General features: G+C 39.9%; 2 protein-coding genes, 3 long non-coding RNA genes and 1 other non-coding gene across 14 annotated transcripts; 3 read left to right on the forward strand and 3 right to left on the reverse strand.

Moving 5' to 3' along the window:
- Nucleotides 16,729-508,736, forward strand: LOC110260285. Of its 5 annotated transcripts, XR_002343281.1 has the most exons (6): nucleotides 16,729-17,250; nucleotides 17,464-17,498; nucleotides 137,898-138,167; nucleotides 254,765-254,817; nucleotides 354,426-354,505; nucleotides 508,667-508,736. It is a non-coding gene; the product is annotated as an uncharacterized LOC110260285 (long non-coding RNA). The 5 variants fall into 5 exon arrangements; XR_002343284.1 differs by lacking the exon at nucleotides 254,765-254,817; XR_002343280.1 differs by lacking the exon at nucleotides 508,667-508,736 and having other exon boundaries at nucleotides 354,426-358,591.
- On the reverse strand, nucleotides 277,351-570,453 carry LOC102167557. 2 transcript variants are annotated; one of them, XR_002343278.1, is made up of 7 exons: nucleotides 570,320-570,453; nucleotides 566,579-566,674; nucleotides 510,524-510,556; nucleotides 437,294-437,347; nucleotides 337,037-337,144; nucleotides 308,266-308,324; nucleotides 277,351-283,237 (listed from the first exon to the last, which is right to left on the reverse strand). It is a non-coding gene; the product is annotated as an uncharacterized LOC102167557 (long non-coding RNA). The 2 variants fall into 2 exon arrangements; XR_002343279.1 differs by lacking the exons at nucleotides 277,351-283,237; nucleotides 308,266-308,324; nucleotides 337,037-337,144 and adding an exon at nucleotides 385,638-386,198.
- LOC100738003 (25-hydroxycholesterol 7-alpha-hydroxylase-like) lies at nucleotides 570,430-747,608 on the forward strand. 3 transcript variants are annotated; one of them, XM_021089296.1, is made up of 6 exons: nucleotides 570,430-570,842; nucleotides 712,612-712,748; nucleotides 723,469-724,056; nucleotides 724,519-724,725; nucleotides 735,788-735,963; nucleotides 742,027-747,607. In XM_021089296.1, exons 1-6 carry the CDS (start codon nucleotides 570,730-570,732, stop codon nucleotides 742,312-742,314), a joined length of 1,509 nt encoding a protein of 502 aa, XP_020944955.1. In that variant the 5' UTR covers nucleotides 570,430-570,729; the 3' UTR covers nucleotides 742,315-747,607. The 3 variants fall into 3 exon arrangements, with proteins under 3 accessions (XP_020944955.1, XP_013846859.1, XP_020944956.1); XM_013991405.2 differs by lacking the exon at nucleotides 570,430-570,842 and adding an exon at nucleotides 684,806-685,119 and having other exon boundaries at nucleotides 742,027-747,608; XM_021089297.1 differs by lacking the exon at nucleotides 570,430-570,842 and adding an exon at nucleotides 705,644-705,722 and having other exon boundaries at nucleotides 742,027-747,608.
- BHLHE22 (basic helix-loop-helix family member e22) lies at nucleotides 756,096-757,852 on the reverse strand. The gene has a single exon (XM_003481394.4). The coding sequence runs from the start codon at nucleotides 757,784-757,786 to the stop codon at nucleotides 756,677-756,679; it is 1,110 nt and encodes a 369-aa protein (XP_003481442.1). The 5' UTR covers nucleotides 757,787-757,852; the 3' UTR covers nucleotides 756,096-756,676.
- Nucleotides 761,181-906,058, forward strand: LOC106510065. 2 transcript variants are annotated; one of them, XR_002343286.1, is made up of 4 exons: nucleotides 761,181-761,323; nucleotides 768,808-768,883; nucleotides 811,391-812,786; nucleotides 905,733-906,058. It is a non-coding gene; the product is annotated as an uncharacterized LOC106510065 (long non-coding RNA). The 2 variants fall into 2 exon arrangements; XR_002343285.1 differs by lacking the exon at nucleotides 905,733-906,058 and having other exon boundaries at nucleotides 811,391-811,520; nucleotides 811,955-813,065.
- On the reverse strand, nucleotides 923,331-923,435 carry MIR124A-1 (microRNA 124a-1). The gene has a single exon (NR_035373.1). It is a non-coding gene; the product is annotated as a microRNA 124a-1 (primary transcript).

The raw sequence follows: 1,063,691 nt of genomic DNA on the forward strand, positions 1-1,063,691 counted from the left end.
ATTAGCTTTACTTTTTCCCCCTATAATATTTGGAAAACTTGTTACTCAGTGTATTCTTATGCTATTTTAATTTTTTTTGGCCTGTGGTATGTGAATGTTCCTGGGCCAGGGCTTGAACCCACGCTGCAGCAGTGAGAATGCTGGATCCTTAACCATTAGGCCACCAGGGAACTACTACCTTAATAATGTAAAAATATTAGCTTCATTAAAAAGTAATTGCCAGTTTGTTTTTTTTTCTCTAGCTGAGATGTCAATTTTCTTACCCTTTATGGAAAAGGAAGATAAGGGTTGCTGGATAAAATTCAAAATGGCCATTAAAATTTGAATTTGAGATAAACAATGAACACATTTTTACTATAACTATGTCTCAGTGTTTGTTTTATATTTGAATTTTTTCCCGCTTCTCTTTTTTTTTTTTAAGGGCCACACCTGTGGCATATGGAAGCTCTCAGGCTAGGGGTTGAATCGGAGCTACAGCTGCCAACCTACACCACAGCTCACGACAATGCCAGATCCTTGATGCCAGGGATTGAACCTGCATCCTCATGGATCCTAGTCGGGCTTGTTACCGCTGAGGCACAACAAGAACTTCCTTACCTGAAATTTTAATTTAATTAGGTGTCTTTTTTTTTCCTGCTTATTCTAGTAACCCTAGGCTCTCTTTCCACATTAATCATCTAAATTACAACCACAGGTAAATAAGCATCTAACTGAGAGCACCTGTTTCTCCCCTGCTTTCCCACCTTTTAGTGTATGTATTGAGCCCAGAGAACCAACCCGCTAAAAGGTGCTATTGTGGCAACAAGTGTAGAAATACAAGCCCTGGATCTCGTTCATGGGATTCTGAAGAACGCATTTCAAGGGGCTCATAGAGATTCTCCTAATACATCCTTTTCAGTTCTTCTCAAGTGGGAAAGTTCTCTATTTCTCTGGTTTACTGGGGAAAGAACTGGGGACAGGGGTAGACAGCAGAATTTTTTTCCAGCATCTTCTTCCCTTCTCCAGTACATGCATGATAATGAACAAGAGTTCATTTCTTCCCCTCTCTCCTTTTCGGGGTCTGCTGCTGACCCTAAGACCTGGACTACAAGGAACACCAGCAGGCCCAGGAATGGTACATGATGTGCGGCCCGGATCAGTAACAACACTTGGAATCGGGCTTGGCGCCACATGTTGTACATCCCTCTGCATGTCACAGAGGCATCTGCCCACTGGCAAAGCAGCCAGAAACTGACAGGGATGAAGATACTGAGGATACTGACCCCAATTCCAATATGTGTATTTTCCACACCACCAAGCGACGCTCTGACGCCGGCAGGGTGTCCTATAATTCAACTCACTTCTGAGATGGCATCAGATCCCACAGACTAAGGGCTCAGTCTCACAGAGACTGTCCCCCACATCAGATGCCAACAGTGAGTTCAGGTTGTAACCTGCACTTATGACAGATCAACTACCTGGAGGTTCAAAGGACTCCCTCCTTGCGTTCACTTAGTTTGCTGGACTGGCTCACAGAACTCAGAAATGTTTTACTTACTAGGTTTTCCATTTATTATAAAAGGCTATATGACTCAGGAACAGTAGGATGCACAGGGCAAAGTGTGGGAAGGGTTAGGAGTTTCCTGCCAGGTCCATCTCTCCCAGCACCTCCGCAGGTTCATCCACACAGAAGCTCTCCTAACCATCCCTTCTGGTTTTCATGGAGGCATCATTACCCAGGTGCCACTGATCAAATCTCTGGCCACTGGCAGTTAATTCAGCCCCCAGCCCCTTCTATGACTGGTTCTCCTGGCAACCAGCCCCCCTCCTTAGGTGCAGCCCCAAAGTCACCTCATTAACATAACAAGAGTCACCTTGATTGCTCTGCTCTCCTTACTCAGGAAATTCCAAGAGTGTCAGTGACTTTGTGCCAGGGAAGGGGTGAAGACCAAATGAATATTTCCAACTGGAAATCAAGAATCACAACGGGCGCCCTTTTCCTGCATCTGTCTCTCCCTACACAGCTCCAAGTTATCCTGCTCCTTGTGGGCAGAGAAATCAGGCGGCAGATGGTTTTGGTGGGTGTTCCCGTTCCTCCCCTGGGGTTCGGTCCCTTTACTTTAGGGTCACTGGTGTTCAAGGTGTTCAGGAAGGAACTCCAAGAGGGAGCTCACGCTATGGAGGGTGGTGCTGCCCCCTTCACCCAACCCCACTGCCTAAGACCACGAGTCCATTCTTGCTGTGTGTCTTGGAATCATGTCCCAGTGGCATGTGGCTCTGGAGGAACTGGGCCTGGAGTTAGGCTAAAATGTCATGTATATTACATCTTTTTAGACAGTGGATTTTACCTTTCCCCCTTAAATTTTAGTATCGGTGGTAGAGATGATGTATATTAAAAAAACAGTTTTGGAGTTCCCACTGTGGCATAGTGGGTTAAGAAGCTGACTGCAGCAGCTCAAGTCACTGCAGAGGTATGGGTTCAATCCCCAGCCTGGTGCAGTGGGTTAAAGGATCTGGCGTTCAATCCCAGCTCAGATTCAATCCCTGGTCCTGGAACTTTCATACACTGTGGATTCAGCCATTAAAAACAACACACACAAAAAAACTAGTTTTTTGTTTGTTTATGAGGGATCACTGCCTAAACAAAGGTTATTTATGTTTTTTATAGTGATTATTGCCTAAGCAGTGGCAAAAAGCATTTTGTTTCTCTAACAAGGTAACATTTAAAAGCTAAAAGATCTTAATATTAACCAGGTTCTTAGAAAGAGGACTAACATGTTAGAAGTAGCATTCCATATACATTGTTATATTTTTGGCTGTCAAATATATGAATTTACCATCAACAGATGAATGGATTAAGAAGATGTGGTACAAATACGCAATGGCATATTACTTAGCCATAAAAAAGAACAAAATAATGCCATTTGTAGCAACATGGATGGAACTAGAGATTCTCATATGAAGTCAGAAATAGACAAATAGGATATGATATCACATATATAGAATATAGAATATGGCTCAGATGAACCTATCTACAAAAGAGAAACAGACTCACAGATATGGAGATAGACTTGTGGTTGCCAAGGAGGAGAGGGGAGGGATGGGAATGGACTGGGGGTTTGGGGTTAGTAGATGCAAACTATTACACTTAGAATGGATAAGCATTGAGGTCCTACTGTATAGCATAGGGAACAATATCCAGTGTCTTGGGATAGACCATATGGAAAATAATATAAGAAAGGGAATTTGTATATATATATGTGTGTGTACATGTATGTATTTATATATATATACACACACATACATTTATATATATATAACTGGGTCACTTGCTATACTGCAGAAATTGGCACAACACTGTAAATTAGCTATAATTTAAAAATGTAAAAAAATCTCATCTAACTGAAAAAATATATATGACTTAAGCAACCAATAAGTCTTCGTATCTGGCATAATTTGTAGGAATTTGCCTGCTCCTGAGCTTTGACTGCATTACCTAGATAATGCACGAGATGGCAGCAGAGAAATGTTCATTTAAATTTATCATTCAGAGAGATTGCTGTAAGTGTGCTTTAATGAAAAATAGATGAACCTTTGTAATTTGGTCCTTTCTAAACAAAGAGTAGTCAGTGATGGCTTTACAGTGATTATCTCAGGCCTTTTATGAGAGATGTAATGATGGTTTTATTTTCTTTATGCATCTTAAAGTCGTTTTCCTTGTTTAATGTATTTTGCAATGAAAGCCACGTCTAAATGTTATGCAGTGTACACGGTGGGTCTATGTGTTTCCATCACGGTGAGCAGTCGCATAAGTAAATCTGGGAACAATCAATGCTAGAATTGTATTAAGTATGTTCTTTGTGGGAATTTACAACTTACTCCCACCATCACTTAGGAACAAGCAAGAAAGTGAAAGAAAGCGGTTTTCCGGTTGAGGCCTGAGCTTGTCCAGGAGAGGATGTGGTGGGCAAAGTAAGAAAAGAGGGGGTGCATGGGGGAAAAGGACATTTCTATGTAGACTGTGGTTTTCACCTAAGTTTATATTATCTTTATATTTTTGGCATCATTTTTGCTTATTCGAGTAGGTCATTGTAATTAATCAGGTAATTTTGAGTCAGAAGAAGAGAAACTTGTTTTCCTGTGAACAACCTCAGTTTTCTAGTTTTGGGGTCATGTATTTCTTATGAAGTGATAAAAGGCATAAGTCTATTCTACAGATATAATTAATAGCAAATTAATCATCATTACTCTGTACCATTTACTTGAATTTCATTATGCCCAAAGCTTGGTGAACTGAATCACACACAAACACACACACACACACACACACACACACACACACACCTGAATGTGCTGCTGTTTATAGAAATAGTAGATGCTTCTTGCAAACTTTTAAACCATACAGGCATATACAAAGTAGAAAATCGAGTTTCTCATAACCCTTTGTGGTAGTTTATTAATATCCTCCTAGGTATTTCTCGGAGTTCCAACCATGGCTCAGCGGTTAACAAACCTGACTAGGATCCATGAGGATGCAGGTTTGATCTCTGGCCTTGCTCAGTGGGTTAAGAATCCAGCGTTGTTGTGAGCTGTGGTGTAGGTTGCAGATGCAGCTCGAATCCTGCGTTGCTGTGGCTGTGGTGTAGGCCAGCAGCTACAGCCCCAATTAGACACCTAACCTGGGAACCTCCAATTGCCATGAGTGCAGCCCTAAAAAGACAAAAACCAACCAACCAACCAAACAAAATATATATATATATTCTCCTAGGTATTTCTCTAGAAAAATTTACATTTGTTTTATTTATTTATTTTCTTTTTCTTCAGGGGCCCCACAGCATATGGAGTTCCTGGGGCCAGGGATCAGAGACCTAGGCTACCACTGTGGCAACAAGGGATCCTTAACCCACAGGGCTGGCCCGGATCAAACCTGAGTGGCAGGGCTCCTAAGAGGCTGCTGATCAGATCACCTTGTGCCACAGCTGGAACTTTGGAAAAAGATTTACATTTTTATTCCATTATATGTTTGCAACATAATTCCTTGAACTACCTCTATTTTTTTTTTTATAATTTTTTTTTTTAATTTTCCCATTGTATAGCAAGGGGGTCAGGTTATCCTTACATGTATACATTACAATTACATTTTTTTTTTGAACTACCTCTATTGATGATTGTTGTTTTTCACATTGTTTTGAGTTGCTACAATAACAATGCTGCATTGAACAATTCTGCATGTTTATCATGTACTCAAAATCTAAAATTTTGACCAAATAGCCCTTTCAACTCGGAAACCCCACCACTGAAATTAGTAATAAAATCCTACAAAAACATTGTAGCCAAAGTATACACAGCTTGAATGTTAAATTTAAGAATATGTAGATCAACTCTCCTTTTCTAGTTGAAGTCTGAGGGGGAAGCCTGTTTTGAACGGTGGCAGCAAAGGACAGAAGATAGGCATTCTCAAGTTTTAGAATCTACTATATGGCAATGTGCTTGGTAACCGCTCTCCGCTTTCTGTGTAGTGCCTTTATGCCTGTGATACTCAGAGCGCGTGCTCCCGGGGGACCTTGCCCAGGGTTCAGGTGGTGGCTTTCATCTAGACAGCCAGGGACCCTCCTGTGAGATTCCTCCAAGTTGCTCAAGACCAAGGAGCTGAAGACCAAGGTTGCAAGTCTGGGAGCCCAGGGGCAGGGTCTTCTCTGGGAGGCAGATGGACCCTGGAATACACACCCTCCTGCGGGCCAGTGGAGTCGCCTCTGTCTGCCTTCAGGGCACAGCGGAGCCCCATCTGTCTATGCAGGCATGTTTCTGAGTGGTCGCCTTATGGCAGCTCCCCTCACCCACATCTCATCATCTTTGCCACTTCACATGGAGGGGCTAATGCTGGCAAAGAAGTGTTTTTTAACAGGGCTTCTCTGCCAAGGGATTCAGACTCATTATTCCATATGAAGAACTGATAAATATTTTATCCAAATGGTGGAGATTACAATCTAAGGCAACAAGGTGCAACATCTCAAACTCAGAACTCTTTTTCAAGCCTCATGATTATTTTATCATTTATTGAATCTTACATCTCATGGGTTATATACACTGAGGACCTAGTATCTTTTTGAAAAATATCTCTGGCACTGTATGAACTGGGGAAAAAATCCTGACACGTTATGGTGTCCTAAGATTTGCAAGAAAGACCATGAGAAACAACTTTTTCTTAGTGTATTAGGCAGCCACCTTCTTTTTATTCTTAGATAACAACCTCTTGAACACTTTTGAACTGTGTCTAGTTTCCTTCTCTGGACTCCTGGCAATGTGTCTGTTGACTCAGAGATGCTTTTTAGATTCTGAATGCACCAAATGCGCTGTTGTCTGTGACTTTACAAATAGCGTGTCTCTGCTGCTTACAAATAAAACATATATAAACAGGTAAAAACCACTGAATGTGTACTTCTGCCCTGTAGAGGCTGTGTGTTTCATCTGTTCTGTATCTCTGCGAACTTTTAATAGTAACAAGGGCAAAACAGAAGGCTTTCCGTGAATTGCTGCTTTGCTTTCATTCATTCAACAAGTCTACTACCTGCCACATGCCGAACACTGTCCTTGTCACTGATTTGTAAGAAGGAGAGGAAAAAAAAAGACGCATGGTCTTTCCCCCAGGGTACTGCATTTTTAGTAGGTAGAAACAGGTAATAAGCAAATAGATGAATCTTCATGTATCAGTTGGAGTAGGGGCCAAGCATTTGGCCAAGCAGGAAAAGTAGTTGCATTGCTGAGTGGGGCGGTCAGGGAAGGCCCCGCCAATAGGATGAATAAGGTGGCATTTGAACACTGACTTGAAAGGGTGGATACATGGGGAAAGAGTGCCCCCAGCGGGGAGAGCAGATGCCTGCAGTGCGAGTGTGTGGCTGGGGTGCACTGAACGAGGGGGAGGGTGGGATGTGAGGTCAGAGGGGAGAGGCCACATGGCATGGACCCTTGGAGGCCCCAGAGAGACTTGGGGAGCCATTTAGGTTGTAAGCAGAGGAGGGAAGTGATTTCACATGATTTTGAAAGCGATCAGCAGAGCTGCTGTGTTGAAACGGAGTGCCGTGGGTAGAAGTGGCTGCTGTTGTCTGCTGTTGGCTGCTGTTGCTGTTGCCTTAGAAGGAGGTGGTGGTGCCCACCCCAGGTAACAGCGGTGGATGTGAGATTTGGAAATATATTCTAAGGGTCATGCCAACCGCATTTCCCAAGAGTATGGGATCGACCTGATAAGGCTTCAAGGGAGGGGGAGAGAATTTCTGAAACGACCTGACTTAAATGAATAGAGATGTAGAAAGAGAAGAAATTTTTTTTTTTTTTTAAAGGGCCGCGTCTCTGGCATATAGAGGTTCCCAGGCTAGGGGTCCAATTGGAGCTGTGGCCACTAGCCACAGCCACAGCAATTTGGGGTCCAAGTCTCGTCTATGACCTACACCACAGCTCACGGCAATGCTGGATCCTTAACCCACTGAGCAAGGCCAGGAATCGAACCTGCATCCTCATGGATGCTAGTCAGGTTCGTTTACCACTGAGTCATGACAGGAATTCTGCATCTCCTCTTTATTATTATAAATTACCAGTTGATAGATAAAACTCACCAAGAATTTGCTGTAACCTGGCATATAATTGACATCACTGTCATACCAGAGAGGTTTTACCTTCAGAGAGAAAAGAAATACCTCGCCTTCAGTAACTGTTGCCTAAAATTAATTTATTCACTCATTTAGCAAAACTTAGGGTCTGTTATGTGTTGGTCATTGAACTGGCTTCTGGGGATACAATGCCAAGCAAGGTCTGAACCTTGCCCAGGAGATACTCAGGGTTTAACAGGGGGAGAGAGACATCAAACAAGCAACATGATCCTGTACATTCAACAAAGTGAGAAATCACTTGGGCTCTGTAGTTAGACCCACAACATTGAAACCCTCTGCTTCACCACTTCCTTCCTTATGCACCCTCGGGAAACTGACCTCTGACTCTCCACCTGCATATCTAGAAAATGCACGCCTTGAGTTTCAGGTGCAGGGAATGAGAGGTGCCAAGTACATGGCCTGGACACAGCATGAACAGTAAGAAGTCTGAAAATTTGGATAAGGGCTTTGCTGAAAGGACATTTTTATGATGTGGGAATCAGGTAAGATAGAGATAGGAAAGACATCTTTGGCCTTTGAAATTTGTGCAATATCTTTATCGAAAACACTAATATCTGCTAATTACAGTACTGCCTACCATTCTGGGCCCTGGCTTTGTAAGACCCTTTCTTGCGACCTTTATTTCAGCCACACTGTTACTGTTCCCCTGCATCCTCTGTTCTTGCCAGCTCTGAGGAGGGGCGGAGGGCGTGTGTGTGGGGGGGTGTTCCTGCCTTAGTACCTTCTTGTAAATATCCTACTTATTTCAAATGCAACCTGATTCTGAGGACCTTTTGTTGTCCCCCAAATTCTGGGCCTCTCATGTCTGTGACTTCCCTTAGCACTCTTTCTGTTCCGTGGACTTTCTCCATCACTTTTGCACACTTCGCCCTGGGTGAAAAGTTCCTTGGGGCCAGTAATTATTACGTCTTATTCAATATTTGAATCCTCTCAGAATTTACCTCAATGTCTAACACATAGATGACATTAAATATTTGTGAGATTGAATTTGGTGAGGCAAGCTGTTCTTTGTCTTATAGCCACAGAACAAGAGCTAATCCGTGGTTCTGGATCACTGAATGAAAATTGCTCCTTCAGCAGATAAAAACTGTGCAAAGCCATTAAGTGTATACTTTTGAAGAACAGGTTTTGCTGCGTTGCTGAGTTCACGTTACCATGACAACCTTAACTTTTGGCACTTCCTGAATCTAGTGTCCTACTTAATTTCTTGCGTTGGATTCTGAGAGACAGTATTGTTCCGTCCCCTTTGCTTGCTTATATGATTCTTTGAACTGAAAATCATTTATGAATTAATTTCATTTGCTCTATTAGATCATAAATTCCTTAAGACTGGGGACTTGGTCTTATTATCTCTATGATCCTGACAGTACCAGTGTATGCCCTGTACATTTTATTTTTTAATTTAATTTATTATTATTATTTTTTTTTGTCTTTTTGCTATTCCTAAGGCCGCTTCTGCGGCATATGGAGATTCCCAGGCTAGGGGTCAAATCGGAGCTGTAGCCACCGGCCTACACCAGAGCCACAGCAACTCGGGATCTGAGCCATGTCTGCAACCTACACCACAGCTTATGGCAACGCCGGATCCCTAACCCACTAAGCAAGGCTAGGGATCGAACCCGCAACCTCATGGTTCCTAGTCGGATTCATTAAGCACTGAGCCACAACAGGAACCCCTGCCCTGTACATTTTAGACAGTGACTATATCAATACACATTTTGACGAACTGAGAGATGATTGATGAAGTAGTTTGGCTAAGTATGGGTGCCCCAAAAATGTCACGTCCTGATCCTTGGAACTTGTGAGAATATCATCTTAGGTAGTAAAAGGGACTTTGCAGGTATGAATAAGTTGAGACTTCTGAGATGGAGAGATGATCCTGGATTATCCAGGTGAGCCAATGTAATCTCAGGGGAGGTGGGAGGATCAGAGTCAGTGGTAGAAGCTATGATGATGGAAGGGAGATGATGGAATGATATGAAGAAGGGGCCAGAGCCAAAGAATGCAGGGATTTCTAGAAGCTGAAAATGGCAAGGAAATACAGTTCACCCATAGATAGGGAAGAATGGAGCCCTATCTATGTCTTCATTTTAGACTCCAGTCCTCCAGGATTGATAGAGAATATATGTGGGCCCTAAACTGACACCATGACCTGCTAGTAATCATACTATGAGCGGCATATCCCAACGGATATTTTTGGCTGTGCCCATGGCTTGCAGAAGTTCCATGGCCAGGGATCAAACCTGTGCCACAGCAGCGACCCAAGCTATGCAATGACAATGCCAGATCCTTAACCTGCTGAGCAACCAGGGAACTCTATCAACAATACAAAGAATACAAAGATGTGGGGTTTTTTTTTTTTTGTCTTTTTATTTTTTCTTCTTTTTTTTTTTAGGGCCACACCCAAGGCAATGGAGGTTCCCAGGCTAGGGATCTAATCACAGCTACAGCTGCTGGACTGCACCACAGCCACAGAAACGCCAGATCTGAGCTATATCTTCGACCTACACTGCAGCTCTTGGAAACACCAGATCCTTAACCCACTGAGAGAGGCCAGGGATCAAACCTGTATCCTTATAGACACCATGTTGGATTCTTAACATGCTGAGCCACAACGGGAACTCCAAAACTAAGAATTCTGATAGAGATTTTAGAAGCTGAGTCTTAGGAACAATGAGCGAAGTAATATTACGCCTATAAAATTGTTAGGTCAGGAGAGTGAGTTCACTGAATTTTAACTAAAATCTTTCTCCATTAAAAATATCAGCAGGTAATCCAGTGCCTTTTTGGATGGTTCCTCTTTCTGAGTCAGTTTCTCAAATGTAGTTGTTAGAATTAATGCATAAACAACTTGTGAAGTTTGAACGTGGGGCTTTGTTTTATATATATATATAAGGATTTTTATTTTTTCCACTCTAACTGATTTACAGTGTTCTGTCAATTTTCTACTGCACAGCGAGGTGACCCAGTCACATATACATGTATACATTCTTTTTTCTCACATTATCATGCTCCATCACAAGTGACCAGACATAGTTCCCAGTGCTATACAGCAGGATCCCATTGCTTATCCATTCCAAAGGCAATAGTTTGCATCTATTAACCTCAAATTCCCAGTCCTGCCCAGTTCCTCCCCCTCCCTCTTGGCAACCACAAGTCTGTTCTCCAAGTCCATGATTTTCTTTTTGTTGAAAGGTTCGTGTCATATATTAGAATCCAGATATAATAGAAATCATACGGTATTTGTCTTTCTCTTTCTGACTTACTTAGTATGAGAGTCTCTAGTTCCATCCATGTTGCTGTGAATGGCATTATTTTGTTCTTCTTTATGGCTGAGTAGTATTCCATTGTGTATATATATATACCACATCTTCTTAATCCAATCATCTGTTGATGGACATTTAGGTTGTTTCCATGTCTTGGCTATTGTGAATAGTGCTGCAATGAACATGTGGGTGCATGTGTCTTTTTCAAGGAAAGTTTTGTCCAGATATATGGCCAAGAGTGGGATTGCTGGGTCATATGGTAGTTCTATGTATAGTTTTCTAAGGTACCTCCATACTATTTTCCATGGTGGTTGTAGCAATTTACATTCCCACCAACAGTGCAGGAGGTGAACCTGGGGCTTTGGGAACAGGTGCCCAGCTGTTGTCAGCACCGTATCAGACCCCTGGCTGTATGGGAACTTCTGTGCAACAGCAGCCTTGATCCTAAGCCAGTGGAGCAGCCACCAAAGGAAGCGAGTCAGCAGGCAGGCTAGGCTATAAAGCCCTTTTTAAAAGGCTTGTATCCAGCTCCACAAATCTGAGAACAGTCTTTCTAAGAACCAATGAATTTGTTATTTAACACTTTTCCTTTTTCAGGCATGCACAAGCGAGGTCATCCCAAAAGTCAGCAGAATTATGTTCCATTAGGAAAGGTAGTGTTTAAGTCAGGACCACTGGAACTTGATTTAAGCATCTCCTTTTTGCTTCTGAAACTATTTGTATGTGTTCTGGTCCAGCGACTTCCCAATATTTTTGGTATAACTTTTCTGGTGAATCCTTTGCAGAAAAGGAGCATGACATTCCAGGGGAGGCAACTAATATTCCTGCCGCCTCTAACTTAGGCTTACAACTCAGAATGTTTGTTCTTTTGGCAGCATTACTGCCAAAGAGAGGGTTCTTATTCTTGCTTTTGTCACACAAGGATTAAAACTATGAGATGCCTTATTGCTTGCTAAGAAGTGGGTCTCATGTTCTGTGTGGTGGGGTCACCCAGGGTTTCTCCTCAAGTCTGTCTTACAATGAGAGAAAGTTGTTTTTTCTTTTTTTCTTTTTTTTTTTTTTTGTCTTTTTGCCATTTCTTGGGCCACTCCTGTGGCATATAGAGGTTCCCAGGCTAGGGGTCCAATCGGAGATGTAGCCACCAGCCTACGCCAGAGCCACAGCAACGCGGGATCCGAGCCCCGTCTGCAACCTACACCACAGCTCACGGCAACGCCGGATCCTTAACCCACTGAGCAAGGCCAGGAATTGAACCCGAAACCTCATGGTTCCTAGTTAGATTCCTTAACCACTGCGCCACAACGGGAACTCCAGATCGTTTTTGAAGAGTGGACTCCTTAGGTGCTTTCTCAGCGCAAGACCAAGAGACTCCAGCATCTATCCTTGTCATTGCTTTATGAACGACAGGGGCACACCAGGTGACCCCCAGGCATCAGGCACTCAGGTGCGCAGGCAACAATTAGAGACAGTAAGCCTGAGTCCTCACCCTGCTGGGGCCATTGTGGGGTCAACAAGGCAGCTTTTCTCCTCTTTCTCTCTCTGTCAGCTTTTCTATTTGTAAAATGAGGTCATGCCACTAATCCAGCTCAAAGAGCAGTTAGGAGAGAAATGAATAAATGCAATAATTGCTGGATCTTCTTATGAAATGCTAGCATCCTAAGTTTTTAGGGAGATTTATTATTATTGTTAGAAACACATGTACATTAACAGACTAGCAGGCACCTTGTAATAAAAGTTGGTAGGGAAATGAAAAATTCTGTCTTTCAATAAATGTGCTGAAACAACTGGGCATCCATATACACGGAAATGAATCTAGACATAGACCTTCCACCCTTCATGGAAATAACTCAAAATGGATAATGGGCTTAAATGTGAAATGCAAAACTATAAGACTCTTAGAAGTGAACACAAGAGAAACATCTAGATGACTTTGTGTTTGGCATGAAGTTTTAGACAGAGCACCAATAGCATGATTCATAAAGAACTGAAACTCGACTTCATTAAAATTGAAAAATTTTCTTTTGCAAAAGTCACTGTTAAGAGAATGAGAAGACAAGCCACAGACTGGAAGGGAGGGACTATTTGTGAAAAACACATCTGGTAAAGAACTGCTATCCAAAATATACCAAGAACTTTTCAAACTCAACAATAAGACAACAAACAACCCAATTAAAAATTTGGCCAAAGACCTTAACAGACACCTCACTAAAGAAGATACACAGATGGCATATAAGCATATGAAAAGATGCTCCACATCAGATGTCATCAGAGAAACACAAATTAACACAACAATGAGATACCACCACACACCTATTACAGTGGCTGGAACCCAGAACACGGACACCACCAAATGCTGGTGAGGACATGGAGTAACAGGTACCCTTACTCATTGCTGCTGTGAATGGAAGACAGTCTGATGGTTTCTTACAAAACTAAACATATTCTTAGGTGACGTTATCTTATGAAGACCATCTTGTTATTCATTCCCAAACATTGCTGTTGGAGTTCCAGAAGCCCTGGGAATTAGAAGTTATGAAGACTATGTCCATTTCTTTCTTTTTGCTTTTTAGGTCCGAACCAAGGGTATATGGAAGTTCCTAGGCTAGGGGTCCAATCAGAGCTACAGCTGCCCACCTACACCACAGCCACAGCAATGCCAGATCCTCAACCCACTGAGCAAGGCCAGGGATTAAACCCGAATCCTCATGAATACTAGCCGGGTTCGTTAACCACTGAGCCACGACAGGGACTCCACTACGTCCATTTCTATGTGATTTTCACATACCTTATGTGTTGATAAATGGTCTTATCCAAAACTCAGTAAGGTGATTGGTATTAAGATATGTAGATTTGGATTCTGCAACTGTTTGCCACTTGCCCTTAATGTGTGAAAAATTTTTTCTTCAGTAGGTTTCCTCCATTCAGTTCTTCTCCTTTCCTTCCTTCCTTCTTTCCTTCCTTCTGGCTATGCCCATAGCATGTAGAAGTTCCCAAGCCAGGGATCAAACCTGCTGTCGCCAAACTGCTTCAGTGACAATGCCAGATCCCTAACCTGCTGCACCACAGGAAAACTCCTTTACCTTCTTTCTTCAAAAATAATTTTCTCTGTTTACTGTTTTGATTTGACACATGTATTTGTTAGTTATCACTGTGTAACAAAATAACCACAAATTTAGAGGCTTAAAACAACACCCCATTCATTAACCCATAGTTCTGTAGGTCTGAGGTCCAGCACAACATGACTGGGTTCTTGGGAGTTCCTGTTGTGGCTTAGTGGTTAATGAATCCGACTAGGTTTCGGGTTCAATTCCTGGCCTTGCTCAGTGGGTTAACGATCTGGCATTGCCGTGAGCTGTGGTGTAGGTCGCAGACATGGCTCAGATCCCGTGTTGCTGTGGCTCTGGTGTAGGCTGGCGGCTACGTCTTCGATTGGACCCCTAGCCTGGGAACCTCCATGTACCTCGGGAACGGCCCAAGAAATGGCAAAAAAAAAAAAAAAAAAAAAAAAAAAAGACAAAAAACAAAACAAAACAAAAAAAACCATGACTGGGTTCTCTGTTCAGGATGAACTCAAGACTAAAAGCAAGGTATGTGCCAGACTGAGTTCTTGCCTAGAGACTCTGGGGAAAAAAAAAAAAAAAAAAAAAAAAAAAATCAACTTCTAAACTCATGCTTGTAGGAGTTCCTGTCATGGCCCAGTGGTTAACGAATCCGACTAGGAACCATGAGGTTGTGGGTTTGATTCCTGGCCTTGCTCAGTGGGTTAAAGATCCGGCGTTGCCATGAGCTGTGGTGTAGGTTGCAGACTCAGCTCGGATCCCATGTTGCTGTGGCTCTGGCGCAGGCCGGCGGCTACAGCTCCTATTAGACCCCTAGCCTGGGAACTCCATATGCCGCGAGAATGGCCCAATAAATGGCAAAAAAGACAAGACAAAAAAAAAAAAAAAAAAAGCACCCAAAATAAACTCATGCTTGTAGTTGGCAGATTTCAGTTATTTGCAGTTGCAGGGCTAAATTTCCATCTCTTTACTGGTTGTAAAGAGGGACTTGCTATCAGCAACTAGATTCCGCTTTTGTTCCTTGCCTGTGGCTCCTCCATGTTCAGGCTAGCAATGGTGACTTGACTTCTTCTCATGCTCCGAATCTCACATTTCCTCTCCTGCTCCCAGCCAGAGAAAACACCCAGATTTTTAAGGTCTTAGACAATGAAGTGGTATACATGTTGGTAATCTTCCTTTCTTAAAGTGACCCATGTCATAGAACATAATCGAACCATGGCAGAAAAAGCCATCAGGTTCACAGCACTGAGGGTTGTGCAGGTAAGTATGGGGGTGAGAGAAAGAGGCAGGACAAGTGGGCTCCATCCTGCTGCACAGCACCCCTCCCTCCCTAAAACCCTGTAACGAAGCAAATCTGTGAGCTTTAAAAACCTTCTCCAGAGTGCCATGGTCAACCCAAATTCCTCTTGTCCCTGTCTGCCTCTGTCACAAGTCACTGTTCTCCTACAGTCAATCCTCCCTCAAGCCATCATCTCATGGCACAATTGCCAAATGTTCCCAAATGCTCACCGAGCTCCATCACACCAGTCCTTAAAAGCTCCAGCTGCTCAAAACTCCATCCTTGGGGATCCTAGCTTGTAAACAACCTATGTTGTCAGATATGGGGCAGGAGGTCTGGGGGGGCACCCTGCTGATTTTCTCTGAGGACAGCCTTATGAATATTAAGATATGTTACAATTATTAATGACAAGACAAAAACAACCACAAAAACTGAAGGCAAGCCTTCCAGTGCCTGTAGTCACTTGACTGAATTACTTAAAATCTTAAGAGCTGACAGTCCTCAAGTTTCAGGAGACCAAAAATTAAGTTTTTGCAGTCAGCCATCTGGGCCTTGAATAAAAGAGAAAATTGTATGTAATCCTCAGTTCCAGTTTTGTTTGGAGATAACATTTTTTAAAAATCAAAATAAAAGAGGTCTTTGTCAGTAGAACCTGAGAAATGATATATTTCCTTGTTTTAACTTGCTCATTTGTCACAGCACCTGGGGGTCTGGTGATAAGTACTGCATAAAATTATAGGCCCAAAAGGCCTTATTTAGTTGTTGACCTGGTACTTCATGATTTGGGTTTTAAATAGATATAATTCAATTTTTTTCTGGATGTGTTAGTACTTTTTAAATTATTGTTGCAAATAATGGAAAACCTGTCTCAAACTATTTTAAAAATTAAAAGAGGTTGATTTTTTAAAAAATGTTACTGAAAAGTGCAAATTAGACCAGGCTTTGGGGCTTCACTTAGAGCTCAAACGTATTATTAAGTCTGTTTTTTCCTCTCTATTTTGCTTTCTAAAGTGTCCCGAGTGTTTGCAAAGTCCCCTAGTGTTTGCAAAGCGACTTCTAATAATGCACAGTGCAGTGTGCAGCTAGGGGAAGAGCATGTCTGAATCAATATTCTGAATTTCATGTTCACTGGCTCTTGTTAAGGCCCACAGCCACCCCTGAATAGTGAGGTATTCAGGGAAACATGTGTTGGTGAGTTGAAGTCATCACAGGATAAGGTGCCTGAGGAGGAGGGAGGCACAGGAAAACAAACAAATCCAGGTGTTATAGAGCAGATAGATACCAAACAATGCAAGATACAATCTCTGTATTTGAAGAAAATCTAGAAAAACCATCTTCCTAAACAGCAGTGTCCCCTTATACGGGTTTCGCTTTCTGTGGTTTCAGCTACCTTAAAAGTCAACCAATGTCTGAAAACACTACATGGAAAATTCCAGAAATAAACAATTCATAAATGTAAAATTCCTCACCCTTCTAGCAGTGTGATCAAATCTTGCAAGATCCGCTCTGTCCGCACCACCAGGATCCCCAGCCATTGACGCTGTCATGGCTTGAGGACTCAGGACCACTCCAAGCAACTGATCCTTCTGCTGATGTATCATCAGAAGGTCAAGAACAGTGAAACTGTGGGTTAAATCCACCAGAATTGGTTCAAGACTTGCATGTCCTCCAAGCCGCACGTAGCCTCAACAATAAGATGTTTGCTCAAGTGTTTTTCCAGGAACTTGGAGTTTGAGCCCAGCCGGGAATCAGCTGCATCTAGTTGGAGCTGAGCTGGATAAGACTGGATAGGACCACGGACCTTGCAACTGGGCATGCGCGAGTGTCTCACTCTGTGTGACCTTTTAACCTGAGGGCAGGAGCCCCGCCCCCAGCACATGCACAGCTCTTATCGCCTCCTCCCGTCTGCGCAGAACACCAGTCTCCGAATCTTTTTCAAATCACCCTTCCTCAGGCTCCGTAGGCTCCCGCCATCTCACGCCACCTTGCTGCTGCTTTATCCTGTAAGTACCCCAAACCCCTTGCCTTGGGGGGAGCTGGGTTTGAGGTTGGTTCTTCTGTCTCCTCGTTTGGCTGTCTTGCAAATGAACCGTGTCTTTTCTGAGAGCCTCGCGTTTAGTGTTTGGCTTGCTGGGCGGCGGCAAAACAAAGTAAGGGCAGCTCAGCGCTGTGTCACAAAACCTGTGGGCTTCACCTCACTTCATCTCATTCCACAGGCGTGGCATCATCTCACATCCTCCCGGGAAGACAGGTGAGTACATGGTCTGAGAGAGAGACCGCATTCGTGTACCTTTTAGTATGGGTGTCGTTATCATTGTTCTATTTATTGTTTGTTACTGTTCTTCATCTCCTCCAGTGACTCATTTATAAGGTAAACTTTATAAGGTATGTACGACTTCAGCCATCCACTGGGGTCTTGGAACGTGTTCCCCACAGGGCACTATGTTGGCGTACAGTCACTTCAGCTCTATTTGGGTGAACCATTTACTGGCACTTGTGTACTTTTTTTTTTTTTTTTTTTCTTTTTGGGCCGTGCCCGCGGCATATGGAGGTTCCCAGGCTAGTGGTTGAACTGGAGCTGCAGCCGCTGCAGCTGCAGACCTGCACCACAGCTGCAGCAACTCCGGTTCCAGTCCTCCTCAGCGACCTACGCCACAGCTCAGGGCAATGTTGGGTCTTTAATTCACTGAGTGAGGCCAGGGATTGAACAGGCAACCTCACGGTTACTAGTTGGATTCTTTTCAGATTCGTATCTGCTGAGCCACTACAGGAACTCAGGCACACACGTGTGTGTATATATATTTTTTTGTCTTTTGATTTTTTAGGGCTGCACCTGTGGCTTATGGAGGATCCCAGGCTAGGGGTCTAATCGGAGCTGCAGCCGCTCGGCCTACAGCAACATAGGATCCGAGCCGCGGTCTCCGACCACAGCTCACAGCAACACTGGGATCCTTAACCCACTGAGCGAGGCCAGGCATCGAACCCAAAACCTCACGGTTCCTAGTCGGATTCATTTCTGCTATGCCATGACGGGCACTTGTATATTTTTTATGGTTTTAATCTAGTTCGTATCTAGTCAAAAACTTCAAGGAGCTTTAGATGTACCTGCCCATTTTACTTTTTTTCCCCCAGTAATAACCAACTATTACTGAAATAATTTTATGTTCCCTTAAGGAGTAATGTGTAGACCCTGCCCACAGGGTGTTCCAGGAGATTTCTCCAAAGAGGTGGAGACTCCTTTGGTCACTATGGGCACAGACATAGCGGGCACAGTGGAGGGGCTTGAAGTTGTTGGCAAGTGGTAGAGAAGCCTGAAGGTGGAGACCTTTCTGTCTAAATAAAGAATTGGATTTTTAAAAACTAATACAAATAACAGTATCCTTAAAACATCTCACTGATGTTAGTTTCTGATAGCAGAGAATAAATTTTAAGAAGCAGGAGAAGCTGTAATGTGTTTTGAATAAGCTAGTTCCTGAAATGGCAACATTGTGCCTATCCAGAAACAGAAGGAAAGATCCATCCCTGTTCTCAGGATTCTCATAACTTGGAGACTTAAATAGTATCATGGCTTAAAACAGATAACTTAATAAAAAAAAAATCAGTGTCCGAAATAGAGCTGGGGCAGTGTATATGAAAGGACCTCTCATGACTGTAGGTTTCACTCTCTTGCTGATTATTGGACATCCTGAACCCTTTAAACTGCTAGTTGGTGATATCTGACAGTGAGCGTGACCTTTCCTTCCCCTAAAACACATCTATTTGAATGTTATTTGGAGTTTAAAATATGGCACAAATGACCTATCTGCAAAACAGAAACAGATCATGGACATGGAAAGCAGACGTGTTTTGCCAGTGGGGAGGTGGGGAGAGAAGGGGACAGACCGGGAGTTGGGGGTTAGCAGATGCAAACTATTACATTTAGAATAGATCAGTAACAGGGTCCTACTGTACAGCACGGGGAACTCTGTCCAGTCTCTAGGATTAGAACATGGTGGAAGATAACTATGAAAAAAAAAAAAAACCCAAATATATGTGTATGTATGGCTGGGTCACTTTGCTATACAGCAGAAATTGAAGGAACCTTGTAAATTGACTACTTTAATAAAAATTTGTCTAATGTTAAAAAAAGATAGACAACCTGTCTCACCTGTGCTCTTTACAAAGCTGCAGTGATCAGGGACTTTTCTCCCCATACACCTGAGCTTTGGTGTATCTACAGTTTCTTCTAAGGATGTCAACTCCCTCCTTCAGTAGCTCTGACCTCTCCATTGAGCTACGTCTTGCAGTGCAGCTCAGCAGCTCCTGCAGGCCAGTCATGGCCTCACTCCCGGGCCTGACAAAACCACAGTGTCAAGGCTATGCATTCAGTATGGGAAGATGATTTCTCAGCATCTTGCCTTCAACTCCTAGAACTTCCCCTTCAATACTTCTTAGAGGTCTTATAAAAGACTCTCATCGATTTCCTCCAGTGGGATTTTTTACCTGGGTTATTATCACAACTATTTTGCTATGTGCGATGAAATTAGCAGTGATTCCATTTGTTGAAATCATATGTAGACAGCCGTGCTCTCTGCCTTATTACCAAATGAGTACAGCGTGCCCTTCAATAATTCTTTAAACTCTCAAGTGCCTTGGAAATAATATGCTGGAATATTACTGAGCTGTGACTGAAGCACCATTTGTGCTAAATATGACAGTGCACAAATGATATTCCTCTATAAAAGTTCAAACTACATTAATCTTTTGGGGGGTTCATTGCCTAGGAAGATGACTTAGATATAAAATAAAGACACAGAGGAGAGCTTTTCTGGTCAGGATTTCTAGGAACAAGTGTTAGGTAAGGTCCGCAGTTCACCCTTTATGATTAGGATGTGAGCAAGAGAATGCAGTTCCAAAGGGGAGAGATTGAAATGATAAAGCACCTGTATCAATATGAGGAAAAAACAGGCTTCCAGGTGTGAGAAATAGAAATTAAAGGTTAGGTATTAAACAGCTGAGATAAATAGAGAGTATTATTGTTGTTGGGAAGAATCTGGACAAAAATGTGGTGAGAATTCCCAACTTGAAGGTCATAGTCCCAACCTTTATCCATTTGAGGGTACACTTGGAGGAATGCCAGGCTTCCCTTCTGTGCTCACTCCAATGCCATTTTCTTGGTCCTTTTATCTTAGGGTGGCACAAAAAGAAATGATTGCGTGAATGTCTTTTCCTGAGTTTCTTGATGTGACCAGTGGATCAGTAGGGGAACAGAACATGTCAAGAGACTGGGGAGCTCCTTGGTGGCTCAGCAGGTTAAGGGTCTTGCATTGCCACTGCTGCGCCTCAGGTTGCTGCTGTGGTGTGGTGTGGGTTTGATCCCTGGCCTGGGAACTTTTGCATGCTGCAGGTGCTGCCAAAGGAAAAAAAGAGGGAGAGAGACATTAGAATGGGTAGGACACTTAATTAGCATTAACTAAGGTTGTTTCAATGTAAATAGTGATAGTATTAAGCTTTAAGTATTAGTTTTTCTTTATGGAACGAAAACACATTGATGTTTAAAAAATTGTAAGTGTAATATATGTTCAATGAACAGAACATCTGAGAGTATAGAAAAGCACAAATGGAAAGTCACCTGTCATCACAGTGTCCAGAGAAAATCATCACTAACTTGTTACTGTGTATCTTAGAGTCTCTCTTCTGTAAAGACAGAGACATAGTATCATTTTATAGATTACTTTTTACTCAACAATGTAATGCATTTCTCCATGCCAGTAAATAAAGAGGGTGAGGCTTCTTCCCTCAAGTAGGAGAGCTTGACATTTTAATTATGAAAGTTCTTATAGTGGACACTAGAATAACACAGGTTTGAACTATGTGGGCCCATTTATACACAGATTTTTTGTTTTTATTTTTTTTTAGTCTTTTTTAGGGCCGCACCTTCGGCATATGGAGGTTCCCGGACTAGGGGTCTAATCCGAGCTGTATCCGCTGGCGTATGCCACAGCCACGCCAGATCCGAGCCAAGTCTGCGACCTGCACCACAGCTCACGGCAATGCCAGATCCTTAGCCCACTGAGCAAGGCCAGGGATCGAACCTGCAACCTCATGGTTCCTAGTGGGATTCGTTTCCGCTGTGCCACGACAGGAACTCCCATACACAGATTTTTTTTTTTAATAGTAAATACTACAGTACTGCATGATCTGAGATTAGTTGAATCCACTGATGCAGAGAAACTGCATATACAGAGGTCTGACTGTAAGCTATATGTGGATTTTCAACTATGCAAAGGGTAGGTGCCCCTAACCCCCATTGTTTAACGTTCAACTGTGTAGTATTATAAAAATACTCTTTTCAAAAAAGCAATACAAAAAGTTCTTTAAGAAAAAGTATAGGAATTCCTGTCGTGGCTCAGCGGTTAATGAACCCAGCTAGCATCCATGAGGACTCCAGTTTGATCCCTGGCCTCACTCAGTGGGTTAAGGATCCTTCATTGCCGTGTCTATGTTGTAGGCCAGTAGCTATAGCTCCGATTGGACCCCTAACCTGGGAACCTCCATATGCTGTGGGTGCAGCCCTAAAAAGACAAAAAAAAAAAAAAAAAAAGGACAAAGATTCTGTGAGATCCTATCACCCAGACACAACCCCAGTGAACATTTTGAAAAATAATCTTGGGCGTTTCCTGGTGGCTTAACCGTTAAGGATCCTGCTATAGCTTGGGTCGCTGCTGTGGCATGGATTCAATCCTTGGCCCATGCCTTGGGTGTAGCCAAAAAAACCCCCCAAAATATTCTTTGATATTTCTTTATCAGGGTGGTAAGTGGGTCCACCCTCAAGCCCTGCATCACTTCCAAGGAATTCCTAAAATTCACTGGAATACAGTTTGAAAACCAGTGGACTGGAAGAAAGATAAGACCTACTTCAGCAGTCCCTTTGAGGAGTGATGAAAGTAGAAAAGAAGACCTCAGAAGGCTCTTTATGGGATAAAATCCACACCTTGTATTGACTGGTAGGCTGGGTGGTGGGGAAGAAGTCTGGTGACTCCTCTGTGGCTGAGCTGAGTGTTGCAGGGGGAAGAGGAAGTCAGCCCAACCTCACTTCCACTTCTCTACCGCTCCTCACTCTCTGAGTCCCTGGCTTTGGGCTTGTGCTCTGGTCCTTTCCCCTTCTGGAAAGATTTTCCCCCAGGTATCTGCTTTGCCAACTCCTCCTCTTCCTCAGCCAAGTCTCTGCTCAGATTTTCTGCTCTCCACAAGGACTCCCTGGCCAGATAATCTAACATGGTAGCATATCCTTACATACTACTGAATCCATTCTCTTCACCTCACTTTACCACTTCTGTGTTTTTTTTTTTAATAGCACATACTATATAATTCACTTATTGTGTTTCTTGCTTTTATATTTTCTCCAGAGATTGTAAACTCCTTAAGCACAAGGTGTTTTTTCTTTATTGTTTGCGAGTACCTAGAATAGTGCCTGCTGCATAAATAGCTGTTCAATTAACATATGTTGAATGAATGAATTAAAGAGCATTAAAGGGTTTGGAGAACCTTGCATTGAAGGGTGAGAGAATGAGAGTGGGTGTAAGTAAGAAGAGATGAGGGGAAAGACCTAAGAGCTATTACAGGGTAGAATCTATAACATTTAGAGAAAAAAAAATGAACCAGAGATGTCTCTAGAATCCTGTATGAAAGTGATTCTCTACCTTTCTACCTTTTCGCTATTGTCCTGTCAATTATTATCTTTTTTTTTTTCAGTCTTTCCCCAATAACTTATAGCACACTAATAAAGAGAGGTTCATAGAACTGGGTCAAAAGAGTCTATTATTTTTAGGTTAAATATATATTGAATACTTGGAGCCAGAACCAATTGACCTATTGATTTGAGAGCCAAGACAGAAAGTCCTTTTATCTGCCAAGTTCTGATTTTCCAAGTCAGAAAGAATCCCTGCACTATTGATTAGCTGCTTCTGGGTGCCATCAATATATTTCGCACTGGATCTTTCTAAATAAGGACTAAGGTTGAGTTGGTGACTTTTAGATACCGATTAATGCAATGATAACAGAGACCAATATTGTAAAAAAAGGTTTTCTATACCTGAGCTTACGAAACAGGATGTAGACTTTGCCACTCGGGCTCACACATCACAGGGAAGTCATTTAATTTTTTTTCCCCCAAACGTTTCTGTTTGCCTTTGAGTCTTGCCTGTGGCACCAACACGGTAAAGAACATCCCTGCCTAGACTCTTCACTGTCAACGATATGTGGTGTGACAGTGCTAATAAGCTACTTGATGATGGGTAAATATTTTGTAATATTTTTTCTGACTTGCATATCAAAGAATCTACTCAGCTTCAATCTGCAAGCTTCCCTCTCTCTTCGCCCACTGAAACCCCTAATACTTGCACTTGGATGCTCAAAAAGCCAGTAAATCAAGCCCCAGATGTTCACATCCATCCTGGTGATGCATCCCACACATCTGGATACTGTGGTGCAGGTGTAATACTTGATACTTGACATGCCTTTTCTTAATTTTCCAGTCAGTAATATCTTCAGATTTTCCTTAAAAGCCTTTTTTTTTTTTTTGTTCAACTTCTACCACCTCCCTGGTTCTCCATATCACAATAAAGGTATCCTGTCCTTCTGATTATTTACTAAAACCAGAAACATAGCAGTTATCTATGATTCTATCATCATCCTCACCAGCCATATCTGACCCAGTCAGGAACTGTGTCTTCAGATGGCTTTGACTTACACCTCTTCACAGCTCCACTGTGACCACCTTCACCTTCTAACTGGCTTTGTAGCAACAAAATAAAGACCTCAATGGATACTTGCTGTGTCAGTGAACTGGCCTTATTCCCCAAAGAGTAAATCTCTTGGGTTGAGAAATACGTTGTTAATTTTGAAATTATCTTTCCAAACACAGTCCGTTGGCAGCTCTCTCTTTGTTTTCTTCCCACCCCCTTCCTTTCTTCCTTCCTTCATTTTGCCTTGCCTGCAGCATGCAGAAGTTCTCAGGCCAAGGATCAAGTCCACCACACAGCAGTGACAACAGTGGATCCTTAACCCACTGAGCCACCAGGAAACTCCAGCTCTGTGTTTCTCTTCCTGAATGTTCGTAAGATCTGGAAGGTCATAAGACATATCCCTTTCAGATGTCAAGGCTCTACCATGATGGATTTGGTCACCAGAGCTCACGATACTAATTTGCTAGTGGAGACATTTTGCTTCATAGAGAAATTGATATTGGGACCTTGGACATATTTTGTATTTGCGGTGTTAGGACTTCTTGATCACTCAGCCATTTGGAGGAATATGTCTGTTAAAGCTGGTAGTCCCTCCAGATACATGGAAACATGTTTCTCTCTCAATCTTCATTTCTCTCTCTCTCTGTTTTCCTTTAAAGACCACTATTATGGGAAGAAAAGAAGCAGCACATACAGGAAGAAGTGGAATCATTCTTTATAATCAAGTAATTTCCTGCTTTGATAAGCTTGTGATTTGGCTCTGGCCATATAAACGGCAACACACAATTCCCGGTTTGCATGTTGCAATTCTGGACCTCCTCTTACAACACTTCCAAATGGTCTCCTCCTGTTGTAAGTCAGGGTTAAATTTTTCTAAACAGCATGCTCTCATCCTTAGCATTTCACAGAAGTGTACCTTAAAATGCCAACATCTTGCACAGTTAGGTAGCTCTGTCCATTGGCAGGGCAAAATAATCACTTTCTTTAATCTTTAAAACCAGCTGTTCACAGACATTAATTGCCATGTCACTTACATTGCTCCAAACAGTATCATTTGACAAAGACACACATTTTAATTTGTCTGCTGCGTCTGGTCCTATTATACGTGATACCTGGTCATTGTCAATGGTGAGTGTATCTCAGTGATTGTGGGCGGCTGGCATTTTTGTGCAAAATGCAATGTTTCTGAATAGGATGGGGTTTTTTTTTTTTTAGAATAATTACATTCGTATTATATTAGTGTGTAATATAAGTCTTCTTCAGTGAGAGGACAAAATAACTCTGTGTTGACCCCCCCTCCTTTTTTTAAAGGATGGATGCATTTATTTTGAGGTCAAGTGGTATGTGGAGGGCTTTGTATCTTCACTGACCATAATGATCTGACATTTTGATAAGAAAATAACTCCTTATATAATACCTTAGTATATATTTTTCAATTTCTTCCTCTTTCTCTAAGATTTGAGAATCATCCAATAAAGCAAAGAAGCTATTTCTCATCAGTATTACCTTTAGACACTTTTAAATAAAAATAATAATGTATGTAAATCCATATCTCCTTAAAATATAAGATAATTCCATAGGATGTAATGACTGATTTAGCTTATTTTTCTTCATGTATTTATTTCTTATATATTTATAGAATAGCTACTCTTTTCTAGGCAGTGTTCTAGAATTCAGGGATATAAATAAAAATGTAACATTTCTATACATTATAACCTTGCAAGCTAGAAGGAGAGAAAAATTAGTAAAGTCATGGTGCAGTGGAAACGAATCCGACTAGGAACCAAGAGATTGCGGGTTTGATTCCTGGCCTTGCTCAGTGGGTCAAGGATCTGGCTTTGACGTGAGCTGTGGTGTAGGTTGAAGATGTGGCTCGGATCCCGCATTGCTCTGGCTCTGGCGTAGGTCGGCAGCTACAGCTCCGATTAGACCCCTAGCCTGGGAGTTTCCATATGCCACAGGTGCAGCCCTAAAAAAAGAGAAAAATACAGTAATAGACAGTAGAGTGGTCAAAATACTAAGTGAACTCAGAATATAAATGTAATGATTCATTCTCCCTGGAGAGTTCAGGATTGACATAGTGACAACCTCAGCAGTCAGAATTCAAACTCTTGGTCACTTCTTTCTTCATTTTTGTTGCTGAAGATAGAAAACAATTTAACGCTAAAATTTAGATGACCTGTAGTGAGAGGTAGAGATTTTATGACCCTCTTGGCTTGCCGTAGCCAGGGACCTGGGCTCCTGCCTGCAGAACGCAGGTGACTTCTCTGCTGGGCTTACACAGGAGCCTCAGTTCCCTCCTCCATAGCCTTGGGTGTTAAATCCCATACTCTGCATTCATGGTTCATCAGCATTCACAGCCCTGTCATTTTGCTGGCCTCTTCTTCTTCATTTTGGGCTTAAATACCTTCTTCAGTGATACTTTCCCTGACCTCTTAATCAAAATAGTCTCCTCTCAAAATGTTTACCCAACTCTTTAATTTTCCTCTATAGCCTTTTCCACAGTTTATAATCATAGATTTATTTGTGTGTCTGTTGGCCCACATGGCATGGACGGTGTCTACCTGTGGCACTTTTAGTACCTAGGATGCTGTGTGGCATGTATTAGGTGTTCGGTAAATATCTGGGGAATGGATAAAGTATTTGTGATTTGTACAGCAACCCGGTCCTGAGCATAAAGTATCTCAAGAAATGAAACTTATCCCTCTGAAGATACAAGCACTGCTTCTTAAATTCTTCACTCTATCTTCTTGCCAGGGGGATTTTTTTTATTCTGTGAGCTGGCTTAATTTTGGATCTAGTCAATCATGAGGATCCAGACTCCAGGGGCACCCAGGGGGTAGCCTCCCTTGTTCTTAGCAGCCTCCAGTCTTGTGTGAATGGTGACCCCAGAACTGTTCATTATCAGTCAGTTTATTTTCTTTTATGATGGCACTCGTTTCTGATCCAGTGAACCTTTGCCAAAGGTGTTTTAGACTGAAAGGGCTCCAGGGGTGCTCTAGTTGGGCTGATTTTACAAATATTCTTGAAGTTTGTTTTCATTAATAGTAGGGACCGTAACTGACATTTTATAGCAAGACGTATAAGATGTCTGTTGGAAGTACTGGTTGCCCCAGGAAAAATCTGTAGGGGAGGGAATCAGATGGGCGAAATTGAAGGCATATAATGAAAGCATCAATGCCAGGGAAGCAAGGGTCGCCAGGAAAAGATAGTCCTTAATGAAGATCAAATTAAAATAAATCAGAGTTAGGATCTTGGAAATGAGGCTCTGAGAAGAGAGTCAATGTAGTATGGTTACTACAAGTATGGTTACTTTTTTTTTTTTTTTAAACTCTTGTATCATCTTTATGCAGCCATTAGAGAGATTGGTTTAAAGCACCCGTGTGCTGTGGGCTACAGAAAACCTCTAGTTGTTATCTCATTTCATCCTGTCATTCCTTATGCAGCTTTAGGGTCACTTCCTCACCTCATGCTCCCTGAGAAGAATGCCCCCCTCCACTTTACATGAGGCAGACAGTGACCCTCAGCACTGCTCTGCTGTTACATTTGTTACACACTCTTGTGAGCACCATGTATCTAATTCATGTCTGTTTTCCCTACTAGACTTTGTGTCTGTGAAGGGGAGGGGTGACTTGTTCTTGTTCATCTCTAAATTCCCGAGTTCTGCACAGATTCTGACTAGTGGATGACATTCAATACATGTGCTGAATGGCTAAGAAGGGACAGAGCACCTCCAGGTCCTGAAACATGGAAACTGACTATGGCACCAGGCAGGAGTTCCCCCTCCAGTGAGCAGGTTGCTACCAGATGCAGGGTCTGGTGGGCCCCAGGGGAGAACAAACTCCCAACTCCCCCAGTGCCTTGGTGGGAATGGCCACAGCTCATCTCTTTAACGCTAGCTTTAAGCATCCTTCTGCTCTCATCCTGGCTCCCTGGTTCCACTCTAGTTCCTTGTGGGAGCCCAGCTTTCAGTCCCACCCTCTTAACTCAGAGCTTTCTCAATGGTCTAGTTTATTTCAAGTCTACGTGTGACCACCTCACTCTTCCCTTTTCTCCTGGCCCTGCCACATAGCCAACTGAGCTTGGGAAAGTTGATTTATTCCTCTAAATTCAGTTTTTCTTATCTCTAAAGTGGGCATGATGGTTTCCAGTTCCTGTCTTTGTTGTGAGAGTTATATGAGTTAATGTATATAAAATACTCAGTGCAGTGCTGGCAATGTCAAGATTCCAGTTGGCAGTATTAGCACTGCTCTAGTTGCAGCAGCCCCACGAGAATCTGGTGTGAGAAATGCTCAGACGGGACAGACGTGGCCTTCTCTAAGCCCAGATCTGAACCAGCTGTGACAGAGACTTTTAACTGTCCCCCATGTCCATTCCCTCCTTCAGTTTTTCTTCCCTCAAAGACCACGCCCCCAATTTCGGGGGCACATGGGTTACATTTGCCAACCTCTGGCCCACAGGATGTGGACAGAAGTGACACGGCTGTTCTGCTTTCTCCTGCCCCTTCTGGCTGACCGTGGTGTGGTTCGCCAGTCCCAAAGATGCACATGAGCACAAGGCCCCCGGAGATGGGGGGACAAGAATGTGGGTCCCTGGATGATTTCACGGAGCAGCACTACCAACCCCGAGGACTGCCTGTCACTTCAGGCTGTTATGAGAGAGGGAGAAATAGCTTTCATTTTGCTGGGTTGAGTTTGCTGTGGTAAGTGGCTTGCCTTTCATGTAACTGATATATCAGCCTCATGAGAAGGCCTGCCTGTGAGTGGGTGGGACACCGGGAAAAAGAGGAGGAAGCAGTGGGATGGAGCGGGGAAAAGCATTTGAGCTGACGGACACCTGCGTTTTCTTTATCTTTGCTCTCTTGTGCACATGTTAGCAAAAGCAGACGGGTATACGGAATAGCAGTTTCCAGTGAAACCCACGCAGGAGATCTCGAGTGTCCGGAGAAATGGAGCAGAAAGTAAATGAATAATCTGTGGTTTTCATTGTGCGGTGCAGTATAGAGTTATAAGTATAGTACAAGTGTAAGCACAAAGACACATTCTAGAAATCTACAGTGGTTGATCAGTAGCCAATATAAATCCAGTTCCTTTTTTTGCAATTTTATTTTTTTAATTAAAGTTTATTGGGTTTACAGTGTTGTGTCAGTTTCTGCTGTACAGCGTAGTGACCCAGTCATACATATATATAAATTCTTTTTCTCATACTATCTTCCATCATGCTCTATCATAAGAGACCGGATATAGTACCCTGTGCTTTACAGCAGGGATATCAAATTCCTGTGGCTAGTATTGAATAGAATTGAGTAACTGTACAGTGCTAGTTAAAATTTGCAATCCAGATTTTGTTATCATGGGAAAGATAATTATGATAGAATACATCAGTATTTATGTACCAAATCCTGTGTGAGCTTTTCTAAGATCTTAAATTATATAAATTGGATTTTTATTGTTTAACCATAGATAAACTAAGTTGAGGTTAGATTTTTGTTCTCCAGATTTGATTAGATTATGAGGCTCCCTTGTCCAGTGTGAATGGGGTAATAGGGGCATTGGTGATATGATTTTTGTGGGTATCTTATTGGAGCTGAGAGACTGGTTTTCTTGACGGAAATGTCTGCCTTCAGCGTCCTCTCTGTACTACACCCCATCCGTCCTAAGCTCTAGTTGCAGCAGTTACTCACCGTTCCGTAAACAGACTTGTGCTGCAAAAGGGACAGACGAAAGAAGCATGGCAATATGTCTCAGCCTAGCTCTCTCTTTCCTTTCTCTGTTCTCTTTTTTCTCTGTGACTCTCAGCCACTCCCAGGCTTTAGGAATGAGCTCTGGGCTCATCATTCTCCAGTCAGTTTTCCTCAGCCTCTGCCTCTCTTTTAAGTTCCAGTGTCCAGTTCTCACTTCATGGGTACCTCAACCACCTCCAACACAGTATATTTAAGAGCAATTTCACATTTTTTCCCCTCTGCTCCACCACTTTCCAAGCCCCTCCCATCTGGTTCTTTCTCATGAAATTCCTTCCAAAAATTAAGACTTCACCACCTACCAATGCACCCTACACACCTTTCTGTAAGACTTTTATTTTCCGTTTCCAGTGGCTCCAGTCCAGCCAGTTTTATGTGGTGCCCTACACGGCTGGTTAACTGAGCTTAAGTATTACCAGCAAGTACTAATGCATACTTGCCATCTCTACACACATCAGTGCACATTCCTGTAGTTGCCAATGTGCGGAAAACAACCGGGTTGCGCCTTGAAGGTTGCATGAGTTTTGGGGGTGTGGGGTTCTCTGAGGAGGCAGCGGGGGGGACGCGCCCCAACATGAGCCGCTCAGGCTGTCACCTGGCTGAGGTGTTCCCTGAGAAGCAGGTGTCCTGAGAGAGAGGTGGCAGTTCCTACTGCCTGAGAGACAAACAGGTCAGGTAAGGGGGGGTGCGGTTAATCGACCTGAATGTGCCACTTATAATTTAGCAGAAACACACCTTGAAAGTCATTCACCTCCGAAGTTAATGGAGTGTCAACGTTCCTGTGTTCCTGAGCATGGCTCCCACGAGAACGAGTCACTGACGAAGGCCACCAAGAGGGGCTGGGAGGGAGGACCCAGGAAATGGACCCGTAGACACACTCCCAGTGAGGACAGGTCTGGCCTGGGGCTGATCTTAACAGAAAAAGAGTGTCTCTGGCCCAGTTAAATGACTATAATCTTATGCAGGTTGAAAAGAAATAAGTGTTAGTGACAGAACGGATGCTCTGGAAGCTGTCAGACTCCTGTCCAGAGGTGACAGGGAGCTTTTGTGACTGAGCCGGCAGGTGACTGTAACTGACAGATGGGACAGTGTTTGGATTCAAAGGACAGCTTCAAATAAGCTGCCTGACCCGGATCCACGAGGGCAGGCTCGGCAGGAAGTGCTTGCCGGTCCCCTTGGCACAAGCTGTGTCGACAGTTTCTTCTTCCAGGAGTGAACTTACTATGAAGCGTCTTGTAGCTTTTATTTTATCTTTTTAAAAGTCCTCTTTTAATAAAGGTGTGTATGTCTTTACAGTCATTGGCATGTCTGGGAATGCATGGAACTCCCTTTGTTCACTGTCTCCCACAAGGTGGAGACTTGCATGTGATGGATTTAGTTTTTTTTTTTTTTTCTTTTTTGTCTTTTTGCTATTTCTTGGGCCGCTCCCACGGCATATGGAGGTTCCCAGCCTAGGGGTCTAATCGGAGCTGTAGCTGCCGGCCTACATTACAGCCACAGCAACACCAGATCCGAACCTTGTCTGCAACCTACATCACATCTCACAGGCAATGCCAGATCCTTAACCCACTGAGCAAGGCCATGGATCAAACACCGCAACCTCATGGTTCCTAGTCGGATTCGTTAACCGCTGAGCCACGATGGGAACTCCAGATTTAGTTTTGTTTTAAATCTCCAAATATTTTCTTACTATCTCCATCACTGAAATTATAGTAAGGGTTGAGGAAACTCTCTCCACTGGTGGAGGAGATGAATTTTATTTATTTATTTATTATAGTCGATGTACAGTATTGTGTTAATTTCTGCTTCATGTCTTGTCATTTTTAAAATAGTGGTTTAAATGATTGGCAGAATTCGGTTTCTCATTTCCAGGATCTCAATACCTCTATCTCACTCAAACCTCAACCATTCAGGAACAGCTGCTGAGTTTCTTGGCAGCTGGAACCCATCCAACCAAACTTATGTCCTGGACTCAGGTGCTTACTGTTTGGTTAAGGCTTCTGGTGAGAAAACGTATAAAAAAGGTGAAGTGGAGGTTAGGAAAAGAAAGGGGAGAGAGTTCCCCAGTGGGGTAAGGATCTGGCATTGTCACTGCTGTGCCTTGGTTTGATCCCTGGCCCAGGAATTCCTACATGCCGTGAGTACAGCGGAAACAACAAAACTATCCCCTCTCTCAAAAGAAAGGGGGGGAAGTGAGGAAAAGGAGTATTGCACAGGTCAGTGAAACCTCAGGGAGATGCAGGTAGCTGAGCAAAGTGCATCCATCTGGGTCTCTGAGGTATCCAGTCTTCTCATTTAAGGAGGAGATTATACCCTGTGGGTGGTGGGCTAGTGGGACCCTGGGGCAGGTTCTCCAGGGCTCCTGCAGGAGTTGAGATTCCCGTGTATTGTGGAGGGAATCCGAGACTAACTCATAGATGCATTTTGGGAGTTATCCTCAACTATTAACTGTGAGTCTGTTAAGTTTACTCCCAGTTTTTCATTCTCCATAGTAGTGGTAACATTTGCGTCTTACATTGGCATCTATTTGCTTCTATAGGCAGACAGATTTGTAAGTAAAGACCGTATTACAGCCTACTCATTTCGGTCAGATCCCCACGTCAACACAAAAGAAAAAGCAACTGAAAGCGGAATATATAGATGACTGTAACATTTTTTCAAACATCCAAGCTCAAGGGTTGACACGTTGTTACTGAGGCAGCTTTCTATGACTGCCAGCATAAAACTGTGGTCTAACCCTTTATAAAAATACAATTTTTGCAGACCTGATCTCACTTGATTGTCGTGAGAACTTAGCAATGGGTATTATTACTGTCAAAATCTCCCCTGCTTGCTGACGACTGGGCCGTGGCCTTCTGGGATATGAGTAGGAGCAGTGGCAGGGCTGGTGGCTGGAGCAGAAAGTCCACATCTGAGGCAGTAGGGAGGGGCAGAGTGTGGGAGCTACTGAGACGGACCAACCGAACCAGCCCCAAAGTCTTAAGTTATGCTGAAGTCCAGACATTCAGCAGGGGCTTTTGGAGGGTCCTCAAACTCCAAGGAGGCCAAGGGGACGAAGGGCATCAGGAATGGAGGGAGTGGGGAAGAATGGAAGGATGGTGAGGTGGCGGTGTGGGGCCCACAGATGTCTGGTCCAACAGAGCGGGTCCCTTAGCGTTCATTGGCAGGCGAGACTCCTGAAACGTCGAGAGCTTGAGTGAGTGTTCCAGCTCACACAGTTAAGGAGCAAGGCTGGAATTTGCATTCACTTTGGCTGATTCTCGTCGTTAATGATGCTTTCCATATGTTATATGACATATTGCAGATCCTTCTTGGTTCCCGGTTTATACTTTTTGCACTTGATGAAATGTAAGAGTTTCGATAAAATAACACCATTTTTACATATTTTAAGTAGAATATCATTGTAATTTAAACTTCTTAACTCCTACTTCCTAACTTTAGATCCATCCAAATATAAGTGTACAGTTATGTAAAAATTTTAGTTCCTAATAGATATGTAAAGTTAATAATTGTAACCAGAGGATTCCCAAGTCTTCCAGCTTTCATATTTTCTTTAACATTTATTCTAAACAGAGCAACTAAAGATTTCATTGCATCAGATATTGAAGGTTCAATGCTCTTCTCAATATTCCCAGGGATTCCTAGAAGAACTTACATCTTGTCATTTTTTGCTGTTAATCCACACTAGCTCTTCAGTTCCATTTTCCTCTCACCAACCTCCTCCCCCTTGGCCCCCATTCTTTCCCCATCTACAGCGCTCTACCTGCACCCCAACCCCTGCTCCTTTGCTCCAAAATCACCACTGATGAGGTGCTGCATGCAAGACTGTTGGGAAGGTTTTAGAGTTAATAAAGTCATCACAACTCAGAACAAGGAAAGACTTCAGGTTCAACCTCGGACATGATTTGCACAAAACTAGTTGATTGACCACTTTGTATCATGGGTCATTTTTTACTGACCATGGTCTGCTTGAGGGCCCTAAACTGTTTAAATATTGTTGGCCTTTCTTCATAGCTGGGGAGCTCATGAGCTCATTACCTCTCTTTTCCTTGGTTCCAGGGCTCCTGAAACCTTGGAGCTGCCCAGAGACAGCTCCCCAAATTCCTGCTCTTTTTAAACATAATTTAGGAGTTCCCACTGTGGCACAGTGTGTTAAGAATCTGACTGCAGCTGCTCAGGTCTCTGTGGAGGAGACTTGGGTTGGATCCCCAGCTGGTGCAGTGGGTTAAAGCATCTGGTGTTGCTGCAGCTGTGGTTCGGATTCATCCCTGGCCTGGGAACTTCCATATGCTGCCACTGCAGCCATAAAACAAACAAACATAATGTAGACTCATGTCCGCCTCCTCATTTAGATGAGCTCCTGGCCTCACCGTTCATAACTTGCATGTCCATCACTGTACAGAAGGAGAATTCCCTGGTCCTTAAGCTATGTGATACAAAGATCTGGTAAAATTTTTCCTACCCCCAGCTTATTAGTGAAGGGATGCAGTTTAAAATTCTCTCCACCTGGAGTTCCCATCGTGGCGCAGTGGTTAACGAATCCAACTAGGAACCATGGAGGTTTCAGGTTCGATCCCTGGCCTTGCTCAGTGGGTTAACGATCTGGCATTGCCGTGAGCTGTGGTGTAGGTTGCAGACGAGGTTCGGATCCTGCGTTGCTGTGGGTCTGGTGTAGGCCGGCAGCTACAGCTCTGATTAGACCCCTAGCCTGGGAACCTCCATGTGCCTCAGGATCGGCGCTAGAAAAGGCAAAAATAAATAAATAAAATTCTCTCCACCTTAGGCATGATGATTGATTTTGTTGTTGTTGCCATTGCTTTCCTTTCTGTTACATGAAAACAATACTAGTGTTACTTATTTTCATTTAGTGGCTTTTTTGTTTTGTTTTGTTTTCAGCTGCCTCTGTAGCATGAGGAAATTCCTGGGCCAGGGATTGAAACTACACCACGGGAGTTCCCGTCTAATGAACCTAATATCCATGAGGACATGGGTTGGATCCCTGGCCTTGCTTAGTGGGTTAAGGATCCTGCATTGCCATGAGTTGTGGTGTAGGTCACAGATGCACCTCGGATCCCATGTTGCTGTGGCTGTGGCATAGGCCATCGGCTACAGCTCTGATTGGACCCCTAGCCTGGGAACGTCCATATGCCGTGGGTGTGGCCCTAAAAAGACAAAAGACAAAAAAAGAAAAAAAAAAAAAAGAAACTGCACCACAGCAGTGACAACACCAGGTCCTTAACCAGCTAAGCCACCAGGAAACTCCTTACTTAGTTTACTTTGTGCCAGGCACAGAACTTAGCACTATAGATTCAAACATCATGTGTAGGTACTGCCATGTACCCCATTTTATAGCAGCTGGAGCTGAAGGTCAGAGATTCATTGTCTTGAGTTTTGTGCAGCTCAGGCTTGCGGGAACCAGACGGGAACATGAGCTGATATGACTTCAAGTCTTTGCTTTGACCTGCTGCATGATACGTCCTCCTGGGCAGGGGCCCACTCGCTGCATATTCGTATCACACAGATGACTTCTCTCCCAATGTCTTTATCTGAACTTAGATATATGTATTTAATAAAGGATTTATAAATTTAAAAAACTACTATGAGGAGAGGAAAAGGAGTGCGGTTTAAAGGGTTTTACTGCTCGCTGGCAGCCAGCGGTGATGTAGAGTTTGGCTACAGTGGTTCTTGCGTGCAAATAAAAAGAACCTAATGAAGCCACTTCTGGTGGAGGGCAACAGTTAAAGGAGCAGATGGATGAAGGGGAAACATCTTTTGTACAAAATTACTTGTTGTGAAGTACTCGCAAGACAGAGTTATAAGGTAACCTTTGGGTAATGAAAATAAACTTCGTTACACGGATGCTTTCTTGGTAAGGTAAAATTACTGGAAGTTATCTTTTGCTTTATTTGGAATAGTTTTAAAAGATATTTGCCAGGAGTTCCCGTTATGGCTCAGTGGTAAACAAACCTGACTAGGATCCATGAGGATGCAGGTTCAATCCCTGGCCTCGCTCAGTGAGTTAAGGATCCAGTGTTGCTGTGGGCTGTGGTGTATGACAGCAGCTGTAGCTCTGATTAGACCCCTAGCCTGGGGACCTCCATATACCCCAGGTTCGGCCCTAAAAAGCCGAAAAAAAAAAAGTTATTTGCCAGATTTTCTCTGAATATTTTTGGAAGTTTTTCTATATTTTCCTATTTCTTTCTGGTTTTCAGTGCTAATTACAGGGATTTTTTTTTAGTACTTATGCCTCTTAAGGTCCTGGGATAACTTGAAAAAAAGCTAAGCATAACTCTGGCCCCAGGAATTTGGGTGGGTTGCTGTTGCTATAGTAGTGTCATATAAGGCAGAATATCTCTTATTTGCTTCTGCAGCAGACATTTTGTTTGTTTTTTCTTTCTTTGGCTGCACCCATGACATTTGAAAGTTCCTGGGTCAGGGATCAAATCTGAACCACATCGGAGACAACACTGGATCCTTAAGCAGGTATACCACAAGGGGAACTCCCTGCAACCAGCATTTAAAAAGCTTATATAGGAGTTCCTGTCGTGGTGCATTGGAAACGAATCTGACTAGAAACCATGAGGTTTTGGGTTCGATCCCTGGCCGTGCTCAGTGGGTTAAGGATCTGATGTTGCCATGAGCTGTGGTGTAGGTCGCAGAGAAGGCTCTGATCCTGCATTGCTGTGGCTGTGGTGTAGGCCGGTGACTGTAGCTCCAATTTGACCCCTAGCCTGGGAACCTACATATGCCGCAGGTGCAGCCCTAAAAAGACAATAAATAAATAAATAAAGGCTTATATAAGAAAGAGATGGTAACGACACTTCACAACAGCGTAAATGCACTTAATGCCACTAAACTTATCCTAAAAGATGGTGCAAATAGTGAATTTCATGTTATAGAGATGCTTTTACAATTGGAAAAAAAAAAAAAAAAGAACGGAGTTAAAAAAAAACTGTATCCCCAATCTTACCATTGCTATCATTGCTTGTTCTTCAGAGATATTTCTCCTGGGAGACCCCTAGGAGTGCCTAGGTCTTTGAGCATTGATGAATCTTGATGTTTTAAAACATGTTGATGCTCCGATCTCCCCCACATTCAGTAAAAACGGACCAAGCACATACACAGAATTCCATGAATTGTCAGTGGTGGGAATTGGGGTACTATGTAAAAGTATAAGATGAGGGTCATATTCTCAAGGAGATGGCAGAATGTTGGAGAAATAGTTTGCAGGTGTATCCACACATACATATAGCAGGGTGCTGTGCCTGGTCTTTAGTGGTAGCTGATGAAGGTCAATGTTAAGGGTTGAGGAGACGGGCATGGGAGAGAGTCCCAGAGTACTAGGACTATCAGAAGAATTTGTAGGAAAGGTGAAATATGTGTTGGAGTTTGAAAGATGAGTAAGTACTAGATCATCGAACTTGTTACAGTGTGAGAGACAAATTATGATTTGTGTCTAAGAACAAATGACCATTTTCTTATAACTATACTCTTTTTCTTCTTTGTTTTCATAATATCATCATATCATGTTTGCCTTCATTTAGGAATCATTCAGTCATTCATTTATGGAGCACCATGTGGCTTATATAGAGCCTGACTCTTTTCCATGCATTGGGGAACACAGTGAACAAAATAGAATATCTGCCCCCTGAAGCTTACAGTCTAGTGCGGGAAAGATATGGTAAATAAGATACACAAGTGACATATAGTTTTAATGGAAAACTGAATGAGAAGAAATAAATGAGGGGAAATATAAGTAGCTGGGAGATATAGAAATTGGGTGGCCAGGGGAGGTCTCACTGAGAAGAGGAATTTTTATTTATTTGTTTTTTTGCTTATTAGGGCCATAGGCATATGGAGGTTCCCAGACTAGGAGTCTGATCAGAGCTATAGCTGCCATCTGACACCACAGCCGTAGCAACGCAGGATCTGAGCCCCGTCTTCGACCTATACCACAGCTCACGGCAATGCCAGATTCTTAACCCACTGAGCGAGGCCAGGGATCAAGTCCGACTTGTATCCATGAGCGTGCAAGTTCAATCCCTGGCCTCGCTCAGTGGGTTAAGGAGCCAGCCATGAGCTGTGGTGTAGGTCACAGATAAGCCTCAGATCTGGCATTGCTATGACTGTGGGTAGGCCGGCAGCTGTAGCTCTAGTTCGACTCCTAGCCTGAGAACCTCCATATGCCTTGGGTGCCACCCTAAAAAGCCAAAAAAAAAAAAAAAAAGACTCTTCTGAAAAAGGACTGAAGGAACTAATTAAGAGGTTACTGAAATAATCTTTTTTCCTTTTTTTTCTTTTTTTTTTTTTGCCGCCCTGCAGCATATGGATTCCCGGGCACCGGGTTCTTAACCTGCAGTGCCAGGCAGCAATTGAACCTGTGTCCCAGTGCTGCAGAGACTCAGCTGATCCTGTTGTGCCACAGCGGGAACTCTGTAACTGAAGTGATCTTGATCTTTAAATCCGGGTAGTGACAGTGAGGATGATGAGACCTGCTCAAACTCTTGATGTTTGTTGACGCAATGCTCATAGAATTTCCTGATGGACCTGATGAAGGAGATGAACAAAAAGAGGAGTTAAGATTTTTGCTTTGAGAGGAAAGATAATAGTTGGTTTGAATGAGATGTGGGAGACCTTAGGAAGAGTTGTTTTGGGGAGAGTATAGGGAGCTCATTTTGGACATGGTGACTTTGAGGTGTTTGACCATCGACTGAGCTCTCTGGGGCTTCCCAGCCCTCTGAGATTGGGAAGATAAAAGATATGAGCAAAAGAGATTTAGAAGGAGCAGGTAGAAAGTAGGGATAAAGCCTGGAGTGTATGGTGCTTGTGTCACTGGGGACTTTGTAAAGAGTGGTTTCAGTGATGCAATGGGGGCCAAATACTAACGGACATATCCAAGAGAACATTGGTGAAATTGCAAGTAACAAAGTACCATTTCACGGAGTTTTTTGCTGTAAAATTGATAGAAAAAAATAAGTAGCTGGGAGTTCTCCTGTGATGCAGTGGCTGAAGGATCCAGTGTTGTTACTGCACTGTTGGCCACATGCTGTGAGTATGGCCAAAAAAAAAAAAAAAAAACAAAAAACAAAAACGGAGTAGCTGGAGGAGAGAAGTAGGGTTAAGAAAAGCTTAAAAAAATTTATATCTGAAGAAGAAATATCTGAAGGCTTATATACTGATGGGAATAATCTAGTAGAGAGGGAAAAATTGATGATGCAAGAGAGACAGGATAATTGCTGGAGAAATATCCTTATAATTTCTTTGAGTCCTTTGTGAACCTTCTCAAAAACAAAGATTTGTGGAGTTCCCGTCGTGGCGCAGTGGTTAACGAATCCGACTAGGAACCATGAGGTTGCGGGTTCGGTCCCTGCCCTTGCTCAGTTGGTTAACGATCCGGCGTTGCCGTGAGCTGTGGTGTAGGTTGCAGACGCGGCTCGGATCCCGCGTTGCTGTGGCTCTGGCGTAGGCCGGTGGCTACAGCTCCGATTAGACCCCTAGCCTGGGAACCTCCATATGCCGCGGGAGCGGCCCAAGAAATAGCAACAACAACAACAACAACAACAACAACAAAAAAACACAAAGATTTGTGCTTTTGTGTGTGGCCCCATGCCTGACATACAAAAGTCACTCAACACATATTTCTTGAATGAAAGAATGAAAATGAAAGCCTCAAACTGAATACACATGAACTAAAAATTAAGTTCTAAGTATTTAAAAAAGAAATAGAGTGGAACCTGATATTCTTAGTCTTTCTCCATGAAGGTTAGGAAGCTGGGGTTAGGAAGATATAATGAAGTTTTTATTCTCAAAAGAAATGTTTTCATGCTTAACCCCTAAAAAGATGTTGATGAGAAATGACTTTTTAAAAATAGTAATTTGGAGTTCCTGTCATGGCTCAGTGGTTAACGAATCCGACTAAGAACCGTGAGGTCTTGGGTTCATTGCCGTGAGCTGTGGTGTAGGTTGCAGACGTGGCTCAGATCCCTGCGTTGCTGTGGCTGTGGCTGTGGCGTAGGCCGGTGGCTACAGCTCCAATTAGACCCCTAGCCTGGGAACCTCCATATGCCGCAGGAGTGGCCTTAGAAAAGGCAAAAAGACAAAAAAATAAAAAAATAAAAATAGTAGCTTTATTGAGGTGTAATTAATATGCCATGAAGTCCACTCTTTTAACTGTACAATTTCAGTGGTTTTTAATGTATTCATGGAGTTGTACACCCATCATCAGTATCTATTTCCAGACAGTTATTACCCTTAAAATAATACCATAGCCATAGCAGTCATTTCTCTCTTCCAAACCCTTAGTAACCATGAATCTACTCTATGGATTTGCATATTCTGGACATTTCATAAAAATGGGATCATATAATATGTGGCCTTTGTGTCGGGCTTCTTTTACTTTTGCATAAGTTCATGCATGTTGTAGCATGTTTCAAAAGCCCGTTCCTTTTTTGTAGCCAAATAATGTTCCATTGTGTGAATATACCACATTTGTTTATCTTTTCATCAGCTGGTGGACATTTGGATTATTTTCACTTTTATTTTTGGCTGTGCCCATGCCATGTGGACATTCCTGGGTCCGGGATCAAACATGCACCACAGTAGTAACCAGAGCCATAGCAGTGATCACACCAGATCCTTAACCCACTGAGCCACCAGGGAACTCATATTTTCACTCTGACTATCGTCAATAATGCTGATATGAACATTTGTGTACACGTTTTGGTGTGAACATGTGTCTTCAATGCTCAACCCATTATAGCATCAATTCAAACTTCATAATCTTTTCTAAATATTAATAGGTCAGAAGCCCAAATACGATCAATTTAAATCATCTAAACTGGGTCTAGGTGAGGCTCTGGTGATAATCCATCTGGGACAAAATTTATCTCCTTCTGTGGTCCTATGAGAATACAAAGCAAATTATCTGCACACAAAATGCGGCAGTGGGATAAAAGTAGGATAACGGTTATAGACATTCCTGTTCAAAAGGGGAGGACAAGGAGTGGAAGGAGGAGCCCTAGTCCCCAGCAATTTCAAAGCTCTGTTAGGATTTAAGACTTGGGAATAATCCTTTGCAGAACTTGGCCCCAACCTCCGGGGTCTCAATTCTACGCTCAGAGTTATCTTCTTTTTTATAACACAAAAGGTAGCACTTCTTTTCAGCTTAGCAGTTTTATCAGCATGTTTCCCACCTCTAGAATTTTGGGTGTCTAGCAGCCTTCTTTCATTTTGTACTCTCTTTGTCCTTTTGGGTCCAACCTGGTAGTGTTTCTGCTAGTATTTAAAATCTTCAAGAACATTGTGGATCTCCCGTGTACGTGGTGGGAGACACTCCAACATCCAGGAGACTCGTCTAAGACTTTTCTTAGGTAATCCCATCTTTATTTTTGGCCTCTGCTGATGGCCGAAGGGATTTATGAGGTGCACATTTAATCTTTTCAAAGAATGTTTTCTGTGATATGTGACTAAATAGTCTGACCTTTTTGATTGAGGTATTAGCAAAAGCTTTTAAAGCGCACACTCAAGTTTTTTCTCTCTTGATAGTGAATAGCTTAAATTTTAGTATCTTTGGCAACTGGAAAGGCTGAGAATTCCCCAAACCAGCAAGTCCTGGTTTCTTTTTAACAGTTTTCCCCTCATTCTACAGATGGTCTGTTAACAATAATTTAGGAATTCTCTAAGGCAATGTATGTTTTAGCTACCATGCTTCTTCACTTCCTTCTGAGTTTCACTAGCAGAGTTGTTAACATCCATATTTCTGCTAACAGTCTGTTCAAGGCAATGTAGGCTTTTCCAATCATGCTTCTTAAAAGTTTTCTAGCCTCTGCCCACTGTTCACTTCAGAAATTACTTCCATCTACCAACCCCAAATTCCCTGTACAGCAGAGGGAATTATATCCAACTTCTTGAGGTAGAACATGATGGAAGATACTATGAGCAAAGAGTGTAGAGATATATGTATGACTGGGTCACTATGCTCTTCAGCAGAAATTGACACAACACTGTGAATCAGCTATACCTTTATTTTTTTAAAAAAAGTTATTTCTACACTTTTAGGTATTTGTTATCTCAGCACCACACTCTCATTGCCATAATCTCTATTAGTTTTCTATTGCTGCTATAACAAATTACCACAGACTTAGTGTCATAAGGTGATACAAATTTATTATCCTGCAAATCTGAAGGTTAGAATTCTGACATAGTCTTACTGGGCTAAATCCAAGTGTCAGTGGTGCTGACAAGATTTATGGAAGAATATGTTTCCTTGCCTTTTTCAATTCCTAGAGGCTTCCCTCACTCCATGGGTTTTGATCTTCTTTCTCCATCTTTAAGCAACAGGTGATTGAATCCTTGTCATGTTGCATCACTCTGTCTTCCTCTCTTCCTCCTCTCTTCTACTTTAAGGACTCTTGTGATTATTTTGTTGTGTGTACCAGGATAATCCAGGATAATCTATTTTGAGTTTAGTTTATTAGGAAACCTTAATTCCATGTGTAACCTTAATTCTCCTTTGCCATGAAACTTAACATATTCACAGGTTCAGGGGATTAGGACACGGGCATTCTTGGGGTGCCACTATTCTGACTCCCCGCACTCATATAATCTCTTTATTTATTTGTTGTAGACCTACTCAGCTTTTCAGTTTCTTTCTGAGTCAGTTTTGATAGTTTGCATCTTGCTGTGAATTTGTCCGTTCCATCTAGGTTGTCTTATTTGTTGGCATGTGTTTGTCTAGAACATTCTCATGTCATCATTTTTATTTCTGTAAGGTTGATAGTGACATTCTCTACTTTCATTTCTGGTTGTAGCAACTTGAGTCTCTTTTTTCTTTGTTATCTAAAGGTTTGTCAATTTTAAAATCTTTCAAAAAACTAACTTTTAGTTCGGTGATTTTTCTTTATTGTTTTTCTAGTTTCTATTCCTCAAACTAAGAAGAATAAATAATTTTTTAAAGTAAAAGATTAGATTACTAATTTGAGCTCTTTTTTGTTGTTGGTTTTTATTTTTTTTCCATTTTTGTTGTTTTTTAGGGTTGAACCCACGGCAAATGGAAGTTCCCAGGCTAGGGGTTTAATCAGAGCTGTAGCTGCCAGCCTGTGCCACACTTTGACCTACATTGAAGCTCACAGCAGTGTCAAATTCTTAACCCCACTGAGCAGGGCCAGGGATTGAACTTGCATCCTCATGGGTACTAGTCGGGTTCATTACCGCTGAGCCACAATGGGAACTGAGGTCATTTTTATTTTATTTTTATTTTTGTCTGTGCCTGTGGTCATGTGGCCGATCCTGGGCCAGGGATCACACCTGTGCCATAGCAGCGATACCAGCTGATGTAGTGGATCCCTAACCCACTGCACCACAAGGGAATTCTCTTTATTTTTATTTTTTATTTATTTTTATTTTTTTATTTTATTTTTTTGCATTTCTTTTTTTTTTATTTTTTATTTTTTTATTTTCCCACTGTACAGCAAGGGGGTCAGGTTATCCTTACATGTATACATTGCAATTACAGTTTTTCCCCCACCCTTTCTTCTGTTGCAACATGAGTATCTAGACATAGTTCTCAATGCTACTCAGCAGGATCTCCTTGTAAATCTATTCTAGGTTGTGTCTGATAAGCCCAAGCTCCCGATCCCTCCCACTCCCTCCCCCTCCCATCAGGCAGCCACAAGTCTCTTCTCCAAGTCCATGATTTTCTTTTCTGAGGAGATGTTCATTTGTGCTGGATATTAGATTCCAGTTATAAGTAAATACAGTTCTTTATAGCTATCAGTTCTCTTCTAAGCAGTGCTGTAGTTGCATCTTTACGTTTTGGTATATTGTGCTTTTGTTTTCATTATTTAAAATCTTTTCTAATTTCCTTTGTGATTTCTTCTGTGACCCATTGGATTTTTAGGAATGTGTGCTTTAATCTCTACATATTTGTGAATTTCCTAAATTTCCTTCTGTTACAGATTCCTAATTTTGCCCCATTGTGCATGTATTTTGTACATTTTTTTTTTTTTGTCTTTTTGTCTTTTTGTTGTTGTTGTTGTTGCTATTTCTTGGGCCGCTTCCGCGGCATATGGAGGTTCCCAGGCTAGGGGTTGAATCAGAGCTGTAGCCACCGGCCTACGCCAGAGCCACAGCAATGCAGGATCCGAGCCGCGTCTGCAACCTACACCACAGCTCACTGCAATGCCGGATCGTTAACCCACTGAGCAAGGGCAGGGACTGAACCCGCAACCTCATGGTTCCTAGTCGGATTCGTTAACCACTGCGCCACGACGGGAACTCCCTATTTTGTACTTTTTTAATCTATTTAAAGAATTTGAAATGTGTCTTATGGCCTAACACCTGAACTATCTTTGAGAATGTTTCATATACACTTGAGAAAAAGGTGAATGTTCTATAGATGTATGCTAATTCTAGTTGATTTATGGCATTGTTCAAGTGTTCTATTTCCTTGTTGATCTTCTATTGATTGGTCTATCCATTATCAAAAATAGAGTATCAGATTCTCTGTTTTTTAATTGTCTCATTTTTCTTTAGTTCTTTCAGTTTTTGCTTCATGTATTTTCGCTCTCTTGTTAGAAATGTTTACACTTGTTTAGGTTTCCTGATGGACTGAACTTTTTATCATTATAAAATGCCCTTCTTGGGAGTTCCATCGTGGCACAGTGGAGACAAATCTGACTAAGAACCATGAGGTTGCGGGTTCGATCCCTGGCCTCACTCAGTGGGTAAGGATCCGGCATTGTCATGGTCTGTGGTGTGGATTTCAGACACAGCTCGGATCCTGCGTTGCTATGGCTGTGGCATAGGCTGGCAGCTGTAGCTCCGAGTAGACCCCTAGCCTGGGAACTTCTGCATGCCGCGGGTGCAGCCCTAAAAAGCAATAAATAAATAAATAATAAAAAATAAAATAAAATAAAATAAATAAAATGCCCTTCTTTTTCTCTTGAAACAATTTTGTCCTAAAGTCTGTTTTATCCAGTACAAGTGTAGTTACTCCAGCTCTCTTTTGGTTACTGTTTTCATGATGATGTTCTTGCATCTTTTTACTTATTTTTGTCTTTGGCTTTAAGCAACTCTAATTGGATCATTAAAAAAACCCCATATTTTGGTCAGTCTCTGCCTTTTGAGTCTAGTCCATTTACATTTAATATAATTACTGATAAGGTAAGATTTATGCCTGCCATTTTGCTATTTGTTTTCTGTATATATTGTTGCTTCTTTGTTCCTCTGATCCTATAATACTGCTTACTTTTGTGTTAAGTAGATATTTTCCAGCATGCCATTTTTTTACTATATGTTTTTGAGTTATTTTAGTAGTGATTGTCCTGGGAATTATTATTATTATTATTATTATTATTATTATTATTATTATTGCCTTTTGTCTTTTTAGGGATGCACCCATGGCCTATGGAGGTTCCCAGGCTAGGGGTCTAATAGGAGCTATTGCTGCCGGCCTACGCCAGAGCCACAGTAATGCCAGATCCAAAATGCATCTGTGACCTACACCACATCTCATGGCAATGCCAGATCCTTAACCCACTGAGTGAGGTGAGGGATCGAACCTGCAACCTCATGGTTCCTAGTTGGATTCATTTCTGCAGTGCCACAATGGGAATGCCTGTCCTGGGGATTATAATTAACATCTTAAAATAATCTAGTGTATTAACACCAATCTAATTTTTATAGTATACAAAAGTTCTGCTCCAATATAGCTCTCTTCTCCTTTGTGTAATTTTTGTTATACAAATTTCATTTTTATATATTATAAACATAACACAGTTTTATAGCTATTTATGTCTTTGTGTGTGTGTGTGTTGGGGGCATACTTTCACTGCTATGGCAGATTATTTATAAGTCTGCCATGGTCTTCACTATCTGCTTGAGCAGAGCATCATGGTCAGTCAGGGGTGCAAAATCATGGCCTTCTTAAGTCTTTTCTGAACATGTGCGCAGCCTTGGGTATGCCCACAGCCTTGTTCAGATTCATGGCTTTCTTGCTTGCCAGAAATATTTCAGAGTTCTTAAAGCCTGTAGGACATGTCATTCCTTAGTTTCTCCTTTAAAGTTTTTTTGATCAGCCTCTTGTTAGCCCCAGTTGATTGTACTGCCTCAAGCAGCAACAATGTTAAACAGTTGCCACTGATTATTTTTGACAAACGTCCTGTAGATAGGGCTGTTTGCTACAGAGAATTCTGAGTCATGTCAAATAAAGACCAATCCTGAGCTGGAGCTTTTCAGTGAGGTGCTAGATGGATCAAGTGGTGACAATTCTCCGGGGGCAGAGCTTTTGGGAGCTCCAGACTCCTTCTGTTTCCTCCAGTGTCTGCTAGAATGGAGTTTTTCATAGCTACCATAAAGCTTTTATTCTCATGGTTTCCATCTTTCAGCTTCCTTTAAGAACTAAAGAGGGGATGAAAAAATAAAATTGTCATTTATTGTATTAAAGAAGAAAAACAATACAAAGGAGATATTATGTCTTTTTAAAAATGATGAATACCCTTGTTTACAAAGGATTTAATTAAAGAAAAGTTAATTGCAACCTCTCACTTTCACCTACCACCAAAAACAATAGTGATTTCTCCACGGGGCTGGGTAAATGACTCTCCTTGAATTGCAGAGAATCCTTGTTCAGAGAGCTCCAACTCTCTCCACATTGATTCAGGTATAGGAATAGTTTAGGTTGATATCATTTTGTAGAAGAAATTTGGTTTGCTAGTAGATGAATTACATGCTTTCACCTGAGATTAATTTCCTATTCCTGAATTAGAAATTACCACAGGAGTAGCCTGTGTATATAAGAGGGTCATGACAACTGCACTTCTGACTTTATTGCCAAATAAATTTGATTAGGCTCATCTCTGAGTTCTAAGCTACAGAACAAAATTTCTAGCCAGCACCATCTTTGAATTTGCTGAACTCCATAGAAAACAACTATAAAAAATACACAAGAAACAAATATACATACAAAAAAGCCACTAGCATAAATACCTGAACTTTATGAGGACGAAGCTAGAATATAACCAGTTATTCATTTTATTCTGGTGCTGATTTCATGGGGCTTGGAATTAAATTCAGGATTGTGTGATTTGGCTTTCTATATTTTTCTTTAAGTGTGACTGGTCTATGAAATTGAATAAAAGATGGTGCCATTGAGTGCCTGGTATCTTGGGTTAAACCCTGTATGCTCAGCTGTAATCAGTGATTAAAATTTTTAGTCAATCAAATGAAAAGCTATTTATAATTTCAGTATTCTTTTTGCCTTTTTTTATATATGAGAAAAATAAATTCATTGTTTTGCTTCCCCCCCCCCCCTGTCTGTTTCTTTGGTGCTTTAAATCTTTATCAGATAAAGTCTAAGAAATAAAATAAAAAATTTCCTTGATGGGGGTACTAAAAAAAAAAAAAAAGATCGAAGTTGGTATTTTTGGTAGAAAGAAAGGGCCACAAGCATTGTGTTCAGCTTTTTCATCAGACCTGGGTCCTGGGCAACTAGTCATGCTTCTTTGTCATAGGAACTTTAGCAGACCTGAAGGTCAAAGTAGGTTTTCTCAAATTTCTTGTTACACAAGTATTAGTTTCAGTGAAGCTTGGAGTTTCTTTTAGTTAGTGCAGCTTTGTCCTCACAACCAGAACTACTAAGTATCTCCCTAAGTTATTAAGGCAACCAACAATGCTGTAGAAATATATTTAAGTCTGCTGGGTTTATACATGGGAGTGTATTACCATTGGCGCTGTTGGTGAATGATAGTTTTGGTTATGTAGATAACCTTACATACGTGTTACCTTCCCAGCCTCTCCATAGAAACACATGAATGTGGCTGCTGGTTTATGGAGTGGGAAATATCCATTAGTCTCTGGTGGCTTGAGCCAACATAAATGATTCCTTAGAGCAGTGAGATGGAAAACTAGAAATCTAGCTGTACGGCAGACAAGGACTAGACTTCCTTTTATAATTAACGTGTGAGGTGAGAGCATTGCTCCTTGTGAGGCTTGATGGCCTCTCTGTGTCACGTAGCTCACTGGGTGTGAATGATGTCTGCTTGTTTATCTGGAAATCTGAAAGTTTGCCTTTGTCTTATCTTTACACCTCATTGCTCCTCCATCTCCTTTTCAAATCTCATTTAAAAGGTATTTAGGTATTTTCTCCTTGCCCATCTTTCTTAATTTTACTCTGCCTCTCCTGATGGCCTTGTGATTCCAATTTCTAATGTTATTTTTCCCAGGGTGTTTGCAGATCTTTTTCAAATCCCACTTTGCTATAAAATATCTGCAAATATGGCTTATGAAACTCAACCTAGTATATGGAAGTAGAATTGTGTATATTAGTCCAGAATATAGGTTAGTCACTTATGAAGTTGTATTAACTCAGTCATTAATAATTTCACTATCTAAATTATTAGTCCAGTGTGCTGAAACACTTATTGTTCAGGAAATGTTTGTAGACTAAAATATGTATATATTCCAAAATAAAATTTTCCATCTAAGAGCTTGGCCTCTCTTTTTATAGTAAGGAGTTATTCTAGCCAGAGAAGTACTGGGCGTTAATTAGTTTGTGAGGATGTCAAGAAGGATGGTGGTTACTGAGAAGGATAGAAAGGGACTTAGAAAGTTCTGACCAAGATTTCCTGCCATTGGATTGAAAGAAGTAATATTATAATAGTGCCTGCCACAAGCTTTTGCACACGTGTTCTTTATTTGAAACAAAAGGCTGATGGATAGAGGTCCAGAAAGGGGACCTCTGGTCACACCCCTACTCTCTCTAGTCCAAGGGCATTTGAAAGACTGGTGAGACCAACTTCGAGTTAGCTTTACCCAATGAGTGCAGTCTACCAGATCTGGATTGAGGTCAGATAATTAGTTTTCGGTGACCTGTTGGGGACCCTTTTCCTTAGTGTCTAATTAATCTCAATCATGAAGTAGAATGTAAACACTGGTGGATTCTGGTCGAGCATCGTTGGGAGGTGCCATTCTAAAATAATCAGATTTTGCCCAAGTCTCCAACTCTTGAGCTTGAACTGCTTCCCACCCCCACCAAAGAACCTATTATTCCTTAAGCTAGTCTTTGTTCACTAGTAGAGGGCTAGCTAAGTCTCTCAGGTATGTGGTAGGTAATGCAGACAAAGAAGCGGGGGTGTGTACGTGTCTTTCTCTACTGTGAGTGGGCTGAGCATCTCTGTTTCTGGGCTACTTTCAAAGTTGGTGAATGCCAGTGTGTTTTTCTGTATTGTTCTTGGCAATGTTGATCCTGAAGAGACTATTTCTTGGATAGATGCAGCACTGCAGGAAATAAGGGTTTCTGGCCAAGGTGGTATCATTCCAAGGAGCTCTGCCTTCCAGAGAGAGGTTTTCTGTGAAATGTGCATTGCCACTGCTTTGAGAGATGTCTATCAGCATCTCAAGGAGACTGAACAGATCAAGTGGCTGGAAGCAGAGCTTTAAGGACAGCTGAGAAAGTAAGGTAGATTTTCCTCCACATCATTTGCAAAAACATTTCAAAGTCTGGATCTTGGATCTTGTATATTAATTTTCCCCAGAGAAAGAAGGCATAGCTTTAACTTACGCTTATTCCAAAGTGTTATTTCTTTGATTCATAGTCTTCTCTTTTAGATCTCTGTGAGGAGAACTAAGACACAGAATTTAATTTTCCTGCTTGAATTGGGATTGAGGGGAAACTATTTTGGAGCAGTTAATCATCTCCAATTCTTGCTTCCTTGTAAAGAAATTAAAGGTCAACACATTGAAATGGAAGAGACTGATGTATACTGTGGTATGTTGTCGTGGGATTTTCTAAATTCAGTCTGTTGAGCTCCAGGATCATATAGGACCTCCCTAAGGGTTTAATTTTTTTTTTTAAATTAGAGTACAGTTGACTTGCAGTATATTAGTTTCAGGTTTACAGCTTAGTAATTAGATTTTTTTGGGGGGACTATTCCCATTTCATGTGGAAATTCCTGGCCAGGGATCAAACCTGTGCCACAGCAGTAACCAGAGCCACAGCAGTGACATCACTTGATTCCCAACCTGCTGAGCCATCAGGGAACTCTGTAATTTGATACTTTTATATATTATACTCCATACAAAATTACTATGAAATATTGACTATATTCCTTGTGCTGGGCATTCCATCCTTGTAACTTATTTATTTTATACCTAGTAGTTTGTACCTCTTAATCCCCTTCACTTAATTTTTCCCCTTCCCCTGCCCCACTCCCCTGTGGTAACCACTAGTTTGTTCTCTGTATCCCTAAGGGTGTCTTAAAGGAGGGTTGTCCACGACTAATACTTAATCTCTGTCTGCTGCTTTATCTGTAGATCTCATTTTCATCACTGTTTTCAGAGAAGAGATTTTAAGTCATAACTCCCTAACTTCAGAATAACACAGTGCATTGAGCTGGATGTATTCATCCTCTTATTTTTGGGTCAACATTTGTTGATGCCTATTGTATGAAAATAGAAGTGTGTGGATTTTCCTCTGCCTCAGTTTTTTGCCTTTTTAAAGTCAGTCACTTTTTGGTACCTGAGCCTCTTCAGAAAGTGAAAGGTCACTTTCCTCACAGTGACAATGTGAGGGTTAATTTTTTTTTTTTAAAGAGCTTGGCTGCTAGGCCATAGATTCTTTTTCATGGTGCTTTATCAGGGGTGTTTTTTCCTTTTTCTGGATAAGCTTTGATGAGTTAAAATGATTTCCCGATGGTCTGTCCTGTCTCCTCAGAGTATCTTTCAGTTCAGTGCCCTCAGATGGTGATGAGTAGGCTTGGATATGAAAGCTCTTGGCTGAGGCTGAATAAGCTCACTCTAAGACAGATGTTCAGTCTGTAGAAATGTAATAGAAAATCCACGCAGTGTCTCATCAGCTCCAGGTTGATGATGTGATTCAACTTCAGGTGCTTTGTCCTCAGCGTAAAATTTTTCATCTATTACTTTGAAGATGGAATGATGGTTTCAAATTGGATTTGGGATGCTGATGGAAACCAGTGTCTACCTCATTGCTCCTGGTGGCCAGCACACTTGTCATTCTTGTCACCCAGAGAAAAGGCAACCTTTTGCCTGCTAAATCCTCCTTTTGTTTCAGGTTTCCCTTCTAGTCAATATTGCTTCTCTTTTCTCAAGGTCCATCCTGCTAAATTCCTTAGTTGCTATGACAGGTTATAGTTATCCATCATCTCCTCCCTTCTTTCTTTCCTCCTTTCCCCTCGCACCTGCCCCACTGTGCTCTAATGGGAATACCTCAGGTACACTTGATCAGTGTCTACATTTTTAGTACAAGTCACTAGTCTTTCATAAATACTTCTTCTCTGGGTCTAGCCTAGTGTGATAGAAGTTTCATGGAGGAAGAAGTGAGGCAGACATGAGTCAGTACACACAGGTGTATCTACTTTAAAACATTGAAGATGTCTGAATTGTTCAGTCAATGGCCACTTTCTCTAGACCCTGGGTACTCCCCTGCTACTTTGGCTTCCTTGACCCCTTCCCTTGAATTTCATCCCTTGGACTTGCCATCAAGGAGCCTTTTAGACCCTATGCCAGTCAGGGACATCAGGGAATCCATTCTGATGAGTTAGTGCCCATGAAAACCAGAGATGACTATTTTGAGCATTGCTCCCGGTTATGAGTCAAATACAATTTATTGGCAGAACTTTCTAGACCTTAACATATATACTTCTTCTGGGGACTCAGATTTTTTTGTTGTGAAGCTTGATTTCAGGATTAGATATCAGTACCTTTCTGGGAATGAAGGTAAATGTCATATTAGAAAATAAACATCCTATTCTTGTCAATCCAACAGTAGTTTTAAAACAGTTTCTCAATAAGCCTTCTTGGTTTTCTCAATATCATGCCAACATCCCTCTTCCCAAGCAGTATTTGAAGCCACCTTGACTTTTGAAGTTTGGGGTGATAGCAGATTGTTTACTTAAGAATAGTAACCTCCATGTCATTAGGAAGAAGTTCTAATCTTCCTGAGCAATTTTTGGAAAGCTTTTTGGTCATCACCTCTTTGTTTAGTGGAGTGGCAGGAGGAGATGGACTTCATCAGGTTCCAGGAATTAAGATTTGTCTTTTCAAGTTAAAAAAAAAAAATGTGTCCTCTGTTTGGCATTTAAAAAAAATGTGATTCAGTTTGCACTGTACCCATAAGCTCTAAAGTTACATTTCAGAAATGGAATGAACTCACTTTTGTGTGTCAATATGTGGTTTTATGGATGGGAATTGATGGGCGCATGCCCATTGCAGGCCCATTCATTCCCCTCATGTTCAAAAGCCTCACTCTGAAATGCCTTTAACGGAAGATGTTTGTGTGATAAAGAGGAGGCTGTTCACTGTAGCATCACTGATGTGCTGCATTTTGACCAAATGACTAACTTTGCAAATAGACTATTTATGTCGAGTAGGAGCAAAGCTTCTCCACCGAAGTGCATTTTTAACGATCTACTTTAAGAGGAAGTGGGTTGAGAAGTAGCTGCCCAGGAATATGATTGGCTGGCACCAGTGTCACTTCCCATAATTACCCAATAAACCATAAGGGCTTTGTTGGCACATTTATTCACGCCTGTCATGTCAGACCAGCTGCCATCCAGCATCCCAAGTCCACAGCTAATATCCTCTTTAAAATCTTTGTGGAGAAATTTGGTGTCTACATACCTTTGCAAAATCTTTGTGGAGAAATTTGTATCCATGCACTGCAAATTTCATGTTGAAATGCTGTGGTTTTAAAAAAAATGTTAATGTTTTCCCTAAATAGCAAAAATTATGAAAATTATGATCTGGACTAAGCTGTTGTATCGCGTTTTCAAAAATGTTTCACTTTTTAGTACATTTACAATATGCATGTAGATGGAATCTAACCTAAACGATGCACAGTGTAAATTCCATCTTGAAACCAGCTCTCAAAACTCATGGAAACAATGCACTTAAAAACATTTGAAGAAATATAAAGAAACTTAAATTTTGTCCTGGAGGTAGGAAGTGACCTGCTCCATTTCTATGGTTAAAAGAAAACGAAGAAACTATAATGTAAGAAATCAGAAAAAACATCCTTCACACTAAGTATAATCACATTATTTTCCAATTTCTATGTGAAGTATATAAATTTTATTGTAGACCAAGGATATTATAAATGATTCTTACACCATTTTCTGAAGAGGAACAGAAAGCTGTTGAAACTATAGTAAATATAGTACATTTAGGGTAAAAACATTTCTTTTCACAGGAATGTAGAGATACTGGATTTTCACTTATGCTTTCAGATCTTTTGCCTAAGATCTCAGTCGCATTTTCTGTTGACCAAAGTGTGCGTCAGTAGCATTGTCTTTGAGCTCTGCCATTTGTTGTTGACATTTACTCAATTCTACCTATTTTCTCAGACCACCCCATGGCACTCTCCACATTATCACATAATTAAGTGGAACATGGGAACGGTGACATACTGAATAAAGAACATGGATATACATTGAAAGGCTAAAAGAAGCCAGCTCTTACAATGGCTGTCTAGGTCTTCCTGAATAGCGTAGCTTCACTTTCATGAAACTATCATGCAACACCTCGCTGTGTTAGGGTAAAGGAAAAATCCAGTATTTCCTCAGCAGAATATCAGCCCTATGGGGATGAGCATATTGGCAATGGCCTAACATGAAATGGAAGAAATTAAATGCACTTGACAGTAATTGGCTGAAGAAAATTTAGGAGATGTGATAACATCAGAACACACCAAAATAACACAATCAACAACACATTAGCCATATGTCTCTATTCTAGTGAGGACACAGCAATAGAAGTGACCAGGTGATGACCTTCACCCCGAACTGGAAGGTGGATGACCAAGTCCATGCTGGTTTGGATACTAAAGGAAGAAAAAAAAATGAAAAAATGTAAGGCACAGGAATGGCAGTGGTATGCAGCTTGAAGCTGATGAGGACTTGACAAATAAAGGTTGTTAAGATGCAGTGCTAGAAAAACTATCTCAGTATATCCTATGGAGTAGGTGAAGTTAAAACGAGCTTTTGTTAGATCTCACCATGACCCCTCATCATCTGTACTTTCTCTCAGCAAATATTTACACTTGGCCCATGTTCATACATCAGAATAGGACTGTTCTTGGTAGTCAAGGATGAACACACTTCCATAGCCACTGCATCTTGTGCAGGCTACGATCACAGCCCTGATCAGGTGGTTGTTGGTTTACATATCAGGCTACGATCACAGCCCTGATCTGTAATTGTTGGTTTACATATCTCTCTCCCAGAAAGCCTCTGTTTTTCTACTAGGTGGACACCAGAATCAGCCTAGTACCATGTATGTTGTAGTCACTCAATAGTCAAATAATGAATGGTTCTTGTAGTGACTTTGGTTATGAGACTGGGTATGTCTGAAAAGGCTGATGGACTGGCTCTTTCGAAGCCTTCTCTGCACATTGCATGCATTTCATTTCTTTTTAAGGGTTTGTCTTGAGAAAAGCCTTGGTGAAAATACTGTGCGTTTTTCTTTTCTCTCTCTCTCTCTCTTTTTTTAGGGCCACATCTGTGGCATATGGAAGTTCCCATGCTAGGGGTTGAATTGGAGCTGCTGCCAGCCTACACCACAGCCACAGCAGTGCTAGATCTGAACCGAATTGTGACCTACACCACAGTTCATGGCAACGCTAGATCCTTAACTCACCGAGTGAGGCCAGGGATGGAGCCCTCATCCTTATGGATACTAATGGGGTTCATTACCACTGAGTCACAATAGGAACTCCTGTGTATTTTTCTTATATGCATTCTATAGTTGTTGCCAAACTGCCCACACAGATAAAATAAATATATAAAGAGATAAAGGAAGATATAATAATTATAAATGGAGTATAACCTCTCAAAATTGTGAATCACATCTGTAATTTAAATAATATTGTACGTCAACTATACTTCAATAAAAATAAAAAAAAATTTAAAAAAGAGGTAAAGGAAGGAGGAAAGGATAATTAATGAAGCAGTTTTATTTTAAGAAATGAAATCTCCAAAATGTTCTATTACTATTGGTAGGATAAAAAATTTCATTGTAGGGAGTTCCCATTGTGGCACATTGGAAAACAAATCCGACTAGTGACCATAAGCTTGCGGGTTCGATCCCTGGCCTTGCTCAGTGGATTAACGATCCGGTGTTGCTGTGAGGTGTGGTGTGGGTGGCGGACGAGGCTCTGATCCTGTGTTGCTGTGGCTGTGGTGTAGGCTGGCATCTGTAGCTCCGATTCGACCCCTAGCCTGGGGTCGAATATGCTGTGGGAGTGGCCCTAAAAAGACAAAAAGGCAAATAAATAAATAAATAAATAAATAAATTTATATAATTTTTTTTTTTTTTTGGTCTTTTTCCCTTTTTCTAGGGCTGCTGCCCCAGCATATGGAGGTTCCCAGGCCAGGGGTCCAATTGGAGCTGTAGCCGACAGCCTACACAACAGCCACAGCAACGTGGGATCCGAGCCGAGTCTGTGACCCACACCACAGCTCAAGGCAATGCCGGATCCCTGACCCATTGATTGGGGCCAGGGATCGAACCTGCCACCTCATGGTTCCTACTTGGATTCGTCAACCACTGAGCCACAACGGGAACTCCAAAATTTATATAACTCTTATGCCTCCTAAGAGTGTTTAAAACATGACAATTCAGCCCTAGATTTATAGAACTCCAGGGGACTTCCTGGGATGAGCTTACTCTATTTTCCTGGCTATCACAAGCTGTTTTATGGTGTGTGGGGGTGACCTTAATTGATGCTACTTACGCTCTTAGTTCAGACTCTTTTCCTCTAGCTCATCCATCCCTTGAACATTGCCCTAGACGACTGAAGGGAAGTTTCTAAGTCATCGAGTTGTAAGGGAGTTCTGATTGAGGAGGCTCTTCTGGATGTAACCACTTTGTGAGGGCCACGCCTCAGATGTTCCTCACTCTCATGGCTTTTCTGACCTCATCAGCTGAGCTCAGCCCCCAGGACTTACACTAGGACTGCAGTTGCCCGTACTGAGCCTGCTACTCTCATGTTTATCACTCACCAAGCAGTCCCCTTTGCTGTTTCCTGACTCAGCCTTCTAGAACCTTGCTCTTCCCCAACCCCAGCCTGGTTCGTCTCTTCACCTCTTATCTTCTGGCCATGATTTTGGCATTTTTCTGTTCAATTACTGTATTGGTTCCCAATGCAGCATAAGTTCTTACTCCTCTGCTCATATCAGAACAGTCAGCAGCTGAACTTGGCCTCTGTTGCCAAGGTTCTGGTGTGATAATGATAATAAGAGCAGCAACAACAACCTTTTTCTTTTCTCATTTCCTTTCTTTCTTTTCTTTTCTTTCTTTCTTTTTTTTTTAAAGACACAGGCACTCCCTAAGTCCTATTGAAGAAGACATACAGGGAGTTCCCTTTGTGGCTCAGAGGTTAACAAACCCTACTAGGATCCATGAAGTTGCGGGTTCAATCCCTGGCCTCGCTCAGTGGGTTAAGGATATGGCATCGCCGTAAGCTGCAGTATAGGTTGCAGATGTGGCTTACTTCTGGCGTTGCTGTGGCTGTGGTGTAGGCCGGCAGCTGTAGCTCTGATTCGACCCCTAGCCTGGCAACGTGCATATGCCGAGGGGGTGGCCCTAAAAAGTAAAAAAAAAAAAAAAAAAAAAAGGAAGAAGAAATACAGAAGTCTCCTCCCAGTCTCTTTACTCAGGCAAATGTACTAGAAGAAGGTTGGAGAAAGGAAGGGCAATCCTTAATCTATTTCAAGAGAAACAAGCACCCTGGAATGACGTTGTAGCTGGTGGGACTGCTTAGGATCCTTCCGCTGTCTAGCAGGGCTGGCCAATAATACTTCCAGCAACATAGATCCGTTTCTGTTTCATGTATAGATCTGGGGCACATCTGAGGAGGCTCATTCTTTTGGAATTTAGTCCCTAAAGTCAGATTAAAGTGGGTATTAATTAATTTGGTTTATGTTACTTTCTACTCTGAATATTAGCCATAATTTGGTAATTAGCCATATGATCCCATTTAAAACTGGAATGTGATTCTCCCAGACTTGGTGTTACTATTTTCCAAGTGAATAAAGTTTGTCTTTTGTTACAGTAAAAAAATGGATATTGGAGATAGTTTGGGGGGACAAAAGTCAATTTTCCTTGCTCATGTCCCCTAAACAACCTCAAGTCCATGGAGGCCAGGAGGGGGTGGGTTGGAAAAACCTTGGGCTCTCCTGTCTCATCCTCCTTCACTTTCACACAGAACACTTCACTCGTGACAATCTAGTTACCAAATGTGTCATCCCCTCTCCCCCCACTCCCACCAGCACCAAGCCGTTCTGGGGCCCCCAGTGGGTATCCTATAACTTAATTATGATACTACTTACCTGGAGACTGTCAGACCCACAGGGGAGGACAGTTCCATGAGGCTGTCCCCCGACTTCAAATGCAAGTAATAGATCCCCAGGTTACCCACAAACAGCTTCTGTCTGTTTTGGCTACAGATTGAAGGTTCTCATCACCTCCTTCTTGCATTTGATTATTTGCTAGAACATCTCAAAGAACTTGGAGAAACACTTAGTTACTTTTACCAATTTATTAAAGAATGCAATAGAGTGTACTGATGAAGAGCCGGATAAAGAGGTACAGAGGGCATGGTCTGGGAGGGGCCACACCTGGGAGCTGCCATCCCCAAGGAGTTGGGCTGCCTCACACTTCTGGGACATAATGTGTTCACCAACCTGAAAGCTTTCCAAACCCCATACTTTTGGGATTTTTATGGAGGCTTCATCACACATGCACACTCAATTAGTAACCCAATTTCTAGCCCCTTTCTCTTCTCTGGAGAAGTGGGGGCTGGGACTGAAGATCCCAAGCTTCTAATCATGGCTTGTTCTTTCTGATGACCAGCTCCCATCCAGGCCCCCCTCCCCCCAAGTTGCCTCATGAGAGCAGAAGACTCTCCTATTGTTCTTACCACTTAGGAAGTTCCAAGGGTTTTAGGAATTCTAAGAACCCCAGGCAAAGACAAATATGTGTATTTTTTATTTTCTCACAGGTGAGTACGGGAGAAAATAATAGTAGGTCCACATGATTTACTCTGGTTTTTGGGCCACGGTGTCCTATTCACCAGGGTGTGCAGAAAGGCTGATCAGTTGCCCTAAACTGAAGACCCAGATGCGGTACTGACATCTGAGTGGTCAACAGTCCTGGGACATGAGCTGTTAGTCGTGTAAGACTGGAAACATTGGGTGTGCCTTTGTCTCAACTCATTTATTTGCACAAAACATCTTTCTTAATGGAATTAAATCTGGGTTAACAAATGAACTCCTAGTTTTGGGGTTAAGGTAAAGGATTTGAAAATAGAATTTCATATACAGTGGAGGAGTTTAATTTTTCTACTGTTTCACTTAATACAAATGTATATTTTCTTCCCTCTGAAAGAATTCAAGCCGTACGGGGGCATTTCAACACTTAGAATTTATCCATTAAATTAGGTGGAAGGGTCATAAAGCATTCTGTAGAAGCCGTGCTGATATATCACTCTTGAAAGGTGTTAATTTGGTTCTCCAGCTCTGATTTGTTTAGTAGAACATATTAATTGCTTGGTGGACAGAACTAAACCATTTTAGGCTTCAAAAAATTGGAAGCTCTCAAGAATAAATAGCTTGATCATTGCAAAACATTCATTCTGATTACAGCAGCTTATTTGATCAAAGGAAGTATAAGTTTATTCTCAGAATTCTTAACAATTGCTTTTAAAGTGGCATTTGATACTGATACAGTAGTTCAAATGAATTACAGTTTCCTTCAGCAGCTAAATCAAAATGGTAGGGATGAAAATATTGTCACTCTCCCTTGGGGGCCTTATCACATGAAAATGTAGCAGTCAGTAAGAAGGAAGATGTTTTGGCCCCAAACATCAGCAGAATATTAAAATGAATGATGAATTCTCTATATTGATACCAGCCATTAGTTGAGTTTTTAACCTATTAGGTGCCTACTTGATGCCTTGTGAGTCCTTGCATACATTAACTCACTTAATCCCCATTAAGACTCACCTACAGATAGGATAGTATACTCATAATACAACTGAAGTGACCACAGGGTAGGGAGGTATGATTTGACAGAGGTCAAATATACACAGGGGCAGATCTTTAGGATTCCCAGACCTGTCCTTTCGACCCCTTAACCTCCCCATCTTTAATCAGTCCATCTCCCCAGCGGTCTTACTGTTGAGCATAAGAAATAAGAATACCATTTCTGCCATCTAACCTTTTTTTTTTTTTTGCTTTTTAGGGCCGCACCTGTGGCACATGGAGGTTCCCAGGCTAGGGGTCAAATCAGAGCTGTAGCCACCAGCCTACATCACAACCACAGCAACGTGGAATCCAAGCTGAATCTGCGACTTACACCACAGCTTGTGGTAACACTGAATCCTTAACCCACTGAGCAAGGCCAGGTATCTAACCTGTGTCCTCATGGATGCTAGTCAGATTTGTTAACCACTGAGCCATGACAGGAACTCCTGTGATCTAACATTCTTTAGGCAAAATTTTTAGGTAATTTAAAAGTAGTATAAAAGTAGTATTGGGATGTGGAGAAATGTTCCATATCTTCGTTTTCAGCTTTATTGAGGTATAATTGACAATTAAATGTATATATTTCAAGTGTACAACAGACACTTTGATATATGTATACATTGTGAAAGGATTCCTACCATCGAGTCCATCACCTCATGTATTTACCTTTTTTGTTTGTGGGTGAGAACACTAAAGTTCTACTTTCTTAGCAGATTTCAATTAGTGTCATCAACTGTAGTTACTATGTTTTACATTAGATCCTCAGACTTTATTCATCTTAAAACTGAAATGTTGTATCTTTCTACCAATCACTCCCTGTTTCTCCTAACCCACCATGGCAACCACCATTCTCCTATTTCTGAGTTTGACTTTTTTTTTAAAGATTCCACATGTAAGTGGTGTCATGCAGTATTTGTCTTCATGTATTTAGCTTATTTATCATAATATACTCCATGTTTATCCATGTTGTTGCAAATGACAGGATTTCCATATTTTTAAATTATGGAGTAATTTTCCCGTGTGTGTGTATGTGTGTGTGTATATAAATCACATTTTCTTTATCCATTCATCCACCTGCACTTAGGTTGTTTCCCTACACTAGTACTGTAAGTAATGCTGCAGTACACATGAGAGTTTAGGAGAAAGCCATTTAGTTTTCTTTGGATATCTATTCAACCTTGGAATTGCTATATCATGTAGTAGTTTAGTTTTTAATTTTTTTGAGGAAACTCAATACAGTTTTCTATAGGGGCTGCACCAGTTTAATTTCCTACCAGCAATGTACAAGGGTTCCTTTTTCTCTATGTCCTCACTAGCATTCGTTACCTCTTTTCTTTTTGATGATAGACATCCTAGGAGGTTTGAGATGATATTTCATTGGGGTTTTGGTTTGCCTTTCCCTGATTAGTGATTTTGAGCTTTCATGTATCTGTTGGCTGTTTGTATGTTGTCTTCATAAAAATGTCTATTCAAATCCTTTACCTGTTAACTGTTTGTTTTGCTTTTGGACTGCATGGATTCCTGGTATATTTTGGATTAACCCCTAATTGGATACATGGTTTGCAAATATTTTCTCCCAGTCCATAGATTACTTTTTCATTTTGTTGGTAGTTTCATTTGCTATAGAGAAGTTTTTTAGGCTGATGTAGTCCCACTTGCTTATGTGTGTGATTTCTGCCTTTGCTTTTGGTGTCAAACCCCCAAAATCATTGCCAAAACCAATTTCAAGGAGTTTACCCCTATGTTTCTTTCTAGAATTCTTATGATTTGGGGTCTTACATTTAAGTCTTTAATCCATCTTGAGTTGTTTTTTTGTATGTAGTATAAGATATGGGTCCAGTTTCATTCTTTTGGATGTGGCTATCTAACCCTAACCCTATCCAATATTATTTATTGATATTGTATAGTAGAGTATCTTGGTTGGGAGTTTTTTTCTTTCAGCACTTAATCATTCCACTCCCTTCAAGCTTGCAGGGCTTATGCTGAAAAATCTGTTGATGGTCTTATGGAGTTTCCCTTGTACTTAATAAGTTGCTTTTCTCTTGCTGCTTTTAAATTCTCTCCGTGTTTTTAACTTTTGATCATTTAATTGTAATGTGTCTTGGTATGATTTGTATTTATTTCTCTAGGGCCACACCTACAGCATATGGAAGTTCCCAGGCTAGGGGTGGAATTGGAGCTGCAGCTGCTGGCCTATGCCACAGCCACAGCAATGCCAGATCCAAGCCACATCTGTAACCTATGCCTCAGCTTGTGGCAACACTGGATCCTTAACCCACTGACTGAGGCCAGGGATTGAACATCTTCAGGGACACTAGATTGGGTTATTAACCCACTGAGCCACAGTGGTAACTCCCAGTTCTCTTCAGATAAATCATTTTGGGATTCTTTGGGCTCCCTGGATCTGGATGTCTGTTTCTTTCTCCAGATTAGGGAAGTTTTTAGCCATTAGTTATCTGAATAAACTTTGTGCTGCTCTTTCCTCTTTCTAGGACCCCTCTAATGCTTGATAGTGTATCATTAAGCCCTTAAACTATCTTTACTCTTTTTCATTTTGCTCTTCTGGTTTGGTGTTTTCCACTGCCTTGCCTTTGAGTCCACTGATCCTTTCTTCTGCTTGATTTAGTCTGCTGTTAAACCCTTTTATTGAATTTTTCATTTCAGCCCTATATTTTACAGCTCTGTGATTTTTGTTTTGTACCTTTTAGTATTGTCTCTTTGTTGAAATTTTCGGTTTGTTCATGCATCCATCTTATGACTTTGGTGAGTATCTTAAAGACTGTATTTTCAGCTCTCTGTTGTGTAAATCATTTATCTGTGTTTCATTAAGATCAGTTTCTAGAGATTTATCTTATTCTTTTGTTTGGTACATATGCTCTTGTTATTTATTTATTTTTTTTGACTCTCTGTATTGATTTATGCACATTAGAGAAAACATCCTCCTCTCTCAGTCTTGACAGACTGGTTTTGTGTAGGTGGTGAACCTTGTCCATCAGCATGGCCTAAGGTCCTGGTTGTCTCTCAAACCTTTGTGATTGTGCAAGCTGCCATCTTTGTTCTTAGTGGCTCCCAGTAGTTGAGGGTATGCCACAAGCCATCAGTGTCCTATAGGAGAGGATCACCATTAACACCTTCATGTGGGCCGATTAGAAACCAGACCTTTAGGCAGCAGCCAGGAAAGTACGCAGTTAAGTTCCTTCCAGCAAAAACACTGTGAGTGGATGTTTTTTGCCTGCTTCCTTTGCACTTAGCCTGAGTGTACAGCCATGGTGTGAGGGGTGCTCCTGTGCCAGTTTAAAAACAGCTGCTTTGTTTCCTATTTTCCTTTGAGACTCATGAATGCAAGTCCCATTGGCTATTGGAACAAAGTGATTTGGAGGTCTGTCCCTCAGGTGAGAGCCATAAAAATTGGGGTACTAAATGTGTGGACAAGCTCCTTCAAGGGAGACACTTGGTTTGACTATTGCAGGAACTGTATAAATAAGACAGGGGAAGTGCCTACTAGTTCTTTCAGGTTCCAGGGAAGATATGTCAACCTCTAATTTCATGCCAACTAGAAGTCAGACCCTTAGGCAATTTTCAAGGTATATAGTTGAGTCCCTTTCAATGAAGAATGAAAGATGGCTGTTTTTTGTGCTCCCTCTGTATTGGGACCTGGGGAGGATAGCCACAGTTAGTGGTCATAGTTAAAATTCTTTGTTTGTTGTAGTCCTGTGGGACTTGTGGATGCAAGCCCCATTTGGCTTTCAGAGTCTGGTGTTTTCGGGGGTCTGTCCCTTTGCTCTTCAGAGAGAACTTGGAAGTTGGCAGTTCCCTGCTGATTGTTCACTGCTGAGCTGGGAGAGGGCTTTATGGTACCAGTGTGTCTCAGACATTCCTACTTATTTTCATGAAAACCCTCAGTTTCTGGCTTTTGACTCAGAGGGAATTGTAGGTGTACAATTGGTGTATCTGTGGGTGGAGGGACATTCAGGAGCTTCCTATGTCACCATCTTGGTCCCTCCCAACCAAATGTCCTATATCTTGATCTTGCTGTGGTTCCATGGATATAGAATTGTGTAAAACTGTATTGAGCTGCTCAATTCAGATTTGTGTGTTTTACTGTATGTAAGTTATACTTCAATACAAATTAAGAAGTCTTTTCCTTTTCTTGGAAATAGATTAATATGAGACATATTCAGAGTGAGTCTTCCGTTCTGTATTTCTGTAGTGTCCTGTCTCAAGAGACAAAATATGATTTCTATTAAGAAGGAAGTGAAAAGGGATGTGTTTCTCTTGCAGTATCTTTATCCTGCCTCAGTAATCTGGGCTCAGTCTGAATAAGCTCAAGGACTTGCCATTTATTTATTTATTTTTAGGGCTGCACCCGCAGCATATGGAGGTTCCCAGGCTAGGGGGTGAATTGGTGCTTCAGCTGCTGGCCTACACCACAGCTCATGGCAACTCTGGATCCTTAACCCGCTGAGCGAGGCCAGGGATCGAACCTGCAACGTCATGGTTCCTAGTCGGATTTGTTTCCACTGAGCCATGACAGGAACTCCAGGATTTAGCTTTTATAGCAAGGAGAAAGGAGAGCTAGATGGAGTGTTATTTAGCATTTCTTCTTTCCCAGTAGAGAAAATTCAGGCATAAAAGTCTGAAATTACAAAACTGTCAGGGTTATGCATTTTATAAAATAATTTACTTTAAATTCTATAAATATTTGGATTTCTAGAGTAATTGCACATTTGATTGACTATAAATCTCTTGACAAAGACTGGTGGTTGAAAAACTGTAGAGTTGAAGATTTAACAGTCACTGTTAATTGAAATTTAGTTAGACATGAAGATAATAAGGTGCCCTTAAATGAAAATGTCTTTAAAAGAGAAAGTATGACTTTTTAAATAAAAATATCAATTTACCACCAAATTTTTAGGACTCTAGTATAAAGGAGATATCAATGTATTGTGGAGCATTATTAGAAGAAAGAATTAAATAATCTTTTTAAAAAATTTCAATGAGGTATAATTGATTTACATTGTTGTCTTAATTTCTACTTTACAGTAAAGTAACTTGGTCATCCATATAAATGCTATTTTTCATATTCTTTTCCATTATGGTTTATCACAGGGTATTGAGTATAGTTCCCTGTGCTATACAGTAGGCTCTTGTTGTTAATCCATCCTATGTATAATAATTTGCCTCTGCTAATCCCAAACTCACAATTCTTTCCTCCCCCATGCCCCCTCCCCCTTGGCAACCACAAGTCTGTTCTCTATATCTGTGAGTTTGTTTTTGTTTCAATAATATGTTGATTTGTGTCATATTTTATCAACTATCCTTTCTTTAAATGTAATTTCTATTGTTGTAAATTATTCTTATAAATAATTAAGATAATAATAAATAACTACCATTTATTGAATGGTAGCTACACATATTATTAGCCAGGCTTTGCTGAAGTACTTCATCTAGGTTTTCTCAATTCTCGGAAGTCTTTTGAGGTAGACTTTATTATTATTTTCATTTTATGGTTACTGATTCTGAAATCCTTCAAAGTATTGATATGTTTTCTGAATCACTAAAGAAAAGTGAAATTAGGTATGTAGTTCTCCTGCTTTGTGAGTTTTATATTGTGGCTTAGAAAATTGTTGAAGAATTGCATGGAATAATTCTCACTTAGGCACAAAAAAGAGTTAACAAGAGAGGAAGCACGGAGTACAGTGGGTCCCCTGGGCCCAGGCTGTGGTCTGAATCCCACACACCACAGGGCAAGATAAGCAGAACCTGTGTGCTGCCCTTCCTTAGTTACTGAGGGCAGCATTCACGGTTCTCCTTCACAGAGCTGTGCTGATGACACAATGCACAGTATGTCTACATAGGACAGTGACTGCACACAATTGTTCCTATTCAATTACTTGGAAAAACCAGTTAACAACAAGTTGATGTAATTTGTTAATGCCTGGGGCATCATTTGTCCTTTTAAGAGGGATTGAGAATTTGAAGAATGATATAAGGATATAGGAATGGTATAAAGATGAGCTGGAGAAATATTGTCTGGTTTATATTTTGACTTAGCAAACGTTGCCAGTTTCTCCTGATGGCTGAATTTGGTGGTATATGTGCCTCCCTCCTTCCTCCACTTCCTCTCCCACCTTCCCCTCCCCTCCCTTCCCCTCTGTAGGTAAAATACAATTTTCAAGTGAAAAAAAAAATTGATGTGGAGTCCAGACCAGGTTTTACCATTGTTTCTTACTTGAGTAAGACAAGCTTGATACATTAATATGCCTCTTTCAATTTTATTTGTAAATGGGACTAATGATAATTTTAAAGCCACTTAGGATTTTCTCAAAATAGAGAATTAATGTTTGTGATGTGCTTAGAGGATCAGGAATGCCTTTGCCTTTTGTAGAAAAGCAGAAATGTAAAATCCTAGTAAATAGAAAAAAAAATCCCATTTATTTGTAAATTAATCACTTTTGTGAGTCCCTTTTAGTCCTCTAAGGACCAAAAGAGTAATGTTTTCTCTCTTGATTTGGCACAATAGATAAATGTGTTATTCAAAATTCTGGTTGTGTAAGTTGGGAGAAAAAGTGACATTTATCATTTAATTAGTTCTTTCGACTCAGGATCCAAAATTACAGTCCAAATTTCCTAATAAGCTGAAGAATGTGAGCAAATGATAACATCTTGCTATTAATAATAAAAAAAAAAAAACCTAAGGGATACCAACAGCTTGTGTTCTGATTTAATTATTAGTGGGATATTTTCCTAATATGTTTAGATGAATATGCAGTGGCTGCTCTGATGCTTCATTATTTTATTCATGATATAGAAGTTTCTGGTGGGTAAGACAACCAAAGCTATAGATTGGGAAACTATTTTTTAAAAATTTGGCTGTTGTTTCTTGCCCAATTTTTTTAGGAGATGGCGGATATTGGTTTCTAAGTCTCCTTTAAGATGAAAAAAATATCATGATTCTCTTACTCTTTGTTTATGCACAGAATACCTGTTTACAGAAAGTGGATGAATTGAATCATTGGGGGTAATGACTGGTGTTGGGGCAATATTTTGGAAGGGAGATAAAGTCTGAAGAGATTATTAAGGATTCTGTCTGGATGCTATTTTGAAAAAAATAAAATGAAATAAAAAAGCGTGTTTGTAAGATTAGGTCGATTCCAAGAGATTTTAATTTAGAAGATTCGAGAGCTTTTTTTGGGTCACAGTTCTGTGGTGCTTTTTAGAATTAGCGTAGAGAGAGAGCAGGAGAGTCCCATGTGTGCTGAGTGCCAATGCAAGCCATTGGAAACAGCCGGTAACACTGTTCCAACCTCAGAATCATCTAGTACCTAACTACATTGGTAGTACTTGGTTTAAGACTCAGATTTCCTCCTCGGACTTTGATTTTATTTTTTTGTCTTTTGTCTTTAGAGGGCCGCACCTGCAGCATATGGAGGTTCCCAGGCTAGGGGTCTAATCAGAGCTACAGCTGCCAGCCTACACCACAGCCACAGAAACGCCAGATCTGAGCCGTGTCTGTGACCTATAGCTCACAGCAATGCTGCATCCTTAACCCACTGAGCAAGGCCAGGGATCGAACCTGCAACCTCATGGTTCCTAGTCCGATTGTTTCTGCTGCGCCACAACGGGAACTCCCCTCCTTGGACTTTGAAGTGCCGCCTCTTTCTGATACCTGGCTGGGTAGCTGACCCTTTACTGTGCCTCTGCCTTCAGAGGCTTCCTCTGGGAGTACAGGTGGATGACCCTGTTCCCAAGATGTGATGCGGCCACTGGCTTCCCATATGAAGACTGACATGCACCTCTTACTTCCTTGGGGGATCTGACACACCCTGAACCATTTCTGTGAAGTCCTGTCAGACTGAGGAATAAGAACCCAAATTATTTGATACATTTACCAATGATTTATTTAGCTTTTTTTTTTTTTTTAGGGCCACACCCATGGCATATGGAAGTTCCCAGGCTAGGGGTCCAATCAGAGCTGTAGCTGCCAGCCTACACCACAGCCACAGCAACGTGATATCCGAACCACGTCTGCGACTTACACCACAGCTTATGGCAATGCCTGATCCTTAACCTACTCAGTGAGGCCAGGGGTCAAACCCACATCCTCATGGATGCTAGTTGGGTTTGTTACCACTGAGCCACAACAGGAACTCCTCCCTATTATTTATAAACAGGCAAAGCCCATAGCAGTAACAGAGATCTCCCAAGCCTCAGGAGATTGAAACAGAGGAAAAAAAAAAAAAAAAAAGATTGCTCATGAGCTGGGTGGGGCGCTCTACTCTCAGTTTTGTTTCACTTATCTTGTGACTCGACCAATCAGCATGATACCACAGGATTCCCTATGGCTGAGAAAGTGTAGGATGAGGCTCTTCACTCCAGCAATGACACATCCCCACACCTCATTGGCTAGAATTGCCCCATACAAGTACAGAGTGTAGGGAAGTGTAACTCACCCATATTCCAAAAGCAGAGCAGAGCTGAATTTGGATGAACTTTGTGGGTCTCCATCTCAGCATTCTTTGTTTATAAATAACATTATATATTCACAATAGTACATTTTATACATTGCCTAGGAATTATTCAGAATGTCTGTGAACTAAATATTTCCCATAACATATCTGTGCCCCAAATATATACACAGTTATATACTATTGACCATTTGATCGAGCAGATGCTATAAATGGCTTTGGTAATTGGTGCTGGATTTGCACTGATCCAGTTAACATGCTATAAATCTGCAATCTATTGCATCAGTTCTGATCATGAGTAAATCTGTGAGGTTGAGTAGCTTCCATTGGGAACAGGCAGCAGTTAGCTGAGACCTGAGCCTGAGCCAGTTCTTGGTTGCACTTAGCATTAATCCCCAGGGACACTATTATGTGATATAAAGCTAAGTGCAAAGTTCAAGTTGAAAAGGGACACACTGAATTAGGGTTCCTATTATTATTGTAACTTGGCTGAGTTGGGGCTTATCCTCAAATTTGGGGCATTTAGCTGGTCATTTGGAACCAAAGGGGAAGCAGGGTCAATGACTCTCTGGTATTTGTTCTTGTCCCTTGGTTGCATTTGGATTGTGTTCTAATGAAATGCACCATTCTTTGCCCTAGTCTGGCTTCAGGAATCTCAGGATGTTGTGAGGCCATGAATTGAGTTCCTTGACCATCCTTATTTTTATCGGAGTGAGGAGGTGGTAGTTTATGAACAGAACAGTTTTCTAGACTTTTCATGTAAGGAGGCCCATGGCGATGAGATGACCTCTGGCCATCCAGAGAATGGGGTGAGCTTTTTTTTTTTTAACTCCTGTCCCCGAATCCACAATGTGAAATTTGCAAATTGGAGAGAATCTTGCTGGCAAATGGAAGTTTTGCTCTTCTAATTTTTTATAACTTTTGGGGTATAAGAAAGGTCATCCAATTTTTCAGATTCATCCATCTAAACTTTTTTGGTCCATCTGTTTTTGTCCTGGCACGCACAGTGGTAAATTCTTCATTGCACGGCTGCTTCACTGCTCTTCCAGAACAGAGAAAAGAGAGCACTCAGAATTATTATTAATTTCTAAATAAAATGGGCCAGGTCTTATGCTCTCCTAAAAATGGAAACAGTTTTTTTTTTTTTTTTTTTTTTCACCAACCATACAGGGGGTAAAGATTTTAGTGTCGTTTGTGGGAGAGTGGCTGTCAAACTCTTGGTAGGGAAAGGCAATTAACTGTTTGTGAAGCTGGCAGTGGGGACTTGGAGAAGGGGGAGGAGTGGGAGAAGAGAGGGTCAGGTTCCGATCCCCTTCGGCAGTCCATGTGGCTCTTTCCTGGCAGAGCGCCCCTCGATGTCAAAGCGAGCTGCATGCGCCAGGAATGAGGCAGAGGGAGGAGAACGAGATACCGAGATACCGGGTCTGAGCAGTGGCATTTTTCCTTCTTTTCCTTTTCTCCCTTTGTGTTTTTGACGATGACGGTTTTCAGAATAAAGGAACTTTGCTTCCTGCACAGGCTAAATCTTATCCCATTATTGTGAAATGCTGCCTTAATCCCCAGGGACAATATTTTGAGATAGAAAGCTAAGTGCGAAGTTGAAGTTGAAAAGGGACACAGCGAACTAGGGTTCCTTTTGTTGGTGTAACTTGGCTGAGTTGATTTGGTAAGTTTAGCTGGTCATTGGGAACCAGAGGGGAAGCAAGGTCAGTGACTCTCTAGGTATTTGTTCTTATCTCTGCCATCAACCTGCTCCGCATCCTTGGGTGAAACTGTTCAGATCCATGTCTTCATTTACAAAGTGAGTGTGGGTAACGGTTCAAGAGGAGCCAGAAAAATGCAATGCTTAATCAAGCCTTTACAATGCTTTGGTGGGGTGGTATACGTTGTACTGTGCCTAATAAATGATTTTTAATCAAGAAGATGCTTATGAAAGGGCTGAGGAAATATGGTAATTAGCACTATGGGACCAGACATAATTAAGTACAAACGGAGCCTCAAGGTCATCTGTCCTAACATTTGCTTCATGGCAGGAACAGTTCCAACCATCTGATTGAGTCCTTTCATTTGACTCCCCTGATCGTACTCACTTGCCAGTGGGACGAGGAATGTATGTGTTTGAGATTTAATATTGCACTATATTGTGCTAGTTATAGCTATATTTTTAGGGTCTTACCCTGTGCCAGGCATTGTGCTAAATGCTCTGTAGGTTATTAACTCATTTAATTGTCATAAGAGCTTTTGGAATAGAGCTTAAAAATAAATATGTTGTTTACTGACCTCATAACAAATAATGGTTATTTTTTAAAAATTAAAATAATTTCAAACTTACAGAAAAATTGTAAGACTAGTACAAAGAATTTTCCTTGAACCATTTGAGAGCAAGATGCTGCTGACGTGTGGCTCCATCACCCCGAATGCCATCTATGTTATTAGACTTCCATTAGCATGTGTGGTACATTCCAGCCATGGAACTCAGATCCCACACAGTGAAGGGACTCAATCCAGGACCATGTGTTGCCTTTAATGGTTATGTCTTTATAGATTCCTTCAGTCCTGAAATTGGTTTTCTTGAGTTTGGTGGTCTTGACACTTGTGGAGATTATAGGCCACTTATTTTGTAGAATATATCGATTCATCTGTGTTAGTCTGATGACTGCTCATGATTAGATTCAGGTTACAATCTTTTTGGCAAGGGATATCACAGAATTGATGCTATGTTCTCATTGCATCCTATCAGATAAAACACAATTTTATTGCTGGTGATGGTAATCTGGCTACCTTGATTAGGTCATTCCTTATAAGATGCACCAGCCCTGGAATCAGTCATTTCTGCAAGGAGCCCTGGGTTATTTTGGTGGAGAATAGTATTTAGCAATTAGGATCTGGGTGCTAGGTGTGCTCATTACTGTTGGGGTGTTGCTACTTTCATACCCTCTAGGGAGAATAGTCATATATGTACACACACATCCACTAGATTTATTTCTATAAATATCTGTCTATACTGAAAATCTTGACTTCCCATCAGCACTTAAAGGTCGAATCCAGAGGTACCCATTGTGGTTCAGTGGATGTCATCTGACTGGTATCCATGAGGTTGCAAGTTTGATCCCTGGCCTCACTCACTGGGTTCCGGATCCAGCGTTGCTGTGAGCTATGGTGTAGCTGCAGAGGTGGCTTGGATCGTGCATTGCTGTGGCTGTGGTGTAGGCTGGCAGCTGTAGCTTTGATTCGATCCCCTGGCCTGGGAACCTCCGTATGCCATGAAAAAAAAATTTAAATCCAGAAACACAAAGTTTATTATAGTTTTCCTCCTGGCTCCCATTATCACCTGTATGTTTACGTATTTGTCCAATCTCCCTTGTATTGCAACAAGTCTTGCCAATCACCATTTCCTCCTTTGCCATCTAACATATCTCCCAGTACCACTGCCATCTAGGGCCCTTGTGCCCAGTCACTGTGTTCTCTTCCTTTCTGTAGGAAAGGCTCCAACACTCTGGACACTACCCTCCAGCCCCCAAATTCCTACTTTACTCTTTTCAATCTAATGCCTTTTAATGTGAATTACTCATAAAGGGAGAGAGGGAGAGAAGGAAGAAAAGATTGCTAATTTTTTATTTATTGCTGATGCTGATAGAACTTGTTACTTGTAACTCTTTCTTTGATTTCCACTGAAATGTGTAAGAAGTCATATTCCCTGCTTAGCATGTCTATGTTAGTAAGGACATGTCTATGTAAGCAGACAGCTCTAAATAGGATGCTTGTCAATATGCAACACTGGTTTAGATAAGATAGAATTTTTTTTCGGCCAAGTTATTTATTTACTTTGTAAACTAAAGCTTACTAAGCATTTATATGTTAGTAGCAAAGTGTAATATTATATATATAATATATATTTTTATATAGTATTACACTTTGTATAATATATATATACTTTGTGTATATATATATAAAACTTTGTTTAATATTGTGTGTGTATATATGTGTATATACACATATACATTTTTTTTGTGCACACATATATATTACGCTTTGCTTAATATCCCTGTAGGAAAGAAGAGGCAACAGAAGCATGGAGAGGTTAAGTAACTAGTACAAGGTCACTCAGCTAGTAAGTAAACAAGTTGGGATTAATAGGCAGTCTGGCTTCAAAACTCATCTTTGTAACAACTACCGATAGCTGTAGCTGTGGTAGTCTTGATAACTCTAGCTACTTAGGCCAGTTCAGACACAAATGTAATCTACCTTAAAGACCACAATTATTCTTAAGGTTTTGCTCACATTACTTTCTATAAATTAAGGTTCATTTTGGCTCAGTAATGCTAATCTCACTTAAACTGATACCTTGAAAAAAGCGACAAACATATTCATCAAATGTTAATTTTGCACAGTAGCTACGTTTTACATAATTTACCCTGACAAAACTGTGGACTGTCAGTTTTCCGTGTCAAATAGCATTTTTTTGTGATTCATCAAACCGTAGTTATGAGATGCAGAATCATATAGTAACAGGAACCCAAACTGGAAAGCGGGTGGTGCAGTTCAGAGGAGGCCAAAACCAGGAAAAAAAACCTCTATATTTAGGAAGCAAAAGCAGAATATTTTTGGAGTAATTTTAATTACAGATGCCCATGGACTCCAAACATATTGCTGCAAATGTTTATGCATGATTTTTATGTAAAAGGACTTCATAGATGAAGACATCAAGTGCCTGTATGCTTATTGCAACATAACCAAATCATTCTATAGAACACTTTCCTAACACAAAGGGCTTTAAATTTTTTGAAACTATCAACTCTGCCTTGATAGTCTGCTGATGTAGATGCTAGTCTTGGTGTTTCCATCAAGGAGAATCTGCTCAGATTTTCTGTGCTTGTTTCCAACCTATAAGATGGAAGCAATAGTATCAGCTTACAGGTTTTGTTTTTTTCCTTTGGACACAGCTTGCAGCAGCTTGTGGGATCTTGGTTCCCAGACCAGTAATTGAACCCAGGTGGCAGTGGTGAAAACGCTGAGTCCTAACCACTAGACCACCAGGGAACTCAGTTTTTGCTAGCTTGTGTTACTAACTTAAGTAGGATTTATGAGGGATGTGAAGGAGCTTAGAGATCATCTAGTCTAATGGTTTTCCATCAGCGTTTTGAAAGCAGTAGTAGTTCTCTTTTGTCTAAAGAATCCATGCTTTCTTATATAAGTTATCGCTGAAAGGTTAGAATCTATTCTGCTAATAACATGCTCAGGTCCAGGGCCTGAGGTCTGACCTGTTGGCCTCACCTTCCCTTTGGCAACCCCTCAGGCCTGCACAGCATAGCTGGGGCCACTGAGCTCATCCACTTACCCCCATTTCACAATTGAGAAAACCAGGACCCAGAGGTGAAGTCACTTAACAGAAGTCTGACAGAGAACTTGGACTGGAGCTGAGATCCAATCCCCAGTCTTTTGATTCCCACTCAAGTACTCCTTCTGTTAAACTCAGTTTTAGTATTATTCTACATTTTTAACTCTCTTCTTTACAATGGATCATAATTCTCTGAAATTTAATTATTATCTCTGGCTAGTTGATATCATAGTTTTTATCTACCATTCTTGTCTGTCTTGAGGTCCATATCCATTTTTATCATAAGAATGCCAATCCTTGGTTGAATCATTAACCCTTGAAACAATACAACAGAGCTTTATAGTTATAGTTGCTCAATACCTAACTAGTCTTTCCACTTCAAAACACTATTCTTATTCTGTTCTCTATTACACATATTTGGGGGTGATATTTAATGTCTCCTTTTTTTTTCACCTTTTTTCTCCATTCATTTGCAGAATCTAAGTCACCCTAAATTATTTCATTTGAACAAATTGGATTTTGTGCTTTTTTTTTTTTCCTAACAACAAACTAATATCCGAACGTCAGCTCCATGCTGTTCTTACATCACACCCTGAGAATACATGTGCGTCAAATCTGAGATTTAGACAGTCCCCCCCACCCACTTCTCTCCCTTCTACCTTCAATACTCTCCCAAATGAGGGAGAAAGTGAGGTGCCAACGATAGAGCCAAGTTCAGCCGGACCATGAAATCCTTCTCTCGAGTCTCTTCTTTCCTGATTTTACTCATTCAGTTATTTGTGGGTTTTGGTTAGAATAGTTCTCCAACCATTCCCTTGTGTTAGATTCTTCGTCAGTCTCTTTCACTCCTTATTATTCCAGCGAATCAAAAACCAAGCGCTGGAGTTCCCATTGTGGTACATCAGAAATGAACCTGATTAGTATCCAGGAGGTTGAGGGTTCAATCCCTGGCCTTGCTCAGGGGGTAGGCGATCCAGCATTGCCGTGAGCTATTGTGTAGGTCACAGATGTGGCTTGGATCCTGAGTTGCTGTGGCTGTGGTGCAGGCTGTGCCCCCTAGCTTAGGAACCTCCATATGCCATGGGTATGGCCCTCAAAAGCAAAATAATAGTAATAATAATAATAATAAAAAATAAATAAAGATAAAAAACAAGTGCTGTCCTGAGTGCTTCAATCCCTCTGTGATGCGCCCCTGCCCCAATTCCAATAGGAGCACCTGGGCCTTCCATTTGCCTCCTTCCCTCCATCCCTCTGTCCCTTAACCAGACTATCAAGTCTCCCTTTCTTCTTACCAAGGACATTTTCTTTTCATCCTCACCTCAAGAGGGATGTTCTCATGTATTTTCCACCATGCTTTGTCCAGAAACATTGGTTTGTACATCTACCACCAGGATTTTTTCTGGTCTTTAATAAAACAATCTCGAATCAGTCTGTGGGAAGCCTTAGTCTGTAGGAAGCTTTAGTAATCCAGTTCTCCTGGCCCCCCAAATGATATCGTTGTAATCTTGACTTTGCCCAAGAGTTTCTGCAGACTCGCTAGGAGATAATATGATTTTTTACTTTGTCATTTGTCCTTTTGAGTCTTAAATTTTTTTTTTTATATTTGTGGATGTTAAAATAAATAGCCCTGTGAATTTTTTTGTATTTTGTATAAGGATATAGATACAGGCATCATTCACAGTGTTTTGGCATGAACTTATAAATTATGCGAGTGATCATGGTTCTTTCCATGGTTGCCAGGAAGCTCAGAGCAAAATTGGTGGTTAATTTTCTTTTTTTTTTTTTTTAGAGCCACACCCACGGCATATAGAGGTTCCCAGGCTAGGGGTCAAATTGGAGCTATAGCCACTGGCCTACGCCACAGCCACAGCAACACAGGATCTGAACTGTGTCTGTGACCTGCACCACAGCTCACAGCAACGCCAGATACTTAACCCACTGAGCGAGGCCAGGGAACAAACCCGCAACCTCATGGTTCCTAGTCAGATTCGTTTCCGCTGTGCCATGGTGGCAACTCCCCAAAATTGGAGGTTAATCTTCAGAAAATGTTTAGAACTTCACAGCATTTGCTGCTTTTTTCATCCTTGCCTTGGGGTTTTATGTTTATTTTTTCTTCTCTCTGCTCTGTATTTTTGTTTAATCTCACTATATTGTAAGTAATTGTTTTGTGTTGATAAACTGCATTAATTCGCTTTTGGAAAACAAAACATGATTGCTTATTAAGCTATAGATTTAAGTAGTTAGCTAAATGTAAAGCAAGTCTGATTCTTAACATTTTGTGGGGCTTCAACATAAGAACAGTACTCTAGTGTGCACTTATGTTGGGCAAAGAGACAAAAAGACATTATAAATGCAAAATAATATTTATTTGAAAAGATTTTAGAGAATTTTTGGAGAAAGTATCAGAAGGCTGATTGTTTCTTTTTCTTTTTTTTTTTTTTTTTGTCTTTTTGCTATTTCTTGGGCTGCTCCTGTGGCATGTGGAGGTTCCCAGGCTAGGGGTGGAATCGGAGCTGTAGCCACCGGCCTACGCCAGAGCCGCAGCAACACGGGATCGTTAACCCACTGAGCAAGGGCAGGGACCGAACCCGCAACCTCATGGTTCCTAGTCGGATTCGTTAACCACTGCGCCACGACGGGAACTCCCTGATTGTTTCTATTTGATAGCTCAAGTTTTTATATTTTTTCTTTCAAAATTTGCTTTAAATAATACTTTTCCTCAGGGGGAACTAGTTGTATAACTTATAAAGTTGTATTTAATGATAAATACTTAAATTTGCTTTTGAATTTGGCTTATGTGTGTGTTATCTCAGCTCTACTTACCAGAGGTAAATCTATGCTGCTATGAAGTCAAGCTTGCTGTCTCCCGATGTCAAGGAAATTGCAGCTGGAAAAGTATATGTGTTCTGTTGAAAATGACAAATAATGTCTCACTGAAAAAAAGCTGTGGGTGAGCAGAGATTTTAGGAGGCAACCAGGAAACCTGAGAGTGAGAAAAGAAATACCACTTAGGGAGTTCCCGTCATGGCTCAGTTGTAACAAACCTGACCAGTATCCATGAAGATGCGAGTTTGATCCCTGGTCTCCCTCAATGGGTTAAGGATCTTGCGTTGCTATGAGTTGTGGTTTATGTCGTAGATGAGGCTTGGATGCCATATTGCTGTGGCTGTGGCTGTGGCCAGCAGCTACAGCTCCCATTTGAATCCCTAGCCTAGGAACTTCCATATGCCTTGGGTTCGGCCCTAAAAGGACCAAAATAGAAAAAAAGAAAAAGAAAGAAAAAAAAAAAGGAAGAAATTCCACTTAATTAACAAGCATTTACAGAGAATGCATGGTGTGTAAGGAGTTTCTTGCTACAAGAAACTTGTTTCTTGTGACTTACAGCAAGTAAGTTATATTCAGTGATAGCTCTAAGAGGATTTGCATGCCCAAGAGCAATTGGAAATAATGACTTTAATTATTCAGTAAATGATAGGCATTAAAAAATCTAACCTTATCCAGCGAAAAGTGTTCTGAGCCAGAAAAGATTTATCAACATCCCATGAGCTCTGCTATCAGACTGCATGGGTCAGATATTGGGTCTTGGACGTATGCTGCCTAGAGAACCCTGCCAAAATATCATTTTTGAACTTTCTGGGCTTCTTAAGGGCTGTGGAAAATGTTTCAGCTAAAATGTGAGCAAGGGATCATGATGGTGATGATGATGGGGAGGGTGAAGCAGCCACTGTTTACACAGCCCTGCTCTGTGCCAAACCCTGTGCTAAGCACTTCTCATTTTTATCTCATGTAATCCTAACCTCAGCCTTAGGAGGTACATGCTATTCTTTTCACTTTTACTGGTGAGGAAATAAAAGCTGAGGAAGTTTATTAGACAGGTGAGGCTAACAGTTAATACCGCAACATCTGTGTTGTCTAACACAATCAAAGTTTATTTCTCTCTCGATGGAATGAGGGCCCAGGAGAGGACCTTTCTGCTCCCTGGAGCCATTTGAGCACAGGCTCTTTTCATCTGGTGCTTCTCCCATCCTTAGGGTCCCAGGGTTCGCCCCTGGATCCTCGGCACTTGCACTTCTGTTGTTCTCTAATTGCTCTCCTATTGCCCTTCATTCAGCTTTCCTTTTTTGCTCCGAAATAAATACATAGGAATGAGATTGGGGCCTCTTAATGTTTGAGAGCTCAGTCCTTGTTATCTTCTTTATCTTTATTCCCTTAGGAATCTCATTAAGTCCCATGGCTGTAAGTATAAACAGGCTTCAATTTCCAGTTTAGATTTCTCACCTTGTCTCCTGACTTAAATATCTGGCTTAGATGTATATTTCCATTGTCTGGTAGATCCAAAACTCAACCCAAATTGCCTTCCTGATCTTACACAAAGCTGTCGACCCTCTGCCTTCCCCTTATCAGCAGATGGCAGTTTTATCCTTCTGGTGGCTCAGACCAAAAATCTTGGAGACATACTTGCATTCTCTTTTTCTTCTCACGCTCCACAGCTAATCTGTCAAAATCTCATTGACTTTCTCTTGGAAGTACATGTAAGATATATTGAAATGGTATAGTCTGTTTTTGGGGTTACTGCAGTGGGCTTCTATGTGGTTTCCTATTTTTCCTTTTCCCTGTTCTCAGCACCCCCCAGAATGTTCAAGCCTCTTCTCTGCTGAGTGCAATGCTCCCTGTTGCACTCAGAATGAGAGTTGAAGTTCTTACAGTGGCCCCGAGGCCATGTGGGGCCTGCTCTACTCCACTGCACCCTGACTATCTCTCTTAACTCATCCTTTCTCCTCATGTCTTCTCTCATTCCACTTTAGCCATATGGCTCCCCTGCTATTTGTTCCAAGATCAGGATGGACACAGTCTTAGCTTAGGGTCTTCTCACTGGCTGTTCCCTCTGTCCTCAGACATATACCTGGGTAACTCTCTGATGACCTTCAAGTCTTTGCTGAAGTTTCATCTTTTCAATGAAGCCTACTCAGACCATTTTGTGGAAAATTGTCTTCTTCCTGTCTTAACTCTCCCAGCTCTACTGTTTTCCATAATACCTACCATTTTCCAATATTATATATTAGCATATAATATACCTTTATATATATTTAATTTTTTGTTACCTATCTCTTACCACTAGAATATAAACACTATAAGGGCAAGAAAGTTCTTTTTTTCCTTCACTGATGTGTCTTAAGCAGTGAAAATGAGACTGGCCCATAGGAGATGCCCAGTAAACATTTGTTAAATGATTTATTATATGGAGGTTAATTATTTATATTTAATACATAAATGAATGAAATCCATCCTAAAATTTATGTGACATTCATACTTTCAGCAGGTGTTTTACTCTGACTGTGGTGGGACGTCTGCCCCCTTTAATGTGATGGACTTGATAATTTGGACCAATACTCATACTGTCATTGACTAAAGAAACTTTATAAAATATTTAAAAATCTTTCAAAAAGCATCTAAGAACTGACAAGATAGTAAAGAATCACATGGCCAGGATGTGGGAAAAGACAGAAATCCAGGCATTTGGGATCACTTTTGCTTTGTGGGGAGTATTTGCTAATCCAGAATGGGTGGCTGAGAGGCTGAGCAGTGCTTGTAGTAGCCTCACAGTCAGGGAGGATCAGAACTGGAGTCCAGGAGTTCCCATTGTGGCTCAGTGGTTAACAAATCCGACTAGGAACTGTGAGGTTGCGGGTTCGATCCCTGTCCTTTCTCAGTGGATTAAGGATCTGGCGTTGCCGTGAGCTGTGGTGTAGGCTGCAGATGCGGCTCAGATCCTGAGTTGCTGTGGCTCTGGCGTAGGCCGGCGGCCACAGCTCCAATGAGACCCCTAGCCTGAGAACCTCCATATGCTGCAGGAGCGGCCTAAGAAATGGCAAAAAGACAAAAAAAAAAAAAAGAAAAAAGAAAATGGAGTCCAGTGTTACCAAGAATGAGAGGTTCGGGGAGCATTCAAATTGTGGATGAAGCACCAAGAGGCTGCATACCAGGAGTGAGCATTGAACCAGACTTAAACCATATCTTGCATGGAGTTCAGATAAGCTTTAAGTTGTCTGAGGCCCCAAAACTTCAAACTCTGAAGTTTGACCAAGTGGTTTCTAGATTGCCAGCACCCCTTGAGCTCCTGGCAGAAAGCAAATGAAAGTCTTTTGGAAGAAGACAAAGATCATCCCCAGCTTCAAGTTATTACTCTATGTTGTTTTTTTTTTTTCCCAACTATGATGTTCATTACACTACCAAAGATAACTAGGCATACAGGGAGATGAGAAAACATGAATGAGAACCAGTATAAACAACAGACCACAGAGACAGATCCATGGGACATCTGGATAGTGTAATTATCAGAGCAGGCTGACATAAACCATGTTTATTATGCTTATAGAAAGATAAGTCTCAGTCTTAAACATTTCATTAGGAAACTGAAAATTATAAAAAGTGATACTGCAAATTTGAAAGAGTGAACTAGAAACTGTAGAATTGAAAAATATGGTCATCAGTTTGGAAGTGTTTTTTTCTCTCTAGTATTCTCTAATAATGAAATATTTCTTGTTGAAATAATAGTGTTGGTGAATGTTCCCATTTTATTTTCACTTTTCTCTGGCCATGCTTTCATCTAACCTTGAATTTTTCCTGATGGCTTTATGGGTTTATCTAGTTTAAGGTGAAATATAAAATAATTGTTAAATATGATCATATTTTTATTCTCAACATTATATTTTCATTCTCCATGTTCCTTTGTGACAATTAAGTGAAAGTTATCATGCTTAGAATATGTTGTGTTTTGGTTTTGGTTTTAGAAGTGTTTTGCAGTTACTTCTTTAATGTCCTTTTATTTCTTTATTGCAATATTTCTTGCGAGAGAACCAAATATAAACATACTTCATGACTCCTAGACATAGCATTTTTAGAGCAAGGTTTTCTTACATCTTCTTACATTTCTCTTTGGTAATTGGTAATGTAGTCAGCTATGAGAATTTCAAGAATAGCAGGATTTTAGAGTGAGGATAGGAGCCAAAGCCAGAACTCTCAGCCCCTTATTCCTGATTTTAGAGAATCCTGCGACTTTGGGATTGCTGTGCATTCCAGACTATTCTAATTATTGATATCAGGCTCACAGCTGACCCATATTACTGATATCTGAAGGCTCAACAGAACAATTATCTTCTCTTTTGAAGGCATTTGTTTAACTGTGGTGTTGGTTATTACATTTTCAGAGCATTTTCTAACCCTTAGACTGCATATTTGAAAGACACTGTACTGAGAGAAGACACACCAGATGGCATAAAGGGGGAAAAAGCCAATCTAATCTAAAATGTGGTAATAAATGAATTTTTATTTAATTAGTATGCTAATGATTAATAGGAGAGTCAATACAACTGACACTGAAGATATACTAGACATGTATTATAATAAACACTCTGATTTGTGCAGCTATAGTTTTTCAGATAGACACATCCCTGCTCGTGTGTTATGGGAATTGGGAGCAGAGGAAGAACAGTACCTATTGTCAGTGGGCACAACTCTGGATGGTTGCTTTATTTGAGCAGTTCCTGTCTTACTCCCTGAGGAGCAGCAATGTAGTAGCCAAGTGCTTTGATGGATTTGATATAAAAGTAGGCATTTCCAGGTAGAGCCAATGATTGAGCCAGGTGAGTGGCCCCTTTGTGGTTGCACATGTTTTCTGTATGTTGGAAGATCAAAGTCCCAATCGGTAGCTGAGCCTTGAGAGCAGGGTTCATGCTCCCAGGAGGCAGGGACTGGAAACAAACTAAATCAGAGTTTTAGGAGTCCAGATGAGTGGGTGGGGTTCAGGTGTGGGTGCTGGCCTTTGGTGGGCAGATAGGTAGAGGGCACCTAATCAATCAAGGAGATAGAAGCACAGTCACATAGATGGGAAATATGCAACTGGGGCTTCCAAGAGGAGCTTCTACCAGAGGTCACCAAGCTGGGAACATTCATCCTAGGAAGCATACCCAGTGACTCATTGGGGCAAAGAAGAGACATGCTAGTGCTGCCATTTATATATGTTTCGTCTTGATCTTTAAAAAAAGTACCCTTATATATGCCTTGTGATGTACATAATATAGTGCTATAACACATGTATATATACAATGTAACACATATGTAGGTACAGGTATGGGATACATGTTCAGTAATCTTTTTTGCTTTCTCTTTGCATTCTTTTTTAAAACTGAAGTATAGTTGATTTATAATATTATGCTAGTTTCAGGTATACAGCAAAGCAATTCAGATACATATATATTTCAGATTATTCTACATTATAGGTTGTTACAAGATATTGAATATAGTTCCCTGTGCTATGCAGTAAGTCCTTGGTGCTTATCTATTTTCTGTATAGTAGTTTGTATCTGTGAATCCTACACTTCTAATTTATCCCTCCTTGCCTCCCTCTTCCCTTTGGCAACTATAAGTTTGTTTTCTATGTCTGTGAGTCTGTTTCGATTTTTTATTTAGATTCATTTGTATTATTTTTTAGATTCTGCATATAAGGGATGTCATATGAAATTTGTCTTTCTCTGTCTGACTCACTTCATGAAGTATAAGATTCTCTAGGTCCATCCATGTTGTGTGCTTAAAAATCTCTGGTGCTCAGGGACTCTCATCTCATGTCTAAGTAAAGGGAGTCTAACCCACTGGCTAAATCACCTTTATACAGGTGTACAGCATTGGCTCAAAACCCAGCAGGACTGAACCTGCACATAACAGCCTGCTCAGTGCTGAGAACTGAGAGAACAAGGAGGCCAAGGACTGGCAAACTCAAAATGTTGCACTTTACTTTTTTAAAAAAATTGAAGCCTAGGTGATTTACAATGTTATATTAGTTTCAGGTGTACAGTTTAGTGATTCAGTACTTTTACAGATTATACTTCATTAAGAGTGATTACAAGATAATGGCTATAATTCCCTCTACAGTATAGTATCTCCCTGTTGCTTATCTATTTTATACATGATTGCTTGTATCTCTTAGTCCCCTACCCCTAGTTTGACCCTCCTTTTTCCCTCTCCCTTTTGGTAACCACTAGTTTGTTTTCTATATCTATGAATCTGTCTTGCGTATATACTCATTTGTATTACATTTTAGATTCTGCATGTAAGTGATATTGTACAGCATTTGTCTTTATCTGTGCAACTTATTTCACTAAGCATAATATTCTCTAGGTACATTGATGTTGCTGCAAATGGCAGAATTTCATTCCTTTTTTAAGGCTGAGTGGTATTCCATTGAATAAACTGACCACATCTTTTTCCAGTCGCTTGCTAATGAGCATTTGGGTTGATTCCATGTTTTCATTTTTTATAAAGAGTGCTGCTGTGAACATGGGTGCATGTATATTTTTGAATTAGTGTTTTTATTTTTTCTGGATATGCACTTAGGAATGGATTTGCTAGATCATATAGTAGATCTATGTTTAGGTTTTTGAGGAAACTCTCTCCTGTGTTCCATGGTAGCTGCACCAATTTACATTCCCACCAACAGCGTGCATGGGTTTCCTTCTCCCTACATCCTTGCAGCATTTGTTATCTGTAGACTTTTTGGTGATGACCATTCTGACTTTTTGGTGCGAGGTATTGTGGTTTTGATTGGGCCTTTTGAAGATCAGGGAATCAGTGTGTCTGAGCCTGAGGAGCAGAGGGTGATGGATATGAAGTCAGGCTCATGAGGTGGGCAGAAACTCGATTATGCAGAAATCTTTTGGCTGTTGATTTGGGGTTCTGAGAAACAGAACCGAGAAGATATATTTCTGTTTTTCTGTCTATCTTTCTACAGGCAGACTTCAAAGATTTGCAGGTTCGGTTCTAGATCACTGTAGTAAAGTGAGTATTGCAATAGAGTGAGCCACATGATCTTTTTAGTTTTCCAGTGCATGTAAAAGTTATGTTTACACCATAGTGTAGTCTATTTTTTTTTTTTTTTTTTGTCTTTTGTCTTTTGTTGTTGTTGCTATTTCTTGGGCCGCTCCCGCGGCATATGGAGGTTCCCAGGCTAGGGGTTAAATCGGAGCTGTAGCCACCGGCCTACGCCAGAGCCACAGCAACTCGGGATCCGAGCCGCGTCTGCAACCTACACCACAGCTCACGGCAACGCCGGATCGTTAACCCACTGAGCAAGGGCAGGGACCGAACCCGCAACCTCATGGTTCCTAGTCAGATTCGTTAACCACTGCGCCATGACGGGAACTCCCATAGTGTAGTCTATTAAGTGTGCAACAGCATCATGTCTAAAAAAGATATACATATCTTAATTAAAAATACTTTACTGTTAAAAAATGCTAACCATCATACTAGCCTTCAGCAAGTGACAATGGTAACTTTTTGTTTTATTCAGACATCAGTGGGTGATTGATGCTCACCCGCATTCGGGAAGGCAGCCTTCTTAACCCAGTCTACCAGTTCAAGTACTAATCTGAACTAGAAACACCCTCACACAGACATACCCAGAATAACACTTAGCTGAATATCTGAGTACCTGCATGGTTCAGGCAAGTTGACACATAAGATAACCATCATAGTTTTTACCACAGATTATATTGCAACACATTGAGAAATCTTGAAAGTATTATTTAGGCAAGGGACATAACCAGATTTGCATTTTCAAAAGTTCCCTCTGGTTACCACAGGTAAACCTGATCAAAAGTGGACAAAAGAAGACATAGAAGACTTGTTAGGATGTTTTCTTTCAAAATATATTTCTTCTTTCGGCTGCTTTGTGAATCAGTCTCTAAGGGCTTTCCTTGTTATTGTTTTATTGTACAATTAGAGGTTTTCCTCAGCATAGTAAATATCAATTAACCCCAAATTCTAATTTGTGTGAAATTTGTTTGTGTTTAGGAACCAGAGTTCTGAATGGAACTTTTGTTATAGTGTCTTCAAATTAACTCTGGACACTTGTGACATACACATTATGGGCTTTACTGTGGGTATAATACATAACACATTGTGCTAGTTCCTTAGTGTTTTTCATCAAAAAATGAAAATGTCAGACAAAACACACTTCAGAGTTCCTTTCCTATTGCTTGGTGTTAGATTTAGAAAACTGTTCAATACTTCTGTTGCTGAATGAACAGGTAGAAAGTTTATATTGTTCCAACCTCTTGTCTGCAGGACTTAGAATTGTATCTGGCACATAGTAGGTGTTCAGCAAATATTAAGTGAACCAGTGATGGTAGAATTTCTGCATAGCAACCAGGCACCTTGTAGGTATTGGAAAGATACCTGTTGAATTCAGCGGACTCTCTTAGAAACTAAAGAATTATGTTAAATTGATGACTTAGAATAAATGTGTTAATATTATGCATATTTAACACTTAATATTGAATGTTTCCATAGAGCCAAATTATATGTAAAACTCTTGACATGTTTTTATCTGTTTCATTTAGTTTTTCTACACCTCAAAAAATGTTTTTGTTTGTTTGTTTGAAACTAAACCCAATGGATTAAACCATCTGCCTACTGTTTTCAAAATGTAAGAATTATTTTCTCCCAAATGAATGAGATATCCTAGAATGTAAACCCTTAGAGGGCAAGAATCAATATTTTCATGTTATTTAATATTCTGCAAAGGAAAATGCAAAGCCATGCCCTCAAAAGACATATATAAATGCCATCTGATTATGTTAAAGCCTCCTGAAACCAGGCTTAAAATAGTTCTTTGTTTTCTAGATTGTCAAAATATTATCTATATTTAGCAACACAAAACATTTAAAAAATCAGATAGTTCTTTGTTTTTCAGACTGTCAAAATATTATCTATATTTAACAATGCAAAATTAAAAAATAATCCAAACATCTTTTAAATGGTTTTTTAAATGTGGAGGTAAAAATCAAACGAGTTTCCTTAATCTCTGGGGTTTCATATTTGTTTCTAGTGGTTTGGGTTTTGTTTGTTTGTTTTCTTATTAAAATATAGTTGATTTACAATGTTGTGCCAGTTTCTGCTGTACAGCAAAGTGAGTCAGTTATACATACATTTATGTGTGTATATACATACATACACACACACACACATACATTCTTTTTAAATATTCTTTTCAAGCATGGTCTATCCCAGGAGATCGGATATAGTTCCCTCTGCTATACAGTGGACCTTGTTTTTCCATTCTAAATGTAATAGCTTTCATTTACTAACCCCAAACTCCCAGTTCATCCTACTCCCTCCCCTTCTTCCCCTTGGAGTTTTATTTTATCATTAGTTTATTTTTAATTTTTTTTTGAATTTTTGCCTTTTCTTGAGCCGCACCCGCGGCATATTGAGGTTCCAAGGATAGGGGTCTAATCAGAGCTGTAGCCACCGGCCTACGCCAGAGCCACAGCAACGCGGGATCCGAGCCGCGTCTGCAACCTACACCACAGCTCACGACAACGCCGGATCGTTAAACCCACTGAGCAAGGGCAGGGACCGAACCCGCAACCTCATGGTTCCTAGTCGGATTCGTTAACCACTGCGCCACGACGGGAACTCCAATCATTAGTTTATTTTTTTTTTTTTTTTTTTTTTTTTTGTCTTTTGTCTTTTTTTTTTTTTTTTTTGTTGTTGTTGTTGTTGTTGTTATTGTTGCTATTTCTTGGGCCGCTCCCGCGGCATATGGAGGTTCCCAGGCTAGGGGTCCAATCGGAGCTGTAGCCACCGGCCTACGCCAGAGCCACAGCAACGCGGGATCCGAGCCGTGTCTGCAACCTACACCACAGCTCACGGCAACGCCGGATCGTTAACCCACTGAGCAAGGGCAGGGATCGAACCCGCAACCTCATGGTTCCTAGTCGGATTCGTTAACCACTGCGCCACGACGGGAACTCCCATTAGTTTATTTTTAATTTCAATCATGCTAAGTCTTTATTTCTAGCTTCCTATAAGAATTTTAACATAAATGTAATTTGCTTCTAGTATAAAGCTGGGCTGCCCCTCTTGGAATTATCCACTGAAACACTCAGAATGATTTTGTCCATTATGACATGAGTACTTAAGACACTAATGGGCAAGAAGATTATTTCATCATGGAAAGTTCTGGAAAAGTAGAGAATAGTCTATAGAAGAATTTTGTCTGACCTCTAACACTAGACTCATCTATAGACTGTGGCATGTCAATGGAGCTCTGACTTAGAGCAGGAGATAGTAGGATACAATTCATCATCATTAGCCTCTTTCCAATGTTCTTCCTGACAGATGACCAAAGAATTGCCATCAGTTCCTCTCTCACATCCAAACTCCTTGTTAGGTCTACCCAAAGTCTTTCTAGGTTTAATGTCTCCGTAACTGCCATTAACCTTCATTTGGAAGTTGTAAAATGTAACTGTAAAATGTGTTTAACTGTAAAATGTTTGAGGCAAAGGATATAAAGAAGGAATATCATCAAGAGCACAATTTGTAGTAGCTCATTATGGATGAATCTGCTATTATTCTCTGCCTCTTTCCAATTTTTAAAATGATCTAAAACTGAGAAGCCAGAAGATTCATAGTGTTTTGGCAAAATCAGTCTTGAGAAATTCACATGAAGATATATCCTGATAAAATTCATGAAGCATTTTAAATAATGAAACTGATGAATTAGTAATGTTTTATCTTGCGAAAAATCTGGGGGGTGTTGAGTTATCTATCTATCTATCTATCTATCTATCTATCTATCTATCTATCTATCTATCTATCTATCATCTCCAGATAAGGTATACAAGATATATACACCCCAGCCCCAGACTCCCCAAAGGAATTTCTCTTTGAAACCTCTGTATGTCTTTTCCTAGAGTTTCCTATTGTCCTGAATTTTTTGTTTAGTATTTCATTGCTTTTATTTATATCTTCTTACAAATATTTGTATCTATTAATAAAATATTGCTTAGTTTTTTTTGGTCTTTTTGTCTTTTTAGGGCCGCATCTGCGGCATATGGTGGTGCCCAGGTTGAAGGTCTAATCAGAGCTGTAGCTGTTGGCCTACACCACAGCCACAGCAACGTGGTATTCAAGCTGCATCTGCAACTTACACCACAGCTCCCAGCAATGCTGGATCCTTAACCCACTGAGCGAGGTGAAGGATTGAACCTGCGTCCTCATGGATGCTAGTTGGGTTCATTAACCGCTGAGCCACAATGGGAACTCCAAATATTGCTTAGTTTGATATAGTTTTGAATTTCATGGGAATGGAATCATATTTTCATGTTCTTCTTCAGGTTGTTCTTTTCCCTTGAGATTCATCTTTGTTATTGTATGTGCTGGTAATTCATTAGTTTTCACTACTGTAAGGTATGTATTTTATACCACAGTGAATTTATTCATTCCACTGTTGGTGGACTTTTGGATTATTTCTACTTCTGTTTTTTTTCTTTTTCTTTCTTATAACCATAGTGTTTCTATCAATATTCTTATACCCGTGTGCAAAAATTTCTCTAGAGTATGTGAATAGGAGGGGAATTTTATAGGTCATAAGATACGTTTATCTTCAATTTTGTTAGATTATGTCAAAATATTTTTTATAGCAGTGGCATGAACTCAACCCCGATATCCTTATTAACCTGATAGAGTAAGGCTTTTAAACTTTCAACAGTCTGGTGAGTATTTTATTGTGGTTTCAATTGGTATTCAACCTTTATCTAAAGAGTATGAGCATCTTTTCATATGTTTATTGGCCATTCAGATTACTGTAGTGATGTGCTTCTTCAAGTCTTTTACTTACTTTCCTATTCAATTGTTTGGCTTTTACTTACTGATTTTTAAGAGTCTTAAAATATATTCTGCATACAGAGCCTCGTTTTGTACTTACCGAAGGCAGAAGTTCCTAAAGTTGATGCAGTGGAGTTTATAAATCTTTTAAAATTAATGTATTGTGCTTTATGTATCTTAAATCATTTCTCATTTCAAAGTAATAAAAATAGTCCCGTATCTTGTTTCCAAAAATTTTTATCATTTGCCTTTTATATTTGAATTTTTAGTCCACCTAAAATCTACCTCCACCTTCTTTCCTTCTTTTTGGTAAGGTATGGGGTAGAGATGTACTTTTTTCCCCCCCAGAAGAGGTAACCAGTTATCTCAGTACTATTTATTGAAAATCCATTCCCCACTTATTTTGCACAGTCAGTCAGCTCTAAACCATATATTTCTAGATTTCCTTCTAGTCTTCGATCAGTTTTGTCTATTCCTTGTCTAACTCTTCCTTAATACCATTTTTTTTTTTTTCTTTTTAGGGCCACACCTGTGGCATATGGAGGTTCCCAGGCTAGGGGTTGAATCAGAGCTACAGCTGCTTGACTATGCCACAGCCACAGCAGTGCAGGATCCAAACCGTGTCTTTGACCTACCCCACAGCTCACAGTAATGCTGGATCCTTAACCCACTGAGTGAGGCCAGGGATTGAACCCACTACCTCATGGTTACTAGTCAAATTTGTTTCCACTGTGCCACATTAGGAACTCCTAATACCATCTATTCTTCATGTTTACATTTTGATATCTGGTAAGGTAAATCCTCCTCCCTTATTATTCTTTTTCAGCAGTTTTCTTGACCCCTTAATCTTTCATATAAATTTTATACTTGCCTCATCAAATTTCAGTTGTACACATACACACAAGAATATGCTGAGATTTTTATTGGAAGTATGTTGATTCTATGTATCAATTTAGGCAATTAAGGAAGATTTGACATCTATGTGATATTAGTAAAGCTTTCAGCCTTTGAGGATGGCGTATTTCTCCACATATTTAGCTCTTTTAAAATACCTTTCAATACAAGTTTATTATTTCTCCATAAAAGTCTTATTCATTGTTGTGAAAGCTCTCTAACTTCCAAGCAGGGGATATTTCCTAATGCATACCTCAAGTATGGCTGTGAAGAGCAGTGGTCAGGGGAGCACCTTTCAGGAGGAACTTAGAGACCCAGGTAAACATGCCTAAGAGAGTTCCTTTGAGAGCTTAGAAGAGAATTGAACCAGGTGCTTCTGTCCCCCTCCCAGCCACTCCAGACATAGAACTTTTATATGGATTCTCCCACAGGATTTCAAGGTCAGTACTTTCTGGATGTCTCTTATTCTATTTCTAAATGGATTTTTTAAAACCACAGTTATCCTGCACCAATTCCACTGTTGAATTTTGCATGTTAGGAGTGTAGGTGTCTTGTGTTAGTTTGTAGGTCACCGAGGCTTGAAGAGCCGCATCAACTTCTGATTGAGAGGACTACACATCACCTTAAGTGAGAAATGAATACAGTGATCAAATAGGACTAAGTCTTGACCCTCTTGGAGAGGCAGTGAATGTATTTTATGTGTGAGGATAAGAGCAAAAAGTTTACCAGGCTCCTGTCTTACATTATACAAAACTTTAATGGATCATATACTTTAATGTAAAAGCTAAAACTATAACACTCTTAGAAGAAAATATAGATGTAAATCTTTGTGACCATGAGTTAGGCAATGGGAGTTCCCGTCTTAGCGCAGTGGAAATGAATCTGACTAGGAACCATGAGGTTGCGGGTTTGATCCCTGGCCTCTCTCAGTGGGTTAAGGATCCAGAGTTGCCGTGAGCTGTGGTGTAGGTCGCAGATGTGGCTTTGATCTGGTGTTGCTGTGGTTCTGGCCTAGGCTGGCAGCAACAGCTCCAATTAGACCCTTAGCGTGGGAACCTCCATATGCCGCAGGTACGGCCCTAAAAAGACAAAAGACAAAAAAAAAAAAAAAGAATTAGGCAATGGTTTCTTAGCTATGTCTTGAAAGCACATGTAGCAAAAGAAAATACATAAATTAGATTGCATCCAAAAATCAAAGACCACCAAGTGGGATGTATCCCAAGTATGCAAGGCTGGTTGGACATTTGCAAGTCAATTAATGTAATCATCACCTGAACAGGCTAGAGAAGAAAAAAATCACACGATCTTATTAATAAATACAGAAATATCATTTGACAAATTTCAATACCTATTCACTGTGAGCTAGGAACAGAGGGAAATCAAAGGCACAATCCATGAAAGAAAGAATCGATAATTTGGATTTCATTAAAATTAAAGAGTTCTGCTCTGTAAAAGACAATGTTAAGGGAGTGAAAAGAGGCGCCACAGACTGGGAGGGAGAAAATATTTGCAGAAGATACATCTGATAAAGACTGTTATCCAAAATTATCAAGAACTCTTAAAACTCAACAATAAGAAAACAACCCAATTAAAAATTGGTTAAAGACCTTAGTAGAAACCTCACTAAAGAAGACACACAGATGACAAATAAACATATGAAAATATGCTATATATCATATGTTATCTGGAAAATGCAAATTAACACAGCAGTGAAATATCATGACATACCTATTAGAATGGCCAAAATATGGACACCACCAAATGCTTGTGAGACTGTGGAGCAACAGGAACTCTCATTCATTGTCACCGAGAATGCAAAATGAAACAGCCACTTTGGAAGACGGTTTGGTGGTTTCTTACCAAACAAAACATACTTTCACCATACTACCCAGCTAATGTGCTCCTTGTTATTTACCTAAAAGGGTTGAAAATTTATGTCCACACAAAAACTTGTACATGGATGTTTATAGCAGCTGTATTCATAATTGTTAAAGCTTGTAAACAACCAAGTTGCCCTTCAGTAGGTAAATGGATAAATAAACTGTGGTACATCCGGTCCAGCACTAAAAAGTAATGTACTGTCAAGCCATGAAAAGACATGGAGGAAACTTATATATGTATTACTAAATGGAAGAAGACAATCTGAAAAATACCAACTGTAGTATGATTCCAGGAATGTGACATTCTGGAACAGGCAAAACTATGAAGACAGTAAAAAGATCAGTGATTGCCAGGGTTTAGGAGAAAAGAAATAGGTGATTAGGTGTGGCACAGAGAATTTTTACAGCAGTGAAACTACTCCGTGAGATACTATAATGTTGGATATACATCATTATACATTTGTCCAAACAAATCGAATGTACAATACCAAGAGTGAATTGTAATGTAAACTGTGGATTTAGGGTGATCATTGTGTTATTGTAGGTCCATCAGTTGTAACAAATGTACTGTTTTGGTGAGGGGATGTTGATAATGGAGGAGGCCATGCATGAGTAGGGGCAACTCAGTTGCTATGAACCTAAAGTTGCTTCAAATAATAAAATCTATTTAAAAATTACAAAAAAACTTTTGCACCTCAGCAGACACTATAAAAAGGTGAAAAGATAATCCACAAAATGGAAGAAAATATTTGCAAATAATGCATTTGATAAGGGATTTGTGTTCAGAATATATAAGAAACTCTTACAAATGAACAACAGGGAGACAAATAACCTGATTTAAAAATGAGCAAATGATTTGGGTAGATATTTCTTCCTAGAAGATATGCAAATATCTACTAGGCACCTGAAAAGATGCTTCCGATAATTAGTCATTAGAGAGTAGATACTCAAAACCACAGATACCACTTCATACCCACTAGGGTTGGTAAAACAAGAGAGATAATAACAGGTGTGGGCAAGGATGTGGAGAAATTGATACTCTTATGCATTGCTGGTGGGAATGTAAAATTTTGCAGCCACTTTGGAAAACAATCTGACAATTCCTCAAAGTAATAAACATAGAGTTACCATATGAACCAACAATTCTAACTCCTAGGTATATACCCAAGAGAACAGAAAACAGAGGTTCAATCAAAAACTTGTACATGAATGTTTATTTAGGAAATTTAAGAAAGGGTCAACAATACTTGGACAATGAAAGAAGAACATCCCTGGTTGAGGCTTAAGAAATCCTGATGGCCAAATAATGGGAATAACCCAAATGTCCATTAACTGATGAATGAATACGTGATATGTATGTCCATTCAGTGGAATATTATTTAATCACAAAAAGAAATAAAATACTAATACATGCTGCAACATAAGTGAACCTTGAAAATATAGTAAGTGAAAGAATCCAGGCAAAAAAGCCCACATATTGTATTAAATTACATTATATTTTATATAATTATATGAAATGTTCAGAATGGTCAAATCCATAGATACAGAAAATAGATTAATGGTTGCTAGGGCAGGGGATAGAGGATGGGGAATGATTTCTAAGAAATATGAAGGTTCTTCTTCAGGTGATGCAGATGTTCTGAAATTAGATGATGGCAATGACTCGTTGACTCATACACATGAAAAGGGTGAATTTTATAATATGTGAATTATCTCTAAAGCCACTATTCAAAAAAAGCATTAGATGCAGAAAGAGTAAGCTGTCTAGTCTAAGTTACAACCCTGTTTCCAATTCTTCCTGGTATGTGCTCCTTTCCAGGCAGTTTTGCACATAGATGTGGCCTCTTAGTTTAACCAGTGGAATGTGAATAGAAATGCTGTGTGCTATTTCCAGCCCCTCCCTCCAACTCTTTCCTGTTCCAGATAAACAATGTGACTTTTAGTTCTGCATTTAGTATTTAGCCACTAGAATTAATAATGCTTATTAATGTCATTTTTATGTTTTCTTATAGTTGCCCACATACTTTTTTTTTTTGTCTTTTGTCTTTTCAGGGCTGCACCCATGGCATATGGAGGTTCCCCGGCTAGAGGTCGAATCAGAGCTGTAGTTGCCAGCCAAAACCATAGCCACAGCAATGTGGGAGCTGAGCTGTGTCTGCCACCTACACCACAGCTCTTGGCAATGGCAGTCCTTAACCCACTGAGCAAATCCAAGGATTGAACCTGCATCCTCATGGATGCTAGTCAGATTCATTTCCACTGAGCCATGATGGGAACTCTTGCCTGCATACTTATTTTGCTTATCATATTTTCTACAACTTGTTCCTTGCTTTGATGTTTCTCTTCTTCCTGAATACTTCCTTTAGACATTTATTTAATTTGGTGCAATTGATGGTAAACTCTTTCAGGGTTCTTATCTAAGATGTCTTTGTTTTAGTTCTTTAGAGAATGTTGAGTGTGAAGTTGTAGGCTGAAATTAATTTTCTCCCTGCTTTTAAAAGTTATTAATTTCACTAATCTCTGACAGTTGTTGCTGCTGAGAAATTTACTGTCAGTCTACTTGATATTATGTTCAAGATCTATAAAATACCCTGATGTAAATTCTTTTCTTTTATTCTCTTTAGGGTTCTTTGGTATTCCCGAATCTGAAATTTAGCATCTTTTATCAATTCTGGAAGATTTTCAGCCAGGATCCCTTGCTTATCTCTTATGTTTATTTTCTCCCTTTGAGAGGTTCTAGTCCAAATGTTGGACCATATAATTCTGTCTTTTGTGTCTTCTAACCTCTTTCATGTTTTTCATTTTATTTTCTTTCTTAGCTCCATTTTATTTTCTTTCCATTTTTCTTCCAGTTGTTTAATTCTCTCTTTAACGATGTCTTCTTTGCTCTTTGAAACATCCTCTGAGTTTAACATTTTTATAACTATATTTTTAATTTCTGAAGTTCTATATTCTTTAATTTTTTTTGTATAATATCTTTTATCTCATGTTTACTTTCACTATTTATGCTTAGTATTCAATGATTATATTACTTGATATTTCTAGGATTCTAATCCTGCTCTTTGTTGTTTCTTGTGGATTTTTCTCATGGTGACTTGTTTCCCCATATAATTTTGTATTTTGGATATTGAGCTAATTTTCACTGGGATTTTATGTATGGGACTCCTCTGTGGTCTAGACTGACTGACTAATTTGAGGCCATGTACCTTTAAGGAGCTTTTATGTTTGGTTCTTTTAGGTACTTTAGGGGATAAAAACAATTCAGGTACTACTTTTTTATATTTATCTACTTTTTTATATATATCTCGGCTTTCTGAACTATCAAGCAAACCTGAGGTTCCACATTCTCCAAGGTTAAAGCTGGTATTTTGTTTCTTTTTTTTTTTTTTTTAAATAGAAATACAGATTAGGGTTGATAAGATATCTTATTTCCACTAAAGGCTGGAGATTTGATATTTTTCTAGCTTATTCCTTCTCTGAAATTGTAGTCTTTGAAAATTTCTGATTTATAGACAGACTCCCTTACAATTCCCTAAGTTTAGATCCAAGGACATTTATCCTGTCCTTATTTAGCCATTAAAACACAAGTCACTTGATTTTGATGAATAATGAATGTTCTTGATACAGTGAAAAGCTCAGAGATAGCTCACCTTTCAAGTTTTCAATTTCCTCTTTATCTTTGGCCTCCAGGGATTTTCTTTTGTGAGCTTAGATATTCCATTAGAATAATTAAGAAAAATCATCCATATTTCCAGATGTTCTGTAGTGGTGAGTTTTCTCAGGAAGCATACGCCACCAAAATGATAGCAGTGGAAGTTAGCATTCTGTAAGAATGATCTTTTATCAGTGGATATCTGTGATATTCCATTTATGGATATTTGATAAATATATCTAAATTTTCAGTACAATATTATTTTGGCTCCTTTTATGTAGTTTTTTAAAGTATAACATAAACTTGAATGAATTATTTAACCCTGGGTTTGAAGAAGTACAGCTAAATATGAGTAAAACATCATATGGGATGAGAACTATGACAGTTTGCTGAAAATTATATTAAATAAAATTATATACACTATATTATAGATGGCATCCAGTGCTGCTGGTTTAATCTTCCAATTCTCCTCATCAAGGAACTGGTGAAAATCCTTCAGGGAGTGTAACAAGGTGAATAGTCTGTGCAAGCTCACTCAGGTCTCCTCTTCTGTCATTGTCCAAGTGTTGTTGACCCTTTCCTAAATTCTTTCCCTCATTTATGCCTCAGGCCATTTTGCACTGGAAGGTTGTTTGTTTATTTTATCAGGGACCTTAAACTACCAGAAAATGCCCAGATCCTTTTTTTTTTTTTTTTTTTTAATTCTAGTCATTCTGATAGATGTGATAATATCTCATTGTGGTTTTAATTTACATTTCTCTAACCTCTAATGGCGTTTAACATCTTTTCAAGTGCTTATTTGACATCTGTTCTTTTCAATAAAATCTCTTGATATATTTTGTCCTTTTTTTTTTTTTTTTTTGGCTATGCTGATGGTGTCTGGACATTCTGGGCCAGGGACTGAACCCACGCCACAGCAGTGACACAAGCCACTGCAGTGACAATGCCGGATCCTTAACCTACTGCACCACAAGAAAACTTCTCAGATCCTTTATTGTACTTGTTGAAAGTTCTTCTTAAAAACACTCTTGATCCACTGCATTTTTAAGGGGGTTGGGCCTCTGCACTTTGTAGGATGTGGCTTTGATGACTTAATCTGGGAATGCATTCCTCACCTTTTTGCTTGTCTCTGAAACTTTTTGCCTATTTCCATTCTGCACAAGGAGAGATTTCCATCCAACTCTCTCTCACCTTGGTGGCAAGAGAGATGCCTCAAACACCTCATCTTTGATGTGTGGAGACCTACCTTGACAGAGGTCTGATCTAAAATTATATTTTTGGAGGTCCTGTCATGGTGCAACAGAAATGAATCTGACTAGGAACCATGTGGTTTTGGGTTCAATCCCTGGTTTTGCTCAGTGGGTTGAGGATCTGGCATTGCTGTGAGCTGTAGTATGGTCATAGACACGGCCCAGATTCTATGTTGCTGTAGCTGTGGCTTAGGCTGACAGCTGTAGCTCCAATTTGACCCTAGTCTGAGAACCTCCATGTGCCACGGGTGCAGCCCTAAAAAGCAAAAGTAAAATAAAATAAAATAAATAAATAAAATAAAATTCCATTTTCTATTGGGCATAATGAGGGACATCCACATCTTTGTTGTATAGAACTACTTAACATTTTCTTTATTCACAGAAACTCAGAGGAGTGTAGAATTAACCATTTTATTATTTTCACTGAATGGGCAACATAAACTCTCAGTTCTTATGGCCCATTCAGGCCACAGGAGCCCAGATAGCCATGCAGGAGGGATTACAGTGGGAGAATAACATACAGTCTACATCCCTTTCCCTGGATGAAGATAACTTACTATAATAAGTTTTATTTTTCTCTTTGAGAAAATCAATCACCTTGTAGCTTATATTACACACGTTGTACCTTAAAAATCTCGGTGAACTGAACATCTTTGCTTTTAGATATGACCACAGAAGAAGGACTAAGTATTAGTCCTGGTATGACTTTAGCAACATTGCTTTTCTCCTGTTACAGAGGGAGGATGGGAGTGGAATTTATATTGCAACCAAAAGCAAAAAGAGCAATATTTAGTCTCAGCTAACAGACTTTGCCCAAGCTCTATTGTAACTTAAGTGCCTTGGTGGCGGCTTTTTACTCATAAAAAATACTCGTTACAGAGCACATACCACTAAATGAACCAAATACACAAAGTGGGGTTTTCTGTTTAAATAAATAAGCGCCATTTGACATCTGCTGAAAATATCTCCGTAGCACCCTTTGTTCTCTAGCTTACATCGATGAGGTTTTAGAGTTGAGAAACTGCCCTGTTAGGAAAGGAAGCACATGAAGAAACATGACTATTAGTTTTCCTTTGCTGCAAATGTCTGAAAATTTCACATCTAAAGTCTGTAGTTATTATGGGGTTTGGCGTGTGGGTGGCTGAAAATATGGTACTTGGCCTTTTGGTGCCAAACTTTCACGCAGCTTCAGCTGTCTGTATACAAAAGACATGGCAGAATGTGTCGCCTTACTTTTAATATTCGGAATTGTTCGCCTTGCCAGTGGAATAGTGAATATGTGGATGGTACTGTTGATCTTGGAGCCTGCCAGTCTCATGGAATCTTAATTGATGAAGATGCTGTTAGGAACAGAGTGAGCATGTGGGTGGGGGATGGCTGAGTGAAAGTCTGCAAATTAGAAAATGCTGCCCTGGGCACCATCTCCTCTCAGATCTCTCTCGTCCTCACCCTCCACACCCAGTTTTCTAATTTTCCCTTTTCCTGCCTCAAAATTAACGTCTTTGATTTACCCTGGTCCCTGATCTTCACGTAAATAGAAATTAAATGACAAATTTCCAAGACCCTAAAAGGCTGGGAAATTTTCTTCAGATTTTTTTCGGTTTTGGGAAATGAAAGAAGTGATCTGGGACAGACACCCTCCTCCCCCCCAGCCTCCCTCCACCAACTTCTGGGGAACCTTCCTCAGAAATTTCGTAAAGGCCTTGGGCTTGAAGTGAGCTGTAAGCTCTGCTCCACGATGATCATTTTTTCTTTTCGACTGTCTGCATTTCTGGCTTCCTTCCTTAGCTTTCTACTTCTTCTTCTCACAAGTCTCTTCCAGCTCTGTTCCCTTTCTCTGAGTTTCGTATCTAGTCAAATGGGGAGCTCATAAAGCTTTACCTCCCAGGGAAATTGTGAAGAATGATGGGATGGCTAGGTCATGTTACCTAGGGAATTGGGTAAAATCACATCTCTGGGGAATTTTTTAAATAGCATCAATTTTGATTTGCCTGGGATGGAATCAATGTGTGATTCTCTCTTGAAGTGGCTGAGCTACGAGCACTCGAGCTGTGGATGCAACACGCGTCACACTCCTCACGCCAGCGTTGGCTTCTGTGTGTGGATTCCAGCCTAGGAAAGAGCAAGGGAGGTGGTGTCTTCTTTTTTTTTTTTTCAATTATAGTTGATTTACGATTCTGTCAATTTTTGCCATACAGCAAAGTGACCCAGTTATACATATATACACATTCTTTTTCTCACATTATCCTCCATCATGTTCCATCACAAGTGATTAGATACAGTTCCCTGTGCTATACAGCAGGATCCCATTGCTAGTCCACTCCAAATGCAATAGTTTCTATCTACTAACCCCCCAGACTCCCAGTTCATCCCACACCCTCCCTCTTGACAACCACAAATCTGTTCTCCATGTGACATTGTGTCTTCATTTTTGGTCACATTTATGGTCTTCCTTTCTTCCACAATGGCTGCCCTTCCTGCCTTTGCAGGGCTTTTCTGGAGTAGGTTTGATATAGTGACTATGAGGAAGGAATATTTAGTTCTGTGAAATAAAGGGCCTTCTTAGTTCCCATCCACATTTGTACAATGTAATTATTGAGTATGTCCTATGGAATCACCTATCAGTCAGGCACTGAAGTCGTAACTGGTGATGCAAAAAAAAAAAAAAAAAAAGATTTTTTTCCTATTAGATGCTCATTTTCTGGTGGAGGCAAGACCAACCCTATAATTTGTGAGTTTGCACAGTTTGTGAGGTACAAAATGAAAATTTGGGGTCTCCTTGTTTAAAATTTATTGAGAAATTCATTATTTGATAGCAGAACACTAAATCAAGAGTCCTTTTGAGCCTGGGGCTCTGTGAGACTGCATAGGAAAAATGCCCATGAGGCCAGCTGGGCATGGGGGAGAGAGAGATGATGTATATAAATAAATAGAAGGCTGGGGGGAGGGACCAGGAGCGCTCTGGACATTCTCTTGGTGACACTGGGTGGTTCCTCCAACTCAAGGAGGAGTGAGAAGGCAGCCTTGCCTCTCAGAGATTTCCTGTCTCATCTCCATGTCACTAATGGACTTCAGGAAAATGCATTTCTCACTTACTCTCTCCCTGGGATACAATAACCAACAGCTTTAGCTTTGTCTTGCCAGACTGAGTATATTTTAATATGGAACTCCTTTATTCTGCCAAAAAAAAAAAAGATTTCAGTTATTGCAGTACAAAAACACACAACAATAAAATATTATTTCTAAAAAGTCAATAAGGAAATTAAAGCAAAGCCAGTGGAAGAAGGGTCAGAAGAATAAATGAAGACAGTAATGAGGTAAGAATATCATATACATGCTTTGAGATCCTTTACATTTGCTGGAGGCTGGCCACAAATTTAGTTTCTTATTGTGGTAAAATATGCACAATATAAAGTGTACCACTTTAGGAGTTCCCATTGTGGCTCAGTGGTTAACGAATCTGACTAGGAACCAGGAGGTTGCGGGTTCGATCCCTGGCCTTGTTCAGTGGGTCAGGGATCTGGCATTGCCGTGAGCTGTGGTGTAGGTTGCAGATGCGGCTCAGATCCCATGTTGCTGTGGCTGTGGTGTAGGCCGGCAGCTACAGCTCCAATTCAACCCCTAGCCTGGGAACCTCCATATGCCGCGGGAGCGGCCTTAGAAAAGGCAAAAAGACAAAAAAAAAAAAAAAAAAGAAAGTGTACCACTTTATATTTTACAATTTAATTTTATTGGAGTATAGTTGACTTACAATGTTGTATTGGTTTCAGGTGTACAGCAAAGTGAATCAGTCATATGTGTAAATACATCTATTCTTTTTTCTCACATAGGTTATTACATTTTAACTTTTTAAGTGTATAGTTCAGTGGCACTAAGTTCTTTCACACTGTTGTGTAACTGTCACACCGTCCATCTCCAGAATTTTTTTTGTCATCCCAGACCGAAACTCTGTGTTCGTCAAAAAATAACTCCTCATTTCCCCATCTCTCCAGCCCTTGGTAACTGCTTTCTGTCTCTACAAGTTTGGCTAGTTTTGATACCTCAGCAAAGTGGAATCTTACAGTCTTTGTGTTCTATTGGGACTGGCTTACCTCACTTAGCACGAGGTCCTCACAGTTCATCTAGGATGTAGCATGCGATACAATTCCCTTCCCTTTTAAGGCAATATGAGCCCTTGTATGTATAGACCACATTTTGTTTATCCATCCATTCATTAATGGACACTCGGATTGCTTCCACCTCTTGGCAGTTGTCAACGGTGATGCTGTATGAACATGGGTGTGCAAGTATCTGTTTGAGTCCCTGCTTTCCATTCTTTGGGGTGTATACTCAGAAGTGGGATTGCTGGATCGTATGGGAATTCTATGTTTAATTTTTTGAGAAACATCAAATTTAGTTTTGAGGCTCCAACGGACCATTTCAAGAAAGGAAACAGTAAGTTATATGATTCACAGTGCTTCCAGAGTAAATAGGGTTCCGTATTTGGGAGACTAGAAAAACCTTCCTCCTGTGGTGCAAGTACTCATACGGGAGGTGCTCTGTAGTGTGGGGAGCCACTCGACCTTCAGCTGCCTCAGAGGACACTGTGTTCCTGGTGGGGCTGATGGCACAAGGCCAGAGCGAGCACAGGTTGAGGAACACAGACCATGTGGTCCAGGCTCAGAGTGGGGCTGCATCCACTTAGGATGCATATTCAGAGGAAGAAAATGGTTAGCAGGGGAGAGAGAAGTTAACAAACACATCTAGGGGAGAAGGGAGTTTCCTTGAGAAAGCATTCTTAGCCCTTTGCAATTTAGAAAGGAGCCTTCTTTTCTAGGATAAGCTGTTCTTTATTTCCCTCTGTAGCAAACCGTATTGCTGATTAACCACTGCTTTCATACACTTCAAGTGGACCATTCAAGCTGCCTTACTGCTGCTTAATGTCCTGTACTGAGCTGGCTTTTCCTGCAGAGCCTACCTAGTGGTTTGTTTTTATTAGAAATTCACCTCGCCTTGTCTACTGAGGGGCGAGAAAAAGGAAATTATACCCCAGAGTTTGGCAAGCCCATAAAATGGCAGAGATTCCTGAAGAAGCCTGCGCTGAACCCCAAGGCCCTGGCTGCCTGCGCGGTAATGAAATGCATGACTACAGGAGATAATAATAATTGCAGCAATGGCTCGTTACAGCTCCCGGATGATTTGGTGCTGTCAGGAGTGCGCTGTCCTCTGACATCCCAGGAGGCGAATGGCATCAGTGACTGCGGGCCCTGATTGGGGCAGTGAAATATTGCTGGCAAAAATTAAAAGGTCCCCGTGTCAAAATAATTCATGATATGCATATCTTCCATTCTGATGAAACGGCTGATATCCGGATTAGCAAGATAATAAAACTGATCAGGCTACAGTTAAACAATTTAAGTTGGAGAGCTGTTCATTTTGTAGGTGTCACTTGTCAGATCAAGGGGTCAAAGCAGAATGAAAGGCTCTCCCCGGTAACCTTCCGATGATGTGGATCTGGAGTGTTCTTCGTGATTTGTCCAAAGTTTTCATCACCGGGCTGCCGACCAGCATTACCGCGGCAGGCTGTATTCTGACATTCAAATCCCGGGAATGACAGGTTATTAGGAGCGAGGAGCTGGCTCTACATACATTAAGCGCCATATCTCTGACCTGTAATGTGAACTGATAGTGATATTGTAATTGAGTGAGTCTGAGGACAGAGGAGGGGGGAGTCTTTATTAAAACACAGGGCTAGAAAGGAAAGCATTTATATTTCTGATGATTTGTGGGTTTGGAAAAGAAGCTTTTTGGTGATGATTTATTTTCCTTTTCTAAAAGGCTGAATGGTGTGCCTAGTGTTTATTTGGTATAATAGTTATTTAACAAAGATAACGCAAACTCTCTCAGCCTCCTCTCCACATGCAGAGCAGGCACAGATCAAAAGAGATTTGTTTTATTAAAGGCAGTAGCTTTAAAATGAACAAAATGGACTCAAGTACATCGGGAGCCCGGACTGCCACGAGGGATATTTGCCCTGTATCTCTGGCTTCACCCCCCACCCCTTTTAGGCATCAGCTCCATCTCCTCCATTCAGCATGGGGGGTGCTGGGGGGCATCTGTTACTGGTGTCAGCAACTCCATTGTGGGGTGGTGTCATGCCCGGAGTGATTAATTTAACGTGCATTAATGGATCTCAGTTGATTCTTTTCAGGCTTCTCATGAAATACCCAAGTCTGAGGGAGTCAGGGATGCAAACCACTGAATTCGAGGGTGGGTGTGGAGCCCCTTGAACAGCCCAATTCTTTGGTGACTGTGAAGAAACTCAGTGTGGTGTGTGCAGGATGTATGTGTGTGTACCTCTGTATGTGTGGTGCATACATGTGTGGTGAGTGTGAGTACTCACACACATTAGGGATCTGCCACTGATTTCATAGGGTAAGAATTACCCAGAGAAGATTCTAGTAGAATGTGCACTGTACCAGGCATTGAGAAATTGAGATTCTGGGATGAAGTTCAGCAGTGACATGCTAAGTGACCTTGGGCAAGTTAACCAGCATCTCCATCTGTAAAATGGCAATAATTGGTTGTCATGGTGCTGTGGTAAGGGAGAAATGACATAACGGGCCCAGGAGCCATCATAAATTACAATATGAACATAAAATATTGTCATTAATGATAAGAACAGGGCTGACAAATGTTTAGCCCCATGCAAATGTAAGGGTTTATTATATCCATGTTCACTGGATGCTATCAGAGGAACCTGCACTCAGATTCTTCAGTATTTCAAGGTACCAAATGGAACATGGTACCTTTAAGAATTTTGAAACAATTATCTTCAGTCTCTGTTTATTTCTCACTATTAAAATAGTCACCTACTTTTCATTTTATAAAAATTACTGGATAAAAGCTGTATATGTAGAGGAAGCAACACAACCTTCACCAAAATCGAAGCTAATAAATATCACTCTTCTCTTTTTATAGATGGTGGTGTAACAGGGGCATTCATAAATGTCAGCAGTGGGAGTTCCTGCTGTGGTGCAATAGGTTCTATGGCATCGCTGCAGTACCAGGATGCAGATTCGATCCTGGCCCACTCAGTGGGTTAAAGGATCTGATATTGCTGCAGTTGCACTGTAGGCTGCAATTGTGACTTGGATCTGCTCCCTGGCCTGGTAACTTCATATGCTGCAGGGTCCAAAACAGAAAAAAAAAAAAAAAAATGCCAGTAGTGAGTTAGCAGTGAGAGAGAACAGAGGCAGGGGAGATCTAAGGTTTTTGGTCTTAAACCAAAAACAAGTTTCTTAAAACTGGGTGAATGATGGTGCCATTTTTAATAATTAAAAAAAATATTATAGTTGATTTACAATCTTCTGTCAATTCCTGCAGTCCAATAAAGTGAACAAGTTAAACATATTTATATACATATATATTCTTTTTTTTTTTTTTTTTTTTGAGGGCTGCACTTGCAGCATATGAAAGTTCCCATGCTAGGGGTCAAATCAGAGCTACAGCTGCAAGCCTATGCCACAGCCACAGCAACGAGGGATCCGAGCCGCGTCTGTGACCTACACCACAGTTCACCGCAACGCCGGATTCTTAACCCACTGAACGAGGCCAGGGATTGAACCCGTGTCCCCATGGATCCTAGTTGGGTTTGTTAACCGCTGAGCCACGAAGGGAACTCCCACATTCTTTTTCTCATATTACCTTCTATCGTGTTCTATCACAAGTGACTGGATATAGTTCCCTGTGCTATACAGTAGGATCCCATTGCTTATCCATTCTAAATGTAATAGTTTGCATCTACTAATCCCAAACTCCCAGTCCATCCCACTCCCTTCTCCTCTCTTTTGGCAACCACAAACCTGTTCTCTATTTCCATGAGTTTGTTTCTCTTCTATAGATATGTTCATTTGTGCCACATTTTATATTCCACATATAAATAATATATGGTATTTGTCTTTCTCTTACTGACTTACTTCACTTGGTATGAGAATCACTAGTTCTATCCATATTGCTGCAAATGGCATTATTTTGTTCGATGGTGGCATTTTCAGAGATGATGAATGCTGGGGGAGGTACGGGTCTGGGTATAAAAAATAAGAATTCTGTTTAGGACATATTAAGTTTGAAATGCCTATTATGTTATATTTTTCCTGCTGTAAATTTAAGAATAATATCCTTGAATGACTTTTATATTCGCACTGAAGAAATGTTGTAAATTAGCTAATTTACAAATGGTATAAATGAATTTTTGTTAAATAGATAAATTACAAAAATAAATCAAGAATTTGCCTAAAGTCAGCAAACATAACAAACAGTTAAATACATAAGGCCCTGTACATTAAAACATACGCAAATAGCTCATTGTGTCTTCTACATGAGAAAAAAATAATATACAGCAGTAGAAAGCCATGGTCATTGTGGATTAGGGTAATCAAGGGATGCTTCCTGGAAGAGGTTAATTTAGAAAGAGACCAGGAAGATGGGTTTCTGGATGGTAAATATAAGGACATTCCAGAGGGAGAACATCAGCAGAACCTGCTTCCGGTATGTGTCTGAACAAAGGCCTGTCCAAATATGAGTTTCTGCTATAACTAACGTATAACCGAATGTTAAGTGGAGACAGGAGTAAAGCAAAGTTGGAATGATGGAAGAGCAAGAAGAGCTAGTATTGTAGAAATGGTGGTGGGGAGTGATATATACAACATGACGCCTTTTTCAAGGTTTCTCAGGGACTCTGAGTCCAGGAGAAGCAAGTTAAGTCAGCGTGTAATTCAGTGAGCAAACTCACCCTTACACAAACAGACCAAGAGATTTCTAGTTACCAAAGGATTCCTGGATGGGGAGTCAGCCCAGGTACGGATCCTGGATAGGACAGACAGACTCTGACTCTCTGTGCCTGCTTGTGAAGGTGTCTGTGAATGGCCCATCTGGCACCAGGGTGCTTACAGATCTGGCAGGGAGAGCAGGGCTGTTTAGGATTGTGGTTTGCGACAGTCGGAGGGATGATATAGTCCAACCTAGTTTTTCATAGGGATAGTTTTTATTCTTACACTTCTCTTTTTTATTAACATGTAGTTGATTTACAATGTATTAGTTTCAGGTGTACAGCAAGGTGATTCAGTTTTTTATATACACACACACATACATATTCTTTTTCAGTCTTTTCCATTATAGGTTATTACAAGATATTGAATATAGTTCCCTGTGCTATACAGTAGGTCCTTGTTCATCTGTTTTATATATAGCAGTATGTGTCTGTTAATCCCAAACTCCTAGTTATCCCTCCCGCATTTCCCCTTTGGTGACCAAAAGTTTGTTTGCTGTGTCTGTGAGTCTGTTTCTGTTTTGTAAATAAGTTCATTTGTATCATATTTTAGATTCCTCTTATAAATGATCTCATATGATAATTGCCTTTCTCTGTCTGACTTACTTCACATTGTATATAATCTCAAAGTCTATCCTTGTTGCTGCAATTGGTGTTATTTCATTCTTTTTCATGGCTGAGGGATATTTCGTTATATGTATGTACTACATCTTCTCTATTCATTCCTCTGTCGATGGACACTTAAGTTGCTTTCATGTCTCGGCTATTGTAAATAGTGCAACTGTGAACATTGGGGTGTATGTATCTTTTCAAATTAGAGTTTTTGCAATATATGCCCAGGAGTGGGACTGTAGTATCATATGGTAACTCTATTTTTAGCTTTTTAAGGAACTTCCATACTGTTTTCCATAATGGCTGCACCAACTTACATTCCCACCAGCAGCGTAGGAGGGTTCCTTTGCTCCACACCCTTTCCTGCATTTGTTATTTTTAGACATTTTAGTGATGGCCATTCTAACTGGTATGAGGTGATACCTCATTGTAATTTTGATTTGCATTTCTCTAATAATAATTAGTGATGTAGAGCATCTTTTCATGTGCCTGTTGACCATCTGTAAATTCTTACACTTCTTGATTGAAGAATTTGTAACATTTCAAACAAAATAAATGAGGACCCCCAGCTGCCTTCCTAGTGGGAGACATTAAAGCTTGGAGGATTGGAGCCTGTGCTCTGAACCTGCCACCTGGGTTTGAATCTGCACCATAACTGTGATTTTGGGATAGGATACCTACATCTCTCTGTGCTTCAATTTTTCTATCTGTAAAATGGAGAACAGTGATAAATAATAGTTATCTCATAGGGTCAGGGCAAGGGTTATACTAATCACTTAGTATTAGCATATACTCTGATCATTCACAATTTTCCAACATATGCTAATTACCCTCTTTGGCTCTTGGTGAGATAGGACTTTGTTCTTTTCCAGCTATTCTTTTGAAATCTAGGAACCAGTGCCAGCTATTATCTTCATTGTGTATTTGGAGCATTATACTGTAATATATAATTTAGCGATGCTGTCCAACATCATCTTAAGGCACTGGAATAGAAGTTTTGCTATTGATCAAACTCTACAAGAGGAAGGGGGAAGGGAGGGGACTGGAGATGGAGATGGCCCCCGAGGGGAGAAGGAAGCCAAGAGTTAGGGACTGGAAATAGACTCCAAAGGGAGCTGCCCCCATGCGTGGTCTGTCAGGGGTCTTCCCCATGGCACTCAGATCTGGCCGAGCTGCGAGCTAGGTCCTTCCTTCTCCAGGAGCAGGTGGACAGTATGTGCATGTGGCTCTGTGTCTTGCCTACAGGGGGAAGCACCACAGCTCTGGTCATTTACATCCTCAGGCTTCTCTGCTCCTTTGCATTTCCTTTCTGAAATAACATTGTTTTTACAGCCCATCTAATTTGGGTGTAAGCTTGGCCAGCCTCGTTGTCATTTTAATATATATTATTTCAGTTTTTCACACAATCTGTAATTTATTTTATTGACTTTCTAATAAATAGGGGGGAAAAGCTCTGATTTCCATATGGACTGTGCATTTTGGAGAAGCTTCTCATGGCTCAATACTAGAGCAAATTCACTCTGGCTCATTTTCATCCCTCCCATTTGAGGTTTATGTGTCTCTCCTCTCCTAATTTTTCATTAGAATATAATAATAGTTCGAGGAAAGGGTGATTTGAGATGTGATATATTTCATTATGTTCTTATGGTGAGGGTAGCGCCTAAAGTGGGAGAGCGTCACTAATTTTTCGGCACAGTAATTTATTCCGCAGTATTTAAATGTTGTAATTTTCACACGGAGGCACATGCTGCCACATCTATCTTCCCCTGGACCAGTCTGTCTTGCTCTTTCCTTTTCATCTGTTTTGTTTTTGCATATTTTTTTCATAAATTCGACAGATGGCCTCTTGATGAATCCTTGATAATACTGTCATGTAAAGCAGCAAAGACTAGAAATCATCGCACAACGATTTTTCATTGCAAAGGGAAAATTGAGCGGAGCAAACATCACTAAGTCCATAACAACAGCCACAAAATATCTACTTCACGTCAATAAAGAGGACAGGCTTGCACACAAATGCCAGCATCCTTTTAAAATCCCCTGAATATTTTATGTTTTGTTTAGATTCCCCTTTCAAGCCTTGGGTGGGATGAGATTTGTGGGTCTTATATTCCGAACGTTCGCACAGCCTCTTTCCCGGGTCCCCCCTCTTTTCCCCGAGCCCCTCCTTCCAAGGCTCTGTAATTGTGGATCAGGTGAAGTTTGCATCCCCTCATTTCAAGGTCATGCACCAGTAGGACCATTTTCCTGACTCAGAGGGCACGTAATTTCACAGCCGTGTACTCCTCATTAATCCCCCCGAGTGGGGGCTCGGGAAGTTCCAGATCACAGATTTGTTTTTGTCTTGTTCTCTGACTCAGTGCTTCACAAAGGGATTAGATTAACCCCTTTGATTGTATTTGTATCTCACCGCATCATGTTAGAAATAAAGTGATTTCTTCTACCCCCCTCTCCTGCCCCCATCCCCACCCTTTTCCATTTCCTGTCTTCATATTTCTTCCTCCCATTTAATGAGTAGGTTGCAGTTCATTAGAGAGAGATTCATGGCAAATACAGGAAATTGTTCATTTACAGGTAGTAATTTTAGCTTTCTTTTCTGATCTACATATACCTACGTATATATGTAGGTATATAGATATATATTTTTTCCCTTCCTCCTGTCTATGAAAGCTTCAGAATTATCCCCAAGATGAAAATTTGTTGTCCAGTGGGTGTGAATTGAAATCCCTGTGGGTCTGAATTCTTACAGTTTCTAAAAATTAGAATGTCCTGACCTGGAGCATTGTTCGTTGGTTTCTCTGTGCTGTTGGCTTCTAGGGTGAATAGGCACAGGATCTCGAGCAAGGTCCTCCCCTCGTTTAAAATGGCTCCTTTCTCTCTGCCCTCCTTCCTTGTCCTCATCTGGGATTCAGATGGCCTCTGGGCCTCTCAGGGACCAAGAAGAGGGCCCATCTGGGCCTTTTATGATTTCTCAGGATGTGTGAGCCATTGCAAGCCCTCCTCAAAGGTCCTGAGATTCACTCATCCCATGATGGTAGCAGCCATAGCGTTGGTGGTGTGTCCAGTGTTTTTCTATGTCAGGTACTTACCACCTCCCACTGAGGTGGGTGTGGTTGTGCTGTTTCACAGACTAGGAAGCCAGGCTCAGGGAGGATAAGTAAGTTGCCTGAAGTCTGAATTGTTAGGGGGATGCAGCTGGGACTGGTCACAGGTTTCCTGCCTCGGTGCCATCCTGCGTCCTCACCGGAGAAGCTGTTCTAAGCTCCACATTTGAACCGATAGGCCAGATGTAGAAAACAAACTTATGGTGATCAAAGGGGAAAGGGAGTAGAAGGATAAATTTGAAATTTGGGGTTAACAGATACACACTACTATGTGTAAGATAGATAAACAACAAGGACCTACTGCATAGCATAGGGAACTATATTCATATCGTGTAATAGCCCATAATGGAAAAGAGTCTATATATGTATATGGAGAGAGAGAGAGAATATATATGTAGAATATAGAATATAAAATAATATATATATGACTGAATCACTTTGCTGTATACCTGAAACATTGTAAATCAACTATACTTCAATTTATTTATTTATTTATTTTTTGTCTTTTTGCCTTTTCTAGGGTCGCTTCCCACAGCATATGGAGGTTCCCGGGCTAGGGGTCTAACTGGAGATGTAGCCGCTGGCCTATGCCACAGCCACAGCAACTTGGGATCCGAGCCGTGTCTGCAACCTACACCACAGCTCACAGCAACACCGGATCCTTAATCCACTGAGCAAGGCCAGGGATAGAACCTGCAACCTCATAGTTCCCAGTCGGATTTGTTAACCACTGAGCCATGACAGGAACTCCCTATACTTCAATTAAAACAAAAACAAAAAAACCCAGAAGGCCCAGTTTCAAATTTATGTGGCTGCAAATGCAAAAATCAAACTGTGCTCCATATAGGGAGATACTGCCTCCCCCTCTTTATAACTTCTCACCCCTTTGGCAATAATTTAGAGCTGATAAACAATCGAGGAGAATCAGGGTGAGCCATGCTCACCTCCAACTTAAGGGACAGTCTCTGCAGGTTCACCCAACAGCTGCCGTCTGTGAACTGAAGTTTGGCACTTGCCATCAGCCTCTACATGGAGTAAAGCATGAGCCACCATAACTGCCCACCTGCAGCCCCCCCTGAGTGGAGTTGGGGCAGAGACCAGGAGGGAGGCACTCTGTGCTCTGGGAAAACTGGAAGAACAGGTCTTCTTTTTAGGAGAAGATTTTATGAGCCCACTTCTTGCATCTCGTCATATCTAGAAAAACACTAAAATCCTTCAGTGCTGACTGATGTTTGTGACTAGTAACAACCTCAAGATCAGCAGCAAACCTCTGTAAACTGTGTGTCTGGGTGCAGGCCCCTCCCTCTTCCCCTGTAGGACTTAGGTCTTGATGGTCCCCCTTGCTGAAATACTGCCTCCTGGGCTGTACTTAGTGGGCAAAACAAAATATGTCACTGTCTCTGTGAGAACAGCTACTCCCAAGGGTGGGCCAGCGAACCCTGAGGGAACTCAGGGAAGAAACAAAGAAGACTGGTCTACAGCTGAGGTGCATATCAAAGGAGTGATTCCAGTAAGCCCAGACCTTTACATCTTCCATCGAAACTGGTTTTCTGTAAATCTGGTTATCTGTTTTTCTTTTGATCCTGCTACCTCCCCTTTGTTGCAAAACTCGTATATCCTAGCACCCCACCTCCCTCCTCAGAGCAGTTTCTGCAAGCTACCTTAGATGCTGTCTCCTGGGCTTAAGTCCTAATTTCACCCCGAATAAAACTTAACTCTCAGCTTTCAGGTTATATTTTTTTAGTTGACACCTCCATGCAAGAAGGAACTGGGGCAAAGCAGCAGTTGCGAGTATCTGCTCCTTGTCAGGAGACTGGTTTTGAATTCTGATTTCTCTGCTTACTGAAGTTACTTTTCTTCTCTAAGTCTAGGACATAGATTGTTGTGAGGATTGAAAATTGTTAAAAAAAACAAAACTTAAAATCCAGCCAAGTAAATCTCAAGGTGTCATTGGCTTTACTTGGCGATTCATGAATTAGGTAGGGAACATCCCATATAAAATTGGAAGGGTCCTCAGGGTTATGCAAAATGAAGGTTTTCATAGGAAGAAGGATGTGGCCAGGGAGCTCTTAGCAAAAGAAAATAAAGTCCTATTTTTATTATTTTTTTAAAAATGCTTTTTATTAAATTTTTTTTTTAATTTTATGGGACTATAGTTGCTTTATAATGTTGTGTTAGTTTCAGTGTATGCCAAAGTAATACAGTTATGTTGAGCTTCAGGTTCCCTTCAAGGAGATTGAATTCAAAGTCTCTGGCCAAGACAAGAATTACCAGACCCCTATCATGCCCCACCCATCTCATTGTAACACCCCTTCCCCCACCTTGAACAATCAGTCCTACTCCTTCCTACCCCCTACTGCAAAGGTATATGGCCCACTCCTCACCCTTCCTCTATAGGGGCTTTATATGCCCCCAACCAACCAGCAAGTGTATCATAAGAGCCCTCTTTCCCCAACCAGTCAGCAGGTCAGCAGGTGTATCTCAGACCTCTCCTCTACCTGGGATATAAATCAGAGAGGACATATGAGAGCCAGGGTTGGCTCTCCCTCATTATTAGGAAGTCAGCCCCTTGTGTTAACAGCATCTCTTGCCTCAATAAACTTGTCTTGTCTTCACCTTGCTTTGAATCTGGATAATTCTTTTTAATGACTCTCATGCACAGACCACGACAAGTTATGCACATACACATATTCTTTTTCAGATTCTTTTCCTGTATAGGTTTTGGACAGTTAGATAGCCCTATGACAGCCATTTCTTGGAGTGCTTTTTGGTTTTGTCTTATAAGAGCCTGCTCATATCTTCCCAAGGAAGGGGTTCTGGGACTGAAATTTTAGTAATAGAGTGGGGAAGCTAATGGAGAAATTTAGGAGCAATAACGAACTAATGCTAGAAATCCATGAAGCTGTCGCTTAGTTGTGGGTCTAGGAAATTCTTGGATTAGCTTCATTCTTTCTGGAGATTGATGAATTCCTTCAGCCCTAAGATTATGACCTAGGTAATGAGCAGTGTCTAGAGATAATTGTAATTTTTCCTCAGAGATTTTGTGTCTTTTTTCAGCTCACTGCTGCAGTAAATAAATGGACTTTTTTATGGACGCCTCCTTGGTAACTGAGCATGGTTAAGTGGTCATCTCCATATTGTAAAGGGTCGATTTCCTGGAGACTGCAGGGTGCTTACATCTTGGTGGAGCATTTAGGAGAGTTGAGAAGGGGCCTCATGAACCCTTGAGGCAACTGTTCAGGTAGATTGTTGATCCTTCCAAGTGAAGGCAGAGAGATGTTGGTTCTTAGGGTCCAGAGGGATGCTGGAAAAGTCTGAGCAGAGGTCCACAGCAGTGAGCCATTTTAGTCAGGCAGAACATGTGGCAAAAGGGTGTTCGGGTTTGGAACAACTGGGAAACGTGGAAGTAACTATCTTACTAACAGCTCTCCAATCCTGGACAAATCATCATCCCTGCCCATTTGGTTTCTTCCTCCCTCGCCTACCCCCTCCTCCCCCTTCTTTCCCCTTCTTCCTCCCTTCTCCTCCCTCCCCCTTTCCTTCCTTCCTGCCTTCTCTCTTTCCTTCTTTCTTTCTCTCTCTCTCTCTCTTTTTCTTTCCTTCCTTCCTTCTTTCTCACCTGTGACATTTGGAAGTTCCTTGGGCCTGGGGTTGAATCAGAGCTGCAGCCACAGCTTGTGGCAACACCAGATCCTTAACCTACCGAGTGAGGCCAGGGATTGAGCCTGCGTCCTCATGGACACTTAAGTTGCGCTCTTAACCCACCGAGCCACAACAGGAACTTCCTGTTTGGTTTCCAGACTGGCATGATTGGTGTGTTTTAGGGACTAATACAGAGAATGATTAGCCTCTGGGCTTCTGCTATGGGTGTGAGGCCTTATACAGCCTCAGGCTTTAATGGATGTTGAGGTCATTTAGATATTTAGCTACATCTATCTGACTCTTTATAGGTTCCACACTTCTTATCCTTCCACTGTCAGTATTAGAAGGAGCCTGTCCGTTTCCAGCTCAGTTAGGGGCTCTTGTTGAAGTTCTTCCTTTCTCTGTCAAGGACAGACTGCAAGGAACAGGAAGGCTCAAGCTCAGGTTCGTCAGCACATTCTGAGGTGACGCTTCCATTGGAGACAAAGCACATCAGCCCTTTTAATTTAGAAAGGCCATCTCTGCCTAATACACTTTTATTTTGGGGGGGGGTGTCACATAATAAAAAGGAATGTTTTTAGGAAACAGCCCAGAGATGGGATTTGAACCAGGTATCCTGGCTTGAATTGCAAGCTTCCTCCCTCCACAGAGAGCAGAACTTCAGACAAAATTCCAGAATCTTAGGACTGTTATTTTTTTCATTAGCTTCATCTGTTGAATGAATTTCCTCACTAATTCTCGCATGTGCTAAACTCCATGTAGTTAATATCTTTTTAAGGATGAGTTAAAGCTTTTTTTTTTTTTGATTAGGTAGGTAATGTTTGTATATAATTGTGTACTTTACCTATGGCCATAAGAAAACAGAGGAGAATAAAGTAAGTGTGAGTGACTGGTTTGCCATGGCTTTGAGAGTCTCAGTTATTTGCACATTTTAATAAGTGTGGGCCTGTGAAGCTGATTTCAGAGAGACAGCAGTGGGGTGATGGCTAAAAATGAGCTTTTAATTCTCTGCTCAGGAATTGAACCTGGGCAGCCGGGATGAACACCAGGAGTCCTAGCCACTAGGCTAGCTGGAGGCTAAAAGCAAAATTTCCCTGATTCTTGCCCCCTGTTGATAGCAAGAATGTTTCAAGGAGGCAAAGACTATGAAAACAGGTATAAAGTTTATTGTTAGAGTCACAGCACGACAGGTGGGAGAGCACACAGAGCATAGTCTGTTTATCCACGGCAGAAGTAGAGCAGTCATACACACCAACTGAGGGTGCGGGGGTCCCCCTCAATGAGGAGCGAGCCAGAGAGGTGATTTAAACCACAAAGATGGGGTAGTTCTTCTGGGTCCTTGTCTTCCTTTGGCCAACTGTCTTATTTCTCACACCTGACCAGACCCAGGGCCCTCCCCTGATCTGCGTGCACATCTTTTGGCCAAGATGGATTCCAAAGCAGAGCATGATGGCAGGGTTTCTAGACTTACTATGGCCTGGTACCCCCTCCCTTTCTGACCCCGAGAGGTCTCCCTGCACACATGTAGTTGGGGTCTCCTGACCCTGAGGATAGGAAGTAGTGACCTCTTTGTTCTTTTGCCTAAGCAGGTCTCAGCCCCTCTTTTGAGCCTGTCGTTACTATTATTTAACAGTTTCCAGAAAAGTACCAGTGATTTACCTTGTGCCTGTTGTTATTTCTAGCCTAACCATATAGTTAGGTGGCTGGTTGCAAATGTCTATCCTGGAGCCCATCTACCTCCTGCCCCAAAGCCATTCCAGAATTCTGTTTTCCCCTTAAGTTCTTTGCCACAAAGCAGCAAGAGAAATGTTTTCTTTATGTTCTTTTGCCTCAACCTGAGAATTTGGATGGACTCCACTTGTGTGTTTTTTGTTAAGGCAAGTGATCAAATCTATCTATGCCCATGTCAAACTGTTTTATTTTTTATTTTTTTGATGTAAAACAAATCATAGATATTTTATCAATAGTCCATCTGTGGGAAGTAATTACTAGCATTTTAAAGGGAGTTTGGAGATACATAAGGAAAGAACACAAACTCTGCTGCTGGACAGGACACTGTCCGCTCTGTGACCCACACGGAGGGTGTCGGGCTGAGATCTCAGGTCTTATTTGTATAATGGTGTTACAGCCAATCTTCATTTGTGAATTCACATCTGGGGGTTTCTATTTGAAGAAATTATCTTTTGTAACTCAGCCTTCATGATTTGTTCTTTTTTGCGGGGGCGGGGCTGGGGTAAGGCAGGGGGAATGGAACATGGTTTTGTAGTCCGTGTATGTGAGCAGTGTTATGCTGTTTGGTGTGCATATTAAAATTCACATCTTTCCCTTAGCAGAAGCTTATTCTGCATTAGCTCAGTTCCTTAGGGGCTGGGTTATTCCATTCATAATTAAGATTTTTTTTAACAATTTATTGTTTGGCTGCAATTTTGCCTTGCAGAAAAGCATCTCACTAACCTCTCGCCCTTCCCACCCATATATACTTTATTTATTTATTTATTTATTTAAAACGTCTAAGAAGCAGCCACTTCCCAGTGTAATGCCTGGAGATTTTTACACAGAAAACTAGGAAAAAATGCCCACATTCTGTAGCAATTGCAGTACCAGCAGAGGCATCAGCTGTTGGCAGCTGTCCCTTTGGGACCACAAAATCAAACAGTAATATTCCTGATATGGACAAAGCCTGGGCTTCAATTATTCAGCAAGAATCACAGTTGTGCAGGGAAAGCAGCTTGCCAAAGTGGACTCCTCACAGGCCTGGGAGTGAGAACCCTGCATTTTAATTTAGATTCTACCCCTGCTGTCTGGCGCTACTGGGCAGGTCTCTGAACTTTGCTGTGTCTAGGACTTCCGGTGCCAGATTCATTGCCTGCAGCTCTTGGTCATGTTGTGGAGAATATTGAGAGGATGGTATCTCTCCTGTGTGCCTTTCTCTGTGTCCTTTTTCAAGCCTTTGTAATTGTTAGGCATGGAATCTCATTGTTGCCCAGGGAGGCAGCCCCTGATCTTTCTTATCTGGGTGGATTGGTCAGAAATGTTACTTTGCCTTCAAAGCCACTCAGCCTGAGGAATCAGCAGTCCCCAGCATCATCCTGTTTGGATGCAAACACTGTGTTTGACTTGAAAAAGATGGAAGTGGACTTTGCCCTGGGTTGGAAGATGTGTTCAAGTCCCAACTCCTCCCCTTATTTCATTGATTCGAAGACACATTTTTATTGAGATGCATTTTAAACTCATTCACATCATTGCATGTTGTCTTAACTTTCAGCAGTTTTTTCCTTCTCAGTGGGACATAAAATAATGGTGAGTCTTATGATCAAAGTCGGAAAAAAGAAAACATTCAGTGAAGTGCCACAATATTTTGTGGTTCCATGTAAGCCATGTGGAATCTCTAAACCTCAGTTTCATTTATAGGATGGAATGATAATGGCAATGATGCTCAGGTTTTGTTGAGAAGGTAAAATGAAATAAAGGATGTGATGAAGGATGTGACTCAACTTATAGGGGAATTGGAAGTAGTAGCCATTCAATCAATGTTCTTTGATTGAATCTTTAGCTCTAGGAGATACTGGAATAGATGGAACCACTATTTAACATTTCTTTTCTCCTTTGTCTTGCATAGTTGGGACTGCTCTCTCTCTCTCTTTTTTTAAACCACCTTTTAAAAATTAAAAATAGTTGATTTATAATGTTTCTTAAATTTTTGCTGTACAAAACAGTGACCCAGACACACACACAGACACACTCTCTCTCTCTCTTTTTTATGAGATCTTCCATCATGTTCTACCCCAAGAGATTGGACATAGTTCCCTGTGTCCAAGCCATTGCTTATCCATTCTAAATGTAACAGTTTTTTTTTTTTTTGGTTTTTTGTCTTTTGTCTTTTTTAGGGCCACACTTGCGGCATATGGAGGTTCCCAGGCTAGGGGTCTAATTGGAGCTGTTGTCGCCGGCCTACACCAGAGCCACAGCAACGCCCAATCCGAGCCTTGTCTACGACCTATACCACAGCTCACCACAGTGGTGGATCTTTAAGCCACTCAGCGAGGCCAGGGATCGAACCTGAAATCTCATGGTTCCTAGTCAGATTCGTTTCTGCTGCCACCACAACGGGAACTCCTAAATGTAAGAGTTTGCACCTACCAACCCCAAACTCCCAGTTCATCCCACTCCCTCCCTTCTCCCCCCTTGGCAACCACAAATCTGTTCTCCATGGCTGTGATGCTGTATACACAGGATCATTTGTGCCATATTTTAGATTCCATATATAGATGATATCGTGTGGTATTTGTCTTTCTGACTTTCTTCACTTAGTATGAGAATCTCTAGGTGCATCCACATTGCTGCAGATAGCAGTATTTTGTTCTTGGGACTGCTCTCTTTTAAATGACATCTATGTTGATAATGAGTCTAGCTTTTATTACTAAACCACAGTGAACTTTTCTCCTGTTTTTTCTTTCCCTCCCAGTTTCTTTTCCTACCCCGTTTGTAATTGTGGGTAAAGGATAGGGAAGGAAGAGTTATTTAAAATTTGAAGCCTAGTGTAATACTATATTTTAATAAGGAAAATAATTTAAAAAATCAAAAATGGAATATTTGGTTTCAACTCATATTGTACCTTCATGGAAAGAACTTTTTTTGGGGGGTGGGGGTCTCTTTAGGGCGCAGCATATGGAGGTTCCGAGGCTAGGGGTCAAATTGGAGCTGTAGCTGCTGGCCTACACCACAGCCACAGCAATGTGGGATCTGAGCTAAGTCTGTGACCTGCACCACAGCTCACGGCAAAGCTGAACCCTTAACCCGCTGAGCGAGGCCAGGGATTGAACCTGCATCCTCATGGATACTAGTCAGATTGTTTTCCGCCGAGCCATGATGGGAACTCCTTGTGGAAAGAACTTTTAATGTCTATTCTGTGGATCAATACCTGGCACAATTGTGAACTAGCCACATCTCCTTTTATACATCTTCTGAAGGGCACTCATTCTAGTTCCTTGGGAAGCCGGTAATTACATTCAGTCATATTTTTTATGATTTTTATTTTTTCTATTATAGTTGATTTACAGTGTTCTGTCAATTTCTACAGTACAGCAGAGTGACCCAGTTGTATATAGATATATACATATATATTCTTTTTCTCACATTATCCTCCATCATGTTCCATCACAAGTGACTAGATATAGTTCCCTGTGCTATACAGTAGGATCTCATCACTTATCCACTCCAAATGCAATAGTTTGCATCTACTAACCTCAGACTCCCAGTCCATCCGACTCCCTCCTCCTCCCCCTTGGCAACCACAAGTCTGTTCTCCAAGTCCGTGAGTTTCTTTTCTCACAGTCATATTAATTACAGTTTCCACCACTTTTTCCTTTTGGGGACACCACATGCCAGGCATCATGTTGAGCATTTTATATTTAAGCTGTATCTTTTTGAACACATACAGTTAAAAATCCATTCTGACGTTCTTTTAATTGGCCTATTTAGTCCATTTGTATTTGATGTAATTACTGATATACTTGAATTTATAGCTACCATCTTACTGTGTGTTTTCTGTTTGACCCATCTGTTTTGTTTTGTTTTGTTTTTTGGCCACAGCTGCGGCTTGTGGAAGTTCCTGGACTGGAGATCAAACCCAGGCCATAACAATGACATTGTAGGACCCTTAACCCTCCAAGCCGCCAGAAACACCTTGACCCACCATTTTATTTGTCCTCTTCTCTCAAAATTGCCTTCCTTAGGATGAATCTTTTTTTTTTTTTTTGCCTTTTCTAGGGCCACTCCCGCGGCATATGGAGTTCCCAGGCTAGGGGTCTAATCAGAGCTGTAGCCGCCGGCCTATGCCAGAGCCACAGCAACGCGGGATCCGAGCCTCGTCTGCAACCTACACCACAGCTCACGGCAATGCCAGACCCTTAACCCACTGAGCAAGGCCAGGGACTGAACCCGCAACCCCATGGTTCCTAGTCGTTAACCACTGCACCATGACAGGATCTCCCTCAAATATTTTTTATTATAGCATATTCCCCTGTATTGTTAATTTTACATCTTATTGTCATTTTTAGTGGTTACTTCAGAAATTACAACAATGGATTGTCATTCAGTCTAATATAAAAGATTGATTTTAACATTTTCATAATAATGCTAGAATTTTAAAATAGTTTTACTAAAATAGTTTAAAATAGTAGTTTAAAATAGTTTTTAAAATAGTTTTACTTCTTTTCTTCTTTACTGGTCACCCATTTTAATTATGAACACATTTTTAACCCCCATGGACATTATTATTGTTTCGGACACTCAGTGTTCATTTAGACTTACCCGCAGTCTTAATCTGTTTGAGCTGCCATAACAAAATGCCACAGACTGGAGCTAAACAATAGAAATGTATTTTTTTCCAGTTCTGGAGGTTGAGAACTCCAAGATCAAGGTGTCAGCTGAATTGGTATCTGACCAGGGCTACCTTACTTCTAGGGTTACAAGACCATAACATGTGTGCTCACACGGCCTTTCCTCAGTGTGTGTGTATGTGTGTATGTGGGGCTGGGGGGGCATGCACATGCACACACGTGTGTTGAAAGAAGAGAAAGAGCTCCCTCTGGTGTCTCTTCTTATAAGGACACTAATCCTGTTAGATCAGGGCCCCATCCTTATGACCTCATTTAACCTTAATTATTTCCTTAGAGGTCTCATCTTCAAATAGAGCTACACTGGAGATTAGTTAAGTCTTCAACTTAAGAATTTGGGGGGATACAATCAATCAGTCTGTAACACCCACATTTTTGTTATTTTTGGCATTCTTCATTCTTTCTTATATTTCTGTGTTCCGTCTGGGATAGTTTTCCTTCTGCCTATTACACTTCTAGTTATTATCTATTTCAACACAGGTCTTCCAGTGATGAATTCACTGGTCTCTGTTTGGGAAAATACCTTTAATTTGCCTTCATTTTTTAACTATATATTTTCACTAGATATAAAATTGTAGGTTGGCAGTTATTTTCTCTGTATCATTCCTCTGTTTTCTGATTTCCATAATTTCTCTTAAGAAATCCACTGTTAGGCTTATTTTAGCTCCTTCGAAGGTAATCCATTTCTCTTTGCTCTAGATTTTTAATGTTTTACGTGAATATATCTACAAGTAGTTTCCTTTTGTATTATCCTGTTTGAGGTTTGCTAAGCTTCTTGTATCTCTATCAGTTGATTTTTTTTTTTTTTTTTTTTTTTTTTTTTTTGCTTTTTAGGGCAGCACCCGTGGTATATGGAGGTTCTCAGGCTAGGGGTTGAGTAGGAGCTAGAGCTGCTGGTCTATGCCAGAGCCACAGCAATGCCAGATCTGAGCCTTGTCTGCGACCTATACCACAGCTCACCACAACGCTGGATCCTTAACCCACTGAACAAGGCCAGGGATCAAACCCGAAACCTCATGATTCCTAGTTGGATTAATTTATGCTGTGCCATGACAGGAAAGCTGAATCTCTATCAGTTGATATCTTCTATTTGTTTCAGAAATTTTTAGCCATGATCTGTGCAAATATGATTTCTGCCCCCTTCTCTTTCTATTCTCCTTCTGGAGCACCAATTATATACACATAATATTTTTACTTTGTCTATTAGCTCTTTTCCATTTTCCATTTTCCTGAATATTTTTATGCTTCAGTTTTGGATATTTTCTGTTGACCCTTGTTTCTATTAGGCTATGTTTATTTTGCTGCTAGATTCATTTTTTTTTTTTCTTTCAGAAGGTTCCTGGGCCAGAAATTGAACCCATGCCACAGCAGCAACATGAGCCACAGCAATGGCACTGCCACTGAGCCACCAGTGAACTCTGAGTTTTTATTTTTAGTTATTATATTAGTTTACTAGAGTTGTTATAGCAAATATCATAGACTAGGTGACTTAAACAACAGAAATTCACTTTTTTTTTTTAATGGCTGCATACACATCTCATGGAAGTTCCTGGGCTAAGGGTCAGATATGAGCCATGGCTGTGACCTATGCCACAGCTGCAGCAGCGACAGATCCTTAACCCACTGGTACAATGGGAACTACTGGAAATTCAATTTTTTACTCCCAGAAATTCAGTTTATTTTGGAGGCTAGAAGTTTAAGGTGCTAGCATGTTGGTTTCCTCTGAGGCTTCTCTTCTTGGCTTGCAGACAGCCACTCTCTTGCAGCCTCTTCCTATGTTTGTACACCTGCACACTTGCATCCCTGGAGTCTCTCTGTGTCTTAATCTCCCTTCTTATAAAGGCACTGGTCAGATTGGATCAGGGCCACCCCAACAGTTTCATTTTAACTTAATTACCTCTTCAAGGCCCTATCTCCAAATACGGAGACATTCTGGGATACTGGGAGTTGGCACTTCAGCATGAGTTTGTGGGGATACCATTCAATACATAATGGTTATATAGTTTCTCCTAGAATTTCCATTTTTACCCTTTTATATAGATTTTCAACATTCTGGTAAAATACTTTAAGCTACTTTTTAAGCTGCTTTTTCTATATTTCAAAAAATATATTCTTGGTCATATTAATCCTAATCATTTAAAAGTCTTTACCTAACTCAATATCTGAATCAACCATGAATCTGTTGCTACCATCTATTTTCTCTCTTAAGAACATTTTTGGTCATAGAGTTGGCTCATGGCATTAATTTTTTTTTTTTTTTGCTTGCTAGACACTGATATGAATAATTTAGACTCTAGGTAATATCTTCCAGCACAGAGGTTTTGTTCTTTTTTACTGGATAGACAGATTGAAGGCTGGTCACCTTGAGGACTGGGTTCTGGTTTTTCTGTTTGCACAACTTATATCCCACAGAGCTCTGAGGGTTCCAACTGAGAACCTGGTATATATACCAGAGTCCTTAACCCCAGCAGTTTCTGGATCCAATCTTTGCTTTTAGCTAGGCTGTCCAAAACTCTGCCTTTCCCAGAGGTTTTCTCTTTAACTCTTGGCTTTGTGCAGTTTCAGAAGTCAACCTTTGTCTCTAGGGAAAATTGGCTATGTGTCAGGCTCTGTTCTCTTTTTCTTCTTAACAGGAACATGGCCCTTGTCTCTATGAACCCCAAGACTGCCAAAGTATTTACTGGTTTCTCTGTCTCCCAGCCTCTACTTTGGCAAGTCTTACATCCTCAGTTTACTCCTGAGCCATCATAACCAGCAAATGCATATGGCGAGGTGGGGGTGCAGCCATTCAGAGTGAGGGATGTGGGGAGAGAATTAGCTGAATAGCACCAGCTTACTTTCTATGGTTTCTCATGCTCTGGATTTTTTTTTCCCTGTCAAGCCATTTCAGTTGTTCTCAGTGAGAACATTGACTACCACAGACTATACTTTCCTGCCTGGAAGTAGAAATCAGAGCTGGCATTTCCTTAAAAAAGTTAATACAGCCACCCCATGAGATATATATTATTATTATCATGCGTGAGAGAAACTAAGCCCCAGACTGCTTAAGGAACTTGCACAAAGTTATGAAGATAGCTGCAGAGTCAAGATTCAAATCCAGTTCATTATGACTCTGGGGCCCCAGCTCTTAACAGTGCATCCCATGATATTAAATAGCTTTTCTAGTTCACCTAATTTTCTCCTGGTATTTTCTGCTTGTCACGTGCTCTCATTTTCCACCATATCCTTTTATTTCTAAGGAGATACCTTGTCTAGAAAGGCAACAGATCTCAAGTGATTGTGAAAGAGAAAATATTTGCGTTAGCTAATTTATACTAAGCTATGAATGATTATATAACAAAGAGTTTTGCCATTTCTACAAATATTTATGCTTATAGAGTAGTGTGTTACCTCAAAGAAATGTCTTAAAATTTTAGCAGAAGTTGACACAACATTGTAATTCAACTATATTCTAATAAAAAATTAAAAAATAAAATTTGATATAATCCTCTGAACTAATTTTCCTTCAACAAATCCTTTCCCAACTCTTCTGTATTTTATTGTGTGTATCTGTATTGTGTGTGTGTTCATGTTTTTATTAGCATTATTAATACAGCCTTATATAGTTATATGGAGCTTCATTGACTTATTTATATTTTCTGTATTTTTTTCTAGGTGGTAAGTTTTTAAGAGAGAGGTTCCTTGTCTATTGCCTTCTTGCATACTCCCTAAAACCTTGTATAGGGCCTGATGCTAGGGGCTAAATTAACTTTTGTTAATGAAGTTTAATATAGTTTTTATGAGGTGGAATGACATTTTAGAATTTTTAAGATAATATCATTTTTGATCTAAAATATGTTTAATATGTAACATTAAAAAAAAGAAAAGAAGGAGTTCCTGCCGTTGCTCAGTGGTTAACGAACCTGACTAGCATCCATGAGGACGTGGGTTCGATCCCTGGCCTTGCTCAGTGGGTTAAGGATCCGACTTTGCTGTGAGCTGTGGTGTAGGTCACAGACATGGCTCAGATCCTGCGTTGCTCTGGCTCTGGCGTCAGCCAGTGGCTATAGCTCTGATAGACTCCTAGCCTGGAAACCTCCATATGCCTTGGGTGTGGCCCTAAAAAGACAAAAAGACAAAAAAAAAGGAAAATATGAACTTCATTAGTGTCTTATAGCCTGACCAAGAAGAGAAGGCAGAGGAGGAAGTATCTGTTAATATAGGTGTGTGTCAGTTTGCGAACTTGTAGAAGACTGACGTTCTTGTTCATAATGAAACAATAATTTTTTACCTGTCAAATTGGCAAAAATCCAGAAATTTTATAACATACTTTGTTGGTGAGTTCATGGAGAAATTGGCAGTCTGGTGTGAATGTAAAATGGGAAAATCGTTAGGAGAAGAATTTGTAGTATTCGGCAGTGTTACATATACCTTTACTCTCTGTCCCAGCAGTTCCACTCCTAGGAACTTAGCATAAAAGGTTTATAGCAGAAATATAGGGAGTTCCCTGGTAACCTAGTAGTTAAGGATTAGGCATTGTCACTGCTGTGGCTTGGGTTTGATGCCTGGCCTGGGAACTTCTGCATGCTATGAGCACAGCCAAAAGAAAGTGAAAATTAAAAATATTTATATAAAGAAGGGTTAAGAATATGACAGTGTCCCTTTGAGGATGTGGGTTGGATCCCTGGCCTCCCTCAGTGGGTTGAGCATCTGGTGTTGCCTCAAGCCACGCAGATGCAGCTTGTGTCTGGTGTTGCCACGGCTGTGGCAGCTGCAGCTCGGATTCGACCCCTATCTTGGGACTTCTAATGCTGCTGCCATAAAAAATAAATAAATAAATAAATAAATAAATAAATAAATAAATAAGTCATTCTGAAGTCTATTAGTAGTACTTGGTAATAGCAAAAAGTTAGAAAAATCCCACCTTTTGATCATTAGAGAACTAGTTGAAAAAAGGTGTCTGCACAACTGTGAATGAGAAATGTCTTTAAATACTATTATAAAGAATCCTCAGGGTATGTAGTTTAGGTATAGAAAGTAAGATGAAGAAAGATGTGCGTAATGTGGTGCCAGTCATCCAAGGCTGTGGGGGGCGAGGATGTGTATTTAGTCTCCCAGTTCTGCCATACAGCGTACCACCAACTGGGTGGCTTAACAAGCAGGTCACATGTCTGAAGGTCAGAAGTCCAAGGTCATGGTGTTAGGGGGGCCATACTCCCTCTGGGGGCTGATAAGGAGGAGTACTTACTTGCCCCTTCTGGTGCTTGCTCACTGTCCTCAGTCTTCCTTGGCTCCAGTCTTCCTTCACTCCAGTTTCTGCTTCCATGTTCACATGGCTATCTTCCTGTGTGTGTGTCTGTGTGTGTGTGTATAAGAGAGAGAGAGAAAGAATCTGTGTCCAAATCTCCCTCTCCTTTCTCTTTAAAGATAGTGGCTACTGGATTAGAGTCCATCCTAATCCAGTATGATCTCATTTTAAATTGATTACATCTGCAAAGACTCTATCTCCAAATAAGATCACATTTACAGGTCCTTGAAATTTGGATTTACCATATCTTTTTTTGGGGAAGGTGGACACCATTCAACCCACCATAAAATGTGTGAGTTTGTGTGTTTACGGGTATATGAAGTAGAGGGGACAAGAGTAGAAACAGTGTTTCTCTGAATAGACATAAAACAATAGACTTGGCTTGGGAATCATGTAAATATATAAATATTCCCATAATTATAAAAACAAAATTAAAGGAAAAATTCTATCTATACATTAAAAGTCAAATGAAATGAATGAATCACCAGAGTACTGAATTTGTGGCATAGTCATATAGAAAGAAGCTATTTCAAGTGACTTTAAAACACACTGTGACCTTGTTTCCCTAATGGAACATGAGCTAAAGAAAATAGAATTGAAAAAAAAAATCTTGAACTGTTTTTTATTTTTATTTTATTTTTATTTATTTTTATTATTTTTTGCTTTTTAGGACCGCACCTGCGGCATATGGAGGTTCCCAGGCTAGGGGTCGAATCAGAGCTACAGCACCAGCCTACACCACAGCCACAGTAATGCAGGATCCGAGCCGTGTCTGTGGACCTACATCACAGCTCATGACAATGCCAGATCCTCAACTCACTGAGGGAGGCCTGGGATTGAACCTGCAACCTCATGGTTCCTAGTCGGATTCTGGTGCGCTGCGATGGGAACTCCTTGAACTGTTTTCAGTGATCACATTGTGGGTGGTAGTCTTGGCGTTTTTATTTTCAGGCTGTTGAATGTTCATTGTGTGGATTGAGTGAGTAGTTCTGTTTGTATTATTGGGAAACAGGATTTGGGAATGGGAGAAAAGACGAAAGATGTAACATGAGGCTGAGTTTAAAACTTTGTAAGACAAAATATGTAGCGTAAGGCTGAGTTACAAACCTGGTAGTCCTAAATTTAAACCAGAAATATAAGTTCAAATTCATGATATATCTTACCTTAAAACAACAACAAAAACTACTAACATGATTCTAGTTCTGTTCACTGAAAAGGGCTGGAAACATAGGCCAACCTAGTATAATCAGCAAAGTTAATGCCAAGGTCCTGGTCTCTCAGCACCATTTCCTTCCCAAAAGAACCAGGATTCTAGAGAAAAATTGCACATCTCGGGCAGGAAGTAGCAGAACCTGTAGCATCTCATCATAGTACAAAGCACGGATATCACAGACTACCAGGGATACGTGCAAAGGGCTCAAGGGTCAACTTGAAGAAGCTCCCAGTGGGAAAGGATGGGCCCATTTGATCATCAGTAAGGATAATAACTATAATGGACTGAAACGTTCCAAATATGATTTGATAATGATTCAAAAGCAAAAATACCCTCAGGGGTCACTTATGGAGAATGCTAGGGAACCAACTCTTTTTTTTTTTTTTTTTTTTTTTTTTTTAACGGCCGAACCTGAGGCATGAGGAGATTCCCAGGCTAGGGGTCCAATTGGAGCTGTAGCTGCCAGCCTACACCACAGCCACACCAGATTCCAGCCATGTCTGTGACCTACACCACGGCTCCCGGCAACTCCAGATCCTTAACCCATTGAGCAAGGCCAGGGATTGAACCGGCGTCCTTTTGGATCCTAGTTGGGTTCATTAATTGCCGAGCCATGATGGGAGCTCCTCCTTGCCCATTTTTGAAGATCCAGGTTATACCTCCTCAGTAAAACATTGTCCTACCACCCCGACTTATCAAGTTTCCTTTTTCTTCTGGATCCCTATTTATTTTCAGTTAAGGTGAAGGTGAATTGTGGGGGTGCTACGACATCCTCCATAGTATTATCTTGAGTTGCTATTAAAATATGGTTTGATTTTACTTGTTCAAGTCTAACGTCTCCATCTAGATTTTTAAGCATCCCAAGGGTGTGAACAATGTCTCTGTATCATGTTGGCAAGGTACGATGTATAATAAATTTGTGCTGGTTAATGGAAATTGGAGAAGTGGTAACCAGTGGCAAGCAGGATAGCTTCCTTTATACCAGTTCCAGAGAGTTGTTTATTTGTAAGGTGAGAACTGGCAAGTTTAATATATTTAATTGTCCTTGGAAAAGTCCACATTCAGGGGAAATGCTTCTCTCTGCTCTTGGTGTTATCTTTGAGGTGACATCCTAACAGCCCTGCCTCTCTCCCAATCCCCTACTCACTTTTACTGGAGGAGGGGGAGTGAGCAGAGTAAGAGCATGCTAACAGGTGAGCTTGAGAAAGAGGAATAGAGCTTTCTCGGTTCTCAACCTGAGTCCCAGTTTCTGTCCAGCCTGCAGAGAACCTGTGTACTTGCCTATTCCTGGGTGTGGGAGTAAACTTAGCAGCAGACTAGGCAGTAAACCTGGTCCACTCAGTGTCTTGGCCAAGGGAAGAGGACAGCACTCCCATGCTACCTTTGACACAGAGCATAATTTTAATTCTGTTGTGTATTGTTTTTCTTTCTTTTTTCTTCTTCTCCTTATCAGGGCCTCACCCACAGCCACAGCAACACCAGATCCAAGCTCTATCTGCGACCCACACCATAGCTTGTAACAATATCAGATCCTTAACCCACCGAGTGAGGCCAGGGATCAAACCTGAATCCTCATGGATACTAGTCAGGTTCTTAACCCACTGAGCCACACGGGAACTCCTCTTTTGTGTATTGTTAACAAGCCCATTTAGCCCTCCCATCAGAGAGAAATTCTCCAACAGCTTTTTCAGGAACAGAGGTGCTATTTTATTTTTATCTTCCTGGGCTCCGTGTGTCAGTTCTGAACTTGGTTGGGGGCAAAGAAGTATGTTATTTACAGTGACCAGAAAGTGTGTTTGAGAATTAGTCTCAAATTTGAGAATTTGAGAATTGATAGCAGCAAGTAACTTGAAAAAAAAAATGGGGAGTTCCCGTCGTGGTGCAGTGGTTAATGAATCCAACTAGGAACCATGAGGTTGTGGGTTCGATCCCTGCCCTTGATCAGTGGGTTAAGGATCCGGCGTTGCTGTGAGCTGTGGTGTAGGTTGCAGATGTGGCTCGAATCCCGAGTTGCTGTGGCTGTGGTGTAGGCCGGTGGCTACAGTTCCAATTCGACCCCTAGCCTGGGAACCTCCATATGCTGCGGGAGCGGCCCAAAGAAATAGCAAAAAAAAAAAAAAAAAAAAAAAAAAAAAAAAAAAAAAAAGTCAGGGCTTCTGAAGAGCTAGGTCTGATCAGTTTATTTCATTTAAAACAGAAACCTCCGATGGGGTGACAGAGTGGGAAGCCTCCATGGCCTCTGCTCACTCTGGGATGGTCTAATTCTGTGACCGAGGAGGAGGATGACAGATGGGAAAGGAGAGATTGGAGCTCTGAGGGCATGGTCTCTCCCTGCCAAGTGGGAGGGGCAAAGAGAAGGTGGAGAAGTCAATAGGGAATAAAACTCATGGAAAAGAAGTTATGGGAGAGTTCCCATTGTGGCTCAGTGGGTTAAGAATCCAACATAGTTTTTCTGAGCATGCAGGTTCGATCCCTGGCCTCGCTCGGTGGGTTAAAGATCTGATGTTGCTTCAAGCCGTGGCATGGATCGCAGGTGCGGCTTGGACCTAGTGTTGCTGTAGCTGTGGCATAGCCCTCAGCTGCAGCTCCAGTTCGACTCCTAGCCCAGGAATTTCCATATGCCATGGGTGCAACTGTAAAAAGAAAAGAAAAAAAAAAAAAGAAGTTATGGGATAAAGAACATATTGACAGAGTGAATAAAAGGGGAGGGATTTCAAATACTCACTGTCACAGGGCAGCTAAGAAAAGTCAAGGTCACAAGAGAAGGTGGGAAGAAGAGCTTGAAATGACCTACAGATAGACACACTGCCGTCTGCTCGTCACTCAGGGGGGCAAAGTAGACACATCAGGTTGGGGTCCCTCTTTCGAGTAGCTTGAGATCAAGACTTCTATCATGCAAACAAGAAAAGTATGGTCCAGATGTAAAGATCTTTTGCCAAGGTCACGGCCGTTTTCAGATTCATTTTGCCAAAGTTGAGGACTTCCAACTTCTGGATTGTGGGTGGGGTTTGGAAGAATCAGAGTTAAGGTGAGACGGCAAATGAGTGACCCCCTCCCCCCGCCACACACACACACAAGCAATTCCACTTTTATGTCCTTCACGGACCAGACTTCTGAGTAAAATGTCTTGGAATGAATAGTTTCTTGCATAAAAACAAGAAACCACACAATGTTGTAACCTTTATTTTGATATCTGGATGACTGCTGGTTATAAAACTTACTAACACTACACTAAGGGCAAAGAAGTGATCTTGGCATATCTTGTGAAATCTGATGCCTCTTCCAAATTTTCCCTCCCAAGATATAGCAGCCCCAGAAGGGCTGATAGGGCATAGCTAACAGTTAGGGCTTTGTTATTTAAAGGATGGTCCATAGACCAGCTCCATCAACATCATCTGAGAGGTGGTTAGAACCTGAGAATCTCAGAAGCCTCTCCAGAAGCCCAGGATCAGAGTCTGTGTTTTAACAAGATCCAGTGTTCTCTATAGTCTTTCCAATTTATAAAATGTTATGAGTTTTGAATATTTAGCTATAACCCACTCCCTTTATAATTCCCTAATCAAATGAGTAATTACAGTTTGGGAAGTTAACTCTAATGTCTTCACCCTTATGGATTTTTCCGTCACATACTGCCTACACACATACGTACAATGGTTTATGAATTATCATGGATGCTAACATCTCCTCTCAGGAAACTGATTAAACTCAAAACCTGTCTTCAAGTGTTTTTACTTAAAAAAATTTAGGAAAAAACATATCTGAATCTTGAATGGCAGAAACAATTTAATGTGGGTCATGATAGCTTCTCAGTGTGCCATGATGAACATGTTTGGATTTTATGGGCTAGTGTCATGTGGAGGGGAAAAAAACCTTAATTAGCTCATTAGCTCTGATTTTACTTTTACAGTGTAAACAATCTTTTGCAGAAGTCATAATTACTTATAGATGCTAATGCTGACTGTACTTTGAAATGTAAAAATTGCCGTCATTGGAATTGTGTCTTGAAAATATGTTTATCTATCTTAGTGCAAATGCTCTCTAGAATCCTGGAAAGCATTAAAAAATTTTTTTCGAGGCTCTTAAGCTCAACAGCTAATGGAGGATCGTGTATTTAAATAATTTACACTTCCATCTGGTTTGAAGAACACCAGGTGGAAATTGCTGATCAGGATGAGTCTGCTACGTGGAAGGAAGTGTTTGCTCAAAATAAATGAAAGGCAAACATTTACACGAGCCCCATCTTTTTGTCTGTGTGGGCAGACTCCTGTTTCCTGTTCTCATATTCTCTGGTCCTGATTCTCTCTGTTACGTTCACTGTGTACTGATGAGGTTCCAGAAGGAGCCTGGTGCACTGAGTGACTTCTACTGTTTTATTTTCTTCCTCACAATCTTTTGATCATAAGGAATCATTGTCTCCCTTTCTCATCCTTTCTGTGTGCCAACCTGAAATCAAAAAAGGGCCGTCCTCTTGCTGCGAGAGAGAGGAAGCTGAGCGTCCTGGATGCTTCTTCTTATTGCTGGGCCAACTGGCAAATTTTACGTTTCCCACTGAGCGCCACAGTGTGTTGTCAAAAGCTTGGTTTTGTGAGTTGACTTGTGATGGGCACTTACTGTATCTTACCTGTCAACTCCGCAGCGGACTTCCTCATTTACGGCATGTGGCCTGTGAGCACAGACCCAACCCTTCCAGCCAAGAAGAGCCCCATGGAGCGTGTGGCCCCTGCTCTCTCTCCTCTGCTCTCTCCAGCACGTCGTGCTTGTCAGATGCGTTCTCCCACGTGTGAACTTTTCTGGTGTGTATGAGTGTCTGGATGTCTGTGTGTGTCATTTTTCGGGTAGATAAAAGAATCAGAACCCTTCCTGCTGTTAACCTAACAAAGTCACAAAATGGAACTTTTTGTTTCAGCAGCGTAAGGAAGAAGGAGAGGCTCTGAGTGGTAACTGTTCCCAGGGCTAGGAACCCACTCCCCTGACGGCTTCTCAGCTTTCATGGGAGAGCGAGAAATGGTTCCCATGGACCAAGTCAGCGCTGAGAAGCGCAGCTTTTTTGGTCCCTGTCGTTCAAAGCCTCAGGGCCTCCATGCACTAGCTGTGTGACACAGAACGTTTGCCGACCCATCCTCTAGGCCTCCCAGGGAAAAAGATCACAAAATCTGCAGCCACTTCGAACTCATCTTTTCTAGAGCCAAATGAAATACAAATTCCAAATGTTTTGAGTTTTATTCTAGGTTTAGAAATAACACTTTTCCAAGTCAGTGCTAAATTTGACAGTATCCCCTCTCCTGGGGCGTGAAGCAAGCCTAGGCTGGGCAGAGCGAGGCATGGGGTGGGCCCTGAGCATTCACCTGACACTTCTCTGGACAGCCCAACCCAGGGGGATCGCTGAGAGAGGGGGGCCCTTGGTTTACTCTAAAAAATATTGATAATGTGAAGGAAAATTTTTCTGTGGAATTGATCAGGGGGCAGTTTGAAATGGGTAGTAGCCATTTCTGTCATCGCTTCCCCTGTTCAGCTTTGGGCCACTCCCTTTCCAGCCCACTCCTTTGGGAGTGGGCTGGAAAGGGAGGTTGCTAGGAGCAGTGGGCTTTGAGATGTCAGCGTGGCCACCCTCCCCCCAGGGTGGCCTGGAAGTGTCGGGGAGAGGCTAGTGGATTTGAGGCTCCCAGCAGTCCCCGGGTACCCAGCTTCCCTCAGATGGCACCACCCCTGGTGTCACTCTGCCTTACTGAGTGCGGAAAGCATGTGGCAGAACCGGCTTAGCGTGGGAAGAATGCTTCTTAACAACATAATCATTCACTTGAGCAAGTGGCCTCATGAGGTGTGCTCTGAAAAATACTTTCATTCATTTCCCCAGCTGCCTGTTTTTCTCCAGCCGTTGGGGCTAGCCTCTTGATTTTCTGGTTACTTCCGGAAAACAAAAGATCCTCTGAAAATCTTTAGTAATAAATCCATGTCCCTTTTAGTAGTTCCTGTGTCAAGCTAGGCTAATCAAAAAAACACCCACTTTATTTAACAGTAAACGTTACCCTCCACCTGAGCCTGGCAGGCCGTGGGGTGCTGCTGGGGGCTGGTGCTGGACCTTATGTGCAGTGCAGAGCCGCACTTCTTTGGCACTGAAGTCGGAGGTGGTGTGGGGTGGGGGAGGGAGGCAGGAAGTTCTCACTGTTGGCATGAGTGTTCCCCAGACTTGGGAGACTTGTGAAACCCCCTTTTCCTTGTAGGGCATGCATATGTGTCTGGCACGCACGCGCGTGCACACACAAACACACACACACACTCACACAGAAGGGGTTTTCTCACCATTCATGTGTCTCCATTGGCGGTATCATACATGGCCTGGGAATTCAGCAATTCACACCCTTTTGGGGTCCCCTCACTTATCTGGGTAGGACCTAAGTTTCTCCAAAGCTGGCCTTCTCATATGGGAGGCCACCTCTGGGGACACTCAGGCGTCCTTTGTCCTAGGAGCGTATGCAGGCCCTGATACTTCCTTGGAAGTCATCTTCCTCCCTTTGGAAATCCCCAAGTCAGATGCCAGGCCACAGTGTCCCCTCCTCTAGAGGATGCATGTGAAGCTCTCAGAGGGATCCCACTGAAGTCCTTTCCTTGGACTTGAAGGCAGTGGCACACATTGATGTGTACTCCCATGTTCCTTAAACTTGGGGAGGGCTGCCACTCACAGCACACAGAAGCTTTTCAGAGAGTCCTGTTTGGGAGCTCCCTTGTGGCACAGCGAGGTTAAGGATCTGGTGTTGTCACTGCAATGGCTTGGGTTACCACTGTGGTCCAAGTTCCATCCCTGGCCTGGAAACTTCTTCATGCTGCTGGCGTGACCAAAAAAATGTCCTTTTATAGTATCCAATTCTTTTTTTTTTTTTTTTTTTTTGCAGTACCCTTACTCTTTTCTAGGCCGAGGATGAGTGGTCAGCAAAGTGTTACATCCCAGTTCTTAACAAAATCCCATGAATGTCCTGACTGGTGGCCTTGCATCTCACATTGAAATGTGGTATTTTCCGTCCCAGAGCCTCTGCTGAAATGAAAGTCAACATGGTTTATTTAACAGCTGGTTACATTAAATCAAAGTTCGAGTTTAGAAACTGAGGCATTGTGTTCACATGGGTATATGAACGTCTCTGTGGAACAACTTAAAATTTAAAGTCTCTCTTGTTTCCTCTTTAATCACATGTACCTTTGAACGCAGAGCTCACAGGGGAAACCAAATAGCCCCAGAGTAGAAAGGGTCTATTGCTTGTTTCTTACTAGAACATGTGGGTAGAACATAGCTTCAGATGTAGGCAGAACTGTTTTGACTCCTTTCTCCAATAGCAGTCTTTTTTTCAGCAGCAAAGTGGAATAGTATTCAAAACGGATGAGGTGAAACTAACAACAAAACCAATAATTAAACAGCTAACACTTAATGACCACTCATACTGTCCCGGATATTATGTTAAGTGCTTTTTGGTGATTGTTCATCAGACCCTCACAACAGTCATATATGAGGTGATGTCGTTAATCCTCATTTGATGAAGTTTTAGCAACTTACTCAAGGCCATATACATTTTAGGTGATGGAGTTTAGATTTTGATCCAAGAAGTCTAACTTTATGATTGTGATTTTCTTAGAAAGATTGAGTTAAGGGTGATTGGAACTTGGAAAAGAAATTTCCTGTAAAACACTTCTAAAATTTTATACACTGTCAATCTCTTGACTTCACTTAATTCAGCCATTTCATTTCATTTCATTTATTTATTTTAAATAATCTTGCCTGCTGAAATGGTTTGTTTCTGTGAGCATGGGAGTATCGGGGCAAAGGGGCAAGTTTTTCTTTTAATTGAAGTATAATTGACATATAACATGTTGGTTCCACGTAAACAGTAAAATGATTCAGTATTTGTATATATTTTGAAATAATATCCATGATAAGTCTAGTCAGCATCTATCCCATTTTTTTCATGTTTTGAGAACTTTTAAGATCTATTCTCTTAGCAACTTTAAAATATACAATACGGTATTATTAACTGTGGTTACCAGCTGTATATTAAATCCCCATGACTTATTTATTTTATAACTGGAAATTTATATCTCTTTACCACCTTCATCCATTTTGCTTGTACCCCACTCCTACCTCTGGCAACAACCGATCTGTTCTCTGTATCTGTGAGCTTGCTTTGGGGCTTTGTTTTTTGTTTTGGATTCTACAGATAAGTGAGATCATATGCTATTTGTCTTTCTCTGTCTGGTTTACTTAGCACCATGCCCTCAAGGTCTATCCATGTTGTTACAAATGGCAAGATTTCATCCTTTTTTATGGCTGAATAATATTTTACTGTATATATACCATGTTTTCTTTTTAAAAAAATTTTTTAATTGTTATCAATTGTTATTTCCCTAATACATTTTTTTTTTACTGTACAGCATGGTGACCCAGTTACACATATATGTATATATTCTTTTTTCTCACATTGTCGTGCTCCATCATAAGTGACTAGACATAGTTCCCAGTGCTACACAGTAGGGTCTCATTGTTAACCCATTCCAAAGGCAATAGTTTGCATCTATTAACCCCAAATTCCTAGTCCATTCCACTCCCTCCCCCTTTGCAACCACAAGTCTTCTCCAAATCCATGATTTTCTTTTATGTGGGAAGGTTCATTTGTGCTGTGTATTAGATTCCAGATATAAGCGATACCATATGGTAATTGTCTTTTTCTTTCTGACTTACTTCACTCAGTATGAGAGTCTCCAGTTCCATCCATGTTTCTGCAAATGTCATTATTTTGTTCTTTTTATGGCTGAGTAATATTCCATTGTTATACCACATTTTCTTTATCCTTCAGTGGACACTTAGATTGTGTCCATGTTCTGGCTATTGTAAATAATGCTTCAGTGAACATGGGTGTGCAGAGAGCTCTTTGGATTAGTGTTTTTTTTTTTTTTTCAGATAAATACTGCAAAGTGGGATTGATGGATCATATGGTAGTTCTATTTTTAACTTTCTAAAGCACCTCTATACTGTTTTCCATAGTGGTTGCACCAACGTAGTAAGTTTTTTTTTTTTTGTCTTTTTGCTATTTCTTTGGGCTGCTCCCGCGGCATATGGAGGTTCCCAGGCTAGGGGTCGAATCGGAGCTGTAGCCACTGGCCTACGCCAGAGCCACAGCAACGTGGGATCCAAGCCGTGTCTGCAACCTACACCAGAGCTCACGGCAACACCGGATCGTTAACCCACTGAGCAAGGGCAAGGACCGAACCCGCAACCTCATGGTTCCTAGTTGGATTTGTTAACAACTGCGCCACAACGGGAACTCCTGTAGTAAGTTTTTTTTTTTTTTTTTAAAGCACTATGTTGAGGATGATTGACATGTAGAATGCTGTGCATCTTAAATGTATATAATACATCTGTGAAACCATCACCATCAATAATGCCACAGATATATCTATTGCCTCCAAAGTTTCCTCTAGCTCCTTTATTATCATTATTATTATTATTTCATAGTAAGAACACTCGACATGAGATCTACTTTCTTAGCAAATTTTCAGTGAATAATAAAATATTGTTAGCTCCATGCTATATAGCAGATCTCCAGAGCTTACCTTGGGTAACTGGAACTTTGACTATCACTGTCCCATTTTTCTCTCCCACACAAAAACTCACTGAAGGAACAAGAATAGTACTGAAGGATCTTCTGTAAACTTTCTTTGCCACTTTCATCAACCTTTAAGAAACTTCTATTTAGTACATTTCTTTCAATGAATCGTGTTGAGGGCCATTTGTCATGCTACTCCCTCCCTGGTATGACTGCTGTTCTCTTGGAACCCAGGGACTTTACTTGATTGGTACTTACAGACCCAGGATGGCAGTGTACTAACCATGTTTTGTTGGCTCCTGAGTAAAGGGAAAGGCCAGGTCTGAAACTGACAGGGAAAACTCAAGTGGACTAATGCCCCCACACATTAATGACTCCCCTTTTTCTTCACAATCCCATGAGTGGATGGGCTTTGACTCAGCCTGTGTCTCCTCTTGGATGAGGAAAGACATGCGATTAGTTCAGGTTATATCTTTTGCAGTGGTTCATAACCAGAAGCATTAAGACTCTTGCTGGCTGACTGTGTGAGTTTCAGGAACCACAGTGAAACAACCCACTGATCAAGAGATTTTTAGATCATTCCAGAGGACCTGTGGCTGGAGGAATTTGGGTGATGTGACTATGGAACAGAGGTGGGGGTGTTGATTCCCAAAGCTTTTGCCTCCATACAGAACTAAGCAATCTACTCGGCTTTTCCCCACATCCCACCCAGGATTTAAGATGTTGTCTGGTTTTTATGGACACTCTTTCCCTTATGCTCACCACTTTTGTCATTTTGAGCACTTTTACTCTAGAGCTACTCTGACTTAGGTGTTTCCTGAAATGAGAATGACCTTAAATTAGACTAAGACAGACTTTCCAGGTAGAGGTGGAATTTATTTGCTTTCTGCCCTGACACCAAAAATTTTAAATTCCTGCCTCCCATCTTATGGATTTTATGAATAAAAAAAATTCTCTAGGAGTTCCTTGGTGATGCAGCAGGTTAAGGATCTGGCATTATTGCTACAACGGCTCAGGTAGCAGCGGTGGCACAAGTTTGATTCCTGGCCTTGGAACTTATGCTGCCATGGGCATGGCCAAAAAATAACAAAGAAATTTTTTAAAAGTTTAAAAAATGTACAACATGAAAGTTGTAAGTTAAGTTAGAAAAAAAAGATCTGTAGAAAACTATGCCCTTTTACTGTTGTGTTAAATGTAATCTAAGTGAAAATAGTATGTCAGATTTGGGACAAATCCCCCAGACCTCCTGTGGACATACTGCAGTATTTCCTGTTTAGAAAAAGTATCCTTTATCCCTCATTTGTTTAACAAATACTTATTGAACTCCCACTATTTCCAGTCATTCTTTGAGACACTGGGATGCAAGTGAACAGTACAAGACAAAATCCTTGCCTCAATGGGAGCTTACGTTTTCATGGTTGGAGACAGAAAATAAAACAAATTAGTAACATATATAGTGTGTTAGAGATATCTGCTGTAAAGAAAAATAAAACAAAAAAAGGAGATAGAGAAGCTAGGGAAGTACTTAATTTCCAGGGAGAACATTTAGGAGGCCTTGCTGAGGTGAAGGAGGGCAGGAAGTGAGCTGTGCAGAGACTGGGGAATCTTCTAGAAACACCATGGCTTTTAGCACAGCTGGTGCTCAGGAGAATCTTTTGGCTTGGTCCTCTCTGGTATTGCATATCCAGGATCAGTTTAGAGCTCAACTGACCTCTCCAAGTCGGGAGAGGGGTGGTGGGGCTTTCAGGAAAAAAATGTTGGGAAGGAAAAGCCTGTCACAGCAGCTTGGTGATAGGCTTAGGGATCCACCCTTTTTCTCCTAAGGGGATGCTGTTCTATTTCAGTTCTCAGGTATAGAATCAGGTGTCTCCTTGCATTGTCTCTTTATGCAACATTGAGCCACCTGCCAGGTTAGAGGGGGCTTAACTCATATAGCATTGTCCTCACTTCTGATGCAAAGTGCAAGTTGGGGTGGAGGGTTCCCCAAACTGCCCTTAGTTTCAATAATTTGCTTAGGACTCCCAGAATTCCCTGCAATCTGGTATACTCACGGTTATGGTTTATAGCAGGGAAAGGGTAGAGGTTAAAATCAGCCAGAGCATGATGCACAGGGCAGAGTCCATGAGGGGTCCAAATGCCCAGCCTCCAGTTGTCCTTTCCCCATAAAGACATGGACAGTATTCCTCCTGCTGGCAATATGCACAGAGCACTTACTGCTAGGGAAGCTCACCTGAGCCTAGGTATTCAGAGTTTTCCCTGGAAATCCATCACACATTGCCTGCATGGCTGTTCTTCAGTCTCCAGCCCTTCCAGAGATGGGTTGATACCTTTAGCCCCCAGTTCCTCTAGGAGGCAGCTGATACCACGTGGACTAACATAAATCCCATTGTTAGACTGTCTGGTGGCCAAAGCTCCTAGGCAAGTAAAGATACTCTTATTAGGCCTGACTTTCTGGGATCCTAGAGATCACCTCTCAGCAGCTGAGGGCAAAGGTGGGACCTCTCTTGTGGATAGGGTTAATTCCTCACGACTCAGTTCCTTATTGTTCTCCACATTTGTTTTCATACCATCACTCGTAACTTCTTCATTTAAAAAACCACATGATGGGTGGGGAGGCAGAGGCAGAGCTGGGGGCTCTTCATCTGTACACAGGAGGGAACCACAGATCTCATATTTGCATCTTAAGTTTCTTTACTATTGAATACACACTAGATGGTTTCAAATAGCGTTCTCCTTATTGTCTTTTGTCCCTTTTGGGGGCAAGAGGGAAAACATGGATTCATGGAAAACAATATATATATAGTCTGCACAAAATCATCTAAGGTAAGTAAACTAATAGCACATAGATTTAAATGTTTACTGGTTTGTGTCAGTGTCTGGTTATACAATGAATAATTCATATCAAACTAGTAGAATGTAACATTTACATAAAATAATACTTTGCAAATTTATGGTAAGTACTAATTACTTGCCTTATTTGCCATGACTATGATATTAAATATTCATAAAAATGTGATTATTTCTTTGATTTGGCAGGCATTTAGATTTCTCTACAGCTTTTCACACTGCTAATTTTAATCCAGTAAATTATCTGGAAGAAAACAGTATGCAGCCTAAAAACTGTTCAAAATTCACTCCAACATTGAGCACATTATGGACGTAATGATCCGTTACAACCAAACTTCAAGAAGGTCTTAGAAGAAAACTGAGAATTAAACAAAGAAATATGGAGGCCATCATCATGATTTATCAGATATGTTTATTAGGGGATTTTTTTTTTTTTTTACACACACAAAGGACAATCTTTAGAAACACCACTCTGATATATAACAAATGCATTTGGGGATGTGCTCCCGCCAGGGGCCAGTTTAAGAGAGTTTAGCAGGACTCTGCCAGCTTTCATTTCCCAGCTTGATGATCAGTGATATTATTTGTGAGGTGCATTAATGCTGGAACCCTAACTGTGGGGAAGGGCACTGGGCCTGTGCTTCTTGTGGGGTCGGGGGGGGGGAGTACCTTCTCCCTTCCTTATTGCTCCTGTTTAAGTTGGGGGTTCTCATATTCTTGAAAATAAACCAGGAGTTCCAGGGCACAAGACTCATATCAGAGGAGACTGCACTGCATGCCCTGAATATTTTATATGCTGTTAGCTTATCATGATTCTAGTCATAATTTATCCTCTCTCTTTGGTCCAGTGAGCACACAGTGGAACTCTCTTATGGATAGCCAGCATTCTCTGGCCCAGAAATTCAGAGAGGAAAAAGAGAGTGACCCTTGGGATCCGAAGGCTTAGGCACATGAGAGAAAGAGGGGGGGGGCAGTGGGAGAAGGAGGGGAAAGCTTGTCAAGCTCGTTCATCAGAAAAGTGTTGTAGGGAGATGGCAGCGAGGGACCAGATGCATGTATCTCTTGTTTACATCTTGCTTCTACCCCTAAATCCCTATAGGACAGAGATGATATGATGCAGAGTTCCCATGGAAGCTGGTATTCCACAGGATGGGCTTTAGTAATTCAATCTCTGGAGCTGGTGTGAGGGAGCACTCCTGGATTTGCTCCCACCTGTTTATGAAGACTACTGGGTTCAGGTCAGGGCCATGATACTGAATAACAACAACAAGTTGACAACTCTGAAGAGTCATGTCTTTAGACTGTAAGCCTAAGCATTGAAGGTTCATAACTCAAAGTTGGTAGGAGAAGACAGGTCAAGGGGGCAGAAGGTAAGGGCCCTTTTATACAAACCTTAAAGAAGGTGCAAAATGAAAATTAAGATTGAAAATGTAAACAGGTAAAAACTCAACGAAGCCTCCACCCCTGTAAGTGCAAGAGCACTCTGCTCTGTCTTTGTAGGTGATGTGAGCTGGTGACCAGGGCTCAGTGATGGACACTCAACAGTACTTCTTGAAGGAAGGGAGCTTGCTTTGCTTATCCCACCTGGGGGCAGCACAGCGCGTGGTGCCAAAGTCAGGAGCCCACAGATGGTGTGGGTGTGACCACTGATGAGCTGCTCAGCTTCTCCAGCCCCAGTGTCCACATCTGAACATTGCAGTGACCACAGAGGACTGCTGTGAGACTCTGCTGAGAATGTCCACATGGGGCTCTGCGAGGGTCTGTCAGGTGGTAAGTGCTTAATAAATTTTAGCTAATGCTATTATTGATACGTGCAGGAAGCTAAAACAGAAGAAAGGTATCTGGTTGACTGTCTAGTCATGTAAAGGATTTCAGATTTTTGACTTATATTTGCTGATTGAACAGACTATATTCCATGGTCCTGTGATGGTAGAAAAGCAGTGTATTCTGGGGAATGTCAGTGACACACTGCTGCTCTGGGCCGTGCAACTCAGTCTTGGGGTTGACTGAGCAAAGTAGACCCTTCATGTGAGAATCAAGATGAACACTTCTTGATTCTGGTTGCTCTGGATATGTTCTAGATCAGGAGTTCCTCATCAAGGGTAAGTGCCATACTCAGACCTAGGAATCTGTGAACATCTGGAAATGGAATATTAAATTGTAGGTATGTGATTTTTCTGCACGGAAATTCTGTAACCATGATCAGATTATTCGAGGCTTTAGGAATCTCCACACTTTCAAAATGGGTGTGTGTTTTATGTTGTCTCCTCTTAATGAGCACTATCTGGAAGCAAAGAAGTTTCCAGACTCCAGCTGAGGCCTGGGCTGTGATTAGGAGAGCAGGAATCTTGTCTGCGTTCCTTTTGGCATTTGGAGGCCATCTGAGATGCTAGTGACTGAGTACAGTGACTTTCTTGGCAAGTCACTGTACACTAAGTTTGTTCTCAACAAAGTTGATTTGATCCTTCCCCGCAGTGTTGCTGCTTAAGGATGTAGCCGCCTCATGCTTCCTTATATAGTTGGTATTTTTGAGCCTCAAATGCCGGGATTTACATTATAACAAGTCATGCAATTGTGCCATATAATCATGTCAGATTTTCTGATAATTTTACTTCACTGAAATAATTTTGAATCCTGATTGTGTCAATGAGTATATTTTATGACACTCTCAATTTCCTTTTACTCACAAATTTGATAATCATGTCACCTGAATAAATGTGGGAAATCCTGTGTCCATTTCAAAACATTCTTTTTTTTTTTTTTTTCAAGTACTCAGGCTTAATGAACTTTTTTTGACACAAACCAGTGTGATGATCTTCCTGGCAAAACAGGAATTTGCAGTTCAGTTTTGAGTCCCTTATAATGCTGAAGTGATAGATTCAGGAAAAGCAAGAAGAGATTAGAATATGTTATTCCTTTTTAACCAAAGTCATCTTGTGTCATTGTTTTGAAAATTAGCAATGGTACATGAATATGATTTGCCTAAATTGAGGCTGTTAAAAAAAAAAAAAACGCAAAGAATGTTATAGTAGAGTGTGAAACTATTCTGACCCAATTTTTACTTCCCTAACAAACCCACACAAAGTCCTCAGAAAATCTGCTGCAAGATGGCACAGTATAAAATAACTCTGTATAAGTTAACCCCACCCACATCCCTCTCCCCACCTAGGTTGCTAGCCGCAGCTCTTACAACTTGCTCTGAAGGCTCTGCACCTCCTACTGAATTGCTTTTCCAAGCTATGACTGAACCTTCGCAGCGCCTGCTTCTCAGGTTTGAGAAACAGGAGCTAAAGCTGCCTTGAAATCGAAGGTTTGCTCTGATGGAGCCTCCCTGGCTCCTGGTGCTAATTATAGAACTAGAGCCTGGGCTTTCAAGACAGCAGAATGCTCGCATTTAAATTTTTTTTTTAAATTTTAAAAAATTTTATTGAGATATAGTTGACTGACAACATAGTGTTAATTTCTGCCGTACAGCAGAGTGATTCAGTTATATATATATACACACACACACACACACACACACACACATATTCTTTTTCATATTCTTTCCCACTATGGTTTATCACAAGATATTGAATATAGTTCCTTCTGCTATACAGTAGGACCTTATTGTTTATCCATCCTCTACAGTATAGTTTGCATCTGCTAATCCCAAACTCCCAATCTTCCCCCCTCCCCCGGCCCCCACCATGCCCTTTGGCATCCACAAGTCTGCAAAGTCTCACATTTTAAAGGGAGGAAAAAAAAACTTACCTCCCAAGAAAAACTACAAAATATACGTCATTTCCCTTCCTACTAGTTTTCTCCCCAAAAGCTTATTATTATTGTTGTTGCTATTATTATCAGTCCTCCTGACAAAGACTCCAGAGGCATCTCGTGACTGTGGGTGAAGGGAGGTTTCCCGGAAAGCCAAAGGAAAATGGTTACATAGGAGGTCAGAGCCATCCAGTGCTGTCAGCAGCTGTGGGCACCAGCTGACTGAGCCGAGCATGGCCTCTGAGCCACCTCCACAATATGGGGAGCTTACGGGGGATCCAGGCCCGGCTGCCGAATGTCATTTCCCGTAAAGGAACTGGCTGAATTGGCACCGATTCTGTCCTGAGCAAATGTGTCTGGAGGGCAAAGCGTGACCTTCATTTACCAAAGTCTCTGCAAGGAACACAAAGGGCGGAGGAGATGGCTCTTTTGTTACCTTGGAGATAGCACTGTTTGCCTATGTTAATTTAAAAGGAGGACCCAGACCATCAGACATCTGGTTTTTAAAAGTCAAATCTGTGCCCTCAACTTGGGGTGTTTCACTGAATTGGGATATCATTAAAAACATCAACAATGAAAAACTGGGAGAAATCACTTTGAAGGTTTCCATTCCTGGGACTCTCACCCCATCTGCCATCAACTAAGCCTTTGGCTGCGTTTGCAACACTCACCTTTTGTTGTGCAGGTTGTGCAGGTCGTGTGGTGGATGAGTGTTGCCATTCTTTCCCTAATTTAACATGACTAGAGGAGAAGAGGTCAGCTCTCTGGAGTCTGAGAGTTTTTCTGACAGTGTAGAGAACATTACCCTGAACTGTTCGAAATATGTGCCATCTAGAAACAGTGGGAATAGTATTTATTGTAGTTTATGTGCACATTGTGTGAGCTTTTAACTGCTGAATTGGAAGGGCCTTCTCTTTAAATGTCGTTGCACTGTGCTGACACTTTACTGCTGGGGGAAAAGGTGCAAAGACGTTAAGAAAAGGCAGCCATTAATCCACTGGTATCCATGAGTGGTATTAACTTTCAGGAAGAAGGAACTCAAGGCAATGCAGTATGGTACATGGAAGCCTTGTGTTTAGTGCTGTGTAGAGGAGAGGAGTTTATGCTCTAAGTGAGTCTGTAAATAAGCACAGACTCACATGGTATTAGTTTCCTGGTGTTTCTGTAACATGGTACCCAAACTGGGATGCTGAAAACAATAGAAATGTATTGTCTCACGGTTCTGGACTCCCGAAGTCCAAAGTCAAGGTGTTAGCAGGATCACACTCCCTTTGAAACCTCCAAGGGGAGGGTCCTTCCTTGCCTCTTCCAGCTTCTGGGAGCCTCAGATGTTCCCTGGCTTGTGGCAGCATTGCTTTAATCTCTGCCTCTGTCTTCATCTGCGTTCTCCCCAAGTCTCTGTGTCATCAGATGCCTCCTCCTTTTGTGTTTCTGTCTTCTTCTTATAAGGATATAGTCATTGGATGAAGAGCCCACCTACTCCAGCATGACCTTATCTAATTACATCTGCAACAACCTCATTTCCAAGTCAGGTCACATTCTGGGATGCTGGGCATTAGAACTCCAAGATGTCTTTTTTTTTGGGGGGAGGACATAATTCCACCTCTAAAAATCAATCAGAGAGGACCGCACGGGAATTAGGGAAGGAGCCTAGAGGAAGTTGAATTCTGTAATTCTCTTTATTTCCTGTTAGGTTGAAAGTTGGTTAGGAATTGGGAGAAGGTAGGGTGGGGTAGGTGATGGGGCTGCTGCTTTGGGGTCTGGCAGTACCAACTATAGGCTCTGATGTAATACTCAGAGATATTGGGAACTGTAGAAAGTCACAGTATTGGAATTAGCAGATTCATAAATAAGGCCATGCTGAGACAAAATCTGTAGGCACCATAGTCTTTGGGCCTGACGAATGGGCAAAACTCTTTATCACAGAAAGGATAAAAGAGGATGCTTTATCACGGAAATAAAGTGACTTTGTGATTTATGTCATGTGTTTTTAGAGGTGACAAAGCCTACATTCAGTCAAAAGTAAATGCAAAGCACCTGCTCATTGTTAAGCTCTATATTTTGACAACGAGATGGGGGGCGTTCAAGGTGGTGCGGTCATAGACAAGTGCTACATTTTGGAGTTTCAAAAATAACATGAGTGGCTTGGGAATCAAGTATTACGATTAATTGAAGTTGTTGTTTCATTACGAGTCCCATTTTACTACCATTCTTATTTCTTAGTCTGGGGCCCTTTGAGGAGATGATACAGTTACTGCCGGGCTCATTCTCGCTTAGTAGTAACTAGAAAATGAAATTGTATCCTTGGAGTCCATCTGTTAGTTGTTTTACCTCAATGGTTACTATTCCTGAGTGCCATGGGTAAAAGGAACAACTTAGTCACCTTATCTCAAACCGAACCAAAGTAGACATTGATCAGTTTTTCATATGAAGGAAACAGTAATGGAAAATACTGTACTGATTATGTTCCCATGACTATATCAGCTGTATCTTGGACACCATTCCCTGGGCTCCTGGTTCGTTTGATCAGCAGAGCCAGGGAAGAGCCATGTGGAAGGATGCTGGTGTCCCACGCCCAAGGTGATGCAGTAATAAGTAGAGTGGTCCAGCATTTAAACCTCCCTTTATCTGACTCCAAGGGCTGTGGACCCATTGCCTGCACTTTACAAACTAATAATTGAGGAAGGAACAGAGCTCTTCATACCAATAGTAGGAGTAGAAGCAAAAAATAGTATGTGCAGAAACACTTTGTATTAGATGCCAGTTATGTGCCAGGCACTTTAAAAGATAGACATTTTTATTCATTATGTTTTAGTTAATCTCGGCACTTTCATATGCTAGCTCTTTTCACAAAAAAACATGCAAAATATGATTCCCATTTTCCATTTTTTAAATACAAAAATTTTGATTCATGTCTAGTTGATTTACAGTTTAGTTTCAGGTGTATAGCACAGTGATTCAGTATTTTTACAGATTATACTGCATTATAAATTATTACAAGATGGCTATAATTCCCTGTGTTATATATTCTTGTTGCTTATCTATTTTGTGCATATTTAGTATCTGTTAATCCCATCCCCTTAATTTGTCTGCCCCACTTCCCTCTTTTCTCTGATAGCCATTAGTTTGTTCTCTCTTATCTGTGAGTCTGTTTCTATTTTGTGTATACATCCCTTTGTATGATTTTTTTTTATTCCACATCTAAGTTATGTTATACAGTATTTGCCTTTCTCTGACTTATTTCACTAAGCATAATATTCTCTAGGTCCATCTCCCATTTCCTAATTGAAAAGTAAAGCTGGAAAAGCTGTGGTTTGTTTGTTTGTTTTGCTGTTTATGGCCCAAATGTGGCATATGGAAGTTCCCAGGCTAGGGGTCAAATTGGAACTGCAGCCACTGGCCTACGCCACAGCCACAGCCATGTGGGATCCAAGCCGTGTCTGGGACCTACACCACAGCTCATGGCAACACTGGATTCTTTTTTTTTTTTTAAGATTTTTTTTTTTAATTTTGTTGTTGTTGTTTTGTTTTTTTTTTTGTTTTGTTTTTTTGCTATTTCTTGGGCCACTCCCATGGCATATGGAGGTTCCCAGGCTAGGGGTCAAATCGGAGCTGAGCCTCCAGCCTACACTAGAGTCACAGCAACGCGGGATCCAAGCCGCATCTGCGACCTACACCACAGCTCACGGCAACGCCAGATCATTAACCCACTGAGCAAGGGCAGGTATCGAACCCGAAACCTCATGGTTCCTAGTCGGATTTGTTAACCATTGTGCCACGACGGGAACTCCAACACTGGATTCTTAACCCACTGAGGCAGGCCAGGGATTGAACCTACATCCTCATGGATACTAGTTGTGTTCATAACCCGCTGAGCCACAATGGGAACTCCCAAAGCTTTGATTTAAATGGTTTTCCAAATGCAATGTGGGTTGTTCCAGGAGTTGGGCTCTGCATGATTGCAAGTGGTAAGTTTGAATTACCTGGAGCAGAGGCACCCCTGTTAGCATGAAAGATAGAATTGGAAGTATGTGGGCAGTTGATGGAGAGCTCTGAACGCAAGCCCGAAGACTACATCTACAACAGTGATATTACCCAGCAACTGTGATGGTGAGCAGCTGGGTGAAGTGATGAAAACAATATTGAGGAAGAGGAATCCAGCGTGGTGAGAGGAGAAAACAGAGGCGGGGAAACCAGCCAGAAGGTTTGTGCAGTCAGTGAGGCGTAAGTTGAATTGGGTCTTCTGTTTGGGGGATGGTGGCTGTGGATAGGAAAAGAAAGGGAGCTTGTTGTTCACTTATACTTTATTTCATTCCAAAGAAGACTTAAAGAAAGTTTTCAGGAATCTATGAAATACAGCAGTCATACAAAAGAGTGCATGAGGAAGAATGCAAAAATGAACAAAGGTTAGTGAAATAGCACCAAGGCCACTGCATTCCTGACGTGGAGGGGACCCCACTCATCTACAAAGGAATTCAATAAGGGAGCAAATCTGCCTATTCCAGGGATATGATTCTGCTCCACTGGCTGAATGCAAGAGTGAATTTTAATGTCTCTAGAGGAGTTTGGGGGCTACATACTCTTCAGGCATCCAGAACATGTACCACTTTTGATAGATATTGCATGGCGGTGTGATTGGGTGCCTGGACTGTACTTACCTGTGTACTGTTGTTGAAACCAGAACACATTTCTTAATCAACATCAGCTGGGGAGGACTGTGGTCTTTGAAAGGAGATGTGCCTGGTTAGATCATCCTAACTCCACTCAGAGGGGAGCCAAGAGTACTCTTGGGACGGATGGAGATTCTCATGAAGAAAAAGAAAAAAAAAAATGCATGAATGAGTGGTCATCACAACCTCCAGTTTCAACTTCACATAACATGTTCATCTGAGAAAATTTTAAGACAAATATAACATTACAGACATAAAATGAACTATAGAATTTTAGTTTTGGCAGAATTTTCTTCCAGGTTATCCTTCAAATAGACCGTGACATGTATCTTAAGATGGAGCTAACTTTATGATGGGTATGAGATAGAAGTTAACTGAAGAGCACTAGATGATGGATCAGCAGGGCTTAGAGAACAGTGGAAAGAGATGAGAATGAGATGCACCCCTGGTCTGCTCATATTAGACAGTATCAGTTGATTATGAGTTGCAAACAACAGAATCTTTTTTCCCCCCTTTTTGGCCTCGCCCAGAGCATGTGGACTGGTTCCTGGGCCAGGGATCGAATCCGCACCACAGTCCAAGCTGCTCCATTGACAATGCCAGATCCTTAAGCTGCTGCACCACAAAGGAACTCCTGAAAACAGCAGAATCTTTAACTAGCTAAAACAGAAAAAGAGGAGTTCTCTTGTGACACAATGAATTAGGGACGTGGCACACTGCAGCGGTTCTGGTCATTGCTGTAGTGAGGCGGTTTGATCCCTGGCCTGGGAACTTCCATATGCTGTGGGTATAGCAAAACAAAGCAAACAAAAGAAACAAACAAACAAAATTTGTGAAAAGAATTTTTGACTGGTACGTTCAGTAAGAAATACATTTTATGTTGTAGTTTTCACATATCCATACATGTTTTTAATACAAAAGAAAAAATTTGAATGGAGCAATACTTATTCTATGAGATATAAGCATTCTTCCTCTTCTATGTTATTTCAGTTTTTAAAAATTACTGGTTGTGATTCTCTAAATTGATTTTACACCTTACTAATGGGTTGTGAACAACAGTTTAAAAAGCACTATATTAAAAGTTCCCAGTTATGGAATCTCTGGGATTGCTAAGTTAGTGGGAGGTTCACAGCCAGTCAGATAGCAGAAACACAGTATAGTTCTGCATGAGTGAGTCAGTGTTTCTATGACCCAGGCTCATATCCTTGATATGAGACACCAAATACTAGAAACTTCTTCTGAATTTTACACAAAAGCCAGATGCCTCCTTTGCCACCCTAGTCAGAAAAATGGATTCTGCCATAGTCTGTCTTCCTCAGGTTGCGCGATTCCAAGTTGAAGCCTTCTGTGGGTGTGTCTGACAGTGGAGCTCAATATTTTGGTGCATTAGCTGCAAGTCGAAATTTTCAGGTTTCTATCTTGAGAAGGGAAATCTTTTTTTTTTTTTTTTTTTTTTGACAAGGGAAATCTTATATGGTGGGGGAATTTCTCAAATAGAGGGAGCTTGTTCTGGAGATGCTGGGCAGGTAGGAGGACAACAAGTGCTCTTTACATCCCAGATCACCAGTGGTTTCCACTGAATTGATATTGATTGCTGAAAGTAACTTGGGTTGAGTGCTTGGTATTCTTTTTTTTTTTTTTTTTTGTCTTTTGTCTTTTGTCTTTTTTTTTTTGTTGTTGTTGTTGCTATTTCTTGGGCCGCTCCCGCAGCATATGGAGGTTCCCGGGCTAGGGGTCTAATCGGAGCTGTAGCTACCGGCCTACGCCAGAGCCACAGCAACGCGGGATCCGAGCCGCATCTGCAACCTACACCACAGCTCACGGCAACGCCGGATCGTTAACCCACTGAGCAAGGGCAGGGACCGAACCCGCAACCTCATGGTTCCTAGTTGGATTTGTTAACCACTGCGCCACGAGGGGAACTCCGAGTGCTTGGTATTCTTAATGATAGTTATAAAACTGGATGTACAGAAGTGTAGAAATGCAGAGCCTCGGGACCAAGTCTCAAGGAGTTATAGTGAATGAAAGACCTCTGAATCATAGATCATAAGCAGACCCAGTAGTTGCCCCTGCTAGTTTTAAACAGAGAGAATTTTTTTCTAGAAACGGGACCATGGTCTCATCTACTTGGGCTTAACAGAATATTTCACATTTCTGACAGAGCCGGTGTTTAGGGATCATACCATCTTCTCTCTCTTTCTTTCTTTCTATTTTTAATGGTCGCACCTGCAGTACGTGGAAGTTCCTAGGCCAAGGATTTTTATTTATTTTTATTTATTTATTTATTTTTTTGTCTTTTCTAGGGCCCATCTTCTCTTAAGGAGATTTTCAGATTATGTTTGTGTTTCAAGTTGTGAAAATCCCCGTTGACCTCTAGTACCAGGGAGTGGAGATCTTTATTAGGTCTGAATTCCAGGAGTTCCCGTCATGGCTCAGCGGAAAGGAATCTGTCCAGTATCCATGAGGATGCAGGTTTGATCCCTCGCCTTACTCAGCGCTTTAAGGACCTGGCGTTGCTGTGAGCTGTGGTGTAGTTTGTAGACACGGCTCAGTTCCTGCATCACTATGGCTGTGGCTGTGGTGTAGGCCTGCAGCTGCAGCTCCGATTTGACTCCTAGCCTGAGAACTCCTAGCATGCTGTGAGTGCGGCCCTAAAAAAGATGAAAGATTTAAATAAAAAGTCTAGATTCCAAATGATTATGGAAACATCTCAAATAGCTAATAATAGTTAGCACTGGGGAGATGAAGAAAGATTAGGAGCATTTTCTTTCTTAGAAATGGGCCTTACAGCATTTAGATGGCTCTTAAAAAATGTGATTCTGGTGAAAACTGTCAATTACGGGAATAAACTGGATAACCAGAAGCTGAGATTATGTAGATGTGAACTTCATGGTTATAATTATCATCACTGCTGTGCATAACACCCAGAAGACAGAACAAATGGTAACAGTATTGATGACACATTGTTTGTGTTTATGCTGATTTAATTGGGTGGTGGCAGTGGGGGAGGTCCTTGTTAAACAAGGACATTAACTTTTCTCCTTTTCAGAATTTGTTGAGTACCTGTGAATGGTACTTAGGTTCTTTTCTTTTCTTTTTCTTTTTTTTTTTTTGGTCTTTTTGTCTTCTTCTTGTTGTTGTTGCTATTTCTTGGGCCGCTCCCGCGGCATATGGAGGTTCCCAGGCTAGGGAGGTTCTGTTCTTTATTAAGCCAGTTGTTCAGGATGAGACACAGCTTGAAAGATTAAACCTGAATGTGGTCATCACTTACCTAGGGCTAAATGTTGGTTGATTTAAAGGATAAAGAAAAGGAAAGAGAACATGAAACATGTGCCAAAATAGGCCAAGATGTTGTTTGGTACCTCAGAGCTCAATGCAGAGCTGTGAAGGATTTTAAGATGTGTGATTATCTTGAATACCGCTAGTTAGATGTGGCTGGAGGAAAACACACAACTTTGCTAACTAGGCTCATTTTATTTTTTATTTTATTTTTGGATTTTTTTTTTTTTTTTTTTTTTTTTTTGGCCTTGCACATGGCATATGGAAGTTCCTGGGGCCAGGGATCTAACCTGAGCCACAGCAGCCACCCAAGTCACTGTAGTGACAATGCTGGCTCCTTAACATGCTGTACCACATGCAAACTTCTAGCCTCACTTTAAGTTTATGATCATGAAGTTCAAGTGGATCCTACTACATTTCTCTAGTCAGTTCATTTTTTTACTCTCTTATGTGATTATTTCATACCTTCTCCTGTCCAACAAATCTCAAACATCAGCTCTCCTTTCACTACTTTCCCCTGATAACCTAACATCATTGGGAAAGTAGAAGTAATCCGAAGAGAGCTTCTGGATGCTGCCACGAGCAAACTGCCAGTCTCCTTCGATATGTACCTGCATCTTCATCCTTCTGATGTATGGTAATAAAAGAACTATGCATACTTCTTTAATGCACAGGATCCTGTCCCTTCTTCCTTGCTCAAAAGTCTTTGAGTCATCACTACAGTGTGCCTCCTCTCTCTTAAATGGCTCATCCTGCTCCCTCTCCCAACTCCTGGATAATTCCCATCATCACATAAACATACTATCATAGTCTTATGCATTAACCATGTTTCTAGCTTCTATAAACGTGATGCTTTTTTTTCTTTTTTTCTTTTGGGGCCGCACCTGCAGCATATGAAGGTTCCCAGGCTAGGGGTCGAATCAGAGCTGTATCCACTGGCCTACACCACAGCTCACAGCAATGCCAGATCCTTAACCCACTGAGCAAGGCCAGGGATGGAACCTGCATCCTCATGGATGCTGGTCAGATTCCTTTCCACTGAGCCATGACAAGAACTCCCTAAACTTGATGCTTTAATAAGACATGCCTTGTTCTGGACAAACTCATAATATACCTGAGTCACCTTGCCTTGGCCTCCTGCCTTCCTCATTTTTTACCCATCTTTCTTTTTGGGAATCAATCAATCTGTCAATCAAGTACAAATCAATCAATCCAGAATCCACACCCCCAACCATCTCCTTCATCAGACTCTCACTTTGAGCCCCTGCCCATTCATCCCAGGGCCAAGTACCAGAAAACAAGGGCCAGCTCCTATGCCCCAGACCCCCCTGAAGTTATTCAAACTAGCCAATCCTATGCCTGCTTGCCCTGCCTGGCTCATTCCTTCCCACAAAAGCCATGGTGAAGCTCCTTCCTCTCTCAGCTGCCTCACAACTGACCATGATGCTTCTCAGGGTGGCCCCCAGTAGAGTGATGTATACTCTGTCCCAGGACCTGTGAGTACATCACAAACCTTCTTTTCAATGGTTTTCAATACTTTACAAATACACACACACACACACACACACACACACATGTGTGTGTGTGTGTATTTATTTATTTATTTTTTTTTGTGGCCCCACCCATGGCATATGGAAGCTCCCAGGCTAAGGGTCTAATTGGAGCTGAAGCTGCCAGCCTACACCATAGCCACAGCAACACCAGATCAGAGTCTCATCTGTGATTTATGCCAAAGCTTGCAGCAACACAGGATACCTAACCCACTGAGCAAGGCCAGGGATCAAACTGCATCCTCATGGATGCTAGTGGGGTTCTTAACCCACTGAGCTGTGGCAGGAAGTCTTATTATTACTATTATTTTTTTTTTTTTTGGTCATGTGCATGGCATGTGGAAGTTCCTGGGCCAGGGATCGAACCCAGACTACAGCAGTGACAATGCTAGATCCTTAACCTTTAGGCCACCAGGGAACTCCAATACCCTATATTTTAAAACACTCTTATTTAAAAAAAAAAATCTTTTCTTGATGTTACATCTATTCTGGATCCCACCCCATATATCTGCTTTCTTTTTAAATGAAATTCATTTAGTGTTGATCACAGTTCTGTCTCTCTTTCCTTGTCTTTCCATCATATCTTAAATTCCCTCTTGTTAGATTTTTGTCTCTACCACTCTGGCAAAATACTCCTATCAAGGTAACTGTTGAGTTTCGTCTTGTCACATCTGGATCAGTTCTCATTGAATTAATCTCTTTGCAGCAGTGATGCAGTTGATGGCTCCTTCTTGGAAAACTTTTCTCACTTGCCATCTGGATGGTCTCTCTGGTTCTCCCTCAGACTCCCCGGGGGCCTCTTTTCATTCTCGCCCCTGCTTTGTCCTCACCCATCTTAGCTCAATTCTTACATGCTCTTCCTTTCCCTCCCTGCCTACCCCCCAGGCCAGTACTTCTCAGACTCTTCGGTCTCAGATCTCTTCACATTCTTAAGAATTATTGAGGATCCCAAAGAGCTTTGCTTACGTGGGTTATTTCTGTTGACTGTTCCTGGATTGGCAGTGGACACCAAGACATTTTAAAAAGTTACTCACTTCTTTAAAAATAGCAATAACAGACTGTAGGGGAGAAAAACTTGCCACCTCCAGCTGTCTCTTTGGCATGTGGATTATTTCCAGCTGAAAACGATGAAGTCTCAAAAGAATCAGGAAGAAACTTTGACCTGCCCCCTAACTGCCTAAAAGAACCTAGATACAGGGTCTGTTCTTGGAATAGAGGTATTGCCAGAGAAACCTGCAAAGAACATGAGTTAAGCGGAGTGGGGTAAACTAGGCAGGGCTTGATGATCAGAGTCCATTCTATGTCCCACTGCTCCTGTGTGGCCCCGCAATCATTATTTACCAACATTTGCTGTTCCATCTCCCTGTTGATTCCTTTCTTTCCCCTTAAGTCCCAAACCACTGCCTCAACATTCTCTTTTGTCTTTAGCTGAAGATGATATTTACAGTGAGGTCTTTGTCATTTTGGTGAGGTTCTCAGGTTTTTCTGGCTCTTTTCTCATGCATGTGTGTTGTTAAACTTGCCTTTGATTTTCTCCTGTTAATACTTTTCATGTCAATTTAATTCTCAGACCAGCCAGAAGAACCTAGGATAGAATAAAATTTCTTTCTCCCTGACAAAACAATATATATATTTTCATAAACTATATATATATATATATATATATATATATATACACACATACATACATGTAAAGAAGAATATCTTTTCCAAAACACAAAAACTTAGTGACAGGAGTGGCATAGTTTTACATTTTGCTAATCTCTTTAATGCCTTGGTTAATAGAAGACAGCTGGATTTTCGTGTCTGCCTCTGCATTTAACCTGTTTCTGTAACACATCTCATGTAGTTCCTAGAAAACTCCACTCTACACTTGTGAAAGAATGAGAATGAAAAAGGCAAATGTTATTTCAGTATATTATGAAAATTATTTTGACCATGTGAAAAGGATCTTGGGGTTCTGCAGAGGTCCCAGACCACGTTTTGTGCCTGGCTTTCCTAGGGGACCTCACCTGTGTGCTTAAATGTTCCTTCCATCTTAGTGCCTTCTGAAGTTTGTATCTTGTCCCCATGACTTCTCTGAATACCAGGAACTATAGGTGCAGTTTTGTATTTAGTGTCTCCTCTTGGTCTAAGCAGCCATTCAGATTCAACATGTCCCAACCTGAACTCGATTTGGCCCCAGAAACTTGATTATCCTTCAGTTCTCCATGTGAATAAATGGCTTCCAGTTGCTTGGGCCAAAAAAAGATTGTGTCATTCTTAACTTTTTCAAATTCCACATCAAATTCATTAGCAAATCCTGCCAACTCTATTTTGGAAATATGTCCCCAATCCAGCCTCTTCTCATGATCTCTATTATCACTCACCCTGCTCCAAGCTACCAGATCTCTTGCCAGGGTTATTACAGTCCATCCCTAGTCACCTCCCTGCTTCTGTGTTTCATCACACACTTCTCCCTACTCTGTCTTGTCTCCACAGGAAACTCCAGGGATCCTTCTGAAATGTGTGTTGGCTTCTTTTTCTTCTTCTTCTTTTTTCTTTTTACAGCTGCACCTGCTACCTGTAAAAGTTCCCAGGCTAGGGGTTGAATCAGAGCTGTAGTTGCCAGCCTACACCATAGCCACAGCCACATGGAATTCAAGCCACGTCTGCCACCTACATCACAGCTCACGGCAGTGCTGGATCCTTAACCCACTGAGCGAGTCCAGGGATCCAACCTGCATCCTCATGGACACTGGGTTCTTAACCTGCTGAGCTACAGCAGGAACTCCTGAGTCAGCTTCTTCCAGTAGCTTTCCATCTGGATCAAAGTAACATCCAAAGCCTCTGCCAGGACCTGAGGTTTCTTATCTTCTCCCCTCTTCTCTGCTCTTGATCTCCTGGAACAGCAAGACCTCTCTGCTCTTTCTCAGATGCATAAATATTCCCTTGCCTCAAGATCTTGGAACTGAGTTCTCTTTGCCAAGAATGCTTTGCCCTGCACAGACACAGGGCTCACTCCCTGGCTTCCGTTAGGTGACCGCTCAGAGGCCAGTTTTGTCGTCCACCCTGTCTCCATCCATCGTCTCTGTCTCTTTCCACCACTTTATTATTTCTCATCCCATTTAGCACTCATACATTATCCACTGATTTGTTTGTTGGCTTTCTCTCTTCCTGGGGGAATGTAAGCTTGAGGGCAGAGACTTTCTGTTTTGTTTACTTCTGTGTCTCCAGTGCCTGATTTATTGTTAGAACTGGTACATCAAGGGCAAATGGCCAATAGCACATGCACCAGGCCTGCTGAAGCAGGGGTTTTGGGGAAGATTGTGGAGACAGGAGCCATAATAGTTCCCCTGTTTCTCATCAATTATAGGGCACTGCAAAGAGAGTTAGCAAGTACAGATGTTAGACTCCAGGAGAGGGTCCCTGACCCTTAGGCTATGGCCTTTTAAGCTGCAGGATTAGATAAGCATCATCCACTTCCCTGAATTCAAAAGCCTCTCAAAGTGGCAGAACCTTGGCTCAAAGTGGCAGAAACTTCTGTCCTGACAGCTTTTTTTTTTTTTTTTTTTCTTTAGGGCTGCATCTGTGGCAGATGGAAGTTCTCAGGCTGGGGTTGTAGGGGAGCTGTAGCTATTGGCCTATGCCACAGCCACAGCAATGCTGGATCCCTAACCCACTGAGCAAGGCCAGGTATCTAACCTGTGTCTTCATGGATGCTGGTCAGGTTTGTTTCTGCTGAGCCACAATGGGAACTCCTGAGAGCTCTTTTTGTGTTTAGAGTAACACCGGCTCTTTCCTGATCAGGTAAGGGGGCTGCAACTCATTCTGTAGTTGTAACTCTATGCCGTGACAAGGCAGTGGCACAATTTGCCGCATATGCCTTTAGGATGAAAATGCCCATCCTTCCTGTGGCGTCTCTGAGGTTGGTTGTCCAAGCCTGTGTCTGATGGGGAGTCACTGTCTTGAGCACTGGGCTATGGCCAGGAGCCATTAAACTTTGCAAAAGGCCAGCTCTTTTTCTGGTCATCTGGCCTTCAGAACAAGGTCACCTTCACCCTAATAAATATTTATTGAATAAATGAATACCCCTGAGGGGTGACTGTGTGATATAAGCAATCCCAACGTAGAACTGTAATGTGTAACTGTCTACATAGAACAGGGCAGAGCAATGCTGGGAAAGGGGAACTCTTTATGATTCATAACTAGGGATTTTATGCCCCCATTTGGTATGTTGGGAAGGGACTGGCCTGTAGAGTTACCCTCTCAGGCAAATACAGTAGATATTTTCCCTTATCCCTGTGTAGAGAGCCGGTTTTTCTAGCATGAAGGCTATTGATGTTCTCAAAGTACCATTTGCAAGCTCCACAATGGATATTGAAGTAATACTTACCACAAGAGGGAATAAAAACTCACCATATTTTTGATAAAAAGTAATATTTTTGAACTCTTCTGCACTGTTGGTGGGAATGTAAACTGGTACAGCCACTATGGAAAACAGTTTGGAGATACCTTAGAAATCTATACATAGAACTTCCATATGACCCCGCAATCCCACTCTTAGGCATCTATCTGGACAAAACTCTACTTAAAAGAGACACGTGCACCTGCATGTTCATTGCAGCACTATTCACAATAGCCAGGACATGGAAACAACCCAAATGTCCATCGACAGATGGATTGGATTCGGAAGAGGTGGTATATATACACAATGGAATACTACTCAGCCATAAAAAAGAATGACATCATGCCATTTGCAGCAACATGGATGGAACTAGAGACTCTCATACTGAGTGAAATGAGCCAGAAAGACAAAGACAAATACCATATGATATCACTTATAACTGGAATCTAATATCCAGCACAAATAAACATCTCCTCAGAAAGGAAAATCATGGACTTGGAGAAAAGACTTGTGGCTTCCTGATGGGAGGGGGAGGGAGTGGGAGGGATCGGGAGCTTGGGCTTATTAGACACAACTTAGAATAGATTTACAAGGAGATCCTGCTGAGTAGCATTGAGAACTATGTCTAGATACTCATGTTGCAACAGAACAAAGGGTGGGGGAAAAATGTAATTGTAATGTATACATGTAAGGATAACCTGACCCCCTTGCTGTACAGTGGGAAAATAAAAAAATTATTAAAAAAAGTAATATTTTTAGGAGTTTCCTGGTCGCCTACTGGGTTAGGGACCTGGTATTGTCACTGCTGTGGCTTGGGTTGTTGCTGTGGGGAGGAATTGATCCCTGGCCTAGGAACTTGTGCATGCTGAGGTGCTGTCAAACAATTAAAAAATTTTTTAAAAATATTCTAAATAAATGTTCTAGATATATTTGGATAAACAATTTTTAGTACATTATGGCTTAAGTTTGGAGGATTCTGTATGTAGGCCTAGACATTTAATCACTTTAAAAAATTTCTTTTTTTTCCTAGGGAGCTCTCATCATGGCTCAGCAGGTTAAGAACCTGACTAGTATGCATGAGGATGTGGGCTTGATCCCTGGCCTTGCCATGTAGGTCACAGATAAGGGTGCCACTGTAGCTCTGATTCTGCGGCTCCAATTTGACCCCTAGCCTGAGAACTTTTGTATGTCACAAGTGTGGCCCTGAAAAGGAAAACAAAACAAAATTATTTTTTTCTATAGGAAAGCATTTTAAAGTGTTATATAACTTAATAATCGAAAGATAATCTTTTAAAAGTTAGTCATTGGGTCCCGTCATGGCCCAATGGAAGCAGAATCTAACTAGCATCCATGAGGACGCAGGTTTGATCCTTGGCCTCACTCAGTGGGTTAAGGATCTGGCGTTGCCATAGGTTGTGGTGTAGGTTGAAGGTACAACTTGGATCTGGCATTGCCACAGCTCCACTTCAACCCCTAGCCTGGAAACCTCCATATGCCACGGGTGTGGCCCCAAAAAGATTTAAAAAAAAAAAAGTTAGTCATTAGTTTTTCAGGTAATCTGTATTTTCCACAGTGAATTGTCTTTTTGAACTATTGGTCATATTCAGAAGTTGCCAGGCTGATGCTATGGAGTAAAAGTATGCAACTCCAAAAAGAAGAAAGGTTAAGAATCAGTATATTACAAAGTTGTCAAAGTGATCTTAATATTTCTATCATAATAGGGTGTACTACTTTCTCATCAACTCCTTTGCACCTCTGTAATTTGTTTTATGTCCTGACCACATTACATAAACTACCCATTCAGAACCATCAACTGTCCCTCTATGGTCAAGGTCAGTGATTTGTCTTCACACCTCACTTTTCTCAGCTTCTCTGTGGCATTTCTTGTCCTAACCACCTTGTCTTTTCTTGTCCTGTCTAACTGAGCACTATTTTGATTCTTTTCCCAATTCCCATCCATCTTTTTTGTTTGCTCCCTTTTTTCCTCTTGTCAGCTGAATGGAGGAATTCCCCCAGCTTCTGGCCTTGGGCCTCTCACTTGTTTCTGTGTTTCATGTCTTCAGGCACCATCATTCACATTTAGTTTCTTGCAGATCTCCCTTTTTAGCCTTCGTTTTTATTTTGTGCTCCAGAATCTTGTGCTCCAAAATGTGTAATGCTTCATCTTTCATCTGCACCCCATTATGTCCAAAAATAGTTATTAATCCTTCCATAATAAGGAAGGAAACCTCTCAGACTGAGTTTCCTTTTCTTATATAGAATCAAAACTAGGTAATCATTTTTGGCTTACACACTCCATATATTGATTCCATATAGTTACTTGGCAAGACAAGTGGGTTTTTATATTCCACGTATTTTGTAAATCCAACTCCTAGTGCTACTTGATTACAACTCAATTGCATGCTTGTGAAAGATTTCCAACAAATCTGCCTGCCTCGTATTTCTTCCCACTCCCATTCATCTGACTCTGCTTTCATAGTTTGGTTTAGCTGGAGCTGGGCTTCTCATTACATACCGAATTCAGTAGAAATTCCTCAGCTGGGTCTTCATGGTATGTTGCACCTACAGGCCCCACTCGATATCTTTCCAAGCTGATTTCTCATCGCTTTTCTGCTTATACCTGTATCCCACCCTCACTGGATTGCCCTCAGCCAGTGTTTTCCTTGGTTGTTCCCCACTCTCCATGTGATTTACACGGTTGGGCGCTTAGTAGTTTCACTGGCCTATACCCGCTCAGTGCCAGGAGCACCTTCTCCCCAACTCTGACAACCAACAATGTCTCTAGACATTGCCAGATGTGCCCTGGGGAAACATCACCCCTGGTTGGGACTCAGTTCTTTTTCCCTAGACTCTCTTGGTTGAATTATGTTGAAATGACACTTTCTGTCTTCTCACTAGGCACAGCCCATTATTAGGAACTGTAATGGTGGCAGAGAGAACGTGAAATAAGGGATGAGTTCCAGAGACATTTTTGGATCTACTTACTTGCTGAGGTTTTGAATGCAGCTGGTATACTGCCTCATTGATTGGAGTGAGGAACAAATGAATTAACACACTCAAGGCATTTACATGTTCCATGGCACAAAGTGCACAGTAAGTGTTCAACAATTTCCACTGTCAGCGACCTGTGGGAGTGAAGCGTATTCCTTTTATTAGGTTACAGCGAGACCATTTGCAGGCTGAGACACTCATACTTAGCACCAGATCAGCATTATACATGAACAAAGCATGGCTTAAACATATAAAGTTGAAAGAGGTGTTAGGAAGAAGTGAACAGAGGCTGCTATGGTTCTTCAGGGAAGATTTTTATTTGGAGAAAGTGAGTTTTTAGTTAGTTTTGAAGACATTAAAGGATGTGCGTTAATGGAGAAGAGGGGGTGCAATGCTGAGTGCTTAGGTAGTTTTCTAAAAAAAAGTTCAGAATAGCAGTGATGTTTAGTAAGAGATTATCATCTACCCTACATTTTGTATGGCCTCATTATTAATTATGCCCATCATCAAATGTCACAAATGTGGACTGATCCTTTATAAGTACCTTATTCAGCATGCCCATACATCATTAGAGCAGCAACATTGTACTCATGGTCAGATATCCTTTGGAGACAGCCCATCACCCAGCCTTCCTTGCCTTTGGGAACTCAGCTTTGCTTGCAACATGTGGTTGTTACTCTATATATACCCTTGTGGTTGAGTGTTCTGTTTTACTGAAGTGTTTATTTCCTTCTCTGTGAACTTTGTATATGATTTTGTTTGAGGGTATTTTGATAAGAATGGAGCTAGCTGAAAATTTTCAGACCAAGAAAAGAGACTATAAAATTTAGGAAATTTTATTCTGCTGGAATTTTTAATAACATTTACAACTCAACATAATGCAGAAGAAAACAATATCCTGGAGACCTACGTAGTGAGGTTTAACAATTCTGTAGTTGGGGGAATGTAAGAAACTTTGGATGAGTTTGACACCTCTGTATTTTTCTCCTCAAAAGTTATATATACTAAGGTAATTGCCTAAACCTAAATTTTTGTCTCCTGTTTTGTTTTTTTGGCTACACCTGTGGCATGCAGAAGTTCCCAAGCCATGGGTTGAACCAGAGCCATAGCAGTGACAATGCCAGATCCTTAACCACTAGGATGCCAGGGAACTCCCATCTCCTGGCTCTCATTCAATCCACCCATACCTCATGTACCACTCAGTTCAGATTTCTGCTTTGGCCCAATCTGGAGAAGAAACAGTTAATATTTTTCCTATGTATTTTTTTCCTTCTATAGCTCCTCTTCATTGTAATGAATAATTCCTTGAGGGTACTAGGAAAGTTTTCAGTGGAAAACATTGTTTTTGCCAGGGTGGGCAGATTTAAGCTTAATTGGAGGAGGCACAGGCTTCCCCCTCCCCCTCTTCCTGGCTTCTTTCTCGGCGATTTCCCCTGGGTTTGACAAGCTGATGCTCCAGGAATCACTGTTTCTTTTTGTTTTTAGTGGAGATATAATTGACACAGAACATTAGTTTCAGGGGTACGACATGATGCTTTGATACTTGTATGTGTTTTGAGGTGATCACCACAGTAAGTCTAGTGAAGATCCACCATGACACATAGTTAAGAATTTTTTTTTCTTGTGATGAGAACTTTTAAGATCTACTCTCTTAGCAACTTCAAATATGCAATCCAGTATTAGTAACTCTAGCTACCATGCTATTCATGACATCCCATGACTTATTTTTTTATAAATGAAAGTTTGTACCTTTTGAACGCCTTCACTCATTTTGCTCACCCTCACCTCCTGCTTCTGGCAATAACCAACCTGTTCTCTGTATCTCTGAGTTAAGATTTTTTTTTTTTTTTTTTTGAGATTTGACATATCAGTGAGATCCAATGGAATTTGTCTTTCTCTGGCTGACTTACTTCACTTAGCATAATGCCCTCAAGGTCCATCCTCAAGAATCACAAACTACTTTTCCAAACTCCTATTTCTTTCGTGCTGAATTTCTGCCTTTCACGTGCTCACTGTCAGGCACTGTTGCAGGCTGCACACTGCATGGCCAAGAACAAGGACTTCCCCTCCAGAGAGCCTACCTTCCAAACCTGGCTGTTTTACTCACTGCTTTCTTAACTTGGACTGGCCTTTTCTACTCTGCATCTCAGGCATTATGTCTGTAAAGCACTAAACAGATGCCTGGGCCAGAGTAAGTGCTGTGATTTTGGTTATGATCACTATTCACATCACCTGCTAACTGTTCTAATCTTGTGCTCTTCACAGTGAAGGCACTTTTGCTTGTGGGTAAGACTTGTTCCTGATCTTTAAATCCAACACAGAACAGAAAGCAACCAGGCTCAGCCAAAGAATAACTTTGGCTTTATCTTCCAGGGTGTTTCAGAATTCTTACAAAGAAAAAGTCAAAATTAACAACACTTTTTGGAAGGTTGTAATATTGGGTTATTCTATGGAAAGGGATAAAAGGGTGGTGGCAAAGAGACCTTTGGAGGATCCGAGAGAGAAAGGAACTTATAGGCAAAAAAGGAAACAATCAGAAGAAAAAGTCAGAGTTCCTTTCTCCCTGGCATTGACAGCATCAGCAGAGTTTCTGGATGAGTTAAAATCACCCCCTCAAATGAAGAGTGGGCTAGGCTGAATCCGACACAACTGTGTGCAGTTTCCAGAAAGTGGAAAACTTAGCGATTATAGACCAGGAAACCAGAGAAGAGAGCAGAGATGGGCCCCTCTCCTTGCTGCTTTCAAGACATAGCAGCTGCTGAGGAATCCAAGGAAAACTCAAGAGCAGAATGCCTACTCTAGGTCATGCCGAAATTGCAACTTCTAACTCAGGAAATGAAACAAAATGCCAATGCAGATGCCTCAAAAGGGTATTAAGACTGAGGAGTTAGTGTTTACTTGCGATTTTGCTCACTGATTTGAAGGGGTGTAATTTCTGTTTTTTAACTTCTTAATATGACATAACTTTATAGTAAGGTACTTATCCTGGATTTTAGTGGGAAGACAAGAAGGGAGTCAGCTAGGAGATGGTATATATCATTGGAAATATTTCACTAAGCTAAGACCTGTGGAAATTTGTGTGAAAATTGAATGAATGCCACATTTTATATAGCGTATCAAGAAGTTACAGTGCTTTTATGTGTATACACTTGTTTCTCACAACTTTGTAAGAAACAGGTTTTCACTTAAAGCAAAATTTTACTTAAATTTTCCTTTAGGATGAAAATTTGTATAGATATTTTTTGATGTTCATTGGTCTATACACATGGCTACATTCACAAATGGAGTCTCCATTGTAATTATTTTCCTAATGGGAAATCATTTTTACTTTAGCATCGAGTTTTAAAGCGGAATTGGAACAAAAGAATGAAGATCCAAAGTTTAATTAACTTTGGTACCAATTACTTTTTAACTTTTATTAAGTCACAGTTCTTTAACTTATGCAATTATCTCTTCTTTTGAGTGCTTAGACTATATCATACACATATAAAGATTTTGTAATTAAAAGTACATTTTTTTCTCTGATTTCACTGGCTTGTGACTCTAATAAAACCTGTTCTATTGGGGAGGGCCCAGATGTCTGCTCTGTGGCTCTCAATCTTTCAAACACGTATTTTAGAAGTGGAAAACTCTGCCTCTGTATATAAATATAAGATATTCCTTATATGGTTAATTCCATTATTGGACTCATTTTGATGTTGTCTTTAAGTTCACCATTTTAACGGCACCGGTAGAGATTTATTTAGAGGACATGATAGGAATATCACAGAAGTTTACAGAACTTATCTATAGAATAGCTTTGTAGAAGGACATTTTATTTGGCTAAATTACTAAGAGAGTAGACACTTATAGCATTTGACACCTTATATCACACACACACACACACACACACACTGTACTGTTTCATGATTTATGCCATAAAGAACTGATAGTTTCGGAAAATACTGAAAAACTTTTTAGGATCAGAGTTCCCACTGTGGCTCAGCAGGTTAAAGACCTGACTGACTCATATATGAGGATTCGAGTTCAATCCCTGGTGTCGTTAAGTGGATTAAGGATCCAGTGTTGCCCCAGCTGCAGTGTAGGTGGCAGATGGGGCTTGGGTCTGATCTGGCGTTGCTATGGCGGTGGCATGGGCTGGCAGTTACAGCTCCGATTCCATCCCTAGTCTGGGAACTTATAAATGCCACAGGTGTGGCCCCAAAAACAAAAACAAAAACCTCTTAGGGTCTTTTTAGGCTAGTCATTTCTCTTACTTGTAATTTGGACTCAGTAACATTTATTTATGATTCATAAATTTAGAATGTTTAGGGGAAATCATTTAGAATGTTTAGGACAAAGTAATGTAAACAACAGTTCTGTTTGTGAATGAAGGAGAAAGGGGGTTACTAGATAAGCTGGCATATTTCTACTTGGCTTCTCTGCCCTGACACAGAGTCTTGACATCCTAGATAATACAAATAATCATACAGTTTGCTTTGGATGTTTGATTATGGGAATATTGTTCCTACACTGAGAGCATAACACTTTTAATTGTGTCTTAGATTTGTAAATACAGAAACAGTGTTCTTAACATGGTGTGCTTGTCACTTAGAAGCAGAGCCAATTGCACTGGTTTTGTTCTTAGTCCGGTGATGACAGTGTGCTAATCGGGGAGACAAAAGTCTTATATCAAAGGAGAAACATTTGATGACAGACAGAGAGGAGGACCCTCCAGGGCTTCAGTCTGTTGTTACTGGGTCGGTGGCATCCAACTCCTGGGGACAAAACAGTAGAAGGGGAGAGAGGAGGGGTAGGGAACGAGAAGATGGGGGTCTGTCCATATTTCCCCAGTTGAATCCCCCCACAAAGTGGAATTCCCCTGAGCACCACTGTCCTGATGTGCTTTATGCAACTTCAGAATTAAAAGGATGTGGTTGAAATATCATAAACCAGGAGTTTCTGTCATGGCTCAGTGGAAACGAATCCAACTAGGAACCATGAGGTTGCAGGTTCCATCCCTGGCCTTGCTCAGTGGGTTAACGATCCAGCATTGCTGTGAGCTGCGGTGTAAGTCGCAGACACAGCTTGGATCTGGTGTTGCTGTGGCTGTGCCTGTGGCCAGCAGCTACTGCTACGATTCGAGCCCTAGCCTGGGAACCTCCATATGCCATGGGTACGGCCCTAAAAAGGCAAAAAAAAAAAAAAGAAAAGAAAAAAGAAAAGAAAAGAAAGAAATATCAATTATAAACCAGTGGTTTTAAACTGGGCATGATGTTGGCCCAGTGTGAAGACACTCACCTGTCTTGAGGGTGGGTGTTATTGGCTTCTAGTGGTCACAGGCCAGGGATGTGCCAAACATTCAATGATATGCAAGATAATCTCCCACCACAAAGGATTATCCAGCTGAAAATATCAATAGTGCACAAGTTAAGAAACCCTTCCTTAAAATAGCCATGTCAGCCATATTTTTAGTAGGCACTGATTGCTAAGACTGTTTCTCTTTTCATAGCACTTTGTCCAAGTCTTTTATTAACAAGCTGATACAGAAAGTGATTATGGCAGACTATTTTTTTTCTGGTTATGCATTATCCCCTGTTCCCTGTTCCTGTAATGAGAGGCGGTGTGGGAGAGGAAAGGGTACCCATGGGCCTTGGGGTGGCTGCCTCGGTAAAGTGATGATCATAAAGAACCTATTTCATGAGTGGATGTGAAGATTAAATGAAATTATAGATGTTGGGGGCATGTAGTAAACACAAATATTAGCTATTATTTTGCTAGCAGGGGACCTTGGGAAAGTTAACCCCAGCAAGCCTCCATTTTCAATTGAATAAAATGGAGATAGTAATGGCTTATAGAGTGAGGATTAATTGTAAGTGCTTAGCCAATTGTCTGGGACAAATAGGCACTCAATGCATAATAACTGCTATTGTTATTATTTATCATGTCAATGCACTTCCAAAAATACATGTACAACCACAGTCAAAATTACACTTCACTGGAGGCAGCATGGAGAATAAGAAAGAATATAAGCTGAGGTTAGAGAAACCTGTACTGAAGCCCTGGCAAAACTATGTTAACTTTTTTTCTTTTTAAAATTTTATTGGAGTATAGCTGACTTACAGTGTTACATTAGTTTCAGATGTACAGCAAAGTGAATCAGTTACACGTATACGCATGTCCATTCTTTTTCAGATTCTCTCCCCATATAGGTCACTACAGAGTACTGAGTAGATTTCCTTGTGCTATACAGTAGTCCTTATTACTTATCTATTTTATATATAGCAGTGTGTATATGTTAATCCCAGCCTCCTAATTTATCCCTCCCACCACTGTTTCCCCTTTTGTAACCGTACGTTAGGTTTCAAAATCTTTGAGGCTGTTTCCGTTTTGTGAATAAGTTCTATTGTATCATTTTTCATTTGATGAGACATATTAGTGATCTCGTATGATATTTGTCTTTCTCTGTTTTACTTCACTTAGTATGATAATCTCTAGGTCCATCCATGTTGCTGCACATGGGATTATTTCATTCTTTTTTATGGTTGACTAATATTCCATTGTATGTATATACCACATCTTCTTTATCCATTCTTCTGTAAATGGACATTTAGGTTGCTTCTATGTCTTGGCTTATTGCAAACAGTGCTACAGTGAACATTGGGGGGGGGGCATATATCTTTTTGAATTATGACTTTCTCCAGACATAGGCCCAGGAATAGGATTGCTAGTAGTTCTATGTTTAGTTTTTTTTAGGAACCTCCATACTATTTTTCATAGTAGTACAACAATTTACATTTCTACTAACAGTGTGGGAAGGTTTCCTTTTCTCCACGCCCTCTCCAGTCTTTATTATTGTAGACTTTTTGATCATGGCCATCCTAATTGGTGTGAGGTGATAACTCAATGCAATTTTGATTTGCATTTTTCTAATAATTAGTGATGCTGAGCATCTTTTCATGTGCTCTTTGGCCATCTGTCTTCTTTAGAGAAATGTCTATTTAGATCAAAGCCATGTAACTTTGAATAACTTGGACCCCAGTTTTCATGTCAAGTGCAATAGCAAATGTGGAGTGCCTGGCATACATACATACATACATACGTACATACATATAAATATATATATTTGGCTGTGCTTGTAGCATGTAGAATTTCCCAGGCCATGGATTGAATTTACACCACAGCAGCGACCCAAGTCACCTGGCATGTAGTGAGTTCTCAGAAAGTGTTAATTCCCCTTGCTTCTAGCCAAAGAGACTATAGTTTCTCAACTGGAATATTGTTTTAGCCTGGAATCCACTGGAAGCAGAGCCTGAAGTGAAAGGCTGTGTGTGGATATTTTGGAATTTGACCTTAGGGAGCAGGAATGAGGAACTGGGAAAAAGTGAAAGCCAATATAGGGGGTGCTGGTAGGTGAGTTTCTCTGCTTGTTGCTCACTGCTTGGTGCTCAATTCTGCAGGACATTCTAACAGCCTAAGGAGTCTTTTGTTTTCTTTGTCAGGTCTCTTGATGAGTAGAAGTTTTAATTTTTTTTTAGAAGTTTTAATTTTGATGAAATCCAATTAATCATTTTTCTTTTAGTATCTTTTATGTCCTATCAAAGAACTCTTTGCTTACGTCAGGTCAAAAAGATATTCTTTTCTTTCCTTTCAGAGGTGTTAGGGTTGTAATTTTTTTTTTTTTTTTTTGTCTTTTTGCCATTTCTTGGGCTGCTCCTGCAGCATATGGAGGTTCCCAGGCTAGGGGTCTAATTGGAGCTGTAGCTGCCAGCCTACACCAGAGCCACAGCAACGTGGGATGTGAGCCGCGTCTGTGACCTACACCACAGCTCATGGCAACGCCGGATCCTTAACCTGCTGAGCAAGGGCAGGGATCGAACCTGCAACCTCATGGTTCATAGTCGGATTCGTTAACCACTGTGCCACGACAGGAACTCCATAGGGTTGTAATTTTTATGTTTAGGTCTATAATTTGAATCAATTTATGTGTTCGTGTGAGATAGGAGTTGAAGTGAATTTTTTTTCTCACATGGATATATAGTTCCAATACCATTATTTTTTTAAAAAAGGCAAAACTTATAATTTCTTCATTGATACTTGGTCCCTTTGTCAAAGTAAGTTGGCTGTATATTGGGGAACTCTATCCTGTTCTGTTATCTGTTTTTCTGTATTTACACCAGTACCACATTGTCTTTCTTGATTACATATTTTTTTATTAAGAATTGAAATCAGGTAGTTTAAGTTATTCAGTATTTCATTTTTCAAAATTGTTTTGGCTACTTTTGGTCATTTTCATGTCTTCGTAAATTTTAAAATTATCTTGCCAATTAAAAAAAACTGTTCAGGAGTTGTCGTCGTGGCTCAGCAGTTAATGAACCTGACTAGTATACGTGAGGACACAGGTTCAATCCCTGGCCTCACTCAGTGGGTTAAGGATCTGGTGTTGCCATGAGCTGTGGTATAGGTGTAGGTCACAGACATGGATATGGCATTGCTGTGGCTGTGGCTTAGGCCAGCTGCTACAGCTCGGATTGATCCCCTAGCCTGGGAACCTCCATATGCTGCGGGTGCAGCTCCAGAAAGACAAAAATAAATACATACATACATACATAAATAAATAAAATAAAATAAAAACAACTGTTCAGATTTTATTTGGATTGCATTGAATCTTTAGATCAATTAGGGAAACAATATTTTAATAATACCCACTTTCCAAACCATGAACTATTATATCTTTCAATTTAATTAGCTTTTATTATAATATTTTTCTCAGTGACCTCATAAAGACATTTAAAATGATTATTTCCCTATAAGCACTGCTTTTTTTTGCAGCTTATAAGTTTTGATATTTGCATTTTTGTTATCATTCAGTTAGAAGTGTTTTCTAACTTTCCTTACCTATTTTCTAATTTTTTTTTCCTGAGAACATACAACCTTTTGAAATTTATCGACTTATTTTAGCACTCAGCATATAGTCTATTTATTGAATAAAATTCTATGCATTTGAAAAGAATGTGAATTCTAAGCTTCTTAGGTATTACTAGAAGTATAGGTCAAGTTTTTACTAATATTGTTCAGGTCTTCTGAATCCTAATTAATTTTTTTAGTCTCTTTGTCCCATCAGTTACTAAGAAAGAAATAATGAAATATTTAATTATAATTGTGGATTTGTCTCTTTCTTCTTTTAGTTTTGTAAATATTTGCTCTCTATATATTTTGGGTACGTGTACACTTAAGATTGTAACATCTTTCTTTTTTTCATTTTAAATGATTTTTATTTTTCCATTATAGTTGGTTTACAGTGTTTTATCAATTTTCTATTATACAGCAAGCTGACCCAGTCACAGTAACATCTTTCTGATAAATTGAGCTTTTCTCCTTTATGAGATACTTTGACCTTATCCCTGAAAATAAGTATTGTTTGGAAGTTCATATTGATATGTCTAGCCATATCAGCTCATTGGGTGCATCGTCACTTTTTTTTTAAATCATCAATTAATTTGTATATTTAAAATGTGTACCTTGTATATAGCATACAATTAGGTCTTTTTTCCCACTCCTCTGAGTCTTTTCTTCTTCTCTTTTTTTTTGTTTTTTTGTTTTTTGTTTTTTTTTTTGCTTTTTAGGGCCAAACCCACAGCATATGGAAGTTCCCAGGCTAGAGGTCAAATTGAAGCTATAGCTGTCAGCCTACCTCACAGCCACAGCAGTGTGGATCCGAGCCACATCTGTGACTACAGCCAGCTCACGGCAATGCTGGATTCCTGACCTACTCGGCGAGGCCAGGAATCAAACCACATCCTCATGGATACTAGTTGGATTAGTTTCTGCTGCACCACATGGGGAACTCCTAATCTTTTCTTCTTAATTGGAGAGTTTAATCCATTTACAATGAATGTACTTAATGATACGGTTTAGGTTATGTCAACCATCTTACTGTTTGTTTTCTGTTTGTCCTGTCTATTTTCAATTCCTCTTTTCCTCCTTTGTTTGTGTTTCATCAAGTATTTTTTATTCAACTTTATTTTTGTATTTTCTATTGGCTTTTTAGCATATTGGTGGCTGCTCTAGGAGTTCCAGTATATATTCTTAACTTACTATAGTCTAGTCTAGTTAGAAATGAGAATGAATCTCTTCCCATAAAATGTGAGAACTTTCAACATTATATAAATCCAATATGCCTCTTTTATTTTTGTGCTGTTGTTACTATATATTTTGCTTTACATATGTTGTGAGCCCCCCCATTATTATGTTATTGTTTTGTTTTAAACAGTATGTTGTCCTTGAAGAGAAACTTTTAAAAATGTAGATCTTTGTATTTACCTATACATTTACCATATGTATTACATCTTACACCTTCATATAGATCCACGTTTCCATCTGGTTTCATTCCCTTGAACCTGGAGACATGTTTATTTATGTATTTGTTTGTTTGCTTGCTTTTTTAGAGTTTCCTATGCTGCATGTTCTACTGTTGAAGTATTTTTTTCTCAGCTTTTGTTTTATGACAGTGTCTTTTTTTTTTTTTTTTTTTTTATCCTTTTAGGGCCCTGCTCGTGGCATATGGAGGTTCCCAGGCTATGGGTCGAATCCAGCTAGTATCCATGAGGATGCAGGTTCGATCCCTGGCCTCGCTCAGTGGGTTAAGGATCTGGCATTGCTGTGGCTGAGGTGTAGGCTGGCAGCTGTAGCTCCAATTAGATCCCATATAGGTGAACACAGGATATTGAGTAGAGTTCCCTATGTTGTAAGGTAGGTCCCTGTTGACAATCCCTTCTATATATAGTAGTGTACATATGCCAGTCGCAAACCTCCAATCCATCTCTTCCTCCGCTTTTCCCCTTTGATAACCATAAGTTTTGTTTTAAATACTTTTACTGGAGTTCCTGTTGTGGCGCAGTGGTTAACGAATCCGACTAGGAACCATGAGGTTGCGGGTTCGGTCCCTGCCCTTGCTCAGTGGGTTAACGATCCGGCGTTGCCGTGAGCTGTGGTGTAGGTTGCAGACGCGGCTCGGATCCTGCGTTGCTGTGGCTCTGGCGTAGGCCGGAGGCTACAGCTCTGATTCAACCCCTAGCCTGGGAACCTCCATATGCTGGGGGAGCGGCTCAAGAAATAGCAACAACAACAACAACAAAAGAGCTACAGCTGTTAAGGATCCAGCATCACCCTGAGCTGTGGTATAAGTCACAGACACGGCTTGGATCCCAAGTTGCTGTGGCTGTGGTATAGGCTGGCAGCTGCAGCTTCAGTTAGACCTCTAGCCTGGGAACTTGCATATGCCATGAGTGTGGGCCTAAAAAAGACAAAAACAAAAACCCAAAAAACAGAACAAAATACAAAAAAAAAATAAATAAATAAATACTTTTACTTAGATTTTCTCTTAGATGTTTGATTTTTGATATTATATGTTATAAGTTTTATTTTATTTTTAATCACCTGTTTCTTCTATGTGGAAATAAAATGTATTTCTTACATTGTCTTTGTGTCCAGCAACAGGAGATAGCAAAAGAACCTATAATAAATTATTGAAATCAGTAATAATAGTTTATCATAGATTGTTTTGGAATTTTTACATATAGTTCATATCATTTGCATTTTCCTTTCTGATATCTTTGAATTTTTTCTTTAATTTTTCTTGCCTTTAGTGCACTGGTTAGAATCTCGATTATTAGCTTGGTTAATGGTGATAGCAGACACCTTTGTTTCATTTCCAGTCTCTGGGGGAAAGCTTTCAGCATTTCAGCATTAATCATAATGTTTGTTGTAGATGTTTTTTAAGGTACACTGTGCCTCTTAAGAAAGCTCTTGGAGTTCCCGTCGTGGCTCAGCAGAAACTAATCCGACTAGGAACCATGAGGTTGCAGGTTCAATCCCTGGCCTTGCTCAGTGGGTTAAGGATTCGGCCTTGCCGTGAGCTGTGGTATAGGTCGCAGACGTGGCTCGGATCTGGCATTGCTGTGGCTGTGGCGTAGGCCAGCAGCTACATCTCTGTTTAGACCCCTAGCCTGGGAACTGCCATATGCCAGCAGGTGTGGCCCTAAAAAGGACAAAAGACAAAAAAAAAAAGAAAGTTCTCAAGTTCTCTTCTATTCCTAGTTTGGTAATGGCTTTTAACATGAGAAGAAATTGCATTTTGTCAATGTTCTTTCCACATCTATTTATGATTCTTTCCCTTCATTTTGTTAACATGTTGAATTAAGATGGGTTTAAAAAAAAAAAAGAAGTCCCCATTGTGGTGCAGCAGAAGTGAATCCGACTAGTATCCATGCGGATGTATGTTCAGTCCCTGGCCTCCCTCAGTGAGTTAAGGATCTAGCATTGCTATGAGCTGTGGTATAGGTCATAGACGCGGCTAGGACCTGGTGTTGCTGTGGATGTGGTGTAGTCTGGCAGCTGTACTCTCATTCGATCCCTAGCCTGGGAAATTCCATGTGCTGTGGGTGCAGCCCTTAAAAAAAAAAAAAAAAAAGGCAAAAAAAATGTTAAGTTAACTTTGTATTCCTAGAATTAATCCAACTTGATCTTTTTGAATTACCTTGTTATACATATCTGGGTTCTATTTTCTCGTATTTTCATCAGTATTTTTTCATCTATGTTCACAAGACAGGTATTGATCTGTAATTTTTCTTTCTTTCAATGTCCTTGTCAAATGTTATGTCAAGGCTATTCTATTTCCATAAAACGAGTTAGGAAGTGTTATTCTGTTCTCTGAAAGAAAATGGCAAGTCTTTAATAAGTGGCAAAGCTGCTATTCATACCATGTATGGTAGCTTTGAATTACTATGCTATGTTGACTTTCCTTTTAATTTCTCTTTCTCTCTCAGTATACCTACACAAGCCTCAGTTTCCCCAGGGAAACTGGAAGAGAGTCATCTAACACCTGCATATGCAGTGCTTTGTCTTAAAGAAGGAGAATCCTGAGATTGAGAGCCTAAATCTTTTCTAATGGGCAGTAAGCATGCCCACCTTTTGCTCAATAAGCTTTGAGTTTTCAAATGCATCACCTGCTTCTAGCTTCAGACACTAGGCACATGCTATTTCCCCAGCCTAGACTGTTTTCCCCAAACCCAAGTTATTGACAGTTCATCCCTAAAATCTAAGCTCCGCTTCCTCGCTGAAGCCTTTTCTGATCGCCTGGTTTGGGTTTGGAAAGGTTATTTTCTCCTTTAGTGCTCTTTTTTGCATACCTTTCTTCTTCTGCATAAATAGTTAATCACAATTGTAAGGAAATAATGCATTGTGTAAAGTTTGTGTTGCCAGCTAGAATGTAAGCTCCATGAGGGCATAGACTGCCAATCTTTTATTTAACTTATTTTATAATTAAAGTATAGTTGATTTACACTGTTGTGTCGATTTCTGCTGTAGAGCAAGGACCCAGTCATACATGCATATACATTCCCTTTCTTGTATTTTCTTCCATCATGGTCTAGCCTAAGAGTTTGGATATACTGTGCTGTGCAGTAGGATCTCGTTGGGTATCCATTCTAAATGTAATAGTTTGTATCTACCAACCCCAGACTCCCAGCGCCTCCCCCTTGGCAACCGCAAATCTATTCTCTATGTCTGTGGTAGCTGTCAGTCTTATTCATAGTGAGCACGCATGGCTTAATTCTCTAATTTAAATTTCTCAGAAGCTTTTTGAGGACATGTATGTTTTACTCCAGTTTTGCAGCTGGATGAAAGGATTGATGACATAATGCATATTCTTACGTTTCCACAAGATTCCACTGAGATCATTTCTTGATCTACTCTTTGCTTTCTGTCATCAGTATGATAACCTCATGCGAACCTCATCCACATGGATCTTTTATGGTTTGAAGATTTCACACAGTGGGGGTAGGGATAGGATTGAGGAGGAGGTAGGTAATGAAAGCTACCTAGATCGTGGACATTGGATGATACTGAAAATAACAAAGGGCAGTATATAGTATACATTATATATTATAATAAATAATGGTAATGTAATAGATAGCTGATATTTACTGAACACTTACTGCATGTCAGCACTGTATTATGTAGCCTACACATCTTTGTTTAATCTTTACAACAGTATTATAATACAGTTCAGTTCTTACATCTATTTTATAAATAAGAAACTAAGCAATGGAAAGATTAACTCTCTGAATGTCACACAACCAGTGGGTGGCAAAGCGAGGGCTTGAACTCATGGCTGGTGGGACTCTAAAATCTACTCTCTTAATTGGTGGATCACAGATTGCCTTACATAATTTCCACTCGTTGTCAAAATGTGGTAAGGATCCCAGAAAAAAGAAAAAGAGAAAAGTGACTTCTTTATCTAACTTCACCTCTAAAGTGACAAGCAAATCTAGTGATAAAATATTCAGATTTAGAACTTCAAGTGTACTTCCAGCTGACTCCAAATTATTTGCCTTTGTAATGCAGTTGGTTCTGTGATTCTAATTAAACCTTTGCAGTTTTCTTAAAGGTTGGTTACTCTTAGGATTTAGAAAAGAAATGACTGTAATTTAGCAGATCAAAAGATCAGTTTACCACAAATGCACAAAATAAGTGTGTATAACTTTTTCATAAGAGGACTCAGTCAAGGTCTTGAGTAAAATATATTCCTTCCGTGTGCTAATGTGTAATGACTGCTTTCCAGAAGTCCCAGTTCACTAAAAATTCATATTTTGGACAAGATTAAATTTTTTACTGCTCTTGGTGTTGTAGAGGTGGTGCCAAGAGAATGAAATCTTATGAAAGAGATTTATTTTTTCAAGGAAGATGTTAATATTTATTTAAGATCATAACCCTTTGTTTTGAATGTATTTATAGGAAAGGGTGAAAAACAGACTCTGCAATTTGTTTTCTTGTATCTAGGATAAGCTTATTATAACAGTCAAGGGACACATTTGATGGGTGCTATTTCAGCATTAACTGTTTTGAAAACTAGGAGAAAAATGCTTTCAATTCAATATTATCCAGTTTAAAAATACTAAGTTGGATCATATACCATAACGTATATTTAACCATATCAAATCTTCTATGAATCAGGTATATACACTGGCTTTCCATTTTAGAGGTGGCTTAATTATCTTGGTATTCTAACTTTTTTTTTTTTTTTTGTCTCTTTGTCTTTTTAGGGCCTTACCCACAGCATATGGAGGTTCCCAGGCTTGGGATCTAATCGGAGCTACAGCTGCTGGCCTACACCACACCAGAGCAAAGCAGGATCCAAGCCGCATCTGCGACCTATACCACAGCTCATGGTAACACCAGATCCTTAACCCACTGAGCAAGGCCAGGGATCGAACCCCATATCCTCATGGATACCAGTTGGGTTCGTTACCACTGAGCTACAGCAGGAACTCCATGGAGACAGTGACAACATCTTAAACACCCTTCTTGCCCCTGTCCTCTAAGATAATATTGATTCCCTAGGGGATACGAATCAGCATTAGTGGTTTGTCTGGCTGCCTCCAGGCCATCATGTCTCAGAATTCTCTTCCCCTCCCAGTTTCCTCTCCTCCCTCTCTTTTTTCTCAAAAGTTGAGATATTGCTAAAGACAATACATATGGAGTTCCCTTATGGCACAGCAGGTTAAGGATCTGGCATTGCTACTACTGTGGCTTGGGTCACTGCTTTGGCGGGGGTTCGATCCCTGGCCCAGGAACTTCCACATCCTGTGGGTGTGGCCAAAAATAAATAAAGATAATACACAGTGGAAAATAATGGGCTACATGAGAGGCATAGGTAAGATCTGTAGGAGGTCGGAAGACACAACTGGCTTAAAGGAAGTCGAGGAGGCTTGCTTCATGAGGTGGCATTAGGTTAGATGATGGAGGCAGAGAGGAGGGTTTCTAGGAGGTGCAAAGACCTGTGGTATACTACTTAAGAATTTAATAAGTGAAAAAAAGGGTATTTTAGAAAATGAAATGAGCACATATTCAATGAAAATGAAAAAAAACCCACAAGTTTTCTTGAGTGACTTGAGTTCTTGACTCGATATTCTTAGGCCAGAATCTTTCACTATACATGGAGCCTCTGTTAGACGAGTTCCTTGAAGGAAGATGTTATTTTCCTCTCAGCTCTTTCCCAGAAGCTTAGGGTCCTGCAAGAAGGCCCTTTGGAAGCAACTGGGACTGACCAGTGAGATGAGGAGCTAGGATGCCAACTGGCTATCACAACCCAGTTAGATCTGTCATTGTCTGCCCGTAGAGCACTTTGAGAAACTTGCAGCATGTATCACAAAGGCAGCAATGAATTATTCCCTTAATTACTGTTTTCATGTCTTTCTTTATTGCAAATCTATTGGGCTTTGCAGTTGGTTTTGTTTAGCATAGTGCCCGGCACACAGCTGGTACTCAGTAAATAATTGTGGAATGAGTGGTTTGCCCTCACTCATTCATAACTGAGAATGTTGAAAAAATGAAGGCACAGAAGTTGTTCTGTTCATCTAAAAAGTGTGTTATTTAATGGGAATAGTGAGTGATTATGTTGTGAAGACACTGGCAGGAATATCAGAGGTGAGTTCTTTTTTTAGAAGCTGGGTTGCAGGCCCATCAATGACCCCATGTATCTAGGAAGAGTTCACTAGCCATCCATTCATTAAATAGTAATTCTTGAGTGCCAGCTATTTGCTGTGTACCCTAAAACTATCAAAATGCATAGAATGAAGCTCCTGTTTTTGAGATCCTTACCGTTAAGTGGGAGATGGAGCTAAATACCAAAGCAGGGCACTAAAATGAGGATAAGGCCAGAAATTCTATGGGCCCATCACCTTTGTTGGCCTTGGGAGGGCAGTGGGAAGATATTCTTGGAGATGTGACACCTAAATCGTGTCTTGAAGGTGGAGGGAAGCTGACTAGACCAAGAAATGAGAGGGTGGGGAAGAAAGCTTATTCTAGGTAGAAAAGCAGCACGTTCAAAGACGTAGAACTGAGAGCCCCAGTCAGAGAGCCTTGGTACCCTGAAATGCTGCCAATATATTACCTCTGTGCAAAGATACTCATGCCTCCCTTATGCTATTTATCCCAATGTTTCATGATGTAGAAAAGGTGGGAAGCACTGGTCTGGAAGCTAGAAAGTGGCTGATGCATTTAGAGAATTGCACAAGTTGGACGGTATGAAGCATGGGAAGGGGTGCTGGCCAAGGATTGGTTTTACCCATTACACTCACATGCATATGTGGCATAGTGTCTGTACTATCATGGTCAAGCTAGCAAGAACAAAAACTACATTGGTGGGGGGAGGGATGGGCTGGGGGTTTGGGATGGAAATGCTATAAAATTGGGTTGTGATGATCATTCTACAACTATAAATGTAATAGAATTCATTGCATTAAAAAAATAAATAGGAGTTCCCGTCGTGGCTCAGTGGTTAACAAATCCGACTAGGAACCATGAGGTTGCGGGTTTGATCCCTGGCCTTGCTCAGTGAGTTAAGGATTCGGTGTTGCCGTGAGCTGTGGTGTAGGTCAAGACGAGACTCGGATCCTGCACTGTTGTGACTGTGGTGTAGGCCAGCGGCTACAGCTCCAATTGGACCCCTAGCCTGGGAACCTCCATATGCCGCAGATGTGGTCCTAAAAAAGACGACAACAAGAAAGACAAATAAATAAATAAAATTTCCTTTCAGACAATTAAAAAAAAAGATTGAAAACTACAAAAATCAGGATAATATTTATTGAGTGAATGATACAAACTTCCAGTATCCAAACACCATTTTTGAAAAATAATTTTATTTTTCTCTTCTTGGTCTGTTCACCTCCCACAAGGAGCCTGTGCTTGGTTCCTGGACTCTTGGTGCAGAATCAGGGGACTTCTGAGAGAGGGACAGGATTGGAAAGACCAAAAGAGAGGGAAAGAGAACAAATGGCAAAAACCAGTTGACTCTGAGCAGGAAGGGTTTTAAGGACACATGAGAAATCAGGAGTTGATGTGGCTGTAGGGTATAAACTGAAACCGAGAAAATTTTCTTTAAGATTTGCAGGTGCAGTTGTTGGAGTTCTTTAAAAAATTACTTTAGAATACTGGATGCTTCTTTAAATGTGACACTGAAGAGACATGAGGCTGTTTATCTATGTGTACTTCTCAGAGGTTTAGTGGAAAATGGGAAATAATCTCTGGGTTTGGAACCTGAGTATCAGATGCCTACTTTTGACATTTAATTGTGGCATGCTTTTGGATAAGCTTTTCTCAGTTCCTGGAGCCTTTCTTTCTCCATCTCCATTTCTTCATAAGTAAATGGAGATATATACCTTTCCTATATATACCTAATGATGTAGGATATATACTCATATAATATAGTACCTCATTGGGTCAATGTGAATAATAAATAAGACACGAAAGTGCTGTGCAAATTACAAAGGGTTACCCAGGGTTTCATGATGGCAGTAATAATAGCAAGGCTAATGTTAATTAGAGTATCTTTCATTTTTTTAAAGAGTATGGAATTACACCCTCAGTGGCTTTTGAGAAATGATAGTTGATGGTGTTAGCAAGAAGGAGAGAATAAAAAGATAACTTCCCTCAAGTTGGGATGGTGATGGCTTCAATTTAGAGAAAACTAATTGCTCATCAGGAGTGGCTCTGAACTTGTGAAGAGCACAGTTTAAAAACATTGCTGTTTTCTTTTTAACATTCCCCTTATACATATGAATTCCTATTGTTCTATCTGGAATTGCCACAGAACAGTCACTGTTGTTCTCTGGTTCTGGCATGCTGCAAAATCCTGTGAGAGAGGGGTAGCTAATAAATTATTTGACAGGAAATATAGAAAAAAAACTTTGTAATTCACAGTTCTGACATAATGAAAAGCTATAATTCACTAGTGTGACCTCACAGCTGTGAATTACAAGTTTCACTTGACTCGTTCACAATTTGTCTTTGAATTTATACTATGAAAAGTGAGAACCATATTGTCAAACTGTCACTCCATATTGATATATTACTGCTGAAGATTAAGAAACATTTTGTCAAAGAGAAGGCAAATAAAAATACCCTAAAACAGGATAGAGTTTTTATCTTTTTTCTTGAAGTATAGTTGACTTATTATATTCATTTCAGGTGTTTAATGTAGTGGTGTGGTATTTTTAAACTTTAGGCACCAAAGCTGTTACAGTACTGTAAGGTATGATCCTTGTGCTGTACATGACACTTCTGTCACTTGTTTATGTTCTAACTGGTAGCTTTCTATCTGTACCTCTTAATCTCCTTCACCTATTTTATCCCCCCAACATCCACCCCTCTAGGAACCACTGGTTTGTTCATTGTATCTGTGAGTCTATTTCTGTTTTGTTATATTTGTTTTTTTTTTTTAATTTTATTTATGTATAAGTGAAACATACAGTATTTGTCTTTCTCTGACTTATTTCACTTAGCATAATACCTTCTAGATCCATCCATATTATTGCTAAGGGCAAGATTTCATTCTTTTTTTTAATAGCTGAGTAATGTTCCATTGTGGTATGTATATGTATATATATATAAACACACACACATGTATATGTATCTTCTTTATCCATTTGTCTATCAATGGACACAGGTTGCTTCCATATCTTGTCTGTTATAATGCTGCAAACGAACATGGGGTGTTTATGCGTTTTTGAATTGGTATTTTTGTTTTCTTTAGATAAATACCCAGAAAGGGAATTGCTTGATAGTATGGTAGTCTATTTTTAATTTTTTGAGAAACTTCCATACTGTTTTCCAAAGTAGCTATACCAATTTACATTCCCACCAACAGTGCATGAGTATTGCTTTGTCTCCATATCCCTGTCAGTACTGTACTGTTTTGATTACTATAGTAGTAGAATATAGTTTGAAGGCAGAGAACATGTTACCTCCAGCTTTGTTCTTTATTATTAATGTTGCTTTGGCTATTTTGGGTCTTTTGTCATTCTGTACAAACTTTAGAGTTGTTTTTTCTAGCTTAGTGAAAAATGCCATGAGCAGTTTGCTAGGAATTGCATTGAATCTGTGGATTCCTTTGGGTAGTATGGACATTTTAATATTAATTCTTCTGATCCAAAAATAGAAGATATATTTCCATTATCTGTATCATCTTTAATATTCTTCATCAATGTCTTATAGTTTTCAGAGCAGAGGTCTTTCACTTCCTTAGTTAAATTTATTCATAGGTATTTTATTCTTTTTGATGCAGTTGTAAAGTTGTAAATGGGACTTTTTTCTTAATTTCTTTCTGATAGTTTGTTAGTGTATAGAAATGCAAGAGATTTCTATTAATTTTATATTTGAGACTTTACTGAATTCATTTATTAGTTCTAATAGTTTTTTTGTAGAATCTTTATGGTTTTCTGTATATGGGATCATGTCATCCATATATAGTGACAGTGTTACTTCTTTCCTTTCAGGATGACTTTTATTTATTTTTCTTTTTTTCCTTTTTTTTTTTTGGTCTTTGGTCTTTTTTTTTTTAGGGCCGCATCTGCGGCATATGGAAGTTCCCAGGCTAGGGGTCTAGTAGGAGCTATTGCTGCCAGCCTATGCCAGAGCCACAGCAATGCCAGATCCGAGCCATGTCTACAACCTACACCACAGCTCATGGTAACGCTGGATCCTTAACCCACTGAGCGAGGCTAGGGATCGAACCCGCAACCTCATGGTTCCTATCGGGTTCGTTTCCACCACACCAAGATGTGAACTCCTATTTATTTTTCTTATCTTATTTCTGTGACTAGACTCCCAATAGTATGTTGAAAAAAAGTTGCAAGAGTGGGAATCCTTGTCTTGTTCCTGATCTTATAGAAAAGCTTTCCGCTTCTTACCATTTCGTTAGATGTAGGTTTGTGTTATATGGCCTTTATTATATTGAGGTTCTCTCCATACCTTTTGTTGGGAATTTTTATCATGAATAGACAGTGAATTTTGTCAGATGCTTTTTTTTTTTTTGCATTTGTTGGGATGATCATGTGATTTTTATTTATTTGTAATAGTCAAAACAAGAAACAAAATTTGGTATTTTTATGCTATGAAATACTTCTTAGCAATAAAAAGAAATGATTATTGATACATACAATGACTTAAATAGATCTCAACAGTATAATGTTAAGTGAAAATAGCCCAATCAAACACTATATAATTTGATGTACATAACATTCTCAAAATGACAAAATTATAAATAGGGATAACAGATTAATGGTTGCCAATGTTTAGAGAAATTGTTTTCTTTGATGGGGGGATTGACTATAAAGGGGTAGCTCGAAGGAAATTTTTATAATAATGGAATGTTCTGTATCTTGATTGTGATGTGGTTGTGCATATTTTTGTGTGACAGAATGTAATGGTATTATACACACACATTTTACCAATGCCAATTTTCAGGTTTCGATATTGTACCACAGTTAAATGAGATGTAATCATCAGAAGGAATGGGGTAAAGGATGCACGAGATGATTCTATATCATTTTTGTCACCTCCTATGAATCTGTAATTATTTCAAAATTGAAAGTTAAAAAAAGTTAGAAGCATTTCGTGACATATATAACACATGAAATACATGAGAGATCTTCAGTACCAATTAATTTTTCAGAGGACTACAAATTATGTTACCAGGCAGGTATGATATGTGTGTGTGTGTGCACACCTGTCTAGTTGTAGTAATTTTCTATTATGTTGTGTCTTAGAAAAGTTATTAATTGCAAGTGTTATAAATAGCTGGGTATAAAAGTAACGTGAGACCAAATAAATGGATAGAATACTAATATCATGATATGAATTCAAGTTCCTCTCAGCCCAAATAGTTTCCAGACTGTGTCTCATGTGTGCTCATAAACAACTCATTTTGTCTTTAGGAGGGAATCTGCCTTTTTCTCTGACCTGTCCTGGCTTACTCTGGTACTACTCTTGTGTTGTTATTCCTACAATTTGACCAGCCATCTGTAATGCTGATTCTAAGATCTGAGGTATCTTTTTGATTTTTTTTTTTTTTTTGGAATGTGGAGGTTCCCAGGCCAGGAGTCAAACCCTGCCATAGCAGCAACCCAAGCCACTGCGGTGACAATGCCAGATCCTTAACCCACTGACAGGGGAACTCCACTTTGAACTCTTCTTTAGCCTAGATATAGGCTGGCTGGCTCTGTTGCTCCAGCTACTGAATTCGTTCTGTGCTACTGCACATTCCAGTAGCAGCTACACCTGGGAGGTGTCATTTGCCTCCACCTGTAATCCACACCATTATACATTTTTTTTTAAAAGCAACCTCTTTGGGGCTTCAAATATTTCATAGAAATTTCAGTAGAAGCCCATGTAGTTTGTAATGGTTCTTTAGAGGGACTCTCTCCCATGATTCTGATTTGAGCCATGGATCAATGAGAAAAATGAGTAACAAACACCATGCTGTCCCTCAGATTGCCTCTCCTCAAATTTTACTCCATCCTCTTTCTAATCCCCCGTCAAAATTGTTGCCACTTATTCATTCATTGAGCACTATTGAATGCTCTATCTCCTTAAACCTCATCTTTGATAGTGCTTCCTAGACAAAATTACATATGTCTGAGATGGAAATTTATGGTATGATTAATTTCTATATTTGTTTCATAGTTACTCTATGCATTCTATTCTAATACAAACTTTGGAATTCGTATACTTCTCCTCTGTCCCAGATCCTCACACATCCCTCCTCTTTGGCTTTGCTGAAGCTTTTTTGTTCATCTGGATTTTGCTCTTCTGAGCATCTATGGAATACCGCTCATCCCTGATTGCCCACCTGGAAGTCATCTTATCCAGTGATGATTTCCCATTGTCTTTAACTAGATAGTCTCCCTCTTTGGAACCTCTGTCACTCTATCCCTGCTTCTTCTGGCACATGCATTTTGTTTTTATGACTGCCATTTGTAAGCTCTTGAAGGGCAGGGACCATATCCTATTCCTCTTTGTACCTTGTCTGTTCTCACTGTAGCCTTGCAGTCCCCACCCTTGTGTAAGTCTTCCTTGTTTCTTGTGTAGATTAACCTTACTCAGTGTGGGCAACTAACAGATAACTTAAAAATTTAACCCACGTTTTCAAATTTTCACCAGGTATAATTGGTCCCTCTTTAGAGTCCTCTTTCCAAGTTGACAGTTAATATGGGCTGTTGGGGAGAATTACTTAACTAGCTAGGATTATACTTAACTGTATTGTTCATTATAAGAATTAAGAGGGTGAGGATGGAGATAGTCCTGAGTTTGAATCTCCACTGTTTCCGTTAGTTATGTGATTGGGGCATGTTATTTAACTTTTTAAAGCTCTATTTTCTTCATTTGAAAAATGGCTATTGGGAATAATAATAGTTATTACTAACTAGGGTTGTTATGAGAATTGCACACTTGACATCACATCTATCACATAATAAGAACACCATAAACAACACTCCATTATGCTGATCAGTACCTTTTTAACCAAGATATTATAAAGAGTTTGCAAAATATGTCCTGTAGAAGAAAAGATACATTATCAACTTCAGACCTTTCCTTTTGTGTCTGGTTCACTATGAAAAGAAGAAATGAAATTAGTTTGACATACTTGCTCATAATGGACCCAGGTTAAATTCTAGGAAATACCTTTTTCTTTTCTAGAGAATAATTTGGGAGTTCCAGTTATGGCTCAGTGGGTTACGAACCCAACTAGTATCCATGAGGATACATCCATCCCTGGCCTTGCTCAGTGGGTTAAGGATCCTGCAGTTGCTGTGAGCTGCAGTGTAGATCACAGATGAATGGAGGCTTCCTCAAGCCTCTCAAGCTCCACCTCCATCCTTTATCACAGCCGCCCTCCTGCCCTCACTGGCTCCCTGCACCCCCTCCCTGCTGGGTCCCAGGGAGGGTACCCCTGCTCTGGGTACCCTGCTTAATGTGGGTGCCCTCCTGGCCTTCCCAGGCCCAGACACCCAGCACCCTCACTGCCCCTTCCCTGGGGGGTGCCCTCCCTCCTCACTCCAGGTCCAGGCCCGCAGGATGCCCGCCACACTCAGCTCTGGATGCCAACTCTTTGCCCCCCCCTTCCTCCTCATGGGTGCTGTTCTCACCCGGCTGGGGCTCTAATACACTGCTCTGGGCCACCCTGAGCAGTGGCCCAGCCCACCCCCACTTCCCACCACCCCACCCCCACTTCCCCACCACCGATACCTACCTGGCTGAGCTTGAGCTAATAGTTTTTGAACCCAAGCACTCTGGAAAGGAAAAGATGGAAGGGGAGCGGAGGGGAGGGAGAGGAAAGACTGGAAATGCATTCTTTTTTCTTTTGGCCATGTCCTCAGCAGGGGGAGCTTCCCAGGCAAAGGATCGAACCTGCACTACAGCCGTGTCAATGCCAGATCCTCAACCTCTAGGCCCCCAGAAAACTCCTGGAAAAGTCTTTGACAGAGCTTACTCAGACCAAGCTACAAATCCAGGGATATCATTCTTATTTTTCTTTTATTTTCAGAAATATTCATCCTCTGAACAATTTGAACATTTAGCCAACATTTCAGTATTCTGTGCCTTCCTCAGGGTACTGGAGAGGCTTATTCTCTGCAAACAGCTGTTCAGTATGATACCACCAGGGTCCTCCAGGATATTTATAGCTTTGGAATTCACAACTACCTATAATTTATACATGCATAGTTCTGCAAAAAATCGCAAAAATTAAATCCTTCTAACTTATAGGGAGTGTGGAATCCAATCAGTTTTAGCAAGCTTTGCTGTATATTAATTATCATTTATTTGAATGCTGGTTTAAAAACTGTAAATCTGTAAAAAAAAATTACATTTTGTAACCTTGATCAAACATTCTTTCTAAACTCTTCTTACAATTTGGGAATGTTGCAAGTCTTGGAACAAAGAACAAAATGTCATAATGAAACTAGTTTTTATGATGAAATGGTGGTTATAATATAATTATTATAATTAATGCTGAAATCTAGCTATAATTCAACACGTTTGACCATAACACTTCGACAGTGACTCAGGTTGTGACAGATTTACTCCCAGATGATGTGATGAGCTGTGGCTGGAAGTTCTCCTTCGTGTAGGTGGTTTGTCAGTTTATTACAACAAGGACAGGGCAATGGGGGAGAAGCTTTCAGACCATTGTTTTCTCCTAGGAAAGAATCTGAAAAGAATATACTTCTTTGTGTATCAGCTTTTTGGTGTTTCTCATAACGAAGAAGACTCCCTGAAAAGCAAGGACCAGATGCAAATAGGACCCATTTTTCTATATAACAAGCTGCCAAAGGTAAAAAGTGATGACTGACATTCTGCTTATCGCGACAGCCTGAAAAACAGTTTTGCATGTTCACCAGGCAGGAATACTCGGTTCCCATTATCGACAAAAGACAATACAGGCCCAGATGCCATAACTTCATTGCTGCAGTCTGTGACATTAAGGTTCAACCTCTGCACAGGACGCATAAATATTCTTTGGATTTTCTTCAGTAAGCACACACTAGAGGTTAATAATGTGGGGATGTTTGATTCCCTGGTGTTTTAAATAATTTCATGGAGACTCTAATGTAGTAGGACACTGGTTTAGAAAGGTTATTACCCTCTTCAAACGATAGCACTTCTTTCCTATTATTTTCTACCAATTTCTTGCCCTCTCAGCTCCTCTCTCTTCATTTACCACAAATGATTCTTCAAAACGACACTCTGTGGTTGGGTGGAGATGGGATTGGAGAAAGCTTAATCCCTAATCAGGACCCTGTCAGTGCTGGTAGGCCTGGGCATCTTTCTTCCTTCTGTTTGCCGGAGCTTAGATTCCAGATGGAGATGCAACCTCATTGGCAGGTGTCTTTGGAAACCAGTCCCTGTCCCCTTGCTGAGGCCATTTGACACAGGACCCTGAGATCCAGACCCAACGGGGAGCCTGCAAGGCAGTCCCAGTTTTAAAAGCCCACCCCAGCTCTTCTCAACTAGGGGGCGCTCTGATTTGCTAATTTTTTTTTTTTTTTTTTTGTCTTTTTGCCTTTTCTAGGGCCACTCCTGCGGCATATGGAGGTTCCCAGGCTAGGGGTCTAATTGGAGCTGTAGCCGGCAGCCACAGGCACAGCCACAGCAATGCCAGATCCAAGCCACCTCTGCGACCTACACCACAGCTCACGGCAGTGCCAGATCCTTAACCCACTGAGCAAGGCCAGGGATTGAACCTGCAACCTCATGGTTCCTAGTCAGATTTGTTAACCACTGAGCCACGACGGAAACTCCTGATTTGCTAAAAATTCTTGAGTCATTTTCAGCTCTGTTGTGGCAGGCACTTAGAACCCTAAGAATGCTCTTGGGCTCAGCGAAGAGTTTGGGGGTTCAGGAGTACTATGGACTGCGCCATTCCAGGCTCACTAAGTGGGAAAGAGACTGCCTGTCCAGTATCTAGCTCCTCTTTTCTTACCAGGGCACAAAGTTCAGTTAAGGGCCATGTGTATGTCCCAGCGTCTTAGCAAATGGGTGCCATGTGACTAAGTTCTAGACAAAGAGATCTGAGCAGAAGTTGTTTGCGTAGGACTTCTGGGAAAGATTCTTAAAACACTGGGACAGACCCAGCTGGTATTACCTTCTATTTGGGGGGAGCAATTGTCCTGGTTTGCCTGGAATTGTGGGACTTTTAGTCTTAAAGTCCAGACAGTCTTAGGCAAACTGGATAAGTTGATCACTTTGCCTTCCTTTCTTCCAGCAGAGTATAGGTGTCATGGCTAGAGTTGTAGCAGCTGTCTCCTGACTGTGAGGTGACAAACTCATTCTAAGGGTGATTGGTCAAAGGTTAAGAGGAACTTGGTTCCATCACAACTGCCCTGGTTTTCCCAGTACCTGAGAAAAAACGAACAAACAAACAAAAAAACAACTTCCAAGTTAGTAAAATAATCATTTTTTCTTTTCTTTCTTTCATTTTTTCTTTTCTTTTCTCTTTTCTTTTCTTTTCCTTTCTTTTCTCTTTCTTTCTTTCTTTCTTTCTTTCTTTCTTTCTTTCTTTCTTTCTTTCTTTCTTTCTTTCTTTCTTTCTTTCTTTCTTTCTTTTTTGAGTGCAGCGGTCCTATTTTCTAGCAATCACAAATTCTGTTAGTGCTAGCTTGGTTGAGGAGCCCTGTTTTGCCTGTGTGGAGGGAAGACATTTCATTCTGACTAAAGCATGTTTAGTTTAGTCACCTTGGAGACAGGTGGCTTCACTTGTGGGAATGGTTCAAATTCAGGTCTTTCCAGGAGGTGTTGTTCTCCCCTCCTGTAACTTCGTGCAGAATTTCTTTGTCCCCCATTCCTGTCCTCTTAAAATTTACTCTCAAAAGAACCCTGAGACAGATTTGACTGGCCTTTGGAGAAGCTGGGTGTTTGGGGAGAAGGGCCCTTGCAGGTGAGGTGGCCTCTCAGTGCCTTCATTTACTGTTGAGGAAACAGAAATCCAGAGAAGAGGAGGGCGTGGGGACCTGAACCCCCAGGGGATTCAGTCTCTTCAATGCAGGTGCTGCCTCCCCTTGCCTGCAGCCTCAATGTCATCCCCGCTGCAGAGACCCACACTGAGCCTTTCTGCTGCCCTCCTTTGATTGCAGATTTTACTGTATCTCCACAACCCCCCCCCCACCGCCCCCCAATTTCTTGTTTGGTATGCTGTGGTATTTTAGGACAGAAACTTAGCACTTAAAATAACACTGCTGGGAAGAACTGAGGATTTTGTTTTGTTTTGATTTTGCTCTCAATCAATGGATATAGGGCACTGTCCTTAGGAATAATTGCAGTGTAGTGAAAATTGCCTTTGGACAAATTTTTTTTTTTCTTTTATTTACCTGAGTATCACAACTATCCCTTCCCATCAAGGAAAGTATAGCACTGAGCTCATATTAAATACTCAAAAATAATTTTTGATTAAATGAGGGAAGTAAGGGAATTAAAATTTATGTTTATTAAGTACCTATTATGTGCCCACAAGCAAGGATCATTCCAGTTAGGTGATATCTATGCAAGATGAAGTGTCAAATTTTTGAAGACCATCTTTGGGGCAAGGCAAACACACAGACACACAGACACACACACAGACACACACAGACACACACACCCCACTATGCGCATTGCATGTATCGGGTTTAATCCTTACAAAAACTGCTATGAGGTATGGAAATGAAGCTCAAAATAATCACATACTCACTCAGGCTTATACAGTCATCAACCAGCTGAACAGAGATTAAAGGCTGTATTTTCTAACCTCAAGACTGTGCCCATTTCTTTTCAAACTATTTTTGATGGTCCTTAGGCTTTCTCCTTGTGAGGACTTTCAAGGACAAGGGACTTAATGCATTAATTGAATGCATACTTTATGGCTTTCAATATACCATTTATATCCCTTCTTTGTTAGTATTTAATCCAACCCTGTGATATGGATGGTATCACCACTATTATTTTTTTCATTCCCATTCTATAGATGAGGATACTGAGTTTTGGAGAGATTAAGAACCTTATCTAAGGTCACACTACTAAAAATTCAGGCTACAAAAAAAATCTAGCTCAGAGTCCAAGCTCTGAACCACTGCACTGTTGTGCCTCTTATTCATAGTAGTCCACAACTTTTTTTCTCACTTAACTATGTGTTTCATGGATTTTTTTTTTCAGATTGATGAATTATAAATAACCAATGTAAAAATATGTAACTTTCCATAGTATAGATAAACCGTAATGTAGTCTTCTATCCACCTCCCCACCCCATCACAAATCATGCTGCAATTAAAAGGTTTTTTTGTTACACATAGCCTTGTGTACTAGTGTATTGATTTCTGTTGGTTAGATTCCCAAAGGTGGAAAGATGGAGATGAGCCAGTGGGTTTGGGTATATTTAATTGTAATAGCTACTGCTAGATTATTACTATTATTATTATTAAAATGGTTAATTGTGATAAAATACATGACATAAAATTTGCAAGATTATTTTTATGAAAAGTTTGTAGCAGTTCATACTCCCATTGCTGTAGAAGAGGTCTGTCCACTTTCTCACGCTAGCACAGCATGTTCTTAATTTCATAAACTTTTATCAAGCTGGTAGGTGAATATGGATATTTTATCATTGCTTTAATTTGTTATCAGCCAGACTCCTACGGAGTTTAAGCACCATATCATCTTTTTATTGGTCTTTCATATTCAAGGAAGCTGAATTTTCGTTCTGAAGGATTCAGAACTTTAAGCTAAAAGAATACATTTCCATATAGGACTTTGAGCATTAAAAGCCAATAAAGGGGTTATGAATGTGTGAGTTATGTTGAAAGCAACAGCTTTCTTGAGCTCCTTTCCATGGCCCAGAAATAATTTATTCTGCTTATAAATTAGCCTGTAACAGTTGCTGCTTTAAGGGTGAGAGGAATTATCTTCCATGAGGGTTTGGAAGCTGTAGAAAAAGTCGAAAACAAAAGTAGTTTTGGAATCAGTCACTGCAAGTTGTGTGGAATGAACAAAGCTGAATGTTGTTCTATCGGCCTTGAAGATTGTAATCTGTGAAATGTTCTAGGGCTTCCTGGTGGTCTAGTGGTTAAGGATCCAGCGTTGTCACTGCTGGGGTGACAGTTCATTCCCTGCCTGGCCCAGAACTTCTGTACGTTGTGGGTGCAGAGGAAAGGAAGGAAGGAGGGAGGGAGGGAAGGGAAGAGAAGGAAGGAAGGAAGGTTGGTTCGAGAATGCATGTCAGCACACACTGTTGTAAAGAGCCTCCCATGGATAAATTAGATGGAAGATGACTTTACACTTTGCAGATGTGAAAAGAGAAAGCCTGAAGGTCTCATTTGCAGTGAGATGTGGCCTTCTCCACAGATGGCATGCAGACGGCTAGAAGAGAAGCCCCCCTGTAAGGTGGGATGTACTGAATTTTAGATAAAGTTCTGGTTGACAAGGTAGAAGAGACTTGGGCCAAACTAAACAGTCATTCCTGGGAGATATGAAGACTGGGAAGGGAGGGAAATTCCTTCCCATCACCCTCTGTGGGTACCTTCCCCCGATCACAGGGGAGGGGTTTTGAGTAGGTGGGCTTTGCCTTTTGGGGCCCCCTCCACTAATGTGAAATTCCAGCAGCCCACCAGTGGCTTTTCTTTGCTTGGAGAGTCGGTGCCCTACCTATGAACCACATTTTAAAATGCATTTTGAGCTTTGAGCTAATAATGTGAATGACATTCAGTGAGATTGCCAAATGCTGGTAATTTACTCTCATTTTCACATTAATGTGGGCCCACCTGTGATGAATTGGAAACTAAATAAGCACATCAGTTTTAATTAGATATTTCAGAGACTGGATCTAGTTAAACAGCAGTATTCATTCTTATCTATTAAATAGTGAAAGAGTTTAGCACATACTTTAGAAAAAGTTTCCACCCCTTCACTCCCCTCAAAACATTTGTCCTTCTCTTGTGTTTTGCAAATATTCTTTTCCCTTGAGTTAAAAATTGCCTATCTGGGTGCAAATAGGGAGGGAAATGATTGCCTTTAAGTCTTCAAAGCTAAGCAGATCATCTTGTTTGTTTTATATTAAGAAACATGAATTTGGGAGCCTTTAAAAAGACAAATGTAAGATCACCTGGAAGATACTGACTGGGGAACTAAGAGTTCTGTGCTCCTCAAACACTGATCTATAGAATAGGATCTAAAAAGACTTTGAAAAACTTATGGCTGCCAAAGGGGTCAGGTGTGGGGGAGGGAGTGATGAACTGGGGGTTTGGGATTGGCATATGCACACTGGGGTATGTGGAATGATCGGACACAGAGCTCCACCCAATATTCCATGATAATCTATGTGGGAAAAGAATCTGAAAGAGAATGGATGTGTGCACATGCATAACTGAATCACTTTGTTGTATAGTAGAAATATTCACAACCTTGTGAATCAATAATACGTCAATAAAGCTTAAAAGAAAATACCACCCGGGAGTGCTCATAGGGTATGGCTGAGTGACCTTCTCTCAGAGAAAGGAATGATTTTTCAAAATTCAGGACAAGATATTACAGTCCTAACAAAGGCAAAATGTTCTGTGATACATAGTTCTCATATCTAATAAAAGAAACTAGTATAGATGGGGGGGTAACTTTGATTAATATTTGCGAAGGATGGGGGAATTAGTGGTAGACAACGAGGCTTAAAAATCAGTAGCCCTGAAAAAATTGTTTATAGGTGCCATGTTTGCATTGGTTCTAACATCATTCTCCGGTGTCATTTCTTTAGGTGTTTCTACCTGGTTAGATTGTGAACTTAGGGAGGGTGAGGCTGTGTCTCTTTTGCTGTGGTTATACCCCTAGCACTCAGCATAGTGGTTGTTCCCTAGTAGGTATTTAATAAACATTTATATCTCTCTATGCATTGCTAATTCCTGTATCTAAAATATTCTTTTCCAGCACATTTCAGTTATTGACTGTGTCCTGGCTCTCCCTTCATCAAAAAGAATCACAACTAATTTTTAAAAAAAAATTAAATTCTGGATGTGTAAGAAAGAAAACATTTCAAAAGGACTCCATTTATTCTCAGAAAATCAGAAATGCTTAAAATATATTTTTTTAATTTTTATTAAAGTATAGTTGATTTATAAGGTTGTGCCAATTACTACTGTACAGCAAAGTGACTCAGTCATACTATATATACATTCTTTTTTAATATTATTTTCCATCATGGTCTATGCCAAGAGATTGGATGTAGTTCCCTGTGCTATACAGTAGGATCCCATTGCTTATCAATTCTAAATGTAATAGTTTGCATCTACTAACCCCAAACTCCCTGTTTATCCCACTCCCTCCCCTCTCCTGCTGGCAACTACAAGTCTGTTCTGTATGTCTGTTGAGTGTGTTTCTGTTTTGTATATAGGTTCATTTGTGCCATATTTCAGATTCCACATATAAGTGATACATATGATATATGTCTTTCTCTTTCTGACTTACTGCACTTAATATGATAATCTCTAGTTGCATCCATGTTGCTGCAAATGGCATTATTCATTCTTTTTTAATGGCTGAGTAGTATTCTCATTGTATATATATACAATGTCTTCTTAATCCATTCATCTGTTGATAGACATTTAGGTTGTTTCCATGTCTTGGCTATTGTGAATGGTGCTGCTATGAACATAGGGGTGCATATATCTTTATGAATTACAGTTTTTGTCCAAATATATGCCCAGGAATGGGATTGCTGGATCATGTGGTAATTCTGCTTAGTTTTCTAAGGATCCTCTATACTGTTTTCCATAGTGGTTTTACCAATTTATATTCCCACCAACAGCGTAGGAGGGCTCCCTTTTCTTCACACCCTCTTCATGCTTAAAATATTTGTATTACAATATTAGTTATCAAAAAAAAAGCAAAAGAAAAAAGAATTGATACTAGAAGATTAGGAAATTATGGTACTTTCAATTATAGTACTTTCACAGTGGATTTCTGTGAAGTCATTAAAACAATGTTTTAGAAAAATATTTAAGGGCAAAATAATTCTCCTAATATATTAAGTTAAAAAAAAGGAGGTAACAAAAGAGGCTTAGAATATAATCACACTTTTAGAAGTGTTCTTTCTCACAGAAAAAAAACTAAAGAATTTATATCAAAACTTCTTTAAATTTTTCCAAAATTTCAACTATGAACTATATTACTTTTATATTCAGAAAACATATTATGGAAGTATAGGACTTCTTTAAACAGAGATGTCTTTTGCTGGATTTAAAGTGTGATATGATTTCTCAGGAGTCTAGCTGTGGAGGAAGTTGAGTGGGCCTATGGGAGGAAAGGTTGTGGTTTGAATAAAGCAAAGGCAAGACCACAATAGAGATCTTGTGATCTTGGGTAATGGTATAGTTTGAGACCTGCTGTGCCAGTTTCCAGATCTCCCTGGAACATTGTCAAAACACCTGATGGAGAAAAACAAGTGCCTTCAAATTGTCCCTATATAATTACCACAAAGAATTCACAAATTGCGACTGAAAGAGGAGGTAGCCTTTAACAGTTCTTCATACCAGCACTGACAGCTTAATTTCATACATGTAGATTTCTTTCCCCCCTGAGTAAATGAGAGGGAAATTATTTTCAACTTTCCTATTTCAGTTCTTCCCTACCTGCTTTGTGAGGGATTTTTTTTTAGGGGGGCCTCACCCACAGTATATGGAAATTCCCAGGTTGAGGGTTGAATCAGAGCTGTAGCTGCTGGCCTATGCCACGGCTGTAACAATGCCACATCCAAGCCATGTCTATGACCTACATCATAGCTCATGGCAATGCCAGATCCTTAATCCAATGAGTAAGGCCAGGAATTGAACCCATGTCCTCATGGATGCTAGTTGGGTTCTTTACTGCTGAGACACAACAGGAACTCTATGAGTGATCTTTTTAAAAAGAAAATCTGATTACATCTCTGCTGAAAATCTTTAATGGATTCTCATTGCCTTTGAAGTACCAACCAGACTCTTTATAATGATGCACATGTGTGTTGTTCGTAAACTGTCTCCTGCCTTCCTCTTCTGCTTATCTTCCATTACTTCCCAGATGTGTCCCAGACTCCATTACACCTTTTAGCTCACAGCTTTTGTGTGTATCACCCCCATTATTCAAGCTGCACTTCCTCTAGAAGGCTCCCTAGAATCCCCTTCTCCATGTGGCTCTTCTTACTCTCTGCCCTCACACTTACCTTCACCACGCACTCACCCCATGGCATTGTAGTTGGGTGACTTTCTTGCCTGTCACTTCATGGTCAGCTTCTGCAGTTCAGGGAGCAGCAATTATACTTGAATATTGTGCTGGTCATGGAGGTTACAAAGACAAATTAGATGTAGTTTCCTTTTCTTCAAGTTGCTCATAGTTTAGCAAGGGATAGGGGAGATAAGTAAAACAACGTTTATAACATGGTGTGATACATGCCATTTATGAAAGCAGACACATAGAGACTTTAGAGGAGATAGTAAATCATTCACTTTGCTCAGGGCCAGGGACAAAGATGAGTAGTGTGTAGAAGGGTGAGTTGAAGTCACATACACAGTGTTGCAGACCCATGGCCCTGCATGGCCATTTATTACCTACTTGGGAAAAACAAGTTTTTGGTCTATATGCTAAAGGGACATTTGAAGGAACAAAGGCAGAGATAAGGGCATGACATTGAAAAAATGCCCAGAAGGATGAAATCAGGGATAGTGACTTTTGAAGGACTGGCTTTTCTTACTTTTGAAATATTGTTTGCATAGGCTCTTCTAGAGGTAACATTATGTAGTTCAAATTATGGTTATTCCTCTTGTGACGTAGATTGCTATGGAACTGAGGTTTGTATATGAGATATATGGAAACTGAGAGTCCAAGACTTTATATGTTTAAAGTCATACACTCCTTAGATTCAGATCTAGATAGAGTCATTTGATTTATTTTTTCAGAATAAGAAAACATGAAAACAAAGCTCCAGCCAATTAATAGAGCTTTATGTGAGGATCACATTCTCTCAAACAGAGCTTATCAACTATAGTGTGCATGTGAATTACCACTGGGGTCATATTAAAATGTAGATTTGAATTCAGTAGGTGTGATTCTGCATTTGTAATAGGCTCCCAGGTGATGGTGATTACTACTGGGCTTTGGGGCCACATTTTGAGGAGCAAGGGTCTAGAGCAGCAAGGGTCTAGAGCTGCACTGACCACTATGATAGCCACTAGCTGTTTGTGGTTACTAAAGTTTAAATTTATTAAGATTAAATAAGATTAAAAATTTAGTGCCTCAGTTGCACTAACCACTTTTCAAGTGCTCAATAAATACATATGGCTAGTGTATATCATATTGGACAGTATAGAAATATCACATTTCCGGTTTGTTTTTTTTTTTTCAAAATTCTATTGGACAGTGCTACCCTTGACAGTATTATGAACAATCATTTAGTATTATAAGCTTGGCCAAAGAACTCCTTATCAACAGTGACTATATTTAGAAGTATTTGGAGTGATGTTACCAAGATGGCAAAATAGGAGAGCTCAGTCTCTATTCCTTAACAAAGATCAACAGTTTGACAGCTATCCACAAACAATACCAGCTCCGAGAGAGCTTAGGTGTCCACTTAATAAACTTCAGCAATACAGTGGAACAAACACCTGAGAATAACCACACAGAAAGGAAAGGAAGAACAGTTGAATTTTGCTTGCATCATCCCATCAACTTGGCTGCCACTGCTCAACACCAAGAGAGAATTTCTCAGCTAGAAAGAGTTTTTCTTGCCAGAAAAGGATAATAGGGAGAGCAACAGCTTCTCTGAATATGCAGCTTTTGGGACACTGCATGAAGGACCTGCTTTGGTTTTACCCCATCCAGAAACTGGCAAAGAGATGGCTAAGCATAAGGAAGAAGGGCAGGGGCTACCAATATCAGCCACACAATGGGAGTGACTAGTTTCCAGTGACCTGCTTTGCAAAGAACACCAGCAGCTTTTAACACTGAAAACAAACAAACAAATAAAAACCAATGGCCATCACAGCTGCCATGGATCTCCTGCAGATTTCACTGGGTTTCTTTTTTTCTCTACATGTATTCATGTTCACTGATGCCAGCATTCATTTTCTCCTCAGGCCCTACTGGAGCCTGAGATCCACACTAGCAGCCAGCCCAAGCCTCTGTGGTTTCATGAGTGCAAGATGCCTAGATGCTGACCCTTACTCTCTTTGTGTGCTTGAAGCTAAGCCCCTCTGGCTGTGCATTTGCATGCTGCCAGCCTGACTCTTGCCTGGTCCACTGTTAGTATGTGCCCTTGGTCAGATCCCACAGCCACAGAAATACTTGCCAACAACCAAGGTCCCCACGTTTGTTGTGGGCTCAGTTTTGGCCCCATCTACAGTCCCTGGCCTGGAGATTTCACATGGCTCTATCCCCAGACTTAGGGTAACAGCATGCTTCAGTATGCCTCCATCCACAGATAAACATCTCTCATTACCAAAATCAGTCCATAAAGACTAAAAAAGGTGACTCTTCTTCAAAAATGCATATACCTATGCAAGGCTACAGGAATCATAAAGAATCAGGAAAATATGACATTATCAAAGGAACACAGTAAACTTTGGATAACTGACTTCAAAGGAATGGAGAAACATGAATTTCCTAGCAAAGAATGAAAAAATAGTTGTTCTAAAGATGCCCAGAGAACTACAAGAGAATGTAGATAAATAACTTAACAAAACTTGGAGAACAATACAAGAACAAAATGAAAATTTAATAAGGAGATAGAAAACTTTTAAAAAGAACCAAACAGAAATTTTGGAGCTGAAGAATATAAGGACCGAACTGAAGATTTCAGTAGAGAGCTTCAATAGCAGACTAGATGAAGCAGAAGAAAGAAGCAGTTAGCTTGAAGACAATTTTGATGTTATTGGTCAGAGGAGCAAAAAGAAAAAGAATCAAGAGGAATGAAGAAAGCTTAAGGGATTAATGAGATACCATTAAGAGAAACAATCTATGTATTATTGGAGTTTTAGAAAAAGAAGAGAGGGAGAAGAGGCCAAAAGCTTATTTAAAGAAATAATGGCTAAGAACTTCCCAAACCTAGGGAAAGACTAGGACACTCAAGTTCATGAAGCTAATGGGTTACTCTCTAATTTCAATTCAAAGTAGACTTCTCCAAGACACATAACAATAAAACTGTCTAAAAATTAGAGACAAAGAGTAAAATTTAAAAACACCAAGAGAAAAAAAATTTATCTCATGCAAGGGGACCATCATTAGGCTTTCAGTGGATTTCTTGGCAGAAACCTTGTAGGTAAGAGAGAGTGAGATGATATATTCAAAGTCCTAAAAGAAAAAACTGCCGTCTAGAATACTTTATCCAGGAAAATTGCCATTCATAAATGAAGGCAAGATAAAGACTTTCCCAAATACAAAAGCTGAGGGTATTCATTACCACTAGACCTACTGTAAAAGAAATACTGAAAGGAATTTTTCAAGCTGAAATGAAAGGAAATTAGTAACACAAAAATGTACAACACACTGATAAAGGTAAGTGTAAAGTCAGATTCAGAATATACTAATTTGGTGGCCTGTTAACAACTTTAAAGTTTAAAGAACAAAAGTATTAAAAAAAGCTATAGCTATAATAATTTATTAACTGATACGCAATAGAAAAAGATACAAATTGTGAAATCAAAGACATAAAATACAGGGGAACTAAAGGGTAGAGTTTTTGTATGCAATTGAAATTGTTATTAGCTTTTCGTTATCTCAGTAAGATGTTTCAAGTAAGCCTCAAGGTAACCACAAAATGAAAACTTGTAGTAGATACACACAATATAAAGAGAATGGAATCAATATATACTGTTCCAGAAAAGCATCAATTCACAAGGGAAGACAGCAAGAGAGGAACAAAGGAACTATAAAACATCCAGAAAGCAAGCAATAAGATAGTAATAATGAATCCTTACCCATCAATAATTACTTTATCTGTAAATGGATTTAATTTTCCAATCAGTAGGCATAGAATAGACGAATGGATGAAAAAACAAGACCCAAGTATGTGTTGCCTGTAAGAGACTTATTTCAACTTTAAGGGCACACATAGGCTCAAAGTGAAGGGATAGAAAAAGATATTCTATGCAAATGGAAACCAAAAGAGAGCATGGGTAGCTATATCTATATCAGAAAAAATAGACTTTAAGTTAAAAAAATGTTGCAGGAGATAAAGTTGTTATATAATGATAAAGGGATCGATTCACTGAGAGGGTATCACAAATTTAAATATATATGCGTCAACATCAGAACACCTAAATGTACTAAACAAATGTTAACTGATCTGAAGTGAGCAATAGGCAATAATACAATAATAGGGGTTTCAGTACTTCACTTTTAACAATGTATTGTGCACACAGAATATCAGGAAATATCGGACTTGAACTGTATTTTATTTTATTATTTATTATTATTATTATTTTTTTTTTGTCTTTTTGTCTTTTCTAGGGCTGCACCCACGGCTAGGGTTCCCAGGCTAGGGTTCCAATTGGAGCTGCAGCTGCCAGCCTACACACAGCCACAGCAATGCCGGATCCTTAACCCACTGAGCGAGGCCAGGGATCCAACCCATAACCCCATGGTTCCTAGTCATATTTGTTAACCACTGAGCCACGACAGGAACTCCTGAACTATATTTTAGATCAAGGGACCTAACAGACATATACAGAGCAGTGGATTTTGGTTTTCTAGTCCATAAAACATTAATGTCAGATTGTATAATCCATAATGTGTTCTTTAAACCACCAAATTTCTAAATATCTAAAAAGTCGTTCTATTTTACTGCAGTGATACCTTCTATAACTCCCTTCCCTCTGTTGAGGACAGAAGTTCTTTGTTCAGTGAAAAGAAAAGATATTACTAAAGCATTTTTCAAGACAGAAAAATTACTCCTTGTTCAGCATATGTTTTTGTTATTTAGTTGCTATACTTTCTTTAGGACATTTTGAAGGATATTCATTTTATATTTTGCATCTATCAAGTTCTATATACTAAGAAAACATTTATGTTAGCTCAGTTACTTAGTACAGTGGTTCTCAATCTTGACTACATCACAAATATTTGGTGAATTTTTCAAAAATCATGATCTCAGTCCAATACCATTGACCAATGAAATCATGATTTCTTGGGTGGGAACTAGTGATCAGTATTTTTAAAATTTACACTTTAAAAAAGTGATTACCCTTGAAATTTTATCACATACAGACTAAACTAAATCTACATTTGCACAATATTTTGATCTCCCCCATAAACAAATTCCAGAACTTTAGACAGTTCTTAAACTATAGTGTGAATATAACTACCTGGGAGTCTTGTTAAAGTGGCCCAAGAGTCTGAATGTCACATGGTTACAGGTGATGCTGATGTTGTTGAATCACAAACCATATTTTTAGTATCAAGGCTTTATAGCACTTTAAATTTGATCATAATTAAACATTATTATACAGCGTGTTTATTTCATTCCTTTTTTGCCTTATGACTTAAGATATTATTAGTATTCTCATATATAAATGTTGTGTTGGTTTCCATGCATATTGTAATTTTATTACTATTCTTCTTTCATTTCAAAATGTCTTTCTGGACTCATTTTTCCTTTACAAAATACCTAAGTTTTTTTTTTGGTATGGGGTTCTTGATGTTAAACTCTGTTTTTTAATTTTCTTTTTTTTTTTTTTTTTTTTTTTTTTTTTTTTGTCTTTTTGCCTTTTCTAGGACTGCTTCCTGCAGCATATGGAGGTTCCCAGGCTAGGGGTCTAATTGGAGATGTAGCCACCAGCCTACGCCAGAGCCACAGCAACTCGGGATCTGAGCCACGTCTGCAACCTACACCACAGGTCATGGCAACGCCAGATCCTTAACCCACTGAGCAAGGCCAGGGATTGAACCCGCAACCTCATGGTTCCTAGTCGGATTCGTTAACCACTGAGCCACGACGGGAACTCCTGTTTTTTAATTTTTAAAAGTGTATTTATTTACTTTAATTATTTAAAGAATTTTATTGGGTAAACAATTTAAGGTTGATAGCTATGGTTATAGACTGAATATTTTTGTTCCCCCCCTCAAAAAAATTCATATGTTGAAGCCTTAACCTCCAATGAGATAGTATTAGGAGGTGGGGTCTTTGTGAGATAATTAGGTTTAGATGAGGCCATGAAGATAGAGCCCCCATAATGATATTAATGCTCTTATAAGAACAGGAAGAGATACCAGAGCTTTCTCTCTCTGTCATGTAGGGACACCATAAAAAGGCAGCCATCTACAAGCCAGAAAGAAGGCTCTCACCAGAACCCAGCAATGCTAGTCCCCTTATCTCAAATTTCCCATCCTTCATAATGGAGCGATGTCTCTTGTTTAAAACACTCAGTTCGTGGTATTTTTTATAGCAGCTTAAGCAGGCTAATCTACTTTTCTCAATCTTTTGAGGTATCATTCTACTGTTTTCTGGCTTCCACTGATACTGCTGAGAAGTCTCTGTAATTCTAATTATCTTTTCTTTGCAAGCAATATGTATTTTGTCTCAAACTCATTTAAAGATCTTTGGTGTTCTGTACTTTTACTACTATGTAGTAGTTATGAGTTCATCTTTGTTATCTTGCTTTAACCACTGGCTGACTCTTGATTATTTTGGGAGGAAAGAGGACAGTCCTTGGAGGCTTCATGTACTTTCTGCAAGAAAAGTAGTGCAACAAGGAGTTTGTCCTCTTTAGATTATATTCATTCTGCTGCAAAAGTATCCTCAGAGCATCTAACATACCATAAGGCTAGACACAAAAATTGTTAGCTTTAAAAAAAAAACAAAACATGTATTTTCAGGGTGCCTATTGTAGCTCAGTGGAAACGAGCCTGACTGGTATCCATGAGGACGCGGGTTTGATCCCTGGCCTGCTCAGTGGGTTAAGGATCCAGTGTTGCCATGAGCTGCAATGTAGATCACAGATGTGGCTCGGATCTGGCATTGCTGTGGCTGTGGTGTAGGCTGGCAGCTGCAGCTCTTATTCAACCCCTAGCCTGGGAACTTTCATATGTGGTGGGTGCGGCACTAAAAGCCCCCCCCCCCAAAAAGCATGTATTTTCTTAAACAATAAGAACACTTATTATCTAACTTAAGAAGTCTATAGTAGGCAGTTGCAAGGTTGATTCAGTAGTTCAGTGGTACTTTAAGAACCTTTTCTTTTAGCTTGATCATCCCCCATTTATCTGGAATCTATCTTTCACAGTTGCTGGATGGCTGAAGAAGTTCCAAATATTTGTATTCGTGAAACAAAATCCTTCCTGGTGTTCTCCATTTCTACCTATCATTCTGGATTTCTATCTGGAATTATCTTCTATTACCTTAAATAACTCCTCTTAGTTTATTATTGTAAATCATATCTGCCAGTGATTAATAGCATATTTTCATCTTTATGAAAAATATTTACTTTACTTTTATTTTTTAAAAGATATCTTTGGTTTAGTATAAAGTTCTGGCTTTATTTGAAACCCAGAGTTCAAAAGAGATGGTGATGTAGTTGTGTAGTTAATTGTTTTTCAAAACGAATGCCGGTAGCTCATTCGAATTTTGTTTAATTTTATTTAGTTTTTATAAGTTAAACATCACATTGTACATATGCTTTGTTTTCTAAGTTTTGCACTAGTTTTTGATTTAAAGTAACAAAATTAGGACTCATAAATTTCTTGAGAAAGGGTTCATTGTTTCTCTTTATAATTTTAATTATCATCCATATATAAAGAATGCTTCACGATCATTCTTCTTTTACTAATAATTTACTGAAAATAATATTTTACCTTAACCAATTTAATATACATATGGGATATAATGTGCTTCCTTGCTTCATAGGGTAGCATACAACATTCAAAAAAAACCCCTCCCTCTATAAGCTATGCAGATTTCGTTAGCCATACAAAAATTAACATTGATAGTAATAATAAGCCACAGGCTTTAAGCTACTTTGCTATAATGGCCCCAATTCTGGCTGACTGTCTAACAAATCAGGATATTGGTCACCAGCAACAGGGAGTCAAAGCATTTAGGTAGCTTTGTGTGACCTCATTACCACTGCTGGAGAAGACGATCATCTTTGGACAAAAGATACACATTTGCTGCACCATAATAACTTTCACTGGGCATGTATGTAATTGCTAAATGGATTATCTTTGTAATTCATCTCGGGCTGAGAAAATTAAGGCTCTTTTTCAGCAGGATTATTTACTGTGAGATGCTTAACTTATTGTGGCTTTGCTCTGACTAGCTACATGTGTACAGAAGATGATACTACTGTTTGCCTTTGTCTGGGAACCTTCAGCCCACATCATGGTCATGAAGACATTGACCTTAGAACTTTTGAGGGTTCAGTGATTGGAATCTCAGATCCAGATCTCTTCTGAAGGCAGAACATTAGGGACATGCAGATGCTGGTGATGAGGAAGAAAGGGAGGTGTTGTCAGGCTCTCATGTTTACCATGTGGCTAGGGCACCCAGTGCTCACTTACACGTTTACTAAGCCATACCAGTTTCCATCCAGCACACGAAAGGGACTATTGTGGAGTATTTCAGCTCTGAGTTTTCAATGCCTGGTTCTGGCAAATCCTAAAGAGGAAGTATTATTCATTCATCGCTCCCTCCCTTTCCTTCACCTTGCTTGGGGCCCTGCCAGAACCAGGGTTAGATTACCAGCCCAGGAGGTGCACTTCACACTCTGAGAGGTGCTACTTGTAAGCATATTATCCTCTTCTATGACTCCAGACTAAATCCACAGCTGAACAGTAGGATGCTCCTTGCTCATGTTGATCATCTTGGCAAAACAGACTGTCAGTTCTGCACGTCGGTGTAAGCAGTGAGTTTTGTTTGCAGCGGAAATACCTAAATTATGCTGAGAGTCTTACAGGATACAGCGGTTTCTGTTGCTGTCCTTTTCTACTTTTCCCTTCAATCTTTGTGCCCCGTCTTTCTTCCCACCCAAAAACTCATTTCTTTGGACTGAAAGGAGGGCATAGCTGGAAGTATTTTTATCGAACAAGCTGCAGTGCTAACTTAGGCACAGTTTAGATGTGTCTAGATGATTAGTCTGTTATTTGTTTTTAAATTTCCAGAAAAAGAAAATTAACTGACTTTCCATTGTTTAACATTGGCTAACTCTAAATGAAATCATGATAGTTTCTACAGCAGATTTACCTTCCTAATTATGCTTGGCTAATGTTTACACTGACTGATGGGAAAGGATGGTGCCTGGGAGAATGCCAAATGGCAGAAGGAAGTCTGACCTGAGACTAAAGATGTCCAAGGGTAAATTACTGAGTGGACAGTTTGCAGCAAGACCAAAAAAAAAAAGAGCTGATGATCTGAATATCATTATTCCTTCAACTCTGTGTCCACTTCCCCTTGATTTTGAAACAAATTTCTTTGCTGAGATACAAACAGTGCACTTTAACCTTGGTGATATCTGAGAGGAATAAAGATAGTTCCTATGCCTCCAGAGCTTCAGCACAAGATTATGAAAAGGAGAAGTGTTTGCAAATATGGCTAATACCAAAACCTGTTGGGGAATTGCCTGGTTTTCTATCACCCTCATCTCCCCTCATCTATTCGCATTTAAAGCACTTGACCCTTAACTGCAGCCTCTGTAATCTCAGAGGCCCTGGGTCTAATCCTAACTGTGGACCAAAAAAAAAAAAAAAAAAAAAAAAAATTATAGGGACTTAAAGACTAGTCTCCTGGGCCTCAGTGTGCTGGCATTTATTATCACTGGGCCACAGCAGGGCGGAGAAAAGGGGGAGTCTGGTGATCTGGAGCTAGACCCTTATGAGAACAGGTTGGGCAATGAGAAGCAGATTCAATTGTAGGCACTAAGATTTACTACAAGAAAAGAAGAAGATCAGCCACCCTCTCTGAACACATTTTGCAAAAGTGACTCATAGCCAATGCTTTTAAAATAATGTCAGAGAAGGCAGTATAAATTAAGCGATTGAAAAACTAGTGACTATACCATGATACATAGAAAAAATAGTGTTACGTTGGCAACCTTTGTGTGTTTTCTTCCATGCCAAAGACACAGGACCTGCTCCCAGACTTGCTCCCCCTGGTGGTCAAACCTCCTAAGTCTTTGGAAGAAGTCTAGTCTGAAGAGCAGACCTGTGATCCACAGAGACCATGGCTGTGGACAGCAGGTTGTTGAGGTGCAGTTGTCTGGATGGGTCAGGTAGAAAGCAGTGGATACAACATGAAGTAACCAGTGTGTCCTCAGTATCTTGATTTTAACATGTTCCAAACTCAATCCTCAATCCTCCCCCTCAAACTTGAACCTCCTTCATAGTCACCATGCATTTAATTGTTAATTGCATATATATATAGAGACATACATAGTTAATTGCAAATTGCATACATACATAGAGTTAATTGCTAACCAATTCCAGGCACTCCTATTCCAGAGATCCCCTCTGTCATTGCCTTAGTCCAAAGTCTCATTGTCTGTCATCTGGACTACAGGCACAGCCTCCTTCCTGACATTTCTTCTCATCCCCAACAACCTTCCAGCAGGTGTGCTAGAGTTACTTTCCTTAAAATACATTTGATTATGGAGCTCCCGTTGTGGCTCAGAGGAAGCGAATCTGAGTAGCATCCATGAGGACACGGGTTCGATCCCTGGCCTCGCTCAGTGGGTTAAGGATGCAGCGTTGCCATGAGCTGTGATGTAGGTCACAGATACGGCTTGGATCCAGCATTGCTGTGACTGTGGTGTAGGCCTGCAGCTGTAGCTCTAATCAGATTCCTGGCCTGGGAACTTCCATATGCTATGGGTGTGGCCCTAAAAAGACAAAAAAAAAAAAAAAAAAAAAAAAAAGATTATGTCATTGCCCCCTCCCCCGTGCTCTCTAGCATTTCCTCCTTGTCCACAGGACTCTAATTAGTGTTACGAATAAGAGACTTCCCAGTTTGGCTCCCACCTACCCTCATTTCTTGCCACTCTCCTTTCTTCATATTCTGTCCCATGTCTACACTGATCTTCCCTTCTCCAAACAGGCTGTGCCCTCGTCCCAGCCCACTAATCCTTCTGTCCCTCCCCCATCTCTCCTTGTCTGCCAAATAAAAATGGAGCAAAATGACTTTTCCCTTATGGTAAAAGAATTGCTTAGGATGAAAATTATAGCCTTCCTGTAGTAAGGTACCCCTTACTAATGCAGAATGAATTACTAATAAGTCAAGATATATCCCTGTTTATGTTGAGATACTCATTTGCCTCAAGTAGATAGAATTATGAGAAGAATAGACTAAAGAGTGAAAAGATTAATTCACTAGTCTTGAGAACTCTGTGATATTTTTAGTTTGTCAGGTTTTAAAAGGTTTAACAATCCACTGTCCAGGGTACTACATATAAAAACAACATGGAAAACTAATTCTCAGGCAATAAGCTATTTTAAAAATTCACATTGTCTGAATAGACTAATTGGGTAGCTTCTTGTATCTAAAGTCATTATGAAGAAAGAAAACTTAGACTTGAAAATAAAAATTTAGATGAATAAAATATGGTATTAAAATCTATAATGATAAAAAATAACATGCATTTTTTCAAGTGTATTCACTTTTCACATTTTGTTTCCTGTTTTTGATAAAGAACCCTAAACACAGAACTAAAAACAGCATCGTAACAACTTATCTTAAGGAATATATGAAAGAAAAAGGACAAGAATACTCTGAGTGCAGTTTTCAAGGCAAAAGTTATGCTCCAGATCTCAATAGGGTTGTGATATGCTCTCTGCAGAACTCATTGCTCCTGGTTTTTCAATTACAACTTTGAATCATAGTCCTTGATTAGTAACAAGCAATCAATCATAATTAATTAGTTAAAATGTTCAACCGTTAAAATCATTACCATTAATTAAAATAATTATCTCTATTTTGGCTGCACTTCATTACCATTTCTGGGAAAGCATTGCTTTACTGTACTGCCATTCGTAGTGTAGATTCTCAGTGAATGAAATGCATATAATATAGCTAACTAAGAATTGCTTTAAAAATGACTACTGTGATAAGGGTTTAGACTTTTTTTTAAACTGTTGTTGCATCACGAGAAAATATTTTACTGTAGTATTGTGAGCTTTATGAACAAACTCTTTAAAGTGAATGTTAGCTTATCACGGAATGCTGGGAAATAAAGATTTTTGGAAGAACTTGTGCCTTGGAAGGAAAGTTTGCTTTATAGGTTAAACAGTAGTCTAGATACACAGGAGGACAAAGAACTATTGAAGCAAAATAGATAATAATGTTGAAGAAATGACCTGGAAATCGCTACTGAGACCTTAAAGAGTTGGAGAAAATGAAGATTAGAGACATGGAAGATAAAAAGATACAATGGAAAGTGACAGCTTTTTCTATTAGAGATCTAGAATGACAAAATAGAAAGAAGAGAGAGTATTTGAAAAGGTAATGATGGAGTGTTTTCTAGAATGGGAAAAATACATGTATATCAAGCAGGGTAAATAGAAACAAATCCATATCTAGACACACAGCTGTTTAACTGCAGATATTTAAGGAAAAAGAGGCAAACATTTAAAGACACCAGGGAGAAAATACAGGTTACTTTCAAACTTAGGAACAAAGGACAATTAAAATTATAGGAGTTAATTACCAGGAACAATAGATGCTAGAAAATAACAGAATCCTATACCCAAGCCCTGAAGGAAAATACTTGAACCTAAAATTGTACCAAGTAAGAGTAACGAAGACATTTCCAGACACACACAGATGAAGTACATTCCTACTTTCAGACCCTTATTGAAAGAAATGCTGGAGTTCCCGTCGTGGCGCAGTGGTTAACGAATCCGACTAGGAACCATGAGGTTGCGGGTTCGGTCCCTGCCCTTGCTCAGTGGGTTAACGATCCGGCGTTGCCGTGAGCTGTGGTGTAGGTCGCAGACGCGGCTCGGATCCCGAGTTGCTGTGGCTCTCGCGTAGGCCAGTGGCTACAGCTCCGATTCAACCCCTAGCCTGGGAACCTCCATATGCCGCGGGAGCGGCCCAAGAAATAGCAACAACAGCAACAACAACAACAACAGACAAAAAGACAAAAGACAAAAAAAAAAAAAAAAAAAAAAGAAAGAAATGCTCAAGCTGACACTTCAGCAACAAGGAAAATGAGCTCAAATGCAAGAAGAAATCATGACCAAAGAAATCAACCAAAACTGTTGGTGAGCCTAAATCCACATTGGCATAAATAGTAGCACTGTTAACTAATTTGTGTAGGGAAGTGGTTAAAATGATCGTTAAGATACTAGACATCAATAACATAAAAGGTGTGAGTGAGCATGCAGTGCTATTTGGAGAAAGGTTAAAACATTTTAAGATTCTTGCCTCGTTTAGGAGAAGGATGGAGATATTTTTCACTTAATACTTGTTAGAAAAAAACATCAGTTTAAGGATATATGTTATGTAGGGTAGCGCCTAAAAGAAACTTAGATCTTGTGATGGTGCTGCCTCTGTGAAGAGGGTCTGAGATGGGGAGCCTGGGTGTGAGAGAGTGTGCAGTGGACCTCTGCTGTAATCAGAGGCTACCTTGTGGACAGCCAGGTCCCAGCTTCTAGGGTATGAATGCCAGCACTTGCCCGTGTTATGGGCTGGACGTGGTGCCCCTGAAATTCATATGCTGAAGTCCGAACCCCCCGTATATCAGGCATTGTGTTTGGAGATAAGACCTTTAAAAAGGTAATCAAATTAAAAATGAGGTCATTGGGGTGGATCCTAATCCATTATGACTGGCGTCTTTATAAGAAAAGGCAGTCAGGACACAGACACACACTGAGGGAGGACCGTGTGAGGAAGCAGGGAGAAGATGGCCAACTCCAAGCCAGGGAGAGAGGCCACTGCAGACGCCAGCCCCTCAGACACCCTGACCTTGGACTTCTAGCCTCCAGAATTACAAGATAATACATTTCTGTGGTTTGAGCCACCTAGTCTTTGGTACTTTGCTACGGCAGCCCTGACAAATAGTACAGCCTCTTTAATCTCTGTGATTTGGCATAATCTTAAAATTTGATACCTCAGTTTCTTCTCTGTAAAACTGAGATAATAACAACACTGTCTCATAGGGGTTTTTGTAAGATTTAATCAAATTAATATATGCAAAGCACTTGGAATATTAACTATATATGGTTAGTTGTTATTCCTTTTATCAAAAATCTTAAGTGTGACAAACTATTAACATAGATTAATTATGAGTGGTGGGAATATGGATATTTGTTGTACTCTGTATTTTTAGGCAAATTTAATAGTTATTCTGAATGAAAAAGTAATCTGGAGTTCCTGCTGTGGTGCAATGTGATCAGCCTTCTCTCTTGAGTTCTGGGATGCAGGTTCCGTCCTCTGCCCAGCACAGTGGGTTAAGGATCTGGCAGGTTGCAGCTGTGGCTCTGATCTGATCCTTGACCTGGAAACTCCATATGCCATGTGGGGGCAAAAAAAAAAAAAAAAAAAGAAAAAAAGAAAAGAAAAAAAAGGGAATCTAAGTAATAAAGTCTAACTTAAAAAAAAAAAAGTAGGAGTTCCTGTTGTGATGCAGCGGAAATGAATCCGACTAGTATCCATGAGGATGCAGGTTCGATCCCTGGTGTTGTTCAGTGGGTAGGGTGTCTGTAAGCTGTGGGGTAGGTTGCAGACACGGTTCAGATCTGGCATTCCTGTGGCTGTGGGGTGTGTAGGCTAGCAGCTGTAGCTCCGATTTGACCTCTAGCCTGAGAACCTCCATATACTGCTGGTTCAGCCTTAAAGAGAAAAAAAAAAAAAAAAGGTAAATCCATTCTCTATAATCTATGTCATGTAGGAACTTGACAGCAAATTGAAGAATATTGCAACTGATGTCATGGTAGAGAGTTTTTTAACAGCATTATTTATTTGGGAAATGTTTTTAGAGCATTATTACCTGCCAGGTGCCCAGCTGGTGCCCAGCCTTTGAGTATTATATCTGGACCAATTGTCTTTCTTTTGAGGATATGTTCACTACCAACAAAATGGTTTTCCAAACTTGTGATCTGTTCTATAATTCCATGTCTGCCCACAGCTTAGCGCACGAGTATTTATCTAGAGGAACTTATTACAGAAGACAGCCCAAATGCTCTGTAGCTTTGTTAAATGACTTGACACAGCTGCAGTAATAATAATAAGAAAAGCTATCTGAGAAGAATTCAAGAGTTTGATAACCAACCTATTGATTGAAGTTATCAGCTCTCCAGAATACAAAGACAAATGGAATAGATGACTGTGAGACCAGAAATGTCTCTGGATATTAGAATTAATGATGTACAAACCTGGGTCCTTCTGTCGTTGTCTCATCAGATTCCCCAGCTATAAAAGAATAATAGGAGAACTCATTAATTGGTAATTCTGCACAAGTTCAAAAACAGATCTCCACCACAAACGTGAGTTTTCCAACAACCTCCCAATGCCTCCAAGTTGTGAGGGAAGCCTTTGTCAAACCCATGAGTCACTGTGATAGTGCAAAGAAACACCCAGTAGGGTCTGGGAAAAGCTTGTCTCATTGAAAAATGTGTCCATCATTAAAACACTTCACTTGGTTTTGCTCAAGTCACCCTCCAGTCCTTATTCCATGCAGCTGCTGCCCCACAGTTGATTCCAACCATATTCATTCTTCTTTTGATCATAGTCACACGGAGACCCGATGACTGTTGTAAAGTATTAGGTGCCCATGAAGGTGGAGGATGTTGACACCCAGCCTTCCAGTCTCTGCCTCACCTTATCTACTACCCACTAGGACAGACTAACATGAGTTGATGCTGTTAAATTATAATCATATGAAAAGATGTTAAAGATAAAATACAAACCATGGTTCACACAGTGTTGTTTTTACTATGTATGTACACTCTACAAGGAGGAGAGTGCAATGTGGAAACCTTATTTTAAACCTGACCCTTCACTTCCTAGTTATGCTTTCTTGGATGATGTCCCTTCATCTTTTCTTAGTCTCTGATCACTCATTTATACAATGACGATGATAATATTTACTCTTTATGTCAGGGTGAGGGATTTTGTATTTAAAAGTACCCGGTACAATCCCTGGCTTAAAGTAGGTCTTAACAAAAACACTTTTGGGGTTTTCTAACAGAAAGGCTGAACTTTTTCTATTATGTCAATTTCTCTAAACATTTAATAAGCAGCTGTGAGAGCCTATTCTTAAGCAAGTGCTATCCTAAGAGCTGGAAATGCAGAGATGTGCAAGACGGAGTTTTTGGTCTGGTGGGGAAATAAAGTCAAATACAAATCCTGTGAGTTCTACTGTAGAGAAACAGACAAGATGCAAAGAGTTACGTGATCAGCTTGGCATGGGATGTGACTATAAGTCTCAAAAATCTTGTCATCATTTATGTGGGGCACGGTACCTCCTACAGGTAGGATTCCCAGTCGTCTGACTTGATTTTCTGGAGTTCCTAACTTGGATTCACCTGGCCCTGATCGACTAGGATTTTAGTCCTTTGAATTAGGCTTGAAAATATTTATTGGTATTAAAAAAATAAGACCTCCCTTTCAGCTGGAATAAACCAGGGTTTGGAAAGTATTTTTAGGTGTAAACATATAGCCTCTAGAAAGATTCAAGAATAGGCAAATAAGATCCAAGAGGAGAGAAAGAGTGCCTGTGTTGTTAAGATACAATATCCTAAACACTTAATGCTATATCTGGCACATCGGCAGCATTAATTAAACATTAGTATGGGTGGTATGAAAAACAGTCACAGATCATACAAAGAAAATATATTGCATTCTCAATAAGATGTATGATCCTAGTGATTCCTCTGAAATTGGTCAGAGGAGTTAAGTGTTGCCAGTGGACATCTCTTCTCATTTCCTGGTCTTTGTTAAGCCACATGCAATGTTTGTCATGAAGGGGTAAGTTTTAAAATAACCTTCTTCAGACACTCATAGAAGGAGGGAGGAAAAGTTCCTAAGAGAGTGTCATCATCTGCAAAACCTAGGTGCTGAATGGTCATGAGTGCAAAGACAGCATTTCCATGGACTAGAAAAGTGCACTGCATACCGTTGCTAGGCAACAGCCCATGCCAGCTTCTCTTGAGTGAAGGCCAAGAGAATCAACAGAAACCAATAGGCTTATGAGGAGAAGAGTTTTCACCCAGAATACTAACTTCTGTGTTCATTTTGCCATAACAGATCATATATATCCTGACCAGTGTTTAGTGGGAAGGGACTCCACATGTGGCAACAATATAGCAAATTGTCCCCAAAGCCATTTCATGAAGTTTCACCTATGGCCTAGTATTAATTATATGATTTGTGTATAAAATGCAAATTCAGAAAGAACACATTTCTTTGCATGATGTTCCATTTACACCAATATGTAGCCACCCACCTATTTTTTTGCTATTTGAATATTCCATTCCATTCCTTTCTCACTTTGGCTACATGTTTCACGCAGAGTAGATCTGATTTAGACAGCATGTTCAAACTACATTTGTAACTAGAGAATTCTTCCTTTCAGCAGGTGTTCAGGGTGCTGTGGTTTGCCATGGGTAACTTAACAAATCCATTACTTTTGTTGCGTGGAAGCATTCCAGCGGAAAAAAATGTGGCTATTACTATGTTGTAAATTGCGCCCACAACTTGGAATCACAGAATAAACGTCTCTTGCCTTAAATCCTATTTTATCAGAGGTTCTGAATGAATCAGGTACTGACTCACTTAAACTGTATCACATACCTACTATGTTCAAGACATAGTGCTTTCACGTATGCAAATTGTATGCATAATCAATAATACTAGTAAATATATTTTACAAACTCTGGTTAAAATATACCCAAGGTTTATTTTCCAGCTTGCTTTATCTTATAGCCAGGCGTACAGAATGACTTCTTTCTTATTTTGAAATATATCGAATGGGATTTACACTGGATGTTTCTTTGCCATTGGTCCTAGAGTTATGGACTTCTAGAGCTGTTTCCAGGCTTCATTTGTAAAGGAGAGGGGAAAGCCCCCAAAAAACAAGCCTTGGGGTCTCCTCCCCAACTCTAACAAGAACCTTTTTGTTTTGATTCTTTAAAAATAAATTTTTTTTAAATAAGATTGCATTTGAAAAAGAAAATCTGAAAACTTTTGGTATAAACCTTGATAACTCAGGAAGAATAATCCAGTATTTCTCTTAGGGTGGTCTATGGCCCTGCGTGGACAACCTGCAGGTGTACTTGGGATGTTTGTTTAAGAAAGCTGAACCTGGAGTTCCAGTTGTGGCTCAGCAGTAACGAATCTGACTAGTATCCCTGAGGATGTGGGTTCGATCCCTGGCTTCACTTAGTGGGTTAAGGATCCAGCTTGCCACCAGATGTGGTGTTTGTGCTATATACTCTTTTATTACCTGCTCCCTTTTGGTAAGTTTATGTGATCTGCCCATGCTGACATGTATAAGTATGGTTTATTCACTTTTACATATATCGTAATCCAGGTACGAGTATTCCAGAATCATCCAGCTTCCTGTTTGCAGATCTTAGCAGCTTGAGTTTTTGCTCTCACAAACAATGCTGGCATGAACATTCTTGTATATATATTTTAGTTGTGAAAAAGTTGTGGGTGTATATTTATGGTATATACCAGGGTATATAATTAAGTGTAGAATTACTAAATTGTATGTGCAAGTTCAAGTTTACTAAGTGTTGCCAATTTCCCCACCATGGTTGTAACAACTGTTAAAGGATAAGAAATTCTGTTGACTTCATTGATTTTGCTTGGATTATTGTACACATTTCAAAAGAAACATGGGCGATTGGGGATGGCATGATTCTGTTTGCGTTTATCTGGTCAATGCTTCTCAAAGACTTCTGTTCTTGCGTTGGCTATACATGATGTAAATGAAGGACTTGAACTTTTAAAGATGTGTATTTAGAAGCTTTGGCATGAAGTCTTTTACATCCAACCTTCCATTTATTATTCTTGTCTGCAGCTTTTCTGTTCATTGGTGAAAATTCCTTCCTGCTGAAATTAGTAAGTAGCAAGGTTTGCTTATATTTTTGTGGCAGCGATTTGGGTTTCCCAAGACTAAATCCCTGTACACAATGTAAACCCTCATGGTGCCCATCTACATGCTCTAAACTGAATGATGGATCCCTTGGTAATTGAGAATTATTAGTACTTTCATCGAAGAGGGTATGGTAGACCTTCCTGTATGATTTCAGACTAATCAAGACACTCAGAAATACCACTGATCACTGCCCTTTACAGTGTCCCCCATACTGTAGAGAGAAGAACAGTGAACAGATGTTGCCCTTCCTCTTCATAGGGTGCTTGCCTGGGTGGTAGAAGTATTACAGATCTGGGAAGCGGTCAAGGGCTCTCTGTCTTAAGACTTCTTGGGACTGCCCTCGAGGAATCCGTGAAACGCTTATAGTGCTAGAGAACAAGGTCAGAAGTTGTTCTGAATTGTCACCAGGACAATAGGGTTAGGCAGGTAAAGCCAATATAAAGAAACAACCATCTCAGGCAAAGGAAAGGAGAAGGATGCAATTTCAGAGGTGTACACAAAAACTTTACAGTTTTGAGGAGATTTGTTTCTTAAGAAATTGTTTCTTAAGAAACAAATCTTGTGGTTCTTCTATAATGCATAAGAAACATGTATATGTTCAAAAAAGAGCATGCTACTTTGAAATTGGGCCTATCGGGAAAGAAATAGGAGGAATTAGATTGCCACTAAAATATGTGGGTTTTTTTTTTCAGCTTTACTTTAGTGAATTTGCTTGAATGAGGTGTATGGTGCTTGGGTGGACAGGGGGTTTCCAGATCTAGGAGATAGAATGGGCAGATAAGGACCTTCCCTAGTTAACGACATACATATGTGCATATGAAGTGTAGCAATATATACCAAATAACAGACTGGATGGAAAAACCCTCTTTATACCAAGCAGGGAAAAGGCTACGATTTATGAAGCTCTAAATGAGTCATCGAGGTTTCTCTTTATGGTGGAAGATAATATTAACAGCTGTTCTATTGGATTCCATTCACTCAATTCAAGAGGACTACTCCAATGGTTTATTTATTTAATGTTTTATATCATGTAAATATTTTGGTCTGATTGTAATATGTATTTGTTTGTCACATTTCAGGTTTATACTTTTGCAATGAGGTATTTTTAAATGCGCTTTTCAATCCAAGGAAATTAGTGAAGCAGTGTGAAGCTGTGTTTATGAACAAAGGGTTGATGGAATGATTGTGTGTGGGTCAAATTCCTCGAATATTTTCTGTTAAATTAGCGACAAAGCCCCCGTTGTTTCTTTAATTTCTGTTAGCACATGATCCCCTTTTCCTTGCTTTCTTCTCTTTTCTCCCACTGCTGCTTCGCAGTTTCTTTCATGGTCTTAGAGAGGCTCCCCCATCCCGTAGCACCACTGCTGGAATGTGCTGTCACCGTTGTCACCGTAGTTGTCACAGCAGGAAAAGGGATCTGGAGAATAATTTGTGGGCTTTTCTTCCTCTCAGGCTGGAAGGGATACATAACATTTGCATTGCATTCTCTCTTCAGCCCACCTGCAGGGGGGCTGAGAAGTTCCTGCTGGAGGTAAAGACCAGATACTGTGGGCACTGGTCATGTCTTCCTCACTTGCTTTCTTCTCCAGTCCTCTAAATGAATTGACTGACTGGCTATAACTGGCCGTTTTTATTTTCTTTTTCTTTTTCTTTTTAGGGCTGCGCCTGCGTCATATGGAAGTTCCCAGGCTAGGGCTCAGATTGGGCAACCCTGGATCCTTAACCCACTGAGTGAGGCTGGGAATCAAACCGAATCATGGATACTATTTGGGTTCTTAACCTGCTGTGCCACAATGGGAACTCTGGCTATTTTTCTTTATATTTCTCTCTATTCTCTTACTTGCTTTTAGTCATCCTAGTATTTCCTGCAATATCTAGTATAGTGCTTTCTATTTTTTAGGTGCTTAATATTCATAGGGTTCCCTCAAACTGTAGTCAGTGGGGCATATTTGTGCCTCCGATCATGATGGGTAAACCTGAGAGCTTGGATTTCATAAACATGCTGTCGAGTGTTATGTGGAGAGGTAGTTATGTGGCAAAAAGGGGTGGATAGAAGAACTGGAACCTCCTGTGTGAGGGTATATTATTCTGCTTCATTGGTCAGTAATAAAAGAAAAAAAAGAAACAAACAGAAGGGTAGAGAAGTCATAATCTAGATATAAAAAATCTGGATTCAGGTTCTGAGTGCATCACTAAGTCCGATGTAGCCTTGATGAAATAGCCTCAGCTTTCAGGGTTTCCTGCGGCCCAGGGGCCAATATAAGATGTTGAACTAGATGATCCCTGATTGCTGAGTTTCCTTTCATCTCTGCTTCCCTTGGGATTCTTTACTGATCTTTGAGAGCCTGGGTGGCGCTGCAGCCTCTAAGTCTCTCTCCCACCTTTTCCAGGGTTCTTATTTATATAGGGGGGTGTTAGGTGGGATATTAACCCATTTGGAAGTGGAGGAAGGGCTGTGTGAGCAGGGCTGACCTTCTTGATGACCGCTCGCAGGTCGTTTCCCTCACCTGTCCTCAGAGCTGATGAAGTGCATGACTTCATGGATGTGGACACATCTGTTAACGTTCCACTAAACCACAGAAGCTTTTAATGTCCCAGCTGAAGATTTAAAAGTACTGGAAAATTGTTCATGACGGACAGTTGAGCCTTGGCAGGATTTCCTTTGTTTCCCTAAGTCCCGTTGAAGTGCCTGAAAAGATGTTTAAAAATAATGAATAAAAATTTTAAAAAGGGAGGAGTTCCCATTGTGGCTCAGTGGTTAATGAATCCAACTAGGAACAATGAGGTTGCGGGTTCGATCCCTGGCCTTGCTCAGTGGGTTAAGGATCCAGCTTTGCTGTGAGCTGTGGTGTAGGTCGCAGACGCAGCTCAGATCCCGAGTTGCTATGTCTCTGGCTTAGGCCGGTGACTACAGCTCAAATTAGACCACTAGCCTGGGAACCTCCATATTCTACGGGAGCAGCCCTAGAAAAGGCACAAAGACAAAAAAAAAAAAAAAACAAAAAAAACCCAACCAACCAAACAAACAAAATTTAAAAAGGGGAGTTTCCATGGTGGCTTAGTGGCTTAAGGACCTGATGTAGTCTCTGTGAGGATGAAGATTTCATCCCTGGCCTCGCTCAGTGGGTTAAGGATCCGGTGTTGCCACAAGGTGCGGTGTAGGTTGCATATGCGGCTCAGATGTGGTGTTGCCATGTCTGTGATGTAGGCCAGTAGCTGCAGCTCCAAACTGACCCCTAGCCTGGGAACTTCCATATGCCACAGGTGCGGCTCTAAAAAAAAAAAGAAAGAAAGAAAGAAATGGCATAACAATACTGGAAACCAAGGAAAGAGAATAGACAGCAGAATAGAAGATTTGAGGACATTTTAGAAGATTAGGTTGAGAGACAATAACAGAAAAAAAAAATCCATTTATTGGAGGTTAAGGGCCATGGTTGCCAAGAATATTCCGGGGAAGAGTGAAGCTGAGAATTAAGACCAGGAAGGGAGCATGAAGCAGGGAGCGGTCACCAGGGTACTTAGTGAAAGAATCTCATCTCAAACAGCTGAGCCTACAGGGCCACTCTTCTCAGTTTGTGACACTCACTGAGCATATGGAGTGGTGGCTTTAGCATCCGACTAACATCCATAAATACACCAGATGGTCTGCCTGAGGAGGATCTAGGAGTGGGCTTGAGAAGGAACTAGAGCAGATTTGAGGCAAATCCAGGACAGCCACACCAGACACTAGACAGATTAAAAAGAAAGAGCAGCCCCACCTAAAAGTGAGATACACTCAGATTTTCCAGCCTTGAGTCTTTGTCTGAGTGCTTTGGGGCACCTCCAAGAAGCCTTCCCGGATGAAGCCCCCAGTTACACTGCCAGCATGCTGCCCTCCCATTCAGAGAAGGAGTCTGCTGGAAAACTGACCCACAGCTTTGCTCCCTGAACTAGCCCATCCAGACCATGATACCATAATAAGTATGAACTGACAACTGAGGATCGTTGTGCTTTTAATTATCACTGTTGTCAAGGAGGATCATGATGAACAAGTGGAAAAATCATGAGCCCAGTGTAAATGAAAAACATTTCATTTTCTTCTCAACTACTACACTTACGCTCAGAATACTCCATGCACTTCTAACACCTGACGTGTGGCTTTTCCACACATCAAGCAGTTCTGTGACACAAGTGGAGTGTCTTCCATTCAACCACTTCTGATGCTGTCTACTGGAGATAGTGTCACATCCCACAGATTAAGAACTCAGTCCAAGACTTTCTCCCTCCCCCCAAGTTGGATGCGAATCTCCACACCCCGGCAGGTTGTTACCTATGCTTCTGGCTGTGAATTGGAGTTCCCCACAACCCCCTCCTTGGTTTTGATAATTTTCTAGAGTTGCTCCCAGAACTCAGGCAGAGTTTACTCACTGGGCCACTGGCTCATGACATTGGATGTTGAAGGACACTAATGAACAGCTAGATGAAGAAGTACATAATGTGGGATCTGCAAGGGTCCCTAGCACAGGAGTTTCTGTCCCTGTGGAGTTTGGGATGTGCTACCTTCTTGGCAAAAGGATCAGCTCTTGTTCACTAACCTGAAAGGTCTTTGAACCCCGTTCTTTGGGGGGTTCATGAAGGTGTCATTAAATCATGGGCCACTGGGGATTGTTCCTCCAGGACCCTCCCCTCTCCAGAGGTGGGTGGGAAAGGGGAGTGGCCATGGGGCTGAAAGTTTCCAACCTCTAATCAGGTATTGGTTCCCCTGGAAACCAGCCCCATCCTCTGGAGCTTTTAAAATGTCATCTCATTAACATAAACTCAGGAATGGTTGAAAGGGGTTCCTTATGAATCACAAAAGACACCTTTCTATCACTCTAATGGCTTAAATTCCAAGGGTTTTAAAAGCTGTGCCAGGACCAGAGGTAAAGGCCAAATTTATTTCTTATAATAAATCACAATATCACACCAGGGAAAAAATAATTCACTGGAGAGAAAAAAATTTTAATTGAGGATTCTCAGAGATGTGAGATTATACCTAAAATAGAATAATTTATTGTAATAGGGAGCCATTCAGAGAAAAAGAAACACTGATTGAAGAAATGACAATTTCAGTAAGTGATTCCGTATTAGAAAGGTCAGGGTAAAGATTCAGCTGATAGTCTGAAGGACAGAACCAAGGAGATCTCCCAGGATAGAGAGCCAAAAGGACAATGTTATGAAAAATATATGAAAAATTATATGAGACATAAAGGATAGACCTCAGAGTCCAGCATCCCTCCCACTAAATGGAATTCTAAAAGTAAGAATGGAGGTTATGGAAGGGAAAGGCTAATAGCGATAATGATGTTAGAAATCTGAGAGTCCAGAGAACATCCTGACTGCTTCCAAAAGAGAAACAATACCAACTGACCACAACAGAACAACCCCCTCCCCCCCACCCCCCGTTCCCTGAAAATGCATGAGAATCAACAAAATACAGAGGGTGTAATTACAATTACAGAAATGAATGTTGAAAACCCTGACAATGTAACACTAATTCTCTAGCTGGAGAAGTGGGATCCCTTTAAGTAGCAAATCCCTCACATTTCAGTCTAATATTGGTACAGTTAGAGGTAGCGTTCTACATCTGTTCCGGAACGTGAAGGTAATTATCTCTGAGATGTGGAACTTGTACGGGGGGCGGGGGGGGGGGGTGGGGAGGAAAGGAAAGTGACCTTTTTTTTAGAATTCTGTAAGTAAGGTCTGTTTGCTTTCTTTTTTTTTAAATGTATGGCTTTTAGTGATTTAAAAGTTACTAGCAGACAGTCTCATTACGTAGGGGCTTGGCCATTTTGCTGACAGGGTCTCGTTTGTGGCTATTTCTACCTGGTTAGATGCTCACCCAGACCTGAATGGTCAGTTTGGTGGTCATGTCCTTGTGGACAAGGATGTCTGCTGTACGGGACAGTCAAGGGCAGTGAGCCAGAGGAGGGGAGAGGTCTGTTAAGATCCGAACTTGGAACTTGGAACGCTTTGCTCACTGCACAGCAAAGCCAATCTACTGACACTGGGTTTTGGTGAAGGAAATTGGTGTTTATTTGCAAGGTGCCAAGCGTGGAGAACAGGCAGCTGATGCTCAAAAGGTCTGAACTCAGCTTTCAGGGAAGCATTTTTTAAAGGCGACATTTGGGGGGGAGGGCAGGGGAAAGGCTGCAGGGGGCATGACTTGCTTCTTATTGGTTGGTGATGAGGTAACAAGGTGGTATTTCTGAAATTTTAAATCATCAAATGTCTGGTTCCAACCAGGCTGAAGTCTCTGTGCTTGAGGTCAGCCTGTAGTCACCACCCTCTGCTTGGGCCTGGAGGGGGAGGGGTGCTGTCTTAGTTTCTGCAGAACAGTTCAAAGGTAGGCATCAGATTGTTACATATCTTCCTTGAGGAGGAATGAAGATTCTTTATTGCTGAACTATTATGATTACGTTTCTTGCTTAACTTCTTTTCCTTTGTTTCTGTATTCTCTCACTTCCCTAATTAGTAACTGCTTATGCCTGTTCTTTGGAACTCAGGGAGGGCTTAGGAAAGTGAAGCCTTTTTCTATAAACTAGGAACAGGGGACAGGAAGGGGCTTTTGTACTCAGGAGTGTCCCGCAGAGTCCTGCTTGGTTTCACGTCTCCCTTTTCCTTCATACTTCTCAATCCTGAGGGAAATGGGGGTGGGGCAGGAAAGGGAAGACAGTTTTGGACAGAGAGGTTAATCACAAATGCATCAGGGGAACTTGATATTGGGCGACTCAGGGGAACTTGATATTGGGTGACTCAGTTTCAGGTCTAACTTGGATTTGTTAGGGTTTTATCAGTGCAGCTTGGTTAGTCTCTTGGCCCTGGCTGCCTCAGTGTTTTCACCTGTAGAATGGGTAGGTTAGATTAAATGAGTGCCATTTAGACCATGTTTGCTGAGCTCTTGGACTGAAGATGAAGTGCTTGTAGGGCAGCTTCTGAGAATGAGGGCAGTTTGGGGGAAGGATGAAATCCCACCTCCAATTTCACCAGAGCAGTTGCACTTTGACCTGTTTTAAGTGAAGGGCAGTGTGTTAAAATGCTATGAATTTCATGAGACTTGGTACCACCCTTACTCCTCTACCCCCACCCCATCCTTCTCCTCCTCTAACCAACCAACCCCTACCCCCCATAACCTCTACCCCCCACCTACCCTGGGTTCTTTGAGCAAGGACTCTGATTATGGAAGAGACAGTCATGTACAAAAAGAGACATCGAATATTAATAATCTTTCCCCCCCCATTCTCTTTGAAAAAAAATTCTAGCAACAAAGGATAAAGATACTTTCAACATAGAAACACTTTATGAGACTTAGGAAGACTATGTAGGGTTAAATTCAGTATCAGATTTTCAGCTCAAGTTATCTTGGAAACACTACTTTTTATATCTGCAAAGTTTTTGTTTACCAGGCTTCCTGATATGCATATTACTCTACTCACTGGCAAATTTATGGATTTTTTTTTTCACATTCGAGGAAAAGATATGTAATAGTTTAATTAAATCTCCCCCTCCTTACTCTGTCATAGTACTTCTTCACCATGCATTTTCCTTTTTTCTGCTGTCTGTGAGATGATAGAAATGACAGAAAGGAGAGATACAGCTGGGGCTGTGCAAATGCCTAGATGTAAATTAATCTTAAATTAATCTGGAAAACATTAAATTAAACTAATACTTAATGAAGTTTAACTTTGGGGAAGTAAATTGTGATTTGCACCAGTATTTCAGCTTGGGGGCTGTGGTGGAGTAGGGCCTGGGCAATTACGTGTCACACTGTAGCTTAACTGCATCAGAATGTCAGAGGTTAGGATTTCTATCTGGTGTCTCTCATTTTCTAAACTATAGAAGAATTTTTTTTTTTTTCTGTGACATGTTAATCTTTGCCCTGCTTTTATGCAGTGACTTCTCTGCCTAAATCAATTCTCTGCTTAAATTCTTTCATTTATTCATTCATCAAACATTTGCTCCATGCCCACCCCATGCTAGGTGCTGCGAATGCCGTAGTGAACATGATGGGCAGATACCTGCCCTCGCAGGGCTTACAGTCTATCAGAGAGGCTGCTAAACATGCCTATGACCGGGGAGCATGAGAGTCCAGGGTGGTAGGAATAGACAAAGAAGGGCCTCCAGCTAGGTCTGGGAGTTCATGTCCATAACTTCCAGGAGCCATCTGCCTGACTTGGAAGGGTCCACAAATAACCCACACTGGCTGCCATAGTTACTTGGTGTTTATGTTGGTCAAGACCTAAAGGAAGACACACATGATTTAGTCTTCATTTCAGGCAGGAAGGACCTGTGATCCTGTGATGGTCACTCTGCCAAAGGAGGAGCAACCCCCCTCCCTACCCCCCCCGGCATATGAAATTTGCTTGGAATGTGAAACTCAGGATGCCTCCCACACCAAGTGGACAGGAAAGACTTTGTTACTGACGTGATCGAAGTTTTTGGGGATAGCAGGCAGGTCCCTCCCATAGGCTGGGAGGGCCGGAGAGAGAGAGGAAGGATGGGAAGCTGGTCTGGGTCTTTGCTGGGGTTTGAGGTGGGTCCTAGGTGAAGCTGGGTGTGGTCTGAACCTCCTGCAGGAGCAGGTGCTGAAGAAGAGGCTTTGTCATCAGCTGGTCCAGATGAGACACAAGGGAGGGCAGAGGCCGAAAAGCTACTAGCCTTCTGCGATCAGACCTGGAGTCAGATTTCTCTGTTCTGTTGATTCACTTCCCAGATGAAACAAAGTTGCACTGCTCCTTGAGCTTCAAAGCACAAGGCTAACCGAGAGCCCACCTGTGACAATGGACCACATCCCTCCTTCACCTCAATGTGATTTTCATAGCAGATGCGGCATGAATTTCCCCTTATTGTGAAACTGCAGCTCAGGGAGAACAAGTTTGTGAGGGACTTAAATAATATAGTTCTTAGAAGCTGACTAGTAGAACAGAAGGAGATCTGCTATGTACTGTTCAGAGAATGTTTTTGTTTGCTTGTTTATACAGCTTTTAACAGCAGGATTTTTGATAGGAGCTGGGTAGCAGATAAAAGTGACTCCCTGAGTATTTTGTGTTGTTGATTGAAAATAAGTTCTTATATTATTAATTACAAAGTGGTTAGTGATGTTTATAACATGCTGTGAAGATTGGGGGATTCAGCTAGAACTACTTGGTCTTAAAACAAATTATTGCAAATTTCCTCCCTCTCCTCCTCCCGCCCCTTCCTTCCTTCCCTCTTTCCTTCCTTCCTGTAGGTGGTAGTGGGCAAGGAGATGGAGGAATGGGAATATAGACTGAAAAATATTTGTAGACCTAGAGTCGTGTCTGCATTTGACATTATGCTTTAAAATTTTTTCCACTACCCGATGTATAATGATGAAAATCCAGATTGAGATCATTTCACTTCATATATTCCTAGAAAACCTTCTTCTGGTCAGTTTTCTTTGGTCTTTTATCAATGCTCTGGACATGAACCTACTTTGGAAACAAACCTACTGTAGTCCAGTCCAGCTGGCACACAGCATGTTGTCTGCTCAGGAGAAAATGATGTGCAAATCAGGGAAGAATAAAGAATGGAAATATTTGGGGAAAACATTGGACATCTTTGAAAAGGTGGGCACATTCTCTTCCAAATTGCTCAATTAACTGAAAAATCAGGGGGATACTTGTATTGTGAAAAATGGAAGCAAAAATCACAAATTTGAGAGCAGTTGATCCCATGGCCAAGGATTCCACTATTCCTAAACTTTTCCTAGCAGCATGGCATTTAGAGGGGCTTGTATGGGAGCCTTATTACTCTTGTTAGGTTACCCTACCAAAGTACCACAGGCTGGGTGACTTATAAATAGCAGAAACTTGTTGCTCACAATTCTGGAGGCTGGAGCGTCCGAGATCAATGCCCTGGCAGATTCTGGTTCATAGACTGTACCCTCTGGCTGTGTCTTTACAGAGCTGAAGGGGCAAAGGATATCTCTGCAGCCTGTTTGGTAATCCCATTCACAGGGGCTCCACCCTCATGAAGTGAGCATCTTCCAAAGGCCCCGCCTCTGGATACTATCACATTGGATGTTAGGATTCCACATATGCATGGGGTGGGGGTTAGGGGGCAGAGTAGAGGAGGCAGAGACACAGATATTCAGTCTGCAGCACCTTAATTCTAAAGTTTGCTTGTTCATGTGCAACTATAAATGTAATAAGATTCATTGAGTAAAAAAAAAGTTTACTTGTTCAGACAGGCTTTTTACAGTGCAAGAAGTAGCCAGCCCTGGAGCCCAGAAAGGGTGTGAATAGTGGTCCCTTTCAAACCTGAAAAAAGATTTCAGCCTGGTAGGAGTTTTCCAATTTCTTTGCAATAGCAACAGCTTTGCATCTCACTTTGTGCAGGGCTGGGTCTCTACTGCAGCGTTTTAAGATGAGCTTGAAGTGTATTTCCTTCCTTGAACCTGATATCTTCATGGCAGAGACAATGCTGTGTTTTTTCTCTCTAACCACCAGATCTTTAGCACGATTTTGGCCTGTTCCCAGAAGAATTACACTAGCTCCATAATCTCTTTGTTAGAGATGAGTTGGAGTCTATAGCTGTGCAGTAAGTCGGACATGAAATGCATGTCTTTGTGAGCTTCACTGCCTGAGAATGTTGTGAGTCAGGGGAGTGTAGCCCCTGAAAAGATGGAAGATAAACCTCTCAAGTTTAATTTCATAATTTTCATACTTTTTAAACCAACTCACCACATGTTCGATAGATACTCTGTTCGATGTTATAAATCATGCAGCCCCAGTGGGTGGGATTAGTGCCTTATCAAACAGGCTGCAGAGGCATCCTTTGCTCCTTCTACTCTGTGAAAACACAGCCAGAAGTTGCTGTCCATGAACCAGAATCTTCCAGGGCCTTGACCTTGGATGTTCCAGCCTCCAGAACTGTGAGCAACAGGTTTCTGCTATTGATAAGTCACCCAGCCTGTGGTATTTTGTTAGGGCAACTCAAATAGACTAAGATCTGTTGGAGGCATGGATCCTGCCCCCAAGGGGTTGATAACCCAGTTGAAATAATGTGTGTGATAAGGATAACAGCACAGGCTGAAAACAGCCAGCTATGAGAGTTCCGTGGAGATGCTAAGTGGGGAATGTGAAGAATGTTCCAGGCTGGCTTCAATAGATGGGGCAAGAGTGGTGGATCCTCAGAGTGTTAGTAACAGAGAGGCGAGGGGTGTGGGAAAATAGACAAGCTATCCAAGAGCCCTCCAAACTTATCAGACTTTCTCAAGGCCAGAAAAAGGAAACGAAGAGTTTTTAGGTCAAGGAGGAAAGCATGTATCTTAAAGCCACCAGACACTATATTAAATTTAGAGTTCTCCATGATGGAGGATAATGTAAGAAAGGGAATGTATATATATGTATGACTGGGTCACTTTGCTGTATAGTAGAAATTGGCACAACATTGTAAATCAACTATAATAAAATTTCTAGAAAATTAGGAAAAAATTTACAGTTCTACAAAAGTCCTTGATGAAGCTCTGTAAGAATGACAACTGAGAAGTTAAAGTGCAATCAACCTTGGCATGCATTCAGAATTGTATAGTAATGAGGTGGATGACTTAGTAGCATAAGATAAAATTACCAGCTGTACCTGGGATCAACACACCTAACCCACATGGGGGTGGAAAGAGCTGGAAACCTTCACGTACACTGTGTACCCAGGGAGTTACTGCAGAGTTCTGAGGCCGGGCCGGGCCTGGTGTTCCTTGAATGCCTGTCAGCAGATGTGTCTTCCTTGAAAACCATCACTTGGACCTAATGCTGCTCGGAACTACTGTCAGATTGGGGAAGCTGTTAGGGTTCATCAGGTCCACTTGTCCCCCCTCTGTGACCCAGCAATTCTGGGCCAGCGAAGAGGAGCCAAAGGCTTTATATGAAACTATCAAATGAAAACAGATTGTCCTTTCTTCTGTGAGCCTGTCAATCAGTGACTCGATTATTATAGAGCTACTTTGAGCTTCTCACAATAAAGCACATGCGAAGTGTGCAAGGATATAGCAGGGCCTCTTGGGTGTTGAATTGTGTCCTTCAAAAAGATACCTCGAAGTCCTAACCCTGTGAATGTGACATTATTTGGAAATAGGGTCTTTGCAGATGTAATCGAGGCCATATGGGATTGGAATGGGCCCTCCCTCCAATGACTGGTGTCCTTTTAAAGACAGAGAAATCTGGAGAGACCCAAACACACAGGGAAGAAGGCTGTAATGACAGGGGCAGAGTCTGGAATGATGCAGTTACAAGCCAAGGACTGCCAGGGGTTGCCGGAAACCACCAAAAGCTGGAAGAGGTGAGGAAGGATTCTTTCCAGAGCCTCTAGAGGGAACCTGCCCATGCTGACACTTTGCCGACACTTTGATTTGGGACTTCCGGCCCCAGAACAGTGGAAGAATATATCTCTGTTGTTTTAGCTGCTCATTTTGTGGTCATTTGTTATTCAGCCCTAGGTGGCGACTGCAGAGCTCTGTTGCGCACATGCTCCTATTGAGGGGTGAAACTGGATCAAAGTTCAAACTGTTAGGTGTATTTAAAAACCATTGTGTCCCCCCCACTTTTTGTACTATAATATTGATTTGAACTTCATTTCTGGTCACTAGGAATATATTTTTGTTGTATAGAGGAGGGGGGTGGTGTTAGGAAATGACCCTCTCTAGATATTGAATCACAGTCACTGGTGTGCTGTGCTCCCATCACAGGGTGAAACTGGGCCTGTGGTTCAAGTTGACGGCAAGAGAAACTTGGTCTTGATTCAGGATGGACTCTGTCACCCTCCCTACCCCCACCCCCAGCGCCCGCATCAATGGAAGTTGCTTGATTATCTCATTTGTAATAATCAAGGGTGTGGGGGAGATGAACTCCATGTTGCTCTCCAGCTCTGAAAATTTGTGATTCAGACTGCTTGCTGTGCCCATGTCATACGCAAGTACCTACAGCGCTGAGGGAGCTTTCCAACTCAGCACTCATTTTAAGAAATTTCTGGGGCACAATATGGATGGAACTAGAGATTCTCATACTGAGTGAAGTAAGTCAGAAAGAGAAAGACAAATACCATATGATTTCACTTATATCTGGAATCTAATATAAGACACAAACCTTTCCACAGAAAAGAAAATCATGGACTTGGAGCATAGACTTGTGGTTGCCAAGGGGGAGGGGGAGGGAGGGGGGGTGATTGGGGGTTAATAGATGCAAACTATTGCTTTTGGAATGGATTAGCAATGAGATCCCGCTGTGTAGCACTGGGAACTGTCTAGTCACTTATAATGGAGCATGATAACACACGAAAATAGAATGTGTACATGTATGTGTAACTGTACAGTAGAAAAGAAATTGTAAAATAAATAAATAAAATAATGAAATTTCTGTCACCATGCTGTACAGTAGAAAAGAAAATTGTAAAATAAATAAGTAAAGAAATTTCTGTCATCGCTTTTCAGACTGACCTACTGTTTAGATGGCTGTGAAAGTGAGCCCTGTCCATTTTTGTTTCTGGTTTCAGCTCTATTCCATTCTAAATGTGAGGTCATTTTTGGCATAACAGTTATCTGTAAACGTATGTCATTGTTTACTCAGACTTTTGGGGAAAACTTTGAATGTATCAATCAGTCCATCTCCTGCCTGTGGTGAACGGCATCCAAGCTACGCTGCTATTTCTGATAACTCTCAGCGGTGTGATTTCCTCCAAATCTTACTGGCCCACCTCTTAGGCCAAGAGACCAGCTCCAGGAAGGCTTTGCAAGGCTTGTGGAGCAAGAGCTGTAAGGTTGCTCTGCCTGGGTGGTGCTCATGCTTCACGGGAGGCAGCCAAGGGGAGTGCTTGTCCCTCACACCGGAGGGTGCCAGGAGCTGGTCATCTCTGAGCACTGGGCAGCAGCAGCGAGGGAATAAGAGCATCCTCTCTTCCGTCCAGGCTGACAGTCCTGAGCCCTTCATGGACCCTCGGAAGGTTCCAGCAGGACCACACAGAGTTGCCGGAGGCAGAGGTGTCTGGTATTGGCGTTCTCTCCTTGCTTGTCTCCCTCCTCCCGGGCCTCTGTCCCAGTCTCGGTTTGTGGTAGGAATCAAGGCTAGTTTCCTCTCAGATGCAGTTTTGAGAGGGGACCCAAAGAAGAGGGCAAGTTAGGGAGGTAGCGCCTTCCCCTAATGCTCTAGTGCTGTCTGGACCCCAGGGCTGCCCGGTATCCGAGGGCCAGGCGCCTCCCTTTGAACTCTTGTAAATGCCTCCGCGCCTTGACAAAGCCGCCGAAAATAGGACCTCCCCCCTTCCATTGCTCTTGCAAAAACGAAATTAAAGATGACGGGAATGTCCTCCGTAGGTGAAGACTCTCCTTAGGGATGTCTGGAGGTCAAGAGCTAAAGTATTTATCCTGACTCCACCTAGAACCTACACTCCGAGTGACCTCAAAGTGCTGCTTGCAGCATCAAGCGGCTCTCGCGTTTTACCTGCAGGCGAGGTATGCGGGGTCCGGGCGTTCGGGCATCCGGGTGTCCCGCCTGGGAGGACTTGCTTGGATGCCCAAGCTGCTCCCGTGGCTAACTTGCACCCTGCCTCTCTTTGAAATGCTCTACGTGGCACGTTGGAGCCAAGGACTTTCTGAGGCCGAGCCTAAAAGTTTTCCAAGTGGCTTTGTTGTTTTCCTGACAGACTAAAGAATTTATCGGGGCTCTAATGAAAGGCAGGCTGCGATCGCTGTCATGTCAAGAGCGCTGCAGTCGGAAAGTCGACATGATTTCATGGCTAATGATTCACTCGCTAATATCAGCGCGGGCTGTGGTGAGGATAACCAAGTTGAGCTGTCTTAGATCAAATGATTCAATTAGGCCAGCTGTCCCTATTTGTCATGGCTCAACTCGCTTTCAAATTACCTTTCCAAAGTGCATACGTGCCTTAGCAGAGAAGTTAACAGCTCAACTGTTTTACAAAAAAGGGATTCTTAGGCAGGATGAGAAAAAAGTCACCTTCCCCCCCCCCACCCCCATCCATGCAGCCTTTTCCCCCTCCCCCAGCCATTTCCCTTAGGAGAGGCAGTGTGTATTTGCTCAGCTAACCCTGCAACATCCTCATCAGCTAGTCTCAGTGTGGTTTTGCCTCGGAAACCTTTTGTGGCATTTCTAGGTAAGGAATTGTTAATTCAAAAAAATTGGAAGGTTTGATCCGGGGATCTCCAAGTAGCTGGGGGAAGTAGTGCCAAGGTTAAGATGTTTCTCTGACCATCCTCTGATCCCTCCTTGGCAACTGAGCAAGTTTAGGGTCAGAGAAGAGTTTAGGTACATTATCTGGATTTTTCCAGAGCTGATGGAGAGAGTCAGGGGTGAGAAGTGAACTGGTAGCCTCCATGTGGCTTCAGGTCAACAGGGGACAATACTGCAGGAGATAGTGATGTAACGAACCATCATTTAAAAGGTAACAAGGTCTAGAATCTTCATGTTTCCACATGAAATATATGAAAAGGCCAACTGCCCTGGGGGAGAAGTGGTCCTCTGACCACAAGTAACCTTAATAAATGAATGAGTCAGGTACCATTTGCTTTCTGCCTCCTGCATGAGGGCCACTGCACAGACGCAGTGGGGGGAAAAGGAACAAAAACCAGGGACCTGTTTTCTACCCCAGAGGGGCTTACTACTAAGGACTGTGAAATCTTATATTTGGGGATCATGGCTATTGGAAAGATGAAGGCAAATTGAATCGAGTTTAGAGAAAACTAACAGATGTGGGAAGAGGATCAGAGGGCTTAATCTAAAAGGGAAGAAGACAGGGAGTTCCCATTGTGGCTCAGAGGGTTAAGAACCTGACTAGTATCCAGGAGGATGCAGGTTCAATCCCTTGCCTCATTCAGTGGGTTAAGGATCTGATGTTGCCTTGAGCTGTGGTGTGGATCGAAGATGTGGCTTAGGTCCCATGTTGCTGTGGCTGTGGCTATGGCTGGCAGCTGCAGCTTTGATTTGACCCCTAGCCTGGGAACTTCTATATGCTGTGGGTGCAGCCCTAAAAAAGGAAGAAAAATAAATATAAAAAAATAAAAGGGAAAAAGATAATGATGTACCAAAACCCAAAAAATTCCTTCTAGTGTAATGGCAAAGAATGGAATCTAACGGCTTAAAAACCTAGAGGTGCTATCATGAGAAGGGCAGGTAGGTAATTAATTGTCACATAAAAGAGTGAACTAGAAGCCAAGAGATAAATGATGTGAGGCTCTTGAAATTTGTCTGTTTCGAAATGTTCTCAAAAGGACAGTGAGGATTACAGTTGAGGGAGGACATTCCTGATAGGTTTGTTGAATGAATCTCTGTTCTTCATTTCACTGCATTTGAAATCAGACTTGTCTTCCACGGGACTCGGGATCCAGGCAGAAAGGGTGTGGTCCACTGTTGTGTGACCATCAGAGACTCTGCTTCTGCAGGCTTTGGCTTCCCACTGACTCTCCCATTTATTCAGGGAGCAGGGCAATTTTAGCACTATTTCAACCCATCATGACTTTCACAGTCTCAGAGAAAATAGAGAGCATATGTTTGTTTTCTTTGCCATGGGGAATATGCATTTTCTATATAAGAAGAGAAAAAAGAATGATCTAGAGCAGGGTTCTTTTGGTTTGCCACAGATATTTCTAGTACTGGTTATAGTGATTCGTTAATTAGATTTTTAACATCCTGATGCTCCTGGAAATAAGGAAGATCACACACCGGCAGCTTCAAAACGCAGGCACAGCTTGGAGACCTTCCCAAGACTGAGCTGTGTGGTTGCTGCACATTCAGCAGGAGTCCATCCTGCTGTGCGTCCAGGCTTTTCCTCTCCTCCTCAGCAGCGGGGCTTTGGTCTCTCCAGAGCTCACTGTTGTGTAGACACTGCTCTCCTGGCTGCTCCTTTGCTTTTGCTTAACTAAAATCCTGCATAGTATTTTCTTCATGTCTTGTGTTCAGACCACCGCCACCCCCAGCCTAAATTGTTCCAGCCCATTGTCCTTACCTAGAAGAGCAGCTGTCACAACAAAAAGCATTCTGGCTACTGGGCTGCAGGGAGGCAGAACCCCGGGGGCTTCTTGGCCCCTTCCAATCAGCTTTCGTGGGAGGGTAGGTCCTGTGGCACCACCAAAGCGGGTTATGGAGCAGGAACTCCTGAGAAAAGGCTCTGGGGGAGTATTATGGGCTGCATCCTATCCCTCAAATTTCTGTGTTGAGACCCGAACTCTTAGGACCACAGAACGTGACTCTTATTTGCAGACAGGACCTTAGAAAAGGTAATTAAGTTAATCATTCCATATACCACCCCGTGCATATATGGTAAAAGAATCTGAAAAAGAATGGGTGTGTGTACATGTGTAACTGAATCACTTTGCTGTACAGCAGAAATGATCATAACATTGTAAATCAAAAACTTCTAAAAAATGAAAGAAAAAGTAATTAAGTTGAAATGAGGTCATTACGGAAGGTCCAAGTCCAGTGTGACTGGTGTCCTTATAAGAAGAGAAGACTTGGACACAGAAGCACAGAAGAAAGACCAGGAAAGAACGCAGGGAGCAGACTGCCGTCTACAAGTTGAGGAGAGAGGCCTCAGAAGACAGCAACCCTGCCAGCGACTTAAGCTCAGACTTCCAGCTTCCAGAATTTGAGAAAATAAATTTCTGGCTGGCTTGGTCATGGCAAAGTGTCACGGCAGCCTTAGTGAACTGATTCAGAGTGGCAAGCCATTTGAGGCCGAATGGCGTGGAGAGAACATTGAGTGGAAAGCTTGGTGATAGGCCGTCCTCTATCTTGAGCCCTTGGCTTTCCCACCTGTAAAGTAATTAGATGAGCTGACCCCTGTGACAGGCAGGTCTCCTCAGTGACCCCATGTGAGGTCTCCTCTGACCTGCTTCTAGAAGTTCATCTGAAATGTGAATGCAGGGCTCTGGGGAGGACAGCCCTGTGGGGAATTCACTCACTCTTCTGTGGTGGCCCACGGTTTCCTTTCCATAGCAACTTTCCTACTTATGTCTTCGTTCCCCTGAAACTAGGGGAATACCTGCCCGGAGCCATAATTAGCCTAATTCCCCCACTGCAGGCGGGTAACTGCAGGCGGGTGAGGCTGTGCTGCTGTGACTTAAATTCTAAAATAACATTCAGCCGTGGGCTCCAGCCTCTGAAACAGAACACGGCCAGGTGACCCTGCTCTTCTTCCTCCTCCCTGTCCTCCTTTCCCGTCCTCACGGAGCCTGGAGGTCCTGCTTTCAGTGTCTGACCTTGTGCCTCCTGACCAGACAACAGAAAAGAGCCTGCTTTGCAGGGTTAGGGCCACCTGACCTCACTGCTGGCCAGGTACAGGGCACAGTGAGAGATCCCTCACCTCCAGGGGGCCTCATTCCCTCTTTTGTGATCCAGTGACTAGGACAGTAAAATGCCAGCATGAACGAAAGCATGGGATTCAAGGCTGAAATGGAGACAGTTTTATTCTTATGCTGGGCTTTTCGTACTGATCCCTGTCCCTGCCACTCTGGCACCCTGAGGCCCTGGCTCCGAGGACTGGACCCTGGTCCCTTCCACTTGTAGGCATCATCAGATGGTTATTGCTGTCGCGGCTGCTTTGTGGGGGAGAAGCAGGAGGGACCTCCTTTACTCTGTCTTGTATGAGAGCGTTACGGCTGGACTATGCTCCTCTCAAAACTCCATTCACTCAGCTTGTGATCTTATTTGGAAATAGGGTCACTGCAGATGTGGTTAGGATAAGGTCCTCCTGGGGTAGGGTGGGCCCCTAAGCTGGTGTGTCCTTATAAAAAGAACACCTATGCAGAGCAAAAGACATGTGCAGAAGGACAATGATATGGTGACACATAAGCATCACTTGCAAGGAGGGTCAGAGACAGGAGTTCCCCTTGTGGCTCAGCAGGTTAAGAACCCCACATAGTCTCTGTGAGGATGCGGGTTTGATCCCTGGCCTTGCTCAGTGGGTTAAGGATCCGGCCATGAGCTGCAGCCTAGGTCACAGATGGGGCTCAGATCCTGTGTTGCTGTGGCTGTGGTGTAGGCCAGCAGCTGCCGCTCCAATTTGACCCCTGGCCTGGGAACTTTCATATGCCGCAGGTGTGGCCCTAAAAAGAAAAGAAAATGAAGAAAAGATGGCTAGCAAACTGCCAGTCTTTGGGAGGGGCCTGGAGCAGACTCTCCCTCCCACCTTCAGAAGGACGCATCCCTGCTGCCATCTTGATTTCGGATTTCCAGCCTCCAGCCCTGGGAGACAACACACTTCTGTTGTTTGATCCCCTGTGTGAAGTACTTTGTTATGGCAGCCCTAGCAAACCATACAGAGGGAGTCCTCAGAACAGACACTCTCCCTGGAACTTGTGATAGTTTTGTCATACACTGTTTTAGTCTTTATGTCCCAGCCCTAAAAATAGGTCTCTCTCAAGGAGAGTTTGCACAAGGGCTTCACAAAGCTGATGGACTGAAAACAGCTGGGTGTGGCCCCATCCCTGCTGCTCCCCAGCATCCCCAGTCCTCCCCCGAGCCATCCCGTGTGTGTCAGGCTCCCCCCAAGTCCCTGCCACCCTCTGGAGATCCAGGGTGTCCTCTTCACTTTCACGCCCTGAGCACGCGGGTGCTGGTGCAAGTCAAGTGGTGGTGTCCAGTTTCTTATCTTTGGGGGCTCAGCAGAGACTTCGACTTCTCTGGAAAGCCTTTCCCTGCTGGGCTAAATGGCCTCCTCCACCCTCTCCCAGGACCTTAAACTTTTCCCTCTCATAGCACGTACCACGTGCTTTAATTGTCTGCCCTCGATGCGGATTTGCTGAATGAATGAATGAACGAATGAAGGACTATGGTTATGTGCAGTTCTGAACCCCAGAGCCACCCCAGTGCTGGGAGAGGGGGTGGCTCATTAAGTAAGGCTGCTTTCTGGTGCCGGAAGAACTCAAAACAGCTTTGATTCAAAATGTTGGCAAAATAGACTGCCTCCACTATTTTGACTTTTTCAGAAATGAATTGATGAGGTAATACATTTTTGAAGCAATGCCACGGAAATATACCGTGCTGTGCTTTTGAAACTGAAGTACGGCAGCGAGGTGGTGCTTCTGATTTATGTCCTCGTCACAGTTAAGAGGAATTACTGCTCTCAAGCTGTCACTGCAGAGCCGGAACTGGCCTTCCTCTTTGGAGCCTGGTTTCTCTTCCTTCATAACTGGAGGCGCAGAGTGGACACATGAAAGCGCGTAACCTGTTAGGAGGAAGCTGCCAGCCAGGTCGTTCGTGGCTGTTGCAGTGCTCTCCAATATTTATGAATACTTCCTGAAATGATCGAAATGCTTGATCATGAAGCTTGAGTGCAGGGTCTCTGGAATTCTAGAGTGCTTCTGGAGATGCCCCCTTGAAAAGAATGATCTGAATTTTGGGGGTGCAGCCATAATGTATGCAGCCTAGCAAAGCTACTTTCAGTCCCGCATGAACTTGTGGTGTCACACGTTCTGGGCCAGCCTGGCTTTTTGCTCGGTAGTCTTGCATTGTTAATGTGTTTCTTACCCTTGCATATTTAATTGCATATAAAAATATAACTACACTATAAAATTCTCTCCCTAGGAGATAAGGTAGGGAAGGCAGAGTGCCGGCTTGCACCCCCATTTCACCCTCCTCCATCTATGGAGGCTTCACTGATTGATAATAGCATCCTTACCGCCACATCTGAGTGTCACCTCTGAGTTCTCTCAAGAATGCTTGGCAGCCACTGTCCATCAAGAGAGACCAAAGCCTCCATCCCTGAGCTCAGGGGTGTGGTATTGTTGTACTTCATTCAAAAATAAATAAACCAAATAAAGTAAAATAAAAATAGTTTTATTTGCAACTCACCATTTAAAATAGGTCACTAAACTTTTTCTGTATTATTTTAGGCTTTACAGGCCATGTGTGGTCTCTGTTACACAGTCTTGTTTCTGTTTATTGGTTTTGTTTTGTTTTTTGGATGTTTTTAAAAAACAATTACAGTTGACCCTTGAACAACATGGGTTTGAATGTGCTGGTCCACTTATTCATGGATTTTTTTCAATAATAAATACTATAGGCCTGCATGATCCATGGTTGGTTGAATCCATAGTTGGTTGACTCCTTGGATGTGGAACCAGGGACAGGGAGGGCCAACTCTCAAGTTATACATGGCTTTTCAACTGTGTGGAAGGTCAGCACCCCTAACCCCACTCTTGTTCAAGGGTCATCTATGTGTAAAACTATAAAAACCATTCCAAGCTCCTGAGCCCTATAGAAATGGACTCTGAGTGATATTTGGCCAACTGGCCATAGTTTTCTGACTCCTGATGTAAAGCATGTTTTTAAGTGTGTGACAATGGTCATAGTGTTGACCATTGAACGTTTTGGCAGATGTAATTCCAACAAGGGCCTGGGGTACCAATTTCGTGTGCAGGATTAAGGTTATGAAATTCTCACATGCGTAATTCATGTTATGCTGGATACTAAAATCAACGCTTGTGTAAATAGGGCACGGATCATATGTTCTTATCGGGTCTTATAATTTTCAGCCTGGGAAGTAAATAATCATCCCCAAATCTGACTGCTTGCATGTAACTTTACAATCTTGTTTTGTCTGAACTCATTGAATAAGTAGGATTTGGAAGCCTGGGCAGGGGTTTGAGGGTAGACGTCTGTGAACATCTATTGGCATCGAAAAGCATCTAACAGTGGCTATGCTGTAAGCTGTCGTGGAGAGGTGACTAATGTTCTGGAAAAATCTGTCTGCTCTGAACATGAGGTTCAACTTTGAGCTATGAGGCTTCAGGAATTTGCATTTGCCCCCAGAAACTTATCATTGGTGTTCCCTTCACACAGCCCCTCATTTTTGTCTCCTAGTTGCCATGCAGCTTGAGAAACTCACCTCACGTGACCGTGGGGTCCGCCTCTCATCTGATGTCACTTTCCTTTATTTTCTGAAAGGAACTTTTTTTTTTTGCCTTTCCTAGGGCCGCACCCGCGGCACATGGAGGTTCCCAGGCTAGGGGTCCAATCGGAGCCGTAGCCACCGGCCTACACCAGAGCCACAGCAATGCCAGATCCGAGCTGCGTCTGCGACCCACATCACAGCTCACGGCAACGCCGGACCCTCAACCCGTTGAGCAAGGGCAGGGATTGAACCCGCAACCTCATGTTTCCTAGTCAGATTCGTTAACCACCGTGCCATGACGGGAACTCCAAAGGAACTTTTTTAATCTGTAGAAACTGGTGATTCCAAACTCAGTGCTGCATTACTATGCTTGTCTTTTTCCTGCCTTTAAATCATGCCACTCTTGTGTTCACCAGTGGCCAAGTTGAGAACCGGCAGGTGAATAAAAAATATATTGGTGAAAAAAATGTGCCAACAGAATTGCAGTTGATCTGAATGGCTCTAGAAACAAAAATAAACCCAGAACTCTCTTTGTGGAGCATAAATACCATTAAACTAGGGCCGTTACTTAGAAAAATTTTCAGGAATGCAAAATTGGCAACTTGCCCCACGTTGTCAACTTGTGAATCTTACAAACATATTGGATTATTATTGTCTGTCTTCACTGAAGCATATGCCCTGGTAGGTGTGGAGAGTCCAAGAAGGTGTGTGAAACCTGTTTGGGCTCATGTTTACAGTATTAGGGCCTCATGGAACAAAATCCACTGAGTTTCAAAGAGATCCGATTTATCCCTTCACGTCTATTACTTTTCTTTTTTGTTTCCTGCTTTGTAGGAACATAGAAAAGTGAAGACATGTATATAGATATTTAATTATCTACTATCTCTATATTTATCTATCTATAGATATTTATCTATCTATGTCTATAGATATATCTATCTATGTTTATACCTGTAGATAGATACCCGGATATATGAAATCCGGGTGTTTAGTGCAATATGAGCTCTTATGTTTGCTTCCCTCGCTATGGTAGCATGTCTGTGTAGAGGACATTGATTACTGTACTAGGTTATAGTTTCATTGGCATCACACGTTCTGGGCACAAAGTAAGCTCTCAAGCATTATATTAGACTCCATAAGAAAACCAGGGTTCGAGTCCCGGCTCTACTCTAATAGTCATGTGATCTAAATTATTTTAAGGCTTAAATTCTAATCTGTAAAACACAGCAAATAATAAGAAGACCTAATTTATAGGGTGGTTGATCCGATTAAATGAGACGCTGTATTTGATAGACGTTCCTTAGACCACGTAGAGAGTTATAGAAATGTTAATTAATTTAATTTAAACATATATTGGCACTATTTCTCCCCTCTGGCTTCTTGCCCGGCAACTCTTCCAGGCCCCAGAGATCCGAGCTGGCTGTTTCCCTAAGACATCGGTGCAGATGAAGCATGTGGTGGCGGCTGAGTTCTCCGCTTCCATCTGGATGTTTTTGGCATTGTGCAGACATTGTTTCCGCGCTGAATCACCATGGAAGCTAATCTTTTTAAAAAGTCCCCTCACCGTGTTAGCTGTGTGTAGTCCATGCTCATGGTTCAGGTTCTTGTCCTCTAGAAACTTACCTTCTGAGAGCCCCCTGATCCATCCACCCATCACAGCTCATTCCTCTTTGATGGTCAGGGATACACTACTACTTCTCTCTATGGAATTTGGTCCTCAAATGTCCTGACAGAGGGATATTGGGGAAAATCTATTTATCAAACAACTGTGCTTCAGAAGTTAAAAAAAAGACCACGATATATTCTCAATTCAGGAAATTATTACTTAGATGTGATAAGTACTTAATGGTGATGGAGCAAATGATTCAATTGGAGGAATATGTTTGGGTCCCTAAAACTAGGCCAGTTCAGAATGCCAGAACCATATGATTGAAACCTGGTGGCAAGCATAGTTCAGGGTCAGGCATCTAATTCCATTAAAAACACAGAGCTCTTGGAGTTCCCGTCGTGGCGCAGTGGTTAACGAATCCGACTAGGAACCATGAGGTTGCAGGTTCTATCCCTGCCCTTGCTCAGTGGGTTAAGGATCTGGCGTTGCCATGATCTGTGGTGTAGGCCGCAGATTCGGCTTGGATCCCAAGTTGCCGTGGCTCTGGTATAGGCTGGTGGCTACAGCTTTGATTAGACCCCTAGCCTGGGAACCTCCATATGCCGCAGGAACGGCCCTAGAAAAGGCAAAAAGAGAACAAAACAAAACACAGAGCTCTTTCTCTTAAGAGGATTAAGCTCATCTGCTGGGGGAATGGATAAGTTTAGGGACACAGCAGTCATGCCCTATCTTGTGTAATCAGGACTCTGCTGGTTTTAAACAAAAGGTTAGAAGTCTCCTGTTTGTCCAAAGGGACATAAGACCCTAGACACGGGTGATCCTGACTCTCCACCCAGCTTTCTGTCTTCCCAGTGCTTGGTTCATCCACTTCCTTTCATTTCCAGAAGAACCAATTCTGTTCCTGTGACCACACCCAGCAAGCTTGTGCAGACCTGGTTTGGGAGCTGGGAGACCTGGGTTTGGGCTCTGCATTAGGAAACCACAAGGAGGCTGATTCTTAGCCTCTGGGCTTTGCTTTCCCATCAGAGTTAGGAGGAAATTGAGCTAGATGCCTCCTGCTGTTCCTTCTTGATTCCTTTTCTCCACCATGAGTATGTTGGACACGGTAGAATGGCTGTACTGAGTTCCAGTCTCAGTCTTATTGCCCCTAAAAGTCTGTAAGGCAGGCGTATAAGCTTTTATGTACTTATCCCTCCCCCATCCTTAGATGTAGCTATAAAGCTGGTGGGTTTTTTTTTTTTTTTTCCCCACAAAGTGTGCAAGTGTCACTTTGAATGGGACCATGTGATAATACCAATATAGGGGGTAAGTCTAGTAAACCCAGTCAATTCTCATTTTTCACATTGGTTAGTTACTATAAAGTGGCCACGAACACTAAGTGAGTAGTGAACCATTACTTTTAGGGGAAATAGAGGGTTCATTTCATGCCAGCCTCTGGTTACAACATTCTCATCACCTAATCATATGTAACTTTGTTTTATGTGTGTTTCAAGGCACTTTCTTTAATATGCATTGTTGAGTCATTTAAATTGAACTTATGGCCAACAGCCTTATAACTCAGGCCTGAAAGAAGCTTATCTAACACATGCATTTTCTCTGAAAGGCACACATCACAACCAATTGTGCTTGGAAACACTTAGCACTAGGCCTGGAGGCTGATTTAAACAGTGGAAACACAAAGATGTGAAAAATGTGACATCCAAAATGACGAAAGTACAAAAATGTGAAAAATGTGGCACTAAAATATACCACGAAAAGGCCACTTGTGTGTGGTGTGAGAGCAGGAACAAGAAGGCCCAGGGTAGTTTTGTTTACTCTCCATGGGGAATGTGCAGGTTGGGAAACTCAAAGTGTCCTCTGCTCTGTGTATGGTTGCCAGTGACTGTGAAAGGGCCACAAGAGGTGATTTGGGGGTTACAAATGCATTTCAGTGAATCAGTAAATTTGCAGGTAGCAGTCTGTGAACAATGAGGATTAGCTGTATGTAATACGGGATTATACTGGGTTTTAACTTCAGGGAGCACAATTCTTTGATTTGTTTGAAGTCCATGTATATTATTACTAGTTAGGGTGATGCTTAAATTAATCTCTAAACAAAGAGGATCTAATTTAAAGTGGCTTCAAGAAAACAGGGGTTTATTTTTTCTCTCTTAGGAGACCATACAGATGTCCCAAAGGCAGCTCTCCCAGTTAGTGAGTAGCTCGCCCTCATCCCTGGGCTGCAGGCACCACGCTGGTGTTCCAGTTCACAGGAGGGGTAAAGAAAATAAATCCAGGACAAAGGATCCTTTTTAAGAAAGTGATGTGAATGTCATGTCATATCACATGCCACTTCTGCTTGCACTCTAGTGCACCAAAAGCAGGCTGGGAACTGGGAAGTATGTTTCTCATGGGGAAGTCATGTGTACAGGCCAAAGTGTCAAGTGCATTTGGGGAGTCACATAGTCTCCATAGCACTGGGTAGGACTAACACTGGATTGCATTAACAGCACTCAATGATATCATTCATATAAAAGCCATGAATCAGCAATAACCGTACAGCAGTGAAACTGACAGACTGAATGCCGTGCTGATCCATTCTTAGAACTTGCTTTGGAGTTTTAAATCCAAGAAGACTCCACCAAGCATCTGACATGATAATCACGTTCGTTTGTAATAAATCTTTGATCAAGTCTCAAAACAGCAACTTGACGTGGGAGCGTTTAGCTCGGATATGCTGTCAGTTAAATAGTTCATAACAAACTGCTCTTCCCTACATTTTTACATAACAGACTCAGGGGTCAGGCACACACGTGAGGTTATCTGAAGCAAGTATTATCAAATGCCAGGACGTTGGGCTGGAAGAAGAGGCCCAGGTGAAGAGGATACTGAGGCTTGGAGATGCAAAGCAGATTGAAAAGTCATGAAAGGGGAAATTCCTTAGCGATGGGGAGGCAGGAGTGGCAGGTGCTTCTCAGCCTGAAAGCCTGAGGGCCTCTCACCAGTCTTTCTGGGCAAAATACCTGGGAAAACTTACTACCTCATCTATTTATTTTTTCATAGTCACAGTAGAATGTGAGTTCTACAAGGCCCTTCAGGGAAGAGGGAAATTCTCATAAGCAGGAGTTATGGGCCTGGATTTGAGTGGTGGCCTCACCACATGTCACCAGACATTGCAATAAGAATGCCCCCTTCCCAAGCCTCAGGTCCTCGTGTGCAGGTTGGAGCTAGTGACAACCCCTACCACCTGGGGTTTTGTAAGGATTAGCTGAGTTTGTTGGATATTAAGAATTAACACTGTGTCTGACCCATGGTAAGTGCTTTTTTAAATGTTAAAATGGGGAAATAGTGCTAAGTTGCTGATAGACAATCCGACATCTCTGGGCTGGGCATTGATCTGGCTCCAGTAGTGAACATGCTCATCTCTGGTTATATGAATAATTCAGGGATGAACATTCATCCTACTAATTCATCCCATCCAATCAGAATAAGTCTCAGGGATTTTCATGTAATGCTAGAAAACAGGCCCCCTATATTTTGCTATACTTGAATCTGGGAGGGAAGGAAACTAAAGGTGTAGGCGCTGTCTTGCATTCAGAAGGTTAGACCTTGCCTAAGAGTAATGCCCAAAACACAGAGCAAAAGAACTAAGCCAGAGATCACGTTCTGATGACTCCTTTGAGCTGCTGAATGCAGCCATGCCTGAAGCTAACACTGTTACCAGACTTATCAATTTTATGAACCAACAAATTGCCTCTTTGCATAAGCCATTTGGGTTAGGTTTTGTAACTGAAGACTTAGTTAGAAGATCGTGGTAATAGTCCAGTTTCAGTTCCACAGATGTTTAATATTGGGTTATAATGATTACTACAACATAGACTCTGATCCTCAAGATCTCATTAACTAGGCACTTTCACAACTAACTATAATCCCAGCAAAAGAAAGATAACTTTGATGCCACATTTAGGCCAAATGAACAGAGCCTGCCCAGTCTTGAAAATCCAAAATCCAAACATGGAACATCCTTGGGCCCATACTGGGAATGGCAAACTTGTCTGTTGTCCCAGAGGACCTGTGGTTCCTCTGGAAAGTGACCCACCATGAACAACAGTAGAAGTGAAGTGAAATACAGGTATAGATACTAAAATCTGGCCATTAGTATTGTTTTTCAAAAGCAGTTGATTCCAGGAGAAGGAAATCCTTAAAACCCAAAGCTTTGTCATTGCTTTCCCCCCTCCTTTGCCCTTTTACGCCCTCAACTAAATGTTTTAATGGAAGCAAGGACAGGTTGGCCATCATGGTTTCAAAAGATGCATGGGGAAATAGTAGTCTTATCTTAAAGGTACAATAAAGATATTTTTCTTTTTCATCCTCATGCAGCTCTCTCAGTGGAGGGATACCTTTTGTTGCTGTATATGCATGTATGCCTGTGATTATATGTACAGTTGACTCTTGAACAACATGAGTTTGAACTGCGCAGGTCCACTTATATGCATATTTTTTCCAATAAATGTGTACTGCAGCACTACATGAAACCCAGTCAGTTGAATCCACAGCTGAGGAACTGTGGATATCGAGGGCCAACTGTAAAGTTGTACCAGGATTTTCAACAGGGAGGAAGGTCAGCACCCCTAAACCCCTGCATTGTTCAAGGGTCACCTGTATATGTGTGTATTCATACTGTTGAAGTGAGTGGTAATAGTGCTGGACACCTGGTCTTGCTTGGTAGCTTTTTGAAAAGAATGTTCTCAGAGAACTCTGTGGTAGGCTGTACTCACAGGAGATGAGCTCCAGAATAAAGAGATTTGCTAAAGCAGGGGGGGGGGGGGGGAAGGGCATAGGTGATTTACCCTGGGAAGGTTGTTTCTCTGTGGGCAATGCTTATCTTAATCAGAGATGAAAACATTTGGGCAAACTCATTCATAACAATAATTCAATATTATTAAATGTCATTCTATGGAATAGATTGGATCTAAAGGGAGATTTTAATTAAGGAGCCAGTGTTACACTTACTAATTAGTCCTTGTTTGCTGATCTTGTTCCATGAGCAGATTTCTTGTCAGCGTTGAAAATGTCTCTATAACTGCCTTGTGTTCTCCATATGGCTGCCTCTAAGTCATACTGCCCACTTTGGGCTTTGGTAGGGAGCGGCTACCTGTTCCAGATGAGAGGCTTCCTCCATCCCTTACAACTAACTGGTTCTTCTTTTGACATTTGGAAATGCCCTGCCTATCTCATATGTGAACTATGATGATGATTTGGAGTGGTGTCTTTTTTGTTCTGGCACCAGTAGTCATATCCCTTTTATTTTATTTTGTCAATTAGCATGAAATCCCTTTCATCTGTTTGTATTAGCAGCAGTCCATTTTCTGCTTCTTGTGGTTTTCGTCTGAATTATTCAAGACCCCTAGATATTGACTCAGTCTCAAGAGGTGACTTGTGCTTCCAAATACGGGGCAAGGAGTGAACTGGAAATTCTTACCAGTCCATCAGTGGGTTCTGGTTCTAGCTGGCTCTTAATTTTAGGCTGCTGAAAGCTGATGCTGCCCCTTTAGTCTCTCCCCATCCACTTCCTTTTCAGGTCTTCATGGCTAGTCACACTTTAATTTACACTTTATATGCTCCTCCATCATTCCCAAAGTGCAAAGTCATGCTGCTCTATGGCAGCTACCTTTCCACCAGTGAGCTTCTACGTCCCCAGTCTAGACTCCTCACCTCTTTATGGAATGCTCTTTTGGAGAGCCCTCACTTTCCTTTTCTACCAGCAAAACTCAGCCAGAAACTCATCAGGGAAGTGTAACATGATTGATGATGAGATTCATATTTTAATCCCTTTCCCCTAGAAGACTCCTTGATCTTTGCGTAAAGTTACCTTCTACCTTAGTATCCAGTTCTGTCTACTAGGGAGCATGAAGGACAGTCTTTGACAAGCTATAGGGAGTCTCATTCTACCTTTCCTCCAGGGGTATGGGTGACTTCATACTTTACATGTGTTCAACCAAGAAAGGCCATTCATCTGTATGATTAGTTTTAGAAGATCAGCTCCAAGGTGACTTTCTGCTTTTATGAAGGACTAGCATTGATTGGTACCTTCTTGCCCAGAAAATGTTGTTTTTCTCACTAGGCACTGTGTTGAAATATAGTTTCCAAAATGGTAGGTGTAGGGAGTTCCCTTGTGGCACAGCTGGTTAAGAATCTGGCATCACTGTAGCAGATTGGGTTGCCGCTGTGGTGGGGGTTCGATCCCTGGCCCAGTAACTTCCACATGCTGTGAGTATGATAGAAAAAAAAAAGGTATGTGTAGATTTCCGCACAAGTTGTTGTCCAGTTGAGGATATTTTTGAGTGAGAAAGGGGACACTGTTTAATAATTACAACAGGTCTAAACCCAGATTATTGGAGGCAGGCAGAGATGTATGGTGATCCTGTGTCTGGACCTACATCTTCCCTGAGTGATGAGAGGCAGGAGTTGAGGGTAATGTAAGACTAGCTCCTTCATAGCCTTCTCTGTGTGCAACAGCCCCCCAAAACCACAGAATTCAAACACTTGCAAAATGTTTAATGGGTAAAAAGTACCAGCAAAAGAGATTTTGTTAATCTGGAATCCTGAGGATAATTATATGGTGATTTGGCTGTCAAGGTGCTTGAGCAGATTTATGATTATTATATTCATTGGTTTTGAACTAAGTTTTTCTTTTCTTATTTTTCTGTCATCAGAAATCAATAAACCGTAGAGGTCAAATATGTTCAACTAAATCAACTTCCCAATTTGCTTAAAACAATATCCAGTTTTTTAACTCAGCGTGTGTTATGTTAGTTTCCTATCATGGATGTAGCTGGACTTGAACAAGACATGTGTCTTCTTGCGTTACCAGGCTAGGCTCCCCTTCAAAGCTTAGCCTCATACAACGTCAGATTCTGCTATCCTCTTCATCAAAAATCTTGTATATTCTTTAGTTACTTTAACAAGCTGGGCATGTATAAAATAAACAACATCAAGAACCTGGAAAATATATGCCACTAAAGAGTTTTAACCAAAGGCATAATGTAATTTGTTTCAAATTTTTCACGAGTACTGTAATTGTCATATAGAGAATGAATTAGAGGAGGAAACCATGGAAGCATAAGACAAAATAAAAGACTATTGCAGGAGCTCAGAGAAGAGATAGTTGTTTGAACCATAGTGATTGCACTGGAGAAACTGAGAAGTATATGGAATTAAGAATTGACAAAGAGTTGATAATATATTTGATGTAGAGAGGTAGAAAGGGAGAATTTGAAATCAAGGATGATTCTCTGTGGGTCTTTGATATTAATGTGGAGGGAAGGACCATTTACTAAAGAAGGAAAGACTAGAGGAAGAATTAATTTGGTTGGTTTGAGGATCCAGATTTTAATTTTGGACACATTCAAGATGCTTGGGAGACATCTGAGTTCATTCCTCAAGAAAGTCTTTAGATATATTTGCATGGAGTTCCAAGGAGAGGTTTCAACTAGAGGTTTATATTTGGGCATCCTTGGTGTATATATGTTTAGTTAAAGCTATGGGAATGAGTGAGATCACTGAGGGAGAAAACATAGAAAGATACTAAGTACCAAAGGCTGAATCAGGCAGCAGAGAAGGTGACACAGAAAGGCAAAGAAGAACTGTTGAAAATTAGAAAGACCAAAGAGTCTCCTGTCACAGGAATCAGGACCAGAGAACTTTTAAAAGGAGGGTACGGTTAAATTTCTTAAGTAATGCTGAAAACTTAAAAGGTGAAAAAAGACTATCTGCTGACATATTTGGCAACATGAATGTCATTAATGACTCTAACAAGAGAAATTTCAGAGCATGATATGGATAAGAACCAAACTAGAGTGAGTTGAAGAGTGAATGGGAACTCTTCTAGTAAGATGATGGACCAAAATCATCATAAATTTCTCTTGCTAAAAACATTTATATGCTAGCTAGACTACAACAACATTAATGTACATGCATGGCTGAACTTTCAATAAATAAAATGGAAATTTACCAAGTGTTGGAAATTCATATGAGAAATACAATAAAGAAATAAACATGTGAGCTAATTTGTGGGCTACTCTGGAAGAGATTGTTCACCTTAATCATCTAGGGCTTGGGGTTTTAATAATCATGGAGCAACAGAAGTTGAGACTTTAAAACCACAAGGTTAGGAGTTGGAATGAAGGGCTTCTCATAAAGCTCAGGTTGCACTATCAGTGAAATCATTATCATCATCATCATCTCATAAGAATTTTACACCCCATACCGACCTTCCTGAGGAGTCGAGGTGTACAGTTATGCTGTTAGCATTATTGAGAAACTCTTAAGCCAAGAATTTAACATGAAGCAAGGATTAAACTCTGGAGGGACATTTTCTCAACCCATAGCACGTGAAATTTCCATGGATAATGACTGAGTGTAGATGAGCTCACAGTCCAAAATTAAAAAAATAAATAAGGAAATAACTCTTTATGAACAAGAGTCAGCCAGCACACATGAACACACACAGATACATAAACAGGAAGATTAGACCCTTAGACAGTAGAATAATCTGGTGGAGACTGTATATTTATTATAATTAAAATATGAAAGGAATAAAAAACTTTAAGAATACCATAATATGAGAAATAAACAGATAAGAAAATCAAATAGAATTTCTAGAAATGTAAATTGGTCTGTTAAAGACTCAATTGTTGGCTTTTTAGTTGGTTTGCATCTGCAAATGGAAATCTCTGGGCTGTGTAGTGGACATGTAATTTGAGACCTTATACTCACTCCCATGGAGTCTGAGGTCTTGTGAGGAATGATTGCCATGATTCAAATCACCAGAAAAACAAAAGCAATTAGATAATCTATTGATAAATTATTATAATATCTAAATAAAATTGAAGACGGAATTAGCAGACAAAAAGACATATTTCAACTAGAAAACAAAGAAATAGTTCAATTATCCAGGGTATAGTTTGAAGATACAAATAGATACAGGTGTGAAAAGAAGTTTTATAAACATGGAGGATAGAATTAGAAAAATCAACATACATTTAATAGGAGTTTCAGAAAAAGAGACTAAAAGAAAAGTGGTAACATTCAAAGAGACAATGGCTGAGAATTTTTCGGAACCGATATACAGACATGAAGCTACCAATTCAAGAAACACAACGTATTCCAAGAAAGATAAATAAAAATACATTCAGATAAATGGATTGTAATGAATCTGCAGAACCCCAAAGACAAGTAGAAGATTATAAAAGTAGCCAGAGAGAAATAACAGATTTTCTAAAAATGAAGAAAAGTTGTACTGACAGCAGATGATATGGAATGCTGCAGAAGATAATGGAATATCATCTTCAAAATACTGTTAAAAAAACCCCAAACTTCTCAACTTATAATTTGATACATACCTAAAATATAAATCAAGATTGAGGGTAAAAAAAAAAAAAAAGGTATCTTAAGTAAGACTAAGATCCAAAACCTAAAGAAAAAATTCCCCAAATCTCTAGTTGTATCTGGAGTTCCCATTGTGGTGCTGTGGAAAGATGTCCGACTAGGAACCATGAGGTTGCAGGTTTGATCCCTGGCCTCAGTGAGTAAAGGATCTGGTGTTGCCGTGAGCTGTGGTATAGGTCACAGATGTGGCTTGGATCCCGCATTGCTGTGGCTGTGGTGTAGGCTGGCAGCTGTAGCTCCAATTCGACCCCTAGCCTGGGAATCTCCATATGCCACAGGTGCGGCCCTAAAGACCAAAGAAAAAAAAGAAAAAAAGGCACCAAATGTCTAGTTGTCTCTAAGGTATGCATGTAAATGAGATATTTCCCAAGTGCCCTGGAGAAAAAGTGCACATAGATAATAGAGTCTGTCCTTGAAAGGAAAGCTCATGCAGAGGGTATGAGTTTGCTTTGACAGATTGAGTTCCCTACCAACACAAGGCTGATACTGAATGTATCTCTTCCCAAATCCTTGGCTGATCACTAAATTACCTAGCAGGAGGGGAGGTAGCTAGGGGGCCAGGCTAAAAATCAGAAGCTAGAAGAAAAAAAATCTAAGCAGGGACATCAGTGACTGTATACCACAGGTGGGACAGATTCTCCATTTAGAATCCAGGAATTAATTGCCAGTTGTCAGTAGAACAAGAAAGAATCCATGGTCTTACCAGTATATCATGTACAATTTCAAGTTTGACCACTCTTCCTAGACATCCTAAGAAGCAGGAACTTGTGAGCCTTACTTAAGGGGAAAAAAGTAGAGTTAAATATTTGAATGGGTCCAGATATTGAATTTAGCAGGTGAAAACTTCAAATTTTATATTAAAGAAATAGATTAAAATATGGTCAGAGAGTTGAAGCAAAACATAATACAATAAGAGAATTGATGGGAAATCACAATGGCAAAATGGAAATTTTAGAGCTGAAAACTATGATAACTGAAATAAAAATCCATCAGATGGGCTAAAAAAGTATAATTTGAGATATTATAGAAAAGAACCAACAAACCTAAAGGGAGTTAAATAGAAATTACCCAATTCAAAAAAATAAAGAGAAAAAAATGTAAAGAAAAATGAACAGTCTCAAGAGCTAGGAGGCAATATTAATAATCCCAATATGTATGCTATTGAAAACCCAGAAGGAGAAGAAAGAATTGTTTAGAAAAATTATTTGATGAAGTAAAAGCTGAAAATTTCTGCAATTTTATCAAGACCCTTAACTTACACATCCTAGAAACTCAATGATCTTCATGTAAGATAAAGTTCAGGAAAACCAGAGCTTAAACAGCTCAAAGTCAGATTGCAAGAAGATGAACATTTGGGGGATTATGGAATGTTTTGATTATGATGGTAGTCACATGATTGTATATATCTCCCCATACTCATCAAATCATATAGTTAAAGTGAGTGACTTTTATTTTTTGGAAACTATACTGAAACAAAGCTATAGAAAAAAATTTACAGTAATACATAAAATACATATATATGTAAATGCTTATCACATAATCTATTTCACAGTTAATCTGATTTATCTCAAAAAACAAGGATAGTTTAACATTAAATAAATCCATTATTTTGAATCAGCGCATTAAGAAATTAAAGGAAGGAGTTCCCGTCGTGGCGCAGTGGTTAACAAATCCGACTAGGAACCATGAGGTTGCGGGTTCGGTCCCTGCGCTTGCTCAGTGGGTTAACGATCCGGCGTTGCCGTGAGCTGTGGTGTAGGTTGCAGACGCGGCTCGGATCCCGCGTTGCTGTGGCTCTGGCATAGGCGGGAGACTACAGCTCCGATTCAACCCCTAGCCTGGGAACCTCCATATGCCACGGGAGCAGCCCAAGAAATAGCAAAAAGACAAAAAAAAAAAAAAAAAAAAAAAAAAAAAAAAAAAAAAAGAAATTAAAGGAAAAAACCATATGATCATATCAATAGATACAGGAAGAGTATTTCATAAAATTTGACAATTCACGATCATCTCGTTTAATAAACTATGAATTGGAGTTCCTGTTGCGGCACAGCGGAAACGAATCTGACTAGGAATCATGAGTTGTGGGTTTGATCCCTGGCTTCGCTCAGTGGGTTAAGGATCTGGCATTGCCGTGAGCTGTGGTGTAGGTCGCAGAAGAGGCTTGGATCTGGCGTTGCTGTGCCTGTGGCGTAGGCCGACAGCAACAGCTCCAATTAGACCCCCTATCCTGGGAACCTCCATATGCCATGGGTGGTGCTCTAAAAAGACAAAAGACAAAATAAAAATAAAATAAAATAAAATAAACTATGAATAGAAGGAATTTTCCTTATCCTGAGTAAATATATCTCCCCAAAACCGACAGCAAATATTTTAAATCATGAATCTTGAGAGGCATTCAAAGTCACTGATCCCATTGATCTCAGCCTATTAAGGCTTTTTACTCCAGCTTTTTACTGGAAGTCCTAGTGTGAAATGAGATAAGAACAGTTAAAAAAAAAAATGGGGGGGGGGTGTAATAATGAAAATGGAGGCTAAATAGTTTTCTTATGGAAAAAAATGATCTCATTAATAAAATATTCATAAAAGTAAATTTTAAATGGATAAAAGAGTGAAATGTAAAGTGCCAGACTACAAGCCCCATAAGTCATTTCTGTTAAACCTAAAAATCCCCTCACTGCGCAAAATCTCACCGTAGAAAGCACAGGGCTTAGGGAGGAGTGGGATTAGAGGGGCTACACTCAAAAACTTCATCATTGACACACAAAAAGAAAGATAGGGGAAAAAACCTGGAAGCACAGTTTTCCAGGTGTTAATTGGTTACAGAATACATAAATGCTACAATAAATATAGCACTTAACCTTAAAAAAAAAAAAACAGACGTGAAAGGTTGCTTGTGGAGCAGACATTAGGGGAGTTTCAGTTGGTGCTATTGTGAAGCAGTGGAAAGAGTATCTGAGATCTCACGGAGAGGTGTAACACCAGATGTGGACAGGTGTGGCATATAACACACCTGCGAGCTGAGGTAGCTGGTAAAAGTTTGAGGTCCATGTGTGTGCTCTGTGTGTGTTCCTACACAGCTTGGTTAGGCTGCATGCCATTCTCTGCTTTTACCTGGTGTTTCTTGTTGACAAAATTGTGTGTAAGCATATTGGAAATCTGTGTTAATGCTTATATTTTTTTCTTATTGTATCAGTTGTCTTGGAATAAATTTATACTTTCAGAACAAACACTATAGCCAAACTGACTATATAAAGCAAATAAAAGAGGGTATTTTTTTTTTTTTTTAGTATTGTTGAATGGGAAAAATTTTTCTTAAGTAAGCCACAAGAAGTACAAACCAGGAAACATGGGTTAACCTGACTATATTCAATAATTATAGTAATAATCATGATAATGATGATAATGGTAATAAAACTTTACATACAGCAAAAAATGTTACATAAAACAAAAAATTTAAGCTATTGACTGGCTTAGAGAAGATGGTGATTATATTTATATAGAACTTCTACAAATCAGTATGAAAAATGCAAACAATCTAGAAGAAAAATGGGCAAGGGCAATTTACAAAGTGGATAAAGCAAATGTCTAATAAGCATAAGAAGAGTTTCCCTACCCCCTCTAAAAATTAGGGAGATGAAAACTAAATCAACAGTAAACTACCACCTACATATTAGTTTGACAACAATTAGTAAATTTACTTCAAATGTTGGCAAGATTCTGGGAAACAGGAACTTTTATAACTGTTGATGAAAACAAGAACTGATATGATCACTTTGGAAAACAACTTGCCAATCCAGTGAAACTGAAGATGCTGATAGTTTAGGTATGGTGTCCACTCCAGAGAGTGTATGTCATATGGATATATGATTGAGGATGTTCAAAGCAGGACTGTTTGTGATAGCAAAAACATGGAGTACTGTGTAAAGCTTTGTTTTTGAAGTTTTAGGAAAGTATAGAGCAGTGACAGTTGTGACCTAGATCTGTGGATATCAACACGAATAAATTGCACAAGGAAGCACAATGTTAAGTGCAAAATACATGTAAACGTTATGTCCAGTATGGAAAACATTCATGGAAAATATTAAAGAGACAAATGACTAGTCTCTATTTTTTTATGGATACGTGCATGCATGTTAGCATGCTTGCAAGGGAATGATAAGCACTGATTTCAGAGTCATGGTTGACCTGGTGGAGGAGGAATGTGGCGTGGGTAAGATGTTGCTGAAACATTTTATATCTTATTTTTTATTTATTTATTTTTTTTTGCTTTTTTTAGGGCCACACCGACGGCATATGGAGGTTCTTAGACTAGCAGTTGAATCAGCTACAGCTGTTGGCCTACGCCACAGCCACAGCAATGAAGGATCCAAGCCGCATCTGTGATCTACACCACAGCTCATGGCAATGCTGGATCCTTAGCCCACTGAGCAAGGCCAGGGATCAAGTCTGCAATCTCATGGTTACTAGTCGAATTCATTCACAGGACATAAATCCATATACTTTATTTTTTTTAAAAAGACAGAATCTTTGGATGCAAATATAGCAAAATGATATCATCCGCTTAATCTATGCAGTGACTCAATGGATATATGTCATGGGGTATTTTCTGTATATTTAATGTTTGAAATTTATTCGACAAATCTATATTGAGGGCCTTATTTATGCTAGGCAGTTTTCCTAAATGAAAAGTCAAACATGAAGGAGTGAATGGGAAGAGAAATCTTCTAGTGACACACGTGTAGAAACATCTAGTTGGACGTGTGTTGGGTCACCTGGGCTTGTGGGGGTCCTTCAGGATATAGGACTGAGAGTAAGCATTGCATCTGTCAGCGGAGATCTAAACCTGAACCTGATGCCTTTATCTGCAGAGGGAGGTGAAGTCGACAATTGGCTTTTCCTGTTTAAAGCATGTGTGAGGCTTTCTTCCTTCAGGATAGGGGCCAGCAGCGTGCTCAAAGAGTGAACAGTAGGCTTGCCTTTGGGCCCCCACAGACAGGATGTTAGGACAGGTGCATCTGAAAAGACCTCTTGTTTGGGAACCTGAAAGGCCCTGGACTGCAGGGTAAAAGGAGGTTTACACTGAAGCCAGGAAGCTCTGAATTTTCTAGCATAAAGACAAGTGTGCCTGGAAGGGCCGTGAGTCGCCCCTTCCTGATGGACGCCGGGCTGGGGCAGAAGCCTCTGACCATTGGTTCTCCCTTAACCCTGTCACAGCTGGACAGGAGGATCCTGGGAAACAGCACATCCCAGACGAGGAATGCTGTGGTGCCAAGGGGTTAACAGACACTTTGTGTGAAGTTTTAATATTCCATAAATGAAATGTGCATGTGAAATGGGAAAAAAAGAGGAAAAGATTATATTTGTCAGCTGGGCTGCCATATGTTGTTCTGGCCGGAGCACAGCAAAAATGGTGACAATTCTTTCCTGAATGAGAATCTCTGTCAACTCCTGATTTCATGCCTTATTTTGGACAGGCAGGAGCTTTCTTCATGACCAGACAGAGCCTAAGATTTCTGTTTTTATGGGGGCAATCTGTGGCTACCCCTAAAGGGTAGGATGATTGGCTTGATCCTCAGAGGAAAAAGCAAGAAAATCATAAAATTCATCAGCGTATTTTTTTTCTTTCTTTTTTCTTTTTTTTTTAATGAAACTAGCCCTTAGGGTAAAAACAGTCCTTTTTAAGAGAACAAATAGCTAGCTGAACGACAAATGGAGAGGAGGTTATGTTGGCAGATTTGTTAGTTCCTACCAAAGTCATCATCACACAATTTTGCAGAATTGACTTTGTCACACAAAAGGCTTTTCTTGGTCATATTTGGTAAGTTATGATAGTGAAAAATAAATGTCTAAGTCTATGTGTTGTAAGAAAAACAAGTTTCAGCCTTGATGTGAGAAGGTTGGTCTTTTCTAATTATAGATTTATGTCTTACTTTGCATTTGAAAATGCTGCACTGGACATAATACTTTTTAAAAATAATATTTTATGGATTCTGTTTATTGATTCTCTAAGTAATATCTAGAAATTTTGAAAATTATAGAAAATTTATAAAAGAAAACAAAAATTTCCTGTAATCCTGTAATTGAAAGATATAGTAAAATATTTTAATATACATTTCCATATTATAAATATAAGTAAATGTATACATAACTTTTATATAGTTGACATCATAGTAGTAAGTGTATGTCAGTTCTTTTTTTTAAAGTATGGTTGATTTACAATGTTGTACCAATTTCTTCTGTACAGCAAAGTGACTCAGTCATACATATATGTACATTCTTTTTTATATTATTTTCCATCATGGTCTATCCCAGAAATTGGATACAGTTCTCTATGCTATACACTAAGACCTTGTTTATCCATTTTTATCCATTCTAAATGTAATAGTTTGCATCTACTAGCCCTAAACTCTCAATCCATCCCACTCCCTCCACCCTCCCCCTTGGCAACTACAAGTCTGTTCTCTATGTCTGTGGGTCTGTTTTTGTTCTGTAGATAGGTTCATTTGCACCACATATAAGTGATATCATATGCTATTCACCTTTATCTTTCAGATTTACTTCACTTAGAATGAGAATTTCTAGTTGCATTGATATTGCTGCAAGTGGCATTATTTCATTCTTTTTTATGGCTGAGTAGTATTCCATTGTATATATGTACCACATCTTCTTAATCCACTCATCTGTCAGTGGACATTTAGGTTGTTCTTATGCCTTGGCTATTGTGAATAGCGCTGCTATGAAGATATGGGGACATGTATCTTTTTGAATTGTAGTTTTGTTTGGATATATGCCCAGGAGTGGGACTGCTGGATCATATGGTAGTTCTATATTTAGTTTTCTGAGGAACCTCCATACTGTTTTCCATAGTAGTTGCACCAATTTGTGTGTGCGTGTGTGTGTGTGTGTGTGTGTGTGTGTATGTGCTTTAGGGCCACACCCGCAGGATATGGAGGTTCCCAGGCTAGGGGTTGAATTGGAGCTGTAGCTGCTGGCCTAGGCCACAGCCACAGCAATGCCAGATCTGAGCCAAGTCTGTGACCTATACTATAGCTCATGGCAATGCTGGATCCTTAACCTGCTGACCGAGGCCAGGGACCAAACCCACATCCTCATGGATTCTAGTCAGATTCATTTCCATTGAGCCATGACAGGAACTCCTGTACCAATTTACATTCTCACCAACAGTGTAGGAGGGTTCCCTTTTCTCTACACCTTCTCCAGCATTTATTATTTATAGATTTATTAATGATGGCCATTCTGACTGGTGTGAGGTGATAACATCATTGTAGTTTTGATTTGCATTTCTCTAATAATTAGCATCGTTGAACATCTTTTCATGTGCCTTCTGGCCATCTGTTTGTCTTCTTTGGAGAATTATCTATATAGGTCTTTTGCCCTTTTTTTTTTTTTTTTTTTTTTTTTGTATTTTTGTCTTTTGTTTTTGTTGTTGTTGCTATTTCTTGGGGTGCTCCCGCGGCATATGGAGGTTCCCAGGCTAGGGGTTGAATCGGAGCTGTAGCCACCGGCCTACGCCAGAGCCACAGCAACGCGGGATCCGAGCTGCGTCTGCAACCTACACCACAGCTCACGGCAACGCCGGATCGTTAACCCACTGAGCAAGGGCAGGGACCGAACCCGCCACCTCATGGTTCCTAGTCGGATTCGTTAACCACTGCGCCATGACGGGAACTCCTTCTGCCCATTTTTCAATTGGGTTGTTTGCTTTTTTGTTTTTGAATTCTATGAGCTGTTTGTATATTTTGGAGATTAAGTCCTTGTCAGTTGCATTATTTGCAAATATTTTCTCCCTTTCTGTAGGTTATCTTTTAGTTTTGTTTATGGTTTCCCTTGCTGTGCAAAAGCTTGTGAGTTTGCTTAGGTCCCATTTATTTTTGTTTTTATTTCTATTGCCTTGAGAGACTGACCTAAGAAAACATTTGTACAATTTATGTCAGAGAATGTTTTGCTTATGTTCTCTTCAAGGAGTTTTATGGTGTTGTGTCCTGTATTTAAGCCTTTAAGCCATTTTGAGTTTATTTTTGTGCATGGTGTGAGGGTGTGTTCCAATTTCATTGATTTATATTCACCTGTCCAATTTTCCCATCACTACTTGCTGAAGAGACTGTCTTTCTCTCATTTTATATTCTTGCCTCCTTTGTCAAAGATTAATTGACCGTAGGTGTTTCGGTTTCTATCTGGGCTCTCTGTTCTATTCCATTGATCCATATATTTGTTTTGGTGCCAATACCATGATTTTTTTTTTTTGATTAATGTAGCTTTGTAGTATGTCTGAGTATGGGAAGATTATGCCTCCTGTTTTTTTTACCTCAGGATTGCTTTGGAAATTCTTGAGATTTTATGGTTCCATATAAAATTTTGGATTATTTATTCTAGTTCTGTGCAAAATGTCCTGGACAGTTTGATAGGGATCACATTAAATCTGTAGATTGCTTTGGATAGTATGGCCATATTAACAATATTCTTCCAATCCAAGAGCATGGTGTATCTTTCCATTTCTTTGAATCCTTATTAAATTCCTTGATTAATGTTTTAGAGTTCTCCGTGAATAAGTCTTTCACTGACCTAGGTATTTTAATTTTTTTGGGTAGATTTTGAAGGTTTTTTTTTCTTTTTTTACATTCTTTTTCTGATATTTCATTGTTAGTATACAAAAATGCAGCTGATTTCTGAATGTTAATCTGGTATTCTGCTACTTTGCTGAGTTCATTTATCAGATTGAGTTTGTTTGTTTTGTTTTTCCTTTTTTGACTGCACCTGAGGCACACAGAAGTTTCCAGGCCAGGGATCAAATTCAAATTCAAGTCACATCTATTGTCTATGCCACAGCTGCCACAATGCCAGATCCTTAACCTGCTGTGCCACAGTAAGAACTCCCAGATTGAATAGTTTGGGTGTGGATTCCTTAGGGTTTCCTATATACAGTATTGTGTCATCTGCATATAGTGACATTTTTACCTCTTCCCTTACAATTTGGATACCTTTTTTCCCCCCCTTTTTTAGGGCTGCACCTGTGATATATGCAAGTTCCCAGGTTAGGGGTCGAATGGGAACAGCAGCTGCCATCCTACACTACAGCCACAACAACACCAGATCTGACCTATCTATGTCTGCAGTCTATATTGCAGCTCATGGCAATGCCTGAACCTTAACCCACTGAATGAGGCCAGGTATCAAAACCACATTCTCAAGGATACTAGTCAAATTCTTAACTTGCTGAGCCACAATGGGAGCTCCTAATTTGGATACCTTTTTATCCTTTTTCTTGTCTGATTGCTGTGGCCAGGACTTCCAATGATATGTTGAATATAAGTGGTGATCATGGGCATCCTTGCCTTGTTCCATATTTTAGTGGGAAGGCTTTCAGCTTTTCTCCACTGAGTATTTTATTGGCTGTGGGTTTATTATAAATGGCTTTTATTATGTTAAATGATGTTCCCTCCATATCCACTTTGGTGAGAGTTTTTTTATCATGAGTGGATATTGAATTTAGTCAGATGTTTTTTCTACATCTATTCAGATGATCATGTGTTTTTTTTACTTTTCTCTTGATGTGTATCACATTGATTTATTTGCATATGTTGAGCCATCCTGGTGACCTTGGGAAGAGTCCAGCTCAGTCATGATAAATGACCTTTTTTATGTGTTGTTGGATTTGGTTTGCTAAAATTTTGTTGAATATGTTTGCATCTATATTCATCAAATATTTTGGCCTATAATTTTCCTTTCTGGTGGTATCTTTGTCTGCTTTGGGTATTAGGGAGATGGTGGTTTCATAGAATGTCTTTGGGAGTGTTCCTTCTTCCTCAGTCTTTTGGAAGAGTTTAAGGATAAAGATAAGTTCCTTGTGTTTATTATCACTGTCACTAATTTTTTTTTTTTTTTGATCTGTATACTGGCTTACTTTAATGATCACTTTCCAGTTGTGATTTCTACCATCCTATATCTTCTTACTTCTTTCCCGTTTAGAGAAGACCTTTCAATATTTCTTTTAGGATAGGTTTTGTGTTGTTGTATTCTTTTAGTTTTTGCTTGTTTGAGAAGTTCTTTATTTCTCTTTCTATTTTAAATGATAACCTGCTGGGTAGAGTATTCTATGTTGTGAATTTTTCCCTTTTAGAACTTTGCATATATCTTGCCACTCCATTCTGGCCTGCAGTGTTTCCGTAGAGAAATCCACTGATAGCCTTATGGGGTTTTCCTTGTAATTAACTCTGTTTTTTCTTGCTGATTTTAGAATCTTCTCCTTATCTTTAACTTTTGTCATTTTTATTATAATATGTCTTGGTATAGGTCTCTTTAGGTTTATCTTATTTGGGACCCTCTGTGCTTCCTTTATCTGAATATCTGTTTTTCCTTCCTTACATTTCAGAAGTTTCCAGCCATAATTTCTTTTAATCCCCTTTTCTCTATCTTCTCCTTCTGGGATCCTTATTATGCATAGATTGGCATACTTTGTATTATTCCATAGATCTCTTGGATTGCTTTCATTTGGCTTTCAATCTGCTGTCCTGATTGGGTGATTTCCCTTATTCTATCTTCCAAAGCTCTTATTCCTCTACAGTATTCATTCTGCCATTCAATGTCTTTACCTCAGCTTTCAACTCAGCAAATGAATTTTCTAATTTTTCTTGGCTCCTCCTTATAGTTTCCAAGTCCTTTTTATAGTAATCTGCATTACTATTGATAGCCATTCTTAATTTCTTCAGTATTTTCATTACCTCCTTTTTGAACTCAGTGTCTGTTAGACTGGAAGAGGTTTGTTTCATTGTTTGCTCCTTCAGGGAAATTCTGTTCTTTTGGCTATACATATATACACACACACACACACACACACATATGTATGTGTGTGTGTGTGTGTGTGTGTATATATATATATATATATATATTTTTTTTTTTTTTACTCTGTGAGTCTAGGGGAAATCATTCACCTACTCTAGTCTGGAGGGCTATCTATATGTGGGAGCATCCCTGGGTAGCTTGTGTAGGTTTATTATTTTTTTGGCATGAGGGCTATTTTTTGTTTGGAAGCTGGTTATCTTTTTCTTCAGTATGTGCAGACCATTATCCCCTTGATATGGGGTGTGCAGGTGCATAGCTCATGCCTACTTCCAGGGAGGTTGTGACAATGCGTGGTGCCTCAGGTCATGCCTGGTTGCCAAGCCCTTGGCAGTGGTGGCAACCCATGGGGGAGGTGGGGGCGGTGGGCTGCACCTGGTTGCTGGGCCTTCAGTAGTAGCAGTGACTCCCATGGAGGTGGAGGCAGTGCTCAGTCACAGGGCCCTTGGCAGCAGCAAAGGCTGGATGCTTGCGTTCCCAGGGAGGTGGGGGCAAAAGTCAGTGCCTGGTTGCAGGAACCTCAGCTGCACTGGTGGTGGTAGGCTGCAGGGCCCTTAGCGCTGACAGTGGTGGGGTGTGTGCATTCTCAGGGAGGTGGAGGTGACAGGCAGCACTGGGTCAGAGGGCCCTCTGCAGCAGTGTCAGTCCCTCGGGTTGGAGGGGATGGCAGGCAGTCATGAGCCACACTGACCTATGGAGTCTGCAGTGGTTTGCACCTGCCCTTGTAGCCCACACAAGAGGTGCCCTGCCTCCCAAAAGTCTGTTGCACACGCACAGAGAAAGAAGTTCCTATGGTGGTCCTGATTGCAACTCCACTCCCAACAATGTTGCCTTTCTTCTCTGGCAGGCTCAGACCTTCTCCCATACTTCTTTGGCTGTAGCTAACTGCTCCCTAGCCCCTTCAGGCTATTTCCACACAGCCAACCCAATCTTCTCCCTGGAACTGACTTCCAAAGCCCCAGCCTTAGCAACCAGACCCCACCTGAGTGTCTGGCTAGATTGTGCTGGGTGGTGGTCCTGATCATCTGTGTGGTTTTGTCTCTCTGCTTTGCCCTCCTCAGACTGGCTACTGTGCTTTACTCTAAGGCTTTGAGGTTCCCCCCCTGTCCCAGCTGATCTCCCTACCAGCCGGGGGCTTCTAGGGTGCAGATTCCTTTCCTCTTTAACAGCTCCTTCCCAGGAGTGCTGGTCCTGTCCTGTTTCCTCTCTTTTTTTCCTTTTGTCCTACCCAATTATGTGGAGATTGTCTTGCCTTTTTGGAAGTCTGAGGTCTTCTGCCAGCCTTCAGTAGATGTTCTGTGAGAATCATTCTATAGGTAGATGTGGGGGTTTGGGGTATATTTGTGGGAGAGGGTGAGCTCCACATCCTGCTCCTTCAACCATCTTGATTCCACTCCCTCAATATAATTCTTAGTAGTTCCATATAGTGTATTGTGAGGATGTTCCATTCATTGTTAATTATCCCTAATTTCTTGGGTGTTTGGTTTCTTTCTCAGTTTGTCTTCCTTTCACTGACAAGTAAGACCAATCATCTTTTTTCTCGTATGACTATTTTTTTTTTTTTTTTTTTTTTTGCAGAAGATGGCACTGTTTCCTAGAAAAGTGAGTGAAGTTACCCTTGACCAATTAAGGTATAATTTAGAATCTTTCATATGATAGTGCTTACTGAACTGAGGTTCTCTGGGGAGGGGAAGCATTAAGAGAAATGACCATAGGAAGGTCTGAAAGAATGAGAGGGTGAAAAATGGTGACAGAATCAGATGGTGGTAAAGAGCCCCAGCCTCTGCACTGAATGGGAAGATAATCTGAAGTCAAAGAACATCACCATAGGGATGAGATGATTGCCTCCTCCCCCTCGCCCCCCCAAGTAGAGTGAATCCCAGTACTGCAGATCCTTTCCTGAAATCTAGGAGCGGGGAGCAGAGAGTAAGCACCCCAGCCAGGACGGCACAGTGAAGCCTGAGCAAAATGTGAAGAGAGAGCAAGGCAAGTAGGTGAGGGTACCAGGAAGAAGGAAGGGGAGGAGGAGAAAGGAGGAGAAGAAATGGTCACCGAATGTAGCCCATTATTAGGGAACTAAAAATAACTCCCAAGAGCGTCTCCCATTTTAGAACCATCCGAGTCACTATGCTGTCCACCTGAAACTAACACAATATTGTAAATCAACTTCCCTTTAATAAACAAGAGGGAAAAAAGAAAAGATAATACCTGAAAGATGATGAGGAAACAACAGGATGACTAGGAAGAAGAGACAGCAGAATTGAGAAAATAATTTGGGGATCAAACCAATATCATGAATGGACTGATGAAGCAAATAATAATAGCAGCTAACATTTATTGAGCATTTAGTATGTACCATACACTGCTTTGAATACTGTATATGGATTATTTCCTTTAATACCTATAAAAATACTGTAGTAAGTGGTATCTTCATTATCAAATGAGGACACGAAGACACAGGGTGGATAAGTCATGTTTACTCATTAGAATATCGCAGAGACAAGATTTTAAGCCCAGACATGTTCTATGATACTATTAACGTACATTTATCCCAGTTATTAAAAGGCACTGTTTGTATCCATCCATCTGTACATCCATCCATCCTTCTACTTATATATGCCGAGGATACTTATGATATCTATTGCTGGTTGATTTTTTTTCTTTATGCTTTTCTGTATTGATTGAATTAAAAAAACAGTATTTTTATCAACTTTACAAAAGAATTAAATGAGTATAGTAATGTAACAACAATAATACAATGATTGTAGTAATAAGCACTACCACTCATATTCCTATATCATAAACTTAATAATTCACTTCCTTATTTATCTTCTAGCTGATCCACACATTTTATATTAGTTGCTTTAAAACAAGATGGTAATTGTGATATGATTTCTTTTTAGCTTTTGGCATTTGAAGATGTCTCAATACACCAGTCAAATTATGGTTTAGTTTTAGACCTTCTTCACGTTTGAACTGAAACTTCTGAATTGAGTCCCACCTACACACCATTTCCTACAACCCTTCTCCATATGTATGGTGCAGTTTGCTTTTTCTGTTTAATTATTGTCACTCTTCCCCACTGGAATGTAGATTCTATGAAGGCAGGCTATTTCGTCTGTCTTAATTGCATCCCCAACACCTAGAATAGAGCCTAGTATGTAGGATATGCCAGACATGTTTGTTGAATGAACTAATGAATGAATGAATAATAGAAGTGGAATTTAACAGAAAGTTGCTTGGAGAAGGAGTCATGGAATCATTGAATCCTTGAAGTGAACTTCAATTTTGAGTACCATTCAACTAGATTTTAATTGTTATTATGGCAGTTTTTCCACATTTAATTCATAATCTGCATTAAAAATACACAATAAATACTTATTTCACGTGCTTAAAATATTTCAAGCTTGCATATCACACCCACACATACCCACAAACACTCCTTTTTTTTTTTTTTTTGTCTTTTTGCCTTTTCCAGGGCCGCTTCTGTGGCATATGGAGATTCCCAGGCTAGGGGTCGAATCGGAACTGTAGCTGCCAGCGTATGCCAGAGTCACAGCCACGCGGGATCCGAATCGTGTCTGCAACCTACACCACAGCTCACGGCAACGCCAGATCCTTAACCCACTGAGCAAGGCCAGGGATTGAACCCGCAACCTCACAGTTCCTAGTCGGATTCGTTAACCACTGAGCCACGACGGGAACTCCAGGATTCCTTTTTGAAAAGATTAGCTCTAAGGCAAAAGCAAGTGCTCTTGACTTTGGAGGAAAAGCCCTAAGTTTTTCTGCAGCCATGTGCTAGTAAAAGATTTTCTTGTAGGAGTGGCAGACTGGCAGCCCTGAAGACCAGGTTTGGTTCATAGAGCTTTCCATTTGATTTCATTGCCAACATTAAACAAAAGATTTCTTTTAAATAATGTTTTTCAGGGTGGGGGAAAAAATGTAATTGTAATGTATACATGTAAGGATCACCTGACCCCCTTGCTGTACAGTGGGAAAATAAAAAAAAAAAATGTTTTTCTGTTTTTCTTGAAAGTTGGCAGAACTGGCTACACCAGATCCATAGTTTCACATAATTGACTGTTGCTTAGTAGCTGCTGCCGCTTTCAGCTAGAGCACAGTGCTAGAGTTTGCCACAGTCCACACCATTCCATAACGTATTCCTGACTATCTTGTGCCTGAGTCACTTTGCTCAATCACATCACCTGCCCATTCCTGTAGTCATTTGAGTTTGCCATCATGATCTAGTTTTTTTATTGAATTATCATTGATTTATAATATTGTGTTAAAGTGGTGTACAGCAAAGTGATTCAGGGGTGTGTGTGTGTGTGTGTGTGTGTGTGTGTGTGTGTGTGTGTGTGTTGGACTTGCAGAAGAGAAGTGAAGGAGAAGTAGAAGGAAGGCAGGAAGTAGGAAGAGACATTCTGGATGTCTTGAATTAAAGAAACTTGAATTAAAGTCATTTGCAGAAGAATCATTTCACCACTCCTTTTTCTTCTTAACACAGGTACTTCAATTCTTTAAAAGCATTTATTTGTAAAAATATTTTATAATAATTTTAAAAACACTTTAAAATAAAAATATCTAAGAATTTTTTTCAATATTTGAACATTTTATGAGTATATGTAAGATTTGCTAATTTTGATGAAGCAAACAAAGGACAAGAATTTACTTGTTGCCATCTTTTTATCACCAGTACTTGGTCCAATAAATGCTCATAAAATGATTTCTCACCCAGTCTTTATTATATGTAAAACTGATGGATCTGAGAGACACAGTCTCATTTTATCCCGGGCTAGTCTCTGTGGAATACCACCTAATAAAAAATAAAATGTTTTACGGAGGCAGGTAGCGGAAGGAAGCAGGAAAACAGGAACAATTTTGTCTTGGTAATACTAAAAATGAAGTAATCAATAGGGTGACCATATGTTCTTATTTGCTGGGACAATCCCAGTTTATTCCTACTGACTTGGCACAATTATTAATAGCATCACTTTTCACTCTCAAAGTGTCCTTGTTTGGATGATAAATTATATAGGCACTCTATTAATCAGGCCCTCGATAATCAAAAGCTATTTGTAATCTAATTGCAGGGACTTAAGGTTTTGTATTGTTTGGGTGGAAAATGACGGTCTAGCTATCTAAATTGGAAATTATCAAATGCATTAACATTTTAAAAAGAGATTTTATACACACATGTATGTAAGTCACTTTAATAACACTGCTTTATACTCTTAATTATTTGTATAATTATTGCCACTGGTCTTCTTAAGAACATTCTTCCACACTTGGAAATATGCTTGTTTTTATTTTCTCTTAATGCCTTGCAAACAATTTTGCTCTTAGTGGACATTCAATAAACATTTATTCAATGGAATTGAGTAAAATGAAATCAAATTTTTATTTGTCCCATCAGGGATAATTTGTGTTGTTTTATCTTCTGGTCCACAAACTGGGAGGAGTCAGTATTCGCTATCAATTTGGCATATTTGCATACTTTCTCATTTTTTGTGCTTTCTCATCCTTGTGATGCTTTGTCCTTAAAAGCTCTAGTTGTGTATTGTTGCAAAGCATTTCTTTCCTGAAATGGTTAAAAAAAATTATGTTCATTAAGGCAAATTGTCCAGCAGTGGCTTTGATTTCTTTGGACATGTTGGACAGAAATGGTATCTTTTTTTATTTTTTGGCCAAGCTTTTCATCAGAAGGACAACAGGAGACTACCAACAGGATGTTGGCCATAACTTAACAATTTTCATTAGTTAAAAATTCAATGGATAATTTTCTGGCCCTGTAAAGATTTAAAGAGACTCAAATAAGAATGACATAGAGGGGTTCCCAGGTGGCGCAGTGGGTTAAGGATCTGGCGTTGTCATTACTGTGGCTGGAGTCACTGCTGTGGCGGGGGTTTGATCCCTGGCCCAGGAATTTTTGGATGCTGCAGGCGCAGCCAAACACACACACACACACACACACACACACACACACACACACACACACACACACAGGACCAACCTTTGAGAACCTGTATATTTTGTATTTGAGTACCAAAACTTCTGGCCAACTGGCAAGGCACTGAGCTCTTCTAACAAGTTATAGGGTGGAAATTATATCTCTTCTCACCCATCTGCTCTAGGGGCCATAGCTCATATTTAGAAGTAGCACTACTTGCAAGGAAGAAAAAAAAAAGACCATCAATGAAGGTTAAAAAAGAAGACTAAAAGGCCATCAGTGAAATAACAGCAAATACAGCAACAAAAAAGGAAGACAAATCACTATGTAATATTCATGCAAAGGTCCACATTCTACACCATCGTCACCTGGCACAGTCAGTCTACACAGGTTCCTGTATAGCCTTTTCAAAAAACAAAAGGCATTTGCTTTTAATGACATGTAAGGGTGTTTCTCTGTGAAGGGGAGGCAATAGCCCTTCGCAAAGTACGTTAGCAGAGTCAAAGCAGTGAGGGTTGAGCTACAGAAGGAGAGTCACATAAATAGAGGGAAATGCTCAAAAAAGGAAAGAGGAACAGAGAAGGTTTGAGAAAGGATAACTAGTGAAAGCAGTTCTCTATAATTTTCTTTTATCAGCTTTGAGCAGCTAAAGGAATCAATCACTTTTTTCTTAGTTGACTACATCCCTTAAAAAGGTAAAGCCTTCTGCCACTGGCAGAGAAAAATGACTTTTTCACCCTCTTCTGCTACTGCGTTTACAGATGATAAAACTCTCTTCAGTGGCTCAGCCTAGGTTCAGCTGGGCAAGTCAACTGAAGATAAGAGATGTACAATATAGCAACGGCAAAGAGCCTGTTATTCAAAAGGATGGACACATCCTATAGTAAGGTACCTTTTCTCTTTTTAGTATGAGCAAGACCAATATAAAGCAATTTTCAGGAACAATCTTGTATTAAGAATCATATGGAAATACTGCTTATTTAAGACTCGCCTTAAAATACTACTAATGTTTTGGGAAACCAGTTGTGCTCAATGGTGTAATAAGTGGTATGACTTTTAAATATATGTGTTTTCACTTAAAAATGATCCTTTCCCACACAGGATATATTGGTTTTAGCTATGAGAGAAAAGGGTAGTATTAAATGCCTGGCCTTGAAGATAAGAAAAAAAAAGAGAGATACCTTGATTTAAAGAGATTCTTCAGCATAATATAGTTTTTATCTTTTGGAATTTTCTGATACATTTGTATTCTATTCTTGTATTTGATCTACAAAGTGTATTGCTTTTTTTTTTAACTTGTTGAGAATATATCTCTTAATTGGGATGTTCTACAATATTGTCTACTTTGCACATGTGAATCATTCTTTAAGACCTAGGCAAAATGTCACATCCTCTGACGTCTTCCCTGACATTCCCATGGATCAAATGTTCTTTCCCGGGCTCCAGCTGTGCTTTACCTGTCATGCTATAGTGGAGTCACTAGGAATGTGTGGGGAAGGCCCAGAGGTGAGGCAGCTTTGCCTGGGGAGTCAGGAAAAGCTTCAGAAAGTGACATGGCAGCTTGATCTAGGGTTTGCCAGGTACAACAAGCATACACTTAGAGTTCAGTGCTGATGAGCATCTCCTTTATGTGCAGAAAAGAGTCCCACCAGACTCTCCTCAGCAATTATCTGGCACATATAAGTACTTGGTATTTGTTGATGGATATTGGATGGAATGAATGCTAAACCGAGATGGGCATGTTCCTTTATCATCCAGTTCCGCCAGTAGGTTCATTTCCTTCTCTTTTGTTTCTTCATCTGTATCACAAGCCCCTATGGATCTGGAAGTGCCAAGTGGCTTTGAATATATTCAATATCTCTACTTATCTCTCTGCTCCATCCAGAGGTTTTCAGTGAGAGACTTTACCTCCACCAGGAGGTAAGATTCCAAACATTCTGAAAGGTGTTGCTAATGAGGCCTTCTTATTTGATGTATGGTTCAAATAACTTGGCATTGTTCATTGTGAAATGTAATTGTTGGCATGTTTTAAAATGTCGTGTTAAAAAATAGGGTGTGTGGCCTCATACATATATGATTTTCATACTTGGTTTTTGGGTTGATGAATTTCAGATTTTTTTTTTTTAATTTCAGATTTTAAAAAAAGCAGAACAAATTTCTTTGGACTTCATCATCAATTAAATGACAGGGGAATGATTTTAGTACTTTTAACTGTGATTAGATACCAAAGGATAGCCACATGGTCGTGCATATATGCTATGACTCTTCTATAGGAGACATTGAAATATGACATCTAATGGGCCTTGACCGTAATAATTCATACTCCCTTCAACTGGAGACTTAGCTAGAAATGGTAAGATATACATTTTGGGTGGGTTTTGTGTTATCTTTTGCAACGTACCATTCTCAGTTTTTTTTTTTCCAGTGCTTGATATAATCATTAATTTTTTTCCCCTATCCTCTTGATGTTCTATCTATTGCTTGGAAAACACTCTTATTTTCTGAAACATGAACACAAGTAGGGAAAGTGAGAAACCTTCCTGAGGTAACCTCGGAACAGAGGAACTTTGTGCATTATGCAGCCGAGGCCATGCCAAAATGCAATTTGGAGGGTGTCCAGCCCTTCATTGGAAAGTAATGGTTTTCACTGAACTGAGTTATGACCAGCTGTTTACAGACAGTCTGTGACATACTGATAGAGCAGAACACCGTATGTTGCTTTCCAAATCAAATGATACAAGAAGTGTGACAGAGTGGAGAAACATCTGTCATTAGCAATTTTCAGCACGCTTCACTAATTCTGGACAAAATACGAGTAATGAACTTACCGCAGGAAACTTCAAATACTACCACTGCTGAAACAAGGATATAAACAGCCAGTCCTCCTAATGGCTTCTAATTTAATTCATTTGCAGTAAGAAACAAACAAAGTGGGTTATTTGTTTTTGATCATGGGGTAGGAAATACGAATGCTGATCACAAATGCTTATTTTAATCAAAGAATATGGATGCCGGATGCAAGTTTCTTCAAGTTCATTTAGAAAGCTTTCATTGTTTTTTTTAACTGTTGAAGGGGGTAGGTTGGGGTTTTTTGTTGTTGGAAGTGGAGATGGAGAATGTCTCCAGCAGGGATGCAGTCTTCCCCGTGTGCTGTCTGAGTGTGACAGTCTGAGCCTGGGGTGGCCTAGGGTTCTGACAGATTTGTTGGACCTGCAGTGATATTTACATAATATTCAACGTTCCTAGTCTTTCTACTAAGAAGCTCGTACAGAAGACTGTATTAGGTCTGTCTCAAGCTGCTTCCCCCACCACGTCTCATCTTGCCTTTATTTTTTTTTTCCTTCCTCTGGCTGGTAATTTTCATTTTGCAGTCCCACAAATTTTCACAGCTCTGTAATGAGCGCATGGTCCTCATACAGCATCCACATGGTTTTCTACCGGTCGACGTCACACTGTTGATGAGATCTCGGAGCCAAACCATGTGAAGGCTGCAATCTGTGAGCATTTTTCTTTTGTATCTTTGCAATCAGTTGAGCTATTAAGCCCTGAACATTCAAGGCCTACTCAGCTCAGTTGACTCCCCGTTAGTGCCAATCCGGCAACATTCCTAAATGGACAGAATTGAGTTTGACTTACGAAAAAAATAAAAAATAAAGAAAGGTTGTTATTCTTTAGCCGAAGTTTCGACTAATGTTCAGAAAAATGGCAATGGGAAATGCAGAGATGAGATCTTGCCCAATCTGTTGGTGTTCCACCGATGGGACCTCCTTTGGACTCTGTCCCAGAACAAAAAGACTGAATGCCATTCGGAACTGATGACTGTAAAATGAGTGTAGGAGGTCCTTGAGGAGCTTCTTAATTACAAAATTATTCATGATAAAATGGCACTAATCACAAATTCCCATTTTCTTATAAATTTTAGTGTGGTACCCCATAAAAGTGGTTCATAGTGTGTTTTTTTGGTTTTTTGTGTGTGGGTTTTTTTTTTTTTTTTTTAAGCACCTTAGATAAACCAGATCCAGCCTCAGAAGGTCGTGGAGGAAATCACCCCCAAATAACTTTAAATCTTTCACTCTTCTTCTTCTTCTTCTTTTTCTTTTTTTCCAAAAGGGAATGACGCCTACTGATGTATCTTCTTTTTTTAAGCGATCCCTACATAATCTTATGGTTGAGGAGAAATACTCTAAGATGTGTAAATGCCAGATTCTTCTGGTTTTTATAGACATCTGCATTGAAAAACAAAACAAAGTGAAAATATAGATGCCATTGAAACCCATCATTACGTTTGTGATCTAGATAATAAAGTAAGCAGACCCGAGCAATTCGCTAACACTAACGCTATTCTTTACATAAACAGTAAATGTTTAGATTTTCCTGTTCACTGACTAACAGCACACATATCATAAACACTAAGCTGTTAGAGTACGTTTCGTGTGTTGATTCACTTTAACAGTTGTTAGTGTGAAGACAGGAAAAGAAAAGTGGGTGTAATGAGACCATGTGCAGTATGCTGTGAAAACAGAGGCCCTTATTTGGCATAATGGGTTGCACCATAAGGGCCATAAAATTGTGCATGTGTTAGTATCATTTTAATTATTACGGGTGCCACATGTTAAGCAGAATAGCGGAACTACTAAAACAGCTTCAAAATCCTTACTGCTGATCGCTGCATTTAATTACAAATAGGAACATTTGGAGATAGGTCACCATAAAACCCTTCTGTTGTCAAATGAGCTCAAATCTGATTTTTGTAATTATGTTTTTATACCACAGATCCTGTTGAATAACTATAGGGAATAAAATTTTAATAAGTGCTGATTAAATGTAGGTACATCTTGCTTCCTAAGAATATTTATGAATGCTCGACGCACTTACATCAAGGTACCATCCCTATTTTCCTGTGGACAGTGCTTCGATCATTCAACCTTAATGCAAATAAGCTGAATAAATTTATGTGCCATGAAATATTGTTTTTTTTTCCATTGAAGCATAAACGCTCTGGATTTCAATTATTCATTCTGTTTGTGAGCACTGTGTACTATACTGTAATTCTCTAGAACCAAAGTGTTTTCATTACCCTATGAGTCCATGTCAGACTCAGTGGGATCTTGCCAGGGTTTTATCAAGAAAGATGACAACTTATGTTGATCCTAGAATAAATATGGTTAGAGATGGTAAGTTCACTTCTTTGTCTTTCCTTTTTTCAGAATTAGCTGTTTATTGGTTGCCTCGGCTCTAAAAAAAAAAATCACAAAAACACATTGTGTTTACCAAGGGAAATGGTGCTTTGGGGTGTGTCACGTGTCACATTCCTGTCTTGTGAAAAATCGTTTTGAAACTTTGTATAATGGTGAGGCGTTCTAGTTCTTTTGAACATGTGGTAATTTCACTGTGTTTCCAATAGAGATGAGAAATATAAGACGAACTGAAGGAGGAATTGCTAATGGGTAATGGCACATGAAAGTCATGAGTTATTACAAAGAAATATGCCAGACACAGAGCTGGTATATCTTAAAATTGGTATCTGTTAATGTTGGTATGGGATCTCACAGATTAAAGTAGGTACACTTACAAGCTGTCCATATGGATGCATAAAGTCATGGTCTTTGTAAAAGCATAAAACAACTCCTACTCTAGGAAGCAGAGAAATTTGATCTTTTTGATCAATACTGTTTCTTTGGAAGCATCACATCCATCTGTGTGTTCCAGTAGACCATGTCATTGAAGAAATTGCTTGTTGAATTTGGAGAATGGAATCTAGTTTTCCAGCAAAGATAGATTGTGAGAGAGTTCTGTTTGTAAAACTCCCCCAGATTATCTGTTGTTGTTAAGGGTTTACTACACATTTTAGACAGCGGTTTTAATCTCCGAGTAGTCCCGCAATGTAATTCATTCAAAGAATAGCACACGTGCTCCAACCCAAATCTCCATAGTCCGTGTTTCAGATAAGCATTAAGGTAGCACTTCAGTCAAGATTCCACTAGGAGACAGATGCCCTCCCTGTTGGCAGCTGGTTGTCTATCACTGAATACTTCATTCTGATCTAGAAACAGCCTTCAAGGTTGCACAGAGTAACAAATAGTGCTTCTCTTTGAAGTAAAAAAACATTATATATGAACGGCCCTAAGGATGGGAGATGGTCCCTATATGAGAGCTGTGCCTTCCCTGATGCTATATGTTAATTATTTGGATCCGTGGTCTTATAGTAATTTTTATCTCTAAGGAACGGGGCGGTGTGCAGGGGGCACTCAGTCAATGCTAAAGGCAGAGGTTGCAAAGTTCTGCCTCTATTGGTTGAAAGCATCATTTGACAGTGTCAACTTACTTCTTCAGCTCAGTTCTGAGAAGCAAACTAGAAGTCTCTAGCACTCAGGTGGCAGTCTGTTGAACTCTGGTAGTGATATACTGTAGAAGGTGCTAAGGGTTAGCTGGAATTGATGAGCACATTAATTAATTATTGTGGAAAATCTGAGAATCACTGAAATCATTCATGGGAGTAGATAAGGAGAAAAACCCCACAAGTACAAGAATCATTTACCAGGAGCAAGGTTTAACATTGTGATTCCATTCATTTATACTCTTGTAACATAGGAACAGGTTTTTAAATCAATAAGAAAGAATAAAGGGAAGTGCAGGCAAAGATGAATGGCAGATTGGAGAGGGAGAAGAAATGTCTTGTTTTCTAAACTATTGGTGCCCTCTTTAGCTTTTAACAAAGATTGATCACAATTTCATTTTAAACAATTTTGTAAAAGAATGTGGAAATTTTAAGCTAATAGATGTTTACTGAGAAACTTCCCTTTCTGGGTGTGGGATGTGGGGTACAGCAGTGAGCCGTTCAGGCTGGACCAGGCTCTTGGTGAGCATTCTCTGGAACTGCTAGGCACACAAGGCCACCTCTAGGTGGTTCCCATTTTAGGATTTAGACAGCATCTCCTTCCTTGTAGAAGAAGGATTCAGATTAACATCTTTTTAATCTGAAAAAAAGCTCTAAATCTCTTTTATTCCTGTGAAACCTGAAATGTGCCTGGTGCTGAAGATGCAGATAATTAGCGTTCAGGAAGCCAAAGAGACGGAAAGCCTGGAAAGCATATATCAATCCAAAGAATAATCTGTTTCATCAAAATCATGTGGTCATGGTTATAACTTTGAAGGTGTGGCCAGGCTTACTTCGTATTCTGTTGCAAAAAAACTTCATCACAACCATCAATTGTAGATCAACAATTCAGAAACCCCAACTAGCTTTATTTCTACCTGACCCCCTCTGAGTTCTGAAGAACTTTCCACTGGAAATCTTTATGTCTCCTTTGAGGAAAAAAATCATGATTTACTTCTACCACAGAGGGATCCATAGGGAGCACTGATGATTTTAAGACGATTTATCTCAAAATTATTTTCTTCATGTCTTTGTGGTCAACAGACCTAAGTGCCAGAGGAGACTCTGTTTAGCAGAATCACCTTCCTGAAACAATTTATGTCTTCTGTTATTGCTAACTGGAGAGTTTCTATTTTTATGTTGTATTTTCTTATTAGAGGATGTAACTGCTGGTGAACTTGGTCCAAAGAGTTTATTAGCTAGTTGCTAGAGATGTCTTAGACACCTGCCACTTACTTGGCTGGCTGGCTGTTCTTGAGGCTAGCCGTACTAGCAGAGAAGCTATGGGCAAATGGCATCATGGTTTCTGGCGCACTTTCCATTCTGTTGTTCAGAGTTCATTTAAAAATCTCTCACAGATAAAACAGTTCCCATGCTGGGTTTCTATAAGACTTTTCAACACTGTAACCTAGATCCTGACTATTTCACACACTCTCAAAATTTTGACTGTCATGAAATTTAATTGTCTTCCTTTTTCACGGGAAATTTGGTTTCCATGATCTTACGTGGCTTTTGTAAACTCATAAATGATGGCGACTGCAGTTTCATTTTGCTATAGACAGATGTCTATTCATGTATCATAAAGTACTTCAAAGCATTTTCCCAAGCTAAGTTGGAGAAAAATATCTTCTACTCCTTCCGAGAAATTTAAAAGAAAAATTTTCTAGAAGCTAGTCTTACAGTGGTTGTGCTATGAGGCATATTATATTCATTCGTTGACCACAAATTTCCCAAGGCTCATATGTTTCCATATGTCCTATCTTGAACTTGCTGTACAAATTCTAAATTAGAAGTGAAACTATTCTCATTAATACTTGGCATTTATAATTATTTAAATGTTTTATAGTAAACATAAGCAAATATGTAGTCAAGGGTATTCATGTTATCTGTGTATGTGTGTATAATATATGCTTATATATCCTTTATATAAACATATATACTTATGTTTCATATGTACCTATAAATGGATGGATTATTAGCATTTTTATGGACACACAGTTCTTTTAGTTTCAGGTCGAAACTATGATTTGCATCAAAAACATTTTTTAAATTCAGGAAGTAAAAATGTATAGTCATGATAACTCTGGACCAAATGGAATAAAACATCTCGGAAGATTTGATTTCTCAGATTTTCCCTGTACTGGCCTTTTAGGAGAGAAGAGAATCAAGAGGAAACCAGCTGATCTAGGTTTTTTTTTTTTGGCTGTTCCTATTGCACACAGAAGTTCCCTGGCCAGGGTGAACCCACACCACAGCAGTGACAACACCAAGTTCTTAACCACTAGGCCACCAGGGAATGCTTATTTTGGGGGAGGATTCCGGAAATTTTAAGAATGACTTCTAGAAGATGTCCTGGGTTAGGACCCATTCAGGCCTTTGAAATTTGCATTCCCATATGGAAAAAAGACTGCTTGACACACTCCCCTTTGCTCTCTCACTTTCTCTAACCTCCACAGTCAGTTCCCATGTCATGTATATTCTTCTGTTACTCAGAATTGCAGGTAACGTGTCCTGGCCCCCTTTTCTGTCCCGGTGGACTCTCCTTCTCCCTCCCAGCCCTGCATCCTCTCGTCCTGGCATCCCCAGTGCCTAGCATGGTGCCAAGTCTGTGGTCATCACTTAGTACTTCTGTTGGGTTGAATGGAATTCTAGATATTGAGATGGTTGGGCATTAACTGAAAGAATTAAGCAGTAAGAGTGAGCTGGTTTCCACTTAACTGAATTTTCTTGTTAACTAGAAATTAAGGACAAGTTTGATGTGTGTGTTTCAGTCCTTGCTTAGAAATGTTCCTGCTGAATTAAGAAAAGTAAAATTAACATGTCAGCTCTTCTACTGAGCATGAGTGAGTTTCTTTTTGGTCTAGACCCACGTTAAACTCACCTTTAGATCTGGAGTACATCCTGGTCCAGCACATCTCAGGGGTTCAACAATTAATTTGTGGAATAACTGAAAAAGAGTTGGTTATCTTATTTATTCCTATAACAAATATTTTTTGAATGCCTACATTTTGCTGGATTTCTAATAACCAGGATTGGTGAAATTATAATAATTCTCAAAGAGAAAATTCAGTTCATTGAAGCCATGCCCGCACCAAGCTTTCAGTTGCTTCAGTTTTCTATTAATTGTGACTTAAAGTCAAGATTAAGATTTTTGGCCAGAAATCCTTCCTTTAAGGAAGACCTAAGTAAAAAGTGCCTTGAGGACAGGAACCTCAGATGTTGAATTCTTACACCAGTCTTCAACAAAAGGAGGTCGGTGAGGATCGGAAATGTAAACATGCTTCAGAGACACAGACCAGAAATTTTCAGTTGACAACCAAGTATGAATATCCTTGCATGTGTGATGGATTTTTTTTTTAATTATTAGAAATTACACAGAACTAGAAAGATGTTTAGGCTCCAATTTAATTTTGCACTCCTTGACGTTTCATCCAACCTTCATATTGTTTGACAGTATGTTGCATGACTATTGCCTGTAAGTGTGAAAAGTCAAGATGAGAGTTCACAGCAGGTTGATGGCCTGGAGATGAGAAGTCTGTCTGAGGACACTTCAAAGTTGTAAAGGTATTATTCTCACATGGAGTTATTTCTCAGTGGGTGTGAACAACAGCTACTCATCAAGCTGGTGTAGTGTGAAATAGAGTTTCCTGAAAAATGATGTGCAGACATATGCAGAAAGCCACATGCTTAGTACATGCACAGACTGCGTGCCTAACTTCCAAGTGTTGGAATAATTGCCACGAGATGAGCTAGAAACTCAAAAGTCCCCATCCTAAGGTGCCAGGGAGAGGCATGGCTTGGAATCACCACCTATATGTTGGGTTCCAGGCATACACGTGTTGAAGGATAAAAAGTGAACAGTATGTCTGCTTCGGAGAAGGGTGCTTTGAAGAAATAGGAGGGATCTGGTTGTATACAAGATATCAGAAGTCTTTCTATAAATGCTGGAAGACCTGCCACATCCAAGAAAGCAATTTTGTTCATCCTGCTGTTCTTTGTGTCACAATTCAGGGGTCACAATGGGGTTTTAGTCATCTCCACTGCCGAATGAAGAGATTCACATGCAGAGGGACACCCCTGCCCTCTGTGCTGTGTGTCTGCTGAGCAAGTACCAGCCCCAGGTCACACATAGCTCCTCACGCTCACTGTATATTCCATTTCTATATTCCATTTGTTTGCACCTCTTCTCCAAATAGCTCAGGTGCTGCACACAGACCTTTGCATGAATCTTTTTCTCATTGCATGGTCTCCTCATGACTTCTGACAAATGCACAGAAAGGAGGGAGGCATTCAGAGAGGAAGTTGCATGATTTTGAATAAGACATAAATAAAACAGATCTACCTGGAATGGGGAGGGAGAGAGGGAGGAGAAAACACATCCAAGTGTTTGTGTATGTATTTATTTTATCCCACATGTTTAAAAACGGATTCAAGTGGCTTACCAAAAAAAAAAAAAAAAAAAAAAAAAAGGTATGTATGCCATAAGGCCTATGAAAATATAAACAGAAAATACAAATTTTGAGAAGTAGATAGATTTAAATATGCTAATAACCACAGGGGTTAATGAGAACAAGGGTGACTCCTCTCACGACACAGATGGAGGTTTACTTATGGGCAGGTGTGCTGATTCCGTGCAGTTAATCTTCAGGCTCATTCTGTGGGAGGCCCTCGTGAATTCTTTCCTTCAGTTAGAAAAGATCCAGAGAAGGCGATGCACCTTACTAGGAATCCTAACTGGGCAGGTCAGGAGACAGCTGTGGCTTCCTACTCCAGAGCTGTTGCTGTTCTGGGAGGTCTCTTTGTCCTGCAGCGAGAGATGGCCAACCAAAAAAAACCGTACCAGGGCAAATTGTTTCTCATTCTCACTGGCATTCGTTTATTTTTTTAAATAGCTTTTAAATCATCGAAGTAACACATGTTCCTTGCATAATCCCAAACAAAAGTATAAAGATGAAAATAAAGATCTGTAAAGCAATTGCTCAGCAACAACCCTATTATTTTGGGGGTGGCGTGCTCTTGTGCTTTGGTCTCCTCATGCATACACACGCCTATGTAATAAAAGCCAAGGGTCCTCCTTGGCTCTTCACTTTCTCTCACACCCAGTATCCAATGTAGCCTGCTTTCTTCACCTTCGCTATTCAGAGCCCTGGAGCACCTTTTCCCACCCCCGAGGCTGGAAGCACCTGCTCGGAGCCGTCACCAACCCTCCCTAGCACATTCTCATCACTTCCTCCCACAGTCCTGCCGTCCTTTCTTTTCAGCACCACGTCAGAGCAATCTCTTGAAGATGCAAGTCAAAGCCTGTCTCTCCCATACTCAAAAATCTCCAGTGGCTTTCTAAGTCACACAGAGAAAACACCCCAATTCTGCATTATCATCATCTACCAAGCCTTATACTCTCTGATCTATCCCACCCAACCCTAGATACCATTCCATTTTGTATTTTAATTATTGGCTACCTAGTACTCCAGTTAACAACTGTGCCATAGTTTAGTTAACCAACTAGCTATTGATTAATACCCTGGCTTCTAATATTTTGCCTGCTATCGACAAGGCTGAAACAAACCTTTTGGCATGCATGTGATCGTACAATTATGCAATTTTGGCTTCATCAGAAATGTGTCACCGAACTTCCTTTGCAGAAACGTTACTCCAGTTACACTGCCCTGAACCTGCTTCTTTCAGAAGATGACTCTGGTTGGAGTTCAGCCTCTCTGGCGGCCAGGGCAAGCTAAGAAAGTCTTGAAATTTTGCATCTGAATTCCTATTTTGATGGTGGTGAGATTTTTGAACTACTGTTGGCATCGGATTCTGTGCCAGTCTTCTTGCTTTGCCTTGTCAAATTGGACAGGGAGACGGCTGTCTTGCAAAAGTGGAATTGTCACTAATTGGCCACAGAGGAAAGATTCAAAATCTTGCCAAAAGTCTCCTGCCTTCTAAGGGAATAAAATCCTCCATAAAACTTTCCCTCTCATTAAAAAGAAACCAACCCAATATGAAAAGTACTCAGTAAACTAGAAGGCACGGTGGAAATGCAGGCGTTGATGTGGTTTAGGTGCTGCCGGTACGGCCTCTGTGTAAGGGATGCTGGGGGTTCACTGACTGCACAAATCAGGGGACCTGTCTGTCCAGCCTTCCCTTTTCCACCAGCTTGCTGTGTCCTGTTAAGAAATGTCAAGGAAGAAGCAACAGTAAATACCTTCTGACTTCACTTTGGCATTTTCATTTAGATTAAAGCCGAGTACTTCAGGTGCGGTCTACATACAAAATGCATGCTCTGTAAAATGTTTTGTCACTTGTAATGTTTGGAATTCAAGTTAGTTTTCTTTATCATGACAAAATGAATTTAGCAAGAGTTAAACATTGCTTCATACTGAGAATGACAACCACTTATTTCTGTCCACTGAGTGGATATGGTGGAAAAATTCATGTTCCACAAGAAGTAGAGTTAAATCCTTAATTCTTGCTCCCAAGTAGCATGTATTCCATAGCATTTTATTAAAAACCTTACATGTAATTTATAAAAATCAAGCCAGATGATACTCTCCTGACTATTTCGGAGAACCGGATTTTAACAAATCTATTTCTGTTTAAATTTAAAAGAATGCAAATATGTTTACAAGTCTAGAAATATGTATGTTGGAGTTTAAAATGTGATTGAATAAATTTTCAGGAGTTAAACCACTTATTTTTAGAATTTAAAGTAGGTTTTAATTTTAGATTTTCCTAAAATGAAACAAAAAAAGACAAATGCTGCCTTCTATAAGATGTCAGAGTTTGGGGGAATAGTTAATCTTTGAAGTATTCACTGAGATAAATAACTTATATTAATAAAGAAATTCCTTGCTTTTGTCTCATTAAATTTTTTTTTAATGGCAACTCTGACTTTGACCTTGGGTGTCTCTTGGCTACACTAGACAGGGGGGCATCCAGCTTACCACAGTCCATTCTTTTCAACTTCCCAACATTAAAATTGGAAAAGGAAAGGATGGAAAAAAAAAATAAGTGAAACATTTTGGAAGAATAAACCATGACATTTGTTTTGGATTAATACATATTCCTAGTCCAATATTTGTGATTTAAATAACATGCAAGATGGCTAAAGATCCTTCTCCCCATTGCTTCCTTGTCAAGTTTTTGCATGCCACCATAAATAATCTTATTTTGGAGAATTCTGGAAAAAAAAATGTAGACTCAAATAAAATAAAAGTTTTGTCTTTATTTCATGACCCTTTAGAGATCAGGAGAATCTTAAAATAACTCATTCTTTCTGCCAGGTAAGCCTATATCCTGATTAAACTCAATGGTCCATCCCTCCCGGCCTGGGCCAGGAGAGCTCAAAGTTGATGGAGGAAATTATACCATCAAGAGAGCTTAAATCACCTTCATTTTATGACCGTGACCATCACCTGGGCACTCAGCACCTTCAGAAATGACACTTCTCCCCCCCACCACCACCACAACCACAAAACAATGACCTCCCTCTTGCCAAAGACCGTGTTCCATACTCTCTTTTTCATTCAGCAGCAGATGTTGGCTCTCTTTCTGGAACATACTCTGATTGAGAGCTGGGACACAACACATGCCTGCTCTCTTCCACCAAACTCCCTTTTTATTTCCTTTGCATCTTTTGCTGGTGCTTTTCTCCCAGATCTGCATATTGGCAAGCTTTAGTATTTTCTCTTCAGTGCTTTTATTTTCTCTATATTCACTCTTTTTCTAGGCAAAGTCATTCAACTCCATGGCTTTTTCTATCAACATTCTGATGGTTCTTAAGCAGAGACAGACTCAAGAGGCAACTCCCAGATGCTCCTCTTCCCATGAGCTGTAGACTCACAGAAGTGGATTTAATCCACTGCCCTCTTCATATCCCCATTCAGATGTCTGATGGTACTTCAGTCTTAAGGCTGAAACCTCCACAGTCAAATGCACTCCATTGCCCAAGCCTTCCTCACCTCAGTGTTTGTCTGGCTTAGTGCTTGAGCAATTAGTTTTGATTAATTTATTTCCTTCACTCTCTCCATCTATTGTCCTGGTGATTCATTTTGATTCTACCTCCAAGATAGATCCTGACTTTTTTCATTTCGCTGCCACAACACTGCCCAAAATTTGCTTGCTCACCTGTCCTGTAGAAATATCTTCCTAAATGGTTTTCCAGCTTCTACCCACCCCCCAAAATCTCTCCCTGAAATAGCTACCTCATTGAGCATTCTAAAGTATAAAGCAGAAATTCCCTTTGTGGCTCAGTGGTAACAAACCCAACTAGTATCCATGATGATCTGGGTTCAATCCCTGGCCCTACTCAGTGGGTTAAGGATCCAGTTTTGCCATGAGCTGTGGTGTAGGTCACAGATCTGGCTTGGATCTGGTGTTGCTGTGGCTGTGGTATAGGTCAGGAGCTACAGCTCTGATTTGGTGCCTGACCTGGGAACTTCCGTATCCCTTGAGTGCGGCCCTAATAATAAATAAATAAAAATAAAGCAAACTGTCAACTGCTTAAAATGCTCTGATGTTTTCCTGTTGCAATAGAATACCACTCAGACGCCTGCCGGGCCCTGGGATCCACTGCCTGCCCGTGTCTCTGACCCTGTCTTTCCTCATCTCCTTGTTTGTGTGGTCCCAGTCACTACTACCTCCTTCATCCAATCAAGGAGGAATCTAGAGCATCCCCACTTTTGCATCTTTGCTATTCTTTCCACTTGAAATGTAGATACAGGAGTTCCCATTGTGGCGCAGTGGTTAACAAATCCAACTAGGAACCATGAGGTTGCGGGTTTGATCCCTGCCCTTGCTCAGTGGGTTAACAATCCGGCGTTGCTGTGAGCTGTGGTGTAGGTTGCAGACGTGGCTCGGATCCCGCGTTGCTGTGGCTCTGGCGTAGGCCAGTGGCTACAGCTCCGATTCGACCCTTAGCCTGGGAACCTCCATATGCCGTGGAAGTGGCCCAAGAAATGGCAAAAAGACGAAAAGACAAACAAACAAACAAAAAAAGAGAAATGTAGATACAAAGTGTGCCTCCATGCCCAGTTGTGTTCTCAACTGAGGTTTCCCTTCCTCAGAGAGGCCCTCCCCTTCAACCTTGACTAGAACATCCTCCCTCCCCTCATCACTATCTACAGTATCACCTTATTTTATTTTTATCATGGTACTCCCCAATAGCATCTGAAATTAGTTTTTGTTTCATAGACTTATTATGTGTTTAAATTTCCTGTCCCTTCTAGTGGGACTTAAGGAGAAGGGGACAAAACTCTGGTATTGTTCACCACTGTATTCTTGAAGTCTAAAAGAGGACCAGGGAGTTCCCACTGTGGCTCAGGGGGTTAAGAACCCAACATAGTTTCCATGAGGATGTGGGTTTGATCCCTGGCCTTGCTCAGTGGGTTAAGGATCCGGTGTTGCTGCAAATTGTGGCATAGTTCACAGATGCGGCTCGGATCTGGTGTTACCATGGCTGTGCTGTAGGCCTGCAGCAGCAGCTCTGATTTGACCCCTAGCCTTGAAACTTCCCTATGCCTCAGGTGTGCCATAATGAGTTAAAATAAACCAGTGCCAAGAATAGTGCATCAACATATAACTGTAGCTGTTCCATCTCCTAATTTTAGAGAGCAGAAAACTGAGACCAAGAGAAGTAATTTGTCTGAAGTCATAGAAAGCTAGTGAATAGAACTGTTATTTAAACACATAAATAAATTACTGAAATCAAATAGAATTCTAATAGACTAGAGATAGAGGCAAAGTTCTCTAGGCACTTGGGTTGAGGAGGCCTTGCTGAGCCTGGGCAGGAGAGGAAATGTGTGTCGATGAAGACCTCAGGAAGAGAGGCCATGTAAGCTCTCATGAGGTTGAGAGGGTGTCATAGGCAGAAGGTACAGCCTGGGCAAAAGCCCGGGTGTGTTAAGGTGTATGGATCCTAGAAGAATGCCAAGTACTCTTGTGGTTTTTACATAAGAGACATGATCAGAGCTATATTGAGACAGAGAAGCGTGGGGCCAAAGAACTTTTTGAGGTGTCAGAGAAGACAAAGGCTTGTGAACTCCATTCTTATGTGGGATGACAGAAAGTTTTAGAGCCTTCATGGAAAGCACTGGTTGCCTTGCAGGTAGAGAGAAGAATCATGCATGGGGAGGAAGAACTCTCTCCTCCTCAAGGAGATGCTCTTCCAGCTGGTGTGAATATATATCTTCCTTTTGGAATCTCTTTGGGTAGCAACAAAGAGTAATCTCCTCTTTGAGTACTGCATTCAAAAGCAGGGCTGCCAAACAGTCGAGGCCAGGCAAGTCCTGTTGGGTTTACACTCTGGGCAATTTCAGTCTAGGTCAGCCCCCACCATGACCAGGTTGACCACGTCACATTCCTGACCTGTCTTCTGTAAGCACTCCATATAGCAACTGTCTTCTAGGCCAACATGTATATTGAATGCATATTTCTCCTTCTGCATAGTTTAGTGCTTATCTGAAATTGGAAAGGTATGCATGAATAGAGATCCTCAGAAGCACTGAGGGATTTGTCTGTGTGCTCTGATTGAAGTCAAAAGATTGACTTTTCTTCTTTGATTCAGGGGACAACACATTGTCTTTTATAATCTGAGAGGGGGCTGGGTTGAGAACCTCTGCCAGTTCTTTCTTTCCAAGAACCTGTCATCACTTAACCTCCCTTAATGAGAGTCTGTGTGTAAATTTCCCAAATTTTCACTTTTATAAATTCCAACCACAATGCAAATTGTATATTATATAGCACATGCATTCATGTCTTGATGTAGTATTATCGCATTTATTTTTAGTTAAGATAATTTGTCATACGTTTTTTATCTTAATTGTCAAATGTTTTTAAAAAAAATCTTTTGTGAAAATCCTACACCAAATATTCTTCTGTTCTACAACATATTTAATTTTCTCAAGAACCTGGGGCCTGTGTAGTCAAGAAAGACTTAACCATCCCACAAATTTATACTTGGATTTTGAATACATTTTGGCACAGGAGGAGAATATAAGATTGGAAGTAATTTTGGCTTCCACACTTGATTTATATTTGTTTGTGAACTATGGTTCCATTGGCTGAAATGCTTGGAAAACTGATGCTAATGAGGTTTAAGGCCGTGCAAAATCTGATTCTCAGATGCCATCATGTTCTAGAGTGTGATTTTTTTCTCTTGATTTTTCACTTTTTATCTTGAAAATATTTATTATGTTACTCTACTTCCAACAATCCAAAATCTGCTACTAGTTTTAATTCCGTAACTCTTTACAAGACAGGGAAGAAGCAAACATAATTAACCCTTAGTTACTATCTCAGAGAAATGGTGCAAAGATCAAGAAAGAACTTTCCATGTAAGGTATAATATATACAAACCTAGCAAGCAGGATTCCTGGGTGATCATTCCAATAGATAATGTTCTCTCTGTCACCTTTACTGTAGAAAATGACCAGGCAGTTGTGCTGTATCTGTGTGTCTGTGCTCGAGGGATTTTCAATGGAAAAATGATTGAGTTGTCAATTCTATCTTTTGAAGCTGCCTTAAAAATAATAACTTAGGTGAACATCTTATCTAATCAATAAGACAAATTTTGATAGGCTGTGTTTTTGGTTTTTGTTTTGTTTTGTTTTTCTGTCTTTTTGTCTTTTTAGGGCCATACCTGAGGCATATGGAGGTTCCCAGTCTAGTGATCTAATAGGAGCTACAGCTGCCGGTTTACACCATAGCCACAGCAATGCAGGATCTGAGCTGTGTCTGCAATCTACACCACAGCTCACAGCAATGCCGGATCCTCAACCCACTGAGTGAAGCCAGGGATTGAACCAGCGTCCTCATGGATGCTAGTCTGCTAGTCGGGTTCATTAACTGCTGAGCCACGACAGGGACTTCTGAGTTTTTGTTTATCCAAGAAATATTTATTAAACATTTGTTATATGCTGTCCCTGTTCTAGCAAATGGGAGTGGAGTAGTAAGCATTTTTTTAAAATCACATAGAATTTGTGTTCATATATAAAAACTGATTTCCTTCCCCCCTCCCTCCCACCTTCCCCTCCACAATTATTTTGTTAGTTTCACCTGTGTTTTGTTCTGAGCATGAAAAATCCAGTCAACATGAATTAAAAACCATTTTCTTTTGTGGATTTCCAATTTCATTCCCCTTTTCCCTTTTCCAGGTTATGCCTTCCAAGTTACACATGAATTGGACTACACTTTTAAAATGCTATCTTCTGAACCTGATTTTAGACCATAAAATACTCATTCTTTTTCACTGTGGCATCTTTAGAACGGGTATAAAGCCATCTCTAATCTACAACTTAACATGACTGTATCTACCTTTTTTTTTTTTTTTTATAGGTTTACCTAAAATATACAGTTCTGAGCCATATCAGAGTCAGTCCTGATCCCACATACCCCTAAATTCAGATCTATATGTTGGGCCTTTTATTTTGCTGCCCATCTAATTTGGTTTGAAGTGTTTGGACAAGAGGATATTTGAGTGCTAGGGACTCAAGAATTGACCCCCATCCTCACGGTCACCTATAAGAAAGCCAGAATTTGTATCTAGAACCATAGAAATAAAAGACAAACATGTAAACCCAAGGAGACAATTAGTTTCCCATTACAACCTTTTATCATCCAGTCCTGTGTAGGTCTGTGTCAACACAGATTGACAAAGTCATAGAATTTTATTAGACAATGTGAAAACTCATTTGCGGATTTTATTGCCGTCCATCATTGCTCGCATTCACAGTCCAGAGGCTCTCCATTGTTGTGAAGAACAATTGGGACTGATGGCTGGGTATGGCCAACATAGAGGTTGCAATTTCTCACCGACAGGTGTTCTTTCCTAATTACCTCCATTAGTTCCTCTTTATTGCAAGACTTCATGTCCTGACTTGTAGTCTCTTTACCGCACACCAAACCAGAACTAACAGCCCTATTGTGCAGTGAGATGGTCCCTACTACCCCCCCTTCCTCCACGGACTATTTCAGTTCAGGGGCTGTTGTCAACAGGACTGTCCTGTGTGTATAGGCTGATGGCTAGCATTCTAACCTGGGTAGGGCTTCAGGCTGCAGGGAAAAACAGAGCCGGTGGAAAGTCAAAGCTAGAAGTCTGGAATCTGTGAAAGGTGCTAATGAAAAAAGACACATTCTTTGGAGGGTTTGAGCTGCATGTCCTAGAAAGCCAGATCTACACTGCCACTCAACAAGAGCAAATAGCACTTGTCCTGGGGTGCAGATTCTTCAGTTTATCTTAAGGTGATGCTGTTGTTAAGTATTCTAGAAAGCATAGCTTATTTCTTGGATATATATATTTTTTAATATGCAGAGGACTGTAGCAGTATTTAAAGTATCATTTTTACAAACCATGCTGTATTTATGTAACATTTTGCTTCATATATACTGCTTTCAAACATATTATGTAACTCTCACTTCCATCCTATGATGTAGGTATTCTGAATTCCTGTCTACTTTTCTCCCTCCCTTGCTTCCTTGTCTCATTTTTTCCTTCCTGTTCTTTCTTTTTTTCCCTTTCCTTCTCCACCTTCTTTTTTAACAGATAAGGAAAGCTGAGGGCCCTATAGGTCAATTCATTTGCCCAGTGCTATACGACTTTTATTTTTATTTATTTTTTAAATGTTTTTATTGTTATTTCCCCAATACAATTTTTTTTCTACTGTACAGCATGGTGACCCAATTACACATACACATATACATTCTTTTTTTCTCCCATTATCATGCTCCATCATAAGTGACTAGACACAGTTCTCAGTGCTACACAGTAGGATCTCATTGCTAATCCATTCCAAAAGCAAGTAGATGAGCTGGGACTAAAATCCAGTCCTCTAGATTCCAAGGATTATACTTTTTCTACTGTCCCAGAGGTTTTTTCCATGGAATGTTGATTAATGAAATGATGACAGCAAGCATGAAGCCTGTAACTTACATGAATCTAAATTCTAAAATATCTGTTATCATACAAGTGAAGCACAGACGTGACTAACTACGTTTTTTATTTTCCTGTGAACAGAGTCTGAATTGGATCTGTCTTAAAAGCTCTAAGTATTATGCCTTTGATAAAGTTCTGCAGCGTTTTCTTTTCTTAACCAAGGATACCATTTTTTCAGCCATGGCCTTGCTCTTTTAGGAAGTAGGTCATTGAGAATTATAATAAAATGAAACCCAAAAGACTAAAAAAAAGTGAAAATCGGATATCAACAAGGGGTCAGACATCACAATATATTGGAGTCAAAAGTTTAAAGTGCCAGTGTTTGGAGGTGTTTTGATTTTACCATTGCAAAGGAAAATGCTTATTATTTACAGCAGCTGGAGGGGAGCAGAGGTATAAAAGTTGCAGGGATGAGTCTTTGGCTTTGGCTTCTCAAGGTCATGTCAGAGACATTGCTCATTCTTGGACCATGAGTTTTTAGGCTTTGAAATGGAAATCTCATATAAAGTTACCATACTGCCATAGTTTGCTGTGTTTATTCTCTTGGTATTAAAAAAAAAAAAAAAAAAAAAAAAAAAGGTCTGGTGCTGTGTGCTTACCTGAGCTGCCGCAGAACAACTCATTAATCTCTAAATCAGTGATGTAATTTAAGATCGGCTGTGGGAGGAAGGCTAGCAGGAAAATAATTATAATAGGGAATGGCAGGATGTGTCTGTGTGGATGTCTATTTCTTTACCTTCGACTTATGTTTAGCAAGACCCGCAGTAGCCTCTGCTGTTCTGGCAGTGATGTCCTTTCAGTTCCTTACAACAACTATGAACTCTTTTTTGGATGTGTAGGGACATTTAAATAGATATAAATAGCACATCTAGCAGAGCGGGTTGCCTGCAGAATGTCCTCTCTTAAGGTGGGCTTCTTTCCCTTTCTCCCACTTCCTTTCATGATGCTCCATCCTCCCCAGCCTCTCTTACTGCCTAACATCATCCTACCTCCTCCAGTGTCGCTCTGGTCCGTCTGTGATCAGCCTGCATCATAGAACGGCTCCCACAGAGAAGTCCTCTAGTTAGTTTAACCACCTGCAGAAAAACTCTACTGTTTTATCTCTTTGTAAGCTCGTTATGTTCTGGTTCAGAACTTCAAAAATATTTAGAATTGTTTAAAGGAGGCTTAGCCCCTTTAAAAAGCAGCTTCAGCAAGCAGGATGACACAGGCGGTGAGGAAAACCAAAGCTGTTGAGAGCTACAGCTGTCTGGTCCTTTCGTATGCAGATTTATGGACGAGAAGGGGGGGCTGAGAAGGAGAAGAGGGAAGACTCACAGGAGAGTTGGCAAACACACAGGGAAGTACAGGGGCTTAGGCTTCAGTCTCCCAGGAAATGCAGGCTGACTCAAGGAATCAGTAGCATTTAGAATGGGACAGGACTTTGATAATCCCAATAATGTGATCTCCTTATCTTACAGAATCTCCTCATCTTATGGAAAGGGCAAATGCTTTGCTGAAGGTCTCAGAGCTAGCAAACACAGCTTCAGGAAACTTCTGTGGCCAAGTGTTGCATTCTTTTCACTCTCGCTTGTCCTTTGCTGGACACATGGTAGATGGGCAATACATATATGTCGAATGGTTGATTGAATAAAATCATTTATGATATAACCAAGGAGTGTCTTTAACATCTAGCATCTTGCTGCACAATTTTTAACAAGTTAGGCATTAAGCTGAGAGAAGGCAGACAAATACATCTTGTGGGCTTGGTATTTCTGTCTGGATGAAGTCACATTTATTTGATGGTTTAGCTACTTATAAACCTGGAGTGCCTGCAAATGCCTGCATGGCTTTCAACGGGCACTGCTTAGACAATGAACCACACAAATGAATATGAACAAAGATGAGCAAGCGACTGACTCCAGGTTAAAGTTAAAAGATTTTATCAATATTATGCTTCTTAGTTCTTCTGATTTTAGCTACCTTGAAAATGGCATCTTTATTTTCTACAGTTTCCCTCATGGAGTAAAATGTCTTATATATGATAATCATCTCCTATTTATTTCTCAGCTTGATCATTGCAATGCAATTCTGATGCCAACCACCCTGAGTAAGGGCAGAAGTCCCCTCACTTCTGACACACAAAATGTTGTTGAACATCTCCCTAAAATGACCCATGCTACCCCATCTTTTCTGTTGATAAATTCCTTTTCAGTCTTCTAAAGTCCAACTTAACCGTCACCTTCTGTGAAGCCTTCCAGATCTTTCTACTACCCCTAAAACCCCACGCAGAATGCCTCCCACTATTCACAAAGCAATTTGAACACCTCATTATCCAGGGACTTCTCACCGTGTACTTCCATCAATGTTGCTTTGTAATCTGCACACACCCCACTGCCCCAGGCCCCCACAGTGGAATACAGGCTCCAGGAACCAGAGCCTGTATACTGCCTGCCTCCGAGTGTTCAAGGCTGAACGCAATAGAGAGCAAAAATAGGTGCACAGCCACATTCACAAACTTCCACCTAACGATTTAGCCTGAACTAGACTCTTTGGGCAAGTAGTATTACAGTAGTGTTAGGATTAAATGAGATCCTGGATGTAAATTACCAGGCAGAAAGCAAAGCCTCAGAAGTCATTTGGTTTTATTAAATCCATGTTTGAGGTTTGTGAGTATCCTCACTGGTTCATTCACTTATCAATTACCTGCTTTTCCAGGAGGACTATCATTGAGCAGGTAGCATAAATATCCCAACAGATTTAGGCTTTGGGTCTCACGTTCTGGAGCCCTAGGACACTGTGATGTTTAAGAGTGACGGATGGTCACACCATCCCCCTTGACTTGAGGGACATGTAGCTGGTACCGCGTGGGAAGTTTGGGATCTGATTTCAGTTGTAGGCTTGTATAAAAATATGTTTTCCAAACTTTTCAGACTAACATCTCTTATTGGTCATTTTTCTCCACTGATTGCTATGCCCACATTGTTAAGATGTTGCCACCTCAAGGGGCATCTCAATTTAAAAGAAGAATTACTTTAGTTCTCCTCATTTCATGGGCAAAAAGAATGCCAAGAAAGAACAATTTACCTGGAATCCCCATGGAGAAAAACTTTTCTGTGGCCAAGTTATAATTACATATGGAGTTTAGTACCGTAATCTCAGATGGTCTATCGAAGATTAGAGGGTCAACAATGACCTTGAAATGCTAAATTGTGGGAACTGCATGTTGACATTTGTGAATACTAATCTAATTTACTATAACTTTATAAACATTGAGCACTAAATATTGAAAAATATTAAGAAAAATGAGCCACATGACAAATTGTCTTTGCCAGTCATCCCAATTAGCAAGGTCCTGAAAGTAATTAGTCTAGGCTGAACAGAAATCAGGTAACAGGGGATTGCAAAATTTAATCAAACTTTAAGTTCTGACCTATTAAACTAGATAGAACAGGTTTAAAAAACCTCTGATGTTTGTGCTACTTATGCTCTGGAAGCCCACGCACTTGAACAGACTTGGTACATTTTGCAGTGACTAGACCAACTTCAAAGGCAGAATTTTCCATTCCACGTAATTGGTTTCAGTGCACATCTCTGCATCATATAGTCTGTCGCAGAGATGAAGGTGGCAAAATCTTAACAAATATTGGAGCTTTAAATGAAACAACTCAGTCCCAGCAATTCCTAAATTCCATGAATTGTCACCCTTGGAAACTTTACATTTCTTTCTTCAAATTTTGTTTCCTCTCCTTTACAAGGGATTTCGCTGTTGCTGGACACGATAACCTCTTGGTGATTTTATCAGTAGAAATAGGGAAAGTTCTGAAAAATGAAACAAAAGATACAGAATTAAAAACATGGTAAATGAATGAGAAATCCTTGTTAGTCTGGGTGCTATTTATTTAGTTATGCTTCATCTTTTTAACATTTTTATAATTTTCATGGGATTTTCAAACCTATACAAAATTAGAGAGTGTAGTATAACAAGTTCTCTTTTACCCAACACCAAGGTTCAACAAGATATATTTTAAATGTGAAAAGAGCCTCTATAAATTTTCATCTCCAACTTCTAAAAGTAAAATACTGAAATTACACTTTCCAACCCTATAAAAAAAGTCTCAATTCTTAGAGGTATTACCTGTTTAATTTAGTAGTTGTCTATGGATGTTAGAATATTAGTTTATGATTTTGTTCCCTGGGTCAAAGACTGTCTTTGTCTCTGCTTCTACGCTTCTCTTTCTCTCTTGTTGGCCAATTCAGTCTTACACACCTGGGGCTTTTCATGGATTAGAAATGGCCCGGAACATGTTACCTTCTTCTGACCCATGGAATGTTCCAAATCCCCCTTGATATGAAGACAGCAGCTGGTCAAGAAAAGATGACCAGAATGGCCAACAACCTGGGACATATTTCCAAGGTCAATGAGGACAGAGCCATATCTCTTCAAACTTTGCTTAACTTGAGGGGGAAAGGTTTCCAGATCAGCATAGAGTTGCCCTGAGAGGTTGGAGACGCATCTTCATTTCTTTGGGGTGGGTTAGCCATTTGCCCATCAGAATCTGTGTTTATTGTGAGTCATGAATGAGAGAAAGTGAGTTGGGGACGCCAGAATATTATTCTTGTATTTCACTGGAACTGTTTATGCTGAGCTGCCTTCACTTACTACCTCCTGTGCTGCCACCTGCCAGAAGCAGCCCGCCTCATCGGAGTGCCGTCTGGTACTGCTGGAGCATGAGGGCCTTGGCCTCCCTACGAAGGTGCTGTATGTTGGCACCGCGGGCCAGCAACCTCTCATGCTTGAACGTAGTTGGCACCCACAAGATGAGCAGGAGTCATTTATTTTCTGGTCCAAGTATTCTAGCTAAACCATATCCACTTACTATGAAAGCACAAAGTGATAGACAAAATATGCAGTCTTTTCCGAAATGAATGTTTTTCTCTATTTAGAGAGTAATGTGTAATTTATTGGTGAGCTAGCATAGGGCTATAATGTATGTTTGGTGTCTGTGTATGTGTGTGTGCGAAAGAGAGAACGAGATAATGTCAGCTTTATTTTTACTTTTATCAAAATGTATTTAATTATATTTTGAATACAGAAGGAAAGGGATTTTGAAAGACATCTTCCCAGTCTTTTGAGGTACATTAGTGGAAGGTGAAGAGCTAGACAAACTTCAATCTCAACAGTGAGCCTATGGCTGTTCAGAAAAGTTAACTGTATTTAATTTTCTCCCTGCTTTGAATTCCTAAATACAGAAAAAAAAAAATTCTTTGAGGATGATTCACTTTTGCTATCACTTACTTGACTGTAAACATTTTTAAATGAGCATAAAACCTGTAGTTTTGTGATGTTTGATGTTTTATAACAAAAGTAATCATCTATTGACTTGTAGAGAGTGGTGGTTTATGACTCAAAAGGGAGGAGACTTCTTTTTCCCATGTTCTGATCTGTTACTTAGCATCCTCAGGTTTTCTCTGTACAGATGCAGAGACACTGGTTCATTTGGATAAGCTTGCAACAGAAGTAGATCAAAAGTAACCAATGGCATGCATGTAAGAGAAGTTTATTTCTCCTTTCTATAGAGTCCAAGATGGATCCAGGTGAGTAGAGGAACTCTAGCCCACACAGAACTTTTATGACCTCATTTGACAAGGACTCTGCTGATGTTTGATGACTTTGTAGGTATCAATACCCAACAGCACAGAAAATCTCTTATGGAGGAGTGGATGACCAGGCTTGGAGGTGGCACTTTTTTTCTAGTGAGCCACTTCTATTGGGTAAAAGTTAGTCATGTGGTCAGAACTGCAAGGGAGGCTGGGAAATGAAGTCTAGCTGTGTGTCCTAGTGGAAAAGTAAATCTTCTCTGCCCCATTGTTTTTCCTCAGTTACCAGTATAGGATGAAGACTAGGATAGAGTCAACTATAATAGGAAGTGTGAAGTTGAAATTCTACATGGTAAATATTTGGCAAGTATCCACTTCCAAGGCTTTGTGCTAACACCAGATAGAATAGAGAAGATGAAAGGATGCTGAGTTGACAGTTCAGAATGAGGATACTGTAGTCATCCTGGCAGTGCTGGGATAAAAACAATGTGAAGACTTTTGTTTGAATTGTTTCCAGCTGAGTCCCTGATGTCCAGCATGCTGCATGACATATTAGAATTTAGTAAATATGTGATAAATAACAAATAAATTCTAAGTTATGGTGGGTTACCCTTCAAAGTCAAAGAAAAGGCTAGGATAGACATGAATTGTTTCCAGTTAGCTTTTGAAGCTGACATCATAACCACACAAAGGGAGGCAGCTAAATTCATTGAATAATGGAGATTTTTTTTTTTTTTTTACCATACCTGTGGTATCTAGAAGTTCCGGGGCCAGGGATCAAACTCGTGCCACAGCTGCAGCCGGAACCACAGCAGTGACAAGGCCAGATCCTTAACCTGCTGCACCACCAACGGGAACTCTGAATAATATGGGATTTTAAAAAAATTATCAAGGACATGGTTTTTCTTCTTCTTAATGATGAAAAGACTTTTCTGGACCTTGACTCCACTTTTCATACAAACTGAGAAAACTCCAGTGGATGTGCTGTAGTGAAGGTAACTTACTCAGTGTTTTCAGGTAATAACAGTCTTCCTTTATCAGTCTCCACATCAGTAATATTTAAAGGAGCCTCTAAAGACACACTTATTAGTAGACAAATGAGGTAATAAGAATTTCTTTTACTTAAGCGTGGCTACATACTGGATTTATCTCCCCAGTATGGGTCATTACCAAAGTCGTAAGTATTTCCAGAAAAGACTTCTGCCATCATTACCAAGTTTTTATTAGCCATTGAAGTGTGGGAAATGTGACAACAGATTTTCTGCTCAAGTCTGCATGTCTCTCATCATCCCACATCCCCAAGGACCCCAGCTCTGAGACGCTCTTTGTGTTTTTCAGATTCTGAGAGATGTTCACAGTCTACTTTCTAAGCAAGGATTGTTAGGTCTGCAGTCCCATAACCCAGTGCATTCAGGAAACATATGATTTGAAATTGTGGATGTCATTGGAATGAAAGAATAAGGATCAGGAGTTGAAATTTTAATCTAAATATTTCTTCATTTGTCTCTAGAAATACCACAGATGGAATCGGTATGACTCCATTCAGGGTGGCATTGAGAAATGTATTCAGTTTGGAGCTCAAAGTGAAGTTTATTTAAAAGTGACTAAATTAAAAGTTCAAATGGGTGTTTTGGGATTTTGATAGAAAATAATCTATCATTGCCTTTGGTCAATAAAAAGAAAAATCACATTAACTTTCCAAGGTGATTGAAGCCTTGCTGTCTCTGTATTTCTGTGTCTTTGCTCAGGTCTCTCTCTCTTAGAAATCCTATCCTTCCACATCTTTGCCCACATCCTGTCTGCTGGGCAAGGCTAAATGACACTGCTTTTCCCAAAGCCTTTCCAAACCGATCTCTTCCTCTTTTAAATATGATTCAACCTCGTTTGACAGTTATTTGGCCGTTCTTCCTCACCCTGTGACATCAAAAAGTCTTCGTGGACAGACCTTGTTTCTTCATCTTTTCCTTCCTCCCAGAATCCATTCACTGCACCTGTCATATGATAGTGATGCAAACACATGGTCCATTGAGCTGGAGCAGAAGGATTTGTATTTGAAATTAAAAGGATGGTTTTAAAAATACAAGGCCACAGAGGTATGGGGTCCTTATTGGTAAACCTAATTACAGATTCTGGTTCTGATTACGCTTATTGGGGTAAAAAAGTTGACTGTCCCTATTTGTGCTGCTAAAAGGAAGACATGAAACTGTGCACTCAGGACTGCCAACGGGAGTAACACCATGGAAATTCCAACTCTACACTAAAGAAAGGAGCAGCAGCTCAGGATTGGTATTTCTATAGCATTTCCCCCCAATAAAGCACATCTGAAGCAGTTGCTGAGTGACGATTCTCAAATGGAGAGATACAAGCCTTATCCAAGAGCCTATTAGATTCACTTTTGTGTATTTCCTTTCAGTTGCTTCTCACATGCATATTATAGGCACAGTTACAGCATATTGCTACACTGAATGTCATTTTCACACTTTCATCACATAATAAGCAATATTACATGAATCTGGTAATATTGGCTTTGTCCTATTTATTTAGAGTCTGGCACTCTTGTTTCCTATGTCCTGTGTATGAATGTGGAAGAATGGTGTGCAACTAAAATAATTATTCATCACAATATCTTCTTTCAGATCAATTTTTAAAACTCCACTTCTTAATTCTGCCTCCTGACCTATTCTATTGAATGAACTAAGATCTCTCTCTGGGATTTCAATGAATATTCCAATCCTCACTTCTGTAAGTTTCTTAGAATATAGTTAGGTCTATGATTTCTTCTTCTTTGCTTCTTCCATCAATATGAGGTGGTGCAGTCATTAAAAGCAATGTCTGGCAAACTGTACAGCCTGTGGACTAAATCAGTCCCATAGCCTGGTTTTGTTTAATAAAGTTTTACTGGAAAAGAGCCACACGCATTTATTTGTTTTATCTATGGCTGTCTTATCCTACAAGTGCATAGCTGAGTGGTTGTATAAGAGACCATATGGCCCACAAAACCTAAAATATTTACTTTTCTGATTCTTCACAGAAAAGGTTTTCTGAGCTCTGATTAAGTGTATAGATTCAGACTTCTTGGGTTCAGATCCCAACTCTGCCACTTTTTAATTGTAAGTTATGCTTGATATCTTGGCTGCACTATCTTTATTATTTAAGCATTAAAACTTCCAGAAATATTTATAAGGAGAGTCATAGATTTGCTCAGTGTAGGTCTTATTCCCTCTGATTTACTTTTTTTTTTTTTTTTTTTTTTTTTTTTTTCCGCATTGAATTCTTCAACTGCATGGTGGTTGTTTTTTATGAAACCTAATTCCTCAGGTAAAGAAAGTACAGTATGTGTTAATCATATATTAGAATCAGAATTTGTTTACTTTATATAATAAATTATACCATTTCTCATCTTTTTTGCTAAATGAGAATTATCTCTTTCTTTAAGGTTTAAAGAAATTTGGTAGTCCAAACATTATAGACAGGAGCCATTTTATGAAGGCCACTTATTGGTGACTTTCTTAATTCTTCGTATTACCTGTTTTGTGTGTTTTGTTTCAATTTAAGTTACTTATGTGGGAAAGTTGTATATTTTCTAGAAGTTTTCAATATTACCAGCATACAGTTGTATATTCCCATGTAATAATTTTTTAAATTTAATTTAATTTTTTTAATTATTTACCTTGTACAATCTTTTTTAATACTGTACAGCATGGTGACCCAGTTACACATACATGTACACATTCTATTTTCTCACATTATCACACTCCATCATAAGTGACTAGACATTAGTTCCCAGTGCTACACAGCAGGATCTCATTGCTAATCCATTCCAAAGGCAATAGTTTGCATCTGTTTTTTTTTTTTTTTATTTTTGATATTCCATGCAGTTACTTATGTGTAGCTTTTTAAAATTTGGGGTTTTTTTCTGTTTATATTTAACAGAGGCTCATATAATTTATTAGTTCTGGGTTTTAAACAAATAGTTTGATAATAATAATTTCATTCTTTAATTTGTTTTCTAATTACTTTTGACATTTTTTCTTAGAGATTTTGTTTTGTTCTTTGCTTAAATGTTTAGTAGGCTTTAAATTTACTTACTTGTGGCCAGTAAAAGGATTTAAAAGTATGAATTTACCTCTATAGGCAGTTTTAACTCATCCCAACTCATCCCTGTGAACTTTCTTATTTTGTGATTTTGTTTCATTTCTTTTTTAACTTTATTTAAAAGATGGTTAAACCTTTTAAGGATATTGAAAATTTGTAGTGTTTATTTTGTTGAATTATTTCAAAAAGTATGATATGGAAGTTCTGCTTTTATAATGGTTTGGGGGTAAAACACAAATCAATATTATAAGTATTTTTATATAGTTGAATATAGGAAAGTAATGTTTCCCTAACTTATAAAATTGAGTATTAATATATTAATTTTGCCTTGTTATATATTATGTTTGTAACCTCTATATTCGTATTTTCCTTTGATGGCACAGAATAATTTTACACATTAAATTTATCAATATAATTACATTTCTATAAATCTATCTGTGCAGTTTTAACCTTTTAAAAATGCATTTAATTGCCATAGATTTTGTCCAAAAACTTTCAATGTTGTTATGTCTTTTTTAACTTTTAAAATATTTTCAATGACTATTTATCTCATTTTTTTTTTTTTTTTTTGCTTTAATTCTACTTGGCTTTTGGAGTAATTAACTCAAAATGGGTCAAAGGTTTTAATGCAAGAGCTAAAACTCTTAGAAGAAAACATGGGTGTAGGAGTTCGTGATAATGAACCCAACTAGTATCCATGAGGACACAGGTTCGATCCCTGGCTACACTCAGTGGGTTAAGGATCTGGTGTTGCCATGAGCTGTGGTGTAAGTTGCAGATGCGGCTCAGATATGGTGTTGCTTGGGCTGTGGTGTAGGCTGGTAGCTGCAGATCCGATTTGACCTCTAGCTCAAGGACTTCCATATGCTGTGGGTGTGGTCCTAAAAAGGAAAGAAAGAGAGAGAGGGAGGGAGAGAGGAAGAAAGGGAAAAAAGGAAAGAAACAAAGGAAGAAGAAAGAAAGAAAGAGTGAAAGAGAGAGAAAGAAAGAAGAGAAGAAAGAACAATGAGAGTGAAAGGATAAACTGTGGCATAGATAGAATACCACTTAGTAACAAAAAGAGACAGACTGTTGATATGCACATAATATGGATGAACCTCCTTTACTGAGTGAAAGGAGTAAGATGTAAAAGAAAGAACATACCGTGTGATTCTGTTTGTATAACATCCTAGCAAAAGTAAACTAACTGTAGTGACAGAAAGGAAGTACAGGACTGCTTGGGAGGGGTTGCAGATAGGGGTGAATGACCAAGAGGCTCAAGGAAACTCTGGGGATGGAGACATTTGTAGTTTTTTTTTTTTTTTTCTCCAATATTTGGTTATTCTTTAATTCATGAAATAATGGTGACAATTCCATTTGCATGTTAGAAGTTACTTATATAATTAAATATTTTATACAGACAGATATGATTATTATTTCAGGCATAAAAGTAAAAATTCAGTATTAAAATTTTATCTTAAATGAAAATTTTAATTAAACTATAGCTTATTTGAATTATCAACACATAACATAGATTTTAGTTATACTAAAACTCTTTCTTAGGTACAAACTATGAGGTATAAAATAAGATACAGGGATGTAATGTACAGCACTGGGAATACAGCCAATATTTTATAATAACTTTAAATGGAATATAATCTTGACTGGAGTCTGGTGTCATGGGTGTATATGGATTTCAGGAGTGGTCAAATTACCCAATCTAAGGAAAGGCAGTTTACTTTACTTCCATCATATCTCGAAAAGTTAGGAAGTGTTCCTCAACTAATAATACTTACACACTGACAAACTGATCTTTTATTCCTTTTTGGGTGACAAGACATTTGATAGTTTTCACTTTTTCTTTTCCTCTGGAATGTCCTTCCCTTCGCAATTTTTATCAACTCTGTATTTGTAACTTAAAAAACTCCATACATTTGATTAAGCATCTTATTTTAGAAACACTCTACTTCTGCTGCTCTCATATCAATGTTTTTCTGATATATTTGTAGTATTTCTTATATCATTACTGTTGAGTTCATGTGGTTCCTTCTTTAGTGTTTATAGCCTGAACTGTTATATCATAGCTTGCTCAGTTATAACTTCCTCCAGTCATCTCTCAATGATGTGAACTATATGAAGAATAACTCTTGCAGACAAGGTGGTATATTTTCCAACCACTGACAACTCTGAAAATGCTCTCCTTTTCATATATGAATGACAGATTGGAAAGGGAGAGGAAAAGAAAATACATTTCAATATCTACTGTATTTCAAGCACTTGAAAAAACCATTGTCTCATTTATTTCTTATGTCAACCCTAAGAGACAGGTATTGTCTCTGTTTTACAAGTGAAAAACTGTTAATGCTTGGAAAGATGAAGTATTTGGTTTATATGTCTAATAAATCAAAGAACCAGGGACATAATTTGAGCCCTGGTTGTTATGCTCCAAACCCATGCTCTTTCTTCTACATCCCACTTCACCATGCTCTGTTTTTGCATGTAGAGGAATCAGTCAGTCAGTCTTTGCCTTCCTCAGGTCATCTCGGCATCAGGCACAGATGTCTTCATCCTGCTGCCTCAGAACCACTCACAAATCCTCATGAGGCAAATCTTAGAGCAGCCTCTTCTGTTAGCAGCTCCTCAACCAGAAGAAGCTTGAAAAATAATAGCCATCATTCATTGAACAGCTACAGTGCTTGGCATGGTGCCAAGGATTTTGCTATTTAAATACATAATTTCTTTTTTACAGATGAAAAGACTGAGGCTGCCTATTATCACCTAGCAGGAAGGTGGTGGAAGCAGGATTAGCTTGCATCTCTCCAACTCCAAAGCCCACGTCTTAACCAACATGTTACCTTGTCTTCAGAGAGTCAGTACCTGGTGTCCTTGGGCACACATATGCCCACCTAATCAAACTCTTGCAATAGTTTCCATTGTGTTGGCTTATAAGGACTGATTGAATCTCTCTCTTGGCTCTCTGATTAGCTCTCAGTTCCTCCTGTTGAGTTTTGGAAGTTGACCCTGAATTTCAGCTTATTTTGTTGGATGTCATGTCTGACCTGCCTCCTTCTTTCCATTATTTTCCCCTGTGCCCTACCCCTTCGGCTGTTGCCTGGGAGCACTGGATCTGGTATACATCTCTGGCTGCTTGTCCTCTCATATCTCCATTGGCTAGATTTTTTTTTTTTTTTCCTTGATACAGCTCTCAGCTTGGACTAGCTTGGATATCATGCTGAGACACCAATTGATGCATCATTTCCGCAGCCAAGTTTAGTCTCCCTGCCTTTGTTCTTCATGTAGTCAGTGTACATGAGTGAAACAAGTTTTCCTGGTAATTTGAAGATAAGATGACCTTAGAGCATGACTAGTAATAATGAACCCCAAAGCTATTTAAAGCAGAAATACACACAGGTTCTACTTGTCAGCAGGTTCGTGAGGATGACAGGTCCTAGAGAAATACAATTGTTTGTAAAGTGAAGCAAGTTCAAGTAAATTATGCATTAAGAGAGAAAGAGAAAAATAGTAATCTACAAGGAAAATCCAATGAACAAAAATTTTTCCTTGTTTCTCTAGCATTAATGAAAGGGAAAAAACAAAAATATTTGGTCGTCCCATTGAGTTCAGGGTGTTCCAGGGCTTGATGAAATTACCCCTGTCAACTATGACTGTTCTTTTTCTCCAGTTCTAGTTACAGAAAGAACCTTCTGGTTATGAAGTTAGCCTCCCAAATGTATTTTTAAAAAAGGTACTCTAGAGAAGGCAAATATTACAGGCAGCAGAAGAATGTTTGCTTTATTGTACATTGATAAATTGGTGTTTTCATGTCTGTGGAGTTCACTTATATAGAAGAATATGCATCAGTCCTGGAAAGCTGTTTGACTTTGGGTATTTTGACAAAATTGCGTTTGAGAACCAATAAAGCTGAGGATTAGACACTGAATGAGTACCCAGAAGACAATCCATGAAGTGGTATTGCCACCTCATGGATTGTCTTCTGGGTACTTACTCATTTTCCTTCTATTTGCTGCTCTTTTAGTTCTCTCAACAGTGAAACTACAACCCAATATAAATCACTTTCCTTTCTCCACTATGCATTGCCACTGGGGGGCCCTGAATGCTTTGCATTTCGGCACATGTGAATCATGAAGAAAGTTACGTAGAGAGACATAAAAGCACACTCTGTGGCTCTAAAATGAAATAAGAATTTAATCTTATTCACAACTAGATTCTAGCTTAAAACTGAACGATGTCATAGTTTGCATAATATCCACAGCACTGATTCTCAGATGACCCAGGGCTCTCTTGACCTGGGACTCTTTCAAACCTCTATTCAAATATTTTTATATTTGACACTTCAGAGCTTTTATTCCCTTCAGTCAGTCCACCCTGAGTCCATTGTCGGTAGTCCGATGCTACAGCTGCCTGGCTCAGCTAGCTCCTGGCACCCACTGGTTGGTTGAAAACATGGATTCTGGACAATAAAAACACAGCCACCCAAGAACTACCTCCAGGCACTACTTAAATGTCGCTTTGAGTAACTAAACAACTCAATGCTGTTTGCTTCCTAAGAGGAGAGCTGAATTAAAGGATTCCTTCCTTAACTGCAGTGAAGGAGTCATTGTTCCTCAACTTCTTTATTCCTCCTCACCTCAAACATCCCACCCACGGCATTAGCATTTTGGGAACATTCTGACTTCTGGCCGAAACAGCCTTCCACAGCAAGATCCAGGACCAAGGAGGAAGGAAGGAAGGAACAGGACTGGAGAGTTTCTAAGATTGTCTTTCCCTTATTAATTTTGAGCCATTGCCATTTGCTAAGTCATTTCCATGAACTTGAGGAGAAATAGGCTGTGTTGTGTGAATAAAGCCCATTAACTGAGAGTGTAAATTCTGACAGCATGTCATGGAGATAAATATTTGAAAATCTGAATATACTATAAACATGCCATTTTTCTTGGTATCTCTTCTCACTGTTCTACAGAGCATTCATGACATTGAAATTTATATTGACATTTTGGTCTAGTTTCCAAGAATATGAACTCCTTATAGAAGCTTAAGACTATTTAGATCACTGCTTTATCCCAAAAGACTCAGTCAGTAAATGTTTATTGAATGAATCACTCTAAAAGGAATATTCTTACAAGGCAAATAATTATAAATATTTAAACAATACCTTATTGCTAGCATTTAAAGTAATTTCTCAACAGATTTAGTGAATGAGACAAGACTATTGAATAAGTTATAGTATTCGACCTTAATTTTCCATCCCTGGCCTCTGCCTTTTTTTTTTTTTTTTTGGCCATGCCCACAGCATGCAGAAGTTCACAGACCAGGGATCAAACTCACACCACAGCAGTGACAATGCCAGATCCTTAACCTGCCAGGCCAACTGGGAACTCCTCCGCCTTCTTTTTGGAACTGTGTGTACTGATTTGGTGTGCTTTCCCACAAACATAAACATTTGTTAATTTTTATAAGAAAAAGTAGTGGAGCATGGTTAAAATTCACATCGTGGCCTGTACTTTAAGCATTCTAGCCTACAAATAATGATTTTTCCTGTAATGTATTTGTGGCTGCTCTCATGTGTGAAAATTTTATAAAATTTTTTATTTGCTCTTTTCATTGGTTTGCTATTGACACCATCACAAATTGCCACAAACTTAGTGGCTTAAAACTACATGAAAGCATTTTCTTAGCCTTCTGGAGATCCAAAGCCCAAAATCAGTTTCAATGAGCTGAAGTCAAAGTGTTACGAAGCTGGCTCCCTCCTGGTCTCTGGGAAAGGATTCCTTCCTTAACTGCTCTAGCTTCTAGGGGCTGCCTGCACTCTTGGGCCCCTCCCTCCTTCCTGCATCTTAAAGCCAGCAATGCTTATCTTGCTTCTGCTTTCGCAGGGCTGCCTTCTTCCTCTGTAGTCCCATCCCCCCTCTACTTCTCTTACAACAAAACAGATGACTACAGGAGTTCCCATTGTGGCTCAGTGGGTTAAGATCCTGATGCTATCTCTCTGAGGATGTGGGTTCAATTCCTGGCCTCACTCAGCGCATTAAGTATCTGGCGTTGCTGCGAGCTGCAACTTACTTCACAGATGTAGCTTGGATCTGGTGTTGCTCTGGCTGTGGTGTGGGCTGGCAGCTGCAGCTCCTATTCGACCCCTAGCCTGGGAACTTCCATATGCCCCAGGTGCAGCCGTAAAAAGAAAAAAAGAAAACCTTATGATTACAGTTAGGGCCCACTCGTATAATCTAGGAAAAGCTCCCCATCTCAGGATCTTTAACTTAACCATACCTGTAAAGTCCCTTTTGCCATATGAGGTAACATTTACAGCTTCCAGGAGTTAGAACCTAGATATATTGGGGGCAAGGGGTCCGTTATCCAGGCCACCTCACCTTTCTCTGAATTTAATTTCTGTACTGAATCTATGATGCTCTTCTAATAAAAAGTTTTAAAATATGCACTGAAACCTCTCTTTTTAAAGATGCTATTTGCTACTTTGTGTTTTAAAGAATTAAATAGTTTTAATAGAAACATGCTAAATTAAATTTTCACAGGAAATGCAAATTTTCAGCAAGGTGTCATCTCCAACATGTCCCTTAGCGGTGAGACTGTGGACAATTGCCGAAGGTCACAGGGTTGGAGAACAAGTTAGTTTGGTCAATGTACTCTTCACACCTCAGGAAACAGGACCAGAAACTGATATTATTTATTTCATTCTTCTGAGACTTCTCCCCTTCTGTTAGCTTTTTTCCTTGCGGAAGATGAAAATATTAAAAACAGAAAACATATGTTTACTCAGTCTTACATTCCCGCCTGGACTGACACATAGTTCTGAATATGCCACACCTTCTAAAATGTTCCTCTCCATCTTTCCCAGGCCAGCTCCTAGCCTCCGAAAAGCTCCGTCAACTCTCTCCTTCGCTGTTGGCACTTTCTCAGCCTTTACAGTGCAGTTGAGGAGTCACTGTCTGGGGAAGCCTTCTTAAAGCCCTCCCACAAGCGCTCAGCCAGCCCTGTCACTCTCCGGTTGCTCATCATCCTGAAGCACGCATATCTATTTTATTGGTCTGTCTCTTCTTCTAGGCTGTGCGCACCATAAGAGTACCATGCCCTTTAGACTATAACACCTGGCCCATTCTTGCTGGCACAGAGTGGGTGTTCACTGAATGTATGTGAATAAGTAACGGTTCCTTCAATCATTGTGTGCTGACTGAATGAAGTTTCACTCACCAGTGAGTTTTCCTCACTTCATTAAGTTTTCTAACTTTGCAACTTTTGACACATGCGGGCTTTGTAGAAAGTGAGGTGTTGTAAAAATGGGAAACGTTTCTCACTTATCAATGTTGATATCATTAAAACATAAAGCTGTAAAATATTTTATATTATTTGGGGGTATGGTCATATGGATCACATCATACACTGGCACATGAGCATGTGGTTCGGTCCAGATGGGGTAATTCCAGATGGAACAAGGATGTGTCAATATCCCTTTGAAGACAGTGCCAGCCCATCATATGGGCTCCACCTAAGGACTCTGACAAAGGGACCATTTTTACATAAGGGTACTACAGTTGCATCTGTCACCACACATAGCTAACTAACATTTCACTTCCAGTGAAAGCACTTATTGTTTAATGCTTTGGTAGGTAGCTAAACTGATAAATTTACTTTAAAATCATCCTTGGAGAATCTCAGAATATTGGGGCTGCGAAGGACTACAGAAATCATTCTTTTCACTCGGTGTGTTATTTTTAAGATGAAGACATTATGCTGATAGAATATTGATTTGCCCCAAATCGTAGCATCCTCCTGCCTAATTAGTCTATTGCTATCTCTACTACACTATTATAAAGTCCTTTAAACATAGTTTTCAAAAATCGTTAGGTCTTCTCAAATTCTAAACCAGATCTGTAATTTGCATTATTCTCCACCTTGTGGTGAGAAGCTGTGAAAAGAACACTAGGTTGGGATCACACCGCTTGGGTATATTGTCGAAGGCTCTCTGCTGCAGCCCACGGAATTCAGCTGTTGAATTAAAAAAAAATGCACAACCTGGAAGCTGAGAGTTAAGTTTTATTTGGGGGCAAAATTAGGACTTAAGACCGGGAGACAGCATCTCAGGTAGCCCTGAGAAACTGATGAGGAGGCCAGTGGGGAGCTAGGGTACATAGGAGTTTTTGCAACAAAAGGCAGGAACACAAGAGGTCTGGGCTCACTGAAATCATTCCTTTGATATGCACCTCAGCTACGGGGCAAGTATCCTGGGTTTTCCCAGCCTGGATTCCCTCAGGCCTTTCCTCTGTAGCTCACACCCTTGGAGCGGGTGCATTTGCAGATTATTGTGACAGCCTTTGCTTTGTCCACTTAACTCCAGCCCAGGCAAGGTGGTATTCCAGAGCTCTCTAAAATACCACCTCAAAGAAGGAGGGGGAAATAGTATCAGTGTATATGATAAAAGGTGTGTATGTGTGTGTCAGGGGGGTTTGGGGGGGTACCTGCAGCCATGCACACATTTTACAAAAGTTTGTTGCTGGTCTCACGAAGGTTACTGCTAGTCACAAGGAGCAGACATCACCATGAAGGATTTTAGTGTTTTTCTAGATAGGAAGAGATACAAGAATTGGGCACACAAAATCTTCTCCTAAAAGTATCTGATTGTCTGAAGACCTGTTCTTCCAGTTTTCCCAGAGCACACTCTTTCACTCCTAATTTCCACCCTGAGCTCCACTCAGGGGTGCTGCAGGTCGGCAGGCAGATGCAGCGGCTCATGATTTAATCCATGTAGAGGTGGATGGCAAGTGCCAAACTCGAGTTCACACAGCTAACTTGAGGCGCAAAGGGGGAAGTTCCCCCGACACTGTGGAATGTCCTTTAAGAGACCTCTGCTGCCTTTGCCATGCTGCAGAATCAGGAAGTCACCTCTGCCCCCAACAGGAAGCTGCTGAATTAGAAAAGTGCTTGACAAATCTGAGAGTTGCCACCACGACTGCTGGCTCCCAAATTCTGCTGCTTCTGTCGCAGTCTGGTGCCCTTAGAGTGGATGCCCTGTTCCCTGTCTCTCTCTCCAGTCAACTCAGATCTCACACACATGCATCTGAATGGCAGGACCTAAATCCTAGGCAGAACCCTTGCTTCAACAAAGGAGTCTGGGAAGTGGCACTTTCAGCATAAGAAATAGACCCACCAGAATGCCTGGAGTGAGCCAATCCCTTGACCCAATGCACTGGTTTTAATCTTTCTTGGATATTTATGGGACAAACTTAACCTCTCTAGGCTCCAAATAAGACAATGGGTGTGAAAGCAGTTTGTTGTGAAAGATACAAAATGCCAGTCATTTAGTACTATTCTCTGTGCCGTTTGTACCCTCCTAGTTATTCCTACTTCTGTTGAGCTTATGTGGAATTCTAGTAGGATGAAATACAACCATCTTACTAGAATACCACCCTTTTATCCAGGCCCTGAATATATCTGCCCATGAAAATAGTACCAAAGGGAATGGGGACTATGATATCTTTAGCTTGGACTTATTTCCATGGCTAAGTTTAGAAAAGTGTTTTAATGAGTCTTCTTGTTAGCAGGCTATAGCTTAATGCCATTTGGCTCTCCCTGAAGACTCTTCTAAAATTATTCCTGATCTTGAGACTTATTTTACTTTAAAGTAAGCTGGCATGCTCTGAGTCTTCCGCTGGTTCATTAATTGCCTGGTGAGGAATGAGTGACCTTCGAAAACTTAACTGTGTCCTTTGGTAAAATTTTGGCCTATTAAGAACATTTTAGGAGTTCCCTGGTGGCAGAGTGGGTCAAAGACCCAGGCATTGTCACTGCTGTGGCTTAGGTTGCATCCCTGGCCTGGGAACTTATGCATCCCATGGGCACAGCCCCCCCTCCCAAAAAAAAAATCAAAGTACACAGAAAATCAATGCCATTAATTTATTCATTCAATAAATACTTAAAAAAAATTTCTAAGACCTTGCCGAGGATCTAACTTGCTGGCCTGGACAAATAGAGCCTCCCTTTGGACACTCAGCATTTTCTAGGGGTCTTGGCTGTTTTGTGTCCTCTACAACTGTCCATCTTGATCTGCCCTTTCTTCACACCTGCCTTCCACCCTCCCACAGCCTTGGCCATGACCTCCCTCAATGATTTTTATTTCCAGGGCCATGTAAAATTAAAATGTCAATTACATTCCTACGTCTGCTCTTTAAATTCTCTTGGGTAATGAGCCATCGTTATTGTGGGTGAGAGATGATGACTGATTCATTTTGTGGGGAAAACATGACACAAATGAATTTTCAGCCTTGGCAGGTATTTGTACTTACACGTCCCTGTGCTTAAAATAATATTTCTTGCCATTTGAAAAACGTATTCAACATGATTTGTAAATATTGCTTATAAGTATTATAAAGCCTTCTGTAAAATGTTAGGTTATCTCAACTGTGATTGCCTCATGGGAATCTGAATGCTTTCTGACGGTGCTCTGGTCCTTCGGCAGTCTCTCTGGTGCATAAAACAAAAGACGTTTCATGGCTAACATTCTAACGTTCTGTGAATCAGTGCATGTTTAGCTACCCAGTTCATTGTGATGGCTCTTGCTGGCCTCACTGACCTATCCTTAGATAAGGGTGTTAGGATAGAGGACTACAAAGGGCATTACTAAATTACTTTCTCTCTTTCTCCACCTTCTCCTGCCATCCATCTCTTCTCCCCACATCAATAGATTTTAAGATGAAAAAGGTAAACCCTCCTACACTGTTGGTGGGAACGTAAATTGGTACAATCACTGTGGACAGGGACAAGAATCTGGTGCTTGAGTTCCTGCGGAAAACAATATGGAGGTATCTCAGAAAACTAAATATAGAACTACCATATGACCCAGCAATCCCACTCCTGGGCATATATCCAGACAAAACTTTCATTCAGAGAGATATGTGCACCCCTATGTTCATTGCAGCACTATTCACAATAGCCAAGACATGATCCTTACCTCTAGAACTGCTTAGACAAACAACCTAAATATCCGTTGACAGATGAATGGATTAAGAAGATGTGGTACATATATACAATGGAATACTACTCGGCCATGAAAAAGAACAAAATAATGCCATTTGCAGCAACATGGATGGAACTAGAGATCCCCATACTAAGTGAAGTAAGCCACAGAAAGACAAATAACATATGATATCACTTATATCGGGAATCTAATATATGGCACAAATGAACCTATCTACAGAAAATAAACTCAAGGACATGGAGAAGAGACTTTGTGGTTGCCAGTGGGGAGGGGGAGAGAGTGGGATGGAATGGGAGTTTGGGGTTAGTAGATGCAAACTACTACATTTGGAGTGGATAAGCAATGAGGTCCTGGTGTATAGCACAGGGAACTATATCTAATCGCTTGTGATGGAACACAGTAGAAGATATTACAAGAAAAAATGTATATATATAACTGGGTCACTTTGCTGTACAGCAGAAATTGGTGGAACATAGTAAATCAACTATAATAAGATTTAAAAAAAAAAAAAGATGAAAAAGGTAGAGCCTGAAGGGTGGCTTTTCTTTTTTTGATCAGAGCTAGAGATAGACAGTGGCCTTCAAGAGGTAGGAGTGGAATTGTCTTTGAGCCTTACTTTTCCTTTAGGAAGTAACAGGACCTACCTCACCAGAACATGTCAACAGGGCAAGTTTTCACTTTCTTCCTTAGCCTTGTAGCTCATCACAGAGCAGTTACATATTCAAATGAATCTGTCAGGGACAAGAATCTGGTGCTTGAGTTCCTGCTCGGCCTGATGACATTGATTTGTGAGCATAATGCTCGGCTGCGGGATGTGTGACAGATAAATTTTATCAAAATTAAGGCACAATTAAACATTTCATCTTCCTAATTACTGGCTGTAGATTCAGCCTGATGACCATGTGCTGTAAGGAATCAGCGACCATTACACATTTTAATGGAGCACAGCTGTCTTACAGCTTGGTAATATTTGCACAGTGCCACAGAACTGTAATTTATGATAAAAAGAAAAAATGTGTATTGGTGCTTTTTTGCCAAAATAGATTAAGGATTCATATACTTTAATGAGATTTGGACCTCGTCTTGGATTATCGTTATAAATGATTTATGTGCATGTTCGTAGACTCCTGTAGTTCAGAGTTGATTTGTGTTTGGGTCTACCAATATGGAATTCAATCTTTATTCTTGAGCCAATATCTATCATTCCCCCCCTTCCTCTTTCTTTTGTGTCTTGCATTTCTTTCGCCTCTCACAAAGAAGGGCAGATGGGAAGGGACACAAAGGAAAAAGGCAATGGCAGCAAAAGGCCTCGTTGAAAATGACTGGAGCGTCTTTAAAACTCATCCGGAGCAAGTTTAGGGAAGGGAGGAGCTGCTGCTGGCTGCAGGAGCAGGGGCAGCACGTGGGCCTCTCTTCACCAGCCACAAAAAGCCACGCCCACTGGGGGGAAAACCTCACTTCACCCCATTGACTGGAATTCATAAGAGTACTAATGAGGATGATTATCAATTATTTATCATTAGAAAAGGCAACGTGGCAAAGCTGCATCTCTTTACTGCTCCTACTCTAAAGACTTCTGGGCTGCGAATTTGACACCACTTTGCTGTTAACTACTATTGGTATAGGTCTCTTTATCACCATTCTCAGTGAAAAAACCCTTAGAAGGTCATATATTTGTGAATGAACTGCTTTCAGCAGATTGGTCACCAGTAGGGTCATGAGTAGTCCAAAAACGTACATGGAAACTCTATGTACACTGTGCCTGGTGCGTGCTTGTCATTAATAAATTGGGGAGTGCATGTACCTTGTTATATCTGCTTAGTAATTATTATGATGATTAAATTTGTCCAGGCAAGTGGATGCCATAATCTCCAAACCTGATATGAAAAAGATGCGCCTCTCTTGAGAAATACGTCTTTTCAGAAAGCACACTGTGGATGAGAAAGGCGAGATACCAGAATCTACACGAATCTGCTCAATTTAGGTGTTAACTTGCCTACTGAAAACAGAGAACATATCCTAATGAATTCAGCAGGCCTAAATATATATATGTAACAGGGAGAAAAGAGCCCATCTTTTTATCATCCCGATCTTCTCCAGGCTTGATTTATTTCAGCACTCATATGCTGGAATGTTTCATACTGTACCAGGTTGCATATGCTTGTACACTAATTCTCAATTGCCGTATGCAGTTTGTGACAACCATCTGCTTAGACCTCCCTTTGAGTTCTTTCTCCCACTCAGCCCAGCTGAAGTAAAAATATGGACAGAAACAACTTCTGCAGGGAGATGAAAAAGTTAACAGGGGAGTGAAAGTTAGACTGTGTATCTGCCTTTCGCATGGATGTGCTCCTGCAACTTATGCTCCACTTATCAAATATTTGAAGTGCAAAGCCTGACACTTAGCAGAAAGCTGTAAAAAATGCCATGTTTCCTCTGACAGTCTTGGCTGTGGAGGAAAGGTAAGAATAAAATATGTACATCGAGTGCACACGCTGACGCTGGAGCCCACTGGTGCTGCTCCAGCACCTAGACTTATAGTACGTAGCACCTTGTCACTTACCAGAGGGGAGAGGGGTGGAGGGGCGGAAGGAAGAGATAGTCAAGCAGATTTGAAAATGCCTGAAAAAAATCAACACCACATTTTGGAGTTTGATTTGAAAAGGAGGGTTGATGTATATTTCCTAAAAATTATTGACCTAGAATATAGGAGAAAGAACCTCATAATTACGGGGCTCTGACTTCATGTCTTTTTGCATGGAACACGAAGAGAGAAAAACAGGAAAAAGGTCTGGGTATTTTTTTTTTAATTTATCAATTTATTTAATTTTTAATTTTTTGAGAATTTTAAAAGCAGACATTACATTTATGTATTTGTGTTTGAGAGATTTCAAAAAAAAGGGGGATACTTAAGGTTACTAGAAGACATACTGCTGTCGTGGAAGTGACTGTATTTATTGTGCATCATCAAATCAAAGGCACTGCCAATTATATCAGACCTGATCTCATGAATGTCAAATGTGAAGTAATCGGGTCTTAAAATCATTCAAGAATTATCAATCTATCTATGTGCCTGTCTACCTATTATCTATTATCTGTTTATCTACATATTATTACCTATTATCTATCTATCTATATCTATCTATCTATCTATCTATCTATCTATCTATCTATCTATCTATCTATCTATTTATCTATTTATCTACCTCTTTCTATCCTCTATCTGTATATACTATGGCTAATCTGTATCTATATCTCCTCAAGGTGATCAAATGGTCAAAGTATGGATTGAGACCTTTCATACCATGACCATGTATCTAACTACATAAACAAAAGAAAAATGACCTTGAGGTCATAAGAAAAATGGAAGATATGGGACGTTTATGGGAGAAGAAGAAGGAAAGAAGAAATAACAAGAGGATGAGAAAAGAGGCGAGAAAAAACTGGATATGTGTAGAGGATACTAGAAGAGCATCTGAAGTAATCCTGTATCTGCAGAAGACCTCCATCATAGCCTCTGTCTTCCAAAATCATTAATATTTCTACAGGAAAATCACAAAGTGAGAACATGAAATTGGCAGATGAAGAAAAAAGAAATGCCTGGATATAGTGCTCATGAGTTTCAGATGGCATCAGCTATAAAGCCTGGTGAATCATTACTAAAACAGGCAAAATACAAGTTCAGTGTGTTCTTGTGGTGTCTGAACCACCAGATTCTGTCTAATTATAATTGATCAATTCTTAACTCCACAAGTCATACAAATATTGCTTGTTGCATTTTACCTTTTCCTTTAAACTTAAGTGGTTTATCTGAAAAATTTCAGTGTAAATATATCAGAATCAGATTGTATAACTGGAATATATTACCTTACAACTATTGAGAGAATTTTAGAATCCTTTTAAAAAATCCAAGGGTAATAGTTAATGATCAATTATGTAATGGTTAAGAGCATGGGCTTTAGAATCAAACTGGGTTAAAATTCAACTCTGAGTTCTGACTCTGCCATTTAATTTCTTATGAACTCAAGCCTCAGTTTCTCTATTTGTATAATGACTAAAAGAGAGCACCTATCTTGTTGTTAGGACGAAGTGAGAAATGTAAATCACCTAGCACACTGCTTAGTACATAGTACTCAAATGATGGTTAATCCTATTACTATCAAAAGTCTGGAGGGAACAAATGAACAAGAACTTCCATTGGTGGGAAGCAAGATGCTGAGGAACTACCAGGAATGGTTTGTGGTGAACCCCGGGCAGAGTTCTTTCTCAAGCAGATAGGGATGGGAGATGTTAAATCTGGTTATTCAAGAAAATGTGTTTGTCATCATATGATGGTGACGCTTACATATAAGGATTATACATGCAAATTCTTCTGCAAATACTCTGTGAAACCATAGCACATGGTTCCAATTCTGGAAATATAATTGCTTTCCTACCAAGCAGAAATGGTTTATCTTATGGTTTATCTTGAGCTTTTTGATACCTTTTGTTCATTAATGCTTGAGGTCAGCTGAAATATATCTCTGTGTGTATACACACGATATACATGAATATATTGGTACATGTATTTTTTAAATCTTTTAAAAAACCTTTTGTAATTTGGATTTTCAAAGGTGGTCTCTATTTTGTTTCTCAGTCTTCCAGAAATGGAAAGACATGCCCACTCTCATTTTTTGTTTTCAGCCAACTGGTTTTATCTACTTTGATTTGTGCTATACAGCAGAATTTTTAGATGCCAGATGCTAAAACACATAGGCTAAAAGCAGGTCAATTTCAATACAAGACTATCATTTTACAGTTTAGTGACTATATTTACAAATTCCATAGTAACAAGCCTGTTGACACAGGCACAGTGAAATTATCATCCTTCACAAATAATCGCAGACAAAAATGTTTCCTTCAGACCCTGTGCTCCTGTCAGTCACTGACGAGAGACCAGCACCTGACTGTAGGGTTTATGAAAGTTTGAGGTGGAGGAAGAAGAGCCATAGCTTGGGGTTCTTGTTAATGACGACAGTTTCCTTGCTCTGCAGCCAAGGTTGGCAAAGTCCACAAGAAACAGCAGGGCTTAAATAGCTCACTGCTAATCCTAGCAGGGTTTTTGTTGTCAGACAGATTCACTGCATACCTATTGTGTGCAGAACACATCTTTTCACTTGCCAATTCCACACCGAGAGGTTGGTTTAGCTCTTTTTATCTTTATGACCTGCAGACTGGTAACAGCATTTCTAGCAGTGTGTTCGTTTTAACAATAATTTATTCCCATAAAACAAGGTGGAGGTTCCCTAGGCATGGCCACCATATGCCTTGAATTTTCAGAGATAATCCTGATTTTTATGTAATTTTATTTTCAGTGCAATAAAGGCAACTGGTGAAATACCTAATGACATGCTATTTCAATTTTTTATATTATTCTGAGATTTCAGGTAATGAATTGGCATATCAGAAAAAAAAATCTTGCTAGATTATGTTTATGGGTTTCTAGTTTGGAACATGTGGCTAGGCCATGGTATTCCTTAAAAAGGGATTTTATTTTCTACTTTTTGCACAAAAACCATGGTATTTCAGGAAGGCATGCTAACGTCTACATCCATCTCTGGCATCACCGATGACGTTACAGCTCCTGTCTCTTCCCGCAGATACTTTTAAGGGTTACTTCCTGATGGTCAGGGGTCTTATGTCTGTTAGGAATCTTTAAGTTTCAAGTGACAGGGACCCCAGCACAAACTGACATAAACAAAGGAGGAGATTCATTAGGTCACATACTCAAAAGGCAAGTCAGGGTTGGTTGTAATTGAGACTTAATATGGAAACTTGTGTGATATTGTCTAGGACTGATTTTATCTCGATTTTTCTGTCTTTTGTATTGATTATATTCTCAGACTACAACCAGGGCCCCTGATAGCCTTCAGTTGCCTCATGGTCTCAAAATGGCCGGAGCAGTTATATTTTTGTAACTCACTGGCAAGAAAAAGAAACATTTCTTTTGGTAACCTCCATGGAAAAGATATGCCTTTTAGTCCCAGAAGCCCCAGCAAACATGTCCCCTGCTTCACTGGCTCTGCTTAGTTTCTGTACTCAACCAAATACTTCACTAAAGGGATGGGATTCGCTGGTGGGTTTAAGCCAATCAGGCTCCACTTTAAAATTTGGGGGGTGAGGTCACTTGTATCTGTGCCATGCCACGTGACTAAAAATGGTTCCTCCAAAGCAAAATTTGGGTTCTGCTACCAGGAGAGGAGAGGGATGTCTCCTACAAGGCTCTGTGATTGTGCATACCATTAAAACCCAGTTTCCTAAAATAAAAGACCATGCAACACAAAAACAGATTCTGTTATCCGTGGAACTTGAGTGGTCAGCTAGAATCCCACATTAGGTGAACAGGTTTTATTTTGTTTTTTTTTTCAAAGACCAGGCACTGAAGTGCTCTTCAGTTTCACTCAAAGTAGTCAAAATTACAAATGTAAAATCAGGAAATTCCAAGTGGGCAGAACAAAGAAATATAATGATGTCAACATTTCTTTTAATAAGCATGGGAATTGTGAGGATTCCAGAAGTCCTTTGATCACTTAACAGAGAGGAACATTCTAGAATTTTGGATCTAAGATGGTATGAACCTTTAATATCTCTTAAATTTGCTCCATTATAGGTCTCCCCTAGGAGATCTGGTTTAAAACACCTAAACACCCCAAACCCTCTGAATCAGTATCTCTGTGGGAAGAAAGTTCTGATAATCTGTATTTTCAAAAACAGGTAAATTGAGGAGACATTGATTTACTCTATACCTCCCACTTAACCTGCTGTAAAAATCACATGAATTTGTAAAGAACTGGGAGGGAGCCTCTTGGAATTGCCTCTTTCATTCACTTATTCAACAGATGTTTATTTTACACTTATTTTATGCTATACTTCTAGGCAGTTAATATACAGACACAGATATAGCCTCTGGTTTCATAGGATTTATGGTGTTATAGAAACATACACTTAATAAATAAGAAATACATAGATGTACGATTACAGCTGTGGTACTTACTGCAAAGAAGTAGAGAATCCTAAGAAATGATTAGAAGACCTAGTATCATTGGGATATCCTTAACTACTTATCCAGAATTCTCTCCAAGTATGTGTTACAGCTGAATCTCCAGTGGTAAATGGCCAACATTAGGATAAGCCCAAAATGGACCAAACTCTATGTAGCACGACTAGGTAAACAAACAAGCCCAGATAATATAAATTCAAGAACATCGTAGAAAGATCTTGAAGTAACCACTTCATCACTGGTGTCTATGCTTGTACATCTCCCTAATATTTATTTAAACTGAGAGCTGAAGCTACCCTTGATTTCAAAGTTCAAATTCCTAGAATCGAAGGACTGTCGATTTTTACCATCTTTGGCATTTACAAAGGCAAAGGTCAAGCTCGTGTCTGTAGGTAGAACGTTGCTGCTGCTGATGTTGATGCTGTGTGTTTGAAACAGGCCTTGCAAATCACTGTAGTTTAGCCAAATAAATCAAACTCTCCTTTGTGGTTTCTCTCTCCCAGCTAACATTTGAATATCACAAGAGATCAAAGTAGGAGATGTTCTGTCACTTGCATTCACAAGAATAGATGACTTTTTATCCTGTCTTTTCTATTATTACTGTTTCAGTGTGATGATTCAATAGCAAGTGAAACGGTGCTAGGATAATGCTTTTTTTGTAAATGAGAATTATTGTTGGGATATATCAGAAATTTTCATTTTAAATACCAAAGTCTTGAGGTTTGTTGATTCAAATAAGAGAGTTTAAAGAATATTTTGACTTCCTGAATATATTTTCAGCTCTCAAGTTGGTACAGAAACTATAATTCTATTAATTCTAAGTTGAGATTATCATATTGTTCAGTAAAAATGCTACTTCTTTTTTTGAGTTTTTTTTTGAACATCATAAAGATATAGGTATAGAAAGTCCCTATACTTAAGCAAAGGAATATGTTTCTTATTCTAGAGCTTAAAGGTGACTATAATCAGTACACTTATTGACAATTATTTAATAGTCTTTTGTCTCAGTCATACCTGGCTTAGAGGCTACAGTATCAGCGCAGTAAAATGCAGTTTTCAGAGGGAAAACCTTGGGGGGAAAGGAAAAAACAAGAACAGAAAAACAAGATAAAGCGATTGTCTACTTACCAGCACTGGGTATTTGGGGCTTCAGATAATATGGTACTTGTCAGGCAGGAGAGGATGGGCTGTGAACAAAAGAAGACGATTACGGGACAAATAGGCAAAGACCTGATAACATCATTTGAATTTCTAGATCCAGCCTTTGCTCTGTGCAACTTTAGACTTTCCAAATTTATAAGCCATAATTTTTTAAAAATGTAAGTTACTTTGTGTTTGGTTTCCATTGATTGTAACCAAAGTCTTGACTAATACATCAAATGTTGAAAAAAAATACCAAAGATGCAAAGTTTTGTTTGTGGTTATGAGAGAATGAAAATACAACACAGTGTTATTCTACATTCATAATCATTCAGAGCAATATTCTAAAGTTTGATAAGATGTCATTTCCTTATAAATGAAAAACTAGTGAGTTAGAAAGTGAGTTAAAGGCACTGAAGTCAGTTTTATTGAAGACAAAAATAACAAATATAAAATTTTTATGCCTTCAATTTAATAATTACTTTTGTAATTACATGGTATAGGAGGTTCTGCCAAAGCACATTCTGTGAATTCTTTTTTATAAGAAAAAAAACAAATGAACAGGATTTACTCTTAAGAGGTATTATGGTGGTTTACAGTGTTTAATAGAGTCAACTTCATGTTCTAAAACATTGGCCTCTATAACACACCTAAACTCAGTAAGTTGTGTACTAACACATAGAACAGTGTACTATATATATCTATGGAATATTGCTATAAAACAAGAAAATTAAAAACTCTGAGAACTTGAACTCTCCATAAAATTACTGACTAGTCCCACATAACAGATCTTATAGAAAGAGGACAAATTGTAATTATTCCTGAGCAAGAAAAATACAACTTGATATATAAGAAGGGTTGTAGATTCCTTGGATCTTTCTTTTGTTTAGTATTTATTGCACACGTGGAGCAAATGTCTTTAACATTTTTAGTCTAGGGTGTGTTCCTCACACCTGTGTCACTGAAAGAAAGTTTCTGTTTGTACTTTATTTAAATGTTTACTTTGAAAGAAACATACTTACTATTTTGTACCTTATTAGATAAATGGACTTTGTTTTCCTTATCTAAATTCCCTTTTTTTCAATGGATTTCTATGAACTGCTCTCCAGATAAATGTGCCCATTTTATAGACAGGAAAACTGAGAGTCACAGGGGTCAAATGGCTTGCACACACAGCCAGGAAGTGAGAGTCCTGCAATTTGAATCCAGGCCCTCAGATGTAAATTCTGAATCCTTTTTCTTCCCCCACTTCCCCTCGCAGGCAAAACAGAATCTCACACCTCAGCATCTGTTCTGATCCCATCCTCTTCTTGCTCCAGGTCAGTGAGGGCTTGTTATTGCCTCGTTCCTGTTGTGATCTGGGAGCCCATTCCTGCCTTTGGGAAATTCTTGTATCTTCCATAATATGCCTTCTGCCCATTCATTTTGCCTCCTCAGGGGATAATAATTATGTCTTACCACTGCCATAAGAATGATGCATCGATTTGTACTAAGCAAGATTCTTCTGGCCCCCTTAGCATGGGGATGAGAGAAGACTCCTAGAGTAATTAAAAAAACCAATGTCTTCCTGACTCAGACTCCACCATAGGTTTATTCCTTTATTTATTTATTTATTTATTTATTTATTTATTTATTTTTATTTTCATTTTTCCAAATTCCCTTTTAAACCATGACCATTATCAGGTAACAAACCACCAGGTTCATCTCTAGCACCAAAAGCAAGTTAAAGGATGCTCATGTGTTTCAGGTATGTTTGAAGTAATGTGCTTTCCTAAAGGGGACTGCATGTGTTCCTTAAACTTGATCTAGTCCCTCTGCTTGTTTTTAAAAGAATCTTTGCCTCTCATATTTCTGTGCTCATTGTTAGTTTTTTCTTTTTACTGATGATGTTGCTTCTAGTCTTAGCTAATGATAAACTTCACCAATTTTTATTAACCAATTTTTATTTTACTGCTTTTTTGATCTATTGTTTCTTCTAGCCCTCACCATAATTTTTGTGATTATGATTATTACTATTACACCTGGTTAAATTGGACTATGCACTGGTTATTAAAATTAAAAATTACTTGGGGAATTAGTACAAACCATAGGATGATGATGTCTTCCTCTAGAGACACCATTTTGGGTTGAACCATGTCTACCACAGTTTCACATACTGAAATTCTAACCCCTAGTACCTCAGAATGTGAATTTATTTGGAAATAGGGTCATTGCAGGTGTAATTAGTTAAGATGGGGTCATCCTGGAATAAGGGGGGGTCCCTAATATAATGTGACTTAATGTCCTTATAAAAGGGGTAATTTATACACATACAGATACACAGACAAGGAGTATGTCATGAAAAGATTGGGGTTATGCTATCACAATTAAGGAAACTTCCAGAAACTAGGAGAGAGGCCTTCCCTAGTACTTTGAGGGAGAACACAACCCTGCTAACCCCTTGATCCAGAATTCTAGCCACCAGAATGGATACAATAAATTTCTGTAGTTGGTGGCTCTTTGTCATGGCAGCCTCGGCCAACTAATACAGAACGCGTGCTTGGCTTTCACTTAGGATAGGGATGAAGAAAGCCACGCCCTTGGCTGGCAGGTACAGCTTAAATTTACAATGTCTCTTACGCTTCTTCAACAAGTTTGTAGACGGAGATCGTTCTTGAGTCGGGTAGTCAAAGACAAAAGCCATTTAAGGCAAAAGAACACAGACATGGGAAGCCCGTCAACCCTGGATTGAGCACTGCTTTTCTGTCGCATGTTTACACATCTGTGTTTATAATCTCAGGATATTACTGAGGGTCTCTTTACCCTACTCTACTCAGCTTGAGTTAAAATATGCTTTCATGGGAAGGCCTGGATACATTTTTAGTTTAACGAGCCAAACAGCTCAGTTTCCTAAAGATAGGTCATTTGAAAAAAGGGTTCAATACACTTTTTCCAGCCAATTAAATATTTTCAAAAATAGCTCTTTAGGTAGACAGCTAAACCTAAATTTTCAGAGACAGTAAAAGCAAATTAATAAAGGAAGCAAGACTTTAACTATAATTAAAGACTTTATTAATCGAAATTTAACTTACATTATTAACTAACTTAATTCTAGATTTTATCCTGGCTTGAGCAAGGAAAATTTACTTGCAAATTTTTCTGACTTTCTTTAGTCATCAGGCTAGTTTCTTGCCTGCTTTTTTTTTTTTTTTCCTACTTGTCATGCATTATCTAGATCTAATCTTAAATGTCTATGTGTTTAATTCTTAGCATCAGACCTTGAACTAAAAGCAGAAATAATAGTGATACCTTATATCTGTGGAATGCTTTATACTACACAAGGTGCTTTATACAATAGAAGCTCTCCTAAACCACTTAGATGTACATATTCTACTAGTGGAAGAAAACTTTTCATTTATTTCTTAGCACACTGTGGACCAGGGCCCGGTGGGTCCCAGGCCAGCAACCTGCTCACCCTTGTGCCCACAGTGGAGTAATTTCTTTTTTTTGTTGTTGTTGTTGTTGCTATTTCTTGGGCCGCTCCCGCGGCATATGGAGGTTCCTAGGCTAGGGGTTGAATCGGAGCTGTAGCCACCGGCCTACGCCAGAGCCACAGCAACGCGGGATCCGAGCCGTGTCTGCAACCTACACCACAGCTCACGGCAACGCCAGATCGTTAACCCACTGAGCAAGGGCAGGGACCGAACCCGCAACCTCATGGTTCCTAGTCGGATTCGTTAACCACTGCGCCACGACGGGAACTCCCAAGTGGAGTAATTTCTACCAAATTCTGTTTATGTTCAAAATTGTTTAAGAGAGGAGTGCTTGTTATTGTAATTGTGTAATTTAAATAAATATTTTATAAACCAGCGACATAGGAATGCAGAAGGAAAGAGAATTGCCCTTAAAAAAGGCTGCCCTGAAGCCCTGCCAACACCTTGATTTTAGCCCAATAAGATCTGTTTTGGACTTCTGACCTCCAGAATTATAAGATAATAATTTTCTATCATTTTAGGCTACTGTGCTGGTGGTAATCTGTTATGGCAGCAATAATAAACTAATACACATCATTAAAGGAAACATTCTATCTAGCCACACATGGAGAATAAATATCTATTCAGGTTTAAAATTAAAATAAAATTATTGTAGTGTGTTTATATCACCTAAAATGATGTTTTATTTATTTAATTTTTTAGGTAATTGACCAACTATAGGCTCCAGTTGCCTCAAATGAGAGAACAACTACTCTATATGGTATCTCATTGTATCCATGGGAATTTTGTGGAGTCTATCAAAGTTCTTGTTCTGTCTCTGTCTTTTACGATTCAGATGGAGGAATTCTTTCTTATTTTCATTTATGAAAACTAGGGCCTTCTCTAACAGTGAATGATGAAAATGTTTTCATCAGATAATCCTTAACATCTCTAACCTGTTTAATTTGTAGCTGAAACCCTTGGGTTTTTCTGTGCTTTAGCTCTGATTTAACCTGAAATTAAAGTCCATGTGCTTTGCAGCTGCTGGTTGCCCCTAACCAGGGAATTATGACTGAAATATCTGAAGGACACTGGAGTCAGGAGACCAGCACTTCGGATCTGAGTGACACTGACTATCTGGGTGTCCTTTAATAAATCTTTTAATCTCTCTGGGACTTAGTTTTCTCCTTTATAAATTATGAAGTTGGAGTCGATGATTTTTAAGGTCCTTTTTGGATCTATAGGTCTCTGACTCCATAATTTTAATTCTAGAAAAACTCAGTTCTGAGGAATGCCAAATTTCTCTCCAGGGAGGGAAGAAAAACATTTGGCTCCTAGACTATCTAGACATGTTCCTGGACATTCCTATAAATATCTCTTCTAAGGGATTGAAAGTCTCTGTTTAAGTCCTACAGTTTGCCTGATATCCCCCCTTTTCGTACAACTCTAAAAACTACAGCTGAGATCCAAATTACTTTTTGTCGGGATGACCTTGCCTCATCTGTGCATCTAGCCCATTCTGCAAGTGCCTTGTCTATTAGGGACACTGAGCGAAGTGTGGGAGAGGGCCAACATCTTCCACTTCAGGGGGAGTCAGGCTTGAAGACAGATGGACTGTACCATCGCCTGGGAGTGCTGTGACTAGGGAGCAGCCGGTCACCTCATCTGCAGTAGTGACAGTATCAATGAGGACACAGACTGGATCCCTGGCCTTGCTCAGTGAGTTAAGGATCTGGCCTTGCCATGAGCTGTGGTGTAGGTCCCAGACACGGCTCGGATCTGGTGTTGCTGTGGCTGTGGTGTAGGCTGGCAGCTACAGCTCCAATTGGACCTCTTGCCGGAGAACCTCCATATGCCATGGGTGTGGCCCTTAAAAGACAAAAAACAAGAACAAACAAACAAAAAATAAAAACACATGTAAACAGAATTTACCAGGATTCAACAGATTATAAAGTGGTTTCTCCTCTCAAGACTATGAATACATTGCAAAATCTAGGGCAGTTAGAGACTGTATTTAAATTCAGATGTGATATTTACATATGTTTCCTACTCTTTTTATAAAGATCTATCCTAGTGCAATTTAATCAGCCTGTGCAAGTTTATGTACTTTGTGTGTTAGGAGGATGGTTGAAACTAAGGTGATTGGTTTTGGGGGGTTTTTGGCCATGCCCTCAGCATGTGGAAGTTCCCAGGCCAGGGATCGAATTTGTGCCACTGCAGTGACCCAAGCTGTTGCAATGACGATGCTGGAATACTTAACCTGCTGTGCCACAGGAGGGCTCCTAAGTTGACTGTTTTAACCTGACAGATGCCTAGGAGGTCCATCACCTCGAGTGATGGGAACTGAGTGGTGTAACTGCTCCAAGTTTCTTATCTTGTAGAGATTTTATGTATGGAAAACTATGAAGACTTTGATATATAAATCAAATATGAGTATCAGTATCTATCTACCTATCTGTCTGTCTACCTACCTACCTTTCTGTCTGTCTGTACATCTATCTATCTATGGTAGATATTCAAAGAACATGACAACAAGAAGAGTTGGTATGGCAGTTTATCTCCAAGATGGCTGCCATCAATTCCTTCTCTCTGAATATACACAGATGAAAAACTTTTCAGTTATTTGTATTCTTTGGGGGAAAGGGAGATGATAGGTAATATATATTCTTTTGGCTTTAGGCAGATAAATATTTTATATTATTACATCACCCCCACATCCTTGCCAGCACTCACTCATCAACTGCTAGTCCATATTTACCCCCAGGAGAAATACAGAAACTCATCTTAATAAATTGCCCTGCAGTTCTGGATTAAGACGTGCTCATGTCGGGTTGGCCATGCCTCTCTGTTGAGTCACATGTAAGCTTGTGCCTGGACTTGCCCCCACCAGAACGATGTTAGTGGCTCAAATCAGAGACCCCAGAAGGTGGATAAAGGACATGACTTTGGAGTGTCAGGGCCTCCTGGTGATTTTAAATAGTTTCCCAGGGGCTGAGATGGGTTTTACTTAGTCCTGAATGTAGGCCTGGTACAAGGATAATACCCTGTATATTAGGTAGGCAACTATTAGAGATTTAAACTAGGGAAGAAAAGTAGAATGTCCAAATGAGATGGTGGGTGAAGCAGTTTGCCTTCCAGATGGCAGCCGTCAGTGCCTTCCCCATGTCTGAGGACATGAGCACACCGTTCTCTCTGGGAGAGGGAGAGTCCCTTCTCCCATACCTCTTGAATCTGGGCTATACTTAGAGACCTGTTTGACTAACAAAAGTGAAGTCTTGCAGCTTCCTCCCAGGCTTTTGGAATGCTTGCTCTTGGAAGGCTCACCAGAGGAAAACAGCTACTTTGTAACAAGTGTGACTGTGCTGTGAAAAGCCCAAGCTGTGCACGCAGGTCCTGGAGGAAGAGACCCTGTGGAGGGTGAGGGGCCATCTTAGACCTGGATCCACCAGACCACCCACCCCAGCAGGGGCCATGTGGATCCAGATGAACCACCCAGCCAAGGCTTTCTCATTCCTGACCCACAAAACTGTGAGCAAAATAAACAAGGGTCTTAAATCCCTAAGGTCTGGCATAGATACAGAGCTGAAAAAGTAGGTTAAAGAAAGACTATAGGAGTTCTCATCGTGGCTCAGCGGTAACAAACCCGACTAGTATCTATGAGGAGGTGGGTTCGATCCCATCCCTGGCCTCGCTCAGTGGATTAAAGATCTGGCACTTCTGTGAGCTGTGGAGTGGGCTGGCAGTTCCAGCTCTGATTTGACCCCTGGCCTGGAAACTTCCATATGCCATATGCCATATGTGAGACCTAAAAAGAAAAAAAAAAAAAAAGACTATAGATTAGGGAAATGTGGATGGAAGATGAGTAAGAGGTAAGATAAGGTGGAAGGATTCAGAATGATCTGGAAAACTTTGCAGTCATTGGTATGAAGCTGAATTTCAGTGAATGAAGAGGCCAGGTGATGGGAAGCCAATTCCAAACAGTGAAAGCAGACAAACTGTCTAAGAGAAAAGTAGGTTAACATGAAGAAGGACACTCCCAAGAGGAAAACAAGAATCTTAGGGAAAGTCAGACTTCAGCTAGCCCTGCAAATCTGGGCACACTCATCCCAGAAGGACTGTGTGCGACGGGAAAGTAGGACTTGTGGGAAGCACTCCTTGTCATTGTCATTCATATTCTATCAGGAATATCTAATCCTTTGAGCATCTCTGTACACTAAAAGCTCGTGATGTCTAGATGGTGGGAATGTAAGTCTTGTCTTCATGGAGCTCACCAATGTGTGTGATTTTTGTCCCGACAACATGGTCATCACCCCTCCCATTATAAAGAAATATTGGAGCCTCTAGTGTGTAAAGAAAAAAACAGTAACATTTCTGCATAGTCAGTATGGAGCCATGTCTTTAAGAAGACAAACATATCAGGAAACTAGAAAAGCCAGGCCTGAAGGCTAAAATCTGAAAACTGGAACGCTGCTAACATAGGGCGACACTGTCCAGGAAATATAAGTAAAGGTTTGTTGGTAACTGATGGTGGGGTTTTGCAACGCTGGATACATAGGAAGTTACTCAAGTAGCTGGAGGGGAGCCTCTATTGGCTTTTCCAAAAAAAGAAAGAGAGGTTTAAACAAGAAACATAGACATGTATCTTTGCTTCCTGTATTCCTGAAAAGCCTTAAATAATTAGGCTCTGTTATAAAAACCCCAAAATATTTGCTGTCAAGAATCTCAGAGTGAACCTTATGGAGTATTATTAGGGAAGCAAAGGCTCCCCAGATGTGCCTGGCTTCATTTAAAAAAAAATTCATTTGGATCTTTGCATTCAAAATTAAATTTCTTGAAAGTGGAGTCTTCCTATATAGCAATGGAATGGGGAGAAGAATATATTTTTTAAAATATCAGCATTAAAAAGTATCATACATTATGGATGTTCCTACTCATTTCGTAGTTTTAGCCAGTTTCTTGCAGTGATCGTATTTTTCCTTCCCTCTCAGCCAGCCTAATCTGTCCTATAAACTTTTGTTCACTCTCTCCTTTCTGCTTACTCCACCCACATCCCTTTACCTGTGGCATTTTACACCTGAGGGGAGCTGTGAATGGTTGACAAAAAAAGGTCTGCTAATCACTCCAATTAAGAGGCGAGGATGTCACCTTTACCTACCAGCTTTGTTACTGAACATGTTAATTACTAATTGTACAGGTGCAGGCAGTCAAGTTCACGAGGTTCACACTGACACACAGCTTTGTTTCAGCTGTCTGTTTAAACATTGAAAAATCCTGGGGAAAGGGTGGGTTTCTGTTGCAGAATGAACAGATGTCATTGGTATACTTTCTCAAACGGAAAAATCTTTAAAGCAATCAAAGTAACCTTCCGAGAGGTGATTCTCCAAAGTCAGGCTGTCACAGGGCAGGTGTTTTGGGTTCTTTTGGCCTCGTGAAGGAGCATGGAACTTGTCTTTACCAGTCTCTGGAACTCCATTGGCAAGTCGGCTGAGGGTGTTACACTAGAAGTTAAGTAAGGATTTCCTATAAGCCCAGAGTTTCTATATGTTCATGTCTTTCTGAAAGCCGAACCCATGTCATCGGATGGGGTTACAGATACATCCTCTGGACTTGTTTTTAGACAGTTTTGACTGATAAAACACCTGGATGAGAGAATCACATGCCCTCTATTTTCCAGAAACCAAGGGATCACCCTGACCAGACTCTAATTAGGTAACAAAAGATTATTCTACAGAGGGGACAGCTGAGGTCTCAGACATGTCATTAAGCCAAGATGAGCCTCGATTTGCAAAATGAGATAGATTTGGGCAAGAGCTAACCTTCCATTTTTCTCTAGCAGAATGAGTAATTCCTATGAGGAGCTGGTAATTTTTAGCTTGTCCTCAAGCCTACTGAAATATCTTTGCTCTTTCCATGCATCTGTAACAGCAACTGTTGTTTTCAGTCATTCAAGGGGAAAGTGTGCAGTAAGGGCCTCTTCTATTTTTGTGGTAGACTCCACAACAAATAAAGACCGTCTCTCTGGCTCCTTGCAACCTAAGCTGCAAGGTTTTGAGAACTGCTGTGTGATGGTAAAACTAGTTGATCTGTTTGAGATCATTGCCCAGACCACATTTGAGGGAGTTCATCCTGGTCCTGGGTGAGCAAGATCTCCTTGCTCTTACTCAGGAGGTGCCTTGCTTGTTACCTAATTTACAGCGAGGGGTAAAGTGGGGTAAGAATGGCTGAAAGCCTAAGACCACAGCTGCCCATCTCTCTGAACACAGAGGATAAACCCAAACCTTAGCCCATTTTTAAACCAACAAATGCCCTCTAAATTCTTAGCATGTGCCTGGTACCTTCTAAATGCACAAGAAATGGAAGTCATTACTCTTAGCAACTTATTCACCTCTGGGGACGTTTGTCACTTACATTTATTAACCGTAAATCAGCTAACATTTCCATTGGACTTTAGCCTTTTCTTTTTTTCATGAAGCTGGGGACTCTTTCCTTCCCTCCATTTTGGATTTAAAAATTTTTAGCTTCTTGTGGTTGTTTCACCAAGACATGAAATATTCAGTATAGAAAATTATAAAAATGCATGCCTTTCAATAAAAAATTTATAATCTTCTCAGGGATAATTATTAATTTGGTATGTAACTTCAAGGATTACATTCTATACATGCATAAACATTTAAAAAATTAAAATGGGAATGATGATGCAAGTTGGTTTGGAAAATTTATTTTCACTTAGTATAATAGTCCAAACATTTTTCTTGAAATGTGCAAGTTTATCACCATCATAATTTTTGTTAACTGAATAATATTTCCTTTTGTGGATTTTCCATAATTTAACACACACTCTATTTTTGTATATGTTAGCTGCTTCTAATTTTTCACATTTAAATAATACTGTTGTGAGTATCCTTGTGGCAGAATGTGTTTAGATAAATTCTTAGAGGTAGAATTTGGGGATTAATATGCATGTATCCGCATCTTTTGCTGCATAACAAATTACCTGACACTTAACAGCTTAAAACAATACACCTTTATGACCTCAGTTGCTGTGGGTTGAGTCTAGGCACCAATTAGCTAGTCCCTCTTCATAGTGTCCCTCATCAGTGGGGTTGTGGTCTCCTCTGAGGCTATCCTGGGAAGCATCCACTTCCAAACTCACTCATGTTACTGAAAGAATCCATTTCCTTGCTGTTGTAGGACGGAAAGACTCATACATATTCTTCTTTGCTATAGGCTGAAGGGTGCCTTCTGCTCCTAAAGATAGGCTGAAAGTTCATTGCTATGTGGCCTGCCAGCCTAGGCAGCCCTCATCATGGCAGCTTGCTTCTTCAAGCCGGCAAGGGAGAGAGAAGCATATTCCAGCAAGAGGTGTTGCAATCTTATGTAACGTAATCACATAATAACATATATTCTGCTTTTTTGCTGTGTTTATTCTGTTGGTGAGACATAAGTAACAGGTTTCATGAGCTGCCAGGGAAGAGCATGACATAAGAGCATGAATGCCAGGCAGCCATTCTAAGAATCTGTCCACAGTAATCTATGTTTAAAACTTTTGATGAACAGAACCAAACTGCAAATATATCTCTGTTAGCACAGAATTAGTGTACCCTTTTCCCTCCAACACTGACCAATTTGTAGGAATTAAATTGCCAATTGGATAGGGAAAAAATACATTTTAATTTGAGCACATATATTTATGATATGTTCATATATTCTTTGGTCATTTGCATATTTCTCTTTTGAGAATTGCCTTCAATGTTCTCTGGGAAGAGTGCTAACATTTTTCATTGTTACACTTGTTGCAAATATTTCTCCTCTATATCTGGTTGATCTTTGTATTCTGGGAGTAATGTTTAAGAATGTGGCTTATTTACTTTATTGTAGTCAAATTAGACATTCCTTACCTTATTGACTTTCTCTTTACCACAATGTGTAGTGTTTTCCTGCCCCAGGATTACATAAATATTCTAAAATGTGGAAGCTAAAAAATAATAGAAATGAATCTGTGTACAAAAGAGAAACAGACTCACAGACATAGAAAACAAATTTACTGTTACCAAAGGGGAAAGGGAGTGGGGAGCAGATAGATTAGGAGTGTGGGATTAACAGATACAAACCACTATACATAAAGTAGATAAGCAACAAGGATTTACTGTGTAATACAGGGACACTCAATATCTTCCAGTAACCAAGAATGGAAAATAATCTGAACTATTATTATATCTATGTATCTCTGGATCACTTTTCTGTACACCTGAAACTGACACAATATTGTAAATCAACTATTCTTCAGTTTAAAAAATTTAAGTAATTTTATGAGTATTTGCAGATTTGCATTTAATCTAATGTTTGGTAGAAATATAAAACAGACATGATTTTTATTTATTTATGTATTTCAACCACAAGTCGTTGTTAAATACCTAGAAATTCATTAAGACTAAAAGGCCTGAGAGATCGAAAGCCACCAAATGGGACTTACAGAATTTGCGGGCCTCCTGAGGGACACATAGAACAGATGCACATTTAGGAAATGGGAGCTTAAGCCACTCCTCCTGGTAACTGTCTGCTCTGTACACTTGAGGTCCCATGTGTGCCATGAGTTTACTTGTTGTCTGAGAATGTAGCAGAGAGGCTCTGCCATCCACAGAGGGTAGTCACAGTGAGGTCAACCTGACAACGTGTGGAAGACCTTCCACTGATCCCCTTCTTTCCTGGCGTGGCAGAATCCGCTAACTGTTCCACCGAGCGAGTGCTCCTCTTCTTCCTCTTCATATTAAAGCCCCTAAGTTGGAGCAGGGCGCGTGAACTTTGTATGGCCAGGTCCCCAACGATGGCTGCTTTCTTGCTCGCCACACGTCCCCGCCCCCTGGCCCTGCCTCACTCTTATCTTATGGGCATGATTGCCTCCCTCTCCTGAGCAGCAAGTTTAATTGGAAACTGCCTGCTTCAGTAGCCAGGCCCCCAGCTAATGACTGTTTTATTCTTCGGGCCTGAACGCTGGCTCCAGGAAACGCAAGAGTTTCTATCTCAAAGAGCTACAGGGGACACGTTCCTTCAGGCAGATGCCCCACAGCCCAGGAGCCCTTCTGACGTCATGCCCCCTGTAATCGCCTCCTCCTCCACCCCATGAAAATGGCTGCTGTATCCTGCCTTCCGTTTGCCGTACTCAGTGGGGTGTCATTCCAGAACCTTCGCCTCAGACTTGTAAGAGTCCCTGTCCAAGAAATCACTGATGTCTCTGTCACTGACTCTGGGCTCTTTCTTCCTTGCAGCTGGGCAATTGCCAAGGATGGTGGGACCGTGGGGCACAGCCTGACAAACATCTGCATTTCCCCACTTCTTTTGCAGCCCTGTGACCAAGGTCAGGCCAACGCAATGGGAAGTGAGTGAAAGTGATGGGTGTAGTTTCTTGATGATATCCTTAAAGAGGCTTTTTTCCTTTTCTTTTGCTCTGGAACATGCACACGCAGCAGATTGAGCTTTGACCTTGAAGGCAAAGAAAACACTGCAGGGTAGTGGTTTTCGGTGTGGAGTTTCCAAGCCACCAGCATCACCATCACATAAGTATATGTTAGGTACGCAGATTCTTGGGTCCCACTCTGACCTATTAAGTCAAAAACTCTGGGGGGTGAGCTCAGAGAGTCCTCCAGGGAATTCTGAAGCCCTGAGGCAGTGACTATGGGAGTCTGTTTCTGTAGGGCCAGTGCGCTAAGAATCATTTCCATATTTTTATTTTCTAAAATTTTTATTTAAAATTTTATTGGAGTATAGTTGATTTACAATGTTGTGTTAGTTTCAGATGTACAGCAAAGTAAGTCATTTTTTAAAAAATTTTTTCCACATATAGGTTATTACAGAATATTGAGTAGAGGTCCCTGTGCTATACACTAGGTCCTTAATTGTACTTATCTATTTTATATATAGTAGTCTTTATATGTTAATCCCAAATTCCTAATTAATTCCTTCTCCCCCATATTTCCCCTTTGGTAACCATAAGTTTGATTTAGAGATCTGAGTCTATTTCTATTTTGTAAATAAGTTCCTTTGTATCGTTTTTATTAGATTCCACATATAAGTGATATCAGACGATATTTGTTTTTCTCCGTCTGTTTTACTTCACTTAATATGATAATCTCTATGTCCATCCATGTTGGTGCAAATGGCATTATTTCATTCGTTTTTTATGGATGAGTAGTATCCCCTTGTCTCATATTTTTAAAGTTACAACATCCAACAACAGCAAATAAACAAAGCCAAAGAAGAATATAAAATTGCAACTGTATGCAAGATGCAAAAACTAAAATATCTACTATGCTATCTTTTACAGAAACTGTTTACCAACCTCTGTGTTCAAGTTTGAGGACTACTGCCTTAGTAGTTAGTATCAATCAAAGAGATGAAAGGAACTTAGATCCCCAAATAACCTTGTGGAGCAGACGTGCTCTGTTAATTTGGTCTGTTCATCTCAGGACTGTGAAGCAAAGGGGACATAAGCTTCTGTTTTATGTAAGCCTCCTTATGCAGGGTCTCACACTATAGCTGCTGAGCCTATCCGTACCCCAACTAATGGAATAGGTAACACGAGACTGCCGTATAATATACACTGATCACCCTTTCCACACCTGACCTTTAGCCAGTGGTCTGTGGTTTTCTTAGTTTCCCACATCACATCTCTCCTGGTGGCTCTCTTCAAATATTCAGATGTTGGATTTGCCTAGTAGTCTTCCACATACTTTGAGCCCCAGAGGCTTCAGAAAAGCATACTGGAGCTTCAAGGTCAAGTTCAACCTGGCTTAAATGTTTTCCACAGAAAAATACTCAGTAATCTGACAACCAGTTAGTTTGTATTCCCTATTCTTATTTTGAGATATTGAGTTAGAGTACTTGGTGGATCAGCACTGAGCTAACCATTGTGCCTCATCCCCCCCAGCCCCCCCCCACCCCCTTATTTGAAAAGGCAAGTGGAGGGGCAGCCCTTCTTCTTAGACAGGATTTGATGGTGCTGACCAGCCACTGTGGGCTGTGGAATTTCTTTTTAAGAGGGCAGTTATGGTTTAGGCCAGACACAGAAGACTGCTGCAGTTAGGGAGTAACTAAAAAGGTAAATGACCTTGTGAGGAGAGGGGTCTGTATTCCTGGCTCTCTGTGTTCCCAGTACCCAGAAATGGTCCTGTCCCATCCATCAGGGGATGGGGCAAGGGAGCCTCAGATTCAGGAAGCCTCTCAGAGGGGAAGGAAGGGAGAGGGTGGTTCGGAACTAAGAAGGTGGGGTGGTAAATAGAGCTCTTCTCCGAGCCTCTCTGGAAATGTACACACCAAATAGTAAGCAAGGTGGTAAAGCCTGATTGCCAGCCGGAGCCCTCTGTCCCAAGGTAGGGCACGGCAAGCAGGGACAGAGCTCAGGTTTGGGGCAGTGGCGGGGGGGGGGGCGCCCGCCAGAGGCGGGGGCGGATCGCAGGGAGGGCAGAGGCCTCTCAGCAGCCCATCAGCGCGGTGTGACCACGGGCGAGCCCGTGTCATTTTGTGTGCAGTAATGAAGCCTGACGAGAGGTCTCCTGCTTGCCGATAGCCGGCTGTTGTCCTAAAAATGCAAACCATCGCCTCGGGCCATGGAATCGGGAACAGGCAGAGGACAGAGGCTCCGGCTGGGCGCCCCACTGCTTGCCCTCCCTCAGCACTCGCCACTTGGCCGTAGAAAGCTGGTCTTTACCCTTGTACATAAGGACACAGAAGAAAGGGATTTTTTTTAAGGTGTCCCAGAGGCCGATGGTTTTAATCCCGACTTTTTGCTGAGCAGATATTAAAGATGGGGGAGGGGAGATGCTTACCGCCCACCTCCAGTCCCCGTGTGTTTTCTCATGCAAAATAAGCCTTTTGAACTTGAGAGCTGCATTTGCGCCCGGTTCCCCAGTGCCCCCCTCGCCCCCACCTCCATCCTCTTTGTTTTCTCTGGAGTGTAGGCGAGTCCATCGCCGCCTCCCTCGCTCAGTCCTTTTTAAAATGACGCCTCGTTAATAATCGATGGGCCGGCCCAGCGCGGGGGTTCACAGCTCCTGGGCCGCGGTCACCGCCGACCCCTCGGCCCACTTTAGAAACCCCGGCCTGGAGGGAGCCCCGGGCGGCTCCCGGCGCTGCCCGGGCGGCTGCAACGACATCCAGACCCGCTGGAGCCTGGCCGGGTCTGCAGCGGCTCTGCTCGGGCCCCACTCGGCTGTGCTGAGGGAGCTGTCCCTCTCTGGGGTGTTTGTTTGCTTGTGGCTTGTTTTTGTTTGGAAATATTGCCCTCGTGCTTCCCAGGCAGCCCGCTGGTCCTGAGGCTGCTGGACGCATCCTTGAGTCCGGAAAGGCAATGCCTGGGACTCCGCCTGTGCCCCATTTCGCTGAGGGTCTTTGTTGCTCACTGCTCAGATTTCAGAAACCCTCCTCCTGCCTCTCGTCAGTCTCCTTGGAAGCAAACCCTGAAGTTGGAAACAAATGCACTTTTCCTTGTGTTTTTAGGCATCAATTATTTCTATGGAATTCTTGACAGACAACAAAGGATTAAAAAAAAAAAAACTGTCGATTTTCTGCTGTCAAGGAAACAAGCTGTTCTCACCATTTAAGCCTCCCTTGGCAAACCTGGTGAAAACTTAACTGATGGCCATAGTCTCTCACAGAACTTACCTGGAACTGTTTCTAGAGCTAAGGTAGCCCAGGGCCGTGACTGTGGTCCCCAGCTCTGGTGAACACCCCTGGTTTTCTGGAAGGCCTGGTGAAGGGCTGAGCCAGGAGGGCTTTCTCACTGAGGATGTCAGGTGCACCCCTGGAAAAAGTGGCATGAGGGCAGGGTCCCAGGTCTGTCTGCACACAGCACACAGGAGGGTGCAGGGGAGTTGAGGGTGGACCCCAGTCAGCTAGCCACCAGATTTCCAAGTTCTGATAATATAACCACTTCTTTCTCTCCACTTCCCCATCTTCGTCTTGCACGTTTCTCTCTTTATTTGCTGTTACTTATTTGCTCATCGCTGTCCTTAAAATTCTGCTTTCCAGGTGGTGGTTTAGTGGGTTGGACTCAGAGCTTTCACTGCTGTGGACTGGGTTTGATCCCTGGTCTGGGAACTGAGATCCCACATCAATCTACTGCGTGCCTCTACCCCCAAAAAATAAAATACCCCCCTGCCCCACTTTCCAGGCAAATTCAGCAGGTTGTTCAGGCTTTTCTCCTCACGGTACTCAAATCCCCACTGACTCTTCTTTTTGATTAAGAGCCCATCTCCCCCACAAACCACTCTGACCTTGGTACAGTTTAATAACCTTGGATGGTGACCACATTGATAATACTCTGTCGCTATTTTCAGAGTGATTTTAACTGCGTTTTCTTTTTTTTTTTTCTTGGCTGAACCCATGGCATGCAGAAGTTCCCAGGCCAGGGGTCGAACCCGCACCATAGCGGTGATCCAAGCTACAGCAGTGATAATGCCGGATCCTTAACTCACTGAACCACTGGGGAACTCCTTAGCTATGTGTTCTTAATCGACCCTGGTAAATGTAATCTGCATATTCAAACCCACAGAACAGAATCCACCCCAATGGCCTGGCCCAAGTCACAAATCTATACCTAAGTCTGCCAGCACTTATGGGAAATAGCTCAGTGTCAAGGACACAAGCACACACCAGTGACATTCCTCCCATGCAGCCTTAGCGGTTGCACCTCACCCTAGAAAATAGAACCTGCCAGGCTCTGGAGGAAATCCTGATCTCCAGGCTGATCGTGCCCCATTTCCATGTTGCTGCTTCTGACCCAACAAGGCGCACTTTTGTCCAGCTTCCCTTCCTGCTGGGGAGTCTCTGCGAACTCAGTCCATGGCTTGTTTTCCCTGGAATAACAGATATTCAACGGATATCCGTTTCCCTTCAATAACAGGTATTATAATTCCTTACTAAGTTGTATTATTTTTCTCATTAGATAACCCTTACAGCAGTCTCTGGAGGTACGGAGGATTTTTCTAGCTCGTTCTCAAGGAAGGCAGCTAAAGGTCAAGAAGTTGTGCATTTGCTCTTCCCTCTCGGTCCTCCTGCCATTCCCTGCCCAGGCACCTGCCGGGCAAATAGGGGATGCTCACAGGTACACAAGGCTTATCCTCAATTCTTGTGATACTTGTAAACTATCAGATAACCTGGGATATGTAAAAAAAAAAAAAAATCACTATTCAAGGCAGAATTGTATTCCCATGAAAAAAAATTCTATTCAAGGTAGAACTGTATTCCCATGAAAAGAATATGAACAAAGCACTTTGCTGTTTCAGAGTAGAGAGAGAGGTTCTTTTTTTGTGGCAGGATCAGGTGGAGTGGTTGGTTAAAGCAGCATAGGACCCCAGGCTGAGTCAGCCTCACTAGTTGCTAGATGCTGACACAGGACAGATATTTAAGTCCTCTGAGTTTTAGAGTTCTCATCTGTAAAACCGGCCTGGTTAGGCTTACAGCATTTCCACAGGGTGAGATGAGATCACGTATGTAACTCTCTGGGCCTAGCACGGAGTGAGGACTCCACACACAGCAGCAGTTATTGGAATTCTTTGCATGCACAGGATTTTGACAGCTAGACATGGGATAGATGATGGCATTTCTTTCTTTCTTTCCTTCTTTTTCTGAATGTGATAGGAAGAATTTTAAGAAGGGGTAACCAGGTTGCATTTACATTTTATATAAATCACTTTCTGACATTTTTCTTAGTCGTCCTAAAATTGTACCGTGTGATACAAGTTGCTTGCAAAGAAGGTAATTACCAAGATAATTTGCAATCTGACCAGTACTTTACAAAGTATATCACATCTTCTGTGCAACAGTGTGGACAGATATTGTTTGCTATTTATAGAGGAGAAAATAGCACCCTGGAGGTGAAATAACTTGTTCTTGGTCAGACTTTTAGTAGCCAGAGATGATTCCTTTTTCCTGATTCCTGCTCAAGACTTCATTCTTGGAGACCATCCTGGGCCTCCCATGTGCCTAGCACTTAGAGTATTCCAGATATTGCTTCAAGCACTTTGACATTTTACTCTGCACTGCCTTTCCTTGAAGGAGCTCCCGTGGGCATTCTACATTTGAAGGACTTGAGGCACAGAGAAGGAAAGTAACTTTCCCAAGGTTTCACAGCATGTGCCAGTCATCCTCTCCAGCAACCCCGGTCCTAGAGTTTATCAGTCTTGAACTCCTCTTTCCTTCTAATGACTTTCCTCCTGGAGTCACCCCAGCCCAGGGCCACATCCAGGCTGCCATCCAACTATAGCCCAGGGCCACATCCAGGCTGCCATTTTTGTAAATAAAGTTTTATTGCAACGCGGTCATGCTCATTTGTTTTCATATGATCTATGGCTGCCTCCATGCAGCACAGCCGAGGACCTGTGGTGAGACCCTCTGACCCACAAAGCCTGGAATATTCACTGCCTGGTCCTTGATAGAAGAAAATGCGTGCAGACACTGGTGACCATCAAAGGTGTCATAGTTGTTGGTTCTCAAGGAAAAATGTCCTTGGCTTTGTTTCTTTCCCTCCTACAAGATTCTGTGGTCAAGTAAATGGATGGATGCAATCAATGCCTGGGGAAGGGAGCTCCCATCACCCAAGCACCACACCCCAGGTTCCTGCCAAACCACCACCGCCACCAATTCGTTTATACTTTTCCCCCAGAGCAATGTTTCCCCAGAACAAAGAAGATGAGCTCTAAGTTGACTTGATATCTCCATTCCCCAAAATAGAAATAGGTAGCAAGTTTTAAATAGAGAACAGTCTGACTCATCAGTATCCCAAACACACTCCCAGGGACAGGAAGTACGCGCCTAGGAAATGGCCAGTGGCTTCTCAGAATAAATACGCACCAGTAAGAGTAGTGATTCCAGGTGACTGTGGGACCATCAAAAGATTAAGAGACATGAAATCAATCTCTCTTGAAAGATTCTGTGAACGGTAATCTTTATATTGAAAAAACACTCATGAGCTAAGCCTAGGTTTTAAATAGTGCTGGAATTGTGTTGACCCAACTGATTAAAAACGAGAATATTCACAATGCAGTTTGGCTTTTCCTCTCTCCCTTCAAGGGCCTTGTTGTACAACAGCCTGAGCTAAACATGCTGTGTCAATCTTATCTTTTGCATTTCCTGGGTGTTTTCTTCTTAGATCATGCAACAACCCTGTCATTATTTTAAATATTTTTGCCTGTAAATTTCAGAATACTTGATCTGATTTTAATAGGACCCATGTGTGAAATCCTTTATTATTTTTTTTTTAATCTATCGTTCTGATTCTTTCTGCTCTTTAGTACAGCACAGCTTGGTAGCACTAGGTACGTCTTGTTGAAAGTATGTCCATAAATATGTCCCTTGCAGCATGGAACAGCTTGTTAAATTGGCAGTCCTCAGCAGTCTGCCTAGAAAAGTTTGCCTTGCTTGCGATAGTCCAAATGTAGGGCAGAACACAGCGTAACTTTTTATCTAATTTTACCAATTGACATATTCTTCAAATTTTTAACTACCTCGTGTCTTTTCCTCACACAGTTCCACCACCTGACTTTGAAGTGGCTAAATGTCCTCACAGCTGCCAAATGTGGATAGGGGAATTACCTTTTATTACTGGATATTAATCTGGGGGGAGATTAAGGAAAAAAGTATTGTAATTTAAAACAGGATGCTAAAGCCACTGTGGGAAATGCACCCGATTTCTCTCTTCCTGCAATGGGATTGGTGCCTTTCTTCCTTACTGCGGCGGCGAGGGTGGGGCTCGCCAGTTTTAGCCTTTCCAGTTTTCTCCATATGCTTGATTGGTTTACCACACCTAATGAAACCCCATTACCAGTATGGATCTACTCTGGCATCTTATTGAGGTGTTGACATACGCTGATTTTCGTCTCTCTCTGGTTCGGATCCTATTAGAACTGGGAATGACAAGTATAGAGAGAGGACCCTCAATTCTAAATTTCATGTCACAAGGATGAGCAGCAGGGCAACGGCTCTCTGCTGTCACCTGTGTGAGAGGAAAGCTGCTCCTCTCCCCCTGTGTCACTATCAGCAGCACCACTTCTGTCTCCAGCCTCAGAACATCAACAAAACCTCCCTTGTCAGCTTGTCATCGGTACTATTTAAAATTGGCCAAACCTTGTCCTGGGGTGGGGGCGGAGGGGTGGGGTAGGGACAGCACAACAAAAGGAGGCAAAACAAAGCACAGATCTGAATGTGGCATCTGCGGAGGGACTCGTGGCTGGCGGAGCAGCGCAGAGGGAGGGTGCTCAGCCACTGTCTTGGTGGCCACACCCTCCAGATGGCCCTGAGTGCTTTCCGGTGAGTGGCCTGAAGAGAATGCGTTTTCCAGGCTTAGTTCCTGTCTGCAGATTTTACCACCCAGTAAAGGATCTGCCCGTTTCTGAAGAACCTATTAGAAAACACTGTTTTAGGAGCAGTTCTTAGAGAAAGCCTTCTTGGAAATTCAAAGTGGATTTTTCAGAAATGACACCCAACTTTCCATCCTCTTCTTCAACATGCTGTCTTAGCAGCAAGTGGATAAGGACCACCGCGTTTGGGTTATTTTAGTTTTACTCAGACTGCGTGAGATATACTATCACCTCTTACTTTAAGGGGCAAAAGTTTGTAGCCCACACTTCTCTGAACATTAAGAGACAGAATCTGAAGCTCTGTCTCAGTAGCTTTCAAAAGTGGGCCTTTGAGTCCCTCTTACTTCCGAATCCCCCTGCATAGACGTTACAAGTGCACATTTCTGGGATCCAGTTTTTGACATCAGTTGCTAAAGTAGGAGCTTGGTGATTCTGACACACGTGAAAAATTTGAGATCATCACATTATCGCCCTGTGCACGGCTGATGTTCAAGACATTTTCATGGAGTGAATCAGAATAATTCCAGGGAATGCAACAAAATCATTCAACCAAACACAGGACCTTTTTTTTTTTTTTTTTGGTCTTTTTGCTGTTTCTTGGGCCGCTCCTGCGGCATATGGAGGTTCCCAGGCTGGGGGTCGAATCTGAGCTGTAGCCTCCGGCCTACGCCAGAGTCACAGCAATGCAGGATCCAAGCCGCATCTGCAACCTACACCACAGCTCACGGCAACGCCGGATCCTTAACCCACTGAGCAAGGCCAGGGACCGAACCTGCAACCTCCTGGTTCCTAGTCGGATTTGTTAACAACTGAGCCACCACGGGAACTCCTTTTTTTTTTTTTTTTAAATTAAATGTCCTTCAGGCTTTATGTTGATTTACCCACATTAAAGCTGTGACCAAAGACATTCTAAATTGCAGAACTGTGGTTGATAATTGAAAGAGGAATCTCTTGGCTGGTATCTTGAAGAAAACTTTCTTGTACTCTTGGAGGGGTATGTAAAAGCACTTCTAAAATAGCCATTCTGGATCATACTACCCCTTTTTAGTGAAACAAATTTAATTATTGACAAAAGCTATTTGCTGGAACTGTGTAAAAGATGTTTACAGATGCCTTCAGAAGAAAACAGCAGAATGTGGAACTAATTGTGTTGAATTGAGATAATTATGAAACACAAATGACCATTACTTACAACAAGTCCCCTGACAATCAGGAGTTGACTCCAGGGATCAGGCTCAAGTAAAGGAAAAAAATAAAAATTTTAAAAAAGAGTGGTGATATATTTATGTGGTCATAGTCAGACTAGAAACTATATCCTAACTCCAAGTTAATAAAACTTTTTCATTACATTCCAGTATTTGAATTATACATACAACATTTTTATTAAATAAAGCTCTTTTTTCTGTCTTCAAAGGAGCATATCGATTTTTAAAATCATGAATTCTTATTGCATTGACTCCTGAGAATAAGAGGTAAATGAGTATTGTTTTTTCTGACTTCCATTTACAGTTGAAAGTGATATATTTACGTATGAATTGTTTCCATTTCTTTTCCATCTCAAACTGAGAATGAGCTTTTTCTCTAGGGTTGTAAGAACAAGCCCAGAGGAGACTTTCTGGGCATTACTCTTGCCACAAAAGTTCTGAGCATGCTGAATGTAATTTAAATCATCATTGGGGGGAGTTCTGTTATGTCTCAGCGGAAATGAACCCAACTAGTATCCATGAGGATGCAGGTTCAATCCCTGGCCTCACTCAGTGGGTTAAGGATCCATCCACTGTTGCTGTGAGCTATGGTATAGGTTCGTAGGTCACAGACATGGCTCGAGGCTCAAATTGCTGTGACTGTGGCATAGGCCAGCAGGCATAGCTGCTATTTGACCCCTAGCCTGGGATATGCCATATGACACAGGTACGGTCCTAAAAAGCAAGGAAAAAAAAATCATCATTAGGGTGTTTGCAGGCTGTCCCTAACCTACATGGACCTCTTGGTCTATTGCGATTTGGTCATCCTCTATTTAGTGTAGAAAGGTGAAATTAAAAACATAAAGGATGCCAGAAGCTGCTAGTGGGAATTCCCACTGACAAAAAATATTAAGGAACTGAACATGATTTCCAGTCTTCTCAATAGCAGTATAATCTAAAAGAAAGAATCTTCCATCTTTGTAGGAAAATAGGCTTCATTTCACATTACTAACCAAAGGAGAAGCTATAAATCAATACACAAGTTTCCAGGCCAACCCTGTCTCAGGGAAATAGAAGGTAGGCCACAGATGTAATTGAAATTTTTCTGCTAGCTGCTTCAGAAAAAGTAAAGAGAGATGGGTGAAAATAATTTAATAAATATTTTATTTAACCTAATACTTCAAAAAATATCATATCAGCTTTTAATGAGCATGAAGATTATTAATGAGACTTTTGATTGTCATAGTATGTCTTCTCATCTAAGTTTGAATTGCCACATGTCAAGTGCTCAATGGCTACATGTGGCTAGTGGCTGCCATATTGGGAACTTAGCCCTGGACTGTCCACATAGACATCCACATAGAAATTCTCTAAGAGGTCTTGTGAAAGATGAATTGTTTCAAAGACAATAAAATGTTGTGATTTCCATTGTGATCTTGGGGCCTGAAGCTGTAAGTCTATGTAGGTAAATGACTAGAAAGAGTGAGAATGGAGATGTCTACTTTCCATTGATATATGTGAAGGCTGCCCTTGGGTTTGCTCAGGCTGCAAAAACTGAGCTTTTTGAGATCAGTTGTTTGTCCAGTTGCTGCATTTACCAGGTTGGGCTATCAACTTCTGCACTTTGTCCCATTCTATGGCTCTGCTGTACTATTGGACTACTGGATATTGCTCTAAGATGTTTTTACTGGGTGTCTATCGCCCTTTACTAGTAGCTGTCTAACTTCAGCTTGCCTTCTGGCAGCTGCCTGTGCCTCCTCTGTTAAAGATGCTGAGCTCGTGGACAGGTCCCAGTCGAGGCTCTCAGTGTTGGCTGGTAACTGGAGAGATGTTTTATGAAGCCAGATGTAATGTTCATGGCAAATCCAGGTCTCACAGGCCAAGAACAGGTTGAGCAATACCACATCTCAATGTTTAGCATTTAAGCTCAGTCTTAGATGTGCCTCAGTGATCATGTCCTATTGCCCTAGAATCTTACCAGCTTTCTTGAGCTGTTTTAGTTTATCTCAAGTACAGAAAGGTGTTAATTATACATCTTGGTTCATGATACCATGTCACTGGTTTGCACAGGCTTCTCTCTTGACCACTACCAGGCTCACTTATATGTTATCTATCTATCTATCTATCTATCTATCTACGCATCCATCTTTTTATCTATCTCATTTGATTTCCATTTCTCACATTTTCTTTTTTTTTTTTTTTTGTCTTTTTGTTGTTGTTGTTGTTGCTATCTCTTGGGCCACTTCCGCGGCATATGGAGGTTCCCAGGCTAGGGGTTGAATCGGAGCTGTAGCCACCGGCCTACGCCAGAGCCACAGCAACGCGGGATCCGAGCCGCGTCTGCAACCTACACCACAGCTCACGGCAACGCCGGATCGTCGTTAACCCACTGAGCAAGGGCAGGGACCGAACCCGCGACCTCATGGTTCCTAGTCGGATTCGTTAACCACTGCGCCACGACGGGAACTCCCATTTCTCACATTTTCACTTCGATTCTCATTCTTCCTTTGACCACAGCAGTCAGGTTAATGTGTTTGATGATATCCTTTTGTTTTTATGTGTTCTTATGAATGTTTGTTCATGGACTGTAATTTATACAAGTATCATTATATTAGATAGCTTGTTCTATTTCCTTTTGATCACTGTAGCCTGTTGTTTCTAAGACCTCTCTATCCATGTGGCTGTGCAGCCACCTAGCTCTTTGTTTCTGGTTGTGGCAGAGTAGAGTTGGCATCTACCATGTTTTACTTCTCCACTAGTGACAGACACCAGGATTCCCCTGCTCCCCACAAACAAGATGATGGTAAACCTTACGGGGTAGGCCCTCCAGTGTGTGAGAATGTTTTTGAAATTTATATTCGGGAACAAAGCTCTTATCATAAGGAATGTTGAATTTAACTAAGTACTACCAGCTTCTTTCCAGAATGTCTGCATCAGTCTATGTTGAACTCAGCAAGCATCTAAAGGATTTGCTATATGCATATGCCCAATAATAATGACATTATCCAGCTTTCCAATTTTCATCAATCTAATGAATTTCATGACCTTTTTTTATGATGCTATTATGTCTAAGTGAATGCTGAAAACATATGACTAGGATGCAAAACTAGGTGATAAAGTCCAGTTTTCTACTTATTTTTAAAAACACTGGACACATGCTGTTTGCTGTATAGCACAAGAGGCAATAAATTCACTAGTGTCATAGTTCAGAAGAACAATAGGCCAGAGGGTAAAATATAGTGATACAAGAACGTATATGGAAGATGTAGTGTGGCCACTAGCCACTTCTGCATCTCTGCCTGGAAAGTGGAGGAATGCCTTCTTTAACCGTCTGGGCTATTCTTGTTCTGGGCTGGGCTTGGGGAACTAGAGGTCCTTTAAGAAACAGTCGATTCTAAATAAACCTCAAAACCAACAAAATGTCTGTAACCCATTTCTGCTTTCTTAGAAATCTGCTTCAACAGGCCCTAGTAGCATAACTTGGGAAAGGCTGTCTATGAGGATATGGTTAGCATGGGTCAAAGGGAATGAAGGGGAAATTGAAACCAGAAGGGCAAGGGGGACTGACCTAAATATTAAGCTGTCTCTTGGGCGCTGAAAGAGCAGCTGATATGTAAACAACAGTGTGCCATGAGTCACAGTGAACTGGCACAAGATCTAAGTCAGGTAAGATGGTCTCATCTGATGGTTGAAGTGTAGTTGGAATCCTCCGATCTCTGGCTAGTCCAGATGTTATGTGGATGGCAGTTTCCTGGAAACTATTTCTGTTTTGAGGGAAGACATAATCAGTGACTAAAGGTATGGAAAATGGGGACCAGGACTATCTAAGAAAGTCCTGGCAAGAGCTAGGCAGGGTTTAGGGATATAGTCAATTGGACTATGGCTCAGAAGGCCTGGACATTAGAATAGAGTTCAGGCCTGGTTTTTTAATCTGAGCAAATGTAGATGATCTTAGAGAAGATCTGGGACTCAATGGCCATTTGAGGTCTCAGAGCCTACTCCAGATCCCAGATTTATGAACACGAATATTTGACCAAATTAGCCATCCCTGGCTGGTGGAGCAGAGCTTGGATTTTCTCCTGACCAGCACTAGCTAGGAGCCTGGATGGAGCTGAATCTGCTGGTATAAACTCCCATTACTTAGAGTAGAAGGGCTAGTGAAATAGACTAGTGGGACTCTAAGTTCTGGGTCCACTGTAAAACTGGGCTGTAACACCCTATAGTCCAGATTCCCACTTTGGTTCTGGAATTCTTTGGAAAGAAGATTTCAAGATCTTAAGATTTCTTAAAGGTCAATCATGCACTTTCCCCTTCTTTTATATATGTATATACATTAGCCACACCCATAGCATGCTGAAGTTCCCAAGCTAGGGATCGAACCCAAGCCACAGCAGTGACAGTCTGAATCCTTAACTGCTAGGCCACCAGGGAACCAGTCACCCCCCTGCCCTTCTAATCCTTTAAGACCTCCTGTTCTCTCACCAAGGTCTCTCTAGATTATATCAGCATACATGGACTTTTCCAAGAGTCAGCAGAAACTCAAAAGGAAGAAGTGGATCTGAAGCCAGATGAAGAGGCACCACTTTAGTGAGGGAAGAGTAGGGGGCTGTGACCTTAACATATTATCCTCACCAAGTCTGCTTTTGTAATGGTCTTTTGAGTCATAAAGAATGAGCTGGATGGGGACTGAGTGATTTCACCTTGCTTTTTGGCAAGGCTTCCGCATATATAACATATACGATTCTGCAGTCTCTATTATGGACACTGTATGGAACGTACCAAGGGGATCTCTAGATCATTTTAAATCATAGCATCTTTATGTCCATACACTTGATAAACTTGCTGTGAACATTAGTTGAATGAATGAATGCATGAGTAAATGAATGGCAGAGAGGGCTATTATATGCTATGAAAGGCAAAAGAGTGTGCCTGTTATTCTGTAATATGAGTAATTATGATTATGAGAAGGTAAGAACAGGGTCTGAAGATAGTCAATTAAAGGATATGTACAAAAAGAAAAAACATTACAAATGACACAATTTATATGCATAGTCTCTTAGATATTTATTCATAATCAGGTTCATTGTAAAATAATTTCAGAAATGATCTTGCACAGTTGGTAAGCCCTGCCCTGTGGGCTTTAAAGAGAGCCCTTACTCCTTGAACTAAAAATGGCATCATTTCACAATTTGTTACCAGTAGGCACCCACTCCTCAGCCTCACAGCTCATTCGTGGACATGGCTGAAAACTATTCTTTTTCCAGCCAGAAGTCTTAGAAGAAAATCTGCAGAAAACCCTAAACCTCCCCGTGTTGACTTTGGGTCACTCTCAGTTCAGAAGCTATAATAGGATCTGTGGTCCTCAGGGCCCCAGCAATGCCCTTCAAAGTCCGGAGTCAGGAGTTCCCATCGTGGCGCAGTGGTTAACGAATCCGACTGGGAACCATGAGGTTGCGGGTTCGGTCCCTGCGCTTGCTCAGTGGGTTAACGATCTGGCGTTGCCGTGAGCTGTGGTGTAGGTTGCAGACGCGGCTCAGATCCTGCGTTGCTGTGGCCCTGGCGTAGGCCGGTGGCTACAGCTCCGATTAGACCCCTAGCCTGGGAACCTCCATATGCCGCAGAAGCGGCCCGAAGAAATAGCAAAAAGACAAAAAAAAAAAAAAAAAAAGTCCGGAGTCAGCTCATGCCCAGCTGAAGATGCTGGGGGTGGGGGTGTTCACTGTCAAAGGTGGATGGGATTAAAGATAATAAGACTGAGTATCCAGAGGGATAAGATCATGTAACAAGTCATAATTACAAAAGCCATTACCACTGAGTAGATGGGGAGAGAGAGAGTTGGAGCTGAACACACAAGCCAGAGATGTGAGACACTTGTCCACCTTATCAAAAACAAAGGACCCAAAGTACAAAATTGTGCCCAATGTGTGACAGTTGATAAGGATGCTGAAGTCAGCACTGCTGAAAGCTTTGCAGAAGTTGGTGGAGAATACAGCAGCTGGGGGTGTGGCTAGTTCTGCTGGGACCAGAAGCTCTTTGCCCTTGTCTGACCTTGGTTTGTTTGGGGCACATCTAGAAGTGTAGTGCCCCCATCCAGGCAAAAACGGAGGAAGTCTGGATTCCTCCATTGTCTGGTTACGGAGCACCCAATTTTTCCAGGCTTCATGGGAAGACTCACAGAGCAGAGGCTGCACCATAGCCCAAGCAGGAAAGAAGCAGAAGGAGCTGGTCTTCTGCCTCTCCTCCCAGACTGTGACACATCCCGGAGCTGCACTTGGGGCCGGAGCAGTCTTCTTCCTTTGCCTCATTTCCCCACATCATGAGGAATTAAGGGATGAGACAGACTTTCTGCTTTTCAGGGCTGGCCAATACTTTAATTAGACCAGATCCCCTTGACCCGTGTTAAATTAGTAAATGAAAAAGTAGTTGAGAGGCAAATTAATCTTGTTGAGCCATTTGCCCTTCCAGCAGTCAAGGTTTTTAGGGGCAGGGGACAATTTCATAAACAACTGACACACAAAAATATACAGCACATTCTGGGCTACAGATATTCTAAACTTCTGATTGGCATGATATATACATATTTCAGTTAAAAGTAAGTGGTCAAATGCCCCAAGCAAGCCAGCCCATCGCTTTAAAAGAATTTTTTTTTTTAACCTTTCCTTGGGCATTGAATGAATCATCACTGTCTTTCTGCTAACCACCTCCCCACACTATCTCATCTCATTGTTATTATTTGAATTTGCTGCATAATGATAAAGCAGCATCAGGGTACCTCAATTCCTTTGACCCGGTCAAAGCCAAATGCAGTAACAGTTGCTGAAGTGTCGTCTTCGGACTGCGATTCTAATGGAAGGATGTTCATTTTCCTGTTCTTGTGATTCTACAAAAAGATGTAGCAGTTTTTAGCCCCTGCGACAGTTTTCTAACTACAAAATAAATATCTGGTTTTAAACACTTCTGCTCCAGAATGAAATGAGAAGCAAAAGGCAGTGCCCATTAATTTATAATTAAGCTGGTTGGGAAAAGGGAAGCACATGCTAGCAGCCTGGTCCTCCGGTGACTGATACGCTCCCTGCCGCAGCGCCACCGCTGGAGGATGATTTATGATTTTTCCTAATGCTTCTCATTCTCGTTTCAGCCGAGAAGGTCACCCACAAAAGACAGAAGCCGGGAAAGAGGCGGCACAGTTTGACTTTGGGTGGCTGCCTTTTTCTCCTTCCTTTCACTTAAATTTTGGTATTTACAGCTTACCCGTCTTAAATTTGACACTCAGCAGACATAAACTGTATTCTTGAGAGGATTAAAGGATTATTCACTCACTAGCTTAATCAGATTAATCAGAGATTTTGAACAAGATATCTAATGCCATTCACAAGATGAGATGTGTGATCAGTGCCTGCTAGTTGAATTCGGCTTGAACACACAAGTACATGCACTCAGGCTCACGACACAAACACAGATAATACACACATTGATTTTTATTTGACTCATTATGGTTTATTATTGAAAAATGCTTATTTTGTAATCATGATCAATTAGCCTCTTCTGCCCTCTTGTCTAATGACAGAATGGTCAGGTGCCTGTATGTTTCTCAGTGTTATTTAGATTTGAATTACTTTGTTCACTACAGGTAATTTGAATTTATTTTTAGAATTGCCTTTTTATTGTCATACTATTCTTTAAAAGAAACACTAGAACTTTTTAAGGAGAAATAATTATTTCTACATTTATATGAAGTAACCCTTGAAAGATGAATATTACTAAATTAAATTACAAAGCAAGAATAAGAAATATCCTGGAAAAATAATTTATTGTTTCTGTTATTATTGTATCAATTATTGCTATTCCATTCCTATTAGGAGCTTAAGTTCTATTCTACATTTATTTTAATAAGCTCCTTTTTCTGCAGAAACAGGAGGCAGCAAAGACCCTTTGTACTGCAGACATATTAAACCAGGATTGGGACCAACTGTCCCATTGTATAAACTCTTATTTTAAAGCAGCCTGAGTTAAGCAGATTTTGTTGGATTTACTTTTATTTGGGTCTTATGCTATTTGGGGGATAGACATTGTAATATTGGAAATATTCTCAAAGATAGGAAGAAGCAAAATTAAAATGTGAGCCCTGTTTGTCCACGTATTAATCAGAATCACTTGATCCAGAGACACACGAGCCCCCTGGGAGCAGGACAGAGTTGTATCTCCCGAACAGCCTCACGGTTTAGGACCCAGAGAATTTGGATGCCCTGGCTTTTTAGCTGGACTCTTAGGTCATTTCTGACAGTTATATATTTATTATAAAGTCTTCATTAATCTGTTTATCACACTCATGAATGTTTGGTGGTGAAGCTGTCTTTAATGTATTAATTCCAGTACCTGATATTTAAGCCTATAGAGGGATTCATACTTTTCAAAGTCCTTTCACAGATTTGGTCCTCACAGGGAGCCCATGAAATGAAAACACATGCCATTACCTATTTTACACATACAGAAAGTAAGTGCTTTACCCAAGGTTAAGTGATAGAATTAGGACCAATATCCAAGTCTTTTCATTTTGAGGCCAAAATAAGGCCACTCCTTTTCCTGTTGTACGTTGAAGCATTTTCCTAACAGCTTGGGGTTTGGATGGCTCCAGTTACACGCACCCTGCACGAGTGTGTGTGTGTGTGTGTGTGTGTGTGTCTGAGAGAGAGAGGAAGAGAAGCAGAGAGAGAGAAAAGGAGAGAGAGGTGACACAGCAAGTTTATGATATGGCTTGCAGCAATGAAATAAAATAAACAATAGTTCCAACTTAGCAAACACTGAAAACAAAAAAAAAAAATCAAATAAAAGTGAACAATGGATTTTGGTCAGTTTCCTGGGCTTTTGAGCAGCAATAAGATTTTATTGCCACACCACAGCCAAAAGTTAGTAAAGGATGAAATCACGAGCCTCTATTTCAGAGCCATCAGAGCACTAGGAATGCTGGCGAAGTTTTATAGTGCTTATATTTGCCAGGAATGGTTCCTATATCATCTCATCTAATCCTGAGGTGGGTTTCTTATTATTACCCCCTTTTCAGGTGGAGACACTGAAACGCAGGGAATTTAGGTAACACGCATGAGGTCACACCAGTTCCTGAGTGGCAGGTGAAGGGGGCGCTCTGTTCTTTGTCATCCTGCCCTCTCCCCCCATCAAATATGCATTAACAAGTCTGGCTGCTTTACAAAATATGATTTCTGCATTGCCACCTAGTCATCTTAATTTTTGCATTGGATATGCATTTGCAGCACTATTTTTTGACAGAAACGGCCACGTTTGTTGCGGCTGCATGTCAGTCATAGCATGCTTTTGGGGCTTAGGACTTGCCAGGTATATGTGAGCTGTTTTCCCCTTCATGGCAGTTAATCCTCACTTGGGAGACTGGAATTGTCTTGCTCATGAGCCGAGAGAGAATATGAGGCTGGGAGAAAGTAAGCAAGCTGTCCAAGGCCAAGGCCAAGTAGAGAGGCTGCAGTCCAATCCCAGCCTGATTCCATGCCAGAACAGCCTCTCCTCGAACCTGAACGAGAGGCCATGGCTGGGGGCACGGCGTGGAGCTTCTGACCCTCCCCTCACTAGAAGTGCCATAATCAGAACTGGAAATGAGAACCCTCAGTGCTTCAGACACACAGCGTTATCTTCCTCCCACGTGGGGGCGGAGCAGGCTTCCTTTATCTGAGTTCACGCCATCAGCACTAAGTCATCAAACCCAGTTCCCCCTTCCTTCTCCTGGGCCTTAGCAGTACTTTTTACGTTATGAGACCACGTTTTCATTCTTAATCAAGTGCACCACATTATTTCTGATGATCTTCTTTCTTTGGGGGGAATGTAAGCAGTATTTGGTGCCTCGGTTTTCTGTGCCTCTCTATACATGGTTTTTGCTCCAAAACCACAGAGCAGTATGATGTTACAAAGGTCAGGATCATCTGTTTACCTAGGAAGGGCAAATCCCAAAATTATTCCTCTCTGTGCTGGGTAGAAAAATAATATTCTTTGGGGAGAATGCTGATATTTTAAAAATCTGCGTGATTGGGTAACCATCTATCTGAGGCTGATGTTCAGGGACCAGGAATTATTTTTGATAGGCATGACTGCTTTTTCTTGTTTGTGTCTTTAAAGATCATTTGCAAAATATCTCAAGTGCAGTGAGCATATCAAATATATACATTTCCTGCACATACGCAAACCTTCATAGTATTATGGGCACACATTTCCTGATGCCCCAAAGTAAAAAAAAAAAAAAGTTACCTCTCCTCTGAAAACACATTTGTGTTGGATTACACCCTAAATTTCTTCCTCTTAAAAATACTTGGTAGTGACTATATGCTAATATAATAGTTGTTTTTCAGTTGTAGAAAATGTAAACAAAGCAGCACCATGATGGAAGGTAATGGGTTAAATGAGGTTAAAAACAAAAAACAAAAACAATGAAGTTGGTCTGTTTAAACATTGTTGTCTTCTATTCAAATATCCACTGGGAAGGTCCTTAATGGGTCAGCCAACATGTGGCATAATTTTGGACTTGTGTTTGGGAAGAGACATGGACTCTGTTACTCTTTGAAGAGCATGGATGTGTAAGCAGCTCGTTAGTGTGTATGCCTTCCCAGTGGGATGCCGCACAGTCATTTTCTTCACAGCTATTCTGTGGTAGCTTATCCTGCACCCCCAACAGAGGCTGATACTTCTGGAAGCATCAGACCCCTGAGAAATGGTGTGTAAGAGACTTTGGACTTAGCATTTCGTGGAAAGAGAAATCCCATGACTTCTGCACCTAAACCATAAGGGACTGTGTGACCATGTTGGCAGGCACCGGGTCACTTGGCTTTCATATCTGAGCAAAGATACTGGATTTTGGTAACAACCACCATTGGGTTATGCAAGGGAACACAATTTGGCCCCTACATATCCCCATGTTTATAAACAGAGAGCCTGTTCCCAGAATAAAGCTAGCACCAGAGATAAGAGCAAAAGAATATGAGCTGAGTGGGGTGGGAGGAAAGAGCCTAAGGATGAGAGTCCACTCTGGATCTCATTCTCCCTTCATGGCCCAACAAATATTTGTTTGCCAAACTTTTGTTTGCTTTTCCATGGCAGCCGCCGTCCTCCCCTTGGAAATCCCAAACCACTACCCGCAACCACCTCTTTTGTCTTTAGCTTAAGATGGTATTTAAGGTGAATTTTTCAGCCATTGGGGGAGTTACTCAGTATCCCTGGGCCTCTTCCATACATACACGCTATTAAACTTTCGTTCGATTTTCTCTCATTCAATTTTCTCTTGTTCATCTGTCTCTTGTCAATCTAATTCCTAGACCAGCCAGAAGAACCTAGAAGGGTAGAAGAAAATTTCTTCCTCTCTGTCAGCTAACATGGTAGTTATTCTAGATGGATGACCCTTATAAGATTTCAAGGTTATGGGTCACTGGAAACCTTCCCTTGGTTTCTGCATGCAGCTGCTCACTAGCGAGGGCTTTCCTCGTCGCCGGGGGTCTCTTGGTGGCAAAGTCCAAGCACTGTTCTGCTCACTTCCTGTGTGTGTGTGTGTGTGTGTGTGTGTGTGTGTGTGTGTAAGAGAGAGAGGCAGGGGGCAGGGAGAGAGGAGACTTGGGTGTATTGTCTATGGGAAAAGCAGTGGAGGCAGCAGAGTTGGGCTTCTTAGTGAGTCTGCTTATGTGCATTTATTTATATCTGTATCACAAGGCCACTGGAGTTTTGGAAATATCCTATATCTTAACCTGGGTGGAGTCTAGGTAAAAGTTAAAATGTCCATTGAAGATATATATGTTTTATCTATAAAATTAAAAAGTTGGGACTCACTTTCTTTACAGCAAGTGTGTATTTATTTTGTCGGTACTTATTTTTGCATGCGTTACAGTTCCACTTAGGATTCCTTTCGCTCCTCGATGAATTCCTAATAGTAAGTGACCATGGTGCTTTGGGAGGCACCACACATTTCACCAGCTGTCCCCCGATTCTCCGAGCTCCGCTGGTTCAGCCTTCAGAGCCCTTCCCCGCCGTCCACACCATCTCTTTCCACAGAGCGATTCCTAAGAGGAAGTTTTCTAGAGTTCCAGCGCACTTGGGCCTTCCAATCTAGCACACAGCCCCTGGCACCCAAGTCCCTCCCTGCCGCTTACTGGGACACAGGTGGTCCCCCTCCTGGGATTACTGCAGAAAGAAAAAAATGTAGAATTCGCAAATATGTAAAAGGAATCAAAAATCGTTACTTGGAAAAGAATGAGGCCAATACAATGGCAGCCATAATCCCCATTACAGAAAATAGGATCCTGTGGCTTTATGTCCGAGCAGGGCCCCTCCTATGCCCTTAAAAAAATCAACCCATTAATGATGAATTTGCAGACTGGCTGGTTTTTACCTAGTGCCGGCAATCAGGCGAGTGGGGGGTTCGAGAAAAGAGAGGAAGACAAGGCAAGGGGTGGCTTCGCTGTACCGCCTTGATGTCTCAGCCTCGCCTGTTGGAATTATTGTGGATTTTTGTAACGTTCAGAGGTAGGCCGGTGACAGCTGAAGAAGACTGTATTTGCCGAGGAGCAGCGTGATGGTGGAGAGGAGCAGACTCCTGAGGGAGATCTAATGGTTCCTCTCCTTCCTGCACGGAGATAAAGACTTATAATAAGCGTGCATGTTCACCATCTGGCTCCGTGCATGTGGTCCTTATGGAGGGGAGCGCGGCACAATCTGTAAATGATCAGGAGCCATGGCGCTCTCTCCAGAGAATCCACGATGCAATCAAGGTGACAGATGGCATGGCCACTGCTGCGGCCTCATGGAGAAGATCAAAATCACCTTCAATAAACTCTGACTGAAATGGGCACGAGCACCTCAAAAAAGTCAGTTTGTCAGTCAAACTGCGACAGTGAGCTGCATTGGGGACACATAGCGGCCAGCTCTGTTTTCAATCGTTTCCGTCTGACTGGGCCTGAACTATGATCTTTCTCAAATTGTCCTTTCTGTTTAGCTGAGGCAGGCCAGCAAATTGCCAGATTCGTGGCTTTATTGAAGAAAATTGAAAACACGATGTCCTCAATTCGGGGGCCGCGTGGCTGGCAGAGGCTGGGACACCCAAGCGCTCAGCGAGAGTGGACCCCGGTCATCAGCCCAAGTTTGCTCAACTTGACGCAGATTTTTGGACACGGAAATAAAATGCAAATGCGTGCCTGGCCCGTAGAGCTCAGCTGGCAGGGGATGTGGAAAGAGTGTTAGGTGTCCAATAAATGTGTGTAGAATAAATAAATGGTTGGAAAGAGAAGGAGGAAGGGAGGGAGCAAGACGGGAAGGAAAGAAATGACGTCTCAGGGTTGTCAGGGCTGTGTGTTCTAACAGCAGGCTGCTGCCTGGATGACAGATCTGGTATTGGTTTCCATTTCTCTGCATCTTTATGGCATACGGGTATCTGTGAACTTGAAGCCTTGGACATAAGGTCAATGAAAGGCAGACGTATTATTTTGTCCTAAACAAATTATAGAGAATCTGTAGAGGTCAGCAAGTTTAAACACAATTCCATTCCATCCCCGCCCGTGCACAACTGAAAAATTTTCAAAAGCTCCAACTGCTCATAAAAGTTACCTGTAGTGGGAGGGAAAGACACAACTGTTTTTTTCAGTGGTAAGGGTACTGATTTCGGGTCAAAGATGATGGATCCTTATGAAAGAACTCTCCCCCTCCCTTCCCCTCCTCCTCCCTTGGCAGAATTCCACTGTTGTTCTTCCTCCCAAGCTCCAGGAAATGTTGATTTCAAGCACAAGTCGACTCTTCCAACCTTGTGGTTCCCTGGGAACGCAACATCTTTTATCTGATACAGAATTTTATATTATCAGCCTTTGAGGAGACCTCAGAATTCCAACTTCCCATTGATTGTCCTGCTTGAAACTGTCATCTTCTGGTTTTGCACCTTTGCTTTATTTAAAATCCAAATCCTGCTCCTGCACTGTCCCTATCCTGTACGATGTAAATTATTTGTTTGACAGCTGAGAAATATCTTATTGCTGGGTCCTGTTTTCTCATAAAGTCTATTTCTCTCATAGGTGCTTCTGAATGCTAATGTCCTGCTGGAGAGATTTACAGGCATAACTAAAGGGCTTCATGCCTCATCTGTATACACCAAATAAGGAAAAATATTAAAAAGGGCTCACATTCTGAGTGGCAGGAATATCCAGAACTTCGTATAGGGACCGTCTTTTCACTGGGCCTGTGAGTGTAGTTGATTTTTTACATATCACAGTTAGGTGAGGTCTCCTAGGAGGAGGAGACTAAATTTATTTAGGAAGGAATATCTATTGAGTGCTGAACACCTACTGTGTGTAAGCTGTGCTAGGAGCTGAGAAAGAAAATCTTCATGATGGACAAGTAGGTATTAAATGGCATTTTTCTGGGCACTGTGCTCTGCCTGCCCCTTCTTTCTCCCCTCAGTTTGGCTCTCTGGTGAGCAGGCTTTGTATCCTGAGCTGTAACAGCTCCATGGAACATCTGGACCCAGATGGACGTGTGGTGGGTGGGAGCGTGTGGCGGGTGGGAGCATGTGCCCTGTCCCAGGAGACGCTGTGGGTACTCTCCCTCCAGCCTTTGGCTCTCTGCAATGAGGGGCTCTATAACAGACAAGTTCATAAACTTGGCCGCAAGGAGGAGTGGCAGGAGGGGTCATTTCTGTCTTTCTGCAGCAGTTCCTGGCCCCAGACTCCACCTGCTTTGAGGAGTAATGCTTCAGAAAGGCAAATGAGTCTGTCCCTTCCCTTAAGGGTAAAGACTGCCTGGAGAAATTCAACAGGAGCCAGACATCAAGGGAGCTTACACTGGAACACAACTGCTCTGAGACATACATCTAGCCTAAAATCTAGTAATCACAGCTTGACCTCCATTCAGACAATGATATTTTAGCCTTCTCTGGCATGGAGTGTTGCCTGATCATATGCAAGTTGGGTAACTATATATCATTGCTCTCCTTTATGTGCCATCACTATTAAATATTAAATTGCTTGTGGTAATTTAAAAAGGCATGTCAGTCAGTAGAGCTATTCCTTTATAATGCTGCACACAGGCATTTTTTGCGTCTTCCTGTGAGTATGGCAGGTAAGAGGATATGCCCATCTTTGGTTCACCAGCCCAGGATTCACAAAGGAGCAGGCAGAAGAGAATGGTTTGCAGTTATAGTCAGGACTGTAGCTCCAACATGGACTAGTAATTTTTAATTGTGGAGAATTCTTTTTTTTTTTTTTAAAGATAAGTACCATGTTGAGAGAAGTTAAGCAGGAATTTAAAAACAAGCGCACACAAAAATAGTAAATCTTTGGTCACCATCATTCTGATACCACAACCAAAGATACCACAAAAAAAGAAAATTACAGGCCAATATCACTGATGAATAGTGATTTAAAAAAAAATCCTCAACAAAATACAAGCAAACCAAATCCAACAATACATTAAAAGGATTACACACACCATGATCAAGTGGGATTTATCCCAGGGATGCAGGGATTTTTCAATATCCACAAGTCAATCCATGTGATATGCCACATTAACAAATTGAAGACTAAAAACCATATGGTCATCTCAATAGATGCAGAAAAAGATTTTGACAGAATTCAACACCCATTTATGATTAAAAAAAAAAAAAAAAACCTCTCAAGAAAATGGGCATGGACAGAACCTACCTCAACATAATAAAGACCATATATGACAAACCTGCAGCTAACATCATACTCAACAGTGAAAAGCTGAAAACATTTCCTTTAATATCCGGGACAAGATGAGGATGTCCACTCTCACCACTTCTATTTAACATGGTATTGGAAGTCCTAGCCAGGGCAATCAGAGAAGAAACAGAAATCAAAAGAATCCAAATTGGAAAAGAAGAAGCAAAACTGTAACTCTTTGCAGATGACATGATACTGCACATAGACGATCCTAAAGATGCTACCAGAAAACTCCTAGAGCTCATCAATGAATTCAGTAAATTTGCAGGATACAAAATTAATACACAGAAATCTCTTGCGTTTCTATGTCCTAACAAAAGAAGACCTGAGAGAGAAATTAAGGAAACAATCCCAATTACCTTCATACCAAAAAGAATAAAATACCCAGGAATAAACCTACCTAAGGAGACAAAAGAGGTATGCTATGAAAACTATAAGATGCTGATGAAAGAAATCAAAGATGACACAAACAGCTGGACAGATATACCATGTTATTGGATTGGAAGAATCAATATTGTCAAAATGACTATATCACCCAAGGCAATCTACAGATTCAGTGCAATCCCTATCAAATTACCAATGGCATTTTTCAGAGACCTAGAACCAAAAATTTTTAAATTGGCATGAAAACCCAAAAGTCCCTGAAGAGCCAAAGCAATTTTGAGAAAGAAGAGTGGAGCTGGAGAAATCAGTCTCCCTGACTTCACACTTTCCATTGTGGCTCAGTGGTAATGAACCTGAGGATGTGGGTTCAATCCCTGGCCCTGCTCAGTGGGTTAAGGATCTGGCATTGTCGTGAGCTGCAGTCTAGGTCACAGATGCAGCTCAGATCTGGTGTTGCTGCGGCTATGGTGTAGGCTGGTAGCTGAAGCTCCAATTTGATCCCTAGCTTGGGAACTTCCCTATGCTGTGAGTTAGACCCTAAAAAAAAAAAAAAAAGAAAAAAGAAAAAAAATGGATTTTAGGTGACGTTTATACCATATACACTGCAGAAAGGATCAGCTCACGTCATACTTTGCTCAGACACCACCACCATCTTCCCACCACACTATGAACAACATCCAAATGCCCTTTCCATAACCTCTGCCTCCCTGTGATCTGGTGCTAACTTCTCCCATTACCTCTTCTTGCCTTTGCTACTTACAAGCCATGTGACCTTCTTAACTTATTTAACCTGCTTAAGCTTAGGCTTCTTTATATGTAAACTGGGCAAAATTCTGCTATCAACTGCATGGGATTGGTGAGAATTAAGTAAAATAAAGCATATAAAGTGCTTAACACAGTGCCTGGCACATAGTAAAGTCTAAATAAAGACTAGCTATTAAAGTTCATGGTTGTTATGTGCATGTTTACTTTCACATGAAATGTTTAACATTATTTACAATTAATTCCTGTGTAAGTCATACAGCAGGCACATGACTGGGGTGAGTAGAGATGGGTTAATTGTAAACATTCTGACTTGGGGATTAGGAGGAGATCTTGGTCTAAAATTAAAACAAAAACTCTCTGGAACAGATTATTCCCACATGGCCAGCACTTCAAGGGTTATGTTCCGTTGATCTGGTTATGGGACATTTTACAGGCATTTTGCAAAGCACTCGACTATCAGCAGAGGAAAACTGAACTGTATCAGAAGTATCAGATGTTTTCACAGTTCAACACTTTCCTGCAAACAACATTTAGAGAGTCCATTGTTTCACAATTAGGTAGACATGACTTGCATTCACAAAGAGTCATTCATGTGAAGGGTTCATTGGCATCCGGCCCCCCCTGGGGGACACTTCCTTCACCCTCACCTGCAGCCAACAGGTACCACTGAGACGCCAGACCCGGGCCAGTGGTCAGACGGGTTTATGTCACCAGATATTCTTGTTTTTACTGAGATAAAAATTGGAATCAATACGATGTGGTTATGTTATGGTTTTGTTTTTGTGTTACAAAACCTTAGAAGCAACCCTTTGGAACATCTGAAGGGTCATCAGTGTTTACGAGTGTATGCGGGATGAATGAAGCCTGGCCCTGAACACCTAGAATCTGGAGACCTTTGCTCTCTGTCTCCCAGGGCTGCTTCTCCGCTATCCCCCTTTGCCTGGCATTTGGCAATTCCCTCTAGAGTTGGCCAGCGACAAGGAGACAACAGAGAAACTTCAACTAGTTAAATTAACAGACTATGAAGAAGTGGTGAAAATAGCCTAAAATGAAGTACTAATTCTGTGATTTATTTGAATCCTAGAAGTAGCATTGTGTTCTTTTAAAAGATCCCTAGAATTCCCACTCTGGCTCAGCAGTACTGAACCCAACTAGTATCTGTGAGGACACGGGTTCAATCCCTGGCCTCACTCAGTGGATTAAGGATCCCCCGTTACCATGAGCTGTGGTGTAGGTCACAAACATGGCTTGGATCTGGCATTGCTGTGACTGTGGTGTAGCCTAGATGCTGCAGCTCCGATTTGACCACTAGCCTGGGAAATTCCATGTGCTTGCTGCACCTGCGACCCTTACAAAACAAAAAACAAACAAAAAACAGAAAAACACTAGGTATCTTTTTTAAAAAAAATCGCTACACAGGAAATGAAGAAATGCACCTCCAGATCCTTTTCATGTCAGTGTCTGGCCAAGTATTTTCTCTATGGGACTTGGTTTCCTTCCCAGTTAATTATAAAGTATATTGCTAAATTCTATACTATGAGAAGTGTCAAGTATAGAGTTTTACCACTTTATAAGCCGATTAGGAGTCAAACATCCTAGAATGAAAATTTGAAATTCTTTACCCACTCTCCATCATTTTTACTTTGAAAGGATGGGAGCTATTTAATCTAAAGCATTGTAATCCCACAAAACTACTGAACTCCTGGATTTGCATATGGGTGGTAGGTGGGCACGATTTTACATTACATCTTATCCTGACAATTCAAGTTTTAAGCAATTCATTACTCTTTGAAAAATGTGAAGGAACAGTGAAAGGCTTAATTAGATGAACAAAGTGAGATCTTCGTTTTAGCTAGTCTATTGGTATTTCACATTTGTTGGCATCTCTCAAATTTGGCAATAATTGCAAAAAAAAAATGCTGATCTTGACTCTGTTTTCCAGATGACTAAAAAGTTTCAAGATACAACTTAATTTTATTTATTTGATTGCTATGTCAAAACAAAACTGTATCCAAAAAACACTTTATCGAAAGGGTATAATTTCCATCATTGTTGGAGACTTCATTATCAGAAAATACGCAGTATAGACAGAGGATTTGGGAGATGGTTTATAGAAATTCTAGGTATAGAGAGTCAATTATATAAAAAAAAGTGGTTTTATATAAAAATAAAACCCTAATGTTGTTGGGCTTGAGAACACGAACATGTCTTTGATTTCATATTTTAGGTGGTCATCGGCTTTTACATTGACTATAGAACAAAAGAATTGTGAAATGTTTGGAACTGTGGACATTTGTGGAATTGTCGAGGAAATTACTTGCTTTTTATTTTTGTCTTGCCAAAAGAAAGGTAGTTTCTTGTCTGTTTTGCAAATAATGAGAAAATTAAGAATATGCACAGTCATGGGAAAGGAAGCCATCAAGTATAAAATTCGACCACTCAGACTCAATTTTTGGAAAAGATTTTTCTGTTAGGTGTTTTCTGCCCAGGAGACCCAGAGCCTCAGGGCAGGGACGGCAGGAATTCTGGCCTCTAAGCCCATTGTGGTTTGTTGCTTGGTGTGACCATCTCTAGGGGCACATCTAAAATTTGTAAAAGGCTCTCGGAAAAACAGCAAGAAAACGTGCTCCTATTTTCAGTGTTTAGGTCTGTATCATATTGAGCTCCTTGGAATAGGGTACAGTTGTTTTTATAGTTTCTTCCAGGGGCCAATGCAGGTGGGACCAACCACTGAGTCATATGTACCCCAGCCACGGTGTGGCAGAGAAGTACCTTTTGGGGCAAAGAAAGACGTTTCCTCTGTCAGACAATCCTGTTGTGTACATAGCTTCCAGATACGCATTTCTATTTGTCTCCAGGAGTGAACAAGCAATATAGCAGCATAGAGAAGATGGTGCATTTTTTCCCCCAACTTCTGTTCTTTCCAACCTACAGTTTCCCCATTAAATGCATTAAATACAACTAGAAACTATCTTGTTTAATAATATTTAGATTTATCAATATGTTTCTTTTCTCTTCTTTCTTTTTTTTTTTAATGGCTGCACCCACGGCATATGAAGGTTCCCAGGCTAAGGGGAAAATCGGAGCTGTAGCTGCTGGCCTACACCACAGCCACAGCAATGTGGGATCCAAGCCGTGTCTGAGATCTACACCACAGCTCACAGCAACACTGGATCCTTAACCCACTGAGCGAGGCCAGGGATCGAACCCGTGTCCTCATGGTTACTAGTCAGGTTCATTACCACTGAGCCACAACAGGAACTCTTTCAATATGTTTCTTAGCATTTGGAGGAGTGGATGCCTGAAGCCCATAAGACATAGAGATTTCCTCTTCCAGATATAATGAATTTCATATATCAGAGGAAGGTACAAAAAAGAAATGTTTGTGAATAATATGTGATGAGACATTCCTAGTGAGTTGAAGAGAGCCCAAATGTTTCTAGGTGATAGAAATCTCCATTCTTATTCCTATTTGATTAGCTCATGATTGTTCAGACTTATCAAATATATTCAGTTCAGAATGTTTCTTTATTAACTACTTTATTAAAGTGAGAAATACGCATCAGAAAGAAAGCAACCTATTAGAAAAATTAAAGCAAAAGTAGATAATGGTATTTATAAACTCATTGCTTATATTGTATGTTACAAATTTTTTGTTCTTACAGATTATCTTTGTCTTGCAAACAATAATGAAGTAATATTATAAACATAAGTAAGGAAATGAAAAAGTGAGGCATCTTAGACACACTATTATTGCTATTTTAATTATTCAACTTATTTTAGATTATTAACTGCAAACTACACAGCTGAGCTACATATGAAATTAGTCTTATTTTATTATAAAAAGACTACTTCCCTAATTCAGAGAATTTAAAAAGAGAAAATGTTGAACTAACCAGTTGAATAATAGAATGCATTTTGAAATGGAATAGAAGAAAAAAAAAAAAAACTAAAGAACCAAAAGGCTAAATTTACACATGTACACTCTTTCCTCCACTCCCCAGTTTATAACATCAAAAAGAGAGTCTCTTCCTTCCTCTGCTCCTCAACATGAGGCGAGGGAAAGGGATGAAGCAGAGACTCAAGAAGATGGAAAGGAGGACGGCGTTTGGTTAAGGACGGAGAGCAAGAACAGGAGTTCAGCTCTAGGCTGGCCTCTTAGTTGGACTGTCTGATCTTGTGTGAGTCATTCTTTTTTTTACTGACATAGCAGTATGTAGAGAGAAGGAGCACAGGCTTGAGAAATACATATACCTGGCTGGAACCTTCATTTTAGCTCTTACCAACCAGACCATGTGACCTTAGGACTGGACTTAATCTCTTTGAGCCTCGGTTCCCTCATTTTCAACGTGTGACTATCAATAAGCCACCCTCCAAGTCTGTTTGGGGAATCCAGTGAGATTATTTTGGTGAAACACCTGACACAGTGTTCGGTACCTGGCACATACCCGGTAAGTAGAGCTTTTCATTATCTTTAAAGTAAGTGGTTAGATCAGTTCCCGCTGAGCTTAGTTAGCATTTTGTTATCCAGGATGTGGTGGACTGGCATCCACGTGCGATCTCAGCAAGTAACATACTGATACTCCACCCCCATCACACATGCAGAAGCCATGCACTAGTAGAGCTCCCGGGCACATAGAGCAGGTCACATTACAGGCACAGATTGGCCTGGCATGGAGGCTGGACACCCCATAACTGTTTGAAGACTTGGTTGCTTGAGCCACATTTTCATCCTCCCATGGCTGAGTGATCTATTTTTTTTCCCCAAAGTTGCTATAAAATCAGAGATGAGAGCTAGTACTGAATCAAAGAACTGTGGTTCTTTGTCACATACACTCTCTTGGGTTCCATCCAACCTTATTTTAAATATCTTTAGGGATGGGCTTTTATCACTTTTCTTGGAAGGTTTTCTTTAAATAATAATTTTTTGCTGTCATAAAGTTTTCTCTCCATTCAGGGAAAAATTTTTCTTTCCTCCCTTATACTCTTTTAGCCATCCTGTCCTCAATCTGATTAAATAATTCCTCCCGCCAGTTCAGTATTTCTCCTGTTAGAATTTTGTAGTCAGTTATTGGTCCCCCCTCTATCATTACTTAGCAACACCAGACATAAGCTTTATCTTTAATCATTTCTCATAACTCACTCTGCCATCGACATACTCATTATTCTCTTTTCTCTGAGTTAATCCATCTGCTCTTTGGATGGTAACTCCTAAGTCTTAGGTACATGTTCCTTTGGAGGTAAAACACACACACATATTTATTTTAAATGTCTATCAAAATAATTAAAGCAAACATTAACCTGGTAGTCTAACACAATGGCTATTGGTACTTTTGTCTTTTCTATTTTAATCTTTTTGAGTATAATACCTTACACTATTTAGTGAAAATAATGTATCAGGTACTGTGCTAAATCCTCTATGTGCATTGTTCTGGTTCCTACCACAGACGTTCTGTGAAATAGCTTTACAATCCCATTTCCCAGATAAAGAAACTACAGTTCAGAGAAGTTAAGTAAGGTGCCCAAGATCTAGCTCCTTAGCCATTGTGTTATTCTGCCCATCCATCTTTTCCCATGTTATGTCATAGTAATTATGTAATGCCAGTAAATTGGGTGAAAAATAATTGAGTCAGCCATTCTTCATCGATAGTTCTTTAGAGGGGTTCCAGTTTCTCACTATTATAAATGTTAGGAAACTGTACACTGAAACTACTTACCCTGGCCAGGCATGAAAATAACTGCTTGTATAGGCCGTCTCACAATAGGAGGTCCCCTTAAGGAACAGAGAATTGATAAACTGCCACCAAAACCAACCAGAAGAATTTGGGAGGGGCCAAAAAAGAGGGAGGAGATGCCGGCCCACAATATGCCCTGCCAACCTCCCAGAAGCCCTTGTGCTGGAATCCACCTGGACTGAGGTGCATGTGCCACCGAAGGGCCCTGAGGTGGACCAGATGTGGGCATGAGCAAGATGATTGGCCAGAGACAACCATGAAGCTAAGCCCACCTCTGTAAAATGAGCCATGTGGCAGAGCAGCTCTCCCGGGTTCCTTTACTCTGCTGCTCTCTGCTCGAGTGTGCCTTTCTTTTCTTTTCTTTTTTCTCTCTCTCTCTTTTTTTTTTTTTTTTTTGTCTTTTTAGGGCCACACCCAAGGCATATGGATGTTCCCAGGCTAGGGGTCAAATCGGAGCTGTAGCTGCTGGCCTACCCCACAGCCACAGCAATGCTGGATCCAAGCTGCATCTGTGACCTGCATCACAGTTCTTGGCAATGCCAGATCCTTAACCCACTGAGTGAGGCCAGGGATCGAACCTGAAACCCCAATGGTTCCTAGTAGGATTCATTTCTGCTGCGCCACAATGGGAACTCCTTGAGTGCTCCTTTCAATAAAGCCTTTTGTCTTGTCAGCTTGTGTGTCTCCTCAGACAGTTCCTTTCTGAGTGTGAGACAAGAGCCCTGGAAAGGTCCCTCTCTAGTAACCCAAACATCTCTGAAATAAAGTTCTTGAGCAGTGAATGCCATAAATTTAGGGATTGCCTTATTTGCCCCTAGTTTACACTTCTAAAAATGATTTAAATCAAGGAATCATAAAAAGAAATGTTGGTGGATTTGATTAAATTATTATTTTTAAAAAACTGAATTCTTCCTGGTGTTAATATACCACAAATAAGACTGAAAAACAAATGATGAACTGGGAAAAATTACCTGCATAAAATTTGACAGGTAAATATTAATTTCTCAATATTCAAAGAGTTCATATAAATGAATTTTAAAATGCTCTAATAGAAAAATGAAAGAAAGGAGTTCCCATTGTGGCTCAGCAGGTTACAAACCCGACTAGTATCCATGAGGATGTGGGTTCGATCCTTGGCCTTGCTCAGTGGGTTAGGGATCTGGTGTTGCTGTGGCTGTGATGTAGGCTGGCAGCTGCACCTCTGATTCAACCCCTAGCCTGGGAACTTGCTGTAGGTGTGGCCCAAAAAAATTAAAGAAAATAAAGAAAGAGAACTATAAATGGCAATAAATACTTGAACTAAAGTCCAGCCATACTGGTAAAGAAATATAAACATATATATATGTATGTAGACACACTAATAGTTTTTACTTATCTAATAGGCAATACCCAAAACAATGGCAATATCCAGCGAGACAAGGACATGGAAAAGTGTGTTGACTCATATGGTGCGAGTGGGATTAAAATCAGAGACCGTTGTTCTAGAAGTTAATTTGCAGTATGTCTCATAGCTTTCAGCTTATCCTCTGATGTGCACTTCCTCCCACAGGAAGGAGAAAAGACCCTTCCAGATGATGAAGCAAGTTACCCCTGGAGTGCGCCCTCTGCAGCCTCACCTGGTCTGTCCAGGTAAGATTCCAGTGATGTCTCACAAACCAGCATCACACTGCCTGGGACTCTATGGAGCAGAAATGCCTGTCCATTTTCTGGTCACTCTTGTGAAGAGGATGGACATTTTGTGATAGATTTTCCCTATGAGGAGAGTCCAACACCAGCCCTCCAAAATTTAGGTGTGGAAAACAGATTTCAGTCCTGTAAGGAGAGAAAAGTCATATGCAGATCATCTGACTCTTCTCCACAAGGGAAGAAAAGCAGGCAGCATAGCACTCACTTGATGCTGTTCCGACTCAGAGGAAAACCAGTGGGAGAAAACACACTCTGGGAATACCATCTTTTTTTGGAGGGCAGGGGTTGTCACCTTTAAATTGTAATAATGTACTGTCACATCTGATCTAATATCAGTTATAAATTCCCCTGGAAAGAACCTCCCATCGCACCCACTTCATTAAAGCATTCTGCTAATTTGCCTTCCCTGAGAAAATGTTTCCAGGGAAAAAGGTGAGAATCATCCCTACAGCCCAGCAGTAGGCTGGACTGGGTGTTACCAGCAACCATATAAATCCTTTAAGGACGTGATTGTCCTCTTTTCACGAGAGAATGAATTAGCAAAATCAATCTGCAGGGGTTGCAACTGTTTTTCTTGGGGCAGGTAAAACTGAGAGCACTGTTATTGCTTATCTCTCTGCTTTCTAGCTGTGATGGGAGGAGGGGGAGAGCAGAGTGTTCTATAGCTGATTTGAAATTTTCTGTCATTTGTGTGAGTGTACTGATTTTTCTCAATCATGCATTCGTTTTAACAGTCATTTGTTGAGTGTCGATGATATGTCTTGTATTTGCTGAGGTGCTGGAGATTCAACAAGCCCTAAACACACCCAGTTCCTCCTTCACGGAGCCCACTTTCTCACAGCCCCGCCAGAGGCAGAGAGGAACCCAGGCTGACCCGCTTCTCACAGTTGGGTTGTGGGGACGGATATGCAAGGAAAGGAAACATGTGACAGTGAGATTGGACACAGCTGGGGAAAGGACAGAAAAGAGCTGGGGTGGGAGAGGGCTGGGAGGGACTCTGGGTGGGAAAGCATCAGTGGAACTTGGGGTCACATGGAGGCCACATGCAGCATGGTGTGCCATGTGATCCCTTCCAGAGCTTTTTAAAAATAGTCCAAAAGATAAAAACTAAATGCTACTTGAGGATACATTTCTTGTGAAAAGTGATGACAGGACTAGCACTTGCACTTTAATGGCTGTGAGAAGATGAGTGTGGGCAGCACACCTGGGTACCAGCCCCGCCATGTGCGTGTGCACATAGTGAGCTCAGATGTTCCTCTCCGGGCCTTTAGAGATAGATCTTTTTCACTCTTCCTTCCTTCCTTCCTCTCTCCCTACAGTTAGTTTACATTATCTCTACAAAGAGAAACAGGATCTTAAAACTGTTTACAGTTTTGCTTCCTATCACTTTAAGATTTCTATTATGGTTCTCATTTTTCCCTCTCATTGGACTTTTGGGTCTTGTAACTGTTTCTGATTTCAGAAATGCGGGTTTTGTTGTTGTTTTGCATGTCATTTTGTTCTGTTTCTTTGTTTACTAGCAGGGGTTTTTCCTAATTTAGATTCTCTGTGGAAGTTCAAAATTGCTCTTTGCTCAGCGGTATTCAGTTTGGGACCCACAACTTAAGGTGAATTTGGAGAATTTTTTTTTAATCCAGAAAAAGAAAAAAATGCTTATGGGGTGAGGAAGTAAGAATTATAGTGAAAGAGTGTAGGAGATGAGATCATTTCAGCAACAGACAGCCAAAGATGTCTTGTTTATTTAATCCACTGGCTTCATACTTGGGTCTCTACTCTCAAGAAATTCAAATGAATTTGGAACAGTTCTCCTTGGAATTCTGGTTAGAACTATTCTCACAAACTTTTAAAAACTCTTGTTCCTTCATCCTCATCTATGTAAAACTAGAGTATAAGTATCCAACACTGTTATCTTGGATACAAAGTATGCAGTTCACATGAATGAATAATGACTCAAATGTCTTTATAGAGAGAAAAGGCTGATAACCAGCTGTTTTTAGTTTGTACTCATAAATAAATAAGAGGACACTGTTCCAAATTGTAGCTTAGAATCTCTTGGTATTATACAATGTGGAATTACCGACAATTATGTTTGTTCAGTATTAGAAGGGGCCATCGTTTTTTCTGGAAGGAAACAATGTGAGCCATTCAGCATATCCCCCAGAAGCTGCAAATAATCTTTTTTGTTTTGTTTTTAATTGCTTTAAAATTTTTTTAAATTGACATATAGTTGATTTACAATGTTGTATTTCTGCTGTACAGCAAAGTGACTCAGTTATGTGTGTATATATATATATATATATATATATATATATTCCTTTTCATATTCTTTTCATTATGAGTTATGCAAATAACCTCATTGCAGGAAACTGGTCTTTCCCTGAGGGTCTAACTCTGGCATTTGCCTTGTGGGGGAAAAATTGTTAGTCTTCTGCCCTTTTTCAACTTTTTAAGGTGTTTTCCTTCAATATTTTTATCAATGTAAATTTTTTAACATTCATGAGAGGGACATATTTTTTGTGCATATAAAGTTCATTTAGAATTGTGTACATCTTAAATTAATATCTGTCTATAAAATTAATATTTAGATTTCAATAATAAGCTGAGAATAGTCACCTATATGTTTTATCTGATTAAAATTCAGTGAACCGCTGTGACCCAGTGCAAGTGAAAGACCTGAAGTTTATGCTTCATTAGCTGAGGCTCACCCAGATGTGGTACCCCGGTGAAGGACTGGATATAAGTCCTGGTTTCCCAGAAACCCCCAGGTTATGCTTGCCATTCTTGTTTAAATTTTAATAATTCCCCTTTTCTTTTGGAAAAAAACCAGTCCTGGTTTGCATGACAAATTATATGGTCTTTCGATTTATGTTGGACACTCTGTGGCCACAAAAACTGGGCCTGAATAGGAAGCGGTCAGCCCTAACTTTAACGTCTTCATTGCCTTTCTGCTCCAGCCATCAGGCGGGGCGCAGGGAGGGTAAAATCCCTGAGCTGATTATAATGGGTTGCAAAGAAGGTTCCTATTGATCATCGTTTCTATCTTCTTAAAGGGTATTGTTTTGACTTTAATTTATTATATAAATGTGACTTATAAATATTCAATGAACTAAAGTTGATGACATTAGACTTCCTTAAAGAGTCCAATTTACAATTTAGTTATTTAAATTCCCCCAAACATATAAAGATGTACCTTTGACTTTAAGATTACTTATTTAAAACCAATTATTGAATTACCTACTTTAAAATGGAATTACAAGGCAAATCTGTCAGAATCTCAATATGCACAAAATGTAATTTAGAATGAATCAGTGTTGAATTTTAAACAGAATTTGCATATGTAGCTTGCTTTACTTCATCAACGGTTTACCTCTAAATCTTACCAAGGTTGGAAGTACTTATTAAGGCAATAGTTTTATCTTTTTTAAAAAATTTAAAGATATTATCCCCATACTGGTGGACTTACTATCCCAGCAGAAATAGGTACATCTAGAAAATGGGTAGGCATGTTTTTCAGTTACCTATGCTGGGTAACAAACACTCCCCAACTTGGGGGTGTGAAACAACTATTTTATTATGCTCCCTGGTTCTGTTACAGGCATAGCTTATCTCTGCTACATGACATCATGATGTCTGGAGACCTCAGCTCTGGGGACTGGAATGGTGGCAGGTGCAGGAATCACGTGGTCAGACACTGACTCTTGTGTCTGAGTCTGGTTAGACTCAGGCTGGGTCTCAGGCTGAGTTCAGCTGGGATGATTGATCAGATACCCACACACAGCCCCTTCCTATGGCTTGGGCTTCTCTCAACGTGGCAGCTGAGTTCTGGGAGGAAGCATCCTGAGGGGGAGCAAGCATTTCAAAGGATCTAGGTAGGAGCTGCATGGGTTTTATGACATAGCCTCAAACATCACATGGCATTAATGTGTGGTATATACTGTTGCTCAAAGCAGTCAGCCCCCCATATTGAAGGGATTCTCTCAATAGCAAGAATGTCAAAGAATTTGTAGACATTAAAAAAAAAAAAAAAAAGCTACGTTCTATAGGACTTCTTGATGGAAATCCGAGGCCATCGACTGCAGCTATCAGCAACCTTTCTCCCATCCTAAAGGGACCATTTGATCGTTGCTCTGAATGTTGGAGCCTCCACATCCATAACCTTTAGAGGGAGAGTTCACAGTCTTCTGAGTTCAACATAGTTTCACAAACTTTCCCATCAGTTTTCAAAGTTTTGAATGATTTGGGCAGATGAAATTCAGTAACACTTACCCTGATTCCTTCCCTATGTCATTGTGTAGCACTAAGTCCTCTCTAACTGTTGGTCATAATATCAGGGCTAGTCTAATCAAATTATGTCTCCTAAGAAAGTAAGAACTAGTTGGTAAAATTAGTTCCATTTGGACCTCCTTTGGTTTCTCATTTCCCTTTTTGCTTTCCCGTTTCTGCTGTCTTAGATACACATTCACTGACAGCAGCAGCCTCCATTCCCCACGGACTGTAAAATGTCCAAAGCACCTTCCTTGGTCCTTTCTCTTCATTTCTGGTCTTGCTCCCTTACTGTATCAACATGGTTCCACATCACAGGTGATTCTGCATCACGTAGGTGCCACCCAATGCCTGGGCCAATTTTCAGTGCATTCTCTCCATGATTTCTCCCATTTATTAGATTGAAACCAGGGAGACATTTGGGAAACAAACTGTGGGACTGATGATTTCTCAGGAGTGCTCTTGTCCTGAGAGTCCTGAGTCATAGGGAGGCTGTGTCATACTCAAAAAAGCAATAGCCCACCCTTTCACAGACACGTTTATTAAGTAGCAAATTACCCTCATCCCCAAGTCATTTCATTATTGTTCTTAAGAGCATCACTTTGGGAGAAACAAAGTGAAATTGCAGTTAACTAACTGCTAGCATCTGTTTAATTGTTTTAAGTCTACAGAATGTGTTGATTTGTAAAAATTCTCTGCCATGATATACTGTTTATAAATCTCTGCAGCTGTAATCACAAGTTATTAATTCCCTCATTTGTTTTTTTTTTCAATAAACATTTATGAGATAGTCATTAAGTCACCAACTGACCTAGGTAGCAGGTTCCAAAGATACAGCAATTAAAGGGACTTTTGTTGAACTGTTTTACTGAAAGATAAAGTAAGGCTATTTACATAAAGTAGCTTTTGAGGTTCCTGTAATACAAACTAACACGTGTATATGTTAGTGCTTTGGTACCAAGAATAACGGAGGTGTATCAGTCAGAGTTCAACCAGAGAAACACAACAGTAAAAAATACATGTTAAGGAGTCTCCTTCATGGCACAGCAGAAACAACCCAACTAGGAACCATGAGGTTGTGGGTTTGATCCCTGGCCTCGCTCAGTGGGTTAAGGATCCAGCATTGCCATGAGCTGTGGTGTAGGCCAGCGGCTACAGCTCCAATTGGACCTTTAGCCTGGGAACCTCCATATGCTGTGGGTGCAGCCCTAAGAAGCAAAAGAATAACATAAAATAAAAAGAGAGAAAAGAAATGCACATTAAGAGATTTAGTGAGAGAGCTGGCTCACAGGATATGGTGTCTGGCTAGGCAAGTCCGAAATCTAGAGGGCAGGCGGTCAGCAAGGCAGCTTGAACTTTTGGCCATGGCCATGGCTGCTGTCATAAACAGAATCTCTTCTTCTTCAGGGACAGCTCAGCTATGCTCTTAAGGCCTTTCAGCTGAGTCAAGCCCACACACACTATCCAGAGTCATCTCCCTTCTAACTCAACTGATTATGGACTTTAAACACACCTACCAATTATCTTCAATAGCAACACCTAGATTGGTGTTTGATTGAATAACTGGGGACTGTAACCTACCCAAGTTGACATTTAAAACATTTCACCCCTTGTCAACCTGCCATCCATACACACCTCTTTACACTACACTTCATTTCCAAATAAAGACAATAAAGTCATGCTTCTGCCTAATACGATATGACTATCTTGCATACAACCAAAAACTTGGTCACCCTTTACTCAGAAGAGGATGCAGAGTACTTGGGTGATGTCCACGCTCCTTTGATAGCTCACAACTTAAACACTGAGACATACAGTTAACTGTTATTCATCACCTTATGATAATAAGGGGCTAAGGAAAGAAAACAAAAATATTTGATATATGTACACACACAAATATATTTACAACAAAGTGAGTCAGAAATACTCCTATTCCACCTCTTTTTTCTGAAGCTGGTATTTATAACTTCCTTTCTCCGTTCCTTTGCCTTTAGCAAGCACTTCTGTTGGCCGTGGTTCTTTGCCTGGGGAGGCGGCCCAGACCTCCATTCCTGAAGGCTGTGGGTCAGCATTAGTCCAGCCTGACTTGGTTGTGGTAGTTTTCCATTGACTCGAATGAAAAGACATAGTAGTACTGGGAGATGCCCTAAATAAGGGATCTCCTGTAGCCTAGACACACTCTTCCTTACCTCTATTGTGTAGCAACAACCCGATTTCCCCTTGGTAATCAGGACTGGCCACTCCACCTAGTACAGTAACCTCTTTTTTCCTCCCTATTCATTCAAAGGTACCAGTAGCTCAGGGTGGCCAGATGGCAGTGTCAGCTTGCAGTTCAACAGAACCATTGTTGTACCTCCTGGTGGAAGGGTTCTTCCCTTTGGAACTAAGATCTTGAGGTAGAGCCTAAAGTTGTGGTGACAGGAAGCAGGAATTTTGCTATTATATCACTGGGATTAATAATAAGGGAGCAACTCCCATTTCCACCCATGGATTCCTGGACCCACGAATCCTGGCTATGGGAAAAATAGCACCATAGGTTGGACACTGATTTAGAGCACATGCAGCCTCCTTGCCCAGCTCTGCTAGGTTTCTCTACCTCACTGGCATGGTAACTAGGTCAGTAAAGTGGCTTAAATCTGGGAATTGATGGAGGGGCCGTGACTCACTGCTTTGCTTAGACTTCTGTTCACTAGACCTTGAACTCTTCTGTTTCTACAGATCAACTTAAAATTTAGTAGGCTGCCAACTAGATATTTCCTAGGGACACTTTGATCACCTAGTCAATATTATAGGTTCCCGTGAGTCAGACTGTTGTGCCCACCCTGTCTTTGGTGATTAAGAGCTGCTGTTTGGCCCCTGCCATCCTGGGCCATTTTCCCTTTTGCATTTAGGGATCTCATTTTGAGTTGAAGCTCTCACGGTAATCTCTGTCCTGCAGAAAAGAGTGACTATAGGCCTTTTTAAGAAGCTGAGGCTCCCCACTCAAATGTGTTTTCTCATGGTTGTTGTGAAAGGTATATCCTCTGTCTGCTTCTATGTAAGGTTTTATGTGATAAATCTGTGCTGAGTCCTCTTCCATATGCCAGCTCTAAAAATCTGGCATCGCTGTCTACTCCACTTGTGTCAAAAGGCAGAAGAGCCAAGAGAGGTGACTGTACTTTTCACAGGAAAACTTTGGGAATGGGGTTATTTGTTATTACTGACAACTTGTTGAACGACTTGACCTTCCTTTAATAAAGTGGCACAGTTGAATGTTTCATTCCGTTACAACTCAGGTGAAGAATAAGAAAAAGAAATAGTCTGACTAGCATCCAGGAGGATGCAGGTTCGATCCCTGGCTTAACTGGATTAAGAATTTGTGGATTAAGAATCAGTGGATTAAGGAGTTCCCGTCGTGGCGTAGTGGTTAGTAGTGGTTAATGAATCCGACTGGGCACCATGAGGTTTCGGGTTAGGTCCCTGGCCTTGCTCAGTGCGTTAAAGGATCTGGCATTGCCGTGAGCTGTAGTGTAGGTTGCAGACGCAGCTCGGATCCCACTTTGCTGTGGCTCTGGTGTAGGCCAGTGGCTACAGCTCCGATTAGACCCCCAGCCTGGGAACCTCCATATGCTGCAGAAGCGGCCCAAGAAATGGCAAAAAGACAAAAAAAAAAAAAAAAAAAAAAAAAAAAGAATCAGTGGATTAAGAATCTGGTGTTGCCGTGAGCTGTGGTGTGTAAGTCGCAGACGAGGTTCTGATCCCACGTTGCTGTGGCTGTGGTGTAAGCTGGCAGCTACAGCTCCAATTCGACCCCTGGCCTGGGAACTTCCATATGCTGTGGGTTTGGCCCTAATATGACCAAAAAAAAAAAAAAAAAAAAAAAAAAAAAAAAAAAAATGTTGGGGATGGAATTCCCTTTATAGCTCAGTGGAAATGATTCTGACTAGTATCCATCCTCATGGTTTGACCCCTGGCCCAACTAAATGGGTTAATCCAGCATTTCCATGAGCTGTGGTGTAGGTCACAGAGCTGGCTTGGATCTAGCATTGCCCTGGCTGTGGTGTAGGCCAGCAGCTACAGCTCTGATTCGACCCCTAGCCTGGGGAACCTCCACATGTTGTGGGTATGGCCCTAATATGACCAAAAAAAAAAAAAAAAAAGGAAAAATAGTTGAGGAAAAGGAAGATATATTTGTTTACTTTTTTCCCTTTCCTTAATCAAATACTCTTTTTTCTACTTATTATATTTTTCTTGTATAGAAATAATTTTCTGGACAGTGAACCGTTTCATCATTTAAGAATTATGCTTAGGTTCATGATTGTCACTGATTTTGATAAATCTGATCTCTTCCTTTCAAAGGTAGCTGGGTCGTGTTTAAAATTCTCAGGTAGGAGCTTATTGTGGCCTTTTGGCATGTGTATCATATGATATAAAGTGATTTACTAGGTTAAACAATGCATTTTATGCTAGAAAAAGTTAAATTGGTAACAAAAAAGTTCTCCATTAACAGCTTTTTGCTGTAAAATTGGACTTATTTATTTAGAGTTCTACCTATATTTGCTCAGTTATGTAATAAAAAGTTGCCATTTAACTTTAGTTTCTTTTAAATTTCTTACACAGTTTGTTTTTAAAATCAGGAATTGTACTCTAAGCTCTAAATATATGAATTTGTAGAGCTCTTTTGCTAAGACTGGAGTGGTACTACATTTAATAAAATGCTTCATCTTCCTAGGAGCCCAAACAAATAAAGACCACCAGCTTCCAATCTATTTGCTTTCCAGGCTGCACCAACAATGCATTTGAAACAAATTACAATATTTCCCTGCTTAAATAACAAAGTGGTACTTACAGTAAGTGGAATTTCATCACCTTCTTATATTATTGAAATGTATTAACAGAGGAAAATTCTTGAGTGCTCAAATACTTATATATTACAATCATAAATGTAATAAATTACTATGTAGAGTCTATACTAAGGATCCCCAATCCAAGAACAATCTCAGGAATTTAAAATTTAATTAAGATTGAAAGTATTAATCTTTGAGGTAAGTCATAAAGAAAAGTTATAGATTGTCTCTTACATAAAATTAAATAACTGTGAATTGTTAAAAATCTATTTAGGGAGTTCCCATTGTGACTTAGTGGTAGTGAACCCAACTAACATCATGAGGACATGGGTTCGATCCCTGGTCTTGCTCATTGGGTTAGTGATCCAATGTTGCCGTGAGCTGTGGTGTAGGTCGCAGATGTGGCTTGGATCCCGTGTTGCTATGGCAGTGGCATAGACTGGCAGCTGTAGCTCCGATTCGACCCCTAGTCTGGGAACTTTCATATGCTGCAGGTGTAGTCCTATAAACACCAAAAAAAAAAAAAAAAAAAAAAAAAAAAAAAAAAAAAAAAGGAAAAAAAAAGAAAAAATCTATTTAAGATATCTGAAGATGGTGAAAATATATAACTTTTCTATTTCATCAAAAATGTATTTCATAGATTTAAAAAAATTAGTAGAAAAAAATGGGAAATATAGAACAAAAAAAGTTAAACAGTAAGACCTATGGCAATCCCAATAACCAGAAATGAAACATTTGATATATTTTTATTCAATCTTTTCTTTAAATCATGTGTGTTATGTGTATCCTATGCTCATATACTCACCCATTTAATACATAACTTTATCTTTTGCATAATTGAAATTATACTGTGTATTGTCATGACTTGCATTTTTATCATAAGTAGTTTTTATCATAATGTTGACTATTTTGCAAACCTATTATACCTACAAGATTCCTTTTTGTGGATGCATTTTAATTTCTTAGAGAATGTCTTTACTTTTAGCATTTGTCTGTTTCTATTTCTGCCTTAAATATATCCACTTTCCCAAACTTTATGAGAATGATTTCCTTGTTTTTTTAAATACCTTTAAAACCTGTGTGTTCATACAGTGGCTTAGTTTTGTCTAATTTTGAACTTAATGTAAATGGAATAATACTGTTTATATTATTTTGTGCTGGGCTTCTTCCACTGACTTATCCAGTCATCAAGGTAGTTCCATGTGTAGTCTTAGTGCTTTGTCTTTGCTATAATGTGTTCCATTGTATGAATAGGCCATATCATATCTATGTGCTCTGGGCTCTTTTTCTTCCAGCATGTGGCTATTTACAAATAGTTCTGCCCCCTGTCCTCATGCATGTTTCTGAGTGAGCAGCTGTGTACCTTTCTCTTGGTTATGAAACTAGGGTGGAGCCACTGGATCATAGAGTAGTTATGTCTTCAACTTTAGTTGATAAGGTCAAATTTGTTATCAAAGTGATATCAGTTGCTTTCCCATCAGCATTGGGAGTTCCAGTTGTTTTATATTTTAGCCAATATTTGGTATTGTAGGAGTTCCCGTTGTGGTGTGGCAGAAACAAATCTGACTAGTATCCATGAGGATTCGGGTTCGATCCCTGGCCTCGCTCAGTGGGTTAAGGATCCAGCATTGCTGTCAGCTGTGGTGTAGGTTGCAGACGCAGCTCAGATCCCATGTTGCGTGGCTGTGGTGTGGGCTGGCAGCTGTAACTCTGATTCAACCCCAAGCCTGGGAACTTACATATGCCACAGGTGTGGCCCTAAAAAGAAAAAAAAAAATTATTCAGTCATTTTCTATTTCTTCTCTTCTGTTACTATATAGTAATATTTCATTATATTAGTCTTAAATTGCATTTCCTTGATTACTAATAACATTTTATGGTTATTTGCATTCTCTCTACACACACACACTCCCCTTCATAGTCTCTCATTTTTAAATGCATTTATTTTTGTTGAATTTTAGCAATTCTTTTTATTTTCTGGATACAAGTCCTTTGTCAGTTACCTATGTTGCAAATTTTACTTGATGGAAAATATTTTGGTTGATGTAAATTCTAGGCTGCAGTTATTTTATCACCTTGAAGCTATCCTCTGACTTCACTGCTCCTTTTGAGAGTTCAATTGTTTATCTCACTGGTTTTTTTTTTTTTTTTTGAAAGTAATATATCTTTCTTCTCTCTTGCTACATTTTCTAGTTGCGTTTGAGTTTAATGTAATGTGTTCAAGTATACTTTTCTTTTTATTTATCTAGCTTTGTATTTGATGAGATCCTTAAATCTGTGGATTGTGGTTTTTCTTAGTTTTGGCAAATTCTTAGCCCTTATCTCTTCAAACTTGTTTCTGTGGCAGTTTCTCTCCTGTCTTTCTGGGACTCCAATCACAGGGATGTTAAGGTCCTCTCTTATAATTCGTGTCTCAGACTTTTAATTCTGTGCTCTTCATCTTTTTGTTTCTCAGTGTTTCATTCTGAATAATTTCTTCTGGCCTGTGTCTCTCAAGCTGTATTCCATTCACCTGTTTCTTAATTCCAGCTTTTCCTTTTGGAATTACTATTCTTTTCTATCTGCAAAGTCACTTTTCACAGCTTGCAGTTCTCCGTTGGAATATTTATTCTTGAAGGCAACACAGACACCCTAATACATGATAATGTATATCTTGTTCATTTTGTCTTATCTCCTCATGAGCATGGTTATTTTTATGTTGAAACACTGAATTTGAAGATGTCCTGATTTGATAACTAAAGGAATGTTTTCCTTCTCCTGAGAGGATTTCCGTTTGTTTATTCCGGGTCAGGGCGTGCTGGAGATCAGACCATATTAATCCGATTTTAGGAACTGCAAATAAGCTGAGGGGAGGCCATGGGAAAGTTGGTTACGTCTGACTCACTTTTACTTGTCAGGTTGCAGCCCTTTGGGTTCCCAACTCAATTAGCGGGGGTTCCCATGCCCCCATCTTCAGCTGGCTGATATGTCAGCTCATCTTCCTTCAACCCTACAGGGCTTTCCTCAGTACCCTCTTCTTATCAGCCAATGGCCCCAGGGAAACAGGGCCCTAAACGCTAAGACTGCGTCTCTCAAGTTGGTCTTATCCTGAATATTATCCCAGTGGTCCTTCATTACTTTTTAAAGTTTTCGAAGACTTTAAGCACATTTCTTTTTATAATTTTGTAAGCTTTTCTTATTGTCTTAGATGGAAACATTGGTTCAAATTACCTAGTCTTCCATTAAAGGAAGAAGAAATATTCTGATTTTCTCTAATTAACTTATGCCACTTTCCCCAGTATGGTGGTTGAAGATTTGATCCCTCTTCATTAGTCTCTGGTAATGTCTTTACCTATGTAAATATATACACACTTATAAATACATAACATGTACACATTTATCATGTATTTCTTTGGGGGGGTGTCTTTTTTAGGGCCGGACCCACGGCACATGGAGTTTCCCAGGCTAGGGGTGGAGTTGGGAGCTGTAGCTGCCAGCCCACACCACAGCCATGGCACCGCTGGATTTGCGACATGTCTGCAACCTACACCATAGCTCACAGCAATGCCGGATCCTTAATCCACTGAGTAGGGCCAGGGATTGAACCCATGTCCTCATGGATACTAGTTGGGTTTGTCAACCACTGAGCCACGATGGGAACTCCTATTATGTACATTAGATTAGCAGTTTGGTACAGTGATTAAGCATAAAAGTTTCTGCAGTCACATTGCCTAAGTTCACATCTCAGCTCTACCACTTAATAACTATGTGACATGGAGCATTTTACTTAATGGCACTGTGTCTCCTAAAGTGAGGGAAGTGATATGATGGGACCCACACTAGAGTGCTATTTATGGGTTCAAATGAGTAAAATAAGTAAAAGCCCTTGAAAAAAAATACCTGGCACATAATAAGCTTTCTGTAGTATTGTTTCATTTTTATTTGGATTATTTTTTTTACTTTTTTCTTTTTGGCCATGCCCATGGTATGAGAAGTTTCCCAAGCCAGGGATTGAACTACAGCAATGACAACACCAGATCCTTAACCCACGGTGCCACTGGGAACTCCCTGTTTTTGTCTACTTTATTTTTTTGTCTTTTTTTTTAGGGCCACACCTGCAGCATATGCAAGTTCCCAGGCTAGGGGTCGAATTGGAGCTGCGGCTGCTGGCAAGAGCCACAGCCACAGCAACACCAGATATGAGCTGTGTCTGTAACCTACACCACAGCTCACAGCAACACCAGATCTTTAACCCACTGAGCAGGGCCAGGGATTGAACCCGCATCCTCATGGATATTAGTCAGATTTGCTACTGCTGAGTCACAATGGGAACTCCCTGTTTTTGTTTATTTTAGATTATGAAACAAAATGTATTGTTCATTGAATGTGAACTAAATACTAAACACAAGGTGCTTTTAACATATTGTTTTCTCATCATGCAAAGTAGACACAGTTATTTCATTTTTGGGGGGTTTAAAGTAATCTAGCAATCTCCCAAAATACAGAGAGCTCATAAGCAAATTAAGTGACAGAGCCAGGATCAAACCCAGTCTAGTCTTCCTTCAAAGTAAAAATTTTAAAGTTTCCAAAAACTTAGGAAAAAAGAAAAAATGGATTGCTCTGAAAAGCCATGGTACTAGGTAGCTACCAAAATGCATTTTAAACCTGTTCAGTTAACCAGTGACAACTCAATTCAGTGACCATGCTTTTGCAAGTCAGCCAATCAGTGTCAATCTCTTGCTTTTGGAATTTATTAGCTAAGTAGAGATAGACGTAGTCTACAAAACACACCACTGAGGGCTAATCCGTCAACAGCAATCACACATGAGTAACCACACTTCTGACAATGCCAACCTGCTTCCAAAAACCCACTGGTCCCCAAATTCCATGCTTCTCCAAAACCCAAATCAGATTAGCACTCTGCTCAGAGAGAGTGTGCCTGGCCAACACACTCCTACAGTAAGCAATAACTGCAAATTTGTTTATTTTAGGACTTAAATAGTGGTCTTATTATTTTTGGACAATTCTGAAAGTGCCACTGACATAATTTTGCAGACCCCTTCATGGCAGCATCCCAGGTAACCTGTAGGGGTACTCACCAGGGCCTGTGTGCCCAAACTCCACTCATCCTTCAGATCTACTGCCAGGGATGTGAGCTCAGCAATGATCCTCGCTCTGACTGGCATCACTGTGCTCTGGTTGCTGACTTCATTTTGTTCTTCTAGGATTTCTAGCCAAGTGAATCTTTGCATGAGACCATTAGACTCGGGTCTTTGTATAAGGCAATGAGGTGTAGTTTTTTCTTTATTCAGTAAGTAGTTCTTTGATTTGGAAGTGCAACATTTGCTAATTAAGCCTATGTCTTTGTACAAGGTAACTAGACTTTGTTTTGGAGGTATGTCATTTGATAACTATATTTTTCCATTGACCTGCTATTCCCCTGCTGCTTGCTTGGTATTTGCCTTTGTTTCTAAATACAAAGTTTTGTTTTGTGTGGCTTTGTTTTGTCCTGGAGTTTCTGTTGGGGTATCTGTCTGAAGAGTTTCCAATCCAGTCTAAGTAGGTCCTGAACTTAGAGGTCTCCTAAGTCAGAAACAAATTTGTAGAAAAGAGAATGGCCAGGCTTTGTCAATCTGTGGCCTGTTATCACTCACACAGCCCCTCCCTCGCCTCTGCCTGGTATGAGAGCTGAGTTATCATTAATGGGCACATATTGTGGACCAACTGTTATGGCTCCTTTTTCTAGCTCATCATGGAACTGCTTATGTCAAATTCTCTACCTTCTCCTAGGAAAACATCTATTTTCGGCATAAAGGTGCACTATAATCCTAACTGTTGCACTTAATGTGGTAAATAGCAAAAACATTTTTCCAATTAAAAAAATTTTTGGAGTTCCTGTCGTGGCGCAGTGGTTAACGAATCCGACTAGGAACCAAGAGGTTTCGGGTTCGGTCCCTGCCCTTGCTCAGTGGGTTAACAATCTGGCGTTGCCGTGAGCTGTGGTGTAGGTTGCAGACACGGCTTGGATTCCGTGTTGCTGTGGCTCTGGTTTAGGCCGGTGGCTACAGCTCCGATTTGACCTCTAGCCCGGGAATCTCCATACGCCCCGGGAGCGGCCCAAAGAAATAGCAAAAAGACCAAAAAAAAAAAAATTTTTTTTTTGACTTAAAACAACAATTTCAAACAACATTTGATATTTGGAATGTCAAATCAGTAAATTGAAATGTTTAAGAGAAACCCTTAACACTAAACAGTCAAGAGTCAGCTCTTAAAATTGATATTCTAAACCTTCTAAACAAACTTCTAACTCCAAGGTAGTCTTTCTCTGAGACTTTGAGACCTTCTGGAACTTATCTTCCCTCCATCTCTTTATTTTCCTTTTTTTTTTTTTTTGTCTTTTGTCTTTTTGTTGTTGTTGTTGTTGTTGCTATTTCTTGGGCCGCTCCTGCGGCATATGGAGGTTCCCAGGCTAGGGGCAGATTCGGAGCTGTAGCCACCGGCCTACGCCAGAGCCACAGCAACGTGGGATCCGAGCCGCGTCTGCAACCTACACCACAGCTCACGGCAACGCCAGATTGTTAACCCACTGAGCAAGGGCAGGGACCGAACCCGCAACCTCATGGTTCCTAGTCGGATTCGTTAACCACTGCGCCACGACGGGAACTCCCATCTCTTTATTTTCTGAGTTGTCTTTTCTTCAGAGTTTTCTAAGGAAAGGCCCTGCCCTTCGCATTGCAGACCTGCTTGCAGACTTATAGAAGCTGAATTAAAATGCTTTCTAGAGCCAAGTTAGTGACTATAATGAAGGGATTTACGAAACCTCAAAAGGACAGGCACAGTTTCCTATGGAATTCAGGACTTTGCTAGCCACTTATTATCCTGAACGAAAGTTTTATACCAGAGCTCCTGTCATGGTGCAGTGGAAACAAATCCAACTAAGAACCATGAAGTTGCCGGTTTGATCCCTGGCCTCGTTCAGTGGGTTAAGGATTCGGCGTTTCCATGAGCTGTGGTATAGGTCACATTGCTATGGCTGTGGTGTAGGCCAGTGGCTACAGCTCTGATTAGACCTCTAGCCTGGGAACTGCCATATACCAGCAGGTGTGGCCCTAAAAAGGATAAAAGACCAAAAAAAAAAAAAAAAAAAAAAAAAAGAAATCTCAAGTTCTCTTCTATTCCTAGTTTGCTAATGGCTTTTAACATGACAAGAAATTGCATTTTGTCAATGTTTTTTTCTGCATCTACTTGAATGATTATATATGATTCTTTCCCTTTATTTTGTTAACATATTGAATTATGATGGGTTTACAAAAAAAAAAAAAGAAGTTCCCATTGTGGTGCAGCAGAAGTGAATCTGACTAGTATCCATGAGGATGCAGGTTCGATCCCTGGCCTCGCTCAGTGGATTAAGGATCTGGCTTTGCCGTGAAGACCTGGTGTAGGTCACAGATGTGGCTTGGATCCTGCATTGCTGTGGCTCCGGCATAGGCCGGCAGCTGTAGCTCTGATTGGACCTCTAGCCTGGGAACCTCCATATGCCATGGATGCAGCCCTCATTGCTATGGCCATGGCTGTGTGGTGTAAGCTGGCAGCTATAGGTCTGATTAGACCTCTAGCCTGGGAACTTCAATATGCTTCAGTTGTGGCCCTAAAAAGCAAACAACAAAAACAAAAACAAAAACACTTTCAATTACCTTAGTTTGTTAGAATCATTCAAGCAGTGAAAACTTCTAACAGTTTCATGACCTAATCTGAGAAGGACATTTGAAATCATTATCAAAGAAATAGTTGTTTATTCTTTGTGATAAAACACAAATTTAAAGGGCAGCCTCTGCTTCTAGACAAAATGTTCTAAAGTTTTTATACATGATAAGACTATAGACTATGAACATACACTTTTACTATATATGATTCAAGAAATTACCAAAGAAATAGTTATGTTCTCAGAATGCTTATGGGTAAAAGACACCATAAAGGCAGACTAATTGGATGAGAGTTTTTAAGAACCCAAATTGACTCCTCTTGGATTACATAAACCTTCCTTTAAGTACAAACAGAACAAGTTAAGCTATCATTAGAGTAATGAACTCAACAGGATGACACACATCAAAGAATTCTCAACTATAAGTCTATCTCCAATTCAGTAGTCAGCACTCAGACCCCTGGCCTCAGAACAATTACATATCAACTAAATCACTGAAAGCCCCTTCAGAACTTATGCTAGGCTTTTAAATCTAATGTGGCCACATGCAGGAAATTCTCATTGCTTTTGGAAACCATTCAACATTTTTAGACTAGTTGACTAACTAATGATGAATTATTGTTACTTTCTCCTGTAGTACAATCTGTTAATCGAAGACTCTTAACCTAGTAAGCCCATAACCCTCACTCAGTGGAGAAGAAGCCATTATTATCTTTCCTTAATTCAAGAAGTGTCCATGCCCAGAGCAGAATTTTTGGACTCTCCAATAACAAAGGCTGACGTAATAAAATGTTTGTTGATGGGTCTTATGTTTATAATAAAATAAGGCCAATATTGGGCTTGACTTTTAAGAAACAGTCCAGTTTCTTTTAAAAAATCTAATGTCTTACTAGAAGCCAAGCTTGTTCAAATGTCTGATCTGTCTAGTCTTCTCTACGGCATATGATGTTACTAAAGTAAAACAGTAAATATCAAACTAGTATCTGATAGGTTTTAAAATAATCCCCCTTTTAAAAATGCTACAGAAAAATGGTTTAAAAACATTCCTTTGATACTTTTTAATAATGAGCAATAACTTATTAATGAATAATGAATAGATGTCATGATGCAACCCAAATTAACTGTTGTCAAAAAGTGCATTATCAGAAGTGTTCCAGGAGTTCCCGATGTGGAACAGTGGGTTAAATATCCCACTGCAGAGGCTCAGGTTGCTGTGGAGGTATGGGTTTGATCCCTGGGTGGGTGCAGTGGGTTAAAGGATCTGGCTTTGCTGCAGCTGCAGTGTAGATTGCAGCTATGGCTCAGATTCAATCCCTGGCCTGGGAACTTCCACATGCTATGGGTGTGGCCATGAAAAAAAAAACTGTTCTAAAACTAAATTATGGTGATAGTTGCACAACTCAATACAGCTACCCATAACCACTGAATCATATAAAGTGGATAAATTTAATGTGAATTAGTAAAACTTTTTAAAAAGTAAAGACAGAACAGAAGGGACTATAGTTAATAGTGCGCTATACTTTAGATCTTATAAAATACTGAAAAATGTAATTTAAGTACTTCAGAAATAACATAAAAATAATTTTTAAATACTATGTAAACACTTTTAACAACCATCATGCTAAACAAACTATTTGGAGTGAAATTCCTATACAAGGGCTTCATTTAAAACAACAACAAAAATGTTGTCCTGGGAGTTCCTGTTGTGGCTCAGAGGAAATGAATCTGACCAGTATCCATGAGGACACAGGTTTGATCCCTAGCCTTGCTCAGTAGGTTAAGGATTCAGCATTGCTGTGAGCTGTGGTGCAGGTGGCAGACACGGCCTCAGATCCTTCGTTGCTGTGGCTGTGGTGTAGGCCGGCACCTATACCTCCTATTGGACCCCTAGCCTGGGAACCTCCCTATGCTGTGGGTATGGCCCTAGAATGACGAAAAAGAAAAAGAAAAAAGAAAAAAATTAAGTCCCTGGAGAAGTTCAAGGATTATTCCATGATAAATGCTCAGAATATGTCCTGGAAAATAATGAAAAGAAACCCTAGGTATGACTAGGCTATATGGTGTAAAAGAGTAAGATCCGGCCAAACCTGAATAGCCACCTAGAAGCAGCAAATAAAATCTCATATATTCACTTTTAAAAATCTTCCATGAAACAAACCACATAAGGACAAATTTCTTAGCCTATGGTCTGATCTGGCCTGTGGGCCATAGCTTCAACCTTTGAGCTAAGCTCTCCCAGAGATGTGACTACACAGCACTCTCAGAGGACTCTGTCTCTCTACAGAGTCCAAAGGGATAGGACCCTCCCCGACTCCAGCCGTTTTTAGGAAAAGATTCCTGATAATGGTGACTCCATCCTAAGGAGAGAAACTTAGGATGACCATCCTGAGGTGATCATCAAACATTTGTTCTCTTCTATTGGCTGACATAGTAAATAGTGCAGATAGAAAGGACCAGTTTAAATTCCTTAACTAAAGTAGTTATGGATAATAAAATATCCATGGATTTTTTTTTTTTTTTTTTTTTTTTGCCAACTAGAGAGGGATCTGTACCATGGCTGCCACAGGATAAGAAAACAATTGAGAGCTAAGCTAAAGAAAAGTTAATCTGGCTATTTCATGTAGACCCAGGAAATTATTGGAATTTATCCTTCCTTTCCCCTCTTTTTAAAGTATAAAACTTCTTATTTGCCTCACTATTGTTCAGTGTCTTTTGCATAGATTCTTAAATGCTTCTGGGCAGTCATTGTGCTGCCAGATGATTCTGCAAATGATTTAAGCAAAAGCAGAATAAAATCTCACTGATCAACTCTCAAAACTAGATGTCCATAAACAAACAAAGGCTTATCTCCAAGAATTCTTCACCTGTGGTGAAGACCTGACCAATGGCTGATAATCTCTCATGCAGTTTTGCCTAAATGAAGACCAAAAGGGAAGCAGAATAAAACAGTTACTGCAAACTTAGGAAAAAACTGATTGTTCTGTAACCATGGCAACAAGTAGTCCCCAAACCGGTTTTAAAGCTGTTCACTCAATCAACACAAGATTACATCAGTGAATAGACTTTGGCAAGCCAGTCTATAAATATATTTAAATATATATATTTAAGACATTCCAACATACTGATCCAGTAACCCTTATTAACTACTTGCTTCTGAATTTGATTTCTTTTGTGAGAAAGTAAAAGTTGCCTGAATTTTTTTTCACAGAAATAAAAACTTTCCTCACAGGTTATGGGGCAGTTTGGCTCATCTCCCCATTACCCCAATCCCTTCACGAGCTTCTACAACTTTATCTGGGATTATAGTTCCATGATCTTATTATACAATTGGAAACATCTTACCTTGAAAAGAGACTTTGACACTTGTGTTCTATGGTGTTGTATATTTATGATAGCCATTAATAACTTAAATGTATTTAGTCTCCTCCAGGGCTTGTCTCTTACCCTCTTACATACTCTGACTTGGCCATTCGTTCTTTTTATTCGGCCATGCCTTTAGTATGTGGAAGCTCCCAGGCCAGGGATAGAACCTGTGCCACAGCAGCAACCTGAGCCTCAGCAGTGACAACTGCTGGATCCTTAAACCACCGAGCTACCTGGGAACTCTGTGCCTTGGCCATTCCTGACTTACAGACATCTTTTAGATGCAACTGGTCTATTTCTTCTGGTCGCCTGAGGGGGTTTATTTTCTAAGTCCTTCCTTATCTGAATATGTCCCTGTTGTTTTTGTTTTGTGGACGGCCTGACTTGATATCTAACTCTTTGATCAAAAATTTGCTCCTATTTGTTTTGAGAAGGAGAAGGCTGAGAAGAGCCTGATTTTGCTTCCTTTGTAAGCTGCCAGACACAATGCTCTCAGGATTCCTCTTTGTCCAGGGAAAGGGGAGCAAGCAGCACAGAGGGAGGCATGTGGGTCCTGCCATGAGGGTGCCCTGGACAGAGGGTGCATGTGGAGGACAGGGCATTCCTGGGAACTCAGGCAGGACACTGCCTCCCAGGTGGACAGCAGATGGGGCACTTCACATCACAGAGAAGTCAGCCTCACGGTTTCTGCAGGCAGGCACAGCTGGAGCGCCTGCAAAGTGAGTGGAAACTGGGATTCCTAGAGGTCTGTGGGCCAGGCTGGGGGTGGTCAGAAGGTGACTGACATGTGACCCTTGGGCAAGGGGTGAGGGTACCTGCAGAAGGCTGGGGGATCTGCAAGATCCAAGCAGCCATCGAGAACCTAGGGTCCTGAGAAGCCCAGAGAAAGCGAACCTTGCGTTCTTTGGCCCCTAACTTCAGCCATATCCCCTGTAGGGTAAGAACAACCAAGCAGACGGAGGCCATCACTCCAGAGCCTAAAGGGGTGACAGGAAACAAGGTGGATCCCCAAAGTCCCTCTCAGCCATCTCAGCCTCAGCCGTGGGAACAGAGGAAGCCCCTGATGAGGTAGCAGGTGGAGGGGTGGGCTGAGGAGGGATCTGAAAAGAATCTGTTCCAAACTAACTGAATTAAAACTAAAAAAGACTGTTCAACTTAGTGAATCAGATTCGCATTTTCACCAGATTGGACTAAATTTACTACGCAGTGAATTGTAAGAAAGGGAAGATAATTTTAAAGAAATAAATGAGCTATATTTTCTTTGTAAAAACAACATCAAAAGGCAAGTTCCTCTGTATCTGAGTGTGCTTTTTTCATTCATTTTTCCTAGGGCTCAGATCATTCTTTGGCTTGTAAATTCCTAAAATGAGATATGAGGGCTGTGAATCCCTAGGACGGTCACTTCTGCACACACATCCTTCCTTTTCGTTGTCTGTCCTTTAAAGTGATGATCTCTAAAAGTTCCTTTTTATTTCATTGTTTTCTTCCATGTGCTGGTTGAGTATTCCACATTCGTCTTCCATCATTGATTTGATTTTCTGCAGTGTCAAGTCTTTACTTTGTTGTCTCTAAAATTCATTTTAATTATGCTATTTTTGACCATTTTAAAGGAAAATTTCCAAAACATTTAAAAACATACATAGCAGAGTCGTGTGTATTGGCTTACGCACTGGTGGCTTAGGCAGGGTGGTGAGCCTGTTGCATCTCTCACCAGGAAGGAGCTTGTGCTTGAGCTGGAGAAGAGGTGCGTTTCCAGCTGAAGTGCCCTGGGGACCTGCCCCAGCATCCATGCCAGCATCCCCCTGCTCCAGGGAAGCCTCCAGCCCATGCGTGAGTGCAGCAGGGGCGAGGGCCCAGTAGGGGAGCTCTGGAGTGGAAGCTGACCCCCTGGGCTGGCCTAGTCCCTCCCAGGGTCCGGGTGTGTAGCACAGCCTGTAGCCTTTCCCTGATGTGTGCTGCTTCCTCCCCCTTGATCTTTCACAGGCATTACCCCCAAGAAACTTCTGTCCTCCAGCTCCTCCTCTGCATCCGCATTTGTACCTCCTGCCACTCATCTGCAACAATTCAGACTCCATTCTCTAATTTTCAGTTCTTTGCTGAGGTATTTAAAATCCATCCGAGGCATCCTGCCATTTCACCTCTTTGTACTTTGTTTTACATCTCTTAAAGCTATGAAAATGTCTTATTTGTTCATAAGGCACACGGAACTACATTAACAATGGTTTCTTAGTATCATCTGATATATTTCGCATAATCAAAATTTCCCAGTTTTCTAAAAAGTTTTGTGAACTAAATAAAGCCTACATATTATATTTTTATGTACCCAGTGGTTTAAAATCTGTGTTAAGACTTCAGGAGCTCACTTAAAATCTCTTCTTCATGACTTTTTTTCATTTAGGTTTCTTGCTTTTACAAGAAATATAGGTTCTACATGACCTATATTTTCCTGTAATTTTTGGAGGACACTAATCAGATTTCTATAATTTTCTTTTTTTTTTTTTTTTTTAAAGAAAATGAGGAGTTCCTGTCATGGCACAGTGGTTAATGAATCCGACTACGAACCATGAGATTGCGGGTTTGATCCCTGGCCTTGCTCAGTGGGTTAAGGATCCGGTGTTGCCGTGAGCTGTGGTGTAGGTTGAAGACGCGGCTCGAATCCCTCATTGTTGTGGCTCTGGCGTAGGCCGGTGGCTACAGCTCTGATTGGACCCCTAGCCTGGGAACCTCCATATGCCATGGGAGCGGCCCTAGAAAAAGGCAAAAAAAGACCAAAAAAAAGAAAAGAAAAATAAAAAGAAAATGAGACTCAGAACTCAGAAATACGATCCTCTTAACCTTTACAGCAGTGATTCCTAGGCCTTATATCTCTTCAAAGTGGGCAGTTTTTATTTTCTGTTTATACATATTGAAAAGGAAGATTGCTACTTATTTCTGGACTTTCCAACAGACAGGGTGGAATAGTCTACATTCCTTTACTACAGACTTGTGCGAGATTATTTTCCCTGTCAGATTTAAACCTAAAGTTCCAAGTTGGTGGAATTTACAATGGCTGGTTGTCATTCTGCTCATGCAAGCCTCCTGGATTGAGGATGGATCCTCTGATTCAGTTCTAGGGTTTTCTGACCCATCTAGATAGTCGGACATGATTTCCAGTTCTTTCAACAATCTGGAGGCATGTCAAAATAGTTTTTCCCAACTCCTTCAGTGACCTGTTCTGCTTGCTTCAGAGGCTAGAGTACGTGATGGTCTGCAGTCCAGAGCTGTGCTGATAAAATCATCTTATCCACATGGCAATTAGCGCACCTTCCACCTGCACTTTATATGTCATCTTCTCTGACAGCCAGTATCTGATGCCGTAGTCAGTTTTTGTCTTTTTTGATATCTTCATGGGTATTTTAATGGGAAGTTGAGCAGAAATGTTTCAGGCATGATTCCATTTTAACCTAGGTGTCTATAAATACCATCATTACTCTTTATTTGCAGGATTCTGCCAGAGTGTAGAAAAATAATACGATAAACGAAATGCACAATTTAGAAGGAAAAATCATGTGTATTTAGGAGGAAATAAAAAGAAAAGAAATAATATGAGAGAAATAAGATCTATTGCTTCTCCATGAGAAAGGCGCAAAAGCAAAACGCAAATAGGTAGCCGGGGGGATTGTATTAGACTTGAGTTTGTGACACATGCTAAGAATTCATCAAATATTTTGATCTGAAAAGTGTGCATGGTTATAAGCTGATTAATTCCCACTAAAACTAGGTACCTAATTAAGGTGGTGATTATATACCACTAATTAGCTGGTGATTATGAAATGCCTTATTTATGACAGTTTTTTGTCAATGGACAGGACCTTCTCTAAAAGTGAGTTGTATGCTAAGCACATGATGCAATTAAGCTTGTTTTCTTAAACAAAGGAAGAGACTTTTAATAGAAATAATTGCGTAGATTCACATATACAAATTTTCAGGGGGATACTTGTATCTAGAATATATTGCTATTTATAATTTTATTTTACTAACATTTCAAAATGTTAAGTAAAACAAGATATAAGGAGGACATATATTTATCACTTTCTTCCCTCTTTTAGTATGATTTTTCTTGTTTTCAGAATCAGTAAATGTTAACTAAAAGTTCCTGAAGTGTTTCTTATCAACAGTTTCTCTTTCTGTCCCTGCCTTTTCTGGCAGTGGCATCGAAGCCTTTAACCGTCTGCTCTCTCTGTCTTTTACACCTCTGATTTTTTTGAGAATTGCCAGTTGTGATGACTCTTCTGTCTCTTTTCATACAATTGACAATGTCTGTTCATTTCTCCACAGAGTTTATCAGAATTACATCCCTTTCTGACTACTCAGCAAAACTAAATTTGAAATAAAATGACCTTCTTGGTATCGCTTACTTATCATTGCTCCTCACTAAAAAGTGTAGTATTTGGGGAACCATCCTGCTGGGTCACTTGCTGCTCTTGTTACTTTTTCCTACCAATATTTAACACTGACTGATATATTCTGTTACAGAACTTTAGAGATGCAAAGTGTGTCTTTTATTTTAAAAGGAGTGGAGAATTGTGATGATGAGAGTGTCATGCATCAAGTGAAAATGCAAATCATGTGCTTATACACTTGTGTACACAGTGACATCTACCTACAGAGGTCCATATATATATATATAACACATGATTATACCTGAGCTACTTTATATTCATTTGCTATCATGACTCAGCCAATTATCTAACCTAATGGCTGGAACACAGGCTTTAAAAAAATTTAGAGGGCAGAGATCTCAATCAGTGTCTCAAATGAAAACAAATGCACAGTTTCTAGCACCCTATAACCTCAAACCCCCAAAGACACTGCAGGACAGTTGCTTTGAATTGATGTGGTGAATAGCAGTGCTTTGTTAATATTATATACATGTGAAATTCTTTAATACATTTGACTAAGATTTTATATTTTTCTGACTTTGATTATTTGCTATAGTCAAACATAAACTCTATTTGTTTAAAAGTGTAGGGTCCTTTCTAGGGGTGAGGGATTTGTGTTTTTTTTTTTTTTAAATAAACTTCTTATTTTGGAGTACATATAGACTCACATGCAGTTGTAAGAAATAATACTGAGAGATACTACGCATCTTTCAGCCAGTTTTCCCCAAGGTAACACTTGGAAAGTGATGGTACAAGATTACAGCCAGGATGCTGACATGGATGCAATCAGGATACAGGACCATTTCTGTCAGCACATGCTCTCTTAATCGCCCCTTTGGAGCCACATCCATCTGCCTTTCACCCTCGCATTAATGGCGTCTCCTTAACTGGGTCCCCATCAATCTGTTGATGACATCTACAGTTTTGTCATTTGATGAGTGTTACATAAATGGAACCATGCAGTTTGTAACTGAGATGGCATTTTTCTTTTCGCATAGGAACTCAACCAGGTTGTTGTGCTGCGTGGCTGTTAGTGTAACTGATACCGTCTTGGGTCTGTACAGTTCCTGCTGTCTTTCCGATGGCCCTTCGTGGACAGTACTGTGCAGTGAATTCCTTCCTTGTCGTCAACGGCTTGGTAGTTAATAATATTGTTTAATAATCATTAGGACCAGGTGGCCTCGACGCTCTGTTAGTCTCCAAACAGTGATGACAACCTTCTCTGACATATTCCCAGTGCCCACAAGACTAGCTGCTCTTTCATGGATGCACTTCCTGTTTCCAAGCATGTACCCCCATACCCTAGATTAACTATGATACTGTCCCAGTGGCCCCTTCGCATGCAGAGTGCAGCTGCAAAAGCTCCCAGATCATTGTCTGCCCCATCTCACCCTGCGAGTAAGTTATCCTGTCATAACCTGGCCCATTGATTACATGGAGCTGCCGACCTTGTTCTTTAGTCTCAAGTTGGCTTCTCAGTTTGCTGGGCACTTTTTGTTCCCTCTGTCCTTCAGCATGTGTGTATCGACAGTCCATTCCCTTTGGCTGCTCGGTAACCTCCCACGGTGTAGATCAACTCCAGTTTGTTTAACCACTCACTTGCTGAAGACATCTGGATTATTTGCATTTTGGGGCTATTCGGAATAAAGTTGCCATAAACATTTATGTATAGGTTTTTGTGTGAGCACAGTCATTGTGTTTGGGGAATATCCGGGCTTACAATTGCTGGGTCATGCTGTATTTATATATTTAGGGTTTTGTTTTTTTTTTTTTAAATCTGCCCAAACGTTTTCTACGATGGCTCTACTATGTTACTTTACTCCCAGCAACATTTCTTCAGTTCTCCACATCCTTTCTTCTACCATTACACTCGCAGTGATGACCGATGTTCTGTTCCTAATATGGGTACACTTGGTGCACTGATATATTTATGTCTCCTCGCTTTTTTTCTTTGTCAGCCTTGCTAGGTATGTGTCAATCTTACTCATTTTTTCAAAGTGAGTTTCTTGGAGAGAACATGTAGCTGGGCCACATTTTTAATCCATACTACCAATATCTGTCTTTTAATTGGTAGATTGAGACCACTTACATTGAATATAAATATTTATATATTAGGGTTTAAGTTAGTGAATTTCTTTGTTTCTGTTTTTTTTTTTTTTTCCCTCCTGGTTTTTCACATCTCCTTTCTTTTTCTTGCCTTCCACTGGGTTACTTAAGCATTTTTCAGAATTCCATTTTTATTGATCTGTAGTGTTTTTGAGTATGCCTATTTAGATAGTTCTTTTAGTGGTTGCTCTAGATATTACAGTATATGTGCATAAGTTACTGCTATCATCATTTTACCAGTTCCAGTGAAGTGTAGAAACCGTACCACCCAATATGGAACTTGACTCTTCCCATTCAGACTATAATTGGTTTTTAAATTTTTTGTCTTTTTACGGCCACACCCTTGGCATATGGAAGTTTCCAGGCTAAGGGTCAAATTGGAGCTGCAGTTGCCAGCCTACACCACAGCCACAGCAACGCTAGACCCAAGCCGCTTCTGTGACCTACACCACAGCTCATGGCAACGCCAGATCCTTAACCCACTGAGTGAGGCCGGGGATCGAACCCGTGTCCTCATGGTTAATAGTTGGGTTCATTACTGCTGAGCCTTGACAGGAACTTGCAGAATATAATTGTTTTAGGAGTTCCCGTCGTGGCGCAGTGGTTAAGGAATCCGACTAGGAACCATGAGGTTGCGGGTTCGATCCCTGCCCTTGCTCAGTGGGTTAATGATCTGGCGTTGCCATGAGCTGTGGTGTAGGTAGCAGATGCGGCTCGGATCCCACATTGCTGCAGCTCTGGTGTAGGCTGGCAGCTCAGCTCCGATTAGACCCCTAGCCTGGGAACCTCCATATGCCGTGGGAGTGGCCCAAGAAATGGCAAAAAGACAAATAATAATAATAATAATAATAATAATTGTTTTAAATTTTTTCTCTACGCACATTTATAACCATATCAGATAGTATTATAATTTTTGCATCATCAAACATAATTTAGGAGACTTGAGAGAAACCTGTTGTATTTACTCATTTTTGCTAACCACATTCTCTCTTTTCTCCCTGATGTTCCAAAATGTTTTGCTTATCACTAGCATTCCGTTTAGAGAAATTTTTCTAGCTCTTCTTTTCGGGTAGTTTTCCCAATGAGCTATTACCTTAGTTTTCCTTCATCACACAGCGTCCTGATTTTCCCTTCATTCCTGAAGATTACTGTCTCTAGATACAGGATTGGAGGTTGAAAATTATTTTCTTTCAGCACTTAAAAAATGTTGTGCCACTTCCTCTGGTCTAATGGTTTCTGATGAAAAATGTGCTTTCATTGGAATTGCTTTTCTTGGAGTTCAGGTCGTAATGGCCAGCAAACCCAACTAGTATCCATGAGGATGCAGATTTGATCCTTGGCCTTGCTCAGTGGGTTAAGGATCCAGCATTGCTGTGAGCTGTGGTGTAGATAACAGACATGGCTTGGATCATGCATTGCTGTGGCTGTGGTGGAGGCCGGCAGCTGCAGTTCCGATTGGACTCCTAGCCTGGGAACCTCCGTATGCCATGGGTGAGGACCTAAAAAGACAGAAAAAAAAAAAAATTGCTTTTCTCTTGTAGGTAAGTTGTCATCTCTCTATTGCTGCTATCAAGATATTTTTTGTTTTTAGCTTTCAGATGTTTCATTATGATGTCTGTTGGTATGAATTCCTTGGATTCATCCTGTTTTGGGATTTTCTCATATTCTTAAATCTGTTCACTGAGGTTTTCATTTCCATTATTGTCTTTTGAGCTCCTAAAATTTCCATTTAGTTCATTTTTATATCTACTATTTGTTGTGATTTTCTAGGTCTTAGCTGAGACTGTGTTTCACTTGTTTCAAGAATGTTCCTAAATAGGATGAAGCCTATTTATCATTGCTACTTTAAAATCTTTGTCAGATAATTCTAACACCTCCATCATCTTTGGCATCCATCAATTATCTTTTTTTTTCATTCAATTGGAGATCTTTCTGGTTCTTGGCATAACCAGCGATTTTTGGTGGAAGTTCATACCATTGGGGAATTATATTATGAATCTCTGGATCTTATTTAAATCTTCTATTTCAGTGTGCTTCCTCCATCACAACTCTGGCAGGGGAAGTAGGGAAGGGTCACAGATTTGTGGCTGCCATGTAGGGCTAAAGGTCCAGCTTTTCCACTTGGCCTCCACTGAGACCCTGGGGTGTTACCTTCTCCTTACTGCTGAGTCAAGACAAGAGTTCTGGGCCCCACTGGGTCCCCACTGATACCTCCCTGGCAGGGATGAGTAAGAGCACCTCATCACTCATGAGGCTTCCACTGACACCATAGGGAGGGGGTGGCCTCATTACTGGGTGGTGGTAAAAGTCCTGAGTCCTACCTAGGCCTCTTTGACACCATCACAGTGGGTATAAGGAGGGCATCTCATTACTGCTGGGTGGGATCAAAGTCCAATTTCCTCAAATGGTCTTCACTGGTATCATGAAGGGTGAGTTTGTTACTAGATAGTGAGGATGACAGTTCCGGCTTCCCATCCAGCCTTCATCAGCGACTTCTGGTGCCTTGCTACTATTGGCAAGAGGAGAAGGCTAGGCTCCCCACTTAGTTAATCCTTTTTGGATATATGCTACATGCCAGGCATGGTTCTGAGATCTTTCTCTGTATTACATCGTATAATTCTTACAATAAACTGTTGAGTAGTTACTACTATTTTAACACAGAGAGGTTAAGTAAGTTGTCCAAGGTTAAAAATACAGTTCTGCAGCATGGGGACAATGAGGGATGAGGGTGGATACCAAGCTATACAACTACACCAAGTTGGTCAGGTTTCTCTTAGTTAGGAGCCCTGGGAAAAGGAATAACGCAGTCAAACTGTGTGCCTATGGAAAGATGATCTATACATCTGGTGCAGCTGTCACACTAAAAACAAAAAAAGAAAGTGGGGAGTTCCCATTGTGGTGCAGCAGAGATGAATCTGAATCCGACTAGTATCCAGGAGGAGGTGGGTTCAATCTGTGGCCTTGCTCAGTGGGTTGGGGATCCAGCATTGCCATGAGCTGTGGTATAGGTCGCAGATGCAGCTCAAATCCTGCATTGCTGTGGCTGTGGTTAGGCTGGCAGCTGCAGCTCTGATTCACCCCCTTGCCTGGAACTTCCATATGCCACGGGTACAGCCCTAAAAAGCAACAAAACAAAACAAAACAAAAACAAAAACGAATCAGAAAGTAGAAGTTCTCTGCAAGGTTAATACACATGGCTCTTCCCCCCTCTCATCTCAGACTGCTACATCACTGAACTGAAAATGTAAATACAGCCCAAGCTGCCATCCAGCTTGTGATCTGAGGCAAGATTCCAGCAGCAGCATTCCCAGGGTGAGCCTGGGCATGCAAGGGGGACTGACCATGCTCTCGCTGTGTAATACAAGATCAAGAGACAGCCCTCGAGACGTGTGCATCATTCAAAACTAAACAGTGGGCTAAACACCCACGTGCACACACATATGTGCACTCACATATACAGTGAAAAACAGGGTCTACAAAAGATTCATCAGCACAAAGAAAACATGGTGCTTAAGAATCAAAAAAGACAGATGCACAATGAAAAACAGGTAATATTAATTACCAAAGATCATTTATAAATTCAGTGTAACTATAGTAAAGCTGCAAATTTTCCTATATTGTATGTGCAAGGTGATTCCTTTGCCAGTTGAGATTTTAAAATAATATTGTAAAGAAATACTTGTTTAAGTGTGATGCTCAAGAGTAGACAGATCAAAAATGAGAACAGCACTCAGTTTATAAGTCGCCAAATTAAGTGGTTAGTATGTAAAGAGTTTTTGTAAATTACTAATATGAAAATGAAGATCTCAGTAGGAGAACTAAGAAATTCCATACACAGAAAAATAAAATCCAAGTGAGAAGTAACAATACACTGGACCTAGCAATCAATAAAATGCAAATTTATAAATTCGATACCATTTTATTTTGTCAAGTTGTCAATTAAAATTGTTAACACTTTGTGGTAAGGTATGGTTATATAATTAAACATGAACATTGGTGGAATTAGGGGTAATTGGGCAACATACAGCAAAAACTTAAACATTACCTTCATTTTTGATTTTGAGTTCCGTTTCTAGAAATTTACCTGAAAGAGACAATCAAATATGTGCCCTCTAACATGGTTTTAAGATGAATTAAATATTTAAAAGTTAAAAAATTCAAGCTAGGTAATTATTGTGATTAAATACAAATAACTGATTTTTTTTTTCTTTTTTTTTGTCTTTTTGTCATTTCTTGGGCCGCTCCTGCGGCACATGGAGTTTCCCAGGCTAGGGGTCTAACCGGAGCTGCAGTTGCCAGCCTACGCCAGAGCCACAGCAACACAGGATCCAAGCTGCACCTGTGACCCACACCACAGCTCACGGCAACGCGGGATTATCAACCCACTGAGCAAGGGCGAGGCTCGAACCCACAACCTCATGGTTCCTAGTTGGACTCGTTAACCACTGCACCACTACGGGAACTCCAATAACTGATTTTTATAGGAAAAAAATTGCAAACAATTTAAACTTCTTTTAAGAGCAATTTGGAAAAATAGGTTAGTATTTTAATAAAATAGACTACTATATAGCTCCTGCAAATCATAGTTCTAGATTATTTAATAATATAAGAAACTCTTAATGAAACATATTTGTTTAAAAATAATAAGCTCCATTCAACAAATAATTTTACCAAAGAACTATCTGCCCAGGAAAATAATCTAAAAGTATTATTGACAATAGTATGATTATCTACTTCTGTTTGAATTAGAGAGTGTTATTTTTCATTTCATACAAGGTGGTCAAAATTATTTCATTAATATTGTTGAAAACTGAAGTAATATATATATTCAAAATTTTTTAATAATGTTATATAAAATTTCTAAAACGTGGTTCATTTTTTTTTTTTAGTTGTACTTGCCTTACTTTCCCAGGACTTCTATAATAATGCATTATTTTTATGCCCAGAAGAAATGTTAGGTTTTAAAACTCACCGACCTAAAACAGGAAAAAAAAAAAAAAAATCTTAATTGTTAGTGTCAGTACTGTGACGATTATTTGTCAGTCACTATTGTAGGAGCTAGCATGCGTGTTTTCATTTAATCCTCAAAACAAATATATTTGATAAGAATTGTCATGACCCATTTATGGAGGAGAAAACCAAGGCTGAGAGATTAAGTAACTTGCCCCAGGCGGTAGGCATCATAAGTGATGGAACGGGGGGTCAAAACCCAGTGACTAGCTTCCTACAAAGCAGTTACCTTGAGAAATAGTGAGATAGTGCTATTTAATTGACAGTTTAATGTGGAGAAGAGAAAGATCACAGTCTTCGATTACAACACAGCCTCAATCATTTAGATAAGCCAAAGCCAAAAAGAAAGAAAAATCCTCACAAATAAGGGGAAAAATTACTACATTTTTCCTCAGAAAATGTTTTCTATTAATTAAGGTCCGGACTAATGATTTCGCATATAATAGATTTCCTTAAGAGCTCTGTTCTGTTGAATGGTAAGAATGTTTGGAATGGAAGTGATCAACTGCCTAAAGGTAAAATGCTTCTCATGTGCTTGAAATCGGTTTGTCTTGCAAGAATTTGTTAATAATCCCATTATAATTTTGGTTATGGAATCTGCAGTACTCCGTCCCTAAAGAGCGAGCTAAAAGAAGTTTAATCTCGGTCTAGACTTCACACAAAATTCCAAATAGTCTTAATTGTTTAGGAATGTATCTGTGAAATGTTACCTAAGCTATAATAACAGACAAAAAGAGTGTGTGAGTGAAAGGGTGTTCTGGGCACCTTGTGCTGGAAGAGATGAGAAACTGGTTTTAATTTGTATGCAGTGCCAAGTTCTTTGTTCTGTATCCTCCCTGCAATCCATTCTTTATCCAAAGCACCATGCGTTCATTAACAATTTCAAAAGAGAGAGGATAAGTCTGAGCTCCTTGAGAACACATTTTGTGTTTTATTCATCTTTGTATCTCAACCTCCAAAAGTTGCTGGGCATCTAGTGATTGCTCAGGATTTTCTCGCCACATTAAATTTAACTGCTTGCAAAATTCATGTTGATTTTTTCAACGTTCTTATCCTCACTTGATCCTTTACTGGAATCAGCCTGAAGAGAATTCTCCTTAAAAGATAACTGTTTATAAACTGACCATCCTGTAGAGGGCCAGGTTAACATGAGGGTGGGGAATGGTGTGTGGTGATGTTACCCGTCTTTTTCTGGTTTAGGAATAGAAAATGGGAACATTTCTAAACTCTTCTTTCTAAAGATAGAAGATCTTTATAATAATTCAATATTCTATAATAATGGATTTGCTATTGCTGTATTTTAATTTGGGTTACTCAGAAATTGGAACTTGGTGTTCTGTCAAAATTACGACCTGTTCCCAAAAACCTACGAGAATGAGAGTCTTTTTTTGTCTCTCAGAAGATTGTGGATGTTTTGATCTCATTTGCAGATGTTCATTTATTTGAACATTAAAGGAACATTTTCTAAAAGATCATTGTGCCTATAGGCTTTAGAGTGAATTTAATTTAAATTTGAATGTATTTTGCCTTGCTTTGGGGTATATTTATGTAAACATTGCTTTGTGAAAAAAAAGTTGGCAGTGGTGTGTATATAATGAAAATAATTCATTATATTTATTGAAATCATATCTTCTGTAATGGCAACATCCTTAAGGAGGGGATGGAAGATAGTACTCATTAGATACTTTTCTTCATTTGTGAGCCAGACAGTATATTAGTTTTATCCAATTGCCATCTGCCATCCATTTTATATACAGTATGTCTAAAGAGCTCACTCCATATAAGGGTCTAGAAGATAAAGGTAGACCATATTGTATTTATATTTGTAAATACTGTATGCATTAGATTATAAATATTTGTGTGCCATTAAGGTGTGAATAAAGGAAATACAGAGTTGAAACAGACATGCCTTTCAAAGCTGGGTGTTGAGGATAAAGTTTGGTTAGAAGTGTGGTTCATTTGTGTATATAGTTGCATTTGTCATAACTTCTTGAATGTGTCACTTTGATTTCATTTTTCATTTACTTTGCTCAGTACCAGTTGCAAAAAAATAGCAAAGAATTTCTATATAAATTCAGTTGATTTAAAAGGGTGAACTATGGAAATATGCATAGTGTGAACTCAGTGATTCAGTAGATCTAGTGAGGAAACATATATCTTTTATTAAACATTTAAGGAATTAATTTTTTTATTATGTGAAATTATGTGATGATATTACACAATAGCTAAAGCAATAGATTCCTTAAACATGATGGTACATCTCATTTTTGAAATGGGCAAAACAAAATTGTTTAATTTTTTGCAGTTGTATGCCTTTAATCACACATGAGAATGTCAGTTTTCAGTATAAAATATTTGCTACAAAATCCATTTCAGGGACACCAAACTTTAAAAACAAATCATGGCAAGAGTGAAAAATGAGCCCTAATTAAAACAATCAAAATTTTTTTGTTCAAAACAATTTATATAGACTTGCAAGAAAACTCAGTTTGAAATTTTGAAAATAAAAACTTCAATGTTAAACATTAACTGATGAATTATTATAAATCTCTACAGACGCAGGAATAAGGTCATATCAGTGGATTCACTGGGATTGAGTGGATTATAGCAGTGCCATTATACAATGACAAAGGGGGGTGTGTGTGCACGTGCGCGTGCATGCACCCAAGTGGATGCACACGCATGTGGTGTGCATGTGTACAGGCAACATGGCACTCAAAATCAAAGGAAATGAGCCAGAAACTTCTCACATTCTGTTGGCATCTGTGGAGTGTCGCCATATGAGGACCATATGACTGCTGGCAGATTGGCATGTCAGCTCAGGCATGTAAAACTTGACCGCATGAGCTCAGGGTTTATCAGTTTATTGCAGGAATATTGATACAATTTTAACTGCACTCTTTTGGTGCAAAGACATTTTATTTTTTGCAAGTGCCTCTAATCCCAATCCCACCCTTTGAAATCATCCCCAAGCAGAAATAAGATGTATACAGTTTTCCAAGAGAATTGAAAATGAAAATGAACTGCTGCAAACAGCGGCAACATTTAATGTGGTAAAACAGGCTTCCCCACAATGTGTCTGCAAATGCTGACCACCATGATCGGTTCTTAGTCAGAGGTTAGTTTTCAAAAGGAAATCATTTTAACGTGATTCCTAGAGAAGGGCTAGGAAGTGGCCCGTAAACCTTCCTCTAAATCGGATAAAGAACGCCTGTCCTGGTGTGAGCTCTACTTTCCACAAGTGGGAACTTTTAGTGAATTGAGTCTCTAGTTTCTTTGGACAGCAAAAAGATGGTCTCAGCGTTGGCTCTTTGCAGGTAAGAGAATAGTGGGAGAAAGGAAACAGTTTCTATCATCTACACTGTTCAGTCTTAACTGGCCTATCTTTCAGTGAGTGGCTGTTTTGAAATAGAATGTTCTATTTAATAGTCATAGCCAGGAAAGAGAGACTAGAGAGGAAATTAATCTGCTTTTCATGTGATCTACTAAAGTCATGATAGTCCTTGTTATTGGTTTGCATTAAAAACAGAGATGACAAAACTCAGGCCTAGTCCTTGCCAGGCTGTCAGTGGGCAGACCACGTACATGTCTGCAGAGCCTCAACCCTCATCTCCTCCAGTGGCCTCATTTCAGCACAAGGGTGATAGCTTCATGCACAGGGTCCCCTATAATCATTCCACTTTCTCTGCTTTGTATCCTTGGAGCCTCCTCCAAAGCTGTATCACTACTCAAGTGTAGATGCCAAGTTAACACCTTAGGGCAGCCCTCAAACAGTGGGCATGGCAGTGGGTGAGCAGGTGGAACAATCTTGAGACATGTTTTCTATGTCCCTCAGATGGCTCCCCGAGGTGTTGGGCCCCAGCTGTCTTGAGCATACTCCTTCATTAATATACCTTTTTTTTTTTTTTTTTGGCTTTTTACCATCCCCTACTTCTTTGTCCTCAATACTTCACCATCACTACCTGGGATCAAATTCAAACAAACTACATGTACCCAAGACTTTATCCCTGACTCCACTTTGGGGACAACCCAAACTAAGACAGGAAGTGTGTCTTGAGTGTTCGATCTCCTTTTATATCCTCTTTGGGAAGATACATCTTCAAGTGTGACTGGCATTCCTTGACCAATGTGCATTTTGGCTCCATATTCTGCTATCTCTAGTCACCTTCTGGTTCTGGACTTTGCCCAATTCTTCCACACCTTATAGAAGCTTCTCTATCTTTGTTGTTGTTGTTGTTGTTTAATTCCCATAGGGATCCAAAATTTTCCTAAATAAAATGTTCTTTAAGTGTGTGTTCAAATGGCATTGATAGGCTACTTGGTTTATGGCACTTGCTATATCACATTGATATTTTATCAAAGCCTTAACCCAAAGCAGTGGGTCCACTGGTAGGAATTTGGGTTCCCTCCAAGTCTTGTCAAAGAGGCTAACAGCAATGCTGCTGACACAGGGAATTTGCCCTGCCAACACCCTTCTGCAAGAAACAAATCCCCAAATGTGTGAGTCAAATGGGAAACTGGAGAGCATAATGAAATGCATGATTCCAGAATCACTGTGTGTTGTGTTTATTCAAGAAAATCTTAGAATTATTGACTAGAGCACCTGATGCAGAAAAATACAAAGTTATGAACTTGACTGAGGCAAGATTTTACTCATTACATAAAAAGTTTCTGTGCTTTACAAAACATTATCCCCTTTTGATGCTCTTTACCATATAAATAGACAATGTGGGATTTCTTATAATTATTTACTCTAAAACTCCTTGAAGTGAGAGGATTATCTTGTCCATTTTTAAATTTCTATTACCTAGTAGATTAGACCTTGTAAATATTTGTGGAAATGAGCATGTGAAACACCTAAACATTTCTGTTATTTATGTAGCACTAACTGCCTAGCAAATTCTGTTTAGGGTTAGATGAGGGCTTTTACAGTACAATTTAAAGTGGTATTTATTATGTGGTACTGTCAGCTGAAGATCACTCAGAGATAACTCATTATATCTGAGCTGGAATAAAGCAAGAACATGTTAAACCTCATAATCCAGAGCACTGGTTTTAGAAGCAGGGCACGCTGGGAACTATATCTAGTCACTTATGATGGAGCATGATAATGTGAGAAAAAGGAATGTATATTGGGCCACTTTGCTGTACGTACAGTAGAAAACTGACAGAACACTGTAAACCAGCTATAATGGAAAAAAGTAAAAATCATTAAAAAAAGAAAGCGGGGCAGACATGGATTTCGATCCTGGTTCTGTCAATTCAGAGCTCACTGACCTTGGACAATACACCTAACATCTCCAAACCTCATCTTGAAAATGGAATAATAATAATACTTATTTCGTAAGAGGTTTTGGAAGGTAAAATTTAAATAAGATAATGTACATAAAGCCCTGAACATGTACCACCCTTAGTCTGTGCTCACTAATTTGTTATCCCTAGTACTATTTCTATCATTGTTATTCAGTTTCCCTGGTACCACACAACTGGTGCTTGATAGATCCAGGACAATAAACTGACTTAATGATTTTCAAACCATTTTTCTTTTCACTGTAAAACACTGGGTCCTTGGGAGTTCCTGTGGTGGCACAGTGGAAACGAATCTGACTAGTATGCATGAGGATTCAGGTTCGGCCTCACTCAGTGGGTTAAGGATCTGGCATTGCCCTGAGCTGTGGTGTAGGTTGCAGATGCAGCTTGGATCCTGCGTTGCTGTGGTTGTGGTGTAGGCTGGCAGCTACAGTCTGATTCGACCCCTATACTGGGAACCTCCTTATGCCGTGGTTGCAGCCCTAAAAAAAAAAAAAAAAAAAAAAAAAGAAACAAAACAACCAACACTGGGTCCAAACAAACGTCTCTGAAATTACAGTCTTAGTTGATGAGAACAGAGGATTTGATACGTTGCTATTTTTCTGAGACACAGCTATGATTTTTTTTAAAAAAATTTATATATGATCTAATGAGGTCACTAGATGACTCTTTCCTTAAGAAACTACTGACTTTACAACACCTTTCCTCTTGCTGTCATGCCAAGGGACAGGAAGTCATAGTAGTGTGGCCAAGGAGAGTTCCACCTCAAGCTGACTCTGTGTCACTCAAAGTGCTGGGCTCTGAGGCTCCAATTTGCTTTGGCAGATGAGTTTCAGGAATTGGAAGAATCCAGGGCAAGTGAGCCTTGAAATAATTAATTTCTAATGCAAATCAAAACTACAATGAGGTACACACTGGTCAGAATGGCCATCATTAATAAGTCTACAAATAACAAATGCTGGAGAGGGTGTGGAGAAAAGGGAACCCTCCTGCACTGTTGGTGGGAATGTAAATTGATACAACCACTATGGAAACAATATGGAGGTTCCTCAGAAAGCTAAATACAGAACTACCATATGATCCAGCAGTCCCACTGCAGGGTATATATCTGGACAAAACTATAATTCAGGAAGATACATGAGCCCCTGTGTTCACTGCAGCACTATTCACAATAGCCAAGACATGGAAACAGCCTAAATGTCCATTGACAGATGAATGGATTAAGAAGGTGTACATATATATATACAATGGAATACTACTTAGCCATAAAATGTAATGAAATAATGCCATTTGCAGCAGTATAGATGCAACTAGAGATTATCATACTAGGTGAAGAAAGTCAGAAAGAGAAAGGCAAATATCATATGATACCACTTATATGTAGCACAACTAAACCTATCTACAAAACAGAAACAGACTCATAGATGTGGAGAACAGACTTGTGATTGCCAAAGGGGAGGGGGAGGAAGTGGGACTGACAAGGAATTTGCGGTTAGTAGATGCAAACTTACATTTAGAGTGACTAAGCAATGAGGTCCTACTGTACAGCACAGGGAACTCTATCCAGTCTCTTGGGATAAAACATGATGGAAGATAGTAGAAGAGACGAAAGTATGACTGGGTCACTTTGCTCTACAGCAGAAATTGGCACAACATTGTAAATCAACTATACAATAATAAAAATAAATAATTTCTAGAAAAGCAAACCTATCTGTCCTCTCAGTGCTTAGGGCTGCAAACCACTTAGAGTTCTGAAACTTTCCGTGGCTAATGGGACCCTTGAATTGGCTTGTGGAATTATACATACCAGAAACACACTCGACAAAGCCTGATAATTTAGTTAATTTTTGAAAAAGATGCCTTCAAGAATAAGCGTATAAATCCAAGATATCTTTGGAACCTTTCCTGCCCGCCCTATGCCTCTCTCTGACAAGAAGATGCCCCTTCACTCACCTGCAGTAGAAACCACGAGAACATCTGTGGGTTCAGCTCATTTCTTCTAAGCCATTCATAATAACTGAGCTGCTCTGTTTGTGCGTATTTACCCACTCCTTTCTCTGAAGAGCTTCAAAGGATTTCTTTACGTGTCCTTGTAGGCAAACCACCCTAGATGGATGAGTCTCTCTGCACTGTCATGAAGGCCTGCAAAACAGCCCTGTCCTTACTCTCTCCTTTGATTAGCTGCTCTAAATCTGTAAGAGACTGGCTCTTGCAGCCTCCTATATTGAAAGAATGGGTTTTGTGAGTAAACCCAATCAGAATGATCAAGATTCTTCCTTTTAGAAGATGAAGTCATATTGCAACAAAAATCTGCCTCTAAAAAAGCTATTTCTAAAAAATCTGTTCAATATGTATCAAAGAATCAAATTACACCCATCTGGAGAGAGGCATGTGAAAGAAAAAAAGCTGCACTAAACAGCAAACCACATCTCTAGGGCTTCTTGCAGCAAACAAAGAAACGCCGAGTGTATCAACAGGCAGGGCCTCTTTTGATTAAAAAGTACTTACAAGAAGAGGACAAATCAAGCTCTTGGGCTTTCTGGTTCTTTTCATAAGGTGAGGATGGTGGGGGCTGGGGGCAGCTGCACATTGTAATTCCTACAGGAAAAAAATCGTTTCCAGCAGCCTGTGGATGGCTGTGAGAGAGAGCAGGTTTCCATGCAGAAATGATCTATGGGCCAGGGCTTACACCCCTTTTTGCTCTCACAAGGACTGATTGCAAGGCCCACAGCTGGAGCTAATCCAGATATCTGTTTAATTACATAGGCGCTGTCATTCTGTTGCATTACATCAAAGCCCAGGAAGGTGACATGGAGGTGAGTTGGCAAACATAAATGTTTAGCCCTTCTTTTCATATACAGTGAAGGGACAAAAATTCTGGTTTTCAGAAGGGGTGTGTCTGTGTTAGAAAAGAATAGAAATATAATTGAGACATCTGTGACTGTTTCAATTTCCCATCAGGATCATCGTTCCTAAAATCATATATTTTTCTGGGGCAGGATGTTTGGGAGGATAAATCTAAAAAGATATCAGTGAAGCTATATTTTCCGTCAAGAAAAATCCACTGAGTGCCTCCTATAGATATGGCATTTCAAGGAATATAATGGACCCAGCCAAGAATAAGATTTGCTAAAAAGAATATTGAAAGAGCACTGTTTACATTGTTGAACGATTTGGAGTAGGAAAATGTTTATTCAACTTGCTATTTGGAGTTCAGATATTTATCCAAACCATTACCTGAATGAATGTGTTTACATTTACATTCAAACAAACATAGAATCTCATTAAGAGAACAAAATCAATATTTTAAAATAAGGATAATTTACTAAATTAGCTTTACCTTAACCTATACACATTAAATATACTGAATGGAAACTTTTACAAATATGATTCTGATATTAACTATCTTCCCACTAAATGATGGTAAAAACCTTTCTCTAGGTGGGGCAAAGAGAAATTTTTCTGAGAGACTCTCTTTGCCGTCCATGTTCACTAATCTCCATACCATATGTATCCTGCAGCATCTGTAATAGAATAATCACTTCCATATGACAAGGTCTTTATATTATTAGCTTGAGAAAATGCTCAAATTCTGTCTGTATTTGCTCAACTTTCTAACTTTAAGGTCAGAGGCTTTGTGAACTTTAGTACAGCAGATTTGTGCAGTCATTGCAATTTCGGTTTCCTTTCCTTCAACGTATTCTGCAAAATGGCCTTTCAATAGGGTTGACCCATCCAAGGGTCTTTCTGTTTGTATGACACAGTCCCTGTTTGCTTTTTTTTCTCTAATCTGAAAGCTATAATCACGACTATACTTCAACAATGAGTGGACATTTTTCTTCTTCTTGGTTTTAATGAGGAAAGGAAAACACAAAAACTGGTTAAATCCAGAACAAAACCACAGGCAGTAGATCATTATCTGCCACCTACCTACCTCCTAGAAGAGCTCAGAGTATGTATTCTAAGGCTCACAGGCTTGGGTTCATATCCAAGCAATTCACAAGCTGTGTGACCTTGGGCAAGGCACTGACCCTTCTGAACCTCAGCTTCTTCACTTGTAAAGTAGTGATGATAATAACTTCAGTCACCTGAAAAGAGTGAGCTAAACAGCAGGTGTGTTAACCCAGTTCCTCCCTCCTTCAGAGATGCCTCAATCTGTACTCAACCAGATAAAACATACTAAATATATATATATGTATGTATAGATATATAATAAAGTAAAATATAGTAAAACATACTATATATATAAAATATAAAATATATATATTTATTTTAATAGTTGAAAGACATTGAGGGGCGGTTGGCATTTATTTTTTAAAGTTCTTATTTAAGAAGCCTTTTGGGATAATATGCCTTGTCTGTGTAGATTTCTTATCCTAAATTGATCTGAAAATTATGGATTTAGGAGTCACAGCTCCCCTGGGGACTAGACCTTGGTCGCAAACATGGACTGTGTGCGTCATGTGGAGCTATGTGATTAGGGAGATATAAAAATGGAGACACCCTGAAAATAGGCAGCTTCCATGGGCTCGCATGTACTTCACACTTAGTGACAATCTATCTGTTCATTCAGAACTAAAGCGTTATCTCCATCCAAGAAAAGGAAGCTTCATCCCTGAGTTCAGAAGTACATGCCTTGATTTATGAAAAGCTCTTGAAATGGTGTCTAGTACAAACATGCTGTGCACGTGTCATCTGTGAACGGTATTACCGTCTGCTGGGGAGGAGTGCTGGAGATGCAAACGGTCTCTTCCACAAGTAATTTAAGTCAAGGAGAAAGGCATGTAGAACAACAGTCCCATGAATAGGTGTATTGTAGGATTTCCCACATTATTTCTTCAGGGTCTTAGCCTGGATTCCCCAGGAGCAGACACTGAGAAAAAGAAGTGAATGTAAGGAGTTGATGTTGGAGGCATTACTAGGAAACAGTGGAAGGTGAGTGGGGAAGTGAGGCAGGGGAGGCAAAAGCAGCCAGTCATGGGTGAGCCATCAAGCAAATAATCAGGCCTTACTCCCACTGAGCAACTGCTGGAGCCAGGGAAGAATGCGCACCTCAGAGTTACCTCAGCCACAGGAGGAGGAAGCTGGTGTGTATATACACCACCTCCCAGCAGTCGATGGCTGAAGGAGGAGTTAACTGTCTGGTCCTTCAGCCTCCCCAGGTGGGCAGCAGGAGCTCAGAGAAGGGCCTCAGCCAGAGGCACAGAAGCTGACAGCTGGCGGTCAGCCAGGATGCATCCACAAGGGTACGGCTGGAAGGGATGGGCACAGGCCTAGACTGAGGCTGCTGTACTCCACAAATACTGGCATTTTAATCCTGAAAATAGGGGGAGAATCCCCCATTAAAAAGTTTAAGGCCTGGGAGTTCCCGTTGTGGCTCAGTGGATTATGAACCCAACTACTGTCCATGAAGATGTGGGTTCAATCCCTGGCCTTGTTCAGTGAGTTAAGGATCTGGCGTTGCCGTGAGCTGTGGTGTAGGCTGGCAGCTGTAGCTCCCATTCAACCCCTAGCCTGGGAACTTCCATATGCTGTGGGTATGGCCGTAAGAAGCAAAAAAAAAAAAAAAAAAGTTTAATACCTCACTGAAATAAAAATAAGGTAGATTAAGTGAGGAAAGTATATATGAAAGTTCTTAAAAATGCTTGTCTCTGAAAACACAACAATAAAAATGTTGAAGACAGTATACTTTATTTTATATGAGCATGATTAGTATAATTCAGTGCTCAGTAATATTAATCTCCACCTATAGGCACAATTGAATGGGAACTATTTGGATCTTATCTGGGGTCACAATGAACTGTTCATTTTAGTCTATTATTACTTTATTATCAGTTATATGCACAGTTATTTTACTCTTGTATCTGGCCTTTCATCCAAATATTGAAAGCATTTCTGGGAGTTCCCGTCGTGGCACAATGGTTAAGGAATCTGACTAGCATCCATAAGGATGCAGGTTCAATCCCTGGCCTCGCTCAGTGGGTTAAGGATCTGGCGTTGCCGTGAGCTGTGGTGTGGGTCGCAGATGCGGCTTGGATCCATCATTGCTATGGCTGTGGTGTAGGCCGGCAGCTACAGTGCTGATTCGACCCCTAGCCTGGGAACTTCCATACGCCGTGGGTACTGGCCCAAAAAGACCAAAAAAAAAGGAGGAAAGCATTTCCGATTTTATAACCTTGGAGTTGTCTCCTGCTTCAGTGAAAGATCCACTTCAAGCCTCGGAGATCCACCTCCTATCTCCCGAGTTTCACTTCAGGTCCTTCCTCTCCTCTTCCACCTCCCCGATGACCCCATCCCAGTAAGTACGGGACCCATGTCACAGCTTCAAACATTCCCGGCCCACTAAAGAACTGTTTTGTCATGAGCTTCTTTTTCGCTCATGCAGTTGTATCTCTCCCAATATATTACCACAAAAATATCTCCTTCCTTACTCCCTTTTTATACCCCTTCTTGTTCCAAATACTAGTTTTAAGTGTTTATAATTATGCAAAATGGAGCCTGATTTTACACATACCTTCTATTAAGCACAAGATCTGTGGAGGGCAAGTTGCTGATTAAAATAGACAAGACAGACTTTGTGCTCCTAAAGCTGAATATTGATTGGAGAGATAGCCATTGAACAAAAGATCACAAAAATTAATCTATATTTGAAAACTACAGTGAGTGCTGTAAGATCAGAGGCTATGGGATCAAGTATGTGAAGGTGTCAGGGAGGACTGAGCTGCTCTCTAAAGGATAGATAGGATTTAATTCCCTCCCAGGCAGGAATGCTCTAAGGACAGGTGTGTGTGTGTATGTGTGTGTGTGTGTGTGTGTGTGTGTCTGTCTGTCTGTCTGTCTGTCTGTCTGTCTGTCTCCACGGGTGGAAAAGAGCCTGGGCTGGGAGGAGCCCAGAGGGCAAAGCAAGGAGGGGGAGGGGAAGCTCAGGGTGGGTGAGGCTGATGCCGATGAGAACGGTGACAGTCTGTATCCAAAGCCCAATAAGAAGCCATTAAAATTTTTTAAATAAAGGGAGGGTCTGATTGGAATTTTATTTTTAAATGAGTGCTTCTGTATTGAGAATGGACTGGAGGAGTGCATGGGTGACAACAGGGAGACTCATTGACAAAATTTGCTGCAAAAACCCATGTGAGAGATGATGATATCTGAAATCAGCTTGCTGGGTGAAAATGTACTGACATGGGCGTGTTCAGGATATATTTAGGAGATTAAGCCAAAAATGAAGACATCCTAAAAACCAAAATGTATGCAGATGTACCCTGTTTTATTGTGCTTTGCTTTACTGTGCTTTGCAGATGTTGCATTTTTTATGAATTGAAGGTTTACAGCAACCCTTGCCTTGTCACATGATGGTCAGCATTTTTTTTAGTAATAAAGTATTTTTTAATTAAGGTATATATATATTTTTTAAAGACAATGCTTTTGCACACTTACATAACTACAGCAGAGTGTACACCATAACTTCCATATGCACTGAGGAACCAAAAAACTCATGTGACTCACTTTATTGCAATATGTGGTCTGGAACAGAACCCACAATATCTCTGAGGTCTGCCTGTACAAAATCAGCCTGAACAGTTTGATACTTTATGATATAAACTGTGTCACCTTTTCAAATTTTTCAAATCAAATAAAAATGAAATGGAAACCCCAGATGCCTTGTTGGCAAGAAATTTATTACCACACTCTTGGGTTTATCTGGGATCACAGACAGACCCAGACCCTATGCAGGCCATAAACGAGGTGTGTGAGTCAGCTACCTTCAGGCAGGGAATCTGACGTTGCCATGGCTACCTGAGCTCCCTACTGCACCACAGGGTGCTGTCTGCTGGCTCTTGCTCCAGGGAGTCTTGAGAAGCAAACTCCCTACTTGGCTTGGTCACTTGGCCCCCAGCTCTCCTAGGGCCTAGAACTTTCGGCTGTATGTATTCTCCCATTCTTTTCTAAAGTCCTGCTAATTTAAACATGCTTGGCCTGACAGAATCCAGGCATCTGTCCTTTGAGGAGCACGTAGTCACTCACCCTTCTGCTAATCCCAGGCAGCACCCCCTGCTCCTTCCAGGGGGGACTGGCTGCTCTCCTCTACCAGGCCACAAAACACAAGGGGCTTATTCGGTAACTTCCTTCTACAAAGAACTTGACTTCCTTTCAGGAAGCCTCCAGTCACTAAAAAATGAAAAGGCCGTTAACTCTCCTTGGAGAGGGAAGGATGGATGAATACTCTTATTTCTTCCTGAACCTCAGCATTTCTACTGCTACTTCTCCCAAAGACAAAAATGGATTTCCTTGTACTCTCCCACAGAAGTATTGCAGAACAAATTGTAATTTAATTTTTCACGTCGCTGAGAATACAGTGGCTCCTGTGTGTGTTCTGATTTCATGTTTTTGGTGTTGAGGAGTTAAGATGTATAAATAAACTACTGTGGAGTTCAAGGAAGGGGCAATGGATTCCTCTTGAGGTGGGTGGGAGGCCAAGGGGCTAAGGGGCTAAGGGTACTTTGCAAAGGAACAGAATTTGAGTTCGACCTTGCAGGATCAAAGGGAAATGGCCATAAGCAGAAGAAGCAGAGCAGGCCGGCAAAGGTAACACATGGTAGAAGGAAACTGAGAACTAGCACATAATCTGCTCTGACAAGAACATAAGAGGATGGGTGACTGGGATGCAGAGTGTCAGAAGATGATTCTGAAAAGTAAGTAGCAATCATATTGTGGAAGGCTTTATAATGGCATGTTTAAGAGTTCAGACTCTCATTTCCCTTAGGCAGTGGGAAAATATTGTAAATATTTTTTTTTCTGTTTTTATTTTTTAATTAGAGACAAAGTCAGATTTGCATCTCAGAGAGTTGGCTCCAGGAAGAACTTGCAGGAAATATCAAAGGAAAGTAGCATCTGAGTCAAAGAAATGCATGAGAGGCTACTGCAGTTGTCCTAATGTTTATGTAGCAGCTCCTGTGTACCAGGAATGACGCCAGGTGCTGAGCATATGCAGTAAAGCATGGTGGTTGAGAGTGTGGTTGCTGAGTGATCTAGAGCCAGTTTGCCTAGATTCAAATCCTGACTCCATCCGTACTAGCTTGGTGAGTGTGTACAAGTTACTTAACTTACCTGTGCCACAGTTTCTTCATCTATAAAATGATGATAATAAGATGTATACATTGGTATTGTTGTAAAGACTACATATGAGAGTACATCAAAAGCACTGGATATGTCATAATTATTTTTATCTATTTTATGCCAGTAACATCACTGGAGGTAAAAAATAATAATTCTCATTTTGCAGATGAGGAAACTGAGTCTCATAAAGTTTATGTGCTTCACTCAAGTCAAGAGGGAGTAAGGAAGAGAGAGGCTGGTGCTTGAGCCTTGTTCCCTCTGATCCCAAAGTTCATGATGTTCTGTTACTCTGCCTCTCTGAGGGACCCATGTGAGGCACTAGTCTGGGAGTAGGGGAGCTAAGTGTTATTTTGAGGATGGGATCTATAGGAAGAGAGATGGCTTCTGCAGTACTCAAGTAACAAAAGGGCGGGGGAAGCTCCAAGTACAACAGATCTTTTGGCAGCACACCACATTCTCTTTAAGTCAAAGCTGGGGTAGTTCTGCACATAGACCTGCCTGGATATGGGCCAGGAACCACGTTATCTGTCTCTGAGCATTCTGTTAATCTTGGATTTACATAACTGTCAGAGATGACATGATTACCGGGAACAGCACATACTCCTAGGAAGGGACACTCTGTTGTCCATCATACTCACACTTTGATCTAATAGAAGCTGTGCCAAATGCATTCCTCCACTTAGTGCTGCTGGACCAGAACAGGGTCTGTCACCAGATTCCTCTAAGAACCATGCTAGCAAACTCACCCTATGAGGCTCATCCATCCTCACTTTGACAAATGAAATATTTGTGAGTTTTAGATCTGTGAAAATAATGGAGTAAATATTTTTGGAAAGGGTAGTCTTACATTGTCCCTTAAAAATGAGATAATGTAACTAATGCCACAGTCATGATATGCCAAGACCAGCACACAAGATATTCAGACAGGGAGTTATAAGATATTTGCACTGTGGAAGTTGCCAGTAGAAGTGGCTGTAGTTAGTATAAATCACGACCCATCAAGATCTGATTCTAAACTCTGCACATTCAAAAGATTAATGCTATCAATTTGTCAGGTTACAGGAAGTAGATTCTTGCTGACCAAATTAAAAGAAAATAAGACAAGTTAACACTATCCTTGAAAATCACTTTGTGCCCTCGTTTTTTTTATTTTGATACATTTTCATATTGATTTTTCTTCATTCCAATTTTCCCTTGAGACTTTTTTCCTCCTTCCTCCCTTTTTTCCCCTTCCTTTCTTTTTAAAAAGTATGTGATTAGAATGAATTTTCTCTAGAAAGGCAAATTTAAAATTTGTCTTCTAAATTCCAATATATTTAAATTTCTAATTTCACAATGTGTACAATAAAAGCAAAGCAACAAAGTAGGTTCAGACAAAAGGAACAGTGGGAAGCTTAAATATACCTTTTCAGTCCATGAAGTTTCAGAGTAGAGAGTCATGGGTTGCTGCGTAATTTCTTTAATAACAAAATGTGAAATTCTCAAACCTAGTACTGGTTCTGAGTCTGAATTTTAAAATTTTAGGGGTGGCACAAAAGGAAGTAAACACTATGAGAAAATGTGACTCATAATTATATATGATTAGGTTGACAAGTTTCCTTATTTAATTTGGATAAATCAAAAATATAATCCATTATACATCTAAAATATAAATAAAATTAGTATTACAACATTGTCTGAAATTTTTCATTCATTCAGAAACATTTATTGAACATCCACGTGGTGTCTGTCTTGGTCCTGGGATTAAAGCAGGTAACAGATAAGAATTCCTGCCCTCATGAAATCTGCATTCTAGTCTGAATGGTATTCTTGTGCAAAAAACAAAACAAACAAAAAACCCAACCTTTTTTAATATGTGCAATGATACAGTATGCTAGTTTTCTAAAATATCGTTTTTTCAATACTTCACAAAAATGCTTAAATGTTAAATATGTTAAATAATGCAAAATGTGCATTTCCTTTCTTAAATATATGGCCAATCAGATGGGAAGATTTTTGAAACACATGCTTGTGTGTGCCTATGGATAGAAGGGAATTGACAAGGAAATAATTTGGAAAGGTAATGAGGAGTTAGAAAGAGAAAGCCGAGCATGCCTTTGAGAGAGAGAAAAATCGCTACAATGAAAATGGTTTACCAGGATAGTCTGTTTAGTATTTTAAGTTAATCAATTCAACATTTTCCTTATGACTTAAGCTCTTAAATTTCATGCTGAATCTTTGGTTAAATCCAGGAAGTGTTAGATTCTAAGTATTTCTGCCCACAGATGACATTAAAATTGCCTTTACATAAAATAATAAAATTGTCAAGGTTATAATTAGAATGTCCTAGTTAAACAATAATGATGCTTCTTTAGTGTTCTGCTTTGCCGAAGTTCTCCATCTTTTTAACCCACCATGAAAGGATGTTATAATGTTTTGACATTTTCTTTATATTTTCAAACAACTCAGGTTTTGAAAAAAGGAAGTCGTGTTATAAACTGGTCACTGCATTGGAAGGAAAATGTTTTGTGCACATCAAAATAAAAGTTTCACAATGAAAAAGACCTGAAATGTGAAATAAAGTAGAATATGAGAGCAGTTTAGAATATGAGAGCATTGACCAGGGAAATTGTGTAAAACACCACACTTTGCAAAGTCCTATGATGCACTGTGGGAGCTCAGATGATGAAAAATAGCAAAAGAGGATAATTCACAAATTCACTTAACTCTATGGTATTTTCACACCCAGAATCTGGTTTATTTTTAAGAAAAAGGTAAAAAGATACGACCAGAGTCTACTTTGTAAAAAGAAGCAAGTACTACTCTTCTTGAAGAGATAGTTGATCAGCAGGTCTTCGATTTAATAGATTAACAAATATTAACTGAAAGGTAATGCTTATCATCTGTCTAGTTTAGCATTAAATAATTTAGCCAAACTGGTCTTTAAAAACACTGACCATCCATCCATTCCACTGCCTGCAGGGTTACATTTGGCTGCAGGGAAACCACATGCACTATTAGGAGAGCCTCAGAGGTCACCCCAAGAGATAGAGCCAGAGGTGAAAGACCATGACTTACCTAGGCAGAGCCAGGCACTCCGTCATTCTAATAGCTCAGTAATTCCACAAAGTTTCAACACTTATGGCCTTGAAGGTTAATTACTCTCATTTATCTTCCTAATAAATGATGCCAGAGCTTAGAAATGCAAGAGATTTACCCATGGTAAGTCAATAAATGAATCTGGGGCATGACTACGTTGGAACACCAGACCTGTGCATGATGGAGGTCATCCTGATGCCAAAACAGCCCGGAAGAGAAACACTCAACCCAAAATCACTGTACCTGTCAGCTAGAGGCCACTCTTTCAACCGATGACCCAATAGAGTTAACCAAGACTAAACCCTTCCACATAAAGTAATTTCATTCCAGAAATAAACATACAGAAATGAACAAAATGAGTCAATCAGTGAAATACTTCCAGGAATGAGAGGTGGAGACAAATTTAACTTTTGCTGTTTTTACTGAAATTTAATAGAAACAAATACAAAGATGGAAGGGAAAAAAAAAAAAAAAAACCCTAGCAGTTAATAGAGATCCTAAAATCGAAAATGGATTAAGTGGAATGAGCTTTAGAGATTATGTAGATCAATGAGCAGCTGAAGTCAAGGGGAATAAAGTCGAAGGAACAAGAAAGATTTGTTCTGCTTGGAGATATACCCGGGTGCTGCAGAATATGAAAAATTCACTTTGTAAACTAAGGTGAGGCTCTATTCTTTCTTTAAAAACTATTAGTTCATTAGAATGCTAGTGAAATATCAAAATGCTTATGAAAATTAAGCCCACATTGCAGACATCTTCTGCCCAGAATCTCAAGTTTTTCTCTTCATCATGTTTCTGTTTTCAGTCACTAGAGGAAAGAGACACATTTACATATGGTGAGCATTAGTTCCAAGTGGTCCGTTAGCTTTTGTTAAGTCCTCTCATTAAATTCCTTGGATAGATTCCTATCCAGCTTATCCTACCAAATCTAAAGTTTGCTCAGGTGTTGGGAATAAAGAATTTGAAAGCAAGTAAACAGCCTTGGGATCTGTGACTAAAACACAAGAACCAGCCAGAAGTCTCCTGTGTTCTATGTGGAGGCTGGAGGAGAAAAACAGCAAACAGAGGCTGATCGGTTGGAAACAATTAGAAAGACTATGGCAAAAAGGTCCCTCAGAGAATGGTGCTTGGTAGCGTTTTACTGAGCTCTGAAAACCCAAAGTCTAGCACAGAGCCTGGAATATTTTGGCTAACAAATACTAGTTCCATTTATTAAACATTTTCTCAGTTGTGTACTTTTCTAAGAGCTCTGTGTGTATTAACTTATTGTATCTTTACTACAACCTCATCAGGTAGAAACTCTATTCTCCCCACTTTATAGATACAAATATTGAGGCAGAGGGGTGCAAAGTCATTTGTCCAAGACAATACAACTAAAAAGTGGCAGAGTTGGGATTGGTCACCAGTAATAGGTGACACCCATTACAGAGTAATTCTCTTCGGGGAATGACCCACTGAGAGGGAAGGTTTTCTGTGCAGCAATTGGTGCTGGAAAAGCAGGGCAGCACTCTTTTCTGAAGTTTGTAGCTAGGCATATGAGAGTTTGTACAAATTCTGCCAATTCGATTCCATCATATTTACTATGCACCTACTACTGCCAGTAAGGAGTACTGTGCTAAGTATAGACGACACAAAGATGAATCATTTGATAGATTCCACTTTTAGAGCTCACAATCTAAGTTTCTGAGTAAATCAACTGAGAGGCTATAGCAAATAAAAAGTAAACAGAAGGATAAGAGAAACAATGACTGCCACTTAACTGAGCAGCCACCATGAAAAAGGCCTTATGCTTGGAACTTAACAGAGATCATTTCCTATACTCTACACAGCACTGCTATAGTATAGATACAGTAGTGCTTACTTTGCAGATGAGGAAATGAGCTCAGGTAGGTTAAAGTAACATGGCCAACCTCATTCAGGTAGTAAATGACTGAGCTGGGATTTGAACACCACACTGAGGACAAATGGGTCCTAAGAGCTTGTGTGGCGGTTCTAGCAGACGAGTGAAGTGACCCATGACCAAGTGGTCCGTCATTTTCTGGGAATTCTGCACTCTTAAAGGAGTGGGTAACTCTCAGAAGAAAGCATGTAGCACTGTTGGACGGGAGGGGGCATCCACCTAGATAAGTATCAGGCCAGTAACAGGCATGCCCGATTTGCTACTTGCATACCTTGGCAGTCTACCAGAGAATGAAACACACCAGAGGCAGATTTAGCCATAAGCTAGGATGGCAGAAAAGTCAGAGCCTGTCTTTTCCACATGCCCCTTTCTAAGATTTGAGGGATTCCCCAGCAATTTATTCTAAGGTCATGTAATATATTTCTGTGGGCTTTGCCAAATCAAGCCACCTTAATCAGACTCTTAAGACCACTATCTCTTTCACTGCAAATTTCCCTCCAGTGTGTCCCCTTCTACTCTGTGACCTAAAGTCACAAAAGTTTTAGGGACAGAGCTATGAAGAGGTTGAATTAGGAATACATTTAAGTTGGGCTTACTGGGATATATTTTTATTTAATTTGGGGGGGGTCACTTCTGTTTATAATTAAGTTTAAATTATACCTACCTGTCCCACTATAGGACAAACTTCCCAGGACATCCTACAGACCACTGCGCCAAATCATGTGCTATTGCGCGATGTGAATGTACTGACCTATCAATACATAAACAAAGGTGGGTCATGGGAGACAAGTAAGACTTGAAATACAGGGAGCCAGGAGCCAGTCTGTGTGTGAGAAACGCTTCCAAAGATCAGACATGTAGAGCTGTAAGAGGACTATCTGGTTCTATTTCTGGTTGAGACAGAATTCTCTTCTCCTGATAGGCAGGCATATTCTCAAAATTCAGCAAATGCAGTTATAAACATGCCATACATTCTTTTCCTTTGTGATGGGGAATCACGTGAAGGAGAAATTAGCAGAAGTTGTGTGTGTACAGGGCAAAAACCTGAACCAGCGCTCCAAAACGGTTATGTTGTGTATGAAGCTACAGGTTTGATTCACTCCAAATAGCAATAATAGAATACATTTTGATCCATTATACTAGAAAGACTGACTTATTTCTGTTCTCTCTGTAGAAAATGATATAAAATTAGCATTGTGTAAAGAGGTAATCAAAGAGTACGCATCTAAAATTGAAGGGAGGAGTTCCTTGGGGGTCTAGTGGTTAAAGATGTGGCATTGTCATTGTGTGGTACAGGTTCAATACCTGGCTGAGGACATGGCCAATAAATAAATAAATAAATAAAAATGAAGGGAAAATAAAGTTTTAGAGGTATGCCAGGCAGTTAATAGACACTAATATAAATATTACATAGTTTTATGTATAAATAATATAAATAATTATGTGATGAAATATAGCAGATTACCTTAATAAAATATTTAACTTTTTTGTATGTTGTGAAGTTCACAGATTTGATAATTTTGAAAATATTATTATACATTATTTAAAAAGTATTTCTTTTTCTTAATGTTCAAACTCTACAATACTCACCTAATAGTTAATTATTTTTATATAAAATTCATATAAAATAGGCCAGTTTAGTCATTTTAAAGTGTACAACTCAGTGGTGTTTAGAATATTCACAATGTTGTGGAAACATCACCACTGATTATGGGATGATTGCTCAAATGGTAGTTCTATAGTTAATTTTTTGAAGCCTTGTGAAACTCTTCCACAGTGTCTGCAATGTTATGTTACCACCAAAAATGTTTGAGGGTTCAAATTTCTTGATGTTCTTGTCAACACCTGTTATTTTCCATTTTTACATGATAGTCATTCTAGTTGGTGGAATGACATCTTACGGTAGTTTTGATTTGCACTTCCTAATGATATTTAGCACCTTTTCATGTGCTTTTTGGAGGTTTGTACATCTTCTTTGGACATACTAGATATATTCAAATTCTTTGACTGTTTTTTAAGTGGGTTGCTTCTCTTTTTATTACTTTGTTGTAATAATCCTTTATATATTTTGGATACTGGATGCTTATCAGATACATTATCTTCAAATGCATAATCAAAGGTGACCAAGATAAACACCTATGCTTCCTTCCAAGAGTTTTATAAATTTAGCTCTTAAGTATAGGTCTATGGTAGAATAAGGGTTAATTTTTGTATACAGCAAGAGGTAGGCGTCAAAATTCATCTTTCCTGCATGTGGCTATCTAGTCATCCCAGCACCACCATCTGCTGAAAAAAATTATTCTTTCTCCATCGAATGGCTTCACATCCTTGAAATAAATTGACCATAGATGTAAAGAATTGTTTTTGGTGATACTCCATTGATCTATATGTCCACTCTAATGCCAGTACCACACTGTTGTCATTACTGTAGCTTCACAGTACGTTTCAAAATTGGGAAGATTGAGTCCTCCAACTTTGTTCTTTCTTCAAGTCAGTTTTGGTAGCTTGAGTCTTGCTAGGAATGTGTCCTTTTTATTTAGGTTATCTTAGGTTGGCTTAAAATTCTTAATTTTTTAAAAAAAATTTTTGTAGGGTGAATGGTGATGGCCTGCTTTTATTCCTTCTTTAGTAATTTGAGTCTTTTTTATTATTCTCTAACTAAAGATTTGTCAATTTAATTGATGTTTTCAAAGAACTAACTTTTGGTTTGGTTGGTTTTTCTCAATTTTTTTTTTTTTTTTTTTTTTGTCTTTTTAGGGCCACACTTGCAGCACATGAAGGTTCCCAGGCTAGGGATCGAATCAGAGCTGCAGCTGCTAGCCACAGCCACAGCCACAGCCACAGCAATGTGGGATCTGAGCTGCCTCTGCGACCTGTACCACAGCTCACAGTAATGCCAGATCCTTAACCCACTGAGCAAGACCAGGGATCAAACCTGCATCCTCATGGATACTAGCAGGGTTTGTAACCTGTTGAGCCACAATGGAAACTCCCTTTCATAGTTTCTTAAAGTAGAAGTTTAGGTTATTCATTTGAGATCTCTTTTCTTTTTTAATGTTCATGTTTACAGTTGTATTTTTTTCCTATCTGCACCACTTTCACTGCATTCCAAAAGTTTTGGTATGTTGTATTTTCATTTTTTGTTCCTATGAAAGCATTTTCTAATTTTCAAATTAAATTCTCTGTTGACTTCTACTTTCATTCCATTGTGGTCAGAGGACATAATTTGTATGATTTGAACAGTTTTAAGTTTATTAAGATTTATTTTATGACCTAAGACACGGTCTGATCTGGAAAATATTTCATGTGCATTCAAGAAAATGTGTATTCTACTGTTATTGGGTGTAGTGTTTCACAGAAGCTTTTTAAGTCCACTTGGTTTATGGTAATATTCAAGATTTCTGTTTCCTTGCTGATCTGATCTTCTGTTTAGCTGTTCTATGCATAAGGGGTACTGAAGACACCAGCTATTATTATTGAACATTTTATTTCTCCAATCGATTATATCAGCTTTTGCTCTGTGTATTTTGAGTCTCTGTTGTAAGGTGCACATATATTTATAATTTTTATATCTTATTGATGGAGTTATTCTTTTATCATCATATAATGTCTTTCTTTGTCTATTCTAATAATTTTTGTTTTAGAGTTGCTTTTGTCTGATATTTATATTGCCAATCCAGCTTTCTCTTGATTACTATTTGCACTGAACATCTTTTCCTATCCTTTTACTTATCCTTTTATTTGTATATTTCAATCTAAAATGTGACTCTTATAGAGAGCATATAGTTAGATCATTTAAAAAATCCATTTTGCCAATCTCTACCTTTTAGTTGAAGGGTTTAATCCATTTATATTTCTTGTAATTACTGATAAGGAAGGTCTTAAGTCTAACATCTTATTTATTTATTTATTTTTTTTAAGGGCCGAACCCACAGCATATGGAGGTTCCCAGGCTAGGGGTCTAATGGGAGCTGTTGCTGCCGGCCTACGCCACAGCCACAGCAATGCAGGATCCAAGCTATGTCTGTGACCTACACCACAGCTCATGGCAACAGTGGATCCTTAACCCACTGAGCAAAGCTAGGGATCAAACCTGCCACCTCATTGTTCCTAGTCGGATTCATTTCTGCTGTGCCACCATGGGAACTCCCCTTAAGTCTAACATCTTGGTATTTTTCTCCAGTTTTTGTTCCTTAATTTTTCTATTGCAGCCTTCTTTTGTGTTAAATATTTTCTTGTGTGCCATTTTAATATCTTTAATATTTCTATTATTGAACATTTTAAAGCTATTTTCTCAGTGGTTATCTGTAGGGATTACAATAGACATTTTAATTTATAAAAATTAGTTCATATTATCACCGAATTAATTTCAACAGGATACAAAACATTGGCTCTATATAGTTTCATTCTCTCCCCTCCTCATGCTATTAGTATCACAAACTACATCAGTATACACTGAGTGTGCATCAACATAGGTTTATAATGGTTGCTTTATTCACTTGTCTTTCAAGTCATATAAGAAAAAAGAGGAGTTATAAACAAAAACTAATTATACTGTTTTTTATATTTACCTATATAGTAGTTACCTTTACTAGTGTTCTTTATTCCTATATATGAATTCCAGTTTCTGTCTCAGGTACTATTTCTGCCTGAGGGACTTCCTTTAGCCTTTTTTTTTTTTTTTTTTTGGTAGGGTATGTGCTAGTTTGGTTATCTGGGAAAGTTTTACTTTCTCCTTCATTTCTGAAGCATAGTTTTGCCAGATATAAAATTTTTGATCAAAAGGTTTTCTTTTCAGCATTTTGAATATTTCATCCATTGGGTTTGACTTCCATAGCTTCTGATAAAAAATCAAATGTTAATTTTTTTTGAAATTTCCTTGTATGTGATGAGTCACTTCTGTCATGCTGTTTTCAAGATTCCCCAGATAAATCTAATTGATTTATCTTCGAGTTTGCTAATTGTTTCTATTGCCCAAATCTGCTGTTAAGCCGTAGTGAATCTCTTTTTTCAGTTACTGTACTTATCAACTCCAGGATTTCTATTTGGTTCTTTTCTTTTTTTAAATAATTTATGTCTCTTTATTGGTAGTCTCTATTTGGTGAAACATCATTTGCATGCCTTCCTTTGATTATTTAGATATTGTTTCATTTAGCTCTGTGAGATACTTGAAAAAGATAATAGCAAATCTTTATCTAATAAATTCAACATCTGTACTTCCTCAGGGAAAGTTTCTATTAATTGCATTTTATTTTTTTCTCTAGGTTGTACTTTCGTGTTTCTTTGCGTGCTTTATAATTTTTGATGAAAGCTGGACATTTTGAATAGTATAATAAGGTAACTTTGGAAGTCAGATTCTGCCCCTTCCCTGAGACTTGTTGCTCTGTTGCAGTAGTAGTTTTTTAGCTTAGTAGTTGCTTGTTTAGTGATTTTTATTTTATTGATTTTTTAAAGTCTGTGTTATCATGTGTTGCCACTGGTATCTCTGTTCCCTTTGCTTAGTGGTCAGCTAATGAGTGAACAAAAATTTCCTTAAACATTTCAAATCTAAAAAAAAATTCATCTTTTCAGAGAGTCTCTGTGTTTACTGGGGTATGCATTCATTACTTCTTTAGGAAGTTTATAACTCTGCCTCAGCCTTCACTTTTTTCTTGCACATAGCTTCAAGATTAGCCAGAGGTGAAAGTTTAGGATTTTCTTGAGTCTTTCTTGAGCATGCATACAGACCTGGGCATTGTGAGAAATATTTCATAGCCTTTTAAAGCTGTTAATTTTAAAAGCATCTCATTCCAAAAATAAATAAATAAATAAGCATCTCTTTCCCTAGGCTTTCCTTCTAAGCTTTTTGATTAGTCTTTTGTTTTTTCCATCAGTTATGTATTGCCTCTGACAACAGCAACTAAAACATTCATCCGGAAATGTTTTGAATCGGTATGCCAACCTCAACCTCCTACACCTACCCATCATCCAAAAGCAGCTTTAGCACTGGCCATGTTCTTATGTGAGATAAAGACAAACCTTTTGAGCAAGACTAATCAAAACAAAAATAACAATTCTTTGCAAATAAGTTCTATTCTTCTCCCTCCAGCACAAGTGCTGGGAATATGGGCTATAATTTCCATATCTACCAATGAGGGAGCTGGGATGAGACTAGAGTAAATTAAAACACCATGAAGCTCATTGTTTTTTGTTTTGTTTTGTTTGCTTTTTAGGGCTGCATCTGCAGCACATGGAAGTTCCCAGACTAGGGGTGGAATCAGAGCTGTATCTGCTAGCCTGTGTCTCAGCCACAGCAACGCAGGATCCGAGCTGCATCTTTGGCCTACACCACAGCTCATGGCAATGCCAGATCCTTAACCCACTGAGCAAGGCCAGGGATCGAACCTGCATCTTCATGGATCCTAGTCAGGTTCGTTAACCACTGAGCCATGAAGGGAACCCCAGAGCCAATGTTCTTTCTAAAAATCAGCCATGTCTTGAATAAGCACTCCCCAAATTGTTCTAAGCTTTCAGCTAGTTTCTAAAGTTCAAAAAACTTGATTCTGCCATTTTTCCAGTTTTGTTGTTGTTGTTGCTCTTATGAAGGAGTGGGTTTTGGGAGGTCCTTACTCCACCGTTTACACTGATCACCCCAAAACATTTTCTTTCTTTTTGTTGTTGTTGTTGTTGTTGTTGTTTTTAGGGCTGCACCCGAGGCATATGGAAGTTCCCAGGCTAGAGGTCGAATTGGAGCTGTTGCTACCAGCCATAGCCGCAGCTACAGCAACATGGGATCCAAGCCACATCTTCGACCTACACCACAGCTCACAGCAATGCTGGATCCTTAAGCCACTGAGCGAGGCCAGGGATCAAACCTGCATCCTCCTGGATACTAGTTGGGTTCATTACCACTGAGCCACTACATTTGTATTTTTTTTTAATATTCTTTTTTTATGGAGAGGATCCCCCCAATTATGTAAGCATGAAGCCCTATAAAACCAGGATCTGTCCTTATACAGGACAGTCAGCAGTTGTGAATGAGCCCTTTAGAGATAGGAGGCAGAATTTTAGAAGGGACAAGACATCTTAAGATGAGGCGACTCAGGAGAACTTTAAAGCGATCCTTCATGGAATGATGATATTTTCATAGGTAAAGATGGAAGCATCTTTCATAGGTAAAGATGGTGTGCAGAAGCCGCAAAGATATTCCAGTCATGAAAAGAATGGAATATTTAGATTGTGGGAAAGCTGACATCATATTTGGGGAAAAACAATGGGTCCACTTTGACTGGGTGAAGACTGTCTGGAGAGTGCTGAGGGTGATATATTAGGACCTCAAATGCCCAGATAAGAGGGTTATATAACAAGACTCATTACAAAAAAAAAATAATACTTTTTTTCACCCTACATCTTCTTTACAACCTCAGGCTAGAACCTCATAGTCTATTCTATAAATAGCAATGTGATTTATCCTGGCATGTACCTCTGCTGTCATCTGCAAGCCATGTCTTAGTATTCTCTACCCTTAAATAATAACAGTTCTGAGGAATTTATAAGACCTTATTGAACCTAAACATAATTTAAAACACTGCATGTCTGTGGGAGACATTTCAGAGACTCATTCATCATCTCTCTGGATAAACTTTTAAGTACTGGGCTTCCTGATTCTGGAGTCAAAACAGACCATGAGTAGGAAAGAAGAAAGAGGTATGTGTACGTGACAGAATTAGAGGAAGCAATAGAGGTAATTACTCAGAGCCAAAAGGAAACACAAAATTCTAAAGTCTAATTTTTGGAACTAGTGAGGCTTTATAATAGCTATTCACTTTTAATCATCCTCAAATAATAAATGAATAGAACAGTCAATGCTATTAGAATAATTTACTATTCATCAAGAATAATAAATGAGGAGAATAGGTTGTTATTCAAATTCCTCTAAAAATAGCAAAGAAGGAGGAAGAAGAAGAACTACTATTCTTTCTCAGTCTGGCAACAACTTGTGCAGTGGTGGTGGGATTGCAGGGACTCTGGGTTGGCAGAGGGGGAGATGGAGCCAACTGTGCTTGCAGTCAGTGCCTCTGGCTTGGCTACACACCAAAGTCAGCTGCAACAATGACGAATCCTCCTGGTTATTCCAGCTCCAAAAAGCAAAAGACCTTCCTGCTTTACTAATGTTTTGCCCCCAATGGGTTGCCTCTTCCTCTCATTAATCTTTAGTTTATGAGCTCTCTTGGCCAGAGGCACACAACTCATCCACAAATCACACACGGAGGTAGATGGCATTGATGGTTCCTGGACACGGAGGGCAGTGTGCTCACTGGCAGGAGCTCGGAATCAGCATCGGCCTCTACATCGCTTGTTTGGCCACACAGTGTAGGTATGATGCAGATGCAGCTTGGTTGTATTCTTCATCTGGAATTCCTGGCCAAATCCTCTCAACGGAAATAAGAAGTGGGGATGAGCACTTGGGCACAAAACTGGGCATGGGAACAAAGGGGAAGAATTCTGGACCAGCCTTGCAACAGTTCACCTCCAGGTCTTGGGTTACCGTGACCACCACCAATTGGCTGCTAGTGGCAGCCTGCCTGTGTTGCTGAGTACCAAACTGAAGCCCCAACAGAGAACTATTCTAAACTCATCCCTCACTGTCACTAGTGAAGATCCTGAGGACTCACACAGTCCAGGAGGGGGGTGTCAAGACAATCCAGAATCTGTATCCATCCCCCTTCTGCAGCTTGGCCTTGTTGGTGAGTTAGATCTTCAGACCAGGTTCCATCCATCCATCCATCTATCCATCTATCTATCTATCCATCCATCTATCTATCTATCTATCTATCTATCTATCTATCTATCTATCTATCTATATTTCTTCTTCCATTTTTGACTGCCTCATGGCACATGGAGTTCCCAGGCCAGGGAACAGAACCTCCATCCCAGTGGTTCAGAGCCAACACAGATCCTGTTGCACCACAGCAGGAACTCCCAGATTCCATCAATATTGATGGTGAGTTTCCTATCAGGGGCTCAGTTGTGTTTTTCTACAACTCATTCTGATGGGATAGGCCACCTCAGCCAATCTCTCTCTTTTTTTTTTTTTTTATCCGATGACCTTTCTTTTTTCATGGAAACAACCCAAATGTCCATCGACAGAAGACTGGATTAGGAAGACGTGGTATATATATATATATATATAATGGAATACTACTCAACCATTTTTTTGAATAATTAAACTTCCCATAGGGCTAATGAAGTTCTGAATCAAGATCTAAATTTATTGACACCCCTAGGCTCTTCCACACAATGTAATTCACTAGTTCTAACATATGGGGAAGGGATGTGCCCAGCTCTCTCTACCAACAGCCAAGACCCACATGGCAGGGGAGTGGTTGGGGGTGGGGAGTTGATAGCTTAAGGCATCTATAAATGTCCTATTACTGAGGTGAAATTTCTCTATGGCCTGTACTAGCTTGAAATATCTGTAACTGGATGTTTTTTAGAGTGGTTAACAAGTTCATCTTTCTACCACAAAGGGGTAGGATTGGCAGATAAAATCCAGAATGCACAGTTAAGTTTAAAATTTAGATAAACAATAAATGTTAGTATAAGTATGTCCCCAACAATTGCATGAGACATAGTTTTTATTAAAAATTTATTGTCTATCTGAAATTAAATTTTAACCTAGTGTCCTGTAGTTTAATTTGCTAGATCTGGCAGTCCTAGAGAGGGGATTATATCACACAAGTATTTGCTCAATGGTGGAAGAAATACTGCTTTGTATATATGATGAGGAGCCCTTCATGGTTATATGTGTACCTTGTGGAATGACTCTCGAGAACTTGTTACTAAGCATGTGAAAAGGCAATGCTCTAAGTCTCTTAAACTGTTATTAACATGTGACTTATATTGTGAATAAAACACCAATAAATATGCATTATGCTAAAATAAATAGCATACACAAATGGTTCCAAACACAATATCATTTGATTCCTAATGCCATAGTCAAATGGTTTTATGCAAATGAAATGGCTCTGGTAGTTATCAGTGTAACGATGTTGTGAAACAGCCCTACTGTCAGGTAACCTTATCTTTTATGCACTTTTCAAAATGCCGAAAATGTCACACTAAAGAACTTCTGGAATTAAATAATGCCTTGCTATTTCTGAGGTGAGATGCCTGCTGAGTTTAAATTATTAAAAAAAAAAACAACAACAAAAAGAAACTCTGGTAATTTTTCTGCAAAATTAGGTAGTTATCTGATTCCATGAAAGAAATACATTAACATATTTTAGGTTAAACTAAATAGTTTGGTAAATGTTTAGCTACAACAATCAACATTTCCAAATAAAATGATCATCCCAAAGATAAGTCAAAAGGTTGAGTTGCAGAGGCTGAGTTTCTCTGTATAAATATCCAGAAGGTCTTAAAATAAACTGAGAGGAACCACTGCTCACTGAAGAATTTTCTACTCTTTGTTTTTAATTTAGCAATACTGCCATTTTCCTGCTGTCAGGCTCTAAACTCCTTGAATATCTTACCCACTTCATCACCCATCTGGGGCCATTTGATATCTTTTTGCTAGGTATACCCCATATAAGTCTCAAGCTCTATAATCCCAATCTAAGGTGGGAGAAAATTAAGGAAATCTGGTCAATGCTTAGTAATTCTGCATCTCATCACCATCATAGCCCACCTATTCCTGAGCTTATGCCTCAGTAACAGTCATGACTGTCTTGGCTTCCAGATACAAAACTCAAAGTGGGTTTCCACTTGCACCCTATCAATAGGTGGTTCTTTAAGTTTCCAACATTCAAAGTGATCTTTTCCACCCAATTACCTCTTCTCTTATTTAAGAGAAGTTCCTATAATTTCAAGTAAGACAATAATCCCATAAGGTGGTAAAGGGAAGCCCCACATAGTAACAGGGAGAGGGAGTTTTTACAGCTCTAGCCTTTCTTCATTACAGTACTCATATATTATTACGCACTTGCAATCTTGATACATACAGGAGAGAGAACCTAAGTTAAAAAGAATAATTTAGAAGTTCCCGTTGCAGCTTGGTAATGAACCTGACTGGTATCCATGGGGAAGCAAGTTCAATACCTCAGTGGCTGAAGATCCAGCTTTTCCGTGAGCTTTAGTGTGGGTCACAGATGAGGCTCAGATCTGGCGTTGCTGTGACTGTGGCTTAGTCCGGCAGCTGCAGCTTTGATTTGACCTGTAGCTTGGGAACATCCATATACCATAGGTGTGGCCCTAAAAAGACAAAAATATATATATATAATATAAAGGTAAATCAAGTGAGTGCAGTTGGGTATAGAGGAAGAGAAGGACAAGACAACACTGCAGTGCAGGGCTGTGAGCATCGTGGGGTTGGGGTGTAAGTCACAAGCTCAGGGAGACTCAGATCTTGGGAGCTCACTGAATGTGCGGGAAGAAAGCACAAAAGACAGCTCTTCTCTTTAACACGTTTTGCCTTGAACTAACTAATTTTGTTCATGGTTATGAGTTAACATTTTCCTACTTCTTTGCAAGCATAATACTTATTAAAAATGAGGTGCTAGATATTATAAATCTTCAATATCCAGTGTTTGGATTTTCTTGTTCTCTTTTTGTTGTCTGGATTGTGTGTCTGGATTCTGCTGTATTTCTTTAAAACATGTTGATTTGTCCAGCAGGGCAAGGATTTACTTATAGATTTTAGCTTGAAACTTTGGTGGCTTGTTTTTGAGGTTTGTTTTGGCAGGTCTAGGGTAGCTTCTCCTCATGGGCTGGTTCGGCACTATTCCTAAGACATGACTTTCCTGGGGGCTCTATTCAGTGTGCCTGGTATTCCATGAGGTCCTTCTCTGGCTGGTCAGGACAATCACATTCAGATTGGAGCAACTTTCTAGCTCACAGTTCTCAAGCAGTTATTCTTTCCCTGCTATTTGTCATTTCCCCAGCTTCATGGAATCTCACCCTATACATGTCACAGTTTAATATTTCACTGAAGACTTTTTTTTTTTTTTGCCTTACCCATGGCATGTGGAAGTTCCTGAGCCAGGGATCGAACTCATTCCACAGCAGTGACCAGAGCCACACCAGTGATAATACCAGTTCTTAACCCATTGAGCGACCAGAGAACTCCTGGCAGAAGACTTAAGAATATTCATATTTATGATTTTGAAACTCTCTCTCTCTTTTTTTTTTTTTTTGTCTTTTTAAGGCCGAACTCACGGTATATGGAGGTTCCCAGGCTACAGGTCCAATTGGAACTATAGCCACTGGCCTATGCCACAGCCACAGCAACGCGGGATCTGAGCCGTGTCTGTGACCTACACCACAGCTCATGGCAATGCTGGATACTTAACCCACAGAGTGAGGCCAGGGATCGAACCTGCATTCTCATGGATGCTAGTCGGGTTTGCTAACCACTGAGCCACGACAGGAACTCCAGATTTTGGAACTCTTCATCTTATACTTGTCCATGCAAATCCTAGTCACCTTTGCCTCCTCAATCTCCCTAGCTTAGGCGCCTTCATTCACCCATTCAACAAATACTGACTGTGCACCTACTACATGCTAGGCAAGCTGTTCTAGATGCACAGAAAATATTAATGCAAAAACCATATGAAACTCCTAATTTTAGGGGGAGATTACATTTGCATATGTGAGAGACAATCAATAGAATAAAAGCAGAATAAACAAATAATAAAAATGTCAATCATGCATTAGAAAATGATAAGAAGCACTGTAGAAAACAAAACAGAGCTGGTTACAAGGCATCGGGATGCAGGTTACAATTTTAAATAGATGGTCAAGGTCAACCTCATTAAAATGAGGTGAAGGATTGATCATATGAATACCTCAGAGGAAAGCTGAAGGAACAGGGAGTATTCTTGGGGTTCTGAAGGAGCAGTAGAGTGACTGTGTCTGGTACTGAAGAAGGTCTCTGAGGCTCTTGTTACCCATTGTGAGGATTTAGGCTTCTAGTGTGAGTAAAATAGGGAGTCCTTGCTGGATTTTTAGCACATGAATGATAAATTTGACTGATGTTTTTAAAAAATACTCTTGGAATTCCCTGGTGGCATAGTGGTTAAAGATCTGACCTAGTCACTGTTGTGGTGCAGGTATGATCCCTGGCCTGAGAACTTTTGCATGTTGCAGGTGCAGCCAAAAAATTAAAATAAATAAAAAATAATTTAAAAAGCAGTTCCCGTTGTGGCTCAGCAGAAACAATCTGACTAGCATCCATTAGGATGCAGGTTCAATCTCTGGCCTTGCTTGGTGGGTTGAGGATCTGGAGTTGCCATGAGCTGTCGTGTGGATTGTGGATGCAGCTTGAATTCCGCATTGCTGTGGCTGTGGTGTAGGCTAGCAGCTACAGCTCTGATTAGACCCCTAACCTGGGAACCTCCATGTGCTGCTGGTACAGACCTAAAAAGACAAAATAAATAAATAAGTAACTAGCTAGCTAGCTAGCAGGATGGACTGGGAGTTTGTGGTTAGTAGACGCAAACTACTGTATTTGGAATGGATAAGCAATGAGGTCCTACTGTTCAGCACAGGGAACTATATCCAGCCTCTTGGGATAGAACGTGATGGAAGATAGTGTAAGAAAGGGAATGTATATGTATGTATGATTGGGTCACTTTCTCTACAGCAGAAATTTGTACAACATTGTAAATAAACTATACTCTAATAAAAAAAAAAGAAAAAGAAATAAAAATATTCTTGCTGCTCTGTTCAGTGGGGGAACAAACAGGGAATCAGAGGAACCCAGTTCTTGCAGTTATCATGATCTGTGGACAAGTGAGGCAATGGAGAGAGTGAAAAGCGGTTGGACTCCAGAAAAATACTTTCAGGATAAAGGACAGAGACTCTTGGGATTGCCCACTGTGGTACAGTGGTTTAATGATCTGCCTTGCTTCTGTGGCAGTGCTGGTTTGATCCCCAGCCTGGATTTGATCCCTGGCCTGGGAACTTCCATATACCATGGGTTCAGCCAAAAAAAAAAAGGATACAGAATCTTATAAAATAATTATTATGAGCATGAAAGAGAGATAAAGAGGAATCTTAAATGAGAAGGTTTGGGGCTAAGAAACGGGAAGGGTAGAGCTGCTTTCCAATGAGACAGAGAAATCTATGGATATGGCAGATTGGTGGGAAGAATACCATGAGTTGAGTTTTAGATTGAAACATTAATAACTATAATTTTAACAAAATTATAAAGATATATATGAAAAAATAAAAAAAGAAACATTAGATTCACAGTAGATATTTGAATGAAATTATCAAGTGATCAGGGGACTATAAAGGTCTGGATTTCAGAAGAAATGTCTGAGCTAGAGATGTACATTTGGGTAATCTGCTTAGAAATTATATTTAAAATCATGAGATTCAATGCTATCACCTGGGTGAGACTGTAGATAGAGATAAGAAGAGACAGAACCACTAAGTCCTGGGGAATGGTAATATTAAGAGGTCAGGGAGCAGAAGGAAAAGCAGCAAAGGAGGTTGAGAAGGATGGTAAGACCAAGAGAGGATGATGGTCTGGAAGCAAAATGATGAAAGTGCATCACAGAGGAACATGTGCTCAACTCTGCTAATCCCTGCTGAACAGTCAAGTGTCTAAGACGGAGAACTGGCCTGTGGGCTTGGAAATGTAAAGGTCACTGGAGATTTGATAAGAAGCATTTTGATGGGATGGTGGGGGCCAAAGCCCAATCAGAGTTGACTCAAGAGGGAGTGAGAGAAGAGGAACAAGCAGCACTGGTTCAGTAAATTCCATCAGGAAGTTCATCAATCAGGGAGGAAGATGAAAGGATGGTAGCTGGAGGGGAAAAATGAATTGAAAAGGATTTTTTTTTTTTTTTTTGTCTTTTTGCCTTTTCTAAGGCCGCTCCTGCGGCATATGGAGGTTCCCAGGCTAGGGGTCTAATCGGAGCTGTAGCTGCCAGCCTACGCCAGAGCCACAGCAATGCAGGATCCGAGCCGCATCTGCGACCTACACCACAGCTCATGGCAACGCCAGATCCTTAACCCACTGAGCAAGGGCAGGGACCGAACCCGCAACCTCATGGTTCCTAGTCGGATTCGCTAACCACTGCGCCATGATGGGAACTCCTGAAAAGGATTTTAAGATGAAAAAATAGCAGTAAGATGCCTTGCCTAAGCTCCAGAAAAAAAGGGCAAAGGAGGAGAAAAGGAGATGTTGAGATCTTTTTACTGCCTAAGTGGAGAGGTTGACTACAGGCAGGTGCACAGAGGGTTCATCCATATAGTCATCCAGGATACAATGCAGGGATGAAAGTAAGTATACCTGGGGATGTCATGCCCCAAGTCTCCCATACGTGCCCCTCTTTACCACCTGCACTCAGCTGATGCCTTTGCTTCCTACTGCATTGAGAAAAACTGGAGCAATCAGAGGACAATTCCCTCAGCCTCCAAGAATAAGAGTGCGTGGAGGAGGGGTATGGAGGTTGAGGAGAGTGAGAGAATGGATGAACTTGGGAAAATGGCTTGACTACCAGGCAACATCAATGGGTGCACCTGAGATTCACCAATGTTCATTTTAGGAAGGCCTATTAGGGTAATTTTAAGCTTTTCTTCATCCACGTAAATGCAGGCAAGAACTTAGGTTAGTGACATGTATTTAACCCTCAGCTATGGTTTTGTCGTCAAGAATGAGGATGGAACTAAAATGCTAGGCCATCAAATTTAAGCTGAGAAGGAGAGTCAAGGGTTTGGAGGGTTAATAGTTTGCAGGTCTCAGGCAGGGAGCTGTCCAGACACAGCACAAAGTCAAATTTGGGTGAGCACTACACCCATTTGGACTAGGGCTAGTACATTAGAAATCTGATCTAAGGAGAAAGACAGGGCAGCCCTTATCTAGGTAGCAGAGAAAAATGAGCAAATGGGTCAGCCAGGCAGTTGCCCAGGGCACTAGTTTCTCCAATGCATTAACACATTGTTGAGGTGCTAAAACATCACTGGAGATAGAAAAAAAAATTTTTTTAAAGGATTTCCCAAAAATCTCTTCACAAAGGAATTCTAATGAGGTTGTTAAAAATATTCACCCCAGCCCTGGACTTCAATTTGCCCATGGAGTTTCAGCCTATATATTCTTGAATTTCAGTAGGCAGCTTTTTACTACTCATTTTATGATTTTGCTTTTATTGTATTTTATTATTTATTTATTTATTTTGCTTCTTATGGCTGCACCCATGGCATACGGAGGTTCCCAGGCAAGGGGTTGAATCAGAGCTACAGCTGCCGGCCTACACCACAGCCACAGCAATGTGGGACCAAGCCGCACCTTCGACCTACACCACAGTTGAGGCAACGCCGGATCCTTAACCCACTGAGCGAAGCCAGGGATCAAACCCACAACCTCATGGTTCCTAGTCAGATTCATTTCCACTGCACCACAATGGGAACTCTTGATTTTGCTTTTAAATATTTTCTCTATGGGGTAAGTAGATGCAGAATGTTGCCTTCAGGATGGATTAGCAATGGGATCCTGCTGTGTAGCACTGGGAACTCTGTCTAGTCACTTATGATGGAACATGTAATGTGAGAAAAAAAGAACGTGTACATGTAAGTGTAACTGGGTCACCATGCTGTACAGTAGAAAAATATATATATAAATAAAAGGTATAAATAAATAAATAAATATTTTCTCTCAGGGCTGCTGAGGGATAGATAGCATTTTGAAGCATCATGGATTTTTCAGTCAGAGCTCATTGTTTACAAGGATCCAAAATTCAGTTTAGCTAACTCTGAAAAAGAGGAACCTCTTGTAAAACAAAAAAAGAAAGTCCCCTAAAACACCTCAAGGACACAGTGACGACTCAGCCAGGCCTCATGGAAGTGGCAAAGCAGGACACCAGAACCAAAGATCCGCTCCTACCTAGCTCAGAAGCCAGGGAGCCGAAACTCTCATTCTTTCTGTCTTTTCTTCCTTTCAATAAATCTCCTCTGCTTGCAAATGAAACAACCTGGCCTCCAGCTCTGGCCTATTTGTCCTCATGAGTCCAACAGAGACCCCATCAATGACCACTGTGTCTCTATATCAACATTTTTGAGAGGGATTCTGTCTGTCAGAGTTACTGGCCTGTCAATGGATAGATTGTACTAGATAAATGTCTACCAAGGGCTAGTCTATCGGCTGTAAACAGGGAAAGCTGAGGATATGCAACCATAAGTGCCATCAATGATGATTCTTTCCAGAACAAAGGATTGTAGAGGGATAAACATGTCTGTCACAAGAAAAATCAAAGGACTCCTTTTTAATATGCTTTCTATCAACGCCAATCTCATGTTTTTGTTTAAGTAAGCAGGAAGGAATATGTAAACCATAATGATTCCACCCCTGGCCACTTCCCTTTCCCCTGGCCACTTAAGGATGAAATTTTTAAATTAGGATTTTTTTAAAGGTAGTTTTGTATACAGATTCTCTGCTAGAGTTGCAGCTGATTAAGGCAGCAAAGTTAAAATGAAACTGAGTTTTATCGAAAAGCTTAAAGAGTAAAAAGGAACCCATGAAAGAGGAGGGAAAAAAGTGCCCGAGTGAATATTTTAATTAACTCACATGCAATTTTAATTAAAAACATAATGTGTCAGGAAAATGAGTAATGCCTTAGGGCAATAAAATAGCTGAGTTTCTTGCTTAATCTTCTGCTTCATCTCTCTCACGGCACATGTATATTCTTGTTAAGAAAAGATTGTCTTCTTCCTCTGTTTCATAATCAAAGGGAACCCCTGCTGACCAAATCCGTTGAACAAAATAACAGTTGTAGAAAAAGACCCCATGTGAGACTCTTTCTTAGCTAAGAGTCCCTGATGTCCTTCAGCCTGGTCACTTCCTCTCTTAGAACACACCCTTTCCAGAAAGTAGTGAACAGGATAAAATCATCACCTCTGAACTCATTCTTGTCAAAATTTATTATTCTTATGTAATTAGGATGATAATGAAAGGGCAGCAGTCGCTTCCCTCCTCCTAGATGTTCTGTGTCCAAAAGCGCCTGGTTTCCTGTGTGGTGCAAGAATAACCCTGATGTGGAGGCAGATGATTTGGGTTCTATTTCACCTCTTTTTTGCAAGCTAACAGTAAAGCTTCCTAGACTTTAGTTCTCTTGCCCTTCAGCTGTGGAGAGTGACCCTACCCTCCAGGGCTGCAGAGAAGACTGCATAGAACCACGTGCATGGGAGCGGTCACCTCTCCTTAAGGATTTTTGCTGGTGTAACAGAAATATTTTGTTGCCATGTTGTGTCACTCACCATTGCCTTCAAGGGGGACTGGTCTCGGTAGCTACATTATTAACAGTGGAGGCTGAGAACCCAGCGGAAGCCACACAGAGAGGAAAACTACCTCGGGTCCCAGATAGGAGGGAGGAGGTTTGGAAAACAAACATATCCAAGGAGCATTTTTAAATGACATACTATTGATGTCTCACGTTAAGTTGCCTCTTCTATTTCCCTGATAAAATCACCAGAAAACTCCACACTGCTCACCATTGTCCGTAGCCTGTGAATTCCCTTTGGAGATTGCACAGAGCTACAGGGCGCCATCCCAAGGAGGCTGGTTGAGGGGACAGCTGATTTCTAAGTTTCACTTGTGGATTGTGACAACAGTCTGACCCTTCTAACAGATGGTTCTCTAACCATCATGACATTCCATCCTTTAATCCCAGAGACAGCACCTGTTGGCTTCCAGGACCAAAGGATAGGCTGTCCCTTAAAGTCTTGCCTTTTAGAATTACTCTTGGTTCCTGAAAGTCCCCAGGTCCCTCTTCTATCACCAGCTTTATAGTACCCGGCCTTAATGGCAGCCATTGTATTACCCACCTTGCCTCCAGAACTTGTCTCGACAAGCCTTCTGGTTAAACTAGGAGGACAGAACCATGTCATACCCCTGTAGCACTTCTTCTGAAGAAGAATTCTGAGGCTGGAGTAGGGTGAGCTTACCTAAACTATCTAAAACTACAAAGGATGCCAGGGCAGGAGAGATGGACCAGATCAACAGTTGGGCAGGAGGGTTACAGTCTGAGAAATCAAAATCTGTGTCCATACATCATAAAGGCCAAGAGATCCAGCAGCCAGTAGTAAGTCAGGTGACTGAGTTAGCAATATGGGTTCCCAAAGGTTCACTCCCTAGGATTCACATCTGTTTATTCCTTATGACCATCCATGGGATAGGCTATGGGTGGCTTAGCCTTGAATAAAGGGCCAACATCACAAAGTCATCTATGCCCTAAAATTTTTCACTTGTAGCCCCCTGGCCAGGTCCCTGGCTTTCTCTCGCTCAAAGAGAGCCCCTCAAGGCTGGAATGACACTCTCTGTTCCTTACTTCTCCTCTGACCCCTCACGGAGCAGTGAAGTCAGCACTTCAGCACACACAGGGGACTGGATAAAAAGCCCCCCTTGCTTCTTTCCATATGTTACCATAAAACACTTGTTCAAATTTAGTGCCCCAATCTGTCTTAGTTACCCTAAACTCAACCTATATATACTAAATCCTAATACTTTTTCCAATTTTCCTGAGCATATTCTATCTTTCAAGAGATCTTAACACTTCTTGCTCACAGTTGGGATTCCACTGTAATTGTATTTTCATCCAGAGGTATTAAATAGATAACAAATAAGTCCTTGGGGACTTATTTGCGTGATTTTGCCAAATAAATCACAAATGCAGGGTAAAAGTTCAGACTTGAATTGGTTGCATGCTGAAAAGGTAGGATCAACATTTTTTACTCTAGTTCCTGCTATTGTGATCATTCACCCCAGATTTCCTCCTTCTCCTGCTGAGGCTGCTGTAAATGAAGAGAGCCAGTGAAAGTTCATTCAAGGAACTGCTAATTCAGTACCAGCTCACTATCCAGTGGGCACAAGATAAAGAAATATGAATACAAACATGTGATTAGTCATACTTTCTAAGATGTGTTTTTCCAAAAGTGGTGATGCACAGTTTTAGGCTTTTATGATTCCCAGTCCAAGTCTCTAATTTGTTCCAAGTCCACTGGCCAGAACAAGAGGTTTTCACTGAATGTCAAAGGTGGAGGCAAAGAAAACCCAGCATATTTCAAAGCTTCCTTCCTAGAAATAATAGCAATACTTTTCAGCCAGCATGGTGACTGGTCCACTTAGAGTGGGAACTGATTCTGACTGTGTCCTTTGGGAGAGAGAAAGAGTCTGAGTCTTGAGGTTTTTTGCGTGACTGCTTCATGCCCTAGACCCCCTGGTGACCTTGTGGTCTCTTCCTTCCTATTCCCTGTATCGCTCCAAAAGGCAAAGGATAGATCCACAGAGTAATTCTGCAGGACTTGCCTTTCCATAACCATTCTGCTCTTTGCCTTCTTCTGGGGCCTGTCCCAATCTTCCTAGGAAATTCTGCTGTGGTGCAGTGGGTGAAGGACCCTGTGTTGCAATAGCTGTGGGGAAGGTCACAACTGCAGCATGGGTTCAGTCCCTGGACCAGGAACGTCCATATGCTACAGGTGTGGCCAAGTCGATTAAGAAGTAGAGGTAAACCTCCAGTATGAATGTGGAACTTGCCATTTGCTGAAACAGTGTTTAAGTCATTCTGGCTTCATGTCAGTCAAAAGTATAAAGCAATTTAAAATGCTGCCCAGTCTCAGTATTGCAGAGTACATTTCCAGGAATCATCTGGCTTTTCTCCCTGTGACTCCTTTCTATCCCCTGAATTTCAGTAGGGATTCGGGAATTTCAGTAGGGATTCAGACACTAGTAAGATAAATCAATTAAAAATACATTTTTACCTTTAAAATTCATTTACTATGTTTCTGTCAGTACTTTAGGGAAGAAGTCCATAAGAATAATGACACATCCTTCACTGCATAGTAATTCAGGCCTTGGGAACTTTACCTACCAATGAGGATGGTGAATGCGTAAGAGGCTATATCACCTAACTTGGCTACAGGGCTGTTTCCTCCAAAGGACCTTTAATCATTTAACTTGGAAGGCTTTGATTCTGGTCCATGTAGATAGCCCTTAGTTTTTAATCTCTACCCTACAGGGTAGCTAAATCCCTGAAAATTTCCTGAGTCCAGCATCTGATAGAACAAAAGTAAAGTGTGTCAGGCTCGGCTGAGACAGGATAAGTAGGCAGTGTCACCAAGAGAAGTGGTAGGAGGCTGGGGATGATGTGAATTCACTCTTGACAGTTTTGTCTGTGACTAGTCTGAAATCGTGGATTTCCCAGGAAACTGCCGGTCCAGGGAGGGCTAAGAGCTCCCTTAGCAACTACCAGAATTCTCTGGGACAACCAAAGCTCAGGGTCGTCCTTCAGGACATCTAGCTTCATCTAGTGCCTTAATGCAGACAAGGCAGCGTTGTGTACCAAGGATCCTATTTCTTCTCCTGTCATTTCTTTGTCCTTTCCTTGAAGGCAGAAAAAAGTGAACTGTCCTGACCACCTGGGGCAGCCTTTTGGAGAAAGGGACACTTAAAGAGAAAATTTTAACTTAGAAAAATTCAGAAGAGTCCGGCTACTTCCGGTGTGGATTTTTGTCGCTCCATGGCAATGGGAATAAAATTATTTTCCAACACACCAGGGACTTTCCACTTCCACTAGATATAAAGTAATTTTTATTAGATTATTATCATTTTAATGGGTACTAATCAGCTGGTAAACATACGGGCAAAGCTTATATCAACACCTGTTCTCTGCTGGTATGGAGATCTCCTTGCAGCATTCCACATACATAGGCTTAGTTCATTAAATACTAAATACTATATTAATAATTGACTTCCTTGGAAATGAATTGGCCCCAATGCTATGTGTTCTGTTTTAATTTTCCTTGTAGAGTCACAAAAAACATAGAAAGCTTCTCGTACATGGTATTTTAACCAAGTAATCACAATTATTACTGAAAACAACAGTTCTGACACTTTTTTGCTGGTTCCCAGGGACTTGTGAAAAATTCCTTTTTTCCCCCTTTGCCAGACTATTCATTTCATTTAGCTTTTAAAGGCTATTTCTATCCTGTTTCAACTGTAGGATCTCGCTTTCTGAAGCCAAAACACATCTGACTTTTTCTTTCTTTTTTCTTTAGGCAAATAAGAAATCAGAATCTTACCTACTTAGCTCAATTTACTAAATAAATTTACTAAATGTATGCAATTTAGAGTCCATGTTATTTTTAAAAATAATTTTAGCTCATTATTTGATATTTATTTAATCTGTAAAAATGTGAATGAAATGAGGAAACCGAAATAGAGAAGTAAAATTGAACGAGGACAGTAAAACAGGGTTTTTTTTTTTTAAACCAGTAAGTCACTGTAAATGTATTCCACCCAGGCTTCCATTGGGAGGCTTAATATAATATTAATAAATGCTAATGCTAATGATCATTTATTTAGTGACTGCTATATGACATGCACTATGCCTGGTGCATTGTTTAAATTTTTTTTTGGAAAAGCCTGTAAAGTAGCTATTATTAACTCCTTTTTTTTTTTTTTTTTTTTTTTTGGGCTGCATCCATGGCATATGGAAGTTCCCAGGCTACAGATCTAATCTGAGTTGCAGCTGTGACCTACACCGGATCTTTAACCCATTGCACCACAGCAGGAACTCCTATTATCTCCATTTGTAAGATGAGTACACTCCTATTATCTCCATTTGTAAGATGAGATTCAGCAAATTTAAATCCTTTGAACTACTGAATGCTAAATTGGAATTTCACCAAGGCTCAATCTCATGTTCCTCTACTATCCTATGCTCTTTCCTCTCCCAGAAAAATACTAAGTTTCTACTATGTGTGCTGAACACTGTATACCTATCATTTTGAATCTTTGTAGCAACCCTCTGAAATAGCTTTTCAATCTGTTTTTAACAGGAACAGGTAGAGAGGTCCAGTTTCTTGTTCAGATTTGCACAATTAGGAAAAGGTAGAATAAGATTTCAACTTTTTTTTTTTTTTTTTGAAAACAAAGGCAAAGTGCTCACAGCAAGCCTACTTTATCCTTTTAAATTTTTTTAAAAATTTTATTTATCTTGGCCACTGCATGGAGCAGCTTCATGTGGGATCCCAGTTCCCAGACCTGGACTTGACACCAGACCTGAACTTGACACCAGGACCAGAGTTTTTTCCATTCGGCATCACCACCTCCTCAGGGATCTACGGTGGAGGGATGGGGAAGAAGACGTGCTTCTCAAAATTGCATTGCAATTGCATTCACTGTCAGGGATAAATTAAGGTATTAAGAAATAAACACGGTATCTATAGGATACCTGGTTTACATGATTTTCACAAGTCCAGCAAATAAACCAAAAAAGCTCTGCAGCTTATGGATAGGTCAGAAGATACCCAGCATCTTACAACTACATGAAGTATTTATATCTTGTATTTCATTTTTCTACCAGCTCTGTTGGTTTTAGTGCCTGTTCACTGTTCGGATATTGGGTAACTTACTGAACATCACAAAATGAGAAGAGGAGCTCCATTTCAAATCTGAGATTCTTCTCAAATGTACCATCAATCCTCTCTATCGGCTATTTGGTCTTTCATATTTTAAGAACAAAAGACATGTAATGAGTGCTCTGGAAATATGGAAAACCACCTCTACCCTTTAGGTATATGTCTTAAAGGAAAGTTGTATCATAGAATTACATTTTGAAACTCTGAAGATATTAAACAATGATGACATAATTCTGCTTCCTCATTTTGTTCACGTTAAGAAGACTTGTGGGACTATGTGTGTGTTGGTGGGGGTATCTTGGGATGTACAGATTAGGTTTTTCTTAAGAAGTGTATAGCATTCTACCTGTATGACCTCACTATTTAAGTCCCTACCCCATTTCTCAAGCCTTTGCCTTACAATTAGAAGTGCAGCTCTGCCACTTTTCGAAAGTGATCATGATGTGCTGAGAATTGAGCTCTTATAACCTCAGGGCTCCACACTGGGATAGAGAGCAACCACCACATCAAGGTATCTCAGTGACCTTCTCACTGCCTTTTTAGTCACAGCTCTCCCCACCCACAGGTATGAAACAACGAGCTTTGATCTCACTTTTGTTCAAACAATTCAGCCCTGTCCTGGAGCACTTGTTAAGTAACTGGAGCCTGTTGCTCCAGTGGGTGAATCCAGGTGGTGAGAGCCTTCTACTTATTCTTATCTGTGGGCCATACTTTCTTGTTGTTGTGACCTTGCTGCCACGTCTACAAACTGCAATGCTACTTGTTGTGTGAATTACTGTTAAGCTTGTCTTAACCCTTGGACACTTTCTTCGGGCACTTGGTAGCACCTCCATAGCCATCTCTTACAACTATTCAGTTCCAGTGAGCTTCCTTCACTGTCTTTGCCCAAGGATGCTCGACAGTTCACTGTGTCTCAGTCTCAAGATGGAAAAGCAATACTGTTTTTCTCACTCTATCAGCTCTGAGTGTCTATACTACCAGTAGGAGTCCCACTGTAGTTATTTTAATACATTTCATTTTCTCCTTTTTTATTAGCCTCAGTTTTCCCTGATGTTTTTGTCAAAATGAAAATAGACCAGTTAAAATCATCAAAGAGAGGTCTCCATTTTGAGCCTGAAATATCAGCTTAGTTCTCTAGTTACACTTGCATGGAAGAAACCGGCATTCAAGAAACAAATGTGTAAGAGCACCCACCCAAGAGAATTACAGAGGGTTGAGGCTGCCAATTTACTGCTGCTGATGAGAAGGTGTGAGGGAGTTGCTGCCCCTGTAGGCTAGAGCTCAATGAACAAAACAATCTTTCTCAATGTTTTCACAGAGCTGGTATGGCTGGCAGGCAATATTTTTATTTAATTAACTGTCAGTTAATATTTCTCAGGGGTAGATGAAAATTCTAAAGTTTTCTTATAAGATGTGAGTAATGGCTGACAAATACATGTAAATGGTTAGAAGAAAGAGAATGTGACTTCAGTATCTCATAACTCAGTTGTCAGTTCGGTGCTTGTCTGCCTCCTTAAATCAAGCCCACAGCTGTTTGATGACCACCTACAATGTACAAGGTACTGACTATGTAAGTTCTGATGGGATCTTCTCAATCTTTGCCAGGTCAAACACCTGTTTCCTCCATGTTTCTTCACAATGATGCTAACTGGTCTGCTTCTCTCCTGAAGGGTCCCAAAAGCACCAGGGATAATTTGGAGTTTTAAGTGGCCACCTTGGGGAATTTTTGACAGGAAAGAGATTATTAAATTGAGATTTGCTTAGAACAAAGAGCAAAGACTCTTTCACGAGAAGGTTGTCTAATTGCCTAAAAAATTACTTTGTTAACAGGATTTTTTTTTTCTTTCTCCAATACATTATTTTTTTTTCTACTGTATAGCATGGTGACCCAGTTACACATACATGTATACATTCTTTATTCTCACATTATCATGCTCCATCACAAGTGACTGAACACAGTTCCAGTGCTACACAGCAGGATCTTATTGCCAACCATTCCAAAGGCAATAGTTTGCATCTGTTAACCCCAAGCTCCCAATCCATCCCACACCCTCCCCCTCCCCCTTGGCAACCACAAATCTATTCTCCAAGTTCGTGGTTTTCTTTGCTGTCCATGGATTTTTGCTGTTTTTGTTGTTTTGTTTTTTTAGTTCAGGGATTATTAAATGCTGGCTTTTTAATTGTAATTAAATTGTGATAAAATTTTCTGGAGCCCAAGCTATGTCAAAATCAGCTGTGCATCATTCTCATTTGTATGTACGGAGGTCCAGCTGTTTTTCTACATTGAAACTTAATTTTCCTACAGAGGAAACATAGTTGCTTTTGTGTATTAATCTTCTATCTTGCAACTTTGCTACAATAACCTATTAGTTCTAGGACTGATTCTTTGTTTTTTTGCTGTGTAGACAATCACGTCATATAGTTACTTTTTATAGCAATACTTTCATATTTTATGAAACTGACTCCCTCTCATTTGTTTTCTCTTCCTCCTTTTTCTACTCTCTCAGGAAACATTAAAGTTTACCTGATTAAAAAAAATGAGTTAAGTACCCTCTTGAATATTTAGACAGGTAATTATAGTATCTAAAATGCCCCAAAGAAAGTAAAAATTAGTTATTAAGCTGTGCCTCTCTTTGTGTTTTGTTTTGTGTTTCTCTTTATGGATCTTGTGTTTCTACTTATGTACATTTATATAGTAGCCTCAGTTACTATAGTTACAAGATGAGAAAAACCTGTAGTTCTCTGATAAAAAATATGCTTTGGCATAATTCAAAAACTTAAAAAAATTTTATTGTGTAATAATAACGTCACCACAGTAAATTTTTCATGATTTAACTTCCCTAAATATCCTACATTAGTTTAGCAAATTAAGTAGACTGCCCTTCTTTTTCATAGCTTGTTTAAAATTTAAAATTATATGTATTAAATTGTATTCAACTAAATGGAATATAATGATGAATAACTTTTTAAAGACTTAATAGTATGAAACTCTTGCCATCCTGCAGATCATCTGATTTAAGATGTTAACTAAAATTAGTAATTTCCAGATACTTAACTAAATTTAAGACTTTTAACAAATGATTAAGTTAATTAATAAGCAATCTTTGGAAGCCTATAAAATTTCTAAACAACAGACATAAACGCTGGTTAGTTGTACCTAATTTTAACCCTTATTTCTTAAAATGGCAGTAGGTTAACTGCCATTATTACGTTTATTTTTGCCTTCTTAAACAGGTGTCCATGTAGGTTAGCTGCCATTGTAACGTTTATTTTTGCCTTCTTAAGTAAGTGTCCATGTAAAAGAAAGTGTCCATGTAAAAGAACAGCTAAACAATGTCATAATATTTGTTCCTGGTTTTCTCTTATGTCTGGAGAGAAAAAAAAAAGAGATGGCTTATTTTTTCACTAAACAATTTGATTAAAGATAATCATCTATATAAATGATTATTTAAGGTAAGTACAATAGCTACAGAAATATACAAATATATATACAAGTCAATGGATTTTTTATTTTAAAACATCATATGATACACTACTATATTATACATACTATTAAATAATATACTAGTCTTCCATGGCCCAAAGTTCTGTCATTAGCCTTTATTAGTAATAAGATCAACCCTCTCTAGGATCAATCCTCTCTAGGACACACATGTCATCTCCTAAGTTAAGAGAATTACTCAGGATTTCAGGAATTGCTTTCAATCATAGATTTTACCATATTTTAAGCTGATATGACTAAGTAATGCGATAGGCTTGTATGATACCTAAGATTTTGTCACCAATAGATATAAGCTGACTTTCTAAAACATCTACCTGAGTAGTCTCTGTATAATCTGAAATCTATAGATTTGATCTTTGGAAAAGAGACATCAGAGAAAACTTTCCCTTGAGCCTTAATGAAAAAGAAGCTAGCGAAATAATAAAACTCCAAAGTGTTAATCAATGAGATCATATTTTCAACCTAAAGACATATATTCCTTACATTCTTTCCTCCTTACTATTAAACATTCATTCCATAAAGGGATATTAAAGAAAGGATTCTTGGGGATTCTCTATAGGTGACAACTCCATAAGAAAACAACTCCTGGAGTTCCCGTCGTGGCGCAGTGGTTAACGAATCCGACTAGGAACCATGAGGTTGCGGGTTCGGTCCCTGCCCTTGCTCAGTGGGTTAACAATCTGGCGTTGCCATGAGCTGTGGTGTAGGTTGCAGATGCGGCTCGGATCCAGTGTTGCTGTGGCTCTGGCATAGGCTGGTGGCTACAGCTCCGATTCGACCCCTAGCCTGGGAACCTCCATATGCCGCAGGAGCGGCCCAAGAAATAGCAAAAAGACCAAAAAAAAAAAAAAAAAAAAAAAAAAGAAAGAAAGAAAACAACTCCTACTCAAAACTTGGAACAAGCTGATGATTGCAAAAGTACATGGCTTCCATGCAAGACAATGGAATAAAATTAATTTTCTGACTTCAGCACCTTTTTTCTTACCCCTTGCTATGCTACTTATGTCTCTTATTATTATATTTTGACATGCTTTATTAACTAAAAATTTTCTCAAATGTACCTTATCTTTGTCCTGTAACTTTTACTTCCTATGGTCTTCTGTCACTTAAATCAAAACCAAAACTCTGACATTTAAAAAAATTAATAGCTGCTGTTCTCAATTTGACTTTTTGCCAACATTTATTAATTATGAATTAATTATTAAACACTTTAGAAAAGAGGTCTCATTTTATAGTCCCTTCTGATACTTAGGTATACCTCTCATCATTTAATCCCAACCTTTCAGTCTTATAAAAATTAGATCTAGACCTCATGTCAGTTAAAGGCTCCTATTGAAGCCATTATAATCTTATCAGCAAAACCTAGCCTCTCAGAAATGAAAATTAACATTAGGGTTATCCTTATAACAATTGTTATAACAGTATAACAATTGGCCTGTTCTCTTCAGAGATACTACGACCTGCTTTCAAGGAACTATTTAACTCCACTCAAGAAACCTTAGACCTTTGAGCAAATAAAATGGTTCACACCTATCATCCTAAGTTTTATTCTTACTTTTAATATAGTCTATTCCCTACTAGGCCACTACTTCTTATATGAACATCAAACTTTACTATACACTGACTTCTGTGTGTTCATTCTAATTATTAGCTACCACATGAACTACAACAATCCCTCAGAAGGGGTAATACAACAGTAAAAGGTGGTCTAGGACTTGACTCTGATCCTAGCAAACATCGTGAGTGCCACAAATTCTGCCCTGAAAACCCAACAATTTAAAATTTATTACACAGCATTGTCGTGGACAGCTCAATAGCCATTGGTTTTCTCTCGGCTAGCTGAGGAGGAGGCATCCTAGAGTATTTCTTTGCCTGACCTATATATATACGTTACAAGGCAAGTAAAATAACCCACAGCTAAGAAAATGAACATGCACAGTGGGATTCTGGTACATGTTTTCATTGAATAGGTTTTGCAATCTAAACTCCTGGCTTCAAGATTTGTTACAAGGACTAATAATCATTTTTGTTCTGTGATAACTGTGTTAAAATTGGGCTGACATATCTTATTCAGAATCTTAAATGCTATATATAGCACAGCCTTTGTCACATAGGCTGACTCAACAACTCATCCTATAATAAATAGAAGGAAAAGGGTAGATTAACCCTTGAACAGAGATTGACTATGTTCTCTTGATTCCCTCCTGATTTTGATCAACAAAATCCTGGCCACAGATAAAATTAGAATGTCATGAGTTAATATCCCATGGCCTGTCCCTGTCTTCCCTTGGTCAAAAAGGAGGACTGAAAAAGAGAAGCAAGACCTGACAGCTGAAACATAGCCTGGCACTATCGTCTCTGGGGTTCCCAGGAGCTTGCATGGCACTCACAGTTAGCCATTGGTGTTCTCCAGTTCAACATAAGCAATTCCACAGAACACCAATATAAGGTAGAGTCACTTCTGTGACCATGAAGGATCAAGGCAGAATCAAGAACACACACCATAATCATCTCTGAACATGAACAAAACAGGAATGTTTTTTAAACCACAAAAATTATCAAGCATCCCCTTTCATGACTAATATGTATAACCACTAATACTTTAGCAATTACAGCTTTAACTTCAGTCTGCATGTTCCTCCTTCTAGTTGAGATCTTTTAAGACCGTCAATCAGAATTACTTCTACTTCAAGTCAGCATCAAATCCAAAACAGACTTGCTTCCCTAAATAGTCCCCCAAAGCAACTAAGACAAACCCAAATGTTAAATATAATTAGTCCTAACACTCCAATATGCCCCATGGTGAGTATTCTTCCTCTCTGAAATAGATAAACCCAACTTCAACTATAGGCTTGTTCTTTGTGGTCATTGGCTAGAGGAGATTGACAGTCAATCAATAAAATGCAGTTCCTGATTTAAAACATAATCCAATGTGGAAACAGGCAAATATTTATCAACATCTATTAAATAAAATTACATAAAATGATAGGTTAAGAAGCAAAACTACTGAACTCAGGCACCAACAGGATGTGTGCATTGAATATAGAGAGGATCATGAGCTGACTCCAGCTGGAAGTCTAAGGAAGATATGAATACTGATTTGGATCTGTTAAGATTGGTCTATATTGGAATATTTAGATGGGAATATGAAAAGACTTCTGGAAAAGACGGTAAAATGAGTAGAATGTTGAGGGCTGAAAACTGGAATTCTGGAGAATCCCATCAGATAAGGAGCAGACAAAGATGAAACAGACTGTTCAGAGAGACAGGATGAGAACTAGGAGATGAAAAGATACCAAACACCGTATATGGAATGGGGTAACACAGTAAATTTTTTCTAAATGAATATACCAAAATTACAATTTTCAATCACAATTTTACCTCTCAAAATATCACTATTTCTCCACTGTGGGTAAAAATTCCTCTATTGTGATTTTTCTGCTACTTTTGGCTAATCTAACAATCTTGCCATGATCAGTGTAAGACTCTTATTCTTCCCCTCTTTGAGAAATACTGGCAAACCAAGTATATTCAATCCTATTTCTATTTTTAAAATTTTTACTTGCCTGCATTGCACTCCTGCCTGAGTAGTCAAGAGACCCCAGAATATTTGAAATAATACACAAAGAAACAGGAAATAGTTAATGGTTGCTTCTGCAGCAGCTCAGTAAATTAGAATAATCAAATGCATCTTGGAGTAAACTCATGTGCACATAGCTGTAAACAGTAATCTCCATTCTTTTAAAAGCACAAATCATCTATTATAACAATTCATAATCATTCTCACTTCAAGTTCTAGATGAGAACAAGTCATAATGAGAGAATTTGTACTTTCTAATTAGAGTTTATTTCTTAAAGGCAGAGAAATGAAATGGTGAATTACAACAAAGGAGAGGAAGTCTATAGTCAATTAATTGAAGAAAAAGAAAGAACTTAAAACAGGTCCAAATCAAATGAGATAAAGTTTCAGTCATTCAGGGAAATCCACAAAGCACATATCCTTTCTCCCAGAACCCAGGAGAATTTTGTATAATAGAGGTAAGACAGGGAGTTGCTGTGGAAGAGGAATTTGGTGGGTTGGCCATGCTTTGAAAAGGCCTCCATTTTGGGTGTGTGCCAGGTTTTCAGGAGCACCCAGCACACACAATGATTGCATTTGCATGTGTAAATTGGGTAATGGCGTGCCTAACTATCAGATTTGTATGTGAAAATGCCATCAGCATATGCACTATTGGTTGTGTGCCCACAAAGAGGACTTTTAATGGGGTTGCCTAAGTTGGGGAGCAAAATTTCTAAGAATTTAGACCAGGTTCTATATGTTCGGATCCAGTGTAGACACCCATATGGGTAACTGACACCCCTAATAATTACTCTGTTGTTGTATATCCTCTCAAATTCTACCTAGGGGAGGAAATTCATCAGAGGACATTTGACCAACTTAATTAGCACAGAGCAAAACTGTACCCAAGTTACTTTTGGCTGTGCCCATCTGAGCCAAATGAACAGACTGCAGCACAGCCAATGCTTTCATCTTGGCCATTTTAACAATCAACGTGGATCTATGCGAAAATGACTTGGGTTCTTTTTTTCCTCCCTTAGATACAATATTTCTCAAACATCTTGTCACATCATTTTATTTTTCCGAACATGTCAGCGTTTCTCAATTACATCATAAAAGGAACAGAAAAAACTGCTGTTCTTCCACCCACCTACCACCAAAGGGTAAAACATCATAATGATCATTTTTCTCACCCTACCTTAGTGGATTTCTTTCTTCTAGAAGTTTCCATTCTTATTTATCTCTTAGTACCCTAGAATGTAAAATAGAATCTGTCTGATAATTTGCCCAAGAAATATAGCAATCATATTTTCCGAAACAAAAGTTGGTTCACATGGGGTGGGGATAACAGAACTGAACAAGTCAGATTGGAATTGGATTAAAAAAAAAAAAAAAAAAAAACTGGGAGTTTTAGCTGTTGTAGCTCAAAGGTGCCTTATTCTGAGCAACTCCCTTCAGACAACCCTTACCTGCCCCACCCTCCTCCCCCAGTGAAAAAAAACCCACCTCAGTGTAAAACAACTGTTGTGATACATCCTTCTAGAACCCTGCTTTCTGCTGAGTTACATGACAATTTGTGTACAAATTGCTCATTCCGACTCAGGATTTAATCTCTTCATATAATCTTCCATCAAACTGCTCAGAACAAGCTAATTATGTATCACTTGGTCTTTTTCTCACCCATTCATCTTCCCAGCAGTCTTTCTCCAAGTTTGTCCTGAGTAACATTTAATAAGAAATACCTGGAGAATTCCTGAGACATGCAGATCCCAGACCTCATTTCAGATCTACTGAATTAGAAGTCAGGGGAATGAAGAGGGCCCTAGGAATCTGTAATGAAACAAGTTCCTCAGGTGGCTTCTGCAGACCAAGCATGCCTCTTGTAGGGTTTTATCTTAGTTTTGTTGTCTCCCTTCTTTCGTTTAGCTGTAAGGAGTCTCAGTACCGAGTTGTAACCTATCATAAGCATGCCTCACATACTCCTTTAATACAGACGGGATCATTATACTGGTTTGTAGTTATGAGAATGAAATCTTAGCAGGAAAATACAACATGAATATTCAAAATAAATGTCACAACATAAAACACGCTTCTGTCCAGGAAGATCACTGCCTTATTCAATCAGCCTGCTTTGCCTATAGATATTTTCAAGAAATGGCAGCCTGAAAGACCCAAGATGATCTCGACTTAAGGTTTGCCATGCAACGGGTATCTCTCAAGCAGTTATTCCTATCCCAAGAATGCATGCAGTAGGTGATAAGAATAGACTGATTTATGATCACTCAATATCGGAAAGGTGTAGCATTCCATTTCACAAATAGTATTCTGCTAGATTAGAAAGTACCATAAACACATTGGAGAATCCCCAGCCCAGGAACCATAAACCACTGTATTTTTTCCCTCCACATTTTAATTTAGCTATCTGTTTTGGATAACATAAATAAAAATGAGCCTGTATTTTCTTTATAAAATAAATCAGTCTTTCTACATAAGAATCGCTAGTTAGATGGAGCATTTGGGAATATATAAAACTGCATCCTTTAAAGACGTGAAAACATTTCTCAATGAGAGAGACGCTGCTCACAGTGACCTTCATGTTGAGCAGTGGGGGGTGGGGGTCAGCACTGGCCCTAAATCATTTTGATCCACAGATGAGATCAACATATTCATATTTGTTTGCCAAATGTGTATTTTAATTTAGGCTTTCCTGATTGATGCGTGTAATTTATGCTGCCCAGAACTAAGGCATCATATTTTTCTTTTTTCCTAACTAACAGGGGGAGACTTTCTTGGAAACAGATAAAGGAAAGAGTCCAGTAATTTGTAGCAATGTGACTACAGCCACACATGTCCTAGAATTAATGTTCTTCATTAGGGTGAGTAGGATCAGCTGTATGTATACATCAGGTTTTTAATTAACTCAGTCCCCACAACAGGACTCATGATTCAAACTGTTAGCATTTTTTTTTCTTAAATCACAAAATAAAAAAAATAAAAAATTGGGTGGCACATCTTTTTCACACGCAAAAAAAAAAAAAAAAAAAAAAAAGAGGAGAGAGAGATGTTCAGAGAAATGAAAGGCTCTTTGTGTTTTACTGAGAGTGCTCAGAAGACCTTTATAATCCTGAGTTAATCAGATAAAGGGGAGCTTGGCATTGAGTAATTCCAAAGAGATGCTGAAAACTCCACCATTGTGACAGTTTTCTCTCTGTATAATAGACATGATTTCAAGTTTATTTGTATTGGTGTCTTTAAACTAACATTTGGAATTTGTTAGATATTTTTAACTGCCTTGTTCTTGCAGAACTGACCTGGTGATATTTTAATAAGGCACCACCAATTTAAAGAAACTTCAATAATGCAACATGAGGCGCTTAAGCGAGGGGTGAGGGGAGGAACTTTTTATAGCAGCTTCATTCTCTGAGATCATATTAACATAAATTTGACAGTTAATCTCCATATTGCAAAAAGGCTGCCCAGACTTATTTAATTAAACTTAGAACAAATATGTTTCTTGATTTGCCAGGTACAGCTTTTATCTTAAAATATCCACTTCCAATTATGATGCAAGACTCTGCAGGTTTAGGGCAGGAGCCTGGAGCAGGGGTGGTGAGACCAGCACAGATGGAGGGCCATGCATCTCCGGAGAGGGCCTGGCTGCTGCTGGCTGACGCCGTGCTCCTGGCACCCGTGATCTGATCCTGAAGTTATTCCACGAGAGGCAGATCGTTTGTCCAAGTTATTTCTTTGCTTGAGATTTTAAATGATAGAATTAAAATTTGATTGAGATATTTTTTCTCAAATATCTCTTAAAATGTGTTCTTTAATAAGTATTTGTTGGCAAAACCTCCAAACTATTTATTCAAAGACCCACAGAGAAATAAGCAAGGCCTTTGACATCAGGAGGCATTGAATTTATACTCTGGATCTGTTCTATATTGAACCGCAAGTGATTTAACCTTTATGAACCTCTGGTTCCACTGAGATTACCTCATAATTGTTGGTGAGGATGAAATATGCCCCATTCATTTAATAAATATTTACAGACACTTTTGTGCCAGTCCCCCTTCCAGGCCGCAGTGAACAAAGTAATATTCCTGCCTTCTCAGAGCTTACATTCTCGGGGAGGAAGCTGGAGAGAGAAGTGCATTGTATAATGTCAGGCTGTTTTAAGTTCCAGGGAGCAACAGCTCAGAATAAGAAGATGAAGGGCAGTGGCAGCAGGGAGGGGCTATTCCGATAAGGGTGGGAAAGGTCTGATAAAGTGACCTTTGCGCAGAACGTATTGAAGTGAGAAAGCAAAGCCTGCAAATTATGGGGAAGAGAGGTCCAGGCAGAGGAAGACTGAGCTCTGAAGCAGCAACCAGGCCAAGAGAAGGTGCGGCTCGAGCTTAACAAATCCGACTCCAGGCTGACTTTGTTGCCTCCTTCCCCACCAGCGGCCCTCATAGAATCAGTCTGGCCTGTGAGGAGATGCCATTGAAGGATTGAAGGCAGGGGAGTGGCCGGATCTGCTTGCATTTTACAAACACTACCTAGGAGGCTCTGTGGGGCACAGACCTGTAATACCTGAGGGGTGGGGGTAGGGGAGGGGAGGGGGAGGGCCGGGGAGAACAGGAAAGACGGATGTAAGATGATGTCTCTTTTTTTAGGCAGGACTTTACAGTAGCTCGGACTGTGGTAACAGGGATGGAGAAGAGAAAAGTGGTCATTTTAGGATATATTTTGAAGGTAGAACTGATGGGATTTGTTAATGGATTAGCTCCCATTTCTCTTGGACAAACTAAACAAGTAAAGAATATATATGTTTAAGGTCACTCTACTAGAAAATAAACCAATAAAAATGCCAAATGATTTTAGAAATGGAGCAAACAAAACAGGCAATCCTTCTCAAGAGAGGCAAGAGTAAGGTTGGATATCATACAGAGCTTGTCTCATTGTTACAGTGATGTAGGGGTGATAGACAGCCTTAGCCTTTGTTAACTGTGAATATCCTAAGGCATAACGAAACCTCTGGAACATCCCTGCAGGGGTTCCTATGTATGCACATGCTGGTGGCAGTAATATACATGGGACCCCACACTGAACAAACAAAAGCAGCCTTCTAAGACGTGGCATGAAAAGCACATGATGGTGGAAGTTCTCTTCTCTGCTCCTTGGGTGGAAATAAGAGATCAGACCAACCCAGTGGAATTTTCATACCAATAGAGGATAATCCTTCATGTCACAAATCCCAGAAGGACTGTGTATTCTTCTTCATACCATCGAGGCCTAGTTCATGCTAGATGGCCACTTAATATTTGTTGCAATGAGCAGAAGTGAAAAATACTAGGGCTTTTCAGGAATAGCTCATAAAACGACTTTCAAATACCTAGCCTCTACAAACAACATTTTGGGTTTTGCTGAGACTTGAAGTAATTGCCATTTACCAGTTACAGATACAAAATGTTTGTGGTCTTTCTATTCCTCTCAATAAAACATCCTTCTGTCATATCATAGCCTGGGTGCTTGCACAATTTGGAATTCTTGCCAATCAACTTGGATGCCTAGTTCCCACATTTCTCAGTGTGGCCAAAAGCCAGTGTGTCACTTGCCCACAGAATAACTTGAACCCTCCATGCCACAAATGTTTCTAGCACATGGCTTCCGTGATAATCATCCTGGTTACCTGTCAAATGTGAAGAGTAGGAGGCTGTAACCTTGAGGAGAGAAGACATACTAGAGGGAGGTGAGTGTCTTCCCTTCAGGACATGAATGAGGTGGTCGTGAACTTGGCTGCCATACATTGCCCTATCCTGGAAACAGACTGCTGAGTTTCAGGTTTTCTGCTCCTTATTCCCTACACAGTCCTTGTTCCATCAGCTTCTGACGCTCTTCTGTGCTGAGTGTCAAGTTCTCAGGAACACTCTAGCCTCTCCATTAAACAGAGCTATGGCTATGTAGTTTTCTAAGAACTTCCTAGCCTCCTTCGGAGAAACTAGGAGGAGGAAAGAGAATTTTCCCTTTTCCCTTGAATAATGTTGAGCCATTCTGTCTCGAGAATACAGAAGAAGAGAGTAGAATATATGAATCAGAACTAAATTAACTTTCTCCCTTAGGATAACATCCAAAATAATGTAAGTACTAGTTTCTCACCAACTGGTAAGATGTAAAATCAAAAGAATTGTCATACTTGGGACAAACAATACCTTTTCCTTCCATAACCTACACCCCTTTATATTTGAATAGAGTAATTTTACATGTGTTTACTTGTTTGATTAGGGTAGAGGAGATAGAAGTTGTTTCTGAAAAATTTATAGCTGTAACATATGCTCATCCAGATTAAGTCACATGTCCAAGTACATATAGTATGTAATAAGCCAGGACTCTGATGTGGGTTCATACTTGTAACATCTAGTTACTAAGCTTACTATATCAGTCAGGGTTCTCAGTAACCCCCATCGGTCTGGGCTGATTTAAGCAGAAAGTTGATTTATTGGAAGGCTCTTGGGTGGCTCTCAGAATTGCCAAGAGGTAAGAAAAATGATCCCATCTCTGTGCCCAAAATCTTTAATGAAAAAGGCTTTTGTCTCAGTCAGAAGCAGTCACACGACATGATCACTAAATATTCACTTAAATAATGCTTTGTTCAGAGAAATATTTAACTCATGGGCTAATAGCCTAACGTAATCTATCTTTTCCTTCCTTCAGTACCTCTTAGTGAATTTAAAGGCAGAGGAACACAATGATATGTCTTTTTTCTTTAACCCCTGCATATCAGTCTACAAAAAGCAGATCTGGTACCTTGACCTCCTTTGAGTCCCAGATCAACACTCACTGCCCATGTGAATTCAGATTCCTTACATTTCCTGTTTACCTGAAAGAGTTGACTGTTTATTCATTTGGGAAGTATTTATCAAAGAGCTGAGATTAATCCTGTGATAGTGGTTTGCAGACTATAAAGTTCAATGACAATTGTCATTACCACACAATGTAGTGCTTACTTATATCCTGGCACTTATTTACAGCTGTTTGATGTTTGTGGTCTTTGCTCCCAGATTGCAAGATTCTTCACCATCATCCATTGTTCCTTTAATACGCAAGGAGACTGCTGGTCCATGGCAGGCTCAAACTGTGCTACACACAGCAGTCCTAAGTTGATCCACACAAAGTGAGTTCTGACTTTGACTCCCAGCTGCAAAAAGCCATCTTATCTTTCCACTGCTTAGAGTCACCATCTGAATTAGACTGTCATTCAGGACCCTTTGTCATCTGGCTTTACTTTACCTGTCTTTTCCCCCTGGCTCTCCTTCACTGAACATCAACTTTTTCTGTCCAAATTAACTTAAAACCCCTCACCCCTGCCAATGCCCTGTGCTCTCCTGAAGCTTCTGTGCTATTTCTTTCCTATGGAAACACCCCCAACCGATTGAAACTCCACATTTCAAAGCCCAAGCTCAAATGCTAGTTTTTTTGTTTTTTTTGTTTTGTCTTTTTGCTATTTCTTTGGGCTGCTCCGCAGCATATGGAGGTTCCCAGGCTAGGGGTCGAATCGGAGCTGTAGCCATTGGCCTATGCCAGAGCCAAAGCAACGCGGGATCCGAGCCGCGTCTGCAACCTACACCACAGCTCACAGCAACGCTGGAATCGTTAACCCACTGAGCAAGGGCAGGGACCGAACCCGCAGCCTCATGGTTCCTAGTCGGATTCGTTAACCACTGCGCCATGACGGGAACTCCCAAATGCTAGTTTTTAAATTACTCTCAGTAGGCACAAAGTCTTTGCCTTCTGAAGAAATAGAAATGTTTGTGTCAACACTATTTTTACTGTTACAAAGTCATCACTCCTTTGATTTCTTTGTTACCTCAGGGAGATCAGCCTTGTAGGAAGTGCTGTCTCAGGAAACCAAGCGGTCCAAGACTCTTATGAGGAAGGGCAGAGTTTATTCATGCCTGGCAGTCTAGAGATTTTTAGTTCTTAAAGGTTATTGTATTTCTTACTGTGGCAAATTTTTTGATACATTATTCTTTACATTTCATAGGCAGGAAAGTTAAAAGTCATGCTGCGATAAAACCAGACATTAATGATGGAAATGGGATTAGATGCCAGGCTCCCTAGATGTGAACTTTATATCGGTCATATTCAGGTGTTGTCTACATACATGGGAAAAAAACCCCAGAAATAGTCATAATGGCAGAAAGCTAATATCCACAGTTGATCTTGTTTGTAAGTGACTATATTTCTCCAGTATTTCTTTCCTGCCCAACATGGTATGGTATTGTGTTCTACCTCATCGGCTTTCAGTATAGTCTTTGTGAAAGGCACAGACTCTGAGAAGCAGGTCACCTTTTATGAATGAAAAGGAGCTTTCCAGGCAGCTAAAGTGTTTTGTTATACACATGATAGAAGATGTCTGTCCCAGCGATACAGGTGAGTCCTAGAGGTAAGGTGGAGTGGATCACAGAACACTTACTGGGCTTTTGCAGGCATTTTACTTTGGGATTGATAAAAAAGGGATTATGAATTTCCCACATTCCTGTCCCTTGTCATGGAAGACATGGGAGACATAATCCTTGATACTTAAGATTGATATAATAAGATGTTATGATACATCTCCCCTATAACTGAAGACTGTGCCTGGAAGCCCTTTTGCAAGTGAAAACTGGCTTACATATTTCCTTTGTTTAAGGACATTAGGGACTCCATTTTCAGCCATGGAAACAGATATTATCAATACAAGTAGAGGGAAAGGATTATCATGTTGGAGCTATGATGTCCTATATGTCTAGTTACCAATACTAGGGAATGTTGTCAAATATTTCTGAGAAAGCTCACACTGTCTCCATAGGTTGATTAGATGAGCTTTCGTACATTGGAAACCTGACTACTTTCCAACAACTTGATTTCACAAATGGAAAAACAGCATCTGTTTTCCTGCAGCTTCACATATGGCGATCATTGTCGCTAAGACAGGCTGAAGCAGGTAGTCCCCGTGACGGCGCCCCTATGGAGTGCTACGGGCTCCTGGGACCAGAGAACACTGGTCTGCTGTGAGGGGCTCTGGCTCCCCAGGTGGGGGAAAGTGCATATTTAATCAACATATGCAAAGCATCCGTATGAACAGCAAGTTACAGAAAAAATGATCAAATGCAATATTTAGAACCTCTCCATTAGCATTTGCAGTGGCTAATTTGGAGAGGTGTACATCATGCCACACTCCCCAAGCTAGAGTACTTACAAAACCCACCAGGGGCTTGCAGAGGGAAAGGAGGTGAAATGCTCATATGTATACAGTGGGCAAGTAGGTATAAGGAGAGAATAAGACTTTGTCACAATAGCCAGCAGTGAAAAGATGAGAAAAGAGAATCCATGTTGGACAGAGGTGGGGAAGACATTTTGCCTATAAAAAGACTGAATCCCTCTGGAGCTTCATTAAGGGGTGTTTCTGTCCCTCTGGATGCACTGATTGTTTTTTAAAATCCTCAATGTATATAATGTAAATAAGATTCCCTAAATGGTGGCCCATTTGGGGGAAAAAAGTCTTGAAATGGAACCACGAAATTCTTTTTTTCCAGGATCAATGGTTGTGTTTTGAAGGTCAAGAGATTGGCAGCAGTAGAAATTAAATTCCAAAGTCCATCCACCAGCCAGGTATACTGCAAACAGATGCTCTTTTGCAAAAACTGCCAGGCCAGTGGCCTTAACCCTGACTTGGAAGGACAATTCAGTCAACTACAGAAAGAAAAGCCCTTAGGAATTCTGGAGCAGTTCCGAACTTCTGACTATTGCTATCAGTAAACAAATTGTTTATCAGGGGTTGCTTCTCCAGCAAATCTTTATCACAGGTTCATAAGAGATTAGAATGAGAAAATCTGAAAGTGTTCAGTTATATTATTAAAAGAAAAGCCCAGATTTCTAACTTGCCTATACATTTTTTTTTTTTTTTAGATCGACTTTATTCTGAAAAATATCCAGTGAGGCACTGGTAAATTTGGAGCATTTTGCAAGGTTAAATAGTAATCCTCTTTCGACATATGAGAATCAGGCAGATACTGGGAAAAAGTAGAAATTGAAGGCAAGTGAGAAGCATATCAGATTAAAGGCTAAAAGGAGCACACAGGCTAAAAGATGTCAAAACAAAGACAGCTGAAGCCACTATTCCTTACAGAAACTGCAAAATTAGATTCTCACATGTAGATCAAAGGAAGGACATCTGTCCAAGGCTAAGTTTTACAACTTATAATATAGAAACTTATACACTTTAGGACTTGTACCCCTGATGTACACAATCTGGACTTAATGTGATTCTATGACCAACAGACTTCCCATGAGGGCTAGACCATTCATAAAAGGCAATTCTCAATGATCACCACCCATGAGTCTCCAACTCATGTTCTTAGATTGCAAGGGAAGTTTCTAAGCCCGGCCAGATCTGTTCTCAGATCACACCTGAGCCTCAGGTCCTGGGAGCTGTCCCTTTAGCAGGCTGGCCTCTTCATGCTAATGGCCCATGTTACTCCCAGATGTCACCCTCACTGGCCCGTGCTTGACCAGGTGATCTGCCTAAGTCTTGAGTCTTGGCCTAAGCCCATGTTGGACTTCACTGTCCTCGTAATGAGCTTGAGTTCTGACAGAACGAATCGGGAGGTAATATATGTGGATCCCGTTTGTTACTTCTCTCCTAAGCAGTGATGCAGCTTTGGGAGCTCAATTTCTTAATCTCTTGGCCTCATGTTTCTCAATTGCACAGTGAGGAAACTTAGCTTGAACAGTGAAGCTCCTTAGAGACTCAGGGAGAGAATTGCTCCCATGCACTCTTTAGCCAGATTTAGCCAGGTAACATCTGGGAATTCTGTGTAAAATTTTGTTTGAAAAAAAAGGCTTGGCCACTGAAAGAGTTTGCAAACCTCTGAACTAGAGGGTCACCAAATTCCACTTTAGATTTTGTAATTGAGCTCTCTGTCTAATCATTTAATATTATAATTAATCTTCATTTGAAAATTAAAGATCTAGCATCCTGCAGCATTGTCTGATGAGAAAGTCTGGGAACAAGGTGATTTATAAGCAACCTTAGAGCCAAGGATATACATTTTAGTATCCTGAATATATTTTTTTATCATGGAGTAAGTTGTACTGCAGTCACTTAATCCAATTTAACAAACACTTATGGAAGGCCTATTTTATACCAACACCTTCTTATTTTGGGGGATACAAAGATGAGTTAGGAATTCTTTAACAGATCCAGTGGTTGAATGTTGGCAGGACGAATAAATGAATACACTAAAAGAAAAGGGAAACCTCAGAGCAAAATTTTTAGCAAAGCTGATGTAAGATCTATGATTGGCAACTCAATGGTGTAATGTATTTTATTATTTATCTAAATTTTGGTGAAAGTTAAAACTAATCTAATAAGATTGACCATACTAGTTTTGCTTGAGGAAATTTTTACTTTCTTGGCTTTTTCAAACTTAGTAAAAGTCCTAAATTTTTTTTTCCAACCCTGCAAAAGAATAAGTTTCATCACTGAGACTGTGAAGTTGTACCTGACCCCTAACTACTCACAAAATTCACCAAGTTAAGGAGAAATTTGACATTTACAGTGTTGCTCTCAAACTCCTCCTTGAAACACCTTCTGAGCAACTGTCTGTCCAATGTCTAGTGGCCCATCCTGGTAGCTCTCACTGCATCACCAAGCAAACTCCAAAGGAAAACTTATCAGTTCCAGAAAGGCCTGTCTACTTGTTTTTCAGCCAAATGACTTCCAGAAACAGTATCATGTACAGATATTAAAGCATAGCTTCTAAAACCAAACTATTCTTCAAATGCTTGTTCTTCCCTGGTTTCCCAACTGAGAAGTATACGTAAAAATAGTAGAGTCGACCCTGAGTATTCCTGGGGGATTGGTTCCAGGACCTGGCAGGGATGCTCAAATCCCATAGTCAGTGCTTAGTGTCTGCAGATACTGTATCCGCAGATACGGAGGGGCAACTGTTCCTGAGAGGCTGTTTGAAGAATATAATAGCTGTAACACACTACTTAGTATGTTATTTCACTTAAGAAAGCTCTAAAATATAAAAGATGTAATTAACAAGGACCTACTGTGAGGCCCAGGGAGATCTACTCAATGTTCTGTAATAACCTAAAAGGGAAAAAAAAGAATGGATGTATGTTTAGATATAACTGATTCACTTTGATGTACACCTAAAACTAATACAGTCTTATAAATCAACTATACGCTAATAAAATTTGAAAAAAGAGAGAGAGCTCTGAAAGCAGAAGCTACTATTATCATTACCAGAATGTTTTTTAAAAACTCAGTGAGCTCAATAGGAGGCATGATGTCTACATGGACGATTTCTCAGACCTGCCTTAGGAAACTTTCACACTGAAACGGCAGGCCCCTCTGGGTATAAGATCATCTCTCCAGAGCGGGAAATAGCAAGGGCTTGGGAGTCCATATGCTTGAGTAGAAGCCCTACTGCTACCCAACGCAAGGAGAATCACCAGAAATGCTGTAAAATATAGGCTCCAAGACCCCACCTTAAACCTCCAGAGCCAGAATCTCTGCAGGTGGAGCTGGAGAGGTTCATACACACAGCAGGGTCTTGCCCACATTTAGCCACCCAGGATCTGTGCACCATCTAGCTTGTGACATGGGGCCTGTTGCCTGTCTTTTCAAAACCTGGTCCATCCCTTATAAAATGATGGTTTGCTCATTTTATAAGAGATGTTTGCTCACAAACACAGTGTGGAAATGAAATGAGACAATGCACGGAACACACCCAGCTGATGTGGCACAGAGGAAATTTTGATATGTGATGGGTATTGGGTTCTTTAAGCTGTGTAGAATTAAATTGTCAGAAAGCACAGAAAAAACTTCTGGACAACACTTATGTATGCATTGAATTCTATTAGGGGAGAAACTACCTGGATAACCTTTTTTGTTTGTTTGTTTTTCCTTAACTATGAATCTTTCTTGTGGTTGGCTTCCAGGTGGGCTGGGAAGACACCCATCCTTCTGTAATAAACAAAGCACTATAACTGATGAGGCTGAGGGTATGCTGAAATCCTTTGTTGTGCTGAGGCAGAGAAACCAAAGTTTGAGTACCACGGCCCTAAATGGACTTGTGTGCTTTCAGAGGATATCATCCAACTCCTCAGTCTTTGCTTTTATCTTCCACTCCCAGGGAACTTGGTGCCCTTTTAGAGTAACTCACTTAACCCACGTCCCTGGTTCATTTCTCTCTTCTCCTCTTCTAATGTATTATAAAATTATTGATTGAAATTAAAAGTTTCTGACTGTCTTATTTTAGGAAATCAAATCATATTGATTCAATTCATTTAAATTAGAAAGAATGAACATATTCAAAATAAAGTCATAAAACATATGGAAAATATATTCCTGTTCCTTATCTAGCAAAGCTGAAATAAGAGTAAGAAGAATCAAAACACTGATGCAAATAAATTCAGGTCAGAGCTCAACAGTTAAAGATAAATGAAACTTGTAATTTAACAATTAGGAAAAAATAAATACCTCAAATAAAAAGCTGTTGCTAACAGAGTGAAATTACAAATAAAAGAAAAGCTAATGACTAATCAAACCAAGATTTCTTATAACTATGACTACACCTAAAATTGCCAAATACATAAATAAAAATAATGATTCCTAATTACTCCTTTCTAAGTGATGTCAAGTATATAGCAACAAATAGCTGAATGATTGAATGTTTTGGTTTTCATCTGTATGTTTGGTGTCATGCAGATAAATACTCAGTCTAAAGGGTCTCATATTAGCAAATTGAAAAGCAAAGCAGCAACTCACTGAAGAAAGGATGAAGAATTTTTAATCTTTGTTTGATAGATAAATGCCATGGAGAATTTTCAAATCAAAATTCCATTATGCACCTGTTAGTTTCATTTTTAACTCTTGGCTGTGCTTTTTGTGCATTGATGTATCTTCTTCGACACTCAATGTGCCTATCTCACTCTTATTTAAATTTTAATATTATAATGTATATATGTAAATCAAATAAACTTCACATGCAGACTTAATAACCACCCATTTATGTAGAGGTTTTTGTAAAAATGGGGCTTATTTTTTAGCAAAGCGAAATAGCAAAATAGCTCTACAATTTACTGACAAGGACTGCCAAAAAAAAAAGACAGTATTTATATATACACATGAATGTATAAAGAATGGCTGCCCATGTTGATGTTCCAAGATGAATATACATGTACATAAATATTAGGGCTGGCATCTCTATCTTTGAAGCAGTAATGTGTTCTCTTTGGGGTAAAGGAGAGGTTCTGGAAAAAACAGCAAAACTCTTCTTTTATTCTTTCCTATGTCCATCTCTCTCCATTTCTCATCCTTTCCACTATCACAGCCTGCTACATGCACAATACAAAGAATGTCAGGTGTAGAGCAATGGGTATCACTGGTGGCAGACAGTATAAGGTTGCCTCATCACTTCTCAATGCTTGCTGTCACACATAGTTTTTTCTTTTGGTACAGAGATACTGAGGATCAACATAGCATTTTCATGTGAACTTTTTCCCACCAATTAAACGAAGTGCAATGAGACTTTTTTTTTTTTTAGTATATTTTTTCTTCCGGAAAAAAAGAGTATCCAGACACTTAACTGGCACAGAACATTAAAACTAAAGGGAATTTGTATGCATTCGGTAACAATATGAAAAGAGGCAATTCCCAGTCCTCTGAGCCGAAGGATGGTGCAGACCATCACACACTGTGGATGATCTAACAGCTGTTTGTGCTTGGCATTGATGTGCTTTTGTAATTTAGTTTTGTCAGACATTTTTCTTATAGTTTAGGCAAAAAGGAAAATATACTGTTTCTTGAATTTACAGGAATGATGCTTATGATGACAGGTTGAGGAAGGAGAATTCAAAGCATATCATCTGGTCACTCTTTGAAGTGAACCATTTAATTTTTGGTATGGGGGGGGGACAGAGAAGAAACCAGTAGTTGCTGGATGTCAGTGCTACATCCTGTAGTTTAAATTCAGTGTATGAGAAAATGGACACAATAACACCAGGTTGTATCTGCCCACTTTGTACACACAAAAAATTGATGCTCAAAAAGATTAACTTTGACAATTTTTCAAACCTTATGTCAATGATGTGCTTTTGTTTGGTTTTGTTGTTGGATTATTGCTGCTTGCATGTATTGCTCACCTACAATATGCTGGGCTCTGTCTTTAACTTCTATATCTTTTTGCCTTTCAAGTCCATAATTGTCTCATAATGGGCCTGCGAAACCCCAAGGGCCCCAAAGAGTAACGTTGATAACCACTGTACCAGACCATTCTAGTTCTCTTAATTAAAATACTTCTGCCATTGCTCTTAAATTATTTTTATGATTTAATTTTTAGAACAGTTTTAGGTTTATGATGGAATTCAGGGAAGGTTCAGAAATGATCTATACCCCTGCCCCACATATGCATAGCCTTCCCCATACTCAACATCGTTCCCCTCAATGGAACATTTTTAAATTAATTAATTTTTTACCATGGATGAACCTTCACATCATAATCACCTAAAGTACACAGTTTACATTAGGGTTCATTCTTGGTGTTGTATAGTCTATGGGTTTGGACAGATGTATGATGACATATATCTTCCATTACAGTATCATACAGAATTTATGCACTAAATATCCTGTATTCTGCATCTTCATCCCCCTACCTCCAGCTTCGATTGATCTTTTTAAACTGTCTCCTTCCTTAGTTTTGCCTTTCCTGTAATGTCACACAGCTGGAACCATGGCGCCTGTTATGTCCGGCTTTTTTCACTTAGAAATATGCATTTAAGGTTCCTCAATGTGTTTTCTTTCTCTCTCTCTTTTTTTTTTTTTTTTTTTTTTTTTTTTGCTTTTTAGGGCCGCACACATGGCATATGAAGGTTCTCAGGCTAGGGGTCTAATTGGAGCTGTAGCTGCCAGCCTACACCACAGCCACAGCAACACAGGATCCAAGCTGCATCTGCAACCTACACTACAGCTCACAGCAATGCCAGATCCTTAACTCACTGAGCGAGGCCAGGGATTGAACCCTCAACCTCATGGTTCCTAGTCGGATTAGTTTCCACTGCGCCACAATGGGAATTCCCTCAATGTGTTTTCATAGCTTCAAAGCTCATTTTAATGCCGAATAATTTTCTGTTGTCTGACAGAAAATTATCCATGCACCTACTGAAGGACATCTTCATTGCTTCCAAATTTTGACACTTACGAATAAAGCTACTACAAACATCCTTGTGCAGGTTTTTGTGTGGACACAAAATTTTCAACCTTTTTGGGAAAACACCATGGAGCATCATTTATGGATCATATGGTAAGAGCTGTTGAGTTTTGTAAGAAACTGCTAAACTGTGTTCCAAAGTGGCTGCACCATTCTGCATCCTCACCAGAAGTGCATGAGAGTTCCTGTTGTTCCACATCCTCATCAGCGTTTGGTGGTGTCAGTGTTCTCAATTTGGCCCTTCAGAAAGGTGTTTAGTGGTATCTCATTGTCACTTTATTTTGGTTTTCCCAGATACCATTACTTGTTTGTATGTTTCACTGCCTGATATATTAAGTAGACAATTTAAATAGTTTTACTCTCACTTCACGTGATTCTCTTATAAAAGATACATAATAATTGTAATAATCCTTAATAAAAATACTAGATAATCTTTACTGAGCACTGGCTATGCTCCAGAAACTAATCCCATGATTTACTTCTTAATTCTCACTTGACAGAGAAGATCTTGATGCACAAATAAACTGTCTAAATTTAAAGTTTGTCTTTTTAAACACTAATATAGCTTTATTCAATCTATAAACTTTCTATTTTAAAAAGGGAGTCTAGCCTATTTGTATTTTTTTATAATAGTAAGTATCTTTAGTTTTACTTTTGTCATACTGTTTTTTACATCAATTTTTTTCAAGGAAGGAATTGTGCTCACCTTGCGTTACTTCTCCAAGTTTCTTTTACTAAGTTAATTTTTCTAGACATTTCGGTTTGATTTGGTTACATTTTCTTTGCTTTCATCTTGACTTTGTTCTTGTGATTTATACAAAATAAGTCCTGTTTTCAAATAAGTTACATTACCTTTTGATATTTAAAAATTCATTTATATTTAAAAAAAATCAATGTCAGTGTAAAGAGAACACCCTTCCCTTCAACTCATTCAACCATTTCTCTATCCACTTCCAGTATCTGATAGATAATTCTAAGACTTTTTAAAACTAGAAAATATTCATTTTTTTTTCAAGTCATCTAGGGGTCCAATCGGAGCTACACCTGCCGGCCTACTTCATAGCCACAGCAAAGCCAGATCCAAGCCACATCTGCTACCTACACCACAGCTCACAGCAACGCTGGATCCTTAACCCACTGAGCAAGGCCAGGGATTGAACCTGTATCCTCATGTATACTAGTCAGATTCATTTCTGCTGAACCATGACAGGAACTCCTGTATCTTTTAAGCATGTGTTTAACTTTTGAAGTTTTAAATTACATTTACAACAATTATTTATACAACAGTTAATTATTTTAACATTTTTAATATTCAATTCTGAGGTCTTTTTATTTGCATCTCCCTACTTTTATTATTTAATTTTTATTTACATTTGGGTAAGTTAGAGGGTAACTACACATAATATTTTTAAGAAGCTTATATAAGGGGGTGTTTGTTTTCTGAATTCATGTCTGCCTGATAAAGCCTTTGCTGCTACTTGTGTTCATGTAATTTATAGAGTTAGCTTTTCCCTTTCAACACTCTATAAATATCTATTGATTTTCTTCCTACATATATATTGCAGGTGAGGTTTGAGGGAAATCTGATTTAATGGTTTTAGAGATAAACTATTATTACTGCATGAGTCTTTAAAGAATATTTTCACTTTCTCTGCAGTCCAAAAATTTCAGTAGGAAACATTTTGGTACATACCACTTCTCATTAAATTTATCTGTTTAGGAGTTCCTGTCATGGTGCAGCAGAAAAGAATCTGACTAGGAACCATGAGGTTGAGGGTTTCCCTGGGCTTGCTCAGGGGGTTAAGGATCTGGCATTGCTGTGAGCTGTGGTGTAGGTCGCAGACACGGCTTAGATCCTGTGTTGCTGTGGCTGTGGTGTAGGCCGGCAGCTGTAGCTCCGATTCAATGCCTAGCCTGGGAACCTCCATATGCTGCGGGTGTGGCCCTAAAAAAACAAAAACAAAAACAAAAACAAATTTACCTGTTTCATGATGGGGATTTTCAATGTGCACATTCTTGTCTTCCTTTAGTTCAGGAAACTCTCGGTATTACGCCATAATTACTGAGATTTAGTTCATAATTTTTCTTTAGAAACCTTGTTTGTGTATTGAATCTCCAGGCTATATCTTTAAAAACTGTCCCATTATTTTTTTGGGGGGGAGGGACTTTTTCTCTGAGTTCTGAGAAAGCATTTCAAGTTTATCCTCCAGATTCCCCTGCTCTATTATCTACATTGGCAATTCTGCTTTTTATTGATCCCAGTGATGATTCTGCATTTCTTCAACTTAATCATTACTTTAAAAAGTAATTTTTACAATGTGTATGTAAATTTAGGAGTATGTTATAGTTTATATACATATAATGTATATATTATAATATATACATATAGTTTATATGCATTATATGTATATATTTTAAAGTAATTTTTTAATTTTCCAAGCTCTGATTAACCTATGTAAATTTAGGAGTATGTTATAGTTTATATACATATAATGTATATGTTATAATATATACATATAGTTTATATACATTATATGTATATATTTTAAAGTAATTTTTTAATTTTCCAAGCTCTGATTAACCTCAGCCTGCAGCTCATTAACTGGTTTCCTTTCAAACTCATTAGACTTCTCAGGTCTATTTTTATTTATTTGTTGTTAGATAATTTATTGCAGTACAGAGAGGGGTTAAGAAAATGGATACAGTGAACACAGCTAAATTAATGCGAGTGACAGAAGGAGCTATTTAGAGTTAAATGTTACTGTGACAGTTCAGTCTTTACAAGACAACTGAAGAATCTCTTGTATTCTGTCTGGTTAAGGATAAAGTTAATTGAAGAAGAAAGAAGAGAAAAATGTCATTAGAGGCTCTTAAAGAACTATACAAGGACACAGAACCAGGAAGTAAAAACCTAGATCATGCTTTGGCGATGGAAATTAATGTGGAACCCCGATATCTCCTAAGTAACTTAGAAAATCTCTACAGAGATGGACACCTAAAGTTAGTCTGATGGGATCAACATGCAGATAGAACTTGGAAAGTAATGTAAATATAACATCATTTGTGTCATAGATTGGCAGGACCTGTGGGAGAGGGGTTATACCACTAATTACAACATTACAACACATGCTATTATTAAATTATCTGAAACGATCTTACTGCGATGCTTCAGCAATCATAACACCAAAATTCCCAGCCTCCCTCTCTCCCCATGGAGATCTGCTGGGCTCAGAATGGCCTTTAGTCACTGTGATTTGAACTGTAGTCTCCTACATGGCCACTAGTCCCAAAGCTGGGTGGTTTCCCAAGTTTCAAAAATATCCATTTTCAGTTCATTGCCCTTTCTGTGCTTGTTGCTCTTCTATGGGGGAAACTGGACAAACCTGTAAAATAAACTACAAGTTTCTTGCCCTTCTCCCTTTGCTCATTGCCACCATTTGTGTTCTTCTTGGAGTAAATACTTTTGAATCTGAGCTGGGAGTTAACAACTGGGAAACACTCACAGCCTTTGAAAGGTATCGGCTCTCTCCTTTTCCATCACATTCTTCTCCTATTTAGACTCTTCTGATACTAGGAAGCAAGGAAATGAATCACTTCCCCAGAACCTTCACAGCTACAGTGCCCCCTTGTGCAACCTGATAAGGGCCAGGCTGGCGGAGATCCAAGAGAAAGAAAAAAAGGCTAAAATAGGATTATTTTAGGGTTTCATTTCCAAATATATCGAGGAGCCAAAATGCATTTTCACACACGGCAGTTTTTTCAGTTTTTTTTTTTCCTTTCATTGCCTATACAAAGGAAAACACTGTGTTTTCAAAAAGGGGAAATCCACCTCTGAAATTATGGAACACTGACACAGCATCATTCATCTTGGCAAAAGCTGACTGAGCAGATGATGTAGATCCACTTAACTTGGACTCAATCAAAGGTTTTGCTATTTTCATTTCACAGGCCAGATGTAGCTCATCATCGGTTGGAATCAATTCCAGAAGAGGTGTTAAGAGTCTGTTGGTCCAAGAGAAAGTCTGATCCAGGCACCAAAAAGAGCCATGAGGAAAATGGATACTATCTCCACTGATCTCCCAACAATTTAGTTAGTCCAACATCAAGTTCAGATTAAGCAGGGGGGGTAATCTAGAAGTGATGCTATCTTAGTTCATTTATAAATTATTAAATCCTCAGTCATTGTGAAATAATCTCCCACATCCTATCTCTGTGAAGACACTGTCATATCTGAATGGCTAGAAAAACTAAATAATCAGTACACACACTCTTGGTTTCCTATAAATAAGAAAAGCTAGAAACCAATACCTTGCCGGGAATATGCTTAATTGGGCTACTTGAGTCAGCTGTGTTAACTTGATCGTGACCACCAAATGCTTTATAATTTGTTACCACAGCTCCTACACTTCAAATGAAAACAAATGCTCAATTTATTGGATAGAATACAATGAATCAATATTACCTGTCTGAAAGAGAAAGTTTAAAAAGAAGTTTAGAACCTTTTTTTTTTTTTCATGCATATTCCGGTTCAACTGTCATCTTTTTGTTGAAGCTTTTCCAGTAATATTTAATCTTTTACATGTTTTCTTGTTATCAATTAGTGGCCTTTATTTTCAGCTTAGGGACTTTATTATGTTAACTACCTTTAACATTTTTGTAAGGCTGTTTTAGTGGTGATAAACTCCTTTAGCTTTTGCCTGTCTGGAAAACTCTTTGTTTCTCCTTCAATTCTGATTGATAACTTTGCCAGGTAGATTATTCTAAGTTAAAGTTCAAGATATCCCATTATGTAACTGTAAAAATTTCCCATTGGTAACATCATACTCAGTGGTGAAAAACTGAAAGCTTTTCCTCCAAAATCAGAAACAAAGCAAGGATGCTCACTCTTGCCACTTATATTCACCTCAGCACTGGAAGTTTTAGCCAGAGTTATTAGTAAAGAAACGTAAGTAAAAGGCATTCAAACTGGAAAGAAAGAAGTAAAATTACCTGTGTGCTGATGACATAAATTTATACATATAAAATCCTCAAGATTCCATCCATAAAACTAATGGAACTAATAAATGAATACACTAAAATTGCAGGAAATGAAATCAAAATACAAAAATCAGTTCCATTTCTATACATTAACAATTAACTCTCCAAAAAAGAAATTAAGAAATAAATCCAATTTAAAATAGCATCAAAAAGAACAAAATACTTAAGAGTAAATTTAACTAAGGAGATAAAAGGCTTATCTTGAAAACTACAAGTCATTGATGAATAAAATTAAAGATGACACAAATAAATGGAAAGACATTCTGTGTTCTTAGACCAGAAGTCTTAATATTGTTAAAATATTATACTGTCCAAAGCAATCTACAGATTCAATGCAATCCCTACGAAAATCCCAGTGACATTTTTTACAGAAACAGATAAACCAATCCCAAAACTTGTATGGACCTACAAAAGACCCTAAATAGCCAAAGCAAACTTGAGAAAGAACAAAGCACCTATGTTACTGGCATAAAAATAGAAACAGAACAGAACAGAGTTGAATAGAATTGATTGCTCAGAAATAAACCATATATGTATGGTCAATTGATCTTCAACTAAGGTGCCAAGAATACACAATGGGAAAAGGACAGTTTCTTCAACAAATAGCCCTAGAAAAATTGGATATCCACATATAAAAGAATGAACCTGAACCTTTTTTCTTACAACATATGCAAAAGTCAGTTCAAAATGGATTAAAGGGTTAAACTAAGACCTGAAACTGTAAAACTTCTAGAAGGAAACATAGGGTAAAATATTCATTACACTGGACTTTGCAAATATTTTTTTTGGACATGATGCTAAAAGCACAAGCAACAAAAGCAAAATTAGTGGGACTATAAAATTAATTTGCATAGCAAAGGAGACAAATAACAGAGTGAACAGCAAAGTACAAAACTGTAGAAAATATTTGCAAAGTATATATCTGATGGGAAATTAACATAAAATATACATTCAACTCCCACAACTCTATAGCAAAAGAAACAAATAACCCAATTTAAAAATTGGGAAAGGACTTGAAGAGATATATCTCCAAAGAAGCCATACAAGTGGTGAACAAGAAAATGACAAAATGCTCAACATCACTAATTATGGAAATTAATTAGGGAAATGCAAACCAAAACCATAATGAGGTATTATCTCACATCTGTTGGGATAATAATAGTAATAATAAAGATAGGTGTTGGTGAAGATGTGGGATAATTGGAACTCTTGTACACTATTGGTAGAGATGTAAAATGGTGTAGCCATTATACTAAACAGTATGACACTTTCTCAAAAAATTAAAAATAGAATTATTATATCATCCAGCAATACCACTTTTGGGAATATATCCAAAATAACTGAAATAGGATCTCAAAGAGATATCTTCACCTCCATATTCATTGTAGCATTATTCACAATAGCCAAGATATAGAAAAAATCTTAATTATCTACTGACATATGAATAAAGAAAATGTAGTATATGTACACACACACACACACACACACACACACACAATGGAATCATTTTAGCCTCAAAAATGAAGGAAAATGTGCCTTATGCAATAACATGGAAGAAACTGAAGAACATTATGCTAAGCGAAATAAGCCAGTGACAGGAGAATAAATATTGCATTATTCCATTTCTATGAGGTATCTAAAATTACGAAGCTGTTAGAAACAGAGTAGAATGATGGTTGCCAGAGATTCGGGTGAGGGGGACTAGGGAGTGGCTATTAAATGGATATAAAGTTTCAGTTACACAGATGAATAAATTATAGAGATGTGTCATACACCTTCAGGCCTATAGTTAACAATAGTGTATTGTGCACTTAAAATTTTACTAAGAGGGTGGATCTCATTAGGTGAGATCTAGAAGCCAAAAAGGCTGGCAGTTGGGACTGTGAAGCACAGAGATATCTGACATTTGAGAAAGCTAGTGACTCAACTTTAAAGCACAATGAGATCTCCAGAATATATCTAGAGCTCAGAAGTTAAAGTATCTATTCTTTTATCAAAATATTTGAAGCAGTGGTAAACCAAATTGAGACTGTAGCCAGCCAGGTCTAGATCATGCTCGTCTACAAACCAGATTGCTCCAGCAAGATTCCCCAACCAATCTAGAAATATGAAAGGAGAAGCATTGTGTTTCTGGAGATACATATTATTTACTTAACCCTCTACTATGTTTCATACTTATAATTAAAAAAAAATTTAAGCCAATGAAGCAAGGAAATGTGATGCATGGTCAAGAAAGAAAAGAGTCAATAGAAGATAAACCAGAGATTATCCAGATGTTGGAACAATAATGCAGGATTTTCACAAAACTACTGTAAAAATTTTTAAAGATTTATATGGAAAAGACAGACCACATATGTGAAGAGATAAGGAATTTCAGCAAAGATACAAAAACTCTAAGATTCAAATGTAAAAGCTAGAAATATAACATGCAATATCAAAATTGAAGAATTTATCAAATAGACTTTAGAGCAGACTGGACACATGGAGGAAAAATAAGTGAACTGAAACAGTAATAGGATGTATACAAATTGAAACACAAAAAGAGTAAAAAAAAAAAAACAGAAAAGCTCTGAAATACGTGAGATAATGTTAAATAGTCCAATATGCATGGACTTTCAGAAAGAAAAGAGGACAAGAGAATGAGAGAGAAGAAATAATGCATGAGAATGTTCCAAAGCTGATGAAAGATATCTACTCACAGATATAGAAAACTCAGTGAAAACTCTTAGTTAAATAAACAAGATATTTCACCTAGGTATCTTAGTCGAGTGCTCAAAAAACAATGACAAGAAATCTTACAGTCATTCAAAGCAAAAAGACTAGGAACAACAACATGAATGACAGTTAACTTCTTCCCAGAAACAATGGAGACCAAAAGGCAATGAAGTGCCATCTTTAAAGTGTTTAAATTTAAAAACTATTAACCTACAATTCTACAGTCAGTGAAAATAGCTTTCAAAAGTCAAAATCAAATAAAAACATTTCAAAGAGATAAAAACTTGGTAATTTGACTCCAGCACACCTGCACTCTAATAAGTACCAAAAGATCTGGATCATTTTCCAAAATGAATGAAAATTATATCAAATGGAACTCTGGGTCTACAGAAAGAAAGAAGGAGCACCAGAAATGAAAATATCTACATTAAAGTCTTATATGTATTTTCAGATTTTTTCAAAATATTATTGTTTAAAGCAATATTTACATATGCACTTGTTCTCATAACATTTTTGTGCATTTATCACTATAAAATATATTTTTAATTTACAACACTATAACATATTTATAAATGTATTATGTATATCACAATATTGTGTATTACACATAATTACATGAGCAATGTATTTATTACATTATATAAAACTAGTATAAAAATATTGCACTTAGAAGATATAAATACCTTAATATTATATTTATAATGTAGTGTTTTGTAAAATGTATAAATAGAATTCACAATTTTCATGATAACTTAATGGCTAGAGTGACCATCAAAAATAATCATACAGTACAGCTAAGAAGTTAAAAAAAAAACCAAAAAGACAACCTACGGAATGGGAGAAAACAATTTCAAATGATGCAGTTGATAAGGGCTTAATCTCTGAAATATACAAACTTACACAAGTCAACAGCAGAAATAACAACAACCCAATGGTAAAATGGGCAAAAGACCTGAATAGACATTTCTCCAAAGAAGATATACAGATGACCAACAAACACATGAAAAAATGCTCAACATCACTGATTATTAAAGATATGCAAATCAAAACTGCTATGAGGTGCCACCTCACACCTCTCAGAATGGCCATCATTAACAAGTCGACAAATAACAAAAGCTGGAAAGGGTGTGGAGAAAAGGGAACCCTACTTACTGTTGGTGAGAATGTAAAATGTTACAACGACTATGGAAAACACTATGAAGGTACCTCAGAAAACTAAATATAGAACTACCATATGACCCAGCTGTCCCACTCTTGGGCTGATATCCACACAAAAATTTCATTGAAAAAGATACATGCACCCATATGTTCATTGCAGCACTATTCACAATAGCCAAGACATGGAAACAACCTAAATGTCTACAGAAGATGAGTGGATTAAGAAGATGTGGTAAATATACACAATGGAATACTACTCAGCCATAAAAAAGAACAAAATAATGCTATTTGCAGCAACATGGATGAAACTAGAGACTCTCATACTAAGTGCAGTAAGTCAGAAAGAGAAAGACAAATACCATATGATATCACTTATAACTGGAATCTAATATAAGGAACAAATGAAACTTTCCACAGAAAAGAAACTCATGGAGTTGGAGAACAGACTTGTGGTTGTCAAGGGGGAGGGGGAGGGAGTGGGATAGACTGGGAGTCTAGAGTTAATAGATGTGGATTATTGCATTTGGAGTGGATAAGCAATGAGATCCTGCTGTATATCACAGGGAACTATATCCAGTCACTTGTGATGGAACATGATGGAGGATAATGTGAGAAAAAGAATATATATGTATGACTGGGTCATTTTGCTGTACAGTAGAAAATAACAGAACACTGTAAATCAACTATAATGGAAAAAATAAAAATCATAAAATTATTTTAAAAAGTCATTATAGAAGACAGCTATAAATGTTGCTCAACCAAAGAAAGTAGGAGAAAAGGACTAAAGAACAAGTAGGACGAAGAGAAAATAAGTACCAAATAGTAGACTTAAACCTAATGTATTTATAACATTAAATGCAAATGGATGAAATAGTCCAATTAAAAGATAGAGACGGGAGTTCCTGTTGTGACTCAGTGGAAACGAATCCAACTAGTATCCATGAGGGCACAGGTTCAATCCCTAGCCTCAATCAGTGGGTTAAGGATTCAGTGCTGCTATGAGCTGTGATGTAGGTTGCAGACATGGCTCAGATCTGGCATTGCTGTGGCTGTGGTGTAGGCCAGCAGCTACAGCTCTGATTCAACCCCTAGCCTGGGAACCTCCATATGCTGTGGGTGAGGCCCTAAAAAAATAGACAAAAAAAGACAGAGATGATAAATTTAAAAATCAGTATCATCTTATGTACAATTTTTAAATATCCACTTCAAACATGAAAATACAGAATATGAAAGGGCAGAAGGGTATAGACTATGCAAACTTGGAACATAACAAAATGAACATGGCTATAATAATATCAAATAAAATTAGACTTTAAGATAAAGAAAATAGCCAAAGATAAAGAAGAAAATATCATAATAATTACAGGGAACAATTTATCCAGAAGACAAACATTCCAAAGCACATATACCACTAAGAGTAGAGCTTCAAAATACATTAAACAAAAAATGGAAAAAATAATTGGAGAAATGAAAAGTGAACAATCATAAATGGGCATTTTATTACTCTCTTATCAATAACTGATAGAATCAGCAGCCAAAAATATAAGAAAAGGATATGCCAGACCTGAACAACCTTAACAACTGTTTTGAACTAATTTACATTTTTAGCATACTCTACTCAAAAACACTCAATACAAACATGTTACAAAATAACTTATAATATTCAACAAAATAGATTGTATATTAAGCCATAAAATAAGTCTCACTAAATATCAAAGGGTTAAATTACACACATTATCTTCTGTGATATAATATTAAATTCTAAGTCAATAATGTTAAGACATGCAGAAATATAGTCAGGGGATTGAAAATTAAACATAAAAATAATTCATAAAACATGGGAAACTAGGAATATTTTGAACTAAATTATAGTGAAATCTTGACATGTTAAATTTTTTGGAGCTAAAGTAGCCCCCAGCAAAGCATCAGGGCACAGGTGGACATCACACCCATTAACTGTTGTCAAAGGGAAATTACCATCAAAAGTAATAAGGAAGGACAGTTGCCATACCTCTATATTAGGCTGTTTAAGTACTTGGTCAAATAGAAACTTGTCTGTCTATGGACTCTCAGTTTTTGGGTACTGCTGGCAGAAAATAATTACTTAAGCTAACAGGTGTGGTCTGCAAAAAAGACTTGACTTTGGTTCCTACTGGCCTTCATTGAGATTTTTATTGATTTAGCTGATCTCCATAAAGCTGGGAAGTGTAAAAAGAAATAGAAACTATAATAGAGAACCAAAGTAATTCCTGGAGCTGAAGAATACAGTGAAAAACTCAACAGAGAGTTTCTTTTTCTTTTAACGATTATTATTTTTTCCATTATATATAGTTGGTTTACAGTGTTTTGTCACTGTACAGAAAAGTGACACAGTCACACATATGTACATTCTTTTTCTCACATTATCCTCCATTATGTTTCATCATAAGTGACTAGATACAGTTCCCTGTGCTATACAGCAGGATCTCATTGCTTATCCACTCCAAATGCAATAGTTTTCAACAGAAGACTTGATCTATGGAAGAAAGAATCAGTAAACTCAAAGACAGGCAATTTAAAATTATCCAGGAGTTCCCGTCATGGCGCAGTTGTTAACGAATCCGACTAGGAACCATGAGGTTGCAGGTTCGATCCCTGCCCTTGCTCAGTGGGTTAACAATCTGGCGTTGCTGTGAGCTGTGGTGTAGGTTGCAGACACGGCTCGGATCCTGCATTGCTGTGGCTCTGGCGTAGGCCAGTGGCTACAGCTCCGATTCGACCCCTAGCCTGGGAACCTCCATATGCCACGGGAGCGGCCCAAGAAATGGCAAAAAGACAAAAAAAAAATTATCCAGTTAGAGAAACTAAAAGAAAAAAAAAAAAAAAAAAACAGAATGAAAAAGCTGTGAAAAAGCCTATATGACTAATAGGACACCATCAAAGGAAATGAGAGACGCAGTATAGGAGTCCCCAAAGGAACAGAGAAATAGAAAAGCACAGAAAGATTTAAAAAGAATAGTGGCAGAAAAGTTCTCAAAACTGGGAAGAGAACCAAACATCTGGATTTATGTTTAATAGATCTGCTTAAATAGCAAATGGTACCTTCATGGAGATACATTACAATCAATTGTCACAATTCAAGGACAAAGAAAATTTTGAAAGCAACGATAGAAAAGCAAATCATTACTTTTAAGTGGATCCCCATAAAACTATTCAGTGAATTTCTCAGCAGAAAATTTGCAGATGAGGAGTGGAAGGATGTATTCAAAGTGCTGAAAGAAAAAAAAAAAATCCTGCCAACCAAGAATATAATACTTGGCAAAGCTGAACCTCAGAAATGAAGGAACAATAAAGACTTCTGCAGACAAACAAAAGCTGGGGGAATTCATCACCATTTGACGTGATTTATAGGAGATGCTAAATTTCTTTAAGTTAAAACAAATTAGAAATATAAAGCTTATGAAAGTGTAAAACCCATCTGTAAAGGTAAGTATACAGTCAGATACAGAAGATTTTATTACTGTAAGGGTGTTGAATAAATCACTTTTAATTCTAGTATAAAAATGGAAAGATAAAAAGTATTAAAAATAACTATAGCTATAATAATTTTTTAATGGATACACAATATAGAAAGATGGAAATTGGGCCATGAATAACTTAAAACACAGGGAGGGAAGAAGTAAAAGGGTAGAGCTTTGTTTTTAATCAAACTTAAATTTCTATCAGCCTAAAATCAACTGTTTTAACTACAAGATGGTTTATGTAAGTCTCATGAGAAACACAAAGAAAAGAAACCTGTAGTAGGTACACCAAAGAAAACAGAAAGAAATCAAAACATACTACAAAAAACACATTGAATCACAGAATAAGACAACAAAAGACGAAGGAACAAAGGAAGCACAAAACAGCCTGAGAACAATAAAATGGCATTAGTAAGTCCTTATCTATGAATAATTACTTTAAATGTAAATGAATTAAATTATCCAATTAAAAGGCAGAGAGTGAGATAAATGGATAAAAAATCAGGACCCAACTATTCTTTTTGGTGTAATGGTAAATGGAATTGTTTTCTTTAATTTCTCTTTCTGATCTTTCATTGTTTATAGAAATACAATAGATTCATTAATGCTGTATACTGCAAATTTACCAAAATCATTGATAAACTCTAGCAGTTTTCTGTAGCATCTTTAGGATTTTCTGTGTAGTATCATGTCATCTGCAAACAGTGACAGCTTTAATTCTTCTTTTCCAATGGATTCTTTTTATTTCCTTTTCTTCTCTGATTGATGTGGGTATGACTTCCAAAACTATGTTGAATAAAAGTGATGAGAATGGACATCCTTGTCTTGTTTCTCATCTTGGAGGAAATACTTTCAGTCTTGTCACCATTGAGGATGGTGTTAACTGTGGGTTTGTCATATATGACCTTTAATAATTTTAGGTATGTTCCCTCTATACTACTTTCTGGAGAAGTTTTATCATAAATGGGTGCTAAATTTTATTAAAAGCTTTTTCTGCATCTATTGAGATGATCATATGATTTTTTCTCTTCAATTTGTTAATGTGGCATATCACACTGACTGATTTGAGGATATTGAAAAACTTGCATCTCTGAGATAAATCTGACTTTATCATGGTGTATGATTCTTTTAATGTGTTGTTGGATTCATTTGCTAGTATTTTGTTGAGGATTTTTGCATCTGTGTTGATCAGTGACATTGCCTGTAATTTACTTTTGCTGTGGTATCTCTGTCTGATTTTGGTATCAAGAAAACAGTGGCCTCATACAATGAGTTCAGAAGTGTTCCTTCCTCTGAAATTTTGGAACAGGATAGAAATCCCATAAATAAACCCATGCACCTATAGTCAATCTATGACAAAGGGGGCAAGAATATGCAATAGAGAAAAGACAGTCTCCTCAATAAACGGTGCTGGGAAAACTGGACAGCTACATGAAAAAGAATAAAATTAGAACATTTTCAAACATCATACACCAAAATAAACTCAAAATGGATTAAAGACCTAAATGTAAGATCAGATACTATAAAACTCCTAGAGGAAAACATAGGCAGAACATACTTTGACATAAATTTCAGGAGTATCTTTTTGGATCCATTTCTTAGAGTACTTTAAAATAAAACCAAAATAAAGAAATGGGACCTAATTAATCTTAAAAATTTTGCACAGCAAAGAAAACCATTAAAAAGAAAAGAAAAGAAAACCCACTGAATGGGAGAAAATAGTTACAAACAATATGACTGACAAGGCCTTAATTTCCAAAACATACAAACAGCTCATACAACTCAATATCAAGAAACCAAAGCAACCCAATCTAAAAATGGGCAGAAGACCTAAATAGACATTTCTCTAAAGAAGACATGCACATGGCCAACAGGCACATCATAAAGTGCTGAACATTGCTAAATATTAGAGAAGTGAAAAAAAAAAAAAAACTACAATGAGATATCATCTCTCTGGTCTGAATGACCGTCATCAAAAAGTCTACAAGTAATAAATGTTGGAGAGGGCATGGAGGAAAAGGAGTCTTGCTACACTGTTGGTGGGAATGTAAATTGGTATAGCCACAATGGATAACAGTAGGAAGGTTCCTTAAACTTAAAATAGAGCTACCATATGATCCAGCAATCCCATTCCTGGGCATACATCCAAACAAAACTCTAATTTAAAAAGATACATGCATCCCAATGTTCACTGCAGCACTATTTGCAATAGCCAATACATGGAAGCAATCTAACTATTCACTGACAGATGAACAGATCAAGAAGATGTGGCATACACACACAACACACACACACACACACACACACACACACACACACACACGCACAATGGAATTATTCACAAAAAAGAATGAAATAATGCCATTGCAGCAACATGGATGGATCTGGAAATTGTCATACTAAGGAAAGTAAGCCAGATAAAGGAAGGCAAATGTCATATGATATTGCATGTATGTGGAATCTAAAAAAAAAGAGGCAAATGAACTTATTTACAAAGTAGAAATATATCCACAGACATAGAAAACAAACTTATGATTACCAAAGGATAAAGGTGAAGGGAGGGATAAATAGAGTTTAGGATTAACATATACACATTACCATATGTAAAAATATAAAATAGATAACCAACAAGGACCTGCAGAGCCCAGGGAACTATACTCAATATTTTGTAATAACCTATAAGAGAAAATTATTGTAAATCAACTATGCTTCAGTAAAATAAAAAATAAAAATAGCAGATGTACGGCAGACCATATGTAAACTTGTATATCCAGGAGCCTCTTTAGGTAAAAGAAATGAAATGAGACAACTACCTGGACAATTATTATACCAAAATCTTAAAAAGTTAATAGTGATCTAGTAATAAGTAGTAACTGTAATATGAATATAGTATCATTTTCAATGAAAACAATACAAACACCCATCAGCATGAGGATAGAAAATTTTAAAACAATGTATTTTAGAATAGAATACTATATAGCAGTTAAGATATAAACACCAGGGCTAACTGTACTAATACAGATACATCTAAAAAAGCAATGGAATACGGAGACAAAAAAAGTAAGAATTAGAATGATATGGTATATTAGAATTTAGACAACATTTTAAACACACAAATAAAACTATATACTTTTGGATATGTAGATGCAAAGTAGTAAAAATATAAAAATAAGTTCAAGAAAGAAACACAACAACCGTGGGGGTAGTGGTAGTGGTTAGGTAAAGTGACATATTGCTGAAATACCATCTTAACCCATATCAATTTTATTATACTATCTTAGTAATTATCTGATAAATCTTTATAAATTTTCAGTCTTTGTCATTCTTGAAAACTGTTTCTCTTCTAAGTGGTATATAGCTAGGCTTTGTTGTTATTTTAAACTAATTTGATGATTTCTCTCAAATAAAAAGCCAAAGACCACCCAGACACCCAGACTGCTGCAGGCTAACCTCAGCGGCACAGCTGCTCGTGCAGTTGCGGGGAGTCTGCCAGGAGCCAGATGGGGGTCCTCGGGATTAGTTCCCAGAGTTGTTTCTCTGGGGTTAGGAGGGCATTATCTCGGGATATTTTCCATTCCTAGGACACAGTTAGGGGATGGGACCATAAATTCCCACCACATACTTGGGAGAAGACGTGCTTTAAAAAAAAATAATAACGGCCTAAGGAGAAATCTCTTGGAATCCCAACTACATATTTAATCACAATTCGTATGATTTGGTGCAAGTCATGTCCTTATGCAACTGTACGTGTCTTTTTCCATAATGTGGAAAGAAGGATATAGAGCATCATCTAACCCAACAGCTAATCCCTGCGCACATATTTACTTAGCACTCACTGAAGGCATGCCACTGTCCTAGCCACTAAGGTGTGTAACACCAAGACTGACTTGACTTCGACCTTCAGGAGTTAACAGCCGATCAGAGAGATAAGGTACACAAATCTGTTTAGCACTGAGTTCATGAAGTGTTTTCGCATATATTATTCTCCTTAATCCTCATACTCTATGTGATCATTTTTATTTTCCCAGAAAAGTGAGCATCATTAAATCTCAGGGCTAGTAAATTGCAGAGCTAGTAAGTTGCAGAGTTAAGCCTGTAATCTGTCTTCAAAGCTTAATTCCAAGGCCCACCAGGGAGCAAAATGCCCCCTCTGCAGTAACATAGATGGCTCATCAGACCCCAAGCAGCTGACTCATGGTTGTTGGTTTTTTTTTTTCTATTCTCATCCTCTTGACTTACAATTCCCCTAAAATACCTAACTCTTACTCATTTTCAAGCCCAACTATGAAAAGCACCTAGATGTCACAGGTGAGAATCAGTTGCTACCTTCTCTTATTTTCAACAGCTTTTTGGACACTTCTCAGGTTGCTGATTCAATTCCAGGGATAAGAGAAGACTTTTTTTTTTTTTTTTTTTTTTTTTTTTGTCTTTTTGCCATTTCTTGGACCGCTCCTGTGGCATACGGAGGTTCTCGGGCTAGGGGTCTAATGGGAGCTGTAGCTTCCGGCCTACACCAGAGCCACAGCAACACGGGATCCGAGCCGCGTCTGCAACCTACACCACAGCTCACGGCAATGCCGGATCCTTAACCCAATGAGCAACGCCAGGGATGGAACCCACAATCTCACGGTTCCTAGTCGGATTTGTTAACCACTGAGCCATGACGGGAACTCCAGAGAAGAAATTTTTATCCAGCATTACTAAATGTCAGGCATACAATAACATCATGAGGTATTATTATTATCATGCTAAAGATAATTTAGAACAGTAAGTTAAAACCTAGCTTCTATAAACATTCTTCACATGTTCCAGCCCTGGCTCCATTACTAGCCATGTTATATTACCCTCGGTGAGATGGGATCATTAAAGCACCCAACTCTGAGGGCTTTGGTAAGATTGGACCAAATAATGCAAATGAAATGTCTGATGCAAAGTAAATGCTCAACACATGTTAGCTATTCTTAGTTAACATATGAAGAAACTGAGGCCAATAAAGATTAAGCAAAGATTATTTAAGTGTTGCAAAGCTAGTAGGCTAATAAGTGGTAGGGATTGGGTTGAAAACAGATCAGTCTAATCCAGCCTTGGAGTAATGCTTTTTTCCTGAGAGCAACTGTATCCAAAATTTTAAGACTCATATCACAGAATAAAAAAGAGCACGTACTCCAAACATTTATTATAAATGTTACCTGCAATACTCTAATAATAATACAGAAGGTACCTTACAAATAACACACAACATTAGAAATCAAAGGAAGGCCATAAAAAAAATGTTTAGTATATACTTCACTTCAGATTACTATTCTTACCACCTCTAGGTGGCTGTTTGTCTAATTTTAGTTTTCCATCCCTAACCCTAGTGTAAAATATAATATCTTGCCTATAGCAGCTGCTCAGTTAGTGTGGTGAATAAGAGTGTGAGGTTTGACTCTATGCTGTTACACTTTATACTCACTGCTGTAACATACGGAGGACATATTTGAATGCAAATGTACTCAAAAGCAGTGTCCTTGAATTGATTTTTAACATATCTGCTAGCTTTCAGCCGCTAAAGGTCAAGCTTCAGTCATCTTCCTCAGAGCATTAGTTAAAAGAGAGAGTTTGTTATACAGCATGAACAGCTGGTATCCCAAAAGGGACATTTGCAAGGAAAAGGAGGAAGGTCCTCAAAGGCATACATACCCCATTCAAAACTGTTTACTTAATTCTATCTGTAATCCTGTAGAAAACAAATGCTGTTGCTGCCTCTTTAAAAACTCTAGATCTGCTTGGGAATTTAATTTTTTCAATGAATGGAATAAACTATAGGTGTACATCTTCAACCTGGAGGTGACTGTCTGTGGACTGGATGGAACTGTGTGTTTTATTTTCTTCCCCACCAGATGAAAGGGTATAAAAGCAGTCACCTGTCAACCCACTCCAGCAATGAAATTCAGCAGTCTATTGTCCCAATCACTGCTCTCAATCACTCTAAACGGCCTCCAGAGGCCATCATTATTATAGGACATGTTCCTAAGAGTAGATAAATGGAACTCCACCTGCCAGCCTGCATAGGAAAAGATGGACACTCTTGGCCAAAAATATGAAAGGGCCTGGAGCTTTATTGACATTTACATCAAAAATAGTTAGCAATGAAAGCAGCTGTTGTGGCGTGCTTTCACCACGACGTGTTTGGAATATGCTGTGAATTGAAATACAGACCTCCTGACAAGCAATTTACCTTCTGTCAGTCTCCATGTGCTTGCAGCATTACTGGGTACTCGCTGTGATAGGCCACTTAAAGCTGCACATGTGTACAGTTTGGATGAAAGATTAACTACAATTTGAGGCAGGAAGTAACGAATTGTGGAGTGTCATTCATAATGGCCTACATTGTCATCTGCAGGGTGACACCATAGCAAGAAGGTGCCTCTGTTGTGACTGCCTTATGGAATCAGATGTCATTCATTCTAATGAAGATCTGACTACAATTCTAATAAGCATAGTGCAAGACAGCTCAGGACTGGAAGCATTAATCTGCCTTGTTTGTTGACATTACAGTGATGACTAAAATGCCATTATGCAAGAAATTCTTTCAGAAGTGATTCAACAGGGGCAATTGTAACACAATGTATAACTGCCCAGAACAAAGGATGTGCCAGGAGTTAATTTCTGTATTTATTCTTCTCAGTTGATTCAGTCCATTGACTTCTTTCTCCCTTTAAAAATTTCTACTAGATGAAATATTATGATGCTTCATGAGTAGAGTACTGATTGCTTTGTCTAAGCAAGATGTAGGATCCAGTCTCTTCAATACCAAATTCTATACCAAGTTTTGGTGGGAATTTCCGAAAGCAATGTAGCACTTGTGATGAATAAGAGTACATTAAATATTTAGCTCTTCTTTCCCTAAAACTATTGTCCCGAACTGCTGCCACTCGAGACACAATATTTAGTCAAATCTAAAGCGAAATAAATAACTGATGTAGCTTTTCCTTCCTTAGCTAAGGAGTTCATCCTTTGCAACCTGACAAGCTTCTCACCAGTGTAGGGTCACCAGCTACCTGCCAAGCTGAAATTTCTATAGGAATCAAATGGCTACCAACTTCATGAGTCATTAGATATTTCTTTTGAAAAGAGGACACAGGGTTTCGTTTTCCTCGCTAAATGTGGAGGAACTGCTCTGTGTCTTTTCTCTTTTACTAACATCTGATTCTTTGGATTCCTCCAGATAGTGGCTGATAAGGAAATGATTCACAACAGTTTAATTTTTACAACTTAGGCAGGAAGAAGGCATTCAGTACACAATGCTTCAAATATCCAATGCTTTTGCTCTTAAGATTGTGTATCCAAGATCCCTTGAACCACCCGGTAACACAATCTATAATATAATTGTGACCCCGTCACCCCTAGAATCACAGACTGCCTGCGTGTGTCCAGTATTTCTACTTTTGCTTCAGATCAACGTGTGGCCTAAAGCCTTTAGTAAGTTCAGCAATCTAAACTTTCAAGTGCCTCATGCTAACCAAACTGCTCTGGGAATCAAAAACTCTAGCAAAAACAATTTCTTTTTTTTTTTAAATACTCTGTCTGGAAAAAAAAAAAAAGAGGTGGATATTATCATTGATCTCTGATGTATATTGAAAGATTTAACTAAACTTACTTCAGAAGCATATTCCTGTTAAAAATAATTCCAAACATGTTCCAATGAATATAAATACAGGCACATATCTCAGAGACCATAAACTCCTGGAAGCATTTGCTGTGATTGGCTCCTGGGCACTTGGCAGCTAATGCCAGCTCAGCACAGAGAATTTATGTGAGGTGAGTTCTGACAGGCCCCTGCGTGTCAGAGCAGAGGCAATACTGTGGGTGACTTTGACTTTCGGTGAAACTGCCTTAATGGAGTCTTTTGGTAGCTTCCAGCCAATGAACAGCTGAAAGAAATCACTGCAGCTGCCGAGCTGCTGGCAGAAGGCTTTGAGGCAGCTCTGCAAATAAGCATGTTCCTGGAGCCCCTCCCAAAACACAAACAGGCTGCAAACACCAAAGTTTCTACTGTATGACTGACTTTTGCCTTTCTGTTAAATCAGCTCTATTCCTAATTCCTACTCCTATAGCTTCTGTAATAATTTACCACATATTTACTGGCTTAAAACAATACAAATGTATTACTTACACTTCTGCAGGTCAGCGTACAAATGGGCCTCATTGACCTAAAGTCAAGGGGTCGGCAGAATTACAGTCCTTGTGGAGAGTATAGGGTTGAACTGCTCGAGTTTCTAGGGGCCACCCGCATACTTTGGCAGTGTCTCTTCCTCACTCTGACCCTCTTGCCTCCCCCTTTTCCTTATAAGTACTCCTGTGATCTCCCCATCCTCAAGCCCTTCACTTCATCACGTCTACAAAGTGCCCTTTGCCCTGTGAAGTAGCAGAGTCACAGGTTCTGGTACTGGTGTGTGGACATCTTTGAGGGGTCTACCCTCCTACCTCCCACACCTACCTTCTATGAATGGTCTAAGTTCACTGCCTTGTTCCCCTTCCAGCCTTCAGGGCAGTGCAGGCTAGCACTGCCACAGGTGAGTGAGGAAACCGAGGCTCAGAAAACTACAGCAGTTGCCCAACTCCAATGGATTAGGCTGAATCATTTGCCAGGGGTTGTAAAAGGAGCATAACACTCATCACTTAAAAACTGTTACTTCTGTACCCATGTAAGGAGAACTGGGCTATCCTGAAAGCAGGCAGAAAGACCTGGTGCCACTTGATGACACTGGCATTTAGCCCTACTTCTTTCTCATACCAGCCTCTCGCAGCTTGAGTCTCTGCTTTCTTTGGACCCTGAAGCTGGGTGTAACAGAGACCAAATGTTTCACTTCCCTTTTTAAACCTTCTATTTGCTCTTGACCTGTGAAGCATTCATGCACCTTAATCCTTCATTTCAGTTCAGATGATAAATATCTTAAAAACAAAAGTTGTTTATGGAGCACTACTTACGGAGTTTTTTGTAGACCAGGGTAAAGAGTCACAACATCACAATTCCAACAGTACAGTAGTGGGACCTGGACTTGAATCTTGATAGATTCTTTTCTATCCCAGTAACCTTGGTCAGATTACTTTGGGCTTCTTTAAGCCTTAATGCCCTTATCTTCAAAAAAATGATGACCTGGCACCATTATTAATGATGAAAAAGGATGACATATGATAGTACCAGGTGTGTGGAATGGTTAGCATATGCTTATTCCTTCTTTTCTCTCTTATTGCCCAAGAGAAACAGGACAGCTGAAACATGGACCCAAATTAGGGATATATCCACATTAAAAAAAAAAAACAAGAGGAGAAATTTTATTTGGCAAGATTTGACATTGGTAATAACTCTAAAAATTTGGAATCCCAAGTAGAATGGCAGGTGCAGAGGTGTTTCTAGGTGAACTTCTTCCAGCTATTTGTCAAATCTCATCACATAGGTGGAGATCCCAGATTGCAGGGAATTACAGTCATTCTAATAAATTACATGGGAGATTGCTTCAGATATATGATAAAAAATGACTGGATAATACAAATATCTTACCTTAATATAGGAGGATGATAGGGAAGTGAAAAATAGCAAAACAAAAGTAATTGTCCTATCTTCTTTCCACTCAAACTCATTCGTTCATAATTTGCCCATGCATTAATTCATTTGCTATTTCTTGAACATGTACTGTGCACCCCTTTCAGGAACATCATAATTAATAAAACTAGGATGTCCTCCAAGATATCAGAGGTACAACTGAGGAAAAGAAACACTATGAAAGTAAGCCAAGAAGCACTATGACAAAGTGGAAGGGCATCCATTTTAGCAACTAAGGTAGAGGAGTCAGGAACATCTTCCTGGAAAGAAAATATCTAATATGAGAACCAAGTAATAAGTAGGAATTACCCAGGTAAGGAGAGAGAGGAGAGAGGGTTTACTAGGCAAAAGCAGAGCATAAGCAAAGACTTGAAGAAGAGAGCACATGCCATGTTTAGGCGAATGCAGGAGTTTGCTTGACTACGGCAGTTTGTAAAATGTTAAGAAATTTGGAAATTTGCTATTCCTCTCTGCCTCCACAACCTCAATAGCTCTCTTGAATAGCAAATGTGGAACCCTCTCCCAATAGCTTCACACTCTCCCAAAGAAGCCACAACTCCCCAAAATGCAACTGTTCTCCTATCAGAGAAGCTTTTTCCAAATGTTTTCCAATCAAAAATGTTTCCCTCAGAAGTACTGACCACTTTTCCACACCTGTGCGCCCATATTTTTTGGGGAAGTAGCCTCACACTTCAGACCCTACTAGAATGACTGCAATGTTATTATATAATATGGATTCTATGATATTATTCTATAATATGGATGGAGAAAAAAATGTAACAGGAAATCCACCTTATGGCTGCCAGAAGTCAAGCAGAAAGCGTTCCAACCCTCCCTGTTTTTGTCCCCCAAATTTGGAAGTACAAAATGTGATTCAGTCAGGAGAGTGAGTGGATGCATAGCTACTGAGTATAGGTGTCACTTAGGGAGTCAGACTGAAAATGGCCCCCTTTCACCGTCACAATCAATACTGCTTTTTCTGTAACAGAAGTGAATTCCCAATTTCTATAAAACAAGCAGTTGAGAAGCAAAAATTAGGCATTCTAGGTGGGTTTTTTTGGTTTGTTTGGTTTTTTTTTTTTTGCTTTTTAGGGCTGCACCTGCAGCACATGGAGGTTCCCAGGCTAGGGGTCAAACCAGAGTTGTAGTCTCTGGCCTACATTACAGCAACAGCAATGTGGGATCCGAGCCACATCTGCCACCTATACCACAGCTCACGGCAATGCCATATCCTTAACCCACTGAGCGAGGCCAGGGATTGAACCTGTGTCCTCATGGATGCTAGCTGTGTTTGCTAACCTCTGAGCCATGATAGGAAATCCATAGGTGATCTATTTCCTAACCCAAGGAAGTATACTCCCAGAAAGAGATGGAAAAGAAGTCCCCAGTAATGGTACATAATGGAGCCTGAGTCTTTTATGTGCTTGGGACCAAAAGCAGGAAGAGTCGGAGTGCTTTCTGCTTAATTTAAGGTCTGTCCATTCATATCATCTGTCTTTTGAGAGTATTAGAACCAACAGAATGGAATCAAGGTCCCACTTCAATGCAACAGAGCCGTATTAGAGGAGAGTATGGTAAACTCTAGGAGTCAGGTGATCTAGAAGCTGGACATATGATTCTGAATTCCAACAATAAATCTAAGAATTGGATTTAATGAACCTCCAAATGGATAGGGAATAAAACCATTGTAAATCTAGCAAATAATTCCTATTCATAAAGATTAGATCTCTATAGCTATTTCCAGCATGAGTGAAAAGAAAAAAATTAAACACAAACGTATAATAAAATAAAATAAGCAAATCAAAGGCAAGGAGTTGAAAATAACTCCACAGAACAAGGAGAATGGAAAGCTCAGAAAAAGAAGAGAACTCAAAAAGAGATTTACTATAACTATCAGGATAAAAAGTCACAAAGCTGAAGATTAAGAAAGATATAAGAAGATACAGCTTTTAAGAAATGGGAACTCATATGTAGAGAAGAAAGAGGAAAGAAAACAGAATGAAATGAAAATGGTAAAAGCAAGTTAAGGAAAAATAGAATTAAACTAATGCACATAGTAACTAAAGTAATGAGTACAGTAGACACTACATAAAATCAATCAGCAATCAGCAGAAAAAAATAAACTTAGTCCTTTAGAAAGAAGGATAAAATAACAAAGGACTAAAATGAAGAAGAGTAAGGTGATGGTGAACCAGAAACAGAGACACAGCTTCAAAGGTATACTAGTGCTTAAGGAATGAATCAGGATAACAGTAACGAAAGTGAAACTCAAGGACAAAATTTCAGAAAATTTTGTTGAGTGCATAAAAGACCTAAGGATGCATATTTTGAAGTGTATACTAGATTCTTAGCAAAAACAGGGATGAGAGGATCTCAACTCATTGTACATACTAGCAATTTTTAAAATTTCAAGCGTAAAGAAGAAATGCAGAATTAATACAGAGACAAAACTATCCATTTTTAAATAAATGAAAAGCCAATTCCAAAACCAGACAAAGATAACACCAAAAAAGAAAACTATTGGCCAATATCTTTGATGAATATAGATGCAAAAATTCTCAACATAATGGATAAAGGATAGACCGAAAAAGAAAAAAAAAAAATTCTCAACAAAATCTCAGCCAACCGATCCAACAACATATCAAAAAAATCATACACCATGATCAGGTAGGGTTCATCCCAGGTTCACAAGGATGGTTCAACATATGCAAATCAATCAATGTCATACACCACATTAACAAAAGTAAAGTAAAAAATCATATGATCATCTCAATAGATGCAGAAAAAGATTTGACAAAGTCCAACATCCATTCATGATCAAGACCCTCGCCAAAGTGGGTAATAGAGGGAACATTCCTAAACATAATCAAAGCCATTTATGACAAAATCACAGCAAATATAATACTCAATGGAGAAAAACTGAAAGCCTTCTCACTCAAATCTGGAACAAGACTGGGATGCCCACTCTCACCACTGCTCTTCAACATCGTTTTGGAAGTCCTAGCCACAGCAATTAGACAAACAAAAGAAATAAAAGGCATCCATATAGGAAGAGAAGAGATAAAACTGTCACTGTATGCAGACGACATGATACTATATATAGAAAACCCTAAGGACTCAACCCCAAAACTCCTTGAACTGATTAATAAATTCAGCAAAGTAGTAGGATATAAGATGAACATTCAGAAGTCAGTTGCATTTCTATATACCAGCAATGAAATATTAGAAAAGGAATACAAAAATACGATACCTTTTAAAATTGTACCTCACAAAATCAAATACCTCAGAATACACCTTACCAAAGAGGTAAAGGACCTTTATGCCGAGAACTATAAAACTTTAATTGAAGAAATTAAAGAAGATGTAAAGAAATGGAAAGATATTCCATGTTTATGGATTGGAAAAATCAACATTGTAAAAATGGCCATACTACCCAAAGCAATCCACAGATTCAATGCAATCCCTATCAAATTACCCATGACATTTTTCACAGAACTATAACAAACAATCCAAAAATTTATATGGAATAACAAAGGCCCCAGAATTGCCAAAGCAATCCTGAGAAACAAAAACCAAGCAGGAGGCATAACTCTCCCAGACTTCAGGCAATATTACAAAGCCACAGTCATCAAGACAGTGTGGTACTGGTATCAAAACAGACAGACAGACCAATGGAACAGAATAGAGAACCCAGAAATAAACCCTGACACCTATGGTCATTTAATCTTTGACAAGGGAGGCAAGAACATAAAATGGGAAAAAGAAAGTCTATTCAGCAAGCATTGCTGGGAAACCTGGACAGCTGCATGCAAAGCAATGAAATTAGAACACACCCTCATACCATGCACAAAAATAAACTCAAGGAGCTCCCGTCGTGGCGCAGTGGTTAACAAATCTGACTAGGAACCATGAGGTTGCGGGTTCGGTCCCTGCCCTTGCTCAGTGGGTTAACGATCCGGCGTTGCCGTGAGCTGTGGTGTAGGTTGCAGACGTGGCTCGGATCCCACGTTGCTGTGGCTCTGGCGTAGGCCGGTGGCAACAGCTCCAATTCAACCCCTAGCCTGGGAACCTCCATATGCCGCGGGAGTGGCCCAAGAAATAGCAACAACAACAACAAAAGACAAAAGACCAAAAAAAACAAAAACAAAAAAAAAACCTCAAAATGGCTGAAAGACTTAAATATATAAGACAAGACACCATCAAACTCCTAGAAGAGAACATAGGCAAAACACTGACATCAACCTCATGAATATTTTCTCAGGTCAGTCTCCCAAAGCATTAGAAATAAGAGCAAAAATTAACCCATGGGACCTAATCAAACTGAAAAGATTTTGCACAGCAAAGGAAACCCAAAAGAAAACAAAAAGACAACTTACAGAATGGAAGAAAATAGTTTCAAATGATGCAACCGACAAAGGCTTAATCTCTAGAATATATAAGCAACTTATACAACTCAACAGCAAAAAAGCCAATCAACCAATGGAAAAATGGGCAAAAGACCTGAACAGACTGTTCTCCAAGGAAGATATACAGATGGCCAACAAACACATGAAAAAATGCTCAACATCGCTGATTATAAGAGAAATGCAAATCAAAACTACCATGAGATACCACCTCACACCAGTCAGAATGGCCATCATTAATAAGTCCACAAATAACAAGTGCTGGAGGGGTTGTAGAGAAAAAGGAACCCTCCTGCACTGTTGGTGGGAATATAAACTGGTACAGCCACTATGGAGAACAGTTTGGAGATATCTTAGAAATCTATACATAGAACTTCCATATGACCCCACAATCCCACTCTTGGGCATCTATCCAGACAAAACTCTACTTAAAAGAGACACATGCACCCGCATGTTCATTGCAGCACTATTCACAATAGCCAGGACATGGAAACAACCCAAATGTCCATCGACAGATGATTGGATTCGGAAGATGTGGTGTATATATACACAATGGAATACTACTCAGCCATAAAAAAGAATGACATAACGCCATTTGCAGCAACATGGATGCAACTAGAGACTCTCATACTGAGTGAAATGAGCCAGAAAGACAAAGACAAATACCATATGATATCACTTATAACTGGAATCTAATATCCAGCACAAATGAACATCTCCACAGAAAAGAAAATCATGGACTTAGAAAATAGACTTGTGGCTGCCTGATGGGAGAGGGAAGGAGTGGGAGGGATCGGGAGCTTGGGCTTATCAGACACAACTTAGAATAGATTTACAAGGAGATCCTGCTGAGCAGTATTGAGAACTATGTTTAGATACTCATACTGCAACAGAATGAAGGGTGGGGAAAAGAAAATGTATACATGTAAGGATAACTTGATCCCCATGCTGTATAGCGGCGAAAAAATAAATAAATAAAAATTAAAAAAAAATAAGTGAAAAGCCATGTTAACCTACAATTCAGAAAATACCTGGATAATTATAAAAACAGGAAAAGAAATACCTTGAGTGACATCCTTAAGACTGTGAACAGTAGACTAAGAATCCCTGGGTCCCCTCTTTCTCCCCCAACACACTGACTGAACACATGAATCAATGTGTGAGAAAGAAAAAAACTTGAAAGACTCTTGCACCCTGGGCGAGTTCAAATCCAGCCAATTTGAAACTACCTGAGGACCCAGCTTCCATATGTCTTGTCTCAGACTGCTGACAAGGCTTGGCATAGCAAATGATATCCCCTGGGAGCTATAGAGAAAAAAATGGCTTAAACTACTATGCAGGCACTTGCCACAGCTCCTCACCATGGCTCAGTGCAGAGAAAGAAGCAATGAACCCCAGCTCCCAGCTTCTCTCTGGGAAGCAAAAGAATCTGACCATAGCTCTAATATCTCAACTTTTCCAGAGAATGCACAAAGGACTATCTTCTGTATTGTTGGTCTTGGTGCACTTGGCATACTCTAGCTGTCTAAGGGCCATTGAGACCAAAGATGGTGATTTAACACTCAACTAGGCACCACGGTCTCTCCCACTGGCTTAGTGCAGAGCAAACAAGTGAAAATAATACCAGATTCCAACTTCTCCCTGGGAAGGGAAAGAGTTGGGAAAATGTTCAATAATGGATAGAACAACTAGACAGAAAAATCCAAAAAGAAACAGCTAAACTGAACTACACTGCAAACCAAATGAATCTAACATACATATATAGAACATCAATCCAATAACAGCAGAATATGTATTTTTTCTCAAATGCATACTCATTCTCTAGATAGATCATATATCAGGAGACAAAACAACACTTAACATATTTTAAAAGACTGAAATCATATGAAGGATCTCTTCACAATGGAATGAAACTAGAAATCAATAGCAGAAGGAAAAATGAAAAATATACAAATATGTGGAAATAAAATGGTATACTTTTGAATAACCAAATGTTAAAAAAGAAATCCAAAGAGAAATAAGAAAATATCTCTAGACAATGAAAATAAATACACAATACACCATAATTTATGGGATGCAATCAACAGTTCTAAAGGGAATTTTATTGTGATTAAACACCTACATTAAAGAAGAAAAAAAAAAAAGAACTCAAATAAACTAACTTGACAACTCAAGGAACTAGAAAAAGAAGAACATGTTAAACTGAAAATCAGGAAAAGGAAATAATAAGGTTTAGAGAATAAATAAATGAAACAGAAAGTAGGAAAACAATTAAAAAAACCTAAGTGTTGAAAACAATAGAAAAAAATCTAACAAAACTGAGCTGGTTCTTTGAAAAAGATAAAATTGAAAAACTTTAAGCTAGTTAACTAATTTAAAAGAGAAGACTCAAATAAATCTAAAAAAGGAAGAGAGACATTACAACTGATGTCACAGAAGCATAAAAGATCCTAAGGGACTACCATGAATCACCACACACCAACAAAACGGATTACCTGGAAGAAATGGATAAGCTCTTAGAAATATACAACCTACCCAGACTAAATTATGAGGAGGAGAAAATCAGAATATACCTATAACTAGTAAGCATATTCTCCTAACAAAGAAAAACCCAGCACCAGATAGCTTTACTAGTGAATTCTACCACATATCTTTTAAAAATGAATGTCCATACTCTTCAAGCTTTCCCCAAAATTTATAGGGGGTAAAACTCTTCCAAATACATGCTGCAAAAGCCAGATGAAGGCAAATAAAAATAAAAAAAATGCTACAGGCCAATACCCCTGATGAATATAGGTGCAAAAATCCTCAACAAAATACTAGCAAACCAAACTCAATAGTACATTAAAAGGATCATACATCATGACCAAGTGAAATTTATTTCATAGTGTGCAAAAAAGTTTTAACATATGAAAACCAGTTAATGGTATATACAACATTAACAGAATGAAGGATAAAAATCACATGATCTTGTCAATAGACACAGAGAAATCATTTGACTAAATTCAACATCCTTTTATGATTAAAAACTCTCAACAAACTAGGAATAGAAAGAAATTACTTTAACATAGTAAAGACCACATATGAAAAGCCCCCAGTTAATATTATGCCCAAGAGTGAATGACAAAAAGCTTTCTCACTAAGGTAGGAACAAGGCAAGAATTCTCACTTACCACTTCTATTTAACATAGTAATAGAAGACCTTACCAGATAAGTTTAGTCAGGAAAAAGAAATAGAGGGCATCCAATTGGAAAGTAAGAAAAAGTTTTTCCTATTTGTAGATGACAATCTTATATACAGAAAACCCTAAAGACACTACCAAAAAAATCTGTTAGAATAAAATAATTCAATGAAGTTACAGGATACAACATTAACATACAACTATGTCTCTACACAAACAGATTATCTGAAAAGAAAATTAAGAAAATAATCCCATTTGTATGAGCACCGAAGAGATTTAAATGCTTAGGAGTAAATTTAAAGAAGGAGATGAAAGACTTTTAAATTGAAAAGTTTGAAACATTGATAAAGGCAATTAAAGATGCAAACAAATGAAAAGACATCAATGTTCACAGATTGGAGTATTTAAAGTTGTTAAAATGTACACACTACTCAAAATGCTCTACAGATTCAATGCAATCCCTATCAGAACATTGACACTGCTTACCGAAATTTTTAAAAAATTTAAAATTCATATGGAATCACAAAAGACTCTGATAACCAAATCAACCTTGAGAAAGAAGAAAAAAAGCTGAAGGACACACACTTCCTGATTTCTAAGCTTACTACAATCTATAATAATCAAAACAGTGTGATGCTTGTATCAAGATAACATATAGACCAATGGAACAGAATAGATAGCCTAAAAATAAAGCTGTGAGTATATGGTCAACTGATCTTCAGCAAGATCATGAAGCTACACAATGGAGAAAGGATACTCTATTCAAAACAGTGATGGAAAACTGGATATCCACATGCAAAAGAATGAAACTCCTTATCTCACAACATACACAAAGGCAACTCAAAATAGATGAAAGACTTAAAGGTAAAATTGAAATTTTAAAAGTCCTAAGAGAAAATACAGGCAAAAAGTTTCATGACTTTGGACCTGGCAATGATTTCATGAATACGACACCAAAACCACAGACAACAAAAGGAAAAATAGAAAAGTGGAACTACATAAAACTAAACGGCTTCTGCATGGCAAGAAACAAAACACTAACAAAACAAATAACAGAGTAAATAGGCAACCTATGGAATGGGGTAAAATATTCACAAAACATATATCTGATAAATAGTAAATTTCCAAAATATATAAGGAACTGCTATAAACCAATAACAAAAACAAAAACGCCTCCCCCCCCCCAGACAAAACACCTAATAGTCTGGTTAAAAATTGGGCAAAGGACTTGAAAAGATATTTCTCCAAAGAAGATAACCAAATGGCCAATAGGTATATGAAAAGATGCTCATAATAATAATCAGAGAAATGCAAATCAAAATCATCATGTTTTTCATCTCACATTTGCTAGGATAGCACTGGTGAGGATGTGAAGAAATTGGACCCCTTGTCCACTTTTTGGTGGGAAAGCAAAATGGTACAGCTGCTATATAGAACAGTATGGAAGTTCCTCAAAAAAATTAAAAATAGATCTACAACATGATCCAGCAATCCCGCTTCTGAGTATTTATCTAAACAAATTGAAGTCAGAATCTTAAAGAGATATTGGCATTCCTATGGGATAATATCCCCACACACATTTCAGCACTCTTCACAAGAGCTAACACATGGGAACAATCTATGTGGATGAATGGATTAAAAAAAAGTGATGATATGTATATATATGTGTATATATGTATATATATACATATGGAATATTATTTAGGCTTAAAATGGATATTCTGTGCTATGTGACAATGTCGGTGAACCAAAGAATATTATACTCAGTGAAATAAGCCAGTCATAGAAAGATAAGTACTGCATGATTTCCTTTGCATGAGATATCTAAAATAGGCTCACTGTAGCAAAGAATATAATGGTGGTTGCTAGGGGCTGGAGAGAGGAAGAAAGGTGTAAGATACTAATAAATAGGTATAAAATTTCAGTTATGCAAGGTGAATAAGTTCTAGAGGTCTACTGTATGGCATTATGCCTACAGGTAACAATGCTTTATTGTTTGCTTAAAAATTTGTTACAAGGGCAGATATCATATTAAGTGTTTTTATCACAATTATAAAAACCAAACTGGCAAAATCTGAAAAATGGCTGTACCTGAGTAAACAATAATCATGACAATGTCAGTTTCCTCGGTTTGCGAATGTACTGTGCCTTTGCAACACAAAATATTATCATTGAAAGAAGCTGGAAAGAAAGGTACATGGAAAGTCTGTTTGTGCAACTTCTTATAAATCTTTATAAGGAGTTCCCGTTGTGGTGCAGCAGAAACAAATCCGACTAGTAGCCATGAGGTTGTGGGTTCGATCCTTGGCCTCACTCAGTGGGTAAAGGATCCTGCTTTGCCATGAGCTGTGGCGTAGGTCGCAGACGCGGCTCAGACGTGATGTTGCTGTGGCTGTAGTGTAGGTTGGTGGCTACACCTCTGAATCGCCCCCTAGCCTGGGAACCTCCATATGCCACAGGTGTGGCCCTAAAAAGAAAAAAAAAAATCTTTATTCCAAAATGAAATTATAATTTAGGAAAAAAAAAAAAAAAAAAGGAACATATCCCAGGGGCAAGAATGCATGAGAATTTTTAAGCCAAAGCATCAGGAACTCTTATGGAAGAGAATATGATCACAGAATATGATCAAGCCCAGATCTAACTACCAGTTTTTAAGATCAAGGACCTGGAAAATATGACAAAACACAACAGGGATGCCATTAGAAACTCCGGACTGGGAGAAACAGAAAAATTACCTGGATTTTTTGATAAGTTTAAAAGGGGAGGGGGGAACTGAACAACAATAAAAATTAAAAGATATTGAGAATATCAAATAATCACAAGTTCTGGTCTTATTTGGGTTCTCATTTTACTTAAAAAAACTGTCAAATAAAATGGATCTTGGCTTCAGGGTTGGTTGAAAGCTGCAGTTTTAATACCCACAAAGGAGGTGAGTCACAAGCCTTGTGAAACAGGGAGGTGGAGCTGGGCTTCCTGCAGAGTCAGGAGCCACGAAAGGCCGGCTGCTCTGTGAAATCTGGGACAGGAAATGCCTCTAGAAAGCTGGGAAATGGTACGGTACAGAAGCCAGTTAAAGTTGAGAGTAGAGTGGGGATATGTTCAAAATAAAGTAGATCAAAAATATTCCAAGAATTTTTTCAGAAGATGCACGTGCGATAATTATTTAAAAGGAGAATAAAAACGTTAATTAACTTTAGGGTATCATTGGCATATATACTAAAGTTTAAAAGCAACCACTTAGAAAATGAAAAAATAGTGTGTATAACTTCCAAAGAGAGGGAAGTTTTCTAGTAGAGGAAAATAAATAGAAAATGGAAAAGTCTGTTAAATCTGCTAAAAAATAGGAGAAAAGGAAGCAAAGAAAAACCATACTTTTTTTTCCAAGCAGAGTTGAAATAATCACAAAAATTGACTGTATGTAGCGCCCTACAACTATGTCACAAAATTATAAAAATCTGAAAATTGGTAATGAAAATACATTCTCCCAAACCCATATATTTGGAAACTAAAATGAGTCTAATTAATTCAGAATTAAAGAGAAAAACATCGTAATGGAAACTTCAAATATTCAGATTTTATTAACTGGCCCCGAAAGAAGATGAAACTATTTCATTGTTTGTTGGTATGTTAAGAGCCCCCACTCTCCCGAGTTTTAGTTTACTCTGCTTCTCAGTGCCTCTTTACAAGGCCTCAGCTCCATCCAGGCTGTCCTGTTCTCCAGCTTCTCAGAGAACTGGGCAGGCTGTTCCCTTTACAGCTCCTGACAGATTTTGCCCTGACCAGCAGAGGTTAGCCCTGTGTGTGTGACCAGATTAAGGTGCAATGACCTGGTCCAGGACCCAGTGAATCTCTGAAGCTTTTTCTGTGGCCTGCGCCCAAGCCCTCTCTGGTTCTCTGCTCCACATTCCAGCTGCCCGAACCTCCCCTAACTCCAAACTCTGTGCTCTGCCTCAGCCAGTGAGTGCCTTAGGGATGCCTGCCCTGCAGGCTGGTCAGGAAAGTGCCTCTGGGCAGAAAGCCAGGGCAGACATTCTCTGCGATCACAATCCTTCAAGGCTGTTGCTCAATGTCTAAAAGCAGTCTTGTCCAGTTTTTAGTTATTTATAGCAGGAAGGCAAGTCCAGTCCCAGTTACCCTTGACCATCTGGAAACAGTGCCACCCATATTAATTTTAGCATTTTCCCCCATTCACTACTTGAATGTGCAAACATCTTGGAGTGAGAGTTTTTTCTTTCTTGTTTACTTTTTCCCATAGTTTCAGGATAATTTGAAATTTGATTTTTTCTTTATTGATGTATAGTTGATGTACAATACTATATTAGTTTCCAGTATACAACAGTGATTCAATGTTTTTATGGATTATACTCCATTTAAAGTTATGATTAAATATTATCTATATTCCCTGTGCTGCATATTTCATTCTTATATCTTATTTATTTTATACCTCTTAATCCCCTCCCCCTACCATGTCCCTCCCCCCCCACTTTCTCCCCACTAGTAACTACTAGTTTGTTTTCTGTACCTGTCAGTCTGTTTCTGTTTTGCTATATTTGTTAGTTTGTTTTCCTTTTTTATATTTAACATATAAATGAAAACATACAGTATTTGACTTTCTTTGTCTGACTTACTTCACTAAGCATAATACTCTCTGGGTTCATCCATGTTGTTGCAAATGGCAAATTTTCATTCTTTTTATGGCTATACGAACATATACATATATCTCATCTTCTTTATCCATTCATCTGTTGATGGGACATTTAGGTTGTTTCCATACCTTGACTATGGTAAATAATGCTGCTATGAACACTGGGGCAATAACAGGTTTTAAAACTGGTATTTTTGTTTTCTTCAGATATATACCTAAGAGTGGAATTACTGGACCATATGGGACTTCTACTTTCACTTTTTTGAGGAACCTCCATACTGTTTTCTGCAGTGGCTATACCAATTTACATTCCCGCCAACAATACACTAGTGTTCCCTTTTCTCCACATCCTTGTCAACATTTACTGTTTGTTGTCGTTTTGACAATAGCCATTCTGACAGATGTGGGATGATACCTCATTGTGGTTTTGATTTACATATCCCAGATGATTATTGATGCTGAGCATTTTATCATGTGCCTGTTGGCCATCTGTATGTCTTCTTTGGGAAGATGTTTATGCAGGTATTCTGCCCATTTTTAAATTGGATTTTTTTTATATTGCATTGTATGAGCTCTTTATATATACTTTGGGTATTGACCCCTTATCAAACATACCATTTGAAAACATGTCCTTCCATTCAATAGGTGTTTTCATTCTATTGATGATATTATTCTTCACTGTGCAAAAGCTTTTAAATTTGATTAGGTCCCATTTGTTTATTTTGTTTTCCTTGTCTGAAGAGACAGGTCCAAAAAAAGTTTTGCTATTAATTTAAGTCAAAAGTGTACTACCCATGTTTTTTCCAGTTTTATGGGTTCCATTCTTACATTTAAGTCTTTAATCCACCTTTGAGCTTATTTTTCTATATGGTATGAGAAAAGGTTCTAATTTTATTTTTTTACATGTAGCTATCTTTTCCAAGAGCTCTTATTAAAGAGACTGTATTTTCCCATTGTTGTATATGTTTTTGCCTCCTTTATCATAGATTAATTTGTATGTAGGTTTCTTTCTGGGCTCTCTGTTGTGTTCCACTGATTTATAGGTCTGTTTGTGTGCCAGCCATACTGGTTTGATTACTGTAGCATTATTGAAGTGAGGGAGTAGTATATACCTCCAGATATGTCCTTTCTTTCTTTCTTTCTTTCTTTCCCCCCCCTCTTTCTTTTTCTTTCCTTTCTTTCTTTCTTTCTTTCTTTCTTTCTTTCTTTCTTTCTTTCTTTCTTTCTTTCTATCTATCTATCTATCTATCTATCTATCTATCTATCTATCTATCTATCTATCTTCTCTTTTCGCTTTTTAGGGCCACACCTTCAGCATATGGAAGTTCTCAGGCTAGGGGTCCAATCGGAGCTACAACTGCTGGTTCCTAGTTGGGTTCATTAACCAATGAGCCATTAAGGGAACTCCTGTTCTTTTTTTTTAAGACTGCTTTGGCTATTCAGAGTCTTTTGTGGTCCTATAACAAATTTTAAAATTACTTGTTCTAGTTCTGTAAAAAATGTTATGTGTATTTTGATAGGGATTGTATTGTCTATAGATTGATTTGGATAGTATGGACATTTTAATAATATTAATTCTTCCAGTTCATGAACACCAGATATATTTCCATTTTTGTAATCAATGTCTTGTGAGTTTCAAAGTATAGATCTTTCATCTCCTTGGTCAAGTTTATTCCTAGGTATTTTACTCTTTTTGATGTAATTGTAAATGGAATTGTTTTCTTGCTCTTTTGATAGTTCACTATTAGTATATAGAAAAGCAACAGATTTCTCTATATTACTCTTGTATCTTACAACTTTACTGAATTAGTTTATAAGTTCTAGCAGTTTTTTGATGGAGATTTTAGGGTTTTCTATACACAGTATCATGTTGTTTGCAAGTAGTAACAATTTTACTTCCCTTCCAATTTGGATGTCTTCTCTTGCTTTCTTGCTTTCTTTTTGTCTGATTACTGTGGTTAGGGCTCCCAAAACTATGTTAAATAGAAGTGGTGAGAGTAAGCATCTTTGTCTTGATCCTGATTTTAAAGGACAAGCTTTCAATTTTCCATTATTGAGTATTGGCTGAGAGTTGGCTGTGATGTTGTCATCAATTGCTTTTGTTATGTTGAGCCATGTTCCCTCTATAGCCATGCTGTGCTGCACCCAGCAGTCCTGCAATTCCTGTAATTGCCCAGTCACTAGACTGCAGAAAGAACCCAGATCAGGGGCAGAGACATCAGTGACTTATTGGACAGGGAATCTTATAAGTCCGAAGCAAAGATCCTGGAGTGACACCCACAGAGTATGGCCAATGGAAGGAAGGAAACCACAGCAATCTTTGTTCTACAGAGGAGGAGGAGGCTCTCAGTTCTAGGAGTGTGAGGTCAGAAGGGCTCCTAAATTCCCAGGGAGACTGGGGACACGGCCACTGTTTTCTGTTTACAACTGAACATACTGTAACCATTCCAGTTTGATGGCTAGAACAATTGTTAGTTTGGGATTGGGTCAATCATGCAGGTAGTTACTAATCAAATATTCAGCTTAGGAGGGGGAGGCAATCACAAGCATAAGGAAAGGGTGAGGCAGGGCCAGGCTGGGCAGGGGATGCACAGAAATCAAGAAAGCAACCATCTTATGGGGCCTAATTCTACATCCCACTCTGATGACAGTTTTTTGTTTTGTTTTGTTTTTTAATCACGAATGGGTATGAATTTATCACATGATTTTTTCTACATTTAGTGAGATGATCATATAATTTTTATCCTTCATTTTGTTAATATGGTGTATTACATTAATTGATTTAAGGATAATGAACCATCCATACATCCGTGGAATAAATCCCACTTGAACATGGTGTTTTTATATATTGTTAAATTAAGTTTGCTAATATTTTGTTGAGAATTTTTGCCTCTATAGTCCACAGAGACATAGGACCATAACTTTCTTTTTTTTGTAGTGTCTTTGTCTGGTTTTTATCAGGGTAACAGTGGCCCCATAGAATGAATTTTGGGCTGTTTTCTCCTCTTTAGCTTTCTGAAATAGTTTGAGAAGGATAGGTATTAACTTTTCTTTTTATGTTTGGTAGAATTTACCTGTGAAGCATCTGATCCTGGACTTCTGTTTTGGGGGACTTTTATGATTACTGATACAGTATCAATACTAGTAATCTTATGTTCAGATTATCTATTTCTTCCTGATTCAGTCTTGGAAAACTGCATGTCTCTAGGAATTTATCCAATTATTCTAGGCTGTCCAATTCATTGGCATATAACTGTTTGTGGTATTCTCTTATGACTGCTTATATTTCAGTGATATCTGTTTTAATTTTCCTCTTTTATATCTTATTTTAACTGTATCCTTTCTCTTTTTTAAAATTAATCCTGGCTAAAGGCTTATCAATTTTGTTTATATTTTCAAAAAAACTAGCTCTTTGTTTCACTAATCTTTTCTATTGTTTTTGGCTTTTTTTTTTTTTTTTGGTTTCTATTTTATTTATTTCCACTCTGACCTTTATTATCTCCTTCCTTCTGCTGACTTTGGGCTTTGTTCATTTTTCTAATTTCTTTGGATGGTAGTTAGGTTGTTTGAGATTTTCCTTGTCTACTGAGGTAGGCCTATATTGCTATAAACTTCTCTCTTAGAATTGCTGTAGCTGTATGCATCTCATACATTTTAGATACTTATATTTTTATTTTCACTTGTTTCCAGATATTTTCTGATTTCCTCTTTGATTATTTCATTGTTCCTTAGTTTCATGAAAACCACTTAAAGGAGGGAATGAGCCTAAGAAAGTATAACTGTTTCAATGAAATAAACAAGAAAAGAAAGAAGCTAAATGCTTGAGATATTTTTTGGTTAAGTTCATAATAGCTTATATTACAAATTAAACTCCAACTTAGTAACAGAGACACAGCTCTGTTTTGCTTGTGTCTATTGTCTTTTGTTTTATTTTTATTGGTAGGTAGTGTTTTGGGAGGTTTTGGGTTAAAGATGATCAAAACATTAATAACTGCTATTTGTTGAACTTCTTCATATTATCCCAAGTTGTTTTCTGGCATTTGACTAAAAGATTGAAATTAAACATAATATCCTCTTTGTCCCACGTTATTTTCAATTTTTATGGAAGATAAAAATAATATATAACTTGATTTACTTTCAAAGGTAGAGCATGGAAGAAAAGTCTATGCAGATAGAGCATATTAAAGTATAAAAGCTACCAAGATAAAAGATTATTTATTTATTTATTTATGAAAATGGCAAGTGGAAAACTAATCTGTACTTTTTTTTTCTTATGAGATTCCCAAAGAAACTTCATAATAACATTTGCAAATGTTTCCATAAGAAGGAAAGTTTATGAAACATGTTTAAATATTTATGGAATGTTAAAAATGAGGCATTAATTGGCAAACAACTTAATTAAAATGCTTTCTCAAGTAATTAGCAACAAATACTTTCCTATCTGTTTTGCATGCCATTTGTCTTGTTGTGTTTGTTAAACCCGCCTGTCAGTCAAACTTTGCTTCAGGTAATTTTTTTGCTCTGTGGGGAGAATCTTCAAAAATTACATCTGAATTTAAAATATTTTGATTATCATTTTTATCTAACAAATTCTCTTTTTCACTTCGTCTCCTATATGTCCCAGTAAACCACCATCCTGGGAATTTAGGGCCTGAAGATGAAATTCTGCATCAAGGCATTACTGAGTTTCCAAAAACACTCTCCAGAGAACAAACTGAATCAATCTAGAATCAACAAACAGTGCAGTTAATTAATGAGAACACCATAAGGGAGCTTTTTTAAACAATGTTGACGGCTGCTGCCTCAGGACCAATAGCACCAGAAGTTATTGCTGGTTTGAAAGAAGTGACTCTTAGGGGTCCCCCAAGGCACCTTTTGCTTACATTAGCTATTTACCACAACTTTTCCTTTTATTTGCACCCTAGGGGAAGTACACTTATTTCCTAAATTACTTTTTAAGTGATGCTTATTCCTGCCAGTAGCCTGAGGTGCAGCGAAGGTACCACAGAGTGAACAAACACAGAAACCAAGTCTGAAAGAGCACTGAACAAGTCTGCAGAAAAATCCGTACTGTAGGGCTCTTTCCCAAAGCACAAGCCCTGAGATGGCATGTAAAGTGTGGGGGCTCCTTCCTCTGGTCTAATTCAACCGGGGGGGAAAAGGAGGGGACAGCGCAGCTGTCTGGGGAGCATCAGACGTCAGGTGGTGTTGGGTGTGGACAGTGAGGAAGACATAAAGTGTACTTATTTCAGGCAATAGGCTTTTTAAAGACTAAGGCAACTAAAAGATACTTAGACCTTACAATAAAGTCTTGCTACATCTTGTTTAGAGGTGCTGATCCACAAAATCTTTATGTCCATAACAATGTAAGTGTCTCAAAGGCGGGCAGATGTCTTTTGTCCACTGACTATCCCCAGCTTCAAAAACAGTGCCTGACACATGATAAGCACTTAAAAAACAGTTATTTAATGGATGATTAAATATTAATGATTGAAGTGAGTGGACTTCGGTAACAGATAATCTTAGCTCTGCCAGTAATTCCTCCAGCAACCAAGAGGCATCTAAATAAATCCTTAGTTTTTAGGATTAGCCATTTGCCATCCATGACTCATGCATGCTACAGAAAAGAAGACCGATAAAATTCAGCCATTCATTAAGTATTGATACAAATCCTAGTAGATGTCATGATTGTGAAAGACTTGAAGATCAACAGTGATTAAAAGACAATCTGGGAGTTCCCATGGCGGCTCAGCAGTAACAAACCCAGCTAGTAACTGTGAGGAGACAGGTTCAATCCCTGGCTTTGCTCAATCAGTTAAGGATCTGGTGTTGCTGTGAGCTGCCGTGTAAGTCACAGAGACACCTCAGTTATGACATTGCTGTGGCTGTGGTACAGGCTGGCAGCTACAGCTCTGATTTGACCCCTAGCCTGGAAACTTTCATATTGCTGCGGGTATGGTGCACCCCCCGCCCCAAAAAAGACAATCTGGTTCCTAACCTGAGTTTGTAGTCTGACAGGGAAATCAGGTAGTGTTCAGAAAACTGTGTAGTCATTTAAGGACATTTTCTTATGTGATTAAAATTCTTTTAAATACACAATAGATAATTTAAGGAAGATGTGGCACTGAGGGGTTCACAAAACTAGAACATTCATCTCTGCATCTTTTCTCATGAATTCCAATCCCATCCAAACCTCTGAAATACAGTTATTCAAGATGTCAGCTGTTTCAAACTACGTTGTGTGGTTCCAAAACTTTCAGAACTCGTACACCCACATAGGACTATTTCAGTAGAATAAGTAGGCATTAAATTCAGTAAGTTTTAATTCCTTTTCCTCTAATTAGGATTTTTAAATATCCTAGCAAAAAAGAGATTAATCCTAGCAAAAAAGAGATTAATCCTTTAATTAATGAATAACGAAATGGAGTTTCTCAACTTTTTGACTTAAAAAAAAAAGTTTGTTTCATATTAAGCACAGTAATAGAAAAAATTTATTGACTGCTTTTTGTGCACCAAGAACAATGCAGATTCTTTTCATTAATTTAAAATATTCAATTATATTTTAGTAGGTTTCTTAAACTATAAAATTGGGACTTGCTTTCCAGACAAGATTCCTATTTTCTATACTTTTCATTTTATTTTTTATTTAATCAATGTAAGAATGGATAAGATGAAATACTACAAATCATGCTGGTGAACATTTTAAAAATGGAAAGACAAATCTGGGTACAGACACTCAGCAGTAACCCTTGGTTATATTTATCAATGTGTGCCCAGCACATAAACAGTGATGGGCCAGTAAAGGTGTTCCATTACTGAAAAAGGTGAATGAATAGGTCAGATATCTGGAGAACTCTTGGTTTTTTTTGGCTGTCTAGGTGATGGAGAGAGACAGAAATGGGGGTGGATATAGACTGTTAGTATTCTACTGCTCATACTTCATTCTTCCCAGGTTTTTTCTTTTGTATGTTATTTTGCTATCTAATAAAGTTGAATCCAGAGTTGGAACTGTATTCTAGAAAGTGATGGGGTCATGAGAACTGGACACCACATAAGGACAAAAGAGCAGCTTGGATTTTTAGGCATAATGCATGGTGCAAAATCAAATGTTAGAGAGCCTAATGACAGGATAGTAAGGTTCTAGGAATACAGTGGTGAGGATGGGGTGGGCAGGTCTACATAAATTGCTCTATTTTTCTCCACTTCTATTCATAAATACTCAAGTGCTTATGTATTGGTGAATGTGGTCACTCCTCTTCACGTTGGTATTCACACATACTCCTGATCTCCTCCACAAGTTTGGGAATTTCAGATGGTAAGGAAAGTTAGCTAAATTAAAAAAAAATCAGTAGCAGCTGGAAAGTTATAGTTCTCACTTGTTAAAACAAATGTTTTCAGAAATAAAACTTACCTACTTAGCCTCCAAGGAATTTAATGGGTACTATTCAATGATCAAAAAACCAAGAACCATAGAGAAATAATAAATGTGCACAGAAAAGAAGACCCGAGGAAGAAAAGTGAAAATCAAGGCATTTGAAAAATAATTTTTAAGGTGACCATATTTAGGAAAAGCACTAAATGAAGTATTGACTGAAACAAGCATAAAGGGACCAAAAATGGCAGGATTGCCTAAAATGAAGACTAGAAAAATAGAAAGCATATAAAATGTATTAAGAAAAGCAAAGGAGAAGAGCATCAGGAAGTTATTTTTGGACTCTTTCCATTTATATAAACACATTTATATAAACAAGAGATTCTCTGGCAAAGGGGAAGATTAATGTAATGCTAGGAAGCAATAAAAATGGGCAGGAAAGAAGTATGCTTCCACAACAACAATAAAAGTCTTATTTTTGTGAAACTAGTAATGACTAAACACTCCTCTGCTCCAGTAACAAATAACACATTAAGGAACTGAACAAAACAGTAGTGACTTTGAAAGGATCCAAACAAGTAGCAATCAGCCATTACATATCTTGGCGTATAATATTCAGTCTAAAAATTATGAAGCAATGTCAGACATCAGAGGTAATCTATTAAGAGAAGAAAAACATAGAGGTATTAAATGCAATAATTATAACCTCTGCAAAAAGAAGATAATGTTTGGCAGTCTGTGTAAATATTAGTGGCTAGTAAGTACCCTTAACCTTCAAGTGGACACTCCCTAGGAAGTTTTACATGGCAAAAAGAATATTTAATATATAACTACAGTTCTGAAAAAAATCAGTCCAATTCTACAGCATTCTTCAGGCTCATTCTTGATTATGAATACTAGATGTAAGAGCCTAGGGCTTTGGGACAAGTCTGGGTTTTCTTACGTTATAGGCTGGGTCATATCTGATCTAAATACGTAAGGTTCCCTTTAGCTTCACAGTAAGATGTAAATGAGGTTGTGGATTTGGATCAAATTAGATTCCCAGATAGCCTCTTTTTTTTTGTGGGTAACTTGCTCTTTTCTAGAATAATATTCTTGGGGCTTGGCCAGAATTTAGCCAAACTCCATGGTGGCAAGGACATCTGGGCATTTACCTCAATGTGTTCAACACGTTGTCAGATCGAGAGATATATATGCATCACAGAATGGAAAGTTTTGGTTTCACAGAGCATTGGAAATACCTCCTAAGAAGAGAAGTGTCTGTTTGGATTAGATGGTTTCCAGTTAAACAGATGGGGTACCAGCCTCCTGGGTTTAAAACTGGCAGAACCTTTTAGGGCATTCAATAAAAGAATCAACAGTGTTTAAAGAGGAAGCAGAAACATTAGGGTCAAAAACATGACATATTTTCGCATGCCAAATAATAAAGTTAACATATCTACAAGTCAAATGTGCCAATAAATTTGACTCTTTGACAAAGTACAATTACATAAAGTAATGGGAAACTTTGACTTTTTAGATTTCAACACTTTTGTCCGATAGTCATCCAATTTAGCATACACATTTCAATTTTATAGAAAACACTTTCCTATAGTTTAGAGTTAGCATTATTTATGATAATGTCGGCCTCTTCCTTCTACCGTTCAACCAGATCTCATACTATAAGTCAGGCTCAACCGAGAGTGAGTTCAAGGTAATTCAATAATCACATATTGGCTACTTAATATGCTCCAAGTAGTATGTTAGTTTCAAAAGGTGAATAACTTCATTCTCTGCCTTCAAGGATTCACTATTTCAGAAATAAGTTCCCCATATTTTTTTATTTTTCCACATTTGTCATATGGATAAGACATTTCAGAAGTCAGTTCTAACCTGGAGGTATGATCTTCTGATGAATTTGACAGACTATGGACTTTCATATCCTCCAGCCTCTCATTTGAATATCATTGATCTAGTAGAAGGAAACCAATTTAGAATACAATGCTTGTAACAAAGGCTTTCAGGTGCTATTTAGAAATCTGAATCAAATACAGCTGAAGGATGACAATGAGTTCAGCTTTACATGTGTTCTCTCAGAGTCTTGGGATATCCATATAAACTACCCAGCATTCCAGGTATCTGAGTTTAGGAGAGAAATTTACTCTATGTCTGCAGGAAGATCCACGTATGAGTAGATATTGACACTCTGAGTGAGGTAACGTGTGTGTGCAAAGAACATACAGAAAAACCAAAAATGATAAGAGTCCACGAAGTGAATATGTTGTAAAAACCAAAGGTAAAGTATTTCCACAAGAGAGTTAAATGGTTTTAAATGCAGAAGAGTTCAAATAATAGGAGACCTGACAAGAATGGACAGAGCACCTTCGATAAAACTGGTGCCTTTTGTCTGAGCAAATTTTATAGTGAAAAGAGGAAGGAGCCTAGATCTTAGAAGTATGGAAAACAGATAAGTGTGAGGAACTGGTGGATTGAAAGGACTATCTTTCGGCGTCCCCATCATGGCTCAGTGGTTAACAAATCCGACTAGGAACCATGAGGTTGCTGGTTCGATCCCTGGCTTTGCTCAGTGGGTTGAGGATCCGGCGTTGCTGTGAGCTGTGGTGTAGGTTGCAGACACGGCCCGGATCCCACATTGCTGTGGCTCTGGCGTAGGCTGGCGGCTACAGCTCCGATTAGACCCCTTAGCCTGGGAACCTCCATATGCCGCAAGAGCGGCCCAAAAAATGGATAAAAGACAAAAAAAAAGACCAAAAAAAAAAAAATTCAAGAAAGAGCAGAGCCTCCTTGCCTGGCGCTTGCATCTCTCTAAAGCGTCCTATCTTAATAAATCTATTTCTTGCCTATCAAAAAAAAAAAAAAAAATTCAAGAAAGAAAAGTAAATGAATTGTCATTGGTTCAGTTCCCTTGAGGATGAAATAACTGCAATTTCCACATAATTTACACTGGAGAAAAAAATAACAAAACCAACAAAGCACAGAATAGATCAAAAGTCAAAAAACATACTTCCTTGAGGAATCTCATGACATAGGACGCACGTGTATTATACACAATTGACAAAGGCTCATCATTTCAATGTTTTGTCAAAAGGAAAAGACAGATGCAAACTATTGCCTTTGGAACAGATAAGAAATGAGATCCTACTCTACAGCACAGGGAACTATATCTAGTCACTTATGATGGAGCATGATGGAGGATAATATGAGAAAAAGAATGTATATACATATGTGTGACTGGGTCTCTTTGCTGTACTGTAGAAAAATGACAGAACACTGTAAACGAGCTATAATGGGAACAATAAAAATCATTTAAAAAAATTAAATTAAATTAAAAAAAAATAAAGACTATCTTTCGGAGTTCCCATTGTGGCTCAGTGGTTAACGGATCCCTGGCCTTGCTCAGTGGGTTAAGGATCTGGCGTTGCCATGAGCTGGGGTGTAGGTTGCAGATGCTGCTCGGATCCCGTGTTGCTGTGGCTCTGGCATAGGCTGGCGTCTACAGCTCCGATTCGACCCCTAGCCTGGGAACCTCCATATGCTGCAGGAATGGCCCAAGAAATGGCAAAAAGACAAAAATTAAAATTAAAATAAATAAATAAATAAAGACTATCTTTCATGTAACTTAGCTATAAAGAGACCAAAAAATGTACAAAGTGAGGACTGGAAGAGTGTTCAAGTTTAAACAAGGAATTGGGGAGGGGAGTTATTTGTTAGTTTGTTTGAGTTTGTTTGCTACTGCTATTTAATTACTTAAAATTAACTTTAGCAGGATTATTAGAGAGAACTCATTAAGAATGAGAGGTTGAAAATGGAAAACTGAGAAATCTAAGAAAGAAGAAAACACACTTTACAGAACTTCCTTTTATGACAGCAAAGGAAATTAAGAAAAGAAGCAAAAATGAAGAAAAAGACTTTATATAAGCTAAAACCTTTGAAAAGCCCTAACTTCTCAAGACAAACTGCAAAATATATCTCATTTTGGAACAAAATTTTTAACAACTACATAGAAACTACTAAGCAAGGGATTATAATCCATCAAAAGTATACAAAGGTCATCTTTTATATCCAACAATATTGTATTTTAATACACAAAGCAGAAGGTGTTGAAAACATAAACAGAATTAAACAAAACTATGGTGGTGATACAATTTTCAAAACTTTTCTAGAATCTGGTAAGTCAAAAAATCAACAAATAGGTAAACAGATACTTGAAAAACAGGATTGATTCTATATATATGAAAATATGTAAAATTTAATGGGCTAAAAAAGTGAATTGTCCTATCAGAAAAATGAAAAAGAATCATGTAAAGGCAGTTCATAGAAAAAGAAACAAGTGGATAATATAAATAAGAAACACACTCAACCTTACTATTAATCAAAGATATCACAAAATAAAAATGAGAAAACTTAGCTTCACTATTAGATCCAAAAAGATTGAAAAATAATAATGCCCAGTGATGATGAGAATATGGGAAACTATGAATTAATTTGTACTATTGGTGTGAGTATAAATCGGCATAGTTTTCTGTAGATAATTTGGCAAAAAAACTAAATTTTAAATGTTCACACATTTTGGTCATGTGATTCCACTTCTAATCATTTTTTTAGGAAATAATCATTTAAAGGTATATATACAAAGATGTTTCCTTTGGTGATGTTAAGAAAGTCATAAATTTAAATCAATGAGAGAGTTTTACAAACATTAGAGAGATTAAATCAACATTAGAGATTTCTCAACTATGACATGACAAATGATAATAATAGAGGAAAGCAAGTTGAGTGAGGATTAGAAAATAAATTATAATACCACTTATGCAAATTAAAAATTTACATATGTACATGATTAACCATAACAGGGGTTGGTTTTTAATTAAAGGAATCTACTTTTATTTGAGGGGTTGTGTAAGTGTCTCTTAAGCAAATATGGAGCTTTTTGTAATTCAGTTAAGGTTATCATTTCCTGATAGACCAGGACGGTTTTATCTTAGGTCATCAACTGCACCAGATTGAGATCTGCTCCCTGAGGTATGAAGGTGCTCTGACCTGATGAGATGTATTAGAGTTGCCTAAGAAGGTATCTGTCAGGGAACACTCCTGAAATAAAATTACCTCAGAAAGAGTAAAGACAGGATCCTGAGCAGGGCTGAAAACAGTATCCCAGGATTGCTCCAGAAGAACCTCATGGAAACAACATCTAGTGAGGCTAGGATGAAATGAAGGAGGGTGGGGAGATAATTGAGAATGAGAAATAGTAAAGGCTAGTCCCTAGAGGGACTCTTAGGCCATTTTTATTTATTTTTTTTTTTTTAAGGATATTCCACTTTAATTACATTTTATTATTTGCTAGTTAATCCCTGCATAAGCATCTTTGTGTGCTTAGTTAAAAGTCTTATGAATAATACTCCTTTTATGGTGATTAGATTACATCTTTTAAGCTTTATTTTTTTTTTTTTTTTAATTTTATTTTCCCACTGTACAGCAAGGGGGTCAGGTTATCCTTACATGTATACATTACAATTACAGTTTTTCCCCCACCATTTCTTCTGTTGCAACATGAGTATCTAGACATAGTTCTCAATGCTATTCAGCGGGATCTCCTTGTAAATCTATTCTACGTTGTGACTGATAAGCCCAAGCTCCCGATCCCTCCCACTCCCTCCCCCTCCCATCAGGCAACCACAAGTCTCTTCTCCAAGTCCATGATTTTCTTTTCTGAGGAGATGTTCATTTGTGCTGGATATTAGATTCCAGTTATAAGTGATGTCATATGGTATTTGTCTTTGTCTTTCTGGCTCATTTCACTCAGTATGAGATTCTCTAGTTCCATCCATGTTGCTGCAAATGGCATGATGTCATCCTTTTTTATGGCTGAGTAGTATTCCATCGTGTATATATACCACATCTTCCGAATCCAATCCTCTGTCGATGGACATTTGGATTGTTTCCATGTCCTGGCTATTGTGAATAGTGCTGCAATGAACATGCGGGTGCATGTGTCTCTTTTAAGTAGAGCTTTGTCCGGATAGATGCCCAAGAGTGGGATTGCGGGGTCATATGGAAGTTCTATGTATAGATTTCTAAGGTATCTCCAAACTGTTCTCCATAGTGGCTGTACCAGTTTACATTCCCACCAACAGTGCAGGAGGGTTCCCTTTTCTCCACAGCCCCTCCAGCACTTGTTATTTGTGGATTTATTAATGATGGCCATTCTGACTGGTGTGAGGTGGTATCTCATGGTAGTTTTGATTTGCATTTCTCTTATAATCAGCGATGTTGAGCATTTTTTCATGTGTTTGTTGGCCATCTGTATATCTTCCTTGGAGAAATGTCTATTCAGGTCTTTTGCCCATTTTTCCATTGATTGATTGGTTTTTTTGCTGTTGAGTTGTATAAGTTGCTTGTATATTCTAGAGATTAAGCCCTTGTCAGTTGCATCATTTGAAACTATTTTCTCCCATTCTGTAAGTTGTCTTTTTGTTTTCTTTTGGGTTTCCTTTGCTGTGCAAAAGCTTTTCAGTTTGATGAGGTCCCATGGGTTTATTTTTGCTCTAATTTCTATTGCTTTGGGAGACTGATCTTAGGCCATTTTTAGAATTTTGGCTTTTATGCTGCAAAAGAGAGGAAGTTGTTGGAGTACAGAATCCTATTCTCAGTAAAGGAAGCCCTTGGCTGAGATCAGCACTGAGGAAATGAAAGTATTATTCAAGGGAAAACAGTGGTCTGCATGGAGACCTACCTCAGCCACATTCACAAGCTTATGGAGGATGTCCTTAAGCAGAAAACAAGAGCAGCAGTGGACTTTTAAAGTCAATTAGTAATTTTTGATATGTGTGGACAATGGCTTCTACTCTTCCATTGAGTTTTTTTGGTTTTTTTTAATAGTTATTTCCCCAATACATTTTTTTTTCTACTATACAGCATGGTGACCCACTGTGCTATAATCCAAGCAGGTGATGACAGTGACTGGACTAGGGAGAAGCAATGATGATGAAAAATGGATTTCTGACTTTGAAGAGGAAATGGTACAGGTTGAAGGTTATTCAGGAGATTGAACAGAAAGGAGGTGGTAGGTACTGACTGGATGTTTAGCCCATAGGGAGGGAGACAGGGAAGAATCAGATTAATATTCAAGTTCCCGGAAAGGGCCCTGAAATTTAAATAACTACAAAGGTTTGACCTTGACGGTCAAACTTACTACCTTTGTAACTTGGTAAATGCTGAGTTTAACTTCTGGAAGAATTTCAGTTTTCTATAAAATGGAGGTTTTAACCTCTATTACACAGTGGTGGCAAGATTTGTTACACATACATGTACACATTCTATTTTCTCACATTATCATGCTCCATCATAAGTGACTAGACACCACTGAGTTTTTAATCTTTTGCAACCATCATGTTGTCAGACAAAATAATAAAGTTACAATAACAAGCAAAATACAAAGAAAAATGCAACAAAGAAAAAAAAAGCAATCTATGATAAAAAATTACAGAAAAGAGTAAAGGAGATATGTAATAAGTACAGAGGAAAAACTTGGTTTGAACAGGCGAAGAACACATCTCTCTAAAAGTTTATAAGAAAAATAGAAGTAGAAATAGATGTGCTTTTAGGCATGTTGATGGGAGATTTGAAGAATTTCCATTAAGAAATCCTTAATCTCCTCTGTAACATATAAAAGAGGTTAATTTGCTTAGAGAAAGATTCTAGATGTTGGAATTGGGGACTTGAAGAGGTTGGCAAGCATTTGAAATAGCTGTAATGGGAAATGGTGCTGAGAAGGCAGCTGAAATTGAGAATCATAAAAATATAATGCCACCATTGCTCACATTTATGTGATTTTTCTTCCAGCAGCCCCCTAGCATCTCAGGAATAGAAGTAGAGAAGGCAGATGTTTGGATTAAACCAAGTTTCAGAGTTGCAATATAACATGGAACAGGCTCTGGGAGACTTTAACTTCTGGCCATGATGTACTAACAGGGACTGGGTTTGCCCTTACACCTTGAACGCTACATAAGTAGACAAAATACATGAAAAAACAATTTTCAGACAACTGATAACAGACAGCCTGAAACAATGACCCCTGAGAAAAGGAAACAAATGAGGTGAGACCTACAGTTGTCCAAGCTAATTTCCCGCAGAAACTTTCAAGGATTCAGTGCAAAGGGAAACCCAATCAAAACCCAGAAGTCTGGCTTAGCAGAGGAGACAGAATTAGAAGTTCAGGAAAGGCCAGATGGCTAGAATTTGCTGGGAGGGGAAGAACTCAGAGAAAGGAACTACACAGATATAGCTCCAGAGATCTGCAGAGGGTTTCTCTTGAGTGTGTGACTAAGTACTGATCTGGACCTACATGGGAGGGAAGTACCAGAGGCTGGGGAAAGAAGTAGAAGAAGAAAGGAAAGAAGAGTGACAATATCTGGAGTTAACATAGGGTTGGGAAAAATCTGTCATTTTCCAGAGTAGCAAGTTTTTCAAATAAAGAAGAATCAAGTAGTATCTAGGAGGATGTTGCCTCAGAAGGAGGCTCTGAATATGCCCCAGAAAAGCTTAGAAACAAGCCTTGAAAGAAACAAAACTGATTCCAAGTAACTTAACTGTGTCCCAGAATAAAGCCTAACAATATTTAAAGAAATATAAATTATAAAAGTTACAATGCCTACTATCTAATCAAAGAAACCCTACTCAAAGAAGCAGAAAAATATAATTCAAAAACAAAAGGTAAGTCAATCAACATAAGCAGACACAGAAACAGCAGGCTGAGAAAATTACCAGACTATTTCACACTCTCAGATAGTGTGAAATTACTCTCAGATATACTCCAAATACTTTTAGAAAAGGAAATCATGAGCATGATAAGAAGAGTAACAGAATATATGAAAATTCTACAGTGAAAAAGAAGATAATTTAAAATTAAAAACTCACTGACTTAGATTACGAGCAGATTAGACACTGCACAAGAAATGATTAGTGAATTAGAAGATAGCAATAGAAACTATCTAAGTCAGAAAGATATGACTGAAAAAAAATCAACAGAAAAAACATGAATATCTGAGACCTGTGAAAAATACCAAATGGTTAATATACAGGTAATCAGAATCACAAAAGGAGAAAAGAAAGGGAAATGGGGGAAAAAAAGCAAAGAAATAGTGGTAGATAATCTTCAAATTTTCACAAAAATTGTAACTCAGAACCCAAGAAACTCACAAAGACCAAGAAAGATACAAAGAAGAAAACTACACAAAAATATATCATAATCAATTGTGGAGAATCAGTGATAAAAAGAAAATCTTAAAAGCATCCAGAGGGAAAAAAAGACATATTATTTACAAAGGGACAAAAAAAATGTCAGTAGAATTTGCATAAGAAACTATGCAGTTCTGAAGACCATAAATCAACATCTTTAAAGTACGAAGAATCAAAAATAAATAAAGAATTCTACACCCATCAAAAGTGTCTCTGAAGTTCCCATTGTGACTCAGTAGTAACTTGTGGCTTCAATCCTTGGCCTCATGTCTGGCATTGCCATGAGCTGTGGTACACGTCGAAGACATGGCTTGAATCTGGCATTGCTGTGGCTGTGGTGTAGGCCAGCAGCTGAAGCTCTGATTTGACCCCTAGCCTGGGAATTTCCATATGCCATGAGTGTAGCCCTAAATTAAAAATTTTTTTAAAAGTCTCATAGAATCAAGGCAAGATCTCTGGCTTCCATTTTGGATGTAGAATTCTGAAAAGAATGTCATGCTGTTATTTATAAGAAAAAGACCGATAACCTAAAAACGTAATTTTTTTCTTTGAACATATTAGAGAGATGACATACAGGATAAACTGGTCTGAAGTCTAAGGAAAAAGGTACTTCCCCCCTCCCCCCCCCCACAAAAAAAAAAAGACTGTATGAAAGACTTGATTACCTAGAACAAACAGTGGGGACCATATAATCTGGAAAGAAGAATTCAGGCAAAATTTTGACAAATTCCTAAATGCTGAGTGTAGGCTACCATGCCAAGTATGGAACTCATAGGAGCTACAGACAAAGAAAAAAAAAATAAGCTTACTGGCAAGTTCTTCCCCACAGACCTCACCGTTACTTGAAACACTGGGAACAAGGCAAGAACCTGGAGAAAACCTCCTCTGTGGGGCTCTGGGGAAAGGGAACAGAGACTGCTGGAAAAGCTCAAAGCTGCCCTGATCCTTCTATCCTTTTTCCTCCATGGAAAAAAAAGCAGCTTAGACCACTGAGAAGAGAACACATGTCAGGACGCATTAGGACACATGTGAAGATCCATGCAATCTAGAAAGAGGAAACAGAAAATGAAACATTTCCACTCCTGGGAGGAAAGCAAGAAAATATTCTGGGCCCAATCATTAGTGAACACACACTGGAGGAAGAGCTGGATCTTGAGAACACCCACTCCGTGAGACCCAGGTACACCTGCCCAAAGTACATATCTATCTAGGATGGAAGCTCGACCAGGAGTTAGAGAATGGTCCCTCCCTGGCCAACAAGGTCAATGTGCCAGAAAGGTTTACTGAGGGGGGATTCCTGGTGTTCATAAGATTTACCAGTTTGAAGGTCTCTCCTTGGCTAGGGCAGTTTCAGTGAAGAGGTAAAGGCAAAAAACAACATTGGTTTGCTCTCTACATCTGTGAATCTATTTCTGCTTTTTATCACATAGTCATTTGTTTTATTTTAATTAATTAATTTATTTATTTTGTCTTTTGTACTTTTAGGGCCACACCCATGGCATATGGAGGTTCCCAAGCTAGGGGTCTAATCGGAGCTGTTGCTGCTGGCCTACACCACAGCCACAGCAACACAGGATCCAAGCTGCATCTTCGACCTACACCACAGCTCACAGCAACGCCAGATCCCTAACTCACTGACCGAGGCCAGGGATCGAACTCACAACCTCATGGTTCCTAGTCAGATTCATTTCCGCTGCACCATGACGGGAACTCCTGTTTTATTTTTTTGTTTCTACGTATATGTGATAACTCACAGTACCAGATAGGGATATGGAATTAAGAGACACAAACTACTATGTGTATAAGTACACTGTATAACACAAGGAAATGTAGCCACTATTTTGTAATAACCTTAAATGGACTATCATCTATAAAAATACTGATCACTATGTTGTACACCTAAAATTAATATAATTTGTAAAATCGACTATACTTACAATTTTTGTAAAATAAAAAATGAAAACAAACAATCAAAGAGCCCAACATATTCCATTGAATGACAGAAGTCAGTTGAAGGTGGGAAGTAAAAGAATGAGTCTAGGAGTTGCTATTGTAACTCAGCAGGTTAAGAACCCAACTATTATCCATGAGGATGGAGTTTCAATCCCTGGCCTCACTCAGTGGGTTAAGGATATGGCATGGCTACAAGCTGCAGCAAAGGTCACAGATGCAGCTCAGATCCAGCATTGCTGTGGCTGTGGTGTAGGCTGGAAGCTGCAGCTCTGATTTGACTCCTAGCCTGGAACTTCCATATGTCACAAGTGCGGCTGTTAAAGAAAAAGAAAAAGAAAAAAAAAAAAAAATGAGTCCAGACAGCTCTTTGAGGAGGCTTGTGAAAGAAAGAAGCCAGATAGGGTTAAACAGAATAATATGTCAAAGACAGTGATTTATAGCCTCAACCCAGTACGTAAGTTCAACAGGAGGTCATTACTTTTTTGAATCCTTTTTTTTCTGTCCTTAAAAAAGTACAGTGCCGTTTTTTTTTCATTTGCAAGGGTCTCAATAACATTCTCCATCTTCCAATGGGATTGAGGTCTCTAAATTCATTGTCATACATTTAAGTGATGCATTGTGATTTTAAAAGATGCAAACTTTGTCACTAAATATAATCTCAAAGAAAGCAATATTTCTAAATATTTGATGTAAGACATCTCCACTCTATTACAAGAAAACTTCAAATGTTCATTTTCAGAGTTAGTTTTATGAAAAACTGACAAAAGTAGAACTTGTTACCATTGCCCTCCTTCTTCATGATGCTCATTTACATGTCATTTCTCACCTGCCTAGATGTCCAGTGCCATCACATGGTGCCTGGCTACCCAGCTTCCTTTACTGTAGCTCTGCATAGGCTTAAGCCTTCTTCTTTTTTTTTTTTTTTTTTTTGGCAATATATTAAGAACACCTTTATTGAACATAGTAATTTAAGTCCTTACTTCATTCAGGATGTCACCATAGAGGTCTATAAATGAGCTCTCTTTGGCTTCTAATATAACCCAAACCTACCAACTATATTCTGTTCCATCTCTGCCATGTCACAGTAGGTACCTGACTCTGACATCAATGCAGACAGAGGAGATACTCTGTTTAAACACCATGAACACACTGATGAGATGCCCTTTTCAAGTCCTAGTCAGAACCCAACAAGCATACCTACTTGTATCTTAGTTTATAGCAAACATTGTTGTACATCCATTATCATATGAACAGGGCCACCACTTCGTCAACTGACAACTCTTTTTTTTTTTTTTTGTCTTTTTGCCATTTCTCTGGCCGCTCCCATGGCATATGGAGGTTCCCAGGCTAGGGGAATAATCGGAGCTGTAGCCACTGGCCTATGCCAGAGCCACATCAACGTGGGATCCAAGCCTCCAAGCCGCGTCTGCAACCTACACCACGGCAATGCCGAATCCTTAACCCACTGAGCAAGGCCAGGGATCGAACCCGCAACCTCATGGTTCCTAGTCGGATTTGTTAACCACTGAGCCACGACGGGAACTCCGACAACTCTTAATACATTTTTTCTTTTTTTTGGTCTTTTCTAGGGCCACACCCGTGGCATATGGAAGCTCCCAAGCTAGGGGTCTAACTGGAGTTGCAGCTGCCAGCCTAAACCACAGGCTTAAGCCTTCTAAGCACAACTCTTAATCATCATCCTATCTTTCCATAGTCCCTCCTATCAAAGAAGCTTTGGGGGTTTCTTGCTCCCGAAGAAGCTTACTCTCAAAATATATTAATAACACAAGAAGGAAAACTGATTAAATCTGTTTATAAAACATGTTAATGACCAATCAAATGGAACGTTTTGCCTATCCCAAAAGCACATACAATTTATTAGAGGTTATTCTCTTAGATGAATGGAATGATCTTTTACTGGTAAAATGATATACCTCAATGGAGATTGAAACTAGCAAGGTAAAGAGTTAGAAAAATGACAATTTTCTCTTTTTAATATTTTTTAGGATTTAAGTTTCTTAAGATTTTCAAGCATCTAAGGCTTTTATGGTTTTTTAAGGATTTTGAGAGTATCTCAATTGAGTAAAATTCTTGGGTAAGGAAGACAAAAGAAAGGATAACTTAGGATATCTGAGTCTCTGAGCACAGCTAGAGTTTGATCTCCAGCAATGAAAGCTGATTTTGTGTGTGTGTGTGTCTGTGTGTGTGTGTCTGTGTGTTTGTGTATACTTGGTTCACAGAGATCCTGGGAAAAAAAGAAAACTATGAGGAATGTGGTTGGTTTTTACAGCACCATGATTGTTTTCTCATTAAACAACATACATATTTTTCATCTGACACGTTATCACGATAGCACAAGCTGGAAAAAATTCTCCTTTTGGCTCAAAGTTAGGGAACATACCAATAATAAATATTTAACACTTCTGGAATTCTAAGAGATGCCTATGAGGCATCTACAACGAGTCTGATAATTTTCAAAAATAATTACTTTATTTTGTTTACACACAAAGTTTGTGCTGCACATTTAAGAAGGATCTTTTTTCTTCACTATTTAATTGCCCACAGACTGGTATAGCTGGGAAGAAGCATAAGAGGTCTTGCTATCACTCATTCCTATCCAGACCGAAGACCATTCCAGACTGAAGAAAACCTAAGTCTTATAGGAGAAAAATAGGGAACAAAGGAAGAGTCCCCTTACAAGGAAGAATTAGAATACTGAATTCTGACTACTGAATTTTATTCAGATGCTTTGTTTCACTGGTTCATTCACAAACAAAACTAGGAAAACCATTTTTTTAGAGAAATAATAAATCCCCCCTTCCTCCCTCTTCCTCTCTCTTCTTTCCTCCCCTCCCTCCCCCTCCCCCTTTCGCTCCCCCTCTGGCATGTGCGTGGGCACTTCCTGTTTTTATACTTTAGTCATTTCTCATTACATGTAAAACAACACACAACATTATGGCCTTCACTATGGGAAATCTGAAGAAACAGAATTGTGGTCCTTGCCTTCAGAGGGCTGAGAATTTGGTAACAACACAGGTTTTCGTGGGGCTGAATTCTATCCTTGTTGTCTAGGTGATGATGGCCCAGTTGCTACCCTCTCTGGCCCTCAGTTTTCCCATAAATACAACAAAAGAAGTGAACTAGATAATTTCACTGCCCCTTCCAGCTTTAACATACTAGCACTGTTTTATTCTATTCTAGTTTACCCCCAGGCCTGTGGTTTTATTAGTTTCTTGCTTTAAGCCCCTTCTGAAATATTTTGTGGAATACAGAAGTACTGAGTACAAATGAGCATGATGTGGAGTTAAAACCTAGTCAAACCCATTATGCAATGAGAAGTTGTTGAATTTGTTCTGCCCTATTCCTTCACTTAATGAAGCACTGATCACTATCTCCTATGTAAACCATATAGTTTTAGACATGTTTCATGCTCAATAACATATAACATTAACATTAAGAAATTACCATTTGGTGATTTAAACTTTGGAATTTGAATATGCATATCAACTATAAAATCTGTAATTGTTCATGTCTTTCAGCCATATCTTCTTATACTTTCTGCGAAATATTCTACCATCTAACTGGAGATGCTGAGTGAGGGCTGCCAAGAAGGTTTTCAAATCAATATCTGAACTTCCACCTTGAGAAACCGGGAGAAGGACAAATTAACTCAAGACAATCAGAATAAGGAAAAATAAAGATTAAAAAGCAAAGATAAATAAAACTGGTACTGGACGATAAACAGGAAAAAATGAACCAAAAACTAGTTCTTTGAAAAGATCAACAAAATTGATAAACAAATAGCCAAATCAGCCAAGAGAAAACACAAATTACCAGTTTGGGCAGTGAAAGTAGAGACATCCCTGAGACTTTATGAATACTATAATCACAGTAAGATAATATTATAAAAAATTATACACCTGTCAGTTTAGCAAGATAGACACAATACACAAAGTTCTTAGAAGATCTAATTACCAAAGCTCATTCAAGAAAAAAATATATAACCTAAATATTCCTCTATCTTCCAACAAAGAAAACTTCAGACCCAGGTAACCTCATTTGTAAATCATGTGAAATGCTCACAGAAGAAATAATGTCAATGTTCTACAAACCTTTCCAAGCAGTAGAAGAGGTGGGAAAATTTCCAGTTCACTTTATGATGTTTAACATCATTAGTCTTTAGGAAATGCATATTAAAGTCACAGTGAAATACCACTATACACCTTTTAGAATGATGAAAACTCAAAAAACCAACAGTAACAACAAAAACTGCCAATACCAAGTACTGATGAGAATACAGACCAACTAGAATCCTCACTCACTGCTGGCAGGAAAGAAATGGTAGACACTTTGGAATACAGGTTGACATTTTCTCACAAAGTTAGTACTTACCATATGTTAGGAAATTCCTTTTTTTTTTTTTTTTGGTATTTTCCCAAGAGAAATGAACACCTATGCTTTTGCAAAAACCTTTAGGAAAATATTACAGCTTTATCATAAATACTAAATCTGAGGACAAACCAAATGCCCTTCAGCTGGTGAACAGATAAACAAACTATGGTACAACCATACAATTGCATATCACTCAGCAATAAAAAGGAACAGACTACTGATATGAGCAACGAGATGGATGAATTTCAAATGCATTATGCTGAATCCAAAAGCTACACACTGTCTGACTCCATTTCTGTGCTATTCTGGAAATGGCAAAAACAGAGGGACAGATATCTGGAGAGGGACAAGGCTGACTCAGAGGGGCACGAGGGAAGTTTGGGGTGGTTGGAACAGTTCTATATCTTAACTCTGCGGGTGATAACACAACTATACATATGCATCAAAGCTCACAGAATTGTACATTTTAACAAGTGAGTTTTACTGTAAGTAAATTATGTTTCAATAAAGCTAACTGAAAAGAGAATAACTGTGGAGATAATCATAAATAAGTGTATACCTAAAGGCCAAATTTTTGGTACTTAAAAATGTTTTAATTCACCTAAAAAATACACACACCCCTTGATGATTACTCCCATTTCTTGGAGTATTTGATACAGATATTAACAAAAAACACATGGAGATATAACAAATATGTCTACTATGTCATTGTTTGGAATAGGGAAAAATGAACAAATTAATGTATTAAAATACAAAGGACTAAATGACACCATCAGGCAAATGGTTAAATAAATTATTGTGTGTGTATACACATGCCCACCCACCCCACACATATAGAATATGCACTCTGTATATACTACACATACACACTGTGGAATATTGTGTTAAGACCGAGAATAATGTATACAAATATGACCCCCTTTGGAGGTTAAAAAAAGAACAGAAGAAGGGGGAAAAAAAGAGGCATAAATTGTTAGCAGGGAAAAAAGGTATAAAATACATACCTGATGACATTTCTTACTTCAAGGGGGGCTGATCTGAAAGAAAATGAAAGGATTATAAATTTTTACATAAGTTTGTATATTATTTGACTTTATAATGATCACAAATTGCTTATGTGAATGAATAGATCTAACATAGTAATAATAATTAAATGAAACATCTTTCTGAATACCATACCAAATAGAGTCGATATTAGTGACGTTAATGCATCTTGATATTTGGTGAGCGTTAACTTATTTAACTTATTCTACAACTGGTAAGTAACATCATGGTCAAGGGCACAGACTTTTGAGCAAGATCTTTCAGTTCGAATGCTGGTTCCACTACCATGAGCTGTGTAACTTTAGACATATTATTTAATCTCTTTGTGACCTATTTTCTTCCTCTATTAAATGGGGATAATAGCAACAGCGTTTACAATGGAATACTACTCAGCCATAAAAAAGAACAAAATGCCATCTGCAGCAATATGGATGGAACTAGAGACTCTCATACTAAGTGAAGCCAGAAAGAGAAAGAGAGGTACCACATTATATCCCTTATATCTGGAATCTTAATATACAGTACAAATGAACCTTTCCACAGAAAAGAAAATCAGGGACATGGAGAACAGACTTGTGGTTACCAAGGGAGAGGGGGAGGGAGTGGGATGGAGTGGGAATTTGGGGTTAATAGATGCAAACTATTGCCTTTGGAATGGATAAGCAATGAGATCCTGCTATATAGCACTGGGAACTATATTTAGTCACTTATGACAGAATGTGATAATGTGAGAAAAAAGAATGTATACATGTATGTGTAACTGGGTCACCTTGCTGTACAGTAGAAAACTGACAGAACACTGTAAACCAGCTACAATGGAAAAAATAAAAATAATTATAAAATAAAATAAAAAGCAAAAAAATAATAACAGTGTTTAACTCACAGGATTTTTGTGAAGATTAAATATTATAGGAGTACCAGTTGTGGCACAGCAAAAACGAATCCAACTAGGAACCATGAGGTTATGAGTTCAATCCCTGGCCTCGCTCAGTGGGTTAAGGATCTGGCATTATCGTGAGCTGTGGTATAGATTGCAGACGCAGCTCGGATTGGTGTTGCTGTGGCTGTGGCATAGGTCGGTGGCTACAGCTCCTGTTAGACCCTTAGTCTGGGAACCTCCATATGCTGCAGGTGCAGCCCTAAAAAGACAAAAAAAAAAAAAAGTTGTATGTGTGCTAGTATACATAAAGAGCTAAGTATTACCTGATACAGAAACACTCAATAAATGATTTATTAGTAGTAAAATGTGAGATTTCAGCTCATTCTAGAATCTGAAGTTAAGGTCATGATTGCTTCCACCAGATTATCAGAATCTAAGCGAGTCTCTTTGTCTTTATGAGTCAAGGAAAAGACAATAAAAAAATCCATATACACTGTAACAGAACCACAGTACTAAAATTGTCTTTTCACAAAAAGGTAAAAGTACTCTTTACTCGTAATATAATCCTATATATTAAGCCTGACACATTTTCCCTTTTCTTCACCTCCTTATCCCAAATTGTGCCCAGGTGCAGAAAAGGATTTGAGTTAGAGGAAGGGAATTCACTGCCATCTAAACTCCATATGGTCACAAGAGATACCAGAAAATGAAAGAAGGTTCAGTCAAAAAGACACTCGCAGTAAAACTGAATTTTTAAAGCTACATCTGTCATATTATTTGTGCCACATGAATCATTTGGTTGCAATGAGGACAAAAGGAACTCAGTGCTAGGACTGCAGGATGTGTGTGTGTGTGTGTGTGTGTGTGTGCGCGCGCGCACGCACGCCTGTGTGTTCGCACACGTGCCTTTTCCACAGAACATATGTTATCCCACTTGAATTCTGCTAACGGTGAAGTTGGATCATGTAATAAAATACAGTGATACACAATCAAAATGTTGGGGTTCAGTCCTCAGCTGAAGAAAAACATTTGATTTGAACTCTGATTCCACAGCTTTGTGGGCATGTTCCAATGATTGGGGGAAAAATGTTCTTATCTTTTCCTAATTAGCTCCTCTTCTATCCCCTCCTCCCCTTGCTTATGGCATTCAACAACAAGAAGGGAAACTTTGCAGACAATAAATGCAGTCGAACCATGAAAAAAAAGAAAGAAAGAAAATGGCATCGCTCTGCGACTCGCATGGTGTGGCTAGAGCGAGGCAGATCCTGGAGAGTTGGAATCCTATCATCCAGAGCATCTGCAGCCTCCTCCTTGGAGAGCACATACTAATCATCTCTCTTCATGGTCAGTAGCCACATAAGGACAACACCAGACGATGCCAGTGGTTTTGGTCCTGTAGCATTTATATGCTTCCCTGCAAAGATGGTCATGCCAGATAATATTCGTCAACCTTGTCCTTGGTCTTCTCTCCTGATTGAGGCAGATGTTTATTTTCCATCTGTACTATATGTCAGTGCAACTGCAGCCTTCATCTGGCAAAGGGTGCCTGTAATATTATGAGGCCATCACATAAGCTGCTGGAAAGATTACTCTGGTGAATAAAATCAGTTTATGGCTAAAAACATTTATTCTTCATTTTGATAAGCTCTTAACAAATGGAAATTTGCTTTCTTACACTTTTGCCAAGCATAGGACTATGTTTATTTCTCGCTATATGGGTCACGAAGGATTCCCAGCTGTTAGCTAGAGTCAGTTGTGCATTGCTGCACTCAACAACATCTGTTTCACAAAAACAGTATCCAGCTTTTAGCACTCAAATGGAGGTTATACCATATGCCGGCAGACCACTTAGTTTTTACCTTGGGAACTAACTTTACTCTAGTCAAGGTAACAGAGGAAAAGCTGAATATTTAAATGTTACCCGGCTTCAGTCACATCTTCATGTGTGCTTGTCATTTCCAACTATATATAGTAAAGTTAGTTCCAAGCATATACCACAAGCTGTTCCTCTGTTTAATTATTAATTGGAAGAAAGTTTGTTTGCAAAACAGTTGAAATGTATTTTGTGATAGACGCTGATGTTGAAAGTAGTGCCATAAGGTGATTTTGCAAAGAGAGCAATCTGTTAAAATGTCGATTAATATTAGCTACGGACAAAAGCAAATCAGGCTTATAGCCCCTAAGTAACACGTGACATTATGGAAAGCCACAGAATAGCAAGTATTTTCTTACATTACAGAATAGTCTTCATTGCTGGACTTTTGTCTTGGTTCCCTTATTTTTGCCTATTATACTTTTTAAAAGAAAATAGAAAATAAAACTTAGGTTTCCAGTTTATTTTATGAGAAACTTAAGCTTTAAAAAAACATATATTCAAATGCATACTGGTTTTCAAATGTACATTCCTGTTATCACCATCCTTAATTTTCTGCAAAGGCCCTTTTCAAGTGCTATAATGCTACAACCATATGTAATGATTACTCAGAGAAGTCCATGATTGTCCCCCCTGGGCAGAAGTTTTAGTTTTTGAAGGTTTCTTTGATGCTGTAATAAATGCTAAGAGAAGAGATTTTCCAGAGTCAAAACTTTAATTATGAGTCTAGAGCATCAAGAGGGCCTTATCTGGATCTCAGCTGGGGAACATCTTAAATTTCCTGATTTCTTTTCAAAGAAAGTGAGAAATATGTCCATCTGGGGGCTGATTCTCCATAAAGACTCCAGACAACCAAGTTAGAAACCATTCATGGAGTTCCCGTCGTGGCCCAGTGGAAATGAATCTGACTAGTATCCATGAGGATGCAGTTCAATCCCCGGCCTTGCTCAGGGGGTTAAGGACTCATCCCCGGCCTTGCTCAGGGGGTTAAGAACTCGGTGTTGCAGTGAGCTGTGGTGTAGGTAGCTGATGCAGCTTGGATCTGGCGTTGCTGTGGCTGTGGTGTCGGCTGGCAGCTATGGTTCTGATTTGACCCCTAGCCTGAGAACCTCCATTGGCTGCAAGTGCAGCCCTGAAAAAGAAAAAATAAAAGGAAAAGAAACCATTTAGTACTATTCAGTAACAACCACAACTAATTACTAGGCTGTCTGGATTTTCCACCTGTGAACTTGCATATAAGATTATAAATCCATCTCTAGAATAACTGCATGACTAAACAGGAGAAATAAGGTGAGTTATTCCAAGTTTCAACATTGGTTACCTTTTACTTTAGAGAAATTCCGGTTTCAAAAGCTAAGTCAAGGCAAGTCCTGGATAGAAATCTATTCATGTACATTTTGGCCCCCTCTGTAGCTGAGCCCCTCCCTCCTCTTCTTGAAATTTCCTGAAGTTATCTATCTTTTGAGTTATAGCCAAGGAACTTCACTTTCAACTATTTATCAACAAAACTTTTCTGAAACATTTGCTAATATATTTCAATTCCTCCCCCTTTCCAGAAATAGTTTTATTTTTAGAGGTAACTTTGGAAAGGAGCAATAGTAAAGATGAGAGTAAGAATAGTAATAAATGATGAATAACCCTGTCCGCCAACAAGTACCAAGACGACAAGTGTGAGTGTCAGCTGCCTACAACTTGACAACTTTGATTATAGTGGCTAGAAATCCTTACATAGTCATATCTAATGAAGCCAAGGCAGGAAGAGCAGGTAGATCCGGCAATGGACTCAAAGCAGGATCTGGAAAACAGAAATCAAAGTCATTCTATCCATCTCTCTGAGGTTATGCAGTCTTTGCTTTTCACAGCCTGTGATACACCAAAAATACATAAGCATGCACTGTAGAACATGGCTGTGCAAGCCTTGACTCTATGCAAATTGGGTCTCTAGTGCTAATGGGGTTCTGATTCAAAATTCCAAGGAGAGAGAACCTGATTGGCCCAGGTGGAGTCATGTATTCAAGACTGGTCTTTCCAGAGGTCACAGCCCCACTGACCCCACAGAAATAACATTGAGAGAAGCTTATTCCTTCACGAGGAGTAAACAGCTTTCAGGAATGAAGCCTGTGGACCAAGAGTGCACTACAGTGCCTGTCTCATATACCTCTACCCTTTCTCAGAGGTGCTAATGAGCACTGAAGTGTCCAAAGCCACCTTGAAGAGATAGCTCAGTGGCGTGGTTGAGGATCGTGACCTCCACAGTCCCACCAGCTGGGAATGGGACTTGGCTCCAGCACTCTCCATGTGACTAAAATTCAGTGGCTCGCTCTCTTGGCTTGTAAACTGACGACTGCATTCCTCATGAGCTTGCTGTGATGATTAAGTGAGTTGTAAAGCTCTTAGAATAGTGCCTGGCATACAGTAAAAGCTATACAAGTATATATAAGTATTGCTTAGCAAAGATAATAAAAATAAAAGTACTGTAGAAATAGAGAAAAATACTGGTTTCTGGGTAACATAAAATATATAACTATTTCTTGATCATATTTGGCACTTGTTTGAGAAAGCTATAACCTAAGAGACTGATACCATGAAAGGCCGTAGAGTATAAAGAAAATCAGTCTATGAAACGTAATTACAATGAAGGGAGGAAAGAGCTTAAGATCTAAAATTTGAGAATCATTAAATATATTTCTTATCTCATTATAAATATGACAGGATGGAATACTGACTTTGTATTTGTTCTCAAGCATTCTTAGTATTCTGTGGGCACTTGATAAAAGTTAATAATAGTAAATGTCATCAGTTAAATTTTTCTTGCTGATCAAAAAAATACACAAATCTTACCTCTCAAAGAGATTTTTTTGTTACCCAGATACACGGTTTTCTCCTGACTAAAGAAGTACACAGGGGATATTAATTAGGTGAAGGATATGATGTGGAGAAGGGGTTGGGAGTGATGCCTAGAGAGGAAACAAAGCCTGTCCATGTCAGAGAATGCAATTTAATAAGCATTACTCAAGTGCTTATACTGCAGTTGGCAGGTTGATAGGTAAATCTGTTTTTTATTTGCAATACATTAAAATTACCTCTTAAGATGTCTGTCTTGCTCACATGCCATAAATTCTTAGAGGGCTGAGGCTGTGCCATTTCATCATACTCACCCCCTCTTCTCAATACACTTGAACATAGAAAGCAATCAATGAATGTGTATTGAACTAAACTTGATGTACAACTTTACAGGAGTCCTAACCTGAGAGGTCTTAGAAGGACATCCTGGAACATCAACAGCAGGCCACAGAGGATGAGGAGGAAGTAGAGTCTATCAGTTGCCCCTCAAGAAGGGTCTCATAAGCATGACAAATCCTAGTTTGATTGAGATCAACCAAACAAGCCTATGATGCTAATGATTGCCCATCAGGAGAGGAGCACAGGAACAGGAGTTTCAAAGTAATGGCATTGCTCAACATCTTATCCTGGAGACTGATACTCATCGTGTGGGGCAGGACGCCAACCAGGGATCAGAATTTTAAGAGCCCCTGTAGAGAAAGTGACATGAGCTAGGCAGAGTATCAGAGCCTCAGCCCAGAAAAATACTCTTCGCATTTAAAACCCAGTCAAGGGGAGTTCCTGTCATGGCACATCAGAGATGAATCCGACTAGGAACCATGGGGTTGCAGGTTCGATCACTGGCCTCACTCAGTGGGTTAGGATCTGGCATTGCTGTGAGCTGTGGTGTGGGTTGCAGAGGTGGCTCAGATCTGGCATGGCTGTGGCTCTGGTGTAGGCTAGCAGCTACAGCTCCGACTGGACTTCTAGCCTGGGAATCTCCATATGCCGCAGCTGCGGCCTTAAAAAGACAAAAGATAAAAACAACAACAACAAAAAAAAACAAAAAAAAAAACCCCACAATCCAGTCAAGGAAATAGAACCTTAACCAGAAAACCTAGGAAGATTTCCAGTCTGAACAAATACCACAAGATTTGAGGATGATTAAAACTGGCAATTTCATGGATGGCTGGGATTGACCCTGGCTTGAGAGAGAGAAGCCTTACAGGGATATAAGAGCCTGCTAATATTCTGTTGACCCCCATTCTAACCTATTCCAGAGCCAGATGAATTGGGTTCTACCTACAGAACAATGAGAGGAGCTAAGGAAGGCCACAGCTAAGGAGATCACAGAGTAAGGCATGGATTTGGTCTCAGAGAAGTTGACGAATGACATCAAAGGGGACATTTATTCCTCTTCAAAGGCAGGGCAATATGTAGAGACACTAGGAGAACACCAGCCAAGCCAGCAGAGAGGGCAGCCAGTACATAGCCTGAGGTCAAGATTGTTTATACTGTGGCTCAACTGTTGGTTAAGATGGGACAGTAAGAGATGGAGAAGGAAATGGGGCAGAGGTGTGGGGGCAGACCACTAGTCCTGGAAGGAAGTGATCACATGGCATTCTTGGCCTCCTATGTCAAGATCTGCATGGCAACCTCATGACTAGGGTGTAACTCAAGCAAGACAAAACCTAACCTTTAATTCCTCTTGGGGCGATCTTACTCAACTTGAGGCACCTACTGCATAATTAACCTCCTCTATGAAAAAAGTCTCCTCTTCATAGTACTTTTTAAGCCGTGTTATAAAGATAGATGAGCTCTTCAAATGGAATAAATTTAAATGAAAAATACTAGCAATGAACACATTGCAAAGGCTTCAGAGATCTTGTAGAAGTGAAATCTTTCATGTTTCCAAAGAGTCAATGCTCTTGATTCTTAAACTAATCCTCCTACATTTCTACTGTTTACTGAATTCAAACAGTTTTGGGGTGGGAATGCAGTATTCTCAGAATTGTGTTTTAATATGTGAGCCAGTAAGGACATTCTCAAAGAAACCACTTAGTTACTATACATTCATTGTCTTGTACTGATTTATTTTTTAAATTAACAATCAGCTGCAGTCAAAAGAAAGGATGAGAAACAAAATCTAAAATAACAAGACTCACTTTCTAGGCTTTTGAAAAGAACTCTGGGAAACATTAGTCTTCAGCTGTTAATTGGAAATAATCTTTATCTTTGATTATTTTTTATCTTTGATTATTATTAAGATCTTTATCTTAAGAAGATCTAACAAAATCATTTCCTTCCATCTTCCATCATGATTCTGCAAAACTGAGCAAATTTAGATTTCACCATTAACAAACTAGGACTAGAGTGTGTTGTTGGCTTTCTTGGCATATTCTACTCTCAGAAATATAGAAAAGCCTCCAAATGTTCTTTTGGCGTATATAATTCTTCTTCCATTTCCCTTTATTCCACAAGTATTTAGAGACAGAATGACCCTGTAAATCAGGGAAGATTTGAAAACAAAAGGGTTGTTACTAAGTAATTTTCTAGGACAACTGCCATGATTGGGATATAGTATTGTCCTATTTACAGAGCACTTTGAGCCTATCTCTTACTATCCTAACTGTAGAGAATGGTTTACAAACCCCTTTGACAACTGACCCCTTTCAATTGAATTAAAGGTGTTTTTCCTCAGTCCCCATTTGAAAATTACATATAAAGAACACAGTAGGAGTTCCCATTGTGGCGCAGCGGAAATGAGTCTGACTAGGAACCATGAGGTTGCGGGTTCGATCCCTGGCCTTGCTCAGTGGGTTAAGGATCCGGCGTTGCTGTGGCTGTGGTGTAAGCTGGCGGCCACAGCTCCGATTCGACCCCTAGCCTGGGAACCTCCATATGCCATGGGTGTGGCCCTACAAAACAAAAAAAGAACACAGGAGTTCCCTGGTGGCCTAGAGGTTAAGGATTAGGCATTGTACCTGCTGTGGCTCTGGTTCCATCCCTGGCCATGGAACTTCCACATGCCACAGGCACAGCCAAAAAGAAAAAAAAAGAAAGACAGAAAGAAAGAACATACCTTTAGGAACCATGTGAGTTTTGATCCACAGACACAAAGGTTGCTAAAGATAGTTATAACAAACACATTATTATTATTATTATTATTTTTAATGGCCACACTGTGGCATATGGAGATTCCCAGGCTAGGGGTTGAATTGGAGCTGCAGTTGCCAGCCTACACCATGCAACACCAGATCCGAGCCATCTCTGTGACCTACACCACAGTTCACAGCAATGCTGGATCCTTAACCCAATGAGCAAGGCCAGGGATCAAACCTGTGCCCTCATGGATACTAGTCAGATTTGTTTCCATTGAGCCATGATGGGAACTCCAACAAACATATTCTTGAACCTCAACACAGTCACCTGTTCCTCTTTCCACATATATGTTCAGGGGATAACACTGAGACCTCCCTGGACTTGGGCTATATTGATCTGCATGACCCATACACTTCATTGCCTCATCAGTCTGTTGTCCAGTGAGCAGACAATAGAAAATATAAGAGCGGATGACACCTAACACATCCATGGGGAGAAGCTAGTTCTTCTCCATACCTGAGCACCTCACGGAGGGCATTCCATCACCCCCAGCCCCAGTTCAGAATTGCAGGAAGCTTTCAGTTGCTTATTTTCCCACCTCCACCTTTTGAACTGAATTTTAAAAGAAAAGTCAGTTTTGTTTAAAGCAAAAGCACCATCCTGGATTATCTAAAAATCTCCTGGGAAGCTGAAGCTCCAGGGTAGGTGGTGGCCACTGTGACATTATCCAGGACACGAGCTCTGATTATGACTGTGCTCTGGAAGCAAATGCTCAAAATGCAGTAGTAGTGAGTTCCATGAAGAAATGCTTAGCTAGAAGGCACGTTTCATGCACAGACTGAAACCACAAGAATCCTGAGAGCTGCAAATTCTCATGTCAGTGACAGACAGCTGAGGACGGTGACACAGCAGCCACTCCGTTCCTCCTCCCATCCGTCCTCTCCCTCTGACTACTCCTCTTTGCTCACAGGGCATGGAGACCCTTCCTTCTTTCACATACTGGCCCAATCTTCGACCTTCTCTCGCTGTATAGAGTCAGATGGCAACTGGAGAATAATAATTAAAAAATGCTCAAAATCATTAGCTACTAATGAATCTTTTCAAGCTAAATTTGTCTCAGTGGGTATGGTTCTGGAAACACAGAAAGCAAAATGTTTCATAGTATTAATCCTGCTTGGAGTTCCCGTCGTGGCTTAGTGGTTAACAAATCCGACTAGGAACAATGAGGTTGTAGGTTTGATCCCTGGCCTTGCTCAGTGGGTTAAGGATCCGGCGTTGCTGTGAGCTGTGGTGTAGGTCGTGGTTGAGGCTCGGATCTGGTGTTGTAGCTCCAATTGGACCCCTAGCCTGGGAACCTCCATATGCTGTGGGTGCGGCCCTATAAAAAGACAAAAAAAAAAAAAAAAAAAAAAACCACAAAAAAACTTGCTTCTGTCATAAGAAGTACCTATCTGTATACTCTGTTCCAGTGTGGTTAAGTTCAGTTAAGAACCAAACTTTCATGGACCTCTTGCTCTATGTGGGAACCCTTGCAGGACACTGGTATTTCAAAGACACTCCTCATCTATTCTTGCCCTTCGGGAACGCTCAGCCTGCTGGGGGGTTACAACACCACCCACAGGGTAGAGAAGGCATTAGACATTCTACAGAAAATTCAGAAAAACTCTTTCTTATGAAAGTGAAAATACTTCTGCTGAATTGTTTAGTATCACTTCCTCTTTTATTGGCATTTGAGGGGTGTATGTGTGCATGCACACCTCATAAAAAAATATCATGGGGACTTTCTGAAGAAAGAGAAGAAATGAAAGAACTTTGTGATAAACAGTCCGTGAGTTAAAGAATCCCTAATTTTCCATGACGCCCTGGGGCCCATGAATTGATGCTTCGGTCTGGGAGGAGGCTAGCAAGCCCTTCTAATCTGTAATGAAATCATCCTTCTAGACCAATGGTCCTTCCTTTGTTTGAGATCATTGGCCCATGATCATCTCATGAAGCTAGAAATCCTCTCCTCAGGAAAAAAAGAAAAGAAAAAAGAAAAAAATTCTCACCTACTTTTTTTTTGCAGAATTAGAAGAAAATTTTTCTTCTCCAAAATTTTATGAAGAATGTATGGACTTCCTGACACCCACCCATGGAGTCCTATTTAAGAACCCTTGTTCCACACTGAACTCCCACAAGGTAGTGAACAGGTGGGGTAATGTCATCATATTCTCGTTACTCCCATCTGCTGGAAGAGGGCCTACAAAATTTTTTTAACAAATGTTAAATAGTAATAATAAAATTGATATTTATCATCTAGCATTTATTAAATGACTACTAGCTCAAAAGTTTTTTCTAAGCTAACTACAACAAATTTAATCTTCACAACAACCTTTTGACGTAGAATTTATTAGCTCCCTTTTATAGATGAAAAAAAAATCAGTCAGCAAGATTGCCTAAGAAATGATTGAATTAAAGTCCTTTCCAGGTACCTTAAACCTGGCAGACCAAGGTTTAAGGTTGTATATTTCTTTAAGTACTTCTTAAGTACTTACCTAAATTTAGCTGGAAGATAGAAACTCAAATTTCCCATAAAGAGAGAACTTCTGTCTTTCTAAAATGAAGTAAATACAAAAAAAGAAGAAAGAAAGAATGCCATGAAGTCCCAGCTTTCTCTGTCCTATAGATTACAAACACCAGCAACTTCCCTATACAGCTTCTCATTCATTCCTTATTATTAAAAACAAAAAATTGTGTCCTATGATTATCAAGGCAAAGTTCCAAATACCTAAGATAAACAAATCTCACTATGGAGCTAATTTTAAAGGTGGATCAGATTTTTCCAAATGGACCAACTAACATTTCACTACAGAGAAATGTTTATTATTATTTGATTTTTTACTCCAACTTGCTTCTCAATTGGTATTTTTATTACAATTTGCTGTTGCCCTATTTTCCCCATGTCTAGTTCTCCATTACTTTCATTTAATTCTCTCTCATCTATAAGCTTGATGAGCTGTCTATAAAGAAAGCAGGAAAGATATTAAAAATAAGAGGATTTTCCAGGTGGGTTCTCCCAAGCTCTCGGCTCTCTCATTAGAATAAAGATTTTACAGTTACATCTGCACCGTTCTTAAAAAAAAAATAAAAAGTTTTATAAAAGGGGAAACTATAAAAGGGTCCGAGATATGTCATCACTCTTCTGCCATCAGTATCCAGATGTGCAATGGCCTTAGAAAATGGTACTAACAGCCATGGTAAGATTGAGTCTGAGAGCACTGGAGCAGAACACTCCAACTCCCTTTATAAAAGCATCCCAAGCATCTGATCTTACCTGTAAATAGTCCAGGCTAAAAGTATTCATTCCATATTTATATATTGTATTACATTGTTGAGATTCAATTAGTTAATAAGAATGAAGAACACACAACTAATCATTAGTCTCTAAACAACCAACTTGTAGCTCACACAAGGGGAGAAAATCCATTCCATCTCACGTTGCTGTAAAATTGCTCTAGGAGTATACTTCTATTAAAATTCTCTAATGTTGGAGTTCCCTTCGTGGAGCATGGAAACAAATCTGACTAGGAACCATAAGGTTGCGGGTTCCATCCCTGCCCTTGCTCAGTGGGTTAAGGATCTGGCATTGCTGTGAGCTGTGGTGTAGGTCGCAGACATGGCTAGGATCTGGCATTGCTGTGGTTCTGGTGTAAGCTGGCGGCTACACCTCTGATTAGACCCCTAGCCTGGAAATCTCCATATGCTGCAGGTGTGGCCCTAAAAGGACAAAAAAAAAAAAAAAAAAAATTCTCTAATGTTTCATAATTGAAAATTAGAGAAATGCTGTCTAATATTTTTCTATCTGTAAGTATGAAGATCTGTATGGAATTGTTAAATAACTGAGTGAGTGACTAAGATTATGGCATGAGCTCTGAGTGTTCCTGTTTTCAGAATAACGTCACAATACTTTTGGATTAAGAAAAATTAACCACACAAAATCAGCCCAGGATGGTTTAAAATCATCTTTCGTTTGGCCTTTTGTCTTGATCCACTTGCTATGGAATAGGAAGGACAGGAAAAAAGACCCCAAAGATTTAAAAATGGAAAATTTCTGGAGTTCCCATCATGGCTCAATGGAAACGAATCCAACTAGGAACCATGAAGTTGCAGGTTCCATTCAGTAGGTCAGGGATCTGGCATTGCCATGCGCTGCGGTGTTAGGTCAAAGACACAGCTCCTATACTGCATTGCTGTGGCTATGGTGTAGGCCGGACGCTACAGCTTCAATTCAACCCCTAGCCTGGGAACCTCCATATGCCACAGGTGCAGTCCTTAAAAAGAAGCAAAAGAAAAAGAAAAAAAAAAAAGGGAAATTTCCGTATAAATTAGAAAATTGATGTTTGAAGTAATACCCATATCGGGTTACTCAAGATGTGGTTCCAAGGCAAATGGTGCATCTGCAAGCAGCCACCTTGGTTCCTAGGTTAAGTTAGCATCATTATTTTCTCAATGGAAAGATAATAAATCAACATCCTGAAGAAAAGAGGACAATTTTCTATTATTAGCTTTCTCATGGGAATCAATTGAGTCATTCAAAGGGAATTCTGTGTCATGTTTATACCATTAAAAGTTATGATTACCTACTTAGAGTAATCCTTCCTTACAAGACCTACATATTGCTAAGAGTGGAATCAAGATAACTACTTTCGGAGCAAGGGCCTCACTGGCAAACCCACCACATATCCATCTAACTGGAGATGGATACCAAGTATCATCTAGGTGCAAGGCACCCTGCACATATGGGAGACAGAGCAGGAATGAGACAAGTGAGCCCTTTAGACCAAGACACCCATTAGGGGAGATGCTTGGTAAACAGGTCACCAGATAAGCAAGGTAATTTCAGTAGGTAACAGGGTCTACTTGGAAAACGGCCTATGGTACTGGGATAGAATGTCTATGGGAGGCTAAACTGAATTGAAAACAGGAAAAGACCTCTCTTGAAAACTGGATCTGAGTTGGACCTACAGGATGATGAAATAAAATTTATAATTTAAAGGTGAGAACCATGTTGTATAAAAAGTCTTAGAAATTCACAATGCATATCAGTGAATTAAGCATCATGAGCAGTCCTGATTAATTTACACAACTTATAATTCTAGTATTCCTTGATACACAGCTGTAAATGCTCTTCTGGTCTATTCTACTGATTTGTCTCACTATTCCAATGCCAGTAAGAAAAATAAGTGGATCTAAGGATGACCTGACCCCCTTGCTGTACAGTGGGAAAATAATAAAAAAAAAAAAGAAAGAAAAGAAAAATAAGTGGGATTACCATTGTAATGCTACTATCTTTTAGGGAAACTACATCCTTAACCCACTGAGCAAGGCCAGGGACTGAACCCGCAACCTCACGGTTCCTAGTCAGATTCGTTAACCACTGAGCCGTTACAGGAATTCCCCTCATTATGTTCACAGGAGTTTATGATTGATTTCAGTTAGAATTCACATATTAAAAATTGTATATCTGCTAATTAGAAACTTTGTATTTACTTTGTTTATTCAGCTCTGTTTTTATCATAGTAAGAAATTCAGTTTTCCTTACATAATTTCTACCCATTTTTGTTAACTAAATCCTAAATGCTTTACATTTTGATTGTTGTTAGGAATAGAATTATTTCCAATTATTTTTAGGTTATTATTGCTAATATAGAGCAATTTAAATTTTTTTTTTTTGTAATTACAGTTGACCCTTAAATAACGTGGGTTTTAATTGTGAAGGTCCACTTACACACAGATTTTTTTTTCAATAAATTAATTCTATAGAACTACACAGTCCATGATTGGTTAGATCTGCTAATGTGGAATTGCAGATAGGAGAACTAGAGAACCTGCTGTAAAGTCACATGCAGATTTTCAACTGTGCTGTGGGTTGGTGTGCTAAACCCCTGCATTGTTCAAGAGTCAATTGTACTTCATAACCTGTCACATTACTGAACATCCATATTAGTTCTCAAAGTTCTTAGAGTTGATTCCTTTGTGTTTAACAAAAAGAAAAATAATAAAGATATTTATCAGCTAATTTCCAATACTTCTTTTCATTATACTTTTTCCTTGTCTTATTAAGTTGGATAGAATTTTCAAACAAAATTGTAAAATAGTGTTGATAGTCAATAACATAGGCCTTATTCTTAATGCATAGCATATGACTAGGGATTATTAATGAGCAGGAAATACAGGGTAAGATAATAATGTGGGGCTAATCTGCCAACGAGTATTGGAGTATTGTCTCTTTCCTCGGATCGCGTCCTAATTGAAGTTGCTTCATAAAGCAGCAACATTACCTTTGTCAAGCAAGAGGGAACTCAATATGAGATGATTGAAAGAACCTGATAAATACAATTTTCTGATCTCTCCAGCTACTCTCAGACATCCTCATTGCAATGATCGAGAGTCTACATATTCAAATCTGGGCATTAAACAAAAACACTCGGGTTGTTTCCCATCTTCCAAAGAGTGCTCCATAACTAAGGGTGCATGTATGCCTTTTCAAGTGTGTCATGAGTGCATGAGAGCATAATGGTGGAATACTACATACCACTCTCCTAAGTCAGGTCTTCATTTTTCATAACCTGAAGGTAATACATGGTATCTCTTTCAACATATTATGCTCAAAATCTTTGTTAAATACTGCTTCCATAAAAATGTCAGAGTGTTTTATTTTAAATATAAACCTGACTGAATGCCCTGGCGAACCCTCTAAATATTCACCTGTCTGCCGGGTTAACTTAAAGCTCCTTGATGGAGCTCTACCTGACCTGATGCCACACCTTGCTTTTGCCCCTGTTTCATACTTTCCCTCTCACCTACGCTTGCAGTTCCTTGGCCACGCCCACCAGTGTACATACCACACCTTGGCTGAAGTCTCTGCCTGGAACACCTTCTCCATCTTTGCCTACTTCTATTAGACTCAACAGAGGTGGTACCTCCTTCAGGAAGCTCTTCTCAAGTCATGTTCACTTTATCCGTGGTCCAATAAGACTAGTGCCGCTGTCTATCACAGCATTTAAATTTTTAGGAACTGGTGTTATTATGTCTGTCAACTTGAGGTCAGTGACTGTGTTTTATTTTGTATTGTATTCTCTGTTCATAGCACCATGCTTGGCATATAGAGAGAGCTCAATATACTTCTAAACCAAAAAAAGAAACAAAAACAAAGATGTTTTAAAAATGAATTGTTAGATCTACTGTCTCTTTTTAGGGGTTCTATTGCCATTTATGCATTAGGAATCACACCTGAATCTTCTAAGATGTTATTATTTTATGACATGTATTTCTGAAGTTTTTCCCTCTAAATAAGGTCTTAAAATGTTTCCCCTGTTGATTAAATTCTTGAGGGAAATATTACACTTGCTGTAAGTTGCAATCACATTGCTTTTCCTAAAGTAGAAAACTTTTAAAAGCCTTTGTTTAAAGAAAAATGAACAATTTAAATGCAATGTTCATAACATTTCATTTTAGATAATGATATGTAATCATTTAATTTAGTCACAGCATGTTAATATAAAAAAGGTTACATCTAATTTGGGCACTAATGTTCAATGTATTTTAGGAAAATGGGATCTGTACAGGTAAAATGTAAGAGCATTTCTTATGTATCATGCTTATTAGTGCTTTACCAAATAAACTTAATCCTCAGAAAACCTCTATTATTTGAATGCCATTATGCTAATTTTACGAATGAGGAAACTGAGTCTCAAACAGGTTAAATAACTCTTGTAGTGAAGTATTACTTCGCTTTTTAGTCCAGGAGTTAGATTTGCTGAAATAAATGAGCTTGTTCATTACCATCTTCTACTTCCTCCTTCTTACCTCTGAAGCCTCCCATCCTATACCCTAAGAACTTCCCTCTTTTTCTTGTCACTAGGAACCTTAATGATAGAGATGAAAAGGGTTAGTTTATGCAACGAACCCTTAAGAAATCAGATAGGAAATAGCATCTGCTATGCTAGTTCCCTCTAGGAATGCCTTTGTGAGTGACAGGCGGCCTCCCACCTCCCACCACCTCCCCACCACCACCACCCCCGCAGCTCTGAAGAGCAGTCACTCTAGGATAATGCATTCACTGGGTCCTTTCTTCATGAAAGGTCTTTCTTTACAAAACATATTCCATCTCCCCCATACAGAGCTCAGAGAGCCACAAGTTTTATCCATCTGAACATAGTTAAGAAACAGAAAGCAATAAAAAATATTTGACCCTGTTTGGGGACATAAACAGAAGAAGCCATTGGAGCTTGCTCCCTTTGCTGATCTATAAACCTCCCTTGTCCCTCAGGGCACATTCACTCCCATGCGGCCACTGCTGCCATTGCTTTTAGCCAGTTTCTTGGCACCCTTACAAAGCCCATTTCACATGAATGGCAGGAAATTACCAAGAGAAAAGCGGTCACTCCTCTCAGATATACTGACAATCTTAAGAAATAGCAGCAGAGAGGCAAGGAAGACACCTGGAACTGCAGCCACAGGTAAAATGTTGCTATCAACCAGGTAACTGTTTCAGAAGTGTGTCCATAGTCAATACATGAGACTGACTTTCAACTAGAAAGTCTCAACTAAGGATGCTATAAGAACAAGAACTTCTGGCCAGTGCTCCCTGCTTTGGCTCAGGATTCAACACAACAAGTCCCCACTGGAGACAATAGGCTGAAATTTCAGGAAAGCGGTTTAAGCCCAAGTATAAAGCAGATCTTGAACAATCCTGCAGTATTACAGGTGAGGAGTCATAGCAGATGACAAATACGTTTAATTAAACAGGGAGGCAAATGGTCTCAAACTGAAGCTTGCAATGAACCAAGCCATAGACATTAAAGGCAAGGTCTTCTTGGACCTGGTTTACTTTCCTCCTTTCTCAACTTTGATTAAGGCTAAGTAGCTTTCCTTTTCTGTTACTGTATACAATTTAAGTGTGTTGTGCTGTTCTAAAGTAGCTGTTTGGTAAGGTGTGTACACATGTGTTTGAATGTGTTTGTGGTTAACTAATTCTTTTGTGGCAAGGAACTACTCTCTCTGATGAATTGATTTCATTTAACCAAATTAACTCTGTTAGTTACATAAAAGATTAGGCACTGTTATCTTATACTGGTATGCAGAGAGTTACAGAGAAGTATAAAGTGTACATCGAGGGCCAATTATGCATGAGGAACTACTGATAATTATGAGAGCTGGTTAATATTTCTGAATTATTAAGTCTGACAGCATAATCCTGCTTTCTGTGTTGTTTAGTCTATTGATACCAGATGCTTAATGCATAGTAAAATGTGACAGTGCAGTGGAAGTTAATGCTCTTCTACAAAATAAAGGAAATGACTGTGTGGAACATGAAATGCAGAAGGCAGAAGCCGAAAGTAGAATTGGTTTTAAACAGAAGGGTGGCTGAAAGTCTGAAACCGTATTAAACTTCAAACACTGTAATATCTTCTTTCTGCATGCAGTGGAGGTTAGAGAGCTGCACCACGACAGCTGGTTAGAGACTGCCCCTTCCTAGTGTCATTGGAACTTTCCCACCTGCGAGGACATTATTTGGGGGTTATGGGTCATTTGCTCTCCAGCTGATGTTCAACATGGGTTCAGTGAGGGTGATGATAAGCTTTGTCTCTAGAGTACTCAAAACCAGTTTCTACAAAGCAGCCTCAGAGATAAGTGAGAACTATGCACCTGACTAAATATGTGTGTGTGTGTGTGTGTGTGTGTGTGTGTGTGTGTTTTAATGCTAGTTATAAAATTCACTAAGTGACACTAAGGAGAAAAACTCACAAGGGCCTAATATGATATACTATATAGATGATTACAAGAGTGGATCAATATTCCTGAATTATTAACTCTGACAGTACAATGACGTGTTTTCCTTTTTTCTTGCGTTGACACCAGATGTTTAAAGCAGAGTAAAATGTGACCGCAACATTTTCTGTACTTGTGGCTAGAAAACCAAAAAAATACATGCTATCATTGCAAATATAACAACATACACAATGTCTAAGACAAAACAGATGTCTTCTTCAGGATTTTCACTCTCATTTAAAGGAAGCGAATTCCCCATAGAAAGTACAAGGGAAATTTCTATGACAAATGAGATAGCATTTCATCTCTTGAATGATAAAATAAGTCACTTTGGTGCATTGGTATTATCATCTGCAGAGGTGATGGGATATGCTCGCCCCCATGGGCTATGATCTCAAATTCTGCTCACATAAATGGCAATTTCAGTTGCTATCAACCGTGGTCAGTGAAATCTCTTAATGATGGTAGCTCAGTAAAGACATAAAATATGCTAAGTCTATTTATGTGTTATTATTGAGCTCTTAAATAATGGTACTAAGAGCTAAACATCCTACATGTATTAACTTCATTTTTATAGTACCCCTGTGAGGTGGGAACTAGCATTATCCTCATTTTACAGGTATAGAATAGACATAAACAGGTCAGCAAGTTGCCCAATATCACTCAGATACTAAATGGCAGAACTGACATTTGATCTCAGGGAATCTGGCTTCTGAGGCCAGCACCTTCACTCCTCCCAGTCCCTCCCATTCTACTCTCTCCCTTACCTCAAGCCTAACTTGTTGAGGACATAAAGTCATGGCTCTGGCTGATAGGGTGAGGTTGAAAGAAAGCCTCTAATAGAAAAAGGAAATAAAAAAACCTGCAAAGGGAGTTCCCATTATGGCTCAGTGGTTAATGAATCTGACTAGGAGCCATGAGGTTGTGTATTCGATCCCTGGCCTTGCTCAGTGGGTTAGGGACCCAGCATAGCCACAAGCTTTGGTGTGGGTCGTAGGCACAGCTCGGATATGGCATTGCAGTGGCTGTAGGCCTGCGGCTATAGCTCCGATTGGACCCCTGGCCTGGCAGCCTCTATGTGCCGCGCCGCGGGGGCAGCCCTAGAAAAGGCAAAAAGACAGAAAAAAAAAAAAAACACAAAAAAACCCTGCAAAAGAATATCAGAGGCAGAGGCATATATTACTGTACACTCTCATTCTTTGGGTTTGTTTTTTTTTCTTTTTACAGCCCACCCACGCCATATGGAGGTTCCCAGGCTAGGGGTCAAATTGGAGCTGCGGCTGCTGGCCTATAACACAGACACAGCCACAGGATCCAAGCTGTATCTGTGACCTACACCACAGCCTATGGCTAGAGAATGAATATACCTGAGAATCTGCAGAAATCTTAGAGAAGGCTTTGGAGTCCCACTAGCCAGGGAGTTGAAATGCTGGAGGCAATTTCCACAGGACCCCCCCGGGGCCTTCCCTGACAGACCCTCCCCCACCTCCTCTGCTTGAGCTCCTCTCTGAAGGCCCTCGATAACAGTATCTGATGCACACTTTGAGTTGTTTTACAGATGCTAAAACCACCACCGAATGGAAGAAATGAACTACTTGAGGATCGTGAGTAGCCCCCAGACCTACTGGATTGAAGCCCATAAGGATTGAAAATGTTAACCCCTGTGACACCACCCTGTTCCCTCACCAGCAACCAGCAAACAGTGCATGAGCTGATCACATACTTGGGCCTCCTATCCCTTACCTTGCCTTTAGCAACACTTTGCTCAAACCTATCCAGGAGTTTTGAGCACTAGCTGCCCTGGACTTCTTCCTTGGCGCCCTGCTATAAACGCTGCACTTTCCTGCACCACAACTCAGGGTCAAGAGATTGGTTTTACTGCGCGTGGATAAGCAAACGCAAGTTTGGTTTGGTAATAGGTAACATAATTGGGAGAGTGGCCCCCAGCTAGATGGAGTCTGGGTTCTATCACTAACATTAGGAAGATACTACAGTTTGTGTAGATGGTGTTTAGAGATTTGGAAGTTTTAGGGCACGTAGAGAGGACGAGCAAGAAGGGCAAACTAATGATTAAAGTTCCATGAAGAAAAAGACAAAGAAGAAGAGACTCGGGATATTTGAGAATTAATTGCCTCTCTCTGTGAACTATTTTATTTCTAATATATGTAGTGGCACAGTATACTGGGCACCAACTACTGAATTAGGGAGAGTCGTATTTTGGAATTCAGTAGTGCAGTGGTTCTCAATGCTAGTTAAACATTATATTCACCCATGACACTCAAAAAAAAAAAAAAATACTAATGCCTGGGGTCATTCAAAGTCAATTGAGTCAGAATTTCCAAGTACTACTGGGCACTGATACTCTCTGCGCTGTATTCCAGGCACTGAATGGCTCTAATGTCTAGATATCATTGAGAACTACAGCTTGAAGGAATGATCTATCAGGACCACAAGTTTCAGTGGAACATATTAATTAGGCTTTCTGCTGATCATCCTCTAGCATTCAGAGCTTTAACTATTTTCATTAATTACGTATAACTGTAATCTGGAGAACTAAAATACTTAGACAGAGAAACTAATTTAAGAAGTTCAAACACAACTTGGTTTGCTGAAAAGTTGCTTGCAACAACTTGAGTATTATTTTAATCATCTCTGTTATTAAAAAAGGAAAGTGCAGGATATAACAAGATTCTATGCTTGGTTCTTTGATAAAATAAAGATAATGCAAGTACTATCTTGTAAATTTGGATGTTTGAATCACTGGCAAAGTTAAAGGAGGTTATAATTGGAAATCTGCACAAATGCACAACAAAGTTTGAAAGTGGATATCTTCTAGAGGCCGATGATACAAGCAGTAGAATTTGCAACAAGAAAGTGTTTTCCTTAGTTAGAAAAAAGTTAAATATAATTTCTCCCCTTTATATAAACTGTATTACCTAGTGCATTATCTTACTAGTTGACAACTCTGAGATGAAGTAAAATATTCAGATGTTAATCTGTTCTTTCAAGAGGACCTTCAAGCCTCTTGGGACGTGATGTATTATTTTGAAGTTTTGGGTAAGGTGAGGTGTATTCATTATTCTGAAAGTGAATATACAGTACTCCCAAAGCTTTTGGATAAAACTGTTTTCAAAAAAGATAAATTAATAAAAGGTAGAGTTCCTGTCATGGCGCAGTGGAAACGAATCCGACTAGGAACCATGAGGTTGTGAGTTTGATCCCTGGCCTCGCTCAATGGGTTAAGGATCCGGTGTTGCCATGAGCTATGGTGTGGGTCACAGATGCAGCTCGGATCCTATGTTGCTGTGGCTGTAGTGTAGGCTGACAGCTGTAGCTCCGATTAGACCCCTAGCCTGGGAACCTCCATATGCCATGGGTGTGGCCCTAAAAAGCAAAATAAATAAATAAATAAAATAAAAGGTTGATCATTTAGAAAAATGTCTTACAAATGAAAGCCCCCAGAAACATCTTTTTAGCTTTATTCTAAAGATATGTTGAGACTACTTCTCACTTCAACCTGCCAGCAAACCACCAGAGAGTCCCTATACATTCTTCCCAAGTACCCCAAGAATGCCAGGCCCTGACTACTCCTCAGTTAAGACCATTCTTAGGGTTGTGTTTGCAGTGAGCAACCTGAACGCATGGGACAATGTCACCCTCCGAGATAAGGGACAGGTTTACTTACTCCCTTCTGCTAGAAGAGAGATGGATTTCCTAGGCTTGGTCTTCCTCAGCTGCAACCCATGCCCACCAACTATGGAGCGTTCATTTGGGCTCATCCCATTGCCCCCCCTCCCAGGGACTTGGCAAGGAGGAGGGCAACCCACACAAACACCAAGATCATGCTGCTTGTTAAGCTATGAGTCATAAAGTCCTTTGTCTCTGACCCAAGAGTCTCATATCTTGGGTCAGCTACAGTTTAATATATTACATTATGAATAGGCTAAAATCAAATCCCAGACCTCTGACACTCCTCAAATGCCACCTAATCTAAGACGCCATCACCCCTCATCTGGATTGTGCCCTGTTCTCAACACAATATTCAGAAGGACTCTGTCTTTTTTTAGGGCTGCACCCACAGCACATGGAAGTTTATGGGCTAGGGGTGGAACAGGAGCTGCAGCTGCCAGCCTACACCACAGCCACAGCTACGCCAGATCCAAGCCTCATCTGTAATTTATACCACAGCTTGTAGCAACACTGGATCCTTAACCCACTGAGCAAGGCCAGGGATCAAACCCGGGTCCTCACGCATACTAGCAAACTACAGAAGTGTGAGAAAAAAATAATACATTGTTTCTTTAAACCACTAAGGTACTTGAGGTTTTTTTAACCACTAAGATACTTGTGGTACCTTTTTAAACCACTAAGGTACTTTTTTTAAACCACTAAGGTACTCTTAGGTACTTGTGGTCAGACAGAACATGGGGCTGTAGTGAGCTAACATGGGCTGGACATTCAAGTGGCTCACTCACAGGACTGGCAGTTGATGCATGGATATCCCTGGTAACCATGGGGTGCAGGGAGCATCCTAAAGCCAGTGTTCCAAGATCAGGAAGAAAAAGCTGCCAGGCCTATGAAGGGCTACGTCCCAGAGCTGGCTCAGCGTCACTTCTGCTATACTCTAAGGACTGGAGTGGTCACAGGGCTCACCCTGATTGAAGGAGACACAGACATGGTCTCCACCTCTTACTGGATGGGAGACAAAGAGACTGCTGTAGCTATCATTGGAAAAATGTGGCCTGCACAATGATTTTCAATAAGAGTAAAGTATGAAACTGAGGAGCACAAATTCAGCAATCTTCACAGAATCTGAGTAAGGGTGAAAGACATCGATTTCAGCAAAAAAAAATGTCCACTAGTTAAGAAGTTGAACTTGACTTTATTAAAGGAAAAATTCATAATTTTTTTTCCCTGGTTTAAAGGATATCCCTTCTCAAAACCATCCATTCCCTAATGTCTTTTTTTTCTCCATTCATCTAATCACACATTTGATTCATTACTGATACCTTCAACAGAGTGAAAGTATTTGTACCTGAGAAAGAAAATCAACACACTGGTATTTTATTCACATATCCATCTTTTGTCCCTTTTTTTCCCAGTGGGAATCTACTCTAGAAAGTCTGACCAACTCTGATCTGCATAAAATCAAGTTTCTCCACTTACAAAACCAGAACCCAGTGACCCCATTAACAAATTACCACCTCGTGAGCTGCCATATCAGCAGCTAACATATCTTGATGCCATATTTATCTTCCTTCAACATAAGAGTCTAGGAGTTTCAACATGCAAGTATCATCTTTCCTATAAAAAAAGAAGACAATCCTATGGAAAACTTTTCATTTAGATGACAGAAAAATCTTACTGCTCCAAGTTGTGTATTCATATCAGATATACTCAAAGTCTCCTTATATTCCACACATTTGAGAGTAGGATCTGATTTATTGAAAATTTACAATCATTGAGTTCTTATTATGTGCTAGGCATTTTATTAAAGGCTTTGTATGCTTTATCTCATAAAGCATGGGCTCTCAATGTCTTACAGAAAACCTAAAGAACTTGTTAAAAACGGGAGTTCCCATTGTGGCACAGCAGAAACGAATCTGACTAGGAACTATGAGGTTGAGGGTTTGATCCTTGGCCTCGCTCAGTGGATTAAGGATCTGGCGTAGCTGTGAGCTGTGGTGTAGGTTGCAGATGCGGCTTGGATCTGGCATTGCTATGGCTGTGGTGTAGGCCGGCAGCTTCAGCTCCGATTAGACCCCTAGCCTGGGAACCTCCATATGCTGCAGATACGGCCCTAAAAAGACAAAAAGACAAAAAAAACCCACACTTGCATAGTGAGAGATGCTAAATGGTTCTATTTATTTATTTCTCCATAGACTACCTCACTTCATATTTCTTCTTATTTGCAAACCCAATATGCAACACATCCTTCCCACTAAAATCTGGAACAAGACAAGGACGCCCACTATCACCACTGTTATTCAACATAGTACTAGAGGTCCTAGCCACAGCAATTAGACAAACAAAAGAAATAAAAGGTATCCAAATCAGAAGAGAAGAGGTAAAACTGTCACTGTATGCAGATGACATGATACTATACATAGAAAACCCTAAGGACTCAACCCAAAAACTACTTGAACTGATCAACAAATTCAGCAAAGTAGCAGGATATAAGATTAACATTCAGAAGTCAGTTGCATCTCTGTATACTAACAATGAAATATTAGAAAAGGAATACAAAAATACAATATCTTTTAAAATTGTACCCTAAAAAAATAAAATACCTGGGAATACACCTGACCAAGGAGATGAAAGACTTATATGCTGAGAACTATAAAACTTTAATCAAGGAAATTAAAGAGGATTCAAAGAAATGGAAAGACATTTCATGCTCCTGGGTTGGAAAAATTAATATCATAAAAATGGCCATACTACCCAAAGCAATTTATAGATTCAACACAATCCCTATCAAATTACCCATGACATTTTTCACAGAACTAGAACAAACAATCCAAAAGTTTATATGGAATCACAAAAGACCCAGAATTGCCAAAGCAATCCTGAGGAACAAAAACCAAGCAGGAGGCATAACTCTCCCAGACTTCAGGCAATATTACAAAGCCACAGTCATCAAGACAGTGTGGTATTGGTACCAAAACAGACAGACAGACCAATGGAACAGAATAGAGAACCCAGAAATAAACCCAGACACCTATGGTCAATTAATCTTTGACAAAAGAGGCAAGAACATAAAATGGGAAAAAGACAGTCTTTTCAGCAAGTATTGTTGATAAAACTTGACAGCTGCATGCAAATCAACGAAATTGGAACACACCCTCACACAATGCACAAAAATAAACTCAAAATGGTTTGAAGACTTAAATGTAATAAGACAAGACACCATCAAACTCCTGGAAGAGAACATAGGCAAGATATTACAAATGTTTTCTCAGGTCAGTCTCCCAAAGCAACAGAAATAAAAGCAAAAATAAACCAATGGGACCTAATCAAACTGACAAGCTTTTGCACAGCAAAGGAAACCAAAAAGAAAACAAAAAGACAACTTACAGAATGGGAGAAAATAATTTCAAATGATGCAACTGATAAGGGCTTAATCTCTAAAATATGCAAACAACTTATATAACTCAACCGCAAAAAAGCCAACACCACAATTGAAAAATGGGCAAAAGACCTGAATAGACATGTTTCCAAAGAAGATATACAGATGACCAACAAGAATATGAAAAAATGCTCAACATCACTGATTATTAGAGAAATGCAAATCAAAACTACCATGAGATACCACCTCACACCAGTCAGAATGGCCATCATTCATAAGTCCACAAATAACAAATGCTAGAGAGGGTGTGGAGAAAAGGGAACCCTCCTGCACTGTTGGTGGGAATGTAAATTGGTACAACCACCATGGAAAACAGTATGGAGGTACTGTAGAAAACTATACAAAGAACTACCATATGACCCAACAATCCTACTCTTGGACATGTATCCGGACAAAACTTTCCTTGAAAAAGACACATGCACCCCCATGTTCATTGCAGCACTATTCACAATAGCCAAGACATGGAAACAACCTAAATGTCCATCAACAGATGATTAGGTTAGGGAGATGTGGTATACATACACAATGGGATACTACTTAGTCATAAAAAGGAACAAAATAATGCCATTTGCAGCAATCTGGATGGAACTAGAGACTCTCATACTAAGTGAAGAGTATGAGAGTCTTTCTCTTCTGACTCTCAGAAAGTCAGAAAGAGAAAGACAAAATACCATATGATATCATCTTATTATCTGGAATCTAATATATGGCACAAGTGATCCTTTCCACAGAAAAGAAAATCATAGACTTGGAAAGTAGACTTGTGGTTGCCAAGGGGTGGGGGCAGGATGGACTGGGAACTTGGGGTTAATAGATGCAAACTATTGCCTTTGGAATGAGATCCTGCTGTGTAGCACTGGGAACTATATCTAGTCACTTATGATGGAGCATGATAATGTGAGAAAAAAGAATGTATTTATGTATGTGTAACTGGGTCACCTTGCTGTACAGTAGAAAATTGACAGAACACTGTAAACCAGCTATAATTTTAAAAAATCATTATATATAAAAAATTCAGCTTTATTTCTTAATGTTGTTCACAAAAAAATATTTAAAGAAAGAAATTCTGCTATTTCTTCATCAGAGGTGACTTACGGTCTTGGGAAGATTAGCCTATCCGACATCTTTTACTTATACTCTGCTAATTTGGGGAGAAAATGCAGATGTTTTACAGTAATTTAATTTAGCAAAACATCTGATTAAACACGTTACTTAGTAGTAGTAAAAATATAAAAGGTATTAGAATTAACAGTGTTAGTGCTCTTATGAGGCTTGACCTCCGTGTCTTTGGATGAGAGCTGAGAAACAGATCTGTTTGGGGTCTGGAAGCTCTCAGAATCCTTCCCCTGGCCAAGATGCTCTCATATCAGAAGCAGGGGTTTCCACTGACATGCTGTACCCAATTACAAATGGTTCATTATCCATAATGTTATTTGGGGCTACGTCCTTGTTTTAAAAAATGAAAGTTTACTAAATTACTGCAGTGTTAAGATGCAATAACACAACTCTCATTAAAACTAAGTGGAGAAGCACAAAGATTCTTAATGGTCTGCTAAAGATTCACAGTTATCATTTCCTGCTAGTTCTTTATTGGGCATCTCACAAAGATTTATAGGAAACCTCTAGTTGTCCATTTTACCCCTCAATTTCAAATGAGACCCACTATTTCTGATCCATTTCCATAGATATCACTGATTGAAGCAGCTCTGTTTTAGTAGGGTTTCTGCCTCCACATGGCTGAGATTAAAAATGAATACAACTACACATCTGTCAGTGGCAACTCATTTTTTAATGAGGCCTCAGAATGTTATGTTTTTATTTGCTTGTTTTGCTGTGTGATATCACTTCTCTCATGAGATCAGTAAAGTGGCCATTTTCTTTCTCTTCTCTATTCTTTTTCATTTATTTCCATTAATCCACCAAAAATAGAATACACCCTTCTGGCCTGGAGACAGGTGACAAGTATAAATAGCATGGTTATTTACCACCTCCTTCCTTCCCACTCATTTAATGTAACCACTATTTACAAAAACTAACCCCTTTTCGGTTATGGGGTTAAAAAAAATTACTTGAAGATGCTCAGAAGATAAATATGAAAATAAGAATCCTCAAAAGCGTTCACATGTATCTTGTTTTACTCACAAACGCACAAAGTTTGTTTAAACAGCAAGCGACTCTATGAGCAGTTCAAATATACAGCACATAAAGGGATGCAAAAACAGCACATTTGGTCAAATCTACATAGAATGATTGTAATTCAAAAATCATGTTGGAAAGGATTTAAATCTCTGTTCAGGAAAGTCCTCCTCTATGGACCATCCATTGCTTTTTGGAAATTGGGGGAAACCCAAGGAAGAAATCCATGAAAATTAATTGCTATTCTTGCACAAACCACATAAATTCCTTTGCATGATCATCAACAACATGATAAAAACAGTCTTTCTATCCTCCTCTCCTCAACGTTCCTTGGCAGGGATCTACATTCCAACTGATGAGTGTCAGTCAGCCCAGCTGAATAACATGCTTATTTTACTCCCCAGTGACTACCACTGGAAGACGTGTGCGAAAATGACTTCCATCACTTCCACAATGGCATTTTCAAGATTCTTTAGGCTCGGAAGGCTGAAGGAATGACTCTCTCCACAATTCAAAAGAGATGTGCTATATGATGTTTATTTAAATTCCGGTAACACTGCTCATCTTGCAGAGAATTTGCTGTGGTGATTTTACTTTGTCACTTTAGGTTCTGGGATACCCCTCCCCGCAATCATGCTGACAGTGATCTTTTTTTTTAACTTCTTACCAAGATTAACGTCTTTTTTATACATATAATGATTTTTATTTTTTAAAATTATAGCTGGTTTACAGTGTTCTGTCAATTTTCTACTGCACAGCAAGGTGACCCAGTTACACATACATAAATACATTCTTTTTTCTCACATTATCATGCTCCATCATAAGTGACTAGATATAGTTCCCAGTGCTACACAGCAGGATCTCATTCCAAAGGCAATAGTTTGCATCTATTAACCCCAAGTTCCCAGTCCATCCTGCCCCCACCCCTGGCAACCACAAGTCTATTTTCCAAGTCCATGATTTTCTTTTCTGTGGAAAGGTTCATTTGTGCCATATATTAGATTCCAGAAATAAGTGATATCATACGGTATTTGTCTCTTTCTAACTTACTTCACTTAGTATGAGAGTCTCTAGTTCCATCCAGACTGCTGCAAATGGCATTATTTTGTTCCTTTTTATGACTAAGTAGTATCCCATTGTGTATGTATACTACATCTTCCTAACCTAATCATCTGATGATGGACATTTAGGTTGTTTCCATGTCTTGGCTATTGTGAATAGTGCTGCAATGAACATGGGGGTGCATGTGTCTTTTTCAAGGAAAGTTTTGTCCAGATACATGTCCAAGAGTGGGATTGTTGGGTCATATGGTAGTTCTTCGTATAGTTTTCTAAGATACCTCCATACTGTCTCTAAGTTTACTTTTCCACAAACAGCTAGAGAAAGCACCAAAGTTATTCTAATTCAAAGACACAGAGAACAAATTCATGGTTCCCAGAGGGCAGAGGGGTGGGGGTGGGGGGGCGAAATACGTGAAGGGGACTAAGAGGTACAAACTATGAGGCATAAAATAAATACATTTCAAAGATGTAATGTACAGCATAGGGAATATAACCACCATCTTATATTTTAAACTCTAAAAGGTTGCATAATCTATAAAAATATCAAATCACTAGGTTGTATCCCAAAAATATGATATTGTAAGTCAACTATACTTCAATTGAAAAAAAAAAAAGAAAAAGTTTTTCTAGTAATTGTTCTTGGTAAATACGCTTGCATTATGGTCCTGCATATAGGATCAGCAAAATTTAAAGCAGGGCAAGGGGATTTTTAGTTGTGTTTTGTGGCAGATACAAAGCAGCACCACCCAGACTCCCCTTTGAAGAGGACCAGCTGTCCCACTGTGGGGTGTGTGGTCAGGGACAGGCTGCAGATCTCAGTTCCTTCAAGGTCTGCCTCAGCTGCAGAGACAATTTCGCCCAGGGTGTCCCAGAGTACACCCTGGCCAAGCAGTCCATACTCCGTGACTGTGTGCGATGGAGATATAAAGAGCTGGAGAGTTTGCCTCAATAAGGAACACTCTGATGGTTGATCTGTCATCCAGATTCCTGATAGGTTGACCAAGACTTTGTATGCCTTGTATCACAGTTGAACTTTGTCTAACCAACTGGCTTCCTTCCTCTTTTCTTTCATCCCCAATAAACATATTGCACCCCAAACAATATCCCTGTGTATGCTTCTAGAGAGCCCAACTTTTGACAGTTATTTTAGATCTTTCTGTTTTCATGTAGCAGGACACTGAAGATGCTTTCCTATGACCCAAAATTGAAGATCAGGAACAAAAGCTGAGGACCAAGATGCCCGTATCTGGTATTACAGAACTGGGGGGCCAGACTGCTTTCTTCCCAGTCTTGCTTGCAATGACCAAAGTGGCCTTGTTGCACCTGCCTATCACCTCAGGACCATCTCTACATGCAGTCTTGTAAGCTGAAGGTCAGCAGGACAGAGAGGAAGCTTCTGGCAGGACTGCTGCTCTATTTCCATCTCCTCCACTATGTGAGAGGAGGGGAATGTACCCCCTACCCTAAACAGGGTACCATGAAAATCAATCATGGAGATTCAGCAGACCTGCAAAGGGGAGACTCAGACAGCACTCATCCCCCAGCTGATCCATCATTGTGCTTCTTTAAGAGGCAAGAACATGGGAAGAGAGAGAATTAGAAATGGGTAAAATGAAACAGCCTGCACTAAGCACACTGAGGTGTGGTAAGAGGGGATGAGTTTCTTGTCAGTCAAATGAACACCACTTGGGTACCAGGCTTGGCCCCTCTTATGGGTCCCCAATCCCATCTAACAGGGCCAGTCACCTGGAGTCAGAACTATAGGAGCAAAATCTATGGGATAGACCATCAGCGATGGGGCTGAGATGGCAGAGGTCCTCCTGGAATACGTCTTCCATCCTGGGAGCTGGGCGAGGAGCTCTTGTCCAGCATCCTGGAGGGACACACATAGAGCCCCACAGGAGGATAAGCCTTTAGACATTTCCACAGAAGGTCCTGGTGGCCCCTCTGTGCCATCTCTGATTGAATGTAAGAGTGAAATGGCCCATAATCCCTGTTTGTTTTCCACCAGTCCTGCCCTTCTCCTGCCTCAACACTAGGGGGAAATAAAGGGCATGAGGTAGGAGAGGGGTGGAGAGGAGTGAAGAGTGTCCCAGGAGTAGGTCCCTGTCCTTCCCCATCCCTAGACCTCAATGGAAGCCTCATGGGCCCTGGGGGCAGGGGAGGAGGGGAACTTAAAACTGTATGTAAGATCAAGGGTTTAAATTGAAATAAACTAGTTTGGAATTGTTATGCCTTAAAGTGACACAAAAACTATAAAGTTTGTGGCAGATGCCCTTAAAAGACCTGAAAGAGTTTCTCAATAGCACCATTAAAGGCAGTGATTGGAGAAAAATGAAACCATTACTGTGTGCACCTCACCGAGTTACCACTCTCCAATAAGCAGGGTATATCTGTTTCCAAATGGCTGTTTCAGAATGTTTGTGTGCCAGATGGAGATGAGTTTTCTCTGCATTGATCTATTTTCCAAGGGTTGGATTTCCTGTCTTATTCTTATAACCTCCTTATTGTATGAAGAGAGGCAATGTTGAGAAATGAAAAAGTAAACACCTTGGGACAAAATTGTAACACACTCTATGCATTTAATAGTCACTGAAACAATATTATGCGACTGACTGAGAGGTGTTAGAGGCCATCATTAAGTGGCTAAAATCACACTAACTGTCCTTCAGTGTATAGGCTGGTACACATTGATCCTGCTTCTCCGCAGCCAACATCAAAACTCTGGCGAACTTCATTACTCTTACTTTTTTTTTTTTTTTTTTTTTTTTTGGTCCACCGCACCAGCGGCAAATGGAGGTTCCCAGGCTAGGGGTCTAATTGGAGCTGTTGCCACTGGCCTATGCCAGAGCCACAGCAATGCCAGATCTGAACCGCATCTACGACCTACACCACAGCTCATGGCAACGCTGGATCCTGAACCCACTGAGCGAGGCCAGGGATCGAACCCACAACCTCATGGTTCCTAGTCAGATTTGTTTCCGCTGTGCCATGATGGGAACTCCATACTCTTACTCTTCCACACAACTTGCCCTCTACTTTGGCACACCTGTGACCTGAAGACATCACTCAGTCTACTTAACCTTTGAGAGCTCAACTTATTTTTAATGCTTTCTCTGTTTACTACTTCTTTCTCATCACTTCCCTGACCCTTGTTTCTTTTGAACCTGTCCTTCTTTACAAGGGACCTAATCTCCTAACATCCTTTATTCTGGCTCAAATGCCTTCCCATCCTGCCTAGACCCACTGGCCATTTCAGTATCCGCCAAAGATCTTGCATAGAGACAATGATAGAATAGACTAAAATGCAGTTTCTTGATTAACATATGTAATGCCTTAAAGGCATTACAAATGTACAAGTGGAATGCCCTAATTTGGGTTGTGGTTCATGCCTTGTTTTTCAAGCATGAGTACCCCCAAAGAAATACAGATATTGTAACAGAAGGGAAAAACGTCCAAGATGAACAAGAAACACTTTCATGAGCTTCAGTTTTACTCATATGGGTAGGTGGAGGCAAAAAAATTATTTGAGCTAAGACATCTAAAACATTATATTTACATGAATGGTATTAAACATTTTCTTGATTTTGAAATTAAAGCATGAAAAGATCTATCATTGTTTCAGCCAGTACATTCAGGGCCAAGACCAACTCTCTAAAAACTGTAATAATGAGACCACCTCAACATTTCAAAAAGGCAATGGAAATTAGAAGACAGCAGAATACACCTGTAAACCACTATAAGAAAACTATTGTCAAACTAGTGTGTACTTAGCAAAAATAAGATAATAGGTGCATGAGGGTACATTTCTTTTTCTTTTTTTTTCTTTTTATGGCCATGCCTGTGGCATATGGAAGTTCCCAGGCTAGGGGTCTGTAGCTGCAGGCCTACGCCAGAGCCACAGCAACACTGGATCTGTGATGGATCTGCAACCTATGCCACAGCTTGCAGCAATGCGGGGTCCTTGACTCACTGGGCAAGGCCAGGGATCAAAAACACATCCTCATAGAGACTACATCAGGTCCTTAACCCACTGGGCCACAATGGGAACTCCAAGGGGACAGTTTTTAAGAAGCTGGAGATGTACAAAACTTAGGCATTTTGCCACCAAGAAACCTGCTTTAAAGACCACAAAAGAACCTACTTCCAGAAGAATTACCATGCTAGGAGGATGGTCTAAGGCATAAGAAATAATGGAAAACATAGAATGATAAACATGCATGTAAATCCAAATAAACAATGCTAGCACAAAACAATTATGTCTAATATACAGGATTAAACAAAACAAATGAAGTATCCAACCAGAGTAATAACAATACTATATAAGGCATTAAGGGATAAGATAGAAGTTAAAGATAAAGCTGGACACAGAATGGCAAAGCCCAGGCTAAATGAAGCTTGTGGCCAGAACAAGGTACTAGAGTCAGTGTGGGCTGAGAAAAGCTTCTACCTGACAGTGTGATTCTGCAGGCAGTGTCTAGAGCATGGACAGAGGGAGGAAGGTGTGGTTGTGGGGGAAATGACAGCCACCTGACACCAGTATACACACATATGTATACACATGCCTACACGCACATGACACATGCACATGTACACACACACACTGGGGAAAATCAAGTGTTAAGATTGCCAGTTTACTTCTTTTTTTTTTTTTTATTTTTTTATTTTCCCACTCTACAGCAAGGGGGTCAGGTCATCCTTAGATGTATACATTGCAGTTACAGTTTTTTCCCCCACCCTTTCTTCTGTTTACTTCTGAAAGAAAAGACTGCTCATCTACCAGTTAACAGCATGCATTCTGCAGCTAGGAATTAGTACACTTGATAATGGTTAGGGGATAGACAAATTAGCACTGAAATAGAAATGAATGTCGGAAAAGGACCCCCTGCATATATGGGAACTTTGATAGCGGCAGAGTTGCCTAGAAGATTAGGGAGGAAGGTAGGTTTATTCAGTAAAGGGTGCTGGGACAATTGGATGTTCAGATGGAAATTGTGAAATGGTCTTTTGCTCTTCAAATCATCCTAAGAATTTCTCAACTAGTCCAGGTGCTTAGCCTTGGGGTAAGAAATACCCACGTGACCTTTCCAGAATCCCCAAATGAGGGTTTTTGGACTTGTAATCTTTAAATTTGTTTCATTTCTTAATTGACTGCCAACATTCAAAAATAAGATAACACATAAAACTCTAGAAGGCAATTTTAAAAATCTGCAACATATTACATTTAGAATGGATAAGCAATGAGGTCCTACTGTACAGCACAGGGAACTGTATCCAATCTCTTGAGATAGATCATGATGGAAGGTAATATAAGAAAAAGAATGAATACATATATATATATATATTTATATGACTGGGTCACTTTGCTGTATAGCAGAAATTGACACAACAGTATAACAACTATACTTTAATAAAAAACAAATAAATAGTTTTTAAAATTGCAACAAAAATGAACCCACACTCTCACGTGGTGATAATAATTTGCAGCTAAGCGGCATCATCCCTCCCTTCCCCCATTCAGAGGGAGAACCCCCTCCCAAAGTTTACCACAAAACTTCTCCACTAGCCAGGGCCCTGTAGAGACGAGGGTTTTCTAGGCAGGTCACTAGCCAGGGCCCTGTAGAGACGAGGGTTTTCTAGGCAGGTCTAGTGTCAGTCATCCTGTTTCTAGTTATTTCAACTTTGCACCTTTGAGGATTTTCTTTTCATCCGTCCTCCAATCAGATGTTCAAATTGTCTTCTTTCCTGAACTCTGCTATTAATTGATTTATTCCCCTAAACTTAAATGATTGTTTGTGTCGTTTGCAACTGGGGGAGAAGGGAAGGGTTTTTTTTTTTTTTTTTTCCTTTTTAGGGCCACCCCTGTGGCATATGGAAGTTCCCAGGCTCAGGGTCAAACTGGAGCTGCAGCTGAGGCCTACACCACAGCCATGGTAATGCAGGATCCAAGTCACATCTGCAACTTATGCTGCAACTCATGGCAATACCAGATCCTTAACCCACTGAGCAAGGCCAGGGATTGCATCTGCATCATCATGGATACTAGTCAGGTTCTTAACCCCCTGAGCCATAACAGGAACTCCAGGTATTTTTAAGTAATACTTTCACTGAGGTAAAATTCAAATGTCAAAAATTCAGTGGTTTTAGGGAGTTCCCATCGTGGCTCAGGGGAAATGAATCTGACTAGTCTGAATCTGACAAAAGAAAAAAGAAATAGAAATTCAAGCTCATTGAGGATATTTGAAAAAATGCAAAAAATATAATTAATTTAAATTTAAATATAAAAACGAATGCTCGGTTCAGTTATTGCAAAGTTTTTAAGTATGCTTAGAACATCTTGGATATGTGAATCCACTTTTTCAACTGTCATTTTTATGAAATCCAAATGTAAATGAAGCATGTTAAATAAAGATTGAGCATCCAAAAAAAAAAAAGCACAAAAATGTATAAAAAAGAAAATAATAGGAATTCTATTATCTAGTGATAAGCACTGGATTTGATGATTAAGTGTATTCTTACTTTCAGCAAGGAAAGTTTCTTTTCTTTTCTTTTTCTTTTTCTTTTTTTTTTTTAAAGGGCCGCATTTGCGGCATATGGAAGTTCCCAGGCTGGGGGTTGAATCGGAGCGGTAGCTGCCAGTCCATGCCACAACCACAGCAACACCAGATCCAAGCCAAGCCACGTCTTCAACCTACACCACAGCTCACAGCAATGCTGGATCCTTAACCTACTGAGCAAGGCCAGGGATCAAACCTCATGGTTACTGGTCTGATTCATTCCCCCTAAGTCACCACAGGAGCTTCCAGCAAGGAAAGTTTCCACACTGTGGCCTAAAACCGTGAAAGTTACTAAAGCTACTGTTGTGGCTGGCCCCCTGGCTGGCCTCTCCCAGATCACAGGTAATGGGGGCCACCCCACTCACAAAAGGCATTGGTAAGCTCCTGTCAAGCATTTTTCTCTTAACAAAATCCAGGTAAAATTTCTCAAGCCTCAAACAAAAGATGAAAGGGACAAGGTGAAGGCATACACAGGACCAAAGAAATACCTTCCTGAGAAACCAAGAGAGCCTCAGTCACACTGAACAGGACTTACTTTGTTAATTCATCTTGAAAGTTTAAGTACGGTCACTGACATCCTATCATTAATTCTTTACAATAGCAACTCAGATCAACTAAAGTACATGAATACAGCACTCTGAGAACCAGTGATTTGCAGATAACTGTTACATGTCATGTTCACCTTTTTTTTTCCTTTAATTGACAGAACTGCAGAATTTCACAAGAATGAAGGAGAAAAGCAAAACATTCTTTAAGAAGGATTTTTTTTTTTTCAAAGCCTTAACCAAAAAATTAGGGTAAAATCCAGAAAACCCAGGCAATTTCCTTGACACGTCTCACTTTCACACTCCTTTCCCATAGTAATCAAGCATCCCCTCAATTGTGCTCTGCGCTTAAAGCAGAATCATTTCCAAGGACTCCTTTGTCCCTATAACCACAATAATAATTATGCTCTAATCCTATAGCTACCCTAGGCTCCATCCTCTGGGAATGTTGGGTGGTAGAGAGTTGGGGAGAGAGGTGGGCTTTACAAAGAAATATTCAGCAATATGTGATCAGTTCTGGTGCACAGAGAACCCATGGAGCGCAGCAAGAACTGGAAAGTTTTGTCTTATGTGTCATCAGTGAGATGCTAATTTCTATAAATAAAGGGGCCTTGTGTTTAACTCTTTTAAACCATATGCTATGAAAACAAATATATTTTTCACCAAACTTTGAGAGTACATTTGGAACAATCTGATTTAAAACATAAACTATGCACTATGCACGATATGGGCATTGAGGGAGCATAATTTTAATGCTTTCAACTATTTACACTGTACATATTTTGGAAAAAAATGCTTTGTGTTTCAAATGAAGAGGGCTCCAAATGTTCATTAATTTTCTAATACGATTAATTTCAATATTTTTTTGGCTACCGTCATAAGAAATTATACCAGACAAAAGGCAAGCTCAAAAATTAGCAAATCTTAGGTTCACATCCTCAAAAGCCTGAAAAAAAAAAAAAAGAGAGAGAATTCTAAGTGAGTCTAAAGGTTGTCTGGAAAGGAAAACCTCTTGAGGACACAATCAGAAGAGGCATGCTGTGTCTAGGACATCCAAGACTGAGGCACCGTGTGGGGGATGGCTGACCACCCAGGGACAGGAATCTTCTCGAGTAGCCGAAACCCAAGCATGACTGGATGCCCAAGTGACTGCAAGTCCGGACTGACTTGCCACGGGTAGTTAAAAGCCCAGCCTGAGGGAAATTTGGCTGCCACTCAGGAGAGACCTGCCATGCATAGTAAGATTCCAGGGACAGAGAAAACAAACAATGGTTTTAAATATAAGCCTGGAACCAAGGACTATAATACACTTCAATGTCTGAAATTTGTCATTACTGATAAACATTGAAAATAAAAGATCAGTGCCAAAGCTTCCACACTGAGGTCAATTAATGAGCCTCAAGATCTACTGAAATGGTTATTAATAGGGAAAAAACACAGCAAAAAATCTGTCAATGACATCAAGGTTAAGAGTGTATACACATAGAATGAAGTAAGGAAACCAGTGATTTATACGCTGGGTCTCTCGCCTTGGCCCAGCCTTCCCCTTGTAAACCTCTACAGTTCCCATGGAGCGTTTCTTTTGCCCTCAACATGAACAGGCCACAAGGGGAGATGCTACAAATTGCAGGCACTGATTGGTGATGGAGCTGCTTCTCTGTGTGATGTGCTTCACAACGAGAGAAGCATTCTATGTGAATCATAGAGCAGATGAATGTATACATGAAAAAGAGTTCATACAAAGCTGGAATCATTACAGTTCTATTTTAGTTATTATATTTAAAATGTTACATCTTTGATTTTTAAATAAATGTTACATAGAGATGATTAAAGATCTTTCTCAAGTAAAGCTGGGCAATATTGTCTGCATATAAAGAGAGAGAAAGATGAGAGAACAGGAGAAGAGAGGATGAGAGGAGAGAGGACCACATTGCAGGTGCTGATTCAGTTTAAACATGTCAACTAGTGGAAGCTAATGAGCTGATTTTTAGATAAGGAGATGAACCACATTCAGATTTTGGCTGATGGTTGAAACTGGAGAGGATACTCCTACCCCGAACATACTCTTCTTCCTCCAGTAAAAACCCTTCCTTCCTAATTTTTTTTTTTAAACCTTTAGAGAGCTTCCTTCTTTATGATTATGGTGAAATTACCAATTACAGTCACACAACTATTCCCAGAGGTAGAAACAAATTTCAAGCTACATCAACCATATTCATCCCCTGAGGGACTTCAATAAGAGCAGGGACCCATGGATGCAGAAGGTGTCTGTGACAGGATGATGAAATCATCTCAGAAAGAGGGTTCTCAGGCTCTGGAAGTTGAAAGTCCCAGAGACACTCTACAGTCGGCCATTTATTCTGGCAAATTAATCTGTGTTCTCCAAGTGGATCTTATTTTCCTGCTAAAGTTATGGCTGTTTTTGTTTTCCATCAAAGGGTTCTAGCCTGTACCTCCACGGTTGCAGGGACCACACGGAATTTCACTCACTGTTCCATCCCCTGTGTTTTGACGCTGCACTGGGCTCTTGGTAGGCGGTTAACTATTTGCTGAATGATGAAAAAACAGTGGTGAATAAGTTTGCCCCAACTCCTAAAAATACTTCCTACCTTTATGATTTAACATTTTAAATCTAAATAGTTGATTTAGAGCTAAAATTATGTAACAGAAATGAGTTGTGTTAATATGAACACTGGATTTTAAAAGGTAAAAAATGTTGACAAAAATTTTTTAAATGACTTCTGTATTGTCCATTACATGTTCTATCTAATAGAAGTAAAGTATAATTCTTATTCTTATTGATGAATAACATTTTAACGTACTTCTTTTCATTTTCACCTATGCATGTGATTATCTGCATGAATTACTTTGTTTTTTTGTCACAGCCATCAATTCACTAAAATGTATTGTTACTTCTCATTTTTTTTCAAGCATGTTATGGATTGAACATTTGGGCCCCCCCTCACAAAATCAATATGTTAAAGTCTAACCCCCAATATGATGGTATTTGGATTGTGGGGCTTTTGAGAGATAATTAGGTTATGAGAATGCAGGCTTCATGAAAGGGTTTAGTGCCCCTATAATAAGCCAAAGAGCATTTTTCTACTATATGCGGATACAACAAGAATTTGTCAGTCTACAGTCCAAAAGAGGGCTCTCACCATAGTCTGACCATGCTGGAACCCTGGTCTCAAACTCTCGCCCTCAAGAACTATGAGAAATAATTAGTAGATGCAAACCATTCCATCTAGGTTGGATAAGCAGTGAGGTCCTGCTGTATAGCACAAGGAACTAGATCTAATCTCCTGGGATAGACCATGATGTAAGATAGTAGGAGAAAAAGAATGCGTATATATATGTGGCTGGGTCACCTTGCTGTACAGCAGAAATGGACAGAACATTGTAAATCAACTATAATTTAAATTTTTTTAAAAAAAGAACTATGAGAAATAAATTTCTGTTGTTTACGTACCCACTCTGTTATAGCAACTCAGATTGACTAAGACAAACACATAGGCCAACAATTACCAAATTGGGTAGATACGCCTCTGAGTATCCATGAAATCTTTTCAAGAAATTTGTAGGCAGTGAAAGACTTAAGAAAATCCATTTTCATATTCTCACTTTCTACTTGTTGCTAAAACTGATTTGCCTGAGAACAGGCCCAAGGTCAAGACATCAATTTGATTTATTTTTTCCACCTCCCCTTCTCATAATCAAACTTTCCTCATATTACAAAAGAAAGGGTGGCATTTCACCCATTCCTGCTCTTACAGAAAAGGGTCTGAGACTTTCTTTAACCAAATCAACATAAACTTTTTTTTTTTTTTGTATTTTCTAGGGCCGCACTTGCAGCATATGGAGGTTCCCAGGCTAGGGGTTGAATCAGCTGTAGCTGCTGGCCTACACCACAGCCACAGCAACTCGGGATCTGAGCCTCGTCTCTGACCTACACCACAGCTCACAGCAACGCTGGATCCTTTACCCACTGAGCAATGCCGGGGATCGAACCCACAACCTCATGGTTCCTAGTTGGATTCGTTAACCACTGAGCCATGACGGGAACTCCTAAATCAACATAAACTTTTAATAAGGCTTTTGCTTTTTGCTTTCTAATATGCTTTTCTGTTCTAAGCAAACTGGGGCATTAGAAATGGGGTATTTTGCCCATGTTGGAATATTCTGAAATCACAGATATTTGTAGAGTTGGATTAAAGGAGGATGACAATTGTCTTTTAAAGACCAATCTTCTTCTACCTCCCTAAGGCCTGTCAAAGAAATTGCTGATGCTGAGGCAGATTCTGAGAAGAAAGCAACCAAAAATGTGTCTGTAATAACTAGTGAAGGGCAGTGTAGGTTATTTCTCATAGAAACCCAGAGAAGACCTGTGTCCAATCTGTGTTCAATGTCTATTTCAGATTAAAGAGTTAAGATTTGTGAAAATGCCAGGTCCTTTTCCCCTCCTTAACTGGTTTCCTTTCAGAATGCCTTAGTCCAAACACCAGCAGTTAGGGTGGAGCAAAACAACACAAAGAGGGGAAATAGGAGTGTGAGGCCAGCACTGAGGGTCTGGGCATAGTGCAGAAGGCATCTGTAGAGGGACCACGTGAGAGGTGTCAGGGCTAAGTGGGAATGTGGCAGAGATGGGGGGATGTTGTTTACATACAGGTGGGGATTGATCAGATAAGTAAGCATTCTAAGGATGATGGGATCCAGGTTTCTCACTGTCAGAGGAGACAGTTATATATGCATATACATTCATATGTTATTATACATATTAAAATGTGCATGACTTTTTTTTACGGGTGCACCTATAGCATATGGAAATTTCTCTGCTGGGGTCAAATCGGAGCTGCAGTTTTGGGCCTATGCCACAGCCACCGCAACACCAGATCCGAGCCACCACATCTGCGACCACAGGTTGCAGCAACTCCAGATCTTTAACTCACTGAGCGAGGCCAGGGATCGAACCAGCAACCTCACAGAGAAAAACGTCAGGTCCTTAATCTGCTGAGCCTCAATGGGATCTCCCAAAAATGTGCATTTCTAATTAAACTTTACTTTTTTAGGCTTATCTATCAATTTCTGTAATATATTTAACTATCTTTGATTAATAACAAGTCAAAAATAATCATAATAACACCTTAATCCAGATGAAGGAAAAATAACACTTTAGGTCCTCTGGTCACAGAGAATACAAAAAAATTAATTTCAATTTATATACATAATTTTATAGCAGAAAGACATAAAATGTGATCAGTAAAAGACCTTCAAGCATAAAAATATATTATGTTAGGATAAAATTCTTTAGGAGAAATGGAATGGAAATATGAGTTCAAGGAGAAAATGGGACAATGCAAAATTTCTGGTTGTTAAAGAAGGGCTTATTCATGGATTTTTAAAATTGATGATGGTGGGCATAAAGTCACTACCGCATTTAAATTACATTGAATAGACAGATTGAAAAGAATAATAACATGATGCTTATATCAAATGTCAATAATTAAAATATGCCAAAAGTCACATCTTTGGAAACCATTTTAACTTATGATGAAAACATTGCACTGTTAATTTAAAAACTGGCAAAAAGATAATGTGTTTTTTAAAAAAATATTATGGGTATGTAAGAAATCCCTAAACATAAATATTTCCTCTATGTTTTACAACTAGAAGAATGGAAGAACACAAAAATTAATGTTCCCAAATTCACAATAATAAATGATGAAACCAAGAGAGCCTGTTCTCTGATCTTCTAAATTTCACAGTGTACCTACACTTCCCCAGATTTTCCTCACTTCACTTACAGTCCAGTTCATCTCTCCAGCTGTCAGCTGGCTGATCCACAGGGGCCCCAAGATCACCACAGCTGCCTGACTGTAGACTGGAAGGGAAGAGCTATACAGAGATCCCAGCTTCCATACACCTCTTGGTGAACTTCCCTTAGTCCACTGTGGCAGATGTGTTTGGCTTCATAATTTCTCTGCAAATGTCCACCAGTGCTTGTCCTCAGTGCTTCTCTCTCGGGTCCTCCAAATTTCCCTCCTGTGCCTTCACTTCACTAGCTCCTATCAAAATTGTGCAAAGTTTAATTTGTATAATAAATCTCTTATTCTCACAATATGCACGATAGCTCTGCTCCTTGACTAACACAATTACTGTTACCTAAATTAATTCCAGAGTAACAGAATCTTAGTCCTAGGAATCTGGAATGGGTTCTGTGATCTGGCTAGGCTTAAAGACAATCATGATCCTGTTGCCAGGGGCAAATGGGGTAATGGCAGTCCCTAGCATGTAGTAGAAAAACACCACTTACTGTATCACCTACAGCCACCTGGAAAGACCTTGCATGTCCAAGTGGTTGCTGCTAGAGAACAATTTAGAGGAAATAAAAGTAAAACTACCATGGATTGATGTGGTTGTGTCTAAATGTGCTATACAACATGGAGGAGAAAAAATGAGATTAGGACTTTAAATTCCTAACTTGAGGTTCTGGTAAGGAATCAAAAATATATAATGGCCCTAAAGGTGACTTTTACCTTGTGTAGTCATAAAATTGAAATGTCTAAAAACCAAATCCAAAATTTAATCCTGAGGGTGGCTGAACTGCAATGCAAATTTAATTCATAACTCCTCAAGGTCTCTTATGGAATTAATTAGAAAAGAGTGAGATTCTGAAATTTGGGAGGGCATACACACAAATTCCAATAAAGCTAAGGACTCTGAAGACCCAAATTCTGCAGTTTTCTTTGACAATCAAAGCATGATTTCTACCATTTTCTGCGATTAGTCACCTTTGGTCTGAAGTAACAGTAACAGATCTTGCTTTCAAGGCATTGTTGATCCTCCTTAAGATCTACTCTCATCATCTCCCACTGTTTCTAACACTCGTTTCTTCTCAAATCCAGATGGCTCCAGAAGTTCAGCTACGGTATATGACCCATGAGGATGTCCTCCCAAGTGACAGGAGGAAGAATCAGAATTATTTTATTATTATAATGTACCTGCACTACTTGTGAGGTGGCATAGTGTTACTTGAACGTGAACTTGAATTAGCTGTAAATTTCTATTGCAGGTTCTAAGGAAACTACTAAGCAACGTAAAAGAAAGAAGCATAATGGATATGCTAAGAGGAGAGAAAATGGAAAATCATATAAAATGCTCAATGAAAACCTCAAAAGGCAGAAAAAGAGTAGAGAACAAAACAGTAACAAAGAACAAGGACAGCAAATAGAAAACAGTAATCATGCTAATATTAACCAAAGGAAAATGGGAGAGTTCCCTTGTGGTGCAGTGGGTTAAGGATCTAGCATTGTCACTTCAGTGTCTTGGGTCACTGCTGGAGCACAGGTTTGATCCCTAGACCAGGAACCGCCACATGCCTTGGGCTTGGCCAAAAAAAATAAAAAAAAAAAAACAATAAAGTGGTAGTAGCTAAAATAATTTCTAATAGAGTGAACTTCAGAGTAAGAGAAGTTATCAGGGATAAAGAGGGGTATTTCATAATGATTAAGGGGCCAATTCTAAAAGAAGACGTTATAATCCTGAAAATGTATGCACCTAACAACAGAGCATCAAAATACATGAGGCAAAACCTGATGGAACTGCAAGCAGAAATAGATGAATCCACTGTTATAGTTGGATACTTCAACATCCTCTCTCAGATCTAGAAAGATGCAACAGAAAGAAAGAATATAGCTGAACTCAAAAACACTGTCAGAGGGATTAATTTCCAAAATTTATAAACAACTTCCGCAGCTCCATACCAAAAAACAAACAACCCCATCAAAAATTGGGCAGAAGATCTAAACAGACAGTTCTCCAAAGAAGACATACAGATGGCCAAGAAACACATGAAAAGATGTTCAACATCACTCATTATTAGAGAAATGCAAATCAAAACCACTATGAGATACCACCTTACACCAGCCAGAATGGCCATCATCAAAAAGTCTACAAATAAGTGCTGGAGAGGGTGTGGAGAAAAAGGAACCATAGTACACTGTTGGTGGGATTATAAGTTGGTACAACCACTGTGGAAGACAGTATGGAGATTCCTCAGAAAACTAAAAATAGAACTACCATTTGATCCAGCAATCCCACTCCTGGGCATCTGTCCAGAGAAAACCATGACTCGCAAAGATACATGTACTCCAATATTCACTGCAGCACTCTTTTCGATAGCCAAGACATGGAAACAACCTAAATGTCCATCAACAGAGGAGTGGATCAAGAAGATGTGGTACATATACACAATGGAATATTACTCAGCCATTAAAAGGAATGAAATACCGGAATTTTTAGCAACATTCATCGACCTAGAAATAATCATGCTGAGAGAAGTCAGCCATACAATGAGACACTAACATCAAATACTTTCACTTACACGTGGAATCTGAAAAAAGGACAGACTGAACTTCTTTGCTGACTCACAGACATTGAAAAATTATGGTCTCTGGAGGAGACAGTTTGGGGGGTGGGGAGATGTGCTTGGGCTGTGGAATGGAAATCCTGTGAAATTGGATTGTTATGATCATTACACAACTACAGATGTGATAAATTCATTTGAGTAATAAAAAAAGTTAAGAAAAAAACAAAAAACACTGTCAGTTAAGTGGATAATATGGACATCCATAGACTACTTCATTCAGCAACAGCAGAATATACATTCTTCCCAAGCTCATGGAACACTTACCAAGACAGACCACATTCTGGACCATAAAATATATCCTAATGAATTATTTATTTATTTATTTATTTATTGTCTTTTTGCCATTTCTTGGGCCACTCCCACGGCATATGGAGGTTCCCAGGCTAGGGGTCGAATTGGAGCTGTAGCCACCAGCCTACACCACAGCCACAGCAACTCAGGATCCGAGCCGCATCTGCAACCTACACCACAGCTCACAGCAACGCCGGATCGTTAACCCACTGAGCAAGGACAGGGATCGACTGCAACCTCATGGTTCCTAGTTGGATTCATTAACCATTGCGCCATGACAGGAACTCCCCTAATTTAAAAATATATATAAATGTTACAATTTCAGCTTTCAGATCATGATGGAATTAAACTAGAAATCAATCGCAGAAAGACAGCTAGAAACTCCCCGAATATTTGGAAATTAAACAACTCACTTTTAAATAACACATAGGTCAAAGGAGAAATCTAAATAAAAATTTTAAAATACTTTGAAGTAAACACAAAAAATACAACTATCAAAATTTTGGGATGCAGCAAAAGCCACGTTTAGAGGGAAATTTATAGTACTGAATGCATATCTTCAAAAAAAAAAGAAAGATCTAAAATAAATCATCTAAACTTCCACCTTAGGAAACTAGAAAAAGAACAGCAAATTAAATCCAAAATAAGCAGAGGAAAGCTATGAAATTGAAAACAGAAAATCAGGGACTTTTCGTCATGGCGCAGTGGTTAACGAATCCGACTGAGGGCTATTATGGTAGGAAAGGGTAAACTGAAGTCTTTAGAACTGCATCTACAAAGGGTAAATCAAAAAGAATGCCACATTTACAGAGGGATATTAGCAGATATTAATGCCTCATAAAGAACATAAAGATGGGGTGGGGGGATGCACTGAGGTTTTGGGATGAAAATGCTATAAAATTTGGTTGTGATGATCACTGTACAACTATAAATATAGTAAAATTCATTGAGTAATTAAAAAAAAGAACATGAAGAATGCAGGAGTGGTAATTCCTACTACATCTTCATTTAATTTGTCTATATGGACTGTGCAGAAGGCAGGGAAATCTTCCATTTGTGTGTGTGTGATTGTGTGTATGTATGTGAGTGTGTTGCACCTTGGGCACATGTAAGTACAGGCCAAGGATCAAACCCATGCCATAGCAGCAACCCAAGCCGCTACAGAACAATCATGGGTCCATTACCTGCTGCATGACAGGCAAATCTTAAAGAATGACAATAGTGTATTATAAGCTTAGTAAGGTGATGATTTGAATCGCAGCTGCTGTTCCACTTGCTGAAGCACATCAACACACTACAGCTATTAATCCCGGAAATGTAATTTCCTTTTACCTAGAAGGGCTGCTGTCCTACCTACCTACAGCAAGCCTTTAGCCCTTGTCATAATCACGGTCCAGTCAAAAGAGATCTTCATTGTTTTGTCATTCACAAGATAACACACTGTTCTACTACACTGATGTTATCACACTGATTTGACCTTGTGAAGAGGAAATTCAACTTTCCTAGATATCCCTTTAGATATATGTATGCCATCTTGATGGAAATTTTTGGGGGTCTGGTGATCAAGAGTCAAGAAAAACAAGTTGCTTCATCTGACTCCACCTACTTCAAGAAAGAGGCACAATACCTAGTGACCTTTCTGGGTTTTTAAGGCAATATATGCCTCAGGGGTCTGATACTTCAATCTATTTACAGAGTAACCCAGAAGGCTTCCAGTGCTGAGTAGAGTCCATGGCATGAATAAGTTCTGAACATGTTCAGGCTGTTAAGTAAGTGATTCTACTTCTTTCTTCATTTGACCCAGCAAGTATGATGTGTCTGAAGTGTCTACGGATGATAGAGAAACAGGACGGAGCCACTGGCAGGTCTCTGAAGATTAATCAAAGAAAAACCTTTAAGATTTTAGTGCAAAGCCACAATCTTCTTCATATAACTATTCTCCTTTTGAAAGACAACTTCTGGTTTGCATCCAATACCTCATGGAGACAAAACACTTGACTGTGGCCACCCAAATACCACGCAAGCTGAGCTGCCCATCACAAACTAGGTCTGACTCACCAAGCCATAAAGTTGGTTGTAGACACCAGCAATCTATCATCCAGTGGAACTCCTGTATATCAGGCTCAAGAAAATCACAAGTGATTTCTATGACCAATTCTCATATTTCAGCTACATGACCTACTTTCTCAACTCACAACTATTTTCTGTGATCTGATGAGTTAAAAAGGAAAAAAAAAAACCAACCTCAGACTACTATACGGAGTGATGCGTGATACAAGCGGCACCATCCAAAAGTAAAGAGCTATAACACTACAGCCCATTTCAGAGGCAGCCCTGAAAAATGGCTGTGAAAGCAAGTCCTCCAAAGGGGCAGAACTTTAGGTGAGGTGGCTGGTGGTTTGTTCTGCCTCAAAAGGGCAATGACCAGAAATAGTGATCTACATTGATTTATGGGTATCAGATGAGAATTTAGTTGTATGATTAGGTTCTTTAGAGGAAAAAAACACTGGAAGATTGTTGACAAGGAGATCTAGAGAAGAGGTATGCAGATAAACCTCTCCCAATGGTTGTAACCAAAAAGATTTGTGTTCCATGTGAGTGCTTTCCAAAGAGCAGCCTCAGCAGATTTTAATAAAGAGCCTCTTTCCTCAGCTCTTCTTATTCTCAACCAATGAGTTCATGGACATACATCTTGGCTATTGTAAATAAAGCTGCAATGAACGTGAAGGTGCATATATCTTTTCAAGTTAGTGTTTTCATTTTCTTCAGATAAATACCCAGGAGCAGAATTGTAGAATTGCAATTCTATTTTTTAGTTTGTTCGTGGTGGTTTTTTTGTTTTTTGTTTTTTGTTCTTCTTTTTAGGGTTGCACCCCTGGCATATGGAGGTTCCCATGCTAGGAGGTGAATTAGAGATACAGCTGCCAGCCTATGCCACAGGCCACAGCAACTCGGGATCCAAGCCACATCTTCAACCTACACCACAACTCATGGCAATGCTGGATCCTTAACTCACTGAGCAAGGCCAGGGGTCGAACCCACAACCTCATGGTTCCTAGTCAGATTCATTTCCGCTGCGCCACAATGGGACCTCCCTATTTTTAGTATTTTTGAGGAACTTCCATGCAGTGTCTACATCAGTTTACAATCCCATTAACAGTGAATAAGGGTGCTTTTTTCTCCATGCACTGCCCAACACTTGCTATATCTTATCTTTTTTATAATAGCCAAACTAACAGGTATAAGATGATATCTCATTGTGGTTTTGATTTACATTTCTCTGATGATTAGTGATACTGAACATTTTTTCATATGCCTGTGTGTCTTCTTTGGAAAAACATCTATCTGAATTTTCTGCCCATTTTTTAACCAGTTAAATTTTTTTGGCTACTAAAGTATGGGTTCTTTATGTATGTTGGACATCAACTCCTTATCAGTAATATGATTTGCATTTTTTTTTTTTTTTGCTTTTTTAGGGCCACACTTGTGGCATAAGGAAGTTCCCAGGCTAGAGGTCAAATTGAAGCTGCATCTGCCAGCCTACAGCACAGCCACTGTGCTGTGGAACACAGGATCCAAGTCGAGTGGAGTCTGCAATCTACATCACAACTTACAACAATGCCTGATCCTTAACCCACTGAACAAAGCCAGAGGTCAGACCTGTGTCCTCATGGATACTACTCGGGTTTGTTACCGCTGAGCCACAACAGCAACTCCTGCAAATATATTTTCCATTCAGTTAGTAGTTTGACTTTTCATTCTGTTGATGGTTTACTTTGCACTGCAGAGCTTTTTTTTTTTCATTTTCAAAGTGTTATTAAAGTACAGCTGATGTATAATGTTGTGATAACTTCTGCTGTACAACAAAGTGATTTGATTATACACATAAACATAGCCATTCTTTTGCAGATTCTTTTCCTATATAGGTTACCACAGACTACTGGGTAGAGTTTGCTTTGCTATCAGGCCTCACATTTCTTTCTGCTCTTGTTGTCTTTGCTTTGGTATCAGATTCAAAAAATCATCATTAAGACAGATGTCAAGGAGCTTACCACTAATGCTCTCTTCCAGGAAAAATGTTTTTTCTGCATTATTAAGGTGACTATATGATTTTTTTCCTTCATTTTGATAATGGCATTTATCATACTCATTGATCTGCAGGTATCAAGCCATTCTTGCACTCCTGATATATATCCCATTTGATCTTGGTGTATAATCCTTTCAATGTATTGTTCATTTCAGCTTGCCAATATTTTGTTGGTGATTTTTGCATCTGTGTTCTCAGGGATATTGGCCTGTAATTTTCTTTTTCTTGTGGCATTCTTGTCTGGTTTTGGTATCAGGGTATTACTGGCCTCAAAAAACAAGTTTGGAACTGTTTCCTCCATCGTATTTTTTGGAAAAGTTTGGAAAGGATTGGCATTAATTCTTCTTTAAACGTTTAGTAGGATTCACCAGTGAAGCTATCTGGTCCTGGACTTTTATTGATTGGGAGGTTTTTGATTATTGATTCAACTTCCTTACTAGTAATCCATCTGTTCAGATTTTCTATTTCTTCATGATTCAGTCTTGGTAGGTTGTCTTTTTCTAAGAATTTAAATATTTCCTTTAGGTTGTCAATTTGTTGGTGTGTCTCTTATGATGCTTTGTATTTCTATGGTAGCAGCTATAACATCTCATTTCATTTCTAATTTTTATTTGAGTCCTCTCATTTATTTCACTGGTGACTCTAGCTAAAGATTTGTCAATTTTGTTCATCTTTTCAAAGAACTAGCTCTTAGTTTCCCTGATTTTTTGTCTTTTTAATCTTTATTTCATACATTTCTTCTCTGATTTTCAGTTTCTTTTACTAATTTTGAACCTTGTTTGTTCTTTTTTTCCCCCTATTTTTTAAGGTGCAAAGTTAAGTTGTTTGAGATTTTTCTTATTTCTTGAGGTAGGATTGTATTGCTATGAACTTCCCTTTAGAACCACTTCTGCTATATCCCATAGATTTTGGTATGTTGCATTTTTTTTTTTTTTTTTTGTCTTTTGTTGTTGTTGTTGTTATTTCTTGGGCCGCTCCCGCGGCATATGGAGGTTCCCAGGCCAGGGGTTGAATCGGAGCTGTAGCCACCGGCCTACGCCAGAGCCACAGCAACGCGGGATCCGAGCCGCGTCTGCAACCTACACCACAGCTCACGGCAACGCCAGATCCTTAACCCACTGAGCAAGGGCAGGGACCGAACCCGCAACCTCATGGTTCCTAGTCGGATTCGTTAACCACTGTGCCACAACGGGAACTCCGGTATGTTGCATTTATGCTTTAATTTGTCTCTAGCTATCTTTTTAATTTTTCCTTTAATTTTGATTACCCATTGATTGTTCAGTGGCTTGTTGTTTAATCTCTACCTTCAGTTTTCTTCTTGTACGTGATTTCTAGTTTCATAACACTGTGGTCAGAAAAGATGGCCGATGATACTGCTTTGTGCTAACAGTAATTTACAGAAGTTTTTGCAAAATTGTTCTTTTTCACTCTTTTAACGGTCTTCATTTTCTAAGGCTCTTTTTCCAGTTCTAAAGGAAGTGAGAAAGGAGAGAGAGGTAGAGATATGGAAAAAAGGAATAGCTACTAATTCAAAAATTAGCCCTTATCTCTCCTATAAGCACTTTAAAAATATTATCAAATATGCATTTATCATTTATCAGTCAAAATTCTCATTTTATTAATCCAAATGCTAGTCTAATACATTTCTTAAATAAATCATTAATGCACATTGATTTTGCCTGTGATTACAGATTTGACTGGATCCCTTATGTTCTGATTTTTTTTTTTTTTTGTATTTTTATGGCCACACCCACGGCATATGGACATTCCCAGGCTAGGGGTTGAATCAGAACTGTAGCAGCTGGCCTACATCACAGCCACAGCAACGACAGATCCAAGCTGCATCTGTGACCTACACCACAGGTCATGGCAACACCAGATCCCTAACCCACTGAGCGAGGCCAGGGATTGAACCTGTGTCCTCATGGATGCTAGTCAGATTTGTTTCCACTGAGCCATGATGGGAACTCCAGATTTTTTTAATTGTGTTAGTTTCAAGTGGATAGCAAAGTGATTCAGTTATATATACATATATATATAATACTTTTTAGATTCTTTTCCATTATTATAGGTTATTACATTCTTATAAACTCTTTATCCTATTATAAAGCTTATGTATTTCGTGTAGCTCAATACTTCTTATCCAAGTGCAATGGTGGAAAGACCATTCCTTGTCCTTCCCTCTCTTACATTCTCTAAGATTGATAAATCCTTACAGTAAACACAACGAAACTGTCAAAATGAGGCTCCTGATAGAAACCGTTGAGATGTCTTCTTTCTAAAACAAATACCCAACTAAGCCTTAAGAGAAACTGTTGCCATTCAATCCTGTTATCTTGGCATGTGACTCTTGCCCTGTCTTCAAACCTTCCACTCTAGATTTTTTCTTTTTCCTTTTTCTTTCTTTCTTTTCTTTTTTTTTTTTTTTGTCTTTTGTCTTTTTTAGGGCCACACCCACAGCATATGGAGGTTCCCAGGCTAGGGGTCTAATCTGAGCTACAGCTGCCAGCTACACCACAGCCAAAGCAATGCCAGATCTGAGCCGCATCTGTGACCTACACCACAGCTCATGGCAATGCCAGATCCTCAACCCACTGAGTGAGGCTAGGGATCGAACCCACAACCTCATGTTCCTAGTCGGATTCGTTTCTGCTGCACCAAGACGGGAACTCCTATATTTTTAAAAAATAAAATAAAATAAAACAAAATAACCTCTATAAGATTAGTTCCACCATCTATCCCTAAGGGCTTCTACTATTTGTTCCTTTTTTTTTTTTTTTTAGCGCCACACCTGCAACATATGGAAGTTCCCAAGCTAGGGGTCCAATCAGAGCTGTGGTTGCCAGCCACAACCACAGCCACAGCAACACCAGATCTGAACCAAGTCTGTGACCTATACTGCAGTTCACAGCAACATGGATCCTCAACTCCCTGAGCGAAACCAGGGAACTGAACCCACGTCCTCATGGATACTAGTTGGGTTCATTACCGCTGAGCCACAATGGTAACTCCTGTTCTTTTTATTTCTCAGAAATAACGAACTAAGCTTATCCTTTGCTCCCTTGAACTTAGTTCTATATTCAGTGTCCCCTCAAATTAAAGCTTCAATATTATATGAATATTGACTCAAGATCTGGAAATATCTTTTAGAAAAGAGTTAAGTTGCAAGGTAGGATGATACGCATTATACATAGAGCATATCTATACTACATTACCTTGAAGTGATCTAGAAACACATTAAGTATAGTGAGGCAACCCTACAACACAGAGAAAGTACCACTAATACTCAGATGAATACCTGAGATTCCATCTGCTTGCACTATCTGCTTCCTGAACATGGTCAAACTCATGAGAATAGGTAAAATGTAGATGAAAATATTGAGCTTAGTGATCAGCAAGTGGGTACTCAGTAAATATCCATTTCACTTTGAGGCAGAATATTAACTCAGGTAGCCAGCATAGGAAGCATGGGCTTTGATGCATTCTTTGATATGGCCATTAACATTTGTGGCTTAAGGGCTCCAGGGAGTAACATCCCCACAGGTCTTGTTTACTATAGGGAGTGTACGTACACTCAGATGGACATTAATCCCTAATCCCCTGTGACTCAATTAACGGGAAGAAAGGGCAAAGAAACCATGAGACTTGCAAAGAAACTATGAGACTTACAGGACATTTCCACCCCTAGGACCCTATTGGACAAGGACTGATATAGGCAACTGAGCAAGGCCAGTGGGAAAAGACCACATTTCTCTGGACCCCATGATGGTACCCCCCGCCCCCGCAACTTTAAGGAATAAAAACCCCTATAGGACAATAGAGAAAGAGGGCTCTTCTTCATCCTCCCAGCAGCCCTGGGAGCTATCTGCTTTCCTTCAATAAAGGCTTTGCTTGATTGCTGCTGTGTGTTCGCAGAGTTCATTCTTCGACTGTGAACAAGAACCCAGATTCCGGTATCATCTTTCAGTTATCAATTTCATATCTGAACATTAATATTATAATTTCCATTAATTCAACAAATATTTAATGGGAATCTAATAAGTGCCACACACTCTGCCAAGCATTATGTGTACACTGGTGAAATAGACAAAGAGCTTGATGTCAGGCAAGTTTCCACATGTGTGTGTAAAGTGAAGATAATAACATTCAGTGGACTAGACTGTCAAGCGGCCGGATGAGATAATGTTAGGAAATGCCTTTATTAATTCAAAAGAACTATGCTGGTTCATTTTCAGACTTCTAATTACAAAATAATTATGTTCAATTTCCTGATGCAGAAATGCAGAGGAAAGTATGCAAGGAGAAATTCTAATCTATGCCTTAAGATCTGTGTGAGCACAGAAAGTTCCTTAAAACATCGCATTGTTTTTCTTGGCATGTGGGTCATGTAAACGCTAAAGGGCTAAATGTCCTTCTGAGAAATGGCAGTGAGAATTTACATTAGGAATAGATGTCCAGGTTGTTCAGAACTGATAGAGAATAAACAAAAACAAGGAGAGATGGGAAAAGAGAAGGGGGTTTTGATTTTCTGGACCACCCAAAGACAGGAAAAGCTGACTCGCCCTTGCCCCTTTCCAGATCAAGAATCACTACAGTGGTGGGGATAAGAGGTGGAGAAAAGACATGATATATCTATAAATGGGACTGTCTCACTCCTCAGGGTGAAAGGGAGAGAGTTCTTGACTTAATGAAGAAAGGGAAAAAAAAAACATATGCTGAGGTTGCTAGGACCTCTGGTAAGAAGGAATATTTAATCCGCGAAATTGTGCAGAAGAAAAAAGAAATTGGTGCTCGTTTTGCTGTCCTACCTCAAACTGCAAAAGCTATGGTGATGGCTTAGGATGGAAAAGCATTAATTTGATCATTTTTGAGAAAGCATTTAAATAGGATTATTTTTGAGAGTGAGAGAAACCATATTCATATAACTTTTATTACAGTATATTGTTATAATTTATATATTATTTATTGTTATTAATCTCTTACTGTACATACTTTATAAATTAACCTTATCATAGGTATGGATGTATAGAAAAAAAACCTATGGAAGGCTTGGTACTCTCCACCATTTTTGGCATCTCCTGGAGGGGTCTTGGAAGGTAGCCTCACAGATAAGGGGGTACTACTGTAGTCTAAAGTTTCTTTCTTTAACATTAGAGTCATTTCATAAACATGGCTGCTGTATCATCTCAGAAGCTGAGAGGCTAGTGTTACTTTGGTTGTGCTAGTGAGAGAGAGGACCACTCCAAAATGAATGGATGCAGGAATCATCACCATCTATGTGCTCTCCACCCTGACATATTTCCAAGGCACTGCAGTGGATACTGTGTATTTAGTGGCTACTGTGCTGTGTGGCTCAGATTCTGTCAGGATGGGAGGATCTATGCTCCCAGCTTCTGGAAGTGTCACCAGCTGCTTCAGGAATTGCCTTCAGCTAAAGGGAACTCCTTTCCAAGGTCACCCTCTAGCCTTCCATCATCCTGAGGGCAGCCCAAAAGCAATGACATGTTGATATTGAGCTCTGAAGGCTTCAACCTCCACCCCATCTGGGGCAGCGCTGAAAGGCTGTTTGGGGTTTCGATATCTTCATGGGCTGAGCCTCTGGTGGAGAGTGTACCCCAACCCAACTTCTCCCTCTGTCTGTCTGTTTCCTGTACTTGTCAACCCCTGGTGCTGATCCTGAGACTCCATCCTAATAAAGTTCTGTGCTGGTCTGTCTCTGACTCTGTTTCCCAGGACCCCTCCTGAACCTGGTAGAAACAGCAGAACCTGGTGGGAGAGGTGGTATAGGTAGATTTTATTTCAGGGACCAGGGATTTTGTTGCTTCTACAAGAATCATCTTGGCCCACTACCCACAAATCTTCTCCCCCAAAGTTCCTGACTGTCTAAAACTTTTTCTTAGTGAACGGACACAGCTGGGGGGCTGAGTTTGTGGGGAGGAGCGTTAGGGGTAAGGATCTTTGTGAGTTCTGTCCTCAGAAATCTGGGTTAAAACGCTAATCAGGAAACGAAAAGTGCAAAAAGCCAGGGAATCAGTAACAGAGATGGAGAGCCTCAAATCTTGGCATGGAAAGTAGGGTCAGACCAAGAGAATGAAACTAAGGTTTAGCACCGGATTGTGTGTTATAACCCCGTGTATTCACAACTCAAGCATGTATAAGCAATGCCAAGACTATTAAACAAGAAATGACAAAACTCTTGAATCTTTTCCTTCCTCTTGGAGATAATCAAAGTCATCTGCACCACCATTTTTAAAGCTGCTTCAAAATAATTATATTCAGGTCTCACCTAAAATTTTACCTTATAAAAAAAAGATTTAAATGTAACAGCACTATTGTGGTTATCTGTTCATTCAACAGCATTTTATTTAAGAAGCATCCTTGCCTGCCATGTCTATATATGTAAGCTGAGTGCTAGGGTCACAGTATACATCGGCTGTATATTTTAGGAGAAAGGGAGAGTAAAGGGAAAATAAGTGCAACTGTTTAAATTTTAAAGAGAGAATAAGCAAAAGCATTTGTGGTTTAAGGTTCAGATGGTTTAAGGTCCAGCATCTAAGGTGCCTCACTGTTTAATATGTGCCAATTAAACAAAAACTAATAGCAGTCTCAGGTCTCAGAATATATAGACCACCATTGCCATCTCAGCTGCAACCAGAATAGCCACCTTAAGAAAACAAGAAATGTATGTTTTACATTTTAACTGGGCAGAAGTAATCTATCAACAAGCTAACACCTTAGCTGGGCTGAGCTTGTCTGACAAACTCATTTCTAAGTACACTCTATGCCAATGAAGCAGAAGGTGCTCAAATGCAAGAAAAAAAAACACAAACCAGGGGATGGGGAATGCTCCAGGCATTTTGAGTGTCATATTGACTGCTCATAATTTTATCTGCATAAACCTATAGGGACCAGAGTTTTATGTCATTTTTCAGATGGAAAAATGGAGACTGGCCTCCAACGTAGCAAGGCAGCTCTGAGGCAGGTCAAGTACAAAGCAGAGGCCCAACCATTCCCACAGGGCACTCTGGTTGTGAGCCACTCAAGGGAAAAACAGGATTCCTACAATGGAGGCCAGAATGATGGAACAGATCAGGGAAGGGGTCAGTGAAAGAAAGCTCTACGGAGAGCTGTGAAAGGAGAGGAGACTCCACTGTGGAATGTTCAAGCTGATGAATCACCGGGTGCCCTGAAGCCCATCAAGTCTTGGTTTTCCTTACATCAAAAGGAAACAGTAATGCCTACATCTGATTGTGAAGATAAGATAAAATGTGTGTGTAAAACATAAAGCAGTACCTGGCACATGGCAGTTCTTCTCAATCCTTGCTTCTTGCTTCTTCCATTTTCTTCCCTTCCTCTGCTTTACAATTTTGCCCAGAAGTGGTCTTCACTCTAGAAGAATGGGAGAGGAAGTCAAAGTTAGTTAACACATAGCTCATGAAAAAGAGAAAAACAATAACTGCAGCCATTCTTTTCAGTTAAAGATATGACTCAAACCCAGTCTACATTTTATGTCAAAGGTTAATGGGGCCTTTCACGACTGAGTACTCCAACCTGCTTTTAGGAAATTCCCAGTATTAGAACAAATAAAATATGGAATTCTTCTTTGACAGTTTCCACAGCAGTGCTCAAATGTTTCTCAATAACTGAAGCCTACAATCTGCTCTTTCCCCCAGCACATTCTTTGCTTCCTGGGAACTTACAGGATTGTAGCCATATGGGTACATGATCTTAAATCCCTCCATCTCACCCCACGGTCTCATGCTGACTAGTCTCTTTTCTTTCTCCTTTCCAATGTCAACCCTTTTAGTCCTCTTTGGTCCAGCTCTTTGGAGGGAGAGCTATCTCTTTCACTTTTATAACCCCAGCAGGCCAGGTACAGTGCCACAGATATGCGTTGTACTTAACAAAAATTACTGACACAACAGGTGGACTTGGAGGTCTCCGTTCAGTGAATTAGTATTTTCAGAGTCAGAGCAGGAGAAGTAGGACAATAGAAGTTGAAATACAGAGAAATTCAAGTTTTACTGACTTTCCAAACATGCTCTTTAGACTCAAAAGAGAAGGCCTTAAGGGAAGCAGGGCCAGAATTCAAGCTGTCATCTTATATGAGGACAGAGAGAGACACTAAAAGCTTAGACTTCCTGGTAGATGAGAGTCACCTGGGCTTTGGAGTATGCCCTGTTATCTGGATTTTCATGGCTCTTCCTTTAGAGCCACCAATATATCACCCTCTCCCTTGACTCTCTGATTCCACTTTGGTTTTTGCTTGTATATTCCTCTCCATGCGTCTCACAATCAGTATTTTCTGAAGAAAGATGACTACACTAGTTGCTGTCTACACTGAACACATTTTCAGATCTGGATACCTCAAAGTCTAAGGACCACTCAGGACTATTTTTGATCTGACTTCGGATTCTGGCCTAATTAGTGTAGCCAAGGTACACAAGATAGTAACACTAGGTAGCTGGTGTTGAAAGATAAATTCATGGCTAATTTCCAAAGGGGGCTCTTGGGAAGCTAGAATTTTATAGTTGCCTTACCTATTTGCCTTATGAACCCCTGTGGTGAAATTAAGCTGGAGCTATCAGATTTGGAAAAAAAGAAAAAAGAAAAAAAGAGGATGCCAAGTCAAATTTGAATTTCATATAAACAACAAATACTGAATGCAATATTGGGGATATACGTCTATGTACACAGGCAGCTGCATGAGTTCCAGGTAGGGTCTACATTCTAATCAGCAGAAAAGGGGAAGGAGGCAAAAGGCCTGGCCATTCCTATTAAGGACACTTTCCTGAAGTAATACCTTAGACTTAGCCTCCTGGTAAGAATTTAGTCACATGCTCACATCTAACTACGAGAAAGTCTGGAAAAGCAGCCTTTATAATGGGCAGCCATATGCTCAGTTAAAAATCAAGGACTATTACTGAAGAGGAGGGGGAAACAGATATGGAAGGTCAGCTAGTCACCTGTCTGAGAAGTGATGGGAATAAAGGTATGTTTTGGAGGTAAATTAAGTTGAACTGGATTGAATATAATGATACTGATATTGGGTTACAAAAGCAAAAGAGGAATAAAAGGTGTGCTTAGATTTTATTTCAACCAGGCCACTTTATAGTAGGGTGGTCCCTTTTTAACAGAAATGGAAAACACAAGAGAAACATATATTCGAAATGTATTAAGTGTATACCATAAAGAGTTCTAAATAAGATACTATACAGATATCAAAGGAAGAGAACACAGGTGCTAACCAGATATAGTAGGTGACACTCTAGTCTTCCTCTTTCCACTTACCTAAGACAATGTGATTAGCCACAGGTGTTTTCTGTTACTACTGTTATAAGGTAAAATGATTAGCAGGCTGCCTGGCACATTGTAAATGCTCAGATAAACTGATTAATGCTGAACACTTTAACCTCCATTTTCAAACAGAAGAGTCATCCAGGACATCAAATGGAAAACGAAAGTACAAAAATTGAGAATTCTTGTGAAAATGAGTGAGAAGGGCTTTCTGCAATGAGTGCAGAAATGCTCGGCATGGGTACCACTCTGTAAACTGGCTCTGCTGGCCAGGCAGTAATGGAAACAAATTTGCTTTTTCTTGGAGGAGACAGAATAGTCATTGGATCTAATAGCACCTGGATCCTGTTGCAGTTGGATCTCCTGGAACATTGAGTCTATGACAGGAGACAGGAGAGGCAGTAGAAAAACCCTGGCATAAAAGTCAAAGATGAAGAAACTCACAAAGATTAACATTCTCATGCTCACCCAATCATTCCCAGCTTTAAGGCTTAGGAAATCAACACAGCAGTAATCCAGTGTTGGAGCACCAACTAAGAGCCAGGCACAGGTGAAGCACTTCCAACTACATTATCTCAAGTCCAGGGTGGTGGACCAGATCACAGACGGCAAAGTAGGTGCAGACAAGGTCGTCTAAGAGATGGTTCTTACCTAAAGCAGGCAAGACAGACATAGACAGAAATAACTCAGATATAGAGGGACAAAGAATGGAATGATAAATAGAGACAGTATAAAAGTATGGAGATGGGAGAGATTCATTAAAAAATGAGTTAGGAATAATTTCTAGAAGGAAGTGGGATTTGAGCTGGGCCTTGAGAGGTACGTAGAATTTTTGTATTTAGAGGAGAGAGGAAATATTTTTCAGAGGGAATATCAAAAGCAAAGGTGTAAAAGGGCTGATGGCAAGGCACCAGCGACTCAGACTTCCATGAACATGCAACTGTACTAGGCACGCACGAGACAAACTGTGGAGGGCTTCTCACTGCAGGTCGAAGATTTATGACTTTATCAAAAAGGCAACCATCAAGAGTTCTGAACAGGGTCAAAGCTGGACAGGTCAGTGTTGTAGGGAATGGCAATGGGGAGGCTGGGCTGGAAAACTCAAAGGTCAGGGGAACGGAGCTTCTGAAGCTGCTCTAAAAGTCCAGAGACCTGCTCAAATAAAATCTTAACAGAGAGGAAAGAACTCAGTGGTACTGGAACAGCCCTGATTAGAACGGTTGTTACTTATCAATTGAGTGACTAGCGTAAGTTGTTAACCAGCGCTTCATTATCTGTTCTCTAAAACGTGGCTAAAAATTCCATTCCAAGTTTGGTGGGGAGCATAAACGACACACGTGTGAAGTCCCTGGTGGTGAATGACCGTGACTCAGGAAAAGAAATTCTCAAAGTTTCTCCCTTATGCTTTCAAAAGTCCACCTGCGGGCCTTGGACGACTTGTGTTTAGTACCTTAGCGTCTGTTTCGGTATAGCTCCTTTCCTCTTTGTCCTCCTGGACGGTGCGCCCCATCAGGACCGGGGCTGGAGCCCGACCCTGGGCCACGTACTCCGGGCCTCAAAGACAGTTCTGGGCGCACACGAGGCGCGGGAGCCGCGCGGCGAGTGGAGGGCAGCGAAGCCCCGGGGTCAGAGGGTGCCTACGGGATCCCTGGGGCCGGATCCCATCCCACCCCGCTCCCGGTTCCTTAGCCTCCCGAGGCGCGCGGGCTAAAGAGATGACGAACCCGAGCGACTCACTTTCGACTCAGAACTGAAATCCCCTTCCCTCAGGCCTTCGGAGGCTGGTGCTCAGGAAGTCCTAGCCCCTTCCCCCTCTTCTTTGGCCCTTCTTCCTGCCCCGGGGGGCCGGCGCGCCGTTTTCCAGAAGCTGCTGGCGGGAGGCGGCAGTCGAGCGGGGCGGTGCGTGTGGGAGGGGGGTGTGCAGGGGGAGGGGAGTCCGGGAACTTTGAGACTCGGCCCGGGGGCCCTCGGTGACATTCCAGGCGAAGCCGCGGCCAGGCCAGCCTCCCGGGCTCGGACCCTGACCTTCCGCCGGCTGCAGAGTCTCCGGCCACGCCGCCCCGGGAGGGAGAGAGAGAGAGAGAGAGAGACCCCCGCTGTCCCCGCAGCCGCGCGCCATCCAGACGGCGGAAGACGCGTCGGCGGGCATGGGCCGCTTCTCGCCGGAGCCGTGGCTGCCGCAGCTACTCAGCCCCCGGGGCCTGGCTCTCGCCGCGGCCCTGTTGCTGCTGGTCTTATTCCTGCGCACCCGGCGCACCAGGTAAGCGCCCGGGCCACGCATGCGTCGTGGGCCTCGCCACCGCGCGCGACCGAGATGGTCCCGCCGGTCCCCTCCAGGCCTCCCGGCGCGGCGAGGCACAACTTGCAGGGGGTGCCTACATCTTTGGGGGTCGTGTGCAAAGACAAAGGCTTCCTGGGCCTTTTGCCCGGGCGTCGGAGTTCGTGTGCAAACGATGTGCCGCTCCAGTGTAGGTTGTAGGCAGCCCCAGGTTTGCATTTTACAATGTGCATCAGGCTTGGCTTCCAGACACATTTTGGTGCCTAGTTACAGTGACTTGATGCTTAATGGCCTTGCATTCATAGAGGGGGGTTTTCTTCCATTACATTCCGTTATAAGTGAAGTGTTTTAGGAAAATGCCGATGTATGGTCTGAATGATACCGCTGGGTGCCTCTCTCTGTGCCTCAGTTTACCCCTGGCCCACGTTTGGCAGATAAAATAATAGTATCTCATGGGATTTTTGTGAGTACTGAACGAGCTTAGAGTATGTGTTTGATACATTTATTTTTCTTAGAACAAAAGAAAACAGTAACAGAACTACTAGGTGTGTCACACTTGATGGTCTCATTGAGAGTATGGAAGTAGAGGCCACTCCCTTGCCTTCTGAGATGGCCCACTCTGTTTATCTCTCTCAATAAATCTCTCTCCAAAAAAGGTTAAAAAAAAAAAAAAAGGAAATGTGGAAGTAGAAGAAACAAGACAAGTTCAACCTAAAAGCACTCATTTTGAAATCACTCTGTTTCTTTTCTTACCTGGTGCCTTTTTCATACTACCAGGTTTCTCATAGCATGTTAACCCCCTTGTTTTTTATTTTTGTCTGATCATCTAGGTGGAGGCTGGTGTCATTTCCTGAGGTAGGGCAGGTTTAGCGGAATGGAGGGGACCAGCAATTTTGTTTGGGGCCGTTAGATAGTGAAGGCTGTGTTTCTGGTGCTCAGTGGCGAGGTCCAGGGAGAATATTTAATTATGAATGTCACAAATATGAAATGAGTGTAGGTTGGTCACCTGGTGAGAGAGTCTGATGGAGAAGCAGGGAGTCTAGGCCACGCTCCTTATTGCAGGGTCTGGCGGAGGAAGAGGGGCCACAGTGGAGTCCCAGTAGCATGGGAGGAAAATCCAGTGACTGTGGGGTTCTGGAAGCTCCGCAGGGATATATTTAAGCAGTAGAGGGGGAGTTATCCGTGTCAAATGTCTCTGAGCAGTCAAGTTTGTGAGGGCAAAGGACACCGGTGTTGACAAGATGCAGAACTGATAAGAGCTAAACTGAGAGTTAACCAGAATGCTAGCCTGTTTGAAGTGGGTTGAAATGCTGTCTGTCCTCCAATAAACTTCTAAAATTTTATATGCAGATGAGAGTGCAATTTAGTATTATGTTTCATATCTCTTGAGCCAGTAATTCCAGTAATCTTATTTAAAAGAACTTCTCCTGGTGAGATTATCATGAACATTCTTTAAGATTTAACCACAGCAGTGCTCATTAGGATTGCTTATAAGAGTGAAACATTAGAAGAAAACTAGGTTTCCAAAAAATATTGATCTAGTTAAAGAAATTCTAGCATGTCCAAATGATAGAAACTTATACTGGCCATAAAAATATAGTGTAGAATATATGAAGATGTAGAAAACCATATTCAAGATATAGTAAGAAAAAAAATACAAAACAGAATATGTTCACATACACAATGTCAGTGACCTCAGCCAAAGACCACGAGGAGTAGAGTTATTGGTAATTGGAGTAGTTATTGCTTATGACAGCAAGAAAGAACACATACCATTCATCATGACTAAAAGAGTTTTGGAAAGGACCTATTTATAGGATTTAGGTTTGTGTTATGTGATTTTAGAGAGGGTTCGAGGAAGCAGGGTTTTGCTCTGTTGGTAACATACTCTCAGGCAGCTGGGGCGGGGCTATGATTGAACACCCTAAGAGATCTCTTCTGAGGCAAGAGGAATGGATTGCGGCTAAATCAGTAGTTAGTAAGTAAGCAACAGACACTAGAATTAGTTTGGGGGTCATTTTATTGATTTAGACAGTGTTCATGATTTTGCCAGTGTAGGTATTCATGATTATGGAGTGAATTTATTTTTGCTTTCTCCATAAAAATCACAGAGCAGCTTTCTTTGGTCACTTAATCAAATATTTGCTCAAGATTGGCCTAATGTTTGGGCAATTGTTTACCTTCAGCAGCAGAGCAAAGTGTGGTAGCTACTGTCAACTGAATAAAAACACACAACCTAAAAGCTGAGTTGTGTTTTATTTGAGAATCTTACTGAAGACTATACAGCCCAGGAGACAGCCTCTCAGCTAGCTCTGAGGAACTGTTCTGAAGAGGCAAGAGACAAGGGAGGAACCAGGATATAGAGGAGTTTTTTGCAAATAAATAAATAAATAAATCATGTAGTTGAACCTCAAAAGACTACTGCTAATCAGAAAAAAACACATCTCAAGTTAATGATTTTGTTTTTTGTTTTTTGTTTTTGGTTTTTTTGCCATGCCCACAGCATGTGGAAGAAATCCCAGGCCAGGGGTTGAACTTACGCAACAGCAGTGACCCAAGCCACAGCAGTGACAACATCAATCCCTAGGCCACCAGGAAACTCCTCAAGTTAGTGATTTTAGAGCTTTTCTGTATGTGGGAAGGTGCAAGAGTCTGAGCTCATTGAAATGATTTCTTAGTTATGCATCTTCACTGTCTAGGGCTAGTATCCTGTTTTTCTCCATCCTGAAATCCCCTCCAGGCTCACCACTCTGTCAGGGGTGGCTGTAGTGGCTGACAGCTGGGCAACATTTGTTTCACTGGAATGGTAGGCAGTATTTTTGGCTCACCCTTTGAGTGCCAAGCAAACAGCTCAATATCAGGGGTTTGCTTTTTGTGTTTCTTTTAGGGCCACAGCTGCAAGCATATGGAAATGCCTGGGCTAGGGGTGGAATCAGAGCTACAGCTGCCAGCCTTTACCACAGCTCATGGCAATGCCAGATCATTAACCCACCGAGTGAGGCTAGGAATCAGACCCACATGCTTATGGACACTAGTCAGGTTTGTAACCCGCAGAGCCACAACGGGAACTCTCTGGGGTTGCTTTTATCTTTCTTAAAAATATAAAAGACTGCAGGGATATACCACAGACATTTTGGGGGGTTAAACTTATGTACACTGAAATGTGTAGATTGCAGCTGAACCATTTTATTAGTTTTCATAAATGTATATACCCATGTAACTGTCACCCTAATCAAGGTATGGAATATTCTCATCACTCCAGAAAGTTTTCTAATGCCCTTTTCTAGTCTGTCCCCATCCCTGAGCTCTGATTTAGTTTTGCCTGTTCTTGAACTTCATCTAAATGGGCTTATGCAGGATCTGCTTTTGCGTATGGCTGCTTTCTATCAACAAAAAGATTTTGAGATTTACCTGTTGTTACCTGTATCAGTAATTCATTTATGCTATTTCATTGCAGAGTAGTTTGTATTCTTTTTATATAAACAGTGGTATATTCATGTATATGTACATATATATTATGTTTATTATGTATGTGGGTGTGTATGTGTATACTACATGTGGTCATCTGTTATTCAGTTAATGGACATTTAGTTATTTCCAGTTTGGGACTATTATAAGTAAAGCCTATGTAAACATTGTTTTACAAGATTTTTCGTGGACATATATTTAGTTCTTTCGTGGGTTAAAATCTGGAAACCCATAGAAGGCTGATGGATCACAGAGTAAAGACACACTCACAACCAGCTGGGAAAATGCCACTTTTCCAAAGTAATCGCACTATTTGTAGCGCTTCCACCAGTACATACTCTATGAGAGTTCCAGTTGCTGCATATCTTCACCCAATCTTTTGTTATAAACACTATCTTTCTAGATTTGGAATTTAATTGTCTTCCCCTGAAGAGTGTTGAATTTTGTTCTAGTGTGCAGATGTATTTCTGGCCAATACCCTTGAACTTGTTGGAGCTTAGATTTACTCTTTATAAAGATGAGTTTATAGGAGTTCCCACTGTGGCTCAGGGGTTAATGAATCCAACTAGGAACCATGAGGTTGCGGGTTCAATCCCTGGCCTTGCTCAGTGGGTTAAGGATCCGGCATTGCTGTGAGCTGTGGTGTAGGTTGCAGACACGGCTCGCATCCCTCATTGCTGTGGCTCTGGTATAGGCCGGCAGCTACAGCTCCAATCCGACCCCTAGCCTGGGAACCTCCATATGCCGTGGGAGCGGCCCTAGAAATGGCAAAAAGCCAAAAAGCCAAAAAAAAAAAAAAAAAGATGAGTTTATAGAAAGCTCAAGATATTTGTATTTGTCAAGCTTCTTTTCTTCGATAGACTTCAAACTCTAAAACTCTGGTCTCCCCAGCAGTGGGCAGTAGCTGAAATCCTTGCTCAGTACTTTGAATCTTCCAGCTGATTCCTTCTACGGGTCTCTTTGAAATCTCCACAGATGCACACTTCTAAGTTTGGCCCACAATTTGAGGGATGTTTATATGTATATTTTTCTAGGTTTCTTTTCTTGATTTCCAGCCACTTCAGCACTTCAAACTCTGACTCCTCAAACAGTAATATTGTAGCTTTTTGCTGGAGTTCCAGCTCCTTTCTCCCATGCAAACCTGGAGGAAATGCTATCTACTGTGGCCCTAATTCATTATGGGTCTGTTCTTTAAAGGTTGACTGCCCTTCAGTATCTGCCTTCTTTTGCTTGTTCTTCAGTGCCTTTAAATCACTTGTTTATTTTGTAATCCGTGAAAATGTTATTTCAAGCAACCTCCATTATTGGAACCCCACCAGACTTCTTACAGTGGTTATATCTAGGTGATGACTTTGTGGAATGGTTTTTATTTCCTTTCTGATGCATATATATATAATATTTATTTATACTATATAATTTTTTTCACTTATGAGATATATATATATATATATATTTTTTTTTTTTTTTTTTTCTGGCTGCTATGTGCAGCTGTTTGATGTGGGATCTCAGCTCCCAGACCAAGGATTGAATGCAGGCTGCTGTGGCAAGAGCACAGAGATCTAACCACTAGACAACCAGGGAATATATTTTTATTTTTATATATTCTATATATTTATATTATGCTTATATTTTTAAATTGTCATAATATATAGGTATATCTTTCATAATACAAAAAGATGGCACATTTAAAATAAAACTTTGATAAATTCTTTTTAAATATTTTTAATCTCTGGGGTTTTTTTTTAGAGGAACCAACATTCTGGGTCAGTGGTAGTGGCAGGATTAGAAGATATGATTTGGGTGGCGCTAGGAAACTCATTTCCAGAAAGTCATTTCCAGAAAGTCTTGAATAATAGGATGTGTTTTAGTCAGTAATTAGGTGCATTTAAAAAAATCACTGTTTACTAATAATAGACTTAAATATAGATAGCTTCTTTCCAATTTATTGTAGAAGAAAACATCACATAAAAACAGGGTCTGTGTAGCAAAAAAGTGAGATGGGTTTACTTCCGTCTTTCAACCCTCTCCCCCAACACACATATCCTCACACCCCCAAAATGCTATAATTGGTAAGAAAGAAGGTTAAAAAAATTTTTTTTTCTGTCTTTTTAGGGCCATACCCACAGCATATGGAAGTTCCCAGGCTAGGGGTCAAATTGGACCTGCAGCTTTTGGCCTACAGCATAGCCACAGCATCTGAAATCTGAGCCACATTCACCACCTATGCTGCAGCTTGCAGCAAAGCCAGATCCATAACCCACTGAACGAGGCCAGGGTTCAAACCTTCATCCTCTTGGATGCTAGTCAGGTTCTTAATTTGCTGAGCCACAGCAGGAACTCCTAAATGTTTTCAAGATAATTTTTTTTTTTTTTTTTTTTTTTTTTTTTTTTGGCCGTGCCTAGAGCATACAGAAATTCCCAGGCCAGGAATCAAGCCCATGCCACAGTAGTGACAGTGCCAATCTTTAACCCTCTAGGCCACCAGGGAACTCCTTAAGATTAAATCTTAGTCAAAATAAAAATTCAATGAGTGTTTTTTTTTGAGTTGTTAAGATTTCAAGGTTATGTAGATAATGAGTTGTTTTGAAATGTTGAGTTGCTGACAAGACTGTATCACACAAGTCAATTATTTCCTCTTTCTAATTACTTAATTACTCCCGAACAAATACCCCTGATGCTCTAGAGCCCTCACATTGTTACCACTGCCTAGAGAAGGAGAAGAACTAGGTTGCCATCATTAGTGGATGTTTTTCTTGTTTCTTTCCCTTTTCTCCTAATAAATATAGGAAAAGGATGTGGGCAGCTGAAAGCAAAGTCATTTTCTGCTCAAGAGTCTGCTGAATTTAACAGGTGAATTTTGATGTTTTTGCATAGGAGGTGATAGGGAGCTCTCTGAGCACATGTGTGGCTCTTAATTAAATGACTAATCAGTTATTGCATGGTCCTACATTTACCTGCAGAGTTTGAATTGGTCTTGTTACCATTTGAGACCTTTCAGGCTGTATCACAATTTTATTTTGTAACTTTAAGAAAAAGGTCCTGAAGGAGTTCCCGTCGTGGCTCAGTGGTTAACGAATCCGACTAGGAACCATGAGGTTGCGGGTTCAATCCCTGGCCTTGCTCAGCGGGTTGGGGGTACCGCGTTGCCGTGAGCTGTGGTGTACGTCACAGACTCGGCTTGGATCCTTCGTTGCTGTGGCTCTGGTATAGGCTGGCAGCTACAGCTACGATTCGACCCCTAGCCTGGGAACCTCCATATGCCGCAGGAGCAGCCCAAAATGGCAAAAGGACAAAAAAAAAAAAAAAAAAAAGAAAAAGAAAAGAAAAAGGTCCTGAAGATAGTGTTCCTACTGTGAAAATTAGAGGAACGCAGAGGCGAAAAAAAACACATGCTTTGCTCTTTATTTGTGTGTCATTCAAAGTGACTGTTTACCGGGTCTTGGAAAGTTCAGAAATGCCACTTTTGTCCCCACTGAGGATTGTTCAATGCTGGAATCACAATCTGCTGATAAATCCTGGCTAAACCTTTAAATTTATCATCTGTTTGCATAAGAGAAGTCAGTTAAGACTTTATGCCAGATCAATATAAATCGACTTTTATCAGTGTGAAATCTTGGAATGCTTACCTTAGTCCTGCAGGTCATTTATGTATGTAAAATTTCCTATGACTCAGTGGTTTCCAGCAATTGGACTTTCTTTTTTTTTTTTTTTTTTTTTTTTTTTGGTCTTTTTGCCATTTCTTGGGCCGCTCCAGTGGCACATGGAGGTTCCCAGGCTAGGGGTCCAATTGGAGCTGTAGCCGCCGGCCTACGCCACAGCCACAGCAACCTACACCACAGCTCACGGCCACACCGGATCCTTAACCCACTGAGCAAGGGCAGGGAACGAACCCGCAACTTCATGGTTCCTAGTCGGATTCGTTAACCACTGCGCCACGACGGGAACTCCAATTGGACTTTCTTGTAGAAGGAATGTAATGTGAGGCCGAGAGCATGGTTGTGGAGTCAAAATGAACCTGGAACCAAATGTGATGCTGACGTCTGAGAGGAATGGAGGGAAGATGGAAATGACTGTATCAGGCTCTGTGCATCAGTGTTTTGTAGATATTATCTCATTTAATCTTCACTGTGGTTCATGAAGTGACTATTAAGCTATTTTTTTCAGAAGAGACTAACCCAATAAGAAATTAACCAATTTGCTTAAGGTTGCAAGGCTGCTCAGGAATAGAAGTGGGTTTTGATTCCAGGTAGATTATAGCTATGGTAGACAGAAAAGACCCCCTAATTTCAAAGTTATTCACACCTTAATCCTGAGGACCTGGGAATACGTTAGGTTACTTGGCAGAGTAGAATGAAGGTTGCTAATCAGCTACCTTTAAAATGAGGGATTATCCTGAACTATTGGGTGGGCCCAGTATAATCACAGAATAAAACTGCAAGTAGGAGGCAGGAGAGGAGGTCAGTTAGCCATTGCTGGCTTTGGAGGTGGATTAAGGAGAACAAAGGCCAAAGAATGCAGGCAGCTTCTGGAAGCTGGATAAACAAGAAAATAGATTCGGCTCTAGAGCCTCCAGAAAAGAACCTGGGCCAGCTAAAACCTTGACCTTAGCCCAGGGAGACCCATTTCGGACTCCTGGCCTATGGAACTGTACCATAGTAAATTAGAATTGTGTTAACCACACATTAGTGGCGATTTGTTACTGTGGCCATAGTAAGCTACTGCAGCAGCCAGATCCCCCATCATCTTTGCCCTGGACTGTGCTGCCTGTTGCAGGAAGGTTCAGAGAGCAGGAAAGGTGGAATGACATTGCTGGTCGCCCAAAGGAGTGGGATGGAAGGTGCCTTCATCACTACACTAATGCTAATAGGTAATAATTTGACAACTCTTGATCCCATACTTCACAGATTACCATTGCTATTCATTGATATCTCTCTTCCTCATCCATCAGTTCGAAAGTATGGTTTGAATGTTTGTTATGTATCTATATAACCCCGTGGCTCTTTATTTAAAGTCTTTTTGGAAAGGTAAGGTGGGTTTGCAGGCATTAAGGTGCACACCTCCTTACTGCTACCCACAGCCTGGAGGAGGAAGCTGAGGGTGACTCCAAGGAGTTGAAGGGTTCCGAGGTGACAGGACTCTGTACTTCACTGATTGCCCAAAATTCGAGTAAAGCAGAGAGAGCCATCAGCTGCCGAGGAAAGATTAACAGCTTCTTATAGATGAATATTTTTGTACTTTATCCAAAGTAAAATCCTATTGAAATGACTTCAGGTTACTGTACTGTGAAAGGCAAAGGGCAAAATTATAGAAAGCTACCTTCCTGAATAAGAGAAGGTGACATCTATTATATCATGCATTTTTATAGCTGAAGTGTTCATTTTATGGCTTTGGCATTTTTTTTTTCCCAACACAGAAGTATTTGGGATGGGGTCATTTTTTTTGTCTGTAGAAAAGTGGAAAGGATTAATTAAGTCTGTAATTGCTTAATACAGAAATTAATAGAAATTTAATAAACGTACAACCATAACAGGATGTAAATCCATTGTCATTTCTCCTCGTAACTTTATCCTAAGTAGTTGATACTAATGAAGAAGAAACTTAAAAAGCTTGACTTTAGTTTTAGCACCCAGCACATTATCTGGCACTAAGTAGGTCCTCAGTGAATATGTGTTATAAGAATGAAGGATGAATGAATGGGTTTGGTGCAGAAATTGTTATCTATTTCTAATATGATTATTTTAGAATTGATATTGATATCAAAATATAAAAACTGCTCACAAAAATGATAGATCAAGTGTCATACATATCAGTTTTTCTGCTACTTTAAGTAAAAAGAGAAGATTTTATATACCAGTGCTTACCTATCATGAATATTTATAAGCGGGAACATATATTGGTACCATAATTATTTTTTAGTGTAAACCTAACTGAAAACATAGCAACTGGCATGCAGTCAACTCCTAAAATTCCTGCTTCTGAAAACTCAGTTTAAAAATACATATTGTTAACTTTCAGGTCTAGGTTCTGGATTTGCGTAACTGTGCTTATGATACCCCCACACCCGGTGTGGGTGGACAGTGTGCTTTATTTAACAAATCAGAGCTCCCTTGTGAAAGGGCTGAGTCTGCTTTGGGTTCATCACATAGATTCACACCCATTTTGGTCTTTGGAACCTGTAGCAAAATAATGGTGGGATGATGACTTACAAATATTAAAGAGACCAGGCTTTCTGTTTGAAAATCAGCATTGCCCTGGTAAAAGCATTGCTTTGTATTAGCTGTACCTTGAAACTGTGATTCCTCCAAACCACTTTATCCCAGAAGACAAGTGGCTTGTTGTTTGGTAATGTTTAGTTGTGACACTGTATTTTATCAGTGCTATACTTTGGGGGCAGAATGTGAAGAGATTAACATCTTTGGATGGTGGACAGTTAACCTGATGGGCATGTTTAGCTACTCCCATATTTTTAACTTCTCAGTTTATTTTTGTCTGTTGACTGTGTAGTATTAAAGAATTGCTTTTGGCTTGTAATAATGGTGGCCAACACATTTGAGCCATCCTTGTGTGCCTGTGAGACACTGAGCTGAGGGCTTTAATGTTCCCAAAGTCATCCAACTAGACTGTAGTGCAGTTAGGGTTCAGATCCATTTGGATTTCAGGTCCATCCATCTAACACTGAGTTTTCTCTTTTTTTCTTGTTCTTTTTAAGCTTTCTGGCACCAATGTTCTGACCCTTGATTAAAAATGAAAGTATTAAGATCTAATACAACTTTTAAGCATTTCTAGTAGAAATTGGTCAAAGATATGGGTATGGACATTTCAACTTTAAAAAAACAAGAATATGTTGGAGTTCCCATCGTGGCTCAGAGGAAACGAACCCAACTAGCATTCAGGAGGACGTGGGTTTGATCCCTGGCTTCACTCAGTGGGTTAAGGATCTGGCATTTCCATGAGCTGTGGTGTACGTTGCAGATGTGGCTCGGATCCTGAGTTGCTGTGGCTGTGGCGTAGGCTGGCAGCTGTAGCTCTGATTCCACCCCTAGCCTGGGAACTTCCATATGCTGCAGATGTGGCCCTAAAAAGACCCCCCCCCAAAAAAAAATATATATACATAGTCTATTAAGTCTGAAAAAGCAGGCAATACTAACCCTCTGCTATCTCCTTGTGACACAAAATTTCTGAAAGTCACATTTGTTGGACAGTGTGAGAAAACACCACTTTTTCCTTATTCCATTTACAGGCTTTTACACCCACTTGCTTAATGGCTCTCCAGAGGATTTGAGGTTCATCATGTGCCCTCACTGCCCTTTATTCTGATACACTGGAGAACAGGACAGATAATCCAGTAACCTGTCTATCTCTATATCTCTTTCTCCTTTGATGTATACAAAGCTCTGTATGTTTAATGTATACAATTTGATGAATTTGGAGATAAGTATTAATCGATGAAATCATCACTACAACCTGTGCCATAAATATCCCTATCACCTGCAAAAGTTTTCTCTGACCCACTTTACTTATTATTATTAAGAATACAACATAATATCTACCCTCTAAGCAAAATTTTAGGTGTATAATACAATATTAACTACAGGCACGATGGTGCACAATAGATCTCTAGTTTTCCCCTCCCCCAGCCCCTGTTAACCAGCATTCTGTTATCCAGTGCAAGTTTGTGTGCCCAATGCACAGTGAGGCCAAACAAACCAAAACATCAGAGTTTAGAGCAGAGAAAGGTTTATTGCATGGCCATGTAAGGGGACATGTGGCTCATGCCTCAAAAGCCCCAAACTCTTTTCTTTTCTTTTTTTTTTTTTTTTTGTCTTTTTGCCATTTCTTGGGCCACTACTGCTATATGGAGGTTCCCAGGCTAGCGGTCGAATCGGAGTTGTAGCCACCAGCCTACACCACAGCGGCCTACACCACAGCTACAGCAGCATGGGATCCGAGCTGTATCTGCAACCTACACTGCAGGTCACAGCAACGCTGGATCCTTAACCCACTGAGCAAGGCCTCCTGGTTGAACCTGAGACCTCCTGGTTCCTAGTCAGATTCGTTAACCACTGAGCCACAGCGAGAACTCCCCCCAAACTCTTCTTTGAAGGGTTTTAGCAAAGCATTTTTAAAGACCAGCTGAGGGGGTGGCATGGTTAGTGGCTGTAAACTTCTTGCTGTAGAAATCCTTTGTTCTTATAGCTGCCCAGGTAGGTAAAGTCATGATGTTCCTATAAACCTCCACCAGTCAAATGTTATTCTCTTCTGCAACTTTTTACCTCTATATGAATGGACTCTTAAAGGTCAGAGGCTCAAGGAGAGGCTCTCCTGTATGTTTCAGGCTATAGGCAACATTCTTTTACAAAAGGTGCAGAGCCAGTATGACAAGGAAACAGAGCACAAAGGTTAAAGTAAAAGAAACAGATCTCATATGGAGTCAGACTTTTTCTTTCCTATTACGATTCTTTTCTTCTACCAGTTTGACAATTTGAGATTCCTCATTTAAGTGATAGGATATGGTATTTGTCCTCCTGTGTGTGGCTTATTTTACTAGCATGGTTTCTTCTAGGTTCATTTGTGTCGTCACAAATGGCAGAATTTCCTTCTTAAGACTAAATAACACTCCACTGTATGTATAAACTACGTTTTTCTTTATTTGCCCGTTGATGGACATTTAGGTGGTTTTCATGTCTTGGGGTATTATGAATAATGCTTTAATGAACATGGGAGTGTGGATATCTTTTGGGGATTCTTATTTCAGTTTTTTGAATATATATCCTGAAGTGGAATTGTTGGATCATATGGTAGCTCTATTTTTAATTTTTTGAGGAACTTCCATACTGTTTTTTATAGTGGCTGCACCAATTTACATCCCACCAGCAGAATCCAAGGGTTCCCTTTACTCTTTTCTCTACACCCTTGTCAACACTTTTTTTTTTTTTTTTTTAAATAACAGCCTTCCTTACACGTGTAGGTGACATCTCATTGTAGTTTTGATTTGCATTTCTCTGATGGTTAGTGATGTTGAGAACCTTTTCCTATACCTGTTGGACACGTGTATGTCTTCTTTGAAAGAATGTCTATTCAGGTCCTTGCTAGTATGCTGTCAGAGTTCTGTATAGATTTTTGAATATTAATGCTTCATCAGATATATGGTTTGCAAATATTTTCTCCCATTCTGTAAGTTGCTTTTCATTTTATCTATTGTTTCCTTTGCTGTGCAGAAGCTTTTTAGTTTGATGTAGCTTCACTTGTTTATTTTTGCCTTTGTTGCCTATGCTTTTGGTGTCATATCCAAGAAGTTGTCGAGAAGCTTTTTCCTCTGTGTTTTCTTCTAGGGCATCCTACCTCTTGATACAAGGAACAGTGAGCTGGCTGAGTATCACCCTTTAATATTTATAAAAACTTGCAAAATTTGACTCAAAATCACTGTTTTCAAAAGAAAAATCATGTTGAAGCAACTGGAATCAAAAAGGAAGGCTATTTTCACCTTCTGGGAATCGATTAAAGGCAGTTTAGTATGTTTCCCATTTTAACAATCCTTCCTAGATGGATTATGCAAGCTGTTGCCATGTCATGGCTGCAGTTACTATTGCACTTAGAGAAGCAGCAATAAATATTGTGTGAAAAAATATTACAGACAGTTCAAATATTACTTGATGTAGCAAAGCATAGGGCTTCCTGATATGTCTCTTGAATGCTTTCTGGTCTACAGTGAACTTTCAGTCTTGCTTTGGCTTTTGAATGACCTTTCTCACATGGACAAAGAATCTCAGTACTGTATGCAGAACATGTAACTTTGCCCTTATTTCTTTGCAGGCATACATGCAGCTTCTTTCACTGTGCATGCAGTGTATGTGTGTGTGAATATATAAATGTATAAATATATGTGTGTATATATGTGTATATATTTCAAACTAGTTCTACCCTTTTTGCTTGTCAGTGTGTTATACCATATGGTCTAGAGCATCATGCCAAAAGATAAAAATATTCCTAGAACATATGAAATCACTAGTCAACTGAAGAAGGGTAAAGGCTTTTGACCACAGCATTTGTGACTCTGATGCATTTGTGGTCCATAGTACATGGCTTAATACCCCAATTCTAAAAACAGGACATATTTTGTAGCTAAAGAGGCTCCTGTTTTTTAAGGGAAGGAATCCAAAATAAGGTCTTTAAGATTTTTATTTTTTTCTAAAGGAATGGGATTCAAATAAGTGTTTTCTTTCTATGGCAAAATTCTCCATATGTATTTACGGAACTTTCCCCTCTTATTTTAATCTCTAGACTTACCATACAGGCAGGCATTGGAGATGGAACCCGCTCCATCGGTGGATGGAGTCTTTTGGTTTTGGATAAATGGCCACTACACGGTTTCTTCTAACTTATTCCCTGAATGGGGTGTCTCAACCAAAAAAGAAAGGTATGCAATATCAAATCCTCTGGAATTCCTAGGGGCCATGGAATAAAGAGAATCATGTGACTCAAGGCTGTTTACTCCCCAGCCATCAGCAGTAAAGGGTCTGCAGATGGTCTACCACTTGCCTTATTGCGCTCCTCAGATTTTACTCATTTTACGTCTCAGGTAGACATGGTTCCTTTGTGCCATGTTGAATATTGTTGTCAACTACTTAATTAAACAAAAATGGGGGGGAAAAACCTTCAGCAGTTCATTTCCTAGCCAAGGATTGAGTGTATTTTTTAACTAGAGAAACTATCCCATAAAAGAGAGGAAGTGCCATTGCCATGAAATTTCTGGGTAACAGCTCTGTAAATAGTTCTCATGTCATTTGACAAAGATCCAAGCTTAACTTTTCATCTCCTCACTGATTATCTTTCTTCTTCTTCCTTCCTATCAGCTCTTCTAATTGTTGTTGTTGTTGTTGTTGTTTTAAATAAAATGACCCTACCTGAGATTCATCTTTATGGTGGGTGGGGGAGATCTGTAATACAATAGTCTTGCTAGACTGGATCTTAGCGGTGCCCTTTCTCATTCTATGATTTATGTTTGAACCCTGCGATATTGCAGTTGACTTCTTAGGCAATGGTTGCTTTATTTGAGACAAACATAAATGTTTGTAAGTGTTTGTCAAAAATGTTCAAGCAAATATCTTATTCCTGAAGCATCTATGTGTTTTATTTGTTCATATGCTTTTCCCTATATTCACTAGAGATCAACTTTAGAGCAGTATCTTTAGTCCCAAATATAAATTAATAAAATTGAGTAGGTAGGTAAAAATGTTCTTAATTACATTGCCTTGGAATATATATGAAAATTGCCTTCCACTTTGTAGGCAACTATATACATGTACAATATTTTAAAACCATGTTTTCATTTTGATGTTTTTATTTTTAACTATATTTTTAAAAACTAACTATATATACATATTATAATATATATATAATATTTTAAAGGGCTAGTCTTTCCTCTTTTAGAAGCCAGAGTGACTGACTCATGTAAGTTTTCTCAGTCTGCTTTAGTGGAACTAAGATAATGCAATTCCTTTTTGAAACTCTGTATTTGTACTCTTTTAAAACAGTCCTATTTATAAGAAATGCTGGCCAGATAGAACCAAAAGCTGAAATAATGTCTGTTTTTGGACTTCAGAAAGTCCTAATTGTCACTGTCTTATAAAAAGAAACACAAAACCCAAGAGTCTCAAGCACTATGTTTCTATGGTAGGGTAAGAAAGCCTTTAAGTATTTTAGGATGACTCATATTTGTAGGACATCTCATGACCCATGTAACAAATTTAGAATAATCCTAGGGTATTTAGTCAATTAAAATAGATCTTCTTTATTTGTCAACAACTTTTAATAGTAACAGTTTTATAATTATATTTATGGTATGTGTAGTTATTTTCAAATTGACCCTCTTCCTTAGAACTGATTTTGATCAATAAAAGGAAAAACAAGGAAGAAATATGCAGGGGCATTGTTTCTGTCACAGGGTTACCTTGGAAAAGGACTAGAATTTTGGCAACATCCAGAGCATACTTTTCACAGGGTCTCTGAAGCCTTGGTAGGATCAAGTGAAGAAGAAGCTGTAGCAGGGAGAGCTTTCCTTTTCCAACTGCTGTTTCCAGGCTTGAGTTAGGATGCTGCAGTTACAACCAGGTGAAGAAATTAACTTAGAAGATGTATCTTATTAAAAGCGAATGGAGATCATGATATTTCTGAAATCCACAATAGCGGAACTCCCACGGAAGAGGAAATGATATAGTAACATTTCTCACCGTCTCTGAGCCTCAGTTTTCTCATCTATAAATAAGAAGTAAGACTAGATAATCACTAAGGAAACAATTTGCTTCCACCAGGACACTGGCTACTTTCAAATTAACCCCCCAAACTATATATAGTTCAGCTGTACAGAAGGTACTACCCATTCCCAAACACTGCAAGCCTCTTTCTGGCTCCACTACAATACCCTTCTTTCTGCCCTTTTAGACCCAGTGTGAAAGTGCCATCTCTCTGGAGATTTTCTGAACATTCCCAGGCAGAGCTTCCCATCTTCTCCCTCAGCCTCTCCCAGCACCTCAGAATTCACCTCACAATGTATTAGGATTATCTGTCAATATGCATTGCTCCCAAGTCAGTGTGTCAGTAACTGGTGTGAGGATCACAGTCTGCCTTTCATTAATCTCTGTCCTCAGCACCTAGGGAAAAAAATGTCTGGTACATTGTAGGTGGTCAGGAAGTAAGACATTAATAATTAAAAAATGGAATTGTCCTTAAAGAGACTCAATGCTCATCATAATATGGGAGGAAAAAAGGCTGTGGACAATTTTTTTTTTTTTTTTTTTTTTTTTTTTTTTTTTTTTTTTTTTTGCAGTCATGGTTGGTTCACACAATGCTGAGAAACCTGACATAGAGTGCGGACTATAAAGAGCATGATCTCAGCTCCCCCCAAGTCAGAGCTAAGCCAGTTATTGAGAGTTCCCCTGAGATCACTTATAAGCTACAGGGGACCCAGCGTAGAAGGGTTGCAGGACCTTGGATCCCAGAGTAGGTTCAGAGCCATGAAAACTGTCTCGTTCCTGCAGACTAAAAACAATACTCTCTCTGAGAATTAGAGCAAAGAATTGTTAGAATGGGATTGAATAAGGACATTTGGAAATTGGAGCATGTCCCCAGAACTCAGATCAGAGATAAGAAGGTCATTTCAAGAAACACAGCAGATGAAACTCTTGGTACAAAAATGCAGTACAAGAGAGTGAAGTATTTAACCATTTACATTTGTTCAGAATACTACAGGCGGCGATATGACAGAATGATTAGGGCTTCAGAACTAGAGAGATGAGTTTAAATACTTGCTCTGCTACTTATTTGAAGTAAGACTTTCCACAGATTATTTAACCTTTGGGGATAGAAGTAGTTTTGGAGGCAGACAGGTGAGTTTGAAAAGGTTTCATTGCTTGGATCCTGGAAGGAAAGCAGGTGTTCACTATTCAGTCAATAGGTATTGACCTCCTACTGTATGGAAAACGCTAAGTCGAAAGCAGATGATACTATTTCTGCCTCCAAGGAGTTGATAGCTGAGTTAGGAAGACATGTACAAATAGGTGCCAGTCTTCAAATGTTCACATTTCCTTGCTCTGTTACTTCCATATTGCTTCACACCTCTATTTATTGTTATGTACACTCAGTTTCTTTCACATGATCCTTTAATATCATGACTTACACTAGAGGGGAAGGAAGCTAAGGCTATGAGGGTCAATGGTTACTACTGATATGAATTTCCCAACAATCACCAAGGCAAAGAAATGAATTTTCCACCCTAATCCTGTCTTTTAAATCGAGTCTTCATGTGTTCTTTTTAGTTCAACGCAACACATATTTATGGGCTACCCACGTAGATAAACGACAGTATCTGTCCTCAAGGAACCTCAAATCTGTAGAGATACATAAATATCCAGCAGTTCCATGATACCATGTGATATATAATTAGGAGAGAAGTAAGCTGTAGAAAAACAAGTATGGATGATGGAGATAGATTAGAAAAATTCTTAGGCATAGAAACTATTGGACCTGGTATTGGGTTGCATGTGGATGAAAGGAAGAAGGATAAGGCATAAGGATGATTGTTAGAGTCCTTAGTGACTGTAACTGGGTCACTTGACAAGATAGGGACTGTTGAGAAGGATTAGAGGTTTGGGGCTAAGGGGGTAAGTCCACTTCATTGGACATACTGACTGTGCAGTGGCTGTGGGATACCCTTTTGTAGTATTATCTTTGGCAATTGTTTACATGGGTATTTTTTTTCTTCAGTTCTACCTTCTTAATTTTTATTGGTAGAAGGGACAGAGTGATACATAGGTTTGTAGAAGTAGCTGCCAGCTCCTGTCAGTTCTCCCAGATGTCACATCTTCACCAACATCTCGTGTGACATATAAATGTTATCTCCGGGCAGTCGGATAGTTGAGTCTTAAGTTAGGAGAGAGGTCTGAATTGTAGAGATAAATTTGTGGGTCCTGAGAATTAAGATAACATGAGTAGATAGGATTAAGAGGAGAATGTAGAAGTGAAAGAGCCGAGGACCAAGCCAGTGCTCAAGTCTGAGCTTGGGCACTGCCACATGTAGAATGCAGGCAAAAGAGGACTGAAAAGGGACAGTGAGGTGTGAGGTGGAAGAAGACCTCAAGGTCTTCAAATGAAGAAACCCAAGCGAAGAGAAGAGAGACTGTCAGCTGCTGCCTATGGTCAAGTAAGATGAGGGCCAAGAGGTGACTCTTGAGTTTACTGAAATAGAAGTTGTTGTGGATCTCAACAGAAGTGTCTTTGGAGCAGTAGAGCTGAAAACCTGTCTGGAGGAAGCTTCGTGGAAAATGGGAGGAGTGAAATTGAAGGCAGTGACCGCAGATAAATCTTCAGAAAGCTACGTTGAGAGGGAATTAGAGCAATAAAACAGTAGCTGGTGGGGGACATTCAATTAAGGGCAAGTTGTTTGGTTTTTTATATGTATGAGAAATGACAACATGTTTGAATGCAAATGGGAATGATCCACTAGAAAGAGAAAATGGTGATATAGACTAGAAAGGTGAGAACTTCCAGAGAGAATTCCTTGCATTAATGAGAGGGATAGTATATTAGTCAGGGTTCTAGAGATAAGCAGAACCCCAGTAAGCTGTGTGTGTGTATGTGTATTATGTTATATATGTTACACAGTGTATCTATATAGTATAGTACTATTATATATTTTTATTGTATATATTATTTTACATATATATATATATATATATATTTTTTTTTTTTTTTTTTTTTGCTTTTTAGGGCCATGCCCATGGAATATGGAGGTTCCCAGGCTAGGGGTTGAATTGGAGCTACAGCTGCCAGCCTATGCCACAGCCACAGCAACATAGATCTGAGCCACAACCTACACCACAGTTCACGGCAACCTGCACCACAGTTCACAGCAATGACAGATCCTTTACCCACTGAGCAAGGCCGGGGATAGAACCCACAACCTCATGGTTCCTGGTTTGATTCGTTTCCACTGCACCAGACAGGAACTCCTATATTTCTTTTTTTTCTTAAATTTTTGTAATGATTTTTTTTTTTTTTTTTTTTTTGCTTTTTAGGGCCGTACCCATGGCATATGGAGGGTCCCAGGCTAGGAGTTGAGTCGGAGCTACAGCTGCCAGCCGTAGCCACAGCCACACACTATCTGAGCCGCTTCTGTGGCCCACACCACAGCTCATAGCAACGCTGGATCCTTAACCCACTGAGCAAGGCCACGGACCAAACCCTCAACCTCATGGTTCCGGTCAGATTCATTTCTGCTGTGCCACGACGGGAACTCCCTATATTTCTATGTATTATAAAGAACCTGCTCACATGATTATGGAGGCTGGAAAGTCCAAAATATGTAGGGTGGGCCATCAGGCTGAAGACCAGGAAAGAGCACTTGCTGAAGTTCCAGTTCAGAGGCCATCTGTTGCAGAATTCATTCTTATTTGGAGGAAGGTCAGCGTTTTTGTTCTATTTAGGCCTTTAACTGATTAGCCTGACCAACATTGTGGAGGGAAATCTGCTTTACTGAGCTTCACCCATTTAAATTTTGATCTCATCCACACATTCCCGCTCAGCAACATCCAGTGTAGTATTTGACCACATATCTGGGCATGCGGCCCAGCTGAGCTGACAGAAAAGGAACCACCCAAGGCCGATCTCTTTGCAAGCGGAGGAGTGGCTTAGACAGGGCCACTGATGGTTCTCTGCCAGAATGAGGCAGGAAGGCGGGTGAGGGCTCGAAGAGCTGACTGGCCAGTGTTTGGGGTGCTGGGCTCCATTCTCTTGGAAAGCAGGAAGCTAGGCCCTCGGATGCACGTGAATCCGGGGGCTAGGTGTTAGGAGTTTGAGGAACAAAGGGAAGGGAGGATGGGAATCTATGGGCCAGAAATGTGGGAGAGTGAATGGAGCCGGGGAAAGTGGCCTGACTGCTGACAGAATTCAGGGTCACTTGGAGTCATGAGGTGAAAGTGAGTGCTGTCAGCAGGATGGTGGCTTTCGCCGTGGTCGTGTTCCCCGCACAGGCCAAGTGGGCAGAAGGCAGAGGCTGAGAACCTGTGGAGCCCCCGCCCAGTGAGGGGGACAGCCTAGTGGAAGGAAGAAGCCAGGGAGTGATCGGATGATGGGCCGTGGCATTCACGCTGGGAAATCAAGTGGCAGAGGGACTCAGAAAGTAGAGGGATCAAGGAGGACCATGAGAGGACATCCAGCCCCTGATGGCTGTCACTCATGACGTTAGGTGAGTCCATTCCACATTGAGCCTAAGCAGGTTAGGTTCCTGTCATTTGAGGTTGAAAAAGTCCTGCCAGTTGGATGGGAAACAAAGAAAAAAAAGGGGAAGGACTCAACAGACAGAACTTGTGCTCTTCTGAGAAGTGGTTCTTAGCTGTCACAGGGTATCAGAATTAAAGTGTATCAAGTAAAAAAAAAAATGATGCTCAGATTATGTCCCAGCCCTGAGATTCTGATTCATTTATTAAAGATGAAGGAAGTTGTTTTCAACACTCTCCATGCAATCCAGTGTTCAACCTGAACTGAGAAAGATAGTTCTAAGTCCTCTCAACTGAGGGCTTTAGTGGCCACTTTGAATTATTTAGATGCTGTAAATTAATCTTGGAATTAAATGATCAATTAATTTTTGGGTTATGCCTGCCTGCTACTGGGAGATTTATGGGGGAAGGAAGAGTTTTCAGATTTCCCCTGGATACACTTTCTAGCTCTAGCACTCAGCCACGCGTGAAGCCCAAGGAGGAGTCTGGCATTGGACTGGGGGGTGCCCCCCCAGCACATGTGTGACCGCAGCGTGCTTGGCACTGTGTGGACAGAGGTAAGGCTGCCCCTCTCCAGGAGCTCATTATAGGGTTTTTATTTGTATTATTGTTTATTTAGTGTTTACTGTGAGGAGCATATTGGTTTTCGATTTATGGTTCAGAAGTTTTATTCTTTATGGCAGTTGAACGCTTTATTGCAAATTAGGCTCCTTAATAAATAATTGGCATATAAAGTATGCCCTTTTAATGGGCATTTATAACCAGGCAGAAGAATAGACTAGAAAGAGCTTTGGTCTGTGTGTTAACAGAGCCGTGCTCGAGTTCTGTTCCCACTCCATCCCAGCTCTGAAATTCAGGGCAAGTTTCTCACACTTTTTGTGCCTTAGAGTTCTGGTCTGTGAAATGTGGGGCTGGTCCTGGAGGCTTTCAGCCCTCACATTCTATGATGTAAGCCTGAGGTTTGTTTTTGTTCTTTGCTTTTTAGGGCTACACCATCGCCATATAGAAGTTCCCAGGCTAGGGGTCAAATTGGAGCTACAGCTGCCGGCCTACACCACAGCCATAGCAATGTAGGATCTGAACCACATCTATGACCTATGCCACAGTTCATTGCAATGCTGGATCCTTAACACATTGAGCGAGGCCAGGCCAGGAATCAGACCCGCATCCTCATGGATCCTAGTCGAGCTCATTACAGCTGAGCTGCAACGGGAACTCCCAGAGTTTTATTTTTCCTCCCAATTTTTTTTGAGATACAGAGGAGGTATTGTTATTACTATTATTATTATTATTATTGGTTTTATGACATTGGTGGCCTCACCTATGGCTTATTATCACTCCTTGCTCTTGGAGAATTGCATGGTGCCCAGGAGAAAACATGAATGGTCTTGATGACAGTCTGCTTTCCAGTGTGGCTTTTAGAGATGCGTTGGGTGAGGGCTTCCATCCACTGAACAATGTCTTTGAGAATACTAAGCCATAAAGATGGGGTGAAGAATGGAAGGAACACTGGTTCTTGCTAGATTTCAGAGAGGAAGGAGAGATTACTGTTTCCATGTGGTTCTGGAAGGGCTCAGGGAAAAGGTTGTGATGGACCCAGTGTTTACAGGTGAGCTGGATCTCAATCTTCTTGCCCTTATGCACCTGGCTGGGGTGATGGAATGTAAGTGGAGACATGGGCCAAGATGTGGCGGAGTCGGGGGGTTGGGGGAGATGCAAGGATTGTGTTTGCAGGATGGAGGGGGCAGATCAGGTCACCTTGGAGGAGCACAAGGAACGACTGAGAACACAGAAGGTGCACACTGCAGGCCAGCAGTTGAGGCTGCTGGGAAATGTAGTGGCTGGAGCACACTCCATTATTAATATTGAAATCTTTTTATGAAATATTGAGCAATCAATATGTAGAGGGGGATGGTGGCTTAGCAGGGAGTAAAACAACCTTTAGAAAAGTGAAGGGAAGATGTTTTGGAGAGAAGACTACTAAGGAGTCTTTTGGTTAATTTCAGTTCATAAGATTAAGACCTACAGCAGTTATCTGAAAGCTGATTGAAGGGATTTGAATTTTGGCCACCAAAACTAGTTTCCTCTCAAAAAGGATGTGAACTGTTAAAGTATATGACTTTAATACTTTGCAAATTTATACTCTAGCAAATAGTTGGTAGCCCTGATCATTGCATCGTGTAACCAAAGTTTCAAATGCAGTGTGAAAATATAGTGAAATATTTTCTTACCTATTTGTATTATCTTCTCAAGCTAATTCTACCCAAGTATTAATAATTCATTGTCTTAATTTTCTTGCATGTAAATTATTATCAGTATTACAGAAATTCTAGAAATTTGAGGGGCTAATTATTTGATTAATATAAATAAAATTGATCATTAAATATGTACTAAAGAGGAGGAGTCAGAAAAGAAAATCAATACAATCATTCATGAATAGGTACGTTTATTCTCCCATCATATCAAAAATAACACTAATACATCCCCAATGACTCTTTCTGGACTTAGGTAGCTTTACAAATAATTCTTTAGATGAGATAAAATTGCAACTATCGTATGCTTATTGATGCGCTGAGAAATCTACTGTCGTAGGTTTTTGAGCTGTAATTAGGATAACTACCATACTGTGTGACTCTCCATAAGCTGAGTGTATATGTTCTGAGCTATCATTTATAACAGTTTTTGCAAACTAAAGAAATTTTCACATTTGGAAATTTGGAAAGCAGTTCAGAATCTCTACTTTGGAACATGCCTGTCTTTCTCATTTCCTGCCTCCCTTGTAAGCCCTACGTTTCTCCTCACCGTGGAATATGCATGGGAACGAACGGGTTGAAGGCAGTACTGTACACAGTTCACACAAGGTCTTGGTAAGAAGATGGGACTACATCTTCAACCATATGGAGTGCTGGAATTTTTGGGAACAAACCAAAATGGTAATCTGAAGTCTTATTTAGGAAACAAAGCTTGTGTGACTAGAAATAGACCAACTCCTAAATATATTCTGGTTTATGTGCATTCGGGTAGAAACCACATGTCACTAAGTAGGGTTCGAGGTGGTCAACGAGGGGCAGGCATACTTTCTACCTAAAAAATGTGTCCACCAGTCCAAGAACTGATTAGACTCTTTTCTAGTTTGATCATTTCAAGTCTTTTCTACCTAGTGACAAATCTGTACGTACATATACATATTTTTTTAACATTGTCAATCATTTCAAAGAAACAAGTGTACACTTTTAAGATAATTTTGATTATAAATTACAACCTCAGATACCTCATTTCCACATTTTAATTTTTAAAGTTACCGTATAAAATATTCTCTGAAATATCAGTCCATTCTTGGGCTTAAACAACTAAAAGTAAATTTGTAAATCATTGGAATTTTTGTATTTCCCCCCAAGTAATCCATGTTGCTTATGATATGCAACTCTAATAGGATGGGTTCAAATCTCTGACTTGAAAAAATATCAGTATTTTTTCATTCATTAGCTGCTTCATCTTAATGCAAATGATTTAACCACTCTGAGCTTCAGCATCCCTAGTCATAAAACAAAGATTTTTGTATTTCATGATCTCTCAGACCTATTGCAGGTCTGAATTTCCATTTTCATAAAGCATGACATCCCAAACTCATGTTATAGTTTGATCATTTTCCATATTTTTTTCTTATAAATCATTTAAGCGTCAACTTCTTTGTTTGCTAGTCCTTATAATTTGGCATAAGGTTATTCTTTGTTGCGGTCTGTTCCTTTGATTTTTCTGGTACATTTCTTGTGCAGTGAATAGATGAAAGGGAACCCCTTGGAATTTATTTTGGTAAAATAGTGCAAGAAGTAGAGGTATTTAAAGATACAAGGGATCATAAACAGCATCAAGCCCATCCATCAAAAAGAAGAAAAGTGATGGCAGAGGTGTTTAGGATCTTGATTTTTGTTTAGAGGGAGAATCTATGAACTCAGAAATTAGCAGACTGCTGACCTCACATTTCATCTTGGGTTTTGTTATTATTCAGGTACAGTGAATAATACTACGGGCGGGGGGAGCACACAGGGAAGCACAGGGCTGCTCAGGAGGCAGAGAGAGCGAGGGGAAAACACGGGGAAGAGAATTTATTGTGGTTTCCACAGCAAGGAATGGCAAGGTGTACCCCTTTTAGCTGTGGCATCAGCAGTAAAGTTTCTACTCCGATGTAATCACTGACTTCGACATTTAAGAATAAACTTGGAATGGATTTACAATGAGATCCTGCTAAGTAGCATTGAGAACTATGTCTAGATACTTATATTGCAACAGAACAAAGGATGGGAAAAAAAATGTATACTTGTAAGAGTAACTTGGTCCCCATGCTGTACAGTGGAAAAAAAAATTAAAAAAAAAAAAGAAGAAGAAGAAATCTTGGATTCTGGGGAGCTACAACAGTTCTAGATTTCGTCATCAAGGCTCCAATTCCTCCTTCCACCGTTGATTCAGAGCTGACCAGGCTGATGAGCACCGCACCCCCCCCCCCCCCCCCCCCGCCGCGAAGGTTTATTTAATTCCTCCACTTCCTCTTTCCACTGTGCTTGAACAGCTTCCCACTCCTTGATCGGCATTTGTTTCTCGAGGCACCTTGCCTTGGGCTTGTCTCCCTGTAGATGGTGGTCAGGATAGCCTGATACCCCAGGTGGGAGGCCCTGTAACGTGAGGGATAGAGAAGGGCCTGAGGGTTCTGCCTTTAATCAGGTAGGTGACTTTGATCTCTGAGCCTCACTGTTTTAAACGTGGGGTCTGTTATTATTCTAGTTTGGTGAATAACACCACACAGGTTGGGGGTAGGGGGACACACAGGGTAGTACCAGGGTTGGTCAGGAGGCAGAGAGAGTGAGTAAAAGGCATGGGGAAGAGACTTTATTGTGGTTTCCCCAGGAGGGAATGGCAAGGTCAGCAGGCTTAGGATTGGCTCATTTGGATGATTTTAGCAGGCTCTGGGGCAGCGGGGCTGTTCTAGTTGTCTGAGTCCTGGCGCTGGGGTGTCAGGGCAGGGGAATAGTCACCCAGATTGTGAGAATCCAAAATAAAGGAGATGGTTGAGTGTTGGGGCCTGGTAATGAATCGTTTGCATATGAAAGGTATGCTTGCAGGTGAGCCCTTTATTATCTCTAGGAATCGGCTAAGCCAGGGAGGGGCAGTCTCTCCAGTGTCAGCCAGGCCCCAGATGTCAAAGCATCAAAATAATATGTTTAATACACTCACTAGCCTTAGAAGTTTTCATTTGAAATAATGTAAGTAATTATATTATTACTAACATCATGCTTATAACAATCCTAATATTATTTTTACTGAAAATAGTACTGTGGTCTCTTCATTATTTCATCCACAATGAAGGATGACATAAATTATTATATCCTTTCTTACTGGAGTTCCTGCTGTAGTACAGTGGGTTAAGGATCCTGAGTTGCTGCAGCTGTGGCGTAGGTTGCAGCAACCTGGCTCACATTCCATCCCTGGCCTGGAAACTTTCACATGCCATAGGTGCAGCCAAAAAAAAAGTTAGGGAAGTTCTTTCAAGGCTACATTTCTATTAAGTGGCAGAACTGAAATTAGAGCCAGCTGGGTCTGCAGGACCCAAAGTGACAAATGACTTCGATCTCAAGCATCACCTTCCTTTAGTTGGTGGAAGCTACCTGAAGCAGGGCAGAGAAGGATTCAGAGGCTGTGTCTGGGCTCACTGGGAAAAAATAAAATCACACTTAGTTGGTGACCTTTGTCACAGGAATGAGGGGAGAGAATTTACCTAGCCATTTATTTCTCATCGTTGACTCTCTTTCATGTCCCTTTCAACTCCACAAGCCTGTTATTCTCAGTGACCATGGGGATGGATAATGTGAGCCTGCATGTCCCTGAAAGCAGAGTCTGAGACCAAGGCTTGTGTGTAGGTAGTTATTTTAAGAATGTGACCCCAAAGAGCAGAAGGAAAGAATGGAGAAGGAGGAAAGGCCAAAACAAGGGTATGTTATGGAGGTGGCCACCACATGCCCTCAGTTTGGTGTGACCTGAGAAGCATCGTGAAGTGGATCTGAGGCCCATCCAGGTGGGAGGATCATGGGGCCAAGGAGCCCTGATGCATAGACTCCCATGCCTTACTGGACCAGGGCAGTTCTGTGAGTGTTAATTCCTCCATCCGGGGTGGGGGTTAGGGTGTCCTCTGCTGTAGTCAGGAAGCTCAGGGATAGAAAGCATGAACAGGCAGTGCATCTTGGTGACATGCTGTTGAGATGCCCTGAGTGAAGCTGGTGTGCCTGCACTGGACCTGGTCAGCTCAGTAGTGGCGGGTGTGAGCAGTAGGTTTAGAGGATCTTGAAGTGGTACCCAAGGAGACACTGACCACTGTTGATGTCCCTAACTCCCTTAAGTGTGGGGAGACTCCAGACTCTTATAAAGGTCCTATTTATGCTAGGAAGGTACTAATAATATGTGGTCTTAAGTACTTCCTGAACTTTGCCTCTCTCCATCCTTTTTCTGACAGAACCTTGGGCTCATGGATATCAATGTGTTTATAAGAGATGAAGTGTAATCCTACAGTTGGGGTTTAGTAATCATCCTATTTTGTTGAACATCTATTATGGGCAAGCCTCTGTGCTGCACTTCATCGGCACTGATCTCACTCAGTCTTGACCACAATATTGTGAAGTAGGTATTAATCCTCTGCCTCTAAAGCTAGGAGCCCAACTGAATTGCCTAAGGCCACTTTGACAGAGTAGAAATTCAGACCCACCTCCAGCTGGTTCTAAGCCCGTATTAATTTCAGTCTGTGGGTGGACAGAAGCAGGGAGGTTTGGCTCTTGTTTGAGCAGTGCTTGGGCTTTCACCCTGGGACTCTACATAATGAACTCACTTCTGGGACTCGGTCCTGCCGGCACCCTCCAAGTGAGTCAGCTGGGGACCTTGCCAGTCTCCTCCATGAGTGCTGGAAATCCCCACCACGCCTCTGACTCAGAGATGCCTGTCTGAGCTCAGGAATCTTTAAACTGTCAAGGTAAGTGCAATCTGAACTTGAAAGTTCCTAGAAGCTGAACCTTTTTTCCCACAGAAGTGCTGGAAGGCCACACTTTCTCTAGTACTCAACAACATGAAATTAAACAGCTTGTCAGAAGTTACAAAGATTAGCATCAACCTCTCTGCATCTCAGTTTTCTCATTTATGAAATAGCGATGCAGATTTCATGTGCTCTACGGTGGCTTCCAGGATAGAGTTTATGAGCCTGTGGCTGCACTAAAGCAGATTATGAGGAGCTGGAGGGCAGGGCCCTGGCTGCAACAGGAAAGTGCTTCCCCAGTATTTAGCCCAGGAGAAAGCCCAACCTGTGTTCTGCGTATCTTTCCTCTACTCCTAGTTCTTCATCCTGTCCCAGCCTCTATCAACTCTGCTTCCAAAACAAACCTTGATAGCGCAGAAAATTGGCTGAGCACTGTAAACTGGCCATAATGGAAAAAAATAAAAATCATTAAAAAAAAAAAAAAACCCAAAGAAACCTTGACCTTAAAAAATGGCTGGACAGGAGTTCATGCCATGGCACAGTGGGTTAAGAATCCAACTGCAGTGGCTCAGGTTGCTGCGGAGGTGTGGCTTCAGTCCCTGGCCTGGTGCAGTGGATTAAAGGTGTAGGTTGCAGGGTGCGGCTTGGATTAAATCCTGGGAACTTCCATATGCTGCAGGTGTAACCATAAAAATTAAAGAAAAAAAAAAAAAGACCTGGACATTTAATTGTACTTTCATATGCAGGATCTCAGGTCAGTGTATTCTCTACTACAGTTGCATTTGCATATTGAGAGTTTTTTTTAACCTAGTTTTGAAATTCAAGAAATTTCATCCTTCAGCCAATTTCATGTTTGAAGGGCAGGGCTCTTCTGAGGCTCTCAAATCATCCCATTAGATACACATTGTGAACCAGAAAAGCCTGCTTTCCGTTAAGGACAAGAGGGAAAAAATGAGGAAGAGGAGGGGGTTCCCTGGTGGCTCAGTGGGTTAAGAATCTGACGTTGTCACTGCTGTGGATCAGGTAACTGCTGTGGCATGGGTTCGATCCCTGGTCCTGAAACTTCTGTCTGCCATGGGCACAGCCAAAAAATAAAATGAGGAAGAGTAGCGCATAGGCACTTTTGGGCAGTCAGACACTCCTTTCTCTGGTTGCACCTGCACGCCCACCTGGTTTAGAGCATGTCAGGTGGGTGGATGTTGTGACCTGTCAGAGCAGGAGCTGGCCTGCAGGCCAAGTTCAGCCCAACCCCTGTCTCTGCTTTTGTGTGCTGAGCCAGCTCAGTATGGTGTTTTCAGATGAATATTTGCAACTGATCCGATGATTGAGAACATTCACTTTGATCTTCAGTTGAGTGAAATGTTAATCCTTCTCCTCTCAATTCTATTCCTTTCTTTAGTTGGCTTGTAATATAACAACAAAACAACAAAAATTGTGCTAAATTATTATGATGATATTTTAAACTTCGTCAATGAGAAATATGTGTGTATTTTCTCCCCTCAGTATATAATAAATGCCTACATAATATATCTGACTTTGCCTCTTGGCCCACAAAGGTTAAAATATGTTCTACATTAAAAAAAAGACAAAAAAGGAGTTCCCGTCGTGGCGCAGTAGTTAACGAATCCGACTAGGAGCCATGAGGTTGTGGGTTCGATCCCTGGCCTTGCTCAGTGGGTTAAGGATCCAGCGTTGCCGTGAGCTGTGGTGTAGGTCGCAGACGTGGCTCGGATCCCACGTTTCTGTGGCTCTGGCGTAGGCCAGCGGCTGTGGCTCCGATTCGACCCCTAGCCTGGGAACCTCCATATGCCGCAGGAAGCGGCTGTAGAAAAGATTAAAAAAAAAAAAAAAAAAAAAAAAGACAAAGAAGAAGAAGAAGATGGAAGTTCCTGTCGTTGGCTCAGTGGAAACGAATCTGGCTAGTATCCGTGAGGACTGGGTTTGATCCCTGGCCTCACTCAGTGAGTTAAGGATCCTGTGTTGCTGTGAGCTGTGGTTTAGGTTGCAGATGCAGCTTGAATATGACGTTGCTGTGACTGTGGCACAGGCCGGCTACTACAGCTCCAATTAGACCCCTAGCCTGGGAACCTCCGTATGCCTTGGCCCTAAAAAAAAAAAAAAAAATGTACTATCTAGCTCTTTACAGAAAATGTTTGCCAGCCCCTCATTAACAAGAAAAGAAACCAGACAACAGAAAGATTAGTAGGGGTATGGGAGAGGATAAAAGAGAAATGGAGAAAAGTGAAATGACATTACAAATAAAATGTAAGTAAGATATTCTTTCTCTGATCATGTGAGGCCCTTACATGGGCTCTTTAAGGAGTAAGCCTGCTTCCCTCTTCCTGCCCCAGCAAAAAAAAATTACCTCTGTATGTGTATCTTAAAATACACACCTGATGTGCATGGGCACGTGCACACGCGCGTACACACACCTGCAGTGGGCCAGCTATGAGGGGAATGTGACTGTGAACCCCAAACCCGGCTCAGCTGCTGAACTCACCCTGTGATCTGCTGAGTTATTTCCCCTCTCGCTTCCCTTCCCTGAAGCGGCCAGTGGAACTCATAATCCCTGAAGCCACTGGTTCTTCGTGCATCTCCGTCTCCTTCATGCCTCATGTCTGGTTTGCAGGGTGCTGCTCTCATACTTCATTCCTGACTCCTTGTCTGTCCTGAAATCCTTGGTCTGAGTCCAGGCCTGTGTAAGAGTCTGTGCCCAGCAATCTGTCCCCCTTTCTTCACACTTTCCCTCAAAGCCTCACTCGCTCCCTCCCATCATGTCCCTGCTTTCATGACCCTTGCGCAGGTCAGACATGGCCATGGCCCACAGCGCATTAAACCTGCACCTCCCTCCCTCTGCCCTGCCAGGTGCTTGCTTCCTGCGGCACCTTAGCCTCCCTTACTGACCACCTGCCTCTGCTTCCAGGCCTGCCTGGCTTGTCAGCCTCCCTGCCCAAATCCTCAGTCTGCTCTCTCACCTTTGCTGCTCTGACTTCTGGGGCTTTGGGGCCCCGCCTGCCGTGACCCTACCCATGAAACAGATTGTGTCAAGCATGTAAACATTGCTTTCGAGTTTATATACCAGGCCATCTCTTCAAGAACTTCAGCTTACTGCCAGGGCCGCCACAACTCCGGTGCTAAGACAAACCCCCAGAGCCCTTACAGACCTTAAACACCGAATTGATCCGTGCATGTCTGCACAAATATTCCAATCCTAAAAACAGTCCACTTCTGCAAAAGAGCTCATGCATCTCTGGGACAGGCTTTTTAGAACTTAATCAGGCCATGCATGTCACTTCCCTGCTTCAGATTCTGCCTGGCTTCCTGTTTTTCTCAGAAGAAAGGGCACATCCTAGGGGGGCAGCAGGGCCTTCACGCAGCCTCCTCCCACCCTCCTTCCCCTTTCCCGAGTCCCACACGGGGCACCAGCCACACTGGCCTCTTTGTTCAATTATCCCAAGCTGCTTCCCCTCACACCCCAGCTCTTTTGACCCGAGCTCAGCCCCCATGTGCTCATGAGGAGCTCAGGCCTGTCATCCAAAACACAGCTCACACATCATCTCCTCAAAAAGGCCTGTCCCTGTCACCCCATCTAAAACTGTCCCCTCACCCTGTCCAGTGAATCCATTGTGTTTCCTTTTTGGGCTCATCACCGTCTGAAGCCCTCAGGCTCTTTACAGTGACTGAGCTTCCTGAGAGCAGGAGCCTTCTCTTTGCCACTGCCAGGCCCTTCCGTGGTCCTGCTGCAGAGTTACTCCTTCAGGATAAATGTCCAAAAGGTCTCCTTCATTCTCTGCAGGGAATGGGTTGTGCTCCCTCAAAGCCACCATTAACCTTTGGTGCCACGGGGTGACCTGTTTGATTTCAAAGAAGTTCTGCGTACATTTGCTGACTATGAAGAGGAAGCCAGGCTTGTTTGAGGAGCTCTGGTTGCTGATGCAATGATGCTAGATAACTATGGCCATGGTGCTTCAGATTTCAACAAAGCACAACAAATATTTTGTAGGTGATCAGTACATTATAATCAGGAACTGCCCTCTACATAGTGGGTTTTTGGCATTGAGGTTTTTTGTTGTTGTTTTGAAAAATTGCAATAATAAATTCTTGTCAATCTTTCCAAATCTGAGTCTGTCATCCTCTTTTTTTTTTTTTTTTTTTTTTTTTTTTTAGGGGTGTACCTGTGGCATATGGAAGCTCACAGGGTAGGGGTCAAATCAGATCTACAGCTGCCGGCCTACACCACAGCTCACAGCAATGCCAGATCCCCGACCCACCAAGCAAGGCCAGGGATCGAACCCACATCCTCATGGATACTAGTCAGATTCATTTCCCTCTAAGCCATGATGGGAACTCCCCATCATCCTCATTTTTAAGACTATTAACCATTTAAAGAGAACCCTTGAATTCTGCTAAATACAAATCTTATCTCTAACTCTTGAGTGGGGAAAGTAGCATTTTAGACATTGCAGGACCTTAGTAATTTGTATTTGACCTCTACTTTTTTGTTAATTCTGTTAACTTTTCCAGATAATTAATTGTGTATGTTTTATCTGTAGGTTCCTCCTCACCCCTTTAATATGTAACAGAAGTAGCGAATGCATAGAGAAGCTTCTAAAGCTTTCATAAGCTAAAAAAGCTAGAAAACCTAAATCCAGGAATTTGGTAAAAAGACATTGATGGGTACCTTTAAAGTACAGCAGTTTCTCAGACTTTACTGTCTTCATACATTGCAAGAGAAACTATAACAAAAATTACACACACACGTCTGTTTACATAGGGTCAAAGTTTCTTATATATATAAACTTTTCTATATATAGACTTACATATATAGAAAAAGACATAAGGTTTTGCAGTTTCCCTTCAAATACTGTACTGTATAATTTCACACAGAGAACATTAGAAAAAATATTCTCTCCTTGAGTCCCATTCTGTATCTCTTACCACCTACCTCAGCTCTACATAATATCCCATATGTCTTTCCTCATTACCAGCATATTTTAAAGTCATTAGAACTCTGTGGGTGGCAGAGATACTTTGGAGAACAGCTCATAATTAATACAAACCTCTTGAGGGAACTTTAGAGTTGGTCCTGATCTATACATATACGTATGCATACACACACAATTTGTTTTAACAGGAAGTTGGACATGACATTTAATTATGAAAATCTATCCCAAAGTATGTAGCCTTGCTTGTCAGTAAACTTCCTTTACATAGTTTTTACATAATCTCAGCTGTGTACCAGGCATGATCTAGCTAGAGCTCTGATGTGTTTGCAGGACCTGGAACGTAAAGATTTTTTTTTTTCTGGTATACATCACGGATCAGGTAGTGGCATCTGCTGGCAATGAGTGATATTGCTTTCAAATTCTATAGGTGTCCTGGCTTTCCATAACAGCACATCCCTGGAAAGCAGATCTGGGTGGTGTTTTTTTTTAGAACAAACATATACATGAAAGGATAAGTAACAAAACAGAGTGGCGATGATAATTTACATATCGGCTGGTATGTGGCATATGGAAGGAAGAGAATGAACTTTTACTGTGAATTTCCTGTGCCCACGTGGGTGTGTTCTTCCCCACATTCTCAGAGAGGTGGAGAGATCAGAGAGGTTGAGAAACGTGCCCAAGCTCCCAGGCTGGATTCAAGTAAAATCTATTTCTGTGGGAGATGGTTAGGATGAGCTAGTTTTTGAGACAAAAAAGAAAAGGCTGTTCAGACAAGAAGGCTTTGGACATCAGCAAACAGTCTCCTGTACTTTCAGTGGTGGTATATACTGCTTCCATTTTTGGGGGGCGGTGGGGAGGGACAGTTTCCATGTACACCTCAAAAGCCTTAAAAATATGCATGCCATTTGACTAAGCAGTTCCAATTCTGGTCCTTTATCCTGAGAAAATAATCCTAGAGGTGCTTGAAGATTTATATATGTATGTGTGTGGTTATTGCGTGTATAATATATATATATATATACGCATATACATATACACACACATATGCTGTGTATTTTGGCATTTACTATATCATGAAAAATAAAAGATCTAAATAACAACCAGTAACAAAGTGTTGCTAACATAGGTTACAGTCTATTTCTATAAAGGAATTATATCCATCCACTAAAAACATGTTGTCTAGGAATATTATTGACACAAAAAACATTTATACCATATTATTAAGTTAAAAAAAGCTGGTTTACAATACTGTATGATGCCATTTTTCAAGTAAAACTCGATGTATGTACATGTGACTTGTGTGGGCTTGTGAAGATTTAGCAAAATCCCCACAGTGATTATCTCTAAAAGATAAGGTGGCAGATCACAATTATTTTCTTCTTTTCCTCATCTGTATTTTATAAATTTTCTTCAGTGAACACATGTCACATCAGGGATGTTTGTGTGGCACCTTGAAACCTGGAGAGTAGCCCCAAGTTAGAAATCACTTTTGTCCTGGAGAAGTTGAGGGACCAGCAAGAGTGCAAAAGACTGGAGTTAAGGGCTTGGTTCTGGGAAGAGGATGTAAATTCAGGCCAGACGGAGAGGCAAGTCCAATTCACTATTAAATTATTGAACAAGTGTCCCAGGACTCTTCACATTTCCCCTTGATCATGCTCCAGACAAGCTTTGTTCCCTCTCTGCCCCCGCTCTAAAGATTTAGAGGACCATTTGTCTGCAGATGGAGGAAGCATAATATCTAGTGTACTAAAGGTTGCTTAAGGCTATTAATGTACTTGGAATGAGTTGGAAAACATACAAATAAAACTAAACCAACAGATGGAACCAATATCTTTTTTTTTTTTTTCCCACTTAATTTTCCCCTAGGAAGCGAGGTGACTAAATTCATTCCCTTGACTTCAAACGTACTCTTAAATTGGGATCACTTGCAACATTGAGATGTTTTGGACTTTGCAAAATGTTTTGATTGTAAAATTTTGGAAAGAGAAAGACCATTGGATTCGGGTCAGTAGCTTTTGGTCCTTGTGTGCTGCCAACCGTGACTGGGAAAGTCACTTCAGTGTTTTAGATCCCTGTTGCCTCGTCCTGCAAAGGAGATAAATGTGGAGGATCTGGCTAGGCCCAGAAACCCCAGGACTCACTTGACCTGAAACTTTGCTTTTCTTTCCATATCCATATCTTCTGTCATATCTCCCCAATAAAAAAGCAACGGAAGGAAAACGTCTGTCACAGAAGGTCAGACCGAGGGGAAGAGCTGACTCTTTTCTCTTTTTCTGGAATGTTCCTACAAGTTGACTGTATGGTGAAAAACCCAGGAGCATTGTAGTATTCAGTTATTCATCTACTTGTTCATTAAAGAAACGCTAGACGCAGGGGTTCCTATTGTGGCTCAGTGGATTAAGAACCTGACTAGTATCCTTGAGGATGTGGGTTCTATCCTTAGCATTGCTGCAAGCTGTGGTATAGGTCACAGGTGTGCCTCAGATCCAGTGTTGCTGTGGCTGTGATGTAGGCCAGCAGCCGTAGCTCCAATTTGACCCCTAGCCTAGGAACTTCTATATGCTGCGGGTGCAGCTCTAAAAAGAGAAGAAACATTAGACACTTGGTTTTGTCCCAGATAGTGTGCTGGATCTTAGGTAAACAAACATTAAAATGATGCCCCTCCTGCTGTCAAGGAACTTTCTATGTACTTGAGGATTTTCAGTTTTCCTACTACATACTCTCCTAGCGATTTTGAACTTCCTCCCTCTTCTCCTCCCCCTTCCACCCACACTGCTTGTAATAAGACATAATATGATGGAAATTGATTGCATTTATGGATAGTTTGGAGGTAGAAAAATATTGAAAACCACCAGCCTGATGCAGGAGATAGACACACATACAGGCAATTACAAAGTGCCATCAAATAATCTGTGATATGGTGATGTTCTTTGGGCCATAGAAACACAGTTGTGTGAACATACTGACCCTCCTGTCTCCTATCCTGTTTCCAACGGTTTCTTACATAAGCGGATTCAGGGCTCAATTAACAAATACTATAAATCTAGAGTTTGGGGTTAGTAGATGCAAACTATTACATTTAGAATGGATAAGCAATGAAGTCCCACTGTACAGCACAGGGAACCATATCCAGTTCTTGAGATAGAACATGATAAAAGATAATATGGGGAAAAGAATGTATGTATATATGTGACTAGGTCACTTTGCTGTACAGCAGCAATTGACACAGCATTGTAAATCAACTATACTTTAATAAAAAAATTTTTAATTGCTCTAAAATCCACCTATTTCTCAGTCCCCTACTGCCTCTCTCTTAACCCCATTTTCCATCAACATTTACCTGGATGATTGTAGTGCCTCCTAACTCAGGTCCCTGTCCCCTTTGAACCCATTTGTCACATTATAGCCAGAATGATTTTTCTAAAACTCAGTAGTGATGTCTCTCTCCTGAGTTCACACATTTCAAGACTAAACCTCCATATAAATTAGGTGAACCTCTTCTGTACATTTACCTCTGTGCATCATTTAGTGTTTTGACTGTGAGTTTAGTTATTGTTCTCCTTGACCACACAGAGCACTCCCTGAAGCTGGGGACTAGTTTATGCATCAGTAAATGAATGTGCCAAGGACTGTACCTGGCACAGAGTAGGTGCTGAGCAGTATTTTTTAGGGTGATTTTGTTAGGGTGTTGTATTTGGAGTGTGTGAATTTGGAGGTCATGTTTAGTTGAAGCACTGACGTCAAAAAAATTTGGATAGAGGAGGTGCTCATAAGGGTGTTATTGAATAGATAGATAGGTAACAAAGGCTAGGAACAGACGCAGACAGTGGAAACCAGAAGAACGCCAGCATTTCACTGCCTGATAGAGAAGGGTAGATCAGTGAGAGTGACTGAAGAGGTGGGAGGAAACCTAGGAGAGAATGTGGAAGGGGTGCTGAGAACTGAGTCTTTGTATTTCCAGGGCCTGGCACAGGGCCAGGTAAAGGAATGGGTTGCATGAATGATGGTCAGCAGATTCCAATTCCACAGCAAAGATGAATGCCACAGGGCTGAGACGTGCTTGCTGGATTTGGCGGTTAGGGGATCCTTGATAATCAATGGAATAATTCCGGTTTTAGAGGCATGTTTGGGGTGGAAGTCCAGGGGCGGCAGTGAAGGTGATGAAGGAGAGTTGGCGAGTAGAGACCACTCTTAGGAGGAAAGGGACACCTTGGGCAATAGCCCCCTCAATTCCGACTGAGCTTGGGAGGCCTGAGAAACACCTCTTAGTCCCCAGAATAGCAGCTGATGAACAGGGGCAGGCACAGATCCTGAGGTTGTAGACACGTTGCTTCTTCCAGACCAAAGCACAGAGGGTCACGGGTCAGGCCATGACCTCAGTTTTTCCTCTTTCAAGGTTTCAGCTTTGCAGTTGGGTGACTTAATACTTTCTTCTGCTGTATCTTTTCTTTATATTTCTCTAGTAATGATAATGATGACGTGGTGATAGTAATAATAATAATCCAGGAACTGTGTTAAGTGCTTCTGTAAGTACTATCTAATTTAATCCAGCTAATCCCTCAATGATATAGATGAAATTATTATTATTATTATTATTATTATTATTATTATTATTTTAATTTTTATTGGTCTTTTTGTCTTTTCTAGTGTCACACTTGCAGCATATGGAGGTTCCCAGGCTAGGGGTCCAATCAGAGCTGTAGCCACTGGCCTACGCCAGAGCCACAGCAATGCAGGATCCAAGCTGCGTCTGCAACCTACACCACAACTCATGGCAACACCAGATCCTTAACCCACTGAGTAAGGCCAGGGATCGAACCCGCAACCTCATGGTTCCTAGTCGGATTCGTTAACCACTGAGCTATGATGGGAACTCCAATGAAATTATTATTCCTGTTTTATCGATCAGTAAAGTTAGTTCAATAAATAAATATTTTCTATTAATTTACAATAGGGTTGATGACAAAACAGTTATGTTTATAAACCTATTTGTACTCAAATTTTAGGAACAAAATCTTTCATAAAGTGAGTGTATATTGTAATGCTGGGATTAAATATAGTCCACAGAAGGTAGTTGATAACAAGAGTATGTCAAAATGTCCTTTTAATCCTTTTTGTGTCCTTAGAGAGTTATGATATGATATAAACAAATGGTATTTAGAAAAAAATATAGAGCATTAGATACAGTGCCTTTTCCAAAACTCTGTATCTTCAGTAATGAAAAAATTACTGTTGTTTACTGCCCTGTTTCTAGTAATTTATTTTTGAAATGAAAATATTTCTCCTGGCTATCAGGTAAAATTTTCTTGTTCTTAATACTTATGAAAATGCAGAAGTAAAATAGTATTGGAATGATAGCTCACATAAAATATAATCATTGTTTCATTTGAAGCACAAAAATGCGAATGCATTTGGGGTTAATACTTGAGTCTTCACAGCCATTTCAGCCAACTTACTACAAAATATATTTTAATATATTCTATAAATGAGTGAAGATCACACAAGAATGGCAGTGTCCCTTGTGTTACTCCCTATGCATTTCTCAGAACTGGTTTTTCTTGTGGTTAAAACAAAACCAGGGGAGAAATGTAATGTTTTTAAAGTAACCTTAAAAGCCTGCTTTAAATAGAAAACAGAAGCTAGGGAGATCAATGCTGGGTGATCTTAGTTGTATTATTAATTTACCTTTTTGTGTTGCAGAATTACTGCACATAACATACATGAGGGTCTATACTACAGTTTTAACAAAAGACCTTGGCTCTACTGCCTTAAGAAAGGGATTTTATGTTCACTTCCTAAATACCTACTTCTCCCTTTTAAATTCAGCTTAGGTTCAGCAAGAGAATTTAAACATTTTTGAACATTTTAGTGGCGAGAAATACTCCTTAATATCAAGTAGATTAAAAAACACACATTGAATAGTTGACTCGGGGGCTTTCACTAAACTGGCCATGAATGCTGAAACCATCTGTTTTTCTGGACGTTGTCAGGGTGAGTGTGGCAGAGGCAGCTGTTTGAAAAGGGACGCTTTGGATGATGAACCAGCCCATTGTTTCTAAGCAATTCACTTGCATTCAGAGGCTCTACCCAAGCGTACTATAGAGCAATCAAAATCAAACTATTGTTTGTACCAATCATATTGATCTGAAAAGAACGTGGTGGGATGACCCCATTGTAGATGGAAATAGTTGTTCTGAGCAGCTGTATGCTGGCCAATATGTACCTCAGTAGGAAACAGGCTTGCAGGCTAGAGGGCTCTCTGCACCCTACTGGGGGAGGAAAAAAGATTATACCAGATTGAACGGCAGTTTAAGGAGACTGGGGGAAATGAAGACACAGGTCTGTTGATATTAGTGGCAATTTTCTCTCACAAAAACATTGTCGACATTAACTCTGTGGTGGTAAAGCTACTTTTATATTAAAGCTTTCTGCAAACTCAAAATCTAAAACTCCCTAATTAGATAATGACTTAAAATTATAGCACAAAAAGTGATTTGCTTTGGTTGCAGGTGTAGAGTCTTTTTTTTTTTTTTTTTTTTTTTTTTACTTTTGCGAATTAGAACACTGCTCAAAGTTTTATAATTGACTTACAACTCAGAAAAATATAGAAACAATCCTGATATTGCAATATTTGCATGAGTATTAAAAAGGACATTTTTTGGCAAGGCAGAGAGCAAATGGAAGCACCCAAAAAGAAAATTATACTGGCTAGTTTTTAAAAATAACTGGATTGCTATCTTTTATCCATTAACATTTAAGCTTTTTAGTTGTCCTTGTCACTTCATTGCATGCATGCTAATATCTTTTCATATAAAATTTAATCTGTTGAACTAAATGAAGGAATTAGTATCTGAAAGACATCTTTCATTAAGCAATTAACGAATCTCTCCAACAAATCTACAAAAGCATATGTGTTTATATTTAATAGTTATTTGTATGATCAGCCAGTTATAACACATGCATGCATTTTGTTTTAGTCATATTACTACACCTAACTTGTACTGTAGAGTCCTAATAAAAATGTGGCTAAATCTGGTTATTTGCTAAAGAATGTATATATACGTAGTTTATCGGCTGTCCAAATTCTTCTGAGGTTCCGTATATACCAATGACAGTTCCCTCAAGCAGAGCTCTTTGGTGATGGATGAAATTTTGCTTTCTGTTGCAGCGAAAAGCAGAAATAACAGGGTGAAGTTAAGACAATTCATAGATTTGTGGAATATGTTTGAAAGAAGGTTCACTACCCTATGTGCCTAACCAACCTTTATTGTCAAATATAGGTTTGACTTTAATGATAAGACTTTAATTCGAGTCTTTATTAAGAAAACATAAGAAAATATCTGAGTCGTCCATTATTTTAATTAAAACACTTTAACTGGCAGCCTTCCCTGCTTCTTCTGAATGTGTTCGGTTGTCTTGGTGTCACTGTGAATATGGCACAGAGTGGACACTGCAGAACATTCCTTCATGGCAAATTCAGTGCACCACTAGGTTGGCAGGCGTGTGTAAGAAAAATGCTAAAAGCTATTTTTCAATTAAATCTCTGATTTTTTATTGAATTGGCTAATGTGTGTAGATGGAGTGGCCATGAAATATCTGTAAAATAAACTCCATTGGTTCAAACTTCTTTAATGTTTTATGTCTACAATTAATAGATGTAGACAGTATTTCATTATTCTAACACTCAGCTGATTATATTTCCCGTCTACTTTTAGGAGAATGAGACCAATTACCATTTTTTTAAGCAGGTATGAAGGGTTTATTCCACAAAGCAATTTCCAAGGTATATTCCTAGTCTAAACATTTGGTCACATTTCTCATGCATAGCTATAGTTATGGTAAGTGGTATTCTGAACGAAGACCTGAGGTGCTATAATGACATGTCGGCCATCAAAGAATAATTAGGTGATGGTCATCATACTGAACTTAACAACAGCTAATTATTCTTGGATTTTACCATGCGTCCATGGGGAAGTCCAGTTTCTTTAAGTGGAAAGAATTTACTGCTCCAAATGATAAAATGAAAAGTATATTAGAATGCAGGCTGAATTGTGTGCCCCCTTCCCCACTCATATGTGGCAGACCTAACACCCAGGACCTCGGAATGTGATTGTATTTGGAGCTAGAACCTTTAAAGAGGTAAAGTTAGATGAGGTCATGTGGGTGGGCCCTAATCCAATAGTCTCATAAGAAAAGGAATCTAGGCGCATAAAGGGACACCACAGCTGTATATGCACAGAGTAACGATGATGCAAGGACATAGCCAGAAGGTGGCCATCTGCAAGCCAAGGGGAGAGGCCTCAGAAGAAATAGCCTGCCAACACCGTTAAGGTAGGTTTTTGTATTTTAGTGCAGGTAAGGAAGCAGAGGCTTAAAGAGGTTCAGATTTGCCAAGGGTCTCACAACTAATGACTGGGAAGCTTGGGAGATTTTCTCCCTTTTTAATTTTAGTTTTATTTTTTATTGCTGTGCAGTTTATTTACAGTGTTGTGTTAGCTTCTGGTGTAGAGCAAAGTGACATACACAGACACACACACACATTCAGTTATATATACATATTCTTTTTCATATTGTTTTTCATTAAAGTTTATTACAAAATACTGAATATAGTTCCCTGTGCCACATAGTAAGACTTTGTTGTTTATCTATTTTATACATGGTAGCTTGAATCTGTTCATCTCAGGCTCCTAATTTATCACCCTTCTCTTCTTTCCCCTTAGGTAACAGTAAGTTTGTTTTCTATGTCTATGAGTCTGTTTCTGATTTGTAAATAAGTTCATTTGTATCATATTCTAGATTCCACATATAAGTGATAGTATGATAGTTGTCTTTTTCTGTCTGACTTACTTCACTTAGATAATCTCTAGATCCATCCATGTTGCCGCAAAATGTATTATTTCATTCTTTCTTATGGCTGAATGGTATTCCACTGTGTGTGTGTGTGTGTGTGTGTGTGTGTGTGTGTGTGTGTGTGTGTACACACACAACATCTTCTTTATCCATTCCTCTATCAGTAGACTCTTAGGTTGCTTCCATGTTTTGGCTATTGTAAATAATGCTGCAAAGAACATTGGGGTGCATGTATCTTTTTGAATTATAGTTTTATCTAGGTATATGCCTAAGAGTTGGATCCCTGAATCAGATGGTAACTATTTTTAGATTTTTAAGCAGCCTCCATACTGTTTCGATAGTGGTTGTATCAATTTATATTCCTACCAACAGTGTAAGAGGGTTGCTTCTCCACACCCTCTCCAGCATTTGTTATATGTAGACTTTTTGATGGTGGCCATTCTGACCAGTATGAGGTGATACCTCATTGTAGTTTTGATTTACATTTCTCTAGTAGTTAGAGATGTTGAGCATCTTTGCATGTACTTATTGGCCATCTGTATATCTTCTTTAGAGAAATGTCTATTTAAGTCTTCTGACCATTTTTAGATTTGTTGTTGTTGTTATTGAATTGTACATGCTGTTTATATATTTTGGAACTTAAGCCCTTGTCAGTCATATTGTTTGCAAGTATTTTATCCTAGTCTAAAGGTTGTCTTTTCATTTTGTTTATGGTTTCCCTTGTTGCACAAAAGCTTATAAGTTTGATGAGATCTCAGTTGTTTATTTTTGCCTTTATTTCTATTGCCTTGGGAGACTGAACTAAGAACACATTGCTACAATTTATGTCAGAGAATGAAACTTGGTTTTTAACCCATGTTTTTATGTCTTCAAAGCCTTTCTCTTAACCGTGATTCTGTCCTCTGTCTCAAGCAAGTAAGTGCATCAACATCATTTAGAAAGGATTTCAGCAATAAATGTGGAACTATACTCTCTAAATTTTAACCCTCATTAATAGAAAAGCTAGTTAACAAAAATAGGATACTACCCAAAAATTTCATTAATACAGGTTAGTATTGCATATTAAATAACTCATCTTTGGTAATTTTATTTCCATGAGTGAATTTACTGGGGAAAAAACTCCACTTGTATTGATTCTCTAGTATGTAAATTTTAACAAGATAAATTTCTCTGGGAGATGCTAACAGGAAGAGTTTAAGTTTATAAGAAAAAAGTATTAAAGAAAGAATATTATAAAATAAAATAACTTAGGAAATTAATAACGTTATTATTTTTTTTGTCTTTTTTTTTTTTTTAGGGCCGCACCTGAGGCATATGGAGGTTCCCAGGCCAGGGGTCTAATCAGAGCTGTAGCCGCCGGCCTATGCCAGAGCCACAGCAACGCGGGATCTGAGCCACGTCTGTGACCTACACCACAGTTCACTGCAACGCTGGATCCTTAACCCAATGAGCAAGGCCAGAGATCGAACCCGCAACTTCATGGTTCCTAGTCGGATTCATTAACCACTGAGCCATAATGGGAACTCCAATAACATTATTTTTAATGCACTAAATGTGTTCATAGAGAAGATGTACTTCTTTCTAATTGAAAGAAACAGTTTACTACTCCAAGTAGTAAAATGAAAAAAATGTATTCATATTTGAAAGACATACCATTTACTTTATTTTTCTCTTTTATTGGGCTGAACTTTGGGATTCAGGGATTGATTAGAAGCTGAGAAAACAATAAAATGATTTATTTGATATTTGCTCATAAAGTCTTCATGAGGTAGCAATAATTTATTTTAAAACAACTGTGCCTTTAATGATACATTTTCTTTCTGACCTATCCTGTCATCACCTGATGGCTTAATATTTGTCTTAAAGAAAAGCATTCAGGAGTTCCCATTGTGGCTCAGCAGAAACGAATCTGACTAGGAACCATGAGGTTTCAGATTTGATCCCTGGCATCGCTCAGTGGATTAAGGATCCGGCATTGCCGTGAGCTGTGGCATAGGCCGGCAGCTAGTAGCTCAGATTCGACTCCTAGCCTGGGAACCTCCATACACCATGGGTGCAGCCCGAAAAAGAAAAAAAAAAAAAAAAGAAAAGAAAAGAAAGAAAGAAAAAGAAAACAATAGCATTCAGTAAACTTAGAGAGAGACCTGCTTTTTATTTTTCAAACATATAAATCATGCTTACTTTAAATTTTGCAAAAGTAGTCTATTAAACTAAAGGTTTGAGAAAAGATTCAGGAAGTGAGAAAGTCTGCCCCACAAATTCATAGAACCTGAAGAATGATGCAGACAACATTACAGAACCAGTAGCCATGGTTGGTTTCCCTCACGCCTTCCTACAGAATTCTCCTCTCCTTGATTTTGGGTCAGTGGTTGGCTTTTCCTAAATGATCTACTTCTAGGCTAAAAAGAGTTCCAGAATCCAATATATATATACTTTTCTTTTCTTTTCTTTTCTTTTTTTTTTTTGCTTTTTAGGGCTGTACTTGTGGCGTATGTAGGTTCCCAGGCTAGGGGTTGAATATCAGCTGTAGCCGCTGGCCTGCACCACAGCCACAGAAATGCCAGATCCGAGCCACATCTGCAACCTACACCACAACTCACGGTAATGCCAGATCCTTGACCCACTGAGCGAGGCCAGGGATCGAACCCCAATCCTCATGGATCCTAGTCAGGTTGATTAACTGCTGAGCCACGATGAGAACTCCCAACGCAGTATTCTTAAGTGTATTATACCAGCTGTCCAGGTGATGCCAACTTGGAAGCTTGACCCCATATTCTGGTAATTGAAATGTCAATAGTCAAGAGTAGCTGTTACTTTCCATCACCATTCTGAGCGTCTCTTTTGTTAAAGACAAATTTCCAGGCTGTAGTTTATAGCAGAGCCTTCAGGCACGCATGAGAAGAAAGCAGAAACTATTTGCTGCCTTGGACAGAACTGAATAACCATTGAATAACTGTGGTTAATGGTTATGGTAACTGACATAATATTCGAAGGCAGGAGAGGAAATATTTCTGTTAGAGTGTAAAACGTTATTATGCTTAATAAGGATTTGATTGTGTTCTTCCTGAGGGGAAGAACAGTAATGGCACTGACAAATACTATCCCGGAGATATATTTATATTAATATTTTACTATATAAAATTAACCTGTAGATGGCTGTTTTTCTCTTTTGATTTGACAGCTCTTCCCGCACAGCTCCTAGAACTAATTTTTTTGAACCAAATGATAAATATAGAGCCTGCAAAGCCAACCTAATTATTTCCAGCGTCTTTCTCCCCACCACTACCCCCACCTTGAAACTTGTTTTTTGCTTCCCCTGGAAGAATGCAACTGGTGTTCCCTAACCCTCCCAAAGCCCCGGAAAAGCCTAACAAGTTGGTGCAGGCGGTGGTCAGTGGAAACTCGTGGGTTCAGGGGGCTGCTGTGCCCTGGTGCCTCCCTCCTGCGCCTCAGCTCACGGATTTCTTTCTTGACTGTGTCCAGTCTACAGAGAGAGCATCCTTTGCTTTTGTTATACTGTGTTTTTTAAAAAATTTCTAGTATTTCCTTTTGATACTTCCTTAGAGTTTTCATCTGTCAACATTATGCATCTGTTCTTAAGTGTTCTATGTTTTTCCATTAGAGACATTAATATATTCATCACAATTATTTTAAATTGCCTGTTGTATAATTAATTCCATGGTCAGTGTCATATTAGAGTCCAGCTCTGAGGCTTTCTTTGTCTGTTCAGAGTGTTTTTGCCCATTCATGATTCAGATCATTTTGTACAGTTTTGGCTTATATAATTATCTCTACGGTTCTGAACTAGTGTGCAAAGTGATGACTGCCTCTGAGAGTGTGTGTGTGTGTGTGTGTGTGTGTGTGTGTGTGTGTGTGTGTTTAAGTATTCTGGCCAGGTAATGAAGTGCTTAGCATGGGAAGTTTTCCCTTTATTCTGAGATACCAAATAACATAAGGCTGCTGAGGATGTCTTTCAATTGGCTCTTGTCTTTCAGCTTCTCTTTGATCTAGTTGTGGCGCTTTCTTTCCTCAGTCTGTTTGTTATGGAGCTAGAATTCCTATTGTGAAATTTTCTCACTTAAAAAGATCTTTTCTGTAATTGCATTTTGAAGAGCTTGGGAAATAGCAGAAATTCCCTACGCAGTTTGAAATTGAATTTCAGTTGTTTTCCTGATTTTTTAGAAGAATATGATGGTTTCCTGGAGTTTTTCTTAATGATAGTAATAATTATAATAATAACATCTAACATGTACTAAACATTTGGTATGTGTCAGCTTCTTTGCAGAGCACTTCATGTATAAGAGAATATAAAATGCTTGTCTCCTACCCAACAAATAACTTAAAATTTGAATACATCCAGAAGAAAGAAGTATTTTACTCATCAATACTGTTGATGGGAATTATACCTTAGACTTTTTTCCAGCTGAGCAAGGGCTAACAGAGTGTGGGGAAGGATCTTTTTTGAATCCGGGCACTTCTGGCTCACCGAATGGGATGAAGGGGCTCCAGAGGCCAAAGACTTGCCTTCCAGAGAAGAGCTGAAGATGCTGGCTACTGAAAGCACCAAGAAGAGCTAAAATTTGCTTTTCTGTTATACTTAGTAGCAACAGACTTGGTAACTTGCTTGTATGATATAAAAACTTAAACATGGCTCTAGTTTAGAAAAGGAATCAACCTACTGCCTGGAGGTACTGGCAATGAATGATAATTACACTCTCCAAATCCTCCCATAGAAAACTCAATGAGCTGTATTTACTTCTTTCTGGCATTATAAAAATTATGTATCCTTTTATGTGCAGAGACAGTTCCTTGGGGATGAAGAGTTATGCATGCTCATTAACAGAAGAATATGTACCACAGCAGGTACCGCACACTAAACCCAAGACTTATGACCCCATTGTCCACATGAGTGGCAAGCATAACTTCTCCATTGTGGTGGTGAATGAGAGGATGAAGAGATAATGACGATAATGAAAGAGGATAATTTAATGTTCTTGCTCCGTACTTTGGTTAAATATTCAGATGCATTTCAAATCAACCATGCTTCTTCAAAGGTTGAAATCCAAGTGTGATTATAGCATTACTTTTTTGCTTAATTTTCAGTGTTTTGAGATGGTAGCTACCTTTGGAATTCTGTCTTAGAATTGGCAAAGCGCTTTGCCCTGGCTACGAACCTTGATTATTGGTTTTATGTCCTTCAGTCCAAAAAGACTTTAGATTGTTCTCATTGGTCTTTCTAGACTAATTTTCCCTGACTCTCTTGGCAAGTACATTAGCATGATCTTTGCCTAAATATTTTTACTTGGTCCACTGTTCCCTATGATCCTTTTCTGTTTAAAAGAATGAAATAAGGGGTCATAAGTGGTCACTTTGATATTGGAATCTTCATGATAATTATTCTTTTTAAGAATTCGGGTCCTTTGTGTCATTTACTCTTATCAATGTATACATTATGTGAAGACCTGATTCATGAGACTTGTCATGAAAATTATTTCATTGATTATCTAGACATTAAGAGATCTCAAGTAAACAGAAAATAATTTGTGAAGAACAAATAATTTAAGGAAAGCAGTGAATGCTCAGAATTATGTCACTAAGAAACCTTGTCACCAAAAAGAAGTGGTGAATTATCACATAGATTGTTTGAAAGAAATGAGAGGTATAAGAATTTAGGCTGCAAAATTAAGGAAAATAAACTACACGAGATTTTGTAACCACATTTTGTCTTAGATCAGGGTCCTAAGCAGAACTTTTGTGCAAGAACTCCCAAGGGAACCCTTATGGGGACAAAGAAGGCAGGAAACCACGGAAGGGGGCAGATCTCAAGGCAGAAGCTCCCAGAGGGTGGCTTCAGCCTCGTCTGCAGCAGAGCTCTGGAATAGGAACTCTAAGTGTTGAAGGGACATCTTCCCTCACCCCACAATCACCCTGTAATCGCTGGTTGAGTTGTAGGGTGTATAGGAAGCCATAGGTCCGCAGGTCCTTCCCAATTTCTACACATGCAGGAAAGTGGCTCCAGCAGCCTGAGTGTTGTCCTCTGAAGAGATGTAGGCCTGGCCATCATCGAAAACACCAGATTACAAATTCTGGAGGTGGGGTGCGTGCAGAAACAGTAAAAAGGAATACGAGGGGTTCAACGGTGTCTCCTATACAGATGATCCTAAATTACAAAAATGTGTAAGAATTCAATGAGGATATTTCAACTCTGTACCATTTCTCAGATTAAAGAAGAAAAAAACAAAACAAAAACTAAATTGGCCATACCAAGAGTCCTTGTTTGTTGCTTTGTTTTCAGTCATGTAACAAACAAATGAAACCTACTATTGGTTGAGCTTTACAGGAGTGGTACAAGGGTATTACTTCCCCCATTTCAGAGACAGCAGACACTGCTGAATGCGGTGGTGTGCCAGAAATGATCTTTGAATGAGCGAATTAATGGATGCACCATATTGAATCAAACATAGGCTGGCCATATAGTGTATTCCATTTATCTCATTAAAATACAGCCAGTAAGTGGCTCATCCAAGACACAAGTATATTTCTGCCTGAAGGGTTAGGTGTCTTATTCTGTTTCTGTTTACGGATGGTCCCTGATTTATAGTCGTTCGACTTAATGATTTTTTTTTGACTTGTCAGTGGTGCAAAAGTGATGACACATTAGTAGAAGCTGTACTCGAATTTTGAAGTTTGATCTCTTCCTGTGCTAGCGCTGTGTGCTCTGAGCCTCCTTCCTGATGCTGGACAGTGACAGCGAGCCACAGCCTCCCTCCACCCCCAACTAGCCTCACAATCACAAGGGTAAACAGCAAATATATTTCAAACCAGACCCAAATACCCATTCTGCTTTTGAGTTTCAGTGCAGTCTTCAGTGGATTACATGAGACATTCAACACTTGCCTGTAAAATAGGCTTTGTATTAGAGGGTTTTGCCCAACCTGATTTAAGTGTTCTGAGCACATTTAGGGTATGCTTGGTGAAGGTATAATGTCAGGAACATTAGGTGTATTAAATACATTTTGACCTAAGGGTATTTCTATGTACGATGGGTTTTAATCAGGACATTAATCCCATCATAAATCAAGGAAGGAATCTGTACTACCTGTTCAAAAGAAAATTGTTTTAAAATACCTTTAGTCTCTATTTCCCAAACAATAATGATAACTCCTTGCATTTGTACAGCACCACACAGTTCCCCCAGCCTTCCACATTCTAAGCCCATTTTCTCTTCCTCACCACCCTCCTTACCAGTTAGGCATCTGATGTTCAGAGAGGTTAGGTAACTTACTCAAGGTCACAGAGCCAGGAAGCAGTAGGGCTCAAGCCAGAGTGACCTCTCCTGACTCCAAGGCCAGTGCTCTTTCCAGCATCAGAAGTTGTTTGGATTATGTACTTTTTTTTTTTTTTTACATTGTTAAGTTTCCTCGTGGGATTCAAAGTGTTTTATGGAATTTGTGTCATTCAGGGTCTGTGAATACCTATTTTCTAAGCTAGTTTCTGTGGAATTGCATTCAAATGAAGGACTTTCTGATCCACCAAGGTACATATTCAGTCTCCACAGTTGCTCAGATGCATGGAGCTTTGTGGGGTTGGATTGTGGTGCATTTTAAATCACTATTGAAACAGCTTTGCTAATTAAAAGATGAAAAGGTTAAGGAATAAGAGAAACAATGGAGGTTTGGGGTTGTTTTTCTTTTAAAGGTCAGAGGGCTGAACGAAGGTTTCTTATCCTATATGCTTGTTCTATAAAAGGGATCTGTTTTTCCTTTAGTTTCATCTCAAGAAGACAACACCTTAATTAAACTCCAGTGGGCCAGTTTAATTAAAAAATGTCAGTCAGATCCTCACAAGAGGACCAGATATCCATGAAACATACCGTCTGTTTCCTTTGTGATTACTCGCAAATCTCTGACCCCGCACCCACCAGGACGGCGTGAGGACGTGGTGGGCAGATTTGGTGAGTTTCCATTGCCGGCGTCTCTGTCACTGTGCTGATCTAAGGGATCCCTAGTCATGTTTTCTATTCTCTTCACCAAGAAGTTAGGTATCTTCCATCCGTGTTCCACTTCCTTATCTTTCTCCCGCTCCCCGCCTTCCCTTCTCCGATCTGGTGGGTTCAGACCGTGCAGTTGTGTGTATACAGGTCTGAGAGCCATTTAGTTGTAACTTCAGCCTGAACCCAGGCAGCCCTGTGAGCAAGGAAGCCACCCCCCTAAACCCTGGGGCAAGAGTGCGGTGAGGGGCTTCTCAGGTCGTTCCCTCTTCTAGGTGCTTTAAATACACGCTTTCGCTCAGTGCCCACTTGATTATTACATCACTTGACACGGAAGTGGAGAATGGAGGCTTAGAGAAACTCAGTGATTTCCCCCAAAGTCTACAGCAAGCCTGTGGAGAAGCTAGGAGTGGACCAGCAGAGCTGCCCATGACCTGAAAGGCTTCCAGCTGCACTTGCTTCTTAGCTATCTCTTCTTTCTTTCCAGAAGCAGCTTTCCTCTGATTATATAAATATTACATGGTTATCTTCAAAATCTGATATATTGGAATAATATGCTCTTTTCATTAAGAACCTCTTAAAAAAGAAGTCTTTTTACTGTTAGCCAGCTTCCCATCCCAGTCTGCTCCCAGCTTCCCCCTGCTCCAGAGCCCTTCCGTAGTCATATGAACAAGCTGTGGCAGAGCCAATGTGTACACAAGCATAAATAAGAAGTTTGCTATTGTTATTTTTGTTTGTTTCTGGTTTTGGCCCAACCTGCAGTGTGTGGAAGTTCCTAGGCCAGGGATAGAACCCATGCCACAGCAGTGACCCTGGCCACTGCAGTGACAAGTTTGGATCCTTTACTGCTGTGCCACAAGGGAATTCCTATTGTTAGTTATTTTTAAAATGTACTCTCTACATCTTACTCTTCATTCAAGAATATATCATGGGGAGTTCCCATTGTGGCTCAACAGAAACAAGTCTGACTAGTAACCATGAGGTTTCGGGTTCGATCCCCGGCCTCACTGCTCAATGGGTTAAAGATGTGGCGTTGCCGTGAGCTGTGGTGTAGGTCGCAGATGCGGCTCAGATTTGGCATTGCTTGGCTGTGGTGTAGGCCAGCAGCTGCAACTCCAATTCAGCCCCCAGCCCGGGAACTTCCATATGCTGTGTGTGCAGCCCTAAAAAGCCAAAAAAAAAAAAAAAAAACCATGGAAAAATTTCCTGGTCAACTGGTTTAACTCATTTTTTTATAAGTTACGTTCCATTGGTCTATATGTCTGTTTTGGTACCAGTACCACACTGTCTTGATTACTGTGGCTTTGTAATATTGCCTGAAGTCTGGGAGAGTTATGCCTCCTGCTTGGTTTTTGTTCCTCAGAATTGATTTTGTGGCTCCATATAAATTTTTGGATTGTTTGTTCTAGTTCTGTGAAAGTACATTAGAAAAAAAATGTATTGGGGAAATAACAGTTGATTACAATGAAATAAATAAATACATAAATAATTAAAGTTATGAAATATCCCATAGGATGGATGAACTATCTTTTTTTTTTACTTTGTTTCAACCTTTTTTTCTGAAGAAACAATTGTGCGCTAAATATCTTTGATTACATCTCATTTTCTATTGAAGCCTTTTTTTTTTTTTCTATGGGGTACGTTTTCCTAGAGGTGAGATTTTTGGGGGGTTGACGAGTATATGCATTTTTAAAAAACTTTTAATAGGTACCTCGAGATTGCCTAAGCAGTTTCCGGGACATGTGATTATACCTTTTATCAAAAACCCATCAGGTGTACCTAAGAATGCATACATGTGTTCCAAAGTAAAACTCGGCTGTCACAGACACTGACTATCCCTGTCTGATGTGTTATAAACATCTCAGCCCTGGATTAGGTACAGATTGGCATTCATAGGATCAAATTGAAAACAAATTTCTAGAGAGAGTTTTTTACTTACATATACCTCTATAGATTTTCTGGGTTGCTTAAAACCCACAAAAGTTCTTCAAAGTTTACTCACTGGGTATTTTTGGATAGCACATTTTTGCACAGAAAATCAATTTGGGCATTTATTTGTAGACACACCCCCTATGATGTTTCATTACAGAGTCACGGGCATTGAAAGCTGGAACTTTTACATTGATGTTTGCTCCACATACTGTATAGAATCTTCGAGAATCATATCTTGATAGGATGTGCCTTTGGAATATGCTACAGCGTGATCTCATTTAGTGCTTTGCTGGAAGCCTATTTCCAACAACGTTTTCCAAAATGTTAGAATTTTTTAAAAGAGCAGGACATTTACGTAAAGACCACTGATTCAGGGTTATTCAGGGTTAATGATTGTATAGTTTATTAATCAAATGTATTTAGGAGGAAAAAACCCCTCGCTACAATTCACTTACAATTGGGGTTTTACTCTATTTTAACGTTATTTTAATGAGCTACAGATTTGAATGTGGCCTTTGTTCGTCTGTTGCTTCCGCTCAATTGCAGTTTCACCCTAAGACGACACAAGACAGATTGATCAGGCTTCCAGTCATTGTGAGGCTTAAATGAAGTGAACAGGGCCTTATGTTTCTAAACCAAATGAGAGGATTAAAGCAAAAAGAAAAAGAAGGCGGGGGGAAAAAAAAACTTTTAAAGCCCCCCCCCAAAAAACACTCTATACATACTTTAAATCATCTTTTTTGCTGTTCTTGTATTTGTTCTTATATTTGTTACTACAGTGTCCCCATTCTCCTAGGAGGAGCATCAGAAGATAACATCCTAAAAATGAAAATTGCAAACATCCCAGACAAATATTAGCATGTGTAAATGTAAGGGGAGAGCTGCTGTCTCCTCTCATTTTTGACACATAACAATTACAGTGCACAAATAAGAGCATTTTAATTACATTAGATTTTCTTTAGTAGATAATGTTCTATATCCAAATTTTAAAAGTTCTTTATCATCTAATAGCTTGTTAAAAAATTGTTCTGCGTTTATATGACTTATTTAAAGGAAAATAAAATTCCTTTGAGGTAGTAGTTTTTTTGTGGTTAATGTTAATATTTTCAGCATTGGGTAGGTTTAGGGGGAGCTTCTCAGATGGGCCATATAAGGTCTGGCCCATAATGGACCAGTTTTGGCGGCTCTTGTTTTCTGTTTGCAAAGGTGGCTTAGGGAGGCTGTAGCTTCTAACATGCAGTTTTACATTGTATTTATACACTAGCTGCCCTGCTTGAGATGAAAAAAGAACTTCACATCCATAAAACAGAACTTACAGAGTAGGCTTCTTAAAGCTGTATGGCAACTTTGACTAACCTTATTCAACAAGAATTAATCAGTTTCTAAACTTTCATGACTCAACCTTCTGATAACAAGAAAGACTTATATACCCCCATTACATTATATTTTAAAGTGATAAATGGTTTATATTTAATGCAAGTTTTACAAGTTAACTTTTCAGGTAAGAACAGCTTCTAATGAGCAATAATCATATTTTCATGCATTAACATTGTTAGTGGAACAACCCAGATTCTGTGGACTTTTTTGAATAATACAGTACCTGAAAGCATTTATAGTAGATAATATAAGTGTGAAGTGCTATAACATATATTTTTAAAACTGCAAATTTCAGCAGTAGAGCTCACTACTGAAAAACCCTATTTTCTCAGGCTGTGTATTACAAATAGGAGTCTTTCCATCATCCTTCGCCTACATTTATGTGCTGGTTTTGCTTTAAATGAGGCAGACCCGTTTTCCTCAGAGCTTGCTGCTTATTTAATAGGTTTCTTTCATATTGATGATAGGATAAGTGTGGTAAGACCAAACCTATATAAGACAAAATATAGAAAATAAGGTATTTTTTTAAAAGGATGGAGAAACCCTCTCTATATATTTGATCCTGGCTGAGCAAAGCCACAGATTTCACTTAGAGCTTTCTAACAGTCAGAACAGATGTTTATCCTGTACTTGTGCTTGTTGGTGAATGACAGAGTTTTTTGTAATTTCAATGAAGGTAGGTTTTGTTTCATTACTTGTTAGTTAAAACCCATGTTGACAATTTAATACAATCCCTACTAAAACAAACACAACCACAAAACAAACATACAAGAAAGTTGAGATCTATGTCACAGGTAAAGAACTAAGAAAGAATCAAGTGTTTTTCTATTGTTTGTCATTGTGATTATGTGTGTGTGACTCTGTAATATTTGAGATTTTGATTTTCTGTTTTGGTTTTTTAATACTTTTTGTTTAAAGAAAAAATGTTTTATTTATACATTTAATTTTCAATAAATTTTTGCATAAAGGAAGATACCTATTTGGATGTAATTTACAGATTAAATTCAAAATATATTGAGAGCCTTTTAGCAAACTCTGCTGAGAAATTTTGCTGAAAAAATACAGAACACTTCCAAATACACAGAGACTATTATGCTCGTTAATAATTAAGACAAAATTTTAAATTCATCCACATATAGTTTACAATTAATTTAAAGGAATTTTTTTATCATGGGAGATTTATATTTACTTAACTAATGTATCTTTTAAAATATGTACATGGCATACATTTTGGCTTCAAAGATGTATGAGTTAAAATTATGTAATGACATAACAGCCAATCTTAAAGAGCTTAATTTCCTTTTGATGGCATGTGTGTACAACAATTGTGTGGATGTTTTTGCATTGCTTTGAGCATTAGCATTTTCTGACTATCCTGTGTATCTAAGTAACTGTGATTGTGGTTCATTTCACTTAATGGTCCTTCATATAAAATTAAAGCTTTGAGACTATCATTATTTGCTTCAGCTAATACCAGTTATATTACTCTTTTATAGGACAGCTGATATTTTCACATAGCAGAGACTTTCCCAGTCTCTTGACTTTTTCATTTTATTGTGTTGTTTCTTTCACTGAAAATAGGCTCATAATAAGTTCAAGGTGAAGTTTTCAGGCTCAGAGCTATTAGTCAGTTTCTGTATAAACAGTTGGCCACAGCCACCTTTGACGTCATCCTTCTATCCATGCAGCTTTGCATTCTGTCATGTAAATAACCACACCTGTGTGTTTTTAAGACTCACTGCTTCTAATGGGCATATTAAAAAATCCTTAGGTATTCAGTGCTTTTCTGCAAATAAATGTAAAGTGGATGTATTGCACTTCAGATTAAAGGCCAGTAAGGCAGACAAAAGGGACACCATTGCAAATTAAACCATAAAGGTCTGAAGTATTATTAAGAGGTTCACAGATACTATGTTCCAATCAGGCTCAATAAGGGCTGAATTCCTATTATGTTTCTAAAGCCTCCAAAAAGACATGGGAAGGGACCCAAAGTTAAAGTCGTCAAATAGAAAGCACTTAGGCCAAGAGCACATGAATGTATGACTGGGTAATGGGCCTTTCATCTTGGAAAGAAAAACAGTTGAGTTCAATTGGAAGCGAAGTTTCCCCCTTTGAGAAAGTTTATTTTAATGAGTTTCCATTTTATGCGTGGGCTGCTCTTTAATCCGGGCTGTTCCATTGAAGTCTTACCCAATGAAGACACAAGACAGATTGTCCAAGCTTGCGGCTATTGTTAAGGGTTGATGAAGTGTATGGGCCCTTATGGTTGATAACAGAAGTAGATGGTCAAAGCCAATAAATAAAACTTTAACTCTGATTGTTGGGTGCTTTATGCTGAAAGATTTCCATTAGCATGGATCTTTGGTTTTGAAGGACTTGTGAACCCAAAGGCAGCTTGTAGCTCTGTCACACAAACTAAGTCACTTAGACAAGCAGCAGTCTGTCCTAGCTGATCAACTCAGTTTGGCTTTTAAAATTCTAGACTTCTTTTTAGAAATCAACACTATTAATATCTTGGTGGACAATTAATTTAATAATATGTGAATCTGCTGTACTATTGATTTATCACATACACAGTTTAAGGAGGAAGTAGTTTGTGCTTTGCTTTATGGGGTTGAATGATGAAACGTTTAGAATTAACAATTTAGTATGTTTTGAGTGGTTAATATTTGAATGTGTGTGGGGGAAGGTATTTCATGAACAGGGTTAGTCTTGGAACCATCTTAAGTGTCATCAATGTTGGTTGCTCCCCCTTATGACATTCATATGCTCTCTCCAGTTTTTCATTCTTCTAAATCTCATTTTGTCTATTTTTTTTTGAGTGATGGATATGATCAGTTGTGTACCTGTAGTTGTCCCAGAATCTACCAAAATCATTTGTCATGAGTTGAGGTCCCCAGTGACCTCAAAATTGTCCAACACTGATTTAGCACTTGAGAAGCCACTGCATCCTGTGACTATTTAAATCATGATTGTAGTAAGAAAACAGGTGGGACTTTGATGACCTGGAGGGATAACCCTGCCCATTGGTGCCTTGCCACTGCAGTCTCAGCTGGGCACTTGATAGGAAGTCTGACAAGATATCACCTTTCCAATCACCCTGAGGAAAATCCACCTGTGATGTTTTTGAGACAGAGATACAGGGGGCAGCCATTAGTCCACACCATGCACCTGCCATTCTGCAAGGAACCTTGCATGCTTGGAATGGACTCCTTTGCCCACAGGAAGCTCTACCAGACACCCTGCCCCTACCCCAAACAACCACTGGCTAATGGCAGACCTAGAATAGACATGGTGGCGCCTTATGAAAAAAAGGAGGCAGGATCTGGACTGTGGCAGAATGGAATACTCTCTCTTCTTCTCTACATTTTGTCTTAAAATCTGTAAGAGTGAATAAAGTGTCTGGCAAGGATGACAGTGAGAGAAGTTGGGGGCAGTGAGGAAATGAAAGAAAGGGTTGGAGGGTTAGGAAGCCTAAGGAGAGGGCAGCACAGGTGGTGTTACCTAATTTACGTAAATTATCTGAAAGGTGTCCTTTTACGTCCCTTTTTTCCTTTGAATAATGCAGTACCTAGTTTATAACTATGTTGAAATTTTGTGATTTCCTGTCTCATCCTCAATGTGATTATGGTTATGGTTGTTTCTTAATATATTTTCATGGTGTCAGACTTTAATAAAAATATCATCAAGAAATTGCCAGCATTTTTCTCTTCCAGAATGGACAACCTAAGTATTAAGATGCCCACTGCTTTTTAAAATAATGATCTTTGAAGAGTAACACAAATCCTAATTTCTCCCAAATTTCAAGGTAGATTATGTTGGAAAGGTACAAAGATGCTTCCAAAATTCTGGCCTGTAATTCATGAGTTGGAGGCCTTGAGAACCATCAAGGTTTCAGGTCTTTTATTACCAAAGTCCCCTCCTTCCTGCATTTGTTTATTTAATGGTTTGCATTCCCAAACAAGCCATGTGCCAGCTTTATTTCTACATATGGAGAAAGGAATTCTACATCTTTCTACAAGACATGCCTGCTCTCTGCCTCATTAGATGAACTATTTGTTTAAAATATGCTTAAATGTTGAATTTATCCTGTTGATTTTTTCTAAACCTTTAAAAATCTCGTCATGATTGTATACAGCTATTCGTCCTGAGAGTAGAGTGCTGGGGACATCCGTTTTCATACGATATGTGACACAGAACCAGAAATGGGACACTGTCGTGTTCAGATCTGTCTGTCACTGTGGAATGACCTTAGACTTCCTGATCAATTCTGACAAGTCGCTGACAGTTTGCAGGGGAAGCACATATGTGACAAAGGACAAGCAGAGGCTACATGTGTCAGCAAGAACCCTCTGATTCAGGCTAGAAGGAGTCAAGTTGCTGACAACTCTGGTATTTGGAGGCTCTTGGTTTTCTTTTTAGATATGACTTTAGAAGATCACAGGTGCTCATTCTTCTAGACAAGCACAGTTTTCCTGCTGATTTAGTCAGTGGCTAAATGGCAGGTCACATTGATTTAAGTGCTCACACATTCATAGTCTTTTTGACAGTTTGTATGTGCATTTGTACATGTCTATTGACATAATTCTGAGTCTTGAGTGATAAGGGGTAAATTGATATTATTTTTAAAAGCCACAATTGAATCCAGTTGTTTTAAAGTCATGTTTAGCATAAAAATGCTCAACAGTTCTGGTGCATGTCTGAGTCTTTTTTTTGGTTCCACAGCTGGAGCATATGGAAGTTCCCAGGCTAGGGGTTGAATCAGAGCTGCAGCAGCCAACCTACGCTACAGCCACAGCCACAGCAATGCCAGATCCTGAGCTGAGTCTGTGACCTACACTGCACTCACAGCAATGCCAGATCCTTAACCCACTGAGTGAGACCAGGGATTGAACGTGAATCCTCATGGATACTAGTTAGGTTCGTTACTGCTGAGCCACAAGTCTGAGTCTTAATGTGTTAATGTCTGTCCCTTGCACAGATGGAACAGAGGCCACTTAGTATTGTGGTTAAGAGCTTAGATACTGTTACCCATGAAGCCAGACCTCACAAGTTTGAGTTGTGGATGCATTTAAGAGTTGGGCTATGTTGGAGTTCCCGTCGTGGCACATCAGAAACGAATCCCACTAGGAACCATGAGGTTTCGGGTTCGATTCCTGGCCTCACTCAGTGGATTAAGGATCTGGCATTGCCCTGAGCTGTGGTATAGGTCGCAGATGTGGCTTGGATCTGATGTTGCTGCGGCTGTGGTGTAGGCCAGCAGCTGTAGCTCTGATTAGATCCCTAGCCTAAGAACCTCCATATGCCATGGGTGCAGCCCTAAAAAAAAAAAAAAAGAAAAAAGAGTTGGGCTATGTTGAGCACACTAGCTAGTATGTATGTAGCTCTGACCTCCTCAGGTGGTGAGGATTATGTGGGTTACTCCCCGTGAAGCTTTTAGAACAGGGTCTCTGACATATAGTACGTGATGTAAATTCAATTTTTTGTTTATTTTATTTTATTTTATTTTATTTTATTTTATTTTATTTTATTTTATTTTATTTTATTTTGTCTTTTAGGGCCTTACCTGAAGCATATGGAGGTTCCCAGGCTAGGGATCAAAGTGGAGCTGTATCAGTTGGCCTGCGCCAGTCACAGCAAAGCAAGAACTGAGCCACGTCTTTGACCCATACTGCAGCTCACGGCAATGCCGGATCCTTAACCCACTGAGCAAGGCCAGGGATTGAACCTGCGTCCTCATGGATGCTAGTCATATTCATTTCCATTGAGCCACGATGAGAACTCCAAATTCAATTATTTTAAAATTATGTTGCTGAATTAAAATTATGTTGCAATTTCTGTGAGATTGGGTAGTATCAAAAGAGAGAATCTGTGAATTAATTTTCATTGAATTTGCAAAAATTTAGGTCACTGTTCCTTGAAAATGCTTTCATCTGCTTTTCTCTCTCCTCTCCTTTTGGAATTCCATTAGTTGTATTGCTTAGACTGCTTTATATTATCCCACAGGGCATTACAACTCTTTTATTTATTTTAAGTCTTTTATATCTTTTTTCTTCCTTTTGGATGGTTTCAATTGCTATTTCTTCAAGTTTACTGATCTTTTATTCTACAGTATCTAATGTAACCTGCTCTTGATCTGAACCAGTGTAGTTTCATTTTAGATATTTCATATTTCATCTCTAAAATTTCCATTATTTACATCTCATTTATTTTTTTTAAGTTCATGTTTTCTTTGACATTCTTGAACAAATATAGCACATTTAACATCCTTGTCCCCTAATTTTATTCTGTCTCACTTTTTTGTGGCAGTTTTTATTGACTGATTTTTGTCTGCATTTTCCTGCTTCTTTATATGCCTAATAGTTCTTTTGTGTGCTGGATGTTGAGGATTTTATTTGAGGATGTTTATTTCTTCTAGTAGTGTTGAACTTTGTTCAGGCATGTGGTTAAGCTTCTTAGTATCAGTGTGACTAATCTGAAGCTTGTTTTTAAAGTTTATAAGGTTGTGTCCTAAAAATATCATTTGACAAGTCTCATATAACAAACACACTGACCATTTTTATTTGATGGTGCTATTTATTAAATTTTTAATCAGCTCTGTCTATTCATCCAGCCAATATTTTATTGACTTTTTCTGATTTGATTAAGATGAATAAGAATCCTCAAGAAGCTCATTGTTCGGTAAAGATCAGTATAGGCATATTATATTATCAGGTGGTGATATGCACTCATAGAATTATATGCAAAGCACTTTAGAACCTGCTGATGTCTTACTTTTCCCATGTGTATACATGGATACTCAACTGAAGTGTACTCTCTTGTGCTGAATTTTATTTTCTCTCTTGGCCTCACAATGCATAAGGAAATTTCAGTATCATAAAGCATGTATATATACACACACACATACACACACACATACATATACATATAAAGCATATATATATAAAGCTTATATATATGTAATTAGGAGGGGAAAATACATCTATTTTTATAACAATTCAAGCATTTATTCGACAAATATATCTTGATTGGCTATAATGTGCCAGTCCACAGCTGGAGCTACAACCATAATCAAAAACACAGTCCTTTCAGAATGCAAATTCAAAATGCACAATCAAGTGGTGATAATAAATACCATATTATAAAATTATGACTATATTTATCTTCCTGCTTTTAAAGTGACATGATGATTCTAGCCTCGAGTTAATGGTAGAAAAATTGCCCTTGGGCAGGCCAGCCTGTTCCCTCGTCTGAGCTCCAGATTATAAATGCTCCTGAAGAGGGCTGGTTCCAGTGAAGTGATTTTGAAAGGATTTCTGATGTATCTATATATTTTTTTGTCTGTGAGAGTGCTATTATTGTAGATATAAATTAGATTCCCTTTTTTAGAGTTCCAGGGTATGAATTTCAAGATTCTTAATTGCAGAAGGAAAGCCAGGCTAGGAGCCACTACTACAAATGATACTGCTGTTGCTGCTGCAGTATCCTCAACATCTGTCTGGGCTCCCTTAGGTGTTCTGTGAAGTTCTTCACTTCATCTCTTTTCATCCTCAAAAGAATTTTATGAGGTATAGAATAATAATAATACAGAAAAGTGAGGATGGCCACACAATCATTTTTTTAAAATATTTATGAAAATGAGACATGGTCAGCCCTGTCTTTTCCATCTGCATTATTTGAAAGCACTATAATGAAACCATCAGCACATGCTACATTGCATGCTGCCAACTGCAGGCAGAATTGTTGGTTGAATGACTGAGTGGATGGCTTTCTGAGCAAGGCTTATTTGGAAAATTCAAATCAAATCTACATTGTTTTCAAAAGGCAGGTACAGTATAAGAATCTTGGGAATTTTAAATAACCCTCACAAGAGCAGCCTCTACTATCTCTGCCTTACCAAATAGCAAATGCCTCACTTAGCTAGCTCTCCAAAGAACTAACTAGAAGTTGCATGGGAGACAATTTTAGAATGGTCAGTGGAGATGTGTGCAGGGGGTCCTTTTCGCAGACCTTGACTTCCTTCTCCAAGGCAGGGGCTCCTTTCAAGGAGTGACAGAGGACAAGCGCCACATTGGGCCGACAGCCTTCCCTGATAGCTCACCTCTGTGCAGCGCCCCTTCCCAGAGAGCAGAGGTGATGGGCTGTTCTTCAGTGACTGGTCCCAGAGCAGTGAGGTTGCAGATCCAGAGAGACGTCAGTAGGCTTACAATGCATCTGGGAAAACACTTCCATTCGGCTGTGAAGTGTGTAAAAGCAGAGAACTGGTTTGCAGTGACGCTTCTATTTGAGAAGCTATAGCAGGTCTATGTCTCCGTGTTGAGATGACAGAAAATACTACCAGTATCACTGGTGCTAAAGTTTCCTAGCACCTCTAGTTTTGTCTTCTGGTGAAGTAAAACTTTCAGAGATTTGAAAAGTAGAACTTTTGCTCCATGCTTACCCTAGCTCCCACACCTCCCCACTCCCTTCTAAAAATATGAAAGGGGGAGTTCCCTGGTCATCTAGCGGTTAAAGATCCATCTTGTCACAGATGTGGCTTGATCACTGTTGTGGCTCAGGTTCTATTCCTGGCCCAGGAACTTCCACATGCCACAGACATGGCCAAAAAAAAAAAAAAAGTAAGATAAATAAATAAATAAATAAAAATATGAAAGGGAAATGGGCAATCTGCAGTGTACTTATTTCTAGATGTGCTTCTTTCAGTTTATTATGATGATAGAAAAGGCGTCTTTAAGTTGTAAAAGATATATTTAGTTTTATCCTTTAAAATCTCACAAGATCTTTCTTTGAGAAAGATCTTGAGGTTTTATCCTTTAAGATCCTTTAAGATATTGTAGAAGATTTCCTATTTTAAATTTCTATAAGGTATGTATTTCCAAATTGTGTTCCTTGAATATTTTATATAATTTTTAAATATTAAGCTTAATTTGAAAGTAAGATCTTCTATTTTATAAGGTGCTTTATGGCTATGTATGCCTTATATGTACGTGTTATCTATATTTATATAAATATATAAAAGAAATATATAAAATATATATAGTATCTATATTCTGCAAGTGGCTTTTTATTTATATTCATCATTTTTTGATCCATTCATAAAGTTTATTGAGTTCCAACTACATGTCAGTTACTGTGGGCCTACAATGATATGTGAGGTAAGTTTTCTTTTTCTTTTTAGGGCTGCATCTGTGGCATATAGAAGTTACTAGCCTAGGGGTCAAATCAGAGCTGCACCTGCAGGCCTACTCCACAGCCACAGCAACACCAGATCTGAGCTGCATCTGTGACCTATGCGCAGCTGTGGCAACACCGATTCCTTAATGCACTGAGTGAGACTGAGGATCAAACCCGCATCCTCATGGAGACTACATTGGGTCCTTACCCTGCTGAGCCTCGAGGGGAACTCCTGAAATGAGTTTCTGTATCTAGATATAGAAACTGTCCTAACTGAGGTCAGAGGGCTAGCAAAATTCAGGGAAAAGCAAGCTTGCTTCCAGCTAAGCTTAGAGGAATTGGGAACACAAGAAGGGTTTAAAAGAGAAAGTGCCAAGCACAGTGCCTGGCTATAGGGAGCTGTGTAAACAGAATTAACCCCGTGGCTGCATGATGAATGAACAACTGAAAGAGAGGTGGCATTTGATCTTGAAAAATGAGTAGGCTGGACTGGAAACCATGCCAGAGCAAAGGCAACCATGTGAGCAAAGAAAGAGGAGTGCAAATTCCAGGCAGATTTAGGAAAAGGTGAGTAGGTCTGTGACTGGACTTCGGGGATAAGTGATAGTGTTTTCACAGTCAGTTAGAGCCAGATCATAGATGCCTCAGAGTCCACTTCGGGGAATCTAGGTTTTGTCTGTCCCAGGGGAAGCCATTGGAAGTTTCAGAGAGGAGAGGGGCCCTGCAGATCTGTGCTTTAGAGACCTGGCTGGTGACACAGGTAGGCAAGGACAGGATGGAGAAAAGCCCAGAGTCACAGGGGCTGGTTCCGAGACTGATGCCAGTGGTGAGACTAAATCTGCTGTGATGGTCGACTGCTGGAACAGCACCCTCAGAAAAATGATCTGAGCCCCACTGTTGTTATCTGATAGAACAGGGTGTGATGTAGCCTACAGAAAAATGCCAGCCAAATGCTATGGCCTGACAGTCCATCGTGAAATCAGACTCAAGAAAGTGACTTCCCAGTGGTGAAATGGGAGGGGAAACATCTCCTGAGAAGGAAAAATCAGCATAGTGTAACTAACTCAGAATGGAACTCTTAGCTACCTATTGTCCTTAATTTTCAACAGTCTTAAGTGCTTTGAGGAGAGAACATTCTAAGTGGGTATTTTCTTTTTTCTTCTTTGAGAAGGCTACACGTTGTTTATACCATTTGTCCTTTTTCCTATGCTTGTGACACAAATTATGGTTTCATCCAGAGTAACCCTAAAGTATCTCACTTTTACTACCCTTGAGAACTGCTTCCTTCTTTGTTAAATACAGATTGCAAAAAAGGAACATGGAAGACAGTACAGGTGTTTGTGAACAGCCTTCTAAGTTCCTGAACTCTAGTTTCTTAATGTTTCACCATTTTCCACTAATACATTTACATACATTGAGTAGTAATGAGGGCGTTACTTGAGTGCATAGGTCTATTCAATTTTGAGTTACACACATGCACACACACACGCCACTCCCTCAGAGTTTTGGGGGAGCAGGGAGAAGACCTTTCTTCTCCTTCTACCTCTTATCTTTAGAAACAGCTGATAAACAAAACATGGGATGGAAATCAAAATATCAAAGGTACCCTTGATCAAGCTGGTTGGAAAGTGTGGCTTGACATTTGCAGCTGAAAGGGTTTGCGCAACAGTCTCTACTTCTGGCTCTTCCTCCCAACACGTAGAAATGATGGCCCACCTAAGGAGATCCTTGTGTCTTCAGAGCACACAGACCTTGCCAGGGGGATGCTGTCCCCATTGGTCTGGAGTTGATAGGGCAGAAGAGAATCGCCCCCTTCTTTTGATTTTTCAGTTTTAAAATTTTGTCTAGAGTTTTTTTTGATAATATTTTTTTCATAGTTATTTCCCCAATACAATTTTTTTTCTACTGTACAGCATGGTTACCCAATTACATATACATGTACACATTCTATTTTCACGCATTATCATGCTCCATCATAAGTGACTAGACATAGTTCCCAGTGCTACACAGCAGGATCTCATTGCTAATCCATTCCAAAGGCAATAGTTTCCAAGCTTCCCAACCACCCCACTCCCTCCCCCACCCCCTTGGCAACCACAAGTTTGTTCTCCATGTCCCGGATTTTCTTTTCTGTGGAAACGTTCATTTGTGCCATATATTAGATTCCAGATATAAGTGATATCATATGGTATTTGTCTTTCTCTCTCTTTTTTTTTTTTTTTTTTTTTTTTTGCCTTTTCTAGGGCCGCTCCCGCGGCATATGGAGGTTCCCAGGCTAGGGGTCTAATCAGAGCTGTAGCCGCCGGCCTACTCCAGAGCCACAGCAGTGCGGGATCTGAGCCATGTCTGCGACCCACACCACAGCTCTCAGCAATGCCAGATCCTTAACCCATTGAAGCAAGGCCAGGAACTGAACCCGAAACCTCACCATTCCTAGTCGGATTCATTAACCACTGCACCACGACAAGAACTCCTGTCTTTCTCTTTCTGACTTACTTCATTCAGTATGAGAGTCTCTACTTCCATCCATGTTGCTGCAAATGGCATTATGTCGTTCTTTTTTATGGCTGAGTAGTATTCCATTGTGTATATATACCACATCTTCCTAATCCAATCATCTGTCAATGGACATTTGAGTTGTTTCCATGTCTTGGCTATTGTGAATAGTACTGCAATGAATATGCAGGTGCATGTGTCTTTTTTAAGGAAAGTTTTGTCCGGATATATGCCCAAGAGTGGGATTGCTGGATTGTATGGTAGTTCTATGTATAGATTTCTAAGGTATCTCCATACTGATCTCCATATCTAGAGTTTTTTTTTAATGAAGGTATAGTTGATGTACAATGATGTGCCAATTTTGCCATACAGCAAAGTGACTCCGTGATACATATATATCCCAGAAGACTAGATCTAGTTCCCTGTGCTGTACAGCAGGACCTCATTGCTTATCCATTCTAAACGTAATAGTTTACGTCTGCTAACCCCAAACTCCCCATCTGCTTTTTCAGGATGAGCTCCACCCACACAAGTGACACAGACCAGAGCAGGGCAGATCATGTCACCCATAATTAGACCCCTTAGCATTCTCTGGGGGGAGAAGACAAAGAAGGAGGGGAGTATAGAGCAAGAGAGGGAATGGATTATCTGGGGGAACCCACCCCACACACCCAGCTACACAAAAGCAGTGCAAATCAGTGGAAGGAACTTTACACACCACACACACACACACACACACACACACACACACACACACAAATATCTTCAGGCTTTATTTGAAGGAAAAGTTCATGTAAGTATCTTTGATTATAATTTTGCTTCTGTGTGCTATGATTTTAATGACTAGTACTCTTAGAGTTGAATATTTACTAGATCAGAATGCATGTATTATGTACACATATACATTCAAGAATGAAGAGTATTTTAAAGGCATATTTCAAAAAATAATGAATTTTGGAGTTCTCATCATGGAGCAGCAGAAACGAATCTGACCATGTGGTTGTGGGTTCGATCCCTGGCCTTGCTCAGTGGGTTAAGGATCCAGTGCTCCCCTGAGCTGTGGTGTGGGTCACAGATGCATTGCTGTGACTGTGGTGCAGGCCGGCAGCTGTAGCTCCGATTCGATCCCTAGCCTGGGAACCTCCACATGCCGCAGGTGCAGCCCTAAAAAGCAATAAATAAATAAATAAATAAATAAATAAATAAATAACAATAATAATAATAATAACAATGAATTTCGAATAAAACACTAATTCAGAAAAATGATTGTAAGTTAAACTGTAGAAGTCATCATTAAAATAGTGACTATCAAAAGTATGATGTTGTTTCTGACACCATAGTGGGGCCCAGGCTGCTCAGTGTGGTGGAGGTATCCTGTTTCAGTAACCACAGACTACTTCAGCCCTTCTCAACTTTGTCCACACATTTTGTTCTTCGTGCTTTTATCTTTTCTGGGAGCTTTGCATGTGTCTTTCAGTTTTTTGATTTGGTGCCTCTCTAGTCCCGTACTAGAAACTCTTCAGTACTGGAAATCAAATGATTGAATGGGAGGCTCTCACCCAGAAGGTAAAGCCACAAGCTGAAAGGTCTAGGCTGCCTAGTAATTCTTGTATTGACATTATACCTTTTAAAAATGTTTTATCCACACCTTTGTGATTTTTCACGGGAGACTTCTTTCCTTAAAGACTTCATATACAACAAATAGTGCTAAATAACTTTTCCAAAGAACCAAGGAAAAGCAGGTGAGATATGGGCTGATTGTGAGAATGGAATAAGGATGGCTTGTCGAGCAGTGTGAACTGGTAGCAGCAACGGGGGCAAAGCAGAGAGCAGAAGATGGTATCTCAGAACCTCCAAGGTCAGTAAATTTAAGACAGTAAAGCTAAGATTGCACTCAAATCTTTTGTAATTCCAAGCAAAATACAGAGATTAAAGTTTACACTCAAGGCTCAATTTTTAGCTTAGATAAGAGTTGTACTCTGTTGTGTAACATGTTTACTTAATCCTTGCTGTTGTGTCACAGGGACATACAGTCAGAAAAAGAGATACTGCTGTGATGCAACAGGATTGGCAGCGTCTCTGAAGTGCTGGGCTGCAGATTCGATCCCTGTTCTGAATTGTGGGTTAAGGATCTGGCATTGCCACAGGTGCGTCGTAGGTCGAAACTGCATCTCAGGCCTGATCCCTGGCCTGGGAACTCCATATGCCACAGGGCAGCCAAAAACAAAGAAGGAAAGAGCAGTTCCTTTGCCTCTTTCTGCCTATAGCCTGAGTTCCCATAGGCCATTTCGTGTCTTTGGATATTGCCAAAGAAGCAATCACAGGAGTTTCTGTTGTAGCTCAGCGGGTTAAGAACAGGTATAGCATCCATAAGGATGCAGGTTGGATCCCCACCCTTCCTCAGTGATTAAGGAGCCTGTGTTGCTGCAAGCTGTGGTGTAGATCACAGATGCAACTCGGATCTGGCATTGCTGTGGCTGTTGGTGTAGGCTGTCAGCTGCAGCTCCGATTCGACCCCAAACTTGGGAAGCTCTATATGCTGCAGGTGAAGAAAAAAAAGAAGAAAAAAAAGAAAGAAGGAAAAAAGAAACAACCAGAAGCCTGGCGGGATAGAATCATGCAGTTTAGCACCTCGGACTCCCAGTGTGGCTCCCTCCCCTCTCTTCCTACGCTCACTGCCCAGCTTACACCCAGAGTCCGCTATATTTTGATAGTGAATTTAAAAAATAGCCCCCAATTTCCTGTGTATATTTGCCAACAAAACCTTTAGAAGTCCAGAGTTATCATTGGCCAGAGATAAATTGTCCATTGGATTTTGAATTTTAAGTCTTTAGAAAAATAAGTTAGAATCCAAGGGGAGGGGGGAAACACCATAACTAATGCTAATGTTTTGGTGAAATTGTTTACTAGTATAATTTGGAAATAACCTACTCTCCAGGAGAGCACTGCCCTATCCTTGATTGGAGAGACTTTTCATTTCAAATGACAGCTGAACTCTGTTCCCAGGGATCAGCTTTTGAAGGCAAGTCATGTTTGCAATAGCATCTAAGTTTTTAAACAGCTTTACTAGTCTGTCTGAGTTGGTGAGGTCTTTGTTCACTCAAAAGAGAGGAAGAGGTTACTCTTCAGTCCCAAATAAACCCTCTTTGTTTACATTTTTGCCTAGAAAAGAACGATCACCTGGAGATGACATCAGAAAGTTGATTGACTAGTCAGTTATCAGGGGACTGTGGGCTTGAATGAGACAAATATGGTGATAGAGATAATAGACTCTGGAATTTGGGAAATAAAGTTGGCTCGGATATTCTTTAGGGACTCTCAAAACTAAATGAAAATGAACTCCATTAAGGATGAAAGCATTATCTTAGTAAAAGTCTCAGGCTTTCATTTTCTCTCTTGAAGACTTGTTTGGTACACACATATGTTGCATAGCATATGCATTTTGCGTTATTCAGGTGTAGATTCTAAATGCATACTAATGTGTTATCGTTTAAAGCTGAACCTTTCAGGGTTTTTAATACCAATTCTCATTGTATGAGCTACTTGGTGGCATTAAGTAGATAAACTGCTCAATTCCACTTTTGATAGTGATGGAAATATATTCTTTTAAGAAAACGTTTTTTCTGCTAATAACCTTTGCTCTCATTTCTAGAGGGCTTACTATGTGGCAGCAAGGGATTACTGTTACTTTTCAGATATTATTCAAAGAGGGGAGACACGTGTAAGATGAAGAATTAAGACAAATGCAAACCAGGTCTTCCTTGAAACCTGGTTTTTGGAGGTGATGTTGGACAGCCTCTCCATCAAGCAGCATCGTTATTTACTGGGATTATTTTAATATTTTTAATATAGGACAAAATGGACCTGATTAAATCCAGTTGATAGGAATACTAGAGCTGTTATTTGGGAGAAGAACTTATTTCTGTTGTCCTGAAGCAACCGAGGTTTCTTGCTGCTGCTTGTTTATTGGAAATCAAATAAGTGAAGGAAAGCTTTCACAATTGCTGAACTTTTGACGACAGTTTCTATTCCATTAGAATTAGGATCCTGATTACGAAAGCCGGAAAGATGGGGCGTAACATACTTAAATTACTAACAATTTGGTGCGTTAGTGTATGGGAAATATATGGGAAGTTAGTGTTATGGGAGGTATGATTTTTTGGAGAACAACTGTCTTCCTTGCTTAAGAGTATAAAAGAACACTTAAATTACATTTTCCCTCCTTGTACTTGTTGTTAGCGCATTGTACTCAGTGTCTCATAGTCGATTTTACCATAAACTCTAACCTTGGTTTCACTTTATCACTCTAAAATTTGCTTGAGTTAGGGTCAAGGGTAAGGTATACTTTTGTTTCAAAGACAATTCTACTGACTGTATCTTTAGAGAAAATGTTATCTTAAGTCTGAAATCTGCTAGCATCTGATTAGAGTTCTTAATACTGTTTTCTCTTTCTAGCAAAATATTTTCAAATAGATACTTAATAAAAAGTAGTTCTTACATAAATAAAAAATTTAAGGCTGATTTTAGATCTCCAGGGTTCTAACAACCATTGGAGTTCAGAAGGGCTGGCATTTATACACCCAGTGTTAAAATGCTCCAAATATCAAAGTGCCACGTTCCTGAATTTTATTGTTCTCACTGAAGCACGGTATTATCTTGATACTTTCTAGCATTTTCAGTACGATTATTAAAACAGTAATAGTGGCTCTAAAGGAGTGTAATTGGAAAAGAAAGATAGCTTGTACTGGATGAAATTCTTAATTAATCTTTCACTGTTAAATTGTTCAAAATTAATCAAGTATATTGCCTAGAAGAAGGCAACTACACTTTACCTACCTCAGTATTATCATCACCAAGTCATATATTAAAAGTTAATTTCTGATTTAAAAGTGTACCTTAACTGCAAAACCATCAATCCTAAATAATTCCATTACCAAAAAAAAAAAAAATCCTGTAACACCAAAGAACATGATAGAAACCTTTGTGCTTAATGTTTTGAGAGGTGGGTTTTTTTTTTTTTTTTTTTTTGTGGAAGTTTGCAGCATCACATCAGGATATATATGTTTTATAAAATAACTAACCTGTTTTGGAGAATACCACTCATTTGCTCATTGATTCATTGATTGCAAACATATTACCTGAAAAATGCTAGATTTCAGACATTGAGAATAATTGAGAATAATCATTGACTGTGAAATAAGATGGCAATTTTCTGGTGTATAAGGAGACGATCACCTGAGTTCTAAGCATATTTGTAGATAAATGTCCTTGGGGCTATTTGAGAAAATTATGAAACGGTGGTCTCCCTCTGCCCCAGCTTGTTTTATGCAGATTATACTCTCCATTGATTTTCAATATTTTTACCACCGTAACACACCAGAATGACAAGACACACCCCACAAGGCACACCTGTGGCCCCCTAGTGCCGTGCTTCTCAGCTGGAGAGAGAAAGTCACCTGTCCCTTTACTGGAGCTGGAGATGAGTGAGTTCCTTGGTTCTCTGCTCTGTTCCTAGCTTGAGAATCACCAGTAAATGTGTTCATGCTTAATTATGGAGGAGGCCACAGAGATAAATGCCTCAGGGCAGCCAGTGCAAGGTGCTTATGGCCCTACTACAGTCGGCACAACTATGCAACTTGAGTTGATTTTTTCCCCCGTTAAGTCAACTAGTTGTTTGGTTCAATCAATTAATGATTCTTTTTTTTTTTTTTTTGGTTGGGGGGTGTTCCACAATCTATCTATCAACATTGGGTAAATACGTTATTTGGTTGGATATTTTGTTAAGATATGATCATAAACAGGACCATTTTAAGATAATGAGGCAACAGATGTTCCTCAAAGCCAGACTAGTATGAAATTACTGTATCTCATTGAATCCAGAGTCAAGAGTCAAGTTTAAGATGCTGGAGAACTCTCTCTCTTTTTTTTTTTTTTTTTTTTTTCCTTTTCCTTTTCACAGCTGCACTGCAGCATATGGAAGTTGCTGGGCTTGGGGTTGAACTGGAGCTGTAGCTGAGGTCTACATCATAGCCATGCCAAACACAGGATCCAAGCCACCTCTATGGCCTATGCCACACACAGCTTGCAAAAATGCTGGATCCTTAACCCACTGAGTGAGGCTAGGGATCAAGCTCATATCTTCTCAGAGACAACATCAGGTCCTTAACCTGCTGAGCCAAAATTGGAACTCTGATGCTGGAGGACCCTGGATCTTACCAAAAGTGTCAACAGCTGCCACCTGGCTGGCAGAGGCCATAAGAAGCTATTTCAAAGAGGTAAGATGTAAAAAAGAAAAAAAAATGTGCTGTTCTAGGAATCAATGAAATAGAATAATAGCTTTTACTGGAAATTTTCTGTCTGTGTTCTGATAAAGATTGTCTTTTTTTTTTTTTTTGTCTTTTTGTCTTTTTTTGTTGTTGTTGTTGCTATTTCTTGGGCCGCTCCCGCGGCATATGGAGGTACCCAGGCTAGGGGTTGAATCGGAGCTGTAGCCACCGGCCTACGCCAGAGCCACAGCAACTCGGGGTCCGAGCCGCGTCTGCAACCTACACCACAGCTCACGGCAACACCGGATCGTCAACCCACTGAGCAAGGGCAGGGATCGAACCCGCAACCTCATGGTTCCCAGTTGGATTCGTCAACCACTGCGCCACGACAGGAACTCCAAGATTGTCTTCTTAAACCTACTTGTAAAACAAACATAATGCTACGCATCAAGGAAGACTGAAGTCAGGAGTTCCCATCGTGGCTCAGTGGAAACAAATCTGACTAGTGTCCATGAGGAGGCAAGTTCATTCCCTGGCCTCACTCAGTGAGGTTAAGCATCTGGCGTTGCCATGAGCTGTGGAGCAGGTTCCAGATGCAGCTCAGATCTGGCATTGCTGTGGCTGTGGTGTAGACCAGCAGCTGCAACTCCGATTCAACAATTCACCCCCTAGCCTGGGAACCTCCTCTGCTGAGGGTGAGGCCATAAAAAGCAAAAAAATAATAATAATAATAAAATAAAATAAAATAAAAAAAGAAAGAAAGAAGGACTGAAGTGTTTTGGGTAAGGAGTATCGTATGAATCAAATGGGGACCCTGTTGCAGTGATTAAGATCTATCTGTGGAATTTACAGGCATTATTCATCCACCATATATGCCTTTTGATAGGATGCCCCTGAAGTGCCTACTCTGATTGAATACCTTGAAATTGGATAAAATCTTTTCTGTATTGGGCTAGCCATGCAATCAAGTGGGATGATGCAGGAATAGAGTTACTTGGTGTCTTTTTCTTTCTTCATGTTAAGGATTATCTCAGCATTGCCTCTTCTTTAAAAAAAAAAAAAAAAAAAAAAAAAAGAGGAGGCTTTCTGAGAGTTAATCTATCATGTTCCTAACAATTTAGTATGAGTTTTTTTGTTGATTGCTTTCTTCTGGCTGGGACTTAGAAAGAAAAAGGCAGAAAACAAAAAGATACACTGAAGAAAAATTTGAGCTGCTTCTCTTGTTTGCCTCATCTCCTAGCAAGACTTCATTTTCAACCATGATGTCAATTTTAGAAAACTCCTTCGAGAAACCAGCAAACCAGACGTTCAGTGATGAAGATGAGGTCCTTCCAGAGTTAAATCCAAGTGTGTGATAGAAAATGTGACACTGGAGGATCAATTAAAATGCTTCTTTAAAAAGGCAGACTATAGCATAAATTATTAGTTCAGTCTTCTCTAAAATTTCCAAAATATGCACTCTTACTGTGAGAGAAGGGGATGAGATTAAAACAGTCAAATGTACCAGTGCATTTTCTCAGTATTCACATATTTTTCTTCCTTTTCTGAACGACAGACTGGTTGACCCAGGGCTGTTTCTAGTATGTGGTTTAAGATAGCTGCTTTTTCTTATTCACTCTGGGAACTGGAAGGGTTTCTAATGCTTCTTCCTGGAGACAAGGGCTTATCCTATGGCCTAGCTGTTACTTAAGATTTTCTTGGTTTCTTTTATGTGGTCTTAAATGTGATTTAGAGGTGTCATCAAATTTCATTTGCGTTAAAGGGAAAGAGTAAACAAGCAGGCCAGAGTCAGACAGTTTTACACAAACAGTAGGGCCTCACATCACATTGGAGCAGTTTTTCCAGGCTTCTATTATATAGTTAAGCAAATCATGCAAATCAAGGTAATTTGTCTTAGAAACTAGACGATTCTTTTTTTTCTCCTACCCAGTAGGGGCTTTTATTTTGCTCCCCAGTGCATTTTTACCTGGGATTTGGGGACAAAATAGAAACATTGAATAAGATGGCCTTTTGTTGACTAAGGTAGAATTATGGGAAGACAGAGAAAACAAAGCTGCCGACCCTTTCGTAAGCCCCTTTCAGCCCATCTCCAGCATGGTGACATTGGTACAGACAGGGTTCCTCACCCATAAATTTACAGATTATTCCAGTCTCTTCATAAATCGACTGAATTTTTTGAAAGAAAAAATATAGATGGGTGTATAAAACGCCCAGTTACAGGTTGTGTTCTATTTAGCCCTTGATTGAAACGTATTGCTCCTTGGTATCTTTTAGTTATGAAAATTATAATATGGAACAGAGATTAGAATGAAATTATCATGGCTAGAAGGCATTTACTCAGTGGTGGCAGCCGCATAAACCTGGGTCCTGAGAATGATGATAATACATTAGGTTCTGCATGCCCGATATTATTGCTGTACATTATGTATGTTTCATTTATACTATTTCGCACACACCAGCAACGCTGACAGATAGGTAATTACTCTCTGCGCCAATGAACAGTTATCAGCACCACCGCTGTTTATTGCCGGAATGAAGTGCGTTTGTCAGTCAAGGTCACTTGTTTGTGTGTCCTCTTTAATAGTTCCTTCACAGTTGTTGAACTTTGCACGCAGTTCTCACTGCAAGGTTCCTGGAGGTTACTTTACTACATAATGCGTTTCTTGGGTTATCAAAGTCACTCGTATTTATCACTTTAATTGATAAACAACTAAGTTGCAGGAAGCAGAACCGAAGATGTGAAAGAACATATTTTGCTCGTCAGCTGGTCCCGCGAGGTAGTCAGTAATGAATGACCAACCTCTAGCAGACGCCTTCGGCACGAACTCTCTCAGCCAGCCTGAGCTGGCGAAATTTCATTTTATAACATTAACCTTAATTTTAGCCGCCGATGGATACTGACACAATTTCATAACTACTATGAACTTAACATTTGTACCCTCCAGGGGAATCTTCCTTTGTTCATTTCATGTGCAGTGCAGAAGTGATTTTCATGCTTAGTATACTTATATAATGGGCTAAATCCATTTGGGTTGACTTTAAACTAGCCATGTTTATTTTTTAGAGATGTGCGATTAAGCCTCCCTTTTCCATCAGAAAGGTTATCAGTCTAATGCTGGTTATCATCGTTGTGGTAAAGCACCGGTCTTGTTCCCAAATGAATGTTGCATGGGCATCCCTGAGAGTAAAAATAAATTCAATGCCATTGTGTCAATTCTCTGCAGCCTGTAATTTCATCTGTTATAAAATAAAGAAAACGGTGGATCTTTTTATTTTTGTTTGTTAGCCACAGCGCTTTATTAGAAACTGGAATAACCTCTAGGATATAATAATTTATCCAGTCAAGATAACTGGAGCTATTTCCTTAAGCCTGTGATCAGCTCGAGTTTGTGTGGGGGGAGATTTATACGGCCATTATTACCAAAGAAACAGTTAAAGAGGATTTACAGTGACGCACATTATGTGTGTGTCTGGAATTTTTGTGTATTTAACTTCTCTCCTTGCCTATCTCTGTTTTTCCTCTCTCAACATGATTGTCAAAGAGAGAGAATATCTATACCTACTATGAAATGCAAATTTTATTCAGGCATTTAAGCAGAATCACATTCATTCATTAAACCAAACGATTCTTTTCTTTGAAGAAGAAAAAAATAGCTCAGCACATGGTAAGATCACACCCTGTTTACCAGAGACTTTAGTTCTCTGTCAGGGCGAAAGTTTACTATTTCATTATGGAAGGATTAAACTATGGTAAAAGGTGCCTGGTGACCGTGAATGCTTTAGTTAATTTGATTAGACCCATAAAAAAAGAATTTAATTCCATAGCAGCCGTTGAGTCTTTTGCCTGACAGGGTGGCTGCAACGCATTTCGGGCTGATCTTGTCCTGGGAGCGACTGAAGTGGCCATTCGGGCAGAAGGGAGGAAGGTGAGCAGTTGGGTTCTTCCGTGAACCCAGGCTAACACCGCGCCTCTACGTTTTCAAAACGCTTCCTTTTCTCAGTTCTTAGTTACCAGAGTGTTACAAAGAAAGGGTTTTGATCTCATGTAGATAGCATAGCATTAATTACCCTGACACTAATTAAACTGCATCAAACAAATACCACCGTGTTCCTCAGGGGGACAACAGAAGGCGGTTTAAAATAATTACTGGAGCTTCATGCATGTGTGAAGTTTTCATTACTCTTAGGACACAAGCAAAAGAGATTTGATATCATTAAAATAGCCACCCTTTAGTGATTGCAACAACCCCAAAAGTGACTGAAATTTCCTTGGAGCATATTGATGTCTAAATAGTAGTGGCTTCAATCCTTGAGGATGGTAACTTTTCCTGAAGAATTGCGAGTCTGCAGAGCGGGAACAGGTGTTCCAGTTCACATTCTGGTATGATTATGTATTAGCTTATGTTTGTCAGACCATTTCATTAACCACCCACTGCGATCACATATACATATACTTTGTTCTTTCTGAACCATGAAATGAAATGCATATATCTTCACTAATGCTTGCTATCAATGTAAATTGGAAAAAGAGGCTTATTACCAATCACGGCTGCCGCGAAACCCACACCTCTATACACTTACAGGTAATAAACCTCTTTTCGTAAGTAGGACACAAGATCTATGGAGTCCTGCCTGCAATAAGCAATGGCAGTCTTGTTCTCCTTTTGTATTAGTGGATGGAACTTCCCGTAGTATTTAGACACAGTGCAGCCGGACCGAGTTGAAACAAGCTTCTTCTCTCCAAACTGGAGGTGGTCATTATTTTTGAGATCTTTTGTCATTCTGGAGGTAAGCAATCCTTCCTGGTCCCAGATAATGGAGATAATGGACTCTTTCTGCCACCGAGCAGGTGTCCCAAGTCTGTAGCCACTGGTGTTAGGATTGTACGTGGTCTCTATAAGAATAGCTGGTGTGAAAAGTGTTCAATCCTAGCTGCAGGGAAATGTCGATGGAGTCATGGACGTGATCCACCAGGTCCTGGGTAGTTACAGTAACAGTGATGGCAGCACATCTGCTTCCCCTTTCAGGTGTGTGTGTACCTGTGGGGGTGTGCGCACACTTGCACGTGTGTGTGTGGCGGGTGCATCAGATGCCTTTCCCCTCTTGTCTGCTCTGTATGTACACACTGCATAGTCCATGGCCCTTCTTCCCAAGGCCATGTCTCCTGTTTATTTCAGTGACATGTGAGCAGTGGGGATCAAGTTGCCTGGGTTCTAGCCTGGGTGCCAGCCATCTTCCCTGAAAGGTGTGGGGAATTAAAGCAAGAGAGTGGTCACTTCTGGATTTATGCAACTCGTATTTCATTCAGTGAATGACTCTTTGAACATGATTATGCAGCGGTTCTGCGTATGCAGTACTGGATATTATAAGCCATTTATTTTTTTTTTTACTTCCTTCTGATAGCAATAATTTAAGGGAATTATGCATTAGGAGGGTTTTGCAGGGATCTTTTAAAAATTAATATAATGCCAGATATTTTAGGAAGCCTGTTTAGGAAAATAACACTGAATTTGTGTTTTTAAATTGTCATACTAAGCAAAAAAAAAAAAAAGGATCATAACTGATTGTAGAAGAATAAAATTTAATCCAGTTGTAGAAATTTGATGGGTCCAAAAATATGCAAAAAATATACTTTTGTTCCTTTATAGCCAGATGGTTTGTCCTATTTTAAGCCGATAGTATCTTCATGCATCTCTCTTGAATGTCATTGGTTTTAACTGGCAGACAGTGTCTACTATTAGAATTTTCCTTATTCCTGGATGATCTAAAGTATATTTTTGGAACATTTGGATGATCATACTGTATACCAGGAAAATTTTTTCATTACACTTAGCTCATACTCAAAAAATGTTTATATAATTAAAAAAAAACCTCTAAAAATGAACAGTTCTTTTGACATGATGTTGACAGAAGTCACTTTGATGTAGTTTAGAGTCATGAATTTTCTATCTGTTCCATTTTTCCTGGGGCTCCATCAACTCAGACATCCTGATCTGTCATTTTGCAAGTCTTTGTGAAGGCCTTGACAGATAGAGGTTTTGACAAGTGCTGGACATCAGCGGCAGTGCAGAATAAGCAGTGTATATTTCTCCAGGTAAAGTGACAAAATGTCGAAAAGCGTCAGAAGAACTGTTTGGTCTTCAATCACATCTAATATTATAGAGCAAGCCTCTCTGTACTTTCTGTGCTTTTGTATGGTGGCTAAGATTTAAAATTCTGTCAGACGCTCCGATTACAGATCTTACACTTTATTGAGGAGTGTTTACAGCAGTAAGAACATTGGGGTCACTAGAAACATCCTTTAAACTCCTACTGAGTAAGTGGTGGGAATTAATGCCTAATGTGATAGAAGTCTTTAAAACTGGAGCATGCCGTTAGGTATTCCTTGTTGTATCCGTGGTACTGATTTGAGGAATTCTGCTTGATTGAAAAATACTTTCTTCTCCTTCTCTTCTCTGAATGGTTCAGAGTTCCATTTCAGAGAACTTTCACTGGGCTCTAATTAGACCTCTCAGCTGGAGCACTAACTTTTCAGGCATCAGTGTCTGTCTTGAGTTATACCTCTTCGGCGAATGGCTATAGAATAAATGTAAACATTGTCCCCCATATTGAATATGTTGTTCTTTTCATATAATTATTTTGCGTCTGTACTCGCTCAAGAAACAGCTGTTGCAAGTTGAGTGGGATGCGACGTGGCACAGCCTGAAGACGTTCTTGTTCATGCGGCCAAGTCCTTTTTGATGTGATACCTACTGGCAGGGTTGTGTGGTGAATTCAACTTCTTTGACAGCCATCAGTGCTACTGACCAGTGGTTTCAGGTTTTCCGGTGAAGGCAAAGAGGAGGGAAGGCTTCCATCATTGAGTTTTTTCCCCCTGCTGCTGGATTTAAAGCTTCTGCCAACAACCATCTAAATCAACACCATGCTGATGTGCTCTGCAGACCGAAGGTCACCCCAACATCTGGCTCCGCTGTCTGCTTCTTTCAGGTTTGTCACTGGGCAGCATCTGCTTATGGAGTCTTTCATAACCTCTCTTTGATCTCTCTGACAGTAAAAAGAAGCTTCTATCACCCATCATGTGTTAGGATTTTTTTCTAAAAAAAAAATACATTCAAAAGCCTGAAACGTTGGCAAACCAATGGAATTTTATGTGTCTTCAGCTCTTTTTATTTGTCAAGCTGGACGTTCTGTCTGACACGGAGTGAGGTGAATCTACTTCTGATTTCCAAAATATTGTCACAATCAATAAGTCTAAGACATGAAGACGTCTGGTCTCAGTGAGCCCTGTCTTGTCCCTCTTGGTCAGCTTTTAAAGAGTAAAAAGTGAAGTCGTGCGAACTGCTTTTGTTTCTGTGTGTGTGTGTGTGTTGTATTGACACTGAAGAATCAGTGTTGATGCGTGTTGTCTGCTCTTCTGACATTTCTATCGGGTTAAGAGCTCATGCATTTTTCATCCACCAGCTTGGAACACAGGGGACAATTTGGGATGCTGCAGAGTCCCTGGATAGGTACAGGTGGTCAGCGTTCACCCATCTGAAGAGTGAAGCCCAGCCTCAGTGTCATTCCCCAGCAGCTGGTGGTTAGCTCGCATGCTGTTCACAAAGGCTGGGAAACATCCTCATCCTTCTCTTCCAGTCTTTCAACGCTTTGCCCCTCAGGTGGAATCCGAGGATCTCTAGTCTGGAGTTCAAATTCAGCCAACACACAAGGAGTGCCACCCTATGCCCACCTCCATCCTACGAGTTGGGCACACAAATGAGGCCGAGACAGACACATTTCCCTGGTCTCTCAGAGCTTACAATTCGGATTGATAAGGGACCTTAGACCCGTTCCTGTCAGGGGAAAAACCCCAGAATTCCAAATGTGTTGGTCTTCCTTAAGAATTGGCAACTCATTACTCTACTCATATGTGAATATACTTATGGTAGTTCATAGCTGTGGTTCTAATCAGATTTTAATTCCAATCAAATGCCATAACTCTCAAGGGGAAGTTGTGGTTTGTTCTCCAACACCCAGCGCAGCTGTTTGGTAAACATTCGTGGAGAGAAGTTGTGAATTTCTTCTCTTTTTCTTCATTTCCTAAACGGATTATTGACTTCCTTCTGTTTTTCTTCATCTTCCAGGAAACTATAGCCATAGATCAGATCTTTTTTTTTCCTCCGTGATTTAACTTTGACTAAAACAAGAACTTGTTTGTACAGCATATACCACCATTTTCGAAGTACTTTTACAAATATGGCATCATTTGTTCTTTGCAATATCTCAGAAATGTGTAAGAAACTGAGAGGTTAAACACTTAAGCCCATGGTAACAAGGAAATCCTTAGGATCAGGAATCTGCATAGATTATTGTTATTAGTCATTATTAATTTTTCATTTTCATTCCATCAGAGGAATTCCCTAGAAGTTTGATCTGGCAATTAACAAATGCTTTCGAAAGTGCTTAAATAATCGATAAAATGTAAAAAGCTGTAAGTGATAGTTCTAAAGGAACGAGATGCAGATGGGAATCAATCTGCATAATGATTGGCACAAGTCCATGCGAACATGCAAACTTAAGGGGGAATGCTGATAAAGCTGTTTCTCCGCAGTCATACATGGGCCAGGAAGACAGAGCATCAGGGTACCTGGATTCCTACTCCCTGTTCTTAACTAGTTTAGTGACCCTTTGGGCTCTCTGGGTCCCATGATTTTTATATTTCATCTCCAGAACAAAGTCTCAGGATTAGATGGCAAAAAGAATCTTTGTATCCAGTTTTTTGCTTTGCAGTTTTTAGCATTTCCACGTATAATATCTCCTTTAACCAGGACTTTCAGTTCTAATTTTTAGTAATCTGTAACTTCACTTTAAAGGATACACATTTTTTATGTAAAATAATGCCTTCATCGAAGGCATCAGATTATAATGATTCTGTTTAATGACCTGATACCTGCTTTGGAAATAATCTGTTGAAATTCAGTCACCTAAATGCTAAGCACTAGTATTGATAAAGAATATCATTGGCTTTATGAATAAATGTGGTAATGAGTTTTCTTTGTTCTGAACATTTAACATTATAAATTCAGAAGGATGAATTCATGTCTAATCAGTTATAAGTGTTATGAGCTAAATATAACATTTACCATATACACCTAGAGTATTTAAGAATAAAATCTACATTTTACATTTTCTTAGATTTATATACAACTACTTCTTTTGAAATACTCCACAAAGAAACTGTACAAAAAATTATTTTCTTTTGAAAACAGCCACATTTACAAAAGATAAGCCTTTTTTGGTCAAACCTGTGAATTTACGTATATTACTTTGGCCACTAGAGGGAGTCCGCATTGTCAAGGATGCCCAAGAAGCCCATGTGAACAGGAACCGGGCTGTATTAGAACGCTGATAATACACCCATTGTCTGCCCATAGACTCCCTGCACGCCAAATATCCAAAATAACACAAATGCAAAATAGTCAACTCGATTTCATCAGGTCCGTCGTTTTACCTCCCCAAAAGGATTTTGCATCATATTTTATTTTGCTCAAAAAAGAAAAGAGGACAACTTTTGGAAGGTGATAACTGAAAGTTACACAAATAACAGAGAGTTAGGATCAACGTAGGGTATTCAAGGACATACGGTGGTGATTTCCTGATCGCTCATTTTCTTAAGTCAATTCTAGTGCTGATGAGAGAAGTCATCTGAAAATGAGAATCTTCTCTTCCCTCTCACATTTCTCCCCCCACCCCCACCCAGGCAGCAGCTGTGCTGGCTTTTTTCACGCTGACCTGCTGCTATCCATCACCCCGAACCTGCGGGGACTTCCTTCGAGGGTGAGAGGGTAATTGTGTCTCATGTCCGGTCAGTCCTCAGCCCCTCTTCTGAGACCGCCAAACAAGTGGCCCTGTGTGTGTGTTTTTGTAGAGCTGGTTTATAAATGAAACCACCTGCTCACTTGACCTCGGCTCCAGAAAGCAGAGGGAGGCGGGATAGCCTTCCCTTCCCAGCGCAGCCGGCTTTAGTCAGCAGAGTTCAGATTTTTAAAATTTCAGGTTTCTCACAAGTCCCCTTGGCTTTTGCTTAAATAGCTCCCCTTGCAGGCTCCTGATATCTGATTTGACTTCTTCCCAAGTTATTTGCTTCTCACTCTCCATGTAGACGAAGGGCCACAACACAAAGGATAATTGAGAATGTAGGTGGTTACTGCAGATACGGATTTATATTTCACTTACATTCTCATATTGTGATTTGGTATCCTTGATTTTTTTAGGAAATCATTATATTCCTCTCAAATAAAACCCAGCTGAGAAGGCCAGGGCTTCTCCAACCATCTGCGGCGATGGCTTGTTCTTTTATTCCTTTTCTGACTGGTTGTGGATCAATACTTCTGCAAAATGCAATAAAAAGAAGTGACTAGAAAAGTGAAATAAAAAGCATTTGAAATACTACCTAATTTTTTATTATTATATTCATCAGACATAAAATGACGCTGTGAAATTGCTGTGAGAGTTTCTGAACACTTTCCCCTCATCGCCTGTGTCTCGTTGTGGACCAGCCTGGACACAGTCCGCAGGCCATGCCCAAGTTGCCCAGGCCTAACACCATCCTTGTTTTTTCACTGCAGCTCCATACTTCCCCATGATACAATTAGAGAACAAACAGCATCGCCTTTCAGACCAACATAGAACAGCAGGTTTAACAGAACTCCTTTATTCGCCCATATCCAGAGCAGGGGAGGAGATGGAAGGTTTTGCCTACGAGCAAATATAGGGTTGGGATGAACCGAAAAGGAGCTGTATGAAAAATCAAAAGGCAGAGTTGATGGTAGGGCCAGTTCAATGAAAATAAGGTTTCAGATGTTTGACCCTAAGCATATCATTAGAAGTTTGTTGTAGCTGACCTTTTCTGACCACCTCAACACTACGAAAGGTTCAAAATTAAATTATTTTTGTCTTTGAATTTGGGGCAGGAAAGAAGCCGTTCGAGGAGGTATTCGTGTTCATGAAATATTCAAGAGGTAAAGAATGGAGAGCCGAGTGGACTGAACACATTGCCTTATTTTGCTCTTTTTAGTTGCCCTTATGAAATAGGGCTGATGGTAATTTTGTCTCCCAGCCTTAACCCATATTGAGGATAGATTAACTAAACAAACATGCTGGACTGGGAATCAAGCGACCCAGTTATCATCTTGTCACACTTTACTAGCCGTCTGGCCTTAAGCAAATCACTTCAGACCTCACTTTTCTCTTCTTAAGATGGGAAGACTCTTCCCTTTCTGTCTTCCTCACAGGATTCCTGGGCGGACCAGGTTAATTAGCCAATGGGCTCGGGTAGCCATCAGGGATGTCACACAAACATATATGCGTATATCTATACATATATATGTATGTATGTATGTGTGGCATTATTCTTCATTTTTATTAATCATTTCCTTTCTTAAACTCTTTTGAAGTATACATTCGAAGCTCATTGTTAGCCTGTTCCATGTATATTTTATGGTTCTTTCTCACCCGCTCTCAGTTCACCCATAACTTTAAGTGCGGAATGATTTTTATTCTTGGTTGTTGTTTTTTTATATTACAGGTTTTTGGGGTTTTTGTTTGTTCGTTTTGCTTTTTAGGGCTCTACCTGTGGCATATGGAAGTTCCCAGGCTAGGGGTCAAATTGGAGCTGCAGCTGAGCCACAGCCACAGCAACACGGGATCCAAGCTGCGTCTTCAACCTGCACCACAGCTCACAGCAATGCTGGATCCTTAACCCACTGAGTGAGGCCAGGGATCGAACCCGCATCCTCATGGATACTAGTTGGGTTTGTAACCCACTGAGCTACAATGAGAACTCCTGTTTGGGGTTTTTTAATTGAAAGATAGTTGCTGTACAATATTATATAAGCTAAAGGTATATGATTCTTGTTTTAAAAGGTAGAGGAAAAAATACCATCTCTGAGATTTAGCCTTGCTTGTCCAGCGATGCAAAATCAGCACTGCTGTGGCACTGAGCATGCAGGTCTGGATAAAAGGGAGCTCTGCCTCTGAAGGCTCAGTGCCAGTACACACACACACACACACACACACACACACACACACACACGCTCACACACGCACACTCATGCACGCACACACCCTCTAGCCATAATCAGCTCTTGGATTTCTGTGTGACAATACTTTATCGTCCTAGTTATGCTCCACAAATGGTCCTAGTGGGGCTTCCTTTGGAGAACAGTGATTGCCAATGAGAAGAGAAGGTCATTGCCCTGAGAGCAAAGAAGCAGGTGGTCTCAAGGCTGTGACACTTGGCAGAACCTAGTCTCAATCAGCCTCTTCAATCCCAGGGAGACGCGTCTGGACAGTTTGAATCTGAATATGAAGTTCTGGAAATGGAAAATGGAAAAGTGCTTTTCACCCTAGTGGTCTGGAAAAGTCTGCCTTTGCCCTGCAAGAGTCACTTGTGGTTAGGAGAATTAGGGACCCTTATCCATTCAAAGATTGATTGAGCACCTATCAAGAACCAGGGCCAGGGCTTCATGCTGCATAGACAGAGGCAATGAAATAATAATCTGGGTCCCTGCTGGTGAAAACTACAAATGGTTATAATGCAGGGTGTGGGGATGGCTTCAGCAGACCTTTTTCTCTCTTCTGCTGTCTCCAAAGGGGTATACAGTGTGATAGAGTCTCAGGAAGTTGTGCAAAACCAGTGTGAGTTTATTTTTACCTTTACACAGCTCTAGCTGTGATCTGCTCAGTGTGCTGTGATGCGGCTTCTGTGCTCTGCTCTCTTCGAAGACATTCTTTGAAACGTCTCTGGCCAGTTTCTGTTGCTATTATAGAGGGCTGAGCTAGCAATGTCACAGGAAGCAGCTGGCAGGCCAGAGCCAGGTCCTGTCCCCATCCCTCTGCTCCAGGGCCCAGTCCTCTGCTGGGGATGAACCCTTTCAGAGGCATAAATACTTGCATAACCTAATCAGGATATCGCGATAACTTGAGGTCACATTGGTCTTCTAGGGGCCACTGCATGAGAACAGAATCAGAAGTGAGGGAAGGTGGAGGGTCAGTCTTGGGGCTGTTTGGGGCAGGTGCCTATTGTCAGTGTGTTGTTTATTCTCTTGCAGGATTCTTTTTCCTTACAGCATCTGCACGTTTCTTTTCTAATGATGTCTTGCCCACAGAGGACACTTGGATTAATGCTGACTGATTGCAGCCCTTTGAGATACTATGCAGACGGGAACACTAGGCACCTTCTGGTATAAACCCCTTTGAGGAACGTCAGACAGTCCGGCCCTGCGGGTGTCCCCCGGAGCCCTGCCATGAGCAGGGTCAGTGTTGCGGAGTCCGGGTGGGTGGGCACCCTCATCTGAGTGATGAAGCAGGAGGCCTGCTGGCCCAGACCTTTAGTGCAACCATGGCTTAACTCCTCTGCGGGTGGGGGACGTTGGATGAGGGGTTGTTCAGCCTCAGTGCCCTGAGGATCCTGGACTCAGACTTGTTAGTTCCCCAGGCTGCAGTGAGGCAGGGGACACTTTTTGCACCATGACCATTTCAGTGAACACGTTCCTTTACACACCTATGTTGTCTCAGGCACATGGAAGACAAAGGTGAACAGAAACTAGCCTGTTGCATGAGGACTTGAGAAGGACTTGGGCTCCATCCCATCCCCTCTTGAACCAACCCCACCCTGACCCCGACCCCTGCTGCCATCACAACTGTTTGTTGGCACTGGTGCCTGTTTTTCCCTAGGCTGGTAGGATTCCTGCTTTTTCCTGGTGGTCTGGATCCCCTGACAGTGGACAGGAGTTAAAATAGGAGGCAGTGAATATTCATCCTCTTCTGTCCTTTAACTTAGCGCTTTCAGGAGAGCTAGTAAGTCATTTTCCGCTGTGGTCCCCAAGCCAGTCTAACTTCCCTAAACTCAGTGACCTATCAAATGGTTGCATTTGTGTTGATAAAGGAGGAAATGTAAACTTTGAGAAGTACAACTTGGAGAAATGGTTCTGTCCATGTAGGGTTTCTAAGACCTTAGAAGCTATGGATGTGGCCGTAGAATATTTAAATGATACTTAAGCCATGTATATGGCTCTTCTCACTGTTGTTGTTAACCGGCTTCCAGCCCCAGCCCTGAATAGCACTCAACAACCCCCCGCCCCCACCAGGAGCTGGCCCATCCCAAAGCACTGGATTGTTCATACAACCAGGAGGGGGGAGTGGGTGGTGGGTTCCGGGCAAAGTGACACATGTACGGTCCCTTCATACCATGAGCTTTCAGTTCCATTTCTTACTGGAAGGCATAAAACAGTTGCTTATGTGCATGTTTAAACCACAAAAATGTCCTGGCAGAAAGTGAATGCCTGGGGATATTTGTGTCCACAACCCACAATGGAGTGAACAGGAAAAGTAGTTCCAGCTAAAGGATGCACAGAAGGCTTCCTGGGAAAATCTCTTCATTTCCAACATGTATTCTGTATGTTCTTTTTTGAAGAGAACAAGTTTCAAACATTTCTTCAACCACAGCTCAACATATGTGTATGATTGAAAATGTGTGTTATTTATTCAACTTTGGGAAAAAGTAATATTTTTCAGTGTGTGTGTGTGTCTTTAACCAGCATTTCATAAGCAACAAAACAAAACAAACCAGGATTACAAATTACAAGGCCTTAGAATTTCTTGACTTCAAAGTAGGCTGTGAATAAGAGTAGCACTCTGTCCCCCGAGCCCCCAAACATACAACATCTGGGTTAGTTCATTACTTTTTAACTAGAGCTTTTTATCATTAAGATGGGAAAGTGGATGGCATCAAATCATTGGTTTTATTTTCAGGAATATGTAGCATTGGGACATTCTTTTAGAGTTAGTTGTATTTCTCTATAAGGAGAATATATAACATAGTAAGTACACAGCTGCAATTTATTTGAGGCGTTTTCCAGAGTGGAGATGCTGCTTGGAACCCAGAATCAATTTTTTTTTTTTTGCTAGACTATTAGCCAGCTAGGGGTTGTGTATCATCAATAGAGACAATGGATATTTCAACATGGACTGATTTAATTAATAAATAATAGTTCAGAAAAGGGAACATATTATGCATTTTACGATTGGGAGGATAATAATGTCTCGGATATATGCTGACAAGTGTCAGCATCTAAGACAAGTCCACGTGGCTCCTGTCAAGAAAGTGGGGGCTACAAGTGTGGGTGCCTTGTGAGTGAATTCAGTTATATCCTCTGTCCTCTTTAAGAAAAGCTGAGCAGTTCCTGCTGTGGCTCAGCGGTTAAGGACCTGGTGGTGTCTCTGTGAGGACCCAGGTTCATTGCCTGGCCGCACTCAGTGGGTTAAGGATCTGGTGTTGCCATGAGCTGTGGCGTACCATGGGGTGGCTGTGGCTGTGGCATAGGCTGGCAGCTGCAGCTCCGATTCCACCCCTAGCCTGGGAACTGCTATGTGCTGCACGTGTAGCCATTAAAGATGAAAAAAAAAAAAAGCCTAGAAATAAAATTGAATTTACCATTCAGTTACCAATGTTTTAAATTTATGTAAGCATTTTACTTCATTCTTCCTTTAAATAATGAGTACCAATAGGACATTATAAATATAACTTATATAGTTTGATGTTCACACATATTTTAAAGAATTTATCTCAAAATGTATGTTACATATTTGGAAAGAACTAGGAATACTTTTAAAGGTAAAAACGTTTACATAGCTATTTTATAAAACCAAGTTAATACTAGGAAAGAAATGAAAGCCTGTTTAAACTTAATGACAGACATCTCAGAATCTATTTTTAAAGGAACAGCTTTTTAGCACCCAGTGTCTGGAAAACCAGCACCCCAGAGACTCGAGCTTCAGTACAAGTTGGACTCAGGAAAGCTTCCTAAGAGGGTTGCAGTTTAAAATGAGGTGTAAATTCCTTGCAGGCATGTCTGTTTTCATTCAGTGTATCTTCAGCATCCAGCGTTATGTCTGATACGTGGTCTATATGGAATCACTATTCATTGCTAAATAAATAGATGAATTAAAAAAAGAGGGAGAAAAGAAAAAAGGAAGAAGAGCCCTAGAAAATGGAAAAGCTTAACAAAAAAGCTAGCTTCCAATGCTTTTTTAGATATTAATTTTGCCGTAATAGCCCCATCTCTAAAGCTTTGCTGGGCAGGTGATAGAGGTGGGAAGGCAGGTGATGGAGGTGGGAAAGCAGGTGATGGAGGTGGGAAAGCAGGTGATGGATGTGGGAGGCCAGGTGATGGAGTGGGGAGGGCAGGTGATGGAGGGGGGACGGCAGGAGCGCCCTTGCAGCAGTAGCCAGGTACAGTGACCCAGCTTAAATGGAGGTTTTATGTGCAGACATCTACATTATCACCTTGGCTGTCATTGGGTCGGGAAATGAGTTTTATGCTGACAACAAGAGCTGAGAGCTTGGGAACAACAGTTGAGTATAATTATTTGGTATGCGATGTATTTGCAGTGTCGCATAGGCTGAGGGAACTCTGCAAACGCAGGGGATGGCTGGGAAGGGTGGCATGACCTGCAGGGTGTCCTTAATACCATGAACCAGCGTGCCCCTTCCCCGTCCCTGCCAGCAGCCCTCGTGACCCCACACTGAAGAGAACTTGCAGACGACTCAGGGTAAACCCACTGGAATGTGAGAGTGATTTCATCAAGGAAAAAGACCTACCATGAATGGGTGAGGCTTTTATTATTTATTACTCCTTCCACAATGTTGAAAGCAGGTGGAGCTGTTTTCCCAGCTATACAGAGTAACACACACATGAAAAAGCCTTGAAGAAACTTTGAATTATCCAAGGAGCCATTTTTTAAAGGAAAATTTACATTTTTTAAGCATCTGTTCATGTGCCATATACTTTTAGATGCTGTTGAATATTTTGGGAGGGTACATTTTTTTCAATTGAAATGTAATTCACACACTATAAAATTCACCTGTCAAAAGTGTACAGTTTATCAATTTTTAGTATAATCACCAGGCTGTACAACCAACACCAGTATCCAATTCTGGAACATTTTCAACATCCCCCCAAAATAGCATGTTAGCAATTACTCTCACTTCCTCCCTCTCCTCATCCCTAAGTAATCAGTGATCTACTTTCTGTCTCTATGGATTTGCCTGTTCTGGAACTTTTGTATTATACAATATGTGGCTTCTTTCATTCTCAGCATAATATTTTCAAGGTCCATCCATGTCTTTGCACATAACTATACTTCATTCCTTTTTATGGCTGAATAATATTCCATTGTGTGGAGATACCACATTTGTCTGTCCATTCATCAGTTGATGGACATTTGTATTATTTCTATGTTGTTATTAGGGATAATGCTGACAGACATTTGTGTGTAAGTTTTTGTGTGAACCTATGTTTTCATGTCACTTGGGAATATACCTGGCAGTGGAACTGCTGGGTCACATGATAACTCTGTGTTTAACTTTCTGAGGCTCTGCCAGATCTTTTCCCACAGTGGCTGTACCACATTACCACCACCTTAGTAAGTGCGAAGTGGTATCTCATTGTGGTTTTGGTTTACGTTCTCTAATGACCAGTGATGTTGAGCATCTTTTCATGTGCTTATTGGTCACTTGAATATCTTTTTTTTGGGGGGGAGGCAAGTCTGGGAAGTAGTGTTGTTTGGTATTATTTTGTATTTCTGAATTATTTGGAGACAAAAATTAAGGCAGACTTTAATCCAATCCATCACCAAACATTTATTGTGCACCTTCTGTGTTCCTGCTGGTGATTGCCTGGGAAGATGGCTTTCATAGGAACTTTTGAGTGAGAACATCTCTGAATGTGGAAAAAATTTTTGAATGTGGATTATGACCTTACATGATGAGAAAATAAATCTCTTTACTTTGAGTTCTATAATAAATCACATTTTAGCATTATTTCTCCTGCTCAGAGACTCTACTAAATTATTAAGTTATTTAAGGCCTTACCTCATGTTTATTATGTGCCAGGTGTTTTTGTAAGCACTTTAAACTATCACTTCCTTTTTTCTTCTTCTTCTTTTATGTCTGCACCTGTGGCATATGGAAGTTTCTGGGCCAGGGGTCGAGTCAGAGCTGCAGCTGAGGCCTACACCACAGTCACGGCAACACTGGATCTGAGCCACATCTGTAGCCATAGCTGCAGCTTGTGGCAACAATGGATCCTTAACCCACTGAGTGAGGCCAGAGATCGAACCTGCATCCTCAAGGAAGCAAACTGGATGCGTAATCTGCTGAGCCACAGCGGGAATTGCAGACTGTCACTTCCTTCAAGGCTCAATACAGTCAATAGTAGATATTATCATTATCCCCATTTCACAGGTAAAGAAGCTGAAGCAAAGAGATCCAGTAACTTGCTTAGCCTCACACAACAAGTAAGGCCATGTGGTTCTGGACCACCTGTTTTATTTATTTATTTATTGCTTTTTAGGGCCACGCCCATGGCATATGGAGGTTCCCAGGCTAGGGGTCGAATCGGAGCTACAGCTACTGGCCTATGCCACAACCTCAGGAATGCTGGATCCTAGCCACATCTGCAACCTATATTACAGCTCACAGCAATGCCAGATCCTTAACCCACTGAGTGAGGCCAGGGATCAAACCCGCAACCTCATGGTTCCTAGTTGGATTCGTTTCCACTGTACCGTGAAGGGAACTCCAGGACCACATGTTTTAAACTACTGTGTTCTTCTGTCTCACTTGTGCTGTACTGTCTCACTAATACTCAGCATTTGGAATGAGGCATCTGTAAGCTCAATCGGGAGTGTATTTAGCACATGTTGTTGAATGCTTTCCCTGTGCCAGTCACTGTTCTAGGCTCTGGGGAAGCACCATTATGGACACTGATCAGACCTCCCTTTGAGTGGATCAGACAGACCATATCCTGTAACTAGAGAGATGTATGACCTGTGAGGTGCCATGAACACACAAGGAGGGAGCGGGTGAGGGGCGGTGGAGGGCGTGTTTAAGTAAGAAGTGTGTGAAAGCATTTCTGAGTAGGTGACATTTGAACAGCAACGGGAGTGAAGTCAACCACAGGGGTGTCTGGACTGAAGAAGCTGCAGGTGCAAAGGCCCTGAGGTCAGAGCTTGATTGTCAATCTCCAGGAATAGAAAGGCTGGTATTTTTAAAGGCTTACCGGAACTCATATCTGGAGAACAGACTGTTGTGGGGCCAGCCTTAGACCCGGGACCGGCTGTTGCCATTGTGTGGGGAAGGAAACAGTGTTCTGGACTAGGATGTCACACTACTTGGATCTGGAAAACATTTCAAAGGTAGAACTAGGTGATTTGCTGATGTTATATGTGGGTGGTGAGAGAAAGATGAGAGTCAAGGTTAAACTGAAGTTTCTTGGCCTGAGCTACTGGGTACATGGGCTGCCATTGGTTGAACTGTGGAGCACCGAGGGAGAGCATTCTTGGTAGAAAAATTGAGGGCATTTGGGATAGGTTCAGTTTAAGATGCTATTAGACCTCTGACTGGCGATGTTGAATGAGTAGTAGGATTAGGAGTCTGGCGGGGAGAGGCCCAGGCTAGAGATTCAAGCGTAGGTGTCTTCAGGGTGTTGGTGGCCTCCATGAATACCGTGTAACTGGCTCACATGCCTAGTGAGGGCGTGAGGAGAGAAGAGGGGGGTCTGCAAACAGCTCGGAGGTGCCCCCGTGTTCAGAGATAGCCAGGAGGTGGGGGCGGAGGAAAGGAGACCCAGAAGAAGCAGCCAATGAAGTAGCAACTAAACAAGGAAGCAGGAAGGGACGTGTGTTAGGAAGTGAGACCTAAGCTTGTCTCAGATCTGTGCCGCCCCCCACCCCCCATCCAGCTCTCGGGGTTGGAATGAGGAACGGAGGGAATTCTTCTGAGGTCAGAATCAGGCAACTGCACTAACTGTGTGGTATCAGTGGAAATCGGTGGGTACCTTTTGGGTCCTCCCCCTATTTTAAAACTGTCCACTTAATCACTTTTTTAAGGGTCCTCAGTTTAGTGTAATTCTAATTTTTAAAAGTTTTTAAATGTTTATCGAAGTAGAGTTGATTTACAATGTTGTGATAATTCCTGCTGTACAACAAAGTGACTCAGTTATCCATATACACACATCCATTCTCTTTCAGATTCTTTTTCCATGTAGATGATCACTTTTGTCTATAGGTTGAATGTTGGCTGCTTAGCCTCGTGTTCCAGATGCTTCACAACCTGGCTTATCCCACTTCTTCTCCAGCTTCGTCCTCCTCACTCCACCACCCCAGTCCCAGACAAACCACACCCTGTTAACCTGGCGGTGTTGAGCCACTTCTGCCCATCTGCCCAGCCAATCATCTCTTCCCTTTCACTCCTGAATGGAAGTTTACTTGTCCTGAAAGGCACAGCTCAGATGTTACGTTCCATGGAAAGCTTTTCCCTGCTGTGCCAAGAAGGACTTTATTGGGCTTTTAACTTAGTATTTGTATTATTTAGAGTCCTCCAGAGAAACAGAACCAATAGACCAATAGTACCTACATCTATGTGTACCTGAGAGAAAGAATGTTTAAGGAATTGATTCATTCAGTTGTAGGGCTGGAAAGCCTGAAATTTGCGGGGCTGTAAGGGTTGCTGTTGCAGCCTTTTGGGATGCATTGGGCAGTAAGTAGGCAGGAAACCCAGAGTTTCTGTGTTGCAGTCTTGACCCAGAATTGTTTCTTCTTCAGGAAATCTCAGTTTTGAGATTATCAAGGCCTTCAACTGATTGGATGAGGCCCACCTACGTTATGGTGGGTAATCTGCTTGACTTAAAATCAGCCATCCACATCCACAGATACCTTTACACCAACATCTTAAAAGTCTCTTTTCCAGGAGTCCCTGTCATGGTACAATGGAAACGAATCCAACTAGGAACCATGAGGTTGTGGGTTTGATCCCTGTCCTTGATCAGTAGGTTAGGTTAAGGATCCAGCATTGCCGTGAGTTGTGGTGTAGGTCACAGACGCGGCTGAGATCCTGTGTTGCTGTGGCTGTGGCCTAGGCCAGCAGCTGTAGCTCCAGTTATTCCCCTAGCCTGGGAACCTCCGTATGCCGCAGATCTGCCCCTAAAAAGCAAAAAAAATAAATAAATAAGTCTCTTGCCCATTTCCCACTATGCTATCTTGCTTTTCTGAAACTGCCATCACAGTCTCCTTGCATTCCTCTCTTTCTGACTCCTGGATAGATGGATGGATAGATGGATGGATGGATGGATGGATAGATAGATAGACAGACAGATAGACAAACAAACAAGCAAACAAACAAACAGATAGAGATACACACACAATGGCCTTACATATTTGGCATTGCTGTTTGACAAAAGCAGTTCCCTTAAGTTCTATAAGAGTTCTGATGATTTCTGGGATATGAAAGGCTTATACAGACCTCATTGCACATGGATGGGATCCCTTCTGAAACATCAGCTGTCTTTGCACACAGACATGGCTGTCACTGTGGATTCTCCATCCCAAAGCACTGTTTTCCTCTGTGTTTCTCTGTGGATGGAATAATCATCCCAATATCAGTCATGTGACCATGGTAGACACTGGTTTGCTCTGTTCTGAGCATCATCACAAGTACCCTACCTCTTGGCCTAACCAGAGTATTCCAGAGAAAAGCTCAGCTTGGCTCAGTGTAGGTGATATGCCCACCCTGGACCAATCTACAGAAACCACACCTGGGTCACATTACAGCACATGGCGGCCCCCATGAGGATGCTGGAAGCAGTGGTTCCTGGGTGTCCTGGGCATCCACTGCATCGTAAAGATGAGCCAGCATCATATTTGGCTTTGTTGTCACAGAAGTTTTTTGCATCAGGATGGGTACCTTCTTTTGTTCTAATGACTTGTCTAGGGATAAAGAATTGATGTTAAGTAGATCCTGCTGAACTAGTGATTGTAAGAACCCTATAAAATCTGCTTAGGTCAGGGCAATTTGTGGACACACAGCCTTGGTGCAGGAGGAAACCTGTTCTGGTGAAATGATACTCCCTTGAAGCATACCCAAACTCTGCTTCTTAATAAGCAGGAATTGGAGCCTAGACTTGCACTACACGTGTAGGAGGTCTTGTCCATAGTCTCAGTGATACATGGACAAAGTCAGTGTGACATAGGCCATAAAAGCAGGACATACAGATCAGAGCCTCAGTCCTAAGCATTTAGGCAGAGAGGGGGTATTTAGGTAGGAGACAAGGGCTTAGACAAGTGGGCCAAAGCGGAGCAGAAAGATCCGGAGGGGAGGGTAGAAACAGAATTAGCTAGAATTGATTGAGCCGCAGGAAATCCTTTAGGATTCCTTTAAATCTTTGGACAGACCCATGAAAGGCCATGAAGGAGCGGATTCTGACATCACAGTAATAATAACAATAATAAGAGCAGCTAATAGGACCAAAGGCTTTCTCTCTGCCGACAGGCACGCTAACTGCCTTATAACAATGATCTCATTTGGCAGGAGCAAGTTTTATGCTGAGTTTATTTTAAATGTAGAGCCTCCAATCCATTTCAGCATGAAGAAATCCAGGACTCTGGCTTCTTCTTATGCATTCCTTTCAGCACACAACCTTTGGGAATATTTTGATGAATCCTTAATTTTCTGACATGCAATGATTTTAGATTAGATTTTTAATGTGATGGTGATAGAGCTTTTATGGCTTGCCCTCCTTAGTTGCTTGAGAATGTTCTGGTGAGCAGTTAGTTTTGTACTTGTATGTAATTATCGTTTCTCTGGCAATTGGCTAATATAATCATCAGGAAATGATTGCTTTTTTTTTTTTTTTTTTAGCCCTTGCAAATGTGCTGTTTATCTCATTTCTATGGGTTTTTTTGGTAAGAACTTGGAGTTCTTATTTAGCTGTTAAAGTGTCACTATTATCTCTCTGACCACTTACACTGTGGTATATTATTTTGGTCAGTTTTTAAAGGTTTCATTTTTTTCTTGGGGTTTTTGATTGTCCAGTGAGCATGAGACTGCTTTGTTCCAGATATTAATGGCCAGTTAGGGCAGGAAGCACCACTTTTTGTTTTGAATGTATTTTGCCACGAGTGTGTATTTTTTTTTCCTCCTGTAACTCAAAATATTGTATGAGTATTAGGCTTCTAACCGTCTTAATTCAAATCATCCATGTAAATATATTTTGTCTAGTGGGCTTTTGTGTTAACATTTCTGAGTTTTTGTTTTCACATCATAATGTGCTGCCTTTTACATTAGAACAAAAGCCCCCAAATGTCGGTTCATCAGCTGACAATACCAGTTTTGTCTCTTAATTAGAAAAGAGAATAAAGCTGTTTAGGGGTGTCAATAAAATGACAGATGCATCATTAGCAGACGGCGATGGTGGATCAGTTCTGTGCAAATACTTGGAATGGAATTAATAGGAATTTCTGGGAGCATATTTAAATTGCAAGCTTGTGGGGAAGAAAGCAGTGTTTTAATGCAGTGAACTCGTCAAAAAAAAACGGGAGTGAACTACCATTTAAGACTGAATTAAGAGTGCAGGAGAAATCAAGGTGGAATAGAGAATATATTACTGAGAAATTTTTATATTATGAACGTGTCACAAATGGGCCATTGTGGATATTGTATGATTAATTTATTTAATAAATATTTATTGAGGGTCTACTACATGCCAGGTGGTAAATTTAATGAAAGAGTACAAGCCCCAAGTCCAGGCCCAGAGTGACTGCCCCTTATAATTAGGAGGACACAGTTGCAATCCAACCATCAATCTCTTAAGAGGTTCTTGGGAGAGAGTGTATTGGCTGGTCTCAGACTGTAAAATCCAGGTCACTCAGTGAGACTCACAGGACAATTCCAGGTAGTCCTTAGTTCCTGAATGGTTGGCAGGTGCATGTGGGGGTGTCATGCATAAGATGTTATATTGTGTTATTCTGTGATCAAGAAGCCCTTCACTCACAAAACTAAACACTGTGCTTGTCAATTGTTATATCCCCAGGACCTGCCTCCACCTGTGGGCTCGAGGCTACCTTAACATAGACCAGGGTGTGCACAGGCAAACGTCACGAGTGCTTGATACAACTTACATCCTTGGCTTTGGGGGTCAGCAGTTAAGGGGTACGAATTGATAAGCCAAGGTATGTTTGTGTAGGTTTCTTCTCATCGACCTGCAGGCAGAGTGGGACGCAGGGCTGCTTTCACCAGCTGACGTGCTGGGAAATGCCCCCTGACTCCTGTCCCCTGACAGGTTGCCCTGACTCCTGTTTCCCTGAAGTGACCTGCGAGAGGGCTTCTGGGCCTTTCCCTGGGCTTTTCAGAACTTTTCTCACTCTTGCTTATTTTTCCCAGTGGTGCCAGAGGGATCTTTTAAATACTCCATCCTACCCTTAATAAAATGAACAATCAATGACTTTACCCTTCCAGTCTGTTCCAGATCTTTCCAGCTGGTTTCCAGAAACCAAAGTGTCTTTTCTACCCTGCCCCCCATCCTCTGCCCACCCCCAGCCAGGTTCCATCCTTGGTTCCTGCCGATTCCTTCTCTTCCTCCCCCTACTCCATCCGCTAAAATTCTGCTCACCCTCCAAGATGCCATTGCCATTGTTGTGACACCTCCACCGCCACCCCACCCCCACCCCCACCCCAGGCAGGTGCCCACTGTCTTCTCACCCCGAGGCCGAGTATGGACAGCTCTGAGTAGCAACTACTAAGTTGTATAATAGTTGGATTTTTTTTTTAATTTTCCCATATCAACTCCAGATCTCTAGAGGAGGGATGATGTTTTGTGCATTATATTTATGTCCAGTGTCTGGCATTGTTGTTGGTGATACAGTGTAAATTTTTTCTTTCGTTTTTGGCCACTCCTGGTAGCATATGAATGTTTCCAGGGCAGGGATCCAATCCCAGCTGCAGCCACGACCTATGCCACAGCTGCAGCAATGCTGGATCCTTAATTCACTGTGCTGGGCTGGGGATCAAGCCAGCAATGCCACAAAGACCAGCCAGGTCACTCACCAAATGTGCCACAGTGGGAACTCCTAGATACTTCTTTTTTTTAAAAAAAAAAAAAACAGTTTAAAAATGAAAGTTAGGAGTTCCCATCGTGGCTCAGTGGTTAACGAATCCGACTAGGAACCATGAGGTTACGGGTTCGATCCCTGGCCCTGCTCAGTGGGTTAAGGATCCGGCGCTGCCATGAGCTGTGGTGTAGGTCACAGACGCGGCTCGGATCCTGAGTTGCTATGGCTCTGGTGTAGGCCAGCAGCTACAGCTCCAATTCAGCCCCTAGCCTGGGAACCTCCATATGCCGCAGAAGTGGCCCAAGAAATGGCAAAAAGACAAAAAAAAAAAAGAAAAAAAAAAAAGAAAAGAGAAAATGGACGTTAGTAACAAAAACGACACCATGGTGACTTTGTGAATTACTGCTCTTATTTACTTACCTAGAGAAATTAATTGTCCCCGAGTTTGGAGTCAACAGAGACATTAAGTGGCCCCAACTGCCAGATTTAAAGGAATCAAAAGAATACTGACAAGGAGCCCCATGAAACGCAGTGGACTGTCCTTGGGGGACAGAACATCATCTCAAAGTTGCTATTCATGATTAAGACCACCAGTCATAATTTTTTTTTAAATTTTGATTATGTGTGACACTATTGAGTTAGGGAAATCATTGATAAAATTTACAAGGACTGCTGTTCTGAACATTTTGTAACAGCTACAGCTCTACAAAGCTGACTCATCAAAAATATCACAGCATTGTGCCTCAACGGATTAAGAACCCCACATAGTGTCCCTGAGGATGTGGGTTCGATCTCTAGCCTCGCTCAGTGGATTAAGGATCTGGCATTGCTGCAAGCTGTGGGGAAGGTTGCCGATGCAGCTCAGATCCGGTGTAGCTATGGCTGTGGTGTAGGCCTGCAGCTGCAGCTCTGATTCAACCCCTGGCCTGGGAACTTCCATATGCTTCAGATGCAGCTGTAAAAAGAAAAAAAAAATCCATTTTCTCTATGATCCAAAACAAAGATATTCCTGTATGTTTCAATAGCAGCACTTAAGGTGAACATGAATTTTACTTGGCAGTGGCTCTTCCCAGAGCTAGATCACTGTGAAAGATTCTTCTGCATCCTACATAATGTTGTAAACATCAGCTTGCATAGTTTCTGTAAGGAAGAAAATGCGCAAATCACTTCATCTTTGCTTCTTTTCACATAATAACCACAAGGAGAAGAAAGTAAGCTGCAGCATCAGTGCCGTCAAGTTTTTAAAGTTATAATCACTTGACACATTCATTCTTCCAACAAACATGTATCAAACACTTGCCGGGATCCAGGGAAACCAGGTTCAACAAAGTGGAGGGTATATGGTGTTGACACACAAGGAAATCTCTCTCGTACTGCTTGACCTATGCCAGTGACAAAGATAGGCACTCTCAGCTCTGGGAATGTAGGTGCTTTTGAAAATGGAGACACTGAAGCCCACAAGAGACAAGTGCAAATGAATTGAAAATATCCGTCTCTGTGTGCAGTATCACTGGAGTTGGTACTCAGCTGTTAAATCCAGCAAAAATTCCGTTGCCTTAATTAATTTCTTTGTGCCGATTCTTCCTGGTAAGCCTTAATTTTAACAAAGTTAATTAGGTTGAAGATTAAAAATCCCATTAGTGTCGATCAGTCACTTCTTGGCTCTGTCAACAAGGTGCTAAAGCCTTGCTCAGTTCCGGAGGGGCAGAAGGAGGGGAGAAGCAACCAGAAGCATTCAGGCTAGCTGTTCGGCATCTCAGAACCAGATATTTTATGCCATTTTTAAGGCTTTAGAAGGAGGTCAGATACCTGTGTCATTTTAAAGCATAGTTTTATCCTTTTGAGACATCGTGTCTCCAATCCTTTAGACCTATGGCGGTTTATTTCCCCAGAGGTCTATGACAACGGTCCGTTTGCTGAGCAACTCTGTCCCATCTACCGTGATTATCTAATTTGCAGGTTTGCAGGGCATGGATTTTTAATCAAGGACCTGTTTCCACTGTCACCTTGTCTGCCCGTTTATTATGCTTAAAGACTCAATGGTGGCTAATACCTCACCCAGGGCAGGAAAGAACAAACAATTAATAGACTCATGAATTACCCGCAGGTCATAATTCTGTTCAAAATACTGATCTGTTTGAGTTATGCTTTCTGCTTCAGCTCCCACACCCACCTTCCGATGGCAGGAATTGCAGAAGTTCAAGTACGTGTGGTTAACATTGGCTCCCAGGAAGTGGTTGCATGGCTCATGCGACAGCCACAGGGACAGAAGGGGGACCAAGGCCGGAGAAAGGGAGCTGCTGCCACAGGCCTAAACCTATTACCTTGTTCACGACGAAAAGTCATTAACAGGAAGGAACCCAGAGAATGTGGACAAGGCAGGAAGCTGTCTGAAATCAAGTCAGACAGCTCGATGGCAGAGGCATTCCACTTCCTAAACAGAAGCGAAGGCCGGGGCAGATGATCAAGAGTTAGGATGATAAAACACACATTGTGCAGAACAGTGATTTCCAAGCAGATTCATTCAAACACAAGGTGAGGGAAAATCAGAACAGGGCACAGCCCCCCTAAACTGTGAGGGTCCACAGAAGATGGAGTCGCTTCTAGAGACCAGAGCAAATGGGTGGCCCAATAGGTAGCTTGAACCTTCCAGGTGTGTGTGGGGTGGGGTGAGAGGTGCTTAGTGGTGCCTAAATTGTTCTGCATATAGTGAATCATCGGAAGTGTTGGGCTCACAGGAAATAGTCTATTATCTTTCCTTGAGCTACTGCCTATAAATTCCTACACTTGGCATCCATAATAACATTATTATTATTAATATATACTATGATTATTATGTAATAGCTTGAATCAATGTGAATAAGTGGGACGACAACAGGCTGACACATAAAATGCAAAAAATAGGGTTTCATTTATAAATGATCTCTCACTATTATGTCATTGAGAACTAGGGCCTGGGGCAAGCCCTGTAGAGATGGTTTCCTGCCTAGAACCTATGGACAGGCTTGGGTAAAACCTCTGCCTACAGAATTGGAGTACCTACTCCTGGCAGAGGGAAGGGATTTCTTCAGAAGAAAGGTGCTTCTCTTTGGCTTCAAGTCCATCATTGAAATAACAAAGGTGAGAAACAGTTATTTTTGTGATGCATTTTAACTCTAAAAAAAAAAATCTGTGATTCTCAGAGTTCCCTTGTGGTGCAGCAGGTTAAGGATCTGGCATTGTCACTGCAGTGGCCCTGGATGTAGTGGCTTGAGTGTGATCCCTGGCCTGGGCACATCCACATGCTGTGGGCATGGCCAAAATAAGAAAAAACAAACAAACAAACAATGATTCTTGACTCTAAGTGAGTGTTATTATCTTTAATTTATCATGGCCTTTCCCTTTTCCCTCTTCTTTGCTGACAGAAACTCCTGAAATCCATCTCTTGTGACCTCACCCCAAAACACAGCCCCACAACCGTGGAAACCCTGTTCAGCCCGGTTAGTATTCCGTGTTTCTCAGAGCATAGGTGTTAAGCCTTTCGCACTGTCTCTTATCTCCTCACACACTCCCTATTCTGGTCAACCTCTGCTGCCCGTGAGAGTCTGCTTGAAAATGTGCCAGAGTACCTTCTGTATTCAGAGTATCAGCCTCTACTCATGGTTTTTGCATCACAGCTCAAGACAAGAAGGAAAGAGGTCTCAGGGTCCCAACTCACTCAGTTAATCCCTCTCAATAGGTGGGATCATTCTTTTAAGACATGATTTCTCTTCTGGAAACTTTTTGAAGCTTTAGAGAAGCCAGCACCTTACTTAAACCCATTCACCATCATTCCAAGGGTCCTGTCCTGAAATGGCTTCACCTGGGTTGATTTTGTCCAGGCCCCTAGGTCTTGAGCTGGTGGACGACAGTGCCTCCTGAGATGTAGCTAGAGAGACGCAAAGTCTGACTTCCTTATATTTAACTTCTGAAATGGATGTTGTAATTTGGCCACTGTACCTCATTTGCTTTTTTCATTCTCTCCTTTAGTCTCCAACATAACTACTCTGTTCATATTTGACTTTCACGAAAACCAGCTGAAGAGAACGAATATGTTTTTAAACAATGTTAACATCAGGTCTCACATATGTCATTTGAAAACCTACAGTCTGGAGTTCCCATTATGGCTCAGCAAGCTAAGAACCCAACATAGTCTCCATGAGGATACAGGTTCGATCCCTGGCCTGGCTCAGTGGGTTAAGGATCCAGCGATACCACAAGCTGTAGCGTAGGTCACAAGTGCGGCTTGGATCCCGTGTTGCTGTGACTGCGGTGTAGGCCTACAGCTGCAGCTCTGAAGTCGACCCCTAGCCAAGAAGCACAGTGAAGAACAGACAGAATGGGGCACATCAGCTGCTGGTGGCCCTGGCTTTTGCCTCCACCTGGTCTTTAGCCTTAACACACGGCTCACATACACACACTCAGAAGTGTGTACGGCCGAGAAACATAGACCTCAAGGGTCTTCATTCTCTGAGAGAGGCACACCTGGGTCTTGCCCCCTCATCTGAAACAGCCATCCAGCCCACACCTCCCCTAATTGATACCAGTTACACCTCTTGGATGATGAGGACATCTCTTGGGTTAAGGTTTGGAGGAATCTCAATTTTCTCCCTATCATCTGCCCCTGCCCTTTGCACAAATCATTCAGTAATGAAGACAATAAAGGTGACTGGCCACATAGTCAGACCGTGGACGAGAAAGAGGAAATACAGATTCTTTTCTCTGCAGTAAGTAACCCATCAAGCATTGTGGGTTTAGGGTGAGCTGATATCTATGTGCTTTGAAGAAAATGAGGAGGAGAAGGAGATAAGAAGAGGCTGAATAGGGTCAGAAAGGGATATTTGTTCTGCTTTGCACTTTGTCTACCAACTGTGTTATTTCTATACTGTTTTCAAATTAGTGCAGGTAAAAGGAATTGCATACTCAGAACGACTTAATCAGTCACCCCCATTCATTAATCAAGCCTGAAACAAGAGCTCCAGCTCCAAGTTGATGTAATTTCCATGTGGAGGAAAGACTTTCTTCTCATTAAGGTCTTAAACTCAGCTTGTTTTTTAGTGACCTAAAATTAGAATAGCCAATCTTCTATAAGACCATATTATTAATCTGTTCATTTATTCAAAATAATTTATTGAGTGCATACTATGTAAATCACTTTATACTAGCTCTGTGGAAGGAAAAAAAAGTCAGGAGAATATCAACTCCTTTTTCAGCTTAAATGTCACCACTTCAGAGAAGCCTTCCTGGTTCACTCAGTCTAAATGTAGCTTCCAGCCAATCTCAAAAATACTTGTCTTGCTTTATTTTCTACATGACCTTGTCACTCACTCTTTTGCTTTTAATTGGTGATGTGTTTAAGTGAGTATTAGTTTTCCTCTAAAGAATGTGTGTTCCATAACAGAATCTTAAATCTTATTCAGTGCTTGTATTAGTCCAGATTTTCCAGGGAAATAAAACCAGTAGGAAAGGATATGTGTGCATGTGTATACACATACATAGAATATAGGTACAATATATGACATGTATATATATATATGGTGTATATATGTGTGAGTGTATGTATGTATGTAATGTATATGTGTATTTTAAGAAATTGACTATTTTATGTATGTATATAATGTATATGTATATTTTAAGAAATTGACTAGCAGGATTTTAGGAGCCATCAAGTCTAAAATCCATAGGGCAAGATGACAGGTTAAATGCTTGCAAGCAGTAGCTGAGCTGATATTGTCTTGAGGCAGAATTTCTACTTTCTCAGGGAAAGTTCAATTTTGCTTTTAAGGCCTTTCAACTGATTAGACAAGACCCACCCATGTTATTGATGGTAGTCTCCTTGACTTAAAGTCAACTGATTGAGGTCACTTGATACCATAACCAAGGCAAGTTGACACATGATGGGAAGTCACTAATACTGTTGGCTACCTAGTAACTAATCCATTGTAGAGGCCTTACAAGAGGCCCTATAAGATACAGCCCTGCTGCTTATGATCTGGATGGAAAGACACATTCCACACAAGGAAATAATGAAGCCACAGAGCTAAAATGAGTGATATTGACACCAATTAAAAAGAAAAAAAAAAAAAGACTGAGCCTTCAGAGAAGGGAAGAAGGGAAGATCCTTGTTAGCAGGGGCTGGGTGGGGGCTGGCTGCATGAGTAAAGACCTATCGGGGGTCTGATTATTTTTGTCAGGCTGTTATTTCATTGCCATTTTTCTTTGTGTGACAGTAACTTACAGCACAGTGGGGTGGGTCTCCCTCTGCCCTCTCTGGGTCTGTAGCTGTCTCTCTTCAATTCACCTCTGCAGATGAAGATGGCGATGAGCTCTTTTCTTGGGGGGATGTGCTGTTGAGGTTCGGCTCCTGCAGAATGAGCAGCCCCTCTGCCTCTCTGAGCTGCCTCCTCTTGAATCTTGGAGGTCAGCTCTTAATTAGGTGGGGAAGGTGACTCTTTTCGTCTGTTTTGTACTCAGTGGCTTTAGTGTTATATTTTACTGATGGTAGTAAATGTCATTTTATTAATTAGTTTGGCAATCATTTTATTTTGAGAAGAAAAGTGGAAACTGACCTTTTTCTTTGCTTGTGTATTAGTTCAGATCATCTCCTAAGGAAGCTAGAGGAATTTAAGTGATTATACCTACATATGGTGTAAAATAGTAAATATAAACATTTAAGCAAAAATGAATAGGAAAAGCAGGTGTAGGGTGAGGTTGTTCACGCTTTGCCCTGACTGCTGGCTGCTTTGGATTCCAAGCGCAGGGGTGTGTGATATGTGTATGCGATGGGGACCCTAGGGCTCTGGAGGTGCTGTGGGATACAGGGCCCCAAAGGAGGTGAGATACTCAGTGTTTTCTGCAGTGTGGCTTTGGACAACTCGTGTTATTTTCATTGTGGGAACCAATGCAGAAAGGAGTTGGAATAGCCTTTAAATATTTTTAAGTCCTCAAGCCCTGTTCACACAAAATGTTATATTTCATTCTCATCTGTCTGTGAAACAGAGAAAGGCAAAGCTGGAGGCCAGAGAGAAGTGTGTGTGTGTGTGTGTATGTGTGTGTGTGTGTGTGTGTGTGTCTGAAGCCCACTTAGTTGCAGTCTTTGTTCCCTCCCCCTGAGGGGACTCTAGAAAAATCCCTAAGGATTCAGTGTACAGTTTGCAATCCATCAATGCATAAATGTGAAGAAAAGGAATGATGTCTGCTTTGAAAAGCTATGAAAAATTGTGAATGAGGTAATTCACTTGACAAGTTTTTATAAAAACATGTTTTCTTTAAAATAATAGCTATGTAACAGAAAAAAAAGAAGTGTGAGGACAAACCTGTCTGTGAAAAGTTTATCTGATGCAGGAGGATCTGGGAAAAGCCTTCATCTTGCACCCTCCTTCCAATCCCCTCAGCCCATTCCAGGCTCTTTTGGGAGTTTGGTTTGAAGCCTCTCAAATATTTATTTTTGCATTTATTTTATATGTACATGACGGGAGGAGTCAATTATATAAGTTGGACCATATTAGAGTTACTATTCTATAACTTACCTCTTTCACTTAATAGTATGCCTTAGAAATCTGTCTCAGTAAGATATACCTACTTCAAAGAACTAGGGGTTATGAAAATCCCCATTCGCTCCATGCTATCAGCTACCTTGGAAATGATCAGTCAGTGTATGAAAGCTTCCCTATCAAAATGGCAAATTTGAAATCTTCCTGTCATCTTAAATTTTTTTAGGGCCATACCCGCAGCATATGGAAGTTCCCAGGCCAGGGATCAAATTGGAGCTGCAGCTCCAACAACACTGGATCCTTAACCCACAGGATTCAGGGCCACAGAGGAAATTCACAGTTTTAATTTATTTTCTCTGATTTTTTATTCATTTTTCATTCATATTGGCAAGGTAGGTTTTCCATTACCTGTTGTGTTGAAGATTGCCTAAGGTTTAAAAAGGGGTGAACATTTTAAACATGGAATCTCTTTCACAGTTATTGATTGCTATGCTTTATGTCTCTGATAAGAAATTTAGACTTTGTAACTTATAAAGCAGTTTTCTTCTGGGATTCAAACATATTTTCATGGATTCATAGTCATTAATGGCCTTGCTTAAAAATCATTTTATTAATTAGAGAAAACTTGTTCTCATGATGAAATGTAAATAGAATTTTAATTAATAAATGCAATAATTGTCATTCCTACCTTGATTTAAATTGCTGGGTTCAACAATTATTAAGTCCCAGTGTTCTCTTTTTAACTGTTTTTGTAAACTTACAAGTTTAGTAGTAGTTTTTTTCCCCCTTTAAAATTGAGACCGAGCAAGACTGAATATCTGGCTCCAAGTTCTTATTTCATGTACCAGTACGTCAAGTAAGTTGCCAAACCAATCCATCATAAGGAGGCACAGATCTCCTAAGTAAATGCCAGTAAAAAGGAATAGATTTAGTAAGATTAATAATCACTTTAATTTATAGCACTCCCTCTCCCAAAGATACTTGGGAAGCTTTGCAAACATTTCAACTAAAGTGCAGTTTAAACCACTGGGAACCAGATATGTAAACCTGCGAAAAAAATAAAATATGAGCCTCATATAGTGGTCCTTCATATTCAGAGATGACACATTCATATTATATAGTTATCAGTTCAACAAGTTTTTACTGCATTTTATTTGTTCTCTCCAAAGCCTTATTTTTGATAGATGATGCCAAAGATATACAGGGAGCGTCCTTTCAACATCGTGTGAGTGATGAAAGGCAAAACAAAACAATTTATCAAATCACACTGCATACATCCCTATAAATTTGGAGAGTGATGAATCAGTAAACCCATAGAACTTGGCATGTCATGTATTCATCAAAAGGTAAAGCCCCAAACATCTCAAACACTGCTGGTGACAGGAAGGCTGATCTTACTTGGGTAGAAAAAAAAAAAGTAATTACCCTCTGAAACTATTGCACTACTGGAAAAATTATATGAAATGCTGATCCGTTGTCTATAGAGTTTGAGTTCAGAGTTGTACAGAGAATTTGAATTTATTCAAACCCTCGTGGTTCAAAAAATATTCATATTTGAACAGCGGATGATGTCATATTTTTTTCTATTTAGCAAAGTTAAATGGGTTTAAAAAAACAATCAGAAACACCTACTATATGTTATGCTGTATCTACTATTTATAGCTGCTGCTGAAGAGCCAAATAAAACAACTCTTTAGATTGTTTTTTTAAAGAACTAGATAATCATTTCCCCATATCCTGCTCCAAAGAACCAAAACACAGTTCTTTCTCCCATCACAGATATTCTGCAAATCTGAAGGAAACCTATGGACCTAAGTGATTCTCTCATGTCAAGGTCCCCATCAGATACCTTGTTAGGGATGAGTCTTATTCCTGTGACTAGCTGAGTAGCATAATGGATCATTGCAGTGTGCTTCAGTACCAAAGGCTCAGATAATAACTGTCTTCCTTGACTATTTTAAGGGCTCACAGTGTGTGTGTGTGTGTGTGTCTTTTTTATAAGACTGCACCTTCGGTATATAGAAGTTCCTAGGCTAGGGTTGAAATCAGAGCTGCAGCTGCTGACCTGCCCCACAGCTCATGGCAATGCCGGATCCTTAACCCACTGAGCAAGGCCAGGGATCAAACCTGCATCCTCATGGATACTAGTTGGGTTCATTACTGCTGAGCCACAACAGGAACTCCCCAAGATTTTTTAAGGTCACTATTGTCACCACATCCTGAAACACTTAAGTTGTTTCCTGGGTGTCCTAGGAGAGTGGTGGCTTTTTAGGGTCCTCTGTGCCTATGAACCAAATAGGAGAGAATTAGTCTTCTCTAGCTCCTGGCCTGGGCCTCCTGGGCCAGCATCTCCGAGGAACCACCCACTTCTCTTCTGCAAGGGGATTATCCTGGTGGCCCTGGGGGGGAATGTGTAATTCTGCCCAATTTCAAATTACAGTTGATCCTTGAACAAGGTGGGGATTAAATCCTCATATAACTTATAGTTGGCCCTTTACATCTATAGTTCCTCTGCATCCATGGAGTCAGCCAATCAAGGACCATGTAACACTGTAATATTGACTAGTGAAAAATATCCACATATAAGTGGATTGTGTAATTCAAACCCACATTGTTCAAGGGTCAACTGTACTTAGTTCTTAAGAGACCCTCACCTCAAAACCCTTTTGTTGTTGTTTTCAAGTCTATGATTCCACTAGAACAACTTAGCACATAGTAATAGGATTTGAGTTTTTTCCCTTCTATTTCCCCAATCATTCAAAACCCTCCCCCCTTGAGAATAAATAGTTATATCGAATTACAGAAAATATCTTCCCAGTCAAGCAGAAACTTCATTTTGGTGGATAGCCCCTGAACCTCTGAGAACGCCGGCTTTTTTCTATAATAACTGGTAACTCAGGTTGTTTGGGTGAAAAACTAGATGGCAATGAGGGAATTAGAGTCGAAACCCATCCTGTAGGGTTATAAAGACATCAGAAATAGAACAGATGAACATTCTAGGGTACATATGTTTTCACTTGAGTTTCCCAAATTAAATATAAATACTACCTTAGCACAACTTAAAAAAAAATAGCCAGCAGTGTTTGTTGGTTAATCTGGTGGTTTTTTTTTTTTTTCTTTTTTTTTTTTTTCTTTTTGCCATTTCTTGGGCTGCTCCTGTGGCATATGGAGGTTCCCAGGCTAGGGGTCTAATCAGAGCCACAGCCACCGGCCTATGCCAGAGCCACAGCAACTCGGGATCCGAGCTGCATCTCTTACCTACACCACAGCTCACGGCAATGCCAGATCCTTAACCCACTGAGCAAGGCCAGGGATCGAACCTGCAACCTCATGGTTCCTAGTCGGATTTGTTAACCACTGCGCCATGACAGGAACTCCTATGTTAATTTTTTTAAGGCAGATAATGGCTATAGCAAACCAACTAATCATTCTGTTAAATAACAGGAATAACCAATATGGTTGAAGGGGGGAAATCCAAACAAATAATTGGATGGTAGACTATTTTTCTCTTCAATTCAGTATTCTGGCATCTTCTACTCATTCCATTCACTAAGTCATAAGTTAGTGTCATCAAAAATTAATCATTCTGCAGAACACAAACAGCACTCTCTTAGGTGGTCATTTTGGATTTTTCTCCTTCCATATGTCCTTCCATATCTTCCTCTGGAAGATAAGTCTTTGGGGTTATAGCCTTTGTGAAATGCATTTGTGATAACATAAAATGTAGGCTCTCCTGGCAGTGTAAAATATATTTGTTTAGTCTGAGCCCCAGTTAAAACTGAATGATGCAAACAACGTTTTAAAAGAGAAAAATGGTATCTGTGTGCATGTGTGTTTGTGTGTGTGTGATTATACAAGCTTGTTTCTTTTTCATCAAAAATTGATATCCTAAAGATAGTCTCTTTAATTGTATGTATCTCTTTGTTATATAATGAATAGTTTTTTATTTTTTTAAACTAATACATGTTACTTTTGCTTTCATCTCTAAAAAGAAGTGATGGGGAGTTTCCTGGTAGTTCCACAGGTTAAGGACCCAGTATCGTCACTGCTGTGGTTCGGGTTGCTGCTGTGGCATGGTGGATTCGATCCCTGGCCCGGGAACTTCCACATGCCATGAGTGTGGCCAAAAAAATTAATCACTAAAAAGAAGTGATAGAAAGGATTTTTGGTCCCCAAGATGTTACTTGGTAATAGTCATAATTAGTTTTTAAACTGATTCCAATATTCTAGGCACTATTCTTCCAGCACATTATCTAATTTAATCCTAAACCCCAGCTCACCCTCTTGAGGGTTGGCTCCATTTTACAGATGACTCAGGTGGGATTTTGGGAGGTTGGGTAGAAACTTCTTCAAGGTGAATCTGGATAGACGCCAAGCCCAACTGACTCAGGCATCTGAGTTCCTGGCCCCTGACTCTCATTGCCTGGGAGTCCCTTAATGCCACCTGCTGCACTGCTTATTCTCGAGAACAGGCTCACAGTCGATGGTGGAAGAGAGCCTACACGTTCCCAAGAGATCTGGACCCTCCCTTTCTCTCCTCCCACCCACTGCATCTGCCCCCTTGAGGTGCTCCAGGCACAGCAGCATTAGTCCAGCCCCTGGGCTCAGTCCTCCCCCCAGGCCTCAGGGACACTTGCTCCTCTCACCCGGACCCCCTCTCCAGCCTGTCCCTACTTCCGATCTGGCCGGGAATGTCACTTGGTCTGAGCCCCTTTCCCTAAGCCCTTCATGCCACCCATTGAAGAATGTTTCTTCTCATGACCCTTTGATTTCTTTCAAATCAAAATGATACCTTTTTAATTTATTGAAGTCATCTGGTTTCTTTTCCCTCAGTAGACTGTTTTAGATTCTCTAAGGAGCTTTGACTCGTCTCTGTACCCAGAATGACAAGCACAGTGCCTGGCATATGAGTGGGTTTTTACTTGTTTGTTTGTTTTGTGTTTTCTTTTTAGGGCCACACCTGTGGCATATGGAAGTTCCCAGGCTAGGAGTCAAATCAGAGCTACAGCTGCCGGCCTACACCACAGCCACAGCAATATCAGATCCCAGCTTTATCTGCAACCTGCACCACAGCTCACAGCCACGCCGGATCCTTAACTCACTGCGGGAGGCCAGAGGTCAAACCCACCTCCTCACCAAGACTATATCAGGTTCTTAACCCACCGAGCCACGATGGGAACTCCTGGGTTTTTATTTGTTGTGTTTTTTGTTGCTGTTAAATGTGTAAATTACTGAGTTACTAGCTCTGACACTTTCTCTTAAAAAACACATTCAAAGGTCTATTTAAAGTAACTTTTGCTTTTAACTGTTTACCCAAGAAATACATCTTTATTATTGGAAATCTGAAAAACTGAGAAAAGCACAAGTAGAAAATTAACCGTAATCTCAATACGCAGAAGCAATCGCAGTTATTTAACATTGCGGCATGTGCATATCCCTGAAATCTTTTCTCTGTCAGCCCATGCATTTATAAAGGAAATCGTTTTAAAAGAGCATTAACATTTATTTGCAGAAAGAGTGCATTAACTTTTCAAATGCTTGAGGTCTCACGTCTATGTGTTAACAGCAAACATTTTAGGACTGGGCAGTCATTTTTTAAAAATAGAAGAAATTGTATTTATTTTTGTTTGTTAATTTCTTTAAAAAAATTATTGGAGTATAGTTGACTTTTAGCATTGTATTTGTTTCAGGTATACAGCAAAGTGAATCAGTTATAAACATATCCATATGTATTTTTAAAGTTGCTCTAAAAGTGAAGCAGTTTGTCTCCCTTAAAGCAAGCTGCCCAAACTCAGTTTGCCTAGTCTAGTTTATATAGCTTGTTAAATACCGACTTCTCTTTTCTTAGAATGCTTTCCTCCAGTATTTCTGCCTTTTGATGTAAAATGCCCCCTCCTCCTTGAAGCCTTTCCAGGTCACCTCATAAGAACATGACCTTGATCTCCACACCTCAGGGGTCCTTGATACTCCATGTCACCTTAATCACCCCACCTTCATCATCTTGTAAGCAGATGGGTTAGGAGGTCCCCAGAGGAAGAGAACCAGACCTAAACTTTCTCCATTTTAGAACCCAGTTGAGACCTAAGCCACTCTGTGCCCTAAGCCTGGCCACAATGCATTGCAGAAGAATACTTCTCAGTAGCTAATGATTTTAAGGGAACAAGAGGAGGTAAAACCAACATCTTTATTACCTGGCCAAGGTTATTAATGACTGAATAACCATTTCAGAGTATGCTGAGACAGTATGTCAGTTAGTTGTAAAGACTCTCAGTTTTGTTTCAAAGGCAAAGATTAGCCTAAAGCCTGTTCTTGAGCTGTTTTGCAGAATTCAACCCTCTCCCCTACCCCCCACCTTAACCCATCAACCACCAGGTTAACTGGAACCTAAAGAAGGATGATCTTTTCTGACCCTTTTGGCTGAATTCTCCTCTGCTTAAGCCCCTTCATGAATATTCATCACCACTCAAACCCCTTCATGAACATGTATGTACCCTTAACTTAAAACTTTTTTTTTTTTAAATATAAGTTTTTTCAGTTTTGTTGTTCAAGGAGACACTGCTTTGGAGAATGTCCTGATGTTTTCCATACTTGTTGCAAGTAATAAATCCTTCCTTCTCCAGATCTTTGGCTTGGCTTGATAACCCCAACAGTCAAAGTCAGTTTTCAGGTAACAATCTGATTTTATCCTTCTTATAATGACCTATTAGGGGAGGGCAAAACCCATAGCTTTTCATCCAGGTAATAACAAACACAGAGCCTGACCCAGTGCCCCTAACACAGTAGGTATTGTCTGCTGAATTAATGAGTATTAATGTGTGCCCCACTGGTGGTAATGGGCTAGTGTCATTTCCTATATAAAACATAAAAAATAATTGTCTAACTTGCCAGCATCCAATTCACTGGCCAGCCATGGTCTGGGCTTCTTTTTCATGGTGATGCCAGTGTGATTGGCAGAGACAAATTTTAATTCCATGTGTAATCAAGCCAAATTGCAGTTGGCTTGGGTTCCTTTGGACAAACTAATTATGCCATTGTTCTGTTGGTATTTCAACTCTATATTCTGTCTCAGTGTTCCGCATGCTTCAGTGCCTGTAGGACAGACAAGAATTTATAGGTGAAGGACAGTTGCAACCAGGGTAACTCCCTGTGGAGACAAAGACTTATATCGAAGCCTCCTCCTCCTCCTAGGGTCTTTCCATCTTTTGACTTCGTGCCCTTTAAGTCTGCACTCATGAGCCAAAGTCAGTGAAATTGGGTGAGAGGGCGTCAGCTTAATCTCGAATCACAGTTCTGAGGCGTGGCTTTCCTGTAGCTTTGGGGAGAGGAGCTCCGGCTGGGAGCCGAAGCCCAGCTTCCAACTCAGAGGTGAGGCATCAGATCTTGTGCTTCTTTGCTGTCAATGTAAGACAAGTTTCTTACCACTCCAAGTCTTAGTTTCTTTCTCTGGAAAGAAGAATAAAGGTAAAATCTGCTTCAGAGGGTGATTGTAAAGATTAAATGAGGTAATGCATTTAAAGCACTTAGCACAGGCTCTGACATAAATGTGTTCTGTTATTAATAAAATTGAGCTGGAACCAGTAGTTCTCTGTGTGTGTGTGTGTAAATATATACGAAGTGGCCTGAAGAATAGTGAATTCCTGTTAGCTAGATGATTGAAAATTGCAATAGGTCAGATCTCAAATTACCAACCTCCCAACACACACACACACACACACACACACACACACTCACACTCACACCCCACAACCGACCTTAGGCATGGACAGTGTGCATGATCTGAGACTCAGCAATGAGAAATGATACAAGCATCCCTTTCCCTTCCCTGGCCCAGGTGGATCCTGAAACTGCCCAGCTGTGGTCTGTATTTCCAGCCTTGAAGGGCTGAAGTGGGGTTGACTGGGGAGATCAGTGGCAGGGATGGTGCTGCTGAGAGCCAGGGAGTACTGGGCAGCTTGGGGGCCAAGGCTGGGTGGAAGGCAGGCAGGAGGTACTCATGGTGCTGCAACTTAGTGGACAGAAAGGCGATCTTGGTCCTTAGGAGTTAGGGATGAAGCTGAGCACAGCCTGGTCTCTTTGGGGTGAAACAGCTGCTGAAAAGAAGTCACTTGGAACTTAACAGAGAGAAGATGAAGAGGGTGTTGCCAGGACTCGGCTTCTGCTCACTGGTGCTGATTAGAAATATGGAGACAGAGTTTTGGGCGAAAAAGAAAAAGCAGCTTTATCACTTTTTAGGCAAAGGTGGGTCACAGCAGGCTAATGCCTTAAAGACTGTGCCCCCCCCCCCCCCCCGCCTTGGGAGAGATTGGGAAGTGGTTTTACAGTTTTGGGAGTAGAGAATAGGGCTGCAGGTAAGATCAGCGTAGAGGCGAGCTTTCATTGTTTTCAAAGCAGGTGTTCAGTGGTCTGGTGGTCTTCTTTCAGGAATGAAGAATGCTTCATTAACATCTTCCACTAGTTGGCTGTTCTGCAGAAGAACTCACAGATATTGTTATCTGTATGCCTTGAGGGACCAAAGCTGCATTTTTTTTTTCTTAGGGCTGCACCCTTGGCATGTGGAAGTTCCCAGGCTAGGGGTCAAATTGGAGCTGCAGCTGCTGGCCTACACCATAGCCATAGCAACGCAGGATCCAAGCTGCATCTGCGACCTACACCACAGTTCATGGCAACTCTGGATCCTTAGCCTACTGAGCGAGGCCAGGGATCCAACCCGCGTCCTCATGCATACCAGTCAGGTTTATTACCGTTGAGCCATGATGGGAACCCCCAAGGCTGCACTGTTGTCTTTTGACTGCTCCTCCCTGGCCTCTGTATCCCCTCCCTTCCCTGAGTAGCAAGTGTTTGAACCTGCCCTTTAGAACTCAGGGAAGGTCTTGGAAGCTGAAGTTCATTCCCTAAAAACAAGAAATGGGGGACACAGAAAGGCTTGTGCGCCCAGGAGCCTACAGGCCCTGCTTGGTTTGTAATGCAGTCATCCACATGTGCCTACCTGTTTGTAGTTGGGTTGCTGGTTGAGGTGAGAGAGCTAAAGAACCCAAGGTGTGAAGCATCACCCTGGTCACCCGGTTGGAATTACCTAGAAAACATTTCCTTTGCATTTTTGATTTTCAGGAGGTAGAAGGTCCCTTGGCTATTTAATGCATCTTTTAAAACATGGTGTTTAGATCAAAGAGGCTGTGTCCATGAAAGGAGAAGGTAAGCCATATTTCAGGAGTTTTATAGTCTGATCCAGAAATACCTGCTGTTGATTCAGCCACTTCACGTTCCTGACTGAAATCGCCATTGACTTATTCATTCCTGCAGTCATTGTTTGGGACTATTTAAGTGTCGGGCACTGTGCTAAGGGCTGGGGAAATAGAGATAAATATAAGACACACGAGTAGGCATTCAGGAATAATTAGTTGTGCAAAATGAATCCGTCTATGATTCTCCATTGCTGTTTATTTTGTAACAAAATAAGGTAGTAGCCTCCTCATAACTCTTCACAAAGTATCATTGCAAATAAAAGAATTATCATCTCCCAGCCAGGAGAGGTCGGAGGGAGGAAGATGAAAAAATGGTTAATAAGAAGCAGTTTGTTGAAGCATTAAGTGACATCTAGATGCTTACCATGTGAGCAAGAAAAACAGATAAATTCTGGAAAGTGGGAAGAGCGTGTTTCAGAAGTTGTCTGCACTCTTGATCACGAGAGTAGAGAAGTAGAATGAAAAGGAGGAAGGGAAGAGGGGGCAGATGAAGGCATGTAGATTGGAGGAGACAGGCAGAGTGCGGAGTGCAGGATTGGGGTCTAACAGACTGGGTTTGAATCCCATCTCTGCCCATGAATGATAGCTCTGTGACCTTGGAAATCACGCCCATGATTCCATGTCTTCATCCACCACAAGGAAGAGCACACGTATCCTGGATGGTTGTGGAACGATTTGTAGACATGGGATTGAACACCTTGAAGGCGCTCAGTAGTGACTGTGGTCATAGCTATTTAAACACCACACTAAGGAATTTGTGCTTCATTTTGTTGGTTCCAAGGAACCTGTAAGGATCTTAAGGATCCTCAAGGATCTGCACAGTGGTGTGGTATGCATTCACATCCTGGTTTATTGGGAAGAGTAGAATTGACTTGTGATTTGGGCAAGTTGCTTGACCTCTCAGTCTTCATTTGCTCATCCAGAAAATGGAGCGAACAAGAGAACTTAACCTTCTCATCTTATTATGTAGATTAAAGGAGACCACGAGCAGCATTTAGACTGTGCCTCTCCCTGTAGGAATCTCTCCATATGTGCTGGTTATATTTTTGATCCTCTTTACAGGGGTGAGGTTGAAAGCAAGGACATCAGCCAGCCAGGAGGTCTTTGTGAGGGTCCAGTTAGGAAGCAAGGTAGGGCCTCACCTTGTGAGACGGGCTGGAGAGCTGGGGGGCAGATTTATTTAAAGTTAAAATCAACAGGCCTAGGATTCACTGACTGTGGAAGATTATCTTGCTTTACAACATGCTTTTTCCTCTACGGAATAAAAACCATAGTTAAGTTTATTTTTCTACAGTGTGTATTTTGTATGAAAGGCAGCCCTGTCCCCAAACAGTCAGGTCCACATTTCCTGAAAGTCCCTATTAATGAAGCGTTTTTTGTTTTTTGGTTTTTTTTTTTTTTTTTTTTTTTTTTGAGTGTCACAGCTTAAAGGAAGGGGTTGCTTTGAGTTCAACAAAATTGGAACAAGTAGTAGAGACCACAGTTGGCTTTAACAAATCAACAGAAGTCCAGCGGGAGCTCTGACTTCCAATCTGTACCAGATCTGCCCCCTTTTACCCTGCATACAAATCTAAATATATTAAAAGGATTATTAACAACATTAAACAGTGTAACAGAAATCAGCCTAAGCAATGCAAACCATCTGGATGTAACTAGAATCAACTGCTCTGGCTCCACAAGAATCAAAAAATAGTTTAAATCATCTCTGGACTCAAAATAAAAACTGGCTTCCTTGCAAACAAATGGCAATAAGTCAGAGTTGTTGAACTGGCAGGAACTAACTTTTAAGAACACTGAAGCGGCCTTTCATGGAAGATTTGGCTGCCTTCACCCAAACCTTGACAAAGTCCTGATTTAATTCTTCTCAGAACTTTAATCTGAAGAAATCTACAGCATTTATTTAATGTAACCCCTCAGGCTCAGGAAGGGTCACCCTCACACCACTCCGACCCATGGAAATGTGTGTGAATTCCAGGATCTCTTGTACTTAGTAGCAATGCCTATTAAAGCTTTATCCTTTAGGCTTAGATGGAGCCCTGCCTATTGCAGTAGAAGGCCACGTGTTTCACCCTCATTTCATAAGTTAAGAGCTGCGGGTCATCGTACATCCTCTTTCATATCTGCAGGCCTCTGTTAAGTTTCTCTCCAATTTTCTGAAAATTTCACAGTGTTTTCCCAACTTCTCAATTTTTAGCTTGTGTGAGTTTCTCATCACATTTTCCAGGTTCAACTCTCTCCTCATGGCAGCACAAAGAAGCAGAATAATAGGCTAGATGTCAGTATTTCCCAGGAAAGGGTGAGTACCTCTCCTTGGATCCCTGGGTCCTTCTGGTTAGCTGAATATTATACTCACAGATTGGGGTACTCATAGCCTCTAACAGGACTGCCAGAATCCTTGACTCCTGTAGTTATGCCCTTGTATGTTCCCCTCCCCTGGAGTGTGGCTGTGCTTTCTGGCTTGCTTCTAACAAGTAGAGTACAGCACATACAGTGGGATGCTACCTCTGAAATTAGGTTACAAAAGGCTGGCTTCCACCTTAGACACTCACCTGCCCCTCCCTTGGATCATTACTCGGGGCAAGTCAGCTCCTCTGTCATGAGGCAGCCCTGTGGGGAGGCCCCTCTGGGCAGGGAACGAAGAGGCTTCCATAGCCCTGCCCCACAGAGCCTTCAGATGAGACCCCACAGCCAACACTTGAGCACAACCTCGACAGAGACTTTGAGTCAGAGACACCCTCAACCTTGCCTAGATTCTGGACCCACAGGAATGGTGAAATAATCAATGTTTAAGCCTCTCAGCTTGGGAGTAAACTGTTATACAACAATGGTAATGAGTAAAAAAGGCTAAGACTATAGATTCTGGAAATGTGATATATGTGTGAAAGTCCTCCTGCACTGAGTAAAAGTAAGTGGCCATGAGCTAGTTATTTAACTTTAGAGGGGCCTAAATTTTCTAATCTATAAAGAGGCTTAATAGTCATAGTTCCTTACTCATAAAGATGGTTATTTGGGCACTAATTGAGATAATGTATATAAAGTGCTTGGTGCATCTCTTGACTTATAGTAAGAACTCAATGAATGTTGTTTTGTTGTAATTATTATCTTTAAGGCTTATAACTTTTAAACATTGATTTTTGGCTAGATTCTGTCCTTCAGTCTGTTCCCAATGGTTTTTCTTTGGTGGATCTCATATACCCTAGAAATTTCCTTCTCCTCTGTGTACTGATAACTAGGCCTCTCTCTTTCTTACAAACTCAAAACGTATGTTTATTATTGCCTATCAAATAACTCTGCCAAGCAGTCACACCCAGAGGTATCTCAGCTCAGAAATGCAGCTTGATCTCCCAACCCCCCAGTGGCTATTGCTCCTATATTCTCCTTCCTAAGAGGAGTCATGATCTAAGAACCTTGATCTGAGTATGAATAGCCAAGATTGTGCTAATCTTTAAAAACAATCACTGCACGTGTACAATGATATATGTTCAAGGATATTCATCATAATATTGTGTTAAAATTGGGAACTGTCTAGGCATCCATCAATAGGAGATCAACTAAATTGTGCTCATAAATAATAATCATTAGCATTTATTTGGTCCTTGCTCTGTGGCAGGCCTAATTCTAAGGGCATTATATATGTTGTGCCTCTTAAATCATTACAGCAACCCTGTTTATACTCCTTCAGTGGAATTCACATAGCCTGTTTTAAAGGATGCTATAGGCATAGATTTATTGGTATAGAAGATACTCATGAAATTTTATAAAATGAGAAAAGAAAATTACAAACGGCATATGTAATAGCAGAATAGGAACTAAGCATAGATGTGAATATATACAATCAACAGTTTTTCATTCCAGGCACTTTTGCCCAGTTTCAATGTGCACAAATTTTTAATTATTATAACTTAGTTAAGTAACACCAGTTCCCCAATGCCACTGTTCCAATGTCAGTTGCTACAGTATATTACTGTGCAAAGCACAAACTCTGATGCTCACTCTTCACTCCACAAATCACCATGTAGATAACAGATTCACATCATGATCAGTGGCCAGTCACATCCGTGCTTTCAATATCAGTTGGTGATTCTCACTGCATATTTCTTACTCAGTTCACACCAGTGTGTAGTTGTCTTGCTCGCTTGCCTCCCCATGAGGAACCTCTATCAACAATTGGACACTTGAAGAGGGAGTTGATCAAGAAAGGGGAAAGAGCAACAGAGAAACAGAAGGGGATAATGCTGAAAGTGTGGTTGGAATGTAAGGGAATGGAGTTGTAGAAGAAGAAGCTGACCCTGCGAAGCCCGACGACGGGTGTGGCCATTCCGGAGATTCTAGCTGTGCTGCAGCCGGATGTCAGTGAGGGGAACTTAGCAACAGAAATGAAGGAAGTGGTCATGATGAAAAGGTGATTTCCCAGGGACCACAACAACTAACTTACTGCTCATTAAAGGAACTCTTGGAGGTATTTCTCAACAGAGAAAGCACAAAGGGTAAAATGTTGGAAGCTGATCCAAACTTAGAAAGGAATGTGACAGTTGGCCAAGGCCTAGAAAAGATGCTCCCCCCTATCTTGAGTCACAGGGCGAGAAGAAGCAGGCAGTCCCCGTTCAAACCACTCAAGTTTTTCTGCTAAAAAAAAAAAAAAAAAAAAAAAAAAAAAAAAGTGACTTCTCAGTCTTTCTAATGTTTTAAATTAAAGTGATGAAATAAACATTAACTTTACTATTTTTTTTTCACTTCGCTATACATGTACAGCCAATGGTAAGAGAGATTTTAATGCTCTGACAAAAACTTTGAAAGATCACAGGATAATCACAATTTTCCCCATTGATTATTCAGATCACTCTGCACAGTTTCATCTTGCACTCCTCTTTCACTCCTGTAAAAATCAGAAATTTCTTGTATATATTAGTAAAAAAAAAAAAGAAGTCCTTAGGATGTACATTAACATGCTAATAATATTATTTTAGGGTGGTTGGATTACTGGTGACTTTTTAATTATTTCCTTTTTATAATGTCTCTACAATGACTATAGATTTTTAATACCTAACCTAGTTAGTTAGGCATCTTTTCCTTTAAACATGTATGTGTCTGTGTGTATATATTTTATCTTTTATTTTAGGGCCACAGCCTCGGCATATGGAGGTTCCCAGGCTAGAGGTCCAATTGAAGCCACGCCAGATCCAAGTCCCGTCTTCGACCTACACCATAGTTCACAGCAGCGCCAGATCCTCAAACCACTGAGTGGAGGCCAGGGATCGAACCTGCATCCTCATGGATGTTAGTAAGATTCGTTTCTGCTGAGCCACGATGGGAACTCCATAAATGTATATTTTTGAGCCCCTACAATTGCAAGGAATTTGGTGATTGCCGGATAGTGAAGGAAGAAAAAGATGTGACCCTTTCCAACAAAAAGGTCATGGTGCTGTGTAAATATCTACTACTTTACACACAATTTTTACACTGTATGTCAAGTATAATAAAGATATGGAAAAAAAAGCTCAGGAGAACACTGGAGAGAAAACTGAAAACTCCTGCGAAAGTTGGAGAGAGCTTCAGGCTTCTTATACTCCAGCATCCAAGTTTTTTACCCTACGGAAAAATAGGTCCCAGTTGGCCACAACATTTCATCCTGGAAACCACTAAAACCTAGAGCCCTTTTTCTAGAGAACCTATTTTAGTTCTAGGCCTCACAAACAGGGGAAAAAATAAAAGGCAAAGCTAACAAAATAAGAGGGAAATACACTAAATCTTTTGCCAAAAATTATTCAGATATTTGCTTTATCTGTTTCCTTGTGACAGTGAAGCTTGACCAGAGGGATCTAGCATTGATTTGTCTTTGTTTTTGTTTTCCACACTGCTTTTTACAAAAGCCAAACTCCTGTAGTGAGAATTTTCAAGAGCGAGGAGCACTGAGGCAGGCTGCTCTGCCCTGGGTCCAGGGGTGTGACTGACACAGGCAGCTCCTTAGCATTGTTTATGTTTTGCCTTCAGTTTTGAGAGTTTTAAAATTCAAGTTTTATGTCTCTATGGTGCTTTAAATTCAGTGATGATGTCCCCCGTCACACTGAAGCTGACAGCCCCACGTAGGGACACTTCCCAACATCAATAAGTGGAATTTTGGAAGCAGAAAATCTGAATACGGTATGAAAGGCTTGTATGATTGGGCTTTTTTTCTTTCTTTCTCTGATCTTCAGTGAATTCTGATTTGTTAAAATGGTTTTATCTTTGATTTGGGACCTCGTGTAGAGCACTTTTCTTACCGAACATATAATGAGATGGTAACAAATGAGAAATGTCACTGGTGTCTTGGCAGGGGAAGTCTCTTTGCCTCTCTGGTGCTTGCTCCCCAAGACCCTTCTCCAGGAGGCAGTGTAGACAGCATTTCCCAAAATGCGCTGAGCCTACCATGATCAGGTGGCGATTGTGGGTGGAGTGTCCACGTTGAATCATCTGGTGAAAAGTTATCCCCATTGCTGTTTGCTTTCAACTTTATTCAGTCAAAGACCAAGCCCCCACTTGCCCAAACACTCATTTATCTTCCTTTTTTAATCAAGAACAGGCTGTTGAGCTTTCCACAGACTAGAATATCCAACTAGAATTTTATATCACTATTTTATGTTTTTCTGTATAGTGGTGATTTACTTATTTAAAAGAAGTAAGTCCCATTAAGGACTTTGTTAAGAAGATTGTATGTGGAGGTCCCATTGTGGCTCGGCAGGTTAAGAACCCAACATAGTGTCTGTGGGGATGAGGTTTTGATCCCTGGCCTCGCTTAGTGGGTTAAGGATCTGGTGTGGCTGTGGCTGCAGTGTAGGCCTACAGCCGCAGCTCTGATTCGACCCCAAGCCTGGGAACTTACATATGCCACATGTGTGGCTGTGAAAAAAAAAAAAAGAAAAGAAAGGAAAAAGAGAAAGAGAAAAGGAAAGAAAGAAAACAGTAAGAGTGGGTGTTTCATGAATATGGCTAGAAATGTTGCCAGTGGTCTTTGAAGAACTAAAATTTGGAAAATCTATAACTGGGAAAAATCATAGGCTAGGATTCAAGAGGCCTAGATTTATATTTGGGCGTCTTTGTAACTGACTCCCAAATATAACTGAGTTTAGGATGGTTGCAGTCCATCAGCCTAGCTATGTCTCAGTATCCTCATCAGTTAAATTTCAGGTTAGGTTGTATGTGATTTGCAGTAATAGCCATCATTGACAGGGCCTTTCTTTTGAACTTGAATGTTCCTAAATAATTTCTATATACCACCGAACCTTCACAACCACCCAGTAAGGGAGGAGGTATTATTAGTCCTACTTTGCAGAAAATGGAGGGAGTTCCCGTTGTGGCTCAGTGGTTAACGAATCCGACTAGGAACCATGAGGTTGTGGGTTCGATCCCTGGCCTTGCTCAGCGGGTTAAGGATCCGGCGTTGCCGTGAACTGTGGTGTAGTTTGCAGACGCAGCTCAGATCCCGTGTTGCTGTGGCTCTGGCGTAGGCTGGCGGCTACAGCTCCAATTCGACCCCTAGCCTGGGAACCTCCATATGCTGCAGGGAGAGGCCCAAGAAATGGCAAAAGGACAAAAAAAAGAAAAAAATGGAGCCAAAATACAGAGAGGTTTTGCCCCAAAAGGTTTTGCCCTAACCCCAACCCTAATATGTTGAGTAGATAGCAACCAGGAGTCAAACCCCAGACCCTGCGAGCTTCACCACCAAGATCAACAACCTAGGATCTCGGGAAGTTCTGCAATGTTTGTTTTAAATTCCAGAGTCTCAATATGTTCATCTACTTCCCCCAGATTATCTTCCAAGCATACATTTTATTTTGTGGAAATAGCTTCAGCCTTAATCTGGACCTTGGGGGTCAAGCAGTGCAGCCGAGTAGCCTGGGGGGAAGATCTCACCATCTGTTGGCTGCCCTGCTGGCTGCAGGATGGGAGCATGAGCCACATCTTCCAGGGCTGTCAGGGGACAGAGAAATCATTTCAGAAGAACCAGGGAGCTTCGGAGCATGGAGGCACCACGGAAGACACTCTCCAAGTACTATGTCCCCAAAGCCGAGATGATCAGAGTTCACCGTGGGTGGTCCTCGCCTCATCCCCCCATCTTCCCTCACCTCAAATACACCTTTGTACATTTTTATAATCTAAGAAGTCAGCATGTGTAGTTATGTTTTATACACCTGGTGAAAACTGAAAAAGGTCCTCAAGGTCATTGGCCTTTTCTGGGCCTAACCCCAGGGTGCTCCATCGCGGAAATTCCCAGGCACACTCTGAAATAAGGCATGTTTACTTGAATGAAAGGCCTCAGGAAGGCCAAACATGGAAACTTTGCTTCTGCTCTTAGTTTGCATTTTGAATGAGAAATTTTTCAGAAGGTCCAAATTCAAAAATAAATTTCAAAGCTATTAACATTTTTTTTCATTTTTAAATGAATTTTGTTACATTTATGGTTGTACAACGATCATCACATCCCAGTTTTGTAGATTTCCATCCCACACCCCCAGTGCATCTCCCCACCCCCCAGCCTGTCTCATTTGGAAACCATAAGTTTTTCAAAGTCTCAAAGCTATTAAAATTTAAACTTAAAAAAAATCTTTGCTGGGCCATGTTAGAAAATGATGCTGCCTGTGGCATAAAGAATTAAATATTTCTGTATAGAAATGATCTATGACTTTGTTTCTAATTATTTTTAGGATAGTAAGGTGGTTTATAATAATAAATCGTTTTACCTATTTGCTTTATTTTATTATTAGGGACGGATACATGGCTTGAATAAACTTGACCTGTATTGAGCATCCAAAATATATCTTTTTTCTGGGAGTAATATTATTAGAGATATGCCTCTGTTGACTTATGTCCTTATTTATTTTGAAATTAAACAAAGTGTAAAGTAATTTTATTTTAAACATATGCACAGATTCTAGAGCATGTGGGCATGGAAGGCTGATGTTAATGCTTACTGGCATTAAGGTACCATTCATACTACATTTTTAATCCTCAGATCACTTTGGAAGGCTGACTGTTGATGGTTTTAGAATGTGGAATGTACTGATTCCTTGCCTTTCCCATATCTCATTCAGCACAAATTACAATATGCATGTTGGAGAATTAAACTTTGAGAAACATATAGTGTATCTTCTAGATCAAATGCAGGAAATGCATTCTGATACGTCTCTTTAAACTTACCTTCGGCATAACTTTCTTGTGCTGTGAATATTATTATATCACAAGAAAAATAATTATTACAAAGTTGCCAGTGACCAGCAGGAGCTAGAACAAACCAGGATAAACCAAACATTCTAAGTTCCTACATCACAGAGATACATAGATAGCAATGAGAGAGGAGCCACGGAAGCACCACTTACCAAGCACAGACATTAAATAATGTGTCAGTGACATGTGTTGAAAAAGGATGTGAGTACATCCCGCAGGATTGTGAAGTAAACCACTCTGGGCGTTGTATGTTGATGTGGGGATTTGGGCATAGTTTGCCAAGGTGGATACAGTCATTCAATATCACTGTCTTTCTGTTGAGCAACAGTATTCCTTCAGTAAGGGTGTATGCAGACCAGATACACAGGGAAGAGGAGCAGATGCATGGACTCGGGGGTTACCTTCAACAGAATGATGACGAGGAAAATGATTTCCAGACTTGCTTTAGAAAAACTAAATCAAACTAAGAGGTGCGTTACAAGTGGAGCACATAGTCCATGGTTACCCCATCATGACAGTCCTGGCAGTGTGTCTTCGTTATCTGTGTGCATATCTACCACCCACCTCCGTCAACATTGAGCTCTCACTGGAAAGGTCTTGGTCTCTGATTCTTCCTTGCGTCCTTGTCACCTCAAATAGTGTCTGACACAAATTGAGTACAAAGTAATTGTTTGAATGAATGAATCCTTTCATCTATTGATTAATGGGTGACCCAGGTCATTGAGATGGCTATAAGTAGCCAAAATTCATTTGGCATCATTGGCATCTAAAAGGAACTCTGTGGGAGTTCCCATCCTGGCTCAGTGGAAACAAATCTGACTAGTATCCATGAGGACTCGGGTTCCATCCCTAGCCTTGCTCAGCTGGTTAAGGATCTGGTGTTGCCGAGAGCTGTGATGTAGGTGGCAGATGCGGCTCAGATCTGGCATTGCTTGCATGTGGTGTAGGCTGGCAGCTGCAGCTCTGAGTTGACCCCTAGCTTGGGAACCTCCATATACCATGGTGTGGATCTAAAACGACAAAAAATAAAAAGAACTGTATGGCCAGATAAGAGGTGATTTCAAGATCTTCTGTGGCTCAGAGGCCAAGTTAAGGAGACAGATTTACAGGAACGAAAGCATGCATATTAGTCTGAAACAAATATATGTCCTAATGAGTTATATGTGAAAGTTGATAATTAAGTGTATGTTATAGTAATTCACCTTAAATTGGTCTATAGCTCACTATAATTTGGATATAAAACAAAAGGCTGAAATCTTGCTGATTATCCCAGGGACAAACCCTTTAGTCACACTTTGCAACACTGGCTTTTTCTCTTGGTTCTTCTGAGAAAGGAACTGAGGGATTCTCAAATGTTAAAATAATGATTTCCAGTCCATACCAAATGAATCACCATCTCTGAGGCTGGGAAGCAGTATATTTTAAAAAAATCTCCAGAGTCAAGTACTAATGGATTAAAATTTGGGAGAAAAAAAAGTAATATGAAGACACATTTAGGAATAATCCAAGAAGTTAAACCCTGGATAGAAATTAGGATAATGGGTTGTGACCCATTAATAGGGCTTAAAGTGGATTTAGTGGGTTACGCCAAACAGTAAAAAAAGAAATAAAATAAAAGAGAAGATATCAAAGTACATCACACATAGTAAAATAAGTATTGTTTCATGACTTTTAGTTACATCTACATATTCATATATTTGTAATGTGCATGTATATTATGTATCATAATATATGCATTGGATCAAAAGTACAAAATGTTGGTCTAGGATGGTGGTAACATATAGCAAGATTGTTATTTTGCAATCGGTATGAGGTCTCCAAAGTACAGCTTGGTTTATTAATCAAAACAAATCTCGGGAGTTCCCGTCGTGGCTCGGTGGTTAACAAATCTGACTAGGAACCATGAGGTTGCGGGTTCAATCCCTGGCCTTGCTCAGCGGGTTAAGGATCTGGTGTTGCCGTGAGCTGTGGTATAGGTTGCAGATGTGGCTTGCATCCCACATTGCTGTGGCTGTGGTGTAGGCTGGCGGCTACAGCTCCGATCAGACCCCTAGACTAGACCCCTAGTCTGGGAACTTCCATAAGCAGCAGTAGTGGCCCTAGAAAAGACCAAAAAAAAAAAAAAGTCTCTTTTGTTTAACTCTCATTTCAGACATCTTTGGTCAGGTTATGTTACGGTAACAAATAACCCAGTGGTTTACAGTTGAAAGATTTCTTTCTATTCACTCTATATATTCACTATGAGTCATTGTCTTCATTCAAGTTTCCAGATTTAAGGAGTGTGTTCAATAGAGGGCATTTTTTACTTATGTCAGTAGGAAGAGAATGTGATAGCTCAGAAAGCTTCTGCTGGGAAGTGACGTGTGTCACTGCTCACAGATCATTGGCCAAAGAGAGTCACATGGTTAAGCCTGGCATCAATGGGGCATCAATGAATAATGCTCTTAGAGGAAAGAACAGTGGATATTTTGAACACTACTGCAATTTATCACAGATCTTAAGCGATTTCCTTAGAATTTATGTTTAAGGAGAGAGTTCCCATGTGGCTCAGTGGGTTAAGGACTCCCTGCCTGGGAACTTCCACATGCCATGGACATGGCCCAAAAAAAATGTGTTTAAGGAATATCAAATCCTCATGTTCTTTTTTTTTTTTTTTTTTTTTTTTTTGTCTTTTGTCTTTTGTCTTTTGAGGGCCACACCAGCGGCATATGGAGTTTCCCAAGCTAGGGGTCTAATCGCAGTCTACATCAGAGCCACGGCAATGACAGATCCGAGCTGTGTCTGTGAACTACACCACAGCTCATGGCAACGCCGGACCCCCAACCCAATGAGCGAGGCCAGGGATGGAACCTGAAACCTCATGGTTCCTGGTTGGATTCATTTCCACCGAGCCACGATGGGAACTCCTCTTTTTTCTCTGGATTTTACTGAGATATTGTCAAGAATTAGTTGGCCTAGAGCCTTTGGGGTAAATACCACTGGTTATAGTCTGTGATAATTTAAGTGCCCCAAACCCTTTAGTCTCTGTCATTTTGTTACAAATAATGCAGCTCTCTGAGTTGGTGGGACTATAGGCTAAACTTTCTGGGACTCGGATATCCTCATCTTTTCTTTTGCTTCAGATGCTTTTTTGTTTTTGTTTGTTTGTTTGTTTGTTTTGGCCCTGTATTAACTTCCATCAACCAGAGGTGATTTTTAAAAAAGAGACATTAAACTAAACTAAGATTCAATTTGATAAGTTTCTAGAGCTACGTCTTGAAATCTAGAAATGGAAGAAATGTATGGGTAGCATTTGCAACCCTTTAGCTACCACACTCTGGCTGGTATCAAGTGGCTCATTTTGTTTCTAGAGAATTAATGCTGTTTCCAAAAATTAGCTCTCCTATGGCTCATTCAGGTAACCAGTGTTGAATATGGAAATTAGATTTTTGTTCATACAAGTTTATTACATTATAGTTTATGAATCACAGTGGCTATGTGCCAGACTTCCTTTCAAGCTAAGCAGCCTCTTTGCTATGCTGCTCCAGCTGAGTCTGTTATTTGAAGTGTTTCTTCATCTTGGCTCATTTAGTCACAAACAGAAGTTGCCCTATGGGAGATAACATCTTATGTTTATTTACTTTATAGCATTATCACCTCTGGGCTCACTGCAAGTGAAAAAACATCAGAAAAGAGAAAAATGTGATTTCAGAAAGTCAGGATTCCTTTAACCCTGGCAGGTGCCTGTCTTCTCTTAGATAGTGTAGGCAGAAAAAACAAAATATTGTATTGGAAGTCAAGGGATCTAGTCCCTGATCTTTTTTGCAACTTTGTGACTATTTGACCTTGAACAAATTATTTTACTTCTCTGATTCTGTTTCTTTATGTGTAAAATTCCATGAGCCTTCTCAGACTCTCCCAGTTTCAGGGCCCTGTTTTACTTTATTTTGCAGAAAGCATACAGAGTGTTCAGCAAAATCCTGAAAGAAGAGATTTTTATTTAGAAAATATGAAAATAAAAAAAATCTATACCTTCATATGTAGAAATGGTACAAAAATTGCCCACAACATCTTGAGATTTGAATGTAATGCTTAGGTCCTATTAAGTAATCCTTGCTTTTTCTTTACCTGATAACAGAAATTTAAATATAATTTTTGGTATATTTCATTTAAAGACTCTTCTGATAATTGAAATATTAAATTAATCATACAAGATGCCTTCTTTTTTCAGCACATTCATTTGAGAGATGATTTACATATCATGAAACTCATCCATTTCAAATGTTCAATTTGATGAGTTTCAGTAAACTGGTGCAGTTGTGCAGCCTTCACCACAATCCTGTTTAGAGCACGTCCATCAACCAAAAGGTTTCCTTATGCCTGTTTTCATTTAATCCCTGTTCCTACTGTCAACCCCAAGGGAGAACTGATCTGCCTTCTACCTCTATTTTTAACTTTTCTAGAAATTTCTTATAAATCAAATCATGTGTCTGACTTCTTTCTTCTAGCATAATACTTTTGAGGTTTATCAATGTTGTTGCATACATCTGTGGTTTAGTCCTCTTACATTGCTGAATAATATTCCATCATGTAGATATACTGCCTTTTGTTTATCTACTCACTAGCTGATCGACATGTAAATTGTTCATAATTTGGGGCAATTGTGATGTTTGTGTGGACGTAATACTTTCATTTCTTTAAGGCAGAGATACCTGGGGGTGGAATTGCTGTTTGTATTGTTAATATGTGTTTAACATTATAAGAAACTGCCCAACCCTTTTCCAAAGTGACCATACTATTTTGTATTCCCACCAGCAGTGTATAAAGAGTTCCAGTTCCTCCTTATTTATTTATTTATTTATTTATTTCATCATTTCATCTTTTATGGCTGCACCCTCGGCATATGGAAGTTCCCAGGCTACGGGTTGAATCAGAGCTGCAGCTGCTGGCCTACACCACAGCCACAGCAACGCAGGGTCTGAGCAGTATCTGCCACCTACACCACAACTCATAGGAATGCCAGTTACTTAACCCACTGAGTGAGGCCAGGAATCGAACCTGCATCCTCATGGATACTAGTCAGATTCCTTACTGATGAGCCACACAGGAACTCCGAGGCCACAATGGGAGCTCCTCTTCCTTATTTTTGCCAACACTTGATACAGCCATTCCTCTTGATTTTTGCCATTCTAATGACTGAGTAGTAGTATGCCACTTTACCTTTTAATTTGTAATTCCCTAAAGTTTAGTCATGTTGAGCATCTTGTCATGTGTTTGTTGGACATTTGTATATCTTTTCTTGGTTAAATGTCTATTCAAGTATTTTGCTCATTTTTATTGGATTGTCTTATTATTTAGATTTAGAAGATTTCTTAATATATTTATCCCTGATTTTCAAGGGACTTTTCATGCCATAAGCATACGCACGTGCACACACACACACACACACACACACACACACACTGCTTTTTCTTTCATATTCATGCTTTGAAATAAAATCCTTTGAAAGTAACAGGATGGAATTTTGAATTCTAGGAAAGAATAAAAATGAATTTTAAATGGTCATTAACAATCATTACATATTACATTAGTATTTTGAGGAGTTATCTGTAAGCTTTCAAAGAGGTAGAATGGTCATTTACAAACCTAATAGTGGCTTCTTCTTCTTCTTCTCCTTTTTTGTTTTTGTTTTTGTTTTGTGCCCTATTTGTAAAGGAAAAAAAAAACACCTTTTATAGATGTATCTGAGTTCTGTTAAAATCCAAAATCCAGGTCTTTCTGAGGAAGGTTAGGGAGGTATCTGAGAAACTAAAAGAGAGATCAGAGTCCTTGCTTTTTGCAGTCAGATGCTCTACCCCTGAGCTCTACCCTCTAGAGTCCTTGCTTTTTTAATGCCTTTTATTCCATTGAGAGTTAACACATTTGCTTTCTGAAGGGTGGTCTCTGGAAAGAATTAATGTATTACTGACACTGGCATCACTTTGTTCAAGTCCTAGTTCAAAATACACACACACACACACACACACACACACACACACACACACACACACACACACAGTTCCCCAAATGAAAAACAAGAATCTATCTATACCTCACTTCTCTCTGCCAATTCTCCCAAATCTTATCAGCCCTAGAAACAAGATACTATCACTTAGAGGAATATTGGAGTAATTTGGGGAACAGCACAGTGAAATAATGAAATCCCTTACTCCACCCTGAAATTTTACCTGAAAACTTGCACACCTATAGAACCCCTCATTTTTTTCCTCCTGTCTGACTACTAATGTCACCATTCCATTTTGTGATCATATCCTCTATCTGTTCTCACCTCCATAAATAGTAATGAACTCAATGTTTTTTTATCTGCACACATTGCTCCAAATGACTTTGGCAATATAATCTCTAAAAAATCATAATTAAGACAAAATCAGTTAACTATTTATAGGAAATGTATTTACATGTATCTATGTACTATGTTCTATTCCCAAAGCCCCTCAAGCAAAATTAGGTTTCATAAAAGATACAGCCTCATCCATTTGACTAGCAAAGATAGGTAGCTCATTAAAAGGATGAGGCCCCCTTCTAATCACAGTTTGGTGAAGTCCACCAGCCTCACCAGCACATGCACAGCCTTGTGTTCAAATGTGAAACGTTGAGGAAAGCTTCCACCATGAAAGAGAGAAACTATGACAGTGAAACAGGAGAAAAAAAAAAGGAAACTTAGAGGAAACAGAAAAATATCCCCCACCAAACTATGTTTAATAGACTTAGAAAGATAGGAGAAGGAATTACATTTATAAAACAGGAATGGAATTAATTTGTATAAGGTATAAGCAGAGAGTATAAAAGATCACTTAGAAATTAGAAATCTAAGAGGAGAAGAAATAAAATAATACCTGAAAGGGATAAATTCAAGAAATTCTCTTGTTGCCTGGATTAAAATAAAAATTGATGGAAAATAAGAGAGGAGCTATATGAAAATTCCAGGACCATATTGAGATCTATTTTCTTTCTTTTTTTTTTTTTTTTTTTAATTAGGGCCACACCTGTGGCATATGGACGTTCCCAGGCTGCAGCTGCCAGCCTATGCCACAACCTCAGCAACGTCAGATCTGAGCTGCATCTGCAGTCTACACTACAGCTCATGGCAATGCTGCATCCTTAACCCACTGAGTGAGGCCAGGGATCAAACCGACATCCTCACGGATACTAGTTGGGTTTGTTACTGCTGAGCCATGACGGGAGCTCCTGAAAGCGATTTTCGAGAGTGCTGAAAAAGATTGATAAGAGTTAGTGATGGGGACATAGAAAACAAGGCAACCACAGAAACAAAGCAATTGGAACACTACCTAAGTGATGATCATAGTAAAAACAGTGAAAATTGATTTTGCAAAACAAGTGGAAGGGTGCACATAAAAGGGAACAGTTAGCAAAGGACACTGCAGGAATTATGTTTAAAATATGTAGAAGTTTTTCTTTACTAAAACTTTAGAATTTGCAAGACGATATTAGAATTGTCTGTGTATATCTTCTGTGTCCGATATTGTTATATTAGTGATGATGGAGTTCCTGAAATAGTGGTACATTCCTTTTATGCAGTGACTTAAAATCACCAGCCAAAGTTAGGAACCGGTATTTGGGAAAGAATGGTACTTGCCGTTTCTAAAAGTTCTCCAATCCATGACAATATCAAAACATTGCCTTTCTCAGTGCTCTGTGCTGTATTACAAATGTAGAGATACTGTTATCTTTTGCTATGTTAATATTTTACCCAATGTTAAAATATGGTTCTGCATTATGAAGCAGATGTAGCATATGGTCCTTGGGCTTTTCATTAGCTTCCCACCTCAGCAGACTAGAGTACCCATGAATTATCTTTCCTATGGTTCTGATAAGCTGGGCTTGATCATTTTAATGTTGGCCTTGAGAATTTGGAACTTGGTTTCTTCGTTGGCTTAGATTGATGACATGTTATTTGATAACTTGTCTAAGCATTTATATATTGTTGGCATTGATCTCAGTATTGTCACTACCAAGGTTTTCTGGGCTAGTCCTCTGTTATAATTTAGTTTCCACAAAACTGGATTCTGATTTTTTATTAAATGTTTCAAAATCAAATGATTTAATCAAATGTAAGAAATGATGAGTTAATGGAATTGATATCTCTTCCATGGAGTCCAATCAAATCCTGTCTGTAAAATAAATTAGCAACTGAGCATCTCAGAAATTACAAATTCAGTTGCATGGTTTTCTATTTTAATTAAGGAAGTGAAATAACTTTCCATTATGAATCGATTTCCCTCTTTTAGAATTGTCTAGGCTGTCTAAACACGTTTGACTGGCTTCCTCCTAAAATCCAGGGCTCTTCTTAGCCACTTTTGTTCTTTTAAATGTGTTTACTCAGAGAATATAAAGTCTGAGAAATGTAAGAAGGTGATTCTGGTGCCCAGTTCCTTATCAGCAAATCATATACAGCAGCCCTAAACCAAAAGCTAAATTAGGCACATAAAGGAAGTATGCCAGCAAATGGGAAAAAAAATTAAAAACTGGTACTCTCTTGAAGACTTTCAGGAAAGGGGAATCAGGAGAAAGCCATGGCTGTATTTGTATTTTAAAAGAGCCCTGGCAGTAACGTGAAGATGATGATGATGATGATATGATGATGATGATATGATGATGATAGCAGCCAGCACTTAGTGTTTACTATGTGAAGTTGTTGTCCTCAGTTCTTTACCTGCACCAACTTACTTAATTCTCACATGAGGAAAGTACAGTAGTATGTCCATTTTACAGACAAGGAGCCTGAGGCACAGATAAATTGGCCAAAGTCACCAAACGGGTGGCTGTTTGCAGAGACCCGAATCTGAGCCACACGGTGTACCAAGATTAATCAGGAGGCTGTTGCAGCAGTGAACACAAGAATGGATGAGGCCTTGACCTATGCCCTAATTAGCCCAGGGTCAAGTTCATAAAGTATATCAGTATTGTGGTCATTGTTTGCAAAGCCTGCTTGAGACTCAGTTAACTTTTCAATGATAGTTTTATAAAATAAGCCTTGACGTTGTTTCTGTGGTGCCAGCCTGACCTGGGCATTCCTCCCACCTTTTTAAAAAAAAAAAAAAAAAGAATTCAATCATAGACTTCTCAGAGTAAAATCCTACATGGATGTGGTTTGACTTCTTAGCCAAAGAGGCATTTACAAATCACTCACTTGATCAAGGCATTAGTATAAATCTTCTAATGGAATCGAGTTTAGAAAGCACATTGTACAGACAAGCTTTGTTCAGATCACACAATTGCAGAGGTGACCTGACAGTGATAGATTCAACTGGAATATGGCTTGAAGAGTTATTCTCTAGGGTGTGAAAATACCTTTAGTCATATTCATGTTACTTTTGCTCTGATTCCATGCCAGTAATGGGGAAATTTGTGACCATTAAGCAGGGCTTGCTTTCACATTGTCATTCCTTTTTTTTTCTTTTTTTTTTTGGCTTTTTAGGGCAGCACCTGAGACATATAAAAGTTCCCAGGCTAGGGGTCTAATCAGAGCTTTAGCTGCTGGCTTGTACCACAGCCACAGCCATGCCAGATCCTTAACCCACATAGCGAAGCCAGGGATCAAATTTGCATCCTCATGGATACTAGTCAAGTTCATAACCTGCCGAGCCACAGTGGGAACTCTCCATTTCCTCTTTTGATCAAAAGTGCTTGAATGGTGAATATCTTTGCTACTGGGAAATTAAGTCAAGTTTTCAGTCAGGTGCCATCCTGACAGAGAAAAAACGTCTCAAGAGCAAAGGCCTTGTTTTTGACCCCCAAGTTTAACAGACCTTCCTAGTGTGGTACAAAAGTTACCAAAGAGCAAAGAATAGAATCATTGATAGACCGAAAAGTGGCATATTTAGCCAGGGATTTTTCAATGATTTTTGTCAGGCGGGGGTTGTGTGAACACCAGATGCCAATCACAGAGCACCAGTGGATTTGCAAGATTAGAGGACTGGGGAAAAGATGAAGGTTAAGCACAGGGTACAATAGAGATTACTTATGGTAATGAATTGTATAATTTTTCTAGACAGCGTTGGATTAATGTCATCCTGAAAAGAGATTACAGTTGGTCTGATTCTTGCAGTAAACAAATATTAAGCAGATCATACATGTACAACATATGAGTGGAGAGTCCTAAAGCTTATATGATTTGTCATTTACAAGGAGAAATAATTAACCCGTTCCCTAACTGTGCACATGGATGCACTGGCGTTTTGTGAAGGGGTGGAGGTGGTGACCTCTACTAGGCTTCTTCCTCTGAGTGGAGCCTCAAAGACTATCAGGTTGTCATCACCCAGTAGCCACACCCTCAGTTGTGAAGAGCACCCCACCCTCCCGTGGCTGTCATGGTAACCAACTCTGCCTGCCTCCTGTGCATGTTGTCTGGACCCTGGAGGAAGTGATGGGGGATCCAGGCGGTGCCTATGTCCATACTTTGTGAATTACAGAGTCAGACCCCAGGGTCTCCTCTTCTCTTTTCAGGTGTGGCTGGGCTGGGTTCTGCTCGTCCTCAGGGTGAACCTCTGGGGTTCCACTTGCTTGCCTTGGGAATGTTGTGCTCATTTTTAGAATCAGCCTCTGATTCATTTGTAGAGTGTAGTTTTTGCCATCAACTACTTTTTCAAAGACAGTGCCGTCTGTACATGGCTTTTGTTTTCACACTAAAATTGCATTTTCTTTAAATTTCCAAAACCATACACAGAGAAGGGCACACACATTCTTTCCAAAAATGTTACAGCCTCTGTCTAATCATGAGAAAACATCAGGCAACCCAAATCGAGAGACAGTCTACAAAATCAAAGACAGATACTCTTCAAAACTCTTCAGCATGTTTTTGTCATGCAAATCAGAAGGCCAAAGAGCCAAGCCCCTGTCATTTTACTATCTCAAAATAACAACCCTTAACATCCTAAGTATACCAGACCTTTCTCTTTGCATTTATAGTCCTTTTTTTTTTTTTTAGCGAAAACAATATTATTCTGCTATGCCTGTGGTTATGAAACTGCTTTATTGACTTCAGGGTAAACTGTGATTAAATTTCTCTAGAAAGTAATTATTGATGGGCTGGCTCCAAGGGCTGTGTCAGACAGCAGCCACAGTGTCTGTATCAGGGGATAAGGACTCTCACGGTGTCATTGCTGCTCCCCCTTCTTCACACTCTGGAGCCCTGAGCACTACCAACTCAGTCTACCCAGTCTTTGTAGTCAGGGTGTTGCTCTGTGCAGCTCGCTTCCTCATCCTCTTGAGCTGCAGGCATACAGGAAACTTGCCTGCTGAGCCCCAAAGGACCTCCCATGCTGGAATTAAGGATGGGAGATTTCTTGAGCAGGTTTTCACACTCAGTGGACAAGTAGAAGGAACTCTGTTGTGCACCACTCAGTACCCGTCCCCCCAGCTCCTTTAAGTTCTGTCCATCTAAAGGACTCCAGGACCAGTGTATTTCTAGAATGACTCTCAGCTCCGCCCAGCCACTGCACAGCCATCTTGCTTTGTCCCCAACAGCACAAAGGGGCTGTCACATGAGGCACCCACTTACTGCCAAAGGTGATTCATGGCTATAGCCAGAGTCTGCAACCTTGATGTTCAGGTCAGTGTCCAGGAGCAGGTTTTCTGTCTGCAGTACCACAGTGGACATTCTCTAGCAGAATTTGCCTGAGGCCTCTTTCTCTTTCATGCCACCATGATTCACTAGGTAAGGGGATTGTGTTCTCTCCATTATGCCAAATAATTTGATGATGTTGGGTGATCCAAGGCCTTCATTATCTTGACTTTGTGGGGTAGCCTCTTGAGCCCCAGAAGCTCTGCTGGCTCGTGTTAGTGATCTTCACAGACACCTTTCCCGGTAAGGAGCAGCCTCACCTGGGAGCAGGTACCCTTGTCCAGTCATTATCCACTTAGGTCTCCTCCTCCTTGGCAGAGATGGCCAAAGGGCCTCACAGCAGATTTGCCCTTACTGCGGAGACAAGGTGTCCCTAAGGTCAGCTTAAAACTGAGAAAAGCTGCTGAAACACTTGATCCAAATCGCCTCAAAAGAAAATCACTGCCAAAGCCCACCCAGAAGACTGATCTTTATAATGGAAATCAATGCACAGGGCCAGATATAAATGAAGACGAATAAACAACAAGTATTAACACATTTATTTTTAAAATGAGGAAAAGGAATAAAGAAAAATGAGAAAACAACAAAGAGTAAATAAAAAAAGAAAAATGAGGAAAAAATAAAGAAAAAAAGGAGAAGAATCAAAAAGTAAAGAAAAGGTGAAAAAAAAAACAGTCAAAAACTCCACAAAAAGAAAGAAAAGGAAGGAAGGAGGGAAGGAAGGAAGGAAGAAAGAAAAAGAAAGAAAGAAAGGAAGGAAGGAAGGAAGGAAGGAAGGAAGGAAGGAAGGAAGGAAGGAAAAGAAAAAGAAAGAAAAAGCCTGCAATGCCAAGGAAGAAACTAAGTTTGGTCAAAGTTCCTCAGGTCACTGAAAACCAGCTTTCTGTGCTAAAAGATACAGAATAACTTAGTCCAGGCAGGGTCTTAAAAAGGTGCCTGGAATTCCGAACCAGTGGCTCCTTATGAGGTCAGAGCGAGAAATGGTCTAGCAGGACTGAGGATAACCCACAGCGGATATTCTCACTTTTTGGTTTCTAGAACTTTTTATTCTTAAAAAAAAAAAAATATCATAGATTGTACCAGTTTACACACTGACCAATCCTAATACTTAGAATCACCTGTCTTTAAAAAACAAAACAAATCAAAACAAAAAACAAAAGCCCTTAAAAATGGAAACTGATACGCTTCTTGCTTAAAATGCATTATATATATGCTTTATTTTATGGGGCAGTTTGAGGTTTACCAAAAAAAAAAAAAAAAAAAAAGAGGAAATTTCAGAGAGTTCCCAAAACCCACTCCTGACCTCCCACCCCCTCGGTTTTCTCTCTTATTAACATCTTGCATCATTATGGTGCATTTGTTACAATTGAACCAACATTGATTCATTACTGTTAACTCAAGTCTAAAGTTTGCATTGTGTTGTACAATATGTGGGTTTTGACAAATGTATAATGACATGTTTCTGCCGTTACAGAGACATACAGAAGAGTTTCACTGCCCTAAAAATCCTGTGCTCCACCTGCTCACTCTGCTCTCCTTCCCCCCTAACCAGTAGCAACTACTGCTCTTTTAACCATCTCTGTGGTCTTGCCTTTTCCAGGCCTTACAGTTGTAATCATACAATATGTAGAGTGTTCACTTAGCAATATGTAGTCAAGTTCCCTCTAAGTCTTACTATGACATGATAGCTCTTTCACTTTATAGTTAATAATTCTGCACTGTGTGGACTTACATGTGTTTGTATTAGGTTCGCTGAAGGAGGAACACACCAGGCCAAGTCAGTAAAGCAAGGGAGATTTTTTAAGGCATCCGAAACGGGTGGGCTGAGCTCAAGATGGCGCCAACCCCCACTCTGAGAAGTTATTCTTATAAAGGGTTGTCGTGGGAAACTGCGACGAGGGTCTATGGTGGGAACTTGTGGCAAGGACAATGAGAGGAAGGTTACACAGTTTGAGGAACTGGAGGGGGGCGGGGGTCGAGTCCCATGACCAAGTGATTGTGGCAGGGATAATTATAGGGGACGGGAAAAATTACACGATGTGAGAAGATGGTTGGGGTTGGAGTCTCACGACCAGGTACGTGCAGCAGCAGGAGTTGATGTACAGGGGACAGTTCATCTTTGTAGGTGGTTAATCTTTGCAGGCCATTGTTTCCGTAGACCATTGTCTCTTGCTGTCCAACTCTAACATCTGCGTTCCAAAGGAGGGGCTTCTTCCGTTCTCCTGGGAACCTACCAGTTTGTTTACCCATTCACCAGTTTAAGGACATCTGTATTGCTCCCCAGTTTGGGCAATTATGAAGTTGTTGTAAAGCTGTTGTAAAGATTTGTGTGCAAGATTTTGTATCGGCACAAATTTTACCTCATTTGGGTAAATACTAAGGATCGTGATTGCTGGGTTGTGTGGTAAGGGTATGTTTAGTTCTACAAGAAGGAGCCAGCCATCTTCCAGAGTGGCCGTACCATCTTTCATTCTCAACACTAGTGAAAGTTCCTGTTGTCCCACAACTTTGTCAGGATTTGGGGCTATCAGTGTTTTAATTTTAGTCACGCTAATATACGTGTAGAGACATTTAATTTGCAATTCCCTCATACGTAGGATGTGGAGCATTTTATATGCTTTTTTGCCATCCACATGTCTTCCTGGATAAGAGATTTGTTCAAATATTTTGCCCATTTTCAATGTTTTTCTTACTGTTGAGTTTTAAGAGTCCTTTGTACAGATTGGATACTAGTCTTTTGTCTAGTAACGAGTTTTGCAAAGATTTTTCTTCCAGCCTGTAGCTTGGGTTTTCATTCTCTCAACAGTGTATTTGGCAGAACAAAATAATAATTAATGGGTTTAATTAATTAATAACTGGTTAGTAATTAATGACCAGTTAAATGGTAAGAATGGTAAGCTCAGACTCTGTAAGTTCACTCTATTTGTATTCTTTCTCAAACATTAAACAATTATTGAAAACCTGTGATTTGTAAGGTGCCAAGTCGGGCTTGTGAATTCAGAGAGTTATAAAGAAACAGACTTTGACTGGAATTCCTCTTTGTCTCTTATCTTTCTCAGATAGACCCAGATTTTCTCAGGTTTGTTTTCAGTTGACCCAGGTTCTCCAGGTGCTGAGATCATTCTATCGTTTGACGTCCAAGTACTTTTATTTATACAAATGCTCTAAATGCTCTGACATGCCTGGGACGTGCAAGCTCCCCTTTTAGCTCCTATGGGACTGGTTACATAGCGAGATGGGGGGGGTGGTCCCTGGCTCTCATCCTCCCTGCTGTGCTTTGCCTCCTGCACTGGCTGTCCTCCACCCTCTCCTCCACCCCATGGAGTCCCTCAGCTGGATGCTGCCCTAAGTCCTCCAGTTTTTCCATTGCCATGGCCATGCCTTTATGTGATGTGATAATAGATTCACACTGAATGTTTTGACGTGAAAAGGGCCGTGCGGCTCCCAGGCCAGCAAACAACTTCTTAGAGTTGAAGACTGGTCATGTTGGTGTCTATGAACAACCAGCCCCAGCCTACACTGTCATGGTCCTTTTCACAGAGTCCCACTTTACCGTGATATGGCACCGTTGTATTGTCCCCTCTTCTTCCACTTCTTTTATTTCTCTTGCTCCTTAATGCTGCCCCCCCTTCCTATTTGCATTTTATACAGAGAAATGTTATTAACTCTTAGATCAGGTCATGCCCAGAGAACCTCATCCTAAACAAATATACCAGGTGACGTTGTCTTGAGTAAAGATCCTTCTTTCCTTGAGAAGGTCAGCTCTTTGCATAGAGACTTTGTGCCAGTTCACCTGAAGTTATCGCATCCATGTATATCTGCCCACTTAAGATCTTCATTCAGCCAGTGATCTGGAGGTTGGAGAATTCCTTGCTTCAGTCCTGAGCAATTCCATGAAAGGTGTAGATAAGCAGGGAAGTTTGACGAATGAAAGTGTTCAGGCTGAGCAAAGCCACTCTGGTGCACTGCTTGCAGTATGTGAATAGCAGGAAAACTAACCCTGCTCTATGTGCCAGCTGCTTGCAAATACTCTGTCTCAGCCCAATTGGTAAATCTCTAAATTTAATGTTATTATTCTCATTTTTAGGTGGAAAAACTGAGCATCTCCATAGCCAGAGTACTGGATTTAACATTTCCTAGGATGCGTCAGATATGCAGAAACCTAACTTCAGTTGTTTATAACTGAACTCCAATTTCTAAGCCCCTGTTTCTGCCAATGGTAGAAAACACTATTTCCAGTGAAAATGGTTTTGTCACTCTAGTTTAAAGCTTGGTCTCTTTTGTAGAAAGATTAAATGAGATTTGGAGGTCTTCCTTCCCCTTCCTTTCTGTTGATCTGGTGATGCCTGTTGCACAGGTGTTCATGCTGGTCGTCTTTGGCTTCCCGGGGGTGCCTCCTGGCAAGGGTTTGGGGAGTGGTCCTCCACCTTTGCATCCCTTCCTGAAGCACCCCAGCTGGTTGTAATTCACCTAGGTTCCAGGGAAAGCAAGGCATGTAGTTCTGTGTTTCCTTGGCCCCACATGGGTGCTCGTTGAGACTGCTAGGTTGCCAAAGCTCAGTCACTCCACACAGAGATGCCCCACTCAGACACGTCCACATAGTCCTCTTTTGGGACCTTTCATCCACAGCCCTGAACGGAGGCTCCCTCTCCCCATTATCCTGAAGAACATGTTGATTCGCAATTCTTTAGAGTTGTGGGAACATTTTTAGGGATCCTGGTACCCATGTTGGAGCCAAAAAAAGAGTGGAGGAATAAATTTCTGAAGTTCTCTCGTGGTGCCACAGCTAGGTTAAGGATCCTGCATTGTCACTGCAGCGGCTTGGGTGGATTCCTGGCCCAGGAACTTCCACATGCTGCAGGTGTGGCCAAAAATAAAATAAAGAAAAAGAACACAGTTCTAAGTGACCCCATGAGGCACATTACATTTTCTAATTAAGTAGCTTTCAAAGTAAGTCAAAGACACCCAAGACAGAACAGCTTCAAAAGTGCCTTGGTCAGCAGCAAAATTTGTTTGAAAGGTTGGTTTTATCATCAGATACTGCAATGCACTTCAGTTATGTGGTTTGTGAAATCTTAACCACACACACAAAGACAATCTTTATTAACTGGGAAAAATTAAGCAATTACTAGGGTACTGTTATAGATATTAGGTGACCTGATACAAATATAGTGTCTTTAAAAACTTGTCAACAACACATAATTGTGTTCTTCCTGAGCTGCTCTGCAAGCAGGGTTGCTCCTCACTTGCTTGGGAGGTTGTTTCAATAACCAAGACTCCTAGTCTAGAATGATCACAGGGGAAAAAAGGAAAAGAAGAAATGACTTTGACAAGTATAGCTTGCTTTGAAAAGCACTGGGCTTTAGAGGTCTAAGGAACAGTGTGTGATGGGTCAAATCTTGTACCTGTTTATTTATCTAAAGGTGTAACACAAAGTTGAACATCATATACTTAAGAACCAGGTATTCTATGGTGGTCTACTCTTTTCCATTTTATATGCTTCTTTTTCACCAAAGGAAACAGTCTTAAATGTCTTTCATATTTTCTGGCTATGGTATGTAATTAGATTCTTCCCCACTATTTGTTTCCAAATAGATTTGAACTATTGATGTGTCCTGCAACTTGTATGAAAGAACATGTGAGGCAGGAGTCTATGAAAAGAACTTGTGTTTAGTCATTGAGAGCCTTTGTAAGCTTTAGTTTGTATAATTTACAAGATACGTCCTCTTAAATAGCAATCTTTGAGGAAATGTGTATTGTTCGAGTGGGCAAAAGAGGGGTTAGGGACCATTGATTTGGGTTTTGTTTTTTTTTTTAGTTACCCACTATTACTCCATGAGCCCTTCCTCTTAAGCTTTGGAACTTGAGCAGCCCCAGCAAGCACTAAGCATCCGCTGCCCTCACTCAGCAGTGAGCAGTCGGCATTTCATTGTCAAAGTCACAGAACATGAGAGACACAAATAGCAGTATTTGTGCTGTGCCAGGTGTCAGCAGGCCCTTCTGGATCATTATGGAAGTGTCTTTCCTCCCTAAATAATTTTTACAAATGTACTGATGAAGACAGATTTCTGTTATCTGTCTTTGATGGGTCATGAGTTGAACTAGCACTGTATCTTTTCCTGAAAATATGCATAGTTGTGACATAGTGTTTAACAGTTTGAAGCTTATTTCTGCCAAAGTGAGCACAGCTGCAAGAAATGATGACCCTCTCATCTTTGAGAGAGTAAAACGGCTTCCTAATGTGTTTCCCTAACTTTAAACATTAAGTTCATGTTCCCCTGGATTTCTGAGCTCTATCCTTTTGCCCCGTGAAAACACTATGACGAATACAGTCTTTGACCAAATGACAGAGCATAGAAGATAAATTTAGTTGCTTTAAATTATGATGTAACAAAAAGCCTTTTGAAATCTTTGTCATGATGCAACTTTCAGGCAGTATTCAACACAACAGAGTCAAAAGACTGAGGTAGAGAGTCAATGTGAGAGGAAATTTTGGGAAGTTGGTCACTTGCAAATTTTGGAAGTCATTGATAAAAAGCCTGCATGCTGTGGCAGTTTCTGACTTGGAGACCGACTCTCTAGTCATATGTGTAGCCTCTTCTTGTTTATTAATCTTTGGATGTAAAATTAACTGTTACTCTGTTTTCTTGGTACACTTTTATGTTTCTCAAAAGAGCAAGTCTCCATTGCTAAGGTTTCATTCAAGAAAAATAACAGGGGGAGCTCCCGCTGTGGCTCAGTGGGTAACAAATCCGACTAGTAACCATGAGGATGTGGGTTTGATCCCTGGCCTCATTCAGTGGGCCAAAGGATCCAGCATTGGAGTTCCCGTCATGACACAGCAGAAACAAATCTAACTAGGAACCATGATGTTGTGGGTTTGATATCTGGCCTTGTTCAGTGGGTTAAGGATCTGGCGTTGCTGAGAGCTGTGGTGTAGGTCGCAGATGCAGCTCAGATCCTGCATTGCTGTGGCTGTGGTGTAGGCCGGCAGCTGTAGCTCCAATTTGACCCCTAGCCTGGGAACCTCCATATGTCGCGGGTACCGCCCTAAAAAGCAAAAAAAAAGAAAAAAGGATCCAGTGTTGCCATGAGCTGCAGCATAGGTCCCAGACATGGCTTGGGTCTGGGGTTGCTATGGCCATAGACCACAAGTGTGGCCCCAAAAAACCAAAAAAAAAAAAAAAAAAGGAAATCATGGGGTATGGGGTGGTGATTAAGATACACATTTCTAGGCAGTGCTTCTTATCTAAGTATATGCATTTAAACAACAGCATATATTTTGTAATTAGTATAAAGATAAATAATCCTCTGAAAACAGAATGCAAAGTTTTGATACCGAATTCCTTTATTTCTCTCTTGGGTTTATTTTGTTTCGGTTTATTTTTCCCCTGAGAGGTCTGATATTTCCTTTCTTTTTTTTTTCTTTTTAAAGTTTAATTCTCCCATGTGGGGTTGTGGGAGAATGAAAGCTTCTGATAGGGTTAATCTAGCCACATAAAATTCCATGCTGAGTATGATCATAATCTTGATCTTTGATTAGGTCTCAGCTAGTAATATCTTGTGATTAATCAAAATGGGTTGTTCTGCATGTGGTATAAGTCATCTTCACAGATGGGATAGAAAATCATCAGAGTTCTCTTGAATATTTGTTTTAATCCCTTCTAGGATAAAATGGCTTTGGATTTTTTTTTAACTTAAAATCAGATTGAGTTCACCAAATAAATGACTAGGAAGAAATTTTGAAGTCCAGTTTTGCTAGGATTATAGGTCAAAACAGAAGAAACTTGGTTTTTAATTTACAGCATTTCAGTGTTTCATTGAACCCACTTCATATGTTTTTAAAAAGTTGTAAAATTTAGCAAATACTCTATTTATTTGTATAACAAGTAAAAATCTTCATTAAAAAAACACCTCCATGGAAATAATGCTGAGGTTTTTATTGTTCTCAACAGCATAAAAGATTTTTCAAGATTAGTAATTGCGGGAGTTCCCATTGTGGACGGCAGAAACATCCAACTAGGAATCATGAGGTTGCGGGTTCGATCCCTGCCCTTGCTCAGTGGGTTGGGGATCCGGTGTTGCCATGAGCTGTGGTGTAGGTCGCAGATGCAGCTCGGATCTGGTGTTGCTGTGGCTCTGGAGTTGGCCAGCAGCTGTAGCTCTGATTCAACCCCTAGCTTGGGAACCTCCATAGGCCAGCCCTAAAAAAAAAAAAAAAATTAGTAATTGCCCCACTTCTAATTATGTAATTCTAGTCTAATTGACATGAGATAACAAAGAGCTTTACTTTGGCAACTGAAGTACCTGACCTCTAACCCCCAGAGTGCACAAGAGCTCTCAAATACAAAATGTTTACTGAATATGTCTATCGTTTCTGCCCACATTTTGGGCCTCATGAGACACAAGTTCTCAGAAAAGTTGCTCACCAAAAGCTGTGAATTGAACTGTCTACCCCAGAACCTCACACACTAGACAGGCTCAATAAACATATGTCTATGATTAACAGACATTCAATAGAGCCATTTGTATTAAAGCTTGTCTCCCTCCCTCCCTCTCCCTCTCCCTCTCTCACTTTTTCTTTTTAGGCCAGCTCCCATGGCATATGGAAGTTCCCAGGCCAGGGATCCAATTGGAGTTGCAGCTGCTGGCCTACACCACAGCCACAGCAACACCAGATCTGAGTTGCATCTTCGACCTACACTACCGCTTTCAGCAATACCAGATCCTTAACCCACTGAGCCAGGGATTGAACCCACGTGTGCATGGATACTAGTTGGGTTCTTAATATGCTGAGCCACAGTGGGGACTCCCTCAATATAACTGCTGAATAAAAGAATCGAAAAAAAAAGCTGTGTAATTCATCCAGTCCACTTCTCGACTGGATTAATGACACACAAGTATTAAAATAAGAATGATTTAATTTTTTTCTTTTATTTTCCCTTCTCTTTTTATTTCTTATAGGAGACCTGGTGAGCCTCCTTTAGTAAAAAGCTGGCTTCCTTTCATTGGAGAAGCCCTGAAATTACAAAGAGATCCCATAGGTTTCATGACTACTCTTCAGAAGCAGTATGGTGACATTTTCACTGTTCTCCTTGGAGGTAAGTGGTTCTTCTATAACTTCCTCACATATATCAGACTTTCTCACTCATTCTTTAATGTTGTCACATTTTTCTTTAGGCAAAATTTGGAATATCTGTACATTATTGTTTTGTTAACTAAAACAGAAAAAAACTTTTTTATGATTTTTTTAATTTTTAAATTTTATTTTATGTTTTTTACTTTTTAGGGCTGCACCTGTGGCATTTGGAGGTTCCCATGCTAGGGATCGAATCAGAGCTACAGCTGCTGGCCTACGCCACAACCACAGCAACACAGGATCCAAGCCGTGTCTGCCACCTACATCACAACTCACAGCCATGCCGGATCCTCAATCCACTGAGTGAGGCCAGGGATTGAACCCAAAACCTCATGGTTCCTAGTCAGATTCATTTCCGCTGCACAATGACAGGAACTCCTTTTTTTTTTTTTTTTTTAATTTTTGCTTTTTAGGGCCGCAACCACGGCGTATATGTTTTTGAATAGTGTAATTCTCACATTAAAAAACAAGTAATAGAATTCTTTTGAGGCTACCTAAGGAACCCCACTTTCCTACTGTTACCTGTCATTTGGTTTGGTTTAGTTTGCCTTTCAGAATTGTTCTAAAAAATCATATTAATGGACTTGATTTTATAGAGCAGTTTCAGGTTTACAGAAAATTGATCAGATGGTGCAGACAGTCCCCATATATCTCCTCCTTCCCCAGTCAGAGCATTCCCTGTCACTAACATCTTACACCAGTGTGACACACTGTGCGGTATGGGCTGACTGGCCACAGGGCACTGCTGGAGAGCACAGGGAACTCTACCCAGTATTCTGTGATGGTCCACATGGGAAAAGACTCTGAAGGAGAATGGATTGTGTATATGTAAAACTGAATCACTTTGATTTTTTTTTTTCTTTTTAAGGGCCACACCCATGGCACATGGAAGTTCCCAGGCTAGGTTCAAATCAGAGCTACAACTGCTGGCCTACACCACAGCCACAGCAACTCGGAATCCAAGCCACATCTTCAACGTACACTACACACAGCTCATGGCAACAGCGTATCCTTAACCCACTGAGCGAGGCCAGGGATCGAACCCGAGTCCTCACAGATACTAGTCAGGTTTGTAACCCACTGAGCCACAACAGGAACTTCCGGAATCACTCTTGTTGTACAACAGAAATGATCATAACATTGTAAATCAACTATACTTTGATAAAACTTTTAAAAGTGAAAAAATTATGAATAAACAAACAAATGTGGTACATTTGCTGCAGCTGGTGAGCCAGGGAGTTACTAAAAGTCTGTGGGAGTTCCCTTTGTGGCACAGCAGACGTGAATCTGACTACTATCCATGAGGATGCAGATTTGACCCCTGGCTCTGCTCAGTGGGTTAAGGATCCAGCCTTGCCGTGAGCTGTGGTGTAGATCACAGACGCAGCTTGGATCCTGCGTTGCTGTGGCTTCAGTGCAGGCCGGCAGCTGTAGCTCCGATCAGACCCCTAGCTTGGGAACCTCCGTATGCCACGGGTGCGGCCCTAAAAAGAAAAAAAAAAAAATCTGCAGTTTATGTTAGAATCCAGTCTTGTGTTGTCCAGTTCCTTGGGTTTTGACAAATGCATCATGGTATGTACCCACCATTACAGTGTCACACGGAATAGTTTCACTTCCTGAAAAATCCCACGTTCCACATATTCATTCCTCCTCCCCTCCTTGATCCCTTAGAATGACCAAGATATGAGGAGGTTCCTGGGCCAGGGATCAAACCTGAGACAGAGTGTTGACAACACCAGGTCCTTAACTGCTAGGCCAGTAGGGAACTCCAATTTAAAAATATTTTTGTGGTGGCTCTAATTTCAATAAAATGTTTACAAAACGCAAAAACCAAAACCCAAAAAACAGCAGAATCACTACGTATCCCAGGATCATTGGGCTGAGAGGAGGACCTGGAAGGTTCTCAGCTCATCCTTCTTTTTTTTTTTTTTTTTTTTTTTGCCTTTTGTGTTTTGCTGCTGTTGTTGTTGTTGCTATTTCTTGGGCCACTCCCGCGGCATATGGAGGTTCCCAGGCTAGGGGTCTAATCGGAGCTGTAGCCACCGGCCTACGCCAGAGCCACAGCAACGCGGGATCCGAGCCGCATCTGCGACCTACACCACAGCTCACGGCAACGCCAGATCGTTAACCCACTGAGCAAGGGCAGGGACCGAACCCTCAACCTCATGGTTCCTAGTCGGATTCGTTAACCACTGTGCCACGACGGGAACTCCTCAGCTCATCCTTCTTGAAGGCACACACCCTCCCACTGTATCAGCTATCTGTGGCTGCATAACAAATGTCCCTCAAATGTCATGCCTTAAAATGACAACTGGTCTTTCCTGGGTTGCTTGTGTGGCTTGAATCATCTGGTTGCTTGATTCGGGCTAGATGGCCCAAGATGACCTCATCTCGTGCCTGGCCAGGTCTTCCTGTCCACCTGGTGCTTCATCCTCAAGAAGATGTCCTTACATGTATTTAAGAGGGTGAGAAGAAAGGCTGCAAGGCCTCTCTTCTTTTCAAAAATTTTGTTGGAGTCTAGTTGACTTACAATGTTGTATTAGGTTCAGATGTACAGCAAAGCGAGTCAGTTATACATAGACACAGATCCCTTCTTTTTTCCCATATAGGTTATTACAGAATATTGAATATATGTATTTCCCTGGGCTATACAGTAGGTCCTTGCTAGTTATCTCTTTTTTGTGCTATACTGTGTATAAGTTATTCCTATCCTCCTAATCTATCCCCACCCTGCAGTCTCCCCTGCAATAACCATAAGTTTGAATGCACTGTCTGTGAGTTTGTTTCCTTTTTATAGCTAAGTTCTTTTGTGTCATTTTTTATTAGTTTCCACATATAAGTGATATCCTATGATCCTTGTCTTTCTCTGACTTCCTCAGTAATAATCTCTAGTCCTAGGCCTCTTGAGGCTTAGGCTCAGCTGTCACAGAACCTCACAACCGCCACATTCTGTTAGTCCCAGCGAGTCACAGGCCAACCCAGACTCATGGCTATGGAGCCAGGGCCGAGTGGCAGAGTCACTTTGCCAAGGAGCACATGTAGAAAGAGAAGACATTTAATTATAGCCACATCAGCTTGTCACCTGGGCTGGCCATTCTTTTTCTGCACTTTTGTCTGTCCAGCCAGTGTCCCAGAAGGCTGATCTCTGTGAACAAGATCACCCACACTCCTCTGCCCTCAACCTTCTGGTTGGGTGTGCTGCTGGGAGGGCAGGAAGGCTGGGTACCTGCTCCCGATCTCTCCCTGGGCTCTGGCAAAAGTTTGCTTTCTTTCCCAAGAGAACTGAGGCGTTAGGTACGATCCCACTCAGGTTCCCACCAAATGTGCTTGTGGTTCACAGTCATCCTTACCACCTTTGCTCCAGTTTCAAAGAACGTTAAGACTCTCCATTTATCTTCCCCAGGATGCTTACTCCTCGCCTTCCTGCCTCCTCTGGGCTGGCGTTTCGTTATTCCTTCCTCTCACATATATACTTCATTATTTTCTTTCTCGGGTCCTTACCCTTAGCTTATAACCACGCTTAAACTTTCCTATATTCTCCTTCTAGTTATGTTTCACTTCTTTTATTTATTTATTTTTTTTCTGCTTTGCATCTGGATTTTTCAAGAGGGTTACCTACATTTGCTGTTTCTGGTTGCTTAGCTCCCAGAGACCTCCTGGCTCTAACCAGCCCTCTGCCTTATTGAGGTCACTAATGGGCTGTCACCTGACTGGACCTCTTGGCCTGACGATGCTGATCCCCCATTCCTTCTTGAAACATCCTTCCTTCACTCTCTGGACACTGTACTTTCTGAGTCCCCCACTGAGGCTGAGTATTCCTTATCTGGGTCATATGACACCTGCCTCTTTCTTGGCTCCACCCCCTTTATCTTTCCCTAACCAGCCTTGGAAGTTCATGTTCTATTCCTAAAGAAGTTAGGTAATGTCTTCCTACTATAATCACTTTGCCGAGTATCTGAAGCAAGCTTTTGTACACAGAATGACTTCATTTAAAGTGTCATTTCTGTGTCATTGGGAGAAAAAAACGATCCAAATGGATGAAATGGTCCTGAGCTCTCACATGAACCAGAGGCAGTATTTGTTTCATCACAACTTACTCCTTCCCCTGGCAAGTCTCTTCCAACAGTGATTGTAAGCACTCCAACTTAAGAAAAATTGACATGGGAAAAAAATCTTGTATCTTAGAAACAGAGAAATCACAGCCTGTAACGCAATCTTCTTAAGACTGCTGGAGGTCTAGGCTCCATCCACCGCCCCAGCCCTGTCTCTGGCTACTCCTGGCCGGGTGCTAAATACATCATGAATGCACCAAGTTGTTTGACATTTCCTCCTCACACACCACGCCCTTCTGTGCCTCTGGTGTTTGTTTGTTTTGTGGTGCTTTCAGCCAGAATGCTGGTCTTCTCTCTCTTTTTTTTTTTCTTTTTCTTTTTGGTCTCTTTTAGGGCCACACCCGTGGCATATGGAGGTCCCAGGCTAGGGGTTCCATCAGAGCTGTAGCCACCAGCTTACGCCAGAGCCACAGCAACGCGGGATCCGAGCCGCAATGCCGGATCCCCAACCCACTGAGCAAGGCCAGGGATTGAACCCTCAACCTCATAGTTCCTAGTCAGATTCGTTTCCACTATGCCACAACGGGAACTCCTGGTCTTCTCTTTTTAAGTCATCTTTGAAAGATGACCCACATGGATTTATCTTTGGAGGCCATTGCCACAAAGACACCTAATATATTCTTCCCTATATTAGGTTTGATGCCTCTTCTCCAGGCTTCGATCACTCCCAGGCTCACTTCTGTCATAGCATTTAATCAATTTTGTATTTATTGCCAATTCACTTGTCTATTTTCCTTCATTATTTTCTAACTCCTCCATTGCCAACATTTAGTTCAGAGCTCAGCACTGATTGATTCACAGTAAGTATTTGATGAGGAATCCCCAATACCTTAAAGCTGATGAAATTCTTACTGTAATCCAAATAAAGGACATAGCTGTGGCTTCCATTCTAAGGGAGCTTTTGGCTTCATAATACAAAACTAAATTCTTCACTTAAACAAAAATAATCTCTTGCCTTAAAAAACATTAAACCTTAGGTTCTAATGAGGAGATACAACAAATGATTGATATTTTCAGTTTTCCTCTTTAATACATTCCACGAAAATAATCTAAAATGATAAAGCAGAAACTTATGGCAGATTTGAATAATTTCATTCACTTTTCAAAAAACAGCCAATATCTGCTGACACTTAATATCTTAATCGTAGATTCCAAGGAGCTTGCTGAATTTCTAATGTCTAAATAATTTGACCACGGTTATGTTTTCAAATTCAGCAGGAGACAACCAGAGTTAAATACGTCCTGCTCCTTCCTTTTGGCTTCCTTACTAGAGTTTGAATACATTCCTGTCAGGAAATCCTTTTCATGTGTGTGGTTCAAATGATCAGTTTGCAAAACAGCTCATTTGGAAAACGTGAAATGAGGGACAGAATCCCCCACCCTTGTCCCATAATGGGATTTCAGTGAGTGTATGTTCGTGCATGATGGGCAAATGATTGTCATCACCCAAAGTCTTAGGGGACGCGGATGTCATCTTAATAAAGAAATTAAAAGGTACATCTTTTCATGAGAAACCATGTAAATTCGTGACCTGTCGCAGAAAATAGTTCTCTAATTGGTTTGGTGTGGTGGTGCAGCGGAATCGTTTTCCCTAGATGTCACCCCAGCGAAGCACCACTGTACATCATTGTCACCAGCCAGTGAAATCTTCCTAATAAGAGGGGGACTAGGTAATGTGGTCATCCTCATAAAACAAAAAGTTGGTTCACATTCCTCTCTTCCCACCAATGTTTTCAGCTTGAGATTTATAGAATGTCTGTTGAAGAACCAACCAGCCAAACAGAGATCAAAAGTTTAGAGTTACGGAAAATTTCTTAAAAATTCACCTTTATCTCCTATTTGTTGATTGGGCCTTTTTCTTCCAAACTGTCAGATAGTTGTTCTGAATTCCCTTGGATGTGTTTCTGTATGGCACCAATTATATGAAATGAAAATGTCAACATTCAGGTTATAATGATTGAGCTGTCAGACTACTTGTATATAAGACATCAGGGTGAATGACCTATTTTTTTTAACATTTAGTGGCATACTTGGCATCATGTGGCTTCATCTTCCTAAAAGAAGTAATTTTGAAGGAAGTGAAAAGGCTGTTGAGTTAGTAAGGAATCACGCACAGGTTATTCAGAAATGCTGGAGTTAATATCTTAAGGCCCAGCCAGCTCCTCAAAAGGATGAGAATGAAATTATTAGCAAAGAATACTTTAAAAATTTTGACCTCATTTCAAATTTACTATCCAAAAAGAAGATTTTATATATGCATATATATATATATATGTTTTTTTGCATAAGTGGGCCTCATTTTGACATTTATATTTTATATGAATGCAAACTCTGAAATTCTTTAAATCAATATTTCTTATCAACTGCTGATAACATTCTTTTCCTTTTTTGAAAACACAGCAAAGGATATTGTTTCTATCTTGTGATCTTTGTGAACTAGGCAAGTTGCCTGTTGGCACTTGGCATTCACTTATATGAAACCACACTGGAACAAAAGTTAATTCTGCTCCAAGAATACATGGCCTTTAGAATAACTTTTCAGATTTCCTTTGTTAAGAAATTTAAATTCATTTTATGAATGTATATGTGTTTTCCTAACTGTCTGATTAAAGATTACAAAGAAACTCTGGTTTTGCATTTCACATTAGCAGATGGTGGACAGATGGTTTAAATTAATATTAATTTTGGAAAACTTAGCTTAAATTGTTTATACTGAAGATTAAAAGTTGGAAAGCCAGCTAGCATCTTCAGTGTTATAAGTGCTTCCAAACCCACTTGAAAAGTAAAATCCAGAATATCAAAACGACTTACTCAGCAATCCACATCTTATTTAGAAAGATAGTAAGTGAAGCATAATGCCTAGATGTTGAAGAAAATTTAAAAAGAATGAGACAAAGAAACTATAGGTCCTAGAAGGTCAAGAGCTTTGAAAAGAGTGAGAATTTTTATCTGCAAACAAATTGCTTTAAACTAACCAGTAATGATTTTTTTAAAAGAGCCTATCTACAACAACTGCTTATCTGAAAAAATATTAATAGTTGGTTGCAAACCAGAAATAGCTTTCCATATTTAGCTTTTATTCCTTTTATTTGAAATTAATCTTGTGGTTTCCTCCCATATCCTCACCCCTAAGCAGAGGAGAGAAAGGGAGAGAGAGGGGGAATATATGCATATTTGTGATGAATTCTAGATTGAAAACTCCAAAGTGTATGAAGTCTCTATTTAAGGAGGCCAATGACCATGGTTGAATATAGTTTTGTCTTTCCACTTAGATTTTGATGAATATAGAAAATTGGTAAGAAAAAAATTCAAAGTATTCTCTAAAAATTGTGTTTTACAAACTGAGCCTTTTACACATTCTCTTAATTTTAGTGACTAATCTGAAATAACTCCATGTAGATATTTAGATAAAATCCTTTCATTTAGTGAAAGAAGGAATGTATGAATCACCACCTGTGAAAATACACAGCCTTGCCTAAAATTATATCTTTTGCAAAATAAGAGAGTTGACTCTTTTTTCAATTATTTGTCAGGCAGATGCTTAATTTTATTTAATTAAGCTGCTATGGTAAAGCAGGTGTCATAAAATATGCCAAATCCAGTTGAGACCATTTTGCTCTCCCCAGGGAAAAACAGAATCCAGTTTACTTTATAGATACAGCTTTGGGATCTGGCCAGAAAGAGTTGTCACTTCTAGCCCTTGTTCCTAGATTGGCCCACCTCTTGAAGTAAATTAAGGGGAAATAGAGTGACTGGAGTTAAAGTCATATGACTTACTCTTAGAAAAAAATTATAGCACATGTATATGCATGTACACTAAAAACTTAAATTATGTTTTAAAGTTGCAAAACAGAAAAACATTTATCCTGTTTCTAGGATGAGGTTGAAAATTGTTTAAAACTTTATCCTAAATCTTGCATCAAGTTGAATTTAATTTCTGTGATGCTGTTTGAGTTAGGTAAATAACAAACAAGAAGTCGTTCATCTAAGGAAGCTTCACACACACACACACACACACACACACAGGAATAATGCGTTGAAAAGCCAAGTGCAAATGATTAGACAGACTTTTGTGTCTAATTATTTACTGTTTTCTAGAAGACAATAAATAAGAATTAAAGTTTGTGGGATCTAAATTTCATGTATGTCCTTGGAAAGAAAAGACTTACTTGTGCTATTATTGAGTGCTGTCTGCATATGACTTCTAATTAGCAGGAATCTTTTTTTTTTTTTTTTTTTTTTTTGGTTTTTTTAGGGCCCCACCCATGACATATGGAGGTTCCCAGGCTAGGGGTCAAATCTGAGCTGTAGCTGCCGGCCTACACCACAGCCACAGCAATGCAGGATCCAAGATGCATCTTCGACCTATACCACAGCTCACGGCAATGCCAGATCCTTAACCCACTGAGCGAGGCCAGGGATCAAACCTGTGTCCTCATGGATGATAGATTCATTTCTGCTGAGCCACAACAGGAACTCCAGTTGGCGGGAATCTTAAAATAGCACTGGAGTGACAAGAAATTGGTACTGTGGAAGGAGAGGGAGGGTGAATGGAGACTGTCTTCTTGTCGGGCTCTGCTACTAAAGATGACAGCATGATCTTGGCCCTTAACTTCTCCTGACTTTCTTTAGCTGATAGATTCCGTGGTGGGGTGGGGTGGAGGAGGGTGGGAAGGGAAGGGTGAAACTAGAAATCTCCAAGATCTTTGTCAGTTTTGAGAGACAGACCATAGTATGATTTTGTTTCTCAGTAGGTCTCCTTATAAGAATCACTTGAGGCCCTTGTCAAAACAGAGACTTGCAGGAGTTCCCATTGTGGCTTAGTGGTTAATGAACCCGACTAGGATCCCCGAGGATGCAGGTTCGATCCCTGGCCTTGCTCAGTGGGTTCAGGATCCCGCGTTGCCAGGAGCTGGGGTGTAGGTCGCAGATGCGGCTCAGATCCCACGTTGCAGTGGCTGTGGTGTAGGCAGGCGGCTACAGCTCCGATTCAGCCTCTAGCCTGGGAACATCCATGTGCTACTAGTGCAGCCCTGAAAAGACAAAAGACCAAAAAAAAAAAAAAAAATTTTAGAGACTTCAGTGAGGAATCTGTGTTTGTCCCCAGCACCCTCAGTCTGCACTGGTATATGAATAGAGCAGATATCACCATCTCAGAGAACCCTTGTTGATATCTCCAGGACAACAGAAACAGATCCCACTTCCTGCTTCCTTTACTTTGTTTCACATTCTGCTTTCTGAGTGTCTGTAATGATATGATGATACCTTTATCGCTTTAGCTTCAGAGGAAAGAAATACAACCAAGTATCTGGGTGTCAATAAATGTTGAATGAATGCATGAATGAACAGATGAAAGCACGAATGAATTCTAGTTCGGAATCCTCTTTCAGTCACAAATCAGTTTGAGACTTTGGACGTGTCACTAAATCTCCCTGAGCTACTATTTTCTCATCTATAAAATGAAAATGTTGGTATTTGTTATTCATTGTTAGTGTTGAATTAGACATTCATTTGTGAGTACCTGATTTGTACCACATGTTCATTTATTTGAGTTAAAATTATTGTCTCCAACCAAAACTAAGATAATACCAAGTATGAAAAAGCTCTATATGAAGTATAAACAATCAATAAACCTGTTTGTCTGTTTTCTGTTTGTCTTATTGGGGAAAGATATGAGAAGTGTTTAAGTAAGGAATTTTGAGACTATTGAAAAGAGAATTGGGAGTTCCCGCCATGGCTCAGAGGTAAAGAATCCAGCTAATATCTGTGAGGACACAGGTTCAATCCCTGGCCTCTCTCAGTGGGTTAAGTGGTTTAAGGATCCAGCGTTGCCATGAACCGCAGGTGCGGCTCAGATTTTTTGTTGATATTGCTCTGGTGTAGGCTGGTGGCTGCAGCTTCTATTCAACCCCTAGCCTGGGAACCTCCGTATGCAGTGGGTGTAGCCCTAAAAAGACAAAGAAAAAAAAAGAGAGAGAGAATTGAAATATCTTGGTACTTTGTTAAAATAAAAATTTGAAGAATCAACTGTCTTTTTGAAAGTCATAAAGAATTTCAGAATATTTCCTTTATTTATTTATTTATTTATTTATTTATTTATTTATTTATTTATTTTGCTTTTTCTAGGGCTATACCCATGGCACATGGAGGTTCCCAGGCTAGGGGTCGAATCAGAACCACAGCTGCTGGCCTACACCACAGTCACAGCAACGCCAGATACGACCTACACCACAGCTCACAGCAATGCTGGATCCTTAACCCACTGAGCAAGGCCAAGGATCGAACCCGCAACCTCATAGTTCCTAGTCGGATTCGTTTCCACTGTGTCATGACGGGAACTCCAGAATGTTTCACTGTAAGCTTCTAGAGTTTTCCCGTCATCTTTCATTTGAAAAGAAAACATGTGGTGGCATTTTGACTCGAATACACTTTTATTAAACTTTGTACCCTTCTAGATGTTAGTTATTAGGATCTTTTTAATTTTGACTAAGGTATCTTTCAAATTTCAGATTTCTTGTTTTGTTTGGTCTTGCTACTGCAAAAACTCATGTTCTCATTTGTTTCTTTTAGGAAAGTACATCACATTTATCCTGGATCCTTTCCAGTACCAGTCAGTGATCAAAAATCAAAAATTAAGCTTTCGAGGATTTAGTAATAAAGTATTACTGAGAGTATTTTCTATCAAAAAGTTGGTGGAGGATGACGCCATGAACGATGAGCTTCATACCTGCTATCAGCTTTTACAAGGGAGGCATCTGGACATGCTGATGGAAAACACAATGCAGAGTCTAAAGCAGGTTTTTGAACCCCAGCTCTTAAAAACCACAAGTTGGCACACAGAATCCTTGTTCACATTCTGCAACTCAGTAATATTTGAGATGACATTGACAACTGTATATGGAAGTATTCTCCTTGGCCACAGGAAAACATTTATTACTGAGTTAAAAGATGACTTTTTCAAATTTGATGGCAAATTCACACAATTAGCATCGGGCATGCCCATTGAGCTTTTAGGAAATATCAAGTCTATTCGATTGAAACTGATAAAACTGTTGACAACAGAAAACTTAGCTAAGTTCCAAGGCTGGTCAGAAGTTGTTCAAAGGAGGCAAGATATCCTGGAGAAATACTATCTGCCCCAGGATATTGAAATAGGAGGTAAGAAACTTCTGAATGATGACTTGTCTAAAATAAAATAATTTACAATAGACCTTTGAAATAAAAAGACAAAGTGGTGACCTTGAAAATTTTTATGCTCTTTCTAATTGGCTAATGATAAAATGTTTTACTCTGAAACAACCCTTTGTGATAATTGATTTTTTTTTTTTTCTTGCTGAGGTGGTAATGCGGGATACTTAACGGTGATAATGAGAAAGAGTATAACTAAGCGGCATTTACTCCTCTTATCTCATCCCCCTCCTCCCCACCCCACCATACACACATTACATTTTAAACTATTCTCATTAAGCAGAAAATTAGACTTCAGAAGCCTATTGGTCCTCATTAGCATGCACTGATCCTTGGCTGGGTCTGTGTCCTAACATCTTTTAATTAGCACACTGCAAATCTAATCAGTGTAATAAATGCTATTAATCTTCCTTTTCACTTATTTTCTCCCAGCACATCATTTAGGCTTGCTCTGGGCCTCTGTGGCAAACACTGCTCCAACTATGTCCTGGACTATGTATTACCTTCTCCGGAACCCAGAAGCTATGGCAGTGCTGCGTGACGAAATTGACCATTTGCTACAGTCAACAGGTCAAAAGAAAGGGCCTGGATTTTCCATCCACCTCACCAGAGAACAATTGGACAGCCTGGTCTACCTAGGTAATTTATTTTTATCTGTTATGAAGAAAAGAAGGTACCTCTCTGCAAACTCAGTTTATCACTCAAAGCTGTTTACCAAGAGGTGGAGGACACAGCTGCCTAATTGACATAATAACATCCATTTACATCAATTATAAATTATCTAGTTTATAGCTGTAGATACTCTCATTGCATGTAAACATTAAGGCCTAGGTAATTAACTATGTAAGGTATGCAAAAGGCTAAACCAAAGCTTTGCAGTTAATTTGAAAAAAAAAAGTTTATGCCTATTAAGTCATTTGATTCTGAGCATCTGTTGGGTTGCTAATGCTTTCCAAACACTGCTGTACTCTCTTAACCAGAAAAGTATTTGGGATTTAAAAGAAAGTATTTCAGTCTGGTAACTTGCGTACAAAATATATTTACTCTTCCCTAAAATGGCGTCTGTATTTTCAGACAGAGGTTGGGATGTTTTATACAGCTTGAAGTATATGATTCTCAAAAATGAAGTAAGAGTGATGTCCATCGGAAGTTCATAATTTAAACAGATGAGGGGAAGGAAAGAGAAAAGGAAGAAAGAAGGGGAGGGAGGGAAAAGGAAAAGGCACAACCACAAATTCCACCATGTGAAATATCAATATTTTAGAAATAGTCATTGACTCATGAGATACGCACGGTCACAGTTTCAAATACATTTGACGTCAGAAGTAATTAAGTTACTTTTCTATGTCTTTGTGGGCCTGCGGGCCAGTAACCCTGCGCTTTTGATGACTACGGATTCTCCTTTTCCAGTTTTGATAAGACCGCTATCATTGTATGAATGAATTTTAATTCTCAAAATTAAATTCCACATCAACGAGTTAGTCTGGTTTTTTCACTGTTGACATTTCACCCTGTGGTTTCCTTTACTATATGTTATTCCAAGTCCCTTTGGACAAATGTAGGAGTGAGTCTTTATATGTCTCTGTTGCTTCCTTCCCCCCCTTTGACAATGTAGGCGAGTATTTTAGCGCACGTCGGCCTCAGTATTTTCCCTTTTCAATATGTTCCAGTTCTTTGATGGAAACTTCTAAGAACAAAGGTCCTGCAGGTCTTGATCAGCATTGACCAAGTTGACAGTAAGAATGGCCTGAGTGTTCTAGAGATTGTTCCCACTGGTTAAGATAAAACCCTTCGGAGGCAACAGCAAGAAGCTTGCCTTGTAGTGACAGGTGGCTAGCTTGTTTGGTTGTGCTGTTTTTAGCACACATTATCAAAGTACTTTTGTATTTGCTTGGAGAAAGAAAATAATCCCAGCATTATTAAAATACAAATATGATTTTATTTTTCTTGTCAAAATTACTGGGGAACAAATGCACAGAATTTGCATAATGTTCTGGGTAGTTGCTTTCACGTGGATACATAGTATTTTCTAGGGAGAAGATTATAGTTCCTATGAAGACGAAGGTTGCATTTCCCATATATTGAAGTAATTTCAGTTGTGTTTGATGAGTCAGATGGTGTATACTGGGAGGTAAAGCAAATAAACTTTAAGGAATATGTGTTTATATTCAGTACTCAATTATTGCTCTTAAAAATTTAGTTGAAAGTCATCAATTATCTTTTTACTCTCAACTTCTCACTATTGAAAGAAAAGTTCATTTCACAGTCATAGTGTTAAAGCAGACAAGTTTTAATGTATTCAAACAGAAAAACTGACAAGTTCCAGAGCCATAATTTTGGTCTGTTTAAGTCCATAGCTAGAGCTAGAGGTTTTCATCCAGAGGCCCTCATGAATTTACAGCTCACTTATCATCAGCAAATAAACTCCACCACCAACCTGAAGTGCATGGAGATCCATCTGAATAAAGACGGTGCCTTCAGGAATCTAGAAGGTGGATCCCGTTCATCAGGACCTTGGGTACCAGCAGAGCCAGTGTTGTTTGTTAGGAAAATTGAATCTTCTAGAAAATAAGGTCCGTTTTCTTCTTCCTTCAAACAGACATTTGATACAGATGGAAGCACATTTTTAAATGAATCAGTCCCACCACAGAAACCTCTGCATCTAATTATAGCTCTATCATAAATATTTCTATCAAAAGGGTATGAACTATCTGCGGAAAGGCAGGATTTACAGAATTAAATACTTACAGTGCCCCAATGTCATAAGTGTACATGCATCCCATCTCCTTGAGGAAAGAGTTCTATGTATTCCAAGTGAAATTTCTTTAAAGAAAGATATCTTGAATTTTTGTTATTATAAGAAAAAAGACCACCAGGATGAAAGGAATGCTGCATTTTTTTAAAACACAGGAAGAAGAATTCCGATACTAGTAGAGCACAGGAAAGGATTTTTTTACAGAGATTCTTGCGTGTCAGCACACATTGCTTATAAAACAAGATTGGAAAGGAAAGTTAGAACTCTGTGGAAATGGGTATCTTATTTCTGAACAGAAATGATTTCTCCTGTTTAGAGTGATCCTAGAAGACAGAGCCAGATGGGGCACAGGCTTAACTTATGTAACTTATTAATAATGATTCTGCTTATCAGGTCCTCACTAAAACTTTATATCAGTGTTTAGTAATGGTCTCTACAATTAAATTAAATTTAAGGAGTTCCTATTGTGGCTCAGCAGGTTAAGAACCCAACATAGTGTCTCTGAGAATGCAAGTTTGATCCTTGGCCTCATTCATTGGGTTAAGGATCCAGTGTTGCTGCAAGCTGTGGTGTAGGTCACAGATGCAGCTCAGATCTGCCATTGCCAGGCAGTGGTGTGGGCCAGAGCTGCAGCTCCAATATGACCCCAAGCCTGGGAGCTTCCATATGCCTGAAAAAGATAGATAGATAGATAGTAGATGATGATAGATAGATAGATAGATAGATAGATAGATAGATAGATAGATACATTTAAATAAATTTAGAAAAAGTTGGTATGTAGAGTAAGGTTCAAATGACTGTTACTTGAGGCCTACAGCTCCACAGAGTGAGTTGCTGATAGAACGGAAGTTTGAGAAACTCTGAAAGAATACTAAGAATGTATCAGTTTTCCCAGAAAGAAGAACCTGGAGTGGAGGTAGGATTTAGAACTACAGGTTTCCAATACAGGAAAAAGAACAAGAGAAAAGATGAGTCAGAGAGAAGATAAGAAAAAGATGATATTGCAAATGGAAGACATTCTCCAAATTGAAGTTTTGTTAAATGGATAGCAAAAAATCTCATTGAGTGCTACTTCCTCCTTCAAGATTTACCTGAATACTGGGTAGGAATAAGTTAAAAAGAATGGGTTCAGGAAATGTTATTTACTGTTACCACCAAAATGATCCCTCAGTGCCATCCCTATGATGTTTCTATTATTTTCTTCATTTTCAGTTATCTGTGAAACATGCTGGTATCGAATTCGAGTCCACCTTACCCCACATGAGCACTCTTTCTGTGTATCACATGAAAAGCGCAGACGTGCTCCAAATAACACAGGGCAAAGTGGTTTATAACTTCTGAACTGCTCTGGTGAATTGGTGGCACTTAGTTTTGTCCAAATATATATATATTTATATATATATATTTGGACAAATATATATATATATATATATATATATATATATATATATCCCGAAAAATGAAAAGCTGCAGATATGGTCCCAGTGAGAGATACTGAATTAAAAGGAGGTGCTGTAAAATGAGAGCTCAGTAAAACTTGTTATTTTTTATAAAGGAGGAGATGGTATAATGTAATAGCTCTAGAACTGGGAACTTGCCATGGTTTTCCAGTGGAATCCCATAGAAGATCTCCAAGCTCATTGTTTGTGAGTAATTAAGGGGGAAAAGAGACAAAGGAGTGATCACTGGAAAAAGTAAAGATTATTTAGTAATAAATAATGATTATTAGACATAGTTCATGTTAAATATATTGGTGACTTCAGTATTTTAAAGCAATTTTATGGACTTCTATTGTTTCATATGAACTTCACCAAGATACTGGGAGACTGGAGCACCTCTTATTTTGTCATTATTTTTACAGAGGAGAAAATTCTCAGGGTGCTAAATAACTTGCCTAATAAAGTCATGGAGGTAAAGGAAAGAAGCAAGATTTGAACTTGGGTTTTCTGGCCACGCTTTCCTCCTCATACTTGTCTAGTTCCAGAATCTTTGAAGTCCTTTTTCTTTGTATCTGAATTCATTAAAGCCAGCTGTTATGTGTGCGTGATCAAGATCAGAAGATGTTGGCTAGATGGTCATAGAGTTAACACTATGCTTAATTTCAGGGTGAGACATTAGGAATGACAATAGTAATAATTATTATTTTACTGTGTGGTAGGGTTATTAGCTTATTTAACCAGCGTCAAGTATTAGCTTATTTATAGAGAAAAAGAGATTATCTAATCCTCAAGTATTTTTCTTTTCATTTAATTCTTAGGTATCAGATGCAGAAAGATTAGTTAACCAACCCAAATCCTAGAACTAGATAGTGGCAGAGCCAGAAATTGATGCTGGGTCTATGTCACTTCAATGTTAGCCATTAAACACTGTCACCTCAGGGAAAAAAACTCCAGAAATGTACTACAGACCTTGACCACTAATTTTTATAAGGATACGTATCATGAATTCTCCAATGCAGTAGGATTTGAGGGTGAGGTCGAGGTTAGAATTTCACATCAGAATTTTGTGGGTTTTTTTTTTTTTTTTTTTTTGGCGAAAAAAAACTTTCCATTTTAGAATAGTTTTAGATTTACAGAAAAGTTACAAAGACAGTTCCCATATACCGCCCGCACCACATACACACACACGCACACACACACACACAGTTTCCTGACTATTAACATCTTAGTGTGGTGTATTTGTCATAACTGTGGGTGTTATTTTGGAAAAGCTCATTCAATATTATAAAATAATTACATATTAGAAAAATGAAGAGTGTACATAATTGAGACAAGCAGTAGTCAAGTTTAACAACATTCTCTCTTCCAGTGGGGATATGCAAGAGGTAGAAGTTCCACTTCATGTTAGAAATTTCTAACTGGAGAAGGAGAGAGAGGCATGTCCCTTAAAGGGTCCACGAGGAATCTGAGAGTGAGATTTTTATAGGTAACAGAGGGAAGCATGGGTTAAAAAGTGAAAAATACTGATTTGGATGTTTATCATATTTTCAAAGCAAAGTGGGCTCGATAATCTAATGAATGCAGGGAACAGAAGTTGAAAGGACTAAATGGGGGATGTAATGGGAAGGCAGATTACTGTACCTCCGTCTAAAAGTCACCTGTGTGAGAACAGGATGAGGAAATGTGTGGTCTAGCAGCAGAGAGCTTAGATCTGCGGTTCTCAACCTTCCTTGCTCTTTGGAATCTTCTGGGGAGCTTTAAAAAGTAGGCAAACCTGGTCCCACCCCCAGAGGTTCTGATTCCATTGGCCTGGAGGACAGGCTGATGGCTTTACAAGCTCTGCAGACAATTCTGCAGATGATTCAAAGGTGCAACCAAGGTTCCAAACCACTGGTTTATTTTTTAAAACAAAATTGACATTTTATTTAGGTTGAAATAAACTCTACCAAATTGATTTTCTTGGAGTTCCCCATTGTGGCACAGCAGAAACCAATCCAACTAGTATCCACGAGGATGCAGGTTCGATCCCTGGCCTTGCTCAGTGAGTCAGAGATCCAGCATTGCCATGAGCTGTGGTGTAGATCAAAGATTCGGCTTGGATCCCGCATTGCTGTGGCTGTGGTATAGGCCGGCAGCTGTAGCTCTGATTCGACCCTACCCCGGGAATATCCATATGTCAAGGGTGTGGCCCTAAAAAAAAAAAAAAGAAAAAAAATAGATTTTCTTCACCAAAAATAACAGCAGTATTTTCTGTATTATTCCTAGATAAGCCACAAAACACTTATTTTTGTAGGTTTTCTAGGTTTTGCCTGTAAATCAAAAGAAAACAGTAGATACAGTCATGGGGAAAGACAGAAGAAAACAGACAAATCAGTGATTAGTATCCATGGTCTCTGATCCTGCCTTGACCATGAAACAGAAGTGTTCAACATGTATCTGCCAAAAAGCTTATAAAGATGTAGGCTTGGGAGTTCCCATTTCGGCTCAGCAGTAACTAATCCAACTAGTATCCATGAGGATGCAGGTTTGATCCCTGGCCTCGCTCAGTGGGTTAAGGATCTGGCATTGCCATGAGCTGTGGCGTAGATTGCAGACATGGCTCGAATCCCAAGTTGCTGTGGCCCTAAAAAGCAAAAAAAAAATAAAACAACAGATTCAACAAAGAAATAATGTAAACAGCATCTACCAGATGTTGGAGCAACAATGAGATGGTCTTCCGTTCGAACTTTAACCTGTTTTTTTAAGTTCATTGATAAAGACAAAATCTATACAGAAATCCTTGTTTGGTGAGCTCACGTATTTCTCTCACTGCCAAGCCACTCATTTAAGAGGTTTAGTTAATGCAGTGGTTCTGATGCCATTGGCCTGAGATGAAGCCATATCTTTTTGAACCACCTCAGGTAATTGTAATGAACAATCGGAGCTGATAGCCCCTGAGATATCAGAAAGCTTAAAACAGGTCTGTGGTGATATTACCTCAAAAATCTGCTCATCTGCTTCCAACAAAATATTAATAGAAGCATGGTATCTAGGGCAGAGAAAGTAGCTCCTCTCTCCTTATCCAACTGAAAGAGCACACCCAAGCTCTACCACATTATAAGAGTCACATTGATTAATTGAATTCAAGACTACAGGCCATGTCATCTCTGACATACAATTAAAAAATAGAATGATAGTTGTCTTTACATATTTTTAAGGGGCTGTTAGGTGGAAGAGAGATTTAAAACAAAATTTTTTTTGTTGCCTTTGTGTTTTCACAAAAGGAAGGAGAATTTCAGCTCAGAAAAAAAAAAAGCTTATGTCTAAAATGGACATCATTGAAGCTATCCAGTCAGAAATTGAGCAGCATCTTCACCAGAACTCTGGCAAACATTCCTGTTGTGCACCTGTACCTTCTAACTTTAAACCACCTAGGTTGTGAAAGCCAAATCCATATGCTGTGTTCTCTTTTCCCACAACAAGAGTGGCCCAGTGCCCTGAGCAGAGAAGGCCCTTAATCGTACATGGATTGACTACGCGAACATTGAATTTACCGTTCTCTATTTTTGCCGTAAACCAAAAGCCAAGTCTGCAATGCAGAGTGAAAGTAAGCATTCAGACCGATACAGATTTATTTTTAACTTTACTTAAAATATACAGTTGTTGAGCCAAAAAGTAGTCATTTAGCTTCAAGTGATCTGATGATGACAATTTCTTATTTACCTTCGCACCTGTCCTCAAGGCGGTTATATAAAGGCTCATGTGCACATCTGGCGGGTCACCCCATTTCCTCATACCTTCTAGAGCTCCCCCTTCCTGTCCACCCCCTTTTTAAAGACCGCCCCAAGTGTTCAGCCCCAGCTGACTGCGGCCGGGCCTGGGTGTTCATTTCACTCCGGCCATCGCCGCTATCCACCGATCACCATGGCTAATCAGATGGTGTGACAGTCTGCACCAATCATTAAGATGACCCAAATTAACAGCCTGGCCATGTCACAGTACATTCATTCCACATATCCAGACGTGGCCTAAGTGTGAGGCAGAAACTTGGATGTGCTTATTTGTGTTTGCATTGTAACATGCATTATTGATTGTCATAAGCAGCTTCAGTGCTTTAAATTTGCAAATGAGAATCATCTGTCAATTATTACAGCCAGAATTGAGATCTGAGGGCAGAAGAGAGAGTGTATTATTCCTTTTTTCTAGCAGCATTTCACTCCCTTTGCCGTTTTTCTTCACAGCCGCCAAGTAAAGCATCTGAGCTCTGTACTCTTTAGCGTTTTCTTAGAAGGGATCCTTAATCAGAATATTTTTATATTCTGCAAAGAGAAACAAATCTTTCCTAGCCAGGTGAAGAGGACAGTGCAGGCTCTGAATTGTGAATTCCTTGTGGGAATTCTGTAATCCGATTTCCTGGTGTGTACTGGTCAGTAAAGTTCAGTTCTTAGAAGACAGGCAGCCCTCTCTTAATCACAGGGGCAATCGCTGGCACCTTGCAGGGCCTGCTGTAAGTTATCCCCCAAATATTTGCATTCCTGATAGCCATTTTTCTACAGTACATTTAGTAAGTAGAGGGTCTTATTACCTGCTAAATGTTAGTATAAATTAACAATCCATTATGCACAATAAGTTTTATAAAACATTTACAGATCGAGATCATGTTTAATTAAAATTAACTTGCAGATGAAAGCCAAGTGCTCTAATGATCACAGTGACCTTTTATTACCTGCGGTCTCTTGTTTTGGCTGGAATGATTGACAGCTTGCTGTTTGGCTACCATGTTGAATTTCAGCTGACAAGACTTTTCATTTTAACTCAATTTGCCCGCCTATCACAAGCTGGTGGCAGGCCAGACCCAAGTCACCCAGCTCTGCCTCAGCAGCTTGCTCTAGTTCTCATTAGTACGCATTTATTCAGTGGAAATTGGAAGACAAATGCTTGAAGGCATGTGAACTAAGTATAGCAAATTAGGTTTAAAGACTGAATATTTATAAGTATATGGAAAGTTTGTGGGTTTTTTTTTTTTTTTTAAATTCTAGAGCGAATTGAGAACTGAGTGCTAGCTTTGGTATAAAAGAAACGAGGATAGAAGGGGGAAGGAAGATACTAAGAATAACAATACTATAAGGTTTTTCTTTCCATTTTGGAAATATGCAAAATCTCTCTGACAACACCTTATCAAACCAACCTGGCCCCTCTTTCGTGGAGTGCTTGCACAATGAAGTTTAGCACCTCAAGTGTGAGAAGGGGGGGAAATGAGGGTCATGTTCATCTGTTGCTTGGTTATCCCTTGGTATGCTTTAAATTGCCTTGTTTGTTCGGCACTAGCGCAGAAACAGATGTTGTTCTACCGTGCAGGATAATTTACTGTACCTCCTGGTGCAGCGTGGACGTCCTCCCAGGGCCCAGCTGGTCTGTCAGTGGCACTGGCTGGTGTCTGCTCAACTATGACAACTACAAGTAGAGGCTGCAATTTTTTTTTTTTTTTATTGTGCAGTTGTCATTTTCTCAACGTATAGCCCTGACTGCATTCTTCCTGGGGCCGGTGGAGAGGCTGTGGCTTTTGTGTCTGTCCGTTGCAACGCAGAGCCACGGAAGCTCCCATCTCCATTGTAGGTAATAATGCCACTCATTACTTTTGTCCTCTGATGATTATCAGCATGATCGCTCAGAGCGAGAGCCAACCTCGTCGTGCGCACATAACTGGTACTGGAAGGTAAAACAGATTTGTCATTTACGATCTGACCGCTAAGCCACACTTGGTGCTCCATTATTGTGATTAACTTCTGCATAAGATATGCTTGCCCAATTGTCATTTGTGATACTGCGGCGGGCGCAAGCTGCCATGATGCCCGAGAGCACGTCGGCCAATGGGAGGTGACCGTGTTATTCGGACTGTTCGACGCCGGCCCTGTCACAGCGGCCACCCCACACCGATTTTGCTTTTGGGGGTCTTCTTCCTACACCCCTCCTGGACCCGGTGGGTGAACGGCACTGCTGCATATGTCAGCTACCATTTCACACCACAAGCTAAAATGATGCTGTGCTGTTGTTGAGCCAACAGAGCCAGCAGCAGTGCGTGGGAAGCTGACCCTTGCTTTTCACCATAGAAATGTTGGTTGCTGGTGTCCTGCCAGCTGAAATCCGTCGTGTCAGGTGCCTTGTGGCTATCTGCAGTAGAGTCCCTGTTCCAAAACCAAAGTTCTTTTCTGGCCTCGTCACCAACAAACCGATTTGACTCTGCCTGATTATAATAACGAAGGCAGTCCAAAAGAATATGCACAGCCTCACTGTACGTCACATTGAATCACCACACTGGCCACACAGAGCTGACCGCAGCCTCATTTCTTTAGACAAATGCATGCTTAGGGAAAAACCTACCGGGAGAGGGTCCCCAAAGCTACTTGATATCTCTCTGCAAGCTGTGCGTGGATTTCAATTTTCGAGAAATCGCATTTATTTTTCTTTTTTGGCTGATGCAAGCCCTCACTGACCAGCTCCCCTCTGTAATCTAATAATTGGGTATTCTACATTTCAGAGCTTTACTGTGCACTGAAGAAACAGGGCTGTGTGTGTATGTGATTCTAAACTGCAAGCCATCAACACAACCATTTGTTACCATGTGAAGGGGGAGAAAACACTCAATTTGGAGCTCTTTTTCACATTGCTGATTAGAAAGAATCAAGCTTTTTATTCTAGGACCCATTCACGCTGGTGAAAACATAGTCAGTTTTGATTATGAAGGCAGAGATGCAGACCTAGACAGGGGCTACATGCTGATATGCATGCTATCAGAATGATTTATGCAAATTATGCATATTATTCCCAAAGGAATTCCTCCTCAAACTGCCAGGATAAATTGCCGGAAATTAGCCATAAAATCTGTCGTGCTAGGAGCAAAAGGTGAAGGCCACTGGGAAAGCAAGGACATTCTGCTTCTGGAACCTTCCAGGTTATGATGGTGGCTGTTATTTTCCCTGGATGCTGGGGGAAATGTGGTTTTTCTTCTGAATCCTATAAAAGTATTTTTCTTTTGAAATTCTTCCAGCAAATGCTGACTCACATTTTATTTACAGCTAGCATAAAAGAAATTAAGTGTTACGCTGTCTCAGAAAGCACACCACAATTACTTGGCTATTTGCTGCCTAAGTGGTTATTAAATGCCTAAGCCTGGCTTGGAAGGCATTGCAGTTCCAAAGGTTGGTGAAATAACCCACCAGTGGTGTACTTTAACTGGGATATGGTTTTCATTTCCAGTGCATATATCCCAATACAGCCTTCCTATCTTGCAGATCATTCTTTCCTACAAAATTCCAAATTAATGACTTTCTGCCCCAGTACAGTGCTGTTGCCTCCTACCTGGGCGATGCCCCAAGCTTTGGGGGTCAGGCCATAGCTGTCTCATCACCCACCCCTCCCTCTCCCACCCAGAACTCCCACAGGCTCCCCCTGGGTGCCCCATAAATTGAGAACACTTTTCTGGAGCAGTCATGTTTCAATGCAATTGTTGCTTGCTTGTTTCCTTCAGAAAGCACCATTCTTGAGAGCTTACGACTATCCTCGTTTTCAAGCACCTTTCGTTTTGTTCAAGAGGACCTGACACTACATTTAGAGGCCCAGGACTGCTGTCTGCGGAAGGGAGACTTTGTAGGCGTCTTTCCTCCCATCTTACACTACGACCCTGAAATCTTTGAAGCTCCAGAGGTAAATAAACATCAAGCCGGCATTGTTCCCTCTTAGATGCAGCAAGCCCAGTCCTTCCCTCCTGATCTCTCCATCTCTCCTTCTTCTGCCACTTCGTTCCAGAAGGATTTGGGAGCTTGATGACTCCTGATTTTCCTTCTAATGGGAAAGATTTCCTATTTCCTGAAAGGTTTCCTTCAGGGTCTCTCTTTCAAAGGTTTCGTCATCTATAAATAGAAATACAGGGATAAAATTAAAGGGTAGTTAGTTTCTTCAAATGAAATAAATATTGATACCATTATGGATGCTATTTAGGCCACCGTTAGGTTTTGCTTGGCAGAGAATTATCAAAAACTATAGAGGGCTAAGCTATTGACGGGTGGCTTAGAGAATAAATAATGATGACTATTCTCCTACGTGTTTCCAGAGGCAGGGTTGACTATCCCAGAGTCAGGTACTGTCATGGCCATAGTTAAGCCCATCTACTTTTTCACCTCTTAATAAAGGTATGTGCCCCTTCTTGATCAATTAGGATGGTATTATGAACTTGAGATTGTAAAGCTGCTGCTCATGGGTGAAGCTCTGAGGGTAATTGTGTCATCTCCTTGTATTTTTTTTTCTGAAGCTGGAGTTAATGAATATCAAAGACTGGAAATTAATCCACCCTGGCTCATCCCTTAATACCACTTCAGAGGTTCACCACCTGCATGCAAATTGCACACTGTCGTTTTCTGCCTATGCTTCTCACCGAGTCATGTTGTTACTGCAGTGGGTTTTGTATATAAAATGTCATTTTTCAAAGGGAGACCTCTATCCTCCTTTTGAGCAGTTTATAGCTCAACTGCTTTTAAACCCAGTTATTAAGATGTTTGGCGGCCAGGCTGGATTCAGATATTGTTGAATTTTGGAAATTATTGAGAAAAGGACAGATTTCAAATACAATGAGATATTTGCATTTATGTCATTAGCAAAGGCAAAATTTTTTAAGTGAGGGGAGGATGTGCATGTGGTTTCTGTGTGTTTCAGAAGAGGTGTGAATAATGTCAGCAAATCAGAAGTAGGATATCAGTGAAGGAGTGAACATTTTGCAAATAATAGGCTTTATCTCCATGTTTGTAAATATCAAAAAGTTCCACATGTAAATAGGTGTTCAATTAGTAAAGCAAATAAATAGCTAATATTTGCAAAATATTTCAAATTTAAAAATAGTTTCTTTCTCCAATTTTTAATGTATTTAATTTCTGCTTAGTTTTTATACGAAGTGATTATTCTGCTAGTCATTAAGTTTACTATTCAGGTCGCAAGAGTAAAATCAACAAATAAGTGCTTACTGAATCACCACTGTTGTTAAGGTCTTTGGGCTCCTCCTATTCTCCACCCCTGACCCTGCCCTCATGATGGAAAAGACCAGAAATTAGACTTTTAGGCATTTAAATATCAAAGGTAAACATTGAAAGTGTGCTGATTTGTATTTTTCTGTGGGATCCTAAAGAGCAATGTCCAAACTTTACATAATAAATAGAAGCCGTGGAGTTCCCTGGTGGCTCAGCAGGTTCAGGATCCAGTGCTGTCACTGCAGTGCCTTGGATCACTGTTGTGGCAAGAGTCTGACCCCTAGCCCTGGAAATTCTGCCTGCTGCAGGTGCAGCCAAAAGTTAAAAAAAATTTTAAAAATAGTAATCAGAAAGGTTGGCTCATACTAAATCTGTGGGAAGAACAAAATTGCAATACCATAAATACTGATTTAGCATCATTAGGGTAGCTCTAACTTGAGTTGATGGGCGTTCTCTCTTTATCCGTCTAAATGCTACCCAAAGAAGTGTAGATAATCTCTTAATTAACTAGAAATGGATGGCTTTTTAAATTTTTCTGAAAGCTTCCTCAAATGTATGTCAATTGGCAGCCAGAATTCTTGCCGCTGGCTCTCAAGAAATCAGTAAACGGTGATGATTACTTTTCTGTGAAAATGTCATATTCAAAACTAGAGTTATGGAGAAGATCAGATCTGTTGGTTGGTTTTTCTATGGAGGTACTAAGGGGTAAAAAGAGGCTGGGCCATAGGGGAGAAACAGCGGACATTTAAGATGGTAACACATTACCATAATCATGTATCCTCCTAAAGTAAGGACCCAGTGAAACAACAAAGTAACTACAAAGCTATTAGTATATCCCTCTCAAAAGCTCTGAAATTGAAAAGCCTTATTTGACCTCATGCAAGTCTGCCCAATCTACTTCTCAGAGGTGTAGGGATTATAAATGAATTTGAAAGCCCTTGAAAAAACTCCAAATCACTATAAAAATTGTATCAGTACTCTTTTGATTATTGTCACTGCTATTAGAATATACTTGTCATGACAAATGTGGAAATACTCTCAATAATTTTTTATCTGTTTCTCCAACTGGAATAGAGACTGTGCCATTAATAGGCTTCAAGAAAACAACCATATGCTGAGTATCTACTATCCAGAAAGCACTTTGATGCATAATGGGTGACACAAATATGCAAAAAGCCCTTGTCATTAAGTGCTTATGAGGCTTGTCCTTATCATATGGCTATGTTCTCATAGCCACATGCTCCATGTTGCATGAGTTTGTGCCATACTGGTAAATCATGCCACACCAGTAAATTGGTACATCCATACCTACCACGTTGGTAAACCAGCATGCTGAAAGCCCTGATTTTGTAAATTGCCGTGGTGTAAATTCTTTCATTTTGGCTTATTTCACGTTACCAATGTGAAGATCCTGAATCATGTTGGGAAGAGATGTGTACCCTCAGGCTACAGCACACCGCTGATTGGAACCCAAGTCATGGAGATAAAAAAGGAACTTATGTATTTAATCATCTTGCTCCCAGGAGGACCAGCTATAAATCAGGGGCAACAGTGCAGCTCTGTAGTCCTCTATTCAAGACAGTGACATTTGTTATTTCTAGGAAGTCGTATCTTTTGTCTAACCTAGATTTTTATACCCAAAAAGATGAATTGAGTGAATACAATATATCTTCATATTCTGTTACCAACCCCAGCAAGACCACGTTTTATGCTTTTTTATCTTCAATGCTTCATACACAGGAAGTGCTAAAAAATCTGTTGAACTGAACTAAACATAAAATTTAGAAAACACAGATTAGGGTGTTATGCAATGTTCCTCAGTCACTCATACCCAAAATTCTTCTCTATCCAGGAAATTGTATCGTCTATCCAATCTTTATTTCTAGTGCTAAATATTATACCATTTTCTATTTGTAAACATTTTCTATTTGAATATTCATCTACTCTTCCTTCTCTACATCTTTATTTACTCATTGGATATCTCTGTTTTCTTCAAAAGCTTGAAGATTGCTTTTAAAATACACTTTATTGTCATGTATTTATTCATTAATTCAACAAACATATATGGAACCTCTACTATGTGCATAGCACGCGGTAGGGGCTTTGAAAATACAGAGACAAATAAGACAGCGTGACAACTCCCATCTCCTGGGATTTCTTAGCTCTGCCATTTCCTGCAGATGGGTTAGCTCTGTCTTCAGCCTGGTGACAAGATAGCTGCAGCCTTGCAGGTGTCATATTCACATATAACCACTTCTAGATGAGGAAGAGTGGTAAACCATTGCATAGTTTTTTTCTTTCTTCCCAAGAAAGGAACTTCTCCCAGGTGGCCAAAGAGACTCTTCCCCTGTGGCACTGATGAGACAAGGTCACACACCCTAGACTAACTCAGTCAGAGGCCAGATCAATGTAACTACCATGACTGGTGCCTCCACAAAGCTCGTGAAAAAAAGGCATGGAGGCAACCACAACAATCAGAAGAGGAACAGTAGGAAATTTCAGTGTCTTCACATGTCTCTGATGATGTCTCTATTCTCATCCATTTAATAATGTTACATTTAATTGCCCCCCCCCTTTTTTTGTCTTTTGAGGGCATATGGAAGTTCCCAGAGTAGGGGTCGAACCACAGCTGTAGCTGCTGGCCCACACCACAGCAACATGGGAACTGAGCTGCATCCAAGACCTACACCACAGCTCAGCTTTGTTTCTGCTGAGCCACGAAGGGAAGCACCGAGCTGTTGTTACTGCAAAGAGTTTAGGCCGCCATGTATTTAAGGGGTTCCAAATCAATGTGATCTTGAGCTTCCTATCTTTATTCTATGTCACTGTGACCCCAAAATCTCAGAGGTGAGATTCTTCCACCCCTTCTCTTTTTGGCTAAAACCAGACTCTATTCCTAGCAGCAGCCGCAAGCCCTTCATAATACTGGTCCTGCTCGGGATTACCTGGTCGCAGTAATGGAAAACAAACTGAAAAGAAATTTTAACTCAAAAGGACATTTGTGCTCACAGTCTGTTTGAGCTGGGTGGTAGTCACAGAGCTTAAGAAGTTGGCCTTTTCCCTTCTTGTTTCATAATATAAACAACTGGATAGGAATTTCTATGATGCTTATTATGAGCAAACTGAATAGAGGTGTTGGAAAACTAAAGGAGTGACATTACTGGTTGGTTGGAAGTTGGAGGAAATTGCATGTACCCTAACTGAAGGTGGCAGGGATAGGGAAGGGGGAGGACAAGGACATTGTTTGGTGATCAATGGGGCTTTCGTATTCACGAAGAAGAATAGAAAAGCCAGGACAGTTTATAATATCAGCACACCGTGAAGTCATCACCCAAGCTAAGTTTACCTTTTGCATGTTCTGCCTTGAACCATGGGACTGACTGGAGTGAGAGCTTTTCAGAATAAAATCTTTGCATGGCATAATGGACATCAACTGGTTTGGCTTAGGCAAGGTGCTTTTACAAGGATAGACAAGCTCTGTACAAGGATGGACAGATAATTTGAGGTTAGCACTGGTTAGATCCTATTCGGATGCATCCCAGAACTGTCTCTGGGAAAATATACTGGTATGCTGTTGCAGATTAATTTTGCCCTTATGATCTCATCAGCTTGCAAGTCAGGAGGCAGGGGTTGAATAGAAACTAACCAAGATGTGTTTCCTAAGCTTGACTGTTCATCAAAATTAGTACCCTTGGTAAATGAGTATGAGTCCCATACTTTAAAAGGAAAAGATGCTGCTGACATGAATCCTGGCATTGAGTGAGAAAATTAGATCATTTGTGATGGATGCAGAATCAATCCATGTATCGCAGGGTTTTCACTATAACCTGAGTCCTTTCTGGCTGACCCGCTTCTTTGCCTTTGCCCACATAGTTCATAGCAAAGTTATGCTGAGCAGGTCTAATGTTAATGAGCACCATGTACAGGAAAGACTCAGTCCTTGTCATGCAAGCCACGTGCATTAATCTAATCAATGGTTTAATTCACCATGGGCTGAAATAAGGTCACTCAGCCTCCTCTCAGAGACAAGTGAGAGTAAATTAAGATGGCGGACCAAACAGCCCCATAATTTATGTATAACTTGTTTATGAAAACATATCAGAAACCTAGTGAGTTTCTCATAGAACTGCTATTGGGGAAAGTCTGCACAGCATCAGAAACCATGCCAGACTGATTCTGTGGCTTAGGTCCTCTCTAGTGCTCAATGGGAATCTTATTATTTTATACCTATTTGATCCAAACATAAGCACTGCATCCTAAACACATCCTTCTCATCTGTCAGTAGCTGATTGGGCAGGGACAGAGAAGGACACACTAGGGGTCCTCAGGCAACTTCTGTGGCCAGTAGGTGGTACTGTTTCCTAGTAACAAAGGGCTCTGCAGGAGCCCTTCTCTCTACCTGACACATAAGTTTTTCAAGTACCCATAAGCCAACACCCATCTTGGAGAACAAAAACAGATATACTGCTTCTATACCTGGGAAACTCAGCATAGGAGAGAAATGCGAAGAAAAGTCATACAGAACATTTTGGATTTCAGCTTGATAGGGGAGAAGTAATTTTCTAGTAACATTGGACTTTTTCTGAAAGCTCATACATGATTTGCTCTTAGCCAAGTTTCCCTTCCTGGCTTTTGCCGGATTCAAAGAAACCTTTTAAGATGGGCAGGGAGTGCTGGTAGCTTTGTGAACCTGAACTTACACTATTACATGTAAATATTTGACTTTAACATTCTCTTTTCTTCTTTACAGGAGTTTAGATTTGATCGTTTTGTAGAAAATGGTAAGAAGAAAACCACCTTTTTTAAAAGAGGGAAAAAGCTGAAGTATTACCTAATGCCTTTTGGATTTGGAATCAGCAAATGTCCGGGCCGATTTTTGGCAGTTGTTGAAATAAAGCAATTGTTGGTTATACTTTTAACTTATTTTGATTTAGAAATAATTGATGATAAACCTGTAAAACTAAACTTCAGTCGCTCTTTGTTTGGCATTCAGCATCCAGACTCAGATGTTTCATTTCGATACAAAGTAAAATCTTAAAGAAGCTAAAAGGAAAGAAAAGAAATCTATCAAAACTAACCCAAATAGGTCCTCAGCTCACCTATTTGTTTTTAATTTCTTCAGATGTAATTGCTTTGTTTGTTTGTTTTTAAAGTGCCAGTTTCTGTTTGAATGGAGATCATTCCAGTTTGTATCTGGTCGCAAAACCCATCATTAAAAAAAAAAAGAAAAGAAAAAAGAAAAACAGGATGGTGGCATGAAAATGGACATCAAAAATCAACATAATGATAAACCTAAACTAGCTTTTTAAAATTCTACATACTATGATTTTCAGCTGTCATAGTAAGTGTGTCTTCACAGCAATAAGATTTAATACTGTGGGATTTTTTTTGAAGTCACAAATTCTTCTCTAATATGTAAAAATACACTTGATGTACTCATGGAAGTTTGTGCTGGAAATGGACACACTTTAACAAATCCAAGTTCTCAGAAAAGGAAATTAAATTTCCATGAGATACACTGGATGAAAACGTTCCCTTCAAGTATAATATCAATAATATCTATATTGCCGGAGTACGTTTGCATTAAATGAGTTTTGCAGTAGATTAAATGCTTCAACTTCACTTCACTATTTAATCATCCACAAATGTTCTTTATTACTTTGTATACTATGGCTCAATAGATCGAAATTTCTTGTTATATAAGGCCACTCATGTTCAAGTTAGATGCTGATAAGATTTATCAGTGTGAGGACACACCAAAACCTATTATATATTCAGCGATTGCCCTAGACATTAGTATTAGGTTTATTGTAGGAGTAAATGTTGAAATCATTACAGGATTGATTGTAGCATTTAACTCTAGTGTAAACTATAAGGGTTACGCCAGTATTGCAATTAACATTCCTAAATGCTCCCATTTATATCAACAGAGAAACTCAGTGGCAGTCTTTGTTCTCGACACCTCACCTCTTGGACTTGATGTTTATTCGTATTATTTGAATTGCAACATTATGTAATACAGTGTAATTCCATATGCCACAATGCAGCATTGTGTAGATGATTCAAAGATTTCTGATATCAGATTGCCAAATGGTTGTCTGGCATCCAACCTAAATGCCATATAAACAGGCAAAGCAGGTAATTAAACCCAGTTAATTCATGCCGCATTCCCTGGCACTTTTAGTATTTCAGAAATGTGCTCTCAGTTTTAAAAAGGAAATTGATTTTTAAAATAACTTTATCAAATACTTAACCATACTTAATAACTAAATAGATTTTTCTGGCATTTATCTTCTACTTCCTGAAGTACATGCTCTAAGCGCACCTTGGTAAAGGTCTGCTGGTCTAAACTCTGTTTTTTGCTGGAATGAAGATGTTTTCATCTTTGCCCTCATTCCTGAAAGGTGGTTACTCTAGGTGCCCAAGTCTAGACTGAAGTTACTTCCTCGCAGCACTTTGAAGATAGCTCCTGTTCTAAAGTCTGCGTTGTTCTTTATCAAAAGGTTGGCCTTGAATATTACACCCTAGTTATTCAGTAGGCAGTCTGCCTCTTTTCTCTGACGGCTTTAACATGCTCTCTTTGTCTTTGATGTTCTTAGTTTCTGTTGCTCATGTTTGCATGGCAGGGTGCTTCTTAAGTCTGAGAACATGCGTCTTTCATCAAGTGTGGAATATTCGCAGTGATTATCTCTTTGACTCTTTCCTCTCTCAGGCTCTGAATTAGATCCCCTTGCTCTCTGCTCCATCTTGTTTGACCTTTTCTCCTCATATTTTCTGTCTCTAGGCTAGGTAATTTCTTTAGATCTTTCTTCCAGTTTATTCTGCTCTTTAACTCATCCATTGAGTTTGTTTTTCCTTCTTTTTATTTAACCTCAGGTCCATTGGACTGAGTGATCACATTCCTTATACCCCTTAGCTCATGGTACACAGTTGTAATTGGTCCAAACAAAGCTCTCTGGCTTTCTTCACTCATTCTATTTTATTGCTAAATCCCAACATTATACCTGTCCTCATCACAGGCAAATATTTGGATATGTTTGACGTGTATCTCTTTATTTCTATGTGCTTTTATAAAACAGGTGTTATCTTAGGTGCATGTGCTTTTAATTTCATAAATATATTTTCTATGTTATATTCTTCTTAATTTTTGCTAAGCTCTATGTTTTTAAAGATATGTCCATATTGCTTTATATGTATTTATTCTATTGCTTCTAACTGTTGTGTAGTATTCCATAGTATGCACCCACTATGCTTGAATGCTCTGTTCACCTAGTGATGAAAACTATGTTGGTGGGGTAGTTAATTTAGGAGAGAGGCCAAAGCAGGACCTAAAAACTCTACCCTCATCTGTCCTCCCATTGCTGTGTGCAGCCTGCTGCAAATCCTGTCCTCAAATCGCCACCACTCACTCACACAAACACACACACACACACACAGAGTCCATGACAGCCTTCATTTTCTGAGATGTTCTAGATTTGGTCCATCCTCAGATTCTTGCCACCCTCCCTTCCTATGGGGTCTCCAGGGTTGATCTGCCTCTGGGTGCCGGCCATTAATTTATCAGCTTTCAGGATGTCAGTTCCACTAGGTTTACTAAATTTAGTACTTACATTTTCAGTTTGAGAATTCTCTTTTGTTCTTCCTATCTCCCCATCATTTTTGATATCTTCTTTCATTTCTTTAAGTATAGTAAGAAACCTGTTTTCTATTCTGTATTTGGTATTTCCAAATCATCACTATTTTGTGGGTGTGACTCTATAGTTTGTTTTTCTTTAGATTTTCAACTTGAGCATCTTGAGAAGGTATTGGGAACTACGTAGATAGTATGGGTTCTAGCCCTAAATCAGCCAGCATGCCACTGTATGATTAAGAATAGACAGGAGGAGTTCCTGTAGTGGGTCAGTGGTTAATGAACCCGAGTAGGAACCATGAGGTTGTGGGTTCCATCGCTAGCCTCGCTCAGTGGTGTTGCTGTGAGCTGTGGTGTGGATAACAGATGTGCCTTGGATCTTGCATTGCTGTGGTTGTGGTGCAGGCCGGCAGCTGCAGCTTGGATTGGACCCCTAGCCTGGGACCCTCCATATGCCGTGGGTGCGGGCCTAAAAAGACAAAAGACAAAGACAAAAAAAAAAAAAAAGGATAGACAGGAGAGGTTTTCTGGATTTTTTTTTCCCCCTTTTATCCAAAGCCAAGGCTGAGACAGGCAAGTAAACAGCCCTTGTCCATGAAGCAAGGGTTCTTGCTGGGTCACCTACTGACAGTATTGCCTGTGCAAGTTCCTGACTTTGTGCAGAGGTCTTGGATTACATACACACATTCCCGGCTTGGGCCCAGTACTATCTCTCTTGCCTCCCACAAAGTATAGCCCGTCTATCCACCATATTGCCTCAGGTGGATACTTTTGTGATGCCAAGCAGAGAGAACAGAAAATTATTCCATTCTAAGTCCTGCTTAATTTATAATTAGAAGTGGAAGAAATTTAGAATAGAAATAGTATAGAAAATATAATATTCTATAAAAACAATGGATGGCAGAGAGTCTTGTGACAGAATTAAACCTGGTAATTCATGAGTTTTTGTGCATAGAATAAATGTCATGGAGAAATAAGTTCAAAGACAGGGATTCTAACTATGACATAACTGGTTTGTTATCAAATCATTTTGCCTCTCAGTGCTTCAATTTCCATATTTGCAAAATAAAAATAATAAGGCCTTTTGACACCAGGGTTCATTGTGAGGATTGAATACAGGAAGATGTGTGAACTTATTTTGAAAAGTATAATGCAACACACAACATAAAGTTGTAAAGGAGATACGTTGTGCCTTTTAAAAACTGTTCTTATGTATTTGTTAAAGGGAATGATTTTTTTGTCATTAGTGAATTCACTGTTCATTTATTCAATCAAACACTTATTGAGCATTCCCTCTATCCTAGATTTGGTAACTATGCACTTCTTCAAGGACACAGTTTATTAGAGAAAACAATGCATACTCAATACATTTATAATAAATATAGCTGTAATAAATTCATCTCCTTAACACTCTTCTGTAATTCTGATTCATCACTAGTTCTAACCTCCCAAGTCAGTCTTCAATTATGAGAAATTACTTTCTGCATAATTACATACAATAGAACATATACATCAAGTATTGTGATTACATGAGGAAAATAACTAAAACCAAATACAGTCACTGAGGCTTCAGAATTTTTTTAAAACTGCATTTTACCTATAGTAAAAACCCATCGTTTTAGTTTTACAGCCCTCTCTAAATTTCAAATTAAAGAAAATAACTGAAAAAGATTATTTTATATCGATGACCAACAGTGATGAGTCATTCAGTTAGCAAAAACTAAATGCTCTAAAGGTACTAGGAAAAAAGCTGTTTATCACTAAATAAGGCGTGCGGATAAGCAAACTCTTTGGGAACTTTTATCTGCCTTGTTTGGTTTTCCTGGCACACCTCATTGTGTTTTCTCCATTTTATCATTAAGTTTTAGGTCAGAAGTATAAGGCAGAGGGGCTTCTGTAGTTAAAATTTGCATGATTACGTCTGTTTTTTTCCTCGTGACATATAATTTGGGTAGCAGTTTCTATAAGCTAGTTCTTCTAATTTAACCATGAAATATTAAAACCAATTTCAAAAATGAAAGCACAAAAATTATCTAGGTTTTGATCTTAATATAAAATAAAGTCAGTAATTATAAAACAAGAATTATATGCCCTTAGAATGTAGTGTTTTACCCTATTAAATTTGCCAGTATTGCAAACCATTATTTACTGGAACTGCTTTATTAGATATTCATATTCACAAACTCAATTAGGAAAAAGTTAGCAAGTCAAGATTACATTCCCTGTAGCATTATTTTAAATTACGATGGGTGATCCCATAAAACTCTCTAGTATTTATCTGAAGCAATTATTACTTACTCTACTTCATAGTGTTAATCTAAATCACTGATCATTGATGTTTGAACTATTTTGTTTAAATGTTTACTTTGTTTGTAATATTTTCTTGAATAAGATAAATTTAACTTGTGGAAAACTCTACTGCACAATTTTTAAAAGGAGGTAATTTGGCAATACTTATGTTTTAAAATATTTTTTAAGCAGAGGAGTGCTGTTAATTAAAAAAACTATTGTCCTGAATTTTTTTAACACTATCTTTTGATTTTAAAATGGTATGTATGCAGATTTATGAGAAACTAAAATATCTTGAAAAAAATCTTATGCAAAAAATGCAAGTGCTTTGTAAGTCAATTTCATGTGGTTGTTTTTTTTTTTGTTTTTTTTTTTAATTTACAGCAAGCCAATAAATCAGCTTTTAAAGCACAGGTGAATGACTGTGTCCCCTTTTTTTCCCTACTAGGAGCATGTTGGGTGACAGAATTTGATTACAAATAGTAAATTATTTGGAAAATAATTTTGCTGTCTGAATATCCCCACATCCCCATTTCCCTCCCCCACACATATACATATATTCTAATTTTCCCATACTTTTGATAAAAATACATTCGTTGTTATATTCAGAATATTTTCCCCTATATTTTCACTTATTTATGTGGGAAATAAAAACATATCCAAGAAATACCAGTGACTTAAAAGTTTTTTAACAAGTTTATTTTAACCAGGTCAACCTTGCTGGGCTACAGTTCTTAATAATGGCTATTATTCTTTGGAGGGACGTATCAGAAAACAAGAATGGGAGAGAGATTCCATTTCCAAAGAGACGTGGTCTTTGTCTTCTGTGGGTCACTTTAGCATAGATAGTGAATGAAGCTGAGTAACATTTGGACAGTAGTCTGTGTATTCATAGAGCTGGAATGCCAGCTGTAAGCAAAGCACATAGCACAAAATGCTGTCGATGAAGTGTGTCTCCTTCAGTAACTGCATACAGCATTTCACTAGGACACTTGGCCTGTCTAAGAGACCCTCCCATGAGCCATTATTATTTCACAGGATTGCCTTAGACTCTGAAGGTGTTCTTGTTCATCTGAACTAGTCTGTTCAGTATGGCTTACCACGTAAGTTAATTCACGTCGTTAAATAGACAATCTATGAAATAATTATCTTGGCTTTTAGTTTTACTCTCACACTTACTGAGTAAATAATAATTTGCAGAACTGTCTGGCATTACCCATGGTTATGTGAGTACTAATGTGCATTCTCTATTCAGGATATAGTGGAATGGAAAAAAATACTCAGTGGATATGCTGGATAATTTTAAGTGTATTTGATATAGTTTTTTGCTAATTGTTTGAGATATCAAAATTATGTTAATTCCTAAAGGTACTCATTTTTATAAGGAGAGACAGGATATATGTCAGACCACCTAGACAGTAAATATTTAGAGATACTCATAAGGCATTTTATTTCCCTTAACAACATATAAGTTTTTGGATTTTTTTAATTGAAGTATATTTGATGACATAAGTTTTGTGCTTATAGGAGAAACTAGGGCAATATAAATAACAGGTAAAGGTACTAATACCAATGGTTTGTCATTGAGTCAAATTTAAACCCTTATAAAGGACAAGTCAGCTGGAGAGTCTTACTTATTTGCAAGAGAACATTTATTCCATATAACTTTTATGTAGAAGAACTAACCATTATACTTAACATAAAATGTATGCCATTATCATCTGACAACCCCCATTTTTAAGTAAATGATTGTATCTCTTTGTTTACATTATGATTTAAATGAAATATACTTTCATTCCATAACTGCTAAGAACTGGCTGATATGTTTCAAGTTTTATACATGCCTTTGTTTTATACATTAAATGGAATATATTTTAAAGTATTTGTGCTCACTTCTGGATTTTTTAATAGACCTGAAAGCATACAGGAAGTGGTACTTTTCTGCATGTTTTAAAATTCAGTATTTTTTTAAACTTTATTTTTAACTAATTTTAGATTTACAGAAAAGCAGTAAAAATAGTATTCATTTTTAAAGAAGAACGTCTTCAGACCAAACAGTTCTTGCCAAAAGTTAAACTGAAGAGTGGTCATAGGACTTAGCCAGTTGAAAATCTTAGTTTATCTTTGACCTCTGGAGATGCTCATCCACAATAACTACGGGATAGGGCAACAAACAGGAAGTAACATCTGCGTGACTGAGATAATTTCAGTATGTGTGTCATCCAGATCCTGTTCTGTTTTCATTTTTTAAAATTTTTTTCTAAATTTTACTTATTCCAGGTTTTACCCAATTTCACTCCTGAGGAATCTATACTTGATAGGTAGACAGGTAGATAGATCTATAGATATCTGTATCTCTCTCTCTCTATCTGTCTCTCTATTAAACCTGATGCTTCTCCAAAAGAAAATTAAATTAATCCCTGCCCCTGCTGATTTATCCAGGGGTATTTAATAGGTTTATTTCCTTCCTTCCTTCATGGCTTTTCATGTTTCTGTGGAGGCCTGGCCTGGTTAGAAAGATTTTTTTTTTTCTTAGAAGTCTCACATGGAGGGGACAAGCTCAGCATAGCACCTGAATTTTGACCATAGCTCTGCAGAAAGAGACTGTACATGGCAAATGGAGCTGCACGCACTTGAACAGACAGTGCCTGATTTAATGTTTTAACCAGTTAGGTACATAATCTGAGTCTCTTCCATAATAAGAAATTATTTGTCTTCCATTGTCAAAGAAGAGATAAGGCTATTTAACAAAGAAATCCTTACACCAAGTTCTTCAGTAATTGCCAGAGCAGAGTTAATGCATAAAATGAGGTTAGGCCATGAAGCATTTTTATGTTTAAAACTAAATTTTCATCTCTAAACATCCCTATTAACATAGCAGGTTTGAGTTGCAACTATCCTCCTAATAAAATATGAAATCTTTAAGATGGAGAAGCATTTGTAAATAATGGGCCCTTTAAATATCCCTGAACTTTATTCTAAAACTTATAAAGAGAAATAATAATTGCTTTATATAACCACTGATACCATTTTAGCATTTGATGAAGATGTTAATTTATGGTTGGTTAGCAGTTTATGGCTGTCATTAGTTTTTCAGTTTGGTCCACATTAGAAATCTATTTTTCTTTTTTATTTTAATCTGAGACAATTATATAAAGATATGGTTATGTTTTATCTAAAATGTATCATTCTAGTATAGCATTTCAAATTATTCACAGATCATAGTTCTTATATGTGCATATATGAATTTAAAAATACAGCAATAAAATGCTTGAAACAGATCATAAATTTGCTTCATATTTTATTGCATCTCTGAATCAGGTTGAGAAGACAAGGGCAACTATGGTCTTTGGGAAAGAATTAACTCTTTCCCAAGCTGGGAAGGAAAATGATATCATATTGTGCATAATTAAAGCCAACTCCCCATCAAAGCATCCTGATGACTTGTAAGAGAGGGTTGTCCATCATACACTGGGGGCTGGGGGGCAGGAGGGTAACTGCAAATCCTCTTTCCCTTTGCAGTCTAACCTTCCCAGCCCAGAAAGTTCTCTTCCAGAGCTCTCTAATCTGTATTTCTGTATTGTCGGAATTAGCGAACACAGGGGAAAGCAAAGTCACACAGGCACATGCACACACACACTCAGGGGTACCTGATAATTTTGCAATAGTCCAGAAGTCTCCTGGAGCGTGTTAAGACGAATGAGTCACTTAGAAAAAATGATAGGGTTCAACCAAAATCAAGCCTCAGGGAAAGCGAGCTAAGTTTCTCTGCCTTGCTAGGAAGCGATGAGCTCTTTGGACTTAAAATTGGGGGCGCTTTCACTGAATTCCCGGGTTTGGCTAGGCTGCAGTATGCTTCTTACAAGTCTGGCCCCTGCGCTTGAATTCAGGCCACGAAGGGCCAGGGGACAACCCCATGCTAGTGCTTCCCCTGGAAAGAGAATTTGAGGCAGAGCCCCTGAAGTTCGCTTTCTTTCCCTAGAAACTTGGAGGTTGAATGGCCTTGCTCCTCGAAGGAGGCACCCAGAACGCCAGTCCAGGGACAGCTCCAGAAGAAGGGGTGCTCTGAGGCTGCGGATCCCGAGTCCCTCCTGGGGCGCAGCCTGAGCGGAGCAGCATGGTGGGCACAAGGGTTGTGGATGTCGTTCCGTGCCCAACCCTGGGCTGGCAGGCTGGCTGCGGGAAAGCCTCCCCCTCCTTCCTCCTGCTCTGCCAGGTTCCCAGCACCAGCACTAGCCATGGCCTTGGGGCAAAACAGACACCTGACTATTTTGAACGGGGAGAAATAATAAACACAAGTCAAAGGATCGGAAGAGCCAGGGAGCAGATAAAGACTCTTATCCTAAGAACTGCTTTTACTCTTCAACTTAAGCCACCGTCTCCTCCCTCCAGTTTCCTACTAGGGTGCCTAACGTCTGATTTCAAAGGCCAAATTTAAATCAACCTGCCCCTCGTTGGCTTGGCAAATCCAAATGCATCCAAGTTCTAGCACAAACGCAGAGCTCGAAAGAGACCGGCTCATTTATTTTGCCCACACAACAACAACAAAAATGTTAATTGATGTAAAGTTGCTTGGCACGTGATTAATTTAGTATGACTTGCATTTTAATTAAGCGAAGACTCCGGTTTCTGACGAGTTTTGTAATTTAATTTTGTTTAGAAATAACGTGTAGAGTTGACCCTTGCCATCCCTACCTCCCCACCGAATCACATTTTCATTAAAGGTTTTCCTAAGCAGGATTCATTACCTCCCGCCTTCCACGAGCACACGTTCGGGTCTCCACTCGCTCTGTCACTCCGCGCGGCAGAGCCGCCACTGTGTGCTGCGAGCCGGGAAGTGAACTCTCATCATTATTTTTCAAAGTCTGGGAAGTGTATTATCCTTTTTCCTAGTGGTAATTAGTTACCATAGCATCTAATACGTAAATGTGCCCAGAGCACACCATTAACAGTTAAACGGAGGATTCAATTTAACACATGATTATATCTTTCATAAGTCATTACATTGGAAAAGTCAATGCCACTCATGCTGGAACAATCTCAGGGTTCCGGGCGCGTAGAAAGGTTCGGTTTCGGCGTCCGAGACCGAGAGCGCTTGGATACAGGAACCCCTGTGAGCCTTGGCCCTCCCTACCGAGCTGTGGGCAGTAAGGAATGCGGGGCAGGTGGTATAGGAGGGAGGAGAATTTAAGATCTACACTGGGTCTTGGGGGGATGCCCAGCTGAGGAGAGCGCGCGCGCTCGCTCACACACACACAGGCATGCACGCGCGCGCGCGCACACACACACACACTTACAGGCACCACAGGGAGGAAGGAGGGGTAACTAGCGAGCTCTTCAAAGATGATCATTTGCTGGTCCTGTAGGAATCCACGAAAAGCCCCAATGCTTCACTCCTGTAGGTGCCCAATGTCAAGTTGGAGGTGGGACCTAAGTGGGAATTGGGAATTAGAGAAGGAAAGTGAAATTAGTGATGCAAACCGATAGAATAAAAGGCCAAGTGGGACTCTGGGTCCCTAGCTCAGCCGCCTGTGCCCACTGTCACTTCCCTAAGAAACTTGAGCAGCGGGGGCCCTCCTGTCGGAGTGCTCCTGGAAGAAGCATGGCCCCAAGGCGAGGTGGGAGCAGGCTCTGGGGAGTCCAAGGTATGCTGGCGGACCGCAGCTTTAGAAGCACGGATTTCTGTTCTGGCCCAAGGGTCACTGGCCACAAGGGTCACCCTGATCCCCTGGTGTTCATCCAGTCCTGAAGCTTCCACACTGGAAGGACATCTGGGGCTCACAGTGTGTGGGCCAACTTTCCATTCTGGGCTGAAATTCAGGAGTCTAGTGGGCCTCAGAAAAAGGCCCCCCCCCCCCCCGGGTTTTGCCAGGAGGAGGAAGAATTGCCTTTTGAATCATTGGTTTCCTTCCCTAAAAATGCTGCTGAAGAAACTTTGGAAGGATTGGGATTAGGGCAGGGAGGGCCACATAAGAAAATCACACACACACACACACACACACACACACACACACACACACACACACACAAATCCTCTCCTGTTCTTTTCAGATGTCCCAGATTTATTCCTAGAACCAAATGCTGGTCAACTCCTGGGTTTGGAAAGAAAATTAATTTGTCTGAAATTATCAAAATGAAAATAAGTATTATTAACCCTGCTACTTTGAATAATTGTACATATTGGTCTGACTATCCCACTTATTCCCAACATCCACTCTTTGCCCCACCCCCTTCCATTTCCGGTCTCTTTCAGGACTAAGACTGGAGATTGAGTTATTAAAGGGTGAAAGGGGAAATGAGCATTTCTTTCTCTCCTGAAGTTCAAGATTTGTTATTGGTACAATTTCTAATAATAGTTGAACAGTGCAGAGGTCCCAGAGGAAGTATATCTGGGAGGCCTTCTTAATAATGAGAAATATTAAGCAGTAAAGCTTGCAGCAAATGTGTCCCCACAATGTTAATATGCAAAAAAAAAAAAAAATCGGCTGATGGTGGCTGTGGTTAATTCCTAATCAGAATGATGGACAGCAAGGCCAGAACAATACAAACTAATGGCTGTGTTGCTGATCACTTTACCCCTTGATTAAAGACACCCAATTATGGCGCAGAACAGTGTCGTAATTATGTTTCTTAATCACATCCAGGAGGTTTAATTGCCTTAACGATGTGTTTCATTAAATGAATTTAGGTATTATAGTCGACAGTTTTCATACACAGTTGTTTTCAAATTAACATAATATTAGACATCGTCATGGAAATTGTTTTAATAATCATAATTAGACGCACCCAGGCTTTGTCTGGTAAATGCTGAGAGACGGGTCTCCTCCTGCCTGGGGGCTGCCCGGGTCTCTCCCCTCCCTCTACCCCCACTCCCAGACTGGGAGGGCTCCAGCTTCAAGGCCCTTTGCTGTTATGTTTTCTGAAAAGTTACAGGTTCTGATTAATCTTTTTTGATGGCAAGTGGAGCAGAAAATATCCTCCCTCACCCCCCACTAAGTTTGATGGCATTTAAGGCTATCATTATGAGCTGAGGCTACACAGACCAAAATGCATTTAGCAAACTGCCTACGGAGGAAACACTGTAACTTCACAACCACCATCTCTATAACCTCCTCTACAATAAAAATCAAACCTTCTAAATTGGAGGGCATTATTAAAGCCCAGATACAAGCCTTATACAGACAGTCTTTAAGCAGTAAACCTCGCAGCCCAACCCAATCCAAACATAGTCCCTAGAAATCTCATTAACAAGCAACATTGGTACAGTTCTAAAATCTCTATGGGCATTGTTTACACATATAATTCAACCTGGTTGAATCTTCTGTCACCAAATAAAAGCGGGGGGGGGGGGCTACAGTACCATCCGTCCTCAGAGAATCCAAATCCATCTCTTCTCCTTGGCATTTAGGAAGTTGGATATAGACATTTTGAAAAACTTTTTAAGAAACTTCACTGTCTTTGATGGGCCCTGGCAAGGTTAGTTAAGAATGCCATACAAAGTGGGAAAAGAATTCCAGGGAGAGCAGGCCCTTCAAAATTCATGCCAACAGACAGGAGGTCTGGACCTCCTCCGGGTCTCACCAGTGACACCATTTCTCTCTTCTCCAATGACCAGGCCCAGCCATCATCCTTTAACAAGTAAACATACAAACTAGGGCTGCTCCTAATGGCACATCCCTGACAGAATGGTAGTTCTACCTTCTCTGAAACTCCTTTCTTTTTTGTTACCTTTCAAGCAAAGAGTAACACAGAAGAGAGGTAAATTGCTCCTTCCACAAAGCACAGCATAATAAAATGTTTGATCAAAATATTTTAATAAAGATTCTTTCTGACATAGATACACATACAAATGGTCATACATAGCTGTCATAGTCTGATTGACCTATTTAATATATATATCATTCTTTACACATCCAAAACCCGCCAATAGATCCATCACCGCTCCCCACTCACCATCCAACCTGACAAACTGAATTTGTATTATCTGCAAGGAGTGGAAAATAGCAGACTCCATTTTCCAAAAAGGTTTTCTTGATTTTCATAGGATAGAAAGGCAGGCAAACAGCCATGCAAACTAAAACTGAAAGCTCACTTTGGGTAAATAGCTTCTTGCTCTTAGTTTTATTTCTTTTTAAGTTTTTTTTTTTTTTAGAAAAATAACAAAGGATTTCACACCATAGGCAAATCAAACCAGTCTTTCAACTTAAATAATTCTCCACAGTTAAAATAACTTATACATGTACATATATATTAAAAGCAATTAAATTAGAACTTTTAAAAATGCACAGCACAGCCTGGAAAAATATTTGCTTAGCATGTTCTTATAGGATCTATTGCTGTGATGTCTTTCCTTTTTAGAATGCAAAGGAGTCCCCTTTCAAAAAGAGATCAATTCACTCATCAATTAAGAATACACCTTTCCTGTAATTTTTGGACTGAAGCAATTTATTAAAGCTCAATTTAAATACAGGGATGACGCAACTGAAGAGATCCAGGTGACCTTTGATAAACCTAAGCAGCTCAGATATATCAATATGTTTCTTCATACTTGTTGGCAAATAAACCCTTTTAAACACTTGGCACACAATATAAGTTAATCTATAAAACAGAATTTTAGAGGCATTAAAAAAAGTCTGCACATAAGACCTATGACCTTAACACATGATAAATACTGTTGATGTGGAAGGGTCATTGAAGAATAACAAATAAATACCATGTATTGTTAATACATCATTGCAGAGTGGAAAGTAACAAGGTGCACATAAATATTTTTAAATGCAATTCTTTCAGCCACAGTCAGTTTTTTATATCACTCTTGCCAAAACTTTTGAGCATTTTCACAGAATGAAAGTTCAGAGACAATAAAAAATACAAGTCTTTCATAGCAACGTGTCTCTTTCTGGTTTTTTTCTTTTTTTTTTTTTTCACTTAAATAAATCTACATTTCAAGTTTTTCTCCTGGCTCAGAATCAAAATTTATTTTCAAGTGCCCTTTCTGATTTGTCTGAATGAATACTCCGTCCCACAACCCACCCAAACCCGAACTCTTCCTCTCTCCCTCTAGCCAATTTCACAATTAGTAGTAGGATTACTATTTTGCCATGTAACTCTCCACGCTTAATAACGACTACATCCCAACTTATATTTAACCTTAAAGGGAAACTCTGCTTCCTCGCGATCTAAGCTGCCACCAAAGTTGCCACTTTTCCGTGAAAAAAGACATCCGTCCTCCACCCCAACTCCACCTCCCTCCTCCCGCCCTGCCCACCCTAAAGACCGAAATTCTGGGGATGTCAGGGCTGGAAGTCCCGTTTGTCTCTGATACTTCTCAGTTCTCGCCTCTGCTTTGTTTGCTCTGCAAGTGTTTCACAACTACGAGAGGACCAAATAAGGGGGGTGGGGGCAGCTTTTCACTTTCCTCTAGCTTGGGGGTCGGTCTTGTGTTTTGCTGTTTTTTTTTTTTTTCCGGGGAGGGGGGCGTTTAAGGCTTCTCCGTGCACTGTTTGCAGAGGCTGGAAGAGACGCTATTGAACAGGGCGCACTTCTCCGGGCAGGAGGCGGCCGGGGGCAGCCCGGCACTGAAAGGGTAGCCGGCAGCCTGCTCGTAGGCGCCGAGAGCCGGGTGCAGGGCAGCGGCCGCCGCCGCCGCCGCCGCGGAGCTGGGCAGCGAGGCGGCCGAGATGGCCTGGCCCTGATTGAGGTAGGCGACGAGGCGCCGCATCTCCTCCAGGGCCTGCGCCTGCATGAGGATGTAGTTCTTGGCGAGCAGCAGCGTGGCGATCTTGGAGAGCTTCCGCACCGAGGGGCTGTGCGCGTAGGGGATCACCGCGCGCAGCTCGTCCAGCGCGTCGTTCAGGTCGTGCATCCGCCGGCGCTCCCGGGCGTTGATGTTGAGCCGCAGCGCCTTTTGCTCTTTGGATTTCTTGCTGCTGCCGCCGCTGCCGCCGCTGCCGCCGCTGCCGCCACCACCCCCGCCGCCTGCTCCGCCGCCGCCCGGGCCCCCCGGGGGGGCGTTGGCGCCGCCGTGGAGGTGGGCGTTGGAGCAGCCCTCGGCCGCCTTGGCGCTGCCGCCTCCCGCGCCCGGGGAGGCCCGCGGGTCGGCGCCCCCGGCCCGCAGCACCAGCTCGCAGCGGCCGTCGCTGTCGTCGTCGGGGCTCTGCTCGCCGCCGCTGCTCTCGACCACCGAGCCCCGGCTGGCGCTCTCGCCGTATTTGAGGCATAGGGCGGCCCCGGCCGGCAGGCTGCTCAGGCTAGGGTCGCCCCCAACGCCGGCAGAGCCCGCCAGCAGCCCCGGGACGCCCACCCCGCCGCCGCCGCCGCCTCCTCCCGCGCCGCCACCGCCGCCTCCCCCGGGCGGCGGCAGCAGCAGCCCTGCCCCCTCGGGGTCAGCCGGCTCGAAGCAGCCCAGGGGCGACGAGGAGGAGGACGCCGGGCGCTCCCGAGGCGGCGGCGCCAGGGACAGGTCCATGCCCGGGGGCGTGGAGCGGAAAGCCGCCTCTAAGCGCTTGGCGGCGGAGGCGCTCAGGCTCTTGTGCAGGAAGAGGTCGTCTTCGCCCGCGGCGGCCGCGCCGAGGTGCAGCCCGCGCTCCATGGTCCGGCGCCGGCGCGCAGCCCGGGCCCGCCGCGCCGGCCGCCGCCGCCTCGGCTCGGGAGGCAGGCGGCGCCGAAGACGCACCCGAGCCGGGCTCCGGGGCTGGTGCGTGCGTCGGTCCCGGTGCTGAGTGCAGCCCTCTCCCCTTCTTTTTCTTTTTCGCCTTCCCCCGCGCTCGCCGCCTCCTCTTCTTCTTCCTCTTCGTCTCCAGCCGGTGGTGCTGGCTGCTGGGGCTCACCATGGGCCGCGGCCCCGCATGGTGGGAGGGTGGGCGCGGAGGGAGTGGAGCCGCCGCCGCCGCCGCTCTGAGCCCAGCCCCGCGCCTCCTCTCCGCACCGTTTATCTTGCTTGGATTCACCTTCAAGAGATTTCCGGACCCATCAACCAGCCGCTGCCACAGACGGGGGAGTCTTTTACATCATTATCTCTGAGTAGGTTATTATGAAGAAGAGTCGCCTGTTGGGACAGCGCTTTCTACCCAATCAGGTTAACGTTTTAATTAATAGGATTAAAACGGTAACAAACAATCGCAGGCGCTATCTGGCCGCGAGTCTGAATAGTTTCATTTCCCAGGTCTGAAGACAGGCAGCAGCTAGCGCTTTATAAAAGGCGCCTGCTCCATTATTCTGCCTGCCATCTGTATACACAGCTTAGCGCATATGTTTGCAAGGCGCTGGGTCCTGTTAGTAACCCAACAACTGCCTTTAGCTTGACATGTGTGGCGACTTTCACTCATCAATGAGCACACTAAAAGCCCTACTTAGAGCCGAGGATGTTCTTTGCTCCTTCAGCAAATTGTGGATCTGCGGCGAAGCCCGGGAGTCCCATGGAAAGCAGACGTCCCCCCCCGTACCCCACCCCCCACTGCCCTTCCCTCGCCACTGCGGTCTCATCTTGTGCCACATGGCCCTTCCAGGCGAGACGCTACTCCACCCTTGTTCATAGGATGACTCTGGTCTAGATTGGAGATGGGACTTTGGGGGGGGGGCAGGTGGTGTCCCTGTGGTGTCCCCGCTGGCTTGCCCCCAAGATTTTTAGCTAGTAAGGGACCAAAGCAATCGCCCCCCCACCCAACTTGAACACACTGCTTTATTCCGCCCTAGCCCCCCTCCCCCTTGCCCATTCCCGTCCCAGATTGGGAAAACAAAACAAAATAAAGAGCAAGGTGATTATGCAGCCCATTAGATTTTTTTAAGGGGGGGGGTGCGCTTTTGCCGCGGTCTCCAAATAGCTGTTCCAGTGATGGTGGTTATGAAGCACAGGGATTTCCTAAACAGGAAAGAACTGTTTGCTGAAACTTTCTTCAAGATTAAAATCCAGTTGTTTTAGAATAGTCAACTTCACCAGGAGTCAAATCCTCTCACGAACCAAGTGGGGCATTTGTGCATATTTATTTAGCTGGAAATGTCGCCGCCGCAGCAAGGAAGCCATTCAGGGACGTCTGAGTCTGCTGCGGTTGTTTTTGGAGGAAGAGCAAAGGGAGAAGTGTGAAAACAAGTGCTCCTCTCAGGATGGGAAACAGTACACGCGGTCCTCCAGCTCCTGCGTCCCATGTCTGGGAGTACATGGTATTTAGCGGCTGGTTTTCATCCTTATGACATAAGTAAAAACAATATTTCCCAACACCGCCAATAAATCTTTCTTATGTGGCAGAATTACTGAAGCCTATGAAATTTTGGGTTTCTCTGGTCTCATTAAAAACCTTTTAATTGTGGCTTTCAGAGTTGGCCCCAGGTGTTGGACTCTTTTCATTACATTTTGCTCTAATGTGATGAAATTCTAATTCTCTCCTTACCATATGGTTAAATTTCCCCACTGAGAATTAGTTGAAAAAGGAGAAATAATCTATTAATCTCTGTAATAGATTCACAAATGAGGTTCGCCACAGAACCTGTTTTTGAATGGTAATATCAGAACAGTTGGGCGCCTTATTTCATAAAGGAGGGGCGAGGACGACACAGAAACGTCTGCATTTTCACCTGGAAAGGAGGCAAAGGGGCCCAGAGGTATCTTTCCAAAATAATTGCCAGAGATTCAGTCTCTTGGGCATGGACATGCTACGCCGTCGTAGGTTACTTTCGCGCCGTCCTATTGACTAGAACCCAAAGATTACGAAAGAGTAAGCGGGCTGCGGGAGGCTTTCGAGCTTGGGACCCGGGCGGGCGGCTCTGGAAGGCTCCAGCCGGCTCACGTGTCTCGCTGGGGACCCCAAAGCACGTCGACGTGCGGGGCGGCCCCTCGCTCGCAGCTTCCCCACCCCCTCCCTCCCCCTGGCGCGCGCAGCTGTTAACCTCCCGCTTTAGGAAGCTAAAGACACGCTCTTGTTACTGTTTTCCAATTAGCAGCTTTGTTTTTCACCGGCTTCATAAACAAAGCTTCTCTGTAAACAGAGGTGAGTCGTGTGTGCCTGATACTAACTGACCAAAGAACTCTGGCCACTTGCGGGAGGTCCAAGGCTGGCACCGTCGTGGCTCTGGGAGGAGTGGAGACATGTTTCCGGGGGTGTCTGACTCGATTCTCCGCCCAGCCTGTCTTTCTGATGCTCAGCCACTTCCCTCAGGACGCCTGGATCCCTGCCGGCCACTAAGTGGGCACTAGAAAGGCGCAGGAGCTCCCACGTCCGGGCCGGGTGGCAACTCGGTCTTAGCTACGAGCGCCACAAAGGGCTGTGCCCAGTTGGACAGGAATGGCCGAGCAGGGGGCCACCACCAAAAGCCGCAAGGGGGAGGCTTACTCTGGCTAGATTCCGACCCTCCCAGTATAACTCACATAGAGAGCACCCAGTGACACCCCACCCCGACCCCACTTCCACGCCCTCCTTTCTCCCCCTCCCCGGCCATCCAACCTTCTAAAACAAACTTTCGCTCAACTTTATATTACTCTGTCGGAGCTCCAAATCTCTTTCTTTGCCGGTTCGAGAAAATCCCCTTGGTCTCCCCGGAGGAGGTGGCTGCTTAATAGTCCCTGGAAACTTAGCTTTGGGAAACTGTGTAAGAATTTATAGATGCTCTAAATGTGGTCCTTATAACAACCGTCGGGGAATGGTCTTTGAGGTTTATGCACTCGTAAACTTTTGCTGATTGCTTCTGGGAAGTTGTCAGGCACTTAACGCTGCATTTATCTTACAGGCAATGAAAACACATCTGCCCGGTGTCTCGTTACCCGGTTTAATCATCACCAACCCTAAGTCACGGCCTAGGATCTGTCTCTTCACTCAAGTGGGATCCCACCGCCTGGTTTCGGGCCAGCGAAGGGCTGACGTCAGCAGCTCACCTAGTGCCCTCGGGCCGCAGGAGCTCGCAAAGTTTCTGTGCTTCAACTTTGTTCTGCCAAGAAGAGAGGAAAGGGTCCCCGGGTCCTAATCCCACTAGCAAGTTGGAAAAATAGCAGAGGAAAGGCTAAAATAAACACGTTCTGGTTGCCCTGGAAGAAAGGGTGGGAAAGTAGCCCGCGGCGAAAAGCTCCTGACCCACTGATGACCCCTTGGACTGAAACACTGGAAGCGAAATCCTCTGACTCTGTGCAGTTTCAGAGAAGGTCAGTGTGAGTTACCGAAGCAAATGGGGGACGGGAAACACTGGGGACAGTTTCCTCTGCCCAGTCATGGTGGGGGCAGCTCAGGCCACTCCGTGGTCCAGACAGTGGGGTGTGCGCGGTCCAGGAGCGACCAACTGGACGCCCTTGGTATTGGACTGGTTGGCTCAGCGAGGCTGGTTGGTAGACACACATCAGGACTGGGAGCCTTCTTGGCCGAGTGTTGGATACCAGATTTACACGAGCCAGTGCGTGTTGTGCAAAGATGACTGCAGTTTTGTTACAGCAGGAAGGAACACACCCACGGCTTTGAAAGGGTTCTTAAATGTTCAGCAGCCGAACCGCATTGCAAGTGTAGGGCTATTGAGTTTCAGACCAAACTAATTTTTGAGGTCATACTTAAATCCTTTAGCGATCATCTTCAGTACTATTTTCTTGAAATTTGAAATAGGAACCTAAATAAGATCAGAACGGGACACAATCTAATCCATCATGCAAGAGCAAAGCCAGGTGTGCCTCTTTGCTATTTCTATAGCCCTGATAAACAGCTAATTACTTATCTAGATTAAAAGGTTAGGAGAACCCCAGAATACTGGGATTTGAGTATCTGCGTGCGTTTTCTGAAAGACAGAATTGGCCTTGATATGTGTATGTTTCAATTTATACATTTGAGAATATTATAAAAAGTAAAGGCAAAGTTTGGCAAAAATGACATCAACTTTCGCTTGGGAGCTGCTCTGGAAAAGCAGATTTCCTGAGAGAGCTGGAAACCCCCTCAGGGCTGCGCTTCCTCCGCAGCGGAGGTGTCCAATCTGGGCGGTCCCAGCATGCCGGGGCCGCGGAGGCCCCACCCGGCCTTCTTCCCTGGAAACCGCCAGGATGTGCGGGCTGCGAGCCCTCCTCCGCGGCAGCTAAGGCGCGCGCAAGCTGGGCGCGCCCCCAGCACTCCAGGCCCGTGTGTCTTAGACCGAGCTCCAGTCGGAGAGGCTTGCTGACCTTGAAGTTGCACTTGCCTACCCCCGCCCTTTGTCCGCCCCGCCCCACGCCGTCCCGCGGCCTTAGCGTTAGCTTGAAACCCTCACAGCTGAGGTCTACCATCCTGCTCCCCCGCCGGGTTTGGGAAGGCAGGATCTACTTGGTGGCGGAGGGATTCAAGCCCATCAAGCTCCCCAAGTCAAGCCTTTGGGCCTCGTTTTGTCATCAGAATTTTCTTCCCCTCCCGACCAGGTCCCACCAAGCTCAGTGCGGAGACAGGCCATGGGTCCCCGTGCGTGCTGGGGAATGGGGAGGCTAATGAGGGGAGGGCAGCGAGGGCGCCGGGCCGTGGGAGCTGGAACCTTGCTGGCAGTGCGCACAGGGTCCCAGCCTTACCATGGCTTTGAGGTGTTGGCAATTCCAGGGACTTCGACCTTGGAAAAGCAGAAACCTGTTGATAGAAAGTTCTTTCGGAAAGATTTTCCTTTTCTTTATCTCTTTTAAAGAAAAGAGGCTGATCCTCACGACTATTTGGCGACAAATTGGTTTAAGTTTGAACAAACGCTGAAGGGAAACGCTCAGCTCCCGCAACAAGCAGCTTTTTCAGCGCGACCGTGCGCCCCACGCGGGCGAGAGGAGCGGTCCCCTGGCCGGCCGGGAAGGGCTCCCCAGGGGTCTGTTCAATTGCGGCGACTTTTAAGGCGAGGGGCGCGGTAGAGCGAGAGAAAAACTTGGAGCCCGCCCAGCACGCTGGGATCCCAAGAGAGCAGTTTAGAAAAGGAATCAAGGCAAACTAGTGAAAAGATTTTCCGAGGAATTCACTCCCTCCTTGGTTACCTGGGACGTAATCCTGGATTCATTCGCACTCCCTAAGGACTGTTAACTCTTATTGGTATTATACGTGTTTTCCCTTTCGAATTTTTATCGAATCTTGGAAAACGTGGAAAATTTTTTAGAAAAATAAAAATTTGGGGGGTTAAAAAGGGCACTTTTAGGGTTTGTTTGGTGCCCCCAAATTAAGGAAGACACAAACTGGAAAAGGCTTAAATTCTGCTTTGGGATTTTAGCTCTGAGATTTAAAACCCACAGCGCCATCTCCTGGCAGTAAGGAGAATGTAGCGGTGGATGACAACATACTTAAACACTGAATATGAAATATTTAAATATGAGAGACTTGACTTTACGCCTCAGGAAGTATTTCAGTGATAAATTGATTACTGTGATACAAGACGAGCTGAAAGTTTGTGATCATTAAAGGTTGTCAGACACAATCTTGGAAGCTAATTATTTGTGAATAGAAGTTTGTATGTTACATTTACACACATAGCATTTTTTATAGATGTGGATGTAGTTATTATCCTAGGAACTTGTGATTAAAATATGACTTTAATTTTTAATAAATACATAATTTTATGGAAGAAATTAAATCATAGATTAATTTCTAAATCAGGATTTGAACTAGTTATTTTGTGCAAAAGATACTGTAACTTTATAAATACCTCAGTGCTCTCAGGCATTCATTGATTAGTGAAAACCAATTGCTTAATTACTATTTGGATATTTTCACGATCAAAACATTTTTCCTTCAAGTATGACTTAGTAAAAGCAGTTCTCTTGGTTTACTTTCTGTGGATGACGCTTACCATAGATGATACAAAGGAGATTATTGTGAAATGGTGGTGTTTTGAAACACAAATTCACCTAGTTCCTCATTGACTTTTACTAGTCAATGTTAGTAAAAAGTCTTCCTTATTTTTCTCAATAGCCCTTTGCTTTCTTTAACAGTCTTATCATCTCATAAGCTTTCATAATGGCTTATTTAGGCTTTCTGAGCCTTAAATATTACCCAAAGCTAAATTGTTTTCCAAAAATTGAATGTATGTATTAGAATCATGCATACCTAACACTCTTGTGAATTACAATGTTTCTAAAGTGTGAGTATTTTTGCAAGCTTTGCTCCCTTTTGTAAATAAGATCAAAATCCAGTCAAACTTAGAGATGAAACCCCAATTAAGAACATTTCTCATCTATGACTATATGCCCAGGCCAGCTGCTTGAAATACAAATAAAAGTAGATATGCTTTTTGTAGTGTACAAAATATTATGAATATCCTTCAAAAATATTGTAGATCAAACAGACAAATGTAAACTTCACTTCAGTTGAAAGATTAGTTTCATTTGATTAATTAAAGTGAAGATCTATTAAGCCAAATATTTGGACTCATTTACTCTGTCAATGCAAGCCTTCCTGTTTGAAAGAAATTTGATTATATATATGGGAGGAACTAGATAAACAGATGGTTAGCTAGAGAGCTTTTTCACAGTTGAAATTTTTAAACTTAACATGGATAAGTTTGACACCTTCGCAAACATTTTCGATGAGGTCATTTGATCTGTTCCAGCAATGCAGGATTGCTGCACATAATCATTTTAACTTGTATTTCAGGAACATTTCACTCAGTTTATCTATTAATGTGTTTGGCCAGAAACGGCGCTGATTGGGCTGTCCGCTTGGAAACACACACACACACACACACACACACACACACACACACACACACACACTCACACTTGTGCTCTGTTTACACAGTGGTAAGCAAGTATTTAAAAAGGAAATCAACAGTGATAAAGCATCATGACAAGAGTGTCTTATCATCAAAATAATATTCCTCTGATGAAATAGTTCGTTCAGACTACCTGAAGGGGGTGCATCATTTGCTTACGCCTGTCTGTTGTAACACAATGCCCACCTGGAGAATGGATATTATCATGTGGCAGAGTGACATGAAAGTTAATCCCCAAAGTGACTTAAGAGCCTCCTTGGCCTTAGGTATATACATATCAACCCTCTCATTGCCTTCACAGATTAGGAAGTTGAGGTTTTCCCAGGAAGGTGGTTTTGTGATCCGTGTACTTAAATATCCTGAATCCCTTGAATCACCTCCCATGATGTCATTGTTTTTGAGAACAAGGGGTCAAGGGGATAAAAAGGGAGAAAAAAAAGAAGGAAGGGTAGAAAGAAAGAAGGCTGGGCGTTTCCGTCATGGCACAGCAGAACTGAATCTGACTAGGATCCACGAAGACCCAGGTTCGATCCCTGGCCTCGCTCAGCGGGTTAAGGAACGGGTGCTGCCCTGAGCTGTGGTGTAGGTGGCAGATGTGGCTCGGATCTTGCCTTGCTGTGGCTGTGGTGTAGGCCAGCGGCTATAGGTCCGATTCTACCCCCAGCCTGGAAACCTCCATGTGCCACAGGTGCGGCCCTAAAACAAGACAAAAAAAGAAAGAAAGAAAGAAAGCTGAGGAAAAGTGGGTAGGCAGATTTGAGGCCAAAGGATGCAGTTAGTGTATTCAGTGTATGTGGAAAGTGCTTGTCCCATGAAAATACAGTCTGCTTTCCCTTTAAAAAGAGGTTTTGGAATGATGATTTTTACATGTGTCCAAACCTGGTTGCACTTCTCTGTGAATCACTTTAAAAGGTATGAGTAGGTGTGGTAGAAAGAGCAGGCTCTTGGCAGAAGAACTATGTAATTGGTGGCAATTTTCTGGATCCTACTTAGCTTCGGGAGGAAAATGGATCTATTCATCATGCCTTTCCCGACTGCCTCAGTGTCTTTATCAGAGGAGACTCTGTGGAAATATTTTTTAAGTTAAAAAAAAATGTTTGTATGGAAACATTTTATTTTCATACATCAATGCTATTATTATTATTAGTCTTTTTTTTTTTTTTTTTTTTTTTTTTTTAAGTTTGTACTTGCAGTAAATGGACGTTCCCAGGCTAGGGGTCCAATCGGAGCTGCAGCTGCCAGCCTACACCACAGCCACAGCAACGCCAGATCCAAGCCTCACCTGAGACCTACACCGCAGCTCACGTCAATACCGGATCCTTAACCCACTGAGTGAGGCCAGGGATCGAACCCTCGTCCTCATGGATACTAGCCAGGTTTGTTACCTGCTGAACCATAGCAGCAACTCCAATGCTATTATTATTTTTTATAGTCCATCAGACAGTTTATTGTTTTTGTTTTTTGGCTGCACCCAAGGCACATGGAAGTTCCCCAGCCAGGGATAGAATCTGCACCACAGCAGCATCCAGAGCCACAGCAGTGACAATGCTGGATCCTTAATCTGCTGAGTCACCAGGGAACCCCCTCATCAGACAGTTTTCAATTCAGTTGACTGTGCTCACCTTGAAGCCAGTTTGAATTTTTTTTTAATGAGAGATTTATGGAGACAATGTTTGTCAAAGGACTAAATTTATTACCTACCTTGCCTTCCCTTGTGCACTAATTTGGTTCTTCTTATCAGGAAAGGAAATCAGGTTTTGTCTGAATTATTTTTCTTTTTAAGCCTCAGCTGTTCATTGCCCCCATGTTTCATTTTTTTGTTAGGTATTTGAAGATAATTTCTACTTAAATTTTGTATTATTATTTTACTAGAATCAGAGTTACATTGATTCTGTGTGGACTGAGAAATGCATAGAGCAATGGTTTTTTTAATAGACATGGTGTGGAAAGGCTCTCCTAAGCAAGGCAAAAATCCAGAGATTCACATTTAATGTTGATACATTTAACTACACATTTAAAAATTAAGATTTCTGTTCTACAAAGAAAGACACCATAAACAAAGTTAAAAGACAAATAGCAGACTAGGAGGAGAAAATAAAGACATAAAATATGCAGAGAATTTCTTCACAACAAGAAGCAGCTATCTAAAAAAAATAGGACCATAATTTAGCCTGGCAATTAGTAGAAAAATCTCATGTCCAAAAGTGATATGAAAAGATGTTCAGAATCTTTAATAAAAATAACATATAAATTAAAAAAATTTATAATTAGTCTAATTAAAAAATAGTAATGATATGTAGAGTTGGGAGGAAAATGGTTGTCATGAAAATCAATACAGTCTTTTTGAGAAAGTGATTTGGAATCTGACACCTAAGAATCTATACTACAGAAAAAATGGCGTGAGTACTATCAATGGAGGTATAAGGGTTTTCTGAAATGGCAAAAAGTAAGAAACAATGTTCTTTAGTAAGCAAATGATTAAATAAATGATGGTGTCTCCATTCTATAAAATAGTTTGTTGAATCTGACAAGGTCATTTTTGGTATTTAGAAAAGGCATGTGGGTGGATACATGCAGGAAAAAAAACTTTTTATTTTCATTTTTTGCTTTTTAGGGCCGCACCTGTGGCATGTGGAAGTTCCTAGATTAGGGGTCAAATCAGAGCTGCATCTGAGACCTAGGCCACAGCTTGCAGCAATGCTGAATCCTTGACCCACTGAGCGAGGCCAGGGGTCGAACTCGATACTAGTTGGGTTCATAACCCCCTGAGCCACAAGGGGAACTTCCCCTGCAGGAAAAAATCTGAAGGAAGTATACTGAACAGTTAACCCTGGTTCTCTAACCCTGGAAACTGAAATTTAAGGGTCAAGGGTAGTGTTTTTCATAAGTTATTTTCAATAGTTTGATAAAGATTATGGGTGACAGACATATTTACTGTTATGGGTATTTTTTAAAAACAGTTTAAAAACGGTAAAAATTAATGATTAAATACATTAATATTTACTGTAAGTGTTAATATTACTGTAAGTTCTTTGCATCATTATTCAGTCATTTCTCCTTTTAAAAATATCGACAGTGGAGTTCCCGTTGTGGCACAATGGAAACGAATCTGACTAGTATCCAGGAAGATTCAGGTTCAGTCCCTGGCTTCCCTCTGTGGGTTAAGGATCCAGTGTTGCATTGAGCTGTGGTGTAGGTGGCAGATACGGCTTGGATCCCTCATTGCTGGGGCTATGGCTGGGGCTGTGGCTGGGGCTGTGGCTGGCAGCTGCAGCTCTGGTTGGGCCCTTGCCTGGGAACCTCCATGTACCTCAGGTGCAGCCCTAAAGAGAAAAATAAATAAATAAATAAATAAAAATATTAACAGCAATTTTCCTAATTTTAAAGATTTGCTTTCCACAATTTTGCTTCTCACATTTTATTACCTTAAACCATTTTGTTTCATGTGGTTTGTATCAAGAATACATTTAGAAATAATAATGTTTATGAATAATATATGTATATATTGCTTAACCACAGATATCTGCCCTTTATTTCTGGTAATTGCATTTTAAAAGAAAATTTATGATATTAAAAAGATACATTATTATTGCATATATAATATAATATGTATTATTATGTATTATATATAATTATTGCAATGTTAGTGGCTTTACTGAATTTCAATAAGGAATAATTCAGTTTTACTTTGTAAGTTGAGCCATTTTATACTTACATTTTAGCATGATCATAGCAGTGGTTTTTAAAGAGCAGAAGAAACATGGATTTTCGTGGAGCAAGAATTCTCACTTTCAGCTTTAAAAGTATGATTTTGGGGTACGACTTGACCCTTTGGTCTCCTTACATGTGTTTGTGTTAACATTTGCCCATTCTGGTTCCCGGTTCAAAAGTGAAAGAACAATGGTTTTTGCCTTCGAGGTTACTAAAATTCACATTTTAATCTTTCAGGGTCTGCTATTTTCCAGTCACACTCTGAGGTCTGATTGTCAGCTTTATGTCTCAGAAAGTATTCCTCGCAATTCAGGTACAGTAAAGTATCTAGCTCGAGCTAGCCTCTGTGTACTATATAACTTTTATAGTCATTATAAAACATAATTTATTGAAAAAAACTTAAACCTTTTCCAACTCAGGTGACTTTTGATTTAAAAGTCTGTGATCCTGGCTATGGTAATCAGTGATGGCAGCTTTTTTTTTTTTTTTTTCTTTCTGAATTAAGTTTGCTGTTTATATTACAAAGTTTAGAAAATATGAAAGTAACATCATCTCAAAAGGTAACTGGTTAGATGAAATGCAGAGTCTATTGTGCGCTTTGGAATCACATTTAATACAAGGCCTAGAGAAATTTCCCATTCTTTGTGTCATATTTTCTCCTCTTCTATATATTTTTACTTTATTTGGGTTGCTACATAGTAAAGTCAGAAATATAGCAAGCCTCCCTCTGCTGTGACTATTGATTGGAAATACTTTGTTAAATGAAATTATGAGAAGCAGCTTAAGCTATTAACAGCAAAAGTAGATATTTAGAATAATAATTAATTATTAAAAGGGTTTTAGGAGGTTATTTAAAGGTGATGGTACAGGCAGCAAATCTCTGTGAATGCTTAAGTGCTTAACCTCTAAAGACATAAACTCTCAATATATTGTGATCTGAATTTGGAGGCAGTGCACTGACAGCAGTATTTCCTATGCACACGGAGGAGCTGACAAGATCAAGGTGTCCTCTGCAGCCTTAGACACTCTGGTCAGGGATCGTATCTGTTACTTGCAAGGTGTGTTTCACTACCTGTGGGTTGCTTTGTTACCTAGACATTGGGCATTGCAGTGAAATCCCTCCTTACTTGAATGCAAATGCAAATAGCACCAAGCTATTTTTATATTTGCCAACTGAGCTCTTCTGACTCGGACTGTGGTCAAAGCAATTAAGTCATCTTTCATCTGTGGGTAGTTTGATGTGCCAAGACCCAGAAATATCATTCAGAGTGTTGATCACGCTATCATTTAAAAGAAAGCGGTTTGCATATGAGTTAAGGTCAGGGCAGGTCTTCACTGTTTTTGTTGTTGTTGTTGTTGTTACTGTCAAACTCCCTATGTTTTCTAGTTACTGAGGCTGTTAGAGCTTTTATTTCTTCCTTTAAATGCATGGGATTTTTTTTTTAATTTAAAATAGATTCTGATACAGAAACAGACATGTTGAAAACAATCTCACATACAGTTAGGAGGAGAGTTTGTTTAATGAATACAGGCACTTGTAGAACTTACTGTTAAGGTATGAAGACATGATAGTCACCTATAGAAACTTTAAAATCACTCTCTTCTGTCTACATCAGTGTATTTATGGATAGTGAAAGGCAAGAGAGCACAACTTCTTTAAGGAGAGACTTAAAGAGATCTGAAAAGAGCTAACTTAATTGATAGGATATCTTAAATGAAAGCATGGGGCAAAAAAAGAACCCCCCCCTCCATTAAAAGAAGTGTCAGGAAATGTATTAGAGAGGCCGACAGATGACAATGTTTCTAAGAAGCACTGATTCTTAGTGAGTGTGACTTATAACGGAGGTGACAGTTTTGAATCGTGGGTAGGCTTGAGAGGTAAAAGAAAAAGCAGGGGGCTCCAGCAAGAATTTCTTCAGCCTATTTTTGAAGAGTCACGGTCCTGCAAGGAGAAACTATGCTTCAAAGCTCATTAGGAGGATAAAATGTGATCTTCATCTTGATAAGAGTAAGCAGTGAGTTTACAACTCACCTGAAGGTGCAGAATCAGGAAAGCTCCTGCCTCTATGAAGCATGTCAGAGTAATTTTGTAACCTAAATTAAGGTAAGTGGTGACAAAACCTATTTACACATTCCAGCAGTGCATCTATCTGTACAAACTGGATTCAGTTCTTGCCATGCAATTCAGCTCAATTGGACACAGAGCAACACAGAAAATATTCTGTGATCATGTACAGGGTTTTCTTTAAATCTTGTTTTTAAGGCGATTGCTTTTGGAAATAGATATCTAATTATTTTTTGTTAATCCAGTTCTATTTTAATAACAACAGAAAAACTCTGAAAGAGACATGTGTTAATTGTTGGCAAGCTCCAGATGCTATAGAGGAAAGTGGTGCATTAATCAGGATGAAACGATTGGGAGGTCAATGCTACCCTCGATGGTGCTGCTGCCACCTAGTGGCATGAATTTGTGGCCATGTACCTGGAGGGTCTAGTTAATTCAGTGTAATTTCAGTAGCAGCCACTGTTATCCTAGGTATCATACAAATAAATTTTCTACTTGTGATTGAAAATATCAAAATTTACTTTTTTCTTTACCTCAAGCAAAGAAACCCTCTTTATCACGATCTTTCCTTCTTAACTCTGTATACACTCCATTGCCCTTATAATCGCATATACATCATTTACTTTAGAAAAGGGATAGAAAATAATCATAGCACGCGAGACTTGTAAATTTATTTGTAGGTTACAAAGGCACTTATTGCAAAATGGGCCATTAGCTAGGCAAACAGATACTTCTTAAAATCTCATTTTATAAAATAAAAATAGATTTTATGGATTTTCCATTTGCTCAAACGCAGAACATAATTTCAGTCCTTCACATGCCTGTAATTACTTAAGGTTTTAAAGGCTAGCTGGGGAATGCCTTCATATATCTTAGCTTTCTCTCTTTCACTGATTCTCATCTTTATTTGTTTTTAACACGTCTGTAAACACATATTTGATATTATTCATCATATTCAGGTTTCATCTTCTTTTCATTGCGACTTTAATTGGTGACTGTGAATGATTACATACTTTATCTAATGCCTTAAAGAGTCAAAAAATACTTGCAGCATTATTCTATGAACCTAGATTCAGCTACTTGCTGCACATAACCAGTAACTTGAGAGGCAAGTGTCAGGAGAAAGGAAAGGTGCTTTAATCAGAAAAGCTGGCTATTTGGGGAAATGGTAGATTCGTGTCCAGAGACCAACTCCACAGAACCTGCTCAGCCGTGACAGTTTTAAAGGAAAAAGTGGAGGGGGGAAGAATCGCAGTGACTCATGGAGGCAGGAGGTTGGGTTCTGCATCCTTCTCCCCTGCCTGCAGACTGGCTGCCTCTCCCAGATGTTACCTGGCTGAGTGATCTGCCCTCAGGATTACTAAGGAGTCTACTGGGGGGCACAGAGCTAGGCTTACTTCCTTTTATCTCAGAAAAGAGGCAACAGGTTAGACAAGGCATGGTGTGCATTCAGGAGAGCATAGGTCAGGAGTTAATTTCAATTATTCAGTGATCGATCCCATTCTTATTAATTAGGTTTCTTTTTAAGGTGAGAGGGGAACAGAAGTGGGCAGAAGATCTGCTTTCAGTCCCCCACTGTCAAACATCATTCCATTTTCATGGGATTAGGGGCGAAGGTCCATCTTATGGAACTTTTTCATGCTGACATAAGGCGCCGTATTCGCAAAGTGGAAGGTGTCAACGTGGGTCTGTAGCATCTCTCTGCTGACAGTAATAAGTTGCTTGCTTAGGTACATGGTAGAGCAAGCTAGAATTATTTTGATGCCTGCAAAGATACAGATTATCATGAGCAATTGTGTTCCTCTTATTCTCTTGAGGCCAGTTCTTGAAGTTGTGCTAACGATAGAGCCAGTTCTGCTCAAGATGGAGCATCTTAGGTCATGGCTATAATCTGAGCACCATGCAGTTAGATTTTTCCCTCTGGTGGCAGTTATAGTATCTGCAAAATCAGGAATGTGTATCAGACATTGAATCCCTGATTTCCTAATCATTAGCTGCCTGGTTTTGTACTTGGTGGGAAGCCCTGCAGGATCATAAGAATAACTTCTAGCTAATTGGATTTGAAATAATCTTTTCTTTAGTTTTTGGTGTGAATGTCTTAAGAGAAGCACGTATCATAAGTGAAAATAATTTTTAAGTAAAAGAATGAAGTCTGGTGTTTCAACTTTAGCTCATTCCATTCCCTTTTCCTGTGACTTTGAGTTTGGGATTTGTGTGTTATAGACTTGTAGTGAAGCTTTTAAATATTTTGTTAATTTGGGTGGCTGAAATAACTGGTGCTACTTGACATGTGGCATGCATAACAAAGATAGTATTCAAATTAAATATTATACCAGATGTACCCACGCTCCATACGTGTAGTTTGCAAATGTTGCTTATTGTGCATTATGCATATTATGATTTCCTTTGATACCTAAAACTGTGAACTTTTGTTAGAATATGCATTATTTTGCTTCCAAACTCTTAACTCCATGTTGTTAAAATTGTATATACGAAAGTCTGGTCCTTAAAAGGAGGGCTCATTGGGTTTCTCAAGTGGAGTCTAAAAAAGGGTTAAAATCAACTTAGACAGAAATCATTAATTGCGTTGTGAACATAGAAATATAATTTTAAAATTCAGTCTAAGTTTTGGGAAAAACAAAGCATTTTTTGGAATGTTTGATAGTGATTACTTGACAACAATATGCTGTTTAGACTTTCTGGGTGCACCCACTTAAAAACACTAGGATCTGCCACTGAGCAGCAATGTTCTGTCCTTATCCACTGACAGTGATATAACTTCCACTGTCGTCAAGATATGGTGGCTCAGCGGGTTAAGGGTCCGGCGTTGTCACACCTGTGACTGGGGCGTGAGTTCTATCTCTGGCCTAGGGACCTTCTACATGCTGTGGATGGGGTCAGAAAACAGAGATGCGGATCACTAATAGCCCTTTAAATTCCATCTACAGTTCTATGCAATCTAAGCTGCCTAATACTTTTTCATCTTCTTTCTTGATTATCTCATCATAAGTTTTTCTTTCACGTTGTTTTCTCCCTTTCATTTGTCCTTTTTGTAATAGTTTTATCTCCGTGGAATATTGAAGTAGACATGAGGAAATTACGCTTAATACTGCACTCACTTAGTAGACCCCTTCTGTATACTTAAGCACTTTGCTGTGCATTAAGTAGTCCAAAGTGAACGAAACACAGACTGTGTTCTTGCTCTGTCTCCTCACTCCGTTTTTTGTATGGTCTGTGATACATGTTTATTCTCATAAACAGGTGTTTAGGTAAAAAATCAACCTTCAGAAAAGAAAAAGGAATTCCTAGTGATGGCGATATTATTAGGCGTGCTAACAAACAGCTCGAAGGTATCAGTGGTTTAGCAGATACAGCTGTATTTCTCACTCAGGCTCAGTCACGGTGGATGTTCCTACTTGGGCAGCTCTCCTGGGTTGGTGTCCTTCAAGTGGGGACTCTGGGATTCAAGGTCCTTCTGTTTTTTGATGCCATTCTCTTCATCATTCAAGGCACTGTGGGAAGGAAAGCCATTATGGCAAGAGCACAACCACCAATTATCCACTTCGGTCTGGAAATGACCCATATCACTTCTTTTCACATTCCATCAGCCAGAGTAGGGAAAACAGAGTTCCTGGTTGGGCTGGTGCTTTCCAGGACTGACTCTAAAGTACAGAAAGTGTTAGCCAGCCACAATGTATTACCTTTTTCAACTTCATTTTTTGGTTTTGCCTGCAGAAGTTCTCGGGCCAGAGATGGAACTACAGCAGTGAACTGAGCCATGACAACGCCAGTTCCTTAACCCACTGAGCTACCGGGAACTCCACATCTTTTAACTTTTATGTGACTTCAACAATTTTCAGTAATGATTGCATTTATTCTCCTAGAGGATAATTAAGTGCTCTTTCGTGTCTCACCAATGATAGCCATTAACATTCACTGTTATTTGAGATGCTGATGCATTTAATGTTATAATGAGGGCCCGGGGAAAGTAGCAGATAGTCTAAGGGGAGACCTTGTCTATGTCATCTCTCAAGTAAAACCGCTTTCTAGTGTCTCTCTGCTTCATTGATTCACCTTCTTTAAAACCTCATCTGAAAACATGCCTTTCTCCCTGGACTATGCTTCTTAATGTATTTCTTCGTTTGCCCTTTATTATTTAACTTTGTATTGTTTAATTAAATTAGGTTACATTATCATGTATTAAAGGTGCTATTCAAAGGAAGCTGTTGCACAATAGTTAGCATTTTTATTTCACTTGATGTTTCCAAAGCACTTCATGGTGTTAATGAGTAAACGGTCACAACATTCCAGGGAGGTATATTAATTACATCCCCCCGCCTTTTTTTCTTTTGAGAAATAGCCTATCTCAGTGAAGGACAAAAGGATATACTTCACTTCACATATACACCTGTGCTAAAGATCTTCCCCTTGACCTAATAGCACTGCAAGTTTATGATGGTAGAGGTATTAGCATGATTTCTTGAGATCCTGCAATGTCTCAGAAACCATGTTAAACACCTACTCAGGTGAATCTTTAATTTTTCCAATATCCCTTTAGGTACTTTGACTTATTATACCTGAGCTCAGCCACCTCATGTCCTGAGTTGCCTCACTAACATTGTTCAGAGGAGGAGGTCTACTAGGAGCACTAGGCCAGTGATGTGCGGTAATTCTGGGCCTGTGCCGTGAACACTTGGGATAACTCTTCCTTAGTTACCTAAAACTTTCTCACCAGGATCTTCTGTGGAAAAGACCTCTTTGTCGAGGAGTTTCTCTGCATCATAAGGACAACTTTAGCTCATAAAGACAACTTCAATAGAAGTTCATCCAAACTGCGTTTTCTGTCCTTGAGTGTAATTAGGTGTTAAACTTGACAGGCTATTGGTTAAGGAACCCAGGCAGCCTCAAATTGGATCATAGGATATTTGCCTTGGGTCACTTAAGGGAATTTTGGTAGAAATCCCTAACTGTTAAGGCCAAAGTCATGCCCAGTTTTCAAGTGTCATTTTGATGCCACCTCTCTGCTTGTCTTTGTGCTCTTTTCCCCGATGAAGAATTGGTCCTGTTGAGAGAGCTTTCTTCCCGAAGGTGCTCACTGCTCTTGTCTTGTTTAGAGTAGGTAGTGATGGGATTAAACAGCCTTAGGTTAGGTGAGAAAGCTTCCAATTATAGCAACCCCCTCAGAGATTCTTCAGGGGATTGGCCATGTTCACTGAGCCATTCTGAGAGGTGCCTCCCTTAAATCTTGCTTGGCTCTGTCCCACGTGACCCTATGATTTTTTTAAGCTCACTTGAATACTTTATGTAGTAGAGAACCAACAGATGATGTCTTAGTATGGAAGTCACTAAAGGATTATACAAAGGCGGTACTTTGTATAACTGTTAAGGGCTAGAACAAATACACATGCTTTCCTAAAACTAAAAGAAAATAAATAACAAGGAAAAGAGACCACATGGTATATAATAAATGTTACATTGAACAATATGACTGTACTGAGGACAAACGTATCAATGATATCAATCAGGATTCGGAAGATGTGGTATATATACACAATGGAATACTACTCAGCCATAAAAAAGAATGACATAATGCCATTTGCAGCAACATGGATGGAACTAGAGAATCTCATCCTGAGTGAAATGAGCCAGAAAGACAAAGACAAATACCATATGATATCACTTATAACTGGAATCTAATATCCAGCACAAATGAACATCTCCTCAGAAAAGAAAATCATGGACTTGGAGAAGAGACTTGTGGCTGCCTGGTGGGAGGGGGAGGGAGTGGGAGGGATCGGGAGCTTGGGCTTATCAGACACAACTTAGAATAGATTTACAAGGAGATCCTGCTGAATAGCATTGAGAACTTTGTCTAGATACTCATGTTGCAACAGAAGAAAGGGTGGGGGAAAAACTGTAATTGTAATGTATACATGTAAGGATAACCTGACCCCCTTGCTGTACAGTGGGAAAATAAAAAAAAAATGATATCAATCAGAGTAATGGCTTATCTCAATTACTGGAAAAAAGAAATGTTCATATGGACGAGCCAAGCTAATCCAAACTCTGTGCTCTACCTATGATACACATTAAAATAAACTAATTCAGAAGTTTAAAATTAAATGGATGGATGTTTATCTCCACCAATAAAGAATAGACAAACAAAATTGAACCTTCTCTATTTTTATAGATTCAAGAATATAGGACTGGATAGATTTTTTCTTAATATGAAATATATATTCTCAGAAGGATACAACTTCTTACCAAATGAAGATTAAGTTCCACTAAAGTCAGGTACTGTCATGGTATAAGAAGAAAAATACGGATGAGTCATTTTATAATCTAGAAATGGGAAAAAAAAACCCTATGATTCAAAATTCAGAAGATAAGAAAAGATTAAAATATTTTATGATATGCTAAAAATCTTTTGTATGGTGAGAAAGATCAAAGACAACAAAAAACAAATATATGATTGCAGTTTATATCAAGAAATCTAAATGTAAAACTTTCTGAAAACAGAAAAAAATGAGCAAAAAATATGAACAAATATTTCATATATGTCGTGAAAGTCATTTGAAAACACACACAAAAAATTGCTCAAATATAATTACTCAATATAAGAGCAATGCAAGTTAAAATTATCCAAGATATACTTCTTAGATTGCAGATGGACAAAATCCCAAATTTAGATCATTCTCTATTGATAAGATTGTGAGGAAACAGACACTCTCCCAGACTGCTGGTGGGAATGCAAAGTGAAACTCTATGGAGAGGAATTTGGCATTATTACATATAAATTTATCCTTGCAATTCCGTGTCGAGAAATCTATCCCAATATACATAGGTAAAAATATGAAATGATTTGTGCATAAGTATGACATTATTTGTACGAGAAAAATGCGAGAAACAATCCTAATGTCTATCAAGAGGGGACTAGTTGAAAGGCAAATCTACAGAGACATAAAGTGGATTAGTGGTTACCTGGGGTTGGGGATAGCAACATGGGTTAACTATAAAAAGGCATGAGAGATCTTATCAGGCTGATGAAAATGTCCAAAAAATGGATTATGACAATGGTTGCATAACTCAGTGACTTTACTAAAAATCATTACATTGTACACCAAAAAGTAGATAAAATTTATAACATGTAAATTATATTTTAATAGAATATCTGTAGGCTAAAATGGAGTGACTTTTTCCATATACTCTTACATGAAAAAAAGCAAAATAACAGAGCAGTGTATAGAGTACATTGATTTCTACTGCTTTCAGACATTTTTAGTGAACAAAGGAAATGGATATTTTTGAGAAAGAAAAACAATCAAGAATTTGTACTATTTTCAGTGCAAATTTACACTGAGGAATTAGTACTTATTTTATTTTACTCTTATCCTTTTGTCTCTTTTAATTTGCCCTGAGGTTCTTCATTTTTATCATTATCGTAATGACTTATTTATATTATCCTGCAAAATATAAAAGTTGTGGGAGTTCCCTGATGGCTCAGCGGCTTGTAAAGTAACAGCATCAATATTATTGTTGACAATTAGAAAGGGACACGCGCTCTCTGTCTCTCTCTTTCTGTCTGTGTACACACACACACACACACACACACACACATTATTTATAGTGGCCAAAAGAAACATTAGAGAGCATTGGCAAGTGAAATTTAATTAAAATAGTTTCTAAAGGGGAGAGGGAAGGAATAGAGTGGGGGGAACAGGAAAGGAAATGAGACTATTCTGAATGTCCTTACTGTTTATATAACATCCTTTATTATATCTATAAATAAATAAATCTACAAAGAACCCTGTATTATATATATTTAAATATATTTTAAATATATGTATACATTTTAAATGTTTTATAAGTAGCTTTAGAAACATATATTTTTTTATAATCAAAAAAAATCTTTCAGGAGTTCTCATTGTGGCTTAGTGGGTCAAGAACTGGACATGGTGTCTGTGAAGATGTGGGTTCAGTCCTTGGCTTCACTCAGTGGATTAAGGATCTGGCGTCGCTGCAGGCTGCAGTGCAGGACACAGATACAACTCAGATCTGCATTGCTGTGACTTTGGCATAGGTCCCGGTTGTAGCTCCGATTCAACCTCTAGCCCAGGAACTTCTATATGCTGCAGGTTTGGCTGTAAAAAGAAAAAAAAATCTTTCAAATGTATAATGAGATACCACCTCACACCTGTTAGAATAACTCTTATCAAAAAGACAAAAAAAAAATTGTTGGAGAGAATGTGGAGAAAAGGGAACCCTTGTGTACTGTTGATGGGCTGTAAATTGGTGTAAGTACTATGGAAAACAGTATGGAGGTTCCTCAAAAAATTAAAACTAGAATTACCATATGATCTAGCAATTTCATTTTGGGGTATTTATCTGAAGAAACAAAAACACTAACTCAAAAAGATATCTGCACCTACGTATTCATTTTAGTATTATTTACAATGGCTACGATATGGGAATAAACTGTGTGCATTGATGGATGATGGATAAAGAAAATGTGGTATGTGGAGTTCCCTGGCCCTGTGCAGTGGGTTAAAGGACCTGGCCCTGTGCAGTGGGTTAAAGGACCTGTGTTGCCACACCTATGGCATAGGTCCCAGCTGTGTCTCAGATTCAATCCCTGGCCCCAGGAACTTCCATATGCTGCAGGCATGGCCATTAAAAAAAGGAAAGAAAAGGTGGTGTATGTATATATGTTCAGCCATAAAAAAAAGAATGAAATCTTGGCATTTGTGACAGTATGAATGGACCTTGAGAGCATTATTGTAAGTGAAATAAGTCAAGCAGAGAAAGACAAGTATCATATGGTCTCACTTATACGTGAAATCTCAAAAAACCAAACCAAACCAAGCTCGTGGACGCAGAGAGGAGACTGGTGGTTGCTAGAGGTGGGTGGCGAAGGACAGGAGAAATGGGTGAGTGGGATCACAATGTATATGCTTCCAGCTATAAAACCAGTTCAGTCATTACAGCATGGTGGCCCACAGTTTATAATACTTCATTGTGTATTTGAAAGTTGCTAAGGGAGTAGATCTTAAAAGTCCTCATCACAAGAAAAAACGAGTTATGCATGATGCTGGATGTTAACTAGGCTTGCTGTGGTGATCATTTTGTGAAACATGTAAGTGTCCACTCACGTTGTACACCTGAAACAAATAGAATGTTATATGTCAGTTATACTTTAGTAAAAAAAAAAGCTTAGTTTAAAAACACACAATCCATGAAACTAGAAAGCAAATGGAAATAATTGTAACTAACTCTTATCAGTTTGTAGAGAGAGAACCATTATTTTGAGTGAGTATGTAATAAGGCTTTTTGATTAGACATCCTTAGCATTCCAAAGGAAGAAATCTGCCAAGAAATCTTAAACTGCATTTAACATTCCAATAATCAGTCACGATATTGGTATTATTATTTAGAAATTGTTTTTATATACTATAAAATAATACTAATAAGTAACTATGGCTATATTGTTAGGAACCAAGATTTTCAGTGCGGGGACAAGTGAAATAAGTAAAATAATAAGTAAAAATCCTAGAACATGAACTTTGCTTTGGAAATGTATCCGTATGAGTTCATGTTTATATTAAAATATCTATTTACTAGATGTGTTTACTGAACAAAACTTAAAGGCAGTGACAACCCAGCAGTAGTGAGCACAGCTACCCTTCAGTTTGTGGTCTTTATGTATGATTTCCCACTAAGCAAAGTAGAGTACCTTGAGGCAGAACTGATAACATGTCTGGGGTAGTAAATATACAAGATGAACTTCAGATATTAAAAACTATTAGTCATCAAGGGAAGTCTGAGAAACTACCACAGCCAAGAGGAGCCTTAGGAGAGATGGTAACTAAATGTAATATGTTATCCTGGATGGGATCCTATAAAGAAATAGGACATTAAGTAAAAACTAAAGAAAACTGAACAGAGTATGCACTTTAATTAGTTTGGAAAAAGTATCAATATTGAGTCATTCATTGTGACAAACGTACCACACTAATATAGGATAATAGGGAAAATGGGTGTGGGGCATATGAGAACTTGTACTGTCTTTGCCATTTTTCTATAAATGTAAAACAATTCTGAAATTAAAAGCTTTTTTTAAAGACCTCTTAATTTTATGTCAAAGGACACAGGAGCCAACATGGGAGGGCTCCCATTGACCGAAAATGGGACAATTTGTAAGTGCAAATGACTGGTACACATTGACTCTACAAGAAACCCTAGGTCAAATTAAAAATTAAAAATTAAATCATTGGACACTGTTTGAAGTCATTTGGAGCCAAATTCTTATTCTGAAAATTTGAAGTTAAAAGAACACAATTCAGGGTAGCTGCAAAGCTCTAGGTGATGAGAAAACTAAATCAATTCATTGATCAAACTTAGAATTGATAAGATGAGACAATCAGATATTTGGCTTATGACAGGATGTTATATGAAGTTCATAGTAACACCGATGAAGGATTCTTATCTTGTAAAGAAAAACCAAAAATTAAAAAACAGCTAAACCTGAGTCTAATCAAATCCTAGAGTTAACATCTTTTTACAAGAATTATAGGGACATTCTTTAGGCTAATGGATCTGCCTTCTGTCACATTTAAGTAATAAGAAAAAAGAAAGAAAGAAAGAAAAAGCAGCAGAAATTCTTAGGTTAAAAGAGATCTAAAAGACATGAAATCCACAGCAGTATGTGGACCTGGTTTAGAAGTGATTCCAACCAACCAGCAATAAAAAGATACTTTTTAGTCAACTGGGGGAATTGGGTAATGATTGAAATATGTAATCCCAAGGAATTGTTAATTTTCTTGGATATAAAATTGTGGTGTGGATTTGTAACAAAATTGTTTTTAGAGATTCATAATGAATGATACAGGAGTGATATGATGCCAAGAATTTAGAATACTTTGGTAAAAAAAAAAACAAGCAAAAAACAAACAACAAAACCTGGTGAAACAGAAATGAGGATAAATACAGCAAGAGTTGCAGATGCTTGGTAATTGTTGACTTGGGTCTGTGTGTTATTCTGTCCATTTTTATGTATGCCTAAAATTTTTCATAATAGAAAAGTTTTTAAAAAGTAAATGCACTGACCATTTTTTCACTTATGCTGGGTGGGAAGGACCTTCTGAAAATGACACGAAGTATAGAAACACTAAAGGGAAAGTTTGCTGTCATAACCATGTAGAAATTTAAAAACTTTGTTCTGAAATGATGACCAAAAAGGTCAAAAACAACTGTATCTGAGGAAACTATTTGTAGTGCATATGTAAGCAAAGTTCATATTTCTAACATAACCAGACTTTTTTTAAAACAGGAAAAAAAAAAACGGGAAAAATGAAAATAGAAAAATAGGTAAATTCATGTTCTCTATACAAAAATAGAATTAGCAAATAGAGCAATGAGATATTTTACCACTAAGAAAGATAATATTTAGAAAGATTATTAACATTCTCTGAGGCAAGGGGAGGGGAAAATGATACCTGCCTGACTGGTGGGAATAAATTACTACAAGTTTTTACAGCTGTTTATTTGTATATTAGGTGGGTCCACTTTGCCTCTGTAATTCTACATCTGAGGACTGCATCTTAAGGAAATCATTGGAGACATGGTCAAAGATATACTTAGTAGTCTATTTTCTGAAGCATTTTTAACAAAAGAAAATCTTGAAATGGCCTCAGTGTCTGTCAGCATGGATTCATAAGTTATCACATATCCACACGATGCAAAATTATGAAGTCATTAAAACTGATTCTCTAGATCTGTATTTACTGACAGAAATATTCTACAAGGGAATTGGAATGGATGTGAACGAGCCAGTCTGCTCTGTGATTCTCAGATACACATTAATATATTGCCATTTATGCTTACTAGGTAAGGAATATTTCCAGAAGTGGGAGCCTTGGGAAAGGGGAAAGAACAATTCTGGGTCTTTTCATACATATCATCCAACTGACTTCCGAAAGAGACAAATTAATTTATGCTTCTCTGAGGGACTATTTTTCTGAACACTTGCCAATCCCTAGAATTTTAGCTTTAAAAAATCTTTAGCAATTGATGGATGGAAAATAGCATCTCATTATTGTTTTAATGTGCATTTCCTTGATGACTAGAGCTTTGTACATTTTTTCCTATGCTTATGGACTGGTTGATTTTATCTTTGTAAAGTGCTTTTTCATCTTATTTTGTAATCTTTTCTCCTGATGTTTTCATTTTTCTAATTCATTTGTGACAGATTTTCAGTATTTTAATTCTTTTCTCATCATATATTGCAAGTATTTTTTTTTTTCTGGATTTTTGTTGCTTTGCTTTGCTTTTTTTTCACAATGGATCTTTGATATACATAAGTTCTAATTTTAGTTAATTAAATTTAACATCTCTTTTTAAAACAGTTTTTGGTTTTGTCCCAATTCTTACAAAGACTGTCTTTATACCATGATTACATAAATCATCACTCCTATTTTCTGTTAATATTTTATGCTTTTAGTTTTATATCTAAATCTGTAATCCATACAGAATTCACTCTGGTGCTGTATAATATATGAACTACTGAAATTTATTGTACAAATGATTGGTAATGTGTTCTAACACCATTTAGTGAATAATACATTGTTTCCTCAGTAACTGGAAGTTCCAGCTTTATCAGAAAATATTATTTTTTAATGTAGTCTTTATACTCTATGATTGATAACTTGTGAGATTTTCCCTTTTCCCTTAATGATGTGGCCTATTCCTATTCCTACCTTTTTGTTGTTGCTCTTGTTTTGCTTTTTAGGACCACACCTGCAGCATATGGAGGTTCCCAGGCTAGGCATCCAATCGGAGCTGCAGCTGCTGGCCTACACCACAGCCACAGCAACTCGGGATCCAAGCCTCATCTGCCACCTACACCACAGCTCACGGCAATGCTGGATCCTTAACCCACAGAGCAAGGCCAAGAATGGGACCCGTGTCCTCATGGATACTAGTTGAGTTCATTACCACTGAGCCACAATGGGAACACCCCCCATCCCTACTTTTAATCCCATAATTTTTCTTAATCTCAACCTATATTAATTATTTGAGATAGAGAAAAGGAATATTTATTTTTTGGATTGTCAAGATTCTGAAGAAAAGTTGTGTAATTGGTATTATTTTGCCACACATATATGCACATCCTACCATGAAAGACACACACTGAAGACATAATTTAACTCTGGGTATATTTATAGCGTTGCTGAAAATATACGGATCCACTTAACCTTGAATGCTGCCTCGAGTTTTGGTAAGGCTTTCTCTTTTTGTGGGGAAGGTGTTATTTGTATCAGAATTCCTTTTTGACTAGCTTAAGGTACTCATGTTTTCTCTCCTTTAGTTGTGAGACATGTACAGTTGATCCCTAACTGGGCCCATCTATTCTGGAAAGAAGAAAATACTTGGTCAAGCTTGAGGAGAAAGGATAGACAAAAATTTGGAGGAACACAGAATCTTGTAGCAATACAATTTCTCCATGGCTTCATGATTTTGCCTAGGGTAGAACAAAAGTCTCGGGAAGTTTCGCTTTGGAGGACCCAGAAGGCTTTTTATTTTCCTTCTGTGAGTGGGGCTACTTTCTATCACCTGTCTCTTTCACGTAATCAGGAAAGTTCGCAAAGATGATTCATTCCATGACTCTGATCTCAGAGCTGGCTCTGGAAGATGCTTTTTCAGCTGAAACTAAATGATGCTTTATGTGCCTTCCCTAAATAGAACGATTAGAAAGTTACATTTTAAAAAAGTGGTAGGGAAGCACATTAAATATCTGATAAAGTAAGTGGTTTTGTAACTGATTTTATTACTTAAGTTCAAACATTTTTTTTCTTGCTAGTCTTTGTCAACTATAAATTAAGATAGAAGAAGTTGGACAAGGGGTAACCAGAGCAGTGCAGAATGCTTCAGAGATCACGTCTTTAAGGGTTATTAAACACAATTTGTTTTTGTCAGATTCCAATTTATCTGTATCTTGGCAAATCCAGGGAATGTGAGTTCTGACATCTTGTACATCCTTATTAATTATTCATGCTTGAGAGTCTATACTTGCTTGACCTTAAGGAAGATGTGCTGTTTACCCCCAGGGAGAATGGAGCAGAATATTCTGCCCATTTTGAATGAACACAGCTGACCCCCTGCCTCCTTTTTTGGTTTCAAACACATTAAATGTCTGGTGCCCACCTCCCTCACCCCTAATCCCTCCTTTGGAGGAAAAAAATGATAATAATAAGTGGAAGTGGCTTTAAAGGGACAATGTTAATGTCCAGGGAATTTTTAAAGGTTATAAAGATCTTACAATTCCATGTTACAAGCCCCAAAGAGTTTTACTGTCAGAAATAATCACTCCACACACCTGAGCTTTGCAGTGATGCCTTTTGAATGCCCGCTTATTTCTGAGAGTTCTTCTGAAGTGCACAGATGATATAAGTACCTTTGTGGTTTATAACTGATATCATCTGGCACCAGAATTCTCCTTCCCTCTGATGAAACGGAGGTGGGGTGGGGGAAGCTTAGATTTTTCTATGAAATAATGAATCAGGCTCCTCCAGTTTATAGTGCACCTTTTGGTAAATCTTTAACCCATTCTAAGATCCACTCTCTTTCAGGAATGATTCTTTTTTCTTAAAGATTCCCCTCATCTCTTTGCATTCCCAGGTTGCTATCTGTGTGCAGGGAAAAAGCATAGAGAAATTCATTGTGGAGATGAGGGCCGGTGGTCTGTGGGCTATTTTCCAGACAATGGCTGACTTCCCCTGAAATCACCTTATTCTGCAGATCCAGTGGGTGTTTGCTGCTGGTGTGTGCTAAGTCTGTCCTTCTCCTTGGTTTCTGCTGACAATCCCAGATGTAGGCTGTGTATCTGCAAAGCTCAGATCACAATGTGCTATGCCATTGGGCATTCTTTTTTCCCCCCTTTTTTGGCCACCACAAGGCATATGGAGTTCCTGAACCAAGGATCAGATCCAAGCCTTAGTTGCAACCTACACCACAGCTATGGCAAGGCTGAATCCTTAACCCACTGTGCTGGGCTGGGTATGGAACTTATGTCCCTGGGCTCCAGAGATGCTGCCAATTGCATAGTGCCAAAGTAGGAACTCCCCAGTGGTCATTCTTGTCTCCAGGAATCTTCTGGTTCCCCTCACTCTCTCAGAATTCTTCACACCACTCGTCCTGCACCTGGACTCTGCCTTCTACCCCTGCCAAAGCTGGCGTTTCTGGATTCCCTGCCAGGCACAGGTGTTTTGCCCTTGCTGGGCGCTCCATCTCACTTCTCTGTTCATGAATCTTATGCTCCCCACTGGAGCCAAACTGAGACTGAACAGAATGCTTTTTGGAGAGGCTTTCAACTCACCTATGCTGTGCCCAAGGGAACTGGGGCTCTGGCTGCCATGTTCTTAGATGCTCTCAAACCTATGTGGCCCACCCATCCTGGAGTTATACCACCTCTCCAACTGCAGTCTCCCATTCCCTTGTTGGGTGGGAGTCAAAATTAAGGATACTGGCAGCTAATCTCTTGCTTTTCTTTTTTTCTCTTCTCCCTCATCCTCCCAGCACCTTGTGGCTTTAGGATGATGATGGTAATATGATGGTGATGATGATGATGGTGATGATAGTGGTGATGATGATGGTGAGGATGGTGGTGATGATGGTGGTGATAATGTTGAGGATGGTGATGATGAGGATGGTGAGGATGGTGATGAGGATGGTGGTGATGATGTGGTGATGATGGTGGTGATGATGATGGTGGTGATGATGATAGTGATGAGGATGGTGGTGATGATGATGATGGTGGTGATGATGGTGGTGGTTATGATGATGGTGATGATGATGGTGAAGATGATGGTGGTGATGAGCATGGTGAAGATGATGGTGATGATGATGGTGGTGATGATGATGATGGTGGTGATAATGGTGGTGGTGGTGATGATGATGGTGATGATGATGGGGGTGATGATGATGATGGTGGTGATGATGGTGATGAATAGCTGCTTACACTCTTACCATTCATCAGGGACTCTTCCACCCCTTCAGTCCCCACAACAGCGCTGTGAAGCAGGTTCTATTATGACTCTATTTTCACTTATTAAAAAAGTATGCATTCTGAACTGGGTAACTTATCCAAGGTCACCCAGCTAGTAAAGGGTGGAGCCAGAATTTGAATCCAGGCAGTCTGACTTCTGAGTCTAGGTTTTCACCCATAGATTTTGTCTTTCACTTTTTTTCCCATCAGGCCAGGTCTCTTATTTCATCCCCTTCCTCTTCCTGGGATGGACTTTGGGGATAACTCTGTCAGCTTAGTTGTCCCCAGAAAGCAGAGCTTGAGACCAAACTGATGTTTGATTTGGGAAATGCAGTCCCAAAGAAGCAGGAGGAAGGGGAGGACAAGTGACACACAGAAGGAGGGAGAGAAAAAGTAAGGGGAACATGTTGTTGAGTTTAATGGTGAGACTGCTTCTTGGTCTCCTGGGATGTCTTAAAGAGAGGATAATGGAAGGGTCTTTGTATCCAACAGTCGCTCTCATGGAAAGGAGGGGAGAAACCTTTGCCCATTGCCTCCCATGTCCAGTGGGTGACAGTTAGCCCTGTGGAGCTTTAATGGTGACATGAATGCCAAGTGAGCACTGACTCAGTGCAACAGGAGAGAAGAGGGGACCACTGACTGTACACCTGGTTGTGTGACCCATGGAAGAGGATGAGTCCCATCAAGGGCATCACAAGCCAGTAGGCAAAGCCAGGGTGTGGGATGCTGCCCCCCACTTCTCTGCAGTGATGAATGTCAGCACAGAAGGAAGCAGGAACGAAAAATGAAAACTTACGCTAATGCTCATTATGTAAGGAAATACAGCGCAGCCAAGACCACCCAGGTGGAGCTCGCTCCTGGAGAGAGGGTTGAGTTATCTCTGCCTTGTCGCAGCTTGCCTTCATGTGAGCAGCAGCAGTCCCTTGCCTGGACCCCCTCATCCAGATGATCCGGGTATCTCCAGACCACACAGTTTGGACCCAGCTAGCAGTTAGCAATGTCCAAGTTAATACGTCTCCCCAGAGACTTCATTTCCTGCCCTAGCATTGATCATTTCCAAGAATCACTGACACTGGAAATATCCATCCTCTTGAGGGAAATCTCTTCTCTATTCCAGGGACAGACTGGCCTTAAAGCCAAGGGGATTATCGTATGATCATCTGACAGCAACACCTTCTGAGAGCTGAAGATGGGTCTTAAAGAGAATGTGTAGGAGTTCCCGTCGTGGTGCAATGGTTAACGAATCTGACTAGGAACCATGAGGTTGTGGGTTCGGTCCCTGCCCTTGCTCCGTGGGTTAACGATCTAGCGTTGCCGTGAGCTGTGGTGTAGGTTGCAGACGCGGCTCGGATCCCGCGTTGCTGTGGCTCTGGCGTAGGCAGGTGGCTACAGCTCTAATTCGACCCCTAGCCTGGGAACCTCCATATGCCACGGGAGCGGCCCAAGAAATAGCAAAAAGACCAAAAAAAAAAAAAAAAAAAAAAAAAAAGAGAATGTGTAGAAGGTCAGTCTTGGTCTAGTTTTGTTTTGTCTTCTTTTTGGGCTGCCCTGCAGCATGTGGAGTTCCTAGGCCACGGGTCAGACATGAGCCACAGCTGTGACTTATCCCACAGCTTTAGCAACGCCAGATTCTTTAACCTACTGTGCTGCGCTGTGGCTCGAACCTGCATCCTGGCGCTGCAGAGACACCACTGATTCCATTGCAGCATAGTGGGAACTCACCAGTTTTGTTTTGTTTTTTTCTTAATTTTTAAAAATTCTTCCTCTTCTTCTTCCTCTTCCTTCTTCCTTCTTCTCCTTCTTCTTCTTCTTCTTCTTCTTCTTCTTCTTCTTCTTTTTTTTTTTTTTGGCTGCATCCAGGGAACATGGAAGTTCTGGGACCAAGGATTGAAGCTGTGCCATGGCAGTGACTGGAGCCACTGTAGTGACAATGCCAGATCCTAACCCACTTTGCCACAAGTGAATTCCCCATTTTTTTTCTCTTAAATGTCTCCTTATGGAGGGTAAAAAACATCTGGAGGCCCAAATTCACCTTAGGATATTCCGTTATATTAGGTGGTTATTTTTAATAAACACTTAAAAAAGAGATTTCCGTGATTACTCTTACTCTAAAATTTGGATTTTGAAATCTTCATACAAGAGGAAAAACTGCCATCAAATATTTTCTTTCTCTTTCTTTTCTTTTCTTTTTTCTTTTCTTTTCTTTTCGAACAAGGAGGTTAATGGGCTAATCAATATCTTGCCATAGTACAAATATGTTAATTCTGTCATGGTCTAGTAAATGGTAGCTCCTGGTCAAAGTGAGTTTATTAACCCACCTGTTAGCTGAAGGTGAAGAGTGGCGAGTTTCCCTGGTTTTGTTTGTGAGGATAATGAAACCCAGAACTCTCACCCCTGTGGCTGCCTGCCCATGTATGCTTGCCCTCTGCGTCCCCTGCCACCCCCTACTTTGAAGGACAAATTCTGCACACAGCTGTGGCACATTACCAGGAATAGGAAGTTGGGGGCATTGTCTGCAAATGGCCCTTTATTTCCCTGTGCTCCAGCAGCTCTCTGTACATGTCCTTTTCTCAACACAAGGTGGGATGGTCCTTGAGAACCTTTCTTCTCCACAAGACTAGGTGGGTGGGGCTTCCTAGTCTTCATTTTTAAATCTCCTCATCATAGCACATGCCTGACAAACATTCGCTAAATGAATCACTGTCACAACTGCAGTGATTTCATATTCCTCCATGAAGTGGGCTCTCTGATCCTCTGCTTTTCTCTTTCTCCCTGTTCTCTATTTGTTTCTAACATCTTCTCTCTCCCTTTCAGCATAAGCTTTCTCCCAGGCATGATCGTCTCCCTGGAGAAAGAACTCCATTGAGTCAGGATAAGGTTTTTATCTGATTTGTTCCCTGGAGTTAGATTTCTCTGCTGGTTGAAATTCTTCCTATCTGTAAAGATTGATTATTTCTCCTAGATGATTAGAAGACATTAAAAAGTCCCTTATAGGAACCCTCCTACACTGCTGGTGGAGATGTAAATTGGTACAGCCACAATGAAAAAAATTATGGAGGTTCCTCAGAAAACTAAATATAGAACTACCATATGATCCAGCAATTCCACCCTGGATGTTCATCTGGACAAAACTTTCATTCAAAAGGTATATGCACCCCTATGTTCATAGCAGCACTATTCACAATAGTCAAGACATGGAAACATCCTAAATGCCCACTGACAGATGAATCAGTTAAGAAGATGTGGTACATATACACAATGGAATACTACTCAGCCATAAAAAAGAACAAAATAGTGCCATTTGTAGCAACATGGGTGCAACTAGAGGTTCTCGTACTAAGTGAGGTAAGTCAGAAAGAGAAAGACAAAATACCATATGATATCACTTATATGTGGGATCTAAAATATGGCACAGATGAACCCATCTATAGGACAGAAACAGACTTATAGACATGGAGAACAGACTTGTGGTTGCCAAGGGGAAGGGGGAGGGAGTGGGATGGACTGGGAATTTGGGGTTAGTAGATAAAAACTGTTACATTTAGACTAGCTAAGCAATGAAGTCCTGCTGTATAGCACAGGGAACTATAATCACTTATGATAGAAGATAATGTGAGAAAAAGGAGATATATATATATATATATGTATGTATACTGTGTCACTTTGCTATATAGCAGAAATTGACACATCATAAATCAATTATACTGTAATAAGAAAATTAAAAAATTATTGATAGCTGTTTTTCCTGATATTGTGTTTAATCATCTTCAGTTTCGGCATTATATCCTTGGCTTTGCTGTCTTCAAGATCTCTGTCATTTACAACTACCAGTAACCTGGTTAATGTCTTTCCCTTAAATAATGGGTGTGGTGTTAAGCAAAACAGAAAACAACAAATAACAGCCAAAAGTAGCTGCAAATCCAGCTGAACATGCCTGGGGTTGATCACCACTAGTAGTGCTGATGTCATTCAATTTAAGACAGTGCTTAGAGTGCAAGAATTTACAATTATTTTATATTCCACTAAGGAAGAAAAATTGCTGCCAATTAAACTAAGGCATAATGATTCCTTATCACTTAGAATATTCATTTTATACTTGCTGAAAAGAGTATTAGCCTTGATTAGACCCAGGTAATTTTTATCGTGTACCACTCTACATGCATACATAAGAAGAAATTGTAAGCAGAATAAATTGACTAAGGTATCATTAAAACTCTGTCTGTCTATGAGTCCAACTTTTCTGTATCACTAATTCATTCAAAGTCATCCATGGTTGTTAATGATGCAGTGCTTTGTGCATAGTTCTGTGTGTGTGCACGTGTGCTCTTTTTGTCTGGTTTATTTTTCTTTTCATCATGTGTAATCTGAATCCAGCATTAGTTTCTCACGTTTTCTGCAAGGATCTCCAACAGCATTTTATGTTCCAGCTTGTGTTCAATTGAAGTGAACATTTAAGGAGACTAGATTTAAGGGAAACTTGTGCAACTTTTTCAGAAAGTATTGTTCTCAACCATTTAATTGATAAAAAGGAGATTCTGCTGTGGTCCTTGATTTAGCAACAACCCTTCTTTTGCTGACAGTTGTGGTTTTATTTGTTGTTTTGCTGTCCTGGAAACAAAGTTTTCTACATTATTTTCAGTCAAGGGTTGTGGTAGAGTTGCTTTGTGTTTGTAGGAATATGTACCTTGTCTTTCTAGGACTCTTTTCTGTGTAAACTACATTTATCTAGAAAGAAAACCTTGCCAGTTTTGTTACCAGTACTGGGCGAGGGCACTTGACTGCAGAGAGGTGGGGCAGAGATCCTTGTAGAGACTCATGTGCTTGATTTGGCCTCCAGGCTACTGGCAGAGATGGGGGCCGTTATTTTTGGGATTTTCTTCAAGCCACTGACACCTGTTCTCCAAGTTTCAGAGGCTCCCACAGCGTGACTACTGAAGGGCGGGCAGTGATTGCAAGTTGCAGCTCCATTTCCGAGCTCCATGAAGTGTGCCCAAGGGCCCATCCTAAATTGATGTCACTTTTTTTTTTGTGTGTGTCTTTTTGCATTTTCTAGGGCTGCTTCTGTGGCATATAGAGATTCCCAGGCTAGGGGTCCAATCAGAGCTGTAGCCGCTGGCCTATGCCAGAGCTACAGCAACGCAGGATCCGAGCCGCATCTGTGACCTACACCACAGCTCACGGCAACGCCGGATCCTTAACCCACTGAGCGAGGCCAGGGATTGAACCCACAACCTCATGGTTCCTATAAATTGATGTCACTTTAATGGGTTTATATTTTCATATCTTTATAAGTAATTTAACCATATCACAGGAAGTTTTGAACACATAGAAAAGGAAAACTGTACTCCCAATTTAACTCAACTGTTAGCAGTTTTGTGTATAGCTTAAAGTACAGGTGATGTAATCTTCAATGGCATGAGATTATGTACATTCATCCTTGCATGTTCTTATATCTGCAAAATTATATAATAATGGTGTCATTATTTTCAGGATACTTCAATATGTTTAGAACCATCATTTAAAATAATTACCAAAGAGATTCTAAATGGAATTGTCTTTTTCCTTCAGTATTTAAAACTATTATGCCTTTTTCTTCATTTGTGGGCTGTGTTCCTTCCTTCCCACAAGCTCTAAGTAGCTTATTATCATAGGCCTTGGGTTAAGATTATTATAGAGTTTTTAATTATCACTTTGTCCTCCAATTGGTCGGAAATTGATCTTCTTTTCCTATACCAGTCTTCCTTCTAAGTCGTCTCAGTCATAAATTTATTTTCCAAAAAATCCAGTTGTCCCAGTCATTAATTAAAAACCTAAATTTGGAGTTCCGCTGTGGCGCAGCAGTTTGAGGATCCCAAGCTGTCACTGTTATGATATCAGTTATATCTCTGGCCTGGGAACTTCTGCATGCTGTGGGCATGGCCAATAAACAAACAAGGAAAACCCTAAACCTATTAGCCAGGAGTGAAATATAGCCATTCCATCTATTTGTCATTGTGCAGCTGCAGCAGTTGTTGAAGGGGCTGGACATTCTGATTCTCACCTGGCTGTTTCAGCATCACCTGAGCTGCACCAGGCAAAAAGTTGGGGTGTAAGGCTCCTCTGTTATCCCTGAGGACCCAGAGTTGCTTCTCTTGCTGGCATGAAAATGCCCATGTTGTCTCATCCGTAGGTACTTGGGTTTGAAATCTTGGGCCAATAAGGACATTTGTCAAAATAAAGATTATTTTATATTTGAAAGATGATGAAACCATTCAGATTTTATTCATTAGAACAGCAAAAAACATAAACAGATGCCTTCTAAATATGTGATACGAAGCAGTTGGTAACATTCATTTTAGGATCACTGTGTCAATCCTTTCCCTAAAATAGTTTCTTATGGCTATTTTGGATCTATAGATGCTCAATATTCAGGCAGAAGGATGCACTAACTCTAAGAGTTCAGACTTTTATTTTTCCTAACAAGAATTTCCTATGGTAGCTTGAATAAATAAGCTGAACTGAAATAACCATGTTGTGAAATATAGTTGGTTGCTCAAAAGACGAATTATCCTGGTGGTCAGAGATTTTACTTTTCATCTAGAAATTTCAGGAGTTTGACTTGCCTCAGGCCCAATGATCCTGTTCAACCCAGGATAAGAGTCCAAGAGAGGAATCAGATGTCGTGGAGTCCTTTTAAGAGGGGCCTTTATTTGCCACTCGAAAGAGAATGGTGGTGGGAATTTCCATGTTGGCCCAGTGGATTAAGAAGCCGACTAGTATCCATGAGGATAAAGATTACATCCTGGCCCCACTCAGTGGGTTAAGAATCCAGCATTGCTGCAAGCTGTGGTACAGGTCGCAGATGTGGCTCGGATCTGGCATTGCTGTGGCTGTGGCACAGGCCTGCTGCTGCACTTCCAAGTCAACCCTGAGCCTGAGAACTTCCGTATGTGCAGGTGCAGCCTGAAAAGGAGATAAAAAGAAGAGAGAGAGAGAGAGAGAATGGTGGTGGTAGAAGTTGCTTTTGGGAAACTTCCTTCCCAAAGTATTGACAAGTGAGAACCAATGAGTAAAAAGCAAACTAACAATAATCAAAAACTAAAAAAGCAATTGTGGTACTGAGTCATGTAGTACATTAATATTTTAGAAATATTAATTCCTGTCACTCCATCAGTTTCCCCTCTTTTCCCCTTCCTCCCATTTCAGTGACTATTTCATTGACTGCTTCTGGGAAGAGATGTGACAGTTACCAAATAAATGGTCCAAAGGCTCCTCCTGGCCAACCCTCCCATCTTCTCCAGTGTCTCGGGCCTTTTCTTCAACTGAAAGGCAAGGAGGAAAAAGGGCAGAGGGTCAAGATGAGAGTCTAGATGCCATCACGGCCTCAAACTAGAAAATGGCTCTGTGGAGCTCCCGTCACGGCTCAGTGGAAACGACTCAGACTAGTATCCATGAGGATGCAGCTTCAATCCCTGGCCTTGCTCAGTGGGTGAAGGATCTGGCATTGCTGTGAACTGTAGTGTATGTCACAGAGGTGGCTCGGATCCTGCGTCGCTGTGGCTGTGGTGTAGACCAGCAGCTGTAGCTCCGATTCGACCGCTAGCCAATAACCTCCATATGCTGCGAGTGTGGCCTTAAAAAAAAAAAGAAAGAAAGAAAGAAAGAAAATGGCTCTGGGTTCAGGGAGCAGGAAAGACAAATGGAGGTGATGGGAATGTCTGTGATGGTGGGTCCTGGGTAGGAGTGTGCTGGTCTCAGGCTTTGGGGGGAAACTTAGAGTTAGATTAGAGCAGGTCTTAAGTGGACGATTGCTGTGCAATTTACTCTCTCCTGTGGAAGGGCTCCCAGGAGGGACCAGTGGGGAAGTGAGCGCAGTGGGACAGGCCAGTGGGGAAAGCCACACTAGGGTGGGATCTCAGACTGAATCCTAGGGTCCTGATCCTGCAGGGGAGCTTTGCAGAGTAGGTTGTGCCTCAGAATTGTCCCAACCTAAGCAGGGCAGGGCCACCCTCTGCCTCTGAGGACGAAGAGGCCTCAGAAGAACCAGGCGTGCTGGTTGTTGGGAACAAAGGCACTAAGGTGTGGGGAGTGAAGTTTGCAATATAATATTATAAACCCACTATTCCTCTTTTTTTTTTAAATGGTAAAAACAGGAGCACTGACATCTTCTCTACCCAGGAAATAAGCAATAGAATACTATAGAAATATGTGTATGATATGTGTGTGTATAGTACTCTGCCATTATCATTTTCATTACAACCTTAGAAGATTCTAGAAGAGACAGGGGGTGCATGCTACGATACCTGTCTCAGATGTAAGAAGGTGAGGTACCATGCACCAAGAAAATTGCTGAAAAGATGGAAGCCTATGTCTTCAGCTCCAAACCCGGCATCCTGTCTCTCTTCTGCAGCCACAAAATCTAAGCCTGGTTCTGTGATCTTCTGCAAATCCAGAATCCAGGGGTTAGAGAGAAGATGCTCGACTGCAGTTCCTGTCAGGGTCCCTTGGCTCATATCTGAGAGCCTCTGAATCAGCATCTCCCAGGGCAAAGCCAACCCTTTCTGATTCTTTCCAGGCTCCTCAGGGGACACCTGTGCAGGTGAGGAATGAGGTTGTCCAGTTCTGATTCCAGAGACCCTGGATTCTAAGCAGGACAGTGTTTGAATTCTGGTGCTGCCATTTTCCATCTGTATGTGTTCAGGTTAAGTTGACTTTTGTCAACTGCAAAACTAGGTGTTGTGAGTGTTTACCTGCAAAGGTTGTGTTGAGACGTCAACGAGATGATATTGGGACAGTGCTCAACTCAGGGCCAGGAAGAGGAAGTTTCCAGTAAGCAGGATCTACTATGATTTTTATTATTTTTAATCCTCATCCTTTCCTGCAAATCACTCAGACTCAGATCACCCTTTCTCCAAAATGATGGTTCTCCCCACCCCCCAGGCCACATGGCATGTCAGTGTGGACCACTTTTCAGGACTTGAAAATGATTCAGCAAAGTGAACCTTTTGGTTAATGTTGTTTACTGGAGTGGGATTTGAGCTGTAGCCATTTCGACACTTGGCTGCCAGATGGTGGACGGCCTTGGGAGGCTATACCATTTGCTTCCAAACAGGGTTTGTTGTCTCTCTTCACCAGTCATTTCAAAAATGAGTACTCACTCAGAATTTCACAGAAGCAAATGAGCCTTTAGTTAAAATCCTGATGAAATAATCACTTGTTTGGTATTTATTTACAGCCCAGAAACCCAGAAGGTACAATCCCAGATGTATTTTAGCTTAAAAGCACCTTCTACAGGGCCCTTAGATTTCCTGTTTCCTGGGCATCTAGAAAGAGACGTTGGAAGACCAGCTTTCTCCCAGCCCCAGCCCCACGACAGAAATAAAAAATGAGGAAAGAATTTTCCTCTCTAATTTGTAAAGCCAACAAGAGAAATAAAAAGAGCAGGAGGAAGCCAGCTGCTGGAATGTTACCCAAATAGAACAATTCTCCACTGATGAGACATCACAGCATGAATGAAGCCCGAATAAGGGCCATGACCAGGCTCCCAGGCTTTCCTGCTCCATATGTAAGTGGAAGAAAGTGTCAGGAGATGACTGAGGGACATTGACAACAAGGTGTGATGGAAGATAATGGTCCATCTTTGCAGAGACAGAGCACAAGAGCAAAGCTTGCAGGGAAGGCTCTTTGCTCAATCTTCGCTCAAGCACAAATGCCCGATGATAGGATTAAATCCAGAACTGCAAGGCTAGGGAAGATTAAGCGTGTGGCCAGAGATGCTGAGGGTGTTGCTTTCCATCAACCAGCAAGGCCAGTGACCACCGGAACACACATATCCACGTTGTGCCTGGCCTCTTCCCAGTGTGCCGGCCTGCATCAAAAAACCCACTGAAAACTTTCAGTGAAACATAAGCACTTAAGAAAGATGGGTTAAAGAGACAACAAAGGCACTAAAAAGAGATCTCACCTTGACCGTGCCTTTTTTAACTCAAAATATTTACCTCAAATATCTGGATGAAGTTGGCTTTCTGGATGACAAGCAGTGACTGAAACAAAAATTAGATCTTAAATTCCAGAGAAATTTAAAAACTCACATTTCCCCCCCAAGGAAACTAGAAAACAAATAAAAACATAGAACTTTAAGAGATTCGTGAAAGACAAATACCATATGATATCACTTATATCTGGGATCTAATATATGGCACAAATGAACCTTTCCACAGAAAAGAAACTCATGGACTTGGAGAACAGACTTGTAGTTACCAAGGGGGAGGTGGAGGGAGTGGATGGACTGGGAGTCTGGAGTTAATAGATGCAAACTATTGCCTTTGGAATGGATAAGCAACGAGATCCTGCTGTATAGCACTGGGAACTATATCTATCACTTATGACGAAGCATGATAATGTGAGAAAAAAGAATGTATACATGTATGTGTAGCTGGGTCACCATGCTGTGCAGTAGAAAATTGACAGAACACTGTATACCAGCTATAATGGAAAAAAAAAACATTATAAAATTAAAAAAATAAGAGATTCTCTAATCTTTCTAAGAAGAAACACTTAAAAATAAAAGCTATGTAAAAAATAATGTATGAAAAGACAGGAAAAAGACTTGTATAAGTATGTTCTTATATTTTAAAACATTAGAAAATACTGACATTTCCTAAAATAGAGAACTGGTTGAATTAATTAAGATGTATTTTTATGGTGGGATGTTATGCACACTTTTGGAAAGACTTTCCTTCAAAAATTATTAGGCATTTACTAAGTAGACTGTTAGACACACAGAATTTAGGCAAGTTTCAATTCTTGCACATCTTACTTGAATATGTACCAACTCTTCATGTACAATCATTTTTTTAATCATAAAAATGTATTTTATCAGACATTTTCTATGGAATATTTTTAGACTCACACGTTGCTTTTGTTTTTGGCGAAAGTATACAGTCGTGTAATAATTTCCTCAGTTTTTTTCTTTTTAGGGCTGCACCCTTGGCAGTATGGAAGTTCCCAGGCTAGGGGTCAAATTGGAGCTGAATCTGAGGACTATGCTATGACCACTGCAATATCAGATCAAAGCCACATCTTTGACTACACCCCAGCTTGCGGCAATGCCAGATCCTTAACCCACAGAGGGAGGCCAGGGATGGGACCTGTATCCTCATGGAGACAACGTAATGTCCTTAACCCGTCGAGTCACAAGGGGAACTGTGATACTTACCCCAATTTTTTCATGCCTCTTTGTAATATTCCCTCTCCCAATCCTAGCCCTTTGCAACTGCTGATTTCTGTCTCTATGGTTTTGCTTTTTACCAAATGTCATATAAATGAAATCAGTCCTATAGTATGATTTCATAGTTTTTTGATAATTTTTCCTTTCATAATATGATGTGTTTGAGATTCATCCATGATATTGCTTGTATTAATAAACTGTTCCTTTTTATTGCTATATTCTATTGTGTTCAATGGATATTCTACAGTTTTTTTTTAATTCATTGACCAGATGTGGAACATTTGAAGTTTTTGGCAATTATTGATAAAACATGATTGTGTGGATATGTATTTTAACTTCTCTGTTAAATGTCTGAGAGTTGGATTGTTAGGTCATGTGATAAATGTATTTAACTTTATAAGAAACTACCAAACTGTCCAGAAAGCTCTTTGGTCCATTTTGCTTTCTCACCAACAATCTATGAACAATCCAGGTGCTTTCAATCCTTGCCAAATTGGCAGTTGTCAATTGGCACATTGTTCTTTTTAATTTTAACCATTCAGGTTGGTGTGTAGTATTATCTCATTGCATCAGGTGTACCCAATACCACCTTAGGCTCATTGTTTTGCAAGAAGGAGTCAGGAGTTGAAAAAGTTCTTTTGCTCATTGTTACAATTTATTACATGAAAGAATAAATACTAAATCAACAAAGGGTAAAGATCCATCCAGGAGAAACTATGTGTGAATTTTCAGGTCTCCCCTCCCAGTGGGGTCACATGGAAATATGCTTAATTCTCCCAGAAATGTGTGATAATGTGCAAAATATTGCCAACTGGAGAAGCTTACTTGAACCTTGATGTCCAGAGTTTTGTTGGGGGTCATTAACACAGGCAAGTCACACCTGGATGACTGACCTTAGTGACTTTTGTGTTTATATTCATGAAGGAGCTTTGCATCTGAGTCTTGTTTCTTTTAATGTATTTATTTGGTTTTGAAATCCAAGTGATAAAGGCTTCAGAAATGGAGTTGAGAAGCATTTTTCTCTTTACCTAGTTTGTGTAAAGGTTTAGTGTAATTGGTGTCATTTCTTCATTAAGTGTTTGGTACCATTTAACAGTGAAGTCAACTATTCTGTGATTTTCTTTGTGGGAAAGTTTTGAACTGCTACTCCAATTTCTTTAATAGATATAAAGCTATTCAGCTTATTCATTTCTTACTGAATAAGTTTTACTAATTTGTGTTTTTTTAGGAACTTGTCACTTCATTTAAATGATGAAACTTACTGGCATTGCATTATTTGTGATATTCCTTATCCTTTAAATGTAGCTGGTAGAGTGTTGTCCTTTTTTTATTTCTGATATTGGTAATTCAAGTCTTCTTCCCACCCCACCCCCACAACCTCCCCCATTTCCATTTTTTCCTTCTGATCAGTTTGGTTGGCAATTTATCAATTTTATTGATCTTTTTAAGGAGCTAGTTTTGGGGTGCATTGATTTTTATTGTTTTTTTCAGTGTTTCATTTCATTGGAACTTACCATAACCATTTCCTTCTATCTGCTTGTTGTAGGTATAATTTTTAACTTTTTCTTCTTTTTCTAATTTCTTTCTTTCTTTCTTTCTATGGCTGTGCCCACAGAAAGTTCCCAGGCTGGGGATTGAACCTGCACCATAGCAGCGATCTGAGCCACTGCAGTGACAATGCTGGATCCTTAACCTAATGTGCCACAAAAGAACTCCTCTAATTTCTTAAGGTAGACGAGATCACTGACTTCTTTCTTCCTTTTAACATTTAATGATAGCAAGTGTTTTAATGAGAAAAATTTCCCTCCTAGCACCATTTTAGCTATATTCAATAAATATTAATGTTTTGATTTCCTAACATTCAAGACAAAATATTTTATAGGTTCCTTTTGTTTTCTTCGTTGTGGGTTATTTAGAAGTGTGTCATTTATTTTATTTTTTAAAATGATTTTTATTTTTTCCATCATAGCTGATTTGTCATTTATTTTTTTAAACATATGGAGAGGTTTCTCAGATAGCTCTCAGTTACAGATTTCTAGTGAATTCCACTGTGGGCAGAGAACACATCTTTTATGATTTCATTCTTTTTATGTCATTGAGATTTGTTTTTAACCTGAGAAATTGGTCTACCTAAATAACTGTTCCATGTGCCCTTAAAAAGAATGTGTATCTTTTGTTTTGGGGTGAATAGAATTTTCTATAAATGTCAGTTATATCAACATGTTTGGTAATGTTCTGGTCTCCAATATCTTTACTGATTTTCTGCCTACTTGTTTTATTTATTGGTTACTGGGAGGGAAGTGTTGACATCTCTAATTTTAATTATAGATTTGTATATTTTTCTTTTCAGTACTATCAGGTTTTGCTTTACATATGCCAAAGTTCTGCTGTGGGATGATTTTTATTTCTAGCATTTCTTTTTGACTTTTAATTATCATTTCCATCTTCCTGCTGAATTCCCCATGTGTTCATGCATGTTGCCCATATTTTTAACTTAATTCTTGAACACATTAATCATAGTTATATAAAAGTTCCCAAACGATAGTTCCAGTGTCTGGGGGGATCTCTTTTTTTTTGGTTCTGCTATTTGCTTTCTCTTCTAACAATGCATTGGTTTTTTTTTTCCTGTGATTTTATATGTATCTCATGATTTAAAAATTGTTTTCATTATTGTTGATTTACAATGTTCTGTTAATTTCTGCTGCATAGCAAAGTGATTCAGTGTATATATATACACACATTCTTTTTCTCATTATCTTCCACCATATTCTATCACAAGTGATTGGATATAGTTCCCTGTGCTGTACAGCAGGATCTCACTGCTTATCCATTCTAGTGTAATAGTTTGCATCTCTTTATCCCAAACTCCCAGTTCATCCCACTCCCTCCCACTCCCACTTGGCAACCACAAGTCTGTTCTCCGTGTCTGTGAGTCTGTTTCTGTTTTGTAGATCGGTTCATCTGTACCATATTTTAGATTCCACATATAAGTGGTATCATATGATATTTGTCTTTCTCTTTCTCACTTACCTTACTTAATATGTGAATCTCATAATTTTTAATGCAATGCTGAACATGGCATGTAGAAGAACAATAAAGAGGAAGATAGATACTGTTCTTACCTGGAAGTGGGCTCTTCTCTCACATTGTTAGTGTGGGTGGTTGAGTCAGCCTAGGTGGTCCTTGAGTTTGGTGTAAAGTGTGCTGTTGCTATCATTACCTTCAGTGTGGTATGGTCTTCAGTGTCTTTCCTCAGTTAGTTGCTGCTGCCTTAGGCTTGTGTTTAGTGTGGTACTCTGGTTTTCTCCATATTCCCACTCTACTTTTAATTTTCAACTGATAGTGTGTGTCTGAGGCAAAAGGGGGGAGGGTCTCTTTTCATGCTTGCTCTTCCTTCAGTGGGAAATTGACTTGACTTATAACTCAGGGTGAGGCGATGGGCCTCCTGGTCAGTCTTAAACAGTTGTAGCAGAATTTTGCTTTATTTATTTATTTGTTTATTTTTAGGGCCACACCTGCTGCCTATGAAAGTTCCCAGGCTAGGGGGGCTGCAGCTGTAGACGTGCATCACAGCCACAATGGATCTGAGCCACATGTGTGACCTGCATCACAGCTTGTGGCAATGCAGGATCCTTAACCCACCAAGCGAGGTCAAAAATCAAACCCGCATCCTCATGGGTCTTAGTTGGATTCTTAACCTGCTGAGCCACAATGGGAACTCAGAGTTTTGCTTTATATCAGAGCAAGAGCCTGTGCTCAAGTGTTTTTCCTCCCTTCAGATGGTTTTTGCTTTTACTCCAGTCTCAGCATCAGTTTACCTTGTGATCTCAGCCTCCTGAGGAGCTTAAAGAAAATTAATGGCTTTGTAAATTATCTATGAAATCTTCACCCTACCTTAGGAAAACTCTATTCTCTGTCATTATCTCCTGGTTCCATCTTCTTCTCCATATCAGGGTATCTCCCAAGATGAAATTTCCCGAAGTCTAATTTATCAGTCTAACTGACTATATGAAATGTATGATGTTTGGTCGTGTATGAAATGTATGACGTTTGTATAGAGTGGGGTTGGGAGATTCTGTAGGACACTTTGGATGGGATCTGGTGCTTTGTGCTTGAGTCTTTTTTGGTCCAGCTGCAGATGTGTAAGGGAGCCAATGCTGGCATCTCTTCCCAACTCTTCCTTCAGACATGTCTTTTTGGGAGCTTGCAGTCAGTCATAGTGGGAGTGACTGTGCCCCTAAGATGCATAATACACTCTGATATGCAATACACTACATAATACACCATGGAGATCAGCCGTTGCAATAAATCAGGGCTTTTTCCCTACTCCAGAGAGCCAGTTTGAGCCAAACATCTACTAACATGCTGCTGCCCAGGATCCTTTTGGGGCCCTCAGGTCTGCCATTTTTAGCCCAGGTGATCCAGATGGAGCTGATCTTATTCTTTGGCTCCAAGTATAGGTAGAGTACCACATCCTTCCTGGCTTTGGTGAATGGTATAAAAATGGGTGAAATTTTTGTGGGGGACCAATCAAAGCCCTCTTTAGAACATTTCTTGAAATGATTGGAAAAGAGGGCAGCCTCTCCTTTTGAGATCTTGGACACTAAGGTCCCCCAAAGTAAGGACCACGTGGGCAGGTACGTGGAAAAAGCCTGCTTGAGAATGAAGCCAGCGTAAAAGAAAATAAAGTCTAAACAAAGAGTGAGAAAATGATAGGGCTTGTGCTCCTTGTTTTAATTCTCAGATAGAGCCTTTAAATTTCACTTACGGATGCCAACAAATGCTTATTGTTGCTTCAGCTATTTTGAGTTCAGTTTCTGTCACATGTGACCATGTAAAATTTGACTTATATAATTGTGAAGAGAACACACAAGTGTGTATGTGCACATGTGTGCACGTGTGCCTACACACACACACACACACACACACACACACACATGTCACCCAAAGGCAGACAGTACTTTTTAGATAATAAGGAAGAGGAAACTTTTCTTACAGACAAGGCAGAGCATTATATTATTACTCAGAGCATTATATTATTACGCAGAAGCTTCTTTTCTCAAGCTTCTACTTCCAGATTATGCCCAGGGATTTACCAAACAACAGATATGGCAATCTTTGTTATTCCAACACCAGGCAGAGGTTTGGGAATTAAAGGCCCACTCCCCCTCCTCATCCCTTCAGACCAGGTCAAAATGTTAGGCTGTACTCCTTTCTGCTCTTTAGACTGTAGGTAGAAGCAATATAGAGATTGCTATTCTCCCTGTCTGAGCAATTATTCTAAAAGAAGAGGGGTATTATCACACATATTGAACAAAAGACTATTTTACATTAGGGAGAAAATGTTCAAAGAAAAAAATTCAAACAGGATGCTGTTTTACCTCAATTACAATGGAAAGTTTGGATAAAATGAATGTCCCAAAGTGGAGGTGGTTTAGTGTAAACTTGTTTACAGGGTGGATGGAAAGTCAGATAGATGATGCAAGCTCTTCTGGAAAGCAGTTTGCCGGTGGACATCCGGAAGCTCATATATTTCCATTCCCCTTTGCTGAGTATTTCCACTTCTGGGAATATGCTCTAAATAAGTTATAAGAAAAATCAGATGGAAATTTATACACAGTGGTAGTCTTTGGCGCCTGTTTATAATACAGAAAATCTGGAAAAAATATAACTGCCCACAATAAATGAATAATTAAATAAATTGGGGCCCATCTATGTCAGAGAATACCCTTTTTAAAATGGTATTTTAAGAATTCTAAATAGAAGAGTTCCTGCCATGGCCTAGTGGTTTAAGAATCCGATTGCAGTGGCTTGGGTCGCTGCTGAGGCATGGGTTCGATCCCTGGCCCAGCACAGTGGGTTAAGGATCTGGTTTTGCTATAGCTTCAGTCTAGGTCTCAGCTGTGGCCCAGATTCAGTCCCCGGCCCAAGAACTTCCATATGCTGTGGGGCGGCCATAAAAAAAAGAATTCTAGATAGAATCCTGATATGACATTTAAGAAAAAGCCCTACACAAACTGATAAATAGTATGATTTCACATAAAAATGCATGTAAACCTCACAACTTGTCTTCACAAAGGTTGAGAACATTCCAATGCCTTTATCTTTTTGCATTTGCTGGGCTTTCACCACTTTGCCACCTGGTGAATTCTTATTTTTCTTTAAAAATCCAGCTAACATATCATACCTTATGTGGAAACTTTTCTTGAGAAGGTGGTACTTAAAGGGAGTTATTCTGTTCTGGAAAGCATACTAAAGAATAGACCACATTTCCTGAGAATTTATTTGTAAGTCCTTCTCCTCCACAAGTGCACTGGTCTCCAGCCTCTACGGCCCATTGGCGTTGACAGCTGGGGTGAGACAGATGGCTGTTCTGCATCTGTGCTGTCCCGGGGGACCTCTGTGATGCCTCGGCCAGCAAGGACTACTGGGGATACCCTGGGTTTTATCAGCAGCAGTAGCCTAAGTTGGATGCTCTGTGTCAGATTGTCACAGATGCGTATCATTAAAAAAAAAAAAAAAAAAAAAAAAAAGACCTTTCTACTCTAGAATGCAATTTTTCCTAACTGGGAGATGTTGATACACATTACACAATATGGACTTCTGCCACTTGTAATGTGTCAACTATTGGGTGGAATCCATGAATAAAATCAGCCAGGCTTTAAAAATATATATAATTGTCTCTAGAAACCATAAGGGAACCATGGAAATGAATCTTCTGTTACTAACACAAATCGCAGCCGAGGACCTGCTGCCTCAGACGGTATGAAACTCCTGCCTAGTGTGATTAGTGAAGAGAGGTAGACCTTACCTTGGTTGTCTGCTGAACAAATGAGCAGTGCTGTCAGTGCAGTCGTTGAGCTTGCCTTTAATAGTTGTCTCCTCCACCAACGATCACTTCTATGCTATTGTTGTTATTATAACTATGATTTTGCCAATAATTAGTCATTCATGGCACCAAAACTTACTTTTTTTTTTGGGTCACGGCTTAGAGCAGCTTGACCCTGCCTGCAGCAGTCAAAGTGCCAAGTCCTAACTGTTAGATGACCAGGAGACTCCCCAAACTCACTTTTATTATCACAACATTTTCCTAAAGGATTGGTAGATTTCAGATAGGTGTACCTCTGCCTTTTCTGGCTCCGTCTCCTTAGACAGATTACTTAACCATCTTAAAGGGGACTTGTGACACTCTCCAGGAAATATTGCAGGCAGTAATTAGACCTGATATTTAATAGAGAGTCTATAAGGATCACATGCGATACCCCCTGTGAATTCTTATATACATATCATTTATATACTAAGTGCTCAATAGATGCTAGTCATTATCATTAGTTTTACTGTGGTCATTGTTATTGTTGGGGAACTATAAGTAAGTAATCGTCCTCCACCTCATAGTCAGGGTAGGTCCCCATTATTGGAAGTGGGAAGGCAGGGAAATTTCTCTGGAGTGGCTCTTGCACAGACAGAGCTTCCAGGGATTGGTTAAGGTGGGGCCCAAGTTGAAGTCTGGCAATGAGCTGGAGATGCCTCTCCTCTGCTACTCTGGGGGAAGTGGACATTGTCTGGCTAGTACTGGAATATCTTCTGAGGAGGTCTCCTCTTGGCTAGTGAGCATATTTTCTTTTTCTTTCTTTCTTTTCTTTCCTTCCTTCCTTCTTTCTTTTTCTCTCTCTCTCTTTCTTTCTTTCTTTCTTTCTTTCTTTCTTTCTTTCTTTCTTTCTTTCTTTCTTTCTTTCCTTCTTTCCTTCCTTCCTTCCTTCCTTCCTTCTCTTTTTCTTTTTATGGCCGCACCTGTGGCATATAGAGGTTCCCAGGCTAGGGGTCCAGTCAGAGCTGCAGCTGCCGGCCTACATCACAGTCACAGCAATGTGGGATCAAAGCTGCATCTGTGACCTACACTACATCTCACAGCAATGCTGGATCCTTAACCTGCTGAGCAAGGCAATGCTGGATCCTTAACCCACTAAGCAAGGCCAAAGATCAAACCCACATCCTCATGGATACTAGTCAGGCTTGTTAACCACTGAGCCACAGTGGGAACTCCAAGCATATTTTCTTTATGTCTTTATCTTTTAAAGGTGCGGACATGGTAGTCTGGAAACGTGTAAGTGGCAAGTCATCAGATTAAGAGACAACATTCTGATATACCATGGAACAAACCAGGGAACTACCTCTATAGGATATCTGTGCTAGTTTTCCCATAGTCCTTTATTCCTCTGTCCAATATCATTTATTGAATGGTGACTGTGTCTATCACCATTATTCTGTGTGCTTTCAAGGGCAAGAATACTCTACTATTCATTCATTCAACAAATACCTACCAAGTGTTTATAGTGGGCCTCCCAGGTCTATTCTTGTATTCCAGTCCCTAGCGGAGTAGTTGGCAAATAATTGGTATCTGAAAAAAGTCCAAGGAGTAAATGAGGGGAGCGTGTGGTTTTATGACATGTGAAGAAGGGGTTTGCTGGGATCGACCCAATGAGTAGAGAAGCAAGAATCCAGTTAGAAAATTCATCTAGAAGGCAGACACACTTGAAGCAAATATTTAAAGTTGTGATTTAGCAAGAGAGAAGATTCCTTTAGTGAACAAACATTGTAGTGACAGCAGATAAAGAAAGGGATAAGGGGAAGATAAAAAAGAGAATGTGGATAAACACTAAACTTAGGATAGAGGTAACCTGTGGGCAAGAGGGAGGAATTGGGCTTGCGGAAGAGCATATAATGTTATATGTTTATAATATTTTATATCTGAAGCTGGGTGATAGGTGAATGGATGCTCATGTTTTTCTCTATATTTTTCATATTTCATTAAAAAATAAAGGGTCACTATGATGCTTGTCTCTAAGCATTTTTATAATTTCATTAGAAGTTTATAAAATTAGTCACAAAGTTTAGTCAAGTCAACTTCAGTAATGCCCCATCCACTTAGGATGGGGGCCTCATTGACCTCTTTTCAGGGCCTCGGTGACCTCTTTCCAAGGCTCAGTGATTATTTACTGTCCTGGCCGCCAGGTTTGGATCTCTCCAGGAACTTCTTCCTAAAATGTAGATCATGTCATTTTTCTGCTTTAAAGCAGTTAGTGAGGTAAACTTGCCAACCTAGCATTCTAAGAACCCTCCAGATTAGCTCTGATTGACCTCTCTGATCTTTTCCCCACTGTAGGACATTGAGTTCCAGTCACCATAGCTCACTTGACCCAAGTCCACCTTGCATGCTTTCATCAATTTTTAATTCTGTCCATGACACTTGAAAGATGAGTGCAAAACCAGATGACTTTACTTTTCTTGTTCAGTTTGGGAAGATGCCTTCAAATAAACTGAAGCTCTTGGTATCTAAGAGCCTCAAATGAGACGAACATCAAATGTATCTGTAAGCAGGTGTTGGAGCTATATGGTATCTACGGTGCCTAGAATAGTCCTTTCCTTCCTACAGTAGTGAAATTGTGATGGCAACTGCAGGCAATGAAAAAAGTCAAACATTATACAAGAGCTGAGGATTTGATTGGTGTGGTTTATTTTAATTCAGCATTTTTTTTTAAGGCCACACTTGTGGCATATGGAAGTTCCCAGGCTAGGGGTCAAATTGGAGCTGCAGCTGCAGGCCTATGCCACAGCCATAGCAACACTGCATCTTCAACCTATGCCACAGCTTGCAGCAGTGCCGGATCCTTAACCTGCTGAGCAAGGTTAAGGATTGAACCTGCATCCTCACAGATGCTATGTTGGGTTCTTAATCCACTGAGCCATAATGGGAGCACTTTTTTTCAACATTACTTGCATATAGATGTGTGTGATCAGTAGGTAGACTAGAAATATAGTAAATAAAACCCTGGTCTGCAAATTTTGATTTTAATTCTAATTTAGCAAGACTATATTTTTTATTAATGGCTTAAATCCTTGGAGTTTCAGTTGTTGCTGAGAAAGAGTTACTTAACTGTAACTCCAGAATCTAATGGGTCATGTGTTTGCATGCCTTTTGTTCAATGTTACTACAACTGAGTAAGAAGTGCCTAACCAGTTCCTACTGCAGAAGAGCTGGTCCATGAGGGGTGAGTTTGTTCCTGGTGTTCTGTGAATCCGTTGTAGTTATATGAGTTTGAGGAAATAGGTTAATTTGTTACAAAAGCTGTTGACTTTACAATCATGGTTTAAGCAAGTGAGATCATGGCATACTCTACCAGCTAAATTAAACTCATCCTTCACCAGACTGACTTCAGTAATACCTCCTGCTCTAGCAGAGTCCAAATGGTGGTGGATGTGTAAGGGAAATGACGTTTACTGCTTCTCTGGTTAGGTTTTACAGAACCCTTGGAGGTCCTATTGGCTCTTTTCATTCACCTTTAACCCCAAAGTGCCATTTCAGGATTTTATTTTTATTTTTAATCCTCTCATAAATACGGCCTATATTAAAAACTTCAGGTGGCAAGGGAGATCTGAGAAAAAACTTTAATAGGAGGAGAAGAAAGGAATAAGAGAATCTGCAGAATAGGGGAAGAAGTTATGTGTCCGTAAGAGATAGAGAAGAAAATACACATTGGAGGTTGAAGCCATTGAAATTTTTACTTGTTTCTCAGTTCCACCAAGACTCAGCATTTATATATTATTGTTTTCCCAATAAAATTCATGTAGTATTCTAAATGAGAAAAAATGACAAATGGGTACATTAGGTTGTTATTCAGAAAATATTCACTGCCTCCCTTTCCTTCTGCCCCACCTCTGTGGGAGAATTGTACTTTATCTGCCTGTTGATGTTGGGCTTGGGCATGTGACTTGCTTTGCTTCTGATTGTCAGGAACTATAAGAGATCTGATATTTTACCCTATTTTCCAGCTAAAAATTATTTTGCCACTGTTTCATGGATGCTGGCAGAAGACATAAGACTCCTACATCAGAGACAAAGACTTTATTACAGCAATAATAGTAGCTAGAGTATCAGCATTTTCTTGTATTGCTTCCCTAAGCCCCAGTTTCCACAGGATGATATGGAAAGGAACAGCTGACAGCTGCACTCACAATGAGTTGCATTACAAAAGAGAAACCCTGAGCTTAGGGAACCCAAATCTTTTATAACGGGCGGTCAGCACCTTGGCCTTTTATTCTGTAGAAGACCCTGTTTCCATCTTACAAAGATATTTGCTATAGATACTTGAAAAAAAAAATAGAGCACAGTGAAGGCAGTTAGTGCCTCTGCTTACAAAATATGCAGAAATGTGAGTGATGCATGGAGCATTGTCTCTCAAGACTAGCCTCTGCCAGGAGAACATTTTCTAAGATCTCTGTTGCCTTATATAGCCAAGCTCAGTCAAGCTGCAGCCTGATATAAAGCTACCACAGCTAAACTCATCCTGTGTCAGCTAAATAGCAGTCAGCATGAAAACACATAAATATGGGAATAAATGTTTATGACGTGGGATGGTTTGTTAGGTAGCATTGTTAGAGCAATAACTGACTGGTATATGAGTTGGTAAGGAAAATGAGGTGCTGCCGTATCACAAGCTCAAATATTTGGCTTGGATCTGGCTCTGGGACCACACAAGGGATAATGAGGTAACTATTATCAGAGGCTGAAAAATGGTCACCTGTGTTCTAAAATGGCAAAATATTTGATAAAGCTGTTGCTTTCAGTAACTGAGAACTCAGAAAATGTACCTAAGATACTTGCAGCATTTGGTTAGAAGATGTCAAGAGCATGAGCATTTTTTTTTTAATAAAGTGCTACAGGAAGAATATAAACCCCAGAAAAACTGATTGATTAGCAAGGAGGATTTAGAGGGACTATTGAGATCCCGGAAACCTCAGGTTTGGAAAATAAAATTGTTTGTTTGTTTGTTTAATGGCTGCACCCACAACATATGGAAGTTCCTGGGCCAGGGATTGAATCTGAGCTGCAGCTGCAATCTTTGTCTCAGCTGTGGCAACACAGGATCCTTTAACCCATTGTGCCGGACCAGGGATTAAACCTGTACCTTTGCAGCAACACTAGCCCCTACAGTCAGATTCTTAACTTGCTATGCCACAGTTTTAGGAATTTTTTTGTGTCTTTTTAAGAATTAAAACAAAGATTTGTGATATTTATAAAGACCAAATTAACAGTGGATCATATGCCTTCGTTAAGGCATATGAACAGATTAAAGAGTGGCTTAGTAGATCTTCTCAGTGGAACTAAAGTGCTTCTAGAAAAATTGAGGGCAGAGTCTCTCAGAAGACTTATGCTCCCAAAGTACCTGTACTTAATTCTAGAAAGAGACATGCCTTGGAAAGAATTATGGGCGTGAGTTTTGGCACTTGAATTTAACTAGAATTAAGTATATAGAAAACAAACCAAGCTTCTGAGAGATCTGTATTGGCAGAAGTGCCATCAGCCCAGACTAAAAGAGACTGAGACTGTTAGAGATGAAAAAGACCTCCTGCTTCTCAACTTTATACACTGAGGATTTGAGCTTTAAAAACAAAAAGCAAAACAACCCCCCCCCCCGCAAAAAAAAAAAAAAAAATCCCTGCTCAGCCACCAAGAAAGATTTATTTTCAAATGCCCACTTCAAAATCAGTCAAGCAGAAAGATGACGATGGAAGAAACTCCAAGAAGGCCAACTCAAAGTCTGTGGAGAACAGTGGATTGAGAAGCACTCCCACAAAGCAGAATCAAGGTCCTATCAAGAACCATGACCACGATTGTGTTGTTTATGAGTTCCATATTCCCTGAGAACAAAGCAAATCTCCTTTTCTCAACTCACGTGCTTATATAGATACAGGTTTCCACGGAGTATTCTTGTGCAGGAAGGCTCACCTTCTTCCTACAGGCATGCACGGGTATCAATTCACTGCTGCTCTGATTCCTACTAGTTACATTATATCATTACATATAGTTTATTTTCACCCATTTTTGGGCCAAAATTATATATTCTATTTGCTGAGGATATTCTATCCAAGTATCATCATTGTGCATTGGATGTGTGGGGACAGGTAACTTGTGTTTTCATTTCATGCACCAGTGGAATCATAAGGAACTGCAGTCATACCACATGTTGATCATGAGATCTTAGATTTTGAGTTGGATGCTGTGACTTTAGGAGTTTAAAGGGGATGAGTATATTTTACATGTGGGAAGATAGAGAAGAAATAAGAACAAAAGGGTGGGGTAAAGTCAATTGGTTTACTGCTCAATAAAGATTTACTCCCTCACCCTGCCTCAGTGGGATACCATATGGCCTGTCTCCTTGACATTGGGCTCCACTCTGTAATTGACTTGACCAATGAGACATCAGCAGATGTGATGCAGGAAGAGACTTAAAATGTGTTCACAAGGCTGGGCTCACTCTCCTGCACTTTGGCTGTTGCCATGGAAAAGACCTGCTTCAGCCTGGTGTGCAGTGTTAGATGCATGGAGCAGAGCTGTCCTCAACACACCAACCTGTGGTTCCAAGCAGAACTGCCTTAGCCAGCCTGCAGATGCATGAGAAAGTGATAAATGCTCTTTGTTTTCACTGAGATTTTGTTTTCTTTGTAGAAAAAGCTGTCTTATGTTTCGAAGACGTAGAAAATGCTCGCTTTTAGAAGGGAATGATGGCAATATTATGGACTGTGGCTGGTGGAGAAAGCAAGAACTGAATCTCAGGGCAATTTTGAGTTTCAGAGAGGTCAGTAGTGAGTTTTTAAAAAAAGTCTATGGCCTTCTGAAACCGATGATTTCTCTATTTTTTCAAGTTAAATGACTTTAGTGAACATCTGTGCTATCCCGTGCATCTTTATTGGAGGGGTCTTGAAATGAAATCCTAAGTGTTGCTTGTTTGTTTGCAGTACATACGTATAGTGTTGGCATTGAGTACCCCTGGGAATAGTGAGCAGGAGTGGGATTTGGGCTTACTTGAAGTGCAGTGACTTAGCAGTTGATCACATTTTGCAGAATTCTATTTGCAAGCTTAGAAAATTACCACACACAGTTCACCATATGGCACAACTTATTTTGCTAAGGGGACTATTGTATTTGAAAAATCAAAAGCACTCACTAAATCCCCAAATCTCTCTTTTTTTCCCCCTCTATCTTCATGGTTTCCATGACTACATTTCACAGCTCCATATTACATCTTCAATGTAAATGATTTCTCTGGAAAAACACTGTGGAGAATTTTCAGAAGGAAGAAAGTGAGAGAGATATTTACTCTTCCAGGCAAATGGTATGTGTTGATTTCCACAACTCTATCTGGGACTGGGTACAACACCAATGAGAAGTAAATGTTAAAACCATGATTTCTCAAAATTTTAAGATGGATCCTGTGACAAACTAGAGATACTGGGGATACAAAATTTCAGCTGGCAGAAGAGAGTTGGTGGGAGTTCACTTGTGTATAGTGAGTTGGATTCTTATACCGCCTAACAGTTTTTAAATGCTCTACTTCTCTTTTATCTTTGTGGTTTAAGGTGTGCTCTGAGCATATTTTTGGGTTAGGAGAAGGTACAGTCACCTGAATTTTCCCTTCATGAATTTCTTAGAATAACAAAGACAAATAGACATTTCTGGTGGGTTTTTTTTTTGTATTAGGAAAAGAATGTTAAATTTAATTCCATTCCTTCTTAAAAATTTTCTTCACAGCTGCCCTTTCCTAGTGTACCTTTCATATTATCAAAGACCATATGTTGTTTTCAGTTGCATGAATGCTGTCTAGTCCACAGAGTTATTATTGTGTGTAACATGAACACTACTCAGCTGCTGGAAGGCTGTGTCCAGAGCCAGAGTCTTCATTGGTATGTTTTATAAGTGCTGGTACAAGGGCCTTCTAGAGTTGTTACTCAAAAAAGAAACTCTAAATGTGCCATATCTTACAAACAGACAACACTGCTTCAATGCTCCCACTCCTTGCTGTAGAATAACATCCTGCTGCTGCAAGAGGAATAACACTTGAAAGGTAGTCTTGATGCAAATAGACTACTTTTTTTTTCATTTGCTTATTTCAAGGCTTAACACCTTTTTCTTGTTAGTAATTAGCATACCTGAAATTGGCCCAACATTAGCAACGCAGTCTCCACTTTGTACCATGGAAGTTTTCCCAAGTTTGCAGCAAAGTCTAAATAAGTTGAAGAATCCACACTGGGCAGATTAAGAATTGGATGACCTGGAGTTCCTGTTGTGGCTCAGCGACTAGTATCCGGGAGGATTCAGGTTCGATCCCTGGCCTTGCTCAGTGGGTTAAGGATCCAGTGTTGATGCACACTGTGGTGTGGGTCACAGATGCAGCTTGGATCCCGCTTTGCTGTGGCTGTGGTGTAGGCTTGCACCTGCAGCTCCGATTCAACCCTTAGCCTGGGAACTTCCTTATGCCATGGGTGTGGCCATAAAAACAAAACCAAAAAAGTACATTCAGGCTGAAAAAGAAAAAGAATTGGAAGATCTGAATATGCCACCAAGCAGCACAGACCGGAGCAGAAGCTGCTCTGGTTATCTTAAAGTCTTAGATCTTTGTCTTCTATTTCTCATCCAGGGGAGATGTGTAGAGAGCCTTATGCATTTCAAGTTTCTTTTCTCTTCTACTGAAGTCCAGTTTCTGATGAAGTTGAAGGGTGGTGGCATGAGGTGGTAGGGTTATTATCTTTGCAGAAATTGCTGCTTCTACCACATTTTAGCTTCTACTTGTTTCTCTTGCATTATTAGAGGCAGTAAACATGTAGGAATAGAAATTGGTAAACATGTAGGAATAGAAATTGGTTGGTAAACATGTAGGAAGAGAAATTAGTGAACCCTGAGGGCACCATAGGAATTATATGAGGGATGTGTTCATTTATGTGTGCATACGTTACTCTCAGGAGATTTTGTGAGTAAAATGCCTCCTTTTATAAAATGCTACTTGTATAAAACTACATGTATGCATAGGTATAAATATTTTTTTTTTTGGAAATGAGAAATAAAATATGGCCTGCCATATTAGGAAACAAAGGATATTATAGTCAGCAAGGACTGTAGCCACCTTGTAGGCTGAGCTGGTGAGCCCTGAGGGAACTCAGGAAGAAGACAAAGAATACCTGCCATCTAGCAGCAACCACTGCAAGCGCTCATGATGTGAAAGCACAGGATACTGGCATCGGATGGCTGAGGTGCATATCAAAGGAACAATCTCAGTGAGCTCAGATCCTTGTACTTCCCATACCTAGAAAAGATTCCTTAACTTGAGGTGACTAGCTTTCTCTTCTTAACAGTAATCTTTGGTTCTTACTACCTGCCCTTTGTTGCAAAACTCCTGCATATCCTGGCTACCCCACCTTGCCTTCTCAGAGTGGTTTCTCAGAGCTAACTGAAATGCTGCCTCCCGGGCTAGAGTCCTCATTTTTCCCCAAGTAAAATTTAACCCACAACTCTCACAGTGTGCATTTTTTTAAATCGACAGAAATATATCTAAAATGAGATCCCCCCAAAACTAAGATTCTCAAATTGAACAATTTGCTTAAACAGATGAATGAAAAGAATATGCATTGCATTAGGGGATGGAGCTTGGACCTTCAGAAGTTCTTTCCTCCATTAATCTAAGAAAAACCCTGACAAAAATAGTCAAAGTCAACATTTTCAGAAATCTGGAAATTAGTAGAGCTCGGAGCAATCTGGAGAAGTTTATTCAAGAAAAATGACCACATTTCAGTAAGAACAGTGATATTTTAACCTGTCCATACCCCCTCCCCAGTTCTGTGGTAGCCTTGAAAAAGAATAGTTTGTAATCACAGCTCACTCTGTCAGAGAACCTTTTCCCTGGGGGGTATTTGTCAAAATAATCAGAGGCAGTTGTTAACATTGTGCCTGCCTGAGGTGGAAAATAACAGTTGGGGCAAATGGGCTCACCCAGAAGCTGTAAAGGGGAAACTGGGGATGGCAATATCCATTAGGGGCTTGGAAAAGATGCAAGATATTTCTGGAAATCTAGAAATTACTCTGTTTGTGTAGGGCTGTGCACATGTCCAGAGCTGGGAGCATACTCAGCAAAGATCAGCCAAAGCCCCAAGTTCTCACCTCTGGGCTCTGTACCAGCAGAAAGTGAAGCCTAAGGCAGAATTAGAAATTACTTGGCTCAGTGTTGAAGGCATGCCCCATGTACACTGAGTACCTCAGTAAAAACTGAGAAACGTGTTGGCTCCAGATGCTTGAGGAAATCTCTGTCCAAAATTAAACGAGGAGAGACTTCAGTGGCCCCAAACAACGAGGAAAATGGATTTTATAGAATCAGTTCAGAAAAGTCAATATCGCAACAAATGACCACAAATAGTAACAAAAGTAAACCTTGGGAAGGGGGTAGAATCTAATTTGCAGGGGTGTCTTTTTTTTTTTTAAAAAAAAATGCCCAGTTTTTGAGAGATAATGTAAGATATGCAAAGAAAGAAAAGTTTGGCCCACAAAACAATTAATAGAAACTGTTTCTGAGGAAGTCCAGGTATTGGGCTTTGAAGACTTTAATTCAGTTATTTTTTATATTGTCAAAGGAGTAGAGGAAGCCATATGTGAGAATGATGCCTCAACATATAGAGAATATTTTTAAAACAATAGAAAATTTAAAACTCCATAAAAAACATAACTGGAATTAAAAAAAAAATCACTGGAGTTACTCAGCAGGAGATCTGAGCAAGCGGAAAATAGCATTAGAGAACTTGAAGATAGGTCAGTTGAGGTTATCTCATCTAATGAACAGAAAGAAAAACAGCTAAAGAACAATGAACACGTTTCAGACGCCTATGAAACACCATTGTCTTAGTCTGTTCTGTGGGACTTCAAGGCCTCTTTCTTCAAGGACATAGAACACAAAGCTTCTGGCCAAAACAAGAATTGCCAGACCCTTAATCATTGCTCTACTTGTCTCATTTTAATGCCCCCTACCCCACCTTAAGCAAACTGTTCTACTCCTTCCTACCTCCTACCAGGAAAGGTATATGACTCACTCCTCACCCCACCCCTATAGGGCCCTTACACACTCCCAACAAATCAGCAAGTGCATCCTAAGATCCCTCTTTGCCCAGCTAATCAGCAGGTCAGCAGTGTCTCTTATCTCAATAAACTCTTCTTTCTCTTCACCCTGCTAAGTCTGGAAGATTCTTTTTCCGATTTGCGTGCATGGACCATGACATGTTCAGGCTGCTGTAACAAAATATTATAGACTGGGTGGCTTATAAACAACAAACATTTATTTCTCATAGTTCTGGAGGCTGGGAAATCCAGAATCATGGTGTCAGCTGATTCGGTGTTTGATGAGGGCTTCCTTGCTCATTGATGGCCATTTTTTCCCCTCGTGTCCTCATAATGGAAGGGGCAAGGGATTTCTCTGGCACAAATATCATTCATGCGGGCTCCACCCTTGTGACTTAATCACCACTGAAGGGCCAGAAGGGGAGGAGAGATTAAAGAGAGGTAGAAAGAGTATTTGGAGACATGATGGTTGAAAACTCACAAATTTCATAGAAATATTAGTCTGTGTTAATCTATATTTCTTTTTTTTTTTTTTTTTTTTTTTTTTTTTTTTTTTTTTTTTTTTTTTTTTTTTTTTTTTTTTTTTTTTTTTTTTTTTTTTTTTGTTGTTGTTGTTGTTGTTATTGTTGCTATTTCTTGGGCCGCTCCCGCGGCATATGGAGGTTCCCAGGCTAGGGGTCGAATTGGAGCTGTAGCCACTGGCCTACGCCAGAGCCACAGCAACGCAGGATCCGAGCCGCGTCTGCAACCTACACCACAGCTCACGGCAACGCCGGATCGTTAACCCACTGAGCAAGGGCAGGGATCGAACCCGCAACCTCATGGTTCCTAGTCGGATTCGTTAACCACTGCGCCACGACGGGAACTCCTATATTTCTTACTTTGTGACATCGGAGATCAGCAAACCTCATGTAGATAAATTCTTTTTTTTTTTTGGAGTTTTGTTTTTATTTTTATTTTTATTTATTTTTTTTATTTTCCCACTGTACAGCAAGGGGGTCAGGTTATCCTTACATGTATACATTGCAATTATTTTTTATTTTTATTTTATTTATTTATTTATTTATTTATTTTTATTTTTTTTCATGTAGATAAATTCAAAGAGATTTACCTCTAGACACATTATACTCAAACTATTAGAAACAAAAAACAAAGTCAAGGCAAAAGATGCACCATGCAAACAATAACCAAAAGAAAGTTGGAGTGGCTATGTAATATCAGACTAAATTTATACATAGATGATGTATCTACCAGTTTTGAACTGGTTTATTCACTCTGAGTGTGTTTTATGGATTCTTTTAGGATTTTCTTTATATAAGATCTTGTCACCCGCAAATAAAAATAGTTTTACTTCTTACCCTCCAATTTGGGTGATGCCTCTTATTTCACTTTCTCGCCTAATTGCCCTAGCTAGAACATCGAGTACAGGAGTGTGATCCACTGAACAAGAATAAAGTTCGTGTCTATAACTTTACCAGTAGGAAACCATGGAAGCAACCAAACATGGAATGTCAAAACTTACTCTGGACTGGTGTGCTAGACTTCAAGTGCTAGAAATTAAAAGTGTGCCACTGTGAACATTTTCATAAATCTGTGAATCGATTGGGTTATTATATGCCTTGGCATACTTTTTCTTCCAGTTTTTAGTGTCTTTTGTGCTTGTGGTTTGTAAATTGCTTGGATCTGTGAAATTAGTTTTCATCAACATTTCTCTAATTTCTTGAACACACGGACTGTAGCTATGATAACGTCTATTGTCTTTGTTTACTATTTCTTCCATGGGTGTCATTTCTGAGTCAGTTTTAATTAATCGATTTTTTTTTGCATTATAGGTTGTATTTTTGATTTTGTTTTTGTTTTTTTGCATAGTCAGAAAGTTTTGGTTGGGAGACTAACTTTGTGATTTTTACCTTTTTAGGTATTAGATATCTTAGTATTTCTGTAATTATTGTTGAACTCCATACTAGGATTTGATTAGATTTCCTGGAAACAGTTTGAGAGTTTCAGGTCTTGCTCGTAAGATTTGTTGGGTAGGACCAGAACTGTATTTAGTCTAGGGCTAATTTTACCCGTCACTGGTCCAGGCCTCTCCTTGGCACTCAAACAGAAAACTCCACAAGTATGTTATTCTATTTTGGTTGCTGGAAATAGGTCCTGTACTCAGACCTGTTTGGCCTGAACACTGTTCTGTCTGTTCCCTTGGGTTCTCTCCCTGACCTTTCCTCACACTGGAGGGGGCCACATGTGGTCTCTGGAGCTCTCTCTCCTATACTTTGCATCCTGGCCTCCGCAGACACCCAGGTCCTTCTCCTTGACTCAGGAAAACCTCTGAGTTCCGCCCAGGCTCCTCTGTGCTGCCCCCCAGACATGACCTCCAGATGGGTAGCTGGGCAGTCCTGGTCCTTGTTGCATTTTCCCATCTCTCGAAAGGCACTGTTTTTTGCTGCCTGATGTCAATGTCCTGAGTGTCCCTATTTCATCTACTTTGGTGCTTTAGTTATTTTTGGTGGGAAAGTAAACCCGGCACTCTATTACTCTATCTTGACTGGAAGCGGGAGACTTCTTACCGATAGTATTCAAAGTTGAGAAAAATGTAGTAAAATAAGCACTCATGTATTTGTGGTGTTGTACGTTGTCACATTTTATTGAAAGCAGTTTGGCAATTTATCTGTAACCAGGTAGTCTATGTCCTCAAAACACAAAACATATTCTAAGGAAATAATTTGAAATGGTGGTAAATATTTGTGTACAAAGCTATGCATTACATCCCTTTCTTTTTTTTTTTTTTGTCCCTTTGCTATCTCTTTGGGCCGCTCCCGCGGCACATGGAGGTTCCCAGGCTAGGGGTCGAATTGGAGCCACAGCTGCCAGCCTACGCCAGAGCCACAGCAACGCAGGATCCGAGCCGCATCTGCAACCCACACCACAGCTCATGGCAACGCTGAATCCCCAACCCACTGAGCAAGGGCAGGGATCAAACCCGCAACCTCATGGTTCCCAGTCGGATTCATCAACCACTGCGCCACGACGGGAACTCCTATCCTTTTCTATAATAGGTAAAACCAAGTCAATCTAAGTGTTTAACAGTAGGGTAATACTTAAGTAAACTATGGTTTATTCATGGATGGAATATTATGGAGGCATTCAAAAGGAACATTGGGGAAACATTTGGATCATAGTTAGATTCTTTCATACACTTGAGGTAAAAAAAGCAAATTGTGAAATCATAAAACTGTATAAAATCTCACCTAGGAGTTCCCACTGTGGCTCAGAGGGTTGAGAACCCAACTAGTATCTGTAAGAATGTGGGTTCCCTGGCCTGGCTCAGTCAGTTAAGGGATCCAGCATTGCTGGAAGCTGCAGTGTAGGTTGCAGATGCAGCTCAGATCTGGTGTTGCTGTGTGGTAGGATTCAACCCTAGCCCAGAAACTTCCATATGCCACAAGTGTGGCCCTAAAAAGAATGAATGAAAAAGAAAGAAAGGAAGGAAGAAAGGAAGAAAGGAAGAAAGGAAGAAAGGAAGAAAGGAAGAAACTTACCACCACTAAGTAATCTTTACAAACTACTTTTGATCTAAATTAAACAAATGAGAAAAATATTTTAAAAATCTCACCTATACAAAGAATTTGTTGAAAAGCATTGAAATGTCCCAAATGTGAATAATGGATAACTGTAGCCTGGTATTGTATTCTCTCCAATTTTCTTAAACATCCAAATTTTTGATCATGAACATAGATAATTTTTATGCTCATATGTTCATATCAAGATCACATTATTGAGATAAATTCTTTTTCATAATTGATGAGGGTCTTCATCATTTAATTTTAATTGTGGAAGGATCAGAAGTTGAAATTCTAAACTGCTAGGGGTGCAATAGAGAAATTGCTCTAGAGGTCATATATATAGTCACAATGTTGCTTTTTTTTTTTTTTTTTTTTAAGGGCTGTACTTGCAGCATATGGAAGTTCCCAGGCTAGGGGTCAAATTGTAGCTGTTGCTGCCTGCCTACGCCATAGCCACAGCAACGCCAGATCTGAGCCATGTCTGCGACCTACACCACAGCCTGTGGCAACACCAAATCCTTAACCCACTCAGCGAGGCCAGGGATCGAACTTGCATCCTCATGATCCTAGTCATGTTCACTACCAATGAGCCATGACAGGAACTCCACAGTGTTGCTCATTTTATTTAACATTTTCTTTCAGATAAGCATTATTTTGGCAATAATCTTAATTAAAGATTCTCTGAACAAATGCCCACGTTAAAGGCAAGCAGCATGCTGGCAGCAGGATGTGGTGGGTCATGCAGCATGTAGCTCAGAGGCGGACTTTATTTGTAGGCTGATGAGCAAGGAGTTGGTGGGGGGCATATAAGTGCTGGCGACTTACTTGAGTGCTGTGAAATGTCCCTAATATTTTAATGTGTTAAGAAGGATGGTAGAAGATTTAAGAACAAAGTCAGTAGTTTCCAACTGCAAGAATTTTTTCTTCTGTCTTGCAAGATGTGCAATTGGGGATGTCTGTTCCTTTGATCTGAGAGAGCCTGTTTTTTTTTCATTATTATTATCATTATTATTATTATTATTGTATAGTTGATTTACAATGTTTCATCAAGTTCTGTTGTACAACAAAGTGACCCAATCACGCACATTCCCCTATGCTGTACGGTAGGATCCCATTGCCCATCCACTCCAGATATAACAGTTTCTATCCCCAGAAAACCCCAAAATGCCCATCCCTCCCACTCCCTCCCCTTTCCCCCACCCGGAGCCCCAAGTCTGTTCTTCTTGGCCATTCTCTGTTTCTGCTTTTTGTTTGTTTATTTGTTTGTTTGTTATTTTTAGATAGGATCCTCTGTTACATATTTTAGATTCCACAAATAAGTGATATTATATGGTATTTGTCTTTTTCTTTCTGATTTACTTCACTTAGTATGAGAGTCTCTAGCTCCATCCATGTTGCTGCAAGTGGCATTATTTTTTTCTTTTTTATGGCTGAGTAATATTCCATTGTATATATGTACTACATCTTCTTAATCCATTCATCTGTCAGTGGACATTTAGGTTGTTTCCATGTCTTGGATATTGAACATAGGAGTGCCTAGGGATTTATTTAACCCTTAAGTTGCGAAGCAGACTCAGGCCTGAGAAAACTACTTGAGTTGATGTCACTCTAAGCGACTAAACTGATACTCAAGGTAGTCAGTAATTTTTCTGAGTGGTAAGCAGAATTGTATTTCTTCTGTGTTTGAGTCTCCTGAGGTTGTTTTGTTTCTTCTCTGAAGATTTAGGGAATCTGAAGATTTCCCCCAGGTGAGATATTGGGAGCTGAAGGAACAGACTTGCTGAGTGACTTTGTAAGACACCAGGACTCTCGGGTGATGCTTTGAAGGGGCATTCTGTCAGACCGAGGCGTGGGGCCCTGGGAGAGTCTGGCACAGCTGGGAGTGAGAGCAGAGGTAGCGATGGGGAGAGCCCTAGTCAGGATGGAGGGGATGAGCTGTGGCCTACAAAATGTGCTGGTGGCAGGAGGGGACCACAGATAAACTTGAGACAATACACTGGGGGTCCCCAAAGCCCCTGAGGACCCCTCGTATTTGGCTAAGCTCCTGCCTCGGAAGGTAGAGCTCCAGGTGTTGATCAGTTCAGCACTAGCAGAAATGTGACCTCAGTGGGATCCACAGCTGGTGAAACGCACCCATTTGTTTCTTCTAGATGCCACTGTGTGAGGTTAGCAAGGGAAATGCCGATCTAACCTTACGTTCTAGAAACAGGAAACAATGTGAGGCCAGAGACAGTCAAATGGCTTAATAAGCAAAGCAGTAAAGGCATCTTGGGATTGACCCTTTGGTATCCCTGAGTGCAGTGCTATGATCAAAGGCATCTTTCTCTTTTTATTTTTTATTTTATTATTATTTTTTTCTTGTTTTATTATTTTATTTTTTCCCCCATACAGCGTGGGGACCAAGTTACTCTTACATGTATTCATTTTTTTCCCCACCCTTTGTACTGTTGCCATATAAGTATCTAGACATAGTTCTCAATGCTGCTCAGCAGGATTTCCTTGTAAATCCATTCTAAGATGTGTCTGATAAGCCCAAGCTCCTGATCCCTCCCACTCCCTCCCTCTCCCATCGGGCAGCCACAAGTCTCTTCTCCAAGTCTGTGATTTTCTTTTCTGAGGAGATGTTCATTTGTGCTGGATATTAGATTCCAGTTATAAGTGATATCATATGGTATTTGTCTTTGTCTTTCTGACTCATTTCACTCAGTATGAGAGTCTCTAGTTCCATCCATGTTGCTGCAAATGGCATTATGTCATCCTTTTTTATGGCTGAGTAGTATTCCATTGTGTATATATACCACATCTTCCAAATCCAGTCATCTGTCGATGGATATTTGGGTTGTTTCCATGCCCTGGCTATTGTGAATAGTGCTGCAATGAACATGCGGGTGCATGTGTCTCTTTTAAGGAGAGTTTTGTCCAGATAGATGCCCAAGAGTGGGATTGCGGGGTCATATGGAAGTTCTATGTATAGATTTCTAAGCTATCTCCAAACTGTTCTCCACAGTGGCTGTACCAGTTTACATTCCCACCAGCAGTGCAGGAGGGTTCCCTTTTCTCCACAACTCCTCCAGCACTTGTTATTTGTGGATTTATTAATGATGGCCATTCTGACTGGTGTGAGGTGGTATCTCATGGTAGTTTTGATTTGCATTTATCTTACAATCAACAATGTTGAGCATTTTTTCATGTGTTTGTTGGTCATAATTTTCTTTCTCTCTTTCTTTCCTTCCTTCCTTCCTTCCTTCCTTCCTTCTCTCCCTTCCTCCCTCCCTCCCTCCTTCCCTCCTTCCCTCTTTCCCTCCTTCTCTTTCTTTCCTTCCCACCCCCACAGCATATGGAGTTGCTAGGCCAGGGATCAGATCCAAGCCACAGCTGTGACCTATGATGCTACATCAGGTGCTTAACCCACTGTGCTGGGCCAGGGATTGAACTTGTATCCCAGGACTCCAGAGACACTGCTGATCTTATTGTGCCACAGCAGAAACTCCCAAATTCATCTCTATTTTAAGGGGGTCACTCTACCACAGATTCTCTGTCCTAGTTCTTGGACTGCTTCTCCTTAAAAGGAGAGTATTTGATGCACTAGTTAGCAGTCCATTTCCTCACCACAAGAGCTCTGCATTTTGAAGCAGCACGACCTCCTGGAGTCAGCTGGATTGAATTTTCTGCATCTACATTTTTAAGGCCTCTATTTTAAAATAAAAAGATTTGTTGTCATGAAGTTTACTGTACACAGAGCAGTGTTACAATAAGATGAGTTTCTGTACATCTATTATCTAATTGGAAAGATGACAAGTGAAAAATAATGGTGCCTCTGTTATGATGACGTTTATGCTTTCAATAGTTTATAGTTCTTAAAATCAGGGGTGAATCAGATCAGTAAATAGTGTGTAAAAATACAAAGCAATATGAATAAAACATTTTAGAAATGAAAAGCTTTTAAACCATTCCTCCCTCATTTTTGTACTCACTGAATTCCCTTATTAATAAGAATTATGTTTTTACTAACAAAGGAACAAAATGCTATTATCCACCAGTAAACTCTGTTATTACAGCAATGCATAAACTTTCAAGGGTATATACAAGAAGTTCCTCTGAACACAAGAAAAGCAAAGCCAGGAATTGTTTTTTTTTTTTTTTTGTCTTTTTGCTTTTTCTAGGGCCGCTCCCGCGGCACATAGAGTTCCCAGGCTAGGGGTCCAGTCAGAGCTGTAGCCACCGGCCTACACCAGAGCCACAGCAAGAAGAGATCCGAGCTGCATCTGCGACCCACACCACAGCTCAAGGCAACACCGGACCGTCAACCCACTGAGCAAGGCCAGGGATTGAACCTGCAACCTCATGGTTCCTAGTTGGATCCGTCAACCTCTGCGCCACGACGGGAACTCCAGGAATTGGATTTTTGTTAAAGGTATTTTAATAGCAAGTTTAGGCGAGCAGGGAAAGGAGTCTCTTCGTTCGTTCCTGGTTTGATGTATTTGAGAGGGGAGGCGAAAAGAAAGTGACCTCATGTATTGATTTACAATTTTGTGGGAGATGAAGGGGCATTGTGTGTTCACTTAGTTTGTTGGCTGAGCAAACTTTTATTTGGTCCCCAAATATGTTCATCAAGTAGATCAGTATGTTAGGATGGGTTAGAGGTGTGTATCTCCTACAACAGAAAATTTTACACCAATTTTCAAGCTCACAGGCTGAACGACCAGAGGTCTAGGTGCTTCCATCTTGTTCCACTGTCCCTAGGGGATTGTTCTTGTCACCCAGGGTAAGATGACCTACACCTCCTTGTCTGCCCTCGGGCCATCAGGAAGTGAGAAAGGGAAGAGGAGGGCACAGCTCAGAAAATGTGCATGTAATCCTCCCCTGTAGCCCTGGCCCCAACTTCATCCTGACTCCACGTCCTGACTCATGTCCTTCGTCATGATTTGTTCTGTCTTTACATTTTTGCCTTACTCTGTGCCACATCCTTACTTTTTCTCTGAAAATCACATATATCACCTTTCTCAGAGTGGAATTCCAGGCTGATCCTAACCTATTGTCTGGTTCATGAACCAATCTTTATAATGTCCATCAGTGAATACAGGATCGTGTGGAGCTAATAGTCCCAATAGTTGCACAGGAAATGCAATTGAAGGCAGAATGATTCCTCAGCCAATTAAATGATGGATACTGAATTTCATGTTAGTCACTAACCAAAATTCCTGATCCCAGTGACACAGTACTTTAATTTTCTTGACTTTCATTCTCTATTCGGGCTTATTTACGCTTCTCCTTGTCTGCCACCTGTCACACTTTAGGTGTTTTAAAGTACTAAATGATGGAGTCATGCAGGGGTAGCTAGAAACATTTTATGAAAACATTTTCTTCTCAAAACCTAAACTTGATTAACTGGGAGGACCAGTGTATGTGTATTTGTGTAGCGATATATGGCAAGATGTTTATATGTGATTTTACTTGTATATTATGTAAAATTATGTAAAGTGTATGAAATCACATCTCACCGTTAATATACCACATGTATATGGAGGAGTTCCCTGGTGGCCTCGTGTGGCCAAAAACCCCTCAAAAAAACAAAACCTAAAGAATATACATATAAAAATCTCCCAAAGCAATAGAAATTAGAGCAAAAATAAACCCATGGGACCTCATCAAACTGACAAGCTTTTGCACAGCAAAGGAAACCAAAAAGAAAACAAAAAGACAACTTTCAGAATGGGAGAAAATAGTTTCAAATGATGCAACCAACAAGGGCTTAATCTCTAGAATATATAAACAACTTATACAACCCAACAGCAAAAAAGCCAATCAATCAATGGAAAAATGGGCAAAAGACCTGAATAGACATTTCTCTAAGGAAGGTAAACAGATGGCCAACAAACACATGAAAAAATGCTCAACATTGTTGATTGTAAGATAAATGCAAATCAAAACTACCATGAGATACCACCTCACACCAGTCAGAATGGCCATCATTAATAAATCCACAAATAACAAGTGCTGGAGGAGTTGTGGAGAAAAGGGAACCCTCCTGCACTGCTGGTGGGAATGTAAACTGGTACAGCCACTGTGGAGAACAGTTTGGAGATAGCTTAGAAATCTATACATAGAACTTCCATATGACCCCGCAATCCCACTCTTGGGCATCTATCTGGACAAAACTCTCCTTAAAAGAGACACATGCACCCGCATGTTCATTGCAGCACTATTCACAATAGCCAGGGCATGGAAACAACCCAAATATCCATCGACAGATGACTGGATTCGGAAGATGTGGTGTATATATACACAATGGAATACTACTCAGCCATAAAAAAGGATGACATAATGCCATTTGCAGCAACGTGGATGGAACTAGAGACTCTCATACTGAGTGAAATGAGTCAGAAAGACAAAGACAAATACCATATGATATCACTTATAACTGGAATCTAATATCCAGCACAAATGAACATCTCCTCAGAAAAGAAAATCACAGACTTGGAGAAGAGACTTGTGGATGCCCAGGGGGAGAGGGAGGGAGTGGGAGGGATCAGGAGCTTGTGGTTATCAGACACATCTTAGAATGGATTTACAAGGAGATCCTGCTGAGTAGCATTGAGAACTATGTCTAGACACTCATGTTGCAACAGTACAAAGGGTGGGGAAAAAAAATATAATTGTAATGTATACATGTAAGGATAACTTGATCCCCTTGCTGTACAGTGGGAAAATAAAAAAATAAAAAAATTAAAAAAAAGAATATACATATAAAAATCATATGAGGTAAATGTATCAAATATAAAATACTATGTGTGTAAAAGAATAAATATGACATGATTTTATAAATATAGTATTATCTGAGATATATATATTTATTTCATATATAGGACTTTACATATATATGTAAATACATGTGAGTATACGTATAATCATATATATGCACATATATGACTGTAACATTTTAAGCAAAGCCTGGGGCCCCCTGCAGTCTGGACGTCTCCTTTCTGAGGGGTGGTCTGAGTGTCCTGGGGTCTCCTCTCCTGATACTGCCTGGGTGGTGCTGGAGGGGTTCGGCATGGGCTCAGGGTGTGAGGTCTGAGCACAGCCCCACCGTCTTCCTGTCCACAGGCCAGGCCATGTCCACATGATCTGGGACCCTGTTTGCGGGTGAGGCCGTAGTTCTTTTGTCTAGTGGTTCCCGAGCTTCAATATGAACTTTCAGACAGACCTTGTCTGTTTCTGACAGGAACCTGCTCAGACATCATCAGAGGCACTGTTGGCTTTGTTTAAAGATAGAGAAAAGAATGTCTCCTTGGGCAAACTGTAAAGTGACTTGTCATGATGTGGCTAAGAAACGGCAGCCATGGGGTTAGTGCTGAGTTCTGTTTCCTACTTGACAGCTTTTCTTTTATAACAGGTTTATTGACATACACTTGCCATAACAAACTATATATCTTTAAATGGTACATTTTGGGAAGTTTCGATGTAGGTGTATCTTCCAGAAATTTTCACCAGCATCGAGATAGTGAATATATCCATCACCTTCAAAGGTTTCTCATGGTCCTTGGTTGTCCTCCCTCCCACCTTTCTGTAATTCACCCTCTGCAAAATAACCACTGATCTATTTTCTGTCACTTGAGATTAGTTTGCATTTTCTAGAGTTTGTATAAATGGAACAATACACTTTGTGCACTTATTTTGTCTAGCTTCTCTCACTTCACACAATCCTTTTGAAATCTTTTCTGATCACATCCTCTCGACCTTGTTTTCTTTCCAGTGGCTCAAGGCACCTCCCACCTCCCACCAGCAGGATAGGCCAGTGTGCTGGTACTGCACTAATTGTTGAGATGATGTTTGGGCTACCCTAATTTGAGTAGTTTAAGTATGGAATGTAAATGAATTCTTTTCTCCCTTTAGTGTCGTGGTTTAAAAGTCCTACGCTGGTTAGCAACCTGCTTTCAGCCTCGTGTCATTTTATGTGGTTAACAGATGAGCCCACCTCTGCTTCCTGCCCTCTCCCCCGCCCCCTTCAGTAAATTGGGTTTGTAATAGAAACACTAACTCAACGTTAACTAAAGTGATACTGTCAAGTGATATGATAAGACTGCTGGGTGATGTTTTACGGTAATAGATTCTCTTTGGGCTTCATTTCCAAGGTCATGAGAGGGTACCTTAAAGGGCAGACAGAAAGTGTGGAAGCCATAGCAGAAGGAAATCTATGGCAGTAGGTCTCCCTTATGTCCATTCCCAGTTTGGTTATGCAAACAAACAAGAAACAAAACCCATCTTTTGTTAAAACTAAACACAGACAAGAGTTTTTGGAGAAGAGTCTCTTTGAAAGGAGATGAGGGAGTTCCCTGGTGACCTAGTGGGTTGGGAATCTGGAGTGGTCACTGCCGTGACGTAGGTTTGATCCCTGGCCTGGGAACTTTCACATGCCACCAGCACAGCAAACAAACAAACAAACAAAAACATAATGTTGTCCAGCCTACCCGGTGTTACCCTCCCATGGGGAGGTTAGCAGAATTAGTATGGCCACATTTATACGAAACTCCTTATTTAAATCCCTTAGCTCTAAAGTGTTATAAATCCCCTCTTTGGGTTCTTTTACCTGATTTAAGACAGATAAAATCGTCAAGGGAGAAAATAAGAAATCAATGCACAAAGAATGTGAAGAATGCGCTAAGGGGCATTAGAATAGTGATGTTTGAAAAGGTTTCTGCTCCCATCTTAGTAATTTCTAGGGCCAGGGGACTGATGGAAGTCTGTAGGTGCCTTGCCAGGCTGTGGTCCTTCTAAATCTGTTCCTCCGCTGGGCACCATCTTAAAACTTGGCTTTAGCACCTATAATCTGCATGATGGATTATAAGTGACAAAACCTCAGTTATTTCATCTGAAAAATGGAAATAATAAGAATACCTACTCCATTGGCTTGTTGGGAGGATTAAATGTTTTTAAGTACTTTGCATAGTGCCTGGCGTAGAATTAATACTCATTCAATGTTAGTTATAACTGTTATCATCTATCTTGTTGGGCAAAACCAGGCTCATGAGAATCTAGTTGTCTCCTGAGATAATACCAGAAAAGAGAGGACTCCAGATTCTCCACCCTTCTAGGACCAACCCATTTAGCTTTTGCTTTGGCTCAGAGGGACATATTCCTTTCTTTGTACCCTGATAATGCAATGAATGGTTTTCCCCATCAGCCAAAGCCTCTCCGTTCTAGGAACAGAACACAGGAGCTTGTCTTACACTTTATGTATCTTCCTAAATGACTCCTTAAGAAGCCACAAGCCATAGGAGCCAGGCAGGAAAGAATGCACAAATTGGGAATTCCCATTGTGGCTTAGTGAGTTAAGAAGCCGACTAATATCCACGAGGATGCAGGTTCAATCCCTGGCCTTGCTCAGTGGGTTAAGGATCTGGCATTGCCGTGAGCTGTGGTGTAGGTCACAGACGCAGTTTGGATCCTGAGTTGCTGTGTCTGTGCTGTAAGGCTGGCAGCTGCAGCTCCAATTCGATCTCTAGCCTGGGAACTCCCATATGCAGTGGGTGAGGCCCCAAAAAGAAAAAAAAAATGAAGAATGCACAAACTGAACAAATGAGGTTCTGATCTGGAGGAAGAGAGTAACTATGAAAGAGTCCAGTCCTAAAGTTATATTTCTGGGTTTGTCCAATTGTGGTTCAAATAGTGGCTTGCACATTTTTACAGACCCAAATATTGAAGACCCAAAAGACACTGGTCAGAAAATAAAGCTGAGTGTTTGCAACCTTGCAGAATTTGAGAAAACCACAAGACTAGCACCCCCCACCCCCACTATATAGATAGACAGCCCAGATACTGGGTCACTGACAGGCTTATCACGTGTACTTACTGCGTGAGAGTTCTTGAGAATTATTTTTCTGACAAAGTTTTTGGACATATATCATTTCTCAGCAAGAAACAGAAAAATATTTCAAATTCCCTTAGTCCGGTGGTTTGGCTCTGAACACAGAATACATGCCACTGTAGGAAACAGCTACACTGTGAGCAGAGTAGTCTGAAATTTGCAAGGTTGGAGAGTGCAGTAAGTATAATGGTTATAGATCCTTTCCTGGGCCAAGGACCATTCCGCTTGCATGTGTTAAGTCTGGGAAATAAGGGTCAGTGGATGGTGTTAGAAAGCGGGCAGATGGCTGGATTTTTCCCAGTGAGCAGATTGCTTGACCCGCGAAGGCTCCCACCTGGTGGTCCTGCTGCCTGGCTCTCTGGACGCCTCTTGGATGACTTGGTCACTCCAGCCTCACAAAGATGGGCGTGCATTTGTGCACTGTCTTTTCAATCTGGAAAAAATGGGGATACTTCCAGTGCATTTGCATCCCAGCTGAAGAGAAACCTAGTTCTTTTAACAAAATGCTGCCTAGCAGGTGTGGGTATCTCTTTATGCAATCCCAACGGCCAAGATTCTCTTCCAGATTTTCAGAAGAAAACGTGACCGCTAAGCAGACCCACCTTGACATGATTTGGAGCAGAGATCTGTTTCCTTCTTTTCCCTGCACAGTGCCTTTTCAAAGGGAAATGATGTCTGGAAGGACTTTTCCTGCCCTAGGCAAGAAGGAACTCAATTCAGGCCATGCCACTGTGACCAAATTCATCTTCACAGCTCCCATTGGAACTGCGCTCCTGGGGCTTGAGCCTGGACCATTCTCTCCTTGCTCATCTGCTCATGACTGTCTCTCAGAGGAGCTGAGAGTCCAGCAGGGATTATTAATGGGGTAAGGATGATGGATTTAAGAACCAAGATGGAGGAGTTCCTGTCGTGGCTCAGTGGAAATGAATCCAACGAGTAACCATGAGGTTTTGAGTTCCATCCCTGGCCTTGCTCATTGGGTTAAGGATCCAGTGTTGCCATGAGCTGTGGTGTAGGTCGAGACTTGGCTTGGATCTGGTGTTGCTGTGGCTGTGGCATAGGCCAGCAGCTACAGCTCCAATTTGACCCCTAGCCTGGGAACTTTCTAAAAAGCAAAAACAAACAAACAAACAAACAAACAAACAAACAAACAAAAACCCAGCACCAAGATGGTTTAGCTTCATAGTTCTATGCCTTTCACTGAAGCAGAGAAAGGAGGATTCAGGATGGGGCCCAAAGTGTGAGGTCTGCGATATGACCACTTGTCCCAGTATAGAATAAGACTGGGCATCACTCTGTGACCTGTATGGGACTGCCACTTTATTAGAATATCACCTGGAATGGCACCTTGGAGATTCAAGGGTGTCACCTTGAATGAGCCACACCAATCTTTGAGACCGTGGTGCTGGAGATGGGTGGGTGGGGGAGAGGTGGGCTGGGGGTCAAGCACAGGGATTCTGGTACCCATGTCTGCCTTGATGCCACAGACCAGAAATCTTATCCTGGCTAAGGCTGCCTGGCGAGTAATTGCCAGAATGAAGTGCTAAGCAAGCAGCCGCCGTGTCAGAGAATCTGACCTTGGGAAGATAATGAGACAAGGAGAATTCAGAACAGATGAAAGCCAAGAGCACCTACTTTATCTACTGACAGCCAGAGAACACCTTCATGCTCAATCAGTTCCTGCTAATGAGACAAGATGGGGCAAGATGGTAAAACAGCAGTAACAAGCAAACTTTTTTTTTTTCAGCTTAATGATCTATAACTTAGTTAGATAAAATTGTCTTTTAGGTCAGGCAGCAACATAAGTCTGAGCGTAAAAAATACAGAAGCAACACCTGAATCCTTTTGGTTGTGTTTGCTTTGTGAAGGGAGTGATGCAGTTGGAGGAAACGATGAAGACCATACCATTTCCTGATGGACTCGACCAGAAGAATAGCATTTAATACGGTTGTGCCCTGGCCGGTGAATTCCCTTAATCGTTTCCTTTACAAACCCTGTCACTAGCTGCTTTAACGTCCAACAGGAATTTTCACATGCACCTGACGCTTTTAATTAATCAGAGGTTTAGTCTCTCTCTTCTGGGTTGCAAGTTATTATATGCCTTCTGGAGATGACATGGCAATTTCTATAAAGATTTGAATATCCGTCAGCAGGGGAGTTTTTGGATACCTCCTACTTTCTTCGAAGTTGCAGAAATGGGGTCTAGGTCATAGGGCACAGGACCGCTGGCCGGGTAACTTTCATGCCCTTGACGTGGCGCAAGGTGCTGTGCACATAGTGTTCTTTTGTCTTCCCTCCAACCCTGGGGGAGGTTCTTATGCAGTTTTCTTTGTTGGTGAGAAAACTGAGGGCATGCGGATGTTATGAAAGTTCTCCAGAATTCAATGGCGAATATGTCATCATTCATCTTTTTATCGCCAAGGTTTCTGTCCTTTTCACTGCATCCTGATGCTAATAGATGATTTTTCAAGATAGATCCATGGGAAGGGGTGAAAAGTATAATCCAGAAAAACAAAATCCAGCTGTTTAAGACGTGGAAAAGCTGTTTGTGAATTAACTTGTTGGAGAAATAGATAGTGTTTTTGAAGCAGTGCCATGAGAGATTAATGTATTGTCATCGGCCTAATCCTTGGTGCCTTGTCTGGGCCAGACACAGTTTTGTGGGTTCTTAAGCTGCTGAAGACAATTTCTTATCTGATGTCACTGGCATCTGCACAAGAGTTTTCTTGCCTCTGAAGAGGGCAAAGTCTATATCCCAGTCTTTATCTCTCTATTTCTATCCATCCTCCCCCAACACACACACACACACACACACACACACACACACACACACACACACACACACGCCCCTGTGAAATCACAGGCAGCTGAAGGCTGCTATCGGGAGTGAGAGAGGAAGGAAAGAAGGGCTGCCATGGGTACTTGCGTGGGTTTTCCTCCAAGATATGAGCTGAGTCTCACCTCCACCAGTCTCGGAAAACTTGGCCACTGCAAGCAGCCAGTGGTTTCTGTATCATCAGTGAAATATGTGACCTGAGGAAATGCTTCTAGTGATGGGAAACTGGACCCTTTCTCAGTGTGGCTCCTGGGGACTCTGCTCCAGGGTCTGGCATGGTCAGCTTTCGTAGTCAAATGACACAGCACTGGGGACTGTGTTGGAACCACCATTTGTTTTCCTCATTTGCTTATAGAACCTGCCCAAGCAACCCCTGCATGGATGGGGGAGGGGCGGGGTCAGAGGAAGGAAAGGGCCAGAAAGGAGAATGAGGCTTTTACTGGTTTATTTGGTACCTTAAGTGAAAAAATTATTCCTCTTTCTGTAGGTGCATGGTACATATCCATAAGCCTTTATGACAATAACCAGCCTTTTAAATTCTACATTAAATTACTGATTCTGACATGTTAGGATTTTCATCTGTATCTCCTTTCATTAAAATATATTCATTGTGGGAGTTACCATCGTGGGGCAGCAGAAATGAATCTGATTAGGAAGCATGAGATTTCGGGTTCAATCCCTGGCCTCGCTCAGTGAGTTAGGGATCTGGCATTGCCATGAGCTGTGGTGTAGGTCGCAGACGCGGCTCAGATCCTACATTGCTGTGGCTGTGGCATAGGCCGGCAGCTGTAGCTCCAATTAGACCCCTAGCCTGGGAACCTCCATATGCTGCGGATGCGGCCCTTAAAAACGAAAAAAAAAAAAAGTATATATGTATATATATGTATATATATTGTGGAACAATATAAAAAAAAAGAAAAAAGAAAACTAACCATAATTATGCTTTTAATGATAATCATTGTTAAAGTTTGTTGTTCTCTTCTCCACTTTTATTTCTATTCATATATATATATATATATATATATATATATATATATACTTTGCTGACAGACATATAAACAGAATGAAACAATAATGCAAAGTTTTTTTGATAAACTGTTTTTTTGCCACTTAACTGTATTAATTAACATCTTCCATATCAATAAATATATTTCCTCATTAGCATTTAAACATTTTACATAGCATTCCATACTATGATCATATCATACTTTATTTAATCGTCTAGAAATTTTTAGGCTATTTGCAAACTTTTGATATTTTTCAGTAAGCTAGAGTTTATGTTTTTGTACAGCTATCTTTTAATACTTGTACAATTAATTCTTTAGTATAAATATCCTTAGATGGAATTTCTGGGTCAAAGTCTATGCACTTAGAAAGCAATTTCTACATTTATTTATTTATTTATTTTTGGTCTTTTTTGTCCTTTTTAGGGCTGCACCTGCGGCATATGGAGCTTCCCAGGCTAGGGGTCTAATCAGAGCTGTAGCTGCTGGCCTACACCAGAGCCACAGCAACGCCAGATGAACTGAGCAAAAGTTGAATTCAGAGGAGTTGAATCTGCTGTATGTCTTCCTAGTGCCCTTAGGATGTTGATTTGTATTTATATTATATTATATCATATCATGATACTGGAAAGTGTAGTGGGTCTTGCCCTTGCGACAGCTGGATTGCTTCACTCAGTCTGCAAAGATTTCATATTTCTATTATTGTCTTCTAAACATTTTATTTTGTTTACCTACCTTAAAACATCACTTTTTTTTTTTTTTTTTTTAGAGCTGTACCTGCGGCATATGGAGATTCCCAGGCTAGGGGTCGAATCGGAGCTGTAGGAGCCACTGCAATGCAGGATCTGAGCCTCGTCTGTGACCTACACCACAGCTCATGGCAAGCCAGATCCTTAATCCACTGGACAAGGCCATGGATCGAACCTGCATCCTCATGGATGCTAGTTAGATTCGTTAACCCCTGAGCCATGACGGGAATGGCTCCAACATCACTGCTTCTTGTATAGCCACTTATTTAGCTGTGTAAGTCCTTCCATTGTTTGGTTGAAAGAAACTCAGACATTTTCACAATTGTAATGAAACTCACTTCTTCCAGATTGTTGAGTGTTATTTCTGGGAAACTAATGGCTTAACGTGACTGTCCTACCACAGCATTCTGTCTAGCACCATGATAATTTGATTTTTGTAATAATTTTTGATGTGATTCTTTGTCAATACATCTAATGGCTTTTTATAAATTACTCTGTTGGTCTTCTCCCCATCTGTGCACTTACAGTCTTTTCTCTGCCCTTCTCTACCTGGAAAGGATGATATCCTCTTAAAAGGATGCAATAAAGGGATGGCTAATCTTGGTGTCTATCCTTATTTACCCTAGGTGGTCAGATAAGAAAAAGCCTCTCAGAATGTTTATCTCCTAGGACTCTGTTGAAGTTCAGACATGGTGAGGTCCAAAGGGAGCCAAGCTCCCAGGAAACAGGAAGCGTTCTTTCCAGGAACGCCCCAGGAAAGAGAGCCAACAGGTAGACTCTTCTTTCTATGCATGAATCACACACACGTGTGCACCATCTAACTGTGTGACCCTTACAGTCTGTGTCCCCTCCCCCACCACTTCCCTCCAGACGCAGCAATTCTCACGTCAGAAAGTAGGGAGGGAAGAGCTAAATATGCTTCTTGCTTCAACTATTCAAGAACACATTTGCATTTGCAAATAATCAGTTCTTTCCATCATGAATGACATCATTTGGCAACAACACACTTCCACGCAACAGCCCTACAGTGTGTCTAAATTTTACTCCTTGCTCTGTTCACAACTAGTCTCAGAATTGAAGGTGCCTTAGCATCTAGGTGCTGAGCCGTTCTGTGGGTTGTCTTTTGGCTTTGTTTATGGTTTCCTTTGCTGTGTAAAAGCTTTTAAGCTTAATTATGTCCCATTTTTTAATTTTTGTTTTTATTTTCGTTACTCTAGGAGGGGGTCAAAAAAGATATTGCTAAGATTTATGTCAAAGAGTGTCCTGCCTATATTTTCCTCTAAGAGTTTTATAGTATCCAGTGTTATGTTTAAGTTCCCCTTAATTTTTAAATAATTAGCAAAAGAAGATATCTCACTAATATAATATTGTAACTCATGTAATATTGTAAGTTAATTCTACTTCAATAGATTTTTTTTAATCAAAAAAATAAAGTCAGTCAAAGCTGCTTTTATCCCCTGAACTTATTCTCTAGGGAAGCATTTTAAACTTTATTCTGGTTATTAATCAGATGATATATTGCTGTTGTTACTTTATATGATGGGTATTTTGAAGGCAAGGGTTCTATTTTGCCGAACTCCTGACACATGTAGGCCCTTACTGAGAATTCATTGAACAGATGATTGAATATTGTTAATGTAATGGTGTCCAGGGTATGTGGCAGAATAGATGCTCATCAGCAAGGCACTGAATCTGTAGATCCACACAATAGATCTATAGGTGTTATGCTGCCAGTAACTAGCCATATAATTGTAGGAATTTCCATAACTTTTCTGTACATTTCTAATAAAGGGGTTAGAGTTGTTGTTCTTTTCTAGACCAATTCCATGGCCTATTTTTCTTGGCGACATTTGAAGTCATTCCCCAATCACCTATGATAAATGGCTCCTTCACAAAGAAAAGGACGGTGGGGGAGGACAGCAGGGCTGAGAAGCAGTTCCGACAAATGTGGGGCAGTGGACAATCCCTGAATCCTAGTCCTTGCTCTTATCATTCAGCAGGTGACTTTGCCTCCTTTCCAAAGTTTGCCTTCCCTAATTGCTTCGACAAATACTCAAAAGATGTTATTTTTCATTTTCTGAGGACCTGTCACCAATGGCAGAGGAAGGTGACTCAGAGTTGTGCCAGGTGGCCAGCAGAGGGAAGCTAGGTGAGAATTAAGACTTGACCACTGTTCAGACATTGATTTCGAAGCCTTTGTTTCAGGAAAGTGATTTTAGCCACCTGGATAAGAGCACTTTTTTAACATCTCTCATTGTAATTGCACCTTCTTAAGGGCATGATGGATGGTCAGGGTGACAGGCAGCATCTGCCCCTGACGGCATGTTATGTTGTCCTGCAGAGAGGCCGTGGGGCCTGCTGGACCTCTCGGGGCGGGGCCAGTCAGAGAGGGCGAGTCCCAACCACAGCTCTGTCCTTCAAACTTGGGGGATGACCTTAGAGAGGACACGTCACTAATCTGTAGCGCTGTTTTTCATCATCCGTAAACATGGAGGAAATAACAACTTTTCAGCCTTTAGTGAAGGACTAGCCAATAAATCATTGAAACGTGCTTGGCAGTAACATCCTCTGTAGAAAAATGGGAGACCAACAGCATGCAAATGGACTAGAAATTGTAATAGTCTGGGAAAGGTAAACTTTGCTCAAGGCTGAGTGAGGGAAAATGAACATATATGCAGCAGAATACCTTTGAAATAATGAACAAATATTTTGCTTGACTTGTCCGGCTCTCTGGACAGAATGGGCTGGATGGTAATGGGTCTCGGCGTAGCTTCAGTTGAGGAATGCTACCCTTATGTAGCATATGGGTCTTACTGGAGTTCTAATTCTGCCCCCAAAGAAGAGATTCTGAACGGGGATGCCAGGTCCAAAAAGTCAGTGTAGAGCCAGGGGCAGCTAGTTTGGGAGGAAGCAGGAGAAATGAAGCTTTGAAGGACAGAGCATTCTATTATGGTGATCTTTTTAATATGATCATCCCTGCGTGGGTGTGTGGATGCCCCCCCCATTTTAATTAATTAATTAATTAATTTAATTTTACTGTAGTATAGTTGGCTTACAATGTTGCGTTAGTTTCAGGTGTACAGCAGAGTGAATCCGTGGGTATCATAAATACATCCATTCTTTTTTCCCATGTAGGTTATTACAAACTATTGAGTAGATTTTCCTGTGCTGTAGAGCAGGTTCTCATTCATCCTCTGTTTCATACAGTAGTGAGTGTATGTGTTATTCCCATCCTCCCAATTCTTCCCTTCCCCCAATGGTTTCATCTGTGGTGCCCTAAGATTGATTTTGAAACCTGCGAGTTCATTTCTGTTTTTTAAATAATTTGTTTTGTGTAATTTTATTAGATTTAACATATAAGTGATATCATATGGTGTTTGTCTTTGTCTGACTTACTTCTCTCAGTATGGTAATATCTATGTCCATCCATGTTGTTGCAAATGGCACTATTTCATTCTTTTTATGATTGAACAGTAGGCTATGGTCTATATGTACCACATCTTTATCCATTCCTCTGTTGATGGATATTTAGTTTGCTTCCACATCTTGGCTATTCTAAATAGTGCTGTGATGAACATTGGGGTGCATGTATTTTTTCAATTATGGTTTTCTCCAGCTAGATGCCCAGGAGTGGGATTGCTGGATCATATGGTAGTTCGATACTTAGTTTTTTAAGGAACCTCCATTCTGTCCTCCATATGAGTTGCACCAAAAGCCTAGGGCTTCTCAAACTGAAAAGACTGATACTTTGATAGGTTTTTAAAATCCAGTTAATGACCCCACCTTGAATTTCAGTGTTTAAAATTCTCTCTACCCTTGTACAAGACTGTTTCCTGTCTGTCCACTTCTCCAATACAAATCCCATCCATCCGTCAAGACATCCTCCTCTAGTAGTTTCTCTCAACTATGAGTTTCACCTTTGATGACTTTGGACTCCAAAGCACCTCCATGTTTGGGCTTAGCTCCTCTTGCTAATCTTGATTGCAGCTAGCACAGAGTGCACCTTTGTGCAAATTGCATCATTAGTACTCCCTACCCAAGGGATGGATAAATTACCCCAGACTCCACTTGCCTCACTTGAGTCCCCTTTCTATCCTGCCCTCCCCACTTCCTCTCTTTGTTTATCCAGTGCCCATTTTCAGTACACAAACTGCTAGGTTCTAGGTGGGGCTCTGGATGAGTTATTCCTATCTTCTCTGGTCCTGTCGGTGGGTGTATGGGTTTCCGTTGTTCATGCTGAAGATCAGCTCTCTGCAAGCCCAGCCTCTCAAGGTGCTGGGCCAGTGCTGACCAAGCCTGGTGGACTTGCTTAGGAGCTTGTGGCTGTGGGGCTGACCTGCCACAAATTCCACTTTCTTGCCATCATCCCTGTCTACCCATATCTTGAATCTCCACTGGTCTTTCTGGTCTGCAGAATTGAACTGTGGCTTGGTTATCCTTATTTCCCACCAAACAGTTTTGCTTTCATTATAGAAACAATGCATACTCTTGCAGAAATAATTGGGGAAAACGGTGCAAAACAGAAAATATAAATTATGTATTGTCCTAACTCCCAGCCCATTTTGTGTAATTTTCAAGATTTTTTAGTGTTTGTACACACATGCACACACTCACACACGTTTACCAAAAATGGAATCATCCAAAATATGTATTTTATATGCTTCTGTTTTTCATTTAGTGTGATATTCTCAATCAAGAATAAACAGTGCCCTGCATGCTTGTTATTATTAAACATAATCAGAAAAAGTGATTTTGAACAGTTACAGGGTGTTCCCTTATATAAATATGCTACCATTTATTGTCAGCCTCCTAATGTTGGACATTAGTGCTGTTTCCCATTTTCCACTCTGGTGGATGGATAAACATAAATGTTACCTCCAGTTTGTCAGCTCCTCTCCATCTCTTTTGTCACCATAGTCCCAAGGGCCCCTGCCTCTCTCATGTAAAACTGCGGTACAGCACAGTGGTCCACATAGGCTGGCGTCAGAATGCAGAAGTTCTGGTCCTGGGTCTGCATCTCAGAGCTGTGGCCTTGGGGAAGTTATTTGGTCTCCCTTTGCCTCAGTGTCATCATCTGTGATATGGAGGTGTCACTGGTAACAGTATCTATTTACAGAGGTATTAAGAGAAATGATAAAGTACTGTTTAGAAGGCACTTGGAATATTGGCAAGCATGTAACACAATCTCAGTAAATGCTACTTTCTCAACATCTCACTCATCACCCACATCCACTCTTGCCCAAATGGGATCCATTTTCCATGTGGTAGCCGACCCTTCACCAATGCATTTTTCCAACCAAAGTTTATAAATGTGTGCCTGTATATTGAATCTATGCAGTATAGCCTCCATTCTAGCTCTAAAAGGGGGGACCGGGTACACATATTATTAAGAAGCGGGTTATTCATCTCCCTTTGCTTTCAGAAAAAAACATCTATTATGATTTGAAGCACTTTCCTGATGTTCATTAAGCCTCTACAATGAAGTAGCAGAGTTGCATAATCTACATTTTCCCAATATTATGCCACACATCACTGTAATTTGTCCCGCCGCCGTTCATCCCTACCTCAAACGGGAGTTTCCTGATGAGGTCCTTACTAGTCTGTAGTGATTCATTGAGAACTTCGTGGGCGAGAGAAGCCCAGATTTTATTTCATGAGTTCTTCAGAACATAATTTAACATCTTGTTCTCTAAAATATGTTCTCTTTGGTGGTGATAATTATTGCAGATGTGAGTGAAGCGGGAGTTTGAATCATTTAAGAACTCAGACTTATTTTTATATGAAAAATTATTTCTTCCCTTTGTTGGTACCTTAAAGGGAATTGAAGTCTAAATCCCCTCTACCCTGCTAAGGGAAAGAGACTAGTTTTAGGATGTTTTGTGAGCTTTAGATTAAAGGGCCATCAAAGCCTATTGGAGGAGTTCCTATTGTGGCTCAGCAAATTAAGAACCCAACATAGTCTCTGTGAGGATGTAGGTTTGATCCCAGGCCTCTCTCAGTGGGTTAAGGATTCAGCGTTACCGTGAGCTGTGGTGTAGGTTGAAGATGTGGCTCAGATCTCATGTTGCTGTGGTTGACAACGGCTGGCAGCTGCACTTCCGTTTGGTCCCCTAACCTGGGAATTTCCATATGCTGCAGGTGAAGAAAAAAAGAAAGAAAAAAAACCCAATAGGGCAAAAATAAAGGAGTGAGGCATGCTAGGAGTTAGATGCCTGAGAGAAAGGGGAAATTGGGTGGCTGAGACACAATATCTGAGGGAAGCAGTGAGGAGAGACCTTGGTTTTCACCTCCCTTCCCAGACTAAAGAGCGCTCCTGGACTTGGGAGAAGGGGATGTTGGAGAGAAGCTTGTATCAGTATAGGATCCATTGTATCTACACTTTTGTTTCATTTCATTCATTAATTCATTCAACAAACATTTTCTGAGAACCCACCATGTGTCAATAATAGGTACTATGCATAAAGTTATACAGACAAAGTGCCTGTCCTTACAAAACTTGCCATCTGGTTGAGAATCAGAGTCCCTGTGTTGCAGATTTTATCCCAATCCTGGCCATTTGGTACCTAGTTTGCTGGTAAACTATGTTTCATCTGTGTTCCTGGAATTTTGTCTCTGTTCTTGATAAATGTATCAGTTCCCTCATAGGGACCAGAGTCTGACCTTGAGAGACTGTCCTTTCTGTCCCCATCCCTCTCCTAGCCAGCCGATGATAATAGCAACATCTTCCCAAAGCTTATATTGCATGCCAAGTGCCAAGCATTGTTACAAGTGTTTCACTTATATAAACGCATCAAATTGTCACTACAGTCTTGTGAGGTAGTGATATTATCACCTCCAGTTTGCAAAGGAAGAACATTGTTGCTTACTGGAGTTCTGTTTCAAATTGCATGTGCTGCCTGGAGCCACATGGACATTCTTCTTAGAAATGTTCCTACTTTCCAGCAATTCTGATTACTCCACTCTGCCCATGACATCATTCTCCCTTCAACACCCTAATATGGCTCACTGGCCGCCTACTACAGTTCAGTCATTGTCTCTAAACATGCAGGTGGCGCAGTGATCCATTGGGAAAGTTCTAGAATTTCTACAGCTAGATTGTCTGAGTTATGGGAAATGTGTTAATTTTGGAAAATTTGTGTGATTTATGTCTCCAAGTTTTGCGGGAATACAGAGCCACCTATCCCAAAGCAAGAGCGCCCTACTCCCGTCTTATCTAACTGCTGAAGTTTAGAATCCTTCCCCAAATGCTTCTAAGAATTCTCAGGGATGGGTAACCCCCATCCTACGTGCTCTGAACTGCTGTTATAGTCTCTTTCCCAATCTCTTCTTGCAAATTTCTCCCTTAATCATACATTTAGATCTCAAATATTTAGTAAAACTTTGCTCAGTATTTTAAGACAACACAAGGGAGATTGAAGCACAAGAAAGTAAATTCTTTGTGTCCAGAGAGAACCTTCAGGTGGAGTCACAGGTATTTGCAGTGGGAAGCTGCGGGCATGGCTAAAAACATGGGTACAGGTGGGTTACGGATGTGGTCCCTGCGGCATCTGGTATGCCGGACATGACCCTGGGTACATGTCAAAAGCAAGCAAACAAACAAACAAACACTGATACCACGTGTGTAGAATTTAGGATCTTCTACATATTCTCGAGGGCAACTGATCTGACTTCCTGAATAAGGCCATAGCATGAGAAGGGCGGCAGGGCAGTTATAAACTTAAAATGACCTTAAAAACATAAAAAAATTTTGCAGTGTGTGAACCTGTTTCTGTTATGGATTCAAATAAATGAGCTGGAATGAGACAGTTGTAGGAAAATTAGAGGAATTTGAATATGGTTTAGTATTAGGTGGTATGAAGGGATTATTCATTTTATTAGTTATAGTAAGGATACTGTGTTTATATAAGAACACTTTTTTCAGAGATGTTTATAGAACATTGCTTTGCCTTGATTTTGCAGATGAGGGTCTCAGAGGTTGTTACATGAACCCAGGGTCACATAGCAGGTAACCGGCAGAGCCAGAAGTTGAATTCAGATCTGCCTCTAAAGTTGATGCCATGCCTCCTTCCCCCACTCAAAAGGAATATGCAGAGAGAATAAATTCCCTGTTGTGGCTGATTTGAACAGAAGGAAACCTAGGAGAGGAGGTGGTGGAAGGGAGCAGAGAGGGAAGAATATCACTGTCTGAGCTCCAGATCAGGAAGGAGAAGAAAGCACATTCTGCTCACGAGCATAGCTGGCACCAAAATCCTGCAGGTTGGTCGAGTAAATGAACAAATGAGTAATGGTTACTAGATGGTTGGATAAATAAATAATAATTTAATTTAAATAACACTAAAGTGCATCAGATGATATAACATTTCTTTATCAATTAATTCATTAGGCAGGAACAATTGAAATCAAATGCATCACTGGGTCTTCACATGAACAAGTAGGTACCGAGAATCAGGATCTGCACATTTTTAGAAAACTTTTAACTTAAAATTTTAAAAATAGAAGTAAAAATAGAATGATAGAATTAATCTCCACAAAGCCATCATCTCCACTGGAGAATGATGGACATGTTTCCATATTTGCATTATTGCATCTGGTGAAGTAGTTGAATGCAAATCTCAAACGTGACCCGGAAGTTCTATAAACATCTCTGAAGAAAAGGTGTTCTTATATAAACACAGTATCCTTACTATAACTAATAAAATGAATAATCCCTTCATGCCACCTAATACTAAACCATATTCAAATTCCTCTAATTTTCCTACAACTCTCTCATTCCAGCTCATTTATTTGAATCCATAACAGAAACAGGTTTGCATATGGCAAAGTTTTTTTTTTAATGTTTTTAAGGTCATTTTAAGTTTATAACTACCCTGCTGCCCTTCTCATGCCATGGCCTTATTCAGGAAGTCGGATCAGCTGCCCTCAAGAATATGTAGAAGATCCTAAATTCTACACATGTAGTATCAGTGTTTGTTTGTTTTACCATGTATTACCCACAGAAACATCAGCTAACCTGTGCTCATCACTTGATTACTTATTATAGCCCAAGAAGTCCAGTCAAGTAGTTCTTTGTAACCTTGCCCACCCTGTTTCTGCTGCAGGTGAAAGAAACATCATGTCTAGAAAGCTTATAAACAATCTCACCAAAATGCAGCGATGATGGAAGGCCACAGGTTAGGAGCTGTCAGTGGTGCTGATGTGAGCCTTAGGCAAGTCACACATTGACAGATGGTGGAAGGAAGGTCACGACCTAGAGTAGATGGAGCCACAAGTCAGACAGTGTGTCTCCACTCCCTAGTTCTATCTTTTTAGTGTAGATGCTGAAAAAGAGGCTTACTTACGTAAGGACAGAGCCACAGCAGGAGCTTGGGGAGAAAGCCTGGCTCACTTCAATGCAATGGCAAGATTTTCATCCTACTCATAGTTTTGAGAAATGCCACTTTTTCAGTCTTGAGAGTCAGTGAACTTAAGTATCAAAGTGACATCAAGAAGCAATTGATGGGAGTTCCCGCTGTGGCTCAGGAGAAATGAATCCAACTGGTATCCATGAGGACGTAAGTTCGATCCCTGGCCTTTCTCAGTGGGTTAAGGATCTAGTGTTGCCTTGCCCTGTGGTATAGGTTGCAGATGTGGCTTGGGATCTTGTGTTGCTGTGGCTGTGGTGTAGGCTGGCAGCTCTAGCTACGATTCGACCCTCACCTGGGAACTTCCATATACCATGGGTGTGGCCTTAAAAAGCAAAAAAACAAAAACAAAACAAAGCAAAAAAACAACACAAAAGAAAACAAAAAAAGCAACAACAAAAAAAGAAGCAGCTGATACCTTTCTCAGGCTTTTTGAAACAGTCCCAGAGTTTGGGTTCCTCTATCTTTGGCAGGCTGTCCCTTGCCACTCTTCCAGCTTAGGAGGGGGTCTAAGCTCATTCAGCTCAGCCTCTCCAAATCCAAAGGAAAAGGCTCTTTCCAGATCCTGCCCTGACTCCAGTAGCAGTCCAGGGGCCGCCCCCCTCTTCTTGGGCCCCAGTGAGTCACATTTTCTACAATGAGTTACACCACGTCCCTGGTAAGACCCTGGCTGTGGATGAGCTGAACTTCTCAGTGAACCGAGAGAAGGGAAGCCAGCCCCGCCCCTGGCGCAGGCAGTGGGCCTTCAGCTGAAAGCTTTGCAGCTTCCGGTCCCTGGAAGAATATTCTCAGAGACTCTGGTCTGGTCTCCCCGGCAGCACCTTGCCATCACCCTTTGTCTCTGGGAGCTGCCTTCCTTTGGGTCCCGGTGTTCCCAGCACCATGGGCTCATAGACTTTTTAACTGCTAAGATTTAGCAGGAATCCTCCAGACAATCCTGTGAGATTGCAGTAGATGTGCTAGTAATGACGTTTAGAGAGGTTCTGGTGTCTGTAGGCCTCTGGAAGGGCAATACCCATGCACAGTCCTATCTAGTTTTGTTAAGTTCTTGCCCTGATTTTTTTTTCTTGTTATAAAACTCTGCATTGATTTTCATTGTTTTCTTCAGAAAATGATCAGATGAGAAAAGCAAAGGGATAGTAAAAGAGCAAATAGGAAAGCACATTTTTCTGCCTCCTGCTTTTGAATGTCTCTGTGAAGCATTACAGGGAATCAGATATTTTCTAGGCTCTATTACCACAGCCTTTAACTTTCTAGGGCCAGTTCTTGGCGACCCATTCATGTTCCTAAAGAATCCAAGGGCTTGCGTGAGTGCAGAGAACAATCCACCGCAAAGACCTGTTTTTCCTCCTGTGGTTTCCCACAGAGTTCCCTCCCATAGGTCAAAAGCTGCAGTTCTTCCAAGTGGCCACTAAGTGTCAGGCAGGGAATAGTCAATCGCACACGTTTTGATGATTTTTTTTTTCAGACTTGCAGCCTCCTTTACATGGCAAGGTTCAACAGGAAAACACAGCAAATAAGCACACAATGAATTTCTGATCCACTCTTCTTTCCAAGCTGTAAAGAAAACAATTATCAGGTGCTTTCCCTCAAAGATAAAAAAAAAATAACCTTTTGATGCACAAAAATGTCTGTCTCCAGCTTCTTTTCCCCTTGTGCAGTTGCTTAGTGTTTCAACTACTTCTCAGTGATAAATCTTGGCAGTATTTATATGTACAAGAAATACCCCACAAAATATCCCTGGCTGAATGCAAGTCAAACCCCCAACAACTAGGGGTTCCTGCTGTGGCTCAGGGTTAAGAATTGACTGCAGTGGCTCAGGTGCAGGTTTGATCCCTGACCCAGTCCAGTGGGTTAAAGGATCTGGTTGCAGCTGCCACTCAGATTCAGATTCCATGTGCTGTGGGTGTGGCCATGCAAAATTAAAAAATTAATTAAAAATTAAAGTAAAAAAATAAAAGTAAAAAACCTTAATTAATAAATTGTCTAAAATAAAATACTGATTCAGTTCTAACTATAGATTTGAAAGGATGAAACTAAAAAGTTCCCCTTCATCATTACCCAGTGTTTTCCTTCTAGATCATGTTAAAAAGACAGCCCTGTCAGGTAGGCCATAAAAAAACCATGATTCAAATGAAAAAAAAAAAAAACCAGGGAGTTCCCTCGTGTCTCGGGTTAAGGACTGGCATTATTACTGCTGTGGCTCGGTTACAGCTATGGTGCGGGTTTGTTCCCTGGCCTGGAAACTTCTGCATGCTACAGGCATGCCCCACCCCTAAAAAAATGAAAAAAACATATGGCTCAGCATAGCATTATAGTCAACAATTTCATAAATAACTTTTTCTGGGAGATGTGAGAACCCCAAAGTTATTTCCTGCTGCATAGAAATATTTTCTACCCAGATCAACTCCTAATTCCAGACTCGAGACATTGACAATGACTGTGGAAAATTCATACTTTAAGAATCATCCAGACACATTAAAACCCTTTGACCAAATAGCCAAACAGCCTGTAGAGCTAAAAGTATTGTGTTATTTCTGTTATATTTGGCCACACAGGTAGCTCTATTTCAAGTTTACTTTTGTTATGGGTTGAATTGCATTGCTTCGATTCAGCCCCAGCCTGGAAACTTCCATATGCCATGGATGCGGCTCTATAAGAAAAAAAGACAAAAAAAAAAAAAAAGTATAGAAATACATTAAAACTGTTTAAAAATATAGCCATTTATGAGTTGGGGAACCAGTCCAAGAGTTTGTTAGCATTTATGATTCACCATGTATAATATGCAAATAAACATATATTCGGCATTTCACACACAGCCCTAAAGGACATGCTTCCCAATTTGTGAATGAGGCTGTTTGGTGCTGACATCACTTTGTGCCCTCATGGATTGCCATCAGATGGCAGTGGAAATCATTAGCCCCCTAGCATACCACAAATGGGGGACGGCTATTTGGTGACTCTTGAGATGTGCTTGTCCTCATGCCAACCTATCTCAGAAGATGACAGGGCTCTTCAAAGGTTGGGCCCATCTGAAGACAGGTGTGAGAAGAGCCAGACCAAGGGCAGTGCTGGAACCTTGTTGTACCACACGCAACATCTGGAGTAGGGATTGAGGTTCAGAAGATGCCCCGCCATTATCTTGAATGCAATTTGAAAAGAAGCTAGGGAAACAGATTGCTGAGATAAAACGTCTGTATTTATTAATATGTTCACTATATATCTATTGAGCACTAGGATGATGTTTTTGGCAAAAAAGAGCACACAGTACTATTCAGAACAAAATAAAAATAGAGCAGGAAGGAATGGCCTGAAGGAGCCGTACTTTTAACTCACCGTTTCACCAGTAAAAGCCACAGTGATTCAATGAATAGTTGATGATTTGCTGCTTAAAACTAGTTGTGAGATATAGCCTAAGAGTTGAGGATAGCAGCATTATGCACTTTTATTTTATTTTATTATTTATTTTGGCCATCAGGGCATATAGAGGTCCCAGGTCAGGGATCATATCTGAGTTGCAGTTGTTACCTACACCACAGCTGCAGCAAATACCAGATCCTTAACCCACTGTGCGGGGCCGGGGATTGAACCTTCATCCCAGTGCTCCAGAGAGGCCACCGATCCCGTTGAACCACAGTGGGAACTCCCTGCACCATTATTATCTTAGAAGAATGGAAATTATTGATACGATTGCATCATTTCATGGTTTTATTGTAGTCTTTGGGTTTTCTAAATGTCGATATTCAAAAAGAATTGCAATCAGACTCTATTTCCTGAATGCCAAATTGGCTATTACTTTACCCGATAAAAATGAGCGCATCCTTAACTCTGTGCTGTGAAGATGAAATAAAACTCCCAGTTTTTTCCCTAGTAAGAAGATCGTACATGTGAAAGATCTGGGATTCTTCCAAAGGAAGGACCCAAGGACCCACACAAATCCAAATGATTCTCCCAGTCACAAAAGCAGGCATTTCCTGGGCTCACCACGCACTTAAGTACCAAGAAGAGTGATTTTCCTTCCTCACCCCTGCCCTATGAGGGAGGAGCTGATGTGAAAAGAAACATCTAGGTTGTTTCCATGTCTTGGCTATTGTAAATAGTGCTGCAATGAACATTGGAGTACATGTGCCTTTGCGAGTCATGGTTTTCTCTGGATAGATGCCCAGGAGTGGGATTGCTGGATCATATGGTAGTTCTATGTTTAGTTTTCTGAGGAATCTCCGTACTGCTTTCCACAGTGGTTGCACCAATTTACAATCCCACCAACAGTGTACTAGGGTTCCTTTTTCTCCACACCCTCTCCAGCACTTATTGTTTGTAGACTTTTTGATGATGGCCATTCTGGCTGGTGTAAGGTGGTACCTCAGAGTGGTTTTGATTTGCATTTCTCTAATAATGAGTGACGCTGAACATCTTTTCATGTGTTTCTTGGCCATCTGTATGTCTTTTTTGGAGAATTGTCTGTTTAGATCTTCTGCCCATTTTTTGATAGGCTTGTTTGTTTTTTTGGTATGGAGCTGCAGAAGTTGTTTATAAATTTTGGAGATTAATCCCTTGTCAGTCGATTCACTTGCAAAGATTTTCTCTAATTCTGTGGGTTGTCTTTTTGTGTTGTTTAGGGTTTCCTTTGCTGTTCAGAAACTTTGAAGTTTGATTAAGTCCCATTTGTTTATTTTTCTTTTTATTGTCAATACTCTGATAGGTGGATCTGAGAAGATGTTGCTGTCGTTTATGTCAGAGAGTGTTTGGCCTATGTTTTCCTCTAGGAGTTTGATAGTGTCTGGTCTTATATCTAGGTCTTTAATCCATTTCTAAATGTCCATCGACAGAGGAGTGGATCCAGAAGATGTGGTACATATACATAATGGAATATTACTTAGCCATTAAAAAGAACGAAATACCAGCATTTTCTGCAACATGGATGGACCTAGAAACTATCATGCTAAGTGAAGTCAGCCATACAATGAGACACCAACATCAAATGCTTTCACTGACATGTGGAATCTGAAAAAAGGACAGACTGAACTTCTTTGCAGAACAGATGCTGACTCACAGACATTGAAAAACTTAGGGTCTCTGGAAGAGACAGTTTGGGGGGTGGGGGGATGTACCTGGGCTGTGGGATGGAAATCCTGTGAAATCAGATTGTTATGATCATTATACAACTACAGATGTGATAAATTCATTTCAGTAATAAAAAAAAATGGAAAAAAATAAAATAAAATACACAATTCTAAGCTCAAAAAAAAAAAAAGAAACATCTAAGAGGTCAGTGACTCCAGCACCAGATCTGACAGCTTGTAAATGCCAGGGTTTGGAGCAGGCATCTGCCTCCAGAGCCTGTGAGCATATATGGTGCCCCAGCTGTGTGCTGGAAGCACCACGGTGAACAAGGCAGAGGCTCTCTGGGGACCTGGGACTGGTATTCTAGCAAGTCTAACTTTTGCCATATAGATGGTCATTTCCTTCTCAAGAGTTTTTTTTTTTTTTTCTTTTTCTCCTCTCATTTAGTAAGCTGTCTTCCATTCCCAGTGTGTCAAGAGCAATTTTACTGATTTGGGGTGGTTTATACAGTTAAAATAGCAGATGCTTTGGGAATGCATTGTTTGGGGGCTCCTGATGAGAAAGTTGACAGCACTACACTTTGAATCGGATTTGCTCAGATTACGTACAGTTCATTCACAAACCAAGAAGCACCATCTGACTAATGTTTTGCACATATCATTTCACTTCCAAATGTCAAGTACTATTTTTTTTAAAACTGTAAAGCAGTTAACAACACACTAAAACCCCTTCAAATGTGTTACAGTTGAGGTATTCACATGCATATAAGTTGTGGCTGCATCTTACTCACTTTTCACATGTGTGACAAACAAGGTTTTACTTCCAAGTTCGAACTCACTAAAGTTGACCTTGATTTTGAAAGGCTCTCTTGTATGTCTTCATGGTGGGTCTTTGTCCTATGTACAATGTACACAGTTATAAAATTGCTTTTTTTGTACCATTGGCAGGTAGGACTTCTCTTCTCATTTAGGTCACTTTTAACCTTGAACTTGCCTTCACACTTCCCATTCCTGTGTTCTCTTTTCCATTATGAGTTCAAATCCAAGTCCATCTCCAATTCTGAGAAATAGCATTTCAACCCCAACAATGCCCATTTTGTTCCTGGAAGCAACATCCCTCTCTAAATGCTAAAAGTTTTGGTTTTGCCTAAGACATATCTATGTTTTTATTGGAGTACCAAAAATGTGATACTCACTGTTCTCTAAACTGAGGTGGGTTCATAATCTGTCTGCCAGATCCTCTGGTGGCATTTAATATTCCTCACCCAGGTTCACTTCTTTTCCTGGGTCACCGTCTTTCTGCTCTAAGGGACTTTTCTAATTGGAGATGTCTGCACTAGTCATGTAATGATCCTGCCTGGTGTGGGAAGAGATCAGGTGCATAGATCTAAATTTGTAGAAATGTTCCAGAGACCTAGCTGAGTCTTCTGAAAAATCTCTTCTGAAAAATCTCCACTCTGAATGGTACCATCGTCCCTGAATCCCTCCTGTTCCTATTAGCATTCCACCTGTACTTATTTATCTGCGTTTAGGCATAGCAGCCCCTGATTCTTGAGAATGTTCCCCCAAATTATGGCGAAAATAGAGCAGGTAGTCATTTTTTTCATTGATGAGCGTTAAAAGAGCTAAGGTTAATGAAATCATTTTGTTCTCAGCGTTACCAAATTTAGGACTCAGAAGAGCCAACTTCCTCACAATTTAGCACATTTATTCTTCCAAGTCAAAGAGCACATCTGACCTGTCTTTAATGCAAAGTTCTTAACGTGGGGCTGAGCCCTCCCCAGCATTCCCTGACTGAATGACCACCTACAACTGTTTGATGGAGGTTGCCAAGAAGGTTTGGCACACACGTCCTCAATTAACAGATTGGATAGTTGCTAATTATCTGGATGAGGGATTTGGCTCCCTGAGCTTGCCTTTTCCTGCAAACAGGAAGGAAAGATTCCACCAGAGTGTTCTACATTATTGGAATTTGTCCCCCGTGGCTTACCATGATGTCACACTGACATTTTTCTCACAAGTAGTTTTTAAGGTGAATTTGGAGTTTAGAAAATTAATCGCATGGATTAAATAAAAGGCTTTGTATTGAAAATACCATACATCTGAACGCTCTAATTGTGGTGAAGACTTCAGAAATGCAGATATGGGGGAAGTGTTTTGGGGATATTTAGCTATTGCCATGGTTCAGGACTGACAATCCATTGGTATGCTGCTCACCACATGGCAAGTTGTTTGTCTCCTTTGCCACCAAATGTGGCTGATGCCTTCCTATGTCACTGCCCACCCTCACCAGCAAGTGCAAACCCACTTGATAGTAACACAACAAAATTGCACCACAAAGGGAACATTTTTAGTCAACATATAGGACATGTTGCACATGTGTAAACATTATACAAAAGTTAGTTGGAAATTCCATTTACTTTCAATTCTTATTATAGATTATTTTTTAAAACATTATTCATTTCATTAGTAAGTAGAATACAGTGAATGTCTTCCTTTATTTTATTTTATTATTTTATTTCATGATTTTTATTTTTTCCATTATAGTTGATTTACAGTGTTCTATCAATTTCTACTGTAGAGCAAAGTGACCCAGTCATGCATATACATGTATATTCTTTTTCTCACATTATCCTCCAGAATGTCTTATTTTTATGAGCAAGAATCTTGTTGAATTCCAGAGACTTCAACTTGAACATCAGTTTTCATCATAGAAAAAAACCATGATTATATTGGAAGAGAAAAGATTGGATCAAATATATACCAATTTCGATCTTGGAAAGTTTTTTCCCATAATAAAGCATGTAAAAGGAAAATACGACTAATAACAAAAGCAAAACAGCATGAGTTCCCTGGCGGCTCAGTGGGTTAAGGATTTAGTGTTGTTACTGCTGTGGCATTGGTTCTGTCCCTGACCTGGGAGCTTCTGCATGTCGAGGACACAGCCAGAACAAAACAAAATAAAACAAAACAACAATGACAACACACCTAGCTAGAATAATAATTCATAAACCAGACTATCCCAGGATTGAAAATAGATCTCCTGGGAGTTCCCACTGTGGTGCAATGGAAACAAATCCGACTAGTATCCATGAGGATGTGGGTTCAGTCCCTCACCTTGCTCAGTGGGTTGGGGATCTGGCAATGCTGTGAGCTGTAGGTTGCAGGTGTAGCTCGGATCCCACATTGCTATGGCTGTGGCAGCTGTAGCTCTGATTCAGCCCCTAGTCTGGGAACTTCCATATGTTGCAGGTGTGCCCACCCCCACAAAAAAAAAAAAAAGAAAGAAAAAGAAAATAGATCTCATGCTTCCTAGCTGTGTGATCAATGGCAACTACTTAAACTTTCTGTGCCTCAATATACTCATCTATAAAATGGGGGTGATGGTAATTGTATGGACCTATCTCACAGGGTTAGAGGATTGACTGAGCCAGTTAATGTTAAGGACTTGGTGCCATGCCTGATACATCATGCATGCTAACATCAGTAAGTGTTAGCTATGTTTAATTGGGGAAATTTTTAGTCATTTTCTTATTTAAGTTTTGAACACAGTATATAAAGCAAATTAAAAAAAAAACTTTTAGAAAATCTGCATTTTAGACAGTTGTTAGAAATTTTGGTTTCTAGAGGTGAAAATATTATGACTTCATTTTGATAACCTCTCCGTGATGTGCCTCCACGTCAAACAAATAAGGCTTCCTGGAGACACCGTGCTGGGTTAGCACATATTCTGCATAGAGAGGTAAACAGTGAGCATCTTTGCCTGCAGCTTTCAGGGTGGAGGTAAAATGAGTATCTTGAAAAATGAAAGACTTAGATTGAAATTCTGGTGCCCCATGTCAGCTAAAAGACCTAGATCTGGAAAATGGGCAGGAAACTATGACTGTTGCCATCTCTGGGCTCTGCAGGCTGCCTTCAGCTGTGGTATTGGGGGAGGAGGGAGGAGTGATTCTGGGGAAAAGACCTGTCAAACCTGGAACAAACAGGTGGGGACTCTGGTCCCAACACAGATGCTAACGTCTCTGTTGACCTGGCACCCAGAGCAATCAGTGCCTGGAGTAGCAGTAGTGACTTTGAATAGACGTTGTCCCCCAAGCTCCCCAGATCTCAGGGTATAAGGTAACACTGCACAGGCATAGCAGTGGGGAATGGAACCATGTGATGGACCAACTAGACAGGTGACAGTGGAATTCCAAGGAGAGTAAGTGTTTGGCCAAGCCCACTCAGGTAACCTGTGATAAAGGTAGAACCAAAGACCTGACTTCATCACTTCTCATCAAATGTTCTTTCAGTGCCCTTCCAAGTACTGTCAGAAATTTAGGAGTTTGGTTAGTGCTATCATGGCTCTTGAGAAAAATTGAGTTAAAGGCATGTGTTGCAGACCTTGTCAGGGTTTTTATAGTTCATCCTTCTACAGGGAGGTGCATGCGTCTGGGTAGAAGTTACCCAGTAGAGTGGGGCTGCAGATACATCAGAGATACACTTGGCATTGTGTGGGATATGAGATAATCTTTGGTCCACTCCTGCCCTCCCATTATACCACCTCCATTTCTATGTAGTGACAAAAGCTGAGGACACCAAAGGAAACTTTCTACATACTTAACGAGCCACCGACATAGGGAAGGGTGGTTTGGAGCCTGTGTTCTCATAATTAGGAGAGGCAAAGGTGTTCCCAGCGTTTCTTCCTGAGTTATGGAAAAGCATATCTTGAGCTTTCCCCTCCAGCAAAGACTGTCTGTTAATACCCAAACTACTTTCAGATTTATTGTGACAAGTGATACAGTACCATGTTCAAGGAAGAATTTTGGGATGCGTGCCTTGGAAACTTTTTTTTTGTTGCCCATCTGTTTTGCTTGTCGCAATTCCTGTTTGTTTAAGATGTACGTGTGCCAGAAATGTGGAAAGAATGTGTGTAGCGACAAGTGCTATCGAGCCATTTTCACACTGGACTTATGGGGAGCATGTGCTACCCATCTGTGAAGTTCTCATTTTATGCAAATTTAGAAAATATATTCTTATGTCATGTTGCCTTAATGCCCAGGGGTAGATTAGAACCTGCATAAGGACGAGAGAGATGAGAGACTGTGGTGGGGAGGGAGGGGGGAAATGACCTCATGTCCAGTGACAGAGTGGCCTTGCTATGACTAAAGGAAAGTCTAGGATTCATGTTGCTTGTCAAAAAGTGCAAGGCGGAAGGGAAATCTTTCTGAATGTTGTACACGGTAGAAGAGTATATCTTTAAGATGGATTTTTGTAATCTGTGAATGAGATTGTAAGAGCCCCTATCTCAAGAAGCGTTGAATGGGGTAGGGGAGAACATACTTATCTGTGTGTCTTTCCCATGTTCTAGAACATTCTGTGATGAAAGCTTCAGCTATTCTCTGAGTTCTAAAGCAGAGCATTTTAAAGGAGGGCATCAGTGTGTGAATCTTTCTGAAGAATTGTTCTCTCTGGACATTGAAGAATCTGATGGGGGTTTCATTTATGTCCATGCAGTGACTTAGTCAACAAGCCTAGTGATGTTGAGGTGACCATAAATGAATGAGGAAAGAAAGGGCTCTTGGAATAAGCCCAGGGGCCTTAATGTGGACTAGAGACAGGTCCTGAACTCAGACTGCTGTGGGTTATCCTGAGGCTAGGTTGGTGGAAAGGTCCCCGGTGTTAAGAGGACTTGCCTCATTAATATCCCCGCACCCTGGGTATGGCTGGAAACCATTCTTCCTGTTTCATGTCAGCCTGACTATAACTACTTAAAATGTATCCAAATCCACTCTCAGTCTCTAAGACAATAACAATAAAGAGCTGAATATAAATGAAATGTTTATATCACTAAGACAGTCCAAACTTCAAGAAACAGATGGTGCAGGGGTCTCAGAAAAGCAGCTGAGATGCAGAGGGCTGGCGAGTGGCATTCCAGCTGCACAGAGCTGGTTCTCAAAGCCCAGAGAAGGGTGGGCCGCATGGGTGTGACCTGTGCAGTCACACAGGCCCCCTGCTTAGCAGGAGCCTGACCTTGGTTTAATATTCACTGTCACCAGCTGGAAGTTCTTGATTTTGAAACGGGGTGCTCCCCATGTTCATTTTATACTGGGCACCACAAAGAGGTAGCTGGTCCTGCTGAAGACACATTTAAGCAAATTAATATGTCAAGCCCAAGCCAAGCAGGAGAAGGAAAGTTGAGGTTGAAAGGTTAAATCTGAACAGGAGGGCCAAGTGTAGCCAGGGGTCTGCTCCCCCCTCACTCCATCATCAGTGTTCTCCATCCTCCAACATGCAGTGGGATGCTGGTGCATACAACCCTGAACCTCCTTCGTGGGCTTCTTGGTCCCCATCCTCCCGAGCATGGACTCCTCTTCATCACTCCCAGCTTGGCCTTGAATCACCCTCTGTTTTGCTGCTGGTCATCCTTTGGAATCCCTCAGCATAGTCCTCTTAGTAACTGTTGTCCACTGACATGGTGGTGGGCTTGGGGGGAATTCAAGAGTTCTGTTTCGCTTGTGAAGTTTGAGATGCCTGTTTATAAGCTAGTGGAGGTGTAAGATATACCTGCCTTGCTGCTTATAAAGTAGCAAAATATCCAGATCGCAGAAAAGCTCTTTTGCTACACTTCTTTTGCTGTGGAATAACCCAAATCCAGCTGAAAGATTATCCCTCTTAGGACTTAAGTGAATTCGTAGCCAAGGTCCTTTTTGATCTGTCTAGGGAGGGAGAAGCAAAAGGGTGGCTTTCTTCTTTTGCTTATACTTATTTCACTTTTATAAAATAATAAATAGGTCACTAGATGACAGCAGTGAACTAAGGGCTGGCTTGAGATGGAAGTGAATATTGGGACGCAAAGGAGCAGCTGGAGAGAGCCAGATTTGGAGAGAGCCAGATTTGGCTGAGTGCTTTTAGTTGCCATGCCTGCCTCTTTTACCAGCCCTGCTGAGTTTGGCTTGCAGTGGTCTTGCTGCCTGAGAGTAGGTTGGCCAGCTCAGCACCTGGCACAGACCAGGAGCCCAGCCAACATCTGTTAAGTCAAAGGCATGTCCTTGAAAACCCCTTTCTTCTGACTCAATATAGGGTTCATTCCCCGGGGGTCACGCAGCCCTAGGGAGCCCTAGTTATATTCAGATCCTCTGTCCCCATAAATGGAAGTCTATCACTACTACTGTTCATATCTCTCATTGTGGGTTTATCTCGTGTGTGTCGTAGGCTGAAGTCAAGGCCAGAGAGACACTTCCAAAGAGAGAAAGAGACAGAGACAGAGATAGAAATAGAACGAAAGAACAATGGTTAAGAGGAAGAAACACTTTTTTCATTTTTTTGTGCTTCTCAGTAAGGCTTAGCACTGAAACATGCATCTCTAGTAAATTCTGTATGATCCTCCCTCAACTCCCCCCCACCAAGGGGCTAGTTCTGTGCACCTCTATTAAATGCAAGGTGGAAAATGGATGGAGAAGAATGGTACTTTTTTGGCTCACAGACTAAATAGCCTATGTTGGTAAAAACAGGTTTAGAGTCTTCACAGAATACACTTTCTAAAGCCAAGCTCTCATTTTCTTTTACACAACTATTAATGACCTCAGAAGGACATCACATTCCATCTGCTTAAACCAGTGCCGTAGGAATAACCCTTGATTCTTTCATTTTCCCAAAATGCAGTCTATCAGCAAGTCTTCCTGGATTCACTTCTAAAACTGCTCAGTTGTGTTCACTGTTCTTCATCTTGGTTCTTGTTTCCCAGGTCCAGGAGACCGTCATCTCTTGCCTGGACTTTGGAACAATCCTCCTAACTGATCTGCTTGCATCCACTTTGCCAACCCCCAACCCATTTTCTACATAGCAGTCACAGGATCATAATCATTGGTGCCTCAGCTTTCACATGTGTAAAATGGGAGTAGTGTTAGCACTTATCGTATTGGCCTCTTATGAGGATTATACAAGATCGTCAAAGTAAAGTCCTTAGCACAGTGTCTGACAATCAAGTTGTTGTTGCTGTTTCCATAATTAAACCGTTAAACACCCTTTCTCTTTTCATCATGCTTTTCATTTCTAATCCTCTTATTACACAGGCCAGAGACATTTTTACTGGAATGCAAATCTGATCCTCTCCAAAAGCTTCCCACTGCCTGCAGGATAAACTCAAATTTCTTGGCATAACACTCATGGTCCCTTATGGTCTTTGACATGCGTGGTCCCTGCCCACCTCTCTTACCTCACCTTTGACCACACTTCCTTCTTCCTGTCCCCATTCTAAGCACACATACACCTGCCCCTCTCCACGCTTTGACCATACCAAACTTCAATGCCAGTTCCAAAAAGCATGGTATACCCTCTCAGTCTGGGTCTTTGTAAGTTTTTTGTCTGTCTGAAATGTCTTCCTCTCCTTTCTCTCCTCTCCTTCCCTGCAACATCCAACAATGACCCCATGCCCATGGCTAACTCCTACTCAGCATTTGGGCTTCACTTAGGGTAAATGCCTGGTCACCTTCAGCTTTCCCTGAGCCTAATAAGGATGCGTTAGGTTTGCCTTTGTTGTGTTCCCATAACATCCTTCATATGCATCTGTGGTAGAATGTATATAACAGGATGTGAGAATGGAAATCTTAGCTGAGGCCGAAGGAAACAGAAACGTTATCCCATTAGGAGATGTAGGACATAAATAAAATTTACAAAGAGGTAGAGAAAAAGGCTTATTTGACTTCTCAAACTCCTGACCTATATCAAGATAAAAAAGAGTTAAGCATTATAAATGAGAGAAGAATTGAGGGGAACATGCCCCTGTCGAGGGTTATGGCTATAAATCCAACCTACTTTACCTAAAGAGGAAAGAGAGAGGATGGAAGGAAGAATTGCCAGCTGTAAAGCATGGCATGAAGAAAGCATGAGCGCAAGTTCTAGAATCTAGATTCCAAGGTCTACCTCATTATTTGCTGTGTGACTTTGAAAAAAAGAATCACTAGAATTTAAAAGGACAAAGATGACTTCGATCACTTCGATGGTCCTTTCAAGCCTTAACATTCACAATTCTATGGTTTTGGTAAGGAGAAATCCATGTCAACGTCCCCTCTAAACCAGAGGATTAGATGAGATGGAGTAACTTATTATATATATATTTTTTTCATTGAGAGGGAGAGACAGGAAGAGAGAGAGAGAAAGAGAGAGGGAGCTTGAGTTTCCCAGAACCTTTTAGAACAGACTCTTTAATTCTGAGAATGTTATAGCCAAATACCACTTCGAGCCCAGTTATTTTGCATAGCTTTTCTATCATGAGTGGCTCTTGTCTCAAAGCTGTCCTTTACTTCTAGGAACCACCCACCCCTGGGGTGGGGTTGGGTCACATGGTGGCCCCCAAAACAATACGTTCACACTCTAATCCCCAGAACATGTGCATATGACCTTATCTAGAACAAGGGTCTTTGCTGATGTAATTATGTTAAGAAATTCAAGATAAGATCACCATAGATTATCAGGGGAGGCCCTAAATCCATTGACAAGTGTCCTTATAAAAGACATGCAAGGAAAAGAGAAGGTCATGAGAAGATAGGCAGAGAATCTTTATGTACCATGGACCGAGGAATGCTCACAGTCACCAGGAGATGGAGGAGGCAAGGGAGGCTCCCCTAGAGCCGTGGAGGGAGCCTGGCTCTGCTGACCCCTTGACTTGGGACTTCTGGCCTTTGGAACTGTGAGAGTACACAATGCAGCTATTCGAAGCCCCCCAGTTTGTGCAAATTTGGTACTGCAGCCCCAGGAACTGACCTACCTCCTGTGATGTTCTTTTGAACAGAACTTGTGTTCTAGAATCATTACTCCCTGTGCCTCACCAAAGCTTGTCAGCTCTTGGGGTGATATTCCTGACGGAAGTGGCTAGGTGCATACCGAAGCCATCTGGTAAGCCAAGGTCTATCTCCATGTCTTGACAACGGTGGATACATTTTCACTTCTCCAGAGACTCTTCTGCCCCTATACAAGAGTAATATGATATTTTTATAATTGTTTGTCTTTCAAAGAGCTTTCAGGAACAGGAGGTCATTCTTCCAGCATGCCCCATTAGATACACTGGAGGTATTATCGTGCTCATCTCGTAGAGGAAGAAACTGAGCAACCAAAGAAAAATGATTTTCCTCAGGACACCCAAGCCATAGTGGTATGGATCAGACTGGTACCCAAGTTTCTGGATCAAAGGATACTATTGTCAAAGGACCATTAGAGAGATATCTTGAACACAATAGCAAGGGAAAACTTCTCAAATCATAGCGATGGGGGACTGTTGATGCTGGTTACTGGCAAAGCTGTTAACTAATGAGTCACTAACCCTCTACCAATACTATGAAAGTAACTCTCATGTCCCTTAGAGGGAAAGTCACTTTCTTAACACTGGTCTGCTGGATCTGGCCCCACTTCTTACCATGGCCTCTTCTTCCTCCCCTCAATTCCTGCACTCCACTAACAAACCCAGCTAGTGGGTTCAATCCCTGACCTCGCTCACTGGGTTAAGGATCCTGAATTGCTACGGCTGTGGTGTAGGCCAACAGCTGCAGCTCCGATTCGACCCCTCACCTAGGCCTAGGAACTTCCATATGCCATGAGTGTGGCCCTGAAAAGTTAAAAAAAAAAAAAGTTTCTATGTCACAAGATATGTGCTGTTCATGGCCAGACCTTTGCATCCTGTGCATGAGATGACCAGGCAAGCGGAGCCCCCAGGCCCTGCTCTGGCTGCCTCCACACCAAACATCAGTGACAGCCTGAAAGTATCAAAATAGCATCTCTGAATGAAAAGTAAATAATGATTTGAGATTTCTCTCTCTCTTTTTATTTATAAGGAAAAACTAAATATATCAGGAGGATAGACAATCACGGATTAACTGCCTGAGATCTTCTGGTATAATTAGGAAAGTTGGTCCCTGGAACCACTGTCACATCCATTTGAGACAGTTAGTGCAGCTCGGGGCTGGTACTGTACCACATCCACAACCCAGGACTCACAGCTTCCTTAAGGAGAGGAAGATGGAACATACTTTAATGCATGGAGAATGGATGGATATTGTAAACCTGAATTAAGTCTTAGTCAAAGAGGCGTGTGTGTGTGTGTGTGTGTGTGTGTGTGTGTGTGTGTGTGTGTGTATCAGTATGTCTGTGAAGTTGCAAATCTTATTGGCAGGACTTTGATCCAGAAGTTTAAGGCTGCTAGTTAAACTGAAGTGAAAATAAATGAATTTCTGCCATTTCTACTCAGGGCCTGCAAGGAGACAGTAAGTCCTTGATCACATCATTGGCGAATAATGAAACGAGTCCTTCTTGCTGCCGTCATCCCTCCGTTTTACCCTGAAAGGAGAATCCTAGCCATGGTAGAGAGAAAAGGGCACCAGACTGGCGGCCGTCATTCCCATGGGCCTGGCTCAAAGCCCGGCATTTTTACCTTGAAGGCAACTGAGTTCGGACAAGCCCTTCCCGTCAGCTTGTCTCTTCATCTCAAAATACCACTATCTCACCTGCCTCCAAGACTCGTAGTAAGAATCTAACTTGACCATAAGTATTAAAAAGGATCAGTATTACATGACAGACATTTCAGGCCTCCTGTGTTCAAATTCTGGCTCTACCCCAAGATGAGTGTTCGAACTTCTGCAAATTGTTTAAAGTTCCTAAGACTCAGTTTTCTCACTGGCAAAATGGGGCCACTAATAGTGCCTTCTTCACAGAGTTGTTGTAAGGATTAAAACAATTCACAAAAAGCTTCTTAGAACATGCAGATAAAGCTCAAAACATTATAATTACTGTAACAATTGTTTTAATTTTTGGTTAATGGTTAATTGAATGGTTGGAGCTCCCTGATGGCTCAGCTGGTTGAGAATCTGGCATTGTCCCTGCTGTGGTGCAGGCTTCAGTCCCTGGCCTGGGAACTGCCGTGTGCCCATGGGCATGGGCAAAAAAATAATTGTGATAATTATTTAGACAAGGTCTTGACATGCAAAAGACGCTTAGGAAATAATGGATAAGCTAAATTTTGCAACTAGCCACTTTGAGCAAAAAGTTTTTCCTTTCTGGGGTATTCCAGCCAGAATAAATCTATCCACAATGAGTTTCAATCTAGACAGTAACAGGCAGATGCCAGGACAGCCAGGTGGCTGTGCTGCTCCAGGATTCATGTTAGGGAATAAATATGTTAGAGAGGCCGAGCATTGATAAAGAGCCACAGTTCTAGAAATGAAAGTCATGGAGAACCACTTGAATCTCCTAAAAAACGGAGGCTTTGAAGGGACTAATGCATAACTCCCAATCTACAGGAGTTATTTTGCTTGATTCTCCCTATACACTGTTACAGCAGCTGCCCAGCAGCCCTGTGCTGCAGTATATCAGCTCTAGCACAGCCCTGTGGCTGTAGTGTGCCAGCTCTAGTGACAACCCTGTGGCTATAGTGTACCCGCTCCAGCAGCTCTGTGGCTGCAGTGTATCAGCTCTTTTATCCAGGAAGAAAGCAAGCGAGAGTTGGAGAACTCAGTTTTATTACGCCCGCAGGCTCGGAGGAGATTGCTCTCTGGAGTCTGAGCCCGAAAGAAGGGTTTCACAAGGCTTTTATGGGCTAGCTCTTCTGGGTCCGTGCTTGGGGGACGGGAGTGAGGTCAGGCAAGGTAGTAGATGCGGAACAAGTGTATAGAAGCAGATGTGTGGGGAAGGGCTGGTTAGGGGCAGTTGGCTGGACTTTGCTTAGTCATCATGGCCGGGGTCTCTCCTTTCTACATTTTCATCAGGACATTTTCTTTTACAACTCTATAGATTAGCCTTGTTACATATCTACACATGAGGAGAATGTAAAAACAAATTGTTCTGGATTCACATTCGCGTGATCTGACTCCCAAAGCCACAAAACTGCTCTCTTTGCAGGATAAAGCCATGAGCAAGATCAAAGCCCTTGTGTAACTGTGCAAATTAAGACAGCTCCATACATGATGGAAGTTAAGACCTTCAACTGAAAAAAATTCACAACCCAAAGTTGAGAATCATGTTTTATTCTGAGGACTTAAGCCCGGGAGACAGGCTCTTAGACAGCTCTGAGGGGCTGCTCTGATTAGGTAAGGAGGGAGCCAGAATATATTGGAGTTTTTGGAAAAAGAAACAAACAAAAAACCCCTGAAGAAACCCAGGTAGTTGGAATATCAAAAGATTACTGTTGGAGTTCCTGTCTTGGCACAGTGGTTAACGAATCCAACTAGGAACCATGTGGTTGTGGGTTCGATCCCTGGCCTTGCTCAGTGGTTTAAGGATCCGCGTTGCCGTGAGCTGTGGTGTAGGTTGCAGACGTGGCTCAGATCCCACATTGCTGTGGCTCTGGCATAGGTCAATGGCTACAGGTCTGATTAAAGCCCTAGTCTGGCAACCTCCATATGTCGCCAGAAGCAGCCCTAGAAAAGGCAAAAAAGGAAAAAAAAAGATTACCGTTGATTTTAAAAAACCCAGACATCTCAAGTTGAGGCATTGAACTTTTCTGTATATGGGAAGTCGCAGGAGTCTGGGCACACTGAAAGCATTCCTTTGATGTGCACCTTGACTATCTAGGGTCAGATCCTGCTTTTCTCTACCAGAGTCCCCTCAGGAGGGATAGTCAGGGCGGCTGTGGTGGCTCAAGGCTGGGTGTTCTTAACATCCTTTGTTTATGGTTAAGACAGGTGACATGTCTCTTCTGCAAGTCAAAAATGTAAATGTCCCAAGTGGGGTCTGATTATAAATGGAGGGTATTCTTGTACTGTGGTTCAAAGGCGAGAGGTCATCTGTGGATGGGGATCAGGATAGGCTTTATTGTGAGCTGCTGCTGGACAAGATGTTTAGTTTTGCTGGGCAGAGCTGAGGACAGGGTGGAGAGAGTCAGTCTGGGAGGTAAACAGAACACCACACCCAGTCAGAGAGACCTGTGTTTCCCCTGCTCTGCCACTTGGGGGCGCTGTGGCTGGGCATGTTCTCAGCCCTCTGTCTAGAGGTTGTGAAATTTGGAGCTCATGCATAGCTGATGTTTCAATAAACGGTGCTACTATTATGATTTCTCCAGGTAGTGAGAGATAAGAGGCACAGAGGAGAAAAGTACATGCCCTACTTAAGGGCGTACTTAAGAATAGAAATAACACTGAAAAAAAAATTGAAAGAGTGAAACACAAAAGCCAGCTTGTCTCTCCAAATACACACATGTGAGTGCAGGAACACGAACTCAGACACATAACAAAAACACAGAAATACTTCATGGGTGCCTTGGGAGTAGGCGGGGCTGGAGACCATTTTTACTTTTAGGAATAAAAATGATGGTTGCTTTCCTAACGGCCTCTTTTTTCCATATCTGGAGACCTACCAGAACAGGCAAAAGAAGGTCTGTCCCTGCACATTCCTTAGTCAGACACTAGCCAACTCCGAAGAAATGTGGGGTCTGGTCAAGGGGGCCGATCGCAGAAATGTGGCATGTTTCTCACGACCACAGGACTAAAAAAAAGTACTCCAAAACAAGCGGCAACCCAAAAAAACAACATATTGCCATCCTGCAAAAAAATCGAAGTGTGCTGAAAAAACAACAACATATGGCTGGGTGGGGTGTGACCAAAAGGAATATAGTTATCACGTTTTGAACATTCCTTTTACAGACTTGAGTGAAAAGAAATTTTCTAGGACAGAACATGGAGTAGTCCCAAAGCCTGTCTTTTTTGAAAGCACAATTGGGGACAGGAAAAGCAAAGAAGGATTTGTTCCAGGTGACTTACAGCTGAGAGCCAGGAATGGAAGCTCACCCTTGACCCAAGCGTCTGCTGAAAAGAACCAAAGCAGACAGAAGAGGAAGAGATGAGGCCAGGCTCACTGCTTTGTAACCAGAGCGGTGTGGAGATTAAAACAGAGAGAGGAATGGAATGTGCTTGAACATGCTCATTATCAACACCAAAGCTACAATATACACTGATAATAGCTCTGGGGTGCCATCATTATGTCCCTGGAATCCGGGTTTCATTTGAACAAAACAGAATCCGCTTCAAGTGCAGGGCTCTGCCGGGGATCTCCATTATATAACTGTTGCATAACTCAAGGTGAAGTCACAGGGCAAGGCTGGAAGGGGACTGGGAAATGAGTTTTCAAACTTTGGGACTTTGGCTTTTTATGTAAACCTGGCCTATTTACCCACTAGTCACACAGACCCTGAGTAAACTTAGAGCTCTGTAGATGGGTATTCTATAGGCCAAACTCTGTGGATGGGTATCTCCATAGGCCATTTATTCTTTCAGCAGGAAATGATAGAGCATCTCCTCTGTGCTGAGAGACTGGAGGTAGAAAGATGCACAAGCGTCTAGGAGGGAAAGGGCTCTATGAACGGATCATTAAAGTGTACTGCTTGTGGAATTCCTATTGTAGCTCAGTGGGTTAAGAACCTAAGTGGCCATGAGGATGTGGGTTCAATCCCTGGTCTCACTCAGTGGATTAAGGATCCAGCATTGCCCCAAGCTGTAGAGTAAGTCACAGAGGGAGCTCAGATATAGTGTTGCTGTGGCTGTGGTGCAGGCTGTGACTGAACCCTTAGCCTAGGAACTTCCATATGCCATAGGTGCAGCCTTAAAAAGAAAAGAAAAGAAAAAACGAGTACTACTTGTAGCAGGGTCACAAGTATCCACTACGAATCCAACGTGCAAAACAAGGACTGCTCGCTTTTTAAAAACTGATCTCATTCGGTTCTTGCCTCCCTTCTCCTGTTCCACCCCAGCTCCTGCTTGGTAGGGGAATAAAGAAATTACATTTGTCCTTTCAAGCAATTTCATTACCTTTTGGCATAAACAATGTATTTAAGACAAACTCAGTCTGTTCTGGATTAATATTTATTCAGGGAAGTTGCCTACTCTATTTGGTCTGCTGTAACAAAATGCTGCAGACTGGGCACTTTATAAACAGCAAAGATTTATTGCTCACAGCTCTCGACTCTGGGAAGTCCAGGATTGAGGCAGCAGTGAGGCTGGCTTCTGGTGAGAGCCCTCTTCCAGGCTCACTGTGCTCTCACTGCTCGGAAGAGGTAGGGAGCTTTCTCAGGCTACTTTTATTCGGGCATTGATTCCATTCCTGAGGGCTCTGCCCTGGCGCCCTAACCACCTCCCAAAGGCCCCACCTCCTAACCCATTGCCTTTGGTGTTAGGTTTTGACGTGTGAATTTTAGGGGGACACCAACCTTCAGGCCAAAGCGGAGTTCGAGTCAGTTCTAAATTCCCCGCCCCCCACTCCCAGCCTCTCTCCTGTCTTTCTCTCCAGGAGACTGATGGTTTTGAAATGGTCCTGAAAGGTAGTCATCAAGATCGCTGTGTTCTGTCTGATGCCTACTTGTGATGCCCCTGCCCATGATCCCCTGATGATCCCCTGGTGGATTCCTGAGGGGTCACCCCTCTGGATGGCCCTGGCTATGGTTAAACGTGGAGGTCTTGATATCTGTGGAGTCCAAGTTCCATCCAGGGTCTTTCCCAGTTCCTCGGGTCTTGGCATTTTAGCATTTCCCATCTCAGTCCTGGAAACACTGCATCTGTGAACCGAGGGTGTGATGAGGCTAGGAGTGTCCTCGCAGGCTCCCTGGGCTAGTGTACACCTCCCATGTGGCACTGTCTTTCTCTGAACCTAGGACGCCCCCAGGTGGCTCGAACTTTTCCCGGGCTTGGGCAGTGTGAGGAAGAGCCTCTTGCTTCTCTGAACGTCCCCCCAACTCTCTGGTTGCTTCTGACAGCACATGCCCTCAGATTCAGCACCAAGGCTAGGGAAGGCCCAGCACCGACCAATCATTGCCCTCTGCTTCCTTTTACCCCTCCCTCTCTCTGGAAGGGTCTCCATCTTCCTGGAGGACAGGAACTGCTCCTCTGTTGCATCCTTACTTAGGTGGCATTTTCACTCTATTTCCTTGAGGCAACTTGTTGGAATGGTTACCAAACAAATAACCAAAAATACCAAATTACCAAAGCAGTAAAATGCATCAGGATTTAAAAAAAAATTTGTTTTTATTATGGTTGAATTACAATGTTCTGTCAATTTAGGATTTTTTTTTTGTTCAAAAGTCTTTTTAATAGTGCTGTGATAGATAGGATTTCTTGAGGCAGGTGCTCTACCAATTCTGAAAGTATACATTTTCCATCCTGGAAAATCAAGGCCCCAAAGTGTCATTTGAATATAAGTGGAACTATTTACTCTCAGTGTACCAGTTTTCCCCAAGATCATTAGAAAGCACAGTGTCTTCTCTAGATGCTCACTGCCTTTGGCTGCCTAAGGATCCTGAAAATTTGGACATCATAACATTTAGTGTTGACCAGTTGCAGTGTTTGAGAAAGGTAAGTTTATTTCTGTTACATTAAATGATAATGACCCTGTCAAATTGCAGTTTCCAAAGTTTTCTCCCATCATACGTGCTCTTCTTCAATATGGTCTTGCCTCTTTCCATCAAGATGTGAAGTCTTACTCTCCTGCTTTTGAATGTGTGCAGAGTTTTGGTTGCTTCAACCAACAGAGTACATGGAAGAGACAGTGTGTGAGTTCCCACACAAGGTCTTAAGACGCCATGCCTCTTGTACCTTGTCTGTTGGATCACATCCATGTAGGAGGTCCAGCCACTGTCCAGGGAGGCACGCTGGTCAGCAGTCCCAGTTTCAGAGTCATCCCAGCTCGGCACCAGATGCGTGAGTGAACTCGCCTTCAGATGAACTCAGCCCTCAAATATCAGGTCACCCCAGCCTTTGAGTGTTCCCTGCTGCTCCTCAAATTATCACCACTGTTTCCTATCCTCATTGCTGATCCACAGATTTTGTGAGCATAAAAAAACATTGGTTATTTTAAACAACCAAAATTTCAACAATGAGTTATGTAGCTTTAGTAACTGGAACAATGACAACTCGTATGTTCGCATATTTGCTTATTTCCAAAGCTGTCTCAGTTGAGGAATTAGGAACCAGACTCTAGTTATTGAATCTAATAGTCAAAAGTGAGGATGAACCACTGAATTCTGTTTCATCTCTTGAGGAAGACAGGAAACATTTTGTGTTTCTGTGAGTTGCATAAACCAGAGTTCGATGCATGATTGCTATGTTAAAGTTTGGACAACTTGGTTTGGGAATAACCCAAGTAAAATTTTCTACAATAACTACACCTAGATGATCCTTGGTAGAGGAGGGGAGTCTATAAATAACATGAATTATTTTCATTTCAAATAAAGTTATGCAGAAATTGCTAGGACTAAATACATATTATGAAGCTAATAATGAGGAACATGCCATGTATAGGGCAAAATCTGACTTCATTAAATTTGTGCTAGAGAAGGAGCAGAAACTGCATGAAGATTTGATCAAAGTTTCCATTAAATTGAATTACCATGTACTAGAGGGGGAGATGAGGATGAAATGAAGGCTCTGCTTCTGCTTGGGTGGAACCTGCTCTCTGACAAGTCTGTAAACTTATTACAAATCCACTGGGGATTGGATCATAGTGGATTCAAAACTTCACAGATGCTCAAGTCCCTTATATAAAATGGGATGTTGACATCCATATCAGTAGGTTCAACATCCATATCAGTAAGTTCTGCATCCTCAGGTATGGAGGACCAAGAGTATTCTGAAATCCATATTCTAGGAGCTCCCATTGTGGCTCAGTGGGTTAAGAACCTGACTTAGTCTCTGTGAAGATGTGGGTTTGATCCCTGGCTTCGCTCAGTGGGTTAAGGACCCAGCGTTTCCATGAGCTGTGGTGTAGGTCGCAGACACGGCTCAGATCTGGTGTGGCTGTGGCTGTGGCATAGGCTGGCAGCTGCAGCTCTGATTTGACCCCTAGCCTGGGAACTTCCATATACCATGGGTGTAGCCATAAAAGAAAAAAAAATCATAAAAGCAAGGAGGACTTCCCTTCTCTGCTGTGTTTCATTGGGCATTTTTATAGGCACGAGCTAATGAACTGTGACAGCCGAGAATATAGCCTTGGGGTTAGAATATACTGTTCCTTCTCTAGTAGGTATGAGTCCTCCAAGACTCCTGGGGAATTGATTCTGATCATAACAGGACTGGTCAAAGCATCGAACCTTATTCAATGCTTAATTAATCTCTGAGATGTAAGAGGCCATGGCCACGACCCTGAGGACCTAAAGATGAGGAGGAAATGCGGCAGAGAATATAGAGGAATAATTACACTAGAAAGTGATTCATGTGCATATCTTTATGATAACATTTATTACATTGTGTTGAAATTGTCTGCATATGTGTCTGTCTCCTTAACTAGGGAAAACATTCTGTCTAACTCATCTTTCTATCCACAGCGTCAACATAGATTTTGGCTCCGAGAAAGGCACTCAATAAATGCCCTATAAAAATTATTGAACCTAAAGTAAAATGATAGAAATAGAGGCATCTCTGTGGCACAGAGATTCTGCAAGTCAGAAACCTGGGCATTGTCCCGGGCTCCTCCCCCTTCCTCTCAACACCCACATCCATCTGAACTACCAAGCCCTGCTGTTTCTTCCTCCTAATTCCCTGTGCCTTCCTGTCCTTCCCCAGTGCTGCTGCCATGAGTAGCATCCTCATCGTCTTTTTTTTTTTTTTCTTTCTGGGCTCCTCATGACCCCTGCCCTGTACCTTCGCCGGCCTCCAATTCATTCACCACACTGCCACCATGTTTCTAAAAGGCAGATTGCTGTGCCATTTCACTGCTTAAAAGTCTTCAAGAGCTTCCCTTTGTTTACAGGATCAAGTCCAAACCACCTTGATTGTCCTCTAAGATCCCCTGTGGTCCAACCTACTGCCCCCTTCTCAGGTTCCTTCCCTACACACATCCAAATGCCTCCTTACCCTTGGCCCAAATGATCCTCTTTCAGCTCCACCAATGTGGTTGTCAGTTCACATCTTTGCATGTCCTGTTCTCCTGGCTGTGATTCCATTTCCTTCTTCCTCCTCAAACCCTCTTTTGTGTGTCTGGCAAAGTTTTGCACATCCTCGAGGGCTCACACCGGCAGAGCTGGTCAGCTTCTTTGTACAGTCATTGCACATTTGCTCTAGTCTAGCGAGAGCATAGCTTCAAGTCTAGATAGTGGCCTCTGGCCTGAGGCTGCGTGGGTTCATATTCTACCTCTAAGACTTACCAGCAGGGTGATCTTGGCCGAGTGCTTAACATCTGGGTGTCTCAGTTTCTTCATCTGTAGAACATATTTTCTGGGCCTCTGGGAGCTGAATTTTCTGGCAGTCCCCACGCCTATCTTGTGTTCTGCTAGTGTTTGGCTGATAGGAGGCTCTGTTGGATTTTTGGAGGTCTGGGGAAAGTGAGGGTAAAATGGGTTCTGGACCCACAATTCCAACACGTGTTGGACGTGCTGATTTCCCCACACTGACATGCAGTTTGCCAACCCCAGTGGGGTGTCCTCCGTTCAACTCAATTCTGACACCATCTACCTGGTGAAAGCATCAGATCCCACAGGTTAAGGGCTCAGTCCCACAAAACTGCCCCTCCCCCAACACACACGCACTTCAGATGCTAATCACAAACCGAGGTTGTCATCTGCGTTCCTGACACACCAGCCGTAGACTGGGGAGTTTCAATGACATCCCTCACAGAACTCAGGGAAACATTTCACTTACAAGGTTACTAGTTTGTTCTAAAAGGATATAACTCAGAAACATCCAGATGGAAGGCACGTACCGGGCCAGGTGTGGGGGAAGAGTGACACCCACCTGTGCCCTCTCATAGGGCACCCCTCTCCCCGAGTCTCTACGCATTCATCAACTGGAAGCTCCCTGAACTATGAACTTTGTCTTTTTGGGTTTTTTAAGGAGGCTTCATTACATAAGCACAAGTGATTAAATCATTAGCCACTGGCGATTGAACTCAATCTCCACCCCCTCTCCCCTCCCAGGCAGGTGCGGGGGTGGGGGTGGGGGGATGAAAGTTCCCACCCTCTAATCATAGGGTTGGCTCCACAGGCAACCAGCCTCATTCTTAGGCAATGCCCAGATCCACTCATTGACATACAAAAGTGGTCACCTTTATACTCTCATTACTTAGGAAATTGCAAGGGTTTTAGGAGTTCCATGACAGAAATGGGGACAGAGAACAAATAGTTATGTCTTATTATAAATCACACTATCCCAGCAGGCTAGGTATTCATTTCCTTGCTTCTCTCCCTGGCAGGCCCCTTACCCCAAGGTCATGGTTCCTGTAGGAAGACCTCCTCCTCCAGGTGCCGTTGCTCCTAATGGGTTCCATTCCCTTCCTCTGCTTTCTCAGGCTCCCCTCTTGGGCTCCATCCTCCCACCTCCCAGGCTTTTATGAGTAGATCCTTCCTTAGACTGTTCTCGAGTTTTGCATTTGAGTGGACCACCTGTCTCTTCCCAGGACCCTGACTGTCACGTTCCTCCTGGTGGACTGTGAATCTTTAAATGCTCGGCTTTAAAGATTTTAAGGCTAGGCTACCATTCAGCTGTGTATTCTAGCACTGTACCTGATGCAACATGGTAGAAGTTCAATTTAAATCTCTGAGTGAATTAATGAGCAAATGAGTGATCAACACTTTGGAGGTGGAGGTGCAGGAATCAGGAAAGGCTTCAAAGAGCAGATGATTGTTGACTTAGGTTTGAAGGATGTTATGCAGGGACGATCCTTGCGAAGAAAAAATAGCATGTGCAAAAGTACAAGGCGTGACACTATTCAGGGAACTGCAAATGATAATTATTATTGGAGCACAAAGTCTATTGGACTCCTTTGGTACAAATGACTCTGCTGCTATTGCAAAGTTTGAAATCAGTGTCTTGGTAGCCAAGCTTCTCACTTTCTAGCTAGAGAAAATAACACCTAGTGAATAAAAAGGATTGTCCAAGTTCACCTCAAGCCCTTTGGAGCAGTGTTCATTAATGACAGGGAGGTTCAGGTCTCCACTGCATCTGCTACCTTGAGTACACTAAGCCCTGGCAGATCACAGTGTGCAGGCAGGGACACTATAGACCTCGAGGCGAGCACATTAATGGGGCCAAGTTCATTGCTTTGTTAGAGGCACCGCTTGCCAAATGGAGTTGGCTGTGTAGGGATGGCTCTGGGGCAGAGCCCTTGGGAGACTAAGGACATTGCGTTGCAGCAAAGAGACACAATGAGGCCACGATGCATCCTGCATGTTTCCCTTCCCCAGAGAGCTAGGCTTGGAGACCAGATTTCCAGGGCTAAGTCAGACGTCAGGCATATAAGATGTGGTTCCCAGGTCCACACGTCATTACTAAAGTAGAGCCACAAAAACCTTGAGTGTCCACTGTCCGAATGTCAGGAGAGAGGTCCCTGTAGGAAACCACATGCCCACACTTATTATTTGCAGCTCCTTTCTTCTGTGTGCTTGCTAGTGACTTGGAGGAAAAAGAGGCAGACTGGAGGTCACTAGAATGTGGTGGTGACCTTCTCTGCCTCCCTCGGCTTTGTATAAGTACAAATGTGTGGGCATAGGAAGTGCTTACATGAAAAGTTTAGTGACTGAACGAATGAATGACTCAGTGGATGAAGAAATATCGTGTCCCTTCTTTTTGAGCTGTTTGGATAACTGGCTGTTATGGACTGAATATTTTTGTCCCCTCTAAATTCACATGTTGGAGCCCTAACCCGCGATGTGATAGTATTTGGGGATGGGGTCTTTGGGAGATAATTAGGGTTAGATGAAGTCATGAGGGTGGGCCCCCCTTGATGGATTAGTGTCCTTATCAGAAGAGATACCAGAGAGCTTTCTCTCTCTCTCTCTTTTTTTAGTCTTTTTGCCTTTTCTAGGGCCGCTCCCGTGGCATATGGAGGTTCCCAGGCTAGAGGTCTAATCGGAGCTGTAGCCTCTGGCCTACGCCAGAGCCAGAGCAACTCGGGATCCGAGCCGAATCTGAGACCTACACCACAGCTCACGGCAATGCCAGATCCTTAACCCACTGAGCAAGGCCAGGGATGGAACCTGCAACCTCATGGTTCCTAGTCAGGATTCGTTAACCACTGCACCACGACAGGAACTCCTCTCTCTCTTTCTTACCACACACACACAAGGAGGTCATCTGAGCACACAGTGGCCTCTCTGAAATCCAGGAAGAGTCCTTTCATAACCCCACTGCACTGGTACCCTGATCTCAGAGTTCTAAACACATTTCTGTTGGTGAAGTCACTCAGTCTATGGTATTTTATTATATTGACCCATGTAAATGAATACCTGGCTATATATAGTTGTTTTTGTTACTATTGGTAAAGAAATCAAATGACTTTCAGTTGCCAAGAAGAAGCACTTAGAATCATTGAAGACTGCGTTCAGTGAGAAAATTTGCTATTCTAATGAGGTTCAGATATTAACTCTAACATCCCATAAGCATTACCATCCCAAGGCTCAGGCTATAATTTAAAAATTTTAGTAGTAGTAAAAACAAGTCCCCAGTCTCTTATCCAAAACCCATGGGACCAGATCTGTTTCAGGATTTTTTAATTTTAGAAAGATTAGATGCACGTACCATCTAACTCCTAGTATCCTTGATGGGTTCTGAGTAACACCCCGTTAACCAAACATAGCACTATGTCTATAGTGAAGCCTATACATACTCCCACTAATTGGAATAAAGACTTTGATTGCATCAACTCCATTCAGGTTAAATTTTGACATCAAATAATTTTGCTGAAAACTTACAAATCTCTTGACTTTCAGAGCTTTCTGGATTGAAAATTGAAGATAAGAGCTTGTGGACCTGTAGTAATCATAGCTATATTTACTCAATGCTTGCTGTGTATTAGGTCTCTGCTAAGTACTTTATATAATCATTCATTTAATCTTTAAAGGAGAGAGACAACTATTAATAGGCCATTCTCCCATGTTGAAAACAACTCTGGGAGCTTTGTAACATGCCTCTGGCCACATAACTGGTCACCTTTTAGCTGTTCTTCTTCATTGCCTTCTGCCATATGGACAGAGAGGCAGAGAAGTTTGGTCTGTCAGGAGGTAAAGAAGATTGAAGAAGATGCAGAGACAGGAGGTGGAGAATGAGGAAACTCTTTTTAATTCCAATTTCCGGTTTTAGCCCTGCCTAAAGTCTTGCTTATTTCCTGGGTCGAAATGCATCCCCGTTTCCTTAATAAACATTCAGATTTGGGGTATTATAACTTAAGATGTTTTCTATGACTTGCAAACAATCCCAACCAATGGCAGGTTGGGCAGATATCATTTACCCAATTTTTATAAGTAAGCACATTGAACCTCAGAAAAATCAGGAGACCGAACACACACACACGAAAACAGCCAAATCAAACAAAAAGCTTTCTGCTGATCAGTAGTCAAGGTTGTTCTCATACCAGTGTCATCTACCTGATGAGCTCCTTCTGCTACATCGACTTGCCTTTTTACTACATAAAACCCAAAATTTCCTAGATGATTAGCTGAATTGTATATTTGGTTAAAGGTTAAAGGTACAGTGTTATTAGCTTAGAAACAATGCTTTCAATGGGGAACTTGTACCTATGGGAGAATGACACTCAGGAATGTTGAAAAGTTTTATTATACTATGGAACAGGAAAAAACCACCCAAGGTGAATGGGTTGCAATCTCCAGGTTTGTGTGTGTTGGACAGTGGTGGAGGAATAAAGAGAACAGCAGGAGTGGGGCTCTTTGTCAGTGTGAACAATATCCTCTGAGTTGGCCATTAGCTCAAGGCTATTTCCATAATGAATGGTGACAATATTGCCGATTGCTCCTGGGGTGACCATAGATCTTCTGTGGAGGCTGTAGGTTTTAGCTCCTCTTTGGCAGTATAGATTTTTAAAAAAAATTATCTGGGCTATCTTACACAATATACTACCTAATTCACCACTTGGGAGCCACAAAACATACCCTTCATTATAGCAGCTGCCTTACAGGCAGAAGAGATGAACGGCAAAGCCAAAGGTGATACTTGGTCATAGGGAGGTTCTGGTTTTGTTTGTCATTGTCATCCTCAGGATGGGACTCTTTCAGCCAAATTGTACACATGCGTTCAGCAGACAAAGACTTTGTGGTTCAATTTGACAGTATTATCTGACTAGTGAAGTTTCTTAAGGGAGATTGCGAGAAGGAGGTGGGTTTTATTAAAAAGGATCTCCGTCTGGCCAGGACCTGGGATTCAGCCCAGCCTTGGCTACAAATCAACTGTGTGACCTTAAATAAGTTACTTACATCCCCTTGGATGTGTTTCCTCATTCTAAAATGAGGAATTTTTCTTGATAGATTCTTGACCTTCTATGAGAATTTCAAAAAAGACTTTTAAATCCCCTTTAGAGGGAAAAAAAAATCTCTTAAAGGTTAATGTAAAATCCTAATACTGACAAGCAAAAGATTTAGGCCACGTAACTAATAATATATAGAAGGAAAGGACACATTTCTTGAAGGGAAAAAAAGAAAAACCTAATGCACAATATCTACCAACACTTAAAGAATCCAGCTGGGGAGCATCCACTGTGGCTCAGTAGGTTAAGGACCTGATGTCTCTGTGAGGACATGGATTCTATCCCTGGCCTTGGTCAGTGGGTTAAGGATCCAGCATTGCTGCAGGCTGCTCATAGGTCGCTGATGGAGCTCAGATCCGGTGTAGCTGTGCCTGTGGCGTAGGCTCCAGCTGCAGCTCCGATTCCACCCCTAGCCTGGGAAATTCCATATGCCACAGGTGTAGCTGTAAAAAGGAAAAAACCAAAAAACAAACAAACAAAAAAATCCAGTTGAAGTTTTCTCTTTTTTTGTCCCTAGTGAAAAAATACAACATAGAAGGTCACCTTTACTGAGAAGAGCAGAGATGAAGGGTATTGGGAAGGGACTAAGAAAGTCCATTCTGTAGAGCTTTGCAAAATTCTATGTACAGCACTAGCTCTTACTAAATCAGCTCCTTTGAGTCAGTCATTAGGCAGATGATTTTTAAAGATCTCTCCAAATTTCTAAGCGTGGAAATTTTAGTCCTCAAAACCCTTTAGGTGTAAAGAATTAAGTTCAGTAGAAAAGGCACAGGACATAGACTAAATTCATTTTTAAGCAGGGCATGGGTCAATTAAATGAATTTCTGAAGATCAGTTTTATGGATCACAAAACTAGTGTGTGAGGCTAATTAGATAACATGTTAAAGTGCTGAAAATTTGAGAGATTTTGCTGTGACTTTTTAAATGATGCCTAACCCTTATGACTGCCATCTAGTGGCCACTTAATAATAACTACATGCCTCACGTTCCTTGGCCTCCTCAAATCCGCAGCAAATATGTATTGCAAATGGGATTTGAGAGTGCAGTTTCGATCAATTCCCCACTCTGGGAAATGCCAATAACATAAATAATTTTATTTAAATGTTAAAAGAGAAGTATCTTATTAGAAATATTAAGCATTTGTTGACTTTTTAACTAGTAAACTTTCTGTAAGTAATGTCTTCCCCCTCCCCTCCTGGCATCTGCTCTGGGAATGTGATCCAGGCTCGAATTTGGAACTTGATCAGGTGACCATAAGACTAAAAGTGGTGAAAGTGTCTGGACATGCCAGCCAAAATCGTTCATGCCACTTTGACCCACGAGGCTACTTTTATTAAAAAAAATTATAATTCATTTGCAATGTCGTGCCAATTTCTGCTATACAGCCAAGTGATCCAGTCATACATATATACATTCCCTTTCTTATCTTCCATCATAGTCTATCCCAAGAGATAGACTACGACGGATATAGTCATAAGGCTGCTTTTTATTTCTCATTTGTTTTGCCTGATTCCCTGGTTTTCCCTGCAGGTTTTTAAGGGCTGTATACAATTTGAATAAACTCTCCACCTAATGTATGTGAGGAAGATTTTATTTCTTTACAACCAAAGGGCATTAACTTGTATATTAAGAACCAGAGTGTGTAAGGCAGTCAGGGTAATATCTGCTGCAAAACAGTGGCCATAAGAGCTGCTATTTATTATTCTTAGCATGGACTATATACCAGGTGAGATTTTCACCTTGTACTATTGATTTAATTTTTACAACCATCCTTTGAGCTATTTTCATGAATCCCCATTTTAAAGATATCAAAAGTAGGAGTTCCCATTGTGGGGCTGTGGAAATGAATCCAACTAGTATTCATGAGGATGCAGGTTCAATCCCTGGCCTTGCTCAGTGGGTCAGGGATCTGGCATTGCAATGATCTGTGTAGGTCACAGACATGGCTCAGATCTGGTGTTGCTCTGGCTGTGGTGTAGGCTGGCAGCTGCAGCTCCAATTCGACCCCTCGCCTGGGAACCTCCATATGCTGCAGATGCAGCCCTAAAAAGCAAATAAAGAAAGAAAGAAAAGACAAGATATGAAAAGTAAAGTTGAAAGGTCATTTGTCTAAGGTAAGCACATGCACTAAATAAAAGTCAGAGCCATTGTGGTGACCAGCAGAAAGAACAGGGAGGCTGCATTTTTTCCCCTGTAATCTGTAATTTGGATATTACATCGCTTTGGATGCAGCCTGGGAATGTTAGTAGCTACATCACATTGTGAGCTTAATTGAATTTGGTAGCCCAAACTCTACATTATCTTTCATTTGAATTGCCATCAAGCAAGTACCTGTCATTAACAAGAAGTTGTGTATACTGATGGCACATCAAAACAAAGATAAGAAATCACTGAGGGAAAATAGATGAAGTCTGAGTCAGAAATCATAGAGTTTTTTGACCCTTTTTGATTGCTGATTCCATTAAAATGGATCCTCCTCTACTTTCCATTCTCTCTGAGGGTCTAAGAAGAAAATGACACTTTGTCAGTCTGAGGTTATTCCCTCTTTTCTTCTCATCAGGAACAGAGATCATGGCCAAGAAGACCCTTAGGAGAAAACAGAGTAAATTTATTCATTTATTGAACAAATATTAATTCAGCTATAATAAAGATCTGAATAAGTCAATGAAAACCTCAACCCATTTTTAGTAGCAGCCACTCTGGATAGCTCCTTCCCCTCCACAGCCATCCCTTTGCCTTTAGTTCTCCCTGAATAGTACCCAGTGTCCAGGAAAGACAGCCTGTGTGCTATGCTGTTCTGAAGGAGAGGCTCTGAGAACAGGAGCATAAAGTCAGTGGCATGGACTTTTCTCACTGTAAAGCCAGTTGGCTCCTATGGAAAAAGAAACCGCCCCCAGGCTCCTGAGCCCTGTGAGTCACTGAGACAACTGGACGTTCCAGCACTCATGCTCCTGGAGTGAAGTGATCCTCTGGGGTCTGAAAAACCTGACCATGGCCTCCTCAAGGGCCTTGATAACCTGCAAGGGCAGATCCATGAGGGACTGCAAGATCCATAGCCGTCACACGAACAGCAAGTTCAACTGTCACCATTCATTTGGAGCTAGCAAGGGGTGGATGACAAACCTAGAAGACTTAGAGGCCTGGCTTTCCATTGTCAAAGTCTCTGGGCCCGAAAATCCAGTGTTGCAACACCACTTAGTTCTCAGAGGCAGCATTTGCATGTTAGTGATAGGATCTGGGGCCGGGGCTCCTGCCAGGTACCTAGCTTATCACCAAGCCTGATAAGAGGAAGTGTGCCTGGAGTTTCCGTTGTGGTTCAGCAGAAAGGAATCTGACTAGCCTCCGTGAGGCCGAAGGTTCGGTTCCTGGCCTCCTTCAGTGGGTTAAGGGTCCCGAGCTTAAGGATCCTGTGGTTACCGTTCTAATTCGACCCCTACCCTGCAAACCTCCATATGCCATGGGTGCAGCCCTAAAAAGACAAAAAAAAAAAAAAAAAAAGGAATCATGCTTTCGTTCTAGTTTTCAGGATAATAACCACCAAAAAAAATTGCTAATGAAGAAAAAAATGCCTTTCCTTGTGACTTAATAAATATTTCCTTTTCTCCCAAAGGCTTGCCCACTTCAAACATAATCTTATCTCAGGGGGCATGTTCCACCTGGGAAAGTCTAGTGGTGATGAGCCTTAGCTTCCATCAGAAGGACCTTTTTCTAATTGCATCATGTTGAGTAAGTCACTTAAATTCCCTGAGGCCAGATTTCTCCTCATTAATTGGAAATACTAATAGCTCTACCTGTGAGGTTATTGAGAGTATTTAAGCAAGATTATAGAGGTATGTACAGTACTCAGCACGAAACACCTAGTAAATGCTTGGTACATTTAAATATTACTATGACAAAATGAACCAATAAATATACACATGCCGAGTGCAGCTTAGGTGATTAACAAATGTTAAAGTAATATTTGTAAACTATGAAGCACTATTCAAATGTCAGATCTGAATATTATTAGCACTTGCCTGAGTGATGAAGCTTTCGGTTCAGTCATGGTCCAGTAAGAGATGAGTCAGAAGGAAAATTAGGGCACAGAGCAGATGGCTTCCCCAAGCATATGACCTATTCAGTCTTGAAAATCAGCCCAGGCACCAGTCAACTCCAATCCTTGGGTATTTTTCATTTGAATCGCTATCAGATATTTTCCTGCCTTTCCATTCTTGATGAAAGGAATGACCTTCTTCCTTAAAACACAGAACACACCAAGGAAAGCTTTAGAAGGAGAAAGTTCAAATCTGGGCTTTGACCTGATCCTCCCCTGGAGCCATTCTTGTCCTTGCTGTCTTCTCTTCAGTCTGGTCCATGGGGGTGGGTTAGAGCTTACATCTGGGTGTGGCTGAGGTCCCCTTTCTTTTAGTTTCTCTGAGGACGTCTAAAAATGGAAGAATTGACTGCCAGCTGGTGGTTCCTGAACCCATTGACCCTGAAGCTTTGTGTTTCATATGACGGAAGACCTTCTGCTTCTCTTTCCTGGTTGTTTTCATTTGTTGTTTTTAGTCCCTCCAATTGGACACTGTAGACATCAGATAAGCTGAGTCCTATCTGACATGTCTGGGATGCAGCAAAATGGCCAGAACTGATGAAGAGGCACTGATAGGATGAGCCAAGTAATTATGTGGTGTTAGATCATGCTTTTGATCCCATTTGAATGTGTCTAATTTAATCAACTCTAAAAATTCTTCTTAAGGATGCAGATGATTTATGGCACACTAGAACCCTACTCCAGCAGTTCCCAAAACATGATTTGTGCATCTCTGGAGGTGCCTGAGACTCTGGGGTTTCCCGAGGCCAAAACAACTGTCGCAATAATGCCAAGACCTTATGGGGCCTTTTTTACTGAGTTGACATTTGCACTAATGGTGCAAAAACAATAGTAGGCAGAACTGTGTGACTCAAGAGAACGGTATCTAATTGTACTTTTTATTTGCCATTGTTTTCTTCAACACCATACTCTGAGAAGAAAAAAAGAAAATATTAGTTTCACATAAAAACGCCCTTGAGGAAGCAGTAAAAAAAAAAAACAAACATTTTATTAAATCTAGACTTTTGAGCATAGGGAACACCATTTTTACCTAAAAGAATAACTGACAAATGATGGTCAGACAGGCTTGGACATTTGGCAGACATCTTCTTGAAAAACTGAACAAAATAAAACCTATGTCTTGAAGGAAAACAACCCACAGGATTTGTTGCCAGTGGTAAAATTTGAACTTTCAAATGAAAATTACAATTTTTTTTTTTTGGTCTTCTGTCTTATTTTTTTAGGGCCGCACCCACAGCATATGGAGCGTCCCAGGTGAGGGGCCGAATCGGAGCTGTTGCTGCCGGCCTATACCACAGCCACAGCCACATGGGATCCAAGCTGCGTCTGTGACCTACATCACAGCTCACAGCAATGCCGGATCCTTAACCCACTGAGAGAGCCCAGGGATCAAACCCAAAACCTCATGGTTCCTAGTCAGATTCGTTTCCACTGCGCCATGATGGGAACTCTGAAAATTAGAATTTTTGAAACTTGAATTCACCCACACCACTGTAGTCATGGTGGGAAACTGTGAAGGCTCAGACTCATGAACAGCTGGTGGCCCTCACCTTACAAGTGCCCCACATCTTCCTACTCTGTTTCCTGACTCAAGGCCTCCCCAGTCCTCAGGGGGGTCTGTTTGGCCTGTCCTTGAGCTACTGGCCACAGGGTATAGGAGCAGGCTTGCTCAGCCTCCTGTCCTTCAGGTGGACAGCTCTGAGAGGCTTTCAAATGTGGGATTTGAACTAAAGCCCCGTTGCCTACAGTGACAACCGTATGCCTCTGTCCTTCTCTTGGCCTCCCTTCCTGCTGCCCCCCCACCACCACTCTTGCTTCCTGGGACCACCTCCCAAATAAACTGCCAGCACCCAAGTCAGAGTCCCAGTTTCTAAAGACCACCTAAAATTCTAGACTTCCTAGTGCAGCCGCTATGCCTGTAGCTGAGAATGTAATGCTGAACAAAGCCAAGTTGTACCCACCAGTTAATCTCTACTATATTGATGTGGAGCTATTGAGTGTTTAGGCAGAGAGTAATATAATGAGGTTTTTTCATTTTGCAGTGTATCATCTATTCCAATGAATTATATATACAGAAACATAGCACTCATGTCCCCTCTATCCACAGAAAGAAAGAGAACGTTAGCTGTGCCTTAGATAACCCCTGTGTACCCATCTCTAGCATGATCAGATTTTACTTTTTTTTGGCCGTGCCCGTGGCATGTGTTCCCAGGCCAGGGATCAAACTCGAGCCACAGCAGTGACAATGCCAGATCCTTAACTGCTAGGCCACCAGGAACTCCCAGATTTTACTTTTGAATAGGTGATTATGGCAGCAGCATAATTAATGTATTGGAAGAGGAGTCTTAGGCTATTTTGGAATAAACACCCACTCATATTTCAAATCTTGGACACATTATCAATTTCCTGGAAAGTTTTCATGTTCCCCAGGTTGAATTCCTTACCTAATAGTCTTTTTTTTTTTTTTTTTTTTTTGCTATTTCTTGGGCCGCTCCCATGGCATATGGAGGTTCCCAGGCTAGGGGTCCAATTGGAGCTGTAGCCACCGGCCTATGCCAGAGCCACAGCAACGCGGGATCCGAGCCACGTCTGCAACCTGCACCACAGCTCACGGCAATGCGGGATCGTTAACCCACTGAGCAAGGGCAGGGACCGAACCCGCAACCTCATGGTTCCTAGTCAGATTCGTTAACCACTGTGCCACGACGGGAACTCCCTTACCTACTATTCTTGATGAGCTCTAGGTTTTATCATGGCAACTGAAGTCCTTTACACATAACAAATGCTGGAGAGGGTGTGGAGAAAAGGGAATCCTCCCACACTGTTGGTGGGAATGTAACTTGGTACAACCACTGTGGAAAACAGTGTGGAGGTACCTCAGAAAACTAAATATAGAACTACCATTTGACCTCAGGATCCCGCTCTTGAGCACATACCTGGACAAAACTTTTGTAGAAAAAGCTACATGCACCCATATGTTCATTGCAGCACTATTCACAATAGCCAAGACATGGAAACAACCTAATTGTCCATCAATAGATGAATGGATTAAGATAATGTGGTATATATACACAATGGAATACTACTCAGCCATAAAAAAGAACAAAATAATTCCAATTGCAGCAACATGGATGGAACTAGAGACTCTCCTACTAAGTGAAATAAGTCAGAAAGAAAAAGGTAAATACCATATGATTCACTTATATCTGGAATCTAATATACAGCACAAATGAACCTTTCCACAGAAAGAAACTCATGGACTTGGAGAACAGACTTGTGGTTGCCAAGGGGGAAGGGAAAGGAGTGGGATGGACTGGGAGTTCAGGGTTAATAGATGCAAACTGTTGCATTTGGAGTGGATAAGCGATGAGTTCCTGGTTTATAGCACAGAGAACTATATCTAGTCACTTGTGATGGAACATGATGGAGGATAATGTAAGAAAAAGAATATATATATAATATGACTGGGTCACTTTGCTGTATGGTAGAAATTGACAGAACACTAAATTAATTATAATGGAAAAAATAAAAATCTTAAAAAAAAAAAGAAATCCTTACAGCACGTACTTGACTCTGCTTTTCCAAAAAACAGTTGTACTGAGGAGTTCCCACTGTGGCACACTGGATTAAGGATCCAGTGTTGCTGCAGCTGCGGTGTAGGTCTCAATTGCGGCGTGGATTTACTCCCTGGCCTGAGAGCATCCATGTGATGTGGGGTGTGGCCAAAAAAAAAAAAAAAAGAAAAAAACCAAAATAAACCCTCCAAAACCCCAGTTATATTGAGATATGATTCCTATACCATATGATTCACCCATTTAAAGTGTACAGTTTCACCGGTTTTTACTATGTTCCCAGATAATGTGCAGCCATCACCACAATCAATTTTAGGACATTTCCATCACCTTCAAAAGATGCTTGTATTCCTTAGCTATCCAATCCTCCAGTTTCTTCAATCCCTGTCCCCACTCTCAGCCCCAAGCAACCACTAACCTACTTTGTGTCTCTATTGATTTCTTGTTCTAGACTTGCCTATGAATGGGATATTATACCATATGGACTTTTATGACTGGCTTCTTCCACTTAGTGTAATGTTTTCAAAGTTCTTCGAAATAGTAGCTTGTATCAGGACTCCTTTCTTTTATTGGTGGAATTCTATTCAACATATGGATATAGCCTATTTTGTTCATCCATTTATCTATTGATGGACGTTGGCATTGTTTCCACCTTTTGGCTGTTATAAATACTTCTGCCATAAACCTTCACGTACAAGTTTTTATGTAGACATATGTTTTTAATTCTCTTCAGTATACACATCAGAGTAGTGGAATTATTGGGTCACACGGTAACTCTATGTTTAATCATTTTCCAAAATATCTGTACCATTTTATTTATTTATTTATCTTTTTAGGGCCACACCTGTGGCTTATGGAAGTTCCTAGGCCAGGGGTCGAATTGGAGCTACAGCTATACCACAACCATGGCAACACCAGATCTGAGCCTCATCCTACACCTACACCACAGCTCACGGCAAGCCCGGATCCTTAACCCACTGAATGAGGCCAGGGATTAAACCCGTATCCTCATGGATACTAGTTGGGTTCTTAACCTGCTGAGCCATGACTGAAACTCCAGTCTGCATTACACTAATTCCCACCAGTGGTGTATAAGTGTCCCAATTTCTCCACATCTTCACCAACTTTTGAACTGTCTGGCTTTTTGAAAAGAGTTACCCCAGTGGAGGTACAGTTGCCTTTTTAAGAAGACTGTGAACTCCTGGAAAACTGGAATCAAGTTTTATTCATCTTTACCTTTTCCTTTTTTGTCTTTTGTCCTTTTAGGGCCACACCTGTGGCATATGGAGGTTCCCAGGCCTACGCCAGAGCCACAGCAATGCCAGATCCGAACCGCATCTTCAAACTACACCACTACCCATGGCAACGCCAGATCCCCAACCCAATGAGAAAGGCCAGGGATTGAACCCGCAACCTTATGGTTCCTAGTCGGATTCATTTCCCCTGTGTCAGGACAGGAATTCCTCATCTTTACCTTTTCAATGGCTAGCACTGCCAGGACCTGGTAGGCACCACATTTGGTTAGTGGTCGAGTGAACTAGCAGAGATAAGTTGAAGAAGTGAATGAGGGCAATTATAATGGACAATCAGAGAAGGACATTGGGTGGGGGTGGGGGTGGAAGCAATTGGCCTTAGTGACTGGCTGTGGGAGGATGGGGTGAATGGATTAATTTCATTCTCACTCTTCAGTGGTGTGACTGGCAAAGATGCCCCCTGCTGGATCCAGCACAGACCCCAGGGTACTTACAGTGTCCAGAGACCCATCTCATCTGGGGAACCTAGTCTGAGACGCTTGATTCTGCCTCGTCTTCCTCATCTGCACCATTACCTTCTTAAAATTGTGGAACGCTTCTAACTCTGTGGACATTGTTCTATTTGGATTTTTAAGTTAGCTTTATTAATATCATCATCAATTTGGCTACGCCTGTGACATGTAGAAGGTCCTGGGCCAGGAATCAAACCTGTGCCGCAACAGGGGCCCAGGGCACCACAGCGACAGTGCTGGATCCTTAACCCGCTGCACCACAAGGGAACTCCTGTTTTGATTTTGATACTTAAGTGGTCATGAGAGACATGGGTTTATTTATCCTCACTTTGGAAAATGAGAAACTGAAACCCAAAGGCCTCACTCCTAACTGGTGATAAAGCTAGGGCTCTACCTAAAGTTTCTTGACCCTGAGTAATAGATGTTCTTTTTCCAACATGAAGTTGCCTGTGAATGACCTCTCAAGATGGCTTTTTAAAGCTCTGTGAACTCAAATCAGAATTGACTATAATGGATTGCTTCAAAGTGAAGGAATGCTTTTATATCAAGTGCTGCATTTAAATTAAGTAGTATCTTTTCATAGCCATAATTCTGACCTTTTCTAAGGGGAAGGTTTCAGTCTGTAAACATCCATTCAAAGAGGAAGTCTGTGTGTTGCTTAAGCATGTGGGCTCGGCAGTCAGACAGACATAAGCTGTACCTTGAGGATTTTCTCAACTGTTGATTTCTAAGGGAAAGTCACATTTCGAAGAATTTCCAGAAAGGGATCATCAAGACAGCAAGGGGTGTGTAAACATTTTTGCATGAGAAATAGATGAAGCACCTGATAATGGTCACTTTGGGGAAAAAAAGAGAGACATAACTGTTGTGAAATGATAGAAAATATATCTTGTAAAGGACAGTGTTCTGTTGTAACCATGACTCGGGTGAACAAACAGGAAATCACAGAAAGGCGGGATTTTGTTGACTAGAAGAAAACATTTAAAAATAAATAGAATATCTCAGAATAGAGGGTTGGCTGACCATGTCCTGAGCTCCTCCTCCAGGGACATACTTACATAATCAGTGCCTCCCTGCTCCTGCCAGGGATGTTATGTCATGGGTTCTGCCCTTGTGGGAATGGGCTTCATTATTCAGAGATTTCTTTCCGATCCAACTTTGAGTGCAACGTGTACTTTTGATAATGTGAACTGGGTTTATAGTCTATGTTTTTCAGAACAGCATTTGTCCCACAAGCTAGTTCTCTCCATTACCTGTCTTTTATCTGCCAATTTTACATAATTCTAGCCACCCAGGCTTAAAACGTGAATGGACTTTAATGCTTTTCCCATCTTCTCTTTTTCTCCTTTCCATGAGTTCAAATGGTCACTAAATTCTACTAGGTCAACCTCTGCAATATCTAGCTTGTTACCTTTTTCCATTCCCAATTCAGGGCTATAAGACACCATCTCTACTGGTTCTGCCACTTCGAGGCTTTCTCCTTTATTGTTCGTCCTGTCCGTGTGCCAGATGGATATAGGTGGTGGCTCTGTTAACTTTCCTAAACACTGCTCTAGCAAACCCACTTTCACTTTCCTAGTCACAAGTTTCTTTTCTTTTTTTTCTTTCCTTTCTTTTTTCTTTTTCTTTTTGTCTTTTCTAGGGGCACACCCTCGGCATATGGAAGTTCCCAGGCTAAGGGTCTAATCAGAGCTCTAGCTGCCAGCCTATGCCACAGCCGCAGCAGTGTGGAATCCAAGCTCTGTCTGCAACCTACACCATAGCTCATGGCAATGTCGGATCCTTAACCCACTGAGCGAGGCCAGAGATTGAACCTGCATCCTCATGGATGCTAGTTGGGTTTCTTAATGCTGAACCACAAGGGGAACTTTCATATCCACAGTTTTCATTGGCCCTATTGACTACCAAAGAAAGCCCTTTTTTATTTATTTTTTTATTTTGCTGATTAAAGTATAGTTGATTGATAATGTGCCAATTTCTGCTGTACAGCAAAGTGACACCGTCATATATATATGTATATATAAAATATGAAATATACAATGAAAACATATATATATATATTCTCTTTATTACATCGTCTTCCATTATGGTCTATCCCAAGAGACTGGATATAGGTCCCTGTGCTATATGATAGGATCTCATTGCTTATCCATTGTAAATGTAATAATCTGCATCTACTAACCCCAAACTCTCAGACCATGCCAATCCCTCCCCCTTGGCAGCCACAAGTCTGTCTCCAGGTCTATGAGTCTGTTTCTGTTCTGTAGATAAGCTCATCTGTGCCATATTTTAAATTCCACGTATAAGTGACCTCGTATGGTATTTGTCAGAAAGCCCTTTTTTAGAGCCCGGTGTCTCATTAGTGCTCGATACTTATTCATGTTTCAGGTCAACTGGTTACTCTTCCCCCATGTTTGCAGCTCCGTGATGGAATGTCCCTACCTCTCCTTTCCTCCCACTGAAACCTTATCTCTTCTTTGGCATTAAATGGCATGGCAGTATAGTGCCCTTATTCCTTTCCTGACATTTGAACATGCTGGGACTCCTTTAGCCCCTGAAATTCTAGAATCCTTATCTTTCTACTACTTAGCCTTCTATTGGTAAATGCTATTCTTGCTTTCTTCCATTGGTAACCTTGAGACTGTGATTTCTTCCTCCTATGTGTAAGAGATTATGTACCGTAGGCTTGTTTGATAAAAATTAAGGACATGGAGTTCCTGTCATGGCACAGTGGAAATGAATGCGACTAAGAACCATGAGGTTGTGGGTTTGATCCCTGGCCTCTCTTAGTGGGTTAAGGATCCGGCATTGCTGTGAGCTGTGGTGTAGGCTGGAGGCTACAGCTCCAATTAGACCCCTAGCCTGGGAACCTCCATATGCTGTGCTGCAGCCCTTAAAAGACAAAAAAGATGAAAAAAATACATATTAAGGACATAATCACTGATTAAATAGGTGAACAAATATGTATGCAAGTGATCATAACCATGAATCACTTTTATAAAACAATGTGCAAGGGGCGCCTCACTTTCTGTGGATGGTCCCAGACATTACTCAGTTGTCTACATGGGAAAGTCATGGCTCATAAGATGAACGGGATGGGAAAGTGGCAATGACTCAGGACAAGCTCATCCAGGAAAACAGTTCCAAGCATTTCTTTTACTGAAAACTTGTCGGGAGCATAATCCTCTCATACTAGAGGAAGCTCATCATAACCTCACAGCATTCTTTGTTGGACTATGTCCAAAGCACCCTTCTTAACAAGAACAACAGCAACAACAAAAGCAATTTAGTGACTTAAAACCAAGGATGGTAATAACCTTGTGTTCCCTTATAATAGGCTACGGGTTAGACAGCATCTTAAGCCGTGGGCCCTTTGTGGGAGGTGGTCCTATTATCGAAGCCTCCTCGGTGTCTCTCAGGACCATTTCAGATTATTGCATCTCTCTCCCTGAAGAAACCTAACGCGTGCTTAAATAGCAACCTTTTTGTATTAAATAGCAGCCTTCTTGGTGGCACTTGGTACTATCCAGACAGCCTGTGCTGATTTGGAATTCAAACTAATACAAAGTAGCAGAATACGGAGAAAGAAACTCCTTCAGACAAATCTTTATGTTTTTCACCCTGAGGCCAAGCGGGTGCATGTTTTTATTTTATTTTTTAATTTAATTTAATTTATTTATTTTGCCTTTTTGTCCTTTCTAAGGCTGCACCCGTGGCATATGGAGGTTCCCAGGCAAGGGGTCTAATTGGAACTGCAGCTGCCAGCCTATGCCACAGCCACAGCAAAGCCATATCCAAGCCGCATCTGTGACCTACACCACAGCTCACGGCAACGCCGGATCCTTAACCCATTGAGCGAGGCCAGGGATCGAACCTGCAACCTCATGGTTCCTAGTCTAATTTGTTTACCACTGAGCCATGACAGGAACTCTGGTCCATGTTTTTAAAGAAGAAAGTTGGGGCTTCAAATTTGGAATTTTAACTATTCTGGCTCCTGATGATGACTATGAAATATTATGTGTTCCAGATAAAGCATGGGTTTCCATTCCACCCCACCCCTCAATTAAAAAATATACTAGAACTTTATTTTATATAATATTCTCATAGAAGCAAGAAATTTTAAGAACTTGTCATTATTTCTACATTTAATATTTGGTAGAAGGATGGTTCTTAAATCTTTACCCATTTGCTTTGTAAATCACTATTCAGGAGTTATCCTTGTGGCTCAGTGGGTGAAAACTTGACAGAGTCTTGGTGAGGATGCAGGTTTGATACCTGGCCTTGTTCAGTGGGTTAAGGATCCCGCATTGCCGAAAGCTACGGCATAGGTCACACATGAGGCTCAGGGAGGGTGTTGCTGTGGCTGTGGTGTAGGCCTACAGCTGAAGCTTTGATTCGACCCCTAGTCCACGAACTTCCATATGCCACAGGTATGGCCACATAGAAAAAAAGAAAAAAAAAATCGCCTTTTAATCTCAATGTTAGCATTTTTCCTTTTAAGTGTATTTCCTGTGAAATAGGTTAGCTTTTTTCTTTTTCCCATTTCTTCCCTTTAATAACTTTAATATTATAGCATAAATATTATGCATATATAGTTTCCTTCTATGTGATGTTATTAATTAGAGATATTAAAGAAAAAATTGTGTCGTACTCTTGTACATTTTCTCAACTGGTCTTTGTCAATTGAATTGGTCACTAGATGGCACCAGTAGCTAAGCTGGTGAGAGAAAAATCTCCTTTTTGTTAAAATCTGCACTGCCAACCCCTGGCAAGAGTTATCATTATCACCTTGATGGTTTTAGTTTTAAGAAAAGCCAAGAGTTAAAAAGAGAATATTGCTAGCTGAATTGTGTTGCAATTATAGGCATATATTTTAAAGAAAAATATTGCCCAGTTTTAGTATTTATAGGTAGGCACTTTTTATTGCTTCAGGGCAATTTATTAATGATTAACTGAATCTCCAGCTATCCAGACTCTATAATCACTGAAAAAGTCGATACAAGTTGCCAAAATAATTTAAGCCGCAAAGTGTTGTCATGTATTGAATTTGTCAAGTAACTCAGTCTTCCTCTTCTTCCTAAATTGGTTCCTCAGTCCTAGAGATTCCTTGAATTTTGCCTGCTCCCCAGTCCTCTGCCTGATTATGCCGAGAAACTGAAAAGGGCAGGTGTGTTGACATGTGCTTTCAGATGGTAGCACAGGGTGTGTATGGCCCTTCAGTTTCCATTCAGACTTTCCTACTGTGGACAAAAGGGAGCTGCTTCATCTCAGAGCCCTGGGCTGGAATTAATCATCTCTAGAAATCTATATATGGCCAAACCTTTCCATATTCATGAATGCCTTCCACTTTCCCCAAGAGTTCCTGTAATTGTCACCTTAGATTTCTCTCTTAGGGAACCGTGTCCCCAAGTGAGGTTAATCAGACACACACCATTCATATCCAAAGAATAAACTTCAGCACTGTCTTCTGCCAGTCTCCTTCCTGGGGGATTTATTTCAGCCAGTCTGGATCCTCATAACCCCATACACAGTATCCTCTTTGCCTTTTGTCTTTGCTTGCACTCTTCTCTCTGCCGGATACCTCATTTCTTCCCTCTATCAGCGCAAAACCAGCTCTTTCTTAAAGATTCACCTCCTCTGTCTGCCTCAATCTGTCACTTTTCTTTGTCTTGATTCTCATAGAACTTAGATGCTGTGTTAGAATACACAATCTACCACAATGGTCAACATGCTACACATATTGTAAAAGTACCTACTATTCTCCAGGTACCATAATGAGTTTGAGAAGAGAAGGTAAGAGGGACATAGCTCTCTCCTCACAGGGCTGAGGATCTAGTTGAAAATAGACCATAAAAATACAATTTACATGCACAGAATAGAGATCCCAGAAATATACCCTTAATTATAGTCAATTGATCTTTGACAGGAATAGGCAATACAGTGGAGCAAAGATAATGTCTTCAATGAATGGTGCTGGAACTGGACTTACACTTGGAAAAAATAGGCACAGGCCATACATCCTTAACAAAAATCAACACAAGATGGATCATAGACCTAAATGTGAAACACAAAACTATGAAACTCTTATATGATAACATAAGAGAAAACTTCGTGGTTTGAGATATGCTGATAGCTTTTGGAAACAACTTCATGAAAGAAGTAATTGACAATCCAGACTTCATTAAAATTAAAAATGTCTGCCTTGCAAAAGACAATATCAGAGAATGAGAAGATCTACCACAGGCTGGGAGAATATATTTGCAAAAGATGCATCTGATAAAAGGGTGGTATCCAAATACACCAAGAACTCATACAATTCTAAAATAAGAAAATGAATAACACAATTTAAAAAATGGTCAAAACACTGGAACAGACACCTCACTAAAGAAGACATACAGATGGCAAATAAATATATGAAAAAATGCTCCATATCATGGAAATACCAATTAGAACACCAGTGAGACACTAGTACACACCTAATAAACTGGCCAAAATCTGGAAGACTGGTAACACCAAGTGCTGGTTTGGATATGGAGCAACAGGAACTCTCATACGCTGCCGTAGTAGAAATACAGAATGGTACAGCCACCTTGGAACAGTTTGACGGTTTCTTACAAAACTAAACTGACACTTACCATATGATTCAACAGTCACACTTCTTTGTATTGGCCTGAAGGAGTTGAAAACTTATGTTTACACAAAAATCTGCCCATACATGTTTATAGGAGCTTTATCCATAAGTGCGAAAATGTGGAATCACCCAAGATTTTCTTTGGTAAATAAATGAATAAATAAACTATGGTACCTCCAGACAATGGAATATTATTTAGCATTGAAAAGAAATGAGCTATCAAGCCATTAAAAAAAAAAAAAAAAAACAGAGGAAACTTATGTGCAAATCACTAGGTAAAAATGTCAATCTGAAAATACTACCTTCTATATGACTCGTGACATTCTGGAGAAGGCAAAAATACGGAGATGATAAAAAGATCAGTGGTTGTTGGGGTGAGGAGGTAAGCAGGCAGAGCACAGAGGATTTTTAGGACAGTAAAAATGTTCTATATAATATAATAATGGATATCTGTCACTATACTTTTGTCCAAACCCATAGAATACGCAACCCTAAGAGTGAACCCTAAGGTAAATTATATACTTTATAATCCATATGGATGATTATGATGTGCCAATGTAGGATTACTCTTGGTTAAAAAAAAGTAGCGCTTTGGTGAATGATAGTGATAATGGGGGAGGCTTGCATGTGTAGGAACAAGAACTATATGGGAAATCTCTGTTCCTTCCTCTCAATTTTATTGTAAACCTAAAACTACTCTAAAAAAATAAAATCTTTAAAGTAATTTATACAAAGTGTGTATTAGGGGAAGTCAAGGATGCAGTGGCTATCTGGAATAGAAAAAAAAGGGGAGTTCTTGTTATGTCTCAGCAGGTTAAGAACCCAACATATGTCTGTGAGGATGCAGCTTCCATCCCTGGCCTTATTCAATGGGTTAAAGATCTGGCTTTGCTGCAAGCTGTGCTGTTGCTGTGAGCTGTGGTACAGGTTGCAGATACTACTCAGGTCTGGTGTTGCTGTGGCTGTGGTGTAAGCCGGCAGCTGCAGCTCTGATTTGACCCCTCACCCTGGGGAACCTCCATATGCTGTGGGTGCGGCCCTAAAAAGCAAAAAAAAGAGAATTCAAGAGAGAGGAAATAACACATAGCATGGGTCTAGGGGAGGACAGATGAGGGCATCTCAAGTAAGTGAAAAGCTGTCAGGTGTACAGCAAAGTGAGTCAGTTACGAATTAATATGACACTGTAAGTCAACCATACTCTAATAAAATTTAAAAAATAAAATAGGGAGTTCCCATCGTGGCACAGTGGTTAACGAATCCGACTAGGAACCATGAGGTTGCGGGTTCGGTCCTTGCCCTTGCTCAGTGGGTTAACGATCCGGCATTGCCGTGAGCTGTGGTGTAGGTTGCAGACGCGGCTCGGATCCCGCGTTGCTGTGGCTGTGGTGTAGGCCGGTGGCTACAGCTCCGATTTGACCCCTAGCCTGGGAACCTCCATATGCCGCGGGAGCGGCCCAAAGAAATAGCAAAAAGACAAATAAATAAATAAATAAATAAATAAAATAAAAATAAATAAAATAAAATAAAATAAATACTCCAGGAGTTCCCTAATGGCACAGTGGGTTAAGGATCTGGCATTTGGTCATTGCTGTGGCTCTGGTCACTGCTGTGGTATGGGTTTAGTCCTTGGCCTGGGAACTTTCACATGCCATGCATGTGGCCAAAATACAGATAAATAAATAAAAATTTTAAAAAGGAAAATCAGTAAGAAAGGGTATGGCAGAGGGAGTTTCTTAGGGAGGTGGAAGGGAGTAGAGAGAATTAATGAAATTTGAATTTATCCCAGGGACAGTAGGATGCCTTGGGAGTGACATGGTTGCTTTTGGAAGGAAACCTTTATTGTAAAGTATGAAAAATAGATGGCAGGCAAATAAGCATTAATAAGACCAGTGGGGCGGCAGGGGGTGGATGTTGCTGTGGTCCATGCAGAGGCTTACAGTGTCCTGTGCTCAGATTTGGGCAATGGAGGTACCGAGGCTTGCAGGGATCATATCACTGAAGATAAAAAGTGAACAGACATGACCACTGTTTGAATGTGATGGTAAGGGAAGGAAGGACTCCAGGTAGCATTCAAATTCTCGCTAGGCTAGGACTGGGTGAATTGTGCTTATATTTACTTCAATAGGGACATGGTTAGAGCAGCAGGTTTGAGAGTGAAAATGATGAGTTCAGTTTTGCTCTTGCTCATTTAGAAGTGCCTGGGAAACCCACGTGGTGATAACCTAGGAGCCAGTTGGATCTACTGGGGTGAATCTCAGAGAAATCTGGGATGAAGGTACATATTTGGGAATAATTCGCATGTGAAGTATGAACACTGGGGATTTCAGAAAGTCTATAAACCCCCCTGAAATTGCATGCAGATTGTGTGCCAGTGCACACACTTGTGAATTTTTACTCTTGGAAAAATGGTTCATTTTCACGAGAAGGACACAAATGAAGAGAGAAAGTCTGAAAAGACAGAGCTTTGAGGAACAGAGGCATTAAAAGATAAGTAAGAGAGATTCCACCAGTACAGCAGACTGAGGGGAGGGGACGGAAACCCCAAGAGAGCAAAGGCAAAGGTTTTAAAAAAGAAAAGCGTGTCAGAGGTGACAGGTAGTGTAGGGAGGTTAAAACCAAGATAAGCATCAAAAGCTCTCCACAGAGTTTTGCAAACTGAAGGTCTCTTTATGCTTTGGTCAAAGATATTTTCATGGAGCAGTTATGGCAAGTGATGAGAGTAATAAAAAGAGCACAAACAACTCAAGAATTCTAGATGTGGGGGAGAGAGAGGGCAGGAGATGCAGGGAGAGGTGGATCAAGAAGGGGGCTAGTAGGGTGAGATATACTTAAGCAAGTATAAACACTGCTGAGAATAAGCCAGAAGAGAAAGGAGGACTGAAGACGGAGGAGAGGGAAGGGGTCGTTGGTCAAGGAGGGCTCTTAAAAACGCATTCAGATCACAGGAGGAAGATTATTTATAACGAAGAGGGAGAACTCTACTAGAAGAGAAGGAGGGACGAAAGGATGGGAATAGAGGAGTGTCATATACGCTTTGGAAGCACAAGTTTTAACTAGGGAGCCAGGGTTTGAACCCAGTCTCCAGGTTCTGTACTTGCTACCACCACACTATGCACCATTTGTTCAGAGTGCTGCCTGTCAACTCAGCAATGCTTGTTACCCAGGCCTGGCAGGAAAACCACCTTTGTTTCTGTAGAGTACATGATTCCTCTCCTTGACATCTCCTGAGTTGTGTGTTGAAGTTTTATCCCAATTCTCACATGAGCTTTTTGCTCCAGTTCACTGAGGGCAACTGACTTGGAATTTGTTCATTCATTCATTCATTCACTCACTCACACATTCAGCAAATATTTGAGATCCTGCTCTCTTCCCACCACTAGGGATCAGGTGGTCATCCCAAACAGGTGAAGCATTTCCCTATCATTTTATGATGTAGTGAGAGAGGTAGGCATCCATCAGTAATCTCCCAAATAAATACAAAGCCACAATGTGGTCACGGCTATGAAAGAAAGGCATGTTGCCTCTGAAAGCCTCTAAGAGGAGGATTGGATTCAGGCTGCGAATGAGGAAAGGCTTCCTTGAGAAAGTGATTTTTTTTTCTTTTTAGGGCTGCACCTGTGGCATATAGAAGTTCCCAGGTTAGGGGTTGAATTGGAGCTGCAGCTCCTGGCCTACACCACAGCCAGAGCAATGCAGGAGAGCCATGCCTGTGACCTACACCACAGCTCATGGCAACGCTGGATCCTTAACCCACTGAGTGAGGTCAGGGACCAAACTTGCATCCTCATGGATACTAGTTAAATTCATTACTGCTGAGCCACAATGGGAACTCCAGAAAGTGACTTTTGAATTCACTAGTCACTGACAAGTGAACTGGTATTAACTGGCACAAAGGAGGAGGGGAGAGACCATCATCGGCAGAGAGAATGGGGCTGCAAAGAGGCCATGGCAGGAGTGAAGGAAAAGGCGGCCATGACACGTGAGGGAGGGAGATGGTCCCAGATGAGGCTGACGGGCGAGGAGGCAGCTGGCAGGTTCAGAGCTGGGTTAAAGGGCTGAAGAGTGATAAGCACGAGAAGGAAAGATCTGGAGGTCCATGATCAGATATATATGTATTTTAAAAGTTCCCTCTGTCTGAAGAGTGGATTACAAGGGGATGGGATGGGCAGAGACCAGCTCAGGGGGGCGCTCCAGTAACAGATCAGGACGGAGGATGCTAATGTGAGATGGGGAACTAGCGATGAAGAGAAGAGAACAGACTTGGGAGATGTCTTGGAGATAGTAGGAGACAGGAAATCATGCAAGGGAAAGGAATTTTGAACAGTGTAGAGAGTTTTGAGGTGATGTTCAGCTCAGAACGTCTGAATTTCCCATCCAAAACCTGAGAGATTTATATAAACCTTGCCACTCTGGTGACAGACATTCATACATGTGTTTTGTCTAAAAGTTCACAAATGCATTATAAGGCTCTTCCATTGCTATAGCAGCACTGCAGCATTTCCTATGTGGTGTAGGTGTGCCTGATATTAAACAGAACAGAAATGACCACAGCAATAAATTTCCATTTGAGAGGTTCTTTACAGTTAAGGAGGAACCTTCAGTAAAGATTAGGTTTTGAGAATATTGTTGATCAGCTCAGAACTCTATGCAATGTGTTATCTATTGGCTACCAGGAATTGATCAGTCTATTGTGAACTAGAGTGAGAAAATGATCAAGATGTTGTGTAAAAGTGATTGATTCAGAACTAAGGAAGCTTGAATATAAGGATCTTAGACTACGCATCATCCAGTAGAACTTTCTGGGAAGTTGGAAATATTCTCTCTTTGCACTGTCCGACACAATTGTCACTGGCCACATGTGGCTGTGGAATCATTTAAAAGTGGCTGGTGTGACTGAGAAATGAAATTTAGGAATTCCCATCGTGACGCAGCGGAAACGAATCCGACTAGGAACCATGAGGTTGCAGGTTCCATCTCTGGCCTCACTCAGTGGGTTAAGGATTCAGCATTGCTGTGAGCTGTGGTGTAGATCGAAGACGTGGCTCAGATCTGGCATTGCTATGGCTCTGATGTAGGCTGGCAGCAACAGTTCCGATTAGACCCCAGCCTGGGGACCTCCATGTGCCATGGGTGTGGCCCTAAAAAGACAAAAGACCAAAAAAAAAAAAAAAAAAAGGAATTGAAACTTCGAATTTCTGTTTGAATTGATTTAAATTTAAATATGTGTTATTTGATATGGCCAGTAGTAGTGTATTGGAGAACATACATCTTAACAGATACCAAAACAGGAAAACTAGGCAAGGCTCTCTTAGCTAAAAGTGCCACCAGTAATCTGGTTAATACCAGAACTGCACTCTACATTGCTTTTATTTGACGCATATAAGTGTGCATAAGTTGACAGTTGATAATTTTGCATGCCTGCGAACTTCAGGTACCCATCACCATACCTAATATTTATTATACACTTAGTATGTGACAAATGCTTCATAGCATTATTTCATTTATTAGAATTCACTCAATTTAACATTTATCAAACAACTACAATATACTAGGTATGGGATTCTGCTGAGTGTCCTACAAGGCATCGGATGGAGCCTCTCTTCCCAATGGCAACGAAGCAATATCCAGTCCAAGGGTCAGTAGAGTCACTCTTGAGAAGCCGAGATTAAGTCAAGGAAAGGGGAAACTTTTTTTTTAATAGATACAAAGACATAGCATGTTTTATTTGTAAAATCACCTCCCCATAAAAACTAGGAAACTAAGACATCTTTCTTATCTTAAGAGAATATGCAAAAGCTATTTTGCCACTTGTTTAAAAGGAACACGTTTTAAAAATAAAAAAATAAAAGGAACACATTAAAAAAAACCAAGGCATTAAGCACTTATCTGAACCCTAACTTCTAGATGGCCTCTCAGAAGGTGGCACCAAAAATTTCCAAAATCTAGGATGACAGGATTTAAAATTAAATTTGATTGCTATCACAATAGAGTTATCAAGATTGCTATAGAATAATCTAGAACATAGCCATGGGGGCACTCTTATGAACCACAAGGATGAGGCATTTTAAGTAGAAGTGACTGATGGGGTGGCTTTACCGAGGGGTTTTGGAAGTATGGAATCCAAGGCAAGCCAAGCAGGCAAGGGTTGGTTAAGCTCCAGGAAGAACGAGACTTGGCAGAAGGAATGCCATTTTTGAACTTTGTTAGATTGTTGTTGGTAGTGTTGTTGGTAGCTTCTCTTCCTCGTCTTTCTCAGGTGAGCTCTCTTTTTTCTATTTCTGTGTTTCTTCCTCCAATGCAGAATGCCAAGTCCTCAGTCTCTCCAGCCACAGCAAACTTTTAGCCCCTGGTACAGCTCCCAGCATAGAGGCAAGTACTCAAGAAATGATGGCCTCTTCTCTGCCCTTTGCCAATTAACTAACCTCATTTAAGGGCCATCCAGTGTCATGTGCAAAGCCCAGCAGAGAGACATCTGCACCCTCAGCATCTTTGCCTGGCATCCTCTCCATTAGCATAGCAGGCAGCCTCTGGGCAGAGTTTGGGGATTTGTTTTATGACGTGAAACATAATCAATATGATGAGAAGAGCAGAAAAGAAAGCTCTGTTACACAGTACCTCCTGACAACTTTTCAGAATACTCTCTAATATGCCAATTGCTATAATCCTGGTGCTTATGTGCTGCTGAATGGATTGAATAAAGTGGATGGTGGTTAATTTCATCTTACTATCATTCTTATTTTCCTCTGGTTCCTATAAGTACAGGGGTACTGTTCATGCACTCAACATTCCACTCAAATTAGGGAATACAGAGAGAGACCATGTGATGAGACACCTCTGCCAGTAAAGCTGTTCTCAGTTAAGGGAGAATCAGGACTGGTCTCTCCAGGACAGAGGGTTTTTCTGGAGCTTTTCAAGGAAAAGGAAGTAGAGTCTGCAACACAGAGGTTGTTGAGGTCCAGCCAGTCACATTCTTCTTTGTAAAAGATGCCTCTAACTTACAGCTTCAGGAAGGGGACTAAAAGTTTACTGAGACATTATAAATATGTATTTTTTGAATGCATACATCTATATATATTTAATTTTGTATACAGAAAATTTTAACTTAGAAATGACTAGTGAAAATATTTAGGCAATATAGAATTATTATACATGTATTTTCCTATCTTCATCACTGATCCAGACAGTCCTCCTCCTAAGATGTCCAAGAAGAGGCAGTTATACAGAACCTGGGGAGGAAGGAAACAAGCCATTAGACATCTCTGCCTGCCAGGCAAGGACTGCAAATCAGAGCTTGGAAAGCTGGGTACCTAGGCCACTCGAGCATGGAAGAAGAAGCCATGTTTTAGCTCAGTAATTGCTTCCCTTTGAAAAGAATCATTGTTTTTAAATAAACTGAAATCAGAGTTTCAATCCTAGGTCAACAAGAGCCTGAAAATAACAGAAAGAAGGAAATGAAAAGGAACGTCTTTCTGATTCCCACAGAGGGATGTTCTAGGATTTCCTTCGCTGGAAGGCTTTAAATGCAAGGCAGACAACCTGCTCTCTAGGATGATGGGACCGGGAGCCTGCCTGGTGGAAGGAAATGGTCAGGCAATTCGGGGATTCCTGTAGCTCTCTGATTTTAGGGAACTCTCTCTCTTCCCAAAGGTGTGTGTTATTGAATGGAATGGAATGAAGGGCATGAGAAGTACTCAAGAGGCAGTAAGCTCTGATCATACATGCGCCTAAAGAGAAACAATAAAGAAATTTAATAAACACATAAAAAGGCTGTTCTGAAAAATCCATGTGAAATTCTTACCTATAGATACTGACAGATGTTAGGGTATGAAGCTAGGGAAACAATAAAGATGCTTAGAAACAGTCCAGTCCTGCCAAAAAAAAAAAAAAAAAAAAAGGTATTGTTTAAAATATGATAATTTAACTCTAATCTAATGCCCTTTTGACTTCTCTTCTGCTGCCTTATCTAAATGTAGGATGCACTGATAGAAACATGTTTCTGAGCTTGTTACACTAAAATTTAACCTCAGATCTCCAGATCTCACTGGCCCAGGAGGACAATGAAGCTATTGTTAATGGAGGACACAGTCACCTTCTGCCCTTCCCAAAACTTCCATTCCTTTAAATCCCTTCCATCTGGTTAAAGTGACCTGAGGGGGTCTTCTCTGCCCCCCATGAACAGCATAAAGCTCTCCCCATGTGCCCTATGGAATGTACTGTTATCTCTTTTTCTCCTGACCTGGTGCTCCATGATCGCTGTGTTGGCTGCCTGAAGGCCCAAGTCCTTTTAAAATGTTTATTTCTTTGAGCTCAACTTTATTAGAGATTCTGATTCTAGATAGAGGCTATGATCTCCGTTACCAGATTTAACAAATAAAAATACAGGATGCCCAGTTCAATTTCAGATAAACAAGCTCTAATTTTTTTTTAGTGTCCCATGCAATACTTTGAGGTATAAACTGGAAACATTATTCATTGTTTCTCTGACATTGAAATTGAACAGGAAATTCATTGAACAAATGCATGACTCTATATTAGGAAAGGAACATGGGGTAATGTACAATTGCATGAACATTTTCTACTGGCTAAATTACTTTAACAATTGAAAGAAGGCAAATCCTTTATTCTGTAAGAGGTTTTATATTTGATTAATCTGTACACCGGTTCTTTTTGTGTATGTAATAGAGTATGACACATCTTAGAGTGGGAAGTTTTTGGATTAAGATAATAGATTTAACACATACCCCTAATTTTACCCTCTCTAGACATCTTTAGTAATAAAGTTAAGGGATTTTCTTAAATGACGTAAACCCACAAGAATGAGAAAAAGAGGAGAGAGAGCAATAATAGCAAACTAATGGGAGCTAGAAAATAGGAAGACAGATGGTGACTGACTCAGCAGAGCCCAGAAAGCTGAATCTTAAGCTAACAGTACAGAAAACTGAGGACCAGCCTAATTTGTACTCAAGTTAAAATTCTCAAAAGCCTCTGAACCTAGTTGGTTCCAGGTATCTAGATATGACGAAAGGAGAGGCTTAAATATGAAAGAGCAGTAGATTCCTAGAATCCCATACCCCCTCAATGCTTGTCCTGTCTCAGCATGTTTGCAAGTTGATTCTATGGAGACAGCACAGGAGGAGTTGGGGAGGGCTCTGTACTTGAGACGTTAGGGCTGCATGTCTCACCCACAGGAAAGAAACTGACTCTGTGTATTGAATACAAATGCCAAGGACCCCCAGACCCAATCCTTTTGCTCCACTCAGTTTCCAGGACACCAGCAGCCTTTTATCTTGTGGGAGATTGAAAAACTCTTCTCTGGCTACCAGCCCAAGAAAAAGACCTAAAGTTCTAAAATCAGGAGATTTCCTCAAAGCATCCCACACTGATTGCATTGTACTTAACCTCCAAGTCAACAAGCCCTGTGTGCTCAGACATTCCAGTTATCTTTCTAACCCCCACTTGTGATATAGAGCAGACCACCACCAGACATTTCTGAAAAGCTTCTCCCTGAAAGGCAATGAACAAAATATACCCCCCTGAAGAAAAACAAAATAAGAGCAATTTGGAAGAAACCAATTATTTTCAGGCAAAAAGTAAAACTCTGTTTTTAACTATAGAAATATAAACTGAATCTATATTATCAGAAAGCAGATCAGTGGATGCCAAAGACCAGGGCTAGGGGCAGAAACTTCCTGGAATAAAGCACAAGGGAGCATTTGGAGGATTGATGGAAATATTCTATATTATGATTATGGTGGTGTGTACATAGAGAGTACACTTAAAGTGGATGTATTTATTGTATGTAAATGATACTTTAGTCAAGTTGATATTTAAAAATCTCTGTTAGTAATAACTGATATCCTAAAAAAAATAAGAAAGGGTTATTGCATCCATGAAACAAGAACAAAATTCTGTGTGAAGGTGGAGGAGGGGGATTCGGGGGGCAGGAATAAGCTCTCTGAAATTAAAATGTCAAAATGAAAAAGAAAGTTGAAATTGACCAGAAAATAGAGCAAGAAATGATGAAATAGAAAATAGGAGAGGAAAAAGTAAGACGATTAAAGGACCTTCCAGGAATTCCAAAACGCAAATACTAGGAATCTCAGAAAAGGAACATATAGAAAATAGTGAGGAGAAAATAAGCAGTAATTCATGAGGTCATCCTAGGCCTGAAGGATAAGTTTGGAAAAGTCTCCCAAGTTCCCAAATGTTAAAATTTGGATAAGTTTGAATAAAAATTGACTCACACCAACGACTGAAATCATTGTGAAATTTGAGAATGCTAGAGGAAAGAGAGAAGCTTCCATGAGTTTTTAGAGAAAAAAGAAACCTCATCAAAAACAAAGAGTCTGGCATAAAAATGACTTTGAATTCCTCAACCATATCAGAAGCAAGGTCAACACCGAGCAACACCTACGGAACTGTTTGGGAACCTTAGTTTTAATCTAGAGTCTATACCAAGCACAACAATCAATCAGTATGAGCTTAAACTATACGAATTTTCAAAGAATCAAGATCTGATTAAAAATGCCCATCAACTCTCTCCCAAGAAAGACAAGATGTGCCCCACTAAGTAAGAGAGAAACCAAGAGAAAAGAATACAAGGGGTGTGGGGAAAAAAAGATATTAGCATAGGAATACTGGAAAAATTATCACCAGGAGCATGGAGAAGAGCTATTCCAGGATTCCAGGTGTGTGCCAGATATGGAGGGTCAGACAGGGTACATATGAGAGCAGTGTAAGCCAGCACCATCACAAGGTACACACTTCTAACCTGGGGACAGGATGTCCAGGAGCCTGGCCAAGACACTTGCTTATACTGGGCCTCCTCTGACCACGTGCTGATGAAGTCTCTGCCCTTCCCTGCTTGCCTTACTGCCCTACTTGTGGATGTTCACATCACTGTCCCCCCTTTCCCCAAAGTGCTTTGAACGTCTCCTAAGAAATGGGTTCTGATGAGCTTAGAAACATAAAATACAGAGCAGCTTGTTTTCTTTGGCTGCCAGTTGTCCCCACGATGACAAACCCCATGTTTCCCAGACACTTGTGACTTTGCCCACTGACTTCCTCAGAAAGTGTTCTTGTAAGTTGTCAAAAATTGAAACCTGATTCACAGACTCAGGACAGTTTATCTGTTTCTAGAAGCTTCTTCCTGATGGTGGCAATTTTGCCTTTTCTTTACACAGCTAGATTTGAGCTTGCTACTCTCTTTTCACAAATAAACAGTTACCACTTCAGGGTATGTGTGTAAGTGGTAGATGTTTAAAGAAAAGCAGAGGACTGAGTAACACAAAAATCAGGACAGTGGCTGTATCAAAGGATGAGGAGAGAGGAGAGTGGTATCAAGGAGGAACATGTGGAAACTTCTAGGTCAGGGTGGTGTTCTAGGACTTAACCTAGATAGTGGATACATTGTGGCCTATTTTTATATTATTTGTTACATATATACTTTTACATGTGTACAAATACATTTCACAATTAACAACATTCCATAGCAAATGAATCGTGCTTTTGCAGAGATTAAAATGTTCAACTCTGGCTCTCATCTTTCCAAATACCCGGTGGGCTTCCTCAGATGTTAAAGCCTTGACGAACACGATGTCTACAAATCCAGTTTTAGACATTTTATCCCCAAATACATTGATGTGCAACATTTCAAAGTTGCTAAGGACGTAAAACTTGATTTCAAATGATAAATATTCAAGAGTGCCTTTCCTACTTTCAGGTGTAAACGAACAACATAGTAATTTCATTTTAATTGATCAATGCCCTTTGTTTCAGAAGATGAAACCTCTGTAATTTCCAATGACATTTTTTTTTTCCCCAGAAAGTCTTTATTGACTGGTAAGACCTAGAACTGTTTTAAGCATTCTCCCCTAGGCAGAGGCAACTGAGAGAAAAGACACTGCAGAGGCTGTGGGAGAACCTTGATTAAACCGATGACATGTGAAATAGGAGTGACACAGGAGACATTATTAAATGATTAGGTTGAATATTGAAGGGCTAAGGTAGCCTGGAGAATTGTGAGAAAATGGAGTTCCACATCTCTGTTGAAAAAAAAAAATCAGGATTTATTGGTCTGGTGGTTGGACTCATTCAAGTCCCATCCTTGTTAAATTTAGCAAATATTCCTCAGAGAATTTCAAGACTATTCCAATGCTAAAGGGCTATAAATATTTCACAAATTTCTATTTTGATTAAAATTCTTTACCGCACTACCAAAAGAAGGCCTTCCTGAGAGAAAGTATGCAATAGTATGCTCTCTGTATTTCCTAATCTGGGCGAAGGAGAGCCAAGGACAGTGTAACATGGGATTAATCTTCTCTAATGTAGGTGTTCATTGTGGACTCCTTGACTAAAAAGACATTGTTAAGAATATATTAAACAATACAGTTAGTTGAAAGCTCATTTCAAGTCGTTCATAGAATTTCTATAATTGCTACTCATCAGGAAGATGACAAGTGTTTAAATGAATGCTTAAAAATCTAATATACTTCCTAGATTTCTAGAGGAGTGTGGGCTCTTAGACCCACATGCATTTAGAAGCACTAAGAGCCTAGGCATTCTCTTTACACCCGTATTAGAAAAATACTTCTCCAGTTAGACTGGGACCGAAAATGTTATTTTGAAAAGAGAATAAAAACAAAAGAGCAAAAGAAAACCATGAGCTAATTTCCTTGCCAGGATACATACTGACATTGAGCAGACTAAAATTAACTACAGTTAATTTTCAAGTGAGGGAGGAGTGCTTTTATGCGTCTCTAGACAATTTGGTTTCATGCTTCTTTTTGTGACTTCCTCTCAGATTTTAAGTTGCCATTTTATCAGCACCTCTAGAGTCAAAAAGCAGCTGTCTCAACAATTTTCTCAGAGTATCATCAAGGGCATTTTCTGGACCCAAATATCAAGTTCAACTTCTGCTTGAATATATTGCTTGTTGTAGTATTCATCCCATAGTCCTTTATTGAGATTTTCCCCTCTATAAGAAGCTATGTTCTTTGTGTTCATTTAAAAACCTTAGCATCTTTGGTTAGTATTTTTAGGACTCTATTAGTAATGACCCTTAGGAATGTTTATTTAGGGTATCCAAAAAGATAACAAAGAGTTAATACAATAAACACCAATGCACCAATGCACCAATGCCACCTGGCTTAAATAAAAAACCTCATCAGTAAAATGTGTTTGTGCCTTTTCTGGATTACACCTCCTTCTCTTTACTTGCGAAAGATGATCACACTCCAGGATTGCTTCCTGTCATTCCCATGGATTTATTTATACTTTACCACATATAGATGGGTTCATAAATAATATAATAAGGTTTCACAAGGTTCACATTCGTATAAATACTGTATGCACTCTTCTGTAACTTGCTTTTCACACAATATTATGTTTTTGAGATTCGTGAGTGTTAATATTGCAGTTATAGTTTATTTTCAGTATTATGAATATTCCACAATTTGCTTATCCATGCTTCTGCTTCAGATAATTTCCAACTTTTTTTCTAGCACAAACAATGCCAAATGGAAATTCTTGTACATGTTTCTTTGTGCACATGGAAGAGAATAGGGTATATGTCTAAAACTGGGCACAGGTGTTTGCACCTCACTATTATTAGAAACTGACAGAGTTCTTTTCGGTGGTTGTAGCAATTTATATTCCCTAGATTGTGAATTAAAAGTTCTCTTTTCTCAACATCCTTGGCAACGTTTTTGCTGTAAGACTGTAAATTTCATCAACTCAGTGCCTTAGCAGTGGTAACTCATTGGGCACATAAGATTCTCAAAAATGCCGTCTGCATCATGTGAGGGTCTTCAAGTAATAATTCTGGCACATTTGTAACTCACCACACACTTCTCTAACCGTGGGTTATCAATATTTCTTTGACACAGCTGAAGATTGATCCCAGAGGAACCAAAAAAGTATAAGATAGCATTTCTATCATCTTTAAAATGTTCTCTCCATCCATAATCCCTGGTCCTCAAGCCTTGGGAGGCATGGAAGGAGGGTCTTGAGGTCACTTTAGAGCACTTTAAACAATGTCTGATCACAGGCAGCGTGTATCAGGGATAGTTCGTTTGCTGTCCTTGCTTCTGCTCTACCTACACTGGACACATCATCAGCCCATTCCCAGTGAGAGGTAGAAGGATGTAGACATAGATTAGCACAGTAAATCAAATCTTGAGTTTGAGAGACCGAGAGACTACATAGAAATAAGGTTTTTGAGAATTGTCGCAACTTTGACAACTTCAAATATGAGTAGTTTAATTAATTAATTAATTAATTATTTCCCTTTTCAGCCACACATGTGGCATATGGAAGTTCCTGGGCCAGGGGTCAAATCTGAGCCACAGCTGCAATCTGAGCCACAGCTGCTGCAATGCTGGATCCTTAACCCACAGGTCCAGGCCAGGAATTGAACCAGAAATCAAGAATGCACAGAGACAAGCCGGATCACTAACCCACTGCACCAGAGCAAGAACTCCTACAGTTTTTATTTTAAATGGGGTACGAAAATATCACCTAGTCATTCTGATCATAAACTTATTCAACAAGTATTTTGGAATCAGATCTGTATAAGCTACGGGTGGTATTCCCAACATAGGGGAGAGAGAGATAAAAATAATTATGATCACAAATCTTTACAAAGGAGATGGTGTTTTGTTTTGCTTTTTTTTTTTTGGTCTGCACCCACGGCATATGGAAGTTCCTAGGCTAGAGACTGAATCAGAAATGTAGCCGCCAACCTACACTCCAGCTACAGCAATGCCAGATTCAAGATGTGTCTTCAACCTACACCATACCTCAAAGCAATGCCAGATCCTTTAACCCACTGAGCGAGGCCAGAAATCCAATCTACGTCCACATGGATACTAGTCAGGATTGTTATCACTGAGCCACAATGGGAACTCCCCCCCCTCCACCTTTTTCTAAAAATTCCAGATAGAGAAGGAAATGGATAATCAAAACACTGACTTATGAGCTCCCATCAGTGGCTCAGTGGTAATGAACTTGACTGGTATTCATGAGGATGCGGGTTCAATCCTTGGTCTCACTCAGTGGGTTAAGGCTCTGGAGTTGCCTTGAGCTGAGGTGTAGGTCACAGATGTGGCTCAGATCCCACCATTGCTGTGGCTATGGTGCAGGCTGGCAGTTATAGCTCCAATTTGACCCCTAGCTTGGGAACTTCCATATGCTTCCATACGCCACATATGCAGCCGTAAAAGTAAAGGCCAAAAAAACCCCCAAAAAACAAAGAAAAAAAAACCCCGCTGATTTATTCATAAAATGATTTTAGCCCATGCTTAAATCAGTGATGAAGCAAAAGTCAAGAAAAAAATAAAAACCAAGTTTGTCCTTCAAGTCTAATATTTTATGACTTACTAGATGACTGAGTTTAAATCCCAGCTTCACCGTTTCCTAGATACATGACCTTAGACAAGTAAAGGAAACTCTCCAAGCCTCAGTTTCCTAATTAATAAAATAGAGGAAAAAATGGTATATACCTTCTAGAGTTACTGCTATGAATAAAGAAATGAATATATGTAAAGCACTAAAAGAATATACTGCCACTCAGTTACTACTTAATAAATATTTGCTACTCTAGGGTCACTCAGTAATAGTGCATGGAGTAAATGTCCAATGTAAGGACTTAACTCTGTATTTTGTAATTTCATCTGAATAGGTCTGGAAACAAATATCTCCTACAAAATGATGGATTCAGTCACTTTGGGACTCTATGGTTTTCTGTTGCTATTGAAGATTTTGACTTCAGCTGCATATTTGAATCAGATCTCTAACCACATTAAACTTCTAATTTTGTTCCTTTTGTAGGATGTCAGAACATTTGTCTACTGTTCATCACAGGTGCTTAATCTCTGCTCCACTTTTTGAGCCTTTTTTTTTTTTTTTTTTTTTTTTAAATCTCATTCTGCCTCTGGGAATGACATTTTCTCTCTTTCCACTTCAATATCATTGTTGAAGCTTTGTGTCTACCTGTACTCAAAACTTAATATCTTCACACTGGCTTTGGTTTTGAATGCCATTATTGGGGGGATGAAGGAGATAAATATAGAGCCTCTATTCCCTTTTCATGTGGAAGTCTTGAGCGCCTCCACCTTGTGGCAGTTGCCAGCAGTGGGCTTTTTGTAAAACATTCTCTGTGCTTTTATCAAACCCAGGCCACGCCAGCATGTGAATGAAACAGACAGTGGCAGAGCTCCTAGGCAACCTTTACATAATCCTCCCTGTGCTGTCTCCTTCTTGGGCACACCGTTACCCTACTGGAGCAGGATATGAGGTAAGGGAAAAGAGCAGAAGAATAATCTAAGCTGTGGGATATGAAAGGAAGGAATAGGAGGGAAAAAGAGGAAGGAGGGAGAGTGGAACAAGAAGTCAGTGTTTGTTTAAGGTTTGTCATACCCCGAGGGCTGTGCTAGATGCTTTAGACATGTGATCTCCTTTCATTCTGTGTGTGTGCGCGCGCGCGCGCGTGTAATGTGAGAACCTCCTTAGCAAGTACTTCGTGAGCTCTCTTTGGAGAGTAAATGGATATTTTGGAGATGGGAGAAGATATACTCATTCTCAGGTGTTTTGTACTGTTGCTTCCCAGTTGTTGACAGGAACATTTAATGATACTCTTGGATCTCAAGTATCGGTTTTAAAATAATAGTGGTAGTAGTAACATATTTATTCTCACTTCAGATTTAACTGCAAGTGAAAGAGAGACTGAGAATTAATTGTACCCATCAATTCATTGTCAGTCTTGGAAAGAATTCAGCTAGAGCCCACAATGTGTAAAGAAGTGTACTTGGTACTGCTGTAGGTACACATAGTTACCATATGCATGAGTGCCAGAATCCATTTTAATAGATCTAAAATCTGTATTTCTGAAAATAAAGTTAACTACGTAGTCTGGGAAGTGCAGCACTGAGGAAATGAAATTTGATCAGGGTATTGATGATGGCATATAGATGGACAGAGCAGAGAGAAGGAAAGCACTCCAGTCAGACAGAGGAAAACCCAATTCCAAAGTTGGTGGAGATGCTTTGGCAAGGCTAGTTTAGAATCACTTGGGAAGGATGGGTCTGTGCTATAGTCTACATTTAAAAATGTACCAAGTCAATGTAGCAAGCTCATTATTATTTTCTAAATGTGACTTTATAATACAGAACCCAGTAAGGGTAATTTCTTATTTGCTCTTTACAGAAGAAGTAGCACTGAAGCAAAGGCTTACAAGTTGCGAGTCGTAAGTTAAGCTCACAGCTTCCTCTAAGACTGAGTGCTGTATTATCAGTATTAACTAAAGAATATGACTGTTGAGGGAGTTCCCGTCGTGGCGCAGTGGTTAACGAATCCGACTAGGAACCATGAGGTTGCGGGTTCGGTCCCTGCGCTTGCTCAGTGGGTTGACGATCCGGCGTTGCCGTGAGCTGTGGTGTAGGTTGCAGACGTGGCTCGGATCCCGTGTTGCTGTGGCTCTGGCGTAGGCTGGTGGCTACAGCTCTGATTAGACTCCTAGCCTGGGAACCTCCATATGCCACGGGAGCGGCCCAAGAAATAGCAAAAAAAAAAAAAAGACAACAACAACAACAAAAAGAATATGACTGTTGAAAGACAGTGCTTGGGATGTTTATTTTTGCTACTGTCTGATGGAGCTAGGATGGAGAGTGTATGTACTTACTCCTTGAATGTTTCTGAGTCTCTCTTTTACTCCATCTCAATTTCCTATAACCTAACAGTGACCCTTAAAAGAGCAAAGAAAATCTTTGCCTATGGGTGAAAGGAATTCTTATGCTACTCATTAATATTCCTTTGGGAGAAATATTCAGAGAAGTTTCTAAAGTATAATTGTTCTCCAAGGGAACTCAATTATATTTTTGAGAAGTTTTTATGGAGATTACTTTCCATATCAAATATAGCATCCAGCACTTGATCAAAACTAAGGTTGATATCTTGCCTCACAAGTACAAAAGCCAAGGTACAGGGACAGTTATGAATATACCACTTGGTGTTCCTTGGAGGGTAGAGGTTTGAGTGCAGTCTGAATGCAAGCCAGTGAGAAACTCCAGGTTGGGCTTGTACAGGGAGACAAAAGAGTAGTGGATTTTGCATCAGAAAACAACAAGCTCCATCTCCAACTCTGCCACTGCCCTGTCCTTAGGCTTCTTACCATGTTTACTTCCTACTTTGTACAACAAGAGAATGACACTTTGCTCACAGCAGAGTTGTGGGGCAAGTCGTAAGTGTGAAAATGCTGTGGAAACTCTTAAGTGCTAGACAATTAGAGTTGAATGTAATTGTGATTAAAAGGGACTCATGTGAACAGTACTCAAATTAGCATGTAAGGCAACCCTGGCAGCTATAGAATTTCTAGCATCTTTAGCTTCTGTCTGATGGATACACTGCTGAGGGCTGAGTATTCGAAACAGCAGGGTTGAAAACTGTTAATGGATTTTGCTATTTGGTAGAGCTTAAAACTATGCTTGTTAGAGGACATCGTTTATTGATAACTACATTATGCCATTATTAATTGATCTTTGAAACATATAGCAATAATTAGTATGAATTATTTTGAGTCTGAGAGTTAATATGCTCATACCCACATGGTTTAGACCCTGGGACAACTCAAAGAGAAATTGTCCTACAAGCATATGTGAGTTGTCACCAGTCCTTAGTGCTTTTTAGCATCATGAAAAAGTGATGATACCAAAAAGGGAGAACATGTAAGAATATACATTCACTGGACATGTAGAGGCTAGTTTCCTTCCTATTGAATTAATTACCATGTGTCATTGAGTTAAATACGTTATTGGTTGGGATTACATTCTCCTTCAGTATTCTTCTAACTTCATGGATTTAGGAGAATGAATAGTAAGAAAGATTATTTTAAGGACCAATAAAATAAGTTTATTCCTTCTATGCCCACCTTCTGGAGAGTTTTTTAAAACCGTAAGTGACAGTTGAATTTTATCAAAAACTTTTCCTGCATCTATTGAGATGATCATGTGTTTTTTATTTGTCAATTTGTTAATGTATATCACACTAATTTTATTTGTCAGTGTGCTGTATCACATTGATTTTGAAAGATATTGAAAAATCCTTGTACCCCTTGGATAAATCCCACTTGATTATGGTGTATGATCCTTTTACTGTATTGTTGGATTGGCTATCTGTTTTCATCAGTGACATTGATTTGAACTTTTCTTTTTTGTGTGTGATATCTTTGTCTGGTTTTGATATCAGGGAAATGCTGGCCTCATAGAATGAGTTCAGAAGTGTTCCTTCCTCTGCAGTTTTTTGGGGAATAGTTTGAGAAGGATAGATGTTAACTCTTCTCTAAATGTTTGATAGACTTCACCTGTTCCTGGACTTTTTTTTTTTTGCCAAGAGTTTTAAAATTACTGATTCAATTTCATTATTGGTAATTTGCTCATATTTTCTATTTCTTTCTGGTTCGATCTTGGGAGAGTGTGCATTTCTAATGCATAAAGGAAACATACCTCAACATAATAAGGGCCATATATGACAGACCCACAGCTAACATCATAGTCAGTGATGAAAGGCTGAAAGCATTTCCTCTAAGATCAGGAAAAAGGCAAGGATGTCTATTCTCACCTCTTTTATTCAGCCTGGTATTAGATGTCCTAGCCACAATGATCAGACAAGAAAATGAATAAAAGGAATCCAAACTGGAAATGAAGACTTAAAACTGTCACTGTTTGCAGATGACATGATACTATACATAGAAAATCCTAAAGATGCTACCAGAAAACTACGAGTGCTCATCAATGAATTCATTAAAGTTGTAAGATATAAAATTAATATACAGAAATATGTTGCATTTCTGTACACTAACAGCAAACGTTCAGAAAGAGAAATTAAGGAAACAATCCCATTTATCATCACATCAAAAAGAATAAAAGGCCTAGGAATAAACCTACCTAAGGAGGTAAACGTCCTGTACTTGGAAAACATTAAGATACTGATGAAATAAATTGAAGACAACACAAATGGATGGAAAAAGATACCAAGTTCTTGGAAAGGAAGAATTAATATTGTTAAACTAAGCATGCTACCCAAGGAAATCTACAGATTTAATTCAATCCCTATCAAAATACCTATGGCATTTTTAACCCAACTAGAATGAATAATTTTAAAATTTGTATGGAAAACACAAAAGACCCAAAACAGCCAAAACAATCTTGTGAAAGAAAAACAGACCTGGAAGAATCATGTTTCCTGACTTCAGACTATACTATGAAGCTACAGTAATCAAAAGAGTATGGTACTGGCACAAAAACAGACACATAGATCTCTGGAACTGAATAAAGAGCCCAGAAATAAACCCACACACTTATGGTCAATTAATCCACTACAAAAGAGGCAAGAGTATACAGCAGAAAAGACAGTATCTTTAATAAGAAGTGCTAGGAAAACTAGACAACTCTATATGAAAGTTTGAAATTAGAACATTCCCTAACACTGTATTCAGAAATAAACTAAAAATGGATTAAGGACCTAAATGTAGGACCAGAAACTGTAAAACTGCTAGATGAAAACAGACAGAACACTCTTGACATAAATAACAGCAATATATTTTGGATCAGTCTCTTAAAGCAAAAGAAATAAAAGCAAAAATAAATAAATGGGACCAAATTAAAAGCATTTACACAGCAGAGGAAACCACTGACAAAATGAAAAGATGACCTACTGAATAGGAGAAAATATTTGCAAATGATATGACTCATAAGGGGTTAATATTTAACATATACAAACAGCTCATACAACTCAACATAAAAAAAAAACACCACCTGATTAAAAGATGGGCAGGAGATCTGCATAGACATTTTTCCACAAAGGAAATGCAGATGGCCAACAGGTACATGAAAAGGTGTTCAAAATTGCTAATTATTAGGGAAATTCAAATAAGAAACACAGTGAGATGTTACCTCACTCCAGTTGGGGAATGGCAATCATCAAAAATCTACAGATAATAAATGCTGGAGAGGATATGGAGAAAATGGCACCTTCCTATACAGCTGGTGAAAATGTAAATTCATGCATCCCCTGTAGAAAACAGGTTTCTCAACAAGTAAAAATAGAACTACCACCTGATCTAGCAATCCCACTCCTGGGCATATATCTGAAAAAAAACCAAAAACACTAATTCCAAAAATACATGCACCCTGATGTTTGTGGCAGCGTTATTTCAATGACCAAGATAAGGAACAACCTAAATGTCCATCAACATTTGAATGGATAGCAAAGATGTGGTATATATATTCAATGGAATACTACCCAGCGATAAAAAAGAATGAAATTTTGCCACTTGCAGCAACATGGATGGACTAGAAGGTATTGTGCTAAGTGAAATAAGTCAGACAGAGGAAGACAAATACTGTATGATATCATGTGTGTGGAACCTAAAAAAATACAACAAAATGGTGACTATAACAAAAACAAAGCAGACTCACAGACACAGAAAACCAACTCTTGATTACCAGTGGGGGTGAGGATAATAAAGAGGGAGGGGATTAAGAGGCACAGATTATCATATATAAAATAAGCTACATGGATGTATTGCACAATACAGGGAATATGGCCAATATTTTATAATAATCATGAGTGGAGTATAAACCTTTAAACAATGTGAATCACTATATTATATATCTGTAATATATATAATATTGGACATCAACTATACTTTTAAATAAAAAATAATCGAGAAGAAAGAAAAAGAGAATTAACTACTTTATTTCTAGACTGGCAAGTACCACTCTCAGAAAAAAAAAAAAAACAATAAAATAATATTTGGCTGTTGGTTCTTTTTTGCCATTGTTGTACATTAGAGTAGGATGACCAACTCACAAGCAATACACCTTAAGCTTCTGAAGAATCCATAGCTTCTTTTGGGTTCAGATACTGCATATTGTGTTGATGAACTCTGAGTGATTGGTGAAAATTTGAAATAAAATACAGCTATTTCCATAAGAAATTATTATGTACCAGTCCTCTGTAACAAAGGCTAATAGAACCTTCTGCTGAAGCTAGAAGCAAATTGTAAAAGTTTGCTCTATTTAGATATTTTATTATGCATTAAATTATATAGCATTGACACTATGCTTTATAATGAGGTGTAAGTCAAATGCTAAAGAGGGATACATACCATTCCAACAAGATCCAATTAATCCTAAATCTGCTGATTATAGTCTCATTTATTAAGGACATATGCCCACTGCTTTAAAGAAATGCATTGTTAAAGACTGTCTCCCAAGATAGATAAAAAATCATTTATTATGTTTCATGCACATCTATCTAAATGGAGGCTAATGCACTTGGAGTCAGTGTCGGGTTTCCTACTCTTTCTCAGCCCTTTTGTGGGTGATATGTCCCTTCGTGTGCCATCTGAATGTGCTTTAGTTTTTCTTACTCCTCAGTGTAACCTGGGTATGGTCAATGTCGCCCAAATACTCTCTCCTGAAGTATTGGCACAGTGGCAGCCTATAGCTAGTGTCTGTCTCAGGGTGATAGGTCAGATAGAATGGGGATGGAGAAGGCCATAAGGTTCATGTTCAACAGTGTCCCCCTTGCTCAGGAAGCACCATGAAGTCCGTATATGCTGTTCTTTTGGGCTATTTCTTATTTCTCTATCTGCTAACATTGAAGTTTAGAGGTGTCTGTATTTTTGTAAGTGTTTTCTTCTTCTTCTCAGTGATACACATTATTTGCTATCAAATTAACACATGAAAAGTGTGGCATTGCATTACATAACTGCAGAAACTTGGATGCCTTTCAGTGCTTCCCCCCACCTCCTTAATTCTCCTCCACTGTAACCAGTGTTTCAGAGTTTTTGAGAGTCCTTCACTGGAGGCTTCCTAACTGTACTTGAATCTCCACATTCTCATGAAACTAGCTTCTTGCTTTGCTGTAGCTGGAGAAGTTCCAGATATTCCTATGAAAAGTCCTTTCTAAAAGTAGAAACGATTCGACAGAGGAGTCATCATGCCCTGGATCAGAGCTGGCTCATAAAGCATTTAGGTCCCTGCCATCTTTGATTCTCTATGCTTTTATCTGGCAGAGTCATCTCAGTGCTCCCTGTACTAATATAGGCTATGGTATTAGACAGGGAGCACTGACTAAAGCAAGGGCTTTCATAGGAAGGTCATTTATTTTGAGAGTAAAGCTGGGGAATGGGGAGGGATGGGTACAGATAAGGAGACTGAAACCAGGAAGGAAAAAAAAGTCCATCTGAGAGTGCACTTGTGAGTTGGTTATGTTGTGGGCTTGATCCTGCTAGAACTGTGTGAGGCGCTGTACAGAATGTGTCTCCGTATTATCCATCTAGAGGGGAGGCTGCAAGGCGCGAGTGCTTGTCACATTACCCAAGGCACCCCATGAAGCCCTTTGTTCACAAAAGGCCCATGAATACCTTGAGAGAAACTGATGACCTTCAATGTCCAGTCAGCAGCATTCCTGATTTCCTGCTTGTCAAGTAAAAAGGAAGAGTCTGCTTGGGTAGTTTTTTGCACATGGATTAGATTATATCACATCCCTATTGCTATTAAGGTTGCTGTGGAGTTCCCATTGTGGCTTAGTGAGTTAAGAACCCGATATAGAGTCCATGAGAATGTGGGTCCAAGCCCTGGCCTCGCTCAATGGGTTAAAGGATTCAGCATTGCTGTGTAGATTGCAGATGCAGCTTGGATTCCTGTGGCTGGAGCTCTGATTCAACAACCCTGGCATGGGAAACCTCCCTATGCCTCAGGTGTGGCTGTAAAAAGAGAGAAAGAAAAAAGAAAAAAAAGAAAGAAAGAAAGAGGTTACTTTTATTATCACAATGAATGAATTGAATTCTGGATTCTATCTTAGTTACCTAATTCCGTCCTTTTATTTTTTAAGTGAGAAAATAAGAGCCCAGAAAGGTAAGATGAATGTCCAAAATCATACAGTAGTTCAGAGAAAGAGACTATTTTTTATACTGAGGGTCCTTGACTCTGTGGGTATGCCCTATCCACCATACCTAACTGCCTTCAAAAATGCAAAAATGCAAAAAATCTGAACACAGCTTGAGATTCAGTCACACTAAATTCCTGAATTCAAGGACTCTTAGAGATGGGGTAATCAGCCACGATGTACAAGTGATAGGATTGCAAGAAGTCTTATTTTGGTAAGCACCATTATTTGCCAGTATCTCCTATCTTCCATTTCCAGATACAAGGAAAATTCCAATTCTTTGAATGGCCACGTGACAAGTTCTAGCCAATAAAATTGAATGGAAGTGATGTTTATAACTTTTGGGTCAAAACACCTGCCTGTACTTGAATCTCCAGCCACCTCTTTCCCTGAAATACTGTTGCAGAAGTTCACGTGTTTGAAAGGTTGCCATCTTTAGATAGCAAAGCTTCCATTGTTGGACTTCCTGGGACAAAAATATGAACAGAGTCCTTCTTCTAACCTATACCAGGCTTGTAGTTGGAGTAAGATACCAACCTTTGTTGTTTTAAACCAATGAGGTTTGGGGGTGGTTCATCATCACAGTGTAACCTAGCCTTTTCTAACTCGTATATTTTGGGAGCAAGGTAGTTATTTTTATACCTCTTGAATCACCCTCATCTTTGATTGCTGATCCTGTTCATATCAATTATGGGTTTTCTTTAATGTGATGATAAATTTTGGTTACATTTCCTAGCAACTGACTCACTTTTATTAAAAATGACTTTTGATTAACAATCATTTTTATTAATGATGATTCACCTCTGTGGCAGTTATGAGAATACACCTCAGAGTCCTACAACTACAGGGAGGGAGGGACCCAGCACCTCCAACTACAGTGATTAACCAAGGGACCCAGCACCTATGCTCTAAAATCCATCATTGTGTCCAGAGGCTCCTAGCCTCTGACTAGCTGTAGGAAGGATCCCAGAGCAGGCATCTTTTTGGAAGACCTAGACTCTTCTGATGGCCAGCTGGTTCAACGACTTCCAGGTGACCTTGACAAACCTTCCTTAGATGGAATTTTATTCTAGGACACCGCAGCCCACCTTCCCTTCTCTTTTTATTGGAGGTTGGACCAGCCCTGCTGTCTGACAGTTTGCCAAGCTGTAAGACCTGCTGCCCACTGTTTTCTCTCACACAGGCATTTTCCCTAATAAAGACATTGTACATTTAATTCCATCTTGGCATTTGCTTCTTGAAGAATCCATGGACTTCCCGTGTGGCTCGCAACATAACTACTTGGCGTTGCTTCTTGTAGAATCCAGACTTCCTCCCCTTGTCATAACTAAGATTTGCCGCAAATTTCAATTCTTTCTGGCTCTGCTTTCCTAGTGATCAGATTCATTATCTTAAAATTATTAATTTATTTTCATTCATAACCATAAAGTGTAGAGCTACAGAGATGCTTGGAGAGCTGATCCAGAATTCCTCAGAATGTAGATCAATCACATCAGAACCAGTTGTGCTGCTTCTTTAAATGCGTCTCAGACCTGCCTACTGAAACTGAATCTCCGAGGATGGGACCTAAAAACCTAAATTTTTAAACTAGCTCCCAGGATATTTTCTCCTTCGTATTATGGAGAGTCACTGTTCACGTCTATAAATTGGAAACCTAGAGAAAGAAAGAAATTCCAATTACTTACCTGATTAAAGTCACAGTTCAGCCTAAAACCTTGTTCTCCAAATTCCAACGTCAGCAAATTATTATTTACATTGTGTACCATATTATGCCACTTATATCCCAAATCTCGGAAATTCCTACCCTCAGACTCTTTGATGAGTTGAGTAATCAGAACTTATAGGAAAAGATCTTTGACCTTTTGGTACACATAAAATTTATTACTGTTTCCAAAAATCTAACAAATACCTGTCCATTTTTAAAGACTTTTAACTCAAGGTGATAGCCAACAGTCATGAGCAATAAACTGGAGAGAGAATTATGACTATTTTTCCTGGAGCCATAAATCTAAAAACATCACAGCTGATGATGTGGATTAAAGAAGAGTTTCAAAATTATATCTATGGGATATTTTTGGAATAGACTTTTTAATGATCTGATGTTTATTTTAAACATGTGAAATAATGAGGTCATGCAGAAGTTGGCCTAATTAAGATGACCAGTTTAATAACTAAATTAGATTTGGTTAGCTACATTTATACTCCCTACAGGAACACAGCATATGCATTGAAAAGAATCTTGATAATTGAAGAGATAGCTCACTAAAATAAAAGAAAGAAAACAAGCAAATGAACAGAAAAAGGAAAAAATGAATAGCAACAAAGCTACAGCTTATCAGAAATATGTGTAAGTGAGGGATATGGATGAAATTACAGAGTTTGGACACACACATATGTGGCAAAAATCACATGGAGAGTCACAATCTGTGACAAACTGAAAATAAATATAATCAGTAAGCACAAAGGTCATGCATGAGTAGTAACCCCTAAGTGAGATGGAAGTTAGTAGTTTACCATCAACATTAGGTGAGCTTATACCACTAATATTTTGCTCAGTTGATTTCCAAGTTGGAAACCACTGGAGAGTGAAGGCATTTGTTGTTGCCAGTGGCAACAAAAATGTAAATGTATTGGGCTTATTTATCCTAGAAAAGTCAAGTACACATCTGCTTTTGTCAGGAAGAACATGCTAATTATTGGAATAGAAAGACTTAAAAGGACTTCAATTATAGAAAGTAGTAGCTTGTTTATGGGAGTAGAAAACTTAATGCTGGGAAAAGCTTCTGGTTAAGAAGATAGATTCCATCATGAGAGATCACATTTGTTTCATTCACCATTGAATACTCAACACGTAGAACAAGGCCTGGTACCTAGTCAGCATTTGAACAGTGATGAAAAGGACGGACGCATATGTTTTGATCATTGGAAATCTGAGAGTTCGGGTGTTTTCCATGACAAAAAGGAGAAGTTAAAGTGAAAATTAATTCAAGTCCTTTTATAGATCCAAGTCTGTGGTCTAAGCCTGGCTTCAACATCCCTGACTGAAGGATGGGTTCAAGGTTATGGGTCTAAAAACTTTGCTGGGTCCCGCTATTCATTTCAGGTGAGAGGAAGCAGGGAGGGAGAAGTGGAAAGATAATGTAGAAAAAAATATATTGAAAGGACATTCATGGGTTTAGAAAATGTTAATTACTACAGAAAGTTATGGTGGTAACCACAGCAGGAGTATGGGGTTTTACCATGTCAGTTAGCTGATAGTAAAAAGATGGGTCCACGTCATGGCTCAAGTTGACCTTCTTTTTTTCCACACGCATGTTTTCAGTATAACCATATTCTCCAATGTAAATATTCATCATTACTAGCTTTTCTCTCTGTACACATGAGTATCTGTACACTCACCAAAGACCCTTCTTCTCCAGTTAACACAAATTCCTGTTGCTTACTGGGTATTTATAGATATTTGTGCTTTCTGAAAAATTAAGTAAAAATAGGACGTTCCCATTGTGGCTCAGCAGTAATGAACCTGACTAGTATCCCTGAGGATGACAGTTTGATCCCTGGCTTCGCTCAGTGGGTTAAGGATCTGGCTTTGCCGTGAGCTGTGGTGTAGGTCACAGATGAGGCTCCGATCCTGTGTTGCTATGGCTGTGGTGTAGGCCGGCAGCTGAAGCTCCAATTCAACCCCTAGCCTGGGAACTTCCATATGCCACACATGCGGCCCTAAAAAGCAATAATAATAATAATAATAATAATTATAAATAATTAAAAATAATCCTTCACAGAATCAGAATCCCTTTAAGTATTCCCAGGTTGTAAAACTCATTTATTGAAGACTGTATTCATGAAGGGCTTGTTGTCAATCTCTATTTGATTATCTGATCTTGTCAGAACAATTAAAATGAACAACCACTGGAACCTAGTTCTGGGAATTGAGAGTCAAGTCAGGCCAAGACATCCAGAGAAGGGATAAGTTCCTCTGATCTGGAAAATTGATGCTACACAGCTCTGGGCAAAAGAACGTCTTTTTCCACTTGACGTTTTCATAGCAGCCCAAACTTCATGGCTTTCCAATTGACCTTGGCCAAGGTTCTTAGTGTTTAGCACATCAGCTTGGGACTCACTTCTCACACTAACACCACCTATTGGGAACTCCTGATAAGGCCCCAATTAAGTATCCTGTCTGTCTAAATATATCCAAACTATGGCTTCTAACACTGAAGTCAGTAAGGAACAATTTGCTAAACCAAGTTTCTTTTTTGCATATTGCTGTTTTGTATTTATAGAAATTGATAAAAGGAGGATAGTCTGCCCAACATATGTTACACAATAGCAATTCTGTTATTTTAAAAGTTTGACCTGCAACTAGGAAAGGAAACACATAATTCTGCCTTTCAATTCATGGGATAAGAGTTGAATAATAAAGTAATATTTTGTTAATTTTATTTCCAATTTTTTCTTCTGTCCTTCTTTAACACAACAAGATCAAAATTGCAATATATTCCAATGAATAACACTCTTTGAGATAACATCTAGTAATTCCTTACAAGCTTTCTACGTAAGTATCTTCTATTGAAATATTAAAAACTGAATTGAAGTCGAATCTTTCCTTAGTTGTTGCTTCATGTATCTCAAAGGCTTAATTTCTTTCCATTTCACCCCATTTTGCCTTGGTAGTATCTTCTGCTTCCAATAATGGGATTTTTTTTTTTTTTAACTTTCCTGGGTATCTGTTCTTCAATGTAAATATTTTCCCTGCAGTTTGTAACTCGATCTTCTAAAGGATAATCAATTCCAATTTCTTGACATTCCGATTTTATTTCATCTTAAAGCATTATGTTTTCAACTCCCATTCAGCCATATTTCTATTAGATTGTACCAGTTATTTAATAGTGGCTGATGGAAACTGCAGTGACAGCTGAGTCTGAAACTGGATTAAAAAAATACTGGGTATGTTAAAGCCTATTCTTTCTACTCTGAAGTCTACGATTAGGGCTTTTCTTTTTGTGGTCAATTGAATTCTATATTAATTTCACTAAGAGTGGGCATAAAGGAAGGTACAGTAATTGTTGTGTTGAACTCCTAAAAACAGCAGTAATTAGTTGCTTTTATTGTATTAGTGCATCTTATAAATGTATTGTTTAGATGTTTACTTTACTCCTGTAGAAGTGAATGTTTCCATGAATTCTAAATAGCCAGAGAAAGTTAGGAGGAGTGTTTCAGTTATCATATGTTACCCTTGTACAAACATACAATAAAGAGAGTTTAAGATCCAAATGACATACAGATTTGAATGGTAAATATTGGTTCATGCTCTTCATGCTGGGCAGCATCTCTTGGACAATGGAGAAGCTCTTTTAGTTAGTTCTCTTCCATTTTTCCTTTAAAGAATAAAGCAAATTATTTTTAAAAGAGAAAAAAAGGTTTTGATTATTATGCATTTGATTTACTTCTAGAAGTTGGTTTTAAACTTACTATAAAAACTATTAGGAATAGAGCAAAATTATGTCACTATGTTTATCTTCTCCAGGGTAAAGTATGGATTTATTTTAAAAGAAATGTAAATCAGGCAAAAGGAAAATTAATATTTTAATTTTTAAAGAAAATATAAAAATTCTAACAATTTTTATACTTCAGTTATAAGTGCATTCATTGCAAAAGTAGCTTTTGGAAGACAAATGGATCTAGAGTTATGTGGAATTTTACATATTTGGCCAAATATTTAACTTAGTTTAATATTTAATCAAGAATTTTTTCTATTATAGTAAATTATGTAATCATATAATTTTTAAATTTTAGCTTAATAGTCTCAGCAACCTTATAGTTTAATATTGTAAGAATTTTCATTTAAAAATTAGAATTAAGTAAGTGATATTAGTAGCTATTTCATTCTGACGCCATAAAATAAACAGAATTTTTTACAATATTTATTTAATAATCACATAATTAATAGAAGCATTTTATTACATTAGCACTGGTATATTTAACAATAGTCTTCATGGCAAAAATGCATGTGTGTTTAGAAATAGGCTGTAATTTTGAAATCCACAACATTGAATTAATACAGCTGTACATTTATTTTAGTCAATATATACCCTATATTACATAGAAATTTTAAAGAATTTTTAACATTAAAAAAATTTCCTCCATTTAATTTGAGAAGAGATTTTTTCCATCCTGAAAAACTTGTTTATAATTCAGGCAATGCTAATGAATTGCCTATGCTGGGACCATATCTGATTACTTCTGCTCAGAGTGGATACTTTTCTGAATAAATCTTTACAAGTTAAGTATGCAAATAAGTTGATTATAAAGATTTCAGAGGTAGAAAAAGTGTACACATTAGTGTGAAGCAAAAGTTTCAACTTCTTCCTCAACCATAACTCACTTCTTCTTAAAGTAAAAGCCTGAGAAATATCTGGGTTAATTGTCAAAACAAGAAAACACTTATTTACTTCACTCTTTAATTTTTAAAAGTCTATCATTTTAAAGAAATTAATCTGTCCTTGATATCTTTAATTATTTCTTCCTTTATTAGATCTTAATTATTGGAGAAACTAGGAAAGTTTTCTTTAATTATATCTTCATCACGAAGATTTTAAGTTGGATTGTCAATTTTATATTTCCATATAAAATTTGAGAACGGTTGCAGAAATGTAACTACAGAAATAATTTGACAGACTGAAAACTTCAAAACATTGACTTTGCACTACCATCCAGAATGAAGGAAATTGTCCAAGGAGTTCTCAAAATCAAAATCATGTGGCCTTTCCAAAATTACAATATGATGAGAGCTTTTAAATTTCACAGATTAAATGTTTCTGAGAGTTTAATATTTTCACCGCTTATTGCGTCTCAGTGCCATCTGGTTTTTGTAACAGAGGTCCTGCCTCTTTCCGGCAGCAGAGGGCGCTCTGGCACTGTTGACAGCGGATACCTTCTGGTGCGCTGCCCTAGCATCCTGTTCCCAGGAAGGAAACACACTATTTCCCTGGAGGGTCGTGGTTGAGTATCTCAAAGGGTCAAGCTGTTCTTAAATTATTCCGAGAAGCTTTAATTTGAGACCACCGAATGAAAACTGTGATTGTCAAAGGACCCGCCGAAATTCTCCAATTGCAAAGCCGAAATTGTTTTATTGCAAAAATACTGAGTGTAGAATTTCATAGCAGGGAAATTGGCACAGGACATTAAAAAGGATGATTATTTTTAAGAGAAATAGAAAATAAAGTCTTTAAAAATCTAGAAATATTACGGATCAATAACCACTCTAGATTTAATCACAGCAACCAGATTACTAAATCGTGTGTCCGCTTATCTAAGTGATATTTTACCTTCTCTCATGTCATGTACTTCATTTCTATTTAGAAAGTAATTTTTAAATTGATTAAGCTTTCTGTGAGATGAGTTTAGACTGTCCTTAAAAGGTAGGATTAGGATGAGTGAGATTAGGTGTGTCCCTAATATGTTATGTAATATGAATTATAACACAACCCAGGCAAGAATATTATGCGGCCTTGGACCCTTGTTGCTTCGTGAAATATCCAAGGGAATGTGGACCCAGGAGATCAGCTCGTCTGCATGACTATCCAAAGGAAATCAAAGCTTCCACGACAGTGTGTGATGCTTTAAACCCACTTCAGTGTTGGTTGATCTTAACTGACACAAAAGGAGTATTTCCCAACTCTTCCTTTCATCATTCAAGTAGCTATTTTTTAATCTAGTGTGTTTTACCTACTCCCTCCCAAACTGTATAAAATAAAATATAAACCTAAGTCATCAGTAATATGACAGACCAAATTCTTAGAATTCTAAAATCAGAGAACAAATAAAATCTGAGGGAGGGGGTGAGAATATCTCCTGCTGAGGGTATTGTACTCCAGTGCTTTGTTTTCTGAATCATTTAGGTGTAAAATAACCAATCTGAAGAAATCGTGACCCATTTATTGCCCATTTCTATATCTGGATTGAAACTGGTGTTGCTGCCTCACCATTGCCTGCTCTGGATTGTTTTATCTATTTCTAATTTTAACATCATTTATGGTTGTGAATTTATAAGTAAACGCAGGGAAACGCACTTTTTTTTTTTTTTTGAGAGCCCAGGCTGGCTACAGATTGGTTGGGTTTCCGTTTCTTTTTCTTTCCCTTGCCTTTTTGATTCATTATATAGAGCATTTAAATTTTTATCACTTATAGTTAATGCTGTCAATATGTAGGTTAGGATGATGAAATAGGCTGAGATATTAAAAGACTTATTGAATATAATGATACCGACCCACACAACCCTCCACTCCAAAGTGAATCTTCTTTGCCTGGGACTCAGTAAAACATCCTGCCTTTTTTCATCTGCGGGATCTACTAGGAGGATGCTGCTGTGGTTGGTTTCTTTCCGCAGTGCGGATTTCAGGCCTCCTAGCCCTGCAGTGCCTCCCGCAGGCTGGAAAGCACAGAGCAAGCCAGGCGCACCAAAGTGGTCTGCAGGGCTAGGCACTCTAGACCTGCCTAAGAAGGCTGTCCTGCCTCGAGCCTGGCCTGCGGCGGCAAGTTGGGTGGGTTCCTGCTTGGTTTTACCTAATCAGTCCCCATCACTAGTCCGTTGCGAGTCCCTTTGGGGCCCACACCAGCACTGTTAAGGTGCATATCTGAGGACCATAGGTTTTGTATGTTTTAAGGAAGATGACTTAAGAAAAAAAACCAGCCTTCATCTTCCTCGCAGGTCCTAGATTCTGGTTTTAGCCTAAATAAACTTAAATGTTTTCCCAAAAATACATAGATGAACGCTACGTGTTTGCGAGACATACGAGCCAAGTGTGGCAACAGCTAGAGTGTTCTCTTTCCATAAAGTATTAGGTTTCGCTTTATAAGACATTTCTCTGTTTTAATTTTTTCCTTCGCAAACTACCAAATATCTTCTTATTCTTTTGAATGCGGGTAGGACGGTCCCATTGCTTTTTGGTTAAATTACATAAAGAGAGGAGGGCCGTGGTCAGCACCGCGGACAGCACCAGGAGCCGAGGGCGCGGCCACTTTACTGAATCCCGTCTTAGCTCCCCTCCTTTGTTCCCAGCCCCGGCTCGCCAAAGGCAGAACAAAGACATCTATCAAGGCCCGCTTTCTCAGCCTGAGTTTGTCTTTGGCTCCAAGGCCTTGGTGCGAAACTATTACCTTAACAAAGTGCAGCACATTGGCTGCCAAATAAATTAATTTACCCAGTCCTTCTAAAGTTTCTGTCCTGGTTTTTTTCCCCGTCTTACTCCTTTGACTGATGTGATCATTGCGACCACATCGAAACCAGGAAATTATCTTCTTCTTTTTTTTTTTTTTTTTTTTTTTTTTAAGTAGGCGAGGCCAGCTCTAGACTGGGAAGAGAAGGGGGAGGGGGGGCTGTGTTCAGAGCTTCCTGAAGTAGCTGAACTATTTGAGGTTTCTTGCGCAGTGTGTTGAGGGCGCCATTTAATGTTATTATCCTCTCCCTTCTGATTTGTTTCCGCATCTTGGCCCAGGATTGCAAACAATCACACTACCTGCTCTTGAAAGAACCAGTGCTTTCTAAACGCCTCAACTCTCTGGAATATTTGCACAGACGGGAACTACTGCTCTCCTGACAGCTGTCACTGAGGCTCCGCTAAAATCCCCCTGGGGGATTTGCTTGCGGATTTCCGAGGCTCTTAGTGAAAACTATGACCCTTCTGCTTTTGGAACACTAGGCTGGTTCTGAAATCAGTTTGAGGGTCTTTATGTGTTAAAGGATGGGTTCCATTCTACCACCCCTCAGCCCACCCTTGCAAGTGCCTTTTGCACTTTCTTATTCTAAGACGCTCTAGTGTCCTTCAAGTGCAGCCGTAGGCTCCGCTCTTGGCATTCACCGCGTGCCTTAATTGTATGACATTAAATCAAGGTCCGCTGTGAACACGGAGGGCAGAGTCTGGTCTTGATCCGGAAAGTAACTGACCCATTGCGAATGCCACACTTCTCCTTCTGCCCTTTTCCCCTGCCCTGAGCTTGAGTCCCTATGACTCCTCCAGAGTCCTAACTCATAAGCTCAGGCTTCTGTTTCAGCTAGCCTCCTGCCACGGCTGCCAGAGCCACTGCTAATTAGTCTGTTCGGTGGAAGTGTAGACGATGTAAGTGTCTGCATATACATATGCATATATCTGCATGCCATTTATAGCACACCTAAGAACATACATACGCCTACAAATCTAGTTTCAAATGATGGCGTGTATCGAAGTTAATCACCCTTCTGGTGCAGAACTAAGTTCGTAAACGTGTTGTTTTACTCAAGGCAATGAACTGAGTTGGTTAGCCTTGCATCTCTTCTAAGTCACTTGTAAGGAATGGCAGGTTTTAAGGACTTTCTGTTCTGCAGAAAGCTTTGCCAGTCATTTCCAGCTGTCGAGGATGAGATCTGGCACATAAAAAAGAAAATACTCATACGTGTGTGTGTGTGTGTGTGTGTGTGTGTGTGTGTAAGATAATCACGCAGATATGCCTAGTCTCTGTGTCCTCTGATAACGTTACCGCGGTTCTGGTTGGGAGATTTGGGGAAGAGATGAGGGTCCAAGGGCGGACTGGGTCATCTTTCTTTGTAATGCGGAAAAATTAACTCAACCGCACCTGCCTAGTCCCGAGAGAGCTGCGCGGCCCATCTGGTCTTCCTACAGCTTTGCTGCAGAGAAAAGGCTGCTCGCTAAGGCTTCCCCACCGCCGGGGTGCGCGGACCTCGGGTCTGGGCCCGGCTCGGGGTTAAGGTTCAGAGCAGCGCAGCGGAGGCGCACTCCTCAGACTGCGGCCCGAGTCGGGAGGCTGGCGGAGCCTGGGCCGGGCGGAGGGAGGGCGATCAGGAGAGCCGAAAGGGTGAGGGGAGTTGACCTCTACGGGCGGAGCCCTCTGCGCGGCGGGCCGGAGGCGGCGGGCGCAGGGGCTCTTTTCTCGGCGTCCCCTACCGCGCGGTCCGCGGGAGGGCAAGGTCCGCTCCGGCTCCAGTGTCCGAGGAAGGGAGGATTCTCCGCCCCCGCGGCCCGGGGGGAGGCGTAGAGCCAGGCTGTGGCTGCAGAAACCGCTGAGAACCGGTCTAACGCAGAGACCCCGCAACGCGCCCCTGAAAGACAGAATCACAGCGCAGAATTAGAGAGGGAGGAAGGAGGGGGAGGCTGGGGAGAAAGGGCTGGAGGTGGGAGGGAGCAGGCGAGGGAGATAAGGTGACGAGAGGACGAGACCCCAGCCGGCGGGCCGCGACCTCTGTCCGGGGCTTCAGCCCCGCACCGAGGCGACCTCGGCGCTCCGAGCCCAGGGCGCACATCCTGGGGGGCGGCGCGGTGGCGGTGTGCCCAGGTCCCGGCTGCGGAAGCCGCGAGGTGGGGGCCAGACGCTGCGGCACCGCCGCGGCCGGAGAAGGGATTTCGGGAGCTGGAACCATCAAAAAGCGTCCGCAGATGGTCCTCCGGTGCAGTCCAGCCGTTCCCGCAACCTGTACCCCCTTTCCCCAGCCTCTCCCCATCCCTCAGACCACGCTCTGGATCCGCACTCTCCAATCCCCACCCCTTCTTGGCTTAGTACCCTGCAAACTGCAAGACCGGAGAGTCCCAGCAAGAAAATCGAAACGATCGATGAGAGAAAGAATCACAGATACACATAGCCCCAGAAATCCGAAGGAGAAAGACCTACTAGCCCTGCTCAAACCTGCAGAGGACCAAAGCGTTTTCAATCGCTGCTCAGCGCGTTCGCGGAGGAAAGAGGAGGCTGAGAGGCTTCCGTGGTATAAGGTGCTTTAGGGTGGGAGGTGGGGGTGGGGAGGGGGTGGATCGGAGCGGTCCGGTCTTTCCCCCTCGCTTGCTGATCCAGAATTAGGGATTAATGGCTCGCTCCAGCCAAACAAATAAGGCATCTGCCTTCAGCACAAGAGGATTACACGGGCTGCTGACGTCACCAGTCAGACAGATGTTGGCTCCCAAAGTCCTGAGCAGCTCGCTGTGTCCTTGAAACCAAAGAGCCGCAGAAGGCGCTCAGCCCCCAAGAGCTGCTCCTGGGTACAGCAAAGGGCGAGTACCCTACTCTTGCCTATACACCCCAGTGGCGCTAACTCAGTGGTCCAAAGACGGCCCCCTAAAACGTCGCGCCCCCAGTCTCTCCAGCCCTTTTCTCACAGCCCTACCGTCCATGCTCAGGCTCGCTCAAGGCAAGTCAAAGTCACCATTCTCTCCCTAAAATGGAGACAAGAGCCGACACCTCCTGGACACCTCATCTAGATCCGTAATTCTAAGCTCTTGGGCTCTTGTTCCTTCACACATAGAGGGCCAGGGAACAACAAAATAAGCACCTTAGGCCGGACAGAGCCCACGCTCCAGATGACGGGCGGCTTCTTAATTATGTGCGCAAGCAGCAAAAGCAGGGCTTATCTGCATCTCCTCTTCCCGCCTCGCCGCCATCCTTTTCCCAGGCCAAGGTTTAGGTTTGTGCGTAATCTTATCGCGAATACCATTCCGGATGAATATGCCTTTCTAAACAATGACCGTCTCCCAACTTAACTCTGTGTCCTGTCTCAAGCAGAGCCCTGGGCCACCACATGGTGAGCCAAGGGGACCTCACCATGGTCCTGATCATTGCATTGCATGTTCTTTGCAATTACTTTGAAGATGAAAAAAAAAAAAAGGGGAGAGAGAGAGATGTGCTTGTATGTATGTATGTGTGTCCAAAACATATCTAGCACCCAGTCTTAAGAATCTTTACATTCAGGTGACTGCAGTTTCATCTATAGATGAAAAAAAATTAATCTATAAACCCTAAATTCCCTTTAATTTGATGTCATTTTAAAACTTAAATTTAAATATAAGCTATTTTAATTTTTCACACCTGTGTATTATTTTTGCTTTATAAGATTTCCCAGGCCTCTACAAGTCACCCAGAAGTCGAGTTATGATATAAGCCAAAAGATACATGGAATTGGAAATTTAAATGAGCAATTTTGAATGTGTTATGTAATCCACAAACAAAATGATTTTAAATGAAGTTCAGTTCTGTAAAGGAGTAAGAGCAATTCAAACAATATATGTAATAAAATAAATTGCTCTCTGACACAGAGCCACTGTACCAACCCTGTGCCCCAAATCAAATGAGTATACATGAAAAAAAATTGTCACTTTCTTACAAAAAATGTTTGCCTCCAACATTGCATTGTTGATTATAGACCATAACGCCTAAACAGGAGCAGAAGGAGTCTCTGGATTATATCTCCATTCATATTATTCCTGTCTATCAAAGTGGCATTTAATTTTTCCAATTCTATGCATTTAGAAATTCAGTGACTGATAAAAATCAATTTAATTTGCTCCAGTGTCATTCAGCTAATGCCAGCTTAAAATAGCAAAATTTCTCTAACCTCATTCTCTTCAAGGCCTTATAAGAAATAGCCCCCATCTTAAATGGATGGCTTTAAACTTGTTATTTACCAGCTACAAAAGATAGACCTCATCTTTTCTTAATTGGATGAAGAACATATACTATTTGAGCAGGGTGTATAAGTCATTGTTTCTTTGAAACTTGATTGAAATGCCACAATTTAAAGGAGTCTAACTCTTTCTAAAAATCACAAAGATTGTTTTTGCCGCCCAACATGCTTTGAATGTAAACTTCCATTCTGCTCCCACAAAATTTTACAAGAGTTCCTTTTTGCTCAGTGATTTAATATTAGTTCGCTGTCCATGGTCTTGATTCCCATGAAGGGATGTGCTAGTGGTGCATTTTGAAAAATGTGAATCACAATGCTTCTGCACCAATTTGATGCTGTAACATTTTAAGATAATGTCAATGGGGGAAGCATCTATAAGCTTTAAATTCGCTCTTCCATTCCAGTTGTTTTCATCATTCTATATTTGCCACCACATTTAGAGTACAGGAAGCAGATGGGGAAAGTTTGCATTTCATCATTTTTGAGATGATAAAATCACCTCCACATTTAGGGGTCCAAGGAATTGTAGTAAATAAGAAAAAGTATTTTTCAATCTGCATTTTTTTTTTTTTTTGGTTTTTGCTTTCAAAAACATCAGGCATCTTTAATTAGGCATCCGTGTCCACTTTTATATATGGTTTAACAAGCACAGACATTTTTACAAAAATGACAAATTAAGAAAAAAAGGAAAACAACAACCTTCTCAATTCTCTTTATATAGCTAGATATAGACATACCACACACATACACAGATTCTTAAGCACTAAGAGTATTAAACCCTTCTTTAACACCCTATAATTTTTTTTTCTTGGGAAGTAAAGAAGGCATGTGATCTAGTAGTTAAGGTTGTTTAATAATCCTTCTGTCCAAAATAACATTTCACCTTCCAGTTTAAAAGACTGACCTGGCGGAGTAACATTTAGCCTCTCCTGGGGTTTCCTTGAGGGGGTGAAAGAATAATGAAAAAACTTCCCTCCTCTCTCTAAACATTTGTTTTTTGTCCTTTATTTTCTCCTTGAGATTCTCAGGAAAACTATGTCATATATGTGTGTGTATGTAAACGCATAGAAACAGACACTTATTTTCCAAATCCCTGAGAACCGCTGCACATCTTTGAGGGGCACCCCCTGCACAAACTGGTCATAGTTTTTGTTTTGATACCGGTATCCCAACAGTAAGAAAACCGGCTCTTGCCTAATCTGAGGTGGGTACCCACCCCAGGCCACAGAGGCCGAACCACAGCGATTCACACTCTTCTGGGCAAGAGAAGGCTACTTTCCAAAGAAGTATTTAGAACTTGGGAAAATCCTTGTACGTACCGGAAGAAAATGGCCTAAACACAATAGGACTCGCCATTTTCTCCTTGTGAAGCACAAAGCGCTTGGCGCTGCCCGGCACACAAAGAAAGCGTGAGCCCGCGGAATTCTTGCACATTTCCAAGAGGCCAAAGGAAAAAAAAAAAAAAAAAAAAAAAAAAAAGAACCTCCCCTGGAACCAAAATTTCTCCCGCCAGGGCGCTCTGAGACACACTCTCCCACCCTCACCCAGCCCCTGTCACCAAAAGATCCTTTATTTGAGGTGTAGACAGAGCGATGCCAGCCAGCGAGCTAAACCCGGCGAGATTAAGTCCCGCAAACAGAGGGGCTGCGGCCAGCCACGGCCCCACACTCCATCCTAGGCCGGGGGTGCTCGCATCCCCTCCCTCCTCCTTAGACCTCTCCTTCCAGTTCCATCCTGTCTCCCCCACCCCCCCCCCACCCCCTGGCACGTCTGGTAGTCCGGGAGCTTAGGGATCTCTGTGACCTGATTTCCATCCACTACCAGGAACCAACCTTGCAGCCCGGAGCCGGGCGCGAGGCTCTCAGGGATGCTCGCGACGCGGGAACCCCTCGACTCGGCGCCTCCCGCCGCCTCCCGCCCGCCGCTCCAAGTCGCTGCATCCAAGACAGCCAGCGCCCTGCTCTGCACGCCCACAGCGGGCGAAACGCTTTTCCCGCTCACGTGCGGAAGTGCAAGCTTCGAGGAAACCCCCGTGAAAAGAAACACCCAAGCACAACCCGCGCCCCCGACTCACAAAGCGAACACTCCCAACCCAGCCAGCGGCGCGGAGCCGGGCCAACGCAGGAAAAGATCGTACTTACAGCCGGTGCGCGTTTGGGTAATCCGCGTCTCAGCCCGTTTGCTTTATTTATTTTAAAAATAAATGCACAGCTCTGTGTATTTGATTTTGCACATCTTCCACCGTTGATAAGGAACGAAAAGAAAAATCTTGTAGTCTAGCGGGGATGGGGGAGGGGGATGGAGATTTTCATTGTCTACGCTCTGCACACGCAGCCCAAGGAAAGACGCCCATTGCCGTGTGATGCTCCTTCTACTTTCTGCTTGAAATTCAGGAGCTTTCAACGCAGTAAAGCGGGGGTTTGGTCTCCCTGCCTCCCTCCCTCTGCGTTTCTCTCTCTCTCTCTCTCTCTCTCTCTCTCCTTCTTTTGCCTCCTCTCCCCTCCCTCTCTCTTCCCCAGCTCAAAGTCTCAGTCTCTGTCTCTCTCTCTCCCTCTCTCTCTTTTTTTTCAAAAGAGGGCAGGTCGCTTCCTGCATCCCAATGAGTTAAATCACTCACTTACTTCTCATGCATCAGCAGCCTCTTTAACAACCCGAGGGCTGCAGGCACAAAAGAGCATTTAGCTGCCTCCAATTTGTGTAGAAGGCCTGTCCTTAATTTGTTTTTGAAGTATAATTAAATCATGTATTTCACGTAATATGAAAATACCAAGTTCCCAACTTTAGCATATGAACTGTTAATGGTAACCTTTGAAAATGTAACCCCCTTCTTGTTGGTGTGCTTAGAAAGGGCCTAGGACGCCCCAGGAATGGAGAGGCCAAGGGTTTGGGCCCAAATCTACGCGCCCCTCCCCCATTTCACACGTCAAGGTCACAGTCATCTGATTTCCCCCATTGATTTAAAATGGAGCCTTTTTATCAACCCTTTGCCTTGGAAAAGAATTAAGTCTTTTTTTTTTTTTTTGAGTTGGAAGATCTGACAGATTAAATAAATAAATAAATGCCTCCTTAATCTGAAATACACACGTAAGCAGAATCAACCATGATCAGATGCTGGAATGGGGAGGGAGGCTGACACACCATGTGAGAGTGTATGGTTGTTCACCCTCCCCTTGCTCCTGGCTAATTCTGAGGGTCTCTCAGTTTTGCTCCGGTTTCTTGCAGAGGCTGGGTGGGCCTTACCAGGGGACAGGGCCAGCACCTTTTTCCTTTCTCTTCCTTCCTTCCTCTCCCCTTTCCTTCTTCCTTCCTCTCCCCTTTCCTTCTTTCTTTCTCTTCCTTTTCTCTTTCTTTCCTTCTTTCCTTCCTTCCTTCCTTTCTTTCTCTCTCTCTCTTTCTCTTTCCTAACTTCCCTTCCTTCCTTCCTAGCTCTCAGAGGGAGCTCTCTGAAGGGTCCAGATCTCCTCGAGGACACCACCCAGTAGTGGTTGGAGGGCATGTGTATGGTTCCCCCTTCTTTAAAGGGCTTGGGCACAAAGAGCAACTCTGCCTTCCCGCAGTTTCTCTTTCAGAAAAAACCCCAGGCCTTGCTATTGTTCTTCCTCAATGAAGGAGGCTGAGGGTGACAACAGAGAGACCTCCTCTTCCCCCACACTCACCACCCACCTCCTCCCTCACCCCACCCAGGGCCAGTGCTAGGGAGACACTGGGAATATTTTCTTGCTCCTGAGATTCCTGTCTGGGAGATCATGAAATCCACTATCATTAATATCTTGGTTATCATCTCTGTATTTTCTTCAGCAATATTCCCTTAAGTAGTCAGCCCCTGTCTGCCCGGTCCCCATTTTCTGGTTGTAACTGTGCTTGCTGTTATAAGCAACATTGCACTGGGATACCAGAGCGGTTAAGGCTTCAGATAACCTCATGCAGTTCCATTGAAAGGGAATGAAACATAGCTTGCCACCTCCAGCCTCTGAATATTTGTCCTTACACCCTAAACTACCGTGGGGTTTTTGAGGAAGGCCAGGTTTTACCTTGAACATTTATCAAACCAGACTCTGCCACCTCTGCTGCTGCAGGAGGACGCATAGGCCTCCAGCACCCAGCAGAATCTGCTTGAAAAATTCGACAGTACCTCCAACGTGGTCTTTTAAAATATGTAAAAACCAAATATGAAAGAGGATTTTATATATATGTGTGTGTGTGTGTATGTATGTATGTATGTATATGTGTGTGTGTGTATATATATATATATATATATATATACACACATTATATATATATGCTGGGTTTGGGGGCTCGAATAATCAAAGATAAGACAACTCTGCCTTGAGCCCGAACACCCAAGGCCTCACTGTAAGGGTATTTTACTAGTGGCAAGAGACTACGTTCTTTTCGGAGGCACTAGAAGGAATGCACTTCGCCCCCCTGCCCTTTATCTTTCACCGGATGATGCTCATTCTATCTGTTTCCAGTTTATTGACCTGGGATGTAGGACTGCTAAAGATCGGCGAAGTCTTGCCAAAGCCTGATAGAGGCAGGGTCACGCGGTGCGCACCGCATCCGGCCGCCGGGAAGGTGCGGCTCTGTGCTCTGGTTAGCCAGAAGGGTTTGCTCTGTGCGGGTGACCATTCAGACAACCGCGGTGGGTCCTTAATCTACCCACCTCCACCCCGGCTCTAGCAAGGCCAACTTTGCCTCATCAGCCAGGGTCCTGGAATTTCAGCCTTCTCGGTGGGGAGGCCTTAAAAGGAAACTCAGGCTGCGGGTGTGTTTCCTACTTATCGGGCGTTCCTTCTCCTAAGGTTTATTCTAAAAGGCTGCAAAGAAAAAAGCTAGAGATCAGAGGCGAATGCTGGAACATTCGCCCGGGCCCTCTACCCCGCCCCCCACCCCAAGCGGATTGCTGGGCCAGGGCACCTGCAAAGCGGCCCGCAATCGCCGCCTCCGCGCAGCTCTCCGGCCGCAGGCCACACTGTCGGATCAAATGAGGTCATCTAACAACCTGGGCCCGGGGGCGCTCAGTCCCTCGCCCAAGAATGTTTCTCTGGGCACCTTTTGGTCCATTCGGAGAACAGAGCTTCCGATCCCCGCCTCCCGCCCTTGGCCCAGGAATCTGAGCGGGCGACTCCTTTCCAGCCCCGGGTTTTTTCGGATTTGCCAGGCGCGCAAATCTCCTCCTGCCCCGCGCATCTCGTCGCCGGAGCTTGGAGCTTATGAAAATGTAACCCAACTCATTGCCAGAAGTTGTTGCTAATTAGTGGATAATAAACTTCTGTAGCCAGGGCACAAAAGTCTTTTAAAAGTGCAAAGGTGTTCTTTGTTATGGCATCAGAAAAGGGATTAGCATATCAATTGGACTGGGGGGACCGGACAATGAACCCTCCTCCCCCTTCGCTGCCCTTAGTTTGCCGCCCGCCGCTGCCACCACCTCCTCCTCTTTCTGCCCTTCCTCCTCCTCTTCTTCCTCTCCGGGTCCGAGAGCTGTCAAGGAGCAGTTGGGGAGCGCAGGGCGCCAGGCCGGGGCCGAACAGGCAGGCCCAGTGCGAGCTTCCCGCTGCCCACCCGGCCGCGCGGCCTGCGCGGCCCCTTGCCCTCGCCCCTCGCCCAGGAGCGCGCGGGGGGGAAGGTGGAGGCGCGCGGCGGGGCGTGCGGGAACGCGGAGCCGGAGTGCGGCAGGTCCCGGCGGCCGCGAGGGCCTGGACCCGGCGTGTCCGGCCTCCCGCGGCCCGACGCGGCGCCCCCTCCCAGCCCGCGGCTCGGGCCCCGCGAGTCTGCGCCCTTCGCCTCCCCGGGACCGCGCGAAGCCCCGCGGACTTTCTACTCCAGGGGCAACGGGGAGCCGCCAGCTCCCCACCTCCTCCGGCCTTTCTCGGCCGACCCGCTGACCTCCCGACCCTCTCTTGCACGCGTCGGGCGGCTCGCCAGCGATTGGGGCGAGCCAGCTCTTCGGCCTCGAGGCAGCCGTGTCTTCGGGGGCGGCGGGTTCGCTCGAGCGGTCCGGGGACAGGGGGCCGCCCGGGCGAGGCGGCGAGGGCAGCCCAGGCCCGCGCAGGCCCCGCGAATCTCCGCGCGCCCCGGCCCCCCCGCCCCCCACGCCCCAGGCAGGCCCCGAGGGATTGGCTCCCTGGGCCGACGGAAAACTTAGGAAGGCAGCCCCGGGCCGGGTGCAGGAGAGCAGAGCAGAAGTAAGTCTCTCGGAGACGGAGACGCGGCCCAGGATTGCGGGGCCCCGGCCCCCCCTCCCGCCGCGCCCCCGCCCGGCTTCGTTGGCCCCGGAGGGCCCCCGGGCAGGGTCGCCGGGGCCTGCGGGGCCGCCTGGGGCTCGGAAGCCGAGGCGCGGAGCGTGGCGCGGGGCAGGAAGGCGACGAGGGGAGAGGCGCAGCGACGGCGCGCTTTGCTAACCGGCGCCGAGCCAGACCCGCCACTCCCTGGCCGCCCCGGAGGAGCCGCGGGCCGGGCCGCCCGCCTCCCCGCCCCGAAGCCCCGCCGCCCGGCCTAGCCCGGCGAGGAAAGGTTTTCTTTTCTTTTCCTTCTCCCCTCCCCCCTTTCGCCAGTCTCCCTAGAGGCTGCTTCCGTCCTCCAGATGCGTTTCAAAAAAAGGAAATCTGCGGGGCTCTCCTCTTTCCACCCGTCTCGCCTCCCCTGACACTAGTGTTTGGCGAACAAGCGCCAAACTCACACAAGTTTCCCCGAAAAACCAACCGCATTAACTGCCGTGGGGAAAAATATTGGGGAAAAAAAGTGGAGGTCGGTGTTTCCCTAAATGCAAAACATCAGAGAGGGATCTGAAAAGAGCTTTACTTTCCCTGCGAAATCTCCATTGTTGCTTGGCAAACAATGGGAGCCTGGGCGACTGTAGGGCTGTGAGAATGAATAGGCGATCCGCGGGATGTGTGCGGGTCAGTGCTTGGGGTCCCGGGCCTAAAGCCCCTTTCTCAGCTTGCCACAATAAACCAGAGCAAGGTTTAGTCTTTACTGGGTCACCGGCCATCCTCTATTATTCAACACTTCACAACAAAAAACACTTATTAATCAGCGCTGACCAGAGGCCCCTTTTGAAACAAGAGAAGAGGGGAGAGAGAGAGAGAGAGGAGAGAGAGGTGAAAAGAAGATTGAGAAGCCCTGGACAGATCTTTCTAAAGCCAGAGCAACCACAGGGTACTTTCCTCCAGTGGCCAAAGTTTATTTGACACAACAAAGTTTCTAATCAGGCCACGGAGACCTGGATTTCTCATTTGCCTCACTCCCGGTCTCTTCCTCTGAAGATGTTGGAGACTTTGTTGCGAGGAAGGATGGCTTTAGGTCAAATTGCTAAGGCCTGATCTTAAAGATCTAATTGCTATTGGAAGAGAAGCCTGTTTCCCAGCTGGGCCTCCACTCTGGAGATGGCGCAAGGAAGACTGTCCAGCTCTGCCCTGGGCACCCTGCTGATGGATGAGGTGTCAGGCAGTAGTCATGTGAGGACTGGTTTCCAAATGGTAGGAGCAGTAGTCGAATGTGGTACTTATTGGTGATACTGAATGCAATCTGTAGATTTTCTGCTTCATGCTGTTTCAGTCCGGATGTCTTAAAAGACTAAACTTGCTTGCTAGAATGAAGAGGAGCTGATTCGTCCTGTGCTTAGACAGGGATTTAAGGGGAAGAGTGTGATGAGTAGTTTGAGAGAAGAAAATGGTTCACAGTGTGCCATCCCACTAAAATCAGTGGGTTCTTTGCTCAACTTTGGTAATTTTTACAGAGCTTATTTGATGTTCGTGACCTAATTGTATTTCTTTCATTTATCTGGTTCCATGATAATTATGAACACATGCTCAGACTTATATGGACACTCATATACATCAAAGTGAAGTGCTACATACATCAGCTTTATGGATGGATTTAATCCAGTTAGAACTCAGCTAGACATTTTTGATGGCAAAATTTTGTCGCCTTTTGATTTGAGGTTGGAAGCCAATATTTCTTGGTGTTTCTGTCTGTTTTACATTACTCGGGTTGTAATTTAGCCAAGTGAGCAAGCTCTTTTGTAATGGCTGATGTGTACAAGTGAACGGAGGCAGCAGATATTGAATCTTGGTTGTCAAAAGGCATAAAACAATTATTTTCCTAAAGAAATAGAAGTGAATGTCAAAGCAGTATTCTTTTTAAGTTTAAAATTTCGTTTGCATGCACTTTGGGACTCCTGTGTAACATAACTAACCATTTCACTTGCTAGGATTCAAAGAAGGCTTTAAACCCAGAAAATGCATGGATGGGGGCTTGTGACTTGAGCAAATTAAGCTGTAGAACTAGATGGCTTGGTAATGAAAGCAAGAAGGCAGAATGACTTGGTAGTAAACTGCAGTGGTATTTACCAGAGTTTATGTAGTAAATGCAAAAAAGGGTTGCATGGTTTGGTCCCAGGAAGTGTTTTACTTAGATGCCTACTATTCCAGATTGACTTTTTTTATATAGAAAATATTATGTTACTTAGATTTTGCAGAGCTCAACGCTTCTTGCAGTGGAGTAATCAACTGTTATCTGAATTATTTAAAGCCTGGGATTAAAGGCCTTGGACTTGAATGCTGACAAGCTCTCACATGTAGGCAGGGAAAAGTTTAGCCCTCTTTTCTTTCTGTATATACTTTGAAAATAATTTGGTCATGTGTGTTGAATTATTTTTAAAATTTATGCCTAGGAACAATGAATAATTCTTTTACAAATTGTTTTCCAAATGAGCAACTAAGATTATTCAGAAAAAGAGTAGGAATCTGTTTAATACATAACAATATGTCACCTAAAATGCAATTTTTCTTTAAGAAAAGACCATTCTTTAAAAAACATATTTGCTAAAGAAAGCGCCACTTTTTCAGAAAAGTGTTTAGAGGCTGTGGATACAGAGAATATATATTCATTCCACAAATCCATTTGGGGGACATGACAATTTTATGTCATATTTTTCCTTCTAGTATTTTGGTTGACTTCCTAATTTGCTTAAAGGAAGCAATATTATGTGTGGGTATGTGTATCTTTATTTGTAAACTGAAGGTATATACTAAATGGGACTGATCACTCACAGATTATCTTCTGACTGAGTCCTATTGAATAAGCAAATAGTCGAGAAAAGCTTTAAACTTAAAATATAATGCATCGAATGTGTATATGTATCATCACACATCATTTTAACACATATTTATAGACTCCTAACACTTTTCTTTCTTTCATTTTTTGGGGGGGCTAAGAAATTAAGTAAATAGCTTTGTAATGACATTCCCTTAAACATACTAGTGAATTTGTATGGAAATTGGAATGGCTTCCACATTTGTCACAGGAGAAAAGAATAATACATAAGCATTATATTCAGCAAACGTTTAAATAGAGAAATATTTGTTGCTATTATTTACCATGGAAGCAATGTTTATTAAATTTAGTATATATTTATGAAATCATTGTTATTTCAAAGTACATTTATTTAATAGTGCATATATATTGTTGCTTTTTTTAAAAAAGAAAATACATCTGTAGCAAAAAACCTGAAGATTTCATCATAGACTTAACACATCATAAAAACTACTTTGTAGGTAGCTAAGTCATCTACATCCGGGAAAATTTTTTTTGCCTTAAAAAATCCATCTGGACATGAAAAAAAAAATGACACATTTAAATAAATCTCAGCTGCAAAAGGAAACAAATAATCTTGATAGAAAAAGATATTTCTTGATAGAAATATCTTGTGTATCTTTCTCCAAATGAAGGTTAGATGACAAAGCCTATGGCTATAAAATGAAAAGTATATGCAAACTGGTATGTTTATTTTGAAACATATCTCAATTTTTGCACTTTTTTCTTCCTGGCAGATGCATGTAATTCAGACACTTTTCCATCTTGACAGAATTTGTCAGTTCAGTTCAAATTTATATCAACATGATCTGACAAAGTATAGCATCAATAGGTTATCACGAAGTATAAAAGTACACTCTACCAAATGTTGCTTTAATACATGCTGCTTTTTCTTTTATCTAAAAATCAATCAATGCAGTTTTTCATGATAGAGAAAAGGTAAAAAGGAACTGATAGAAATTTGACTTGCCCCCTATGATTTGCCCCATTGCCAGAGAATTCTGGTTAGTTGTATAGATCTAAGACTTCTGTGGAGAGACTCAACCTGGTACTTATTTATTTATAAACTTCTACCTCACTAGAGATTCAAAGTTATATTAGGAAACTAGGACCTCACATGATTATATGTGTTTATTTGATTCTTCGATTTAAATACTTTATGAGTACACCAAGAGTAATTTTTAATGGAAGATTTTCATTAGGTTTATATGTGCTACATCTACACATCCCTGATGTATTTCTGTATATACAATAACATCTCACTTTTTGGAAACAAGGAAAAACCAAGCTTTTGAATGAAAAAAACCTCCCCCCTCCCCAGATTACTCCTATAGTTCTTCTTATTTTAATATTTCCTTCAACTAATTTCATTTTGATACATATGCTATAAACTCTATTTTGACTTATGTAACAATTTTTTCACCCGGAAACCTATCTGCTTATATAACCACTTGTGACAAAGCAGAGCAGTCTAGAGAATGTCACAAAAGGCTCTTAAGATGTGTGTGTGTTCTAACTATTTTAATTTCAGTGGCTTATGGATGTTTATTATACATTTAAAAGGAATCATTTAGCACTCCCTTCCCTTATGATAGTTGTTTTTTTTTTAATGAAAGCCAAATTTTAGAAATACTTACAAAAGAAAAAACATAAAATGGAACACTTCTGTATTTCGAAATTTTGCCTTGGTAGTCAGAGACTGAGTCTATAAGGTTGACACAAGTTTTTCTTTCAATTAAGGAGGCTATGTGGAGATACTCTAGGAAACTAGATATGTTGAGGTTATGACAAAGAACTAAGGTGTTTTTGTTTGTTGTGTTTTATTTTCATGTTTTTATGGATCAGAATGTAGCTCCCTGTCCATGAACTCCTCCTATGCCTCTTATATGTTTTGTTATTTTTTGTGGAAAAGCTCACGGAGTTGGGGTGTGAGAGAAGAGAGGGTGTGGGCAATAGAGTCCATGGATCAGGTAGAGTTGGTACCGTGATGCTCATGGCAGTGAACCAGTCTCGTGTACCAGGAAAGGATCCATTTTTCAAGCTTTTCTTTCTCTGTCATTCTCCTGCCTCTGCACTCAAAGTGCCTAAGAGATCCCAGGAAAACCGAGCTCTCGTAAAAATCATTTGTCCTGTACCTGACGACAATAGTATTGAGAGGCAGGAGAGTGACTCAGGTCTCACGTCAGGATTGGCCCTTTGGAGTTCGTGCTAATCTGCAGCAATATAAAGTTATGTTTTATGTATGTGTACGATGTTTTATTTCCCAGTAGTTTACATGAACATTGCAGATGCATGGATTCCATATTTAAAATTAAAACCCTAAAAACGAGAACACTTACTTGAACATATTATGTAAGATAAAAGCCTTAGAAGGGAAAAGATCTTAGCAATGGGGACAGAAAAAATACATGGCCATGAAAATAGGTAACTGCTCTGCATTGCCACTGGAGCTTTAATCAAACTCCAGTTTTCTGAAGACCACAGTTAACTGATGTTAATGAACATCTCAAACTTTTTTCTAGATACTCCAGCTTCTTCTAAAAGGCAGCTTTGATAAAACTAGCCAGGTGAGACTCTTCAAATATCTCAAGGTTTTTTTGTTTTGTTTTTTTTTAATCCCAAGGTGGTGTCAATTATACCCTAAGACCTAGAGATGAACAGGTTTGTTTGGGCATGTACATCACTGCAGTCGAGCTGGGACAAGTCATTCTGGGGTCACCTGGGAGGAACTGAGATTGGAGCTGTGGGCCCAGATCAGAAAGGCTGCTAGGCTTGACATGACAGGTTCCTTGGGTTTTTGTGAAGGCCCTTGACCTCAGGAGCAGAGCCGCCATTTTCCCAACATGGTAGGGTAATACCAATTTCATGCGTTGGTGAGGACCTGGGTTTGTTGGCATCAATCCCAGTGATTCCTACAGCGTTAAAGAAAATGAGCTTTGGGATTAAGATTTCATGCTCTCTTCTTTTACTGCATCTTCTCTCTCTTCTGTTCCCTCTTCATCACTCCCTTCCCTTCTCTTTCCTCCCTGTGTTCTCAGACTTTAGGGACACCGAATCAACCCTGTGGACAGCTTATACTGTGCTATAGGTGTGGTTGCTTTGTTAATTACACTTTAATTGTTGTCTATTTCCTTTTTCTGAATGTTCCACTTTTCAAAGAAGCTAAATGTCTTAGACAAGCCTCCCTCTGGTGTCTGGAGGTCAGGCCGCAGGCAGGGAAAGAAGACCAAATTGCAGGTGTGGTTTTCATCCAGAGTGGGCTTACGGTGGCCTGAGGTTACTGATCTGAGCCATACCTCCGACACTGACTAAGCACAGTCTCCAACCTTTAGGGACTCTCCAGATTTTTGAAGTTTTCTGGATCTGAAAAGAAAGGGAATGAGTTGCCCTTCCTAGATAATTCTGTTTTGATCATGTTCACTTCCCCTTCTAAAGTGTGTGTGTGTGTGTGTGTGTGTGTGTGTGTGTGTGTGTGTGTGCGCAGAGAGAGAAAGAGAGGGAGGACAAATGATGGAGACATAGTTGCTGAGATATGGAAATAGCCTTAGTTTAAAGTTGGAATGCAGACCTATAAAAACATGGTTGTCAAGGACTTTTTAGAACATCAGAAGAAGTAAAAAAAAAAAAAAAAGTAGGACAAATAATTGTGCAGTTTTACAATGTCTCTAGTTTGAAAATAAACTTCTATAGATGGATAAAGAGATTAAAGGAACCCAAAAATCTGAATTGCCTGGGAGGCAATAGAATTGTTGGATTGTAAGAGAGGTTGTTGTGTCCCTTGATCTTTAAGACTGAGGGGAAGTGGGAAGGAAAGTGAACTGACATGTGGTCGGGTTTACTGTATCTCAAATATTCCATCAGGCTCTTTCACAGAACATTATTTTATATATTTTCATCAGAACCTATCAAGGTATTAATTTTTTCTTCATTTTAGAGGTGAGAAAACTCTGGAGAGTTATATAACCTGGACTGGTTCACATTTTGGAATCCAGATTAGAATTCAAAATTAAAACTGCTGTACAGTAGAAAAAACATAATGTATTGGGGAAATTAAAAAAAAGCTGCAGTGAGGTGTTGCCTCACAGCTGTTAGAATGGCCATCATCAAAAAAATCTACAAATAATAAATGCTGGAGGAGGTATGGAGAAAAAGGAACCCTCCTACACTGTTGGTGGGAAGGCAAATTGGTGCAGCCACTATGGAAAACAGTATGGAGGTTCCTTAAAAAACTAAAAACAGAACCACCATGTGATCTTGGAATCCCACTCTTGGGTATATATCCAGAGAAAACTATAATTCAAAAAGATATAGGCACCCCAGTGTTCATTGCAGCACTATTTACAATAGCCAAGACATGGAAACAACCTAAACATCCATCCACAAATGAATGGGTAAAGAAGATGTCACACACACACACACACACACACACACACACACACACACACACACACACACAAATATTATTCAGCCATAACAAAGAATGAAATAATGCCATTTGTGGCAACATGGATGGACCTAGAGATGTTCATACTAAGTGAAATAAGCCAGATAAAGACAAATATCATATGATATTGCTTAAATGTGAAATAAAAAAAAAATTGAAAGAAATGAACTGATTTTCAAAACAGAAATAGGCCCACAGACATAGAAAACAAAGTTATGGTTACCAAAGGGGAGAGGGGGGAGGAGGGAAGGGAGTGGGGGGAAGGGGGAGGGGGGAGGGGGGAGGGAAGGCTAAATTAGGAGGTTGGGATTAACATATACACACTATTATATATAAAACAGATAACCAAGAAGGACCTCCTGTATAGCACAGGACATTATACTCGATATTTTGTAATAACCAATAAAGAAAAAGAATCTAGAAAAGAATATATATAACTGAATCACTGTGCTATGCACTTGAAACTAACACAACATTGTAAATTAACCATAATTCAATTTTAAAAATTAAAAAGAAAAGAACTCAAGAGAAGCTTGTCTCAGGAAACTATATTCTTTTTCTTAAACCAGAAGTATCTCCCCTGATTTATTTTCGTCATAATTATTCACGGCAGGAGTAAGTGTTCAATCACCACGGGTCTGTCCAGACTCTCCTCTCTCTCTGTGCTTTCCTCCCTGTGGTTGCTTCCTTTCTGTAGTAGGGGCAGGACCCCCCTGCCTTTCCAGCCACTCCGCTCTGAAGGCTCTGTTTTAGGCTCAGACTGAGTTTGCCCCCACATGCCTTCAGCAGGACGTTGACTCTATTCCCATAGGTGTGTGAACTGATGGGTTTGTGGTCAGACCTATTTATATAGCAATCTATATATATGAAACAGCATTTATGTTGCATTATACTGTAAGAAAGATTTCTTGGTTTGTTGTTTTGTTTTTGTTTTGTGGGGTTTTTTGCTATCTTATATCACATCCTAATGTACAATCTAGCCAATTAATCATGAATCTGAAACTTCCAGGGCTTGGGCTAGTTCTTTATTGAGGTTAGGCATCATTTTGTGGCAGAATTAACTCTTTCAAGACCTTGGTTCACTAAGTTACATTTATTAAACATTAGCTGTTTAGTGATTAATTCTCAAAGAAAGGGGAAATAAGAGTATATTAGCAATATACCTGTTTTGCATGGAGTTTTCTAGATATGAGTATACTTTTTGTATATTGAACATAATTTTCTGCTTCATTTTTCTTGTCATGAGAGAAGTAATTCTTATTTTATTTTATTTTATTTGTCTTTTTAGAGCCGCACCTGCATATGGAAGTTCCCAGGCTAGGAGTCTAATTGGAGCTACAGCTGCCGGCCTATGCCACAGCCACAGCAATGCTGGATCGTTAACCCACTGAGCTGGGCCAGGGATGGAACCCATGTCCTCATGGATACTAGTTGGGTTCATCACCACTGAGTCACAACGGGAACTCCGGTAGTAATCCTTATTTTAATGGGAACTGTAAAAGTTTATTATTTCCCATCATTTAATAGAAACATTAAATTAATGTTTCTATTTCCTTATAGTTTCTTGTTGAAACATTAATTTTCTTTCGAGATGCTTATGTTAAAATCTTTAGATGACTGTTGCTCATCTAAAAGATTATTTCTGGAAAAGTAAAGACCTTAAAGTAAGTAATCTAAGAATTCTTTTCATTGAGGAAATTAGGTTAAAAAAGATAGAGTTATACTTTTAAAATTACAATATTTTGGTGATTAAAATGACTTGATAAATGATGATTGAAATATGGGAAGATAGACTATTAAAATCACTATATTGGTTTTTGGATTGGAATTAAACACTGGAGGTCACACCAGGTATTTGCTTCAGAGATTCAGATAACCTTGGCAATTACGCTTTCGTGTATAAGTTACTGCTCAAAGTCAAGGACTGAGGGTTACTGTGAGGAACAAAGGGAAAGAAACATTAAGGGCACTTATTCATTTGAATTCATTCAAAATAGTACTGTAATGTCAGTGACCAAAATATTAGCTGAATAATCATTAAATCTTGAGTTTTATTTGGAGCTAAATCTCAGGCGAGCCAGTATAGCTCTTTGATTTGATTTCTTCATCCCTAAAGTGGAAATGAAATTGCTTACTTGCAAAAGAGATAGTGAACACTAATTAATTGATGGGTTCGAACATTGCCAATAAATTCCCTCTTCTTCATTTAGTTTTCAAAGCTACAAACTCATAAATGCTAAAGATGCAGAAGTGCTGGATTCATATATATCTCAGTATTTGGATTGTTCACATATGCACTTAGCAAACTCAAAGCACAGATGACTTTCTTGGAGAGCTTAAAGCTGACGTTAAGTAAGGGAATAACTATAGAACTCTTGGTGGAAAACACCGAATTCTACTGGTTTTACCTATTAAGTTTAAGAGGTGTGTGTGTGTATACTTATCTACTCAGTTAATTTTGTCTTTTATGTATAAATCTAGAAAAATATATTTGGGGAAATAAATCACCGCATCGCAATGGACCCCAAACTATTGCTTATCTCCAGTTTCTGATATATATGCAGTGTCTGACAGCACGACAGTGTCTGCCTGGGAGTTAGTAGGCATGAGTCTATTTTTTATTTTTTGGCCAGACCCATGGCATGTGGAAGTTCTCAGGCCAGGGACTGAACCTGAAGCAGAACAGTGACCCAAACCACTGCATTGACAATTCCGGATCCTTAACTGCGAGGCCACCAGGGAACTCCAGCAAGCATGAGTTAAAATTGAGGTGGTTTATGTGACCTGCTTAACCTAATTTTAAGGAACTGTTTGAGTTTTTCTGGAATTAACTTATCACAGTAGTATCATCTGTACAGGGAAGTAATTTCGACCAGATGGTAGGTAGCCTTCCAGGGTGATTGGGTCTCACATGTACAGGGTGTCTCGGAAAAGCTACCAGACAAAGAGCCAGGAGCCCCCACTTCTAGGGCTGGCTCCACCTCTGACCAACCGAAGGAGGCTAGGAGCAGTGCCGCTTTCTGCCACTGTGAGTGTAGTGGGTTAACATCCTGCCTCGCTTGTGCTGCAAACCAATTCTCGTGATTCCTAGGATGACACCCTCTCTATTATTTTACACTCTCTTTCTAAAGAGTGTTTCTGTGGGCCAGGAATGAACAGCAGGAAAGGTACGTGGCAGGAAGTATTGCCTACAGAGAGCTGTGCACAAATTCAATAAATACATATTGCTTGAAATACTTGATGATTAATTAACCATGTAGAAAACGCCAGTGATCAATGCTGATGACTAAGCCTTAATGGCAAAATAGTTAAAATGTATTGAGTACTTCTAATGTGCCAGGCACTCTATTTGCAGTTTGCATGTGATATCTCATTTAAGCAATCATCCAGGAAACACAGCTAAATCTTCCTGCAGTGTTGTGACATTATGGTATTATTGGCCATTCTTCTCAGGAAAAGTCTTTTCTACTGGACCTGTTTGGAGCTCCCCTCATGATGTCATTTGAAGAAATTCAATAAAGAAAAAAAGATTTGCATTGGAAGAAAGCAGGGCTGAATATACACGGAAAACTCAAACTAAAGCATTTGACTGTATAAATTGCATCTTGAAAGCTATAGCCAAGATCATGTTCAAGCCAGGATCTTCCTCATCATCCATGCTTCCTCCCTTTTCTGAATATTTAAATAGGCAGGAAGTGCTTTTTTTTATTACCATGTAAATATCTCAAGAATCCGTCTTCTTCTGTCCATCCCTGGGATAATTGTTTTAGTTCAGACATCATCATCATCTCTCCCATCTCTCTCCGTGGTCTCCCCTCTCACCCCTTTCTAATCTGTTCTTTTTTCTTGCTGCCGCAGTATTCCCTAACACTCAAATTGTTCATATTTAAAATTTTTCAATGGCAGTTCTTGACATCCTATGCGGGGCGGGGTGGGGCGTTGCCTCTTTCTCACTTCTCACCAGGAGGAGAGAGCTGCCCCACCCTTTGGGTTTCTGTGATATGCACTTATTTTTGCAGGTATACCTATGACTATCTCTCCTATTGGCTTGTGAGTTTTCTGTAATAAAACATCTTTGAAGCAGATCAGTGATTGGCACATTGTTATTAATTCTTGAAGGAATAAAGAGTTTGGGGAGTTTGAGCTATTCTGGGTTCAATAGAGGAGACATCACAGTTCATTAAATTTGCTTTTCTAATTTCTTATCCTGTGTCTCACAAAAAACCCAACCCTATAATTTTGATCCATGAAAAGGGCTTGGTGTAGTGCCTTAGTATTTCTGATGGGCAACCTATTTGGCCAGGTAGGGCAGGGTTCAGAGATAACTGTGTCAGGGCTGCCTCCCAAAGGTCTGATCCTTCTTCCTAATAGGAGAGGTAAAGCCTTAGCACCAAGGTTCCCCTGAGAGTCAAAGCTAAATCCCTAATCCTCAAAGGAACTCTTTTCCAGGGCAGTGTGTAGAATGGACTGGGAGGGCTGCAGGAAATGAGGTAGAGAAAACATTTTTTTTTAGGATGAACTGAATGAACATGGGCAGAGAAGGGGGGGAGAAGGAATCCTATTGGGGCCCTGCAGAAGCTTCTCAGATCTTTAAAACCCAGAGTTCTGAAATTTAGGATTGCTGTGACAAATGAGGCTATTGGCTGTGGTATGCAGATCCTTTTACACTTAGAAGAAGAGGGCTGTTTAGTATCAAGGTATTTCTCTAACTTTCCTACCAAATTCCTTCTCCTTGCTATACTTCCCCAACATGCCATGAAATAGGGACTTGCCATTGTTAATAAGCCTCTTTTAGTAGACCGGTATGCAAAAGGCACCTCAAATTTAACATACCCCAAACAGAGCTTTTGATTTTTTACCCTTCCCCAGACCTATGCCCTGCCAAAAGCTCCCCGTTTTCCCTGTTTCAGTAAATGATATACCCATTCACTAGGAAAAAAACAACAACAAAAAAACAAACCTAGAAGCCATCCTGGATTCCTCTGTCATTCTCACCCCCATCCATCCATCAGCAAACCCTGTCAGCTCCATATTTCCTAAGTCTGATCACACTTCTCTAACTTTGCCATAGACCGAGGCACCATCATTTCTCTCGTGATCTGCTGCAGTAGTTTTCAAACTGGTCCCTGCATTTCTACTCTTGACTCTCCTGCTCCCCAAGCTTAGCTCATCCTCCACAGAGCTGCCAAAGTGAACTGTTCACATGTAAATCAAATCACTCCACATCTCAAAACCACACAAAGCTTTCTGTCATCCTTAGATTAAACCCCAGAGTCCCTGCAGTGACCCACCAGACCCGATACCACCCTACCTACCACCTACTCCCGAATTTTCTAGTTACTTTCCTTCTTTTTTCTCCTTCCTATCCCTTCTGGCCTTCTTGTTCATGTGCCTTATGAAACTTCTGCATTTTCCCTCTTTTAATTGATTTCTAGTAAGTTTAGAGCTAGGAGTTCTCCTGTGGTGCAGAGGGTTAAGTAGTCACTGCAGTGGCTTGGGTCTCAGCTGTGGCGCAAATTCGATCCCCGGCCCAGGAACTTCCACATGCCAGGGGTGCAGCCAAAAAAAAAAAAAAAAAAAAAAATACACATTTTTTTAAAGTGTAGAGCTAAATTTATGGTCTATCTCCAGTAAGACTGTAATAATACACATTTAAAAAAGTACCAAGAAATCTCTGGCTTAACCTAATGTTCTTGCTATTATTTTCTCTTTCTTTTTAGTAATGCAAACTTAAATTTACTCCTTACTGACTGTCTTATTGAAAATCAATGCACATGTTTATGATGAGAAAATCGGAAAATAAAAAAAGAACAATATTCTTATCACATGGCCCCCACCCCAATCCTCCAGTGACACCCCACAATATTTCTATTGTAAAGTTTAAACACCTTAGCACGAGTTAAAAAATCCTGGTTTCTTCTTACCTCCAGCTTCTCCTCTTGCTCCCCTTTTCACTTGGCTTCTTTCTGTTCAGGTTTCAGTGGAGACGTTAGGTTTTCTCAGTATCTCGTTGGTAAGCCCTCTGCCCTCACTGAATCCTAGCATTTTATTGTAAGGTGATGCCGTTGCCCCTATTGGAGGACAGGGACAGTGTTTTTCTTATTCTTCATTGTATCCACAACTTTAGCTTAGCATCTTGATCATAGAAAACTCTTAAGTATCGGCGAGTGAGTGAATAAATGAATGGATGAGAAGCTCTCCCTAGGAGGAGGGGGTTTGAAAGTGTCTATCCAAGGTTTACTCTGTACACCAGATACAGTAGGAGGGATGGGCAGGGAGTTGCTGTGAGTTATAAAACACTTTGAACAAGTATGCTTTAGGGGATAGTATTGTCAGAATCTTTTCTCTTGGAGGACACCCCATAAGATTTGAGATTGCAAAAGCCCTGCCTCAGTAGGAGGTCTCTTCATCTTCACCTTAGTGCTGTTCCAGGGAACTATTGACTTGGAGTGCTTGAACGTGGTAGAATCAAACGAAAAGTTGGAGAACTAGAATGTGACCTTTGTCATCATTCTAATTTTATTGACCCTCAGTATTCATTTTATTGATTTGTAAAATCAATGGTGTTTTCTTTGTGTCCGTAGCTGGGTAGCAAGCTCTGTAAGCTTGCAGCAGATCTGTGGCTATATTTTCAAGCTCAGTCTCCATCAGGATGGCAGAGATTTGGCTCAAAAGTCATCTATTTTCTGAATTAATGAAAAAGCTTTTATTTGGCTCTGCCATCTTTATGGCATAGTTAAATCTTTGCTCTAGGCAGAAGTGATGCAACACCACTATTTGCAGAGACACAGCAATAGGCAAGGATCAGAAATGCAGATAGTTCCAGTAAATAGTTCATTCTAGACCCCCTTGTCTTTCATAAAATGTTCAAAATATTCTCTTAATATGCACATGGTTTTATAAAAGTGAGAAACAAAGCATCTCAAATTTAGAAAAATATTATTCAAAGTGTTAGATTTGGAGGCCACTATTATGAAACTAATTTTAAGTATCATTTTTTCCCCCATTGGACTTACTACGAACACAAATTGAGTCTCCCTACTCAATGAATAGAAACTTTCTTTTTCTTTTTTTGGCTACACCTGCTGCATACGGAAGTTCCCAGGGCCTGGGAACTACACTAAAACTGTGGTAATGCAGGATCCTTAACCCACTATGCTGAGTGGGGAATCAAACCCATGCCTCCATAGCGACCTGAGCTGCTGCACCATAGCGGGAACTCCAGATTTGCTTTTTCTTTTCTAAAAATAGCTATCATTTATTGAGTGCCTACCATGTGTCATATAGTATTTGTGAGTCTTCAAAATAACATGGTTGGGTATTTTTACTCCAGGTTTACAGAGGAAAAGAAGGTGCCTCAGTGGAAAATAACTTAAAACCAAGATCGCAAAGCTGGGGTTTCACTTGTGTTTCTTTGATTCCAAAGTCTCTGCTCCTACTATGACAAGGATCTAGACAGAATGGTGGAACAGTCAATGTAGAATCTAATGTATTTAAAAATGCTTAAAGGAAACAGTTAAGGGGTTTTCTCTCTAACATGCAAATGTACATCATAAATTTATGAATGAAACTATTGTGAGGAAAGGAGAGAAGTTCTGTTGGAGGTGAGGGCAGGTGCTCTGGAGAGAGAATAAGGTGGATAAAGCTGTGAGAGTCTCATTGACTCTTAGAGTTGAAGAACTTTATAAGAATAATAAAAATGAAGTGAGAACAGACAATAGATCCCTTGAGTGGTTGATTTAGGAGATGTGAAAAGACAGAAAAAAGTTGGCTATTCTAGAGGGCAGATCCAAAAAGCAGACTTGGAAACAGACCCTGGTGGAGCAGTCAAAGGAAACAAGACAGAAAAGCAACAGAGAACACAGAGTCTTTCCATCAGAATAGCATGGCCCAAATCAGAAGACGCATGCCAATCTCGGTTCTTAAGAAGGAGCTATCAAGGGGGACACAGGGTGGTTACAGATTTTACTCTGTAACCAGAAGCAAGAAGGCATTTTCCTCCAAAGATCCTAAGTGTGAAGAACAAAGGCAACGAGTACTGAAGTTGGATCTAGAACTGGTTAGCAGAGGTCAGGTAGCCTAGACAAGGGCTGGGACTCCACTGATTAGCCTTATAGCAACCCCTAGGGAAGTGACAACATTTAGTATCTGGAAGTCTTTGCTTGCTAACTGAACAGCAGACTCCAAGATAAATTAGCTGCCATCTCTGTCCTGGGCTCAATAAGATCACCCTGTGAGGAAAGATGGAGGAGGGAGGGAAAGAGGCAGATGTATAGGCAGATAAGTCACAGACAGTACAGTGAGTTATACAACTGATGAATACATAGAAGGCACTTTGGAGGTATAGTAACAGTGATGACTATTAGAATAGAAACACACACAAACTATTATATAAAGCCAGAAGCGTTTTAATACCATGAGCAAAGTGCTATATACCGGCACAGCTACAGAGGAATTAATTCTTCCAGAAGTTTTAAGGAAAATGTCATTGAACTGGGCATAGTTGAGAGATCTTGAAGGGTGAGATTTTCTCCAGGAAGAGAATGAAATTAACTACCAAGAACAAGAAGGAGGATTCTGTCCCCTTGCTCTTTCACAGAAAGATTCTAGGGATAGAGCTATAATCTATTCAATCAACTAAGAAGAGGCACTCAAACTCTACACTCACCCATATTCTTCTCTTTCAATTATCACTGAAACGATCCAATGGAAGTGGCTCCCCAGCTCCTGTGAGAGTTAAGCCTGTTATAATGGGCTTCTTTATTGTGGGAGTGTATTTTGCTGTGGGAATCTAGGTTTACAGGTAAAGCATAGAGGAAAACTCTTAGAGCTCTAACTTCTGCAGTGATTGTTGGAGAGCATTCTGTGTGCCTCTGGTAGATGAGAGCATCAAAGACAGTGTGTGTGTGTGTGTGTGTGTGTGTGTGTGTGTGTGTGTGTATGTGTGTGTGAGAGAGAGAGAGAGGGAGAGAGAGAGAATGTGTATCTTTATAAGACCTGGAGGCAGAGCGGTGGCAATGCCAAGGTTCCGGGAAGAGGCCATGACTCCTTCTATCTGCCCTTGGGCTTTTTTAGCTGCCTCCCCGTTTGGGTACAGAAGACCGTACCGTCCTGACATCTGGCTAGTGGCCTTTGCAGAGATCTGGCTTCAGCCAGGTCCATCTCTTGTCAATAAAAGACCTCGTTCTGCATGTGACGATGTTCTGGCTTCCATTGAAAGGGTTAAAGGAGACAGTCTCTTCTTTCAGAGATACTTTTAGTCTTCACATTATTTCCTCTGGTCTAGGACAAGGTATAGAACATATCTAGGGGTTTACCATGGCTTCTCAACAGCTGCCCTATGGTGGGAAAAGTCAGGCACAGTATGTACCCGAAACTGTAGAAATGTCAGCATGTGCTATGCTGATATATTAATTCCAACAGTGGTGATTCAGAAACACATTGCATATACACCATATGGGCCTTAAATATTTATGAAACCTAAAAGTCAGAAAAGCAATTCTTTAAATGTAAAAGATAAAAATCTATTACTATGATTTTTCATGAGCTACGTTTTAAGCATTTAATTTTTGAATTTACATATTCTTACTGAAAGGACACATCATTAAAACAAAATTAGGAAGTTCCCATTGTGGCTCAGCAGTAACGAGCCCACCTAGTATCCTTGAGGACGTGGGTTTGATCCCTGGCCTTGCTCAGTTGGTTAAGGATCTAGTGCTGCCATGAACTGTGGTGTAGGTCACAGACGCAGCCTGGATCTGGCCACAGCCACAGCTGGAGCTCCGATTTGACCCCTAACCTGGGAACTTCCATATGCTGCAGGTGCGGTCCTAAAAAGCCAAAAACAAACCAAAAAAACAATCCCCCAATCCCCCCAAACCCCAAAATTAAGTCTTATTGATTAACGACTTTGCAAAAGACACTATATTAGGCACTATGGAGGAATAAAAAGAATGCCCAGAATTTGTCAGATTCTCATCTTGTTCTTCCTACTCTCTATTTTTACCACCCATTGAGTGGTAATTTCTCACTGTAGGGTAAGAATTGAAAAGGAGAATAGAGAAGTTTCAAATCAGTCCACTCTCTGTCTTTTCCAAGTGACGCAGCATCTAGGGAAAAGCAGAGGTTGGGAGGAGGCTGTAAAGCAGTGATTGTACAGAAGAGGTCTTAGAATTATGAAAACAGCACTTAAAAATTTTTTTTTTTAGCATGTCTTCCAAGCTTGGTATGCTGCTAGAGTGATGCTGCATAATTTAGTCTAACAGCTCTGGGCTAGTAGCACAGAAACCTGGCTTCTAGCTGTGGCCCTGACACTAATTAGCTATATGTTAGTTTACTAATTTATGAATGAGAGACCTATTAGTTTATCCTTAAATTCGATGTTAGAAAGATTGTCCGTCTAGCTTTTAATATGTTTGCAATGAAGACTTCAGGCTACTGGGAAGGAGAATCATCTCTCTTGTGGTCGCTATTGTATGCCATGTACCTAATACAGTTCTTGGCATGTGTTTTCAAGGTATATTTAGAATGAAGGAAGGATGGTTAAAATCTAATGGTATTTAAACATTTCCTGACACCATCATGTCCCCTTTTTAGGCAATGTGGCTTCTATAGTTATTGCTTACTAACGCATTTGGAAGAGAAGTTGTGTTGACACTTGCTTTGTCACAGAATTTTAATTTACTGTATTTTGAACAGTACTTTTATCCATTTTCCTCTCTTCTTTAGATCCCCATTGTTATTTGCTCGCTAATTTCTGTCATGCTCATCCATCTCGATAATTTCAGCTTGCAGCTTGCCTTTCTACCTCAGCTCCTGTGAACATCTTAGCTTTTTTTTTTTTTTTTTTTTTGTCCTTTTAGGGCCGCACCAGCAGCACATGGAGGTTCCCAGGCTAGGGGTCGAATCGGAGCTGTAGCTGCAGGCCTACGCCTGACCCACAGCGATGCCTGATCTGCCGACCCAAGCCAAGTCTGCGACCTACACCACAGCCCACGGCAACTCCAGATCCTTATCCCACTGACTGAGGCCAGGGATCGAACCCACAACCTCATGGTTCCTAGTCGGATTCGTTAACCACTGCGCCACTACGGGAACTCCTACCATTTTTAACTTAATGATTGGATACTTGATTTTTATTCTTAACTTCCCACGTGCCTTCACCTTCACTTTATCAGTGTGATTATTTCCAGGAAAGCTTACCCCACCTAGAATGGTTTATCTCCAGTATCTTAAGATCAGTGATAGTCATCATCATCATTATTATTATATCAGTAGTAATATTTTCAGTGTTTCCTTTTCTCATCAATCTTTCTTTTTTTATATATAATGATTTTTAAAAAATATATAATGATCATCAATCCTTCTAAATTGTCCCCTGAACATTCCCTTACACTGAATTATCTAATGTTTAATTTTAATGTTTAAAACTCCTTTCCCCCTGGCTAATGCTTTCCTTTCCGACTCTTTTGAATGCCTGCCTACTCTGGGTCTCACGATCAGTGATGAAACCCTGAACTTCCAGTAAGTCTGCATGCTCTCTGTCTTGCAGTGAATCTAGTGTGCCAGTTCTGGGATCTAATGCAGCCAGACTACGCATTCCTAGCTCTTGTCCTACTAGTTGGAGAGAAGCATACTAATTGGACCCTATGGAAACTGATGCAATCTGTCCTCTGCCAGACCTTCTTTGTTCTTTGCGATATTGCATTTGGAAGTGGTGGTTCCGATCCATTGCTCTACTCTTTTTTTTTTTTTTTTTATTTTCCCACTGTACAGCAAGGGGGTCAGGTTATCCTTACATGTATACATTACAATTACAGTTTTTCCCCCACCCTTTCTTCTGTTGCAACATGAGTATCTAGACATAGTTCTCAATGCTATTCAGCAGGATCTCCTTGTAAATCTATTCTAAGTTGTGTTCCAAGCTCCCGATCCCTCCCACTCCCTCCCCCTCCCATCAGGCAACCACAAGTCTCTTCTCCAATTGCTCTACTCTTGATGTCCGCAGTCTTGTTCTTAGTCTTTTACACTTAAGAGATAAGCTTTCCTGATTTATTTAGAACCTTGAGGACACCTATGGCAATAATAATGTCAACTTCTTTCCCTTCAATTTGGAAAATCCCTTGTACCTCCGCTTATTCTCCTTACTGCTGCCCCTGTTTTCCGTGGTTAATTCCAGCAACTTGATCGTATCACTATCTGAGTCCTCTAGGAATTTGTTTATTTCTTGTAAATTTACGTTTCCAGTTTTCCCACTCACTTGTATGTTTTTTTGGGCAGGTCATTGACTTTGAGGCTTAGTTTTCTCATCTGTAAAACAGACAAATTATACTCAAATGAGATAGTGGATTGTTATGTATCTTTCCAGCCGCTTCTTTGTGGTAATATAGTCTTAGCTACTTGGAGCAGAGTTGTAATATTTTTTCTTCCTAAGTCGTGAACCTTTGCTCTAACAAGGACCAGAATCACAGTAAGCAGCAAACTCCAACTGCAGAAAATATAAACATCTTTGTGATTAAAAAAAAAAAAAATCAAGCTAGAACTAGAGATATACTGCTACCCTAAGGGGACTTTTTCTAGAAATTTGGAGCTTTGCTTATTAAGAAAAATGATACTAGTCAATTTTGAAAATAAAAGTAAGAGGCACTTTGGGTATTAATACAGCTTTTAAGAGCTCACTATTTTACCTACAAAATAATGGGATTTGACTGGATGATTTGTAAGGTCCCTTGCAGCTTCAGGAGTCTGTGATATTATGGCCTGAGTCTGAGCTCCTCTTAGGGTATGAAATTCATAGACTGAACTCCTGTGTCTCCCGAAATATAAGGCAGCAGCTCAGGGATGGTACTATTTCATGAGACAAAGAAGAATTTCTTGTTGCAAATGATTGTACTATTAGTTTTTGAGAGAAAACTCAATGATCTGCTCAGCGTACAAGGAGCAGTATTGAGTGTTTCCTAGCAGATAGATAGCTGGCAGGCTTAAAATGAGTATTGATGTGTTTATGTGGAGATAAGGATACACGTTAGCTTTTCTCAGAATTCCATTTTCAATTACTCTTGAACTAGTTTGAAAATTCATCGTCTTCACGCCAAATATCTTTTGGTGTGCCACGTATGCTGCAAGCAGACCTTGACATCTCAACAGGGCTCACCTAAGTACACTCAGGCAAAAATTAAATGGAATCAGGAAATGCAGATTTCTGGGGCTGCCCTGGTGGTCAGGAACCAAGAATTTTTGGCCGTTAGATGATGTACCTATTTCTCTTTTCTTTCTTATTTTGCTTCTCATTTCCTTCTTTCTTTCTTCCTATCTTTCTCTTTTCTTTTTGTCTGTCATTCCTCTCTGATAAAATCCATTGCTTTTTAAAAAAGAATGAGCAGATGCATGAATGCAGGTCTCTCTTCTCTAAGCTGCTCTTGCTCATTAAAAGCAGGGAGATTATCACAGAGACCTAGGACTGGAGGGGCTCTTGGGGAGTTGTTCAGGCCATATCTCTCACCTTAGGCCACAACACGCTATACAGAGATGACCTTTCTAGATGAGAAAATTCCGTCACCTTTTTTGGTCTTTCTTCCAATATTGACCAACTTTCAGAAATGCTGCAATATGAAAACTGCTGCTAAATTGTCTTTAATGCTGACGATGGTAAATGTGTTGACAAGTTAGAAAAAGAAAGAAAGAAAGAAATAGGGGCTTTTGAGGCATGATCCCAGGAAAGTCCAATGTTCCTAAACATGATGTTTTATAGGATAGCTGCAGGTATATGCAGCCTAGGATCGAATTGATCCTCTTGAAATATAATCAGACTATAAAACTCAGCTACTCTATTTTTTTCTCTTTTTAGTGGAACTGTAGTTGATTTACAATATTGTGTTAATTTCTGCTATACTGCAAAGTGATTCAGTTATATATATCTATAGCTATATCTATATCTACACATTCTTTTTATATTCTTTTGCATTATGGTTTATCTCAGGATATTGAATATAGTTCCCTGTGCTATCCAGTAGGACCTTATTTTTCATCCATGAACTTGGCTACTTTAAATCCTGTCTTGAACCCATACACAGCCACAGCTCTGAGGTCCTCAATATGGTTATTTTAAATCAAACTGTGTTTCTGAAGGTAGACAATTAATAATATCAGTAAAATTGTGGGATGCATATATTTATAAATTGAAATTTTACTTATTTCACAGAATTTCATGGATTTTTGGATTGGAAGGGACCTTAGTTCTCTATCAGATGCTTAAATCCCATCCACATGATCATCTGTCCTTTATCCGAATATGTCTTGGGGATACAGTGTACTTAACGAAGGCTCTTCCATTTTAAAGCACTCAGATTATTAAAGAGTTCTGCCTTATATGAGAAGATTTAGGCATAGTCTAAGTATCTAACAATCCTTTTTCATTTAGGATTTGTAGCTTGCTTGCTTGTGGAAAAAAAGAAATACAAAGAAACAAAAAACAAATGACTTCCTCTTATCCCAATAAAATGAAGCAAAGCAAAATCAACTTGAATGTACTTTATAAAGCTAAATAGATTAGTGAGAAATGGCTAAATTTATTTAACATTTAGGATTTTGGTAGTAATGCAGAGGGGTGCTTTGTTAAAGCAGATGCACATGCAAGTTTTTTTTTTTTTTTTTTAAACAATTCACTATATATATTTTCCCTTCGGGAATCAAACCCTTTATTGGCTCAGCTGTTGATGAATTCAGCTGTTACATTTTTTTCTCATCAGACTTAGGATCTGCCTTTTGTATTTGTCAAAAACATGATCTTAAATACATATTAACTTATTTTCTTTTTGTAAAGAGAAACTCTTGGCTATAAAATTGCCTCAGTGCACAGTGCAGAAGTAAAACATTCCACTAGCTAAAACAAGAGAGTTAGCTGAACTAAAAATGGAACCTATTAAGAATTTTAACACTACAAAATAATTCATTTTAGTTTGCTGTTGACATGAAAAACAGGCAAGTACAGGGGAAGAAAAGCCATTTGAATAAATTGTGGGGGATTAGGGCATTCAGAGGTGTGCTGTGGCAAAGCATACCACACTGCCTCTGATCCTTGGGTTCTTGACACACAAAAAGGGGTCGGTTATAATACCTGATATAGAGGGTGGTTGAAGAGATTAGAAATAAAATACATAAAGTGTCTGATAATCAATAAAGAATAGCATCTTTAAGAAGTTCCCGTGGTGGCTCAGTGGTTACCGAACCCGACTAATGTCCATGAGGACATGGGTTCAATCTCTGGCCTCACTCAGTGGGTTAAGGATCCAGTGTTGCCATGAGCTGTGGTGTAGGTCACAGATGCAGCTCAGATCCTGTGTTGCTGTGCTGTGGTGTAGGCCGGCAGCAACAGCTCTGATTTGACCCCTAGCCTGGGAACCTCCATATGCTGTGGGTGCGGCCCTAAAAAGACAAAAGACCGAAAAAAAAAAAAAAAAAAAAAAGCCATCTTTATGGCTCATCGATGCCTATCCATATTTATTTATTTATTTATTTATTTATTTATTTTTTGTCTTTTGTCTTTTTTTTTTGTTGTTGTTGTTGCTATTTCTTGGGCCGCTCCCGCGGCATATGGAGGTTCCCAGGCCAGGGGTTGAATTGGAGCTGTAGCCACCGGCCTACACCAGAGCCATAGCAACGCGGGATCCGAGCCACGTCTGCAACCTACACCACAGCTCATGGCAACGCCGGATCGTTAACCCACTGAGCAAGGGCAGGGACCAAACCCGCAACCTCATGGTTCCTAGTCGGATTCGTTAACCACTGCGCCACGACGGAAACTCCCATATTTATTTATTTATTTTTATTTTATAATAATTTTTATGTTTCTCCATTATAGCTGGTTTACAGTGTTCTGTCAATTTTCTACTGTACAGCAAGGTGACCCAGTTACACATACATGTATATATCCATATTTATAATGAATCTGTACATTGAGAGGATCTCAGGAGAGTTCCCATAGTTATTGACTAAATTGTTGTTTCATGAGTTTGGAAAGTAGCTCTCATTGAAGATAATGAACTTTGGAGTCTGAAAGGTTTGGCTTTGAATGCTGGGTATGCCACTTGTCAGATTTTAGGCAAGTTTCAAGTTATTCATCTCTCTGAACCTACAGTTCCTTATTATAAGTATCACATGAATAAAGCACATAGCCATGGCTGGTGTTTAGCAAGGGCTGATGCTCCCCACGCCCCACCCCACACCCTGATGTGGCTGATCTATTGAAGATACTCCTGGAGAGCTGAAAGTGACTATCATCAGATGAGCACTATCCAGTTATTTTCATAGAGTCTGAGGATTCAGATTGCCAGGTGAGTTTTGAAGTTTTGATGTTGTAACATGCTAGCAGGGTCCCTATTGCACCTTGAATGCATATTGATTATTGTTCTGTGTAGGAGTGAGGCATTTCCTCCCAGTCTTCGCTGAGTCCCTGAAATCCTGAGATACAGAGCCCCATGGCACATCTGAGACAAGGCTGTTGTCATAAACTCAGTGTCTTCACTCCAACCTATGGTTCTAACACATGACATTTATCCAAAACTCATATGGCTTCCTCCCTGCCCCCATCTTTTCTTTTTCTCAGAAGAGAGGGTCATGGAAATTTCTGAAACTTGGGCATTACAGTAAAAATAGAGACCTGGGATCCAAATATTTGGTCTGGTTCTTAGCTCTGCTACTCAGAAGCTGTGTGACTTTGGGCAAACACACACTAATTTTAGCCTCAATTTCCTTATATATAACATGAGACGAGTACTGATAGGTCGATTTCTTCACAGAATTGTTTTGAGAATCAAAAGAAATGATAACGTTGCTGGAGGCTGATATATGTTACATAAATGTGAAGCTTACTGTCTTACCAGACCTGACCAAGCCAAAGATAACACTGCCTTGGGAATCTCCTATAAGCCTGAGACAGCTTAAGCTCTTTGCATGTCTCAGCACAAGACTCTCCTCTAGGTGTCAAAGCTAAGACCATAATTGCAGTAGAATTCTAGGCTAGACCGGCTTCACAAAGAGACTGGTCCACGATACAGACTATACCTCTAACTCTGGCCTGTCACACGGAGACTAGACAATGTGGGTCATTCTGGTTGAAACAGTTCTGCCACCTGATAAACAGCTCAAAGTGCACGTCTTTCTTAAAGAATACCATCGTAGATGAAAGGTTATTCACTTAAAATATTACCTGATAGTTGTATCACCATGCGTGTTACAGAGTGCTCCTATTTAGACCTCGTTTGCTCTGAGTCTCATGTAGAACCCCATGAAGTCCATAAATCAAGTATCATCGTGATTCCCATTTTACAGATTTGCTTCAAATTGGTCAAGGAGGTTTCCCAGTATCATCTTGAGAGTGATTGAGGTGGGACATAAATTGAGGTATTCGAATTCAATTGGACTCCTGATACATTTTTTTCCTCCCACTCTCAACACCTTAAAGTATGATAAATAATGAACCCAAGCATCGGGAAAATAAAGCTGCATTGTGTTCAAAGACTTTGAAAGTCCTCATGAGACCATTTCTGTTTTACTCTGCACGCAGATAAGCAGCCAGTGGCCTGTGATAATCTGGCAGTTTTCTATCCAGAGGAGCAGCAGGATCTCTTTCTTTTTTAGATGTTCTTTTTTTGATTTTTGGATGATTAGGGAAAAGAGAATGCTAAATGTTAAGACGAAAACATGAGGAAGTTATAAAAAACCCAATGAAGTGCTGGTAACAGACGTTGTGAATATGGAAATGTAAAGAAGTACCTAAGTTTGTGCACAACCTCTTGAACGAAATTGGTGTGTTGTCCTTGAAGTTTTGTCCTCATGTACTGTGGGAGACCTTGACTTTCAGTGTCTGTGTCTGGACAGAAGGGACTACACACAGGTAAAAGCATCTTTTGCCAGGATACTGGTTGTTTAAAAAAAAACAGCAGCAAGGGTTTGCTTACTTTCTTGCAAACTGACATAGGTTCAAGATAGGCTAAAATAAAATCTCTTTGGTGTGGGAAACCTCCAGGGCCCCAATCTGCATTCCCAGTGTCTTCTCCACTTCTTCCCAAGGAGGCATCCACTTGGAGGCCAGTCACACTACGCGGTGCTGCCAGTTCCTAGGGAAGTCAGTTTAAGTAGTCGGTTGGTTTTTTTCTTTTCACCACCACCTTATTTTTTCTCCCTGCAGCACCTGCATGGTAGGGAAGTTCCAGGGCCAGGGATCAAATAAGAGCCTCAGCTGTGATCTACACACCACAGCTGCAGCAATGCTAGATCCTTTTTATGTCCCCCCCGCCTCCCTGCTTTTTAGGGCTGCACTCTGGTATATGCAAGTTCCCAGGCTAGGGGTCGAATCAGATATACAGCAGCCGGCTGAAGCCACAGCCACGGCAACTCGGGATGTGAGCAGTGTCTGTGACCTACACCGTAGCTCATGGCAATGCTGGATTCATGACCCAATGAGCAAGGGGGTCCTCATGGATTCTAGTTGGATTCACTTCTGCTGCACCGCAAGGGAAACTCCAATGCTAGATCCTTAATCCACTGCACCCAGTTGGGAACGAACCCACGCCACCACAGAGATGATGCCAGATCCTTAACCTGCTCACCACCACATTTTGATGATAGATTAATACTTATTGCTATTACCATTCATCCTATTGAGATATAAGTTTAAAATATTTGATCAACTTTCCCAAGAGTTATGCTCTTTACAAAATTTCGTACTGAAAGGAAAATTTTCTTTTTCCTTTCTCCCAATTTTCCCTCAGATAAAATTTTTCCCCTTAAATGAATGTGTCCCATCCACTCATTTGTAAGGACAGTTTAAGAAACTTCTGCTTACAATAATTTATTTCTGGTTTCATTAGCCAAACTTTATTTTTTTTTTCTGCACCTCTATATCATTCCTTTTTTTCCAAGGAAAGAGTTTTAAGCATGCCAGACTTGTAATTTAAGAGTCGGTATCTGGAGTTTATTTTTATTTCTGTGTTTACTTGACTTTGGGGAAGGAATAAACTAGCACATAGTTTATAAATAAAACACATTGTTGAATCAGTAATGTATGATATCAATGCTCCAAACAACATTTATATTACATTAGTACATTTATGAATTATCAATGTATCTGACTAATTTATTAGTTGAAGAAACATAAAACAGCAAAAAGACTGCATCTTAGCGTATACAGTACAATATTTCCATTGGAGCAGACATAGTTTAGAGTGTTAAAACTGAGAAGTGTTAAGTGCTAGATTTAAAAAGGTAGAATTAGTATAGACTTATGTCTTTAAGTACATTGCTTTCCTTTTTGTTTTTAATAGGTAGCTGATTCCCACTGGACTAGAGCGTATAGCTGAAAGGAGGGCTGAGGGAGAGGTGTGATCTGCCGAGGAGTCTCCTCTTGCTCATGCCCTGGGAAGCCAGACCAGCCCCACCCTGCTCCCCTTTCCTTTCAGGCATCATATGCTTCACTTCCCCCTGCCCTAACCCAGTCCCCCCAAAAGGAGTGATATTTCTTAGCTTATTTTTCCTACTACCTTTCACTTTCTAATACTTTGTCTCCCAAAAGCAAAACAGATTGGCAATTTAGGCTATGCAGAATGTATTTTTTCATGTATAAGTTTCAAGAGGTTAAGGGTCAGGTGTTAGAAAGGTTGTGCACGGTACATTTGTAGCAGAGTACATTTGTAGGTCAGTGGATTAATCATTGGTCAGATATTTTTGTGTACTCCAATGAACTGACAAATGTAATTATTTTTGGGTATAATATCCGTTTGATATACAGTTAACCTCATAACTGTTCCCCTGCTCTGTCCCCCACCACCTTATCCTCAAACTCATGGTGAGATATGCTCTCCTATGTAATTCTATAGGGCTCTGAGTTATTATTATTATTTTTAAAAGTTTTATTGCAGTATTGTTGATTTACAATGTTGTGATAATTTCTCCTGGACAAGAAAGTGATTAGTTATACATATACACAGTCCATTCTTTTTCAGATTCTTTTCCCATACAAATTATCACAGAATATTGGATAGAGTTTTTTTGCTTGTTTGTTTTATTCTTTTAGGGCCACACCCACGGCATATGGAGGTTCCCAGGCTAGGGGGTTGAATCGGAGCTGTAGCTGCTGGCCTATACCACAGCTATAGCAACACAGGATCCGAGCGAGTCAGCAACCTACACCACAGCTCATGGCAATCCTGCATCCTTAATCCACCGAGCAAGGCCAGGGATTGAACCTGCATCCTCATGGATGCTAGTCAGATTCGTTCACCACTGAGCCAGATGGGAACTCCTGGGTAGAGTTTGATTTAAACAAACAAACAAGTAAACAAACGTGGGAACAAGTTGGATTAATCATTACCTTGGTTCTAATTATTGCTCCTATGGTCTTTTATTTTTGGCTGACTACTTTATTTTCAAAATTTTAAAGTAGTACAATAAACACAGCAAACCCTCATACAGCCTACTGACATGATTTACATGTGTTGATCTCCCCCATTCAATAACTGTGCCTCTCCTCTTAGAGGTAATTACTATCTCAAACCTTGCATTTAACATTTATGCTCTTGCCTTTAAAAAAATTTAATTTTATCTTACATATGTATCCCTAAAAACATATGATTTTAGCTGTTTTTTAACATTATAACAAAGTATTAAGCTTGTCATGCTGCATGTAACCTTGTACTTTCATTTTTCATTTAATCATATATTTGCTACAATTCATTTCTGTTGTAACTATAGTTTATTTCTTCTGACTCCTGTATGAATTCCATTGTGTGAATCTGCTGCAGGTTTTTTGTTCATCAGTTTTCCTGTTGATAGACATTTGTGTTGTTTCTAACTTTCGCTCTTATGGTGAACATTCTTATAGAGGTCTCTTCATGTGCATGTAATTCTAGCAAAGCAGAATTGCTAGGTTTGGGGTATATCTTTGTTTAATATTATAATAAAATGGTAAACATTTAAAAACTGTTTTCCAAAGTGATTTATACTCCCACAAGCAAAGTCAAAGAGATCGTGAGTTATATATCCTGTCAACACCTGGCATTGTAAGATTTTTTAGTTTTTGCCAGTTGCTTGAAAGTGATATGATACGTCATTATGGTCTTAGTTTGAGGTTCCTTATACCAAATGAGATTGAACATTTCTTGATTAGATATATGTGTTTTCTCCTTTTGGTAAATGTCTGCCCCTTTCTTATGCCTGTTTTCTATAAGGTGTTCTTATCTTATTAATGTGCAAAATTTCTTTGTGTATTCTTTTTCTTTCTTTTCTTTTTCTTTTTCTTTTTTTTGTCTTTTTGCCTTTTCTAGGGCTGCTCCCACGGCATATGGAGGTTCCCAGGCTAGGGGTCTAATCGGAGCTGTAGCCACCGGCCTTTGCCAGAGCCACAGCAACACAGGATCCGAGTCGCGTCTGCAACCTACACCACAGCTCATGGCAATGCCAGATCCTTAACCCACTGAGCAAGGCCAGGGATCGAACCTGCAACCTCATGGTTCCTAGTTGGATTCATTAACCACTGTGCCACGACGGGAACTCCACAAGTGGCCTTATTTTCTGAGTTAGCAAAAAATAAGACCCAGGCAGTCTCCAGCATCAGCCAGTGTCTACTTTGTCTCCCTGGACTCCAAAATCCCAGGAAATGTTGGGTGTAGGGGTATAATGCAGGACATTCTGGAACTCTCCTTGGATCATATAGAAGCTGTTTCTTGGGGCTAAGTCTCCCATTTAGTGATTCAGTTATGAATTTGTGATCTGGAGTTAGGTAACCTGCTTTCTGATTTTGGTTGCACTGCTTACTGGCTGAACCAAGAGATATTTGTATCTTATTCCCACTATCTAAATTTTTTGACTTGCTGAACAGATAAAGAGCCTAAAAAAACCTGCTTTTAGTGATTCCCTTGTCTTGGCAACTTCAGTCCTGTACTACTAGAGGTTTCACCTCCCCAAGTACAATGTGGCACCTCCTTAGCCCCCTCTTTATTTGCCGTTTGCTTCCTGAGAGACATATTTTCCTCATGGGTATAAAAAGCGAGGTGCTGATGATGGTCAGGGAACGGGGCATATGATAGAGCCATACGATAGAGGCCATATGATAGAGGTCCACCTGTACCATTATCCAGCTGTGTAACCAGGGGATGTGGGGAGGACACGTTCCTAAGCTCTATCAAAGTGGCACAGCATGGTTTGGCCAGTGCCTGTGCTTTTCAGTTCATTTCCATTCAACTTTTTGTTAATTGTCAGGCCATTGGTCCCGGTTTTCAGAGTTGCTATAATTTTTTATCTGTTCACTGTCCAAAGAGTCTTCCTAAAATGCAGATCTAATTATATTACTCTCTTGCTTTAAAAATTTAAGGATACCCCCATTGCTCTAAGGATTAAAAAAAAAAAAAAAGAAAGAAAAAGCGGTATTTCTTCACAAGACCTAAAATGCACGGCATTATTTGGCTTCTTCATCCCTAGCCAGCCTTGTTTCCCTCCATGCCTGACCACACATTTTACAATCCAGCTAGACTGAATTCATTTGTTTAAAGGAAAGTCTCCTCCATCTTTTGGGACATGCTCAGACTGGCCTTCCACTTTCCTTACCGTCTTTGCTATTTCTTGCACTTTTTTTCCCAAATAATTCTCACTCAATTTTTGGATTTTTCTCTCAGAATTCCCCCAGGAAGCCTCCCATACTAGCGTTAGTCTGGGTGATACACCCCTCTGGCATCCTCTTCTACCCCTGTCATAAAACTTCTCTGTATTTGTTTCAAGTAGCTTTTATTTCCCACCAGAAGATACTCAAAGCAAAGACTTTGTCTCTTTCCTTTCCATGATACTCCCAATGTCTGTTACGGTGCTTGCTGTGTTGTAGCTGTGGGATAAGCTCTTGATGACTGACAAAATGATGTATTTTTTCCTGTGTCCTTAAAGACTTCAAGCAGTCATCATTTTAAACCATAAGAAGCATTCATGAAGGAGGGGAGCATAGTTCAGGATTAAAGAGCCCATAATCTGAGCCTTATGAGCCAATGTTTGAAAGCTTGCTCCAACACTTACCAGCTGTATGACTCTGAGCAAGTTATTTAACTTCTCTGTGCTTCAGTTTCCACATCTATTAAATGGAGGTAATAATAGTACATACCTTTCAGGCTGGTTGTGAGGATTAAATGTTACCTTCATAAAGCATTTAGAATTTACATGCCTGTGGTAAACATATATTTTGAGTATTTAAATAAATAAACAGTCTTTCTAATAGCCTTTTGAATTAAGAATTATAACATACTTAAAGCATATTTTTAACTGACTTTCAGGTCTATTAACATACCTAAAAATGTGGTTGCTTGAACTAACTTGAACTTTTTTTTTTTTATATTGTGGTGTTTTATTCCATTGGCAATAGGGAACAAGTAGCTCATAGCACTATTTTTATTCACCATAATCAACTGTATTATTTATGGAACATCCTTATGTTCTTCAAAAATTACTTCATGAACTAAGCCTCTTTGATATCTACCAACCACCATACTGTTAAGAGAGTGGTTGTGGTCCTTCTAATTTCCCGGTACTTCCTTTGCTGCAAAATTATGGCTATCGCCTTAGATTACATACTAGTATCATGGTTTTGGATGATTCTCAGTAGTAACCTAGTCAGTGTACTTGGGGATGACACTGCAGAATGTTACTTGTAGAGGACTTTGGCAACTTTGCCTGCAACATGAACTGCCAAGGTGACTCCCACTGGGTTTCACTGCAGCATGGGCCAAAGCAGAGATGAAGTACTATTGGTGCCATCAGTGGTACAGGCATCCCTTATATTACCTATATTCCTAAACTTGAAACTTCTCTAGAATATATGAAGCTCTAGAACTAATCTGGAACCATATGTTTAAATTAGGCTATGTTAGGAGACCCAGAAAGAACAGAGAAAATAGTCTATAGGAATCTGTAAGTTTGGGATAACAAACGAAGAGCAGGTAGTGTTTAGAATTATGTCCAATGGTGATTGGGAGTGTCTCAATAAATCTTACTTCAATTGATTTGAAACGCTGGGAAAGGATGTAAACAGCCTTGTAAATGCACTTTAAAAACTCATTAAATTCCCTCATCCATATGTATTGAACAGTTACTACCAGGTTTAGTTGTGAAGCGTTCTAGGACTTCACAAGAAAGTGTTAGTAGCATGGAGGAATGTCCTAGGATTTGGGCTGACCCACTCATGTAGGTGTAGTTCAGTGGGGTTTTGAAGACATCAGTTCAAGTGCAGAATTTAGTCTAGTGACAGGAAACAGGAAGTCCAAGGCATGGGGAACAAACAGGCTAGTAGGTTCAGGTGTGATTAGCAGCTCTCTACCAAATTAGCTTCTTCATAAAGCAGGTAATAGTAGCTGAGATGGAGCCCATTCAGGGGAAAGACAGGGCAGATGTCCATAGTATGAGAACTGTTCTAGTCTATCCTTGTCGACTCCAGAAATACTTAGATTTGGGCGGCGGTAGGGTGGGGTGGGGTGGGTACTTTTCATGGTGGGTTTCATGTTTTTCAGTGCTCGATGCAGAATGCCACGCCAGACAGATGACCTGTCTCAAGATGTTCCCAAGACATATATTCTGTAAATCTTCAAAATATTTAACAGTGATTATATATGAGGGGTGTGGAATCAGACAGCTTTGCTTCTTATACAGTTTGAGCATGTTACTCAACTATAAATAGAAATAAAAACAGCACCTGCCCATTAGGTTTTTGTGAGGATTAAATGAAATTTAGCAGTGTCTGGCTTGAGATGTATAATCAACAACTGTTAATACTTATCATTTTTATGTAACATGGGAACAGTGTTGCTGGAAATGTTTTGGCTTTGGCATACCCAAATATAAGGTGGATGCATTTGAACCCTTGTTATAACACTTACCCACTTAGGCAAGTAAAACTACCTACTGAAATTCCCTTTCTCTTCTATAAAATAGGGATAAAACATTATGCTGTAGGATTGTTAGAAGAATTGCATGAGATAATGCATGTCAAGCACTTGGCATATACCAAACTATTATTGTTGCCTTTGTTTCAATTTTCCAAAGACAATGAAACCAGCTGTGAGCATCCAGCTTAAACACCAGAGACTAATTGTATCTATGGCTTTCCTCCTCTCAGAGATGAGACCTTACTGTGTGGTGCTGATGAGAATAACTCTGATTTATGGCTTTCTGCATTGTGTACTTTACAGACAATGGATTACTCTGTCTGGGTAATAAAAGTAGTAGAGGAATTCAGAAACTATAGAAATGATCCCTGAAAGTATAGTCTTAGTAGTAGAGGAATTCAAAGTGGGATTGAAGGAAGGTGAGCATCTATATGATTTATTACCTCTTGTATTAATCTCTGAGCAGTAATATCAGCTCTGAGTCTCTAATCTAGAATCTGGTAGGTTAATTTATTTGCCTCTGAAAGATGCTTAAGTAGACCTGGAATGAAGAACTTCCTTCTACTAAGACTAGTTTATCTCTATATTGATTATACTGGTGGATAGAATGAGGTATTACCCTGATGAGTCTCAACCACCAGTTCTAGAAACCCCTAAATAGTCTTTGAAAAAACTGTCACCATAAGGTGTGAGATCAGAACTGGACCTGAGATTTCTATTTCTAAGGTATTGGAGAAAGCCTGGGGGAATTATTAGAAAAGCCATATTCTCTAGTATATCTTAAGAAATCACTGAAATTTCCATTTCAGTGAGCATCCTGATGTTCTCTATCTTCATCTTCTCTTCTGTTTGGCAAGGGGATTTCCAGCCTATTTTCTGGTGACTTCAAAAAAAATTCATATGTAATACTATATCATTTACAATATGTTTTATATTATTACCTGATCAAGTACTTATGGACTTTTTAAAAGATTCAGTGTATGCAATGTAGAATGAAAGCTCGAAAGATGAAAAAAAGTTTTTTGAGAGATTAAAAGAGACTTGATTAGATGTCTAGGCATAGGATAAAAAGTACACGAGGATGGAGAGAATGAAAATACAATAAAGGGGAGATGGCAGATGGAACAAATCTCAAAGGAGGATTGATATGCAAGCATAGAGGGCACTGAGGTGAAAGAGTTAACATGTTTTTCTGGGCTGAGGGTTAGGTAGAGTGGATGATGAGGTTGTGAATAGCTTTTAATTGGATAGTCTCTACCTTTTCAGTAAAGTGACTGTGTCACCAGCGCAGTGTCTTTGGATATGTAGTCTTAAGATGACTGAAAAGGGTTTAATACAGTTGCAGTGTAATATTTCATATAATAGGGAGACAAAAATTATAATGATTTCTGAACAGTGTGGAAGGTGTGGTTGATGTTAGATATCATAATTTGTGGTGGGTCCAACTGTCATGATTCTGAGGCTTTCCGTGGCAATGTTAAGAGCCTGGAGGAATAAACAGAAAATGATAGACTTGAACACCTATCCACCACAGTATCAATCTCTCAAGGCAGGATTATTTTTCCCCAAGGAAAGAAGTTTTCCTTCTTTTGCTTCATCTGATATAGTGTTGTCACCTACCCACTCCTTAGCATTTTTGGGGGTAGGTGCAAACCTTAAGTGCAACAATTGATCATATATTTCTTTTTCTTTTTGCAAGAAACTCATCATAATATAAATTCAGAAAAATAAATTTACTAATAATACTTGAAGTATTCATGGTTTCATAGTACGTAGAACATGCCTATTCACTTTTTAGATCATTATTGCCTTCTTGGATAGCCTTTTCCATCTATGCTGCCATAATATTGCAATATGTCATTAAAAACTTTTTTAATCTTTCAGGAGACTGATATTGAACAATATCAATCCCTTGGACAACATTCTATTATTCACTGAGTGCTGCTAAACCAAGTTTTAAAACTTTGACCGCTACCAAATAATATGTTCGGTTTCCTGGTATCATGCTTAGCTATAGTAGACAATGTTTCTTGCTTATTTCAAACAGCGATATATTCAAAGATCTTAGGTTCATGCATCATCTTTTCCTTCTTGAGGAGCCAAAGATGACAATTTCCCCATCAAGTGCTGGAGTAGATATTGATCTTTCCAATATTTGGAGTTCCATTGCCTTGTCTTCATCACTTTGTAAACATGTTACTTGCTTGGCTGCAGTGTCATCATTCATTAGTAAGGCAACATTCATTAGAGAGGCAAATTGCTTCATTAAAATATGTAGGCTTAAGAATATTTAGAGCAGTGAAACTCTTTTGCATTACACTATAATGTTGGATACATATTATTATATATTCATCAAAACTCATGGAATGTACAATACAAAGAGTAAACTCTAATGCAAACTCAGAACTTTAGTTAATGATAATATGACAACATTGGCTTATTCACTGTGACAAATGTACCACACTAATGCAAGGAGTTATAATAGGGGAAATGTGTGTGTGTTGGGGGGGGATGGGTGAGGCTTATATGGAAACTCTGTACTTTCTTTCTTTTTTTTTTTTGCCTTTTTTTTTAGGGCTGCACCTGTGGCATATGGAGTTCTGAGGCTAGGGGTCAAATCTGAGCTGTAGCTGCTGGTCTACACCACTGCCACAGCAACTCAGGATCTGAGCCGTGTCTGCAGCGTACACCACAGCTCATGGCAGTGCTGAATCCTTAACACACTGAGCAAGGTCAGGGATTGAACCTGCGTCCTCATGGATGCTAGTCAGATTCGTTAACTGCTGAGCCACAGTGGGTATTCCAGGAAACTCTGTACTTTCCGCTCAGGTTTTCTGTAAATTAGAACTGCTTTAAAAATAATATTCATTAATTAAAAATTATGTAGGCTTTCAAAGAGGAGATGAAGAATCATAGCTGGAAGAAACAATATAAATTATAAAGAATGCTACATCAAGCAATACGGAAAGGAATAGAATATGTGTTAAAGTTTATAGGTTGCAATTAAAGCTTCTAGTTACTTGGCTGTACACACATATCAAGTAACATATCCTTGCTGACCTAATTGTGCATAGAAAAGTAAATTCCTATATGCATGAAGTACTATTATTTGTATACACATAGACATAAAATAGCATGAGAACTGCTACACTGGACTCAAGCCATGCTCATCAGTTATATTTCTGGCAATAGCATTAAAAATTCCGTTTTGAGGGAAGATATGGCTATCCTCAACTTCTGAGATTCAAAATTCCTCCAGAGTTTTCTTATTTACCCTTACCTGATACGTAATTTTGTGCTATCTCATCGTTAATTCTTCTTAAGCCTATTTATATTTGATAATTCTCCAAACAGTTCCAAATACTTACACTTAGCAGTAATAGTTTTATGACTTAAAAACTATTTCTTTAAAATGTTCCCAGGGGTAATCCATTGTTCTAGTGTCTGGCAAATGAGCTTGTTCTCACTTTGCTTGAATCCTCCCTAATTTTAAAAATTAAAAAGGCATACCTCATTTCATGCTTTCCCCCTCATCACTGCACTGTACGTTATTTTCTTATCTCTTGAAAAGAAAACCCATGTTATTCTAAGGAGGAGTATGAGGCTACCTCAATTATGTGAGTTCAGGAATTGCAATAGTTTGCTTTCCTCTAGTACTTTGTCAACTGGCTGCTGCCTGAGATTTCAATGTTAAATAGCTATTCCTTTAGCATACCTGTTCATCCAGTGTTAAAACTTGCCTACTCACGGAGGGAAATATAGAATGAAGAGGTTGGGAGTTGAGAAAATAAACTTCTTCAAACTTTGCATCTGTGCCTAGAAGAGCTAGAAATTTGTGAGTGGTTTCCGTCAGTGAATGCCCAAGGGCATGAGATGGTGGTCTATTAGATCCAGATCCCAAAAATGTTGGCATTAATGTCCAGTGCTCAGCAGTCAGGCTGCACTGACTCTGGTTACCCTGGTTGGGCTGTAATCGGCTTTGAAGTGTTTCTCTTGAAATTGGTAAAATGTTCTGCAAATGAAACTATTCTGGGAGGCAGCCTATTATTATCCAAATAACCAGAACAGGAGAGGGAGGTAGATTCTGATCTGATTTTGAATTTCTTTCTTTCTTTCTCTCTCTCTTCCTCTCTTTCTTTCTTTCTCTCTTTCTTTCTTTCTTTCTCTTTCTTTCTTCTTTCCTTCCTTCCTTCCTTTTTTTTTTTTTTCTGTCTTTTGAGGGCTGCACCCGCTGCATGTGGAGGTTCCCAGGCTAGGGATTGAATCAGAGCTGCAACTGCCGGCCTACACCACAGCCACAGCAACACCAGATCCGAGCCGCATCTGTGATCTACACCACAGCTCACAGCAACACTGGATCCTTTACCCACTGAGCAAAGCCAGGGATGGAACCCGAATCCTCATGGATACTGGTCAGATTTATATCCACTGAGCCAGGACAGGAACTCCCTGATTTGAATTTCTCATTCAAATTCTGCTCCTGCCAGTAAGATCTGTGTGTGACTTCAAGAAAATTTCTTATTTCCTTTTTCCCCTTCAAACTACTCTTCTGGAAAACAGGGAGAAATACGCTCATAGGATTGTTTTGAGTAAGGAGGCAATAAAAGTAAAGTACAAGTTCAATGCCTGTTGCACTGTCAGCACCTAATGCATGATACCTATTATCATGGCCTCAAATGAAGTTTATCTGCCACTTTCCTATGCTTTTAGGATCTTCTTATAATGTACCTTCAGAGGCTAATTCACTGTTAGGAAAAAACAGTTTCTTCAACTAACAGCGACTTCCCTATGTACTCTTTTTTTCAGATCCTTTGGAATCTTGGAACCTATTTCCAAAGCTTTATAATGCACACCAAAAAAAATCTGACACTAAAGGGTTTGATATGATTAGCTGAAGAACCTGCTTGGAACGGCTCCCTTCCACATAGTAAGACTAAGTGTGATCTTGTTCTTGCTTTAATGAAGAAATAGCATGATAATGCAGCAAACACAAAAAGCACATAGTGTTTTTCAGTATCACCCTTGCAAAAATCAATTTTTTTCCTAGTTCTTATACATACAGCATAAATTGCACAGAAATGTCATGATGGTATAGATACTGTTCTGAATCTTGCTTTTTACTTTTAATCACAGGCCTATCATTTTTTTCCCATATTGCCACATAATTTTTAAAATTTTACTTTTTAATGGCTGTATAATAATTTAATGGGTATATTATACGAAAGCATTTGGCTATCATTGGAAATTTTAGTTGTTACTTATACAGCAATGAATGTCAATGCAAATAGCCTTTCCTTTATTATTCCATGATGATGCATTCTGATGTTTGGGATTCCTAGGTCAAAGAATAAGGAAATTTAAAGGATCATAATATGAATTGCTAAATAACTTCCCAAAATATTGTGCTGATTTGCAATATCAGCAACAATGTGCATTAGCTTCACTGGATTATGCCAGCACTGAACATTGTTTTTGGAATTTTATTGGCTGACTTTATAGGTATGAAATATTGCTTCATTGTTTTAACATAAATTTAATTGATAATTAGTGTGGTCGAATAGTTCTCTATGTGTTTACTTCTAAGTCAGATTTTTTTTTCTTATCAGTTGATGCTCCTAGCCTTTGCCTGTTTATATGTTAAGATCTTAAAACAGTTACTTTCTAAAAAATTTCCTGCAATGGTTTAAATGATTTTTAAATTTCTATCTTAAAAGGAAATTCACATTTCTGATGAGTCATTCACTAAGTTCTAAGACTATCATGATCATCTGTCAGTATTGCCAGATCAACTTATATTAAAAAGATATTCTAAGGGAAAAAAGATACTAGAAAACCCCTTTCTGTGTAAATATGCATATGCACTCTATTTACCTCAGGTCCTAAGTATGCGATGTATAAAGAAAAAGTGAGGTAAAACTATTTTGAATTGCAGCCCTAAGCACTCTGTTTTCATGTTATGAAAAGCCATGATATAGTAGAAGAAACTTTCAAAGATTTTATAAAGCATTTAGTACGTGATTTTTGAAATGGATATTGAAGAACTATGGTGCTATTTATATATTTATATAATTTATCTTCAAGGGATTGGTTAATTTATATAACAGAGTACTTCTATTCAAAAAGTTAAGACCTATCTCTCCCCTCCTGGTTCACTCCCAACTTTATAACTTTGTATTCCGGATGAATTCTTTTTATTCTGAAGCTGGGGAGTTGAGAAGTAGTGGATTTTAGAAAAATCAGGCTTGATTTTCTTGGCAGCTTCAACATACCAGTATATGACAAGATTATATTTAAGTTGGGTTTCTAAAGTAACTTTGGAAACATAAAATTAAAATTAAAAAAGAAATCACTGCCTTGTAAGGTACTATTATTGACCATCTGGCCCAATTCATCTATACATTCTATCACAGTTCCTAAAAGTTGTTTTAAAATCCATGCTTGAACATTTTGCAATGTCAGGGAATGTACTACCTTCAGAGGCAGCCCAATATTAGGACAACTCTGAATGTCAGAAAATTCCTTTCCATATAGAGCTAAAAGCTGTCTTTTGTATCTTTTAGTCATTAGCCTTGGTTTTATTCTAGACATTTGTGGAACAAGTTTAATCTTTCTTCCCCATGACAGGCTTTCAAATATTTGAAGCCAGCTCGTGAACAAAAACTATAATGCAAAGCACAAAAGAAACACCATAACTATGGTACAGAGATTGTGCTTCTTGAGGGGCTTCAAAGTGGATAAAGATCAAATCAGTTTAGGGAATCAAGAGTATGTGACAATTAAGGAGTTCCCGTCATGGTGCAGTGGAAACGAATCCGACTAGGAACCATGAGGTTGTGGGTTTGATCCCTGGCCTGGCTCAATGGGTTAAGGATCCGGTGTTGCCATGAGCTATGGTGTGGGTCACAGATGCAGCTCGGATCCTGTGTGGCTGTGGCTGTGGTGTAGGCCAGCAGCTGCAGCTCCCATTCTACCCCTAGCTTGAGAACCTCCATATGCCACAGGTACGGCCTTCAAAAGCAAATAACAACAAAACCTTTGAAACCACTTTAAAGGGGTGGGGGAAGAGGAAAGAAAACAATGGAAAGGAAGGAACAACAGGTAATTCCAAGATTTCACTTCATAGCTTTGGGAGAGCGGTGGTGCCAGAGTTAAAAGGAACAAAATGTGTAATTCATTATAGGAAAAAGAAAATGAGCTGCTTTTGAACGAGTAGCAGGTTTGTATGGGCTGTGAACAGTTGAATTTGAAAATTCGACTATGGGGAGCTCCCACTGTGGCTCAGCGGTAACAAACCTGACTAATATCCATGAGGATGTGGTTGATCCCTGGCCTCACTCAGTGGATTAAGGATTGTTGCCATGAGCTGTGGTGTAGGTTGTAGACACAGCTCAGATCTAGCGTTGCTGTGGCTGTGGTGTAGGCTGGCAGCTGTAGCTCCAATTTGACCCTTAGCCTGGGAACTTCCATATGCCACTGGTGCAGCCCTAAAAAAAAAAGACCAAAAAAAAAAAAAAAAAAAAAAGTGAAAATGGGACTGTGGACCTGTATTTAGCTCTCAAAAAAGGCCTGAATCATATCTCTGGCTATTCAGGAGTCCAGCAGACATCCCCAGTCAAGCAGGCAGAGTGGGAGTAAAGAAAATACCAAGTGAGATGAAACTTGGGAAAAGGTACCATAAGTTGTACTGAGTCAGCTAGCGCAGCAAAGGGCTGAGAGGTGAAAAACAAACACATAAACTAATGATTGAACAAAAAATCCATGTTGGTGAGGTTTAAATCCAAGACTTCTACAAAGCCAGGGAGAACTGATCAGGTTTAGGTAGGAAAGGATGGAGTCTGGGTCGTGATTCAGTTTCCTTATCTGTGAGAGAAAATTAGCTAAAAATGTGCCTGTCTTAATGCGTTGTTGTGATAATAAGAAAAAATGTGTCTAGAAATTTATCACAGTACCTGGAAGAGACAAGCATATCATAAATACTTATTTTTTGTATTCCTATTTTTATTTTGCATATTCTATTTAAAAATGTATTAGATTTGATGAGCACCTCAAGTTTTCTAACACAGATGTCATCTAACTTTTTAATTTATTTATTTAATTACTCGAATTTTATTACATTTACGGTTGTACGACAATCATCACATTGATATTAATATATTTATACATAATAAATAATTATTCAGCATTTCATAAATGCTTATTAACATTCTATGATACCACCAGTTGAGAGATAAACTCCTAATTCTTTACACCACATGAACATTTAAAATTATTATTCAAAATATCTCTTCACTTGCGTTGTTAAAATTACAATCTTCCCCAATTGATAGATTTGTGTAAGACAGACCCTTTGACTGGGGATAGAGCCGTCTGAGTCCCAGTGTCAGCTGCCTGTAACCAGCTTTGTGACCCTACTAAATTTCCTTATCCCCTCTTGGCATCGTCATCTTTCTATGGACATTGTAGGGCTTTGTGATCTCTGGAATCCCTTTGATCTGTAAGTGCAGATTCTTTGAGATGTGGGTTTGGAAGACTGGCATTTCCCAGGGCACTCCTGGCTCTTTGTGCTCTGAAAGCAAGAAGAAGCTGGATCTTGGCTTCATTGTGTAAGATGACACTACTCTGGAGGGAAGAGGGGGTTGGATATATGTTTGGTCACCTCCCCATTCCCCTGTGCTGTCTCACCACCGCCCACCACCTTGAGAGGATCAGAACTAGTCACCTTATGGACTTCAGTTCTATTTAAGTAGATCACTTGAGGAAAATCCAGACTTTGAGGTCATCTCTGGTCCCACAAATTTCCCTATATTTCTGTGGATTCTTTTTTCTGACTACGCCTAGCATTCAACCCCAATTCTTGAAAGTCTTCCACTGAAATGCACAGTCAGTTTTTGAGTAAACTCTTCCCTTTACCTTCTGCTTTGATTGAACCTGGTTTTTCCCGAGGACATTGCTTCTTTATAAGCTGTCTCAAGTTTTGGTTATTTTTCTTGCATCACCTTTTACCACTAGGTGTGAAGGTAGGGAGCCTTCATGTTCTCCAATGCCCATTCTCTCCCTTCTTCTTACATTTCCACTGCTTTAAATCCCATGTTATTGGAGTTCAGCTACAAACCTAACTAGTATCCATGAGGACACAAATTCGATCCCTGGCCTCGCTCAGTGGTTTAGGGATCTGACATTGCCGTGAGCTATGGTGTAGGTCTCAGATGTGGCTCAGATCCCATGTTTCTTTGGCTGTGGCATAGGCCAGTGGCTACAGCCAGCGGCCACAACTCTAATTCAACCCCTAGCCTGAGAACCTCCATATGCCATGGGTGTGGCCCTAAAAAGACAAAATAAACAAACAAACAAAACAAAAAAACATTTAAAATGTTTTACAGCTAGCATGATTCTAACTTGACGCCCTTGCATATTGTCTAGAGATTTGTGTAGGAATGGTAACATCATATATCAACATAAGAGATTCCATAATAAGTAGCCAAGTGACAATCTCCAGTGAACCTGCCATGATTGGCCCTAAGTGAGCCAGTCTTTGCTTGTCTACCTCCATAGTCTCAAGAGAGGCAAAGATTTTTGGGTGAGAAACATGTTTCCAGTTTCTTGGTTTTATTCCTCCTCAAAAGAACTTGTTTGGGGAAACTCCATGACAGAGCAAGGTCTGGCTCGCTGCTCTTGCCCTCTTTCAGTGTCTTGATTTGATTTAAGCCATCAGCTCATTTTAGGATAAAGGAGAAAATCCTTAGGGTTCTTAAATTACTATGCTGGCTCCCATTAACATTCCAGGACACAATCATATTTTATGGTTTTAAACATGTATATCTCATGTTATAAGCAATAAAGCTTAACAAGGTTTTGATTTTCTAAAATCCAATATAAATATTTCCTTGTATTATGAAGATACATATCAGTTTTAGATTTTTAAGTGGAAGAATTATTAATAATATATGTGATAAATGATAAACTCTTTCTAATACAGTTTATTACTATTATTATTTTCTTAACAAAACAGAAGAAATTCACAATGTAAAACAGGAATCTGAATAGGTGAAAAGTTTTACAACCTGTAGAATCCACAGATGCTTAGTGACTTAAATAAATAAACAGAACTTTATTCAGCATTAATCAAAACGTGTTTGCTTTTTGATGTTGGGAAGTTAAAAACACCAGCCAGCTTATGTATCTGAATACTTTCTGAAACCTGGTGGTATTTGTATTCTGATATTTAGTGTTGGTACCCCAAATTCACTAAGTTAGATGAATTTTCAAATTTTGATATACATACCTTGGGAATCTTGTTAAATTGAAGATTCTGATTCTGTAGATCTATAATGGGGCCTGAGAGTCTAATAAACTCCCTGGTGAGAGAGATGCATGGATCATACTTTGAGTAGTAAGGATTTAGGGGACAATTAGGGTAATATTATTTAGGTCATTCATTTTTACTATCATATTATTAAATTAAGTTGTTTCATTATTTAACAGCTAATGCTATATTTCTTTGTTAAAAGCATTTAAATTGTTGCAACTAATTTATTGTCATCTACAATGCCTTGTTATTAAGTATAATTTTTCAGTTATATAACTTGCTTCATCGTTTTTACATGAGTTATAACACATGGTAGTAAGTAATCTAAAGTAAGATTGTCATCTTTATGACTTACTTTCATCAATGTTTCAGAGAAAAACAAGTTTAATTTCTTCTGTGAGAAACAAAATTGGCATTGTTATTCCGGTTGAGACTGTCAAAAGCTGCTATAACACTTGAGTGGGTAGATCTATTAAGTTTTCTCATGTTCAGTCTCTTTGATGGGCTATCAGTGGGAAATGATTAATTAAGGAACAATTAAAAGGAATCAAAATTGAAGATAAAGATATGCAGAGTTGTATTTGGAAGTGCTGCAATTGAGTGGAAATATCACCTCTTAAGTTTATTTGTCCGAAAATGAAAACCTTAAAGACTATTTTTAGTTGGGAAAATGTCACAGTATTGTTTGTATTTTGTTTAAGAGTAGTGTCTCATCTTTGTGGCATTCTTATTACATTTTGTTTTCCTATCCATAATGCACTAAAGATCCAGATTAGAGATTTCTTAAGGGATTTACTCATCCATAGTAAATGGCAAACCAGTGATACAGGTTGACTTGAAGAAAAGCCTGATGCTATAAATGCTTGTTATGAGAACGGAAATTTTGGGCTTATTTTATTGAAGGGCATATCACATGGAGATACAAAAAAGCACTCTAGAGCTACAGATTTATCAAGTCTATATAACTTTTATCTTCTTTTGGGATTGATTTTGGACTGATGAAATACGTATTGTGCTACAAGACTTTGGTGATTGGAGCAAGAAGGCAGAAAATGTTACTGAAGCAGAGAACACCTGCTGGGATCAGGAATGGAGAGCAATGAATGAGATAAGTATTTATGTAGTCAGCACAGAAAGAGATGTGGACGATGTCAAAATCAAAAGGATATGCACAAATAAGCTCTTTTGCAAACACTGGGGAGAGTGTTTAGGACAAACATTCATGGATGAAGTATATTTATTTAGACATAACACACTAAAACTCTAAACACATATGTACTTCAACTCAATCATTCTGAGATCTCACAGCAACTTCTTAGAGTTTTCCTAGATGAAAAGAACATGGGATAGTTAGTCTTCCAAGGCTGATATAATCTAAAGAAACATGGCGAGTGTATGGCCTCATTTTAATGTAAAGTTTTAAAATTCTCTCTTGCAGAGTTCTTTCCAATAGCCACTCTAGCATTCCCACCCCCACCTCCAGATTTTGCTGCTCTGTTCTACTCTATTGTTTCCCTAGTTTTTATTGCATCTTGAACATCCTCGTTTGCTTGGATTGATAACTCTGCCCTACAAACAGGTTATCTTTTAAACATGATTTAGGTTGATGCAAGCTCAGGCCTTCTAGTGCAGAAAGAAATGTTTTGGTTTCTGAGAATATTTTCTATGTATTTCCTCAGGACTTCTTCTCTTCCCATTCTCATGGTTACTTTCAGCCTTTCAACTAACACTTATATGGTTTCTCAGGCATCTTTGTGCCTGATTGGATTTATTGAGTTTGAACTTAGAGAAAAAAATCTTTTTATGGATCTGTATCATGATTATTCCATTATACTGGAGGAAGGGGAGACAGTAATAGGGGAAAGGTATCTACTACCTGTTAACTGCATTCTTTGCTTTAGAAACTCTAAATATACTATACAGTTGTTTTCCTACATTAAAAACACTTCGGATAGTGAAAAAAATTAGAAATTTAAAACTTTCCCCAAATTGCGCAGGCAATAAGAAGCTAACCAGAATGAGTCCAGGTCTGCCTGCCTTCCAGAGTGTGTAATCCAATGTGTAACATCATACTACAATTTAGTTAATATTAATTACAGAATAGCTTTACAATGCAATCACTCAGTCACAGTATCTTACAAGATGTCAAGGGGGAAAGCATGATGGTTAATGGTAGGAAGAATCAATCCAAAAATCAATGTATGCTGATTACATTTAAAAACTCTGGTATACATCTGTATCAATCTAAAGTGTATGCATTTTTATTTTCAAAGCATTATGTGTTTTTTATTTTTGGCTAAACAAACATGTAAGCATCTATATCTCTTAGGATGGTTCTGAATAATAAAAGTTGTTAAATGAATTGTGTGTCATGTTTGGTGCTGATTCTGACACCCATGTGTATCTAAGGGCTATTACAACTTGGTTGAAGTTACATGTAGGTAAGTGGTAGGTCCAAAATTGAAAACTTGGTCTCCCTTATTCTAAAATTCATTTTTAACTGTAGATTTTTTTTAAATTTATATATATATATTTACCATGCATAAAATAAAGGTAAAGGTTTTTATATCAGCTCCATTTTGTGTATATTTGCAAGGATTTAAGTTGAAATGGAACTTATTCCTAATGGCCAGTTCAATTGTTGGTTTTAGGCCCTTTTGAGCTGAAGGAAAAGGAGAAAGAACATTAGATTAAAATGAACTCAAATGCCAGCTCTTATTTAATCCCCAGGTTGTCAAGATTTTCTAGAAGGCCCTTTTTGCTCCTGGGACTGGTATGGAAGTTAGATTCATGGCTATTAGCCTGACTTCAGATAGACTTTTAAAGTGAGTTTCACATTTGTGTCAGGAGAGGGGCAGACATTGCTTGGTTATTTAGGGCTACAAAATTGGGAAGGTTGGCTATTTTAGTCTTTACTCCTAGATACCTCTTAACTCACTGCAAAATTCTAAAATAAATAACAGATATTTCTTTGGTAAACTGACTTAATGGACAGAGGCCAAGAAGTTCAAGGAAGGGTAAAATTATAAAAATGTACACAATTTGTGATGGCTTAATGCTGATTAAAAAGCCAAACATTAAAGCATTAAGGTTAATCACATCTTCAGTGGGAACCATATTGTAGGCAGAGCAAATCAAGTGATGATTCTCCTAGGACTATCATAGTATGATTTTGCAACTCACTTTAAATGCAACAAAGCACTGTTGTTAATATTTTAGTAGTTTACTATGTATTTTAGAAATTGTTAACTCCAGTATTTTAAGATTTAAAACCCAAATGATGTTCCAGTCTTTTAAAATAACTCTGCTATTTCAAAAGTCTTAAGATAATGTGAGAGGGAGCAAAATCAGCATGAAAACTGTAATCTAGAGATAGTCACCAATAATATTTTGTTGTATTTCCTTTTTTCCTAATAGAGAAATGTGCATTTTAATTGCTTTACTCTTGATTGCAATTTTATTACATATATGGGAAAAATACTTCCTAGAGAACGAAAGTCTCTAGAAATCAATGGGAAAGTAATACTGAAATCATTTCCTAACTTCCTTCTTCTTCAGTCATCTTTCTCAGTCTTATATTGTTAGAATTCATTCTTCTCACAGCAGCAGCAGCAGGTATTATTTAATAACTGAAATGAGATCATACCACTGCTCTTTAAAATCTCTCAATGGATTTTTACACTGAGTATTAAATCTAAACTCCTGACCTTGTCTTCAGAAGTCTACGTAATCTCATCCTTATCCTCTCCTCTGACTATATCTTGTACTATTCTTTCCTTTATTCACTACCTTCCACTTACGCAAATTTCTTTTTTCATTGTCCATTTTTTGTAATTAGTACCTTTCTAGGAACTTCACTGTTTTATCTAAACTTTTGATTTATTAGCATGAAATTACTTATAATGTTCCCTTACTCTTCTCCTAATGTTTGTAGGCTCTGTAGCAATGTCTCCATTTTCACTACTGATTTTGGTAACTTGTTGTTTTTTTATCTCTATTTTTTTAAAAAATCAGTTTATTTAGAGGCTTATACATTTTATTTTTTTATTTTTCCTCGAAGAACCAGTTTTATAGATTCTATTATATTTATGTTTTCTACTTCATAGATTCCAACTCCTTTTTTATATTGTCTTCTTTCTTCTTCCTATATCAGGTTTAATTTACTCTTTTTTTAAATGAATTTTATTACATTTATAGTTGTACCAGATCATCACAACCCAGTTTTATAGCATCTCCATCCCAAACCCCAAGCCCATTCCCCCTCCCCCTCAACCTGTCTCCTTTGGAAACCATAAGTTTTTCAAAGTCTGTGAGTCAGTATCTGTTCTACTAAGAAGTTCATTGTATCCTTTTTTTAGATTCCACTTACAAGTATAGCATATGATGTTAGTGTCTCACTGTCTGACTAACTTCCCTTAGCTTGATAATTTCTAAGTTCATCCATGTTGCTGCAGATGCCATTATTTCATTCATTTTTATGGCCGAGTAATATTCCATTGTGTATATGTACCACATCTTCTTATCCACTCCTCTGTCAGTGGACATTTAGGTTGCTTCTATTTTTTCTCTATTGTATATAGTGCTGCAATGAACATTGGAGTATATGTATCTTTTCAAGTAATGGTTTTCTCTGGATAGATGCCCAGGAGTGGGATTGCTGGATCAAATGGTAATTCTATTTTTATTTTTTTATGTTTAATTTACTCTTGCTTTCTAATTGTCTTAGGTGGAACTTTAAATATTTCTTTTTAAAAAATATAAACATTTAAACCTATAAATTTCCCTCTAAGCACTCCTTTAACTCCACTCACAAATATTGCCATATTTTGCTTTCATAATTATGTTGTGCTATAAATACCAACTAGGGAAATTTGGTTATTCATGTTGTTTTTTTATACTTACTGAATTTATGTTTGTTCTAGTAATAATTGAGAGGAAATTCTAAATCTTTATCTGTAACTATGGATATGTCTTTCTCCTTTCAATTCTGTAATTTTAGTTTCATGTGTTTAGCTTAATATATTTCTGTCAATTATAGCTTCATGTATTTGAAGCTTTGGTCTTAGCCACTTACTCATATAGAATTGTTATATGTTCTTTTTTTTTTTTTTTTTGTCTTTTTGCTATTTCTTGGGCCGCTCCCGCAGCATATGGAGGTTCCCAGGCTAGGGGTCAAATCGGAGCTGTAGCCACCAGCCTAGCCAGAGCCACAGCAACGCGGGATCCGAGCCGCGTCTGCAACCTACACCACAGCTCACGGCAACGCCGGATTGTTAACCCACTGAGCAAGGGCAGGGACCGAACCCGCAACCTCATGGTTCCTAGTCAGATTCGTTAACCACTGCGCCACGACGGGAACTCCTGTTATATGTTCTTGATGAATTTATCCTTTTATCACTATATGAAATGTCTTTTATCTGTAGTAATATCACTTGTTTTGAAGGCTGATTGTCTGCTTTATATCAGTATAACTAATCCAGGTTTCTTATGTTTCTTATGCACAGCGTAATTTTATCAACCTTTTACTTTTAGCATATCTCTCTCCTATATTTATTTTTTTTTTCAGAATTTATTTATTTATTTATTTTTAATTTATTTTTTTTCCCACTATACAGCAAGGGGATCAAGTTATCCTTACATGTATACATTTTTCCCCCACCCTTTGTTCTGTTGCAATATGAGTATATAGACATAGTTCTCAATGCTACTCAGTAGGATCTACTTGTAAATCTATTCTAAATTGTGTCTGATAAGCCCAAGCTCCGGATCCCTCCCACTCCCTCCCCCTCCCATCAGGCAGCCACAAGTCTATTTTTCAAGTCCATGATTTTCTTTTCTGAGGAGATGTTCATTTGTGCTGGATATTAGATTCCAGTTATAAGTGACATCATATGGTATTTGTCTTTGTCTTTCTGGCTCATTTCACTCAGGATGAGATTCTCTAGTTCCATCCATGTTGCTGCAAATGGCATTATGTCATTCTTTTTTATGGCTGAGTAGTATTCCCTTCTTGCAATCTCATGTAGTTGAGTCTTGCTTTTTAATACAGATTTTGTCAATTTAACTTTTAATTGTGTATTTAGACTATTTAATAATATAATTATTAGCATGATTAGGTTTAAGTGTGCTATTTTACATTTATTTTGTATTTATTTCCTCTGTTCGTTATTTCTTCTTTTTTATATTTTTTCAATTAAGTAATTTTTAATTTTCATTTTATCTCTAGCATTGGTTTATTAGCAATATCCTTTATTCTTTTAGTTTTCTACAGTATATAATATGTGTCTAACTTATTATGGTCTGCATTCATTTAATCTCATACTCCTTCATGTATAATATAGGAATCTTATAATGGTATACTTTCATTTTCCCCCTATTAACTTTATGTTTTTTTTTGTACATGTAATTTACTTCTACACATATAATATACCTGAGAACACATTGTTGTTTTAAATAGTCAGCCGTCTTTTAAAGAAATTTTAAAAATGAAAAAAATTGACATTGTATATACTGACATATACTGACATATTATACCCTTTCTTGCACTCTATTCATCCCTTTCTTTCATTCTCTATTCATTCATGTAGATCCTAATTTCTACTGGTAATATTTTTCTTCAACATAAATGTAATTTTAATCATTTATTGTTGTGCAGGGCTGTTAGTTTCAAATTCTCTCAGCTTTGTTTGTCTGAAGATGTCTTTATTTTATTATCACTTTTGCAAGATATTTTGGCTGGATATAGAATTCTAGCTTTATATATTTCTTTCAGCACATTAAAGTTTTCATTCCATAGTCTTCTTGCTTGCAGTGTTTCTTATTAAATATTGGCAACTACTCCAATCTTTGTTCTACTCTTTGTCTGCTTTTAAAATTTTATCTTTTATACTGAATTTCAATCATTTAATTATTATGCTTCTTGTGAATTTCTTTGGGCTATTCTTATTGGTGTTTGATAAGCTTGGTGTATCTGTGTTTTTAATTTTCATCAGATTTGGAAAAATTTTAGCAAATTTCTTGAGATATTTTTCTGATGCTCTTTTTATGTGTCTTCAGTTACATGTATTTTAGGCCATTTGATATTATCATAGATCATTAAGACCATAATTTTTTTTTTCTCAGAATCATTCTTAGCATTTTATTGCTCTGTACCTCAGATTTGATAACTTCTAATGTTATGTTTTCCAATTAACTGATCTCTTTTTCTTCAGTGTCTAATCAACCCATCTACTAAATTTTTATTTCAAATATTATATATTTCTGGTCTTAAAGTTCAAAAATAGTTTTTATCCCTTTCCTTTCCTCATTATATATTTCTCTAAAATCTTAAACATATTTAAAATAGCTATTTTAAAGTTCTTGACTACTAAGTCCATCATCTCTGTCATTTATGAGCCTGCTTCTGTTGACTGATTTTACTTTTAGCTATGGGTTAAAATTTGCAGCTTCTTCATATGTCTTGAGTGTCTGGATTTTGTTATTTTTCTTTAGCAATTGTTTTGGCAGGTAAATAATTTACTTACAGTGCCACTTAATTCATATATGGATCTAGAGAGGTCTTTATTTTAGGACTATTTTAAGGCATGACTCTTTATTAGTCCTATTTCAAATGTATAATTCTTTTTACTGAACAGTTATACCGAATGCCTCAGGTCTTCAACAAGCTCTTCCCTCTGGTTTGTGGTAATTCAGAAATCTCTGTGCTCTGTATGAGCTCTGAAAATTGTTTAGCAAACTCGAATGTTATTCTTTGGCATTATGGGGTTTTATACTGCACATAATGCACTTTTATATTCAAACAAGGACACAAGAAAACTCCTATTCATATTTTTGGAGTTTTTTTTTTTTTACTTATTTTAACATATAGCTTCCTCTTCTCTGGTAAAGTTTCATGCCAAGCCCAGTTACTTCCTTCTCCCTATGCTTACTTTTGATCTTCCTTCCTCCAGAAATATTCTGTCAATTTCAAGCAGAAAGCTGAAGCAAAGATAATTTGCTTCCTTTCCTTTAGGGGTCATAATCTAGCATTGCCTGTTTTTCAAAGCCTGAAAGCAGTTATTTTCATATATTTTGTCCAAGTTTTTAGTTGTTTATCATGGGGAGGGCAAGTAGCTTTGTTGAAAGTGCAAATCAGGAGCAGAGTTTTTCTTCAGCCATTCTGACCTTTTTTCAATTCCTTCTTCCCACTCAAAATCCAGTTATTATTTGTCTTAAGGCCTTTGCACTTTTTTTCCTACTTGGAAGAGTCTTCTGATAAATCTCTAGCAGCATCCTCCTCATTCTTTTTTTTTTTTTTTCTTTTTTTTTAGCTTCTGCAGCATGCAGAAGTTCCTAGGCAGGAGTTCCCGTCATGGCGCAGTGGTTAACAAATCCGACTAGGAACCATGAGGTTGTGGGTTCGGTCCCTGCCCTTGCTCAGTGGGTTAACAATCCGGCGTTGCTATGAGCTGTGGTGTAGGTTGCAGACATGGCTTGGATCCTGCGTTGCTGTGGCTCTGGAGTAGGCCAGGGACTACAGCTCCAATTCGACCCCTAGCCTGGGAACCTCCATATGCCATGGGAGCGGCCCAAAGAAATAGCAACAAAAAAAGACAAAAAAAAAAAGTTCCTAGGCATGGGATTGAGCCCGAGGCACAGCAGTGACAATGCTAAATCCTTAACTGCCAGGCTACCAGGGAACTCCTATCCTTCTCATTTTTTATTTTCTGAAAGAAACCTTCCTTGACCATACTCTTTAAAGTCATTTATTTATGATATTCTTTCTTCCTTTCTCTTTCATGGAGTTTATCCCAGTCTGTAATTATCTTTTTAAAAACCTTTATGTGCATAATGTCTCTTCTCCCCTTTCTATGTAAGCTTTATAAAGAGAGAAACTTGTTTATTATGGTGCTATGTTCCTTAGTCTCTTGAATGATTTGGTACCTGACCAGTGGAAGGGAGCTAGCAAACATTTCCTGAAATCAAGTATGAATAACGGTAGTATCTAGTCATATTTTCTGAAATTGGAAGGTAGATGGGTGCTAAGCCACATAGTGCCAAAAGTCTACACATTAAAGTAGGTTATGTTTATGTGTTCCTGTAGCATCTTCTTTTTCATGCATAGTAATGAGAAATTGAACCCACAATGTTCACAAGGAAAAAATGTGACTTTCAATTCTAGATATTTAGCCATGTTTGCTATTGATCTCTATCTCTCCATAAGTAATCTAATTATACCATACTCCTATTGGTTGCATTCTATGTATAGTCTATGGCAACTCATTGAAAAAGATGCTTAATTATTTTCTCAACATTAGCTCATTTTAATAAAATATATTAATATGTCAGGGTCTTAGCTTGGGCTGCTATAACAAAAACATGGAGGACTGGGAGGCTTCAATAACAAACATTATCTCAAGCAGTTCTGGAGGTTGGGAAGTCCAAGATTGGGATGCTGGATCTGGTGTCTGGTGAGGACACTCTCCCTGCTTTTCAGATGGCCATTTTCTCATCTTGAAGTATCCTCAGGTGGAGGGATAAAATCTCTCTCTTATATCTCTTCTTATAAGAATGTTAATCCCATTCATGAGGGCTTCATTCTCAAGACCTAATTACCTTCCAAAGGCCCACCTCAAATACTGTTACTTTAGTGATTAGTCTCCTACATATGAGTTTCGGGGTGGGGGAAACAAACATTTAGCCCATGGCTGGTGGAGAAAATAATATTTTGTATAGTAATATAAATACCATGCGCCAGTTTTAAATTTGGTTGACAATAAAGGGACTGGACTGTGTCAACATGAAATAATTGTGTTCATGTTACTGATTTTATTTCTGCAGTCAAATGATCTACCACTGAGCTGTATCTCCCTAATTCATAAGTAGATAAAAAAATAGTTGACCTGGAGTTCCCATCGTGGCACAGCGGAAACAAATCTGACTAGGACCCATGAAGTTGCAGGTTTGATCCCTGGCCTTGCTCAGTGGGTTAAGGATCTGGCGTTGCTGTGAGCTGTGGTGTAGGTAACAGACTCGGCTCAGATATAGCATTGCTGTGGCTCTGGTGTAGGCTGGCAGCTGTAGCTTCAATCAGACCCCTAGCCTGGGAACCTCCATATGCCATGGGCTCGGCCCTAAATAGACAAAAAGACAAAAAAAAAAAAAGTTGACCTAAATAGTCATGCTATTAGTTTTATACTCTCTTAGGTACATGATTTTTATTAATCATCCACCTCATGTAAGTCTGGATTTTCCTGTGTTAAAAAAACCCCCGAATATCCCTGTCCAACATCATGGGATTTGCTATCCTGTTAGTATTATGGCCTTCATGATCGAGGTCTAATTCTTTCCCTAGTTGGTAATTGATGTTTCAGAGCATAGAGTATTTTGTGACCGTTTCTGAGCCCATGCTTAAGTGATAGGAACCCCCTTGGAATCTGTAAGATAATTTTTTTGTTTGTTTTAAAAAAACTGTCCCCAGAACTTTGTTACAGGTGTTACATTTATGGACTCTTCTTCTTCATCAGGTATTGGTTTAATTTTAATATTTTATTTAGAGTCATAAGCGCATTTTGATACAAACTAAGATGTTTATTTAATTTTTAAAAGCTGTATCTCATGGTAATATCACTTTAATAATAAACACTCTTAAATTCATCTGTGTTATATCATCATAAGTCAGTATACAACTACAAACTTAAACACTGCTTTAATTTACACTGCCATGTAAATAAATGGAATATTTGTGATATATACAGTTTTTTATAGATTTTGCAAAATATCCAGGAAGCATGACTTTCCTGCCTAGACAATAACAGCCAAGCATGAACATATAAAGGTCAAAAAAAAAATGTCCTTGTGATATGGTTAAGAGGCTGGTTTTTATTTATTCAGTATACTTGTAATTTTTCAGATGTGAGAGGGAGGGATCGATCCATTTTAGTTTCTCATAATTTTCTGAACATTATGACTTTTGGGCTCATATAAATACTGCCAAGGTAGTAATCGATGCCAATAGTAGCTTTTATGTGGAAGTGGGAGTGGCTTTCAAAGTCTCTTGCATGTAGCAGTGGTCCAAGAGAAACATATGTCTAAGTCTCCAATTTACTTGTCCTCACTTAGCTGTCATCATTATTGAGAATGCTTTCTCCAGAGTCCTAAAGATCTCTGATGATAACTTAGAAGTCCCATTCCCACAAGGAAGTGAGATCTGTAAATAATTTTTTTCCTTAGGTATGGTGTCTAGTGTTTCAACCTTTTTGCTTATTAAATGCACCGGGGTCCCCTGTCAGTCCATCCTGACTTTCCTAATGTGTTCAGATCTCATCTTGTTGTGATTGGTCTTTCCTTCTAGATTGTTTGGACTAGCTCATTTTTCCTTGCCAAAAAAAAAAAAAAAAATTGCAAGAAGTGATACCCTACTTTTGGGGGAGATTCATAAGATTGAACAGAAAGGATTAATACCATAGGAGTAAAATACCAGATCATTCTTTGTAGATGTTTCTGCCCTTCTGCATAGCTACCATTCATAATTATTTGTTGAATAAATGAGTGGATTAGTGAATAAGTCAGCCATGTCAAGATATACTTAAATTCTTATAGAAAAAGGATGTTTTTTTTTTTTTTCAGAGAGTCAAAACCCCCCAAATGCAGAAGAGCTGGATGCTGAAATCTGTTCCTTTGTTAGTACGTATAGTAGTAAACATTTAATAAATAATGAAAACTTGCTTTTGTGACTAGTTTTCCCAAACCAATCTCTGATGGCTCCACTTTCTGTTCAATAGTCATCAGGGAGAAGGCATGTCTATGGTGAGAGAGCTAAGTGTATCTATATGCCTACAACTGTAACATTTGTCCTTCTATTCTGAAATTTGTAAACTTCAGAAGGTCAGTCTGTTGCTAACATACTGCAAATAGTTTATTTTTATTTAACAGTTGTTATGTTTAGAAGTCTGGAGGGAAATTTGCTGATAATAAGGCAGTTGTTCATAAGCATCACTATGCAGTCTGACCTTTTTATAAGAGGTTCTACTTCAGACACCCACTTTCTTGCAAAGTTTCAGATTCTCCACTTGCTTTTTGTACTTGATTTTTTTCCCCCATGAGTTTAAGATGCTTTTCTAAGAGGAAAAGTGTATCGATAAGTTCTTCAGCACTGCTAAAATTATCGGTGAACATCTTGTCAGACAGTGATGTGTGAATCTGTTTTGTATGCCTCTATCCAAGGCTAGGTTTGTTGATGGAGGGAAACTTTCTCATTTTTAAACCCGAACCCCACCGTGTGTGGTACACATTAGTAGAATGAAGAGACTGTGAGGGAAGACCACATTTGAATTTGTTTTTTTTTTTTTACTTTTTTATTTGTCCACGTGTCCCTAAACATTAGATTTTAAACCATGGGCTCTACTCTTTGCTCTTAATCGTTGTTGAGTGCACTCATAGCTCCTTTATTTGTTTTGGTTCAGGTGGAATTACACCCTAGTTCTAAGGCTTTGTGAGTTAGGAGTGGATCTTTCCTTGTTATGTTCGTTGATGTCCTTTGATCCAGGGGCAGCATACATCAGCCATTGCAGCTATCCCAGAATAATTTACTTATGCACTAATGCCACCTATAAGGAAATAAACCAGTTTGTATAAATAAGAGGAAATAAACCAGTTTGTATAAATGTGATATTCTAATGTGGTCACTAACATTAAGTCGCTAATGTGACCCTCTCATTAGCTATTACTTCCAATGAGGTATTCTCAATTAGCTTTTGAGCTACATAATGTTATTTATAGCATATGCATTCCTCAGTGAGAGAAGAAATTACTTCTGGGGAAGCTGAGTCTCGAACTTTTAATTTAGGTACTAAATTCAGATACATTACCTCCATTGGACTTTCTTCTCATGGCATTACTAAGCTCAGTGATTCTCTAGGCACCATGAGCTGCTTAAGAAGAGAACCTAAAATCCATGGGTACTCAAAGGACACATGGAGATAAATGCAGCAGAGACCTGTTCTTTGCAAATAGCATTAAAAGTTTTCAGGTTTTCAAAGCATTCTCAGGAAAAAAATCCTCAAATCTTATTAATATTATTTAAAGCTGTCTATTCATAGGTTCCTATTCTTATGGGGAGGTATATCAGAAGTTTCCATTGTTGCTTATTTTTATTTGATTTTCTTCCATGAAAACTGAGATCATGTATTCACTTTAAATGATGGTCCTGATAGAGTTTTCAAAATCTATAGTCACATTTATTGCATCCATAGTCATGTGGTAATTTCTAGAATGTCATCTCAGATTCTATCCAAATAAGACATGGTCTTTGCCTGCAAAGAGTGTACTATAAATGTAAAGACATACAATACACATTAAATATATATTCATCCGTTCTTTCAAGAAATCCATATTAGGTACCTAATATTTTCTAGACTCTCTCTGGAGAGACAGTGAGTATGTAAAAAGAAACAAAGTCCTGCCCTCATACTCCTTTCATTTCACTGTATGTGGAAGATTGGGATGGGAAAAGACAAATAGTAATAAGAAAACCAATAAACAAGATAATTACAGGTTATAATAAGTACTGTGGAAAAAATAAACAAGGTGACCTGGTAACTAGGAAAAGAATACCTAAAGACTTGACAAAGAAAAACTCTCAGTAGAGGTGACGTTTCATCTGAAATCTGAAGGATAGAGAGGAGCTAGAAATGGAAGAGCTGCCTAGGCAGAGAGAAGAGCAAGAACAAAGCCCAGGGCTGGAACGAGCTTGACCTTTTGAGGAGAAGAAAGGTCAGTGTGCCTGGAGCATAGTGAAGGGATGAGGAAAATGTAGGGGATAAGGTTGGTTTGGGAAGCAAGAGTAAGATCATGGAAGCCAGGTTGGATTTTATTTTGAAGGTGGTGGAAAGTCACTGAAACACTTTAAGAAGGTTAGTATCTTAGTAGTCTTTAAAAAAGGATGTCCCCAGCTGCTGTAGGGAGACTAGATTATAAAGACTAGAGTGGAGACAGGGAAACACACGAGGATCCTCGTTTCAGCCTCCTTGTGTCTTGTTCTCCACCTCAGAGATGGTGGTGGATAGGACTCGAATGGGGTCAGTAGGGATGGAGAGCTTTGGGTATATGTGGTGTGTTTTGATGATGGATTGGGTGTAGGGAATAAGGGAAATAGAGAAGCAGAGGATGATTTATTGATTTTTTTGGCTTGAAAAACTGAGTCTCGTTTGCTGAAAAAATAGGGAATAGTGGAAATAAATAAACCGAAGGATTGTAAACAAGTATGACCAAGTACGGAACAAGTTATGTTTTCATGGCGAATGTTTTTTCTTTATGTGTTTTGTGTAGGTCCTATTGAAAACATATAATTATGGGCAAATTCTGTTTTGAGTGCTGTATGTAAGAATAGAACATACAGACTTTTTAAATCTGTCAATCGCATTTTATTGAGGGTCTATTATGTCCACTCTGCTAAATCCACCATAGTATTAATTCTTGCTTTCCAGGCAGAAAAATTGACATGCTAAAAGCCATTAAAACATGACGTGATGAGGCTGTAATGGAGGTCTTTATAAAGGACTATAGGAACAGAGAGTGGGAGACCAAGGACACCTGGAAACAGTAATTGTCTTGGCATTCCTGAATGTGAGGGGCTGAGGTTTGTAGGATGCCTGAAGTTAGGGCAGGAGGCCTAGTGAGATTATCCTGATACTGAATTCTAGAGGGAGACTGTGATGATTGTAGGAAGCTCAAGTTCTCATAGCACACTGATCGACACATCAGCCTTGCCTTTGACATGACAGATGGATAGCATATTAAATTCTCAGTGAAGACCTGATCATTAAGAGACTGATGTCTTTGCTGAGTTTCATATCAAGCGTGTTGGAGTCCTTTTTTAAAACATCTTCATGTTTGTCCTTTTGCTGATATCTAGTCACTTTTGATGGAATAAGATGGAGGGTAATGTGAGAAAAAGAATGTATGCATATGTGTGACTGGGTCACTTTGCTGTACAGTAGAAATTGACAGAACACTATAAACCAACTATAATGGAAAAAAATAAAAATCATGAAAAAAAAAAAGAAAAAGAGAATATTGGGATTTGTGTTTCACATCATTCAGGCAGGAGCCAGGTAGGCGCCAGGAGGGAACAGTATGGAGTCTGGGAAGAAACTTCTAGTTAATTTTTAGGACTAGCTCCCTATCTCAAGTTCTATTTTCCTTTTCTGCTTTTGGACTTTAAGGAATGAATCCACCTTCTTTTTCTCTCTAGAGCTACTGTCTTCCACTTTATGTCTTGGCTTTTTTCTACTATGAAAATGGCTTCCAAGTACCTGGCAGTTCTACCAGCTCCAAGCTTCTGGAACCCATCTGGGCAATAAAACAGTTGCAAGTTTGGCCAGAAGGATCAGGTTTGAATTTTGTCTTTGTCATGTATTAACTGTAAACTTGGACAAGTTTCTTCAACTCTCTAAACCTTGTTTTTTCCTTTATAACTTATAAACTTAAGACAGTACTAATGCCTACCTCATGGGGTCGTAAAGGACAAATGAAATCATGCACATGAACTTAGTTTAGTGCCTGAAATACAAGTAAAATGAGTGGCCTGCCTCAGCAAATTAGTTCTGTAGGTAATCTACAAATGTTGGCTGCTATAATCATTAATCATTGCCAAGAATAATAAAACAACAGTGACAGTCCCTGAGTAAATCAGGTAACCTATGTCACTAAGACTCTACCCCACCATATAAGCAAAGTCAGAGTCATGCTCAAACAAATTAGTTTCTCTGGACCTACTTCCTTTTACGCTGTGAAAACAGCACATTTCACCCATTCTTCCCACTTGGCTTGAGAGCATCCAGAAGTAGCTCTTGAACTGGCTTTTTCGGTCACTGCTTAGGTCTTTTATCTCCTCTGGCTCACTGTGGTCATAGCTCCTCTTGTTGCTTTCTCTGTGGCTGCTGTCATCATTGCGCCTGATGGATAGACCTTGCTGAAGCCTTCTGCCCTCCCCAGTACAGGTAGATCTGGGAGAGTTTGGCTCCATATTCCATTATGGGCTCTGCTTTGGATTCAGATGGAGAAACCAGCCCTTTCCCTATTGGTGGGACCCTCTGAGACATAGGCTACTCTATAGAGCTGCCTTATGCTCTTAGTGTGTAACTGAGAGCTCATGAAGCAGCTTTTTCAACTTTTATTAGCTACTTTTCTGCATCTGATTCTTCCTAAAATTAAGATATGATTCCTTAGGAATTATTTTAGATAACGTTGAGTGAGGAGGATATCATGATGGTCTCATAAAGCAGGCTCGCTGGTCTTGACTCTGTTGCTGAGCTACTTATTGGAAGCTACTCTAGATTTTTATTTCTTACTTTTACTCTAAAAAAAAAGAATCTGCTATGGCCTTCCAACTTTCCTTAGGAAAACATATGCTGACTCTGTCTCCCTGACAATGTCCTTTTAAATATCTGTGGAGATCTGGCTTAGAATTGGCTTGCCAGATAATAACACTAAGAGAAAAAAGGATTCCTTTCTCATCTCCAACAACAAAAGCAGGGAGAAAAAAAAGTATAAGAAAACCCTATAATTATAGATATATGTTAAGTAAAAACAACATGTTTTGTAGATATCCCCAAATTTTAATTTTCTTGCAGTTTCAGTTAATGTTAATTTGAAGATTGGGGGAAATAGAAACAAAAGCAGGATTTTAAGAATGATTAGAGCAAGCCACTCAGAGGAATAGAGAGCAATAATAAAGGAAAAATATGACAAAAAAGCAAACACATTGAAAGAAAAAGCAATGATACTTTTTTTTCTTTCCTTTTTTTTTTTTTTTTCCTGTCTTTTTGTCTTTTCTAGTACCACACCTGCGGCATATGGAGGTTCCCAGGCTAGGGGTCGAATCGGAGCTGTAGCCGCCGGCCTACCCCAGAGCCACAGCAACACGGGATCCAAGCCTTGTCTGCGACCTACACCACAGCTCACGGAAACGCTGGATCTTTAACCCACTGAGCAAGGCCAGGGATTGAACCCACAACCTCATGGTTCCTAGTTGGTTTCATTAACCACTGCGCCACGATGGGAACTCCTACTTTTTCTTTTTGAATACCTTGCACCTGATAAAAAGAAATCATGCCCTCTGATTTCTCTTCTGCTTTAATTTAATGTTTTATTTAATTTATTTTATATTATTTTAGCTACTAGTTCTTACTCTTAATTTAAGTATTATCATCTTTCATATCAAAGTCCAAACAGTTACAGAATCTAAAGTTTGACAATCCCATTTTTAAAGTTAAAAGAGAACTTCATGATAAAAGTTATATATGTACATATATATATATATATATATTCTAATGGCTACTAAAACATTCTAAATAAGATATTAAATTAAAGAGAACTAACAAGGACCTACTGCATACAGGGAAATCTAGTCAATATTCTCTAATAACCATTATGGGAAAAGAGTCTGGGAAAGTGGATATATGTGTGTGTATAACTGATTCACTTTGCTGTACACCTGAAATGAACACGTTGTAAGTCAACTATACACCAATAAAATTTTTAAAAAGGATATGGAATTAAAACTCACAAATAACTATTTTGTCACCTTTCCATTGGCAAGTAACTTGGCACCAGATGGAATTCCCTGAATAAATATTCTGTTTTACCACCTCAAGAGAAAAGTTTTGCTACTTCAAATAATCAATAACATTTGTGGAAGTAAAGCAAAAAGATAGGCAGAAAGAATGCCTTCTTTCATAAAGACGAAGTAAAAAAATAATATGATATAGTACCAAGTGTTAGATTTTGGATTAGATTAAGTGTTAGATTAAGTTTTGCTTTCCTGTCGTGGCTCAGTGGAAACAAATCTGACTAGTATCCATGAGGATGCAGGTTCAATCCCTGGCCTCGCTCAGTGGGTTAAGGATCTGGCGTGGCTGTGAGCTGTGGTATAGGTCCCAGACTCAGCTTGGATCCTGTGTTGCTGTGGCTGTGGCGTAGGCCAGCAGCTCTGGCTCTGATTCAACCCCTAGTCTGGGAACTTCCATATGCCATAGGTGTGGTTGTAAAAAGCAAAATACTATAATATTAAGTGGAAGTTGCTCATTCTTTTACCCACAAACCACAGAAATGGAAGTAGGTATTAATATTCACAGAGATGGAAGTAGGTATTAATATTCACTCATTTTTCCTTTTGCTGTTTCACTTGTTCATATTTCTGTTTAAACCCACCCAATTCTGAGAATTTTGTTTTTTAACAATGGCAAATGTTTCCCTCTCTTTAGCACTGTCATCTCTAATTTTCCTGACTCACTATGTTTTGGGGGAAGCCTTCCTTGACTTCATGGCTGGAATAGTTCTTGTATGTACTGTGAGAGCACAGGTTTGATTATAGTCAATTATAATACTTTTTACACTCTTCTCTGGAGTCAATAACCCATGCCTATAGGGCCAGGCAGATAACATGAATTTCTGAAGCTTCTGGGTATAAGAAAGTAAGAATTAAGTCACTTGTATTGTGACAAATCTGTATTTATGCCTTGGTCTTACTGCATTAAGCTCCATGAAGATAGGAAACATTCTTTTGTTTGTCGTTGGTCTCCACCAACAAGTACAGGGTCTGGTGCTTAGTTGCCATTCATTGAGAATAGTTAAATGATTGAAAAATACACCAGTTAATGCAAGCTGGGTGTTCCTCCTGTTGCTCCACAAAAGAAAGTGTCTTCTTTTTAGGTGGTTAGTGACCCTTAGAAATGAAAAATCCAATCTATAATGTCAAATCATTACATTGTACATGTTGTACAAGAGTATGACAATTATATCTCAATAAAGCTGGAAAAAATTAAGCAAAAAATAACCGAAAAATCCAACACTATGTATTCAGACCTTATTACCTGACTTCTTTCCAAGAAAAAAAAAGATATAGATATTTTTCATGGCTATATTTTCTTATTAGATAGTTTTCTTACCTTGACTATCTGATGCCAATTTTTTTTTTTTTTTTGCAGTTTTCTTTCTATCTCTCTGGCTACTCCAATTAGGTTTTACATATTTATCTGCTTTTTAAATGCCTTGTACTCAGTAATGATGTCTTCCTCTTTCCCATTTATTTCTCTGTTTACTTAATCAATTCCCATTGCTTTAATGCTCTCTATTTACTATTTACTCTTAGATGTGTGCTCTGCTCAGAACTCCCACCTGCATACTAAAACAAAAATTCTAAAGAGAAAAAATATGAACATTTCCATGTGGATGTTCCACAGATATACTGGTGCACACTTAAACTCTCTTCCTACCATGAAACTCCTGTACTCTTTTCAGAATCCACCATTCCATGTATTTACAGGGTCTTTATAAATAGTTGCCATTAGGTTAATCACTAAGGATCAAGAGTATCTTTTGACAGAGGCAGGTATTGAACACTACAGTAAACAAAGAGACTATAATTTTAGTTGTGGTAAGAACTGTGAGGCTGAAGTTGACATCATAAGATGTATTGTAGTCATCTACCTTGATCAGAAGGCCAGAGAAAGCCTTTCTAAGTAAGTAACACTTAGGCTGAGGTGGTAGATATGAAGGGGCAGGGTGAGATGGTAGAAGGATTAGGAGGTGTAAGACCCTGGGCTGGGCAGAAAGAGGGCGCACTGTAAGGACAGGAACATCACAGAGTGGGAGGCAGATGTTTATAAGTCATGCTCAGCAATTTAGCCTTTATTCTAATAGCAACAGTAGTCATTAATGAGTTTTCAGTGGAGGAGGGACATAATCAATTTTATGTCCAAAAAGATGGCACAGTAATCTACCCAGTCACCCAAACCAACAAAGTGGGAATCTTCCTACCCCTCCCTTTTTTGAGCTCTCACATCTGCCATACCAACCCACCTGCATTTGTCCAGGTGGTCAGGCTCCTTCTCTCCTCCGTCTTTGCACATGTCTTGCCGGCAGCCTGAATGCCCTCCCATTCTTTTTTTTCACTTGGGTAATTTCTACCTGTCTTGTGTGAGTTGGAGCATCATCTCCAGGAGGTCTTCTAATACTTTCTGTCACTCCTTGTCCCGATCCTCATCTCCAAGTCATCTGGTGGGCATTCTCATGGTGGTCTGTGTGCACCACCACCTTAGCACTTATCATTTGGTATTGAAATATGTGTTTGCTTGCCTCTACCCTTCTAGACTATAGGCTTTTGAGGTTAATGGCCTCTTTCACTTCTGTGTTTCCAAAGACTAGCACAGCATAATGGTAACAGCCAATAAGTAGGCATAACATACAGGTGTGTGTCCATACTCAGTCTCATCCATTATTTCGGTAGTGTTGGGCATCTATTTCCTACTGCAGATTATTTATCTATGTCTATTGGATGCTCATATGAGTATACATAAGTATACTGAATATGCATCGGAGTTATATATAGATATACATACCAGTTTTATGGAAGGAGTGTGGGCTTTAGAATCAGAGAGAGCTGGGTTTATGCTCTGACTTCTGTTGCTCTCTAACTGGGTCATTTGTGGGAAGTGAGTGTATTTCTCTAGGCACTAGTTTTCTCATATACAAAATGAATATAATAAGTGCTAAGATACTTCTGTGGATTAGATAAAATAACTGAATCAATATAGTGCCTGACTTATGGCAGGCTTTCGATAAATGGTAATTCTTTCCCTTCCCTTTCTTTCCTTTCGGCCACATTCTCTCACTGCCTATTTTGACTTATCCCTACATCTGAGCACTCAAGAAAACTGGGCCTCAAGATTTATGGCAAATTATGAGTTGTCTTCAGAAAGATTGTACAAAGAGATAGAGAACTATATATCTCTGTTACTAAAATTTAGGAAAGGGCCCCAAATCTTTGAGGGCAGAAAGTGTAGTCAGAGAGATTGGTATTTAGTCACTATCTTTGCATATCATAATCTACTTTATATATATATACATATATATATATAATAGAAAATCATTTACACTAAAATATGTAATGCAATTTATTTTGTCCTATTATTTATGTTATATATATTTTTAAATTAGGTCAGAATGTTTGTGTTTACTAAAGTCCAATGTATCATTTAATGCAAAATTCATTGTTAACTAAGTGATATGTACCATGTTACTGATAGAGAAAATAACATGCCAAAAGTGTTAAATGTTTGTGTATACATAGAACCACTTTTTAAACATGTGTTTATATACTGAAATGAAGTTGTTTTAAATAGCATTCTCTACCACTGATGAATAACCATTTCCTTTATTCAGGCCTATTCTTTATTTTTGTATTGCTTAAAAGTACAAGAAGTAAAGCACAGAGGAATAATTAGGAATAAGTAAGTTTATAAATGTGAAAAGTCAATTTTTGATTAGTTTTTGATCTGTGAACTACACTCAGCAGACTATCAAACCTTGTACTTTATTCTCAAGAACTAAATTACACTGACATCTCATAGGTTTCGTGAAGATAAGTGTATTTAAAAAGTTTGGGCTTGTGTTTTGGGTTAAAGTAGGTTAATCTAATTCTTCAGGATTGAATGGTTATTGGCTCCCAAATTACATTTTACATTTATTATAGAACAGAAAGAGCAAACAAAGAGCTAGATCTTGGCCAAGTTGAATGGCTTGGAGAGTATCCATTTTGATGGAAAGAAACACTAACTAGAAACAGACACACCTGGAAATAATGTTTAACCCACTATCTGGGCACCTCATGGCCTGCAAGCTAATTCATAAAGTTAACTACCACAGCCCGGTTTTAAGTCAGACAGAGTTCTAGTATCAAGCCACAAACGCAAACTTCAGAAACTGGGGCCCAGGGTCCAGGTCAGAGAAGTAATAAAACTAACTTCATTTTGAAGCTGAAAGTTTGGTTTGGACTCAGACTAGGAGCAGACTGAACAGTGTAATTTATGCTAGCTGTGGGGGTAAGAGAAGGGCTGCAAGGCCAGATATGCCACAGGTAACATAAGACTCTAGGTGACCTCACTATGACTCACACATTCACCTTGAAATGTTTATTGAAAATGTCCTTTTGAAAAATTTGAATAGAAGTTGAGAGTTTCCCTGGGCAAGATTACTCAGGGTATTATTTAGGTTTCAGAATGTCAGTGTTCTGTTCCATTCAGGACTCCTGTGCCAGGCAGCCTATGTGATAGTGATGTTTTTACCTGGAGTGGAGCAACTTTACACTTGGAGTTGGCAGGTAATGTGAAGAACTGGAATATCTTGAGGAAGGAATTCAAAATGAGTGAAGAGACCGAAGACAAGGACAGCACAGATGGGTAGAGAAATACCCATGTTGGCTGTGAATATCTGGAAAGCTGTGGAAAAGAAGAGAAGAAGCTGTTGAGTCTGGAAAGGATCTGGGCAGCATTTTAGAAAGAAAAGTTACTTGATTAAAGGAAAAGTGGTGGGAAAATATCACTGAATTAGGATTGAGAGACCGTGAAAAAAATTTTTTTTCTTTTTGGCTATATCTGCAGCAGGAGGAAGTTCCTGGGCCAGGGACTGAACCCACACCACAGCGGTGACCCAAGCTGCTGCAGAGACAATGCCAGATCCTTAACCCGCTATGCCACAAGGGAATCCTGAAAGACAGTGAAACCTAAATCTGGAGTTAAGATTCTAAGGGAGCTTGAGGTCTTAGAAAGAACAGTATTAGTTGAAGAGTAGGGATCAAGTAATGAGCCAGCTGACTTGGAAGTGAAACCTGGATGACTAGCCTTTTAAATGCTTGACTATTATGTTGTACTGCACTGAATCAACATGAATGTTTTTATAACTATCTACTCTTATAAATAGCTCTCTAACCTATAGTTTAACATAAACAAAATAAAGACATTTCCTGCATGAGAGTAAAGTTGTTGTGTATTATCTCTGGCTGACTAAAGAAAATTGAGTGATAATTTTTCAGCAATTCATTTTCTGTTTTTTTTTTTTTTTTTTGTCTTTTTAGGGCTGCACCCGTGGCATATGGAGGTTCCCAAGCTAGGGTTTGAATCAGAGCTGTAGCTGCCAGCCTACACCACAGCCACAACAATGCCAGATCCAAGGGGTGTCTGCGACCAACACCATAGCTCATAGCAACGCCGGATCCTTAACCCACTGAGTGAAGTCAGGGATTGAACCTGTGTCTTCATGGATGCTAGTCAGATTTGTTTCTGCTGAGCCATGATGGGAACTCCAGCAATGCATTTTCAATGCAGCTATTTTCTAATATAGAAATATAAAATACATACTTATTTACAATACATAAGATGTGTTCTAGACCTCTTTTAGGTATATAGAATGAGTTTATGGCCCAGTGGAATAACTTACATCCTTTTACTTATTAAGGCATTCCTTCATCAAACTTTGTTTTGTAAGTGCTACTGTACTAGGTACTGGTTATGGAAATAAAGGATAGAATATAAGTTCTCTAGAAGACTACATCTAATAGAGGACCAGGCAAATGAATTAATTATCATTAGAAGTATCATTAGAGATACGATAGAGGGAACTTGGAAGGGGACACTTACCTAATCCAGACTAAGAAGGATGAAGAAGTCCAATTTTCAGTAGCTATTTATTGGGAGGCAATAATCACCTCTGTATTGATATTTGAGGAATAAAACAATTAGCCAAGAGAAGAACACTCTGGAGAGAGTAACACAGATGTGTCATGAAGACTTAATATAACAAGCTGCATATGATGAATTACAAATAATTTGTTACAGAACATAGGGTAGAAGTGTTAGAGTTCAGAAAGAGAGGCAGTGAAGAGAAAAGCTAGACAGACATCTGGTAACTAGGTTATGAAAGAGCCTTATAGGTCATCCTGACATCAGTGATAGGCTGAAATCTTTGAAGAATAGTAACATGCAGGTAATATTTTCAGGTGTGTCTTTTAAAGGTGTTATTATGACAGTAGAGTGGAACATGGCTAGAAAGATATGAGCCTGGGGCTAGATATATTACAACCTAACCAGATTGTATAAGTTTTTGAACTAAGGTAATGTCAGTGGAAATAAAGAGAAAGAAGTACATTTCAAGGATATTAAGGGAACAAACTTCAAAAAACTTGGCAGACAATTGGTTTAAGTGGGTAAATGAGAGGCAGGAATGTAAAGAATGACTCCCACATTTTTTGGTAGATAGATTGGATGAAAGGTGATTTTATTTATTTTGAGAGTGAACTCAAGAGACCTAATATGGAGGGGATAGATAATGAGGTTGAATTTTGAACACATTCAGTAGAATGCGGGTATAATATCCAAATAGCAAAGTTTAAAAAGGGGTTTAGGTAGGTGGGTTGATGCTCAGGAGAGAGCTTGAGTTAGAGACGTGAATTTAGTAGCAGTGAGAAGTTGAAGTTATGGGAAAGGAAATCAGTGTCATGGAATGAAATGTGTCCCTGCAAAAGTCACGCATTGAAGCTCTATTATCTAATGTGATTGTATTTGGAGATAGGACTTTAAGAGGAGTAATTATGTTAAATGATGTCATAAAGTTGGAGCCATAAATCCCATAGGACTGGTGTCCTTATAAGAAGAAGAGATACCAGGAACACATGAACAGAGGGAAAGTCATGTGAGGACACAGTGAGAAGGTAGCTATCTACAAGCCATGAAACAACACCTCATCAAAAATCAACCCTGCTAGTACTTTGATCTTGAGCTTCCATGCTCCAGAACTGTGGTAAAACAAATTCCTGTTAAGACACAAAATCTGTGGTATACTGTTACAGCAGCCTGAGAAGACTAATACAGTCTGGAAGATTCTATAGGGTTAGAAGAAAAGATGACTAAAGCCAGAACTCTGGGAAAACTAACATTATTTAAAGAAGAGGAGATAGATTTGAGAAAGAGTAGTGAAGCTAAAGAGTTAGGATGTAGAAAGATACTGAAGATACAAAGTGAAAAGATGATAACTGTAAATTGATAACCCTGATGGAGCTGAGAAGTTTGGCTTAAGGGGAGGGAGGAAAGGAATTAAGAAGTGGTTATAGATTTAGATGATTTATAGAATGAAGAGATAGAAAGTTCAGAAATTATGCACAAGACTTTGAGTAGGATTTTTTTCTGAAAGAGGCATTGGGAGGAAGAAGGTGGGGTAGGAAAATGGAAAAAAAATGCTAAAGACTTAATATGTTTATTGTAGACTTTTGATTCAGGTTAAGATGAGGTAATAGGCACTGGATATAACCTCCTGATTTAAAAAGTTAAAATCTTGGACAAAATATAAAATACATAGTTTTCAGACACTAGGGACACAAGGAAAGAAAGGACAGCATTTCCTTCCTCATGAGAGGGGGAAAAATTAGGTGAGCCTATGATTATCCCAGCTGACTGTCTGGAGAGTTTCCAGCTATATACAGCAAAGAGGAACCTATATGGAGCTTAACAAAGTCTTTGAGTTGGGGAAACAAAACTGAGATTTCATCAAGGCTAAAGTAACTAGAATTTGCAGAATGGAGTACTAGAGGAGGAAGATGAGAGAGAGAGAGAAAGAGGGAGAAAGGGGGAGGAAGAGAGAGGGAGGAAAAGAGGGAGGGAGAAATAAAGGGGAAGGGAAAGGAGATCAGCAGCTCTGGAGATCTTCAGAGTCCCTTCAGTTCTTCATTTTAGTCCTGATCATCATATGCATTGAGGGAAAAATCCAAGGCTGAGGAAATAACTGCTTAAAAGTAATGGGGAAAACAATAACTGGAATTCACTCAAAATCTGGAAAATTATCTCTCCTGATAGCCTTAGTGGAAAAACTTGTAATCGACAGAGCACCAGGTAGAGTACTCAAAAGGGTACTGATATAGTAGTGAGGAAATATTTGTCCTAGAATAATATTGCTCTGGTCCAGTCTACAAAATCAAGCTTCAAAAGGATCAGATTATTTCCAACTAACTTGACTATGGCCCAGGAAAAAAGTTCAAGACTATTTAGTGATATGCAAAAATATCCAGCATCAAGGAATATTTATTGGGATACAAAATACCTAGTACTCAACAAGGTAAAATTTACAATGTCTGGCATCCAATAAAAATTGACAGGCATGCAAAGGGGGCAGGAACATATGATGCATAATGAAGGGACAAATCAGTTAACAGAAACAGACCCAGAAATGATAAAGATGATAGATTTACTAGACCAAGACATTAAAAGTTATTACAGCTATATTTCATATGTTCAAGAAGATAGGGAAGGATTGAATATGTTCAGTAGAGACACAAAAGATTTTTAAAAGACTCAAATCAGACTTCTAGAGATAAAAAAATTACTGAGTTGAAAAACATATTGGATGGTATTAGGAACAGGTTAGAAACTGCAGAAGAAAAGAGTAATGAACTTTAGGACAGAGCAAAATAACCTATACAAGACAATACACAGAAAGAAAAAGACTGAAAAATAAATTGTTAATGAGCAGTAGAATAATGTAAAGATGCCTAGTGTACATGAAATTGGAGTTCCTGAAGGGAGAGTCAGAAAAATATTTTAAGACATAATGGCTGAAATTTTTTCAAAATTTGAGGAAAAATATAAACCCAAGGGCAAAACACTTGGAGAAAACTTCATCAAAGCATGTCATAATAAAATTCCTTAAAACTAGTGTTATAGTAAAATTCTTAAAGACTCAGAGAAAAAGGACATATTAGGTACAGAATAACAAAAGTAAGAATGGCAACAGACTTCTCACTGGAAAAAAAATTCAGTGGAGCATTCCATTGCAAATCAATAGAGTAGAATATTTAAAGTATTGAAAGAAAAACTGTCACCGAAAATATCTTTCAGAATTAAGATGAAATAAAAACGTTTTCAGGCAGACCGAAGCTAAAAGAATTAATAACCAGCAGACCCTCGTTGATAAGAAATGCCAAAAGTCCTTCAGTTTGAAGGCAGATCATAAATGTAAATCTGAATTTACACAGAGGAATGAAGAGCACCAAATGGAAACTGTGTGTTAATATAAGTTTATTTTTAAAATCTCTTAAAGATAATTGACTATTGACAGTAAAAGTAATGACAGTACTGCCAGGTTTATAACAGGAATATAATGTTTGAAGTAATAGTACAGTGGTTATGAAGGTAGAAATGAAAGTATTATATTATTGTGAATTTCTTATACTATACGTAAAGTTTTATGATATTAATTGGAGGTAGTCTGTGATTAGTTAAATGTAATACTATATAAAACAAAAGCAATTACTTCATACACATATGCACACACACAGACAATGAGTATGGCTAACAAGCTAATAAGCCAACAAAGGAAATAAAGTGTAAACAGAAAAAATACTGGATTAATCCAAAATAATGCAGCAAAAGAGCAAAAAATGAACAAAGAATAGTTGAGACAAATGTAAAACCTATAACAAGATGGTAGATTTTAACAGACTCATATCAATAATCATAAACAATAGATGTAAATTGTTTAAGCATCCTTAACTAAAAGGCAGAGATTCTCAGAATGGATAAAAAAGGAAGACCCAACTATATGTTGTTTACAAGAAACCCACTTAAAGTATATAGACACAAATAGGTTAAGAAAAGATGGAAAAAGATATACTATGCTAACACTAATCAAAAGAAAGCTGGTGGGAATTTAAAATGATACAACTACTTTGGAAAACAGTTTGACAGTTTCTTAAAAAGCTAAATATACACTTACCATATGATCCAGACATTCCACTCCTAGGTATTTATGCAAGAGAATGAAAGCATATGTCTATACAAAGACTTGTACATGAATATTCATGGAAGCTATATTTGCAATTGCTGAAAACTTGAAAAAAGTCAGATGTCCATCAGTAGGTTAAGAGATAAATAAATTGTGGTTTATTCACAAATGAAATACTCCTCGGCAATAAAAAGAAATGAGTCATTGATACACAGAACAGCAAAATTGGATTTCATAATAGTTATACTGAGTGAAAGAAGCCAGACATAGAATATACATATTGTATGAGTCTCTTTTTATGGAATTTGAAAATGTAAAGTAATCTGTAATGAAGTAAAGCAGGTCAGTGGTTGCCTGGGAATGAAGGGGCTAGGAAAGAGGGATTATCAAGAGGCGCAAGGACACCTTTGTTGGTGCTGGATCTGTCCAGTATCTCAATTGTGTTCATGGTTGCACATATGTTTAAATCTGCCAAAAGTTTTGACATTGTATACTTTTTTTGGTGGAGGGTATCTTTAGGATTACACTTGTGGCATATGGAAGCTCCCAGGCTAGGGGTCCAGCTGGAGCTATAGCTGCCGGCCTACACCACAGCCACAGCAACGCAGGATCTAAGCCGCCTCTGTGACCTACACCACAGCTCACAGCAACGCCGGATTCCCATCCCACTGAGCAAGGCCAGGGATCTAACCCGCATCTTCATGGACACTAGTCGAGTTCATTATTGCAGAGCCAGGATGGGAACTCCTGAAACTGTACACTTTACACATGCATGATATATTTTATATCAATTATGCCTAATAAAAAATAGTTAATGCAACAACTGGTCAGAAGGTTGATGAAGCAGATGGAACTATTACCAAGAAGAGTTGAGAGCTCAGTTGAGGTTGAAAACTATGAGTGTATCTGTGTACAAATTCATACAACTGCATGCTTTTCTTCATCAATGTTAGAAGTTGAGTTACAAGAACAGAGAATATGTAATCTTCAAGGGACCAGATCAGTTATTTTCTAGGAATCACAACTCACTGTCAAAACAGTAGCATCTACTGATGGGTGAGAGGATTTACGTCTCAGAATAAGCCAGTTTTATGAGGTGTACTCACTAATGCATAAGGACTGAAGAAATAACTTGCTATATGTTACCATGAAAGAGTTAATGTTCTACATCCAGTGTCGCATTTTCTACTAGTGCTTAGTAGAGAATCTGACTTAATGTATTTTCAACTATCTTGATAACATGCTGTATTTAATAAATGTTTTCCAATATAATATTTGCTCTACCAGCTCATTTCGTATCTCCCTTGTACTTTTTAATAAACTGGTTATAGATGAGCTTAAAAGCACTGAATAGCAATGGACAGAGAATTATATATTTAGTACCTTCCTTGACCTACAGCATTAGAACATAGGCTTTCAAATAAAGATTGCAAAAAAAATCATATTTAATTGTTCTTTGTTCTACTGTTTGCGTTGTTCATGGGTACAGCACCTTCCAATTCTAGTAGAGAGTGCTCTGCAAGGGTGGACTTAACGGTGGTTCTGCCGCTTTCGGCAATGCTACAATCATCTATAACTCAAAAATACCAGATGGCTGACTATAATCAAACAATCACATAACAGAGAAAGATTAATTTCTTTTTGTATTTTGTATTTTTAGGGCTGTGCCTGCAGCATATGGAGGTTCCCAGGCTAGGGGTCAAATCGGAGCTGTAGCCGCCGGCCTACACCACAGCTCACAGCAACGCGGGATCTTTAACCCACTGAGTGAGGCCAGGGATTGAACCCAATCTTCATGGATGCTAGTTGGGTTTATTAACCGCCGAGGCACGACGGGAACTCCCAGAAAGATTAATTTTGATTTTTGAATATAACGTTAAGCTTTTACAAACCTGTTTCAAGTTAAGCTCAGGTGACTGACTTATGGATTCATGGATATATAAAAACAGAAAATTGTGACACTGAAACTGTGGGTCTAGATATGTCAGTACTCGCCTTTGTAATGTGCCCATATCTATATGCACATACCTGAAAATAGGTGAGATTAAATAACTGTACTGTGCATTTAGAGCCATAGTGAAAACATTCCTTGATTCTATGAATGAGGCTCTCCTCCTTTGTCCCCTTCATGTCTCATTCATAGCATTAGTGCACTTATTCGAAATATTAGGCTGTCTGCTTTTTGTCTCTTCTGTGAGCACTTTGAGAACAGAAACTGGGTTTTTCATCTTTGAGTCCCCAGAAACAAGGCACAATGAATAAATAAAATTAGAATTATGTAATGCAGCAATTATAATTATCTTCAACGTCCTCACTGTTAGTTGGCATCATTAGTAATAGGTCTAACAAATGTTTTTAAAATGCAATTTTATTTGCATAACAGAGCCCACTTTTTCGTTTATTTCATGTTGAAGGGTCCTAAGCAGGTGGCACCGTTAAAGGCTTGAGGAAGTACTTTGATCAACTGGTTCCATGGACTAAAAGACAATTGATACCTAGCTTTTCTTTACTGTTTACTTTCTAAACATAGCTAAATTTTACACAGTCATAGAGAAGCTGTTTATTTAGGTCATGTATCCCAGAAGGTAACTGCTTTTGTTGTTGTTGTTTCTGTCGTTGTTCAAAAATATATGCATTCCCTTGCAATTTTAAAGTTGTTACCAAATGAGCAGAGTGTGTGGCATCAGGGATGTCTTGGCATCTGTCTCCCCTGCTCTCCTTGAAGCCTCTTGAAGGCCAGGTGCTTGTGTGTCTGGTTCCACTGAGACTACTGCTCATCACCTTATCTTCTTGCCAAAATCCTGGAAGTGTTTGTTCCATTTTTCTTCCATTGCATTCACGTGGCAATAACAGCTCTGAATTAATTTAGATATCTGCCTTTTTGATACCTGATCCTAAGGTATTTACAGCCACTGGAGAAAATGAATTAGAGTAACACACATGCATGGTCTCTACTTTACCTGTGCGTTCAACACTACTCTCTAGTGTGCCTGTCTTTCTCCAGCCAGTTCTTTTTTTTAATTTTATTTTTTTTAAATTAGAGTATAGTTGCTTTAGAGTGTTGTGCCAATTTCTGCTGTACAGCATAGTGACTCAGTCATATATATATATGTGTGTGTGTGTGTATATATATATATACACACACACACACACACATTCTTTTTCTCATATAGCACAGGGAACTATATCCAGTCTCCAGCCAGTTCCCACTCATTCTCTGCAAATGTTACTTCAGTCTTTAGCACTGACTTAAAATTTTGACCCTAGGAAACTCCACTTTCTCTCTCTTTTGCTATCCCTGGTTAATATTCCACAGCAAGATTGCAAGTTATTGGACAGGAATATTCTCATCCCTCCCCTGCTGTTTTCCTGTTGCTCTTTTAGGTCCTTCCTCTTTTCCTAGACCAGCCCTTGTGCCCTTTCCTGCCTGAATAGATGCTATCTGTATTAGAGACCATCTCTTCTCTCTCTTCCATCTTCCTTTTCTACCAGCTCCTTCCTGTCAGCATTTAAACAACCTTAAACCTCGTCTATACAAATCCTCACATTCCTCCGGTTTATGCCATCGTCATCATAGTAAAACACATTTTGTGTTTGATATACTCCTGCTATTTTTCAGCATCTTCATTTTAGTCCTTAACGTGATACATTGGCTTCTGGCTTAACTAACCCTGCCTCTGAAACTCCTGAAGAAAAATCAGAAATGCCTTCTTCATAGAAAAATTCTGTGGATACCTTTCAAGATTTATCTTATCCATCTCCTGGTTACATTTGCTATTGTGGGTCACTTCTGTATTCTTTTTTCTTTTCTTTCTTTTTTTTTTTTTGGTCTTATTAGGGCCACACCCATGGCTTATGGAGATTCCCAGGCTAGGGGTTGAGTTGGAGCTGTAGCCACCGGCCTACACCACAGCCACAGCAACATGATATCTGAGCCGCGTCTGTGACCTATACCACAGCTCATAGAAATGCCAGATCCTTGACCCACTGAGTGAGATCAAGGATCGAATCTGCGTCCTCATGGATGCTTGTCAGATTCATTTCCCCTGAGCCATGATGGGAACCCCCACTTCTTTATTCTTCTAAAAGCTTTTCCCTTGGATCTTTGGACAATTATCTTTCTTTGTTCCCCTGAGCCCTTTGGATTCTCTCAGATTGGTTTGCAGCCTCATCTTTCTTTGCCTGTCCCTCAAGAGTTGTTTTTCCTCAAAGGTCAGTTCAAGGTCTTGTCTCCTTCTCACTATTACATGTCCCCAGGATGATCTCATTCATGCTTTGGTCTTGAAGTACCAACCTATTCGATTACAACTCTCAAGTCTATACCTAGTTCTCTCTTTTGAGCTTCCCGAGGTGCCCATGTCTCTTCTGGAGCCCTCCACTTTGTTTCTCATCTAAATATCAAACTCTCCACATCTCCAAAATAGCTATTCGTTTTTCCCTCCCAATTTGCCTCTATTCCTGTGGTTTACAGCAGTGAGTGGCAGCACCCAGTTGTCCATCCCTGTGTGTCTTCCTAGATATCCGTCTCCAGGCCATGTACACATTCAGTTAGTCACTCAGTGCTGAGAAGATTGTCTCTCAATATCTCTCAAAGTCATTCAAGTTCTCTCTGTGCACACAATCCCTTCCCTACTGCAGTCATCTGTTCTCTCACTGGGAATGCTAATTAATTCAACTGTTTTCTCCACCCCGAGGCTTCCTTGCTCGAATCCCATCTCTGCAGTGCAGCCGGAGTGATCTTTCCCAAAGACCTAACCATGTCACATTGGCCCTTCAAACTCTTTAGTGCCTGCACATTACCTTCAGAATAAAGCACAAGCCTCTTAACATGGCTTACACATGCTTCATGATCCGTCCCTACTTATCACCCCATCTCATCTCTCACCACTTTGAGCTTTCACTCTAGATTTCAGCTTTCCAGACTATTTCCAAATACTCAAGGTGCCAGGCTCCCTCTGCTCTCTGGGACTTCACATGTGTTGTTTCTTATGCCTAGAATATTCTTACCAGTCTCTCAGGTTGAGCTCTTAGTTTTTAGCTTAGACATTATTCACTAAAAATTTTTCCTAATAAGTCAGGTTTAGGTGCTACTCCTACATGCTTCCATAATATTCTATACCTGCATCTATTATAGCCTCTGTTGGGCTTGTCTGTATTTCCCCTACACTGTAAGCTTTATAAGGGGTGAACCAGGTCTGTTTTGTAGCTATATTACTAGTAACTGAGATATACTGGTGCTTAATGATGGCTTGATGGAATGAATGAATGAATGTTTGTATGAGTAAATGAATTACATTTCAATTTTTCCATTTATATTTTATTCATTCCTTTATTATGAAATTTGGGTATCTTATATCTTTAAAATCTATGTAAGATTGGCTTGAACCCACATCATTGTTTTTTTCCTAGAAATTCAAAGCTCACCTCAGAATTTTGTCACATTTCTGGTAGGATTTTACTCTCATGAATACTGCCTCCTTAGCTCTTTTGACCATTATTCCTTTTCTGCATCAAGTCAGCCCATATATGAAACTCAAATCCTCTCACAATTTTCCAAGAGCTTACATATAACTGTGAGTGTGGGCATTTTTACTGAAACAAAGGCTGGGGGGTGTGGATGGGAGATATGGAAGGTTTTATATTCCAGCAGTGTGGATAACTTCAAATGGAACCTACCACCTGCCACCAGGGGTCTCTAACTCGTCCATTTTGGTGAATCTTTTAACCATCTTTGGGTGCTCCTTTTCTCTATATGTTCTTTCTTAACTCTTACAAAAGCCAAATTCCTCTTCATCTTGTACAGAACAATGTAGCTATTCTCTGAAGCTGGCTTGGCTCTTGCCTTCTAATCCATTCCTCAGCTCTCACTTTTTTACCTCAAATTGCTGTTTGAGAGAGCTTACCCATCAAAGGCTGTTCCTTTCTTAAAACAATGCTTTTTAACACTCACTATAATTCTCTTATTCATTCCTTCATTCAGAACATTTTTTGAGGTATGTGATGTGCAAGGCACTATTCTAAGTGTGCTGAACCAAAAGTTAATAGGATGGGGTCCTTTATCTTGAAGGATGCAGTCTGGTGGGGGAATAAATATGCAAAGAAAAGGTATGTTTATGTAGCTCAGAGGGCACAGAGAGGAATGGCTATACCAGGGCTGAAGAATGACATCAGATTGAGAACTCTTGAGGAGTGATGGGACTAGAGAAAGGAGGTTGGATGTTTAAGCGTCTTTTTCAAAATTGTGGTTATGAAAGGCAGGTAGTGGTTGTGGTGGAATGGGAAGAGGACTCTGGGTGACATTAGCTCATTCTCTTTGTAGCCAGCTCAGAGATTTTTGGAAGAAGCAGGTGGATGGATAATTGAGAATACTGGCGTTTGATCAACTCTTTTCTGGCCTTGGCCTATTATAGGCGGTAAAGGTTGTGGTACAACTGAAATTCCAGCTTTCCAGATATGTTAGTTGTAAATCTGCCTCCCTCACTTAACCAGAAGGGAATCTTGAGCAAGCTGTATAACTTCTATGATTTTATTTCTTTGCTTTTTAAATGAGAAGGAAAGTGCTGAGACTCTTTTGCAAGTCATTGCAGGGATCCAGAGCGATAATGTATGTGTATGTTATTTAAAAGAAACATAAATATACATGAATGTAAGCTGTTCATCAATAGCTACTGATCTTGCTAGGATAAAAACTTAATGTTCAGAAGTTAGAAGCTATAGGATTTATGGACAAAAAGTTCCAAGGCTTAAAAAGACTCCATACATGTGAGTACAGTGATTCACAAAGCAAATAAATACAAAATCTTTTATAGCCTAATTCCTTTTATCTTATATGTGCATGGACATGGCAACATTTCTAAATCGATGATTCAACAGAAAGACGAGCCACAGGAAACCTGACTCTGATATTTTCCAACTTGAGCAGACTGAAGATGATGAGTCTGGGTTCTTAATATTGATGATTGTTCCAAATTTTTGTCCATTTAGTTTGATGGTGCATTCTGCCTGGAGAGAGTCCCTCTTTTCCTGTGTGTTTAATAACAAAGGAATACTTTCAAGCTGTGAGTCAATTTACAAAGCAACAAATTGTAGTAACATCTCTGAAGGCTACAGCACTCACAAAAAGGCAAACCAACATCTATAGAAATGATCCTAAGCCATTAGCTGGCTCTGGGCTGAAGTTGTTTCAGGAAAGGTTGCCAGAGGTACAATGTAACTTTAAAACAGAGAAGATTGCAGGATAAAAAAAAAAAAAAGAAAAACAAAGTATTTTGATTGATGTAGATCACATATAAATCTCAAAAGAAACATTTTAGAACAGGACATTGGGCTTAGAAATTATTTGGTGATAAGCTTTTTTTCTCAAATACAGAACGAACCACTATTTGCAATTTAACCTTCTGTGCAATGAGAAGAAGAGCAATGTATGAAGAAGAAATCTAAGTCATCTCCCATCCTTTTAAAATTAAAAACTTCTAATAAAGTATTTTTTAGTGAGCAAAATCATAGTGAGTGGAATTTAAATGTTACTATTTCTTTATTTAAATATCTTATGTCTTGTTAAACTTAATTTGGGAAACACTGTGATTTATTTAGTGTTTTCCCATGTGTCTTAATTAAAATTCATTTACTTTATTTAAAGAGTCAAAACTTAAACTGTAGTCGTTCAAATTTAGGAGAAAAATAAAGGATAAAACCAACAATAAACTTGATTCAGTCCTTTATTGGTATTAATCTTAAAAATAAGCTATGGGAATACTCTTCTGTTTTAATTCCAAATGAGCCAAGAAGTCTAATAATAAGCTACACTTGTACTTCCACCTGAAAAAAAATTTTTAATAGAATTTCAAAACTATTACAAAATAAAGCAATAACATCTAGCCTTATGCCTTCAGGATTTGATATAAAGTGTTAGGCTGACTAATTTTATATAATAATATAAATATTATGTAATACTTTTGTTTGACCAAATTAAATTTTAGTTTCTGATTTCCTGTATATAGCGATTGAATTGTGAATTAATGTTGTATTGTCTGGATCACGTTGAACAATAACGAATCAAGCGTTAGGCCAACTTCATTCAAGATTAGCGCAATTATGAAATTATTAAATTTGTGCAACTGGCTTTGGTCATTTGATCTCCTGTTGACTAAAAGTAAAGTGACCTATTTATAGAAGTTTCTTTCTCCCAAAGGAATATTCTTTTGAGAATGAAAAGTTTTATAATTAAATGTTTTATTTTCAACCTTTGGAAAAGAGAGAATACATTCAATCAAATAAGAATTATACAACCCTATAGCAATAAGTATTCTCATATAAACACAGTATTCTCAAGAGGGTATGAAAGGAAAGATGTCTTAAAAATTATGGTGATTTAATTTTATTTTGCCCTAGAATGACATTCTCTTGAGTATTTGTGAAAATGAAGATGAATATGCAAGGATACATTCGGTTGATTTTGTGCCAGATGGCCAGTTGCAGAGGCTGAACTAAGCTGAACTGATTGATTCGTTTTTGCCATATTGCATGCTGGCGTTTACCACAGTTCACATCATTCAAATCGTAACATATTTGGTAGGTTTGGTTTTTTTCTAACCATTAAAAAAAACTTTGGGGGGATGACCTCTGCCTTAAAATATATCTTTTTCTTTGTTCTATCAGATGGTCGACTCTGCTTAATAGCTTCTTAAATTTAACTTTCATAGAAAAAAAAATTATGCTTTAAATTTACTATGTTGTGCTAAGATAAATTATTCATTTTCAGTGATAAATATTTCAAGTAAATGAGAATAATCACCTTACATTTAAATTTTGGGGGAAATCTATAGTGACTAATAATTATAATTCAAGTGAATAAGTCCATAATAACTTTAAAGGAAAGTAGAAGACACAGTTCCTACCTTCAGGGTGCTTGCATACTAGCAGAGAGAAGAAGAAAAGTGCCAAATAGATTTTGATGTAGATGTTATAAGTACTTAGATACACACATTAGACATAATTACTTAGCAATCTATAGAAAGACGACGTGATTAAAAAGTGAAACTGTAAATGATCAGGGACCAGAATGAGCTCTTCCATTATAAGAACACCTTATTAGCCTCTTGGGGGTATTTTGGCAATTCCTTATTGATTGTGATGCTTCTCTCTTTTGTTCATCAGTATCCTACTTATTTGAAAGGAAAGAAAGAAGTATAAAAATACCCCAAAACTAAGGTTCTGCTTGATACAACCACATATGCAACATTCTCTTTGCTTTACTTTTCGAGGTCTCGTCATAGGCTACTTCCAGAGTCTAGTGTGTAGGCTTTGAATATGAGCTATTTTGTAGTAATTGGTAATTTAGGAAGCAAACAATGGCAAAAGCAGTTACCAAAATGCTGAAGAAGAAGAAAAAAAAATCCCTAAAGGACCATTGGCCTAGGATGAGTAAGTGATGACCTGTATATTTCACTCATAGGTATTAAACTGAAAGGATTAATTGCATTTTCAAAACTTTAATGTCTCCTATTTTTAATATACATCACATGGATCACCATGCAATGACACAAACATTTCAAGAACTGCTCCTTTAGCACAGTCTTTTAATTTTTCCAAGAGTAAGATGTTCTTGGTGCTAACCCCAAACAAACCTTTGTGGAAAAATAAATAAATAAAAACCAAAAGAATGATCATAATTTACAACCCTCACACATCACAATTTGAAATACTCTAATTACAACCAAGAGCTTTGAATCTTTTATGGGCAGAAAATTTCAAAATATTAGGGGAGAAATATAATCTAGGAAACATTTTTTTTTTCGGAGAAAAAAACCCAAATTATCTCTAGGCATGAAGTATTGAGTTTTAAAATTTTAGTTATCCATCCTCCATGGAAATTTTAGAGAAAATCTTAGGAAAACGAAAGGGATTATCTCAAGGTGCATAAGGCCAAATTCTAATCTATTTTAGTTCTCATTTATATGTTTATCAAGGTAGTGTAATATCTTCTGTGAATGATGAGTGGGTGAAAAATTTAATAAGGAAACAGATTTTTATTGTGAAAAGGGGACTAAAAATGGCATTACCTAGAAATGAAATTTGGCCTTTATTATTTGAGTTGAGAGAGGAAAAACTTGTCAAATTATCCTGAGAAATTAGGTTGTTTTTTTTTTTTCACCTTCTAAAACTTGAGAGTGAATATATAAATTTCCACTCTGCCCCCAATTCCCATGACGTCCACGTTACCTATAGTGATTTGGTGACTCAAGCAGAGCAGCCCGCACTGCAGACTATAGGATTGAAGGAGATTAAAGCAGTGAACCTACAGTACTTTCATTGACCTAGGTCCCCACATTAACCTGATCTGATCCTGTAATTACTATGAATAGAATAGGGCTTACAGTTCTCCTTAATAACACGCTATGCTTTTTTATTCTATAAAGAGATTTTCTATTCAGGTTCTTTACTCCTTTTCAGATTTATAGATTTGTAGCGAGAAAGAATGTGTGTGGCTTTGCTGACACACCAGGAGAGAAAGATATCTAATGTTCATGGGCAGTAAGTGACATAGTTCAACACATCCCCTTAAAAAAAAAAAAAAAGACATAAGTTACTTGAAAGGTTTGTCTCAAATTTCCAATTATCTGAATTTCCTCCTGCTCTTGAGTCATAAAAATTGTTACAATTGTTAATTACGAAGGAAGATTTGCTCTAAACTTAAAGAATGATTAAAATATCATCGTTTCATAGTATTCTTCTGATTTTAACTTGTAGAGTGCCTACTTTTGAAATTATATTGAAAACCATTACCTACTTTAGCCTATTCAGAATGATATATGGTCAGAAAGATCATGTATATGAGTGATACATAAAGCTATAATTAATAATCAGGATTTTCTTTCAATTTAGAAAAACAGCTGCAGCCAGCTGATAAGGTATATTATGAGAATAAAATGATACCTGACTATTAATAATTATGATTTAGGGTAATCACAAATAGTGATGTAATCATTTTACTCTCCAAAAAATAGATTGAAGTCTATCAGTAGTTGACTGAGTTAAGGGGTAAAAGTAAATAGGAGTCAACGTTTGGAGTTTGCAAATTAGGTTACCATGAAGTCTTTTAAAATATTAAAAAGAATTCTCCTTTTGCATTTACTGGTTTTAATTTTCATTCGGATTGTGCAGAATTTCAAAAGCACATCTTCAACATCCAGGAATGATGATGTGCTTGTGAATAAGGGGGTGAGTCAGTGAGAGAAGGTGAAAGAGCAGAAAACAATGGCTCTGTGAGTCCAGGTAAGAAAAGAAATTTACATGTTAGAGAACTAGTGTTACAAGTAGTACCTCCACCCCAAGTAAAAATTTACTTCATAAGATTTCTGTGAATATTATATTTGTCAAAATAATTATCTTTCTGAAGTGTCAGCACGAGCCATTCTTTTCTACAAGAATAAATAAAATAAGCCCATTAAGAGAATACATTTTAGTTAAACTTTATGAGCAAATATTTAAAGATCAGGTATGTTTAAAATGTGAGCTACAAAATAGAATAATACTTTGACAGTTATGGGATATTATAGGATGATATAAATTCATTTCTTTTTAGAGTTTCTGTTTAGAGCAATTAATATAAGTAGAATATAGCATTTAATATCAGAACTTTGTTTTAAATCTTTTATCATAATTTTCTCATCCTCCCCAATAGAGGGATTATTAGAAGTCAAGTTGATTAGTCTGTCAAAAGCCTCTTTGTTGCATTTTACTGAGAGACTGAATAATCTATATCATGCTTTTAAGAAGTAAGAATTTGAAATTAGGCAGGTTAATAGTTTGCCAAACAAACTCAGTCTGCTGGTATTCGTTTTGAGGATTATATTGCTTTAAAAGTGTCATGTGCATAAAATCTATTTAACAGTGGGATTCTTTGATGATATTTTGGTATTTGAGGTTTTACCATTGAGGGAGTATTGAACATCTAACTAATGACATTATGAAAATAGTTCGGGTTTAAAAAACACAAGTCAGGCAATTAGTGACTTTAAAAAGGATGTGTATATATTTTTGCTTTGTGATAGTGTGTCCTTGGTAAGAGAGGCACAGTGAAATCCCATCTTTTTGGTTGCTATTTTTACCATTAGAATGAAAAAGCATTTGGAAACAGTAGGGTAGTTTTCATCTGTAGGATTAAAAAGAACTGAACAGAAAAATGGATTCATATCATCTTCTTTTTGGGGTACTAAACCTAGAGAAGTATATAGCAGTTGATTTATTATAAGTGGGTTGAATTTTCTCTCCTGGTGGGCTTTTCAAACCTTTAGTTGCTGTTCTTATCCTTGCTGTGTGAATATCATTTTTATATCACTTTTTGTTAAAAGGAATTTCCCATGAAAGGCCACAAAAGTAGCCTGGAATGTGATTATCCTCTTTCCATGAAAATTCTGATGGGTTTGGGTCAGTATTACACCTCTGTCACTGATTTAATTTGCACCAGTCTCTATAATAAAGGCATTGTTCATGAATGAGAGTGGGCATTATAGTCTTTAGGACCAGAGAGGATTTCCTCTGTAAAACACAAAAAGACCAAAATGACAAGAATAAGAAACCATGCAATTAGAAAAGGCTACAAGATTTTGGTGAATTTGTATGGTTACAGTAGATAGTAAGATAAACATATTCCCGCTCCATCTTGGAAACATTTAGTTGATAGGGGAGAGGAGAAAAAGCGGTTGTTTCTTTTTCTTTTCTTTCTTTTTTTTTTCTTTGTAAACCTTCCCAAGGTATTTATGTTAGGCTGTTTGATTTTTAAAATTTGTTAAATCATTTGAATTATCTCTGGTCCAAACCAATTAGTCTTATTAAGAAAGAATTTAGAATGTGATTAGGGCCTTTAAGCTGAACATCAGAATAAACAGGATATGTATTTTTAAATGCATTTACTATTGTGTCTTATTGCCATAAATTTAGGTCTGTAAATAATAAATCATATTTTGTATAATCACTCCCAGAGTCAATTATAATAATGTTTTGTTGGGATCAAGACTGTGATTTCTAATAAGCTTAACTTAGACTTTAGAGGAGGTACTGACAGTAGGCGGAGATTTTACAATTTTTTTTTTTTTTAAAAGAACAGCTTTTAAAAGCTTGCTTCTTTACAGCTATAAATAAATATATATTTTGAGTTAGTAATCTAATATATAACCTCTGTATTTTTGCCTTATCATGTAGAAACTTTGTGCTATTATAACTTTGTTCTACTGTAAATTAGTTTGTATTCTCCTACTGCTAAGAATCATACTAAATACTATTTTAAATTATAACATTGCCTCTTGGCAGTACCTTTAGCAGATCTGACATTAGAGATTGTAAAAGTGGGCTATTAGATCAGCAATTTTCTTTCCAAATATAAACTAAAGCAGTGAGATTCATAAGTTTGTGTTCAGAGAGCTTTCTTATAAATGATTCAGCTTTTTATTAAAAATTATTGAATGATGAATTTTTTCCTACATAAGAAAACTGTACATTTTTGTTTCATTGTACATTAGTATTTCAGAGTTTGACTACCAGAGTTATAGAGAATGCAATTAAATGCCTACGAATTTTGGTTTCTTTTTCTTTGTAATTGCTATGATTTTTCTTTCTTTTTTTTTCTTTGGCAACACATATATATTACATAGGCTGTTCTGGGTAAGGTTTATATATTTAGTTCCAGTATTTTTAAAAATTAAAACATAGGCTGGTTGGGAAAGGTAAGCATTTAAAAACACTGTTTCCTCATGAGTAGAAAAGCTTATGGCTTCTTTTTAAAAGGAAGATATTGAACCAGATTAATAGGGAAAACATAATACTGCCTGACTATTTTGAATGGAAGTAAAACTAAAAATTGAAATGAAAATAAGAATACACAGCAACAACAATTTAAAAAATTAATTGAATTCAAGAAAGCCCTTTTTAAACATTAGTATTTATTGCTGCTTTGCATTACTTATGCCGAATTAAAGTTGGGCTTTGCCATGTTCTAGATAATTCCCCTCTTTTGGTTTGATAAGCATGTTGAGAGCATGAAAAATAGTTGTGTTTTTGAGATAAAATTCTTGGCTGTTGTATGCAAGCAGAGCTTCCATTTTCCAGATTTCCATTATGTATTTCTTTTATGGGACATCAAACAGGTATGCCAAGATTATGGAAAACAAAGTATATGGCTGTTTTTTTCCCCTGAAGTCAATTACATTTCTTACATCATTTCAGAATTTTATTTACACCAAAATTTTCCATTGATATGCATGTACTTTGTGGATATATAAATGCATGTGCCTATATGTGTCTAAATTAGCCATAAATTTCCAAGAAGGAGTACCGTTGCCTAAGAAAGCTTACAGAAGATGTATTTCACCTATCTATTTTAAAAAGTCTAATGATTATTAGTATAACAGCATAGTATATGAAATTAGGGCTATGGTGATGATTTTAAAAAGATTACAAATAGTTACAACTTACTGAGCACCTACTCTATGTCATGTAATTTTCATAGTTTTTACTCCTAAATGGTAGCTATTATCATCCTAATTTTACAAGAGAAATTAAGAGTCAGAAAGGTTAAGTGACTTGCCAAATATAATGCCACCAGTAAATGTGAGATTTTATCCCTGTCCATTTGAATCCACTTGGCCTCTTTATCCCAATGTTGGTATAAAGATTTAAAGTTCACAAAGCATCCTGACATAAAGGATTCCAAGCTCATGAGGACTAATAAAACAAAAAATTCTAAAATGCTTAAAAGGTAAATTAATTTGTTGGCATTTGGGGGTAGTTCCATACTTGATAGGTTGACTAAGATAAATTCATATTATTTTACATTTTATAGAAAGGCTTTTAAAAGGCTCCAAGACCTATTTCTTTATTCAATATGAGTGGCCTTGGGACATGTGTTTCAAATGTAGTTTCCTATTTGCAAATCAGAACCAAGGACTAGACAAAGTATGACTGAATGGGATTAATAAAGAGATATTAGGGATCTCTTCTTGATTTCCAGCTCCTAAAAAAATTAAAAAACTTCATTTGTACATGTAAATTGTCAGGTGGATTGAAAGCAGGTAGATGCTGGATGTCAATGGTTTTGGGAGGTCAAAAATTTATTTTCTATCAAATACTTTTCCCTCCTAATTTTTCCAATCAATGAAATATCTTTATATTGGTTTACTTAGTACTATTTTTAATCCATATAATTATTAACAGATTTTAAATGTGGACAATTATGTTTTGTCTTTCAGTATGCTCTTTGAAATAGAGAGGAGAAGGTTTTTTTGTGCAAATAATCTTCATTTTTTGCTTTTTGGTAAATATTCCAAAGATGCAGTACTGATGTAGTAAGTATAATATACATTTAACAATGCTAGGAGAAAAATTCATTGTGCTAGCCCTTAGAACATAAACGTGCTATGAAACTCCTTTATTTTCAATCTGGCCATTCTGTCAGTTCTCAGGGAATGGGGTGGTTGGGGGAAGGGAATTTAATCACACAGTGTTCAGGCACCCCAAATTTTCAGTATGAGCCACACGAGTGAAATGGCTGAGGGATCTAGGTCTAAAGTATAATAAAGCAAATTATTTTAAATGAGTTGTAGGATTTCATACTTTCAGTGACAATAGCAAATGACTATGCTTTCCTAGCAATTCATTCAAATTAGTACTAGAAAAATGAACACACCCAAGACCGAGGCTGGGTACAGTCCTTTATCAGAAGGAAATCTTTTACGGCAAGATATAAAGTCACCTTTGTAGTGCTCTTGCCAAAAACATTTAACCTAAATCTAATGGTTAAAGGAACAACTAGAAGAAATTCCAACTGTGGGACATTTAAATGACTGACAAATTTCTTCAAAAATTTCAACACATTTAAGACAAGTGCTGAGGAGGTGTTCTCAATTAAAGGCGACTAAAGGGACACGTATATGCAGTATGTAGTCTGTAATTCCTGTTCGGATTCCAGATATCCTCCCCATCAACCAAATAAGGTATAAAGGAGGTATAATGTTATTAAGAGCACTACAGAAACATTACATGTGGATTCTATAACAGATAATACTGTCGTACCAATGTTGAACTGATTGGGTATGGATAGCATTGTGGTTTATGAAGTGCCTTGCCTTGCTCTTTGGAGGCACACGCTGAGGTATTCAGGGGAGAAATGTCATGATGTTTGTAGCTTAAGTTCAAGTGGCTCAGCTTAAGAAAATGTGTTTTAGGATGAAACATAACATTGTCAATATTTGATAGTTTTTGACCAAGAGAAAGCAAATATGGCAAAAATTGTTGACAGCTGTTGAATTAAGTGAGGGATATATGGGTACTTATACTATTTCTAATTTTTATAAGTATGAAAAATTTCAAATTAGAGAAAAGATTATGGTCTTGTCTTATTTTAGTGAGTCAGAAAAATAACTTAGTTGAAACTAGCACACTATATTCCATGTACACTGCTAACTCCTATTATTCAACCCAAATAAAAACTTCTCCTTCTCAGTCCCAGGGACTACTACTCAAATTATCCAAATAATTGTTTCATGGATTCATGTCACTTTTTCAGAAAGTGGCACTTAAGACTCGTTCATCAGAAAACCATTCCGAAGTGCATTTTGTTTCTCCAACTATAGGTATATCATTTACTACATTAATTAGGATGTATTCTATTATGGCAGAGCCCAAAGACTGCATGCTTTGATGAGTTTAGCAATGGCAAGTTTAAATCCTAATCCTGCTTTAAAATTGGGCAGACTGAAAATGTGGTTGTTCAGATGCCTTTATTATACAAATTGAAGTGTAATATATCCCAGGTTAATACGAAGTATATTGAGAAGGGATCAATATTTAAAGCAATCCAATGTGATTTTACATTTCTTATGCTCCAGAAAAACCCGGTTTTAAATTCTGGTTGGTAAGTTTGCATTTACTCGAGTGTGAATTCTCTGCCCTGTGGTCCAGTGTAACGCAGACTGTAATGAAGAGGCCCTAAGGACCAGTCTTCAGGACGGCATAAGATACCCTTGTTGTCTGTAGCAGGTTGGGGATTTGTTTTGTGGTGATCACCCTTTCTGATTTGAAGATTGCATGACAAGGAACTATTAAAGTAAAGGGCAAAGAATTCAATTTCTTGATGTCGCTTTTTCTTGGACAGGCTTTAAAAATAGGTCAGTTAATGTTATCTGGTTTTGTGTATTACAGCAGTACCTGCTAACGCTGCTATGCTTAAGGGTCTATCAGTGTTTTCATTTGCAGAGTTTGTAGATGGTATCTTGCTTTTCTAAACCTAAATAAACTTCCATCCACATGGTAGTGAAGGAGATCTGCAGGAGGACGCCTATTTTTGTAGTGTACTGCAATTGTAAAAGGAGTGTTTTCTTTAATATATGCTAAGAGGTGAAAAATGAAAACATTAGATTAACAAAATTATCCTAACATTGGATAACTCAACATTTGGTTCATTCTAAAAAGGTTTATGAATTGTGCAATTAGATATCTACTTGAGGATCCATTAAAATGATAATTATAAGTTTCTGAAATTTTCGTGTGTGTTATATTTTAATCATGAACATATTAATGTACCACCTTTTAGCTATTGTTAAATTTCACCTTTTAAAAGTGTCTAAGTAAAGCTTTTTAGAATGGGCAATTATGCTTTATTATCACATACTTTTTTCTAATATAGAGATAATGCCACTAATAGTTAATATGTACACACACATATATATATATGCGTACATACACACTGAGAGATTTTGTATATTGTCATTTCATTCAAGAAATATCTTTTCTGACATGTCCGAATATAAGCTTCTAAGTGATATATAATAAAAAAGTGATGATTGTTTTAGATATGATTATTAAAAGTTAATACCACTTATATTTATCTTAAAAGTTTTACAAAGGGCTTCATTTTAACACAGCTCCATGTCAGCAATTTATATATAAGAGCAGAAGTATATTTGATAAATCTTTTATTTTGTGGATTCATGATTCTTAAAAAAAAATCTAAAAGTTGAAAATACAAAAGGTGACCATTCTATATTGTAGAGCAAAATCACTGTGCTGCCACTTGAATCTAATTAAATACAATGAAAACTACTTATTTGCTTGTCTGCTAGTGAGTATTATGTCCTATAAATTAGAAAGCAAATGGTTACATTGCCCTTAAGTAAAATACTGATTTTTAGTGATGATTGTTAGCTTTCTATGAAGTATTATATCTCCAAATAAGACACTGAAATATTAGAATAAGAGTAGTAAAGGATTATTGTTTGGGTGAGGTTTAACCTATATTTGCAAAAATCTGGCTGACTAATGTTATATTGTAAATGATTTCTAAATTAATAATGTTATGCCTGTGCCTGTCTTTTACAGAATAAATTTATCAGTCATTGTGGTATCCAAGATTGTTGCAATATCCAGGCTCATGAGGGTTAGATTAACCGTTAGTTTGAAAGAAATATCAACGACAATTTTCGTACCATCTCTGTTCTTGAGTTTCCTTTTTAAGGACTTTGATTTGGGGATCACATGCTGCAATATTTAAGCTTGATGGGATGGGTTGAGGATAGAGGCTTAAGATGGCTTAACTGGCATTTCTGCTTACATTTTAAAGACTCAGATCAGTGTCATCTGAGGCATCTTTGTGGTGTATTCTGACACAATTGAAAATATTAGAAATACAGATGGAATTTTGGGATGGGGGTTGTGCTTTACCTGTTAGGTTAGTTTATATTTTGGCTAAGTTGCTTGCTTCATACAAAGATTTCTATGGGCATTAATTTTTTTTTCCTGTTGACATTAAGTGAGAAAGCAAGAAAAATTTTTTTTCCGGAAAGCCAACGGTTTTCTACGTAAATGGGTTCAGACTTAATTTTAATGGAAGTGAAACATAGTCAATAGAGGCAAATTAAAACCATATAATTTTGTAATCTTAGTTTAGCTATAATTGCAGCAATAAAACAGTGGAAAGAATAATTGTGGAACATATGTTTGTGAGTGACATTATCTAGGTGACTTCCCCTTTACGGCAATGTGCTGTCCTATTTGTTTCCCCCTCCCTATGTATTGGAATGACAAACCTGCAAGCCTGGAGTTAATGCTGATTGCAGCAGCTGCTTACACATGGAGTCTCCATAGCAACTGTGAAGGTTGCCATGCAACCATATTCTTTTAGGGACAGTGAAAATGCCCAAAGGCTTACTAAAAATACATGGGGAAAAATCTGAAATTTTCGTACTACTTTTAGTGGTTATAAAGAACTATGATATAAGTTGAAAGCACAGGTCAAGGAAATAAAAACTCAGCCCTGACCTTTCAAAAATTGCTTGCTGTTGCCTGAAATCTCAAGCTTTATTCACAGAGATGACTTTTGATCGATTGTAAAATTGGTAGCTTTTGCTAGGCAGCCCTCGAAGACGGGAAGATTCAGTACGGTGCTATTGGTATTCCTCATGGGGTTAAAGGTCAGTGGAAAGTCATCAATGCAATATTGATTGGTGGGGCTGAAAAATGCCCATGTTTACACCTTCTCGCTGCTTAGGGTTGCGTACCAAACCTTAAGTAGACTCATGCAGCCTCTGAGCGTGCTCTGGAACAAACCATTCCATCAGCAAATGTGACATCACTTCAGTCAGCTCAGCTGTTTCTGCAGCTTTCTATAAATAGCTAGATAAAAAATTGAAGACTACTTGCAGAGCATTTAGCCAACCAATCTGCTTATCCGAACCTTTTAAGATAGGTTACGATTCTGGTTTTTAAAATCTCGTTATTTTCCATGTTTTTCATTGTAAATTGTTATTTTAATAGAGAATCTTTCGGTGTACATATAAAATATGCTTATGTATCTGTACCTTTGTTGTAACTTGATTCTTCTAAAAGGTGGCCCTTTTAAAAATTAAATAGGGATCTAATGGGGTTGGTTATGTCCTAATATCTGATCACACATGTTCACAAACATATAAATTTCTTATTTATTTATTATTTTAGAAACAAAAATTTAGTGATAAATAATACATTAGACATGATTACTATCTTCAAGTTATAATACTGTAAGGTTTTAAAAAATTAGCCGAGGTAATAACAAAGAGATGAACACTTGAAAAGGGTAAAGGACTTATATGCATTTTCTTTAATCACAGTTTCACATTTTTCAGTCATATTCTAACATTTTTCTGTGCCATTTTCTCAAAGACAGTTACATGGTTATATTTCCAAAGGAATCAGTTTCTCAACAAATACTTCCAAATTGCAAACTATTTATATTAGACTGACACTGCAGTGTTTTGTGATTGAGGCATTTCTCAATTTTCCACCAGTAAAGATGATAGCAGGATACCTGGGTCAGAGTAATAGAGAATTTCACTACCTCAAAAATCAGCAAGACAGGCTTCCTTAAAACCTTGTAGATAGCCAGTCTACAGTTTAGCAAAATGTGGTTAGTTCACTGAATTTAGTCAGACAATCAAATGAATGCTTTGTTTCCAAGTCAGACTAATTCAGACTAAGATGTGAAAAAAAAAATGTATATATACCTCGAAAATAGAATAAATTTCTATGAGTTTGAAACATCCTTAAGAACAAGACAGAACACTTATTTAGTAAGCAAAGCTCCTCTGTATACCAGCCCATTTCTTACTGTTCTTAGGTTTTTTTGGTTTTACCTTGCTACCAGGAGTTTGTGTTTTTTAAAATAGCTCCATCCCCTTCTTTAGGAAAAATTATGGCGGGCAGCATAAATTTTTCCCAGATCTGCTCTTTTCTTAAAATAATGATCACAGATATCCTAGAATATTAATGTCCTTTTTTCTCTTCTGTATTGCTCTTTAATTGACAATTCATAGAGGCTATATAGCAAATGATGTTAAATTAAATCAATGACTGAGCTGAGAGCTAAATTTGTTTTTTTCATGCAGATTTACTTCATTTTGTAGATAATACCTAGAACCAGACATAAAATTAATCTATAATACAGTGATTTGAAATGAAAATGGTTTTTGGCAAAATCATTATAAATTTAAATATAGAAAAAAGGAATAAATATTAGGTTTGATATCAAGCTATCTGAACACAGCTAATACTTTAAAAAGGTAGAAGTGTTTGCATTGACATTATTTGAGCAAACTGCAAACATGTATATGAAAACTGTGCAGTAAGCAGTATAAACGATCTATAGAGCAGGGTTTTGGTTTTATATTCCACAGCACTGCTATTTCTTACACCGAATGATATGGGGAAATGTGATATAGCATGCAAGCTTGAAAAAAATTAAATTAGTCTCATTATATCACTATCTCCCCATTCTAGTATTTAAAAACATGAGAGAAGAATGTGTTAGTTTTAAAACTAGTTTTTTTCTGACAGCTATTTGCTGGGCTTTTCAAACTATCCGTTTCTATTTCGGTTGACTCTCACTTGGTTTTAAATTGTGAATCTTTTTCAGGGAGCAGTTTTGAATTTACATTCTGTAGCTTTGTTTATGTTCTCAAACAAATTTAAGAATATAGGTGGACTGTTTTCACTTGATATGATAGGCAAGCCTCTTTTAGCATATGTGCAAATTCCCAAAATGTTCTGGCTTTTTAAGGTTATTATAATTATTTTTTTCAAAGAGCCATCCTAAAATAGTGAAATCAGTTTAATTTTTATCTGAAAGTTGAGTAGAATAAGAATGTATAATTACGGTTGTAATTTTATTTAATTTATCTCAAAATACCCCTCTGTGTTTTTCTATGTTTAAATGTATCACTAGAGCCAAAATCACACTTAATTTTTGAGCATCTGTTCTATGTGTTCTCAAATTTTTTTAAGGTAAGCATTTAATAGCTTGGAAAGAGAAATTATTAGTAGCAAGAGGATGTTTATTAAAATATAATAAAATGCATTTTAAAAATAATTATGTGATCCTCTTTGAGGTTAGTATGTCTTAGGGCATTATCAACCCTCTACAAAAAAAAATCAAAATTGAAAAAAAGTCATTTTAGCTTTTTTTTTTAATGACAGTGAACCATTAAATCTCATGAGTAATGTTGAAAAAAGCTGGATTCTGCATAGATTGCTCTTTACCCAGGATGCACTTCTGCCTGCAAGATTCTGAATAGAGACACACCTGCTAGCTAGCTGATAACACTCTGGGGTCATTTCATTGAAGAAACTGTCAGCCAGGAGGTACTTAAAATAAAGCCACAGACAAAATCATGACCTGCACTGTTGAGTCTAAAAAGGTGTAAAAGCAGAAAGGAACTGTAGATAAATGCACATTCCTTTGTACCATAACAAAACTTTTACATGTAAATTCAACTGAATAGGAAAGAATGGGGAAGAATGTTTCTCTCTACAGTAGAAACAAATTAGATTGTTCAGCTGCACATTTGGCTCCCAGCCAACAGAGTCGTGTGCCATGCTTGTTTGCCTACCAGTGCTGCTTAGATTGGCAAATGCCCATGCAGTTTGAAGAGGGCAGGCTGATGACTGGATGCCTGCCAGGAAGTGTGTGGGACTGATGCCACTGCTGGACTCCATAGCCTGGTAGGAATGAGGAGTACAAAGGCATTCAATAATCTGAATGTCCCTTTGCTTCAAGAGAGTGGTGCCAGGCAGCATTTAATGAGAGATTGCTTTGTTACAAAGTCCTCAACATCAAGTGGGCTGGTGAGCTCATTAACCTGACTGCAGCAAATAAAAAAGGCACACTCAGAAGACTCCCATGATAGCCTACTCAATGGTGTAAGAGCCCTTTTGCTTCCTTTATGGTGATCCATTAGCAAGCAGCAGTGTAAACACCATAAAGCAAGCCAGGTTTCTGATTGTTCAACTAAAGTCTGTTTCCCCTTGGGGATTATACCACCAGTTGATATAGGATTTTTCCTCTTAAGGTTTCTATCTACTACATAATGACCTTCTTTGCAATGAAGGATTTTGGGGGTTGCTCTTAAGAGCGTAGCTCCAGTTAAGGAAACATGAATAGTTCAGGTGTCTGAAAGAAGGTAATGATGTAGGACATACAGAGAAACAAACTACAAAGTGGAGCGATCCCAAGGGGAAATCTTGCCGTGCACTTCTGAAACCCAAAATGGTGAACACATTACGTTTCTTTTCTATGTTCCCTTTATTTTTAGCTTTCATGGGGTTTTACGTTTATACAGGAGGTAGGCCACCCCTGCAGTTAGGAGACAGTTAGTTCACTGAGCATCTGTCTCTGAGTGCGGCTCTGGCTCTCTGGGGACTGCATTACTCTGCAAAGGCTCTCCAGCAAGGACGAGTTTCTCCTCCATTTGAATCATATTTGGTTGACTGTGCAAAAATTCAATGGAGAGCATCTAAACAGAATGCTATAGAATATATATATATATTTTAACTGTCAAACTAGAAGGGAAAGGGGGACCAAAAAGAGAACGCTAAACATTTCAACATTACGTCTTTAGAAATCCAAAGGCCATCTGTTGCTTTGTTATGCGTCCAATTACCGATCTGGCCATGTCAGCCTAGGGGGACTGTGTGCCTTTAGGGACTGGCTTCAGGAGTGGGAAGTAAAAAGCCTGTTACTTTCAGGTCACCAGTTCAAATCCAGAGCTAGTCACTCATGAGTGCTGGTCATTGTTTTTTGGTTGATACGTGATGGTGAAGATAAAATGAGTTAATCGTCTTGGTCTTATGTTAACTTGGCATATGTCTTCAGTGATCAAAATTACTACCTATATTTGCAACATAATCTGGATATAGAAATTGTTATCTTTGTTTCCATAATCATTTCGGAAAAAGGATCAAGTCTAACTGTGACAGAATCATGTGTGAGACTCTTGGCACTTTGTTAATTAAAAAAATAGAATATATAAAAAATAAAATAAAAAGAATATATCAACTCATGCATATTTCTGAGTGAAACATGATGCCACAAGTAGGGAACTGAATGAAAAGTAGAGAAATATTGAAAATGCCTTACCTGTTATTAGCACTGAATCCATTCATCTGACCATATAAAACAATAGCAGCTGTGTACCTGTTTCCCAATTTACATAAAATATACATTTAAAAAGAAGTTTATTATCAATATAATATCTATTCATTTATGAAACACCTAAAAATTAATTAGTTTGTGTATGATCTATATACATCTGTATCTATATGTAAGATACCTAGATACATATATAGGCATCTATTATATATGCATACAACTGTATCTGTACATATATTTATGATGTATACATATGTTGTGTATATATATACACACACACACATATGTATACATATGTATATAAAGGTCAAGTTAAAAACATTGATAACCTTACTTTGAATTAGTGGCTTTTTCAACCTGAAATGGGAAGCATGTAGTGAGAAAAGTACTCTTTTGGCATATGGGAAATATATTTTAAAAGAACGGTTAGACCATTAAAATAAGAAAGACTTAATGCATATCTTAGAGGGCTTTTCCTACCTGGTGAGTTTTAGGAGGGAGCACACCCGCATTTATTTTTTCTTGTTCATCTTTGTTTTACTTGCTGTATTTTTCATAGTGCTTTTACATAAATAATTGTAAATTTTCTTTAATTTACTGCAGAGAGATTTCTAAGTAAGGAGCTAGAATTACACAGTAGAAAAAGCAAGAGTTTTGAAGTAACGTAACCTTGGGTTATAATTCCAGCTTCTGCATTCCTGAGCTGTGTGTCCTGTGTGTTTACTTAACTTTTCTAGGCCTAGGGTTTCTCACATTTAAAATAGATAGGAAAACTTGCCTCTAAGAGATTAAAGGACTCAACATCTGAAAAGTAACTTGAACACTGCTGGCAGATAGTAGGTAGTATTCTTATGGTTATTTAAGTAATACTGCTATTTTGAGTTTTTATTCTCCATCATATATTTATTATCTAACATCCTATGCTCATTTTATTAAGCCCTGCCCAGTGATCTCCATTTGATATAATATATTGCTTGCTCCTATCTCTAGTGGTAATATAGTCATTTAGAATTGTAAAAAATTATGCCCTATTTCCCACAAAAAGGAATTGTAAGACTTGATGCCAACAGCTTATTGATCAACCCTGCCTTGGCAATGGTAAATTACTGAGAATCTGAGAAAAGGTATATCCTCTTTTAAGCTCCATAGTAGTCCTTATACAAGGACCTGTCTATCAACATGCTATTTTTTTTGTGGGAGAAGGGGGCTGCACCTGTGGCATTTGGGAGTTCCCAGGCCAGGGATTGATCCATGCCATAGCAGTGACAATGCTGGGTCCTTAACCTGCTAGGCCACCAGGGAACTCTTCAATATTCTTTTTATTTTTAAAGCAGTTAAAAAATATTAATATTGCCTCATTTGGTACTGTGAAGACAAAAGTGGGCCAAAGGCAGATGCCCCACCAGGAGGCAGCACAGTGTCGTGAGACTTTCCAAGACTTGGAGGTCAGAGAAGGCCTGGGTTCAAATCAGCCCCATCATTGATCAGCTCTGTGTGACTTGAACCAAGTCGTTTTACTCTCTGAAGGCTCCCTTTTTTCATCCGGGGAGCGAGCATAAGGCTTTCTTTGCAGAGTTACTATGAGGATGTGGAAATATCAATGCAAGGTGCACACGAGGCATTTGATCAATGTTTGCTGCTTACCTGAGAGCTGAATGCCAAGCTGCCCATCATGCTGGCAGCAGGAGCACCAGCAGAGGCCTCGAGAGTGGCCAGGTGGCTCGGAAAGCAGTAATGAAATGGCAACAGAGGATGTGATTCTGCGTATGGCTAGGATTGTCCAAGGGCGAGGATTAGAGGAGGGAGGAGTGGGGCAAAGAAGCAGATGCTTCGTCTTGACTTTCACCTGAGTCAAGAAGAAATCGTCCCAGTTTTGTTGTGCCGTGGAACTTCAGAATGACTGAATAAGCTGAGAACTGTTTATTAGGACATGAAATGATCCCTTCTAAGAAACCATCTTCTGGTGGTTAGGCAGCTGCCTTGATCTCTTTGCTGGCCTCCTTTAAGCCAGTCTTGCCCTCTCTTAAATCCCCTTGCCATGCTGAAGCTGGATTATTTTCCAGAACATATATACTGCTTTAATCTTCTTCCCTTGACTTTCTTACCCTGAGTCCCTTGGCCTGGCTCAGACTTCTTTGGCAATGGCAATGGTCGAGGAAACAGTCAAAGCAGAAAATGCCGCAGTTGCTATAGTCTAAGGCAGTTAACAAAAGCCACCAAGTGAATGAATTCCATTGTCTTTCTGTCTAGAGTTTGTTCATTTAGCGAAAAAGGAATACGCTGGTGTTCTGCACCAAAAAACCCTGAAGTTCCCAAGATCCCAGGCCCCGTGGATTCATCTATATTGATCACTCAAGTTGTTCTGTGTTTTGTAATCTCACTTTTTGTTCTGTCTTTATTCGAACCCCTTCTATCTCCACCTCCCTCCCCTGAATGTGAATCTCACATGATCACATGTTACTCTGCCTCTGATTATTAGTTACCACATTTGCATATGTGTTTGCTCATTATAATGTTATTAGCTGGGGGAGCAGATCTTGTAACAGAAGTTACCAGGGGTGATGCTGCACCGTTCTTTTTCATGAGGATCTTTTCTCAGCTTGGGGCTGTCATTTTTATGATTGCAGGAGCACAGTGTCTTCCTTTTCTAGCTTACCTTGCCAATGCCTTCATGTATTTTAAGTACCAAGCCCCATTCTCCTAAGTGCACTAAGTTAGTTACTATAGTTCTACTAACATGATGCAAAAATATTGCCAATCATTAAAAAACCATGTGACTATATCATTACATGCTATCCACAAAATATAAGTTCAGTATAGTGTACTGATTTGTTACAAGGACCTGACATATTTTAGGGCTATTTGTCTCTATTTTTTTTTCTAAAAGTAACCTATATGTATACTCATTCATGTATAATATAACCATGAACTGTCTGGAGGTAGCTCTCCATGCTTTGTGTGCCAGCAGAGTCTCAGCCAATAAGAGCTAGTGTGGCAATCTCAGCTAGACTTGCTCTCTCAGCCAATGAGTGTCAGTGTACCAAACTGCAAATGCTCTCAATTTCAGCCTCTCTTTTTGCCATTACTATATATTCCTGTAAATAATTTCGACTCAGGATGGCTGCCAGAAAATGTAATGGACCTTCTTCCCCCCCAACAAATCAAGCAAAGGGTATATTACCAAACATAAAGATTAATTTTTGCAAATGGCTGAAGGGGCTTAATGAAATGGTAGGGAGAGCCAGATAAAGATCACAGGCAATTAGGGACTGGTACTCTGGCTTTATATAGGGTATCAGAAACATCAGCCTAGTATGGACGTCCTGGCCAACCATTACATAAACCTAGTTTCAAGCACACGTTGTTGGCGATGTGCCTTATTTCAGGAGATTTGAAGAGGATGGAAGAGTGACTTATCCCTCTGTCTAGATGATTTGAGAGCTTCCAGTTCTGACAGGGGGATTCAGTTATTGCTGATTCAGTCCTTCCATTCCTAGAAATGCCTCTACTATGCTAAAGGGGATACCTTTTATGTGCCAAGTGCTTAGCGTACCAGAGCTCTCTGGTCCAGAAAGAAGTTTCTTGTTCAGATTAGTACTACCTATTGCCTCCAGTGGTTCCCCAGTCCTCTGACGATAGACTTGGGGTGATGCATTGTTTGCATCCTGTTTACCTGTTTTCATCCTCACATGGTGCCCTTTGAATGTGCCATTCCTTCTATCTAGAATGTTCTTGTCCTCTCTTTTTGTGATGAAATAGAGCTCTCTGGATCTTACTCTAATATCCTTCTTCAAGGAAGCTTTTACCAAACTTCAGTCAGGCCGTGTTCCCCTGCAATATTGCTCCACACTGTTACCCTCTCCTTCATGTCACAACTGTTATTTGTTTATGGCATTATGTTATGATGTTATCACATGAGGGCAGGAATCCCTTGACTCACCATATACCCCAGGACCTAACATAGTGTACTCGATGCACTGACACACCCAGTCATTCTTTGTTTATTGACTGAATGGACTTGAAGTCACTTTCCAGTTTCAAGTCCCACCATCCTCCCATTTCCCTGTGCTCTTTATTTTCCAGTTATCTTAATGTCGATATGATATTCCCCGAACACATAATGACCTTTCACATCTGCCTATGTTGATCATCTTTCTTTTGTCTGAAGTGCATTTTATGCTCATTGAAATTGTGCTCATAGGAGTTCCTGTTGTGACTCAGTGGTAAAGAACCTGACTAGTATACATGAGGACACAGGTTTGATCCCTGGCCTTGCTCAGTGGGTTAAGGATCCCACATTACTTTGGCTGTGGCGTAGGCTGGCAGCTGCAGCTCGAATTAGACTCCTTGCCTGTTAACTCCCATATACCACAGGCTTGGCCCTAAAAAGACAAAAAGGAAAAAAAAAAAAAAGAAGAAGAAGAAGAAATTGTGCTCATATCTTAAATGCTTTGTTCTCAGCTATTCATTTCCTAGTCCCCCCCCCCCACTAAAAATTTGTTATTTCTTTCTGAGCATTTAATTACATCTACAGCATTTAATTATATCTTTGGCATCCCACCCTTTTTTACTTTAACTATATTGCATGTTCTTTGTCTTAGTCAATTTGGGCCTCTATAACAAAGAAACCTAGCCTGGGGGGCTTGAGCAACACATATTTACTTCTCACATTTGTGCAGTGGAATGTCTGAGATTGGGGTGGCAGCACGGGCGGGCTCCTGGGAAGCTCCCTCATCCAGGTTTACAGATGGCTCCCTTTCCCCTCTATCTTTCCTTGACTGAGACAGAGGGCTCTGGCCTCTTTTTCTTCTCATAAAGACACATTTAAAAAAAAATTTTTTTTATTGTTATTTCCCCAACACAATTTTTTTTTCCATTGTACAGCATGGGGACCCATTTACACATACATGTGTACATATTTTTTCTCCCATTATCATGCCCTGTTAAGAGTAACTAGGCATAGTTCTCAGTGCTGCATAGCAGGATCTCATTGTTAATCCATTCCAAAAGCAATAGTTTGCATCCGTTAATCCCAAGCTATCCCAATCTATTCCACTCCCTCTCCCTCCCCCCAGGCAACCACAAGTCTGTTCTCCAAGTCCATGATTTTCTTTTCTGTGGAAAGGGTCATTTGTGCTGTATATTAGATACCAGATATAAGTGATATCATATAGTATTTGTCTTTCTCTTTCTGACTTACTTCACTCAGTGTGAGAGTCTCTAGTTCCATCCATGTTGCTGCAAATGGCATTATTTCATTCTTTTTTATGGCTGAGTAGTATTCCACTGTGCATATATACCACATCTTCCTAATCTAATCGTCTGTAGATAGACATTTGGGCTGCTTCCATGTCTTGGCTATTGTGAATAGAGCTACAATGAACATGCGGGTGCATGAAGACACAGTTCCTATGAGGATTCATGACCTTGTATAATCTCCTTACCTCAAAGGTTCTACCTCCTAAAACCATCTAACTGAGGGTTAGGGTTTCAGCATCTATACTGGGGGCGGGGTGGGGGAATGTAGACATGTGCTCCATAGCCCTCTCAGAGGGCCAAAGTTATGCCCATGTTCTTTGTTCCTCCACTGGCTTTTCCTAGCACTTAGCCATTGACCTTGTGCACAGATTATATGTATTTTATAAATGTGTATTGGTTTTTGAATTAAATTACAATGTACCCCAAAGTGTATTATCCAGCTCTTTAGGAGGCTGGTCCTTGATGGGGAAGAGTTATAGTATAAGGCATGGCATCACTTTGCAGAGGGTGGTGTTGACAAAGAGGACCAGGGAAAGGTCCCTGGTGGCAGAAGAGAGACAAGGCCATGGGAGGCAGCCTGGGGATGGTGTGCTTGGTGGGGCAGCAGCTCCTGAGCAGCCTTGGCAAGGCCTTTGGAGGTTGGGCTGGTGAAGCACTCAACCTGTGTAACCTGGCACAGATCCATGCCTGATGGAAATGCTTTCCTTGTCAGGAAAAGCTACGGTGAAAGTCTACATTATTCAAGTTTCTAGAATTGAATTGGTGGGATCTGGGGAACGGTTGATGTTGTAAAGATATAGGTCTCAAGACAGTTGTCTTTGTGTGGATTACATAATGTTCAATGCCGAGAAGAAGAGGTAAACAGAGGTTAGGACGATGCAGAGAGGCTTCCTGAGGACAAGGAGGAAAACTCCTTTAACCCTTTTTGTTAAGGAGTTCATTTTTCCCCCATCATATCCTTTTGTTATTTTACATTTTTACAGTGGTCCCCAAACTATTCAGTCATTAAAAAATTTACCATAACATGTGATGCAGGCACCGGTGCGTTAAAGGTCATTTATGGTTAATGTGAAATTACATTGTGTGAAATGACTTATCAAGCCTGATGAGCTAAAGAGAAAATTTACTGATTTGGGGTGAAGAATGTATTTGGGACAATGGATGTGAACTCTCACAATTCATGGAATCTAGCAAACTCTTAAAGAATAAAAATGAAGTTCATTGCTGATGTCAGTTGCATATGGATGTGGAAACAAAGGGAACCAGCTTATTTGTTTGTATGTCCGAGCATGTCTGCAGCTCAGGCCTTCTAGAATACAGGATTCTTGGGTTGAAAGGCCAGAAGGAGTAATTTAACATTTAACAGCTAAGTCAGCCTGATTAACAAAGATCCTGAGGAAAGAAAATATTGCAGTGTCTGACAGTGACCTCTTTTCTTTAAAGAATGCTTATTAGAAAAGAATCATTTTTTACATAGCATATAGGTTTATCGTTGTTCAGCTATTTTGACTTTAATCTGAAGAATTACTTGGCAAAAGGTAGGAGACATTTCAAGATTCTTTCTTCCATTGAGTTAGGCCTGGCAATCTCATAGGAAATAACTTCTTTTTCTTCTAAGGAACTTCCTACTGAAGAGAAACCTCTCCTACCTCCTCTCAACCTCATAGGTAACCTAGCCTGTTGTGAATATATTTTTATAGGTTGATAAAATCTACTAGATTGATGTTGGAAAATAGGATACAGGGAATGTGAGTCAGTATCTTCTTTTCTCTAAAATAAATGGTGATATTGTGGACACAGTTGTCCCCTGATTCATCAGGTTCTCCCAAAAGCATCTTGAGAAATAGTCATTTCTTCTTTAAGTCAGAATTCAGTTATTCAGGACATCCCAGGCTTTTCTTTTCCAGGCTGAGAAATCTATGGTTTCAACACCTGTTTTATAGGTCCTATATTGCAGTGTGTTCCTCCCGCAATAATCAGATAATAATTTACTATAAAGCCCTTTCCCCTTCACTGTACACACTTATTAAGCACCTTTTTTTTTTTTTCTTTCTTTTTTGTCTTTTTAGGGCTACACCTGCGGCATATGGCAGTTTCCAGGCTAGGTGTCGAATTGGAGCTGTAGCTGCCGGCCCACACCACAGCCACAGTGACGCCAGATCCAAGCTGCATCTGTGACCTACACCACAGCTCATGGAAAAGCCTTAACCCACTGAGCAAGGCCAGGGATCAAACCTGTGCCCCCGTGGATGCCAGTCAGATTCATTTCCACTGAGCCACAATGGGAACTCCTTATTGAGCACCTTCTATGCAGGAGTAGAGTTGGAAGCAAGTGGTTGAGCTTCTGTCTTCCTGGGACTTGCTTTCCAAGGGGATCCTCCTTATGCTGCTCTGAGTCTTTGGGGACCTAAAAAATGTATAACACTGTTCCTCCCTTCTAAGAAAGTCCACTTTAGCAGAAAGGGAAGGATAACATAAAATCAGTGTTTATCAAACTTGTATACCAGATCCTGTGCAGTGTGCTTTCACAAGGGGAATGGTACTTAATCTCCAAATCTTCCTTCAGGTTATGTATTATTTTCTCCATTTTTGTAGAGGAAGCTGAGTTTCAGGGCAATTAAGTGACTGCCCAAATATAAGTAGGCCGATGGAGTCAGGACTGGAACTAGGGTTTTTTCTTTTTTAATCCCAAAACCCTAACATTTTTTTAGATTAAAAATTATTATGCCAAGTAGTGCGAGTACCATTGTAATAGCTGCCACAAGGGCAGTCGTACTGTTGCAGTGTTGTATAGACTTTAGTGTGCATGTGAATAACTTAGGATTCTTTGTTTAAATTCAGAGTTTGATTCAGTAGGTCTGGGAGGGGGCCAGAGGTATTGCAATTTAACAAGCTCCAGGGTGATGCTGATACTATTGGCTTAAGAACCACACGTTGGGTAGCAAGGAGCTATTGGAACACAGAAGTAGAGGAACATTCAGGTGAGGGAAGTGCCTTCTGAAAGAGGTGACACTTGGAAGGGTCTTTGAATGATGGGAAGAATTTCTCAAGGCAGAGATGATGAGGAAAAGGTGGAACACTTCATGTAGCAGAAAAGCTTGAGTAAAAGCATGAAGGTCAGAAAAATAAGTGCAAAATATGTGGTGGAATGGTTAAACAGTATAGGTAATACATAGGAGCATGGTGAGTAATTACCAATTGGAAGACAGGAGTTAAGTAGATTGTGAGACTCCTTGATATGAGGCCAAAAGTTATGAAATTAATTCTAGGAATTCCCATCATGGCACAGCAGAAACGAATCTGACTAGGAACCATGAAGTTTCGGGTTCAATCCCTGGCCTCGCTCAGTGGGTTAAGGATCTGGCATTGCCATAAGCTGTGGTGCAGGCCAGTGGCTATAGCTCTGATTTGACCGCTAGCCTGGGAACCTCCATGTGCCATGGGTGTGGCCCTAAAAAGCAAAAAAAAAAACCAAAAAAAAAGAAAGAAAGAAAAGAAATTAATTCTAAAAGCAAAAGGAATCCATTTGAGAGTTTTAGAGATATAAACAAGGTATTAATTTCAGAAATTTAATCTGACCATGTTGGGTAGGAGGCAAGGAGAAATAAATAAAATCAATATTTTGCAATGATTTAAATATTAAATGATAAGAACTTCAATTTTATTGATAACAGGAAAAACACAAAGAAATCAACCAATGTAAATATCGATAGTAATTAATTTAATAGGAGAGAGGATAGAGTCATTAGTGAATCTGAGCTTACCATCCATGTTATTAGCATAATAACAATGACAAAACGTAGGACACAGAGGATTAGTTAGTTGGAGAAAAATGCAATATACCTACAGTATCATTTCTTTGCCAAATCTGTTGCCTCTCTCTACCGGGTCTGTTCGTACAGAGACTGTCTTTGGTGCCCTCCCCCAGTCGTTGTTTGGATTGATTCCAGAGAAAGGGTTTGTGGTGAATATGGCAAAATGACACTTGGTGATAAAGATTTTTATGATGGGGTGTGATGTCTGTGTAGATGGGAGAAGACATGAAACCAGAGGCTGTGAAGGATGAGAGACTGGGAAAGAATAGAGGATCTCAATTTATTTTACATCTTAGTGAGTTGTGAGCAGATGACATGAAAGTGAGGGATTGAGAAGATGGGATGATATAAGTTGTGAGCTGAGTGTAAAATACTGGAGTAAAATATTTCAGAGGCGGGACAGACACAAGTGATAACAAAATTCAGAGTTACCACAAAAGTGTCTGACTGAACTGGGATGATGGAAGAAGGCCACTGGAGTTAAGAAGCTTCAGAAATTTTGATACTGATTATTGAATGTATTATTTGCATGGGGGGTGAAATTTACTAGATTAATGGTGGAAGACAGGAAATGTGAGCCAGTGCCAAATTTGAGGGTATAGTTTTGTAGTTGGTAGATTATAATGAGAAAGAAATATAGAAAATACTATAGCAGGATGTTATTGGACTTAAAGGAAGAAAACATTTGGGCAGAGTAGAAATATGAAAATGGCACTGGGATTTGGAGACTTTTAGTACAACTTCCTGTTTCATACTTTGATTTATTTACTTTATTTGGGGGATGTTAGGAATGGAGAAATGGCCCAGGGGGAGGGGGCATTGAATGATGGTCCTGTGTTAGCAAGAAGTTTGAGAACCAAGTAGGGACTGGGGTGTAACTGGAAGTTAGATCTCATTGAAGCAGGAAGGTCACAAATATGTGTTCTAGGAAGTTCCTATTGTGGCTCAGTGGAAACAAATCCAACTAGTATCCATAAGGATGTGGGTTCGATCCCTGGCCTCACTCAGTGGGTCAGGATCTGATGTTGCCGTGAGCTGTGGTATAGGTCACAGATGCAGCTTGGATCTAGCATTGCTGTGGCTGTGGTGTAGGCTGGCAGCTATAGCTCCAATTCGACCCCTAGCCTGGGAACGTTCATATGCCACAGATGCGGTCCTAAAAAGCAAAAAAAAAAAAAAAAAAAAAAAAAAGTGTTGCAAACACATAACAGATGTATGGAAGCATACCTGAGCACCAGAACAAGGTGGGGTACCAAGACAAGGTGGAATAGTGGTGGGAGGAGCCAGAGAAATCCTTGTACCCTCACCTTGGGCCTTCTCCAGTTTTAAAGCTTTATATTTTAATTATTTATTTATTTACTTTGGCTGCACCTGGGGTATGTGGATATTTCTGGGACAGATATTGAACCCGCACAATAGCTGTAACCAGAGCCACAGAAGTGACAGTGCTGGATCCTTGACCCATTAAGCTGTGAAGGAACTCCCTAATTTTAAAGTTTTAAAATCACCATGTGACAAACACTATTACTGTACTTTATTTTGTTGATTTTCACAGTAATGTTAGGTGATAGACACTATTATTTCTATTATTAGATAGATAGTAGTGATAGACACTATTATTTCTGTATCTATTCAGAAAATGTGTAAAAATGGTAAATAAGAGTTTGGAGATAAGTAGGTCAAGGAATTTGAAGCTATAATGTTGAATATGTCATTTACATAAATGCTAGTATTGACCAAGATAATGAGAAAGATTAGAAAAGAGCAAATCCAACCAAAAAGCATTCAGAACTTAGCACAAAGTTAATGCTCTTGGCTCAGTAAGACATACCACTTTTGTGTTCAATGAAGGAAGAGAACATCTGAAACTTATGAATATAGGATGTGGTATCAAAATGAATAATGAAGTGTGTCTATAGATGGAATCTTGTCCTTGGAATAATTTGGAAGATTTACCAATTTCATTACTAAAGATCGTGTGTATATGCAATGTCTAGATCAGGGATTGGCAAACTTTTTCTGTAAAGGGCCAGATTGTAAATAAGTATCTTGTGAGGTAGCAGTTTTTCAGTTCGGCTATTTTGATGTGAAAGTAGTCACAAATAATACAGAGATGAATACACATGACTGTGTTCCAATAAAACTTTATTTATTTCCAACGCAATAACTGGATTTGGCATACAGGCTGCATTTTGCCAGAACTGGTCTAGATATTTCTCCTTCTAACTGGTTGAATTCTTCAATATCATCTTGTTTTGGAGAGCCCCAACCCTGACCAAGGGCAATAAGAGAATACTCAAGGATTCCTGCCTCATCATCTACTTCAATTTCTAGTTCTCAAATACCATGGATAAAGTTCTAGAATCATTACCTGTTTACTTACTCTGCAGCCCACATCTAGTTCTATGAGACTGGGTTTGCCTTTGGAATTTGAATTTCTCTTTTTACCTTTTGTTTCTGACCTCAGGATGTTGAGATCTTTTGAAATGATAATATTGTCTCTCAAAGTATTAGACAGGTTGCCCAACTTGGTGCCCTGAATTTAATGAACATGCATTTTATTATCTGAGCTGTCGGCTAGAGAACTGTGGAAATAGAGGAAATTAAAAGTTTCCCAAAAGATATTAGAAAAATGTTTCTTGATTCAAATGTGGGTTTATCAAACTCTTATTTAAAAGTTTGAGCTAGAGATAGGAGGGGACATTCCAAATAGTTTCATAAAGAATTCCTCTCCGATAGACCTCATGCATGTTTCTACATGACAAAGGATGGTTTTGATGTGACACAATGTCACGTATTTTTTTATTTAAATTTTTTTTTTTTTTTTTTGCTTTTTAGGGCCACACCCATGGCATATGAACTTCCCAGGCTAGGGGTTGAATTGGAGCTGCAGCTGCCAGTCTACGCAGCAGCCGCAGCAACAGCAACACAGGATCTGAAATGCGTCTGCGGTCTATACCATAGGTCACGGTAACACCTGGATCCTTAACCTGCTGAGGAAGGTCAGAGATTGAACCCTCAACCTCGTGGATCCTAGTCAGGTTTGTTAACCTCTGAGCTATGATGGGAACTCCACATCACATATTTAAATGTTGGTATCCTCTGGGGAATTTGTAGCTCAATGGAATGCCTCATATAAAAACAAAGGTTTGTAATTTAAAGACACTTTTTGGACAATCCCATTATACTCTGTCTTAACAAGATATGTCACTACAGTGGTATTAAATATCAATCTGGCATTAAATGAAATAGGCCACCAAGGCATGCTCACCAACTGAGAAATAGAGTTACAATAATTATGAATAACTTTTGCCAATTGTTCTCAGTTACTTAAAGTGCGCTTTGTGCCTTTGTGATGCTCATAATTTTTCTTTTGCTTTTTCCCCCTATAGTGTAAACTAATATATTGCAATGTGTATTTGAATTCCCTTTGCTGCCTAATGTTCATCAGGTGTAACATTTCATTTTAATGTTCCTCTACAATTTCAGATTATATAAATCTAGAATTAAAGCTATCATTTATTTTTTATTTTAAAAATCCCCCTTTTTCTTATATTTCACATCCTTGTTGTGGTACCACCTCTAGTATTCTTAATGTTATGTTACCATCTTATTTACCTCTTCTGTATATTTCAGAACAAGACCATGTCAAGGTGAAAGGTGGGTAGCTAGGGGAACTGAAAATAATTATTTTTATTAGCAATCATAGAAACATCTGCCTAAATGATACAGGTCAGGCAGAAGGAAGTTATGGCTGATGCCAGTGTGAGAAAACAGGTAGGGACTGATAATAAATCACATTTGCTTATCTTCATATTTTGCTACTTCATGATATTTTGAAAACTAAAGTTTGCTAACTGTGAATAGCATGTCGAATTTACCTTAAGTTGATTTGAATTATGCATATTTATGATGGTGTTCTTGTTCTTTGAAGCATGCAAAAAAAAAAATTTAGGGTGAATTTTTAGTTTCTCCATAGGTCTTATTTGCTTGGGGAAATGAAGCTACTTAGCTCACGCTAATGAGATTAAAGTCCAAGGTTCAGTATCTCAGCATGAGTTATATAGCTTTCTTTGGTTCTGGAGATACCAAGTGCATCTGTCATCCAGCCAAATATATCATAAAGGTCCATCACTAGTAGAATTAGGTGCTGTGAATGCCCATTTCAACTGGAAAAACTGCAGAATGTGCATTTTTTAAGATAGTAGGTCATTAAAATGTATGGTATACAAAATATCTGAAACATGTAATTCTATAAAGAGGAGTTCCTGCTGTGGTACATCAGAATCAACAATATCTCTGCAGGGGCAGGGATGCTGGTTCCATTCCCAGCCAGGTGCAGTGGGTTAAGGATCCGGTGTTACCATACCTGTGGTGCAGGTCACAACTCTGGCTCCAATTTGATCCCTGACCTGGGAACTCTATGTGCTGCAGGGGCAGGTGAAAAAGAAAAAGAAAAAATATATATAAAGACAAATACTCTGGGAAGTGAGTTTTCTATTCATTTTATTCATTGTCTTAACAGGGTAACAAAAAAAAGTGGATGCTAAATAGTTCTTGAATTAAATCATACCTCTAAAAGTGGCTGAATTAGTAAGAAATTTTTTGGTAATGTGCTGATATATGCACATTTAATATTCATGTATATTTTGGTTATTATTATTATTATGGCCATAGATATTATTTTCCTCCTAAAACAAATTATTTTTCTCATTCTGGTCCCCATCTCCACCCTCAGTTTGTCTTTCAGCCCTCATTTCATTATTCTCCACCCCATTTACAATACAACCAATACACACACTGTTTCCTAATTTCTTTTGGAGGCTTTATCTTTGCATTTCCATTAAATTCAAACTTTGGACCTATATTCTATACTTACTGTTTTGTTCCCTTCAGTTTACCTACCCTAAGTCTTAGAGTGAGCCTAATATATGCAAATGATGTAATGTTTCCATCATGTGTTTTCTGTAAATGAGACTCTTGTAATGCACTGTAAAAACAAAGGATCTCTTGGATATTATATATCAATCCCACTTATCATAGTATCAAAAAATAAAATACCTAGGAATAAACCTACCTAATGAGGCAAAAGATCTGTATCCTGAAAACTATAAAATGCTGATGAAAAAAACTGAAGATGACACAAACAGATGGAAAGACATACCATGTTCCTGGACTGGAAGAATCAATATTGTCAAAATGACTATACTACCCAAGGCAGTCTTTACTTTGTATATTCACTTGGTTTCCAGCAGTTTGTATGACTGACTAAAAACTCAATTGCTTGTTTGATCTCATTTGCAAGATGTTAGAGAAGTACTTATTTGATACCTAGATGATAATAGCGTAGTCAATAGCTGAACTTAGACAATGGATCATTGAATGAGTATTTCAAATTCATTTTATATATTTAATAATGGCTCCTCAAAAATTAAATTTATTGTGATATTTTAAGAATTACAAAAGATTGCCAGAAATAAAGTTGATGCCTTGATTTTTTTTTTCTGTGCCAAATAAAACCTCCATAGGTTAAAATTTTAGGAATTTAAAATAACTGATGCCCATATATGTGCTATATGAATAAAAATTATAAATAGGAACACTGGTTATCAGGAGAAAAGCATTTCTTTGGGAGGAAAAGGGAGTTTTTTTTTTTTTTTCATTTGGAGTTTATAGCTGCTGGAATACTATATTTAGAAAGATACTTATCAAGGTTTAAGAGGGTTATTGCAGTTTTTTTTCAAAGTTTGAATGCCAAGTGCCTTTTTCTTCTCCTCCCCCAATAGGGAGAAATGGATAATCAAATACAACAAACTTTCCTTTAGCCTTGGTAACTAGGAGTAGGAAAAGCATGGGCAATTAAATTTTACAACTAATTACCAAGACATTTTAAAGGCAAGTAATTTTAACCTCATTCCCGTTGAAATCTAGAACTACTAACCAATTGCAAATTTGACTGGTTTAACTTCATTTCCATTATTTTTCTCACATGTCCTCTGAAGTAGTATCCACATAAAAAGAGCATAGTTATAAAAAAAAGGTCTGTGAAAAAGAAATGGACAAGTGGAAGTGTGACTAATGAAGAAATGACTCTGTGGGCTGAGATTGAATTAATCTTCTCCTATGATTAATTTGACTGGATTGTCCCTAACTGAAGACTTGTTGATTTATTCCCTATGATACATCCAATGGTTATAATCATCTCCAGGCCTCGTCTCTCAGAAGAAAATGCCATGTATTAATTCCAGAGTTAAAACTCTGAGAACTCTGGACCCTTCCAATTGTGGAATCTATTTCCAAACATTTGTTTTCCTTGGGGATAGGTTGTTATGGTGTGTGTTGTGTAGGAATCCAGCAGTCACCGTAACTATTGGAATGATGTCCTTTCTACAGTGTTTGAAATTGACAATCTTTCTAATTCCCACTAGAAAGTGTTCCAGTGTTGTACATTGTTAATATGCAACTATTTAATTTTAATGAAAGAATATATTTGAACCAGTGTCATAGTATACCACATCTACTTGTTTATTGCTTTTATTTAGTCTTCACGGTCTAAGAATATGAGAGACAAAATGATAGCTGAGTTTGTTTAGCTGATGATCCTGACTCTCAAGTTCTTACATTTGAAATTTGTTTTTATTCTGTTTTGGTTTAATTCTAGTGCACAGAAGTGCTAAATATAACCAGAAACTGTAATGAGAAGGTCTTTACAGACGTGAATATGAGGAAATATTAATTGACCTTTGAGAGAGCCTTCCTCCTGCCCAGAGAGGGGCTGACTTTTAAAAAATTCTATTTGAACTTTTGCAATCACTCTTACAGAGACCTCTACCTTTTGGAGACCTCTGGGACGTGTATTTCAGATGTTCCTCTGAACTCAGGGGCACTCTGGGACCCATGAACTCAGAAAAAAAAAAAAATCAATCCTAAATCAGGGAATGAGTTACCAATTTTGCAAAGTAAGAGGAGGTTAATGTGGATACACATTAAAGCCTATGCTTTCAGGGATCATTTCTATAGTTTGGATGTGCATTAGCTTTACTGCATCTCTTCTTCTTTCTACATTTCCTGGTTTCCAATGCTAAAATCACTGCTCTTTGCTACTTACCTCTGAATCCATTAAAGCGCTAACACCGAATGGTATGAAAATATCTAATAATTTATCCTTTTGCTCATAAAATAAGAAAGCGCAAGTTTAGGTCTTGCTAAAATTGCAGAATTTGTGGGTAAATATACAACATGAACTATAGCAAGATTTGGTTATAATTTAAGTGATAAGGATTCATATATTTGACACCGATTAGGTTGACATGACTGAAATGACCATCTAGGGAGATAATGGAAGAGTGGTCTTAGAAGTACACTAACTCTAGGAAATGATCGCATATATGATGTTAACCTTAGTTATTTGATTAAGTCCTGGTTTCCATGTTACAATGAGGATTGTGTTCTTAAATTTTTCCACTGCTGAATTCTCAGTAGCCAAAAAGTGCCTGGCACATAGTATGTGCTTTGTAAATATTGGCTGAATTGTATCTATTTAATCTGTAGCCCTGTTCCAAGTACAAGTGAGAAATTTAAATGTACTTATTGCTGGCAGTTGGATGGGGGACAGACTTTAATCATGAGACTCTTCCTATAACTTCTTTTCTAGGCAGCAGAGTAAGGGAGGTAGGGCCCTGTTAGGCTTTCACAAACTGCATCACTGCATGGCCATCACCAGTGTTTCATGGAAGTGCCACCTCTATTTTCATTTAGATGGGTTTTCTTAGTATACTTGTTAGGTTTCAGCTTTAGTGAAAATAGAAATATATATATATAATCATGGTTTCTTCTGGATTAAGCTTTTTTTTTTTTACCTTGTTACATTAATGCTTTGGCCTCAGTGTTGATTGCTTATTTATAGAAAGGAACCTATTTCCAAAGCCTGCAGTACACTTTTGTTGAAAGAATATGGTGAAATATGAAATTTAAGCCTCTTAAACAAGTCTTACAGTATCCTTATTCTAACCCAAATCTCAAAATGCAGATAATCAGCACATTTTAATATTGAAATATTTGGGATCCAAAATTTGTTGAATAAATTGAACAGAGGTCATTGATATGGCAGCCAATTAATTACCTTAGTGAGTATAATGTACTCAGAGTTACTTGCCTTTTAGAAAGTCTGTATCTTTATCTTAAGATAGCATTGTTGCATTCATGTCTTCCTGCATTCAGTAAATATCTGATGAGGGTTTTCTAAGAAGCTGGTACTTGCTAGGAGCTGGGGCTACACTGTCTAATGAAACACATTCCATGCCCTAAAAAGATTTCAATCTAGAAGTGGTGGTAGGAAGGTTGAGTACAGGGAAAACAATGACAAAATTATAACCTGAAGTGCTATAGAAGCATAGAAGAAGGGCAATAAAATAAAACATTGGGGGGGGTGTCCAGGAGATTTCTCAAGTGAGTGAATATGTATTAGATAAAGAACAGGGAAAAAGGACACATGGATATTTGAAAGAGAGTGCCATATTTGAGCAAAGGTTTGCAGGTGATAAGCTTAGACATATCGGTGGGAGATAGTCCATTTTGGATCTAAGTGATAAGCTAAGGCATTATATTCTGAAGGATATGAGAAGCTCCTAATAGGTTTTAAGAAAGGGAGTATATCATGATCAGATTTGCAGTTTTGAAAAATCACTTTGAAACACTGCTGTAAAAAAAAGACTGAGGAGGGGATTGAAGATGGCAGCCATGCTAAAGAAGAGAAGGCTCTCTAGGAGACTAACAGTGTTAAAGCCTGAAAGAGACAACAGAAATTGAGTTATTGGAAGAGTGCATGTAGAGATATAGACTTTTCGTTTCTTGGACTTAAAAGATGTTTCAGGAGTTCTCATTGTGGCTCAATGGAAACGAATCTGACTAGGAACCATGAGGTTGCAGGTTTGATCCCTGGCCTCACTCAGTGGGTTAAGGATCCGGCATTACTGTAAACTGTAGTATAGGTCGCAGATGTGGCTCGGATCTGGCATTGCTGTGGCTCTGGTGTAGGCTGGCCGCAACAGCTCTGGTTCGACCCCTAGCCTGGGAACCTCCATATGCCACAGGTGCGGCCCTAAAAAGACAAAAAGACAAAATAAAATAAAAGATGTTTCAAATTGGAAATGTGATGAGTTAAAGGGGGAGGAGCTTAGGATAAAGCCAGGGTTTCCAGAATACAAGAGGGGAGATGAAAATTATGAATTTGATGCATTAAGTTTGAGTTGCTGGTGGGGTTATCAAGATGGAGGGATGCATTAGATGGTTAGACGTTCCTATCAGGCATCTAAGAGTGCTGAGTTGGAATACATATTTAGAAGTCTGGATGAGTCTTACACTAAGTGTATGTAAGTGAGGCAGTATACTGAGGATTAACAAGAAAGGGCTAGGAATTAATTTATTGGGAGCAGCCATATTTCAGAGGAGAATGAATAGTTAGATCAGGAAGGAGTGGCTATAAAATCAAGAGGAAAGTCAGGAGAGGAAGTCATCACAGAAGTCAAAGAGGCAAAACTTTCATGAAGGTGGGTGGGTGTGGTCCACTATGCACAATGGCTCCAGGGAAGTCAGGGGTTTAAAAAAAAAAAAAAAAGATGTCCATGGGATTTGGTAAAGTGGGTAATCATTGGTGACCTTAGAGCAACTGTTCAGGGAGGTAATAGCTAATGAATCAAGATCATAATGAGGTGTGGGCTGAATAAGAGGGGAGCAGAGTTAATATGGCTTACTAATAGTATGCTGTGGGTGCCTTTAATACTTTTATGGCTAAATTCACCTTCAGTGGGAGTTCAGAGGAGGAACTGGTAAGCAGAATTAGCAACTAGATGCTATGGGAAGAGTGAGGAAGCTTTCAGAGAAAAGATAACATTTGATTTGAGCTTTGAAATACAAGAGTATATATATTGTAACTGGAGAGAATGGCTATGGTATTCAGAGAACATGAACATCAAAAGTATCAAAAGAAGGAACTGACTTCTGGAGACAACTCATGTTTTGAACTATTATATCACATAGAATTTCACTGGGGCCCTGATAAATTTTAAGTGCTCCTAGAGCATCCAAGTTAACATGTCCCCATGGTAGTAGAACTGAGGGGATAAAGGAAGCCAGGGTCGTAGTTGAAGCTCTAAGAATGAAGAGGCTCACCAAGAGTTTGAAAAGCTTGCAGTATGTGGAGTTGTACACCAGAGCTTAAGATTTCAGGCATAAAGCAGTTTCAGTTGTTGATAAGTTCCAGAATAAAGCCTTGGGAAGATGTGGTTGAAAGGGAGTAAGACAAAAAGGCATTTACACTGAGGAGGTCAAGAAATTCAATCTGCTTTTGGGTAACCCACATAGACTCTAAACTTGCCCAAGAAGAAAGCTGAAGAGAAAGACTGAGTTGTTCAACTTGGCAATGAATTCTGGAAAGTGACTGGGGAAACACTGTGTGTTAGTGACTTGGAAAAATAGTGTTATACAGTCATAGAAGTGTGAACATCAAAAGGGATATTTTATTATGAAGGAGGCAGGGTTGGTGCAACAAGAACAATTCTGACTATTCTTTCCCTGGGCTAGCCCTCAGTCTTCAAATGCTGTGGATCATGAGGAACAGGAGAAAAAGCAGCCCTTAGTTGAGAGGTTCACATGGGGAGCAAGGTTGAGATGACCCAACAACCTAGAAATGCTAGATGAGGGTGTTTGGGGGAACGTCCCTGGTTGGAGTGTAGGGGAGATTCACTGGGACAGGAGTGGCCATGAAACAGTGAGCAGACGGGGAGGAGCAAGCGGATGGATGAGGGAGGCTGATTGGAGGGAAGAGGGGAGTGGAGTAGCATGTGTTTGAGGGGTGACCTAATATAACCTTTCCTGGTAATTCAGACATGGGAACTCATTGAAACTCATCTGTCCATTTGATTTTCCCACTAGATCCATTGCAAAATTTATTTTGTTTTTCCAAATTATGTTAAGGGTTTGTACCATTTTTTTAAAAGTGCATGTTTAAGTTTTCTTTTAAGATTTAGAATTCTGAGTAATGCTCTTGTAAAGTCTATAAGAATATAGTGAACTCAGAATGCTTATTTATAATTCAACAAATTTAGATGTGGTTTTTAGCAACAAGAAATTCTACTATAACTTGAATGCTAAATACTTATTTTTCCACTATTAATAAAAAATAGTCATTAGAAAGATTCAGTTGGTTGATTGGCTCCTGTGAAAAATCCAGATAAAAATACATCACCTTCTAAGGTGATTTTATATAATTCATTGAGACATGGCTTTAATTTTGTTTCCCCTTAGTTTATTATCAGTATTTCTTTATCAGCCTTACTCTGTTTTTTATCCCATCTCCCAGATCTCTTTTGTGCAGTAGTTATAACCACAAGTTGGGTTTACAAAACTTCACTGGTTTTAAAGGTCAGCATGTAAATGAACTAATTAGGTCAATGCAAATCACTATAGCACTTTCTGTTACAAACCTCACACCTTTTAAATTCTTTCTGAATTAAATAATGAGCCATATTGTTAACAGAGCTAGCATAACATAAAAAAGATATTAAATACTTAAGATTCCTAGATAAACAGAAAACTCATTTGCGGATATTTTACAATGATAAAATAATGCATAAAATTAGAAGTCTAAGGTTTACACAGTACAATGTTTACAAAATGGAAATGTAGCCTTAGTGCTGAGAAGAACAGGAAATTATAAAATGAAATTGAAAGGAATCAAGGAAATGGAACCAACTCTTCATTTGTCTCAAAAGAATTTCTCTCTCAGCCTTCTAAAAACCAGTTATTAAAACAACCAAGGAACAGACAATAAATTAAATTAAACCAACCCAAATAAAAATTTCTATCATTATAAACATCTCGATTATTTAGAAGTGCTAGAGTTTCATTGCATGAGTGGCTTTTGCTATTAGTAATTTTGAATGCCATAAAGCAGAATATATACATATAGATAGAGCTCAGCTATATATTGACCTATAGACAGACAACTTAAAAAACAACTCTTCAACCCTTTTGGCTGCAGTACTGGTAAGTGTTGTGCTTGAATCAGGACTCTCTAAGTTACTTAAGTTCCTGGAATATTTCTAAGAATGGATATTAAATTTAACTATTTCCAACTTGTAGGTAGATTAAAAATCAATTTTAATATTTATCTAAGTATTTATAAATAGTATTTTTATGTTGAGAAGGTGATTGGAGAAAATAAAATTCTAATGCTAATTTCTATTTCTGGTCTTGTGACAGCCTCTTGAACAAATCTGCTCTCAGTCTTGCATCAGAACTAGAATTAGGAAACCCCTTTTCTTTTCTTTTCCTGCTTTGCGCATTTCAAAGACACCAGATGCCTCAATTCTGAAAATAATAAATACTTCAATTTTTTTTATTTTGGTATACACATGAATTGATCCCTAAATACATAATAAAACTGACATAATTTCTTCATGGTCTCTACCAACATATGAGTTCTCTGTAGAATATTCATTTCCTTTAAAACCTTGAGCATTTTTATTTTTAAAATAGAGTGGGATTTAAAAAAGAATAACAAATGAGAGAGTAACTTATAATATATTAATTCATGCAGCAGCAGCTGCCTCTTTTGCTATTAGAGTGTGTGCTTATGTTCTCAGTTTGGGTGAGAGAGCTCATGTGACCACACTTGTCTTGTAAAAGAGGCAGCTGCTGCTGCATGTATTAATACATATCAAATGGCTCCAGAGTAAACAAAATGCTATAAATTACTTGACGCCTTCTGCTGACGTCATGAAGCAGCCTGAGTCTGCCAGAGAGCTGATGAGGTTCTTTTTCTTTGCTGTGGCGTCATGGCCATAAGAGAGGTGGTGGTGAATGATTTCACTTCCTTGTTTTTGTTTATTGGCCTAAACAGGTCAGCTGCAATACTATTCACCTTATTGATTCATGGAGGACGGAGAGCTGCCTTGTTTGAAGAACTTCAGTTTCTATATTTTAGTCTTTTTTTTTTTTTCTCCTTGAATGACACATTCCCTAATCCTCATTTGGTGCTGGTACCAACAGAATTTCCAGTGCCCAAATCGAGCTGGCTTATCCTTTCAGAAACTGCGTGATGCTAAAGAGAGAAAGACAGGAAAAAAAATAAATAAATAAGAAGAAGCAATTGGTGAAGTTAACTAAATTGCCCTGAGAAGCCTTTACGTTAATTTAGAAAACCCTTCTTTGGAAGACTCAAGAACTCAGGCTAGTCGATGCAGGCAAACATGCCTTGTCATTAAGATTTCATCCTCTTGCTTGTATGTTTGTGAAAATATATTTGAAAGTGTAGTGGATTTTTAACTATCCTAATAATTTACATTTACATTGTTGCCTTATGAAGTATCCTATTTTGACAACTATACAGAACTATACAAGAACATCATAACATTTACATTCACAGATAATTTTAAAACCTTATTTAAACCTTGTCAAAGAAAACTGCCCATTTATACCTTTATGTTCCGAACAAACATGTGAAATCTTAGAAAAACAAGGAAACATTTCTCGGACGTTTTGCATTTTCACTCTATGTTTTGATAAAGGAAAACCTCTTTTTGTAGTTCTTTCCCTATTGGAATTGTAATAAATTTGCTTAATAAAATAAGCAAATTCATGATTCTGTGAAAGTAAACATGTATACTTATTAATCCTAGGGTGTTTGTAGAACTAGATAAGCAGGCTGTTAGTATCTGACCTCTTTCTGTTAATCAGGATTGGGGGTTCTAATTGGCTTAGAGGAAATTTTGTATCCTGGTAACCTCAGGACATCCTAGATACACTAGAGCTTATGGTTCAAGGAGAAACCATTATTAAAGATAAAACAGAGTATCTGATTTGAGGTAATTCCTAGACCTCTCTACCATCCAAAGGTTTTTCTTTTCTTTCTTTCATTTTTTTAAAGCAATGAATAAATTAGGAACCATATCTTTGTTCTATGAGCCTAATTCCAAAGACGTCCTAATAGACTGTCAAAGGTCATGTGTAAGGCATTGTAATGCAGATCTGCAAATCTATATCTCACGTAGGCGTGAGACTCCACTGCTACAGATGAGAGCAGGCCCAGCCCTTTAATAGCCAGGGAAAGCAATGAATCCCCCACCCTAATTTCCTCTTGGAAATATGCAGAGGCTGCCTTGAAGCCACAAACTTATTTGAACTCTCCTAAATTACAAATGTCTCTAGGATTTTAGTATATTATCATTCAAGTGTTGTGAAAGACCATTCCAAATGCTATATTAATTACCTATAGAGACACACTTCCTTACTCATACGAGTCAAGGCCAAATAACAAAAGGCATCATTTCTAAGGCTTGGATGAGTCCCGTCTTCTAATCAGCGACGGACATTAGAAATCATTTCATCCAACTTCCTTATTTCTCGTTTGAGGAAAAGTGAGGTCCAGCAAGGTGAAATAATTTCATCAAAGGTCAAGGCTTTTCTTATTAAATATTCTCTTTAGTTGTGGTTTTCATTATAATTCCAATATTTTTTTAGAAAATCGAGGGAAAAAAAGGTACGATAAGCTGTACCTAGTGCTGTTTAAAAAAAGACCATCATTCTGTGTGCTGGTTTTTTTAGTTTTGTTTTCTCATCATTACTATGCAAGAGGACTCTTGAAAAATGGTTGTCCCATCTGTAAGAAGCCCAGCATAAGTCATAAACAGCCCTAACCCTAAAGGAGAATGTGTTCCATCACAAAGATGTATTTAACAAAAACATTCGGCTAGTGAGTGATTCACTAGGGAAACCAGTGATGAAGTAGGACCCTGCCTCATGTAAAATAAGAATGATTCACAACACTCTGAATTCGAAAGTTTTCAGAGTGCTTTGTATTGGAAAGTACGAAAAAGCAATTATTTTCAAGACGAATCTCCAGAAGTGGCTTCCTTTTCTTTTTTCACTCATTATTGAATTAATTTAGAATGTTTCCCAAGAAGAAAAGTATTCGACGTCTTATAAAAATATGTTCGTTCGTTGTTTTTACATTCTAAATTCCATGTTTATCTGGAAATTTTAAGGGTGGGTGAAATGGAGGAAGAGGCAGCTTAGAAACAGTATGTGGACCCTCTAGGAAGGCTGTCAGAATCATCAGGATAGTCCACGGCAGTGTGGGTACATGAACTTCAGGGTGTTTACATTTTTTTCAACAGGGTAGAAGCAGAGTTCCTGGCTCCTTCTGGTGCTCAGGTGGGGCAGAGAAGTTCTGTCCCACCAAAGAGTGGGTTTTATGAGAGGATTAGAAAGGATTTTGAGAAAGGGGTGATGTGAGGGAGGGGAATACATCACCCTACACAGAAAAAAAATCAACAAAGGGGAAGAGAAAGCCTGCCAGCTGCCCCATTCCATCTCATGGCAAGAACCTCCCCAGCTGTGCCCTGAAGGCTCCATTGAGAATCCCAACACTGCTTTGCCCTTTGCCAAGGACTCTGGTCACCAAGCACCTGTACCCCCCCACCCCAAAGGGATGATATTTGGAATCAGAAAACTTGAGCCGGAAGACAGACTTTAGATGGAATTTAAGTAGATTCATCAAGATGTCTGGGAGCCTAAAATGAACTGAGGGCTACAAGACATTTGCAGTGTCCCCAGAAACTCTGTACACTTGAAAAATTACCTGGATCTCAATAATTTCTCATTACCATGAATAGCAATGTTTTACAAGAAGCAGGCATTACATTAAAAAATATTCTGTTTTAGAATGTGACATTTCCATTGATAATCCTTTTGTCTTGTCACTCGGTAGCAAGATTGATGTGTGAATAGCTAGCCCTTTGTACAACTAAAATTACTATATGTAGTAATTTCTACACAAAAGAAATGGTAAATATCCTCATGAAAGAAAATCAAACCAGATAGGAGAAAAGCTCCCTTCTCCCCCTAAAAGGACTTGGAAGGATGCTAAAGTTAATTTACTAAAGGTAGATATAAATGGACTGCTCTCCTGGGACCACCTACACATCAGCGGTCCTTTTCTCCATTCTGAGATTATTTATTATTGATTCCATTTCTACAGAAACCAATATTATAAAGTGCTGAGTTCATCAGGAATGGAATAGTATTTGCTATTATTTTTTATGCTGTATGTTTGAAGTTGCTTCTGTTGCAGAATTTAAACTTCAAAATGTGTATCTAGGGGTGTGATATAACAGTTCCAAAAATAACTTTTATCAAAGAGTGATAAATGCATACCATTTTTGGTTGTAATTTTCATTTTTGTCTTGGTCACTTAACTGTATTAAATATGCCATTGATTTCATTTCAGTTGGAGGAACAAAGCAGCTTAGTCCAAATGAGAAATTAATTACAACACCTCAGAACACAAAGTCTTTACTTTTAAGCCAAAATTTAAAATGCTGCTCCTCTCCAAAATTTAGGCCATCTTAATCTCTTTTTGGTGCCTCCTGTTTTAAAGTTCTTCCGGATATTTATGAAATTTCATGCAAAGAAGCTTCTCTATATTACCTGGTGAAGGTTTGAAGGCCCAAGTTTGTCATTTGGTAATTCTCATTTCATAGTTGGGGGAACTGCTGTACCCAAAAGTTACATAAGGGAGTTCCTGTCGTGGCTCAGTGGTTAGCGAATTCCACTAGGAACCATGAGGTTGCGGGTTCGATCCCTGGCCTTGCTCAGTGGGTTAAGGATCTGGCGTTGCCGTGAGCTGTGGTGTAGGTTGCAGACGTGGCTTGGATCTCGCGTTGCTGTGGCTCTGGCCTAGGCCGGTGGCTACAGCTCCGATGAGACCCCTATCCTGGGAACCTCCATATGCCGCAGGAGCGGCACAAGAAATGGCAAAAACAGAGGAAAAAAAAAAAAGTTAAGTAAGTTCATCCAAGTCATTCAGTTACTGAACTTGGTCCAGGAGGCTAGGTCTTGAACTCTCGCAGAATTCCGTAATCTATCCTTGACAATCCTCGGGGGATTCTTTCCCTTGCTCCAGGAAGGGTTAGTTAAGTACCTTTACTGAAGTCACCCAACTGTGACTTCAGGTGGGCTTCGATTTGGGAGGACTGAGGGTAGGTGGAGAAAGTTACCCATTAGTTCCCTAAAGAGCCTTATGGATGGATTTGTGGCAGGGCAGCGTGCTATAGCAGAAAGACCACAGGATTTAGAATCAGGCAAAGCTGGGTTGGTTAGAATCCTGGTTCTGAGTTTTTTGTTTTTTTTTAAATTTTTTGTTATAGTTGATTTGCAGTGTTCTATCAATTTCTGCTATATAAATATATATATATTTAAATATATATATATTTATATATTCTGCTGATATATTTCTATCTATTCTGTTTTTAATGACTGTATCATCAAGGAAAAACTACTGAAATCCTCTAAGATCTGTTTCCCATAGTCACGTCTAATTCATATCATGAAAGGCCTGTGACCCACTGGCTATGGTAAAGGTTTAACTGAAATGTTTCTTTCCTTCTCTACTGCTTGATTAATCCTTAGGTATCCTCTAGGCTGGGAGTCATTTGGGCCACGAGTGAATATGTTTAACCCAAGTCCCAGGGCAAATGCCATACGCTGGCCTCATTTTGAGCTTCACACAACTAGTCTGGCTGGTCTTATGAACTCTTAAATCCTCTCCCAGTGCATTAAGAATTGATAATGGTGGTTAAAACCAGTAACCCAATCTGCCTTTGTGCTGGGACTATTTCAAAGGTACCTGCTGCTTGTGCCTCAGATGAAGCAGACCAGACCCCAAACAGCAAATGAATTATCAGTTCTGTGACATGAAGAATGGATGGTGAAAATGATAAGAGAATTCTGAAGACAGTTTTGAATGGGCAGTAGCCATGCTAACCTACTCTGCTGAATTATTGTTTTTCAAATGTATGTAGATACTGATGTGCTTAATAAAATGTAATTGAGTGCTACTAAATTTTTATAGCATTTTGTCTTTGCTTTGTCACAACAGATACTAGGAAGATGATTATCATCATGTGGTGGGTAGACCATAAAACTATTATGGTCTTGTTTTGGGGGTGCACTCAAACCACAGAGAGAAGTTTGGGCCTAGGGTTTAAGAGTTGCTGGTGTGATTCCTGACCCTGCCACTTACATGCCATATGATTTTATTGGCTTCTTTTCTGTCCTGTACTTTTTTTTCCTCACTAGGGGGAATAACTTAATAAAAGCTTTTTATTCATATCATTAATATTTATACTATGTGAGAATATTTTGTAGTATAAAAGTTAATTATCAAAATGGTCTTTCCGAAATAGAGTGACAGGCTTTATTTGGGACTAAAAAATCCAACAAGTTAAATGGTTTTGACAGATTATTTGTGCGTTGCTCTTTAACATTTCAAGGACATTTTTTTTTGTCCTTTTTTTTTTTTTCCTTTTTAGGGCCACACTTGCAGCATATGAAGTTCCCAGGCTGGGGTCCAATTGGAGCTGCAGCTGTTGGCCTATGCCACAGCCACAGCAACGCCAGATCCAAGCCGTGACTATGACCTATGCCACAGCTCACAGCAACACCGTATCCTTAACCCGCTGAGCGAGGTCAGAGATCAAACCTGCATCCTCATGTATACTAGTCGGGTTTGTTACTACTGAGCCATGAAGGGAACTCCTTAAGGACATTTTTATTGAGAACTCACTATAAGCTTTGAAGGCTAACTTGTTACTTTAAGGCAATTCTAGTATTTTAAACATGATTACAAAATAATATTTTCAATTCAAATTGATTTTTAATACTTCAATCAAACTTCTTCCTTGCCATACACAGGGGCTTCTTGCTAGTTTCCATATAAACATGTCATCCTTAGATGGGCCAGACTGTTAGTGGCTCACATCTTAACATAAATATCACTGTTTACATATGTGTTATGTGTAATAAATATGACTTTCTAATGTCTTTATTTAAACATTTTCAAGGCTAGGTATAAACATAATTAATAGCTTTGTTTGGAATTGACAGTGCTAGGGCAATTGATACAGAAATTTGCAAAAGTATTACTTTTTTGGCATTCAGATACTGATGTCGTAAATATCTCAGATGCTCCCAGCACTTTACTTAGGTATTAATTAATTCAGTTAAAACTCATGACAACCCTCATGAGGTAGGTATTATTATTATCCCCTATCTTACAGTTGAAAAAAACTTTAGTAGAGAAATACTGATAATGTGGCCAAGGGAAGACAGCTTCTAAATGATAGAGTCAGGGTTTCCCTCTGTTTGTTGTTGCAAGTCCATCCTCTTAGCTGCAATGGTCTTACTTTTTTTTTTTTCTTGGTCTTTTTTTTTTTTTTTTTTTTTTTCATTTATATATGTTCTTACTTTTTGAGTCCTTATTATTGGCTAGGCCCTGGGGGTTCTAGATTACTAGATTGATAAAAAGCCACCCATCTACAAAATAACCCAGCTGTTGAATGGAAGTGCTGAAAGTCAAATTTATTTCTGTCTAACCTTGATTAAACCTGTGTGTGTGCACCTCATAGCAGCTTTCTCGAGATATCTTTAATATACCATAAAATATACTCTTTCATAAATCTCCAGGTCAGTGGTTTTTAGGATATTCACAGTTGTTCAACCATCCCAACCATCTAATTTTAGAATATTTTCATCATCCTCCAAAGAAAACCTATTGACATTAGTTCCTCCCTGGAAACCAGTAATCTACTTTCTGCCTATTTGGGTTTGCCTATTTGGGAAGTTTCATATAAATGGAATCATATAATATATGGTTATGTGTGTGTGTGTGTGTGAGAGAGAGAGAGAGAGAGAAAGGGAGAGAGAGATTGCCTGTACCCACTTTAGTGTAACATATTGAAGACTCATCCTTGTAGAATGCACCAGTACTTCCTTTCTTTTTATTGTTGAATAGTACCCTATAAGATGAATATAAGACATTTTGTTTAACCATTCATCAGTTGATGGACATTTGGTCCACTTTTTGGCTATCTTGAATAATGATGCTATGAGCATCTGTGAACAAGTTTTTAATGTGGACACATATTTTCATTTTTTTTAGGCATATGTTTAGGAATGAAATTTCTGGGTCATATGGTAACTCTAGGTTTAATTTTTGAGGAATTTTTCAAAAAATCCACGGAAGAGCTTGAGGATTCCAGTTTACCTCTACATCCCTCCTTGCCAACACTTATTATTTGTCTTTTTGATTATAGCCAGACTACTGAGTGTGAAGGAATATTGCACTGGGTTTTGTTGTGCATTTCCCTGATGACTACTGATGTTGAGGATATTTTCATGTGCTTATTGGCCATTTGTATTTCTTCTTCGAAGAAATGTCTACTTAAATCTTTTACCTATATTTATTTAGGTTATTTGTGTCTTTATTGAGTTGTAAGAGTTCTTTACATATTCTGGTTACAAGGCCCTTATACAAATTTTCAAATATTTTCTTTCATTCTCTCAGTTCCTTTAATTTTCTTAATGGTGTCTTTGATGCTCAGAGGTTTTTAGTTTAATGAATCAAATTGATTTATTTTTCTTGCTTTTTTGTTTTTGTTTTTGTTATGTCTAAGTAAACATTACCTAATTCAAGGTGACAACAATTTACTTCTGTGTCAAAAAGCTTATTGTTTTAGCTCTTATAGTTTAAATCTGTGCTTTTATTTTAAACAATATTAAGTTAAACATTTTTTGACTAAAGTATAATTTTTAGGTCATTTCAATAATCAGAGGTCAGAATATTCCTAACACTATTTTGTCCCTTATTAACTTTATAGGAATTTTCCAAGTTATTTTAATGTAGTTTTGAATGGAGCTTCCAAGTTTGGGGTTTTGTTTTATCATGCCATCCATTTTCTTTCTCTAAATAGTGAGAAAGACACAACTAACTGGAGCAAGACCTAAACTTTTGATTAGCTTATAATCTTTTCCCAGCGTAAGGTCTTCTTGTTTTTGCATCTCCATTTACTCTTAACTTTGAGTGAGATAAACATTAGCAGATGTTCCCCTGATGCCTGATGCTTGCAGTAGGCATGCCTCCTGATGCCTGGCATATCGAATGCCACTGGGGTCTCTGTGGTGTACATTAGAATACCTGTCACTAGGAGTTGAGGCAGAGAGAAAGGTTAACAAATTAGAACACTAATCATTTTCTCATGTTTAAATTAAATCGTTTTGAACATGTCATTTAGAGATGTCCTTACCCATGATGTATGAAAGTGTGAATATTTCAAAGGGTGTTTTTAAGGGGTCAAAAACGACCCTATTGATTTAGCTATGCATTCTCAGCCTTAATTTTTCTTTGTCAGCCCATTTCAGTGACATCCTTGAATATCCATTTGGTATGTGAACTGGGGAAAAATGGCATAGAAACTGAGTGGGTACTTTGAACGTTGGTTCTTGGGTGTAGCTCTGACTAATTGACAGGTAGTCCTTTGACAACCAAATTTTCCATTTGTAAAATATGATAATTCCTTTTTCTGCTCCAGGGACATAGTGTAGAGAATTTACAGATTGAAAGTGGCTTTAATTCTAATGATATTCCTATAGAATAGCTTCCTTCTTCAAATAAATCTTTGTATCATAATATTATTCTACTCTGTTCCCACACTAAATGCTTTGAAAAAAATAGAAAGCGTTATTTATTTTCATAGTTTGAAAATGGCATGAATTTTGACTAGAAGTGAGTGTTCTATTTGGACCTCTAAAATATAATACATTTAGGATCCAGAAAATGATATTAAATTTGAATTTAAAAAAAAATCACAGAAAACCTCAAAATATGACACTACACAGATGTAGTCTTACATTCTTTCTCACAGATTATAGCCAAAGATATGTCTTAATGTTTTTAGTCCTTTTAAAGTATTTAAAAAATAATAGCCTTTACTTTTCTAAAGTAGGCATTCTGTAGCATAATAGTGAATGTCAAGGAGTTGTACTTATTAAGCCTATTATAATGTTCATAATCTCCATAAAAATATATGTTTTTAGAAAAGGATTTTTATAAATTAAAAATACTAGGTCTGAAATTCAATGATTCTTCTTAATTTCTATAATTATTTCAGAATTCCTTAATAACCATGACTTCCTTCAGTGACACACAAAAATAATGACATACCTAATATCAAATCAAGTAGTTTTCCTTCTCATTATCATTTCAGAGTAAAGATTTCTACTTTTTTTAATCTAAGTCAGAAAATTCAAATGAGGTACATACAACTTGGTTGCCTCATAATTTGCAATGGAAAGCAGGATTATCTCAATATATTTTTAACCAGGGTGGTAGCAGACATACGAATTTCAGTCTAGAAACCTGCTGTACATTCCACTATATTCAGTCAAGAATATATAAAAATAAGGCTTTTTTTAAGTGCATACACACACACACACATACACACACACACACACAATGGTAATTGCAATGTATATAAAACCTGTCAAAGCTCCAATTTCCAATATTCCAATGAATATCAAAAGAGTCCAGTATTTCTGACTTTGACAAATTGCAGATGAGGTTTTATTCATTAAGAGGGGGTGCTAATGTTTATTTAAATGCAATTTACTGTTGCATTATTGATTAGCTACTGCAAAATTATCTTACAAGGAGCACGTGTGGCAAGAAGATTTCAGGTTGAGAGCGGATTTATCTAGGGAAGGCCTGTAGGCTTGATTTAGGCCCCAGGACATGAGAGTTTTAATTTATCTGGAAAGAAAGGCCTGGTGGAAGGTTTGCTTTGTTTGCATTTAGACAGCAGATGAAAGGGGTTTTGATGTTGAGCTGGGAGAAAATGGCTGCCACTCTTGTTATTCACGCAGAGAATTCAGCAAAAGAAAAAAAATCTATTACTAGGCAAGATAAAACAAGCCTTTTCTTATCCTCAAATCATTTTTCAAATCAAATATGTGGCTCTTGTTATCTTCCAAAGAAGAAATAAAATTTTTAAAATGTTGACTGTTATCTAAAATCTTAAAATAATTTTCTATATTGCATTTATTACTAAGCCTTCACTTTCTATTATGGTTCTATATACTTTGGTGGGGTCGTTGTGACTGAAGTATCTTAAAATGGAATGTGACTTAATAGAAGAAGCAATGCTAAGCTTAAATGTTTTAAGAAAAAATGAACAAATAACATTCCATGTGTTATTTTGAAAAGAGGTAGTAGAACCGGTATTTAGGCAGAAAGCCTTTTAAATATACTAATATTACATTATTGACTCTGCAAGGTGAACACATTTGTCCTAAGAAGTAAAGCTTTTTTTGTGGTGATTTATATTATCCTAACCACTATGAATATATTTAATAAGACAAAGCCATAAAGATTGTACTAGTGATGTTAATGTACCTAATAATAGCACCTTTCTGTGTATGTATATGAAGGATCACAACTGGATTGAAAAGTTGGTTTAAATGAAGAAAGTAAATACTAAGAAAATTCATGAAGTTTACAGAGGAAAATGTCCATCTCATAGTTGGATTGTATGTATTAAGCAAATGACATAAATGTCTCAATTTCTGGCCCAGACATTGCTGATTTATTCCCAGTAAATACTGAGATTTCATTTATTCAACTCTCTCTATACTCAGCATGGAGAGCAAGATAATTTGGAAATTTATAATTTCTTTCTCATCTAAAGATGAGAAATACATATGGTGAGAATTGATGCTTAAAACTCGTAGCTCTTACATGCTGGAGGTCACTTTTCAGTTTGGTATTCCTAAGAATCCTGTGGTAATTATTTTGAATGTATGTCAACCAACCACAAGAATTTAGAAAATGTCTCAACTGATCAGTAGAACATAGGAATTGAATTTCAGTATGCAATGATGTGATACCTAAATCTGGACTCTGAAATGTTATCATTCCGAAGACATTTCAGCTGGCTTATTATTTTACAAAAATCAATTTCATAGGCAGCATTCTGCATTGACAAAGAAGCAGAAAAAACTTTCTCTGTGTGATTTGGGGCCACAAATGAGAGTGACAGCAACAAGAATTATGTTTCCCTTTGGGGTTTATACCACTGGAGATACAACAATGATGACTGTGTATCAATTCTGACAACCTGAAGGTTAATTACTTACCCCATATTTCGGTTCTGCCAGAATAGGATACGGCTATGCATTTATTTACAGAAGTCGGTACTCGCTATTTTTTAAACTTTGACTTAAACTTGTAGTAACACTAATGATGTTATAATTGTTTTTTTTTCCTATGTAATTCTTAGTTTTGATTTCCTTTTTAGTTAGTTTTCCCCTCTGTTCTTTCTCAAGGAGCTTCTTGCTATTTTTCCTCTTCACTTTCAGCTCTTGGAAAACAACAGAACACTTCAGAAGAACGCTCAGAGTAAGAGGAGTTAAAAAAGAATGCAAGCTAGATTTTTATGTAGTACACTTCCAGATACTAGTATGTTGCTCCATTAAAAGTATTAAAAAATTGTAATTTGTTATTCTAAGTTGAAGCTTGGTACAGATTTGACTCGCCAAGCAAAATCACTGGGAATAAGAAATTAAGAAGATAATCCTAAAGGAGAGACTCTTTTAAAATGCTACTAGCAAAACATGATTTGTTGAATTATACAGTCTTATTTTGAAAGGTGAAATGTGGTGGTGGCCATGCTAATGCTGTCTGGACTTATATTTAACCATGTTAAGCTATCTGAAATTTTTTATAACAATGTGCTCCAAGGGAAAAGAAAAAAAAAAAAAAAAAAGAAAAGATGTTCCAAGTCAAGAATTAGGGAGAAAATTTGGCAGCTGTAAGAAGTATTAGTTAATGTGCACATAGCCTAAAATAAATAAAAGGATGAAAAATGAAGACTACCAAGTGAACCTACTATAGAAAAAGTATATTTGCTCATTCATTTATTCAACATATATTTACCTACTGAGTCAGGACTACTGTTCATGTAGGTCTCCACAATAATAAAGCTTCTATTTTGGGTAGGTAGATAGATGATGAGTGGCTGTCAGGTTCTGGGCTGTGAATAGATGATTTTTTAAATCCCTTCCAATGCTAATTATTTCTCCCTTGTTTTCTCTTTGGGTTTATTTTGGCAAAAGCTGAACTGTATTTGCTATATTTTCCCATCCATTTGTACTTGGATCTCATATTGCTTAGATTGATTGAGGATTTTCATAGTCTTACAATTTGGAGTACCATTCTGCAGGATTTTTTTTTTTTTCTGTCACACAAGCCAATAGGTATGATTAAACAAATTCCCATTAAATATAGTTGTCTTGTACCCCGTTTAAAAATAGGCTCCGGAATCCAAATTCTGTAGTGTAAAAGTTACTTTTTCCACAAAATTAATGGGGATGATGAGTATAAAGAGTGACATTTCTAAGCCAAATAGAATTTTTTAAACTGAAGTATTGTTGATATACAATGCTGTATTAATTTCTGCTATATAGCAAAGTTATATGTTATATGTATACATACATTCTTTTTAAATAGTCTTTTCCATTATGGTTTACAATAAGTTAATCTTTATTTCCCTGTGCTATATGGTAGAACCTTGTTGTTTCTCTCTTGGATATATAATAGCTTATATCTGCTAACTCCAACCTCCCACTACACCCCTCCGCCAACTCCTCTGCCTTGGCAACCACAATTCTGTTCTCTATGTCTGTGAATATATTTCTGTTTCATAAATAGATTCAGTTGTGTCATATTTTAGATTCCACACATATAAGTGATGTATGGCGTTTGTCTTTCTCTTTCTGACTTACATTGCTTAGTATGGTAATCTCTAGTTGCATTGTTGCTGCAAATGGCATTATTTCATTCTTTTTGTGGCTGAATAGTATTCCATTGCATATATGTACCAAATCTTCTTAACCCATTCATCTGTTGATGGACATTTAGATTGTTTCCATGTCTTGGCTATTGTGAATAAGTGCTGCTATGAACCTAGGGGAGCACATATCTTTTTGAATTATAGTTTTGTCCAGATATATGCCCTGGAGTGGGATTGCTGGATCATATGGTAATTCTATTTTTAGTTTTCTGAGGAACTTCCATACTGTTTTCCATAGTGCTTGTACCAATTTATATTCCCACTGACAGTGAGGAGGGTTCCCTTTTCTCCATAACCTTTCTAGCATTTGTTATTTGTAGACTTATTAATGATGGCCATTCTGACCAGTATGAGGAGGTACCTCACTGTAGTTTTGATTTGCATTTCTCTAATAATCAGTGATGTTGAGCATCTTTTTATGTGCCTACTGTCCATCTGTATGTCTTCTTTGGAGAAATGTCTATATAGGCGTTCTTCCCATTTTTCAGTTGGCTTGTTTGTTTGTTTTTGTTGTTGAATTGTATGTTTGTACACATTTGAAATTAAGCCCTTGTAAGTTTCATCATTTGCAAATATTTTCTCCCATGTTGTCTGTTAATTTTGTTTATGGTTCCCTTTGCTGTGCAAAAGCTTGTAAGTTTGACTAGGTCCTATTTTTTTTTTTTTTTGTTTTTATTTCTAGTGCCTTGGAAGACTGACCTAATAAAACATTTCTGTGATTTATGTCAGAGAATGTTTTGCCTATGTTCTCTTCTAGGAATTTTATGGTGTCTTGTCTAATGTTTAAGTCTTTTTAAGCTGTTTTGAATTTATTTTTGCACATGGAGTGAAGGTATGAAGGTGTGTTCTAATTTTATTGATTTATATGCAGCTGTCCAATTTTCCCAGCACCACTTGCTGAAGAGACTTTTCCCATTTTATATTCTTGTCTCCTTTGTCAAAAATTAATTGATCATAGGTGTATGGATTTATTTCTGGGATCTCTGTTCAGGTCCATTGAGTAGAATGCATTGATCCACGTCTGTTTTTGTACCAATACCACACTGTTTTGATTACTGTAGCTTTGTAGTATTGTCTGAAGTCTGGGAGAGTTATGCTTCCTACTTTTTTTCCCCTCCTCTCAGAGTTTCCTTGGTAATTCTGAGTCTTTTATGGTTCCATGTAAATTTTTGGATTATTTGTTTTAGTTTTGTGGAAAATGTCATGGGTAATTTTATAGGGATTACATCAAATCTGTAGATTGCTTCAGGTAGTATGGTCATTTAAACAATATTAATTCTTCCAATCCAAGATCATGGGATATCTTTCCATTTCTTTGAATCCTTTTTAATTTCCTTTATTAATGTTTTGTAGTTATCAGCATATAAATCTTTTACCTCCTTGGTCGTTTATTCCCAGGTATGTTATTATTTTTGGTGCATTTAAAAAAGTTTTTTTAACATTCCTTTTGTGATATTTCATTGTTAGTATACTAAATGTAACCAATTTCTGAATCTTAATCCTGTATCCCTCTACTTTGCTCAATCTACCTATCAAATTGAGTGGTTTTTATGTGGAGTTCTTAGGGTTTTCTATATATAGTATCGTGTTGTCTGCGTATAGTGACAATTTTACCTCTTCCCTTCCAATT

This window comes from Sus scrofa, chromosome 4 (assembly GCF_000003025.6).
Source record: "Sus scrofa isolate TJ Tabasco breed Duroc chromosome 4, Sscrofa11.1, whole genome shotgun sequence".
In the NCBI taxonomy this organism is placed as follows: Eukaryota; Metazoa; Chordata; class Mammalia; order Artiodactyla; family Suidae; genus Sus; species Sus scrofa.

Bases quoted from the DNA above. Each gene is read 5' to 3' on its own strand.
- LOC100738003 (XM_021089296.1), top strand. From the start codon at position 570,730: ATGGGCCGCTTCTCGCCGGAGCCGTGGCTGCCGCAGCTACTCAGCCCC. The intron at 570,843-712,611 runs GTAAGCGCCCGG...TATTTCTTATAG, and splicing joins CTGCGCACCCGGCGCACCAG to GAGACCTGGTGAGCCTCCTT. The intron at 735,964-742,026 runs GTAAATAAACAT...TCTTCTTTACAG, and splicing joins AAATCTTTGAAGCTCCAGAG to GAGTTTAGATTTGATCGTTT.
- BHLHE22 (XM_003481394.4), bottom strand. From the start codon at position 757,786: ATGGAGCGCGGGCTGCACCTCGGCGCGGCCGCCGCGGGCGAAGACGAC.